The sequence below is a fragment of the Elephas maximus genome, chromosome X, assembly GCF_024166365.1.
Source record: "Elephas maximus indicus isolate mEleMax1 chromosome X, mEleMax1 primary haplotype, whole genome shotgun sequence".
Taxonomy (NCBI): Eukaryota; Metazoa; Chordata; class Mammalia; order Proboscidea; family Elephantidae; genus Elephas; species Elephas maximus.
In genome coordinates this window covers 167,136,772-168,290,204 of record NC_064846.1, presented here as the reverse complement: position 1 = coordinate 168,290,204, position 1,153,433 = coordinate 167,136,772, and the positions used below count along the sequence as shown (strand labels likewise).

Genomic DNA, 1,153,433 nt, shown 5'->3' with positions numbered 1-1,153,433 from the left:
AGGCCATCTAGTTTTTGGAATGGATGCATTGTTTTCAAACATTGAATTAAGAGGACAGAGCCACAAGAAGCAGTGGTGTCACTAGGGTTGATGTCACCCAGTGCAGTAACTCATGGTGTCACCCCTGGGATGTGGGGGCCTGTGGGCTGGTGGAACTCCCCTCTCCCATGGGTGGAGAGGCATGGCCCTACCCCCACACGGGGCCAAACTGTGGGGCTTGCCCCTCTCAGGCCCCCCTTACAGCTCCTCCCTTCTCCCATTGGCCAAGGTGGAGACCTTCCTGCTCTGCACCCTGACTGGCAGGTGACAGAAGAAGAGGCAGGGTGACGGATGACACCAACCTTAGTGATGTCACTGCCTTGGCAGGCCCCCTCTGCCACTGACGCTGCCCTGCCTGCAGCCACTGCTGTTATCTTGGACCCTGGGGTCATTTTGGTGTCACACCCTTTGACAGTGTCAAGAGGTGCATTCCACACCTCCCTCACACACACACACATCTCTACTGACACCATTGACTAGAAGATCACAAGACAAAAGAGATCATCAGGAAGTTTCTTTCCTGCCTTTCTCATCCTGAAGAGTTAAAGGAACGTCAACAATCAGCTGCCCGCTCAGCATTACCCACCCTAGGCCAATCCTAACTAAGACTGCCAGGAGAGCACCAGGTGGGTCTAGGATGGTTCCTTCTGACTCTAAACTTGGCATCTCTTGACACAGAGGTCACCAGTCCCTCCAACTTCTCCCCAGGTTCCGTCCCAGTCCATAGCAACCTTTTGGCAGCCCATTCCACTTGGATGGGCCTTGGCAATCCTTTCAGACCCTCTCCTTGAGTTCTGGAGCTCAAGTGGTGACTTTTGCCCCTGGACCTCCACTCCTGACCATAGGTTTGAACCTGTGTCCACAAAGTGGGTCCTAAGGTCACTGCACCCCATTGGGCCTTGTAATTTGCACAACTGGCCACTCTTTCAGTCAGGCCTAGGGACAAGTTATTGATGGGTGCCTTTGAGTCAATTCCAACTCACAATGACCCTATAAGACAGAGCGGCATTGCCCCATAAAGTTTTCTAGGTTATAATCATTATGGGGAGCCCTGGTGGCCCAGCAGTTAAGTGCTACTGCTCTATGAGTGGGCATCAACTGAACAGCAATGGGTTAATCTTTATGGGAGTGGATCTCCAGGTCTTTTCTCCTGTGGAGCCACTGGGTGGGTTCAAATCACCAACCTTTCTGTTAGCCGCGGAGCACTTAACCATTTCACCATCAGGGCTCCTTCTAGGGGCAAGAAATCTCCTTAAGTCAATGTTTTTAAATTTGTCGTCCTCAGATAACCTGCATCAGAGTCAAATGGAGAGCTAGTAAAAAGTGCAGCATCTTCAAATAACTGAGGCCAACTTTCTAACATTGTGGCCTGGACGTCTGCATTTTTAGCAGTATTCTAGGTGATTCTTTGTACATTACAGTGTGAGACCCCTACTTTAGATAAAGTGTATTTCACTTATTCCTGGGGTGCAACCCTCTTCCCACAAGCTAATCTTTGGGTCCCTGTCTGTTTTCCACAAAGGCAATTCTGAGTTTGGCATGATGTAGCTGATATCTAAACTTCATACCGTTTACAAAGTGTTGCTTTTAAATTATGCATAAAGTATCTGTGTTTAAGTAAATGTCGATGTACCTATGAACCATTATTAGTGACGCCACCTGGTGGTCACAGAAAGGAATGGTATGTTTTCTCGAGCGGAAATAACCAGGACTTGGTAAAACTGGGGGAGTTTTAAAATGTTTCCTTGGTATCTTTGGTCTTTGTTTCGAGGGATTGGCAGTCACAGTCTTTTTTATTTTCTTGTATGCTCTGACTTTTTCTTCATACCAGCAGAGAATTTTGACGCACAGTTGTAGCGTGTACTTGATTAAAATAATACTTTCACTTTTGAACAGGAAGGATTTCAATTAATGACCTAGCCCGGCAAACTTTGTCTTTAAAGGACCAGGGAGTAAATTCTTGAGGCTTTTGGGCCATATGATCTCCATCACTACTACTCAGCTCTGTCGTTGTAAGGTATAAGTGTGGATGCGTGTCAATAAATCTTTGTTTTTTTGTTGTTGGCCCCCCAACTCATGGTGACCCCATGCACAATAGAACGAAACACTGCCCCGTCCTGAGCCATCTGCATGACTGGTTGCAGACTGGTGGACCATCGTGATCAGTAGGGTTTTCACTGACTGATTTTCGGAAGTAGATCACCAGGCCTTTCTTTATAATCCATCTTAGTCTGGAAGATCCGTTGAAACCCGTTCAGCATCATAGCAACACCTAAGACAGGCGGTGGCTTCGCATGAGGTGCACTGGCCAGGAATTGAACCTGAGTCTCCTGCATGAAAGACAAGAATTCTACCACTGAACGACCACTGCCCTCACTAAAATTCGAATTTCGTATTATTTTCCTGTGCCATTAAATATTGATCTTTTGATTCTTGCTTTCAACCATTTAAAAATACAAAAACCATTTTATAGGTTTTGTAAGACTCACGAAAACCCTGATGGTGTAGTGGTTAAGAGTTCAGCAGCTAACCAAAAGGTCGGCAGTTCGAATCCACCAGGTGCTCCTTGGGAACCCTATGGAGCAGTTCTACTCTGTCCTATAGTGTCGGTATGAGTTGGAATCGACTCGACGGCAGTGGGTTTTCGGCAACGGGTAAAACTCACAGGACTTACAAAAACAGGCAGCAGGAGAATTTGGCCTGCAGGCCATAGTTTGCCAACCCCCGTCTAGTCTGTAAACTGCCCTATTAATTGCCTTAGTTCAGAATGATTGTGATGAATGCCTGCAGCATACTTGCATTGGGCACCTTTCGTTTGCCACAAACTTAGCGGGTAAAACAATACAAATGTATTATCTTACAGTTCTGGAGGTCAGAAGTCCAAAATGTGTTGGCAGGGCTGCTTTGTTTCTGAAGGCTCTAGGGAAGAATCTTCCAAATTCTAGAGGCTGCCTGCATTCCTTGGCTCGAGGGCCTCCATTACTCCAATTTGCTTCCATTATTACATCTTCTTTGATTCTGACTCTCCTGCCTCCCTCTTATAAGGACCCTGGTGATTACATTGGGCCCACCTACATAATCCAGGATAATCTATCCATCTGAAGATGCTTAATTTAGTCACACTTGCAAAGTCCCTTTTGTCATGTGAGGTTACATATTCACAGGTTCTAGGGACTAGGGAAGGAGACTTGGTGCCCCAATGATTAGGTGCTCAGCTGCTAACTGAAAGGTTGGTGGTTCAAACCCACCCACCAGCTCCTTAGGAGAAAGACCTGGCAATCTGCTTCCATAAAGATTACAACCCTGAAAACCCTATGGGGCAGTTCTACTCTGAAACATAAGTTGGAACCAACTTGACAACACCCAAAAACAACAACAGGGACTTAGATGAGGACATCTTTGGGGGCTATTTTTCTGTCTATCACAGCACGTATTGGCTATGCTTGTCTCTGATGACATGTCTCCTATTAATGTCTCGGTGCATAAGGAAAACATCTTATTGCTAGTTAACTTTTCCAAGCTTATTTCTTCTCTCTATGGCTTCCTTGAGGGGACAGACTCTTCCTTAGGAGCCTTTTGTCCCCTCCAAGTTATAGTGCAGAACTTCACACAAGCTAGGTACTTGGTAATATTGACGGACCCAATTTGATTTTGTCTGTTTATTGTACATTAGAAAATGATTCAGATATGGATTTCTGATATTTTCCACCACATAACACATGCATCAATATCAAAAATTTTAATAAGCATTAATGCCAACAACATATTACAAAACAAAAAGTCTATTGCGGGGAAAGAACAATGAGTAAAACAAATATTGAATCTTCCTGATCAAGCTGTCTGAAATCCCCTTTCTTCATTCTTGTGTATTTTCTGTACTCTCTTCTACATTTCCTTTGACTGGCTGACTCAAAGTCATGAGTCAATCCCTCACATGTGCAGAGGTAATTTTTTTCTTCACACACTAGAACTTAGGTAATGCTTTATGTTGGCGATGAAGTACAACTGAAAAGTATGTGACAATCAACATGAGCAGCAATCTATTACTTCCGTTTGTAATGTCTCTGTATTGCCAGTGCAACTCATTACCCCCTAAATATTTTGAAGTAAATGAAAACTCACAGCCAAAAGATCCAACACATGCAGATTTAGTGGTGATTGAAAATCCCCCAAAGCTTGTACATACGCAAAATGGACCACCAGGATTTGGAGGACCAGTGAGGAACCATCTTTACACCTAGGACATCCCAACTGGTCACTTCTATAATTTTGATAGCACTACATGAAATATTTGGAAGACAGACTAGCACCTATATAGATTCTTGGCAGCTCAGTATTAACGGCCGATTGATCTCCTTTGAGAACAGGTTTTCGGTATATTACATATACAAGGTGCCCTCACCTTTGCCTAAAGAGATGTTTTCAGTGATTCTGTCACCAAGGGCTCAGTTGAGGAGAAGTAGTGTCACTGATTCATCATTATCTTCTTGCTGCTTCCTACTTGGAAACAAAGGTATGAATTTTTCAATGATGAGCTTGGATTCACAGGTAAGGAATAAAGTGAAATGTACCTGGCCCTAACTGATACCAAATACGAAGCTTCAAACTCATTAACACCGTAAAAAACTGTAAAAGAAAATATGAACAAAGGCATGAAAATCATGTTCATATTCAGCTGTCACAGTATGTCAGTGTGTGTGTGTGTGTTCAGGTGTACATACACATCTGACAATCCAACCCAAAATATAAATCGATTAATTCATTGTTTTTGTTGTTACTTGCTATTGAGCCAGGTCCAACTCATTGCAACCCCAAGCACCAGAGAACCAAAATTACCTGGCCCTGTGCCATCTTCACAATTGTTGGTATACTTGAGTCCATTGTTGCTACCACTGTGTATTTTGAGCAGGGGTGGATTATCCACGGAGCAAAGTAAGCATGAGCGTGCTTGTGCTTGTTTTGGTTGTTGTTGTTAGATGCTGTCAAATCAATTCTGACTTATAGCGACCCTATGCGAAACGGAATGAAACACTGCCCGGTCCTGCACCATCCTCAGGATCATTGATATGTTTGAGCCCATTGTTGCAGCCACTGTGTCAATCCATCTCGATAAGGGTCTTCCTCTTTTTCGCTGACTCTCCACTTTACCAAGCATAATGTCCTTCTCCAGGGACTGGTCCTTCCTGATAACATATTCAAAATATGTGAGACGAAGTGTCACCATCTTCACTTCTCAGAAACATTCTGGCTATACTTCTTCCAAGACAGATTTGTTCTTTCTTTTGGCAGTCCATGGTATATTCAGCATTCTTCACCAACACCATAACAAAAAGGCATCCATTCTTCTTCAGTCTTCCTTATTTATTGTCCAGCTTTTGTATGCATATGAGGCAATTAAAAACACCACAGCTTGGGTCAGGCCCACCTTAGTCCTCAAGGTGACATCTTTGCTTTTCAACACTTTAAAGAAGTCTTTTGCAGCAGATTTGCCCAACGCAATGAATCATTTGATTTCTTGACTTCTGTTTCCATGGCTGTTGATTGTGGATCCAAGTAAAGTGAAATCCTTGACAACTTCAATCTTTTCTCTGTTTACCATGATGTTGCTTATTGGTCCAGTTGTGAGGATTTTTGTTTTCTTTATGTTGAGGTGGTTGACTTGTGTTGACTTGTGCATACTTACTAGTTTTACCCACGTGAAATTGGTCACTACAGATTAGTAAGTAAGCACTACAGATTATAAGTAAGCACAAGTAAACCTGTGCTTACCTTGCTTACTGGGTAACCTGTTCCTGTCAGGGATTGTAAATTTGGAAAGAGGCTTTGATTCTGTAGGAAGGTGCTGTGAAGTTGGGAGAGAGATAGATGCCAGCCATACCTAAAATCTTTGATGTGGTGAAAAAATGTGAAATTGTTCACTACAGATGATCTGGTAAGCAAGTTAGCACCATGCTTGTCTTGCTTATTGGGTAATCTGCCCCTGATTTTGAGTGGCTTCCAACTCAGAACACTCATCTTCCGGCGGAATATCAATGTTTGGCCATGATCCATAGGGTGTTTCATTGGCTAATTTTTGGAAGAGGATCACCAGGCCTTTCTTCCTAGTCTGCCTTAGTCTGGAAACCCTGCTGAAACCTGTCCACCCTGTGTGACCCTACTAGGATTTGTAATATCAGTGGCATAGCTGCCAGCATCATAGCAATACGCAAGCCACCAGGGTACAACAAACTGAGAGACAGGTGGTGGGATTAATTCATTAAAAAAAAATTAATCTTTGTTAATAACTCAACCCAGAATGAGGGCAATGGTGCTGAAACTCAAGACAATTTCAATTTCATCTATTGTGAGTATCTGGGCATGTAAATGGGCTTAGTTTTACAACTAGAGTTCTCTTCAAGTCCCCCCTTTTCTGATGGACTCTTTCATTTTAGGATACCAGACCAGGTTCTGGGGCTGTATGCTACAACCTCCTACATGGAATTAACCAAAGGTCATAGGGGCCGTTTCGATAGCCTGTCACAGGTGTACTTTTTTTTTCCCATTGACTTAAATTAGAAGGACTTTCGAATGATTCAGGGCCCCTGCCTTCTTACAAGCAAGTCTCAATTTGGAAGACATTGTAAAAAACGGAAGCTTTTTCTTCTATTTATTCTCAGTCAGATCTCTTTTCTCCTGCTTCCCTTCAACTCCCAAGCTGTGTTCCATTCTTGTCTGCCATGTCAGCTAACAATTAGAGTTAGCTGAGTAAGTTACTGAAGGAGGAATCTTGCATTGAATGTTACAGTGTTGGTATCACAATAGGAGACAAAACTTCTGAAAAAAGAAAGCTATAAATTTGAAACGAGGACAGGTAGAGGTGTCAACAGGCTTGGGTTCCTCTCCAGAACCCTTGAAACCACACCATATATACCACACAGTAGCTGCTTCTCCCACTGGTCCTAGAGGGCAGTTATTAAAAACTGGACTGTTTTTATCTTCAGTGTACCACTAGGAAATTGAGCTAGGAGAGTTACTTTCCTCTCTGATTTATATTTCAGAAAGAAATGGAAAAGAAGCAATTTCATGCTTTCTAGAAGTTTTAAAATTCTTTCTTAATTCCAATAAAAATTCCTCATTCTCTCGTTGGATTGACTCTTTTCTCTAAAAGAAAATGATGTTTCTTAGGCTAACTAGAAGATGCAGACTCAAACATCTGTGTGCCAGATTGGGTCCTGTTCTGTAGCAAACTCCAGACCAACTCATTTGAAGTGAATTGAGCAGAAGATCCACAGGGAAAGGGTGGGGGTAGGAGTGGCCACACGGCAGTTCCCAGCTGAGGTTAAACATCTTTGTTCTCTCTTCTTCCTGTTATCTCTCTTCTCAAATTTCTGTTTCCTCCTCCAAGCTCCCATGTCTGGTTTTAGAGCATTGTATTATATATAGTTTAGTGATAATGAATACCTTATTCCACCAACAACAGCTATTTCTTAGACAAATGCTTTGTATAGAAAATACTTCCCTTATGAATTTTCCCCTCCTGTACACACTTCAAGGAACCCTACTGGTGCAGTGGTTAAGCGCTGGACTGCTAATGGAAAGGTCGGTGATTGGAATCCACCAAGCCACTCTGAGGGAGAAAGATGTGGCAATCTACTTCCGTAAAAGACTACAGCCTTGGAAACCCTATGGGGCAGTTTGGTTTGGTTTAGTTTTGTGTGTGTGTCTGCACACTTCAGGCTACAACGGTTTAGATCAGGGTTTCTCCACCTCAGCACTAGTGACATTTGGTGATGGAGAACTCTCTGCTGGGTGCTGTCCTGCGCATTGTACAATGTGTAGCAGCATCCCTGGCTTCTACATACTAGATCCTGGTAGCACCCTCCCCCCAACTTGTGACAACCAAAAATGTCTCCAGACATTGCCAAGTGTCCTGGGGCGGGGGGCGGGGGGACAAAACTGCCCCCTGTTGAGAACCACTGATTTAGAAGAATATTTATTTCTTATTTCCTCAGGGTTACAATGAATATGTTGTTTGTTGTTGCTGAGTGCAGTCCGGTCTATTCCAACTCATAGCGAGCGACCCTATGTGATAGGGTTTCCTAGGCTGTAATCTTTATGGGAGCAGATTGCTAGGTCTTCTCTACCAGCGTGGCTGGTGGCTTCCAACCAGTGACCTTTTGGTTAGCAGAGGAGCTGTGTGTGCGTGTGTGCTTTATGTGAAGGTTTACAAAGCAAATTAATTTCCCATTCAATAGTTTATACACAAATTGTTCTATGACATCAGTTGCGCTCTTTGCAATGTGTCAGCATTCTCCCCCTTACCACCCTGAGTTCCCCATTCAATTTGTCCTGTTTTCCTGCCCCTTACAGCCTTCTCATCTTTGCTTTTGGGCATATGTTGTCCTTTTGGTCTCATGCAGATGATTGTTCTAAGGAGTACTTTCCTCATGTGTGTTATTGTTTATTTATAGGTCTGCCTATTATTTGGCTGAAAGGTGATCTCTGGGAATGGCTTCAGTTCCAAGTTAGAAGGGTATCTAAGGGCTACAGTCTTGGGAATTCCTCCAGTCTCTCTCAGGGTAGTAAGTCTGGTCTTTTTTATGAATTTAAATTTTGTTTCTATATATTTTTCCCCCACTCTTACTGGGACCTTCTATTGTGATCCCGGTCAAACTGGTCGGTACTGGTAGCCGGGCATCATCTAGTTCTTCTGGTCTCAGTCTGGTGGAGGTTGTGGTTCCTTTGGACTAATTGTTTCCTTGAGTCTTTGCTTTTCTTCACTCTCCTTTGCTCCAGACGGAAAGAGGCCATAGTTGTATCTTAAATGGCCACTTGCAAGCTTTGAAGACCCTAGATGCTACTCGCCAAAGTAGCATGTAGAACATTTTCTTCATGAACTTTGTTATGCCAATTGACCTAGATGTCCCCCAAGACTATGGTCCTTAGCCTTCAAGTCCAGTAACTCAGTCCCATGAGGTGTTTGCATATGTCTAGGCTGTTTCCATGACTGTGCCTCCTGTGTGCTCTATTATATATATGAGTAATACATGTAGCATATACAAATATGTATATAGAAATATCAATAGCCAAACCTATATAGGTACATGGGTATACTCCCATATGCCCTGTCATACTCATTCAGCATACGTATCTACCTATGTATCCACTCATAAATTATTGTTTGTTATTATTGTTGTTGTAGGATTGTGTATGTTATACTATTTACTTTTGTTGTCTTTTATTCTTGTGTACCTCTCAGTATCTTCCCTTGCCTTGGTTCTGTTGTGCTGATTTTCCCCATATTGGGGACTGCCTTTCCCTTCAACAAAGTTAACATGTGTCTACTCTCTAGTTAGTGACTTTCTCTCCCCACCCCTTCCTGTCCCTGGTAACTGTTAAAAAATGTTTCTTTGTGTGTGTAAACCTTTTCTTGACTGTTTATAGAGGTGGTCTCATACAATATTTGTCCTTTTGTGATTGACTTATTTCACTAAGCATAATGTCCTCCAAATTCATCCATGTTGTGGATTCATCATTATTCTTTATTGATTTATTGTTGCATAGTATTCCATTGTGTGCATTTACCACAGTTTGTTTATCCATTCATCTATTGATGGGCACTTAGGTCGTTTCCATCTTTTTGCTCTTGTGAACAGAGGAGCTCTTAACTGCTGTGCCACCAGGGCTCCTAACAATGAATATAAGTAACTCGAAACATAAAATTTCTACTAAAATTTTTGTGCTGCAGCTGGATATTTTTATTCTTAAACTGGAGCTGGTTTCATATCATTTCCAGCTTCCTTAAGAGTTTTCCCAGTCTAAATAATATGTAATCCTTATAGTGTAAACATACTGCCGTTTTGAAGTTCATTTCGCCGTCAAGTTTGATGCCTAGGAATGGTTGCACCACAGTACTCATCATCATTTCTACTGTATGCTCATACTTGTACACTTGTACACTGACTGATGTCACAGTCCTGCTAGTAACATACGGACTTCCTCCCCCACTCCTTGAATGTAGCCCCATCTTCTATCTATTTTCCATTTCGGTTCATTCTAAGCTTTTTGTTTTGTTCTCTAGCCAGTTTCTCATTTTTCCCAGGGTCCCATCAAGAATCCCTGCTGTCTTCGGTTTAAGCAGCCCATTACATGGAACAGTATCAAAGGCTTTCTGAAAATTGAGATTATCCATGTTGCATGCATTAACGTTTTCCAATTTGTCTGTAAGCTGCTCCAAAGTATACAAAAGAGCCAGTGAGTTTAGTTAGATAACATCTCTCTACAGAAAACCCCTCACTCTCTGGCTTCTTGAGGCCAAAACGCCCATCTGAAAGGGAGAAAGATGCTTGTCGAGTATGTTTTGAATGCTTTCCAAATATTTGAATGTTTGGCATCATGTCGACAGCCATCTGGAAGGCTGATATAATTTTTTCTTCTGGAAACGAGCTTCTGTGTTGTCTTGGAATATTATTGACTGTGGCTGTTATAGAGTTAATTAACATTGATTGAGCCCTTACCAAATGCCACACATACAATATCAATTTGCTCCTCCTAAGCATCCCATGGGAGCCCTGATGGTGCAGTGGTTAAGTGCTATGGCTGCTAATCAAGAGGTTGGCAGTTTGAACCCACCAGGCGCTCTTTGGAAACCCTATAGGGTAGTTCTTCTCTGTCCTATAGGGTTGCTGTGAGTAGGAATTGACATGGAAATGGGTTTGGTTTTGGGTTTTTTTTAGCATCCTGTGAGGTATGTGGTTTTTGTTCCCATTTACAAAGAAGGGAAATAGGTCTCAAAGACAGAGGTCCCTAAATAAGTGGCAGATCCAAATTGGAATTTGGGAGTTCCAACTCCTATTCTAGTCCCCCACCTCTACAACAGAGGAGGAGCACAGGGACCTGGTCCCAAGACATGAGTTTTATTCTCACTAAGTAACTCCCCGTCCTCGCTATTCAAAGTGTTATCTTTGGACCAGCAGTTTCAGCATCACGTATGAGCTTGTTAGAAATACAGACAACAGACCTACTGAATCAGAATCTGCACTTCAACAAGCTTCCCAGGTGATTCCTATGACTTTTAAACTTGAGAAGTGCTGCTCTTCAGTTCTATGACTGTGGAAAGAAAATTATGCAGTTAGTCACTATGCTGTGTCCCTTTGCAACACAGAAAACCCTGGTGGCATAGTAGTTAAGTGCTATGGCTGCTAACCAAAAGGTTGGCAGTTTGAACCCACCAGTTGCTCCTTGGAACCCTGATGAGGCAGTTCTACTCTGCCCTATAGGGTCGCTGTGAGTCAGAATTGACTTCATGGTAATGGGTTTGTTTTTTGCAATACTAGGTCCCGTATTAAACCCTGGTGGAGTAGTGGTTAAGTACTATGGCTGCTAACCAAGAGGTCAGCAGTTCAAATCCACCAGGCGCTCCTTGGAAACTCTATGGGGCAGTTCTACTCTGTCCTATAGGGTCGCTATGAGTCGGAATCGACTCGACGGCAGTGGGTTTGGTTTTTTGTTTGTTTGTTTGTTTAGGTTCCCTATTAGCCCCACCTCTTCCTGTTGCCTCTGCTTACCTTTCTCCACTGTGGTGCTCTTACATGCTCCTGGGCATGGTATTCTTCCTCATATTCTGGGCCAGATAAGACCAATAAGTTTCAACTCTTTTCCTGCAGCTTCGTGTTGAGAGCTCTCGGTCTCTATCTGGCCTAGGCTGGCAAAAGTCTGATGTTTGCCATAGATGTGGGAAGTGGAGAAAGAAAGTATGCATGCCTTGGATTTGCCATGCCTGTTCTGGACATTCCTTTTCTTCTTCCTACTGTCAATACTTATGTTCTTATCACCTCATTGTCTCAACACCATTCTAAGTAATGGCATAGAAAATCCGATGGGCCAGTTCACGCTGAAGGTACTGCTAAGTGATGATGGATTGTTTATAACTCTCATGTAACTGTTCATTTAATTCTTTGATACAAAAGCACAATTAACGGCAGGATCTGGACTCATTGGGCCTTTTATCATCTTTCAATTCCATTCAATAAACTTAAGATCACAATATGCTGGTGGGCATTTCAACTTCTCCATCTTCCTGTAAATTGATGGCATTGCTGAGGAAGGGTGATGTGTGAAAGAATGTAATGGACCAGTTCATGTCCATCTCCACCATCAAGGAGGAAGAAGTAGGATCTGCTTTATGGGGAACAGAATGGGAAGTTATCGGGGACAACTGACCCACCTACAGATACTGGCCCCAACAAGAGCGATTCAGCAGCCCAGACCCAATGGCCAAGAGCTCTGGCAAGCCACATGACCCTGAATGGACACAATTACAGATCGCAGTGCATAGAGTGCTAACAACAACAACAACAAAAAAACCCATTGCCGTCCAGTCAATTCCAACTCATAGCAACCCTATAGAACAGAGTAGAACTGCCCAATAGGGTTTCCGAGGAGCAGCTGGTGGATTCGTACCACCAACCTTTTGGTTAACAGCCAAGCTCTTAACTATCGCACCACCAGGGCTCCACATAGAGTGCTATCACATATAAAATACTTTTGAATTTTCACTACTGATTGATCCTCTGGATCGCTTTGCCAAAACTTGCTTTGTAATTGATATTTTTCAGATTTTTTCCTACTTTTTCTTCTTCTTTTTTTTTTTTTTTTTTACTAGGATTAGGGTCAGGATAAATGAATGTGCTTCTTAAGGTGGGTCTTGTGAAAGGAATAAAAGGATTCATGGAGAATCCTGATTCTATTCTAGGAAGTGAGTGGATAAACAGTATGCAGATAGTAATAGACATACAGGGACCACACGGTCTATAAAATCCCAAGTACTGTTGTTTCCACATGTCTTCTTACTAGGAATGTGTGAGAACTTAGTTGGGTGTGGATGCAATTGTGCCCTCTGTCCATTTGCTTGTCCAGTCAATCAATCAATCAGTCAACAAGCATTTGGGTGCATGCACGCTATAAGGAGCTAACACTGCACTAGGACCAGGGGAACAAATACGAGGAACGCAGAGTTTGTTCCCTTTGGAAATTCATGACATGCCCTGATTCTGCTCCAGATTCCCCTTCTTTCATCATCTAAATGTCATATGTTTCTCCTTTCCTTGCTAATCTCCAACCAGACCAATGATGCAGGTCCATATCCAGCCATTTGCTTCATTTTATCTGAGTTGATTCTTGAGGGGTAGAGGTCTCAGTCTCTTGGACTACAGCTCATCAACAGTCAGCCTCTAGACACTTTCTTTGCCAATTTATTTTTAGTTACTTGATGACCACATGGATGTATTCTCATTGTAAAGACAGTCACCCATTCTGCTCCATTAAAAGTCCCTTTTGATGTTCCTGCTACCTGTGCGCAGTCCCAGGCTCCTCGAAAGAGCTGATGACGCATCTCAGTTGCTCCAGACTCTTCGACATCCCTCTAGCCACGTCTGTTCCTATTTGCATCTCCTCAAAGACTAAAGTACACCCGGCTTGGCTAATGTTGTCTATCTGTCAAGAGTGCCTACAAAAATGCTTTCCCGGGCTGTGGTTAGAGAGAATGGCAGGCCTCTCTATCTTGAAGGAGAGAGGCGTAGAAGTAACGGGTGGTATCTCCGGAACCGAGTGCTGCTGGGAAGATTCTCCTTTTTTAAGGCCTGTACTAAATTTACCATTCTCACCTCTATAGAGTCCCCTGAGCTACAGGCTGGAGTTACAAACTGAGCTCGTTGTAGAGTTCTGCCTCACTGGAGTCCAGCTGTCTGATCGTATTGTCACAGCTGATCTATTTTAGAGTGGTAGGCTTTGGGAAAGGGGCCCTGGTGGCACAGTGGCTAAACATTTGGCTGCTAGTCAAAAGATCGGTGGTTTAACCCCCCCACCCCAGAAGCTCCTTGGGAGAAAGCCCTGGAAATCTGTTTCCATAAAGTTTACAGCCAAGAAAACCCTATGGGGCAGTTCTACTCTGTCACATGGGGTCACTATGAGTCAGAATGGAATCGATGACACCCAACAACAACAACATATAAGTTGAATACACATACATTTTTTTTTATTCCATATGCTTTACCATCCTCACTTGTCAAAGAATTTAAAAATCAGAACAATATACATCTCACCATTTCATGCTCCTTTTGTTAGGTCTATTGGTCTCAAGTCTGTAAAAGACTCATCTGCAAAACAGTAACCAATACACTTCAAAAATCACTTGGAAAATGTTATTAAGCTAATAAAACTGAATTAATATTTTGTTCTAGTTGAAGTGACACAGTTTAAACACTGAGTAAAAAGTCCATGGTTTGCACCACATGTTGTTTTACAATATCAGTTTATTATAATTGTAAAAATTGTTTTTAAACATTGTTGCATGACAATTTTAAAAGACTTCCAAAAAAGGGAAGCCCGATAGCACAAACCTATCTGGTTTGAGACACTGTCTTTATAGGGAGTTTAGTAGCTTTCTGTTTATAAGATGAATCCAGTATTATTTGTATGTTTTCCTTTGGGATATAAACAAGGAAGAAATGGCAAAGAAGAGTCAATCCAGGAAACTATAAAGTTATGTTTAATCTATTCATCTCAATGAGAAGATCCAAAGTATGTTTATAAGATTCGGGATTTATATCAGCCACAACCGAATATAAGGATTTAGGAATCACAGTGTGCTGATGTGATAGCCTTGATGAAATTTTTCCATTTTCAGCTGTGGTCTAAAAGACACGCTGGGCATTAAGCAATTCCTGAGGCGCCTTCTGACGTCTATATTTCAGCCAAAGCAGGCTTCGTCCATGTCTTCCCAATCTTTGCACAGGCTTTGTCCCTTTAGCTCCATAACCAACTTTTCTTTGCTAACTGCTGCTTATCTTTTAGGTCTCAGCTAGGACAATACCTCCTCCAGGAAATCTTTCCGTGACCTTCAGACAGGAAATTGCTTGCCCCACTTTGTGCTTCTCTACCCATTACCAGTGCTTCTCTAGCACTCTGTATTTCCTTTATCATTACATCATTTTCCATCACTGACAGATGATAAGTTTGTCAGTCTACCCAACCAGATTCTAGTTTCATGAGGCCAGGGACTGTGCTTTTGTGTTGTTATTGCCTCAGTATCTCCCCTCATGACTTGCTTTTGTTGTTAGCTGCATCAAGTAGACTTTGACTCGTGGCTAACTTATGTACCCCCATATACTCCCCCTTGCCCCTTTTATTCTTGTTAAAACTTTTTTATTACAAAATATTTCAGAAACACATGGAAAGTCATAAAGAATAATATAGCAAATACCTTTTAAATAAAGGTAAGAATTTTTTTTAGGTATATACCTAAAAATGAACAGGTGTAGCTTTAACTTTACTATATGTGGCCAAATTGTTCTCCAAAGTTGTTCTACCCCTTCTCACTCCCACTAATAGCATATGTTGGAATTCACGCCATGGCAACGGGTTTAGTAGCATATGTGCATTCACATTGTGGTGTTGCTGAAGAATATTGAATCTACCTCAGACTACCCGGAGGATGAACAGATCAGTCTTGGAAGCAATACGACCAGAATGCTCCTTAAAAAAAAGACAGCGAGGCGGGGCCAAGATGGCTGACTAGGTAGACACTACCTCGGATCCCTCTTGCAAAAAAGACTCGGAAAAACAAGTGAATCGATCACATACATGACAATCTACGAACCCTGAACAACAAACACAGATTTAAAGAGTTGACGTGAATGACAGAGGTGGAGAACGAACAAATACGGGGAAGCAGCAACTGTTTTCGGAGCCTGGAGCCAGCGCCCCAGTCAGGTAACCTTGGCGCCGGGCTTAGGACAGGGCCCAGGAGAGCTGAACACAAAATCTTGTGACGGCGCAAACAAGAGGCGCAGCCCTACCCCCCTGAACTGAACCCGGGAGGGGGCCCAACCGGTCCGCGCGGGCGATGTGGCAACGCGGCTGGTGGGAGAAGTCCCCAGGAGGCAGTGACTGGTTTTGGAGCCGGGAGTGCAGCGTCCCAGCTGGGGAACCTTGGCGCCGGGCTTTGGACTGGACGCAGGGGAGCTGAACACGGCATCTACTCACAGCACAAACACGGGGCACAGCCCTACTCCCCTAAACTAACCCCGGGAGGGGGCCCAGCCAGTCCGCGGGGGTGGCGTGGTGGTGCGGCTGGCGGGAGGAAAAGTCTCCGGGAGGCAGTAACTGGTTTTGGAGCCGGGAGTGCAGCGTCCCAGCAGGGGAACCTTGACGCTGGGCTTTGGACTGGCAGCGGAGGATCTGACTGCGGCTTTAGCGGGCCAGACCCTCAAGGGCAATCTCCACACAGCCAGCACACATAGGCGACAGATAAAATAGTCATCCCAAGCAAGATAAGCAACTTTGGCTATGTTCCGGGGTGCTACTCTCCTGTTTTTCTGAATCCCTCCTCCCCTTCCCAGGCGGCTTCATTAACATTGGAATTTCCTGAGCCACTCCGGCTCCGCGGCAGCTTTGCTTTTCCTTTTTTTTTGGTCTTTTCCTAACCCATTCTTCCGGCCTGAGAGAAGTAACCACAAAAAACCCAGAGACCAAAAATCCTTCCCTAATTGGACTAAAAACACAGAACCAGCTCCAGCCAAGCATATATGATCCAAATCTCGGGCTTTCATCCTTACAGGGAACAAGGTGGAGGTTGTAATCCAAAGGCTGTTCTGATAGGGATCTGACTGCATTTTTTTTTAGCGGATTTACTGGCAAAACAAGTTTCCCAGGTCTGATATCTCTGCTTATTCAACAGAGTCCTAACTGACCCACAACAGGGAATTGAGGGCTGAAGCTCCCCCCAGACCACCTAGCCTCTTGCCTTAGGGGTCTAAGGAGGGTGACACCTACCAATCAGTAGAGGTACTTACATTGGAGGCCTAAGGTACAGCTGCAGTGCCCTCCCATCAAGGTGCTATAGGAATAGAGACACACCTACCTCACTGACACTTGGGGGAAGCCTGTCAGCATCCTGCCCCCCCTGGAGGGTGAACCCCAGCTGCTAATAGAATCTGGTGCACACAACTATCACCACTACTTCTCGAGGTGGATAGGTGTTAGGGTGCAGCACACACTTGATGACCCAAAATCAGATTCTACTCGAGAATAATGAATAGACTCAGGCATATATATCTGGCAACAGCCCAAACCAGCTGGTAATAGGTCATAAGTAAGTCAAGGGCTACAACAAACAAGACAGCACAATCTAGTAGCCCATCCAAGTATATTGAAAGAAAACAAAACAAGATAAGACTCAATGAGCAATTATAGAATAAACCACTACTTAGTGATGGCTCGGAGACAGCAGTCGATATCAAACCACATAAAGAAGCAGACCATGACAACTTCTACAACCCCCCAAACAAAAGAATCAAAATCTTTCCCAAATGAAGATACAATCCTGGAATTACCAGACACAGAATATAAAAAACTAATTTACAGAATGTTTCAAGACATCAGGGATGACCTCAGAAATGAAATAAGGCAAACCGCAGAAAAAGCCAAGGAACACACTGATAAAACAGTTGAAGAATTCAAAAAGATTATTCAAGAACATAGTGGAAAAATGAACGAGTTGCAAGAATCCATAGAGAGAGCATGCAGAAATCCAAAAGATTAACAATAAAATTACAGAATTAGACAACGCAATAAGAAGTCAGAGGAGCAGACTTGAGCAATTAGAATGCAGACTGGGAAATCTGGAGGACCAGGGAATTAACACCAACATAGCTCTTTAGCTAAAAAAAAATCAGATAAAAGAATTTAAAAAAATGAAGTAACCCTGAGAATCATTTGGGACTCTATCAAGAAGGATAACTTGCGAGTGATTGGAGTCCCAGAACAGGGAGGGAGGACAGAAAACACAGAGAAATAGTTGAAGATCTGCTGACAGAAAACTTCCCTCACATCATGAAAGACGAAAGGATATCTATCCAAGATGCTCACCGAACCCCATTTAAGATTGATCCAAAAAGAAAAACACCAAGACATATTATCATCAAACTTGCCAAAACCAAAGATAAAGAGAAAATTTTAAAAGCAGCCGGGGAGAAAAGAAAGGTCTCCTTCAAGGGAGAGTCAATAAGAATAAGTTCAGACTACTCAGCAGAAACCATGCAGGCGGGAAGGCAATGGGGTGACATATACAGAGCACTGAAGGAGAAAAACTGCCAGCCAAGGATCATATATCCAGCAAAACTCTCTCTGAAATATGAAGGCGAAATTAAGACATTTACAGATAAACACAAGCTTAGAGAATTTGCAAAAACCAAACCAAAGCTACAAGAAATACTAAAGGAAATTGTTTGGTCAGAAAACCAATAATATCAGATACCAGCACAACACAAGGTCACAAAACAGAACATCCTGATATCAACTCAAATAGGGAAATCACAAAAACAAATTAAGATTAATTAAAAAAAAAAGCTCATAACAGGGAATCATTGAAGTCAATACATAAAAGATCACAATAATCAAAAAGAGGGACTAAATACAGGTGGCATAGAACTGCCATACGGAGAGTGATACAAGGCGATATAGGACAATACAAGTTAGGTTTTTACTTCGAAAAATAGGGGTAAATATTAAGGTAACCACAAAGAGGTATAACAACTCCATAACTCAAAATAAAAGCCAAGAAAAACGTAACGACTCAACAAACATAAAGTCAAATACTATGAAAATGAGGATCTCACAATTTACAAAGAAAAACGTCTCAGCACAAAAAAGTAAGTGGAAAAATGAAATTGTCAACAACACACATAAAAAGGCATCAAAATGACAACACTAAACACTTATTTATCTATAATTATGCTGAACGTAAATGGACTAAATGCACCAATAAAGAGACAGAGAGTCTCGGACTGGATAAAGAAACACGATCCGTCTATATGCTGCCTACAAGAGACACACCTTAGACTTAGAGACACAAAGAAACTAAAACTCAAAGGATGGAAAAAAATATATCAAGCAAACAATAAGCAAAAAAGAAGAGGAGTAGCAATATTAATTTCTGACAAAATAGACTTTAAACTTAAATCCACCACAAAGGATAAAGAAGGACACTACATAAGAATAAAAGGGACAATTGACCAGGAAGATATAACCATATTAAATATTTATGCACCCAATGACAGGGCTGCAAGATACATAAATCAAATTTTAACAGAACTGAAAAGTGAGATAGACACCTCCACAATTATAGTAGGAGACTTCAACACACCACTTTCGGAGAAGGACAGGACATCCAGTAAGAAGCTCACTAGAGACACGGAAGACCTAATTACAACCATCAACCAACTTGACCTCATTGACTTATACAGAACTCTCCACCCAACTGCTGCAAAGTATACCTTTTTTTCTAGCACACATGGAACATTCTCTAGAATAGACCACATATTAGGTCATAAAACAAACCTTTGCAGAATCCAAAACATCGAAATATTACAAAGCATCTTCTCAGACCACATGGCCATAAAAGTCAAAATCAATAACAGAAAAATTAGGGAAAAGAAATCAAATACTTGGAAACTGAACAATACCCTCCTGAAAAAAGACTGGGTTATAGAAGACATCAAGGAGGGAATAAGGAAATTCATAGAATGCAACTAGAATGAAAATACTTCCTATCAAAACCTCTGGGACACAGCAAAAGTAGTGCTCAGAGGCCAATTTATATCGATAAATGCACACATACAAAAAGAAGAAAGAGCCAAAATCAGAGAACTGTCCCTACAACTTGAACAAATAGAAAGTGAGCAACAAAAGAATCCATCAGGCACCAGAAGAAAACAAATAATAAAAATTAGAGCTGAACTAAATGAATTAGAGAACAGAAAAACAATTGAAAGAATTAACAAAGCCAAAAGTTGGTTCTTCGAAAAAATTAACAAAATTGATAAACCATTGGCTAGACTGACTAAAGAAATACAGGAAAGGAAACAAATAACCCGAATAAGAAACGAGAAGGGCCACATCACAACAGACCCAACTGAAATTAAAAGAATCATATCAGATTATTATGAAAAATTGTACTCGAACAAATTTGCAAACCTAGAAGAAATGGATGAATTCCTGGAAAAACACTACCTACCTAAACTAACACATTCAGAAGGAGAACAACTAAATAGACCCATAACAAAAAAAGAGATTGAAATGGTAATCAAAAAACTCCCAACAAAAAAAAAGCCCTGGCCCGGACGGCTTCACTGCAGGGTTCTACCAAACTTTCAGAGAAGAGTTAACATCACTACTACTAAAGGTATTTCAAAGCATAGAAAATGACGGAATACTACCCAACTCATTCTATGAAGCCACCATCTCCCTGATACCAAAACCAGGTAAAGACATCACAAGAAAAGAAAATTACAGACCTATATCCCTCATGAACATAGATGCAAAAATCCTCAACAAAATTCTAGCCAATAGAATTCAACAACATATCAAAAAAATAATTCACCACGACCAAGTGGGATTTATACCAGGTATGCAAGGTTGGTTTAATATCAGAAAAACCATTAATGTAATCCACCATATTAATAAAAGAAAACACAAAAACCACATGATCTTATCAATTGATGCAGAAAAGGCATTTGACAAAGTCCAACACCCATTTATGATAAAAACTCTCACCAAAATAGCAATTGAAGGAAAATTCCTCAACATAATAAAGGGCATCTATTTTTTTTATGCAAAGCCAACAGCCAACATCACTCTAAATGGAGAGAGCCTGAAAGCATTTCCCTTGAGAACGGGAACCAGACAAGGATGCCCTTTATCACCGCTCTTATTCAACATTGTGCTAGAGGTCCTAGCCAGAGCAATTAGGCTAGATAAAGAAATAAAGGGCATCCGGATTGGCAAAGAGGAAGTAAAATTATCTCTATTGGCAGATGACATGATCTTATACACAGAAAACCCCAACGAATCCTCCAGAAAACTACTGAAACTAATAGAAGAGTTTGGCAGAGTCTCAGGTTATAAGATAAACATACAAAAATCACTTGGATTCCTCTACATCAACAAAAAGAACATCGAAGAGGAAATCACCAAATCAATACCATTCACAGTAGCCCCCAAGAAGATAAAATACTTAGGAATAAATCTTACCAAGGATGTAAAAGACCTATACAAAGAAAACTACAAAGCTCTACTACAAGAAATTCAAAAGGGCATACTTAAGTGGAAAAACATACCTTGCTCATGGATAGGAAGACTTAACATAGTAAAAATGTCTATTCTACCAAAAGCCATCTGTACATACAATGCACTTCCGATCCAAATTCCAATGTCATTTTTTAAGGTGATGGAGAAACAAATCACCAACTTCATATGGAAGGGAAAGAAGACTCGGATAAGCAAAGCATTACTGAAAAAGAAGAAGAAAGTGGGAGGCCTCACTCTACCTGATTTCAGAACCTATTATACAGCCACAGTAGTCAAAACAGCCTGGTACTGGTACAACAACAGGCACATAGACCAATGGAACAGAATTGAGAACCCAGATATAAATCCATCCACATATGAGCAGCTGATATTTGACAAAGGCCCAGTGTCAGTTAATCGGGGAAAAGATAGTCTTTTTAACAAATGGTGCTGGCATAACTGGATATCCATTTGCAAAAAAATGAAACAGGACCCATACCTCACACCATGCACAAAAACTAACTCCACGTGGATCAAAGACCTAACCATAAGGACTAAAACGATAAAGATCATGGAAGAAAAAATAGGGACAACCTTAGGAGCCCTAACACAAGACATAAACAGAATACAAAACATTACCAAAAATGACGAAGAGAAACCAGATAACTGGGAGCTCCTAAAAATTAAACACCTATGCTCATCTAAAGACTTCACCAAAAGAGTAAAAAGACCACCTACAGACTGGGAAAGAATTTTCAGCTACGACATCTCCGACCAGCGCCTGATCTCTAAAATCTATAGGATTCTGTCAAAACTCAACCACAAAAAGACAAACAACCCAATGAAGAAGTGGGCAAAGGATATGAACACACACTTCACTAAAGAAGATATTCAGGCAGCTAACAGATACATGAGAAAATGCTCTCGATCATTAGCCATTAGAGAAATGCAAATTAAAACCACGATGAGATTCCATCTCACTCCCACAAGGCTGGCATTAATCCAAAAAACACAAAATAATAAATGTTGGAGAGGCTGCGGAGAGATTGGAACTCTTATACACTGCTGGTGGGAATGGAAAATGGTACAACCACTTTGGAAATCTATCTGGCGTTTTCTTAAAAAGTTAGAAATAGAACTACCATACAACCCAGAAATCCCACTCCTCGGAATATACCCTAGAGAAATAAGAGCCTTCACACAAACAGATACATGCACACTCATGTTTATTGCAGCAGTGTTTACAATAGCAAAAAGCTGGAAGCAACCAAGGTGTCCATCAACAGATGAATGGTTAAATAAATTGTGGTATATTCACACAATGGAATACTACGCATCGATAAAGAACAGTGACGAATCTGTGAAACATTTCATAACATGGAGGAACCTGGAAGGCATGCTGAGCGAAATGAGTCAGAGGCAAAAGGACAAATATTGTATAAGACCACTATTATAAGATCTTGAGAAATAGTATAAACTGAGAAGAACACATACTTTTGTGGTTACGAGGTGGGGGAGGGAGGGAGGGTGGGAGAAGGTTATTTACTGATTAGTTAGTTGATAAGAACTACTTTAGGTGAAGGGAAGGGCAATACTCAATACACAGAAGGTCAGCTCAAATGGACTGGACCAAAAGCAAAGAAGTTTCCGGGATAAACTGAATGCTTCAAAGGTCAGCGGAGCAAGGGCGGGGGTTTGGGGACTATGGCTTAAGGGGACTTCTAAGTCAATTGGCAAAATAATTCTATTATGAAAACGTTCCGTATTCTACTTTGAAATGTGGCATCTGGGGTCTTAAATGCTAACAAGCGGCCATCTGAGATGCATCAATTGGTCTCAACCTACCTGGATCAAAGGAGAATGAAGAACACCAAGGTCACACGACAACTATGAGCCCAAGAGACAGAAAGGGCCACATGAACCAGAGACTTACATCATCCTGAGACCAGAAGAACTAGATGGTGTCTGGCCACAACTGATGACTGCCCTGACAGGGAGCACAACAGAGAACCCCTGTGGGAGCAGGAGATCAGTGGGACGCAGATCCCAAATTCTCATAAAAAGACCAGACTTAATGGTCCGACTGAGACTAGAAGAATCCCCGCGGTCATGGTCCCCAAACTTCTGTTGCCCCAGGACAGGAACCATCCCCGAAGACAACTCATCAGACATGGAAGGGACTGGACAATGGGTTGGAGAGAGATGTTGATGAAGAGTGAGCTACTTGCATCAGGTGGACGCTTGAGACTGTGTTGGCATCTCCTGTCTGGAGGGGAGATGGGAGGGTAGAGAGGGCTAGAAACTGGCAAAATTGTTACGAAAGGAGAGACCGGAAGGGCTGGCTCATTAGGGGGAGAGTAAGTGGGAGTGTGGAGTAAGGTGTATATAAGCTTATACGTGACAGACTGACTTGATTTGTAAACGTTCACTTAAAGCTCAATAAAAATTATTAAAAAAAAAAAAAGACAGCAAGACTTCAACTTGTTTATTTTGGACGTGACATCAAAAAAGATAAATTGCTAGAAAAGGACGTTGTGTTTGGTAAAGCAGACGGTCAGCAAAACCCGGAAAACCCGCAATGAGATGGATTGATACAATAGCCACAACAATAGATTCAAACCGACCAACAATCATGAAGATGACGCCGCGTCCAACAGAAGTTACAATTTGGTGGAAGAGACAAGTAATTAAACAACCACACAAATGAATGCATGATTGTAATCTATAAAATGAAGGGACGGGTGGAAATGTAACACTCTACCTGACCCTACCGCTGGGGTCTGGGCAGGCCAACCTGAGCTAGTAATGGCTTGAGCAAAATGAAGGATGTTGTATCTAAGTCACCCAAGTGAGGGGGTGAAGAAAGAGCATCCTGGAGAGGTCACTGAAAGAGCTGAGAAGACATCAGTGTGGTTGATGTAGGAAAAGAGGAGAGTGTGTGACAAAGGTCATGGGCAGATGATACCTTGTCAGCCATGTCACTTTTTTCTAGGCACAAAGGGGAGTCATGGAAAGATTTGAAACAGCGGCATATCATGGCAGACTTACATTTGTAAATAGCCCACTTACCTTTCTGAGGGTAATCAACCGTAGAGTCCAGATGGGATCCAAGACATCCAGTTGGAAGGTTATTGTGCATATCCAGGAGAGAGGTGATAATGACTTGGTCGGACTGTGGCAGCAGAGATGGAATAAAAGATGAATGAGTTGCAAAGCTATTTAGGAGACAGGATTTGGTGAGGGATTATGGAGAGGGAAAAGAGAAAAGAGGTATCAAAAATGACTCAAAATTTTAAGAACTACTTAGGAAATAGAACTGATGGGATGTTGGGGGTGAGGAGGAGAAGCTAAGAGGTGGTATCCAGATATATGGTTTGAACAATAGGGTGGATGGTAATACAGCCTCTGAGATTCACTGAGACACAATAGAAGGCTTATGAAGAAAGATGATGAGTTCCATTTCGGACCTGCTGCATCTGAGATACTTTGTGTATTCATTTCACGAGTACAAAGCATGCAAGCAGTTTAGAGACAGGAGTCTGACATTTGGGAGAAGTCCAAGTAGACATAAAGACATGGGGAAGTCATCGTTTTACAGTTTAGGGTCACCCACCAGTGGGGTATAAACAGGACACTGGGGAAAACACCACCAGTAAAGACTAAGGGTTGTCGGCTTTCACTGCCTCTGACATTAGAGTCCAACATCTTTCCAGCTATATGTTTTTATATTGTTGTTGTTAGTTGCCATCAAGTTGATTCTGACTCGTGCTGGCTCCGTGTTTGCAGAGCAGAACTGTTCAATAGGTTTTTCAACGCTGTGACCTTTCAGAAGCAGATCACAGGCCTGTCTTCCGAGGCGCCAGCCTTTTGGCTAGTAATGCAGCACTTAAACATTTGCACACCCAGGGACTTCTCTGTGCTTGTATAGCCCCAAATAATCCTATACACTGTATAGCCCCAAATAATCCTATATGCTGTATAGCCCCAAATAATCCTGTACGCTGTATAGCCCCCAAATAATCCTATACGCTGTAGAGCCCCAAATAATCCTATACGCTGTATAGGCCCAAAACCAAACCAAATCCATTGCCATTGAGTCGGCTTTGACTCATAGCAACCATAAAGGACGTAGTAGAACTGCCCCATAGGGTTTCCAGGGCTGTAATCTTTAAGGGAGCAGACTACCACATCTTTCTCTTGCAGAGCAACTGGTGGGTTCAAGCCACTGACCTTTAGCAGCTGAGCACTTAACCACCGTGCCACTCGGGCTCTTTTTGTACAGCCCCAAGTAATTTTATACACTCTGCAAAGACAGGTTTAACCACTGCCCTCCCATGGTGGGTAGACAGTGACTGTGAATCACTCGTTACTAGTGTCCTCCAATTGAGTGAGACCATGTATTGAGTAATGAAAAGCAGAAGAGTTACTTTCATGCTTGAATCTCTTTTGCAATCTTTCTGTTCCTGTCTGAGAACTGGTCTTTCACCATGCTTTTTAGCCTCCTATTGCAACATACCAACCAAGCCAAGCCTGTGTGTGCTACTCTCAGAAAACAATTTGGAAACCAGAGATGAGATTAGAATGCTCATTATAGCTAATATTTCTTTTTCATGGTTAAATTTATATCGGATGCCAGTAAAATGAAAATTTGATACAAAGTTGGGGAAAAAACTATGTTTCAAACCTTGCTAAATATTTATCTAAAATAACTTGGCTCTTTTTCCTGCTTTCACTGTATAGAAAACAGTGGCAACATCAGTAAGTGTTCAGTATGTTCACTATTATCTTTGTCAGGACTCTTGTCAGGTGATGTAAACACATCTGAAAATAGGCTAAGTTATAGAAAAACATATTCGTTGCCTTTAATAGCTGAAAGCTCACTGAATCTAAGAAAAGGCTACAGAACCTGAGAATTCAGAGAACACCACCACCGGGGCATTTTATTTATTCAGATTTCAACTTGATTCTGCTTCTCTTTGTGAATGAGTTGTCATTGATTGTCATGGACAATAATCCTCTTCATGGAATGGGGAAGACATCACCCCAGGCCAAGTTTAGCCGCTTCCTTCCCACTTGAGTTGCTTTCTCCCTGTGTCCAAGCAACTCCAAGAAAGGATTCTGATTGTCCCTGCACCCAATCAAGAGAATTGCCTCTTTGCCCAAACATCTTGGTGGGAAGATGAGATACTTACTCTAGTCCTGGGCCATGTGCTCAATCTGTGGCCAGAAAAATAAGGATGTTACCAGAATTGGGCAAATCTGCTGCAAAAGATCTCTTCAAAGTGTTAAAAAGAAAAGATGTCAGTATGAGGACTAAGGTGCACCTGATCCAAGCCACGGCATTTTCAATCATCTCATAGGCCTGCGAAAGCTGGACAATAAAGAAGGAAGACCAAGGAAGAACTGATGACTTTGAATTACGGTGCCAGTGAAGAATATTGACTATACCACGGACTGCCAGAGGAATGAAAAAATCTGTCTTGGAAAAAGTACAGCCAGAATGCTACTTAAAAGCAAGGATGGCGAGACTTGGTCTCACGTACTTTGGATATGTTATCAGGAGGGACCAGTCCCTGGAGAAGGACATCATGCTTGGTAGAGTGTCAGCAAAAAAGAGGAAGACTCTCAACGAGATGGATGGACACAGTGGCTGCAACAATGGACTCAAGCATAGCAACAATTGTGAGGGTGGCACAGAACCGAGCAGTGTTTCCTTCTGCTGTACATAGGGTCACTATGAGTCGGAAGCGACTCAACGGCACCTAACAACAGCAACACCAGAATAGGGAAGGTTAATGAACCTTGCAAGGCAAACTAATTACCATCACTACCGTAATCCACACAACTGTGATGGCGAGAATCCAATATTTTGGGCGACATGAAAAAAAGGTCTGAATATACATCAGAATCTTCATTGTGAACAATAGTTCTCATTGCTGAGTATATGAGTTTCCTAGGGCTGCCATAACAAAGTACTGCGAAGTGGGTGGTTTAAAACAAGAGAAATTTATCCTCTCACAGTTCTGGAGGCCAGAAGTCTGAATTCCGGGCGTTGGCAGGGCTGCACTCTCTCTGAAGGCTCTAGGGGAAGATCCTCCCTTGTCTTGTCTAGCTTCTGGTGGCCCCAGGTGTTCCTTGGCTTGTGGCAGCATAACTCCAATCCCTGCCAGAAGTCTGAACATTTTGAAAACATCCTACTTATAAAAAAAAAAATAGTAAATTGTTAATATCTGAAAAATAGAATATGGAAATTATTTTAAGATCCTTTTGAGTTCGAATTTGCCGTTTCTAGTCTAGTATTGATTTCTCGACTGCTGCTTCCATGGCTGTTGATTGTGGATCCAAGTAAAATGAAATCCTTCATACCGTCAATCTTTTCTCTGTTTATCATGATGTTGCTTATTGGTCCAGTTGTGAGGATTTTTGTTTTCTTTATGTTGAGGTGTAATCCATACTGAAGGCTGTGGTCTTTGATTTTCATCAGTAAGTGCTTCAAGTCCTTTTCACTTTCAGCAAGCAAGGTTGTGTCATCTGCATAACGCAGGTTGTTAATGAGTCTTCCTGCAATCCTGATGCCTCATCCTTCTTCATATAGTTCAGCTTCTCGTGTTATTTGTTCAGCATACAGATTAAATAGGCATGGTGAAAGAATACATCCCTGACGCACACCTTTCCTGACTTTAAACCAATCAGTATCCCCTTGTTCTGTGCGAACAACCACCTCTTGATCTACGTAAAGGTTCCTCATGAGCACAGTTAAGTGTCCTGGAATTCCCATTCTTCGCAACGTTATCCATAATTTGTTATGATCCACACAGTCGAATGCCTTTGCATAGTCAATAAAACACAGGTAAACATCCTTCTGGTATTCTCTGCTTTCAGCCAGGATCTATCTGACATCAGCAGTGATATCCCTGGTTCCACGTCCTCTTCTGAAACCAGCCTAAATTTCTGGCAGTTCCCTGTCGATATACTGCTGCAGCCGTTTATGAATGACCTTCAGCAAAATTTTACTTGCCTGTGATATTAATGATATTGTTCTATAATTTCCACATTCAGTTGGATCACCTTTCTTGGGAATAGGCATAAATATGAATCTCTTCCAGTAAGTTGGCCAGGAAGCTGTCTTCCCTATTTCCTGGCATAGATGAGTGAGCATCTCCAGCGCTGCATCTGTTTGTTGAAACATCTCAATTGATACTCCATCAATTCCTGGAGCCTTGTTTTTCGCCAATGCCTTCAGAGCAGCTTGGACTTCTTCCTTCAGCACCTTTGGTTCCTGATCATATGTTATGTCCTGAAATGGTTGTACATCGACCAATTCTTTTGGTATAGTGACTCTGTGTATTCCTTCCATCTTCTTTTGATGACTCCTGCATCATTTAATATTCCCCCCCCCCCCCGCTGAATCCTTCAATATTGCAACTAGAGGCTTGAATTTTTTTCTTCAGTTCTTTCAGCTTGGGAAAGTATTGAAGAGCAAAGATGTCACCTTGATGACTAAGGTGTGCCTGACCCAAGCCATGGTATTTGCAATCACATCCTATGCATACGAAAGCTGGACAACAAATAAGGAAGACCGAAGAAGAATTGGCACTTTTGAATTGTGGTGTTGGCGAAAAATATTGAATATACCATGGACTGCCAAAAGAACAAACAAATCTGTCTTAGAAGAAGTACAAACAGAATGCTCCTTAGATGCAAGGATGGCGAGACTGCGTCTTACATACTTTGGACATGTTGTCAGGAGGGATCAGTCCCTGAAGAGGACATCATGCTTGGCAAAGTACAGGGTCAGTGGAAAAGAGGAAGACCCTCAATGAGGTGGATTGACACAATGAGCTCAAGCATAACAATGATTGTAAGGATGGTGCAGGACCGGGCAGTGTTTTGTTCTATTGTGCATAGGGTTGCTATGAGTCAGAACTGACTCGACGGCACCTAACAACAACAAGTCTAGTATTACGAGTATTAAAAAAACACCAAACCCATTGCCATCGAGTCAATTATGACTCATAGCTACCCTATAGGACAGTATAGAACTGCCCTATCAGGTTTCCTAGAAACCCTGGTGGGTAGTGGTTAAGTGCTACGGCTGCTATCCAAAGGGTCAGCAGTTCGAATCCGCCAGGTGCTCCTTGGAAACTCTATGGGGCAGTTCTACCCTGTCCTATAGAGTCGCTATGAGTTGGAATCGACTGGATGGCACTGGTTTGGTTTTTATTTTTATCAGGTTTCCAAGGAGCAGCTAGTGGATTTGAACTGCTGACCTTTTGGTTAGCAGCCGTAGCTCAACCACTGCACTACCAAGGCTCCCTTACAAGTATAATGAAGGACAATCTAGGTCAATAATTTTTAATTTGGCTATTGAGTTATTTCTTTACGTAATCAATTAATCACTGATGCCTATGGTATTTTCTTCATAGAGGTCTTGTTTTAAAAACAAAGTCAACACGGCATTTTATAAACATTAATTACAGAATTGAGTAAAGAAAAAACATACATATAGTCACGATTCCTGGGAGACCCGAGAAAAAAACCAGCGCCGTCAAGTTGATTCCAACTCATAGCGACCCTATACCCGAGAGCTGATAATAAATACTCAATGTAGTTCAATTCTCTATAGCTCTCCTTCCTCAAAAACATTACAAAAATTAATTTCAGGGACCAAAAAGCAATTTCTCAAACATTATAAAACCAAAGAACAACTTACAGTTGATGTGAATTTCCTTCCCTGGTCAAGTTTACCAATATTTCGTAATATACAGCTAATAGATGTAGTTTTATTATTCACCATATAAAGTCATTTTTTTATTGTAAAAATACATATTACAGTCATTTTTAAGAAAAAATTAGTCAAAGACACATTCATTTGACTCAGAAACATTATCTGAATCTTAAGTAAATTTCAAGTGAAAGACATCCAGTAGTTCCTTTAAAATTCTTACACCAGGAATGGTTGAACAACAGGATAAACATAACTCCTGTCACTGAATTATACATGTGAAAAGTGTTGAAATGGCAAACCATTTGTTACATCTATATATTTACCACAATAAAAAATATTCTTATATCAAACATCAATTATGCTTTACTATTTCACAGGCATTGGCACTTGGATACTCTCGTGATCAATATTATTTAAGGCAAATTAAAAAGAAAAAAACTGATTTGATAGTTTGGACCTCTTATTAAACTATTTTCTGTAAAGGTCCCCGGAATTCTAACTGTAAAGCTACTCTTCTAATCTGGCTATTGTTGCTGGTATGACCCTCATGATCATGAAGACTGAACTGATTATATGGCTGCAAGTTCAATGTCCATTTGTTATGTAAATAATATCCTTTCTTCCAGTGCTAATTTGATATGCCGCAGGTGCAGAGAGCATAGGTTACAGCATAGCATAAAGACATAGATATTTGAAACCATTTTACAGTTTTGCAAGCCTTCTTTAGAGCTTATAAAACTCTTTGGGATGTTAACAAACTGGGAATTGGAATCAGATTGGAAAACATCAGCTGTTCTGATGTATACGCATATATATGTATGTTTTGATGTTTATTGATGTGCTATAACTTGGGCAAGACCCTTAACCAATCTGAGTCTTAGGTTTCCTGTTTTTCAGTGGAGATATTTACCTCAGAGGATTTTTTGTTGTTGTTGGACTAAATGAAATAGAAATGAAAAACCTGGCATGTAGCCACTTGATAAATAGCTGCTATTTATAACTAGCTGGTTCTGTTACATGGAGTAAATCTCAGCTTCGAACACATAATCTTGAATAAGAATGTGGAGGATCAAAAGTTATTTTTTGGACTTGTCACAGGGGACCAATCTTATGCTAATAGTGAGCTTACTCAAAATTGCCAATGACTGAAATAATCATCCTCACCATCTTCAAAAGCACCGGAAGTTCATGTAGTATTGAGAATAGTAAATAACCATTTCCCACAGCCTTGATTCGCCAGAATCCAAGTATATACTGAGTGTTAGCCGTTAATGTTCTTGATCACACAACAGGAAAGCCTGACAAGTACCTGTCTTGGTTTTGCCCTTCAAACAAAGCACTAGGCTTAGCATATAAATTAGAGTTCAAATTCTTGGCCCACGTTACAGAGGTGCAAGTTTTCAACCCCACAGACGCTGGAGCCCACCCTCAGATATTTCAGTTCAATGGGTCTGAACTGCATGTTTGAAAAGGTCCTCAGAGAAATCTGGTTCTGTTTTGATTTGTACTTTGTTGTTGTTGTTGTCATTAATACAGCAATAACAGTTTTTCCATGTTGTTGTAGATTGAATTGTGTCCCCCAAAAAGATATGTTAAAATTCCAACTCCTACTACCTGTGAACGTGATCTTGTTTGGAAACAGGGTCTATGCAGATGTTATCAATTAGATGGACATGAGGTCATACTGGAGTAGGGTGAGTCCTAATCCAATATGAGTGGTGTTCTCATAAAAGAGAACACACACAGAGAGATACGCAGGAGGAGACGCTATGTGAGGATATATCTATAAGCCGAAGGAATGACAAGACTACCTGGGGCTGCCAGAAGCTGGAAGAGACAAGGAAGGACCTCCCGCTAAAGCCTTCAGAGAAATCTTGGCCCTCTCGATGCCCTGAATTTGAACTCCTAGCTTCTAGAACTGTGAGACAATAAATTTCTGTTCTTATAAGCCACCCACTTTGTGGTATTTTGTTACGGCAGCCCTAGGAAACTAAGATGGTTTCCATAAGGATCTTTCTACAACATAATTTTAAATGCCTTCATAATATAGGTGTGCCGCTATAATTTGATTCAGTCTTGTGATTGGCTTCTAGTTTAAAGATAGACATCACATATAGTAATACCCTTGCTATCTACAAAGTGACTGGGGTTTGAGTCTTGAACTTGACTGCCCAGCCCCGGCCATCTGGCTTTGTGTAGAGGAGTGATTAAGAGCATCACGGATCCTGGTGTCAGCCCAAACTCACACCTCAACCTTGGTTAGGAAGGCAGGTCCCGCAGTGTTCACCTGTTAAGTGAGGATTATCATAATGCCACCTCATAAGGCTGTGGTGATGATTAAATCAGAATATGTAAAGTGCTTAGCACGGTGTCTATCATATGTAAGCACTTGGTAACCCTTAACTATTGAGGAAAAACAAAAAGCTACCCCTGACATCCAGGATCTGGTGGGCCCTCACAGAAGGGTGTGGCTGTCCTGCTGACTACGAACAATTTCATGGTTCACCAATATCAGACAAGGCCACTCTGTGGCCAGGGTGGATCAAGACAAAAACAAGACCACTCCATAATCATCTGTGGTAAGAGACAAATGTGAGTATTATCTGAGCCACAAAATATAAAATAGTCCCCTCTCCCGGCTAAAACAAATGACAGCTACTGCTTTATTAGTTATAGCTTCAGGCTCAATCTAGTCTTCTTTCTTCCCAGATAAAATGTAGTCAAGTACCCAATCACATGGTTATCACTGCTTCCTGATAGCATGCATCCTATCCAGATCAAAGACGGGTTTCCTTCACTCCTCCCCAAATCACCTAACAGCAGCTCAAGTTCCATAATAAGGCTTCTTTAACACCCCATCCCTGAGGTACCCATGGTTCCCCATGGTGTGGCTTCTTCCTCCCTGCCATGAGCAATATACCCAACTCCTTCAACTCCAGGTGTGTTTCTAGTGGTCTTTGGTAAAGGGCATCAGCAGTATTACTATGGAAACTTCATAATGTAACCCCAAAGTAGAGAGCCTGGTTTTACCTTGCAACCACATCCCTATATCATTTGAAAAGTTAAGGATGGGAGCCCAGAAGCACTGAAGATCATCCCTTCTGATTTAGAGGCACCAGCAAGGATTAAAGATCAAGAAGCATTGTAACTTTTGGGAAAGTAACTATGACTTTGTATGCATATAACTTTTGGGAAAGTAACTATGACTTTGTATGCATGTAGCTTTTGTGAAAGTAACTATGACTTTGCATCAGACCATTTGTTAACCACAAAATACATTCTTAGAGTGCAGGTCTGCATCCTACCTAAGACCAAAAGAATAATATAAGTCTAATTAAAGCTGCAAGGTCATAAATTGTTCCTAATTTTTTAAATGGATTGTCCCAGAAATTCACTTAAAGCTTGTTTGTAACATAAAATATAAATTTCAATAGAAAGTATATCAGAAGTAGTGATTAGGTTTGCCCTCCCTTCCCAAAGCCTATTTCATCCTGAATACATGTGAAGTACTAGTTCAAATGCACCCAACCACTGATGACGACAACACGTCCACAGAAAAATGCATTCTCACGGTTGAGCTCCATCTCACAAAATCTCACCTACATTAGCAGTATAGCTCATTCAAGGTGCTGATCACTCAACTCTCTACAATGCAGAAGAGGTATGAGCACAAGGTTTTTGGCTGCAAATCACTAGAAGTAGCTTGAAAAAATCAGGGATAAGTTATATCACATAGCAAGAAGCCAGGAGTTAGGCAGCCCAGGTTGGCTAATTCGGTGAGTCAGGGACTCAACACTGACTGCATCAAGGACCCAGGTGAGCACTATCCTTTTGCTCTATCATCCTCAGGACATCCAAGACAGGTGGCTTCATGTTGCCGAGATGGCTGTATCACTTACCCCCATCCTGGTGCAAATAAGAATGTTCAGGGAGGAAAACCCAGCACCAGTTGCCCTCCAGGTGACTGCAACTCATGGATGCACCACGTGGCCAGGGTAGAACTGTGCTCATAGGGTTTTCCATGGCTGATGTTTCAGAAGTAGATTGCCAGGCCTTTCTTCTGAGGTGCCTCTGTGGACTCGCAACGCCAATCTTTCGGGTAACAGCCAAGCACATTAATCATTTGCCCCACCCAAGGACTTCCCAGAGAGGAAGGGGAAAGTTTATTCCACATATATCTTTCTTGGGGTGTGGGCAGGAATATTTTCCAGAAGGGTCCTCCACACATTATCCCTCACTGAGAAAAGTTCTCTCATTGGCCAGAATTGTATCACATGATTGTGCATAACCAATCACTGCAAGAGGAAGGGAATTACTGTGACTGGTTTAGACCCGTGTGGTGCAAACGGTTAATAAGCGGGGCTGCTAGTCAAGTTTCACCCCTGCCTGAAGATGGGGGCAGGGCTACTGTAAGGGCAAAGGACTGAGCAAAACTGGACCTTTGTCAGCAGGAAAGGAGGTGGGGAATGGCCGAGGGCCATGGATGAGGAATTACTTGGATTCACCACATGGACACACCTTACTATAGCACAGAGAAGGGATCTCTGTGGCCAGCCTAGGTGACCTATACTGAAAAGTAAAAAAGATTTCTTCTAGGTATTTACCCAAATAAGTTGAAAAAAAAAAAAAGCCTGCACATGAATGTTTATAGCAACTTTATTCAAAATTGCCAAAAATTGGAAGCAACCAAGATGTATTGCAATAAGTGCATGGATAAACAAACTGTGGTACATCCATACAATGGAGTGTTATTCAGCAATAAAAAGAAATGAGCTATCAAGCTACTAAAAGACATGGAGGAAGTTTAAATGCATATTATTAAGTGAGAGAAGTCAGTCTGAAAAGGCTACATGTTGGAATGATTCCAACTATATGACCTTCTAGAAAAGGCAAAACTATACAGAGAGTAAAAAGATCAGTGGTTGCACTGAGTATCTGTTTACGGTGATGGTTGTACAACACGATTAATGTAATTGGTGTCACTGAACTGTACATGTAAAAAATGCTGAATTGGCAAATGTTGTGTTTTATATATATATATATATATTTACAACAATAAAAAATGATTAATTTAAAAAATCACCCATAGAGGCAGAATGAACCCCTGAAACTACTGCCCTGAAATAATCTTTAAACCTTAAACCAAAAATATCCCCTGAAGTCTTCTTAAAACCATAGTCTAGCCTAACTAGTAAAAAAGGCCCTGCCTTGAGCATTATGCTCTTTTAAGAACCATCTGTATGTGATTGAAGTGACAACGGCAACTCAAAAAATTAGGTAGGAACCTTAGGGGGGCAGTGAGTTTGTCAATGGAGGAGGAACAACCCAAGAAAAAGAGAATGAGAACAGTTGCACAACTTGAAGAATGTAATCAATGTCACTGGATCGTACCTGTAGAAATAGTTGAATTGGTGCATGTTTTGCTGTGTATATTCTCAACAACAACAAAATTAAACTTTAAAAAATTAGATATTTAAAAAACATCAGTGGTTTCCAGGAGTTCAAGTGGGGCGGGGGGGGGGGGAGCTGGGGATGAAGAAGGGGAGCCCAGGGCATTTTTAGAGCACTGAAACTATCCTGCGGGATACTTTATTGGTGAACACGTGACACATTAATGGTGAACACGTGACATGCATTTGTCAAAACCCATAGGACTGTACAACACAAAGAATAAACTTAGATGTGAACTATGGAGTTTAGTTAATAATGTATTGGTTTCAGTTCATTTCTTGTAACAAATGTATCATACTAACGTAAGAGGTTAATAATAGGAGAAACTGCAGGGCAGACAGTAGCCATCTGGGAACTCTGTACTTTCTGGGCAATTTCTCTGTAAACCTAAAACTGCTCTAAAAAATAAAGCCTATTAAAAAAAAATGTATGCCCTGAGATTTGATGGCTATTGTAATCCCCTGGTTCTCCTCAAAATCTGGAAAATATCTTATAAATTTCAGCTCAAGAGGAATTCCCTTTCTTAATCCTTGTCTGACACAGTCCCTGCTCCCAGGGAGAAGAAAGCACTGTGTCTCCTCTATTCCATGCCAGCGTTTCCCAGCATGGATAATGCTTTTACTTGCTTGCATGCTGCTCTGCCCCTCTGAAAAAACGTATCCTCTTTGAGCAAAGATACTGTATGTATTCTACTTTGTATCTGTAGCACCCAACTCACAGGCCATTCAAGAAAACTTGTTGAGTGAATGAATGGGAGACAAGGAGATATGAATGAGAAATGCCAAATATTAACAGAAATATTTACTGAGCACTCACCATGTGCCAGGCAACCTGCTAAACCAGGGACATTGAACAGACTCATTTCATGTCTCCAAAAAAAAAAAAAATTTTTTTTTTTTTAAGAACCCTGAGGTAGGAACCACTATTATCTTCATTCGAAATGTGAGGGAATTGCCTCCCTCCCTCTCCCCATTCACATTCAATTGGTCGCTGAGTTTTGTGATTGTTATATAAGTTTGTAATCGGTTCATTCATTCATTAAAAAGTATTTATCAGGGTTGGTGGGAGGGAGGGGGAAAGGAAGACACGACTCTTAGGGGACACTGAGCTTCCGCTAAGGGTGATGGAAAAACTCAGGAATGGTGATGGCTGAATAACATGATGAACACATTTATCTTCACTGAGCTGTGCATGTGAAGATTGGTGAAATGACAAATGTTTTGTAACCTATATATTTACCATGATAGAAAAAACAAAGTGTTAACATCAAAAAAATTATTGTGTGCCCCAAGTATACACTGATGAATTTGCAAACAACCGATTCTATTACAGAACAAGCAGTAAACACAAGACATAAGTAGGCACAGTTCTGGGAGGGGAGGGGTATCTGACCTTCTGGGGAAGCCTGAGGGTTTTCTCATGGTAAAGTGTACCGGGAACCTGCTACTCCGGGAGCGGAGAGGGTGAGGCCAGTGCGGATTTCTGGAGGCAAGAAAAGAGCAGGGGATGTGGAGAGCTGACAGTTCACTGTTGTGATTAGCTTGGACCTTAAAACAGCTGGGTTACCATCTTAATCTAGTGAAATACACTGTCCAAAGATTTTCTATTCCTCTAAATAGCAAACAAACAAAAGCACCATCCAGTATGCTCCTGGAGATTTGTCCTTCAAGGAGCGTTTTCCATCACTTGTCATTTGTTCATGACATAGTTACTGGGCACCTCTTACGGGCAGGTATGGTGCTAGTCCCGGGCACTCACAGTGCTTTCGGCCTTGTGGGAGTTTCCGATCTATCGCAGAAGACAGACCTCGAGTGAGCAATTCTGGGAGGGCCAGGGATATGAAGCAAGGCTGGACTCGCTCCCACTGCTTCCTGGGGCTGCCACCTGGTTGTTCTCTCCCCAGACATGCTCCAGCGCTTCTGCACTGCCCAGAGCACCCTTGTTCCCTCGCCCAAAGCTCCTGCCCGTCTACACCCAACTCCAGCACACGGCCTCCCCCCAAGGCCACACCCCGCGGCGCGCAGCTCAGCTAAGGTGCACAGCTGCACGCCGCGGCACGGCCCTTCTCTTGGCTAGCAGGGAGCTCCTGGAGGACAGACGCTGTCCACTCGAGCCAGCCTCCGCTAAGGGACACCTCTCCCCAAACGCGCCCAGGCTGGAGAGGGTGCCCCCTTGCCGAGAGCGCGGTCAACTGGCTGAGCGTCCGCCCCGCGAGCCTGAGGGAGCGCACCCCCTTCAGTTGGAGAGAGCAAGCCCCCCCCCGCCCCCGAGCTTGCGCCCAGCGCCCAGCGGGCCTAAGATTGCGCAGCCCTCCGGCCAGAGAGTGCGCGCCTCCAGGCTGAGCGTGCGCTTCGCGGGCTGGAGGGAGCGCACCCTCTTCAGCTGGAAGGCGAGCCTCTGGACCGAAAGGGCGACCCTCGGGCCTGAGGAAGCGCCCCGGCGGATGCCCGCTCTGCACACGTGGGCGCAGCCTGGAGGCCAGGGGGAGCCCTGCTCCGCAGTCCCGCGTCCGCCTACTTTCCCTGGCGCCAGAGGAGGGGACGACCGGCAGGAAGCCCTTGTCCAGGAGCGCGGTCCCGGCTGCTGCCCGCCCTGAGCCCGGGGGACACTGCGGGTGCCCCCCACTGCAGCCTTCGCTGATCCCGGGGGACAGTTGCCCCCGCTGCAGCCCGTCCCGACCCCGGGGGACACTGCGGGAGCGTGCTCCGGCCCCGGCCCCGGCCCCGGCGGTGGGGCGGGGCGAGCGGAGGGCGGGCGGCCGGGCCTCCGCGTGTCCCCGCCCCCCCCCGGCCCGCCACCGCCCCACCCCCACCCTCCCCTCCCCCCGCGTCGCGCGCTCCTCCCGCCCGGAGTCTCTCCCTCCGCCACGATGAGCAAATGAGCTCGAGTGAGGGCATGAAATTTAAATTCCACTCAGGGGAGAAAGTGCTGTGCTTCGAGCCTGACCCCACCAAGGCGCGAGTCCTTTACGATGCTAAGGTGCCACCGCGGGCGGGGACAGGGAGGAGGCGCGGGCGGGGGCCCGGGACGGGTGGCGGGTGCGGGCGGCGGCCCCTCGGCCACGGGACGGCGGCGGGAGCGGCGGGGCCCGGGGCGCCGGCCGCCCGCGGCTCCTCAGCCTGCAACGCGCGGACCGGAGGCAGGGGGCGCTCGCGGGGCTCTGCGCGCGGGACTCGGGGACGGGGCACTTTCGCTTCCGGCCAGCGCCGTGGGGGGGGCGCGCATGCGTCTTCGGGAGCCTCGCGCGTGCAGTGTCGCGAGGCTGGGACTGAGGCGTCGTTTTGCGCTCGCGACGCCAGCGGGGGCAGCTGACAGAGGCGGCCGCTTGCCTGCGGGCCGCTGCCTCCAGTTAAATCTCTCCCCATGTTGCGCGGCCCGGCGCGGCGTGGCTTCCTGTGGGGTGCCCTGACCGACTGACCCAGGTCCTAATCCCCAGCATCTCAACGTTAGCCGCCGACTCGCGACGTTACCCACCCCAGTTGTCTAGGGCCCGACCCCTCCCATAGGCTGTGTCCCTCCTGCCCCGAGGGCAAGGTTGGCCCCAGCCCCTGCCTTCAGGGCCTTCCAGCGCTTCCGCCTTCAATTCCTGAAGGCTTTGCGGAGGTCTGAGCCGATCTGGAGTGGAGTCCCGTTCTGGGCCGTCCACCTAAGCTCTTGGGGGCCTGAGCCCCATCCTGTAGCTCTTCAGGTCCTGATGGCGGGAAGAGGGAGTGTACACCACCGTCAGGGAGGCTCCAACCTCGCTGAGCCCTGAGGAGGGCGCAGCTCAGGCTCCTGGGGTGGGACTTCCCCGGCCCTCTGGCCTCCTGGGTGAAGCTGGGAGGGACAGGTGCGGCTCTCAGCTGTGTCCTCAGGTGTGTCCGCTGCGCTGCCAGGCGGCCCTGCCACTTGGGGCATCCCCAGGACCCCCGGGCTGTGGTGTACTACTTCGGACCCCTTTCCTGCAGCCCCTGTCTCTGTTTCCTTTCCTCTCCCATGCTCTCCCTCCCCCAACGCCCACCGCCACCCGAGTCTCCCAGGCAGCGACACGCGGCATCATTTGCCCCCGAAGCGTCGTTCAGGAGATAACTGCAGGCAGGGATGGAGGCATCTCCTGCCAGCCTTTCCCGGGGCGCAGCTGGGCCCGGGAGACTACAACTCCCAGACATCGCAGGGCTGCAACCCTTTTGTGTGGCCGGGACTCTCGTTAGTGACAAATTCGCTGGCCAATAGCTTCAAGAAGCTTCTCCCTTTCTCAAGCTCAGATACCAATCGTGAGGTGATTGGACGGATGCTTCCTATTTTGAGGCATCCACTCAGAAAAAAAAAATAATGGAATTGAAAGAAAAAATGTTTCAACCCAGTTCTCGGGCTAAAAAAGGAGAGAAAGCTTTCCTTTTTTTGAAAAATGGAGTATGATCTAGTTTTCCTGATCTAGCTTCTAATATTCTGTATGTTCTATCTCTTGTGGCCAATGTTTCCTGGTTTCAGATTGTCGATGTTATTGTTGGCAAAGACGAAAAAGGCAGAAAGATCCCAGAATATCTAATCCATTTTAATGGTTGGAACAGAAGGTAAGTGGACGTGTTAAACTGGACTGGAAACTAGCTTTGCAGCACCAGAACGTTGCAAACTTTTTGTTGTGCTTGAGAAGCCCTTGTAGAAAAGTTTCATTTCCTGGTTTTGCTTTGTTATCAAGGTTTGCCTGTTCTAAGGAATGATTATTTTCAAGTGAATTATATTTGTATCATCTCTGGGTAATTCCGGAAACCCCAGTTTTTTCTGTGTCCGAGTGGGTTACTTTTGCCAGTTCATTTGTGTCCTGTTTGTGATTTTAAAATATTTAAATAGTGTTCTAAAATGTCAGTAGTTCTGGGACACTTCTGTTCCTGTGAGGGGTTTTAGCATTTATTTCAGGATCAAGCTAAAAGCTCAAATTTTATATTCTCTTTCTCTTTCTGTTCAATCAGCTGGGATAGGTGGGCAGCCGAAGATCATGTGCTTCGAGACACAGATGAAAACCGTAGATTACAGCGCAAATTGGCAAGAAAAGCTGTAGCTCGCCTGTAAGAATACAAAGATTGTGTCATAAATGTTACTTCGTGTGTTTTCTTTTTGTGTTTAGAACTTTATGATATAAAATTAATAAAATGACAAACATGGTTTATTAAATAATGTTGTGTATTGAAAGTGTGTAAGTGAAGAGTGTTCTGTTTTTATTCTAAATAATTGCAGTTTATTCGCAGTGGTTATCGCATAATATTCTGAAATGGAGATTAGTATTTATGTTAGGGTTTAATTTTTCCGAGTATTCAAGAATCATCGTTTATTGTATCTTGTATTTTATCTCAAGACCCATGCCAGTCAGTGTTGAAATTTATTTTACGTGTGCTTATTTTTTTTTTAACAGAAGGAAAGGAAGAAAGAAGAAGCGCTGCAGGTTGCCTGGTGTCGACTCTGTTTTAAAAAGCCTCCCGGTTGAAGAAAAAGACGAAAATGCTGAAAACTGTGTGTGGCTTGACTTCATTTTCTTTGTCTGAAAGAAGTTTCACTTGTCTTTTATTCTGCAGGGCTGATGGGAGGATTCAGTGAAATTAGAGATAATGAAACATTGTATAACATTGTATAACATTTGCCGTTTTTGATAGTGAAAGTAGTCATTAGTATCTTGAGATCTCGTCAGAGTCTTTCTCATCATGGTCACTGCTTTCTCAGCCAGCATCTTTATGCTAACACCTCATGGGTATTTCTCATGTTTTCTTCTTGGTATTTTCTGGACATTGGCCCCACTCATGAATTCAACAGAGAACCATAGGATCGTAGTTGACTAAACACTTTGAGATCATGAGCTTGTGTGATTCTTACATCCATGGAAATTAGTATTAGATTTTTAAAAAATAAATCCTTTTCCAAAAGGTACAGTATTTGTGTTTAGCATTTAAGATACATCTAGGACTGCAGTTTATTACCAGCAGGATGCACACTTCACCTTTAAGAGTTGCAAACGTCAGGTCAGGGCTGGTGAAGTCTGTAACAAGGGCTTGCCTGATGGTTTTGTTTTCCTTAGCAATAAGCAGTTCTTCTGAAGACAGTAGTGAAGAAACAGATGAGGAAATAAGAAGTGAAGAAAGCGATACTGAAGAAAAGACTGACGTGGTACGAAGTTTTTATTATAAAAACCCTTTGGTATATGTTTTAGTGGTAAATTTATGTGAAGAAATTCTCCAGCTGTGAATTATTTTCTAAAAATGTACTGTTTTACCAAATGTACATGTTTACTTGACCTATAAAGAAAAGCAGCCCTTATTTATAGTATAGTCTAGACCCTAGGAGTCTTTCAGTGGCCATTTGTTCCCATGAAGTGTCTTCACAAATGACAAAGTTAGCTGTTTCTTTCCAGTGAAATTGTGAACTTTATTTTTATAATGATGATTCATTAATGGAGTGTATCAGAGTTGGACAGGCATCTGCTTGCCTCCAAAGTTAACATAAAACCCACTTAGGAGCTTAATTGGGGAAGAAAAACAATAAGCATTTACAGTATAGTACCAAGTGCCATAAAGTAAGTTAATTTTGGGCCCTTAACTAGAACACGTGGCATAACCTGTTTTGTCAATGTTGTGAATTTACTGGGTTTGTGTCAAAGGAGGCTCTAATGTGTTAGGACTTTTGTGGATATAGACTCTCTTGTATTTTTAAATATTTAAGCATGGAATTGTGATATTGCAGAAAGAAGCAGAGCTGCACACAAAAAAGGAAATGGAAGAAAGGACGATAAGTATAGAAATTCCTGAAGTTCTGAAGAAGAAGCTGGAGGACGATTGCTACTACATTAACAGAAGGAAGCGGGTATGTAAGAACATAGACAAAGTGGAGTTTTTTAATAGAGTTGTTATTTAGCCCTGCTTTGCAACCACAGACTCAAAAACAATTGAGACACTTTGAGGAGTGAAATTTATTTCTTTGGTTTTGTACTGAGGCCGGTTTTCTAGTCCTCTGTCCATGGTGTTAACTGCTGCTGATAAAAGCAATGCTAGCACAGTGCTTTTCAGCCCTGGCTGCCCAGTAGCAACCTCTAAGGAGCTTTCCCAAATTCTGATGCCTGGGCTCCAACCAAGAGGTGAGGACTTAAATGATCTGTAGTGGGGGCCAGCCGTGGGTATTCTTTAGAAGCTCCCTGTGTTGTCCTAGTTGTTCTCTGAAATTGAGAACCACTGCTTATATTTATTTGAAGATTTAATGCCATAATCAACATGAGGGTACAATCAGTAGAAGAAAAAAATCAAAGTATGTCAGACCATATTTCTTTTAAGAGGTTCTATTTGGGTTCTCAGAGGGTCCCTGGTGGTGCAGAGGTTAAGCATTCGGTTGCCAACCAAAAGGTCAGCAGTTTGAATCTACAAGCTGCTCCGCAGGAGAAAGACGCGGCAGCCTGCTTCCATAAAGATTACAGCCTTGGAAACCCTATGGGGCAGTTCTACTCTGCCCCAGAGGGTCACTAGGAGTGGGAGTTGACTCATTGGCAATGGGTATGAGTTATTTGAACAGAATTGGCTTGGTTTCTTTATTTTTGAGTTAAAAAAGCAATGTAGACATGACCACTTTTTCTTGGAATGGTTCATATGATGAAACGTGTTGATCAACTGTCTATGTTTCTGTTAACAGTTAGTGAAACTTCCATGCCAGACCAACATCATAACTATTTTGGAATCCTACGTGAAGCATTTTGCTATCAATGCAGCCTTTTCAGCCAGTGAGAGACCTCGTCACCATCATGTTATACCACACGCCAACATGAATGTTCATTACATCCCAGCGGAAAAGAAGTGAGTGTTCAGCATTCCGTGGTCCCCTCTGTGTATTAGAGAAGTGACTTCAGTTAGAGCAGGTGGCACTTTTCTCCATTTCAGTTACTTTGAGTTTATATCTCATGGCCACTTTCTCTATTTTCATCTTTTAACTTTTAAGCTCAGGGAATAGAGGGATAAGAAAGAATATTGTGTTGCAAGAGATGTTAGAGGTATTAAGACTCACTGTTCTTTATAAACAAGAAAACCTGAGCCTAGGGACTTGATCATTTCCCCATGCTCACCAGGCCAAGACTCAGGTACAGGTATAACCTGACCTATTTCAGAGACAACCCACCACAACAGTCAATTTTTTTTTCTTTTGTAATTAATGTGTTGCTGCTGCTGTTATGTGTCGTCAAGTTGGTTCCCACTAATAACAACCCTGTCTACAACAGAACTTAACACTGCCTGGTCCTGCACCATCATCATAATGATTGCTATATTTGAGCCCGTTGTTGCAGCCACTGTGTCAATCCATCTCATCAAGGGTCTTCCTCTTTTTCGCTGACCCTCTACTTTATTAACCATGATGTCCTTCTCCAGGAACTGGTCCCTCCTGACAGCACATCTAAAGTACAGGAGATGAAGTGTCACCATCCTTGTTCCTAAGGAGCATTCTGGTTGTATTTCTTTCAAAACAGACTTGTTCGCTCTTCTCGCAGTCCATGGTATATTCAGTATTCTTCACCAATACTGTAATTGAAAGGCATCAATTCTTCTTTGGTTTTTCCTAGTCATTGTCCAGCTTTAGCATGCATATGAGGAGATTGAAAACACCATGGCTTGGGTCAGGCACACTTTAGTCTTCAAGGTGACATCTTTGCTTTTCAACACTTTATAGAGGTCTTTTGCAGCGGATTTGCCCAATGCAATACATTCTTTGATTTCTTGACAGCTGCTTCCATGGGTGTTGATTGTGGATCCAAGTAAAATGAAGTCCTTGACAACTTCAGTCTTTCCTCCATTTATCATGACGTTGCTTATTGGTCTAGCTGTGAGGATTTTTGTTTTCTTTATACTGAGGTGTTACCCCTATTGAAGGCTGTAGCCTTTGATCTTCATCAGTAAGTGCTTCAAGTCCTTGTCACTTTCAGCAAGCAGAGTTGTATCATCTGCATATTGTAGGTCATTAACGAGTCTTCCACCAATCCTGATACCATGTTCTTCATAGAGTCCAGCCTCTGGGATTATTTGCTCAGCATACAGATTGAATAAGTATGATGAAAGGGTACAACCCCGACACACACCTTTCCTGACTTTAAACCACGCAATATCTGCTTGTTCTGTTCGAACGACTGCCTCTTGTTCTGTGTACAGGTCCTGCATGAACACAATTAAGTGTTCTGGAATTTCCAGTCTTTTCAATGTTACCCGTAATTTGTTATGGTCCATGCAGCTGAATGCCTTTGCATAGTAAGTAAAACACAGGTAAACATCTTTCTGATATTCTCTGCTTTCAGCCAGGATCCATGTGACATCAGCAATGATATCCCTGGTTCCACATCCTCTTCTGAAACTGGCCTGAATTTCCGGCAGTTCCCTGTCGATATACTGCTGCAGCCGTTTTTGAATGATCTTCAGCAGAATTTTGCTTGCCTGTGATATTAATGATATTGTTCTATAATTTCCACATTCGGTTGGATCACCTTTCTTGGGAATAGGCATAAATATGGATCTCTTCCAGTCGGTTGGCCAGGAAGCTGTCTTCCAAATTTCTTGGCATAGATGGGTGAGTACTTCAGTGCTGCATCTGTTTGTTGAAACATCTCAATAGATATTCTGTCAGTTCCTGGAGACTCATTTTTCACCAGTGTCTTCGTTGCAGCTTGGACTTCTCCCTTCAGTACCGTTGGTCCTTTATCATACGCTACCTCCTGAAATGGTTGAACGTCGACCAACTCTTTTTGGTACAGTGACTCTGTGTACTCCTTCCATCTTCTTTTGATGTTTTCTGTGTTGTTCAATATTTTGCCCATAAACTGAAACCCATTGCTGTTGATTTGATTCCGACTCATAGCGGCTCTATAGGACAGAGTAGAACTACCCCAACAAGGAGCGGCGGGGGGATTCGAACTGCTGACCTTTTGGTTAGCAGTTGAATGCTTAACCATTGCACTACAGGGGCTCATAGAATTCTTCAGAATTGCAACCTGAAGCTTGAATTTTTATTCCATTCTTTCAGCTTGAGAAATGCTGAGCGTGTTCTTCCCTTTTGGCTTTATAACTCCAAGTCTTTGCACATTTCATTGTAATACTTTACTTTTTTTTTCTCAAAACGCCCTTTGAAATCTTCTGTTCAACTTTTTCGCTTCATCATTTCTTCCGTTTGCTTTAGCTACTCTGCATTCAAGAGCAAGTTTCAGAGTCTCTTCTGACATCCATTTTGGTCTTTTCTTTCTTTCCTGTCTTTTTAATGACCTTTTGCTTTCTTCATGTGTGATGTCCTTATCCCACAACTCGTTTGGTCTTCGGTCATTAGTGCATCAAATCTGTCCTCGAGATGATCTCCAGACTCAGATGGGATATACTCAAGGTTGTATTTGGCGCTCGTGGACTTGTTCTAATTTTCTCCAGCTTTAACTTCAACTCGCATGTAAGCAACTGATGGTCTGTTCCGCAGTCAGCCCCTGGCCTTGCTCTGGCTGATGATACTGAGCTTTTCCATAGTCTCTTTCCACAGATGTAGTTGATTTGATTCCCGTGTTTTCCATCTGGTGATGTCCACGTGTATAGTTGCTGTTTATGTTGTTGAAAAACGGTATTTGGAATGAATAAGTCATTGGTCTTGAAAAATTATGTCGTGCCATCTCTAACATCGTTTCTATCACCAAGGCTGTATTTTCCAGCTAAGGTCCTTCTTTGTTTCCAGCTTTTGCATTCCAATTGCCAGTAATTATCAATGCATCATCATTGCATGTTTGGTCAATTTTCGACTGCAGAAGTTGGTAAAAATCTTGAATTTCTTCATCTTTGGCCTTAGTGGTTGGTGTGTAAATTTGAATAACAGTCATATTAACTGGTCTTCCTTGTACCCACAAGGATAATATGGATATTATCCTATCACTGACAATAATGTACTTCAGGACAGATTTTAAAATGTTGTTTTTGAGGATGAATGCAATGCCATTCTTCTTCAAGTTGTTATTCCCGGGATAGTAGACCATATGATTGTCTGATTCAAAATGGCCAATACCCGTCCATTTCAGCTCACTACTGCCTAGGGTATCGATCTTTATGCAGTCCATTTCACTTTTGATGACTTCCAGTTTTCCTAGTCATACTTCGTACATTCCAGGTTCCGATTATTAATGGATGTTTGCAGCTATTTCTTCTCATTTTGAGTTGTGCCACATCAGTAAATGAAGGTCCCGAAAGCTTTACTCCATCCACATCATTAAGGTTGACTCTCCCTTGAGGAGGCAGCTCTTCCCCAGTCGTACTTTGAGTGCCTTCCAACCTGGGGGGCTCATCTTCCAGCACAATATCAGACAGTGTTCTGCTGCTATTCATAAGGTTTTCACAGGCAGTTTTTTCAGAAGTAGACTGCCGAGTCCTTCTTCCTAGTCTGTCGTAGTCTGGAAGCTCTGCTGAAACCTGTCCACCATGGATGGCCCTGCTGGTATTTGAAATACCAGTGGCACAGCTTCCAACATCACAGCAACACGCAAGCCCCCAGAGTATGACAAACTGACAGAAGTGCAGTGAATTGTATTGCAGACACTGCTTAAAAATAGCAGTAATCCTAACCAGAAATTTTCCATAGGCCTGTCCTGTAGCCAAATCAAAATATATATATTTTCATTTATCCTCGTTACTTACTTATTCTTGAGTATGTGTATGTTCAGTTTTTACATATCGTATAGTAAAACCTGCGAAAGCCGGAACATGTGTAAGGCGAAAACCTTCCAGAGAAGGAAAACCCAGTTATTTACCATTAACAGAGAGCAATAGATAAGTGGTAAGACAGTGGCCTGTCAAAGGCGGAAAACTTGGGAGACCCAGAAAAACAAGGTAGTCCTGTCAAGTTCCGGCTCTCACAGGTTTGTTATAATAACCAGATAGAATAATATTCTCTGTGTTCAGTTAGTATTATGTGCTGCTTATATTTTCTATTTTACTTCAGCCTTTTTCCTTTCCCTTCTCCTCCCCGACTCTCCCCCTGTAACTGATGTTAACTGCCTAAAGTATCATTTTTGTATCCCTTTCTGCACAGTCATGTAATCAGAAAAACAGAGGGTGGTTGTTTTTAGTGTATAAAGTATCACTTTTATGAGAATAGATTGATACTATATTTGGTTATAATGTGTTTACTTCATAGGGCGGTGAAAGTACTCAGAGTCATTGTATGGCTCTCTGTTTCAGTTTTGCATTATGATGTTCCCTGGCATGGCTAGCCCATGACTTAGCCCAGGGAATGGTAAACTCCAGCCCAGGGCCAGGTTTGGCATGTCGCCTGTTGCTGTCACTAAAGTTGTCTGGGCACAGTCACTGACGTGTTGTTTATGACTGCTTTTGCCATATGAGGGCAGAGTGGAGTAGTTGTGAGAGACTGGCCTGCAAAGTGGAAAATATTTACTACCTGGCCCTTTACAGAAAAAGTTTGCCAGCTCCTGACTTAGTCAGTCATTTTCCTATTAGAAGGCACTAGATTAGCAGATGTAGGTGGGATCACTGTTTCAAAGATATGCATGTTTTAAATTGTAATAGCACTGGCAGGTTTCTTTCCTTAAAGCCTGTGGCAAATGGCATTCTCGCAATTGTAACCTTTTTATATAGAACGATGTCTGATTCTTTTTCCTTTTATAGCTTCTGGGTTTTTTTTTTTCTCTGTCTTGCTCTCTTTTAGGTTAATTTTTATTTTATTTTTTTTAAAAATGTAAGTCATTGCCATTATGAGTTCACTGGGAACTTTCATACGTGTGAGATAGGACTCCAGTTTGTTTTCTTGAAAACCACATGATCATTTTCCATTGAATTAAAACATCTCTATTGTCGTATTAAGTTCACACAACGCTCCTTGATGTACTTTCATGTGTTGAACATTGTTTTGATTAAAGTGGCTTCCCAGTAACTTCTAATACCTAGTAAGGAAAGACCCCCTCACTCTTTTTTATGATTTCCTTGGCTATATTTGGCCCTTTATTCTTCCTTACGATCTGTAAAGTAATTGTGTCCATTTATCTTCCTGAGCCTCATTGAGATTCTAATTGAACTTAAACAAAATGTATATATTGATGTTGCGGGAAGATTGTGCCTACGATATGCCTTCCCATTATGTTCAAGGCTTGTTTTATGTCCTTCAGTTAGTCTTTGAGGTTTTTGCTCCCAATTAGGTACTCTGTCTGTCTTACTACGTTTATTCTTAAGCCGTTTTCCCCCTTAGTTGTAATAATGGATTTTTGCTGATGGTTCATCTCTCTCTCCTGCCTCTGTAACCACAGGCATGTGCTTTTGAGATGGCTGCCGGGGTCAGGGTTATTCTTTTCTGACTCTAGAATAGTACCTGTAACCCTGACCTTATTAGCATCATGCTCTACCTGAGGAACACATTTCCCTTTCATCAGAAGGTAAAATTTGATGTTCCTAGCAGCCCTGTTCACTTTTTCAAAATATTGTTACTTTTTCAGAATGTTCAATAAATATTCAGGTATCCGATCTGGACGCGTTGAGAGTGTGCACTGCCTCAGATGCTGCCTAGATATGATTTAGGGCTATCATTTTGTCCTTCAGAAGCGTCAAAGTGGGCCATAAGAATTTTATCAAAGCTTGTTTTACAAGGAGCTGTTATTGCAGTCAGAGGACTCTTCCTAAAGTGCTGGCTTACACACGTGACCCACCTGAAATAGAATCAGAAAGGTCGATTATTAGAGTGGAAACAAGTATTGGGAGTTCATCAAGGCAGCTCGCCTTCTGCTCTCAGCGGCTGGGGTCTTTCCACCTTTGGCAGTACAGCCTGCATGGATTCCTCAGTGACGTTGAACACGCTCATTCATGTGGAACGTGGTCAATGAAAATCACCAGTGTGCTCTGTGTTGTCATTACAGGTCTATTTTCCTAGCTTAATTCTTTCACAAGCATCTACATATTCACTTCATGCTTTATGTGTGTAGGGGTAATTTTAAGAGTGTTTTAAGTTTAAAATAATGCCTTATTAAAGATGTGTAACTTTATGGTGATGTTTTGGAGCATATATAACTATTACAGTTTTCTCTTTATCGTCTGTTCTTCTTATTCGCCCCCAGCGTGGACCTTTGTAAGGAGATGGTTGACGGATTAAGAATAACCTTTGATTACACTCTCCCATTGGTTCTGCTCTATCCGTATGAACAAGCTCAGTATAAAAAGGTGACTTCATCCAAATTTTTCCTTCCAATTAAGGAAAGTGCCACAAGCACCAACAGGTAAGTTATATAGCCTGTAGGTTGCCCATCAGACTCCAATAGTCAAATAGTTAAATCATGATTTGAAGATGTCAGTCTGATGCTGTGAGGCCGGGTTGGCCAGAACAGGGCAAAGGAGTGGAAAGTGCCAATACCAGGGGTTTTCCTTCTTCCTTGGTCAGCGAAGGCCTCATTCACTTTTAAATGGCTTTGAGACATTCTACCCAGTGAAGATGCCAGTGTAGAGAATTTAGCCGTCTCCATCTTTCTGAAGACAGTGAGGTAGAGTGCAAGAGGGCCAAAGATGGTGGTTTGAATTTAGCTCCTTCATGTATTGGTGGTGTGACTTGGGAAGTTCCTTCTGAGCTTCTTGCTTCCGCATGTGCGCAGTGGAATAACTGCTTCATCAGGTAGTTATTGTTAAATGAGACTTTTCCTAAAGGGCTAGCCACAATTGGCCTTCAGTAAAGGTTACTTTCCTTATCCCTCTGCTGCGACCCACTTTTTTCCCTCAGTGAACAAGCAGACTTAAATCACTAGTCTCTGAAAAAAGCAAAATCCCCAACCTAAGTCTTTATCCTTAATCTTCTAGAAGCTACTACCCTATCTTCCTCCTTCCTGTCTCTCTGTGAGAACAATTTGTTCTCGTTATTTCCATTCCTCCATCTCTTCTCGTCTTACCGTCTGGCTTCATCCTGCCCTGACCCCTTGACCAGACTCCTCTCTCCAAGGGCACAAATCTTCCCCCTTGTCATACACTGTTCACCTTTCCCCTACCTCCCTACCCCCCCGCCCCCCCGCTTAAGGCTTTGTCTCTGCTGGTTTTCTGTGCTTTGCTACCATCTCTTTTCCACCTGCCTTTGTTGCCTTCTCCCTTCCATTTTTTCGCACACGTTGGTTTCAGCCCGGGTTACAGGTCTGTGAGAATCACTGGGGACGTTTGTTGTCCACATGTCCTACTCCAAACCTTGAGATAGGGAATGTCCAGAGTGGAATCTCTGTTTCGAAAGCTCCCCTGACACTTGTGGTTTTTTCTAGTTCTGCTGGTGGTTACATTTTGATGAAATATGTTATTCTTTAGACCAGGGGTTCTCAACCTCGACCTTATTAACATTTTTGTGCTGGATAATACTTCATTGTGGAGTCGGTCGTGTGCATTGTGGGATGTTTAGCAGCATCCCTGGCTTCTACCCACTAGATGCCAATTGCACCTCCCTCTCCTCGTTGTGACAACCAGAAATGCCTCTGTGCATTGCCAATGTCCCTGACCAATTAACCACTGCTCCAAAACAAATATAGAATGGGAATCACAATCTTTAATGCCAGCATACCTCTCTGAGATATTGAGAAAATTAAAAATGATTTAATGTATTTAGTTACTCTTGTTGAGAAAGTACTTGTTTTGGCACATGTTTGAAACGAAGATGCATAATCCTCCTGGAGATAAGAGTTTGTTTACTATTCTGTCTTATGGGGGACGTTTATGAACACTTCTATGTTTTAGAAAAATTCTATGGGGTGTGGTCGTATGTGGAAGCTCTCCCCTCTTCTTCCATAGGAGCCAGGAGGAGCTCTCTCCAAGCCCGCCCTTGTTGAACCCATCCACTCCGCAGTCCACGGAGAGTCAGCCTACCACAGGGGAAGCAACCACACCCAAGAGGCGCAAGGCTGAGCCAGAAGCCTTGCAGTCTCTAAGGCGGTCCACGCGCCACAGCTCCAACTGTGACAGGCTGTCCGAGAGCAGCGCATCACCTCAGCCAAAGCGCCGGCCCCAGGACACGTCTGCCACCATGCCCAAGCTATTCCTGCACCTGGAAAAGAGTAGGTTCCCTACCGGGTGAGGGAAAGCCCTGCCAGGAAGAGCTGACATTCATTTCGTGCTCAGTCTTTGCCCAGCTCTGTGCCAAGTTCACGTGCACATGTGTTCAGTGCGGCAATTCTCATAACGTGTCCAAAGTGCTGTTATGCCCCCACTTTTCAGGAGAGGAAACTGAGCCAGAGCAAGATGGAGGGACTTGGAGAGATGACACAGTGGAGAAGTGGTAGTCAGGCTTGGACTCTGTGTCCTGAGCTTTTGTTTTTAACTACCACTCTCTACCCCTTCTTTTGAGCAAATTGAATTATTAAAAGCATTTATTTTGTATAGTCCTTGAGCCCTGGTGGCGCAGTGGTTCAGAGCTCGGCCAGTAAGCAAAAGGTCGGCAGTTTGAATCCACCAGCCGCTCCTTGGAAACCCTATGGGGCAGTTCTTTTTTTTTGTACATAATTCAAAGTGAGCCACTCTCATGAGTTGTTTTGTTTTTGTTTTGTGGTGCTCTGCCTCAGTTGTCTCTCTCTTCTAAATTTTAATTTTGAAAGTTCCATTCTGAAATCACAAAGTGAGAGTGATCAGATTTACATTACCTTTTCTTGCCTTAATCTCAGCCCCAACCAAAACTCCATCGGATCTTACCTTGATTTTGAGCTGTAATGTGAATAGAATCGTTCATGGAAGAGTTGACTATTTTTTGCAAAATTGGTTTGCTGTAGTATCAGACTTAAAAAGAAGCCAGTGATAGTCACTTCCAAGCTCTTTAAAAAGCTCATAATGGAATGGACTATTTCCTGACTTCCAAATACAGTGCTTTAATTTTATGTTAGTGTAAGCGAGAAATTAACTGTGGTGACCATTAATTCGTGTGTGCCCAGCATTACCATTTTCTTAGATAACATCGAAGATGTTATCTAGTCTCCCTAGTAGCTTTTATAAGCTAGTAGAGAAGGTAAAAATCTATCAAAATAAAATGATTAGATGACAATGTGATTGTTGTACATATGTAACTCTTAAATTGAGACTAAAAATACACAGCTCAGCATGTAGACAGATAGAAAGGACCTGACCACCACCCCCCCAAGAGTCAGGTCAATTCTGACTCATATTAACCCTGTAGCACAGAGTAGAACAGCCCCTCAGGGTTCCAAGGCTGTAATCTTTATGGCAGCAGACCGCCACATCTTTCTCCTACGGAGTGCCTAGTGGATTCGAACCCCCGACTTTTCAGTTAACAGTCAAGTGCTTAACCACTGTGCCCCTAGGGGCTCCTTCTGTAAAGGACCAGAGGGCAAATATTTTCGGATTTGCAGGTCGTCCGGTCTCTGTGGGGTCTGTGTGGCAGCCACTCACCTCTGCTGCTGTAATGTGAAAGCAGCTGTCGACGGTATGTAAACCAGTGACCATGCTTGTGTTCCAATCAAACTTGCTTTACAAAAACCAGACAGTGAACCCTATTTGGCCCATAGGGCTTTGTTTGTGGACCCCTGGGCTAGGACAGACTTCACAAGGGAAGGGATTTGGGACTGGATGTTGGGAGAAGTTCAGAACTTGGATTAGAAGCAAAGGCATTCCAGAAAGCAGGGCTTGAAAGACGGCCTTAGGTGCGAAGGGGCTGGGTTTGGGAATGCGAGAAGTAGAGCTGGGAGGCAAGGCCGGCTAGCAACTGAAGAGGTCATATTTGACGCACAGGCAAGAGACAGTCGCTCAGCTGTTAAAGGGGAGTAACGGGAGGAAAGCAGTGTTTCTGGAAGACTAACTTGCAGACCAGCTCGGAGAAATCCTTTGGCCTGGTCCTTTGGCGTTTCCTGAGTGCTTTCATCCTGGTCTCATTCGCGCCTCCTCATCAGCACGAGGAAGATCTTGCCAGTGTTTTCCACATACAGACGCCACGGGGCTGTGTGCTGTGCCCAGGGTGGGCCGGACCGGAGCTTGGATGTGACCAACGGGCTGCCGTCAGGGTCTGTATTGGAGTGTTTATCAGCTACGGAGAGCTGTACATGCCTCCGGACCTCGTGTGACACTCCCAGCAGTTCTGTGTGGTAGAGGGTCCCCGCGTCAGCTGGGGAGTTGGGATGTGAACCTGAGCAGTCAGCCTGCAAAGTCCATCCCTCATGGTTCCAGAGACTTACCATCCCTGATGCTAAACTTAGACCTGATTTCCCTAAAGGAGAGTGAAGACCTTCATTTTTTCTAGGACTTTCCCCAGAGTCCCTGTGGGCCCGCTCAGCTGCTTATCCTGTGCAGTACTGAGCTGGGTTCAGGCCAGAACAATCCTTGCTGGCTGAGAAATGGGGAGGGAACCAGTGCGCTGGCTGAGAGAGGAGGGACAGGATTTTAACTGGAGGAATCAGGCCTTGCCACATGCTAATTGTGAGGGCCCAATAAAGTGTCTAGGACATTCCGGATGGGGACCTGTCCCCCGCTCCTAGAGAGAGGAGGAATATTGCACCTTTGCCTGAAGGGTAGCCTTATAGACTGTAGGTGTGGAGTCTGCTTTTGATGAATTTCTCCAAGCCTAGTTGACATTTCTTGGAAAGCAAAACCCCATGGTGCCTGGGCGTGGGGTGTGGCAAAGAGTCTTACATGGCTAATTCATTCTGAAAAAATGCCTGCCTCGTGGATGGATGGTCATAAGTCAAGAAAGTAATTACTGTTAATTTCAATGAAAGAAATTTAATATATTCCTCAGCCTTTAAATTACAACCCATTTATGCTAAAACAATAAATCATTAAATTGGATACACTTACTGTAGAAGCTAACATTAGCTCTCAAAGCATACACTAAGCAGGCATTTCCCCAAGTTAATTAAAATATGACTGTTCAACCTACACAGCCCTCTTCCTAAAGTGTTCCTCTGAAACTAATGAAATATGGCTGTGTGGCCCATACCTTTTAAGCCCTGTCATTGCTGTTATCCACTGTTAGTCAGGACCAAACCAAACCTGTTGCCATCAAGTCGATTCTGACTCAGAGCAAACCTGTAAGACAGAGTAGAATGGCCCCGTAGGGTTTCCAAGGCTGTAAATCTTTACAGAAGCCGACTACGACATGTTTCTCCCACCATCCAGGACCACATTTGCAAATAAAATATGTGGTGCTCAGGGTCTACAGAATGCCACCCTTTAATGCCAAAAGCAAGTAAAACTCATGAAGGCTTGTGCCAGCCTTGCTAATGCTGTCACCCAGATGCTGTCCACTTGGAAAGGAGTGGGTGATGGAGCAGGCGGCATGACTGTAAACGTGCTAACTGCGTGGACTCTGCTAGAGGCCTCTGTAGTCAGAGCTAGACCAGCAGGCACCAAGCATCCAACTGCAGAGATGAGCGGGTGTGGACCATCTCACAGGAGGCCTGGTGGCACAGTGGTTAAAGCGTTCAGCTGCTTTAGAACCTACCAGCCATTCTGTGAGAGAAAGATGTGGCAGTCTGCTTCCGTAAAGATTACAGTCTTGGAAACTGTATAGGGTAGTTCTCTGTCCTACAGGGCCACTGTGAGCTGGAATCGATTCCACGGCTGTGGGTTTGGGTTTGAGTCATCTCACAGGGTTTGGAGGCTCACAGGCTAAATCCAAGACCATCCTCCTAAGCATGGAGAATACCTCCTAAGGGGAATATTCCCCAGAGGCAATTGTCAGGGCCTCAGTGTGTATGTCTGGGGTGGGACTGGATGTTCCCCTGCTTCTTCCTCCTCCCTTGCCTACCTGGTAAACTCCTTCTAGGACTCCCCCTAAAGGTCTCCCTAGTCAAGTTCTTCTGACGGTGGCATTTGTATAGAGTTGCCCATTGTGTGAACTCCCTCCTCATGACTTACTCATTGTTTCACCTCCATCACCAGCTCAGAGGTTGACACATATTTATAGGGTCTTAATATGTTTTTGTTGATTGAATGAAGACTGGAAGTCCAGCAGGGAAGAGTAAAAAAGACGTACAAAAAAAAGAAGATATACCTTTAAAAAGTCATATTGAGTACTAAAGAAAAAATGAGGTGCTTATTTTTTTTAAGTATGATCGTGATATAATCTACCAAACCAAAACCAAACCCAGTGCCGTCGAGTCGATTCCAACTCATAGCGACCCTATAATTAACCCAATTCAGGTGTACAATTCAGTGGTTTTTATTGTATTCACAGAGTTGTGCAATATCACCCTAATCAATTCCAGAACATTTTCATCACCCCACAACCATTAGCAGTCACTCCCCGTACTTCCCTCTTCCCAGCCCTGTTGTTCTGTTGTCAGGTGCCATGGAGTCAGTTCCAACTCATTGTGACCCTATGTATAATAGAAGGAAACACTGCCCGGTCCTGCGCCATCCTCACAATTATTATGCTTGAGCCCATTGTTGCAGCCACTGCATCCATCCATCTCGTTGAGGGTCTTCCTCTTTCCTGTTGACCTTCTACTTTACCAAGCGTAATGTTCTTCTCCAGGGACTGAGCCCTCTTGATAACATGTCCATAGTACGTGAGAGATGGTCTCCCCATCCTCTCTTCCAAGGAACATTCTGGCTGTACTTCTTCCAAGACAGACTTGTTTGTTCTTCTGGCAGTCCATGGTATATTCAATATTCTTCACCACCACCATAATTCAAAGGCATCAGTTCTTCTTTGGTCTTCCTTATTTATTGTCCAGCTTTCTTATGGGAGATTGAAAATACCTTGGCTTGAGTCAGGCACACCTTAGTCCTTAAAGTGACGTCTTTGCTTTTCAACAGTTTAAAGAGATCTCTTGCAGCAGATCTGCCCAGTGCAATGAGTTGTCTGATTCCTTGAGTGCTGTTCCCATGAGCATTGATTGTGGATCCAAGTAAAATGAAATCCTTGACAACTTCAATCTTTTCTCCATTTATCATGATGTTACTTATTACTTATTGGTCTAGTCGTGAGGATTTTTGTTTTCTTTATGTTGAGGTGTAATCCGTACTGAAGGCTGTGGTCTTTGATCTTCATCAGTAAGTGCTTCAAGTCCTCTTCACTTTCAGCAAGCAGTGTTGTATGATCTGGGTAACGCAGATTGTTAACGAGTTTTTCTCCAATCCCAATGCCCCGTTCTTCATAGAGTCCAGCTTTTGGGATTATTTGCTCAGCATACAGATTGAATAAGTATGGTGAAAGAATACAACCCTGATGCACACCCTTCCTGATTTAAAACTACACGGTATCCCCTTGTTCTACTCAAAAGACTGCCTCTTGGTCTATTTACAGGCTCGGCATGAGCACAATTTAAGTGGTCTGGAATTTCCATTCTTTGTGATGATATCCATAATGTGTTATGATTCAAATAGTCGAATGCCTTTGCATAGTCAATAACACACAGGTAAACATCTTTCTGGTATTCTCTACTTTCAACCAGGATCCATCTGACATCAGCAGTGATATCCCTGGTTCCACGTCCTCTTCTGAAACCAGCCTGAATTTCTGGCAGTTCCCTGTCGATATAGTGCTGCAACTGTTTTTGAATGATCTTCAGCAAAATTTTGCTTGCATGTGATATTAATGATATTGTTTGATAATTTCCACATTCAGCTGGATCACTTTTCTTGGGAATAGGCATAAATATGGATCTCTTCCAGTCAGTTGGCCAGGAAGCTGTCTTCTAAATTTCTTGGTATAGACGAGTGAGCACCTCCAGCACTGCGTCCTTTTGTTGAAACATCTCAATTGGTATTCCGTTTGTCTTCAGTGTAGCTTGGACTTCTTCCTCAGTACCATCGGTTCCTGATCATATGCTGCCTCCTAAAATGGTTGAAAGTCGACCAATACTTTTAAGTACAGTGACTCTATATTCCTTCCATCTTCTTTTGATACTTCCTTTCGTTCAGTATTTTGCCCATAGAATTCTCCAATATTGCACCTCAAGGCTTGAATTTTTTGTTAAGTTCTTTCACCTTGAGAAATACTGAGTGTGTTCTTCCCTTTTGGTTTTCTAACACCAGGTTTTTGCACATGTCATTATAATACTTCTTCTCAAGCTGTCCTTTGGAATTTTCTGTTCAGGTCTTTTACCATTTTTTCTGTCCACTTTAGCTACTCTGCATTCAAGTGCAAGTTTCAGAGTCTCTTCTGACATCCATTTTAGTCTTTCCTTTCTTTCCTGTTTTTTTAATGACCTCTTGCTTTCTTCATGTGTGATGTCCTTGATGTCATCCCACAAATCGTCTGGTCTTGGGTCATTAGTGTTCAATGGGTCAAATATGTTCTTGAGATGATCTCTAAATTCAGGTGGGATATACTCAAGGTTGTACTTTGTCTCTTGTCGACTTGTTCTGATTTTCTTCAGCTTCAGCTTGAACCTGCATATGAGGAATTGATGGTCTGTTCTGCAGTCAGCCCTGGCCTTGTTCTGACTGATGATATTGAGCTTCTCCATCATCTGTTCTCCTCAGATGTAGTTGGTTTGATTCCTGTATATTCCATCTGGTGAGGTCCATGTGTATAGTCGCCATTTGTGTAACTGGGCAACTACAGATCTACTTTCTGCTGTATGGATTTATCTATTCTAGACATTTCCTATGAATGGAATCATAATATGTGGCCTTTTGCATCTGGCTTCTTTTACTGAGCGTGTTTTCAGTGTTCATGTTGTGGCAGCTATGTATCAGCACCTCATTCCCTTTTTTTTTTTTTTTTTGGTCAAATAATATTCCAGGTTCTGTCTGTTATAATAAGCAAGTCTTATTATTAGAAATTAATTTCTGAGAACTGATTTTAGATCTACGCTGTGCGGCTTATAGTGGTTCTTGACGGCAGGCTTTAGTTCAGTAGCTGTGTGATTCACAGGTGAGTAAGTGCGTCTTTTTCTTTTGCAGAAACACCTGTGCATAGCGGATCGTCTTCCCCTATTCCTCTGACTCCTAGCAAGGAAGCGAGTGCTGCTTTTGCTGGCTTTGAAGGGAGGCGGAATAATGAGATAAATGAGGTAATGATTTCCTGTCTGACCTTCACTCCTGATGATTCCTTCACCGTTTTGCAGTGAAATCCTGGAGGAGGAAATCAGGGTTTCTTGAAGCATAATGTTGCTTTTGCCATGATTATGTTTAACACGTTTTCAGTTCCTAAAATGTGAAAAGTGTTAGAATTTCAGCCTGTACTTAAAATCATTTCTTATTCTAAAAAAACACAATTGTTGAAATATCAGTATTTTCGTTCTTTAGACAGATATTGACAAATTCGACAAAGGGCCGGAGAGTAGTACGGTTTCTGTGAAGACTACTTAACTCCCAGAGCAGCCACAGACAATATGTAAATGAATGAGTGTGCTAGGTTCCAATAAAACTTTACTTATGGACTTGAATTTGAATGTCATATAATTTTCATGTGTTAGAAAATGTTCTTTTTTTTTTTTCGATCTCTTAAAAATGTAAAAACCATTTGTAGCACATGACCTGGTTGTGGCCCCCACACAGGCTGTAGTGGGAGGGCCCCTGATGTAGAAGCTAGAAAGCCCAGTTGGTGTTACAGTGGTAGTAGAGGGAAGACTGCGAAATTCCTAGACAGAGCCAGTCCCTGACCGTCCCATTTTCAGGGAGCAATGCACCGTTGCAGAGTTTATTATTTAAGGGGAATGGTGGCACATTCCTGATACGGTGAGCGGTGTGAGGGCGCCATCTCGTGGTTAAACATATAGCTGCAAGCTATAGTATAAAAGATTTTTGGTAAAATAGTTGGAGTTCAGCAAGCTCTCCAGAGTGATTCATGAGACCTTGATGAACCCCACATTCTCAAGTGCTTCAATAGCAGTGTTTTCCAACCAAGGCACAGCATCTAAGTCACTCGTTTCTCTTTCTCCAAATACCTACCCCACCGTATCAGGACAGGGTCTGGACATGTCTATGTCTAGTTAAGGTCCGCAGGATTCCCTCGCACACCCAGGTGGGAATCCCTGTGCACTAGAAGCTTGTAGTTTTTCCCTGTAAAATGTGTATGCAGTAAACAGGAGGTTATACACTGCACTGCAATGCAGAATTGAGTGAGGGAGGGGTCTCACTTGCTGACTAGCTGAATGACCTTCTTTTGCCTACGTGGGAGTGGTTCATGCATCCAGTGATGGCCAGTTCCTGTGTGTTCACCTTGAGTGCCACTGTCCGTGGTTCTGAGCTTCAGCTGTGTGCACTGGCTGGCTGTCGTGCTGGCTGGAACCGCATCCTTGCCCTCGGAGCTCTCTCAGCACAGAAGGACGGGGACGGGGCAGTCCATGTGGGAGGCTCGAGGTGGTGAGGAAGGAGCTGAAGCCGGGACCTTTGGCATAGAGTCACATGGAAGCACTGCGGCAGCTGTGTTCATGTCTATGATTTTATTTTGTAAATGCATTATAGGAATATAACTGGTTTTTGTTTTTATTAGTTTGCATGTTCCTGGTTTGTCTTACAGAGGGTTTCCTTAGGCCCTACTATTTCCATATTAAACTGGCCAAGTTCGCCAAAGCTAAAGCCACAACTCCAGTAGAACAGATTACAGGCCTACAATTTGCTGAAGGTCATGAGAGAGTTTTGAAATACAGCTCCCACTTTAACAAAACCCAAAGTCAACTCATAGTTCTGAAATTCAAAATAAAGGACAAAAAAAATACCAGTTATCAGGTTTGAAGTCTACTTTTAGTTGATTCAAAAGGTTAAAAGAGTTCAATTAGTTTCCACAGTGCATCTAATAGCAGGAAATTAGGGCATCTCAAAACTACGGTAATACAGTGAAACCTGTGAGAGCCGAACGCCCCAGAGCTGCCTTATTTTTCCAGGTCTCGGAAGGTTTTTGCCTTTGACAGGGTGCAGTCTTACCCCCTTTTCTAGTGCTTGTTTTAGTGGAAAATATTTGAATTTCCCTTTTCTGATAGTTTTCCACCTTACACAGGTTCTGGCTTTCACAGGTTTTACTGTGTTACTAAAACTGTCTTTGGATTATTTTTAAAAAATATTTTATCGTGTTTGAGGTGAAAGTTTACACAGCAAATTAGATTCCCATTTAAGAATTCCTACACAGATCTTTCCACGACATTGGTTTGGGTTACTTTTTAGTGCTTCATTCTTCTAACGTGGCAGGATTTCCCAAAGGAAAGGGTGCTAAGTGACCAAAAGACTGACTTACAGGTAATAGCTGTTCAGACCTAGGAAATCAAATATTTCCTTAATCTAATTTTACATTCTCCCCCAACTTTTATTCTTTTCATAAGCTTATGTTATTTCGATAGCATGGCGTAGTTTACCCCTCTGCATGCATACATTGCCGTCATCTGTAGCCAGTTAGCAGCATCTCCATGTTGCAGTTGGAGCAAGGTGGATCTTCCTATACTTGAATTAAGAGGCAAGAAAACGTTGGGAAAAAAATTACAGTGGAAACTACGATATATGTGGAAATATGTTAACTACCCAGAAAACAAATACATGATTTTGCCACTAAGAAACGAGCACTTAATGTTTTTGGGTATGATTTTTGGTATTTTTTCCACGTTGTATTTATATAATTAATATACAAGTGGCAGTTGCATTTACCTGTTTGTAGCTTGATCCTCTTGGACTTAACTCTCTGTCTGTATAGATTAAAGACACAGAAAGTCAGAGGTCACGTCATAACTGCCATCTTCTTTGTCACCAGTTTCTTCCATTTCCTGGTCCAACTGTGAAGCCCTCCCGAGGTGCCAGGGCTGGGAGCTGGGGGTGGGAACACGGCCCACATGTCTCTCTGCCAGCCGGAGAAGGTCAAAGCACCTGTACTTCTGCGGAGTCTGAAGTCTGAGATGTGTAGGTAGTGGTGTGTTCAGAATGTAATAATGAAAACATTCACTTCCTGCTTTTCCCAGGTCCTCTCCTGGAAACTAGTCCCCGACAATTTCCCCCCAGGTGACCAGCCGACTCCACCCTCTTACATTTATGGGTCACAACATTTGCTGCGGTTGTTCGGTAAGAAGTGCAGGCTCCTGCTCCCTGCCATCGTATTTTGTTTTGTTTTGCTTTTAACATTCTCGTTAGCTTATGTATGTTTTGTGAGTTTGGCTATAAGTATCTAACTAATGTGGACATTGTCGGGTCTAAGACAGGTCATTGAAAGGTAACCTCTTCAAAGAACAGGCACTGAAGGAATGAAATTTCAGACAAATTGGGTTTTCAGTATTTGTACCACTACTCTAAGGAGCCCTGGAGGCACAGTGGTTAAAGTGCTCAGCTGCGAACCAAAAGGTTGGTGGTTCGAACCCACCAGCTGCTCCACAGGGGAAAAATGTGGCAGTCTGCTTCCGTAAAGATTTACAGCCTTGGAAATGGGCAGTTCTACTCTGTTTTACAGGGTTGCTATGAGTCGGAATTGACCCCAGAGCAACGGGCACCATTCCTTTGTCTTTGCCTGCTGAGTGTTTTTGTTTGATACTGTGGATGTTAGTTTCAGTTCCAGTAAGGTTAAAAAAGAAACAGATGATCCCTGACTTGTGTGCATATTGTTAGAATCTGCGAAACAATGATGCAGTTTTTTTTTTTTTTTTAATGCAGTAAAACTTCCAGAAATCCTTGGAAAGATGTCTTTTTCTGAGAAGAATTTGAAGGCTTTACTGAAGCACTTTGATCTCTTTCTGAGGTAATTTTATTACTTTCTCAGAAATGACCACTGCTGCCCCACATATGACTTTCATAACCTTAAGCAATGGACTTTTGTTTGTTGTCTGTATATGACCTAATGCCAGTATTAACCTTTACAGGTTGGATTTTGGTGTTTACTTTAGTGTGAAGATAAATAACCACTAGTTATTTACCTGTGCTGATATTTTGTTAATTCACCAAAAGGTATTGTTTACTTCAGATGACAAAGCCAGTCATTTTATTATAGAATAGGATCAGTTGACAATTCATAGATGGTTTTTAATTTAGCCATTAAACATTCTGTCAGTTTTTAATACTCAGCAAGTGCTTGAAATAAAAGTGAAGTAAACGATAAATTGGAGGATACCTGTTTTCAGCATGCTTTTGTTAATTGCAATGGTGCAACGGTTAAGCCCTCGGCTGCTAACCGAAAGGTTGGTGGTTCGAACCCATCCGGCCACTCCGAGGGAGAACAGACCTGGCGATGTGCTTCGGTAAAGATCACAGCCTAGAAAACCCTATGGGGCAGTTCTACTCTGTCACATGGGGCTGCTATGAGTTGAAATCGACTTGACGACACACAGCAAACAACAACAATAATTTTCTTCACACACATTTTTGCAATATTTTTTCCCCTAGGGATTTTACTATTTCTCATGACAAAAGCATCCTAGCTTTTATCTGACATGAGGAGGGTAGGGAAGAAAGAGCTGTCTTTGTTTCTCTGCCTTTCTATCCTTGATTCTTCAGTTCCACAACGAGGTGTTCACACAGCTTGACAGCCTTCATGTTCTGACATAAACCCTCCAGGTGGAATGTAGACCAGAGCACTTTGTAGTGCGTTGTTGCTACTGGTGAGTTTAAGATCAGTGCTGTCATTTTCAGTCTATGGAAATCACACATAACTTGGTTTTAATTTTTCATGTATGGCTTCAAAGAAGGTAAAATAACATTCCTTTAGGCATTTCTAGGTAGCCATTTTGCAGCGTAGTCTCGATTTTTGTTGTTAATCGACGCTTTTCACTTTAAACCCCAGGGCCCTGCTTAATTATGAGAACTTGACATCCAATGTTGGATTTTGTAGTTTTGCTGAATCTGTTGCCTGTGCCCTTACTTCCCAGTGGCATGGGTTTATAGGGAAATGAAGAAATCATCTTGAAAAAGTGATTTGAGATCCTGAGTAAACAGTGCTCCGAAATGCTGACAAATGGCCGTCTTTATCTGCCTGTTAGGAATGAAGTGCACATTCTCCTCCTGCCACTGTTGCTCAGCTAGTGCCACTGTCTCAATGTCTTGGTTCTCAGGACATCTGCCAGCTTGCAGGCACCCGTGTTCCCGGGCCTCTGGGTTGTCTCAGACCCCTGCTTTTCCTAGTCTGACATCTTTAGAAACCTCTCTTGCATGACAGTACCCTCTTGGCCCAGCCTCCTCCCCTAGCTTGTTGGCTGCCGCCTCTCTAGGCTTGCTGACCTGAGGCGCTTCCTCCCACCTGACCAGTGTGCCCAGCCACTTGTATGCTTTGGGCCCAGCTCTCTCCGTCTCTCCCATCCCAGATAGCCATGAAACATTTCCTTTCCTTGGCTTTCAAGACAAGCCGTCAGCCGGCCTTGCTGTGTCTCACCCTCCGTATCTAACCTTGTTGCTTTCTCTTGGTCTTATAGTCAGCCCCCACCCTGCAAGAGCGAACCAAGTAGTAGAACACCCCAGCTCGAGAAATTGGTCTTGTAGTATTAAAAGATAATTTCATGTAAGCATTAATAAAGTGATGGTGAATGGAGTTAGACTTTAAAATATTTCGTTGCAAGCAAGTTTCAAAAGTGCCAGATACCTCTACCTTCTCAGCCTCCCCCTCAAACAAATCCATAAGTTTATTTAGCATAAAATCCTTTTTTAAAAAATACTGTGTTTTAGGTAAAAGTTTACACAGCAAATTAGGTTCTCCTTTAACAATTTTTATACAGATTGTTCTATGCCATTGGTTACAATTTTTACAATGTGTCAGCATTCTCATTATTTCTATTTTGTTTCCATTGCTCTAGCTTCCCTGCCCATCCTTGCCTTTTCACTTTTGCTTTTGGGTGAATGTTGACTGTTTGCTCACACAGAGTTCTTTGTTTAAGGGAGCATATTACTCACGGGTGATAAACTGTGTATTTTATAAGCCAATCTACCACTTGGCTGAAAGGTAACCTGCAGAACTAGCTTCAATTCCATGTTTAAAGGTTGTCTTAGGGCGATAGTCTCAGAGGTTCCTCTAGTCTCTCTTGGTCCAGTAGGTCTGGCCTTTTTTAGGAGTTTAAGTTTTGTGCTATTTTTTTTTCCCCATTTTTCCAGGACCTTCTGGTCAGACCTTGCATCCCAGTTCAGAAGGGTCAGTAGTGGTAGGCATGCACCATCTAGTTCTTCTAGCCTCAAGTTAGGATAGGCTGTGGTTTGTGTGGGTTGTTAGTCCCGTGTGCTAGTTTCTTCTTTGAGCCTTTGATTTCCTTCATTCTCTTTTACTGCATACGAGTAGAGACCAATAGTTGTATCTTAGATGGCTGACTGCTTGTCAGCATAAAATTTTGTAAACTGGAATCCAATAGTGCTGCAAGAGTATGAAGGGACAGCTCCAAGTTAGAATAAAAACCTATTCATTCTATAAAATCAGTTGGAATCTCAGTCAAGATGTCATCTATGCACTGCAGTCTTCAACACTCAACCACCTTTTGACATCCCTCTTCTTTTTATGTCAGTCTTCCTTTTATGTGGTTTGCTACTATAAGCTGGGACTAGAACATCTTTTATGTGGCTAGTACTGTGAGTTGGGACTGGAACATCTTTTCGCTAGGCAAACTAGGATACAAACTAGTCTCACTAGTTCTTCCGTTCTTTTTTGGTTTAACTTAGCCTGCGTAAGTGTTATGGGTCTCTCAAGTGACATTTATTGAGTTTATAAATTGTTATTTTTTATAATTTTTTTTTAATAATAGGAACTAGAAATATTGACTGAGCCATTTATTTGTAGGTTCCCCCCCCCCGCCACGGAAGTGTTTATATAATCAAGACTGTTAACTATCACAGTTTAGGCTCTGTGTATATTTGGACACCTGATGATAGTGAAAGGATCTGGATGGAATATTAACTTAGAAGGTGGATAGGTGCAGTGAAAGCAATCAGTAGATAGAAATCAAGATTATATTCACTTCTTTTCTTCCTAATACCAAAAAAGAGTCTCAACGTTAGAGTAGTTGGAAATTACTATTTTGCTTAGTGGTATTAGTCCTTAGTTTGATGATTGTCGGATCCATTTATTCTTTCAGGTTTTTAGCTGAATACCATGACGACTTCTTCCCAGAGTCGGCTTATGTTGCTGCCTGTGAGGCGCACTACAGCACCAAGAACCCCCGGGCCATGTATTAAATGTTTCGATGGCCCAGAAGAACTGTCCCTGTTTGGCTCCACACTGCCCACTCCAGGTGAAGGAGGAGACAGCAGTGGGGCTTCTTTGCAGGCAGAGGACAGAGCCGCCTGCCTTGGGTGCTGTGGTAGAGACAGGCCCTGTGATTTGAGTTGCCCACATACTGTAGTTGTTCCTGTTAAGAATTACTGCCTTGGTGCCGGACCAGCCTCTGACATCGGATGCTTGAAACTGCGCATGTCACCTGTGAAGGCGGGCAGAGAGCAGTTGTGTCAGCTGAGTGACATCACGTAGTCCACGGCATCTTGGTTGGTTCAGGGAAAAGTTAGGTGTTGCAGTTATTTGTTAGCAATAAACACATTTTTTAGTTATTTGTTCATGTTAAAATGATTTGCAAACTTTCGTTTTTGTGATGAGACTGAACACCTCTGTCCAAGAAACTTTATACATGGAAACTGCCAATAAGTCACAGAGTATCTTAGATGGAATGAATCTGGATGGCAAAAAGATTTACAGCTACACATTTGCCTTTTAAGGTTTCTTTTCTGTAAAACATTGTTTTTGGTGAGCTAAATAAAGTGTTTCCCACCTTGTTTGAGAGAAATATCGTACCCAGCAGAGTTTTTGCAGCACCCTTATCTTCTCTTATTTTGTTTTTTCTTTTTGTTTTATCTTTGTGCCTTTTTCTATTATTTATTTTTGTGTCTTTTTTTTTAATTAAGATCTTTGTTTTCTTTCTCTTTTTGATTTTTGTCTCACCTGGAGGCATTCCTAGGAGTTAGGGGGCCCACCGTTCCCTACTGGTTTGTCATCTTGTTGCCACACCGTGTGCTAGTCTGGGGCCAAGGCCAGTTTATCCTCCTCCGTTATCATCAGCTAACGTCTCCCAAGTGACCCTTCTAATCCTCATCATCCTCCCTCCTCTGCCACCTCCTTCCTTTGTGGAATGTTCCAACCTTTCAAATCGAGAGCAGCTAATCTGGTGAGCATGCAGTGTGCTTTGAATTGTTGAAAAAGTTTAGTCAGTAATTACTCACGGCCTGGGAAAAAAAAAAAACAGAAAAAGTCTTCCTTTTTAAGAATATGCTTGTTAAATATCCCCAGTGAAATAAGTACAGACTGTCTCTTTGAACATTTATACTGTTATATACCTTGGGGTTAAAATTAATTTATTTTCTAATAATAAAGTATTTTCTTCCCCCAAAGACATTTCTTAATCACAACTTCCCTTAAAATTTTGAATGTGTAGCTTAAACAGAAAATCAAACCCACTGCCATCGAGTCGATTCTGACTCATAGCGGCCCCACAGGACAGAGTAGAACTGCCCCATAGAGTTTCCAAGGAGCGCCTGGCGGATTCGAACTGCCAACCTCTTGGTTAGCAGCCGTAGCACTTAACCACTATGCCACCAGGGTTTCCATGTATAGATAAGTTGATTTAAATAATGGTCTTTCTTCAAAATAAATATTATCCTTTTATTTTAAATTGTTAAATTTTCTGAATAGTTTCTCAGAAAAATTTTATTTAAAAGTCTGGACAGTCCTTATAAAAATGACCAATATTTCCCCTTTTGGCTTGGTTCAAGCAGAGCTGTTTGGGGTCCAGATGACAGAAGTGACACAGAGCTTCACAATTCTCTGGCTTCATGAGGTCTGAAGCTCAGGAAAGTTGATATTCTCATGGTGGCACCGTCATCACACTGAGAGCAGCACGTTTCCTTCAGGGAGCTTTAGAGTCAGCCCCTCCACCGTCATCCCCCTTCTCCATCCCCTCCAAGTAGTTTCTAAGGCAGTGGGAAAATTTGGTAGGCTACATGGGGACTATAGCTGGCCAACCGGTTTGTGATGATTTCCAGAAAAAAAATGGGCCTGTCTTAGGTTTGTTCCTGCTGGGGCAGGTGTATAGGGGGATGAGCATCTTTTTCATTGTTCCGAATTGTAACCCTTCCACATCTTGGAGTCTGCATTTGCTTCCTCTTGCTGCTTTAAGAAATTACCACAATCTTAGTGGCTTAGAACAACACAAATTTATTATTTGACCATTCTGGAGGTCAGAAGTTCCACAGGAATTCCACTGGGCTGAGATCAAGGTATTGGCAGGGCTGCATTCCTTCTGGAGGCCCCAGAGGAGAGAAATAGCACCCAGGAGCACCTACCTAGAACAGCAACTGTGTGGATGTGGGGATTGGTCCACCACTGGCCTGGACTTACTTCCCTCTAGGGAGATATGCAAAGGAAGGGTTTGGAAGAGGGCAGGCTTTTGGCCTAGGGGATGGCCAAGGTTTCTGAGGAGGAAAGGAAAAGCAAAGGAAGGAGGGATCTGCTTCAGAAACAGGGTGGAAGAATTTACGGGAGTGGGGTACTCTTGCTGGGTGAGGTCCTGTGTAAGCCTCCCCTTCATCTCTGCAAGAGACTGCCTGAGTGTCAACCATTCACTCGTCCTTTTGTGGGGAATGGGTCACCCGGCTGAAAGTGACCTTCAGGTGGGTGGGGAAAATGCAAGGGCAACCTCAAGAGTCATGACGGGAGCTTCAGATATACTCAGCAAAAGGGATCCAGAAGAAGCCAGACACAAAAGACCACATACTGTATGATCCCATTTATATGAACTGTCCAGGATAAGCAAATCTGTAGAGACAGTAGATTAGTTGTTGACAGGGGTGGGGGCAGGGGCATGGGAAACACTGCTGATAGGTACAAGGTTTCTTTTGGGGATGGTGAAAAAGTCTGAAATGATTAGTGGTGATGTTTGAATAACTATGTGAATATATTAAAAATCACTGAATTGTACACTTCTGAACAGTGAATTTTATAGTATGTGAATTACATCACGAAATGCGTGCGTGTGTGTGTGTGTGTGTGTGTGTGACCGGACTGTTCCAGGTCTGCTCGGCACTGCCGCTGAGACATGAAATGGATGAAAGCGAAAGAAGCTTTCTTTGGTTGGGCAAGCAAAGGAGCACACGAGACTTAAGTCACCAAGATGGCTCCCTGGACAATGGCCGAAACAGTATTTATTAGGGGAGGGGTCCTGGGGAAAGGAGCAAGATTGCTGATTGGTAGGGCCAGAAAAACACATTACCGGGCTGGTTCCTTCCTCTGTGCTTGCTCAGCCCAAAAGCTGGGGGGTGGGGGGGGGGTGGGGGGGTGTCTCTCAAACCGGACTCCTCGCTTCTGAAAGTCTTCCCCCAATCTTCAGCCGCTTAAGTTTGGTTTCGACTGGTGGGAGAAAACTTCCGGGGTCACCCAGAGGACGGGTGTTGATGGTTCTACACATGTCAGGCAGGCCAGATTTGGTTTAAACTGGTTCTGTGGTCTGCAGACCTCAGCCTCTTGTTTTTATTATCTTGGGCAGGAAGTTGGCTGATTGCCTAAAAAATATCTGGAGAAACCAGTTAGAAGGGGATGTGGCACATGCTAGACTACTTACAAGTTGGGGGTTGGTAATGGTGCCTGGAGGCTAGGGTTTCAAGTGGGGGGTGGAGCAGGAATTGGCTCAGTCTTAAGCCTAAGAAAAACACACCAGGAAAACCCATTTTCAAGGCCAAGCTGCCTTTTCTCATTCCTCTAAGTTCACACTTCACCTGAAAGCCAGAAGACCCAGTGATATGCCTTTATACAATTTCCTTTGAAAGCAAATCTGGGGTTGATGGATCTTCAGACTTCTTTGCCTTCTGAAAGGCAGACAGGGCATAAGGAATAAGTGTATACCGATATTGTGATGTAAGCAAAAAAGACTAATAAACAGAGATGTTAGTGACAGCAAAAATAAAATGATTTGTTAAGACCAATACAAACCAGAGCCAGGTATCTCTACAAGTCTTCATGTTTTGGGATTTCTCTGCAATATCAATCATCATCCTTCCAGATGGTAGTGAAAATCATAGGTTATAAAGTGCTTGACTGTGTTTTTCTATTGATGTGTACCTTTTTTGCCTAGATTTACAACTTTTGATGGAATGATCTCAGAAGTCATTTCGGAGATCGGCTTCGGCACAAGGTGAATTACGCCAGCCAGGCAGATTTCTTTTTACTGCTTAATCTTCACTTTGTAAAGGTGGCTTTTGAGACAATTTCAGGTCATCAGCCTCCATTAGTTGTCCATTATTATCCAGAAAAGAATTTGGGGTGAGATGATTTGTGGGCTGTGTAGAAACAGACCTGTTAGTATCCAAGGATGAAGGCTGTTTAGAGGTGATCAAGTAGTACATGAAACAATGTCTGAAATCTGAACTCTATTGGAAGGAAAACCTAGTAGAATTTTCTTTTGTTAAGTGCCATTTCATCCAATATCTTGTATTCTGTAGCACCAAAAGCTTAACCAATTATAATGCTGAAACTCTGTTAGTTTGGTGGTCCATAAGATGCCAAGGTGTGGTACAAAAGAAAACCAAACCTGTTGCCTTCGAGTAAATTCCAACTCATAGTGATCCTATAGGACAGGGTGGAACTGCCCTATAGGGCTTCCAAGGAGTGGCTGGTGGATTCAAACTGCTGACCTTTTGGACAGCAGCCAAGCTCTTAACCATTGCACCACACACACTAACACACGGACACAGAAATGCCTCACTTCCATTCTCTCCCTTGGAACCTTGCCGACAACCCCGGGCTAACCTGCTGGATGAGAAGAGACACCAGGCCCGGTCATTCTCATCACCCTAGCCAACTGATTCAACTAATCCATGTGAGTGAAACTATTTTAGACCATTCAAAACCAGCCTTACCCACCAGCTGACCACAGCTGACCAGGCGAAGACCAGCTAAGCTTAGCCTGGTAGCAGAATCACCCAACTGACCCATACACTCTTGTTCAATATTAAATGCCTATTTTATAAGCCACTGAGTTTTGGGGTGCTTTGTTTTGCCCCAGCAGTTCACATGGCAATGTGCCTTTTGTGGTATCCATATTTTACCTCTATCTACTGAACAGTTTAAAGTTCACTGCCTCAGCTGGAACTGCTGAAACTCTGGCATATTCAGAAGCCATCAGGTATTCAAGAGAACCTGTACCTGGTCTTCCTTCTGCTCAGATAACAAAGCAGGAAATGGGTGGCTCTAGCCATGGCAACACACTTTTGGGATCTTTTACTAGCATGATTTTTTTTTCTTTTGTAAGAACTTTGGAGTTTGCCCAAAAGTAGAAAGGATAATACAAAGTACATTTTCACCATAAAATTGGCAATTATTGCTATTTTGTGATACTTGTTTCCAGCCACTGTTTTTAAAAAAGAAATACAACATTGTGAATTTGGCTAAAATGCCCTATCACCATTACCTGGGTCCCCACCCCCTGCCCTCCTTCCAGAGACAGCAATACCCCAAATCTCGTGTAGTGTGGACTCAGATTGAGCACACAGCACTGCTTGCTTTTTTACTCATCATCATATTTTTGACATACTTATCAATGTACGCATCATAATATATACATAAATACCTATAAATTTTTTTTTTACCTATACATGTGTGTAAATATATGCACACATTTAGTTCGATCCTTTTAACTGCTGTACAATAGACTGTCATGGATATAATACCCTATATTAATTCCTTTGCCATTGTTGAACATTCAGATTGCTTCTAAGTTTTCTTTTTCCTAACAGTACTGCAGTGAACAGCACTTGTCAAATGCCAATCTTTCTCTAGGTCATAGCCTCAAAATTGCTGGATGGTTGAACACATACTTTTTTCAAATTTTCTACAGTCTAAAGTTACCTATTAGGGACCTGGCTTTGCAAGAGCTCCCAGGTGTTAAGTTTCCTGGTGGTAGTCTTAATGGGATAGATCTATAACATGGGGAGCTGAAAGGAAAGAAAGGCTGGATGAAAACTTGAAATCTCTTTGAAACATTCTCCATGTTTCCTCATCTGACCCTCCGTCACCCTAGTGTTTTTGTGCAGTACTAGGTATGGTTATTTGGTGGTCTCCTAGAAATTAGAAATTTAGAAAAAAAAAACTTAACTTTACCATGGTAAAAAGCAGGGTGGGAGGTGAAGTTCTGCTACTTTGCTCACGAATTGGTTTCCAGGGCAACTATTAATGACATTACGAAAAGGAGTTGACTGGTCATCCAAGGATCCCAAGAACATTTCAAATCATGGGGTGAATGGTGTAAACGCATACCTGCAGATAATTTTTGAGGGGTCTCAGGTTTGTTACTCAATCAGGCAACCAAAACCAAACCCACTGCCATCAAGTCGATTCCGACTCATAGCGACCCTATAGGACAGAGTAGAACTGCCCCATAGAGTTTCCAAGGAGCGCCTGGCTATTTGAACTGCTGACCTCTTGATTAGCAGCTGTAGCACTTAACCACTATGCCACCAGGGTTTCCCAATCAGGCAAACCAGCCCTTTTATTTTGGTTTGGTTTCCTCAATTAAGAAGTCAGGTTTAAAAGCCTGCATTTTACCATGCCAAGGCCTGCTCAAAAAATACTCCCTCTGTAAACCGGGGAAAATTACTCTTGTTGCTTAAGCAATAAGTAGCTAAATGCTCCTAGATTTTACACATCCACTGTCAAAAGTGAATTAGCTCACACGAAGCCTGGTCTCATAATAAATGTTCTTCTCTACAAATTGTGTGAACCTTTTGTCCTTTGGGTTCCATCCAGACCAGCTGATCATAATAGGATGATGTCAACATCACCCTATTGCTTTCAATTTGTAACCATATCTGAGAGCTGCCTGAGGTTTTTCAACTTACGTCAGGTTACATTATAGACATTCTATAATGGAGTGCAGGGGAGTCTTTTAACCTGGAGGATCACTGGAGGTTCCTGAGTGGTTTGATCTGAGTTCCAGGGAGAGAAGGGGGGTGTGGATGGGAGACATTCTATAATGTAGATGTCATTATATAATGTCATTATAGACATTCTATAATGTAGATGCTCTTAAGGTTCTTATAGCTGGCTGTAAGAATTGCTGGTTCATAGGAAAGCTGTATCATGCATTTTGTATAGAAAAATGAAGAAGGGAAATAAAACTATTAGAAAAAACTACATCCTTGGCATCAAAACATCCAAGTCAGACCCATCACAAAATCATGATAAAAATAAGTAATAAAATAGTATCAATGAAGCAAAAATTCTGCTTACTTCCAGAAAGCACTCTAAAAGGAACATCTGATGTTCATGTATTTTAGTTTTGTCCTTTAAGAATTTTGGAATCAAGGCTCTGGTTTTTGAAATATCCCACATATTCTGTACACTGGTGGGAAATTTTATAAAGACGTTTACAGTGTTGACAGTTTATTTTTAATTATATTGTGCTTTAGGCGAAAGTTTAGAGCTCAAGTTAATTTCTTATTCAAAAATTTATACACATATTGTTTTGTCACATTGGTTGCAATCCCCACAATGTGATAGCACACTCCCCATTCTCACCCTGGGTTCCCTGTGTCTGTTCGTCCAGTTGCTGTCCCTACCTGCTTTCTCGTCTTGCTTTTGGACAGGAGTGGCCCGTTTAGTCTCCAAATTTGATTGAACTGAGAAGCACATTCCTCACGTGTATTATTTTTTGTTTTATAGTCCTATCTAATCTAAAAGTGGGCATCGAGAGTGGTTTCAGTTCTGGGTAAGCAGAGTGTCCCGGGGCCATAGTCTCAGGGGTTCCTCCAGTCTCTGTCATACCAGTGTTGCCTGTTTTAAGCTGTTGTCTGCCAGCTCCAAATTCACCGCTTTGCTGTTTTTCTGAAGATGGGAATCCTCAAACCACGTTTCTCCTAGGCGGGCTTCCCACCGGTTCTGGTCTGCTAGCATGGAGCACTGGAGAGGGACGCCGGAAGGAAGTGAGAAATGACCTCTGCCTAATGGGCTGGCGGAAGCAATGGTACCGCCCCGACAGCCCCAGACATTTGCAGCCTACACCTTCTTTCAAGCACTTCAGAACCAACCTTAGTGGGTCTGTCATACCAGCTGGGAGGCGCCTGCTCCTCCACGGCCTGAGCCTGAGCTCTGAGGAACCTTCAGAAAAGCTCCAGCAGCAGCCCGGCCAAAGAGCTCCTTTCTCCACAGGTATCAACATTTATAAACTGTTTTAAAGTTCCTGATAAAACCAGTTGCTGGTCAAGTGGACCCGGACTTCTGGCGACCCCATGTGTGTCAGAGCAGAACTGTGCGCCATGGGACACAGTGTTTCAGGGGATAATTGCTTTGAGGTGGATAGATAGGCCTTTCTTCTGAGTGCGTTAACCGTCTGCACCACCCAGGGACTCTCAGAGTTCTTGATAACCAAAAAAAAAACCCCATTGCCGACCAGTCAGTTCCGACTCTTAGCCTCCCTACAGGACAAGGTAAAACTACCCTATAGAGTTTCCAAGGAGTGGCTGGTGGATTCAAACTGCTAACATTTTCTTTAGCAGCTGAGCTCTTAACCACTGTGCCACCAGGGTCCAGACAAATTATTGTGATTTACACTCTCACTGGATATGTGAGAAAATGGAGCTGTGGCAGTTGTTCATTGTTGTCTTTGTATCGATTTTTACATTTAACTCTTGCATTCAGTGCTTCCCAGATGCTAGCCTGACCATAGGTTGGATCAGAATCATGGGGGAATCTAGATTCCCAGGTCTTACTTGTAGGAATTTGGATTCAGAATAAGCTTTCTAAAATTGGTTGCATAGCTTTTCTTATTTCTGTTTTCAAACTTCCGAATTTATTACATTGAGTTGCTCAGGACTTGAAAGTTTGAATAAAATTAACATGAAAATCAGCTGAGCCCGCCGTCTTTTTGAAGCAGGGGAGCGTACTCTTCCCAATTTCTTCAATGGTAATGGGCCTTTTCAGATTCTTTACTTCTAGTTGACTATTTCCTTGATGGGACTAATGGTGAATGCTTATCATGAACTGGAGGAAACTGCCCTAGACAGCTGTATCAAAAAAATTTAAAAAAACAGTTGCCCTGGAGCTAACTCCAGCTCATGGTGCCCCCATATGTGTCAGAGTAGAAATGTGCTCCATAGTGTTTCAGTGGCTGAATTTTTGAAAGTAGATTGCCGGCCTTTCTTTCAAGGCACCTCTGGGTGGACTTGAACCTCCAATCTTTCAGTTAGCCGCCAAATTCATTAACTGTTTCCACCACTCTATATCAAAGGGTAGACCTGGTTTATGTATGTGTTCTCTCTTTGAGCCCTGCTTGAGATACCTTATTCTAATTAATACTTTCTCCAAGACTTGGTTCCCTTGCTCGGAAGTTTTTAGAGTGAAAATTCCCTGTGCTGTATAGTATTTCTTATCTATGGAGTAGGCCTACAGGTAATTCTTGGAAATAGACTCCTCCTTAGTACAGGGGTGCAAAGATGTAGCTTTCACTTTCCCTCTATTTGCCGTCTTGGATTTCTGACACTTTTGTTTTTAAAAGTAAAATATGAAATGTTGAGGGACATGCCTATGGATTCTGAGAATCCACAAAGTGTTTATTTAGTGGCGTCAAAGTAGAAAAATAATAGCTCTGGCTCTGTATCACATTGGTGAACACTGTAGTGGTGATGGGGAGGCAAATTTCAGGGAATAAGAGAACAGGAGGAGGAGCCCTGGGGCACAATGGTTAAATGCTCAGCTGTTAACTGAAAGGTGGACAGTTCAAACTCACCCAGTCACTCAGTGGGAGAAAAAATTGTCAATCTGCTCCTATAAAGATTATAGCTTAGCTGAAAAAAAATCAGATAAAAGAATTAAAAAAAATGAAGAAACCCTAAGAATCATGTGGGACTCTACCAAGAAGAATAACTTCATGTGATTGGAGTCCCATAACTTCATGTGATTGGAGTCCCATAACTTCATGTGATTGGAGTCCCAGAACAGGGAGGGACAACAGAAAACACAGAGAGAATAGTTGAAGATCTGTTGGCAGAAAACTTCCCTGACATCATGAAAGACGAAAGGATATCTATCCAAGATGCTCATCGAACCCCATTTAAGATTGATCCAAAAAGAAAATCACCAAGATATATTATCATCAAACTTGCCAAAACCAAAGATAGAAAATTTTAAAAGCAGCCAGGGATAAAAGAAAGGTCTCCTACAAAGGAGAATCAATAAGAATAAGTTCAGACTACTCAGCAGAAACCATGCAGGCAAGAAGGCAATGGGATGACATATACAGAACACTGAAGGAGAAAAACTGCCAGCCAAGGATCATATATCCAGCAAAACTCTCTCTGAAATATGAAGGCGAAATTAAGACATTTACAGATAAACACAAGCTTAGAGAATTTGCAAAAACCAAACCAAAGCTACAAGAAATACTAAAGGAAATTGTTTGGTCAGAAAACCAATAATATCAGATACCAGCACAACACAAGGTCACAAAACAGAGCATCCTGATATCAACTCAAATAGGGAAATCACAAAAACAAATTAAGATTAATTAAAAAAAAATGCTCAAAACGGAATCATTGAAGTCAATATGTAAAAGATCACAATAATCAAAAAGAGGGACTAAATACAGGTGGCATAGAACTGCCATATGGAGAGGGATACAAGGCGATATAGGACAATACAAGTTAGGTTTTTACTTAGAAAAATAGGGGTAAATATTAAGGTAACCACAAAGAGGTATAACAACTCCATAACTCAAAAGAAAAACGTAATGACTCAGCAAACGTAAAGTCAAATACTATGAAAATGAGGAACACACAATTTACAAAGAAACACGTCTCAGCACAAAAAAGTAAATGGAAAAATGAAATTGCCAACAACAAACATAAAAAGGCATCAAAATGACAGCGCTAAACACGTACTTATCTATAATTACACTGAATGTAAATGGACTAAACGCACCAATAAAGAGACAGAGAGTCTCAGACTGGATAAAGAAACACGATCCGTCTATATGCTGCCTACAAGAGACACATCTTAGACTTAGAGACACAAAGAAACTAAAACTCAAAGGATGGAAAAAAATATATCAAGCAAACAATGAGCAAAAAAGAGCAGGAGTAGCAATATTAATCTCTGACAAAATAGACTTTAAAGTTAAATCCACCACAAAGGATAAAGAAGGACACTACATAATGATAAAAGGGACAATTGATCAGGAAGACATAACCATATTAAATATTTATGCACCCAATGACAGGGCTGCAAGATACATAAATCAAATTTTAACAGAACTGAAAAGTGAGATAGACACCTCCACAATTATAGTAGGAGACTTCAACACACCACTTTCGGAGAAGGACAGGACATCCAGTAAGAAGCTCAATAGAGACACAGGAGACCTAATTACTACAATCAACCAACTTGACCTCATTGACTTATAGAGAACTCTCCACCCAACTGCTGCAAAGTATACCTTTTTTTCTAGCACACTTGGAGCATTCTCTAGGATAGACCACATATTAGGTCATAAAACAAACCTTTGCAGAATCCAAAACATCGAAATATTACAAAGCATCTTCTCAGACCACAAGGCCATAAAAGTGGAAATCAATAACAGAAAAATTAGGGAAAAGAAATCAAATACTTGGAAACTGAACAATACGCTGCTCAAAAAAGACTGAGTTGTAGAAGACATTAAGGAGGGAATAAGGAAATTCATAGAATGCAACGAGAATGAAAACACTTCCTATCAAAACCACTGGGACATAGCAAAAGCAGTGCTCAGAGGCCAATTTATATCGAAAAATGCACACATACGAAAAGAAGAAAGAGCCCAAATCAGAGAACTGTCCCTACAACTTGAACAAATAGAAAGCGAGCAACAAAAGAATCCATCAGGCACCAGAAGAAAACAAATAATAAAAATTAGAGCTGAACTAAATGAATTAGAGAACAGAAAAACAATTGAAAGAATTAACAAAGCCAAAAGCTGGTTCTTTGAAAAAATTAACAAAATTGATAAACCATTGGCCAGACTGACTAAAGAAATACAGGAAACAAATAACCCGAATAAGAAACGAGATGGGCCACATCACAACAGACCCAAATGAAATTAAAAGAATCATATCATATTATTATGAAAAATTGTATTCTAACAAATTTGCAAACCTAGAAGAAATGGATGAATTCCTGGAAAAACACTACCTACCTAAACTAACACAATCAGAAGTAGAACAACTAAATAGACCCATAACAAAAAAAGAGATTGAAAAGGTAATCAAAAAACTCCCAACAAAAAAAAGCCCTGGCCCAGATGGCTATACTGCAGAGTTCTACCAAACTTTCAGAGAAGAGTTAACACCACTACTACTAAAGGTATTTCAAAGCATAGAAAATGACGGAATACTACCTAACTCATTCTATGAAGCCACCATCTCCCTGATACCAAAACCAGGTAAAGACATCACAAAAAAAGAAAATTACAGACCTATATCCCTCATGAACATAGATGCAAAAATCCTCAACAAAATTCTACCCAATAGAATTCAACAACATATCAAAAAAATAATTCACCACGACCAAGTGGGATTTATACCAGGTATGCAAGGCTGGTTTAATATTAGAAAAACCATTAATGTAATCTACCACATAAATAAAACAAAAGACAAAAACCACATGATCTTATCAATTGATGCAGAAAAGGCATTTGACAAAGTCCAACACCCATATATGATAAAAACTCTCAGCAAAAAAGAATTGAAGGAAAATTCCTCAACGTAATAAAGGGCATCTATACAAAAAAATTTTTTTTTATGCAAAGCCAACAGCCAACATCACTCTAAATGGAGAGAGCCTGAAAGCATTTCCCTTGAGAACGGGAACCAGACAAGGATGCCCTTTGTCACCGCTCTTATTCAACATTGTGCTAGAAGTCCTTGCCAGAGCAGTTAAGCTAGACAAAGAAATAAAGGGCATCCGGATTGGCAAGGAGGAAGTAAGATTATCTCTATTTGCAGATGACATGATCTTATACACAGAAAACCCTAAGGAATCCTCCAGAAAACTACTGAAACTAATAGAAGAGTTTGGCAGAGTCTCAGGTTATAAGATAAACATACAAAAATCACTTGGATTCCTCTACATCAACAAAAAGAACATCGAAGAGGAAATCACCAAATCAATACCATTCACAGTAGCCCCCAAGAAGATAAAATACTTAGGAATAAATCTTACCAAAGATGTAAAAGACCTATATAAAGAAAACTACAAACTACTACTACAAGAAAGTAAAAAGGACCTACTTAAGTGGAAAAACATACCTTGCTGATGGATAGGAAGACTTAACATAGTAAAAATGTCTATTCTACCAAAAGCCATCTGCACATACAATGCACTTCCGATCCAAATTCCAATGACATTTTTTAATGTGATGGAGAAACAAATCACCAACTTCATATGGAAGGGAAAGAAGCCTTGGATAAGCAAAGCATTACTGAAAAAGAAGAAGAAAGTGGGAGGCCTCACTCTACCTGATTTCAGAACCTATTATACAGCCACAGTAGTCAAAACAGCCTGGTACTGGTACAACAACAGGCACATAGACCAATGGAACAGAACTGAGAACCCAGATATAAATCCATCCACATATGAGCAGCTGATATTTGACAAAGGCCCAGTGTCAGTTAATTGGGGAAAAGATAATCTCTTTAACAAATGGTGCTGGCATAACTGGATATCCATTTGCAAAAAAATGAAACAGGACCCATACCTCACACCATGCACAAAAACTAACTCCACGTGGATCAAAGACCTAAACATAAAGACTAAAACGATAAAGATCATGGAAGAAAAAATAGGGACAACGTTAGGAGCCCTAATACAAGGCATAAACAGAATACAAAACATCACCAAAAATGACGAAGAGAAACCAGATAACTGGGAGCTCCTAAAAATCAAACACCTATGCTCATCTAAAGACTTCACCAAAAGAGTAGAAAGACCACCTACAGACTGGGAAAGAATTTTCAGCTATGACATCTCCGACCAGCACCTGATCTCTAAAATCTATAGGATTTTGTTAAAACTCAACCACAAAAAGACAAACAACCCCATCAAGAAGTGGGCAAAGGATAGGAACACGCACTTCACTAAAGAAGATATTCAGGCAGCTAACAGATACATGAGAAAATGCTCTCGATCATTAGCCATTAGAGAAATGCAAATTAAAACTACCATGAGATTCCATCTCACTCCAACAAGGCTGGCATTAATCCAAAAAACACAAAATAATACATGTTGGAGAGGCTGCGGAGAGATTGGAACTCTTATACACTGCTGGTGGGAATGTCAAATGGTACAACCACTTTGGAAATCTATCTGGCGTTTTCTTAAAAAGTTAGAAATAGAACTACCATACAACCCAGAAATCCCACTCCTCGGAATATACCCTAGAGAAACAAGAGCCTTCACACAAACAGATACATGCACACCCATGTTTATTGCAGCTGTTTACAATAGCAAAAAGCTGGAAGCAACCAAGGTGTCCATCAACGGATGAATGGGTAAATAAATTGTGGTATATTCACACAATGGAATACTACGCATCGATAAAGAACAGTGACGAATCTCTGAAACATTTCATGACATGGAGGAACCTGGAAGGCATTATGCTGAGCGAAATTAGTCAGAGGCAAAAGGACAAATATTGCATAAGACCACTATTATAAGATCTTGAGAAATAGTATAAACTGAGAAGAACACATACTTTTGTGGTTACGAGGAGGGGAGGGAGAGAGGGTGGGAGAGGGTTATTTACTGATTAGTTAGTAGATAAGAACTACTTTAGGTGAAGAGAAGGACAATACTTAATACACAGGAGGTCAGCTCAAATGGACTGGACCAAAAGCAAAGAAGTTTCCGGGATAAACTGAATGCTTCAAAGGTCAGCGGAGCAAGGGCGGGGGTTTGGGGACTATGGCTTAAGGGGACTTCTAAGTCAATTGGCAAAATAATTCTATTATGAAAACATTCTGCATCCCACTTTGAAATGTGGCGTCTGGGGTCTTAAATGCTAACAAGCGGCCATCTAAGATGCATCAATTGGTCTCAACCCACCTGGATCAAAGGAGAATGAAGAACACCAAGGTCACACAACAACTAAAAGCCCAAGAGACAGAAAGGGCCACATGAACCAGAGACCTACAATATCCTGAGAGCAGAAGAACTAGATGGTGCCTGGCCACAATCGATGACTGCCCTCACAGGGAGCACAACAGAGAACACCTGAGGGAGCAGGAGATCAGTGGGATGCAGACCCCAAATTCTCATAAAAAGACCAGACTTAATGGTCTGACTGAGACTAGAGGAATCCTGGCGGTCATGGTCCCCAAACCTTCTTTTGGCCCAGGACAGGAATCATACCCCAAGACAACTCATCAGACATGGAAGGGACTGGACGGTGGGTAGGAGAGAGATGCTGATGAAGAGTGAGCTATTTGTATCAGGTGGACACTTGAGACTGTGTTGGCATCTCCTGTCTGGAGTGGGGATGGGAGGGTAGAGAGGGTTAGAAACTTGCAAAATTGTCATGAAAGGATGGACTGGAAGGCCTGACTCATTAGGGGGAGTGTAAGTGGGAGTAAGGAATAAGCTTTTTCTTTAAGCTTATATGTGACAGACTGACGTGATTTGTAAACGTTCACTTAAAGCTCAATAAAAATTATTATAAAAAAGATTATAGCTTAGAAAATCCTATAGAGCAGTTCTACTCTGTCATATAGGGTTGCTAAGAGTTGGAATTGACTCGATGGCACCTAACAACAAAGACAAGAGAACACAAGGGGAAAGGGCCCAACCTCTATCACTTAAGGGAAGGTTTGCCCTTTTGAGCTAGACCTGGACTTGTGCTGCCTACCTCTATGATCCCAGTAGGTGTCCCAAAATTAATAAGACATCTGAATATTTAGAGTCAGGCTCATATCCATCTTCTCTATGCTATTGGAATTTTAAGGTGTTATTGGAACTCTGCCGGGGAGAGGCTCTTGTTAGGGTTTTCATCTAGCTCAGGGGCCTGTATACGATGACCTGCATGCCAAACTGGGCCTGCTGACGGCAACAGGTTTTGTTTTTTGTTTTTTGGTCAGGCCTGCTTTTGTAAATAAAGTTTTATTAGAACACAGCTACGTTCATTTGTTTATATTTTGTCTATGGCTGCTTTCATCCTATAATGGCAGAGGTTGAGTGGTGGTAACAGAGACACTAATAAGGCCTCAAAAGCATACATTCTTTGCTATCTGACCCTTTGCAAAAAGTTTGCCCAATCTGTTCTTGATTTTCAAATATATTACCCCTGTGCTTGCCTAGTTATTTCTTACAGTTTGAAAGGTTTTTTTCAGTAGCCATTGTTCTGTCCATTTTAACACTCATTTTATGTAATGGGCATTTTCCTACCTTTTTATTTATTATATTTGGCAAAGATGGTATCTTTTAATTTTTCTTTTTTTTTAAAGAAATTTGCTCTGAATTTATAAATGCTATGTTTTGTTTTCTAATATATTTGTTTTTTTGATTTAATTATTTCCTCCATTCTACTTATCTTAGACTAAAAATTCCCTTTCTAAAAATGTTTAAGGTAGTTCTTTATTATTATTTGTGGGCCAACATTCTATTTTAAATCTGTTTCTTTTAAAATCATAGGAATGTTAACATTTTCGGTCCAAAAAACAAAAACAAAAAGCAGACTAAAAGCTAAAGTGCAGAGACACATCAAAGTACCAACAAAAACAGGGGAGAAAAAAAAAATCATCCCTCATTCCACTGCCATAGCTAGTTATCATGATCATTTTGAAGTTTTTACTTCTAATCTCCTCTTTGGGGCATGCTTGTTTCCCTGGCTACCTGAAGTCACTCTGTTCTTTGAGATTTAAATGAAATTTGCTTGAGGCCTCTTACCTACACCCTATGAGAAATCTGATTCCTTGCCCGATGTTTCTGTGACTCCAAAAAACCAAAACCAAACCCACTGCTATTCCGACTTATGGGGACCCTGTAGGACAGAGTAGAACTGCCCCAGAGGGTTTCCAAAGCTGTAAATCTTTATGGAAGCAGACTGCCACATCTTTGTCCCATGGAATGGCTGGGGGGTTCGAACCACTGACCTTTCAGTTAACAGCTAATACTTAATCCTCTGCATCACCAGGGCTCCCTGTGGCTCCAACAGGACTTGTATTCTCAAGTCTACATCCGTTTCTTCTCCCATTTTTTCCCTCTCCCTGACCTTTTCCTCTTTTTCCTGTGTTGTCAACTTTGATCATTATATGACTGATCAAACTGCCTCACCTCAGCAAACTTAAATTCAATAACTATGTTTTTAGTTTCAGTGAAGTCTTTTTTTAAATCCTGGCTTGCTTTCTGTTTAATAGGACAGAGTAAGATAAAATTTGTTCTTCAAAGATCAGATTCTCAACCCTCTGACCACTGAGAAGGTTTTTTTTTTTAACTTAAAAAAACATCTTCCCAGAGTTATGAGTATGATTATATTTTGTGTCTTATTGCTGTGGCCAGATGATGTTGCTCTTTCTTAGACAATTATGATGTCTTACATGTTGTCCAGGAGAGTTATTTTCCATCCTATTTTCTCGAACAGCCATCTGGACAGAATGGTGTTTCTTGCTGTAAAAATGGTGTGGGGGAGGTGTCTGACCTCCTATAATCCCACAAGGGGGAAGGAGAACCAAGATTAGTGGCACAAGGCTGTCTCCCATGAGGTGGAGGCCAGACAAGCCTCCTCTCTCTGCCATCTTTACTAATTGTGACACCAACCATCTACTGGGTTCAAGAATTCATTGCAATGGCCACCCAGAACTCACAGACCATATTCACAATTATGGGGTTCATTAAGGAAGTAATAGGTTACAATTCAGGCTCAAGAACGCTCAGAATACAGTTCTTCCATCAGGACAGCCTCTCCCCAGCTGTGTTCACAGGCAAGCCTCTCCCTGGCCCTCAGTCTCTGCCCAAAGGCATTCAGCTTTCTCTCTCCGTGATCTGGGAAGCCTACTGCGCAGTCTCTCCTGCCAATTTCTACTTCCTTGGCAGTGGTAGGCTCCTCTCCTCTCCTCTGCTCTGGAGTTGGCTCTCTTTAAGGAAAAACTGACCAATCCCCTTAAAAACTCAAAACCAGACCCGTTGCCATCAAGTTGATTTCAACTTGTAGCAACCCTATAGGACAGAGTAGAGCTGCCACGTACAGTTTCCAAGGAGTGCCTGGTGCATTTGAACTGCTGACCTTTTGGTTAGCGCCCATAGTCTTAACCATTATACTACCAGGGTTTCCGACCAATCCAATCCCTTTGGTAGGCCATAATTACCCTATCACACAATCACCTGGGTGGGAGTTACAAGGCCGTGGCTAGAAAGGCCACACACAAAAGTAATCACACTGCACTTGATTTTAAGATATGAAGGAGGTTAGAGTTGGCTTGTTTTAGAAACTATTTTTAAGTATCCTAAAGTAAGTTATGGAATACTATGGAACTTCAAAACCTTATGTTGAGTTAATCTGTTGCTGCATAATTACAAAGCTTGATAGCTTAAAACAGTGATTTATTCTCATGACCCTGTGAGTTGGCTAGACTTAGTGCTATGGATTGAATTGTGTCTCCCCAAAAAGATACGTTGAAGTCCTAACCCCTATACCTGTGAACGTGACCTTGTTTGGAAATAAGAGCTTCCTTTGGAGATGTGATCAGTAAACTAGTTCATGCAGGAGTAGGGTGAGTCCTGATCCTGTCTGGGTGGTGTCTTATAAAAGAGGAGAGGAGATACAGAGACAGAGCCACACAGGGTGAAGAACGGCTATGTAACAATGGAGGCAGGTGCAGCAAGCCAAGGAATGCCAAGAGACACCTGGGACTATGAGAAGCTGGAAGATACAAGGAAGGATCTTTCCCTAGAATGGACAGACCATATAGCATGCAAAACTAAAACAGTTTACTACCTGGCCCTTTACAGAAAACATTTGCCAACCCACGCACTAGACATATTATTTCTCCTCACTATCCTTATGGCAAAATAATAACCCAAACCCAAACCCAAATATGTAAAATTTCAATATGTAGTGTGTTAATTTCCTGACTTTTAGCCTCCAAAACTGTGAGACAGTAAATTTCTGTCCTTCAAAGCCACCCAGTTTGTGGTATTTTGTTATGGCAACCCTAGGAGACTAAAACACTTAGCTAAGACGTTCTCCTGCCCCACTTGATTTTGGCCATAGTCCGTCATGTGGTTGCATTGAGCTGGGAGCTCAGCTGGGGCTTGGATGTCCAAGATGGCTTCACCCACAAGACTGGCCCCTCAGGAGTGTCATGGATTCAATCGTGTCCCTCAAAAATATGTGTATCAATTTGACTAAGCCACGATTCCCAGTATCGTGTGATTGTCCACCATTTTGTCATCTGATGTGATTTTCCTATGTGTTGTAAATCCTACCTCTATGATGTTAATGAGGTGGGATAAAAAAAACCAAACCCGTGACTGTCGAGTCAATTCTGACTCATAGTGACCCCATGAGGTGGGATAGGCGGCAGTTATGTTAATGAGGCAGGACTCAATCTACAAGATTGAATTGTGTCTTTAACCAATCTCTTTTGAGATATAAAAGAGAGAAGCGAGCAGAGAGACAGGGGGACCTCATACCACCAAGAAAGCAGCACCTGGAGCAGAGTGCGTACTTTGGACCCAAGGTTCCTGTGCAGAGAAGCTCCTCCACCAGGGGAAGATTAATGACAAGGACCTTCCTCCAGAGCCGACAGAGAGAGAAAACCTTCCCCTGGAACCGATGCCCTGAATTCTGACTTCTAGCCTCCTAGACTGTGAGAGGATATATTTCTCTTTGTTAAAGCCATCCACTGGTGGTGTTTCTGTTACAGCAGTACTAGATGACTAAGACAGCTGGGGTGCCTGGAGTGTCTGGAACCTGGCTGGGCCTCTCTCCTGCAGGGAAGACAGAATTTCCACAGAGTAACTCAGGGCTCCAAGAGTGAAAGCTCAAGCTGCCAGTCCTCTTCTGCCATATTCTTTTGTCAAAGCAAGTCACAGGGCCATCCCAGATTCAAGGGGAGGGAAAAAAGATGCCAGGTCTTGATGGTGAGAGCAGCATGCAACACAGCCAGGGGAGGACTCCTTGACAGCCATATTGCAGCCAATCTACCAGAACTTAATATAGACCCCGTTCATGTCATTCAGGAAAATAACACACTATATATTGAAATTTTACGTATCTGTTATTATTGTGCCATAGGGATAGTGAGGAGACATAATAATATGTCTAGTGGGTGGGTTGGCAAATGTTTTCTGTAAAGGGCCAAGTAGTAAGTTGTTTTACTTTTGCATGCTATATGGTCTCCTATAACTACTCAGCTCTGCCACTGTAGTGTGAAAGCAGCCATATACAACACTGAAGAAAATGTGCATGGCTGGGTGCCAATAAAACTTTATTTACAAACATAGATGATGAGCGGGATTTGGCACATGGGTTGTATTCTGATGACTCCTGGTCTAGAGAATATGGTGTTTTTCCTTCATTCTAAATAGATTTAAAATAATTGTATAGAAAGGAGATTTCAGAAATGATGCTGGACTAACTAAAGTTAACATAATAATAAACAAATTGTGCGCTTGTGCTTATTATTTTTGTACATTAACATGGTCCCATACTAATAGCATCAAACACCACGTATTGAATGTGCTTATTACTTGAGAGTGGTACATGGAGGCCTAGCCTTTTCCTTACTTGATTCTCATGTCTTTTAGATTCTAGAAAATGACTTCATATCCTGTGAGAAAGGCCATTTGATGGTGTGAAATGCTATTTGGCAAGTAAAGGGCAATTAGAGAGATAGTTACCTTTTTCCAAACACATTTACTAGCTTTAACATTCCCAGGACTTCAAATGTTTGAGTCCTTGTGTTTATAGGAAAAGGTCTAGATTTCAAAGCCCTTTCAATAGTTGATGATTTTTTTTTTTTTTGGACATCAGCACTTTTCTATAAACTGTTAACATCTCGTATTTCATCTGTGATCCATTAGTACTTTATGTGGTCATATTTTACTTTTTACCTGCAAATAAGACACCAGAATAGAAAGGCTGTCTCCTTTTGTCAGCCTCTGGACTTCCTTTTCTTAGGTACTGAATGACAGCTACTAGCAGCTGTAAAAGCTGATGTGAAAATGCTGCCTTTTGTTTTGTGCCTGGTTTTCCGGCCTGCCGCCTGGGCCAGGCTGTGTCCACAGGGCTGCACAGGAAGGGGCTTCTGGCAGAGTTCTGGGCCTCTGTCTCCTGGGATGGTTCAGCAGAGGGCTGGAGGGGGATGTGCAGCCCACTGTGTGCACCGAGGGGAGTGAGAGAATCCCCCTCCCCGAAAGTCCACCACTACCCATCTGCCAGTCTGTCCTACTGTGGTGGCTTGTATGTTGCTGTGATGCTGGAAGCTATGTCACCAGTATTTCAAATACTAGCAGGGCCACCCATGGTTGATAGGTTTCATTGGAGCTTCCAGACTAAGACAAACTAGGAAGAAAGGCCTGGCAATCTATTTTTGAAAATCAGCCAGTGAAAACTCTATGGGTCATAACAGAGCATTGTTTGACTCACTTGCTTTGGACATGTCATCAGGAAACATTAGTCACTGGAGGAGGACATTGTGTTTGGAGAAGTAGAGAACCAGCGAGGGTGAGGGGGACCCTAGGTGAGATGAATTGGCACAATAGCCACCACAATAGACTCAAACATGCTGGTAATTGTGAGGATGATGCAGGACTGGGCAACATTTGGTTCTGTTGTGTGTAAGGTTGCCACGAGTCTGAGTTGACTCCACAGTAGCTAGCTATCTATCCCCAAAAGTTGCTTTTACTAAGTGCCTGTTTTGCAAGTGTGAAGGGATGTGTTTAACTTCTGTTGTGTATCCTTGCCCACATAGCTCATGTTCAAGTAAAATTGCATTGGGCATCCCCTGGCTCCACACAGACAACCCGCAGAGGGCTTTAGATCGACAAGTTATACCGCACTAGAAGAGCGGTTGTTGCCTGAGCTTCTCCTACCCCTGCCACAGGCTGCAAAGGGCTTCTAAAATGTTCCTCCTCTCAGCCTCTGGACCCTGAGTCTCTCTAAGAATTATTTCAAAATAAAATAAACTAGTAAAATAATAAAAGAAAAATAAACCCTCACGTTACTTGTTCAAGAGTGGTTTTTGCCTTTCTCTCCAGTCCCTTAAAAGTGATGCTTCCCTTGTATTGTCTTTTCATTTTGAGATTTCCCCTTCCACTGGAGCACTCAAGCAGAGGGCTGGCTCCTTCCCTCCAACTTGGTAGGACCAGGCTTCTAGCACCAGAGGTTGTGTCTCTGCTTGTCTGGGAGGAGCCCTTTTTCCACTATGCTTCCTTGAGGGAAATGAGTCCACACCCGTGCACAGATATCGTTCTGCTTCACTGACCAGCCTGCTGAATGGCACCTTTTTATAATTTGAAATTTCCATCCATCGGTTTAGTTTTTCTAAAGCTTTTTTTTTTTCCTTTAGGAACTGTCTTATTTATCTAGTGCTGCTATAACAGAAATACCACAAGTGGGTGGCTTTAACAAAACAAAAATTTACTTTCTCACAGTTTAGGAGGCTAGAAGTCTGAATTCAGGGTGCCAGCTCTAGGGGAAGGCTTTCTCTCTCTGCTGGCTCCTGGGGGAAGGTCCTTGTCTCTTTTCAGCTCCTGTTTCTTGGCCATCTCATGTGGAATCCATCTTCCCCCATCTATGCTTGTCTGCCTTGTTTAATCTGCTCTTTTATACCTCGAAAGAGATTGATTTAAGTCACACTCTACAGTAATACTGCCTCATTAACATCACAAAGAAAACCCATTCCCAAATGCGGTTATAACCACAGGTATAGGGGTTAGGATTTATAGCACATATTTATGGGGGACACAATTCAGTCCATAACAGAAACCATCTTGTTTGATTCTTGTCCTATTTCCTTGTCCCTCATCTGTTGAAGCACTTTCTTTACAGATGCCAAAATTGAGACGTTAAATATGCTCGTGAGGCACTGGGTGTTTTTTTTAGGCTGATGTTGGTGATTCGAGGCTTGAGAGGGCATGGGAGGAGCTAAGTTGAAACGAACACCCCTTTTCCTGTATTTCGCAACAGACATAAAATAATTCAGAAGCGCCAGTAATGAGTTTGTTGAATACTTAGAAATGACAGTGGTTTCATTTTGATTTCCTAGATTACCTGGTAAATTGTCACCTCAGAAGGATCCAGGCCTTTGCAGTTGGAAAATGAACAGTTTACAACATGCCATTTACTTTGCGACCCGGTTTCCTTCATACAAACATCCACATGCTTTCCATGTACACTTTACAGTATATTTTCTTGAGAAACTATTGTTCTAGTAGACTGTTCATATTTCGAAACATTACTTTGTCTTCACTGTCTTATTGTAAATAATAATCTTAAGAAGAATACTCTTTTCCTGAGGATACTTTTCTGTTCCCCAGATTTTCTGTATCTAAATGTACCAAATCTAAGTTCTGTTCCTACCATGTGCTACAGAATTGGCTTGATACCAGGACTTGCAAACAGAATGACTTGATATGAACAACGCTTTTCAGTGTGGTTGGCTGAGTTGTGTATTTCAGTCAAGTCAACTGGAGAGCATCTGAGTGTATTTTCGTCACCTGGAAATACTGAATTAAGATAGCATTCCATAAACAATGTTGTTATTAGCTGCTATGGGGTCAGCCCCCGACTCATTGCGACCCCACGCACAACCAAATGAAAGGCTGCCCAGTCCTGTGCTATTCCCATGATCAGTTATGGATCAGACCATTGTGATCCATAGGATTTTCACTGGCTGATTTTCAGACTTAGATTGCCAGGCCTTTCTTCCTAGTCCATCTTAGTCTGGAAGCTCTGCTGAAATCTGTTTAGCATCATAGCAACATGCAAACCCCCACTGAGAAATGGGTGGTGGCTGCTTATGAGGCATATTGGCCGGGAATGAAACCTGGGTCTCTCTTGTGTGGAAGGTAAGAATTCTACCCCTTAACCATTGCTGCCCTTACACGAAGAATACCTAGTACTTCATGGCAATCACATTCTTTTTGCTGGAGACTTCCTAGAGTTGTGTTTTTGGGGGTGCATCACTCCTCATGGTATTCACGGTAGCCAGGTTGATTGATGATTCATCCCTGGGTCCTTTTGATTGCGGTGCCATTTTTCAGAGTTGGCTGTTCTGCAGTGAATTTATCAAGATGGAGTCTGTTCTCAATTGTATTAAATTAAGTGCTTTAACTTGAGTGTTACTACATGACTCTCTAATATTTACTGTTTGTTGGTGTAACAAAGAGATCTTCTCCGTGTGGACTCTAAATCCAAAATGTAAAAATATATATATATATATATATATTTATATGTATTCCAGGTACCTCTTTGTTATGGGTTAAATTAAAACCCCAAACCAAACCCACTGCTATCAAGTCAATTCTGACTCCTAGTGACCCTATAGGACAGAGTAGAACTGCCTCGCAGGGTTTCCAAGGCCATAATCTTTACAGACGCAGACTGCCACATCTTTCTCCTGCAGAACGGCTGGTGGGTTTGAACTGCCAACCTTTTGGTTAACAGTCAAGTGCTTAACCACTACACCATCAGGGCTCCTTCTGTGTTAAATTGTGTCCCCCAAAAGATATGTTGAAGGCCTAACTCATACTACCTGTGAACATGACCTGGTTTGGAAATAAGGTCTTTGAAGATGTTATCAGTTAACTGGAGTTAAGATGGGTCCTAACCAGCTCTGAATGGTATCCTATAAAAGTAGAGAAAAACACAGAAAGGCAGAGGAAAGATGGCCACGTGAGGATGAATCTACACACTAGGGAACGCCTGGGGCTACCACAAGCCGGGAGAGACAAGAAAGGATCTTCCCCTAGAGCCATGCTTAGAATATGTCCCCGAGGACACCCTGAATTCAGACTATAGGCTTCACAACTGTAAGATAAGAAATTTCTGTTTTTTAAAACCACCCACAATTTGGGTATCTTGTTACAGCAGCCCTAGGAAACTAATACACTCTTGAATAAAGAAAGAAGATTTGTCTGTCCAATGAAATATATTTCATGTTTATAACAGAAGTAACGGTTTTTTATTACTTGGGATATCATTGCTAATGTCAGATGGATCTTGGCTGAAAGCAGTGAATACTAGAAAGATGTTTACCTCTGTCTTATTGACTATGCAAAAACATTCAACTGAGTAGATCATACAAATTATGGATAACATTGTGAAGAATGGAAATTCCAGAACACTTAATTGTGCTCATGTGGAACTTGTACGTAGACCAACAGGCAGTTGATCGAGTGGAACAAGGGGATACTACGTGGTTTAAAGTCAGAAAAGCTGTGTGTCAGGGTTGTATCCTTTCACCATACTTATTTAATCTGTATGCTGAGCAAATAACCTGAGAAGCTGGACTATATGAAGAAGAACACGGCGTCAGGATCGGAGGAAGACTCATTAACAACCTGCCATATGCAGATGACACAACCTTGCTTGCTGAAAGTGAAGAGGACTTGAAGCACTTACTGATGAAGATCAAAGATTACAGCCTTCAGTATGGATCGTACCTCAACATAAAGAAAACAAAAATCCTCACAACTGGACCAGTAAGCAACATCATGATAAATGGAGAAAAGATTGAAGTTGTCAAGGATTTCATCTTACTTGGATCCACAATCAACGCTCATGAAAGCAGCAGTCAAGAAATCAAAAGACGCATTGCATTGGGCAAATCTCCTGCAAAAGACATCTTTAAAGTGTCGAAAAATAAAGATGTCAGTTTGAGGACTAAGATGCACCTGACCCAAGCTGTGGTATTTTCAGTTGCCTCATATGCATGTGAGTGCTGGGCAATGAATAAGGAAGACCGAAGAAGAATTAATGCCTTTGAACTGTGGTGTTGGCAAAGGATATTGAATATACCATGGACTTCCAGGAGAACAAATGAATCCATCTTGGAAGAAATACAGCCAGAGGGCTCCTTTGAAGTGAGAATGGTGAGACTCTGTCTCATGCTTAGGACACGTTATCAGTGTTACCCGGCAGCCCGCTGCGACTTTTGCCAATAAAGACAACAGGGTGAGGAACAAGGAGAGGAATTATTCGGGGCTCATACGCAAGTTTAGGGATAGGGGAAGGTACTCTTCAGATTCTGCCTGTCTTGGGTTACACTGGTTAGATCCTTTATACTCTGAGGGAGGAGGACGTTCTTAACAAACCATACAACTACAGGTATTCACATTTTTTAACATCCTACACAAGAGCAATACAGTTCTAATCTCATTATCATAAAAAAAAACATTATCATAGCATATCTCATTTTCCTGCTAAGTCTCTGCCTAGGAGAATGAGTTTTTACTTTGTTAATAAGCTCTTCTCTGACTTTTGGGCTCAAGGTTCTGGTCTTAGTGTTAATATTTGTTAATATTTGACAGTTGGCCTCTTGTGGTTATTGTTCTGAAAGTTTAACAGGGAGTTGCTGTTTTGTTCTTAGTGATCAGGAGGATGGCACAGGACCAGGCAATATTTTGTTCTGTTGTACATAGGGTTGCTATGAATAGGAACCAACTCAATGGCACCTAGCAACAACAATGGTTTTTCCACATAAAATAAAAATCCAGCAATCTTTTGAATAGATATATGCATACCCATGTTCAATGCAGCACTGTTCACAATAGCAAAAAGATGGAAACAAGCTGGGGCCCCACCACCGGATGACTAGATAAACAAATTATGGTATATTCACACAATGGAATACTACACAATGATAAAGAACAATGATGAATCCAAGAAACATTTCATAACGTGAATGAATCTGGAAGGCATTATGCTGGGTGAAATTAATCAGTCACAAAAGGACAAATATTGTATGAGACCACTATTATAAGAACTCAAGAAAAGGTTTAAACGAAGAGAACATCCTTTGATGGTTACGAGGACAGGGAGGGAAGAAGAGGAGTATTCACTAACTAGATAGTAGACAAGAATTATATTAGGTAAAGGGAAGGACAACACACAATACAGAGGAAGTCAGCACAACTGGACTAAGCTAAAAGCTAAGAAGTTTCCTGAATACAACCAAACGCTTTGAAGGACAGAGTAGCAGGGGTGGGGGCCTGGGAACCATGGTTTCAGGGGACATCTAGGTCAATTGGCATAACAAAGTTTATTAAGAAAATGTTCTGCATCCCACTTTGGTGAGTGGCGTCTGGGGTCTTAAAAGCTTACGATTGCTCCCAACCCACCTGGAGCAAAGGCGAATGAAGAACACCAAAGACACAAGGAAAATATTAGCCCAAGAGGCAGTAAGGGCCACATAAACCAGAGATTCCATCAGCCTGAGACCAGAAGAACTAGGTGGTGCCTGGCTACCACCAGTGACTGCCCTGACAGGCAACACAACAGAGACTCCCTGACAGAGCAGGAGAAAAGTGGGGTACCTAGCTCAAATTATAGTAAAAAGATCAGATTTAACGGTCTGACTGAGACTGGCGGAACCCTGGAAGACATGGCCGCTGGACTCTCTGTTAACCCAGAACTAAAACCATTCCCAAAGCCAACTCTTCAGACAAAGAATAGACTGGACTCTAAGACATAAAATGATACTTGTGAAGAGTGTGCTTCTTAGTTCAAGTAGATAGATACATGAGACTAAATGGGCAGCTCCTCTCCAGAGGCAGGATGAGAAGGCAAAAAGGTACAGGAGCTGGTTGAACGGACATAGGACATCTGGGTTAGAAAGGAGGAGTGTGCTGTCACATTATAGAGAGAGCAACAAGGGTCACACAATAATTTGTGTAAATTTTTGTATGAGAAACTCACTTGAGCTGTATGCTTTCAATTAAAGCACAATAAAAACAAAGAAAAAAATTCCGTGATCTTTAAAAATTTGACTTAAGTCTACGAAAGTAATTTATAAAATGTTTCCTTTGTTTTCAGCTTTTTATCATGGAAAATTTTAAACGTAAACAAAAGTCGACCCGGTAGAATATTGAGCCCCCAGGTATGATCATCAGCTTCTGCCATTATGGACTCATAGCTAATCTTGTTTCATCTTGTTTTAGCTATACTTTTACCCTCGTCTGTCACTCTCCATATTATTTTGACGTAAATTCCAGATATTATATCACATAAAAACACCTTTATAAAGAGAAGCATTAAAAAAAAATTTTGCACAAAATTATGTATAAATAAAATATTAAGTAGTAATAGCTATGATGTCAACATAATTCTAGAAAATGAAGTGAGGTCTCACATTTAAAACATCAACCTTGTAACATAAATCCAGACTCTTACAAAATAATGAATTAGGTCTAAATTGAGAGCTAGTCAAATTGAAATGTTCTAATGGGTCAGTAGGGAACCCCGGCGGCGTATTGGTTAAGTGCTACGACTGCTAACCAAGAGGTTGGCAGTTCGAATCTGCCAGGTGCTCACTGGAAACGCTATAGAGCAGTTCTACTCCGTCCTACAGGGTCGCTATGCGTCAGAATCGACTCGATGGCAGTGGGTTTGGTTTTTGGGTTAATGGGTCAATAAATGGTTATTTTATAAATTACATATGCATAGAAAAAAGAATTTTAAAAATCCACAGAAATTTTAACTGTGGTTAGCTCAGAATGGTGAGATTTTTTAAGTTTCTTTTTTGTGATTTTCCTTGTTTTACAGATTTCTTACAGTGAAAATGGTTGCTTCTGAAATGATTTATAAGAATTAAACATGATTTTGACTACATGCAAACTATTGCACAACATGCCAGGAGTAGGTAGAGACATATTATCAGATTATTTCTCGTTCTCAATTCTCTTGTGCTCAGTTTTGTATTTGTGTCTGCTTTCATGTTTCTCTTTTATTTATATTTACATGCTTAGGTTTTTTTTCACTACTGATTTGTTCATATTGAGATTGAAATAATTTTCAAACATTGCAGTTGCTGAGATGTCCCTTAGTCTCTTTGACTCTGTAGGTTTTTCCCTTCCTCTCTCTCTTTTTCAATCCCCATACATTCATTAAAAAAAAAAAATAGCTCCTTTGTCTCGTGAAATTGCTCACAGTTCGATTTTGCTGATTGCATTCACATGGTATTGTTTAAAGGGCCCTGGTAGTGCAGTGGTTAAAGTGATCAACTAACTGAAAGGTCGGCAGTTTGAAACCACTGGCGACTCCTGGGGAGAAAGATGTGGCCGCCTGCTTGCATAGAGGTTTACAGCCTTGGAAACCCTCTTGGGATCGCTATGAGTTGCAATTGACTCAATAAAAAAAAAATAGCAGTAGGTTTTTTTTCATTGATATTGTTTAACACGTTCCTCTGTCCCCTTTATTTCCTGTACATTAGTAGATAGAACCAGAGGCTTAGACTGATTCAAGTTCAACTTTTTGGGTAAGACTGCTTCATAGCTGCTGTTGTTCTTTACGTCAGTGAGTCTTCCTGTCTGGTTGGCTCTCTTGCGATGTCAGCAGCCACTGATGATTATAGTGTAGATTCATCAATTCATTATATATATACCATACCTGTTGCCCTTGAGTCAATTCTGACCCAGAGTGACCCTAGCAAACCCCTAATGAACCCCTCAATTCATTAGGGGTTGCAAAATGGTGTTTGTGGTAGCCAGACTCCAAGATGGCTCCCAATGGTCCCTGCATCCTGGTATTCACACCCTGGTTTAGTCTTCTCTCGAATTGTACCAGGTTTGGTCTGCGTGACCCACAGCATATAGAAGTGATGACATGTCACTTGAGAGGTTAGGTCATAAAAGAGTGTAGTTTGTGTTCCCCCCTTTTCTTGGGTCACTCACACTAGGCAAAGCCAGTGGCCACATCATGAGCACCATGTTGGAAGTCAAGCCTTCAGATGACTGCAGCCCCAACTGACCTCTTGTTGACAATCTCAAGAAAAATTCTGAGCCAGAGCCTCTAGCTAAGATACTCTTGAATTCTTGACCCACAGTGTTGTTTTAAGCCTTTATGTTCTGGGGTATTTTCTTACCCAGCAATGATGACTAATTCATCATTGTTAATCTAATCCTTTCATTCAATCTTCATTTATTAGCTGCAATACTTTTATAAAGAGATACTTTCCTTCAACAACTGTTTGTTTACTCTGGGAAGTAGTTGGTATAGGAAATAATGCATATTCTTTTAAAGCAGAATTACAATGCTATATATGTTTTTGTACATATACATACATGTACACACATATATGCATGCATATATGTGTGTGTAAATAGATAGACAGATAAACTTAAAGAATTTAAAGCATCTTTTTATATTTTTACAAATTTTCCTGAATGTTGCATATCACTGGTTGTGTAATATTCCACTAAGATATAACCATTCCTTTTTTTTTTTTTTTGAAATTTGACTTGTTTGCAATGTTACTGCTAATAGCTTGTCAATTGAAAATGTTTCACATATGGCTTTTTCTGATTTTAGGATTATTTCCTTAGATCAGATTCCTAAAAATATAATTGCTGGATCCAAGGTTGCAGGTATCTTAAAGGCCTGATATATTTTTCTAAATTATTTTTGAAAAAGAAAATACAATTTCCACTGATGCCAGGAATGTCTGTGTGGCCATTTCACTGCATCTCTTGCCAGGGCTCCATGTTATTCATCCATTCAACATTCATCCAACAAACATTAACAAAGTGCCTACTATGTACCAGTTGCTGTTTTTAAAACAAGACAAGAAAAGTCAACTTTCTTTGTTTGCCTGGCCCAGTAGTATCTGTCTTTGTCATCTAGTGCTGCTGTAACAGAAATACCACAAGTGGATGGCTTTAACAAAGAAGTTTATTCTCTCACAGTCTAGTTGACTAGAAGTCTGAATTTAGGGCATCAGCTCCGGGGGAAGGCTTTCTCTCTCTGTTGGATCTGGAGGAAGGTCCTTGTCATTAATCGTCCCCTGGCTGAGGAGCTTCTCAGTGCAGGGACCCGGGTCCAAAGGACACACTATGCTCCCAATACTTCTTTCTTGGTAGTGTGAGGTCCCCATGTCTCTCTGTTCGCTTCTCTCTTTTATATCTCAAAAAGAGATTGGTTTAAGACACAATCTAATCTTGTAGATCTCATCAACATAACTGCCGCTAATCCATCTCATTAATATCATAGTGATAGGATTTACAACACATAGGAAAATCACATCAGATGACAAAATGGTGGACAATCACATAATACTGGAAATTACGGCCTTACCAAATTGATACACATATTTTTTGTGGGACACAATTCAGTCCGTGACAGTATCTCACTAATTTTTTATTTGCAAATTTTTTAATCTACTTAAAACATATCTCTTGCTGCCTCTTCCTTCTTCCCCTTGGAGTTGGGCAGGTCTGTGTGTCTGCACATCGCTGCCAGCCCTGTAGTCTCCTTCTCCGAAACTTCTTTCTCCATCCTTGTCCTATTTTGCTGCTTTTACTTTCTAAAGGCTGGGAAACCAGATAACCACTCTTGTTAGGACTGTGAATAAAATGAGGTGACTTTGGTTCATCTACTGCCACTATCCATTCTTGTAAATGGAAGTGCAAATCTTTTTTTTAGGCCATCTTTTATTTAGCTTGATTTATTATTTCTCACAAGAACAGCTTTCCCTGAAAGTCCTGGAGGGAAAGCAACCTTGTAAAGATGCAGCAAGACATTTTATAAGAAAGAATGTTTTGTAGCAGAGACTGTCCTCTCCTACAGTAGGAAGCCATGGATGAGTTTCTCTTTTAGCAGGTGTTAGGGTGATAAATGGAGAGTGGGTAAGATTCCTTTTAAAACTGGTATCTCATAGATTACATCTCTAAAGGAACCAGTGATTAATACCAGACTGAATTACCATACAGATTTCTCTTTTTTTTTTTTTTGAGGGACTACTGTTGGGGTTATGTCTTCATTTCCTAGAGCTGCCATAACAAAGTACCACAAACTGGGTGGCTTAAACAATATAAATATACTTTCTGATAGTTCTGCAGGCCGGAAGTCTAAAATCAAGGTGTCAGCTGAACCATGCTCTCTCTGAAGGCTCCAGGGGAAGATCCTTCCTTGCCTCTTCCAACTTCTGGTGGTTGCCGGCACTCCTTGGCATTCCTTGGCTTGCAGTTGCGTCATTCCATTCTCTGCCTCTATCATCATGTGGCCTTCTTCCCTGTTAGTCTGTGTCTCTGTATCTCTGGGTCCAATTCTCCCTCTCCGTTCTCTTATAAAGGCACTGGTCACTGGCTGTGGGACCCACCCAAATGCATTATCACCTCATCTTAACTTGATTACATCCCCAAAGACCTTATTTCCAAATAAGATCATATTCATACGTACCAGGGGTTAGGACTTGAACATATCTTTTGGGGGGGGGGCGGGCACGATTCAACCCATAGCAGGTGGTTTCAGGTTCATCTCAGCTAACAAGGATTTCTCCTGATTCTAAGGGTAAAGTAGAAATTTGAAAAGACTAAAAAGTGAAAGAAGAAAATAGCTATTGCCTGTCATCCTACTGGAAACCCTGATGGCATAGTGGTTAAGTGCTATGGCTGCTAACCAATAGGCTGGTAGTTCAAATCCACTAGGTGCTCCTTGGATATTCTACGGGGCAATTCTACTCTGTTCTATAGGATCGCTATGAGTCAGAATCCGCTCGACCGCAACGGGTTTGGTTTTGGTTTTGATCATCCTACTACCAGGCATGGTGACCACTAACAGTTTAGCTTAAATTTATCATGCCAGGTGGTTCGTTTGGCTGCCTTTGGGTCATCCATCAAATTGTATATTACACAGTATGGGTTAAGGAGTAGGCCCTATGTTGATAGGTGCCGTCGAGTCAGTGTCGGCCCATAGTGACCCTGTATACCGCAGAACAAAGCGCTGCCTGGTCCTGCACCATGCTCACAATCTTTATTATGCTTCAGCTCATTGTTATAGCCACTATGTCAATCCATCTCGTTGACAATCTTCTTCTTTTCTACTGAGCCTGTGTTTTATCAAGCATGATGTCCTTCTCCAGGGACTGATCCCTCCTGATAACACGTCCAAAGTATTAAGACACAGTCTCACCATCCTTGCTTCTAGGGAGCATTCCGGTTGTACTTCTTCCAAGACAGATTTGTTTGTTCTTTTGGCAGTCCATGGTATATTCAATATCCTTACCAACACCACAGTTCATAGGTGTCAATTCTTCTTCAGTCTTCCTTATGCATTGTCCAGCTTTCACATGCATATGATGCGATTGAAAATACCATGGCTTGGGTCAGGCGCACCTTAGTCTTCGAGGTGACGTCTTTGCTTTTCAACACTTTAAAGAGGTCCTTTGCAGCTGATCTGCCCAACGCAATGAGTCTTTTGACTTCTTGACTGCTGCTTCCATGGCTGTTGATTGTGGATCCAAGTAAAATGAATTCCTTGACAACTTCAATCTTTTCTCTGTTTTTCGTGATGTTGCTTATTGGTCCAGTTGTGAGGATTTTTGTTTTCTTTATGTGTCTTTGATCTTCATCAGTAAGTGCTTCAAGTCCTCTTCGCTTTCAGCAAGCAAGATTGTGTCATCTGCATAACTCAGGTTGTTAATGAGTCTTCCTCCAATCGTGATGCCCTGTTCTTCATATAGTACAGCTTCTCCAATTATTTGCTCAGCATACAGATTGAATAGGTATGGTGAAAGAATACAATCCTGACACAAACCTTTCTTGACTTTAAACTATGCAGTATCCCCTTGTTCTGTCCAAACAACTGCCTCTTGATCTGTGTACAGGTTCCTCATGAGCACAATTAAGTGTTCTGGAATTCCCATTCTTCACAATGTTATCCATAATTTGTTATGGTTCATACGGTTGAATGCCCTTGCGTAGTCAATAAAACACAGGTAAACATCCTTCTGGTATTCTCTGCTTTCAGCCAGGATCCATCTGACATCAGCAATGATATCCCTGGTTCCATGTCCTCTTCTGAATCCAGCTTGAATTTCTGGCAGTTCCCTGTCGATATACTGCTGCAGCTGCTTTTGAATGATCTTCAGCAAAATTTTGCTTGCGTGTGCTATTAATGATATTGTTCCATAATTTCTGCATTTGGTTGGATCACCTTTCTTGGGAATAGGCATAAATATGGATCTTTTCCAGTCAGTTGGCCAGGTAGCTGTCTTCAAATTTCTTGACATAGATGAGTGAGCGCTTCCAGCACTTCATCTGTTTGTTGAAACTTCTCACTTGATATTCCGTCAATTCCTGGAACCTTGTTTTTCGCCAGTGCCTTCAGTGCAGTTTGGATTTCTTCGTTCAGTACCGTTGGTTCCTGATCATGTTCTACCTCTTGAAATGGTTGAACATTGACCAATTCTTTTTAGTATAATGACTCTGTATATTCTTTCCTTCTTCTTTTGATGCTTCCTGCGTTGTTTAATATTTTCCCCATAGAATCCTTCACTATTGCAACTTGAGTCTTAGATTTTTTTCTTCAGTTCTTTCAGCTTAACAAATGCTGAGCGTGTTCTTCCCTTTTGGTTTTCCATTTCCAGCTCTTTGCACATGTCATTATAATACTTTACTTTGTCTTCTCGAGCCTCCCTTTGAAATCTTCAGTTCTTTTACTTCATCATTTCTTTCTTTTGCTTTAGCTGCTCAATGTTCAAGAGCAAGTTTCAGAGTCTCTGCTGATATCCATTTTGGTCTTTCTTTCCTGTCTGTTTAATGACCTCATGCTTTCTTCATGTATGATGTCCTTGATGTCATTCCACAACTCGTCTGGTCTTCGGTCATTAGTGTTCAATGTGTCAAACCTATTCTTAAGATGGTCTTTAAATTCATTTGGGATATATTCAAGGTTGTACTCTGGCTCTTGTCAACTTGTTGTAATTTTGTTCAGTTTCAACTTGAACTTGCATATGAGCAATTGATGCTCTGTTCCACAGTTGGCCCCTGGCCCTCTTCTGAGTGATGATACTGAGCTTTTCCATTGTCTCTTTCCACAGATGTAGTCAATTTGATTCCTGTGTATTCCATCTGGTGAGGTCCATGTGTATAGTCAGCATTTATGTTGGTAAAAAAAGGTATTTGCAATGAAGTCTTGGTCTTGCAAAATTCTAGCATGTGATTTCTGGCATCATTTCTATCACCAAGGCCATATTTTCCAACTACTGATCTTTCTTCTTTGTTTCCAACTTTTGCATTTCAACTACCAGCATAGGAAGAAGGACTTGGCGGTCTACTTCTGAAAAGAATTAGCCAGTGAAAACCTTATGAATAGGCCCTATGGGGAAAGGCAAACTTGTAAGACCAGCTTTGGCAAGAGGTGAGTGGCATGGACACCCCACAGACAGGCATGCTGAGGTCAGGGCATTTGGCTGTACATATACTGGGGGTCAATGTTCCAGTGGGGCATCCTGCCCTTGTGAGTTTTCCTTCTTCTAGGACATCAAGAGAGCAGCCTTGTTAGAGGTGGAATAACCAGAAGGTTGGAGCTGGGCAGGCTAGATTTGGGTGCCAGCTGCTTGCAGGACTTGCCTGGAAATGCCAGTTGCCCAGGACCTGAGCCCTTGGGGTACATGGGAACTTACAGCCCCTTCTATCGAAGGAAGAAAACCCTGGTGGCATAGTGGTTAAGAGCTACAGCTGCTAACCAAAAGGTCAGCAGTTCAAATCCACCAGGCACTCTTTGGAAACTCTATGGGGCAGTTCTACTCTGTCCTGTAGGTTCTCTATGAGTCGGAATTGGCTCAATGGCAACGGGTTGGGTTTTTGGTTTTTTATCAAAGAAAGGGAGCCAATGGGCTTATGGGAAGATGAGTTCAGGTGAGGCCCCTTTACTGGAAGGAGAAGGGGTGGAAGTGTCTTTGGTACATAAACTTTGATCCCAGCCAGGTTTAGTCCAGGTGACCCAACTGGAGGTGGGCTCCTGGAACTACTTCTGTACCCCAATTTCCTTCCAAATGGTAATCTATCTACTATCTCTGTATGCACACATACATACAAATGTCTATACACACACATACTTTCTGTCATTTCTAAGGTGAATTCTAGATTCCTTTTAGACACAGCTTCCTTCATCTTTCCTCTATAACTTTAAAGCATCCTATCAGTTCTTCTCTGGTGTTAGTATGCTCTTACCTGGAAGTGGTTTTGTTAATGTCATATTCTTATTTTTAAATTAAACATCAAATAGTCACATTTAAGTGTAAATGTTTTTGTTTGTTTTCGATAGGGTAAGCGTGGCCTGATTCATGAAATCTGGATTTATTTTCACCTCCTCAGGGACAGATCTTTGACGTGAACCAAGCCATACCTTCTTCCAATACTATTTGTAGTATCACTTTTTGCTACTTCCCAGCTCTTGGAGTAAAAATGAGAAAGGGTTAGGTCTAGGACCTGGCTCCTTCATTTACCTCAGTTTCTTTTAGTCAAAATTGGGATTTTTTTCAGGAAGAGGCAGGAGGTGATTTTAAGACCATTATGTGATTTCTGTTTACTCCCTCACATGGAGAGGACAAGGCAGGGTTTAATTATCTGGCAGGAGGTTGTAGGAGCTTAGAGGCAGGACAAGGAGCAAATCTTGGCTAAGTGCTTCCTAAAATGTTTGCCCCTGTGATCAGGCTATTGGTCATTGTAAGGTGGCAGGGGAAGGAGGAGAGCCAATGGTTGTTTAGCACCTGTTAGCCGAAGCGTCATGTCATTTAAGCCTCCCTGCAACTCTCTGAGGAAACCATGTCCCAGTTTCCCTGAGGAGGAGAATGAAATCCAGCAAGATAAAGAACATGAAGCTAATGAGGACAAAGCAGGAATCGGAACCTGGTCATTCTGTCTTCACAGACCATGTACTTCCCACTATCAGGACCAAGTGATGTCTCTATGGGCCCAAGGCACTTTTGCCTTTATAGGTCCCTTCCCCATAAAAAAAAAAAGTGTATTTATATATATATATATATATAAATTTATATATATATATATATAAATCTGCTTCCATAAAGATCACAACCAAGAATACTCTATGGGGGCAGTTCTATTCTGTCATATGGGGTCACCATGAGTTGGAATCATCTTGACAGCACCCAACAACAACATATACATAATACACACACACACACATACACACATCTATATCTCTATCTGTGTCTATATCTATATCTATCTATCTACACATGAAGACTTTGTGGTATAAAGACAAATATAATCCAGGTCATCCCAGCAGGATTCATCATAATATATTCATTATTAGTATATTCTTTGTTTTCTTCTGAGTTTAAAAGGGATTATGAGGTAAATATTTCTGTGGGCCTCTCAACATATTGTCATGTGTAATGGAGGAGTGGCCCTGCCACTATTGCATGATTCCTCATTCAATCTCCTTGTTTTATATGGGAAGGAGGTACTGCTAGGGGTTCCTATAAGCAAGGTACGAGATATCTCCAACATGCTTCTGTGCAGTGAGGTCTCAATGGACACAAGCAAGAAGTTGGTCTGAGCTCTGCAGCCAACCCTCCCCTCTGGTCTTTAGGTCCATAGCCATCTGGCGGGTCTCCCTGAGGATCATGGATATGATGGCTCAGATAGCAGTCCGAACGTGGGTGCTATCCTAGTTGTAGTATGGGAAACACACAGAGGGCCACAGTCTCCTGAATGGTAGGTTTTGTTTGACAAATGTGCTACACAAAGTAGCTGATTAACTACTATTGAAAATGAGCAAAAGAATGAGTGGTGAAGATATTCAAAAGCAGAAGAGGTGTCAAGTCTCTCTGTGAGGCCTCCTTTGGGCTTGACGCTCAGGTCCCCAGGTCTTCCTCATCCTTCCTGTGCTAAGTCCAGTTGTCCCTGTGAGATTTGCTCCTGAGGATCCTGGGAAATAAAGAAAGACTGTAGAGAAAGACATCACATCTGAGGGAGGATAGATGATGCTAGGATGTGAGCAGGGGCCTAACAACAGAAAATAATGCCTAGGGCAATTAGTGTTAATTTGCTGAATGTTCTCCCACAGCTGGTGATAGAAGCTGTGGTAGCCAATAGAAACTGTTCATTGGCGCCCCTCCTCAAGCGCCACCCAGGGCATGCGCCCTGCCTGCTATACTTTAGTTACGCCTCTGTCATGTGAGTATAGACTCTCACACAAACCCTTCTGTGTCTCCCTTCTGTCAGTACCACTTCTGTTCTTGGCTTCATTCTCTTCTGTATCTGGAGCCTTCTAGGGAAAGAGAAAGGCATGAGCTTCAGAGAGTCTGAACAGTTGAATTCCAGCTCTGCTGGGTGACTTTGGGCAACTTATATAATCTCTCTAAACTTCAGTTTCCCAATGTCTACAATGGCAAGCAATGATGCCTATCTCACATCATTGCTTGGAAAGCAATAGTGATAATATCTGAAAAAATACTGAATAATTCCTCTCCTAGGGTTTAGGTGTATGTCTGAGGAAAATTCTCACACAGATACATAAGGGACATTTTTGAGGATGTTCATCATGGTGTTGTTGATAGTAGTGGAATGTTGGAAATGCCATTACTGGCAGAGGTGGGCAGGATATTTAGTAAACTGTGGTGAAAACATACTCTAAAATATCTCTCAGCAATTAGAAAGAGTGTACTTTCTAATATGTGTATAAAGCGGATAGACACACAGCATCACTGATAGATCTTAAAAACAATACTGTATGGAAAAAAAGTAATGAACAGAATGATGTGGGTCTAGAGTACAGTGCCATGTACATAACATAAAATACATGCATGCAAACACACCACTAAATGCTTTACAAACACATGTAAATAAAAGGATACACATCAAATACATTAGAATGGTGGGGTGGGGAATAACCCAGTGCCGTCGGGTGGGGAATAGGAATAAAAAATAAATAAATAAAACAAGGCATTGTAGAGTCCAGTGATTGACATGAACTAGTGAGTTTCATTAATTCAACCCTTTGCATCTGAAATCCAAAAATAAAATTGCTTAACACCAAGCCTAGTTAGATGGCAGACCTAGCTATACCTAGCTAAAAACCAATTGCTGTCAAGTTGTCTCCAACTCATAGCAACTCTGTGTGTCAGAGTAGAACTGTGCTCCATAGGGTTTCCGATGGCTGATTTTTCGGAAGTAGATCGCCAGGCCTTCTTCTGAGGTGTCTCTGGGTGGATTTGAATCTCCAATCTTTCGATCAGTAGCCAAGCACATTAACCATTTGTGCCACCTAGGGACTCAGTTTCTCAATCTCAACACTATTGACGTTTAGGACTGTGTCATTCTTTGTTGTAGGGGGCTGTTCTGTGCATTGTAGCATATTTAGCAGCACCCCTGAATTCTAACAACTAGGTGCAAATAGCATCCCCTGCCCTGGTTATGGCAATTAAAATTATCTCCAGCATTTTCAAATGTCCCTTGGGGTGCTGAGTTACCCCCAACTGAGAACCACTGTGTGTGCTGATAGTAAAACTGAAGATGGGCTACCAGAATAATCTTCCTGGTATGTGTTGGGTGAAGAGTTCCCCAAGTCAAAAACCCCTGTTTAGTGTGAGAAAGGTATGGCCAAGCAGAGAAGCAAAGAAAGAAATTGGAAGAACATGTCATCAGCAACAGTCAAATCTCAGGCAAACCAGAGTTCCCTGCTGAGGGCACTCACCATCAGAAGATGTACGCATATTTCATTTGTAAAGAAGTTAAGAAAAAAACACTTGATCATTATTAAGATTTATTTGTGTGTGTCTTAGTCATCTAGTGCTGGTATAAACAGAAATACCACAAGTGGATGAATTTAACAAAGAGAAGTTTATTTTCTCACAGTCCAGTAGGCTACAAGTCCAAATTCAGGGTGTCAGCTCCAGGGGAAGGCTTCCCCTCTCTGTCAGCTCTGGAGGAAAGTCCTTGTCATCAATCTTCCCTTGGTCTGGGAGCATCTCAGCGCAGGAACCTCAGGTCCAAAGGACACGCTCTGCTCCTGGCACTGCTTTCTTGGTGGTATGAGGTCCCCATGTCTCTCTGTTTGCTTCTCTCTTTTATATCTCAAAAGAGATTGGCTTGAGGCACTATCTAATCTCTCATCAATGTAACTGCAGCTAATCCATCTTATTACATCATAGTGATAGGATTTACAACACACAGGGAAATCACATCAGATGATAAAATGGTAGACAATGATACAAGGGAATCATGACCTAGCCAAGTTTACAGATATTTTGAGGGGACACAGTGCAATCCAGGACAGTGTGTATGTGTGTATATGTATGTATACACACCACATATACACACACGTGTTCCTTTATTCATTCATAAACAGATAACATCCTCAATGTTCTCGTTTCTTCTCTCTTGGTTGTGGGTAGGGTGAAATATTATACTTTTCTTTTGGAGTCACCTTTGAAACAGATAGTACATAATTTGACAAGGTAAAGATATTAATTCTTCAGGAGAAATCTGGGAACTTTCTGTCAGAGTGGGTGTCCCATAAATACCAACTAGACGATATCTCCCGCGATTCTGTCTGCTCCATGGTATATATTTTAATGTATTTGTGTGTGCCTTGTATTCTATCACTTATAATTTATGTGTCTTTGGAAAGGTAGATCTTATGATTTAAATATATTATTAGCATCCCTTGAAAACATCTGTTTTGTAAACATCTCATCAATTCTGTTTCCATGACATGTTTATGATCAAATTGGAAGACTTTAAAGGAGGTGAGAAAAAAGGGGAATAAGGATGTTACAGCTTTCTAAAACTCTGGCTGGTGTTAATTGAAAATGAAGACACTTTTATTCCCCTTGTCATTTTGATGTATCTCTAAATTTTTGTAAACGGATTTTCTTTTAAGCTTCAGAGATTACAAGCTATGCAATATTCCATTTTGGCTGAGGTAATTGATTAGCCACATCTTCCATTTTAACAGTGCAGTGGCTGGGATGAAAAATAATAGATTATAGTGCCAGCCTTCTGAATTGAACTTCAGTCTGTTGCATTTCAGCCTGGGACAAAAGAGTTTTCTTAGACTGGTGAAGTTTCTGTTTGACATCAGTGTTTTCAAGTGTGATGCATACTTAATTTGGCAGAAGCTTTTTTTCAATTTCAGTCTCTCGAAATGTCCTACTTTGATTTTTTCCCTACACTAAGGTTGGTTCCTTCATGCAGATAAAATGTAGTAGTTTGAAACAAGACCACTTTATTTTTAGATAATAAATTACTTCAGGGTCAATAAATACATCTGAAAGAAATTACCTTTCTCAGATAATAGAAAAATGTGTAATTTTCCTGATCCAGTTCTTTATGAAAATCTATTATTATCCTATAAGCTTGAGTACGTGTGTGTGTAATCATAGCATTTCAAAGAAAATTTCCATTTAGATAAATACCTCAAAGCAGCAAATTGAGAAAAAAAGATTTCAGTGTATAGAAGTTCCAGTATGAGTTGCCTGCTGAAAATTTTAAGAGAGATGGGGATTTTTTTCATCTACATTTACAAAATATGAAAATCTGATTTATAAATCTGTAATTGTGTAAACCTACTGATCTTTGAGTTCTTTGAACTGTTCTCAAATATTTAGCTTTCTCCTTAGCATATTACCAGATCAGTTGCCATTTAGTTGGCTCTGACTCATGGCGATCTAATGTATGACAGAGTACAGCTGTCCTCTGTAGAGTTTTCACTGGCTGATTTTTTTGGAGGCAGATTACCTGGCATTTTTTCTGAGTTGTCTCTGGGTGGACTTGAACCTCCAACCTTTCGGTTGCAGCCAAGTACATTAACCGTTTGCACAACCCAGGGACTCCCATCGGCATATTACTACACCCACTCCTTACTTAGCAACATGGTTAGATTCCAAAGACCAGGTTGTTATCTGAAAACTGGTGTTGTGCAAAAATGGAGGATTACCACATCAGATCACAAAATGGAAGATGAGTATATCATCACGTAGCTGCCAAATTACATCACTATGTAACTGCTGAATTATATCATTATAAAACTGCCAGATCACATCATTACATAACTGCCAAATGGAGAATCATGGCCCAGCCAAGTTAACACATTACCTTAACAATCATAGCCAGTGTTACCCTTGCCTCACACTTCGGTGTTCGTCACTGCCAGATATATGTTGTTAATGTGCACAATAGTCGAATAGCAGGTTTTTTACTATTGTTGTAAATGCAAAATGTCAGATAATGAGATAGTTGGTAAGTGAGGAGTAGGTGTACTTACTAATTTCTCCATCTCCATCAGGAACACATCCATAGTAATCAGTGATAGTGGAAGGAAGGGCAGGATTCACCTCTTTGGGTGATTGCCCAGTACTTGGATCAGAGGTTGGAATCTGCAGGTGGGACAGAGGATGCTAAGAGCTGGATGGTCTATTAAGGACCAGGTCAACAGGGGAAAATTTGAGCTTCAAACACCTTGAAGTTTTCTTTCAGACAGCAAAGCCAGAGGGTCAGAGGTGGAATAGTTCAAGACTTCCCAGAGCAGAGCCCAGCAGATATAAGTTGGGAGGTTTGGGACACACCAAAATGGAGGAACCATTGTATGAATGGCTCCTTGCATGTTACTTGAATTGTCCTCCAATCCCAGTCCACGGACATATACCAGTGTTCTAGGAAGAGTGATGGAAAATAATAATCTTTAAGTAATGGAGAGCCCCCACACAGCTGATAAAAGTCACTGCCCTTGATATCCACTTGGCATTGCTGTTGTTGGCCTGGAGGCTTGTTAGGATGACCAGAGGGGATTGCTACAGAGGCCTACAGGCTACAGGGCCAACAGCACTTTCAGAGGGGGACCATGGCCACCTGGACTCCGCCCTGCAGCAGACACTGAAAGATGCACAGCTGTTGCAGTAAAACACAGATTAAGATGTCCTGGTACGGGCCAGTGACACTACATTGATGCGTCTACTGGCTCCTGAAGTGTATAGGGGAGCTGCAAAGAATGCCATTTGCTCTTCCCCACATGACCTCATGCCTGTGTACTATCCATGCTATTATAGCCCGCAGAAGCATAGTGCAAAATATTAATGTCCTATTATCACATGCTGCCTCCTTTATACCAAAAACCAAACCCAGTGCCGTTGAGTCGATTCCGACTCATAGAGACCCTATAGGACAGAGTAGAACTGCCCCATAGAGTTTCCAAGGAGCACCTGGTGGATTTGAACTGCCAACCCTTTGGTTAGCAGCCGTAGCACTTAACCACTACGCCACCAGGGTTTCCGCCTCTTTTATAGAAGATAAGTATTCATAAAATAGCATTAGAACAGTTGTCGCAGTTTCTTCAAATATGGCTCTTTTTGGAGCCTTTGAAAAATAAAACTTATGCTCTAAAATCTTGACAGTGGTAAAAATTCTAGAAAATATCAATGGGGAAAATGTGGAAGTAGCACTGCATATTACCTATGAAGAAATTTCTGTTGAGGCATAATTTACAGGCAGTGAAATACAAACATCTTAAGAGCACAGTTCAGTGAGTTTTGACAAAGTTATACATCCATGTAATCAATGCCCCCAGGTATAAAAAGTCTCTTTCTCCCCAGGAAAAAGTCCCCCCTTATTTATCCCTTTCTAGTCAAATCCCACCCACTCCCAACCTGAGCCCTAGGCAACTGCTAATTTGATTTCTTCACTATAGAAGCTTTCCTTGTTCTAGAATTTTACGTAGACAGAATCATACAATATGCACTCTTTCATGTCTGCCTTCCTTCACTGAACATCACGCTTTTAAGATTCATTATGTTGTTGCAGGAGCCCTGGTGAAGCAGTAGTTAAGAGCTTGGCTGCTAACCAAAAGGCTGGCAGTTCGAATCCACCAGCCGCTCCTTGGAAACCCTATGGGGCAGTTCTGCTCTACCCTACAGGGTCGCTATGAGTCGGAATCGACTGGATGGCACATGACAACAAAGAGTATGGAAACTATAAGAAGTAAAGTCTTTCCAAATGTAGTGCGCCATTTTATGCCCCTACCAACAATATGTGAGAATTTCGGAATCGAATCGAAGGCAGTGGGTTTTTTTTTTTTTTTTTTGGTGGTTTTGGTACACCTTAGCTCACTCTTGTTAATGCCAATCTTTTCATTTTTACGATTTTATTGGGTTTATAGTAGTAATAATATCTCATTGTGGTTTTCATTTGCATTTCCTGGTGAGTAATGATGCCGAGTATCTTTTCATGTCATTTATTGGCCATCTATACATCTTCTTTTGTGAAGTGTCTTTTCAAGTCTCATTTTTAAGATTAAGCTGTTTGTCTTTTTATTATTGATGTGTGGGACTTCATTTTATCATCTGGATTCATGTGCTTTGTCATGGATTATATATGGCAAATATGATCACAGACTGTCGCTTGCCTTTCCATTTTCTTAATGGTTTCTTTTGGTGAGCAGAAGTTTTTAATTTTGATCAAGTCCAATTTATCATGTTTTCATTTTATGGTGAATGTTTTTTGGGTCTTCTTTAAAGAAATCTTTGCCTACTACGAGGACATGAAGATGCTTTCCTCAAGAAGTTTATGGTTCTTGCTTTTATGTTTAGGCCTATGATCCTACAAAGGTATTTCTTATACACAAATTTGTCAGGGACATGAAAAGCAATTTATATGACAAAGAAGCTTTTTGTGAGAATACTGGCATCCAAACCACATGTCCTAAAAATAAGTTATTCATGGGGGCCTATTAAATTGCAATCATGCATTAGTAAGCAAGCAATTTAGGAAATCAGCCGCCTTTCATTCTGTTGGGAGAGTGGGCTAATTAATGTAAAACTCGCTTTGTAATAACACGGGAAAGATTTTCTAGCTGAATTGAGTTTTGCTAACAAAGAACATGCAGGTTTTTAGATGCATTCCTTTTACACAGAGGGATTGTGCAATTTGAAATAATTTCTTATCAAAGCCGTATTGTCTCTAGAAATAGTTATGGGTTAGGACATCTCTTTCCTCAGCTTCCATGCAGAACAACTCATCAGCCCTTTTCTTTTATAAGTGGCACATGGTGAACCCTGCTAGAGGTGCTGAGGATGGCTGTTAACAGTAGCAAGACCAGCTGGCACAGATGACCTACACATCTATTTCCAGGCAGAAACTCCAGAAAAGTGGTTTGCAGATGAAAATCCCTCCATCCCTACTTCCTTCCTTCCCTCCATCCTTCTCTCTCTGCCTGTCTCCCACCTTCCTCTCTTCATCAAAGATTTATGAAATACCTCTGATGTACCAGGGCTTGTCAATATAATTGTAGGAGTGCCAAGGATACATTTTAACTTCTTGATCATCAAATGTAATTTTCTGAACTAATTCATACCCATGTGGATTATGTGGAAGGATCACATATAGTGGCTCCTTGACCATTAGGAACCAAAATTTTTTATAATAAAGCTCAGTTTTTCAAAAGCAATCTGCCTTATCACAAGTTGTGTGAGGAGGATGACATGCATTTAAGGCATTGTATAATGAGAATGTCTATTCGTGCCTGCTTGAAGGTAAACACTGTCTACTGTAGGCATAAAGTTGTTGCTTAGTTTCTATAAAAATAATAACAGGAAGAAAGATCCTTTCTCTTGTATCCAGGCCGAACCCAACCAAACCCAATGCCGTCAATTGTATCCAGGCAGCAAATTAATATACCTAACGGTGGATGACCCAAGTCTTGAATTTGTTTTCTCCAAATAAATCTGTGTCGGACAGTCTGATGCACAACCAGACTCTTGCATTCTGGCTTGATCTTGGAACTCCTTCTCCCATCACCTCTCTTCCCCAGTCCCAGGACCTTCTCAGACGCCATTTGCCTGTGAAACCACCAGTGCTTCACCTTACAAAAATCTTTCCCCAGAGATAAATACCACTCCATGGGCTAGTTGGAGGCCACCAGGACTCCCTCCTGGGCTACAGTCTCTACACTCACTTTGTAGGGGACCTTATTCAGTCTTATATTTTCATCTACTGTCTCTATACTGAAGACTTGCACATTTATAACTCCAGTCTAGACTTTTCTCCAGCCCCAAAGGCCCAAATTTGTATTACATAACCATTTGATTGTTTAAGTGACATCTCAACCTTAAGATATCTAAAAGAAACTTCTTATTTTATTGTGTTTTAGGTGAAAGTTTACAGTGCAAATTAGTTTTTCATTCAAAAATTTTAGGCACAAATTGTTCTGTGACATTAGTTCCAGTTCCCACATGTGTCAGCACTCTCCTCCCCTTTCCCTTAAAAGAAAATTCTTGAAGTTTCTCTTTAAACCTCTTCCCATCCAAGTTTCCCTCACCTTGGTAAACAGTGCCACCAACCACCTGGTTGCTTGAGGAAATCAGGCATTATCTCTGATGCTTTTCTTCGTGTCATCCTCCCAATAGCTACACTCCATCAGCAAGTCCTGTCAATGCTGCCTCTAGAAAATATCCTGGTCTGTCTACATTTGCGCATCTCTACTAATATCACTAAGATATGACCCAGGTCCAAGCCACTATCATGACATCCTCACTTCTAAGGAGCATTCTGGCTGTACTTCTTCCAAGACAGATTTGTTCGTACTTTTGGCAGCCCATGGTATATTCAATATTCCTCGCCAACACCATGATTCAGAAGCATCAATTCCTCTTCAGTCTTCCTTATTCATTGTCCAGCTTTTGAGTGCATATGAGGCGATTAAAAATATGGCAGCCTGGTAAGCCCTATGGGGTAGTTCTACTCTGTCCTATAGTGTCGTTGTGAGTCAGAATCGACTTGACGGCACACAACAACAAAAACAGCAAGGTTATGAAAAGAGTATAGGGTTCACTCATGTTCAGAGGTCTTTGGAACTAGAGGAGAGGTTAAGAATCTTTCTGAGGCAAAGAAATTCACAACTTAATCATTTAGAATTGGAGAGGGAGTTCCAGGCTTCCATTAGCAAACTCAAGAATTAAGTTACATGGAAGTTGGGCTGTGAGACCGCCCCCTTTGACGAGCATTAATGTGGCTAAAGAGAGGTCAGTGTGTCCCTTCAGCGTTGTGTACAAGAATCTCATAGGGGCTGAGGCCTGGACCTCTTTTCAAAGAACTAGAAGACAAGCCCAGACAAAACCTGGGGAGGTAACTCAACATTCTTGAGGATGCCATGACTACTGTAATGAAAACATTGAGGTGCTCAATGCTTAAGGAAACAGCCCATAATGAATAAATATCTTTTAATCTAAAAGTTAAAATTTAGAAAAAAAATTGTTTAACAGAAATACAGCTATAACATCATTATTTTTGTATTTAAGAATAATCTATGCAAATTTAGCATTTTAAGTGTTTATTATATTTATTTGTTATTATATTTAAGAGAATTTGGTTTATTGGAATAGCCAATCAGCCTTGCAATGCCAGTTTAAAATATGTACTTGATTTATTGATTGACACTTGTGATTTTAGCTTAAAATCTTAGGAAATTTATCAGTAGAATTGGAACATTCAGGGGAACCAAAGTTTATTATCAATTTACAAGTTTAATCTATTAGATTTACAAATATTACTTAAGTACTTGGGAAGGTTTGTTACTCACACAATTGAAACACTTAACAAAAGGAATGGAATATACTGAAATTTTAAATGGTGTTTACCTTACTAAGGAAACCCTGGTGGTGTAGTGGTTAAGTGCTACAGCTGCTAACCAAAGGGTTGGCAGTTCAAATCCTCCAGGCGCTCCTTGGAAACTCTATGGGGCAGTTCTACTCTGTCCTATAGGGTCTCTATGAGTTGGAATCGACTCGATGGCACTGGGTTTGTTTTTGGTTGGTTTTACCTTACTAAAGAGAGTGTAATCAACCACAGTGGTAATGGGAAGAAAATTTAAGGATTCCTCAAGTGATTATTAAAATTTGGTAGATTTACAAATAATATGATTTGTAAGTCAAATTTAAAAGCTTCAGAATTGTTTTTTGAGTTGGAACCTTTAATAAATTGGTTATTTTTTAATACAAAGGAAATTCGAAATACTCTTTTTGTGTACAAAAGCTGATATGAGAAAATAGCAAAAAAGTCTCATTGACATTTAATATTTTACTATAGTAGTAGTAGCCTTACTACTTTTGAGCAGTCAGGAATTCCCGAGGATTATAAGCTGGCTCTTAATATATGTATGTGAATAAGAAGGCTTTCTAAAATGGCCCCTCTCACAATAAAGTCAGTTGGAAGGACAATTACCTACAGTGATTTAGGAAGCACACTTCTAGAAGTTTGGTTACTGCTTCTAATCAGCAAAGGTTCAGAAATACTGAGGTTGAGTCTTGAAGTATCCTTTTATAGCTTTTTAAAAAATATTTTTGTTGAAAATATACACAATCAATGCCACTAACTTGTACATGTAGAAATTGCTGAATTGGAGGAAGACTCATTAACAACCTGTGATACGCAGATGACACAACCTTGCTTGAGGAAAGTGAAAAGGACTTGAAGCACTTGCTGATGAAGATCAAAGACTACAGCCTTCAGTATGGATTATACCATAACATAAAGAAAATAAAAATTCTCACAACTGGACCAATAAGCAACATCATTATAAATGGAGAAAATATTGAAATTGTCAAGGTTTTCATTTTACTTGGACCCACAATCAATGCCCATGAAAGTAGCAGTCAAGAAATCAAAGGAAGTATTCCATTTTTTTTGGCAAATCTGCTACAAAAGACCTCTTTAAAGTATTAAAAGGCAAAGATGTCACTTTGCGGACTAAGGTGCACCTTTCCCAAGTCATGGTATTTTCAATGGCCTCATATGCTTGTGAAAGCTGGACAATGAATAAGGAAGACTGAAGAAGAATTGATGCCTTTGAATTATGGTGTCGGCGAAGAATATTGAATATACTGTGGACTGCCAGAAGAACAAACAAATCTGTCTTGGAAGAAGTACAGTCAGAATGCTCCTTAGAAGCAAGGATGCCCTGACTTTGTCTCACATATTTTGGACATGTTATCAGGAGTGAGTGAGCAGTCCCTAGAGGAGGACATCAATGTGTAGTAAAGTGAGGGTCAATGAAAAAGAGGAAGACCCTCAATGAGATGGACTCACACATTGGCTGCAAGAGTGGGCTCAAACATAGCAAGAATTGTGAGGATGGCGCAGGACCAGGCAGTATTTTGTTCTGTTGTAATACAGGGTTGCTATGAGTCAGAAGTGACTCTACAGCACCTAACAACAACAACAACAAAGCATGAGGAGCTGCCCTGGGGCACTAAGCCCTGCTGGAGGACCACTATGTACTGATCAATGGCCCCCACCATTGTTTCAACCGGAGCACCCAAGACTGATCAGTATCTCCTTGGGATACCTAGTCATGGCCTCCCTTGAATCCTCCTCTCCCCATCCCCTAAGGGAGATACTATTCTGGAATATGAGTTTTCAGACCTGCAAAGAGGATGAATGCCTAAACATCTGGGTACCTTCGTGCTTTGATGCATGCAGGTAGTGTGACCTGTTGGAGGAGACAGATTGCTCCCACCAACTCCCCACTTCCCTTTTCCTTCAATGTTCTCTAGTAAACGTGCGTACAGGGCGCTATTACAGGAAGGCTCCAGGTATGCGTTTAAATGCCCAGGAAAATGAATGGAGGTAAGGGGCATGTGCCAGGTAGAGGTGCGGGTTATTTGGTAAGAACCACTGACTGTCCTGTTGGGTCAGAACTGTACTGAGGGGTCCCAGACTGAGAACAATCTAAAAATGTTCAGAAAGGAAAGCAAGGATGGCGGCAATACAATAGACCTTAATGTGCTTGCCCAGCATTTCTTAGGCTAGAATTTAACAAAGCTTCCTCATATTTTCACCTCGTCAGCCTTATTTTTATTTGCAAAACTTACAGAATATGGCAATACGAAAAATTGGGAAGATAGAGTAGAAAATATTTTCTCACTATCCCACTGCCCTAATATTTATAGTTACATTGTTATATCTTTTCTCTATCTGTTGAAAACCAGATGTGGTAGGCAGAATAATGGCCCCTAAAGATGTCCCTATCCTAATCTGTGGACCCTGTGAATATGTTTGGTTACATGATAAAGGAGAATTCAGGTTTCAGATGGAATTAAGGTTGCTAATCAGCTGACCCTAACATAGGGGAAGTATTCTGGGCTATCTGGGTGGGCTTTATGTAATCGCAAGAGTCCTTCAAGGTGGAGGAGGGAGGCAGAAGAAGAGTAAGAGGGAAATGTGACTGCCAATGGTCAGAGTGACGTAATGTGAGAAGGACTTGACCGATCATTGCTGTCTTTGAAGATGGAGCAAGGGGGCCACTAGTCAAGGAATGCAGGCAGTCTCTAGAAGCTGGAAAAGGTAAGGAAATGGATTCTTCCCTAAAGCCTTTAGAAAGGAACGCAGCCCTGGCAACACCGTGATTTTAGCCCAGTAAGACCGTGATGGACTTCTAACCTCTAGAATTGTAAGATAATAAATGTTCGTTGTTTTAAGCCACTAAATTTGTGGTAATTTGTTACAGCAGCAATGGAAAATTAAGACACCATATTTTTCATAGTTGCATCCTGAATAAACATTTTTCTATATTTATACAGTTATTAAAACTATTTGAATGACCACATATTATTTTATGGAGTTGAAATACTGTCATTTCCTTAACCATATCCTTTAATTGAATGTTTGATGTGTAAATATCTTTCTGTATTTTCCTTTATGCATAATTTTGATTATTTCCTAAGGGATATTCTCCTAGAATTAAATCTGGACTTTGAATTTCTTCCAGTTTTTCTGTGTTCATTTTTAAAAAATCTCTTGATTGAGTCCACTTGGAATTTAACTTGTTATATGACATAAAGTGAGAGTATACTTTCCGCCTAATCTGTCTTTTCAAAAGCATATGCTCAATAATTTTTCTTTTCTGTTGTATTATAATGCTTTCTTTGTTATATATTCAATTTTATACAGAAATAAACTTATTTTCTGGGTTATTGACTCTCTTCTATTAATTGATTTCTATCTCTTCTTGAGCCTGTATTGCACTGTTTAGATTCTTATTGCTATTTAATCCATGTAAGTTCCTGTGAAGACTAGTCTTCTCCCTCATTATGCTTTTAATTCTTTTTCTCATTGAGTTTTTCCAATGAATCTTAAGTTGTTGTGTCCAGCCCAGAAAGATCCCACTGAGAGTGTCTAGTGCCCCATTGCCTTGGGGAACACATTCAAGACCCTTGGCCTGGCAGTCACAGCCTTCAGTTCTGTGACCTCACTTTTCCTATTTCCATTTTTGATGAACTTCAGTTATATATTGGCTGTTTCTCCCGCAGCACCACGTGACAATTTAACTTTATGGAAGTGGATTTTTCTGATTTATAAATTTTTGCCCCTTTATTCCGACTTCCCAAGTCCCACCTCAGCACCAGGGATGGCAGAGGAGAGAACAAAGAATGGGAGAAGAAAAGAAAATACCACCTCACCCTGCATACTATGCCCCCACTTTTAAGCAGCACTTGCTTGTCTCCGATTCCAAGGTAATGGTACTTCTGAGTCACAGCCAGCTGTTTTTCACTGGCCTCTGGCCCTTTCCAGCCTCACAGGACATGGCCGAGTCATTGCCCAGCCGTCCTGATTGTTGCTGCTTCCATTTGTTTCTGTCTACTCTTCCTAATTGCTTAGGTCACTTCAGACTTTAATTCTGTCTTCTAAAGTGTAACACAGCCATAATTAGGCCACATGTTAATTAGCAAGATGACGGCTTGTCACTAGTGAGGGATGTGGATCATCCAGAAAGTACCACAGAGAGGGGAGTTCAGCGAGAAGAGGAAGTCCGAGGAGGCTGGGAGTGACTCTCTGCTCAGCAAAAACAGCCTTAGAGAGAAGGAGAAAATGGAAGCGTGCAATAGAGGGAAAAGATGGGGTCACACAAAGAAAAAGAGCTAGAGTTGACCTTTCTTCCACTCAGGGAATGAGATGCAAACTGGGAGACAAACCTAAGACGAGAGTCCACCAGGAATGGCAGAATCTCCCTAAAGATTGGAGGTGATGGCCATGGCTGAGGTCAAAGTTCCGACGGAGGCCACAGACAAGGTGAGTGTCAGGCATGCCCCCATCTCTTGCCCTGGAAGCTTGCAGGGATGCCAAACCAAAATCAAGAGCAATTCCTGCCTCTGTGCCCCCTGTACGTAAACCCTCCATTAAATCTGAAAGAGGAGGGTTCTGGTAGCTTGGGGGCTATCTGTTTTTATGTGCCATTTACTAACTTAATGTGGGTCCCTCAATTCTCTCTTAATTAAACTTATTTTCTGACATTTTTGGGATAAGAAGTTCAGAAGGAGGGTTGGGCAGATCATGACTATTTCCTATTCCAGATATTGTTAACCTTTGTCACCCAGGAGGCAGCTATCCAGGAAACAAACTACTGAGGAAGTTCATAATTGGGTGCAATGACATGTGAATTATAAAGATGTTAACCATCCCTCCAATTTGCTGTCAAGCCATGATGTGATGGGGTCCTGTTCTGTAATCACCCAACTAATGCATGAAAGGGACTACGGCAATCATTTTAAGTTATGTGTTTGCTTGAATTTCAGGAACTTTCAAAGCATACCAAAGGAGAAAATCTGAGGGATAAAGTTTGTGCTAATAATAAGTATTATTATTATTGCCAGTATTCGTTGAGTTCCTGCTATACTCCAAACCTGTGCATACATTACTTCTAACAGTCCCAACGATCCTTCAAGGGAAGTATCATTATCCCCATTTAATAGACGAACAATTTGAGGCTCAGAGATATTGGGTCACACTAAAAAAATCACACTGGCAAATGAGACAAAACTGAAATCCACTTCTTTTTCTCTAAAATTTGAGCTTTTGCCACTATACCAGAGGTCAGAAACCTTTTTCCAGAAGTGTAGCAAGGAGGGGCGCAGAAGGGAAGACTTGTCCCCAGGCACAAGTCTGAGGGGGTGCCAGATGAGGCACGGAATGACATTCTGAGGCACCACAAATATGAAAGGTGCCTGACTGAGGCAGCCAGACAAGAGGGGGGAAGGCATTTCTATTGATTCCTCACTGCTTCCAAAGTCTATTCATCTTTAAATTGGGGGTGGGGGGGCACAATTTAGGGATTGCCCTGGGTTGGGGTGGGGAATGGAATTTAGAATTTACCCTCACTAAGCCTCTGTATGGAAACGCTGGTGGCATGGTGGTTAAGTGCTACGGCTGCTAACCAAGAGGTTGGCAGTTCAAATCCTCCAGGCGCTCCTTGGAAACTCTATGGGGCAGTTCTACTCTGTCCTATAGGGTCGCTGTGAGTCAGAATCGACTCGACGGCAGTGGGTTTGGAAGCTTCTGTGTAAATGATCAGAAAGTAACTGTTTTAGGCTTTGTGGGCTGTATGCTCTCTGTCACAACTGCTCAACTCTGCCATTGTAGCATTAAAGCTGTCATTAAAAAAAAAAAAAACCAGTGCCGTTGAGTTGATTCCAACTCATAGCGACCCTATAGGATGGGGTAGAACTGCCCCATAGAGTTTCCAAGGAGCGCCTGGTAGATTCAAACTGCCTACCCTCTGATTAGCAGCCGTAGCGCTTAACCACTATACCACCAGGGTTTCCAAAGCTGTCATAGGGATAAGTAAATGAATAAATATGGCTATGTTCCCATAAAACTTTATTTACAGACACCGAAAATTGAATTTCATATTGTTTTGACATGTCACAAAATGTTATTCTTGAGATTTTTTTCCAACTATTTAAAAATGGTAAAATCATTCTTGTGGACCATACAAAAACAGGTGATGGGCCAGGTTTGGCCCACAGGCCATAGTTTGCTGACCCATGTGCTATATAAAATTGCCTGTGTAACAATAACCTATGAAAATAATTAAGTGAAAGCAACTAAGCTACACATTTTACCAAAGGGAGCCAAGTCAGTTATAGGAAAGCTTATGGCTCGATCACCAAATTAAATGTGTAGATTTAGGCATATCTCAAAAATGTCTGGATCTTGCTCTCCTCATCTTTCAAATGAGGTCCCTTACAGCTGTACTATTCGTTGATTCTAATCAGTGTATGCCTGAGCCGGATAATTTCCATGAAGTCAAAATTTAGAGATGGAGTAAGTTTTAGAGAGCCAGAATCATGAACTTCATTAAGAAAAATATAGAAAATATTCTTTTGACTCCTTTTCATTGGTGGTAATACTGAAGTTCAAAGACACATAAGAAAGAAAGCTCCAATTTAAGATTTAACTCTACACTAAATGGTGGTAATAAGATGTCTGCATTTGAATTATCATTCTAGAAGATGCGTTTTTAGGACCAACTCTGGGCCAAAAAAAAGAAGTATGCCAAGGGTGATCCACCTTCCACTTTTGGGTGTCCTGCTTTGGCATTGCTCTCAGAGCTGTACCTGTACCCAGTCTTTCGTTTTGTGTTTGATGATCCTTTCCTTTCTGCTCCCTCATCAAACTTTCCCTATTTTGTTTAGCCCTTTCTGGTTCCTGGTAAGGTAAATCATGTTATGTGCTAATGGGTGATGATGTAAACCAGCGGATGACATTCTTGCCTTTCACAAACCAAGACTTCTATTGACATGATGTCTACAGCTGAAAGGTCCTATAAAGGTCATCCAACATAGTGGTTTTCAATCCTTCTTAAACCTCAAAAAACTTGAGGCCCCCCATATTAGGGACTGAAAGTCCATTATTTTCTAGGAAGGTCAATGATGTACTTACAGAATTCATTCATTAAGTTTTGAAGACATAAAATTCTAATTAAGCTATTAAGAGTAAGTTATGTCAGAAATTTCTTGTAGTTGTTATGAAAACCGAACATTCTATCTAACTGACTTCTTTGTTTTGACAACCACAGGTCTGGTTTACCCTCTCACTTTATGGCTGAGGACCTTGTTGCCCACACAACACAACTGGCTTGCTCATGTCACTGAGCTAGCTAGGGACAAAGCCAGCTCTCACACCTACTTCTCCTATTTCCCATGCAGAACATTTTCCTTTCTCTTCTTTAAGCATAGTCATTGTAATGGCAGTCATTTTAGGGACACTAACAAGCACTTACCAAAAAGTTTTGGTCAGATGAAAGCTTTGGTATAAATCAAATTACATTATGTAAGTAGTCTCCTGCTTTATACTTTTTTTTTGGCTTTTTTTTTATTATTCACTTTTACTGAGCTTCAAGTGAACGTTTACAAATCAAGTCAGTCACATATAAGTTAATATACATCTTACTCCTTACTCTCGCTTGCTCTCCCCCTAATGAGTCAGCCCTTCCAGTCTCTCCTTTCGTGAAAACTTTGCCAGCCTCCAACTCTCTCTATCCTCCCATCCCCCCTCCAGACAGGAGATCCCAACACAGTCTCAAGTGTCCACCTGATATAATTAGCTCACTCTTCATCAGCATCTCTCTCCCACCCACTCTCCAGTCCCTTTCATGTCTGATGAATTGTCTTCGGGGATGGTTCCCATCCTGTGCCAACAGAAGGTTTGGGGACCATGACTGCCGGGATTCCTCTAGTCACAGCCAGACCATTAAGTATGGTCTTTTTATGAGAATTTGGGGTCTGCATCCCACTGATCTCCTGCTCCCTCAGGGGTTCTCTGTTGTGCTCCCTGTGAGGGCAGTCATCGATTGTGGCCGGACACCAACTAGCTCCTCTGGTCTCAGGATATTGTAGGTCTCTGGTTCATGTGGCCCTTTCTGTCTCTTGGGCTTTTAGTTGTCGTGTGACCTTGGTGTTCTTCATTCTCCTTTGCTCCAGGTGGGTTGAGACCAATTGATGCATCTTAGATGGCCGCTTGTTAGCATTTAAGACCCCAGACGCCACATTTCAAAGTGGGATGCAGAATGTTTTCATAATAGAATTATTTTGCCAATTGACTTAGAAGTCCCCTTAAACCATGGTTCCCAAACCCCCGCCCTTGCTCCGCTGACCTTTGAAGTATTCAGTTTCTCCCGGAAACTTCTTTGCTTTTGGTCCAGTTCAGTCCAGTTGAGCTGACCTTCCATGTATTGAGTGTTGTCCTTCCCTTCACCTTAAGCAGTTCTTATCTACTAATTAATCAGTAAAAAGCCCTCTCCCTCCCTCCCTCCCTCCCCCCCCCGTAACCACAAAAGTATGTGTTCTTCTCAGTTTATACCATTTCTCAAGATCTTATAATAGTGGTCTTATACAATATTTGTCCTTTTGCCTCTGACTGATTTTGCTCAGCATAATGCCTTCCAGGTTTCTCCATGTTATGAAATGTTTCACAGATTTGTCACTGTTCTTTATCGATGCGTAGTATTCCATTGTGTGAATATACCACAATTTATTTACCCATTCATCTGTTGATGGACACCTTGGTTGCTTCCAGCTTTTTGCTATTGTAAACAGAGCTGCAATAAACATGGGTGTGCATATATCTGTTTGTGTGAAGGCTCTTGTTTCTCTAGGGTATATTCCGAGGAGTGGGATTTCTGGGTTGTATGGTAGTTCTATTTCTAACTGTTGAAGATAATGCCAGATAGATTTCCAAAGTGGTTGTACCATTTTACATTCCCACCAGCAGTGTATAAGAGTTCCAATCTCTCCGCAGCCTCTCCAACATTTATTATTTGGTGTTTTTTGGATTAATGCCAGCCTTGTTGGAGTGAGATGGAATTTCATGGTAGTTTTAATTTGCATTTCTCTAATGGCTAATGATCGAGAGCATTTTCTCATGTATCTGTTAGCTGCCTGAATATCTTCTTTAGTGCAGTGTGTGTTCATATCCTTTGCCCACTTCTCGATTGGGTTGTTTGTCTTTTTGTGGTTGAGGTTTGACAGAATCATGTAGATTTTAGAGATCAGGCGCTGGTCGGAGATGTCATAGCTGAAAATTCTTTCCCAGTCTGTAGGTGGTCTTTTTACTGTTTTGGTGAAGTCTTTAGATGAGCATAGGTGTTTGATTTTTAGGAGCTCCCAGTTATCTGGTTTCTCTTCATCATTTTTGGTAATGTTTTGTATTCTGTTTATGCCTTGTATTAGGGCTCCTAGGGTTGTCCCTATTTTTTCTTCCATGATCTTTATCGTTTTAGTCTTTATGTTTAGGTCTTTGATCCACTTAGAGTTAGTTTTTGTGCTTGGTGTGAGGTATGGGTCCTGTTTCATTTTTTTTGCAAATGGATATCCAGTCATGCCAGCACCATTTGTTAAAAAGACTATCTTTTCCCCAATTAACTGACACTGGGCCTTTGTCAAATATCAGCTGCTCATATGTGGATGGATTTATATCTGGGTTCTCAATTCTGTTCCATTGGTCTATGTGCCTGTTGTTGTACCAGTACCAGGCTGTTTTGACTACTGTGGCTGTATAATAGGTTCTGAAATCAGGTAGAGTGAGGCCTCCCACTTTCTTCTTCTTTTTCAGTAATGCTTTGCTTATCCGGGGGTTCTTTCCTTTCCATATGAAATTGGTGATTTGTTTCTCTATCCCCTTAAAATATGACATTGGAATTTGGATCGGGAGTGCGTTATATGTATAGATGGCTTTTGGTAGAATAGACATTTTTACTATGTTAAGTCTTCCTATCCATGAGCAGGGTATGTTTTTCCACTTAAGTATGTCCTTTTGAATTTCTTGTGGTAGAGCTTTGTAGTTTTCTTTGTATAGGTCTTTTACATCCTTGGTAAGATTTATTCCTAAGTATTTTATCTTCTTGGGGGCTACTGTGAATGGTATTGATTTGGTGATTTCCTCTTCGGTGTTCTTTTTGTTGATGTAGAGGAATCCAAGTGATTTTTGTATGTTTATCTTATAACCTGAGACTCTGCCAAACTCTTCTGTTAGTTTCAGTAGTTTTCTGGAGGATTCCTTAGGGTTTTCTGTGTATAAGATCATGTCATCTGCAAATAGAGATAATTTTACTTCCTCCTTGCCAATCCGGATGCCCTTTATTTCTTTGTCTAGCCTAATTGCCCTGGCTAGGACTTCTAGCACAATGTTGAATAAGAGCGGTGATAAAGGGCATCCTTGTCTGGTTCCCGTTCTCAAGGGAAATGCTTTCAGGCTCTCTCCATTTAGAGTGATGTTGGCTGTTGGCTTTGCATAGATGCCCTTTATTATGTTGAGGAATTTTCCTTCAATTCTTTTTTGCTGAGAGTTTTTATCATATATGGGTGTTGGACTTTGTCAAATGCCTTTTCTGCATCAATTGATAAGATCATGTGGTTTTTGTCTTTTGTTTTATTTATATGGTGGATAACATTAATGGTTTTTCTGATATTAAACCAGCCTTGCATACCTGGTATAAATCCCACTTGGTCGTGGTGAATTATTTTTTTGATATGTTGTTGAATTCTATTGGCTAGAATTTTGTTGAGGATTTTTGCATCTATGTTCATGAGGGATATAGGTCTGTAATTTTCTTTTTTTGTAATGTCTTTACCTGGTTTTGGTATCAGGGAGATGGTGGCTTCATAGAATGAGTTGGGTAGTATTCCGTCATTTTCTATGCTTTGAAATACCTTTAGTAGTAGTGGTGTTAACTCTTCTCTGAAAGTTTGGTAGAACTCTGCCGTGAAGCCGTCCAGGCCAGGGCTTTTTTTTGTTGGGAGTTTTTGATTACCATTTCAATCTCTTTTTTTGTTATGGGTCTATTTAGTTGTTCTACTTCTGAGTGTGTTAGTTTAGGTAGGTAGTGTTTTTCCAGGAATTCATCCATTTCTTCTAGGTTTGCAAATTTGTTAGAGTACAGTTTTTCATAATAATCTGATATGATTCTTTTAATTTCAGTTGGGTCTGTTGTGATGTGGCCCTTCTCCTTTCTTATTCGGGTTATTTGTTTCCTTTCCTGTATTTCTTTAGTCAGTCTAGCCAGTGGTTTATTGATTTTGTTAATTTTTTCGAAGAACCAACTTTTGGCTTTGTTAATTCTTTCAATTGTTTTTCTGTTCTCTAATTCATTTAGTTCAGCTCTAATTTTTATTATTTGTTTTCTTCTGGTGCCTGATGGATTCTTTTGTTGCTCACTTTCTATTTGTTCAAGTTGTAGGGACAGTTCTCTGATTTTGGCTCTTTCTTCGTTTTGTATATGTGTGCATTTATCGATATAAATTGGCCTCTGAGCACTGCTTTTGCTGTGTCCCAGAGTTTTTGATAGGAAGTATTTTCATTCTCGTTGCATTCTATGAATTTCCTTATTACCTCCTTGATGTCTTCTATAACCCAGTCTTTTTTTCAGGAGGGTATTCTTCAGTTTCCAAGTGTTTGATTTCTTTTCCCTAGTTTTTCTGTTATTGATCTCTAGTTTTATTGCCTTGTGGTCTGAGAAGATGCTTTGTAATATTTCGATGTTTTGGATTCTGCAAAGGTTTGTTTTATGACCTAATATGTGGTCTATTCTAGAGAATGTTCCATGTGCACTAGAAAAAAAATGTATACTTTGCAGCAGTTGGGTGGAGAGTTCTGTATAAGTCAATGAGGTCAAGTTGGTTGATTGTTGTAAGTAGGTCTTCCGTGTCTCTATTGAGCTTCTTACTGGATGTCCTGTCCTTCTCCGAAAGTGGTGTGTTGAAGTCTCCTACTATAATTGTGGAGGTGTCTATCTCACTTTTCAGTTCTGTTAAAATTTGATTTATGTATCTTGCAGCCCTGTCATTGGGTGCATAAATATTTAATATGGTTATGTCTTCCTGATCAATTGTCCCTTTTATCATTATGTAGTGTCCTTCTTTATCCTTTGTGGTGGATTTAAGTCTAAAGTCCTTTTTGTCAGAAATTAATATTGCTACTCCTCTTCTTTTTTGCTTATTGTTTGCTTGATATATTTTTTTCCATCCTTTGAGTTTGAGTTTGTTTGTGTCTCTAAGTCTAAGGTGTGTCTCTTGTAGGCAGCATATAGACGGATCGTGTTTCTTTATCCAGTCCGAGACTCTCTGTCTCTGTATTGGTGCATTTAGTCCATTTACATTCAGCGTAATTATAGATAAGTAAGTGTTTAGTGTTGTCATTTTGATGCCTTTTTATGTGTGTTGTTGACAATTTCATTTTTTCACTTACTTTTTTGTGCTGAGACGTTTTTCTTAGTAAATTGTGAGATCCTCATTTTCGTAGTGTTTGACTTTATGTTTGTTGAGTCATTACGTTTTTCTTGGCTTTTGTCTTGAGTTACGGAGTTGTTATTCCTCTTTGTGGTTACCTTATTATTTACCCTTATTTTTCTAAGTAGAAACCTAATTTGTATTGTTCTATATCGCCTTGTATCCCTCTCCATATGGCAGTTCTATGCCACCTGTATTTAGTCCCTCTTTTTGATTATTGTGATGTTTTACATATTGACTTCAGTGATTCCCTGTAATGAGCATTTTTTTTTAATTAATCTTAAATTGTTTTTGTGATTTCCCTATTTGAGTTGATATCAGGATGTTCCGTTTTGTGACCTTGTGTTGTGCTGGTATCTGATATTATTGGTTTTCTGACCAAACAATATCCTTTAGTATTTCTTGTAGCTTTGGTTTGGTTTTTGCACATTCTCTAAACTTGTGTTTATCTGTAAATATCTTAATTTCACCTTCATATTTCAGAGAGAGTTTTGCTGGATATATGATCCTTGGCTGGCAGTTTTTCTCCTTCAGTGCTCTGTATATGTCGTCCCATTCCCTTCTTGCCTGCATGGTTTCTGCTGAGTAGTCTGAACTTATTCTTATTGATTCTCCCTTGAGGGAGACCTTTCTTTTATCCCTGGCTGCTTTTAAAATTTTCTGTTTATCTTTGGTTTTGGCAAGTTTGATGATAATATGTCTTGGTGTTTTTCTTTTTGGATCAATCTTAAATGGGGTTCGATGAGCATCTTGGATAGATATCCTTTCGTCTTTCATGATGTCAGGGAAGTTTTCTGTCAGGAGATCTGCAACTATTTTCTCTGTGTTTTCTGTCCTCCCTCCCTGTTCTGGGACTCCAATCACTCGCAAGTTATCCTTCTTGATAGAGTCCCACATGATTCTTAGGGTTTCTTCATTTTTTTTTAATTCTTTTATCTGATTTTTTTTCAGCTATGTTGGTGTTAATTCCTTGGTCCTCCAGATGTCCCAGTCTGCATTCTAATTGCTCGAGTCTGCTCCTCTGACTTCCTATTGTGTTGTCTAATTCTGTAATTTTATTGTTAATCTTTTGGATTTCTGCATGCTGTCTCTCTATGGATTCTTGCAACTTATTAATTTTTCCAGTATGTTCTTGAATAATCTTTTTGAGTTCTTCAACAGTTTTATCAGTGTGTTCCTTGGCTTTTTCTGCAGTTTGCCTTATTTCGTTTCTGATGTCTTGAAGCATTCTGTAAATTAGTTTTTTATATTCTGTATCTGATAATTCCAGGATTGTATCTTCATTTGGGAAAGATTTTGATTCTTTTGTTTGTGGGGTTGTAGAAGCTGTCATGGTCTGCTTCTTTATGTGGTTTGATATGGATTGCTGTCTCCGAGGCATCACTGGGAACCTTGTTTTTCCAGAAAATCCGCTAAAAAAATGCAGTCAGATCCCTATCAGAACTGCCTTTCGATTATAACCACCACCTTGTTCCCTGTAAGGATGAGAGTCTGAGATTTGGATCATATATGCTTGGCTGTAGCTGGTTCTGTGTTTTTAGACCAATTAGGGATGGATTTTTGGTCCCTGGGTTTTTTGTGGTTCCTTCTCTCAGGCCGGAAGAGTGGGTTAGGAAAAGACCAAAAGAAAAAAAAGGAGGGGGGGCAGCAAAGCCGCCGCGGAGCCGGAGCCGTTCTCCCTCTGGCTCAGAAAATTCCAATGTTAATGAAGCCGCCTGGGGAGGGTGGGGGAGGGATCAGAGAGATAGGAGAGTAGCACCTCGGAATATAGCCAGAGTTGCTTGTCTTGCTTGGAATGACTATTTTATCTCTGATTCCCGAGGGGCGTGTTGCCTATGTGTGCTGGCTGTGTGGAGATTGCCCCCGGGGATCTGGCCCGCTGAAGCCACAGTCAGATCCTCTGCTGCCAGTCCAAAACCCAGAGTCAACGTTCCCCTGCTGGGAGGCTGCACTCCCGACTCCAAAATCAGTCGCTGCCTCCCGGGGACTTCTCGTCCCGCCAGCCACGTCGCCGCGCTGCTCCCGCGGACTGGCTGGGCCCCCTCCCGGGGTTAGTTCAGGGGAGTGGAGCTGCGCCCCTTGCTTGCTCTGTGACAGCGCCCAGTCAAAAGCCCGGCGGCAAGATTCCCCGGCTGGGATGCTGCACTCCCAGCTCCAAGACCAGTCACTGCCTCCCAGGGACTTCTCCCATGGGCTGCATCGCCACGCCATCCGCGCGGACCGGCTGAGCCCCCTCCCGGGATGAGTTCAGGGGGGTAGGGCTGCGCCCCTTGTTTGCGCCATCAGCTCCCCTGGGCCCTGACCTAAACCGGGCGCCAAGGTTACCTGACTAGGATGCTGGCTCCAGGCTCCGAGAACAGTCGCTGCTTCCCCGTATTTGTTCGTTTTCCGTCTCTAAATCTGTGTTTGTTGTTCAGGGTTCGTAGATTGTTATGTATGTGATCAATTCACTTGTTTTTCCGAGTCTTTGTTGCAAGAGGGATCCGAGGTAGCGTCTACCTAGTCCGCCATCTTGGCCCCGCCTCCCTGCTTTATACTTTTTATAGATTTATTGATCGATTCATTCGTTCAACCAATACTTGTTGTCTACTTCATGCCAAGCACTGTTCTCTGGGATAGAGGTGGCGTGTCTCCTTGGAGCTTGTTTTCTAGAAAAGGGGATAAAGGTAGTAAATAAACATATATATATAACCCGTAAACCTGTTGCCGACGAGTCGGTTCGGACTCATAAAGACCTGATAGGGCAGAGTAGAACTATCCCATAGGGTTTCCAAGGCTGTAATCATTTTTTTTTCTTTTAATTGTGCTTTAGGTGAAAGTTTACAGCTCAAGTTAATTTCTTGTACAAAAATTTATACACATATTGTTATGTGACCCTAGTTACAATCCCTATAATATGACAGCACACTCCCTCTTCCCACCCCGGGTTTCCCTGTCCATTCAACCAACTTCTGTCCCTTTCTGCCTTCTCATCCCACCTCCGGACAGGAGCTGCCCGTTTAGTCTCGCTATCCACTTGAACTAAGAAGCACAAGCTTCATGAGTATTATTTTATGTTTTATAGTCCAGCCTAATCTTTGTCTGAAGAGTTGACTTCAAGAATGGGTTTAGTTCTGGGTTAACAGAGAGTCCGAGGGCCATGTCTTCTGGGGTTCATCTAGTTTCAGTTACCTCTGGTCTTCTTATGTGAATTTGAGTTTCTGCGCCCTGCTTTTCTCCTGCTCCATCAGGGATTCTCTGTTGTGTTCCATGTCAGGGTAGTCACTGTTGGTAGCCATCTCGTTCTTCTGGTCTCAGGCTGATGGAGTCTCTGGTTTATGTGGCCCTTTTGTCTCTTGGGCTAACATTTTCCTTGTGTCTTTGCTGTTCTTCATTCGCCTTTGCTCCAGGTGGGCTGGGACCAACTGATGCATCTTAGATGGCCGCTGGCAAGCTTTTAAGACCCCAGACACCACTCACCAAAGTGGGATGCAGAACATTTTCTTAATAAACTTTGTTATGCCAATTGACCTAGATGTCCCCTGAAACCATGGTCCCCAGACCCCTACCCCTGCTACTCTGTCCCTTGAAGTGTTTGCCTGTGTTCAGGAAACTTCTTAGCTTTTGGTTTTGTCCAGTTGTGCTGACTTCCTCTGTATTGTGTGCTGTCCTTCCCTCCACCTAAGATAATTCTTGTCTGCTATCTAGTTAATGAATTCCCCTCTCCTGCCCTCCCTCCCTACCCTCGTAACCAGCAAAGAATATTTTCTCCTGTGTTTAAACCTTTTCTTTAGTTCTTACAATACTGGTCTCAAACGGTATTTGTCCTTTTACAACTAACTAAGTTCACTCAGCATAATGCCTTCCAGATTCATCCATGTTGTGAGATATTTCGCAGATTCATCATTATTCTTTATCGTTGCATAGTATCCCATTGTGTGAATATACCATAATTTGTTTATCCATTTGTCTGTTGATAGGTACCTATGTTGTTTCCATCTTTTTGCTATTGTGAACAGTGCTGCAATGAATATGGGTGTACATATATCTATTCTTGTGATGGCTCTTATTTCTCTCAGATATATTCCAAGGCGTGGGATTGCTGGATCATATGGTACTTCTATTACTAGCTTTTTAAGGAAGCCCCAAATCAATTTCCAAAGTGGTTGTATCATTTGACATTCCCACTAGCAGTGTATAAGTGTACCAGTCACTCCACAACCTCTCCAACATTTGTCATTTTGTTTTTTTTTTTGGATTAATGCTAGCCTCCTTGGGGTGAGATGGTATCTCACTGTAGTTTTGACTTGCATTTCTCTAATGGCTAATGATTGTGAACATTTCCTCATGTGTCTGTTATCTGCCTGAATGTCTTCTTTGGTGAAGTGCCTGTTCATATCCTTTGCCCACTTTTTAATTCAGCATTTGTCTTTTTGTTGTTGAGGCTTTGCAGTATCATGTAGATTTTAAAGATTAGACCCTGATCAGATAAGTTATAGCCAAAAAATTTTTCCCAGGCTGTAGGTTGTCTTTTTACTCTTTTGGTGAAGTCTTTTGATGAGCATAAGTGTCTGATTTTGGGGCTCTCCCAGTTATCTACTTTCTTTTCTAGAGTTTGTGCATTGTTTGTTATGTTTTGTGTTCTGTTTATGCTGTGTATTAGGGCTCCTAGCGTTGTCCCAATTTTTTCCTTCCATGATCTTCATCATTTTAGATTTTATATGTAGGTCTTTGGTCCTTTTCGAGTTAGTTTTTGTACATGGTGTGAGATATGGGTCTTGTTTCATTTTTTTTGCAGATGGATATCCAGTTATGCCAGCACAATTTGTTAAAGAGACTGTCTTTTCCCCATTTAATGGACTTTGAGCCTTTGTCAAATATCAGCTGCTCATAGGTGGATGAATATATGTCTGGATTCTCAATTCCGTTCCATTCGTCTATGTGTCTGTTGTTGTACCAGTACCATGCTGTTTTGACTGTTGCGGTGGTATAATAGTTTCCAAAACCAGGTAGTGTGAGGCCTTTCACTTTGTTCTGCTTCTTCAGTAAATGCTTTACTTATCTGATGCCTTTTCCATTTCCATATGAAGTTGGTGATTTGTTTCTACATCTTATTAAAAATTGTCATTGTGATTTGGATCAGGATTGCATTGTATCTGTAGATCGCTTTGGGTAGAATTGACATTTTCGCAATGTTGAGTCTTCCTATCCATAAGCAAGTATGTTTTTCCATTTATGTCAGTCTCTTTTGGTTTCTTGTAGTAGTGTCTTGTAGTTTTCTTTGTATAGGTCTTTTACGTCTCTGTGTAGATTTATTCCTAAGTATTTTATTTTCTTGGGGGCTATTGTAAATGTTATTGATTTGGTGATTTCCTCTTCGAAGTTCTCTTTGTTGATGTAGAGGAATCCAACTGATTTTTCTATGTTTATCTTGTATCCTGATACTCTGCTGAACTCTTCCATTAGTTTCAGTAGTTTTTTTTGAGGATTCTTTAGGATTTTCTGTGGATAAGATCATGTCATCTGCAAATAGAGATAATTTTACTTCTTGCTTGCTAATCTGGATGCCCTTTATTTCTTTATCTAGCCTAATTGCTCTGGCTAGGACCTCCAGCACAATGTTGAATAAGAGTGGTGATAATGGGCATCCTTGTCTGGTTCCCGATCTCAAGGGGAATGCTTTCAGGCTCTCTCCATTTAGGATGATGTTGGCTATTGGCTTTGTATGAATGCCCTTTATTATGTTGAGGAATTTTCCTTCTATTCCTATTTTTTATTAATGATATTCATGATATTGTTCTATAATTTCCACATTCGGTTGGATCACCTTTCTTGGGAATAGGCATAAATATGGATCTCTTCCAGTCAATTGGCCAGGAAGCTGTCTTCCATATTTCTTGGCATAGATAAGTGAGCACTTCCAGGACTTCATTTGTTTGTTGAAACATCTCAATTGATATTCCATCAATTCCTGGAGCCTTGTTTTTTGCCAGTGCCTTCAGAGCAGCTTGGACTTCTTCCTTCAGTACCATTGGTTCCTGATCATATGCCACCTCTTGAAATGGTTGAATATCGACTAATTCTTTTTGGTATAATGACTCTGTGTATTCCTTCCATCTTCTTTTGATGCTTCCTGCATCGTTTAATATTTTCCCCCATGGAATCCTTCACTCTTGCAACCCGAGGCTTGAATTTTTTCTTCAGTTCTTTCAGCTTGAGAAATGCTGAGTGTATTCTTCCCTTTTGGTTTTCCATCTCCAGCTCTATGCACATGTCATTATAATACTTTACTTTGTCTTCTTGAGAGGCCCTTTGAAATCTTCTGTTCAGTTCTTTTACTTCATCAATTTTTCCTTTTGCTTTAGCTGCTCGACGCTCAAGAGCAAGTTTCAAAGTCTCCTCTGACATCCATCTTGGTCTTTTCTTTCTTTCCTGTCTTTTCAGTGACCTCTTGCTTTCTTCATGGATGATGTCCTTGATGTCATTGCACAACTCGTCTGGTCTTCGGTCACTAGTGTTCAATGCGTCAAATCTGTTCTTCAGATGGTCTCTAAATTCAGTGGGATATACTCAAGGTCATATTTTGGCTCTTGTGGACTTGCTCTGGTTTTCTTCAGTTTCAGCTTGAACTTGCATAAGAGCTATTGATGGTCTGTTCCACAGTTGGTCCCTGGCCTTATTCAGACTGATGATATTGAGCTTTTCCATCGTCTCTTTCCACAGATGTAGTCAATTTGATTTCTGTGTGTTCCATCTGGCGAGCTCCATGTGTACAGTTGCTGTTTATGTTGGTGAAGGAAGGTATTTGCAATGAAGAAGTCACTGGTCTTGCAAAATTCTATCATTCAATCTCTGGCATTGTTTCTATCACCAAGGCCAGATTTTCCAACTACTAATCCTTCTTCCTTGTTTCCAGCTTTCACATTCCAGTCACTAGCAATTATCATTAATATCACACTCAAGCAAAATTTTGCTGGAGATCATTCAAAAACGGCTGCAGCAGTATATCGACAGGGAACTGCCAGAAATTGAGGCTTGTTTCAGAAGAGGACGTGGAACCAGGGATATCATTGTTGATGTCAGATGGATCCTGGCTGAAAGCAGAGAATACCAGAAGGATGTTTACCTATGTTTTATTGACTATGGAAAGGCATTCGACTGTGCGGATTATAACAAACTATGGATAACATTGCGAAGAATGGGAATTCCAGAACACTTAATTGTGCTCATGAGGAACCTTTACATAGATCAAGAGGCGGTTGTTCAGGCAGAACAAGGGGATGCTGATTGGTTTAAAATCAGGAAAGATGTGCGTCAGGGTTGTATTCTTTCACCATACCTATTTAATCTGTATGCTGAATAAATAATCCGAGAAGCTGGACTATATGAAGAAGAATGGGGCATCAGGATTGGAGGAAGACTCATTAACAACCTGTGTTATGCAGATGACAGAACCTTGCTTGAGGAAAGTGAAGAGAACTTGAAGCACTTACTAATGAAGATCAAAGACCACAGCCTTCAGTATGGATTGCCCCTCAACATAAAGAAAACAAAAATCCTCAAAACTGGACCAATGAGCAACATCATGATAAACGGAGAAAAGATTGAAGTTGTCAAGGATTTCATTTTACTTGGATCCACAATCAACAGCCATGGAAGCCGCAGTCAAGAAATCAAAAGACGCATTGCGTTGGGCAAATCAGCTGCAAAGGACCTCTTCAAAGTGTTGAAGAGCAAAGATGTCACCCTGAAGACCAAGGTGTGCTTGACCCAAGCCATGGCATTTTCAATCACATCATATGCATGTGAAAGCTGGACAATGAATAAGGAAGACCGAAGAAGAGTTGACGCTTTTGAATTGTGGTGCTGGCAAAGAATATTGAATATACCATGGACTGCCAAAAGAACGAACAAATCTGTCTTAGAAGAAGTACAACCAGAATGCTCCTTAGAAGCAAGGATGGCGAGACTGCGTCTTACATACTTTGGACATGTTGTTAGGAGGGATGAGTCCCTGGAGAAGGACATCATGCCTGGCAGAGTACAGGGTCAGCAGAAAAGAGGAAGACTCTCAATGAGGTGGATTGACACAGTGGCTGCAACAATGAGCTCAAGCATAACAACGATTGTAAGGATGGCGCAGGACCAGGCAGTGTTTTGTTCTGTTGTGCGTAGGGTCGCTGTGAGTCGGAGCAAATTTGAGGGCACCTGACAACAACAACAATTCCTATTTTGCTGAGAGTTTTTATCATGAATGGGTGTTGAACTTTGTGAAATGCCTTTTCTGCATCAATTGATAAAATCTTGTGATTCTTGTCTTTTGTTTTATTTATATGATGGATTACACTAATTGTTTTTGCACTGTTAAGCCATCCCTGCATACCTGGTGTGAATCCCACCTGGTCATAGTGAATTATTTTTTTGATATGTTGTTGAATTCTATCGGCTAGAATTTTGTGAGGATTTCTGCGTCAATGTTCATGAGGGATATAGTTCTGTAATTTTCTTTTTTTGTGGTGTCTTTACCTGGTTTTGGTATCAAGGTTATGCTGGCTTCATAGAATGAGTTTGGGAGTATTCGGAAATACCTTTAGTAGTAGTGGTGTTAACTCTTCTCAGAAAATTTGGTAGAATTTTCCAGTGATGCCGCCAGGGCTTTTTTTGCAATTAAAAAAATTTTTTTATTGTGCTTTAAGTGAAAGTTTACAAATCAAGTCTCTCATGCAAAAATTTATGTAAACCCAGTGCACCTTGCTATATACTCCTATTTGCTCTCCCCATAATGAGACAGCACACTCCTTCCCTCCACTATTTTCATGTCCATTCGAGGGCCAGGGCTTTTTTTTGTTGCGAGTTTTTTAATTTCCTCTTCAATCTCTTCTTTTGTTATAGGTTTAGTTAGTTGTTCTACCTCTGTGTTAGTTTAGGTATTGTTGTTGTTGTTAGGTGCATTCGAGTCAGTTCCAACTCACAGTGACCCTATGCACAACAGAACAAAACACTACCCGGTCCTGCACCATCCTTACAATCGTTGGAATGTTTGAGCTTATTGTTAGTTTAGGTAGGTAGTGTGTTTCTAGAAATTTGTGCATTTCCTCTAGGATTTCAGATTTGTTGGAATACAATTTTTCATAGTATTCTGTTATGATTCTTTTAATTTCAGTTGGGTCTGTTGTTATATTGCCCATCACATTTCTTATCTTGGTTATTTGCTTCCTTTCCTGTTTTTTTTTTTTCCTTTTTGGTTGGTTTGGCTAATGGTTTATTGATTTTGTTGATCTTTTAAAAGAACCAGCTTTTGGCCTTGTTAACTCTTTCAACTGGTTTTCTGTTATCTATTTATTTATTTATGTTCTAATTTTTATTATTTCCTTTCTTCTGGTGCCCTTGAGCTTCATTTGCTGTGCTCTGCCAATTTATTCAAGTTGTAGGGTTTATGTTTTGATTTTGGCCATTTCTTCTTTTTGGATGTGTGCATTTATTTTTATAAATTGACCTCTGAGCACTGCTTTTGCTGTGTCCCAAAGGTTCTGGTAGGATGTTTTCATTTTCATTTGATTCTGTGAATTTCTTTATTCTATCCTTAATTTCTTCTGTAACCCAGCAGTTTTTGAGCAAGGTGTTGTTCAGTTTCCAAGTGTTTAATTTTTTCCTTGTTTTTTCTGTTATTGATTTCTACTTTTATGGAGTTATGGTCAGAAAAGATGCTTTGTAATATTTCCATGCTTCGAATTCTCTTAAGGCTTGCTTTATGGCCTAATATGTGGTTGATTCTGGAGAATGTTCCATGTGCATTGGAAAAGAAAGTATAGTTGGCTGCTATTCAGTGGAGTGTTCTGTATTTGTCTATGAGGTAAAGTTGGTTGATTGTGGCATTTAGATCTTCCGTGTCTTTATTGAGCTTCTTTCTGGATGTTCTCTCCTTCACCAAAAGTGGTGTGTCGAAGTCTCCTACTATTATTGTAGAGCTGTCTGTCTGTTTTCAAGGCTGTTTGAGTTTGTTTTATGTATTTTGGAGACGTGTTGTTGGGTGCATAAGTATTTAATATGGTTATGTCCTCCTGGTGTATTGACCCTTTAATCATTGTATAGTGTCCTTCCTTATCCTTTGTGGTGGACTTTACTTTAAAGTCTTTTTTGTCAGAAATTAATATTGCCACTCCTGCTCTTTTTTGATTGTTGTTTGCTTGGTATATTTTTTTCCATCCTTTAAGTTTTAGTTTGTTTGTGTCTTTAAGTCTAAGGTATGTCACTTGTAGGCAGCATATAGATGGACCGTTTTTTTTTTTTTTTAATCTGTTCTTCCACTTTCTGTCTTTTTTTTGGTGCATTTAGTCCATTTACATTCAGTATAATTATGGATAGGTATGAATTTAGTGCTGTCATTTTGATGTACTTTTTTGTGTGTTGTTGACAGTTTCTTTGTTCCACTTAATTTTCCATGCTGAGTAGTTTTCCTTTATGTATTTTCTTTTCATCTTTTTCATTGTTGTTGATTTTGTATTTGCTGAGTCTTTATATTTTTCTTCTTTTTTTATTTTGATGTGTAGGATTGTTAGTTTCCTTTGTGGTTACCTTAAATTTGCCTCTATTTTTCTAAGTTTAAACTAATCTTTTATTTCTTGATATTGCCTTGACTTCCTCTCCATATGAAAGTTCTATGACTACATTATTTAGTCCCTCTTTTTTGTTTTAATGTTGCTATCTTTTACATACTGATGTCTCTCTTTCTTTACTTTCAGTGTTTTAGGTTTGGTTTATTTTTGTGACTTCCCTATCTGGATTGATATCTGGTTGTTCTATCCTAATGTTCTAGTCTTGGGTTTTATCTGATGTTATCGGTCTTCTAACCAGAGGACTCCCTTTAGTATTCCTTGTAATTTTGGTTTGGTTTTTACAAATTCCCTTAACTTCTGTTTATCTGGAAATGCCCTGATTTTGCCATCATATTTGAGAGATAATTTTGTTGGATATAGAATTCTTGGCTGGCAATTTTTTTCCTTCAATGTTCTATACTTGTCACCCCATTGTCTTCTTGTCTGCATGGTTTCTGCTGAGTAGTCTGAGCTTAGTTTTATTGATTCTCCTTTGTAGATGACTTCTTTTGTCCCTAGTTGCTCTTAAAATTCTCTATCTTTGGTTTTGGCAAATTTAGTAATAATATGTCTTGGTGACTTTCTTTTGGGATCTACCCTGTGTGGGGTTTGATGAGCTTCTTGGATAGATATCTTCACATCTTTCACAATATCAGGGAAGGTTTCTGCCAACCAATCTTCAACAATTGTCTCTGTATTTTCTGTTATCCCTCCCAATCTGGTACTCCAATCATTCATAGGTTATTCCTTTTTATAAAGTCCCACATAATTCTTAGGGTTTCTTCATTTTTAAAAATTCCTTTATCTAATTTTTCCTCAAAACATTTTGGTGTCATGTGCTTTATCTTCAATCTCACTAATTCTGACTTCCATTGCCTCAATTCTGCTCCTGTGACTTTCTATTGAGTTGTCTAATTCTGAAATTTTGTTGTTAATCTTCTAGATTTCTGTTTGCTGCCTCTCTATGGATTCTTGCAGCCTATTAAATTTGTCATTACCCTCTTCTTAACCTTCTTAAGTTCCTGTATTGCTTTGTCTTTGTGCTGGCTGGCTTGTTCTCCATTTTGCCTGATCTCCTTCCTGATCTCTTGAAGAGTGCTGTATATCAATCTTTTGTATTTTACCTCCAGTAATTCCAGAAAGTTCTTTTCATCTGGAATATTTCTTGATTCTTTGTTTTGGGAGCTTGCTGAAGCTGTCATGGTCTGCCTCTTTACGTGACTTGATATTGACTGTTGTCTCCGAGCCATTGATAAGGGGTGCGGTAATCACTGAAGCCAGACTGGGACCAGAGTAGAGTGGTGAGGGTCAAGTAAATGGGAGAAAGATACTTTCCAGAGGGGGAAAGGGTTTTTTTTTTTTTGATCCTGAGCAGTAGGTTAGATGCTTGTACTTAACTTTTGCAGATTCAGCGCCACTTTCCCCTGGTTCCGCAGGCTTGTGCAGACAATCCACTGCTTGGTTTCTTCCGGTGGAAAAAGCGCATCCCGAGTGCTACTGCTTGCCTCAACCTGAGCACGCTGGCCAGTCCAGGCTGCGGGATGCTGGCCAGGTCATGTCTGGCAAATCCTCACTGGTTCTGACCTGTCTCTCTCTCTCCCTACTGCTCGGACCGATTCTTCAACTTAGTCTTTGATGTTCAGGACTCCTAGATTGTCATATATAATTGATTCACTTGTTTTGGGGCTCTTTGTTTTAAGAGGGATGGCGGGAAGCGTCTGACTACTCCACTGTCTTGGCCTCGCCTCCTCCAAGGCTGTAATCTTTACAGAAACAGACTGCCACATCTTTCTCCCATGAAGTGCTGGTAGGTTCAAAATGCTGACATTTCTGTTAGCAGCTGAGCACTCAAACACTGCACCACCCGGACTCCTGTTAAACAAATATATACATGTTGTAATTTTCATGTAATGTCAAGTAGTATAAAGAGAAATAAAGTACTGTATTCTACTTTTATAAAGTGCTCTGGGCAGGTGATATTTGACTAGATACAGAGAGGAATGTAAATACCTCGGGGAACGTATGTTCTAGGTAGCTGTAAAAGTGTGGCATAAGTAAAAGTCCTCTGACAGGAACCAATTTGGCAAGAAAGCCCAGGTGGCTATAGTATAATGAGTGAAGAGAGAAAGAGATAGGGCTTAGTTTGAATTTTATTCCAAGTATGATTGAAAGCCAGCAGAACAATTTGACTGGGGAACGGTGGGATCTAATTTATGCTTTGCAAAAGTCATGGCTGAGTGTGGAGAATAGACTTCATGAATACCAGAGTGAATTTGGTTAGAGACTAGTGAAGTCTTAACAGTAGACTCATGGGGGTGGCTTGGATGAGCGTGGGAGCAATGGTGGTGGAGAGTCAACAAATGCAACAAGAATTTGTTGATGGCTTGATGAGAAGGAATGATAAGAATCTAAGATTACTTATTGGATTTTGCCTTGAATAGCTGGACAGCTTCAGGACATCTTCAGCAATATTGGGAGGATTGGAATAGGAGCAGGTTTGTGAATAACGTCAAGAGTTTGGTTGTGAACAAGATAAACTTGATGGGCTTAATAGACATAAGTGGAGAGAGTTGCATATAGGAATCTAGAGCTGGGGGAGAAGGTAGGACTAGAGAAGGAAGTCTGAGAGTCATCAGCATGTAGACTGAGTCTATCGCAGTACTGGATGAGCTCTTTTAAGGTAGGGTTTCTTAACCATGGTACTATTGACATTTGAAGCTGGATAATTCTTTGTGGTGGGGGCTTCCCTGTGCATTGTACGATGCTTAGCAGCATCCCTGATGCCTCTTCTCACTAAATGTCAGTAGAATACTCCTTCCCCAATTGTGATAACCAAAAATATATCCAGACATTGTGAAATGTCCCTAGGGGCCAAAATCATCTCTGGTTGAGAATCACTGTCTTAGGCAGAAGACTGAGGCCCGATCTCCAAAGGCTCCAACTTTGGAGATTAGAAAGAAGAGGAGGAAATGGGAAAAGAGACTGAGAAGGGGTGGCTTAGTGAAGTAGGAAATAATCCCATATGAGGGGTCACAAATGTGTAGCTAGGCTTGGTTTAGTAGTGGATAGATGGCAGTGATGGAAGTTAGGCAAGAGCTAATGCCCGATAGCACAGGCCTGAGCCCCAGTGAGCTCTGCCATATTTCCCTTATGATATCCCCAATGGTGGTAGAGGGGACAGGGCACATGAAACATTATGATCACGCCTTTTCTAACTGCATGGGACCTAAAGGCCAAAACCCGCAATTCCAACTCATAGTGACCCTCATAGTCACATCAGTTCCAACTCATAGTGACCCTATAAGACAGAGTAGAACTGCTCCATAGGATTTCCAAGGTGTGGCTGGTGGATTCAAACTGCCGAGCTTTTGGTTAGCAGCCAAGCTCTTAACCACTGCACAGCGCACTGGAGAGAGTGTTTTCTAGTAGGGAATGGTGATTAAAATAAATAGGAGGTTAAAAGTAACATTTAGAAGCCAAAGACAGAGACCTTTATGTGTTTCTTCTTCTTTCTCATTTTATTTTTAGAAATAATCCTCAGAGGATAAAGCTGTTATTTTCTGGGTGCAGCAGAAAACCAAGAACAGAAGTAGAGTTGCTAAGATTCTGAGGGAAACAAAAGGGACTTAAGAGCTATGGCTTTTACCATCCTGAGCTGCAGGATGGCCCCTCTTTGTTTGTCATCTCTTCATTCACTTCATGACTGACTGTATTAAAAAAAAAAAAGTAAGCAAGATTACGTGAACTTTCTCATTATGCATTTGAAAATCAAAGAGCTACAGCTTAATAAAAGTCCAATATGAAGGCTAAAAAAGTCAATCTCTCCTGTTGAAATAATTGCTATTAGACAGGAGTTCCTCTTAGCCACATGCTGGTACTAATGGCAAAGTTTTCTCCAAAATGAAGATAAAAAACTTATCTCGTGAGGTTATTATGTACAGTCGCCTACCAGTGCCTGGTACATAGTTAGGCTTCCATGAATGTTAAAAAAAAGAAAACAAAACAATCTATATCCTGATTGTGGTGGTGGTGTTTACAGAAATCTATACATGTAATGTCATGGAAGTATACACTGCACATCCCACCTACCCCCCTACCCCCACAAAAAAAGTACATGTAAAAGCTGATGAAATCTAAATAAGTTTATTAATTGAGTTAATGTCGTACCAATATTAACTTCCTGGTTTTGACAGTGTACTATAGTTATGCAAGATGTTATCATTGGGGGAAGCTGGGTGAAGGGTACATGAAACTTTCTGTAGTATTTTTGCAACTTCTTATGATACTTAAACTATTTTAAAACAAAGAGTAATGAAAAATCCAAATAATTAGATATCAAAATAGATTGAAAATGCCCTCTCTCAGGATTATTTAGTTTTATGGTCAACCTTAACTTATAGATTTATTTTTATTTTAATGGAGGTTTATGTCACGAGTAACCTAAATTATCAGGTTTCATTTATAAATCAACAAAACAGAATCGAATCAATATATGTTTAAGCTGAACTGATTTTAATAAATAGGCAGCCAGGAAGCCAAATGAAAGGTGAAAGTCTGAAATTAAACGGACTTTCATTTAGTCTTTAATTTTGATATATTTTATTTTTGCATATCCTAGGGCTCATCTAAGTTTGCCAGTGATTGAAATTTTCACACTCACATCCTTAAATTCCCCAAGAAGCAGAAAGTAGAGATGGCTTGCCTATGATGTTAGGTGAGAATTTCTACTTCAGCAGACTTTGGGGAAGGCAAGCCTCCTCTATCTTGCTGATATGCCTAAGATGTGATCTATTTATATTGCAGACCATATGCAGGGCCTGGCAAGCCTTCCTGCAAATGAGCTCATCAGCTCTACCCTAAAATAGGAGGCTGGGAGGGGGCGCCAAAAGCATTAGGGACTTTGCCCAACCATTACGCCTCTTGGTACTCATTGAACAGGAAGGATGAGCAAAATCTTTGATTTCTAACAGGAAGAATAAATAATAAATACGTGTCAAGGGGAACTAGATGCTCCCCTTGGTCTCCTTTGCAGATCATCAAAGTCAAGTTCTTAAAGACTTGAGTACTTTTTTAATGGGTTTTCCTTTTTTGTGTATTGTGCAAATTGCAAGTACAGATAATTTCAGATTTGTCTCACTGGCAGTACTCCTTCAAAGTGTGGTGCGTTTTATCTAGAGTTACCTTCAACTCAACAAGCATTTATTGAACATTTTTCCAGTGTTAAGTAGGTAGATTTATCCATAAGGAAATAGAGAAGAGCAGCCTCTGACCTCAAAAGGCTCCCAGACAAGGAGGAAAGGGGTGAGAGGGCAAATAAGCATATTACAAAAAGGTGTATATAATGAAAGAGGTACATGCAAGGTTCAGAGAAAGGCAAAAGAATGGGGGAGGGGTCGTTAACTGTTTAGGACAGTTTGCTTAAGCTGGGCCTGCAGAAGGATGTATTCTTGATGAGTATTGAGTTTGCTACAAGAATTTCAAATTTTTATATTTTCATTTAGATGGGAATTACACACACACACACAGTCACCAGGAAGAGTCTGTATGTCATTGAATACTGCCATGTGATTTTAGTGCCTTCATTTGCATCTGTGCACTGTCCCAACAAGTGTTTTGCTTGAGTTTGAATAGAGGGAAGTGTTTGAGAGAACTGTGCCATTCCACAGCACAGGCTAGCTGGGAACATGGAACTCAAAAGTACCTGGGCCAGAGCAGCAGTAGCATATTCCAAGTTCTAGTGAATGTTCTGAACAGATGCCATCTTTATTTGTACCAACTTGCAAAATTTCATTAATAGTAAGTGCAGTAGTACATATTCAGTGAAGAAATGTTCTGCTCCTAATTTTAACGACAGCTGGGTGAACGCCCATTTGTTGCTGTTAGGTGCCATGGAAACCCTATGTGACAGAGTAGAACTGCCCCGTAGGGTTTTCTAAGCTGTAATCTTTACAGAAGCAGATCACCAAGTCTTTCTCCCTTGGAGTGGGTGGGTGGGTTTGAACCGCCAACCTTTTGGTTAACAGCTGAGTGCTTAACTGTTTGTGCCACCAGGGCTCCTTGGATACCCATTTAGTGCCTGAAGAATGCTCCAGTGCTTACCCTGCCTTCAAGTGAACAAGAAAGCTGTCCTTGTCACAGCTCATTACCCTAGGCATTTGAAGCTTGCTCAGGGTCAGAAAATTGGAAAAGTATGAAATCTGACTACCCTGAGCCAGCAAACAAAGCCTTGAGATTATTAATACCATCTTTATGAAGCTCTCTTACGAGAACAGGTATTCTCTGTGTTGCTTTTATTAAAGTGAAAATTCAGAAACATAATTACTCTGGAAACAGACCTAAATTAAATTAAAACAGTTTAATTATATTTCTGTAATTAAACTCAATATTGGCTATTTATTTATGCAAAATAATATTGTTAGTCAAATTAAAAAATGCTGTGAGGAGAATGCTATCAGCTTTGTAGTTTTGTATCTATTTAGTTTGTACCTTTGATTTGGTTTTATAGTTGAGTGAGAGCTGTATTTTATATTTGGAAAAGAGTTATCAGTTTAAGAAATTTAATATTTAGCTTAATGTTGTAACCTATTTAAATAAAACTAATATAAATATCATCTAAGTTTACATTGAGAGCCCATGAGAGCTTTTAAGAGAGGTCTGCACATTTTTTAAGTTTTAAGAAATGTTGACATAAAAGACAGCAGTGGAAAATGCTTCCTAGAGGGAGTCATATCTGAGATGAGTTTTGAAGATAGAATAGGAAATTGAGGAGGGCAGCAGTTCTTGGCACAGGGAATACAGGTAGTCCCCGATTTATGAGGGGGTTCCATTCGGATTACTCCGTGGTAAGTCAGTTCTGACATAAGTTGAATACTTCCTTTTTTTTTTTTTAGTTTTCATGATTATTTCCTTTTAGTATCAGTATCTTTATAAATCTGATCTTTCAACATGCGAGTGAACATCTGAGAATGACAACATTGCAAATTATACACTGCAACATTGTGTGTAGTAATAAGATGTATAAAAAAAAGAGTCGTAAATGCAGTTTGTTGTAACTCCAGTACATCGTAAGTCGGAGACTATTTGTAATATGTCTAAAGAATCGGGATATTCAGTAGCAGAAGAGTTCTTGGACCTTTGGGATGTAGAGGGAAATGTGCAGGAGGATAGCCCCGGAGATGACGGTGGGAGGCAGGAGGGTCTTATTTTGTGAAGGTCTTTTCTGCATGCCAAGGAACTTGACTTTTATCTCCTGGGCCAGCACCTCTCACACTCTTATGTGAAAGTGTCTCTAATGCCAGAACCGAAAACCCAAACCCATTGCCATGGAGTTAATCCCGACTCAGAGAGACCCTATAGGACAGAGTAAACTGTTGCAGTTTCTAGGGAACAGCTGGTGGATTCGAACTGCTGACCTTTTGGTTAGCAGCCGCGCTCTTAACCACTGTGCCACAAGGCCTCCAAGGTAGAAGAGAGCAAATGTTATTCATCCCCCAGGGTAGTCCAAAGAGTAAAATTACTTTGGAGTCTTTTTTTTTTTTGTCTAAATATCTCACATAGAACAAGTATCCTACCTAATATTATATATGCATTTATTTTAATATAAAAGTGCTGTTTTCAGTGTGTATGGGTCCTGTGGCTTAGCCTTGTCTCCAGCACAATATCGTAAAACATCTTGAAGATGTGGTGCATCACAGTTTGATCCTCATTACAGGACAGTGTTGAGCCACTGGCTTTGAACTATGGGATCAGATTTGCTTTTTAAAGAACTCATTGTTGTACCACATGGGGAAAAGTGTAGAAGGGAAAAAGCAAAGGGAGGAAAACCATTTCATATTTTAGGGACTATTATTATGGGTAGTTTCCAGTTCAAAGTGGCACACTCAGTGTATCTTCTTTCCCTAGATGGTTGCACAACATGCTGAATATAATTAATACCACTGAATTGTACATGTAAAAAATGTTGAAATGGAAAATGTTTTGTTATGTATACACATACCATGATAAAAAAATGAAGGTAAAAGAGTAAAAAAAGAGAGAGCTCAAACTCTAGCACAAGAAAAGCTTATTCGCTTGGATATTTGGTCATGTGAGACAGAGTCCCCCGGTAAAAGTGGCTTGAACAAGATAAGAGTTTATTTACCTCTTATGGAAGAGTCCAATTAGCTCTGCTCTGGGAAGTCTTCAAAGACCCAGGAATATTTCTATAGTTGCTCTGCCATCTCTACAGCACTCATTCATCTATGTGTGTCCAAGATGGCTCATCACCATGATTGCATTCTAGCAAAGGCAGTGAGAAGAGGAAAAGATGGAGGGGGCACACCCCTTTTTGTTTACTGCCTGACTCATGGCTGCCTCGTGTGATGGAGTAGAACTGCTTGCTGAAAGTGAAGAAGACTTGAAGCAAGACCAAAGACCACAGCCTTCAGTGTGGATTACACCTTAACGTGAAGAAAACAAAAATCCTCACAACTGGACCAATAAGCAACATTATGATAAATGAAGAAAAGATTGAAGTTGTCAAGGATTTCATTTTACCTGGATCCACGATCAATGCCCATGGAAGCAGCAGTCAAGAAATCAAATAACATATTACATTGGGCAAATCCGCAGGAAAGTACCTCTTTAAAGTATTAAAAAGCAAAGGTGTCACCTTGAGGACTAAGTCACGCCTGACCCAAGCCATGGTATTTTCAATTGCCTTGATGCATTTGAATTATGGTGTTGGCAAAGAATATTGAACATATCATTGACTGCCAGAAGAATGAACAAATCTGTCTTGGAAGAAGTACAGACAGAATGCTCCTTAGAAGCAAGAATAGTGAGACTCCATCTCACTTACTTTGGACATATTATCAGGAGGGACCAGTCCCTGGAGAAGGACATCATGCTTGGCAAAGTAGAGGGTCAGCAAAAAACAGGAAGACCCTCAATGACATGGATGAACACAGTGGCTACAGCAATGGGCTCAAGCATAGCAATGATTGTGAGGATGGCACAAGACTGGGTAGTGTTTCGTTCTGTTGTGCATAGGGTTGCTATGAGTCGAAACCGACTCGGAGGCACCTAACAACAACAATGACAATCTTTACTGAAGTAGATCTCCAGGCCTTTTCTTCCACTGTGCCACTGGGTAAGTTCTGTCTACCAACCTTTTGGTTACCAGCTGAGTGCAAACTGTCTGTGCCATCCAGGGACCTAAGGGCACATTCGTGCAGTTACACACTTTACGTCCCCTTCAACACCATTAAACAGAACTTAGTACTATGGTTTTACCTAGTTATAAGGGAAGCAGACTAATGAAGACTTTATTTCATGTAGCATGTGTTCAAGTAAAAATCAGGGAACCTGTCACTGTTGAAGAAGTGGGGAACGTGTATTGGAACCAAGAGGCTATCATCAATGGATGAAGAATTTCAACCAAATTCTGGAAATGGAATTGGTGGTGACGCATTGTCATATGAGGTAGAGTAGAGGAAGTTATCACGTGGAGCACAAGAGGAGGAGGCTGAGGATAAGAAGGGAGCCAATCCACAAGAAAAAACCTTGATGAGGCTACTGACTTGGGAATAAGAGAGATGGAGGGTGAGAAAGGGAAGCTGTCCTGAAAACGGGGAATAATGGAAAGACACTATAAGGAAGAGCTGTTTTCTTCCCCCAGTGCCAACATACACACACAGTCCCCTGAACAATCCCTCTGCATTCTGAAAATCCAGCAGGCAAGTATTTTTTTTATATATAATTTTTATTGTGCTTTAAGTGAAGGTTTACAAATCAAGTCAGTCTCTCACACAAAAACCCATATGCACCTTGCTACACACTCCCAATTACTCTCCCCCTAATGAGACAGCCAGCTCTCTCCCTCCACTCTCTCTTTTCGTGTCCATTTCGCCAGCTTCTAACCCCCTCCACCCTCTCATCTCCCCTCCAGGCAGGAGATGCCAACATAGTCTCAAGTGTCCACCTGATCCAAGAAACTCACTCCTCGCCAGCATCCCTCTCCAACCCATTGTCCAGTCCAATCCATGTCTGCAGAGTTGGCTTCGGGAATGGTTCCTGTCCTGGGCCAAGAAAAGGTCTGGGGGCCGTGACCACCAGGGTCCTTCTAGTTTCAGTCAGACCATTAAGATTCTTATGAGAATTTGGGATCTGCATCCCACTGCTCTCCTGCTCCCTCAGGGGTTCTCTGTTGTGTTCCCTGTCAGGGCAGTCATCAGTTATAGCCAGGCACCATCTAGTTTTTCTGATCTCAGGCGGATGTAGTCTCTGGTTCATGAGGCCCTTTCTGTCTCTTGAGCTTGTAATCACCTTGTGTCCTTGGTGTTCTTCATTCTCCTTTGATCCAGGTGGGTTGAGACCAATTGATGCATCTTAGATGGCTGCTTGCTAGCGTTTAAGACCCCAGATGCCACTCTTCAAAGTGGGATGCAGAATGTTTTCTTAATAGATTTTATTATGCCAGTTGACTTAGATGTCCCCTGAAACCATGGTCCCCAGATCCCTGCCCCTGCTCCGCTGGCCTTCGAAGCATTCAGTTTATTCAGGAAACTTCTTTGCTTTTGGTTTAGTCCAATTGTGCTGACCTCCCCTGTATTGTGTGCTGTCTTTCCCTTCACCTAAAGTAGTTCTTATCTACTACCGAATTAGTGAATTCCCCTCTCCCACCCTCCCTCCCTCCCCCCTCATAACCACAAAAGAATGTTTTCTTCTCAGTTTAAACTATTTCTCAAGTTCTTATAATAGTGGTCTTATACAATATTTGTCCTTTTGCAACTGACTAATTTCACTCAGCATAATGCCTTCCAGGTTCCTGCATGTTATAAAATGTTTCACGGATTCCTCACTGTTCTTTATCGATGTGTAGTATTCCATTGTGTGAATACACCATAATTTATCCATTCATCCGTTGATGGGCACCTTGGTTACTTCCATCTTTTTGCTATTGTGAACAGTGCTGCGGTAAACATGGGTGTGCATATATCTGTTCGTTTAAAGACTCTTATTTTTTTTTTTATTTCTCTAGGTTATATTCCAAGGAGTGGGATTGCTGGATCGTATGGTACTTCTATTTCTAGCTTTTTAAGGAAGCGCCAAATCGATTTCCAAAGTGGTTGTACCATTTGACATTCCCACCAACAGTGTATAAGTGTTCCAATCTCTCCACAGCCTCTTCAACATTTATTATTTTGTGTTTTTTGGATTAATGACAGCCTTGTAATTATTTTGTTTGTTTGTTGGAGTGAGATGAAATCTCATTGTACTTTTGATCTGCATTTCTCTAATGGCTAATGATTGTGAACATTTCCTCATGTATCTGTTAGCTACCTGAATGTCTTCTTTAGTGAAGCGTCTATTCATATCTTTTGCCCATTTTTAATTGGGTTATTTGTCTTTTTTGCAGTTGAGTTTTTGCAGTATCATGTAGATTTTAGAGATCCGGCGCTGATCAGATATCATAGCTAGAAACTTTTTCCCAGTCTGTAGGTAGTCTTTTTACTCTTTTGGTGAAGTCTTTGGATGAGCATAGGTGTTTAATTTTTAGGAGCTCCCAGTTATCTAGTTTTTCTTCTGCATTGTTAGTAATGTTTTGTATACTGTTTATGCCATGTATTAGGGCTCCTAACGTCCCTATTTTTTCTTCCATGATCTTTATTGTTTTAGATTTTATATTTAGGTCTTTAATCCATTTTGAGTTAGTTTTTGTGCATGGAGTGAGGTATGGGTCTTGTTTCATTTTTTTGCAAATGCATATCCAGTTATGCCAGCACTGTTTTTAAAAGGACTGTCTTTTCTCCATTTACCTGTTTTGGGGCCTTTGTCAAACATCAACTGCTCATATATGGATAGATTTATGTCTGGATTCTCAATTCTGTTCCATTGGTCCATGCATCTGTTGTGCCAGTACCAGGCTGTTTTGACGACTGTAGTGGTATAATAGGTTCTAAAATCAAGTAAAGTAAGGCCTCCCACTTTTTTCTTCTTTTTCAGTAATGCCTTATTTATCTGGGGCCTCTTTCCCTTCCATATGAAGTTGGTGATTTGTTTCTCCATCTCATTAAAGAATGTCGTTGGGATTTGGATTGGAATTGCATTAAATGTATAGATCGCTTTTGGTAGAATAGACATTTTTATAATATTAAGCCTTCCTATCCATGAGCAAGGTATGTCCTTCCACTTATGTAAGTCTCTTTTGGTTTCTTGCAGAAGTGTACTGTAGTTTTCTTTGTATAAGTCTTTTACATCGCTGGTAAGATTTATTCCTAAGTATTTTATCTTCTTGGGGGCTACTATAAATGGCATTGATTTGGTGATTTCCTCTTCGATGTTCTTTTTGTTGGTGTAGAGGAATCTAACTGATTTTTATGTTTATCTTGTATCCTGATATTCTGCTGAACTCTTCTATTAGTTTCAGTAGTTTTCTGGAGGATTCCTTAGGGTTTTCTGTGTATAAGATCATGTCATCAGGAAATAGAGATACTTTTACTTCTTCCTTGCCAATCTGGATGCCCTTTATTTCTTTATCTAGCCTAATTGCTCTGGCTAGGACTTCTAGCACGATGTTGAATCAGAGTGGTGATAAAGGGCATCCTTGACTGGTTCCCGATCTCAAGGGAATGTTTTCAGGCTCTCTCCATTTAGGGTGATGTTGGCTGTTGGCTTTGTATAAATGCCCTTTATTATGTTGAGGAATTTTCCTCCTATTCCTATTTTGCTGAGAGTTTTTATCATGAATGACTGTTGAACTTTGTCAAATGCCTTTTCTGCATCAATTGATAAAATCATGTGATTCTTGTTTTTTGTTTTATTTATGTGGTGGATTACATTAATTGTTTTTCTAATGTTGAATCATCCCTGCATACCTGGTATGAATCCCACTTGGTCATGGTGAATTATTTTTTGATATATTGTTGAATTCTATTGGCTAGAATTTTGTTCGGGATTTTTTTTTAATAATTTTTATTGAGCTTTAAGTGAACGTTTACAAATCAAGTCAGTCTGTCACATATAAGCTTATACATACTTTACTCCATACTCCCACTTACTCTCCCCCTAATGAGTCAGCCCTTCCAGTCTCTCCTTTTGTGACAATTTTGCCAGTTTCTAACCCTCTCTACCCTCCTATCTCGCCTCCAGACAGGAGATGCCAACACAGTCTCAAATGTCCACCTGATACAAGTAGCTCACTCTTCATCAGCATCTCTCTCCTACCCATCGTCCAGTCCCTTCCATGTCTGATGAGTTGTCTTCGGGAATGGTTCCTGTCCTGGGCCAACAGAAGGTTTGGGGACCATGACCGCCAGGATTGCTCTAGTCTGAGTCAGACCATTAAGTCTGGTCTTTTTATGAGAATTTGGGGTCTGCATCCCACTGATCTCCTGCTCCCTCAGGAGTTCTCTGTTGTGCTCCCTGTCAGGGCAGTCATGGGTTGTGGCCGGGCACCATCTAGTTCTTCTGGTCTCAGGATGATGTAAGTCTCTGGTTCATGTGGCCCTTTCTGTCTCCTGGGCTCATAGTTATCATGTGACCTTGGTGTTCTTCATTCTCCTTTGATCCAAGTGGGTTGAGACCAATTGATGCATCTTAGATGGCCGCTTGTTAGCATTTAAGACCCCAGATGCCACATTTCAAAGTGGGATGCAGAATGTTTTCATAATAGAGTTATTTTGCCAATTGACTTAGAAGTCCTGTTGGGGATTTTTGCATCTACATTCATGAGGGATATAGGTCTATGATTTTCTTTTCTTCTGGTGTCTTTATCTGGTTTTGGTATCAGGGATATGGTGGCTTCATAGAATGCGTTTGGTAGTATACCTCCTTTTTTATGCTCTGAAATACCTTTATTAGTAGTGGTGTTAACTCTCCCCTGGAAGTTTGGTAGAACTCTGCAGTGAAGCCGTCCAGACCAGGGCTTTTTTTTTTTTTTATTAACTTTTATTGAGCTTCAAGTGAACGTTTACAAATCAAGTCAGTCTGTCACATATCAGTTTATATACATCTTACTCCTTACTCCCACTTGCTCTCCCACTAATGAGTCAGCCCTTCCAGTCTCTCCTCAGGGCTTTTTTTTTGTTGGGAGTTTTTTGGTTACCTTTTCAATCTCTTCTTTTGTTATGGGTCTATTTAGTTGTTCTACCTCTGTTTGTGTTAGTTTAGGTAGGTAGTGTGTTTCTAGGAATTCATCCGTTTCTTCTAGTTTTTCAAATTTGTTTGAGTATGGTTTTTCATAGTCATCTGATATGATTCTTTTAATTTCAGGTGGGTCTGTTGTAATATCGCCCATCTCATTTCTTATTCGGATTATTTGCTTCCTCTCCTGTTTTTCTTTTGTCAGTTTGGCCAGTGGTTTATCAATTTTTTTGATTTTTTCAAGAAACCAGCTTTTGGTCTTGTTAATTCTTTCAATTGTTTTTCTGTTTTCTGTTTCATTTAGTTCAGCTCTAATTTTTATTATTTGTTTTCTTCTGGTGCCAGAGTGTTTCTTTTGTTGCTCTCTTTCTAGTTGTTCAAGTTGTAGGCATAAGTCTTTGATTTTGGCCCTTTCTTCTTTTTGGATATGTGCATTTATTGGTATAAATTGACCTGTGAGCACCGCTTTTGCTGTGTCCCAAAGGTTCTGATGGGAAGTGGTTTTCATTCTCACTGGATTCTATGAATTTCTTTATTCCATCCTTAATGTCTTCTATAATCCAGTCTTTCTTGAGCAGGCTATTGTTCAGTTTCCAAGTGTTTGATTTCTTTTCCCTGCTTTTCCTGTTATTGATTTCCACTTTTATGGCCTTAGGGTCAGAGAAGATGCTTTGTAATATTTCAATGTTTTGGATTCTGCTAAGGCTTGCTTTATGACCTAATATGTGGTCTATTCTAGAGAATGTTCCATGTGCACTAGAAAAGGAAGTCTACTTGGTTGCTGTTGGGTGGAGTATTCTGTATATGTCTACAAGGTCAAGTTGGTTGATTGTGGCATTTAGATCTTCCGTGTCTTTATTGAGCTTCTTTCTGGATGTCCTGTCCTTCACCAAAAGTGGTGTGTTGATGTCTCCTACTATTATTGTGGAGCTGTCTATCTCACTTTTCAATGCTGATAGAGTTTGTTTTATGTATCTTGCAGCCCTGTCATTGGGTGCATAAATATTTAATATGGTTATATCTCCTTGGTGTATTGTCCCTTTAATCATCATATAGTGCCCTTCCTTATCCTTTCTGATGGATTTAACTTTAAAGTCTATTTTGTCAGAAATTAATATTGCCACTCCTGCTCTTTTTTGATTGTTTGCTGGATATATATATTTTTTCCATTCTTTGAGTTTTAGTTTGTTTGTGTCTCTAAGTCTAAGGTGTGTCTGTTGTAGGCAGCATATAGACGGATCTTGTTTTTTCATCCATTCTGCCACTCTGTTTTGATGCACCTCTTTATTGGTGCATTTAGTCCATTTACATTCAGGGTAATTATGGATAGGTATGAATTTAGTGCTATCATTTTGATGTCTTTTTTTGTGTATTGACAGTTTCTTTTTCCCACTTGATTTTATGTGCTGAGTAGATTTTCTTTATATTTTGTCCTTTCCTCATATTTGTTGTTGTTGATTTTGTTTCTGCTGAGTCTGTATTTTTCCCTTGTATTTTATTTTGATGAGTAGGATAGTTTGTCTCCTTTGTGGTTACCTTGTTATTTACCCCTGTTTTTCTAAATTTAAAACTAACTTTTATTTCTTTGTATCGCCATATCCTCCTCTCCATATGGAAGGTGTATGATTACATTTCTTAGTCCCTCTTTATTATTTTAATGTTGTTTTCTTTTATATAATAACATCGCTGTTACCCTGTTTTGGGCTTTTTTTAAAAATAATCTTTCTTTGTTTTTTCGGATTTCCCTCTCTGGGTTGACTTCTGGTTGCTCCCAGCAGGCAAGTATTTAATCCAGATAAGATGTGGAGACTTTTAGTTGCAGAGCCCTAGGACAAAGACTTCAGAGATGGTCTTTTTATTTCCTTATTTTTTAATATGAAAGGACAATGAAGGATTGACAAATGTTTGAGGAAGTTTATAACCTGAAAGAGGAAGACTAAGATAGGAAGAAAAAAAATTCTGGAAGAAAAGTGATAAGTCAAAAACCAGTTCAGATTCAAACAAACAAAATACATACATATATATATATACACACAATATCTTCAGACAGGTTTGAGAGAATATATGCAACTGTAAAAGAATAGAATGCATGAAAAAATCAATAAGAGTTTTAAAAAATTGAAAGTATGGTTGCTAAATTAAGAACTCGAAAGAAGGTACATAACTAAACAAAGAAAACTCCCAGAATAAAGGAAAGTGGTTTTCAAAAATTAGAGAAAAATATGAGTCATGATGTGTCAATCCATTTGGTATCCAGCCTAATGAATAAAAAAGGCCCATACCTAGATAAATCATTGTGAAATTTCAGAACTCTAAGGTTAAAGAGAAAAACTCAACAAGTTCATAAAAAAGGAAAAAACTATGTAAAGTAAAAAGAATCAGACTGGCATTATGTCTCAGGGGCAACATTGGACCATGGTGGACAATGGAGCAAGGCCTTAAAAGTTCTGACACAAAATGACTTTCAATCTAGGTTTCTGTCAGCTTATCAAACAAACATGAAGGCACATTAAAGACATTTTAAGGCATATAAGGGTACTAAATATCTATTTCCTTGTACCATTTCTTATTAAGATACTTCAGGACACACTCCAGAAAAACAACGTAGTAAATAAGAAAGAAAGAGGAATGATGGATGATGGGAAGGGGAGAGGGAAGGGAGGAAAGCAGTGAAGGAAGGAAGGACAGACCAACACGGGTTTAGAAAAAAAGTGGATGTAACCCAAAAGCTTGGTGTGGGTGAATCATGAATGGAGAGTTGTGCAGCAGTCTAAGTAGTGACATGGTGAGGGCAAGATCTTTAAGAATAAGTGACAAGAGAACAAAATATTGAGGGCATTGAAAACCTTGAGAATTAGAAGAAGGCCATTGTAAAGCCGATCCATTAAAGTGGACACTAGGAATATTTTACTTTGTCTGATAAGGAGTCTTGTAATCTTAGCACACACTTCCTCTGTAGTGAACAGAATGTTCCCTACTCTGTATTTATCCTTCTCTTCTTTCTTGTCAAGACAATTCTGATTTTATTCAGAGTAGCAAAGAGCCATGCCTAAGGTAATGCATTATGATTTGTCTAAGTCATTATGATAATCTTCCTCCTTGCTTTCCCATCATCCTTTGCAGTGAGAGTGGCCAATTAGACGTAAGTTTGATGGGCAAATTTTGCTTTTCTGATAGAAGAAGACATTTTCAGCAGCACAGACCCTGTCCCCTTCTCCATAGTCTTGCCATGAGCAAGGCAGCAGCAATTTTAAAACCTTAATGAAAAGGCCAAGAGATCTATAGCTCTTTTGGCAATGTATCTGTTAGAAATTACATTCAGCTACTAGTAATAAAAGCCCTTAAAATGTGGCTTAAATGATGGCTCTATTTTCCTCCCATGAAAAGTAAGTCCAGAGTGGGTGGGCCAGGGCTGTTATGGTAGTTACATGATATAATCATGGACCCAAACTCCTTTTAGCTTTTTTGCTTTGGCATCTTCCTGCTTTCAAAATGGCTGTCAGAGATCCAGCCATCATATTTTGATTCCAGGCATGATGAAGGGAAAGAGAAAAGAAGGCTTATGCCAACTGTGTTAAGTTCCTTAAAATTGCCTTCCTGGAAGTTTCCTTTAGTGACTTCCACTTATATCTCATTGGCCAGAACTATGTCAAATTCCTAGTTTCAAGGGAAGAAACTTCTGTTTTTAGCTGGTAAACGAATAATTTCTTTTATAAGGATCAGACAAAGCTGGTTCCTATGAGGCAGAAGTTAGAGACGTCCCAAATGTACAGCTTTTCCAAGCAGTTGTACCACTCCATCATCTCTAACATCAACTACTCTCTCTCCCCTCAGTACTCTCCCTTCTATTTTGGGTTCCCTAATTTCCTGCAACGTCTCACAGAACTCACAGACCATATAAAAGAAACGGCTCATGTGGTCATGAAGGCTGGCGAGTCCCAAATTTGTGTTAGGTGTAGACTTCTTGGCCCTCGGTGTCTTCGCAAAGGAATTTAGTTTTCTCGCTTTGTGGGCCAGGAAGTCCATTGTGCCGTCTCCTGCGAGTCTTTCCTTCTTTGGTAGTGGTGGTGGGCTCTCCTCTTTGCTCTGGAATTGGCCCTCTTTTAAGGCAAAACTGACCAATCGCCTTGGTAGGCCACAACTACCCTATCACACAGTCACCTGGGTGGGAGTTACAAGACCGTGGCCAGAAAGGCTGCACACAAAAGTAATTATTCCACCACAGCTGGCCACATTGTCTCTTTAAATAATATCAGGGTTCAGTTAGCACAGAAAAGAGAAAACGTATATTTGGTAGATAGCTAGAAGCCTCTGAAACGGTGGAGTGTGACATCATTGAGCTCTTGATCCAACTTCAGCAATCACTTACTACCAGGCTTCTTGAAATGTGAGAAAAAGAAACCCCTACTTGTTAAAGGTGCTGTTGTTTGGATTTTTGTTATTTGCAGCTAAACACATTGCTAACTACAAACAGTGTTTATTGATATTTAAATTTTGATTTCACTTATTGACTTGTGTGTTGTCAAGTCAATTCTGACTCATAGCGACCCTATAGGACCCTATAAGACCCCATAGGGTTTCTCAGGCTGTAATCTTTATGGAAGCAGACTGCCACATCTTTCTCCTGCAGAGTTGCTGGTGGGTTTGAACCACTGACCTTTCGGTTAGCAGCTAAGGGCTTAACCACTGTACCAGCAGGGCTCCTATGCCTTATTGAGTAGGGGGTCACAAATTCAAATATACTTGGAGATAGATAGACAATGGGAGTGAAACTGGCTTGAGGGGTGGGCTTGACAAATTGGAGTGTATGCTCCGTCTAAAGTGGGCAGTTACTGCTGCTATTGAACTGAGTGGATTTTTTTCTTACAGGGTTGTCCACTCACTGTCACAGAGTTACATTTTCAAGGGAACCAGAAAGCTGGATTTTTATGCACATAACAGGCCACAAAATTCTTTTCACACCACAATATAAATAGGAAGAATCTCATTTCTTTATTTAGTCTGAAATTATGGATGGCCTTTCCCCGATCTCCCTTCTGCTAGTTAGAGAAAAAAAACAGAACAAAACAAGACACAATGATGCCTAAAATTGAATCTTGTTGAAATCTTAGTCTATTCTGATAATTTAGCAAATGTTCCTTACTTCTTTTTTAAATTATTGAGATATAATTCACATAGTATAATATTCACTCATTCAAAGTATACAAATTAGTGGTTTTCAGTGTATTCACAAAGTTGTACAACCTTTACCACTATCTAATTCCAGAACATTTTATCACCTCTAAAAGAAACCCTTTACCATCTAGGCACTATCCCCTCCCCTCTTTCCCTACTCACCGGCAACCACTAATGTACTTTCTGTCTCTATGGATTTACCTTTTCTGAATATTTCATATAAATGGAATCATACAATATGTGGCCTTTTGTGTCTCACTTCTTTCACTGACCATAATGTTTTCAAGGTTTATCCATGTTGTAGCTTATATCAGTACTTCATTCCTTTTTATGGCCAAATAATGCTCCATTGTGTGGATATACTGCATTTTGTTTATCTGTTTATCAGATGAGGACATTTGAGTTGTTTCTACTTTTTGGCTCTTATGAATAATGCTCAATGAACATTCATGTTCAAGTCTTTGTGCGGACATATGTTTTCACTTCTCATGGGCATATACCTAGCAATAGAATTGTTGGGTCTTACAGGAACTCTGTGTTTAACTTTTTGAGGAACTGCCAAACTGTTTTCCCAAGAGGTGGTACCAATTTACATTCCCATCAGCAGTGTATGAGGGTTCCAGTTTTCCCACATCCAGCACTTGTTATTGTCTAATTACAGACATCCTAGTGGTTGTAAGGTGGTATCTCACTGTGGTTTTGATTTTCATTTTATTTCCCTAATGCCTAATGATGTTGAACATCTTTTCATGTGCTTATTGGCAGTTTGTATAATTTTCTTTGGACAAATTCTGTTCAGATCTTTTGCCCACTTTTGAATTGGGTTATTTGTCTTTTTATTGTTGAGTTGCATGCTTAGTTTTTACATACTTTGGAGTATATGTTATCACCTTTTTTTGCAGGTTACAAATGTTGAAAATTGGCAATTAATGTGGTTCAAACTAATATAAAAATACCCAGTCTTCTTCTGCTTTTTTCCCTAGAAGAACATCAAGGTGTAGGGTATGGTGTGGCTTTTGCAACCTCCTGGTAACAGGAAAGAGTCAAGATTTTGGTGTCTTCTTCTGGACTCCAGAAAAATGGGTGCTGCTTGTTTGGCTGGCACTTTTGGCTCATGTCTTTGATGGGAGAACTGGTGATCTGACTACTTGGGTTTGTATTTAACTGTCTGCCTCGGCCTCAGCTCTGTCTCTGTTGGCACTTCAGAGTCCCTTGAGTTCTGGACTCTGACTTCCATTCAACCTAGACTCGGTAGTCTTCTATGAAGTTTTCAGTGAAGAGTCAGCTTAACCCCACTAGAGCCATCTCCTTCAGCACACTCTATATCCAGAAGCCCAGCTACTTCTTCCATAGTGGAACCCAGGGCAAGTTGGTCAAGCTAAACTTCAGGGTCTCCTTTGGCAAGACCTGGCTGTCAGGCAATGTGATATGGCTGCACTTGAGAGTGGCATGAAGCAGCTTTTTCTCAGAGCCCTTATCCTTTGTATTCTCTCCATTATGTCCATCAGATCTCTTCCTTACCAGGAGCAGGCTATGGTGGGGGAAATCCTAAATAGTGAAAAAAAAATAGTGAAGGTGACCATAAATGTATCATCCAGTCTGAGACACAATTGAGTGTGAAAAGAGACACAAACTGGATGGGATTCATGGATTACCAGTGGAAACTAGGACTGTATACTCAAACCAGGACGTATGGTGGCCCTACTTATAACATATCCTTTTACTACCATAGAGGGTGTCCAGCAGGCAGAGATGGAAGGATTACCTTTTGCCATGCTACTGTAGAAATCTGTGAGGCTGGACCCTGGAAGTTTGGCCCTTGGCAACTTAAGAGTGACATAAAGTAATCTAGAAAATCTTCTCTCAAGAAAATAGCTGGTCTTGTCATTAGCCATTAGAAAAATGCAAATAAAAACTACAATGAGATACCATCTCACCCCAACAAGGCTAGCATTAATCCAAAAAACACAAAATAATAGATGTTGAAGAGGTTGTGGAGAGACTGAAACACTTATACACTGCTGGTGGGAATGTAAAATGGTACAACCACTTTGAAAATCGATTTGGCACTGCCCCCCCAAGATAGAAGTAGAACTATCATACGATCCAGCAATCCTACTCCTTAGAATATATCCGAGAGAAATAAGAGCCGTCACAGGAATAGATATAGGCACACCCATGTTGATTGTAGCACTGTTCACAATAGCAAAAAAGATGGAAACAACCTAGGTGCCCATGAACAGATGAAAAGATAAACAAATTATGGTATATTCATACAATGGAATACTATGTAACAATAAAGAACAATGATGAACCTGTGAAACATCTTACAACATGGATGAATCTGGAAGACATTATGCTGAGTGAACTAGTTAATTGCAAAAGGACAAATATTGTATGAGACCACTTGTATAAGAACTCAAGAAGAGGTTTAAACACAGAAGAAAGCATTTTTTGATGGTTACAAGGGTAGGGAGGGAGGGAGAGGAGAATTCACTAACTAGATAGTAGACAAGAATCATCTTAGGTGAAGGGAAGGACAACATATAATACAGAGGAAGTCAGCACAACTGGACTAAACCAAAAGCTAAGAAGCTTCCTGAACACAACCAAACACTTCGAGGGACAGAGTAACTGGGGCTGGGGTCTGGGGATCATGGTTTCAGGGGACATCTAGGTCAATTGGCATAACAAAGTTTATAAAGAAAATGTTCTGCATCCCACTTTGGTGAGTGGTGTCTGGGGTGTTAAAAGCTAGCGAGTGGCCATCTAAGATGCATCAATTGGTCCCAACCCGTCTGGAGCAAAAGAGAATGAAGAACACCAAAGACAAGGAAAATATTAGCCCAAGAGACAAAAGGGCCACATAAACTAGAGACTCCATCAGCCTGAGACCAGAAGAACTACACGGTGCCAGTCTACCACCAGTGACCGCCCTGACAGGGAACACAACAGAAAGTCCCTGATGGAGCGAGAGAAAAGTGGGGTGCAGAGCTCAAATTCACGTAAAAAGACTAGAGTTAATCGTCTGACTGAGACTAGAGGAACCCAAGAAGACATGGCCCTTGGACTCCCTGTTAACCCAGGACTAAAACTATTCCTGAAGTCAACTCTTCAGACAAAGATTAGACTGGACTATAAAACATACAGTAATACTCAGGAAGAGTGTGCTTCTTAATTCAAGTGGATACACAAGACTAAGTGGGCAGCTCCTGTCCAGGGGTGAGATGAGAGGGCAGAAAGGGACAGGAGCTGGTTGAATGGACTCAGGAAACCTGGGGTGGAAAGGAGGAGTGTGCTGTCACATTATAGGGATAGCAATTAGGATCACATAACAATGAGTATATAAATGTTTGTATGAGAAACTAACTTGAGCTGTAAACTTTCACCTAAAGCACAATAAAAAAATTTTTTTAATTAAAGAGAAAATAGCTAGTGTTAGAGGAGTATTGTCCTGCTTTACAAGCCTATTTTTGTTTGTCAAAAGGTGAATATCCCCTTGAACTTTCTGTTTGAATTTCTTCTTTAAAAAATTCTGGTCTCCCTCCAGGCAGCTGGATGACTGAACATTCTAGGGTGAAGGTCATATAACTGAGAAGGAAAAAAAGCAAAACACAATAGAAATATTAAGAGGAATTACTCTGGTTACGCGTGAAATTTCTCAGTTTAAAGTACAGGGAAACTAACTTAAACATTCCTATTTAAATCAAAACATATTTATGCCAGAGGCCAACAGTTTCTGACCCTTGTTGGACAAGTCACATGAATCGGGTTGGTGATGACAGAGAAGGAGTGGTGGAGGGAAAGGAAGGAATATTACTGCTTCATCTTACAAAACAGAGAGCCAAGAGATATTGCCTTAGGTGGATAGAACACAAAATGGAGAAATGGAAGTTAGTTAGGTGTAGCACTGACCAACAAAAGTCTTGATCTGGAAATATAAGTAGAACGTAAGCCCAGATATTAGCAGACCCTGATTGTAAGTCAAGCCATCATTTCTCTAAATAGGAAGGTTGAAAACAACTTTTGGTTTTTCAACTTGAACATACATTATTTAGGGCAAATGTTTAAATAGCCAAATGTTTGCCTATAATATTTAATTGAAACTTTAGTTGTATATACATATTTTAAATCACATGTTATATAAGATATACTATTATACAACATTGCTCTTTCCCACTCTAACATTTCAGTGTACAACGTTTTTCAAACTCCTCATGTACACCTTGACATTCATTTCTTCTTCGTCTGGAACCACTTAAAAACACGGTGCCATATTGACTCGCACTAAGTTGTTCGATTGCAATACTTTGAAGTCCGTGTGTGATGCTTTCATTGGGAATTTTGTCCTGGTTCCCATATGTGCATTCATTCGTGTGAGCTACACAACATAAGCATTTAGTTTATTAAGTGAAATTTTTAAAGACTTGTATGCAGTAGCCCCCAGAGCTACAATTTTAGGCCATTTCTCCAGAAATAGTGACTCAATCTGTGTTAAATTTATTTCCCTTACTCCATTATGTCAGGTTACTTCTATAAGCATCCAAATCTAGCATTGATTGAGGTCATTTCAGGTTAATGTGTCTTCCTCAAATAGTACTTCGTTGTTCAAAATTAAGTAATTGAGAGACTGTCTACAATAGGAAAGTCTTAATAAGAACTTTATTTTTAATGGAATAAATTTGAGGAAAAACATTGCCTTATATTTGGGTACATACAGAATTTTGGGAAGAGGGTCTACAGGGGTGGGATAAGCAAGTTAAATCTTCCATCTATTATAGCAGGTTTGATAAACTAAGAAATTGTGATAAAACATATTATCTAGAGATATCGAAGTACGTACTCGATGATCAAAAACAGCAATGGTTTCAGTGGGTAGCTTGTGGGTAGCTAGACTGGGAGAGGGTAAAACTGAGCCAAAAAAACTGTTGTTGTTCATTATAAAAGTACCTAAACAATAATATAAAGAAAAATTTTTAAAAAGCTGAAGCAGAACATTTTAATAGTGAAATGAGAATGCAGAACCATGTCAGTGAAGAGGGTGGAAGGAGGAGACAGATTTTAGAGCTACCTGGGAGTGGAGTCTCTGGAATGTCATGCCTGGATTATGGGGGTTCATGTACAGATTAGAAATGCAGGACGAATTCTGCTTTCCCAGCTTTGAAGACGAGGTAAATATGATGCCAAGTTGCAAATACATGAGCAGGGGAGGCGAGAACAATGGGATCCATTGTGAACATATATGCTCATGGTAAATTGTGGTCTGTTCAGATAGAGATGAGCCTGGAGCTCTGGAGCAAGTCTTGTAGGAGAGAGACACATTGGAGATTCATCAACGTATGAAGGGTAGATACAGACTTGGGACTGGGTAGATTGCCCAGCAAAGGCTGGCATGTAAGATAACAAGGCTAGGAATTGGACCTTGGGAACTACCATCATTATTAGAAGAGCAAGGAAAAGAATCAGTGAAGGAGACTGAGAGAAAATGACCAGAGATAAAGGAGGAAAAGATAAGGAAGAGGAACATGTCAGGGAAAGTGTATTTAGCAAAGTCAGATGTTGAAGGACTATCAAGTGAAACAAGGATTGGCAAATATCCACTTGAGGGGAAAATTCTTTGATATTTTCTAGACAAGCCTGTGGACTCCTTAGAAGATAGATCTTTCTGTCTTCAAACATTTTAGAAGCTGCTTTTGGGGAAGCTATGATTTAGGAACTTTTCATTGAAATAAAAATATCAATCAAGAGGATGTTGACCTTGACATAAACAAGCAAATGTGATCTTTTGCCCAAACTGGCCTGTGGCCCTGCACAGTGATAACCTCATGGCATCTAAACTGATCTACTGCCTCTGTCCTCCAGGACCTCAAGATTATTCTGAGTCCCGCTTGCTGTCCTTTCTGGTTCTGTCTGATTGTCCCTGATCCTTGCCCCATTTTCTTCCAGTGGCCACCTCTCTGGCAAGGGCTGTACATTTATTGGTGGGATTCTCTGTTGACAAGATATTAGATTTGCCTCCAGACACAACTGTCTTTCTGATTCTCATGGATGTATCTAAGAGGTGGAAACTACAAGGAGACAGATTATCACAGTGTAAGGGTGACTCTGAGTGATTCAAGGAGGTAATGAAAGAGTTAATCAAAGATGCACCAAGTTCTCATGCTCTAAAGATCTTCCAGCACAGACTAGATGACCTTTCAGTAGTAATGCTGAAGAGGAAAGAATTCATTCATCAGATGACCTTTAAAATCCCTTCCTGCCCTGAGAGGCACTGGTCTCTCGACACCAGTCCTAGCATAGAAATCAGGGAACCTCAGAGATGGAAGGAACTTTAAGAGGTCATCTGATTCACTTCCAACCAAATAAATACATCCCTTCTACTGCCTTATTTAAGAGCATGGTCACCAGCTTCTTTCTGAATGATCAATGGTAATTCACCGTGATCAGATTTTCAGAATACATTTAAGGGCCAGGACAATGAGTGCCTTAAGGTGAGTAAGTTGAGATAAATAATATTTGCAGTTCCTCCACCTGGACCCAGAGAGTTCTATCTGGGCTTTGGGCAGTACCTCTTCCTGCAGCAGAGAGCTCAGTGAATACCCATTTACTCCCCCATATTTCTCAGCTTCCCTCATAGTTGGGTTGGGACGTATGACTGAGATCTGGCCAATGACAATGTGAGCAGAAGTGAAGCTTCACTGTAGGTCTGAGTCATGTGCTTCTTCAGAAACCTTGGAGCCCCTGTGATCCAGATGGTGCAGGTGCAAGATGGCAGAGCCTCTGTTAGCTTGGGACCCCAAATGACTGCATGGAGCAGAGCTCCCTACATACTTGCATTGGGACATATAACATGAGCAAGAAATAAACTTTGTTGTGTCACATCACTGAGATTTCAGGGTTAATTTGTTGCCTCTGCATAGTCTAGCCTAACCTGACTAGTACACCTCTCTTTGTTGGCCCTTAAGTTTTCTCTTGGACGTCAAATCTCTTTCTCTACCTAGAGTTGTAACTCCTTTCTATGTCTGTGGTAAACTTTCACCTCAGGCCTCTTTAGTTATATTTGGCAACCTGACTCATCTCAACAAAGCTTTTGGCATTTGCCCCATGTCAACAAGGCTTCTCAGCCCTTCAATTCATTTCTGGTGATCAATCTTTGTCTTTGGGCTCTGCCTGAGTCTTTGTTTCACTTTTTGGCAGAGTTGTTCCATTGGCTTTCCAATGATTTCTCAGTCTCACTAGTACCAGGGCTCCAGTGGTGAACTCCCGAAGTGACAAAGCCCCTCACTTGGCAATTACTCATTAAGCAGCCCATTCTATTTTTAGAAGTATCTAACTGATATAAAATTTTTTCTTTAAATGAGCTTAAGATGCCTAATGACCACTGTCTAGTATATGTTCACCTCCATTCTCTGGAGTTGTGAAGAGTATCTACTTTCTTCCACGTGGTAAACTTTCAGGTATTTGAAGATGGAAAGCTATCATGTTCCTCCTAACATATTCTTTTAAGTAGAATGCCTGTTTTTATCCAGGTGAATATATGTATTTTCACAAAAGTGAAATCTTCCTCGTCATAAGAAAATGAAAAGTAGATATATATTTCAGTATATAATGCTAATTATAATGAATATAAGTTTAACACAAGAGGGACGGACTTGTTTAAAAAAACATAGCACATGCACGGGCCGTATGATTATACCTATAACCCATCTGCTTTTTTACACATCGTTTAGTTTTCTTGGTAAGATTTCACTTGAGTTGAAACTTGGCAAAACCTTAGTCTGACAGCAATTTTTAAAATACAAAATGTGAGAAAAGGATCTGTCATTTTTTTTTTTTTTCAATTACAAAAGCACCAGGCAAGGAATAGCTCCTTTATCTGCTTTTCCTTTTTCTGGACTCGGGAAGCTGAAAAAAGGTTGAGTTGGAAGAATAAAACTCCAGCACTTTTTAGTGTTTAAAAAAAAAAAAAAACTTGCTCTAGGTATTTAAATGAGGCAAGTAACCAGTGACCTCTCAGGAGTCAAGGAGGCCACTATCATTTAGAAGTACACTCGGAAGAACCTATTCTGCCATGTTATTTTCCCAGTCTCTCTTGTCTTCTAAAGCCAGAAAGACTGTTTCTTTCAGAGTTCAGAGGGACTTTGGGAGCCTGTTTTTGTCATTTTGTTCCATTTAGTTCTAATGCTTTTTCCTATTTAGTCTCCTCACCATTGGGCTGCCCCTCTCTCTTCCTTCTTCTTCCTTATCAAAGCAGCCAGATGGCATCGAGGCAGCAGGACTGAGGGAGCAGACACGCATATACGTAGCAGGAATGAAAAATAGGCACACACAGTATAGCATTGTAGGAAGTAGAGTGTGAAGTGAGGCATTGGGGGCTGTGGCATTGAGCAAGGGTGCTATAGGGTCAGGTGGCCTCAGTAAGAGCCTAGGTTGGGTCAGCCAGGTGGTTACTTTTTCTTCTCTCTCTGCCTTCTCCCTTCCTTTCCCCATCTTTTCTTCTTTCCTTGTCATCCTTCACTTCTTTCTCTCTTTCCGCCATTTTGTACTTTATCTGCTTCCCCCAATTCTTACTACTTTCTTTCCTGTATGTAACTTCTGCCTGTTCTCCTGATGTATCACTTCCATGCTGTACAAGAGTTAACATAGCAGGCTTTAGGCTACTATTGTTAGAAGGCCTGTTTGCAAGGTTGGCCCTTGACTGGCATCTGAGAACTTGGCTTTTGAAATGTTCTTTAAGTGATAGGTTGTTTTGCTCACCTGGGGCACTGAACACTTGCTTCCTGCTGGGAATCTGGAACTTCAGTAGTTGTGGCTGGTCATTGTGTCTATGTGACAAGCCTCCAGTAAGAACCCTGGACTCTGAGTCTCCAGAAGACCTCACTGGGAAGAAACACTGCCTATGTGTTGCTATACTTTGCTGCTGGAGGAAGAAACATGTTCCTTCGTGATGGGAGGGTGGGGACATAGGAAACTGTGCACGGATTCTTCTGAACTCCTCCTGATAAGTCTTTCCCCTGTGCAGACTGTAGGGTGGAGCCCCGGTGGCACGGTGGTTAAGAGCTATGGCTGCTAACCAAAAGGTCAGCAGTTCAAATCCACCAGGTGCTCCTTGGAAATCCTATGGGACAGTTCTACTCTGTCCTGTAGAGTCGCTATGAATCGGAGTCGACTTGATGGTAACTGGTTTGGTTTTTTTTGGTTTTGAATCGCCATAGTAGACTCCAGTTCTGAGTATAGCTGTGTCTGTATTCCATAAGGCCTTCTAGTGAATCCCCAGCTGTATGGATGGTCTTGGGCCACCCTAAACCCATGCTAATGCTATTTTTTTCCCCTGGCACACTTTTGCTGATCTTAAAGTAGCATTTAAAAAGTCATATAAATGGCTGTTGATGTTTTACCTTCTGAAAAGTAATACTATTTCCCTTTGGGAAGAGACTTATTTTGAGATGGAAGAGGCAGAATTTCAGTGATCTGGTTCAGTACTCTGTACCCCCACCGAAGGAGCTCTGGTGGTGCAGTGGTTAAGTGTTCAACTGCTAACTGAAAGGTAGGCAGTTTGAACCCACCAGCTGCTCCAGAACACTTAATTGTGCTCATGAGGAACCTTTACATAGATCAAGAGGTGGTTGTTTGGACACAACAAGGGGATACTGATTGGTTTGAAGTCAGAAAAGGTGTGTGTCAGGGTTGTATTCTTTCATCATACCTATTCAATCTGTATGCTGAGCAAATAATCCGAGAAGCTGGACTATATGAAGAAGAACGGGGCATCAGGATTGGAGGAAGACTCATTAACAACCTGCGTTATGCAAATGACACAACTTTGCTTGCTGAAAGTGAAGAGGACTTGAAGCACTTACTAATGAAGATCAAAGACCACAGCCTTCAGTATGGATTACACCTCAACATAAAGAAAACAAAAATCCTCCCCACTGGACCAATGAGCAACATCATGATAAACGGAGAAAAGATTGAAGTTGTGAAAGATTTCATTTTACTTGGACCCACAATCAACGCTCATGAAAGCAGCAGTCAAGAAATCAAAAGACACATTGCATTGGGTAAATCTGCTGCAAAGGACCTCTTTAAAGTGTTGAAAAGCAAAGGTGTCACCTTGAAGACTAAGGTGCGCCTGACCCAAGCCATGGTACTTTCAATCACATCATATGCATGTGAAAGCTGGACAATGAATAAGGAAGACCGAAGAAGAACTGACACCTTTGAATTGTGGTGTTGGCAAAGAGTATTGAGTATACCATGGACTGCCAAAAGAATCAACAAATCTGTCTTAGAAGTACAACCAGAATGCTCCTTAGAAGCAAGGATGGCGAGACTGCGTCTTACATACTTTGGACATGTTGTTAGGAGGGATGAGTCCCTGGAGAAGGACATCATGCTTGGCAGAGTACAGGGTCAGCGGAAAAGAGGAAGACCCTCAATGAGGTGGATTGACACAGTGGCTGCAGCAATGAGCTCAAGCATAACAACGATTGTAAGGATGGTGCAGGACCGGGCAGTGTTTTGTTCTGTTGTGCATAGGGTCGCTATGAGTTCGAACCTACTCGACGGCACCTAACAACAACAACAACAGCTTCTCCACAGGAGAAAGATGTGACAGTCTGCTTCTATAGAGTTACAGCATTGGAATCCCTGTGGGGCTGTTCTACTCTGTCCTATAGGGTCACTATGAGTCAGGATCGACTCAAAGGCAATGTTCTTTTGGTTTTTGTTTTTAATTCAGTTAATGAACATTTATTGAACAACTAATACATAAAAAAAAATACATACCAAGGTAATTTATGAGTCACAAGAGAGGAAATCATAAGCAGCCACAGAATTGTTCACTGCTTAAAAAAAAAAAATTTTTTTTTTTTAGGGAAGAGACAGGCAGATAAACCTAACTGTTATGTTCTGGTGAAAGCTTAAGACAAAGATATACCTACAATCCTGAGGGATTGGAACCGAAATCTTTGCGATGGTAAAGTTTATGCTTTTTCTTCTTAAAGTTCGTGATTGCTATATCCCCACTTTCTTTCAAAGGAAAGGCACATGAGGACATTAAAAGCTATATTTTGTTCTTGAATAATTTTTATTAGGTTCTGAGATAGAAAAGAAGTGTATGTTCACAGTAAAAATGCCTGACAATTCAGAAAAGTACAAAGTGAAAAGTCAAAACCCATACCCTTTTCACAGCCATTCCCCTCCCCCAACACATACACCTTTGCATTCCCCAGAGAGAACTCCCTTTCTGTTTTCCCGTTGTCTATTCACTCCTGTTACTGGGAACAGCAAATATAAAGATAGGAGCCCAGCAGTGTCTACATTTAATCCTTAAAAGAGTAAATCACTTTTCGCACAGTTCTTTTAGGCAGAGTGGAAGCATCCTGGCTGCCCGTGGCCTTGCTGGCCTGCATTTGCATTTCTGGCTGTGAGTTATATTTTAGTTTCTCTTTCAGTTCAGTTCTTTTTCATTTGGTCAAAAGGGTACTCGTCAGTCCTTTGAATGAGGACTCTAAAATGTTTATGTTGATGCTGGATCTGGAGGAAATCGTTTTTGAAAGGGTGCTGAATTTGAGTTTGGTCTTTAGAGCTGAGATATTACATTTTTTCCTATCCTTGCTCTGAACAATCTTACTTTCCTAAGGATGTGGTAAGAGAAGAGTGTGACAAGAATAGATTGATGCTCAACTACTACAGAAATAGGTGATAACCCAAAAAACCCAGTGCCATTGAGTCGATAGTGGGCAGAAATGATCGATTATAATCAGGAATAATGGAGGGTCATGATTTCCGTTAGAACTGAATGGAATCAGAGCTCACCCAGCTTGTCCTCTCATTTTACATCTAGGACTTTCCATACTGCTAATGACTGAAAGCAGAGATAAATATTAATTCACAATGAGAGTACTGTGTGTGTGTGTATTCTGAAGGCTATTTTTTATTTGCCCCTGGATAAGTGTATTCCTGTGTACGTCTGGCAATTTGCAGTACTACAAACTCAGTAATTAAGTAGAAAAACCACACTGTTAGATTTGATTCTGGAGAATGGCTCAGTCCCACCAAGCTTATTTCTATGAATTGAAATCAAATAAGTTCAGTTCAACTTAATTCATCTTGAATCTAGCACGAATTCTCAGCCGAGATTCTAAGGTGTGCTTCATCCCATGGGAAATAGGACCCTCAATATGAAAAATTAGAAAGCAATACCAGAGCTCCAATACAAAACACAGGACAAAAAGCCCTAAAATGTCCTTCCTCAACTCATAAAAAATAAATGAATCTATAGGGATAGATCCATTTATTTTTTATGAGTTGAGGAAGGACATTTTATTATCCGTAAAATACAGATTTGTGGATTAGATTGACCCAATGGTTTTCTATTTTCGTTTTCAGTAAATTTATAGAGTTGTGTGACCATAAGCTTAATGTAGTTTTAGAACTTTCCCATCACCACCTCAATTCCCTTAAGCCAATTTGTAGTCAATCCCCACCCTATGTTCCCCCACGCCCCTCCCCCACCCCTATGAGACCCAGGCAACCACTCTTCTGCTTTCTACCCATGGATTTGCCTTTCTGGACATTTCATATACATGGAATCATACAATATGCAGTCTTTTGCATCTGGCTTCTTTTACTTAGCATAATTTTTCAAGATTCATCCATGTTGCAGCTTGTTAAATCCACCCTGCATTCCTTTGGATGAATGCCACTTGGTCATCTTGTGTAATCCTTTTTACATGTTGCTGGATTTGGTTTGCTTACATTGTGTTAGGAGTCCCTGGGTGGTGCAAACAGTTAAGCACTTGGCTGCTAACTGAAAAGTTGGTGGTTCAAGTCTGCCCAGAGACACCTCAGAAGAAAGGTCTGGTGATACTTCTCCCCAAAAGTCAACCATTGAATACTCTACAGAGCACAGTTCTACTCTGACACACATGGGGTCGCCATGTGTCAGAATTGACTGAAGTGAATATTTTATTAAGGATTTTTGCATCTGTGTCCATGAGGGATATTGACTGTAGTTTCCTTTTTTGTGTGGTATCTTTTTCTGGCGTTGATATCAAGGTATTATTGGCTTCATAGAATGAGTTGGGAAGTCTTGCACACTCTATTTTCTGGAAGAGTTTAAGGAAGATTGTTATTTTTTCCTTAATAAAGATATTTTTCTCCAATGTATCTCATTTTCCTCCCCCCTCTTTTTTGCTATTATTATCATATGTAACTCCATGTATTACAAATTCAACAAAATAGTGTTTTACTTATGTCTTTAAAAAAAATTTAGAGAAGAAATTAAAAAAATGTATTTATACAGCCTTTTATATTTACCCGCATATTTAACATTTCTGGAAACCCTGGTGGCATAGTGGTTAAGTGCTACGCCTCCTAACCAAAAGATCGGCAGTTTGAATCCACCAGGCGCCCCTGAAAACCCTGTGGGGCAGCTCTACTCTGTCCGGTAGGGTCACTATGAGTCAGAATTGACTCAGCTGCAATGGACTTTTTTTTTTTTTTTAATATTTCTGATGTTCTTCATTTCTACCTGTGGATTTCATTTACCATTCACTGTCACTTACTTGCAGCCCAAAAGATTTTCTTTAATATTTCATATCAGACAGGTCTGTTGTTGTCATTGTTGTCAGGTGCCGTTGAGTTGATTCTGACTCATAGCGACCCTATGTACAACAGAACGGAATGCTGCCTGGTCCTGCGTCATCCTCATAATCATTGTTATGCTTGAGCCCATTGTTGCAGCCATTGTGTCAATCCACCTCATTGAAGGTCTTCCTCTTTTTTGCTGACCCTCTACTTTACCGAGCACGATGTCCTTCTCCAGGGACTGGCCCCTCCTGATAACATGTCTAAAGTATAAGACAGGTCTGATAGCCATGAATTTTTTTAAATCTTTATTTATATGGGAACGTCCTTATTTCACATTTATTTTATTTATTTGTTTGCATAGAGACCAAAGTTTATTCATGGTTTCCAGGGCAGGAAGGAGGGGGAAAGGGTGAGTCATCTCTCAGGGGGTATGAGTTTGTGTGTGTTTTAGGTGAAAGTTTGCGTAGCAAGTCAGGTTCCCATTTAAAGATTTTTATACAATGTGTTCCATGACATTGGTTACATTTTTCCCAATGTATCAACATTCTCATTATTTCCATTCTTTTTCTTCTGTTCCCATTAATCTAGCTTCCCTATCCCTCCTTAACTTCTCATCTTTGTTTTAGGGTAAATGTTGACCATTTGGTCTGATATGGCTGGTTAATTTAAGAGAGCACAGTAGTATTCATGGGTGATATTGCTTATTTTATAGCTATTCTCTTATTTGGATGAAAGGTGACCACCAGGAGTAGGTTTAGTTCCAAGTTCAAAGGGTATTTCGGGTGATAGTCTCAGGGGTTCCTCTAGGCTCTGTAGGTCCGGTAAGACTGACCTTTTTTAAGCAATTTAAGTTTTATTCTACATTTTTCTCCCATTCTAACCAGGGCCTTCTAATGTGTCCCGGGTCAGAATGGTTGGTTATTGTAGCTGGGCACCACTAATTCTTCTGGTCTTAGGCTGGAAGAGGCTGCAGTTCTCATGGGCCATTATTCCTGTGGGCTAATTTTTTTCTTGAGTCTTTTGTTTCCTTCACTCTTCTTTGCTGCAGGGGGGAAGAGACCCATACTTATATCTTAGAGGGCCACTTGCAAGCTTTTAAGATCCCAGATGCTACTCACCAACCTAGGGTGTAGAACATTATTTTTATGAGCTGTGTTATGCCAGTTGACCTAGATGTCCCCTGAGACTATGGTCCTGAGCCTTCAAACCCAGTAACTCAGTCCCACGAGGTGTTTGGATATGTCTAGGAAGTTTCTTTAACTGTGCACCATTTCTCATTTATTTTTGGAGAATATTTTTTGCTGGATATAGAATTCTTGGTTGACAGTTTTTTTTTTTTTTTCCTTTCAGCCCTTAATATGTCATTTTAGGCCTCTGGCCCCCATTGTTTCTGATGAGAAATCATCATATTTTTCCTTTATATGTGGTGATTTGTTTTTCTCTTGTTGCTTTTAAGTTTTCCTATTTGCATTTTTGCTAGTTGTAAATTTCTTTGCGTTTATCTTACTTGGAATTTGTTGAGCTTCTTGTATCTGTTGTTGTTGTTAGGTGGCATCAAGCTGGTTCCAACTCATAGTGACCCTAAGTACAATAGAACGAAACACTGCCCGGTCCCATCCCGCCCTCACAATTATTGTTGTGCTTGAGCCTATCATTGCAGCCACTGTGTCAATTTTGAGTGCCTTCCAACCTGAGGGGCTCATTTTCTGGCACTATATCAGACAATATTTCGCTACTATTCATAAGGTTTTTACTGTCCAAGTTTTTTTTAGAAGTAGACCACCAGTTCCTTCTTCCTAGTCTCTCTTTGTCTGGAAGCTCTGCTGAAACCTGTCCACCATGGGTGACCCTGCTGATATTTGAAATACCAGTGGCTTAGCTTCCACCATTACAGCAACACACAAGCCACCACAATACAACAAACTAACAGATGAGTGGTGGTTCTTGGACCTGTAGATTACTGTTTTTTATTAAATTTAGGAAATTCTTAGCCATTATTTCTTCGAGCATATTTTCTCTCTTTTTCTCTCTCTTCTCTCCTTTTAGTACTTCCATTACACATACATTGGTACACTCGATGTTGTCCCACAGATCTCTGGAGCTCTGTTCATTTTTCCTCAAAAATTTTTTTCCCCTCACTAAAGAAGATATTCAGGCAGCCAACAGATACATGAGAAAATGCTCCTGATAATTAGCCATTAGAGAAATGCAAATTAAAACTACGATGAGATTCCATCTCACACCAACTAGACTGGCATTAATCCAAAAAACACAAAATAATAAATGTTGGAGAGGCTGCGGAGAGATTGGAACTCTCATACACTGCTGGTGGGATTGTAAAATGGTACAACCACTTTGGAAATCCATCTGGCGTTATCTTAAACAGTTAGAAATAGAACTACCATACAACCCAGAAATCCCACTCCTCGGAATATACCCTAGAGATACAAGAGCCTTCACACAAACAGATATATGCACACCCATGTTTATTGCAGCTCTGTTTACAATAGCAAAAAGCTGGAAGCAACCAAGATGTCCATCAACGGATGAATGGGTAAATAAATTGTGGTATATTCACACAATGGAATACTACGCATCGATAAAGAACAGTGACAAATCTCTGCAACATTTCATAACATGGAGGAATCTGGAAGACATTATGCTGAGTGAAATGAGTCAGAGGCAAAAGGACAAATATTGTATAAGACCACTATTATAAGATCTTGAGAAATAGAAAAAACGGAGAAGAACACATACTTTTGTGGTTACAAAGGGGGGAGGGAGGGAGGGAGGGAGAGGGTTTTTTATTGATCAATCAGTAGATAAGAACTGCTTTGGGTGAAGGGAAAGACAACACACAATACAAGGAAGGTCAGCCTAATTGGACTGGACTAAAAGCAAAGAGGTTTCCGGGATAAAATGAATGCTTCAAAGATCAGCGGAGCAGGGGCTGGGGTCTGGGGAACATGGTTTGAGGAGACTTCTAAGTCAACGGGCAAAATAATTCTACTATGAAAACATTCTGCATCCCACTTTGAATTGTGGCGCCTGGGGTCTTAAATGCTAACAAGCGGCCATCTAAGATACATCAATTGGTCTCAACCCACCTGGAGCAAAGGCAAAGGAAGAACACCAAGGCCACACGACAACTAAGAACCCAAGAGACAGAAAGGGCCACATGAACCAGAGACCTACATTATCCTGAGACCAGAAGAACTAGTTGGTGCCCGGCCACAATCGATGTCTGCCCTGCTAGGGAGCACAACAGACAACTCCTGAGGGAGCAGGAGGCCAATGGGATACAGACCCCAAATTCTCATAAAAAGACCATGCCTAATGGTATGAATGCGACTAGAGGAATCCCAGAGACAATGCTCCCCAGAACTTCTGATGGCACAGGACAGGAACCATCCCTGAAGACAACTCATCAGGCATGAAAAGGACTGGTCAGCGGGTGGGAGAGAGATGCTGATGAAGAGTGAGCCAATTAAATTAGGTGGACACTGGAGAGTGTGTTGGCAACTCTTGACTGGAGGGGGGATGGGAAGATAGAGAGAGAGGGAAGATGGCAAAATTGGCACAAAACGAGAGACTGAAAGGGCTAACTCAATAGGGGGAGAGCAAGTGGGAGAAGGGAGTAAGATGTATGTAAACCTACATGTGACAGACTGATTGGAATGGTAAATGTTCACTTGAAGCTTAATAAAAATTAATTAAAAAATTTTTTTTTCCCTCTGTTCTTCAGATAGGATAATTTCGTTGACTTGTATTCATATTTGCTGATTCTTTCTTTTGCCAGCTCCATTCTGCTGTTGAGCCCATCCTGTGAAATTTTTGTTTTGTTTATTGGTCTTTTCAATTCCAGAATTTCTATCTGGATCTTTTTAATTATTATTATTTTTTTAAATAATAGCTCTGTTGAAATTCTTTATTCATTTAGTTATCGTATGAGTTTTCTGGAAACCCTGGTGGTGTAGTGGTTAAGTGCTACAGTTGGTAACCAAAAGTTTGGCAGTTCAGATCTACCAAGTGCTCCTTGGAAACTCGATGGTGTAGCTCTACTCTGTCCTATAGGGTCGCTATGAGACAGAATTGACTTGATGGCAATGGGTTTTCTTTTTAATGAGTTGTCTAGTGCTGCTATAACAGAAATACCACAAGTGGGTGGCTTTAACAAACAGAAATTTATTTTCTCACAGTGGGGGCTAGAAGTCCAAATTCAGGGGAAGGATTTCACTGTTGGCTCTGGGGAAAGGCCCTTTTCACTTGCAGCTCCATTCCTTGGCACTCTTCATGTGGTGTGGTATCTATCTTTTTCCCATTCCTGCTTGCTTGCCTCTGTGCCTAATATGCTACTTTTATATTTCAAAAGTGATTGGTTTGTGGCGTCTGGGGTCTTAAATGCTAACAAGCGGCCATCTAAGATGCATCAATTGGTCTCAACCCACCTGGAGCAAAGGAAAATGAAGAACACCAAGGTCACACGAAAACTAAGAGCCCAAGAGACAGAAAGGGCCACATGAACCAGAGACCTACATCATCCTGAGACCAGAAGAACTAGTTGGTGCCCGGCCACAATCGATGTCTGCCCTGACAGGGAGCACAACAGAGAACTCCTGAGGGAGCAGGAGATCAGTGGGATGCAGACCCCAAATTCTCATAAAAAGACCATACTTAATGGTCTGACTGCGACTAGAGGAATCCCAGCGGCAATGCTCCCCAGACCTTCTGTTGGCACAGGACAATAACCATCCCCGAAGACAACTCATCAGACATGAAAGGGACTGGTCAGCGGGTGAGAGAGAGATGCTGATGAAGAGTGAGCTAATTAAATCAGGTGGACACTTGAGATTGTGTTGGCAACTCTTGTCTGGAGGGGGGATGGGAGGATAGAGAGAGAGGGAAGCTGGCAAAATTGTCACGAAAGGAGAGACTGAAAGGGCTGACTCAATAGGGGGAGAGCAAGTGGGAGTAGGGAGTAAGATGTATGTAAACTTATATGTGACAGACTGGATTTGTAAACGTTCACTTGAAGCTTAACAGAAGTTAATTAAAAAAAAAGATATGAATAAAAAAAAAAGTGATTGGTTGAAGACACACCCTACACTGATACAGATGTATTAACATAACAAAGAAAACCCTATTCCCCAATGGGATTACATCCACATGTATAGTGGTTAGGATTTACCATACATATTTTTGGGGGACACAGTTCAATCCATAACAGTTATTTAAAAATTATTTAAACATTGGTTCCTTTATTTCTTTGTACTTACATCATAGATGCTTTAAAGTCTTTGCTAAATCCAGTATCTGGGAAAACTCAGAGACAAAAAAAATTTTTAGTTCCTATTTATTGCTTCTTGCTTTCAGTAAGGACCACACTTTCTCATTTCTTTGCATGTCTCATAATTTTTTGTTGAATACATACGTTGTAGACACTAATTCATAGCAACTCTGGATTTTGGGTTTTTTTCCCTAACATGCTACTACTGTTTTTTGTGGATTTATCCTGTTTATTTCATTTTGTTTAGCAACTTTCCTGGAATTAATCTGTGAAATCTGTCCCATCCCTCTTTTTACCTGTTGGTTGGTGGCTATTGTTATCTCTGCTGTTTGTTTTTAAATTTATTTTTCCTTATTTTTATTTTTTAACCTACTTCCTAGGTACTGCTACTCTGTCTTTATAGCTTAATGTTCAGCCAAAGATCAGTCAAAGGCTGTGCTCAAATACTTTGAATCAGTAAGGCTTCCACAATCTGTTGATGAATATATGTGTGGACAAGGGAGTGGATTAAAAATTCAGGCCATTTTTAAGTCTGCCTCAGCCTTTTCTTTCCATTGGGCCCTCTTGCATCTCCTTTGTGCATGCATGTAGACTCTGCCAACCAGGGATGTATGGGTGTCTTGGGCTGACTTCAGTCTCTGCTGTGCATGCACAGAGCCTCTGATCAACTAGGGTAATGTGGAGAGCTCATCATGCCCTCAGTGGCTGACTCATTCCCTGGAAATACCTGTTAAATCTCTTTCTATTTGCCAGTTCATTGCTTGCTGCAAACAAGACTGCAACCTCAGGCTAACAAAGCCATTGCTCTTGCTGTTTCCCTTGCCACCATGATCTTCGCTTTAACTGACTGTCCTCCAAATCAAGTTAGCCACCTCTAGCAAACACAGTGAAGCTACTGGTTTTCACGGCCTACTCTTCCCTGGTTGAACTACCGCACTGACAGAACTGGTGGGGGGGTGGAGTGGGAGCAGGCCCAGGGAAGAATGCCACAGACTCAAGCTGTTTTACCTGAAGTGCAATCATTTTCATAAATAAATGCTTCTTGGTTTGTTGTGTGTCTATATTTAAGTTCCAGAATGCTAAACTGGTTGTTTTTGATAGATTTGCCCTGCTTTATGGTGAAAGAATTGTTGTCCTCCTCTCTCCTTTATTCTAGCAGTGAATCTCTCTCCCCAAATAGTTTTAAACTTTAAAGTCACGGACTCCTTTCCCCCACTGATAGATTGCTGGAAGAGTAAACAAAAGAAATAAAAGAACTCTGGCCGCGTTCAGTTTCTCCCTGACTTTTATATCAATAACTATGGAATGAATAGGGGTTCAGTGGAACCCCACCAAGACTCCTTGGAGCACAGTTTGAACAACCACTTAACCAGGTATTCTCCGAAATAGTATCCCATTTTAATAAGTAAGGAGATAAGAGCTTGCTTCATTAGAGAATTGTGCCCTATAGAGTGGGCAGGAATAAATGGAGGTGGTTATTTCATTCCCTATTCCATTCTTGGATTTCTTTCAGATTAATGCTAACTATCTCCCTCAAAAACAGTAGACTACAGTTACTTCTATAAGGTTTCTTGGATAGAGAACTAACAAATGAATTTTCAATTTTTGAACTCTTCTTATGGATTTTGTTAACAAAGGATTCTGGGAAGTACTTGACTTTAGCTTGAGTATGATAACAATACCATTTTTTGAGAATGACTAAACCCATACTTTGGAATGTGAATTATATACAGTTTATATACAGTAACTTAAGGATAACTATATACAAAACACTCTAACAGATTTATAGTGGGCTTCTGTTATCAACTTCTAGTTCTTTATCACAAGGAATTTAGTGAAATATCTTCATCTGGTTTGCCTAAGAAAAGAGTTTTTGTTTTGGTCCAGTGACAAAAGTTACTCCCTCATTGGATGTGAGCTGAATATAAGAGTCCATTACACTGGACTGAGAAATAAATGATATAACACACTAGCAGCTGGGGTGCGTGGTGGGGAATGGGGCTGTGATATTTCTGTTTAATCATTTCATGCACAATGTCAGCTGAGCCATACAGTCATGCCATCTACTTGGGAATTAGTTAAGGGGTGGCAGAAGAAAGCACCAGGCTTCATCAGTAAAGTGGGCCACACTTCGCTTTCTCAGAGTCTATGGTTTATTCCTGGCCAATGCACCTCATGTGTAACTACCACCCATCCTTCAGTGGAGGCTTGTGTGTTGCTAGGATGCTGAATAGGTTTCAGCAATACTTCCAGACCAAGATGGAGTAGAAAGAAAGGCCTGCTGATCTACTTCAGAAAATCAGCCAGTGAAAACCATATGAACCACAACTGATCATGGGGATGGCACAAGACCAGGCAGTGTTTTGTTCGGTTGTGCATAGGATCACCATGACTCAGTGACAGCTAACAACGACAAATGGTGCCATAATGTACTTTGTATGGTTACAGCCTTTTGAAGGTTATTAGACTTTTTTTGTGGCTTAGCCTATAGTCTGTCCTATGGAATGTCCCACGTGTGTTTGAAAATAATGCTTGCTATGAAAACTCTTACAGAAGAAAGGAAGTTGATTCTGACTAAAATAAAAAAAAAATCTATAAAATGCACTTTGAATTAGTTCATGATGCCCTTGGGTAAATGGGGCTTTCCTATTCTCTTTGACTAGGGTAAATTTAACAAGAAGATGCATATTTATGATGCAGATTATTAAAAAGAATTATTAGGAAAGCAAATATTGTACTTGCAGGAGTTCTTAGAAATGTAGCTATCAAAATAATTTACTTTTTCTCGTCCTTGTTTTTAATAAACAGTTGAAGGTATGAAAAAATGATCTGTTTCCTTGCCATGTTTGTCAACATTTGTGCACATAATGGAGTTGCTGAGGGCATTCCTATGCGTGAACTGAGCTATTTGACATTTATTTAACTAAAAGTTTTTTCATTTGCTGCGCTTGGGCAGAACTACACTTGGAGCCAAGGACAAAATTACCCAGGATATCAATTTTTATTCTGTGCCGGTACAAAGTTGATAATAGCTAAAAGCAGGAAGCACAAAGCAGCAAAGTACAACATTATGCAATTCTTTAAGGCTTTGTCATGTTGTGTTAAAAAGGAATTTCAGGTTGTCACATTATAAAAAAAAGGCTTTGCAAAATATGTTTATCTCTGTTATTTCAAACTTGGAATTGGTCATTTTGAGGCAAATCCTGAGATAAGATATACAATTTCTAGAATAATTAAAAAAATAAATGAAAACCATATTAGAACAATGCAATTCCTCAATTTTGCATAATGAAAAGAAGGCCCACTACCCAGGCTTTGTGTTCCTGCCTTTTCATGTTTTAGAAGCTAAATAGTTAAGATTTCTTTGTTATTCAATTTATAACTATTTTAGAAATAACATCAAAGTTCAAGGTCAGGGAGAAATTACTGGAATTGTTTCCTCCTCATACTTTAAGAGCTTTGCTCTTTGATTATTATTCCTCCCATTCTGCCTCTGTCTCTTCAGTTACATTTAGTGGTTTCCCATGGGGTTCAGGTCCCTGAGTGGTGCAAACGGTTAACATGCTTTGCTGGTAAAAGAAAGGTTAGTGGTTCGAGTCTACCCAGAGGATCCTTGGGAGAAAGACCTGGAGATTTACTTCTGAAAGATCAGCGATCGAAAGCCCTATGGAGCGCAGTTCTACTCTGACACACATAGGGTCGCCCTGAGTTAATAAGAGTTGACTCAACGGCAGCTATTTTTTATGGGAGTCAACATAGCTGTGGTTACCACTTCAAATGAAACACTGGTTGCTGTTTCCTGGTGTTTCCACTCTGCCTGTGAGCTTCTCCCACTTTGGGTGTGTATAGTCCTATTATTGGTGTTTGTGGTGGTCTTTGTACTTGAGGATGTGAACCATTACTTCTACTAACTTTGCTTCTTTTGGCCTGTATGTTGCAATTTGCAAACTCCCAAGGGCTATTGTTGACTTAAATGAGTCAAATTATTGATTCAATGCAATAAGGATGCTTCTTGTGACAACATAAAATGAAGAACACATTTACTAGAGCAGTTGAACCAGAACTGTAAAACAATTGGCATTTAGTCTGGATAGAATAGTTTCTCAAGATGTTTTGTCTGTAAGAGTAGCTTGTTGTAGTTTTTGGCTGTCTATTTTATTCTAAGCAAACTTATTACATGTGGCTACTATCACTCAGGGTAATCACCTTTTGGAGATTAAGGTGCAAGGAGAGGAACTGCTGGGATTTTCTCTGGGATCTTGGCCTGAAGCGCTACTTCATCCAGGGTATATCTGGACTCTATGGTTCAAGCCACTCCATGACTCAGGTAGCGTTTGCAATCCTGTCTTATCCTTTGCCAAGCAGCATTTTGATGCCAGAGAGTGTCTTCTGATTACCATCAAAGGTCCCTTTGCTGAGATATACTTGGTTTTTCAAGGAAAGGGAGTTGGCAAGTTAGAGCCAGTTGGCACCTGACAAGCTATTAGTAATGAGTTCTTCTCCCTCTGGGTGTCATCTCTCCAAGAGCTCTGTGCCAATCACACTTTAATGACATTTAAAAGAGACAAATTGTCTTGGAGAAAAATTTTTCTGCCTTGGAAGCATGTTATAGAGGTTCTTGAAATCTAATTATAAATGAACTCATGGAAGAGAGAAAAAGTTCTGTAAGTCAGCATGGATTTTTCCTAAACCAAATTAGGAAGATATGGCCCCTTCATTGCTGAAGGTGAGATGGGCTGAGTTTTTTTTTTTTAATTGTGCTTTAAGTGAAAGTTTACAATTCAAGTCAGTCTCTCATATAAAAACTTATACACCCATTGTTATGTGACCCTTGTTGCTCTCCCTACAATGGGACAGCACACTCCTTCTCTCCACCCTGTATTTTCCGTGTCCATTCAACCAGTTCCTGTCCCCCTCTACTTTCTCATCTCGCCTCCGGACAGGAGCTACCCACATAGTCTCATGTGTCTACTTGAGCTAAGAAGCACACTCCTCACCAGTATCATTTTATGTCTTATGGTCCAGTCTAATCTTTGTCTAAAGAGTTGGCTTAGTTTTGGCCTAACAGAGAGTCCAGGGGCCATGACCTCTGGGGTTCCTCTAGTCTCAGTCAGACCATTGAATCTGGTCTTTTTATGAGAATTTGAGGTCTGCATCCCACTTTTTCCTGCTCCATCAGGGTTTCTCTGTTGTGTTCCCTGTCAGGGCAGTCATTGCTGGTAGCCAGGCACCATCTAGTTCTTCTGGTCTCAGGCTGATAGAGTCTCTGGCTTATGTGGCCCTTTCTGTCTCTTGGGCTCATATTTTCTTTGTGTCTTTGGTATTCTTCATTCTCCTTTTTTCCAGGTGGGTTGAGACCAATTGATGCATCTTAGATGGCAGCTTGGTAGCTTTTTTTTTATTGTTCTTTAAGTGAAAGTTTACGAATCAAGTCAGTCTCTCACTTAAAAACTTATATATACCTTGCTACATACTCCCAATTACTCTCCCCCTAATAAGACGGCCTGCTCTCTCCCTCCACTCTCTCTTTTCATGTCCATTTCACCAACTTCTAACCCCCTCTACCCTCTCATATCCCCTCCAGGCAGGAGATGCCAACATAGTCTCTAGTGTCCACCTGATCGCTGGGTAGCTTTTAAGATCCCAGATACCACTCACCAAGGTGAGATGCAGAATGTTTTCTTAATACACTTTGTTATGCCAGTTGACCTAGATTTCCCTTAAAACCATGGTCCACAGACTCCTGCCCCTGCTACTCTCTCCCCTGAAGTGTTTGGTTGTATTCAGCAAACTTCTTAGCTTTTGGTTTAGTCCAGTTGTGCTGACTTCCCCTGTATTGTCTGTTGTCCTTGCCTTTACCTAAAATAGTTCTTGTCTACTATCTAATTAGTGAATACCCCTCTCCACCCTTGTAACCATCAAAGAATGTTTTATTCTGTGTTTAAACCTTTTCTTGAATTCTTATAATAGTGATCTCACACAATATTTGAGATGGGCTGAGTTTTAAGGGCTTTTCGTAAAGCTCAAATTCCCTGTTATCCTGGGAGATGATGCTTGATTTTCTTAGTCTTGAGCTCAGTTGAAATTATTTCATAGAGTATTTAATTTTTAATAAAGAAGCAGTTAATTTCTGCTATGGGATTCTTAAGCAACTTCAAGGCATTTAATATTTTTATTTTTCATATTAATTGTGGATATATTTGGTATGGTGAACAAGAGCCAAGCACTCTAATATAACATTAACACTCAGACCCAAGATAAGTAATATCTGAGAAAAGGAGATAGAGAGCTAAAGAGGTATTATTAGGATCTTATATTTAAATCCCTCACAAAATCGTCATTTACTGGGTCAATTTCCTACGTCACTTAATTGTACTGTGTGGCTTTCTGCATGACTACAGCACTGATGATGTTTCTGCTCAGGTCCGTATCTTTTTGCTTTGAATGTTAGTATCGATACTGCTTTTGTTTATTGCATAACATTTGAAAAAAATCATCAACATAAAAATAAGCAAGGAATAATAAAAAAAAGAAGGTTGTTTGGCTTTATTTGTAGTCCATGGTTAGATAGATATGCATCAGGCCAACAAGCATGACATGGGGAAATGGGTACAATCCCTCTTGAGTCTACTGTGGAGATAAAACTTACAACAAATTAACTAAAGCAAGCAGAAAGTACTCAATACTACAGGTGCTCACCTCTAAGTAGGAGAAGTACCATGGAGGTTTCGAGGGGGTTAGAGAACCTTTTTACTAGAACAGAGGTTGAGTGGAGGGCAGGGGGCAAGAGTTATGACAGTCTTGGTGTTGTATTGGCATTTCAGATAGATCTTAAAGAAGTAGTGGTTGTTGTTAGTTGCTGCTGAGTTGGCTCCGACTCATGGTGATCTTATATATAACAGAAAGAAACATTGCCCAGTCCTGCGCCAACTTCACGATCATTGGTATGTTTGAATCCATTTTGTGGCTGTTATACGTCAATCCATCTTATTGAAGGTTTATCCCATTTGCATTGGCCCTCTACTTTACCAAACATGATGTCCTTTTCTAGAGATTGGTCTTTCCTGATGATGTGTCCAAAGTAAGCAAGTTGAAGTCTCACCTTCCTCACTTCTAAGGAATATTCTGGTTGTATTTCTTCTAAGACTGCTTTGCTTGTTCTTCTGACAGTCCCTGGTATATTCAGTATTAGCCAACACTACAGTTCAAACACATCAATTCTTTCTTTTTTCACTGTTCAACTTTTGCATGCGTATGAACCAGTGAAAACCCTACATATAAAGAGTAGGTAGGAACTTGAAAAGAGGGTTTAGGATGGGAAAGACATCTAGTGAGAGAAATGGCATGAGAGAAAGAAGTTTGGTGACCTGTGGGGCTCATATGGGACCAAGGTGTAGTTAGACTAATGTAAGATGTAAAAAATGGAACGGCTAGAAAGTAAGGGTTACACGTGGGTTAGATGGAGGGAGATAGGGAAAGTTTAGGTGCCAAACTGAAAATTTATTGTATAGGTATTAATTGTGAATTTCTACATAGGAGGGGAGTGTTGGCCACAAGGATGCACTTTGCAGCACCCTACCCCAGGGAGCAGTTGACCTAGGGCCCCAGCTGCTGCACTCTGGATCCATCGTGGCTCATGTCTCCCATAGGCTGCTCCCCACTGATGAATGAGTGTGGTGGGAATACTAAGGCAGGCCTATTCCTAGAGACACAGACTCCTTTGGTGGTTGACCTTTACTCAAGAACTCCCTGATAGCTTTACTGAACTTTCCTTAGACTTTAAGAGAATCTAGGATACTTCCACTCAAGTGAAGGTGGGTCTGTCCACTCTCCTAGCCTTCCCCTGCCCCTTCCATATTTCCTTTACACAGGCATTTCTCCTAATAAAATTCTTGCACATTTAATCTCACCTTGGCATCTGCATCTTGGGGGACCAGGACTAACTCAAGGTGTTTAAGGGTAACAATCTGGTTGGAGGCATGCAGCCTGGGAATTTGTCTTGAAGATGTGTTCACATGGCAAGTACTCTGCTTGTACTTAGGAAGCATGGATCGTTGAGGCATCTTGGGTGGGAACTGGTGCCTTTTATGAAGGTCTATAACCCTCTCTGGAGCCCTGTTGACATAGTGGTTAAGTGTTCGGCTGCTAACCAAAAGGTCAGCGGTTCAAGTCCACCAGCTGCTCCTTGGAAACCCTACAGAGCAGTTCTACTCTGTCTTATAGGGTCACTATGAGTCGAATCGACTTGATGGCTATGGGTTTTGGCTACCCTTGGTGTTCGTAGTGTGGAGCCACTTAAAGTTTTTTACTTATTACAAGAATGATGGCACAGATAATTTATAGTCCTTTTATAAACTGCGAGTAAAGTCATATATTATGTATGATTAAAGAAATATATTATTCAACCATTAGTTAACTGAATGTATACTAAAAATAATGAATAATAACAACTAATGCCTCTAGTTCAGTGCTTCTGACTTAAAAGAAACGATGTCTTAAGTGTTTGACAAAGACAACTTGGAATTTCTTTCCATTCTTTTTTTTCTGAGTATCCTTTTAATATATTTTATAAGGAATTATGGCATGACCATTTAGTTTCTTAATTTATGATGCTCCTTCTTTGTATAATTTGCCAGAGAACTCTTATGACAGCCAGCGATTACTTTGACTCAGTTTAATATGAATAAAGATATATGTTGGATCTTGTGCCTTGTTTGCCTGCTGCTCAGCTTCGTGTTATGCTTTCTCTTGCATTGAAATCACTCTATGTTTAGAACCTTGCTGTCAGTTGCCTTGGATATCATGGTAATATCACAACTTTAGGCTGTGACTTTACTGCAGGTGCTAGCAGGAGGGGATAATAGGCTGCCGGGCAGAGGCAGAAGAAGAGAAGACAGGGTTCCCATAAATGCTGCTGCCTTCACAAATTGCACACGTTGAATGGTTCTGTGAAAATAACATCTACCGGGAATGTCTGAAATAAAGAAATAAAGGCTGCTCAGAAAGTTAACAGGAATGAAGGAATGAGGAAGGAACAAGCAGAGAGGAGCCAGGATGGGGACTGAGGGCACTCAGGCCATTGTCTCAGCAGCACTGGATGGGGGGCGGGAGGACCACAGTAGGGGAAAGGGCAGAGAAAGCTAGTGAGGGGAGGGAAGGCCATGGCTCTGAACCTGGTAAGCAGAAGGGAAGGGGGAAATGGCCAGTGGTTTTGATTTGCATGCACAATTGGAGAACTTCCGTGACTGAGGGGTTATTCAATCATACGTCTTATCTTTTTATTCAAAACTTCTCTGTCATTCTTTTGTTGCTTTAGGAATAATCTAGAGAACTGCTGTCCCATTGACCCATGGAGACTTCCACTCATTTGCTTGCCCTCTAAGAGCAAAGATGCACTCCAAAATTGAAAGGGGCTTAATAGACACTTTCCATTGCCTTTATAGCTGTTCAATTTTGTTAGTATTCTTGACTTCTGTTTCTAGTAAAATGTGAATGTTTCTGTCCACAGTAAAATGGATTTTTCTCCAGTAAGTGTTGTTCTTGTACAAAGAACAAAAGTGAAAAAACCCTTCTTATTTTAATTCATTGTTACCAGTAGTTTCACAAAATTAATCATGATTTAAATTGAGGGTGGTGAAGGTAGAAAAGTCAGAAGAATGTTCTTCTGTGACATTCCCAGGAGAAGAATTCTTACAAGGAGTAAAACTGGATGAATGATACAGTTCATTAAAAAATGTGCAACACAATTGTACAAAAAAGATAGTCAAAACCAGATATCGTTTATCTTATAGGTGGATGGAAAAGAGACCAAGAGGGAAAGATAAGTGACTTAATGACCTGGCTTCACCAGAAGAGGGGAAAATAAAATGCAAGATTCTAAACCCTGCCCTTCCATTTCATGTTCATCTTTGACAAATACAGGTGAGAATTTACGTTCATTTTGAGAGTTGCCCTAGTGACTACGGAAACAGAAGGTAGCCAAGGCAGCAGTACTGATCTAACTAAAAGATTGTTTTGTTTCATTGCAAATGTAATTACGATGGTATTTTTCTTTTCCATGAATATGAAAATGTGTGACTTGGGTTTTTTTTTTTTAAAGTACATCTATGTGAGTTGTATATAACATCTGAAGATGTGCTACATGGAACCAAACGTCCACAGGAACAATGTCTACGACAACAGATTATGCACCACTCGTTCTGTGCCAAGCATTATGCTGAAGTACATTCTATAGATTTTCTAATTAATCCTTATGACAGAATTAGTTAAGTAAAAAGTGTTTTTTTTTCAAGTATTTTCACCATTTTATGAATATGGAAACTGAGGCATAGAAAGGCTAAGGCATTTGCTGGGGTTCATATGTTTAAGCTACTTGCGAATTGTGTGGGGTTTACAATTCAAGACTATAATTCATATATTTACTTAATGAGGCAATAGAACAAAAGTATTGCAGGTGTCCCGCAGACTCCTCAATAATTCTGTTCCCTCAGGGAATTTCCAGTAAGATACCCAGTTCATGAACTTCAGACAGACTGACTGAGAGAAGGAGCCAATAGCAAGCTTTACGTGACCTATGAGCAAAGCTTAATTTCGTTATTTTCACACACAAAAAAAACCACTTACATAAAAATGCTAATGTTTTCATCCTACATCCCAAAGGTTGTCTTGGGTCATGCCCTGTGGAAACAGTACCTGGCTTTGTAGACATTGGCTCACAGGCCTGATGGCCAGGGGTTGCAATTTAAACCTCAGTTGTTTTGATCTCATCTCCACTGTTGGACTTACCCACCATGCTCTAGTCTAACCACACTGAACACACCAAACAAGTTCCTGTCTTAGGACCTTTGCATCAGTGGTTCTTATTACCCAGATGGCCATGAGGCTGGCTCCTTGTCATCTTGCAACACTAGTCCCAAAGGGCATCCTCTTAGAGAAGACTTCCCTGACCACTGTATTTTATGTAGCCCTCCGCCCCTCCCCAGCCTACACTCTAATGTAAACCCCTCTAGAATAGGGACCTTGTCTGTACTATTCACCTCTTCTCCCTCAGCATGTTGTAGGGGCTGATAAATATTTGTGGAAAAATTCAGTGATTGACTCAGCCAGTCCCTTTGGATCTAGTCTCTTCATTTGTCTCTGAAAGGGGCTCCTCCCCATGATGTCATTTGGCAGAGACACTGTATTAGGAAGGATGGAGGGTGGTTTGGAGGCTGAGCCAAATGCTGTGAGAACTCCTGGAAGAAACACCCATGACCCAGGGATAGGGTAGGGACACTGGTCTTGAAGATCTTGATGGCTCACGTCTGGTAATAAAATTATCAGGGCACCTACGCATTTGGGAACACAAAACCTGCAAATGCAGATGCATCATGCTGCTAGCACTAAAGGAGATAAAAGTTTTATGACCTGTAGAAAATTTCTATGATCAGAAATTTGAACTCTTACTGGAAATGTTTTCTTGAGACACAGTTAGTAGAGACCACTAGATTTTTTCCCTGTTGATAGAACACTACAGTCTGAACTTGAGGTCAGCCTTATATGGCGCAGCAGAGTGTCCCACCATCCTGCCCCATGTCTAGCATGCAGTAGACTCTTAATAAGTATTGGTCAGATGAATGAATACATAAATAAACATAGCAAGTCATGGAGACTGCATCTGGCCTGGCTCTGACATTATTCAGTTGTGTAATACTGATCAGGGGTTGGCAGACTGTGGCTTGTGGACCAACTTCAGCCCACTGCCAGTTTTTTTAAATAAAGCTTTATTGGAACATAGTCATGCTCATTCTTTTCCATATTGTCTTTCACACCACAACGGCAGAGCTAAGTAGTGGTGACAGAGACCATATGGCCCACGAAGGCTTAAATATTTGCTATCTGACCCTTTAAAGGAAAAGTTTGTTAACCCTTGGGTAGAGAGAGCCACTTAACATCACTGGCCATCGATTTGGCCATTTGTAAAATAAGTTCAATGGACTTAATGGTACCCAAGATGCTTTTCAGAGCTCATGTCTGGATTCCCTGGAATCTAAGGCACTGTATCTGCAAACTCAAGGTGATACTGACTTAAGATTACAATTGTCTTCTCAGAAAGCACATGATTTCAAGAAGTTATGCTCTCATTAAATGGACATAGTGATTTTACTACATATATCTGGAGGACGTACTGAGGTTTCGAGATTGAGTTTATTTCTGTGGTTTGATGTTTAAGGGCTTGGAGAAATAAACTCATTACGCTGCTTAATACCTTCCCACTACCTTCCCCCAGGGCTTTACTAGTTATAAAGTAATTCTGTTAAATGGGTCCACTTACAATCTGTAATGCTTTAAGTGTGGATCTGGTGTGTTGAGTTAAGAAGTAAAAAATAATGTCAAATGTTATATTAAAATCCCAATTGAATTTCTTGGCTGTGCTGTGAGGTCATTTATGGCCCAGATAAGAAAGTTGTTAGTTGGTGCATATTGCACGAGAAAAAAAAATTCTGGTTTGGGAAGAGAAATTGGGTCTTTATTAAGTTAGAACCAATTATATGATCTTGATTAGTTTTATTGTTTGGCTTAAATGATAAATGCTTAAGTAAATAAAAGCCTCATGGACACCTTTCAAAGATCATGAGATCTGCAAAAATTTTATTCGGGTCATAAAATTTGCGTGGCCTGTTTCTTCCCATATTTGCCGTCCTCTTCCCTAGCTACTCCTGTTACTATCAACTGCACCCTATATCACAGACTGCAGGATATCAGCATCACCATCAAGTCATGTAGTCAAGGGTTTCTCACCAACTGAGCCAAAAGAAGTAGGATACATTGAATTTTTTATGTAAGGTTAAGCAGTAAGTTGCAGTTCAGGGGTGCTTTCCTTCATGCACTAAACATTTATTAAGCAGCTACTATGTGGCTCTTCTGTACCAGGAGATGGAATGGCTCAGTTTTATGTGATCTTTTATAGATTGCAAATCTATAGGAATGTAATGATTTCACACCATGTTCCCAGTTGATTATTACCCCACTTGATTAAAGCTCAGAAGTGAATGAGAGCAAGGGTCCTGTCTGTCTCTAAGGTTTGTGTGGGACCCTCCTGAGGAATCCCAGAGTGATGACAGGAAGAGGTGAGCCCAGTCTAGCTGCCTGGAGATACTCCATTCTCTCACAGGCCAAGCTTCTCCATATGCTGTCTGTTATGGATTGAATTTTGTCCCCCCAAAATACATGTTATAAATCCTAACCCCTATGCCTGTGGTTATAATCCTATTTGGAAATAGGTTATCTTTGGTATTTAATGAGGCAGTATTAGCATAGGATGTGTCTTACATCAATCTCTTTTCAGACATAAAAGAGCAGATTAAGCAAGCCAGCAAGCACAAACCGAGGGGAAGATATACACCACACGATCGCCGAGGAACTGAAACACAGAAGCTGAAAAGAGACAAGGACCTTACCCTAGAGCATACAGAGAGAGCCTTCCTCTAGAGCCAGTGCCCTGAATTCGGACTTCTAGCCTCCTAAACTGTGAGACAATAATTTTCTCTTTGTTAAGGCCGCCCACTTGTGGTATTTCTGTTATAGCAGCACTAGATAACTAAGACTGTATCTTAGTCTCCTAGTACTGCTGTAACACAAATACCATAAGTGGGTGGCATTAAAGAACAGAAATTTATTGTTTCACAGTTCTGGAGGCTAACAGTTCAAACTAGCGTCTCGGCCATTTTGATTCCTTCCTTGTTGGTTACCCTGGGTGTTCCTTGGATCTTGGTGATCCTCACAGGGCATCTGTCTTCCCCAGTTTGTGTGCTCACTTGTCTCTGTGTCTATGCTGTTCTTCATGTAACTTAGAAGGGTTTAGGTGTAGGATCCACCCTATATTAGTATGACCTCAACTGATTGATTACGTTACATTAGATTGCATTGTGGAGAGTGATTACATTGTTACTTTACAGCCACAGGTACAGGGGTTAGAATTCCAACAATATTTTGGGAGGTCACAGTTCAGTCTATAACATATTGGACCTCAGTATGGACTGGGGATGGCCAGTCACTTTGTTGGCCTGAGGTTGGGGAAGAGAAAAAGGGCAGTGACACGGCACTGGGGCAGGACAACTTCTGCATGCAGTAGGCCTGATTCCTAATTCATGCACTAGCCTGTTCCCACACCTAAGCAGAGAGGAAGGCTGGATTTTTAGCTCATGGCAAGAAGGCCTCTTTGGATCTCCATAATGCTCAGATAACTCTGGTACTTGCCTACCACCCCACTCCTAACCAAACACAAAGGACTGCTTCTCCCTTGGACGGTGGAGTGGTGACGGGACCAGTGTCCCATGAAATGTGAAAATTCTTTGCAATTCGTTCATCACTGTTCATGGTGACCTGATAATAATAGACATAGGACCTTGGCCCTTCCAATAGGTAACTTTTTGCAGGTGCGTCCCAGACTCCTCAATAACCCACTTCCTTCAGGAAATTTCCAGTAACCTATCTGGTTTATGACCTTCACACATACTGACCGAGACAAGGAATGGGTGGCAAGCTTTCTATGACCTATGAGCAAAGCTTAATTTCTTCCTTATTTTTTAGACCAAAAAACTCCTTTTCGTTTGGACAAAATATTCTCTGGGCCTTAGCGTCTTGATCTGTGAAATAAGAGAGTTGGACTAGATTATCGTTGAGGTCTTCCCCAATTCTTACTTGCAATGATTCTTGGACTTATATTTGACTTCTGAGTTAACTCCGTTGATGGGGAGCTCATACTTGGGAGATACCACTGTGGCAGATGCTGTCACGACGGCTCCGCGCTCGCATCCCCTCCTCGGCTCTGCTGGCTTTTGCTGCCAGCAACTATACCTCTCTGCCAGAAGGTTTTCTCTGGCTGCAGATATGCTTGGCTGGAAATGCAGGAGAGTTAAACTCCCAGGAGCAGCCCTCAACCAATGCCAACTGTGAGCTGAAGAGAAATACCTCTGCATCCTTGTTCTTTGGGGGAGAAGCGAGTGTTGCACTTACCCATAGCAGTGCGCTGTTGGTTACTGCATCCTGTATTGGCTTCCTTCCTTTCCTTCTCTTAAGTCACTTCCCAAGTAAACCACCTGCACTCAGATCCTTATCTCAGGGTCTCCTTTCGGGGGAATTGAACCTAAGATAAGTCCAAACAACTGTTACTGTGGCTCATCTTGTTGTTGCTGTTGTTAGGGGCTGGTGAGTCCATTCCGACTCATAGCAACCCCATGTGACCAGAGTAGAACTGCCCCATAGAGTTATCTTGGCTGTGATCTTTAGGGAGAAGATCACCAGGTCTTTCTCATGCGGAGCGCTGGGTAGGTTTGAACTGCTGACCTTTTGACTAGCAGCTAAACGTTTAACTGTTGTGCTACCATGGCTCCCTGATTCACCTAGTAGCACATACATTAATTCACAACGGTCTGTTCCTTCAAGAATCTATTTTATTTGTCCCAATGAGAGGTGCCAGAGATAGCAAATAAAAGTACAGAACTCCCAGTTTAATCTGAATTTCAGACAACTAATATATTCTTCACATAAGTATGTCCCATCTTAAATATTAGATGGGACATAGTTACACTAAAAAATTGTTTATCTTAAATTCATATTTAAGAGAGTCCTGTATTTTATCTGGCATCCCTAATCCCAACTCTGTTGGGAGCATTGGGCATTGCACCTAGATGGGATTCCAGAGCTAGGGAAAGAGGATGATTGGAACTGGCTTAGAAGATGCAGAGTGTGGAGGAAGGAAGGGAGACCTAAATAGCAATGTTCAAGGATGAAGCCAGACCCAGAACCAAGTAGTGGTAGATGGGTGTGGGATGGTGGAGAAGGAATGGTCACCTCAAAGCATTCAGGCAGGGAGGCAAAAACCAGGTACAACAACTCCAACCAGAGCTCTCAAACATTGGAAGGAGTGCAATGCTGAGGTCACTGAGCATGTGCGAACATTCCTTTCTCCAGTGCTACTGCCTAGCACAGTACCAGGCTCATTTTTGGTGCTCAGTAAGCACTGAATGAATGATAGGGAGTAAAGATTGATGGACATATGAGGTTCTGCCATTGTGGGTTCTATGGAAAATGGTGCCCACTGAAAAATGCACAGGGCCTTTCTCAGCAGTGACTTGCATCGGATTATAGATGCATAGAAATTATGAAATGCTGTGTGAATTCTAAGTAATGAGCTTTTCTAATGCGTTCCTCATTTTTCACTGCAGTACAGTTCAACTTAAATCTTTCATGGCTAGACAGGTTTTTGAATGCCACTTGTGTGTTCAAAGCTAATTTACTTAATAGCCAACTTATATGAACCTTGAACAATATTACTGGAGCATTTAGAGTGAGAAACAGAGTTTGGGAGAAAAATTTCCCATTCCATTTCAGAAGACTGTAATCAATTTGAGTTTTAAATGACATTTTCTTTTCTTTCTGCAGGAAGAATGAAAGGATAAGATCTCATTCTATGTTTATTCTTCCTAACTGTAAGTTCAAAGTTAAAAAAGATGGATTTTATTCTCAGCAAGCCATGTGGAATTCTCCCTACTCTTTTACAGAGAAAACAAAAGGAAAAAGATAAACAAATGACAGAATGTAGATAACAGAAAAGTAGTGCCAACATTTCCTCAATGTTTGTGAAAGTCAGCTTTCATTGTCACTAGAGAAAAAAATCTTTACAAACACCAAGCAGGCTGCCCTCCAGTGGGTGGTTTTAACTTACATCATTCATTCTGTAGAGATGTATTTTTCACAATTAACATGTTCATTCTGAGTTAACATTGTATCAGCCACATGAAAAAGGCAGACATCTGTATGTGGAGAAGTACTAGAAAGGCATCCAAGAATTCAAAATAACCATACATATTTTAGAGCCCCTGGGTGGTACAAGGATACTGAATGGTGTAAATGGTTAACATGCTTGGCTGCTAACTGAAAGGTCGGCGGTTAGAGTCCACCCCGAGGTGCCTTGGAAGAAAGAACTGGTGATCTACTTCTGAAACATCAGCCATTGAATACCCTGTGGAACGCAGTACTCCACACGGGGTTGCTATGAGTTGGAGTCAACTTGATGGCCACTGGTCTCACTGGTTATATATATTGTAAGGTAAAGATATAGTTGTTCTTAGTGTTCTATCAAAAAGAAAGGTTTCTCCTGATGTTGATGTTACAGGGCCAATAATGTTAGTATGAGGCTTATTGTGCCAACTCTGTGTAAGAACTGTCATGGAAATTTGTCAAAGCAGGAAAAGGAGGTGGCCTGTTTCTGATAGTGGCAGAGTCAGTTATTCAGACCAATTCTCTGGATAAAATATATTATTTTTAAAAGTCTTGCAATTTTTGAAAACCTGACAAAGACCAAGGAAATACCAGTGCAAAAGTGAGGGAAAAGATGAGAAACCACACAGGTAAGTGAGCACAGAATCTTCTTTGGACCTGAGGGCTTTTGCCAGTACCCAGAAAATTAGGACCTTTTATTTATTTTTAATAATTTATTTTTGTTGTTGTTGAGAATATACACAACAGAACATACACCAGTTCAACAATTTCTACATGTCCAATTCAGTGACATTGATTACATTCTTTGAGCTGTGCAACCATTCTCACCCTCCTTTTGAATTGCTCCTCCCTCCCTTAACATAAACTCACTGTCCACTAAGCTATCTGACCTTTTAAATTGCCTTTGCCATTTTGGTCCCATATAGACAGTTGTTTAAAAGAGCACAAAGTTCAAGGCAGACCTTGTTTACTAGTTAAGCTAAACTGTTGTTTGGTTTAAAGATAATTTCAGGGGATGTTTTTGGTGTACGGTTTAAAGATTATCTCAGGCCAATAGTTTCAGAGGTTCGTCTAGCCTTCATGGCTCTAGAAAGTCTGGATTCCATGAGACTTTAAAATTCTGTTACACAGTTTTCCCCCTTTTGATCAGGATTCTTCTATATGTTTGATCAAAACGTAGAATCTTTTCTTTACAGCCTCCTGCAGCAAACAGAAATCAAAGCCCAGGCTTCTAAAAAACAATATTCACCTTGATTAATTTTATCCTGAATGTACATATGAGGTTCCTGAATTTGAGACAGATTATCATTGGTGTTATTTATATAATATCAACTGCATTGGCTCCCTGGCCCCAGGCTTTACCCCTGGGGAGATACTATGAAAGCCAGATGGAAGAATCTCTTACATGATAAGAGGGGCTGGGTAATACATAGGTGAGGAAAATAGATTTTCTCTGTTTATATACCAGAGAAAGAGGCAGCTGCCTCACCCTCTTCTCTAGAGAGGAGGGAGAGAAACGTTTGCTCCTTGGAGATGGGATGAAAGAATCTTGGGTTCTCACTCTAACCTTTTGGGATATAAGTACATCTCGTTAAAGACTCGGTAAGCCTCAGTGTCTCCAGCTTGTATGACCTAGAGATGGCTCCAAGTTCCTAAGCCTCATTTTCTCTTGAAACGTGAACATATACCTGCACAGATAGGTAAATTTCTTGGGAGTTTTCTCATCATCTGTATAGTTGTAAATTACTTTCATAAGGCTTGCTCTTAGCCCAGGATCCCAATTATTCAGCAAACTTTATTCAGAAAATCTGACTCTGTAGAAACACAAAAACATATTCCCTCTACCCCCTACTTTTGAAGATCATACTTTTAAGATTGTGCTAAGGTTAATTTTATCAGCTCTTCATGTTATTTAAGAATGCTGCTCCCTAAGATCAGGAACAAGGGAAGGATGTCCACTCCTATCACTTCTGTTCAACATTGTACTAGAGGTTCTAATCAGTGTTATAAGGTAAGAGAGGAAAAAAAAGATGGATTAGAAAGGAATAAAGAAAACTGATTTCATTTGCAGATGACACGATCATCTATGTAGAAAAAATAATCCATAAAAAGTTACTAGTACAGTGATTTTAGCAAACCTACAGATACAAGGTCAATGTAGCAATGAACAAACAAATTGAAATTTTAAAAAATAACATCAAGATATATGAAATACTTACAGATAAGTTTAATAAATGACGTGTCAGATATGTACACTAAAAACTATAAAATGTTGCTGAGGCAAACTAAATAAGACATAAATAGAGAGATATACCGTATTCATGAATCGAAGACTCAATATTGCTAAGAGGTCAATTCCTCCCAACGGATTTATAGATTTAGCACAATTCCAATTACAACCCAGTAGGCTCTTTCGTAGAAATTGACTAACAAATTGTGAAATTCATATGGAAATGCAAAGAACTTACAAAGTCAAAAGCAACTTTGAAAAAGAGCAAAGTTGGAGGACATATACTACTTGACTTTCAGGCTACAATAACCAAGACAGTATGGTTTTGGTGAAAAGATAGGCATATAGATCAATGGAACAAAATAAAGAATCCAGAAATAGACCCAGATACATACGGTGAGTTGATTTACGATAAAGGTGCCAAGGCAATTCAATGTTCAAAGAATGATCTTTTCAACAAATGATGCCGGAACAATTGGATAGCCATATAAAGGAAAATGAACCTCAATCCTTACCTCACACCACATATAAAAATTCACCCAAAATGGATCATAGACCTAACTATAAGAATTAAAACTACAAAATATCTACGAGAAAGCATAGGAGAAAATCTTAGTGACCTTGATTCTGGCAAAGATTAAAAAAATGGGACTTAAAAAGCAGGAATTATTATATTAAAAAATCTGGTAAATTGGACTTGATCAAAATTTTAAGAAATCTTCAAAAAACCCTGTCATGAAAATGAAAAGGCAAGTGGGAGAAAATATTTGCAAAGCATTTTTTCAGTAAAGGACGAGTATCTAGAATATATAGAGAATGTTTACAACTCAATAATATGAAGACGCCTCAATAAAAAACGGGCGAAATATTGGAACAGATACTTCACAAAGAGAATATATGGACAGCAAATATGCACATGAAAAGTAACTGAAATGGCAAGATATTTAGAGCAAAGGCGAATCATCAAGGGAACTTAGGTGTGCAGAGACAAGGAAGAAATACATGTAAGACATACTTCTAAGACTGATGTGTTTAAGTTGGAGACTGTCTGTAATAATTGCATGAAAACTCAAATGACGTAAGAAACTAACTTGAGGACCATCAGAGACCTTTTAAAATGCCCAGATATTAAAATAACTCTCCTTTGAGACGAAGACGAATGCTTACAGTTCCATGGCTTTTGGACACCAAGCCAATGAGCCTGGTAACCATTGCTGCTGTTTAAGCTCTAAAAATGCACTTTCCTTGCCCCTACCTGTTAAATAAACATGGAAGCACCATATCTTCTCATTGAAGTTTTGAAGAAATAAACATAAACGATGCATCGTGCAAAGCGGAAAAAAAAAAAAAGACACGTTGATAATTATCCCTTTGAGGAGTGGGATGTAAATTCATTCAGATTGAAAGCTGCTATTTATGGGAGGTAAAATTTTAATATATCCCACCTGGAACGCCTAAGTCAACTTTCTTTCTCCTTGAGTGATAAATAAAAAGTGGCAAATATTTTTTTTAATAAACATATGTCTTCAGTTTTACATAATAACTGATTATGGAGTTATACACCATGTGCCTCATGTTAAACACTGCATGACATGGTGTGCTTTGCCTTTGAAGAACTTACAATCTAATATAAGAGAATGCAATTCACTTATTTCAGTTTTTATTGAGAGCCAGCTATGGGTCAGTATACTGTTCTAGGTTATATCCTTGAATACAGTAGACACGACTTCTTACCATCATGGGGCTTGCATCTTAGCAGAGTGGTGAACACAGGTGCCTGCAATCTAAGGCAGGGTGACAGCTTTTACAGAGGTACAAAATTTTGTAGAAGACCAGTTGGGGAGATTAATTCCTCTGGAGAAGGAGGAAGGCAACAGAGGAGGTGGGCTGTGAATCAGGTGTTTGAGAAAGGGTTGGTTTTGGTCAGGAAGAAGGGAAATGTGTTCTAATTGGAAGGAAAAGAAAAAAAACATTTGGAGATGGAAAAGCATGAGGAGCTCATTGAATTCTTAGTATCGTTAGTGCTTAAAGTATGGGAAATGGCTGAAGGGAGGAAGGTCCAGAGAAGGGAAAACTGGAAAGAGATGGCAGAGGCCTTGAATGTCAGACCCAGAAGCAGCCGAACTCTTAACCACTGTGCTACCAGAGCTCCAACACCTTCCTTACCAAAAACAAAACCAAACTCGCTGCCATTGAGTCGATTCCAACTCATAGCAACCCTATAGGACAGAGTAGAACTTCCCCATAGAGTTTCCAAGGAGCACCTGGTGGATTCGAACTGTCAACCTTTTGGTTAGCAGCTTAAAGGGGTGAAAATTGTTTTCTTATCTATAAAAATAATAGTCTTACTAATTTTTTTTGCCTCTTGGCCATTCTGGAAAAAAAAAAAAAGATCGTATTCTTAAGTGATTTTAAGTTCACTCAGTTGAAGAGTATCTTTAGTGTTTTAAATTAGGGAAAATAATCCAATTTTATTTAAAAAGTAAAATGAAACAATGTCTTTCAAATCTGCTCCTCACAGGTATTTCATCATCTCTCTATAATTCTAGAATCCAAGCTTTTGGAAGGTGCGGACATGTGATCTAATTCTTTCATGTTTGTCATCATTTGGAAGTTGTTTAATAAATCCCTGGTTGACCAGCTATGACACAGAGCACGGTAATCTAGTTGGTAGCGCTTGGCATTATAGAGAAATGAGTGTTTCCAACTTAAAAAAAAAAAGAAAAGATAAATCTGCAGCACGTGGCCAAGGAATAAATATAGAATATATGATAGAAGTAAAGAGACTTTCTTGATTTCTTGAAGTGCCTGCTCCTAGGACCCAACTCTCAAAGTGGAGGGTCTTTCTCCCAGCCCAGCTGCACTGAGCACTTTCCAGGTCAGACAGCTTCCTCCTCTTAGATTCCAGTCCACAGGTAGGGACATGGTCTGCCCATCTCAGAATACCTTTCTGCTTTGCTAAAGACTCTTGTTCCCCTTCTTAGTCCAAAGGAAATGGGGCACCATGCCTCCCATTCCCTTCCTACCCAATCCCTCCCCCCATAGGAACCTCGAAGCACAAATCTCAGCCTTCCAGGTTGGCCCTCCACCCTAATCTCCAAAATAAGCAGTAGACTGGACAGAAAGCTGTCCTGACACTTTCCCCCAGTTTCCCATGTAGGAAACTTACCTTTTGTCTTAGTCATCTAGTGCTGCTATAAGCAGAAATACCACAAGTGGGTGGCCTTAACAAACAAATTTATCCTCTTACAGTTTAGAAGGCTAGAAGTCTGAATTCAGGGTGCTGGCTCTAGGGGAAGGCTTTCTTTCTCTGTCAGCTCTGGAGTAGGGTCCTTGTCTCTTCTGAGCTTCTGCCCCTGAGCTTCTTCATGTGGCTTGGCATCTCTCTTCCCCGTCTCTGCTTGCTTCCTTGCTTATTTAATCTCTTTTGTATCTCAAAAGAAATTGACTCAAGGGAGAGACCAAATTACTGGGCTGAGGGCTGTGGGGACCATGGTCTTGGGGAACATCTAGTTCAATTGGCTTCACAAAGTTTATAAAGAAAATGTTCTGCATTCTACTTTGGTGAGTAGTGTCTGGGGTCTTAAAAGCCTGTGAGCGGCCATCTAGGATATTCCACTGGTCTCACCCCTTCTGGAGCAAGGAAGAATGAAGGAAACCAAAGACACAAAGGAAAGATTAGTACAAAGGACTAATGGGCCACAACTACCACAGCCTCCACCAGACTGAGTCTAGTACAACTAGGTGGTTCCGGGCTACCACCACCGACTGCTCTGACAGGGATCACAAATAGAGGGTCCCCGACAGAGCTGGAGAAAAATGTAGAACAAAATTCTAACTCACAAAAAAGACCGGACTTACTGGTCTGACAGAGACTGGAGAAACCCCTAGAGGATGGCCCCTGGACATAATTTTAGCCCAGTTAATGAAGTCATTCCTGAGGTTCACCCTTCACCCAAAGATTAGACAGTCCCATAAAACAAAATGAGACTAAATGGGCACACAAACTCAAGGGCAAGGACAAGGAGGCAGGAGGAGATAGGAAAACTGGTAATAGGGAACCCAAGGTCAAGAAAGGAGAGTGTTGACATGTTGTGGGATTGGTAACCAATGTCACAAAACAATATGTGTACAAATTGTTTAATGAGAAGCTAGTTTATTCTGTAAACCTTCATCTAATGTACAATAATAAAATACATAATTAAAAAAAAAGAAATTGACTCAAGAAATACCCTATACTAATCCTGTCTCATTGACATAACAAAGACAACCCATTCCCAAATGGGATTATAACACAGGCAGAGAGGCTAGCTAGGATTTACAACACATATTTTGGGGGGACACAATTCGAACCATAACACATTTCTCTTGAGCACACCCATTCCTACTCAGAAGGAAATTCTGAGCCTCCTAAGCATATCTCTTGTCCCAAGACAACTTTCTTCTCTAGGCACGGCCTTCTTGATGAGATACCATCACCTGTGGACTTGCTGAACCACATTTTTGCTTTTGAAATCATTTTCCTAATTTTCTCAGCATTGAATTTAAATGGACTGCTGTTATTGCATTTAATTGAAAATACACACATACATATTTTTTACAGGAATCTAAGGCTTATAAGGCCACATCCCAGCTGGGGTTGGTTAAGGTTACATGACTAGGCAGGGGATCTGTGTCCTCATTATCTCTACCTTGATTGGTTAGGTTGTCAAAAATCAGCTAGGGATAGTTCGCCAGAACAAACCTGACTTGCAGTGGGATGACAGAAACTAGAGTAAATTAAAGAATATATAACTAATGAGAAATTAGCATATTCCCAGCAGCAGGTTTTGAAGTTTCAAAAACTATGGTCGTGAGAATTTTGGCAGATGTCATTGGAGAGTTGGTATTCCCCATTTGAAATGTGTCTCCATTTTGACAAAGCTAATTGGCCACCTGCCCTTGGGTGTATGAATTCCATCCTTGACTCAAAGCCTTGACTGTTTACCTACCACCTGTTTTGGGCATGAACCCATCTCATATGTAAATGACATTCCACCTCTTTTGAAAAACTTCATTAAAGAAATGGGTCTAGAGCGGTAATTTCAACCGGGGGTAATTCTGCCACCCCAGGGACATTGGGCACTGGCTGGAGACATTATGCACTGCCACACTGGGGAGATGCTACTGGCATCTAGGGGATAGAAGCCAGGGATGCTACTAAACCTTATACAATGCACGGGACAGCGACCCACAACAAAAAACCACTCAGCCCCTAATGCCAATCAGAGAAAAGATTGAAGTTGACAAGGATTTTATTTTACTTGGATCCACAATCAACATTCATGGACGCCAAAGTCAAGAAATTCAAGGACGTGTTGCATTTGGCAAATCTGCTGCAAAAGACCTCTTCTGAGTGTTGAAAAGCAAAGATGTCACTTTGAGCACTAAGGTGCGCCTGACCCAAGCCATGGTTATTTTCAGCCGCTTCATATGCATGCGAAAGCTGGACAATGAATAAGGAAGACGAAAGAAGAACTGATGCCTTTGAATTATGGTGTTGGTGAAGAATATTGAATATACCATGGACTGCCAAAAGAACGAACACATCTGTCTTGGAAGAAGTACGGCCAAAATGTTCCTTAGAAGAGAGGAAGACAAGACTTCGTCTCACATACTTTGGACATGTTGTCAGGAGGGATCAGTCCCTGGAGAAGGACACCATGCTTGGTAAAGTAGACGGTCAGTAAAAAAGAAGACGACCCTCAACGAGATGGATTGACACAGTGGCTGCAACAGTGGGCTCAAACATAACGATGGCGAGGGTAACGCAGGGCCGTGGAGCATTTAGTTCTGTTGTGTATAGGGTCGCTATGAGTTGAAACCGACTCTGCGGCACCTAACAACAACCACCACAAATGCCAATAATGCTGAGGCTGAGAACCCCTTGATCTATAGAAGAGAGACATTCTGATTCACCCAAAAGAATTTGCCCCAAATGCCCCCTATCTGTGCCATGGAAAGCCAATGCTTTCGAAAAGCGTTCTGGCTCAGCATTTTCCCACAGAGTTCAAAGTACTGGATAGGACCTAGCGTTAAAATTAGTAACTTGGGACTAGCTTTCCAGTAGACGTGTTAAATCCCAACTTTGGATAAAATGCAAGAAAGCCACGGGAGAAGTTAGGCAGCACTTGGAAATCTGGGAGGGAGATGAGAATTGCATGCAGGTGGCCTGATTCCAGCCAGGAGTGCCAAATATCCCCTAGCGAGTTCTCAGACAGGGAGGAGAAAATCTTCATCTCCACCAGAGGCAGATGCTGAGATTGCAGTTACAGCCTCTTCAGACAGGTGCCACTTCATTGCCAGTGTAATATCACCTCGATTCCAGCTGCTCCGGGTTGTCCTGATTCACAGGGGTCAGAGGCAGAACTGCGATCAGAAATCTTTGTTTCCTGTCTTGTCAACTTAGATGCTTCACCTCAAACCTGATTGCTTTTCTCCCGCATGAGTCACCTGTGCATCTTTGTTTTGGCAGGGGGGAAGTCCCTATTAATAATTTACAAAAGACATATCATCTTCTGCATCCTCAAATCTTTCCAAGCACGTGATGGTTTAAGCATATCTGGTTTCCAAGTAGCTGAGTGATGAAATATGATTGGCCTCTCAGCATTGATTCCTGCTCTCCTTCTTCTCTCGCTCTCTTCTGGTCTAGCAGTTTGTTAGGATAAAATCATTCTTCTCATAAAAGAATAAAGAACAGAGTTCATTCTTTCCATCCTTAGGAAAAGGTGGGCTGTGTTGGCTCCCGACCATGGAAGAAGACCTGGGAAGAGAAAGCTGGCCCACCTTCTCCATTTCCTGGGGCTTTGGCAAGACGGCTGAGGATGCAGGAGAACATATTTGCCAGTGAGTAAGGGTCCTCAAGTAAAAACATCACGGGACTTCTCATTGTTTTCTGAGGTTTGTTCATGCTTTTCAGTAGGGTGAATTTATTTGGACCGGAGTTGAAAGCCATGTCTCAGAATTCTAGCACAATGATGCCTCTGATAGAAAAGTGATGAGGTCCTCTAGGGTTTGGTCTAGGCAATTCTAATATTTGAAAAGAATATTGGAGTAGAACCAATAATATCCTGTAAGAGAAAAGTACAAAGCCATATACTGCTTTGCTTGTTTATTTCCTCAAGAATAAAAGCCCAAAGGCATATTTGGGAAAAGAGAGACTGATTTTAGCTGTGTGTCCTTATATTAATATAGGCCATAATTCACAGTAAACTCTCAACTGTACTTTTCTCAAGGGAAATTGGATCATGCTGTGTTTGTTTATTTTCTTTTAAAAATGGTATCTTCTCAGTGACGAATGTAGCTGTCCGAGTGAAAAGAGTTTGATTTTTAAGCAGAAAAAGCTATATTGGCTATGCAAATTGGTTTATATTAATTGCTTCTTTATGTTCAGTTGTTTTGATAAATACGCTTCTCTCATTTGAAATAAGCCGAGCAGCTATGATTTATATAAATATGTAATTCTTCCTTGGGGTTGTCTGAGTTTCAGGTATGAGAAATTTGTCAGTAATGCATACGCTTTGGAAAGCTGATTGGAACATTTCCAGTCATTTTGCCATTTAATGTTTTCTCATTAATCACTGGCACTGTGTATTATAAGTCACTTAGGAATTTGTCTAAATCATGCTTTTCCCGTAGATTCTATGATTATCGAGCATTTAAGCGTTGCAATAAGAACATTATATGGAGGCCTAAGGATGGAGGAACTGCCGCGGGTTAAGAGAAGTTTCTCCACATTGATAGAATTTGTTACCCTTGACTTGTACTACCTTGGACTTTGAGCCAAATACTTTTTGCAGTTGCCATATTTTTCCATGACAATAATCACTTGGTGGCACTATTTGTTTAAAACAGGATTGAGAGGAGTGCAGATGGTTCTTCCTGTCATATAGTCTGATGTAAGAAAAATTAGAAATGGATGTCATTCTATGGGACTAAAAAACACAAAGCACTTCGGCATTTTGGAGCTAGCCACCATCATCCCTAAATGTTACTACTGTTTGCCTCTGGCATCATTTCGTCGGCTAACTTTTCTTTTTAGGACATACATTTTCCTTTCTGATTTCATACATGAAAGGTGAAGGGATTGAATATTTGGGCTGTGGAAAGTGATCACTTAAGACATAGGGTCCTGGCATTTGTATCTCTTATCTTGCCCAGTTAAAAACATTAAATGAAGTAGATCCAGCTCCAAGCTCACTGAGACATACTGTTTATTTGTTGGGGAGAAAGTAGATAATAAAACAGATAAGAAATATTTCAAATCAAAACTCTAAATCCAAACCACTGAATTCCAGTTTGATAGTTTGTTGGCTATAGTTTTAACTCTATGCATCTAGTGAAAAGCCTGGTTGTGTCCTGTTTTGTTAGAATTTGTCGTGCTAGATGTGTTTTAAAGACTGAAGTTCTATGTTATCCCCATATATGTGTAGTCATAGATGATCCAGGTTAGTATGTTATTTATTTTTAACATATATAATCTGATTTTATTTTTGTAACTTAGCATAAAAAGCAACCATTATAACCTCAGCTCAGGCCTCCAGTGGAGGATGTTCTCATTGAATACAGAACTACGAAAGTGTGGTTCAGTATTCAACGGGTGGGGACAATTATTATCAAGTTGCAGGTGATGTTAGTGCAGTTGGCTCAGTTGAATCCCACTCGTGCTGCTGACTTCCCAAGGAATCCATAGTCCGTCCTCTGACTGCACAGTGCAAGCCTCCCATTCTGCGGGTCCCCACGCCACTCTTTCCATGTGCCTCCCTTGAAGGAGCTGTCAGAAGACTGATGCGAGTGATTTACTTCCCTGAAGCTTTATAAGCCTTCAAAACTGAAGCAAGTGGAGACTGATTTTATTGTTCTTGCTGTTGATTACAGAGCAGCTGGGTTCCTTTGCCTGGTAGAGCAGCCACGTAGGATAATTAGGGTCATGATGTCTGGAGCCAGCATAGCTTGGCTGTGCCCCTGGTACTGTCACTCATTGGCTGTATGACTTGGGGCGAGTTTGCTAGCTTCATTAAGCCTTCGTTCCCATGTCTGTAAAATGAGGATAATGCCTACCTGCTAGGGCTGGAAGGATAAGGCAGTTACTGGAGGAAGAGCGCCTGATGTAGTGTCTGGCTCATACAATTAGCCAATTACTGATGTTCATTCTTATTGTTAGCACTACTAGCAGTGATAGGACAGCCTTTCAAAAACAAACTTGTTTGCAACCCTTCGAGGCTAGTTTAAGTTCTAGTGAAGTTACAGATCATTTTGTTATATTAATGTTCTAACAGGAAGAACAATTAGTTTAGGACATGGGAGAAGGGATGAGCGCAGCGAGGCAGGAGGGAGTTGAATACTTCTGTGCAAGTTCTTTAGTTCTTAAGCACAAAATTTAGTAGGAAGTATAGTGAAAATAGGGTCTGCTATTAGTGGATTTTAAAAAGAAATAAAAAATGGCATGAGTTTATTTTAGTTCAACAAATATTTATTGATAACCAACCACTGAGCTTAAGTGCTGTACCAAGACAAAGACAGGACTAAAATGAGATGGAAGGAGCCCTGGTGGCATGGTGGTTAAGTGCTCGGCTGCCAGCTGAAAGGTTGGCAGTTTGAACCCACTGGCTGCTCTGCGGAAGAAGGATGTGGCAGTCTCCTTCCATAAAGATTACAGCCTTGGAAACCCGACAGGGCAGTTCTACTCTGTCCTGTAGGGTCGCTATGAGTTGGAATCAACTGGATGGCAACTGGTATTTTTTTTGTTGTTTAAAATGAGATACTATGACATACCTAGTAAAATGGCTAAAATAAAAAATATGTATACGGACAACACCAAGTGTGAGGATATGGAAGAAATGGAACTCTCATACATTGCTGGTGGGACTGCAAAATGGTACAGACACTCTGGAAAATGGCTTGGCAGTTTCTCATAAAGCTAAACACGCAATTGCCATATGACCCGTCAACCTTGCTCCTGAGAATCTATCTACCCTAGAGAAATGAAAACCTTTCACAAATGTTTATGGCAGCTCTATTAAAATTGCCAAAACCTGGAAACAACCCAAATATCATATTGTGGAATCCTAGTCAATAATAAAAAGGAAAAAATTATTGCTACACACAGTGACTGGAGGCATTTCAAAGGTATTATGCTGACTGAAAGAAGCCAGTCTCAAAACCTTACATACTTTATGGTTCTATTTACATAATATTCTTAAAAAAAAAAAACAGATAAAACTGGAGTAATGGAGAACAGATCAGTGGCTGCCAGGGGTTAGCGGTGAGGGTTGTGACAATAAAAAAATACCCCTTTGGGATGGTGAAACTGTCCTGTATCCTGATTGTGGAGATAACACACAAATCTACACATGTGTTAACATTAATAAAACCGTGTACCAAAAAATGTCAGTTTTACTCTGTGCTAATTTAAAACATAAAAAAAGAGTACAAGCTTCTTGTCCTTGGAGAGTTCATAGACCAGTGAGGGACAAACCCAGACAAATAATTATAGTACAGTGCGGTGAGTGCAATGATCGAGACATGCTTAGAGTAGACCACCAAGCAGTGTGGCATGCCATACTGGTATACCATGAATGGGTTCCAGCTATACCCAGATGGTGCAGGGCAAGAATGAGGTGTCCAGAGACCTGGGCCAGTTGCTTATGGCCATGGATAGCCTTGTCCATTTAACCTTGATCATATCTTGTCTTAGGGTGTTAAAGGAGCATAGAGGAAGGACACTTTGCCTGGTTGATGGGGAGGGGAGGGCAGCAGGGAAAGGCTTCTGAGAGGCAGCAACACCTGCACTGGGAATGAAAGGATAAGGAGGAGATAGCCCGGCAAAAGAGAGCTTTTCCAGGGGAATGGGAGGGCATTCCAAGCAAAACATCCCTTGACTGGGAAAGGCACAGAGGAGAGAACAAATCTTTACTGAGCACTCATAGTGTGTCAGGCACTGCTCTAGGTCCTGGGGATCCAACAGTGAACAGAACAAGGCCAAGCTGGTGTGGGGATGATGTTTTAGGGGCTGAGTGAGTTCAGCTTTGGAAAATTTTGGACTGTACTGTAAAGGGCCTCTGAGACATCCAGGCAACAAAATCAAGTAGACATGATTTGAGGAGCAGTCTGGGCTGAAAATACAAATTGGGGGTCACTGGCACTAAGGCAGAAATTGAAGCATTAGAAATGGATTAAATCATTTAATTTTCTCACCAAAATCCTCAATGATTTGCTACTAGGCCTGGTCCTTATATGAGAGAAGGAGAGATGCATCTAGCTTATGCCATAATCCCAAGGGTGCTCATTTACCCATAGTCCTTTTTTTTTTTTTTAATATCCTGGTAAAGGGCCTCGAATCTTTCTAGAAGAGACTGTCTTCAAATTAGCAAGTAGCTCTGACATGTATGGCATTATACTAAGCTCCAGGGTAGGGAATGGAAAAGAAATAGTAGACATGGTCCCTGTTTTTAGAATACTTAGACTCTACAAAAAAGAATAGCCCCCGTATCCTTTGTAAATATTCGTGGTACTTGAGAACAATCATAAGCAAGCAAGCAGAAATTCTAGACTGTTAAAGGGATCAAATTTTCTGGTCCACATGCACAGGTAGAGCTGTAAAGTAATTATTGAGGACTCTTCCAAGAGTAGTACATTCTGAAACCAGTTATTAATGACTGGAATCTGCAACAGCTTAGAATGACATAGGACAAGTTCTTGAGTTTGATTTTGGATAATGTAGATGGGCACATGATATTTTGAAGAGGTTTTTTTGTACCCCCTATCTTGTTAGACCTCTTTTGACTCAGGTACCTGCTGATGCCACCATGTTAGCAGCCCCCCAAAACAAATCATTAAAATTCGAGCTGTTCTGATAACCAGGATATAAACGAATAGGTGTCTTTTCCCCATCTTGGAGCCTCATCTCCTCTGTGGTGAATTTGGGACACGGAGGGAGTCAAAGTCGGGTGGTGAAGGAGTAAGTTTCAGGAGCCACCTGTCAGGCAAACCACCCATGACAGTGATTCAAGTGTTAACCACTGTCCTTGACTCAGAACTTCAAATGATTCTGAATTAAGTGACCTCTCATTCTTGGAGATGTCACGTACATCCTGAATGGTCTACATCTCACGTTAATTCATTTCACCTTTAGAGTTACAATGGTTCTATTCATATACATTCAATAAAGAATTAAACTTACTTGACTACAAATTTAACTTATTTCCTTTTCTATTTGATATTTGAGAGGATAGACACCTCTATTACTTTGAAGGCTTCTTGATTACACTCAGTTTAATTGATCAGGTGTGTGTTGGACACTAAGGGGAAGGAGAAAGGAACTTTTGAGCCCTTATTCTCAGCTCCATATTGCATAGAAAATCTTCAAATAAATGTCTAACAGTTGTTCTAGTGTTTGTGAGTGTGTATATACCGGTTGAATCCGACTCATAGTGACCCTACGGGACAGAGTAGAACTGCCCCATAGAGTTTCCAAGAAGCGCCTGGTGGATTCAAACTACTGACCTTTTGGTTAGCAGCTGTAGCTCTTAGCCACTACACCACCAGGGTTTCCAATGTGTGAGTGTGTGTGTGTGTGTGTGTGTGTGTGTGTATGTAATTGCCATCAAGTCAATTCTGACTCATAGCGACCCTATAGGACAGAGTAGAACTTCCCCACAGGGTTTCCAAGACTGCCACATCTTTCCCCCGCAGAGCAGCTGGTGGGTTCAAACCACAAACCTCTCGGTAAACAGCTGAGCACTTAATCCCTGTGCCACCAGGGCTCCATATCTATCTATTTATCTGTCTGGCTGTCTATCTACCTATCTGTAGTTGTTAATGCTGGTAAGTCGATTCCAACTTATGGTGACCCCATGTGTGCAGAGTAGAGCTATGCTCCATAGGGTTTTCAAGGCTGTGACCTTTTGAAAGCAGATGGCCAGGCCTGTCCTCTGAGGTGCCTCTGGGTGAGTTCGAACTGTCAACGTTTCAGCTAGCAGTCGAACGTAGTTGAATGCTTAACAATTTGCTCCAAGTTCGTGTATAAATTTCCCTTGAAAGAAGTTTTTTTTAAATAACTTTTATTGTGCTTTAAGTGAAAGCTTACAAATCAAGTCAGTCTCACACAAAAACCCATATACACCTTGCTACACACTCCCAGTTACTCTCCCCCAATAAGACAGCTCACTCCCTCCCTCCACTCTCTCTTTTCGTGTCGTTTTCGCCAGCTTCTAACCCCCTCCACCCTTTCATCTCCCCTCCAGGCAGGAGATGCCAACATAGTCTCAAGCGTCCACCTGATCCAAGAAGCTCACTCCTCACCAGCATCCCTCTCCAACCCATTGCCCAGTCCAACCCATGTCTGAAGAGTTGGCTTCGGGAATTGTTCCTGCCCTGGGCCAACAGAAGGTCTGGGGGCCATGACCACCGGGGTCCTTCCAGCCTCAGTCAGATCATTACGTCTGGTCTTATGAGAATTTGAGGTCTGCATCCCACTGCTCTCCTGCTCCCTCAGGGGTTCTCTGTTGTGTTTCCTGTCAGGGCAGTCATTGGTTATAGCTGGCCACCATCTAGTTCTTCTGGTCTCAGGCTGATGTAGTCTCTGGTTCATGTGGCCCATTCTGTCTCTTGGGCTTGTAATCACCTTGTGTCCTTGGTGTTCTTCATTCTCCTTTGATCCAGGTGGGTTGAGACCAATTGATGCATCTTAGATGGCTGCTTGCTAGCGTTTAAGACCCCAGACACCACTCTTCAAAGTGGGATGCAGAATGTTTTCTTAATAGATTTTATTATGCCAATTGACTTAGATGTCCCCTGAAACCATGGCCCCCAGACCCCTGCCCCTGCTACGCTGGCCTTCAAAGCATTCAGTTTATTCAGGAAACTTCTTTGCTTTTGGTTTAGTCCAATTGTGCTGACCTCCCCTGTATTGAATGAACAGTTTTAAGAGACAGTTGAGGTACTCTTAGAGACTTACTTCTAAGAGACTTTGGAAGATCTTTACTGCCTTTTTATTATAAAATTAATACATACTTCCAAAAATTCGAAAAATACTGAAACTAATAAAGTAAAAACGGAATTCTTGTAATTGAGGGGAGTTAGGGGAGTTAATGATAGAATAAAGATCAAGGATGTCTGTCGTGTGCACGACTTGGTGATGAAACACTGACTTCACATTTCCATGGGGCCCCTCGACAAGGGGACTGGTTCAGAAGAGCTGAATAAGAACATTCCTTATATCCAAAGGGCCCATCAAAATGGCTACCTCAAAACTGTCAGTGTGCCCTGCTTGGGTATATTGTAACCATTTGCCATGGAGTCGATTTCAACATGACGACCCCATGTGTGTCAGAGTAGAACTGTGCTCTGTAGAGTTTTCAATGGCTGATTTTTCAGAAGGAGATCGCTAGGACTTTCTTCCAAGGTATCTCTGGGTAGAATCAAACCAACAATCTTCTGGTTAACAGCCGAGCCTGTTAACCATTTGCACCACCTAGGAACTTCAACCTGGGTGTTTATCAATTATAAAATCAAAATTCTTCCTTTAGTGCCAGCAGACCTGAGGTGTTACTGTTGTCACGGTCTTTAACTTCCCATGTCTCTAAGTCAGAGGTATTTAACAATAGATCCAGGGAATCCATGAACTCCTGGATACTTAATGAAAATTCTTAGCTTTATGAGGATTTTTCTGGGAGAAGGGCCCATCAATTCTTTCAGATTTTTAAAGAGGCACATGACCCCCCCATCCCAAAGACTTAGAAGCATTGCCCAATAGCTTGCCTCTCTATTCAGTAGACCTTATTACATTAACTGTTGACAAAAGCTATTGCAGTATTATAAAGCTTTAAATTGAACGTATCTGCAAATAAAGAAAAATCTTAAGGCTCATTTATATTGATTATTCCATCTATATCTTCAATGACTGGGATCTTTTTATGGCCGAATACTTATCAAACCAAGGTGTCCCTGTGGGACGCCCAGCCTTGGGGAGTGCTTTATTCTGCAAATACACACATGCCCCCAGGAGCCCTGTCTGGTAGTTTCTTAGCTCTTCACACACAAATCAAGAAGGTGTCACTAATGGTAATTGAAAGCTTCAAATTCCACCAATTTGTACTGCCGATTCATAATTTTCCTCCAATATGCACCCCTATTTTCCAAAGATTTGTAAAATGATGATTGAGGAGTCTTCTACTGTCTCAGTAAACTGGATTTCTAGAAGTAAACAGCTGGGAAGCATGTTGAAATTACAGAGAGGAGATCGATTTAGACAAACCTTCCCCCACCCCTCCACCGCCCCCCCCCTTACAAAGCACAAACTCAGCGCTTTGAAAGGCAAACAGAGATGTCAGATGGTCTTTCCCCAGTCAATTCAATGTGCACCTGAAGGACTCTTCTCTGATAGCGACTGGCTTTGCCCTATCAAAGCCCACTTTCAGGTAAAGATTGTTATCCTGGATTACAGATAATTGGTGCCGGGATTTAACACAATCCTCCCAGGGGATTGAAGCTAATGGGTTTGGACGTTCTGTATCTTTAATATGTTTGCCCTGGAAGGCCATCTCCCCTCCCCAAGTACAGAACCCAAAACACCAAAGCAAGGAACATACACACACGCTGTCACACAGAAAGCCAGTGCCAGTAATAAACACAAAAACCAACCCATTGCTTTTGAGTTGATTCTGACTCATAACGACCCTGTAGGACAGAGTAGAACTGCCCCATAGGGTTTCCTAGGAGCACCTGGTGGATTTGAACGGCTGATCTTTTGGTTAGCAAGCGTAGCTCTTAGCCACTACACCACCAGAGTTCCCAGTTCCAGTAATAGCATCTTTAATTTTTTTGTTCTATTTCTTTATTTTATTATGTTCGTATTTATCTGATATTCATATCTTAACCTCAACCTTTCTTTCCAGTTCAGGACTTTTGTGCAAATTGTTCCCTTTCCCTGGGATATTCTCTCCCTTGTGTCTCTGCTTACATTCACCATCTCTGATAAACTCTTCCTGACCACCTGACCTAAAAATTGTTCCTGCTCCTTGCTCTCTTCCTATTCCTTAATCAGCTATATTTTTCTCCAGAGTATTTACAACCAGCTAGCATTGTTACACATTCATGTATTTGTTTATTGTCATTTTTTTTCCACCAAGATACAGGTAAAAAAAAAAAACAGAACAAAACAGTGTCTTTCAAGGCGACTTCGGCTCATGGCAACCCTACATGTGTCAGAGTAGAAATGTGCTCTGTGGGGTTTCCAGCGGCTGGTTTTTTGGAAGTAGATCACCAGACCTTTCTTCCAAGGTGCCTTTAGGTGAACTTGAACCTCCAACCTTTTAGTTAGCAGCCAAGCGCGTTAACCATTTGCACCATCCAAGGTATTATAAGTACTCAGTGAATATTTCTTTACTCGGATTTTAAATTACTGTAACTTTTTCAATATTGGCCTTTTAACTTCATTGTTAAATGAATAAGTGTATGAATATTCAAGAGAAGATTGAACTACAAGTGGCTGAAAAAAAGAAAAAAAAACATATCTTTCGTCTCATTTCCTCTATCCAGGGCTACCCTTGAGAAGGCATGCATACATTCACATTCATCCATTTTGTGACTTTCTCAAGTGCTAACTGGACACTCATCTTTTAGCTGGGAGGAGGGTAACATTATCCCATTACTAAGTGAGTCCTTTGTCTGTTTGTGAATACTAGAATGCCCGACTCTTATTTTTGGTTGACACTTTGATTTAAAATGGGTATTATTCTGGAGTCTCACATTATCCATATATTAGTCTGTGTTCTTTTCCCTTGGATTTTTATGGGGAAAGAAGTAACAAAATGATAACATGTGTAAATGAAGTTTTGGGAAGTTGCGTACAAGATTAATATTCTGTCCTAAAAAAAGATGTATTTATTTTTTATCTAGTACAGTTAACACATGATTTGTGAGTACATAATTTCCTTACAAAAAATGCTTATAAAAGAATATTATATAGACATGTATAATTTTATTTTTTCTTACACCTTATTCTTAACCATTGAACCCATTTTATTGGAATATTGTTAGAAAATTTCACTTCTGAGGCCTCACATTACCAATAAACCCATTGCCTTTGAGTCGATTCTAACTCATAGTGACCCTATAAGACAGAGTAGAACTGCCCCATAGGGTTTCCAAGGAGCAGCTGGTGGATTCAGAATGCCAACCTTTTGGCTAGCAGCTGAATGCTTAACCACTATGCCACCAGGGCTCCCACGTTACTAATAGCAATCACTTAATAGAAAATATTCCCCAAAACAAAACACATTATAACTGGGGTGTGGATGAGTAGGCTAAAGATGATTGCTACATATGTCAAATCCTTTATATTTATTTCCCAATTCTATTTTATGTACACATTATCACTTCAGAGTCCTGTGTCATCACCTTTTGGATTAATACTATACTGCCACAATTTTTACCTGTACTAAATCTCTGAAATTATACTATTCCTATTTCTGTAGCATATATTCTGTAATATCCTCATAACCCCACAATTTGTTAATTTAATGAAATTATTTGTGCCATACCTGTTGCCTGTTGCTGCCAAGTCAGTTCCGACTCATAGCGACCATATAGGACAGAGTAGAACTGCCCCATAGAGTTTCCAAGGATGCCTGGTGGATTCAAACTGCCGAGCTTTTGGTTAGCACCCATAGCAGTTAACCACTACGCCACCAGGGTTTCCATTTGTGCCACAGCAAATAATAATTTTAAAGATGTATTTAAAATGGTCATTTTCTCTATAAGAGACTTTGGGAACTTTCCAGAATGTATTTGTTAATAGAGCTGTTTCATTTTTGTGTAGAAAATCTGGACATTATTCAACCATAACACGCTTCTTTTTACCTCTCCATTTATCCAGGTTTAAGCTGTATTTCCTCCAATGATCTGTTCTCTGGTAACTCCAGAATATACTGACTGAACTCCTTCTTTGTGTCCATAGCATTTTATTGTTGATGTTAAAATATTTTGATTCTTAAATATGTTTAGTGTATTATTATTAATAGATGTGTGTTATCTAATTGTTTTCTTTGTGACATGCTAGTATTACAAGTTTATTGGAATTACATCTCAAACTTTTCCCCTATTCCCCATTAGCTCTGAACAAAAACTTATTAAATTGAATTGAATATAGAACCGAGGTCTTCATTAAGAACTGTATAGAAATAAAAGTCAGCTTCTGAAATGTGTTCTGTCCTCCAGTTGATAGAGATGTTCCTTTATAATTCTTACAATTATTCTGGCCTTTAAAATTTCTATTAGCTCGTGTTAACAGGGGAGGAACAAATTGGAAAAGGAGGGTATGAGAGGCTGTACAAATTGAAGAATGTAATCAATATCACTGTATTGTACACGTAGAAATTGTTGAATTGGTGTGTGCTTTGCTGTGTATATTTTCAACAATGATAAAAAAATTTCCATTAGCTCCTTTATGAGTCGAACATGTGCATCAGCTATCAACTGCTGTGTAACAAATGGCCCAAAAAACATAATTGCTTAAATCAATAAGGATCTGTTATTTCTCATAATTCTGTGGATTGGGCTCAGCAGAGTGGTTCTTCTGCCACATGATATCTTGGCTGAGGTCATGTAGCTGTATAAAGCTGGGAGATTTGTTGGGCTGGGATGTCCAAGATGGCTATGCTCATATGTCTGATCCCTTAGCTGTGGTTCCAGGAAGAGCTGGAGCCTGGCTAGACCGTCCTCTCTTTTCTCATTCAGCAGTCTAGCCTGAGCTTCTTTACATGGCAGCAGGATCCCAAGAAGGCAAAAAAGAAAGCTTCCAGGCTTCCTAAGACCTACCTCTAGAGGTCAAATGGCTCTATACCTGTCATATTCTACTGGTCCAAACAAGTCACAAGGCCAGCAAAATTCAAGAAGAAGGATCCCACTTCTTGATGGGGGGAGCGGCAAAGTTACATTGCACAAGAGCATGTGGGGTGGCAATAATTGTTGGCAGCTGTCTTTACAGATAACCTACCACAACATGATAGCTTGATAGGAATTTGAGATTATCTAGATATACTCGTAAAACTCTGCAGCTGAGAAAACTAAAGACTAGAGAAGTGCAATGCTTTCCCAGGATGCCTCAGGTGTTTTCTGAGGCCCTTGCCACGGAAAGTGTGGTTCTTGGATACCAGCATCAATGTCATCTGGGATCTTGCTGGGAATGCAGAATCTCAGCCCCTGCCCCAGCCTTACTGAACCAGAATTTACCTTTTCACAAGCTCCCCGGGTGATTTGTGTGCATTTTAACATGTGCTGAGAAGCTCCATTGCTCTTTTACTTCCAAAGCTGAGATAGAAGACTCATTTGTTGTTGTTAGCTACCATCAAGTTGGTCCCCAACTCATGGTGACCCCATGCACAACAGAACAAAATGCTGCCCAGTTTTGCACCATCCCCATGATTGGTTGCAGGTCGGACCATTGTGATCCATGGGGTTTTCAATGACCAATTTTTAGAAGTAGATCACCAGGTTTTTCTTCCATAGAAGACTCCCAACCTACAAAAAAAGAATGTTTTGAGGTCAGAGACTTGACTCAGCTTGGAAAAGGTTTTGTTTCACTTAATACCTACTTTTTTTTTTTTAAAGCACTGCTCTTAGCTTTTTACAAATATTATTGAATTTAATCCTTACCACAATCTTGAGGGGTAATTATTATAAGTTCCATTTTCCAAAAGAGGAAACTGATGTTCAGAGAGAGATTAACTAAGTAACTTGCCAAGTCACATACATTTGTACATGGTGAACCAGGATTCAAACCTAGGGCTTTCTGATATCAGCCTCCATGCTCCTAATCATGAAACTGTATACACTGGCAGCTACCATGTGGTGGCAGTGAAGGAGTCTAAGTGATTAGAGAAAGAGATCGTTGAAGGGGAAGGGTGTGTGTGTGTGTGTGTGTGTGTGGCTTAGGGAGCTGTCACTTCTCTCCTGATGCTTTCCCCTCCCCACTTGCCTGAAGAGCGGAGGCTGGCATGGGCGGGTGACAGATGGTGAAGCCCCGTTCTGTCATCCGTGTGCTGCTCCCCGTTCCTGGGCACACAGCTGCCTGACGCAGGCCTTGCCAGTTGGGCAGCTGCCTCTTGGGGTCTCTCCAAGGGCCGTTGCTCAGAGATTGCAGTCCAGCATTTTCTCTGCTTTCCTTTTTCAACATGTGCCGTTTCCCTCTGTTGGTTGGGTCTCCACTTGAGGCAGAGAGGACTGTATGGGCTCTGGCTGGGAGCCAGAGGCAGACCTTGAGCTGCACAGAACAGGAAGGAGCAGGAGAACGGCTCCTCCTGGATTCCCCTTTCTGGGAGGGCCTGGTGTCTGCCAGGGCTTCCTCCCAACAGCTGTGCGTGGGATGGAAAGGCAATTTCCTCCTTGCTGTTCCCTTTCCAGGAATGAGAGAGGAGGGAATGAGAAATGAGGAACAAGTGCAAGACAAGGGCACTCTCCTCCTAGACTCAGAAGCCACGGAAAGAGATCTCCAGAACCGTTCCACGTTGCAGTAAGGATAGCAGTATTTATGCTTGTTTTGGTCCAGCTGGTACTTCAGGCTGCCATGGGAGAAGTCTACCATTGGCATGTAATATTAAATATGCAGTATTGGACTGGGTTTTTTGGTATGCTAGCTCAGGTGCTGGGTTACCCTCTCTGGATTAAAATCCATTTTCTATCATGTTCCTTGAGTAAGTTACTTGATCTTGCTAAGCCTCAGGGATCTCATCTGGAAAATGGGAATAACAATTTCATGTCCTCATAGGGTTACTGTGAGGAATAAATGGAATAATACATGTGAAGGGGTTATTTAGCCTAATAATTGGCATTTAATACATATTTGATAAATGTTATTTAGTAACGTTAAATTTTTTGTGAAGGTAATCTAAATGTTTGTTCACTGTTGTATGCCCAGTACCAAGAACAATTGCTGGCACATAGTATGCACTCAGTAATTATTTGATGAATGAATGGACGCATTCTCTAATACCTTAACAGTTATTTTTGTGCTTCATCAGATGACTCAATGACTTCAAGTATAGAGGGCTGAGCACTTCTATTGTATATTTGTGTCTATGTGCAAGTGTGTATGTGTGTATAGAGGGTGTGTGTGTGTGTGTGTATCTATCTATCTATCTATATATATATATAAGGTTAGACAAAGATTTTTCAGATGCCGCTCAATTGGTCAGAAAGTCCACTGCTTTTTTTTTTCTGGAGTTTTCTGTCTCCCTTTTCTTTTCTTTCTTTTTTTAAAATAAAGTTCTTATTTTGGCTTTGATGTTAAAATCCTGCCTCAAAGCATACCTGAATAGAATGCTTTAATGCTCACAATAGAACAGAAAAGAGTAACCTGGATAGAGACCCAAGGTTTTTGCCAGGTGAAATAATATAGCCTTTCTATTCTAAATATGATCTTTCAGTAATGTGCTTGCTTTTGTTGTAATTCAAAAGAAGCACCAGGACCATCATTCCACTTCCTGCCTTGGTTAGTGAGTGGTCTGAAGAAGTGGAACCCCTACCCATCTTAGCCAGTTGGTGGTCTGGAGGCTCCGATGACCACCAGCTGCTTTGCTCTCATGCATGTCAGAAGGAAGGCTGGATGAGCAGAAAGTTGTGTGTGCACTGGAATACAAGAATCAGTACATAAAAATTCCCTCGACAGAGAGTGGAGTTACTCAATAACGAAGTTCTGAGATTGTGAAATTGAGTTTCCTTGCCCAGTTAAAGAAGAAGATGAAGGAAGTCTGATCACATGTTCCCGTGGGGTCTGCTGCTTTTGGTGTGAGTAGGGGAGACATATAAGGAGGCCAGCAAGGATATGGGAGTGGGCTCTCTTGGTATGGGTTACAACCCTGGAGTTTGCTTTAGAACCAATGGGAGCTTTCTCAATATATGCACGTCTGGACCCGAGAGTTGTGATCACAGTTCTTGGGGGTGCATCCCAGGTTTGTCTGTTTATTGTTTTATTAAAGGTTTAAAAAATAATTTTACTAACTTTACATTTACGGAGAAGTTGCAAAGGTAGCAGTGATAGTTCCCAGTGGGTGCCCAATTGTTAACATTGTCCATTTCCATGATACATTGGTATGCTACTATTAACTAATTTTAAACTTCATTCAGATTTCACCAGTTTTCTCACTGTTCCTTTTTCTGTTCCAGGATCCCATCCATGACATCTTGTTACATTTAGTTGTCATGTCTCCCCGCTCTCCTCTGGGCTGTGATAGTTTCTCCATCTTTCCTTGTTTTTCACAACCTTGAGAGTCTTGCAAAATACTGGCCAGGAGGTTTTTTGTTTTTATGTTTCAAGTTGATTCTGATTCTGAAGGGTACCCCTGTGAAGAACTGCTTTCTGTAGAGAGGGTGGAGTATTTCATTTTTGTTTGTATTTTTTCCTGAGCTCTTAAAGATTTTGTTAAGACTTCTGACTGCCTGTCAAATATCTATGACATTTTGGTGACAAATAACCTATTTTGGTTGGGGATGAAAATGCATTTTGGCTGTAATCCAAGCCAATATGAAGTTGAAATTGAGATTGGACTATATCGAAATGCATTTTGTAAACCAGTACTTTGGTATAAGAATATTTGGCTAAATAAAATTTTATTGCTTCAATAAGCACAATAATCACATTTATTGAGTGAGCTAGGTACTATTCTCCGTATATTGGATGAGAATAGTAACATTTAACCCTTTGATGATATTTGATAGGGCAGCTTGGCTAGGCTCAGCTACAGTTCCAGAATTTCCTTCTAGAGAATTCTGTCTCTAGTTAGAATGGGCTACAAGGGATATTCTCTAGAAAGTTAGAAGATGGAAGGGAGGCAGTGGCTATTTTGTAGCATATACACATCCCAGTCATTCAATCAAACACTAATCTAGGTGCTGCTGGAAAGTGATTTTGCAGATGTGATTAAGATCCCTAATCAGTTGACTTTAAGTTAACCAGAAGGGAATTTCTCTGGGTAGGCCTGACTCAACCAGAAGGAAGGCCTGTAAAAAGAGGGCTTGGGCTTGGCTGAGTAAAGAAACACCTGTGAACAACAAACTTCAGCTTGTGTCCCTGGAGCTCCAGCTTGTTCGTGGTCTTCCCTTCCTGACCTCCCAACTCCATAAGCTAATTTCTTGTAATAAATATATATATATCCTACTAATTCTGCTTCTTCTTTGGTTGAATTCTGACGGATAGAAACCCTTCCCATATGAAATAGTTATTTACATCTGGACAAACTGAAATACAGAGAGATTAAATAATCTTCCCAAGGTCATGTGATCAGAAAGTGACTGTTGGAATTCAGACCCAGGGGATTTGCTCCTAAAGCTAGGCTCTTGACTGCTGTATTATACGAGCTCTTGTATAGGCTTTGGAAGGTGTAAGTAAGAGAAGCCAGTATCGACCATAACAACAATGATTAATCCAGAGTAGTGGTTCCTAATCTTGGCTGTGCATTAGAATCCCATGGGGACCTTTAGAAGTCCCAATGCCCAGGGTAAACCCCAGGCCAAGTACATCAGGCTCTCTGGGAGTGGGACCCAGGCATCGTTGTATCTTTTTTTTTTTTTTAACGCTTTCCAGGAAATTCCAATGCACAGCCAAGTTGGAGAATCACTGCTCGATACAGAGCAGCACATCTCAGACTTTAATGTGCACAAGACTTACCTGGGAATCATGTTAAAATGTGGGTTCTGAATCAGTAGGTCTGGGGTGGGGCAGAGATTCTGTATCTCTTAGAGCCCTTCCCTGGCGATGCTGATGTTGTCACAGACCACACTTGGGTAGCAAAGCTCTAGAGCATGTTTCAAAGGGAAAGGTCTTTGAGAGGAGGAGAGACAGAAGGAGGAGGGTGGTGACTAATAGGATCTGGAATGGTCTGCATGCAGCACATGAGGGAAGGCATTGGGGGCAGCCAATGGAGTGGAGCCACCTCCCTGATGAGGGGCCCCAGACTGGGTGTGGGAACTGAGGGCTCAGGTAGGGCCACTGGTGAAAGCTCTTAGAGCTTCCTCTCAGAAAGATTCCAGAATGATTGTTCTGGACAAGGTGATTCTTGCTTTTGCTTAGACAACATTACAATAGAGCACAGCTTCGTAATCACAGCATTATAGACTTGGTAGAGGCTGCCCTGTGCATGTAGGATGTTTAGCAGCATCCCTGGCCTGTGCCCACTAGATGCCAGTAGCACCCCCAAGTTGTAACAACCAAAAATATCTCCCAACAGTGCCAAATGTGCCCCCTAGGGGGCAAAATCACCCCAAGGTGAGAACCAGTGGAATAGACTGCAGGTTGATGTAGGGCTGTTGCATGGAGTGCCTAGATCAACTATTTAGAGCATTAATGAAAAGTATTAGGATGAAAGAATGGATGGTAGGTCCAGTCACCACTCTGGAGAACAGAGCGCACTTGGTTAAGGGGGAGAAGGAAATGATGTGAACAAATGGGCAAGCAAATGAACAAACGCTACCTTATTAGAGGCAGCATTTGTGGTTCAGTGGTACAATTCTCGCCTTCCTTGCAGGAAACCCAAGTTCAATTCCCAGCCAGTGCTCCTCACACACAGCCACCACCCATCCGTCAGTGGAGGCTTGCGTGTTGCTATGATACCGAACAGGTTTCAGCAGAGCTTCCAGACTAAGACAGACTGGGAAGAAAGGCCTGGTGATCTACTTCTGAAAATCAGCTCATGAAAACCCTATGGATCACAACAGTCCTTTGTGCATGAGGTCGCCATGAGTTGGGGGAGACTCAAGGGCAGCTAATAATAACAACAATGGCGAGTTTATTAAAATCGGCCGAAGTTTTTCTGAATTTAAGAATTAGACACTTAAAAGAGAGCAAAACGGGGAAACAGCCTGCTGCTGATGCAACATCACAGAGACAAGCAGATGGGAAGATAAACAGTTGCCAAGTGCAGGTTCATTTTACATTATAAGACAGAGGACACTTCTGGCTTTTAGTTTTCCATTAGCTGCCTACCCAGAGCCTGTGTTCCTTGTTGTTCTAGAAACCCCTCAACCATGTAATAGGCAGAACTCTACCTCACAGAAGTTGTTTTCTTCTGCAGCTGGGTCAATGTTTATGGTTCTGACAGAGTCCTTTAAGTGTCCTGAGATTTTACTGCCTTTTAAAAAAGTCACTATATTTGCACCTGAATCCTTTCTCTAGTTTTTTTTTTAAATCATCTCTAATCAGTCTACCCTTTGTGCTTTTAGATGAATATGTAAAAGCTCAAGGCTTCTTTGCTTTAAAAGAACCATCCCTTATTGATGCTCGTCCATGTGAGTTCTCGATTTCTGACTTCCAGCCATTGCGTTCTGAGTGACTTACCTGGTGTAATTGCACAGACACCTTTCTTGGGCTGTTGAGGCTATTGCAGTTTCAGATAATCCAATTAGCTTTCCTAAGTCTCAGGGGTATATGCATTTTGGAGAAGGGAATTCAGAGTTGACCACATTAGTTGCTTTCTCCTGCAGTGTTCTTTATCTTTTTACCTCCTAGTACCAAAGCATAGTGTTTGTAAAGAGGTCAAGATGGTATTAGGAATTCTTGCCTGTTTTATGGCAAGTGACCAGCAGGAGTGAAATGGTAAGTGGGTGGCCTGTGGCTGGGCTGCTGAGTGGTTCCCCAAAGATTATTGAAACTGGGGCTTCTGGAACTGAAAGATGCTCGTGAAATCACCTGGGCACCTTGCTGAAATTCAGATCCTGATTCAGGAGGTCTGGGACAGGGCCTGGGATTCCGTGTTTCTAGCAAGCTCCCAGGGGAAGGAGGTGCTGCTGGTCCCCAGACCACGTGTTGAATGGGGAGGCTTTTAGCAAGGCCTTGTGTGTGAAGGTGTGGAAACTGCTAACTTCAGTGTCTGAATTAATCTGGACGATACTTACTTAACATTTACCTCACCTTGCCTTCCTCAAGATACTTGACAATTACTGTTACATTCTTCTACTGTAAAATCTGTTATGAAACAGGGACAAATTTCAAAAACATTATGCTGTAGGAAAGAAGCCAGGCATAAAAGTGTACATGCTGTATGATTCCATTTATATGAAATTCTAAAACAGGCAAAGGTAATCTAGAGTGGTAGAAATCAGAGCAGTGGTTATCTGGGGTGGGGTCTGGGGCTGGGGCTGATGGGAATCTACATTTACTAGAGGTGATAATGGTCCTTATCTCTTAGAGATAATACTGATATATTTGCAAATAAAGAATATGATTTGTGGGACTAGCTTCCAAATAATCTGCTGGGAGAAATGGTTGGGGTCTAGTTAAACAAGGGTGACCATGTGTCGATAATGGTTGAAGCTGGGTTTTGAGCACAAGACCTCCTTGCCACATTCTCTCTTTCTGTAATATATGAATATTTCTGGAAGACAAACTTTAAAAAACATAAGTGATTTTCAGTTGGAATGTTGTTTCACATATTCAGACCTTTTTATGTGAGTGACGTTATCACCAAAGACTACTTTCATTCATTTATTTGACGTGCATTCATTGTGCACCTACTGTGTGCCTTGCACTGTACTAGGTAATGGGGATACATCAATGAACAAAGCTGGAAAAATCCCTACTGTTGTGGTACTGGCATTATAGTGGGGGAGACAGGCAGTAATTAACTGACATAATAAAAAGTCAGTGGATTGTCTAGTATGTTAGACATAAGTGCCATGTACGGGAAAACTTGAGCAGGGTAAGGGGGATCCAAGTGGTGAAAGGGTGAGTGGGGCAGGTGAGGGCTCATGGAGGAGTTGGGTGCTCAGGGTAGGCCTTCCCGAGAAGATGGCATCAGCGCCAAGTCCTGAGGAAGTGGGAGACTTAGCCCATGCCGATAAGGGAATAGAACATTTTAGGTAAAGAACAACCCATGCGAAGGCCTCCATCAGAAGCAACCTGGCGTGCTCAAGCAGTAAATAAGAGGTCGGAAGGGGGGCTGTTGTGAGTGAACAGAGTAGGGGAGTGGTAAGGGAGGAGGTCAGGGAGGTGATGGGACTAGATCAGCCATTGTGATGACTTTGGCTTTGACTCTGAGACAGGAGGCCATGGGAGAGTTTTGAGCAGAGTGGTGTGACCCGATTGCTGGTTGGAAATGGACTCTAGAGAGCAAGGGTGGAAACAAGGGGAGCAGTCAGACAGGCACCTCCACTTGCTTGGTCCGTCTCCAGTGCCTTCCCTCATGTATTGTATTCTTCACTGCTAAAGAGACCCTCCTCTCCTCTTTTCCAGTCTCTTCTCCTCTCAAAGATCCTTCCCTTTGTAACATGCTCTAGAGCTTTTCTACTCACGCGTGGTCCATGGGCTGGCAGCAGCACCAGCATCCCCTGAGAGGAGCCTCTTAGGGGAGTCAGACCGGGTGGAAGCTCTGCAGGGGGTGACAAGTAGTCAGAATCTGGAAATAGTGTGAAAGCATCGCTGGCAGAATTTCCTGACCAATTGGATATGGGCCGTCAGAGCACCAGAGAGTGAAGGTTGGGGCCTGAGGAAATGCAAGGATGGAGCTGCTGTTGAGGTAGAAGACTGCCTTGGGTGTCTGAGGAAGGGTTCAAAGGTTGTTTTGACAACCTCTTCTCTTTAAAGTGAACATAAAGTCTAACTTGCTTAAAGGCGGACATTATGTGTACGCAACAGCTTCATAAAAATGACAAAATGGCTTTTCTGTCAAAGCGAATTTGAAGAGGTATTACGGAATATAGGGAAGTCTGAACTGTAAATTTGGAGGGCGTTTTGTGTGAGGCTAGCAGCTAACGGCAATATGTGCCACACTCCTATCTGTGGCATCTTAATTTTTCATGCCTCACATGCACCTGGGTGATTGAGGATGTATGCACTTCCTTTCAGGGGGTGGCTGGCGACTGTAGCAAGAAGAATGCAGTAGAATAATTTGTTATCAGAGAAGAAAATGACGCAGAGTTTATTGTGGACTAAAGCCCGACATCAATCCTAATCTTATTTTCACTTGCTGTGACTCAGGAGCAAGCGATGACTTTCTTTGCAGCTGCTACTTTGGGCGGCCAGCCTTCCCTTTCATTTATTTGATTTTGCTTTTTATAGTCACCTCATTGGCACCTTCCTTTTCCTCTTCATGAGAGCTAAGGACTAGAGTTTAAATGATAGATAGATAATACAATAAATGATTATTTAGCTGTGGTCATTGAATTACTCAATACTACTTTCATTGTTTATAAGGAGTTTAGAGTCTAAGTACATATTCATTTAAATCGACTGTTACATGAAAGACATTTTATGGCTGGCTACTGGGTCATTCTGTGCCAGTGATAGTGAGCACAAGTCCAAATGAACAGTGCTCCTTCCTTTTTGCCAATTTTGTTATTCTCTATCAGTATAACATCATAAGGAGCCCTGGTGGCAAAATGGTTAAGCGCTTGGCCACTAACCAAAAGGGTGGTGCTTCCAACCCACCAGCAGCTCCGTGGGAGAAAAGACTTGGCAATGTGCTCTGGTAAAGATTTACAGCCTAGGAAATCCTATGGGGCAGTTCTGTCTGTCTTATAGGGTCACTATGAGTTGGAATCCACTTGACAGCACCCAATAGCAACAATAGCATCATTCTTCCAGAACTGGTTTCTGCTATTACCAGAATCCCACAATAATACAAAGCATTGGGCACTAATGACTTACCTAAACTCGTGGTCTTCTGGACCGTTTTCTTTAGGTCAGTTTCTTTCAGATACTTTGGGAGGTGAGTTACTGGTTTCTCTTTTGCTTTTTCATCCAATTGTAAACAGTTTTGTATGGAAGATATAATAATTTGACAGAATGTTAAACTGCCTTTCAGCGAAATTTGTTATTTAACTCCTGCCTCAGAGAAATGTAATTAGCAGGAATTTGCTCTGTAGCTGCTCACATTTGGCACAGGAAAACATCCCTTCAAATAGAACTGGACCAAAAAGGGCCGTGTCCTCTTAGCTCCCTCTCATCCCTAATATAAGGTAGGAGGCTCAGAAGGAAAATGAACAGCAAAGCAAAGACCTCTGTCTTCCCCCTTTCCTTGACTCTCCCTGTGAGTGTCAGGATTGATCTAATGAGGAATACTTGAAGGAGCATATGGCCTAGTAGAAGATCAAGGGGCCTCAATATCTGGATTTTTCCATTGTTCACGATGATGACCTTGCACTCCTCAATTATTAAGGCAGAAGGTGCAGCAGGTATGACTCTCAGTCCATGGACTCTGATGAGTGAATATTTGTTTTAAATTTTCCATAAATTAAATTCATTTTGACCCCAAGCCCCTATTGCTCTAGGTAGGCAGGAAATTAAAATACAGTTACCTCTGCGGCTCCCCTCACAAGGTGCAACAAATGTCCCAGAGTGTTAACTGATTGCATCATTCCAACCTCTAGTCTTTCATTCCGCACGTGCTCACTGAGCATCTATCAAGTGCCAGGTACACCACAGTGACCAAAAGAGATAAAGACTGCCCTTGTGTGGCTTAAGTGCTAGTGGGGGAGACAATCAAACAACAGGCATAATAAACAAGGAAATCATAGAATAGGTTTGCAGGTGATAAGTGATGTGAAAATAAAGAAAAAAATGGAGGGAAGGTGATCGCGATGTGAAGGGAAGGAAGTGCAGAATATGTCCACCAGAGTTTCTCAACCACAGCGTTGTTGGCATTTAACCAACCAGTTCCTGTCAAATCAATTCGGACTCATGGCAACCCCACGTATGTCAGAGTAGAACTGTGCTCCGTAGGGTTTTCAATGACCAATTTGTTGGAAGCCTTTCTTCCGAGGCACTTCGGGGTAGACTCAAACCTCCAACCTTCTGGTTAGTAGCCAAGCGCATTAATCATTTGCATTATCTATAGACACCTATTGATATTTGAGGCTGGACAGTTGTTTATTGTAAGTGCTGTCCTGTTCACTGTAGGATGTGCAGCAGCATCCCTGAAATCTACCTATTAGATGCCAGTAACACTCCCCCCTGCCCAAGATTGTGACAGCCAAAAATGTCCCCAGACATTGCCTAATGTCCTCTGGGGGACAGAATGATGCCTGGTTGCAAATCACTGCTCTAGTGAAAAAGGGAGGCATCACAGGGTTCTGAGAAAAGAAAGGCAACATGGGTTGGTATATATTTTTAAAGGATCACTCTGGTTTCTGCGTTGATAACTGACTATAAGGGAGAAGGGTGAAGGTGAGGAAATCGCTCGGTTGGGACCACTGGGCTGGCTCTGCAGTTTGTGGGAGATGGATAGATTCTCGATGTATTTTGATTACAGGGCTAAAGGGATTTGCTGATGGAATAGACATATGGTGTGAGTCAAGGATAACTCTACATTTTTTGGCCTGAATAACTGGAAGAATGTAGTTGACAGGCAGGGTATCTTGGGAGGACTAAGTGGGGAAACTAAGGAAGGCAGACCAAATAAAGTAGCACTAAGAAAAAAGACTGCTTCCATTTTCCATTTTGTTTACAGTCTTTGAGTGTGATTTCTAGTATAATCTACCATTGGACATTTTCCAAATCTTTCAAGTCAATGAAAAATGCTGGGAGAGAGAAGCAGTGTGTGTTTATGCGTGGGTATTGAGCACAGACTTTAACCTCAAAATGGAATATATTGCCCTAGTTTTCTAAACTGTAATGTTTTCAATTTTAATAGTCATGCTAATATAATAGTTTTGTGATAGGACAAATTAAATCAAGCTTTGGTTGAAGAGCAAATTAAACCAAGCCAAATTTATATACAATCTAAATTCCTTGAGCCAGAACATCAAAATAATTTGGTGTAACAAATAATGAGACTGCTTCTTGGTGTTTTACAGTCCTCCTTTCTCCAATTGAAACCCAAATCACATTTCCATTTTGTTCAAGTCCCATTTTTAAATTCCATGCATTCTTGTTTGAAGTTAAGACATTTTTAAATTACAAATTTAAAAGGCATTAAATTATATCAGAAACCCAATACTTGAATCTTAGTTGTAAATTTAGATTCTATGTTCTCCAGCCAAAAGTCCATAGAAATTTCTCTTTGTACACCTCCAGTTAGAAAAGGCCCCTCCCTTTTGTCTTTTATTTATGGCTGTCATTTTTAAATTCTGTGCTATTTTTAACGGTTTTAATGGTTTTGAGTCTAATTTTGAGAATATTAAGTGAAACATCAGGATATTGTGGAAGCATTGTCAATTTATTTTGGAATGGCCACATTTTTCCCCTTGTCTCAGATGGGTGGGTGCAAATGGTCATCACCTGCAGCGAAACACATTGCCATTTTTATTTTTTCAGTGTCTATTTCAAGAAAAACTAGAGTGAGCCCTCCATCATGAAGGGTAGACCTCATCCAGTGCTGCCTTACTCAGTGAACTCAATAATCAAGGAGACTTTGCCACTAAGCTCAAAGCTAAGGAGGCTACACATCCCTTTCATCAAGCCCTGTTGATCCTTGGTCCTCTTAGTTGAAGGGCAAGGGGAACGTTTTATAAATGTTGACCGTGAGGAAGATAAGAGCTTGATTTGGATTTTGCATTTGTCATTCAGTTTTGCCGTGCCAACACTGGTTTAAGTGGTTTTACAGAATTAGCTGAAACAAATATCGAGTTTCCTGTCTTGCTCCTCACTTTTACCTTTTACCTTTCTCAGGAAGCAAGCTGGAATTGACTCTGTTTCAACCTTGACCTCTAAGAGCCATGGAAGGTCAATACCCATCAGCCACCTTTTAATAATATCCCCAGTGACCACACTAGAACAGCATTATTGATCCTTTGATTGCTGTTCTCACTTTAATGTCAGGACTCTGAAGTCTTGACCTTGTACACATAACCCTTGAGCTTTTACTAGATGGTTATATTTAAAGATATGACAGCATTACTGACATGGACAGAATAAATCTATTTCTGGTGATAATGGAAATAGCTCCTCAAATAGGAAGACTGGGTTTTCTATTAGTTTCTGTGGCAAACACAGTTATTTGTATCTACAATAGCACACTCCTTCTTCCTTGCCACCGGGAACTCAATTTTCTCTAGGTGGCAATGTGCTCAAACAACCCCAAGGGATTTTATTGGTCTAAACAAGATCATCATCATTCCATTTTATTTTGACAGCTGCTCCCTTTCCCAGTCCCTCTTGCAGACTAGATGGCCATGTAAGTTTTGGCCAACAAGACATAAGGGGAAGTCTAGTAGGGGACACCCAGGTTTACTGCCTGACAAAAGGGTGAGTTTGAAAGGATGCCTCTTCTGTGCTGCCCTTTCCCCCTGTTTCCTGCCTTGAATGTGATTATAAGATGTGATGCCTGGATCTTGAGCAGCCATCTTGCAACCACGAGATTATAAGCCTAAGGCCAAATGCTGACGATGGTAAAATGCAAAAGAAGACAATGACCCTGGGACCTTAGTGGCATTGTTGATCTAAAACATCAAACCAGGAACTGTCTACCTTCTTTTATTTTGAGATAATAAAACATATTTATTGTTCAGACTATTGTTAGATGCCCCCACGTGTCTGTCAGTTTGTCATACTGTGGGGGCTTTTATGTTGCTGTGATTCTGGAAGCTATGCCACCGGTATTCAAATACCAGCAGGATCACCCATGGTGGACAGGTTTCAGCTGAGCTTCCAGACTAAGACAGACTAGGAAGAAGGACCTGGCAGTCTGCTCCTGAAAAGAATTAGCAAGCAAAAACCTTATGAATAGCAGTGGAACGTTGTCTGATATAGTGCCAGAGCATGAACCCCTCAGATTGGAAGGCACTCAAAAGACGACTGGGGAAGAGCTGCCTCCTCAAATTAGAGTCAACCTTAATGACATGAATGGAATCAAGCTTTTGGGACCTTCATTTGTGGTTGTGGCATGACTCAAAATGAGAAGAAACAGCTGCAAACATCCATTAATAACCAGAACCTGGAAAGTATGAGGTATAAAAAAAAAAAAAATTTTTTTTTGAGGTATGAATCTGGGAAAATTGGAAATTGTCAAAAATGAAATGGAACCCATAAAGATCGATATCCTAGGCATTAGTGAGCTGAAATTGACTGGTATTGACCATTTTGAGTCGGACTATCACGTGGTCTACTATGCCAGGAATGACAACTTGAAGAGGAATGGCATTGCATTCATCGTCAAAAAGAGCATTTCAAGATCTATCCTGAAGTACAACACTGTCAGTGATAGGATAATATCTATGCGACTACAAGGAACATCAGTTAATATGACTATTATTCAAATTTACACACCATACACTAAAAGGCCAAAGATGAAGAAATTGAAGGTTTTTACTAACTTCTGCAGTCTGAAATTGATTGAACTATGCAATCAGGATGCACTGATAATTACTGGTGATTGGAATATGAAAGTTGGAAAGAAAGAAGAAGGATCAGTAGTTGGAAAATATAGCCTTGGTGATAGAAATGACGCCAGAGGTCACATGACACAATTTTGCAAGACCAAGGACTTCTTCATTGCAAATACCTTTTTGCCAACATAAACGGTGACTATACACGTGGATCTCACCAGATGAACTTTTTTTTTTATACACGTGGATCTCACCAGATGAGATACACAGGAATCAAATCGAGTACATCTGTGGAAAGAGACGATGGAAAAGCTCAATATCATCAGTCAGAACAAGGCCAGGGGCCAACAGTGGATCAGACCATCAATTACTCATACGCAAGTTCAAGTCGAAACTGAAGAAAAGTAGAACAAGTCCACGAGAGCCAAAGTATGACCTTGAGTATATCCTATCTGAATTTAGAGACCATCTCAAGAATAGATTTGATGTGTTAAACACTAATGCCCGAAGACCAGATGAGTTGTGGAATGACATCAAGCACATCATACATGAAGAAAGCAAGAGGTCATTAAAAAGACAGGAGAGAAAGAAAAGACCTATATGGATGTCAGAAGAGACTCTGAAACTTGCTCTTGGACATCGAGTAGCTAAAGCAAAAGGAAAAAGTGATGAAGTAAAAGAGTTGAACAGATGATTTCAAAGGGCAGCTCGAGAAGACAAAGTAAAGTATTATGATGACATGTGCAAAGACCCGGAGATAGGAAACCATAAGGGAAGAACATGCTCAGCATTTCTCAAGCTGAAAGAACTGAAGGAAAAACTCAAGCCTCAAGTTGCAATACTGAAAGATTCTATAGGGAAAATATTAAATGACGTGGGAAGCATCAAGGGAAGATGAAAGGAATACGCAGAGACACTATACCAAAAAGAATTAGTTGACTTCCAACCATTTCAGGAGGTAACATGATCAGGAACTGATGGTACTGAAGGAAGAAGTCCAAGCTGCTCTGAAGGCATTGGTGAAAAATAAGGCTCCAGGAATTGATGGAATACCAATTGAGATGTTTCAACAAACGGATGCAGTGCTGGAAGTGCTTACTCGCCTATGCCAAGAAATTTGGAAGACAGCTACCTGGCCAACCAACTGGAAGAGATCCATATTTATGCCTATCCCCAAGAAAGGTGATCCAACTGAATGTGGAAATTATCAAACAATATCATTAATATCACATACAAACAAAATTTTACTGAAGATCATTCAAAAGTGGCTGTAGCAGTATATCGGCAGGGAACTGCCAAAAATTTAAGCTGAATGCAGAAGAGGACTTAGAACCAGGGATATCATTGCTTATGTCAGATGGAGCCTGGCTGAAAGCAGAGAATACCGGAAAGATGTTTGTGTTTTATTGACTATGCTAAGGCATTTGACTGTGTGGATCATAACAAATTATGGATAGTATTACAGAGAATGGGAATTCTGGAACACTTAATTGTGCTCATAGGGAATCTGTACATGGATCAAGAGACAGTTGTTCAAACAGAAGAAGGGGAGACTGCATGATTTAAAGTCAGGAAAGGTGTGTGTCAGGGTTGTATCCTTTCACCATACCTATTCGATCTGTGTGCTGAGCAAGTAATTGGAGAAACTGGACTATATGAAGAAGAGCGGGGCATCAGGATTGAAGGAAGACTCATTAACAACCTGTGTTATGCAGATGACACACCCTTGCTTGCTGAAAGTGAAGACGACTTGGAGCACTTACTGATGAAGATCAAAGACCACAACCTTCAGTATGGATTACACTTCAACATAAAAAAAAAAAAAACACAGAAATCCTCACAACTGGAGCAATGAGCAATATCATGATAAACGGAGAAAAGATTGAGGTTGTCAAGGATTTCATTTTACTTGTATCCACAATCAGCATCCGTGGAAGCAGCAATCAAGAAATCAAAAGATGCATTGCATTGGGCAAATCAGCTGCAAAGTATCTCTTTATGGTGTTGAAAAGCAAGGATGTCACCTTGAGGACTAAGATGGGACTACCCAAGCCATGGTGTTTTCAATCGCCTCATATGCACGCAAAATCTGGACAATGAATAAGAAAGACTGAAGAAGAACTGACGCCTTTGAATTGTGGTGTTGGCGAAGAATATTGAATATACCATAGACTGCCAAAAGAATGAACAAATCTGTCTTGGAAGTACAACCAGAATGCTCCTTAGAAGCAAGGATGGCAAGACTACGTCTTACATACTTTGGACATGTTGTCAGGAGGGACCAGTCCCTGGAGAAGGACTTCATGCTTGGTAAAGCAGAGGGTCAGTGAAAAAGAGGAAGACCCTCAATGAGATGGACTGACACAGTGGCTACAGAAATGGATTGAAGCATAGCAACAATTGTGAGGATGGCGCAGGACTGTGCAGTGTTTCGTTCTGTTGTGCATAGGGTCGCTATGAGTCAAAACTGACTCGACGGCACCTAACAACAACAATAATTGTTAATAATTCCATTCCTCAGCAAGAAACATTTTTTAAAATTTTTATTGAGCTTCAAGTGAACGTTTACAAATCAAGTCAGTCTGTCACGTATAAGTTTATATACACCTTACTCCATACTCCCACTTTCTCTCCCCCTAATGAGTCAGCCCTTCCAGTCCATCCTTTCGTGACAATTTGGCCAGCTTCCAACCGTCTCTACCCTCCCATCCCCACTCCAGACAGGAGATGCCAACACAGTCTCAAGTGTCCACCTGATACAAATAGCTCACTCTTCATCAGCATCTCTCTCCCACCCACCGTCCAGTCCCTTCCATGTCTGATGAGTTGTCTTCGGGAATGGTTCCTGTCCTGGGCCAACAGAAGGTTTGGGGACCATGACCGCCGGGATTCCTCTAGTCTCAGTCAGACCATTAAGTCTGGTCTTTTTATGAGAATTTGGGGTCTGCATCCCACTGATCTCCTGCTCCCTCAGGAGTTCTCTGTTGTGCTCCCTGTCAGGGCAGTCATCAGTTGTGGCCGGGCACCAAGTAGTTCTTCTGGTCTCAGGATGATGTAGGTCTCTGGTTCATGTGGCCCTTTCTGTCTCCTGGGCTCATAGTTATCGTGTGACCTTGGTGTTCTTCATTCTCCTTTGATCCAGGTGGGTTGAGACCAATTGATGCATCTTAGATGGCTGCTTGTTGCATTTAAGACCCCAGACACCACATTTCAAAGTGGGATGCAGAATGTTTTCATAATAGAATTATTTTGCCAATTGACTTAGAAGTCCCCTTAAACCATGGTCCCCAAACCCTCGCCCAGCAAGAAACATTTTTTAGTGCTTCAGTTTCTGTTGTATTCTTCAGGCAAGTCATATACTCCACCTTGAGTCCTAGTCCCAGGACTCTTATATTTGAATGCCTACTATTCATCAGATATCATGCTCCATATTGGTGATATTGAGATTGATAATATGTGCTCCTAACCCCAAGGAATCTTATCAACAAGTGGAGGAGGTTGGCTTTAAATAGATAATTTTGATACAATGTGTCAAATATAATAATGGAGGTATAGGTTAAGAGTTATGGGAGCAAAAAATTAGGTTATGGATTCTACTTAATGAGACTCCAAGAAAGTTTTGGTGAGGAAGGTAATCTTTTTTTAAAATTAGTTTTATTGAAGTATAATTTACAAAAAAGAAAGATCAGCAATTGTAAATGTACATTTTAATGAACTTCAGCAAATTTATACAACCACATAACAGCCACAGAAGTCAAGATATAGAATATATTTACATTGCTCCCCAAAGTTTCCTTTATATTCAGTCGCCTCCCCAAATTCTCTGATCCTGGAAATCACTGACCTTCATTCTTTCCCTATTGATTGTGTTCTTAAATTTCCAAATACATGGAGGATTTTCCTAGATATCTTTCTCTTATTGATTTCTGGTTTAGTTTTGTTGTGTTCAGAGAACATGCTTTTAATCAACCGTCTGAAAGGAACTGAGACTTGTTTTATGTCTCAGAACATGGTCTGCCTTGTTGAATGTTCTATGCATACTTGAAAAGTATGTGTATTCTTTTGTTACTGGGTGTTCTATAAATGTCATTTAGGTCAAGCTGGTTGGCAGTGTTCGTTAAGTCTTTTTTATCACTGTTGATTTTCTGCTTACCTGTTCTATCAATTTTGAGAGAGGAATTTTGAAATCTCAAGTTATAATTTTTGACTTATCCATTTCAAGAAATCTTATTATTAAAGTTCCTCCACTCACTAGCTACAAATTTGTAGACAAATCTCTTAAACCCATGGAGTTCAGTTTCTTTATGGTCTCGTTCCACCTCAGGGAGTTGTTGTGTTCATCAAAAGGAATAATCCAGGAAGAGACATTGCAAACCATATAGGACTATGTAAATGTACTATGTCATTAATGCCCACACTGAAACATTGTATAACATATACATAGTAATTTACCGTAATATAGGACTAGACTTTGCATGTGTAATTTGGTGCTCTTACCAAGGTTCAAGCCTTCTTCGTATGTACCTGACACATCAAAACTTGGGTTGAAATTAGTAAAGCATGTCTGCCTCAAGCACTGCTCTCGCAAAGATTTATCTATGTGGGATCAAATTGACAACAGCATCTCGAAAGGTTAGATGAGAAGTGTAGGGGGCAGTGACTTTACGTTAGTGGTGACAGAATAATTTGGAAAAGGATAGTGAGAAAAGTTATACAAGTAGAGGAATGTAAACAGTGTCACTGAATTGTCCTTGTAGAATTTTTTGAAATGGTATATCCTTTGCTCTGTGTATTCTCACAATAAAATAAAATAAAATTTTAAAAAATCTCAGCATGATACCTGGCAGGACTCATTGGACTTTTGTAAATTAATTTTAAACATTTATAATAGAATCACATTTTCATCATTATCGTTGAAGAAATGTAGTTATTTTTGTTGCAAAGAAGTGAAAATGTAACCCTCAAATAAAATCTGCTATGAATCCCTGTAGAGGAACTGTCTATTCTGCCTAAGTTTTATAACAGCATCTTTTTGGCTCACTGTTAGTCAGACCGGGGGTCCTCAAATATTTTCTGTAAAGGGACAGATAGTAAATATTTTAGGCTTTGCAGTCTTTATCCCAATTATTCAACTGTGCTGTTGTAATGCAAAAGCGGCCTTAGATGATAGGTGAACATAAAAGTGTGGCTGTGTTCCAATAAAACTTTATTTATAAAAACAGGTGGTACACTGGATTTGGCTGTGGGCTATAGTTTGCCAACCCCTGGTGTAGATAGTAACCTCCCTCTTTGTCCTTCCTTAATTCGATCACTGAATTTGTTTGTTCCTGTACCCATATTTGGTAACTGAGAGAGGAGAGACGATACTCTGTTCAGGAAAGGTGATAGGTAGAAAAGACAGAAAACCAAAAGAGATTAGAATGATCTTCTGGCTGGTTTTGAACTCCCTACAACATGAGTGGTATAGAGGCCAAGGTTAGTAGAATCATTCAAGAGGGGCTGTAGGAGATGCTGTGCACAATTACAGAAACTTTGGGGGGCTCGCTGCCAAAATGTGGCACTGCGTTGCCGCAAAGGGGCTCTCTCTCCCGCTGAATGGACTCCAACTACTTTCTGGTGCCTTGGGGGAGTAGCGAGACACAGCCTCTTTGGCACGACTTTGGTGAGGCCCGATGGGCGTTGGCAATAGGGAGGCTTCTCGGAGAGGCTGAACAGGCAGGAGATGGAGACCAGGTTAGCAACAGCGAGGAAGGACAACAGGGTAGACAACTGGGATGGACTGCAGCTGGCAGACATTTTTGTGGGCAAGTGGGAAGCATCCTTTTGAGAACTGGGAGTTATTGTGGTGAAGGTGGTAGGGAGGGGAGTTGGGGACTTCAGTCCGGTTGCTTTACAAGTGAGCGCTGTTGAACCAGAAGATATTTAAGCAGCAAGAGGTGAGCCAAAGTGGTGCCACAGCCAGATTTGTCCAGAGAATGGAAGATGCCCAGACATCACCTTCTCCATGGGGTGCTTTGATGGTAGCAAAGAGGTGGTGTCCTGGCTTTATTTGTGGGTTTAAATGGCTGGCTGATTATCAGAGAGAGATTGACAGTGTAGACAGAGGGAAGACTTACATAGGCTACTTTAGCTGCAGTGGCTAACTTCTCCTACCCAGAAGCCAACAGAAGGGAAAGGAAGAAGAGTAGTAGCCCCTTGGTCCTTTCCGTTGAAGTTGGCAGCTAAGGGGGACATTCCCAGCCTCTTTTCTTATTCTGTGCATTTTGTTTGCAAGTTGTATGTAACCAGGTTGGTCTCACATCTTTATACGCACCTCAGCCTTGGAATGTTACCCTTGGAAACCGAAACTCCTGCTTAACAAAGGACATGTTTTATTCCCCTCTTTTACAGTGTCCAAAAAAAGAGAACATTGACCAGAAAGATATTTTCCTCCCCAGCTTCCATCTAAATGATTGACACAACAGAGAGTTTTAGTTTATTGCTGTTCTTGTAGGTTAGATAGCAAAAGACTTGTAGGTATAGTAACACATAAAAGAAATAAAAAAGACTCAGATTCTTCCAAGGACAAAAACGCCACTTGACAGATGAGTCCACTGGTGGGGAGCCAGTAAACTTACCTTAGCCTATGGAGAAACAAATAATCCATGTATACATGATGACAAAACAAGATTTGGTGTGCTGCTAGCAGGAGTGTCTTTTGGTCAAACAGACAACTTTAAAAAGCCCTATCAATACTTGTATTTTTTTTTCTAGTATGTGGAAGCACTCTGTTACCCAATCACAGTTGTAGAACATGACAACAAATTGCTTTCTTTGTGATGTTTACAGCAGAATAAATGAAATTAAAAAAAAAAAAGAGGCTGCCTCTAGCTGCTAGTGAAATGGGGAAGGAAATTGATGGATCATCTACTCTGGCCTAGGCACAGAACTAGATGCTATCGTATGATTACGTCAAACTGTTTAATTTAATTCTGAGGTCATTACAATGACCCTATTTTAGAGATAAAGCAACTGAGGCTTGAAGGAGATGAAGAAACTGACCTCTAGAGGGGACACAGAGCTTCTACATGGCCAAGTTGAGATTCATTCCCATATCTGCCTCCAAAGCCAATGGTCCTTCTAGTTCTCTTCCCTGATTAGCCTGTGGTTTCCACATTCCAGCGAGAGTCTGCATTTCAAGGAGAGCTGGTCAACATGCAGATACCTGGCCCCAGAGATTCTAATTATGTTGTTTTGTAGGGAGCCAGGGTCAGGATTTCCCATTTTCCCAGGCGTGCTCTGTGACTCTGATGCTGGCTCGCTGAGGACAACACTGTAAGGGGAGGACTACTGCTCTGGACCTGAGGTTTTTACTCTGGCTCCACATTAGATTCACCTGGGGAGGTTTGAACATACCAATGCTCAGCAGTTCACTCCAGAATCTCTGAAGTGGAGCGTAGACAACAGTTTTTAAAGGTGAAGTCCCCTCCACTCCCTGGATCATTCTGATGAGCAGAGAGGGTTGTGAATCTCTGGTCCAGCTGGTCCTGGCCTCAGTCTCGCCGTTGAGTGGCCACATGATCACTGGCAGTTCATGTTCTTCTGTGGAAAAATAAAGTACGGGACACTACCTTCATGATCTCTTCCAGATCTTAGACGGGTCTTGGGGAAATGGTGGTTGACCTTGGAAGCGTTGTTCAGTTTTCAGGTAAAAATTTCAATCGTATTCCAAACCAGAAGTCTTCCTTCTGGAATTAAGTTTTCAAATATCCCTTTCCCTTTTATAAATAAGGAAAAATGAACCATCTTCAGGGAAAATCTGCTTTTGTTTCAGCCCTTATTGTAGAATGCAGATTAAGAATTTCCTGGAAGTTATAAAATCAAGTGAGGGACGGAGGGCAACAGGTGATGATGGCAGAATGGCCAAGTTTCCTGCTTCACTAGGACCCCCAGCAAACTCTGGAGAACACACATGGAGGAACAAGAATGATGGCATTATTAGGTTTGGTAATTGCAGTCAAAGAAGCTGTGGTGGCACAGTGGTTAAGGGCCCAGATGCTAACCAAAAGTTCAGTGATTCAAACCCACCAGCAGTTCCATAGGAAAAAAGAAGTAGCAGCCTGCTTCTGTAAAGATTACAGCCTAGGAAACCCTATGGGAGAGTTCTACTCTGTCCTATAGGGTCACTACGAATCAGAATCGACTTGACGGCAATGGGTTTTTTTTTTTTTTTTCCTAAATTGTAGTCATTACAACCACGTTAGGCAGTGAGAGTTGCCAAAGCATCCTAGAACTCTAGTTCAATGAGAATTCTGGAGCTTGAAGAATACAAAGCTAAAGCTACAACTCTGCTCTGTAAACATTTGTTGGATGAATTAGTTTGTCCAGATCCATAGAAAGCTCATAGATGTAGAGAGGGCATTTGCCCTTTTTGTTTCAAGGATGAATACAGCTAGCACGGGGAATGGAGGGGGTGGTAAATCTGCAAGGTGCATTGCAGGAGGCCTCCGCTGAGGATGTCATTTGAATAATAACTAGGTAGGAATAGGACCTTTTTGGAAGGCAGCTGAGTGCTGTGAGTGCCTGTAAAGGAATAACACCTAACCAGGGACTGCAAACTCAGTGCATGGGGCCAAACAGGTAAATGGATTTATTAAGCAGGTAGAAAGCAAGAAGGGATGATGGAAACTACAGAATGTTGGATCGTGCAATGGCTGTCTGCAGGCATTCAAATCCACATTTTTTAAAACACTATGTAAGCCAAATAAAAGTCATCTGAGGGGCACTACTTTCCAACCCCGATCCAAACAACACCAATTAGTAATCCTGCTACAGGCTTGTATTATATAACTTGAAAGCTAGAATCTCTTGAATTATTTAAAAACTATTTTTAATTTAGACCATGCACTGCGTTGCTATGCTCTCCTGTTCCCCTGAGAAAGAAAACAAAAAGCAAACAAACAATGATGTGTGTTCTTTAAACTGTAGCATCTGTTGGTTAAGGACATGGGAAAAATAATTTCCATGGATATTACTATTCTTTGTGCACTGTGCTGGATGGAGGAGCAAAAAATAACTTTTTCGTGTCTACGTTAAATAACATGGTGTAGATACAACATATGCTGCCTTTGTCACTTAGACACATTGAGACTTGAATAGTGTTCAGAAATTTAAATTGACTTAACTTCCTGAAACAGATATCTGCTCAATTTTCTAAGCATAAATCTCCGTAGGAGATTATATATATATATATATACATATATATATATATATATATATTTGAGGGGGAAAAAAGAACTTTCTAGCAACACGACACAAAGAGCTTTCAGAATGTGCTTGTCTTTACTGTAGTTGACTTTTATTTCATATTTCTTGGCATGGTGTGCTGACCTTATAAATGTCATTAGATGCTGACCTTGTAAATATAAATAAGAATTGTCAATAGTGGGATTATATTTCTGGACACAGAGGTTAAATTCACCTCTAAGTCACATGCGGTTGCTTTGCGAGCGTTGAGAGTAAAAAAACACTAAAACAGCTTTGAGGAAACATTTTCAACTACAGTGGTTAGCCAGATTTTCTAATCATAGGGATGGCTCAGCGCATGCTGCAGAATGGGAACTGGGCAAAATAGTCTTGTCCCTCCATCGAAGGGGTAGAAAAGGTGCCCTACATTTTTGTGACAGTAAAGGAAGTAGGCCTGACAATTTCAATCTCACAAACATCGGGGCTGGGACCTGGGGCATTTGATGATGAACAAGCTGTGGTCTCTACCTTCATCTGGAGAGGCATAGGTGTAGAGCTGTGCTGTCCAATATGGTGGCCACTCATCACATGTGGCTGGTTAAACTTAAATTTGATTAATTAAAATTAAATAAAATATTCCGGGATAAAATGAATGCTTCAAAGCTCAGCGGAGCAAGCGCGGGGGTCTGGGGAACATGGTTTGCGGGGACTTCTAAGTCAATTGGCAAAATAATTCTATTATGAAATCATTCTGCATCCCACTTTGAAATGTGGCGTCTGGGGTCTTAAATGCTAACAAGCAGCCATCTAAGATGCAGCAATTGGTCTCAACCCACCTGGAGCAAAGGAAAATGAAGAACACCAAGCCCACATGACAACTAAGAGCCCAAGAGACAGAAAGGGCCACATGAACCAGAGACCTACATCATCCTGAGACCAGAAGAACTAGTTGGTGCCCGGCCACAATCGATGACTGCCCTGACAGGGAGCTCAGCAGAGGACCCCTGAGGGAGCAGGAGAGCAGTGGGATGCAGACCCCAAATTCTCATAAGAAGACCAAACTTAATGGTCTGACTGAGACTGGAGGAATCCCGGCGGTCATGCTCTCCAGACCTTCTGTTGACACAGGACAGGAACCATCCCTGAAGACAACTCATCAGACATGAAAGGGACTGGTCAGCGGGTGGGAGAGAGACGCTGATGAAGAGTGAGCTAATTATATCAGGTGTACACTTGAGATTGTGTTGGCAACTCTTGTCTGGAGGGGGGATGGGAGGATAGAGAGAGAGGGAAGCCGGCAAAATTGTCAAGAAAGGAGAGACTGAAAGGGCTGACTCAAGACGGGGAGAGTAAGTGGGACTAGGGAGTGAGATGTATGTAAACTTATATGTGACAGACTGATTGGATTTGTAAACGTTCACTTGAAGCTTAATAAAAGTTATTATAAAAAAAAAAAAATTAAATAAAATAAAAAATACAGTTCTTTAGCCATACCAGCCACATTTCAAGTGCTCAGTAACCACACGTGGCTAGTGGCTACCATATTAGATAGCACAGATATAGAATATGTCCATTATCAGAATATTCCATTGAACAATGCTGGTGTGGAGATCACAAACTCACTTCCAGAGTCAGACTGGGTGTGAAATCCAGCTGTACCACTTACCAGCTGTGTGACTTCAGAAGAGTTACTTGAGATCACTGTCCCTCAGTTTCTCCATCCATATAATGAAGATGACACTAATAAGGAAGCTCCTCTGAGTATTAAAGGAGTTTATTCCTATAAAATACTTTAAAAGTACCTAACCCATAGGAAGCTACAATAGATTAAGTGGGGACATTCCTCATTCAAGGTTCAACTGAGCATTCCTAACACCCAGAAGAGGCAGCAAATTAATTCTCACCCAGAGGAATTGAGGAAGTTTTGTGGAAATGGTAACGTTTAAGTTGGACCTTGGATGGTGAATTTTAACAAGTGAAGAAGGGAAGTCGCTGCGAGGAACTGTGTTCCAGCATGTGGAACAGCCTGTGCGAAAGCACAGAGGCATGAGTTCACAGGGCACATTGTCCAGTTTGTCTATGAAAAGGGGGAATGGCAGGAGGTGAGGCTAGAAAGGCAGGTGAAGAAAGATTGTGCAGGGCTTGCATGCCATGCTAAGGAAGCCAGATTTTTTTTTTTATAAAAAAATAAATAGGAGCCAGTGAAGGTTTTCAACATAACCATATCTAAGTTTTGGAAAGATAATTGTGGTGATATTGTGGCAGGTGAATTAAAGTGGAGGTCTGGCAATCAGTAAAGAAAAAGGTCAATGAGGAGATCTGGGACTACCTTAGTGATGGAGGGGATGGGGCTGAAAGTGTGGAGGCCGAAAAGAGAGGTGCATTGACAAGTCTTGGGGATGAGTTACATATGGGGTAGTGGAGAAGGAGGATTGGAAGACAATTCCTTGGGCTTCCAGCTTGAGTGGAGGTGCTCTGGCTAAAACCAGGAACTCAGGAGGAAGGGCAGGCATCCAATCACCTGTGAAGCTTTCCACGACCTCACCAGAATGTGGAGGATTTCTCCTGTCTCCACCCAATGACGATGGCTGTTGGTACTGAGAATCCTTCCCAGTGACCTTTGCTTTTCTCCTAGCTCTACTATTCCTTTCTAACAGAGTCAGCTTGATAGAAAATAACTTCTACTGCTACTAACTGCGAGCTTGTCATTATCATTCATCTTCTAGATTTCTCACTGTTGGCATTATTGACATTTTGGACTGTCTTGTGCATTGTAGAGTGTTGAGCAGCATCCCTGGCCTCTACCCACGTGATGCCAGTAGAACCTCCTCCCCCAACTGTGACAGCCAAAAATGTCTCTTGACATTGCCAAACGCACCCCTGGGGAGCAAACTCGTCCCCAGTTAAGAACCACTGTTCTAGGCAAAGGCTTTGGTTTTATGTCAAAATCTAAAGAGCAACTAATAGGGACTACACAAATATCTGTTAATGAATCATTGGTGAGCCCTATAGAATCCCATCAAATAGCCTAACAGATTGGATGGTGGGGAGGATAGAACCCCAGGGGAGTGGGAGGCTGAGCAGAAGGGAGCATGATGGCCAGACTGAGACCATGAATACTGCTAAGGCAGGATTGGTGTGGCTGGAGTACTTCAGCTAACCCCTATGTAGTCAAGGGCAACAGGGGACACCAGGGAGTCAGGCTTGACAGGTGTCGTTGTAGAAGTCCAATGACAATCCCCACCTACTTGTCAAGAGCTCACTTTGGGGATGTGTGTTAGGAAAAATGCTGCCCAAATCAGGAGTTCCACCATGGAAGATAATGTGTTTCATATGCAAGGTTATTAATGGAAGCTGCCTCATCAGTCTCAGTTTGTGATTTAAAAACCTGAATAGAGTAGAGCATCTTAAAAACAAAACCACACAAAACCCTCCTCCTCCTCTCTTCTCTCCAGAGATTGTCAGTTTATACACGGGAAAGAGCTCAGCACCTATGACAGCACTACATGCTGTTTGCTGGGAAACTATTAAACTCTTCTGGAATTTGTCCTGAATCACAGAAGGACAATATGGCAGGGAAGAAAAAGGCATGGCTATTTATTAGTGAGTAGATCTCTTTTTGGTACTATAATTCCCGAATAAAAAACAACACAGCTGGCATCCCTTTATGAAACACTCCACAAACACACCAAACCCTCTTCCTTCCCGCCCTCTAAATTCCTGATATAATGTCCAAGATCCTCTCCCCATTTTGTTTCTAATAAAAATACAGAATTTTTTATTCTGGGGTTTTGTAGCCACTGAGATTCTGTATTGCTAAAACCAGGGGAAAAAAATAAGGGGGAGGGAAAATAAATAAATAAGCCAAGCATGTTTTCAGCTTTTACGGTAACTGTGGGCTTTAATCACAATCGATGATTAATGCTAAGGTCTTTATTTAAATACCAGGGCTGTTATGACAAGCAAGCTCCAGTCAGCTGCCCAGTGATCCTATTGAATAGAAATGCAAATGGCCCCAGCAGCCTCCGTTCTTCCTTTCCCATCTCCTCTCTCCACAGCCCTCAAAAGATTAATCACAGTACCTTCTGTAGGGTAATTAGTCCTGGATGATAGAACAAAGGAGAATGTCTCTTTTGATAAGACTGAGACACATTAAGCTTTAAATTCCCCGCAGGGTGAACATTATCAATTCCTAAGGATGTGAGAAGAACATAGGAAGAAAGCAAGATAACGTTTCATGAAAACCTACTGTGTGCTAGGATTGCCTCCCCTTTGCTGCTCACAGCAAACTTGGGGAGCAGTTAGCCGTTTTCTTATTTGGCAAATTAGCAAATTAAAGCTCAAAGAGTTAATGGAATCTGTTCAAAGGCACATCGCCAATAAATGCTTGAAATCAGACCACAAGAACAAAGGGCCGTAGCTCTGACACCCTTCTCTTTCCACTGGGGCCAGCTGCTGCTGCTCACTCTGTGAGGTCTAGGAGTAGTCAGCCTTAGACAGACGGTGAAGAGAAGCAAGCTTTAGCTTTGATCCTCCCCAAACTACCTTTCTGCTTATGTCTAGCAAGACACCTCCAAGGCACCTGAAAGGCTGGCTAATGCTGGCCAATGGCTTTACCAAACGTCCCCAACCTCAGTGGCATAATGTGGTAGATGGTTTAATTGTCCCTGATTCTTTAGCCTCCTTTTATGTAAGAGAACTATCATCCCTGCCTGTTGCTATGTAACTTGCAATGCCTCCCTGGGGGAATAGTATAGTTCCCACCCGTGGACTGAGGCTTGGCCATGTGACAGGCTTGGGGTAATGGAATTTGAGCAAACGTGATTGGTGCCTCATCTGAGCAGAAGCTCAGCTCTCTGGTTGGTGCGTTTTTTGCTCTACCATGAAAGCATGTCCCAAATAGGGGCTGCTCCTTCAGTCTGGATTCTGGAATAAAGAAAACACAAGGAGCACAACCATAATCAAATAGTAGTTGACATGTCACATGAATGATAAATAAATTTGTGTTGTCATAAGCTATTGAGAATTTAGGGTTGTTTGTTACCCAGCATAACTTAACATAAGCTGACTGATAGATCCAACAAAATCAAATTTTATTTCTTACTCAGGCACAGTCTGAGGCAGGTCCCGTGTGTTTCTCTTGCCAATAGTGACTCAGGAATCTGAACTCCTGGTATCACGAGGTCTGTCATCTGAAGTCTTCACTTCCAGCCACACAGATAGAAACAAGAAAGAGCCAAGGATCTCTTGGGAGGGTGGACAGGCCTAGAAATGGAGTATATCACTCTGCCCTCATTTCTTTGCTAAGAATTAATGCCATGGCCCAAATACAAATGCAAACAGGCTTGGAAATATAGTTTTCCTGAGTACCCAGGAAAAGGAAACATCCATGAGCATCTAGCCACCCTCTGCTCAAGCACCCATCCCCAATGTCTAACTCTTGAGAGTGCTTTTCTTCTCCAGCTGTCAGTAATGCCCAAGAGTGTTAAAGTGTTAGGCACATATCCGTTTTACCAAAGGGCTTCTAAAGATCAGAAAGCCTCTGAGCCCCAAAGGAATAAAATGTCAGTGATGTGCCTGATAGATAGGGTAGCACCCATTCATAAAGCCAGGGTTGACCCCAATTGGTTCAGTGAGTATTGATTAAGCACTTTCTATCTGTGTCCTAGACGCTTTCCATGTGAGACCCCAGGCGATGTGCTAGAGGAAGCAGGGAGTGACTACTTTGGCCTATCAGGTATTGAGAAGATTGTACGGAGGAAGTGACATTTGAGCTGAGTCCCAAAGACTTTGTTGAGCCAGGAAAGGTGGCCAATGGCATTCTGGTCAGCAGGGTACTGTCACTTGAGCACTATCATACAAAGGCATGAAACGGCCCAGTGTCTCGTGGAAGTACACGTGGCAAAAGGTGTCCAGGTCACAGCAGGCTTTGGGCTAGGCACAAGAGGGAGAAAGTCCAGTTCTGTCTATCTTGTTGAGGGGTTTGGACAGCATCCTGTGAGCAGGTGATGGGCAGGGGAGGGCATATTGATAATGTTTAAGATGGAGATTGGTATGGTCTGCTTTGTACATTAGAAAGGCAACTCTGGCAACTCTGAAGCATATCAGACAGTTATTATCAGTCTGCTTGTGCTTGGAGAGTAGGCCAATGATGAGCTGTGGTGAGCCTCAAGGCACAGTGAAGAAGAAGCTGGGACAGCTACCTCTAGAGACACTGCTGTGCCTTTGCCAGGAAGTTCCATAATCGCTACCCAACCCAGCAAGTTACCCCAGAACTCTCTCAGGAGATGCTTAGTAAGCTGCCTTTATCCAACCTACAAATAGCTAGTGTATTACTAGATAAAGGGCAGAAATTTTGTAATCACCTGGCCCTACGTTGCCTCTACTAGAATATTGATCTCAGAAATATTCTGAGTGCAATGCAGGGGGGGGTGCCCTATTGGTGCGCCCCCAAATTCCATTGAGGCTTCTTTAGTTAGTTATTACTACATAACAAACTACCCCAAAACGTAGTGGCTTAAAACATCAGCTACTCCATTACCTCTCATAGTTCTGTGTGTTCGCCAGGCTCATTGGTGCAGCTCTCCCGTTGGCTTCCAGCCTCCTTTGCGGTCTCTCAGTTGTAGTCTCATTCTCTTTTACAGGACTGTCTAATCTTTAGATGAAGGGTGAACCTAAGGAGTGACTTTATTACTGAGCTAAAAGCATGTCTGGAGGCCATACTCTCGGGGTTTCTCCAGCCTCTGTCAGGCCAGCAAGTCTGGTCTTTCTTTTTGAGTTAGAATTTTGTTCTACATTTTTCTCCAGCTCTGTCCAGGACCCGCTATTGTGATCCCTGTCGGAGCAGACAGTGGTGGTAGCCGGGCACCATCTGATTGTACTGGACTCAGTCTGGTGGAGGCCGTGGTTGATGGGGTTCATTAGTCCTTTGGACTAATCTTTCCCTTCTATCTTTAGTTTTCTTCATTCTTCCTTGCTCTCGAAGGGATGAGACCAGTGGAGTATCCTAGATGACCGCTCATAGGCTCTTAAGACCCTAGATGCTGTTCACCAAAGTGGAATGTAGAACATTTTCTCTATAAACTATGTTATGCCAACTGAGCTAGATTTTCCCCAAGATCACCGTTCCCAGAGCTCGCAGCCCAGTATTCGGTCCCTCAGGGAGTTTGGATGTGTCTATGGAGCTTCAAGGACCTTGCCTTATACAAGTTATGCTGGCTTCCCAGTATTGTGTACTGTCTTACCCTTCACCAAAGTTACCACTCATCTATTGTCTATTTAGTGTTTTTCCATTCCCAACCCCCCTGCCTCATAACCATCAAAGATTGTTTCTTTTTGTATATAAACCTTTTCATGAGTTTTTATAGTAGTGGTCTTGTACGATATTTGTCCTTTTGTGATTGACTCATTTCACTCAGTATAATGCCCTCCAGATTCAACCGTGTTGTAAGATGCTTCGCAGATTCATCATTGGTCTTCATCATTGTGTAATACTCCATTGTGTGTATGTACCGTAGTTTGTTTACCCATTTATCTGTTGATGGGCATCTAGGTAGTTTCCATCTTTTTTCTATTGTGAACAATGCTGCAATGAACATGGGTGTGCATATGTCTACTAGTGTGATGGCTCTTATTTCTCTAGGATATATTCCTAGGAGTGGGATTGCTGGATCATATGGTATTTCTATTTCTAGCTTTCTGAGGAAGCACCATATCGTTTTCAAAATTATATCATTTTGCATTCCCACCGGCAGTGCATAAGACTTCCAGTCTCCCCGAAGCCTCTCCAACATGTGTTATTTTCTGTTTTTTTGGTTTGCGCCAGTAATGCTGGGGGTGAGATGGTATCTCGTTATGGTTTTGATTTGCATTTCTCTAATGGCTTTTTTTTAATGGCTGGTGATCAAGAGCATTTCCTCATATGTCTGTTAGCCACTCGAATGTCTTCTTTGGTGAAGTGTCTATTTCCTTTGCCATTTTTTGATTGGATTGTTTGTCTTTTTGTTGTAAAGGTGTTGGATTTTCTTGTAGATATTAGAGATTAGACCTTTGTCTGACTTGTAATAGCCAAAATTTTTTTTCCCAGTCTGTAGGTTCTCTTTTTACTCTTTTGGTGAAGTCTTTTGATGAGTATAAGTGTTTAATTTTTAGAAGATTCCAGTTTATCTAGCTTAACTTCTAGAGTTTGTGTGTTGTTAGTTATGGTTTGTATCCTGTTAATGCTGGGTATTAGGGCCTCTGGCGTTGATCTTATTTTTTCTATGATCTTTATAGTTTTTGGTTTTGTATTTAGGCCTTTGATCCATCTTGAATTAGTTTTTTTTTTTTTGTATGGTGTGAGGTATGGGTCCTGTTTCATTTTTTTGCAGGTAGACATCCAATTTTGCCAGCATTATTTTTTAAAAAGACTGTATTTTCCCCGTTTGATGGACTTTGGGCCCTTGTCAAAAATCAGGTGACCATAGATGGATGGATTTACATTTGGGTTCTCAATTCTGTTTCATTGGTCAATGTATCTGTTGTTGTACCAGTACCAGGCTATTTTGACTACCGCAGCTGTATAATAGGCTCTGAGGTCAGGTGATGCGAGTCCTCTTATGTCATTCTTCTTCTTTAATGGTGCTTTACTTATCTCGGACCTCCTTCCTTTCCATATAAAGTTAATAATTAGTTTTTCCACCTCTTTAAAGAAGGGTCGTTGGTATTTGGATGGAGATTGCAGTGTATTTGTAGATTGTTTTGGGCAGAATTGTCATTTTCACAATGTCGAGTCTGACTGTCCATGAGCATGGTATGTTTTTCCATTTATGTAGAGCTCTTTTGGTTTTTTGCAGTAGTGTTTTGTAGTTTTCTTTGTATTGATCTTTTACATCCCTGGTTAGATTTATTCCTAAGTATTTTATTTTTTTAAGGGCTATTATAAATGGTGGTATTGTTCTCCTGATTTCTTTTCATCATTGTCTTTATTGGTGTATAGGAATCCAACTAATTTTAGTATGTTTGTCTTGTATCCTGCTACGCTGCTGAATTTTTCTATTAGTTCCAGTGGTTTTCTCGTGGAGTCTTTTGGATTTTCTGTGTACAGTATCATATCATCCACAAATAGGGACAGTTTTACTTTTTCGTTACCAACTTGGATGCCCTTCATTTCTTTTTCTTGCTTTATTTCTCTAGCTAGGACTTCCAGCACAATGTTAAATAGAAGTGGTGTAAAGGTATCCTTGTCTTGTTCCTGTTCTAAAGGGGAATGTTTCAGCCTCTCTCCATTAAGAATGACTTTGGCTGTTGGTTTTGTATAAAAAAAAATTTTTTTTTTGTATAGATGCCCTTTATTATGTTGAGGAATTTCCGTTCTATACCTATTTCGCTGAGAGTTTTTATTGGGAATGGATGTTGGACTTTGTCAAATGCCTTTTCTCCATTGATTGAGATGATCATGTGCTTCTTTTCTCTTATTTATGTGGTGGATTATATTGATTGATTTTCTAGTGTTGAGCCATCCTTGCATACCTGGTATGAATCCTACTTGGTCGTGGTGTATTACTTTTTTTGATAGATGCTGAATTCTATTGGTTAGAATTTTGTTGAGAATTTTTGCATCTATATTCATGAGAGATACTGGTCTGTAATTTTCTTTTTTCAGGGTTATGCTGACTTCTTAGAATGAATTCAGAAGTATCCCTTCCTTTTCTATGTTCTGAAATACTTTGAATAGTACTGGTGTAAGCTCTTCTCTAAATGTTTGGTAGAATTCTCCAGTGAAGCCATCCGGGCCAAGGCTTTTTTTTTTTTTTGTTGGGAATTTTTTTTTTTAAACCTTTTCAATATCTTCTTTTGTTATGGGTCTGTTCAGATTTTCAACATTATTTTGTGTTCGTTTGGGTATGTAGTGTTTCTAGGAACTTGTCCACTTCCTCTAGTTTTTCAATTTGGTTGGAGTATAGTTTTTTCATTCTGTTATGATCCTTTTTATTTCAGTTGAGTTTGTTGTATTGTCCCCCATTTCATTTGTTTTTGGGGTTATTTATTTGCATCCTCTCCTGTTTTTCTTTTGTCAGTTTGGCCAGCGGTTTGTCAATTTTGTTGATCCTTTCAAAGAACAAACTTTTGGTTTTGTTGATTCTTTCTATTGTTCTTCTATTCTCTATTTCATTTTTTTCTGCTCTGATCTTTACTATTTCCTTTCTTCTGGTGGCTGTGGGCTTCTCTTGCTATTCTTTTTCTATCTGTTCTAGTTGTGTAGCTAATATTTTGATTTTGTCCCTTTCTTCTTTTTTGATGTGTGCATCTATTGCTATAAACTGACCCCTGAGCACTGCCTTTGCTGTCTCCCAAAGGTTTTAGTATGATGCGTTTTCCTTCCCATTTGATTCTAGGAATTTTTTTTTTCAATCTTTGATTTCTTCTATTACCCAGTGGTTTTTAAGCAGGGTGTTATTCAGTTTCCATGTAATTGATTTTTTTTCCTTGCTCTTCCTGTTGTTAATTTCTACTTTGATGGCATTGTGATCAGAGAACATACTTTGCATTTTCTCAGTATTTTGGATTTTGTTGAGGGTTGCTTTGTGGCCTAAGATATGGTGTTCTGGAGAACGTTCCATGTGTACTTTGCAGCTGTTGAGTGGAGTGTTCTATATATGTCTGTGAGTTCAAGCTGGCCGATTGTGTCCTTCAGATTTTCTGTGTCTTTGTTGAGTTTCTTTCTAGATGTCCTGTTCTTTACTGAGAGTGGTGTGTCAAAGTCTCCTACTATTATCGTGGATCTGTCAATTTCTCTTTTCAGTGCTGTTAGAGTTTGTTTTATGTATTTTGGAGCCCTGTCATTGAATGCACCGATATTTATCATGGTTATGTCTTCCTGATGGATCATCCCTTTAATCATTATATAGTGCCCTTCTTTGTCTTTTATGGTGAATTTTGTTTTAAAATTTATTTTATCTGAGATGAGTGTTGCCACTCCTGCTCTTTTTTGGTAGCTGTTTGCTTGATATATTTTTTTTCCATCCTTTGATTTTTAATAAAGTTATGTCTTTGTTTCTAAGGTGTGTCTTTTGTAGACAGCATGTTGATGGATCCTGTTTTTTTTAATGCATTCTGTCACTCTCTGTCTCTTTATGGGTACATTTAGGCCTTTTACATTTGGTATAATTATTAATAGGTGTGAGTTTATTGCTGTCATTTTGTAAATTTTTTTGTGGTGCTGACATTTTCTTTGTTCCTTTTACTCTCCTGTGCTGAATTCTTTTTGTTTGTGTTTTTTTTCCTTTTCTTTTTCATTTCTTTTGTTTTTGTAGGTTTTGTTTTTATTGAGACTTTATGTTTTTCTTCTTTATTTTGGTGAGTAGGTTTGTTAACTTTCTTTGTGGTTACCTTGAAATTTACCCTTATCTTCCCAGGTTTGAACCAGTCTATTATTACTTGGTATCACCTTACTTTCCTCTCCATTAGAAAGTTCTATACCTACTCCATTTATTCCCTCTTATATTGTTTTGATGTTGTTGTCATTTACAGATTAACCTTTCTGGTCCCTGTTGTAAATCTTTTGGTTTTGAATAGTCCTTGAGAGTTCATTTCCTAGGTTGGTATCTGGCTGGTGCAATCTTGCATCCTAGATTCAGGCTGTCATCTGGTGTTGTTTGTTCTCAAACTGAAGGACTCCCTTTAATAATTCTTGCAAATTTGGTTTGGTTTTTACATATTCCATTAATTTCTGTTTATCTGGAAATATCCTAATTTCACCATTATTTTTGAGCGAGAGTTTTGCAGGATACATTATTCTTGGTTGGTAATTTTTTTCTTCCAAGGTTTTACGTATGCCATCCCATTGCCTCCTTGCCTGCATGTTTTCTGCCAAGTAATCAGAGATTAGTCTTATTGTTTCCCCTCTGTATATGGCTTTTCATTTTTTCTTGAGTTGCCCTCTGGATTCTTTCTTTGTCTTTGCCTTTAGTGAGTGTGATTATGATATGCCTTGAAGATTTTCTTTTGAGGTCTATCCTATATGGGGTTTGTTGAGATTCTTGGATGGTCAGCTTTTCATCTTTCATGATATTAGGAAAATTTTCTGTCAGCAGTTCTTCAATGATCCATTTTCTGTTTTCTACCCCTGTTCTGGAACTCTAGTCACTCTCAAGTTTTTGCTTTTGATTGTATCCCACATTATTCTCAGGGTTTCTTCATTCTTTTTTCTGACTTTTCCTCAAACAATGTGATATCCAAGTATTTTTCTTCAATTTTGCTGATCCTGTCTTCCATTGTTTCAAACCTGCCCCTCAGACATTCTATGACACTGTCCATTTCTGAAATCTTGTTATTCATCTTTTGGATTTCTAATTGCTGCTTTTGTATGATTTCTAGTTGTGAATTTATTTTGACATTTAGTCTCTGTATTATTTTCCTGAATTCTTCCAATTGTTTTGTCTGTATTTTCCATGAATTTGTCTGCCTTTTTTTTCCATAAATTTGTCTATTTTTCCTCATTTTTGTCTGCTTTTTGTTTCAACACTTGGATAGCTCTGAATATTAGAAATTTGAACTCCCTATCAGGTAGTTCCAGTGCCTTTTCTTCTACTGGGAAGTCATCTGGTGTTTTATTTTGGATGCCTTTTGGAACCGTCCTGTCCTTTTTTTTTTTTTTTTGTATGTTTTGATATTGCCTGCTGTCTTCAGGACATTCAGCAGTTATATTCTTCATTTATTGATTGTAGATTTGTTTGTTTTGTCCTGCTTTTTTGTTTTATTTTGGTTACATCTGAGCAGGCGTGCTGTGTGTTCTTTGTTGTTTTCTTGTCTGAGAGCATGATAGTTTTCACCTCCTTTTCAAATGGGCAGAGCCAGTCACTTAGCTGTGGTGCAACAGGGCAGGTCCAACTGAAAGGGAGGAGCTGGAATGGGTTATTTGTGGCATGTACAGGGGCCGATGGGGTGGGCTGGGGGTCAGTACAGGGCAGGTTCCAGGAGGCCATGTCTGTGCTGCTTGGGGGTGCAATGTTCAGTGCACGGTGCAGACAGGCAGGAGGGAGGAGGAAGGTTGTGATGTGGAGTTAAGATGGGTAAGGGGAAGATGGGAAGGAGGAGACACAGCAGCCAAAAAAAAAAAAGTGCTGCAGGAGCCTGGCATTGGAGTAGAGAGATAAGAAACTGAGAAATGATCAAAAACAAGGAGAAAAAGAGAAAAAAATAAATACATTAAATTTTTTTTAATGCCCCAGGGATCCCACTGGAGACCAGGGAAGCGGCTTCCAGGCCTTGGGGCACAGCCTGTGTAGATGGGGCGGAGATAGCACACAGTGCCAGGTATTCAGGAGACAGGAAAAGAAGGAAAGTAGAGAGAGATGAGAAACTGAGAAATAAAGAAAAACGAAAAGAAAAAGTAGATTAAAAAAAAAGAAATGTTCCCAGGGATCCCACTGACACAGCTTCGCAGACCTGGGACATGGCTCTCGAGCCTCACAGTACAGCCTGGCTAGAAGTGGCGGTGATGGTACACAGTGCCACGTATTCGGGAGACAGGAAAAGAAGGTAAGTAGAGAGAGACATGAAACCAAGAAATGAAGAAAAACAAAAAAGAGAAAGGAAACAAACAGAAGTCCCCAGGGATCCCACCAGCATGGCAGTGAGACCAGGGAAGCAGTTCCCCAGCTGAGCAGCACTTCACAGCCTGTCAAGAAGAAGCAAAGATGGCACATGGAGCCAAATGTTTGAGACAAAGGAGGGGGAGGAGGCAAGAGGCAGGGAAGAAACAAAAAGAAGCTGAAAAAAGCAACACAGAAGAAGCAACAAAGAAATGGCACTGAAGGAGCTGGCCTGTTTGAGTGGGGTGAATCCAAGCAGCACAGAGCTGGAGCCTCCTGGCCAGCTGAGCACCCTCGGCCCACTGTGAAGTGGTGGAGGCCAAGCAGGGGGAAGAAGGGTTGGGGGGTGGGAAAGTATGTATCTCAGGTTACCAGGTGTTCTATTTCCTGCTGGGAGCTCTGTGAAGCTGCTTTCTTGTACTCCCTGTCTGCTGATCTCCAACAGAAGTCCAAGGTGGTGAATCTGTCCTGCATTAGCTGATAGGGAACCTTGGCTCGTATCTCTCCTCACTCTTTGTTCTTTGTCAGTTTCTTATTCCATTCAGTGCTTGGTCAAATTCTTTATCTCTTCATTTGACACTTAGGGTTCCAGGACTGACATTTGTCTCTGATTTACTTAGTTTTTCTGGTCTTTGCTGTGGAGGGGCAGCAGGCATGGTACTTCTGTCTACTGCACCATGTTGGCTCTGCCTCTGGGAAGGTTATACTTTTGTCCACTCTCTTGCCATTTAGGTGGGATACTTGTTAAAGAGAAATATTAATGATACTTAGTTTCTTTTTTCCCCTATTCTAATCCAGCAGATAAAACTGCTACAGGCATGAATTAAGAAAAGTTATTCACTTAAAGACTTCATAAAATTAAAAAGCTTTTAAATCAATACGTGCCTTTTATCTTTACTGAATCAGTCCACATTCATGAATAATATTATTTCCTTTGCATAACTGTTCCTAATCTTCACCTTCCTCTCTTACCTATGATAGGAATCCTGAAAGTCATGAGTTTTCTGACTAATGATACCGTGAATGCTTTAATATTGTAAACTAAATACTACCATTTTTTTTTTTACATTAATGAATCAGTCAGAATAAAGAAAGCATGTCAAAATGCTGGGAAAATACCAACAAATTTGTTTGGAAAATGTTATTTAAATTAAGAGATTGACCAAATGGGCAAATGACCATGTCATTTTAAAGCAAGAATCACCAGCTGTACAATGCTCAATGAAATTCTTCAACATCTACTTCTTTGAGTTTAGTGTGTCAACCTGTGTACCAGCTGTTGAGTGCCCAAAGCAAATAACGTTCTCCTGCGTGAACTAAAGAAGGTACTACCAAAAACAGAATAATAAGTTAACAAACATTCAAAATGCCTTGAACTTGACAAGTGTGCTCCTGAGTGTCTTTCTGCATACCCTTCATCCTCCTCTGCCTGGAATGCACATGTTCAGCAGGACTTGAGGGATGGTCAAATACCACCTAATCCACCAGAGTAGTGCTTTCTGGCCACCTTTGCTAAAATGGTACCTCCATTATTCCCTGTTTACCCATGGTATGTGCATGGAGCCCTTGGTTTCGTGTTTATAATTTGTCTATTGTGCTGAGAACAGAGCTGTTTTCTCACTGCCAGCCCTACAATGCGTGGCACATAGAAGTTAATTAATATGTGTGAATTACTCATAAGACCAATCTCAAAAATGTCAGCACAGGAGCAGAGGGTGAGACACTCCACACTCAGGTACGCATATTCACAAAACAGAAAAATGAACACAGCCAATTTAAGTCCCAACCCTAGATTCTACATGTGGAGACATCAGCACCGATTGTGGAAAAGGCTTCCAATTCCAGATTTACATGGATCATGAAAAAGAATGGTTTCTTCCTCTTTGAAGATTGTTCATCATCAGTATTTATGGCTTCCTTTTTTTTTTTTTACTAACCACACCCTTGCAACGCTTTTAATGAAGACAATCTTGCTATCTTCCATGGGGCCCTCGCTGGCTGCCTTCCTTTTTTATATTTAAGCTCTGAACTATCTCAGCACCTTCAAGTCATTGGTTGGAAATAACCTTCATTTGGATCATTGGAAATTTTCCAGATGCATGGACTATCAGTAAACCATGAAAAAGTCAAGCAGAAAATCAAAACATTTTCTTTTATTGCTGCAAAATTATTTTCAGCTCTTCTCAAGCCCAAATCTGTGCCCAGAAATTCCAAGGGATCAAAAACATCTCCATTGCTTCTCAGTGTCTCCATCGTCAATTCTATTTCAGGAACCAGTTGAACCCCCTTCTCAACTGGGAAGAATAATTGTATGCATTTGTAGGCTCAAAACTGAGTTTCTAAAATATTTGGTAATGTTATCGAGGAGGTTAGCTTTGTGTTTCTTTAGGGATGATCGGTATCATAACATCAATATTGTAGCAATCATTGTAGCATCAAATTGCATTATTTCGGAAGCAGGGCTTCTAATTATGATTCAGTTGATAAATCTGGTGCTAAGTGTGCAGTAATGTTGCCCCTTTGTTTATGTTTGCCTCTGTGCTAATTTTCTTTTTAAATTAAACTCTTCAAAAGAGAGCTTAAGGTATAGAATTTTTATTTCAGTTAAATAGTCCTGGGTCATTCATGGAGTATACCCAGCTCTCCTGGCCCACTGCCAGTCATATTTAAAGGGTTGATGAGCTTATCAAGGTGGTTTGATAATGCCAAGCAAGTAGGCAACTACCTGGTAATCTCAATTTCAAAGAATTTCAAGCAAGAGGTTTGGATTTAGTTTACTGTGCTGGGTAGATAGAGAGCCACTGCATGTTTCCTGGGTCATGGCATTGGGTACTAGGACTTTGGGCTGTTTGGATTTTGTCAGTTTGCTTGCCTTACTTGGGTCTACCTAACTCTTCAGAGGGTAAAGTATGCTTGAGTTCCGCATAAGCATGGTTCTGCCAGTGGCAGTTGGCCTACATAGAAGCAGGGATGTTAGGGATAGAAGGAGCATCTTGACTCTCAAATTCCCCAAGTACACCGCCAATAAGAAGGTTATTGAGAAATAGAGAGCATCCGTCAAGTTGCTTGGGACAATGGCTGCTAGGCTACAACCACTCACGTGAAAATCTCCATGGTAAGCATGGTTTACTTAACTCATGAGAGACCAGCATTCATTATGAATGTTAAGAGAGCAAGACAGGAACATTTTCTGTTCCTACCTGGAGACGTAATGTGTTCTTGCCAAACATAATTGGGTAGTATTTAGTATTTTGAGAAGATAACTTGATGAAGGAGACCCTTATCCTTTCTTAAAACAATTTCTTATTTGCAATTATGTATATGTCTGTGTTCCTGCTGGAATATAAACTCTTAGAAGTTATGAACAATGTGTCCATCTCTCCCACAGCTGAATCTGCAGGTCCCAGAACAGGACTTGATACATAGCATAGGGTCAGTAAATAGTTATAGATTGAATGAATGAATGAATGATATCCTTGAAGTTAATAGCAATTTACTAACCCAGATCATTTTTGTTGTCGTTGTTGAATTTAATTTGTTTTGTCTAGAAAAAAGAACAGGTACCGTGTTATGTGAACAACAAAAACATCAGGCAAGACAGATTACATGCAATTGGTCTTGTGAATGTTGAAGGTCAAGTTCAATCATATATACAAGTTTGTCAATAAACTTTGGCTTTTGTCACAGCAGATTTCTAGCAGCACAATAAACTATGAGTGGTTTGTGTGCTTTTTTTTTGTTGTTGTTTTTAACAGTACTGTTGGGAGGTGATTATTATGAGAAATACCATATGTTTACCTGTAGGCCATTCTGGTATTTTCTGGTAACGGCATTCCCTGTGGCCCAGTCACCTGGTGAAATATAGAAGCATTCTGCCCTTCCTCCCCCAGAGTGAGCCATATGCCACTTCAAATCTGTGGGTAACCCTCACACTCACTGCCTCTTGGGGAAGAAAAACAGCTCCCATGTATGATGGCTCACTCACTTCAAAATAAGAAGTATGGACAGTGTCTAATTTGTTTAAGAAACACTTCATTTTGAGCCTGATCTCCAGCCTCCCTGTAGTTTATATCATCCCAATAAATCCCTTTTCTACTTAAAAAAGAAAGAAAGAAAGAAACACTTCAGCCTCACGTATTTAAAAGCTTAACAAGAGTGGTTCCTTTGTTGGCATAAATCCAGTGTTTGAAGTTTGAAGGAATCCAGTCATCTTGGACCAAGCGTCTAGATTTATCCCCTAGTTTAAAAGACTTAGGCGAGAGAGACTGAAGTCATGAAAGCTATTTTTAGCACTACTGAAATAGTGGAGGGATACTTTTATTGCTCTGAAAGTTGGGACGGTTTTTTTGCTCTGCTGAAAACATCCAGTCTTCTTCTTCTATCCTAAGGCAACACTGGCTTCTGAGCCAGTGGGTGTGAGGCTATCAGGAGGCTTGTCAATTGTGATGACCAGGGGCTTGCAGTGGAGGCATGAAGAAAACAAGGTAACCAGGTGTATAAAAATGTTAAAGCTTTGAAGATGGACAAAGGCTCAATATTATTATTATTATTACTACCTGTCTTTAGAAGAGTTGTACTTGAGCAGAAATTTATGCTAGATTTTTACATTTTGATGGTGACTTTTCTTTAAGCTCTTACCCTATGGAAATTTCCCTGGCAATTATGTTATTTTCCTAATTGTAAGATGTATTTATATTTATCATTTAAATAAAAAGAAATTAAGGCACAGAAGAAGCACGAGTAGAATTCTGGTTATAGTAGAGTTAAAGGAAAAGTTGGATCCTTCTACCTCTTGAAGTCAGCTGGGAATGAAAAAGTGGAAGTTTGCCCAAACATAGTGACACTCGTTATCCATGCAGGACCAGATTTTGTATCTGACAAAAAGAGGTATCAAGGACTAGGTTGTCTTCCATAACATTGTCTCTGGGTGTTGCAAATGTTTAACATGCTCAGCTGCTAACCAAAAGGTTGGAGGTTCGAGTCTCCCCAGAGGCTCCTTGGAAGAAAGTCTTGGCACTCTCCTTCCAAAAGATCAGCCATTAAAAATCCTATGGCGCACAGTTGTAGTCTGACACACATGGGGTCATCATGAGTCGGAATCCCCTTGATGGCAACTGGTTACTATTTATATTTTTAGAATATGTAACAGGAAAGCATCTAGGATCAATTCTTTTTTTTTTTTTTTAGGGGGAAAACCCAAGCCAGTAATTACCATCATTTGATAAGTGGAGAGAAGGCAAAGGGTCAGATTTTGCAAACCGGAACCCCTTATTCTGCCAGCTGGCAGCAGAAGTGAAGGCCAAGCAGGAGAATTCTGATAATTGAGCAGAAACCAGTGCTGAAATACTTGGATAATACAGATGAAAGTCTAGCATTCCAGGTGAATTCCTGTGTTTCAGAACCAGACATTTAGCCAGAATTCTTCAGGGGAATCTCTTCAAATGGTTACAGTGGTGTAGCCTGGTGCTTGAAATTACCTGGGCTGAGCTTTGATCATTCCTCAACTTCCTTCATCTCTCCTGTCTGTCTTTGGTTTCTTAAACATGCTTCATTGAGTGGCATGGCTTAGGACTGGCCTGTCTGAGGAGGCGATATTGAAGCTAGGATCTGAAGGATGCAAAGGAGCCAGGCATGTGGAAAGTGGTATCTGAAAGTTCTAGGAAGAAGGAAGCCCAGTGCATTGGCCCTGTGGTAAGAAGGAGTACAGCACATTCTACCAAGAAAAAAACAGAAACCTAGTGAGTGAGATGGGGCTGGAGAAGTAGCCGAGGGCCAGATCATGCAGGACTTTGTAGTCCACAGTACAGAATTTATTATAAAAGTAATGGCAAGCCATTAGCAAATGTCACGTAGGAGACTGGCTTGATTCAATTTATTTTTTAATAAGTTCACTTGCTACTGTGAGGAGATACGATTAAGGTGGCAAGAGTAGAAGCAGGGAGACCAATTTAGAGGGAAGAGGTCCAGGGGAAAAATCATGGTGGCCTAGACAAGACGGAGATAAATCTATTCATACAACAGTCATCTAGCAAATCTACATCAGTGCTAGGCAAAATGAAATGAGCATGAGTGTTCATACTAATGGGGTATTTTGTCCATATAACATCCCTCTATGGGGCTGGGGAACAAAGAGAATGAATACAAACAGGGATAAAGTTGGAAATTCAATGCAGTTTAATAAACATTTATAGAATACCTTTGATGGTACCATTTTCTTTCAGAATTTTGAAGACATTGCTTCCATGTCTTCTAAGTCCCAGTGTTGCTCCTGAGAAGACCAAAGCTACTCTGATTCTTGATCCTTTGCATTGTGTCCTGGAAGGATCTTCTGTTTGTTCTCTGTTTCATGGTGATGGGCCTTGGTTTGGGTCTCTGGTCATGCATTTTGCCAGCCACTCACTGGGCTCATCTAGTCTGAAATCCATGCTCTTTGTCATGAATTGAATTATGTCCTCCCAAAATGTGTCAACTTGGTGAGGCCATGATTCCCAGTATTGTGTGGTTGTCGTCCATTTTGTGATTTTCCTATATGTTATAAATCATAATCTCTGCCTGTGATTAGAGGATTAGAGTTGGACGTAACAGCCTTGCTCAGGTCACATCCCTGATCCAAAGTAAAGGGAATTTCCCTGGGGTGTGGCCTGCACTATCTTTTATCTGACAAGAGATAAAAGGAAAGGGAAGCAAGCAGAGAGTGGAGGGCCTCATACCACCAAGAAAGCAGTGCCAGGAGCAGAGCACATCCTTTGGACCTGGGATTCCTGTGCAGAGAAACTCCTAGTCCAGGGGAAGATTGATGAGAAGGACCTTCCTCCAGAGCCGACAGAGAGAACAAAGCCTTCCCTTGGAGCTGATGCCCTGAATTTGGACTTCTAGCCTACTTTACCGTGAGGAAATAAATTTCTCTTTGTTAATGCCACCCACTTGTGGTATTTCTGTTATAGCAGCACTAGATGACTAAGACACTCTTCAATGCCCTATATTTTTAAAATGATGTCATCCATGATTTACTGTCTGCCATTTGCTTTTTACTCTTTCTGGAAATCTCATTATTCAGATATCGGACTACAGAACTGATCCTTTGTCTTTTTTTCTTTCTACTTTTGAGATATTCACTTATCTTTCAACTCATCCGTTGAGCTATTTATTTTTTAATTTTTCTGAATTTTTTTTTTAATCTCTGGATGTATCTTTTGTACAGGATCTGGGAAACTGGAAATGTGGTTGCTTCTCAAGCATATTTCTAGCCAATCCACCTTTTTTATGACTCTGCTTCATCCCCACACCCAGAGGTACTTGCTGCTGCCAGCTCCTGAGCCTTTTCGGTAATTTATGGCAGGGGTCGGCAACGTTTGTCTTTAAATTGCCAGACAGTGAATATTTTAGGCTTTGGCAGCCATAAAACTGGTCAATTATCAAATCACAACTTCTCAACTCTGCCACTTGTCTGGAAAGCATCCACAGACAATATGTAAATGAATGGGCAGGGCTGTGTCCCAGTAAAACCACTGACCCCTGGTCTGTGGTATAAACTGGGCTGCGTTGTGGCTTTCCCTACTGCTGATTTAGGATTCGGCTTCGTTTGGTCTGCTGACTTACCAACTTGTTATCCATCAGCTTTCCAGCTTCCAAAATGTTGCTGGCATTTGCCCCCCTTCAATTCTTGTTATTTTAGGGTTTTACATTTTTTAACGCTTTTGCAGTCATTTTAGTGGTGTTTCAAGAGTGAAAGTAGATAAAGACAGTGTTTCTCCCATCATCTTTGTCTGGACACAGCAACTGAGCATTAATAAAGGGTCGTGTGAGGTGTGGAAGGTAGTGATTTCCATTGCTTATTTCTGTAATTTGACCTATACGCTGAAGGCCATTGAAATGATTTTGTTTTAGCCTTTTGCATCTTAGTTTTCCTTGCTGGTGTCACACATTTCACTCTTATTTCAGCCTTTTAACTAGAAATCCTATTTCCAGCAATAAGTGGGCTTTTAGCATCTGAAGCTTCATGTAAAATGAATAGAACACAGATTTTAGTCAGCACAGTCACTGTATGAGGCTAACTCGCAAAAAGGCAGGCGAGAAAAACAGCTCTCCCTAGGAGGGGGCAGAACCAGCCGAACATGCTCCAAGAATCTGCTCGCCTGACCGCCTACCAGGGATATAAGTGAGGTCCCCAAGAGCAGTTGCTAGTTCATGCGCCATGAAGCCTGAGTCAGAGTGGCAAATAGGACAGGAAAGCCACTTTCTGTCCCAACAGCAGAACAACGAAAAGAGCGCTGAAAAAGAAACCCACTGCTGTCTGCAACTAGAGAACGCGAGCTGATTGGATACTTCAGTAAATGCCCTGAGAGCAGAGGTTTTCTAACTTGATTGCACGGTGGAATCACGTGGGAGTATTGAAAATTCCTGACGCCCAGGTTACACCCCAAACGAGTGACGTCGGACGCTCTGGAGGCGGGGCCCAAGCAGTGGAATGTTAAAGCTCGCGGGTGAGAGCCCTGGCACAGCCAGGTTGAGATCTCACGGTTTCAAGCGAGTCCTTGCCGTGGAAGTCCTTTCTGCTGGCGTCTGTATCCCCACACTGGCACTTTATCTGTAATCCCAAACATTCCTTTAGAGCCCCCCCCCCCAAAATCCAGCGCTGTCAAGTGGATCCCAACTCATAGCGACCCTATAGGACAGAATAGAACTGCTCCGTAGAGCTTCCAAGGAGCAGCCTGGCGGATTTGAACTGCCGAACCCTTTGGTTAGCAGCCGTAGCACCTAACCACTAGGCCACCAGGGCTTCTAGCTTTAAGAGCAGTGGTTCTCAAAGATCAGCAGCATCAGCATCACCTGGGAGCTTGTTAGAAATGCAGAATCTCAGGCTCTGCTAAGACCTAAATCAGACGTTGGGGTGGCCCCACAATCTGTTTTAACAAGCCCTCCAGGGGAATCTGATGCCCACTCAAGTTCCCTAACCCATGCATCTTATTTAAAAATGCAGATACCCGGAGGAAGAGGGTATTATCAGCTCATTGTCCTCAGCAATAGTAAATTGAGAACTGGGCATGACACAGAGCAAGAGTGTTTACTTGGGTGAGGAAACTATAGAGGATAATGGTTTAAAAAAAAATAGAATTTTAAAAATGTAGGCATATGAAAATTCTATCCTATTTAATTAACGATTAGCGATAGCTAAATTTTAGGCATTGTTTTAAGCACTTTCCGTATCCTACCTCAATCCTCTTAACAACCTGACTAGGGAAGTATTAGTTTCATATTTTTACCAAAAAGGAAACTGAGTCATAGGGAGGTTAAGTTACTTATCCAAGGCCACACCAGGAAGTAAATGGCAGAGCTGCGAGTCCACCTCCAGGGCTTGTATGTTCAAGGTCATGGCTACACTGCCTCTACATTTAATTTTGCAAATGGATGATGCTTTATGAAAAAGAATCTGATAATAAATATAAAACTGAACAAAAATAGAAATCTCTGAGGCCAGTACACAGCTACGATCCTTTATTTCAGTTCTGAAATCCCCAGTGCTTAAAAACAGAGTTTTTTTTTTTTTAATTTGGCACCAAAACTCATTTGTCTACAAGACCTGAACTGAACCAATATGAAGTTATGCATAGTTTCTTTTAACTCTGTAGCATATAAACAGCCACATTTAGCTGCAGCACAATTTTTGTGTGTGATTACTCCATGCTGTGGCAGACTCGGCTAGGACTGTAATGTAGCTTGTGACTGTGGCAGTCAAAAGGGCTGTGGACAAAATATTTCTAGCTCTCCACTTGGTAGACACATTGTAGGACTGCACTTCCCTTCCCCTTTGAAACTGGGTATGAACATGTGAAGGAGCCCTGGTGGCACAATGGTTAAACACTTGGCTGTTTACTGAAAGGTCGGAGGTTCGAGCCTGCCAGCTGCTCCATGGGAGAAAGACTTGGCAGTCTGCTTCTGTAAAGATTAAAGCCTTGGAACCCTTATGAGGCAGTTCTGCTCCCTCCTATAGGGCCACTGTGAGTAGGAATGGACCCCATGGCACACACACATCAACAACAACATGACCATGTAGCTTGATTTGGCCAATGAAATGTAACCAGACTTACTATCAGTCGCTTCCGAGCACAAGTTTCAGGAGGCCGTTGGCAATCAGCCCTAGCTTTTTCCCTCTAGAACTATGATCAGCAACACTCCTGATGGTGATTGTTCTGGCAGCCTGGGACGCAGAAGAGAAGCAGAACAGAGCCCCCACTTCCTCGGATATTGGGGGTGTTTATTACTGGAGCATAATCTATCCTGTCCTGACAGATGTAATGGGATAGGCTCCACATTACCTTTCTAAAATTGGAAAGATTCTGAATTCTGAAACAGATCTGTTCCAAGGGTTCTGGATAAGGAAATGTGGATCTTTATTTGAATTTTTGAAATAGGATTTTTTCCCAAGAAAATGTGAACTATGTCATTGCTTCTAGAATAGCCATTTCCTGGAAAGAGTTAAACTAGATTTGAGCAGGTTCCTCTGGATAGAGCCTGGAAGGTCAGAGACTGTCTTATCTTGGTAGCCCCAAAGCCAAAGGTGGAATCGACACATGGTAAATAGGTGCCGGAAAAAATGGGTGCCATAAAGACACGTGGTACCTGGAGCTTGAAGTTCCGGCGAAAGAGCAGAGAAAGGAGATTAGAGGTGAGGGCTGAAGTTATCTACTTCATCTACTTCACAATTTTTGCCTCCTTCAACAACAGGAAACCCTGGTGGCACAGGGTCAGCAGTTCGAATCCACCAGGTGCTCCTTAGAAACTCTATGGGGCAGTTCTACTCTGTCCTATAGGGTTGCTATGAGTCGGAATCAACTCCACGGCGTTGGGTTTTTTTTTTTTTTTTTTTTCCAACACAACAAACCCAACAAGGCAGGATAACTCCTGTTTGAAAGGGCAGTATAATAGCTGTAGGCCAGTGCTCATGGGATGGGAGCCAGGATAAACTGGCTCTTAACACAAAATTGGTTTATAGTTAACCTGCAATAGTGTTTGCTATTATTTGTATTAATAATTTTTCAAAGCAGCAATTCTCATCAAACTGCATTCGCGAGGGGAAATCAGCTAACACTGTGGTTTTCAAACTGTGGTTTCCTGTGCTCTAAGTCTTGGTGAAGGAGCCCTGTTGGCTCAGTGGTTAAGCACTCAGCTGCTAACCAAAAGGTTGGCAGTTCAAACTCACCCAGTGGCTCCGAGGGAGAAAGACCTGTCTATCTGCTCCCGTAAAGTTTACAGCCTAGAAAACCCTATAGGGAAGTTCTACTCTGTCACATGGGGTCGCTATGAGTCGAAATCAGCAGCACCTAACAATAACAGGTTTGGCGATCTACTTCTGAAAATCAGCCAGTAAAAACGCTATGAATCACGACAGTCAGATCTGCAACTGATCATGCGGATGGTGTAGGACTGGACAGCATTTCATTCTGCTGTGCCTGGCGGAACCATGAGTCAGGGTTGGCTAGATGGCCGCTGATGACAAAAGCAAGGATTCTAAAGCACCTCTTTAGTATCCCTAGGGTGAAGACCTCTAAGCCCTCACTCGAGGAGGGCAAAGCGCAGCCAAGTGGGCAGGGCCTGAGCCCTGATGTCTGCTCCAACCTCAGCAGCTCTGCTTTACTGATGTCATGTATTAGCTTCCATCCAGGATTTGTTTAAGGAAAGAGCTCTGTGGCTAAAAACAATTTTGGAAACCATTAGAATAATACATCTTAGAAAGATCTTCCACAGCAAGTGTTGAGAACCAAGGCTTTTTGGTGAATTTCATTTTAAAATAGATAGTGTCCTGGCATTCTGGTTAACTAAGGTTTTAATGTAGCATCTTGAGGTGCCATTTAAAAAATAATCAGTGCTCTAGCAACCCTGAGCAGATGGATCCATATGACATTTTTCCTGCCTCCTCAATAACCAAATGATAGGTTTGGAAATTTGTAGGTCAATCAAATGAGAGCTTTGGTAAGATAGGACGTAATGAAATGTTACTTAGGGCTCCTAGAATGTCCTCTCTGGCTCATGAATTAGTACTATGAAGGGCACTCTACTAGTGTGTTCTGACTTAAGGTAAAAATAGACTTTGAGAAAAGGCCATTGCATGGATTCCGTTTTTGGGGTCTCATCAGTGTGATAAATGTGATGTCACTGAGTAATATTAGCTCAGTCTGGTTTTGAACTGTGCATGATGGCGTGTGTGCGTGGGTGTGTGTGTACAAGATGGCTGTCACCTCAAGAACTGACTGACCCGTGTGGTCTCACAAGAACATGCTTTTCCTACTCACCCTTCGTCTCCCATTGGTGCTTCAAGGATTCCTGGTATGGGAGCCCTTATGGGGAAATGTAATGGATTGAATTGTGTCCCCCCAAAATAGTATCAGTTTGGCTGGGCCATGATTCCCAGTATTCTGTGGTTGTCCTTCATTTTGTGATTGTAATTTTATGTTAAAAAGGATTAGGGTGGGAAAAAAAAAGGACTAGGGTGGGATTGTAACACCACCCTTACTCAGGTCACCTCCCTGATACAAGGTAAAGGGAGTTTCCCTGGGGTGTGGCCTGCACCACCTTTTATCTCTAAAGAGATAAAAGGAAAGGAAAGCAAGCAGAGAGTTGGGGGCCTCATACCACCAAGAAAGCAGCACCAGGAGCAGAGTGCGTCCTTTGGACCCGGGGTTCCTATGCCTGAAAAGCACCTAGACCAGGGTAAGATTGATGACAAGGACCTTCCTCCAGAGCCGACAGAGAGAGAAGCCTTCCCCTGGAGCTGACACTCTGAATTTGGACTTGTAGCCTACTTTACTGTGAGGAAATAAACTTCTCTTTGTTAAAGCCATCCACTTGTGGTATTTCTGTTATAGCAGCACTAGATAACTAAAAAAACTAAGACAGGAAAAAAAAACTTGAAACTTTCAGAGAGTCTATTTATTTAGAAGTAGAAGAAGGGAGGGCGGCCACTTAGAACAGCTAAGGAGGTGGAAATTTTTCAAAGATGAATTTGAGTGTTTCAAAATTTTGTTTAGCTTGAGCCCTGCAAAGGTATGTATGTGTACTGGAGGAGGAAGACATGTGGAGTGGGGAACGGAGTTCTTTTTTCTCCTGGCTGGAATGTCTCTGGTTCCCAGGACTCTCAAGTGAGACCAATGTCATTAAAAGTCTTCTTGAGGTCAAGAATGGCTCAACAAGGCTCCAGTTGACCCAGAACCACAATTGACATTGACACGGTGATGGAAAGTGCAACCTGGGCTCAAATTGGCTTAAAATGCACTTTGGGAACAAGCATTCAATTCTGGGCAGGAAGGAATAAGTGAAAGGAATTTTCACATCTGTCTTGGTCATCTAGTACTGCTATAACAGAAATACCACAAGTGAATGGCTTTAACAAAGAGAAATTTATTCTCTCACAGTCTAGTTGGCAGTTCGAATCTACCAGGCGCTCCTTGAAAACCCTATGGGGCAGTTCTACTCTGTCCTGTAGGGTTGCTGTGAGTTGGAATCGACTCGACGGCAACGAGTTTGGCCTGGTTTAGGTGCTCTATAGTAGATTCTGATTCATAGTGACCCCATGTGACAGAGTAGAACTGCCCCATAGGGTTTCCTAGGCCAAAACCTTTATGGAAGCATGTGGCCAGATCTTTCTCCCATGAAGCCACTGGGAGGTTTCGAACCACCAACCTTTTGATTAGCAGTTGAGTGGTTAACCATTGCGCCACCAGGGCTCCTTGAAGCTTGTATAGAAACTCAAAAACCAAACCTGTTGCCATTGAGTCGATTCTAACTGCTGCATAGGGTCTTCAAGGAGCGGCTGGTGGATTCGAACTGCCAACCTTTTTTGGTTAGTGCTGAGCCCTTAGCCGCTGCACCACCAGGGCGCCGTTATTTTTAAGCTAAAAATGGATAACACTTTGCCCTTTTCTATCTGCGTCTGTTCTGTTAACACTTGGTAATATTCTTTTTCCTTCAAGAAGCTCTTTATTGCCATTTTAACTTCATCGCAATGAATTAAAATAAATAATAAAAACAACAGGGAGGAGGGAATGAAGAGAAAGGAAACTCTTTTTTTGTTTGTTTGTTTTGACCCTGTTTTCCCCCATAGGTATTGACTTGGAGTTAAAAGCTTAATTTGATGACAAGTCAGATTAAAGATGTCGGGAGTGGAGTTTTTTTGACAATGGGATTTGGGACTCTTAGGTTCCTAATCAGGGGCTGTTTAAAATCTTTACCCAGATTTCCATATATCATCGAGACATTATAAAATGTCAATACCTGGAGAGAAAAATGGCAAGATAGAAAAGGTTTTATGAGAAATGTCCAGGGCTTTAAATGACTGTTACAGAAGTGCTTGGTCCTGAAAGTGTAAGTTAACTCCAGGCCCATTCACCAAATTAAATATTTTGTGCCCCTTATGGGTCACCGTATGGAGCCCTGGTGGCACAGTAGTTAAGAACTTGGCCGCTAGCCCAAAGGTCAGCAGTTTGAATCCACCAGCTGCTCACTGGAAACCCTGTGGGGCAGTTCTACTCTGTCCTTTAGGGTTGCTATGAGTCGGAATCCACTCGACGGCAACTTTTTGTGTGTGTGTGTGTGTGTTTTTAATGGGTCACCGAGAGTTGGAATCAACTCGATGGTAACTAAGAAGGTTAACCAAATTGAAGTTACCAAATGCGTTTTAATTTAGTATTAAACACATGCAAATACATAGCATCATTTTTTTTTTAAGTATTTAGAAGTATTTAAAGTTGGCTGCAAGAATTTCAACTGGAAAAATACTATGTATTGTTTTTCCCCTGCCCATTCATTCCATATATACAATATGTAACATTGGCAAACAAAGAAATGCCAGGAAGTCATGAATTACACAGTAACGTGAGAACAATGTGGCTAAGAGGGTGTTCACACATCGTCCCACTAGCACCTCCTAAAAATAATCATCACGGCTGAAGTGCTTTTTTCATGTGTGAAAGCTTAGTAATTAGAACAAAACAACTAAGAGCAGGGGGATTTTTAAGTGGAGGTGAGTGAGGAGAATTGTTAATTTTCTTTTTTTAAACACCACATTTTTCAATGATATAGTCCACTGTGACCATCACCTGACTACAACGTCTATGAAACAACACCCGTTGCCGCTGAGTTGATTCCGACTCATAGTGACCCTATAGGGCAGAGTAGAACTGGCCCATAGAGTTTCTTAGGAGCGCCTGGTGGGTTCAAACTGCCAGCCTTTTGCTTAGCAGCTGTAGCACTTAACCACTATGCTACAAACAAGAGTTTCTATAAAATAACATGAACCCTTCTTAATACCATCCTGTCCCTGCCATAGCAGCCTACGGTTTTGCATTGTTGCTCCCTATCATTTTATCTGTTGTTACAGGATAATAATTTGACTTTGTCATTGTTGTTAGGTGCGCTTGAGTCAATTCCGACTCATAGCGACCCTATAGGACAAAGTAGAACTGCCCCATAGGGTTTCCAAGGCTGTAATCTTTACAGGAGCACATCACCAGGTCTTTTCTCCTGTGGAGAGACTGAGTGGGTTCAAACTTAACTGTAAAAAAAACAAACCAAACCCATTGCCTTCGAGTTGGTTCTGACTCATAGCAACCCTATAGGGTAGAGTAAAATTGTCCCCTAGGGTTTCCAAGGAGCGCCTGGTAGATTTGAGCCGCCAACCTTATGGTTAGCAGACATAGCCCTTAACCATTATGCCACCAGGGTTTCCAGTTTGACTATAGGAACTGCAAATTCTTCGCTGGGGGATTTGTTCCTGACTTTACCCATATCCTTGGAGACTTTTTTTAGCAGAGTAGGAAAGTCTCACCACCAACGAGGAGTCTGAAACCCCCAAAATGACAATAGCAAGAACTGGGAACCATTTATTAAGAATCAGCCAGGCACTGCCCTAGGTGGTTTATAAATTTTATTTCATTTAAATCTAACAACCTATAAAATGAGTATTATTCCATTTTACAGATGATGAAATTGAATTCCCAAAAGATTAAAGCTAGTCTTTTCACTATACTACAGGAATTTTCTAAAATGCACAGACAAAAAGGAGTCCCATTTTGAGGCCAGATTTCTGAAAGACCAGAAAGAGGCCATGAAAGGGGCAAATGCAGGGCTGGTCTTTCCACTTCTCCCATTTGAGGCCTCAGTGACTTCATGCTTTAGGTTCTGCTTTGCCAAGTTGTGGAATCAATTCCAACGCAGGCGAGTGGTATGTTAATGAACGGCCTTATACCCTTTGGAAGATGACCTCTAGGATTCTTTCCAGTTCCTCTTGCCATCAAATCGATTCTGATTCACCGTGACCCCATGTGTGTCAGAGTAGAACTGTGCTTCTTGGGGTTTTCAATGGCTGACTTTTTGAAAGTAGATCACCAGGCCTTTATTCTGAAGCACCACTGGGTAGACTTGAACCTCTAACCTTTTGGTTAGCAGACGAATGCATTAACTATTTATACCACCCAGGCACTCCCTAGGATTCTTACTGCTTACCATACAATCAATCACTGGAGTGTCCACCAAACCAGAGCCTTCCCCAACCCCACCCAGCTCTCCTTGTTGATAGAGGTGGGCGCCCCGTCCGACTCAATCTCCTTATGAGCATTCCGTTTTCCACACTGGGACTGGAGGCTGCCTTGACTTTGTGCTCTGTCCATTTCTTGCTTTTCAAAAGGTAGTATTATAATCAATTCAATTGAAGATGTAGGTGAGGCTTGAAGAAGGGAGGACTACTGCTTTAGAGAACATTGGCTAATCAAATATAATGTAAATCCAGACCTAGAAGATACCGAATATATTAATACGCGGAGCACACTTCACTGTTAGAGTACACTTAGGTTAATTAACCCTTAGTGGGAATCATTGGTTTTATAATCTCATGATAGATTTATGTGCCGTTTCAATTAGTGCTAGGGCAATCTGGTTCTTCATTGCTTGTGGGCAATTCTTTTTATCACTATGCTGCCTTTAGCACAGAAAATTCTTTGAAACATTCTTCTGTCCAGGTTTTGAATAACATCTTTGTTCTTTTGCTTTTTCATCCATAGCCTTTCAGAAAATCAACTCAGAATGTTTCAAGAGCATTAGAATATTTTCTTCCATGTTAAAGGTAGAGAGAAATGAGAATTGTCACTGAGGGTGGCGGACTGGCTACTGATTTGGAGTTTCAGAAATCAGAATTTTTTGATACCCAGAGTCCCACCCAAAAACCAGACCCATGAGAGGCTGGTTTATAATCAGAGTAACAATTTATTTGTTTTCACTGAGAAGTCTGATTTTCAAGAAAACTAGAATACTTTTATTTGGATGGTGCATTTTCTCCCTTGTAGAAAAGCTGTGGTTTTTTGTTTGTTTTTCGTGAGCCAGGGAAAATAGCACAAGAAATTGCTGGATACTGGCTGGTATCATTAAACTATTGTGTAGGGACCCTATCCCCTGCATCCTCCTGAACCCCATGTGCCATCTCCCATTAGCTCCCTTGAAAATTAACAATTTCCTGGATATAAACTTCTGAAACGGTAATTTTTAACAAAAGTCAGTACATGACTCACATACAGAAAAATGAACATATAGAATATTTTATGTAACTCTTTAATTAAATGAGGGACCTAGCTAGATGTTAAAACCAGTTCAAAGACGAAATAAAGAACCACTGATTTATATGAAGTAAAGAAATGTTGAAAATGAATTTATGAGTGGACACAGAAATGACTTTTTCCAAGGGGAGGGTGTTGAGAAAGTCAATTAAACTGCCACCAGCCAGAATTTCTTTGCATGTCTATAGATAAGAATTATTTTGCAATGGGTTGCATTATAGGGTTGTAAAATAGCTCAAAGAAAATGAAAGGCTAGAATTGAAGAACCCAGAAGGTTATTCTCTGCACATGCATAGTTTTCCAATGGAGATGTCCAGTAATCTTTTTTTGCTTATTCCGAATTTTCTTACAAACTTGTTTGACATCTTCTCTTGATTAAGTCATCATCTTGAAGGCCAATAGTAGAACTGATTCATTTTGGCCTGGGGACATCTTTTTTCCTCCCTTACTTCTCCTTCATTGGACTACAACTAAGGTTCCTTAACAATACACCCAAAGGAAGTAGCTTGTATTATTTAAAACAATCCTCATCTGGTCTTTCATTCAATTACAATTTGTCGTCCTTAGTCCCTGACTGATTGCTACACCATGCACAAGGGAGGTAGATCACCAGGCCTTTCTTCCTTGTCTTAGTCTGGAAGCTCCACTGAAACCTGTTCAGCATCATAGCAACACGCACACCTCCACTGATAGACAGGCGGTAGTTACACATGAGGTGCGTTGGCTGGTAATCTAACCCAGGTCTCCACCATGGAAGGCAAGAATTCTACCACCAAACTACCAATGTCCCTTAATTACAATTTATTGAGGACCTCCTATATTGATTCCCAAACCTGGTTGATCAGGATCACTTAGGTAGATTTTAGAAATACAGACTCCCAGGCCCATCCCCAGATTTTCTTTCTTTTTATTTTAGATTTATTTTATTTTAGATTTTCTGCACCAGGTTCAAGTTAGGAGTCTTGGGGTTGCTCTCCAAGTTTGAGATAAGGGTTCTTGAAAGAAGGAAATGTCAGAGTTGATGGAGCAGAGGGTTGGGCTGGAGGGATATTTGAGGTGGAAAAGGAGGGCTCTAATGACCAATTGACTATTGTAGTGGATGGTGGGGGACGAGGAAGAGTTTCAAAGAGTTGAGAATGATTTCCAGTCACTGATTTAGCAACTTGTTGGCTGGTGACCCATTATCTTCTTTATAATATTTGATTAGTTAAGACACTCACATTTACATTAGTAGAGCTTTTCCCTCCACCACCAATCTGAAATTAATCCCATCATTCACCATCCCTTTAGGCAGAATGCTGTTTGTGATAACCCAAAACCAAACCAAATCTGTTGCCTTCCAGTCAGTACTGACTCATAGTGACCCTATAGGCAGAGTAGAGCTGCCCTATAGAGTTTCATAGGCTGTTACATTTACGGGAGCAGATTGTCACATCTGTCTCCCGTGGAGCAGCTGGCAGGTTCGAACTGCCAACCCTTTGTTCAGTAGCCAAACTCTTCACCACTGCGCCACCAGGGCTCCTTCCCGTTTGTGATAGTATGTGGCAGCTATAGAGGATGATATTGTATTTTATAACAAAAATCAATATGCAAGCATAGAATATGTTTGGTAGTTTTAGACTCCACTAGGGTTTAATTACAGAGCCCTGGTAGCGCAACGGTTAAGTGCTTGACTGCTAAAAAAAATGTTGGCCATCTGAACCCGTTCAACATCTCCATGGGAGAAAGACCTGGTGATCTGCTCCCATAAAGATTACAACTTAGAAAGCCCTATGGGGCAGTTCTACTCTGTCACATGGGGTCGCTATGAGTCAAAATCTACTTGATGGCACCTAACAACAACAGGGAGCCCTGGTGGCGCAGCAGTTAAGAGCTCGGCTGCTAAGCAAAGGTCAGCAGTTTGAATCCACCAGCAGTTTCTTGGAAACCCTATGGAGCAGTTCTACTCCATCCCATAGGGTCACTAGGAGTCGGAATTGACTCGACGGCAACGGTTTTTTTTTTTTTTTTTTTTAACAACAGAGCTTAATTAAATGGGCATTAGAAGGAGAAGAAAAAAAAACCAAAGTGCGATTTATATGCCCTGAAAAGAAATCTTAAATGAAAAGCCCGAACTACTATTGCAGGTTATCTTTCTTAAAACCACTTCTAGAAGGGAAGCTGACGTGCCTTGTTAACCAAAACAACTGCTTTGTATAAGGATATAAAAGCCTGTAATTGACATGTGCTCTGTCACACAAGGAAAAATCACCTCCTGAAACAGTAATTGATGCTACCAAGGACAGCTCTGTTGGAGATTCAAGTGTTTTAAATGATGGGCCTTTGCTAGATAAATTCTAGAAGCCCTAATTCATCAGCGTTGAAAGGAACCACACGCACAGAGAGCAGCAGGTGCGTTAGCCTTTCCAGCAGCTGGAGTGTGCATCCCAGAATGGGCTGGGCTGATTATTGCAGTGTTGGGCAATATGTCAATACACAGCCGCTGCTTCCTCACAGAACATTTCTGCCTTCCCTGTGCTTCCCCTGCCCGTTCCTCCCTTCAGCTTTCTTCTTTACTTTGTGTGCTTATTGCCAGGACCAATTGGATTTTAAAGGCTGAAGTGCAGGCCAAGTTCTTTTCTCACCTGGGGTCGACCAGTTGCCAGTTGCTTCCTTCTTCTGGGTGTCATTGCATTGAGTCTGTCACGGGGAAAGCCATGCATTGCTGCCAAAGAGGAACTGAGAAGCAGCCTGACGAACTCCGGTGCACTGATCCATATCCAGGGCCGATATTGTCAATGCAAATTCAGCATCTCTTAAAATAGTTGTCAGGTTGCTCTGTTTCTGGCACAATTTTCGAAAAATTCTTTCAGCTCGAAGTTTGACCAAGAATTTTGACTTCCACGTTGATATTTGAAGATTTGGGTCTCCTATCTATGTATTTTTTATACATAGATATGTGTATCATATCTACTTATAGGGTGTTTTTTCTTTTTCTTTTTTTTTTTTTTGCCTTTATTCTCTATCCCAACCCTATAATTCATAAAATTCTGCCTTGTGCACATCACCCCCTCAGCACTTGGTGCACATCTGGATCATAGCCTTCATCACCAAAACCAACCCCACTGCCATCGAGTCGTTTCCGACTCGTAGCGATCCTATGGGACAGAGTAGAACTGCTCCCTTAGGGTTTCCAAGAAGCGCCTGGCCGATTTGAACTGCCGACCTCTTGGTTAGCAGCCGTAGTACTTAACCACTGCACCACCAGGGTTTCCAGCCTTGATCACAGCATATTGAAATCATCTATCTGTCTGCTACTTCCATGGAAGTGACCTTATTTTATTTATTCTTATATCCTCACTACCTACCACAATGCTCAATACATATATGAGTCAAGTTGAATTTATTCCTTATTGCCTTAAAGGATAAGACCTAGACTCCTTAGCCTGGTAATCAAAGCCTTATTTAACTTTTCACCTTGTTTTCCTTTGATTGCTTACTTATAGCTAATACGTGGAACACAGAAGATCTAGGGTATGGAATCATAAAGCAACTTTAGTTTTGCTCCCTTTATCTCTTTGAATCCGTCTGTGGTACATTAGTTTCCTAGGGCTGTCACAAGAAAGTACCACAAACTGGGTGACTTAAAACAACAGAAATTTATTCTCTTACCGTTCTGAGGGCTGCAGGTCTGAAATCAAGGTGTCAGCAGGGCCATGCTTCCTCTGAAAGCTCTAGAGAAGAATCCTTTTTTGCCTCTTCTAGCTTCTGGTGGTTGCTGGCTATCTTTGGCGTTCCTTGGTTTATAGATGCATCACTCCAGTCTCTGCTCCATCACCACATGGCGTTTTCCCAGCGTGTCTCTGTGTTCTCTCCTCATAAGGCCGCCAGTCACTGGATTAGGGTCTACCCTAATCCAGCATCACCTTATCTTAAATTAACTAATTACATCTAATTCTAAATAGGGGTTTTCAAGACCCAATTTCCAAACAAGGTCACATTCTGAGGTTCTGGGTAGACATGAATTTGGGGTTGGGGGAACACTGGTCAACACAGTAGATGCGGACTTGTTTTCTTTTTTTCTCTTGTCCTTGGATTTTTCTAGCCTCTCTTTGATAATACAATTTTGTATAGTCACTTTAGGTTATACAATACAATCTCAATTAAGTAACTGAAATGTTTGGTGCCATCTTATAAAACTTTGAACTTGGACCTGTTGTGGGCAGGAAGTCTGCAGCTAGAGACTGGTGCTAGATTGGTTTTTCCCTCTCTCTCCTCCTCTGGAGCTTCTACTCCTCCCCTCTCAGATCGCTAACCATGGTGTCTGATTGCCCCTGAGTGGAGAGAGAGAGGAGGCAAGGAGACAAGAAAGTCTCTTACGTGACAGGTTTTGCCAGAGTGGTCTAGCCCTAGTGTCCTCACTTGGCTCTCAGGGATGTAACGTTGATTCTTTGTTTCATGAGTGTTTTCATCTATTCCTGCTGGTCATCAGTCCTTTCCCAGCCTCTAGGAATCTGGAAATATCTTAAGCTTCTCTCTGCTGAGATCTGTTTGCCCCTCCTGGTGTTCCTCTTGAATGGTCCTCTGATGCATAGCTGACATCTGGTCTCTGGTACATACTTCTGCATTATCTGTTCTGACAGACACTAAGAGTTCAGACCCACCTTGATAAAGGCCTCCACTATGTGGTGCCTTCAAAGAAATTAGCCAGTTCAACTTTTACCCTTCAGATTTCTCAAGTGGGGGTCAAACACCTCAATTGTAGGGGTCTCATCTTAATTTCCCTGAGTACTCATTTTATTGATCTTTCGTCCCAGTATTCCCCCACACTCCACTCTTGTATCAGCCTGGTCCAGGTAGGAGAAAGAAACCACACCAGCAATTAGAAGAGCATTGATGTGAACATTTAATATAAAGAATTCTGAGCTAGAGAGAAAGTTGTTCACTACTGAAAGGATAGAAAGAGAGCTCTATGAGGTAGCAGAGGTTGTCGCCATTGCTAAAGGCAGCTACCACCTCTAGGGCTGAGGGATTAAGGGGAAAAGGTTGAAATTATTACCACTTAGAAACTATATGGTTGATACAGGGTCGCCATGAGTCAGAATCTACTCGACAGCACACAACAACAACAAGAAGAAACTCAGAGAAAGGGCCTCATAAGCTGGTGTCTTCGGGACCCAGACTTCTGAGAGAAAGCACCTAGGAGATGGGGAAAGCTTTTTAAAAATGCAAAACCCTGAGCTCCCTCCTCAGACCGACTTGGATAGGAATCTGAGAGTGCGGCTGGGATTCAGTATTTTTAAGATGCTCCCCCAAAATGTTTGATTAATGATCTGCAGGGCTTTTGCTCCACTGCCTTGTATTACACCTCAAACACTGTAGGACTCCCCAAGCTGTCTTGCATGGGAACTGCATCACCCAGACTGCACAGCTCCAGGCCCCTAAAGAGAACGAGCCTCTCCTGCAGAATAAGATGTTCGCATATCCTGTGAAACGTATGGCCTTTACCATTTGGCACTAGGCAGTTACTACCATAAATAGTTATTTATCCATTTATGAATAAGTCCTGTATTAGTTTTCTATTGCTGCAGCAACAAATTACCACAAACTTACTGGCTTAAATGATACAAATTATGTTACATTTCTGGGCACCAAAAGTCTGAAAAGATTCTCACAAGGCTAAAAAATTAAGGTGTTGGCAGGGCTGCCTTCTTTTTTAGAGATCTAGGGGAGAATTTGTTTCCTTGCCCTTTCTAGCTTCTCCTTGCTTTCTAATTTCTGGAGGCTGCCTTCCTCCATCCTCAAAGCCCAGCAATAGCAGGCTGAGTCCTTCCTTCTCATCCCGCCATCTCTCTGCTTCCCTGCTGTCTTTCTGTTCTACTTTTAAGGATTGTTGTGATTATATTGGCTCACCTGCGCAATACAGACTAATACCCCTATTGTAAGATCAGCTGATTAGCAGACTTAATGTCATCTGCAACTTTAATTCCCCTTTGCCAGGAAATGTAACATATTCGAAGGTTCTGGGGGATTGGGGTGTGGACATCTTTGGGGACCAGAAATTTTTCTGCTAACCAGATGTCCTGTTGTTGAAATTAGATTATAAACTTCCCAAGAGGACAGGACTACATGTTCTCCTTTTAACTAGAAGAGTGTTTTGGCAAAGTAATCACTCAGTAACCGATTGTTGAGTGGATGGACAAATGTGGGCTAATGCTGAATGGAAGTGCCCTCATTAGCTAGTTGTATTCTTTTGAAAAGGATGCCTTCCTGTGGCTTAGTTCGTACTTCAGAATAATTTTAAGTGCATTTTAATCAGGGATAAGACTTGTCAATTTAGTACACCTCATCCCAGTGTCCAAAAAGGTATTATTTATGCTTCTTCAGATCAATACACAATGTGCTACCAGAGCTGTTGTCATTTCTATAGGACCATGTTGTTCTGATTTGATTCTGTAAATGTTTCATTACTTCGAGAGCCCCTGGAATAACTGGCAGAATAAGAATACAGCAAAATCATCTTCCTGTTTCATCATTGTTGTTGGGGATATAAATCAGCATCCTTTTGTCAGTCCTACATGGTTCCTGTCTGTTGCTTTCCACTCTCTCCGCATCTTAAAAAAAAAAAAATACATGGATGCAAAAGAAAATGATATTAGCTATTTTCACCCCAGGATGGAATTTGAATAGTGGCTTGATTTGATTGTTATTCAGAAGTAACTTCCTTGTTCCATCATCTTTATTCTTGAACAAGGCCGGAAATTCTTTGGCCTTCAAGATGGGGAAAATAATCATTTTCCTATATCGCTCACAATATAGTCACACTTCCTGACCTCCGTGTTTTAATATTTACTGGATCATTCTCAGAGTATTAGCTAAGCACTGCACTTGATAAAAAGGCATCTAAGACACAAACCCCACCTAAAAGTGGCTTAAATCTAGTGGAAAAATTAGTAGATACAAAGTTGGAAGGAAAACAGCTTCCATCAAAGAATAGAATTAATTGAACCTTATCTACACCATGGAAATATGTTTGCATCTAATAATATTAAGGATCCCTGGTAGCTCAACAGTTAAAGCACTTGGCTGCTAACTGAAAGGTTGGCAGTTCAAACCCACCTAGTGGCTCCGTGGGAGAAAGACCTGGCAATCTGTTCCTGTAAAGATGACAGCCTAGAAAACCCTATGATGTGGGGCAGTTCTGCTCTGTCGCTATGAATCAGAATTGACTGGATGGCTTCTAACAACAACAACATAGCAACTCTACATACAACAGAACGAAACACTGCCTAGGTCCTGTGCTATCCTCACAATCGTTGTTATGCTTCAGCCCATTTTTGCAGCCACTGTGTCGATCCAACTCATTGAGGGTCTTCTTCTTTTTCACCGACCCTCTACTTTACTAAGCATGATGTCTTTCTCCGTGGACTGGTAGTATGTCCAAAGTATTTGAGATGAAGTCTCGCCATCCTTACTTCTAAGAAGCATTCTGGCTGTACTTCTGTCAAGACAGATTTGTTCGTTCTTTTGGCAGTCCATGGTATATTCAATATTCTTCACCAACACCATAATTCAAAGGTGTGGATTCTTCTTTGGTCTTCCTTATTCATTGTCCAGCTTTCACCTGCATATGAGGAGATTGAGAACACCATGGCTTGGGTCAGATGCACCTTAGCCTTCAAGGTGACATCTTTGCTTTTTAAGACTCTGAAAAGATCTTTTGCAGCAGATTTTCCCAATGCAATGCATCTTTTGATTTCTTTTCTTTTTTTTTTTAATTAACTTTTATTAAGCTTCAAGTGAACATTTACAATCCAATCAGTCTGTCACATGTAAATTTACATACATCTTACTCCCTTCTCCCACTTGCTCTCCCCCTATTGAGTCAGCCCTTTCAGTCTCTCGTTTCGTGCCAATTTTGCCATCTTCCCTCTCTCTCTATCTTCCCATCCTCCCTCCAGTCAAGAGTTGCCCACACACTCTCCAGTGTCCACCTGATTTAATTAGCTCACTCTTCATCAGCATCTCTCTCTCTCCCGCTGACCAGTCCCTTTCATGTCTGATGAGTTGTCTTCGGGGATGGTTCCTGTCCTGTGCCAACAGAAGGTCTGGGGAGCATTGCCGCCGGGATTCCTCTAGTCGCAGTCAGACCATTAAGTCTGGTCTTTTTATGAGAATTTGGGGTCTGCATCCCACTGATCTCCTGCTCCCTCAGGAGTTCTCTGTTGTGCTCCCTGACAGGGCAGTCATCGATTGTGGCCGGGCACCAACTAGTTCTTCTGGTCTCGGGATGATGTAGGTCTCTGGTTCATGTGGCCCTTTCTGTCTCTTGGGTTCTTAGTTTTCGTGTGACCTTGGTGTTCTTCATTTTCCTTTGCTCCAGGTGGGTTGAGACCAATTGATGCATCTTAGATGGCCGCTTGTTAGCATTTAGGACCCCAGACGCCACATTTCAAAGTGGGATGCAGAATGTTTTCATAATAGAATTATTTTGCCAATTGACTTAGAAGTCCCCTCAAATTCCCCAGACCCCCGCCCCTGCTCCGCTGACCTTTGAAGCATTCATTTTATCCCGGAAACCTCTTTGCTTTTAGTCCAGTCCAATTGGGCTCACCTTCCTTGTATTGAGTGTTGTCTTTCCCTTCACCCAAAGCAGTTCTTATCTACTGATTGATCAATAAAAAACCCTCTCCCTCCCTCCCCCCTTCGTAACCACAAAAGTATGTGTTCTTCTCAGTTTTTACTATTTCTCAAGATCTTATAATAGTGGTCTTATACAATATTTGTCCTTTTGCCTCTGACTCATTTTGCTCAGCATAATGCCTTCCAGATTCCTCCATGTTATGAAATGTTTCAGAGATTCGTCACTGTTCTTTATCGATGTGTAGTATTCCATTGTGTGAATATACCACAATTTATTTACCCATTCATCCGTTGATGGACACCTTAGTTGCTTCCAGCTTTTTGCTATTGTAAAGAGAGCTGCAATAAACATGGGTGTGCATATATCTGTTTGTGTGAAGGCTCTTGTATCTCTAGGGTATATTCCGAGGAGTGGGATTTCTGGGTTGTATGGTAGTTCTATTTCTAGCGTTAAGATAACGCCAGATGGATTTCCAAAGTGGTTGTACCATTTTACATTCCCACCAGCAGTGTATGAGAGTTCCAATCTCTCCGCAGCCTCTCCAACATTTATTATTTTGTGTTTTTTGGATTAATGCCAGTCTAGTTGGTGTGAGATGGAATCTCATCGTGGTTTTAATTTGCATTTCTCTAATGGCTAATGATCGGGAGCATTTTCTCATGTATCTGTTGGCTGCCTCAATATCTTCTTTAGTGAAATGTGTGTTCCTATCCTTTGCCCACTTCTTGATTGGGTTGTTTGTCTTTTTGTGGTTGAGTTTTGACAGAATCATGTAGATTTTAGAGATCAGGCGCTGGTCGGAGATGTCATAGCTGAAAATTCTTTCCCAGTCTGTAGGTGGTCTTTTTACTCTTTTGGTGAAGTCTTTAGATGAGCATAGGTGTTTGATTTTTAGGAGCTCCCAATTATCGGGTTTCTCTTCATCATTTTTGGTAATGTTTGGTATTCTGTTTATGCCTTGTATTAGGGCTCCTAGGGTTGTCCCTATTTTTTCTTCCATGATCTTTATCGTTTTAGTCTTTATGTTTAGGTCTTTGATCCACTTGGAGTTAGTTTTTGTGCATGGTGTGAGGTATGGGTCCTGTTTCATTCTTTTGCAAATGGATATCCAGTTATGCCAGCACCATTTGTTAAAAAGACTATCTTTTCCCCGATTAACTGACACTGGGCCTTTGTCAAATATCAGCTGCTCATACGTGGATGGATTTATATCTGGATTCTCAATTCTGTTCCATTGGTCTATGTGCCTGTTGTTGTACCAGTACCAGGCTGTTTTGACTACTGTGGCTGTATAATAGGTTCTGAAATCAGGTAGAGTGAGGCCTCCCACTTTCTTCTTCTTTTTCAGTAATGCTTTGCTTATCCGGGGGTTCTTTCCTTTCCATATGAAATTGGTGATTTGTTTCTCTATCCCCTTAAAATATGACATTGGAATTTGGAACGGGAGTGCGTTATATGTATAGATGGCTTTTGGTAGAATAGACATTTTTACTATGTTAAGTCTTCCTATCCATGAGCAGGGTATGTTTTTCCACTTAAGTATGTCCTTTTGAATTTCTTGTGGTAGAGCTTTGTAGTTTTCTTTGTATAGGTCTTTTACATCCTTGGTAAGATTTATTCCTAAGTATTTTATCTTCTTGGGGGCTACTGTGAATGGTATTGATTTGGTTATTTCCTCTTCGGTGTTCTTTTTGTTGATGTAGAGGAATCCAAGTGATTTTTGTATGTTTATTTTATAACCTGAGACTCTGCCAAACTCTTCTATTAGTTTCAGTAGTTTTCTGGAGGATTCCTTAGGGTTTTCTGTGTATACGATCATGTCATCTGCAAATAGTGATAGCTTTACTTCCTCCTTGCCAATCCGGATACCCTTTATTTCTTTGTCTAGCCTAATTGCCCTGGCTAGGACTTCAAGTACGACGTTGAATAAGAGCGGTGATAAAGGGCATCCTTGTCTGGTTCCCGTTCTCAAAGGAAATGCTTTCAGGTTCTCTCCATTTAGAGTGATGTTGGCTGTTGGCTTTGCATAGATGCCCTTTATTATGTTGAGGAATTTTCCTTCAATTCCTATTTTGGTAAGAGTTTTTATCATAAATGGGTGTTGAACTTTGTCAAATGCCTTTTCTGCATCTATTGATAAGATCATGTGGTTTTTATCTTTTGTTTTATTTATGTGATGGATTACATTAATGGTTTTTCTGATATTAAACCAGCCTTGCATACCTGGTATAAATCCCACTTGATCAGGGTGAATTATTTTTTTGATGTGTTGTTGGATTCTATTGGCTAGAATTTTGTTGAGGATTTTTGCATCTATGTTCATGAGGGATATAGGTCTATAATTTTCTTTTTTTGTAATGTCTTTACCTGGTTTTGGTATCAGGGAGATGGTAGCTTCATAGAATGAGTTGGGTAGTATTCCGTCTTTTTCTATGCTTTGAAATACCTTCAGTAGTAGTGGTGTTAAGTCTTCTCTGAAGGTTTGGTAGAACTCTGCAGTGAAGCCGTCCGGGCCAGGACTTTTTTTTGTTGGAAGTTTTTTGATTACCGTTTCAATCTCTTTTTTTGTTATGGGTCTATTTAGTTGTTCTACTTCTGAATGTGTTAGTTTAGGTAGGTAGTGTTTTTCCAAGAATTTATCCATTTCTTCTAGGTTTTCAAATTTGTTAGAGTACAATTTTTCGTAGTAATCTGAAATGATTCTTTTAATTTCATTTGGCTCTGTTGTGATGTGGTCCTTCTCGTTTCTTATTCGGGTTATTTCTTTCCTTTCCTGTATTTCTTTAGTCAGTCTAGCCAATGGTTTATCAATTCTGTTAATTTTTTCGAAGAACCAGCTTTTGGCTTTGTTAATTCTTTCAATTGTTTTTCTGTTTTCTAATTCATTTAGTTCAGCTCTAATTTTTATTATTTGTTTTCTTCTGGTGCCTGATGGGTTCTTTTGTTGCTCACTTTCTATTTCTTCAAGTTGTAGGGACAGTTCTCTGATTTTGGCTCTTTCTTCTTTTTGTATGTGTGCATTTATCGATATAAATTGGCCTCTGAGCAGTGCTTTTGCTGTGTCCCAGAGGTTTTGATAGGAAGTATTTTCATTCTCGTTGCATTCTATGAATTTCCTTATTCCCTCCTTGATGTCTTCTATAACCCGGTCTTGTTTCAGGAGGGTATTGTTCATTTTCCAAGTATTTGATTTCTTTTCCCTAGTTTTTCTGTTATTGATTTCTAGTTTCATTGCCTTGTGGTCTGAGAAGATGCTTTGTAATATTTCGATGTTTTGGACTCTGCAAAGATTTGTTTTATGACCTAGTATGTGGTCTATTCTAGAGAATGTTCCATGTGCACTAGAAAAAAAAGTATACTTTGCAGCAGTTGGGTGGAGAGGTCTGTATAAGTCAATGAGGTCAAGTTGGTTGATGGTTGTAATTAGGTCTTCCGTGTCTCTAGTGAGCTTCTTACTGGATGTCCTGTCCTTCTCCGAAAGTGGTGTGTTGAAGTCTCCTACTATAAATGTGGAGGTGTCTATCTCACTTTTCAGTTCTGTTAAAATTTGATTTATGTATCTTGTAGCCCTGTCATTGGGTGCATAAATATTTAATATGGTTATGTCTTCCTGATCAATTGTCTCTTTTATCATTATATAGTGTCCTTCTTTATCCTTTGTGGTGGATTTAAGTCTAAAGTCTATTTTGTCAGAAATTAATATTGCTGCTCCTCTTCTTTTTTGCTTATTGTTTGCTTGATATATCTTTTTCCATCCTTTGAGTTTTAGTTTGTTTGTGTCTCCAAGTCTAAGGTGTGTCTCTTGTAGGCAGCATATAGATGGATCGTGTTTCTTTATCCAGTCCGTGACTCTCTGTCTCTTTACTGGTACATTTAGTCCATTTACATTCAGCGTAATTATAGATAAATAAGTTTTTAGTGCTGTCATTTTGATGTCTTTTCATGTGTGTTGTTGGCCATTTCATTTTTCCACATACTTTTTTGTGCTGAGACGTTTTTCTTAGTAGATTGTGAGATCCTCATTTTCATAATGTTTAACTTTATGTTAGTTGAGTCGTTACGTTTTTCTTGGCTTTTTTCTTGAGTTATGGAGTTGATATTCCTTTTTGTGGTTACCTTATTATTTACCCCTATTTTTCTAAGTAAAAACCTAACTTGTATCCTTCTATATCGCCTTGTATCACTCTCCATCTGGCAGTTCAATGCCTCCTATATTTAGTCCCTCTTTTTGATTATTGTGATCTTTTACCTATTGACTTCCATGATTCCCTGTTATGTGTATTATTCTATTTATTTATTTATTTATTTTTTAGAATTAACCTTAATTTGTTTGTTTTTGTGCTTTCCCTATTTGAGTTGATAGCAGGACGTTCTGTTTTGTGACCTTGTATTGTGCTGGTACCTGATATTATTGGTCATCTGACCAAACAATCTCCTTTAGCATTTCTTGTAGCCTTGGTTTGGTTTTTGCAAATTCTCTAAACTTGTGTTTATCTGTAAATATCTTAATTTCTCCTTCATATTTCAGAGAGAGTTTTGCTGGATATATGATCCTTGGCTGGCAGTTTTTCTCCTTCAGTGCTCTGTATACGTCGTCCCATTCCCTTCTTGCCTGCGTGGTTCCTGCTGAGTAGTCTGAACTTATTCTTATTGATTCTCCCTTGAAGGAAACCTTTCTTTTCTCCCTGGCTGCTTTTAAAATTTTCTGTTTGTCTTTGGTTTTGGCAAGTTTGATGATAATATGTCTTGGTGTTTTTCTTTTTGCATCAATCTTGAATGGGGTTCGATGAGCATCTTGGATAGATATCCTTTCGTCTTTCATGATGTCAGGGAAGTTTTGTGTCAGGAGTTCTTCAACTATTTTCTCTGTGTTTTCTGTCCCCCCTCCCTGTTCTGGGACTCCAATCACTCGCAAGTTATCCTTCTTGATAGAGTCCCACATGATTCTTAGGGTTTCTTCATTTTTTTTAATTCTTTTATGTGATTTTTTTTTTCAGCTATGTTGGTGTTGATTCCCTGGTCCTCCAGATGTCCCAGTCTACATTCTAATTGCTCGAGTCTGCTCCTCTGACTTCCTATTTTGTTGCCTAATTCTGTAATTTTATTGTTAATCTTTTGGATTTCTACATGCTGTCTCTCTATGGATTCTTGCAACTTATTAATTTTTCCAGTATGTTCTTGAATAATCTTTTTGAGTTCTTCAACAGTTTTATCAGTGTGTTCCTTGGCTTTTTCTGCAGTTAGCCTAATTTCATTCGTGATGTCTTGAAGCATTTTGTAAATTAGTTTTTTATATTCTGTATCTGATAATTCCAGGATTGTATCTTCATTTGGGAAAGATTTTGATTCTTTTGTTTGGGGGGTTGGAGAAGCTGTCGTGGCCTTCTTCTTTATGTGGTTTGATATGGACTGCTGTCTCTGAGCCATCACTGGGAAACTAGTTTTTCCAGAAAATCCACTAAAAAAAATGCAGTCAGATCCCTATCAGAGTTCTCCCTCTGGCTCAGGCCATTCGGATGTTAATGAAGCCGCCTGGGGAGGGTGGGGGAGGGATCAGAGAGCTAGGAGTGTAGCAACTCAGAATATAGCCATAGTTGTTTGTCTTACTTGGAATGACTCTTATATCTGAGATTTCCGCGGGGCACGTCGCCTATATGTACTGGCTGTGTGGAGATTGCCCCCCGGGGGGTCTGGCCCGCTGGCATCACGGTCAAATCCTTCGCTGTCAGCCCCACCCCCAAGGTTAAGGCTCCCCTACTGGGACGGTGCACTCCCGACTCCAAAATCAGTTGCCGCCTCCCGGGGACTCCCCGTCCCGCCAGCCGCGTCCCGCGTGCTGCTCCCGCGAACCGGGTGGGCTCCCCCTCCCCGGGTCAGCTCAGGAGAGCGGAGTAGCTCCCCGCGCCTGAGGCGCGACTGCGCATCCTGGCTGGGACTCCGCTTGTGCGAACCGGCTGGGCGCCGCCCACGCGAACGGCTGGGCCCCCCACCCCGGGGTCAATTCAGGGGAATGTAGCTGGTCCCTGCGCTCGTGCCATACCCGCTCCCCGCCAAAATCCTGGTGGGACGGCTCCCCTGCTGGGACGCTGCTCTCCCCGCTCCAAGACCAGTCACTGCCTCCCAGGGACTTCTCCCAGTGGCTGCACCGCCACGCCGCCCGCGCCAACCGGCTGGGCTCCCTCCTGGGATGAGTTTGGGGGCTAGGGCTGGGCCCCTTGTCTGTGCCGTCTGCTCCCCTGGGCTCTGCCCCAAATCGGGCTCCGAAGGTTACCTGACTGGTACGCTGGCTCCTGGCTCTGAAAACAATCGCTGTCTCCCCATATTTGTTTGTTCTCCGTCTCTAAATCTGTGTTTGTTGTTCAGAGTTCGTAGTTTGTTATGTATGTGATCGATTCACTTGTTTTTCCTAGTCTTTGTTGCAAGAGGGATCCGCGGTAGCGTCCACCTAGTCCACCATCTTGGCCCCGCCTCATCTTTTGATTTCTTGACTGCTGCTTACATGGGTGTTGATTGTGGATCCAAGTAAAATGAAATCCTTGACAACTTCAATCTTTTCTCCAGTTGTCATGATGTTGCTTATTGGCCCAGTTGTGAGGATTTTTGTTCTCTTTATGTTGAGGTGCAGTCCATACTAAGGCTTCGGTCTTTGATCTTCATGGGTAAGTGCTTCAAACCCTCTTCGCTTTCAGCAAGCAAGGTTGTGTCATCTGAATATCACAGGTTGTTAATGAGTCTTCCTCCAGTCCTTATGCCCCGTTCTTCTTCATTTAGTCCAGCTTCTCGGATTATTTGCTCAGCATACAGATTGAATAGGTATGGTGAAAGGATACAACCCTGACACATACCTTTTCTGACTTTAAACCATGCAGTGTCCCCTTGTTCTGTCTGAACTACTGCCTCTTGATCCATGTACAGATTCCTCATGAGCACAATTAAGCGTTCTGGAAGTCCCATTTTTTGCAGGCAGAATCAACTTGATGGCACCTAGCAACACAACAATACTACAATTAATAATAACATTTTCATCTCACTTCTCAATTAACTATGACAATAGGTTGAAAAGGTAGCATGCATATGTAAAAGCCATCAATTATGCCAAAATGTTGCTTTAACAAGGACATTTCATTTTCTTCCCAATCTAGGCTTTTTCTTTAAAAAGCAAAAATCAATAAGTAAAACCAACTGAGTTAAATTTCACTCTTCCCCCTTTTGACCTTTCCAGTAATGCCAAGTGACAGTTCCTTTGATTCGCACAGACTGTTGCTTCGATCCAAAATCCTCCGGAATGTTTCATCCCTTAAATCTCCATTTTCATTTATTTTTAAGAGACTAGCTTGTATGAATAAAGCTGACGTTTTCAAGTTTGATAGATTAAACATTTCTGGGTGGCCACATTTGTTAGATTACACTGGAGGATGTTCTCTTCTAATTATGGTAATTTCAACTCCCCCCCACCAACCATTTGGGTTTCGATTATGCTTTTCATATCAAGAGGTAACTGCAATAAAAAAAGAATCCTACTGCTATCCTGGCATGTGAACTATTCAAAGACTTTAATCATAAATATGTCTTACCCATGTTGGGGCTCATTTCTATTCCATTGCCTTCAAAAATTGGAGACACTGCCTCCCCCACTCGTTCCTACTGAAAATGTACTATGTCATGAGCTGTTTGGCATAGATGGTGCTGTGATAAGGAGATGGTGTGATGAGAGACCCAGACTGATGTGTTTTTGCTAAGTTTAGCTTTAGAGGCACAGTTCCCTGCCTCGATGAGAACTGTGTCCCTGGAAAACTTTGATTTGCACAGGGCATTCAGAACAATAAGCTTTTCAATTCATAGCTTTCTGATGGGGCCTTGAAGCCTTTCATCAGTAGACCAGGCATTTTGAGCCTGATCATTTGCATATTAAAATGAGCACTTGGTCTTGCAATTAATTCCTCAGGTACGACCAAATCCTAGTCTTGGAGACTTAGAAGAGTGGAAGGGAAGCTTACCAGCTTCCTTCAGCTTTCGATTCAGATGACAGGAACGTGGGAAATGTGGTGGCTTCTTTAGGGATGCTGAGCAGTGACAGCTGGGGTAGACTTGCTCATTGCAGGTGCTGCTGTCACTGTCTTCTTGGTTTTCTCTGAGAAGGAGGAAAGGAAGATTGACAGAAAGCTCCACGGAGGGTGGTAGCCAACAACTAGAATTCTTGTATTCCGTTTTTCCTCTATTTTACCACACAGGCCCACTAGTTCTTTCCATCCCATCTTCTCTCACATTTGCATTTTCTTCTCCTACTGCCTGCTGGGGATGCCTCTGCCTCTCCCAGCACCGAGGAACAACAGCTGTGACTCAGACAGGCCTGAGGCTGTTTTCCCTTTGGCCCTTCTTAGCTCTCTAAGTATGGCAGAATGCCTTGAAAGTCTTCTTGAGTGACCCTTCTAGCATGGCCTCTAATTCACTTACTGAAACCAGGACAAGTGGCTGAACTTTCTTGTCAATATTGATGAACTTCACTGGAGGAGTATGCCCTGAGGGCATTATGGATGGGGCAGTGGATTTCTATGGGGTTAGGTCCTAGATGTGAAAATAGGGAGCCTTTCATTAATGACTTGGATAATAGAATAAAAGAATCATGGGTATTAAGATTCCAAACGGCCTTTAACAATTGTAGGGGGTTGCCTGGCAGCTTGGAAATTGGGTCTGAATCTAAAGTGGCCTTGATAAATTACAGCAATCATCAGGATGAAACAGGAGCCTTCAGCCATCTTGGTATAGACCTGATGAATTTAAGTGCGAAGTGCTGCGGTCTAGGAGAGGCTGGCTAAGTTTGGGGTTAGAGAGATGCAGGAAACCTGGAACCTATGTGATTTTACAAACCATTATTGTCTTTTTTGTTATTTAAAAATGTGTAATAGTCTTGTCAGGTCATTCTTACTTGAATTTCCCAAGGTAATTAGCTTCATAGACTATTACAAGGTTGCTTCATCCACCCCAACCCCATGCTTCCTCTCTGCACTCCACCAACCTTCCTTGGAATATCCAAAATATTAGGTAGTCTTTTTTTTTTTTTGTTATAGACCAAGAGTTGGAGTCGACTCGATGGCAACGGGTTTGGTTTTTTTGGTTTTATAGACCAAGACAGACTAGGAAGAAAGGCCTGGCAATTTACTTCTGAAAATCAGCCAATGAAAACACTACGGATCACAGTGGTCTGAATCGCATTAGATCACAGGAATGGCACAGGACTGGGCAGTGTTTCGTTGCGCTGTGAATGGGGTTGCCATGAGTCAGGGACTGACTCACCAACATGTAACAACAACATTACTGAGTTACAGTGATTCATTGCTGCTAGTACATTGTTCTTCTGCCCTCCATTCCAATAGCTGTGGTGTGTTTGGGGTTTCCTTTTTTTTTTTTTATAGCAAAGCCAGGGATAGATACAGTTCGCCTAGTCTTGGAAACTTTACTAACTTTGGGATGCTAGTTGGCACCAAGAGAGTAGGCAGTTTGGGTCTCTGGCCCGGACCAAAGGGATACACTTTTTCAGAAGTGTATGTTATTAAGGCTCTTTTCCATTTCCCTTTCAATTCATTTGTCCTGTCCCCATAACAATCTTCAACCCGTAATAAGCACTGATTTTCAAGAGAGCCTAAAGAGGAAAGTGGTATGTGTTGCTGTTCGTTTCTCTTCCTGGGGCCCATCCAGTGTTCTTATCTGCTTGACCCCAGCTATTAGACCTGCCTTCCCAGATGGAGTAAGATGCTCGGGACATTGTGAGCAAGCTCTTTGATTACTCCTTGGCCTCTCCATTGTCCAGTGTCCATGCCCGATCCCACCGATCCTACACAGAAAACAGGGGAGAAGGGTTTGATCCTAGCACTAACTGGCTATATCCTAACCACAAAAACGAACTGATAATGCTCTAGGACCAAAGGAACTCTTCATAGATACATACAAGAACCACCAGGGGAGTGAAGAGAGTAGGTATTTGTCTTATTTTCTTAGTGCTGCTGAAACAGAAATACCATAGGTGGGTGGCTTGAACAAACAAAAATTTATTTTCTCACAGTTTAGGAAGCTAGAAGTCCACATTCAGGGTGCCGGCTCTAGGGCCAGGCTCTTTCTCTCTCTGTCAGCTCTCGGAGAAGACCCTTGTCCCTTTACAGCGTCTGTTCCTCAGGTTTTGGTGATCTCCATGTGGCATGGCACCTATCTTCCCCCATCTGTGCTTGCTTCTCTGTGCCTAATCTGGTCTTTTATATCTAAAAGGTGATTGGTTTAAGACACACTCTATACTGATATGGCCTCATTAACATAACAAAGAAAGCCCTATTCCCAAACGGGATCACATCCACAGATAGAAAAAAACCAAACCTGTTGCTGTCCAGTTGATTCCGACTCATAAAAACCCTATAGGAGTTAGAATTTACAACACATTTTTTTGCGGGGGGAAGAGGGGACAAAATTCAATCCATAACAATCTTGAAGCCAAGTCAAGAGTAAATTATCTGCTGACTGCAAACCTCTGCCTCTTTGGCTGAATGAAATGATTTTTCCAGGAAGATTTCGGTGATTGCCTAAAGCACTTGCCAGGTTTGTTAGTGTGGTTTGACCTCACTGGGGCGCTGATCACAAATGCCTGCCATTTATCTCACACTACACATGGCCAAGGCAGAGAAATTGGTCCCCAACCAAGAGTCTCATAACCAGTTGCAGTTGAGTCACTTCTGACTCATGGCAACCCCATATGGGTCAGAGTAGAACTGTGCTCCATAGAGTTTTAAATGGCTAGATTTTTGGAAGCAGATCACCAGCGAGTGGGTTTGAACCTTCAACCATTTGGTGACTAGCCAAGCGCTTAACCGTTTATGCCACCCAGGGACTCCAGAAAAGGTGAATAATCATGTTTTGGTTCAATTCGATTCCATTTGCTTATTTCCAGGTTTGAGCCTCCCCAACAATTAAATGTAGCGTTGATCTGGTATTTGGCATGTGAAATTGGCAGTTGTTCTCCCCATCTTCCAGATAGTTTGTGTGTCTCACATGGTTTAAGATGGCTGAATATGTCAGGGGTCCTACCACCAAGCTTCCTAGATTCCTGGAGTTTATTTCCTTCCTTTCTGAAATCTGAGAGTCACTGCAAATGTCTTATCCATGGGCTGGCCTCCATCCTTACTCCAAAATCAGAGTCTGGGTTGCTGCCTTATAGGCACCAGATTTTTTAGGACCAGGGAAACATCTTTTCTTTTACTTATAGCAGAGTTATTTGGGTATAGCATTCCATATAAGGAAACCCTGGTGGCGTAGTGGTTAAGTGCTATGGCTGCTAACCAAAGGGTCGGCAGTTTGAATCCACCAGGCGCTCCTTAGAAACTCTATGGGGCAGTTCTACTCTGTCCTATAGGGTAGCTATGAGTCGGAATCGACTCAACGGCACTGGGTTTGGTTTTTTTGGTTTTATTCCATATAATGCATTATCGATGGCCTTGCCTGTATTTGATTATTTTTGGTTATTATTCATAAAACATGACTCAGAAATTATTAAGAAAAAAACCAGAAGTTATTACGATATTAAAATACCTATGTAGAAATATATATATGTAACAGTTAACAATGCAAATGTCAGTACTGTGTGAGCCATTCAATGGCAGGGTCCATACCTCTTTAATCATTTATATCCTATCCCCTTGAAGAGTACCAGGTCAGAGCTGGTATTCAATAAATGCTTTCATTTTAATGAGTAAATAAAAAATGAGTGAATGAATAAAAGAAAGAATGACTTTGTACTATTAGGGTTTTTCCCCCCGTTAGTATGAACCTAGTGACTTAAAGAACATTTGACGGTCTTCTCAACATCCATTCCACCCTCCCCAATGGGTGACAGCCACCATGCCTTTCACCCAAACCCAGTGCCGTTGTGGGGATTAATACCACCTCTAGCTCTAGGGATAATTCCTGATTGGCCTAGGTCTATTGTCCCAGTGTTAGATCTCCAAAAGAGCATCCTACTTTAGGTACCGTGAAGAAAGAATGAAGGAAAATCCTACCAATTATAACTATATATCAACTGTAAGATGTATTTTACTTCAGAAATGTTGAAATATAAAAAACGTGCATCTTAGAATGGATGCAGTATGGTGGGCTGGTCCGATCAGAGTGAAGCTCAGGACTCTTATGATGGCTTGGGGAAGAGATGCTCCCTGTTTTCAGGTACCAGTGGGGAAGCATGTACCTATGAGAGTCATACTGGCCATCAACATTTGAGGACTCTCAGGAGAGCTGACTTCGGATATTTCAACAGCAATGTGGAAGACCAAAAAGAAACTGGGTCCTTGACAGCAGCCTGTCTTGGGGGATTTTCCGTTATGTGAGTTCAAATGTTCCCTTTACCACTTAAGCCAGTTTCCGTTTCATTTACTTATTTTTAATTTGGAACCCAAAGCATCCTGATTCAAGTATGACTTTAAAGAAAAACAGAAAAAAAACAATACAGAAAACCCCAACTGGGTTCAGAGAGAACAGACGGTAAGCTTACCAGGAATTAGCAATGTAGCACTCTGAAGTAGGGAAAAGAGTCCAAATCATAATCTAGCATCCAACAGAACATGAATGACAGAATGCCATGTAAGCAGAGTGAAATATTCCTTCCATGTTCTCACTCTAGCTAGGTTCTTGGGTCATAACTAATTCTTGCCCTGGAGTCTACCTGGAGGCCTTTTCCTTAGAATTCTGGAGGAGAACCCCAGGGAAAGTTTATAAGAAAATAAATAGGAATTGTTCAGTTTGGGAAAAAAATCAAAGAGGCTAGATAGTGTAGTGGCTGAAAGCTCAGGGGCTAGAGTCGGAGTTCCGAATTCAAATCTCACTCTACTGCTCAGTCCTAGGACTTCCTCCTTTCTCATCTGCGCAAAGGGTCTAGTAGAGTATCTACCCTTTATATTGTGACAAGAATTAAAGGAGGTCGATGCATGTAAGGCACACAAAGAATGCCTTATCAATGCTAGCCAGTGTTGTTGGAGAAATATAGAAATCATTTTCAATTATATGGGATACCCAGAAGCGATAGTAAGCAGGGGGCCTTAGCCTCATGGGTATATAAAAATAAATTTAGTTTATGTTAAAGTGCAAAGATTAAAGTTCATGAAAAAGGAAGACTTTTCATCCAATAAAAGTTGCTAGATTGTAAAATAGATAATAGTAAAGTAAGATTCTTACTTACCTAGATTCAGTAACTGCCTCTCTTGAGTGTGCCTGGAGCAACATTCTGAAATTTGCCTCTCCCCATTAGGTTGTGTCTTTGGGTGTCTTCTATTCTTTCAACAGCACAATCCAGTAACCTTCTATTTCACCTGGTTGCCCAGTAATCTACACTTCAGTGGCTCTTTCTCATTCACGCTTCCCGCTCCTTTGTTGAAAGAAACAACTTCTGTGTCTATTAATTCAGGCTCCCCATCCGTTGTTGTCGTTGTTGTTAGGTGCTGTCCAGGTGGTTCCGACTCATAGACACTCTGTGTACAACAGAATGAAACATTGCCTGGTCCTGCGCTGTTATGGATTGAATTCCTCCAAACCCAGTGCCGTCAAGTCGATTCTGACTCATAGAGACCCTATAGGACAGAGTAGAACTGCCCCATAGAATTTCCAAGGAGCACCTGGTGGATTCGAACTGCTGACCTCTTGGTTAGCAGCTGTAGCACTTAACCACTACACCACCAGGGTTTCCTGGATTGAATTATGTCCCCCAAAAATATGTGTATCAATTTGGCTGGGCCATGATTCCTGGTATTGTGTGATTTTCCTATATGTTGTAAATTCTGCCTCTATGATAATGAGGGAGGATGGGTGGCAGTTGTGGTAATGAGACAGGACTCAATCTACAAGATTGGATTGTGTCTTGAGGCAATCTCTTGAGATACAAAAGAGAGAAGTGAGCAGAGAGACAGGGGGACCTCATACCACCAAGAAAGCAGTGCGTGTGCACAGGAGGCTTCCTGGCAGAGTAGGGTGCCTCCAGGCACTTATCGGTGGAGCTAGGCTTGCCAAACCTGCAGAGCAAGAGAGTTGAGTGCCTGTGTGCAGAAGGCTTCCTGGTGGAGTGGGGTACCTCCAGGCACTTATCGGTGGAGCTACAGAGCTTTGGAACAGTTGCCCCAGCAGGGCAGATGCAGGTGTGAGGTCTGAGGAGCCAAGAAACCAGGAAGCAGAAGCTGAAGAGACAAGGAACACAAGAAGCCAAGCTGCCTCAGTCTCAAAAGGTATGGCCAGGGCCTCTGGGATTTCAAAAGATGAACCCATGGCTTCTGGTGTTTCTAAGGGTGGAGTTGCTACTCAGATGGACTAGGAGAATGGTGCGTCTAAAGCCGAGGGAACAGAGTTGCCATCCCAGTGGGCCTGGAAGGAGGAGGCGAAGGCCAGGGCTGAGGGGCATCCACTCAGAATCCAGAGAGCGTGCCCAATACCTAGAGTCTGGAGGGCAGGGCCATTGTGTAAATTGTCTCAGAGAACAGGGGATTGTTTTCAAAGCTTTGAGGGCTAACGTAATGTGTTCTGCTAACTTGCTTGGTGCCTGTTATCCCTTCTTTTCCTCCAGTTTCTGCCATTTGTAATGGAAGTGTCTAGCTTGTGCCTGTTCTGCCATTGTATCTTTGGAAGCAAATAACTAGTATTCCAAATTTCGCAGATGAAGAGGAATTTTTGGGTTTTGGACTTGAACCTAAGACTTTTGCTACAATGGGATGAATATGTTCTGCATGTTGCAAGGATGTGATTTTTGGGGGACCAAATGGTAGAGTGTCATGGATTGAATTATGTCCCCCCAAAATGTGTGTACCAATTTGGCTGGGCTGTGATTCCTGGTATTGTGTCATTTTTTCCTATGTGTTGTAAATCCTGCCTCTATGATGTTAATGAGGGAGGATGGGCGGCAATTGTGTTAGTGAGACAGGACTCAATCTAAAAGATTGGGTTGTGTCTTGAGGCAATCTCATTAGATATGAAAGAGAGAAGTGAGCAGAGAAACAGGGGGACCTCCTACCACCAAGAAAGCAGCACCGGGAGTGTGTCTTTTGGACCGATGAGAAGGCCAACAGAGAGGGAAAGCATTCCCCTGGTGGTGACACCCTGAATTTGGACTTTTAGCCTACTTTACTGTGAGAAAATAAACTTCCCTTTGTTAAAGCCATCCACTTGAGGTATTTCTGTTATGGCAGCACTAGATAACTAAGACTTGCACTATCCTCATAATTATTGTTATGCTTGAGCCCATTGTTGCAACCACTGTGTCAGTCCCTCTCATGGAGGGTCTTCCTCTTTCTTGCTGACCCTCTACTTTACCAAGCATGATGTCCTTCTCCAGGGATTGGTCCCTCCTGATAACATGTCCAAGGTACGCTATACAAAGTCTCACCATCCTTGCTTCTAGGAGCATTCTGGCTGTACTTCTTCCAAGACAGATTTGTTCATTCTTTTGGCAGTCCATGGTATATTCAATATTCTCTGCCAACACCACAATTCAAAGGTGTCAGGTCTTCTTCGGTTTTCCTTATTAACTGTCCAGCTTTCACATGCATATGAGGTGATTAAAAATGCCATGGCTTGGGTCAGGTGCACATTAGTCTTCAAGGCGACAGCTTTGCTTTCCAACACTTTAAAGAGGTCTTTTGCAGCAGGTTTGCCCAGTGCAGTGGGTCTTTTGATTTCTTGCCTGCTGCTTCCATGGGTGCTGATGGTGGATTCGAGTAAAATTAAATCCTTGACAACTTCAATCTTTTTTTCCGTTTATTATGATGTGGCTATTGGTCCAGTTGTGAGGATTTTTGTTTTCTTTATGTTGAGGTGTGATCCATACTGAAGGCTGTGGTCTTTGATCTTCATTGGTAAGTGCTTCAAGTTCTCCACTTTCAGCAAGCAAGGTTGTGTTATCCACATAACACAATCCTGATGCACTGTTCTTCTTCATATAGTCCAGCTTCTTGGATTATTTGCTCAGAATATGTCCTTAAAGTGGCATTTTTGCTTTTATAAAGAAATCATTGGCACACTTGAAAATATTTGATTTTATTTAAAGGTGTTATAAAATGTTATGTTTCAAAGAAAAGGGTTATGGTCTGACTTGGAGACCAGGGCTATCTGATCTTGTGTGTACTGGTCATGAAGGAGGTCAGGTATAAACCCATCTTCAGGTATTGGTAGATCTAGAGCTTTGCTGCTCAAGGTGTAGACCTTGATGTCGTCTTGGCATCACTTGGGAGCTTGTTAGCAATGAGAAATTTCAGCACCCCTCCAACATCTAAACCAAACCAAACCAACCCACTGCTGTCGACATTGATTCCAACTCATAGCGACCCTATAGGACAGAGTAGAACTCCCCCCATGGGGTTTCCAAGGCTGTAAATCTTTACGGAAGCAGACTTCCACATCTTTCAAACTGCCAACCTTCTGGTTAGCAACTGAGCGATTTAACCACTGTGCCCCCAGGGCTCCAGTTCCCCACACCTACTGAACCAGAATCTGCAGTTTACCAGGTGACTCAAATGCCTATAAAGTTCTAGAAGCACTGCTTTAAGGAACATGTTTGAACAAAGGTAGAGAATGGGCTGCAAAGCTCATTTTCTGATTGGAAGAAGGCCTTTGCCTGGCTTTATGCTAATCAGTGTTTATTGTTTTCTTGGTCTTTTGTATTATTGTCCTTTGTCACTGAAAGAGAAAGCAACCATTTAATGGGAGAGAAAGGAGAACAATAGAGACCTGCTGGTGTTAAGGAATGCTATATAACATGCCTCCTGCCAAAGAAAGCTCAAAGCTATAAAGATAGCTGCTAATCCATTCTACTCAAGTCTAGAAGCAGTATTAGATTCAGCAGTGATTGGCAATGATGGAAAGTTCCTTTGCACCCTGGGATTAAAGGGAATCAGGGTCAACAGACACAGTGCGCAGCGGAAAGACAGTAGCATAGAGTCTGTTCCCAGGAGGGCCCTAGAAGCTGGGAGTCAGGCTGGTTTGCAGTGGACCCCTGGTCTGCACGGAGTTGAAGACTTTGCAAAGAGAAAAGGTCAGAGTCAAGAGAGAAACGTTTGTAAGTGGCATAGGAAAGGGCACAGTAAAAGGCCAAAAGCCCAAAGCAATAATCAGCAACTTGAGAGGTAGGCAGAAATATTCAGCCCTATGAACAGTTTGCCAATGGGAATATCTCTTTTCCCAGCCAGTGATAGGCTTTTTGGTGCATACAGGATAGCCTTGTGTGTTGTTCATCAGGCATCTGAAGTTATCATTAAGTTGGAGCTCCTGGCTGAAGTGGCAGAGAGGGTCATAAAAAAAGGTAGCTCCCGACCCAGGTAGACCTCTGTGTGTAGGTAGCAGTGGGGCAAGGCAGGTCGGGAAACACAAAGTCTAGGAAATCAAAGAAGCACAAGCAAGAAAGGTTAATGGCGGAGCCCTGGTTGCCCCAGTATGCTAGGTAGATGAGCAAACAGTTCCTTAAGGATTGTTGGGGTGTGGGAAGGCAAGAGAAGGAAGTCAGCTTAGGTCAAAAGGGTGGGCAGGAGTCGGGCAAGCAAGGCCGGTAGCCTGGGATGCTGGGATTTTACTGTTTGTTCTCTGTGTTCTTTCATACAGCCTGATGGGTGTGAATGACCCTGAGCATCAACTGTATCAAAAAGGAAGTCAGAGACTTGCAGAGAACAAGAGCAAGATACTCGAAATCACTGAGGCTTGTACCTAGGTTTAGTATTTTTGCTGAAGTCTTAATCCAAAGAAGATGATATTTTGAATATAGGACATAGCCTGCTGTCACGGAAGTGGGCCGGCATTGCAATCGGACATACCAGGGCTTTGGAGAATTCTTTGTGCTTTCATTTCCACATCCATAAAATTGAGAAAACACTACCTTTATTGCAGGGTTATTGGAAAGGCTTAACACATGTAGAACATCTGATGCAGTAATACCAGGCACATAGTAGGGGCTCGATAAACCACAACTAAATAACTATGGCTGGGGGGAGCAGTGGTGGTTCAGTGGTAGAATCCCCCCACTTCCATGCTGGAGACCCAGGTAGATTGGATTCCCGGCCAATATATCGCAGCCACCATCCATCTATCAGCGGAGGTTTGCATGTTGCTGTGACGCTGAACAGGTTTCAGCAGAGCTTCCAGACTAAGATGGACTGGGAAGAAAGGCCTGGCAATCTACTTCTGAAAATCAGCCGGCGAAAATTCTATGGATCACAATGGTCTGATCCACAACCAATCATGAGGATGACGCAGGACCGGACAGCATTTCATTCCTTTCTGTGTGGGGTCACCCTGCATCGGGGCTGACTCAACAGCAGCTGACAACAAAATAACTATGGAGAGGAGAAATTATTCATACTCAGCCACCTTAGCCCTCTACCTTGTTATGGAAATATCATTATTCTTTTTTGCATTTGGGGGATACTAAAATGTTTTGCACTTACTGCATGCTGGTGATAATTCTATTTCTGGTGGGTAACAGGTGGGGGCATATGTAATTCTTAGTTAAAAATATAATTGAGAGATGGAAAATTAACCTCTACCTAGAAGAAGCTGCACCCCAGTACAGCCTAGGAACAACTCTCACTTACTGACCACTTCCCTGCTGGTGGGCAGAGAGCAACAAAACCAACAGGCCCTTAAGTGCTTACCTTGAAAACCCATGTTTATGAAGCGAGGGCAAACATCTCAGCTTAAATCAATCGAAGGCCTGCTATTTATTTGGTGAATTAGGTGGCAGGCCAGTTGCTATTGAAGTTAATGGGTGGCTATAGCTTGATACCTTATTCTTTCCAGGGAAGACATTTGCGTTTTAACAGTGGTCTCCAGAGAAAAATGTCACCATTCAAAACAGTGACTTTTATGCTGGGAGTTATTGGTGCTATGGCATGTCCATGGCAGAACAGTTGGGGGACGGGGAGGCTTTATTGTTGTTAGTTGCCTTCAAGTTGGCTCTGACTCACGGCCAGCTTACTTATAACAGAATGAAACGTTGCCTAGTCCTGTGCCATCTTCATGATCATTGGTGTGCCTGAGTCCATTGTCACAGCTATTGTGAAACCCTCTCATTGAGGGGTTTCCCTGACTTTCTACTTTACCAGACATGATGTCCTTTTCTACGGACTGGGCTTTTCTCATGATATGACCAAAATAAATGAGCCCAAGTCTGGCCATTCTTGCTTCTAAGGAGCATTCTGGTTGTATTCCTTCTAAGACTGATTTGTTCGTTCTTTTGGCAGTCCAACCACAATTCCAGTGCATCAATTCTTCTGTCTTCCTCTTTCATTGCCCAAGTTTTGAATGCATGCAAAAGGGAGACTTTATATCACCACCTCTGCGGCTCCTGAACTTTCCCTCTCTGGGTGAGCCTCTTCTCTGCCTCATTAACCCTGGGCGTCCCTGGTGTTGAAGTGGGCAGTGAATTCTTCTCACGCTGATTTCTACCCTGAGATTTGAGGTTCCATTAGAGGTATGTGAATAATCTATAGCTTATCACAACAAAAATTTAAAGAGAAATTCTCCATGAAAAAATAAGGAATAAGAGAATAGAAGAGCCTACTGGCCTTTTGATAGTGAATACCACAGAAGATGAAGGTATTTCCTCTACAAGCTAGTGTTGTGTTTCCTACCTCCCCACGCTCAAAAATGCAGCTTTGATGTTAATAAGGTGCTATCTTCCTTTTTGAGCCCTGGTGGTGCAGTGGTTAAGCATTTGGCTGCTAACCAAAAGGTTGGCAGCTCGAATCTGCCAACTGCTTCTTGGAAACACTATGGGGCAATTATACTGTATCCTATAGGGTTGCTATGAGTTGGAATCAACTCGACAGCAATGGGCTTTTGGTTTTATCTTCCTTTTCAAAAAAAAACCCTTTAAAACACAACGTTCAACTACACATCCATTTTCAGGTAAGCTGTGGCCTTGATGAATAAATTGGTTTGTATTTAAATGGGAGGGAAAACCTACTCTTCTGGCAAGAGTATCAATCTGGCTGCCCCACTGATTATGTCAGATACAACTGTCAAAGACATCTTAAGACCTAGTTGTAAATAATAGATCAATCGATCAACTATTACGATGAGGTTCCTCAGATCACACACTTCTGTTTTGTATCAACAAATCCATTGGTATTCAAGTTGTCTCCTTGTAGGAATCACACTGCCAAACAAGTTACTAATGACTTTCCCATTTAAGAGCTTAACCTTGCTCAAAAGTGGCCCCACATGGCTGTGGTTCAGCAGTCTTCGTTAGACCTGGTTCTTTCCTTTTTATTTGCCATGACTCATCAACCTTTGATGGGTCTGGTTCTGTGATGACTTCCCTTGGCTTTGTCCTTTTGAATTGCATCAGATTTTTATATTCATTTTCCATTGCCTGGGATCACATTTATTGCTGAAGGGTTAATTTCTTGTAAAAAAAAAAAATCAAAAACAAAATAAGTATGAATTGTGGTTCACGGAGACAGTGGCAAATTCTACTCAACTGCTAAGCAAATGCTGTTTTTTTTTTCTCCTGTATAATGAGTAAAAAATGCTAAGAAAGCATTTAGGTCAATGCATTTTGCTGCTTCCTCTTACGAAAAAGTAAGAGGAATAATAGAAAACAAGCTCCAAGTCAATGGCTACTGATCCTGGATCCCAGAAATGTTGGTATCAGGGGGTGTCTACTAGATCACGAGTTTTTATTATCTGAGGTTCTGATTCATGCTCCGAACAACGCACGACCTGATGTCATTGGGGCTTCACATTGGTTTTTCCTATTAGAAAACCAGTGCAAAGGCTGAGGCTGAAGTTCTTCCTTGTGATTTCAAAGGGATTGACTCTGAAAACAGAAGTTTTTTTTTTAAATGACAGAATATGTTAAATGATGTTAACTAGAAATGTGAGAAGAGAAATATATGCAAGCATACTACAGCATATCTGCTTTAGCAAGATTGAGAGAGATTTAGGGCATTTTGCCTGCTTAAAAAAATTATGCTTGGAATTGGAAACTAATTCAAAGCATATATGCTACCCATCTGAGAGGGAAAGAAAACGAAATTCTTCTGGTAATTACTGCAGGAGAAATCTAAACTGAATCACTGAAGTAATGAAATGGTTTTTATGAGCATTGTATGACGTCAGGGCTGCTCGGAAAATGGAATCTTAAAGAGTTGAGTGTGTTTGTAGAGAATAAATCATGCCCCACAAATACAAAACGCAATGAGAAAATTAGAGATAGAAGAAAAAAACATCTTTCAGAACTTAATTCACACTAGGGGCAGTGCTTTTGTTGTAACTCAGTGTCTGTAAAACTGGAATCTTCCCGCCCTACCACTCCCACCCTCCCTGCAACAACCACCCAAGGGTAGGTCCCCTTCATTCCCAAAGTACCCGAACACCAAACCAAACTCGTTGCCGTCAAGTTGATGCCGGCTCACAGCAACCTTATAGGATAGGGTAGAACTGCCCCATAGGTTTTCAAGGCTGTAATGATTGTGAGGATGGCACAGGCCTGGGCAGTGTTTCCTCCTGTTGTACACAGGGTCACTGTGTGTCAGAACTGACTCGGTGGTACCTAACAACAACAATAATCTTTACAGAAGCAGACTGCCAAATCTTTCTCCCACAGATCAACCGGTGGGTTTGAACCACTGTCCTTTCAGTTAACAGCTGAGCACTTTAACCACCAGGGCTGCTTATTCACATAGTACCTTATGCTTTTCTTTTGTAGCTCTTTTCACTTTTGTAATTATTGCTATATTTGATAATTAATTATGGTAAAATATGTCATACATATAAAAGAATGTATTAAAAAGAAAAAAAAAAACAAACCCGTTGCTGTCAAGTCAATTCCAACTCATATTGACCCTATAGGGCAGAGCAGAACTGCCCCATAAGGTTTCCAAGGAGACCTTTTGGTTAGCAGCTGTAGCTCTTAACCACTGCGCCACCAGGGTTTCTGAAAGAATGTACACAGCAATGTACTAAAAAAAAGAAAAAAGAAAACCCATGTACCCAACACCCAGATAAAGACATAGGGTAGCACTAGTACATTTGAAGTCTCCTACATGCCACTCCTCGATTCCTCCACCCTCTATATCCAGCCCACCACCCATTTGTCAGTTTGTTGTACTGTGGGTGGATTGTGTGTTGCTGTGATGTGGGAAGCTATGCAACCAGTATGTCAAATACCAGCAGGGTCACATATGGTAGACAGGTTTCAGGAATAACAGGCTAGGAAGAAAGGCCTGGTGATCTACTTCTGAAAATTAGCCAATGGAAATCGTATGGATCACAACAGAACATCATCAGATATAGTGCTGGAAGATGAGCCCCCTAGCTGGAAGGTACTCCAAATACACAGTGGCCACAACCATGGACTCAAGCATACCAACTGTCTTGAAGATGCTGCAGGACTGTGCAACGTTTTATTCTTTTATACATAAGGTCCCCGTGAGTCGGAGCTGACTCTATGGCAACTAACAACTGAACACAGCAGTAACCATTTCCCTAGATTTCAGGTTAAAAATATCTTGTTATTCTTTATAGTCTTACCACTTGGGTAAAAAAAAAAACTTGGGTACGTATCCCAAAACATTACAATGTTTAGTTTTTGCCCCTTTTTGAATTATATATATTCAAATGCCTTGCATTTTTTTTTTTTTTGGATCAAGGTTAATTTTTTAGATTCATCATTATGACATATGTAGTTATTTTTTTTCAGTTATTTATATTAATACAACTATAAATAAGTAGCCCTGGTGGCACACTGGTTAAACACTCAGCTGCAAACTGAAAGGTCTGAGGCTTGAACCCAACAGCTGCTCCATGGGAGAAACACGTGGCAGTCTGCTTCCATAAAGATTAGAGCCTTGGAAACCCTATGGGGCAGTTCTACTCTGTCCTACAGGGTTGCTATGAGTTGGAATCGACTCTACTGCAATTTTTTTTAATGAATAAAGAAAAGACCTAAATGGATGTCAGAAGAAACTCTGAAACTTGCTCTTGAACATCGAGTAGCTAAAGCAAAAGGAAAAAATGAAGTAAAAGAGCTGAACAGACCATTTCAAAGGGCAGCTCGAGAAGACAAAGTATTATGATGATATGTGCAAAGAGCTGGAGATAGAAAACCAAAAGTGAAGAACACACTCACCATTTCTCAAGCTGAAGGAACTGAAGAAAAAATTCAAGCCTCAAGTTGCAATACTGAAGGATTCTACAGGGAAAATATTAAATTACACAGGAAGCAGCAAGAGACAATGGAAGGAATACACAGTCACTACACCAAAAAGAGTTGGTCAAAGTTCAACCATTTCAGGAGGTAACATGATCAGGAACTGATGGTACTGAAGGAAAAAGTCCAAGCTGCACTGAAAGCATTGGCGAAAAACAAGGCTCCAGGAATTGATGGAATATCAACTGAGATGTTTCAACAAACAGACGCAGTGCTGGAGGTGCTCACTCATCTATGCCAAGAAATTTGGAAGACAGCTACCTGGCCAACTGACTGCAAAAGATCCATATTTATGCCTATTCCCATGAAAAGGAACCAAACCAAAATTGGAAATTATCAAACAATATCATTAACATCACGAGCAAGCAAAATTTTGCTGAAGATCTTTCAAAAGAGGCTGCAGCAGTATATTGACAAAAACAACAACAACAACAACAACAAAAAACCAAAACTCATTGCCATCAAGTTGATTCTGACTCATACCAACCCTATAGGACAGATTAGAACTGCCCCATAGGGTTTCCCAGGAGCAGCTGGTTGATTCGAACTGCCACCCTTGCGGTTAGCAGCTATAGCTCCTAACCACAAGCCACCAGTGTTTCCAGTATATCAACAGGCAAGCCGAATTCAGAAGAGGATGATCAGAACCTGGCATATCGTTGCTGATATCAGATGGATCCTGGTTGAAAGCAGAGAATACCAGAAATATGTTTACCTGTGTTTTATTGATTATGCTAAGGCATTCAACTGTGTGGATTATAATTATAAACAACATTGCAAAGAATGGGAATTCTGGAACACTTAATTGTGCTCATGAGGAATCTGTACATGGATCAAGAGGCAGTAGTTCAGACAGAACAAGGGGATACTGATTGGTTTAAAGTCAGAAAAGGTATGTGTCAGGGTTGTATCCTTTCACCATACCTATTCAATCTGTATGCTGAGCAAATAATCCGAGAAGCTTGACTAAATGAAGAAGAACAGGGCATAAGGATTGGAGGAAGACTCATTAACAACCTGTGATATTCAGATGGCACAACCTTGCTTGCTGAAAGCGAAGAGTGTTTGAAGCACTTACCCATGAAGATCAAAGACCGAAGCCTTAGTATGGACTGCACCTCAACATAAAGAGAACAAAAATCCTCACAACTGGGCCAATAAGCAACATCATGACAACTGGAGAAAAGATTGAAGTTGTCAAGGATTTCATTTTACTTGGATCCACAATCAACACCCATGTAAGCAGCAGTCAAGAAATCAAAAGATGCATTGCACTGGGAAAATCTGCTGCAAAAGATCTTTTCAGAGTCTTAAAAAGCAAAGATGTCACCTTGAAGGCTAAGGTGCATCTGACCCAAGCCATGGTGTTCTCAATCTCCTCATATGCAGGTGAAAGCTGGACAATGAATAAGGAAGACCAAAGAAGAATCCACACCTTTGAATTATGGTGTTGGTGAAGAATATTGAATATACCATGGACTGCCAAAAGAACGAACAAATCTGTCTTGACAGAAGTACAGCCAGAATGCTTCTTAGAAGTAAGGATGGCGAGACTTCATCTCAAATACTTTGGACATACTACCAGTCCACGGAGAAAGACATCATGCTTAGTAAAGTAGAGGGTCGGTGAAAAAGAAGAAGACCCTCAATGAGTTGGATCGACACAGTGGCTGCAAAAATGGGCTGAAGCATAACAACGATTGTGAGGATAGCACAGGTGTGCATCAAGGTTGTATCCTTTCCCCATACCTATTCAGTCTGTATGCTGAGCAAATAATCCAGAAGCTGGACTATATGAAAAAGAACGGGCCATCAGGATTGGAGGAAGACTCATTAAGAACCTGCGTTATGCAGATGACACAACCTTGCTTGCTGAAAGTGAAGAGGACTTGAAGCACTTACTGTTGAGGATCAAAGACCACAGCCTTCAGTATGGATTGCACCTCAACATAAAGAAAACAAAAAGGCTCACAACTGTACCAATAAGCAACATCATGATAAATGGAGAAAAGACTGAGGTTGTCAAGGATTTCATTTTACTTGGATCCACAATCAACACCCATGGAAGCAGCAGTCAAGAAATCAAAAGAGCATTGTGTTGGGCAAATCTGCTGCAAAAGATCTCTTTAAAGTGTTGAAAAGCAAAGATGTCACCCTGAGGACTAAGGTGCACCTGACCCAAGCCATGGTGTTTTCAATTGCCTCATATGCATGCAAAAGCTGGACAATGAATAAGGAAGACAGAAGAAGAATTGACACCTTTGAATTGTGGTGTTGGCAAAGAATATTGAATATATCATGGAACAAGTCTGTCTTGGAAGAAGTACAGCCAGGGTGCTTCTTGGAAGCGAGGTTGGTAAGACTTTGTTTCAGGTATTTTGGACATGTTATCAGGAGAGACCAGCCCCTGGAGGAGGACATCATGCACGGTAAAGTAGAGGGTCAGTGAAGAAGACGAAAACCCTCAACGAGATGGACTGACACAGTGGCTACAACAATGGGTTCAAGCATAGCAACAATTGTGAGGATGGTGCGGTACTGGACGGTGTTTCGTTCTGTTGTGCATAGGGTTGCTATGAGTCAGAACCGACTCAACAGCACCTGCCTACAATAGCAGCAACACAGACTATCCATTCTGCTTTTTTTTGACATTTGTTCCCGGTTATTATTTTCTTTTATGAGCAGTATTTTTCTGTGCATCCTGTTTATTTCCTGGCATGTATTTGCAAGCATTTTTCCAGGTTGTATACCTAAGATTGGAATTGTTGGATCATAGAGCAGGCGCATGTGTGACTTAACCAATTAATACCAAACTGTGTTCCAAAGTGGCTGTGTCCATTTCCATTCACATCACTGTTAGATGAAATCTTTACCACTCTACACTTCACCAATGCCTGTCATTATCAAAACTTTTCATTTTTGCCAATCTGATAGGCGTGGAATGGTATTTCATTGTGTTTTTAACTTTTCTTACCCGAATACTAATGAGGTTGAGCGTCTTATGTGTATTGGTCACTAGGATTTTCTTCTCTGTGAAATGCCTGCTCTTGTCTCTTGCTTTTTTTTCTACTGAATTGTCTGTTTTACTATTGATGTAGAGGATTTCTTTATATCTTCTGGATAATCAGCTGTTGTTTCTTCTATATGTTGTACGTGCTCACTTCCTGTTTGTGGTCTGTATTTTCATTGTCTTCATAGTGCTTTTTGATGAGCAGTCGCTCATAATTTTAATGTAAAGTGAATTCATCTAAATTTTCTTTAATAGTTTTATATCTTATTTAAGAAATCCTTCCATACCCCAAGGTCATTAAAATTTTTTTTTCTATTATCTCCTAACAGTTTTTGGTTTTGTCTTTCACATTAAGTCTTTACTATTTAAAGTCTTCTGTGGATGGTAGGTTTATACCATCTGGTCTTGGTAACTTCACTGCGGAGGATTAACCACTGTCTCAGTTTAATAGTTTAATATTTTAGAATCACTCAATTAAAAAAAATACATCTAGTTCTGGGCTGCTAACCAAAAGGTTGGTGGTTCAAAGCTTCCCATCAGCTCTGTGGGAGAAAGACCTGGTGATCTGCTGCTGTAAAGATTACAGCCTAGGAAACTCTATGGAGCAGTTCTACTCTGTCACATGGGGTCACAATGAGTCAGAATAGACTCAAGGGCAGCTAGCTACAACATTTTAAATGTACTGACATAAAGCTATTTATAATATGTTTTTATCATTTCTTTTATCCCTGTAAAAAAAAAAAAAACAACAACTCAGTGCCGTCGAGTCGATTCCGACTCATAGCGACCCTATAGGACAGAGTAGAACTGCCCCATAGTGTTTCCAAGGAGAGCCTGGTGGATTTGAACTGCTGACCCTTTGTTTAGCACCCATAGCACTTAACCACTACGCCACCAGGTTTTCCTTAATCCCTGTAGCACCTCTAAATTCCCCTTTTTAATATTTCGTTTTTATCTGTACCGTCTTCCTTGTTTCATCTCTTTATTCATTTTGTCAGATATTTGCCTATTTTATAGTCCCTCCAAAGAACCAACTTACAACTTTGTTGATCCTGCTTTGGTTTGCTATTTTGTTAATTTTTTTTTATCCCTTCCTAATTTTGAGGTGTGAGTTTCTGTAATTTTTTCCTAACTTCTTAACTTTGTCAATTAGCTGGTTAAATTGAGATGTTCTTAACTAAGGCAAACATTTTTGGCTACGAATTACCCTGTGAGTGCTGATACAACTCTACTTCTCAGGTTTTTAACTTTTAAACTTTTATGGAAGTGTAGTATACTTACAGGACAATGAATATATCGTAAGTGTACAGCTGGATGAAGTTTTACAAATTTAACTATCACACTGAGCTCATCTCAAAAGTTTTGTAGGATTTACATTATCATTCAATCTGAATGTTTTCTGATGTTCATTGCAATTTTTTTCTTTGAAGTATTATCATTCATATGTCACGCTAAACTGCCAAACAAAACCCAAACCCAAACCCACTGCCGTTAACTCATAGCGACCCTATAAGACAGAGTAGAACTGCCCCATAGAGTTTCCAAGGAGTGCCTGGTGGATCTGAACTGCCAAACTTTCGGTTAGCAGCCATAGCACTTAACCACTATGCCACCAGGGTTTCCAACTTCCAAACATATGGGACTTTTTTTTTTTTTTTGTAATTATCCTTATTACTGATTTCTACTTTAATTGTCTTGTGAGCGAAGACCAGATTCAGCAAGCACCGCCCTCAGGCTACAGTAGTTTTTGTAAATAAAATTTTAGTGGAGCACAGCCGCACTCAATTGTTTTCTTATTGTCTATGGCTGCTTTCATGCTACAGTAGCAGAGTCGGATAGTTGCTACAGAGACAGTATGGTCCCTAAATACCTACTACCCATAATATTTACTATCTGGCCCTTTCCAGAAAATGTTTGCTGACCCCCAGCCTGGATTAATAGTGTGTATCTTATCATCTTAGTACTGATCAATTTTTACAAACGTTCAAAGTGACTTTCCAGTTGTTGGGTGTGATATTCTATATTTGCTCTTTAGATCAAGTTTTCCAATGATGATATTCAAATCATCTTTATTCTGACATTTTAGTCTGCTTGATCTATTAATAATCAAGAGGAGAATATTAAAATTTCCTAATATAATAGAATTGTCAATTCTCCTTGAAGTTCTGTCACTTTTGCTTTATATTTTTTGAGGCTGTATAACTAGGTATTATATTAGGGTTATGGATATATTTAAATTTTTTATCATTTTATTATGTACTTACTTGTCCTGATTATATTTCTTTCCCCTACCCCACCCTGCGTTCTTTTCTTTTGGAGTGATCTCTTTTGTCCCCTTTTTCCTCAAAGCACTTTTGCCCTCCATTAGATTGGAAGTTATGGACTCATTTATTCTTTTATTGATAACGTAAGCTATTTTACCATGTGAACATAACAAAGTCGATATTTTGGCATACTGCTCAAAAATAAAAAAAATTCAGAAATCTTTAGCTCCAATCACCTATCCCAGTTTAGACGTCACCATATAATATTTTAGATAGATCTTTTTAAAATCTACAAATAAGACGTTATTATTTTCAATAGACTTATTTACAAATATCTTACTATTTCTTTCTGTGGAAAGAAATGAAAATGTAATTACTTTCCTCTTGCCTAATGTCCATTTTATAATTTGCTTTAATAAGTTATTTTTTGTGAGTAAACTCTCTCCATTTTTGTTTGTCTACAAATATGTTTATTTCCCCCGCATTCTTCAAAGATAGTTTTGCTAGGTATAGAACTCTAAGTGAAACTGTTATTTTCTCTCAGCACCACCTTCTGGCTTCTGCTTCTGCGGTTGTGAAATCACCCATCAGTCAAATTGTAGTTCTTTGTAGGTGATCTTTTGTTTTTTATCTTCCTTTGGAGATCTTCTCTTTCTCTTTGTTGTTATGCATTTCCACTATGATGTTCTAGATAATATGGATTTCTTTTGTTTGAAATTCATTGAAATTCATGCATCTTAGGATTGATGTCTTTAAAACTCTCAGTCAAATATTGCTCATCTCCATTCATTCTACTTTCTTCTCTGGAAATTTTATTAGAATGAATAAAACCATCTTGCATTACCTTCTATGTCTCTTATCTCTACCACATTTTCAATGCTTTGTCCTATGAGCTGTATCTGGAGTAACTTCACTGAATATCTTCCAGCTCAACAGGTCTGTCTTGAGCTATGCCAAATTTGGTATTTAATCTTTTTTCTTTTTTGTCTATTAAATTTTTAATTTTAATTACTATAATCTCATTTCTGAACTAAAGAAATTTTTTTCAAATCTGCTTAATGATTTTTATAGTCCTTTTTTGGTCATACTTTCAAGCTTCTCTTTTATATCTTTAAAATATTTAATAATTATTTTATATTTTGTGTATGCTAATTCTAATATCTGCAGTCTCCATGGGTCTGATTCTGCTATCTTGTTTCAGTTGGCTCTCACTCATGTTGCTTTGTCTCTTTTGTTGTTTTTCATTAGAATCACGTATCTTAGAATTTTATTTGTGGTTGTTCTTTGAGGACTTGTTTCAGATTACAGTCCTCCAGAAAACATAGGGTGTTTTTTTTTTTTAATCAGTCATTACCTAAGAGTACCTCCAACCCAGGATCACTCTTAATTCAATATCTAACTTAAAGGTTTTTGTCCCACACAGGTAACAGGAATTGGAAAGCAAGCCTATGTGTGGATCAGCTTTAGGTAACATGCCTAGGGGAATTTTTTCCTCCATCTCACACCAAAGTCAAGATAGGCATTTCTTTGCTGACTCCTTCTGCATAATGGGCTTATTTCTTATCCAGATTTACACAAAGGGGTCTAGCCTCTTAGTGAAAGAAAGGCCTAGTAGCCTTCTGTTCTATTATCTGCCTTGGTTAGGTCCTTACCCCTATCTCCTCTTTCCTGCACTACATGTGAGTTAAGGATTTTTTCACTTTCAGCAGAATCCCTTGAGGAGAAAGAAGACTGTTGATTACTTACCTCCTGAGGCTCTTGCTTTTACTTTCCTTTTCCATTTGTGTATTTTTACTTTCATGCCTGCTCAATGAAGCACTGCAAAGCATCTTTTTTTTTCTTCTTTTGTAATTTAACTCAGCATTTAATCATTTTCATCAGAAGAATTGCTTAGTATATTGATTGTACCATAAGGTCATACAGAGAATGTAATTAATGCTTTATTTATTCTCTTCCTACTTTGGATCCCAGGGCACTTGTTCACAGCTATTTTACAGCAGAATATCTAGCACATAGTAGGTCCTCAATATATATTTATGGATTCTTTTCCTTCCATGACAGAATTCTTGCAAGCTGTGTTCCAGCCTCATTTGGGAATTAATTTCCTCAGGGCCTCAGATAGATGTACAACTTCTGGCTCTTACTTTTTCTAACTCCTTTCAAAAGTCACTCTGCCATGTTTACCAGAAATTAGGGCTTTGGAACCAGCATTGTGGGCAAGATATTCGTGAAGGCTTCTATTTCCAATCTCCAGTCTTGGTTTCCTCAAGATACAGGTTCATCTTTTCCTATCCTCTTGGGCTTTAGATAAGACCAATCCTGCTTGGTCAGTCCCTTGATCTTTTCTTTTATGGGTTTTACTTTCAAACACATGATGGAATGTTTGTAAAGAGTATTTAAAGCAAGAAGTAAAACATTGTTTTTTTTTTTAGTTTAATTTAATTTTTGGTGAAAATATATACAGCAATACCCACTCCCATTCCACAGTTTCTAGACATAATGATCAGTGACATTGGTTACATTCTTCACATTGTGTCAATATTCTTGTTATTTTTCTTCTAGTTGTTTCACTTCCATTTACTTAATCTCCCTACCCCCCAATCTTCTCATCTATGCTTTAAAATAGCTTTTGACCCTTTGATCTTACACAGATAATTTTTTTAAAGAAATGTAATACTCAAGGGTGACAATCTTTACTCTTTGGGCTAAACTGTTACTTAGTTTATAGGTGACTTCCAGGGGACAGTTTCAATTCAAGGTTTGGAGAGCAACTCAGGGCCATAGTCTCGGGGACTCCTCTAGCCTCAGTAGGTCCAGTAAAAAACATTAGGTTTTGATGATGAAATTTTTAAGTTAATGTAAGCAGTGTGACTGAACACCAGTGGAATGGAACTTTAAGGAAAAAAATTTTCCTAAGAATTAAATTTGCTCATAAAAGAGATTTTTTTCCCCATATATGCCCCCCTGCCCCCGTTCTTTGTGGAAATGATCTAGGGGAAAGCTAGTGGTCACAAAACTTCTAAAGGAATTGATGATTTCACAGTTAACATCACAAGACACTTATCTTAAAAGCTTATCAAAGGGTTACAGCCAACCAGAGAACTTGTTTCATTTGTTTTTCTAGTTTCTTTCTATGGTATATTTTCTTTTTATGCTGGCATCTTTGGGACCGTTCGACATAACCCATCATATCCTCCACCGTAGTCCTTTTCTAGCCCTATTTCATGTAGTCCTTGGGGGTCCATAAAGGATTACAGCCTTGGAAACACTATGGGGCAGTTTTATTCTGTCCTATAGGGTTGCTATGAGTCAGAATCAACTTGATAGCAATGGGTTAATGTGTATTAGTTTCATATAGCTGTATAACAAATTACCACAAACTTAGTGGCTTAAAAACAACACACATTTATTACTTCACAATTTCCGTGGATCAGTGCTTTGGGCACAGCATAGGTAGGTCCTGCGCACGGGGTCTTACAAGGCTGCAGACAAGGTATTGGCTGGCCTGCATTCAAATCCAGAGGCCTGACTGGGGAAGAATCCACTTCCAAGCTACCTCAGGTTGTTGGCAGAATTCAATTCCTGGAGGTCGTAGGTCTGAAAACCAAACCAAACTAGTTGCTGTCAAGTCAATGCTGATTCATGGTGACCCCATGTGTGTCAGAGTAGAGCTGTGCTCCATAGGATTTTCACTGGCTGATTTTCTGTAAGTTGATTGCCAGGACTTTCTTCTGAGGCACCACTTTGTCAAGTTTGTGAGGAGATCCTCTTCTCCAGCCTGCCAAAACAGAGTCTTATATAATATAACCTAGTCTCGGAAGTGCCATCCCCTCACTTCTGCCATATTTTGTTGGCTATAATCAAATCACAGGTTCTGCCCACACTTGAGGGGAAGGGGTCAAACAAAGGCTTGAACACCAGAACGTGGGAATCCCTAGGGTCACCTCAGGGACTGTCTACTACAGGGTCTAATCCTTAACAGCATTTTAAACCCAGGTCCAATGTTTTAGGCATAACCATGTCCAACTTATGATTCCATATGCTAATTATGTAAAACAAGGAGTCAAACAGTTATTATCGCTTCTAAAGATCCCATAACTTTGGACTTATTTTGTTGTTGTTGTCTGGAAGCACAGAAATAAATCATAAGATGCCTCAATAAAAAGACCATGAAGACACACATTGCAGCAGAGTTCCCAGCTCTGGGCTTCTATTTCAACAATAGACAGGGATTTAAATTTAGACACAATTTTAGTGGAATAGACTTTTATAAAGTCAAGTTTAAGGCTAGCTATTGCTTCTAAAAGCCCCACCCTTCTCACATCCTCTTGAATGTAGACTATTTTTTTGTGTGCTTTGTGATTTCCTTCAAATTTCAGTCATTTGCCATATAATCACCAAAAAGTGTTTAGAAATTTGCTCCTCTAAACAGCATAAAGCTAACACTGCCTGTGACACTGATAAAACATGTATTTCAGCTGAGGCAGGTGCAAGTCTTCAGGGAGGAGAGTTGAGTTGATTTTAGGTTTCATCGCCTTAATTGCAAAGAGCAGCAATTGAAATTGTATTGAAGTTTTATTGCAAGTGCACTCCCATCCAGATCACAGGGAAGCATTTTATTTTTATATCTAGACTACTATCCCATGATTTAGAAGCTAGATCTGCTTTAATTTTATTCAGTGTGTTCTTTCTGAGTGCTATAAAAGGCTTTTGTTTGTACGCAGGCACCTAATTAAGAGAGGGAAAAAAAAAATCCCTTGTTAAAATCAGCTGGGAATAATCAGAATGATCATTCTGTGGCTCATACATATTACATGAGCAATATGGGAGCATCAGTAATATTTAACTCTTTTCCACTTCCACTTAAAACTTTTTGTTCTAAAAGTCTTCAAGCCCAGGAGAATATGGGTGCTTTCAATTCTTAATCACAAGGAAAGCTGGTGGGATTTCTACTTGCAGCAATTTGGTTTATTTATACACTTTCAAGGATCGTTACAAAAACCAACATGTTCTTGCTGTGGCCACTTGTGTAGTCTCTCAGGTTGGAAATCAAATGTGGCTTACCCGGAGTCCCAAGGGTAAGATGTTTGCATTTCCTGGGCTATTCCACCATCACTGTGTTTTGTACTTTAATATCTTGACTGCTCTTTTTTTTGGTTTGAATTCCACTGCCTTTAGAGAAATTGGAGCAATGGGATACGATTACATAAATCTTCAAAAAAAAAAAAAAAAAAGTCAAGTCAGATAGTCAGATCAGAGCTCTCATTTAACAATGTTAGCTGGGGTTCCAGAAAAGAGATGCAAAGGAGAAAGTGAATAGATGGCAAAGGAATTTATTTATGGGAGTGGGGGGTTGGGGAAAGGATGCATGCCCCAGTGAAGTTTTATTTCTTGTCTAATATTTGCTCCCCAAGGAGCCCTGGTGGCCCAAGGAGGCCTGGTGGCACAATGGTTAAGTGCTAGGCTGCTAACCAAAAGGTTGGTAGTTCCAGCTCACCAGCTGCTCTGCAGGAGAAAGACCTGGCAATCTATGGCCGTTTCTACATCCTAGAAACCCTATGGGGCAGTTCTACTCTGTCACATGGGGTCGCTATGAGTTGGAATCGACTCAACGGCACACATCAATATTTGACTCAACCTCTAGCCTCTTTGAGACCTCAGAAGGCACTTTGGCATTATTGCTCCTCAGTGAGCTGCCTCCTCTTTATGGAAGACGAGGTGGGTAGAGGTGGAGATTCAGAATGATGAAAAAAAAACCTTAAGCGCCCCCTGGAGGTTCAAATGTGTAACAAGCAAATACTATGCTCCCCATAATCAATGATATATGTATGACTTTCGCGGTCCTTGTTTTTTTCCAAGGAGCCCCGGTTCTGCAGTGATTAAGCACTCTGCTGCTAACCTAAAGGTCAGCGGTTTGAACCCACCAGGCGCTTCTCAGGAGAAAGATGTGGCGGTCTACTTCCGTAAAGATTTACAGCCTTGGAAACCCTATGAAGTTCTACTCTGTCCTATAGTGTTGCTGTGAGTTGGAACTGACTCGGTGTTAATGGGTTTGGTTTTTGGTTGGTTGGTTTCCAAATGACACGATTCATCCACTTAAAAATAGGATTTTATTTCAATCATGCTTTATCAAAAAAAAAAATTTAACCAAAGAGAATGCAGTTATTTCTTTACCTTCTTTTTTATCAGATAACAACGTATACCAGGTGCCTGCAGAGGATATAGCCCCATACTAGGCATTGTGGGTCATTAAACAGAGAAGATGGGGTACCATCCTTTCCTCAGGTTGTACAAAATCAGGGGCTCTGGTTAGGAATTGGAATTATGGGCCTAGGGTAGAATTTCTCATCCTGGACATTATCGACATTTCAGCTGAAAAATTCTTTGCTGTGGGGGACTATTTTTGCATTGTAGGATGTTTACCAGCATCTCTGGCTTCTACTCACTAGGTGCCAGTAGAACACACTCGCACCCCTCCCTCCATTATGACAACCAAAAATGTCTCTAGGTATTGCCAAATGTCCCCTGGGGAGCAAAATTGCCCCTAGTTGAGAATCGCTCATCTAGGGAAGCCATAGGGAGTGGGATGGGCAGTATGAAAGAAGATAAGCATAAATAAGCATGCATTTGAAAATCAGTATGTTCCGTAGATCGTTGTCTAACTTGAGCCAGAAACATTTATTGTTCTACAATTTACAGATCTAATGTTAGCATTTTCATAAAAACAAAGTTCTGCCTCTTCATATGTTGTTAAAAGTTATTTTTCATTCCAGCAGTTTTTGTGATACAGTAATTTCAAGAATTACAGTGAATCTAAAGGAATATAGTTGCTCGTTGGTCCTTTAATCTATCTTCAAGTAGATACAATCATGCATCATGTAATGTCCACGATAAAAAAAGAAAAAAAAATACATTCTGTGAAATAGGTCATTATGTGATTTGGACTTTGTGTGACCAAGCTTTATGACTTAGCAGTGATGTCAAAGTACTAAGAGGGATTTGCTTTTGTGTTTGGTCCCCAATCCGTGTTGTTACCAATTTCTCCATATCTGATATAGGTCCCTCTCGAATCTTCGTTAACCTCGTAACTTTCAGTGGAGCCGATCCTTTAACAGCGTGGAGAATTTTTTCTTTGTTTTTGAGGATCATGGTGATTGTTGACTGTGACATGCCTAAATCACCGGCAATAGCATTCCCTGATTTTCTACCTTTTTGTTGTTTAATAATCTTTTGTTCCACTTATAAGTCAATACTTCTCCTTTGCCTCTTGCTGCTGCTTTCCCTAGCACTGGTTTTGCTGCCATGATGCACTTCGTGGTGATAAATTCTAAAGAAAATTAAACAGAGAGATAATACTACAACACTCAAGAGATGCGAGGACCACAGACATATATGTGGTCAAATGTCACCAAACGGATGTTATGCAGTACGTGACTGTATTTGTAAGTAAGACTAAGGGGCAAAGAATGTGACTGCATTGAGTCTTTGCTGGAGAATATTATTCATGCGTAGATTTTTTCTCCAGTGAAGCAAGAACAAAAGCTGTTGACTAGAATCCAATTCTGCTAATTATTTTGTGATGAACAGGTTTCCTGTTTGTTTTTTGTTTTTTCCCAAAAGAGTGATTCATGTACTAATAGCAACTGCAAAAGAATAAAACAAAATATGAGGCAATGAATTTAAGGTTATTGGTGTTACAAGTAAGGCCTGTCTTTGCATTTAGCAGTGATTCTCAACTGAAGAAATTTTGCCCCCCAGACATTTTACAGTGTCTGGGGACAATTTGTGACTTTCAGAACTAGTGGAAGGGGTGGTGTTGGTATGTATTAGGTAGAGGCTAGGGCTGCTGATAAACATCCTACAAGTACACAGGACAGACCTCCACAACAAAGAATTATTCAGCCCCCAACGTTAATAGTGCTGAGGTCGAGAAGCCCTGGTCTAGACACAAAGAAAGGAGTGCTTCCTTATGGTGGACAAGGACGTTCTTTTTCCCCAAAACTACTCGGCTACTGGCCTGCCCGGGTTCATTCCTTTGGGTCTAACATAGACCCCTCACTCTCATCTTTTAAATACTGGGTTAACAAAACACGTTTAGCATCCACCAGATGGTTTTTTCTTAGAAGAAAATTGCAGGCTAGAGCAAATATTGTGAAACCTGTGAGTGCCGGAACTCTACGGGAGTTGTTTTCTCCGTCCGTCTTGCATGTTTACCGCCTTTCACAGGGTACAGTCTTACTACTTTTCTGTCACTGTCTACTAGTGGAAAATATTTGAGTTTTCATTCTCTGGCAGGTTTCCTCCTTACACAGTTTCCAGCTTTCGCGGGTTTTACTGTAGAACAATCTTTTTTGGGGAGCGCATTTGGAAGTGGGAAAAGAGTCTTTGAAATGAGGGAGAAGCTGCCACACACGCCCATGCACTCATGAACACACACTTTTACCATTTTGTGTGTGTGTGGACCTAAGATTGCTCCTAAAAACAACCGACCATAAAAAAATGATGCAACGAAGAGAGTCCATCCTCAGCTGACTCCATGGTCCCTTCTGGCAGTTTCAATATCATAAAACAATTTGCATACAAATTTTTGAAAGAGAAACTAATTTGCACTGTAAACTCTTGCCTAAAACGCAATTTTAAAAAAAGAATCATAAAAAAAATCATTTTTCCCCAGTCACCTTACCACTTGACGCTTTAAAATACTTGCAACAGTGTTCTCTTTTTTCTCTCAGAACAGCTTGAATATGTGGTCTTTAGGCTTTTTTATTTTCCCAAAAATATGTATTTTGTCCATGTACAGTATTGCTAAATTGCAGTTCTTTACCATTAAAGCTGGATTTGATGAAGAGTTTAGCAGAAACTTTCAAAAGTGATCTGAAGACTAAGATGATCACCCAGAATGTCACACCATGGCTCTTTGAGGCACAGCATCCCCTAAAATTTGGGTTTCCTGACATCTGTTTCTTCACAGTGGCATACTGTATCACCTTATTTTTTTTCAGCCCCAGATCAGCCTGGAAGCGGTCCCAGAAATTTAATTTTGCCATTCCAATCTTTTCCACTCTTGCTTGGGTCCTGCTATCTTTATTTATTTTCTTAGCTTCCCCATTTTAGTTGCCAGGGAGCTGTAAATAGAATTGAATCTTAAACATTTTAGCCTCCTTTCCCTCACCTACCAGGCACAAGGAAAAACTCTACGTTACTTGGAAAACACTCCCTAAAATTGAAGATTTTGAATTGAAAAGAGTGAATATTTTTATACTCTGTTCGCCAGTTAGATTTTTAGACATGCAGTTATTTAAAGTATTTTTTTAAAAAAAGTACTTAAGTTGTTAAGATCTCACTGTGTCTGCCACTCTAAGTATTACTGTAGTTATCTTTCTTAGTCACTGGAAGGCTTATACCCAAGGGGATATCACCTTTCTGTCTCACTTGGCATCAGTCATACACAGGGACCATCCTGGGCTTGGGCTAAAAGTGTTGGTAAAATGATTCACTTATGTGGTGCAGTGCAATTGATTGCTTTTGTGTGGTCTTTCTAGCTATAATCTTGTAACTCCCACCCAGGTAATTGGGAGGGAATGCCTGATAGGGTAACTGTGACCCACCAAGGGGATCCGTCAGTTTTGCCTTAAAAGAGAGCCAATTCCAGGGGAGAGAGAAGAATTCTAGCACTACCAAAGAAGAACAGCCAGAAGCCGGCACATCCCTTGGACCTGGGATCCCTGCACTGAGAAGCTCCTGGACCCAGGAGACAGAGAGCAAGCTGTAACCATGAAGACGGTGAGAAGCCATGGCAGGAGAGACCCAACAGCAGAGAACTGGCAGCAGGAGATGGCGTGGTGGGTTTCCCGGCCCACAGAGGAGGAAAGCTGAGTACCTTTGGGCAGAGGCTGAAGGCCAGGGAGAGGAGTGTCTGTGAGCACAGCTGGAGAGAGGCTGTCTTGATGGAAGAACCGTATCCTCACTGTGCCTGAGCCTGAATTGTTACTGTTACTTCCCTAATAAACCCCATAATCGTGAGTATGGTCTATGAGTTCTGTGTGGCCATTGCAATGAATTATGGAACCCAGCAGAGAAGTAGAGAGTACTGTGCAAGGGACAGCTGGTGCCAGAATTAGTAAAGATGGTGGAGAGAGGAGGCTCGTCTGGCCTCCACCTCATGGGAGTCAGCCTTGCGCTGTTGACCTTTGTTCTCCTTCCCCCTTGTGGGGTTGGAGGAGGTCAGACACTTCCCCCACAGCGTTTTTACACATGGTTAAATAAATATGCATTCCGATAATTGGCTTCAAATTGCACTTGAAATGTCCAACACTGCACCCCTTAGGTGCCTGAAGACATGGTTGAAATACTGGAGGCAGGAAGTGGGCTTCGAGTAAATTTTGCTTTTCGTAAGTGCATCCAGGCAGTCTTGCAGAATCTTTTGGCAGCATCACTTTAAAATTGTTATCGAATTCTGTTTCATAATCTGCAATGGGACTTTAAATTTTCCCCAGTATGTGCCAGGTATAAAGATTTGGTTATTTACATAGCCTCTCCATTTATAAAACAAAAAACAAAAAACAGGCAGTATACCTAGAAATTGCAATTCCATTAGTTAGTGCATTGATTTTGTAACATAAGATGCTGCCTCTTTGATAAATTATGGGAGCTGCTACATTTCTGTTAGATGACAAGGGGGAAAATTAAGAAAGCACATTTAAATATTTGTTTCTGGTAAATTGGGGAAAACTATAAATAGTGTGTTTAGCAGAAGATTGCCTTTCCAGGTGCCCTTTCTGCCCTTCCTCCCTGCCTTTGCACAGAGAAGAGATAAGGGTTGACAATCATGTCCCCAAAGTGGTGGCAATTACATTAAGAATATTCCCTGGGTAAGATATGATTGTGACTTCAGGAAATGCATTTGTGGTGCTCATCTTCCTTCTCTTCAGTCCAACAGTAGATTTAAACATTGAAAATACTGTACAGGCAGTAAATAAAACCACGTTCCTCCAGAGGAAGATGGTAATGCTTCCTTTTGTATATTTATTTGTCGTGGCTGTAGATTGTAAAGTCCTAGGCCAAAGATGATGGTTATTTGCCTTTTTGCAGCCAAAACATATTCCTGTGCCTAGCACGTAGTAGGCGCTCAATCAGTATGTGTTGAAAAAAGCTTATTTTAGGGTATTAAACATATATCCTTTACCTACTGTATCCAGCCATTCTGCAAAGAATTTTCATGGCGGGGCGGTCGGAATGGAGAACATAATATAGTAGAATTTGATATAGTTCTGGCTTTCAAGGAGATTTCAAGGTAATTGGGAAGACATGATACAAATATATACATATATACAAAATCAAACCATAGAGTTGATTCCAACTCATGATGATCCTACGTGTGTCAGGGTAGAACTGTGCTCCACAGGGTTTTCAATGTCTGTGATCTTTTGGAGTAAACCCTGGTGGCATAGTGGTTAAGAACTACAACTGCTAATCAAAAGGTCGGCAGTTTGAATCCACCAGGCGCTCCTTGGAAACTCTATGGGGCAGTTCTACTCTGTCCTATGGAGTTGCTATGAGTCAGAATTGACTCAATTGCGATGGGTTTTTTTTTTTTTTTTGATCTTTTGTAAGTAGATTGCTAGATCTTTCTTCTAAGGCACCTCTAGGTGGATTCAAACTGCCAAACTTTCATTTAGCTGCTGAATGCTGAACTGTTTGCACCACCCAGGAACTTCTCACATATATAAAGTTGCTGTTTAGTTAAGTGCTCCTAGGATATAGGCTAAAAATGTCATGGGAGTATATAGTCCTTACAGCTCTAAGAAGTCTGGGAAGCATGACAGCTAGGTGAAAGTTGGCTTAAAATGAAATTTTCTAGATGAGGTGAAATCAGGAAGTGAGTATTCTAAACAGGGCTAGAAGAAAGGTCCTTCTGCCTGAACAAAGGTATGATATCAAGAATTAGTCTGGTATAACCACTATGGAAAACAGTATGGCACTTCGTACCTTATGAGCCAGCAATCCCACTCCTGGGTATAAATCCAAGAGATATAAGAGAGTGACACATGTATGGATTGAATTGTGTCCCCCCAAAATGTGTATCAATTTGGCTAAGCCACGACTCCCAGTATTGTGTGATTGTCCACCATTTTGTCATCTGATGAGATTTTCCTACGTGTTGTAAATCCTATCACTATAATGTTAATGAGATGGATTAGCAGCAGCTATATTGATGAGATCTACAAGATTAGATAGTGTCTTAAGCCAGTCTCTTTTGAGACATAAAAGAGAGAAGTGATCATAGAGACAGAGGGACCTCATACCACCAAGAAAGCAGCACTGGGAGTAGATCATGTCCTTTGGACCCAGGGTTCCTGCACAGAAAAACTCCTAGTCCAGGAGAAGATTGATAAGAAGGACCTTCCACCAGAGCTGACAGAGAGGGAAAGCCTTCCCCTGGAGCTGATGCCCTGAATTTGGACTTCTAGCCTACTAGACTGTGATGAAATAAATTTCTCTTTGTTAAAGCCATCCACTTGTGGTATTTCTGTTATAGTAGCACTAGATAACTAAGACACATGAATAGGCATATGCACACCTATATTCATTGCAGCATTATTCATCCCATCAACGGATGAATAGATAAACAAATTGTGGTACATACATACAATGGAATACTATGTAGCTATAAAGAATAATGAGGAATCCATGAAACATTTTATAACATGGATGAATCTGGAGGACATTATGCTTAGTGAAATAAGTCAATCACAAAAGGACAAATATCGTATGGCCCCACTATTATAAAAAGTCAAGAATAGGTATACACACAGAAAGTAACATTCTTTGATGGTTACCAGGGATGGGCGGGGAGGGGGAGTCACTTTCCAGATTGTAGACACTTGTTATTTTTGGTAATGGGAAAGGCAGTACCAAATATGGGCGAAGTCTGCACAACCTAACTAAGGTAAATGAAGTCACTAAAGAAGTACACAAGAAAAAGGGACAATTTTTAAAAATGCTGTTTATACAATTTTGCAACAACAGTAATAACAATCAAAAAATATTGTGTGTGGTTACATAGGTAGCTATGTATGCATATACGTGCATAGGAAGGCATATGTGAGTAAATGTGCATGCACGTATAGGTGTTTCTGTAGGCATATGTGTATACATGTTTGTGTGTGCTGCATGTATACCCACATATATAACAAACCACATAGGAGCACAGTTATGGAGGCTTCCTAGACATACCTAAACAATTTGTGGGATTGATTTACTGGGTTAAAAGACCATAGTCTCATGGGACAACTTAGTCAACTGGCATAACATAGTTTGTAAAGATAATGTTCTACATTCTAGTTTGGTGAGTAGTGTCTGGGATCTTAAAAGCTTGCAAGCGGCCATCTAAGATACAATTATTGGTTTCTACTTGTCTGGAGCAAAAGAGAATGAAGGAAACCAAAGACTCAAAGAAGAAACTAGTCCACAGGGCTAATAACCCACGTGAACCACAGCTTCTCCTAACGTGAGACCAAAAAACTAGATGGTGCCCACCACCAACAATTCCGACCAGGGACACAATAGAATGTACTGGATAGAATGGGAGACAAATGTAGAACAAAATTCGAATTCCTAAAAAAGGCCAGACCTACTAGACCTGTAGAGACTAGAGGAACCCCCGAGACTGTCACCCTAAGATACCCTTTGAACTTGGAACCGAAGATAGGTATAGAGGTCACCTTTCATCCAAATAATAGGTTGGCTTATAACACCCGTGAGTAATGTGCTCCTTGAAACAATCAACTACATGAGACCGAATGGTCAACATTTACCCAAAGCAAAGATGAGAAGGCAAGGAGGGAACGTGAAGCTAGAACAATGGAAACATAACAAACAAAATGGAAATAATGAGAATGTTAACACATTGTGAAAGTTATAACCGATATCATAGAACAATTTGTATAAAAACTGTTAAATGCGAACCTGATTTATTGTGTAAACTTTCACCTAAAACACAATAAATTTTTTTTTTTTTAAAGAATTAGTCTGGCATGTAAATAGGGAAGAAATTATACTGTTTAATGGTTTTGGAAACAATGCTGGCTAGAGAAAGCGAGACCAGATTAGCAATAGTCAAAAATGTCAGGCAGCAGAATTTGAATCCGAATTGGTATGAAATGGGAAGTCCTACATATCGTGAGCTATGACATGAAGGTGGTGTTAAAGAATAATCTAGACGTAGACTTCAGGATGGGCAGAAATTGAGCAAAACTAGATGCAAGGATACTGGTTAGGAGGCTGTTCTAGTAATCCAATTCTAAAGAAGGATTGGAAGCCTACCATCTGGGTAGTTTGGATTTGGGAGATAGGAGATACAAGGTTAAACCAAACCAAAAATCTGTTGCCATTGAGTCAATTCCGACTGATAGTAATCCTATAGGACAGAGTAGAACTGCCCCATAGGGTTTACAAGGAGCCGCTGGTGGATTTGAACTGCTGACATTTTGGCTAGCAGCTGAGCTCTTAACCACTGTGCCACCAGGGCTCCACGAGGTTAAAGGGGAGGCAAAAGTTGTCGTATTTCCTAACATGAGTATATGAGATCTTGCTGCAGTAATGCTGTGTAACACATCACCCCCAAACTTATTGGTTTACAAAAATGAACACTCATTTTTCTTGCTAAGTCTTTGGGTTGACCAGATATACATGTCATACCTAAATGTGGCTCTGCTTCTGCCCACATGTTGGTGGGCTTGGTTCCAGGTTTTGGAGTCCATGCACCAGGCTCTGGAAACCAGGCTTTGGGTCTGCAACAGGCATCTCATTCTTGGATCCAGGCTGAAGGACAGAGGCCTTCTCATGAGTCTCAAAGGAGGGCAAAAGGCCAAACCAACTTGCACAAGTATATTTAAGGCTTCTGTTTCAGTTATAATCCTTTGGTCAAAGTAAATCACATGGCAAAGCCCCAAAGTCAATGGCGCAGGGAAGTACATACTCCACCTTCAAAAAGAGGGGAGGTTAAGTGGATATCTTCTGAGAAATAATCTAAACAATGACAGCCCTTACGATCTTTCTGGAATGCATCTGGACAAGCCATTTGCCTTCTTAAAACCTTTAAGGTCAAACTTCTGAGTAAACAGGGTTGTTTGTGATTTTCCACATTTCTGTCGCTGTTCAGATGTGTTCCCACATCTGCCTTTCATGCTGACCTATTTGCACTCCATTATAAGTTTCATGCCTTTATCACACATGTTGTTCTTTTCTGCCTGGAAGGCTCTCCTCTCCTTCTAATTGTTCAAGCCTTAACGTAAGAGTTCTCTTCTCTGGAAGGATTTCCTGGCCCTCTGCCAGCCTACAATTGATGCCACTTATTGTCCCCCATCCACTTTGCACATAACTCCATCACAACACCAGCTACTGTTGTAATGTTGTGCCCTGGGAGGTGGACATGTGGCTCGTTCATCTCTATTTGCCTCGTATGTGTTGATTGAATGAGACTAGGATAATGGTGGTACCTGTGGAAGGAGTTAGGGGCTTTGGAAGCAGAGCTGAAGGTTTTATTTGTTTTGTCTTCGTTGTTGTTATTGTGCGTGGAGGCAGGGCATTGATGAGGGACAGGAACATAGTTTTCCATTTGGAAATTTTTAGGTTTGAGGTGCAGACCAAGTGTCCAAGTGGCTCTCAGTAGCTAAAAGTCTGGTACTGGAGCAAAGCTGAGAGGGCTAGGATAGAAAATCCAGTTTGTAGTTGAAATCTTGACCATGGCCATAAAGTCTTTTCTGCCTAATTGTAATCCAAAATACTGTTTTTGAGAATTATGCCATAAAAAGAAATTTTTCAAAAGCATTTTGTAGTCAATTTATAAATCATATCCAAATAATAGGAAATATGTGATTTAATCATACTCAGAGAAGAAATGATTATTTCGTCAGCTTTACATAACCTTTCTCCAAATCTTTTATTTCCTAAAGTCAACAAAAAGTTATTAAAACTCCATCTTGCTTCTTTGGGAAACAACTTGTCTTACCAACAGCTGGCATCAGGAATAGCTAGCTGCACAGTCACTTAAATGAACCAGTTGACTAAGTGCTTTTCACTTGGCCTTGGTTTTCTTAAAGCAGAGATAGCTGCGGATCCCTATTTAAATGAGCTATTTAGTCTTTGGATAATTTCACATATCTGTGGGACATTCAGGCGTCCCCGGGTGGCACAAACAGTTAAGCACTTGACTACTAGCAGAAAGGTTGGAAGTTCAAACCCACCGAGGTGCCTCGGTAGACAGGTCTGGCGATCTGCTTCCAAAAGGCCACAGCCGTGAAAACCCTATGAAGCAGTTCTATTCAGCACATGTGTTGCCAGGAGTCAGAATTGAGTCAATGGCAACTAACAACAAGATCATGGAACATACAGTAAATAACAGTTGATCATCTGAGGCTGGTGTGTAAGGATCTCATCTAGAAAGTCCTTCCATGTGCTGCCTCCTGGGGAGTGTCTGGGAGATGGTCACCTGTGGAATTGCCCCACCTACCTCATCACTATCTCCTGGGAACCCCTTTCCTGCCTCCACCCATACCCACAGGGCTCCCTTGAGAGCTGCCATATTTGTTCATGACCTGCCACTCAATCCAAAAGCAATAAAAATAATGTTGGCTATTACAGAGCCAGACCAAATAGCGAGTTTGCAGCTTCTCTATTTTGAGTGTTCTAAAGAAATTCAAGGAGGAAAGATCGAAAACCAGCCCAATCTCATAAATTAATATAGAATTTTAATAATGAAACACTGACATTAACAATTCAATTGGAAAACTTTGAAGTTAAATAAATATTTTTCAGCAATTCCGACAAAAGAACATACATTAGGACAAGTAACGTTAGGTGGAGTGTAGCTACCTATTCCCTCAAGGAGTCATTAAAGCGTGTTTGAAACTTGCCAGGGAAAGTTCTACAAGTTATTGAAAATTCGCAATGGCAAAATGAGTTAGCACACGTGAAGGGATGTGTGCACCTGTAGCAATCACATGGGACCTGGATCCTTATCTCCTGCTGATCACATCAGAGACTATCAAAAGGCTTAAAGCAAGTCTGAATGGGAGATTACAGAGAAACAGGCAGGGGAAGCGATTAGCAAATGGAGCACACCAGCTTCTCCAACTATAAACCTCTTCCTAAAATGATTATGAGCATCTGTGCAAGCCTCTGATGGCTATGTCTGTCTTTGGGAGCCCATCAGTGATATTCAAAAAAAAATGAGTCTTTTCTCGTCAACACACCAAGCACACCCTGAAAAGATTCTCTATGCTTTGAATTCTCTTTTACTCTTTGAGGAAAAGAACTCAACTTACTGCCATTTAGAGGGTCCCTGTTTGAGACAAAGCGTGGTATCATAAAATGATATACTTTCCCAGAATGATTATTTTTTAAATGACACAACATCACACATTCTAATGTTTTGTTTTTTATAAAAACAACTTTATTGTATTTTACCCACTCAAGCTCTGTGACATCTCTGTCTACCCCCTCTCTGCTCCTACTACATGAAATCTTTTCTGTACGTTTTGGTACAACTTTGGATTCATTTTTCCCAATTAATTTTGGCAGAGAAAAGAGCTGTGAAAATCTCCGCAAAGAATTTGAGTCACATGGAGGTAAGGTGGTATATAAGCCAAAGAAACGTATCTAGATTTCAACTCTTATTTTAAAATATTCTTAGAACAGTGATTGGAATTAGGCAGGAGAAACCAAGATAAGGTCTGTTGTTGATGTTAGGTGCCATGGAATCGACTCGGACTCGTAGCGACCCTATAGGACAGAGTAGAACTGCCCCACAGGGCATAAAGTCTAGTGAGAGTTTAATAAAAGGCAACTTTGACCTAAATATGCAGCCAGATTTACAGAAGAAAAGAAGTGCGCTATCAGAATAGACTAAAGATAGATGCTTTGCTTACAGAGAAATTGTTAAACATGATGCTGAGTTTGGCTTGTTCTAAGCCATTCTCTACTCGTTCCCTCCTGATCGTGGTAGCTGCCTTGCACTTATTTCCCTTGCCCAGAATCTTCTTCTTTCTCTCTTCCCTTTTTCAGTTTACTTTCACACATTTCAAGACTGAATGGGGCATTACCCTTCTCTATAAAGTTGTCCTGATCCCTCAAACTGGATTTGGTGTCTTATTTCTCTGCATCCATCACTCCGTGTGGCTACATTCTTTGGGTGTTTATCACAATAAATTGTGAGCTCCTTCCCCCATAAAACCATCTTTCATTTCTCAACCCCCCAGCACCCTGAAAGTTTGTTGACCAAATGGGCCGTTTATCTCTAAATCTTCTTCTGCTTGATGCAGTTTCCAACTCATTGAATGTTTTTGAAAAACTGACATGAACCTGGTTATGGCCTTTATTTACCTTGTCCAGTGTGAATATTCATGTGTTTATAGCTGCAGAAATATCAGTGCACTTGATTACATAGCACTGCTCTGGACGCCACTGTTGAGTTATGTAATAAATGGTATATGCACCACTTACCTTTCGAAAATCAGAAATAAAAGGATGAATTCAGGTGTGCATACGACCCTCGGGGTTTCAGATAGACGACTGTGGGCTTGTTCTTATCCATACTGTTCCCTGGCGTAGTTCCTGATACTTAGTGAGTAGACATTTGCGTTAGGGGTGGTTGTACTAGCTGCTGTGTAACAAAGATTTAGAGACAACTACATGCGTTTTATGACTCCTAACATTCCTTCTCTATGAGTTGGAATCAACTGAGGGGCAGTGGGTTTGGTTTTGGTTTAACATTCCTCTAAGGTGGACCACATGAAATTGAACTGAGTTGGAAATGCAGGAGTTTCAGTTGCTTTTCCTGATGATTTACTTGACAATCAAATGGAAGCGTAATTGAAAATATAGGAAGGGGATAGATGATAGATAGTTTAAGAGGACAGCCTAGAGAAAGAAGGGACTATATCAATGATCATACACTTCTCAGATATTTTATGAGTGCAGTCAAATATTGATTTAGGAAAACAGTGATGCCATACCATCTCCACCATTCCAAAGGGCCCAAAACACAAAGAAACAGACACTATTAGAGAAAACGAACAAGCTATTCAAGAAGAAGGGGAAAAAGTCGTTATATCTGCTATACTCAAAATACCAATTTTCAATTTTGATGTTTTCTTCTGAGCAAGAGGCTTGTTGGAGCGACTTGACCTGCAAAACTGACCCATTTTTATCTTTGTAATTAAACAAGACTTTTGGAATTCTTCCTTGTAACTGAATTCTTCAGGATAGCTATTGGATTAATAATCTCCCCATCGTGTTTTTCCAAAGATAATTGGTTTTGAATAAAGATTAGCTTGCCATTATTAACAGACATGAACCAATGCCTGTGCTTTCAGAAAATATGATCTAGACTGAGCCATGCATGTAGCAATGTGTGTGTGTAACGAGGATCTAGGAATTAAATAATAGTCATTGTGGCTCTTACTCTTCCCAGGGGCCAGCAGAACAGCCACGGACACACAAAACTCCGCATTAAGCACGGGATTAGGTAGCTCCTCAGAGGCTCGTTCTCATAATGCCAGAAAGGAAGATGCAAAATGTGACCGCAGAGCATTGGGCTTCCTTCTCAGTGCGTTCTGTAGAGCATTTATTACCCAAATTCTGGACAATGAAGGATTCATTTTAATTAACTTTCTGTCTGTCCAGTGAGTTCTTGGACCCCTCACTCCCTTTTATGTGGCTCAGATGATATACAGGAGCAATAGTCTGCCTGCCTCTGCTCTTGTGGATATGAGAATCAATTATTTTCCTAGGCTTGTTCATAGGCAGGCGGCTTTGATCGTGTGTCAGGTCAGCAATTCCAAGAGACTTGGTAGCATCGCTCCTAGAATGGCATTTCTAATGACGGGGTGATGCTGTGGACTGATTTAAAACAAGCCTGTGACGGAGAAGCCAAGTAAAATTAAGTAATGTTAGAAGTCAAAAGCAGCCATACTACATTCTTATTCTTCCCTACCTTACTCCCAATTTTAAGCCCTTAATCTGGGTGCAACATTGTTCGGCAACTGAGTCTTTGCTTGGGTTTACTGTTGTATCTTCACTTCCTGGAATTGTGTGAAGGCACATAGTGGGCCCTTAATAAATGTTTGTTGAATAAATTTTTTAAAAAAATCCCTTGGAAACTAGAAGAAGGAATCCCCTTAAGCAGTCAACCCTGTCATTCCCTCACTCGTTCATCAGATCGTTACTAAGCAGTTACAGTGTATCTCATAATATTGGGTATTGGGGATGCAAGGCTGAATCTTGTATGCTTGGGGTTTCTCAAGCCTCGAGAGGTAGGTGTTGGGACACATAGACACATGGATATAAAGCATTTATTAAACTTGCTACAAGAGACATACGCTGCTGCAGTCCCACTAACAGAGTTGGGGATAGAAATTTCTCCTCCATAGACCCAGGCCCTGGGATGCTGTTGGGTGGAGATTCAGTAAAATAAGCAGTGTCCACCATACTAAAAAAAAAAAAAGTTTTTTGGTTTTTTCTTTTTTTTGAGTAGGTGTCCACCAACTACTCTGGAAGTTACTCTGGCATTAAGGTACTCTTTTGGAGCCCCCCCCCCATTCCAGGAACTCTGACTCAAAAACACAAACTACAATGACCCAGAAGTGGCAGCAGCAATGAGCGGGGTCACCCCCTGGCATCCTACCTGTTCCAGACCAAGGTAGTGGAAAAGGGTCTGAGATCCAAGAGGATTGACTTGGAATGTTAACTCTGTAAGTTGCTTAACCTTGTTTAAGCCTTGATTTCTTTATCTGTAAAGTAGGCATATACTAGAATTAATAGGGACAGACACAGGATTAAGGCAAGTGATGTATTATACCTTACTTAGAGCCTGGTACATATACACCCATCAGTTTGATTCAATTCGACAAGAATACATTGAGATTCTTCTGAATATCTGTTAGTTCACTTCCTTGTTCATTGCCTGGGCCCGTTTCCCTGTGCACTTTTTTTTAAATAGATCTACCCATTGTCCATGCACACATACATCATTAACGTTATAAAATGCACAATTGTTTTCATTATACTTTATCTCAGGGCACAGACGGTTGATTGAGTATGGCCATTTCAGGCATTTGGGCTCCTAACATAATTAGCCCAATCCAGGTTCATGTCATGAATCTGTCCCAGTACTCCCTGTACCCCCACCCCCACCCCCACTCCCACTCCCAGGCAGGCCTTTCCTCCCTCCCTTGCCCAATACTGGCTGCATACTAGAATTGCTTGATGAGCTTTCTCATAATACTCCTGGGTCCACCTTCAGATGTGCAATTCATCTGAGCCTGGACTTCATTAGGTATTAAAAGTTCCAGAGGTTGAGAACCACTGCTCTCAAGCAGAGCTCCAGTTCAGTCCTGGTAGGCAGAACTTCTGGTAAATACTACTTCCAATCTAAAGCAGTAGAACTCTTATTCTGCCGGTGCTCGCTGCCTGCTCAACCATTGTTGTGGAATACATGAATGGCCTTTTCCTTGTTTTGGACACATCAGCAGTATACTTAGCAATTCTGAACAGTCTCTGATTGGTATCAGCATTTGTAATCTCCACACAGCCAACACTAGCATTTATCTGGTTATGTTCGCCATAAGGCATGGCCTGCCCATACCACACCATGCTGCTGTTAATTACCATTGAATTGGTTCCAACCCATGATGACCACCACACCATGGGCCAGCTCCTAATAAAATTAGGCCTCCAAATCCTGTTCTTTATCACCTTGGTGTTGAGTCACTTAAAAAAGGGTTAGATTTCAGCTTCTGATTTTGTGCATCTGCTCCCTACTTATGATCTCCAGTTATCCCTTGTGTCCGAATATTTGGAATTGTTCCTTCCGGGTTGCCCTTTGGTTTTCCTCCTTCATGGAGGTGGACTGTCTGGCCCTGCTGGCTCTCACTGCCAGGGTTCATTGTTCTGTCTAGCCCAGCCCCGCTTCTAGGATGCTATACTAGAGCCAGGTTCTCCTGCATCCCAGAGTAGGACCAGGCCCTGCTGACCCAGTACTCTGCTCGACTTCTTCCGTGCATCCTTTATATCCTTACATCCTTTATCTGCCATATATGGCCTTCATCACCTTTCCCTGAAGTCTGGAATATTCCATCAGTGATTTGGGGACAAATGATTTTAGTAACTGATCTGTGAACTTGTCAGGTTTCATTGATTAGCATTTTTTCAGCTCCTGTCAGACGTTATGCAATTTCCTAAATACCTAAATGACACATGCCTTACGCCTCATTTTATTCTGTGTTCTTTAGAGTAAACCAAATGTCTTTCTGTTCTATTATTTTTCCTCTATCCGTAGTCTGACTCAAGGTTTCATGCTTGAGAATCATCTGGATGGCTGGTAAAACACGGATTGCTGGGCCCCACTCCCAGAAATTCTGCTTGGGTGGGGGCCCCAAGAATTTGCATTTCTAACAGGTTTCCAGGTGATGCTGATGCTGCTGGTCCAGGGACCACACTTCGAGCTGTCTTTGAGTCGACTCTGACTCATGGCAACTCCAGAGTAGAACTGTGCTCCATAGAGTTTTCAATGGCTGATCTTTTGGAAGTAGATCCCCAGGCGTTTCTTCTGAGGTGCCTCTGAGAACCCAAATCTCTTACCTTTTGGTTAGCAGCCAAGTGCATTGACCGATTGCACCACTCAGTGACTCCACACTTAGAGTAGCATTGGCCTAAATTTTTCATCTTGGGTTGACTGTATTGGAACTTCACCTTGACCATTACTGAGACTTCCCAGCATGAAGCGCCTGTGACAAACAAAGATCATCATTCCCTTCGTCCTCTTTACTATATATTTTTTTTTCTAGTCTAGACGGGGCCCATTTTATTTCCAATGTTTCCTTTATGCCTAAGTACCTGCAGATGCAGAATGCTTCTGTAGACTTTTATTGTCCTAGTTTTTACCCTGATGAATCATCCTGTAACAGACATGTGAGCTCTCACCAAATGCATTATGTCATCCTTCTGAGCACTGCAGAGAGGAGACTTGATACGCCTGTGGGTCCAATGTGCAGCCAGGGCTTCACTGTGCTCTGACTTGGGTGGATTCCCGAGATACGACAGAAAGCCCCGTGGCTTGTGCTGAGCGAGGGAGGGTGGGCTTGGGACCCTGTCACCCAAGCCTGCTACCTCCATGATGGTGGGAACATAGCTAGCTATCTCCTCCCAGGCTGCCACATTCAAAAGTGGGATTTATTTTTAGTGAAGAAATCATTAGTCATTAATCTCTCCCAAGCTTCTTTTTTTCCCTTTGAGTAAATTTTAAGAACCTGATCTTTATAAGAAAATTTTCAGGCTGTTAAAAGAGGTGGTGAAATGATTACAGCCTTGGTACAATGAGCCCATTCGCCGCCCTACCAGACAAAGGCAAACTTCCCACCAGAGTCACTGCCTGAAGCTCCCAGTCCCTGCATCGAATCAGCTTTTTTTCTTCCACATGTTATTAGAGACTTCTCTGAATCCTTTGATTATCTAGCCCCCTCCAACTGAGGACAGCAAAACTGAACTCTCATCCACTGACCATTTGCTCTTTAAACTCATTATAAAATCTCATAATGAAAGTTGATTCTTAGCAAAATAGCCCTGTGGCTTGGGTATGTACACATTTTCACTGACAAACAGAAGGGTTTAATAGATATAATCTGTATTGAAGCAGAAATAACTGAAAACAGGATTTCTCCAATATCTTTGAATGCAGGGTTATATCAGAAGGACCTTTAAGCATGCTTGCATTGCCTTGGGCTAAATAAAAGCGGTGTTAATGGCTTTACCACCAGAAAAGCCACAAAAATAGCTAATCTTCTGCTTTTAATTAAATTGTATCTGTGAAATGTGTAGCTGGGAATGTCATCGTTTAGAAGCTTATCAAAAATTCATAATCACCTAGTGGCTGATAAAGTCCAGCCATCCCCTGGGAGAGAGCCAGCAGATAGCATTGCATTCCTCCCTCCCTCCCTCCTTCTCTCCAGCTGTAACATTTTATTTTTACAGTTCAGTCTTACTCAGTGAGACTGAAACCATCAATTTTAGGAATAGCAGGAGGTAGATTTGTGAAGGGATACCAGGAACTCAAAGGCAAGGGATTCTAAAATGCAGCAACCCCAAGTCGAAAGGGCTTCTGTGATCTTGGGAGTGGAGGACCCCATCATTGTAAGGTAGCCAGTTCCATCTCCTCTGCCTTGCTGAGGCAATGGAGAAGAGAGAGGTTATGTGATCTTGAGTGTTTCTTCTCCTCTTCTACTAAAAAAAATTAATGTGGCAAATTTAAGATAGCTACACATTCTTTGATACTTTTCTCTATGTTCCCTCCTCTTGAATATGAATGGGCTTTGTGACTGCTTGAACTATAGAAACAGTGGGATGATGCTGTACCAATTTTGTGGCCCAAACATTAAGAGGCAGAAAGTTTCCACCCTTTCTTGGAACCCAGCCTCCATGCTGTGAGGAAGCTCAAGCAGCTCTGTGGAAAGAGCCACATAGAGAGTAGCTGAGGTCTCTGGCTGGCAATTCAAACTGAGTATCCAGCTAACAGATTACTACCCATGGCAAACCAACTTGCCAGCCATGTGAATAAGCCATCTTGGAAGTGGATCCTCCCACTTCGGTAAACTGCCCCAGCTGACATCATTTGGAACAGAGGCAAGGCTTTGCACTAAGTCTTGTCAAAGTTGCAGATTCAGGAGCAACAGAAATGGCAGTTATGTTAAACTGCTAAGTTTTCAGGTCATTTAATATTATGAAGGAAACCCTGGTCAAAAAACCTACTGCCGTCAAGTCGATTCTGACTCATAGCGACCCTGTAGGACCCTGTAGCGTAGTGGTTAAGTGCTACAGCTGCTAACCAACAGGTCAGCAGTTCAAATCTACCAGGCGCTCCTTGGAAACTCTATGAGGAAGTTCTCCTCTGTTCTAAAGGGTCACTATGAGTCGGAGTCGACTTGACGGCAGTGGGTTTGGTTTTGGTTTAGTATTATGAAGCAATAGATTTCCGGAACAATTAGAATCTCCTTTTTCTACTTCTTCCTACAGCTGCCCTGAGAGACACTACTGAGACTAGGCAACAACTCTAATGCCAGACTCTTTCTGACAGGATCCTACCAGGCTTTCCAAAAACCCATGATGACCTTGGATATGTCCTTTCAGTTCTTCTCCCTGCCACCTGCTGTAGTCTAAAATGCTCACAGCAACTCCCTCCCACTCCATCATCCCCACACTGTTGCCTTCTCTCATCCAGAGCTTATGATTAACCAAGCAACGGGTTTGGGAGGTAGGGGCAAGAAGTAGCCTGAGATTTCCAACCTGCTTCTAGTCATCACACTATCAGAACCATTTATCAGGATTTAAAGCTCCTCAGGCTTCTATGTCCCCCCTCAGGTGACATAAATATGACCTTAAAGGGTATAGATAAAATCTTTGATATCAAACTCTGAGCAAAGATTGGTGGCATTTATCTAAGAGTAAGGATCTGTCTATCAGTGGCCATAGGATGAGACATGCCCCCCTCCCCAAGAGTTGTAGGAGACTGAGGGCACTCACCATTAAGAGGAGAAAGCTCAGATACACTGAGAAGGCAACAGGACATGGGGAGGGCATCAAAAATACACTTAGGGCAGTTTGTGGTAGAACAAAAACCAGGCAGTCAGACTCTAGTCCTTTCCTCCTAAATGAGACACTCCCCCTCAGTGCAGTCAGGTCGAATCCAAACACCTTGATGTAAGCTCACATCCCTCACCCCCCTAACCTGACTTGGGTCAGAGGTATCTTCAGGTTGCAGCTCATATTCCTTGTATCCCCAATTACTGTCCACGTGGACTCTCAACAATTGCTCCTATCTTCTAAGCAGGAGCCATTTACAAAACTTATCCAGAAAGCCCAGGGTCCTTGGTGGAGTCTAGGAAATATTTTCTCTCAACAGGCAACAACAGTGCAATAAGAACTAGTGATGGGGACTTCCTGTGCTGAGCAGGAGGACTCTGCAGTCAGTCTCCCATTTTATACCCTGCACAAGGTCACCATTATTTTAATGAAGCTACAACTGTTTCACTGGTTCTGTAACACCTCCTATTTCCAGTCTTAACCTTTTATAAAGGAGCCCTGGTGGTGCAACAATTAAGTGCTTGGCTGCTAACTGAAAGGTTGGCAGTTTGAACCCACCCAGCTGCTCCATGGGAGAAACACCTGGTGATCTGCTCCCGTAAAGATTACAGTCTAGGAAACCCTATGGGGCAGTTGTCACATGGTGTTGCTATGAGCCAAAATTGACTTGATGGCTCCTAAGAACAACAAGGGAGACTTGACTGAGGGAGACTGTGCTGCTGAGCAACTCTCTGCCGGGCAGATGCTGAAACATTCATTACTCTGACTCGTACTGGTACTACTTACTTGCTGACATAGTGGGGCTTGCTTTGTAGCAGACACTCCTCCAACCCCCTGTGTGAATCAAGGTGGGTGCTATTATTATCCTTAACTTACGCTTAAGGAAATGAGGCATAGAGAGGAGAGGACACTTGGCCAGAGGCTACATGGAAAGGTCACGTAGAACCAGGGTTTAAAACCAGAACTCAATCCCAGGCAGTCTATCTCCGTCACCTGTCACCTGCTTTGGTGCAGGGGCTGGAGGACGGGGCCCAGTTTGAGTTCACACTGCAGTTTTAGCTTTTGGCTCATGTCAAGCAGCAGAGAAATTGAACTGAGAAATGCTTCCATTTTCTTATTTTAAATCCATTTTCATTTCAAATAGATCCTATATGCCTTTGCAGGCTGCTTAAAGTCATTCTCAGGGAAAGACAGAGTACAAATAAACACACATAGGTGGGTTACAGAGCAAATGTAAAAAATAACAAAGTCGCTCAGTGTCATAAGAATTGCCACGGGGTCCAGCCAATTGCTCAGCTGGCCGAAAGGCCTGTCCGCACGCAACAGCAGTGCCGAGCCCTGAATGGCTGAGCAGAAAGGCCTGGTTGGCCTGGAGGCCTGGTTTACTGCGATGACCCAGGAAACTAGGTCACATCTGTATCAGGCATGTTCCTGCGTGTGTGCGGCGAGCCTAATCATCCTTATCAGTGACTTAGAAAAGCACTCACCTTTGCTTTTAAAGAAAATTAGACAAATATATATTATCCTATTATATTTTAGACTACAGACATTTTTGGGTGCCCACAGAGTTGAATGCATACTTCCTGACATGTATTTTGCCAATAGGGTAGCCTCCGGCTCCAAGAGGCACCATTAAATTGCATATATAATTTAAGCTGACTGTAACATCTCTAAAAGGCTCAAAAATGAATCCATTCCTTCTCACTTGGCAGAAATAAGTCGACTGTCTGTGATTGTAAGGAATGTGGCCCATTTCTAAGAAAGAGGTAGTTAAACAAAAATAAAAATCCCTATTCATGTATCAAACACAATGCAGCTGTCTAATATAATACAAAGACATGACAAATATTGTTGAAAATGCATGAGTCTAGTGTTTACTATATTCAGAATCAAGCCAGAAGGTTTTTTACAGGAAGACATAAAACAAATGGCCTGTATTCTCACCACTCTGCTTTTTCCCCATGTTTTTATCAGCTGTGTAAACAATCGATACCAACTAGTAAAGAGGTGTCGCTGAGCAGATAGTGGACTTGAATTAGATAAACTTGGTCTGAGTAGACCGAATGCACCATTGGGGCATATTATTCTTACTTATGGTTTCATCGGATAGCTACTAACTTGAAGTCAATAGCTTGAAGGTGCTGGATGAAAAAGAGCCTGGCTGCCTTTGTAAGAACGACAGAGCAGAGTGAGCCTGGGTCATCAGCGTGGGAAATGTTCACTTTTTGGCTCTCTTGGAGTTTTGGAAAAATAAAATCCCTTTCATTTTTGGGAGGAAATTCTTTTTTATTGAAGATTTTGCAATCTTACATTTTTAAATGAATTTGAAAACAGAAAAATATTTCATGTGACTGGTTCTCATAGAAAATAATTGCATTTCTATTAAAAAATCAACACGGCTTATCTGGGCCATGATTATCAATTTACTAACTAGATGCACATATGTTTTTATTTTAGGTTCCCCTGGCATATTAGTTTAATTTAGAGGAAAGCAGGTAAGCACAGAGAGGCAGGATGAGGTGGCCCTGAGCCGGAAGTCAGAAGATCTGGGTTTGTAACCCAATTTTGCCACCTCCTTACTAGCTGTGTGACCACCGGCAAGTCCTGCTTTGTGCCTTAGTTTTTCACTGTGTAAAATGTGCTTAATGACACCTACTTTTTCTGAGTCAGGAAGTTAACTTGATAAGTGAGAAATTGAATGGAATAATGTTTGCAAATAAACCAAAAAAAAAAAAAAAAAACCCAGTGCTGTCGAGTCGACTCCGACTCATAGCGACCCTATAGAAAGTTGATATATATAAGCAGATACTCACTGCTGTCTAATCGATTCTGACTCATAGCGACCTTATAGGACAGAGTAGAACTGCCCCATGGTGTTTCCAAGGCTGTAAATCTTAACAGAAGCAGACTGCCACATCTTTTTCCTGTTGAGAGGTTGGTGGGTTTGAACGTCCAACCTTTTGGTTAGCAGACAAGCGCTTTAACTACTGTGGCACTGGGGCTCTTCACATAAGCAGATATTCACTACTAAATCCTAACAAACATAAAATTCATTTAAAATATTTATGATGCTACTGCTGGATGTAGGGCAATACTCTAGGCTTTGTGAAGATGAAAAAAAAAAAGCAAAATCAGATATAGTCAGATATAGTCCTATAGTCCATTCAAGGAGCTTATAGCAATAGAGGATCAGAAAACATTTTCTATCACAGGCCAGGTAGGAAATATATTGGGCTTTGCAGTCCAGATTGTCCCTGTTGCAACTAGATGACCCTGCCATTGTAGTGCAAAAGTAGCCATTGGCAATTATGTAACAGAGTGAGCATGGCTGTGCTCCAATAAAACTTTATTTACAAAAACACAGAAGGGGACAGATTTAGCCCATGGGCCATAGTTAGCCAACCCCTGATCTAATTAGAGATGATGTGCACATAAAACTATAATACGAGGTCAGAGTGCTAAATGTTATAAATGAAATAGATGAAAATGAGATGACACCCAACTGAGGCATGACAAATGGCCTTCAAGATTGTAGATTTGAGTTAGACCTTGAAGCATATGGTCATGTTTGGACTTTTGGAGGTCGAGGAAAACATTCCCAGCAGAAAAGACAACCCAAGGAAAGATATAAAGCTAGAAACACAAAGGAGGTGTTTGAGAAAGAGTAAGCAATTTGCATGACAATACAGTGGGGGCAGAATTAGAAGCAAGAAATTACTGAAGTGAGTAAAAGAGAGGAAAAACATACATAGTCACTTAAACATAAGTGATATTATTTCTGCCCTCACCCCCTCAATGACTACTAAGTTGTTAGGAAACCATTTCTCATATTTTTAGTTGGTTAGAGCATTCTTAACCTGTTTCTATGTTGCAGAATCATTTTTGATGTTTCTAAGGTAGTACAACTGGTAGTCATTGCGGAGGGGTGGTTTATTTATCTTCACGCTGTCTCACACATTGCTTATCAATCTATCAAGAGTTGCATGTAGGTTGGCCACTCCGAGGATAGAACCATGAAGAGGAGTGTCTGATTCAGAGCGGGGACTAATTCCCTAAAGCCACACTGTCCAACATGGTGGCCAGTAGCTTCATATAGCTATTTAAATTTAATAAAATTAAAAATTCCATTATTCAGTCACATTTCAGATATCTAATAGCCGCTTGTGTCTAGTGGTCCCTGTACTGAACTATGCAGAGATCAAACATTTTCATCATTGTAGAAAGTTTTATTGGATCACAATGCTGTTAAGAGATAATAAATGAAGCAGCCATAACATACTGACTTAGAGAGACCTGAGACATAGGTTTGGGTGACACATATGACATTTAGTAATTGTGGGTCCATTAACAAATACTTCACTTTCTGAGCATCAGTGTAGTCATCTCTAATATGGGGTGATGAAAGTACTTAGCTTGCAGGTGGTTGTGAAGAAAAAATGACGCACAGCTCTTTGGAAGCTTTAAAATGCTGTAAATATGAAGCTTTGCTGTTATTTCAATAATGCCATCTTTGTGCCATCAGGCAATTTCCACTATTTGCTTCTCCATATAAGATCATGACATCTGCAAATAAAGATAATTTTGCTTCTTCCTTTCCAATCTGGATGGCTTTTATTTCATTTTATTGCCTAATTGCCCTGGTTAGAATCTCCAGTACAATGCTGAATAGAAGTAACAAGAGGGAACATCTCTGTTTTGTCCCTAATCTTAAGTGGAAAGCATTCAGTCTTTTCACCATTAAGTATAACGTTAGCTGTGAGTATTTTGTAGATGTCCTTTGTCAAATTGAGGAAATTCCTTTTTATTCCTGGTCTGTTGAGTGTTTTTGTCATGGAGGGATGTTGACAATTGTTCTTTTCTGCTCTTTCCATTTATTTCCATTATATTATATTCTAATTGTTTCTCACCTTTTGTTAGCTCCTTCATTTGGTTTTTTCTCTTAGCTTCTTGTGGGAGTGGAAACCAACTATGAGACTGATTATATCTGTTGTCGTATGTCAATGAGTCAATTCCGACTCATACCAGCTAGCACCCCCTAAAATATTTTCTTACATGGCAACCAGGAGGGTCAGATAAGAGTATACGGATGGATTTGACAAATCCATGGCACCTATGTTAAGGCTACTGCTAAAGAATCAATGCAGTTTATGCCCTACCACAGTGGGAAACACGTTATCTCTTGGGAAAAGAACTATATACCATTTGTGGTTATAATTTATTATTTTGACATACAAAAATAGACTTCGTTTATTGATGTGGTAGCCTGTCATAGGGAAGAAGAGGGAGATAACAGGAGAGAAGATAAAGAATGGAAAAGGAAGGCACTCTAAGTTGGGGAAAATGCATATGAGCAAAGACACGGAAGTGGAAATGATCATGGAAAATTTAAGAACGAGCGAAGTATGAGACAGAGCTGATATACATGAGCCCAGTTGTTTTTGCAGCATAAGTAGATAGGTGTTTAGAATGTATGTGAGTCCTAAACATCTTCCCATAATACTTCAGTTAGTGGAAAGATCTACCAAATGCAGATCTGGAATTCCATTGTTCACAGTGGTCTCGTGGTTGAGATGGAGTAATTAAACAGTCTCTCATTCTAAGGAAACTGTTTCAACAGAGCCAAAAGATAACTCTACTTCTTTGTCATCACCTATTTGGTGGTGTAGTCCAGTGTTTCAAAGCCTACTCTTTCTACAGGAAAGTTAAACAGGTTTTATCGTGTCCCTTTTCTATTTTATCCTTAACCTTCCATTATTTTCTGTATGTTAATCTGAGGAGTCATCAAGCCTTTTATATCCGTGGTCAAAGACAGATTTTATAGTCTTTCAAAGATCTCACCATCGCGGAGTACATTGCTTCTAGGGCCCTTATGTATTGTTGTTGTTGTTAGGTGCCCTCGAGTCAGTTCTGACTCATAGCGACCCTATGCACAACAGAACGAAACACTGCCCGGTCCTGCACCATCCTACAATTGTTGTTATGCTTGAGCTCATTGTTGCAGCCACTGTGTCAATCCACCTCATTGAGGGTCTTCCTCTTTTCCGCTGACCCTGTACTCTGCCAAACATGATGTCCTTCTCCAGGGACTGATCCCTCCTGACAACATGTCCAAAGTATGTAAGACGCAGTCTCGCCATCCTTGCTTCTAAGGAGCACCCTGGTTGTACTTATTCCAAGACAGATTTGTTCATTCTTTTGGCAGTCCATGGTATATTCAATATTCTTCACCAACATCACAATTCAAAGGCATCAATTCTTCTTCGGTCTTCCTTACTCATTGTCCAGCTTTCATATGCATATGATGCAATTGGAAATACCATGGCTTGGGTCAGGTGCACCTTAGTCTTCAAGGTGACACCTTTGCTCTTCAACACTTTAAAGAGGTCCTTTGCAGCAGATTTACCCAATGCAATGCGTCTTTTGATTTCTTGACTGCTGCTTCCATGGCTGTTGATTGTGGATCCAAGTAAAATGAAATCCGTGACAACTTCAATCTTTTCTCCGTTTATCATGATGTTGCTCATTGGTCTAGTTGTGAGGATTTTTGTTTTCTTTATGTTGAGGTGCAATCCATACTGAAGGCTGTGGTCTTTGATCTTTATTAGTAAGTGCTTCAAGTCCTTTTCACTTTCAGCAAGCAAGGTTGTGTCATCTGCATAACACAGGTTGTTAATGAGTCTTCCTCCAATCCTGATGCCCTGTTCTTCTTCATATAGTCCAGCTTCTCGTATTATTTGCTCAGCATACAGATTGAATAGGTATAGGAAAGACTACTACCTTGACGCACACCTTTCCTGACTTTAAGCCAATCAGTATCCCCTTGTTCTGCCTGACCAACTGCCTCTTGATCTATGTAAAGGTTCCTCATGAGCACAATTAAAAAGAAATAATAAGTGTTCTGGAATTCCCATTCTTCCAATGTTATCCCATAATTTGTTATGATCCACACAGTCGAATGCCTTTGCATAGTCAATAAAACGCACGTAAACATCCTTCTGGTATTCTCTGCTTTCAGCCAGGATCCATCTGATGTCAGAAATGATATCCCTGGTTCCACATACTCTTCTGAAACCAGCCTGAATTTCTGGCAGTTCCCTGTCAATATACTGCTGCAGCCGTTTTTGAATGATCTTCAGCAAAATTTTGCTTCCGTGTGATATTAATGATATCGTTTTATAATTTCCACATTCGGTTGGATCGCCTTTCTTGGGAATAGGCATAAATATGGATCTCTTCCCATCAGTTACCCAGGAAGCTGTCTTCCATATTTCTTGGCATAGACGAGTGAGCACCTCCAGCGCTGCATCTGTTTGTTGAAACATCTCAATTGATAGTCCATCAATTCCTGGAGCCTTGTTTTTTTGCTAATGCCTTCAGAGCAGCTTGAACTTCTTCCTTCAGTACCATCGGTTCCTGATCATATGCCACCTATTGAAATGGTTGAAGGATGCAGGAAGCATTAAAAGAAGATGGAAGGAATACACAGAGTATGTATTATTACATTCCTCTTTGTCCAGCTCATTTTCAAGCTTGCTTTGTTTTAGCAGCAGTGCCAATTTGCTGACTTATATTTAATTTACTGGACCCCAGACTATTTTCTTAAGTTCAGTATTATCTTCTTAACTCCCATATCAGTGGAAAGCTAAGATCAGCTTCTTCAATGTCCATTTCCTGTTTCTGAGACATTTACCATTTTTATAGCTCCCTCTATCCCTCGAGTATCCAGGCTTCACCTGGGTTTCTCCTGATCCCAAAGACAGTTGACAAATGTACTCACATGAAGGTATGAAGAGCTTCATCTGTTATCTCTCTGTAAGCATTTTAAAAACAGGACATCAAGGAGCGGTGTGGGAGGTGGCTTCTGCCTTGATCCCCAATAAACCCCGTTTCCTGGTATTCATTCATTTGTGGTATGCCCTCTCATTGAGTGTGGGCTGGAATTAGTGACTCGCTACTAATGAAGAGAATTCAGCTAAAGTGATGGAACGCCACTTCTGTGATTAGTTTACAAATGATTGTGACTTCTGACTTTCTAGAAGACTCTCTCTATTGCCTTTTTGACTTGCATGCTTTGATGAAGCAAGCTGCCGTATTGGGGAGGTCCGTGTAGCAAAGAACTGAGGATGGCCTTTGACCAAGAGCCAGTGGGGATCTTTGGCCCTCAATTTAACAGCCTGCAAGGAACTGAATCCTGCCAAAAACCACGGGAGCTTAGAAGTGGATCCTTCCCCACTCGAGCCTTCAGATGAACCCCCCAGATCCTGGGCTGACACCTTGATTTCAGCCTTGTTAGAGGCGGGGAAGCAAAGTGCCCATTTAGTTCACACCCAGATTCTTGACTTATAGACACTATGAGCTAATAAATGTGTGTTATTTTTAAGCCACTAAGTTTTGGGGTAATTTGTTACACAGCAATAGATCACTAATACAAGTGGTTAATACCTAATCTAAATTAATGAGTTACAAATGGCAGACATCCATGCATCTGAGAGCAGGTAGGGAAATCTTTTGTTGCAGTGGCTGTCTCTGGCTTTCCCCATGGAGATACCTGCCTACTCTTCCTGAATATAAGGTCATCTTTACTGGTGACAACAAAAACCCTTACAATCCTTAACAATCAGCTCTTTGGGGTTTACTGTGCACAATCCGCAATTATCATTAGTACGTGACCCTAACCAAAAATACCAAGCCCGTTGCCATCAAGTCAATTCTGACTCATAGCAACTTTATAGGACGGAGTAAAACTGCCCTGTATGATTTCCAAGTAGTGCCTGGTAGAATCGAACTGCTGACCTTTTGGTTAGCAGCGGTAGCTCTTAACCACTACACTACCAGGGTTTCCATTTGACCTTGGCATGGACCTATTTCCGAGGCTATTAGTTTTTCTTCCCCTATGATTGAACCCAGACATGTTGCCATTGACCTCCACCTGGTTTGTACTCACAGAATTCTCCAGTTTGTCAAAATTATTTCAACTGCTTCTCTTCAGGTATCAGTCACATTCCCCAGCTTGGCATCATTAGGAACACCATCAGGAAAATGTCAGGTGAGCACAGGCAGTCCCCGGGTTATAAATGAGATCCATTCCTAAGTGTGTCTGTAGGTAAGTTGGAGCGGGTGCACATGGTTCTTATTTAACCTTACTTTAGTGCAAGAAAAGGCTCGAAGACTTTTCAATGATTTAAAAGCTGTATGTTTAGCAAGTGAAGGTGATTGTGATGAATTTGTTGCGAGTAGGGATTGGTTCAATTGTTTCAAAGTGAGGACAAATTTACACAACATTAAAGGGCAAGTACAAGTTTTCTGTAGGTCAGATGTTCATAACCTAGAGACTTACTGTATATTCTTAAGCCCTTTACCTAAATCACAAAGAAGGCATCGTTGGCACACTGAGAAATAACCCTTATGTAACCAACTTAATAAAAAGCATGGATTACTACTTCTCTGAAAATAATCTGCAAATCAGAGATGTTATTTAGACTATATTTTCTTAGTTTTCTTGAAAAGCACAGAATGTGTTTATCAAAAGCCTTACTAGTGCCAGATCTCATGTTTCTCCTACACGGCCCCCAAGCCAAGAAGGTCAAAGTATCTGCTCTTATTTGCTGCACACCTTCATCCAGGGGAGTCCAGCAACCTCAGATTTGGAAGTGCAGGTAATGGCTGACCACCACACCTCAGCCTACCCGTGATAGGAAGCAGCAACAAGAAACAGAGGGGTGGAGCTCCTTAAGGTCTACCACTCTCTCTGTTCAAACAAGAAGACAGCTGCTGCCCGTGAAAGCCCAATCTGCTGTCTCTCTAATGCATGGCATTTATCGTTCTGTTCAATGAGAAATGAATTGTTTTTATACCAATTAGATTGTACGATGTCAAGTGGATGCACCTCACCTAGTGGAAACCTAGTAAAAAAAAAAAAAAAAACTAGTGCCATCGAAGTAGGTACAGATAATTATATTGAATGCTACATTTGAGTGTTTTGCCGGTCTGGAAGCTCATTTCTGCAAGCTAAAAGATTTGACTAGGCCTAAGGGGCATTGGAAACCCTGGTGGCGTAGTGGTTAAGTGCTACTAGCTGCTAACCAAAGGGTTGGCAGTTCGAGTCTGCCAGGCGCTCCTTGGAAACTCTATGGGGCAGTTCTACTCTGTCCTGTAGGGTCACTATTAGTTGCGATCGACTCGACGGCACTGGGTTTGGTTTTTTTTTAAGGGGCATTAGTAGAGCACCTGGATGGCGCAAACAGTTAAGTACTTGACTTCTAACCAAAAGATTGGTTTGAGCCTATCCACAAGTACCTCAGAAGAAAGGCCTGGTGGTCTGCATCTGAAAAATCACTGCTTTGAAAACTGTATAGAGTGCAGTTCTACCCTGCAACACATGGGGCTGCCATGAGTCGGAATTAACTTGACAGCAACTGATTTGGTTTTAAGAGGGATTGGTAGTTCATTGGTAGAATTCTTGCCTTCCATGAGAAAGAGCTGAGTTTGATTCCCAGCCAATGTACCGCATGCACAGCCACTGCCCGTCTGTCAGGAGAGGCTTGCATGTTGCTATGTATGATGCTGGACAGGTTTCAGCCAAGCTTCCAAACTAAGATGGACTAGGAAGAAAGGCCTGGCCATCTACTTCCAAAAATCAGCCAATGAAAACTCTATGAATCCCAATGGTCTGATCTGCAACTGATCATGGGACAGCCTAGGACTGGACGGCATTTCGTTCCATTAAGCCTGGGGTCACCATGAGTTCAGGGCCAGCTAACAACACCAACAACAAATCGAGTGATAGGATACAGACATCTCTGTCTTCTAGGCATACATTTTGCAGAGAATTGAACTGGGTGTTGTAGAAAGCAAGAGATATTTTCTTCCATCAGAGTTTTCAGGGCTGTGAAGGGGAAAGGAGAATATTACAAAGTCTATGGATATAGGAAATAGAAATACATACTCAATTGTGTGTGCCTGTGTTTAAGGAATTCTAGAGAGAGCTGGGCCTGGAGAGCTGCTGAGAATATGTCAAGTGCTCCGTGATTTCATTGAGTATAAGCTTCAGTGAAGGCAATTACCATACAAGTACTTCAGGCTGTGACAGAGAAGTGGGAGAGAGGGGTCTAGTGGTGCATTTGTAACGATGAAAAAGCAAATACACCTCTATTTCCCAATAGACAACAGTGTAAAATAACATTCTTCATGATAAAGGACAAATACTTAAACCTGAGAAGGACTCTGTGGTTGGATCCAAAGATATGTAAGGAACAGTGAGAAGTGGTGGGTTTTATTTGCTGCACATCTGTAACTGGCAATGCTGTGGTTGAATTTGGGGGAAAAAAATGCTTGGTGGTGTTTTTTGTTTATTATTTTTGAATTTGAAAAGTGACATCAGAAAGAGGGATTGACCTCAATATAGACTAGCTTTGGCAAAATTGTCATCACCAAGTTCAGAACATTTAAGAATTCACCCACCTCTTCTGTGTTATAGATTTTGTAGTAATTTTTAAAAGATTAGGTTTCTGGTTCTAGCTGTCTGGCACCTCTCCAGATTGAAGGTAGCAGGGATAAGAGAAGGGCACTGATTTTCTAGTCACTGAAATGAAATAACTTTCCGTCTTTTCCTATGGTAGGGGTGTTTTTCCCCACCCTTTTTTTTTTTTTTAAATAATTCTTTTATTGTGTTCTTGGTGAAGGTTTACACAGCAGTTTAGGTTTCCATTCAACAATCACTACCCAAATTGTTCAAGTGACATTGGCTACATTCTTTACAATGTGTGAACATACTCGTTGTTTCTGTTCTGGTTTTTCTATTTCCATTAATCTAGTTTCCCTGTCCCTTTACATTCTCTGTTTTAAAGTCATTGTTGACCATTTGGTCTCATATAGGTGGTTTTTTAAAGGAGCACAGTATTTACAGGTGATATTCATTATTTTTTTTAGCCAATTTGTTATTTAGCTATAAGGTGACCTCAGGGGTTAGTTTAGGTTCAAGGTTTGAAGAGTACCTCAGGGCAATAGTCTCGAGGAGTCCTGCAGTCTCAACCAGTCTAGTAGGTCTTTTTTTGTTTGTTTGTTTTTAGGCATTTGAGGTTCTGTTCCACATTTTTCTTCCTTTCTTTCAGGGTCTGTCTATCGTGGCCTTGATTAGATCTGTCGGTAGTGGTAGCCAGGCACCATCTAATTTTTCTGGTCTCAGGGTAGACGAGGCCATGGTTCCTATGGACTGTTTGTCCTGCAGACCAGTTTCTTCTTTGAATATTTGGTTTCTCTTTTGCTCTGAACAAGTTGAGACTAATCAACCCTCTTTTAAAGAGAGGACTCTTGATAAGAATATAACAGGAATGCTTAAAAAGGAGCATATTAAAACTCCCCACCATTTTCAGAAGACTTTAATGATTTCTTAAGAGCAGTGAGTATCCTCCACACCTTATTCTCATTCTTTCTTTAAAGTTTCTTCTTAAAGTATAATACACATTCAGAAAAGTGCGCATATTATACACAAACATATTGATGAATTTTTGCAAAGTGAACACACCCATGTAACCAATCTGAAGTTCAAGAAACAGAACATCATCACCAGCTCCCCCAATCCCAGAAATCCCCCTTGTGTTCCATCCTCATCACTACTAATTTTGCCGTTCAGTGTTCCTTATTTAAATGGAGTCATATAGTATGCCCTCTTTTGTGTCTGACTCTTGTCACTAAACATTAAGTTTTCAGATTCATTCATAGGGTTGATTGTAGTTGTAACTCATCATTGCTGTATGGTATTCTATTGTTTGAATATACCACCATTTATCCACCCAATCTAGAGTTGATGGGAATTTGGGTACTTTTTTGCTTGATGCTATTACGAACAATGCTATATTTCTATATATGTCTTTTGGTGAGTTTGAGAGTAAAATTGCTAACTCATGAACGGGCATGTTCTGATTCTCTTAACTTTATTGGCTCAAGTATAATGAGTCCTTCTTTTAGACACTAGACCCCAACATGGTCCTCTTACTCCAGGACATTTCTTTGCCCACATTCTTCTTTCTGCCTGGAATAATGTACCCCTATACCACGTGGAGCCCTGGTGGCGCAGTGGTTAAGGGCTCAGGCTGCTAACTAAAAAGCTGGCAGTTCGAATCCACCCGTTACTCCTTGGAAGCCATATCGGGTAGCTCTACTGCGATCTATAAGGTCGCTATGAGTCAGAATTGACTCGACGGCAATGTTTTTTTTTTTTAATACCACATGAAGGAGCCCTGGTGGCACAGTGGTTAAGTACTTGCTGCTAACAGAAAGGTCAGTGGTTTGAACCCACCAGCTGCTCTGTGGGAGAAAGATGTGGCAATCTGCTTCCGTAAAGGTTCCCTCCTTGGAAACCCAATGGGGTAGTTCTATCTACTCTGTCCTGTAGGATGATTGCGAGTCAGAATCAACTCGACTGCCATGGGTTTGTTTTTTGTTTTACCCCCCATGATGCCGTTACCTAATTAATTCCTATTTCTCAGGTTTCATTTATCATGAAGCACCTTCTGATCACCTCACAGTCCCCACACTAGTTCACCTTGCCTCCTTACGTGCTCTCATATCAACGTGTACTTTCTCATTTTGCCATTTATCAAGATTCACCATTGTATATTTTTGTAATTATTTCTTTTATGTCTATCACCGGGTACCTAGTTGCCTACCTGATAATCATTGTCCTTTTTTTTTTTTTATCTAAAGGAAGTCTATCTTGTTTGGGGTGAAAATTTTCCCAGCTAAAATCTACATTTCTTAGGCAGCTATGCATTTAAGGGTGGCCAGGTGACCTAATTCCGACCATTAAGATGTGGGTAAAAGTTATCCAATAAAGCTTCAGGGGTTGGTCTTTAAAATGGCAGCAGATTCAGTTGACTTGGGTGACTTTTGCCTGTCACCCTCTCTCTTTTCCTGGCTGGGTCACAGTCACAATATTGGGAAAGGAGCAACCACTTTGCAATCATGAGGCAGCAATCATAAGATGAAAGCCGCACAGCACGCAGAGCCTGAGTAGAAAGCAGATGCAGCCTGAATCCCTAATGGCATCACGGAGCCACCATGCTCTTTGGAACTTTATTTATTTATTTGAACCACATAAAAGCTTTTTTTTTTATTATTGTAAAAATACATAGAACACGACATTTTTCCCATGTACAATTCAGTGACGCAAATTACGTCAATCATGTGGAACTTTATTTTGACATGAGAAAAATAACCTCTTTGAAGACTTTTCTTCCTTTTTTTTTTTTTTTTAAGAGTTTCTCTTACTTGCAGTGATAGAGAAGGATAAGCACAGAAGGAATGATATTAAGACTGTTTTACTTGGAGAAGAAGGGCTGAGTTTTACTAGACTGTGTAAAATGGCTTTGGGGAGTGAGAGTATGACGTGCGGGAAACAATGTATTGCCCTTCCTGAGGCAGTAGAAGAGAAGAAAGTTGAGGATGAGAACAAGACACCACTAGAGAGAAATGGGAGAGGTGCTGATTGAACGAATGAGTTCAGTCAAAGGAAATGGAGAGGAAATTATGAGGGTCTGTGGGTTATCTAATGCTCCTGTTATTAAGTGTGGTGGAGCTAGAAAGAGACTCAACGTGGTTAATGTACTTATTATGTGCATTAAGCAGAATAGAGTACATTTAACACGGAGTGAATTGATTTGATAAGACTAACCCCTGCCATCTTTTTAGAAAAATAATGACTAATGCAACCCTGCAAATGGGTTTCTCCGGAAAGCTTTTGGGGAAAGGAGATTCATTTTACCTAATCCCCCTTCATCTATGTTATATATTATTTAGTATGTTTATTTGACCTTGGGAATTATATCGCTGGCCTTGAGGCAAAAGAAGGCTAGCTGAAGAAGAAAGATTATATTAAGTATTATCCTTACGAAATCAACTATTTAGGTTAATTTTCTTCCCCCATGCTTAAACATACAGAACTAAGCTCATTGCCATTGAGTTAATTCCAACTCATAGTGACTGTATAGGACAGACTAGAACTGCCCCATAGGGTTTCCAAGGCTGTGATCTTTACAGAAGCAGATTGCCACATCTTTCTCCCATGGAAAGGCTGGTGGGTTCGAACTTCCAACCTTTCGATTATCAGCCAAGCACTTAACTACTGCGCTACCAGGGCTCCTTACATACAGAGCACACTGAAAATAAATGGAAAACTCTGGAAGGTGAGGTCTATAGACCAAAGTGCAGCCCATGTTAGGACCCACCACACTCTCACTTTCTTCCAGGGAGATTGTCTTAGATGATGCCAGCTGTGGGCCTCAGACTGTCCACACTAGGGAAAGGCCCAGCCTTCCCGTGAAGCTGGCTAGTCTCTTATTGGAGGCAAACTCTGCTCTTTGTTCTCCGGAACTTGCATATGACCTCCTGAGCTTTACCCTGTTCCTCTATTTTCTCCACACACCGGGCCATTGTTTGCCTGAGAATAGCGCTTGCCCCATATACTAGCACTATTTATATCCTCCTGTTTCTTACTGATTGACCTAGCTTTGGAATCCTTACTTGCCCTGATCTTAGATAGTTACGCACTCAACCAGTTCTTTTACAGGGTTAAACACTGAGCAGCAGAAACAGGCAGACTGGTTAGCAAGACATTATGAGCCCATCACCTGCACACTTCCTTGCCACATAGTAGAAGCCTGATTTCCTATCTGTGGTGGTGTTTATAGCATCCCTTTCTCAGCAAGTCAGGAACAGGTTAATCCCTAGAATCTCATTTTTTTTGGGCAGTTTCAATTTCAGATGTCCTCATTTCAAGTCCTTAGCTATCAATTCCTTTCCTTTTTAAAAAAAAAACCACTTTTATTTCAAAGAAACATCAGGATCAGACCTTCACAGAAGAGCTTGTTGAGGTCAGATAATGATCAATGGATAGTCAAGGATTTGTCATCTGAAAATCAGGGAGAAGTTTGTGGTCCAAATCTATCATTTGCTCTTTTCTGTTTTTTGCAATTTGTTTCCTATTAACAATGCTTTTATAGTGCCTAAGGAATGGAGACTAAGGATTATGTAGTTCTCTGTTGCTACTTCCAATACAAATCTCGGGTCCTATTCCTTCCTCTCTCAATGGAGGTGCCAATGAAGGCCTCGCACAGTAAATAGTCAGTGCCTTGTTTGTCTAGTTCAAAAGGGACTTAAAGGCTATTTTCATCATTTATCCCAGTTTCTAGCCTGGTGACTGGTGTATGGTAGGCATTTGGGGAATAGTTATTGAATTGAGTCCTGGCTCTACTGATCTCCAGCTGGGTGCATTGTCCTAGTCTCTCTCTCTTTCTCTCTTTTTTTATTGTTGTGAAAAATATAGATGTCACCATGTCCTAGCCTCTTTATTTCCATTTTATAGATGGAAACTTTGAAGCTCAATATCTGTTCTTCTACCAAGAATTTGGTAACTAACATAATGAGAGTGTTTATTATACATCAAAAGTGCCAATTTTAGAAAGGTAGTACAGTATATAAAAAAAGTACAGTATATATACCATATATTATTAGGCAATGCTCCTAGTGGGTCTAGGGCAGCACCAGGTACTCAAATACTGTAATATATTTATTAGCAGCAAAAAGCATTCAGATTGTCACCAAGCGAGATAAATAAAGACTACTAATATGATCTCATCAGTTCAGGTCAGATTTTACTGCCAAATTAGTTACAGTTTAACTTTCTGCATACAGATGTGTTTTTGAATGTCAGAAATGCCTGCATCAGAATTACCTAATAATGGACTATGGGCCCGCATCATACTGACTTCGATACCCTTCCCTTCAAAATCTTTGTCTCATAATTCCTTTCTTCCTCATTCCTATCGTCATTACCCTAGTTCTAGTGAATCAACTCTACGGCACTGGGTTCTGGGTTTCTGGGAGTCCTCATTAACTCGTGACTAGACCACCATAACAGTGTCCTAAAGAATCTCCTGCTTTCACATTCTCCTAACTTCCTTCCCAGTCTCTCTGCTTTCCGTCTCTCCTCTCTTCAATCCTACTTGCACTCTGCCATTGGATTAATCTTCCTGAAACACAGTTCTGAACAAGCTACTCCCTGATCAGATACCTTCTACCATTCCCCATTGTCTATGGAATAAAATCCAAACTCCTCAATGTAGCATTCAGTGCCTGTATAATCCAACCCCTCTTCTTCCCCACAGGATCCCTGGGTGAGACCCAAACTGTATCCCTCACGCCCCCAAGCCATGACTTCTAAATGTCCAAATTCTACCCATCCGCCAAGGCCAAGCTGAAATGATATTTGCAGGAAGTCTTCGTTGTTTCTTTCAATTGGACGTGACCTCATTTCCTCCCCTGACCTCATAATAATAACAAAGATAACATTTTTAAGTGCTTATCATGTGCCAGGCACTGGTCAGAGGGTTTTGTGTATATTAACTAATTTAATCCTCACAAAAATCTGAGATTAGCTCTAGCTGCATACCTATTTTACATAAAGACACTAAGGTTCAGAGAAATTAAGTAACTTCCCCAAAGTCACATAGCCAGTTAATGGGCAGATGTGGAATTTGAACACATGATATTTAGCTCCAGAGTCTACATGTTTAACCACTGCAGCCTTTATTGTATACTTATTATATCACATCATGCTCTCTTGGGTAATGAATATCACCATCTTTCTCCTTATCTAGATATTAGCTTTTTAAATACAAAAGTTATCTGGATTTTATCTTTATGTCCTCATAACCCTAGCACAGTGTTTTGCACATGGCAAGGATTTCTTTCTTGTTTAAGGTGATGCTAGCTGCTATAACAGATAAGCCCTGAAATCCTAGTAGGTTAACACAAAAAAGTTTATTTCTTGCCCACGCAACTAGCCAATGTAGGTGTTTCTGGTTGAGTGGCTCTTCTCCTGGGGGAAATTGGGGGGCTTGACTTTTTTCATCTCATAGCTCTCTTGTCTTCATCACTGAGCCACGCCTAACTGCAAGGAAGGCTGGGAAATGTAGCTACGTGTGTATGTGCCCTGGAGAAAAAAAAACAGCAAGTTATACGTGAATATTGAGTGAATACATATGATATAGAGTCCTGTTGCGTGCTGCCACTGCAGGATTCCAATTCATTAATCAACCCTGTTTGTGGATAGCCTTTCAAAGATTAAAAAATTACTACAAACCAAATCCTCATGCAGACCATGTTTCTCCATCTTGTCCTCAGGGTATATCATACTGTATTTCTGTCACCTTCTTATAAACATGTACATCTAATCAGCATTATGTCTGTATTGAAATAAAGCAGTTTGGCAGAGGCATCTTCTAGTAACATGTGCCATTCAAGAATTTCAAATTCTCATGGAATCCAAACATTTCTGGAGCCATTGAGGACAAATGACCCCTCATCCGCCCCCCCCCCAAAAAAACAAACAATTACCTGGAGGAAATCTTTAAACCTTGAGTCAAAACTATCCCTTGAAGTCATCTTTGAACCAAGTAATAGTTTACCTTATTAGAAAAAACTGTCTAGTTAAGCATTATACTTTTAAAGAAATTTCTATAAGGAATCAAACGGACAATAGCAACTCAAAAGGGTAAATGAGAAGCTTAGCGGGCCAATGAGTTTGTGATAATGATGGTAAAATAGTTTGGAAAATGTTGTTGAGAAAGGTGGCACAACCTGAAGAATGTAAACAACATCACTGAATTCTACCTGTAGAAATTGTTGAAGTGGTGCATTTTTTGTTGTGTATATTTTCACCAAAAAAAAAAAAAAGGTGTCATTCAGGAAACCCTTGATCTTGTCTATCTTCTTGTAGTTGATTGTAACTAAGGGAATGTACATCCATTAAAAAAAAAATCACATGTAGACACACCCATGAGTCAATGTATCTGTTTTCCTAAAATCAAATTGCCCTTTATCTTGATTGATTTGTGGAGTGGAGAGCTATTTGGCTGAGTCTGTTTTTTTTTTTTTTTCCCTCATCCTCAAACTTGTTCAATAATAATCAACTGAGTGTAATGACAGGTTTATCTGCTTAAAATAGTACTTCTTTTTCTTTTGCAAGTGGGAAATGTAAGAGCTGTGTTTTGCTTATTTGTAAAAATCATTTCTGGGCTTTCTTCTTTGTACATTCTATAAAGCTATGGATTTCAGGGGACTGAATAGTTCTTTCACTTTAAATATGTATGTATTTTTGATGTTCATGGCTGATACGTAAAATGAAATTGAGATTTATGTTCATAAGATATTGTTAACAAAACATCCATTTTCAACCTAAAATAACTTTTAACATCATTTAAAGGAACAAGGCCAAACATTAAACAAACATATGTATATTAATGAATAGTAAAGCCATTATTGCTCCTGTCTCATTCAGTTCATCCGGACCCATGAGAGTACAGATTTTATTAGGGAAAGCCTACCGAGCCCTGTCTCTGCTTTTCCCCCAAATATATGAAGAAACAACCCATTGGCCCTTGGCAATATCGTTTTCTGGACACTCAAAGCACCTGCTTAGTATTAAAATTTTGACCCAGAAATTTAGGTATTACTAGGTCACTAGCCAGGGGTGGGAGTCCCTGGGCGGTGCAAACAGTTAATATGCTCAATTATTAACCGAAAACTTGGAGATTTGAGTCCACCCAGAGGCGTATTGGAAAAAAGCCTGGTGATCTACTTCTGCAAAATCTGCCATTGAAAACCCTACGAAACACAGCTGTACTCTAACACAAATGAGGGAGCCATGAGCTGGAATCAACTCATCAGCAACTGACTAGTCAGGGGCGGGGGGATGTCCTATCTCTACAGTAATCATACATGCTGATTCCCCCTTCCCCACCCCCACTGGAGCATTTTGAAACCTTTGAATTTATAAACTTGCTTGGTAACTATGACCCTTGATGTACCCTGTCCCAGAGCAGCAGCACGTTTTTGGGTAAGGCCATCAGTGTAGCCAAGACCACAGAAGTGAGTGTTGGAAGGCCAGGGTTGCAGTCCTTGATCTGGTGCTAACTTGCTGTGTCACCATGAGAAAGTAAGACTTTTCTCTTGGCACTGGGATATCAAAAGGTTAGGTTAAAAAAATCTCCAAGATCCCCTCCCCCAGACTGGGAGAGCCTGAAGGACTAGAAGCATATTCTTCCCTTGTAGCTCCAAAACTTGGCACGGTACCCAATAAATACTGGGTATGATATAAACATTTAAATGAACAAATTCAATGAATCAATACATGTAAGGCACTTCACAAAGTGTCTGGGTCAATGTAAAGCCCTGTGTAATTGTTTGCTATCATTTATGCTGGCAGCCTGCACGTCATGAGCCCATTTGCTAGCACAGGAAAGTTGTCCAGGTGAACTGTGCTTGGTAAGTAGGTCCGCTCGTTCCTTGCTAAAACACACACATCAAAGATTTTCAAAACTGGGATTTTTCTCAGAAATAGTCATGAAGATAAACTACTTAAGGATTCATTCAGCACCTCCCCTTCTCCCTTGCTAGGAGCAGCTCATTCCTCGGTCATTCTATGTTGTTAAATCAGCATGGAGCTAGGCTGGGACACGGCACACCAAGCTTCTCAGTCATGCTCAGGTCATCATCAGCATCATTATGTCTCTGGAGGTCCAGATCTCTATGTCTCCCTGGTCATCTCCTTTAGGACTCAACTTTCTCTTGTGCTGATGCTTCTGACCACAGCATCCTTTACAGTTTCCCCCAAAACAGGAGGAGTCAGGCACTGGCAATGTATTTCTTCCATCACTTCAGTCTTGCCTTTCAGTAGGCTATTAAGCTCAAACACCCTATAAGGGCAAATCAAAGAACCAAAGAGGAGCCTGGGGCTCTGTGTGCTCCCGGTTGGATTACTCTGTCTCCCTTCCTCTCTCACTCCTTCCTTTCCACCCTTCCTCCTTTCCTCTCCACCCATACACACAGCCTTGCCACCACTATCCATGTGCCTGGCAACCATCAGCATGCATCTCATCTTGTCCTTTATCCCTGTTTGCACTGTGAATGACAAGAAATTCAGCCCTCCCCAGTCATCCCTCGTCCCCTGGACTCTCATTCCCACATAGGTCAAATGCCGCCTTCTTCAGTGAGCTTCTTCCTGCTTATTGGATTGTAAATTGTCAGCCCCTCCCCTTGATGCCAATCCATTTCCCATGCTTCATTTTTCTCTGTAGCTCTAAATAACCACTGCTTCTAACTTTCTAAATTGTTAGAAGCCTGTCTCCTCCAACTAGAATATACACTTCAGGAAGGCGTGGGCTTTGTCTTCTTCCCCAATATCTCTCCAATACCGAAAACAATGGCTGGCGCATAGTAGGAACTTACAAGTCAATTGGTGAGTGACTATCAGTAATGGACACATGGCAGTTGGGAAAAGATTCTCAGGTCTATATGCTCCCAGGAATCTGCCTCCAGGAATTCCCCATTCCTTCCTTTCAGCACCCAAAACAAACTCCCCCCGCCCCCTTACTGTCCAGTTGATTTTGATTCCTAGTGACCCTATAGGACAGAGTAGAACTGGTCCGTAGGGTTTCTAAGGCTGTAATCTTTACAGGAAGGAGCGCTGGTAGCACAGTGATTAAGCGCTCAGCCCCTAACAGAAAGGCCGATGGTTCACACCCAGCAGCCACTCCATGGGAGAAAGGTATGGCATGTGGCAATCTGCTTCCGTAAAGATATACAGCCTTGGATCCATATGTGGCAGTTCTACTCTACCCTAGGGGGTAACTATGAGTCGGAATCAACTCAACGGCAGTGGGCTTGGGTTTGGAATCTTTTCTGAAGCAGAGGGCCACTTTCTTCTCCCACAGAGCACCTGGTGGGTTTTAACCACCCACCTTTGGGTTAGCAGCTCAGTGCTTAACCACCACGCCACCAGGGCTCCTTCAGGTCTTTCAGCACAGGCTCTTTTTAAATTTCTGTTCAGGGTCTCTGAGCTGAGGTTGCCTTTCCTGTTCTAGCTTTAGCTACAATGGTCGTCGTCTTTAAGCTCCTGTGCAGACTGCCTTTTCTTGGTTGAGCCGTTGCTGAAGAGATGCCCCCCATTCTCCTTTTTCCTTTCTTCTTCTTCTGGGAGGGCAGCGGTGGAGAGGGTTGGGCTGGGGGACTACTTTCTTTTCAAAGTTGCATAACTAAAGTCAAACCAAAAAGCTTGGCTGGCTTCTGAAGGTCTGTTTCTTTCTAGTTCCTTTGTACTAACACAGACAGATCCGACTACCATTTGTCAGTACTCTCTGCCTTTTTCTTTCCCCTTCCATTTCCATTTCTTTTATCTGTTATCTACACTCAGCTAAACTCTGCAAGATTGTCTTTTTTTAGCCCTCACCCTGAAGACTAAATAATAGCTATCATTTGTTTTTTGTGTGCGTATACACACACACACAAACACACACACTCATATGACACACACATGCACTCATATGTATACACACACACACTGTTTTTCAAGTGAGAAAACTGAGATTCAGAGAGGTTAAATTCCTCAACATGACTCAGTGAAGTCAAACTTCTCAAAAGAATAGTCAACCCTTCCTCACCTCTCATTCTCTCTTTAGTCCATTTTAACCTACTCCAACTCAAACTACTTTGAAAAAAAAAAAAAAAAAACCAGGCGTACTGGACTGGTTGAGACTGGAGGACTCCCTGAGACTATTGCCTGAGATACTCTTTAAACCCTGAACCGAAACTAGCCTCTGAGGTCAACTTGTAGCTAAATATCAGACTGGCTTACAAACTGATGAATATCACCGGTGAGTGCTGTGCTCCTTTAAAAAATCACCTATATGAGGCCAAAGGGTCAACAATGACTTTAAAACAAAGATGAGAATGCAAGGGGCTAGGGAAACGACATAATGGAAATGGAACAGCCGGACAGAAATAATGAGACTGTTCATGAATTGTGAAGAATGTAACCAACGTCATTGAACAATTTAGGTAGAAATCGTTGAATGGGAACCTAAACTGTAAACCTTCACCGAAAGCACAATAAAATATTATTAAAAAAAATAAATTGAAACCACTTTTAAAGGTTGCTGAATATTGTCAATATTTGTTGATTTAAAATTGTCTTTGTGAATATTTTCAATGATAGGTAAAAAACAAAAAGAGAAAATAATATCAGGGTACCCATGCATTAGCTTATATTTGCTTCAGACTTTTTAAAGAAATAATACATTAAAGTTAAGGTGACATCTGTTATATATCCTTTCCTGTTCACATTTCCCCTACTCCCACCCAGATGGAACCACTCTCATGGGTTGCTTATAATTCCCAAGCTAGCTTTTACATTATTCCTATATGTACTTGGATCTATACAAATATGTACTTAGTTGTAGTTCTTTTTAAAGTTTTAAATAGTATCTGTCTTTTCAGCAATTTTCTTTTATCCACCATTATGTTTTGGGGATTTATCTTTGTTGATGGGAGTGTCTTTATTATTCATTTATTTTAATTGCTCACAATATTCCATTGTATGCATATGCCATGACTTATTTACTTGGCCTCCTGTTGATGTATAATTAGATTGTTTCCATTTTTTGATTTTACAAACAATAATGTCACTTTTCTGTCTTCATCTTACTTCACGTCTTAGCAACCACAGTTGCTAAGTGCCATAGTTGACCACTGCTTTATTCTTCTATATTTTTTCTCTCTGCGGTCTGAAACACCAAGAGTCTTTGTGTGTTGTTGTTGTTTTTCACTTCTCCTCTGGCTACTTCTCAGTTTCCCTTCCTTCCTGCCATCTTCTACTTAACCTAAAAATGTTGGGGTTCCCCAAACTTGGTATTGGACCTTTTCCCTTCTCTCTCTCCTTCCTTTCGGGATGGTCTCATCCTTTTCAGCACTTTAAATATGAGCTGACAATACTCAAAGCTCTGTCTCCTGTCTACACCTCCCCTCTGAGCTCCTCTAGGCTTATGAATCTTGGCAGTTACCTACATGGTACCTCCTCTCAGAGGCTGCTCAGGTTCTGACTTGAGACATCAAAGGGATGGGGGGGAGAATTCTTGATTTTTCTGTCCAAACCTGTGGTAGAGAGCATCTAAAATGGCTCCCCCATGATCACACCTGGTATTCACATTTTTTTAAATTTTTATTGTGCTTTAAGTGAAAGTTCACAAATCAAGTCAGTCTCTCATACAAAAATTTATATACACCTTGCTGTATACTCCTAACTGCTCTCCCCCTAATGAGACAGCACTCCTTCCCTTCACGCCCTCTTTTCGTGTCCATTCAGTCAGCTTCTGGCCCCCTCTGCCCTCTTGTCTCCCCTCCAGACAGGAGATGCCAACATAGTCTCATGTGTCTACTTGATCCAAGAAGCTCACTCTTCACCAGTATCATTTTTTATCCCATTGTCCAGTCCAATCCCTGTCTGGAGACTTGGCTTTGGGAATGGTTCCTGTCTTGGGCTAACAGAAAGTCTGGGGACCATGACCACTGGGGTCCTTCTAGTCTCAGTCAGACCATTAAGTCTGGTCTTTTTATGAGAGTTTGGGGTCTGCATCCCACTGCTTTCCTGCTCCCTCAGAGGTTCTCTGTTGTGCTCCCTGTCAGGGCAGTCATCAGTTGTAGCCAGGCACCATCTAGTTCTTCTGGGCTCAGGCTGATGTAGTCCCTGGTTTATGTAGCCCTTTCTGTCTCTTGGGCTCATAATTACCTTGTGTCTTTGGTGTTTTACATTCTCCTTTGCTCCAAGTGGGTTGAGACCAATTGATGCATCTAAGATGGCCACTTGCTAGCATTTAAGACCCCAGATGCCACTCTCCAAAGTGGGATGCAGAATGTTTTCGTAATAAAAAAACCCCATTGCCGTCAATATTTTCTTAATAGATTTTATTATGTCAATTGACTTAGATGTCCCCTGAAACCATGGCCCCCAAACCCCTGCCCCTGCTATGCTGGCCTTGGAAAAGTTCAGTTTATTCAGGAAACTTCTTTGCTTTTGTTTTAATGCAGTTGTGCTGACCTCTCCTGTATTGTGTGTTGTCTATCCCTTCACCTAAAATAGTTCTTATCTACTATGTAATTAGTGAAAACCCCTCTCCCTCCCTCCCTTCCTCCTCCCTCTCATAACCATCAAAGAATACTTCCTTCTCCGTTTAAACTATTTCTTGAGTTCTTATAATAGTGGTCTTATACAATATTTGTCCTTTTGCAGCTGACTAATTTCACTCAGCATAATGCCTTCCAGATTCCTCCATATTATGAAATGATTCACGGTTTCATCGTTGTTCTTTATCGATGTGTAGTATTCCATTGTGTGAATATACATAATTTATCCATTCATCCGTTGATGGGCACCTTGGTTGCTTCCATCTTTTTGCTATTGTAAACAGTGCTGCAATGAACATGGGTGTGCACGTATCTGTTCGTGTGAAGGCTCTTATTTCTCTAGGATATATTCCAAGGAGTGGGATTGCTGGGTCCTATGGTAGTTCTATTTCTAGCGCCAAATTGATTTCCAAGTGGTTGTACCATTTTACATTCCCACCAGCAGTGTATAAGTGTTCTAATCTCCCCACAGCCTCTCCAGCATTTATTATTTTGTGTTTTTGGATTAATGCCAGCCTTGTTGGGGTGAGATGGAATCTAATTATACTTTTCATTTGCGTTTCTCTTATGGCTAATGATTGTGAACATTTCCTCCTGTATCTGTTAGCTACCTGAATGTCTTCCTTAGTGAAGTGTGTGTTCATATCTTTTGCCCATTTTTTAATTCGGTTATTTGTCTTTTTGTAGTTGAGTTTTTGCAGTATCATGTAGATTTTAGAGATCAGGTGCTGATTGGAAATGTCGTAGCTAAAAACCTTTCCCCAGTCTGCAGGTAATCTTCTTACTCTTTTGGTGAAGTCTTTGGATGAGAATAGGTGTTTGATTTTTAGTAGCTCCCAGTTATCTAGTTTCTCTTCTGCATTGTCGGTAACATTTTGTATACGGTTTATGCCATGTATTAAGGCTTCTAACATTGTCCCTATTTTTTCTTCCATGATCTTTATCATTTTAGATTTTATATTTAGGTCTTTGATCCATTTTGAGTTTGTTTTTGTACATGGTGTGAGGTATAGGTCTTGTTTCATTTTTTTACAGATGGATATCCAGTTATGCCAGCACCATTTTTTAAAAAGGCTGTCTTTTCCCCATTTAACTGTTTTGGGGCTTTTGTCAAATATCAGCTGCTCATATGTGGATGGATTTATGTCTAGAGTCTCAATTCTGTTCCATCGGTCTATGTATCTGTTGTTGTACCAGTACCAGGCTGTTTTGACTACTGTGGCGGTATAATGGGTTCTAAAATCTGGTAGAGTGAGGCCTCCCACTTTGTTCTTTTTCAGTAATGCTTTACTTATTCGGGGCCTCTTTCCCTTCCGTATGAAGTTGGTGATTTGTTTCTCCATCTCATTAAAAAATGTCGTTGGAATTTGGATTGGAATTGCATTGTATCTATAGATGGCTTTTGGTCAAATAGACATTTTTACAATGTTAAGTCTTCCTATCTATTAGCAAGGTATGTTTTTCCACTTATGTGGGTCTCTTTTGGTTTCTTGCAGTAGTGTCTTGTAGTTTTCTTTGTATAGGTCTTTTATATCTCTGGTAAGATTTATTCCCAAGTATTTTATCTTCTTGGTGGCTTCTGTAAATGGTATTGATTTGGTGAGTTCTTCTTCGATGTTCTTTTTGTTGGTGTAGAGGAATCCAACTGATTTTTGAATGCTTATCTTGTATCCTGATACTCTGCTGAAGTCTTCTATTAGTTTCGTTAGTTTTCTGGAGGATTCTTTAGGGTTTTCTGTGTATAAGATCATGTCATCTGCAAATAGAGATACTTTTATTTCTTCCTTCCCAATCTGGATGCCCTTTATTTCTTTATCTAGCCTAATTTCTCTGGCTGGAAACTCCAGCACAATGCTGAATAAGAGTGGTGATAGAGGCCATTCTTGCCTGGTTCCTGACCTCGAGGGCAATGCTTTCAGGCTCTCTCCATTTAGGGTGATGTTAGCTGTTGGCTTTGTATAAATGCCCTTTATTACGTTGAGGAATTTTCCTTCTATTCCTATTTTGCTGAGAGTTTTTTTTTTTATCATGGATGGGTTTTGAACTTTGTGAAATGCCTTTTCTGCATCAGTTGATAAGATCTTGTGATTCTTGTCTTTTGTTTTGTTTATATGATGGATTACATTAATTGTTTTTCTAATCTTGAACCATCCCTGCATACCTGCTATGAATCCCACTTGGTCATGGTGAATTATTTTTTTGATGTGTTATTGAATTCTATTGGCTAGAATTTTGTTGAGGATTTTTGCATCTAAGTTCATGAAGGATATAGGTCTGTAATTTTCCTTTTTTGTGGTGTCTTTAATTTTTTTTTTTTTACCTGGTTTTGGTATCAGGGATACGCTGGCTTCATAGAATGAGTTTGGGTGTAGTCTGTCCTTCTCTATGCTCTGAAATGTCTTTAGTAGTAGTGGTGTTATTTCTTCTCTGAAAGTCTGGTAGAACGCTGCAGTGAAACCATCTGGGCCAGGGCTTTTTTTTTGTCGGGAGATTTTTTTTATTACCTTTTCAATCTTTTCTTTTTTATGGGTCTATTTAGTTGTTCTACCTCTGTTTTTGTTAGTTTAGGTAGACAGTGTGTTTCTAGAAATTCATCTATTTCTTCTAGGTTTTCAAATTTGTTAGAGTATGATTTTTTTGTAGTAATCTGATATGAGTCTTTTAATTTCGGTTGGGTCTGGTATTCACATTTTTGCGGCACCACCTCTTCTTGCGTGTGGGCTGAGTGTGGGACCTGCTGGCTTGCCTCTAACAAATAGAGTACAGTAAACATGATAATATGTTACTTCTGCAATTAGGTTATAAAAGCCTGACCTCTGCACACAGCCGTGGGTTTCCTCGGTTGCTCATTCCGATGAAGCAATTTGCCATGTTGTGAGGTGCCCTATGGAGAGGTCCACATGACTAGGAACCGAGAACAACCTCCAGCCTCCAGCCAGCAGCCAGTGAGGTACTGAATCTTGTCAACAACTATGTGAGTGAGCTTGGAATTAAATCCTGCCTCAATTGAGTCTTGAGATGACTTCAGACACCTCTGACACCTTGACTGTAGCCTGTGAGAGCCTCTGAGATGGAGAATCCAGCTAAGCTGCACTTGAATGCCTGACCCACAGAAACTATGAGATAATAAATACTTGTTGTTTTAAGTTTCTAAGTTTTGGGGTAATTTGTTATGCAGTGTTAGATAACTAATACAGATCCTATTCATCTCCCAGTGGTCCACATCTCCATAAATCATCCACTTGGTTACTCAGATCATAAACCAGAGTCCTCCTTGGTTCATCCTCTACACCATTTTTCATAGCAATCCATTTGTTAATCCTGTAGCTTCTGTCTCTAAATCAGAACATAAATATCTCTACTTCTCTTTATTTCCACTGACACAGCCCAAGCCAAGTCATCCTTATCTCTTGTCTTGGAGGAGAAAGAAGAGGCCCCTTCGGGGATATTCCAAAACCAAATCCATTGCCTTAGAGTCATTTCTGACCCATGGCGACCCTATGTGTTACAGAGTAGAACTGCCCCATAGGGTTTTCTTGGTTGTCATCTTCACAGAAGCAAATTGCCAGGCCTTTCTTCCACAACACTGCTGAGTAAGTTTGAATTACCGACCTTTGGGTTAGTAGTCAAACACGAACCATTTGCACCGCCCAGAGACTTCTTAGGGAATGTTAAGGATGTTTTATATATCCTAGCCTTTTTTTTCTTTCTAATTCATTTATTCATCTGTTATGGGAGCATGAGTGGTACAATTGGGTTGCAATCAGCTGCTAACCTAAAGGTTGGTCATTGAAACTCACCAAGCAGCTCTGCAGAAGAAAGGCCTGGTGAACTGCTTCCGTAAAGATTACAGCCAAGGCAACCCTTTGGAGCCGTTCTACTCTGTAACATATAAGGTGGCTATGAGTCAGAATTGACTCAATGGCAATGGGTTTGTTTATTTTTATTTTTATTCACCTAGTCCACACATTTTTATTTATCACTGAGGGTTCTTTGTTAAGTACTGGGGATGATGATCACAGCTTAACGTGGTCCCTGAGTCATGGAGTTTGCAATAAAATTAGGGAGGCAGATAAACTGAGAAATGTGAAAATTCTCAGAAAAAGAGATAATTGGTTGTACAAGAACAAGATCATATGCTGCCCAGTGTACTAATGGTTTCCCGAGAAAATGATATTGAGGGTCATTCTTGATCAGAAGCAACTTTCCACTTGCTTGTTTGAGGCAGATTTTTCCAAAGCATGGTGCAGAGGGTGATGATTGAGAATATTATGTGTGTGAGAGTATAGTCCATCACATGGCTATTTGTTCTCTTTCCCTCCTTAGCCCCCCCCACCAGGTATGAATGTCTAGGGATAGGACCTTAAATACTAGAAACTGGCTAGGTGTTCTTCCTCCCTTCACCATCAAACAGTTTGTGTAAATTGGCAAGATTGCATTATACCTAAGGAAAAGCAAGGCATACATTTGTTCCTATAATATATGGTGTGTGAGATATATTTCATATCATAAACCATGCCCCAATATAAAGATGTAATGGTGTAGGATTCCTCTTATTTTATCGTTTTTTTTCTTTTAGAATCACAAAGCTTTTCGAGTTGAAATGGAGGCTTTTACTGGTCATTGGGTTCACTCTCCCATACACTGTAGGAAATTGCCCTGTAGCCTTCATCACTGGTGATCTTCCAACCTCCGCATAATCACTTCTCGCAATTGGCAGCTCATTATCTCACAAAGAGCTCATTTCATTGTTTGAAAGATGACACTGTTGCAACCTCTTATACTGATTAGAATTCTGCTTCCTTTTGACTTGTGTCTGTTCAGCTTGTTTACTTCTAGCAAAACTGAATATTTCTAGTCTAGGGTCCATTGCTGCTCTGCAAATCCATATCAAAAGACATAAACCCCTCATGACTAAGGCTTTTTAGATGGCTTCTTACTCTTAGGTCTTCAAAGTTAGCTCAATTTGCTCTCACTTCAGCCCAATGAATTCTTCATCTCTATAGCAAGAAACCGTCTTGAAATCTTGAGTTGCGAGAAACTATAATTTCCTCAACCACGTAGACATTTGGTGCAATCATCTGACAGGAGCAAGCAATCTGTGAGGAAAACTAGAGTCAGGCTGAAATAATTCCTTCCTGTTACTTGGAGTGTGACAGAGTGAGCCGCAGAACCAGTTCATGGAAGTCAACACTCATTTCCTCAGCCCTTGCTTTCTGCAAAAGAATTTGCTGAGGCCTACGTAGGATGAACAATAAATAAGAAAAATAGTCTCGATGCAAAAGAAAGTAAAACAGAAACACCCCAGCCCTTGCTTATTGTAACTTGGGCTGCTTAAGGCATATTTATAGATATCTCATGAAATATTTTTTGGACTAAACTGAGCCTTCTTTTCCTACCCAAATGAAATGTTAGTAAAACTAATATCTGGGGTATATCACTTATGCAGATAAAATTATTCCTGATAAATGGCCAGTGTAGTCTTAAGGGTCTGCAACAGATGTAGAGGAATAATTTGTAAACTGTAGAATCTTTTTCTATTGTCTGGTGTTTAAATACTGCCTATGTCTTGAGGTTCCCAGAAGATGGAAGAAGCAAGTTTAAACAGGTCCCTGGTCTTTTTTTGTTGACCATTAAATTTTATATCCTAACATCAGGGATGCATTGGTTTTCTATTGCCCCATAATAGATTGCTATAAACTTAGTAGCTTAAACAATGTACAGCTTATGTGTGTCAGAAAGTCTGGGCACAGCTTAGCTGAGTTCTTTGCTCAGGGTTTCACAAGGCTGAAAGTAAAGTTTTGGCCTGGTTGCGTTCCTTTCTGGAGCTTGGGGTCCTCTTCCACGTTCCCATGGTTGTTGGAAGAATTGAGTTCCTTGTAGTTGTAGGATTGGGGTCCCCACTTTCTTGTTGGCTATCAGCTGGGGGATGCTGTCAGCTCCTGGAAGCCCTTGCAGGTCGTTGCCATTTGACTCTATCACGAGATGACAGCCTACTTCTTAAAAACCAGCAAGAGAATCTCTCTGATTTCTAGGTCTTCTTTTAAAGAGCTCACCTGTTTAGGTCAGATACACTCAGGATAATTTCACTCTTGATTAACTTAGTGTCAATGAATTCAGGACTTTAATTACATCTGCAAAATCCCTTCACCCTTGCAATGTAATGTAACCTAATCACAGGAGTGACTACTCCATCATATTCACAGGTCCAGTCCACATGCAAGGGGAGGGAATTACACAGGGTACACGTACCAGAGTGGATGGAAATCTTGAGGACCATCTTCAAATTCAGCCTACCACATTCTATTTGCTCATTCCTGGCCCTAACTTCTCTGAGCCTCACTTTTATCACCTCTCGAATGAGGATTGTTACAGATATGAAGACCTAGTCCCTAGCTGCAACTCTGTCCTTCCCTTTAGGTTGTTGTTGTTAGGTGCCATCGAGTTGATTCCAACTCATAGCAACCCTGCAGGACAGAGTAGAACTGCCCCATAGGATTTCTAAGGCTGTAAATCATTATGGAAACAGACCACCACATCTTACTCCCGCGGAGTGGCTGGTGGGTTCCAACCATGAACCTTTTGGTTAGCAGCAGAGTGCTTAGCCATTGTGCCATCAGGGTTCCTTTTTCCCTTTAAGATATTGTGTAGTAAAGTAGTACTGGAGCAAAGATAGACCCTAGTCTGGCTTACAGAATTGTAAGAAACTTCCTGGACTTTATGAGGCACACTTGCATCCTGGAGAGAGAATGTGATGTTATCTAGACCATCTCAAAGGAACTGCCTTTCCAGAAAAGTTAGTATCTACATTGCAGCATCTTTCTCAGTCCTCTTCCAGTTCAGCACCACCCCATTAACACCACAGCCCACAATAAAGAGAAGGAATGCTAACAGACCGGTTGATGGAATAAGCCTGCAAATGCAACTGCTCCCCCCATTTAGACCTGCTAGTGCTTGGGTCCTCTCCTGGTAGTTTCAGGGCACCTTGATAATGCATTGGCCATCAGCTTGGACAATCCCATCCTGATGTATTCAAAAACAAAAGCCCGCCACCGTCGAGTCAATTCTGACTCATAGCAACCCTATAGGACAGAGTAGAACTGCCCCCATAGGGTTTCAGAGGAGCGCCTGGTGGATTCAAACTGCCAACCTTTTGGTTAGCAGCTGTAGCTCTTAACCACTACGCCACCAGGGTTTCCAGTGTATTCAGAGAGGGCATTATGACTTGCCAATTGAAATCTCTGCAAACCTAGCCATCAGTTGATAAGGTAGACAGCTGAAACAGCATATATTCTCCATGGCAAATCTGGGAATGGCAATGAACCACAGGCATCTAACCATTCCTTAGTCACAGAAGGAAACGGAACCATTCTAAGACAAATGGGCTTGAAAGTTGTTAGAAAAGGTGCAATCCATTAGCAGTAGGAGGGAGAAAAAAGAAAATGAAACCAATAAAGCAATTTGGAGCTAGCCACTGACTTACTACAGATAAGGAAAGACCGAAACAAAGATAAGAGCTGAAATGAAACCAAAGGGTGAGGAATGAAGACAATGTTTTGATGGTGGAAGTTTCCCTCAAACTGAATGCCAAGAATTAGTCACCCCAAATCCAACAGAGCATCTCCTTTCCTAAGATATGTCAACAGATGCCAATAAAGCCTCTGAGGATGAGTTTGGGTGAGGACCATTGATAGTGTTTGTAAAATACCTACCACAATGCCTAGCAGATAATGAGTGCACATAATGAGTGCTAACTGGTAGTAGTTACAGAAGAAATAGTGTGAATAGTACACAGTGTGTTCTCTCTAGAGGGAAAAACTATAAAGTAACAGCATCAGTGTGCATGGTTAATTATGACAAGATTGGGGAGAGGAGTAATGAATACAGAAAGACATCTTTCAACATGCTTGGTCAATTTTCAGTAATAGCAGCGGCTGTGCTTTCTTTCCCCAGGAGCTCAGTCTTCTGGTAGAAGCTGGGGGATAGGAGCATATATGATCTGTGTTGTATGATGACTGATATTCAGGACAAAGAATCATAAGAATCTTGTGAAATTAAGTATGCAAGGGATATTTGGCAGATTAAAAAGAAATTGGGAGGATAAAGGAATGTCAAGGATAAGAGCTCAAAATGTTGAAGGAGAAAATGTTCACGATGGTGCATTTCCCACGAGACCAGTGGCAAGATGGGAATAATCAGTGTAGATAAGAACTTCACAGAGTGAATGCTGAGGAGTCAAGTTTGGTTTCTGTTCCTCCAGCTCAGTGGTTCTCAACCTGGGCGATTTTACCTCCCTAGTGGACATTTGGGAATGTCTGGAGAAATTTTTGATTGATACAACTCAGATGGGCGGGAGGGAGGGTGCTACTGGTACCTAGTGGACAGAAGCCGGGGATGCTGCTCAGCACCCTACAATGCACAAGACAACCCCCACCTCAAAGAACTATCTGGCCCCAAATGGCAATAATGCAGAGGTTGCAAAACCCTGTTGTAGATACGATAATTCTATTCTTGGATCAAGCTGGACCAGCAAATGCTATATTCATGGATATTAGTTTAGTCCCTCTGGTTCCATTTCTCGTAAGACTGGTTTGGTTGTTCTTCTGGCAGTCCATGGTATATGCAATATTCTTCGCCAACACCACAATTCAAATGCATCAATTCTTCTTCTCTCTTCCTTTTTCATTGTCCAGCTTTCGTGTGTGTCTGATGTGATTGAAAAGACCGTGGCTTGGTTCAGGATGCACCTTAGTCATCAAAGTAACATCTTTGCTTTTTTAGAACTTTAAGGAGGTCTTCTGCAGCAGATATGCCCACTGCACCATGTCACTTGATTTCTTGACCGCTGCTTCCATGGCTGCTGATTGTCGATTCATGTAGAATGAAATAGTTGACAACTTCATTTTTTTCCCTCCATTTATCATGATGTTGTTTATTGGTCCAGTTGTGCCGATTTTCACTTTCTTCACAATTCAGGTGTAATCCATACTGAAGGCTATAGTCTTTGACCTTTATCAGTAAATGCTTTAAACTGTCTTCATTTTTGGAAAGCAAGGTTGTGTCATCTGCATATCGCAAGTTGTTAATGAGTCTTCCGCCAATCCTGGTGCTACATTCTTCTTCATATAACCTAGCATCATGATTAAGTGCAGGTGAAGGTAAGTGGAGGTAAGGAAGTCTAGGATTGAGAGGCAAGAGTGTTGAATGCAACATCCAAATTAACATTTTTTTAGAGAGGTACTCATTGTGAACTACTAAATAAGGGGAGGGATTTAAAGGTGATAGCAAGGAGGACGGGAGCCCTGGTGGCACAGTAGTTAAGAGTTCGACTGCTAACCAAAAGGTCAGCAGTTTGAATCTACCAGTTGCTCCTTGGGAAACCTATGGGGCAGTTTTACGCTGTCCTATAGGGTCGCTACGAGTCGGAATCTACTCGATGGCAATGTTTTGGCAAGGAGGAGGAGAGAGGGCGGTGTCGCTGGGTGTCATTCACAGAGGAGGTATTTTTAATCAAGGATACAGAACTGATGGTCTATATAAGTGGCCTTGGGGAGAAGGTCATAGATCTACTTCCCAACCGTACTGTTTATAAGATTCAGAGACTTGCAGATTTCCTTGAGAGGATGTCAAGAGAACACATGGTAGGGAAGAATTAAAAAAAAAAAAATCAGCCATAATTTTACTGTCCTAAGCAACCACTGTGGAGTCCCTAGGTGGCACAAATGGTTAAGTGCTCAACCACTAGCTGAAAGGTTATTGGTTCGAACCCACCCAGAGGCACCTTGGAGGACAGGCCTGGCGACCAGCTTCTGAAAGTTCACAGCCTTGAAAACCCTATGAAGCTGTTCAGTTCTGCACAGAGGGGGTTGCCATGAGTCAGAATCGACTTGATGGCAACTAACAACAAGTATCCACTGTTAGCAGTCTGGAGAATGTTGTTCCAGTTCACCAAAGACTTTTGAGCAGGGAGTCATACTTAAGAAGATCCCACTAGAACCAGTGTAAGAAGTGATCGGACTGGGGGGATACAACTCAGGCAAAAGGGTAAGGGAGGTCTTGATTTAGTGCTGTGGTGGTCAGGATGGAGAGGGGGATGGATACCAGCAGGATTAGCATTCAGATGGTCAGTTAATTTGCCTACTCTTTTAAATGCCAATTTCTGAACATTATCTGTGTTCACAAAACCTGCAGGTTTCCCAGTTGTCCTCTCGCTTATCCTTCATTCCAAGCCCCAACACATCTAGCGCTCTCCTGCTGCTGTTCCCCTCATTTGGGAGTTGATTTAGCTAAAAATGTTTTTATCTGGTACATAATTCTTACTTTATATGAAGCGTCATATGAAGTCTTATTTCAGCATTTGTGGGTGGGGCAGCAATTACAACACCTGGGCCATTTGCCACCACCCTTTTCGGTTCCTTCATTGGGATAGTACATTCAGCCACCATCCCGTAGTTTAACCATTCAAGAATAGGATTAGGCCAACTCATAGAAGAGCAAGAGGCATAACTTCAAGGGAGTTAGTTATACTCTCCTTGCTGGAATCTCTCTCTCTCTCTCTGTAGACATGACTGATTAAAGCAGCCAGTGTTTCTGAGTGTGTTGCTACAGTCCTGTGTGTAGGCAGCTCTAGCATCACTGGAAAAGGTATGTAGTGGGCTGACAACCCAAGCTGGCAGCTGTTCCTCCTGAAAATGTACTTCATTCCACCAAGTCAGTACAGAAAGCAGTCAGCCTCTTGAGCAGTTTATGCCTGGTTCTTGGCATCAGTAAAATTTCACTCTTTTCAGTGTTGCTTCGTTTGTACAGTCAGGATGCTCCATTTTCAGACATTCAAAGCATTGAAAATCCTTTAATAAACAGATTTTTATTTGGCACCAAATCCGAGGTGACTGATGCTCAACGTGGGAAGTAATAATACGATTGTATTTTGGAGGGCTTTTTTCCCTCTGCTAACATTTGTGAGTACGTCATGCTATCCAAAGCTCTTTACGATATGATATGATTTACTTCTCATACAACCCCACAGAGTTGGTATTGAGAGTCTCAATTTAAAGATGAGTCAACCAATTTTCAGAAAGGAAGAGTGAATTACCAGAGGCCACACTTAACTGATGGAGCTGAGGTAGAAATGTTGGTTGTCTTAAACTCTAGGGAGCTGTCTATTATAATACGCTAACTTTGAGAAAGTTAGGGTTCTAGTGTGTTACCAGTTTGTACTGTAATAAAGTGTGTTCAACTTGATCTCAAGCTGTATTTCAAGGTTAACACTTTATAAATGGCACTAAATCATTGGCGCTTAGGCCAGGGCCTGGAAGTTTATTTATTGATCCAGCCTGGCCTCTTGGGTTTCTTGATACTTGGTGAGATGGTCCATTTGTCAGAACATTAGAAAAGCATTTTGTTTCCTCTAGAATGAAGAGCACTGCTGTTGAATTTTAAGCAGAAGAAATGACTGTCCGACAGGGCTCATGAGCACAAAGCATAAACAACAAGCTTCACGTTGGTATAGGAAGAAAATAGGCGATTTCAGAAGAGCCCTTTTATCAACATCTACTTAGATCTATGCCCTAAAGGTAAAGTGTAGATAATAGCCTCTGAAAATCTGCATAGTGATTAAACATAGCTTTCCATTCCCGAAACTACATCTGATGAGGTTATTAGTGGTTGAACATGTTTATTTTCAAAGATAATATACTTTGTGGGATTACAACATTCTAATATTAAAATATATACGATGGAACTAAATTACAAACTATCAAAGTATTTTTACATGGATTACTCATTAATTACAAAAGGGAAAATATCCCTTTACCATGGAGAAATTTGATGAGCACCACCCAAACCCAGCTGATAAAAGTTCATATCCCCAGTAATCGGACAAATGGGCATCATGTGCCTCCTTATTCACTGAACCAGGAAGGACACAATCTCACTTCTGTGGTATTCCTGCTAAATGCTTAACCAGGATCCAATCATGAGAAAACATCAGACAACCCCTAATTGAGGGACACTCTACAACACAACTGGCCTACACTCTTCAAAATATCCATGTTATGGCCATCAAAGAAAGGCAGAGCAAACTGTTCAGTTCGAAGGAGTCTGAAGAGACATAATGTTTACATGTAATGTGATGTCCTAGATTGCATCCAGGATCAGAAAAAACAACACTGCCATAAAAACAAAAAACCCACCAAACCCAGTGCCGTTGAGTTGATTCCGACTCACAGCGACCCTATACGACAGAGTAGAACTGCCCATAGAGTTTCCGAGGAGTGCCTGGAGGATTCGAACTGCTGACCCTTTGGTTAGCAGCCATAGCACTTAACCACTACGCCACCACGGTATCTAACGTTGCCATACATGATTTTGCAGACTAAAAAGGTGAGTAAGAAAAAAAAATAGTGATATCTTCGTAGACCACTGAGGACATTGTGACTTCTCTTTAGAATTAGTAAGTGTGGAATTGAGTGGTATTTTGAAAACAATCTAGAGCTAAGAAATGAACAGCTTGCAGGAGACCTTTTGAATTTGTTCATTATTTCGGAATGCAACAAAGATAAGAAATTCTGCCTATTTCAAGTAAAGCAAATTTATTATCGAAACCTATTTCACTCAGACATTGTCTGATTTACACAGAACAATTTTACTTACGTAGCATTTTTAGATTTCGGTGGAGCTTCTTTATTTTGCTTTATTTGTCTGTTTTAATTTTTAAGTTATCTGAAAGACCTTTTGTTCTTTCTCCATGATCTCTTGGTAAAACAGTTAATCTGCTTAGAATTCTCTGCTTTGGCAGTGCACGATACAAAAAGTCTCCAAAACAGCAATCCAGGCACCATTAACACAGGCACAGGGGAAATAAGATTAATTTATAGAACCGTCCATTTTCATATTTAGGCATTTAATTTTCTACCTCCACACCTGGCAGAGTGTCTGAACTTGGCTAAGTGTTTTTGTTAGAATCCATTTATCTGTCCATTTGTTACACAAATATTTATTGAGTAGCTAAGAGATTATGGCCCTTTGCTGGATACTGGAAGTATTCAGAAAAATTACACAGTGTTTATCTCCTCATACATGCCATGCACTGACTTATGGAACTTCCAGATAGTTCTGCAGTGTTCTCAGCTGGAAAATAGGGAAATATTTGGAGTTTTTAGTATAAGAGGACAAGGAAACCTACTTCTAAACCTGTGAATGGACCTCACGGTTTTTCTTGTGAAGATTATTTTTGTCAATAATCTTTTTTCCCCTTTTGCACTTTTATTTAAAATGCATTTTGACAAATGTCCACAATATGTAACTACCACCACAGTCAAGACATAGAACATTTCCATCATGCCAAATTGTTCTCGTGCTCCTTTATAATCCATCTCCTCTCTCCCTCACCCCCGGCTCCTGATCTGACTTCTGTCCTTATTGTTTTGTATTTTCCAGTGTATGATATAAATGGAATCATACAATGTATGATCTTTTGGGCCTGGGTCCTTTAAATTAGTATGATGCTTTTGAGATTCATCCACGTTTCTGTATATACCAGTAGTTTGCTCCTTTTTGTTGTTAAATAGTATATAATTGTATTAATGTACTACGGTTTGTTTATTCACCAGTTGATGGGCCATTTAGGATGCTTGCAGTTTTTGACTGATCATGAATGAAGTTATAAATATTCATATGCCAATCTTTTTCAACATATGATTGCTCTTGGGTAATAGTATCTAGCAGTGGGATTGCTGGGTAATATGTTAAGTATACGCTGAACTTTTAAAGTAACTGTATCACATTTCATTCCCACTAACGATGAGATTTCCAGTTGCTCCATATCTATGCTAGCACTTAGTATTCTCAGTTTTGTTTTGTTTTGTTTCCCATTTTAGCTATTCCAGGAGATGTTTGGTGATATAAAATAGTGATTTTAATTTTCCATCTATATGTTCTTTTGTTGGCTCATTTTTTTTTGAGTTGAAGTAGTCCTTCATCTATTCTATATGTTGTTGTTCTTCTTAGGTGCCATCTAGTCAGTTCTGACTCATGGGGACCCTAAGTACAACAGAACAAAACACTGCCTTGTCCTGTGGCATCCTCACAATTTTTGCTATGTTTGATCCCATTGTTGTAGCCACTATTTCAATCCATATCATTGAAGGTCCTCCTGTCTTTCACCGACTCTCTACTTTACCAAGCATGATGTCCCTCCCCAGGAACTAGGCCCTCCTGATTTAATGTCCAAAGTACTTGAGACCAAGTCTCCATCCTCACTTCTAAGGAACAGTCTGGTTGTACTTCTTCCAAGACAGATTTGTTCGTTCTTCTGGCAGTCCATGGTATATTCAGTAGTACTCTTCACCAGCACCATAATTCAAAGGCATCAATTCTTCTTTGGTCTTCCTTATTCATTGTCCAGCTTTTGCATGCATATGAGGTGATTGAAAATACCATGACTTGGGTCAGACACACCTTAGTCCTCAAAGTGACATCTTTGCTTTTAAAGAGGTTATACAAACCACCTTGTTTTAGAAATACTTTCTCCCAGTTCTGAAGTGTGTATCTGTTTGTTTTCTTAACAGTGTCTTTTGAAGAGCTATTGTTGTTGCTACAAAAATACAGACTTGTTGCCATGGACTTGATTCCAACTCATAGCGACCCTATAAAAAAAAAAAGTTGCTAGGTGCCGTCAAATCGATAGTGACCCCATGTACAACAGAATGAAATACTGTCCAGGTTTTGAATTTTGTTTTTAATGTGTATTTGATTTCCTACTGTCAGGTGCATATATGTTTATAAATGTTATATAGTCCTGATGTATTGACCCTTTTACCATTAGGAAATATTCCTCTTTGTATCTAATAATATTTCTTGTCTTAAAGTCTATTTTTTTCTGCCAGTAATGTAGCCAATGCAGATCTTAAGGTCATTGTTTGTATGGTTTATCTTTTTCCATCCCTCTTCCTTTTGTTAAAAGCCCTAGTAGCACAGTGGTTAAGAGCTTGGCTGCTAACCAAAAGGTCAGCAGAAAAAATCACCAGCCACTCCTTGGAAACCCTATAGGGCAGTTCTACTTACTCTTGTCCTATAGGGATGCTGTGAGTCAGAATCAACTCGATAGCAATGAGTTTATATGTGTATATATATATAAATAAAATAAACTCAACAATATAGTGTTATAATTATTGCTTTATATAATTTCGTATTTTAAAGGAAGTTAAGTGAATAAAAAGAAATATATATTTATGGGCTATTTTATATTTACATATATACGTATCATTCCCTCTGTTCTTCCTCAGAATTGGACTTACTGTCTGGTGTCATTTCCTTTCAGCTTGAAGGATTCCTTTAGCATTTCTTTTAAGGTAGGTCTTCTAGCAACAAATTCAGTCTTTGTTTATCTCAGAATGATGTTATTTCATCTCCAGTTTTGAAGGATAGTTTTGCCGGACATAGAATTCTTGGTTAATTTTTTTTTTCTTTTAGCACTTTGAATATCTCATGCACTTCCATGGCCTCCATATTTCTGATTTGAAATCAGCTGTTAATTGTACTGTTGTTCCACTGTACATGGTGCATTGTTTTCCTGTTTTAAGATTTTCTCTGTGTCTTTGTCTTTTAGCAGTTTGACTATAACGTGGATCTCTTTGTATTTATCCTACTTAGACTTGGTTGAGCTTCTTGGATCTGTAGATTAATGTCTTTCCATCAAACTTGGGAAGTTTTGGGTCAAAATTTCTTCAATTTCTTTTCTGTCCTTTTCTCCTCCCTCACCTCTCCTCTGAGATTTTATTAGACATATGTTCATATGCTTGATAATGTCACATGGATGTCTGAGGATGCTCATTTTAATTCTTTATTTTTCTTTCTACTCTTCAGATTGGGTAATTCCTGTTCTTGTGTCTGCAAGTTCTTTGATTCTGTCTTCCGCCTTTTCCAATTCGCTGTTGAATTCATCTTGTGAATTTTTCATTTTGCTTGTTGGACTTCTCAAATCCAGAAATTTCATTTAGTTCTTTTTATAATATCCATTTCTTTATTGAGATTTTCTATTTGTTGAATCATTGTCATAATTTTTCTCTAATTTTTTCATCATGGTTTTCTTTAGTTTTTGAACATATTTATAATAGTTGCTTTGAAGTGTTTGTCTGCTAACTCCAACATCTGCCCCCGTTCAAACTCACTTTTTATTGACTGATTTTCTTCTAGAGTATGGGTCACACTTCCGTATTTCTTTGTATGTCTTGTAATTCTTTATTGAAAACTGTACTTTTAAATAATATGTTGTAGAGACTTTGGATTCTGATTTTTTTCCCCCTGAGGGTTTGTTTTTTTGGCTTGTTTGTTTTTCTCAGTAAGTTGTCTGGACTTAATCTGCAGAATATGGCTCTCTTGTGATGTGTGGTGTGCTGTGTGGTTGCTGCTCTCTCTGCTCAATTTTTTTCCTAATGTTAATTTTTATCCTAGATATACACAGTGGCTGCTCTGTCTGCATAGCTTAGTACTCAGGCAATGATTAGGCAGAGGTTGTACTCAGATGCTTTGAACCCGTGTGGCTTCCACACTCTGCCAAGGGATTTGTGTGAGGGTTGGAACACATTTAAAATTGAGGAAATTTTAAAGTCTGCCTTGGCTTTTACTTTCCACTAGGTCCTTACAAGTCTCCCTACACATATATATAATCTTCCCAGCCAGTCAGATATATGTGGAAAGCATTTCTTGCACTTCTAAGGTAATCTCATTTCCAGGACCACCTTCCTGTTAAAATTCTGGCTGGCTTGGCACTTGCCCTGCAACCCGAAGCTAGCAGGACTGTGTGTTTTCACCTTTTGCTTACTACTGAGTTTGCTGCTTTTGTCGACCATACTGCTGGGTGTAGGTTTTCAGCTGTGCTCCAAATCAAGTTAGTGTCTCTCTGTCAGTGAAGCTGCTGGTTTTCAGCCTAACCCTTCACTGGTCCAACTACCATTCTCACCTACTGAGCCAGCCAGTGGGGATGAAGACTCCCACAGTTCTTGTCTGAAGTTCTGGGAGTTTTTCATAAATAAGTCTTTCTCTATTTGTTGTTTGCCTTTGATTGATTTCTGAAACTTGGAAATGGTTATTTGTGACAATTTTGTCCAACTTTATACTGGTTTGTTGGGGAGATGGTTTGCCAAAATCTTCACTCTGCTATATTACTTTTTGTGATGAAAGAAATTATTTATGTCTAATTTAGGACCTAATTTTGAAAGCCTATAAATTAAGGAAGAGGATAATTGAAATTGATAAAGGATTAGAATGTAAATTCAGTATCACATTTAAGAAAAAAGAAGTTAAGCTTCTAAAAGAACTATCTTTGCTGATCTCTTGTATGGCTTACTATAAAGGGGACAGGCATACACAATATATTATGGTGCACAATCAGGATTTAATTATGTCAAAAAATTAGAACTAAAAAAGACCACAAATATTCTATAATCTGGTGGTCTTCAAATGCTGGGCTCTTTATTGATTATTGGGACCTTTTGGAACCTGTGAAACTTTTTTCTCTGATCTGGATGGAGCATAGTTTAGTGTGCTTTTCATAAAGCTAAATCTATTTAATTAAAGGACTACAATTTAACTGAGCAAACATTACCCTACATTTTGATATTAAAGTGTCCTTTCTCTTCTATGAAATGGTGGTAGTAGGGGAATATAGATATAATGTTCTTATTTAGCAAAATTAAATTTTAACTGTATGCCATTCCTAATATTTTGAAAATGTACTGCAGGTCCGCAGAAGTTAAATGCTTTGCCCACTTTCACTCAGTTTTTCTAAGAGCAGAAAATATCGTCTTATGATAACAGAGTATACTTTAGTTCTTCATGAGAAAAGCCTTTTACATAAGTGGCAGGAAAAATGAATTACTGCTTTCCCTTCTGCATAATTTAACTGTTTGAGTTAATTTTTTACCAGTTTTATGAATGATAAAATCTTATTTGGCCTGGGGGAAAAATTCACCCTTAGTTGTTAAATCTTTCTTTTTTTTTTTTTTAAAAAAAAAAATCAATTTAGTAACAATTAGATGGTTTTTATAACCAATAATCCAGAATTATACTCATATAATTTTTATGCTCTCATCACAGCACCTTCTGTATTGTAAAGATCCAGAGCTTTGTATAGGTACACAAGGGATTTATGTAAATAGTCTCATTGTAGAGGGCAGTGATGGTTCATTTCGCCTTCCACCTGGCAGGCCTGGGTTTGATGCTTGGCCAATGCACCTCAAGTGCAGCCACCACCTGCCTGTCAGTGGAGGCTTGAGTGTTGCTATGATGCTGAACAGGTTTCAGCAGAGCTTCCAGACTAAGACAGACTAGGAAGAAAGGCCTGGTGTTCTACTTCTGAAAATCAGCCCATGAAAACCCTATGGATCGTAATAGTTCAATCCCACTGTGCATGGGGTCACCGTGAGTTGGGGGCTGACTCCACAGCAGCTAACAAGAACAACAACATTCTTGTTGTGGTGGATGATAGGCAACCAACTCATTCTTACTCTGCCAGTTAGTTCTGCTCCCTGGAGATACATGAACTCTATGGACGCCGCATTTTTTTCATTTAATAAACATTAAATGAACAATTTCCAGCTGTTGGCTATATTGGTCTGGATGTGAAAGATAGGAAGGTAAATAAGGAACAGGCAGGGGAGAGTGAGAGAGAAAAGCAAAAGTCTGCAATGCAGTAATAGTGCTACCAGGTTGTATGTGCCAAGGATGAAGTGGGCTTAGATGACAGAAGCATTAATGTTGGACAGTTCAAGGAAGGTGTATGAGAGGAGGTAACAAATTTGAGCTGCGTTTTGAATGATGAGTAGTTTTTTCTATGCCACTCTTCCTAGTGTCAGACGTTGATCAAGTCACTTAAACATTTCTGGTCCCGATGATCTCAGCCCTGTTCTTAAATTTGGGCTCTTCCAAGTCAGTGCAGACCCCACCACTTCATTAGTCTCTAAGTAGGAGGCTTCAGTCTCAAATACTATGAGCTCATTGTATTTGCCCTAACGTGGTGCAATAAGAGGCTTCTCTTCTCCAGCTTGTCTGCCTGGAAAATTGCTATGGAAACGAAAGTATTCTCTTTAATTAGTAGTTACTAATTCTGCTTAGTTATAATAATAATAGCAAACACAGATATCACTTACTGTATATTAGACGATGTCCTAACCCAGGGGTTGGCAAACCTTTGGTGTGGGTCAAGTCTGCTTTTGTATGTCCTGCAAACTAAGAATTTTTTTATGCTTTTATGTTGAAAAAGAAATAAAATAATAATATTTATTACAGGTGAAATTCATACAGAATTAAATTTCAGTGTCCATAAATAAACTGTTTTTGGATCACAGCCACATTTATTTGTTTATCTATTACCCGTGGGCTGCTTTCACAGGAAAACAGCAGAGTTCTGTAGCTCTAACAGAGACTGTATGACCCAAAACACCTAAAATATTTACTTTCTGTCCCTTCATAGAAAAGATTTGCCAACCGCTATTCTAAACACATAATAGGGAATCTTTTTGAGGCCTAAGTTGAATGTATTTCTCTCCTAATATGTTTCGTGTTTACTCTCAGGATTACTACCACTGGGAAATCACTTTTTATTGTTTATTTCTTGGGTTGGAGTTTCCAAGGATATTTTGTTTTTGCTTCCAGGGGCATTATCAGTGTTGTTGTTGTGTGCCATCAAGTTGACTCTGACTCACAGCCACCCTATAGAACACAGTAGAACTGCCCCGGAGGGTTTCCAAGGCTATAAATCTTTACAGAAGCCGACTGCCACATCTTTCTCCTGCAGAGTGGCTGGTGGGTTCAAACCACAAGCCTTTTGCTTAGCAGCCAAGTCCTTAACCACTGTGCCACTGGGGCTCCTTGGCATCACTAATAAAACCAAAAACCAAACCTGTTGCCATCTAGTCAATTCTAACTCATAGGGACCCTATAGGACAGAATAGAGCTGCCCCATAGGGTTTCCAAGGAAAGCCTGGTGGATTCGAACTGCCAACCTTTTGGTTAGCAGCCGTAGCTCTTAACCACTACGCCACCAGGGTTTCTGGCAATACCAATGCACCAAAACAAAACAAAACAAAAACACCAAACCCAGTGCTGTCAAGTCAATTCCAACTCATAGTGACCCTATAGGACAGAGTAGAACTGCCCCGTAGAGTTTCCAAGGAGCGCCTGGCAGATTTGAACTGCTGACCCTTTGGTTAGTAGCCGTAGCGCTTAACCACTATGCTACTACCAGTAAGAACCCATTTTTAAATATTAATTAATTCCCTGGCTTGGAGGTTCCTAGACCACATCAATATTGAACATCTGAACTCCAAATCCATGTGTGGACTGGTCTGTATGTAATTTCAAAATCTGGAGGAAGACTTCCATTTTCCCCTGCAAGAGCCCAGCCCAGGTTGAGATGGACGCATTACCCTGTTTCTTTTGGCCAGTGTGGGGACTTTTTTTTTTTTTTTTTAGTCTTTCTGTTTGTTAAGGTCTGTAGTTCTTCAGGAAACCCTGGTGGTGTAGTGGTTAAGAGCTACAGCTGCTAGCCAAAAGGTCAGCAGTTTGAATACACCAGGTGCTCCTTGGAAACTCTGGGGCAGTTATACTCTGTCCTATAGGGTCGCCATGAGTCAGAATCAACTCGCCGGCAATGGTGTGTGTGTGTAGTTCTTCAAGGGTCCTTGACAAGAAGTATATTAAACTCGGAATTGACATCTAAGAAGGGAAAATGAGCAAAACAAGAGAAAACTCACTAAACAGGTGATTAAATCTAAAGACCACGGTGGTAAGGCTGTTAACCAAAAGGCCAGTAGTTCAAATCCACCAGCCACTTCTTGGAAACCCTATAGGACAGTTCTACTCTGTCCTATAGGGTCATTATGAGCCAGAATTCATTCGATGGCACTGGGTAGTATGACTATATGAGATGATATTAATGTCCAAAAGTTAGGGACAAAAAAATCAAGGGGAAAAAAATTAATGGGCTACAGTAACACATAAAATGGGCGAGGATGTTTTCAGAGTGAAATTGCTCTAAGATTCCTATATTCTTTGGAAGAGGTAGGCATATTGATTAATTTTGGACAAAATATACTTTAAGTCAAAAAAAGCATTGTTGGAGAGAAAGAGCATCACTGTATAATGAAGAAAGATGTATATCAACTGAAAGATATACATACATCTTAACTTTTGTGAAAATAAGAAGATAATCTCAAATATATAAAAAACAACTATTTATAGAATTACAAGGAGAAACCAACAAATCTACAATGTAAAGTTTTAATACACCACTCTCAGTAAATAAAACATTTACAAAAATTGACCAAGAAATAAGTCTTAGTATCATGCAGACCACATTCTTCAACCATGATACAATAAATTTACAAATCAATACCAAAAATGTAACCAAAAAGCCCCTGTACATTTGGAAATTGAAAAGTGTATTTCTAAATGACCTACAGATCAAAGACGAAAGTATAGTAGATTTAAAAAATAGTCATAATTAAGCAATGATAAAACAACACTGTATTTCAGAATGTGTGGACTATAGCTAAAATGGCTTACAGAGAGAAAAATTATAATCCTAAATTCTTAGATTAATAAAAAGAAGAAACCTAAAAAATAAAGAACTAAGCATTCCAGTTATGATGTTAGAATAAACTCAAAGAAATTAGAAAGAACTAATAAAGAGTAAAAAAAAAAATAGAACACAAAAATACAATAGAAAAAAAAATAAAAAAAAACCAAATTGCTACACAGCAGGAAAAGTAAATGAGCTAGAGCTACATGTATCAGCATGGATAAATCTCATGTTGAGTGACAAAAAGCACATTGCATAAAAGATCCATATAGTTTAATAACATCTATATAAAGTTTGGAAACCCTGGTGGCATAGTGGTTAAGTGCTATGGCTGCTAACCAAAGGGCTGGCAGTTTGAATCCGCCAGGTGCCCCTTGGAAACTCTGTGGGGCAGTTCTACTCTGTCCTATAGGGTTGCTTGCTATGAGTCGGAATCGACTCCACGGCACTAGGTTGAGTCTTTTTTTGGTTATATGAAGTTTAAATCATGCATAACAAAACTATCTATGGTTTTAGGATACATGTTTATGTAATAAAAATTATAAAATTGTACATGGGAATAATAAAAAAACAAATTCAAAATACGAACCTTGGGGGGGTACAGAGAACTTTACCTGTATTTGTAACATTTTATGGGTGATGGGTACACAAGATTTTTTATAATAAATGTCATACTTTCTATGTTTTTGGTAAACTGGGTAGCAGAGTAAGCCTTACCATACAAGGTATATGTTAAATTAGAAAGAAAGCTGTTGGGTAAAATCTTATGTGTGGTGGTGGTGATGGTATAAAAACGTGGACGTTTCAGAGATTATTTTTAATTATTTGCTCTGGCACAAAGTATTAAAAAATATAAAGAATTAGAATCCCTGGTGGCATACTGGTTAAGTGCTACAGCTGCTAACCAAAAGGTCCCCAGTTAGAGTCCACCAGGTGCTCCTTGGAAACTCTACAGGGCAGTTCTACTCTGTCCTATAGGGTCGCTATGAGTCCGTACCAACTCAGTGGCAACGGGTTTTTTTTTTGTTTGTTTGTTTCCTTTATATTCCACCTTCATAAACTTCAATTTTCTTTCACTATTTTAACTTGAACGTATTTGAAACCTTGCACTCAGAAATACAAAATTAGATAATAATGAAAAGGGTAAATTGTTTGAATTGCATTTGAATTCTAAAAAAATAGAATCATAATAATCATGGAGATCCTTTAGTCCAATTCCTCCCCCTCTTTTTATCAGTGTCACTGCTATCCATCCATCCATTCATCCATCCATCCGTCCATCCATCCATCCGTCCGTCCGTCCGTCCGTCCGTCCATCCATCCATCCATCCATCCATCCATCCATCCATCCATCCATCCACCCACTCATCTACCCATCCACCCATCCATGAACACGGTAAGTGCCCAATATTGTGTCAATCACTGGAGTTGTTACAGAGATGAAAAAGAAATAAACCATGTTCTCTTCCCTGCATGTCCAGTGGAAAGGAAAATAGGGAAGTTACATCACCGTTTGAGTAGAGATATATTCCAAATGCTTCAGGAGCACAGAAGAGGGAAGTAATAACTTGGTCAGTGGAAGCAATTTTCAGCTGCACTGACTGTAGAGAATATAAAACAATTCTTTTGGTTAAATGGAGTCAGCGATCTTGTTCATTAACCATTTAGACACATTTTGTGGTGTATTTCAAAGGTATTTTTGTGTTTTGAACCATATAGGATTTGTTGAATAAACATAGCAATATGATCGAAGGGCATTCTGCCATTCTGATGTCGTGCTAAATAAGGACACCAAGATCTTACCAGGCTACATATTCTTGAGGTATTTTCTGCTAGTTGGAGGTAGATTCAAATGAGTCTTTTGTAAATCACTGTGCCAGATTTATAGAGAAGGGAAGCTTGTAAAAGTGTTTCTTGTAGTCATTAAATGCCCTTTATCTTTTACCTAGAGCTTGCTATATTGATGGTCTACCCAACACATCAAAGAAATTTATGGGGTTGTAGCTTTGATCTCACTCAGCAAGAGAGGCAAAAGGGAGCGAGGAGGGGAGGGCATCTGAGTACTCAAATGATGTTTGTATGATATTTCCACAAATAAAATGCTCGGTGTTTGTGTAGATAGGCAAGGGAATATGTACTTTAACTCCCATAACAAAATTAGTCTAGTAAAAAAAAAAAAAAAAACCCTGAACTGAAAACTAGGAGACATGTCCTCTGTTTTCTTGTTAGTTCTGTCCCTCTGTGACACTGGGCAAATCAATCAGCCATTCCAAAGCCATTACTGAGCATCTAGATCTCTGTATCTGCTTTATCCTGCAGCTGCTCAAGTTCCATGTAGGCAGGGTTTTCCCCCAATACTTTGTTTCTGAAAAAAAAAAAAAGTGTGATTATTGCCTTTCAGTCAAGTCCTTTCTAAGTCTCTCATTTAGTAGGCATTCTCTCAATTATTTTAAACAACCACCACCACTAAAAGGACAATCTAAAATAAATTAACAATAATTCCCTAATATTGCCAACTTTAAGATGGTACTATTTAGGGCAAGAAATAAGGTATTAAGGAAGGTGGTGTTGTTAGTTGCTGTCAAGTCAGCTCCAACTCATGGCAGCCTTATAACAGAACCAAACATTGCCCACTTCTCTGCCATCTTTATAATCACTGGTATGTTTGAGTCCGTTGTTGCAGCCATTGTGTCAATCCAGCTTTTTGAGGATTTCTCTCGTTTTCACTGGCCTCCACTTTACCAAACATGATGTCCTTCTCTAGCAATTGGTCTTTCCTGATGACATCCAGCACTATATCAGACAATATTCTGTTCTGATCCATAGAATTTTTATTGGCTAATTTTTGGAAGGAGATTGCCAGGCCTGTTTTTTATCAAGGAAAGTAGAGGAGTACTTAAGGGAAATGGAAAGGGGTAATCTAAGAGGGTAATCAACAGAAAGAGATTCTAAACTTGAGCTGTATTTACTCTGGCTAAATCAATGACATTGTAAGATTTTTTAAAATTTTTATTGTGCTTTAAGTGAAAGTTTACAAATCAAGTCAGTGTCTCATGCAAAAATTTATATACACCTTGCTATATACTTGCTGAAGATCATTCAAAAACAGCTGCAGCAGTATACTGACAGGGAACTGCCAGAAATTCAGGCCAGTTTCAGAAGAGGACGTGGAACCAGGGTTATCATTGCTGATGTCAGATGGATCATGGCTGAAAGCCGAGAATACCAGAAGGATGTTTACCTATGTTTTATTGACTATGCAAAGGCATTCGACTGTGTGAATCATAACAAACTATGGGATAACATTGGAAGAATGGGAATTCCAGAACACTTAATTGTGCTCACGAGGAACCTTTACATAGATCAAGAGGTAGTTGTTGGGACAGAACAAGGGGATACTGATTGGTTTAAAGTCAGGAGAGGTGTACATTAGGGTTGTATTCTTTCTCCATACCTATTCAATCTGTATGCTGAGCAAATAATCCGAGAAGCTGGACTGTATGGAGAAGAATGGAGCATCAGGATTGGAGGAAGATTCATTAACAACCTGCGTTATGCAGATGACACAACCTTGCCTGCTGAAAGTGAAGAGGACTTGAAGCACTTACTAATGAAGATCAAAGATGACAGTCTTCAGTATGGATTGCACCTCAACATAAAGAAAACAAAAATCCTCACAACTGGACCAATGAGCAACATCCTGATAAACAGAGAAAAGATTGAAGTTGTCAAGGATTTCATTTTACTTGGGTCCACAATCAACAGCCATGGAAGCAGCAGTCAAGAAATCAAAAGACACATTGCATTGTGCAAATCTGCTGCACAGGACCTCTTTAAAGTGTTGAAGAGCAAAGATGTGACCTTGAAGACTAAAGTGCGCCTGACCCAAGCCATGGTATTTCCAATCGCATCATATGCATGTGAAAGCTGGACAGTGAATAAGGAAGACTGAAGAAGAATTGATGGCTTTGAATTGTGGTGTTGGTGAAGAATATTGAATATACCATGGACTGCCAAAAGAACAAACAAATCTGTCTTAGGAGAAGTAGTCAACTCCAAGTTGCTCTTCGCCCCCCCCCCCCCCCAGTGAGACAGCACACTCCTTCTTTCCAGTCTCTATTTTCGTGTCCATTAAGTGAAGTTTACAAATCAAGTCAGTCTCTCATACAAAAATTTATATACTCCTTGCTATATACTCCTATGGGGCATTTCATAGGGTCGCTATGAGTCGGAATCGACTCGATGGCACTGTTTTTTTTATATACTCCTAGTTGGTCTCCCGCCAATAAGACAGCACACTCCTCTCCACTCTCTGTTTTCGTGTCCATTACATTGTAAGATTTGGGATTCTTGCAAAACTCTCTATTAAGAATTCAACTTTAAGCTGCAGATTCAGGTCAGAAACAGTTGAGTGTTAGATCAAGCTCAATCAAGACCTACACATCACAAATGAAAAAAGAAGAAAATGTGTAGGTGGACAACATAACTGTGGTCAATTCTTAATTATAAAAAAAAATTATAAGCCCCTCCAAACTCTTTTGGTGATGGCATTTGGGAAACAAAAATTAATCACACTGAATTCCAGTTATGGGCTCCAGTATGAGATACCTGGCTGCCACTACCTACACATCCACAGTTAGTTGTTGTTGTTAGGTGCCGTCGAGTCAGTTCCGACTCATAGCGACCCTATGCGCAACAGAACAAAACACTGCCTAGTCCTGAGCCATCCTTACAATCGTTGTTATGCTTGAGCTCATTGTTGCAGCCACCGTGTCAACCCACTTCATTGAGGGTCTTCCTCTTTTCCACTGACCCTGTACTTTGCCAAGCATGATGTCCTTCTCCAGAGACTGATCCCTCCTGACAACATGTCCAAAGTATGTAAGACGCAGTCTCGCCATCCTTGCTTCTAAGGAGCACCCTGGTTGTACTTCTTCCAAAACAGATTTGTTCATTCTTTTGGCAGTCCATGGTATGTTCAATATTCTTTGCCAACACCACAGTTCAAAGGCATCAATTCTTCTTCGGTCTTCCTTACTCATTGTCCAGCTTTCACATGCATATGATGCGATTGAAAATATCGTGGCTTGGACAGAGAGTGGTTTAAAGATGAGCAGGTGGGAAAGGGTGGAGAACGTATATCGCCCACAGGACCACAGCTTTCCTCTGTTCCTTGGGCCTCTCCTCATCACCATGATTGGCCTTTGATTCATCCTCATTCCTCACAATTGTGTTTAGTTTTTTGAAAGTCCGATTGATACCCTTTCCCCAGCCCCCCAATCCTCATCACCCTGCTCTTCTCTTTCTACTTCCTTTGTATAGTTTATCATTTACTATATTTATTTTTAAACGATTGCTTCTTCCCTCTAGAATGTAAGCTTCCTGAGTGAGGGCATCAGCCTTCATCTGTTTTGGTCACCAACTGGACAAGAGTTATTTGTCAAATTAAATTTCATTAACTCTGATCAGATGAAAATGGAAATAATTTATTTGGAACAGATCTTACTCCTGATAAATAAATGGGGAAAAATATGTACAGGTGTCTCTGACTTACGACAGAGTTCTGTTCCGATGGCTACTCTGTCATAAATAGGTTCTGACATAAGTCGAATACCTCATTTATTTATTTATTTTTTAGTTTTCGTTATTATTGCCTTTTATTATCAGTATTTTTATAAATCCAATCTTTGTCTTTGGGGGTTGGAAACGTTACATCTGAGAATGATAACATCAACAAATTATGCCCTGCAACACTGTATGTAGTACACATTACTAATGATAAGATGTACAAAACAAAAAAAAAACAGATGGTCCTAAATGCAGTTTGTCGCAACTCGAATACATTGAAAGTCGGGGACTACCGGTATATATCAAGAGAATTTTAAGCAACCTAAGTATACCATGTTTGATATTTTTACGAAGTTATTATAGAAGTATGTTGTGACAAGTCACAACTTATTAATGTATAGATATTTCAAGTCTCTTTGCCTGACTTGACCCAAAGAAAAGAGATTATCCCACTTGAGACCGTTTCTTGAGGTTTTTGGCGTGAACCAGAAAATGGGTAGAAGAAGATGGGATCTAAGGGCTTGAAGTGTGAGAGTAAGGGAGACTGGGTAAAAAGAGTATAGCTATATCAGCCTGGATGATTTTAGTTCCTAAAAGTCCACCGAGAAGTGGGAATGGCGGCAGAATAGGAGAGGACAGGAGAGGGCTACGGTATGATTCATGTTTCTGGGAATTAGGCTTGAATCCCATTTAATGTTTGCAAGAGATGCTAGCAAGAAATTAGACATTGTAAATAACTATTATTCTGCTTGTTTGGACCTTGCGGGTACAGGAATCCATAGCAATTATAGTGAAATTCCCCAAGTCCCTCCTGCTCCTCCCCATTCCTTCTCTCCAAGCATTATCTTCTCTTAGCAGCTTGGTCTAGATTTTTCTAAGCACAAAACATGAGTAAATTTGTACATAGCATTTAAAAAATAAAAACGTCAAACTATACGTATTATATTACAACTTTTTTTCATTCAATAAAATGTTATGGGTATTGCCATGTCTGTACCTTCTGACAAGCTTATTCTTCTTAATTGCTGCATAACATTCCATGATACGAATATCACAATATTTATTTGACCATTCGCCTATTGATGAATATTGTGAAGAATGTTTCTATGTTTTATTCTAACCAATAATGCTGTAATGATTATCCTTATATATTTTAGAAATTACGTCTCTACAAACAACTTCTACAAATGTGGTCTGGTTTGAAATAGTAAAAGCTTGTTTGAGAGTAAATTATTTTTTCTTCTCATTCTGTAAGTTTAATTTCCAGTGCTTATTTTTAGAAAAAAAATATTTTGGTACTATAAAATGCTTTGAAGCAAAGAAGAAAAACACCATACAGTAATTGTATGTTAAATTTAATGTGTGCATAATGAAGACAGGCATTTATTTTAATTACCCAAATTTTGGCAGATGTCCCTTCTGCTTTCATTTGTCAATTAGTTACATTACTGATGATGGCGTTCATGAATAGAGCATAATTTAGCCTCATCAGCCTCACTGCAAAGAATCAAAATCAGAATTACTATTTTTAGTTATTTCTCTTGTGTCATTTCTCATCTTGGTCATAAATAGAATATATTTAAAGATTTAGATCATGAATTTAGATTTATGTCTATTGCCTTGTGTGTCATAAATTGGTTATTGTGTTACATATTAATGATATATTTTCAGAGGTGGTGAAATGCAGAAAGCTGCCTTCTTCTTGCCAAGTTTTGTTGGGCTCTGAGATATTCTAAGAGAATGAGTTTTCCAGATGTAATAACTTAAGTTTGCTTTTGCAAGGACTTAAATATTTTAACTCTCTTAATGGAAGTTATTCTAAAACAATATTAATCATCCCTTACTGTATTAGTTTTCTATACTGCGTACAAATTGCCACAAATTTAGCAGCTTAGAACGACACCCATTCATCGTCTTGCAGTTTTTGTGGGTCAAGAGTCTGGGCCTGGGTAGCTGGTTCCCTGCTCAGGGTCTCACATAGCTGCAGTCAAGAGGGTGGAGACCATGGAGGCCATCTTAGAAGTCTACCGTACCACACCTACTTTCTAAAACAGACCATATTAGACTTCATTTGATAATTTTTGAAAATGCAGGAACAATATTATGAATATCCATTGCTGTAATTTATTATTACATAGAGCACAATTCTGCATCACCTTTTGAGTTATGGTGACCACCAGTTCTTCTGCCTCTGTCTTTTTATCCTTGCTTTAGGATTGGTTTCCAGAGCTGAGTTACTAGATAGCCTATCACTAGATCAGGAAGAAATTCTTGTTTGGGGGCTGGTGGGCAAGGGCTTTTCAAAACCGAGAATGCCTGCTTCCTCTCGCAGTTTTTCTATAAGCACTTTATGTTGTTTTCCTCTTAACATTTTAAATCTTTCCTATCGATGGGTTCAGGGCCAGTCAAATAAAATTATGCAAAGAACACAGAGGGGGTGATCTGTCATGCACAAGATGAATTACTTCAAGAAATGTTGTCGTAAAACAGAAGGTATGTCTCATATAAGACTCAATCATCAAAGAAAATCACTTTAAGCTCATTTATGGGTAAGTAGGAAAATAAATGCTCATGAAAGCATGATGTGGTTCACCATTTTTCATGTCCTGGTTGCAGAGACTATTTTTTTTGAACTATAATATGCAGGGTTGCTGAGTGTTGATGGTGGAAAAACACATCTGCCTTACAAATGGGAGTGTGTGGAGACTGGGTCACTGATTCACCTTACATATGTTCATAACCTTTGACCCAATAATTCAACCTAGGAGTTTATGCCAAGGAAATGATCAGATAACCACCCAAAGAATTTTGTACAAGTGCATCATATTTATTGTGAAACGAATTCAAAGGTGTTAAAACGCAATGCATAAGTATATATAATGATTAAATTAAATTCTAATGTGTTGCATCTTAATCCTCAGAACCTGTGAATGTTACCTTACATGGCAAAAGAGACTGCAGAGTTTTGAAACAGGGAGATTATCCTGGTAGACCCTAAATGTAATTACAAGTGACCTTATAAGAGGGAAGCAGAGGGATATCTGACTACAGTAGAGGAGAAGACAACGCCACAGAAAAAGAAATATGAGTAATGGAGCTAGGAGCCAAGGAATGCTGGCAGCCTCTAGAAGTGGAAGAAGCAGGGAATGGAGTTTATGTTGGAGCCACCAAAGGAACCAGCCCTGCTGACACATTGATTTCAGCCCTTCATGACTCGTTTTAGACTTCTGAACTCCAGAACTGTAAGAGAATAAATTTGAGTTGTTTGAAGCCACTAAATTTGTGGTAATTTTTTTTTGTGTGGTAAAATATATATAACAAAACATTCGCCATTTCAACCATGTGGTAGATTGTTACAGCAGCAACAGGAAACTAATACATTCAATAAAAAGGATGAAGCAAAAGAAAAAAATTTTTTTTTGCATTTCAGATAATTCAAAGCCACATGTTTTTCAGTTGCCATACATAGGAGATAAACATGTGAAATGAAAATTTGTGAATAAACCTTATAGGTGTTAAAATGAGTATAAAAAATTATTACGTGTTGTAATATTTTACAGAACCCTAGTGGCATAGCGGTTAACAGCTTGGCTGCTAACCAAAAGGTCAGCAGCTTGAATTCACCAGTCACTCCTTATAAACTCTATGGGGCAGTTCTAGTCTGTCCTATAGGGTGGCAATTTTTCTGTGATTTTCCAGTATTTATGCTTTTTTTTTCTTTATTATATATTTTTTTATTATTTCAGATAGGACCTCCAGTCTCTAATGTTGATTGGTCAAGACGAGAATGGGCATTTTTGTCTTAGTCATGGCTGTATGAGATTATTTCTAACATTTGTCAAAGGGAAAACTTAATAGATTTTAAGGTTTAATTTTAATAGATTTTAAGGTTTTCTTACCTATGAAACCAAATATTCACTGTAAAGAAATTCCTGGCCAAAATTAATTCTGCCAGTAGCTTTTCTTTCACCAAAAGTTGCTAATATTTTCTTCCCTACTCTAAGCTAGGCTAACTAAATTGAATTTTTTAAAAGATGTGGCTGTAGGTGGGTGGTGGGCCAGAGACCACCTTGTGGCCTGATATAAGTTCATCTCTGTAAAAGGGGGAAGGTAGGGTTCACTCAAACATGTTGAGATTAGCCAGTGGTTGATCTTCTCTTCTTCTCCCTCCTCTTCTCTTTATAAGCCTCATTGCAACTAGCTTACCTTGAGCCATTTGCTTTTTCTGGAATCAGAATGGTTTCCCTGTACCCATAGAATTAATTAAAAAAAAAAAAAACCATTGCCATCAAGTCAGTTCTGACTCATAACAACCCTATAGTTCAGAGTAGAACTGTCACATAGGGCTTCCAAGGAGCAGCTGGTGGGTTTGAACTGCCAACGTTTTGGTTTGCAGCCATAGCTTTTAACCACTGTGCTCTAGCATATAGAATAGCTGCTCAGAATTTCTTTGAGTTTTGATTACTTTTAACACATTCTACCACCAAAAATGATGTTTGTTGTAGATTTCTGGTAGACATCTTTTTTTAAGAAGGTTTTCTACCAGGAGAAATATTGAAATTTATCAAATACCTTTTAAATTATGTATTGAAAATATAATATGCTCAGTGTATTACTGGTCAGGTGTCTTTTTCTACAGATAAATTGAAGCATGTTTTTGGTCTCTCACTGAAAACACTGAATGTGGAACTTTGGAATTGTTGGTATTCAAAGTGAAGTGCAGAAGAATGAAGAGCAAGAAACATAGAGGCTAATCTTCTCAGGAACGGGAAATCCATTGTCCACCTTACTAGGTGATTTTTTCCAGTGCTCAGGAAAAACAAGGGGAGGAGCTAGATCCAGAATCCCTGACAATATACTCTCGGAGAAAATTTATTCCATGCCTTGTGATAGTAATTATTTGAGCCCCAAAACAATTGAAAAATGGCCATTTCAGTGGGATAACTTTTTAATAAAGATGACTAAAATTTTTGTCTCATTGAACAAATATGTACTAATTTGCGGATGAAGAATATGATTTGAATCCCTCAAGTTAGTAGAAATAACACAGAATCCATATGATTTTTTAAAATAATTTTTATTGTGCTTTAAGTGAAAGTTTACAAATCAAGTCAGTCTCTCACACAAAAACCCATATACACCTTGCTACACACTCCCAATTACTCTCCCCCTAATGAGACAGCCTGCTCTCTCCCTCCACTCTTTCTTTTCCTGTCCTTTTTGCCAGCTTCTAACCCCATCCACCCTTTCATCTCCCCTCCAGGCAGGAGATGCCAGCATAGTCTCAAGTGTCCACCTGATCCAAGAAGCTCATTCCTCACCAGCATACCTCTCCAACCCATTGTCTAGTCCAACCCATGTCTGAAGAGTTGGCTTCAGGAATGGTTCCTGTCCTGGGCCAACAGAAGGTCTGGGGGCCATGACCCCTGGGGTCCCTCTAGTCTCGGTCAGACCATTAAGTCTGGTCTTATGAGAATTTGGGGTCTGCATCCCACTGCTCTCCTGCTCCCTCAGGGGTTCTCTGTTGTGTTCCCTGTCAGGGCAGTCATTGGTTGTAGCCAGGCACCATCTAGTTCTTCTGGTCTCAGGATGATGTAGTCTCTGGTTCATGTGGCCCTTTCTGTCTCTTGGGCTCATAATCACCTTGTGTCCTTGGTGTTCTTCATTCTTCTTTGATCCAGATGGGTTGAGACCAATTGATGCATCTTAGATGGCTGCTTGCTAGCGTCTAAGACCCCAGATGCCACTCTTCAAAGTGGGATGCAGAATGTTTTCTTAAAAGATTTTATTATGCCAATTGACTTAGATGTCCCCTGAAACTAATGGTCCCCAGAGCCCTGCCCCTGCTATGCTAGCCTTTGAAGCATTCTGTTTATTCAGGCAACTTCTTTGCTTTTGGTTTAGTCCTATTGTGCTGACCTTTCCTGTATTGTGTGCTGTCTTTCCCTTCACCTAAAGTAGTTCTTATCTACTATCTAATTAGTGAATGCCCCTCTCCCACCCTTCCCCCTCTCGTAACCACAAAAGAATGGTTTCTTCTCAGTTTAAACTATTTCTCAAGTTCTTATAATAGTGGTCTTATACAATATTTGGCCTTTTGAAACTGACTAATTTCACTCAACATAATGCCTTCCAGATTCCTCCATGTTATGAAATGTTTCACAGATTTGTCGCTGTTCTTTATCGATGTGTAGTATTCCATTGTGTGAATATACCATAATTTATCCATTCATCTGTTGATGGGCACCTTGGTTACTTCCATGTTTTTGCTATTGTAAACAGTGCTGCAATAAACATGGGTGTGAATGTATCTGTTTGTGTAAAGGCTCTTATTTCTCTAGGATATATTCCAAGGAGTGGGATTGCTGGATTGTACGGTACTTCTATTTCTAGCTTTTTAAGGAAGCGCCAAATTGATTTCCAAAGTGGTTGTACCATTTTACAAAATCCATATGATTTTTAAATGCCACGTGCATAGTTAATAATCTCCATTTTCTAAATGACGAAGAGGCAGTTGACGTGAAAATAGAGTAATTAGGCATCTTTAGTTCCTAAAAGGGAATAAAGATTCCTATTTGCAAATACTATTGAATTTTAAGCCATTATCAGTTAGCAAATTGAGCTGGTGTTGTGAATTTTAAGAGGCCAGTGAATTAGAAGGAAATAAATTGCTAAACCTTTAAACAGATTTCTGTATGCACTCCAGGTATTCTGGTTTATCCCTTTCAAACAGAGCTGTCCCTGGCCTAGCTGGGCTGCTGAGCCACTGTGAGAAGCAGGTAGCTGGAAATGCACAGTGACTCATGCTGGCAGAAGGCAAGAACAGGGAGAGTTTGCCTTCAGCCAGTGCCAAACAGGGACTGGAGACAATTTTTTACTGTCATCAGGGGAACCAAAACTCATTCAAATGCCCGTTTCAGCACCACGGACAGTTCTTATCACTGAAAAGGTGCTCAAATACTGTAGATGGCAGGCAAGCTGGCTAGATGGATTGGGACTGGCTGCCTGATGGCTATATTCCTCCCTCCTCCTTCCCCACTTCCATACTAACCCTTGAGGCTGCATATTGAATGTATTTCCTCTCTCTTTGTGTATTGCTTTTCACCTGCAGCAATCTATCTACTGCAGCCACTTTAGTCTCTGCTCTTGACTTGGTGGTTTAAGGCTACCTTTTGATGACTAGTTTAAGCAAAACATTCCCTCAGTACTAATATTACAGCAGGAGATGGGGACATACACACCCCTTTGGTTTGCCCTTGGTCTTACACCTGGAGGAATGGTTCTCTTTTCATCAATTTTAATGTTTAGTAAGCCAAATTTGAACATTGGGACTGTGTGGGGAGTTATTCATTACTTTCAGTCCATATAAATATCATTTGTGCTATATTTCTAGTCCTACTCATTATTAAATTTCAGAAATCAGTCACTATTCTTCAAACATATAAATCCAACTAATTCTGCACCCCCCACACCCCCACCCCGGCAGCTATATTGTGTCACAGCCATTTGGGTTAACCTATGAGATCCTTCATGTGTTTCAGAGACTTAAATCATCTGTTTGTGGCCTGAGATTAAGCTACTAGATAACAATATCCTGCAGTGAATTAAGTTTCAGCCAATTTCCAATTTTATCTCTTTAAATTAGTAATTCAAAAACACACCAAAATTTAGCTTTGTGGTCTCCTGCTATCTTTATTAACTTAAATAAATTAAATTTTGTTGCAAAGAATAACACCCATCTCAGATTCTCTTTCTAGAATGTCTGCTTAAGTCATCTTCTGTCCTTGAAAATTACACTATATGGTTTCCGGATCTTTATCCGTGTGTAAGAACAAAATGATGAGGCACTGAGACCAGATTTGAGGGGGTGTTACCTAGGAAACAAATCAAATTCTAAGACTGTGTTTTCTGTTATCTTCCATGATTGGAGATGAACCCTTGAAATTTAACTTCCTAAGAATATATCTTTTTGTAAGCATGGCATGCACAGAAACAATTGAAAGGATCAATTAAGCAAATATATTTGATGGGATAGTCAGCATTTCTCCTCTGCTTTTTGCCCTTTAAACGACTTGAGTTCTGTTTGCCTTTTAACAAATTTTCGACCTGTGTGTGGGAAAAGAAGAATTTCATTATGGATCATTTAGGTTTTTTTTTTTTAATGTTTCAGATATTTGAAGAGTGATAAAAGGTATAAATCCATTGCCATCGAGTCGATTCCAACTCATAGTGACCCTATAGGACAGAGTAGAACTTCCCCACAGGATAAAAGGCATAGAGTCCATGTATTATAGAATAAGTAACTTTCTGAGGTAACGTTCTATTATAGTTTGTTTTAAAATTCTAGATTATATCAATTTTTTAGAGAAATAATATGTAGTAAACATCATTTTGGAAGGGAAACCCTACTACACAACTCAAACACTAGTTCTTATAGTTTTATAACTTCAGGCACCTTTAAAAAAGAGCAAAACAAAATAAAACACAAACCTAGCAGCAGCCTCAATCTTTTAAAGACCCATTGAACTCAATGACAGGTTTATTGCACAGTGAACTTCTTTCACACAAGACGATGGTCCCACTCCTTAACCTCTCCCCCACTGATTTGCGGACACTACACAGATCCCAAAAATGCTCATGCCCAGTAGGGGCTGCCAGAGCTCACCTCCTACAGCCTCAGTTAGTCACTCAAAGCCAAGCACCACGCGGAGATATTTTTAATATAAATGAATTGTGTATTCTCGAGTTCTGCTGCAGTTTTGACATGCCCAAGTTACTGACCTGATGACTCAACATAGTGCATCTTTTCCTCTTGATCTCACAGTGGATGGTTGTGGTAGGAGAATAACAGCCCCCAAAGATGTCCATATCCTAATCCCTGATCCTGGATTGTTCAGGTGGGCCCAACGTCATCATAAGCATCCTAATAAGAGGAAGGCAGGAGGGTCAGTGTCAGAGAAGTAGATGCGACAACAGAAGCAGAATCAGAGAGAGTGATTCGAAGATGCTACACTGCTGGCCTTAAAGATGGAAGAAGGAGCCATGAACCAGGGAATGTGATAGCCTCCAGAAGCTGAAAGGGGCAAGTAACCGATTATTTCCTAGAGCTTCCAGAAGGAACCAGCCCTGCTGACATCTTATTTTAGCTCAACAAGACCCATGTTGGATTTCTGACTTCTAGAACTGTAAGATAATACATTTGTGCTGTTTTAAGCCACTAAACTTGTGATAATTTGTTACAACAGCAATAGGAATCTAATACAATGACAGGCAGAGGAAATGAGGCTGATAGGGATTCACCAGTGAGTGGAGAAAAGAACCAAAAGTGGAGTCCCCAAAATCCATGAAGCAGGGAGGTACTGGCTGTGTCAAATACACAGATCGTATGAGTAACATGAGGAGTGAGAACTGATCATAGGATTTGGCACCATGGAGGTCATTTGCGACCTTGAACAAGCAGTTTAGGTGGAAGGATGAAGACCAAGACCTGACTGCAGTGAGCTCAAGAGAGAATGGTAGAGAGGAAGTGGAGGCACTGAATGTAGGCAAAACTTTCTAGGAATTTAGCTGCAAACTCAAGTAAAGAAATTGGGCAGGAGCTGGGGGGCATGTGGGGTCAAGTTAAGAGTTTTTTATTTTAATGTGGGTGGGTATTACAAGCAGTTTGTATGCAGATCACAATAATCAATTGAAGATTCAAAAGAGACAGGAGCCAATTGCTACATTGCTAGTAAAGAGCATAAGTGTTCAAGAGGGATGGAGTCTAGCAGTCCAGTGGAAAGATTGCCCTCATAAATGGTGACTAGACAGTACACATATTTTCTGAACAACTGACAAGGCCATGTAACTTAACAAAGGATTCTTATGCCACTTCTTAGTGTGAGAGGCATTTCAAGATATGTGGTTTTGATGTAAAAAAGAAAATGGGATTTCTGGAACATTTCAAGGTTTATAGGAACAATAGGGCAGAACATTAAAAAAATCCATGATTTCCATTCTGCATCCCACTTTGGAGATTGGCATCTGGGGTCTTAAAAGCTAGCAGGTGGCCATCTAAGATGCATCAGTTGGTCTCAACCCACCTGGAGCAAAGGAGAATGTAAAACACCAAAGACACAAGGTAATTATGAGCCCAAGAGACAGAAAGGGCTACATAAACCAGGGACTACATCAGCCTGAGCCCAGAAGAACTAGATGGTGCCTGGCTATAACTGATGACTGCCCTGACAGGGAGCACAACAGAGAACCTCTGAGGGAGCAGGAGAGCAGTGAAATGCAGACCTCAAATTCTCGTAAAAAGATCAGACTTAATGGTCTGACTGAGACTGGTAGGACCCCAGTGGTCATGGTCCCCAGGCCTTCTGTTAGCCCAAGACAGGAACCATTCCCAAAGCCAAGTCTCCAGACAGGGATTGGACTGGACAATGGGATAGAAAATGATACTTGTGAAGAATGAACTTCTTGGATCAAGTAGACACATGAGACTATGTTGGCATCTCCTGTCTGGAAGGGAGATGAGAGGGCAGAGGGGGTCAGAAGCTGGCCGAATGGACAGGAAAAGAGAGAGTGGAGGGAAGGAGTATGCTGTCTCATTAGGAGGAGAGCAATTAGGTGTATATAGCAAGGTGTATATAAATTTTTGTATGAGACTGACTTGATTTGTTAACTTTCACTTAAAGCACAACAAAAAAATTTTTTTAAATCCATGATTTCACAGAAAACCCATATGTACAGACAACTCTGGAGTTGAGTGGTAGTTATTATATTTGGCTTATTTAACTCATTTGTTAGAGCATTATGTCAAGGCCATGGTTCAAGACTCCAACTCAGTGTAGCTCTGTCAGCTTTAAACAAATAGAACACTGTAGTGTGCTGGGGACTGCACCACCAAAGCAAGCCAGATAAATAAAGGCCTGGTACCACATAAATCAGAGACTACATCAGTCTAAGACCAGAAGAACTAGAGGGTGCCCAGCTACAACCAATGACTGCCCTGACCGGGAACACAACAGAGAATCCTGACGGAGAAGGAAAGCAATGGGATGCAGACCTCAAATTCTCGTAAAAAGACCAGACTTAATGGTCTGACTGAGACTAGAAGGACCCCGGAGGTCAATGTCCCCAGACTTTCTGTTAGCCCAAGACTGGAGCCATTCCCAAAGCCAACTCTTCAAACAGGGTTTGGACTGGACTATGGGATAGAAAATGATACTGGTGAGTAGTGAGCTTCTTGGCTCAAGTAGACACATGGGACTATGTAGGCAGCTCCTTCCTGTCTGGGGGCAAGATGAGAAGGCAGAGGGACACAGGAGCTGGCTGAATGGACACGGGGAGTACAGGGTGGAGAGAAGGAGAGTGCTGTCTCATTAGGGGGAGAGCAACTAGGAGTACATAGCGAGGTGTATATAAATTTTTGTATGAGACTGACTTGATTTGTAAACTTTCACTTAAAGCACAATAAAATAAAATAAAGGCCTGGGAGCAGGTGCACATGGGGCTAACTCATTGCAGGGCCAAGTGACAGTGCATCAGCATCATTGTCTCATATAAAAGATGGCCCTTTAGGACAAAAAAAACATATATTGTGGAACTGATATTGTCAGTGTAATGAAACAGCCTTTTTGAAGATGAGATATAATTGAACTCAATCATTTAAAGTGCAAGCCTTAGAGCTTCTTGGCCATTTGCATTGCAAACCACTCTGTTTCAGCTCAGACTTCAGCTGCATTGGTCATTAACATCTTTCAGGGGAATGTGTTCTCTGGACTTATTTTGGAGAATCCATTTTTTGGCTTAAAACATTACTTCGTGACATTTTTGAGAGAATGGTGTCAGCCATTGTAGATAACAAGATGACTGAGTTACCAGCTCAGAGCCCGGTAAATAGTGCTGTTTGAATAAGTCTATGAATATTGATCAGACGAGGCAAGCTTTTCCTTTGGAGGTGGTTGGCAGGCTTTGATTTGCCTTCCCTCCCTTCCTACCTTCCCTCTCTACCCCCTCTTCTTGCTCTTCCTTCCCCTTTTCCTCCCTTCTTACCTTCTTTCTTTCCCTCCTTCCTCTTTCTTTCCTCCTCCTTCCCCTCCTGGTCTTCCCTCTATCCTCCCTCTTCCGTCCCTCCTCCATTCCTACACACCGTTCCTCCTTCTTTTCCTCCCCCTTCCCTCTCCTTCACACACGGGTCAGTGAAATGGTCTCACTAAGTTGTGTATCACACGAACCAAAGCATCTGGTAGAATAGCTATCACTAGTTTACTAACATCTTTGCAGCACTTAACCCTTTCCAAAGCATTTTCACAGACATTGTTTAAAATTTCCACCAGTCCTGTGACGTAAAATATTCACTTTTATTAGCTCAGAGGTTCCGTTCATTTGGCCTTGATGAGGCCAAGGCACTTTCCCAGGAGAGCACAGGCAGCAAGTGGCACTGCTGATAATGAAACCCAGGGCGCAGGACTCCTAGCCCCTTGCCCTAATGCTGCATAATCTCTGCTCCTCCTGGCTTCCTGGTTAGTGAAGGCAAGCAGGTGCAGTTGTGAGATTGACACAGCCTGACAAAGCACCCATGTGTGCCACTTTCCCTTTCTCTATAAACGTCTCCTTATAGGATGCTGCAAACCTTGCCCGAGTGCCCCCTCCACCCCTACCAGCAAAGGCAATGATGGCTCCAGCAGGCGTCTGATCATATAAGGTGATGAGTGTTCATGAACACCCTTGGCCAAGTAAACCCCAAACTCCCTGACCTTTAGATGGATGGTAGAAGTTTCCCACCACATTTGACATCATTCTCCGTAGTATTTAATCATGCGTGCTTCATAGCAATATCCCTCTCGACTCATAATTGGGGACAGCACATTTCCACATCTTTTCCTGATGCTGCTGCTGTTGGTAATTCAGTGTGTCTGGGAAATGCACTCTCTTCATTAAGAGAGGAGGGGTAGTTGGGAGAAGTCTCGCTCCTCACGCAGTATGTTGCTACTGAATTCTTTTCCATTGCCATTGCCGTTCCAAAATTCATAAAGCATTTGTCCTGGGTTACAGCAATTATTTTGTCACCCATACACTCTAGTGCTCACTGTAATTAGGTGTATAGTCAAATAGCACGACTTTATGGACTATGTAATTAATCACACGGCGTGTGTGCCTTTCCTCACATTCTACAATGCAGGGCTGACATTAGCCAAGCCTCCTGCCTGATTTCCTTCCCCGAGTGTTATATAATTCGAAGGGCATTAACAGAAAAGGTTGTGGTCGGCTGAGAGCGTGGACAATAGAAATAATAGCTATTGGAGTGGTTTTGTAATTCTGAAAGATTATTTTTAATTATGTAAATGCCATACCTTCCAAAGACATAGAGAACATTGCAATACACATAGATTCAGATTCAACATGTCGTGTCTTTTATATGCACTATAGGTATTTCTTTATAAAGAAATAGAATGTGATAGATGCAGACGAAGGTCCCCATCTCTGGTGTGGTTGATTACTTTTGTGTTGCCTTTCTAGCCATGCTCTTGTAACTCCCACCCAGGTGACTGGGTAGGACTGCGTGATAGGGTAATCCAAGAGGACTCGTCAGTTTTACCTTGAAAGAAAGCCAATTCCAGAGCAGAGGAGAGGAACACACCACCACCAAGGAAGGAGTGACCCAGCAGCAGAGACCCACCCCATCTCCCTGGCACTGCCCCTTCCTTTCATTCTGCTGTGTTGTCTCTCTCTTGTTGTCCTATTAAGTCCTGCTCTCAAGTCTCCACTTAGATGCAAATACTTGATACCTGCTTGGAGTCTTTTCCAGACAAAGAGATTGATGTCTTAATCTAAAGGGTAATTGACTGATGTAAAATTTCAGACATCAGTCAGTGAGAACAACAGAATTTTCTTGACTCCCTGAAATCAAGCCAGTTAGACAGCAGTAAACCTACCTTACCATTGCAAGATAAATGAGGTTATTCCTTCAGCACACCGTATTACTGATGTAACGTATGGCTCTTATATTCTATTAATGAAATTTGAGATAATAAGAATGTGTAAATGTTCCCAAAGTATATTACTTTTGATAGCTTTTCTCCAAGTGACAAGAGATTGAAACTACATTTGCTCTGCATGGGTCCTACACCATGTTGAGTGACATAATGAAGATAATCTCTTTTCTTCTATCATTCTTGTAACAACATTCAGAGATGTTCTTCCGCTAATGCTTTAAATTATGGTCCTTAGAAAGAGAAGTGCAGTGTTTGTAAAGGAAAGGATCTCATAGCCTCTGCGGGAAGATGGTTGTAACCAGTGGATAAAGAAGCTGAAGAGTAATAAGCTTGTAGGCAGCACAAAACAATTGACTTGGCTGGATCACATGTCAGAAAATTGGGGTGGGGTGGGGGTGTGAATGAATCTGGTGCTTGTACAGATTGCGATTCAAATCCATCATCAAGCCCAGGACCACCTGAGAATGGCTGTGATCTGGAGGCATTTCATGACTTTGCTTGAACATAGATGAACTAGCTGATGCTCCACTTTGCTCTATCTTTCATGTTTTAGATCAGAAATCATTCATTTGGTATGCCTGTGTTCATTGGGCATGTATAGGAGTAAGAGGTAGCCAGAGATCAAAACATAGTGAATTCTGGAGAGGAGGAACATTGGAGATCTCGATGGTCAGTGCTACTCAAGTTGAGGAAGGCAAGGCCTGCAGCAGAACAACGTAGAGGATGTGTCTGACAAGTCAACAGGGTTGAAGTTGGGGAGATCTGGAAGGAAACCAAGGATTCTGTTAAGATAACTGGAAGGAATTTTCTGCCTGCCTACAAGAAAGGAACAATAATACAACTCAGTACCACAGAGCAGAGAGAAGAAAGAATGGAAGTCTGAAAAAGCAAATCTAAACAGATGTTCTCCTCCTCTTAGGTCATGGATGTATTGAATGTCACCAGGCAGCCTCAGAGAATGAGTGGCCCCCGATCCTCCAGGCTGAGTCTCAGAAGGAAAGGAAAGCAGCATAGTCAGCTGAGTAGCTTGCACTGAGGACATCTGAACAAGACATAAAAGTGCATGGCAACAACTCTACACAAGGGCCCAGAGAGGAAGGAGACGCCTCGCAGTGAAAGTTATGAGGCAGAAAAATGGAAATGAAAAGACTGAGATCACTTAGATTTTTCTGTATTTCCTAAGAGTTGAATAAAGAGTGAGTAGGCCTCAAAGGATATGTCTAGAAAATGCTAGAAAAGGACATCCTGTTTGGTAAAGCAGAGGGTCAGCAAAAATGAGGGCACCTTCAATGAGATGGATTGACACAATAGCCACAACAACGGGCTCAAACATATCAACAAAACAATGAATTGGCTCAGCACCAGGCAATTTTTCTGTTACACGTAAGATCACCATGAATTAGAGCCAACTGGAAAACTAACAACAACAACTATTTTCCTCTTTATTTTCAAGAGGCAAGGAAACTTCTGTTTAAGTGACTTGCCTAAGTAATAGAGCCATGGATTGGTCCAGCTGTCTCCAATAGCTGAACTCTTTTCTACTATGCTAAGATGCTACAGTACCTGGGGTGTGTTTTAGGAGCCTTAAAAATAATTCTGTGGAGTTATGTGATAGATATATTTACAATTACAAAGAAAAAAAAGAGTAGCTGCTGAAGCTGCTTATGTACAACCAAACACCTCATGGGATTTGGTTCCTTTGTTGAGAGGTCTAGGGTCATGGTTTCGTTGGACATAATCAATTAATTGACCTAATAACTTGTTCACTGCTTATGTTCTACCTCCTAGTTCATTGCATAGTGCCTGAGGTCTTATAAGCTTGCAAGTGGCCATCCAAGACACAACCATTAGTCTCTGTTCTCCCGGAACAAGAGGAAAAAGGGGAGTCAGGAATAGGAGGAGAAAATGGAATGCGTGGCTAATTGCCTCCATGAAAAACTGCCTCCTTTGCCATGAAACCAGAAGAAATGGATGGTGTCCAGCTACCATTACTGACCATTATGATCAAAGCTCCCATAGAATAACCCTGATCAAAAGGGAGAAAATCCAGATCACAATTTCAAATTCTCATGGAATCCAGATTTTCTGGAGCAATGGAGGCTATATGAACCCCCAAAACTATTGCCCTGACTTTAAAGTTTAAACCAGAAATATCCCCTAAAGCCTTCTTAAAACCGTAGTCTTCTTAAAACAGTAGTTTAGCTTAACCAGCAAAGAATGTCTGCGTTGAGCATTATGCTTTTTTAAGATCTAGCCAAATGGAATCATACTGACAACAGCAACTCAAAAGATTGGATAGGAACCTTAGAGGTCAGTGAGTTTATGTTAATGGGGGAGGAATAACTCAGAAAAGGAGGGTGAGAATGGTTGCACAACTTGGAGAACGTAATCAATGTCACTGAATTATACATGTAGAAAGTTGACAGTGGAGCCCTGGTGGCACAGTGGTTGAGAGCTTGGCTGTGAAGCAAAAGGTCTGCAGTTTGAATCTGCTCCTTGGAAACCATAAGGGGCAGTTCTACCCTGGTATGAGTTGGACTTGACTAGATGGCAATAGGTTTTTTGGTTTATTCTCAACAACAACAACCAAAAATAAAATAAATTACTAAAATAATAATAATAATTCCGTGGGTCTTAGAGCCAGGTGCTAGTTGTGGTGGAGACCTCCGAATCTTGACCGCACTACTACAGTCAGCATGACTGAGCTGCAGCTGGTGCCCTGGGTCTTTCCCCTGCTAGCCGACCCTGCCCTGGGGGAAAGTTAGCCGTTCTTGGCCAGAACTAAATAATAATTATGGAGCAGCAAGTCACTTCCCAGAATTTATTTATAATAACAAGTTAGCAACCAACAGCCAATGACCACAGTGGCTGCCGAATTAGTTTGCCTGGGCTGAATGGAGCTTCCCATGGGCCTTGATTGCAAAAAGCTCTGGGAGATTGAAACTGGAATTGCTAAATAAGACATTTCTCACCTAGCATGTCCTCTCCTTTCCCTACCCTGTTCTTAGTGGTGTTTTCAGACAAAACTCTGGCCTCTGCTTCATAATAAATATTTCATATATTATTTTACTAGCACTTTCCAGAACTGTTGCTTGCCTTTTTTTTTTTTTTTTGAAACATAGCCTTAGGGAATGTTTTTCATTGTTTTCTTTCCTGCTCTATATTAGGAATAGACACTTGGGGTAGGGAGTTACAAACATTTCTCAGTTCTATCGGAAGTTGGCAGAAGCATAACGAATGCATAAATAAAGTACTTGGTCTTCATAAATAAAGAGTGGTGTCTTCATTGAATCTCCTACCCTCTACAGAGTAGCACCCCCTAGTGTTGTCCATTGGAAAATCTGCAGTCCTTACCTGTTGCCGTCGAGTCGATTCTGACTCAGAGCGACCCTAAGTAGTAATTTTTCTTAGATGGGGTTATATCGGGGAAAGTATCAACTGTAGCTTGAGCCCTTTTTCCAGAGAGACCAGCTGCCAGGTTTCACAAGACACCTAGTGTCTTGAGGCAGAACTCTTATCTAAAAGACTCTAAAAATTAGCTTCAAATCAAACTCCATTTATCAGAAACAAGAATGGCTGGGAAAGAACTCCTCTGAATAGTTTGAGTCCTAGTTGCAAATGACATGATCAAATAAACCAAACCAAACCCAAAACCCAAACCCATTGCTGTCAAGTTGATTCCAAATCATAGTGACACTATAGGACAGGGTAGAACTACCCCATATGGTTTCCAAGGAGGGGCTGGTGGATTTGAACTGCTGACCTTCTGGTTAGCAGAGGTAGCACTTAGCCACTATGCCACCAGGGGTCCATAGAGATTTTGAGGACCCTCAAAAAAAAAAAAAAAAACCCACTGCCATTGAATTGATTTCGACTCATAGTGACCCTATAGGGTTTCCAAGGCCATAAATCTCTCCAGAGGCAGACTGCCACATCTTTTCCCTGCGGAGCTGCTGGTGATTTTGAACCGCCAACCTTTCGGTTGGCAGTCGATCGCTTTAACCACTGCTTCACTAGGGCTCCTTCAAGGACCCTCAAGGCACTGAAATTGTGGGCCCTCTGATTTTCCTTCCTCAGCTGAGACAAGGTTTTCTCCCACTTTGTATATGTTATGACGATCTTTCCTTAGCACCTGACACTGACTACCCTGCTGTTAGAAACTCCCTGCTTGGATTCCACAAGGCTCTGTTTAATTCTGTCCCTGCTTCTCTGAATAGACCTCTTTCTCCATTCTCTTCCCTCTCCCATAAATCTGCCCTCATCCTTTTCCACCATCACCACCTCCAGCCTAGACAAAGTCGTAGCGCCTCAAGTTTATGTTGTGGAGATAAACTTTCCAAACCATGTCCCTGCCTCCACGTCTCTCCTTTAGTAACACAATGGTATCATTTTTCCTCAAGTTATTTCCTCAGCTCTGCCAGCACCCTTTTCCTTTCATTCTGTTTTTTATTCATTTTTTCCTTATGATTTTACAGTTTGTTTCCTTTCATTTCCATTAGAGTTTGAGTCACTTAAAATGTTTTTTTTTTTAATAAATCTTCTCTTGATCATGCACACCATCTACCTTCTCCGTCCTACGTTTTTGCTCTTTCTAGTTACATACGTTTTTGTTTAGACTCCCTGTTGGCTCTTTATTTTGTGTGCTTTGAATTGGACAGTTCTGCTTCCACCCGCCTTACCCACCTTTACTTATTTATTTTATTGGTCAATAAATAGCACTGATGGAGTTTCCTTGACTCATCTCTAGTTTTCCTTGAACTCTATTTGGGTCTTACCCTTGGAACTTGAGATGGAGAGCTGGGCATTGTTCGGTTCTAGGCTATGTTCAGTCCCTCAGTATCCTAAGGCACAAGGAAAGGAATCTGGGGTTTTGTGGCTGGACACTGAGAAATCCATCTTCTTGAAATTTCTCTCCCCACCTGGCAAAACTCCTACAGCAGGGGGCTCCTAAGACAGGCCAAGGTACTGTCCTTTCTCATGGAAAAGCATCTCTCACTTTTTATATACTTGAGGGTGACCTAGGAGCCCTGGTGGTACAACAGTTAAGTGCTCAGCTGCTAACCAAAAGTTGACAGTTCAAATCCACCCAGTGGCTTTGTGGAAGAAAGACCTGGTGATCTACTTCCATAAAGATTACAAACTAGAAAACCCTATAGGGCAGTTCTACTCTGTCACGTGGGGCCGCTGTGAGTTGAAAATCAACTGGATGGCACCCAACAAGGGTGATCTGATCACTTTGGAGACAATATGGGTAAGGGTGAAATCTGGAAGTTATTGTTTTGCTTTTGTTTGGTGAAATAGCGCAAAATGTTCTACACGAGTTCTCTGATCCACAGCTGCCCATGGCCACTAGAAGCCAGTTAATAATGGCCCTCACCTTAGTCATTGACCCTAGACCTTCTCTGTTTCAGTTAGGAAGTCAGGCCAATGAGAAGAGTAGCACAGGGCTCCACCATTCCTCTTCAGTGCCACAGACACTGCTCCTCCAAGATGTGCTCATTCTCTGTTGCTGTATAACAAATCACCATAGATGAGCAACTTAGAACAACATACTTCATCATCTCATGGTTTCCATGGGTCATGTTCAGGCACAGCTTAGCTGGGTCATCTATAAAGGGTCCCAGAAGGCTGCAATTCTGGTGTTGGCCAGGGCTGTGATCTCATCTGAGGCATGACTGGGGCAAGCTCCTTTTCCAATCTCCATCAGGTTGTTGGCAGAATTCATCTCCTGATGGTCCTAGAACTGAGGTCCCCAGCTTCTTGCTGACTGTAAGCTGGAGGCTGCCCTCAATCCTAGAAGCCTTCCACAGTGTTCTGCCATGTGACCCACTCCATAGGAAGTTCACAACATGGTGGCTTGCTTCTTCAAGGCCAGCAGGAGAATTTCTCACTCCAGTCAGCTAAGACAGAGTCTTATATGTTATAATGTAATCACAGGAGTGGCATCCACCTTTACCATACAACATAACGTGACCAAGGAAGTGACATCCCATCACCTTTGCCATATTCTTTGATTAGAAGCAAGTCACAGTTCCCACCCACACTCAAGATTAAGGGATTATACAAAGGCATGACTCATTGGAGGCCACCTTGGAGTGTGAAGAATGAAAGGTTGTTAATAGTGGAAGAATAATTGGGAAAAGGAGGGTGAGAATGGTTGCACAACTTGAAGAGTATAATCACTGTCTCTGAATTGTACCTGTGGAAATAGAATTGGCATATGTTTTGCTGTGAATATTTTCAACAACAAGAAATAAAATTAATCATTAAAAAAATAAATCACTTGGAAATATAGTGCTAATGTATAGGACAGGATTTCTCAACCTCAACACTATTGACATTTTGAGCTGGATAATTCTTTCATATGGGAGGTTGTCTTATGCATTGTAGGATGTTAGCATCCCTGGCCTTTACCCACTAGATGCCAGTAGCACCCCCCCCTGCCACAAATCCCCCAGTTTTAATAACCAAAAATATCTCCAGACATTGCCATGTGTTCTCTGGAAAGCGGGTAAAATCACCCCCAATTGAGAAACACTGAGCTAGGGTCTTTTCCCAGGTTTCCATTAAGGAGATAGTAAGTAGGCTTCTGATTCCAATAAAATTCATGCAGTGTAATTTCAAGAAATAATTAGGGTGAAATTGGTATGAACACAGCTGTGAGTCTATCCAACCACATTAAAACTGATGATCTAAGGCAATGGGAAATTAAGAGCCGGCTTCAGGGAGCCTAGCTGAGTCTAAAGGGCTCCAGTCCTAGTTGGGATGGTGACTTCTCCATGCCACTTCGCCTCATTTATAAAATGAGGATATTGTAATCACAGCAATGGCACTTTGGTTTTAAAAGTGCTGCTGCCTCCATTAAAATTCCTTTTTTCCCTCATCCCCCACAATGTGCCTGGTAGTTGAAATATCTGTATTTACCATTGACGAACTCAGGACATTTTTTTTTTGACAGAAGAATGAAAATTCATAAGTTATGTAATTAAACATTGATAAAGCCTCTTTTGAAAGATACAGATCGCTTAATGATCCTCTACAAATCATTCATTTTCCAAATGTTTGCTTATGTCCCCATTTTAGCACTTTAAGACTCCAATTTTCTAGCCCTCCAAATGACAATAAAAAGTCTGCAACTGGACGTGAAAGTCTGCAGACACATGTTTGGCAATCCACTAGAAATCGCAATTTGCATAGATGACCCCATAAATCTAAATGATTGGCATTCATAAAAGATTATTTCCATCTCTTTTATTTTTTCTTTAGGCTGAGGTAGTGTTAAGGCCTGCCAGTTCCACAGTCAGAGCCTGATGCTTTCATTTATTTTGTAAACATCTGCAGTCCTGGCCCCACCTCTTTTAACCAATCTGCTTGCTATTGGCAGCATTAATGGAAATACATTCTGCAAGTAAGGTCTTAAAATAGAGAAGACCTGCTAATAAAAAAAATAATCCATTGCTATAATAGAAATTGGCAGAAACATGAGCATCGCTTTCCATCCAAGGTTTAAATAAACAGTAAACTCAAAGATATATTATACCTTAATTTGCCATTTGGATCATTGACCCACGTTGGTGTAGAAATGAAGTTCTTACATTTTGAAAATTTGTGCTGACCAATTACTTTTGAAAATTCTCGGTGCTCAGGGATCTTATCCCTTTAATCAGTAACGTGCTTTTCTGAGTGAAGATAAGTGAGGACACCCTCCCCACCCAGGGGAGGATGATAATATGATTTACCAACTCTGTGGCTCCCTCTCCCCCTTCCACAAGTTAGCCAATTCTAGTTCTTGCATCACTTCAGTTACCCAGGGGCAGTCCCAATTTCTGACTTCAGTAACTAGAATGGCCATATACAGCACCCTTATTTCCCCAGGGCAGCCCTGGTTTGCAGCTGTGTTACTGGTGTCATTATTTTGAAAGCTCCATTCACTCTCCAAAGCATAGATGAGTGATAATAAGTGCTCATAAATGAGCAGCGTAGGTGGTCCTCTCTTCTTGAAGGACTCCGTGGAGAAGATCTGTCCATGTTTCCATTTAGGTGGTGTCACCATAGATGTCCACCAGGGAGTGCTCTTGTTTTTGGCTTACATCCCTCAGCTAGAGTAGGGTTTTTTTCCTGGCAGATTTTAAGAAAAGAAGAAGAGAAGCTAACTCATGGCTATCTGTAAAAAGACATTAGTTAGGCACGAAGCTCAAAATAGAACTTGTAAAATTTGGGAGCAAAGAATAAAAACACAGTCTGCACTGGAAGCACAAGAAAATAACAAAGCCTGCAGAAGGAATGCAAGACAGGCTTAGAGAAGAAATAAGAGGAAGAATCGAAATTACTTATGGCGTGATTATTTGGGAGTGAAAATTCAAAGAGAATTATGAAAGTGTCCCTTTCAGAAGTGATTATAGATGCTTTTTGAGGTAAGTGTAGAAGGTCAGTGCAATGTTGTCAGAGATTTCTTGAGCAGCCCAGCTAAACAATGCAAAAGCTGACTTATTTCTTTATAAATGCATCAATATTGCGTTCTATTACTCTCTGAGTATGTGTCAGAGTCAACTCCTATGACTTATTTACCTATTTTCTTGCCTTTCTTTCCGTTTAAATGGTGCCTCTTTAAAGCTACCCAGAGGAAAACTTCATCATGGCAAATCTTTCCTGGTTTTCTCACATTCATTCTGTTCATGAGCTAAGTCACCTTGTACAGAGAGACTCCGTTGTTTTGGTCTACCACGGCCTGCTGCCTAGCAGAGACCCTGGTCCCCTCATACATCAAGACCACAGCCGCATACGTCAAGACCACAGAGGATGAGCACAACCTTCCCCTAGCTGCATTTGTTTTTATCTCACCTGTAGACACAACCTGCAGTTGTAACTGGGTTGAGGTTAATGCTAGCAATATTTCTTTCCCGTCTAGGCTAATGGTATCTTTCTTTTGTTGAATAGGAAAATTAATAACAGACATCTTACTTTGATTTTAAGGTTTTTCTTATTCAAGAAACCAAATATTAACCATAAAAAGCCTCACCCAAACTGCAAAAGGCTGCCAGAAGCTGCTCTAGAGAAATGTAAATTTGTCTCGTCCTGCTACTAAAAGGTAGTTGTCAAACCATTACCTCCTAATTTAAATCTCAAAAAGTCTCTTGGCTGCAGGTGGGTTATTATCCAGGCCAGAAGTACTGATACTAGCTTGATCTCAGTAAAAACCAAAACACCCCATTGCCGTTGAGTCGATTCTGACTCATAGGGATCCTATAGGACAGAGTAGAACTGCCCATAGAGTTTCCAAGGAGCGCCTGGTTGATTTGAACTGCTGACCTTTTGGTTAGCATCCTGAAGGCAAGGTTCAATCAATCGCGTTAAGGTTAGCCAATGGTTGGTTTTCTGTTACTCTCCCTCTTTTTCTCTTTTTAAACCCCATTATTTAGCTAGCTTCTTCTAGCCATTTGCTTTTTCTGGAATCAAAATTCTCTCTCTATATGCATATAAAATAACTGCTCAGAGTAAGCATTATGTTCAAATTTTGGTGAGATTTGATTATTTTTAACCCCTCTTTCAACTAAGATTTTCCCGGAAGCTATAAGGTGGGAGAACTGCAAATATATTTATTTAAATTTGAATATGAACAGAGCAGTCTTTGCCAGGCAATTTTCAGGTCCTTGTTTTACATGATTTTTACTTGGCATTGATATTTCTCTTTTCCATAGCTTCTTTCTCAGCCACAGCTTTGACCATTGTCTTATATACTCTAGGGGCTTACCAGAGGGGAAGGAGGTTCCTACATTCAGCAGGAAGCTGAGAAGAAATGGCAAAGGTGCCTGAAACCTTTCCCATATGGTTCGCTGCTTTTAGACTACCAGCTTCTTTAACTTAATTCTTTCGATATAATTTTAGGTTCTAATAGAGAGGGAGAAATATATGACCCCAGACTCTTAAAGGAGTTGTGCTTTTCATTTTTTATTACATTCGAAATCCTCTTAATGTCATCAGAATTGACAGTTCCTACCTTAGAAAATTTCATCAGCATTCTTTGCTGCGTATGCAGCGATTTCCTCATTCGTATGAAATTTATGATGCGAGGAAGGAGCCACCATAAATATCTTCCCTCTTACTGTGACATTATTCAGGCAGTCAGTGAGTTATACTTTTGAAATTACCTGATGTAGCCCAACTCATGGTATTTTTAGTTGCTTTTTTTTTTTTTCTTCCAGGAATCAAGTTCAAGTCTTTTCTGTAGGAGAGCAATTAATTGTTAAAACAAAATAAAAGGTTAACCAAATGGAATAGTAATATGAGATTCATTTAATTCCTTGCTTATATTATTGTTTCTTTCAGAACACCTAATTGTATTTATACGTAGTGCATGTATGTGTGTGGGCTCCATACCCTGAAACATCCTGCTCTTTGCGAAAGGCTTATAGTTCACAATTAGCAAATACATGAAATATTCAGATAATTTCAGTGCTCAGAGGAAGGAGAATTTCTGATGCTAATATTAAGAGTCTTACATTTTTAAATTGTTATAAAAATATATATAACACAATATTTGCCAATGCAACATTTTTCACATATGCAATTTAGTGACACCAGTTACACCAATCATGTTGTGCATCCGTTGCCAATATCCATTGCCAAATTTGCCATTAACACCGTAAACAGAAACTTACTGCCTCCTAAACAATGAATCCCTTTTTCCCCCTCCCTCCTACCTATGAGTCGGAATCCACTCCACGGCAGTGGGTTTTTTTTTTTTTTTCCTACGCCTAGTAATTGTTAATAAACTTTGGTCTCTATACTTTTGCCTCCTCTGGCTGTTTTATATGTGAGATCATGCAATATTTGTCCTCTTGTGTCTGACTTATTTCAATAAGGATGTTTTCAAGGTTCATCCATGTCATAGCATGTATCAGAGCTTCATTTCTCCTTATATTCCATTGTATGTATATACTGCGTTTTGTTTATCCATTCATCTGCTGATGGACGTTTAGGTTGCTTCCACCGTTTGGCTATTGTACATAGTGCTGGAATGAACGTTGGTGTACTTGTGTCTGTTTACATCATTGCTTTCAAGTTTCTTGGGTATATACCTAAGAGTGGAATTGTTGAGCTGCTGGTAGGTAAGAGTCTTACTTTTGATTGTCAAAAGAGAGCTAAACATTTTGACGGTTTGGTATCTAAAATCATCAACAATTTCTAACATATTACAAAAACAAGTAAAGAATGTATTTTGAAATTTCTTGCCTCTTCCCTGTGGATAAAGCAGAATGGTATAATACATACTTCAGAGAATCTTCTTATGGCACAGGAAACTGCCTGAAGGGAGAGGCCACATGGGGTGAAGGCTTTGGAGAGAACAGTGGCTTAAGTGGGAGATTCCTTTGTGTGTGAAGGATTCAAGGGCACATGGATTTGGATAGGAGAATATGTAGGCTGACAGTGTAAAAGCATTCAGACAAACTCAAATCTAACATTTTGAATTTTGGTAGAGCCAGAAAAGTGTTGGGGAAAAGATAGTTGTTTAGATCACAAACAATGAGAGAATAGAAAATAAAAAACAGTATGGATGAAATGGTGATAGTCTCAACCCAGTTTATTTAAAACTCAGTGCTGGGGATAAAAGAAATCATGAGACCCTATTCTCGGTTAAATCATGAAGTCTGATAATGGTATTTACTAATGCCCCATCTTAGCAGATATACCACCAGTTGGTAACTTTTACCCAGTGAATGTGGTTTTGAAGAGTTCAATTAAATGAAGTCTTCTTATGAATCTATCATATGGCAATTATTGCACTAAATGTGTATTTTGATTTTTTTAATTGAAACATAATTTAAATGTATGGCATGGACTCATGTTTTGTAGACACCTTTGGGCATCTTTTGAATACTGAAAAATAATAATTGATCTGATTGTATTATGAATAAACCCTGTACCCATTGCCATCGAGTTGATTCCCACTCATAACAACCCTGTAAGGACAGAGTAAAACTACCTCGTATGGTTTTCAAGGAGCAACTGGTGGATATGAACTGCCAACCTTTTGGTTGACAGCCAGGTTCTTAACCACTATATACCACCGGGCCTCCATATAATAATAATAATAATAATAATAATAATAATAATAATAAAACATTGCCATGGAGTCGATTCCCACTCATAGCAACCCTATAGGCCAGAGTAGAACTGCCCCACAGGGTTTCCAAGGATTCTCTGGTGGATTTGAACTGCCAACCTTTTGGTTAGCAGCCCAGCTCTTAACCACTGTACCACCAGGGCTCCCATATTATGAATCCAAACCCAAACAACCAAACCCATTGCTGTCGAGTGGATTCCGACTCATAGCAACCCTATAGGATAGAGCAGAACTGCCCCCATAGAGTTTCCAAGGAGCACCTGGTGGATTCCAACTGCTCACCTTTTGGTTAGGAGCCATAACTTTTAGTCACTAGACCACTAGGGTTTCTGTAAATCTTTATGGAAGCAGACTGCCACATCTTTCTCTCATAGAACAGCTGGTGGGTTCGAACCACAGACCTTTCAGTTAGTAGTTGAGCACTTAACCACTTGTGCCACTTGGCTACCAAGGCTCCCTGTATTATGAATAACCCGTTGCCGTCGAGTCAATCCCGACTAAGCGAGTCAATCTCGACTAATAGCAACCCTATAGGACAGAGTAGAACTGCCCCATAGAGTTTCCAAGGAACGCCTGGTGGATTCAAACTGCCAACTTTTTGGTTAGGAGCCGTAGCTCTTAACCACTACGGCACCAGGGTTCCCGTATTATGAATCCAACCCAGTGCCATTGAGTCCGACTCATAAAAAAAAAAATAGTCACCCCTTAATGAGTATATTTTTATAATCTCTGGGTTTGGATGGATACATGCTGCCTACTCTCCTTATTTTTTTTTCTTTAAAAAAAATTGCAAACAATAATAATTATAGAAGGGAAAATATCCTTAAACCCATTAATCTGATATAATAAGTATTATTTATAAATATAATTATTAGAGTATTTCCTAAGCATTTTCATATACATATACATATATAAACGTATATAGGTGTGTATATATATATATATATATACACATGTATATGTGTGTATACACATATATACAGGTGTGTGAGTGGGTTTTTTTTTTGGTTTTGGAGGTTATACTTGCACTATCCATGTTGTTGTTGTTATTAGGTGCCATTGAGTTGGTTCCAACTCATGGCAACCCTATGCATAACAGACCAAAACACTGCCCGATCCTGCGCCATCCTCACAGCCGTTGATATGTTTGAGCCCATTGTTTCAGCCACTGTGTCAATCCATCTCGTTGAAGGTCTTCCTCTTTTTTTGCTGACCCTCTACTTTACCAAACATGATGTTCTTCTCCAGGGACTGGTCCCTCCTCTTGACGTGTCCAAAGTACGTAGGACAAAGTCACACCATCCTTGCTTCTAAGGAACATTCCAGCTGTACTTCTTCCAAGACAGATTTGTTCATTCTTCTGGCAGTCCACTGTGTATGTTCAGTATTCTTCGCTAACACCGTAATCCAAAGGCATCAATTCTTCTTAGATCTTCCTTATTATTGTCTAATTTTCACACGCATACAAAGCCATTGAAAATACCATGGCTTGGGTCAGGTGCACCTTAGTCCTCAAGGTGACATCTTTGCTTTTTAGCACTTTAAAGGGGTCTTTTGCAGCAAATATGCTCAATGAAATACATTGTTTGATTTCTTGACTGCTGCTTCCATGAGAGTTAATTGTGGATCCATGTAAAATGAAATCCTTGACAACTTCAGTATTTTCTCCATTTATCTTGATATTCCTTATTCGTCCAGTTGTGAAGATTTTTGTATTCTTTATGTTAAAGTGTAATCCATACTGAAGGTTGTTGTCTTTTATTTTCATCAGTAAGTGCTTCACGTCCTGTTCATTTTCAGCAACCACTGTCCATACTGTTAACATATTAGCTTATTTCCCCCTTCATATGCACAAATAAAGGTGGATAAACGTACATATATTTGGATATGAGAACTCTTTACTCGAGATATGCTTGCAAGATTCTATTTGAAAACATGCTCTTCCCTGAATAGATGGAAGTAAAGCAGTGATTTTTTTTTTCCTAAGTTCATCCCTCTTCTTAACTTCCTGCTGTATATAGCCTGTTTGGAAAATAAAATGGCAGAATCTATTCATTGCAATGAAAATGTACCATCCCGCTTTTTTGGTAGGGCCTAGAAAAATGTCCAGGATACTTTAAGTGAGTGTTGAGGGTGAGGGGACGGGGGAGATATTGAAAAGTATGTATATGGTCTTTTCATATTTTGTTGAAAAATAAATGGGTGGACCCTCTCTATGCATGTATGTGTTTACATATGCTTGTGTGCATATAGACAAAGATGGGTGGGAATCTTCATTCCACTGATATAAGTGGTTACCTGGAAAAAAGGGATATGGTGTTATAGTAGATGATTGGTTTCTTATTGTCTGATGGTTGCAAGTAGATGGCAGCTAACAACAAAACATTCACAAAGAACACTTATGTTTAACACAGTCAACGAAGTGACATTCCAACATCTTTGCTATATTCTGTGTTAGAAGTAATTCACGGATCCCACCCACACTCAAGGGGAGGGGATTATACAAGGGCATGACTCACCAGGGGCCACCTGAGGGTGTGTTCATCACAAGTACCAAAGGCCTAAGGATGGAGGTGGGGAGTGGGAGTTAAGAGGTCTGGGGAAAACTAAGCAGAGGAGAGGGGTTTAGAATATGGAGGGACAGGCTTACAAAGACAACTTCCCAATCTCATCACTGCCCACTTACATCCTGCTCGGCAGCCTATGTATTTTTTTTAATAATTTATTTTTTTGTTGTTGTTGAGAACATACACATTGAACATACACTAATTCAAGAGTTTCTACATGTACAATTCAGTGACATTGATTACATTCTCGGAGTTGTACAACCATTCTCACCCTCCTTTTCTGAGTTGTTCCTCTCCATTAACATAAACTCACTGCCCCCTAAGTTTCCTACCTGACCTTTCAAGTTGCTGTTGTCAATTTGATCCCATATAGATAGTTCTTAAAACTGCACAATGTTCAAGGTAGGCATTGTTTACTAGTTAAGCTAAAGTATTCTTTGGTATAAAGAAGACTTCAGGGGATATTCTTTGTTTAAGGTTTACAGATTATCTCGTGGCCATAGTTTGAGGTTCATCTGGCCCTCATGGCTCCAGAAAGTCTGGAGCCCATGAGATTCGACATTCTGTTCTGCATTTCCCCCTTTTTATCAGAATTCTTTTATGGAATCTTTAATCAAAATATTCAGTAACGGTAGCTGGGCACCAAACAGTTTTTCTGGTCTCATGGCAGAGGAGGCAGTTGTTCATGGAGGCAAGTAGCTGTACATTCCATTTCCTCCCCTTATTCCTGACTCTCCTTCTTCGTCTGTTGCTCCAGGCAAATAGAGACCAATTGCTATGCCTTGTATGGCCTCAGCAGCCTGTATATGATTTACAAGTTGTTTTCAGTTGGCGCACCCCTCTTAGAATTCCTCGCTTATTGCTGATATCACTCAGGGTCAGCATGGAGATTCAGAAAGGCTCCCAGGTAGACGGGTTTGTTTACCCGGGTAGGGTTATGTAATATCTTGGCCTCTTTTGTAGTTTTCCCTCTTTCTGGCATCAGCATGCACTAAGCAGAAAAGAGATACAAAAGCTTTGTTCAAGGAGAAACACAAAATATCTACATCTTTAATTTAAACATGTTTTCCTTAGATTCAAAATAAACTTTTTTTTTTGCCTTCAAAATGACAAGGCAAAGAATTGCTACTTGTAAGATTTTTTCTCTTTCTTCTCCCGAAAGCATGTAACAATCCTGCAACACAATGTACCATATAATTACTAACCAAGTACTAGGTTATGATTCTGCTGTTCAGCTGCAGAAATTAGCTCATACATACAGTCTGAAAGAAACAATTGGTTCCAAAGAAAATTAATAAATGTGCCCTCTCCCATTAGATTCCTGTCAAGTTTCCAGAGAAAAGTGTGTTGACAAAGAACTCTAGATGCTTTGCTGCAGGCAGACATCTGTTCTCTGTGCTCCAAGGATGGTCAACGGTGCCTGGAAAAATGGGGAGGGTGGGGTGGGGTGGATATAGTAGATGACTGGGTTTTCATTGGCTGATTGTCTGAAGCAGATGGCAGCTAATAACAACAACACATTGACAAAGAACACTTATGTCTATGACAATCAAGAGAGTGATATCCCATCACTTTAGCAAAGTCCTGTGGCACTTTGTTAATTCCTAGCAAACAGAGGAGATGGGGATCCAGCTGGGAGTCAGGGGTCCTGGGCTCACGCTCCCATCTCATCTGTGAATTGGCCGTGGGGTCTCGGACCAGCAACGCGAGTTTTAGAGTATGTTTTCTTGCCTGTCAAATGAAGTTCTTTCCAATTCTCAAGTGCTCTGAGCTCTATTTAAAGAATGACACGTCCCAGGGTGTTTAGCAGAAGACTGGAAGTCATGAACTGGTGCTGGTGAATGGATGAATGGACTAGTTGAGAGGTTCTTGTGACAGTGTTAGAACTTTTCTTTCTTTATCAGCTCCAGGGGATGGTGCCTTTGGTTATCTACATACTGTGTACAAAACAGAAAGCATTGCCTGGAAATAAAGGAGAATAACCCAAACCTAGTGCCGTCCAGTCGATTCTGACTCATAGCGACCCTATAGGACAGGGTAGAACTGCCCCATAGAGTTTCCAAGGAGCACCTGGCGGATTCGAACAGCCGACCCCTTGTTTAGCAGCTGTAGCACTTAACCACTATGCCACCAGGGTTTTCATCACTAATTTATTCCTATTTAACACAAGCAAAATAATGTTAATCTTATTGAAAAACATTATGCATGTATTAAAGGGCACATATTTTAGTTGCACAGCTCAACGAATTTTCACAAATTGAACGCACTCGTATAATCAACCCTCAGATCAAAAATTGGAACATTAGTGGTCTTCCCTGTGAAGACCCCTCATGTTTCCCTCCACAAAAATAGCCACGGCCTTGTCTTCTAGCAGCATAGGTTCGTTTTACCAGGTTTTATACTGTATATAAATGGGATCATACACTATGTACCCTCTTCTGTCTATCTGCTTTCACTCAATGTTGTGGTTGTGAAATTCATCCATATTGATGTGAGTATTGTAGATTGTTCCTTTTCATTGCCGTGTAGTATTCCACTATCAGAATATACCTGTTTCTTTACTTCCCTGTCAATCAATATTGTGGTGGTTTCCAGCTTTCGTCTAGTATAAGCGGTGTTTCCATGAATATTCTAGTAGCTCTCTCTTAATGAACACGTGTATGCATTTCTGTGGGGAAAAAACTGAGGAGTGGAATTGCTGAGTTCCAGGATGTGCTTGCATTGAGCTTTGGTAGATACTGCCAAACAGTTTTCCAAAATGGTCGTATCAGTTTGTGATCCCATTAGTTGTGGGGGTTGCTCTACATCTTTTTCATTTTAGCCACTTTGGTGGGTATTTTTTTTTCCTGATAACTAATGTAGCTGAGTATCTTTTCAGATGTTTGTTGGCCATTTGGATAAACTCTTTTGTGGAGTGTCTGTTCAAGTCTTTCATCTATTTATCTTTTGAGTTGTTTGCTTTTTTGTTGATTTGTAGGAGATTATATGTGTGTGCATGCACGTGACACACACACACACATATATATATATTCTGGATATATATATACATATATATTATATATATTGCGTCAACCAAAATAATTTTTAATTAATGAATGTATGTCCCACGTGTCTGTCAGTTTGTCATACTGTGGGAGCTTGTATGTTGCTGTGATGTTGGAAGATTTGCCACTGGTATTCAGATACCAGCAGGGTCACCCATGGAGGACAGGTTTCAGCTGAGCTTCCAGACTAAGACAGACTAGGAAGAAGGACCCGGCAGTCTACTTCTGAAAAGCATTAGCCAGTGAAAACCTTATGAATAGCAGCGGAACATTGTCTGATATAGTGCTGGAAGATGAGCCCCCCCGGTTGGAAGGCACTCAAAAGATGACTGGGGAAGAGCTGCCTCCTCAAAGTAGAGTCGACCTTAATGATGTGGGTGGAGTAAAGCTTCTGGGACCTTCATTTGCTGATGTGGCACAACTCCAAATGAGAAGAAACAGCTGCAAACATCCATTAATAATCGGAACCTGGAATGTACGAAGTATGAATCTAGGAAAATTGGAAATTGTCAAAAATGAAATGGAACCCATAAACATCAATATCTTAGGCATTAGTGAGCTGAAATGGACTGGTTTTGGCCATTCTGAATTGGACAATCATATAGTCTACTATGCTGGGAATGACAACTTGAGGAGGAATGGTGTTGCATTCATCATCAAAAAGAACGTTTCAAAATCTATTCTGAAGTACAACGCTGTCAGTGGTAGGATAATATCCATACGCCTACACGGAAGACCAGTTAATATGACTGTTATTCAAATTTATGCAGCAACCACTAGGGACAAAGATGAAGAAACAGAAGATTTTTATCAGCTGCTACAGTCTGAAACTGATCGAACATGCAATCAACATGCATTGATATTACTGGTGATTGGAATGCAAAAGTTGGAAACAAAGAAGAAGGATCAGTAGTTGGAAAATATGGCCTTGGTGATAGAAACAATGCTGGAGATTGAATGATAGAATTTTGCAAGACCAACGACTTCTTCATTGCAAATACCTTCTTTCACCAACATAAACGGCAACTATACACGTGGACCTTGCCAGATGGAACACACAGAAATCAAACTGACTACATCTGTGGAAAGAGATGGTGGAAAAGCTCAATATCATCAGTCAGAAAAAGGCCAGGGGCCGACTGTGGAACAGACCATCAATTGCTCATATGCAAGTTCAAGCTGAAAGTGAAGAAAATCAGAGCAAGTCCACGAGACCCAAAATATGACCTTGAGTATATCCCACCTGAATTCAGAGACCATCTCAAGAATAGATTTGACACATCGAACACTAGTGACCGAAGACCAGACGAGTTGTGGAATGACACCAAGGACATCATCCATGAAGAAAACAAGAGGTCACTGAAAAGACAGGAAAGAAAGAAAAGACCAAGATGGATGTCAGAGGAGACTTTGAAAGTTGCTCTTGAGCGTTGAGCAGCTAAAGCAAAAGGAAGAATTGATGAAGTAAAAGAACTGAACAGAAGATTTCAAAGGGCCTCTCGAGAAGACAAAGTAAAGTATTATAATGACATGTGCAAAGAGCTGGAGATGGAAAACCAAAAGGAAAGAACACGCTCGGCGTTTCTCAAGCTGAAAGAACTGAAGAAAAAATTCAAGCCCCGAGTTGCAATAGTGAAGGATTCCATGGGGAAAATATTAAATGATGCAGGAAGCATCAAAAGAAGACGGAAGGAACACACAGAGTCATTACACCAAAAAGAATTAGTCGATATTCAACCATTTCAAGAGGTGGCATATGATCAGGAACCGATGGTACTGAAGGAAGAAGTCCAAGCTGCTCTGAAGGCATTGGTGAAAAACAAGGCTCCAGGAATGGATGGAATATCAATTGAGTTGTTTCAACAAACAGATGCAGCGCTGGAGGTGCTCACTTGTCTATGCCAAGAAATATGGAAGACATCTTCCTGGCCAACTGACAGGAAGAGGTCCGTATTTATGCCTATTCCTAAGAAAGGTGATCCAACCGAATGTGGAAATTATAGAACAATATTGTTAATATCACATGCAAGCAAAATTTTGCTGAAAAAAATTTTGCTGAAGGTCATTCAAAAACGTCTGCAGCAGTATATCAACAGGCAACTGCCAGAAATTCAGGCTGGTTTCAGAAGAGGATGTGGAACCAGGGCTATCATTGCTGATGTCAGATGGATGCTGGCTGAAAGCAGAGAATGCCAGAAGGATGTTTACCTGTGTTTTATTGACTATGCAAAGGCATTCGACTGCGTGGATCATAACAAGCTTTGGATAACGCTGCAAAGAATGGGAATTCCAGAACACTTAATTGTGCTCATGAGGAACCTTTACATAGATCAAGAGGCAGTTGTTTGGACAGAACAAGGGGATACTAATTGGTTTAAAGTCAGGAAAGGTGTGCATCAGGGTTGTATTCTTTCACCATACCTATTCAATCTGTATACTGAACAAATAATACGAGAAGCTGGACTATATGAAGAAGAACAGGGCATCAGGATTGGAGGGAGACTCATTAACAACCTGCCTTATGCAGATGACACAACCTTGCTTGCTGAAAGTGAAGAGGACTTGAAGTACTTACTAATGAAGATCAAAGACCACAGCCTCCAGTATGGATTACACCTCAACATGAAGAAAACAAAAATCCTCACCAGTGGACCAATGAGCAACATCATGATAAAGGGAGAAAAGATTGAAGTTGTCATGGATTTCATTTTACTTGGATCCACAATCAACAGCCATGGAAGCAGCAGTCAAGAAATCAAAAGACGCGTTGCATTGGGCAAATCTGCTGCAAAGGACCTCTCCAAAGTGTTGGAGAGCAACGATGTCACCCTGAAGACTAAGGTGTGCCTGACCCAAGCCATGGTACTTTCAATCACATCATAGGCATGCGAAAACTGGACAATGAATAAGGAAGACCAAAAAGAGTTGACGCCTTTGAATTGTGGTGTTGGCGAAGAATATTGAATATACCATGGACTGCCAAAAGAACGAACAAATCCGTCTTGGAGGAAGTGCGGCCAGAATGCTCCTTAGAGGCAAGGATGGCGAGACTGCGTCTTACATACTTTGGACATGTTGTCAGGTGGGATCAGTCCCTGGAGAAGGACATCATGCTTGGCAGAGTAGAGGGTCAGCGGAAACGGGGAAGGCCCTCAGCGAGGTAGATTGACACAGTAGCTGCAACAATGAGCTCAAGCATAACAACGATTGTAAGGATGGCGCAGGACCGGGCAGCGTTTCATTCTGTTGTGCGTAGGGTCGCATAGGACGGCACCTAACAACAACAACAACAACAACAACATGCCTACTAGGAACTCCCCCACCGAGCGTAGTATAACAGGAGATACACATGAGAAGCATAAGTTAAGCCCTTGCCACAAGTTATTTAAGATGTGGTTGGGAAACGAGGCAACCACATGAATAGCAGTTAAGTAACAGTGGCAAGTGAACATGGGGTAAAGTGCCTTGTTGAGAAGTGATGTCCTCCGAGTATTACTGGAACCCAAAGATGTAGTCTGGAGGGCATGCCAAGGGCCACGGGGAAAGAGAAGACCCTCAGCTGACAGCCAGAGAACAGATAGGAATTGGAAGATCAGAAACAGCCTGAGCAAATGCCAGGGGATAGGCTCCCAGCCTAGTTAGGGTGGGGGTTTGTGATGTAGATGTATACACATCCAAGCCCACATGCATGTATGTTATTACCTGGGAGCCCTTTCATTATAAGAGTTTAAAAATAAGACAAGGAAGGAGACAACGAACAAAGAAAGTGCTGCCTGAATCATCTAAAATGGCCAGGAAGTACATAAAGCCCATGTGAGGTTCATCACAATTTTGTGTTTTTTCTCTTGCCTTTTCCATTGGATAACTGTAAACTCGTATTTTCAAAGGCATTTTATTCCCCAGCCCTTCTTTATTTGAAATCAGCACATCAAATATTAGTGAGAGAAGGTTGAAGGAAAGAGGTAATGAGTTTATTGGACTCATTTTACTCTCTGGGCAGATTCTACAGATATATAAATAAGTCCCTTAAAAGCTAAGATCATCGTATTTCCTTTTCTTCCTCTCGAAGAGTATTATAATGGCAAACACTTATTGACTGCCTACAATATGCTAGAGACTATTCTGAGTATGTCATGTGTCCCCATTCATTTAATCCGCACACCAACCCCATGACTCTGGCACCTTTATTATTAGTCCCATTAAAAGATGAGTAAACTGAGGCATCGGGAAGTTCAAGGACCCTGCCGCAAATTTTATCAGTGATAAGCAGCAGAACCAGGGTTTAAAAACAGGCATCCTGGCTTCAGATTTTATGCTATAAACCAAAGATCTGCAGATTTTCTCCTTGAAGGGCCACACAGTAAATATTTTTATCTTTGCGAGCCATGTGATCTCTGTCTCAACTATCAACTCTGCCATTGTAGCGTGAAAGCAGCCGTAGACAATATGGAAACAAATGATCATAGCTATCAATAAAACTTTACTTACACAAACAAGCCATGTGTTAGATTTGGCCCATGGATGATAGTTTGTCAACTCTTGATCTAAACAACAATGATACACTGCCCTTTATGTATGCCACGTGTTTAAGCGAGGTCTATTTTTTATTGCCTTCTATTTCCTGTATCTTAGTTAGACCTCAGCGGTTCTCAACTGAGAGTGCTTGTGCCTCCCAGGTGGCATTTTTGTTTATCACAACTGGAAGGTTATTACTGTGTCTGGTGTGTAGGGGCCAGGGGTGATGTTCAATAGCCGACCATGTGCAGGACAGCCTCCCACTGGAAAGAATTTTGTGGCCCCAAATGTCAATCATGCAGGGGTTGAGAAACCCTGGAATAGTTTAATCAGATTCATCTTCCAACCTATAGAATGGCCCTCTTCTCTGTTTCTCTCAGCATGATGGTATTCTTCTGTCTTTACTGCTTCCTAGAAAGATCAGCCCTTCCAAATAATAATGGTAATAACAATAATAATAATGGTGGTGGTAGCAGCAACTGACCTCTTTTGTGTACCCATTATGGACCAGATAACTGTACACACAATATCCCACTCTCACAATGTCCTATTTCATCATAAAGTAAGTTCATAGGGTGGGTATTTTGATTTTGCTTCTTCATATGGAGAAATACAAGTGTCTGTATCCAAAGCCTGGATCTTCCCATCCCTCTATGATGCTTCTTTCTTATTATTACAATGAATTGTATCATTGATCATAAGGCTCAAGGTTTGGATATCCTCAGTGAACACCAGCTATATTAGGAGACAATGTTGGACTTACGTATTCAATTTTTATTTATAAAGTTGCTTCTCTAACCATCATTAGCTCAAAAATCGTTTTTGTGAGAGCCTGAATTGAAAAGTTGATGTTCGCCTCCTCTTTCCATATCAGGAAATGAGGTCAATGGTCAACCCCATGCCTTCCCTGTTGGTAATAGCATTTGCTATCCATTAGTGCATGAAGATATTTTTCCTTTCTATTGCTATACCTCCTGCTTAATTTGCCTTGGGATAGAGCCCCCACTGTCCTGAAAGAGAGTAACTGGTGGACAGAGGTTGAAAAGAAAAAGGGAGCCGGAAGAGCAGAGCAAATGTGGACTCTGGAGGAGGCCATGAACCTGATTAGAACAGCAGCCCAAAGGCCAACTAGGAAAGCAGTGGGGCTGGAGGCTCATTATGAGCCAAGCCTCACTCCCATCCATGTGATACTGCCTTAATTGTGTCCATTCACCCAGCAAACATCCACGGAGCCACATGATACATGTCTGGCATTATTCTAGGTGCTGCAGACACAGCAGCACCCAAAACAGACAAAAACCCCGACTCAAGAAGCCTGTAAAGTAAAAGTACCTTCTACAGTATTTTGAAAGGTAATAAGCACTACAGAGAAAAATAAGCCAGCAAAGGGGGTGGGGAGTGCTGAATGGGAGAAAGTGTCTTTAAAATAGTAAAATCAGTCTGCCTCTGAAGGTGACTTTTAGTTGATTTGAAGGCAGCCAGAGAACAGGCCGTCAGGATATCTAGGGAAAATACTTCCAGGAGGAGGTCACAACAAGGGTGTGGACCCTGAAGCTGGAAAACCAAAAACCAAACCCACTGCTGTGGAGTGGATTCTGACTCATAGCGACCCCAAAGGACAGAGTAGAACTGCCCCATAGTGTTTCCAAGGCTGTAAATCTTTACAGAAGCAGACTGCCACATCTTTCTTCTGCGGAGCAGCTGATGGGTTCAAACAGCCAGCCTCTTGGTTAGCAGCCAAGCACTTAACCACTGTGCCCCCAGGGCTCCTCTGAGACTGGAAGGCACATGGTAAATAGGAATGGTAGGGAGGCCAGGATAGCTGGAATGGAGTGAGCCACGGATAGAGGTCAGAGAGGTGTGTGGGGAGAAGGCCAGATGGTGCAGTACCTGTAGGTCAGGGGAAGGATTGTGGCTTTCACTCTGGGCAAGATGGGAAATCATTTGGAGGGTTCTGAGCAGAGGAGTGATAAGAGCTACCTTATGTTTGAAAATGGTTCCCCCTGGAAGAATGTCCATTCTATAGGAAGAGTGGGATCTAGTCACATCCATTTCTCTCTCCTTTGAGAGCTCTGTCCCCTCGTTTTACCCCAAGACAGTGAATAACTAGTTGTAAGAGCATCTGCTTGGGAGTTAGAAGAGTTTCCCTTATTCCAATCTCAAGACCAGATGGGACATTAATAATTGTACCTTCCAGTTCTCTCATTTCACCAATGAGCAAACCAAAGATAGTTAAGCTAATGTTTTTGAGAGCCCAGAGTATGCCCAGTGTTGTAGTAGGTGCAGACAAAACCAAGACGAATAAACCTTACCCTCGAGGTATATCCGGTCTACCAAATGAGCAAATCAACAATATCAAAAGGGCATATGTAATGTAGTATGATAGAAGCCTGCTTGGTATTCTGGAGGCACAGAGGACAGACCTCTTACTCAGCCTGGAGGTCAGGGAAGGCTTCCTGGAGGAGGTGACAAAAAAATCAGTGTCTTGCTTAAATTCTGGGCTGGGGCCACAGCCTGATCCACTTTCCTGCCTCATGTCCTAGTCCCTTCTTTCTACACCATGGTACCTTCTAGGAAACACAAGATTACCTTCATGCAAAAAGCACTTCTAAAGACAGGGAGTCTGTGCTGTAACTACTTAGAAAAAAAGTCAGCCAAGAAGCTGAAATGTGTCCTGTCATTCTTGTGATAGGGTTCCAGGTTGACAGGTATGGAAAAGGGATTTCAAAGACTGTTATTCTTTGGCTTTCCTAATCTTAGTCACAGAATGGGCATCATCTTCTTGCATTTAGGATTGGTTTTCTCAGGGTGATCTGAATAGTTCTGAGAATAATTAATTTTCTGTTGTTTATTCACAAAGCTTCCCAAAGACCAGGAAGGTGACAATCTAATAAATGCAACAATAAATACAAATCATCTGCCCTGATGTACTTGTTCTGGATTCTTAGTTCCCATTTAAAACCTCAAGCAGTTTACTGTAATTAATTCATTTACTCAACACGCTTGGATGAGACTGGTGGATAGAAATATTATCTTTGATTTTGCAGAACAGAAATTGAAGCAGGACTCTCCCCTAGGCCAAACACTGGAACAGGCACAGTTGATTCTTCTCGCATTTCTAGATCCGCTTTTTATTCTGTCTTCCTGCCCTGCCATGCTCACGCAGTATAGCTAGTTCCAGAGACTCAATGTAGTCTCCTACACCATTTTCCAGACTTCCCAGTCAATGAGCCGCCAATCTCTACCTCAACTGCCACTGTGTCTAGCTCAACTGGACACATCCGTTAAAAAAAAAACTTCATGGCAGGCAGTGGAGTGTGGTTAAGTGTATGGGCACCTGCTCAGTTTGAACTCTGATCCCAGCACTTACTCTCTGTGTGAGTTTGGGTAAAGTACTTAACAACTCTGTGCCTCAGCTTCCTTACTTATAATCCAAACATGACCAAAGTGCCTACCTTCTAAGTTCATTGTGTAGATTAACTGAGATAACACAGAGAACAATGGTCTGGAGTCAGACTGCCTGGGTTCAAATCCCAGTTCATCACTTTGTCACAGAAATATTTTCTGTGCTTCGCTCTCAATAAATTTTACCTATAGTTATAATTTGGAGGCACTATGTGGCATAAGGAAACCCTGGTGGCATAGTAGTCAAGTGCTGTGGCTGCTAACCAAAGGGTTGGCAGTTCAAATCCGCCAGGCGCTCCTTGGAAACTCTATGGGGCAGTTCTACTCTGTCCTATAGGGTTGCTATGAGTTGGAATCTACTTGATGGCACTGGGTTTTTTTTTTTTATGTGGCATAAATGGTTATGCACCTGATGACTAGCTAAAAGGTTGGCAGTTTGAACCAACCCAGAGGATCCTCGGAAGACAGTCCTGGCATTCTGCTTCTGAAAGGTCACAGCCACTGAAAATCCTATGGAGCACAGTTCTACTCTGCACACATGAGGTCACCATGAGTCAGATTGATTCAATGGCAACTAACAGTAACAACAACAACATAAGTATAATTATCAGCAATGGGGAGTTGAATTTAAAAGGAAAGGTCACATCTCTCAAGTTTTGCTCAAAGTCAGGGCTACAGAGTCAGAGTCAAACTCTAACATCCTCAAGTCCAGGATCACCAAACTATGGCCAACGGGCCAAATCCAGGCCACCACCTGTTTTTGTATAGTCTGCAAGCTAAGATGGTTGGAAAAAAATCCAAAGAGAAAAAATACTTCATGACATGTAAAAATTCTATGAAATTCAAATTTCAGAGTCCATAAATAAAGTTTTCTTGGCACACAGCCATGCTCATTTATTTAGGTATTGTCTGTGGCTGCTTTTCCGATATAACAGCAGGGTGGAGTAATTGCAACAGAGACTGTCTGGCCCGTGAAGCCAAAAATGTTTACTCTCTGGCCCTTTACAGAAAAAGCTGTCCAGCCCCTGACCTAATTTAACAAAAAGGGTCATTAGATTGAATGCTTTTCATGTTGTTGAGCTCACTGCTTTATTAAACCACCTCCTCTGTTGTCAGATGGCTCTCTTTGTTAGACAGTTTTCCCAGACATCCAAACCGAAAGTCTGCCTCCTTGCAACTTCTCCCCATTGGCCCTAGTTCTTTCCTCTGGAACAGCAAATATAAGGCTGATTCTCCTTCCACATGACATTTCAACCACACCCCCTCAATTCTCTCTTGTCAGGATTATCTATACCCAGATCTCCCAACTGTGCCTTATTGTTTCCAGATCCCTCACCATCCATGTTACCATCTTTGGATGGACACCTAGATTAGGTCCACCCTTACCTGCTCTCATGATCTCTGCCCTCTCCCTCTTAAGACTCGCCATGCTGATAATGATTAACTGGAGACCTGATGGCTCATAAGCTTCACAAGGGCAAAGACCTTGTTTTCTTGTGTTTTCCTATATTCTCAGTACCCAGCATGGTGCCTGATACTGATGGCTCACGTATTTATTGAAGATGGTTGAGTAACGAATCTGTCCATATCCCTGTTAACATACGGCATTCAGACCTGGGTATGGAACTCCAAAAAATACCTGAGTTCTGTATTTCTGTTACTCCTGCCCATGACCATAACATTCTTTTTAGAAGTTACATCATATATCTAATTCATAAAGACATTGTTGGTGTGTAAAACCCAGAGGCTTCTTTTAAATGAGTGCTTGTCAAGCCGAGTCTCCTCATTCTGTTTTTGTGAAATTGATTTATTGAACATTTATATCTATTCTTATTTAATTTCATTTTGTTTGTTTGAATACTTGTTTTTAATTCTCTTGGGAGAATTCTACCTAGGAGTAGAATCGCTGGGTCATATGGTGAAGTATATTTAAGTTTTTAAGAAACTGCCAAATTGTTTTTCAAAGTGGTTGCACCAGCAATGTATGAGTGTTCCAATTTCCCCACATCCCTACCAACATTGTTATTATCTAGACCTAGGTAATATTTTAATTGACACTACAGTGACATCTGAAAACGAGTTGCTTTTTATTATATATTTCAGATAATTAAATTTTAATTAGGGAAGGCTAGAGGTGATATCAGTTTTGAAAGATTGTTATTGCAAATTCTAAAGTCATTTAAAATGTGTAAAAATCAGAATGAAAAAGAAAGAGAAAAAATGTTGATCTACAGAGTATTACTGTTGACACAAAACCTGTTAAAGAGAATGACAAATAGTATTCGGGACTATCAAAAATGTCAAGACAGCATGTTAGTGCATGCTTCAGATTTGCAATGAGTTCAAAGTTGTAAAATAATGACTATACTTTCATAAAAAGGTAGGGCAATGAATGGGCTCATGGTCAAATAAAGCAGGGGAAGACTGCTATAATTAGGTCTTACATGAACATGTTTTCTTCATTTTTTGTTGGACTAAATGTTAGAACAAAGCCAGTATGAGGTGGGTTGTGGTCTAACCCAGTGGTTCTCAACTGGGATGATTTTGCTCCCCAGGGAACAGTTGGCAATGCCTGAAGACATTTTTTTGGTCATGAGTGGGGGTGAGGTGCTACTGACATCTAGTGGGTTGAAGTCAAAGATGTTGTTAAACACCCCTACGATGCACAGATAGCCCCCACAACAAAGAATTATTCATCTGCTAACCGAAAGGTCAGCAGTTCAAATCCACCAGCCTCTCCTTGGGAACTCTGTGGGGCAGTTCTACTCTGTCCTGTAGGGTTGCTACGAGTCAGAATCAACTTGACGGCAATGAGTTCAGTTTGGTTTTTTGCTGTGATGTCAGTAGCACCAAGTCTGAGAAATCCTGCTCTAGCCAATGGTTCTGAAGGTGGAGTGGTGGTGAGGGACAATTAGAATCACTTGAAGTAGTTGTTTCCCCTTATTTTGCTTTGAAAGTACAGATGCTAAGTCATACCCTGATCGCCACCTAGGATGTCTTAAATCTTGGGGTGGTAGGAGTGAAGGCAAGGCTGTATATTTGTGGTAAAGATCTCCAGTTGATTCCATTACTCATTCTTTCTCTATTCCTTCCCTTTTCCACCCAATTGAAAACTATTGCTCTAAATATATTGTAATGTCTGTGGACCCTTTTTAAAGGAAATTACTGTTTACGATAAATAGGTTGGAAGAATGGATATTTTCTTATGTCCATTTCTTATTCTGTAGAGAAGCAGTCATTCAGTTTTTTCCTCTATGGCAATACATTGGATATTTGGGGCAAATTTCTGAGATATTGATGCCCAAATAACAATATGTCTAGTAGTGTCTTCCAGGAAGTTTAGGAATTTTTGACATTCGTGTAGTAATTCTCCACTTTATTTTGGCGAGATCAACTTCTCACAGAAATAATGCCAGCAACCCCTTTTAAGACTATAAATTTTACATTGACTGTGGGCCCTGGGATCTTGATATTGTCTGCTTGAGTTATTTGGGCACCATTCATGTTATGAAGCACCTGTGTATTTATTTGAGCAGACCCTCGCCTCTGAACCATAAATCCTGCTTTCAAATGACTACAAAAGTTATGTTGCCAATTAACACAACTCAGTGTAGAGGAAAGAACATGAGCTCTGGGACAGATGGTCTTAGGCTCAAATCCCAGGCCTGCTGCTTCAGAGCCATGCAACCCAGGGCAAGTTGTTTAAGGACTCTGAGCAATAGTTTCTTCATTTGTAATTTGTGAATACTCACTAGCTCAGAGGCCTGCAAGCTACTGCCTGTGAGCCAAATCTAGCTGCTGCCTGTTCTTGTAAATAAAGTTTCACTGGAAAACAGACATGCCCGTTCATTTACATATCATCTATGGCTACTTTTGTACTACCGGGCAGAGTTGAGTAGTAGCAACAGAGACCAGATAGCCGACAAAGCCTAAAATATTTGCTATCGGGCCTTTTGCAGTCCCTGCTCTAGGTCAAAGATTTAGTGGGACTTAAATACCTAGAGAGTTGTTGTTGTTAGTTGCCATCAAATTTTCTCTGACTCATGGTCACATTATGTATAACAACAAAATCTTGCCAGGTCCCGTGCCATCCTTATGATCACTGGTAGGCTGAGTCCATTGTGTGGCTCTTGTGTCACTCCATCTCATTGAGAGTTTTCCTCCTTTTTGATGACCCTCTACTTTACCAAACATGTAATTTCCATCTCTGGTAGGATCTTAGAAAATATAAGTGCTTATTTCTTTCTAGACTCAACAAATTATTCTTAACAAGAACAATAATAGCTATGATTAATTCAACATCAAATGAGCACATACCTATATATGCTGTTGTTGTTAGATGCTGTTGAGTTGATTCCATCTCAGAGCAACCCTATGTATAATAGAATGAAGCATTGCTCGGTCCTGTGCCATCCTCACAATAGTAGGTATGTTTGAGCCCATTGTTGCAGCCACTGTGTCAGTCCATCTCATTGAGGGTCTTCCTCTTTTTCACTGACCCTCTGCTTTACCAAGCATGATGTCCTTCTCCAGGGATTGGTTCCTCCTGATAACATGTCCAAAGTACATGAGACGAAGTCTCACCATCTTCACTTCTAAGGAGCATTCTGGCTGTACTTCTTCCAAGACAGATTTGTTTATTCTTCTGGAAGTTCACGGCATATTCAAAATTCTTTGCCAACACCACAATTCAAATCCATTAATTCTTCTTCAGTCTTCCTTTTTCATTGTCTAAAAGCACTGTGGCTGATATAGTGCCAGAAAATGAGCCCCTCAGGTTGAAAGGTACCCAAAATATGACTGAGGAAGAGCTGCCTCCTCAAAGTAGTTGGGCCTTAATGATATGGATGGAGTAAAGCTTTCAGGACCTTCATTTGCTGATGTGGCACAACTCAAAATGAGAAAAAACAGCTGCAAATATTCATTAATAATCAGAATGTGGAATGTGCAAAGTATGAATCTAGGATAATTGGAGGTTGTCAGAAATGAAATGGAATGCATAAAGATAGATATTCTAGGCATTAGTGAACTAAAATGGACTGCTATTGGCCATTTTGAATCAGACAATCATATGGTCTACTATGCTGGGAGTGCCAAATTGAAGAGGAATGACATTCCATTCATTGTCAAAAAGAACATTTCAAGATCTATCCTGAAGTACGATGCTTTCAGTGACAGGATAATATCCATATGCCTACAAGGAAGACCAGTTAATATGATTATTACTCAAATTTACACATCAACATCTAAGGCCAAAGATGAAGAAACTGACGATTTTTACCAACTTCTACAGTCTGAAATTGATCAAAAATGTAACCAAGATGCATTGATAATTACTGGTGAATGGAACATGAAAGTTGGGAATAAAGAAGAAAAGAAGGATCAGTAGTTGGAAACTATGACCTTAGTGATAGACACGACACTGGAGATCACATGATAGAATTTTGCAAGACCAACAACTTGTTCAGTGCACATATGCTTTTTCAACAACATAAATGATGACTCTACACGTGGACTTCACTGGATGGAATACGCAAGAAATCAAACTGACTACATGTGTGGAAGGAGACAATGGGGAAGCTCAATATCATCAGTCAGAACAAGGTGAGGGACCGATTACAGAACAGACCATGAATTACTCATAAGCAAGTTCAAGTTGAAGTTAAAGAAAATTAAAACAAGTCTGCAAGAGCCAAAGTATGACCTTGAGTATGTTGGTGTTGTTAGGTGCCATTGAGTCAGTCCTGACTCATAGCGACCCTATGCACAACAGAACGAAACACTGCCCAGTCCTCAGCCATCCTTACAGTCGTTGTTATGCTTGATCTCATTGGTTCAGCCACTGTGTCAACCCACTTCATTGAGGGTCTTCCTCTTTTCCACTGACCCTGTACTCTGCCAAGCATGATGTCCTTCTCCAGGGACTGATCCCTCCTGACAACATGTCCAAAGTATGTAAGACTCAGTCTCTCCATCCTTGCTTCTAAGGAGCATTCTGGTTGTACTTCTTCTAAGACAGACTTGTTCGTTCTTTTGGCAGTCCATGGCATATTCAATATTCTTCGCCAACACCACAATTCAAAGATGTCAATTCTTCTTCGGTCTTCCTTATTCATTGTCCAGTTTTCATATGCATATGATGTGATTGAAAATACCATGGCTTGGGTCAGGCGCACCTTAGTCTTCAAGGTGACATCTTTGCTTTTCAACACTTTAAAGAGGTCCTTGAGTATATCCCACCTGAATTTAGAGACCATATCAATAATAGATTTGACACATTGAACACTAATGACTGAAGGCCAGACCAGTTGTAGAAGGACATCATACAAGAAGAAAGCAAAAGTTACTAGAGAGGGGAGGTGTGGGGAGGGAAAAACACTAACTAGACAATAGATAAGTGGTAACTTTGGTGAAGGGTAAGACAGTACACAATACTGGGGAAGTCAGCACGACTTGACCAAGGAGAGGTCGTGAAAGCTTCGTAGACATATCCAAACTCCCTGAGGGACTGAATTACTGGGCTGAGGGCTGGGGACCATGGTCTTGGGGGAGACCTAGCTCAATTGACATAACATAGTTTATAAAGAAAATGTTCTACATCCTACTTTGGTGAGTAATGTCTGAGGTCTTAAAAGCTTGTGAGTGGCCATCTAAGATACTCCACTGGTCCCACCCCATCTAGCGCAAGGGAGAATGAAGAAAACCAAAGACACAGGGGAAAGATTAGTCCAAAGGATTAATGGACCACAACTACCACAGCCTCCACCAGACTGAGTCCAGCACAACTAGATGGTGCTGGGCTACCACCACCTACTGCTCTGACAGGGATCATGATAAAGGGCCCTGGACAGAGCTGGAGAAAAATGTAGAACAAAATTCTAGCTCACACAAAAAAAGACCAGACTTACTCTCTGACGGAAACTGCAGAAACCCCAAGAGTACGGCCCCCAGACACCGTTATAGCTCAGTAATGAAGTCACTCCTGAGATCGACCCTTCAGCCAAACAGTAGACAGGCCCATAAAACAAAAGGAGACTAAATGGGCACACCAGCCCCAGGTGCAAGGTCGAGAAGGCAGGAAGGGAAAGGAAAGCTGGTAACCAGGAACCCAGGGACAAGAAGAAAAGAGTGTTGACATGTTGTGAGGTTGGAAACCGATGTCACAAAACAATATGTGTATTAATTGTTTAATGAGAAACTACCCTGTGAACTTTCATTTGAAGTACAATAAAAAAAGGAACTTGAGAAAATAAAGAAAACGAAATTTCATTAAAAAGACGGGAAAGATAAAAAAACAAAAATGGATGTTAGAAGAGACTCTGAAACTTGCTCTTGAACATAGAGTAGCTAAAGCAAAAAGGAAGAAATGATCAAGTAAAACAGCTGAAGAGAAGATTTCAAAGGACAGTTTGAGAAGGCAAAGTATTATAATGACATGTGCAAAGACCCAGAGTTAGAAAACCAAAAGTGAAGTACACACTCGGCATTTCTCAAGCTGAAAGAACTGAAGAAAAATCTCAAGCCTTGAGTTGCAATACTGAACGATTCTATGGGCAATATAAGGAACCATGGTGGCACAGTGGTTGAAGCACTTGGCTGCTAACCAAAAGGTCAGCGGTTCGAACCTGCCAGCCTCTGTGCCAGAGAAAGATGTGGCAACCTGCTTCTTTAAAGATCATAGCCTTGGAAACTCTATGGGGCAGTTCTACTCTGTCCTATAGGGTCACTGTGAATCTAAATAAACTCAACAGCAGTGGGTTTTTGGTTTTTATGGGTGTTGTGGATTGAAATTTGTCTCTCCACAATGTGTATCAATTTGGCTAGGCCATGATTTCCAGTATTGTGTGATTGTCCCCTATTTTGTCATCTGATGTGATTTTCCTATGTGTTGTAAATTCTTCCACTATGACGTTAACATGGCAGGATTAGAGGCAGTTATGTTAATAAGACAGGACTCAATCTACAAGATTAGATTGTATCTTGCATCAATCTCTTTTGAGATAAAAAAGAGAGAAGGGAGCAGAGAAACAGAGGAACATCCTACCATCAAGAAAGCAGAGCTGGGAGCAGAGTGCGTCCTTTGGACCCAGGGTCCCTGTGCTGAGAAGCTCCTAGACCAAGGGAAGATTGATGACAAGGACCTTCCCCAAGAGCCAGCAGAGAAAGAAAGACTTCCCCTGGAGCTGGCAAACCAAATTTAGACTTCTAGCATCCTATACTATGAGATAATAATTTTCTCTTTGTCAAATCCATCCGCTTGTGGTATTTTTGTGTAGCAGCACTAGATAACTAAGACAATTGGCAAAATGTTGAATGATGCAGGAAGCATCAAAAGAAGATGGAAGGAATACACAGAGTCACTGTACCAAAAAGGGTTGACGACATTCAACCATTTCAGGAGGTAGCATATGATCCAGAATCGATGGTACTGAAGGAAGAAGTCCAAGCTGCACTGAAGGCTTTGGCGAAAAACAAGACTCTAGGAATTGATGGAATACCAATTGAGATGTTTCAACAAATGGATGCAGCACTGGAAGTGCTCACTCGTCCATGCCAAGAAATTTGGAAGACAGCTACCTGGCCAACTTACTGGAAGAGATCCATAGTTGTACCCGTTCCAAAGAAAGGTGATCCAGCAGAATGTGGAAATTATTGAATAATATCATTAACATCACATGCAAGTAAAATTTTCTGAAGATCATTCAAAAGCGACTGCAGTGATACATCAACAGAAAACTGCCAGAAATTCAAGCCGGTTTGAGAGGAGGACATGGAATCAGGGATATTGTTGCTGATGTCAGATGGATCATGGCTGAAAGCACAGAATACCAGAAGAGTGTTTACTTGTGTTTTATTGACTGTGCAAAGATATTTGACTGTGTGGATCATAACAAGTTATGAATAACCTTGTGAAGAACGAGAATTCCAGAACACTTAATTGTGCTCATGAGGAACCTGTACATAGACCAAGAGGCATTCGTTTGGACAGAACAAGGAAATGCTGAGTGGTTTAAAATCAGGAAAAGTGTGTGTTGGGTTGTATCCTTTGACCATACTTATTCAATCTGTATGCTGAGCAAATAATTCAAGAAGCTGGACTATGTGAAGAAGAACATAGCGTCAGGATTGGAGGAAGACTCATTAACAACCTGGGATATGCAGGTGACACAACCTTGCTTGTTGAAAGCGAAGAGGACTTGAAGCACTTACTGATGAAGATCAAAGACCACAGCCTTCAGTATGGGTTACACCTCAACATAAAGAAAACAAAAATCCTCACAACTGGACCAATAAGCAACATCATAATAAACGGAGAAAATATTGAGGTTGTCAAGGTTTTTATTTTACTTGAATCCACAATCAACACTTATGGAAGCAGCAGTCGAGAAATCAAAAGGCGCATTGCATTGGGCAATTCTGCTGCAAAAGATCTCTTTAAAAATGTCACTTTGAGGACTAAGGTGCACCTGACCCAAGCCATGGTGTTTTCAATCACCTCATATGCCTACAAAAGCTGGACAATGAATAAGGAAGACCAAAGAAGAATCGATGCCTTGGAATTATGGTGTTGGCGAAGAATACTGAATATACCATGGATTGTGAAAAGAACAAACAAATCTGTCTTGGAACATGCACAGCCAGTGCTCCTGGAAGCGAGGATGGTGAGACTATGTCTCACATACTTTGGACATGTTATCAGGAGGGACCAGACCTTGAAGAAGGACATTGTGCTCAGTAAAGTAGACAGTGAGCGAAAAAGAGGAAGACCCTCAATGAGATGGATTGACATAGTGGCTCCAACGATGGGCTCAAACAGAGCAATGATTGTGAGTATGGCGGCAAGTGTTTTGTTCTGTTGAACATAGGGCTGCCATGCATTGAAACCAACTCAATGGGACCCAACAACAACAACAAGACCTTTTTCAGGATAGCTTTTGAAGGGTCTTTAAACTGTAGCTGAAAGTTTAAGCAAGTGAATAAACCTCAAAGGCCAGAGTTTAAATTTATTTTGAATGTTTGCTGTCTGTGGTTTTCTGAAAATCTTTTGCATTTGTATTAATTTGTCACTGTCTCCCTTGTTCTCCCTACTTCATCATCCCTCCTTTCTCCCCTTTTCCTTAATCTTGGGTTTTTCCTTCCACTTTCATGTCCTCCCCTCTCTTTCGTAATTGTGATGATTTTGTAGGGCAGCATAATGAGTATCCCCTGCATCTGTGAAGCCAGAAAGCAGAACGCTGAAAGGAGCAGCTGAGCATTACTGTGCAACTCTTTGGAAGCTAATTGTCGCCTGAGCAGTTGATTCCAAGGCTGTCTTCATATTCATGAAACACTGTCGTTCCTAAAGACAGGCTACTGGCTTTGTGGTTTAGTATTTTAGGATACATCTCACAGCTCTGAGGAATATCCGTAAGGATGAAAAACCAATTTCATAGTCGCTTTTTGTTTGTTTGTTAGGAGGAAATTGTATTTCTATGAGGAAGCGAAAACACTCCATTAATAGTTGGAAATGATATAATTTTGTTGAGTGCAAATTTTACTGCTATGGAAACTGTAAGATAGATTTATTATGCAGTGCTGTTATTAGTAGGAAAGACTGGCAGGAGATAGTACATCACACTTGCAGGAAGATCTGGGAATTGAGACAGAGCTGGCTGGTAATGGTTGTGAAAATTCTGTGACCCAACCCGACCATTCCTCTGTGTTTTCTCTATCAGTTGCCTTTGAGTTGACTCCAACTCATGGCAACCCCATGTATGTCAGGGTAGAACTGTGCTCCATGGAGTTTTCAATGTCTGATTTTTTAGTAGATTCCCTGTCCTTTCTCGTGAGGCAACTCTACCTAGTGCTGTCGAGTCGATTCCGACTCATAGCAACCCTATAGGATAGAGTAGAACTGCCCCATAGAGTTTCCAAGGAGCTCCTGGTGGATTTGAACTGCCGACCCTTTGGCTGGCAGCCATGGCACTTAACCACTATACCACCAGGGTTAAAACCACTGCCGTCAAGTCGATTCCGACTCATAGAGACCCTATAGGACAGAGTAGAACTGCGCCGTAGAGTTTCCAAGGAGCACTGGCGGATTTGAACTGCTGACCTCTTGGTTAGCAGTCGTAGCACTTAACCACTACACCACCAGGGTTTGGATTTGAGGCCACCTAGGTTTTTTAGAGGCAACTCTAGGTGGCCTCAAAACCCAGCCTTGTGGTTAGCAGCTGAGCCCATTAACTGTATCACCCAGGGACTCCTATGTTTCTCTAGGGGCAGGTTTATTACCAACTGTGACCTCTGACCTACAAAAATTTAAGGCATCCAAGGTAGAGTTTCTTACCTTATTTAACTGAAGCACATCAGAGGCCTGAATTAGTGCTTCTCTGACAAAAAGGGGATCAATTTCAAAAAGTGGTGAATGGAAAGTGAGGAAATGGAGACAGCAAGCATAAACAATGTTTTCAAGAAGCTAAGGTGTTTGTTGGTGAGAATGTAAGATGGTACAGCTAATACAGAAAACAGTTTGGGGCTTCTCAAAAAGTTAAACATAGAATTGCCATAAAAACAAGAACAACAAAAACCATAGCCAGTTGCCATCATTTTGGAAGCAGATTTCCAGGGTTTTCTTCCAAGGTGCCTGTGGGTGTTCATAGTCATTTCTTAGGACAGGATGGGCATCCAGTATGAGGATATGTGCCCCTTTAGATGGTATCTTTGTTTCCTAGTTCTGACATAACGAAATGCCACAAAGTGGGTGGCTTTAAAGAACATAAATGTCTCATGGTTCTGGAGGCTAAAAGTCTAAATCAGGGTATCGGCCATGTTGATTCCTTCTGAGGTTCTGAGAGAAGAACTGTTCATGCCTCTCTCGTAGCTTCTGGTATCTGCCTACAATCCTGGGTATTCATTTGCTGCTTGTGGACGTATCTTCACATGTCTTCTCCCTGTGTGACTCTCTGTCCATATCTGTTCTCCCCTTTAATAAGACAGCACTCAGAAGGGATTAGGACTAGGATCTACCCTACTGAGGTATAACTTAACTGATAATATATTCAAAGAAAGACCTTATTTCCCCAAACAAGATCACATTCACAGGTATGGGGGTTAGGAATTCACCATATCTTTTCGGGGGACACAAATGAACCCACAAAAGAAGGTCATCTGATATCAGGGTATATTCCTACATGGATGGCCATACAGCATCTGGGGGTGTGTTTCCATAGATGATTATTCAGCATCTGGGGGTGTGTTTCCATAGTTTGACATCTGGAATTTGGGGTGTGCTTCCATTGACGGTCCTCTGGTATCTCGGTGTGTGTTTCTATAGATGGTCACCTACCATCTGGGTTTGATCTCCATAGATGAGAAGCCTTATCAAGCTCCTTAGCACACCTGCATCATGGAAAACCTTTTTCTCCTTAACTAAGCTTCAGTGAAGCTCCCGTTAGTTTTTCATCTATTGGTTCTGAAGCTACCCGGAATAAAGTCTAATTCCTCCTCTGCATGGTTGCTCTTCAGAGTATTTGACGGGTCTTATCTCATCTTCCAAAGCTGTCATTTTTCCATGATATATACGTAGTCCCTTGGTATTCACTGGGGATTGGTTCCAGAAACCCCCATGGTTATCAAAATCCGTAGATGCTCAAGTCCTTTATATAGAATGGCGTAGTATTTACATATAACCTACGCACATCCTCCCGTATACTTTAAATTATCTCTAGATTACTTGTAATACCTAATACAATGTAAATGCTATGTAAATAGTTGTTATATAGTACTTGTTGTTTAGGGAAGAATGACAAGACTCGAGGCAAACAATGCTGAAATGAGTGCTGGAGAGAGACTGAGGTTCTGTGAAATGGCGGGAGGCTGCAGCAGGGGATGCCTACACACCACTTCATTTGTGTGGATTCAGTGTAGTGCTTGGCAAGCAGCAAATTCAAGTTTTGCTTTTTGGAAGTTTTTCCACCCACCCCCTCCCCCAGAACATTTTCAGTCTGCAGTTGGTTAAATCCATGGATATGCAACCCGAGGATACAGACGGCTGACAATTTCACAAGCCTTCAACTGTTTTTCTTAAGATTTCGACCATCTATTATCCTGGGGATAACTCAATTGATCCCTTGTAGTATGTCGATGTCTTGCCTTCCCAGGTATACCTTTTTATTCTCTGATTTAAAAAGTAATGAACGTTCCTTACAAAGACACATGGACAGTATATAACTCCTAAAAAAGTAAGGAAGGAAGGAAGACAATTACACATTACCCCACTACCCAGAGATAGACACTTTCAAAATTTGAGTTCTTATTTTCCAGTCTCTGTGTGTGTGAGTACATGACTGGCGTGCACACATCTATTTATCTATACTGTCCACGTGTTTTTGTAAGGAACATTCATTACTTTTTAAATCAGAAAAAAAAAAGTATGTCTGGGAAAACAAGACATTGACATACTGGAATGGATCAATTGAATTATTCCCAGGATAATAAAAGACGGTCAAAATCTTATCTATAGCTGTATCTTTATCTATTAGCCTAGAGAGCAGACCATATGAAACTTTATACCTTGATTTTGTATTTATCCATAGCATGCACACTTTCCCTCACAGTAAATAATGTTCCCGGACATAGTTGCTGAATAAATGACTATATTTCACTCTATCATATGAGTGCATGAGAACTCGTGTGTGTTCTTAAAGTGGGCCTGATGGTGGTCACCACAATGCTCCCATCTGACTTGAGCACGGTAAGGCCTGTCCTTGCCCTGCCCAGATTCTCTTCTTCTATGGTTACCCATGTAAATGTGGGTCGGGAAATTAACTTACTTTTCTTAGTTTTTGAGTCAGATTTTTCCTCAGCGTCTGAGTGCCCTTAACCTGTCAATTTACGGAGGAGAGGCTCATTTAGAGGTATGCTAGTTTATGTATGTAAGCTGTGAAATGTACCAAACAGAGAATAAAATTATTCCAAATGTAAGCTGTCACCGTGCTTGATTCAAGTCCTGCCGTGTGTGTGTGCGCGTGTGTTTATACAAGCAGTGAGAAGAAATTGTTCCTACCACCCTATTCTCACTCATTTTATGCTCTGTTCCTCCTCAATATCTAGTCCTTTTAAGGTGATAAAGTGTATTTAGATGTCGGCTTTTTTGGTTTTGTGCACATAAATGTGAGCTCTTTGGAAAACTTAATGGCAAGGTTTATTGGCTACATTGCAACATGTTTCAGAGTCCCAGTCATTCTGTGTACTCAACCTCAGTAGGAAATGCAGCTTTTTGGTTGTTTTAATGCTCTAAAGCAAGAGTTTTCAATCTAGGGTTGTGGATGCCCCAGAGTTAACAGATGTTTTGGGGAGAAGAGGCCTCTGAAGCCCTGGCAATCAAATGCAATTTTTTGTTTGAGCATTTTTCCTCCATTGGCAATAGAGACCACCCGTAGGCCCGTAGTAGATGATCTTAGGGTCTATGATGATCACTCTACAGAGGAACTTAGTAAAGCCCCCTGAAAAAGTTGGGTTGGTTTGCTCAAACTGATACTGTTGTCCTGGAGAAACAGTGGCTAATATGAGTTGTCACTTTGATAACCAAGGTGTTCCTGACCCAAGTCGTGGTCTTTTCAATCACCTCATGTGCATGTGAAAGCTAGACAATGCAAAGGGAAGACTGAAGAAGAATTGATGCATTCAACCTGTGGCGTCGATGAAGAATATTTAATACACTGTGGACTGCCAGAAGAAGGAACAAATCAGTCTTAGATGAAATAAAACTAGAATACTCCTTAGAAGTAAGGAAGGCAAGACTTCAGCTTGCTTGCTTTGGACACATCATCAGGAACGACCAATTGCTAGGGGAGGACATCATGCTTGGTAAAGTGGAGGGTCATCAAAAACAAGGGAAACCCTTGGTGAGATGGATTGACACAATAGCTGCAATTATGGATTCAAACATACCAATAATCAGGAAAATGGTGCAGGACCAGGTAACGTGTCCTTCTGTTATCCATAAGGGCATCATGAGTCAGAATTCATTCAAAGGCAACTAACAACAGTGCTAATTAGCTCCCTTCACTTTCATTTCAGTTGGTGGCTGTCTTTAGTGTAAGAAAAGTTAAAATCCTAGCCATGTGTCACCTTCCAGCACTTGACAAGTGGAGTCGCATTTAAGACAGAGTTCAGTTATTTGTAGAGTTATCAGTATGCTGGAGCGGTCCCTTCCTCACTCTTGTGATTTCCTCCATCACATTTGCCATTCAGTTCTGCACATGAGAAAAGCTGCCTTTCTCTTCTGAAGGGTACTGAGTTTTTGTCTCTGCTTTTGTTGATTGAGACATCCCAGCCCTGCTTTTCTTGGCACTTGCTCCTCAGGTTATGGTGTTGGCACGAACCGTACCTGCAGCATCATGTTACTCTCTCGTGCTAAAAATAACCACGATCCTGGGTGAGACTTCATATATAATTCATGGTTTTGAGTTATTAATCTTTCCATTAAGTCAGAGAATGACATTTTTGCTGGCTGCATTCCAATCTGCATTAAGTTAGACATTTAGAGTTTGCATTAACTTGAATATCCTCCGTGTGTGTGTGTGTGTATGTGTGTGTGTTTACTTGGGGTTTTAATAACATCAGAGTCTTTGCTGCTTGTGATAACTTCTTTAATCACTCCCCTAACCCCTGACTTCACACTCGTAACACGAATGGATGTAATAGCTGCAAGAAGTAAATATCAGATGCATGCTGATGATAATAAAAATACAGAACCAAAATGAAAAAGAATAGCTTTGTTTTTTTGTAGAGCCTTAAAGTTAAGGAACCTATATTCAACATGTGAGGGAGGGCAATAATTTGATGCCAGTTCATTCAGTATTTAATATTGAGCTCCTCCTAAGTGTTAGGACCTCTAGGTAGGATGATCAAGATGACTTGGATACAATAGACAATAGATCAACTTTCATGCTATACTGCAAGTCTTCAAAGTAAGTTCAAATCCTTTCCCACTCTCCTATCCCCATCAGAGTTGGTCTGGTTCACCTGAGATTTTAAAAGACACCTGGAAAAGAGTGAACACATTTTAGTTGTTTCGTAAGATGGTTCTCTGAGAACTGCAAAGCCCCTCATCCCTGGAAGTCTCTTTGACTCTACCACCCTCCATGAAGACCTCACTACTACCACCTCCGCCACCATTTTCCTTGGGCATGACCAGGCTCTTTGAACCAGGAAGACAGGACGTGGTGATAACAGGTCAGTAAATGAAGGAAGAGACCTACTCTTTTAAAAAAGACCTGCTTCTCTAACCATCAGATTATACTGATGACCACCTCTTCAGAATTCTGACACCCTGGAATCCCCAGTTGCCTTTGAACAGTGACCATATCCTTGTGGGGCAACACTGGCTTCGTTTGAAAACAGTGTCACCTAGACATTGCATTTTGCAAGTCTTTTACCTGTCATTCAAGTAGTAATTGTCCTGTTTACTGCTGAGATGTCAAATTCATTTATTTTTAGGAATTCGAGCCAAAATTTGGGGGAGGGGGTGTCAAAGGCATTAATGAAACAAGGAATGCACTCAATGTCTGGAATATTGTTTTCATTTTGTGATAGTGATTTAAAATCATATCAATCTTCAAAGGATGCTACAACATCAATTTTGAATTTTTGATTAAACATTGAACATGTATTTTTTAAATACTGTTATGTCTTGTGCACAGTAGTAGCAATGATTCTTGTTTACTCAGTATCCTTTCCTTTCCTGTCTTCTAGTAACTGGACCCATCTTTCTTGTGGGGACCGAAGTCTATGTGGTTTCCATGGGGCTAACCCTCCTTCAGGGAGCCTTGGTAGTGCAGTGGTTAAGCACTTGGCTTGTAAAACGTATAGAGCAGTTCTACTCTGTCCTATAGGCTCCCTGAGTCAGAATCTACTAGAAAGCACACAACAACAACCACAACCACCCCTCTCCTCCCCAGTCCACCCACAAGAACAGGTACTATAAAAAAAAAAAAATTAGACCTGGCCAATTAATGTACTGCACATTTCTACTTAAATGATTGATTCAGGGAAGGGGTGTGGCCTGTGCCAAGCCAATCAGATCCCCCTTTGGACTTCTCTGGAGTTTGAGAACAACTCCCTCCCCACTGGCCCCATCCCCCCTCCCCCGGCTTTTTTTTTTTCTAGGATTGCTAGCTTTAAGCAGGGCCACCGCATGGTGTGGTTTCAGGGGTCCACATTCACTAAGGACAAAGAAAGCCTCTACCTACCTGTGATCCTCTTCTCTAGGACATAGGAAGACCTGCCTGAAAATGAGACCAGTGCAGAGGGAAGCGTTGCTCAGCGATTAATGTAAAAGAAAGGCTCATGACATCTTCTGAACCCTTGGGTTAAACTAAGCTACAAGTCAGCTCTCGCCTTCAACTTCTAGGTTACATGAGTGTTTTAGTTTCCTATTGCTACTGTAGCAAATTACCACAAATTCAGTGGCTTAAAACCACACAAATGTATTATTTTATAGCTCTGGAGGCCAGAAATCCAAAATGAGTTGGCAGGGCTACGTTCCTTCAGGAATGTCTAGGAAAGAATCTGTTTCCTTGCCTTTCCCAGCTTCTAGAGGTTGCCTGCATTCCTTGACTCATGGCTCCACATTACTCTGGCCTCTGCTTCCATTGTCACTTCTTCTCTGACCCTGACTCTCCTGCCTGCCTTTCCTCCTCAGAAGGACCCTTGTGATTACACCGAACCCAACCCAGATAATCCAGAGTAACCACCCCTTCTGAAGATCCTTAATTTAAGGGCATCAGCAAAGTCCCTTTTACATGTAAAGTAACACATTTTCACATCCTGGGAACTAGGACAGGACATCTTTGTGGGATATTATTCTGTCGACCACAAGAAGTAGGTTCATTCCTTTGGTTTAGACTTGTCTGAGTTGAATTTCTGTCATTTATAACCAAGAGTCTTGGGCAAAATACTAAAGACAATGAGATATTAGGGCAATTTAAAAATTATGATGAAAAGATTTTTTATAAAGATATTTGGAATTACACAGCATATTTCTTTTCTCTTGGAAAGGTGGAACAATTGTACCGATATTAAATTATACTGATAACTTTAAATGGTCCCCAAATTTTCTTGTCTTTTAATCTCTTTGTATCTTTTTAAAACATCTTTTTCATTTTTGTTATGCTATCAACTGGGAATTTTCTTTCACATACTCTTGTTCTCATTCAAGTTCACCTTTAAAATATCTTGCTTCCTATATAGCCTATTGTATGCTACAGAGCCTCTCTCCAATATTTTTCCTCTTGTCATCCACTTCTCTTCTTTATTCTGAACTATCACTCTTCTCATTTTCTAGGATATTCATCTTTTCTTAAATTTGAAACATTTGCCCTTTTTTACTGTTTCTGTGAATTTTTTTTTTTCTGTCTTTGGGGTTTGGAAAGAGACTCAAAGCTTTTTTTTTTTTTTAAAGAAACCTTGTGCTTCTGTTGTTGTAGAGACTGTTTTGTGATAATTCTCATGACTGGCATCAAATAATCATGAATTCTCATTTTACAATAAATGAATAAATAAATATCTTCCAGAGTTGTTCTTATTCTTGGCTATTTCTATGTAAATAATATAGTTCTACATTCCTTTCCTGAAAAGCTTATAAAATCACATTTTTAGTGTTTAAGTACCCATCCAGACTTCAATTTCATCTTTTTCTAATTGCAATATGATTTTACTGGGCCATTTTGACATTTTGCACAGAAGTAGACATTGTATAAGCTCCTTATTTACTCAATGGTGTTTAAATGTAAGACTTTTATCTATGGTAGTTCAATCAAACAAATGAACGTTCTTTTCTCATTGAACAAGCATGTCAGAAATAACTGGTTTATACTTCATTTTAATTCACTATTTTACCATCTTTAAAATAAACATATGAGTAACTATGTAACAGCCAACAAAAATACAAAATACCTGTCATAATGTAGTAGTAGTTATCTATAAAATGTTTGGCCCCCTTCCAGTTCTTGTTCTGATTCATACAGGGTTTATTATTTTTGTTTGTTTTCCTTAATTCATATAAAATGATCTGCAATGCAGTATACTGCTGCAGCATAGTACCTGTAACCATATCCCAGCTTGGCTCACTTGTTGGCTATCTTTCCTTTTTTGTTTTGCTTTGTTTGCTTACACTACGAGCAATGCAGTTATATTCAGTCTTGAATGCATTTTTAAGTAATTCCTTGGGATAGATTTCCAAACTTGGTAGACCAGGCCAAGCAACATGGTCAGAACTAATTATCCCCATTATCATTTTAGAGCTGTCAGAATAAATACCTCAGAAAGTAAGTAAGATTTTGATGGAAGGAAGCTACCACAAAGATGCAGGGAGATGAGGTTATTCTGTGTCACGTGAACACGATTAGAAAGAGCCATGTCTATTCTGTATTGATTTAGACAAGGATCTGTGGGATGCTTGAGAAAAGAAATGAGATATCTATCTTTGGAATGGATGTTTCTGGTCTTTCCAATTCTTTCTTAATTGTCCCTCCCCTCCAGGGTTGTGTGGCCCTCTCCACAGTGTTGCACCCACAATGTACTTTTCCTGCTCCTCTTTCCCCTCTGCTGGCTCCTTTCCTCGCTTCATCCCCTATCTCCTGGGTATGCTCCAATGCTGGCATCTTCCTATAGCCTATTGCTGGAAGATGAGCCCCCTAGGTTGGAAGACACTCAAAATACACAGCGGGGCAGCAGTGGACTCCAGCATACCAATGTTTGTGAAGATGGCACAGGACCAGGCAATATCTTTGTTCTCTTCCACACTCACTTCTGATTTGGCCTCTGTGTTACACATATCCAGATAATTCCATACGTCTGAGATGAGCTCCCCTCCCTTCCCTTAGCCTTATTATCATTCCTATGATGCCTTCTTTTCCTCCTCACTTTGCCACTCCCTTGTTGCAAAAGGTTATGATTTCTCAGCTATGACTTAAATTCATTCCTGCCTGGCTTCCTTGCTTCCCGTTGGTTTGGCATAACTGGTGGTTTCAGTCCTCACTCTTCCCTTGCAAGCCGTGCCTCCCTACACCAGACACGTAAACATTTTTGAGCCTTTGCTTATGTAATAAGATCATGAATGAATAGACTGTTGCCTCTGACATAGAGTCGCTAGGAGTCGGAATCGACTCGACGGCACTGGGTTCTGACATATATGTAATAGTTACCTTACCCTTCTAGTTTTTCCCTCTTACACTTCATTGCCCACCAGCATTCCTACTGTAAAAAACAACCTTGATTATGTCATCCTCAAACTTTAATAACTTCAGTGACTCCAGGGCTCAGAAGGTGACACCTAAACTCTTTATTAGAACCTACCAGGTCCCTCATAGGCTGGCTTCAGTTCACATTCTCACCTCATCTTCTGCCATCAACCACCAGTCTCACTATCACCAACCCCGTCACCCATTCTCACCATTTCCCAAACATGCCAAGCTCTTACCATCTTCTATCTTTGCACATACTGATCTGTCTCTGGTCTGATTTACAAGCCCCCACTGATTTTTTTTTCAAGGTCCATCTGAAACCATCTCCTGGTAAAGCCTTCCCAGACACTTGATCTCTCTCCATGTGCCTGGGACTTGGAATCTTGAGCAAATGAAGCAATACTAGGGGAACAAAAGCAGTGAGTAGTGTGTGGCCCAGGCCTGCTTTTTGTGGTGCCTTTTCCTCAGCCTCCAGACAGCATTTCTTAATTGTGGTTTCTCATTTGAATCACAGAAACTGAAATGATGTGAGTGACGATTTTTCCAATTTTCCCAAAGATGGCATATAACTAGTCCCATTTCAGATACATAGGAGAGAAGCTAAGTCATTACATACCATGCATGCTGTAGGGCCAAAACTAAAACCAAACCCGTTACTGTCGAGTCGATTTTGACTCATAGCCACCCTACAGGACAGGGTAGAACTGCCCATAGGGTTTCCAAGGAAAGCCTGGTGAATTCGAACTGCTGACTTTTTGGTTAGCAGCCACAGCACTTAACCACTACGCCACCAGGGGTTCCATGCTGTAGGGCAGTAGGGCTTAATTCTCTCATGGAACTCAGCTCAGAAAGACTACCACAAAGCATGTTTGGATCCGTCAACTTTCTAAGCTTGACCCTCCATGCTCTCATTGACGCTATGAACTCCTGGTATCTCATGATAAATTCCCTTTGTACCCAACATAAGTAGAGTCAGTTTTGATTGCTAACAAATAAGGTCTTTTGCTGAATTATAGTATCAAAGAGTATGTACTGGTTGCTATATGCATTTGTTGAATGATTAATTACATGAATAACCAAATCTTTGAAATGTCTCCATTTTCTTTTTTTCCTCCACCAAATCGGTCACTACACCTATTAATTTTTATCGACAGTTTCTCTCAGAGTCATTCCTTTCTTTTTATTACCACTGCCATATCCTTTTCTAGTTCTCAGCATCTCACCCTACATTCCTGTAGTTGCCTCCTAATGTTGTCGTTTACATCTTTTGATATTTCCCCTTCAGTGATACTGAACCCAGATCAATTCTTCCTCTCCCAAAAAGGACACATTACTGAGTTCACACTCATGAGCCCGACACTCAAGGCCTCCCATGATTTGACTACATTGTTCCAGTCTAACCCTATCTTCACAGTCTAGCATAGTTTCCTTCACTCCATCCCAACAGGATTTGTCACTTTCCTGCGTACACTCTTTTGCTTACGCTGTACATCCACCATCCCTCTTCCCCTCAACCTATATTGTTGTTAGCTGCCATGACTGACCCCCATGTATAACAGAACAATACATTGCCTGGTCCTGTGCCATCTTCACAATCGTTGATATCCTCAAGTCCCTTGTTGCTCCCACTGTATATTTTGAGCATCTTCCAACATAGGGGGCTCATCTTCCAGCATTATATTAGACAATATTCTGTTGTGATCCACAGGGTTTTCAATGGCTGATTTTTGGAAGTAGATCACCAAGCCTCTCGTCGTAGCCTGATCACATCAAAATCTACCTCCTTCCAAAAGCCTACTTGACTCTTTCACCCAAATATTCATCTTTTCCTAATTGTAATTCTTATACTTCGTTATGGCCTTGTCCACAGACTAGGAAGGCAAGCTTATTGAGAGAATTATCCACTGGAATTTTCTTCATTAAGAACCATTAATTAACCAGCTAGGCATGCACTTAAGTGAATGGCAAAGAAGACAGACTTTTCTAAAATTGCTTAAAAGTATTCTTACCCTGCATTCTTTTATTTTAGTTTATTTTTGTTTTTATAATAAGTCGCTAAATGCTTTCTTTGAAAAAAAATTGAAAGTCCACAGCAGGTCACTGCTGGCTATTAACCAAGCTAGTAATGAGCAGAACCATTTCCAAGTCACTGTGGGGGGATTGTCATTGTCAATGGAAGCAGAAAGACCTCCTGTGGGTGTCTGGGAAACTCAATGAGCATACCTTCTGCCACTGAAGAGTGGGGCTGGGGGCAGGGTTGTCTTGGATGTCAAAGGCTATGTCAGACTTGGAGCATCATGCCATCCACACCCACGTCATCCGGGGGTGAAGATGGCTTTGGCTGGGGATCATTTGGTTGCAAGGATGAGAAATCTGCTCAATACTTGCACATGTAAAGATGGCAGTTGTCATGCATTTACACTATGCATTCTCTCAGACAAGGGAATCAAAACATGGCCAAGTTTCACAGGAACTGGAGAAGGAAGAAGGCAAAAGAAGACGCTGGGACCAAAAGCTCTTTCCCTGTCTCTCTGCATCTCTCTTTGTCTCTTAGCCACCACAGGGTCTCTCCCATTTCTGCTTCTTTCCATCTCTCAAAAGGGCACCCAGCTACATGACCTCATAACTCCATCACCCACCACAGACTCACTGTGTTTTCTGGGACTTAGCATTCAAATTCTCAAGTGAGAGGATTTAGTTAATCTTTGCTTTGACAGTGCCGGCTGTCATTAGGCTGAGTGTTCATCCTTGGTCCACAAAACTGTGCCTGGGATTGGGGCCACATGCTGGAAAAATAAACACTTAGTCCTGTCCCTTCAAAGACACTTCAAATGGAGTCACATATATAGGTCCCAAAGCTTCCCTCATAAAGAGTTCAATGTGGTAATATGTATTCAAGATTCCTCACTGAGAAATACAAAGGGAGAATAATTCAAGTTTAACTGCCTAGAACTGTTTCTTTGCCTTCTTCTAACTTTAGTAGCTGGTTCATTATGAGATAGAAGAAGTATCAATTTAGTCTTAAAATTAACATGTTACTAATAATCAATATCAAATTATGAATTAATTCTTACAATCACATATACCACAAGTTACATGGCTAAAAGTCAACCGTATTAGAGCTGGTTGCAATTTGGGACTGCGAATCTAAAAAAGCTCATGGAAGAATTGGAGGAGGTCTGTGGAAAGCAAGGCAAATGATAAAAGGGAAAGAAAATAAAATGTCAGTTTCAACTTAAGGACGATGATAGCCTTATTTTGCCTGGAGAAGAAAAGACGGAGTAATGATGTAAGAATTTCCTCAAACATATGAAGGTAAAGCAAGGATGTATTGAGCTCATCCTTATCGTCTTGGAAAAAAAAATATGTGTCAGAATATAGGTTTTAATGACAGCATAAGCTCAAGCCTTTCAGACTGCAATGCTGCATATGGAGAAATTCGCGTGGAGAAACTCATGGGCTGTTTTTAAATATGAGATGTGTAAACGCTTTTGTAGAAGCAGAATGTTGGGGTCATAGTCACAGGAGAATAAAGTAGAGGACTTCGGCTGAGATTGCCTCAAGCTCTGTGAAGCCTATGGTACTCAGTAGAAGTGAAAGAAAGGGATGTTTAGGTGTGGCCAAATGAATTGCGCTTTCCAATGCGCATTAGAAGGAACGATAGTCACCAATCAGAGTTTTCTTTTGGAGCCTGGGACTTACAAACAAAGGGTGAAAGCTAAATTGCGCTCCACAACAAAGCGGGATTCTGAGAGGCTCTGTGAGAGAAGAGAGAAAGGAGGGATTGGGTGGCCAGAAATGGGGAAAGGATGGTGGAAATTTCAGTTAGGGAAACTGACAGACTTTCTTCTAAGTAAATGTGTGGGCTAGGTCATCTTTCTCCACCCCTCTCCTCCAAGATTTCTCCTTTGGATTGTCACCACATATCTGTCTCTGGTTATTGAGCCATGGAGTTGCATCTATTTTATGATGCACTGTTGTTGTTAACTGCCATGGAGCTGGCACCCGACTCATGGCAACCCTGTCCTAACTGAATGAAATGCCGCCCAGTCCTGTGCCATCCCTATGATGCATTGCAGATCAGACCGTTGTGATCCATGAGGTTTTAATTGGTTAATTTGTAAAAGCAGATCACCAGGCCTTTCTTCCTAGTCCATCTTAGTCTGGAAGGTCCACTGAAATCTGTTGAGCTCATGTTGTTGTTATTGTTGTTAGGTGCCATCCAGTCAGTTGTGACTCATAGTGACCCTACGTACAACAGAACTAAACACTGCCCTTTCCTGCACTATCCTCGGAGTTGCTGCTATGCTTGAGCCCATGGCTACAGCCACCATGTAAATCCATCTCGTAGAGGATTTTCCTCTTTTTCGCTGAACCTCTACTTTACCAAGCATGATATCCTTCTCCAGGGACTGGTCCCCCCGGTAACATGTTCAAAGTATGTGAGACAAAGTCTCACCATCGTTGCCTCTAAGGAGCATTCTGACTGTACTTCTTCCAAGACAGATTTATTCATTCTTTTGGCAGTCCAATATGGTCAGTATTGTTCACCAACACATAATTCAGAGGTGTCAATTCTTCAGTCTTCCATATTTATTGGTGACAAAGACTGGGGCTGTATCATCAGCGGCCTTCTTCTGTAAGTCTCTCAGCACCTGCGAAATCAGAAGGTTCAAGTGTTGGCCTCTTACTCGATGATGAAAACAGCTGATTGTTACTGAGGCCAACCACATGTGAGACCCTGCTCTGGGCAACTTACATATTTAATATTTCAATCTCACAACATCCTTATGAGTTAAGTATAAGTGTTACCCAATTTTGTATATGAGGAAACTGAAGCACACATTTAAGTGAATGTGCCCGAGGTCTCACAGCTATACTGGTAGCAGGAGTAGGATTCAAACACTGGTGCTCTGGCTCCAGGGTCTAATATTAAACACTGTATTGCATTGCCCTCCCTATAGACTTGATGATTATTGTTTTTCCCTTAGCATTTTATTAGGAAGGGCAAGCTAACTGCTGTAACAAACAACCTCAGTTTACCAAGGATTACTATAAAAAGTTTTTCCTTCATATTCTAATGCAAAGTGGGTCAATGAAGGCTCCATCTAGTCACTTAGAGACCCAGGATCCTTCCACGTTGTGGCTCCACCTTCTTGAAGGTCCTTGGAGTTCTCTCTGTTCAGCCAGTGGATGGGGAAAGAGAGAATGGGAAAACTGCTTACAGGAGGGTTTTATAGGCCAAACCAGTACTTCCACCCATACTCTGTGGCAACAAATCAGTCAGGTGGCCACATCCAGCTGTGAGGGATGGAGTCAGCTGCCCAGAAGGAAAAGGGGGAAAAGTCCAGCCAAGAATTCCAGTGTCTCCCATGAGCACTCTTTGTATTGGTCAATGTGATGGTTAAGGTTGTGTGTCAACTTGGCTGGGCCATGATTCTCAGTGGTTTGGCAGTTATGTAATGATGTAATTTGGCAGTTATGTAATGATGTAGTCATCCTCCATGATGTGCTCAGCAAATCAATTGTAAGGGTAGTTTCCTTGGGGGTTTGGGCTGCATCCAATGTGTATATGGACTTTCTGGCAAAGCTTACTTGCTTGTTCTGGATCCTGCATGCGGCTTGTCATCATCTGACCTCTAGTTCTTGGGACTTGAGCCAGCTGCCTGCCATATTGCCTGCAAATTTTGGGATCTCTTGGGCTCCACAGCCTGTGAGCCAGCAGCCTGCCATCTTACCTGCTGATCTTGGGATTCATTGGCCTCCGCAGCCTGTGAGCCAGCAGCCTGATGTCTTATTTGTTGATCTTGGATTCTTCAGCCTCCACAGCCTGTGAGCCAGTGGCCTACTGTCTGACCTGCTGATCCTGGATTGGTCTGCCCCTGCAGCTATGTGAGTCAGGAGAAACCTCCAACGTGATGCCTGACCCATGAACTTGGGTCTTGTTAGCTCTACGGCAGCATGAACCATTTGCTTGAGATAAATCTCTCTATCTCTCTCTCTCGCGTGCGCGCTTCACTGGTTTTGCTCCTCTAGAGAACCCAGCCTAAGACAGCCAATAATGCAGAGACTCCAGGAATACTGCCAAGGTCTGAGTTTACAGGTCAACCAGTAACCTTAGAAGGTCTACTGATAATTCAGCATCCTTGACGTGGAAGGTTGTTTAAGACCTCCAGGGCCTAGGTCCTCAGCCCAGACCAACCTAGTGCCGTCAGATACAAATACATATGGGCCTGAAATTAACTATCAAAAAAACTTTAATATGTTGGTTAACTCTAAGCAACCTATATGATATCTTAGTCCAAATAAGAAACAGGCCTTTCTTCCCAAAGACCATGTTCCAGAAAATTTTCTGAGCAGATATACTAATCTATAAATATGATGTAAATGATGCCCTCTAAAATTGTGGAGTGCACATCTTATACAATTGTATGTGATAGACTGCCTTTTCGTTAGCTGAGTACCCCACCACTTTAGTCTTTGTAGTTCAGCCCAGGTTCCCAGCTATCTTACTGGAATGACCCCAGAAAGCATAATTGAATCACAACTTGATTTTCTTTGGATGTTCTTTTTCCTGGTTCATTGTCCATGCACTGTAGCATCATCTCTCACACCAGGAATGAAATTTCTTTATCATTGCCTGACCTTAATAGTGAATGAAAGATAAATGGATTTTTTTCTTGAGTGAGGGTCACCTAGCCCTGGAGTTCCAGCTTCTGGTTCTGACAGGGTTTCTCAACCTTGGCACTATTGACATTGGGATTGGATAATTCTTTGTTCTGGGAAGCTGTCTTGTGTATTATAGGATGTGGAACAGCATCCCTGACCTCTACCAACTAAATTCCAGTAGCACATTGCCCACCCGCCCCCACCCAGTTCTGGCAGCTAAACATGTCTCCAGACATTGCCAGATGCTCCCCTGGGTGGGAGGTGGGGGGGATGTTGCCCCCAATTGAGAATAACTGGAGGAAGGTAACAGCCTGTAGTGTAGCTATCATCTTCTAAGCTCATTGGGTTAAGTCACTTGTCTGATGGGCTGTGGTGCCTGTGCTACTTGGGTTAGAGCAGTGGGTCCATTCTTCACTTCTACTGTTTTTTCATTCTCTATTTCCCCTCACCCCAGGAATCTCAGGAATGAAGGTGTTACTGCTCTTCTTAAAACACACACACCAATTACTTCCCATTGCTCTTAGGATAGAGGCTGGTATCTGTCTGGTAGCCTGCAGGCCTTTGACTGCCTTGTTGACCACCCGCTGCCACTATCCCCCATACCATTTGTATTCCAGTCCCTGGCACGTGCCATGCTTTATCCCCACCTCCTTTGGGACTTTGCACATGCTGAATATCCTTCTGGAATATTCTTCCTGACTCCATTTCTCCTCCCCTAATTAACTTCTACTATCCTTCAGTGCTCAGAGCTTATCACTTGCTTCAGGAAAACTCCTAACATCACCCCCAACCCCCGCCAGCTCCAAGACAAGGTCAGGAACTGAGTTAAAGCCTAGCAGAATAGTCTGCACTTTTTCTTCTCTGTTTTTAATGTAATTGAAAATATATATACGATTGGCTAATGAAGTAATTAAGTTTTCTCCAACAGTAGAAGGTAAGTTCCACAAAGAGACCTACAAGGGGCTGCTGTATTCCTTACACACGACAGACCAAATAAATACTAAGGGCCTTTAAGAGTTCCTAATCTGAGATAGGAGAAAGAAGATATTGGGCCAAAAGTATGAAAATAAACTTTGAAATTAAAAGTAGTAAATGTATAAGTAAATGTTTACAAAACATAATGGTAGGGCAACCAATGGAATGCATCTTAATTCTTATGTAGACCAGTTGCCATGGAATCGATTCTGACTCATGGCGACCCCATGTTTGTCAGAGGAGAACTGCGCTCCACAGGGTTTTCAATGGCTGGTTTTTTGGAAGTAGATCACCAGCTCTTTATTCCAAGGTGTGTCTTGGTGGACTGAAACCTCCAACCTTTTGGTTAGCAGCCAAACACGTTAACCATTCACACCACCCAAGGAATTCCAACTCTTATGTAGTTATATATAAATAGAATTTAAGTTATAATAACAAAAGGAATACTTTATTCTGTACAAAACTCAAAATTTAAATATTATAAAAATTCTTTCAAGTTTTTTATAGCAAAGAAATATATTTAATGCAGGACCAGTGTGCCTTTTAATAAGCTTGATATGATATAGGCTGGGGGGGGAGGGATTCAAAGCAGGGTACCCTCTAGAGTGTAAAAGTGCTAGAAGCTGCATCTGTTTGGCTCACAGTTGTAGCTACAGCACTTAGCACAATACCTTCCACATAGTAATTGCTCAATAATTTTTTATTAGTTGAAAGAGTGAATAAATCAATGAATCAAGGCCCACTGCTCGATTTTGCGTAGTATATTTTCCAGCCTGAGAACAGTCAGGGAAATTTTTCATCCTCATCCCCATTGAGGCATAGTGACCTGCTGGGGCAGTCCTACAGCCTGGACGAGTTCCTAAATCATCTTGCAAGCGATGTGTAAGCCATCGTGAGGGCATGCTTGGAGCTGCAGAGGCTTTCTGAAAATGACATCAGCTCCTCCTTCTCCAGCATGTACAGCTCTTCCAATGATTTCATGCTGAGGATCCAAAGCTTTCCTCCAAGGTGTCAACACCCTCTGATACGGCCATAGTTTTCCTTTGTGAGACTGCATATGTTGTTAATTTTGCAGAAGATTCACCCAGAACCTGAGATATGAGGCACCTGGAGTTAGAAGGATACCCCTTAGGTCTTACAACTCCGGAAGGAAACCATACCTGGGAAGGCTTTCAGGAACAGAGTGTTAACAGAAAGAAATCTCATTGGCTGATATCGAAAACACAGGAGCCCAGATGATGGTGCCCAGAATTACTTTTCTCGTGGAATAATCTTTCTGTCTTGACAGTCAGCTCCTGATGGGAAATTGGGAGTTATTTCCTCCCTGGCCTCCCTTTCTCCTTTCTGGAGCCTTCCTGGCAAGCACACTACGGTCAGGTGGGCGAAGGCCATCTTTTCTAGCTCTGTCCTGGGAGGGATTCAATGAATCCCTCCAGACATGATAAGATTCTGCACAGGAGTAGACTCAGGTCCACCAGTTCCTTCAGAGTGGAGCAGTTGTTAAGACAAATTTTCTACTTGCTAGCATTGATAGCCCTTAATAACAAGAATTCAAACATTTTTAAGTTTAAGCCAACAAAAACAAAAGCCACCTTTTCCCAGGGTGAGAGAGACAGAAAACTCTGCCCTGCCACCATGAAGGCCCTGAAGAATCCAGCTTGTTGTGGTTGTTGTTAGGAGCTGTCGAGTTGCTTCCAACTCATTGCGACCCTATGTACAACAGAATGAAACACTGCCGGCCCATGCGCCATCCTCACAATCTTTGTTATGATTGAGCCCATTGTTGCAGCCACGGTGTCAGTCCATCTCGTTGAGGGTCTCCCTCTTTTTCACTGACCGTCTACTCTACCAAGCACGATGTCCTTTTCCAGGGACTTGTCCCTCCTGATAACGTGACCAAAGTATGTGACACGTAGTCTCACCATCCTTGCTTCTAAGGAGCATTCTGGTTGTACTTCTTCCAAGACAGATTTGTTCATTCTTCTGGCAGTCCATGGTATATTCTATCTTCTTCACCAACACCATAATTCAAAGGCTTCAAATCTTCTTCAGTCTTCCTTGTTCATTGTCCAGCTTTTCCGTGCTTATGAGGCAATTGAAAATATGCTTGGGTCAGGCACACCTTAGTCCTCAAAGTGACATCTTCACTTTTTAACACCTTAAAGAGGTCTTTTGCAGCAGATTTGCCTAATGCAATATGTCATTTGATTTCTTGACTGCCATTTCCATGGGTGTTGTTTGTGGATCCAAGTGAAATGAAATCCTTGACAATTTCAATCTTTTCTCCATTTACCATGATGTTACTTATTGGTTCAGTTGTAAAGATATTCATTTTCTTTATGTTGAGGTGTAATCCATACTGAAGGCTATAGTTTTTGTTTGATCTTTATCAGTAAGTGCTTCAAGTCCACTTTCAGCATGCAAGGTTGTGTCATGAGCATATCACAGGTTGTTAATCTTCCTCCAATCCCGATGCTGCGTTCTTCTTCATATGGTTCAGCTTCTTGGATGATTTGCTCAGCATACAGATTGAATAGGCATGGTGAAAGGATACAACCCTGACGCACACCTTTCCTGACTTTAAACCACTCAGGATCCCCTTGTTCTATTCAAACGACTACCTCCTGTTTTATGTACAGTTTCTGTATGAGCACAATGAAGTGCTCTGGGATCCCCATTCCTCACAGTGTTGTCCATAATTTGTTATGATCCACACAGTTAAATGCCTTTGCATAGTCAATAAAACACAGGTAAACATCTTTCTGGTATTCTCTGCTTTCAGCCAAGATCCATCTGACATCAGCAATGATATCCCTCATTCCACATCCTCTTCTGAATCCGGCTTGAATTTCTGGCAGTTTCCTGTCAGTATACTACTGCAACTGTTTTTGAATGACCTTCAGCAAAATTTTACTTGAAGGCCCTGAAGAATCCAGCTTAGTGGCCATTAATGGTTGAATTGTGTTTCCCAAAAAGATGTTAATGGATTAAGCACTGGTACTGTAAATGTGACCTTATTTGGAAATAGGGTCTTTACAGATATAATTAGTACAGATGAGGTCATACTGGAATGAGGCTGGCCCTAATCTGATATGACTGGTGTCCTTATAAGAGGAGGAGAAACACAGACACAAGGGGAGAAGGCCATGTGATGATGGAGGCAGAAAGTGTAGGAATGCAGATGAGTCTACAAGCCAAAGGGACACCAAGGATTGCCAGGCACCCCAGATGCTAAGAGAAAGGCATGGAATAGATTCTCCCCTATAGCCTCCAGAGAGAGCACAGCCCTGCCAACAGCTTGAATTTGGACTTCCAGCCTCCAGACCTGTGAGAGAATAAATTTCTGTTGTTTTAAGCCACCTAGTGTGTGGTAATTTGTTACGACAGCCCTAGGAAACTCATACAGTGGTCCTCTCCATTCCCCGTGTACCCGTCCCTTCTGCTCTCTCCTTTCTTACCTGGTATTTTACTCAGCAGGGTCCTCTCGACTGACCCCTTCCCAGAGCCCAAAGGCATCCCCAAGATCAAGGGTGCATGGGAGAATTTGTCATTCTGTGTATCAGTCTCCTAACAATTGAGGTGACATTTTGCTAGATGACTTCTGGGTGATGGCAGACAGGGCCTCAGTAATAATGCCTTGCAAGAGTAACATGTCTGTAATTAGACTGTCCTGTAATTAGGGAGCTGACAACTTAGCTGCAGCTTTTCACTAGCCAGTGACACAGCAGGACACGGGAAGAACCATAGAGAAGGACAGCTGTCCGCTGATTGATGGCAAGAATTCCAAGGAAAGCCAGAATAACATAATAATAACAACAATAACAAAAAACCACAGAGAAGAGATCGCATTTCTTGACCGAGATCATGGATTTCCCTCCATCCTCCTGCTCGGAGGGGTAATACATGAGAAGTGGATTTTAGCATCATTCACAAAGTCAGGCACACAGCTGAGGATGGTCCCAAAATTTGTTGGTCACTTGTGGCTAGGGAGGCTGAGAGAAGTCCCACATCCATGCAAATTAAACCAATGGCTCAAAAAATCACTCTCCAAGTGGTTCTGGTGGGGGAGAGGGGAGTTTGATTAAATTAAAGTGTTCTTCCTAGGGCCAAAAAGCAAAGATGTCACCTTGAAGGTGCTCCTGACCCAACCCATGGTGTTTTCAATTGCCTCATATGCATGCAAAAGCTGGGCAATGAATTAGGAAGACCGAAGAAGAATTGATGCCTTTGAATTGTGGTGTTGGAGAAGAGTATTGAATATACCATGGACTGCCAAAAGAACGAACAAGTCTGTCTTGGAAGAAGCACAGCCAGGATGCTTCTTAGAAGCAAAGATGGCAAGACTACGTCTCACATACTTTGGACATGTTATCAGGAGGAATCAATCCCTGGAGAACAGCATCAAGCTTGGTAAAGCAGAGGGTCAGCAAAAAAGAGGGAAACTCTCAACGAGATGGCTGCAACAATGGGCTTAAACATAGCAAAGATTCTGAGGATAGTGCAGGACTGGGCAGTGTTTCATTCGGTTTTACATAGGGGTGCTATGTGTCAGAACCAACTCCATGGCACCTAACAACAACAACAATCCCAGGGCCCTAGAGAGCAAGTGGACCAATCAGCTCCATCGTTACCCTAAATGTGCTTCTTCTGCTGAATTCCTTGAAGTCTCCATTGGTTCCTCCACGCCACACCGTCTCCCACTCCAAGTCTATAGGCAAATCCTGCCAACTACCCAACTCCATTTGCCTTTTCCATTTCAGATGTCCCAACTGTATTTTGGCCCTTACCACACACCGTGTCATGTGGACCAACTACCGTAAATGGCCCTTTATTGTTTTCTCCACTGTGGCCTCTCTTCCTTTCCTTCATGCACACTCTATTGATAAAGCTCAGTTTTGGTCCTGTAACTGCCCATAGTCCCTGTTCTAGAGGTGGTAATGGAGCCCTGTTGCCTACTAAGATGGAGTCAAAATTCTTGGTCTTTTGACCCTTATATCTTTAGTTTCTATTTAACTCAGGGCTTGTACTCCAATCAAAACCCTTGCTCAGTATATCCTGCATATTCCTGCTTTCATCTTCATGACATTCTTTTTGTCTGGAATGGCCTTTTCTCTGATCTTTTTCTGAATTTCCACCCATCCTTTAACCCCCAGCTGAAAAGGTACCCTTTTGTCAGGAGACTTACTCCTGTGTCCCAGCCCAAAAGAAGTCTTCCTCCTCTGAATATCATTCACCTCTCACCACTCTTTATCTTTACCTCTCACAGGGTATCCTCAGGCTGCTTGGCAATTTTGCCTGGTGCAGTAGCCCTGGTATAGTTGAAAGCTCAGTAAATGGGAAATTGGGATGCCTCTCTTTGGAGGTTACTATGTCCTCTTTGCTTGCTGTGTGACCTCTAGAAAGTCACTTAACTGCCTAGAACCTCTGTTTTATTATTTACAAATTGGGGATAATAATCCCTGACCATAGGATTGTTATAAAGCCTGAGATAATATATGTGGAAACCTCTTCTAAACTACAAAGTGTTATACCAATGTAGGATATTGTGATTATCTATCTTATACTCTAGTTATTTATATCGTTGCCTTATTATACATCTTATACTATAGCTAGGGAGTCCCTGGGTGGCACAAATGGTTAAGCACTTGACTACTAGCCAAAAGATTGGCAGTTTGAACACACCCAGAACACACCTTGGAAGTCAGGGCTGGGGATCTGCTTCCGAAAGGTCACAGCCTTGAAAACCCAATGGAGCAGTTCTACTCTGCACGCGTGGGGTCACCATGAATCAGAATTGACTCAACACCAACTAACAACAACATGCTATAGTTATTTGAGTAATTGTTTTATCCCATTCTCCCACAACCAGTTGTTAACCTCCTGTATTAATTAGGCACGCATTCAGTTGCAAGTAACAGAATACCCAATTATACTGACTTAAGCAAACATACAAACAAAAAGATGTTTATTATCTTACAAAACAAGAAATTTGAAGACCAACAGTCCAGGTTGGTTTTACAACTCAACAATATCATCAAGCATCACACTCCTTCCCCACGCTCCTCAACATCTTGACTTTCTGCTCTTTTGCTTGTTGTCTTATAATTGCAAGATGATAGCTATAGCTCAAGGCTCGACAACCTCATTTGGATATAGGAAGCAGTGTGGGGAGTCCCAGGTTGGAAGTGGACTTACGGGTGGCCATGAAAAAGGACTTCATTTTTACAGGAAAGGAGAGAGGAGATGCCCATTGTGTAGGCAACAAACAATATCTGCTATAGCCCTTGATGACAGGAATCAAGCCTTATTCATCTTTGATTCCCTCTCTACGCTGCCTACCATATGTCTGTTGTTACTTGTTGTCAAATGTACAGTGTAGAACTGCTTCAAAGGGTTTACAAGGCTGTGACCTTTCTGAAGCAGATTGCCAGGCCTGTCTTCTGAGGCACCTCTGGATGGGCTCAAACTGCCAATCTTTTGGATAGTAGTCGAGTGCTTAACCATTTGCGTCAAATATAATAGATGGTGCGGTGCAGTGAATTACTTAATATGGCCCTTCTTAGCCATAGACTTTGTGAATCCCACAAAATGATTGGGTGGGGCTATTCAAATAAGATGTTTGTGGCCCACCAAGGGGATTGCACAGCCTGCTAAGGATGCAAATAAGGTGCCTAGGACCACTGTGGGGGTGGGACCATGCAAATAATGTGTATGGAATGAGGGTATTGGTTAGTTTTGCCAACCCACAAGGCTTAAAAGAGAGCCAATCCCAGAGCAAAGGAGGGACCACACTACCACCACCAAGATGGGACCAGGAGTGGAGCGTGTCCTTTGGACCCAAAGACCTTGTGCTAAGAACCTTTTAGGCCCAGGAGACAGCAAGCTGTAACACTGGAGACAGCACAAGACTATGAGAAGTAGTAGCAGAGAAATGGCAGCAGCAGAACCAGGAGACTGGTATGACACAGCATAGTGGGCTTCCTGTCCCACAGACAAGATGGCTACAATGAGTGTGCCAAGCCATGGAGTGAGAGAGCTGAGTACCTTCAGGCGAAAGCTTGCTGGCAGAGTGGAATGTCTCTGAGCACTTATTGGCAGAGCTAAAGGACTTTGTAACACTTGTCTGAGCAGGGCAGGGGCCAGACTGAGGGGCCGAGAGTTGAGAGTGAGAGAGAGAAGCCTGCCTGCGGGCACAGCTGAGAAGCTGTCCTGACCGAAGAACTGTGTATCCTGAGTCACTCCTGGTCCGTAATTGTAACCTGTTACTTCCCTAATAAACCCCAGAACTGTGAGTATGATCTGTGAGTTCTGTGTTGCCATTGCAATATTGAACCCAGCAGAGAAGTAGAGAGTGCTGTGAGAGGAACAGCTGGTGTCAGAATTGGTAAGGTTTGGAGGGTGGAGGTATGTCTGGCCTCCACCTCAGAGCAATCAGCTTTGGGATGGTGTTGATGGTGATTCTCTTCCCTTGTGAAGTTAGGAGAAGAGGTTAGACACTGTCACCACGCCATTTTTACAGTTGGTACCATTTTTACAGATGGCACCATTTTTACAGATGGCATATAGTAGATGTTCAATAAATGTTAATTTGATGAATTAATAAATTAAATAATAAATTAATACATGAATAAGAGTTCAAAAACCTGGAATAGCTGGCCTTAAGTCAGCTGTTTTTGTACATATATCTTCCTTAAAGTTTACCCTCATAATAGCCTTCAAGACTAGAGCAATTTACATGTCAAGCAAAAGTGCTGTTATTCAAAATGATGTGATTAGTTTTTGTCTAGTCCGGAGCCAAGGTGCAGGAACATTATGTCAGAAAGACAGCACAAAAGTGAGTCTGAATCTGAGAAGTTTAAAATGAGGCTGAAATATTAAAATGTGTTTCAGACAAATCTGAGCCTTTATGTTTTTCTTTTTTGTACAACATTGCATAAGAATTCAAAATATTGTTACAGGGTATGTCACAGTGAGAATTCATATGCTGAAAATTATACACCAGCAGAACCTTGTAAATGACCTCTTCCCTCTTTTCTTTCCATACTTCTTCATTAGACAAGTGGAAATTCAGTGGAAAAGAAGTAATTATAATCCTTTCTATGTTGACAGACTTTTGGTATGTGTCTGAGCAAAAGGAGGCAAGATAGGGCGGGGATAAAGATATAAAGGAAATGAGGTCGTCTAGTAAGGCCTAATGGAAGGCACAAGTAACAAATGTCATTTCTTGTTTCCTAGATTATTAAAAATCTTTTTTTTTTTGCTTAAGCCAATGATAATCAGCTATTTTGTTACTTGCAGCTGAATGCACACCTAGCTGCTGTGGAGCTGAGCTAATCGCTCTTTTTTATCGTTATAGAGTTGACTGGTAAAGTTTCTGATCTTGAATTTATTCCTATGGAACCTTGCCTTCTTGATTACAAAATTATCAGAGTAAGTGGGATCTCAAACTATCATCTATCCCTAACTTTTAAGACAATTTACTTGTATATCTTCATTGTCAGAGAGCAGGTAGAAAATGTAAAACCTTGTTTTATCCCATTAAGTTCATAGATGAGTATGCCAACAATCAAAAAAGTTCATTGGCATCCAAGGATCACTTCTCCCTACCAGTATGGGACTGGAATCGATAAATAGGTGGTACCTTGTTTGTTGCTCCTTCTAATGTTCCACATGGCGTCTCTAATATTTGAGTTTCCTTTAAGATAATTTAATATGAGAGAAAAAAATTTTGAATTATATCAGTAGAACTTGAGACATTGTATTCCACAAATCTCTATTCAAATTTCACTTTCCGATGCTAGGTTTATCCTCAGGAACCAATGCTTCTCATAGTAATCCTCATATTTAGTTGAAATTATTGTCATCACTTAGCTTTTCTGTTTTCACCTTTTGTCATCCTTAAAATGGAGACAATGATAAATTTCCTGCCTAATTTATAAGGTTATTTCAAAGACTAATGGAACAAAGCATTTGGAAAATTGAAAATGTACAAATGTACAGTATTATTCATCTCCTTATTTAGTACTAATAAAAATAGTAATCTTTAAAACCAGCTTGTTTTCCAACCTCCAGTCCTACCCTCCTCCCCCAGAAAAGACTAAGACACGCAAGTAAGGTAAAAAGTTAAAAAAGAAAGAAAAGAAACAATCCTTATTTTTTTTTTAACCTTCTTTCTCAAGAATCCCATTGTCTTTAGATGCCTGATCCACTACTGAGAACATTGCTCTGTTATTTACATCTAAAGCCCTCTGGAGAAGGGAAATTAATATTTGTACTGAGCTCATTGTATTTGGTGGCTAGTGACAGCTTTTGGGGGCCAGGCTCATAGATCTACCTTCCTGTGCACATCACGTGGCTGTTTTACACCACCTTCAAATTCAACATGTCAGAAAGTGAACTCATCATCTCTCTCTACAAAACCAACTGCTTCTCAAGTATTCTCTGTGTCAGGAATACCTCTATTGCCTCAGGCATCCAAGTTAGACACCTGGAAAGATTTCAGAGTCCCCTCCTGCTTCTTACCCACGTAGATAATCAAATACGCAATCCTGGCGATTTTATCTGCAACACATTACTCCATTCCTTTTACTTCTGCTCAAAAAATTTAGCATAAAATTACCATAAGATCCAGTAATTCCATTCCTAGGTATATACCCAATAGAACTGAAAGCAGGAACACAGATACTTGTTCACTAATGTTCGTTGCAGCACTATTCACAATAGCCAAAAGATGGAAACAACCTAAATGTACATGAAAAAATGAATGGATAAATAAAATGTAGTATATACAAAACAATGGCGTAATTCTCAACCATAAAGAGAAATCAGGTGTAATGATACATGCTACAACATGAATGAAACTTGAAAACATTAGGTTGTGTGAAGTAAGTCGTTCATAAAAGGACAAATATTGGATGATCTCACTTATATGAAATATCTAGGATAGGCAAGTGTATAGAGACCAAAGTTCTTTAGTGGTTACGAGAGGCAGGTGGGAGGGAGGAGGAAAGGAGGACTCATTGCTTAGGGGACACTGAGCTTCTGTTACCGATGATGAGAAAATGTGGAAACAATAATGGTGATGGTTGAACAACATGATGAACATAAGTTAATGTCACTGAACTGTACATGTGAAAAATGTTTAAATAGCAAATGTTTTGTCACATATGTATTTCCAACACATGCACAAACAGAACTCAATGACGTCACTTAGGATGCGAGTATAGACAGAAAAGAGAAGTTCTAGGACTGAGCGCTGAGGCATTCCAATGTTTAGAGGTTGGGGAGATGAGGGACAATGACAGAGAAGTAACAAAGAAGATAAGGAGAAGGAGCAGGCAGTGAGGAAGGAAGAAAACCAGGAGAGCATGGTGTCCCTAAAGCCAAGTGAATGAAGTGTTTCAGGGAAGAGGGAATGGTCAGCTAAGTACAATAACAACCAAAAAACCAAACCCGTTGCTGTCAAGTCAATTCCAACTCATTGGGGCTAAGTACAATAAGGGCCAAGAATTGGCCATTGGATTTAGCTACATGCATGCCTCTGGTTCCATTGACAAGAACAGTTTTAATGGAGTGGTGCTTATTAGGATGGTGAAAAGCTGCAGATCAAGTAGATTTAAAATAAAGCAGGAGGCAGTACACACAGACAACTATTTTGAGAAGTTTTGCTATAATATAACCCTATAAAGGCAAGCAAAAAAAGGGGGCATGGCTGAAGGGAGATGAGGGTTAAGGGTTTTTTTTTTAAATAATATTTTATTGTGTTCAAGGTCAAAGTTTACACAGCAAATCAGGTTCCCATTTAACAATTTCTACACAAATTATTTGGTGATATTGGTTACATTTTTCACAACGTGTCCTCATTCTCCATTCGTTGTGTTCTGGTTGTACTACTTCCAGCACTCTAGTTTCCTCACCCCGTTACCATCTCATCTTTGGTTTAGAGTCATATTTGACCATTTGGTCTCATATAGCTGATTTTTTAAAAGAACTCATTACTCACGGGTGATATTCTTTGTTTTATGAGCCAGCTTATTACTTAGCTAAAAGGTAACATCAAGGGATAATTTTGGTTTAGCGTTTAAAGAGTATCTCAGGGCCATAGTCTCAGGGAGTTGTCTAGTTTCACCTGGTCCAGTAAGTCTGGACTTTTTAAGAATTTGAATTCTCTTCCACATTTTTCTCCCATTCTATGAGGATCCATCTATTGTGGGCCTGAGCAGAAGTGTTAAGAGATTTTTTTTTTTTAAGAGAAAGGATAAATAGCAGCATATCTGCATGGGAACCTGATGGGAGTGATCCAGAAGTTCGGGAAGAAATGCTGATGTAGGAGAAAGAGGATAAGAGCTGGAATGAGGGCCCTGAGCAGGGAAGGGAGGCAAGTTTCAAGTGCACACCAGAGGGTTGACCTCCAGAGCACGAGAGTTCATCCCTAGGAACAGGAGGGAAACAGAGTACATGAGCAGAGACATAGAGATATCCTTTTGGTTTTAATACATTCTGCAGCTGGTGAGGAGCCCTGGTGGTGCAATGGTTAAGTGCTTGGCTGCTAAATAAAGGTCAGCAGTTTGAACCCACCCAACGCCTCCGCAGGAGGAAAGACCTGGTGATCTGTTCCCTTTAAGATTACAGCCTAGGAGACCCTACGGGGCAGTTCTACTATGTCCTGTGGGGTAACTATGAGTGGGAATTTACTCAATGGCAAACAACAACAACATACCTGGTGAAGACCCCTGGGTGGTGCAAATGGTTTCCTGACTACTACTTATAGGCTGGCAGTTCAAACCCACCCAGCAGTGACATGAAAAAAAGGCTTGGTGATCTGCTTCCATAAACATTACAGCCATAAAAACTCTATGCAGTGGTTCTACTCTGTAACACATGGAGTGTCCATGAGTCAGAACGGACTTGATGACAACAGGTTTGGCTTTATTTATTTAGGTTGGTATACCTGGTGAGGAAACCCTGGTGGCGTAGTGGTTAAGTGCTACAGCTGCTAACCAAGAGGTCAGCAGTTTGAATCCACCAGGCACTCCTTGGAAACTCTATCAGGCAGTTCTACTCTGTCCTATAGGGTCACTATGAGTCGGAACAACTCTATGGCAGTGGGTGGGTATACCTGGTGAAGACAACTTCAGGGTATTTTTTAAAATAACATAAATCAGGGAGTCATACTTCTCTCTTTCCCTGCTTCCCACAACGAATGCACCAACAAATCCTATTTGAATCATATCCCGAACCTGGTTACTTTTCACCACCTCCTTGTCATGGCCCTCTCCAAGCCACTGCCATTTCTCACCTGGGTTATTGCAACAGGCTCTGAAGTCATATCTGGTCCCCATGCTTACCTCCCTGAAGAGTAGTCATACAAAATACCATATTTTATGCATAACATGTGTTGGACATTTTTTTACATGTTGTTATAAAAAATAGCATAGCGCTGTCACGAAAATACCTGGGAGGGGGGCTGGGAGGGCGCAGCTGGCCAAAAAAAAAAAAAAAAAGAGTATAATGCTCACATTATTTGCATAAAAATACGGTAATCAGATTTTGCCACTTCCTATGGATCTCCCTCCTAAAATAAAATCCAGACCCTGTACATGGGCCTGCTTCTGCCCGTGTGATCTCACCCTTGCGTACCCCCTAAACACTCCCACATCACTCCATTTTACACAATCCTCTTCACGCACGTTGATCACCTTCTGAGTCTTCAGACAGCACTCTTGATTCACGGATTCAGTCCTTGTTTTGTTCTTGCTGTTCCTTCTGCTGGGAATGCTTTTCCACATGAATGCTGAGTAGCAGTCTCCTTTCTGCCCATCACATGTCAGTTTGAACATCACCTTGCTAGAGAAGTCTTTTCTGACTATCAGATCTTAATAGCCACCTAGTCATTCTGTTTCACAGTAAACTATTTTAATTCTCCATTTTTAATAACACCACCATCTGCTGTTTTTCTTATTTATGCTATTTTATTTATTTATTTTGGTGAAAATATCCACCAACCATCCACACACCTACAAGGAAGACCAATTAATACTATTATTGAAATTTACGCACCAACCACTAAGGCCAAAGATGAAGAAAATGATTTTTACCAACTTCTGCAGTCTGAAATTGATCAAACACGCACTCAAAATGCATTCATAACTACTAGTGATCGGAATGCAAAAGCTGGAAACAGAGAAGAAGGATTGGTAGCTGGAAAATATGGCCTTGGTGATAGAAACAATGCCAGAGATCGAATGATAGAATTTTGCAAGACCAACAACTTTTTCATTGCAAATACCTTTTTTCAACAGCATAAACAGCAACTATACACATGGACCTCACCAGATGGAATACACAGGGATCAAATTGACCATATCTGTGGAAAGAGATGATGGAAAAGCTTAATACCATCAGTCAGAACAAGGCCAGAGGCCAAGTTTGGAACAGACCATCAACTGCTCATATGCAAGTTCAAGTTGAAGCTGAAGAAAATTAGAGCAAGTCCACAAGAACCAAAATGTGACCTTGAGTATATCCCACCTGAATTTAGAGACCATCTCAAGAACAGATTTGACGTATTGAACACTAATGACCAAAGACCAGATGAGTTGTGGAATGACATCAAAGACATCATACACGAAGAAAGCAAGAGGCTATTAAAAAGGCAAGAAAGAAGGAAAAGACCAAAATGGATGTCAGAAGAGACTCTGAAACCTGTTCTTGAATGCAGAGTAGCTAAAACAAATGCAAGAAATGATGAAGTAAAAGAGCTGAACAGAAGCTTTCAAAGGGCAACTGGAGAAGACAACTATTATAATGAAATGTGCAAAGACCTGGAGTTAGAAAACCAAAAGGAAAATACACCCTCAACATTTCTAAAGCTGAAAGAAGTGAAGAAAAAATTCAAGCCTCGAGTTGCTTTATTGAAGGATCTAATGGAAATCCTGGTGGCACAGTGGTTAACAGCTTGGCTGCTAACCAAAAGGCAGGCAGTTCAAATCTACCAGGCTGTCCTTGGAAACCCTGTGGGGCAGTTCTACCCTGTCCTATAAGGTCACTATGAGTCGGACTTGACTCGATGGCAATAGGTTAATGGGTTACAGGAAAAATATTGAATGAAGGAGGAAGCATCATAAGAAGACGGAAGGAATACAGAATCACTGTACCAAAAAGAATTGGTCGACGTTCAACCATATCAGGATGTAGCATACGATCAAGAACTGATGATACTGAAGGAAGAAATCCAAGCTGCACTGAAGGCATTGTCAAAAAAACAAGGCTCCAGGAATTGAGGGAATACCAATTGAGATGTTTCAACAAACAGATGAAGCATTAGAGGTGCTCACTCATCTATGCCAAAAAATTTGTAAGACAGCTACCTGGCCAACTGACTGGAAAAAAAAATCCATTGCTGTTGAGTCGATTCTGACTCATAGCGACCCTATAGGGCAGAGTGGAACTGCCCCATAGAGTTTCCAAGGAGCGCCTGCCAGATTCCAACTGCTGACCTTTTGGTTAGCAGCCGTAGCACTTAACCACTACACTACCAGCGTTTCCAACTGACTGGAAGAGATCCATATTTGTGCCTATTCCAGAGAAAGGTGATCCAACAGAATGCTGAAATTATCAAACGATATCATTAATACCACATACAAGTAAAATTTTCTGAAGATCATTCAAAAGCGATTGCAGCAGTACATTTACAGGGAACTGTTAAAAATTCAAGCTGGATTCAGAAGAGGATGTGGAACAAGGGATTCCGTTGCTATCGTCAGACAGATATTGACTGAAATCAGAGAACACCAGAAAGATGTCTACCTGTGTTTTATTGATTATGCAAAGGCATTTGACTGTGTGGATCATAACAAATTATAGATTACATTGTGAAGAATGGGAATTCCAGAACACTTCATTGTGCTCATGAGGAAGTCCTTGAAACAGAACAAGGGGATACTGCATGCTTTAAAGCCAGGAAAGATGTGCATCAGGGTTGTATCCTTTCACCATACTAATTCAGTCCGTATGCTGAGCAAATAATGTGAGAAGCTGGACTGTATGAAGAACATGGCATCAGGATTGGAGGAAGACTCATTAACAACCTAGGATATGCAGATGACACAACCTTGCTTGCTAAAAGCAAAGAGGACTTGAAGCACTAACTGGTGAAGATCAAAGACTACAGCCTTCAGTCAACATAAAGAAAAAAAAATCCTCATAACTGCACCAATAAGCAACATCATGATAAACAGAGAAAATACTGAAGTTGTCAAGGATTTCATTTTACTTGGATCCACAATCAACGCCCATGGAAGTAGCAGTCAAGCTATCAAACAACATATTACATTCAGCAAATCTGCTGCTAAACACCCCTTTAAAGTGTTAAAAAGCAAAGATATCACTTTGAGGACTAAGATGTGCCTGACCCAAGCCATGGTATTTTCAGTTAACTCATATGCATGCAAAAAGCTGGACAATGAGTAAGGAAGACAGAAGACTTGACGCCTTTGAATTATGACATTGGTGAAGAATACTGAACCTACTGAAGACTGCCAGAAGAACAAACAAATCTGTCTTGGAAGAAAACCAAACACCAAACCCGTTGCCGTTGAGTCGATTCCGACTCATTAAAAAACCCAGTGCCGTCGAGTCGATTCTGACTCATAGACTCACAGGGGCCCTGTAAGACAGTAGAACTGCCCCACAGGGTTTCCAAGGAGCACCTGATGGATTCAAACTGCCGACCCTTTGGTTAGCAGCCATAGCTCTTAACTACCACACCACCAGGGTGTCTTGGAAGAAGTACAGCCAGAATGCTCCTTAATAGGGGGGATGGTGATACTTCGTCTCACATACTTTAGGCATGTTATCAGGAGGGACCAGTCCCTGGAGAAGGACATCATGCTTGGTAAAGTAGAAAGTCAGTGAAAAAGAGGAGGACCCTCAACGAGATGGTCTGACACAGTGGCTGTAACAACGGGCTCAAGCATAACAATGATTGTGAGCATGGCGAAGGACCTGGCAGTGTTTCATTCTGTGGTACGTAGGGTTGCTATGAGTCTGAACCAATTCGATAGCACCTAACAACAACAACATACACAAATCATATAACCATTCAATAATTTTTACATGTAAGTTCAATGACATTAGTTGCATTCTTCATGTTGTATCATCATTCTGGCTATCCCCATATTTTTTCACAACCACTGACTTAGACTCGCTGCCTCATTAACTACTCATCTATGCTTTAGAGTTACTGTTGTCAGTTTGATCTGCTATAGATTATTCTTTAAAAAAGAGCACAATGCTCAAGGCAAACATTCTTTAGTAATTCAGCTAAACTGTTGTTTAGCTTGAAGGTAACTTCAGGAAATAGTTTTAGTTCAAGGTTCAAAAATTTTCTCAGGGCAACAGATTCAGAGCTTCCTCCAGCTTCAATAGGTCCTGTAAGTCTGGATTCTATAAGAAATTTGAAATTCTGTTCCATCTTTTTCCTCTTTTTGATCAGGACTCGTCTATTGTATTGAGTCCTTGATCAAAACATTCAGTAATGGTAGCCAGACACCATCCAGTTCTGGTGTCCTGGCAAAGGAAGTAATACTTCATGATATGATATTTTATATTTTTATTGTCTGTCTCCGTATTAGAATGTAAGTTCTATGAAAGCAGAAATATGCCTTGTTCTCTGGTATATTTCCTTAGGACAGTGCCTGGTACAAAGGAAAAACTCCATGAATATTTATTAAATGAATGGATACTATGCTTTTATTTACTCACTTCTGTTTTCAGGGCTATAACGAGATGGTTGAGATGCTACAGTCCAAATGGAAAAGGCATAGAGTTTTCTCTATTGTAACGTGCAGCAAAAGGACCCTTAGCTGCCAACCCGTATGAAACATCTGGGCCAATAGTAGATTCCCAACATCAACTTTAGGTAAGAACTTAACGAAGAAGAAACTCCTTCTTCTTTGTCCTGAGAATTCTCCCAGAGCATAAAAAATTTTGTCCTGAGAATTCTCCCAGAGCATAAAAAATAACACTGCTTAGGGTTTCGATGATTGTGGCAAAAATATCCACATCTGAACAATCCAAGCAAATATTGTCATCTTCAAAGCAGTGATTTTAGAGGCTGCAACTTTTGGTGACAGTGCTGCCAAGACTCAAAACAGGTGTGGATGTCTTTCTGGAGCTAATATCCATGTGCCAACTCTGAACTGGTGTCCACATTCAAGCGCTCATTCGGTAAGGTAGGGATGTATTATCATTTCCATTTTAAAGGCAGGGAAACTGAGTCTCAGAGAAGTTAAGTGACTTACTCTGGATCCGTTGACTTTGAGTCTCTTATTCATGAGTAAATTCAACAGTCTTTGAAAGTGTGTTTGGTTTTCAGAAATGGCCAAATGTCTCTTGGATACAAGTAAGGCAAATTAAGTAGATTTGCAAGGAGGGTAATAGAGGTCCTGATGAGTAAAACCTCTACAAAGCATGTCGTAGTTGTTGTTAGCCGCCATTGAGTCGGACCCTGACTCATGGCAACCCCATGTACAACAGGATTGGACCACTGTGATCCACAGGGTTTTTTCATTGGCTGGTTTTCGAAAATAGATCTTCAGGCCTTTTTTCCGTGTTCATCTTAGTCTGGAAGCTCCGCTGAAACCTGTTCGGCATCACAGCAACATGGAAGCTTCTCGCCTGACAGGTGGTGGCTGTCCTTGCAGTTCATTGGCTAGAAATTGAACCTGGGTCTCATGCATGAAAGGTGAAAATTTTATCACTGAGCCACCACTTTCCTCCTACAAAATATCGAAGGGGCCTTAGAGGTTATCCAGACTAAAAAAAAAAAACTTCAGAAAATCTGCTCAAGGTGCCACTCATTGGTTTTTTGTTTTGTTTTAGGGAGATTCATTTCATGTTAGACATAGAAACATATTCCAACCTCTGCCGCACACACCTGGTACAGAGAAGGTCAGAACTGATAGAAAACTCAGACTGAACGCACTGCTGTCCAGTTGATGCCAACTCATAGCAACCCCATAGGACAAAGTAGAACTGCCTCATAGGGTTTCCAAGGCTATAAATCTTGACGGAAGTAGACTGCCACATCTTTCTCCCCTGAGCAGCTAGTGGCTTTGAACTACCGACCTTTTGGTTAGCAGCTGTGTGCTTTAACCACGGCACCACCAGGGCTCCTTAGAGCTGATGGAACAGCTACTCAAATCTCTTTCAGAGGGCTTAATGGTGTTTCAGAGCAGCAGAACTTCCAGTTTTACATCTCTGAGAAACAAAGGAGGCGGGGCAGAACGTCTTTGCTTTAGAAGAAAAGCTATTGATCACCAGAAACATACCAGAACATTAATATATCAGAAGAGTGTAAGGACTGGAGAAGCCAGTCGTTTCCCTCGCTGGCTGTAACGCTGTGGAGAGTGGGCATCTGCACTGTGAATAATTGTACTGTACAAATTGGCGGAGGGGAGAAGCCCAACAGCAAGCTATTCCAGGTCGACCAGATGTCTTGAAGGGTGTCTGTCTCCCTACAAGTCAACACTATGTCTATTTCTTGTCATTTTCACGACCAGGTGATTAGCTGTTTGGTATGGAATTATGTTTTTAAGAAGAAAGCCCTACTGTTCTGTTCTCAAAAGGAAAAACTTTTCAAAATACAGTTTCTGAAGGCATTGTTTCATCCCCCTTTCCTGATCCAAAACTGGTCTCCTAGTGCCTGTGGCCGCTCTTTTGGGAAGGGGTAGAGAGAGTGAAGGAAAAAAAGAACTGGAGAATGTGGGAGTGTCCTCATTGCCACATTAGCAATTCAAAGGACATGCAAACAGTGAAGGCTGCTGAGGAAGGAAGAGTGTGTGTGTTTGGGGGTGGGGGGCGTGGGCAAAGATAAGCCCTGAGGTCAGAGACAGAGCAGCACCGATGGGATGCCAGACCGATTGGATTTGTCTGAGAATCTGATGAACATAAAATTTGTCCATTCAACAAATATTTATTAAGGTCTTTCTACATCCAAGGAAAGAAACCCTGGTGGCACAGTGCTTAAGTGATCGGCTACTAACCAAGAGATCGGTGGTTTGAACTCGCCCAGCAGCTCCGTGGGAGAAAAACCTGGCCATCTGCTCCTGTAAAGATTACAGCCAAGAAAACCCTGTGGGGCAGTTCCACTCTGTCATATGGGGTCTCTGTGAGTCCAAACGGCACTTAACAACAACATATCCAAGGAACTGTCCTTGACATTTGAGACCCATCAGTGAAATCCATCCTTGCCCTTGTGGAGCTTTCATTCCAGTGCAGGAATCAGAGAAGAAACAATAAACATAAAAATAAATTATCTAGTGTGTTGGTGGGTGATAAGTGCTATAAAAAAAAAAAAAAGGAAACAGGAAAAAATGGAGCAGTTCATGGGGACTCAGAGGCCAGGGGATGCAGGCCTGGAAGTTTCAGATAGGCTTTTCAGAGGTGCTTTTTGGAGGCGACATTTGTGGAAAGGCCTGATGGGGTGAAGGAGCTGGCCATGCAAATATCTGAAGGAAGAGTATTCCAGGCAGAGGGAACAGCCATTGCAAAGAGCCTAACGTGGCGGGATACCTGCCCAGTTTGAAAAGCAGCAAGGAAGCCAGTGTTGCTGGAGCAGGATGGGAGGGGAGAGAAGAAGGGAGGTCAGATAGGGTCAGAGAGATCAAGGGCCAGGGTGACTAAGACCTTGTTGGTTATCGTAGGGGTGCAACTGTAGCTCTCAGGAGAATGGACAGCTTTTGCAGGGCTTGGATCCAGCAAGTAACATTATCCGACCCACGTTTAAAAAACATTTCTTTGACTAGTACATTGAAAATAGATTGTGGCATAAAAATAAAAGATTTCTCTTTTTTCAACATGTGCCTTACTTATATGACAGGGTTGCTATGAGACTCAATTGCAGAACTGTTTTAAAAATGTTCAAGCACTGTGCAGACCCAAACTATAATTATTATTTTACACAAACAATAGGGGGTTCACAAGCCAAGGTTCCCCTGGCCTCCTCTGAGCCATGAAATTATAGTTTATCTACAAGAAGCTCAAGGGACATTGATTCCATTTACTTCAAGAAAAAAAAAAAAGGTAAGCATTGTACCTGTGAGCTTTAAATCATTAGGTTTTGCAGATTGCTAGTTATTTTATGTTTAATTTTTGAAAGAATTGCTTTTTTTTTTTTTAACTTGGAAGTACCTGGCTTGAATACTGAAGACTTTCAATCCAGCCTCAGACCAGAAGAGGAGCAGAAGTCTGAGAACTTTAAACCCATTCTGTTTTCCCTGATCCCCTCCAGAGCTAGCTGCTGTGGCTAGCTCCTCCAGTATTTCGGGGGTGGCAGCGTTTCTTTGCGGTGGCCCTGCTGGCAGATGAACGCTGCTGGGTGGGAGACACATTTTGGGAGACCAGCTGACCTTCCTTCAGAGAAGCTTGGGGGAAATTCTGCAAGGATTTTGGAGAAGAGGTCCTGAGACTCCAAGAGAAAGAAGAGAGAGGGGCTTCCTGGGAGACAGAACTGAGTTACTGAAGGGGGAGGCGGGGTAGGTGTGCTAAATGGCTGCAAGTTGGAGTTTACTCTGCTTAAGGTGAGTGTTTACGTTTTCTCTGCTTTCGTTTTTTTCAGGCGAGGGTTGGTTTTGTATTTTGTTTGTTTCCTTCTTCACCCACCGCTCAATCTGAAAAAGCAGCTAGGTCTGCAGGCCAGACCCCATTCTCATCCCTTCTCTATAAGTCTGAGCCCCCCATTCAAACGAGCCCCCCCCGCCCCCTCCACCGCGGGTTGCTGGGACCCCCTGCTCGCCTGTCCCCCTCTAGCTGTTATCGCTTCTTCCCCCGCCCCCAACACACACACAAGGCTCTGGTTCTAATTGTTTTGATTTCGCCGACGCCCCCCTGGCGCTGATTCCTAAGACACTCCTTCCCAGCCGGCCGGGCTGGCACGTCTTGCCCCAGCAGGTCGAGGAAGGCAGTGAGAACTCTGCGCTTTCCAAATCGCGCCCACCGCGCTGGGTATCTCCCTCCCCTTTCCTTGGACCAGCGATCTTGCCTGCACCCTCCCGGATCGTCCGCCTGGGCTACGGGTGGTTGTGGAACCCACTGAGGCTTTGGGCAAACTGCGGTGGCCCGGCCCTCGTCGGGCTTGGGGAGGGCGGGGTGGCGTTTGCGGGCCCTCAGTGTGCCAGAGACTGTTGGAGCCGATCTTGCCGCTCGAGAGGCGCACACAGAGGGTGACAGGAGCGTGTGCCCCCTCCCCGGGCTGTGGGGGTGGGGACAGGAACGGGGACTCGGGCAGGAAGGCGGCGGGGAGGCAACTGCAGTGCTGCGAGGGGTGCGTGAGCCGCGCCAGTAGCCCGTCGCCTCCCAGTGCATCTGCGCTCCCCGGAGCGCGGGGCACGGGTCGCGGCTGGAGCAGGAGGGACCCCCGCGCCGCCTCGCCTCCCGCCGCCAGGGCGCACGGGGCGGGGCGCACGATCGGCCGCCCCCGCCCGCGCCCAGCCCCTCTCCAGTGACTTTTCCCGGCGCGGCGCCGCTCCACGGTCCTGCTCGGAATGCACACGCAGCTCCCGGCCGGAGGGGGGTAGCAGCCGCCGCCTCCAGGTGCCGGCTCAACCGGGCCGCCGCCGCCACCCGCCGTCGCCGCCACTCGAGCCCCGGGCGCGCCGAGGTCCCGGTCATGGGGCTGCCGCTGCGGCCGCTGCGGTCTTGAGGAGGGGCAACGGAAGCAGCGCTGCGCTTTCGGGAGTCCCCGGCTGCCCGCATGGATGTCTTCAGCTTTGTGAAGATTGCAAAGCTCTCGAGGTAGGATCCGCGCTGGTTCGCTTGCACCCGGGGCCGCCACGACCACGGGCAACTTGGCGCTTGATTTTGCGGGAGGTTTGGGGAACAGCAAAAGCTGGGGACAACAGTGGGGCTTCAGATCGGACTGGAACGGCGTGGCCAGGGGCTATAGCGTTCAATCTATTTCTCACTGGTTCCCCGGGCATAGACTGCACACGCAGAGACCCACGCGCGCTCACGCACACACGGATCTTCACGACAGTTTGTTTTCCCTTAGGAAAAGCCCCAGTGGTACTTGGGGTCACATGTGCAATTCAGGACCAAGAAAAGATGGTTGTAGTTGCTGCTGCTGCTGCTTCTAGGACAAGCCCAGAGTGCTTGTAGCTTGGGTACCTGCCTTCCAAGTAGCAGCAACATAAAGTGTCCCTGTCGCCCCTTACCCCCAAATTAGACGTCCACACCCGAAAAAGTCCACTTGTAGGTTGACTCAGGTTGAGTGTTCCCACCAGTGACCTAGATGATGAAGTCATGGAGATAGAAGAGAAAGACCTTAAGCCTTTCCCTGGGTAACTATATATTTCTCAGCTTTGAAAGATTTAGAAATTTGTTTCCAAGTGGCTGTGTTGTGGAAACCAAAGAAAAATCCTGGATTCAGGCAGATTTCCTGGGCAGGGCTTGACAGGAGGAGGTACATTCCCACTCTTGGACCGCCTAGCTACTATTATCTGGTCAGAGCATTCCTCCTCAGTCTTCTGCCCTGCTTAGGTTTCTAAGTTGGGCTTCCAAAGTCTCCACTGAGCCCAAGAAGGAAGGTCTGCCGCTTGCAGTGTGGCCTCAACACGAGAAGAGCCCAGTAAGAGAGGTCTCCGAAAACCCTGCCCAACTTTCTCTGCCCAAGTCCCTGGAAGGCCTGGCCTTCTGCCCCTGAGCTCTTTATAGCAGTTACCATCACCACCTTAGGAGGTAGACAGTAGGGTTTTACCAGGATGCAGCTTAAAGACCTGCTAGAAAGACAGAATAATTCTAGGTTTGTCTTCATTCTTTAGTGTTGGGTGGGCCGTGTTGATTGCATCAGGCAGGAACAGGCAGCCTCAAATACCCCGAGTCAGAAACGTATGTTGACTTTGCTTTGCCAAATTACATTTGGGCCATTTCAGAAACATTAAGCTTGGATGTTGTCAGTAGGACATGTCCCTCTCCAGCATCTACAGGTCTTTAGTTATTCTTCCTGCTCGTCTCCACCTTCCCTCTCCACTCACACTGGTCAGTCTTAATATCACCAGCTGATTCCTCTAGGGAAAGGGCCCCACGGTCACTTACCCTGGGTAGGTAGACTTGGGTAAATACATCTGCCTAGAGCCCCCAGGCTCCCACACATCAGAAGACTCATGAGTTAAGCAGTGGGTGATTGTGGTATAGCATTGTTTGGTTTCCCACCGATACCATAGACAGCCATGGCGTCACACCACTTCCTGCGTGCTTCTGCCCATGGCTGGTTTATAAACAGCTGTTAAATCACACATGGATGCGAAATAACTGCGGGTAAGTTTAGAAAGTGCATGGAGCCCTCTGTGTGATGGACAGAGAGATTGGTGAAGGGAAAAGGGACATTCAACCAATAGTATAAAGTAACCAAAATAGTTTGCAGTGCCCTCGGATACTCAAAACAGCAAGCTGAACAAAACATCTAGAGCCTAGGTTTTGTCCTTAAACTTTGGAGCTTGGGAGAGGACAGTGCTGGTGTCAGAGAAAAGAGGTTTTCGACTCAAAGTTTCCTAAATTCTAGGATGCCTTCATGGTGTTAACAGATCTGAGCATTTGCAAAACCCAAGGCGGGTTTGTGAGGGATTAGCATAAAAAAAAAACTCTAGGGAGAGAGTGTGAATTTCAATTTCTATCTTTACTGTCATGCCATAGAGAGTTGATTCTAAAGAGAAGGTGCACATGTCCTGAGCTTATGTGCCCATTAACAAATCTTCCATCCCTAGGAGTTCTTCCTTTTCTTCTGTGTGAGCTCAAAGATGGTCCCCAAGCTGAGCTAGAAACACCTCGAGAGGGCCATCAGCTTGCAGAAACACGTTTGCAGCTGCCTATTTCTGCCCTGCAAGCATTAGAGGGTTGTATGTGTGTGTGTTTGAAACAGTGTTGCAGAAATCAAGTTCTTTTCACAAAGGTGGAGCAGAAAAGTGCTTACATTGCAGGATTTTCCTGATTTCAGAATGGATAATCTTCCTAAGGGATTTAGCTTTGATCAGCGTGGTTACTTGAGTGCTTAAAATTCTCTTGCTTTAGAGGGGAATACGCAGAGTTACCTCAGGCCTGTGCCTTGCCTTTCGAGCCTAAGAACTTCAGTTTCTAAATGTTGATTCAGAAAGCCTTTGCTGTAGAAAGCATAACTGATACTTGCCGAAGGTCCTGTCTGTGAATAAAGACAGAGATAATTACAGAGAACTCCAGGGGAATATTAATTCACACTGGAATGAATAAACAGCGTCTTTTGACTTTTCAAAGTACCCATACTTAACCATCAATTCCCAAATCTATGCCCTTTAATCATGGGAAGAATCAGAATTCAGATTGCCCTTCAACCCAGTTTCATCTTATGACCATCACTTAAACAAGATTTTTTTTTTTTTTTGCTGCCAAGTGTTGGGCTAGCTGGCAAGTTGTGACCCTTTACATCATCTGTTTGAGTTGTGACCCTTGATGCATCCATTGTAGGTGGCACAGTGTGTCACGCTTCTAGCGGGAGATGCTTTTTCTTGTTCTTCTAATTTTCTGATTATTAAACTGCTTGATAGTTTACATGGAATTTTACTTCACTGTTTCCTTGGTAACAGTTATATATCATTTCCATCCTTGTAGATGAGCACATTACAGATGATTGCCTTATAAACCAGTAATAGTATAAAAATAGGCATATATTTTTATTGTTACTGCTCTTTGTATCGACTATTTCGTTTGTAAAGCAGATGCACTCTTCCCAATGTTTATAGAAGAATGTGATTCAGTAGAAAAACATATGATTATGCCCCCTTTGCCAGAGGAAGGAGGTGATTTAAGACCCCAAACTTCTAGGGGTGTTATTATACAGAGTGATGCTTTCATGGGATGAATCGCCTGCTTCCTTTCTTTTCTTTAAGCAAAATGACACACTTGGAGATGATGATTGAATCCCAATTACTAATATGAAGATTATTTCTTGTAGTAGTAAGTACATTTTCTTGGGGGGGGGTGTGCTTATTTTACATTTTCTCCTAGTCCCGTGGGTTATTCCCTGGTAGAGAGCAGCGATATAATAAAGTACATAGATTTTATTACAAATATCATACATTTGAGGAAGAATAAAAAATATAGTTACAATTTCCTGAGATTTATATGTAAAATCTGATCAGAGATGACTAAACTTCTATTTTTTACCTGCACCTTATTCCAGATTAAATATTTCCTAGGGAAAAGGGAAGTTAAAGAAGTGGAAAAAGTCAGATTTCTCCCGTCTCTATTCTTACCGGAGTAATTGCATTCATCTTGCTGCTAAGAGTGCACTCAGGAGGCTAGCCAAGCAAAACCCCCAAAGACGGTGGATTTGAATTGTATTCAAAATGCCACTTGCGCATTGTCTGATTCCTTTCTGTGTTCTGCTGATTTTGGTGGCTGTCAGGAGGTGAAAAGATGAACTGTTTCATAACAGAACCAGATTCCTGCTTTAGGAATATTTAACTCTCCTTTCCCAGGGGTTGCTAGTTTGCAGCTGTGAAAGCCTAGTCGCTTGCAGTTCCAAGAAGAAAGCATCTTGTTCAGGTTTTGTACCACTTCAATCACCTCTCTGTCTCTCTGGCAAGTGAATTTCACCTTCTTGCTATCTGAATATGATACAGACTGTCAGCTGCTGTGAGACTTGGACTTCAGTTGTTTTTTCTTCCTTTAAATGAATGACCTGGAAATCTACATTTTTTGCTCCAACCTTCCAGCTGTTCATGCTCTCCCTTTGCACGCACGCGTGCACACAGACTCCCGTGTACACACATGCGCAGTGCATATGCACGTGCATGCACACACACAGTGCTCAACTTTATGCTTCCGCTTTTTGTTTGCCACAGCAGTTTACCAGTGAGAAAATATACATTGTTGGTGAACTTGTAATTTATCTTTAAGAAACGGACTTGAAACCAGTGATTTCATACTTAACTCAAGAAGAAAAATTGAGAACAATTTTTTAGTTTGTTGAGAAGTACAGTCCTGAAATTTACCACCTTTACTGTTAAATGTTCTTGAACTTTGAGAGCTAATCATAGCAAGCAAGGAAATTTATGAATAGGTTAAACCAGGGGTTGGCAAACTCTGGCCTGTGGGCCAAATCCCACTTGTTGCCTCTATTTGTATGGCCCATGAGCTAAGAAGAAATTTTAAATGGGTCAAACAAACAAACAAGAAAAGAAGAATAATATGAAATTCAAATTTCAGTGTCCATAAATACAGCTTTGTTGGAACACAGCCACGCTCATTCATGTACGGGATTGTCTATGGCTGCATTCACATGGCAACGAAGCCTAAACTGTGTACTTTCTGGCCCGTTACAGGAAAAGTTTACCAACCCCTGGGTTAAACAATACCTTTTCCTATTTTCTTTAGCATTATCAGCACATGTGTGGGCACATGTACACCCAAATAACACAAAAGTTGAGCATATTAAGTACATGAATTCACTATTGTACATTCACAATTAATATAGACCTAATCTTTACCAAAAAACTTTTTTTCTCTTTTTAATCTTTACCAAAGGAGCCCTGGCGGCACAGTGGTTAAAGTGCTCGACTGCTAACTGAAAGCTTTGTCAGTGATTCGAACCCACCAGACACTCTGTGGGAGAAAGATGTGGCAGTCCGCTCCCATAAAAATGAGAACTAGATAACCCTATGGGGCAGTTCTACTCTGTAACGAGCCCTGGTGGTACAGTGGTTAAGCACTCAGCTATTAACGAAAAGGTGGAAGAGTCGGCAATTCGAACCCACCAGCTGCTCCCAGGGAGAAAGGTGTGGCAGTCTGTTTCTATAAAGATTAAAAATCCCATAGGGCAGTTCTACTTTGTCGTATAAGGTTACTATGAGTCGGAATCGACTCAATGGCTGTGGGGTTGTTCTGTTAATCTTTACCAACACTTCTGGTCTCAAATTGTTTTTTTTTTTAACTGTTGGATACCAACCATGAGAAGCAAATATAGCTTCCCTACTGGTATTTGTTGGGAATATTGTGGTAAAATTTTGAGTGCTTATTCTTTGGTCACTAAGTCAGCCTGCTTTCTTTGGGCTGGAGAGTTACTTGTTGAAGTGATGCTTGCCTCCCATAGTCCTTTAAGCTTTGTAGTCCAGCATGGATGGAAAAAGAACAGGCAATAATACTTGCAGAGCCTCAACCAACGTGTGCCTGTGAGCTGATAATCAAGTCAATGGGAGAATGCCTGGTATTCCTTACAGTACACTTGAGCCATCTGGTCCTAATGGCTAATGACCTTCATTAATCTGTTTCCAAATGGAAAGAACACCACATAAGTAGATTTAGTTGTAGGCAGAAGAATGGAGGTAGGCCGCCTCAATTTAGAGTTGAGTTTAACCCAACTTTCCTAGGATTGGACTGAGAGAATTGTAATGAAAAACCGTAGACTACTTTTAGTTCTTTATAACATAAAAACATTCCAAAAGTGTGCTGCCTTGCTTCTGAGCAATTTAGGTCATTATGTACTTAAGCTCTGAAAATTATCTTGAAGAAATCTAAGCCTTAGTTTTAGATAACAAAGTTAACATTCCAATTTTTTTTTTTCCTGGCAAAGAGATGAGAAGGGTTTCCTGCCTGAACTCTCCTTTCAGAAATGTATTTTTAAGTATGGTTTACAGCATTTGGCATATGATAAATACTCTATAGTAAATAACTGGTGAGTGAAATCATACACAGTCCATTCTAATACTTATTGCAAATCAATTGTCATCGTTTGCTTAGCTGAACAAATAGCATGATGGGTAATTCTTGAAGGTGAAGGACCAAAACCCAAAAACCAAGCCCAGTGCCGTCGAGTCGCTTCTGACTCATAGCGACCCTATGGGACAGAGCAGAACTACCCCATAGAGTTTCCAAGGAGCGCCTAGTGGATTTGAACTGCTGAACCTTTGGTTAGCAGCCGTTGCACTTAACCACTACGCCACCAGGGTTTCCGAAGGTGAAGGAATACATTAGAAATAAATAGCACACAGGTGCAGGCACATAGCCACCCAAATAACACACAAGTTGAGCATTTTAAGTACATGAATTCACTAATATACATTTACTATGAGTACAGACCTAATCTTTACCAGAGGAGCCCTGGTGGCACAGTGGTTAAAGCCCTCGACTGCTGACTAAAAGATCAGCAGTTCGAACCTACCAGACGCTCTGCAGGAGAAAGGTGTGGCAGTCTGCTCCCATAAAGAAAACCCTCTGGGGCAGTTCTGCTCTGCAAGAAACCCTGATGGCGCAGTGGTCTCAGGAAACCCTGGTGACTAGGTTTCAGGAAATAAACTTTTATTTCTACTTTGACATTTGAAGCATTTAATTTTTTTTTCTTTCTGTGATTGAGGGTTAAAAGTAATGCAGTTTGACGTCTAAGAAATCTGTGTTTTACTGCAAGAAGCTCAACAAGCAACATTATGATTATGTTAAAATGGGTTTTTATAGATGACAGTGTTTATTTTTAAAAGGAGGCCCTTTTCGCATGCTAGGAAAACACAATCACTTTTATGAAAGAAATGTTTTTTTAAAGTTTGCGCAGGAAAAGCAGTTTCCCTATAATTACCATTCCTCAAGACTTTAATTTTAATTTCGGTTTTTTTTCATGCGTTTCATACGTTTCTTTTTTGCTATTTGCTTAACCGAAAATAAGAACACGATGATTATCTGACAAAGATAAACTACAAAGAAACCTGTAGGCAACAGTACCTAAAACTAATGATAAAACTTGCCCAACTAATGAAGGAACCAGTAGGTTTATCAATTTCAATGACAGATTTAACTACGCGGTCATGGACTGCTGGGGTGGAGAACGAGCCATCATCCAGCTGATTCGGGGCTGTTGTGTGGCTGCCTCATGAAATCATACAGCTGACCATGGTGATTTTACAGCGGCCCCTCTCACACTGGAGCCTCTTAAGTTCACTACCAGTCAGTTGACTCTAGGGCCAGAGTGATTAGCAGCCTCAGGTGCACAGCGCATAGAGTCTGGGATTTATTTTGTCACAAGCCCCTCACGTGCCCAACTGAATCGTGGCTCAGGGCACTGCCCCTCTGTGGCCCAGGGCTCTGGGAGCCACTTGAAGGTGAATTTTGAAGCTTTCTAAAGTGCAAATCTGATCGTCCTATCTTACTGCTTCTTGATGTCCCTGGGGCCAAATCCACATTCTTTATCTCCACCCTTTTGGCGTTGACCCCTGTTTCCTTTGGGTACCTTATTTCTGGATACTTGTTATCCCTCCTTCCCAGCTTTAACTTCCTATCCAACCCCACAACACATGTATACACACTGTCATGTACATGCACACAACCACATGCACACACGCTCATGCACGAAACACACCTCCACCTCTAACCACATTGAACTTCTTGGAAGTCTTCAAAGGTGCCACACTTGGAGCCTTTTCCATATACTCTCCATTTTGTCTGGAACAGTCCTTTCCTTGACACCTTTTCACCTGGAAAACTACTATTTGTCTTCTGTGTTTCGGTTTTTCATCTAAGCTTGTTCCACGCAGCCTTCTCCAACCTCTGAATCCTGGGCTAAATGGCTCGTGTACATATTATATATTTTATTGATTAAGGTAATCTAACTGCTTTAATAGATAAGCCCCGAAGTTGTTAGTGGCTCAACCCAGTGGATATTTATTTCTTGCTCACTTGAAGCTCAAAACAGGTGTTCTGATGAGGCGGGGGAGCTCTGCTCCACAGGTCACTCAGAACCGTGAAGATGAAGGCGCTTTCATCTTCGATACGAAGTCTAACGTTGCCCTGCACATCAACGTTCAGCTGACAGAGGGGAGAGAGATGGTGAAGTGTTAAGGGGTGGCGGGGGGAGTTCAGTGGCCATGCTTGAAGCTGAAGTATACCATTCTGCCCATGTTCCACTAGCAGAACTCAGTTACCTGGCCGTATCTAACTGTAAGGGAAACTGGAAAATGTAGTCTAGCTGTGTACCCTGTCTTGGCTGGACATCTGTGCCTCAGCCTGTATATTAGATTGCATTTTTGTTCTCAGTTCTTTAACTTTCCCTGAATTCAAGTCTTTTGCCATGTGACATTGCAGATTCTCCCACTAGAGGTGGAGCGTACCTCCTTGCCTCATAGATGTTGGGCTTGGCCATGTGACTTGCTTTGACCAATACAATATGGACAGAATTCACAGAGTATCACTTTTAACAGAAGGCCTTAAGAGGCACTGTGCATTCCTTTTGTGCTTTGACCGTGACTATTTGAAGAACTGCCTAGGTTAAACTTTTGGTCCCAGATGCTAGAAACACGTGGAGCTTGCAACCTTGTGAGCATGAAAATAGATGCTTCTTGTATGGTACTGGGTTTTGAGAGGTTTGTTATGCAGCAGCATTGTCGCAAGAGTTGACTGGTGTCCACTGTATTATAATTGAATCCAGTTTTGGATTGTATCTCCTTTTTGAGCTCTCGGAGCCCTGGTGGTGCAGTGGTTAAGAGTTCAGCTGCTAACCAAAAGGTCAGCAGTTCAAATCCACCAGCTGCTCCTTGAAAACCTTTTGGGGCAGCTCTACTCTGTCCTATAGTGTCGCTATGAGTTGGAATCCACTCGATGGCAATGGGTTTGGGTTTGGTTTTGGTTTTATGAGCTCTTTGCAAGCAAAACTCCTTTGTATTAAACCTCCCCATTCGTAGTAGTTATTGAGCAAGTATTTGGTGAATTATGAATGAGTCAGAGTGAAACCATACTGCATCGCATGTAATGTCAAGTATTCCTTATCACTGATATGCCCATTTCTGGACCTCCTTCACCAGATTGGACTGCTCCTGAGTTTTTTTTTTTTTTTTGTGTGTGTGTGTGTGTGTGTGCTGTAAGTGAAAGTTTACAAATCAGGTCAGTCTCTCACACAAAAACTTATATATACCTTGCTACCAAACCCAGTGCCATCGAGTCGATTCTGCTACATACTCCCAATTGCTCTCCCCCTAATGAAACAGCCCGCTCCCTCCCTCCTCTCTCTGTTCGTGTCCATTCCGCCAGCTTCTAACCCCCTCTACCCTCTCATCTCCCCTCCAGACAGGACATGCCAACATAGTCTCAAGAGTGTCCACCTGATCCAAGAAGCTCACTCCTCGCCAGCATCCCTCCCCATCCCATTGTCCAGTCCAATCCCTGTATAAAGAGTTGGCTTTGGGAATGGTTCCTGTCCTGGGCCAACAGAAGGTCTGGCGGCCATGGCCACTGGGGTCCTTCTAGTCTCAGTCTGACCATTAAGTCTTGTCTTTTTACGAGAATTTAGGGTCTGCATCCCACTGCTCTCCTGCTCCCTCAGGGGTTCTCTGTTGTGTTCCCTGTCAGGGCAGTCATCGGTTGTAGCCAGGCACCATCTAGTTCTTCTGGTCTCAGGCTGATGTAGTCTCTGGTTTATGTGGCTCTTTCTGTCTCCTGGGCTCGTAATTACCTTGCGTCTTTGGTGTTCTTCTTTCTCCTTTGATCCAGGTGGGTTGAGACCAATTGATGCATCTTAGATGGCTGCTTGCTAGCATATAAGACCCCAGACGCCACTCTCCAAAGTGGGATGCAGAATGTTTTCTTAATAAATTTTATTATGCCAATTGACTTGGATGTCCCCTGAAACCATGGTCCCCAAACCCCTGCCCCTGCTACGCTGGCCTTCGAAGCATTCAGTTTATTCAGGAAACTTCTTTGCTTTTGGTTTACTCCAGTTGTGCTGACCTTGCCTGTATTGTGTGTTGTCTTTCCCTTCACCTAAAGTAGTTCTTACCTACTATCTAATTAGTGAATACCCTCCTCCCCCTCCGCCTCCCTCTCCCCTCTCGTAACCATCAAAGAATATTTTCTTCTCTGTTTAAACTATTTCTCAAGTTCTTATAATAGTGATCTTATACAATATTTGTCCTTTTGCAACTGACTAATTTCACTCAGCAAAATGCCTTCCAGATTCCTCCATGTTATGAAATGTTTCACAGATTCATCACTGTGCTTTATCAATTCCATTGTGTGAATATACCATAATTTATTTATCCATTCATCCGTTGATGGACACCTTGATTGCTTACATCTTTTTGCTATTGTAAACAGTGCTGTAGTGAACATGGGTGTGCATATATCTGTTCCTATAAAGGTTCTTATTTCTCTAGGATGTATTCCAAGGAGTGGGATTGCTAGATTGTATGGTAGTTCTATTTCTAGCTTTTTAAGGAAGTGCCAAATCGATTTCCAAAGTGGTTGTACCATTTTCCATTCCCACCAGCAGTGTATAAGTGTTCCAGTCTCTCCTCAACCTCTCCAACATTTATTATTTTGTGTTTTTTGGATTAATGCCAGCCTTGTCGGAGTGAGGTGGAATCTCATTGTAGTTTTGATTTGCATTTCTTTAATGGCTAATGATCGTATTTCCTCAGGTATCTGTTCGCTACCTGAATGTCTACTATAGTGAAGTGTCTGTTCATATCTTTTGCCCATTTTTTAATTGAGTTATTTGTTGCTCCTGAGTTTTAGGGTCTGCTGGCAGTGCTCATTCCTCATGCCTTTTTGACATTTGGCAGTGAACTGTTGGCCACCCCTCCAACTTAGGACCCAGCCAGGTACCTGGGCGCACATCCTCTCTTTCCCATCGTTGTTTTCTTCTTCCTTCTAGTCCTGAAACACCTAGTTGTCTCCAATTTTGTACAGTAAAACCTGCAAAAGCCAGAACTTGTGTAAGGCAGAAACCTGTCAGAGAAGGAAAACGTGGATATTTTCCATGAATAGAGAGCAACAGAAAAGTGGCAAGACTGCACCCTGTCAAAGGTGGAAAACATGTGAGACTGGGAAGAACAAAGCAGTCCCGTCAAGTCCTGGTTCTCACAGATTTCACTGTGTATTTTTTCTCTACTGCCAGGAGAGAATAAAAAATAATATTAGTAAAATAGTTAAATATTTGATAATGAGAGTTTTATGTACTTAAAGGTGATATTAACGGAGACCATGGGTGGCAAACCCTGGTGGCATAGTGGTTAAGTGCTGCGGCTGCTAACCAAAAGGTTGGCAGTTCAAATCCACCAGGCGCTCCTTGGAAACTCCATGCGGCAGTTCTACTCTGTCCTGTAATGTTGCTATGAGTTCGAATCGACTTGACAGCAATGGGTTTGGTTTTTTGGTTTTTTTGGTTAAGCACTCAACTGCTAGTTGAAAGGCTGGTGGTCCAAACTCATCCAGAGGAGTGGAAGACAGGCCTTGGAAGACAGGCCTGGTGATCTGCCTCTGAAAGGTCTCAGCCTTGAAAACCCTATGGGGCACGGTCCCACTCTGTACATGTGGGGTGGCCACGAGTTGGAATTGACTCTACAGCAACTAACAACGACAGCAGTCGTCAGGGTGTCTTGCACTCAGTATATTGGAAAAAGAAAAGAACTGGAAAGCGGAATGTTCGCTAAACTCAGTGAAAGGCATTGTCTTGCTAAAGTGGACACCTTTGACCTCGGGTCAGTTTTCATACGGCCCTTTTAAAATATCACACTGAATGTGCAAGTTTTAAGAAATGGGTGTATGAGAACTTTCATTAAAAATTAAAACGAAATATTGTACAGCTGTAGACAAAAAAGGACAAGAAAAAAGCCTCTGCAGCTAGATAGAAAGAGCTCTGGATAGACTTAATTTTCACTTAGCAGTAAGTGCCATATCCCTGTTCACACTTTATGTTTTTATTTCTTGAGTTTTGAACCCTAGGAATATCTTACCTATTAAAAATAAGCTTGACTTTCAAAAATGCTAATAGAATGCAAAAACCCATTGCCCTCAAGCCAATTCCAACTCATAGCAAACCCCTGTGGGACAAAGGAGAACTGCCCCCATGGGGCTTCCAAGGCTGTAAATCTTTACGGAAGCAGACTGCCACATCTTTCTCCCGTGGAACAGCTGGTAAGTTTGAACCACAGACCCTTCAGTTAGCAGCACCACCAGGGCTCCTTGCTAAAACCAAGGGTCCAAATAGTAGTGTCAACAGGTTTTTAATATGTTTTCTCTGATTACTAAAGATAATTGTATGATGAACAGTTTTGAAAATATAGAACACAAAAAGGGAAAAATATATAAATATTTGAAATTCCACCAAAACCAAAAAGCCCATTGCCGTTGAGTCGGTTCGGACTCATAGCGATCCCACAGGGTTTCCAAGGAGTGGCTGGTGGATTTGAACTGTGGACCTTTTGGTTAGCAGCTGAGTTCTTAACTACTGTGCCACCAGAGCTCCTGAAATTCTACCAGCCCAGTATAGTCACTGTTCTATATTTTCTTTAACCTTTAAATCTATTTTACATAGTTAAGATAATACCACACATTCACAATTCTATACTTACATTTTTAAATATATCACTTTCCCATGTCATTAAAAACTCTATAAATATAAAATAATCAGTACATATACCACAGTTTACTAAACTATTTCTTATTTAATTAGCATTTAGATTGTTTCCTTTTTTATTTTTTGTTTGGATAATAATGTACTGAATATCTTAATAGCTAAGTCTTTGGATTTTCATGGGAAGAATTTTTATGGCAATAATAATAGCGTACTGAATGTTTCATAATCCATAAAAGTCACAAGGTAGCTGGGATACCTTTAAAATGATATTCAAATTTTATGCTAAAATTATGGACCATCTAGTTCCTCAAGGTATTAAAGTTGACAAGCAGCATTTGTCAAAGAAGTTAATGTAATGACAAGGACTTGAAGCAGTTGGTGATGGGGAAGCTTGAGTAATGGCAGGTGGTGTGAGCTTTGGCTTTCTCATTTGTAAATGGTAAAATTACTTGATATTCCTTCTAAATTTCATTCCATCTCTAAAAGTCTGACATTTTATAATAGAATGATCAACTTCTAAGAAATGGGTCTATTAGAACTTGGCTTAAAAATAGCATGAAATATTATGCCATTGTAAAAAAAAATAAAGAACAAGGACATGCTGTATGCGGTGATATAGAATGGTCTCCAAAAAAAACCCATTGCTGTCGAGCCCGACTCACAGCACCCCTTTAGGACAGAGTAGAACTGCCCCGTAGGGTTTCCAAGGAGCGGCTGGTAGATTTGAACTGCCGAACTTTTTGGTTAGCTGGGACCACCAGGGCCCCAGAATGGTCTCCAGGATGTGTTGATTAAGTGAAAATAGTATGGTGCACAATAGTAAATATACTTGTATTTACATAAAATGGCTGAAAGTATATGCAAGAAACGAATAGCAGTGTTATTAGAATGGGGGAAGGGAGGAAAAAGTTTACTTAGGCAAAAGAAAGAAAAATCAAATATGAGCCCTCAAACTGTGATAAAATGTTGAAAAAAAATCACCACAGATGAAAACATAAATTGGTGACTGATAGTTCTGATGTACATCTTAGTTTTCTCTATGTGGAAATGCTCACAGAAGGAATAAATGCAGTACAAGATAGTTTAATGTAATACATACACACACAGACATATATATATCCTAAAAAAGCCTGATAGAATTTTCAGGTCTATAAAATTTTAATGATAATTTTTATCAGCAAATTATGAAAAAGCTGGAAGTTTATATCATTCTTAAAAAAAACTCTGTATAGAATTGAGTACTCTGAAGCAAAATTCCTTCATTTTTTAATATAGATTGGGTTTGCTCTGATCAGAATATAAACAGAAAAATATTTTTTTCTTCTGTCCCCTACTCTCCCCTGCAACCAACAAACTTTATCTTGTTAGTCAGTCAATTTTTTTTTAACTTAAATCTTATTACTTTTTGTCAGCAATCTTACAAATCTTATCACCCAATAACCTTCTGTTCACCAAAGGGGACAACTTGGTCTGTTTTGGAGAAGCACATTCTGAGGATATATTGATGGATGCTTCCTTTAGGTCTGTAATTTGATTACGGTACCATTAGTTCATAATTTGGCTTTCCGGTTGAGATCGTGTTGACAGGCTGAAGAATAGAGCCCTATTTAACTAAGTTGATGAAACCCACATAGGGGACAATAAAGTGCCTAATCCTTCTTTCCTGGTTAATCCTTTACTTAATCTCCCTTTAGCATTGATGTGTAACTCCATAAACGTCCCTCTAGCTAGAATATAGTGATGTCTTTAATAAAATATTCTAGCTATTATAGGTAGACGTGTTAACATTTTATAAAGATCATCTAAACATAAAAAAATACAGGAAAAAACTATACTGGACATACTTCATAGTTTTACTGCTGACCTATAAGTTATTTAGAAATTTTTGCTTTCTCTAGGAGATCAAGGGGTGGCAAAATACAGCCTGTGGACCAATCCAGCTTGTCACCTGTTTTTGTATAGAGCTCAGAGCCTGGACAGCCTTTCTTTCCCTTGTGCACGGGTGGGGCCACTATGAGTTGGCGGCTGACTCGATGGCAGCTAACAACAAGAAGAATGGTTTTTACACTTTTAAATGGTGCCACAGTATCAAAAGAAGAATATTATGTTGTGATACATGAAAATTATATGAAGTTCAAATTTCGGTGTCCTTAAAGTGTTATTAGAACACAGCCATGATCATTAATTTCCATATTAGCTATGGCTGCATTCCCGCTACAAAGGCAGAGTTGAGTAGTTGTTACAGAAACCACGTGGCCCACAAAGGCTGAAATAGCTGCACCTTTACGGAAAGTTTGCTGACCCCTGTCCTCACTCATCAAATTATCATCAAATGCTTTTTGCGGAGAAGGGAAGCACAAATGAATATGTAGATACACATTAAGCTATAGAAATGTTTTTACCTTTCTGGGTTAGTTGGAATTTAGCATCAGTGGGAGTTTAGACAAGATCGGTTTGCAGATATAGATGTTTCTCTGTGCAACTGTACTGGGAACAGCTCTTTCTCTTCCCAAGTAGATTTTAAACAACTTGAATAGGAATTGTGTTGTAAATGTTTATACTCTCCTGCCGTGTTTGCTTTCTTTCGCACAAAGAAGATGTACCCACATGGGCTATACCGTAAAAGATTAAAAGCAAAGGTGCTGATTAACTGTTTCCCCCTTTTCCACTGGTTGCTTTGCTCTAACAGGTGGGTGTTTTGGAGGGAAGTATAGAAAGCACACTGGAAAAGTGGGCTTGCTGAAGAGGACAGGCGAAACAGAAGGGGACGTGGATCCATCAGCCCCACTAGGTTATTCGGCTGCTGCCAACTTCCTAGGGAATGGAAGTTAAAACTCAACTACAGCTTGTGTAGTTTATTTAGAGACACCAAGGTCCCTAGGTGGTGCAAGCGGTTTGTGTGCAACCACTAACCTAAATGTTGGTGGTTCAAACTCACCCAGCGATACCCCAGAAGAAAGGCCTGGCAATCTGCTTCTGTAGAAATTACAGCCAAGAAAACCCTATGGAGTGAGTGCAGTCCTACTGTTACACATGGGGTCGCCATGAGTCAGAATTTACTCGATGGCAACGAGTTTGGTTTTGGTTTATACTTAATACATATATGACGTAAATAGTTACATTTTTAAGTTAAAAATATTCTTACTATGCCTTCTTATTATGAGTTTATCAGTTAGGATGTTTTAGGTGTAAGTAAAAGAATGCTTGAAGAACAGTAGTGTGAACTATGCAGTAATTTAACTTACAGAATGAGATACCCGGAGGTAGGCTGTTCCTGGGTTGGGGTACACTGGCTCAGCAAGGTCAACAAGAACCCAGGCTTTCCCTCTTTCTGCTCTGCTACCCTCATGCTTGTCCCCACATGGGTGTAAAGTGATTGCCAAAGCGCCAGGTATCACTTTATCATATGTGTGGGTTCAGAGGCAGGAAGCAGGGGGTGGCTGGAGGACTATGAGTATTTCCTGTGTGACTCTTTCTTCTTATCATGGGGGAATATCTTTTCCAGAAGCTGAGGACTTTCCCTTACAGTCTCATTGGCCAGAATGGATCACATGGCTACATCTAACAAAGGGCCATAGTAAACGCTTGAATTTGGGAGGTAGCTAAGGAGCATCCATCTAGTCACCACACTCAAATTCTGGTACATATATATTATCTTCATTGTGTTATGACCAAATTGAGAGTATATTCATGAGAATTCTGTGAGCAGCAAGTAATAGAAAGCACAACGAAAAATAATGTAAGCAGGAGGACAATTTATAATTTATTCTCTTATATAAGAAATCCAGACATAGGACCATTTTAGAGCTGGTTAACTATATTCAAGGTCTCTGGTTTTTGTCATCTTTTTGATGTGCCATCCTCAGCAAGTTGACTGTACCCCTCACGATTACAAAATGGCTGCAGTAGCTCCAAGTATCTTCACACAAAAAAGACCAAATAAACTTTTGCTAGAACACATTCATGCCCATTCATTTACATCTCATTTATGGCTGCTTTTGCCCTACAGTGGCAGAATTAAGTACATAGTTGCAAAAGAGACCAGATGGACCCCAACCTCTTACAGAAAAAGCTCACAAACCTCTGGTTAAGAGTCCTAGTGGCTCCCAACTGGGGAGGGGGGAGGTGGTGCTGAGAAATGCCTGGGATGTTTTAGTTGTTGTAATGATGAGGTGGGGACCAAGGGATGTAGAGTGGGAAGAGGCCAGGGATGCTAAGCGTCCTAACCTGAGCAGAACCATCCTGCATAATGAAGAATTGTCCCCCTCAAAATAGCAGTGGTCCCTCACATTGACACACACTGACTTACCTTAATTAAGAGTCAGTTTCTAAGATGGGCGTGGGCCTCAGCTCCCCCTACCGCCGTTTCACCCCGCTCCCAGCATGTGGTTATCTGATACCTTTGCCAAATGGAGACTGTGGGAGACTAGAATAAGGAGAGGAAATGACTGTTGGTTAGGCAACCAAGAGTGTTGGCTCTGGAGAGCAGAGAGGATTTGCTAAATTGATATGCAGAAAGGGATGCTTACATGGGCACCTGATAATTAGAGACTGACTCATCAGCTGATAACAGTGGTTACCCTGATGGGGAACAGCTCACAATGCCAGCATTTTACACCAGTGGGAAAGTGCTTCCCTGTTCCTTACCCTGCAGGATTTGAGTTTATAAGGACTGAAAAGGCTTTCCTTTAATGCATTTCTGTAATGAACAAATTGTCTCCAACCAGCTCATATTATTTGTATGATTGAAAGTAAGTTTTTAACAATAATCGGAAACAATTAAATCATAAAACATAATTTGTCTTGGTATTTATGATAGGACCAATTGATTTTTTTTACACGACTTTGTTGTTTGGGTGTTAAATTGAAAAGAAATGTACAATTGTGCATTTCTTGTTCCTAATCATTTTCTCATTGATTGAAGAAGGTACAAGATTTCACAATAAAAATGTCTCAGCTAGGCTTTTATCTGAGGAGCCCTGGTTGCACAGTGGTTGAGCACTCAGCCGCTAACCAAGAGGCCGGTGATTTGAAGGCACCAGGTGCTTCACCAAAGAAAGATGTGGCGGTCTGCTTTGCTAAGGATTACAGCCTTGGAAACCCTATAGGACAGTTCTACTCTGTCCTATAGGGCTGCTGTGAGTTGAAATTGACTCAACAGCAATGAGTAAGAGTGAGTATGTTTTTATCCATATCTATAGTCATAAACCCAAAAAGCCAAACCCATTGCCACTGAGTCGATTCCAACTCATAGCGACTGTATAGGACAGAGTAGAACTGCCCCATAGAGTTTCCAAGAACTGCCGTGGTGGGTTTGAACTGCTGACCTTTTGGTGAGCAGCTGTAGCTCTTAACCACTATGCCACCAGGGTTTCCATCTATAGCCATAAAACCAAAAAACGAAACCCAGTGCCGTGGAGTCGATTCCGACTCATGGCAACCCTATAGGACAGAGTAGAACTGCCCCATAGAGTTTCCAAGGAGCGCCTGGCAGATTCGAACTGCCAACCCTTTGGTTAGCAGCCATAGCACTTAACCACTACGCCACCAGGGTTTCCTAGCAACTATAAATGAAGACATGGGAATAGGTATGGGGCATCTACTGAGTGTTTTCACAGACAAGTAGGTGTAGATGCCCACATGTTACACAAATCTGTTATATGATGTTTGCTTGGAGTATTGTAGTAGCTTTTTTGTAAACCAAAACTCACAGAAAAAAAATTGCTTTCTATTGTTACCTAGTACACACATACATGCCATATGCACGCATAGACTCATAACTAAAACAAAAGTTTCAAAAAATAATATTGAGTCTGGTACATCTCAATTCTGTTGTTCTATTTAATCCTTTTGCGTGTTTTGATTCAGCTAATGGCCGACCACGGAATTGGTTTACCCATGTGTGGAAAACATCAGGATGTTAGATGTGTGTCTTTTCCCTGCTGGGAGTGTCTTTCTTTTTCTAGGAACCTAGCTTCTACTGTAATGCCCTGGTTGTTGTTGTTGGGGGCTGCTTTTCATCAGGTCATCTGACCCAGGCTGAGCCAATGAGAGCCCTTGTCCAAAGTTTTTCTCAATTTGAGTCTGAAAGGAAGGGCTTTGGTCCTTTTTTTGGTGACAAGCCTTTAAGGATGAGAGCCCAAGACTCCCCATAGCCATAAGGTGCCAGTCCCAGGCGACCCCTGGCCTGAGACCCTGAGCAAGCTTCACGTGAGGGGCTGGAAGGAAGGACTCTGGTGATATTTGAGCTCTAGATCCAGCCATGCTAGAGGCCAGTGTACCTTGGTGGGTTTACTTATAGGAGCTGATACGGAAGCATGCTTGTGGAAGTGAGCCTCGGAGGGCTTGCAGTTTGTGAGTTACTGTGAAGGGGTGGGAGGAGGGCTATCTGAAAATGGAGGGAAGGCGCCAATACCAGATGTGGATGGTAGATGTTGAGAGGTGCAGCTTCCTGCGTTCCCGTAGTATTTCTCCGGGACAACATTGTGCATAAGCTTGTGGGAAAATTCAGCTGTGCTCAAATTGTTCCCTGAGGTATCAATATTGAAGCAAATGCATTCACACTTACAAAGTTATAGCCAAACTGACTGGACCAGGATAGTCCAAGTGGTTTCGAGTAGGCACAACGTGCCATTTCATTTGTTGCAATAAAGTTCGACTCTTAAATGTAGATAGTCGTGCAGAATGCTTTTGACTGCCATTGTTCTCAAACCAAGCACACTGCTTCTGGGCAGTCAAGGATTAGCTGTAGTTTGGAAGCTACTGTTGCTGGGAATAATCTCAGTTCTTTCTGTTTCACGCTTGAGCTTCCGTATTCTTTTCAGTGTAACATTTTCTCCTCGTTGGCGATCAACGCAACTCATAAATGACCTTTACTTCAGTAATTCCTCTGTGACTTTCATTCCCTTTAATCTATGTGAAGATTGTAAAAACGGCATGGGGATCGTGTCTGACCTCTAACTTCACAAGGGGGAAGAAGAGCCAAGATCAACAGCCCAAGGCTGATTCCTGTGAGGCAGAAGTCAGACTTGCCTCCTCTCTACGCCGTCTTTACCAATTCTGACACCAACCGTCCCTCCCATGGCACTCTCTGTTTCTCTGCTGGATTTGATAATTCATTGCAATGGCCACACAGAACTCACAGACCATACTTACAATTACGGGGTTTATTAGGGAAGTGACAGTTGCAATTGAGACCCAGGAACACTCAGGATACAGTTCTTCCATCAGGACAGCCTCTCCCCAGCTGTGCTCCCAGGCAGGCCTCTCCCTGGCCCTCATTCTCTGCCCAAAGGCACTCAGCTTTCCCTCTCCATGGGCCAGGAAGCCCACTGCGCTGTCTTCTACTGCCGGGTCTCTGCTGCTGGGTCTCTCCTGCCACTGCTTCTCACTGTCTTCAGGTTTACAGCTTGCTCTTTCTCTCTGTCTCCTGGTCCCAGGAGCTTCCCAGTGCAGGGATCCTGGGTCCAAAAGATGTGCTAGCTCCTGGCTGTTCTTTCCTGGGGGTGGTGGGTTCTCTGTGTTTCCTGCCCCTGGGGTGGCTCATTTCAAGTCCAGCATGATGGCAAAATTGACCAATCCTGTTGATATGCCACAATTGCCATATCTGCACAGTCCCACCCAATCACTTGGGTGTGAGTTTAACAAGACCATGACGAGAAAGGCCACACAAAAACTATCTATCACACCAAAAAGATTGCTCTCTTTTTCCATAATACTGCTCCAACATACAACCTTTTCTTTGAGCGAAAGGCAGAAGGGTGACACACTCTTTAGAATACCCCAGTGTCCAAAATAAATGATAATTTCTGGTACAGAATTGACCAATTATATATTGCATTATTTTTATTGACTAGGCAATGATTTTCATGACCTAGAATATTATGAGTACTGATAATAGCAGTGTTCTTTATATTGCTAATCACCAATATTATCAGAAATGTTGGTATTAATAAAAGTATTAATATAATCACCAATATTAATATCAGTATTCATGTGGCTACTTAACCCTGCAATTTTACTTATACCACTATTTATATTTGTAATCGCTTCACCACTTCTAAAATCTGCGGGTGATATTACTCCTCACTCCTACCCAGCGCCGCTACCACTACCACCACCACCACCGCTGCTGCTGCTTCTGCTACCATGAGTACCTAAAATGTGTTGTGAGTTTACTGTGTTCTGGGCACTTCGCTAAGTCCTTTCTAGGCACTAGCTCAGGTTTTTGATCTTCACAACAACCCAGTGAGGTAGATTCTATTGTTATTCCCATTTCACAGAGGCGGACACTGAGGGTCAGAGAGGTTAAGTAACTAGCTTATCCAATGAAGAAGCAAGGTCAAGTGCTGACCCTTGCTCTGGAATCCCTACTTGTATCCACTGTGTAGCCTGCAGAAATTAGTGCCACTTTGCTGTGCTGTCATTTGCCTCCTGTAATCACATAGGCTGCCTTTTAAAATTATGATGCCATCTCTTTTATAGCAGAGAGAATATTTACAGTCTTTTTCATATTTTACATGTTTCTAGAGTTGTGGAATCAAACACTAATAGTCTCATTTGCAACAACGTGGATTTTAATGAACGTGGTTTCTTCCTTCTCTTTTTAAAGCAGAATGATTTTTATCACCACTACCAAAGGAAATAGAGCAGTTAGGCATTTCAGAAATCCCAAGGAGCCATGGCTTTAGATAACCAGCCAGTTTTGCATTCCCTTCTTTCTTTTGAACTTTTGCCACCTCCGTACATTTTCTTTGTGAATGACATGAATATGATATACTCCAAAGAACCATAGCGGTCCCGAGATGTCAGAGAATATAAAAAAAGTCTGTATTGTAAAGGTAATCTGAGATTGCAGGTAAAATGAGTCATTTTTCTCCTGGAATAATTGTTGGGGATTCTGATGAATAATTTTCAGGGGCATGTCTAATTAACTCTAGGGTAGGAGCAGGCCTCTCATAGTTAACAATGTCTATCCAGTTGGTAACAATGTAGAACTCAAAATGAATTGAGATGTGGTGGTGGGGTCCATTTTGTACACCATCTCAAGCCCGGGAAAGTTGCTGTTGGTTTCTAAGAACATGATAAAGAGCCTTGTAGGAACAGAGGCTTTGAAATTACTGCAGCACCTTCTCCTTTGAACAGCTGTGGTTGCATGAGGCATGTTAGTTGGAAGACCAGTTTCTCCACGCAGAATGCAATAGTAAATTGAATTCAGGCTCTTCTATAAGCAGATGCACTTTTTTTGGTGACTTACTTCCTGTTTATCGTTTTCAATGACATTTATAATTAGTGCCCTTGAAACTGAGGACTGTGAGCTCCAGGAAGAGTTAGTCGGTGTGGCAGTGAGTCACAGTGGTGCTAACATATGCTTTCGGATTCCCTGCCCACCAAAGACACCCTGACGGCAGCATCTGGGATTTAGTCCCAGGCAAACCTGGGCAAACTCCTCTGCTTCCACCCCTAGCAGGTGGCATGTCCCCTTCCCTGTGGTGAACATGGCACTTTTGGGTCAGGGGGATTCCTTCTTGACCCAACACGCAATCTGCTTATGTTGCAAAACGGTAAAATTTGGTATCTTTTTTTCCCCTCTAATTTCAAATGTTATGTTGAGCCATGGGACTTTGCCAGCTACAGTCTTTACCTTTGTGAGTTTCTCCAGTGCTGAAATGTCTAGATTAACTATGTTAAGTAAGACTTTTCTTTCATCTTATTGTGAATATCTCACTAGTAGCATCTTTTGATGCCTCTTGCCTATGTCACATCATGGAAAAAGAGGAATGACGGAAGAGAAGGCACAATGTCTGTACACAGGTGAAAATGAAATAGGTGGTTATCAGAAGATGTTTTCCAAATGATGGATGCAGCCATTATGTTCCAATTAGGGGGGACTCTAACCTCTCCAGTGTGTGGGTGGTCCACAACAGAGTTAGCCCGCAATTAATGATATTTGTTGGTGAGATTTTCCCAGAACTCCTAGTTTGAGGAAGATAAACTATCCCCAATATTCTGTCCCTTTCTCTCTCTGGACTTGTGTTTCTCCTCTACTCTTTGGCCTTAACATTACTTTGTTGTTGTTGTTTATATATCCATTATTATTTGATCATTCTTGATTGTCATAGTGTTTCACAATTGAATTTCTTGGTTCTAATGGCAGTTTTGGGAAAAAAAAAGTGGTGTTTGGGATGTTTGGTTCCAAAGTTTGGTTTTGAAAGCAGCCTTCATTCATTCAAAGTCCCCTCATCTAAATGAATTTTAACCATTAGGGTTTGGATCCATGCCAGGCAGGGTTTATCCTTGCCAACATACTATTCCTTTTGCCTGTAAGGATAGCAACATCCAAAGAATGACCTCATGGGCTCCAGCATGAGCCTGTTGTAGGAAACACACCATCAATATTGATTACTCTTAAGCAACCACTAAATACTGATGGGAACATACAAAAGACATGGGCCTGCCTTTGATTCCTTTTATAAGCTTCACATCAGCAAGAATGAGAGGTAATAATATTTCAAGGGCCTTAGGATCATATAAACAATTATCAAAGATGCCAACATTTGGCTTAAAAACAAAAACCAAACCCACTGCCGTCGAGTCGATTCTGACTCACAGCGACCCTATAGGACAGAGTAGAATTGCCCCATAGAGTTTTCAAGGAGCGCCTGGCGGATTTGAGCTGCCAACCTCTTGGTTAGCAGTCATAGCACTTAACCACTATGCCACCAGGGTTTCCATGTTTGGCTTAGAAGAGTCATTTTTACAATCACATGGGATTTGGTCTCACTTGCAGAAGTGATTTTTTATGTAGACAATTGTCTTTCTTTAGAGAGAAGCTGGTGGGATAGTGGATTTTTGGGGGGTGGGAGGAGGGATGAATCTCAAGTGGTAGCTACTGAGGTCAGGAAAACTCCCAAGGGAACCCATGGAACTCAGACTTTTAAAGACTTTTTATGCAGTTCATGGATGGGAATTGCTCCTGTGGCTGGTAGAAAGGTTCTCAAGTGGTTCCGAAATAATTCAGGGCAGAGGGACAGATCACTTGCATTTTATGGGAAGGTGATGGAATGTACTCTCCAGCTGGAGCACCTTGTCTCCAACAACTACAGAGACCATGTGCCATGTGCTCAACATGAACAAAGACAGCTTGATTAATTTTTAAAAGTAAACTTAGTCTTCCAGGAATAATTACAGCGTATCACCTCGGATAATAATGTTTCTGAGTAAGGCTGTGGTTCTCAAGGAAGGGACATTTGGCAATGTCTGGAGATATTTTTGGTTGTCACAAAGGCGGGGGGTGGTGGTGGGTTACTACTAGCATCTAGTGGGTAGAGGCCAGGGATGCTGCATTTAAATATCCCACAATGCACAGGATAGTCCCCACAACATAGAATGATCTAGTGCCAATTGTCACTAGCACTGAGTTTGAAAAACCCTTTGGTAGAATCTTCATACCTCTCCTGTTTCCCTGTTTTCTTTTCCTCCTGGCACATAGCTAGACTCCATTTACCAGAGGCCCGTGCAGTTAGGTGTCACCAGGTGACTGAGTTCTAGCCAGTGGAATTGGGATGAAGTGATGTGCACCACTCTCAGCACTGGCCCCTCAAAACTTCCCATGTAGAAGCCTCACTCTTGTTCCCCTTCTACTGGCTGAATGGAGAGGAATCTAAACAGTGGTTCTCAACTGGGGGCAATTATGTCCTCTGGGGATATCTGGCAATGTCTGGATACGTTTTTAGTTGTCACAACTGGGTGGGAGGGTGCTATAGGCATCCAGTGGGTGGAGGCCAGGGATGCTCTTAAACATCTTACAATGCACAAGACAATCCCCCACCACAAAGAATGATCTGGCCCCCAAAGTCAGTACTACTGGGGTTGAAAAACCCTGTTTTTTTTTTTTAGAGCTTTAGAGAAAGTCAGAGCTCCCAGATGGAAGACATCTGAGACCATGAATGACGTGACTTTGTAGAGCAGAGCACACCCACTTACCCCCTATAACCGTACTGGATTGGGATAGTGAAACATAGACTTCCACCAAGTTAAGCTACTGATGCTTTGTGTTTGTTTGTTTGTTTGTTTAAAATAATTTTTATTGTGCTTTAAGTGAAAGTTTACAAATCAAGTCAGTCTCTCACATATAAACTTATATACACCTTACTTCATACTCCCATTTACTCTCCCCCTAATGAGTCAGCCCGCTCCCTCCTTCCAGTCTCTCCTTTCATGACCGTTTTGCCAGTTTCTAACCCTCTATACTCTCCCATATCCCCTCCAGACAGGAGATGCCAACACAGTCTTAAGTGTCCACCTGATACAAGTAGCTCACTCCTCATCAGCATCTCTCTCCAACCCATTGTCCAGTCCCTTCCATGTCTGATGAGTTGTTTTCGGGAATGGTTCCTGTCCTGGGCCAACAGAAGGTTTGGGGACCATGACCGCCGGGATTCTTCTAGTCTCCGTCAGACCATTAAGTCTGGTCTTTTTATGAGAATTTGGGGTGTACATCCCACCGTTCTCCTGCTCCCTCAGGGGTTCTCTGTTATGCTCCCTGTCAGGGCAGTCATCAGTGGTGGCCGGGCACCATCTAGTTCTTCTGGTCTCAGAATGATGTAAGTCTCTGGTTCATGTGGCCCTTTCTGTTTCTTGGGCCCATAGTTATCATGTGACCTTTGTGTTCTTCATTCTCCTTTGATCCAGGTAGGTTGAGACCGATTGATGCATCTTAGATGGCCGCTTGTTAACATTTAAGACCCCAGACGCCACACTTCAAAGTGGGATGCAGAATGTTTCCTTAATAGAATTTATTTTGCCAAATGACTTAGATGTCCCCTGAAGCCATAGTCCCCAAACCCCTGCCCTTGCTCCGCTGACCTTCAAAGCATCCAGTTTATCCAGGAAAGTTCTTTGCTTTTGGTCCAGTCCAGTTGAGCTGACCTTCCCTGTATTGAGTATTGTCCTTCCCTTCACCTAAAGTAGTTCTTATCTACTATCTAATCAGTAAATAACCCTCTCCTACTCTCCCTCCCTCCCCCCTCTCGTAACCACAAAAGAATGTGCTCTTCTCAGTTTAAGCTGTTTCTCAAGATCTTATAATAGTGGTCTTATACAATATTTGTCCTTTTGCATCTGACTAATTTCACTCAGCATAATGCCTTCCAGGTTCCTGCATGTTATGAAAAGTTTCACAGATTCATCACTGTTCTTTATCAACGCGTAAGTATTCCATTGTGTGAATATACCATAATTTATTTACCCATTCATCCGCTGATGGACACCTTGGTTGCTTCCAGCTTTTTGCTATTGTAAACAGTGCTGCAGTAAACATGGGTGTGCATATATCTGTTCGTGTGAAGGCTCTTATTTCTCTAGGATATATTCCGAGGAGTGGGATTTCTGGGTTGTATGGTAGTTCTATTTCTAACTTTTTAAGACAACGCCAGATAGATTTCCAAAGTGGTTGTACCATTTTACATTCCCACCAGCAGTGTATTAGAGTTCCAATCTCTCTGCAACCTCTCTAACATTTATTATTTTGTGTTTTTTTGATTAATGCCAGCCTTGTTGGAGTGAGATGGAATCTCATCATAGTTTTAATTTGCATTTCTCTAATTTTGTGTTTGTTTTGTTGTGGCAAATAGTCTGTCCTGATAATAGAGATGCCAAGTGAGACTGCAAAAACCTCTCTATCCTGTAGTGTCATTAGAATACTGCATGTATGTAACACACATGAGCGGTACACAGTCTTGTTGTGATGCCATCAAAGAGAAAACAGAATAAACTTTAAGAAGCTCTATGAATACTCATATTTGAAGGGTAGAATGGATTTTATTAGAAAATAAGTAGACGTAAGTAAAGTTCCCTAAAGTTATTTTACACCTTTTGGAAAATGTTAGAGGGTAAGGACACTGGCTTTTTATTATGGCTTATTTCACTTCAAAGTGTTTCTTTCATCTTCTTTGACATCCCTAATCCAGCTATTACACTTATTATTCATGATGAGGCTCACAATTTGATTCATACATGGAGGTACCTTTCTAATGCCACTAACAATAATTTCAGAAGAAAAAGTAATAAAAAAAGAGACTAGGAATATGTATATGTGAGAAGAAGATTACCGGAGATAGAATTAAATATGCAGTGATTAGTGAAATCTAGAAATAAGGGGAACAGTTTATATGTATGATCTCCTTATATAGGAGGGAAAGAGGTGATGGGAAACAAAGATGTTGACTTTTTTCCCTTGGCAGTGAACAGTTGCTGTCACTGGCATATATACCAGATTTTATGGGCTGTAAGAAGCCATCAGTTATTAGACATCATGTTGTGTATACCAATAAGAAATTAAGACATAGGAGGCACGAGCAATATGGCAGTGTCAGCAGCTCTGTGCTCCCATCCTCCCATAGAAACCATAGGAAGCTAACAGAACTAGCTTAGTCAGAACTCTGGAAACCAAAGGTTTAAAGCAACCAAGCAAATGCAGAATCAGGAAAAGGTGACTATAAAATGGTAGGAAAGCTTTGGTTTGCTACTTGTCTGTACCCCACCCACTCCTTGGCTTGACACAGTCCTAAAGCTGAGGTGGCCCGCCTTTCCAGAGAGGGATCCTGGTCCCTGGCTCTGGAGGGAACAAAGCAGACCATATTTACAAATTATTGTGTGTGTCTGTTCTAACCTGTCTGAAGGCTTCCTTAAGGACTGATACAAGGTGCACATCTCTCTTTTGCTTATCTCAGAGCTCATGCAGTCATGCAGGGTGGAGATGTGGCAGGCATTACTCAAACACTTTAACTGCCTGGGGCTAGAGAGTACAGTTGAGACATACAGTAGATCCCTAAGGACTGGCAGAAAAACATGAGGAAAGTGGGAAATTAGGGCAGTCAAAAGCACCTGTGTGTATAGGGGGATTTAGAAAGCCACATGCATGCCCAGGGGAAGACACATGCTCAGAAAATACCTGAGAAAACCCTACACTTTCACCTTGGGCTGATTCTTATGTTTTGACATTGGACTGATTCCTATGCTCAGTCTAAGCCTGGCTCAGTGTCGAAGGAATGCCCCAGTACAGAGCCCATCTGCAAAGAGGTGTTTGTTGTTGTTGTTGTTCTCTGTCAAAATACTAGCTGAACATAAGCTATATGACAGAGACTTCAGTGAACACCCTGTCTAGGAAGGCAGTCTTTGCAAAAATAGGGAAAAACACCAGACTGCTATAGCCTTCAACAGTGAACAAGCAAAACAGCAAACCCTGCAGAAGAGGGAGAATCTGATTTCCAGAGTTACCACATTATAATATTCAAATGTCCAGTTTTCAACAAAAAGCTATAAGATGTACAAAGAAAGAAGAAAGAGTGGCCCATTCAAAAGAATAAAATTAAGTAAACGAATTGTTCCTGAAGAAGTCCAGGCAATGGACTTACTAGACAAAGACTTTAAAACAACTGTATTAAATGATTAAAAAAAAAAACTAAAGGAAAGCATGGACAAAGAACTAAATCAAGAAAACATTGTGTGAACAACATGAGAATATCAATAAGGAGACAGAAATTATAAAAAGAAAACAAATAAAAATACCTAAGCCAAAAAGTACAATAACTGAAATTCACAAGAGTTTAACAGCAGATCTGAGCAGACAAAAGAAAAGAAAGAATTAATAGCCTTGAATATAGAAGAGCTGAAGTCACTGAGTCTTAGTGACAAAAGGAATAAAGAATGAAGAAAAGTGAATAGAGCCTAAGGGACTTGTGGGACACCATCAAGTAGAGATGGAATCAGTAGCCAACCTCCCCCCCCCACAACAAAGAAAAGGCCTGGACCAAATGGCTGAATTGGGGGAATTCTACCAAACATTTAAAGAAAAAGTGACACCAGTCCTTCTCAAACTCTTCCAAAAAAATAGAAGAGAAGACAAAACTTCCTAACTCATTCTATGAGGCTGGCATTACCCTGATACCACAGCCAGACAAGGACACCACACAAAAAGAAAATTCCTCAACAAAGTATTAGCAAACTGTATTCAATAGCATATTAAAAGGATTAAACACCATGACCAAGTGGAGTTTTTCCCAGGAATGCAAGCGTGGTTCAACATAGGAAAAGCAGTGTAATACACAATGTTAACAGAACAAAGGAAAAGAATCTTATGATTCTCATTTGATGCAGAAAGACATCTGACAAAATCCGGCACCCTTTCATGATAAAAACACTCAACAAAAAGGACGAGAGGAAAATTCCTCAACATGATACAAAGCATTTATGAAAAACCCACAGCCAACGTCATACTCAATGGAGAAAGACTAAGAGCTTTCAATCTAAGATCAGGAACAAGACAAGGATGCCCACTTTCACCACTGTTTTTCAGCTTTGTACTGGAAGTTATAACCAGAGCAATCAAACAAGAAAAAGAAATGAAAGATATTCAAGTCATAAAGAAGGAAGTAAAACTGTCCCTATTCATAGATGGCATGGTCCTACATGTAGAAATATCCCAAAGAATCTATAAGAAAGCTACTAGAGCTAATAAAGGAATTCAACAAAGTTGCAGGATACAAGATCAACACACAAAAATCAGCTGTTTCTATACACCAGCAATGAATAACTTGAAAAGCAAATAAAGAAAACAATTCCATTTACAATGGCATCAAAAAGAATAAAATACCTAGGGAATAAATTTAACCAGAGAAGTGAAAGACTTGTACACTGAAGACTATAAACATTGCTGAAAGATATGAATATATAAATAAAAGGAAAAACACCCCATGTTCATAGATTGGAAGACAATGTTGTTAAGATGTTAATACTTAACAAAATGACCTGCAGATTCAATGTGATCACTATCAAAATTCTAACAGCCTTCTTTGTGGAAATGGAAAAGCCAATCTTTTTTTTTTTAAGTTAATTTTTATTGTGCTTTAAGTGAAAGTTTACAAATCATGTCAGTCTCTCATACAAAAATTTATATACACCTTGCTATACACTCCTAATTGCTCTCCCCCTAATGAGACAGCACACTCCTTCCCTCCACTTTCTCTCCTTGTGTCCATTTGGGCAGCTTCTGGCCCACTCTGCCCTCTCATCTCCCCTCCATACAGGAGATGCCAACATAGTCTCATGTGTCTACTTCATCCAAGGAGCTTATTCTTCACCAGTATTGTTTTCCATCCCATATTCCAGTCCAATCCCAGTCTGAAGAGTTGGCTTTGGGAATGGTTCCTGTCTTGGGCTAACAGAAGGTCTGGGAACCATGGCCTCTGGGGTCCTTCTAGTCTCAGGCAGACCATTAAGTCTGGTCTTTTTATGAGAATTTGGGGTCTGCATCCCACTGCTCTCCTACTCCCTCAGAGGTTCTCTGTTGTGTTCCCTGTCAGGGCAGTCATTGGTTGTAGCCAGGCACCATCTAACTCTTCTGGTCTTGGGCTAATGTAGCCTCTGCTTCACGTGGCCCTTTCTGCCTCTTGAACTTGTAGTTACCTTGTGTCTTTGGTGTTCTTCATTCTCCTTTGCTCTAGGTGGGTTGAGACCAATTGATGCATCTTAGATGGCTGCTTACTAGTGTTTAAGACCCCAGACGCCACTCTCCAAAGTGGGATGCAGAATGGGAAAAGCCAATCTTTTTAAATTTGTATGAAATTAAAAGGGGCCTAGAATAACTGAAACAGTCTTGAAAAAGAACAAAGTGGGAGGACTCAAATTTCCGAATTTCAAAACCTACGGTAAAGCTACAGTAGTCAAAACAGTGTAACACTGGTGCAAGAATAGACATATAGGCCAATGGAATAGAATCCAGAAATAAATCCATACATCTATGGTCAGTTGATCTTCAATGAAGATGCAAAGTCTAGTCAATGGGGAAATAATAGCTTTTTAAAAAAAATGGTGCTGGGACAACAGGATCTCCACATGCAAAAGAATGAAGTTGGACCTGTACCTCACATCATATGAACATTAACTCAAAATGGACCAACAACCTAAATACTAGAGCTAAAAATCTTAAAACTCTTAGAAGAAAATATAAGTGTAAATCTTCTGGACCTTGTTTTTAGCAATGGGTTCTTAGTTATGACCCCAAAAGCATAATGAACAAAAGAAAAAAAAAAGATAAATTTTACTTCTTCAAAATTATAAGCTTTTGTGCATCAAAGGAAATTATCAAGAAAGTGAAAACATAACCTACAGAATGGGCGAAAATGTTTGGAAACTATATATCTGACAGGGATTTAATATCCAGAATATTTAAAGAACTCCTACAACTCAACAACAAAAAGACAAACAACCCAATGAAAAACTGGCCAAAGGACTTAAATAGACATTTCCCCAAAGAAATATACTAATGGCAGCAAGCATATTAAAAGATATTCGGCGTCATTAATCATTAGGGAAATGCAAATCAAAACCACAACAAAATACTACTTTACACCCACTAGGATTGCTATTATCAAAAAATGGAAAATAACTGTCTTAGGCTGAGTTCTCTAGAGAAGCAAAACCAGTAAAGCGTGTATGTCTATATCTTTATAACTAGATATATATAGAGAGAGAGAGAGAGAGAGAGATTTATATTAAGGAAATGGCTCACAGGGTTTTTAGAGGCTGTAAGTTCCAAGTCTGTGAGGCAAGAAAGAGAATTCTCCTGATTCATGTAGCCACAGGGGCTGGTGAACCCAAGATCCTAAGGCCGGAGAGTAGTGCTGCCACAGGCTGCGAAGATCAACGATAGGCAGGCAAGACGCCAGCGAGCTGCTAGCCCAAGTCCCAAGAACCAGAGGCCAGACAAATGGGAGCCATCTGCAGGATCCGGAACAAGCAAAAGTGCAGGTAAGGTGGGCAGGAAGGAAGTAGGCGGTGGAGGGCTGGGAGATGAAGGCTGAGGGGGTGGTGAGCCACCACAGGCCCCAACCCTGCCGGTACCACTCAGCAGATCCCGTCATGGGGATGATTACATATCAGATTTCAACAGGGAGGCGATCACAACATTATGCTGTTGTTGTTTTTAGATGCCGTCCAGTCGGTTCCGACCCATAGCGACCCTATGCACAACAGAACAAAACACTGCCCAGTCCTGCACCATCCTTACAATCATTGTTATGCTTCAGCTCATTGTTGCAGCCGCTGTGTCAAGCCACCTCGTTGAGGGTCTTCCTCTTTTCCGCTGACCCTGTACTTTGCCAAGCATGATGCCCTTCTCCAGGGACTGATCCCTCCTGACAACATGTCAAAAATATGTGAGATGCAGTCTCGCCATCCTTGCTTCTAAGGAGCATTCTGGTTGTACTTCTTCCAAGACAGATTTGTTCGTTCTTTTGGCAGTCCATGGTATATTCAATATTCTTTGCCAACACCACAACTCAAAGGAGTCAATTCTTCTTAAGTCTTCCTTATTCATTGTCCAGCTTTCACATGCATATGATGCAGTTGAAAATATCATGGCTTGGGTCAGGCACACCTTAGTCTTCAGGGTGACATCTTTGCTCCTCAACACTTTAAATCGGTCCTTTGCAGCAGATTTACCCAATGCAATGCGTCGTTTGATTTCTTGACTGGTGCTTCCATGGCTATTGATTGTGGATCCAAGTAAAATGAAATCCTTGACAACTTCAATCTTTTCTCCATTTATCATGATGTTGCTCATTGGTCCAGTTGTGAGGATTTTTGTTTTCTTTATGTTGAGGTGCAATACATACTGAAGGCTGTGGTCTTTGATCTTCATTAGTAAGTGCTTCAAGTCCTTTTCGCTTTCAACAAGCAAGGTTGTGTCACCTGCATAACGCAGGTTGTTAATGAGTCTTCCTCCAATCCTGATGCCCCATTCTTCTTCATATAATCCAGCTTCTCATATTATTTGCTCAGCATACAGATTGAACAGGTATGGTGAAAGAATACAACCCTAACGCATGCCTTTCCTGACTTTAAATCAGTCAGTATCCCCTTGTTCTGTCCAAATAACTGCCTTTTGATCTATGGAAAGGTTCCTCATGAGCACAATTAAGTGTTCTGGAATTCCCATTCTTCACAATATTATCCATAATTTGTTATGATTCACACAGTCGAAGGCCTTTGCACAGTCAATAAAACACAGGTGAACATCCTTCTGGTATTCTCTGCTTTCAGCCAGAATCCATCTGACACCAGCTATGCCACCAGTATGCAGATACCAGCAGGGTCACCCATGGAGGACAGGTTTCAGCTGAGCTTACAGTCTAGGAAGAAGGACCAGGCAGTCTACTTCTGAAAAGCATTAGCCAGTGAAAACCTTATGAATAGCAGCGGAACATTGTCTGATATAGTGCCGGAAGATGAGCCCCCTAGGTTGGTAGGCACTCAAAAGATGAGTGAGGAAGAGCTGCCTCCTCAGAGTCGGCTTTAATGATGTGGATGGGGTAAAGCTTTCGGGACCTTCAGTTGCTGATGTGGCACAACTTGAAATGAGGAGAAACAGCTGCTAACATCCATTAATAATCGAAACCTGGAATGTACGCAGTATGAATCTAGGAAAATTGGAAATCGTCAAAAACGAAATGGAACACATAAACATTGGTATCCTAGGCATTAGTGAGCTGAAATGGACTGGTATTGGCCGTTTTGAATCGGACTATCATATAGCCAACTATGCTGGGAATGACAACTTGAAGAGGAATGGTGTTGCATTCATTGTGAGGACGAACATTTCAAGATCTATCCTAAAGGACAACGCTGGCACTGATAGGATAATGTCCATACACCTATGAGGAAGACCAGTTAATACGACTATTATTCAAATTTACGCACCAACCACTAGGGCCAAAGATGAAGAAATAGAAGATTTTTATCAGCTGCTACACTCTGAAATTGATTGAACATGCAATCAAGATGCATTGATAATTACTGGTGATTGGAATGCAAAAGTTGGAAATGAAGAAGGATCAGTAGTTGGAAAACGTGGCCTTGGTGATAGAAACAATGCCGGAGATCAAATGATAGAATTTTGCAAGACCAACAACTTTTTCATTGCAAATACCTTCTTTCACCAACATAAACGGCGACTGTACACATGGACCTCGCCAGGTGGAGCACACAGAAATCAAATTGACTCCATCTGTGGAAAGAGATGATGGAGAAGCTCAATATCATCAGTCAGAACAAGGCCAGGTGCCTACGTGAAACAGACCATCAATTGCTCATATACAAGTTCAAGCTGAAAGTGAAGAAAATCAGAGCAAGTCCACAAGAGCCAAAATACGACCTCGAGTATATATCCCACCTAAATTTAGAGACCATCTCAAGAATAGATTTGATGCATTGAACGCTAGTGACCAAAAATCAGACGAGTTGTGGAATGACATCGAGGACGTCATACACGAAGAAAGCAAGAGGTCATTGAAAAGACAGGAAAGAAAGGAAAGACCAAGATGGATGTCAGAGGAGACTGTGAACCTTGCTCTCGAACGCCGAGCAGCTAAAGTAAAAGGAAGAATTGATGAAGTAATAGAACCGAACAGAAGATTTCAAAGGGCCTCTCGAGAAGACAAAGTAAAGTGTTATAATGACATGTGCAAAGAGCTAGAGATGGAAAACCAAAAGAGAAGAACACGCTCGGCGTTTCTCAAACTGAAAGAACTGAAGAAAAAATTCAAGCCTTGAGTTGCAATAGTGAAGGATTCTATAGGGAAAATATTAAACGACGCAGGAAGCATCAAAAGAAGGTGGAAGGAATACACAGAGTCATTATACCAAAAAGAATTAGTTGATGTTCAACCATTTCAAGAGGTAGCATGTGATCAGGAACCGATGGTACTGAAGGAAGAAGTCCAAGCTGCTCTGAAGGCATTTGTGAAAAACAAGGCTCCAGGAATTGATGGAATATCAACTGAGATGTTTCAACAAACAGATGCAGCGCTGGAGGTGCTCACTTGTCTATGCCAAGAAATATGGAAGACAGCTTCCTGGCCAACTGACTGGAAGAGATCCATATTTATGCCTATTCCCAAGAAAGGTGATCCAGCCGAATGTGGAAATTATAGAACAATATCATTAATATCACGTGGAAGCAAAATTTTGGGGAAGATCATTCAAAAACGGCTGCAGCAGTATATCGAGAGGGAACTGCCAGAAATTCAGGCCAGTTTCACAACATTATACAACTACCAAACCACTGTGAATCATGGCCCAACCAAGTTGACACAGAATCTCAGCCATCACAATAACAAGTGTTGAAAAGGATGTGGAGAAATTGGTACCCTTATCCACTACTGATGGGAATGTAAAATAGCGCAGCTACTGTGGACAAGTTGGTGGTTTCTCAAAAAAGTACACACAGAATTATCATATAACCCAGCAATTTACTCCTAGGTATATACCCAAGGAATGGTGCTCAAACAAAACTTGTAAACAAATGTTCATTGCAGCATTATTCACAATAGCCCTAAAATGGAAACAAACCAAGTATCCGTCAACAGATGAATGCATAAACAAAATTTCGTGTACTACAATGGAATATTATTCAGCCATAAAGAGAAATGAAATTCTGATACAGCCTACAACATGGATGAAGCTAGAAGATATGATGAGTGAAATAAGTCAGACACAAAAGGACAAATATTGTATGATCCTACTTATATGAGGTCTCTAGAATAGTCAAACACATGGAGATCAAAGTAGATCAGAGGTTACCAGGGTAGGTGGATAGGGGAGGTGAACGGGGAGTTATTGCCTAATGGGTACTGAGTTTCTGTTTAGGGTGATGAAGAAGTTTTGGAAGTAGATAGTGGTAATGGTAGCACAACATGGTGAATGTAATTAATGCCACTGAAATGTACACTTGAAAATGGTTAAAATGGCAAACTTTATGTTATATGTATTTTACCACACACAAAAAAAGACATTAAGGCATAATGTTTTATCATTTAGATCATTAGTCAGTAAACTGGTCTACAGGCCAAATCTAGTCCACTGCCTGTTTTTATAAATAAAGTTTTATTGGAACGAAGCCATTGCCTATTCATTTACTATTGTTTGTGGCTGCTTTCAGGCTACAGTGGCAGAGTTCAGTACTTGGAACAGTGATTGTATGGCCTACAAAGTCTAAAATACTTATTTTCCGGCATTTTGCAAAAAAAGAAAAAATGTTGCCCATCTCTAACTTAGACTTTTATTTTATACTTCTCGAACCAACCTTTAGACTTAGGCGTACATTTTCGTCATAAAATACATTTGTATATACGTAAAAAGTGAAATGTAAGGAAAATAACTTAGTGAAAGCACTCCTCAAAGTTTTATACGCATAATATACAGAGCTTGAATCTCTGGAATCCTGTTGCAACAGCATACCTGATGTCCATGATTTTTCAGACGATTTTCCTTGACGCCACGAAATGCACTGGTGATGCAGCATTTCTTGAACGAGCACTCCATGACTGCCTCCAGGATTGTTTGCCAAGATACTGAAGTCCACTCTTCATGCCTTAGTGCAGACAGTTTCCAAATCTTCCCAGAAGGTTTGAAAAGAGTTTTTTGTTTGTTTGTTTGTTTCGTGACAGCCAGGCCTCCTATTCCTTCCTCAAATGGTCAATAAATAGTTCATTGACTGAGAAACGGAAGAGCCGCCATTGTCCAGTCATAATCCCAGGAATAACATTGTGCATCTCAGGGAATGGTAATGCCAGGTAGGTAGAGATTTGAAAATGCCAGTCATTATTAGATGAATCCAGAAACTTTAACATGTAAAAGACTTGGGCACCTTAGACACATATATAGGTTGGTAGGTAGGTAGATAGGTAGACAGACAGACAGACATGATAGATTGTAGTCATAAGTTCACTCTGACTCTCGGCGACCTTGCGTACAACAAAACAAAATGTTGCCCAGTCCACCGTCATCATCATCCTCATGACTGGTGACATGTTCCAGTCCATCCTTGTGGTTACTGTGCCAATTCATCTCATCGAGGGTCTCCTTTGCCCTCGCTGGCCCTCTACTTCTCCAAACATGATATCCTCCTCCAGTATTTGATCCCTTTTTTTTTTTTTTTAATGATAAGCCCAAAGCAAATGAGTCAGACAATGTTATGTGGTGATCCATAAGGTTTTCATTGGCTAATTTTTGGAAGTAGCTCACCAGGCCTTTCTTCCTAGTCTTAGTCTAGAAGCTCTGGTGAAACCTGCCCGCTATGGGTGACCTTGCTGGTATTTGCAATACTAGTGGCATAGCTTCCAGCATCACAACAACACGCAGGCCACCACAGTACAACAAATTGACAGATGGATGGGAAATGGTTAGGTTGCTGGTCAACTGAAGGAAGGGAAGGAAGAACGAATTCACTCCCATATTCCTGCTGGTCTTTTGAAAGCCAGACACTACTTGTATACTTGAAAGTTTCCATTTTCTCTTTCCTTATTTTGCAGGTTCAATAGGCTTCCTACCAAGGCTCAAAGTGAAACCCCGTGGAGATGTTCTTAATAAATCTCTAGACTTGAAGCAGCTCCACTCTTCCAGGGGCCATGATAATTCAGATTGATTTTGGTGGTTGTTGGTGACAGAGGAGGTCACCTCCCACGGCTCAGGCAGCCCTGGAGCCCACATCAGGCACCAGCCTCAGCAGCCACAGGATCCCTTGCAAACTTTGGAACTAACCTAATCCCTCCCCTCCTTCCTGTGTGCAACATTAATGTCCTGTGGAATCTAGAAACCCATTGTTGGGTTAACAGGATGAGATCAGTCTCTGAGTGGCTTTCCATTCACTGGTGTGATTCAGAAGAGGTGTGCCTAATGAGCAGGTGCTTCCACTTATTCTCAGATTTCTAGCTGATAGCACTGCACTTCAGAGAACAGCAAGTGCTTGTTAGAAAGCATCTGAGGGGGGTGGTAAAGGGAAACTGTTCTTCCTCGGCTCAGGGCGCTCCAATTTTGGGGGTGCAAGAAACCCCTTTTTGTTTCTCCAGCATTTGGGTTCACCAGACTATGTTACCCCAAGTACAGCAGAGGAGGGCTGCTAATATCCAGCCCTCTCCTTGTGGCTGGGACCCTACACACTGAAAAGGCAAAGGATTAGAACCAGTGGGGGATTTAGCAAGAGCAGCTGGCTTTGAAATGTGCCAGCTAAGGATTAGGGGTCAGTGGTAGGGCCTTTCTCCTCATGGTGCACCCAGTTTGGGGTAGAAGTTCTATTTTTTGGCTTTATGACAGATATGGTTATATAAGCAGCTTTCAAAACGAGAAATAAGGCTTTTGATTTCCCCATGCTTTGCTTTTGTGAGATCCTGGAGGCCTTTTAAAGAGCTGAACCTGTTTCACGCAGTAAAAACAAGAGGGAAATTACTTGCACCTTAAGGTAGAGCTTGGTGCATGTGCATTTATCACTTGTTCAAGTTGAAGAACTACCTTACAACTTGGCAAGATCCTGGAGATAAAAGCCAGGGTTGCCAGATTGCAGTGGTTACTGATTCCATTTTTCAGAGTCTAAATAAAACGAAGAAGCCATTCTAGACTCAGAAGCTAATGCTGAGTTGAGCTGTCCTCCAAGCATAGCAATGAGCGTGGGAAGTCGTGCCGTCCAGGTACCAGGACTGAAGGATAACCCTGAGGTTTCTTGATCTCATTAATTTGTGGGAACAAGGAAGGCCATATCAACAGAGATCAGAGTCTTGGGGATGAAAGAAGGGACTAACAATAGCAAAACCCAACCTGGCTGTCAGCCTGGGCCATTCTCAGAGCTCAAGCGACTAGCCTCCAGAGGCTTCCTCCCTGCGTGGCTCCTGGTTGTATCTCATGTACCAACTGCCAATTTCCCCCCTTTCTGTCACCCCTAAGCACACACACTGGTTGTGTCCTTTAGTGCAGCTCTCTTCCCTTGAGTTTCTGGTGGCACAGAGAGTTATTGTATCATGTCATCATTGCCCAATATCAGTACATGGTTGAGGCTCAGAGTTAGTCTTGTTTTAACCAACCGATGGAATTGCAGAACAGTCTAGGTTGATTCTGACCCAGCAGGCTCTAGTTCCTTTGTTAAGGTCTTTTCTCTGAGGTGAATGAAGTTCAGATCTAAATCCTTCCCTAAGGACCTGAGCTTCTGCTCTCTCCATGGAAACTGCTCAAGCAAGAACCTACCCCTTTGTGCACATCAGTATCATCGGGAGGGCTTGTTAGGACACAATGGCGAAGCTCCACCCACAGATAGTCCATTCATTAGGTCTGGGTGGGGCCTGAGGATTTGCATCTCTACCAAGTTGCCTGGAGATACTGCTGTTTCAAGGTCCACACTTTGAACATTGTTCCAGAAGAAGAAGAGTCAGAGGAAGGGTCAGAGTTGTGGCGTTTGAGAGGGGCTCCACCCACCATTGCTGGCTTTGAAAGAGAACATAAGCCGGGGAATGCAGGCGGCTCTAGAAGCTGAATCTAGAAGCTGTGGGTAAAACACAGCCAAATTCATTCTAGAAAAGAGACCTTTCTCTAAGGGAGACATGTGCAGAGATACCACTCTGCCTACAACCACTTTCAGCTTCACCACTACAGCGGTTTCAGTGGTACAGACATCTCCTTCGCTAATTTTAGTCTCTGCTTTAATTTGTATAACTAAATGGTCTATTCAGGCAGCTTTTGCCAAATAAAATACCCTCTGCCCCAAAAAGTGCATTCTGTTTCTACCCAGAAGAATTCCAAACTGCCACAGCTCCTGGTTCCAAAGATATAAAATCCAAACTTTAGTTGGAGCCCCAAACTCCAGGTCTTTGTGCCTTTTCTCCTGGCTAGAAGTCTCTGGAACAAAGAAGGTTTCCTGTGATGAGGAAGCCTTAAGTGACTTCGGCTTAAAATAGCTGTGGTTGTATGAGACAGGTAGTTGGAAGGTATTACAGATCCTGCACCCAGAGCGTAGTACTAAATTAAGTCTTGGCTGTCCTCCAGCAGGTGTGTTTGGTGCTTGGCATATCCTCTTTACGACCAGCCACAGTGGGGGCAGCACAGAGACCGACCACAGGTGTCCTTGCACACCTCGCTCAAGGGATCACCAGCTTTTTCCTGCAGCTGGATGGCAGCGAGGCCAGAAAGAAAAATGGCCTTAATATCCACATTCAAGGAGAGCCCGCCGAAGAGAAGGTCATCTGGAGCTTGAGCAGAGTGTTGGGAAACACAGGTGCATCAGTGTGTCGAGAAATGCCATGTTTGTCTCTTGTTTCTAAATCAGGTTTAGCCTGGCTTAGCCACTGCCTACCTAACTGGTGGGGCATGCTGGGGAGAAGGTCTCTGTCCCTTCCCTTAGGATCATTTACAATTATTGGAGCCATTTAAGCAGGACTTCTGGTCTCCATTTCATCATGGCTGCTGCTGAGATGCTCATGGTCCCAGATGGTGTTTGGAGGTGGGAACCTTCATGAACGGCTTCCACTCCCTCCTGATAAGCATGGCCTCCAACCCTTCTCTTAGTCACTGCTCAGATGGTCCCAGAAGACACTTACCACCTCTGGGGCCCAGGCTGGAGCAGAGACCAGGGCTCCAGAACTCCGCTGCACATGGAACCCTGCAGCCTGCTGTCTCAGACTCTCCCCTGGGTTGGACTGCTCCTTTCTGCCTCAACTTTTAGTGACTTCTCCACTCTAGACTTTCACAAGCTTAGGCTTTAGAATGGAAGTTGAAAAACTTTGTGCCATATAGTAGATATTTTACCATATGATCTCTGTTGCAACTACTCAACTCTGCTACGGTAGTGGGAAAGCAGCCACAGACAATTTGTAAATGGATGAGCATGGCTGTATTCCAATAAAACTTTATTTATGGACACTGAACTTTGAATTTCATATAACTTTTATGTGTCACAAAATATCATGATTTTATTTTTTCCAACTATTAAAAAATATAAAAACCATCCTTAACTCAGGGACCATACAAAAAAGCCAGTGTCAGGCTGGATTTGACTCATGGGCTACAGTCCGCTGCCCCTTGCTTTAGAAAACTAAAGCTTCTTAACTCTCCTCAGGGAAAAGGAAGCCTAGATGGCCAGGATAAGATATAAAAGAGTTCCCCAACTGGGTTATTTTTTCTTTTTTTTACATAATTTCATATCGCTGTTTGCAGTCTGGCCCTGACCTCCTCTCTCTACTTCGGCTCTCCCATCCCCTCAGAGACCCTTTGCTACCCTATCAAACCACGTGTGGTCATGATTCTCTAAGGCAGTGGTTCTCAAAGTTTGGAGTAATCAGTATCACCTAGAGAGTCAATAAAGAACATGGAGTCCCACAGAGAGGGCCGGGCCTTTGCATTTTTACGAGTTCCTGGGTGATTACCATGCCCATTAGATTTTGAGACTCAAGCTATTACTGTTTTTGCTTCATGCTTCCCTGCCCTTAAACAAGTTTTTTTCTTTGCCTGGAGTGGTTTACCTCCTTCCTTCCTCTGGTTCACTTAACCTGATTCATACTCATCTTTGAAAAACTTAAGTCAGCTGAGTGCTTCCGGGAGACTCCCTGATCCCTATCTGATTTTAAGTAGGCACAATTACCAGGCCTTACTTTGACTGAATGTTTAGTAGCTTGTCTTCTCAACTAGGCTGTAAGCTTCTAGACTGTACTTTGTCTTCTTTGATCTTGTATTTCTAAGCTGGCATCGTATCAGCCATATAATATAGACTCAATAAAAACTGGTGGTGGGAATGAATGAATGAATGAATACACCCAGAGAATGGATGGTAAGCAATATGGAATGGGTAGAAGATGAAAGGTATGGAAAGAGATTTCTGCTATTTTGGTCTTCTTTAAGGATCCTGGTGGCACAACTGTTAAGGAAGGTCAGCGGTTTGAACCTACCCAGTGGCTCCATGGGAGAAAGACTTGCTGATCTGCTCTTGTAAAGATTATACCATAGAAAACCCTATGGGGCAGTTCTGCTGTCACATGGGGTGGTTATGAGTTGAAATGGACTCGATGGCACCTAACAGGAACAACAGCAGGTCTTATTTACTTGCTTTTATTGTGAGCAGTGATCTACCTCGGTTTATTTTGCTTCCTCTTAATCTCTAGGTCTAAGTTGTCTACTTGTTGGTCCACACATTAAATGCTGTAGACTGACTAGTGGGTGCACAAATGTGGTCCCTGGACCAGCATCAGCATCACCTAGGGACTTTTTAGAACTGCAGTTCCTCAAGCTTCACCCCAGATCCACTGAATCAGAAACTCAATCTGTGTTTTAACAAGCCCTCCAAGTGAATCTGATGAGTACTCGTGTTTGAGAACCACTGTGGCTAGACCAAGGAGCCCTGGTGGTGCAGTGGTTAAACCTCTCTGCTGCTAACCAAAAGGTTGGTGGTTCAGATCCGCCAACTGCTCTGCAGGAGAAAGATGTGGCAGTCTGCTTCTGTAAAGATATACAGCCTTGGAAACTCTATGCTGCAGTTCTACTCTACCCTATAGGGTCACTATGAGTTGGAATGGACTCAACTGCAGTGGGTTATATTTATGGATGTAATGCCATTTGGGAATAGGGTTTTCTTTATTATGTTCATGAGGCCATATCATTGTAGGGTGTGTCTTAAGGCCAGCACCTTTGAGATTTAATCCAAGCTGATTAGCCAGAGCAGGAAGCAAAGATGGGGAAGAAAGATGCCAAGCCACGTGAAGATTGCCCAGGAGCAGGAGCTCAGAACAGACAAGGACTTTCCTCCAGAGCCGATAGAGAGGGAGAGCCTTCCTCTAGAGCTGGCACCCTGAATTCGGACTTCTAGCCTCCTAAACTGTGAGAAAATAAATTTTTGTTCGTTAAAGCCATCCAGTTGTGGTATTTCTGTTATAGCAGCACTAGATAACTAAGACAGATTACCAGGCCTTTCTTCCAAGACGCCTCTGGGTGGACTCAAACCTCCAACCTTTTGGTTAGCACGTTAACTGTTTGCGCCACTCAGGGTGCAAATTAATCTGGTATTTTACATCCAACAAAACAGCAGTGTTTTGTATTTCAGACGTTGTTGTTGCTCATAGGTGTCGTCGAGTTGGTTCTGACTCATAGCGACCCTATGTACAACAGAATGAAACACTGCCCGGTCTTGCACCATCCTCATGATCATTGTGATGCTTGAGCCCGTTGTTGCAACCACTTTGTCAACCCATCTCATTGAGGCTCGTCTTCTTTTTTGGTGACCCTTTTCTTTACCAAGCATGATGACCTTCTCCAGGGATTGATCCTACCTGATAACATATCCAAAGTATGTGAGACGTAGTCTCCCCATCCTTACTTCTAAGGAACATTCTGGATGTACTTCTTCCCAGACAGATTTGTTCATTCTTTTGGCAGTCCATGGTATATTCAGTATTCTTCACCAACACCACAATTCAAAGGCGTCAATTCTTCTTCAGTCTTCCTTATTCATTGTCCAGCTTTCACATGCATATGATGTGATTGAAAACACCATGGCTTGGGTCAGGTGAACCTTAGTCTCCAAGGTGACATCATTGCTCTTCAACACTTTAAAGAGGTCTCCTGCTGCATATTTGCCCAATGCAATGTGTCATTTGATTTCTTGGCTGCTGCTTCCATGGGTGTTGATTGTGGATCCAAGTAAAATGAAATCCTTGACAACTTCAATCTTTTCTTCGTTTATCATGATATTGCGTATTGGTCCAGTCGTGAAGATTTTTGTTTTCTTTATGTTGAGGTGTAATCCATACTGAAGGCTGTGGTCTTTCATCTTCATCATAAGTGCTTCAAGTCCTCTTCACTTTCAGGTGAAAGTGAAGCAAGGTTGTATCATCTGCATATCGCAGGTTGTTAATGAGTCTTCCGCCAATCCTGATGCCCCATTCTTCTTCATATAGTCCAGCTTCTCAGATTATTTGCTCAGCATACAGATTGAATAGGTATGGTGAAAGGATACAACCCTGATGCACACTTTTCCTGACTTTAAACCACACAGTAGCCTCTTGTTCTGTTCAAATGACTGCATCTATGTACAGGTTCCTCATGTACACAGTTAAGTGTTCTGAAATTTCTGTTCTTCATGGTGTTATCCATAATTTGTTATTATCCACACAGTTGAATGCCTTTGCATAAAACACAGGTAAACATCTTTCTGGTATTCTCTGCTTTCAGCCAGGATCCATCTGATATCAACAATGATATCCCCGGTTCCATGTCGTCTTCTAAATCCAGCTTGAATTTCTGGCAGTTCCCTGTCAATGTACTGCTGCAACCCATTTTGTATGATCTTTAGCAAAGTTTTACTTGAGTATGGTATTAATGATATTGTTCGATAATTTCAGCATTTGGTTGAATCGCCTTTCTTGGTAATAGGCATAAATATGGATCTCTTCCAGGTGGTTGGCCAGGTAGTTGTCTTCCAAATTTCTTGGCATAGACGTGCGAGAACTTCCAGAGCTGCATTTGCTTGTTGAAACACCTCACTTGGTATTCTATCAATTTCTGGAGCCTTGTTTTTCACCAGTGCCTTCGGTGCAGCTTGGACTTCTTCCCTTCATTACCATCAGTTCTTGATGATACGCTACCTCCTGAAATGGTTGAATGTCGATCAATTCTTTTTGGTATAGTGACTGTGTATTCTTTCCATCTTCTTTTGATGCTTCTTGTGTCATTCAATATTTTCCCCATAGAATCCTTCACTATTGCAATTCAAGGCTTGAGTTTTTTCTTCAATTCTTTCAGCTTGAGAAATGCTGAGTGTCTTCTTCCACTTTGGTTTTCTAACTCCAGGTCTTTGCACATGTGACTATAATACTTTCTCTTCTCAAGCTGCCCTTTGAAATCTTCTGTTTAGCTATTTCACTTCATCATTTCTTCTGTTTGCTTTAGCTACTCAACTTTCAAGATCAAGTTTCAGAGTCTCTTCTGACATCCATTTTGGTCTTTTCTTTCTTTCCTGTCTTTTTAATGACCTTTGCTTTCTTCACGTATGATGTCCTTAATGTCAACCCACAACTCGTCTGGTCTTCAATCATTAGTGTTCAATGTGTCAAATCTATTCCTGTGATGGTCTCTAAATTCAGATGGGATTTTCTCAAGGTTGTACTTTTGTTCTCATGGACTTGTTCTAATTTTCTTCAGTGTCAACTTGAACTTGCATATGAGCAATTGGTGGTCTGTCCCGCAGTCAGCCCTTGGCCTTGTTCTGACTGATGATATTGAGCTTTTCCATTGTCTCTTTCCACAGATGTAGTCAATTTGATTCCTGTGTACTAAATTGGGATACACAGTTTGGCTTAAAAGCAAAAAAAAAAAAAAAATATAAAGAAAACTGGTATTTTGAAAAATCTAGTACTAATGAAAAAGATAAACCATAAGGTGATTTTCTTTTATGTGGTTTTCCATAATCAAGTCTGGCAAATGCAGTTTCTCAGATCCTTGAGCAGAAAAATGGCTTAATAAGAGCAACAAAGTATAAAATTGATTAAAATAAAAATGAATCATTTATTTTAGTGTGACATTTGGTTTTCTGTAGATGAATAAAAATAAAAAGCCATTATAAGTGGTTACGTTTCCAAACACTTAGATGAACTCCTCACTAATGAAAAGACACTATTAGTTAGTGTCGATTAAATACACATAAGTCTGGAAGCTTCCTCTACTGGATTATAGGTGACGGTGGTTATATGAATCTTAAACCTATTATTCATTCCAAAATATTAATACAGTAGGAGGGAAGATGGTGGAGTTTTCATGCAACAAGGTTGGCCAAGAGTTGATCATCATTGATGTTGGCAATGGGTACATGGGGATCCATTAAATTATTCTCTTTACTTTTATGTATGCTTGAAATTTTCCATAGTAAAAGCTTTAAAATACTGATTACAGTTTATTGTTTATACCTGGTGTGCTAAGCAGGGTGGAAAATACAGAAAAGTGCAAGAGATACTTCTAGCTCTCAGTAATCAAGGCAAAATAAAGACACATGTTCTAATGTATTTATCTGTCAGTTCATAATAATAATTTTTTTTTGTACAAATTGAGGGTTACTGCTTTTATGTATCCAAACTTTGGAAACCAATTTTTGGAGATTTTTCTTCAAAATGTTACCTCCTGCCTTGTGTTCTTAGTCTTGGTACAATGAACGTATTTTAGCCTTTTCCTGGTAACTCAGGCTTATTCTCACTTAAGACATCAAGTCTGTTTTGTGCTGCTACGGTGATTGTCTTGGAGGCTATTCATTCCATCAACAAACGTTTGCTGATGATGGGCCAGGCGTTGGAGGCATAGCAGTGAACAAAGAGATGAGAATCCCTGCCTTCCTGGTACTTACATTCTACTGGCTGTCAAGATGTTTAGGGTGGCTTAGGTGAGCCCTTGGAGCAGGAGCAGATTAACCAGTCAGCATGGTATGTACCGGCTTACACTGAGCAAGGTATGCCTGAGCTTAAGTGTATTTACTTGCTAATCTATGGTGAGCAATTTTACATGAGTTTCACCACATCTTTGATGTGGTGAGGGAAGATGAAATTGTGCACTGGGAAGGCACAATTGGGCCCGTGCATACCTTGCTTACTGGGTACTCCAGCCCTGCCTGTGAGTGAGAAGAGACACCAAATAGCTCAGGGTCTATCCTTTTTCCGGCTGTCCTATCTGTTCTTTGTAGTTTATTTTGTTGTTTTCTTTCCTTTTTCTGAGTCACCATTTTTTACTTCTCGGTTTGCCTATGGTGTTTTTTAAACTTAATTTAGTCTTTTTTGCCCAGCATTCAACTCATTGCTAACTCTCATCTGCACTCTCTGATCACTAAGTTTGCTAGAAATGTGTGTGAAATAAGACACACTAGACTTTAGTAAATTCCCGAGTTGCTGGTTGGAGGGCTTCTGCTTTGGGCGCCTCCCCCGCAAATTGCTTTTTTGTTTCTAATTGTGTTCTAGATAGCTGAGGTCTCTAGATGCATGATTCATTCATTCAGCATTTACCAAATAGGTGTTAAGCACCTATTATGTGCCAAGTAAGGAGCCCTGGTGGCTCAGTGGTTAAGTGCTCGGCTGCTAACCAGGTTGGCAGTTCAAACCCACCCAGCAGCTTTGAAGAAGAAAAGACCTGCCAATCTGCTCCCATGAAGATTACAGCTTAGGAAACTGTATGGGCAAGTTTTACCCTGTCATATAGGATTGCCTGAATCAAAATCGAATCAACAGCACACAACAACATGTGCCAAGTACTATTTTAGGAGCTGTGGATACAGGGTATAAAATATGAACAGGGTCTTTGCCCCAAGGGCTAGGGGAAGGTACATGAATATGTAATATCATTTGATAGATAGAGAAGCATTGGAAAAAGTACCTCGTGCAGGCTGCAAGCTGGAGTTGGGCAGTCAAAGAAGGCTATGGAATCCTGAAGGGAGTGAGCATGCATTTACTTATGGACTTGTAAATTTTGACATGCTTCTTTTTTTTTTTTTTCTGAGACATGCAAGTGGAGACATCCCGTAAACAGTTGGGAGGTTTCAGTTGTCTATTTGTGTATAACCAACTGCCCTAAAACTCAATGCCTAAAATAACAGCAAGTCCCTGGCTGGTCTCACATGGGCTCACTGGTATGGTTGCATTAAGCCCAGAGGTTAGCTAGGCTAGAAGATCCAGGAGAACCTCACTATTTATGGGGAGTAGGTCCCCACAGTTGATGAGGTACCTGGGTTCTCTTCCACGTGGCCTCTGATCATCTGGGAGGCTAGTCCAGCTTCTTTCTTTACACAATGGTCTCTGGGCAGCATTTGAAGAGTGCAGAGCAGAAATAACAAGGCTTCTTAAGGCCTAGCTTTGGAAGATCCATAACGCCATTTAAGCCACATCGTTTTGATCAAAGCAAGTCAAAGACCAACCCAGGTTTGAGGAATGGTAAATGGACTCACCCTCTTCATGGGAGGAGTAGCAAAGCCACCTTTTAAAGGGCCTTTGCACACAGGATGTAAAGAATCCATGGTCAAATTTTGTAATCTTACCACAGTTTTCACCACAGTTGGATAGATGGGTCTGAATCTCAAGAGAGCAATTTGGTTGGAAGAAAGAGATTTGGAAATTAAAAAATTAGAGGCTTGTAAATCCTGGATGTACATCAGAAACCCCTCTGGAACAGGGGAGGTTTTCCATATGTCCCAGAAGCCAAACTGGTAATTAATTATTCAAGAAATAAAACCCCAGAATATTGGGCAGGAGAACTCAAGACTTCATAGAGAAACAAGGCTGACTGGACACCAAGGAGTGAAAAATAAAACCTCATTCCCTGTGGAGATTCCATAGAAACTAGGTCAACAAATCAACCTTTATTCCAGGGCTTGGAGACAATTCAAACTGGTTCAATCATGGCTGACAAAGCGAAACCAGAACAGACCCAAAGTTTTACAATTTGGGTGAACTAGAATGATAACCCGAATGGGAAGAATTACGGGTTAAAGCCCTGGAATGGGATACTCAGAAGAGGCATAGTGAGCCCTTTTAGGAGCTTGATGTGTGAGATTGCATTATTGGCAGGACTGTGGAGAGCAACACACATTCAAAGCAGCACAGTCAGCTGCCCTCTTTGAGTGGGGTACTGCTGTTTCCAACTCTCCTCAAAATCCCATAGAAGAGATTTGGTTGCTATGCAACATGTATGCTCCCCTTGTTTTCTAAGAGGGAGATTAGGTTTCTAGCAGGGTTTGACCCATAATTTTTTCCATTCTGGTTATTGTTATAGTTCTCACAAACTTAAAAAATTCAGATCTGTTCCAGTTGCGCTTCCTTGGCCATGACTGAACCGAGAAGAACTGGTTTGAAGCTCTGCTTTATTCCTAGTCCTAATCACAAAGACCAGTGCCTATCACAGGGATTTATTATGTTTAATGAAGAATTTGTAATAAAATTAAAACTTAATGAATTCTTGAATAGCCTCTGTAGTGTCCTAGTTTATATGCTGTCTTGCTAGCATAGCTTTTATTTGTTTATTTTAATGGCATATTTATTTCTCAGAATTCTTTTAAACATGAACTGGATTCAAGGCCCATCTTTGCTGTAAATGGTCAGGAACAAGATGAATTTTAGCCTGCCAGTCATCTGCTGGTATTAGATATGGGAAGAATGAGGGAGCTCTCTCCAGGGAAGTTATAGCAGAGCTTCTGAAGAACCTTGAACAAGAAAACATTGCTTAGCAAGTGGGGAGACTTTACTATTACTTAGTGCTCTTAACCCTCTAACGCTACTTGTCACATGGGGGTATTTATATTTAATTTTAAATTCACTGAAATTACCAAAGGCAACTGGCTGAAACCAAGTTCTGCCAGCCTTTAGTTGACTGATAGTTTGGTTTGAGCCAGTTGCCTTTAGTAAAAAAAAAAAAATTTTTCTTTAGTAATGTCATTTTAGTCTGCTTTAATAGACAGGTTCCACCCAATGTCAAGGAAGGAAGAATCCCCTCGTAGGTCATGGTGGGGGGTTGCATTCAATCTGGATATTAACAATCAGGATATTGCACAGGATGTTCAAGATGTAGAAACTGGATGAAGGAGGAATAAGAGAAGGAACGGGTGTCTAACCTAACAATGGAGAATTGTTCAGGATGTGAGTGTAGCTATCTTCAAGTATTTGAAGGCCTGTTATGTGGGGGAGGTGTGATTTACCTGAATAATTCTAAAGGATGGAAATAGAACTAATAGGTGTATGTAAGTTGTTAGGTGCTGTGGAATCAGTTCCGACTCATAGCCACCCTATGTACAACAGACCAAAACGCTGCCTGGTCCTGTGTCACCCTCACTATCATTGCTATGTTTGAACCCATTGTTGCAGCCACTGTGTCAATTCATCTCGTCAAGGTATATGTATAAAAGAATTAAAAATATTATAACTGTTTCAAAATGGACTGCCTTATGAACCAGTGAGTTTTCCACAATGAGGTGTTTAGAGAAAGATGATGATCATCTATGTGCTGGTTGAAGGATAGATTCTGTAACTGGGTGGAAGTTAGAAAAATAACCATCCAAGTTTCTACTATCCTATCAGATTAAGAACTAGGTTGCAAGTAAGAGAAATCTCAGGGAATTTATCTTCAGGTTATGGTTACTCTGTCTCTGCCTCTCAACTCTATTTTTCTCTAGGCTGGTTTCATTTGCGGGCAGCCATTCTTCATGTGGCGGCCCCTGGTAGCTCGAGGCTTCTATTTTTACAGCTGCAAAAGAGTGTTCTCCTTCCCTGGTGATACCAACAAATGATACTAGATCATCTCTGATAAACTCAGTTCATCTCTGAATCCAAATATATAGTCAGGTGATGGCACACTCTCTTTGACCGGTCCCAGGTGACATGTCTGTGCCCAGAGCTAAGAGTAGAGTCAGCTCTTCTCAACCGTTAAGGACCAAGAGAGGAGGGGATAATCTCAAAAGGAAAAACAGGTGATATCCCCTGAAGAAGGGGTAACAGATGCAGGGTAATCAAATAATCAATGTCTACTCTGTTCACTAAACAACAATTATGAACGATGTGGAAGAAGACACTCTACAGTAGCGCAAGTCTTAATCCAGAGATTTGACATGTAAGTAAACAGATTTCTTTCACCGTAAAGGGTTTGCTAAGTTTTTTAATTCCATTTTCTCAGGTATGCAAGTGAGAATTTATATGTCTCATTTATATTCAGTATAAAATCTTTCATTATTAGCATAAGCTACTTAGGAAACTATCTGTCAAGATTCCAAGGTCCAACACTTATTGCCCTGCCTTGAAATTATGTGAATACAATGAAGACTATTCCCTGGAACCTAATTATATTTCTCAGAAACACCTTCCATCCAAAACTTTGTTGAGTTTCTTAGGGGGAATATATCTATATCTATCTTTCTGTATATACACACATTATTTTCTGCCTTGGTCAGTCCTGCTACTGAACCAGCACATTGTTTTCTAAGCTCTGCTCGAAAGTCGGTGTTTTTGGTGAAATCACGGGTCAAATACCTGGAAAGGCAAGGAGGCAGGACCATGTAGAGTTTGTAATGTATTCACCACCCACACCTTTGTTTCAGCCAAAAATTTCATCCTAATCCAGTTAGATTTAAACTTTTTCTTCCTGTCAAATTTGACACTTTTGGGGAATTTCATTAACTAGTAATTTTTTTTTATTTTTATTTCAGTCAGTTTAGGAGTGGGGTAGCAGGGGCCAGTTGATTATAGACTACCCCTGTTGCAGTTCCATGCAGCTCATGGAGGAGCCTCTCCTGAAATCTGCTGTCCCAGGCAGAAATTAAAAGCATCGTCTGGAGCCAGACTTCTGGGGTTCAAAGCCTGGCTCTGTCACTCATGAGCTACGTTTTCTTTGGCCAGTTAACCTCCCTGAGCTTCCATTTTTTCGTTTGTAAAATGTCATTGTTGCTATCTGTGTGTCAGCTCACACCATGGAAACAGTAGAAAGTACTTAATCTCTCCACGTCCACCCCACCTGCTGAGTTTTACAGTATACCTTTTTCTGAGGCATTCAATCAGGACCCTAGAATAGAGAATGAGCTGGAGATTCCTTAACTTCCTCTGAATATGAACAAGGTATCAATTAGTAATATGATTGCCTGAGATATGTCTCATTGGCATGCATGCACATTGGTTGATGTCTACCCAGCATCTGTCCTTAATCAGTTCGGCTTATCCTCCAGATATCCACCAGGCATACATTTACATTGGTTGACTTCCACCCAACATCTGCCCTTGACTTGTCTGTCCTCCACAAATCTATGAGGCAGACATTTACATTGGTTGGTGCCCACTGAACAGCTGTCCTCAACCAGCATGACTCATCCTGTACAAATATAAGAGCTATACGTTTACATGTACACGTGGATTGACTTGCGCTCACCACTTGTCTTTAACCAGCATGGCTAGTCTTCCCCAAATCCACAAGTCATGCATATACATTGGTTTACTTCCACCCAACATCTGTTCTTAACCAATGTGGTTATCCTCCCCAAACCCATGAGGTATATATTTACATAGGTTGACTTCCACCCGACATCTTTTCTTAACTGCCATGGCTCATCCTCCACAAATCTATGGTGCATGCACTTACTTTAATTGAAATTCCAAGATGACAGTCTTTCTGCCTGTTTTCCTGTCTCAAATATAAGTCCTTACTAGAATAAAGAAGCCCTAATCTTCTGGTGGAAACCCTGGTGGCGTAGTGGTTAAGAGTTATGGCTGCTAACCAAAAGGTTGGCAGTTTGAATCCACCAGGCACTCCTTGGAAACTGTATAGGGCAGTTCTACTCTGTCCTATAGGGTTGTTATGAATTGGAATTGACTCCATGGCAACAGGTTTGGATTCTTCCCCCCCTCCCAAGGCTTCTGGAGAAGGAAGAGCTATTGCAAGGGAGGATCTTTATTTTCTGATCTGTGTTCCCAGAGATTGAAATCTGGTCTAATAATTACCCCTAAGATTTTTTTTTCCCAAAAATATCTGGATTTTGCCAGTTTACAGGTTTGTGCTTAGGTTTGGTTCTTCATGATGATTTTAATATAAATTGTAGAATGTAAGGGCTTGATCTCCTCTTGCAACATGTTTCCCCACTGATAGACACTTAGAGTCCACAGCTTTTTAAGGTGTACGTACCAGTGCCGTGTTCTTCAGAATATAAATAGAAGCACTGAAAATACTCTTGGAGCTTTCTAAATTGCCTTCCCTGAACGAAGTTAGAAATTAAAGTTGGGTTGAGGTGCCTGTCTTTGGCTCATTAAGTCTTGCAGTGTTTTCTCTGAAATGGCAGGTCACCTGGGACAAATCAAAGAAATGTTCTCTTTAAATTCCCTGAAAATCAGAAGGGCACAATTTTCCGATCATTTTTAATTATTCTTTACGAGGAATGCATGCTGAAAATGGAGCATATCACCTGGGTAGATTAAGGAAATATATGGGAAAAAATAAAGAAAACGTATTTATGCTTGTATTCATTGACTAACAGAGTAGTCTGCCACACATTTGGATTTTTAAAAAGTCCCAAGCTACCTTCTCATCTTTGCGAACAGAACTACACTGATGTAAAACATACCACTGCTTTAGGGAACAAATCCTAAACACCAAACAAATGCACTTTTGGAGGAAGCCTCCTGAGGAATATTTGCCTGCCCCGACAGACAGAGATGGCACTGAGCCCCAACTGTGAATTCCTAGGCACACAAACACTACATTGTAGTTGACTACTGAGTTTGATTTCAAAGTTCAAGTCCAATCAGTCATTGTCTCCCGGTGGCTAGACACACACTGAAAGGGATAAATACCCCCACTGCATGCTCAGCCTTGAAATAAATTGCAATGCAAGCCATCGCCCAGAGCTATAGAAAATTACGTCAAGAGTTCTACACATGTATTTCCCTTCTGTGAGCCAGAGAGTGCACCAAGATGGCACCAGTAAGTGTTCATGTAAAAACTAAGGTTCCCATCACAGAAGAATATTTCGAGGCCATACATATGTGAGACAACAGACAGTACCCGAGCTCCTACATAAAAGAATTCATTCGAGTCTTAAGATGAGGGGTGTGCATGTTCACCTTGGAAGTGGCTGTTGACCACGGGTGAGCAAATGGCTCACTTGGGGAAGATTTTATAGAGGATGGGGCCAGGTTCCACCCCACACCCACCCAATCGGAATTTTGGAGATGGTGTTCTGGCATTGGTATGAAAGTAATGCCCCACAAGTGAATCTCGTGAAGAATGACTGGAGCAAGATGAAACCTAGAAGCTTCTTTACCATGTTTAGACCCAGTGCAGGACTGACTCTTCCAAGATTCACACTGCACCCATAATCATTGCACCCGCACCCCAAATTTTTGCTTCCCGTTGGTTATTCACTCTCAAAATTCCTGGAATAGAAAACAACTGGAAAGAACAAACTGTTCACTGATTGATTTTTAAAATGTCATTACAATGTAAGCAGTTCTGGTCTCAGGAAAGTTACAAGGGGGAAAAATGGAGTGTTAACGTGGTGATAGTTTAAAGAACTAAATTTATTCTCAAGGGCTCCATTCATCAAACATCACTATAATTTTATTGCATATTCACCAGAAATCATTGCATTTTGGTAGTTTTTTGAATACCATTGCCCAGGGTCATAAAATTTCCTCTAATAAAAAATCATGGCTGTCACGTCCAGTCTGATTAAGGAGAATGACAGATGATCTGCAGCCTTGGAGATGATGTCGTTGGCTGCCCATTACTTCACCTATGAAAGATGATTAAGTGATTATAAAAGGAAATCTATAGGTCCAGTTACAAGGTCCGACATCATAAATAATTTTTAAAGGTGAGTAATCTGTGTTTCCCATGGCTTTTATTGTTTGCATACCGTTCCTTGCAATACCTCCATATCAAAGCAATTCAACTCCCTACTTTGTGTAAAATAACTTTTCAAAATCTCACCAACCATACAAAACACCATGACCATAAAATTCACAAGTCAGGTTCCTCCTGGCCAATAAGCTAGGTGCCCCAATAGAATGCTTACATATCATGAAGAACAGCACGCTTATCAAAAAATGAAGTGGTAACAGTTAATTTGTCCTTCCTACTGTCCTATTTTCGTAATACTTGAGAGTGGTTGGGATTTTTTTTTTTAGAGGGCTCTATATTTTTATATAGTTATTGTTTCTTTATGTTGTTTTCCAAATTGCTTGCTGGTGCTATTTCAATTTTACTTATTATATGCCATCTAATAATATAAGAACATACCAAAGCAAGGACTTAAATTTTTGGTGAGGACAGCATCAATATATTTTGACACTTTGGCTTTCAAGATTGGTAACAATGACTTCTTACCAACAAAATAGGCTCTACTGTGTCTTTGGCATGAGGACAAAAAGATAATCTCATTAAAAGGAAAATAATGATGCTCCCATTCATAGAAAATGGGATTTTGAATTCTGGAAAAGAAAGAAAACTGCATTATGACTGTTTTTTGTGTGTGGTTTCTTTTCTCCCTCCAGTTGCACCACTGCACAATACCATTTTTCTCCAACTTTTGGGAAAAAAGTTTATCTACAAATGTGTCACTGCATCTTCAGGTTTTCCCTGTAACCTGTCCTTTATGTCTCAGCAAAGGCCATGTGTAGTGGGTGGCACAGGGAGCTAAAGTCAGAAGAGTTTCAGGGGCATCTGGAAAACCTGGTGATGCACGAGTTAAGAGCTATGGCTGCTAACCAAAAGGTTGGCAGTTTGAATCCACCAGCCGCTCATTGGAAACCCTATTGGGGCAGTTCTACTCTGTCCTGTAGGGTCGCTGTGAGTTGGAATCGACTCAATGACAACAGGTTTGGTTTTTTTTGGGAAAACCTAGAGTGATTTTATATGGAAACGCAGCATGATTTTCACTCCTCTGTTGAGAGAAAATACCAGGATAGATGCAATGATGTAAGTGGATTTGGTTTTCGGATGGTCTGAACCGTATTTCACTGTTTTAGCAGAAACTGACCACCTAATAACCACCTAATAAGTGAAATTTGCTGCAAAGGACCTCTTAAAAGTGTTGAAAAGCAAAGATGTCACCTTGAAGACTAAGGTGCACCTGGCCCAAGCCATGGTATTTTCAATCGCATCATAGGCATGTGAAAGCTGGACAGTGAATAAGGAAGACCAAAGGAGAATTGAGGCCTTTGAATTGTGGTTTTGGCAAAGAATATTGAATATACCATGGACTGCCAAAAGAACGAACAAATCTGTCTTGGAAGAAGTGCAACCAGAATGCGCCTTAGAAGCAAGAATGGCGAGACTGCGTCTTACATGTTGTCAGAAGGGATCACTCCCTGAGGAAGGACGTCATGCTTGGTAAAGTAGAGGGTCAGAGAAAAAGAGGAAGACCCTTCTCAATGGGAAGGGTTGACACAGTGGCTGCAACAATGGGGTCAAGCATAACAACGATTGTAAAGATGGCTCAGGACCCTGCAGTGTTTCATTCTGTGGCACGTAGAATTGCTATGAGTCAGAACCGACTCGACGGCACACAACAACAACAATACCCGAAGAAAGTACCCAGGTCCTTTGTACCTTGTTCTTCCACTCCCATTCCCGTGCATCCTTCTCAACTGGACTCCAGTTCACCTTGCTTTTGATGAAGCCGTTTCCACCTTCTCATGCCCATGTATTTCCCAATAAAAAACCTGTTGCCACCAAGTTGATTTCGACTCATAGTGATGCTATGTGACACAGTAGAACTGCCCCGTAGGGTTTCCAAGAAGCTCCTGGTGGGTTCAAACTGCCAACCTTTTGGTTAGCAGCCCAAAGCTTAAACACAGCACCACCAGGGCTCCTATTTCTCTTCATGAATGTTTTTATACTATCAACTACATGGTGGTATATTTTAGTCATTTCCAGGTCAGTCTTCTGTACATGAGGACTCTTTGGAGCAGGGCTGGATCAGATTTACTTTTGTTTCCACAAAAAAAAAAAAAAAAGACTCAATAGTAGAGTGCCTGGAGAGGAGGCTGTGGTCAGCAGTGTTTGTTGAATGTCTATCTAAATTTAAGAACGAAAACTTTAGACAAAAATCTTTGAAATTATTTACCTGGTATCATTCTTGGGCAGTGATTTTCCAAATGCAGGTCCTGGCTTGTTAATGAGTTATGAAGTCAATTTAAGTAAGTGGCAACTAGCATGTTATAGTGAAGTAGAATAGAAGTAAACAGAAAAAATAGAAAATTTCAGAGTGCATCACACCATAGTAAGGACATTGTCTAAGTAGGAGTCCGTGAGTGATGCCTATAGTTAATGCACTCGGCTACTAACCAAAAGTTTGGCGATTTGAGTCCACCCAGAGGTACCTTGAAAGAAAGACCTGGTGTTCTAGTTCCAAAAAATCAGCCACTGAAAACCCTATGGAGCACAGTCCTACTCTGACACATGTGGGGTCACCATGAGTCAGAGTTGACTCAGTGGCAACTAGTTCAACTGGTTATTCTTTCATGTAAGTAAATGGTGAATCTCTCATTTGTGTATGCGTGTGTGTGTGTATATATATATATATATATATATATATATATATATATATAAAACCAAACCCGTTGCTGTTGAGTCAGTTCCGACTCATAGCGACCCTATAGGACAGAGTAGAATTGCCCCATAGGGTTTCCAAGGAGCGGCTGGTGGAGTCCAACTGCCAACCTCTTGGTTAGCAGCCGAACTCTTAACCACCATGCCACCAGGGTTTTCGTGTATATGTATACACGGAAACCCTGGTGGCGTAGCGGTTAAGTGCTATGGCTGCTAAGCAAGAGGTTGGCAGTTCGAATCCACCAGGTGCTCCTTGGAAACCCTATGGGGCAGTTCTACTCTGTCCTATAGGGTCACTATGAGTCAGTATTGACTCGATGGCACTGTTTTTTTTGTTTTTTATATATGTATATACATACGCATGCAAATATATGTGTGTGTATATTGGGGTATTTCTGTATATGTTTGTACAGGCACGGATATTGGGTGTGTATGTAGTGGGTTGAAATTGAAAATTTACTTCTTTTTATGAACTGTAGTCAACGAACACTGTTCCAGATCATAGAGACTCGAGCACACTGGTGAAGTGGGCAGGGAAATGCTCTCAATTGTAGAGTGGTTGTTGGTATCCTGTACTGCAGACACTCACAGCTAGCCTCCTGGAATACTGAAGAATGGCAGTGGTTGTGAAAAAGAGCTGGAGTTACATTCGCGTATCGAGCCTGTATCATTTGCAGTGTGACACAGTGTTTAGGAGCGTGGGGTCCGGAGTCAGCTGACCTAGACTGGAATCTCAGCCTCACAACCTACTGGCTCAGTGAATTTTGGCAAGTTAATGAATCTGAGCCTTATCCCCTTGCTCTAAGAGCAGCATGTCTCCTAAGCTTGCAATGGGGATCAAATGCAATAAATGTGGTTGAGGGCTTAATGAAGTGCCTGGCATTTTCACATAGTACTTGTCAGTTGTTATTGTAACTTACGATAGTGATAATTTATAGTAGAACCAGCCACTTACTAGCTGGTTCCCCTTGAACCATGTACTTAGCCTCTCTGCACCACAACTTCTGCATCTGTAAAATGGGGAGGGTAGCAGCACCTGCCCCATAGTGCTGTTTAAAGAGATGATAAAAAGAACTAGCAGAAATATTTAGAATTGTATCTGGCACACGGTCAGCACTATGTAAGTCATTGTTGTTGTTATAATATATGTTTGGCTCTAAAGAACATCTTGTTAGTCTCCTGTAAGTATTTCTGGGATTCAGGTATGTTTTCAAAGACATTTACAAGGAATATGCTATTGAACAAACATTTTAACTGAGCACGGGGTGACAAATGCTTTGGTCTGAAACTTTGCTTCAAAATATAAATGAGCATACAATCCACAGTGTATTTCAGTGAAATCTTTGCTGGACACTCACCAAATAAAAATGCCACCATCTCTTCTTGTCCGGCTTCTGCCTTGCCAGATGTTTCTTAGTCCTAACTAGCAATAGTATAAGCATTATGAACAAATAACACTGTGTTGGGTGGTACATCGAAGTCTAGCATTCAAGAAAATCATTTTCTTATACACTGTCTTGATACAAAGAATCTAGCCTTTCAAGCTTTGTTCTTTAACTAAAAATGAAATGATTATGTGAATTACTCTTTCTTTACTAGAGAGCTTTCCCTTCAAGGTGTTAGCCTGCTTTGGGTTTGGTCTGAATGAGCTGTGCCTTTGCTCTGCCTGTTGAAGCAACTGTATCACATGTTGAAACACAACCAAGATTTCTGGACACATTCCTCCAGCTGGGGCTCAGAGCCCTGCAGTGGCACCACTGTGACCAGCCTCCATGTGACTGGATACCATATGACATGGACATCTGTGACGATTTCATTAACTTGCCTTTGTTATTCCTGCAGTGGTAGTGAGGAGAGGTGGTAGTCTTTAGTTACCAACAGGTGTTTTGAAACTTTGCCTGGAGCAAGCTATAGTGTGGCAGCAGATAACTCAACACGTGTGAAGCTGGCAGCTGCAGTGCCAGTGGAATGAGGCCTGATGTGGCTATAGCAAGGATTTTGTGGACTTTACATGATCACTTTCCCTCACCTTGACAGTTGAGCATGACAATGGATTAACTTCTGTGCCATCTGCTTCCCCTCTATCTTAGTGTGGGTTCTCTAGAGGAGCAAAACCAGGGAGACGTATATATATGTATACCGCGTGGATACTGCATGGTTTAAAGTCAGGAAAGGTGTGCGTCAGGGTTGTATCCTCTCACCATACCTATTCAATCTGTATGCTGAGCAAATAATCTGAGAAGCTGGACTATATGAAGGATGGGACATCAAGATTGGAGGAAGACTCATTAACAACCTGCGTTACGCAGATGACACAACCCTTCTTGCCGAAAGTAAAGAGGACGTGAAGCACTTACTGATGAAGATCAGAGACCACAGCCTTCAGTATGGATTGCACCTCAACATAAAGAAAACAAAAATCCTCATAGCTGGACCAATAAGCAACATCATGATAAATGGAGAAAAGATTGAAGTTCTCAAGAATTTCCTTTTACTTGGATCCACAGTCAACACCCATGGAAGCAGAAGTCAAGAAGTCATATGACACATTGCACTGGGCAAATCTGCTGCAAAGGTGTTAAAGTGTTAAAAAAAAAAAAAAAAAGCAAGATGTCACCTTGAAGACTAAGTTCCGCCTCACCCAAGCCATGGTGTTTTCAGTTGCCTCATAATGCCTGTGAAAGCTGCACAACAAATAAGAAAGACCTAAGAAGAATTGACACCTTTGAATTATGGTGTTGGTGAAGAATATTGAGTATACCATGGACTGCCAGAAGAACGAACAAATCTGTCTTGAAAGAAATACAACCAGAATGCTCTTAGAAGCAAGGATGGGGAGACTTCATCTCACATACTTTGGATATGTTATCAGAAGGGATCAGTCCCTGGAGAAGGATATCATGCTTGGTGAAGTAGAGGATCAGTGAAAAAGTGGAAGACCCTCAATGAGATGGAATGACACCGTAGCTACAGCAGTGGGCTCAAGAATAACAATGATTATGAAGATGGTGTAGGACCAGGCAGTGTTTTGTTCTGTTGTACATAGGGTCGCTATGAGTTGGAACCAACTCGATGGCACCTAACAACAACACAGCAACATGTACATATCTGTCTGTCTTCTGTCTGTCTGTCTATCTATCTATAAAATATACACGGAGCCCCGGTTGCACAGTGGTTAAGAGCTAGGCTGCTAACCAAAAAGGTCAGTTGGTAGTTCATATCCACCAGCAGCTACTCCTTGGAAACCCTATGGAGCAGTTCTATTCTGTCCTATAGGATTGCTATGAGTTAGAATAGACTTGAGGGCAATGGGTTTGGTTTGGTTTTATATATATGTATAGATAGATAGATAGAGAGATTAAGGTTAAGAGATTAAGAGAGATTAACTATGTCAGTTTGGATATAGACAGACACCCAACCCACGCTCACAAGGAAATGGCTCATGTAATTGTGGTGGCTAGCAAGTCCCAAATTCATAGAATAGGTGGCAGGCTGGAGGCCTTCGCTGGTTCATGGGATTGCAGGAGCTAGTGAATCCAAAATCTGTAGTTCAGGCAGCAGGCAGGAGACCTCTGCAGGCTTACGTCTCGGGAACCCAGGAACCAGAGGTCAGTAGACAAAAAGAGAACAGGGTTGAGAAAAAGAGTGAGCTTTGCCAAAATATCTGTTTATATTTTGGATGCAGGCCACACCTCCAAGGAAACTCCCCTTTCAGCTGATTGGCTGATCACATCAGATCACATCCTGGAAGGGGATTACATTATGGAAGAGCAGCCAGCCCAGTGTCTGCCAAACCACTGAGAATCACACCCTAACCAACTTGGCGTGTAACATTAACGATCATACTTGGGTACCTCTGTAGTCAGTATTTCCAAGTTTCACTAAACATGTGCCACATGTTGAAGAAGAGTGATCCTCAAACGTTAGCATCCATCAAAATCACCTGGTAGGTTTGTTAAACTCAGATTCCTGGGTCGTACACCTAGAGCCTCTGATTCATTAGGTCTTGGGCGGGACCTGAAAATTTGTGTTTCTAACTAGTTTCCACATGATGTTGATGCTACTGGCCCAGGGACCACACATTGAGAACCTTTGCTGTAGAAGAAGGTCTACCTAGGTAACAGAAGAACTTAGAGGAAGGGGTTAAGCCGCCAGAACGTATTGTGTGTGTTCATCTGACTGGTTTTGTTTTAATGGATAGATAGCTCAGACCATTTTGTCTTATAAAAAGTTATAGTGAATGTTCCGATTAAAAAAAAAATTGAGTATGCAACTTCCTTTTAAAGCTTTGGCAAAAATGGTCTGAAACGAGCAAAGAGCAGGCAGAAAGGTGACAGTCTGCTTCTTTAAAGACTTAGAGCCTTGGAAGTCCTATGGGGCAGTTCTACTCTGTCCTGTAGGGTTGCTTTGAGTCAGAATCAACACCCAGACTCAGCACCCGGCAACGTCCACCTCAGGATCTGCTAGATGGTTTTCTGAATTGTGCTACCTGCCTGGACCATACCCAGTTTGGACATAGACACATACCCAACCCATAATCTGCTAAGATAAATTTCTTGACTTTGAAAGCTTTGTCATTGTCTGGATACAGCTTGATGACCATTTTGAATTGGTAATTAACTCCTAATTTGCCTCAAAAATATTATGAAATATTCCTTTAATGTTAAAGATATCAAGGTGCTATAATTTGGTTATTGAAACAGATCTATATATATGCCTTTTGAGGGGAAGTAAGGCCCCGAGTGAGTATGAAATAACAGATGAAAGAGTACTTGCAGATGGTTTATGCTAATTGGATAAGAAAAAGAACTGTCCTACTACCTATTCCTGTGGGGTCTGTGAAGTCCCGTGCAGTACCTGCCTAAAGGGTTCTCTTGCAAACAGGCATGGTGTCAGGTGTCTAGCTGGATCAGGCATGGAGTGCACTGTTAAGTAGGTGGTGGGTGGGGGTAAGGGGTTGTGTCCCGGAACAAATGGAATGCTAGAATGCAGAGTATTTCCCTTTAGTGTTTGGCTGCTGCTTTTGCCCAATTATCTTTTACTTGTGCAAGGGTGGTAGAGCCTGTATACCCTTCCTAGCTACTGCATTTCTGGAACATTGTTTATTTCATCAATGAAAAATGATTTCTGATGTCCTTATGCTAATTAGCAGACCCTCTGGTGCAGATTTAGATAACACATTTGAAGTGCTTGCCTTGGCTGTCTCTGAAGTGTCAGTTCCTGAATGTTGTTGTTAGCTGCCATTGGGTTGGCCCCCAACACATGGCAACCCCATGCACGATGGGATCAGACCATTTTGATCCATAGGATTTTCATTGGCTGGTGTTTTGGAAGTAGATTGCCAGCCTTTCTTTCTAGTCTGTCTTAGTGTGGAAACTCCACTGAAACCTGTTCAGCGTCGTGGCGACGTGCAAGCCTCTACTGAAAGACGGGTGGTGGCTGCGCATGAGGTACATTTGCTGGGAATTAACCTGTATCTCCTACGTGGAAGGCGAGAATTCTACCATTGAACCACCAATGCCCCTGGATTCCTGAATAGGGAGGGGTTAAATATGACCCTATTGCCTCTAAGATGTGGGTTAAAATCAGCCTACACATGCATATGCATACCACTGTTTTGTTCCAGTTATTAAAAAAAAAAAAAAGCTAGCAGAGGTGAAGTGTAAGACTCCTCCGGTTAATCATGGTGGGACTTTAAAAATTTGTGAAGCTGCCCCATTGTCAAATGTACATGTTACAGGTATTGGGGTGAAGGAGGAAGTTTGAAGATAGAGTTTTCACTGAAATTTTATTTTAAAATTGGATGTTTTGTGTTTGATTTAGGTTAGTATTTTTTAAAAATGATTGTAACATTTCCTGATTCCGTCTTGAATCTCATAAGACAGAAAAGCTAACAAGAGCACAGGAATGCTGAAAATGCCGGGTGGATCTTTTTCCGAGGGAATACTGTTTCTTTTCACACTCTGTTCCTAGCACAGCACTTGGGTAATGCTGATAGCAAGCCCTGCATGCAATTAGCAACAACGATGCCGACATGAGATGGAAGTTCCTCGTGCTGGCTCTCCTCTTTATCCCAGGTCATTTAATTTGCCAAATAACTTGAAAGACTGTGGCTGAAAAGTTAATAGAAGCCATGCTGCCCTTGACTTAATTCTGTCCTCTTGTTTTATGTCATTCGATATTCAAGTCAAAATTCTAAATTCAAAGACATGACAACATATATATATACGTATGTGTATATATGTGTGTCTGTGTGTATGTTGTTATTAGTTGCCATCGAGTCAATTCCAACTTATTGCGACGCCATGTGCGCAGAGTAGAACTGCTCCATAGGCTTTTCAAGGCTGTGTGAACTTTCAGAAGCACATTGCCAGGCCTTTCTTCCAACCGCCCACCTTTCAGCTAGTAGTTGAGCACTTAGCCGCTTGCACCGCCCAGGAACTCCTGTGTGTGCGTGTGCACCTATATATGTATGTGTATATATTTTTGACTTGTTAAATATGTATAGCTTCTGTTTTTTTTTTTTAACATCACTGACTATACAGACAGATGAGTCAAAATTAAAATGAACTTGGCCAAGTAATTTATTTCACCAAAGTTGGAATTTTACCCCCAAAACTCTCAAATTTATTGACCAGTTCTCTGGAAGGGCACCAGTGTATAAATACCAGTCAGAATGGTAGACTGTCGGGCCAATGGGAGAGTTTCCACTTTCCAAAGAACACCCACATGTTCAGTGGTTCTCTAGAAAGCCCCGCGGTACTCAGCATATAGATTTGTCACAGCGACACAGCAAGAATACACGGGCAGATCAGGAAGGGAAAGAGACCCAGGCGGAGTCTGGAGGAATCCTTGTGCAGGCTCTTCGTGCCTTCTTTGTAGGAGGGGAAATGCAGCAACTCATGCGCAGTGTTTCTGCCCAGGGAAACCTACTGGAGACTCTGAGCCCAGGGTTTTTATTGGGCTCTGGTCACGTATTCTCTCTTTTTTTTTTTTTGGTCCAGCCGCCATTGCTGAAATTCCAGACTCCCAGAAGGGAAGCAGGTGTTAGTATCCCAGGTGGGCAAAACCACCTGATAGTATAGGTAACTTTTCAGAAGGTGAGTTCCCAGACACCAGCCAACCGCACCCCATAAACAGACCCTTCTAAAGAAAACAGTCTTGGGCCTGCTAGGTTAACTCTTTCCTGCATGGGACTGTCTACCTTTTTAGTGCTCCTTTAGTACTGTTCATATAATAAGCTGTAAGTGTATGCTTACTTGGTTGAATATATTAGGCTGTCAGCTCTTTGAGGGCAGAGGTCATAGAGTGTTCCCTTCGTGCTTCTCTGGCATCCAAAATGACAGGTAGACCTGAAGGGAACCTCAGTGAATGTTTGTGGAATCATTGAAGGAATGCGTCAATGGAAAGTGTCAGCTTACTCCTATGTGTAAATTAAAAAGGAACCCTGGTGGCACAGTGGTTAAGTGCACGGCTGCAAACCAAAAGGTTGGTGGTTCAAACCCACCAGCTGCTGCTCGTGAGAAAGATGTGGTAGTCTGCTTCTGTAAAGATTACAGCCTTGGAACCCTATAGGGCAGTTCTACTCTGTTCTATAGGGTCACTATGAGTTGGAATCAACTCAACGGCCACAGGGTTTGTTTTTTTTTTTAATAATAATTTATAGATGATAAAATTCTCATTTTCTGAATGAAATTGTAGTAGCATGGCCACATAATCTTAAAATGACTTCATTTCTAGATGCTGTAAACTAACTATGAAGTACTTATTGTTTTGCCTAATTTCCAACTTCCCAGCCAGTTGCACAAACAGTGATTAGCAACATCTCCAAGGATAAGGATGGTAGAGAGGGTTGGGCAGTGCTAACCGAGCCGCCCACATTCTCATTGCTCATTGCCAGATTCATCCCCCGCAACCCAGACTGCATTGCCATTCCATTGCCCTTCCCTACTGGCTCTGGATGGCCACAAGGAGAAGCTTAAATTTAGGGCAGAGTATCACACACATTAAGGAGCCCTGGTGGCGCAATAGTTAAGCGCCTGGCTGTTAACTGAAAGGTTGCGGTTTGAACCCACCCAGAGGCTCTGTGGGGGAAAGACCTGGTGATCTGTTCCCATAAAGATTATAGCCTAGAAATCCCTATGGGGCAGTCCTACTCTGTAACACAAGGGTTTGCTATGAGTTGAAATCAACTCAATGACACCTAACAACAGCGACAACACAATCACAGTAATCACATTAGGGATGATGAAGGAAATAAGAGAATCTGACATCTGGGCAATTGAAGTTCTGGACTGTTTATAGAAGCCTTGAATCAGATTTATTAGAAACTACCCATTTGGTTACCTCAGTCCACATATTAAAAGTGCCAATTAAGGGGTGATGGAGACTATGGAGCACACCTCAGACTGAGAACATTGGTTGTTGCAAAAAGAAACTTGACACAAATATTGGCCTATGAAAAAGCCTTCGGTACATAGTAGCGTCGAAGTGCGCGTGGCCTGGTAAGGATGGAGGACAATGTGTTTATGAAATGGAGTCTCTCAACAGAAAAGCAGCAGACATTTGAGTATATGTGTTTCTTTACTTTTTAAAATGTGAATGTGAATAGAAACAAGCTTACCATTGAGTTGAATTGGATTATTATGAAAGTTAGGGACCTCTTTAACTTTCTAGGATCTGTCTTTACACATGTATAGGAAACTCTGTTACCCAACTCCATCAGGAAATGGAATATTCTAGTTTATCACATATGGTTCGGCACATCTTAGCATGTGCATCTCACGTGTATCATCTCTTTTCAAATGCATATATTTAATAATGTATTTTTTTAATTAAAAATTACCTCTTGAGGTTTTCTCTGAATTTGGGGAACAGATCTGTACTACGTTACTACACCGGGTCTCAGAAAACAGCAAAGTGACTGTGCGTGGACTCTGGAAGTCCGGGGGTGGCCCCAGCATGAGCCAATCCATGACATTTGAGACCTTAATTTCCTCAGCCACGAAATGGGGCTCTGCAGACCCAATGAGGTAGTGTTTCGCCAACTTGAAAACACCACCATGATCTAATGTAAGAGACGATTGTCATAGCGGTGGCAATTGGACATTTGGAGGCCTCCTGACATAGTGCTTCTCCTGGTCTTTTGCCTGGTTTCTACTGATTACTTTCTGAATAGAAATAGGAAAGTTGGTCAACTACACATTTTAAAGTAGAATTCCAAGGCTAACCTATGAGATATTCTCTATGGCAAGTTCTTTTTAAATAATATACAGTATTATAATATCAAATATATAAGATTAACCCCAAACTTAATACAAGAATAGTAATACTGTGGAATTGATTTACTTCTCATTTCTCTACTTAATTCTACCTTTCTGGGGTTAAAAGACATCCAGTAAGAAGCCTTGGTGATGCAGTGGTTAAGCAGAAAACAGGAGAAAGACCTGGCTATCTGCTTTTCTAAAGATTACAGCCAAGAAAACCCTATGGGGCAGTTCTGCTGCCACATGGGGTGGCTATGAGTCGAAATTGACTCGATGGCACCTAGCAACAACAACAAGGGAAAAATATGTCACTCTAACCCTGGCAAGTTGGGATTCCCATTACAATTTACTTAGTTTTTAATTTAGCCAGAGAGACACAGGTGTGATCTTTGTGACACTGATGAGACATACTGGTGGCTGTTAGTATTCCTGTTTCCTGACCAATGCTTCTCAGTCTTTACTGTGCACACGAATCCCCTGGGGTCTCATTAAAATGCAAGTTCTGATCCAGTAGGTCCGGGTGGGGCCTGAGATTCTGCATTTCTCCCAAGCTCCCAGGTGATACCTGTGTCACTGGTCCATGGACTACACTTGAGTAGCTAGGCCTTAGGCTCCAGTGCATTTGTCCTCCTTCTTCCATCTACTTGCTGATGAGGCTCCTCCCGGACCGACCAAGTGTGCTAACTTTGTCCACAGTTTGATTGGTTTTGCATTTCTTTGACTCTTTTATGACATTCAAATGTCGTTCCCCTTCCATTCTGCAGACGCGCTTCTAGGCTTTGTGTCACTATGGTCATAAAATTAAAAGTTCAGTAATGACCCCTGAAGATTAAAATTTATTACTCTGACTCATTTAAAGGGGAAAGAAATGATTGTTTGGAAATAAGTGCATAGATATATTTTGCTAGAAAAAAAATTAGAAAGAATGTGAATAAGGTCATCAGAGAAACAAGCTAAACTCCGTTGAATGAATATAGAGGATTTGTAAATATAAAGCTAAAACCCGCTGCCCTCGAGTCGATTCCTACTCATAGCGACCCTATAGGACAGAGTAGAACCGCCCCATAGAGTTTCCAAGGCTGTAAATCTTTACGGAAGCAGACTGCCACATCTGGCTGGTGGGTTCGAACTGCCAACCTTTCAGTTAGCAGCCGAGTTGGTTGCTGTACCGAAAATTATTTTGATGTTGTTCCTAGGTGCTTTTTATTGTTTTGGCAATATTAATACAGATGTAGGGGTTTTTGTTTTTTGTTTTTTTTAGCATGATAGTTGCACTCCCCACCCCACCCTACCCTGCCCCACTGAGTCCTTAATGTCACAGAAAGTGATTAGAGCTTACTGAATGATGTTTGCTGCCAAATATCTGAGAAGCAAGGACCCTCATACAGAATGTGAGATTTTTAGTTAATCTAGCTTATTCCAGGCCAGATGTCTTAGTAACATTCCTTTACAGAATAGACAGTTTAAAATTTAGGAAAAAAATAAATGTGTGTGCATGCATTTGTTTTAAAAGCCTTTGGTGTTGGGAGATTGGGACCGTGAGCCTCTCTCTCTTCAGCTCACGATCTTTGTCACTGGAAGTTCTAATAGAAGGCCTAAGGAATGCACCTCTGTTAACAGTCCGGCCCCGTAGGGAGCTATGTCCAAGCCCCACCTGGAAATGGGTCCTCTCAGACAGTGTTTATAGGAGTGTGTGGTTGTACACCCTGTCAGTGATAGGCTTCTATATGTAAATTTGCAAGTTTTTTGACCCAGCAACTCCACTTCTCAAATTCTTTCCAAAGAACGAATTGAACAGGGGTGCAGTTTTGTTCAAGGATGTTTACTACAGCATCGTTCACGATAGCAAAATATTAGAAACGTCAAATGAAAAATTGCACAGGCCAATGCCCAAACATGGCAAACAAACAAAAAAAACCTAACCCGTTGCTGTCGAGTTGCTTCTGACTCATAGCGACCCTCTGGGACAGAGTAGAACTGCCCCATAGGGTTTCCAAGGAGCAGCTAGTGGATTCAAACTGCCAACCTTCTGGTTAGCAGCCGAGCTCTTAGCCACTGCGCTACCAGGGCTCCCTTTTATCAGCAACCACCTAATATCCATCAGAAAGGAACATTCATACAGTGCAGTACGATGCAGCCATTACAGATTTCTATGAATCATCACAGAGAAGAACGCTATGTCTTGTTAAAGCAAAAAACAAGTTACAAAGAAGTAGCCATAGTGGAACCCCATTATTGCAAATAAATAAATGCTGTGTGTATGGTTGGAAACCCTGGTGGCATAGTGATTTTTAATCTTTACAGAAGGAGACTGCCACATCTTTCTCCTGTGGAGCTGCTGGTGAGTTCGAACCGCCAACCTCTGCACCACTGCAGCACCAGGGCTCTTTGCTTGTCAACAGACAAGTATTATTTGATGTTGCTGTCAGTTTTGTACAACTTGTTTTTAGGTGCCGTTGAGTCAGTTCTGATTCAAAGTGACCCTATGTACAACAGAATGAAACACTGCCCCATCCTACGCCATCCTCACAATCGTTGTTATGTTTGGGTTCATTGTTGCAGCCACTGTGTCAATCCATCTCATTGAGGGTCTTCCTCTTTTTTGCTGACCCTCTACCAGAGTTGTAAAAAAGCTGAAAGGCAATGAAAGGTGAGGCGACCCCATAGGATCAGAAACAGATAACTTGGGAGGGTGTGTTCTAAAGTTTACAGTCTAAACAATGCATGATTTTCTCATGAAGCACAATTTTTCCCCCTATGTTTATGTATATATCAAAGTCTGGAGTGATAACAGAAAAATGATAACAGTTGTTAACTATGGATGGTGAGATTTTGTATTCTTTTTGTCCCTATTTTTCTGTGTTTTCACAGCATTTCTAAAAGAGCATGAAGTATTTTTTTATAATCAGAAAAAAACCCAAAAACTACTTATATTGAAAAACAATGGCAAATCACCCCCTCGTGTTTTTGGTCGATCCTTCAACAACAAAACCAACAAAAATAACACTTGCTGCCTCCTGCCGCTAGTGTATTGTGATTAAGACAATAGGATGAGGTTGGGGACCAGAAAATGTGGGGTGGCCCATACTAACCTGCCATTTCCCATGGGTCCACCAATGGATTCCTTTGTGTTCAGCTCTAAAATATTCCCACTTAATAAAAGCTGGTGATGAAACCAAGGTACATTAGCATGTCAGAAGTGCTTTTAGCTTTAACACTCAATAAACGAAATGCCAAGAAGTTGCTAATGTTTTCCGTGCCTTTTTAAGTTGAATCAGGAGAAACCCTGTTTACTAATGAGCAGCTCCTGGGCGGGAGAGGGGGGAGAGGGGAGAGGGACGGTGGCTGGATGACGTGTGTCAGAAGGGAAGATGCTTGCCATGACCGCGTGTGAATGACAGTTATTAATGAAGAGCTGTGTCAGAGTTCATGCAACCCCCCTCCAGTTAATGGGCTTGCTTACAGAACTGACTCAAAAAGGAGACAGAGCTGATTCTTTCCCCAATTTACAGTTGCAAAGAGAGAATACACATATGGATGGCTTATGTTATTCCAGAAGTAATTTGCCATGGTATCAGCTATTGCCTGGAGATTGGTTGTCTTTCTCTACTTTGGGCATTTTTGTTTGTGCGTGTGCGTTTTTTCCTCTCATGCCATTGCGCTCTGGCTATCATTCTAACTTGTTTACATCCTTCCAATCTGCAGCTGCTTTTGGGTGCCAGGTTTTTCTTATAATGCTCATCCTACCTGATGAGAGATTTGCAGAGAAGCTGGCCTACACATACAATATGCATCTTATTGACAGTGCACATGGAATATTCTGGATAGCTCTGAAAGGTTGTTTTCATAGCCTGCCGTATCAAAATGATTAAGAGAGCATCAAACATTCTTTGGTTTAGCTCAGAGCTGTGTGCCTATTGGTGCCAAAACATTTTTGTTGAATGAATGAACGGAACAATATGTATTTATACCGAGCTTTGCTATTACCTTTTTGATGTAGTGCTGTGTGGCTCTGTGAGTATCCTGCCCTCAGAAGAATTAACTTCACCTACAAGAAACATTTGGAGCCCTGGTGGTACAGTGTTTAAGAGCTTGGCTGCTAACCAAAAGGTCAGCAGTTCAAATCCACCAGCCACTCCTTGGAAACCCTATGGGGCAATTCTACTCTGTCCTATAGGGTCATTATGAGTCAGAAGCAACTAACTCCATGGCAATGGGTTTTGGTTTTATAAAAAACAGTTGAGGGGGGTAGTATTCAAGTTTGATCTGGAGGTTTAATTTCAAGTTTACTACACCTCCTACAATGTAGGCATTCTTTCTTCCCGCAATGCTCAGGTACCAGCCCCTTAGGAAGGATTGGGCCTGGGAAAAAGGAATCAGGAGGCAAATTTGGTCTTTGATGGCCCTACTTCATGAGGTTCCCTTTTCTTCTGTTGTGTCTCCCCACTTCCCTGGTATCCTGTGACTGTATTCTATAGCTTTATTTACACATTAGTCAAGGTGGAGTAAGGCAAGCAGAAACCACTCTAGGTGTATTAAACAGGAAGGGATTCAATATAGGGAATTACCTGCTTGCACTGTTGGAAGAATTAGGTAGTGAAAGCTAGGGAACTCTTGCTAGCATGGAGAACTGAGAAGTACAGGGAAGGTAGGAATCTACTGCCCAATATCTTGGTAGCAGGAAGATGCTTGGAAGCCACCAACACAATCCTGCATGCAGCTGTTGATACCCACACATCTGCCTCCCATACTGCCAGTGAATAGTGTCTTTTCTTTCTCTTCCCCTACCACATCTCCTCTAAAGGAGCTTCATTGACCAAATGGGAACGCTGCTGCTAAGGGGGCTGGGAAGTGTAGTGTCTATGTTTTCATCCCCATTGATATGGGAGAGTTTGGAAAAGCAAGGATAGAACTAAATACGGGAGATGGTAGTCTGCTCCTCATCTTAATTCTTTTCCCCTGAAAACAAAACCAAAAAACCAAAGATACTTGCTTCTCAGAAAGATTCTGATAGTCTATTCATTTACACCAAAGTATTAAGGACTGATAATACTTTAAAGTGGTTTTTCTCCTAGGACTATTTGCACTTTCACAAGACCAAAGATTCAATTCAAAGAAGTGAATCCATCTAATTGACACTTGGTTGGAACAGAGACTCACTGACAAGAGCATTTACTAAGGAGTCCTCAGATAATGATGGGGAAATATAATTTAAAACTAAATTTACTCCAAACTCAGAAACTCTACATATATAGAAGATAAAGAGAAGTTATATGATTGAATAAGCATTAAACCAGAATGAGATGCACCACAGGCAATCAGGTAAAGAGACTACAGAGACACAAAGGAACCTTACCCTTTATATACTCATTGCCGTGGAGTCATAGCAACCCGTTTGTATAGCTGAGTGGATACAGCCCATTACAGTCATGGACCCGTTTGTGTAGCTGAGTGAATATAGCCCATTGCAGTCATGTTGTCGAGATAAAATTGCTAATTTTCTAATATCTTTCTGGCAGGATACCTGAAGCTATGCTAATCTCCTTGCTGGAAATGGGGAGGTGGGTTGTGATCTTCCTTGATGGCTACATTTTGAAGGGTCCTGGAGGAAACAAACAGCTTTGATTGACATAGTTTTCAAAGGGCCAGAGAAAGAATCTACAGCTACAAGTTATCTAAAGTGAATTCTCGACTAACTGGGGAGGAGGGAGGCTCTTCCCTTATTTCCACCGGGAGAATGAAAACCCAGTTTTCAATTTGTGTTTGTCCTTACCATCTAAAGAAAATTCAGATGGTAACCTTTGCTCTTAAGGATTTAGCCTAGTCTTTGTGAATGCAGTGACCTTTGGTATTATCTATTTGTTGTTTTTATACAAATATGTAGTTGAGAGACAAGTTCATTCTGGATAAATGAAGCATATTACCAGGGGTTTTTAATGGGAAGGAAGGGGGGGTCTTTGTACCTCAGGAGACGTTGGGTACTGTCTGACGAATTTTTGGTTGTCATAACTTCGGGCAACGGGTGCTACTGGCATTGCTAGGTAGAGGGGATAGAGGCCAGGGCTGCTGCTGAACGTCTCACATTGCACAGGACAGCCCCCCCATAACAAAGACTGGTCCAACCCACTGAGGTTGAGAGACCCTGCTCCATCACTGTATGTGGTTGGAGGGAAAGAGCGAGGTAGATCTTTATTATTATGACCTGTTTCTGGCTTGAGCCTCTCTGTCTTGATCCTGGACTATGGCTGGACTACTTGCCCTTAGGTCATTTTGAGCTGCTGCCAACAATGCTATCAGACGGTCCACTGATCTTTATTCCCCCTGAGGTACCCTCCTCCCAGAAAGTGAGGCCAGGCTTCTCCCTGTTTGCCTCCCAGTCCAGAACCAAGATGCTGGCAATGCCTCCCTTCACTTTTAATCACTCTTTGGGTTATCCCATTCTGAGGTCCCCTTGCTTTCAAAGCGCTCCTCCTCCCACAGTCTGGGAACAGCCAGCTTGCCCCTCCTTCTCTGAAGATCCTTCTCCAGGGTCTCATCACACATTTAGAAGGCCTGTTCTCTTTGCTTCCCTTTATCGCTCTCCTCTTCGCCCCTGTCCTTTGCCAAATAGCCTGTATCTTGACATTTTAAACCTACTCATCTTCTCTACAGCAGGTTCTTGGATTCATGGCCCAGAAATCTGCTCTTCTCCCCGAGTCCCACCCCAAACATTTACATACACTCCCCCCCCAACAAGCCCAGAGTACTTATCCTGAATTTGCACATGTTGTAAATTGCCCCATTCAGGAATTGGGCTAATGAGCACAGTGCTCTGTTCATTTGCTTAATGCCTGAGAAGTCACATCTCTGGGCTGCTAAAACCTGTAAATTCTTAGAGGGCTGGTGCTTTTCAAACAACCTGGACCACGAAGCCAGGGCTAAATAGATGCTGCAGAAAGACATACTGAGGATGAGGGTGACAATAACCCAGGCCTGGCAGAGACTTTGGAAGCCCTTAGCCTGCTCCTGGTGCTCCAGGCAGACTAAATCATCCAAGATAGATGAGGGTCTATGCAATTTTCGAAGATTTCCAGATTGGAAAATTTCACAACCCGTTCCAGCTATTAACTATCCTCTTATGAAATGCTTTCCTGCATCTAACCTAAATCTACTGCCTCTTAAGGATTCAACATTGTGTAAAAATATATAGTCATAAATGTGGAAATATGAGGTAAGAGTGTCTTTATATATAAGAAATTTATATAGTACAATTTTCCTTTTTTTTATGTTAAGAGGATTTTTATTTTTATCTGAAGAAAGTGCTAAGCTAGGGCTTTTGGCAAGAGGATTGGAATTCGGGATAAATGAGTAGCTTGAAAAAATGATACATTATATGAGGTAAGAAAAATAGTTTAGTTCTTTCTGTATACTCCCCGGGTGTTACTGCACAGCCGACAAAATACCTGAAAGCTCTTTTAAGATTACTCGTATATTGGGGCGTGCATTTCTTTAAAGGCATCGTCTCGCCTTCTGTATTAAAATTGCTGCATTGTATTGTTTGCTTTATGACTTGCTACAGGGCAGCTGTTAAATTATGCAACTTCACAGGGCAGTTCTGTCTACCTCAGCATTACCCCTTTCATCGCAGAAATGAATTTTCACGATTTGTGCAATTTATTCAGCAAACAAGGATTGAGTCTCTATCGTGTGCCCAGGCACCATGTGGGTAATTATAGATTCAGAGACAGAGATGCTGTCTTGACCTGCAAGGGGCTTTATAGTCAAGCAGGGAATTTAGACAAGCAAATAAAGAAGTTCCAGAAAGGGCTCTGGACTCTCTGATAGTGGTCTGTGTAAGATACAATGGGAAACATTTTGCACCTAACTTTCTACTAAGTATACTTTTCTGCATCCTTCAAGAGCGTGTCTTTGAACCAAGATAAAGCTGGTGACAAATCTGATCTTTGCCACCTTCTGAGCTTCATAATCTGCCCTGGCAAATGGAAAGAAACCACACCTGCCTTAAGGATTGTCGTGGTGATTATTGAATGAAATGAAATGAGAGAATGTGGTTCAGAGGTGCTAAGCCAATGGTCTAATACATGGTAGATACTTAATAAATGTTGTCTGTGTTTTCTCCTTTTGATGATTCAAGAATATGATAAGGGACAGTACTTTGTCTTTTGTGTGTGTGTGGCTTCCCAGCATGAAGGATGGCGGAGGACCGGGCAGTGTTTTGTTCTGTTGTACGTAGGATCACTATGAGTCAGAACCAACTTGAAACCCCCTGACAACAACCACCCAGCATGCAAATTGCCTTCCTGAATTTTGGGGACTCTCCCTAGTCAGGAGGTAGAGCCCACCTTATTATAGAACCCAAAGATGCCTCAGATTCACCTTCCCAGCTACCCTTGTGGCTAGCAGTGGGGTCCCTGCCCATCAGACACATCGAGACTTGTCCTTGAATTGGTAGCTTGTGATTAAGAGAAGCAGGGGTCATACAGAAACCATTGTGCTGGCGAATGCCATCGGCAGCAGCCACAGCACCTCATCTTTACAGGTCTCAGTCACTGCAGTTCTAGCAGAGGCAGCTCCAGTCCAACACTGTGGTGTCCATGGCGCAAGTTTCAGTGGGTCCTCAGCAGCGGCAACACTGGTTTCTTTAGTGTTCAGATCTGTGGTGCAATTTTCATTGTTGATTCTGGGTGTGTTGGCTCCAACCCTAGTTCCCACGGCCTCCGTGAACAATCTTCAGGAACAACTGAATTCCCTGTAATTAACCATTTTTAAGTTTATATAGTGAAACCTGTGAGAGCTTGAACTTGATGGGACTGCCTTGTTTTTCTGGGTCTCGAGAGTTTTCTGCCGTTGACAGAGTGCAGTCTTACGACTTTTCTGATGCTCTCTGTTAGTGGAAGATATTTGAGTTTTCCTTCTCTGACAGGTTTCCACCTTACACGGTTCCGGCTTTCACAGGTTTTCCAGGATTATCCATATTTTGTTTCCGTTGCTCACAAATAGAACCTCTGACTGATACACCCAGAAAAACCCAGTGCCGTCGAGTCGATTCCGACTCATAGCGACCCTATAGGACAGAGTAGAACTGCCCCATAGAGTTTCCAAGGAGCACCCACCTGGTGGATTCGAACTGCCCACCCTTTGGTTAGCAGCCGTAGCACTTAACCACTGCGCCACCAGGGTTTCCTGATGGATACAGATGTTATTTTAAATATCAAAGGGGTCCCTGGATGGCGCAATTAAGCTCTCCACCACTAGCTGAAAGGTTGGCGGTTTGAGCCCACCCAGAAGCACCTCGGAGGACAGTTTTGACAGTGTGCTTTTGAAAAGGCACACTCTTGAAAACCCTCTGGGGCCGTCCTACTCTGCACACGTGGGCTCGCCATGAGTTGGAATGGTCTGGGCGGCACCCGGAAACAACAATAAATGTAATGATCTTGTTTGGTGATACACTGATGCCTTAGGAAACCCTGGTGGTGTAGTGGTTAAGTGCTACAGCTGCTAACCAAGAGGTTGGCAGTTCAAATCCGCCAGGCGCTCCTTGGAAACTCTATGGGGCAGTTCAACTCTGTCGTATAGGGTTGCTATGAGTTGGAATCGACTCGAGGGCAGTGGGTTTTATGTGCTATCAGAAAAGGAAAGACTGTTCTCTTCTACATTAAATAGAGCCACGGCAATCCCTTTTCATTTAGTTTTGCATTTGTTCCTTTTGTTCTTTGGTGCGTCTTCCTTTACTGTCACATGTCATTTCTTATTAGAAAAATGAGAGTGTACTAGAGTTTCCAGTCTCTTGGTGCTGGATCTACATGACAGGGAGATGTGCCTTGTAGAGTTGCCAAAACCTGTAATGCCATATGCAGAGAGAAAACAGCCCAGATTTGCTCTTTTCAGCATGAGAAAAAATGCCTCACCATCCTTCATTAATATTCAGTTTTAAAACCTGACTCTTAAGCCCCAAAGCTCTTTGCTATATATAGAAATTTCTTAATTTTTTAACTGAGGCTTTGAAAGAGAAAAAAATGAGTACCTTTTTAATTTTTTTGCAACAATCAATTAAAAATGGATTTCCAAGGTATTTGTTCTAGTATTAACATAGCTTGTATTTTATTAACCGTTGTTGGATGAACCATCTCACTAATAACAATTTATAATCTCAGAACTGTAAACTGTTGAAACAACAGTCTAAAAGCACTGGAGAGCAACAAAACCACATGGAAACTACAGGGGATATGACCCTCGAAAAAACAGGAGCATACTAGGAAAGATCCACGCACTTAAGTGGCTTTTCCCTGAGGGTACTTCCCAGGTTATGTGGCACACAGGGATAGAACTTAAGCAGAAAGCAACAGTCTCCCTAAGCCTTATTAAGCAGAGAAGTCAGAGGTTGAAGTTCAGGGCTGCCAGAGCACCTGCAAATAGCGAGGGAACACTTTGGAAATGAGGAGCCCTAAAATGTACATATACAATATCCTCAAATCTCTGGTGACTCCTAAACTGTGCAGATGTAGGTGTGACCCCAAGGAATTCAACAGAAAGCAGTAGCTGGGGAGTGATAGTCTGAGCAGCGATTTCATCACCTGCCTGGTACTGACTGGGAAGACAGAGATTTGAGTTCAAGTCCTGCCAAGTGATAAGGGTTTGGTAAACACTCCAGGGTTTTCATTGGAGCCCCAGAATAGCCACATTTTAGGAGTAAGACCCATGTCTCAGGAATGAGGACTGTGTCTTTGAAATAAGGGCAAAATTGAAATAGACCCACCCTGTTGTTGTTGGAGCCCTGCTGGTGCAGTGGTTAAGAGCTATGGCTGCTAATCAAAAGGTTGGCAGTTCAGATCCACCAACCGCTCCTTGGAAACCCTATGGGGCAGCTCTACTCTGTCCTATAGGGTCACTATGAGTTGAAATTGACTCGATGGCAATGGGTTTGATTTTGTTTTGTTGTTGTTAGGTGCCCCACCCTAATGAGACCTAAAAACAGAGCCTACACATAATTAAGGTGACCTTCCAGTAATTGCCTGCTAAGATAAAACTCTACACTTTTCAGAGGAAGATAACATAATCCAGATTACCTACAACATATCTGTAATAATGTCCAGTATGTAATCACAAATTACTAGACATGCAAAAGGCAGGAAAATGTAGCTCATAATCAAGGATAAAAAAAAAAAGCTAATAGCTGCAGATCCACGTGTCACCTAGGTGTTGGAATTACCAGGCAGTGACTTTGAAATGACTAATGTGTTTAAACACTTGTAGGGAAAAATGGATATAAAAGGTGAAAAGATGGGGAATTTCAGGAGAAGGAAGGAAACTAAAAAAACAAAAAACAAACAAAAAATCCCAACAACAAATAGAAATCTTATAACAGAAAAACCAAAAGTATTTCTTTGGTATCCTTTCCAATGACTTTATGACAAATATAATTTTTTTGCATAGCTGATTATTAATTATTGTTAAAAGACCAATTTATTTAAATCTATCCAAGTTTGAATTTTCTCCTATAAATTGTACAAACCAAGGCAGATAATACCTTACTATAAACCAAACCAAACCCGTTGCCACTAAGTCAATTCCAACTCATGGCAACCCTATAGGACAGAGAAGAACTGCCCCATAGTGTTTCCAAGGCTGTAATCTTTACGGAAGCAGAATGCCACGTCTTTCTACTGCAGAACACCTGGTGGATTCAAACTGCCAACCTTTAGATTAGCAACGCGGTGCTTAACCGCTGTGCAACCAGGGCTCCTTAATAACTTACTATACTACAATAAAATGTTTATAGTAAATTAAGACAATAATATATCTTAGTAATTTTTGAATACAGTTGAGCAAATTATTTTCATTAAGCCACTCTATCTGCTTAAACTTATGGGGTCTCCGTGAGTCGGAATCGACTCAATGGCAAATGAAAAAAAAAATTATACACTACATTTACTACCTATATTTAAAATGTAAATAGTAACATTATGGCAAAATTCTATTTGGGAAATGTTGTCAACGTTATGAACCAATTGGCAAAATCTACAAGAATTACGAATCATTCTGCTAGGGTGGTGTTCCTTATTTAAATTCAGCTAACTGAAATAAGTTGGCTTTAAAAAGTTGTTTAACTTGTTGATTTTAATTATTAAATGTTTACACTGTTTGTGAAATTAAGGATCAAATAGTCTTACATGATTAGCCTCTAATGGACTTTTGACTTTTTAAATTGGTGTAGTTGCTGAAGTATGTATATTTTTTCAGCTCTCTTCTGAATCAGTCCAGCGAATCTTGCATCAATACATAAATCAAGTATTTCCAATTACAAAATATTTTCTTTAAACATTGATAATGTAGTACAGGGGTTTTTAATCTGGGATTCATAAAATTAAGAGCAGACATCCTCCAACTTTTATATTTTATAGAGTAGTTAGTAATATATCAAAAAGTATATTTTTGAGATTAACAGTATTTTGTTTTTTTGCCAGTTTTTGTGTTGGATATTGGAAAGAGTAAAACCAACAACCAGTACCAAATACAATCTTCACGTAAGGAAAGAAATTATTTTCTCAGCATCAAAAATCAATTTAGGAAGCCATAATATGAAGTAAAAGTGAAATCCTCTTTAAGCAAGGACTGTAGTTGTTTTATACCCATGTCTATGATATACGAATTACATACACCACAGAGTCCTTGGGTGATACAAACAGTTAAGACGTTTGTCTGTTAACTGAAAGGTTGGAGGTTCGAGTCTACCCAGAGGTACCTTGGAAGAAAGGCCTGGTGATCTACTTCAGAAAAAATCAGGCATTGAAAACCCTATGGAGTACAGTTCTACTCTGACACACATGGAGTTGCCATGAGTCAAAGTCTACTTGATGGCAACTGGTTTTACATAGACCACATTTTCGTTTTTTACTACAAACCGTTGAACAACTTCTCACTTAACCCTAATCTACAGATCATCATTGAAAACCCCTGCTGTAATGTGATGGGCTGCAGGAGTGGATGGGTTTGGTGGGTGCGGGTGGCTGAGTCAGTAGGGTCCCCTGAAAATGTTTGCAAAAATTTATCTGTCTGTACACATAGGTCACTTTCTGGGAAGGGGGTTCCTGACTTTCGGATGATTATTAAATGCATTCACAATGACAAGAAGGTGAAGAATTCCCAATAGTCTTTTTCAGCTTTTGACAATGGTGAATCTTTTCCATTTCCTTTTAATAGCTTACAAGGAAATTCACTTTAAAGAAATATGCATTTGGTCATTTCTTAGAATCATGCTTCTTATAAGAAAAGAGGTCAATCTCTTCAGAATCAGAGGTTGCTATTGTAAAATATGAAAACCACTGCCATGTTTTCACAGGTTCCGCCTAAGTGCTAGTTGCTTGATTTTTCATTCTATGGTAGTCCTTTGTGAATGATTTGCTGTGTGATTTTGAGCATATAAATGTATTTATGCCCAACCTTATTCAAGAAAGATTGAAAGCTGCTCCTGTTGTTGTTGCTGTTAGGTGCCATTGAGTCAGCTCCAACTCATAGCAACCCTATGTGCAACAGAATGAAACACTGCCGGTCCTGCGCCATCCTCACAATCATTGTTGTGCGTAAGCCCATTGTTGCAGCCACTGTGTCAGTCCATCTCATTGAGGGTCTTCCTCTTTTTCTCTGACCCTCCACTTTACCAAGCACAATGTCCTTCTCCAGGCACTGGTCCCTCCTGATAACATGTCTGAAGTATGTGAGATGTAGTCTTAACCATCCTTGCTTCTAAGGAGCATTCCGGTTGTACTTCTTCCAAGACAGATTTTTCGTTCTTTTGGCAGCCCATGGTATATTCAATATTCTTCTCCAACACCACAATTCAAAGACATCAGTTCTTCAGTCTTCTTTATTCATTATCCAGCTTTCACATGCCTATGATGTGATTGAAAACACCACAGCTTGGGTCAGGCACACCTTAGTTTTCAAGGTGACATCTTTGCTTTTCAATACTTTAAAGAGGTCTTTTGCAGCAGATTTGCCCAATGTAATGCATCTTTTGATTTCTTGACTGCTGCTTCCATGGCTGTTGATTGTGGATCCAAGTAAAATGAAATCCTTGACAACTTCAATCTTTTCCTCTTTTATCATGATGTTGCTTATTGGTCCATTTGTGAGGATTTTTGTTTTCTTTATGTTGAGGTGCAATCCATACTGAAGGCTGTGGTCTTTGATCTTCATTCGTAACTGCTTCAAGTCCTCTTCCCTTTCAGCAAGCAAGGTTGTGTCACCTGCATAGCGCAGGTTGTTAATGAGTCTCCCTCCAATCCTGATGCCCTATTCTTCTTCATATAGTCCTAATTGCATGCATAAAACAATAAGATACTATGAAAAGTAAGTGATAAGAGCACATGAACAAGAAACACAGACCTTAACAAAAGATGGTATGAAGTCAAGCTACTTCACTTTTGCTGCATACCCAGTTCAACTTTGAACATAGTAGTCAGTACAAAGGGGAGAATTAGTTTTGCTATTGTTGTGTGCTGTAGAGTCCATTCCAACTCATAGCAACCCATGTGACAGAGTAGAACTGTCCCATGGAGTTTTCTAGGCTGTAACCTTTATTGGAGCAGATCGCCAGGTTTTCTCTCGATGAACCACTGGATGGGTTCAAACTGCCTGTCTTTCTGTTATGCCACCAGGGCTCCTCAGTTAAGCAGGAGTGTTAATGAATGAAGTTCAGCAAAACAAACTTAAAGCAGCACAAGCCAGCACATACTGGCACAATCCAGTATGAACCAGTTTGAAACAGCATGAGTCACCCAATCCTTCCTCCAGGTCTTGGAGTGGTTCTGGCTTCCTCTCTCAGGAAAAGTTGCTGGACAGAGAACAGTGAAGATTCCGTAAACCAGTTGCTGTGGGGTCGATTCGGACTCATGGCAACCCCACGTGTACCAGAGTAGAACGGTGCTCCATAGGGCTTTAAATGGCTGTTTTTTTTTAGAAGCAGATCTCTAGGCCTTGCTTCCAAGGTGCCTTTGGGTGGACTTGAACCACCAACCTTTTGGTTAGCGTTTGAGCACTCTTTAACTCAGGAAAGTTACTCAGGGACTCAGGAGATTCCATACCTTTTCTTTTATCAGCACCAGGAGTCTATCCTGCCACCCCCTCCCCCATTTCACTGTCTCATCATCAGCTACCTCCTTCCCTTCCTTCTTTCCTTTTATAAACATTTCTTGAAGCCCTACTTTATGCCGTGTTCTCTGTTGGGCATTGGGCTATAACATAGTGAGAAGGTGAGCCCCGGTGGGAGCAGACTTGAGAAGCCAGACAGTTGAACAAGTTCAATGTGCAGGGCAAAAAGTGATCCCCTGAGAGAAGCCGAGGGTTCTCTGGGAGTCTGCTCAGCAGCAGAGTCATAGCTGTTTGGGGATGTGGGGCGTGAACTTGCAAGGAAGACTTTCCAGGGGGCCGGCCAGGCAGAAAGGAGGAGCAAGGTGTCCCTATCTCGCTAAAATGACAAGGGGTGTGGCTTGGTGGTGGTCCTAGAGAGCACGGTCTGATGTTCTGGAAACTCCACAGGCAATCATCATGTGTTAATATTGAAACTCCCCTTGCCACACTCATCCCAACACACAGTGAACAACAACAACAAAAAGGGGCAAAATCAAGCCAGGCCACCTGTAGTTTGAATTTAGATGTATGAGTGAAAGTGACAGCTTTAACATTCGCTAAATTTAAAGAGACACCATTGGATGGAAAGTTATATTTTAAAATATCAAATACCAAAATGTTAAAGTCTCAGAAATATGAAGGTTTTAAAATGTCAAAACTAGGCATTTAAAAAAAATTCCGCAGATATAATTTCAAAGTGACAAAGTGAAATAGAATCTCTCTGAAAGGTACTTTTGTTAAAATAAAACAGGGTTTGATTTCAGTGGGTGATTGTTTCATTGCTCTGACATTTATTTTACAAGGACCTAGGAGGGAACATCTCCATGTCATATGACAGAATTGGGCTGACTGGCATTTTTGTAGTTCTCATTAACAGGAGTGAATCTACCAAGACGTGGATAGTGCCGGTTGCTTGAGCCTCTGGTTACCTGGATTGAGTTCTTTGATAAGCAACACCATGAGGAGCTCTGGCAAGAAATGGTGGTACGTAAAATGGGGCGAAGCAGCTCCTTCTTCTCCAGATTTGGAATGTGTCTCTGCCTTTCCTCTGTTGTAGCAGCCAAACCCTCCCCTTCCATTTTCTTGGCTTATAAATCCATTTACCAGCCAATGAACTGTTTGATGTTCAAGGGAACCTTCCGCATAGAAATGGTTTCCACTGGATTTTTAAATTCTCTTTAAGTTTCTTAGGCCAATGGCAGGTGTTTGGTGTCTTGCTTTGTGTGTTTGGTTATTGGGATGGTTTCTCCTAAGAACACAGGGCTGTTGGTTTATGAGGAATATGGGTCCTTGATTCCCCTTGTATATACACTGTTACCTGAGGCAGCAAGGTCGTTGGACCTCTACTAAAGCTCTGGATCAAGTCTCCTTCATGGAAATCCAGTGCCCAACTGGTCTGACCATTAGTACAGCAGCATTTCTTCCTTGGTCCCTGTGTTTCAGAGCCTCAGGTTTTGTAACTTGCTTGGACTCCTCAGGGTCTAGAGATCTGGTATCTGCTTGTCAGTCTCCTTCCAGATTGGAATCTAACCCCGAGTCTGAATTCCAGAATGAAGTTCCTGGCACATGGTGGAGACCTAATAAACGTTAATGCTCTTGTCCTTAAATACGTTTAAAAAGTAGAATCAAGTCAGAACTTCTGGCGCCACTTCTCCTTGCTGGCCTTAACAAAAAAATTATGACAATATAAATGTACTGGGGAGTATGTTTGTCAGATTAAGTTGTTCTGTTCGCACATAAAAGTTGATGAATGAGCAGAAGACGCCTAGAATTTATGGCAAATACTTCTCAATTAGAAGCTGGGGCATATGTTCCCCAAAAGAGACATTGATCTCCTGAGCGTGTTTTACTAGAGTGGCTCAATTTTTGCTATCGATACCAAATGACTGATGGGAATTGAATCATTTTTGTCTGATGGATGTTTTTCAGTTGAGTTCCTTGTTGAAAGAGTATTGACCTACTGAATACAGTGCCTTGAAAAATGTCTTGCATTTCAATGTTTAAGAATTTGGACTTTACGTATTTAGAGACAGCTTTCACATACTGCTTTTTACTTGCAATTCTAGGATGCTTTACTTTGCTCTGGGAAAAATGAGAAAAGATCAAAATGGATGGCTTAACCAAATTATATTAAAGTGACTTCTTATATTATCTATGAAATGAGAAATGTGTTTCATGTTCTTCCTAGGTTATTTGTTTCTTATCCTTAAAAACTTCTTCTTACCGTTAGGTATATATTGAACAGTGAGTATCTCTTGGTACACTTATTTGACTGACTTTTGGGCCACATTTTTTCTAAATTTAGTTGAAAGCTGGAGTTACAAGCATTTACTGAGAATCTGTAGTTATTTAGGAATATTGACATTTAAGGAGATATTATGACATATTTAAATTGCCCTGTATTGTCCCATTATATTAACATAATAATGATTTATTATGGCCATTATCATCAAGTTAGAATTAAAAATAAACTCTTTAACAATGTGAATAATTAAGTTTTTCTCTGTATAATTTTTTCTTGGTGACTGACCTTGTTGAAATAGCGCACTACTGGTGACTGGCTTTAAGAAATACCAAATAACTTGTCTAAAGAGTGCAAGCTTAACACAGTTAAGATACCTCCTTGCCATTGCACAAACGTAATATACTCCTTTGAAAATGTCTTGTCACTTAGCTTCGCAGCATCCCAGTTCCCCTACTAGGGAAAAGTTGGTTCTTAGTTTGCCATAGAAACATCACTAACACATATTATTTTATCTGTTATAATTTATATCCTGTTGTAGATCAGTGTTATTCTTACCAATGAGTCATGACTAAAGGCACAACATAAAATTTATTCTTTATTTGTAAGAAATCCAAGTAAAGATTCAAAAGAGACCTGAGAGCAAAGAATATTTTTAGAAACAATAGAATTCTATAACACAGATGCCACAGAATTATTTTGCCGTCTGTTAAGTGGACCAGGCATGACATAGTAGGTGCCCCATCTAACCTCTCAGTGTTTCTTATGGACCAATGGCTGGATCTTTATATGGGTGCCTTTGAGTTGTGTACGGCAACCTACATCTCCTATAATAAAGGAATATGTGAGTATATGGGTAGAAGCATGGGTGGTGCAAGCTGTTTTCTATCGGTTGCTAACTTAAAGGTTGGCAGTTTGAACCCATACAGCGCTCTGTGGAAGAAAGGCCTGGCTTTCTTCCATAAAGATTACAGCCAAGAAAACCCTATGGAGCAGGGGGCTCTGTCTCTCTGGGTCTCCCCACATGGTCTTTCCAGCATGGCAGCTTCAGGCATCCAGAATTCTAACATGTCACACTCAGGGTTCCTAATGTGCATGTCGCAAGAGAGAGCCAGTCGGAAGCCATTTCGCCTTTTATGATTAGCCTGGAAAGTCACACAGTGTCACTTCACTTCTACCATATTCTGCTGGTCAAGGCAGCCACAGAGATCTGCCCAGGTCCAAGCAGAAGGGGACATTGGTCCTGCCTCTTAATGGAAGGGTGTCAGTGTCACATTGTAAGAAGAGCATGTGGGATGAGATGTGTATTGTTGTGACTGTCTTTGGAAAATAAAATCTACCACTCCCACCCACCCACGTGTTTTTAACTCTAGAAATCTTACTGTCACCCAAGACCCTAACAAGGAACTCACTTAGGGTCCTGAGCTTAAAAAACGTTCTACTATACGCTACATCGTCTCTGAAACCTTCACGGATCTTCAGACCTGGAAGTTGCGCTCATTTCATTGTTTACTCATCCCCTGTTAGTAGAAAACATCACATTCTTAATCTAAGCCTCAAGAATTTCTTTCAGCCTCAAAACCCTGCTATATGTGTACTATTATAAGTTTGTTTCTTTGCTTATTTGTTTTTCTAAACTGGAGTCAGACCTTAAGACGTAGAAATAACTTCCTTTCCTTACTGTGCCTGAGCAAGCCTGCTCTGCCCTAGGCTTAAAACAGCATTCCCCCTTTCTGGGAGCTGCAGAAAGTCTATGTAAAACGGACTTCCGTGGCAGTCTGGGTCCATGTGAAGTGTGTGTGCCGTAGGAGGGGAACAGGGGACTTGCCTTGAAGCTGAATTTTTAACAGGGCATTTCACATGTAACTGAAAAAAGAGTCAAAGGAAAATATTTTTAAAAATTACAGGTGGTGGGGTTGATGTCACTCTGTCACCCATTGGCTCTGCCACAGCCTTGCTTAGTTTTAGACTCTTCCTCTGTAAGTGTCAGGTGTAATTTGTCATTGTCTTAGGAAAGTAACCTTCTGCAGGTTTGCTTTGAGATTTGCCAAAAGAAAAGGAGGGTAAAGAGAAGGCTAGAATAATATACCATAAACACCACCTGGTGGTCTTAAATCCAAGCCTGTCAACAAATAGCGATTGCTAATAGAAAAAGAATTCTGCCTTTGCCATTTAAATCAGTTCATTTCTTTGAAGAAAAGTATGAAAGCTGGAAATAGATTTAGAATATTCCACTACAAAAGTACTTGGGGTAATAAGCTTGGTGCTCTGAACTGGCAGACTGAATTTTGGTTATAGTTCATCTCAGAAAATAACATTTTGGTTATATCATCTTTTCCTCTCATAGAATTTCCACCGAAGTCAGAGGTCAGCAAACCATAGCCTGCAGACCAAATCCAGCCCACCACTTGTTTTTGTAAATAAAATTTTGTTGGAACTCAGTCATGCGCATTTGTTTGTGTTGTCTATGATTGTTCTTGAGCTACATTGGTGGGATTGGTCCTTTATAGAAAAGTTTGTTGACCCAAAGTCTATGCTGCCATTCAAACTGATTTTTAGATTTTTTTTTTCCGTCTAGCTGCCAGATAATACAGTGAATCACATGGAGAATTTTAGTAGGGATATATTTAACTTTACACTGAATTATGTATTTAGTCAATATGAAGGTGTCAAGAGAAACCAAGATACCTCTTCATTTTGGTATTTGGCTGAATGGACCTGAGAAATAAACTTTCTAAAAAAGGATTTTGGCCCAACGTGTTCATTAACATCATTGAATTTTTTTAACATCTCAAATGAATTAATGAGAAAAAAAATAAAAGGTCAAGACAGGAGCTTATGAATCAATGAGATGAACCCTTTGAAAGAAGCAATTAAGACTGTATGAAAAAAAAGTATAAAAAATTCCTTTGTATCCTTTCCCAGTCTTTACTCATACTTATCTCCAGTAACTGTAACCAACATGCAGGGTATATAAGTCTGGTCTTTTTACGTGAATTTGAGTTCTGCTCCACAATTTTCTCCTGCTCCATCCGGGACTCTCCGTTTGGTTCCCTGTCAGGGCAGTCATTGGTGGTAGCCAGGCACCATCTAGTTCTGATCTCAGGCTGGTAGAGTCTCTGGTTTACATGGTCCTTTTGGTTTAGTCTCTTGGGCTAGTATTTTCCTTGTGTCTTTGGTTTTCTTCATTCTCCTTGCTTCAACTAGGATGAGACCGGTTGATGAATCTTATATGGCCACTTGCAAGCTTTTAAGATCCCAAACACCACTCACCAAAGTGGAATGCAGAACATTTTCTTAATAAACTTTGTTATGCCAATTGACCTAGATGTCACAGAGTATGTTTTTGAGACCAGGGCTAGAAGTGGCTTATATCTCTTCTAACTACTTTCCACTGGCCAGAACGCAGACACATTGACCCCAACCTAACTGCAAGGGGTGTTGGGAAATATGATCTTCCTATGTGCCCAGGAAGAGAAACAGTGTGGTTAACATATAACATTGTCTCTATTACATTTACTAGATTATAACGAAGAATGTAACCTCATGGTCTAAATAATCATGCTTTTATAGGCATAGTAGATTAAATAAAAATTTATATAATTCTAACTTAATCTTTTTCTGTAGAAATTAAATTCAATAATAGCTACATATTTATATTAACGATTACCTGAATACTAATATGGGGCGTGATGAATGGCAGATAATTTAGAGCAAAATGGAAAGAAATATGAATTTATTCTTCAAACATGTCTTGAACACTGTAGCAGCTTCATGGGAATGAACATTAATCCCTGAAGGTGTGGGGTTCCCAAAGAACGTTCAGATTTGCCCCCGGTGTGCCTTTCTTCAGGTTACAAGACTAATTTCCTAATTTTCTTTCTTAGCCATAGCTCTTTGACATTTGAGATTGGTACTTACCTTTCAAATTTTTGGAAAACACTTAAGCTTACTCATTAAACACTTCTCTGTTGATATCCCTTTGGAATCAAGATGATGAATTTACATATGCTTCTGATTTTAAGACTCCCGCCGTCATCTTTACTCAATATGCATTCATTCAATGTTTAAGAAAAAAAACTCGCTGAATACCATTATATGCTTAGCAAATGCAGATGGATATTCAGAAATACAGAAGTACTGAAATATATGGTCCCTGTCCACCAAAGGTGTACAATCTAGTTGTTCCCAAAACATACACAAATGAACTATGTCAGCTATAACTTGATGTCCATATGAATAATTTGCTAAAGTAATTTAGAAAAGGAGGTAATTACTCTTAGCTGGAATAACAGAGGTATGATTGACATAGGCGGTAGAACGTGGTAGAATCCTGAAGGATAGGTCTATTTGTGTTCCCCCAAAAGATATGTTGAAGTCCTAACCTCTGATACCTGTGAATGTGGCCTTACTTGGAAATAGTATCTTTGTAGATGTAATTAGTTAAGATGAGGTCGTACTGGAGTAGGGTGGGCCCTAATCTGGTGTGACTGGTGTCCTTATGAGAAAAGGAGGAGACACAGGCAGACACACAGGGAGAGCGCCATGTGACGATGGAGGCAGAGGTTGGAGGGATGCCTCTAGAGTCCAATGAACACCAAAACTGCTGGCAACACCCGAGCTAAGAGAAAAGCATGGACCAGATTCTCCCCTAGGGCCTTCATGGAGAGTGAGGCTCTACCAACACCTTGATTTTGGATTTTTAGCCTCCAGCACTGTGAAAGAATAAACTTTTGTTGTTTTAAGCCATCAATTTGTGGTGATTTGTTATGGCAGCCCTAGGAAATAAAAACAGTTGGGTGAAGACTGTCAGACTGGAGTCAGTGACTAAGGGCATTCGAGCATGTGGAGTTGACACATGCTATGGCTTCTTGTTAGGAAAGAGTACATCCAATTTGGAGCAACATGGAGGTATTGGACTCCATAAAGAGGAAATAGGAATGTCTAGTGCATTGGGAGATGAGTTTGGGTATGGCCTGAATTTGGTGGATCCTGAATGCTGGGTGAGAGTGCCTGAGCTCAGTGCTGCAAGAGTTCAGAACTAATCTAATGGCCACAGTAGGAAATGGTTAAGTAAATCATGATGCATCCAGAGGACGGAATATGAAGTGCCATTTAAGAAGATGCTTATAAAGCATTTATGTAATGTAAAGCTTAGGTGATATGTGAAAAGAAAGATAAAGAGTTGTTTATCTAGCATAATGACGTGAAAGTAAGGCTGTGGGAGTAAAAGATCATTGAAGTAAATATATTAAAATAAAGAGGTGTTCTTAATGTGAATAAATTCTGGTTGACTGTTCCCTCTTTTCTATTCGTCTTTACTTTTCAAATAGTCTATGGTGAACATATTTTTTGTTATGGTGAACATATGTTACTTTTTATATTAAAATAATTAAATAATAATCGAAAGTATTTGTTTATTGTGTACAAGGAACTGCACAGATGGAAAAAACAAACAATTCATATTATTTATGCTACTGGAGAAGAAAACCAAGCATAAACCCATGAACAGTTAAATAACAATATAATGATTAGATTATAAGATTTTTAACATTTTATTGAGGCATTTTTTGTATACTATAAAATTTACCAGTTTTAAGTATACAGTTTGATGAGTTTTAGTAAATTTATATTGTTGTACAACCATCACCACCATCCAGTTTTAGAATAACTTTCATCACACCAAAAATTTCTTATATGCTTTCTTGCAGTTAATAGCTACTTCCATGCCCAGTCCCAGCCAACCACCGATCTGCTTTCTGTCTCTTTAATTTTGTTTTGTCTATAAATTTCTTATAAATGGAATCACGTAATACACAGTATCTTGTGTTTGGCTTCTTCCACTTAGCATAATGTTTCTGAAGTTTAGCTATGCTGTTTCATATATCAGTACTTTGCTTCTTTCTAATGCTTGGTAGTATCCCATTGTAAGAATGTACCACATTTTGCTTATCCATTCACCAGTTTGTCAGCATCTGGATTGTTACCTATGATTAGCTATTATTAATAAATCTACTATGTACGTATACATAGAAGTCTTTGTGTGGACATACCTTTTTCTTTCTTTTGGGCAAATACCTAGGATTGGAATTGCTGGGTCATATAAGAAGTGTACGTTTAATGTTTCAAGAGACTACTGTTTTCCAAAGTGGCTTTACCATTTTACATTTCCACCAACTGCGTATGAGAGTTCCAGTTTCTCCATATGCTTTCCAACACTTGTTATTATCTGTCTTTTTTATTATAGCCATTCTAGTGGATATGAAGTGGTATTTAATTGTGGTTTAATTTTAATTTCCCTGATCACAAATGATGTTAACCATCATTTCATATGATTACTTGCAATTCATGTATCTTCTTGGGTAAAGTGTCTTTTCAAATCTTTTGCCCATTATTATTTACTTATTTAGCAAAAAATTAAAAAAAAAAATGTTTGTTGTTGTTAGATGCCATGGAATCGGCTCTGACTCACAGCGACCCTACATATAACAGGACAGAACACTGCCTGGTCCTGCGGCAGCCTCAAAATCATTGTGGTGCTTGAGCTGCAGCCATGGTGTCAATCCATCTCATTGAGGGTCTTCCTCTTATTCACTGACCCTCTACTTTACCATACATGATGTCTTTCTCCAGGGTCTGGTCACTCCTGATAACGTGTCCAAAGTACGTAAGACAAAGTCTCCCATCCTTGCTTCTAATGAGCATTCTGGCTATACTTCTTCCAAGACAGATTTGTTTGCTCTTCTGGCAGGCCATGGTATATTCAATATTCTTCACCAACACCATAATTCAAAGACGTCAGTTCTTCGGTCTTCCTTATTCATTGCCCAGCTTTCGTATGCATATGAGATGATTGAAAATACCATGGCTTGAGTCATGCACACCTCAGCTTTTAAAGTGACATATTTGCTTTCAAACACTTTAAAGAGGTCTTTTGCAGCAGATTTGCCCAATGCAATATAGGTCATTTGGTTTCTTAACTGCTGCTTCCGTGGGCGTTGCTTGTGGATCCAAGTAAAATGAAATCCTTGACACCTTCAGTATTTTCTCTATTTATAATGATGTTGCTTATTGGTTTAGTTGTGAGGATTTTTGTTTTCTTTATGTTGAGGTGCAATCCATACTGAAGGCTGTGGTCTTTAATCTTCGTCACTAAGTGCTTCAAGTCCTCTTTGCTTTCAGCAAGCAAGGTTGTGTCATCTGCATAATGCAGGTTGTTAATGAGTCTTCCTCCAATCCTGATACTGCGTTCTTCTTCATATAGTCCAGCTTCTCGTATTGTTTGCTCAGCATGCAGATTGAATAAGTATGGTGAAAGGATACAACCCTGATGCACACCGTCCCTGATTTTAAACCATGTAGTATCCCCTTGTTCTGCTTGAACGACTGCCTCTTGGACTATGTACAGTTCCTCATGAGCACAATTAAGTGTTCTGGAATTCCCGTTCTTTGTAATGTTATCCGTAATTTGTTATGATCCATAACGCCAAATGCCTTTGCATAGTCAGTAAAACACAGTTAATCATCTTTCTGCTAGTCTCTGCTTTCAGCCAAGGTCCATCTGACATCAGCAATGATATCCCTCATTCCTTGTTCTCTTCTGAATCCAGCTTGAATTTCGGGCAGTTCCCTGTCAATGTACTGCTGCAACCATTTTTGAATTATCTTTGGCCAAATTTTACTTGCATGTGGTATTAATGATATTGTTTGATAATTTCTGCACTCTGTTGGATCACCTTTCTTTGGAATAGGCACAAATATGGATCTCTTCCAGTTGGTTGGCCAGGTAGCTTCTTCTAAATTTCTTGGCATAGACAAGTGAGCTCTTCCTTTTCCATCAAGAAATTTAAGATTTTTATCAACTTCTGCAGTCTGAAATTGATCAAACATGCAATCAGGATGCATTGATAATTACTGGTGATTGAAATGCGCAAGTTGGAAACAGAGAAGAAGTGTCAGTAGTTGGAAAAATATGGCCTTGGTGATGGAAACAACACTGGAGATTGCATGATAGAATTTTGTAAGACCAACGACCTATTACAATGATCATTACATAATTAATTGTATAGTTTAGTGCAGGGTTTATCAACCTTGGCACTATTGACATTTTGGGTAGTTCTTAGTTTTGGGGATCTGTTTTATGCATTGTAGGGTGTTTAGCAGCATGCTTGGCTTCTACTCAATAGATGCCAGTAGCATGCTCCCCCAGTCACGACAACCAAAAATATCTCCAGACATTGCCAGGCATCCCTGGTTGGCAAAATTTTCCCTAGTTGAGAACTACTATTATCAAATTGATGTGGATTCAAAAATGGTAAATATCAAAGATATGTGGTAAAAGTGGAACTTAACTTGGGTATTTTAAATGGATAGAATTTAGAAAGGCAGAAAGAAGAGAGGGGGAATTTCAGGTAAGCTATTTCCTTTTTATAATTAGTTTTGCTGCTGAAACAACTTTGAAATGATAAAGATTTAAGAAGAAAATGCTACCCTGTTTTCCTACTACGCTAATAGCAATGTTTTCATTTCTTGTGTTTTCTTCTAGTCTTTATCTGTAAGTCTCTCTTGGTAAGCATGAGGACTGCACATACCTTTTGTAAGACATTTAGCTTGGTTCAGGTTTTGTGCTCTGAAGTCCAGGCTTTGTGTGCTTCTCTGTTCATATAGTTTTTATTTTTCTTACTTTGAATTGTTTTCCTAGAATGAACATCTATGAATAATATTACTGGGATAAAGGATATAACTTTTTTAATGGGTTTTAATATGTATCACTTCTTTATTTTCCAAATGATTTATACCCGATAGAAAATATCCATTTCTGATTTGTATAGGCCCTGTCATACCAAAGACAGTCTTTGAATAAAACCTTTCTTTCTTTACCTCTTGAGAAGCAGCTATGTTTCTAAGGTTTCTAAGCCTCTAAGAGTAATCGTCTAGCACTTCTCTTAAGGTTTCTACATATGAAATAAACAGTACGCTAAGTCGAAGTTCCTGTGCAAAATAAAATCCCCATGACAGAGTAAGATTTGAAGTATAGAAAGATAAGCAATGAGTTTTAAAAAATAATCTACTTAGGCACCAAGTAAGGATAGTACTTTATGCAATAAATCTTCCTTAGGTAAACATTTGATGGAAGGAATAAAATCTTACTTGCACATAAATCTTTTTTATTAACAGCAAGGTTGTGTGTATAAGTGAGCGCTAATGTACCCAAGGGAAGAGGAAATAGAAGGAGCGATTATTACAAATAAGATGAGGGCAGAACTGTTTCCCCATTCATCATATATTGTTCCAAAGTTGTTTAACCAAAACTAAGGAAAGACGGATGGCCATCGTGATGGTGCTCTGTATAACCGAGTGAAGCTAATACTTAATCAATAGCATCTTTCTCTAAGGATTCTGAGTGCTTTAAAACCCCAATGTAATTAGGCATCAATGGAAAGTGTTTTCTGCCCTTCTCCTTTTTTATTTCCCTAGTTCAACCACAAATGAAAGAAAAAAAAAATATACACCTCAGATGGAGCTAGTCATGGCTGAGTTTTATGGCTACATCTCTGCTTCTTCTGTACAGAACTAGCAACATTGCAATGAGTGAGGTTTTCTGGAGTAGTGTCACCTGAAGACATTTGGCCAAGGAAGAGTCACTCTGCCTTGCAATAAATTTTCTAGTAATGCATCGTAGTTCACAAACATGTTCCCTTTTACAGGTGTCAAAAATAAGGGATAGCATAACTAAGTGAGAGAAATAACACATAAAGAGTTAAACACGCTTCAGTTGAAATGGCATGCGTTTCTGAGGTTCAGACCATGTGGGGTGTGTTCATTGCATTGCATGTAGCATCAGCCTACCTGGGTTGGAATGACTGCAACTACCTCCCAGTGTTAGTGTGAGCATTAAGTGACAAAATCAGTGCCTGACACATAGCTAGCACTCAAATTATTTTTTGCCATTTATTATTGTCGTGGTGGCAGTTTTATTATCATAAGGAAACTAAGGATGTCAAGTGGGACAGGTGGAGACTTCTGAAGATAAACTTGGCTCAGTGTCAAAGTCTCAGTCATTCTTAGGGTGGTGAATATTGCTTGAATTTTTTCTGGTGTACATCCATCATCTGCATTTAGGCCTTCCAGACAACATGTTCCCATATATAAATTTCAAGATCTGTGAAAGGTCTGAGATTTTTTACCCTACTTGTAACCTAACAAAGTAGTCTGTCTCAGTTTCATCAATACTGGCAGAAGACGTGAGACTCTTGTATCAGAGACAAAGGACAGTTTATTACTTAACAGCAACAGCAATAGCAGTAGCCACTTATAGTAATAGCATTTGTGTTGACTCCTTGAGCCTCACTTCCCACAGGATGATATGAAGAGGGGCCTCTTGGTTGTCAGGCAGTGGTTTCTATTACAGGAGAGAAACCCTGGACTTAGAGAACCCAAAACTTTTATAATGGACTGTAAAGACATCTACTTCTTTCCTGTGGAAAAAAAATAATGGACTGTAAAGACATCTACTTCTTTCCTGTGAAGGTAGGCACAATCTCTATGTTCCAAGACAGTAAGCAAACCTTCTCTCTGCTCTGGAGGGAAACACTAACATCCTAGGAAAGTTAGTCCAGAACAAAGGTAGTCAGGGTCTCTGCTCAAAGGATGTGCAAAAATGTGAGAGAGCTATGGACAGTGGCTTCCCGACAGTAAAATTTGAACACTGTGTTTACATTGGGAGATGAGGAATGATGCAAAGAAACAGTGCTTTGATGCCCTATGTGACAAAATGTAAAATGAAAGGGAAAGAGAGGGAATGTTCTCACCTTGGCTTGAAATACTATGTGGCTATAGCACGTTGAAGACTTCAGAGCACACATGCCATTTCAAGGAAGTATCAGATGCAGGCACCTGATGGCACTGGTCTGGTGGCGATTCTGAAGGTGGTAGTACCTGGTGATGGCATCAGTGGTGCCTGGCGGTCTATTGATGATGCGCAGTGGGAAGCAGCTCCTCCATGGCCCCTGGAAGCACTGAAGAGAGACCTCCACACAGATGTGCAGGCAGGAGAGGAATAAATGGTGGATACTGCATGGGGACTAATAAGAACTATTCAAGAGCCTCTGTGGGTACTTTTTGGAAGTTCCTAGAAGTAATTAGAGGCAGCTCTATAAGGAAGTGTGGGCTCCCCAGTAGTTGTGGGAGCAAGAGCCTACAAAATGTGGGTTAGATTGAGAATGGCTTCTGCTACTCCTGACTTGTGTATAGGGGTGTGTGTGCGTGTGAATGGGAATTTTGTAAGAAAAAATGAACAAAGTGATGACACACAATCAAGCTGATTTAGCAATGTCCACAAATTCTCTGTCTCTGATTCAGATTTTTATCAGTGATTTGTAATCACCGATTTTCTGTTGTAGTGTTGCCAAAGTGTTCTTTGGGGAACTCCAGGATGTTCCTCCAGGTACCCTACAAAAGAGAAAACCTTTGACCAAATACATTTTGAAAATGCCTCACATTAACTTATTAAAGACACTTGGTTGTCCTGCCTTTTAGGATGCTCTTGAACTTTGTTTAAACCAACCTTTCCCAAACATTCTTGATCACAGAATCCTGTTTTTGCCTAACATTCATGAACATCTCATGGAACTAGTGCTCGAAAGAGCACATTGTGGAAGGTGTTATATGGTAATGTGATGGCATCACTGTCACAATTGAAATGCTAATAAATAATAAGGGAAACTTTCAGACTCTTTAAGAACTTTTCAGTGAAACCTGTTGTTTCACTTGTTGCCTATCTCCAAGGTCAATTACAGACTAGATATTTTTTGATCCTAGCACTTGGACTGTATTCATCACTAGTAAGTGGGCCTTGTCCACCTCACACAATCTAGAATTTCTGATATTGACATTAATAGTTAGTCGGAAATTTTGATAAGCCACAGTTGAGTTGGTATGATTCTGGTGAAAGGCAAACACAGTTGGGGTTTTATAGATCTTGAATGGCCTTATTGAGGGTAAATTTCCAATTTTTAACAGGCTTGTAGAATGTTAAAATTTACTTACAAATAGCCATTTGTGAATTCTTTGAGAGTATGGGACACAAGGTTGGAGACTATTGGGTAGGAATGTTTTTTCCTTGAGTCCACGTGGGGTCTTTATTACTTTGTCTTTGTTGCCAGGGAAAATATTAAGAATGCGGTTATGAACTGGATAGCAGCCTTGCTTTTCATCTTTAGAAGACTGTATTAATTGGAGGATTTATTGGGTGTTTTCATTATGTTAAGTGGAAGGTAAATTAGTTTTTCTATCTATTGTCCACACAAATCATATATCAAATTTTATACATGAAAGCTGCTCCTTTTGCAGTTATCTTTTTAAAAACAAGCAGTGAGATAAGACCAAGCTGGCAGAATTGGCGGGAGGTGTTCTGGCAGGATTCATCACGTATTCACATTGGATTTGGTGATACAGTTCATTGTGGCTAAAATTGTCAGGTGGGTGAAGTTTTTGTTTTTTCTTCCAATAACGCCTCTCTCCTCTTTCTGTTTCATTATGCGTTAAAGCCTGGGAGATCAGGGAGGTTTGTGTTTAAATCCTGGGTGCACTGTGGAAATTTACTTAATGTCCCTGAGGCTCAATTTCCTCTTTTGTAATGAGAATTATGCTTATGTCATAGGGTGTTGAGTGCATTAAATGAAATAATGTCAACTATGAAGGACCCAGTACAGTTCCTGGCATATAACACATGCTCTTGATGTGTTAATTTCTTGCCCTTCCATCTTTCTCCATATTTAAAATCCTTCTCATGCTACCCTTTGATGATCTCCATGTGGGCCCCCATCCCCTATTCCTGCACTTGTCCTTTTCTTCCCATGCTGAATTAAATGCGTCTTGTCTTCTTTTCCATTGTCCTGTTCCCCAGCTTCATCATCACTCTCTCCCTCTCCAGTGACCTTTCTCCCAGGCTTCAATCACACATTGGCCTCACCCATGTTGAAAATATCTTGGTTCTACTCTCTTCCTTCCTTGAGCTAACAATGTTGTTCTCTTCTTCACTTCTTTGCCAGAATCCTGAAACATGCCAGCAGCTTCTATTTCTCTAAAAAAAAAAAACATTTCTCTAGTCCTCCCTTAATTCTCAGCAATTTGCCTTATATCCTGCTCTTTTACCCTAGCACCTCTCCTGAAGGTCACCAAGAAGCCTTTTTTGCAAAATCCAACAATCTTTCACAGACTTTCTTTTTCTAGACCCTTTTGCTGCATTCAGTGCTCTTGACACCCCTTGATTGTGCCTCTGTCTTTTGCCTTCCACTGAAAATTCATCATCCAAGTCCTTTCTGATGTCTATTGTTCTGTGAGCTCTTCTGTGCCCTCTTCCTCCTGCTGCTGCCCGTTTTATCTGAAGGTTATTCCTGGCCCATTGGCTCTGTCCCATAGGCTGCCATTCAGTAGGATTAAATTATGTCTGCAGATAAATCTGACCAGCTGTTTTCCCCTCATATTCACACAGTTGGCACTCAAGGAGTGGCCCATGGGGCAGTGATCATTTCCAATCATATTGGCTGCAAGTAAACCTTTGGCACTGCCATTACCCTTGTGAAATTCAAGTCTCCAGAAATGACCATGCCAGCCATTGGGTACATAAAGTATCAAGGGACCAAACACTGGCAAACTGAGACCAAAATTATTCAGACTACCCTTGGGTATATCAACGGGAGGCACTTCAGTGCTAAGTCATACCATCTCCGTCTTGTTTGTGTGACAAAAGGAGAGAAAGGAAACAAGTTTTTGGAGGTCAGGAATAGCCTCTCCCCTGCCTGCCCATTTTAATGCCACACATAGCAAATCAAACATTTTTTAATCAGGGTGTGGAGGGCCCCAAAGTCTTAAGAGGAGGAGGACTGCAAGTATGGCGAGATCAAGTGGTGGGAGGTGATGGTTCACACAACATTTAAGATATAAACCCATTGCTATTGAGTCAATTCTGATTCATAGTGACCCTATAGGACAGAGTAGAACTGCCCCATAGGGTTTCCAAGGCTGTAAATGTTTACGGAGGGGCTGGTGGGTTTGAAAAGCTAACCTTTTGGTTAGCAGCCGAGTGCTTAACTACTGAGCCACTGTAGCTCCTTATTTAGGATATACTTATACTAAAATTTTTTTTTTTGTTTTTCTGAAATTCAAATTTACCTGAGTGTCCTGTGTTTTATCTGGCAATCCTACATATTTGAGGAGATAAGCTTGAATTGAAAACTTTTTGTAACTCTTTTATTTGGTCTTATTCTGTATGACTCCAGCCCTAACCGTGGTGTACCGTAAGATTATGTCCTTTCATTCTTTCCAAAAGCATGAGTGAAACCTACCACAGTTTAGGACTTGGGGTACAAGGCCCACTACAGGTGAAAGAGCTGAGTGGAGAGGCCAGGCACAGGTGCATGTGGTGGCTGAGGCGTAGCTGTAAGCAGTGTGGTTTGGCTGAAGCTTCGGGAGAAGGCAGTTGGTGGTGGAGAGCTGGGAGAGGTGGGAGGGACTCAGGCGAGATTTGGAAATGGAGGCAGACAATTGATGGCCATGGAAATAAGGCATGGAAACTCTTTGAAGGCAGGGCTTGTGCTCTATTCATTTTGTATTCCCACAGGGTACTTACAACAGTCTTTGCACATAGAAAAAAAAAAAAAAGTTCAAATATTTGGCAAATTCAGTGGCCTCTTCTAAGGGGAGAGCTTCTGCCTTTCCCTTCTGCACAATCCACTGGGGAATGAGATACTCAGATAATTGACTTCTTAGCTGGCTGCTGCACTTGACCTGCTTCCCTTCTGCAAATTTGTGAATGGCCCCATGCCCCATGGAATTCAGCAAAAGAACTAATGTGAGCAAGAGTGGACCAGCCAACTCTGTGGCCAGCCAAGCTGTACAGAGGGCTTCCTTTTAACATTATGGCAGAGTGTGTGTTGTGTGTGGCCAGTCAAGCTATACAGTGTGTGTCTGCTTGTATGTGTCTGAACATGTCTGAGTGTGTGCATATTTGTCTCTGTGTGTGATCATTCAAGCTATGCAGAGGGCTTCCTTTTGTGTGCGTGTGTGTGTTTGTGTGTGATAGACAGAGAGAAAGAGTGTGAGAAAGACCCCTGTGCTAAGGATAGATTGCTGTGCTGGCATTTTATAATATAAAACTTTCATCAGAACCTCCGAAGTACAGATTAATTAAAAATTGAGGCCACGTCGGCCCTAAAGGCAAGAGATGACCCCAGCGGTAAAGACCAGCTCCGCAGCAGGTCGTGGCGCATTTACCTGGCTTGGGCAGGAGGTATGCACGGACTGACTGCAGACGGGTGGAGGGTACAGAGCAGCACTTGGGATTTCTCCCGCCGTACTTTCTGACAACCCTGGTTTGCAGCCTCCTAGAACATTGCGGGCCACCTTCAGAGGTGTTGGGACATATTTGAAACAAAATTAAAATACATTCACTTTCATCAAAAATGCAATTATGGTCAATATAACACTTTTAGGAGCAGTGGAACTGAGTGTTGGAAAATCATACAAAGCGATGGGGCAGCAATCTTACGAATTGTGGATTTGGAAAAAAAATAACATGCTAAGGACTTGTTAAGGGATTAGACACTGCTGGGGACCAAAGAGAGACAGGAACAGGCTCTAAGTTTAGTGTTAATCAGGATCCTGGGAACTCATTTCTATTCTTGAACTCCCATTAGCAGAATGACCTGCTCTAGTTGTATCTAATTTTGACCATTTGTTTGTTTTTCATTCATTCATTCAGCATTCATGTGTGTGCTAACTCTGTGCTAAGCACTGGACTTACTAACACACAGGATGGGCTTTCTGTGGGCAATGTTGATGGATTTTACCTTCTCATGGATATGAGAACATGAATTGATCTACACCAGTCCTTCTTGACTAGGAGCAATTTTACTCCCCGGGGGGCATTTGGTAATGTCTGGAGACATTTCTGGATTGTCACAACTGGGGTGGAGGGGCTGCTACTGACATCTTGTGGGTAGAGGCCAGGGATGCTGCTAAACATACTACAATTGCAGGACAGCCCCCACAACAGAGAGTTATCCCGCCCCAAATCTCAACCGTGCTAAGGTTGAGAAACCCTGATCTACACAGTAGAATAACAAGGGTTTAAAGCTTTTTTTTTAATTAGAATATATAAGAACATTTCTTATGCACTGTTTTTCTTCTGATAACAGTAAACTGGAAACCCTGGTGGCATAGTGGTTAAGTTCAACGGCTGCTAACCAGAAGGTTGGTGGTTCGAATCCACCAGGCAGTCCTTGGAAACCCTATGGGGCAGTTGTACTTTGTCCTATAGGGTCACTATGAGTTGGAATTGACTCGACGGCAGTGATTTTTTTTAGTAGTAAACTGATACGATAGTAGATGGGATATAAGTTATTTTGAAATTATGTCTTTACATCTAAGAACTATATTTTTGCATCATTTTTGAAACGTATACATCCCAGTATAGCAAATGTTCCTTTATATATATGTTTGTTTTGCATCCGTATGAGAAAACAGATGATTTAGCGTGTTCAGACACACTCCATTCCTCCTGATCAGGAATGAAATGTCTGCCAGAGGGGGATCATTTGGCACCATATTTCATGTTGGCAATCAGGCTTGGTCTGTTTTAGGAGTTTGGTTAACATGTTGCACAAATATCTTCCATGCTTATGGGGAGGAAGTTTTATTAAAATATTGCTAACTAAATTCTAGATCAATTGTTGGTCCTGACATATTTTACTTACTTTTTCGTATTATATTACTTTCATACTTGACCACAAATCCAGAAGGAGAGGCTATATTTAGATAATAACCCTGAAGATTTCTGAAAAATTCGGCATTACAATATTTTCTATCTATCCTTTTCTCCTTGGTATTTGCTCCAAAGGTTCTTATGTACCCGGTTCTAGTTCATTCTCAACAATCTTCATGTTTTTATCTTTTTAAAAATCCATTTTTGGAGGAGAGGTAAGTGCTTGACACAAAATTTCTGGAAATTTATAAGAAAATAAAGTATATCATTACGTATTTCCTAATAATTATAGTCTCTAGAATTTTCTTCCTAAACACATGAACTGGTGGCTTAAAAGGTAAAGCCACCATTTTTTAAATAGACTCTTTTTGGTTGCCATTAGAAAATTGTACAATAGGAGTTGTCGAACTACAGCCAGGCCAGGGTCCTGTTTTTATAAATAAAATTTTATTGGCAAACAGCCAAAGTCATTCATTTACATATTGCCTATAGCTGCTTTTGTGCTACAACGGTGAAGCTGAGTAATTGCAATAGAAGCTGTATGGTTTGAAAGCTGAAAATATTTACTATCTGGCCCTTTACAGGCAAAGTTTGCCAACTCCAGCCATATAAGATTAGGCCTTACAAATATGATCTATGGTCTGCTATAGACAGTTGATAAGTTTCCAAAAAAACATTAAGCACCACTATTATCTTGTACAATATAGAGTTAAAATGTGTAAACATTATTTGATCATGATATATTTTTTCTTTTTCATCCTAAATTTATTTTTATATCTCTTTATATCTCAAATATAAAAAATTTACATGTTTAAAAATTCAACATAATTAAGTCATTTGAATTTTCCAAAAAAGCTTCCTCTTAAAAACTGTTACTATGCGCTCAGATAATATACTCTAAAAATCTTCAAGTTGACTCTAAATATTCGTATGGAATAATTCTTTCTAAACACTTATACCATCCTTAAATACTTCCTTTACAATTAGCAATGCAGTTATAAAATCTGCTAAATCAAGGATGTCAGAGGGCATAATTACAGTGTCTTTTGGGATATTCTTTAGATAGTGGAATGATGATGGAAGTATTTGCTCAGTTACATGAAATGGTCTCTTTTGTGGTTCCATCTGCAGATGGGAAAATAACATTTCTACTTGTCATTGTGTATGATTTCTTTGTATATGCTATCAATCTGTCACATTAGTTGGAGGACATTGCCCGGAATGAAAGCATACCTTCTTTCTTTAATACAAGTACCACTTCTGCTCTTAGGTATCAATTTCAAAATTGGTCACTGGCAGGATTTGTTCCCCAAAACACATGGGGAGGTATCCCATCAGATTGTCCTTGTCAAATGTTACAAAGGGTGCAGGGTAGTCAGGGGAGGGAAACAAAATCTGCTGGCTTAAAACTGATGACGAAGCCTTTAACTTCAGGAGATTGGGGATGCTGAAGCTTGTCACAGGGACCCAGGTGGGAGAACTCGTGTTTCTCCAAGGAACCCTTGTTCATTTCTGAAACAACTTGGATTGTCTTTTCTTTTCACCATGGTTGAGGTTCTGCAGTTACTTAGGAAATGCAACTGCTGTAGCAAACTCCAGACTTAACATGATGAACATGATTTCTTACTCATGTGATTGTCCGCTGCAGGGGGATGGTCCTAGAGAAACCCGGAATCTTTCAATCCGGGGGGCTGCAAATTTTGGCCTGTGGATTCGGTATGCTTTTTACACTTTGAATGGTTGGAAAAAAAAAAAAAAGAAGAGTACAAAGAATAATATTTTGTGACATATGAAAATTATATGCTAGTCAAATTTCAGTGTTCATAAATAAAGTTTTATTGGAACACAGCCAAAAAAAAAACACACGCTCGTTATTTTATGTATTATGTATCGTATATGACTGCTTTTGTGCTGTAACAGCAGAGCTGAATAGTTGTGACCTGCAAAGTCTAAAGATTTACTATTTGAGCCTTGACAGAAAAAGTTTACCAACCCCAGGGTTAGGGGCTCCACCAGTTTTTAGGTTCTCATAGTACCCCACTGGAGTGGGAAGAGAGCAGGAACCTGGAGGATCTTGTGAAAGGTTTTAAAGGCCAGGCTCACACGAGGCTCCTCCTGCATAATTAGCCAGAACTCAAATATGTATCCCCAACACCTGCAAGGGAGGCTGGGAAATGCAGTCTAGCAACCTGCTGAGGCTGAGAAAACATAGGTCTTAGTGGACAGTAGTCAGCGTGTGCCACTTTATAAGAGAAATCTATTTTCATAAACTCACCCTTGAGAAGTGGCCTCGACTGTGACTATGGTTTTTAGTTCTATAAATACACACGTGATTTCGTTCCCCCTTCCCACACTGCCATTATTTCAGCTCATCACACTTTATTTCCTCAATGTGCACAGCCACAAAATGAAAGACAGGTTTATTTTTTGTGTGTTTTTCAGGGTTTATTTATTTATGATCTTGATGAGCAATGTGATGGAAACAGCAGGGGTGTCCAATAATTGAGTTGAGCTTGACAGGCTCATTTGTGTATTTACTGAACTAGTCATGCAAATATCATTCAAAGCACTGCTTTCTTTTTCTGGATCCTATCGTCCTTCTCTTTGGTCTGATTGCACCTGCCGGTGTTTGTGAGTTATTGTCAAATGGGCACCTTCCCAAAGGGTAATGTTTCATTGGAGTATAAATTACATGGGAGAGTAGGAGCTCCCATAAATTCAAAGATTGTGATCAGCCAGGTATTTCTTTCAAGACAGAAGAGAGAGACAAATAACATGAATATAACAGCTGGAGATTTTTATATTTCTAAATGAAACCCCTTCATTAAAAAAAAAATTTTTTAAAGCAGTAGAATCCTTGATTTTCTTAGGTTTCTGGGACTTTTCTGGCATTGGGAATAACTTTTAAAATGCTAGACACAATAGAAATTGTAAACGTTTATCAGCCCATCAAAAACAATGCCTAAAATGGATGCCTGACTCATTAACTTCCAGAGATCTGCTTGGCCTCAAATTGGAACAGGACTGACTCAAACCTTGTCCAAGTGGGTCACTTCCATGCCATCAACCATGGGTCTGTGAGACGGCTTGGAGGACCTTGGGAAAGTGACAATTATGGGGAAAGTGGGAGGTGCAGGTGCATTTGGACAAGTCATTTAGTGCCGCTCCGGGATATTGCCTAGATACAGTCCTTTGAACATCTCAAATTACGCCTTTAATCTTCAGTTCCTTTATCTGTACGTAATTTAGGTTGTCTCAGGCTTCTCCAGCCTGGACTCCATTTAGTCCATGTGCTACTGTGGGTCTTCTGGCCTCCAGCAAATCTCCCAGCCGACCTCCCCCACCCAGCCTGAGTTCTGCAGAGCGCTGTTTGTATATTCACACACACACACACAAAATCCTGATAGCAATGAAAGGGCCTCCCCTTTCCAGACTCCTGTAGCCTGCTGAGGCCTCCGCTGGCTGAAACCAAGGAGTCCTATGCAGTGATCTACCATCTGGTTCTCAACTGGGTGTAATTTTGCCCCTTGGGGACATTTGGCAGTGTCTGGAGACACTGTGGAAACCCTGGTGGCATAGTGGTTAAGAGCTATGGCTGCTTATCAAAAGGTTGGCAGTTTGAATCCACCAGGTGCTCCTTGGAAACCCTATGGGGCAGTTCTACTCCATCCTATAAGGTCGCTATGAGTCAGAATCGACTTGATGGCAACGGGTTCTTTTTGGGTTTGGAGACGCTGCTGGTTATCATGACTAGGGATGGGGTGCTACTGGCATCTAGTGGGTCGAGTCCAGGGATGCTGCTAAACATCCTACAATGCACAGGATGGCCCACATCACAAAAAGTGATCTGGCCCCAAATGTCCATAGTGCTGAGGCTCAGAAACCCTGAGGTGTTTCTTAGATTGATTCTTCTAGGCTGAGTGATCTGGTCCACTCCCAATGCTCCAGTTCCAAGCAAAGCGTAAGCTCCCTGGCTGGTTATTTGGTCCTATTGACTGAGCCCCCAGCACCCTCCCTCTGGGAAGGCTATGTCCTGCCAGGGAGGCTGGCCATGGCATCAAAAAGCTACCATCACATTCATGATTTATGGCCTCGTCATCCAGCACAGTTTCTCCACGATGCTCACATAAGGTAAATCTTCCATCTCCTTCCTGTATCGTCACGGGAGGAAAGGAGATGCAGAGGCAGCCCAGGGGTGGCCTTTAGACTTACTCTAGCTCAGTGGGCCTCAAACTGGGATGCACTTTAGAATCACACTGGAATCTCTGGGGATGGCCCCAGAATGGGATATATTTTTTTTAAAGCTCCCCGGGCAATTTCAGTGCACAGCCAGGGTTAAGAACCACTGTTCTAGCCTAGCCCTTCAACTGCCCAGCAGGGTTCTGTCATCCTGATTTCTGGTGTGACTGTGCACCCCCTGGACTCACCACCATTGACGTGGCAGGACACCCTCTTTCTCACACAGAAGTCGCAAATATGCCTTATTTGTAACTTACAGCTTTCTAACTTACCCATACCTAAGTGATACTGCCAAACCCCAATATTTGAGATCTTACCATGAAATCGCACTTCCAACTTTTACCTAGAGCTGTCTCTTGGCTGCTGTAGAGAACCTGACCAGGGCTGCGGCTCTGCTGAGTGTCAGCCATCACGGGGTGGACTCTATTGCTGATGAGGGGCCTGCAGATATAGAGAAAGAATGAGAAATTGCCAGGACTGTTCTGGCTGGCTTTCAATAGCCTCCTCATATAGCACTTTATTTCCTGTAACCTTTCAGTAAATGCTCCATATACATGTGGGATGTTGCCTGACTTTGGAATTGTTGACTTGAGTTGAATGTGGATTATTTATATTTTAAAGGCATTTTGATTTTCAACCCATAATCAAGACTCACACGACTAACCAACCCACTGTTTCTAAATAACTATACTTTTCTAATGAAATTAATGGCCATCTATAGGGTCGCTGAAACCCTGGTGGCGTAGTGGTTAAGTGCTATAGCTGTGAACCAAGAGGTCGGCAGTTCAAATCCACCAGGCGCTCCTTGGAAAATCTATGGGGCAGTTCTACTCTGTCCTATAGGGTCGCTACGAGTCGGAATAGACTCGACAGCAACGGGTTTGGTTTGGTTTTGTTCTGTTCACCAAACCTGTACCCTTATTCACTGACTCCCATCCATTCCCAGTCGAATCTGGTGTTGGATGGCGAGTGTAGATATCAGGAGTCTATATTCCTTTATTTTAAGTGGAAATTATAATAATGCATTCCCAGCTCATCAAAAGCTCCACATAATTTTCTGAAAGGATTTCTGCACAACATAAAGCATGTTTTTGTTGTGTAGTTACCAAATTACTTAACATTTAATCAGCACATTAGTGAGTTTGTGTGGAGTATATAATATCATGTAATATCAAAGAAAAAAATACATTATCCTTCTCTACTGCAATGAATATTGCTGTGAATAAACATTGAAATAAGATGTATGCAAGGTAGATGGTGGCCTGTTGTTGTTGCTGTCAAGTAGGCTGCTACTCCTGGAGACCTTACGTATAAGAGATTGAAATGTTGCCTGGTCCTGTGCCATCTTTGTGATCGTTGGTATGTTTGAGTCCATTGTTGTGGTTGTTGTGTCAGTCCGTCTCATTGAGAGTTTGCCTTGTTTTTGCTGACTTTACCAAACATGATGTCCTAGTCTAGCGAGTAGTCTTTCCTGATGACATGTCCAAAGTAAGCGAGCTGAAGTCTTGCCATCATCGTTTCTAAGGAGCATTCTGATTGTACTTCATCTAAAACTGATTTTTCTTTCTTCTGGCAGTCCATAGTATACTCAATATTCTTTGCCAGTATGGGAATGACCCAATTATATCTTCTAAATGTTCACCTCTCTTTATATGCTTCATCACTTCCACTTCGTGTTTTAACATGTGGACTTTTCTAAATCTCCTACCTTCCGTGCTTTTTGCATGAGATTGTCCATTTCCTTATAGTGCATTTTCAGTTAATAATGTAGGGAAGACTATCGCAATCATGCACAGATGATATTTATACAACACGAGCTCAGAATGTGTTGCAATCCAATACAACTATAGCACAATGCACAGCCTCGCTTTTGGACTCAGGAGCACCTTGAATGTGTTCATTGGCATGTGTGTGCAAATTCATCATGGCGAGTCTTCAATTTAGACAGTGAATTTGGGATACAGATTTCTTGCAAGGTGATGTAGCAGGTATTAGGCCTGGAATGTGAAGTAGCGGGGACACCTCTGTAAGGTTGCCAGTCTTCATAAAATGGGAGATTTTCTGTTCATTATATAGCATGCTAAAGGTTCTTTGGGGGTTCCTGGATGGCAGAAATGATTAAGTGCTCAACTACTAGCCGAAAGGTTGGCAGTTCGAACCCACCCAGAGACACCCTGGAAGACAGGCTTGGCAATCCGCTTCTGAAAGGTTACGGCCTTAAAAACCCTATGGAGCAGTTCTACAGTGCACACATGAGGTCGCCATGAGTCAGTGTTGACTTGACTGCAGCTAATAACAATAAAAGGTTCTTCTGGTGGAAAAAACACACCTCGGTTATTTTTGTTGATGAAACCTTTCCTCTAAGACTGTGTGAGATGGTGAAGCAAGATCGGCATTTATTCTGGTAGCTATATACCTGTCTTGGACCCACTTTTCTGACAGCAGAGTGAGCAGCAGGCAGAGACAGTTGTCTATGTCCGGGGGAGCGGGGCGGGGGCGGGGGCGGGGGTGGACAACATCCTGAGAGACCTGTTCCCTTTTTTGGCGTGCTCCATTCATTCATCTAAAGAGAGGAAGTGTGCCTGAAGCCCGCACATGATTGGGTGGGCTGGCTGTCAGTCAGAGCCTGGCCCAGCCCAAAGGGCAGTGGCTTCCAGTTTAATAAGGGTCCCCTTGCTGATCCCCGTGGCTCTGGTTGGAGAAGCTCCACCTCCCTGAATAGCCAGAAGAACCAGTGTATGCCCCTTCAGATCGGGTCACCCCACCATTTAGTGGACGTGGGGACAGTTTTATTTTTCTGCTTGAGGTCTCTCTTCTCTGGAGGCAGTGGAACAAATTTTCATTTTGCCAGTGAAGTGAGGAGCTCACTGTAGGCAGCTGAGTTAACCAGTGCCCTCGTTCTGATCTATTGGAGGGATGTTCAGTTGCAGCCCCTATATATCCTTACACATTTTGTTGCCAGGCCAGGGCGGAAAGTGTGAGCCTGAGGGCCGAAATCCAGCCGGTAATCTGCCAAGCGGTGCCTCCCGGCTCAGGGCATGGTGGCAGTGCTGCCCCTAGACCCTGCAAGAAAGCAGGGGCCCACACTCCAGAGCAGTGCTGTCCAGTAGAAAAATAATGCACGCATGAATTGAACATAATTGAAAATGTTCTTGGAGCCACATTCAAAAACCTCAAAAGAATAGGTGAAATTAATTTGAATAACATATATTATTTTACCGAACATATTCGAAATATTATCTTTTCAACATATAATCAATATAAAAATTATCAATAAGGTATTTTACTTTTTTTATAGTAAGCCTTTGAAATCTGGTGTGTGTGTTGCATATATTGTCGTTGTTGTTAGGTGCTGTCAAGTCAGCTCCAACTCACGGTGACCTTATGCACAACAGAATGAAATGTTGCTGGGTCCTACGCTGTCTTCCCGATCATGAGTATATTTGAGGCCACTTTTGTGGCTGTTGTGTCAATCCATCTCATTGAGGGTTTCCCTCTTTTTCGCTGACCCTCTACCAAACATGATGTCCTTCTCTAGCCACTGGTCTTTCCTGATGACGTGTCCAAAGTAAATGAGCCAAAGTCTCTCCATCCTTGCTTCTAAGGAGGATTCTGGTCCTGTTTCTTCTAGGACTGGCATCCCATAGAGGATGTTCAAACATAATCAGCCTGGATGAACTGCTGCAAGGTGGCCTGCCCTGGAATAGCGATGTCCACACCTTCTGAACCAGCCAGGAATGCCTGTACTTTCCCCTCACTGGGCTTTGCAAACAGATGTTTTGACAGCTAACCATTGCTTCTTGTGATTCATTTCCTTGGAATTCCTGAACCCCTGGCCCTGCGGATGTTCTGAAAAGACTGCTGCACAGTTGGATGGCTGCTCCGTAAGAAGTCAAAGAAGTCGTGGTTCATATTACATCACAATGATCCGGGTTGGATCCTGTGCGTTCACTTGACTGAGTGAAGTTTCATATTTCCCATCATCTTCTGACTTGGAGAGGCTGCATGTGTGTGCTCTTACCAGACAAAATGCTCAAGTGGGAGAAAGATCCTTGCAGCATCTATCCCCCTTTAGCCTCATTTCTTTGCTGTCTAGGGCACAGAGTCTTGCTGCGAAGCCACTGTCAATCCCAGGGTAAGCCTGTTAGTTTCCCTGGGCTTTGGGGTGATCATTCCTGAAAATTGGAGGAAGACTCACCAGGATGTTGTTCTTAAGGATGTAGTTTTCACTTTTTCTGATAATGCTGCTAAACCACTTTAGAGTCATAGGAAAAAATCCATATTTTTCCTTTGCATAATTCTTATGGTAATTCCTTTTCTTTTTTCTCCTGAATAGAAATAGTGCAGACAAAAGGAGATACATATTGCATGAGATTCCTGAACCAGTTCTGCGTTTTTTAGCACTTTTTAGTATAATCTTTCCTGGACAACTTAAAATTAAGGTTCTCATTTTCCATTAGTATTTATGATGGCCATAGAGTATCGTTACATCTGCCAACAGCCATGGTTCCTATAATTTAAAAAGGAGATGAAAAATTCAGAAGCCAGATTTCCATTAAAATGAGAAGTGTTGGCAGTGAATAATTCTAGGAGAAGATTTTTGTGGTCTAATGGACCAGTGATTGGTGCAAGCTGGACTCGTAAGTGGAATCGCAGGTAGATTAGATTTGTCTTGGGTATTTGTCTTAGGCTGGGTTCTCTAGAGAAGCAAAACCAGTGACTTATGTATGTGTGTGGGAGAGAGAGAGAGAGAGACAGAGAGAGGTTTATATCAAGGAAATGGCTCACGTGGTTGTAGAGGCAGGAAAGTCCCATATCTGTGGGTCAGGCTGGAGGCTCCTCTTGACTTATGTAGCTGCGGGGGCTGGTGAACCCAAGATCAGCAGGTCAGACAGCGGGCTGCTGACTCACAGGCTGCAGAGGCTGACGAATTCCAAGATCAGCAGGTAAGCTGCTAGCTCAAGTCCCAAGAACCGGAGATCAGATGAACAGGAGCCAGCTATAAGATCCAGACAAGCAAAAGCCAGTGAGCTTTGTCACAAAATCCGCACATATTGGATGCAGGCCACACGCTCAAGGAAACTCCCTTTCAAATGATTGGCTCCTCATAGCAGATCTTATCATGCAGGTGATTACATTATACCAAATCTCATTATGAAGGTGATTACATCATTACGTAGCCGTCAAACTACATTATAACTGCCAAACCACTGAGAATCATGGCCCAGCCAAGTTGAAACACATCCTTAACCATCATAGTATTCTTGTCCCTCTCTTTCTTTCCCCACGTTCTTATTTGTGGAGCAGGGTTTCCAAGCTCATCACTATTAATGATTGGGGCTGTAAAGTTGTGTGTGGTGGGGGCTGTCCAGTGCATTGTAGGATGTCAAGCAGCTTCTCTGGCCACCACTCTATAGAGGCCGGTAGCAACTCCTCCTCCAGTTGTGATAACCAAAAATGTCTCTAGACGTTGTCAAATGTCCCCTGGGGGGCACAGCCACCCCACGTTGAGAACCACATTTGACATTTCCCAAGAAAACTTTTTAAATTGCCAAATAAACAACAACAGTAAGTGTTAATGAGTTGTTTAATGTTGGCTGTAGCCTTGGTGGCGCAGTGGTTAAGAGCTCAGCTGCCAGCCAAAAGGTCGGCAGTTCAAATCCACCAGCTGCTTCTTGGAAACCCTATGAGGCAATTCTGTCCTGCCTTATTGGGTCGCTATGAGTTGGAATTGACTCAATGGCAACTTCTTTTTTTTAAATAGCTGATGTGAAGCCCTGGTGACCAGTGGTTAAGACCTTGGCTGCTAACCAAAAGGTCAGCAGTTTGAATTCACCAACCACTCCTCGGAAACCCTATGGGGCAGTTCTACTCTGTCCTGTAGGGTTGCTATGAGTCAGAGTTGACTCGACAGCAACGGGTTTGGTTTGTTTGGTTCATAGCTGATATATTATTTAGGACTAAAAACAACTCCCTCCAGTCTAGTCAAGTTGTATTTTGCAGTTATGTGTGTAACAGGGTAGAGGTACTCAGAAGGACCCCTTATGTAATCAGTGTGCTTATTTTATAGGACTTAGTTTAAAATATAATTTTTATTGGTCAGAATGTAGATATTTAAACTTATTTATGTTTTAATTATTAATTTTGGCAAAACTTGTATCACATATACATATTTGAATATATAAATATATATATATATATAAAATATTTCTTGTCAAATCTTGGGTGAAGGATATAACTTCAAATTATGTTAGTCCGTAGGAAGATTTGCTTAGTGACCTAATTTCCAGGAACACACTGCTGCAGTACCAGGTGGAACCTGCTTGTACGTGGAGTGATTTATAACTGGGCATTTAATCATGTCCTCTGTCATCCCTAAATGCAATTTGTGAGTCATCTTTCTTAGCATTCTCATCTGGCAATGATTATTTTCACAGTGAAATAGAGTAATGTGATTACCAAACATAGCTAAACTTCTGTCGAATGGGTTGTAACGTCTTACAAGTTCTTAAGGCACTTTTCTTCAGAATACTGTATGCAAAAATCCTACTATAAAATCAGAATTTCCAGGTTTAACCAGATATTTTTTGGGAAAATTTCACTGTAGACACACATAGTAAAAGGAGTCGGAATGACTCGACAACAACGGGTTTTTGGGGACATTGTGGACATTACAGAATTAATCTCGTAGAATAAGGAGTAATATACCAAAACAACAACAACCGAACCAAACCAAACTCATTGCCGTTGAGTAGATTCTGACTCATAGAGACCCTATAGAGCAGAGTAGAACTGCCCCATAGGGTTTCCAAGGCTGTAAATCTTTACTGAAGCAGAATGCCACATCTTGGTTGGTGGGTTCAAACCGCCTACCTTTTGGTTAGCAGCCAAGAGCTTAACCACTGCGCCACCAAGGATCCTTAAAGAATTATATAGAAATCTCTTAAATGGACAGTTCCTGCATCTCAGTCAAATTGACTACCCTTGAGAGAGATCACTAATAAAAAAGAGAGCAAAATAATAAATGCACAAGCTGCTCGCTTCCTCCCTAATCCTACACTGAACAGTCATAGCTGCCAGTTTCTTCAAAGGCCGGACAAAGTGCTTTGCCTTTATTAAAACAATAATAATAATGTGAGCAGCATCCCATGGGAGGGGGATTATGGAATTAAGCTCCATGGGCACAGATCCCCTTGACCTCCACCCATCTGCTCCTTCCCCGCTTTGGCTCCTGCCAGAGAAAAGGCCTTCCTGGAGGAGAGTCTAGCCAGACTCAGGTGCACCAAAGCACCCAGCTAGAGTTCTGGTGGTTTCCCTGTTTAAAATTAACCTTGCTGTGAATGAACACTGATCCGCCATGAAAAGAATAACTATTTCAAAGCTTCCAAATGGAATCTAAGACTTGGTAAACTTGCCTGGTATTGAGAAATATCCTCTTATGAGGTACGGTCTCAACCAGTTCTGGTGAAGAGTTAGGAGATCCAGTTGATCAAAGAGCAAGCTGGTGGGGCTCTTCTACAGGGAAGTTGGGCAAATGGCCTGTGGTTCCCAGGTTGTTGTTGTTAGGTGCCGTCGAGTCAATTCCGACTCATAGCGACCACATGCACAACAGAACGAAACACTTCCCGGTCCTGAGCCATCCTTACAATCGTTGTTATGCTTGAGCTCATTGTTGCAGCCACTGTGTCAATCCACCTCGTTGAGGGTCTTCCTCTTTTCCGCTGACCCTGTACTCTGCCAAGCATGATGTCCTTCTCCAGGGACTGATCCCTCCTGACAACACATCCAAAGTGTGTAAGATGCAGTCTCGCCATCCTTGCTTCTAAGGAGCATTCTGGCTGTATTTCTTCTAAGACAGATTTGTTCGTTCTTTTGGCAGTCCATGGTATATTCAATATTCTTCGCCAACACCACAATTCAAAGGCGTCAACTCTTCTTCGGTCTTCCTTATTCATTGTCCAGCTTTCACATGCATATGATGCGATTGAAAATACCATGGCTTGGGTCAGGCGCACCTTAGTCTTCAGGGTGACATCTTTGCTCTTCAACACTTTGAAGAGGTCCTCTGCAGCAGATTTGCCCATTGCAATGCGTCGTTTGATTTCTTGACTGCTGCTTCCATGGCTATTGATTGTGGATCCAAGTAAAATGAAATCCTTGACAACTTCAAACTTTTCTCCATTTATCATGATGTTGCTCATTGGTCCAGTTGTGAGTATTTTTGTTTTCTTTACATTGAGGTGCAATCCATAGTGAAGGCTGTGGTCTTTGATCTTCATTCGTAAGTGCTTCAAGTCCTCTTCACTTTCAGCAAGCAAGGTTGTGTTATCTGCATAACGCAGGTTGTTAATGAGTCTTCCTCCAATCCTGATGTCCCGTTCTTATTCATATAGTCCAGCTTCTCATATTATTTGCTCAGCATACAGATTAAATAGGTATGGTGAAAGGATACAACCCTGACGCACACCTTTCCTGACTTTAAACCAGTCAGGAAGAAGGACCCGGCAGTCTACTTCTGAAAAGCATTAGCCAGTGAAAACCTTATGAATAGCAGTGCAACACTGTCTGATTGGTTCCCAGGTGTGGCAGACAATATTGGAGTCTGGCCTGGATCCTCTCCCATCTTTTTATTGTGCCCCTCCCCCGCCCCGGCCCCGTTCAATGTGATTTTTCTTTCACCCAATTCTTGGTAATCCCCCTCAGTTACCGAAGCCAACTTTGGAACCCACTTTGTTTGATTGGATAGAAAGCTGGAAGTACCTGGGAATTCGCCCCCTCCCCTCCCCCCCCCACACAAGCACAAAGCTCTTGATTAATGACTGGCTGGTGCCAGAATATGAAAGCCCAAATCCTTTGCCTCAGGTCAAGACAACTCTGGGGCGTGACTCACCTCCAGAGCCACCTGCTGGATCAAATAGAAGCTGTCCTCTGTGGGTCTTTGCCTGAGGTTATGTCCTTATTGGAGTCCCTGGGTGGTGCAAATGGTTAATGCCCTCAGCTGCTTAGCCAAAGGTTGGCAGTTTGAACTCACCCAGAGGTACTTAGAAAGAAAGGCCTGGAATTCTATGGGTCAGGTTCTGGGGATCCCAGACTAAGATATCAAGTCAGCACATATGTTTTTGGAAGAGAGAGGAGCTAAGGAGCATTGCCACCATCAAGTGGCATGAGACCGTGCAGCCTAATGGTTACAAGCAGAAACTCTGAGTCAGAGATAGCTTGGTTCCACTTGCAGCCCTTCCTTTGGTAGCTGGGGAAGAGCAGGCAAAGTGGTTAAACCCTCTGTGCCTCACTTTCCTTGCAAAATGGAAGGAAATAGAGCCAATTTCATAAGGTTGTTGTGAAGTTTAAAAGAAATAATGCACAAAAGGATCTGTTTATGGCACGTTATAAACCCTCAATAAATGTTAGCTTTATAGAAAATCCTGCTCTGAAGACTCTAAGGAGTTTCATATGTCTAGATAATTCTCTATAACACAACTTAAAAAAGCCTTATAAGACAGCTGTCACTATCTTATAAGGAAGGAGACGGGCTCAGGAAAGTTACATGACTATAGGTTAAGTCATAAGATTTGTTGTGGTGCCTGAGTAGGACCCAGGATTCCAGACTAGCAGGGCACAGCCTCTTGGCATCTAATGATCTGCCATTTTGGGAATATGTTTGCTTGAGCTGGAGAGCATATTGAATTCTAAGTATAAAAACATACATGAGATTTGAAAGACATAGTATATTATTAAGGAAAGGTATAAGACAAAGAAAGGAAGAACGTAGTATTAGTGTAACTTTTAACTGTTCTTTGAATGCCCCAAGCAGTAATCATGTTTCATTAAATTAAATTCTTCTTCATTTCAAATGATTCAGATCTCTGGTATTGATTCTTCTACCTTATCTAGAGGAAATGAAAGCGGTTGTGATAATGTTCTCAGAAGCTCTTGAATCTGTGAATTTGAAAATGTCAAATGAAAAATGTGAAGGTCATATGCATAAATCTACATATGTCTACATTCATGTATGTGTTAATTACTTCCAGAGAAATTAAGATTAGACATATGGAAAACCATATGTCCTGGGAGGAGAAAGCTCAGGTGTGTTGAGTATATCGATGCCCTGAAATCTCACCTGGTCGAACTGAAGATGGAGGACATGGGGGAGTCAAGTCTTCCATGTACAACGGAGTGAAAGTGACTGTGTTTCACCAGTGTGGGTGGGAGGGTCAAGGGCAGGAAATCCATTCAGCAGTAGGACTTTGAGCAATATATACAGGACTTCAAATTACATTTGAATATCCTGAAGAGTTTGGGGGCACCAGGCCTGAGATACTTCAACTATACGTGAGAACAAGCAAAGGACAAAACAGTTGCAGAGGGAAGACACAATAATGCCATATAAGTAAGAGGTCTCTAGTTTTTGTTTTGGGTTGTTTGAGGGCAGGGAGCCAATAGAAGCAACGCATGCAGCAGTGTTGGAATGTTCTTCAAGACTGTGATCTGGATGAATGTGTAGCCTTCCTGCCTGTGCTTCTGGAAGGCAGCACAAAGCTGGAGGAGGGACGCTCTAGGGAATGAACCACAGGTTGCACTTTCTTACATCTCAGTTGTAAGCAACGAGTGAGTTGTCCATCACTGGAGGCGTCGTCTGCTTATCGAAGATGTTGTAGAAAGCTTCAGATAAGATTTAACTTTTCCCCAAAACCTATGAATAATCATTTGGGGGTCTTTATAATTTATAATTTCAATTTAATGTTCTTAATAAGATTACGTTTAAAGTACCATGAGTTTTATACCCTTGTGAATCTAGTTAAGAAGCTGTCTGTGTCTTGAAGTCAGATATAGTGCATGTAATGTCATTACCCTTTACTAAAAGAAATGGATATTAATTATTGATGCTTGTTCTCATCTAAAAATGAAGATTATATTTTTTTCAAGTGGACAGACAAATTCCAGGCATAACTTTAGTTAAAGTAATTGGAAAATCTGTGTGTAGTGAAATAATATTTTACAAGTGCTGGGAGAAGGAGAGGGAGAGGGAGAGGGAGAGATGGAGGGAGGAAGAAAGGGAGGGAGGGAGGGGCTTAGCGCTACCCCAATAATTATATACCCAGAAAAACTACCAGTACCAGTTTGCATTGAGTCAACTGTGACTCATGGCAACCCCATGTGTGTCAGAGTAGAAGTACTCCATAGCTGGAAGCTTATGACCCAGGAATCCAGCCAGGACTTTCTATAAACTAGTTAGGTCCATGAGCAGTTAACCAAGACCTGTACTAACCACCCCCTGGGAAGGCTAGGCCAAGGCTTGAATCTGGTCAAGTTTGAGTGGGCTGCTCTAAGTCTTAGGTCCCCATGGAAGAATGTTCTTGATCGCCCTTGAAGTTGGAATGATTTCAAAGGCCTATGATCAGCAAACTATCCTAGGTGGACACTGTCCACGTGGTCTGTTCATAACATCCTATTTCCAATAATGATATCTCTATTTGTGTGTATGACCATACTTCCCAGCCTTTTCATGATGAGACAAATGAGTAATCCATTCATGGGTAAGGTCATTTGTGGCAGGAGGTACAGACCTACAAGCTCCCACTGTCCCAGACCACTTGCACTGGTTAAATAACTGGCTATTATCTCTGGTTAAATATCTCTATACACTTGTACCCATTCATGGCACATTGGTGTGCTTTGATGTTGTGCATTATTTCACAACTTTTCCTAATCCCCCTAAATGTTTGTTCCACTACCGTTGATGAAATCAAATTATCATCTCAGTGTTCCCATCTCTTTAATGATTAAGGTGTGGCAACTCTGTAAAAATATTTTCCAGCAAAGATGCTCATTGCCAAGTGTGAGAAATACCATTCGGCTTCTCATTTAAATTTTAATTAGCCTACTAGTTGAAATGATTCTTCCCAGTTAATGTTTTTTATTTGCTTTTACTGGTGTAATGTCTCTTGCCAACATTTTTATTTTCTTTCTGCTATAATTGTTTGATTTTTTTTTTTTATAATTGTTTGGTGCTTCAAAGTCATTCAGTTTCACCAATATTTGGCTTTATGGTATGTCTTTGCAAACCTGCGAGACCCATCCGTATGCCTGGGGGTGGGGGGGACAGTCTCTTGATTGAACATGTTATCTTAGCTTTTATCACACTGTGGTTCCTGTATTTTTTTCCCTTGTCCATCACCTTACAAATTCTAGGTGTACGATTTACTGTTCCTCTGCCTTCTAACGCCAAAAAGCAAAAACAAAATCCTTGCTTTGATTCTTTGCTCACTTTCTATGTATTGATGCTTGAAGCCAAAGACTTTTCTTGTTATTTTATTATCTTGCCATATCCACCATCATGAAAATGAGAATACACCTTTCATTGGTTTTGATTTTTTATCCCTCTTCTGATTTTTCCCGTTGAACCATAAGAAGTGTTGGAGTAAACAAGGTTAGCTGAGGGTCTCCTCTAATTTGACAGATGTATTGGAAAGAACCTGTGATTTTTTTTTTTGCTGAACAAATCTGTGTTTCAGTCTTGACTATTATTTATTAACTGTATGGCCTTGGAAAAGAACTCATCCTCCGAGTCCTTTTCTTCAAATGAAAAAAAAAGAAAAACCTATCACTTGCTTTATGTACCTTGAAGAACTACCTGAAGGGGTTCATGAAAAATGATTTAAAATCATCTCATGCTGTGCCAGGGACATAGTAGATATGTTGTTATAGTTGTGTGCTGTTGAGTTGATTCCGACTCATGGCAACCCCACGTGACAAAGTAGAAGTGGGTTTCCTAGGTTATAATTTTTTTTTTAATCTTTACGAGAGCAGATTGCCAGGTCTTTTCACCTGTGGAACCTCTGGTGGGTTTAAACTGCCGATCTTTCCGTTACCAGTCAAGCGCTTGACCATTGTGCCACCTCTCATTCGATCCTCAACCCATCACTATTTTGCCTTTACCCAGTTGGAAAATGCTGGAACACGTGTCACCAGGGATCTCTTGTATTCTTTAAGGTAAAGGTAAATGCTGAAACAAATAAAACCTCCAAGTTCAATGGCTTAACCCAAATAAAGGTTTATTTCTTACTCATGTAGTAGTAAGTGTTTGATCCAGGTCAGGAAACTCTTCTCCAACCAATGATATAGGGACCCAGATTCTTTCCATCATGTGGCTCTGCCTCTTTCAACACGTGGCTCCCGAGGGCCATCTTCATTCTAACCACCTAGAAGTGCGGAAAAAATGAACAAAAACATGGAAGAGCACATGTAGGAGATTTTTATGGTCCAAACAAGAAAGAGGATGTATCACTCCTGTACATTTCCATTGGACAGAAGTCAGTCCCATGGGCACATCTAACAGCAAAGTAGGCTGGGAAATTTAGTCTATCTTTGTGTCCCAGAAGAAGGGAGCAACATGGCTTTGGGTGATCACCTAGCAGTCTCTGCCACTCCTCCGTGTGACCAAATACTGTGAACATTTTTAATTGTCTTCTGCTGTATTTGACACTGTGATCCATACGATTCTTGATGTTGATGAGGGAGTGGAAGATGGTGTCCACCAGGTATTGTGTACCTGCTACATGCCAGGCACTGAGCAAGGTATTCGATGCCTATTATCTCAAACTCTCACAGCAACCCTGCAAAATTGGGGTTATTACTGGTATTCCATTTTTCAGAAGACATTCTCCTTGTAGTACAATTTCTTTTATTTCTGTGACCCCAGCTCACTCTCTTAGGTTTCTTTCTCTCTGATTATTGCTTTTTGTCACTCTTGTAGGTTCTGCTCATGTCCACATTTTGGATGTAGGTGTTTCCCTGCTTGTGACCTTGACCTATTGGTCTTTTTAATCAGCATGCATTCCCTTGGTAACCTCAGGCATTTTTGTTTGATCTATATCTATATGTTGATGCCTCCAAGAACTAGGTCTCCATACCTTATGTCTTACTTGAACTTCAGAATGGTATATCCAAGTACCTATTCCACACATCCCATAGACACCTCCAACTCAACCTCTTCCAAAAGATACTTCTCAAATTTCTTCTTAAGAATTTTTCTCCCCCTTATATTCCCTCAGTAAGTGATACTACCTACTCATCTGAAACAGAAGCTTACTGGTAACCATCAATTCTTCTGTTTGCCAAGGCTACCTCCCTGGTATAACACTGAGCTAGCTCCTTCATCTTCTAATCATCCACTGCCTGATTCTGACTCACTGTTCGTCACTGTGTTTTATTTCAGTAGCTCTCCATGTCTTTCTTCCTTCAAATCCATCATCTACACTGGTTGCCGAATGTTGTACCTGAAATGGTAGTTGCCTGTGGTCGTTCCCTGCTCACCTATCAATGGCTCTTCTTTGTGTACCAGTTCCAGCTCCTTAGCATGGCATGTAGAACCATGAATGACCTGTCTCTCTGTGACCCTTCTTCAGCCTCATACCTTCCTATCTTCTGCACTGTACTTTATGCTCTACTAATACCAAAAACAAAAAACCTGTTGCCGTTGAGTTGATTCCAACTCATAGTGACACTCTAGGACAGGGTAGATCCATCCCATAGGGCTTCCAAGGCTTAACCACCATACCACCAGGGCTACCTCTGGTAATACCAGACTATTCTAATTCTCCCAGTAGACATGCTGTCTCACTCCTCCATGCCTTTGCTTAATCTGGTGCCCCTCCTAGGTGCCATTCTCTCTTTTCTGCATATAGCTTACTCCACTTATCCTTCCAGGTGACTCAAGTATCTCTTTTCAAGATGCTTTTGGGTTGGACCAACTAACCCTCCTCTGGCCTCCACTCACACTGCAGTTTTCTCTATCTTGACGCTTATAACAGTATACAGAAATTCCTATTTATGTGTTTCCTCCCAAGAGTAGATTCCCTGAGGGCAGGGATGTGTGTTCCAGTACCTGACAGTAGTTTCTGGAGCATAGTAGATGTTGAATAAATGTGTACTGAGCGGATCTGAGCTTCTTGCCAAGGACCTAATCACCTGGATAGAGATTCTGAGCCTGGACATGACCACGGATGATGATCTGTCACCCCCATACCCCAAAGGAGGAAAAAAGGTGCCCCACTTAATGAAAAGCTGTGAAAAGTGCATTTAGAATCATTAAATCCAACATGAATAGAATGCAAAATATACAAAGCTCTAAATTTGATCTGATTCTCTGTTTCATTGATTTAAGGGAAAAAAGCAAAGTTTGGATGCTTTCTAGAACCTCTGATTTCCAATGCTGGTGATTTGCATTCATCCTCTGAAAATGTCATCAGTGCATCTCTCTTGCCTAAGTGCCCACTGCCAGGACTTGACATTTAGGTAAGAGGTTATCTGAAGCAGGCAGACATTATTTTGATGATAACAAAGCTACAAACAGCTTAGCTCAGCAAGAGGTCAGGAAGAAAACAGAGTTAGAGCCCACAAGGAACTGATGGTATGATACGCATTTTATTTGGCACTAAGTAAGACTTTCACATTTTTAACTTTTTGTTATGAAAATTGCAAACATGCATAAAATAAACAAGATAGTAACATGGCCCCTCATGTCATCCAGCCTCAACGATTATCAACATTCTCTACCTCCCACCAGGGATGGCGCCTTTGGGTGGGCTCCGTCAGGGCTGGGATGGAAAGTGTCCCAGCCTTTGGTTGTTGTAGCCTCCACTTCTGAGCAGAAGGGTGGATAGGCTGGCATCTTTTTTGTTGTTGTTCAGTGCCATGAAGTCAATTTTGACTCATAGCGACCCCATGTGGCAGAGTAGAACTGCCCCATAGGGTTTTCTAGGCTGTAATCTTTACGGGAGCAGATCTCCAGGTCTTTCTTCTGAGGAGCCACTAGGTGGGTTAGAACCACCAACCTTTCTGTTAACAGATGAGCACTTAACCACTGCACCACCAGGGTTCCTTAGTCTTTCCTTTGAAAAAAAAAAAACAACCTTGTTGCTGTCGAGTCGACTCTAACTCACTAACTCATAGTGACCCTATAGGATAGAGAATCGCCCGACAGGGTTTCCAAGGAGCAGCTGGTGGATTTGAACGGCCAACATTTGGTTAGCAGCTGAGCTCTTAACCACCATGCGACCAGGGCTCCTATTCTTTCCAGTTGTATGAAAATAGTTAACCGCTTACAGGTCCACCCTGTGGGGGATATAGGGTGGGGGATCTAGAAGGCTCAGAGCAGCAACTACCCCACGCATTGATGGGGAAGGAGTTTGGGATTTTACACTGGAATCTGTGTACTTGTTGAAAAGCAATGCCTGCCCTCAACTTTGAAAGCCTCAAACTCTGAATGGCAAAAGACGTCCAGAAGGTCAAAGCAAAGCTGATATTCATGCGTAAGAAGGGGAGAGAAGAAAGCTGTTAGGAACGTTATCACTTATCTTCGCCAAGTAAACATTTGCCTTCAAAAATGGGATATTTATTTGGGAGAACAACAGACTCCCCCAGCAACATATCCTTGCCATAACACAGACTTGTTGATGAAACCAGTTGTGGGTGAAATGAGGTGATTGCAGCTGTTGATCTGCATTGCACCTGATTACTGATAGCTTTTAATGGCAAGAAAATGTATTAAACATCCCCCTCACTTAAAGTGCTTGTTTATGGCATTAGCATGTTGTTGGCTGGATACATTATAATTGATTTATATTGTGCTTGAAAAAAAACTCAGTGTGCTTTTCAGAATTACAAATGGATTATGTTGTTGTTGTTGTGTGCCGTCGAATTGATTCCAACTCATACCCACCCTATAGGACAGAGTAGAACTGCCCAATAGGGTTTCCAAGGCTGTGGTCTTTACGGGAGCAGATCGCCAGGTCTTTTCTCTTGCAGACTGACTGGTGGGTTCAAACCTCCCACCTTTCAGTTAGCAGGCGAGCACTTAACCACTGTGCCACCAGGGCTCCTTTAAATGGATTATAAGCCACATTAAACACAGGCACAAACAGGAAAATACATTCCATGACATCACACTAACTGCCCGTTCTTAGGCAATCTGTCCTAGATAGACTTTGGCTCAAATTTCAAGTTCATTGTCTTCCACAGTCACTAAATTCTGTATGTGTCACGGGTTTTTCTAATCATCCTATTGATTATAGCCCTTAAGATCACTAAGGACCAGCACTGATCCAGTACTGTCATCTTGAAACTATATTGCCATCTCGAATCACAGATATTCCTTCTCTGGAGTGTATTGCATAGTATAAATAATTATTTCATTCCACAGAGATTTCCTGAGCATCTACTACTACGTACCAGGCACTGTTCTAGATACTGAGAGTACAGCAGCGAATTACAGGGAGAATGATCTCTGGACCCCTGGGGCTCACCTTCTAGCAGGTGGAGGCAGAAATGAAACAAAGCAAATCATGTAAGTGTAGAGCTTTTTAGATGATGATAAGGGCTCCAAGAAAAAAGAAGCAGGCAAGTGGATTTGGGATCAATGGGAGGGGAGAGGAGTGGGTTTTAAATATAGGTAGCGAGAAAAGATAGAGTCCCTGGGTGGTGCAAATGGTGAAGTGCTCAGCTAATAACTGAAAGATTGGAGGTTCCAGTCCACCCAGATGCTCCTCAGAAAAAAGGCCTGATGCTCTACTTCTAAAAGATTGTAGTCATTGCAAACCCTATGGAGGTGTAGTTCTAGTCTGAAATACGGGGTTGCCATGAGTCGGAATTGACTTGATGGCAACTGGTTAGTGAGCAAAGACCTAACCTGAAGGAGGAAGCATGCCAGTGCTTCCAGTATCAAAGGAAAAGTGTTCCAGGTCAAAAGAGAGGTAGGATGACCAACCTGTCCTGGTTTGCCTAGGACTTATCTAGCTTTAGCACTTATGGTCCCCTGTCCCAGGCAACCCCACAGTCCCAGGCAAACCAGGATGGCCAGTCATCCTAGGAGAGGCAAGAGGGTACCTGGCATGCAAGAGGATTAGCAAGAAGGTAGGTATGGCTGGAGCGGAGTGAGTGAGGGGGCCAGTGATAAATGAAGTCCGAGAGGTAAGGTGGGGCAACAGATGTGTAGGACCTCATCAGCCGTTTTAAGGAATAGCTTTGACTTTGAAAGGAGTCCCTGAATTGTGCAAATAATTAATCTGCTGAGCTGCTGCTAACCAGAAGGTTGGACGTTTGAGTCCACCCAGAGGCTCCTCAGGAGAAACACTTGGCGATCTACTCCCAAAAGACCAGCCATTGAAAACCCTCGTGCATTTCCACTCTGACTCACGTGGGGATGCCGTGAGTCGTCGGGGATGCCGTGAGTCGTCGGGGATGCCGTGAGTCGTCGGGGATGCCGTGAGTCGTCGGGGATGCCGTGAGTCGTCGGGGATGCCGTGAGTCAGGGCTGACTCGATGTTAACTAGTTTTTTGCCTTTTAATGACTTGTAAATCCAATGGAGGGTTGATGTTGGGGTGATACTGTCTGATGTCTCTTACTAAAGTCTCACATTGACTTCTATTTTGAGAGTAGAGAAGAGAGCAAGTAGGGAAACTAGTTGGGAAACTATCACAGTACCCCAGGCACGAAATGATGATGGTTCAGGCCCAGGGAGCAGCCATGCAAGTGGTAAGAAGTGGTGAGATTCCCGATGTCCATTGAGAGTGGAACCAACCATTTCCTGACAGTTGGGATGTGCATTAGGAGACAATGAGAGGGGTCTGAAGTGACTCTCCAGGGGTGGCTCTCGAGATTATGTGCTGAGTTACTGAAAGGAAAGAAGTGCTGTTTCCTGAGGTGGGGAAGACGGAGAGGAACAGCTTTTTTAAGGGGCAGATCAGGGGTTAAGTCTGAGGTGTTGATTAGCATGTCAGTGTCACCATAAGCAGTTGGATTTGGGGGTTTGGGGTTCAGAGTAGAAGACAGGCTGAGTTTTGTCATGGGAACCTGAGACGTGCCTCCTCTTCCTCAGCTGGGGGTTGGTATATCACACTGCAGCTGCTTTCCATGAACATTTTATTACAATTCTGCCCTATATTAAAATAAAAATACAGCAAGAGATAACAAATGCATCGCTTCACAACAGGTGTTGATTGGAATGAACTGAGTTATAAGTGTAGGCTACCGTATGTTTGTTTTCCCACAAGACTTTAATGAGTTTGTCTATTAGTTTAACATAACAAATTTTTGAATACCAGGAGACATTTGATTATGCCATAGTATATTCTTAAAGAATGCCTAAAGCTACTGTTTGGTTGATATAGAAGAGTTCTCATCCTAATTTTCAAAGAGAGACAAAATTATTTTAAATTATTCTGAATTGTTTTTTGCCTTTTGAGATGGGAAAATATTGAGTTGGGTTTTGTATTACCTCCAGTGAAATCTATGAAATTAGCGGTTCTCCTTCCTCTGTCTCCTAAATAACCTAAGGGTGAAGTGTGCGGTACAAAGTTAGCCAGTTCTCAGTAGAGGAAGTAGTGGTGTCACTAGAGGGGTGGAGGAGGTTTGGACTGCACCGGGTGACACTGTCAGAAGGGGTGGCACCAAAATGACTGTCTATAAAATTATCGTTCAGTGTTTCAGCAGAAGTTTATTAATTTTTATGCAGTGTTTTAGTAGAAATTTATTAATTTTTATAAAAATATCCCTGTAGGGAGGGAGAGGGGAATTCACTAACTAGGTAGCAGACAAAAATTCTCTCAGGTGAAGGGAAAGACAACACACAATACGGGGGAAGTCAGCACAACTAGACTAAACCAAAAGGTAAGAAGTTCCCTGAACACATCCAAACACTTCGAGGGACAGAGTAGCAGGGGCTGGGATCTGGGGACCATGATTTTGGGGGACATCTAGGCCAATTGGCATAACAAAGTTTATTAAGAAAATGTTCTGCATCCCACTTTGGTAAGTGGCGTCTGGGGTCTTAAAAGCTTGCGAGCAGACATCTAAGATGCATCAGTTGGTCCCCACCCACCTGAAGCAAAGGAGAATGAAGAACACCAAAGACACAAGCAAAATATTAGCCCAAGAGACAAAAGGGCCACATAAGCCAGAGACTCCATCAGCCTGAGACCAGAAGAACTAGATGGTGCCCGGCTACCACCAATGACCACCCTGAGAGGGAACACACAGAGTCCCTGATGAAGCGGGGGAAAAGTGTGGTGTAGAACTCAAATTCACATAAAAAGACCAGACTTAATGGTCTGACTGAGAGTGGAGGAACCTTCGAAGACATGGCCCCTGGATGCTCTGTTAACCCGGAACTAAAACCGCTCCCAAAGCCCACTCTTTAGACAAAGATTAGACTGGTCTATAAAACATAAAATAGTACTCGTGAAGAGTGTGCTTCTTAGTTCAAGCAGATACACGAGACCAAATGGGCAGCTCCTGTCTGGAGGCAGGAAGAGAAGGCAGAGAGGGACAGGAGCTGGTTGAATGGACATGGGAAACCCGGGGTGGAAATGGGGAGTGTGCTGTCACATTATAGGGATTGCAACTAGTGTCACATAACAATATGTGCATAAATTTTGGTATGAGAAATTAACTTGAGCTGTAAACTTCCATCTAAAAGCACAATTAAAAAAAAAATCCCCGTAGTTATAACAAAAAAAAATTTTTTTGTAAGCCCAGCTTACAAGTATCAATATACCTATGATGCTAAAACTCTATGCTGATTTACTTTTTGAACCTCCTCATGCCCTCTGGTCAGAGCTGTCATTATTAGCCAATTACAGTGATTCTTCAAATCACGTGATTTCACCTGCATGCGCCACAAGTGCACACTGTTGTTTTCATTGCTGCTGGTGTTTTTATAGTCACTGCTTTTGTCATTTTTTTTTTTTGGTGTTTTAGCTACAGTATTGTGGTAATTAGCATAGGGGGGTCACACCATGAGTTACCACACTGGGTGACACTAACCCTAGTAACGCTACTGAGAGGAATGCTGTACATTGCCATGCTGTTGTGTGCTGTTGATTCAGACTCATAGCAACCCCCCGTGACAGGGTAGAACTGCCCCATAGGATTTCCTAGGCTATAAATCTTCATGGGAGCAGATCACTAGGTCTTTTCCCCCATGGAACCTCTGGTGGGTTCGAAGCACCAACATTTGGGTTAGCAGCCGAGCTTTAACCGTTGTGCCACCAGGGACTTCTTCCATATCCGTCATACTTGTGTTTCAAGGGCATTTTGATTTGCAGATGTTGCCCCTTGGGAAAATTTCTAAGCTTTACTTTTCTGAATTTATAAAGGCTGTTCATTTCACTAAAAAAAAATCTATTTTGTGAGTTTCTACTGCATTCATTTTTCTCTTTTCCCTGGCTCACGTCAGCAATGTGAACAAATATTTCACGCGGGCAGATGTTCCAATAATGCAACTGCCCTTTATGATGAAAATATAGCTTTTAAATTGTGTGATCAAACCTGAGTTTAAAACCCATTGCTGTTGGATCGATGTCAACTCATAGTTACCCTGTAGGACAGGGTAGAACTGCCCCATAGGGTTTCCAAGGCTGTAATCTTTATGGCAGCAGACTGCCTACATCTTTCTTCCACAGAGTGGTTGGTGGGTTTGGACCTTTCAGTTAGCAGCCGAGCACTTAACCACTGGTTTTTATTTAAAAAAAAGAGGGTGATGACTCTTTGGATGACTTTGAGGGTCAAAAAAGCTAATAGTTGGGAAATTACTTTTGGAAGTATCATCATACTATTGTATTCTTCAGTTTCTTGCGCAGTGTTAGGCATAACCCGTTACTGCCTCTCTGTGACTCTTTTTCCAAATAGAAGTTTTCCATTTCATTGACAAGAGTAGCACATCATTAGTTCCTTAGGGTGCGCAGCCTTCTGCGAGGAGTTATGTTCCTAATTTCTGGGACCCTAACTGCAGCACTGAGGGGGGTTTTCTATAAATACCACTTCAAGCTTTATCTTCTTATGGAGAGTAGCTGTGAAGATTCCCCGCTTTCCTTTTAAAAATGTCTGTAGTTTTTTCCCGTCCACTAACAGAGTGGCCATAACCTGAATTTAGATCATATACTTTTTTTTAAATAAGTTTTTTTTTGTTGTTGTTGAGAATAAGGAGCCCTGGTGGCACAGGGGTTAAAGCGGTCAGCTGCTGAACAAAAGGTCAGCAGTTCGAACCCACCAGCCTCTCTGAGGGAGAAAGATGTGGCAGTCTGTTTCCATAAAGATTTACAGCCTTGGAACTCTACAGAGTTGCTGTAAATTGAAATTGACTCAACGGCAGTGGATTTTGGTTTTGCGGGGGGGGGGGTTGTTGAGACTATACACAGCAAAACATACCCCAATTCAACCATTTCTACATATACAATTCCGTGACATTGATTACATTCTTCAAATTGTGCAACCATTTTCACCCTCCTTTAATGCATTGTTCCTCCCCCATTAGCATAAACTCACTGCCCCCTAAGGTTTCTGTCTAATCTATCCAGATGCTGTTGTCAATTTGATCCCATATAGATAGTTCTTAAAAGGGCGTAAAGATCAAGGCAGACCATTTTTACTAGTTAAGCTGGACTATTGTTTGGTTTAAGAAGACTTCAGGGGATATTTTTGGTTTAAGGTTTAAAGATGATCTCAGGGCAATAGTTTCAGGGGGTCATTCAGCCTCCACGGCTATAGAAAGTCTGGACTCCATGAGAATTTGGAATTCTGTTCTGCATTTTGCCTCTTTTGATCCAGGTTCTTCTATAGAATCTTTGATCAAAATGTTAGATTGTATACTTTTCACACAACATGAAATGATATATTGGAAATGAATTAAAACAAGTCATACTCTAATAAAATGAATCTGAATATCCTTAGCTGCCCATTGTTTATTAAATTCAAGTGCCTGATTGGATTTATGTTTGTATATAAGCTCGCTATGAGTTGGAATCTACTCGACTGCAACGGGTTTGGTTTATATGTGTGTGTGTGTTTGTGTATACATATATACACACACACAGAATGATGAAGTAGGAGGTGAAATTTATCTTTTCTTTGGTTCTGTCACTATTTCCATAATTTTCTTTTTCTTCTTACCAGTGTGGAAGGCTGGGGTTGTGGCTTTATATCATATAACCAGGTAAAGGACAATCGGTCAATAAAATAATAACATTTTGAATTATGTGAATATGAATTTGGGAGAAGCAAAGTTGGCCACCCAGGGGAATGGGTAGAGCACTGGACTAGAAACCACATTCAAATTCTGTCATTGACTCGTTGGCTGATTGTGGAAAAGCACTTGCTTCTCTGAAGGACCTCGGTTTCTTTGATAGTAAAATCAAAGAAGTAATCTTCTCTGAAGCTCTTTTATAAGCCTTCCTAGCTGTAGGCTCTGTTCTATATGTTGAATGAGTATCAAGGCTGTGAAATAGTTTTGTAAAGCTGGAATGGAAAACTAACAACATATTTGCAGCCCACTCACATCACTGACAGGTAGTATCTCTAGCCAAGATTTATCATTTAAAGGTCTTGGTTTTTGTTTGAAACTGCACCTAAGTCGTGCCATTTGAGCAGTGGCTCCCACCTGGGAGTGATTTAGCACCTTTACTAGTTTCCTGTAGCTGCCGTAACAAAGTTACTACCAAGTAGGTGGCTTAAAACCACAGAAATTTATTCTCTCACAGTTCTGAAGGCCACAAGTTTCGAATTTAGGAGGTCAGTAGGGCCACACTTTCTGTGAAGACTCTAGGGGAAGCTCCTTTCTCATCTCCCAGTTTCTGGTAGCCCCAGGCAGTTCCTGACTTTTGGCAGCAGAACTTCCATCTCTGCCTCTATCTGCACATGGCCTTCTTCCTTCTGTCTCTCTGTCTAGGTGTCACTTCTCTTTTAAGAGCAATAGTCAAATTACAGTAGCTTAACTAACTAGATCTGAAAAGACAGTATTTCCAAGTAAATTCACATTCACGGGTACCAGGGATTAGGACTTGAACACATCTTTTTGGGAGACACAAATCAACCCCTAACAGCCCTACCCGCCCCCCGAGGACTTTTGGTAATGTCTGGATAATACATTTGGTTGTCATAACTGGCCAGGGGAGTGTGCTACTGGTATCTAGTGAGTAGAGGTCAGGCATGCGGCTAAATGTCCTACAGTTCACAGGACAGTCCCCACGATAATCATACGGCCTCTAATGTCAATGGTGCCAAGGTTGAAACAGAATGTAGAGACTCAAATTCTCCATCTTTGTGTTCTTGGGATGAGGGGGTATGTACTCCGGAAGAAATAGATATTTGAACCACGTGTAACTCAGTTTGGCATATGAGGGGAGTGAGAAATATGGAGAATAACGAGAAGGTGACCCAAAAAATCATGTACCTGGATTTGATGACATTTAGTTCCCAAGATTCTAATTAACTAGTAGAAAATTCTCTCTGGTGAAATTACTGATTTCTAGATCCTTCAGAAAGAACTTCTAGATCCAAAAATGCCCATGTGCGCTCCATGCTTAATATCTTCTGGTTATGGACCAAATGTACCATTTCTTTCTTCATTTTAGTTTTATTAGTTGATGTCTTTTCTTGAGCAACCCCTTAAAATGTTGTTCCAATGAGGAGTATTAATTAGCATGCCAATGTTTTTTTATCAAAATTTTTTAAGAAAAAAAGTTTCTAAAAGTTTTTTAAAAATAACTTCTTTAGTCTGTCTCAGATGAACTGCTTAATTGAGCCATGTATCAACTAATGTTCTCGTCTCTTCAAACTCTGTGACCATCTGGATGATTTATAATTCCTGAAAACTGGAGTCAGTGTGTTAATTTCCCTTCAACAATTTTAAGAGGGGAGAAGATACAGAGAAGTTGCAATATTGCAGTTAGGTAACTGGTAGGACTAAAGGATTATGTTCAAGTTATGGATAGGAAAAATTCATTTGCAGGCTCACCTAATGATTGCTTTACACACACACACACACACACACACATATATATATATACACCCGATGCCTTTGTGTCGATTTCGACTCATAGCCACCCTACTGGACAGAGTAGAACTGCCCTATTAGGGTTTCCAAGGAGTGACTGGTGGATTCGAACTACCGACCTTTTGGTTAACAACCAAACTCTTAACCATGGCACCACCAGGGCTCATATGCACACATGCACACATATGGGAGCCCTGTTGGCGCCATGGTTAAGAGTTTGGCTGCTTACCAAAAGGTTGGTGATTCAAACCCACCAGAGGCTCTGAGGGAGAAAGACCAGTGATCTGCTCCTGCAAATATTTACAGCCTTGGAAAACCTATGGGGCAGTTCTACTGTGTCATATAGGGTCTCTATGAGTCAGAATCAATTCAGTGGCACACAACACCACACACAAACGCATATATGTATGTGTATCTACGTACATATATATAATATAAAGAGAGAATAATGTCTAACAGTCAAAAACTTATCAACACATCTTTATTGTATCCCTTATGCATTGTTGTTTCTTTTGTAAGTCTATGAAGAAGGTCACAAGGTGTGAAACTGGCAGCTAACACAAAATCTTCTTACCACTGAAATCTCCAGAGAGTCTGTAGTTTAGTTAATAGTATTGTGCTAATGCCAATGTCCTGGTTTTGACAATATGCTATGGCTACGGAAGGTTAAGTTATCATTGGGGGAAACTGGATGCAGGGTACGTGGGAACTCTCTGTATTATTTTTGCAATTTCTTGTGAGTCTAAAATAGAGTGTTACCTGCTTCAGACAGGAATGTAAGTCTAAATATTCCTCCTGTTAAAGAGAACATACTCTGTTTTTGCTGGCAACATGATGTAAATCCCACAGCTCAGCTATAAAGACTGTTAACATTGTGTTGCATTATCTGTCAATTAGTAAGACTAATTTATAGAAATAGTTATAATTTCTTTTATACAAATTTGTATTGACATATAATATGTTGTTGTTGTTGTTAGGCGTCGTCGAGTCAGTTCCATCTCATAGCTGCCCTGTGTACAACAGAACAAAACACTGCCCGGTCCTGAGCCATCCTCACAATCGTTGTTATGTTGGAGCCCATTGTTGCAGCTTCTGTGTCAATCCATCTCATTTAGGGTCTTCCTCTTTTTCGCTGACCCCCTACTTTACCAAGCATGATGTCCTTCTCCTGGGACTGATCCCTCCTGACAACATGTCCAAAGTATGTGAGACAAAGTCTCGCCACCCTTGCTTCTATGAAGTATCCTGGTTGTACTTCTTCCAAGACAGATTTGTTTGTTCTTCTGGTAGTCCGTGGTACATTCAATATTCTTCGCCGACACCATATTTCAAAGGCATCGATTCTTCTGTGGTCTTCCTCATTCATTGTCTAGCTTTCGCATGCGTATGAGGCGATTGAAGATACCATGGCTTAGGTCAGGTGTTCTGTTCAAATGCCTGCCCCTTGGCCTACGTACAGATTCATCATGAGCACAATTAACATACATGCAGAACAATGTACAAATCACAAGTCAACAGCTTGTGAATTTTCACAAATTGAACATACCCAGCACCCAGATCAGGACACAGAGCAAGACCAGCACCTAGAAGCCTCCTCTCCCATGCCTCTTCCAATCCCTAGCTGGGCCCTGCCCCTGCAAAGCATAATAGTAGCCTGACTTCTGATACTATAGATTAGCTTTGACTGGTTTTTAACTTTGCTGTTGTATTGTTACTGCTGTCAAGTCAGCCCTGACTCATGGTGACCCCATGTGCAACTGAACAAAACACTGCCCAGTCCTGCTCCATCCCCATGATGAGTTGCAGATTGGAACTTTGTGATCCATAGGGTTTTCATTAGCTGATTTTCAAAGAATTCGATTGCCAGTCCTTTCTTCCTAGTCCATCTTATTCTGGAAGCTCGACTGAAACCTGTTCAGCATCATTGCAACATGCAAGCCTCTACTGACAGATGGGTGGTGGCTGCACACGAGGTACACTTGTCGGGACTTGAACCCAGGTTTCCTGCATGGAAGGTGAGAATTCTACCACTGAATGCCTCACATTGTCTGCCAGGAAAAGGTGTAGGGTTAGCACCTACCATCCCACAGGCTGTCTACTGTCCCGCTCAAGAGCTCGCTTTGTGCTCACATGTGCCAGGCTATTAAAGTGGGGCTGGGTACCCCAGATGTTCTCTAATTTTGTAATTTAAATTTGTGGCTTCAGCTCATCATTGCAAGATAAAAGTGAGAGCTTTCATTGAGATAAAAGTGAAAGCTTTTATCAAAAGCTTTTATCAAAAAGGTGATCAAAAAGTCAACATTTTACCTTTTGTCTCCCACTTTACATGGTGGTTGAGAACCTGGACCCTGGAACTAGATTACCCAGATTCAAATCCTTGTATTGCCATATACCTGTAGAGTTTGAATAAGTTTCCTAGTCTTTCTCTGCCTCAATTTACATGTCTGTCGAATGGGGACAATGATAGTAGGGTTTGTGAAGACTAAATACTAGAATGCATGTAAAGTGCTTAGAACAGTACCTGGCACGTAGTAAGCACACAATAAATGTCATCATCATCATTATTCCATGATTAGGTATTTGGGAATATTCTCTGCCCCATCATTGGCATTGAACTTGTAGCCACTTGTCCTTGTAGGTAGGTATTTTTTTATGTCTAAGAGACGTATTGAAGATAGGGTAGAGTCTTGATGTTTACTTTTGGGTAGGAATCGTGGAAGCCTTGAGAATGGAGGCTAGCTGCTGGTGAACCTTGAATCAACTAAACGACAGAGGAGGGATTGGAATCATTTAAGTGGTTGATACCTGAGCAGCATTTGATTAAATGTTTATGGTGGTTGGGTGTAGGATGGATTGTAGAAGGGGTAGCTCGTCCAGCTTTTTATTAATCAACTTCTCTTTACTTGTTAGCGTGATGTCAACGGTTTGTAAGTTGAACCTTGACCTATTTGAAATTCGTAATGACAATTAGCTAGTAGTGATTAGGTAGTTTGCAGAGAAATATGCCAAGGTGGAAAATAAATATCATGATCCAAGATGTTTTTAAGAGAAAATACAATTGTTGTGTGAAACCACAGCGTAACAAAAGAAAAACGACTGTCATTTTAATTGCCATCTCTACTGGCTTACCCACTTTGTCATTCAAAGAAACCCAGCTCCTATCCCCTACCAATTTTAATCTTGTTATTCTAGATGAAGATGACTTTATGGGATAAGAAGTATTTTTGTTTTTATTTTTAAAAAATGAACTTAGTAAAAAGTGTCTGGAAGGTGCCAAGGAACATGGACTTTTGAGAATATTACCAAGTAAGTGTCTATAATTTTTCAACAAGAAGGTTGCTGTCCATTTTCCTCAATTTGCTTATATTTTATATTTTTTGCTGAAGTACAGTATGACTTTTTTTTAAGCACTTATGGTAATTGGTTAAGTGCTACGGCTGCTAACCAAAGGGTCGGCAGTTCAAATCCACCAGGCGCTCCTTGGAAACTCTGTGGGGCAGTTCTACTCTGTCCTATGGGGTCGCTATGAGTCAGAATCGACTCGACGGCACTGGGTTTGGTTTTTGGGTTTTTGATGGTAATTTGGCTTTCAAATGAAGCACATTCAAAGACATTAGAAAATTTGCAAGCATAAAAGTTGACATACATTTATTTTCCAAATACAGATTGTTTCAGGAATAAGAAAAAGAAAATGACATAAATAATATTTTATGAGTGTACCGTATAATCATATGGTGTGATAAGATGACAGCACCCTCTTCGTTTATAGAAGTTTTTGGTTCCTCGTGGTTTCAGTCTCATTAGTGGTGATGGTATTTTAGTAGAAGCCCTCTAGAATATACAGCACCAGTTATTAAGGATATTTTTCATGCTTTGCTCTTATGTGTCTGTGCTCTACTAAGAGCATGAAAGCCTGTATGTGGCTCTTTTCTGCTTCGTGTTCAGGGAATTACTCTGGGAAGAGTTTCTTCCTTGTACTGAGTTTGCATTTCTGGGTATCAAAAATGTGAGCGATTTAATTTGTCTCCTGGGCAGAAGTGTTCCTTTACTGTGTAGTCGCTGTCCTTTTTGTTTTCTTCCATGGAGGTGACAATATTCTCATGCTGCTAATGGCATTTTTGTAGAAGTATCAGTGTCCTCATTGTGGAATACTACAATATCACAAATTTTCATTCATGGATTCATTCCTTTAGTCATTCTTTAATTTATTCATTCAGCAAGTGTTCTGGTCTTCCATGTGGGGAAGAGTGCTGAATGCTAACACATTCCTGAAGTACACAGCCCCTAAGTGGCCTGTGAAGAGCCCTCGTGGTGCAGTGGTGAAAGGCTCGGCTGTTAACTGGAAGGTTGGCAGTTCCAACCCACCAGGCACTCACTCTATGGGAGAAAGATATGACAATTTGCTTCCATAAAGATTTACAGTCTAGGAAACCCTATGAGGGCAGTTCTACTCTCTCATATAGGGTGTCTATGAGTCGGAATCAACTAGACTGCAACAGGTAATGGGAAATGGCCTATGGAAGCAGTGGTAGTTCAGTGGTGGAATTCTTGCCTTCCATGCCAGAGACCTAGGTTCGATTCCCAGCCAGCGCACCTCATGCACAGCCACCACCTGTCAGTCAGTGGAGGCTTGTGTGTTGCTATGATACTGATCAGGAAGAAAGGCCTGGCAATCTATTTCGGAAAATCAGCCAGTGAAAACCTTATGGATCACAAGGGCCCAACCTGCAACTGATCTTGAGGATGGCACAGGACCAAGCAGGACCGGTTCAGTTGTGCACAGGATCACCACGAGCCAGAGGCTGACTCAGCGGCACTAACAGGCACCACTACCACAAGGACAGATGGCCTCTAGGAAGTTTTTTTTTATATATTGAAAAAATAGGCTGAAGTATCCGTTCTTTCCCATTAAAAATTGAAAGAGAGAAAAATCAGGCACAGAGGTCCAGGTTTTGTTGGACTCTGCAGCTTTTACATTCTGAGAAGCCTTGTTTGGGAAGAAGAATCCCCAATTATGGATACGAATTGCCAGAACCCCACCCCAAGCCTTGGAAGGGACCTTGCAATTAGAGCCCGAAACTGAAATGTCATTAGCCTCACAGTCAATCTGCCTCGGAATAAAAATGGGCCACTTTACTCTGGACAAATGCATGTTCGTTCTTAACTTCTGCAAGAAAGAGATAGGGCTGATAGAACAATAAAGCCACAGAACTGCCTGACTGAGTTTTATAGCTCATCCAAGCAGCCAAGTGGTGATCCACTGGGCACACCCCGCTTTGTTGCCTGTTTTCCTGCACTAGGACTTGTCCCTGGAGAGGTGTGGGAAAAGAGAGTGAGGAGGGAAAGGGATGTACGTGACCTTCAGTGTGAAGCACTGTGCTAGTCCCATTTGGGATACAAAGATGGGCCCTGCTTTTAAGGATAGAGATCAGGAGATGAGATACGTGCATAAGTAACCATTGCCAAGGGTGCTTTTCCCTTTTAGAAGAGACATGGTGTTTAAGGAAACTCAGAAGATGGGTAAGATTACTACCATCTGAGGAGATACGAGCTTTCATGGGAAAGGCAACATTTCAGAGTGACTTCGATTGATGGGTGATATTTGAAGGTGTGGAGATGAAGTGAAAAGGGATTTCAAGCAGAGGACAGGGTGCAAACCCTGAACGGGGATAGGCTTGAGGACAGCTGCATGTGACAGAAAGGCAGGGAACAGGAGGGCGGAATGGGGTGGGCGAAGTAGAAGAGGAGTGTCCTCCACGGTAGCCAACAGAGCCAGGTGAATTTTTCCTTTTTATTGAGTGGGTAATGGGGAGCCGAGGAGCCCTAGTGGCGCAGTGGTTAAGTGCTCGGCTGCCAACCGAAAGGTCGGCAGTTTCAGTCCACCAGCTATTCCACAGGAGAAAGACATGGCAATCTACTTCCGTAAAGATTACAGCCTTGGAAACCTTACGGGACAGTCCTACCCTGTCCTACGGGGTCGCTATGAGTTGGAATCGACTCCATGGCAAGGGGTAATGGGGAGTCAGTGGAGAATGTTGGGCTGGGAATGACAAAGATCTTTGGGGTAGATGAATTGATAGTATTAGGGTGATTAGAGATCAGTTTAGCTCAACCTCTCACTTTTTAGAGGAATAAGCTTGGGCCCAGAAGGGGCAGCAGCTTGTGAAGACCACAGAGCGAGCTGGCGAGCAAAACTAAGTCTCCGGATTGGCGATTTTCCTTTCTTGCCACCATGGCATTACGTGCCAGGAGCACTCCTCAGCCCCATGTCTTAGTTCACAGAAACCTTGTCCCTTCCTAAGTCAAGGGGATGAGAAGGGGGAAGATAAAACTGTTTGATGGTTAACCAAAATGTTGGATTTTATTTGACCACAAATACCAAATTTTCAGCCCCTTTTTATAAAAAGCAGAGCTGTCTGGTAGAAATAGGCAAGGCACATGTGCATTTTAAATTTTCTAGCAGCCACATTTTAAAAAGTAAAAAAAAAAAGAATTTTAATAACATATTTAACCCAGTAGATCTGGCACATTATCCTTCTAGCATATAAATCGGCATAAAAATTATCAGTGAGATACTTCACCTTTTTTTTTTTTTTTTTGGCTAAGTCTTCAAAATCCAGTGTGTGTTTTACCCACATAGCACATCTCACTTTGGACTTACTACATTATAAAATCCCGGTAGCCACACGTGGCTGGTGGCGACCATATTAAAAACCAAAAGCAAGCCCATTGCCTTTGAGTCGCTTCCGACTCATAGCAACCCCATAGGACACAGCAGAACTACCCCATAGAGTTTCCAAGGAGCACCTGGTGGATTTGAGCTGCCGACCTTTTGATTAGCAGCCATAGCACTTAACCTCTACTCCACCAGGGTTTCCAGGGTACCATATTGGGCAGCGCAAATATAAAGCTTTACACTAGTTTTAAAAGAGGAAAAAAAAAAAAAAGAGGAGGATTTCTGAATTCCTTGTGTGGCATTTTGTATTCTAATTGGTGTCACCTTTGTCTTTTCTAGCTGGTATTAGGAACTGCACAAAATAACTGAATGAATGTTCCCCAAGTTAGACCTCTGTGTGAAACACAGAATCTCACTTTTTCTTCTCTTCTTAATTAGAAATCTAGGTTTGGGCTCTGAATAGGTCTTAAATCCACAGGCATTCTTTTCTTTGGCTCCCTGGTCTCATAAGGGTCCACTGTTTCCAGAAGGTGATGAGTACTTTTTAATAAAATTAATTTGCCCCCGTCTAAAATTTAGGGTTCAATATTTTTTCAAAAGCTCAAAGAAGTTCCAAGTCTGTTCTTTGACAGGAAATGCTGGGGAATGATTGGCTTGGTTTTTTGTTTTGTTTTTAGTTTTTTTTTTTCCAGCCCATATTTGATTTTTCACCCCTTTCAGCTGCCTCTTCTTGTCCCAGATGCTCCCAGCCACCTGTTCTCTGAATATATTCTCTTCCCCACTGGCTTCTCATTTGTTTTCCTATTGGGCGAAGCAGATTCCTGCCATCACTCAAGTCTCTCAGTTATTTATTACGCCCATTCAGTCCAGAAAGCTTTGTCCTCATCCAGCCAGGAAGACAAAGTGAGAGGCGTTTTCTCCAAATACAATTCTAAAGCCTCAAAAGAGCTCCTAAATAGGTCCATCCTGCAGTTTAACCCCTGAAGGGGAAAGAGAGATCAAGGAAAGACGTTTGTCTCTGATTGAAGCTGAGGTGGAAGGGAAGGCAAGGTTATAAGAGAGCTTGAAGATGTCTTGTTTTTTATATTACCCAGAAACTTGGTGTAGCAGGCACTTTGGGGGGCCTTCACAAAAAAACCTTGGCATTCACCATACCTGGACATGCTGAAGGCCCCCTCTTTTGAACACCTGGGGCTCTCTGCATAAGAACTTTCTCTGGTGTGCACGCCCATGGGGAGGGCCAGAGATGCCAGGGAGTCGACGTCCCTGGAAGCAGGCTTCAGCTAATGACAGAAAGGGGTTGGAGGATACGTACCCCAGATCCCTCACCCATCAGATGGGACAGTTTTAAGGTATGTCCTACAGTTTTCTAAAGGTCCCCACCAGGACTGAGTTCCAGTTGTCCATAGTGGTCACTTGCTTATTAATGCCACCTTTATTTCTTCTTCCCCTTCCCTGTCTCCCTTCCCCACTCTACCTATCAGGGCTTCCTGGAATCATCTCCCAAATAATTTGCTTTCACTGGAGTGTTTGCCTCAGGGTCTGTTTCTGAGGGATACATCCTAAGACATCTGCCCTTCCCTGCATTGCTCAATAGTCAGTGAGTTTGTAACTGTTGCAATGGTAATGAACATGCTCTTGGTCTCTGAGCACCTCCTCTAAGACATTTGGAGTCCTGAGTCTTTTCTCTCCAACCCCCTTCTCTTCCCAACAGTGCCAAGGGTTAGGACCAGCATTCTCCCTGGTAGACCCAGTGTTCTCCTCTACCACTGCTGCTGGCAGCCTCCACTCTGCTGCCATCTCTGGCTGCCACCTCTGGCTCCTAGCAGTGCAGCTATTGCTACTCCCCAGTGAGCTGGGTGCTCCTCTGGCCATCCGTGCTGCCCTCTATCAAGGAGAGAAGGCCATCTGCTTTTGCCAATGTAAAGTATGCAGTATGTGGTTCACCCTAGCTAAGTGGCGACTTGTTATTTTGCATGGATACACACACACCTATCAACCCTGGAACCTCAGATACACCAGCACACAACATTGCAGTGAAAAATACACTTAGTTAGTCAGGTTTCTATTCTAAGATTTTGCTCGCAGTGCTACATATTTAGTAAGGCTGAAGAAAGAGAGAGGGAGGGAGAGACAGAGAGGGAGGGAGAGGGAGATAAAAAGAAAGAAAGAGGTAGAAAAAAAAAGATGATAAAATCAAGTTTATAAGGTAACAGAGCTCAAAGCTGCCCAAGGGACCATATCTCTAGTGTAAGCGTTATAGAGTAAGTAGGTTAAGTGTGGAGACCCAGGTCATTTATTGGCAGGAGATGTCAGGGAAAGGGGGGATTTGGGGTACAGTTCCCTTGGCTCTGACTCCTCACCTAGAACCTGGAAGAACCCCCACACCATTCCTAGGCAGCTCAGGCCTCCTCCTCTTCGTAGACATCCATGGCCTGCTGTTCAGTGAAGACCTTTAATCATAGAAAACCTCAACCTACTTTATTAGAAGCATAACAGGTGGGAGGATGGCAAATTCTGTCATGCCTTTAAGCCACCAGTATCTTCAGTGTAGCAGTACCTCCAGGCTGCTGGGAAGGGGAAATCTTCCCATGCCTGTTTTGGCATCCTTCTCTAGGGCCTTCCCCTTCCCCAGGGCCTAGCCTTCCTACTTACTACCCTATGACTGCAGACAAGCTACAAATCTGTGTTTCACTCTGGCCACTTCCAGGGCACCATAGTCCTGCTTGACACTGTGGTTCTCTTCTTCTCATTGGCCCACTGTATCCCCCATGATGAGTCCATCCTGTTCCCTGATGCTGGCTCCTTTCCGTAGTCATACAGGGCTCTGATGTGACTCCCTGCAGATCCCCTGCCTCAGCTTGTACCCATATTTCCCTACTCTTCTCTCTTCTGTAACTGGGGAAGGGGGCATGGGGGAGGGGGAAGCCCCTAACATTACTGAGAAAAAAAGCAAAAATACAAACTAAAGCCAAACAAAACACCAGCAGCAACCTCTCTTTTGTTTTTAGTCATCAGTGTGGATCACCCATGCCAAATGGCAGGGAAGTCTGAGTGATGGGAACCCAGCTTCTCATTCCCTATAGAAAGTTCCACACAGAGTTAGGGTGAAATGTAACCTTCTTTCTTCTCGCATTTTCATTCCCAAATCAAGGAACTATATATACAAAGGCTCAGAGAATCCCCCAAAAGCTAAGGACTCCAAGGCAGTTGAATCTTTATTTTACAAAATTCCTCTTCCAGTCCAGCAGCCTTTTGTTATTTTTATTAGCTTTAGTATTAGTAATGGGTAGCATTTAGGGATTTACTCTCTGAAAGAAACTGTGCTTTGCAGATACTATCTCATTTAATTACCACTATAATCTGGTGAGATGTAAATTATTTTATTTTAGTTAGTTGTTTGGAGATTGGGGTTCAAAGATGTTAGGTAACATTCCTAAAGTCACAGTTACTTGTAGAACCAAGATTTGAATCTGAGTTAATGAGATTTCAAAGCCCATATTCTTGACTGGAGTTTCTCACTGTACTTTTATCCATCCACAAATAATGTAGCTTGATTCATATTCACCATATTACCTAGGAAGTAGGTTTTAATGGACTATTGATAGAGATGGTCAAAAATTAAGAGGCCCAAGGGACTTCTCCTGCCTTGTCTTTTTACTGTGTTAGAGCTACCTCCAGCTTGCTCTTGGATAGCCTGTTGTCTACACACTCTTTTCTTTGCTTGAGTAAGCTAAAGCAGTTGCCATGGAGTCCGCTTTGACTCACGGTGGCCCTATGTGTGTCAGAGTACGACTGTGCTCCACAGGGTTTCCATCGGCTGAGTTTTAGGAAGAAGATCACCAGGTCTTTCTTCTAAGGAAAACATGGTGGCATAGTGGTTAAGAGCTACAGCTGCTAACCAAAAGGTTGGCAGTTCAAATCCACCATGTGCTCCTTTGAAACTGTATATATATAAAAAAAAACTGTATAGGGCGGTTCTATTCTGTCCTATAGGGTCACTATGAGTTGGAATTGACTCGATGGCAACGGATTTGGTTTGGTGTTTTGGTTCTTCTGAGGTGCTTCTCTCTGGGTGGACTCAAACCCCTAACCTCTTGGTTAGTAGCTGAGCATGCTAACAATTTGCACCACGCAGGGACTCTGCAAGGCAAATGAGTGCCCATCATCAGGACAGGTTCACGACAGAGATCCAGAAATTGCCAGGCAGGTCAATGTCTGTACTTGTGCTGTACAACATGTAGCCACTAGCCATAGAAGGCTATTGACATTGAAATTTAATTAAAATTGAATACATTTAAAAACTTAGTTCTTCAGTTACGCTCGCCACATTTTCACGTGCTCAATAGCCCCATGTGGTCAGGGGCTACTCTACCGGACAGTGCAGATATAGGACATTCCCATCACTGCAGAAAGTTCCATTGGACAGTGCTGGTCTATTAAAAGCTTGTTTAGGATTATTGGCTTTGTGGTTTCCCAGGAGAAAAGTTTTATGTTTCAAACCTCCTCCCACCACCCTCCCCCCAGAAAGATCCTCAGGCTTCCAAATCTTGTTTCTGCTAGCATCAAAGCTGCTCTTGCGAAGTTCCGCATGTTGGTGAGTGTGTAGGAAGGAGGCCAAGTGGAGAACCAAGTGGGTGGGCCTGCTGTAATGAAAAGATAAGAATGATTTGCAATTATTTCCACCATTACGTCTAAGTGAGTGTTTTTCAAATCCTTGAGATCGGTTTGTTCTCATGGGCAAATTAGGCATATCTTCGGAAACCTTGTTTGTGTCATGAAACCGATGAGCACGCTCTTCATAGTGCAGAGATAAATTTTACTTAGACAAGGTCAACTGATGACACATACTGAAGTGGGGGGCTCTTCATTAATGACATTTTCATGAAGGTGTCATTTTCTCTAATAAACATTTTGTTTTCAGGATTTGAATTGCCTAAGTGAGTAATTGGAGCCTAAGAGACACTGGACTTTGTGTAACTATGAGAATGACTTTCAGGATTTCTTCTGTTAATATTTGTTGTTGTTAAGCTTTGACTTAGGTCCAACTCATGGTGACCCGCATGTACAACAGAACAAGGCGTTGGCTGGTCCCTCACCATCTTCACTGGTGTGCTCGAGTCCATTGTTGCCACCACGGTGCACTTTGAGTGCCTCCCAGCCTAGGGGGCTGATCTTCCAGGGTTATATCAGACAATACTCTGTTGTGATCCATAACGTTTTCACTGGCTAATTCTTTTCAGAAGTAGATTGCCAGGCCTTTCTTTCTAGTCTGCCTTAGTTTGGAAGCTCCGCTGAAACCTGTCCACCATGGTATTTGAGATACTGATGGCATAGCTTCCAGCATCATAGCAACATGCAAGCTGCCACGGTAGGACAAACTGACAGACAGGTGGTGGTGTTAGTATTTATTCTCTCGTTAATTTACCAGCCTGGCACAATGAATAATGTCACAGGCCCATAAACCCACATATAACCTTTGTGTTTTTAGGACTCTTGTTCTTGACATCTTCCTTAACATAAATTTAATGAATTCTAAAAAAATCTCTCTTTGAATGAACACAAATTATTAGTAGCCTTTACTGCATAGCTACTTCTGGAACTCTCTCTTATAGGTCATTATACCACCTTGGATTTTCCCAAACTGTGTTCTGAGGAACCCTAGGATTCCATAAGATATGATAACAGGTGTTCAGAGAAAAATATTCCACTGACAGGTAGCTTGGTAAATGCTACAGAGTCTGTCTCTCTTTCAGAGATTCAAAATGAGCGTGAATCTAATAAAGATTCTGATAAATAAATACTGCAGGAAGCAAACCTGTTGAAGATGGCCTGATTCAGCATTTCTTGCATTTATTTGGCCAGGGGTCACCCCACCTTTTAATTTTTTCTTTGAGGAACAGCTATTTTTTTTTATTGTTACAAGAATATATATAACACAACATTTGCCAATTCAACATTTTTCAGGTGTACAACTTAGTGTTATCAATTACATTAATCATGTTGTGAACCCCTTAATGGGTGCTGAATTTCCCATCACCAGAAATAGAAACTCAGTGTTTCCCAAACAAGGGCTCCTCCTCCCCCTGCCTCCTACCCCTAGTAAAAAACGCTAATAAACCTTGATCTTACATATTTCCCTACTCCTGTCATTTTATGTAAGTGAAATCTTGCAATATTTGTTTTTTGGTCTTTTTGTGACTGACTTACTTTACTTGGAGCCCTGGTGGCACAGTGGTTAAGCGCTCAGCTGCTAACCAAAAGGTCGGCAGCCTGAATCTACCAGCTGCTGCTTGGAAACCCTATGGGGCAGCTCTGCTCTGTCCTATAGGGTCGCTGTGAGTCAGAATCGACTCAACAGCGGCAGGTTTTTTGGTTTTACTTCCCTCAGCATGCTGTTTTCAAGGTTCATCCATGTCATACCATGTATCAGGACGCCATTTCTCTTTAAGGCTGGTAGTATTCCATTATGTATGTACTGCATTTTGTTTCTCCATCACCTGTTGATGGGCAGTTAGGTTGTTTCCACCTTTTGGCTGTTGCGAATAGTGCTGCAATGAATGTTGGTGTACAACTCTGTTTGTGTTGCTGCTTTCAAGACCCTTGGGTATATACCTAGGAGTGGAACTGCTGGGTCATACAGTAATTCTGTATTTAATTTTTTGAGGAACTGCCACACTGTTTTCCATAACGGCTGTACCATTTTGCATTCCCACCAGTAAAACATTTCACATAAGTGACATTTTGGGAAAGGCAAAATGAGAAGCGTAGCCCATAGTATTTTCCTCAATATTGTGTAGAACCCACATCCTCTATTTCAGTTAGTTAGTTCTATCAATTGAAGGTTATTTGACATCATATTTGAAGGTGGAAGTAGCAGTCGTGTGTTCACTTGTATATTGCTTTGTATCAATGTTATCTTTTCTTGATACTCCCCATTCCAATGTTCACCGTGTCCCCTACACACATACGTACAAATAGATGATCTTATATTTTGCAGAGAAATAGAGGCAATAGGCAGAAAGTTTCCCTAAACACACCAAGATGGCCACCTCATTTTGTTATGGCTTGTGTTATGTGTTGAATTGTGTCCCCCCAAAATATGTGTTGTAAATCCTAACCCTATACCTGGGGTTATAAACCCATTTGGGAATGAGTTTTCTTTGTTATGTTAATGAGACAGTATTAGTGTAGAGTGTGCCTTGAGTTAATTTCTTTCGCGATATAAAAGGAGCAGATTAAGCAAGCCTGCAGAAGCAGCACACTTTGGGGAAGACAGATGCCATGCCACATGAAGATCACCAAGGAGCCAGGAATACCAGGCCTACAGATGCTGAAAAGAGACAAGGACCTTCCCTCAGAGTCCACAGAGAGAGAAAGCCTTCCCCTAGAGCCTGTGCCCTGAATTTACACTTCTAGCCTCCTAAACTGTGAGAAAACAAATTTCTGTTTGTTAAAGCCATCTACTCGTGGTGTTTCTGTTATAGCAGCACTGGATAACTAAGACAGCTTTTTTGGGAAAAAGAGGAAGTTTCTTTCTTACAATGCTAACCCTTCCATTAGCACTGGATTCCCTCTTCGCCACCTTGTGACTTCACCTCTTCTCTTCCCCAAATATTCAATCTTTCCAGCTCCCTGGCTGTTTCACTTTGGTGTGTTAAAAAAAAAAAAAAGTATGCCCAAATTCCCCCTTGAGTTAAAAGACAACTAAAAAGGCCTTTACATTCACAGTGCTACTCTATCTCCCTTGCTCTCCCTGTCTCTCTTTTGAACAGTTCCCCTGGGAGGCCACAATGACCTCCTGATGTCAAGTCCAAAGGCCAGTTGTTTATACTACTTGAACTGCTCTGTACATTTGTCCCTCTCACTTGTTCTTCTTGGATCTTTCTCCCCCTTTGGTTTCTAGTTCTTTGCTTTATCTGAATTTTCCTTATCCTATTTTGACTCTTTCTTCTTCTTTGCTGGCCATTCCATTTCCATCAAAAATTATGATTTCCCTTGATCACTAGTCACTTATTAGCTCTACCTTGGACATGTATCTGAATTCTTGCTTCCTTTTAATGGCACTCACTGCCCGACTTTCTTCTGGGAGCTGTTGCTTCCTACCCAGTCTTAATACCACCGGCCTCTTCCAACTTCAGTTCATCACCACATTACTGAGTTGTTTTCCTAAATGACAACACTTATTATTTCACTTCTGTGTCTGAAAATCTGTTTGCACCCTGTTGCCTAGGGAACAAAACTCCATAGCCTTTAGTTTGGCAAAAAGGAACACATCTAGAGTTGAACAAGTTGGGTTTATTGCCCTTGCAATGAGGGAGAATGCACACCATGGGGAACCATGAGGTGTCTCAGTAAAAGGGTACTAGGAAGGAATTCTTACAGAATAGGTGATTTGTGGGAGTGTTCAAGGAAGCAGGACTTTGCTCTGGATTGGATGCTTCAGGAAGTGGAGGCAGTTCTATGATTATAAACGAGGTTAACAAATCTTCTATAAATCTGTAGGGAGAAGAAATGAATTGAGGCTAAGAAGCAGCAGTCACTCCTATTAATCTGAGGAGAGAGATATTTGGCCATTTTTGTGGTTTGGACAATGTTTGTGTTTTGTCTGTATTTGGCCATAACCATAAAAGTCTTGTTTCTGTCTTGGTCCAAGAGTGGCCTTGTCTGATGGTGGTGGTCTGTGAAATTGTTCAAGATCAACAGAACACCCATGCCCAGCTGTGAGGGCCTGGCCAGCACCCAGATGTCAGGGGTGGCTTTTCTCACATTTCATCTACTGTTTCCATTGGACCCCCCCCCCCAGCCTTCTACTCTATCCTTGACACACTTTTTTTTCACTGTTTTCCCACTGTGCATCCTGTATTTCTGCCACACTGAAAATCTCATAGTTTTCTTAACCATGGCCATGGCATTTTTTACCATTCTATCATTTGTAATTTCTGAAAAACTCCCGTTTCTTACGCTTATATTTCTGGCTGGACAATACCAAGCCATCAAGTGTCTCCTTCTAATCAGTTACATTACGACACTTTCTACCTTATATTGTGGTATATTTCTTTCCCCCATTGTTTACGACCTCCCTCGGTGCACAACTTGCTAGCTGTACAACTTCAGGCAAGTCCCTTAATATTTCTGTACCTCAGTTGCTTATCTGTAAAATAATAATATGATTACCAGCTTAAAAGCATTGTTGTGGGGGTTGATATATAATAAGTGCTTGAAACATTGTCCAGGCACAAACTTGGTGACTTACAACAGCAGAAATGTATTCTCTCACAGTTCCGAATGAGGATGTTGCTAGTGCCGTGCTCCCTCTGAAGGCTCTGAGGGAGAATTTGTTCTATACCTTTCTCTCAGCTTCTAATGTTGACAGCAATCCTTGGTGTTCCTTAGCTTGTAGACACCTCACTGCAGTCTCTGGCTCTGCCCTTACTTGCTGTTCTCCCTGTGTGTCTGTGTCTGTGCCTCTTCTCCTCTCTTTATAAAGTCACCAGTCACATTGGATTAAGGCCCACTCAAATAACTTCATCCTATCTTGATTACATCTGCAAAGACCCTATTTCCAAGCAAGGTCCCATTTACAGGTACCATAGGTTAGGACTTCAATTTATCTTTTTGTGGGACACAATTCAATCTGTAACACTGTGACTCAATTTTTTTTTCTTTTAATCACTTAAACCAAACCAAACCCGTTGCTATCAAGTGGATTCCGACTCATAGTGACCCTATAGGACAGAATAGAACTGCTCCATAGGGTTTCCAAGGAGCGGCTGGTGGATTCAAACTGCTGACCTTTTGGTTAGCAACCGTAGCTCTTAACCACTGCGCAACCAGGGCTCCTTTCATCACCTCTTGGGGTGTTAATGCTTAGTGACTGTGGTCTGTTATTTTTGGCTGTTTTGAATATGTACTTCCACAACTTTGCAACTAGAACACTAAGCAAGTGGCTTGCAATGATAAGCATATCACTACGCCACCAGGGTTTCCGATAAGCATATAGAGGTGTGGAAGGCAGGGCTGGGGGAAAGAATACTAAGAAATATGTAGCAGAAATAGATCTGGCAAATGGATTTGCTTCAGGGGAGTCCATTTGCAGTGTTGCAATTGATATGCAATATAAATTATTGCCTTGAGAAGGGGAACAATTTGAAGCTCAACTTGTCATGGGCAGCAGAGAATAAATATGCAAATTGTTCTGTTCTTTGAAATAGCAAGAAAGAATTATACCCTAATTCACTTGTGGTGCCAGTGTCCATTTTAATATCCACAGAAACATTGGATTCTTTCTACATTTAATTTATTCTTTGCGTTTCTTTAAATTATCCTTGTTGTAGTGGGTGGCCGCTGTTGTACAACAAGTAAGCCTAATAAATTAAGATTGACAGCCTTGTATTGCATAAACCAAGGCTACTGACTTCGGAATTGATATTAGGTAACCTTGCTTGAGTTTAGTGCAAGTCAGCTGTTGTGATTTTAAAGTATTTACACTTTTAAAATTCATGTGGCAAAGTTTTTAAATTTTATGTAACATTTTAGTATTAATTGTGCTATGAATTAAATATTCCTACTTTTGTCTTTCAGTTACCTACTATCCTATTGTATATTACAAAAGATAGAGATTATTTTATAACCTTGTTTTCTCCATTCTTAAGTTGATAAAGCATTTTCTGTGTTTGTCAATAAATCTCATTTCCATTAAAGGTATTTTTAATTAAGAATAACAGAGAAGCCCTTAAAGCAATGTATTTTCCTTATGACTAAAGCACAATTGGAAAAAGTCCAGAAGTGTTTGTTGGGTGTGCACTCATCTAAGATTGTGATTAGATGTTAAAAAGTTTAACTCTGTATCAAACCAAAACAAAAACCGTTGCCATCGAGTCGATTCCGACTCATAATGTCCCTATAGGAGAGAGTAGAACTGCCCCATAGGAGTTCCAAAGAGTGGCTGGCGGATTTGAACTGCTGACCTTTTGGTTAGCAGCTGAGCTCTTAACCACTGTGCCACCAGGGCTGCACACTCTGTATCAGTGCTTTGCAAATCCCCTCCCTCTCTTTCTTCTTTCCCCCAGGCCCTGGAATCTATTCTTCAAACAAGTTATTACCAACCTGGTCTGTGGCAAGGCGGCGTGGTGGGGGGGCTGAGGAGTACACCTGGCTTGCCCAGGTAGGCTTGAAAGGTGTCTCCAGAGCTCTGAGTTCCCTTAAACTAAGGTGTAAAGACCACTGCTCTCTACAAGATGCTCTTTTGAAAAGCTACTGATAGTCAGGGCAGTAAAAGATGCACACCATGTGAGACACGTCGACACTAAGCCCAACAGAAGTCAGACAATAGGCTGGGATCTAAGTAATTAAATTACTTCATCAAAAAACTTGAAACATTATATGACTATTAGATACTTTAAAGAAAAATGTGGCCATAAAAACCACAGTTGTGGGGGAGGGGGCAGCAAAAAACAAAAAAAAACCCCACTGCTTTAGCGTTATACTGGGTTTTTCTCACTGGTTTGTGTAGCAGTTAGATGGAATGTATTTGACCAAGGTGTTACTCAGCACATGACGTGCATACGTCACAGGGATCCCACTGGATGGGGAACTCCCTTTTCAGAGATGTCTTTGATCTAATTTGCAGCGGAGGCAGTGGTAAGATTGGAGGCTCCCCCAGTACAGGGTAAGTCTACTAGCACCGGGACCCTGTCACCCTATTTACTACTTAATCCCCACTCCTCAGCTCTGGTACCACTCCTTGGTATGTATTTGTTTAGTGAATAATGAGTATGCAAGCTAAGTGATCACCTTAATCAAGGCACTGGTCTTGAAATGCACAGTGTGGGAATCAGATTTTGTTCTCATACTGAGCATAAATTGGCTTCCCAAGATCGGCCCCTATTAGTCAAGTTCATAGATTTGAAGTATATATTTACATATCTCATTTATTTATGTAAACATACACACGCAGTTTATACGTGTAGGTTCCTATTGGAATGTCAATGTATGGCTGTACCATGAGAAATACAGTCCTCAAATAGATCAGAATGTTCACTTTCTCAGATGTTGTTGTACCTTCCCTTAGGCAAACTACATGATAAGCCAAAGTATAATCAGACTTCCAGTTCATGTCACCTTGACCTGCTCACTGTTCCCTTGCAGGAGATTTACAGGGAAAGTCAAATTACCAAGAGGCTACTTTGGTAAGACTGGAATCAGAACAAGGGGTGTTAGTGATAGGAGTTGAATGTTTGGTTGTGTCAGGTTTTATAGTTCTCAATACATCCATCCAGACAAGGGGTATTTCATTTATCTGAAGGGACCCGTCTTTTCCAACCGGTGCTTGCATGGTCTTCCTTCAAGATAGAGCAGTTTCTTATAATAGTAACAACCTCATAGATTTTTATAAGGATCAAATTAGATGACCTTTGTAAAGCACTTGTTGTTAGGTGCCATCGGGTTGTTTTTGACTTGTGGCAACCCCATGTGACAGAGTAGAACTGCCCCATAGGGTTTTCTAGGCTGTAATCTTTACGGGAGCAGATCACCAGGCGTCTCAGCCATCTAGTGCTGCTATAACAGAAATACCACAAGTGGATGGCTTTAACAAAGAGAAGTTTATTCTCTCACAGTCCAGTAGGCTAGAAGTCCAAATTCAGGGTGCCAGCTCCAGGGGAAGGCTTTCTCTCTCTGTCGGCTCTGAAGGAAGGTCCTTGTGATGCATTAGTCTTCCCTTGGTCTGGGAGCATCTCAGTGCAGCTACCTCAGGTCCGAAGGATGTGCTCTGCTCCCGGGACTGCTTTCTTGGTGGTATGAGGTCCCCATGTCTCTCTGCTGGCTTCCCTCTTTTATATTTCAAAAGAAATTGGCTTAAGACAGGATCTAATCTTGTAGATCTCATCAATATAACTGCCACTAATCCATCTCGTTTACACACCAACCACTAAGGCCAAAGATGAAGAAAATTGATCGGACATGCAATCAAGATGCATTGATAATTTCTGGCGATTGGAATGGAAAAGTTGGAAACAAAGAAGAAGGATCAGTAGTTGGAAAATATGGCCTTGGTGATAGAAACAATGCCGGAGATCGAATGATAGAATTTTGCAAGACCAACGACCTCTTCATTCCAAATACCTTCTTTCACCAACATAAATGGCGACTATACACATGGACCTCGCCAGTTGGAACACAAAGAAATCAAACTGACTCCATCTGTGGAAAGAGACAATGGAAAAGCTCAATATCACCAGTCAGAATAAGGCCAGGGGCCTACTGTGGAGCAGACTATCAATTGCTCATATGCAAGTTCAAGCTGAAACTGAAGAAAATTGGAGCAAGTCCACGAGAGCCAAAATATGACCTTGAGTATATCCGACCTGAATTCAGAGGCCATCTCAAGAATAGATTTGACGCATTGAACACTAGTGACCGAAGACCAGACAAGGTGTGGAATGACATCAAGGACATCATCCATGAAGAAAGCAAGAGGTCACTGAAAAGACAGGAAAGACCAAGGTGGATGTCAGAGGAGACTCTGAAACTTACTCTTGCGCATCGAGCAGCTAAAGCAAAAGGAAGAATTCATGAAGTAAAAGAACTGAATAGAAGATTTCAAAGGGCGTCTCGAGAAGACAAAATTAGTATTATAATGACGTGCAAAGAGCTGGAGATGGAAAACCAAAAGGAAAGAACATGCTCGGCATTTCTCAAGCTGAAAGAACTGAAGAAAAAATTCAAGCCTCGAGTTGCAATAATGGAGGATTCCATGGGGAAAATATTAAATGATGCAGGAAGCATCAAAAGAAGATGGAAGGAATACACAGAGTCATTATACCAAAAAGAATTAGCCGGTATTCAACCATTTCAAGAGGTAGCGTATGATCGATCAGGAACCGATGGTACTGAAGGAAGAAGTCCAAGCTGCTCTGAAGGCATTGGCAAAAAACAAGGCTCCAGGAATTGATGGACTATCAATTGAGATGTTTCAACAAACAGATGCGGCACTGGAGATGCTCACTCGTCTATGCCAAGAAATATGGAAGACAGCTTCCTGGCCAACTGATTGGAAGAGATCCATATTTATGCCTATTCCCAAGAAAGGTGATCCAACCGACTGTGAAAATTATAGAACAATATCATTAATATCACACGCAAGCAAAATTGTGCTGAAGATCATTCAAAAATGGCTGTAGCAGTATATCGAGAGGGAACTGCCAGAAATTCAGGCCAGTTTCAGAAGAGGACGTGGAACCAGGGATATCATTGCTGATGTCAGATGGATCCTGGCTGAAAGCAGAGAATACCAGAAGGATGTTTACCTGTGTTTTATTGATTATGCAAAAGCATTTGACTGTGTGGATCATAACAAAGTATGGATAACACTGAGAAGAATGGGAATTCCAGAACACTTAATTGTGCTCATGAGGAACCTTTACATAGACCAAGAGGCAGCTGTTGGGACAGAACAAGGGGATACTGATTGGGTTAAAGTCAGAAAAGGTGTGTGTCAGGGTTGTATTCTTTCACCATACCTATTTAATCTGTATGCTCAACAAATAATACGAGAAGCTGGACTATATAAAGAAGAACAGGGCATCAGGATTGGAGGAAGACTCATTAACAACCTGTGTTATGCAGATGGCACAACCTTGCTTGCTGAAAGTGAAGAGGACTTGAAGCACTTAGTAATGAAGATCAAAGACCACAGCTTTCAGTATGGATTACACCTCAACATAAAGAAAACAAAAATCCTCACAACTGGACCGATGAGCAACATCATGATAAACGGAGAAAAGATTAAAGTTGTCAAGGATTTCATTTTACTTGGATCCACAATCAACAGCCATGGAAGCAGCAGTCAAGAAATCAAACGACGCATTGCATTGGGGAAATCTTCTGCAAAGGACCTCTTCAAAGTGTTGAAGAGCAAAGATGTCACCCTGAAGACTAAGGTGCGCCTGACCCAAGCCATGGTATTTTCAATCGCATCATATGCATGTGAAAGCTGGACAATGAATAAGGAAGACCGAAGAGGAGTTGACGCCTTTGAATTGTGGTGTTGGTGAAGAATATTGAATATACCATGGACTGCCAAAAGAACGAACAAATCTGTCTTAGAAGAAGTACAACCAGAATGCTCCTTAGAAGCAAGGATGGCGAGACTGCGTCTTACATACTTTGGACATGTTGTCAGGAGGGATGGGTCCCTGGAGAAGGACATCATGCTTGGCAGAGTACAAGGTCAGCGGAAAAGAGGAAGACCCTCAACGAGGTGGCTTGACACAGTGGCTGCAACATTGAGCTCAAGCATAACAACAATTGTAAGGATGGCGCAGGACTGGGCAGTGTTTTGTTCTGTTGTGCATGGGGTCGCTATGAGTTGCAACCAACTCGACGGCACCTAAGAAGAAGAACAACAACAAATCCATCTCATTACAGCATAGTGATAGAATTTACAACACATAAGGAAATCATATCAGATGACAAAATGGTAGACACATACAATACTGAGAATCCTGACCTAGCCAAGTTGACAGATATTTTTGGAGGACACAATTCCCAATCCATGACACCAGGTCTTTCTCCCGTGGAGACACTGGGTGGGTTTGAACTGCCAGCCATTTTGTTAGCAGCGGAGCATTTAACCCTTGGGCAGCTGGGGCTTCTTAAAGTACTTAATGAGTATTTAACATATATTTATTGTTTAAATTATATGCATTTGTTATTCCTTCCTTTTCCCTTCCTCTTCTTGGTCTTATCCTTGTTCATCATCTTATGTTCATCTCCACCTTCATGCCTTCATTGATGACTGACATCTCTTCTAAAAGACCCTGTTTCTCTGCACCTTCCAACTCTTTCTCTTTGGTTTTGAATACTTTTTGCCCGAGCATTTGCGCGTCTCTGTGCTAATTTATTATTTATATGTTTTAAAGTTTCGCTCTCAAATGTCAGCATTCCTTCTTTTCAAGATTCTGAGGATTTTGGGGAGCCTTATTGTAGCCCGTGGATGGACAACAATCTTTGTCACTTCGTTGCGAGGGCTGGCAATGTCTAATGCCTTACACAGTGCTTGGCACGTGGTGGACAATCACTAAATATAGGTTGAATTACTTATAGCTGTTAACACCGCTTCCTTCATAGCAGGCCCTATTGACATCTGAAGTTGATAAGTATGTTTTAGTGGCTGTCCTGTGCATTGTAGGGTGTTTAGCACTATCCCTGGTCTCCAACGGCCAGATGCCAGTAGCACTCCCTCCCAGTTGTGACGATCAAAAATATCTCTAGACGTTGCCAAATGTCCTTTAGAGAGCACAGTTGTCCATGGCTGATAACCACTGCTTTAGAGAAAAGATTGCATGTTAGTGGTATACACATCTTTTCTGTCTCCTGGTATTTCTAAAACTTTCCTAGCAAGAATTCATGAGAAGGAAGGGCACTCACATTAATGAGTTACCGCCAGCCTCAGGGCAGTAGCATTTCACACTGAATGTCACAAAGAGTCACAGCCACAAACAATGTCTATATTTTGGAGATGCGTCTTCTCCAACTCTTAGGCAGGACACAAAAGAAAAAGACCAGAAGAAAGCATTAAGGAATGGAGATGTTTCAGATTTGTCCATGTGACACAACTATGATACTTGCCTGGAGTGACTGAGACTCTGTCCACAGGCCTTGGTGCAGTCAGGGGAGGGAAGATCAACAGTGCAGACACAAATCAGTTTCAGCTGGCTGTGCCTCAGTTTTTGGAACTGCAACCTCAGGTTTCTAGCGCTTGTCACGTTCTCCAGCTATTTCACTGCTGGTTGAACTTTACTGAGTTGTTTAGATCCAACCATCCCTGACAACATTCCCTCCCAAGGAGCTGCTCCTCCCCTTTGCAAAGTCCCTAGGTGCATGGGAGAGCGCTATAATAACCCAGGATAGGGGAGGGGGAAATCCAGTATCTGCCCTCCCCCCAGTCCACAGGGTTGACCCACAGGGACCTCAGTCACCCTCACTGGACTAAGGGCTGTCAAGTTTCTGGGGCTTGGCGCAGTGGAGCAGGTGGTCATGGGAGTTCCTGTCCCTCATCCGGTTGGCCATCTGCGCAACTGCTCATGTTCCACCTGGGCATGCACCCTTACCTGAGCGTGTCTCCTCACTCCTAGGCAATGTATTGATTCCTTTACCCCTTTACTGCCTGCTTGTTTACTGCTTTGGTGACTGCTCATTTACACACCAGGAACTAGGTGAAGTGATAGAGGTCAGTGCCGCTCAAGTGCCGATCCATAAACTCCTAGCTATTGGCCCAAGCTCAGATAAGAAGCTTGTACTAGAATGTAAATCTGTGTCACTGAGGACTGTATTTGGTTGACATGACTTTTTTTTCATAGCAAGACTTTCTGAAGAAGGAATCAATGCATTGCTTTCCTATCTGGAGCAAGCAAACTGCTCTCCTCATCATTGCCTGGTAAGTGTGTGAACTGGCCTAGGTTGGCCACCTGACTTTTGAGTAGCACTGATATAGACGATGTTGTTGTTAGGTGCCATCAAATTGGCTCTTACTAATAGCGACCCTGTGCACAACAGAACAAAACACTGCCTGGTCCTGCACCATCCTCACAATTGTTGCTTTGCTTGGGCCCATTGTTGCAGCCACTGTGTCAGTCCATCTCGTTGAGGGCCTTCCTCTTTTTTGCTGACCCTCTACTTTACCTAGCATGATGTCCTTCTTCAGGGACTGGTCCCTCCTGATAACATGTCCAAAGTATGTGAGACATAATCTCACCATCCCTGCTTTTAAGGAGCAGTCTGATTGTACTTCTTCCAAGACAGATTTGTTCATTCTCTTGGCAGTCCCTGGTATGTTCAATATTTTCTTCGCCAACACCACAATTCAAAGGCATCAATTCTTCTTTGGTCTTCCTTATTCACTGTCCAGCTTTCGCATGCATGTGAGGCAATTGAAAATACCATGGCTTGGGTCAGGCGTACCTTAGTCCTCAAGGTGACATCTTTTCTTTCCAACACTTTAAAGAGGTCTTTTGCAGCCGATTTGCCCAATGCAATGCATCTTTTGATTTCTTGACTGCTGCTTCCATGGGTGTTGATCATGGGTGGTTTTAAGTAAAATAAAATCCTTGACAGCCTCAGTCTTTTCTTCGTTTATCATGATGCTGTTTATTGGTCCAGTTGTGAAGATTCTGGTTTTCTTAATGTTGAGGTGGAGTCCATATTGAAGGCTGTGGTCTTCGATGTTTATCAGAAGTGCTTCAGGTCTTCTTCACTTTCAGCAAGCAAGGTTGTGCCATCTGCATAACACAGGTTGTTAATGAGTCTTCCTCCAATCCTGATGCCCCGTTCTTCTTCATATAGTCCAGCTTCTTGTATTATTTGCTCAGCATACAGATTAAATAGGTATGGTGAAAGAATACAACCCTGACGCACACCTTTCCTGACTTTAAACCAATCAATATCCCCTTGTTCTGTCCCAACAACTGCCTCTTGGTCTATGTAAAGGTTCCTCATGAGCACAATTAAGTGTTCTGGAATTCCCATTCTTCTCAGTGTTATCCATACTTTGTTATGATCCACACAGTCAAATGCCTTTGCATAATCAATAAAACACAGGTAAACATCCTTCTGGTATTCTCTGCTTTCAGCCAGGATCCATCTGACATCAGCAATGATATCCCTGGTTCCACATCCTTTTCTAAATCCAGCTTGAATTTCTGGCAGTTCCCTGTTGATACACTGTTGCAGCTGCTTTTGAATGATCTTCAGCCAAATTTTGCTTGCCTGTGATATTAATGATATTGTTCGATAATTTTCACATTCAGTTGGATCGCCTTTTTTGGGAATAGGCATAAATATGGATCTCTTCCAGTTGGTTGGCCAGGTAGCTGTCTTCCAAATTTCTTGGCATAGATGAATGAACACTTCCAGTGCTGCATCTGTTTGTTGAAACATCTCAACTGGTATTCCATCAATTACTGGAGTCTTGTTTTTTTTTTTTTTTTTTTTTGCCATTTCCTTCAGTGCAGCTTGGATTTCTTCCTTCAGTGCCGTTGGTTCCTGATCATATGCTACCTGCTGAAATGGTTGAATGTCGACCAATTCTTTTTGGTATAGTGATTCTGTGTTTCCTTCCTCCTTCTTTTGATGCTTCCTGCATCGTTTAATTTTCCTGTAAAATCCTTCAGTTTTGCAACTCGAGGCTTGAATTTTTTCTTCAGTCCTTTCAACTTGAGAAACAGTGAGCATGTTCTTCCCTTTTGGTTTCCTATCTCCAGGTCTTTGCATATGTCATCATAATAGTTTGTCTTCTCGAGTCACCCTTTAAAATCTTCTGTTCAGCTCTTTTACTTTGTCATTTTTTCCTTTTGCTTTAGCTGCTCGACCTTCAAGAGCAAGTTTCAGAGTCTCTTCTGACATCCATTTAGGTCTTTTCTTTCTTTCCTGTCTTTTTAGTGACCTCTTGCTTTCTTCATGTACGGTATCCTTGATGTCATTCCGCAACTCGTCTGGTCTTTGCTCATTAGTGTTCAATGCCTCAAATCTATTCTTTAGATGCTGTCTAAATTAACGTGGGATATACTCAAGGTCATACTTTGGCTCTTGTGGACTTGTTCTAATTTTCTTTAGTTTCAACTCGAACTCGCGTATGAGTAATTGATGGTCTGATCCACAATCAGCCCCTGGCCTTGTTCTGACTGATGATATTGAGCTTTTCCATCATGTCTTTCCACGAGTGGAGTCAATCTGATTCCTGTGTATTCCATCTGGCGAGGTCCATGTGTATAGTCGCCGTTTATGTTGGTCAAAAAAAAGGGTATTTGCAATGAAGAAATTGTTGGTCTTGCAAAATTCAATCATGCAATCTCTGGCATCGTTTCTATCACCAAGGCCATATTTTCCAACTACTGATCCTTCTTCTTTGTTTCCAACTTTTGCATTCCAATCACCAGTAATTATCAGTGCATCCTGATTGCATGTTTGATCGGTTTCAGACTGCAGAAGTTGGTAAAAAAACCTTCAATTTCTTCATCTTTGTCCTTATTGGTTCGTGGCTTAATAAGATGTATTTTCCAACTTCAGAAAACTCATAGGCAGGTAAAAGAAATACACATTTAAAGACATAATTGTGGGAAAGAACGAGGAATTGTGGGAGGGAATAGAATTCTGGGAGAGAGAAGGAATTATGGGAAGGAAAAGGACTTATGGGAGAGACAAGGAATTTTGGGAGGAACAGAGAGAATTGTGGGAGAGGGCAGGAATTGTGGGAGACAGGGAGTTTTTGGAGAGAACAGGATTGTGGGAGAGAACAGAATTGTAGGGGAGACAGGGAATTCTGGAGAAAATGAGGAATTCTGGGAGAAATGAGTTCTGGGGAAAACAGGCGGTTTTAGGATAGAATAATTATGAGACAATGAAGGATTTGATGAGAGAAAAAATGTGGTGGATTCTAGAATGGAGAAGTATGGGCTAGGACAGAATTGTGTAAGAGAATGGGGAGTTTTGTGAATAAAGGAAGAATTATGGGAGAGAATGAAATTTCATGAAAATAAGAATTGTGGGAGAGAATAAAGAGTGGTGGGAGAGATAGGGAATTGTGGAAGACACTGGGAATTGTGGGAGAACACAATTGTGGGCAACAGCAGAATTGTGGGTGACACAGGGAATTCTGGGAGAGAACAGGATTGTGGGACAGACAAGGAATTCTGGTGGAGAGCAGAAATCTGAATGGGGCAGGGAATTGTGGGAGAGAATAGCAAATTATGGGCGAGAATGAAGAATTCTGGGAAAAATAGAATTGTGAGAGCATTACCAAAGAGAACAAAAAATTGTGGGACAGAATGGAGTGTTGTAGGAGCAAGCAGGGAATTATGGGAAACAGCAGAAACTTGTGGAAGACAAGAGAAGACAGTGGGAGAAATCTGAGGATTGTGGGTGAGAACAGAGACTGGTGGGAGAGAAGGAATTGTGGGAGAGAAAGGGAACTGGACTCCTGCACTCCATCTCCCACACTCCTCCCTCATGAGTCACACTCCTGTTTTGGCCCTACCACTTGTGCTCTGTCCTAACCAGTCCCCTCCTGTTCCCCCCCTCCATGATGGCTCTCCCACAAGGCCAGGCCCCCAGGCCTTTCTGCTCATGGCAAAGCTAGCTGCATTCCATGCAGCCCTACCCCTATGTTACGTCAACCAGGTTTCCCCCCTGGCTCTCAGCTCTGGCCACACTCCCTACAGTCCCTGAGCCTACTGGACTGGTCCAGGAAATCTCAGAAGCACAAGCATGTGGTACTCCCCAGGTCTCCTGAGAAACACGCCCAGGCTTCGCAGCTTGACCCCAACTGCACTTTTAGAGTGAAATGAAGCAGCCACACATGATCTTCATCTACACAAAAGCCTTTCTTCAGGCTCCTCGCAGCTCAAAACACCACTAGGGAATGTGCGATGATTGGATGGTTCAGTAGGGCAACACAACTGGTGATTGGGTAGTTTCCATGTCTTCCAAAGCCGAATTGTGCAAACCGGGTTCCCTCCAGCCCTTCAGCAAACCTTCATTGCTAGTCAGACTCAGGGGTGAGCAGCCCTCTCTCTTTCATGCTGTCTCCTCCTGGTGGCCCAATCCTGCAGAGGGCCTGACAATGCCCTCACTTACATGATCCTCTGGTCCCCTGAGCCGAGATGACTCTTCTGTCCTTACTCCCTCCATTTATAGCTCTGGGTCCACAGAAAATGTGAAGAGGCTGTAACCAGCTTTCTTCCCTGTCCAGAAATTTCTCAACAGGTGCTCCTGGGGGCAGGGCCCTGTCCCTTAGCCACTTACATACTCCTTCATTCAAACCATGTTGACGCAGTGCTCTGTGCCAGTGACAAGTAAGGCCAGCCTCCAGGAGCTTACAGCCTGCAGTTGCCCCAACATGGGTTTGCTGAGAGAGTTAGGGGAGGTGGGGTATGGGGTTGATAAGTGGAAAAGGTCTCCATGATCTGATTACTAGGAATATTTGGGGGCAGCAAACATAGGAAGCCACTTTTATACTATTTAGTACAGTCCTTTAACACAGTAATTTCTCAATAAATCTTCATTGTGTCCTCTTCACGGGTGCAGAAAGCTATAATTTTCCCCCTCCATGGCAGTAAGATTTGCTACATATAATTCTTCCTATACCAGCAGTAAAGATTTTAGGATCACATATTAGTTTCCTTCTCTTCCCTTCTCATCCATTGCTGCCTTGAAGACAGTGGGAACAATCACTGTGTTGAGCTAGAAGGAACGCAGAGAAGAGAACAATTTGCAATGGAACACTTGTTAAGCTCACCCTGGTGCTGAGGGCTCTGCCTCATTTATATAAAGTGGTTCAACAGCCAGTCATTTCTTGCTTACAAAAAAGTAAACAAACAAGAAATGGGACCAAATATGTTGGCCTGTGTAATTTACTGCATTGATTTTTATGTAGTTACTAATATCACACCTTCCACAGATGATTTGAAGTAGCTTACCAAAATATAGACAAGACTGGAAAAAAGAAATAGCTGAAGGGACCAGGGAAAGGGGAACTTGATGGAAGGAGGATAATGCAGCCAATGAGAAGATGAACACTTCAGTATGCTCGTCGTTAGATTCTAGACACAGAAGGAACATGCCCCTGTTAAAGGTGGGCCAGAGAGAGGACTCTATGGTTTTTCACTGCTCATTAGATAAAAACCACCCAGGTGTTGTTCCATTTTGAGAAGCACTGTTGTTCTTGATTTTTAATCCTGAGAGAAACCTGATTTCTCATAAAGACAATGTGATCTAAGTCATTCCACGCAGTTCCCCTCAATGTAGACTGTTGCCACAACAACCAAGCAAAATTCTGAGAATCATGAAACTTTCCTGTTTAACAGAGTACACAGGCCCTCAATGGTCAGACTTAATCCAGAACGGCGTTTATATCATTGTTCTCCAGGATGGTAAGGAGGTTTCAACTTGCATATTTGTTCCAATTCATTCATTTTGTTGTTGTTGCCATTGAGTCAATTCATAACTCATAAAGTGGCTGCCATAATAACTATGGTGGAAGTTTTGTGGCTGAATCCAGGCTTCAAAGGAAAAAGTTCTGTGATTGATTAACAATGTCTGTCGAGGATGCAGGATGGTAAGAGGCTGCTTGCAACAACTTACCTGGCCCCTCTGATTTGTAAGAATAGATGTCTTACATGCAGGTCTTTTAGGAAGTCCTCAAAAGCAACATCTTTCATCGTGGGGGCTTTTGATAAATATCAGGCGTAGAGGGTTCAACATCATTGTTGCTGGCCAAAATCTAAGGACAGAAACTCTAAGATGTCGATTAATTTACATGCTTTGTCTAACAACCAGGAGAAGGGTGGTTTAAAATTCTCTTAAGAAAATGAGAGCATCTAATTTTTAGGACACAAAACCAAGTCATGTTGGCAATAGATACATGTAAGAATATGAACAAAATACTATGGGGACCCAGGAGAGGGAGAGAATCAAGAGTAAGTGGATTTGACAAGCCAGTTATTAAACTCTACAACCAAAGCAAGGGAAAGGTTTCTTAAAGGAGGAAGTAATACTTCAGATAGACCTGGAACAATGGCTAAAGTGTTTAAAGGTAAAATAAAAAATGAAAGCTCATAGTATTCAAGTCAAGGAAATCATGTGACAACAAACACATAAAGGAGAGAGGGAGGAAATGAAGATGTGTAGGGACTAGTGGGTAGAATGGTTCAGGGGAGGGTGGTAGAAGAGGACATTATTGGAGATGTATCTCAAAGCCAGGCTGGGTTCAGATCTTGGAGTCCAGTTCATGCAGAGCCAAAGTGTATGGTTTCCCTTACCTAAGCACTGAGGTGGTAAAGAAGATTTAATGTGGGGTTGACTTCAATGTAAATGACAATAAGAAGAAGGGCAATGAAAGTATGAAGAGCTGGTGTTCTGTGAGAGTGAATTTCAGATGTGCTGGTACTTACTGATCAAGGGGTGTACAACTGCCAGCTCGTGCCTGCCCAGAGCTTGACCAACTAAGGGAGGGCAAGTGAGACTCTGAGAGGCAGGAGAAAAGGGAACACAGAATTTGTCAACAAACGGATGAAAGGGAAAAGTTGGAGAAGGGGAGTTTGGGAATCAGGGTCAGGTGATGTGGACTTTATGCCACCTTTCTGGACCTCAGTTGTTTCCATTTGTAAAGTGACAGCTTGGACTAAATGACAGATTTCTTTCAGCTCCAGTAATTCTGTAGGTTCTGTGGTGTTTCAAATCATGAGCAGATGTGAGGGAAGAACTCAAGGTGACTTGAAGTGTGTGCTAGGTAATCTGACAAGTAGTTCTTGAACCAACAGATGTCAGAGAGTTGGGAGAAAAAAACAAAACTTCAAGAGTGAGTTGAAAATACAAAGCACTGAGGAGAGGAAGTTTCTTGGAATGGGGGTGGGGAGTTGTGGAACTGGGAGAAGACTGGATCCACAGGGTCTTAATCGAGGTTACTCTGGAACAAGTTTTGACTTGGGACAGATGAGTGGATTTTAAGGGCCACAAGAAAGCCCTGAGCTTGGTGACTGCCTCTTTCTACCTCCTTGTCCTGCAGATCTCTCAGCCATAACATGTCTCCAACTGATCTCGTTCATTCCTTTGCTTTCCCTCCTGCCCCTTCTGTATTCTGTGAACAGAGTAGGGGTGTTTCCAACCAATCAGTTTTCCTAGGTTAGTAACCTCTGTGATCCTTGACTGCTTTCTTCCTCCCTGTCCATAACCAATAGGCTAAGAAGTCCTCTAGATTTGGCCTCTTAAAGGTCTCTTGAATATTTGCCTTCTTTTCCTCACCAAAGCCACCATCATCACAGAAGACTTTTCTTGCATATCATGTGCAAGGGCCCAGCACTAGGTCCAAGTGCCAGGCGGTGGGTGGAAAGCCCAGAGACCCTGGCAGTGGCCATGCATTTTTGTTAAAGGTGTTTTCAAAGAGCCCCAATGGGATCTACAGGAGGAGGATAAGGAGGGGATGGAGCTTTGAGGCCCCAGTGGGGACACAGGAGAGAGAGGCAACTCCTTCCCCAAACAGCATTGGTGGGAATCTACCGCTGGTCCCACAAGTGAGATTACTGCAAACATGGAGTCTTTTCTTGTAAAGAGTTTTCAATCTTGTGACTCAATTTGCACATAAGGGGTTTACTCAAGGATAATCTTTAAAGGGGATAAAATCTGAGTATAAAATGTATATTAAAAGTGAAAGATCAACGCAGACCCCAAATTCTCGTAAAAAGACCAGACTTAATGGTCTGACTGTGACTAGAGGAATCCCAGAGGTCATGGTCCCCAAACCTTCTGTTGGTCCAGGACAGGAACCATTCCCGAAGACAACTCATCAGACATGGAAGGGACTGGACAATGGGTTGGAGAGAGATGCTGATGAAGAGTGAGCTGCTTGTATCAGGTGGACACTTGAGACTGTGTTGGCATCTCCTGTCTGGAGGGGAGATGGGAGGGTAGAGAGGGTTAGAAACTGGCAAATTGTCACGAAAGGATAGACTGGAAGGGCTGACTCATTAGGGGGAGAGTAAGTGGGAGTATGGAGTAAGGTGTATATAAGCTTATATGTGAGAGACTGACTTGATTTGTAAACTTTCACTTAAAGCTCAATAAAAATTATTTAAAAAAAAGAAAGATCATTTTCCACAAGCCTTAAAAGAGAAATAAAATGAAATTTTGGTTTTAGACAAATAACAGGCAAGTCAGATAAAGTAGATGAAGGAGAGTAAAATTCATCAACTACAGTAAGGATGACACTGATTGAGATTTAATTGAAAATAAGGATCATAGGTTGGTTATTATGCTTTCTCATTAGCCATCTTAATTAGAAGATAAATGAGCTCATTGTAATAGTAAATTCAAAATATAGAGCAAATGATAATAAGCTTATAGTATGTTTGATATATATATGTTACATTAGATGGATCTCTCATTTTAACTAGTATATCCCATACCAAAAACTAAACCAAACCCATTGCTGTCAAGTTGATTCCAACTCACAGTGACCCTATAGGACAGAGTAGAACTGCCACATAGGGCTTCCACAGCTGTAATCTTTACAGGAGCAGACTGCCTCATCTTTCTAGTGTGGAACAGCTGATGGGTTCAAACCACCAATCTTTCGGTTAGTAGCCGAGCACTTAACCACTCTGCCACCAGGGCTCCTTAGTATATCCCATAGGTGTATTAAATGGCAGCCCTTTAGATAAACATTGTCTTAGTTATCTAGTGCTGCTATAACAGAAACACTGTAAGTGTATGGCTTTAACAAAGAGAAATTTATTCTCTCGCTGTCTAGTAGGCTACAAGTCTAAATTCAGGGTGCCAACTCAAGGGCAAGGCTTTCTCTCTGTGTCGGCTCCGGAGGAAGGTTGTCATCGTTAATCTTCCCTGGTCCAGGAGTTTCTCAGCACAAGGACCCTGGGTCCAAAGGCACCACTATTCTCCTGGCTTTTGTTTCTTGGTGGTCTGAGTTCCCCCGTCCCTCTGCTTGCTTCTCTCTTTATATCTCAAAAGAGATTGATTTAAGATGCAATCTAATCTTGTAGATTGAGTCCTGCCTCATTAACACAACTGCCTCTAATCATACCTCATTAACATCATAAAAAAAACCCACTGCTCTCCAGTCGATTCCAACTCATAGCGACCCTATAGGGCAGAGTAGAACTGCCCCATAGAGTTTCCAAGGAGCACCTGGAGGATTGGAACTGCTGACCTCTTGGTTAGCAGCTGTAGCACTTAACATCATAGAGGTAGGATTTACAATGCATAGGAAAAATCACATCAGATGACAAAATGATGGACAATCACACAATACTGGGAATCATGTCCTAGCCAAGGTGACAGATATTTTTGGGGAACACAATTCAATCCATGATAAACATTATTTAGGCCTTTATCTGATATCTTCTTCTTCCTTATTAGTTGTCATTGTTGTTGTTAGGTGCCCGCTAGTCGGATCCGACTTGTGGCAACCCTATGTACAACAGAATGAATCCTTATTAGTTAGGTTAATGGAAATAACCGTAAATAAGAACAATAAGAGTTGAAAAGGGACACTAAAAGAGAGGAAATTTATAAATTGATAAAGTAGGATGATGGTGACGATATAGGGAAAAAAATCTTCATAAGAATAGAGCTTTAAACAGCCAAAATACTATGCTAACCATAGAGGAAAACCAATTTTTACAGAGAAAAAAGACTGAAGTCAAGGTAAAAATTTATGTGTGCGAGCAGTGTAAAAGGTCACAAGCGAGCTCTTTGCATTCTTTTGCACTATAAACATTGAAGTGTCCAAAATGAGAACTCTTCAGGGTAGACGGTGCACTCCTGAGACAAGAAGCTTCTGTGTCACAGTCAACAATGAACCCGATCTTTTGTACCTAAGCAAGTATAGACAAAACTTACCACGCATACACCTAGGAGGTTTGTTCTCAGAACAAGAAATATTTCTTTATTTATACATGTGAATAATGAAAGTAATGACTTCGGTATACCAAGTTGTCAGTACCAAATATGGTCTCCAATAAACTACGTCCTAATCTTCTATTTCAAATATTGGGAAATCAGGATGGAATATGTGATTCATTACCCAAAAGCCTCTGCACGATGCAAGGGGCACCATTAGCTTAGAGCAGGGTTTCCCCACATCGGCGCTAGTATCTTTTGGGCCCGGGTTTTTTTTTTTGTTGTGAGGGCTATCCTGTGCATTGTAGGATGTTGTATTTGTTTCCCAGGGCTGCTATAAAAAATATCATAAACTTGGTGATTTATAAAAACAAAACTGCATTGCCTCACAGTTCTGGAGGCTAGAAGTTCAAACCAGGGTATCGGCCGTGTTGGTTCCTTCTGAGGACTCTGAGAGAGATACTTTTCCAAGCCCCTCTCCTAGCTTCTGGTGGTACTAGGCATTCCTTGGCTTGCACTGTAGCATCGCATCGTATCCTTCCTCTCTCTCCCTCTTTATGTCTCTTCTCTTGTACAAGGATACCAGTCATATGGACTAGGGCCCACTCTGCTCTACTATGACCTCATGTTAACCTGACTGATAACATTTACAAAGACCCTATTTCCAAACAGAGTCCGTTCATAGGTACAGAATGAATCAACATATCTTTTCAGGGGATATACTTCAGTCCATACCAGATGTTTACCAGCATCCCTGGCCTCTACCCACTAGATGCCAGTAGCACCCCCCTTGCCAAACTGTCTCCAGACATTGCCAAATGTCCCCTGATGCCAAATCTTCCCCAGTTGAGAACCATCGCTTTATAGTGAGCCTGTTATAACACAACCCACATCCTCCTTTCCTTCCCAAGCTATTATACTTAGACGGTAAGTTAGTGTTGGGGGCGGAGGTGTGTGTGGAATTCCTGCCAAGCCCATATTAGCAGGGAGTGACAGCAGCCCTGTTGCCTATTCCTGCCCCACAGAGCCATTTTAAGGCAGCCCTCCTTCCCATCACTCATCGGCTCACTTGAGGCAGAAGCCACCCTTGGAAAATTCCCACTGTACAATCCCATATAAAATGTGGATACCCAGTGCATGATTTTGCATTTTAACTTGATGCATGTCGTAGGAAATGAATTATTCATGGTGAAGACATGATACAATCTTTTGTAGAACAATATGCCATAGAGAACCTTATTAAATGGGTGACTATCAATAAAATATGAACATTGTAGGTCAGATGCTACTCTGCCATTTTACCAATTAGTTACTAGTCCACTGCAAAATTATGGGTAGAGAAGATTAGAAATTAGGAAGCATGATTGATAGGAAACAATTTCTGTTCTATCAAGCTTTTTCCTTGACTTTATGCACTGAAGTGGCATTACATGTGCATTTAACTTAACGTTCAGCTGTGTTTGGTGAGAGATGGGGTAGGTGGAGGGGTGGGAGGGGGGACAGGTACAGATTAGATAATCCCAGGGATCCTGCTTCCTAGTGTTTCCCGCAATTACCCTGTGCCTACAAGCAGGGAGGGAGACAAACTCGAAACATTGCTGCGAGTTGGCAAAGCCCGTGGCAAGAGAATATTTGAGCAACATTTAAGATTCCCCATGATTGACAAAGAAGTGAAGCTCATTCTTCAGGTGACAGGCAAGTGGCCCTAGAGACAGAGGGAATCCTAAAATTGTTCCCGGAGGACAACAGTGATTATAGCCCAAGTCAGGTGTGGTAATCTTCATAAGTGTGTGGACGTGTCCCACGAGGCAAAATGCTCGCATGAGTTAGTGATTAAACTCCCTCCATAATTCTTTTGAGATGAATGTGTATAAATTCCTACCTAGGATCGACTGTATCTTATGGCAATTTTAAGGGATTTCAAGGGAGCCCTGGTGGCGTAGTAGTTAAGAGCTTGGCTGCTAACCAAAAGCTCAGCAATTGAAATCCACTAGCCACTCCTTGGACACCCTATGGGGGCAGTTCCTCTCTGTCCTGTAGGGTCGCTATGAGTAGGAACCGACTCGACAGCACCTAACGACAGCAACAACAAGGGTGACTAGATGCAAACTTATGACCCAAACCCCCACCTCCTTTGTGCCTCCACTTTCTCATTTTGGCAAGAGACTTTGGTCATTAATTTTGGAAACTTTCTCTGTGCTTCAAAAAATCCTCAAAAGCCTGACCCAACAGATGTTAGCTAATGATTTGTCACTATGGGTTCTAAGCTGACAGCTGTTATTTTTACAGATATTCTTTGTACGATCAGAAATCCTGAGAATAATGCTTATTTTTCTCAAAAGGCTTCCTTTATGTGCTTTCTTTCTCCTCCAAGATTTTCTTCAATTCGTATTTCCACCGATTCTTTTTTTTTCTTTTCTCTAATAGACTGTGAGATCCTTGAGGGCAAGATTTATCCCACATAGCTCCTAGTACAGGGCCTGGCAGTGGTCAGTATTTAGTACAAGAACAAAGAATGAGTATTTATTATAAGAATGCAGGGTATATGTAACCAATGGTCCTTTTCTGTTAATTCTTTTCTCCTTTTGTCCCTACAAAAATCAATGTTTTTTAAAGCCCCATTTTATTAAAATTAGCCAAAAACTGAACATCATCCAACTAATTTACTTCTTCTTGATTTGTCAAATTCTCCCACTAATTGAATGGTTAAATGAGCAATCAAAGTGAGATTTTTAGTTGTCTAGTAGAATAGCAATAGCCCAAAAAAGGGATGTTCTTAGGAACATAGTACAAGTAGCATCAGAAGTTTGATTGAGAATAGCAGCTGACCCCATTGTTCAGTTCATTTCTCCAGGTAATTGTTATGAATAAGGGATTGTGACCAGCACTACTATGCCATAGTAAATAATGGCAGAATCTAAAATGTAATGGCTGTCAAAGATAGGAAGGAAATAGGGCATGTTCTCTGGACTTCCGGGATAAGCTGGCATTTTTAGATGAGTATAAAAGGTTGATTATTTTCTATAGGCATAAATGAATGTATCAGGGAGGGGGCATCCAGGTCCCAAGCCATCATGAAAATAAAGGCCCCCAAGTGGGAAAGTGAGTGGGGTATGTTTGAGTGGTAGTGAGCAATCTAGTTTAGCTAAATGAATTAGAATATGCAGGGCAGAGATGGATGATAAAAACTGGGACCACACCCTGGTGGTCATGGCCCCCAGACCTTCTGTTGGCCCAGGGCAGGAACCATTCCCGAAGCCAACTCTTCAGACATGGATTGGACTGGACAATGGGTTGGAGAGGGATGCTGGTGAGGAGTGAGCTTCTTGGACACTTGAGACTATGTTGGCATCTCCTCCCTGGAGGGGAGATGAGAGGGTAGAGGGTGTTAGAAACTGGTGAAATGGACACGAAAAGAGAGAGTGGAGGGAGAGAGCAGGCTGTCTCATTAGGGGGAGAGTAATTGGGAGTATGTAGCAAGGTATATATAAGTTTTTATATGAGAGACTGACTTGATTTGTAAACTTTCACTTAAAGCACAATAAAAATTATATATAAAAAAACTGGGACCATTAGTCCAATGCAGTAGACATAAACTCTTGAATGGTAGACCAAGGAGACTATATTTTGAAAGGCAATGAGAAACTATTAGTAGTATATAAGCTGAGGAGTCATATAATTGGAGCTTTGTTGTGAGGATACTAATTTGGCAGCTTGTGCAAGAAGGAATGGATGGGACAGAAACTAGAAGTCAGAGACCAGAAAACTGTAGGCTATATTAGTTTCCTAGGGCTGCCGGGACAAAGTACCACAAACCAGGTGACATAAAACAACAAAAATTTATTCTCTGACAGTCCTGGAGGTGAGAAATCTGAATTCAGGTTATTGATAGGGCCATACTGTTTCTGTGAAAGCTTTAGAGGAAGAACCTTCCTTGCTTCTTCTAGCTTCTCGTAGCCCAAGGTGTTCCTTGGTTTGTGGCAACATAACTCCAATTTCTGTCTCCATCATCACATGGAGTCCTCCCTCTGTGTCTGTGTCTCTTCTCCTATTCTTGTAAGGGCACCAATCATATTGGATTAGGGACTACCGTACTTCAGTATGACCTTATGTGTCTTGGTCATACAGTGCTGCTATAACAGAAATACCACAAGTGGATGGCTTTGACAAAGAGTACTTTCTCACAGTCTAGTAAGCAAGAAGTCCAAATTCAGATTGTCATCTCCAGCGGAAGGCTTTCTCTCTCTGTCAACTCTGGAGGAAGGTCCTTCTCATCAGTCTTCCCCTGGACTAGGAGCTTCGCTGCACAGGAACCCCAGGTCCAAAGGACACGCCATGCCCCTGGTACTGCTTTCTTGGTGGTATGTGGTCCCTATGTCTCTCTGCTTGCTTCTCTCTTTTATATCTCAAAAGAGATTGGCTTAAGACACCATCTAATCTTGTAGATCTCATCAGTATAACTGCCACTAATCCATCTTATTACATCATAGTGATAGGATTTACAACATATAGGGAAATCACATCAGATGACAAAATGGTAGACAATCATACAATACTGGGAATCATGACCTAGCCAAGTTGACAGCTATTTTGGGGGGACACAATTCAATCCATGACATCATGTTAACTAATTATGTCTGCAAAATGCTTCTTCCAAATAATTTCTCATTCACATATACTGGGGGTTGAAACATTATCTTTTTGGGGGACACAGTTCAACCCATAACACAGGCTTTATCCATCATAGCCCCAAACTGCAAACAACTTAATGTCCGTCAGCAGTAGAATAAATAAATACAATGTTGTGTAATATTCCACTGTACCAGTGTACCCCAGTGAAAAAGAATGCACGAACACTACATGATGAACTTGGATGAATCCCACAAACGTTGAGCAAAAGATGTCAAACAGGAATCATTCCATTTACAGTAAAACCTACGAAAGCCAAAATCTGTGTAAGGTAGAAACCTGTCAGAGAAGGGAAACTCAAACACTTTCCACTATTACAGAGCAACAGAAAATTGGTAAGACTACACCCTGTCAAAGGCAGAAAACTTTTGAGACCCAGAAAAACAAGGCAGTCCTGTCGAGTTGCAGCTTTCACAGGTTTCACTGTATATGAAGTTCAAGAACAGACAAACTAGCCCGTTGTGTTAGTCATTTGAATAATGGCTACCTTTGGGGGGATTATTGACTGAGAAGGGGCATGAGAGGGCCTTCTGGGCTACTGGAAATAGTCTGTGACTCAAAAAAAAAAAAATTAACAGTAAAAACATGGAAACAGAAAAAGTCATTGCAATAGTTACGTTGACGAGAAGAGGGTCTGAACTAGGACCAATGAAAAGAAGCAACAGAAGGTGAATGTGATCCCAGTGCGAATGGTTAGATGAGGAGTGCCAAAGAGCTCTCAGGTTTCAAGTGCAGGTAAATGGGAGGGCGTGTGCTTGCGCTCAAGCTTCTGTGTTTTGCTATAGAAACAAAAGTGAGGGTTGATCATAGTGGATTGAATATTTTATCATTAGAATGGCCACTTGGTTTTCAAAGACGTCATGAGCTTTGGCTATGAGGTCCTAGCACATTCCCATTTTTTTTTGTCCATGCCTCCGGCAATGCAAGGACCCACTGGTGGTACTTTGCATTCCATGATTCTCTGCATCTCGTTAATGATCATCTTGTATTCTATACAGATCCACTCTTCGCTCTAGAAAGTTAAATAAATACCATCTCACCAAGGTCATTGCAGAACTTACACAGAATCCATTCTGCATCTAGAAGATTCTGCCAATCTGCGGTCATAGGAAGCTAGTTTTTCTCCTTTCAGGATTGTTATGACTGAAGAATTTTGATGCTTGGTAGACAATTTTCAATGAATGCTCAGCTTCTGTGCCTGCAACCACACAAAGGGATCGTGAATATGAACAGCTGGTGCCTGCCTTTTCATTTATGTGTGTATAGCTCTGCCCTGGAGAAATGGGTTTTAGAGCTTCTCATATGGCCTTTTCGCTGTGCTTGGGACCTGCACATGTGAATTGAACAGTGTGTCCTTGAAGGAGCAACCATGCTGGCAGTAATTTGGGGCTTCCTGATGAGCCAGCAGAGAGTGTCATGACAGACACTTTAGGGGGGTGGATGACAAGAAACAACTGGGAACAATGTACGCTCTTCAGAGCAACACCCTGTCCCTTGAACACCAAAGCAGTGGAGGCGGCCCAGCAGCCATACTGGCATTTGATGAGGAAGAAAGGTGAGGATGGTTTAATTTTATGAAGATAAATGTTTTGTTTAATAGAAGTCAACATCAGGGAGCCAGCTTGGTGTGCTCCAACTGCTGAAAGGGCCCTTTATCCCCCTGGTGGTTGAACATTTTTTGTCTGTGTGCTGAAGCTAGGAAACCCTGGTGGCATAGTGGTTAAGTGCTACGGCTGCTAACCAAGAGGTCGGCAGTTCAAATCCGCCAGACGCTCCTTGGAAACTCTAATGGGCAGTTCTACTCTGTCCTATAGGGTCGCTATGAGTCAGAATCGACTCGACAGCAGTGGGTTTGGTTTTGGTTTGGTGCTGAAGCTAGAACTCTATTATGTGTGGCTGAGTTGGTCGCTCCTTGGATTCCCTCTAGAGCAAATTTTTTCCATAAAAGGACAGTTGGGAAATATTTTAGGCTTTGTGAGTCATATGATCCCTGTTGCAACTACTTAACTCTGCCATCGTAGTATGAGAGCAGTCACAGACAGTACATAAACGAACAAGCATGGCTGTTTTCCAATAAAACTTTATTTACAATAACAGGTGGTTGCTGGATTTTACAGCCCTCAGAGCCAAGCTCTGTTAGAGCCACTGTACCAAGTTATGCCTCTTTGTGCTGCCTCTGGATCCCAGAAGCTTTGCCCATGTGCAGTTATTTCTGAAACACACCTAAAAAGTCATTCTTTAGAGGTTCAAGTTTCTACCGTTGATGGAAAATTACCCTAAATAAATAAATAAAGAAGGCCTGGAATACCTTGAGGCTTAATGTTGTCTTGTCTCAGAAAAAAATGGTACCAAATAATTTAAAAGAGAAACCTGTGCATTTAACTTATGTTTCTACTATACAGTAGTAAAGCTGTTTATGAAGTGAGAATTTGGTATATCAAGATAAGCTGATTTGGTCATGTTTACTAGGCTGCGTGCACCATGATGATAGAAACCATCTTCTTGGCTGATCGTTTTACACCCAGCTCCTAGACACAGGTGCGCAATATGTATTTGGTGAATGGATTAAAGAAGGGGACGTGCAGATACTAGAGCCTGATATCCAAGAGTATTTATTTGGGAAGCAAATTACTATAATATACTTCCGGTGCACAAGATGTGTTGGCCTCCTTATGTGATGCCTTGGAATAGCCATCAGGCAGGGCATCCTTTCATTGTGTTCTGGTGTCCCAGATTTGCTCTGCTCAGGTGCCACAGTCTTGGTGTATGGGTTGCTGACTGGACCAGGAATGACATCTCTGCTTGTGCAGGATTAAAGCTAACTGATTGTCACAGATTAGATTCTGCTCCTTTGTGCTCTGAGCACTGTCCGTCCAGGCTAATCAGCTGAACAACCTCAACATAACTCTTTGGTGGTCTTAGTAATAGTCTTTCCACTCAATAAAATGAAGGGGTGGGGTGCTTTAAAATACAATTCAGAAATAATCACCAGCCCAGTTTTCTACCTGCCCTCCAAGTAGTTTTATTGTCATAAAATGAAATTGACATTTTTTTCTTGAAATATATCCAGCATAAAATAACATTCGTGTCGAGCAAATAAGGAGTGACTGCTTATCGAGCTGTATTATCCCTAAGCCAATGCAGCTAGGTTAACTTGAGGAGTTGATCATAATGCGTAACTAATTTCAATTTGAGTAGTAGCATACCCTAATACAATCAGAAATCTTTATCTGCCCAGCTGGGATTGAGATCAAGGATTCGTTTAAATTTTCCACTCTATTTCTGCTGGTAGGTAGATGTTCTTCTTTAGTCTTCCTTTTGTTTTATTTATCCTTTAACTTTCTTTCTGTAGCCTTAGATTTTATATGTGTCCCTTAAAATCCGCATAAAGTTGCAACTTTAAAAAATTTAATCTGATTTTTTGTCTTTTAGCTTGAGCATTTAATCCATTTACATTTAATACAACCATAACCCACCCACTGCTGTCGAGTTGATTCCGACTCATAGCAACCCTATAGAAAAGAATAGAACTGCCCCATAGAGTTTCCAAGGAGCACCTGGAGGATTCAAACTGCTAAACTCTTGGTTAGCAGCCGTAGCACTTAGCCACTATGCCACCAGGGTTTCCAGTATAACTATAGATATTAAATATGCATAGATTTAAATCTATCATCCTATTTTTTGCTTTGTATTTGTCCCAACAATTCTGTGTTCATTTGTCTACCTTTTGTTGCCTCTTGTTTTGGTGGAGGAGGATATCTGCTGTGGGGAGGCTTTTCCCACTCCCATTTATCTGGTGCATCCTCTGCCAATGATGGCCAAGTAAGGGTCTGATGCTCCAGTGCCATCCATTTTCAGTGTTAGCTGATTCCGCAGGTTTCCAGTCTTTAGTGGTTACCATAGAAAACCGTTAGCCATCAAAGTCTAATGTTAATCAATACTTTCATTCTCCTCCCTTGGAATACAAAGAATATTTAAACTCCATTTACCCATCCCCCAGCTTATAAATTTTATAATATTATTGTTAATGTGTATTTTAATTTATCCCACAAGACAAGGTCATTTTTGCTTTATATAGTCAGTGTTTGTTTAGAGTTACCCAAATATTTACTACTTTCCTTTCTTTCATTCATCTTAGACATGTCTTCTGGCATCTTCTCTCCCCCCACCCCGGTTGATGTACATGCTTTAAAATTTCATTTAGAGTGGATCTGGTGATGAGAAACTACTTTCATTTGCCTCAAATTGTCATTATTTTGCTTTTATTCTCAAAAGACATTTTTGTCAGTTTCCTAATTCTAGGTGGGCAATTATCATCTTTCAGCTCATTAAGAATATTCCACTGTCTTCTGACTTACATTGTTGCTGTTAAGAAGTCAGCTTTGCTTTAAGTCTAACTGTAATTCTTTTGAAGGTAATCATTCCTTTAGTCTGGCTATTTTTTAAAAGAATGTATGCATTTATAAGTGTGCATTTCATTTAATTTTATCCTACGTAGGATTTTTGTGTGTGTTTGTATGTGTGGACTTTGTGAAACTATTCACTAGTGTCATTTTTCAGTGTAATAAAATATTCTCAGATATTATTTCCTCAAATGTTACCTCTGCTCAATACACTTTAGTAAACACAGGTTAGATCCTCTCACTGGACCCTCTGTACTTTAATCTTCTTTCTGTATTTACCAATATTTTGTCTCTCCGTGGTACACTCTGGATAATTTCTTCAGATTTATCTTCCAGTACCCTAATTCTGTCTTCAACTTTGTTGTCTGATGTATTGTTAAGCCTGCCCGTTGAGTTTTAAAATATGATGGTTATATTTATTTATTTGTTTTCATCCAAAAAACTGACATGAGTAATTCATCTTCTCATCACTGATAACTTATGACTTTACTTTGTGCATTGTTTCCTTTTTATTTTTATTTTTTGGAAGACAGTGTCTTGAAGTTCTTAATTTTGTCATCCTGATCACAGATCACCTGAAATTACAAATTACCACTTTTAAGACACCAAGTGTATTCTTATGGTAAGGACTCTGCAAACGGACGTCATCCCCGTCTCTATCACAGGGTGGGATAGCTAAGCCAAGAAACGATCAGCAATAATTCAGTGCGAACCCATGGTGCAGTGGGAGAACAAAAGGAGGAAGCCCTTCTTGGTGATATCAGGTAAGGCTCTATGGTGGCATGATAGGTGGATGATGGATGAGATAATTTGGTAGAACGTGTCCTAAGAGCATAAGGAAAGACTGAGACCTGAAAATTCAGGGAAACAAAGAATATAGATAAAGCAAAAGAGCCATGGGGTAACATCTTTAGGGGATTATACCAAGGGTCAGCAAACCATGGCCCACAGGCCAAATTCAGCCAACTTCCTGTTTTTATAAATAAATTTTTACTGAAACGAAACTGTGCTCATTTGTTTACTTATTATCTATGGAAGAGTTGAGTCATTGCAACAGAGACTGTATGACCCACAAAGCTGAAAATATTTACTATCTAGTCTTTTACAGAAAACATTTGGCAACCCCTGAACTACTAGATGAGCAAAGTTTGGCTTGCTTCTTTTTAATAGTACAGAAGAGCATGTTTTAGGCCAATATGTTGGGAGGAGTAGAAAGGAAGAGACTGAAGGGCATAGTAGGAGAGTGACTAATTGATGGGAGTGGTTCTCTAGGAGATGAAATCCAGAAGGCTTGTGGAAAGATTAGCTTTCAAGAAGTTGGGACTTATTCTGAGTCACTAGACAGGCAAGAGAGAAGAGAAACTACATAAGTCTACCAAGAAATTTGAATTCAGAAGGACCAAGGTTCCAGAGATCATTTTCTTTTGGTAATGTAAAATACTCAGAAAGTTGGGGGGAAAAAAACCCTGCCATTTGAAAAAGTAAGGCTTTATGAGTTCTTTCCCCCATCTCTTTCATCTTTGTATGCAACTTCCTATAATTTCCTGAAAGGTGGATAGATTCATTTTTATTGAATAAATCTATCTCCTGACTTAGGCCTTCCACTATTTTTAGTTTCTGTTTTTTCTTCTGAATGGAGCTGACATACCCATTCCCCATGAATTTTTCAAAATTCCCTGATCTTCAAGAGTTAAAGTAGTTTCCCCCAAATTAAATATAAACCATCAAGGTGGTTTATATAACAAAAGACATTAAAGCATTTATATTATACTGAAGTTAGTATTTTTATAGTGTTGATATTAAATATTAATATTAAACTAGAGAACAGAAATCAGGACCAAGCAATGGAAACCTCTATAAATATTGTATCAATATGGTATCTATGACTGATGTTAAAGCTATTCTGGAGTTCAGATTTAGCAAATATTTCTGGAATCCGGGGTAAAAAAATCAAAACATTAAAAGTTACATAACTTTCATTATCAGAAAGCTGAAGGTGCTTATTCAAACAAATAATTAATGAATGCTTTCTATTAATTAAACCTGTTGCCAACAAGTCAATTGACTCATAGTGACCCTATAGGACAGAGTAGAACTGTCCCGTAGAGTTTCCAAGGAGCAGCTGATGGATTTGAACTGCTGACCTTTTGGTTAGCAGCCAAGCTCTTGACCACTACACCGCCAGAACTCCTTCTATGAATTAGGCATGGAAAAATGAATAAATCTAAGACATTTTTAAAATATAATTTATTATATTTTTGTTGTTGTTGAGAATATATACAGGAGAACATACACAGATTCAATCATTTCTACAATTCAGTGACATTAATTACATTCTTTGAGTTCTGCAACCATTCTCACCTTCGTTTCCTGAGTTGTTCCTCCCTCATTAACACAAACTCACTGCCCCTTAAGGTTCCTATCTAATCTGTCAAGTTGCTGTTATCAGTTTGATCCCATATAGATAGATCTTAAAAGAGCACAATGCTCAAGGCAGACATTCTTTACGAACCAAAACCAAACCCGTTGCTGTTGAGTCGATTCCAACTCATAGCGACCCTATAGATCAGAGTAGAACTGCCCCATAGAGTTTTCAAGGAGCACCTGGTGGATTTGAACTGCCAACCTTTGATTAGCAGCCGTAGCACTTAACCACTATGCCACCAGGGACTATTGTTTGGTTTTAAGAAGACACTCTTTTTAAGGAGCACAGAGTCAAGGAAACAACTGAGTCAGTTTCAGCACAGATAGTCAAGGCAGTGACAGAAGAGAACTCAAGGTACCGTGGAAATACAGCAGATGAGTGTTTAACCCAACTTGGAGTTATCAAGCGTGCTTCTTGGAGGAGGTGGGCAGTGGTGACTTTAGAATCACCTGGGAATCTTGTCAAAAACATACGTGTCCATGCTTCTCCTCCCAAAGCTCCGAAATCAGGTTCAGGAGTGGGGCTGAGGATTCTGTACAGGTGATCTGGGGGTCTTTGCACCCCAATCTCAGCAACCTGGGCTGTGGAGGATGCGTAGAAATGATCCAGCAATCCAGCAATACTCCAAATTATCTCCCGTTGAGATGCTCAGAATATGAAAATCTCCATTTCAAATGAGCCTCTAGTTGCTTTGGGAAAATCAGAGGTTATGAACATTGAGTGATTATGGTTTATGTGTGTTTTTATGACTTCTTTTTTATTTTTTTCTAAACTTGATAATAGATCTGTTAGACCTGTGTGTCTCTCCCTCCTGCATGTGGTAGGGGTCCACTTCCGAGACAAGTGACTAGGGGACAGCCTGATTAAAGAGGGACACTAATTAGTGGTACAGCTACCACAGCGAAAGTGGAGGCATCTGCTACAGTTGCTAAATATAATTGCTACAGAAAAGTTTATAAATATTCATTTAAATGTATTTCTCAAAGGCTCATGTTTGGAACCACAGCTGCTGGGTTGCCTAAAGAAACATAAATGCACCACAATTAGCGCTCTCTTAAAGGAAGAAAAAAAGCTTTATCTTGAATGTGCAGACATTTGAGTAAATACCATAGATCAGCGATTTCTATAGCTAACATTTTGCATGTCATACTTATTAGATGGTGTTACTACTTATACTTTAGAAATTCGGTAGTCTCTCTGATTATGGCTTTCTCGGCTTAACAGTTATAAATTTAACTTTTGCCAAGTGACTAATACATTATTTAATGTCTCATGTGATTAAGTTTTGAGTGTGCTTGCCAGAAAATTTGGCTATAGACCGTTAAAATGAATCTCATTTTTTTTTTCCAAAGCGAAATCTGGAAAAACCATTTCATTTAAAAATTTCAAATGGATTTTTTTGGGGGGGAAGCAAAAAGTATTTTTTGTTAATTCTCCATTTTTCTGTCTTGAGATGCATGTAGTAATAATTATTCATTGGCCACTTGTACCTCCATATGTCTCCAGATATGAATTAAAAGATGGTATTCCCCTATAAAATAGTCTCAGATAATCTCATATCTTGGGTTTGGTGGGTTTGTGGGAGGGGACAGAGCAAAGTGACCAGCCTTAGACAGCCAGATGGTCATGAGAATATGATGGACTAAGCATGGATTAAAAGTGTGCTGATTCGCAAGGGTAAAGTAGGCAGGAAAGATGAATAACCTCTTTACCAAAGACCAAGCCAAAAAAAACAAACCCCATTGCTGTCGAGTGGATTCCAACTCATAGTGACCCTCTAGGACAGAGCAGAACTGCCTGACAGGGTTTTCAAGGCTGTAAATCTTTACAGGAGCAAGCTGCCACGTCTTTTCCTGCAGAGCGGCTGGTGGGATTCGAACCGCCAACCTTTCGGTTAGCAGATGAGTACTTAACCACTGCGCCATCAGGGGTCCTTACCAAAGGTCCGAGCAAGGCAAATGGTCCAATTCTGATGGAAAGGTGGGAATGAGAACTAGACACCAGCCCACAAAATGTTGTCCTGTGCACTGGATGCTGGTATAAGATCTGGCCAAAGAAGATTTGTGCCTGTGGAGGCCCTGGGGCCATATTTTGTCCCCAGGGGACATATGGCAATGCCCAAAGACTTTTGGTTGTCACAACTGGGGGAGGGGTGCTACTGACGTCTAGTGGGTGGAGGCCAAGTACGCTGTAAAACATCCTTGGCCACAAAAAATAATCCAGCCCCGCATGTCTGTCAGTTGTTCCTGAAGTGAGGCAAAGGTCGTGTTGTCAGATCTCAAATGACATCTGTTAGCTTTGGTAGACTGGGCGAATTGTTAAAATTTGTGTTCATTTCAAGAGTTTTTAAAGAACACCACCTCAGATGCTAATTGCATGATCTAAATTCTGAATTGAAATATGAAATTAAAAATCTTCTCAACCATTGTGAGTCAGAAGATGATGCAACCATAATGGCTTTTATTAAACTCAACTGAAAACTTCATTATAGTATTTATTTGTTAGCAAGCACACTGAGTTTTGTTTATGCTTTTCACATTTCTCTTTTCTTCTCGAGATTTGAGATTCACTTCTGAGATTACTCCTTCACAAGAGTCTTCCGGTAAATTGTTTGCTAACCACTTCGTGCTGTGCTTGTTTTTAGCATTACAAAAAGTCCCCTAAGACTCTTCTCTCCTTTCGGTGGCATTCTCCTCTTTTATATTAGAAAGGTTGGTTTCAAGCCAGGCAGTAGCCCCTTGACTGCACTGATCACACTGTCTGGTTTAGAAGTAAAATCTTTTATAGTCACAGTGATCATCATTGCAAATGGTGTGCACAGCTTAGCATTTTTTAATGTTACTAAAATCGTTAAAATTTATATTCAATGAAGAATGTTTAGTTCTGAATTAATGAACTTCCTATTGCCATTTTAAGACCTGAATATGGAAGCCATTTAAATTTTAAGATCCTTGATGACTGCATAAATCGGATTTCAAGTAAATGGCAAAGACAGATTTGCTGTCTTGTCGCTATTAAGAAGCATATTTCCTTTATTCTGTTTTGTTGTACTAAGAATATAGGGAAAAGTGTCCAGAAAGTTAGGAGAAATGACAGACAACTTGAAAGTTATTATTATTTTTTTTTGTATCTTTTGACTGTCTTTTCAGGAAATTCTGAGTTGTTTGGGATGAGAATGCAATGATTCTGTTTGTTCGTTGGCTTACCGAATATTGATGTAAATTTTCCCAAAGCATAAACCATGCCTAGTCAAAGCAGAGGCAAAAATGAGAAATGGATTTCATCTCACAGGCCTGACCCTGACTGATTGGTAGTGGTTGCCTTAGAGGTTGAGAAGACTTCTGATCGATTAGCAATGTCTGTCATGGCCTAAGAAATAAGAGCATTGGCACAATAGGCCCTCCTATGCCCTGCAGAACCTTCTAGAACAATGGACTCCAAAGCTGAGTTGATCCAGTGTGGGGCTTTTTATCTTAAAAAAAAAAAAAAAAGGAACAAAAATGAAACTTCTCTAAATTTCCACAATATTAGATTTCTGTAAGAACTCATAAGCTTTATTGTTCATGTCATGGTTCAGGGAACGTCTGGTCTGGAATTTAGATAAATGTTCCAAACGGCAGCAGTACACAGACACAGAGGGACAAGGACACTGTACTGGGCAAATTTCAGATTGGCTGGAGGCCATTTTCTTTCCTTACTTGGGATAAAAGGAAAATTTTGAGCTAGATTAAACTGAGATTAAACTGAGTAGGCAAGTTTTAATTGGTTACCTTAGGGTTCCATTTCCTGGAGGGTCAGTTGATTGACTTAGGTTTAAAAAAAAAAAAAAGGCTAAAAAAAAAGGCTCCTGTAAAAATTAGGTATTTACAAGAAATAAACTTAGTTTGGCTTCAATTTGCTGACGTGGGGCTTAGCATAAGTGATTCCATTTTGGGCCTAGTATAGTCAAAAAACCAAACCCATTGCTGTCGAGTTGATTCCGACTCATAGTCGACCCTTTAGAACAGTGTAGAACTGCCCCATAGAGTTTCCAAGGAGCGCCTGGTGGATTTGAACTACTGACCTTTTACTTAGTAGCCGTTGCACTTAACCACTATGGCACCAGGGTTTCCTAGTATAGTCAGGTTAACATATAATATACAGATTAATGTTGGAATGCTCATTTCGTTTCTGTGTCATATGTTCACATGTCACATTTGGTCATGTATCCTGAAGGAAGTGAGCATTTTTATAACTTGGAGGGGCTGTCAATAATATTCTCACTCTTTTTTAAAATTATTATTTGCTCTCAGTATTCTGCAAAGTGTTGTTATTCACATCCTGTAGGATGTCAGTATTGTGCTTAGCTTAATTAAAACATACTTTTCAAATAGTAGAATCTTTATTGTACTTTGTAATGAAATGGGGCATATAAATGGAAATCTTATGATTTATGCAGAGGCTTATTGACTATATCATGACAAAATTCTTCTTCAAAAAAAGAGTTCTTGAAATTACAGATGGTACCTTTTATTTTACAACAATTCTCTGATAAGACAAGCACGTGCTAGTACTATGCTATCTAGCAGATAATTTTGAAACAATAGACATGTTTTATCTGTTATTTCAGTGTAACATTTTAAATGATCAACAATTAACTGCTTTTCAAGAGAAACATGTTTCAAAATTCTGGACCATTTTGAAAATGGACGTTTGCCAGTGTTTCCATTGTTATGTATTCTGTTGCTGAAAATGATGGGTGGTACCTGTCAAATCTCTTATAGCTACGTGTTGAGAGTCCTTGCTATTAGAACCTGTTTAAAAGTCTTCCAGATTTACGGTTTCAGCAGGCTCTAAATTCATGTATTAAAAATATGAGAAAGTAACACATTCCAGTTTGTTTCCGGGACAACTGATTGTTGCCGGGGAAGGTGGGCATTTTCTGTCAGAGGTTCAACGGAAATTATGGCTTGGTTGTTGGACGAGGGTTGAAAACTGGGATTCTTGGGTTGGAAAATGTAGCCAGTCAACATTTAGGTCAACATATCTGTCAAACATTTCTTTTAGTCTGGGAGGCACTGGTCCAAGCTTTGCCATGACCTTGGTGCTAGACCTTCAGGTTGCTATATTATAGAATATGAAACCAAGATTTTCAAAGTTAACTGAGCATATTAAAACAAATTGCTCTCCGTAAAAATATATTGGTAGAAATGGTTTCCCAGGAGCAAATTCTGTACTCTAAATAATAAAACATGTTGTTAAGGATATGTTTATTTCATCCATTTAAGATTTTTAATGTTTTTCCCCTTTTATACTGTACATAATATATTAGTACAGTTGTACGGGTAAATAATTCCACATAGTCTAGGCCAAGGATCCGCAAACTAGGGATTGTGGGCCAAATCTGGTCCCCTGCCTCCTTGTTTAGGTATTGTCAATGGCTGCTTGGCCCTACAATGGCAGAGTTGAGTTGTTGTGACAAACCCTGTGGCCCACAAATCCTAAAATATTTACTGTCTCACCTTTACAAAGTTTGCTGACCCTGGTCAAGGTTAATAATGCAACAATTTAAAAGAGATGGCTTGCCCTGTCCTTTCTGTTGGTGGTGGTGGTAGCTGCCATCAAGTCGACTCCGACTCATGACTACCCTGTGTACAACAAATCCACCATTGCCCAGTCTTGTGCCATCCTCACCATCACCAGCATGTTTGAGCCCATCGTTTCAGCTGTTGTATCAATCTGTCTCATCAAGGCTCTCTCTTGCCCTTGCTGGCCCTCTACTTAACCAAACGTGATGTCCTCCTCCCGTGACAGATCCTTCCTTATGACATGTCCTAAGCAAGTGGGTTGGGCAGTTTTCTGTTGTGATTCATAGGGTTTTCACTGGCTGATTATCAGAAGTAGGTCTCCAGGCCTGTCTTCCTAGTCTTAATCTGGAAGCTCAGCTGAAAGCTGTCCACCATGGGTGACCTTGCTGGTATTTGATATACTGGTGGCTTAGCTTCCAACATCACAGCAACATGCAAGCCATTACAATACGAAAAACTGACAGATGGGTGGTGGGTCATTCTTGTAGGTAATATTTTTCGGGATGCTTTATAGCACAGGTTTTCAAATGCAATTGCACATTGGAATGGTCTGCAGAGTTTTAAAAATAATAATGATACCAGGGGCCCACCCCCAAGGAATCTGTTGTAATTTTGGGGCCTGGACACCAGTATATTTAAAAGGTCCCTAGAGGACTCTGATGTGCAGCAAAAGGTGAAGACCACCACCTTATGGAGCTGGCCACCCCCTTCTGGGAGGATTGGTTTCTCTCTGCAGGCTGCGGCTGTCCCATGTGGGATTGCAGGAGACTTTCTTGCCTGGATGCTACAGTGAAATAATGCTTGGGGTGGGCTGGCCCCAGATTTAGTGGAAAGAGCATAGGCTTGGGAATGGGGAGCCCATTGTCAAACCTTCAACTTCCTTAAATTTCCTTCGGGCTGGGCAAGAAGCAACGAGATCCCTCCTGTACAATTGCATTGAGTCTCCAGACGTAGGTGAAATGCAAAACCCAACTGCTTCTATTGTCTGTGTTTCCAGTATGCTCCTTGGCTCTCTCGCACCCATTTTTATCACTGGACAATGAAAATCGACTGGCAACGCTTTTGGTAGTTATCTTCCATTCAAATGTCAATGGAAGATGATCCGAAGTTCTAGAAGTTTGGCCGTGGTGGATTTCTTTTCCTGCATGTTTAGGATCTAAGGATTATTTCAGCAATAATCCCGTTTCTGAAAGGCTGCCACATAATGTTATTTTGCCACTCTGTGCACGGCTGTCGCTGTAAACAGTGTTTATGGCACCTTTATCAGCAGTTGCCTCTGGAATTTATAAAGCACTTAGTATAATATGCTGGGAAACCATGGGTGTTTTTTTAGCTTAATAGACTCAGCACATATGGGGTATTCGGGAGATAGCTGTTTACATCCTATAAAATGGCTTGTGAGTCCAAAGCACTTTTATCTTTGCCATTTAAAATGATTGATGAGTTAATTCACATGGTCAGGTACTCTTCTTATTTTACAAATGAGGGAAATGAGGCAAAAAGAGGACAGGGACTTCTTCAAGGCCACGCAACCAGGCAGGGGGGCCCATTGAGAACTGGAACTCCAAGTTCCTAACTACCCAAGCTGAGTTTTCCAGTTGCAGACTCGCCTCCACCACACGGCAGTGACTATGCAGATATGTCCTTAGTGGTCTTTGGTCTGTGCCCTCCCTGAATGCAAAGTGCCCCACAGCCCATGTCCTTGTTCTTGGGTGCCGTCGAGTCCATTCTGACTCATAGTGGCCCCATGTAACAGAGTAGAACTGCCTCATAGGGTGTTCTTGGCTGTAACCTTTATGGAAGGAGCCCTGGCGGTACAACAACTGGTTAAGCACTCAGCTGCTGTCTTAGCCTAGGTTCTCTAGAGGCGCAAAACCAGTGACATGTATGTAGATACGGAGAAAGGTTTACTTCAAGGAAATGGCTCCTGCAGTTTTGAAGAAATGGCTCACACAATTGTGAGGGCTGGCAAGACCCAAATCCGTGGGTCAGACGACAGGCTGACGATCTCTGCTGGCCCATGTTGCAGGGGCTGACGAACCCCAAATGTATAGGTCAGGCACAGGCTGGAGGCCTCTGTTAACTCACGAGGTTACAGTAATTGGCGAATCTAAAATCTACAGGTCAGGTGACAGGCTGGAGGCCTCTGCTGGCTTACATCCCAAGAATGTCCCAAGAACTGTAGAGGACAAGAGCACGGGGTGGGGGGAGGGAGAGAGAGAGAGCTTTGCCAGAATATTCATTTATATACTGGAGACAGGCCACACCCCCAAGGAAGCTCCCCTTCCAGCTGATTGGCTGCTCACATCAGATCAGAAAATGGAAGGTGATTACATAGTGTCTACCAAACCACTGAGAATCATAGCTTAGCCAAGCTGACACATAACATTAACCATCACAGCTGCTAACCGAAACGCTGGAAGTTCAAACCCATCCAGCTGCTCTGCGGAAGCGGAAGAAAGACTTGGCAATTTGCTTTCCCAGCAAATGCTTGTAGTAAAATTCAGGACCAAATAGCTGCTCCTTCCTTCAGGAAAACTTCTTCTGACTTTATTCTTATCTTTCCTTGAGATGATATAAATGCAAAATGGTCCATTAAGAAAGAGACATTGCTTTTTAAAATTAAACCAGGACTCAGGTAGCCAGCGTCATCCGCCGAGCAGTTAGGAATTAATCTCACCAATGTTCTACAAGGAGAGATAATAATGGACAGTATGCTTTCTAAATGGCATGAGTTAGCATGTGGCTATGTTGTTTATTTAATTTAGGAAGCTTTTTAAAGAGGCACTGTAAAACCTTGACTAACCAGAAGATGAATAAAACAGAAACTTACCCCATTCAACCAACTGGAAAGAATAGCAAAAACTTTAGGACAAAAAAAATCGCTGTTAGGAGATTATTAAAAATGTTAATTTCCAGACAAAGTACTGACAGCAAATCTCTTTCTGTACAATGTAATCATGTTTAATATTCATGACATTGACCCTGAGGTGAAGCAAGGCACTCAGTTATCAAATGAAGATTCACTTCTCTCAGTATACTTTCTAAGGCAACCGAATCAATTTTTTAAATGGAAAATATTCCCAAACCATGGCCAAGCTATGTATATTCACCAAGAATTCCGGTTAAATATATGGAGTCTTTGCTTGAGAGAACAAATGTGTCCAGCAGCATTTATACTGGAGGGCATACATTTTATAAAATGAGACCTTTTACCCACTATCATAAGATGGCCATGTAGGTAGATATCTGCATAAAGAAGTGAATTGTGCAATTTAAAAATTATAAAGGTAATAGAAGCATAAATTTATGTTAATTATGATTTTATTATAAACTAATCTCTGCCCTCATGAGACTTACGACCTAGTTGGGGGAGTCCGAGAAGAACCAGACAATCAAATAAGTATAGGTGTGATTAGTGCTGTAAACAAGCAACGAGCTATCCCTAAGCTTATGCTGACCAGCCACACTTGTGTAAATTCAATCAGTAAGGGAACAATGAGCTCACATGGATCCAGGAGGATTATTACTCACAGCACAGCTCACATCAGTTCACTTTGCCCCCCATGTTCAAGTGGGCAATGTGGAGGAGGGCCCATCCAGGTGGATGCTAAACATACAGTGACTTTGTCTCACACCTGGGGAGTGCTGACCCTAGGAGGCTCCCAATCTTATAAGCAAACTGCTGGCAAACATGCCCTTCCTCCCCTCCAGAGAGAGACTTATCTTTATTAGCCTGGAATGTAAGCATATCTTCTCCAGGTGGGAGAGAGAGACTTTCCTGTCCTCCAATGTCTCCTATACTGTCCTGGTCAGGAAACACATCTCTTACCCAGGGCTATACTATCTCTAGCTTCCAAGGTTGTTTGCTATTCAAACATCCTTGGACAAAGTTACCAGTGCCATTGGCTCAGAACACACGCAGAAACACCTGAATTATCTTCCAACAACAGAATGTGGTGATACGATATAAAGTAACTAAAGGGTACTAGGGGAATGGGGAGCGGAACTCAGAGCTGACATATGAAGGGGGGCGGGGGACTGGGGCTCTAAGGGTAACCAAGGAAGAGTGTTTCAGAGCTAGGTTCCCTTGAGGTAGGCGGTGTGCTTGGTGTATGCGAGGGACAGCAAGAAGAGCAGTGTGGTAGGAGCCTCATGGACAAGCAGGAGGGTGGTTGGCAAGTTTGGGGGAGGGTACAGGAGTCAGGTCATTCAGGCTCTCGTGGGCTGTAGTTTGAGTTGGGGGTTTATCAGAAGCCCACACGAGACTGTAAGCCCATGAGTGATCTACATCAACATATTTTCCAATTACAGGTTAGGACTAGGTATATACACAGAGCACACCAGTTACCGTCGAGTCAGTTCTGATTCATGTTGACCCCATGTGTGTCAGAGTAGAACTGTGCTCCATAGGGTTTTCAATTGCTGGTTTTTCAAGTAGATTGCCAGGCCTTTGTTCTGAGGTACCTCTGGGTAGACTTGAACCTCTAACCTTTCAGTTAGCAGACAAGCACATTAACAATTTGCACCACACTATTTTTTTTATGTAGTAGGTGAGTTGATCAATTTAGCTGATCAAAATCAGCATTGTTTAATAATGAATTAGAATAGGATTGAAAATTTTCAAGCGCCTTATATATATAGTCAAGTAAACATTGATTCATGAAACGTTTTCATATTTCATTAAGACTAAGTTACACATTTTTTCACATTTTAAAATTTCTTCTAGTATCAGGGTAGGTCTCATAATCATTGGCGTCTAAGATTTGATGAAATACGGTATAAGTGTGTGAAGTGGGTTGCTTATGAGATATTTATTTCTCACTGTGGGTCACAGTCAATATTTTACCTGCAGAGGCCTAGTTAATGGTACCAAGGCGGGCCAACCTAGGGGAAGTTGCCTTCCATCTTGAATTGGGTGGGGCCATTTAGTGGAAGCAAAAGTAGCCTTGAGCTCTGGAAGCAAATATAATTGCTACGCTGGCCAACTATGTCAGATAAGTCTGATCAAACCATCAGACTCAGTCATTGACAACCAAAGGTAATGGGTTAGGGAAGGTGTCCAATGGACAGAGGGAACCAGGGAGCTGACAAGGTTTGGGACTCTTCACAACCCTGCAAAGCATTGGCCTCCAGAGGCATGTGAATACCAGGCTGATTACTAAGATGAGTTCTGCAGTAGAGAAGAGTCCCCTTACAAAGCATGGGGCGGCCAGCCAGTGACACTGGGGAGCCAGGCTCGGACGGAAGGGCCTGTTCTTTACTGGAGTCTACTCTTTGACCACTTCACAGCCAGGCCAACCATTTTGTTTTCTCACTCCTTTCACTTTGCATCATGGTCTTAATTACCTCTACAAAGGGGCTACTTTTTTAAAAAGTAATTTTATTGTTTACAAATCAAGCCAGTCTCTCACATATAAACTTATATACACCTTACTACATACTCCCATTTACTCTCCTCCTGGGTCAGCCCGCTCCCTCCTTCCAGTCTCTCCTTTCGTGACCATTTTGCCCGTTTCTAACCCTCTCTACCCTCCCATCTCCCCTCCAGACAGGAGATGCCAACACCTTCTCAAGTGTCCACCTGATACAAGTAGCTCACTCTTCATCAGCATCTCTCTCCTACCCATTGTCCAGCCCATTCCATGTCTGATGAGTTGTCTTCGGGAATGGTTCCTATCCTGGACCAACAGAAGGTTTGGGGACCATGACTGCTGGGATTCTTCTAGTCTCAGTCAGACCATTAAGTCTGGTCTTTTTATGAGAATTTGGGGTCTGCATCCCACTGTTCTCCTGCTCCCTCAGGGGTTCTCTGTTGTGCTCCCTGTCAGGGCAGTCATCGGTTATGGCCGGGCACCATCTAGTTCTTCTGGTCTCAGGATGATGTAAGTCTCTAGTTCATGTGGCCCTTTCTGTCTCTTGGGCTCATAATTATCTTGTGACCTTGGTGTTCTTCATTCTCCTTTGATCCAGGTGGGTTGAGACCAATTGATGCATCTTAGATGGCTGCTTGTTAGCATTGAAGACCCCAGACGCCACCCTTCAAAGTGGGATGCAGAATGTTTTCTTAATAGAATTTATTTTGCCAATTGACTTAGATGTCCAAAGGGGCTAGTTTTGAGGAATATGCTCAAGGAGAGAAGTCACCTGGCTCTGCTTTGGGGTCTGGGGTGGGGGAACTGAGTCTCTGGAACTAAGTGGAAGCCAGGCTAAGGCTCTTTTGGTAACAAGGGCCACTGGAGTCCCAAAGTGTTGAGTGGGGCTTGCTTAAATCCCTTCTCTATAAATATGAGTTAAGTTCTTTTTAGAACAAGGTTGGGTTTCTGGGGGAAAACCAGTTGGTACAAGGAAGAGGAGGGATGCCCTGGCTGGAATTCCGGTATAGCTTACACCATCTCATCTTTTGAGAGGATAAAAATAATAGGTGCATGGGGACAGTTGGGTGGGTTGAGCAAACAAATAGATGGAAGGCAAAAGAGTCTGTGTGTCATGCCTTCGAAGTTAGAGCTCCATACTTTGTTCCCTCTTCAAATTTGCACTGGCAAAACCCTCTCTCCATTTCTCTGCATAGACAAGACAAGGGAACCAAGAACTCTCTTTTCATTATTGAGGCTGGATGTGAGCCCCACTTTTGCTAACCCCATCCCTTCAGCTTGATACTGTGTACTTCAAGTTGTGTAACCTTTTCCCAAGGAACAGATTTTAGTCATAACATTTCATTTGCCAGCACACATTCCACAAAATGCCCTTTATTAATTGTCAGCAGATTATGACTAAAATTAATCAAATCGCTGAAGGCTGCCCAAGACCAGTAAAATAGCATGTGATAATTTGTTCTTCACCCAATTCTTTGTTCAAAGTGTAGCTTCTGCCCTTATATGTGGGCTTTTCAACATCACAAGGCATTTTTTAAGCTTGACAAAGGGATGCATTTTGCTTTTGGTTATTAGATGTTCTCAAGGATAACTGTTCAGACTTTTTAAAAGCACCGTTTTTAATGCATTATGAAGACAATTTCTGCCAGCTAACTAAAAAGCAGATTGAAAATAAACACGTTACAGGGACATGCTCCTAATTTTCTTATTATTTTGGTTTAACCAAATTAGGAAACCCTGGTGGCGTAGAGGTTAAAGTGCTATGGCTGCTAACCAAAGGGTCGGCAGTTCAAATCTGCCAGGCGCTCCTTGGAAACTCTATGGGGCAGTTCTACTCTGTCCTGTAGGGTCGCTATGAGTCGGAATCGACTCGATGGCATTGGGTTTGGTTTTGTTTTTTTTTGTAACAAGTTATGTGCTTTATGTTCTCAAATATTAAGTCCTCAGATTATTTCACTTCTGTTTACTGACCTGAGACTATATTCATAAATATATATGTTGATGCATCCAAATGTATTACCTTTGCTTTAGTCAATATATTTAGAAAGCAGTTGCTATTATATTGGCTGTGGATTTTTTTTTTAAATAGACTTCTACTGAGTACGAGCTGATGTTTTATATTCTTTTAATATTTGTATGACAAGAAAAGTTCTACCAATTCAATAAAATTCTGCGAGGACAGAAAACAATTTTGTTCGATGCGTTCTCAAAGCTGTAAGCTCTTTAATGTAATCCCTATTGGGTTTGCTTTTATTTCTATGATGTTTCCCTCACCCAAAGCACAAATTAAAATATGCCAGAAGAGGAAAGAATTTTAAATGAATCTAATCTGTTTTCCTTTTCTGATTCTTGAAAAATATTATTTGTTGTAAAATAGTATAAGAAACAATTTCATATACTATTTTATATTTTTTTATATTGAACTCATGTGTAATATACCTCTTTTTAAAAAAATGTTGAATGAATACTGAAGATACGCAGTCTAAATTTTCTGATTCTTGGAGATTGAAGTCTATCTAAGCTGAAAATCTCAGTTTCACTGAGAGACCGTTTTACTTTCAAAGAATAATTTAGACCAGTGCTTCTCCATTTTTACTGAGCAGAGGAGTCTCCTGGGGACCTTCTTAAATGTAGGTTCTGAGATTCTGCATTCTAACCAGCCCCAGAGGATGCTGATTCTCTTAGTGTAAGGACTGTTCTTTGAATAACAAGGGTTTGCAGGAGCTCGCAGACTGTTTTTGTAAATAAAGTTTTATTGAACCAGCCACGTGTATTCGTTTATATAGTGTCTATGGCTGCTTTTTTTTTTTATGGCTGCTTTAGTGCTACAGTGGCAGAGCTCAGTAATTGAGACAGAGACCTTATGGCCGACAAAGTTGAAAATATTTACTATCTAATTTACCATGTTTTAGAGGCAGGTTTGCTGACCCTTGGATTAGAAGAATACAAAGAAACTCTGGTGGCATAGTGGTTAAGAGCTACAGCTACTAACCAAAAGATCAGCAGTTCGAATCTACCAGGCGCTCCTTGGGAACCCTGTGGGGCAGTTCTACTCTGTCCTATAGGGTCACTATGAGTCAAATTGACTCGATAGCAACAGGTTTGGTTTTTGGTTTAAAGATAGGGTCACTATGAGTCGGAATTGACTCCACAACAACGGGTTTGGTTTTGATTTAAAGATAGTGTAAGGAGTCCTGGTGGCACAATGGTTAAGTGCTCAGCTGCTAACTGAAAGGTCAGAGGTTCAAACACGCCATCTACTCTGAGGGAGAAAAGACCTGGCAATCTGTTCCTGTAATGATTACAGCCTAGGAAACCTTATGGGGAAGTTCTGTTCTGTCCTATGGGTTGCCATGAGTTGGAATCGACTTGACGGCACACAACAACAATGACAAAGATGGTGTGGAAATGTACTTTGGTTTGTTATTACCTTCTTCACACATTAATTATTACAATTGTGCTTTACTTAACATATGCATTTCAAATTTTGTTCTAAAGGGTTTTATTTATAATTTGTTTATATTGTAATGTAATTATAAGGAAGTCATTAATAATATTTAATCATAGTAAAATGAATTAATATTTCATTAAACAAAGAACTGTTAGTTCTTAGAAATGAACATTTTCCTGCCTGATTTAGGTGTTTTTGTTCGTCACTTCAAATTCAAGAGACACTACAATCCCAGTGCAGTAACACAAAAGTTTCAACATTAGGGACTAGTTTCCATGAATCCAAGAACTACCCCAATAATTCTGATTATTGAGAAAAAAATCACCCCAATTGGGTGCCACTGAGTTACAGAGATTCTGACAAATCAATGTCTCAGGTGAGCTCAGGGAAGCCAGAGGCCCAGGACACTGGCCTCCAGCCTTAAGCATTCTCTCTGTTCATTCCAGCGGGGAAGGAATAGGAATATTCTTTTCCACGTAAGTCATGAAGTAGAAAATTTGGGAATGACAGCACTCCTGTCCTGCTTCTCCAGGCCCTGTCTTCATATCAGTTCATCCTTCACTCAACACTGTTGCTGTCACCCAACTGCTGATCTGCCTTCTCTCCTGTTCTTTCTTAATAAAAGCAAAAAAACCAAACCCATTGCAGTCAAGTCGATTCCGGCTCATAGTGACCCTATAGGACAGAGGAGAAACTGCCCCATATGGTTTCCAAGGATCAGCTGGTGGATTCCAACTGCCAACCTTTTGGTTAGCAGCCATAGCTCTTAAACACTGCACCACCAGGAGTCTGTTCTTTCTTAATAGCATTTCCCATTCCTCGTTCTTCTTTATTTTCGTTCAAAAGTAATCTCAAGTGGGCAAAGCAATAAATATGTATTGTCAATCTGGCATTTGGAACCAAAGTCTGCGTTACAATGGCCTCTAAAGTAGTATACCGGGGCTTGGGAAACTAATTGACTCTCAGAGTTTAAGAATCTTCTTTCAAATTAGAATTTTGCCATTACTTAGGTTTCATTATCTGGTACATGGTATATTCTTTAAAAATCGTTACCAAATGGCTTAATTTCTGTAGTTGATTCTCATGACTGGCTCATCATGTCAGAAACAGCAATGTGACTGTCGTTGGTGAGGAGGAGAGCTGGCATTTGCTCATCTTTGAGTAATGATGGCCCTCAAAAGTCTTCCCAATCTGATCAAACCTAATTCATTTACTCTTGTAGGAAAAAAATGCTTTATATTATGCAGTGATTAAAATAATTAAGTTTTCAAATATTGAAACTTTATTTTCCATTTGGTTATTTCCTGAACTTGTGGTATGTGAATTTGCAGTTTATTCAATTGACTGTAATATCAGTGGCCAGAGGGAGTAAGTCTGGGTCATTCGGAGGATCCACTCTGTAGTCAACCTCCTGAGATGAAAATACTGCGTAGCAGATCTGATTTACAGTTTCCTTTGAATATTTCATCGTTTTCCAGAGAGAAAGAAAAGATTACATCTAGCCCAGTGTTCCTACTAGTACATATTGTGCCTTTGTGAATATCATGGATCGCTCACCAAATTGAACCCATTTCTCTATCTTTTCCTTTATCCATGTCCTCTGCACTGTAACTTTTCAGGTCCTCCCATCAAGAGTTTGAGTTCATTTCTCCTTCCCTTGAATATGGGATGGCCTCGTGCCTTGCTTTGACCCATGGGATACAAGGGATATGATGACGTGCCCATTCTGAGCCTAGCGCTCAAGAGGCCATCCACGCTTTTGCTCTTTTCCTTGGAGCACTGCCCAGCCCCATGGGCACAAGGCAGGGCTAGACTGCTGGAAGATGGCAGGCCACGTGGGATAGAGAAGAATCATCCCGGCTGCGACCACGCTGCATCTGGGAGGCCCAGCCAAGCCAGCATTTGGCTGCAGATGCCTGTTGAGCTTGACTGACATTGGAACTGTCCAGCTGAGTCTTGTCCAATTACCAAGCTGCAGAATTGTTAACTAAGTAAAGAGATGTAATAATACATAGTGGTCGTTTTACGTTGCTAAATTTCAGGGTGATTTGTTATACAGCAAAAGCAATCTAATGTGGTGGGAATTGAAAAAATGTATCAACTCTGAGTGAGACAGATAATGGTGCCGTTTCTTCTGTTCCAGAGTGCGCACCCCACTCCCTCCCTCGGATGTCTTCGTGCAAGGCTCCGATAGTCACAATTGGAAGCAGCAGCCATGACATCTAGAGGCAGGTGCTGCATTCCAGTCTAGGCACAGCCATTTGGAAGCTGTGTGACCTTCGGGAGGGTACCTCATGTAAGCTTCTGTATTGCTTTCCTCAGTTCGGATGTTTGAAAGGACTCACCAAGACTCCGCAGAATATATTCACGTGAGGCTTTTATTTAAAGACAAAGGATATGGTGCAGCTAGAGAAAGAGAAAGTGAGCATTCCAACAACCCAAACTCTCCAGGGCCCATTTATTTGATCACACTGGGCCAGGCTGAGTCACTGGCTTGCTGGCCAATCTCAGTATGGGGCTTTTCTAAGTCTCTTTGGTCCTAATGGAGACTGGTTAGGCCAGTTGCAAACTGGTTAGGCCAGTTGCAAACTGGTTAGGCCAGTTGCAAACCATCTCTAAAAAGAAACTCTTCGGGGCGGGCAGAGATAGCCAGGTGAGTTTCTAAACATAAAAAAGACATGATAAATCCCACTGCCCTTATCTTGGCCAGGAGCCCGAAAACAGACATCAAGGGTTTCCTCAGTCTGTGAGTTTAAATGAGGTTTCACATCTGAATTAGATCTCAGACACGGAGAACCAGTGATTTATCCACTGGTTTCCCCAGGAACTTGAATAATTGGGAGACACATAAAAGGAATTTTTGAAACTCGAATACCTGTGGAAGCATCTGCAACTGCAAGGCCACTTGAATTAGAAGCAACACTGAAACCCTTCGCACTTAGTTATCCTTTTCAAAATACATTAATTTTTTTAATGCAACAATGAACTCAAGGTAATAAATACCTTTTAACAAATGTAATATTTCAACATTCAAAAAAAGGAAGAAAAGTCCTGAAAAGACCCTGAATGGTTGAGATTTTGATGTTTAAAAGAAAACATTTATTGGGGAAAAGGTTTACATGCTTGATGTTACAATTGGATTTTCCTGTTTGTCCAAGCGGCCACAATATTGCCACTGTAGCCTCATAGAATCTTGGGAAATCAGTGAGCGAGCTGATCACATATGTACATTTAGCCCACAATAGATGACATGCAAAGACTTGCTGAAAAAAATATGATTAAAGGCTTAAGGTCTTCCAGGTCACTTTAATGTTTATATCAGAATTAATTTTATTTTCAGAAACAGGTAGATAAGTTGTCATTTACTCAATTTCATCCCAATTTGAATTGGAACTAATATTAAAATTTGAGATATGGGACTCAGGAGTTAATTGAGAATCCTGAAAGTAGTTTCGTTCTGGCACTTTTAAATGGAATTTTCAAATTGCTTAGCCACATAATTTAACACCTACAAGGTAAAAATAAAAGCCAGTAATAACCCCCACTATTTTGTTGATTCTTTCTTCTTGAAGAATTCACTCTGAAAATACTGCATCATGAAGCAAGGTGCCCTTGTAGCCTGAAAGCGACATATGGACAGAGTAAATGTAATTCTGATTAAGCTCCCTATTTTACATGGAATGGCAATACAACCAGACATTTTAAATACCTGCAACTTGTCAACTCTGAATTTGTGGTTTCCCACAGGACCAAGGCACCATAATATATTTTTCATAAGTACAGATGTTTGCCATTTTTAACCATAATAAATGTACCCAAGTTTTTTAAGCATTATATTTTTCTACCCCGTTTAAAGATAAACATCTGTTTGCTTTAAATTTGGACTAAAGTGTATGAATCATAGAAAAAGTGACAGATTTTATGAGCCATATGTACAAACTCTAGAAATGGGCTGATTTTCAAAAATTATTATGGACAGGCAATTATGTGCTTGGAATATTGCCAGCACCTATGATTCGTTACTTTAGCCACCCTGAGCATTTTTGTATTTTAAATCTTTTTGTAAAAAGGCAGCCACCAGGGTATGTTTCTTTTTTGGGCTCATAGTTACGTAGTTGTGGCCAAGATAAAATGGAACTAAAAAAAAGGCTAAATTTATGAAACAGGAATTATGGTCCTCAGAAAAGGTAGTGTTAGACCTCAAGCCTTCAAGGTAACCAAGAAAAGAGATGTGTCAACGGGTGCCGTATAACCTGGCTTGTACTGCCACCTGTGACAATTAAAACCTGGGTTACGAATGGGTACAGTTATATAGTTTACAGCTCCTGCTAAATTTGGGTTTACTTTCTATAACACAATGGAGCAGAGTAAACTTGGAAATGTAACTTATGCAACGAAAAATTAGAATCATAAGCCTCGCTTTCTGTGCTTTAACAAACGAATCAACCAAAACTTGTTTGGGGAGTGAAGTTTAATTAAAACTTGGGAGTTTCCCTGATGCCCCACATAATTTATATAGAAGACAGGTATACACGTGGGTGGAAGAAAACTTATTCAGGCCATCTATGTAATGGTAAATAAGGACATTTATTGTTGTGGTTGTCTCCAAATTGTTGTCGTTTTTGGCAGAAAGTCAGAGTAATGACCACTTTCAAGAACATTCGGTGCATCCTGCATAGATGATGAGCAGATTTCTCTAGGCCCTTACCTACCAGGTAGACTTTGCTGATGTAGGGAAGGTATGACCAGAATCTGTGGTTCTTTCCCGTTAAGAGGTCCATTCCGTACAGTGCGCAATCATATACTTCTATCAGATCATGGAAGGGTCTTCATTGCTCATGCCCTGTACATCGCTAGATGCTACTTAGTATCATTATTATCTGCCTTAGACTGGAAAGCTCCATGGTGAGCTTCATCCTGCACAGTGGCCGTATGTTCTTATTTCAGGGAGAGAACAACATCCTGCATTAAAATGGTTTAAATGTGTAAGTTAACTAGGGTCAACCTAGTTATTCAACTTGCGTGCAAATGGATCGCCTCCAGCCCTGTGTTTCTACCTTTCTTTCGAAGATTCATGCAGGATCAGGCCACCTATCTGGTGCTAAAAATCACCTCTGCCTCAAGGGCCAGCCTCAGTGCTGGTACAGTGTTCCCTACAATGTTGTTGTTGTTGTTAGGTGCCGTTGAGTCTGTTCCGACTCATAGCGACCCTATGCACAACAGAACGAAACATTGCCCTGTCCTGCGCCATCCCTTCAATCATTGTTATGCTTGATCTCATTGTTGCAGCCACTGTGTCAAGCCACCTCCTTGAGAGTCTTCCTCTTTTCCGCTGACCCTGTACTCTGCCAAGCGTGATGTCCTTCTCCAGGGACTGATCCCTCCTGACAACACATCCAAAGTATGTAAGACGCAGTCTCACCGTCCTTGCTTCTAAGGAGCATTCTGGCCCTACTTCTTCTAAGACAGATTTGTTTGTTCATTTGGCAGTCCATGGTAAATTTCAATATTCTTTGCCAACACCACAATTCAAAGGTGTCAACTCCTCTTCGGTCTTCCTTACTCATTGTCCAGCTTTCACATACATATGATGTGATTGAAAATACCATGGCTTGGGTCAGGCACACCTTAGTCTTCAGGGTGACCTCTTTGCTCTTCAACACTTTGAAGAGGTCCTTTGTAGCAGATTTCCCCAATGCAATTCGTCTTTTGATTTCTTGACTGCTGCTTCCATGGCTGTTGATTGTGGATCCAAGTAAAATGAAATCCTTGACAACTTCAATCTTTTCTCCATTTATCATGATGTTGCTCATTGGTCCAGTTGTGAGGATTTTTGTTTTCTTTAAGTTGAGGTGTAATCCATACTGAAGGCTGTGGTCCTTGATCTTCATTAGTAAGTGCTTCACTTTCAGCAAGCAAGGTTGTATCATCTGCATAACGCAGGTTGTTAGTGAGTCTTCCTCCAATTCTGATGTCCCGTTCTTCTTCATATACTCCAGCTTCTCGGATTATTTGTTCAGCAGACAGATTAAACAGGTATGGTAAAAGAATACAACCCTGACGTACACCTTTCCTGACTTTAAACCAATCAGTATCCCCTTGTTCTGTCCAAACAACTGCCTCTTGATCTATGTAAAGGTTCCTCATGAGCACAATTCATTGCTCTGGAGTTCCCATTCTTCTCAGTGTTATCCATAGTTTGTTATGATCCACGCAGTTGAATGCCTTTCATAGTCAATAAAACACAGGTAAACATCCTTCTGGTATTCTCTGCTTTCAGCCAGGATCCATCTGACATCAGCGATGATATCCCTGGTTCCACGTCCTCTTTTGAAACCAGCCTGAATTTCTGGCAGTTCCCTGTCAATACACTGCTGCAGCCGCTTTTGAATGATCTTCAGCAAAATTTTACTTGCATGTGATATTAATGATATTGTTCTATAATTTCCACATTCAGTTGGATCACCTTTCTTGGTAATAGGCATAAATATGGATCTCTTCCAATCAGTTGGCCAGGAAGCTGTCTTCCATATTTCTTGGCAAAAACGAGTGAGCACCTCCAGCGCTGCATCTGTTTGTTGAAACATCTCAATTGATAGTCCATCAATTCCTGGAGCCTTGTTTTTTGCCAATGCCTTCGGAGCAGCTTGGACTTCTTCCTTCAGTACCATCAGTTCCTGATCATATGCCACCTCTTGAAATGGTTGAATATCAACTAATTCTTTTTGGTATAATGACTCTGTGTATTCCTTCCATCTTCTTTTGATGCTTCCTGCATCATTTAATATTTTCCCCATGGAATCCTTCACTCTTGCAACTCGAGGCTTGAATTTTTTCTTCAGTTCTTTCAGCTTGAGAAACGCTGAGTGTGTTCTTCCCTTTTGGTTTTCATCTTCAGCTCTTTGCACATGTCATTATAATACTTTACTTTGTCTTCTTGAGAGGCCCTTTGAAATCTTCTGTTCAGTTCTTTTACTTCATGAATTCTTCCTTTTGCTTTAGCTGCTCGACACTCAAGAGCAAGTTTCAGAGTCTCCTCTGACATCCATCTTGGTCTTTTCTTTCTTTCCTCTTTTCAGTGTCCTCTTGCTTTCTTCATGGATGATGTCCTTGATGTCATTCCACAACTCGTCTGGTCTTCAGTCACTAGTGTTCGATGCGTCAAATCTATTCTTGAGATGGTCTCTGAATTCAGGTGGGATATAGTCAAGGTTATATTTTGGCTCTCGTGGACTTGCTCTGATTTTCTTCAATTTCAGCTTGAACTTGCATATGAGCAATGGTTGGTCTGTTCCACAGTCGGCTCCTGGCCTTGTTCTGACTGATGGTATTGAGCTTTTCTATCGTCTCTTTCCACAGATGTAGTCAGTTTGACTTCTGTGTGTTCCATCTGGTGAGGTCCATGTGTATAGTCACTGTTTATGTTGGTGAAAGAAGGTATTTGCAATGAAGGAGTCGTTGGTCTTGCATAATTCTACCATTCGGTCTCCAGCATTTTTTCTATCACCAAGGCCATATTTCCCAATATTGATCCTTCTTTGTTTCCAACTTTTCCATTCCAATTGCCAGTAATTATCAATGCATCTTGATTGCATGTTCAATCAATTTCAGACTGCAGAAGCTGATAAAAATCTTCTATTTCTTCATCTTTGGCCCTAGTGGTTGGTGCGTAAATTTGAATAACGGTCATATTAACTGGTCTTCCTTGTAAGCGTATGGATATTATCCTATCACTGACAGCGTTGTACTTCAGGATAGATCTTGAAACGTTCTTTTAGATGATGAATGCAACACCATTTCTCTTCGAGCTGTCATTCCCAGTATAGTAGACTATATGATTGTCTGATTCAAAATGGTCAATACCAGTCCATTTCTGCTCACTAATGCCTAGGATATCGATGTTTATGTGTTCCATTTCATTTTTGACTATTTCCAATTTTCCTAGATTCATACTTCGGACATTCCAGGTTCCCATTATTAATGGATGTTTATGGCTGTTTCTTCTCATTTTGACTTGTGCCACATCGGCAGATGAAGGTCCCGAAAGCTTTACTCCATCCACGTCATTAAGGTCAACTCTACTTTAAGGAGGCAGCTCTTCCCCAGTCATCTTTTGAGTGCCTTCCAACCTGGGGGGCTCATCTTCCAGCACTATATCAGACAATGTTCTGCTGCTCTTCATAAGGTTTTCACTGGCTAATGCTTTTCAGAAGTAGACTGCGGGGTACTTCTTCCTAGTCTGTCTTAGTCTGGAAGCTCAGCTGAAACCTGTCCTCCATGGGTGACCCTGCTGGTATCTGAATACCAGTGGCGTAGCTTCCAGCATCACAGCAACATGCAAGCCCCCACGGTATAACAAACTACTATAGGCACCAACAAGTCAAGTGCAAGGGCATGACTTGAATGGTGTGCAAACTCATTCTAAATGTAAGCTTTACATAAAGGCATACAATCTTGGGAAGTGAGGCAAATCTCTGCATCGTCTAATTTATGTAGCCTCTCTCTGCTTCTCTGTGCTAATAGGCATAGTATTTGCAGAACTCTGTTCATGGGTAGGAAACCCTGGTGGCATAGTGGTTAAGAGCTATGGTTGGCAGTTTGAATCTACAAGTCACTCCTTGGAAACTCAATGGGGCAGTTCTACTCTGTCCTACAGGGTTGCTATGAGTTGGAATTGACTCGATGGCGGTGGGTTTGGTTTTTTTTTTAATTTTTTTATTCATGGGTACAAGAACCAACTTACAGATGGGTAAAGGAGCCCTGGTAGCACAGTTACATGCTTGGCTGCTAACTGGAAGGTTGGCAGTTCAAGCCCATTTAGCGGCTCCATGGGAGAAAGACCTGGCAATCTGTTGCTTGCATAAAGATGACAGCCTAGGAGAACCTATGGGGCAGTTCTGCTCTGTCACATGGGGTCACTATGAGTCAAAAAATGACTTGACAGTACCTAGTAGCAACAACAACATAGATAGGTAGGTGGCTAGAAGAGTTGTGTTGGCCCTGTTGTTATTAACCAACAGCTCTATTTCTTTCCATTCAATTCAATCAATATTTATTATGCATCTGTTCTGTGCCAGCTGTGCTATGAGGATGGATGCGACCTAGCATCTGCCCCAAGGAGCTCACAGGCTGGGAGGGGTAAGAGACAGGAAGACAGCCCTAGTACACCTACTACAATCACTACTGCTAACTAAAACGCATGTTTTGTTAAGTGCTAGATGTTACTCTGAGCCTGTGGCATATATTATCTCATTTAAGTTCTTGCAACCACACTATAATAACACTTATTATCCCATTGTACAGATGATACCATTGAGGTTCAATAACTTGTTGAAAGTACACACTTCCTTGCTGGCATCACTTACAACTTTCAACTCCAAAAGTTGGTCCTTCTGCATTTTGGGGGAGGGGGGACTACATTTGGATTCAGTGCGTTTGTGTTGGGGTGCGCAGCTTCCTTCTTATGTTATTCGCTCTTTTGGCAAAGCTCTTGGTTTATCTCATAATTTCCTTTAACATAACACATTTTCCCCTTTCACTTGTGTTTTTACTCACTTTATCTTTTTTAATCTTCATGTCTTTTTGCCCTTGGTGAATTCAATCTTGAGCTGCTGTATTTTAAGATTTTATGGTGATCATTTAAAAATGTTAATTCCATTGCTTTTCACTGAACTTGCTTATTGAATAGGATAAGTTACTTTTTAAACATTATTTGTCTTTTTTTTTTTTCTACTTTGTTATCTCTTAAATATTTTTAAATTTGCTTTTTGGCTTTAATTTCTGTTTTTTAATTGTCATATTCAGGTGCAGGCATGAGACTGAGGCATAAGGGGGACGGGCAGCTATGGGATAGCCAGATGCCATTGGGGCATGTTGAGTTCCTGCCAGATAAGCTGAGTGACCTGAAGTGCCCAGTTTTAAAATGAATGATATATCCTTGATAAAAGTTCCAGTAGAAAGCTCCCCCCCAGTGGATGTTTCCAGATTAGACATCACTCCTACAAGTCATGGCAGCTCTTTGGTCTTGATTCTCATTCCCTGAAAGTCTCACAACACAGTAGTCTTTAGCTGAAGGTTGGGGGATGTCAAGGGGAGTTGCAGTAATAAACCAGAAACAAATTGAATTTTGATACTGGAAACCACTATTGTTGAAGGTTCTCCTCCAACACAAGGAATCTACTCTAGGCCTCTTTCTCCTTAAGACTCAGTCTCGACTGCTCCCATCTTCCAGGGCCATTTCTCTCCCTACTGACTCTCTTCCCATTCCCTTTCTTCTCTCAGTATCAGGGCACTCAGACCTCCTCTCTGTCGGGAGGATAATGAGTGTGCTGGTTAGCTGCTCCTTTCAGAGCACATTTTGTCTCCTCTTATTCTCAGCCTCGCCATTGCATTAGCCCTGAGTCTTAGCTTTGCTTAATCACAAATTCCATGAAGGTATTTCTCCAAACAAAGATTCAGTTCTCTCCCAAGGAGAAACTTGGCTATCTTCTTAGATTAATTAGCTTAGGCTGTGGCCAGCTTTGAAAGATTTGGAACTTGTAACTCTAATTTGCACAAAGGCATTGACTGTATCTTTCTGAAGGGGCCAATGGACTTCAGTGTCCCTCCTTAGTGACTGAGTCTTTGCTTGGTTGGGGTTCTAAATGCACAGCCTTTTATCTCAGGATATAATGTCATTTCTTTGTGAGTGATCGAGTTTTAGGAAATGAACTTCCTCATCTCTGAGATGTTTTTTGTCATAAAGGGGAAAAGCATGGGTTGGTCATTTAAATTTTCATCTGAGTTAAGATGACAATCTCCCAAGTTTGAAGGTTTATACAATAAGGACTTGCTTTCTCTGCGTCTTGTTTTGGTTCCCTCTAAAGGAGCCCTGGTGATGCAAATGTTAAGCACTTGGCTACTAATAGAAAGGTTGGAGGTTTGAACCCATCCAGCAGCTCTAAGAGAGAAAAACCTGGTGATCTGCTTCCCTAAATATTACAGCCTAGAACACCTTATGGAGCAGTTCTGCTCTGTCACTTGGGATCGCTGTGAGTAGAAATTGACTCGACAACACAACAAGGTGCCTGTGGCTAGAAAATTTTTAATAAACTCAATTTTGGTAGTAATAAATTGGAAACCCTGGTGGCTGCTAACCAAAAGCTTGGCAGTTTGGATCTACCAGGTGCTCCTTGGAAACTCTGTGGGGCAATTTTACCCTCTGGGAGTCCTTGGGTGGCACAAACAGTTAAGCATGTGGCTACTAACTGAAAGGTTGGCAGTTCAAATCTACCCAGAGGTGCCTCAGAAGAAAGTCCTGGCAGTCTGTTTCTGAAAGGCCACAGCCACTGAGAACCCAATGGAACACAGTTCTGCTCTCACACTCATGGGTAGCCATGAGTTGGAATCGACTCAGTGACAACTGGTTTAGATTTTTGTTGCTGTTTATTTAAGGTAGCCATACCGAAACCAAGCCCACTGCTGTCCGTTGAGTCAATTCTGACTCATAGCAACCCTATAGAACAGAGGAGTAGAACTGCCGCCATAGGATTTCCAAGGAGCAACTGGTGGATTTGAACTGTGAACCTTTTGATTAGTAGCCATAGCTCTTAACCACTGCACCACCAGGGCTCCACTAAGGTGGCCATGACGAAGTTTAAAGTTTTGCGGTACCCACTAAGGTATGTGCACTTCCACTGCCCGTTGCCAACTGGACAGTTAGTAAAGCTGTATAAATTCTTTGTGTCCAGCAGCTGGCATAACTATTTCTGGAAACTGTCAGTGTTAGCAATGGCCTTGCAAAAGCTCCATCTGGTGGTCCTGGGTCACTCCTCTAGGAAGAAGGAGGTAGGAGATTCAGAGAGCCCAGTGTTGCTTTCAGCGATCCCCTCCCAGGGCAGGACAGATGCAGCTTTTCTTACACGGGGGCCTAGGGTGGTGCGTGGCACGTGGCTGATTCTTGGTGGAGCCACATCAGCGAGCATCACAGATACCGCACAGAGAACTGTAACCTCTCACACAAGCAGGCCAATCTTGGGAGAAAGGCCAACAGGCTCTTTCCTCATAATATCTCTCCTGGACTTTTCAATATTAACTATGGTTTGGATTTAGCTGAACAAACTAATCCCATGCTGAGCCTGAAAGGTCGCACAGCTGGCACAGGACAAACGTCCATCTTCAAAGCCAAGCTTTTTCTCTAACACTGCAAGGATAGGAAAAGGGGATTTATTTAAGAAGGCAACCAGTGGGCATGATGACTCAGAGCTTTCAATAGGAAATATCAGTGGAATGAACCAAGAAGAGAAATAACCTGGTACCAGAGCAGATTTGGCCTGTGGGGTAATGGCAAGGATGCTAGTAGGGCTTCAGTGGGACTGACTGCTGAAAAATGGCACGTGTTTGCATGTGTTAGTCTTTGGAAAAGTGAATGATGTAAAGAAAGAATTTTCAAGAAGTTAAGATGACAGAAAAGACTTGAAGGGGTGAAAACTTGGAAACACTTTGACCAACAAGGAAGCAATTACAGCAATTCAAACCCGAATAACCCCAAATTACCATTAAATCCACGCAGTCTACATTTCTTGCCTCATGATTAATGCTAAAATTAAAGGTGATCTTTCTCTTGGCAAGTATTCACTAAGAGACTATTCTGTTATGTTTATTTATTAGCTCAATATCTTTTTAATTGTGAAAGTAAGATAAAAATTATCATTATTGCCATTGTTCAGGAATATGGGGCTATTTAGAACTGTTAATTGAGGCTCGAGAGAGAACTCATATGTAGCTGACTAGGAAAAGTACAAAAATTTGTCAGGAATGTTCACAGTATGCTGTGTGAAATTTTTAGCATCTAATTTTTGAAATTTGGAGTATGGGTTTGAGGTAATGAAGTACATTATGAAGTATCTTGATTATGTAAGGTAAGGCAACCATCAGAGGCTTTTTTCCTTAGTAGATATTCCAGTAACCAACCAAGTCCCCCTTGGAGCTGAATATTGGTAGATGTTCTAAACAGGGATTTATACCCTCTATTCAGAGAGGGTGCTGAGGCCACCTCTGGCTTGGCAGGATGAACCTTGAACATAGGAAAAAAGGGAATTTGTGAAACGAGTTTCTTATATGGTTATTTTGCTTTACTGTTAATTTCTGATTGCCGAGTTCTACCTTCATGATGAAAAAGCCTTTGCAAAGAATAATATTATTCATTCTCTGTTTGGTTTGATATGACTTAGAACAAAAAGGGAAAAAAATCCATGTAAAATGCTATCAGAGTATGTGTGTTCATGTGCAGAAGTGTGTCTAGTTGTAGATACATGCTCTGATCAGCGCATAGTCCCATGGGCAAGGATACCAAAAAGCAGCTTTAACAGGGGTTATAAGCTGGAAAAAAAAACTGCCCATATCAGTCCGCCATCCATCCATTCATTCAGTAGACATGTATTGAGCATGCATTGTAAGCTTTGATTAAACACCTACAATGTGCCAATCGGAGTCCCTGGGTGGTGCAAATGGTTAGCACGCTCAACAGCTAACTAAAAGGTTGGAGGCTCCTGGAAAGAAAGTTCTGTTGATCTAATAATCCTATTAGATCTAATAATAGTCCAGTTGATGAAATAATCAGCCACTGAACAGACAGATGGGTGGTGGACCACCGTGTTATACCAGTATAATATTGATGGTATCATAAAGTTTATTAACCATCCCATAAATGTCATTTTTCCAGTGAAAGTGAATTTAACATTTCAATACTTGACATTTTTCAGTGATGCATAGTTATTGGCATGTACATTTATTTATGAGGAAATGGTCTGAAGACTTGTCAAACAAGAACGAAGACAAGATCTGGATTTATACGCGAGAGAAGAGAGGAAAATATCTATCTGGGAACAGTGAATGTTGGTGAACATTTGGGGGAAACTGATTAGCTGGCTGGCAAAGAGGTAGGTTGGGCATTTTGTCCTTTAGGGTTTTGATAACCTAACGGTTATCAAGGAAAACCATTTCAGTTTTTATGGATTCTCTGGAAAGCCTTGGGATTTTAGCTGAAACGTGCTCCTCTGTGTTAAATTGGCCAGTGTCCTCCACCTTAGTAATGCCAAACCAAAAAAAAAAAAAAAAAAAACCTGTTACCGTGTAGTCGATTCCAACTCATAGTGACCCTATAGGCCAGGATAGAACTGCCCCATAGGCTTTCCAAGGCTGTAATCTTTACTGAAAAAGGAGCCTTGGTGGCACAGTGGTTAAGTGGTCTGCTGCTAACTGAAAAGTTGGCTGTTTGAACCCACCAGCTGCCGGGAAGGAGAAAGATGTGGCAGTCTGCTTCCGTAAAGATTTATAGCCTTGGAAACCCTATGGGGCAGTTCTACTCTGTCCTAAAGAGTCACTATGATTTGGAATCAGCTCAGTGGCAAGGGGTTTGGTTTTGGTTTAATCTTTATGGGAGTAGGCTGCCACATCTTTCTCCCACTGAGTGACTAGTGAGTTCCAACCGCCAACCTTTCAGTTAGCAACTGAGGGCGTAAGCATCCCACCACCAGGACGCCTTCTTAGTAAGGCCAGGTCTACACAATGTCTCTCTGCAGAATTGCTCACAGTTTATAGGTTTTTTTGTTTGTCTTTCATTTTTATTTGTGTGTATTTGTGGCCATTTGTTTTAGGTTATTTTATGCATTTAAGGGTTTTATTTTGACATCAATATTGATGTCAGTTGCTCCTCATCTGTGTAACCAACCAGTGGTGCAGTGGTTAAAAGCTTGGCTGCTTAACCAAAAGGTCAGCAGTTCAAACCCACCAGGCACCCCTTGGAAACCCTATGGGGCAGTTTTACTGTGCTCTACGAGTCAGAATCTGTGATGGCAACGGGTTCTTTTTTTTTTTAAATCTCAATGACCTGTTTCAATGAGAGTTTTCAGTCCTTCACTTCCTTATTCCTGCACTAAAGGTGAATGACATGCAAATCAGGGTCCCCAAGCTGACCAGCATTTTCTATTGTCAGCATGAGGGACTGAGGACTGGGAATCTCTTTAAATAACTTTGCAGCTCAAGAAAATGGCAAACCTCACTTTATTTGTAAACTTCAGACCTCCAGCCCTCAGCTCAGCTTTATGTTGTTTTTGTTTGTTTACTTTTACAATTCTGTTTCTTTGTCTGTAAAATGACTGGGCTTGAGGCCATGATATTTCAAGTTCTTTCAACCTTCCATTTGGTGGCTAGGACTGTTCTTTATAAAGGCTTACCTCCCAAAGCGTTCCCTGTTTTATCTTCAACCAGTAAAATACTATCTGAAAATTGAGTCATTTTAGGAAATGAATCTAAAGCATTGATCAGAAAGTAATGATGCATAGGACGAAAGCATAATGAAATAGTGCCCTTTTCAGAATCGTTTGTCTGGTTTCTTTATGGCTGAGTTATTGATTCTACTAGAATATAAACTGTGATTCCTCTCTAATTCATGGGGGCTTTTATATCTTGATTACTGACACTTTAAAAAAGGTCAACTTTATTTTCCCAAATGATTATCATTGTTGTCATTGTTATTAACCTATGCCGTTTATTTAGTGTTTGTTATCTGTCAGGCACTCTGATATCTTATTAGACACACATTCCAAACTAAAAAACCAAACCCGTTGCCCTCCAATCAATTCCGACTCATAGCAACCCTGTGGGACAGAGTAGAACTGTCCCACAGGGTTTCCAAGGAGTGGCTGGTGGATTCGAACTGCTGACCTCTCGATTAGCAGTCGTAGCTCTTAACCACTGTGCCACCAGGGCTCCAGATACACATTAGCGTCTTCATTTATAGTCAAGGAAACTGAGGCACAGAGCAGTTCAATGGCAGGAGGTCACACAGCTGTCAGGTGACACATTCAGGATTTAAACTCAGTTCTGTGTGATTCTAAAGCTCAAGCTCTTAGCACTCTGCTGCGTTTGATTTTTGCTGGTAGACTATTAGGTCTCTTACACACAGTTCTGTATTATCTCATGTCTAACACAGTGAGTTGATTCAAGGTAACTTAAAAAAAAAAAGCCCCTTTCCAGATGTTTTAATGACTCGTAATTGAAATTCAAAACGTCCAGGAATGCCATAATTAATCAGAACTAGAAGCTCATGCAGAGTTGTTTCTGCCCTAGCCCTATAGGGAGAACAACAACAACAACAAAAAAAAGCTAATTGGTAAGAAAACAATTCATTACTAAAATATTGATTTTTGCCTTTGGATTTTGCCAGATCTCCTGCACCATTTGGAATTGGTATTCAAAGAATTAGCTATTCGGGTTTATGAAGCAGAGCTACACATTTACCAAATTCTACCTACTAAGGCTGGCGGGTTGACTAATATTCATTCATTCAATAAACATTTAGCTTTTAATAATGCATACTTGGAGCTAAATACAGCACAAGACGATGTACCAGGAAGAAAATAGCTTTTGTCTTCCAGAGTCCCATGATCTTAAAGAGGGAGTCAGATAGGAAAGTAAATAGGCATATTTATATAAACAATGACTAGTCGGCACTGGGGTTGGGTTAGTCTTTGTTGAGTGCTTCTCAACAAAGGTACAGTTTTAAGTGCTGTACACATATTGTCTCATTTGGCAGTCAAGACCCTATAAAATAGGTGCCACTTGAACCCCATTTTGCATTTGAGGAAGAAACTGAGATCTGGGAAGGTTAAGTGACTTGCTCAAGGTCATGCAACTGGTGGTAAAAGAGCTGGAAATTTGAACACAGGCAGAACGACCCCGAACCTGTGCCGTCAAGGGGGCCATTAGTGGGTGCAGTCAATTTTAGCTGAGATACCTCATGCAAAGAGGACACTAGAGTTTGGTTAAGGAGTGCCTGGGTAGCACAAATGGCCAAGCACTCAACTTCAAGTCGGAAGGCTGGCAGTTTGAACTCACCCAGGGGCGCCTTGGAAGACAGGCCTGGCAATCTACTTCTGAAAGGTCACAGCTTTTAAAACCCTGTGGAGCAGTTCTACTCTGCACGCGTGGGGTCACCATGAGTTGGAATCAATTCAACGGCTGCTGGCAACAACAGAGTTTGGTTTTGAATGACAAGCTCCCACTTGCCATCTGGTCCCTGGGAGTCGGGGCTGGGAAGAGCATCCCAAGTAGAGAGACTAATTGGAAATAAAACAGAGCAGGAAAGTACAGAGAAGATGTTGGTAGAACAGTGAAGGGCTGACCTGGTAGGAATTCTTTGGGTATAAAGTGATGTGGCTGGAAAGTGGATAAGATTGTAGATGGCCATCAAGGCCAGTTACGCAAACTAACTCACCAGTTATTTAGTAGATCTTTCCATAGCACTGATCATGTGCTCTCTTTACACCCATTAATTCATTTGTTTCTTATAATGAGGTCATGTGTCATTACGACCATTCCCATTCTATATAGAGGGAACGTTAGGATACAGGCAGATGGACTTGCCCAATATCACATGCCTAGAAGAAGAGGTAGAGCTGGGATTCAAATTAGGGAAGTCTGGTTCTAGAGGCCATGATTTAACCACTACGCTGCCATATTATTTGGAAGAGGAATGATGTGATCAGAGCTCAGTACTCATGAAGGGGAAAAGAAAGATGAATAAGTGGGAGAAGAGAGGCCTGCTGAGGTTACTGAGGTTACTGTTGAACTCCACATGAGAGGGTCTCCAAGCCGACACTAGGAGGGTAGCAATAAAAAGGAATGTGGGGTAGGAGACAATAATGATATAGGGAATGGGATCCGGAAGTAGGAGCTCTGGGTTCAAATTCTGACCCTGTCCTTTCCTCCACTGTAAACAGGGACATTAATGTCTGGTTCCTGTGTGACCTTGAGCTGGTGAGTTAACTTCTAGTGCTTTGGTTCCCTCGTTCACAAAGGCAGTGAAACCAGGGCGAATGAGTTCTACATTGTTGCTGCTGATGGCGAGGTGTTGACAGGCCATCCATCTGGCTGCGCTCAGCAGGTCAGTTGGAAAACTGGGTCTGGAGCTCAGGAAAGAGGTCAGGGCTGTAAATGTCTTCAGGAGTCACCTCCAGGGAGGTGAGAGTTGAAGCCACTAAGGGAGGAGGTCTCGAGATGAAGAGAGGAGGGCTGAGGCAGAACCACCCACCTATTCCCGAGAGCTGGTCAAAGTTGACAGTGAGCTTACTAGGAGCTTATCACATTTTTTTAGACCTATCGCTCCACAGTTAATATCTTTTTTGATATGTGAAGCCGTCGCAGACCTCTTCCCTTGCATCAGCATTTTTTACCTTCACACAATTCATCACGCAGGGCCAGGTGAGTGCTAATGATGCTTCTTTATCGCTCGCCACACTCGCTATTTCTTCCACTGAAATCACTTCAGTGGGATGCCCTCACCAGTAGCCTCATAGTTACTAAATACATACACAAAACCAAAAAACAGGTTTTCCATTAATTCTTTATGTCCCAATTCACCGCTTTCTTTCCGATAGGGCCTTATATGTTGCCAGAGAAATTCCGATGCTGTTTTTGTGTGTGTGTGTGTGTGTGTGTTTTATTAATGAGTTCATTCCCTTAATTCGACATAGAATTTGAAAATGCAGTGCCCAACTAAAGTCGTTTGGAGGAACGATTGCCCAAAATAGCAAAGTCGGGCAATGGATATTGAGCTGGCTTCTGTTAGCGCCTGTTTGTTTTTCGCCCTGATGTCCCTCAGCACACTTCACCCGCGTGTGTCTAGGCTGTCTGCTCCAGCCTTGAGGCCAGCCACAGCAGGCCGTGCCATTCAAAAGCAACACAAACACAAGCCCAAGAAGCCTCGTCAAAGCAATGTCGATCTTTTCTGAAGGTCTTGAGGACATTTTGGTGTGCATGAGTGTGTGTGTGCAATGTGGGGGACCATCACATCTCAATGCAAAGTCCCCCCAAATCTTCATTGAGACTGCCTCGATTTCCCCAAACCCCATTCCTGTCAGTAGCTGCTCCCAGTTTCTCCTTCCCTTCTCCCCTCTTTTTTTTCTGTCTTCCAGTCAGCACACCCTCCCCCATTTGTTTAAATTTTGCTGTCACATTTTACCTTTTCTCTGTTTTCTTATGTTTGTACTCAGTCGCGACAGTCCTGGTGAAAACTGACACAGTTCCCTTCTTATTCACCATCATTAGGAGGTGGGGAAGGAGAAATTTTAATGTTTTGGCCCTGCTATGCAAATATTGATTTCTTCATGTTAATTATTGCAAAAGAACTGAGCCACATTCAATAAATTGTATACAGCAGATTCATAGCCCAAGAGCATTTATCTTTTGGGACCTGAGTGACCTTTGCAGACTGATCGTGCTGACTTCCTTTGGATTCAGTCTCTGACTTTTTTTTTCCCCAATTACAAAACAATTTTTTTTTCGTTGTTGTACTTTAGATGAAGGTTTACAGAACAAACTTGTTTCTCATTAAACAGTACACATACTGTTTTATGACATTGGTTAACAAACCCAAGACATGTCAACACTTTCCCTTCTCAACCTTGGATTCCCTAGTCTCTGTTCCCTCCTGCCTTCCAGTCCCTGCCCTTGGGCTGGGCATGCCCCTTTAGTCTCATTTTGTTTTATGGGCCTATCCACTCTTTGGCTGAAGGGTGAACCTCAGGAGTGACTTCATTACTGAGCTATGAGGCTGTCTGGGGGCCATACTCTCAGGGTTTCTCCAGTCTCTGTCAGGCCAGCAAGCCTGGTCTTTCTTTTTGAGTTAGAATTTTGTTCTACATTTTTCTCTAGCTCTGTCCAGAACTCTCTATTGTGATCCCTGTCAGAGCAGTCAGTGGTAGCCAGGCACCATCTCGTTGTAGTGGACTCAGTCTGGTGTGGGCCATGGTCGATGTGGTCCATTAGTCCTTTGGACTAATCTTTTCCCTTGTATCTTTAGTTTCCTTCATTCTCCCTTGCCCCTGAAGGGATGAGACCAGTGGAGTATCCTAGATGGCCGCTCACAGGCTTTTAAGACCCCAGATGCTTAAAAGTAGAATGTAGGACATTTTCTTTATAAACTGTTATGCCAGTTGAGCTAGATGTTCCCTGAGATCATGGTCACCAGAGCCTTCAGCGCAGCAATTTGGTCCTTCAGGGAGTTTGGATGTATCTATGGAGCTTCCATGACCTTGCCTTGTACAAGTTGTGCTGGCTTCCCCAGTATTGTGTACTGTCTTACCCTTCACCAAAATTACCACTTGTCTATTGTCTGTTTAGTGTTTTTCCATCCCCACCCCTCAAAGATTGTTTCTTTTTGTGTGTAAACCATTTCATGAGTTTTTACAGTAGTGGTCTCATACAATATTTGTCCTTTTGTGATTGACTTATTTCACTCAGCATAATGCCCTCCAGATTCACCCATGTTATGAGATGCTTTGCAAATTCATCACTGTTCTTTATCGTTGCATAATACTCCATTGTGTGTATGTACCACAGTTTGTTTATCCATTTGTCTGTTGATAGGCATCCAGGTCAGTCTCTGACTTTTAAAGGCTTTTTTGCAGGCTTCAGTAGATGGCAAGTGCTAAGTGCATCCACGGAAGACCTCCCCAAACCCACCACAGCTGAGAGGGAGGTTCAAACTCTGAAATTCTCCTTTGCCCCATTCTCCCACCTCTTCCTCATCACATCCAAGACAGGGAAACAATAGTAATCAAAATGCCTTTGAAGTTTTGTTTTTTTTTTAAAGGTCAAGGTTAAACCTGGTTAAAAGGAATACAACAAAAGCCAGATATCACTGTATTGAGCATTCAGTGGGTAGGTGGATGGATGGATGGATGGATGGATGGATGGATGGATGGATGGATGGATGGATGGATGGATGGATGGATGGTGGGTCGGTGGCTAGCTGGCTGGGTGGGTGGGTGGGTGAGTGGGTGGGTAGATGGTTGGTTGGATGAATGGGTGGGTGGGTGGATGAATGAATGGAGGGGTGGATGAATGGATGGGTGGACGGGTATATAGATGGATGGGGTGTGTGAAAGAAGGTGGTCCCCCTTCTTCCTTTAACCTGAGATAGTGAGACTGGTGAGGGGTGCTGATGGCCTAGTTATAGATGTATTTGAACTTACCCTTCAGATCTGTTTTAGTATCAGGTCAGGAAGACACTTCCTTTTCTTCTAGCTGTTGCACCTCTAACCCTTTTCCCACCAAATTCAGGAAAGCCAAGTAGCTTTCCCAATGATCTAGGCCCAGTTAGTGGTGAAACTGGGCTTCCCATTCAGAGAATCATGAACTGTATGCAGACCAGGACTAATGATGGCAAATGTTGGGAGAATGTGGGAACCTTTTCAGTTCTTCATGTTGCTGATTTTTTATTGCCTCCTGCCACTTTCCCAGTGGAGAGAACTACATTTCCTGATACGGACACATGATTTGTGGCATATTGGGAGACCACAAGGATGGTAGCAAAACTTGAGCTGTCACTAATTTAGCCAATTCAGTTCAGTCCCATGAATTCTCCACTTGATTGAACACTAAATCTACTCACATCTTATAAAATATTACACATATCTCTAGCTCTTTAACATACATAATATATGGTGTGCTTAAGGCTTAGACAATTGACAAAGAGTCCCCGAGAGTAAATTTTTCTCTGAATTTATAAAATGAATTAGTTAAGCTACTTCATGAGCAAGAAATATATAATAAAAAAGAAAAGCGACTATCTTTACCAGTTTTCTTAAGGTTTGTAATACAGTTTTGTCTTTGACATACATTTTCCATGTGAATTTTAAAAATACCTAATTAAAAAGTGTTTATTATAAATGTAGATGCTTAATAAATATGAGTGCAGTTGACTTGACCTACCCACAATTAGGAAGCTAGTTGTAGAAACACAAACCAGCAAGCAAACATGTGGTATGTTGTTGGGATGGCAAGTTGATGATTAAGTGAAAAAAAAAAGTGAAAGATATCATTAATGAAATATCATTATGGAAAGTAAGCTTCTTGCGATGATAAAGTTTTGCAAAAAAAAAAAATTAGGTTGCATCAGGATTATGTAAATAAAAGAGTAAGACAGAGTCCAGTGTGAAATTGACAGATGGGGGGTTTGCTAAGACTCATCAAACTTTACACTTTATAGCCTTTAAAATATACCTGTATAAAGCTGTTGTATGTGTGGGTGAGAGAATTTTACAAATCAGAACATCAAGAGGAGCTTCATTGTTTTTTACAGCTGCAGACTGTTCCGCAGCATGGATATGGGGTAATTTATGTAACTTGATCTCTACTGATGACCCTTTGTATTGTTTCCAGTGCCTTGCTATTACAAGGCTTCTATGAATAACCTGGTACACATTCGTTTTGCACATGTGCGGCGATATCTGTAGAGTCAGCTCGCAGAAGTTAAATCGCTGAGTTAAGTGGTGTGAGCACTTGTGATTTGGAAAGGTACTGCCAAATGCACCTTCATAAAACTGTGTCAGTGCCCACTTCTACCAGGCCTGTATGAGTCCCTGTTCACCACGGATTTGCCATGTGGAGTCTGTTACCACATTTTTGTATTCTCACCTATCTATTAGGTGAAAAATTGCATGTCGGTGTAATTTCAGCTGTCATATTTCTTTTTATAAGTGAAGTTGAACATCTGTTACGCTATTGAGCCTCTTTGTATATATCCTTTGCCCATTTTTATATTGTCTTTTTTAAGTGATTTATTGAAGCCCTTTATACATGTGGAGTCTTGATGGCGCAGTGGTTAAGAGCTCAGCTGCTAACCAAAAGGTCAGCAGTTCGAATCCACCAGCTGCTCCTTGTAAACCCTATGGGGCAGTTCTGCTCTGTCCTATAGGGTCACTATCAATCAGAATCAACTTGAAGGCAATGGATTTCAGGTTATATATATATGTATTCAAGGGATTGCCCTCATTTTCTGATATCAGTTGCAACTTTTTCTGATTATATTTGTTGTGCTTTCTTGTAGTGTTTTTACCATGCAGATTATATATTTTTTTATATAGTTAAGTTTATCGGTCTTTTCTGTTATGCCTTCTGAATTTTATATCATAGTTAGAAATGCCTGCTCCACTCCAAGATTTTAAGAGCATTCTCCCATGTTCTCTTTGTAGATATTATGGCTTCATTGTTTTAATCTTTAAATTTTGATTCAGTTTTAATTTGTCGTAGAGAATGATGTGGTATTTTTGTTTTACCTAATAACTACGCAGAAAATGGTACTTCTGAAGCGGGAAGAAAAAGGTTCACGTCTAGCCTAGGTGATATTTATTCTTTAGACAACCTCTTCTCAGCTGCCACAAGGTCATACTGCTTCCTACATAAATGGCGAATCTGTGATCTTCAAGTAGCCCCATTCCTTTGCATCACAGAACTTGATGTGTGCTTTTCTGCTGCCAGCGAGCTCACTTATCTCCCTTGACTTGCAGGTAAGACATATACATACTGCTCCTCAGAGTATGTCTCTCATGTGCAGGAAGTGTATTTTATGGGGTGTGTGTGTGTTCGCTTCAGAAGTTTTGCCACCTTTGAGCTTTCTTTTCTCATTATTTCCAGCATGTCTCATGTATACACTCAGCTACTTTTAGTATCTCTTACAAATATTTGGGCATCTGCTTCTTAAAAAAAAAAAAAAACCAAACCCGTTGCTGTCAAGTCGATTTCGACTCATGGCAACCCTATAGGACAGAATAGAACTGCCCCATGTGGTTTCTAAGGAGCGCCTGGTGGATTCGAACTGCTGACCTTCTGGTTAGCAGCATAGCTCTTAACCACTACGCCACTGGGGTTTAGTTTTGCCAAAAACGGTATGCAGTTTTATTCTCCATTCACCTCATTGTTTTGCCCCTTTATTCATTAAGGAATGGTACCAATTCTTTGATATTTTCTCCACTAAGGGAAATGATAGAAGTGTCCATCTGAAAAACTAAAATTTGTGATTTAAAAAAAATCTCTATACAAAATAAAGAAAAATATGAGGGAGTTGACAATACCCCCTTCCATATATGTGTGTATATATATAAAAGAATCATCTTAAATCTTGCAAAATTTCTTCATTAATTCATACCAGTAGAATTAGCATTTACAAGTAGGATATGAAATGATGTGGAATTTATTATCCAATATTCCGGGACAAATAGTTAACAGGAGTAATATTTTTCACTGCCGCAAAAGTGATTTGTGTAATTCTCTGTTCATGAAATGAATTGAGGTAGTTGTGATAATATAGTGATTTAGCCTGGTTGGGAATATTCTTTTTAATCATATAATCTGATTGAGAAAAAGCTGCTTTCTTTGGATTTGGGTATAGGAATGCTGGCTGGGTAAATCTGATATTCTTTCTAGAACATATTCACTCTCTATTGAAAATATGTCTTTATTATTTTATATATTTAAAATTTCCATGGCCATTGTTATAAGAATTTTGGTAGTATTTATCATCTTTAAAATCTAGAATTAAAAAAAATACCTTATGAAATTCATATAAAACTTTCATGCCAGGATTAATTTACTTCTATGTGTGGAATAATAAATGATTATTTAATATAAATATAAATAAATAGTATATGATAGTTAAATTCTTACTCTTCCTGATTATTTCATAGAAATTCCAAAGTATTGAATTTTACTTTGTAGTTAAGGCAATATCAATGTATTTAAACTGTTCATCAACGTGAAAGTCACCAAAACCAAACCCATTGCCATTGAGTTGATTCTGACTTATAGAGACCCTATAGGACAGAGTAGAACTGCCCCACAGGGCTTCCAAGGAGCTGCCTGGTAGATTCAAACTGCCGATCTTTTGGTTAGCAGCAGTAACTCTTGACCACTATGCCACCAGCGTGAAAACAGATATTTTAAAATATTATATTGTAGTGGAATGTGCTTAGTATTATTTTTGGCTCAATTTATTTAAATGTTTTGTTCTATTATAATAAATATGCAGATATTTCATAGTTATTGTAATTTCTTCTAAGCACGATTATGTAAGTTAAATTAATACCATCAATTTTCATTTGAAGCAATATTCTATGCATAAGCATGTATAGTTTGACTCTTTTTTTCTTCCCAGGAAAATCTGTTTTACAAACAACAATTATTTAGAGAGAATACTCTTAGGGTATCAAGGGTAGGTTTCACTAGACTAAATTAATGAGGGTTGGTAACAAAAGCAATTTCTTTATATCATTTAAACAAATATTTACAAACCTTTAAATTGCGTAGGCAGCACTTACGTTTCCAATGCACCAGAGCTGTAAATGGAATTGTCGATTTTATATCAGTGAAGTTTTGGGTTAAATCAGAGGATGGCCCTGTTGAGGTAGTCAGGGCTCTCCACCCACAAATTCTGCTGCTGAACTTGAAAGGAGCATGTAAGAGAAGCTTCTGGATCTGTCATGTTCTCATGAGGAAGAGGGAAGCTGGAGGATGCTTTATGAATATATTTTAAAAGCTAGGAGGAAGACATGAAATTGGAGCTCCGTGGAGTTTCAAACCATCCCCAAAGGTAGATGAAGATGATGAACCAAGTGGCTTCTTTTCACCTACTGGATTGAGAGCCGAAGACATTTGCCTTGGGATTCCTCTTTCTAGTAAGGAAAATGCTGGAGGAAATTCTTTTGGGAGGAAAAAAAAAAGTGGACCTTGATTGAGCCTTTGCTGTCCAAAAAAAAAAAAAAACCAGATGCCATCAAGTCGATTCCAATTCATGGCAACCCCATGTGTGTCAGAGTAGAACTGTGCTCCATGAAGTTTTCAGTGGCTGTGATCTTTCAGAAGTAGGTCACCAAGCCTTTCTTCCAAGATGCCTCTGGGTGGATTTGAACTGCTAACCTTTTGGTTAGTAGCCAAGCGCTTAACCATTTGTGCCACCCAGGGACTCCCTTTGTTCTCCAGAAAACCCAAAAAAGGCATTTTAGAAATAGACTTTGATCATGAACTAAAGTAACCTTAATAACTAGGTCCCACTTTAGTGAATTCAACACTGTTTTTCTAAACGGAATAATGGAAAATTTTTCTCAAAGATGTCAGAATTAGGGTATTCTGACCCCATTCTCCTCTCTGAAACTAACAGGAAACAGCAAAAATAATTAAAAACAGAGAGGACAACTCCATTATTAATGAAACCAGGAAACAAGCTATAAAAGTTTGTCAAGCAAATAATTTCCAAACTACCAATTACAATGAGGACTTGTTCCTAACCGTGACATTTAGCTGAAAACAGAGGGTGCTCTTTGGAGAAGATGGAGGAAGGAAGCACCCCATAAATGGAGGACTCAAGTTTGAAAGATCCAGTGAGTATCTCTTAGAGAGCAGGGCCTGGGCATGAATGCCTCCCGTCCCTGCCGGAGAGCAATGTGGGAGGTAGGGTTCAAGGAGGAGTCACATAGACATGCCATATTTGCAGAAGGCCTGGCTTGCTGTTAGAGTGGCTGGGCAGGGGAGAGCCAGCGAGTGGCAGTCAGCTACGAAGCAGCTAATCTCAAAGAGAAATAAATAATGTAGAATATGCAAAATCACCAGAAACATCCGCAAACCCTGTGACATACCAGGCTTCCCCACAAGCCATATGCAGACCTTCTATTGCACGGAAAATGGTAAGGAGGAAGACATTCTATAAACTCCTGTGCAATAAAAAGCAAGTCTCCTATAGGAGACTTGGGGGAGCAGTAAGGCTGCCTTCAGAATTCTCCATGGCCAAGGTCAGTTCTGAAGAAGTAACCTCATTGTCAATGTTGTTAGTTGCTGCTGAGTCGATTCTGACTCATGGCAATCCCACGTGTGCCAAGTAGAACTGCTCCATAGGGTTTTCAGGGCTGTGACCTTTCGAAAACAGATTGCCAGGCCTGTCAGAAGAGGCCTCTGGGTGGGTTCAAACCTTCCACCTTTTGGCTAGTACCAAGAAAAAAAAAAAAGCTGTTGCCGTCGAGTCAATTCCGACTCATAGCGACTGTATAGGACAGACTAGAACCGCCCCATAGGGTATCCAGGGAACAGCTGGGGGATTTAAACTGCCAGGCTTTTGGTTAGCAGCCATAGCTCTTAATCACTGGGCTGCCAGGACTAGTAGTCAAGCATTTAACTGTTTGCACCACCCAGAGACTCCTGAAGAAGTAACCCAGTATCTACAATGCCACAGGAAATCAATAGTGAAAGCCAAGAATGTTATGCTTATCCAAGTTGTCTTTCAGGTATAGAAGCAAAAGACCAACATTTTGAACACGTAAGTGAATGTGGCACCTGCGAGCTCTTCTTGAGACAAGACCTGAGGATGAGATGTTTTCAACCAGAAATTCTTAGATAAGCTGAGATGAGTTATTATGTCCATTTCAATATAAGAGAAAGATCCAAATAACTGTGGGGATTAGAATTTCAGAAGAGGATGCAAATGTTTTTGTCTGGCTAATGTATACTTAATGATACAATTTATATAAATAACAAAAATTTATAGCAAGAGAGGGTGAGGGAGAAGTTTAAGGGTGTGGATTTCCTTATGTTTCATAGCTGGGAGTCAAAAGATACTGCCTAAAATGAATACATTAAGCAACGTCGTTGCTAGTTGCCCTGTCGACATATGGTAACCCCACATACAATAGATCAAAATGTTACCTGACCCTGTGCCGTCTTCACCATAGTTCACATGCTCGAGTCCATGGTTGTGGCCACTCTGTATGTTGAGTACTTTCTAACCTAGGGAGTCCCTCTTCCAGCACTATATAGGAAAATATTCTGTTGTGATCTGTAGGGCTTTTCACTGGCTAATTTTCAGAAATAGGTCACCAGGCCTCTCTTCCCAGTTTGTCTTAGCTGGGAAGCTCTGCTGAAACCTTCCCACCATAGGTGACCTTGCTGGTATTTGAAATACTGGGGGGATATCTTCTAGTGTTGTAGCAACACACAAGCCATCTCAGTGTGACAAACTGACAGGCAGGTGGTGGGCATTAAGCAAGAGTCTTAAATTATATAAAGATATTGCTTAAAAGTACAAAGAAAACCAGTAAAGGAACCAAAAGAATAATAATATCAGACTTGAGAAGCAGAGCAGAAAGGGGAGTTAGAGGGAAGCATACGTGTATTTGTTTCTCTTAGAACCAAAAAAAAAAAAAAACCTGTTACCGTTGAATCAATTCCAACTCATAGCAACCCTATAGGACAGAGAACTGCCTCATAGGGTTTCCAAGGAGTGCCTCATGAATTCAAACTGCCAGCCTTTTGGATAGCAGCCATAGCACTTACATACTATGCCACCAGGGTTTAGTTAATAGTCCCTGCTTAAATTTAGTAATGCATGAAGCAGGTATTTGAATATGCAATACAGTTATAAAGGTAACCACTAAGAGATCTACAAAATTGGCTATAAAATTTCCAAATCATCAGGAGCAAAACACAAAACAAACGATATAACAAGATCCTGTTGACGCTGTGGGCCTGAGGTATGGAACAGGAGGGAGGGAGAATACTGTTCATTGCATTCCCTTTGTTTCGTGGGATTTGATTTATTTTTCTTTTTTATATCATGTGTTTGTTTTATTTTCATAATAAATGGAATTTTTTTCCAACCCTCAAATTCCAGATTTGCTTTAATGTTTTTTTTTTCTTTAGTGGGAAAACCTCTGCCATGTTTTCTCTGGCAGATTCTGGAAGATGAACCAGGTTCATATGTGAGAATCAGCTCTAGAGGCCCACCGTATGCCTTGGTCATTGTGACCTAGTCTTTATTGAAAAGGAAAGTTGTTTTAGAACCACGATAATAGGTAGAGATAAACTGTCTCATATTTAATTAAATTTTCAAATTGTTACTGATTAAAACTACCCTGATAAGAACTGTATGTTGAAACAGGTTAGGCATTTCAGAATAACTTTGTAATAAGTTAAAAACAGGTCAAAGGACAGGAAATGAAAATTGGAGGTGAGCAAGGAGAATCTCAGAGGAGAAGTTCATGGAAAGGTCTTATAGAATGAATGTTCTTAAATCTATTGATTAAACCATTGAAAGAGGGTACATCATAAGAGTAAGATAACCTCAAAGTATATGATGGTAAGAAATGAGAACTAACGTTGAAGAAAATGTGTTTGCCTATAATGTGTGATTATGCCTTAGTTCTTTCCAGAGAATGTTACATATGGAGACTCCCCAGACATTTGTAGCGGTTGCTGTTGTTTCTAAAGCCCGTCCTTTCTAGTGGTTTTTCTATTGCCCCACTGGCATGGACTGCGCTGCCCTCCCCCCTTAAAAATAGAGGTACATGTAACTTGGTTCTTTATTTTTTACTTTCTCAGCAACCTTTAGCTAAGCGATTCCCAGGCTTGAGAATTTCACAGTCTTGAACATTTTTCCTTTAATTGGAGGACTATCATAATGACCACGTCCATCGTTTCAAAAAAGAAGGGACATTTAAAATAAACATTTTATTAAAGAAATATGCACAAATAATAAGTGGACAACTCAAAGCATTTTCCCAAAGTAGGCATGCACATAGCATCTAGTACAAGAAACAGAACATTACCAGCCCACCAGAAGACCCCCTGCTCCTTGGAGTCACTACCCAGCCCCAGGGTACCTTGCATCCTGACTTTGAACATCACAGATTAATGTTGCCTGTTTTTACATTCGATGTTAATGGAATCATATAGCATGTGCTCTTGTGTATCTAGCTTCTTTCACTCGACATTGCATTCATGAGTTTCACCCATGTAGTGGTATGCAGTTGAAGTTCATTCATCCTCAGTGCTGTATAGAACTCTGTTGAATGAATACACCACAAATTACTTATCCATTCAGTTGTTGATGAACATTTGAATAGTTTCCAGATCTGAGCTATTCTGAATAGTGCTGATGTGAACCTCCTAGTACATGCCATTTGGTGACTGTATCTGTATTTATATTGGATATATATCTAGGGTTGTAATTGTGGGCTCACAGATATTATTGGTACATTCACCTTCAGTCCTTACTTCCAGTTTTCCAAAGGGTTTGCATCAACATAGACTCTCACCAGCAGTGTGTGAGAGTTTCAGTTGCTTCCCCACCTTTCCCCAACACTTGGCGTATACATTTCCTTTTTATTGTAACCAGACTGATGTGCATAGCAGTATCAAATTGTGGATTTTGGTTACATTCCCAAAGGAAGGGACATTGTAGTACCAAGATTAGAGAATATAAATGAGAAAATCATTTCCTAAAGAGAACAGAAGGAGCCCTGGTGGCAGAACGGTTCAGTGCTCAGCCGCTATCCAAAAGGCTGGCGGTTCAAACCCACCTAGTGGCTCCATAGGAGAAAGATTTGGTAAGCTGCTTCCATAATGATTACAGCCAAGAAAACCCTAAGGGGCAGTTCTGCTCTGTCACGTGGGGTTGCTTTGAGTCAAAAATTGACTCAACGGCACCTAACAACAAAGAGAACATTTGGCAACTTGTGTTTACCTGCAAATTCTTAAGGATTCATATAGAAAATATGACTGCTGAAAAATGACAACATATAATTTTCCTTTTACTATATAACATTGATTTTCATAATTTTCTGGAAATGCCTGTGTTAATTTGAAGACTTGTGTTAACAAGTTCCCCATAAACACAGCTAGCGGAGCCTCGGTATTCAATTTATTCTGGTGTTTCCATTGTTATTACATTCGTGATTGAAAATGGAACCAATATATATAGACTGGTTCACTGAATCTATAGAATATTCTGGCCAGACTGAGAGAAGCCGGAGACTAACAACTCTTCTGCCTGAGGTTGCTGGGCAGAAAGTGTGGGGTGGCTGGCTGTCTAGGACTGGAGAAAGGGAACCTCCACAGGGCATGCTCCTCTCTGTGGTTGCTCAGAGAGAAGCTTCTGGGCCTAGGTTTCCCCACCCGGTGCAGACAGAAATGCATCTTAGAGGAGTACCCTGCCCCGTAAAGTGTCTTGCCATTGACCAGCACAAGTTCGCATGCCGGCTTTTGGAAACAACTGGTCGAGCTGATTCTAGAGGCTGTGTTTCATCACACAGGCACTTTGCTCTCTCTGCATGGGGTTGCCCCATTTTTGCTCATCATTCAGCAACTGCTTTGGTATCCCATGGTTATCCGTCCACTGACATTCTTCCCAGAAGAGTGACTTCTGCTTTGTGGAAGGCTGCAAAACAATCGTGCTGGACTCACCAGCTGAAACTCAAAACACTTCGCTTGCTCATCAGAAAGTTATGCAGAGACAAATTTGCCGTGACATTAATGACCCTTAAGCTTCGAAGCTTTCTTGCTTGCACAGGCTCTGTATCTAATTTTATGTTCATATTTTTGTATTCTTGCTCTTAAAGAGCACCCCTCCCCCCAGTTAGATAAACTTCAAGTTGCACAAAACCTGGATAAGCACCTGGCTTCAGATGTCTATCATCTTCTGGGGCTGAATTTTTCTTTTCTGCCCTTGGACAGGAATTTGGAAATCATATAGATTGATAATTCTTAGAGATGTAATGCTAGTTGTGAAGTGTGTGTGTTGGGTAATGAGAATAGTGGCCACTGTTCATTGAGTGTTCATTCTGCACCAGGTATAGGGCTCAACGGGATTCCATTTAATAGTTGTGATAATCCTCGTGTCCAAAGACAGTATTATTATCCTTTCTTTTCACAGATGGTTTAAAGCAACTTGCCAAAGCCATGGTTCTTGAAGAGAGTCAAGAGTCAAGTAGAGTCAGGGTACTCTGCTCCTATTGTTGCTGTTGTTATTTGCTCTGGAGTTGGTTCTGATCATGCCGGCCTTATGTACAACAGAATGAAACGTTGTCCATTGGTGCCATCTTCATGATCGTTGGTGTATTTGAGTCCATTGTTGTGGCTATAGTCTTGATCCATCTCATTGAGGGTTTCCCTCCTTTTCACTGACCCTCCACTTTACCAAACATGATGTCCTTCACTAGTGATTTGTTGTTCTTGATAATGAGTCCAAAGCAACAAGACAAAATCTCGCCATCCTCGCTTCTAAGGAGCATTCTCGCTGTATTTCTTCTAACAGATTTGTTCGTTATTCTGGCAGTCCATGGTATATTCAATATTCTTCACCAACACAATAATTCAAGGCGTGAAGTCTTCTTTGGTCTTCCTTATTCATCGTCCAGCTTTTACATGTGTATGATTCGACTGAAAATACCATGGCTTGGGTCAGGCGCACCTTAGTACTTAAAGTGACATCTCTACTTTTTTGATGACACTCTACCAAGCATGATGTCCTTCTCCAGGGACGGGTCCCTCCTGATAACATGTCCAAAGTACGTGAGACAAAGTCTCACCATCCTCGCTTCTAAGGAGCATGCTGGCTGTACTTCTTCCAAGACAGATTGTGTTCGTTCTTCTGGCAGTCCATGGTATATCCAGTATTCTTCTGCAACAGCATAATTCAAAGGCATCCGTTCTCCTGCTGTCTTCTTTTTTCATTGTCCAGTTTTCACATGCATATAATGTGATTGAAAATACCATGGCTTGGGTCAGGCGCACCTTCATCATCAATTTTGCTCCTAAGAGTAGTTAAATACTAAAATGTTCAAATAATTTCCTATCTCGAACCCATTTAAAATGTAATTTAACACAGATTCACAAGTTTCCCCATGTGTAGCTTTCACTTGCTTTCTGGATGTGTTCTTGTTGGGAGAAAATTGTGTCTAACCCAAGTTCATTGCTTCCATGCCACGGTCTATGCTGAGCCCTCCACCAAAGGCATCAGGTTCCCCACGTATGAGCATCAGCCATTATCATGAGAGGACAAAATGAAGGACAGCTGAGCTGGAAGACCTGGCTGCTCTGGATTCCGAGAGAACAGGCATGGCTATTCTCTAGGAGTATGAGATTGGCTTGTGGCTTGATACAGTGTCAATGCCATATTCTGCCTCCAACTCAGCCGACCTCACCCTCCCACTGTCGCACATCTCGACAAGTGTAGAAGGACTGGCTACAGGAAAGCCTGAACCAAGCTAAGATCACGTCCATGGTTTCCATTGTCTTCTCCGCCTTATTTATTTCTCCATGGAGATTTCACAGCATCAGACACTGTAGAAATAATCTCAGGCTTTGGGCTTCAGCCAAGATGTTATTCCTTTGCTACTTAGTGACAAACTCCCCTGCCTTTTAAGACCCAAATCAAACACTGTTCCTGATAGTTGACACCTTCAGAAAATGTAATGCACTGTGATGATTTTTTTTCATGTCGCTGTATATATCAGTCATATAAATCTTTCTGCCGAAGATCACATTAAGTGATGCAAGAAATATAAAATGTATCCACTGATACAAAGTGACAGAATAAGATGTCATTGACTCCCTCCCCCCGACCCCTCACTGAAGGAATAGGAATGAAAATATAGTGAGATTAAAGATGGCTGGGGAGAATATTACCAAATTCCACCTTAGTGTGTGCCATTTCTGCACATGATGGGTTTCTAAGTTTGGTTTTTGCTTCCTACAGCACAGCTGGATTTAATGTACATGGGTGAAAAGGCCATTTGGAAAACTTATAGTATGGTATTTTTCCCTCTAAGGGAGAGGTAATGGAATGGTTTTTCCTTCCTGGTAATTATCTACTTTGCACAGGACAGATATGTTTTCTGCATCTGAGGTTTGCATCTAATACTATGGAGACACTACTTTAAATATACCTGCGAGCACTTCCATATATGTTGAAAACATATTCTCCAACTCTCCAAGTGACTGCAAAGGTTTATTAAAAGTGTGGTTAATGGCAATTTTTTTTTAAAACTAGGTACTTGCAGGAAAGGGGATAAATAAGTGAACTGTTTTCCTGCAGAAGGAGAGACATACTGGCAAGATGAGTATGGCTAGGTGACCTAGCTGGCTCTTCTTCTCCAGTTTTCTTTTGAAATAGGACTTGAGTTTCCTTCTGTTGAGAGGCATTTGCAACTTCCAAACTTCCCTATTATTTCCATGATTCCAACATATTAGGTAGCAAAATCAAAGCCACTATTTAAAAAAAAAAAGTGGCATGGTAGAAAGATTCTTGGCGTGAGAGTCATTTACATTCGAGTATGAACTTCATACCTATTCTGTGAGTCACTTTTTTTGCACATCCTCAAGCAAAATGGGACTAGGAATATCTGCCTTATATCAAAGCGGTTGTTGTTAGTTGCCGTTGGCACGGCTTCCACTCATGGTGACCTTGCGTATAACAGAATGAAACGTGGCTTCGTCCTGTGCCATCTTCATGATTGCTGGTATGTTTGAGTCTATTGATGAGGCTGTTGTGTCAATCCATCTCACTGAAGGTTTCCCTCATTTGCTGACCCTCTACTTCACCAAACATGATGTCCTTTGCTAGTGATGGGTCTTTCCTGATGACATGTCCAAAGTAAGTGAGCCAATGTCTCACCACCCTTGCTTCTAAGGAGCATTCTGGTTGTATCTCCTCTACAACTCATTTGCTGTAATGATTTTTATACAAACATAAGGGGGTATTAATTATTGTTGTTGTGATTGCTATAACCTTGTGAATATACCCAAAACCACTTTTACAAGGTGAACTTTAAGGTCTGTGAATTAAATCTCAATAAAGCTGGTATTTTTTAAAAAATGCATGTAACACTACAAAATATGGACTGTTGTTTTGTGTACAAATGTATTTTAATTTACATAAATGGCATTGTGCTATGAAAAAAAAAATAGCCCCATTTGGCTAGGGGCTACCATATTGGACATCTCTATCCTCTCAGTAAGTTCTATTAAACAGTGATGCTCAAGAGAAAAAACTCTCTGCTTTACAGATAATAAGTTCTCAGAATGTTATTCCCCTCTTCTTTCCCCAGTTCCTTTCGTGACCTCACTTCCAAGCATATACATTTGTTGAAATGACTGTTTCGAAATCGTCTAGAAGGCTCATTTCAGCGCCAATAAAATTCTTCCAGAAATCTCTGGGGGAAAAGATTACTTCCTTTACGCACCATCCATTTCTCCAACTCTGGCTATTATTAGTTTTTAAATTTTCTTTGGAAGCATTGAGTATCTCATACTGGATGTATTGATGTTGGAGGCAGCTAATTTCATCCCAGTAAATGACACATGGACTGTATTTAAATTTGCCAAATGCCCATGCTAATGATTTAAATACTGCCGCCTTAAGTTCAAAGCTAGGTTGATGTGACTGCCTTCATGCATTTAGGCTTTGACCACATCCTGGTTCTTTCAGGTCACGGCTAGGCATTGGCTTATGTTATAGGGAAGTAAGTCCTGATGGCCTCTGCAGCCAGTGCTGGCAGGATAAAAAGCATCCAGTTACTATCTATTTAGGTCTCAGTGGTTTACTGGCTGGGAGTTTACGGAATTAAAAATATCTCCAGGTGAATATTGACTTCTTCCTTGTGATTTATTCATTTTTTGGAGAAATACAAAATTTTAATATCTTCAGGGACTAATTTTATAAATAGCCCCATTACAAAGAAGCATTGCTAAAATACTTAAAAAACTCACTCTTGTAGCTAAAAAGTTCTAATGCTTCATAACCGAATTAATATACAATTATTCATCCCTATTTGTTCGTTTGTTTTATTCTGTTTTTAATAGCATATTAAGAAGCAGATTTGAATTTTACTTTCCCCACTTTTTCTCTAAATGTGTATTTTTTACATTTGATTAATTCTAAGGAATTCTAGTGTTGTCAAGTAGCAGATATCTTTTCCAGTAATACGCTTTTTTTTATTGTGCTTTAAGTGCAAGTTTACAGCTCAAGTTAGTTTCTCATACAAAAATGTATACACACATTGTTATGTGACCCTGGTTGCTCTACCTATAATGTGACAGCACACGCCTTCTCTCCACCTTGTATTTCCCGTGTCCATTCAACCAGCTTCTGTCCCCCTCTGCCATCTCATCTCACTTCTAGACAGGAGCTGCCCATTTAGTCTCCTGTGTCTCCTTGAACTAAGAAGCATACCCTTCGCGAGTATCATTTTATGTCTTATCGTCCAATCTGATCTTTGTCTGAAGAGTTGGCTTCAGAAATGATTTTAGTTCTGGGTTAGCAGAGAGTCCAGGGACCTTGTCTTCTGGGATCCCTCCAGTCTCAGTCAGACCATTAAGTCTAGTCTTTTTCTAGTAACAGACTTTTAGAACACTATATGTTACTGACACAAGTTATCAGTGTTTTCATGGAACGAATTAGCTCTTAAATATTTTAAATCCCTTAAATATACTCAAAGGGCGAAAAATAATAGCAACTAAGGTATATTGAATATATGTGTGCCAGGCCTTGCTGAGAGCTCTGTATGTCAGCTCTCATTTAATCCTGACAACCCTGTGAGGTGGGTAACATCCTGATTTTACAGAGAAAATGCATAACTGGAACAGAACTTTTAGCAGCTGTGGTCTGAACCCTGACTGTGTTCCAGTCAAATGTGGTCCTGTTTCCCCACATCTAGGAAAGCTGACACGTTGACAACAGGATGGGGCATTAAATGGTGCCCAGAGTTGGCCACGGCAAAGTAAACCTAATGAAATTGTAGATTATGCAGCTTCCTGCGTGGCCACATATCCTGGTGCTTACCTTCAGAAGCCATCTCTCTGAATTAGGAGCACAGAATGGAAAAAAAAATGTATTTCAACATCGTGTATGAATAACCAGGACCCAAAAGACCACATCAGACGAACACAGACCCTCCAGAGGCACATTTTGCCTGTTAGGCCTTTGGGACCTTGCTCTTTGAATTTTTTTTTTTTTAAACAGCTTTATTGAGGTAAAGGAGCCCTCGTGGTGCCGTAGTCCAGTGTTTGGCTGCTAACCAAAAGGTCATCGGTTCAAATCCACCAGCCGCTCCAAGGGAAAAAGATGTGGCAGTCTGCTTTTGTAAAGATTATAGCCTTGGAAGCCCTATGAAGCAGTTCTACTCTGTTCTCTAGGGTTGCTATGAGTTGGAATCGACTCAACAGCAATGGGTTTATTTTATTAAGGTATAATTTGCATACCATATATATCACCCATTTCAAGGGTATAAGTCAATGATTTTTTTGTGAATGTACTGAATTGTGCAATCATCACCAAAATCTAGATTAAGATTCCTTGTGCACATTTCTAGTTAATCAGTGTTAACTAACCCCAGCACTTTCTCCTTTCTATCAAGTTGATTTGGACTCAAGACAGCCCCACATGTGTAGGGTAGAGCTGTGCACCATTGGGTTTTCAAGGCATAGCTTTTTGGAAGCAGATTGCCAGGCCTTTCTTCCTAGGTGCCTCTGGGTGGGTTCAAACTGCTAGCCTTTCAGTTAGTAGTCAAGTGCTTAACTGTTTGTACTACCCAGGGACTCTCCCCAAGCACTAGGCAATCACTACTCTGCTTTCTGTTGATTCACCTTTTCTGAACATTTCGTATGAATAGAATCCTACCATACGTGGTTCTTTGTAACTGGCCTTTTTCACTTACCATAATGTTTTTGAGGTTTACCCACGCGGTGGCATGTATCAGTACTTCATTATTTTTTATTTTGCTGAGTATTAGTCCACTGAGTGGATATACCAGAGTTTGTTTGTTTATCCATTGTCCACTTGACGAACACGTAAGTTGTTTCCACTTTTTGGCTGTTAGGAATAGCTCTGATGATTTCTTTTTTCTTTTCTTTTTTGCACTGATATTTAATCATATATTAATTATCTGATTTTTTTTAACAGAATATGCAATCTACACACAATTTCTCATTTTTCTAGCAAGGCCCTCCCTGCCCTCACACCTCCTATGTATAGACAAGGAATAAGTTGAGCCCAAGGCTAGCAGAACTATCTCTTGCCTGGATGAAATGACTTTTGAATAAAGCCCAGAGCTTTTGAATGCCAAGGTAAAAGGGCCTATGTGTTTAAAACGGTGACTGTCCTATGTTGTATATTTATCTGTGTTTTTCAGGGATAGAGAAATATGGTGGCTCCACCCTTGGTGTCTCCTTGTCTCCATTTGACAGGAATGTACAATAAATGTACTCATGTTACAAAATTTCTGACTTTCGTTCACTTGGACTTTATAATCCTGCCTGAAGACTCTAGAAATCTCATTTCTTAAGGTGGTTTTTCCCATCCTTTCCAAACACCTTCCTTTGATAATTAATTTTAGGGTTCAATCACTGGGATCCCCTGAGGGAAGACTTTATTTGCCATAACTTAAATTTAAGAAGAAAGAAATGGTGAAGCATAGCAGAAGAGAATTCAATTATGGTTCTCAAAGCAGAAAAGGAATAGCTTCAAAAGTCAATAAGAGCAAGGAGGGGACCTCTGCTAAAAGTGGTCAGGAAGCAACTGTCCCTTGGTTCCTGATGATTTGGTATTTGGCTCACCCAATCCGTCATTCCTAATGACTTTTAACTGGATTTCCAAATAGACATTAGTCCTCTAACTGCAGCAATGGTGTGAAATGTGCTACAAAGCTTGCCCTGAAGGGAACTATTGTCTTTTTTTATATTTAAACAAGGGTACAGAATGCTAGAAGCTATTGTCAATGCTAGATGGAGAAAATGTGATGTCTGTTTCCATGATGCTGCAAATGTGATTATGGGTAGGAGTATTAATAGCCCAGAGTTGAATTTTGACCTTGAGTTTATTAAATTAAAGAAATTTTAAAAATAGAAATGAATAAAATGAGCTGAAGCGAACCCAGGGCACTTTCCCCACTTATCTATTTTTCCTTATTTACATTTAGCATATTGTGTGTGTGTGGATATAGACACATCCATATATATATCGTTAGTGTTTTCTGTGTCAACTCTTTCAGAATATAAATGTTATTTTCAAGTAATCTGATTGGAAATAAGAAATCTTGTAGAGTACATCTGTTTTCATCCTTCAGCCATTTTGTTTGTTCATTTACAAAGAACCGTTGTTGTGTTAGTGGGCAAGTGCCACCATTCTGTTGGGGGGCAGGGAATATGTGTGTGTGTATGGGGGAGGCTCCTTTCCCTCTCATACTTATGTAATTGGTTATAGTCCATCTGTAGGGAGACAAAGCTAGAGACCCTCAATGTCTCCTAAGTGACAATGATGTCTCCATTTTATCTGGTGATAACCACAATAGACATTGGGGCCAAAGGCTTGATCAGGCCCGTTGAAGCTGCCCTTTTTGAGATTTAAGTTTAGACTTAATGCTACTTTTCCGTATCTTGATGTTGTACTGTGATTGTTCAAAGTTTGCTTTCGTTTTTATTTTTCTGGCAGTCTTATTAACTTGAATGTTGTAAAAATAGTGGTTCAAGTATATACCATACCACGAGCTCTTGATCTGTAAAGGAACTGGATATGTTAGATATGCACCCAATTGAATTTTATCATCTATTAGCACCTCAGTGTGAATAAATTCGTGAGCTTCTATTCTGAATTCCATTTGGGATTAGGAAACAGGGCGAACGTCTGAAAGCATCACCTGGAGAGTCTGGAGTCCTGGAAATCAAATTCCAGCCACTGTAAAATGTTCCAACGTGAGTGGTCCTTGTAGTGAGTTGAGCTGAAGAAAATCTAGGTCACTGGGAATATGCGGTAATGGTGTAATGGAGGGCACCCGTTCATGGAGGTGCACTGACAAGCCCAATGTTTTCAGCTCCATTTTCTATATCAAAACTGAACATGTGGAAAAATGAAGGAGAAAAAAAGAAAAAGATTCTTGTGTCATTTTCTAGTTACACAAATCCCAATTGTGAACACATCTCAGTCACTCTTGGTCACCAATAATCTGAGATGTTAAGTGGAGTCTGGCAGGCCAACTGATAAAAATTCTTTTAAATCCTCCTGCTAAGCAGACAGGTACTAAAGTCCCATCATGCTGTGGTCAATTTCTGACATTTCTTTACTAGTTAAAAACTGGTTGATTGCCAAGCGCTCCGTCTATGCTACGTGTTTCTTCATAGAGAGGGTTACCACATCTTCGAAAATCTGTTTCGAGAAGTGTATATATTTAAGAGTTCTTCCATGTTCAAACAGTATCGTTTTCTGACAGTTACACTTCTGCTTTATCTGTTCATTTATTTTCTAATCATTTTGGGGAAACTCAGAGACATCCGTGGCTGTGTGCACTTTGTGGCTATTTTGCTAAAAGCTTGTCACGTAAAGAAGAAACCAGTGAGTGTTTTGAACTCTGTTCACTTAAAATGGAGATCTGAGGCTTTGGAGAATGATCACAGAAGCCACTGAAATTGCTCTTGTTTTGTCAGCTTGGAGCGATTAAAGGAAGATGGAATTTCTTTGAAACAAATAAGAATCAGTGCAGTGTAATATTGCGTTTAATGGCTTTGTCTTAGTCAATAGCACAAAACAGCACTTTCTTGGGCTGTGTCAGACTGCGCAATCCAGATCCTGCATTTCCCCAAATCTAACATGTAAGGTGAGGTTTAAAGAATATCTACGTATGGGTGAAGAGATGCCTTTTACAAAAAAAAAAAAAAATAGCCAAAGCAATAATATTTCTGTTGGAATATTAAGGAAACTTTCTCTGTAAGAACACTTAAGCAATAAAATAAAATTGTCAAGAGGAATAATGGGCTTGCCAAGTCTGGACAGATTCCAGGCTGGACTTGACATCACCTCTCGGTGATAATTTAGAAATCATAGAAGCAGGCTACCTTAATGCAGAAGGGCAGGTGGATGAAGCGCCAGGCTTTGCTTGAAACGTCGATCCTGTCTTTCCATTTGGTGTCACATGAGATTTGGTCGGCTAGCTTATTCAGCTTGCAGGGGGCGAGAACTAGATGCAATAGTTGGACACGTGATTTTCAGATATTTTGAAACAAGGACCTTTTTTGTGTGTTATCATTTCATGCCTTTTCGACTTTGAACGTATGTACGACAACAAAGGAAGCTCAATTAAGTTAGTAGAAATGTGGTCATGTGTTTTCTCCCAGGCCATGGAGGCAATCTCTGGGCCTGTGAAAATATGGGGAGCGAAAGCCAGAAACTTTCTGGTTTCCAGAAACTTTCTTTGCCCTACCCAATATTAGCTTACGATTCGAAATTACATCCCTAGCAGCAGAATATTTTATTCTTTGGAAATATTTGCCTCTTTGGGCTGTTATAGTAACAAAGACAGCATGTCAAGTATTAGCTAAATGTTTACATTTCGCTTTGAGTCCTGGGGCAGGCAGGGCTTCTCAGGCATAGAAATCAGCAGTGATCACAGGCCAGTCTGTGTAAGTCCCAACAACTCAGCTATTAACAGACATAACAAGGAGGGAGGATTCCAGAACATTTCTAGGGCTCCTTAGCAGCAGAGTAGAAAAGGGGAAGAGAAGGAGTGAGTGAGGTCCTGCTAAGCCACCTCCAGAGGCCTGGCTGGCCACCCTTTGATGCTGTGGTCCATTGTCAGCTTCTGCTGCAGGGCTTTGATGGGTGCATGGTATCCCATCACCTAGAGCGCCAACCAAACGCAATTGTGGGTATCTGTCATCGCTGTCACTTGGTGCATGAGATAACTCAGACATTCGAAGTTTGAGTCACTATGAGGTTGTTCATTCAGTGTTGTGGCATGTGTGTATTCCAAAGAGGAATTTGACAGCCTCTTTAGGGAGTCCAGTGACAAGTTGTCAGTGTGACAGCCCAATAAGTGGCATCTGGTAAGTAGAGAGGAAGGTAATGCCCTTGGCATTAGGGCCACTGCTTAGAAGCGGGTGAGAACATTAGGTGGCAGAGAGCACTTTGCAATGAGGTCAGCTGACTTTTAAGTCCCATTGAGACAATGTCTATGCAGCAAGTTTATTGAAACCTGGAAGAAACTTCCCTTGTTTATTTTAGACTCTATCAGGTTTTGAAAGTATATTTGTTATCAAGGGAAAAAAATGAAAACTCAATTTTCTTGGAAGATAACTGGAGAGAATCAGACCCGCTTTACACACACACACAGTTATTTTTAGAAAGGCTCTTCCAAAAGCAAGAGGCCAGTGTGGAATCTTGCTGACCCAGTCCCAAAGCCGCAGGGACTTAGCTTCACTGCCGTCTGTTTAGTTCTCCTTGGTTGGAGACTAGCTAAAGTAGTAAGATACTCATTGATTGGTTGATTCATGCCTCCATTCATTTCTTCATCAAAGTATATGCCAGGCAGGAAAGCTGCGCTTGGGGTCAGGTTCTCATGTCTGTGGAAAGAAAACATCCCTGGTCGTGGATGTGCAATGGAGAGTATTGCATTAGACAGAATTCCTCTGGTGGAATAGAAGAAATGAATGTATGTGAGTGGAAGTAATATTCGGATAGGTCCCCATCTTTCTTATTTACTGCTACATTTTCTCCTCCCTCTAAGTGATTTCTATGTTCTTCCATTCAGTGACTCCCTGTGTCGGCTTTGGGCTAGGCACTGGAGATAGATGAATAAACACTATCCTGCCCTCCAGAACTCATAACCTCATATTAGCAACACATAACTAAATAATCAATGGCCCTACCATGCATTTTGGCTTATGGGCGGGGTTGGAATAGAGTTGTCGAAGCGTGCGGTAGGAAGCTGCTAACTTGCCCTCGGAGGAGTCAGGGAAACATCAGACGAAGTGAGATTTGAGCTGGCTCCTGCGGGACATGAAGGCATTTGTCAAACCAAAAAGGGGCGTGAGGACATTTCAGTCAAGGCAAAGAAGCTGCCATGATGGGGATTCTACAGGGAGGAAGCCCGAGTTAAGCACAGGCGGACTAAGAGGGTAGGACTGAGGGCTATGGTAAACTGGGAAAAAGGCGATGCCGGATGATGAGGAAGTTCATTTGCCATAGCCAGGGTCTTGAAATGCAATCTGCAGGCTTGGGGATGGGGTGGGATTAGGCAGGTGAGGGAGAGGATTGGCTGGGATTAGATTAGCAAACAGCTCTAGTGGCGCACAAAGGGTGGACGGGAGTGTACAGAGACTTGTATGGCATTGGTAGGCTTCATGCATGTATTCATATACTGGAAGTGATGCAAGCACTGGATATAAACACAGCCACCCAGTGTCCCCATGGGCTAGGCTCTGGGCCATGTCAACTGAGCAGCTCTGACACAGCCCCTGCCCTGATGGATGCACAGTCTAGTAGGGAGAGGGCACTGGATCCAACGGGCACGCAGCTAAATGAGCGCACCAGTGGTTCTGACTGCACAGAAGGAAACCTACAGGGGCCGAAGGGGCACATCCCAGGGCTTTGGAGCCAGTGCTACTTGAGCTGAGTGTTGAAGGGGCCTGAGTGTTTGATAACCAAGCAGAGAGGAGAGCTGTACATCCCAGGCAGCGGGAAGCGTTGGTGCTGCTATTGTTAGCTACACACGTAGTCCCCCGACTCACAGCCGTCCCATCCCATGCACAATGGAACAAATGCTTCCCGATCCTCCGCCATTCCCGTGATCAGTTGCAGGTAGAACCATTGTGATCTAGAGGATTTTCACGGGATGGTTTTAGAAGGAGATTGCCGGAACTTTCTTCCTAGTCTGTCTTAGCTTGGAAGCTCTGCTGAAAACCTATTCAGCATCAGAGCAACATGCAAGCCTCCACTGACAGATGGTGGCTGCACATGAGGTGCATTGGCTGGGAATTGAACCTGGGTCTCCTGCACGAAGGAAGGTGAGAATTCTACCACTGAAGCACTGACACAGAAGCCCTGAGATGGTGGGAGCACAGAGCACTGGAGAGAGAGTGGTACAGCCCAGAGAGGAAGGCGAGAGCCAGCTGATGCTTGATGTTGGCCTGTGCAGGGTCAACTTCTCCTTCCCCTTGAGCAGGCCGCCGTCGGGGTGATGGCACAGGCAAGGAGCATAACCAAAGAGCAGGCGGAAGGAGTCTCTGCTCCCTAGGGACAGTGGGAGATCGAGCCTAGGCTTTTTCTAGTCTGTGATGTGTCCTTGTGTGGGAGCAGGTGAAACAATATGAAAACACACAACCTCGTTTTAACCTCCCTGGAGTGAGTGGGAGAACAAAACGCCGAGACGTTCTCAAACACTAATGCTTGGTTTTGCCTATTTATAAAAACATACAAAAAACCCAGTTGCCATCGAGTCAATTCTGACTCATGGTGACCCCATGTGTGTCAAGGTAGAACTGTGTTCCATAGGATTTTCAAGGCCAGTTTTTCGGAAGTTGATCACCAGGCCTTTCTTCCAAGGTGCCTCAGGATCTACTAGAACCTCCAACCTTTTGGTTAGCAGCTGAGCTCTTAACCACTGCGCCACCAGGGCTCCTGACTACTTGCAGAAGCACCTGTATTTCCTCTTTGCATTGCTCTATTTCAACTCTGGTTTCCACCCTGTTGAACTGCCCGTGGGTGGGAAGTGCTGGTCTCAATTCAGCCTATACACCCAGCGCTGCTGCCTTCCACACCTCCAGGGGGCGCCCTTCACATTTTATTCTCCTGGAGAAAACATGGACACGTTGGACATAGCGCCCCCCTGGAGCCATACAGAGAACAGTCCAATGCAGCTGCCCCGAGGCCAAGTCTCCACTTGGCTGTAAAGAGTCCAGTTACAGAGCTGCTGCACCGGTTCCGGTTTGGGGAGAGGGGATGGTGCTTGAGGCAGCAGTAGCGTCGGTGGTGGGGATAACGATGGGGGAAAGGGAAAGGGACAATTCAAGATACTTTTAGGAGGTAGCGTTGAACGGCCTGGTCAGGGATTAGATGTGGATGGTGAAGAAGAATACAACGTTAGGGAAGAACCTTAAGTCAAGCACAGGGAGGGCTGATGAAAATTTTGCGGAAGTGATTTATCATGCTATTTTAAAAGTAAATAAAAAGACAAAAGAGGCTGAGTATGCCTCCAGCTTCACTGAAAACAAAACCAAGAAGCACCTCCTTTTGTGAGGCTCATGGGGCCCCTGGGTGGCACAAATAGTTAACAAGCTTGACTACTAGCTGAAGGGTTCGAGATTCCATTCCAGAGGCACCTCGGAAGAAAGACCTGGCTATGTACTTCCAAAAAATCAGCCACTGAAAACCCTATGGAGCACAGTTCTATTCTGACACACATTTGGTCAGACTCAACAGCAACAGGTTTATGTGTTTTGTGCAGCTCACACACCTGATTATACCTGTTTCCCCTCCTGGTCACTGTCATCCACTTCCCGTAGCTCCCCTAGGCTTAGGTCCTGCTTCTCTCTCTCCATTTTTCACTTGTCTTCCTGCGAGACTTCAGCATCCTCGAAGGTGGTGCCTCTAATGTAATGACTTTACATCGTCGTTCCATTCCAAAAGCCCTCTCCTTTTCGTACACCCCAGAGCTTGGCCTTTTCCCTGGAAGAAGGAGAGGGTGGTAGTTAAGAGCTGGCCCCTGCGAGCAGACTGCCTGGGTTTGAGCAAGCGGCTGCGTCTCTGTGGCTCGGTTTCGTCGTAGCAACACAGGAGGCAGGCACTAGGGGAGGTGCAATATATAAAGCAGAGACCCTGTAGCCCACTGCTTTGGCCTCTGCCACTGTGGGTAGCTGGGGAGGAGAATATGTAAAAACACTGTCATTAGAAGGGAGAAGTAAAGAGACTGAACACAAGGCACCATAGAAGTTAGAAAAACCAGCTAGTATAAATTATTCACACTATATTCTTTTAAATAAAGTGAAGCCCAGCACTGAATTAAGACGAGGAAAAAAAGTAAAATAAAAGAACCTTTTGCAGATTGCTACCTAGCAAGGGAGCATGTTTTTCATTTTCTGCCCTGTGCTGTTTTTCTTTTTTAGCGAGTCAATAGATTTAAAACATTTAAATACGACCTATTATGGAAAAACAACATGACATGTGATAAAGCTGTAAGTTAACACTGAATTTACAGAAAGTACAAGATAAATTAGTACCTAATTCCCCCCTTCTCTTTTTAGAAAATAGCCCTCAGAGAGTTAATTTCCAACTCTGTAGCCTTGTATCCAGTTTCATGCCCTGGTTTGAGGGAGTTTCCCATTTTCAGTGCAGCCTTGGTGGTGCAGTGGTTAAGAGCACGTATTTATTTGGGCTGTGTACTGTGCTAACCACTGGAGACACAAGGATAAATAAGCCAGAATGGGAGGCATGCAGTCTAGAATGGGGAACGGTGTACAGTGTGATTATGTCATACACCCAGTGCCGTCGAGTCGATTCCGACTCATAGGTCATAAAAAAAAGTCTGTATAAAACACCATGGAGGCTAAAAACCATGCCTGGGGGAACCTGGGAGAAGCTTCTCAGAGAAGATACTGTTTAATCTGGGTGATAAGCAGGAGTTCAAGAGTTGAAGAGAAACAGGCAGGGTCATGGGCAGTGGAAAAAGAAGGGTCCAGAAGTATAAAATGCATGATGGCTTCAGGGAACATAATTTAATGGGGTACAATTGAAGGCCAGTAAGTGACAGTGAGGCCAAATCTAAACAGGCCTTGAGCCCAGGCTAAAGAGTTTGGACTTAGCCATAGTTAGTAATGAAATCATCAATTCAGAGTACTGTTTTCCCTCCTCTATTATATATAAATATGTATAAAGTATACGTTTTAAATATATATGTATATAATATTATATATATGTATATTATATATAGTGTGTGTGTGAGTATAGTTTTTTTTTTGCCTGCTATCCAAGACTTAATGGCGCCATTTTTGATTGTCTTGACTTTTCCATATGAAAAAGTTTTTTTTTTTAATTTTATTGTTTTTTAGGTGAAAGTTTACAGCACAAGTTAGTTTTTCATTCAAAAAATTTAAACACAGATTGTTCTGTGATACTAATTACAATCCCCTCAATGTGTCAGCAATCCTCCCCTATCCTTTTCCACCCTGGATTCTCAGTGTCCGTGAATCCAGTTTTCCTGTCCTTTCCTGCTGTCTCGTCTTCGTTTTTGGGCAGGTGAGTCGGAATCGACTCGACGGCACTGGGTTTTGGTGGGTTGCCCATTTGGTCTTAGGTACTGGACTGAACTAACAAGCACGTTCCTCACATGTGTTATTGTTTGTTTATAAGCCTGTCTAATCTTTGGCCGAAAGGTGGGCTTCAGGTGTGGCTTCAGTTCTGAGTTAACAGGGTGTCCGGGGGCCATAGTCACGAGGATTCCTCCAGTCTCTGCCAGATCAGTAAGTCTGCCTTTTTTTTTTTTTAGTTTGAATTTTGTTCTACATTTTTTCCCACTCTGTCTAGGACTCTCTTTTGTGATCCCTGTCAGAGTGGTCGGTGGTGGTAGGCAGGCACCAGCTAGTTCTTCTGGGCTCAGGTTGGCGGAGGCTGTGGTTCATGTCATCCATTAGTCATTTGGACTAATATTTTCCTTGTGTCTTTGGTTTTCTTCATTCTCCTTGGCTCCGAACGTGCTGGGACCAATAATGTATCTTAGATGGCCGCTCACAAGCTTTTAGGACCACAGATGCTACCCACCAAAGTGGGAGGTAGAACATTTCCTCTATGACCTATGTTATGCCACTTAACCTAGCTGTCCCCCGAGACCATGGTCCCCAGCCCACAGCCCCAGTAACTCAGTCTCTGAATGTGTTTGGATATGTCTAGGAAGCGTCTATGATTCTGCCTTGGTCAAGTTGTGCTGACTTCCCCTATATTGTGTGTTGTCTTTCCCTTCATCAGTGATTTCCCCTCCCCACCCCTCCCCTCCCCACCCCTCCCCTCCCTCGTAACCATCAATGATTGTTTTTTTCTGCGTGTAAACCTTCTCTTGGGTTTTTAAAATAGTGGTCTCATACAATATTTGTCCTTTTGTGATTGACTTATTTCACTCAGCATAATGTCCTCCAGATTCATCCGTGTTGTGAGATGTTTGGAGGCTTCGTCGCTGCTCTTTATCTTTGCGTAGCACTCCATTGTGTGTATGTACCATAGTTTGTTTATCCATTCCTGGGTTGATGGGCATTTAGGTTGTTTCCATCTTTTTGCTATCGTGAATAATGCTGCAATGGACATGGATGTGCATATGTCTATTCGTGTGGTGGCTCTTATTTCTCTAGGATATATTTCTAGGAGTGGGATTGCTGGATTGTATAGTATTTCTACGTCTAGCTTTTTAAAGAGGTGCCATATCATTTTCCACAGTAGTTATACCATTTTACATTCTCGCCAGCAGTGCATAAGGGTTCCAGTCTCTCCAGTCTCCCCGCAACCTCTTCGACATTTGTTATTTTCTGTTTTTTTGATTAATGCCAGCTTGTTGGGGTGAAATGGTATCTCACTGTAGTTTTGATTATATTTTTCTAATGGCTAATCATCGTGAGCATTTCCCTATGTGTCTGCTAACTGCCTGAATGTCTTCTTTGGTGAAGTGTCTATTCATATCCTTTGCCCATTTTTTAATTGGGCTATTTGTTTTTTTGTTGTTGTGGTGAAAGAGTTTTTGAGAATTGCATAAATGGTCTTTTACTCCTTATAATTTTTCAATTATCATTGTTATTTTAATATATGCTGTTCAGTAACTACCATAATTCATAAAGTGAATGTCCAAAGGAAATTTGCTTCACATTGGTCATTTCATCCCAAGGTTTCAAGTTGGGAAAGCAGATGAAGTGAAGAAACAAAAAGCAAAAGCAGAATGGCTTGAGAATGTCTCTAGCTGTTTTACCCAGGAACCTTCCATCAACACTCTGCAGGAAATGCAGTGCCCCTCCGTCCTTCCCCTTGGCCATATGGAGCCAGGAATCTGTGCTGGGGGCAGTAGAACTGGCTGCAGAGTCAGTGCTGCGTGGAGCCCCAGGGCAGCCTCTTGTTCAGCCGCCATCTCATGTACTATGAAAATCCATGCACGTGAAAAAAGCAGGGCCTCTGGAAGGTGCTTATAAAGACTCACAGGTGTTTTAATGAAAAAGGTCTTAGGTGATCATAAGGACAGGTCCCAGTGAACCATGGCCTGTGAGTCTTCCAGTTACAGCCAGCCGGATACTTGGCCTTTTCTAAAATGACTGGAACCCGAACCTCTTTCCTTAAATATTATATTTATAACATTTGCCTCTCAGATGCTTTGTGTTCAGGGACTTTATCCTTACGAATATTTGGAACCTGGAATGCTTCCGTATCTTCAGTGAAGTATAAAAATATACCCAGTCTCCTGGGTTGCCCGTGTGGCTTAGATATTAAAGAGCCTAGCAAGGCATTAATCTTAGTGCCAGGGAGAAGCATCTGTCTCCTGATAAATTGTGCTTCCTGTTGTTAGATAGGGAGCTGAGTAATAGATGATGTTTACCTTTTTGCCCCCACCACTGGGACCCCTGTAGTTAGGTTTTACACTAAGTTGCCATAGCTATCCTTAGCTTAGATTTTCTTGTAAAACTAACTCACCCCTTCTCTACTTAGGTTTTGGACTTTTATACACTGGTGATGCAATGGCTAAGCGTTCGTCCGCTAACTGAAAAGTTGGCAGTTCCAACCCACCCAGCATCTCCGAGGGAGAAAGACCTAGGGAACTGCTTCTGCAAAGATTAAATCCAAGAAAACATTATGGGGCAGTTCTCCTCTGTCACATGGGGTCACCATGAGTTGAAATCGACTCGATGGCAACTAACAAAAACAACATACCAGTTTGGGTAATTCTGGGGTGTTCCTTCTCATTCCCCATCCCGCCTGTTGCCATCCACAAGAGCGAGGTGGGTGTGAAGACCAGACATGTTGGGTCCTTACTCCTTGCAGTACTGTGTGCCTGGGCTAGACCAGGGCTGCTTGTTCTAGCTTTTGTAACTTGGGGCCTGGACATGGTTAATGAGGTTCCTGGGAAGTCGACATGACCTTTCCCCTTTTTACCACGTGCGGAGGGAGCTGGCCTGCCTTTCAACTGGATTTGAGGCACTTCCTCGGAGAAGAACAGTGAGCTCTAGATTAATGAAATGCCCATGTCTGATGAAATTAAGGCCTCAGCCCCGAAGTACCACAGGGCCTTAGACCACCTTTCTGGGACTGGTCCATCAGGAGATGAAGGGAGTCATTGGGCTGATCATCACTGTGGCAGAGAGGTCCTTTATTGTTGAATTTGTTGTTGATTTGTGACTTAGGGGACCCAATGCATTACGGAGTAGAACTGCTCCATAGGATTTTCTTGATTCTAATCGAATCCGCCAGGCGCTCCTTTGGAAACTTTATGGGGCAGTTCTACTCTGTCCTATAGGGTCGCTATGAGTTGGAATCGACTCAACGGCAGTGGTTTAATCTTTATGGTTCAAACTGCCAACCTTTTGGTCAGAAGCCAAACACTTAACTACCTAGCCGCTCCGAGGGAGAAGGATGTGGCAATCTGCTTCCATAAAGATTACAGCCTTGGAAACCCTATGGGCGGTTCTACTCTGTCCTCTAGGGTCACTGTCAGTCAGAATAGATTCCACGGCAATGGGTTGTTTTACAGAACCAGATCACCAGGCCTGTTTCTTCCATGGTGCAGCTGGGTGGGTTTGAACTGCTAACCTTTTGTCTACCAGCCGAGCACAAACCATTTACATCATCCAGGGACCTTAGAGAGGTCCTTTAGAAATTTGAGCAACAGCCCCGCTGAGTCCTCTCTCTTGCAGCTTCGCTACATAATTCGACAGCTCCCGTACAGTGTTGGTGTGTTTTGGTCTTCACGAGGTACCATGTATAAGAACCTTGTATTTTGTAGCCCCGGATTTGTAAAGTCAATTGTATATTCACAATACGCCCTACTGAATGTTTTCACGAGGGAGGGTGACTCACTGACTTTTCTCTGTGTGCTCTGTCGAATTATTGGGGCTCCGACTGCTCGGTAGAAAGGAAATAATTCATTTTACAGAGATGAGATTGCATTCCACATGCTTTAACCTGGGTATTTAAAAATTCAGCTTCTCATATGACACTGTGTTCCCTGTTTTGCATTTTAATTATGATGAAACTTTTAAGCGAGTTCAGTCATTAAGTAATAATCAGATGCTGATTGCTTAAACTCCACAAAGTGTTTGCTATTAAAAGCCTCGGTCCCAGATAATAAATGGTGGGAGTTTATCAAAGCAAGTGGCATATACTTTTCCCCTCTGTTTTGATTCACATGTATACCAGTTTCTACCTGCTGCTTTTTAAATTGGCCCAGAGAACACCTTTTGTGTTAGGCCCACTCACAGTTAGAAGAAACCAGAGTCAAGCTGACAATAGAATAATATTATCTCCCAACGAAACAAAGCAAATAAGCCAACGGGACAACTCGTTTCTGTCAATAAGCCAAAGTCCAAAATTCATGGGTGCCTGCTGTTTGTAGAACTTGAGGGGGAAAAGAATCCTCCTCATTGTAAAAATGATCCAATTACATATGAAGCCAGCCACTGGGAAACTCAGTATTTTCTTTGAGCATCATTTTGGAGGCCAGTGTGATTTTTATGGAAACAGAAATGGAAGACTTTCAAAGAAGGAACAGAGGGTTCAGGGAACGCGGCTTGGTTACCTCCCTGGAACACGTCTACTGGTGGTTCCTGAGAGCTGCGTTCCCAGCTGTGTGAAGTTGCAGAATCCTTTGGCCTTTGTTCTGTTAACAGAAGAGAAAACTTCCATCCTGTTCCTGACGTAGTTCTCCTTGAATGTCACTGAAGCCTTAAATTCTTTCTGGGTGTTTTGAATGTCTAGAATGGGTACTCTGTAGTTTTTTTGTGAAGTAAAACTCTTCTAATTAACAATAGACTTGATAGGATGAAGTAGGTTAATACTTCGAATGGGCTTAAAGAAAATCAAGCTGAGCATTTCTAAATCTCTGTACAACTTCAGAGCCATTGCTAAGTTTAGGAGTTAGGCTGCCCATTCGTACAGGCACAACATGTCATAAAGAATCTTAGACTGAATTTTGAGGCTAGAATGAAGTAAGATGTTCATCTAATCCCCCAGTTAGAAAGCAAAAATGGAAATGGCAAACAATCCTACTCATGCCGAAATTATCCACGCTTAGCTTGGACTAGTTTCCTGCCCTGTCTCGCTGCCTGCCCAACTTCTACTCGGTCCTCACTAGGGTGAAGCACTTGTCTCGGGTGCAACAGATAAGGGGCTCCAACAACCACCATAATCAAGATAATATTTTAACACAACATGTTTAAAAAATCAAAACGAAAGCCAGAAAAAAACAAACAAACAAAAATCCATCAGTTGGAGGATCAGCTGCTCAGCCTCTGGGTGTCCCCATCCTGACATAGTGTCTTTCCAGGGTTGTCTTGTCTATTCCCAGTGGCATATATGGCACTGGTAGGGGTCACCCTCCCCACTCCCAGGGACCAGCCAATTTGCTGGCTTCCCAGTCCATTTGAAGATGAATCAAGATGGTCTGCAAAGCAGAATGGTTGGTTTGTAGATCACCCCTCCCACCCCTGGTCATAGGCATAGCTGGTATGTTAGTTAGCGTTGCTGCGTTATAAGTCACCACAAACTTAGTGACTTAAACCAGGATCCATTTATTATCTCGTGGTTTATATAGGTCAGAAGTTGGTGGTGGTGTGGCTGGATTCTCTGCTTAATTATTTATGCCGAACTTGCACTAACTTCCTGCCCTGCCTCACTGTCTGCTTAACATCTATGCAGTTCTCGCTAGGGTGAGGCGGGTGAAGCACTCGCCTTGGGTGCAAAAGTTAGGGGCTCCAAAAAACACTATAATCAGATTTTAGTTTCACCAGGCTAAAATCAAGGTGTTGGCCAGGGCTGTGGTTTTCAGCTTCTAAAGGCCCCGTCCTCTTCCAGGCTCACTGGTTGTTGGCAAAATTCAATCCCTTGTGTATGTAGAACTGAGGTCCCCATTTTATTGACACAAATCCTCCTTCATCTTCCAGCCAACAATGGCTCATTGACTCCTTCTCATGGTTTGATCTCTCTGCCTTCCTCTTCTGCTCATGTGATGACATTGGACCCACTTGGATGATCCAGGATAATCTCCCTTATCTTAAGGTCAGCTGATTAATAACCTTAATGACATCTGCAAAGTCCCACTTGCCATGTAACAAAGCCACGGCACAACACCAGAGAGTGATGGTCATGGGTGCCAATGTTGTACCTAGCACAGCATGGGTCAGCATGGGAGACAGTCAATCACTTGCAGTTCCTGCTGTCCCTCAAGAGCCAACCGTCCTTGGCTTCTGTCTGCTTTATATGTTGTTATTGTTGTGTGCCACTGAGTTGATTCCGACTCATAGGGACCCTATAGGACAGAGTAGAACTGCTCCATAGGGTTTCCAAGGCTGTAATCTTTACGGAAGCAGACTGCCACGTCTTTCTCCCATGGGTCAGCATGGAGACAGGCCATCACCTGCAGTTCCTGCTGGTCCCTCAACAGCCAGCCACCCTTGGCTTCTGCTCAGCTTCTCCCGAAGGTGCTTGAGGCAATCCCTGTTTGGAGCCACAGGGATATCTCAAATGGGTCTGAAATCCTTCCTTTGGAAACCTGAATTGTGATTTTTTGGAATTTGGCAGAAATATTTCTTTGGGAAGGAGCCCTAGTGGCACAATGATTAAGTGCTCTGCTGCTAACAGAAAGGTCGGCGGTTTGAACCCACCAGCGGCTCCACAGGAGAAAAGACCTAGCAATCTGCTCCAGTAAAGATGACAGCCTAGGAAACCTTATGGGGCAGTTCTACTCTGTCCTATAGGGTTGCTATGAGCCAGAATCAACTTGCCAGCACACAACAACCTCTTTGGGAAATGAGGAAGGGCATTGCAGGTCCTAAGACAGTGAGCCCATCTGGTCAGGAGGCATAAGCCTGTCATTCCCATGTCCCCTGGTGCCCAGTACAGAGCACGGTCCATGGCAGGCACTCTGGAAATGTTTATTTGAATAAACAAATGGATAAATGAATTCACCCATCCTGAGCAGCTCCTAGTAGGAGTTTTTGAACTGATATTTATAGTCACAATTTCCTACCAGCTGTTACCATATTCTCTGAAATGCTGGAAGCCATCATCCAATTGCCCAGGCTATCTGTGAACAATCATAATCATAAAAACCTTGCTTCCTTTTTGAGGGAGCTTGGATGGAACATTGTCCTGAAAAATGTCTGTCCTAATCATCAGTGCTAACATAGACCTCTGTTTCTCCTTCTCTGTCCCCACTCATACTTCCCAGCCTCATGCCAATGGTTTCAAATGTCTGTGCAAGGATTGGAAATTGAATTCATGTACTTAGGTCTGTCATTGAGTCTAAGAATCTACTATATTTTATCCTTTAACTTGTTGATTTTTCAACTATTTGTGAAATTGCTTAACCACACTTTTTATTTTCCATTGACTCTTAGGGCGAGATTTACATAACTGGATATTTTTTTCCATACCTTCAACAAATACACATATACACACTTACTCATGTACACAATTGGAGTTTCTTTGTCTGTAGAAGTAGAAAATTAGCTAGTTTCGAAGAAAAGCTTGTAGGAGGTAATGTTGCCCAACAGTATTATGCTTGGTTTTGTACTAGATTTCTTTTTTCTTTAATCTTTTTCTGTGTGCCTAAAATCCAAAATAGCACTAATAATAAGCCACCCTCTGGATACCTGAATCTAGGAAAAAAGTGGAGAGTTGAATCAAGCTCAGTTGGCAGATGTGAAAATTCTGGTCATTTGAAAGACAATTCCATTGTCATACATCGTGGATTGAATTCATTATAATTTGGTTTATGCATCATTCTCTTGTGAGTCTGGTTAGCATGACTTTCCAGAGATCTGCATAAGCCCCGGGTACAGTGACCAAATAAAGTTTCTTGACCTGCTGAGCAGAGTAGCAGTCCTCAGAGCCCAGTGATGACATTCTGCATTTCCCAAAGAAATACATCTGCCAGGTTCCAAGGCACTTCCCCCTAGTGGGGTGCTTGCAACCTACCCAATATCTCTGACGCCCTCAGTCATTTCACTTCCTGCAACAAAGGTCAGAGGGAAATGTTTCTTTCACATCCAAATGCATATTACCTAAACTCAGAGGTGGAGAGAGAAGGCTATGAACAGGCCCTGCCAGGCCAGGCCAAGATTTTGTCCTGAATGCCTGAACATACAGCAAACATGTAGCACAACGCAGCCATGCCCATTGATTCACCAACTGGAGCAATGTTAAGCAACAAAACAGAACACTGTAACAATATTGCCTTTGCAAGTCAGTCCACTGTGAACTGCCCGTGAGGGAGAAATGTAAAATTGAAATGTCCAAAGAGAACTTCTTACCCTCATCGCTGGTAACCTGTGATTTTAATCCCATAGGATATTGGCAGTGGCCTGGTAGCCACACGTTCGTATGTTATGTAACGTCACGCACTTTTGGGACAGTGGGTTTTTATTAGAATTATGTTTAATGCCATAGATCAAAGATGAATGCAAGCTAGGGCTGCCCATTTTCCTGGCTCCGTTTCTCAGAGTGGACTACAGAGCAGCCCCTCAGCATAAAGCTGACACACCACATTGCATCTGATCATTTTCCCCACCCTGGAAAGTTGCTGATTGAAAGAGGAAAGAGACGCCTGGCAGAGCACCTTTTTCAGACCTCACGGTCACCCAGAGCATCCCTGGGTGCAGATGGGAACTTGGAGCAGATGTTGCCCTTAACACAAGGCTTCGCAACATTTCAGGCGTGTGAGAGCATGTGGCTGGGCAGGTGGCTCAAAGTGGCCATGCTTGCCTAAGTGCGGTGGGTGCCGGCAGTGGTCCAGGCACTGAAATGTAAGTAGCCCTGTAACAAAAGCTCCTGGGGAACGCAGAGGATGCCTGAGCATCAGGCATTCTCCTCGCGTTTCACAGAAATGCATCCTGTTCTCAGGAGCAGCTGAGCAGTGCATTTGCACCGGCTCATTCAAATTGAATGTTGGTAAAAGGAGAGTCCCGAGCAAACAGAACAGTCTGGCATCGTAAAAGGCAGGACAAGGTTAAGCTGTCAGCTGTGTTCACGGCTGTTTTTTGGAAGTTTATTTGCTAGCCTCAGTGTACACAGCAAAGAGGCATCGGTAACGGGGTGACAGATGCCTGCACGGTCTGGGCTCCCATGCGACTGGCCCCAGGCTCGTTCGAACAGTAAAGTTCAAGGCTTCCTCCGTGGCTTCACCTGTTGTCCCCCAGCCGGCCGTGGATAATGCTTTGCTGGAAGAGAAAGCTTTGGTGGGGGGAAAGGCAGTTTGTGTTGTATTTTTCTTTTGTTCTTCATTTCCAATGCCGTAGCTTTAACTTGCTCACAGCAAGGTTACAGAGAGCGAGACAGCTCTCCCTCTGCACCGTGCTCTGTCAATGAGTTTTAGCAGGAGCTGAGTGTCACCGGCAGTGGAGCTAACTCACTCTCTAGTCCTGTGCTGTGGGGAATAGACGCCGGAGGGCAGTGAACCTGAACGTGGCCGTTCATCCATACTGCATTGAGTGATTGCATGGAGTGGAGTCAGATGCCACTTGGGAGTGAAGAGCATGCCTCACCTTGCATACCTGCTGGATCTGTTAGGAAGGACCCTTGACAGAACCCAATAATTAAAAGGTAAACCATGAAGTGGGGGAACCTGTAGGCGGGGGTGGGGGGAGTTAGGCTTTGCTTCATTTGCAATGATAGATTCCTTAGAGTGCCTTGGCCGATGGATCAGAAGAGGAGGGGGAGAGACTGGACTTGCTGCCGACTTGTAGTATAGTCCGGATGTCAAGTTACTTTCGCACATGGCGGTAGCGCTTCTTGTCCCCCAGCACTCAGAACTGCAAGGAGCTTCCCTCCCTGAAGCAAGGGTTCTCGTGATAGGATTCCTGGAGGAAAAGACACCTGGCAGAGCATCTTTTTCAGACTTCAAGGTCATACAAAGTGTCCCTGGGTGCAGATGGGGCCTTGGAGCAGGTGCTGCTCTTAACGCAAGACCTCGGGACATTTCAGGTGTGTATGAGCATGTGGCTGGGCGGGTGGCTGGAAGCGGCCACGGAAGTCAACCAGGACAGTCTTTGCTGCCTCTGCTTTCTTTCACGAGGAATCTCATCTTGCGAATTCATTCAAGGTTTGGAAATAGTGGCTTTGTTTGTTTGTTTTTCCAAAATCGAGTAAGAAATGGCTTCCAGAGACAGAAAAACCCTGGGGAATGTGGCGTTTATACTAGCTCCTGTTCTTAAGGCCCAGAGTTAGCATCGTCTCTCTGGGAGGAATCTGGAAGGATGAAATTCTGAGTTAAAATGTGTCATTTGCTTAATAAAATACAGTATTGTCTTTTGTAAATCATTGTTAGCTGCGCTGACTTTAGATTAAGACGCTCTGAAGTGAGCAGTGTCTCCTGGCAATGTGTTTCTCATGCAAGTTACTGATGGATTTTGCGATCGTAAACCTAGCTTGTGCCTAGTAAATCTCCTGTCCAGTCATTTGAGCTCTTTTACAAGTGGCATAAAAACAGGATAGGTCTTTAATTAAATTAGGTATTGTATTTGCCTTCAGGGAGCCGAAATACAGTTATGCTGGCATATGGACAATGTGACTTCACTGTTTCTCATGGACTGTTCATATAAGTTGCAATTTTTTTTTAGAAAAGTTCACTGCTGTTTAGATCTTTGGGGTATTTTCTTTTATCACCACATACAACTGAGTATATGGAATGCCTGGTTCAGTTCACATCCAAATTGAATAGATACATTCATGAAAATGTATATATGTGTATAGCTCCCATGTATATTTGTATGTTTATACCCATTGTATATCATCTCATATATATCTGTTTTATTTATTTATACACACAAAAGCGTATAGATATATGTATCATGTGTATGTGTGTGTATATATACTTATATGTGTGTGTGTGTGTATACATACAGGAGCCCTGGCAGCGCAGTGGTTAAGAGCTCAGCTGCTAACCAAAAGGTCAGCAGTTCAGATCCACCAGGCGCTCCTTGGAAACCCTATGGGGCAGTTCTACTCTGTCCTATAGGGTCACTAGGAGTTGGAATCGACTCGATAGCAGCAGGTTTCTTTTTTTTTTTTCTTATATACAGACATATGTGTATATATATATATATATATACACATACACACATATATGCACATACACACACGCACACCTATATATAAAATCTTCTGGAAAGTTGTGTTCAAAAGGTTAGACTGGGAGCAATGCAACTGGTCAACAGCAGAGTCAACGAGACTTAGAAGCATTCTTGCCGTATAAATGTGGGTTCTTGGAAACTGGTTGATGCTCCTCAAGAATGCATCATTTTATGGCATTTCACTTGTGGACTAATACTGGTGATTACCCAGGGCTTCATCACAGCGCCGCCGTGTAGATCCTGGCCTCTGTGCAGAAACTGCATCTGATCTGAGGCTGAGAGGATGGGAGCGGGGACAAAGATTTAATGGAGGGGAGAGAATGCCAAGCCTTAGGGGGAAGTGGGTATTAGAAGTAGGAGCTTCTGGTGGCCCCTGTGCTAATACTGTTGTTGTCGAGTGCCATCAGGCCGATTCCAACTCATAGCGACCCTATAGGACAGAGTCGAACTGTCCCGTAGGGTTTCCTAGGCTGGAATCTTTATGGGAGCAGATTGTCACATCTTTCTCACTTGTAGCTGCTGGCGGGCTCAAACCGCCAGCCTTTCAGTGAGCAGCCAAGTGCTTAACCACTGCGCCACCAGAGCTCCTTATTCTAACACTAGAGATCGACTATATGGTAACTTAGTTGGAAAAACAATTTTGACTGTTGGCACATTCTTCATCTTTTTGAGTCTTTGAAAGAATGCTTACTAGTCTTTTTGGTTTGTCTGTTTCCTTTCTCGTTTATGATATCAGTTGAGTTTTTCCAAGCAATACATTTATAGTGAGTTTTTAAAGGTATATACCTATAGTTCTACGGAATCTTTTATAATAAAGCATCAAAGTAAAGAGCAAATGCATTATAAAAGATAAGTTCTTAAACTTTCTGAAATACAGTTGTGAGTAGCAAGGACTGAAAGGGCATACATAAGAGGACTCACCAGTTTTCCTTTCTTTTCAGATGAAGTTTAAATCTTCTTATCTTAATAACAGCTATAATTAGCATATGTACATACTCTCCTGCCTAAAGGCAGAAAGTGGGAAAAATACGCAGAGCCCATATTCCAGAATGTTTCTGCTAATTTGGATGAGTAATTTAGTTTTTCTTGCAGGAACTATTTTGCTTGAATTAAAGCAAAGGTCTGGTCCAGTCAAGGGAGGCGTCCAGGGCCCCCTGCCTCTGAGGGGTGCTGCCATGATCATTTCTTTGAGGACTCACCCTTGCCTTGCTGGAAGTCAGGACCATCTCTGCTTGATGTATTCCTAGAGTGACTGATCAAAGCAATTGTGATAGCTTGTGTTTACGAGCAGCCCTTAGTGAGCAGCTCAGAGTGCTTTTTGGACATCACCTACTGACCAGAGCAGCACAGGGAAACAGGGGACTCATACTGTCTCCAGTCCACAGTTGAGATGACAGAGGGACAGATGGAGGTAAAGCAATGCATCCGAGGTGACTGGCATAAATGCAGGAACATAGCTAGGAGACGAGCCATGGCCAATTCTGGGGATGAGTGAGGGGTTTTGTTGCTCAGACCAGCTCACCTTGCCAGTCAGCTCTCTGTGTGTCCCTGGGGTCCTCAACCCAAGAGCAACATGTTCTAACTCAATTCCAGGGCCCCATCCTGCCAACTCGTAGTTACAGGATTCCCATGACCTGCCTGGCATTGTCAATATGGACCAGAGTGAGAGCAGTGAGGGACATGTCTATGGGAGCTGGGGCCGCCGAATAGCAAATGTCACCCCAGGTCTCATGACCAATGCAGAAAGCAACAGGACATAGGATCTCTTGACGTTCAGACTCGAGAAGGATTGGAACCCTCTCCAGAAGCCCGTCATCTGGAAGAAAGAGTCAGGATGCTTTCTCACCCTTGACACAGGAACCGGGAAACTGACAGTGAGGAAACACACTTCCTTTAGTATTTCAGGACCCCTGGTGGTACAGTGGTTAAGAGCTCAAGCTGCTAATCAAAAGGTCAGCAGTTCGAATCCACCAGCCACTCCTTGGAAACCTTATGGAGCAGTTCTACTCTGTCCTATAGGGTCGCTATGAGTCGGAACCAACTTGACAGCAATGGGTTTAGTATTTCACTTGTTAAGAATCAAGATAGGCAGAACTTGCTCAAAGTTGGGTTAAAAGTATTAAGGCGTTAGAGGAAACTGTCCTGGTACACTCATGAGGATGTACACATTCTGGTTCCTCTACTCTGCTAAATGCTTTGTGTGTTGGCCGCCTTGAGTTAGCTTGAGTTAGCACAGGGGGACCCCATGCACAAAGGAACAAAGTACTGCTCTGTCCTGTGCCATCCCCATGACTGGTTGTGGATTGGTGCTCTAGTTTGGGAAAAATTGTGTCCCAGTTACAAAATACGGAAATGATTTCAGATACATAAAAACTAAAAAAAGTGTTGGCGTCAAGTCAATTTCAACTCCTGGCGACCCCATGTGTGTAAGAGTAGAGCTGTACTCCTTAGGGTTTTCAGTGGCTGATTTTTTTGCAAGTTGATTGACAGGCCTGTCTTCTGAGGCACGTCTGGGTGGACTAAAATCTCCAACCTTTCATTTAACAGCCAAGCATGTTAACTCTTTGCACCAGCCAGGGACCTTAGGCCCAAATGGGTAGAGAAGATGGGATGAGCCAGAAATAAAAGTCCAGCTTAGTAGAGGTCTGTGAAGGTAGGGGGGTTGAGAAGACTTGGAGGGGACTATTGAAGGCTTAAGTCGCAAGTGACAGTGTGGATGCTGCACCTGGAGAAGCTGTGACCGAGGAAGCTGGGTGATTTTCACACCCGTGCTTGGTGACTCACCTAGCATAGGGTAAAGCATAGGGTAAGCACTCAATAATTGTTTGCTGAACAAAAGCAAAACTTTGTGCTTGGTGCTGTTTACATGTGATTGCCTCTGCTTCCTCCATGAAGCTGTCCTCAGGAATAGTGGGGAATGTGAGAATTGATTTGCCTCCCTCACTGCTGATTCTAGAATTATGCCCACCCCTCTAGCCCCAGCGTTCTCTTTCTCTCCCTCCTGCTTTCTCTTAATCAAAGCTCTCCTTGACATCTGACATACTTCATGTTTTAACTATTTGTTAAACAGTAGAATGGAGGCTCCACCTGGGTAGCAATTATCTGTCTTGTTCACTGCTTTCTTCCGAGAGCCCAAAACAGCACCGGGCACATAATAAGTCCTCAGGAAATACTTGATAAATGAATGGCTTGCTCCTAACTCATCTTGTTTCTAGTCCTCTCCTGGAACTTTTCCCATCTGACTGGTATTACTGGTATTCTGTACTCCACCCCCTTCCCCCCAACAAGATTGTACGCCTTTGAAGGCAGAGAATTGTGTCCTACTCATGTTTAAATGCATCAATGAATAGGATAGCCCCTTTAATCTGTGGGGTTACTATAAATATTTACAAAATTAAAACTATGCCAAAAAATACAGGACCTGTTGCCATCCTTGAAATTATAGATTCAGATTTATTTGGGATGTAGCATAAAGACGTAAAATTCCCTAACAATAGAAGGATGTATTTAAACCAGTGGGCTTCAAGCCAGTTGATTTTGTCCCCTCTCCTCTCCCCAGGGGACATTTTTGGTTGTCATAGCTTGGGTGGGAGCATGTGTGCTACTGGTGTCGAGTGGGTAAAGAATAGAGATGCTGCTAAACGGGACAGCCCCCACAGCAAAGAATGATCCAGCCCCAAATGTCAACAGTGCTGAGGTGGAGAAACCCTGACTTAAAATAAAACCCTGATCACATTATTTAGAATGAGTTTTATTATTTGTCTATATTGCCCCCTAAGCTCTGCACTTCTCAGTAGCAGTGGTTGTGTCTTACTCACATTGTGTACCCCTTTTTCAGCATAGCGCTTGGCACCTATTAAAAACAAAAAAACCAAACCCATTGCTGTGAAGTCGATTCCAACTCATAGCGACCCTATAGGACAGAGTAGAACTGCCCCATAGGGTTTCCAAGGCTGGAATCTTTATGGAAGCAGACTGCCACATCTTTCTCCCGTGGAGCAGCTGGTGGGTTCAAACCACTGACCTTTCGGTTAGCAGCGAACGCTTTAACCACTGTGCCACCAGGGCTCCTTTGGCACGTATTAGATCATTAATAAATGTTTGCTGAATTGATGAATGGATGAATGCTAATGATGAAAAAATAGAAAAAGGCTCTCTGGCGTTCTATCTGGAACATTATAATTAGAACCTGCATTTCCAGTTAAGGCCTTGACGTTAAGTAATCAGTAGGGTCAATGATAGGTTGTAAAAGCAGAGACACAGCAGCCACGTGTTCTTGTCTTTATTTAAGAGGCGTGGCTGTGCAGCACGTCATGGGATATTAGTGCTGAAGGGGACCCCAGAGGTCATTCAGTTCAACCCTCTGAAATTACAGGTGAAGCAATTGGAACCAGCGGAAGTTAAATGACTCATCTAGGGTCTCACAGTTAAATGGTAACACTGGGAGCAGAATGGTTTCTAATTCAGTCTTGGCATGGTTTCATCAGTTAAACTGTCTTTATTACAACAGCCCTACCAAAGTTGGCACAACAGATTCTTCTAATGATTACGTTTCTAGTAATTACATAAGACCTGCCATCCCAAGGTAGTATTGAATGTAGCACATAGAAATCTTTTGAGTATTGTGGAATTTGACCTTAAACTAATATGCTAGTCATTATCATCATTAATACAGAGTTTACAATAATGGAAAGTTAGGGCTGAAAGAAATCTTGGCAACCATCTGGCTAAACCCGATATTCCGGAAGCGGGGCAACTGAGAAGCTCAGAGATCAGGAACTTTATGCAGAGTCATAGAAAGAGGGTGCTAGAACTCCCTTCTCTGGTGCTCTTTTCACTCTAAGAGTGTTTCCTATAATGGAATCTTTGTTCCAAAAGATATCACAGGAAAACAGGGTCACATGGTGTTATGGATTGAATTGTGTCCCCCCAAAATGTGTGTCAACTTGGCTAGGCCATGATTCCCAGTATTGTGTGGTTGTCCTCCATTTTGTCATCTGATGTGATTTTCCTATGTGTTATAAATCCTAACCTCTAAAATATTGATGAGGCAGGATTAGAGGCAGTTATGTTAATGAGACAGGACTCAATCTATAAGATTGGATTGTGTGTTTAGCCAATCTCTTTTGAGGTATAAAAGAGAGAAGCGAGCAGAGAGACAGGGAGACCTCATACCACCAAGAAAGCAGCACCTGGAGCAGAGCACATCCTTTGGACCCAAGGTTCCTGTGCAGAGAAGCTCCTAGACCAGGGGAAGATTGATGACAAGGACCTTCCCCCAGAGCCGACAGAGAGAGAAAGCCTTCCCCTGGAGCTAGCGCCCTGAATTTGGACTTCTAGCCTCCTAAACTGTCAGAGAATAAACTTCTGTTTGTTAAAGCCATCCACTTGTGGTACTTCTATTGTAGCAGCACAACATAACTAAGACGCACGGTCAGACAAATTTGGAAAATGAAATGATAAACAAAAATAAGCAGGTATGTTTGCTGAAGGACGATGTGGAGGTTTTCATATATTGTGCCGTTCTCTAAGAGGGTGAAATACCACATGGCTCCTTTAAAACTTCATTCATTCATTAAGAGGTTGTTTATAGTATTCCTCAGAACATACCTTGCAAAATACTGTGCCACTTTTTTGGTCTGTTTGGTTCCTAGAAAAATCGAAGGTCTGCTTAGGTTTCAGAGGGGCTTTTAGGTGGACTTGCAGATGGCCCATTGTCTTTTTGACAAAGCTGTCCAAGGGAGTTGGAATCAGTACCTTCTGTTTGTCACAGTTAAGTTTCCCCATTGCAAGCGGAGGCTTTAGAGTCGTTCCTTTCAGCAGTCTTGCAGACTTAGGAACTGAAGCATCAGAAAGCCAAAAGACACCAGGCTCAAAGTCAGAAGATGCCACCTTGGCAGGTTTTGTAACATCTATTGGTCATCAATAAAATGGGACGTGACCTGAATAGTCTTAAGTTCAGAACTCAGTGGAATCAGATGGGACAGGAGGCCCTAATAGCTTAAAGAGCATGCTAAGAAATTTCGTGTTTTCCATCCTTCCTATGCAATGAAACCTTGGAGCAACTGGACCTAAATGTACCAAGTCACTCCCTGACCACTCGACGCTGCTCAGAATACACAACTTGTTCTGTAATACTAAGGACTCTGTTAGAACTTTGGTTATTTTACATAATTGTCAAAAGGTCAATATTTAAATTGGCCATCATTTCAGCTCCTTGGAACCTCTATGGGGCAGTTCTATTCTGTCATATAGGGTCGCTATGACTCAGAATTGACTCGACGGCAGCGGGTTTGGTTTTTTTGTTTTTAGCATTTCTAATTAAATTATTTTCTAGTGGGAAAGCACACCCTGAAGGACTTAGACTATACCAAAAAGTGGATAAACTATTTCACAAATGCATTTACAGCAAAAGCCTTTGGCGAATTTTAAAGAAAGTATATTAAGATGCTTTGTTCTATTATACATAAGGTTGCCATGAGTCGGAGCCAGAGGGATGGCAACTAACAGCAACAACAATATTAAGATGTACTTAAAAACAATGTAAAGGGAGACTCAAACAGGTTCTAAGAATGATCTAGATTTGCACTGAGCCAAATTATAGATAAAAATCTGTACCTTAACCTGAAAGAAAAGCAGACTATCTTAGTTACCTAGTGCTGCTGTAACACAAATACCATAAGTGGGTGGCTCTAAAGAACAGAAAGTTATTTTCTTACAGTTTAGGAGGCTAGAAGTCCGAATTCAGGGCACAGGCTCCAAGCCAAGGCTCTGTGTCTGTCTGCTGTGGGGGAAGGTCCTTGTCTCTTTTAGTTTTGGTAGCCCCGACGTTCCTTGCTTCCTCCACGTGGCATCTATTTTCCCCATTTGTGTGTGCTCCTGTGTCTAATCGGCTCCTTTTATAACTCAGAAATGATTAGGTTTAGGACACACACTACACTGATATGACCTCATTAGCCGAACAAAGAAAACCCTTTTTCCAAGGTGTATTATATCTGCAGGTATGGGAGTTACAATTTTAACACCTTTTGGCGGGGGGGGGGGGAGGCGGGGATGGAGCCCTGGTGGCACAGTGGTTAAGTTCTTGGCTGCTAACCAAAAGGTCAGTGGTTCAAACCCTCCAGCTACTCCATGAGAGGAAGATGTGGCAGTCTGCTTCCATAAAGTCTTGGAAACCCTATGGGGCCGTTCTGCTCTGTCCCCTAGGGCCACTATGAGTCGGAATTGACTCAATGGCAATGGATTATTTTGGAGGACACAGTTCAGTCCATAACATAGTCCAAAGACAAAGAGGGAATGTTGCATGAATAAAGCTATTCAAAGGATTTTAAAATGGTGCCTTCTCTTCTTGCAATGTTTCCTGCTAATTGCGACCCAAGGCCTTCCAAATCATTCCTTGAACTGTCCTTTCAGAAACTGACAAAGTGCAAAGGTAAACACAACAAAGCAGGACTTTCTGCTTCCAGGTGAGCTTTGAGGTACCTCTGGTCTTGCTTCTTTTCATAGAACCTGAGGACTTTCAAGTCCACAGGGATCAAAGCCTTCCTTAGAAAATCACATGAAGAACACGGGTATCTGCCTCATGATGGGAAACAAATCCCAGCACTTCAGAGTTAAACCAGGTGTTCAGGCTTAAATTGAATAACATTTGGAAGGAGCTCAGTGCAGCTGAAATTGCCACCAAATGAAATAACCCTCTCAAATGATGAGGTACAGAGCGATAACCCAGTTCCACGGAAAACTATGGGAGGGAAGAAAGCTTGGGAGATTTGGCACTCAGATAGAGACCCAATGGTTTCTGCAGTGAGTGAATGGAGGGAGATTTGGGAGCAGCCAAGGATGAAGGTGTGTGGATAGATTGATCAGTGGGTACTTTTTCTAATCCCTATGGTTTGGTCTTGGATTTGATAGCTGGGCTCCGCAAAGCATCCTGGGGCCTATCAGAGTTTGTCTGCCTTCTCGGAGTCTGTGTGCCATGGCAGACTGCTTCTTCAGTCAAGACCCCCTTTACCTGTTAAGTCTGCTTTGATGAAATAAAAAGAACCAGAGTGAATTATCTGCTTCCCTGCTTGTTTCACTGTAGCCATGTCATTATTGCCTTCACATGAAATTCCCCGCGGGTCTTGCATGTTTACCTAATACGTCATAGGCTACAAAGGGGCTGGAAACCCTGGTGGCATAGTGGTTAAGTGCTACGGCTGCTAACCAAAGGGTCAGCAGTTCAAATCTGCCAGGCGCTCCTTGGAAACTCTATGGGGCAGTTCTACTGTGTCCTATAGGGTCACTATGAGTTGGAATTGACTTGACAGCACTGGGCCTGGTTTTGGACAAAGGGGCCGGCAGAGATGAAAGTTGCATGAATATGTATATACCAACTGAGGGGAGTATACAAGAAAGAGGCACAGTAAATGGAGATGATGATAAATAAATGACAAGGCAACAAATTTTTTCATCAAAAAGGGAGATTATGATAAATTGATATAGCTATATTATGGGGTGGGGAGGAGCTTGCCCTAAAGAACCATTACGGATAATCTGATTTGTGTTCTAATTGCCTGCATATCAGGAGAAACCATTTGGTTTAACACTTAGCAAGTCTATTAGAAAGGAATCAAAACATGCAATTATGGGCGAACAAGACATGAAAGGAATTTTATTGAAGGCTATTTTTCTGTACTGTATTTAGTTTTAACTATGTGTCCATGGGGTTACTCTGTTCTTTTAATTACTGGCTTAAGAATATCATAAAACAATAGGAACGCCATCCTTTCTTTGTCTCAGTGTGAGGTGCTTGTCTAATGACATCAGCGAGCTTTTTAGTAACAAAATTTGCAAAGCGCAACCTTGGTAAGTATTTCTCACTGTGGCAAATCCCACAAGCATCCCAGGGGGTGGGGGGCGGGTACATTAACTTGGGTTAACACCTTTTCAGGCAGACCTGGTGATTAAAGGCTGTTCATTTCTGTTTTCCCGCATTACATCTAAGCCTCTAGGAAATTCTAAGACTGATTAAATAATGTGAAAGGAGCAGGCTGAACGATGCTCAAAGGAGCACAAGGCTTATTGATTATGAAGTGGAATGACTCTCACTCAGAGGCAGGAAGCTTGTGGAAGGAAAGTTGTGTCTACCAAGAAAGGCTTTTTAATAAGATGTTGTGATTGAAGAGAGAAGTTTAAATCAAGTGAATAAGAAAAACATAATTAAAACGAATTAATCATGGATCAACATCATGCTAGAAATCCCTCTTTTCTATGAGATTTAATAAGATTATATTAATAATGTTACTATCCCTAATTCAATGTACTTGTATCATTTCAGGAACTTCCATCTGTTTTTTCTTATAATACAAATCTCTGAGGGCTAGATGAGCTGTATGGTATGGTACCAAACAAAATCTAAGATCATAACATATTTTCCGCCTCTTCTCTCCCCTTTTGATCTTCCTCACGAATTACGATAAATTTGCCTTGGTTGTGGTCTTAGTATGTCTGATAGCCTGTGGCCATGTCATCAGCAGTGTAATCTCAAGTGGTCATTGCAAAAATAACCCCTTTGCTAGCTTTATGTTACCTCTGAGCAATAAAAATCTTAAAAAAAAAAAAGGAATATAATCATGCTATGAAATACTGTGTTGTTGTTCATTGTAGTCGAGGCTGCTCTGACTCACTGTTATCTTATGTGTAACAGAAGGAAACGTTGCCCAGTCCTGTACCATGTTCATGGTCCTTGGTATGCTTAAGTCTATTTTGTCCTAGCCTTTGTGTTAATCCATCTCATTGAGGGTTTCCATCATTTTCACTGGCCCTCTACTTTACCAAGTATACTGTCCTTTACTACTGATTGGTCTTTCCTGGTGACATGTCTATATCTGACAATATTCTGTTGTGATCCATAAGGTTTCCATTGGCTAATTTTCAGAAGTAGATTGCCAGGCCTTTCTTCCTAGTCCATCTTAGCCTGGAAGCTCTGCTGAAACCATTCCACCATGGGTGACCTTGCTGGTATTTGAAATACCAGTGGCGTAGTTTCCAGCATCATACCAACATGCAAGCCACCACAGTAAGACAAACTGACAGATGGGTGGAGGTGAAATACGATAGAGCAATACAAAGAATGAACTTCTGTCATACAGACAATGCTTGAGTGGAAAAAGCAAGGTAAAGGAATATATACCACATCATTCTTTTTATATGAAGTTTAAAAAATAGGCTATGATGATACAAGTCTGAATAATGGTTGCTTCTGGGAGACAGTTGGGTGTTGACTGGGAAGGTTCATGAAGGATCCTTCTCGGTGCCGGGTATGTTCTGTATATCGGTTTGGGTGCTGGTTATGTGTGTGCACATATGTAGAAAATCATTGAGGTTAAGATTTGTCTGTTATTACGTATGTTATGCTTTAACATAAAAGTTAAAAAAATCTATTCACATATTTAGAAGCAAGATACATTCTAATGGGTGTATAGGAGAGTTTCCTTTTTAAGCAAGAGAAGATCTCTTAGTTGTGGATATCTATCATTTTGCATAACTAATAATGATGATAGCAGAGACCTTTGCTGATACTTAATGTGCGCTTGGTGCTGATTGTCCCATACACTTGCTTATTTATTTCTCATGAAGTCTTGCAGGATGAGCGGTCTCATTCCTATATTACAGATTGTCACTGAGACTAGTTCATCATTTGCTGCCCGGCAGCTACTAAGAGTGACTGAGCCAAGGTTTAACCTTAGGTCCATCTGACCCCAGTTCCACTGGGAGCTGTTAATGAAAGTGTGAGTACAGTACAAGTCACATTGGAAAAGGAGTCTAATAAATGACTGGCTTTGATGCTTGTAGTTTCCAGTCTTTCTGGAATATTTCTAATGCAGTTAACGTAAGTACCAGGCTCTGATTTGAAACTTCAGCCTTGAGCATGGAGGATTAAATTCATGCACGGGAACCAAGGGCAGGTTACCAAAACTCAGGACCATTAGGGTTTTTATTTTTTCACTCTGAGGACAGAGCCTGTCAAGGACATAAAAGAGGGAATGTGTATTTTAAAAAGAAAAACTCTATGACAGATTTTGTTAATATTCAAGTGATGAAGTTTTGTTTTTTTTTCTATTTAGTTGGCCCTGACCCCTTTTTGCCTTGCTGTGGGTTTCTCAAGAACTCCAGTTCAGATCAAAGCTGGTTTGTGAGATTTACCCTTTAATACAAATGTAATCTTTGCTTAGTGTTTAATCTGCGTTATTTGTGCTCTAGAATGCTTGATTTACTTAGATTACACAACAAGATTTGCCCGTTTCACTTCAGCAGTCACATCTGGGAGCTCCTTATCTCACAGAGAAGACTGGAAATTGATGCCCCAAAGGCAAAGTCTTTTGTCCCCGGCTGTATTGCTCAGGAGTAATGAAGCTAGGTCCGACATTACCTTATGATGCTCGTCACCTTTTCCTGGATGGGTGCCCAGTCACTCCAACTAAGTGGCAAATTTTTAGGGGTCAATAACCAAGTCTTATACATCTTCTAAGGAGCCCTAGTGGCACAATGGTTAAAGCAGTAGGCTGCTAACTGAAAGGTTGGTGGTTCAAACCCACCAGCCACTCTGCAGGAGAAAGATGTGGCAGCCTGCTTCTGTAAAGATTTACAGTCTTGGAAACCCTATAGGGCAGTTCTACTCTGTCCTATAGGGTCACTATGAGTTGGAATCAACTCGACGGCAATGTTGCCTTTTTGGTTTTATACATCTTCTAGAAATCCTCTCCTGTTTGTTTTCCCTTTCACACATTCTGATTTCAGTGGAGTTGCTCTAGATGTACTTTAAAATATAATCAAGAGAGTGTTGATGGAAATGATCTATTAAATGCATTCTCTCTTACGTCCAAAGACTTCATTGTGGTTCAGTAGTTGCTGAGATGGCCAGATCAGCATGGGAAGAAGGATTGGTACCTCAGAGTCAGTCCTTTGGCACAGAAGGCCTATAAGAAACACTCTATCCAAAGCCCTCATCTTAGAGCTGAGACTTTTAAACTTTGAATCAGAAACTCCTCACAGACCACATCTTGACAGAAGGGTTTCAGATTCTTTTAATAAGGAAAATACCTGAGAGAAAAATATCCTTACTATAGCATCATGGCTTCCTTCCCTCTCCCATGTCCTTATTCAAGTAATTGAAATGGGGTAGGGGAGAGGAGGATGACACAAATCAGACTTCTGACATTTAAGGTCCCTTCCTTGTCAAGAAAGAGAGAAATGGCTTCTTGGGGGCCAGTGTCCCGGACAAAAGTTATTGCTACCTATAGACATCTGTGAATAATGAGTCCCCAGCCCCTTCTGAGCTCACCAGGTTGCAGTGATGACTAGACTTGAGTTAGGGAACAGTGCATTTCTAGTTACTATCTCTGTTTCCCCCATTCTCGCTGGGACTCTGGTCTCTTGGTGCTGCTCACTCATAGACTCACAGCATTTGAGAGCTGGAAGAACCTCTAGAAACCATCTAGTACCTACTCCTCATTGTGGAGATGAGAAACCTGAGGTACAAAGAGATGAAGTAACTCGCTAGCTGGTGGCAGAGCTCACCAGGGACCCAGAGTCTCTGACTTCCATACCAGGACTCCATCCTCTCTGATGTCACCTTGCCATGTGCTTAAAACCTAAAAACCACCTAGGGGAGCTCATCAGGGCGGAGGAGCACAGGGATCCCACCTACCATAGAACTGTAAAAACAATTAAAAAACAATAATTCTGGCTAAAAGGAGTATTGCCTTGAGGCTGGGTGAGCCCCAAGCACTGCATGGATTTGCACAACTCTGTCCAAGTAGGGTCTTAAGAGGCTGGAAGCCAGCCCTGTCTGGTAAAACTTTCCGCCATGATAGAAATGTTCTGTATCTGTGCTAATAGCCACATGTGGCTATGGAGCACTTGAAATGTGACTAGTGCTACTGAGGAACTGAATTTTTTATTTTCCTTTGTTTTAATTAATTTAAATTTAAGGAGCCACTCAAATCTTGAACTGAAACTAACCCCTGGGGTCACCTTGTAGCTAAATAACAAATTGGCTTTTAGAATAATGACTATCACCCGTAAATACTGTGCCCCTTAAAAAAAATCACCTATATGAGACTCAACGGTCAACAATTAAAACAAAGATGAGAATGTAAGGGGACAGGGGAACTAGATTAATGGAAACGGAACAACCAAAACAGAAATAACAAGAATGTTCACGCATTGTGAAGAATGTAACCAATGTCACTGAACAACTTGCGTAGAAATTGTTGAATGGGAACCTAAACTGCTGTGTAAACCTTCACCAAAAACACAATAAAATATTATTTATAAATAAATAAATAAGTGTAAGGAGCCAATGTGGCTAGTGGCTACCTACCATCTTGGACAGTGCCTCTCTCCTTCCTGTGTCTATGAATTTTTAACTCAGGTCTCGTTATTATCTGCTTTCGAGTTGATTTTCAATTCATAGCCCATGTGACAGAGTAGAGCTGCCCCCATAGGGCTTTCTTGACTATAATCTTTATGGAAGCAGATAGCCAGGTCTTTCTCCCTCAGAGCCCCTGACTGGGTTGGAACCGCCAACTTTGGTGTCTGCCTATTTTTCTTTCTCCTCCCCCATATCCTAGAAATAAGACCATCACACTTAATATAAACTAAGTCTGGGTATATTAAAAGATTTAAAGAATTATTTTTGACTCCACCTCAGTGTACACTTATTTCATTTTTGAAAGTAACAAATTTAAAAGCTCAGGGATAAGATGTGAGCAGATTGCATCAGTGATCCAGAGGGCAAAAGAACCCACTGCTGTCGAGTTGATTCCAACTCACAGCAACTCCATCAGGTTTCCAAGGCTGTAAATCTCTACAGAAGCAGACTGCCACATCGTTCTCTTGCATAGCCGCTGGTGGTTTCCAACAGCTGACCTTTTAGTCAGCAGTCCAGCAATTTAACTACTGCGCCACCAGGTCTGGGCGGCAGGGACAGCAAATCCTACTTGGAAGCCATGGTAGAGTCTTCACTGTGTCATTTACGACCATCTCTCTGTGCTTTGATTTTTCCAGTTCTGAAGGTGAAACAAAGGATCACTCATAGAGTTGGCCCGACTTAGCAACTAAACATGCAGGATGCCCAGTGAAATTTGAGCTGCAGTAAGCGAGGACTTGCATGTTTATCTGAAATTGCAATTTAACTGGTTATCCTGTATTTTATCTGGCAACCTATTAACCTGTGTTCTGAAAACATGCATTCTACTTCCTTTTCTTCTTTCTGTTGCTTTAAGGACAAAGAAAGAAAAAACTGGAAAAAAAAATGGAGACATATTTTCATCATCTTATTTTCATTCATACATCCCTAATAGGATTTTCTTGACCATAGACGTGATTTTTAAAAAGAAGACACATGATTAATTTAAATTAATCTAAATTAAGATGAGCTTGGCCTATCATGCCCTCTGGGCTGGAAAACAATTAAGTAAGTATTGGAACTGAAGTGTAAAGAACTGTGAATTTCTAACGAGTCTTTGTGTTCCACTAATGTTCATTCTAAATTGGCTATGTGTACAGAGCCCCCCTGGAGCTCTGGTGGCACAGTGGTTAAGAACTCAGCTGCTAACCAAAAGGTGAACATTCTACTCTGTCCTATAGGGCCGCTATGAGTTGGAATCCACTCGATGGCAATGGGTTTGGGTTTTTTGGACACAGGCCCCATTTTTAAATAACCAAACCATTGAGCTGTCTTGATTTTAAAAGCAAAAACATTTTTGTTGATGTTGCTATTTTTAGAACAAATATACCTAGCTTTTCAGGAAGATTACAGAAGATGACATTGCCTTTTGACTAATGTCTGTTTCCAGGAAGACTGGAAATTTGCACGCAACTTTTTTCTCAAGTAATCCATTTGTCAAGACAGCATTTGCACCCCTGAGGGGTGCATTTTCAAAAATTCAGAGCTTTTAGAGAAAATCTTGGACACTTGACTACTTATGAAAGATAGGAACCTGTAGCCATTCTGTAAAACTTGAAGTGAAATTGCCATCCATATGTGTGTGATGATAGGAATAGACAATAATGTTGACATCGTATGGAAATGTCATGGCTTGCTCAGTTTGCCATCATTGAGTGATTGCTGTCACAATTACAGATCGTGATGACCTTTAAAAGAGGGCAGAATCACTGTGGAATCCTGGAATTTCAGGATTAGAAGGGCCCATGTATCTCTATGCTGAAGCTGAGAGATGTGAATGATGGAATTTAAAATATTCAGGATGATGAAACAGAATGGCAGCTCCTCTTCAAAGCCAAATGACAAATGGAATTTGTTTTGGTCTTCGCCCTGTAACCTTTTTGCCCTTTCATGAAATTTTCCTTTCTCATTTAGGAATTCTCTTAAACGGATTTCAAAACAAACAATAATAATGCTTTTAAAAAGGTGTTGATTGCTGTTCCCTGACCTTTTTGATGAGATGATTTAACTTTCTTGTTGGCCCACAGACAACTAAAGAATTAGACCGAGGACAAACACTGGATGGCAGTAGTAGTCAGCCCTTCTCCCTCCCTCCCTCCCTTCTTTATCCCTTCCTTCCTTCCTTCCTTCCTTCCTTCCTTCCTTCCTTCCTTCCTTCCTTCCTTCCTTCCTTCCTTCCTTCCTTCCTTCCTTCCTTCCTTCCTTCCTTCCTTCCTTCCTTCCTTCCTTCCTTCCTTCCTTCCTTCCTTCCTTCCTTCCTCCCTCCCTCCCTCCCTCCCTCCCTCCCTCCCTCCCTCCCTCCCTCCCTCCCTCCCTCCCTTCTTTCCTTCCTCCCTCCCTCCCTTCTTTCCTTCCTCCGTCCTTCCCTCCCTCCCTTCTTTATCCCTTCCTTCCTTCCTTCCTCCCTCCCTCCCTCCCTTCTTTCCTTCCTCCGTCCTTCCCTCCCTCCCTCCCTTCTTTCCTTCCTCCGTCCTTCCCTTCCTCCCTCCTTCCCTCCCTCCCTCTCTCCTTTCCTTCCTCCGTCCTTCCCTTCCTCCCTCCTTCCCTCCCTCCCTCTCTCCTTTCCTTCCTTCCTTTCTTTCTCCCTCTCCCCCTTCCTCCCTCGCTCCCTTCCTCCCTCTCTCCCTCCCTCTAGCACAATAGCTAAAAGTCATTTGTTTTACTGATCAAGTACACCATGGGGCGGCCTGGAAGAATTGCAACTTTGGTTGTGTTCATCTCCATGCTTGGATTTGAACTTGTTCCTGAATGAACATGCTGGTTCACAGCAGATATACAGTGCCGAATGCCTCTCTACAGAGATTCTGGGGAGTAATGTTGCAAAGGATTCACATGTTTCACCAGTGCTGGGGTAAAGACGGCTGGGAGTTTTAGGCAGGCCTTGTGCTTCCAGCGTTTTGTGGGTTGGCATTTCCAGGACTCAGAGAAGCCTAGATCCAGCTTGCCACATCTGAAGCATGAAATTCCCCACTTATCTGGCTGTGTTGACAAATTTAACTAACAGACATCTGTTGGTGTAGATGTTGGGCACTGACCAATAACAATTATAGCCTCCAACTGCTAGTGCGAGGCATAATGTAGAATTAGTTAAGCTCTATTGACAAGCATGCAGGCAGATTATTAAGTCCCAGGAGGCTTCTCTGGGGAATTGGGAGGTTGTGGACTGTGAGGCAGGTAGGCCTCCAGCAAAACCTTTTTTCCACAGGGCTGGTTTAATTTAGAGAACTAGCAGAAGTTCCTTTTAGACACAAACGCAATTAAGTTGGCTCCTTATGTTTTTTTTTCTTTTTACTGCATAAATGATGTTACAAACTATATTTGAATTACACAGCCATCAGCTTTCACAGTATCAATGGGCAAATAGATGTCCTGTTCCTCACCCCAATAAAGGATGAATTTGATGGTTTTTACAGTGACCATTTGGATGCTATTAATAGGCGTTTCATTCACATTACCTGGAAAATAGCAAATTTCCATATATCTACTCTTCTTTGATATAATCTTCTCTGAGAGTTTATTTGAGGCTCTAGAGCCCTTTCGTAGCCTCCACTGTAATTGTGGCTGTGTATTTTACTGAATTTTGACATAAGACTTAATATTGGCTTCAAACCAGAGCGATGATAACTGTGCATTTCTAAGAACACAAAATATGAGAGATTAGACTGAGGCGGAGAATTTGAGAGCTCCTTAAAGTTAAGCAATACTTTTAATTTTTGTCTATTTCACTTATGTTCAGATGGCCAGATATTGGAATAATAATCAATATTGGTAGCATAATATCCTACTATGTAAGCAGCAGAATTGAATGACAACTTTCTGTATGGTTTCTTGGCATAACATTTAAGGTAATACCAGCTGTTGTAGCAGGTATACTTCAAAATCTCAGTGGCTTAAAACAATAATTTTTGTTTCATAAGCAAAAAGTTCAATCAGTGCCAGGGGGTGTAAGCCTGCGCTCCACGTAGTCATTCAAGCACCAAGGCTAATGGAGGCTCTGCCATCTTCAAACATCTGGTTTTTAGGGTTGCCCCGAACACTGATAATAAGCTGATATTTGGCGAAACAAAAAGCATGGGAGTTTTTTGTATGCTGGACCTGGAAGTGGCTCACGTGACTTCTGCCCAAGTTCCATTGGCCAGAATTCTATCACATGTCTACCCTAGCTACAAGGGAGGCTGGGAAATGTAGTACCTGTCTGGGCAATTGTGCCCCAACAACAACTCTCCACTATGGAAAGGGGAGCATGAGTCTTTGGTAGATAGCTAACCATCTTTGACACGGTAGATTTTAAAAGCCCATTTATGCTAGAAAAGAAAAGCAGGTATATGATTTTTGTTATCTTCTGGCTAATGACTTGGTACTGACCCTTTTTCTTGTTCAGTAGTGTGGTCTACGTTGTGTCTAGGTCTTCTTGGGGGTTTACTCTCAGATTGCTGTTGACAGCACGCATACCTGGCTCACTGACTGAATAACTTTTAAAAATATAATATTCATAATTAACCACGGAAATAATTTATGTCCATTAAAGAAGTCACAAAAACAGAAAAGCAGAGAGTGAAGAGAACATTAATCCTCAAGTCCCATTATCCAGGCAGGATCACTGTTAATTAGTGTTTTGGTACATTTTCTGCCTTTCTTTTTCTACATAGGTTGGATGATTTTGTCAATTTAATCACCACCAAACCATAAATACAATTTTTGTGTTCTGATTTTTTTAAGTTAGCATTTGATTATAAGCTGTTTCATGTCACTCTATTCTTTTAAAAAGTACATTTTGTAATGATTGTTCCCTGTTCCACTAATGAATGTTCGTACTTTGTTTAATCCTCAACATACAGTTGGATATTTAGATTGCTTTCAAATTTTTGCTCTTCTATGGGACAGTGTTGTTGTTAGGTGCTGTCGAGTTGGTTCCGACTCATAGCAACCCTATGCACGACAAAAGGAAACACTGCCTGGTCCTGCACCATCCTCACAATTGTTGTTATGCTTGAGCCCACTGTTGTAGCCACTGTGTCAATCCACCTCACTGAGGGTCTTCCTCTTTTCCGCTGACCCCGTACTTTTCCAAGCATGATGTCCTTCTCCAAGGACTGATCCCTCCTGACAACATGTCCAAAGTATTTAAGACACAGTCTCACCATCCTTGCTTCTAAGGAGCATTCTGGGTGCACTTCTTCCAAGACAGATTTGTTCGTTCTTTTGGGTTCTTTTGGCAGTCCATGGTATATTCAATATTCTTCACCAACACCACAATTCAAAGGTGTCAATTCTTCTTCAGTCTTCCTTATTCATTGTCCAGCTTTCACGTGCATATGATGCAATTGAAAATACCATGGATTGGGTCAGGCGCACCTTAGTCTTCAAGGTAACATCGTTGCTTTTCAACACTTTAAAGAGGTCCTTTGCAGCAGATTTCCCCAATGCAATGCGCCTTTTGATTTCTTGACTGCTGCTGCCATGGCTATTGATTGTGGATCCAAGTAAAATGAAATCCTTGACAACTTCAATCTTTTCTCCATTTATCATGATGTTGCTCATTGGTCCAGTTGTGAGGATTTCTGTTGAAGTGTAATCCATACTGAAGGCTGTGGTCTTTGATCTTCATTAGTGAGTGCTTCAAGTCCTCTTCAGTTTCAGCAAGCAAGATTGTCTCATCTGCATAAGGCAGGTTGTTAATGAGTCTCCCTCCAATCCTGATGCCCCATTCTTCTTCATATAGCCCAGCTTCTCGGATTATTTGTTCAGCATACAGATTGAATAGGTATGGTGAAAGAATACAACCCTGATGTACACCTTTCCTGACTTTAAACCAATCAGTATCCCCTTGTTCTGTCCAAACAACTGCCTCTTGATCTATGTAAAGGTTCCTCATGAGCACAATTAAGTGTTGTGGGATTCCTATTCTCCACAGTGTTATCCATAGTTTGTTATGATCCACACAATTGAATGCCTTTGCATAGTCAATAAAACACAGGTAAATGTCCTTCTGGTATTCTCTGCTTTCAGCCAGGATCCATCTGACATCAGCAGTGATATCCCTGGTTCCACGTCCTCTTCTGAAACCGGCTTGAATTTCTGGCAGTTCCCTGTCGATATACTGCTACAGCCATTTTTGAATGATCTTCAGCAAAATTTTGCTTGCGTGTGATATTAATGATATTGTTCTATAATTTCCACATTTGGTTGGATCACCTTTCTTGGGAATAGGCATGAATATGGATCTCTTCCAGTCAGTTGGCCAGGAAGCTGTCTTTCATATTTCTTGGCATAGATGAGTGAGCACCTCCAGCGCTACAACTGTTTGTTGAAACATCTCAATTGATATTCCATCAATTCCTGGAGCCTTGTTTTTCGCCAATGCCTTCAGAGCAGCTTGGACTTCTTCCTTTAATAGCAGCGGTTCCTGATCATATGCTACCTCTTGAAATGGTTAAACATCAACTAATTCTGATATTGAGAATTAGAATTAGTTGATATGAGACAGTATGATGTGATATATCTATGTGTACAATTAAATGAAGGGGGGATGAGAATAAATTCCTTGAAATGGCACTAGATCAAAAAGCTCTAAATATTTTTAGGGTATACATACATATATGCATACATGCACAATACACATGATATGTATATATATGTATATGTCTCTCTGTGTGTGCATGTATGTGCGTGTGTGTGTGTGTGTTCAGGTTACTTTGTGAAGGGGTTCCATACATTCATTGCCATACTGATTTGTAAGATTTTTTTTTACTGCCTTCTCACCAATGTTGACTTTTTTTCCATCTTTACTAATTTAAAAAGAAAATTGATGACCTTATTGCAGTCCATATTTCTTTTATTACCAATGTAAGTATCATCCTTATAATTGGTGCTCTATTTTCTTTCCTCTTGAATCACCCTCAGTGGAACTTGTGATGATGTTCATGTGCTGACCAAGAATTCTTTCTTGGAGACTGGGCAGGCCACACAACACTCGCTCCCAGGAGTCCTTGGGCTCCTATGCATTAGATAGCTCCAGCTGGATAGTCCTAGTAAGCACTCCCCTGGCCCCTTGGTTTGGAGGGATTGTGTTGCCTGTGAGTCCTTCACCCTGACACAACCAACCACCCTGAAGAAGGGGCAGGATCTGAGTGAGTGTTCCAAGACTCTCAGACTTGGTCTCCAAACTTGTAACACCAAGAGTGAAGGATGAGTTATGCTTTTCAGAACCTTTTAATGAAAAGCAATACTTATTTTGATTTCTCAAGACTAGCATCCTGTGGAACATATTTTGGGAAGTACTCTCTGAGTTACAACAACCGACTGGAGCGTTAATAGCATTAAAGCAGTGTAAGGAAAGACAGAACACAAAATGCAGGTATCAAATGATTTGGGGATCGAGAAGAAAATATGTGTGCTAAATTGATTTCAAAGTACAATGCAGGAGTAAATTTTAGTTGTTTACACTGTACATTTTTGGAAAAGGGATACAAAGGTCAAGTTTTTATTGTGGTAAGGATTTTTTTTTTTTTAAATCTCAGCGTGTCTCAGTATGGTGGATGATTTTATTGGCTCTTTGAATGTCAAATACCCACGGCTTCTGGTCATTGCTTGTCAGCCTATGATTTAGGTGGCCATATGCAAATAGGAGAGACATTGGGGACATTGGCCTCTCTTCCTTTTTCTCCTCCACCTTTGGTTGGCTCAGCAGCCATTCTGCAGTGGTCCTCCTTTCATGAGGCCTGGAGTAATATGAACACAGTTGGGAAAATGCCAAGCCCTATATGAACTGTGTATAAAGCACAGTTGCTATTCACAAAAATGACACAGCAGAATACATTGTAAGCTCCTTGAGGGCAAGAGATTTTGTCTGTTTTGCTCACTGCTGTATCCCCAGCAACTAGAACAACAGCAAGCTGAATGATTATTTGTTAAACGAATTCATGTATTCATGTGTATGTAGTGATCTAACAGAAATACTTGCATCTTAACAGAGAACAGCAATGGGAGATGACAGCCAGTGGCGACACAGTTTGTTAATGATTCTCCAGTCTCTGGGGGGCTTTCCTCCCTCCGAGTCAGAGAATCTTGCTTCTCACACCCTTGATCTGACCACTTTTTAAAACGATTCTATTTTTAATCAACATACCAGGTGGCATCCATTTTCTAAGTGAACTTTCTCAAAATTAAAACCTGGGGAAAGTCACATCATATGTTTACCTCTGTCATGGTTTAGTATCCAAGAAGATGGAGTGAACGTGAGATCTTTTTCTGATTACTAATTAATTTAGAATAGATTTTCAAAATACTGGCGATTCCTACAGAAAGACTTAGATTTATCCAATGTTGTGTGACAGGCAACCCTAGAGGAGTTCTTTTGGAATGAAGAAAGTCATTGCTTGGCTCCTCATCCTCTCTGTAAGACCCTTACGCTCAGTGCAAACGTAGCTGTGGACCTTCCTCAAAGCTGTCTGAATAAACAGTCCATGCCTCCTGTTCCATAGGAAGGGCGCTCAGATAAACAGCAAATCAGCAGTCTTGCTAGGCACAAGGCTCAGCATCTTGCACTTTTCCATTTCCTCCAGCTTCCTTTACCTGGCTCTCTGCCGTTCCACCTCCACATCTCAGTATTACAGCATCCCCGCCTCGATTATGCCTTTCCTGAGCTCCTCGCCTGGGTTAGATGCTCCTCATCTGTGAGTCTCCAGTGTCCTGTGCACGCCTTCATTTTAGTGCTTATGGCACTGGGTGCTTATTGTGTTGCCCTTCATGAAGCCCTCCATGAAACGCCATGAAGAGAGGCCCAGGTCTTGTTCTCTGGTGTGCATCTTGAAGCCCTCCATGAAACGCCATGAAGAGAGGCCCAGGTCTTGTTCTCTGGTGTGCATCTAGTACCCTGGACAGTTCCTGGCAGGTAGTAGGGTCTATATAAACATAGATGTAGTAGTGGGTGTGGGTGTGGCTATAGAGATAGAGATGTAGATATAGATATAGTTGTATATATGTCAATAGATAGTTTTTTTTTTTTTTTGCTTGGAGCATCTTGCAAGCTCCTAAAAGCCACACAATATATGGACAAAATAGTAGGATGCTGAAATTTTACCCACACTTAGGCTGCAGTGTTCCACGTGAATTAAGGTAGATGTTGTTAGGTCTGAGGGCATTTCCTTTCCGTTTGTGCTTGACCACACACTCTCCTGGGCATTCCCTAGGTTAAGTAAAGCTGTCCCCCATCAGTCTCTCAAGCCTCCACCTAAAACGTATTCTTGGACACAAAGCTTTAGAAGGAACCCAAGGCAAATATTTGCACTCGCTTTGGGTTCCTCAGAAAGGGGAAAGCAGCCCAGGCTTCCTCCCCATGCCCCATTTGCTAATGAAACCTTCTTGAGAGGATTGCATAGCCATGTCCTGCCCCATATTAAGGTGAAAGGAAGTCCATGTAAAATGATTGGTTAACATTAACCTTCAATAAGATTTTTAGAAAGTAAGTTGAACCATCTGCTTCTTCATATTTGTCATGTTTAATTTACCAGGATGGCTTTTTGATTAGAAAATAGGCAACCGCTGAAGCCTTTTGGGAAATCTGCTTAAGACAGAGAGAAATGCCAACTGGCAGAGTACAAAGCCTAGAATGATGGGAGGAGCATTGCTTCTAATGGCTCCACCCCTCAGATGTCACTACATGTTTGAATGTAGCAAGCACCATGACGTATGTGAATCAAGTTCATTTGGTTTAAAGGAAAGTGACATTAACAACCATCATTTCACAACTGTGAAGTGTGATTTTAAGAGTATTACTTTCTTCTTGCATTTTCTACCCATATTTTTGAGATTTCCAGTGCCTTTTTTTTTTTAAACGAAGGATGGATGCCAAACTGCCGGTTTAATTTGTATGAATTTTATGCCCATTCAATTTGATATCCAGTTTGGCTTTCAAACAAGTCCATGCATAATATCAGATCACAAAAGTTTCATTTCATTTAATTAGAGTTTGTTTTATTACTGCTTCTGTTTTGATAGTTTAAGGTCATGAACCATTTTGTGATGACACTGGCTTGAAGAGAACACTTGGAACTGATGTTAGGACCAACAGTTGTAAACAACAACAAAAAAATAGAATTCTGTAACTAAAAATCTGATGATTCCATTTTTATCAAGACTCCATAGCAAGGGTTGATTCTCATGTGTTGTTAGACGAATAGAAAAAGAAGACTCCTAAAAACTAAATTGAATGTTCCTTGGCTCATCCCAAGGAGCCCTGGTGGTACAGTGGTTAAGCCCTCAGCTGCTAACTAAAAGGTCAGTAATTCAAACCCACCAGCAGCTCTGTGGGAGAAAGATGTGACAGTCTGCTCCCACATAGATTACAGCCTTGGAAACCGTATGGGGCAGTTCTACACTGTTCTATAGGATTACTGTCAATCAGAATCGACGCGATGGCAATGGGTTTTTGGGTTTTGGCTCGACCTAGATCTTAGTGGAAGAAGACCTTGTAACTAGAGGCAAGTCTAATGTTCAAATTACATATGTGTTTAAGTTTTTTTCTAGAGAAAATGGGCAACTTAAATATAGTTGAAATCAATTCATCAGTTGCTATTCTGTCCCTCAATCTTGATGAGATTTAAGAAGAGCATTTAATTCACTCTGTCTCTCTGTCTGTCTTTCACTCATAGATGGAGAGTTTAATTTTCCATCTATGTGAATAAAAGTGTTCATGCAGATCCTGGCTTATTTCCGGCAGCTATGGCAGGTTGACTGAGGACAGTCTGAGGACAGTTGCTTCTAATAGCTTTTGGCTTGTATTGCTCCCCATTTCTGGTCTTCATCATGTTCCAGATTTTACTTGTTATTCTTATCTCCCAAACACCCTCCCTGTCTCTGGGAGAACCAAATGTGCCAGAGACAAATGCAGAAATAAGAAGAGAGGAGTAAATAACATAAGTTGGATATGTTAGTTAAATTGGGCCAGATGATGATTACAGAATAGTGTTTTTTGCAAAGAAAATCGATTGGCCTTTAGATATACTATCATATGGATATTTTGTAGATGTGATAATGATTCATGTGATAGCATAATAAGCCTGAGGACTGATGGCTCCAATACTTATGTTTACATCCATTCCACAAATAGTCCATTTGCAAAGTAGTGTAAAGTTTATTGATTTTTTTTACAAAGTAATGTACTAGATACTGTGGGGGATCAAAGTGAGTCAGTCAGAGCTGTTGCCCTCAAGTTGCTTAGGAGCAGGTGTGGAGGTGATATTCGGATACACAGGATGTACCCAGAAGGTCAAGTCCTGCTTCTGGCAGGCATGGCCCTTAAGGATGAGCCTTCCCCAGGCCAGTGTCGGTTGGAGGCCCCAACCACTCTGGAAGTAGCCAGCCACATGCTTGGAGGTCAAGTCCAAGGCCTGTGCTGGGAAAGTGAGAGGTCAGACCCCCGAGGTGGCTAAGAAGAAGGAAGGAGAAAGGGAAGAAAATGTGATGATGACTCCCTGGGCCAAGTACAACTGGCACTCTAATGAAGCCAGTTATAGCCTCTCAGCTCCCCCAGAATAGAGTGGCCAGGACGGACCTTTCTGCAAAAATGGCATTTCAGATGAGACCTGATATAAAATGGTAGTAGTAGTAATGTCAGAACCGGCTTTACTTCAGGGGGAATAATGAGAATCAGCCCAAAGCTTATTCCCATGAAGTGGAGGTCAGACATACCTCCACTCTCCAATCTTTTTACCAATTCTGACACCAGCCATCCCTCCCATGGCACTCTCTACTTCTCTTCTGGCATCAAGAATCCATTGCAATGGTCAAACAGAGCTTACGGATCATACTTACAGTTAAGTGGTTTATTAAGGAAGTAATGGTATAACTTGGGATCAGTATCAACAGGCTACAACTCAGGATCAGGATCAGGAAGCATGTAGGCAAGGTCTGGAAGGCTCCCCCGAAGTGGAGAGCACATCTCTATCTTCTTCAGTGCAGGACAGCTCTCTCAGCCTGCAAGCAAGCAGGCCCTTCTCTCTGCCACGCATGCCTCTGCTCAGCTGTGCAGGACTCCCCTCAGCTCCCTTGGGACAGGCTCCTCTCAGCCCCCTGAGGACAGGCTTCATCTTGGCCATCTCAGGACAGGCCTCCTTCTCTTGGCCCCCTGAGGGTATACCTCCTCTGAGCCCCCTGAGGACAGACTTCCTCTCAGTACCCTCAGGACAGGGTTCTCTGCCTTTGACTACCCTGCCGTAGGTGCTGCTGCCAGTCCCTTTCTGGGCCTGTTGCTGTCTTCAGTTTACAGCCCTTGACCCATGTTACAGTCTTTTAGGAGGTTCCTTGCCACCTCTTTCTCTGCTGCTTCTCTATTCTCTCCTTTTTCTTCCTTCTACTTCTGTCTACCCAGCTCTGTGGGGTTGGCTGCATATATAAGCAAACTCCTTGTCAATTGCAAGGCACGGCCCTCCCACCAGGGCCACAAACTGACCAATCTGCTCTTGGTAGGCCACAGACACTTCATTTTGCATAGTAGGCTATAGTCACTTATTTGCATAGTCTAGTGACCAATCCCTGCAAGGTGCATACCAATCACAGGGCAGGCTGCAGCCCAGGACCAAACAAAAAGCATCAAATCACAATTTGTTTATAGCTTACCCAAGAAATGTCAGTCAACCTGGACAAAAGTATCAATCCCTTTAGGGTAGAAAACTAGGGTAAAAGTAACTTCTCAGAGCTTAGGAGGAAAATCTCTCAAGCTGTTCTTCCAAAGAACCAAGGCAAAAAACCACATAAAGGAATTCATTTCACCACAACTGACTAATGACATCTGAGGGAAGAAACTGCAGAAAGAAGGAACAGACATCCAAAGACCGTGAGGTGCAGTAATAAGCCCCATGTGTTCCAGAACCAAAACACTTTGTTGTCAGAACAAGAGGACTTTTTTTTTCAGTAAATTGTACCACCCCCAGACTGTCAGGCCAAACAGAGGAATCATCCCTGCTTCCTCTCTCCCCCTGGCCACTTTTCCCACATCTCCCACAACCCACCCATTAACAAGCTTCCTGAATCCACTCACCCCTTTTATTTGATCAGTACCATTAGTAAACAAGGTCCACTACCATAACTCACCTGGATTGCTATAGCTGCCTCCTTACCAGTCTTCTTGCCTCAACCCTTTCCCTTTGCAGTACATTCTTTACGGGCCAGACAAAGGGGTCTTCTAAAAACACGACTCAGATCATGTCACACCCTTGATTGTCTGCCCATTGCCCTAGAATCACCTCTCCAATCCCACACAGCTGTACATAATCAGGCCCCTGTCTACCTTTCCGGCCTCATTTTGGGCCACTGTCCCATTTCCACTTCTGATACACGGTCTTCTTTGTTTCTACAACTCACCGAGCTTATTCCTGCCTCAGTGTCTTTGAACTTCTGCCCTCTCTTCCTAGAAGGCTTCTTCCCTCAGATCTCATTTCTCAAATCCCACCAGAAATGTGAGCCTGTCCTATGTGTCTCTCTCCCTGCTGCACTAATTCTATTCTATAGCCCTGTTGTGGTTTCCTGATGGCTTTTGTCAATGTGGAGACTTGGTGGTACAGTGGTTAAGTGCTCTTCTGCTAACTGAAAAGTCAGCTATTCAAAACCTACCAGCCAGTCTGCAGGAGAATTATGTGGCAGTCTGCATCCATAAAGATTACTGCCTTGGAAACCCCATGGGGCAGTTCTAATTTGTCCTATGTAGGGTTGCCATGAATTGGAATTGACTTGATGGTAATGGGTTTTGTCACTGGGAACGTTCTCATTTATTGGCTTGCTATTTCTTATTAGCCCCACCCCTCACCCCCCACTACTCCTAAGAATGTAATTTGCCTGAGAGCTGTGTACATCTTGGTGATCATTGTCTCCCCAGCACCTAAAACAGGACTCAGGTTCTACTTATGGGACAGTTCTACTCTGTCCTGTAGGATTACTGTGTGTCAGAATCAACTTGACGGCAAACAACAACAACAACATCCCCACTACAGGCAAGAAGTTACCAAGGTGAGGTAGATGGGCATGAGAATAATTCAATCTAGTAAATTAAGAGTAGAAGACCAAGGGGTACCCAGGGAAAGGATAAGGGGGTTGTCAGAAAAATTTCCCTAGAGAGGCGACTTCAGAGGTATCACAGAATTCTGAACAGATTTTGACTGGTGCAAAGCGTAGGCAGCTAGCAGGCACCATCCATCTCTGGCCAAATTTCTGCCAAGTCCTGTTTCCCTCATTAATCTAGAATCAGGCTCCTAATGAAGAATTAAAACCTGTAACCAGGAGCCCTGGTTTATTTGCACATTGTCATTATCTTACTCTTCTGGAATTAATACATCAGCAACTAAACGCAACTGATTCATTAAATTTCGTTTACCTAAATTGGATTTTTTTTTTTCCAGGGGACTGAAAATAAAAATCTGAGATCTAAAGAACAACGTGGAGACAATGGGGTGGGTCCTGTACGTGTCTCTGGAATCTACTTTCTCAGTATTATTTCCCCAATGCCACAGATCCTTTTCATTTATTTTTTTTTGATTGGGGGGGGAATATACTGGGGAGGGATGAGGGGAGTAGAAATATAAAACAGCATGATGGAAGTCACCTACAAAATAAGATTTGTCTTTGATCATGGTAGTGGTCCTCAATCAGAGATGATTGTACCCCACCCCCAGGTGACATTTGGCAACGAATGGAGACATTTTTGGTTGTCACAACTTGGGTGGTGGCAGGGGAGGCTGGCATTTGTGGATAGAGGCCAGGGATGCTGTTCAACACCTCACAATGCACAGGACAGGCCCCACCACAAGAAATCATCTGGCCCGAGCCAATAGCACAAAGTTAAAAAACCCTAGATCATTGCTAATACACGTGTGCACACACATATATGGCTTTTCAGGAAAATTCCCATCCTGCTTTTCAAGTACTTATGTAATTATCCCCATAAACCAAACCAAACCTGTTGCCGTTGTGCCGATTCTGACTCATAGTGACCTTATAGGACAGGGTAGAGCTGCCCCATAGAGTTTCCAAGGAGCACCTGGTGGATTCGAACTGCCGACCCTTTGCTTAGCAGTTGTACCCCTTAACCACTACACCAAAACCAAAAAAAAAAAACCACTGCCGTCGAGTCGATTCCAACTCATAGCGACCCTATAGGGCAGAGTAGAACTGCCCCATAGAGTTTCCACTACACCACAAGGGGTCAAGTTTTTAATAATCTCTGAAGTCACAAAGGACATCTTCAAACAAAAGAGAGGGCTGTGGCATTTAAGTGTCTAGAAGTTAGCCCTTGGATGCTAGAGGGAAAAATTCAGATTAGTGGAAGGCCTGGTTTTATTAAAAAAAAAAAAAAAAGTCCCATCTTAAACTGTCTCTTGCTTGTGAGGCAATGTAGTTTTCTCTCCCTCTGACCCATCTGGATAGGCTCCTGTCTGCCTCTAGGAAGCTGTGCTGACCCCAGTGTAACTGATACAGGCAATCAGTATCAATTCCTCCTCTCGGGTTTCCAGGTAGTTACTTAGCTCAGCCATTATTTCCCAGCTCAATTCAAACCTCACCCACCCGTGCATTGTGATGCTCCTGGAAGCTTCAACCATTAGCTTGAGATAGACTAAGTCCCTCTGTTGCTACAATTTTTTCTTAACTAAAAGAATGCCCCCCCCCAAAAAAAACCCACTGCCATCGAGTCAAATGCCAACTCATAGCGACCCTCTAGGACAGAGTAGAATTGCCCCATAGGGCTTCCAAGGAGCAGCTGGTGCATTCGAACTGCTGACCTTTTGATTAGCAGCCAAGGTCTTAACCACTGCTCCTCCAGGGCTCTGAATGGCCCAAGTAAGTAAAACAGGCCTGTGTATTAGTTTCCTATTGCTACTACTACGGCAGCCGCATGTGTATCAGAGTAGAACGGCGCTCCATAGGGTTTTCAGTGGCTGAGTTTTGGGAAGTGAATCGCCAAAACTTTCTTTCTGTTTTCTCCAAGGCAAAAAGAAGGGGGCTTTTACTAGAAGAAGGGGGTTAGGAGCCAGGGCAAGAAGCTGGTTGTGGCTGCTGTTGTTAGTAAAGAGCTTAGTAATGAGATAACATAAAATTGCAGCCATTTATCATCCATGAGCCTTTATTGAACACTGGTAAACCAACATGTCACAATCCTTGCTCTCCAGAGAATTTTGGTATAGCAGTTTTATTCTTATACGGCAGTGGTTCTCAACCGGGGTGATTTTGCCCACCCCTACCCCCCAGAGACATTTGGCAATGTCTGGTGACATTTCTGGTTGTCATGACTGGTGAGGGAGGATGTTACTGGCATCGAGTGAGTCAAAGCCAGGGATGCTGCTCAACATCCTACAATGCCCAGTGTGGTCCCCCATAGTAAAGTATCACCTGTCCCAAAATGTCAGTCATGCCCAGGTTAAGAAACCCTGGCTGTCTTAGTTATATAGCGCTGCTATAACAGAAATCCCACAAGTGGGTGGCTTTAGCAAACAGACATTTATTTTCTCGTGCGTAGGAGGTTAGGAGGTTAGAAGCCTGAATGCAGGGCACCGGCTCTAGGGGAAGGCTTTCTCTCTGTCGGCGTCTATTCCTTGCCCCCATGTCTGTTTTCTCACTTGCTTGTTTAATCACTTTTATATCTCAAAAGAGATTGATCGAAGACACATCCTACACTAATACTGTCTCATTAACATAACAAAGAAAGTCCATTCCCAAATGGGATCGTGGAAACCCTGGTGGCTTAGTGGTTAAGTGCTACGGCTGCTAACTGAAATCTCTGCAGTTCGAATCCACCAGGCACTCCTTGGAACTCTATGGGGCAGTCCTACTCTATCCTATAGGATCGTATAGACTCGACGGTAATGTTTTTTTTTTTTTTTTTAATGGGACTATACCTGCAGACATAGTGATTAGGATTTACAACACATATTTTGGGGGGACATAATTCAATATATAAGAGTGGTATACAGTAAAGTAGATGGGTATTTGTTGTGTTGATATAGTTTATATTTTTTCCAACTAAAAGGGAAACTATTTCTCAGTTGCTAAACTATTTCTCTTTGTGTGCACCACACCCCTACTTGAGAGACCAGTTTTGATGGAAATGAGGGCCACTCGAGTCTGGGCCTTTGCCTACCACAGTAATGAAGCCCATGCGTTAAAGGCAGCAGAAATTTGAGGTGGTTCAGAAGTTGAAATGAGAACAGAGTGGTGCAGGGTAATAGGAAACGTAGGACACCTTTCAAAATTTACCCCTATGAACTTATCCCTGAGCCTAACTTGCTGAAAATAAATTAGCAACGGAAATGAAATTTGAGTTCATGCATGTTAGTGAGTTGCAGAAGAATACTTTAATGGTCAAATAGAAAAGATTTAGAAATAAATTCAGTGAATGCTAATCATTTTTATATTTTTCAATTTTACAGAAAGAATTGATGCATGAAATGAAAGCCACATTTAGTAAAGATCAGTCAGTGTAATAGTATTTCAGCTATTACTTGTTGGAAAAAAAAAATAAGGTGCTGAGTAGTATCACTTTTGAATACTGGTAAATTTCTACTAATTTACAAAAGTATTTCTTAAGTTCTTTGGTGTTCACTAAACATTTTTCCTCTTTTTTCTTAAGTAAAAAAAATTTTTTTTTTTTTTTATACAATAAGCAGATGCCATCAAGTCAGTTCCGACGCGTGGGGATCCCACGCGTGTCAGAGGAGAACTGTGCTCAGTAGTGTTTTCAGTGGCTGATGTTTTGGAAGTAGATCATCAGGACTTTGTTCTGAGGCACCTCTGGGTGGATTTGAACCTCCAACCTTTTGGTTAGCAGCCTAATACGTTGATCATTTGCAACACCCAGGGACTGCAAAGCATATAATACGTGAATATCATTCATTTTCTCTCTCTTGTATTTCAGAAAAGCAGACCTTTAAAATATCTTATTGCAGCTTTATGTCAGCGCCAATTTCAACTTCCAATTCAAGCTAGAACTTTTTTTTTTTGGTGGGTTGTATCAGATTGAGTTCATTATTTTTATCAGTTTTTGACACATTTTCATCACTGATAATGCAAGACTTCCTCTCTTACTTGCTTGAATAACTCATACATCTCCTATGCCCTATCCAACTCCTATCCCCCCTACCCCGGGCAGTTATTCTGTTGAGTTTAGGGTGGATCTTTCCCGATGCATTTGTATTTGCAAAAGAATTTTACTGTGTTACCTGCATTCATTTCATTTGCATAAATGTTGTTGGGTTCTAGCTCTCATTCCACGTGTATGTTTCTGAGCCGTGGGATTGTGAAGCTTGTCCGTGCTGCGTGTTTAAGTCTAGCCTGGTTTTCTAGCTGCTGTGCAGTGCTGTGTGGGGTGCTGCAAACTTGATTTCTGAGAGATAACCACTTTACCCCAGTAACTTGCAGCTCAGCCTTTGTTCCTTGTATGGTGGAGTTATAAAGTGTAATGAAAGAAAAAGCTTACTAGCTGTGAATAGCAGCTAAAATCTCAATTTCATGTCCCTCAAAACTGATCCAGCTCACTCTCCCCTAAAATGCTCTTAAGCTACGGGTGAAAGAAAAATCTCTTTCTTTAAACTCCCAAATCTTGCTAAAAGCTATTTAGCTCATTATTTCACTGATGTCGTTACCTCCACCCAAAAACCCAAAACCAAACCCATTGCTATGGAGTCAGTTCCAACTCAGAGCGATCGTATATGACAGAATAGAACTGCCCCATAGGGTTTCCAAGGAGCAGCTGGTGGATCCAAACTGATGACCTTTTGGTTAGCAACCAAGCTCTTAACCACTGCACCACCAGAGCTCCTACCTCCACTAAATGCAATCTAAATATTAAGGTTTAAGTAGTTCCTTTCCTTCCTCATTTACTGTTATCAGGCCTTTTTTGAGTCCCTGGGCAGTGCATTTAAGTGCTTGGCCACTAACCTTAAAGGTTGGCAGTTCAAATCCATCCAGAGGTACCTTTGGAAGAAAGGGCTGGCAGTGTACTTCGTGAAGGTCATAGCTACTAAAAACCTTATGTGCAGGTCTACTCTGAAATACATGAGTAGGAATCAACTCGATGGCAATTGGTAAGGCTCTTTTCATCTTATTAACAGAATTTCAGAAATGATCTCTCAATTGACCTCTTTCAGACTTATTTAGAGAGGTTTTTCTCATGTATCACTCTTGGACATACATAAAAAGGAACATATAAGCAAATGAAATGAGTGAAGGCATTCCTAAAACTTGCTCACATCAGAGCCCCTTCTGACTGCCTTTTTGACTGAGATCATTGCTGTCTACATTTGTTCATACAATATTGTCTCCTTTGCCATCAACAGTGTCTGCCATGCAGCATTTCCTAAGAGTCCTCCCTATCGTCTCTAAGATTTCTTCCAGATTGCTGATACCCATTCTGCACATTTTGACAATGGTACCTCTCTGGCTTGGCCCAACAGTTGAGAAGGCAGTACTTTTGTAAGTATCTTAGTAGTACAATGTACAACACAGCTTCATCTACTTGTATGGGTATCTTCTTGTCTTAGGTACTGGAAGCCTTTGTCACTTTGCTAGAAAACATAAAAGGCTATTTACTTTGTCAGCAACGAATACTTTGGGAGCCCTGGTAGGGTTGCTATGATTTGGAATCAGCTCGACGGCAGTAGATGGTGGGAACGGGGTGGCACAGTGGTTAAGAGCTCAGGCTGCTAACCAAAATGGTCACCAGTTCGAATCCACTAGCCGTTCCTTGGAAACCCTATGGGGCAGTTCTACTCTGTCTTATAGGGTCGCAATGAGTCGGAATTGACTGGACAGCAACGGGTTTGGGTTTTTTTACGGGATTTCCATGTACTGGTACCCCACGTGTCCGTCAGTTTGTCGTACTGTGGGGCTTGCGTGTTGCTGTGATGCTGGAAGCTATGCCACCGGTATTCAGATACCAGCAAGGTCACCCATGGAGGACAGGTTTCAGCTGAGCTTCCAGACTAAGACAGACTAGGAAGAAGGACTCAGCAGTCTACTTCTGAAAAGCATTAGCCAGTGAAAACCTTATGAATAGCAGCGGAACATTGTCTGATATAGTGCTGGAAGATGAGCCCCCCAGGTTGGAAGGCACTCAAAAGACAACTGGGGAAGAGCTGCCTCCTCAAAGTAGAGTCAGCCTTAATGACGTGGATGGAGACAAGCTTTTGGGACCTTCATTTATTGACGTGGCACGACTCAAAATGAGAAGAAATAGCTGCAAACATCCATTAATAACTGGAACCTGGAATGTACAAAGTATGAATCTAGGAAAATTGGAAATCATCGAAAATGAAATTGAACACATAAACATCGATGTCCTAGGCATTAGTGAGCTGAAATGGACTGGTATTGGCCATTTTGAATCGGACAATCATATAGTCTACTATTCTGGGAATGACAACTTGAAGAAGAATGGTGTTCCATTCATTGTCAAAAAGAACATTTCAAGATCTATCCTGCAGTGAAATGCTGTCAGTGATAGGATAATATCCATATGCCTACAAAGAAGACCAGCTAATACTATTATTCAAATTTACACACCAACCACTAAGGCCAAAGGTGAAGAAACTGAAGATTTTTATCAGATCCAGCAATCTGAAGTTGATCAAACATGCAGTCTGATGCATTGATAATTACTGGTGATTGGAATGCAAAAGTCGGAAACAAAGAAGGATTGGTAGTCGGAAAATATGGCCTTGGTGATAGAAACAATGCCGGAGATCGAATGATAGAATTTTGCAAGACCAACAACTTCTTCATTGCAAATACCTTTTTTCACCAACATAAACAGCGACTATACACATGGACCTCGCCAGAAGGAACACACAGGAATCAAATCGACTGTATCTGTGGAAAGAGATGCTGGAAAAGCTCTATATCATCGGCAGAACGAGGCCAGGGGCCAACTGTGAAACAGACCATCAGTTGCTCCTATGCATTTCAAGCTGAAACTGAAGAAAATCAGAGCAAGTCCACGAGAGCCAAAATACGACCCTGAGTATATCCCACCTGAATTTAGAGACCATCTCAAGAATAGATTTGATATGTTGAACAGTAATGACCGAAGACCAGACGAGTTGTGGAAGGACATCATACATGAAGAAAGCAAGAGGTCATTGAAAACACAGGAAAGAAAGAAAAGACCAAGATGGATGTCAGAGGAGACTCTGAAACTTGCTCTTGAACGTCAAGCAGGCAATGCAAAAGGAAAATGATGAAGTAAAAGAACTGAACAGAAGATTTCAAAGCGTGGCTTGAGAAGATAAAGTAAAGTATTATAATGACACGTGCAAAGAGCTGGAGATAGAAAACCAAAAGATAAGAACATGCTTGGCATTTCTCAAGCTGAAAGAACTGAAATTCAAGCTTGGAGTTGCAATAGTGAAGTAGTCTATTGGGGAAAGTATTAAATGATGCAGGAAACATCAAAAGAAGGTGGAACAAAAAGACCAGACTTAATGGTCTGACTGAGACTAGAAGAATCCCGGCAGTCATAGTGCCCAAACCTTCTGTTGGCCCAGGATAGGAACCATTCCCGAAGACAACTCATCAGACGTGGATTGGACTGGACAATGGGTTGGAGAGAGATGCTGATGAAGAGTGAGCTACTTGTATCAGGTGGACACTTGAGACTGTGTTGGCATCTCCTGTCTGGAGGGGAGATGGGAGGGTAGAGAGGCTTAGAAACTGGCAAAATGGTCACGAAAGGAAAGACTGGTGGGAGGGAGGGGGCTGATTCATTAGGGGGAGAGTAAATGGGAGTAGTTGTAAGGTGTATATAAGCTTATATGTGAGAGACTGACTTGATTTGTAAACTTTCACTTAAAGCACAATAAAAATTATTTTTTAAAAAAAAGGTGGAAGAAATACACAGTCATTATACCAAAAAGAATTGGTTAACATTTAACCGTTCAAGAGGTAGCATATGATCAGGAACCTATGGTACTGAAGGAAGAAGTCCAAGCTGCACTGAAGGCATTTGCGAAAAACAAGGCTCCAGGAATTGACGGACTACCAATTGAGAAGTTTCCACAAACGGATACAGCGCTGGAAGTGCTCACTGATCTATGCCAAGAAGTTTGGAAGATAGCTACCTGGCCAATTGACTGGAGGAGATCCATATTTATGCCTATTCCCAAAAAAGGTGATCCAACCGAATGCGGAAATTATCGAACAGTATCGTTAATATCACACATAAGCAAAATTTTGCTGAAGATCATTCAAAAATGGCTGCAGCAGTATATTGACAGGGAACTGCCAGAAATTCAGCCCAGTTTCAGAAGAGGACATGGAACCAGGGATATCACTGCTGATGTCAGATAGATCCTGGCTGAAAGCAGAGAATACCAGAAGGGCGTTTACCTCTGTTTTATTGACTATGCAAAGGCATTCTACTGTGTGGATCATAACAAATTATGGATAATATTACAAAGAACGGGAATTCCAGAACACTTAATTGTGCTCATGAGGAATCTGTACATAGATGAAGAGGCAGTTGTTCGGACAGAACAAGGGGATACTGATTAGTTTAAAGTCAGGAGAGGTGTGCGTCAGGGTTGTATTCTTTCACCATACCTATTCAATCTGTATGCTGAGCAAATAATCTGAGAAGCTGGACTATATGAAGAAGAACAGGGCATCAGGATTGGAGGAAGACTCGTTAACAACCCGCATTATGCAGATGACACAACCTTGCTTGCTGAAAGTGAAGAGGACTTGGAGCACTTACTGATGAAGATCAAAGACCACAGCCTTCAGTATGGATTACACCTCAACATAAAAAAAGAAAAATCCTCACAACTGGACCAATGAGCAACATCATGATAAACGGAGAAAAGATTGAAGTTGTCAAGGATTTCATTTTACTTGGATCCACAATCAATAGCCATGGAAGCAGCAGTCAAGAAATCAAAAGGCGCATTGCATTGGGCAAATCTGCTGCAAAGGACCTCTTTAAAGCTTCGAAGAGCAAAGATGTCACCTTGAAGACTAAGGTGCGCCTGACCCAATCCATGGTATTTTCAATCGCATCATATGCATGTGAAAGTTGGGCAGTGAATAAGGAAGACCGAAGAAGAATCGACACCGTTGAATTGTGGTGTTGCCAAAGAATATTGAATATACCATGGACTGCCAGAAGAACAAACAAATCTGTCTTGGAAGAAGTATAACCAGAATGCTCCTTAGAAGCAAGGATAGTGAGACTGCATCTTGCATACTTTGGAACTGTTGTCAGGAGGGATCAGTCCCTGGGGAAATATATCACATTTGGCAAAGTACAGGGTCAGCAGAAAACAGGAAGACCCTCAATGAGATGGATTGACACAGTGGCTGCAACAATGGGCTCAAGTATAACAACAATAAGGATCGCGCAGGCCTGGGCAGTGTTTCGTTCTGTTGTGCATAGGGTCGCTGTGAGTCGGAACCGACTCGACGGCACCTAACAACAACAACAGTGTACCGGTAATTTTCCATTTTAGTGCTGAATCATAGCGGAATCTTTTGGAAGACATTTCAGATGAGATTTAAGTTTAACATATGTGGTACCAACCAAAAACCGTTGCCATTGAGTCAATTCCAACTCATAGTGACCCTGTAGGACAGAGTAGAACTGCCCCATAGGGTTTCTAAGGAGCACCTGGTGGATTCGAACTGCCGAACTTTTGGTTAGCAGCCAAGCACTTAACCACTATGCCACCAGGGATCTGTGGTATCAACAATGGACCTAATTCAGTTAAGGTGAAGATCATATAAATAGCAACGAGCACGTTGTTCACACAAGTGCTGGGCAAACAACTGTTGCTTGGTGGAGAGCAATTTAAAACACCATCAGTTGTAAGATGCATCCCGATTTTAAAGATGTTAAAATGTGGAAAATGTGCATCTCGATAAAACAAGTCTGAGACAGGTACTCAAAATTCAATATGGTGCCTCCACAGGCAAGCAGAGTCCTGGATTCCTCCTGACTTCTGCTGTTGCATCTTTAGCTCATGGCTTGCATTCTCAAAGTCACTGCTTGGTCCAAGATGGCCGGGTAAGCTCCAGGTATCATGTTTAAGCTGAAAAGAAAGAAAGTCAGAAAGGATGGAATGCCAGGGGGCAAAAAGACCTTCCCTGGAATTCCAAACCATTGACTTCTGCCTACATCTCATTTGACACACCTAACTTGGAGGCTGGCTGGGACTACAGTCTTTTACCTGGGCAAGTTTGTCCCCTGGGAAAAAAATAGTTTGAAGGGTTATCATTAGGGAGGAAAGTAAATATGGCTTCTGGGTAGTTAATTAGGAGTATCTTCACCACCACATCCTTTTTAAAGGCTCAACTCATATGCAGTCTCATTCGTAGCCCACTTCTACCTAATTCCAATCATATAGCAGTGAAATAGGTGAGGCTTTGTGACAAATCCTACCATTTTTTTCAGCATTGTATGGGATTCAGAAGGAAGCTCAAGTCTGTTGTCACTGGCATTTAACATGACGAGTCTCCCAGCTCTTTGAGGCAGATCTGTCTTCCAGATCTTAGCCACCTCTCCCACCGCACCACCCACCACATTGCCTGTTGTTTGAACGAGCTTGCACACAACAAACACTCCATCCATGGGTTTGATGTCTTCTGGCTTCCGTGGATTTCGAATGCTTGCTGCGCCCGGCTGAGCTGGTCTCTTTGAATCCATGAGGAATTTCATAGGTGCGGCAGCTTGAGAAGAGGACATTTTCATGGGTTTGCTTACCTCCTTGCGGAACTCCTAATCCATGTTTTGGCAAACATCTGAACCATCCCAGGGCAGATCCCTGATATCTCTTGGCTGACTTCCTGAGATGACCACTTCCGGATGTGATGTTTCCAGAGCAGTCAGGTTAAATCAACTCACCTGCAACCTGTGGAGTGGGACTCAGGCTCATGCTTAATAACGGCAGCAAGGGAAGACGGTGGATTTTCTGAGAGTAAATACTTGCAGATTCCTCGGAGAGGGATTTGTGTTTGAAATTGGTGGTGGTTTGCACTTCATCTCACAGGCACTTAATGTACACAGGGAAATAGCTCCAATTTTTCAGTCTGAGCCTTTCTGGTTGCATCTGAATCGGGATAATGATGATCATAAAATGTGAGAGAATGGCCACTCTCCTGGGAACATAAACAAGGTAGCAGGGCAGAGGCGTAAATACTTGAGAGTGTTGGCCAATGCCTCTATAAATAGTAACAGTACTAAGACTGGTAATAATAGTGGATAGCATTGATGTAACTCTTTGCATGTGCCTTGCACTGCTCCACACACTTCACTTGCATTCGTTCGTTCACCCCCACCCACATTTCTTGGACCATACCATGGCATTGTGCTCCGTATGACTTCTGGCTGCCAGTATCTGCATCTCCGTGCCTGAGGGCCTTTTCTGGAACTCTTGATGGTAGCTGTTCTTTTGTCTGGGAGCCTTTAAAAATGACTGACAGGAGTTGGTGTATGTATAAATACTCCACTTCCCTTGCTTCTCAGATGGGATAAATCGGAGAAATGAGTTTTAAACCGTTCTCAGAGTTTCCTGGCAAGAAAAGTTGGAGGTTCAAGGCCACCCAGAGGTGCCTCAGAAGAAAGGCCTGGTGATCTCCTTCCGAAAAGTCAGCCATTGAAAACTCTGTGGAGTGCAGTTCTACTCTGACACACTTGGGGTCGCCAGGAATCGGAAGTGACCCAATGGCAACAGGTAGCTGGTTGGATAACACGTTCTGTATTGACTACTCTCTCTTCCCAGTTAGAGTTTCCTCGCTTTTGCATTAGAATCTTTGTTTTTGGGTCTGCCCCTGGGAAAATCCAAACTAAGACAAATACTCAGATCAATCCTGTGAGTGAGATCTTTTTATTACGTTTGTTTATAGGCAAGGAAATCGAAACACAGAGAAGTAAAGGAAGTAGCAGAGGTGAGGTTCCGTCCCAGAGAGCGAGCCTGTTCAGGAGCCTTGCTCTAACTACGCTGTAGAAGTGCTCCAGAAGTTAAGGAAAGGACACTGACCTGGTAGAGGAAAGGTTGCCTAGAGGTCTGTTGATATTCAGTTAATTTTCAAAACAAAGACTGTCTGTTCCAATATGGAAAGAGGAAGAAGTCTAATTCTGCGCATCATCCAGACGATTTCATTCATGACTTGGTCTCTGGAACATTGTGTGACAACCTTTCAATGTGCAAACTTATGTTTTTGAGGACCTAGTGTGCTCACACATTAGACCACTTGGAGGGCTGTTTTGAAATCGGGGTGGCTATTTGGGGAATGTTTAGCTCTCCCGGACAGCAACCCTCCAGAATTATCAGCAATCTAAAAGGTGATATTTTTGTTCTCTATTTCCTTCAAATGCATTTAGTGTCTGGGTGATAAATGTCCTTTAATTACAGCCATAAGGCTTATGGATTTTCTGTGCATGAGTCACTGGTGGCTCCCTGTTAAAGCAACAGTGGCGTGTGTGACTCAAATAACGGTCTCAGGGGGTTTATATGAGTATATCTTGGCTAAGTGGAAGGCTATTAAAAAGTTATTGCAGCACAGAATTCTTTAAAAACACTTAGTGGTAATTTAATATGCATTGTTTCTACCTTTCACCTTCATATCCCCATGCGGTAAATAACAGAGATCCTCGCTAATCCTGCCACACAGCTCGCAATGATTCATTAACAGATTCCTGTCAAAGGAAATTTTATCTGCTCGTCTTCAATTTGGGGGTCATCTACTTTCTGGCAGACTATAGCTCAAAAGGTCTACCATTGATTCAGTATGAAATTTGATTTTTATTTGAGACAAAGATTTATTCGAAGTGCTTAAAAAGCCTTTTATGAAGTGAAAAAGTTGTTTCTTAGCCTCCATTGATTCATTCTCTTATGTTATTTGATCCCAGGGTTAACCCCAAAACAATGAAGTCTCAATTTAATAAGGAAATCATCCTGAAAGTTCTTCATGTCAGTATGGAGATCCTTGGGGCATATATCTTTATGTTCTTGTTGCAGGAAGGACTAGGGAACTCTGGAACCCAAGATTCTGCTTATCTCAGGTTCTGGAGAGCTGTCAGTATTTTTAAAAAACTAGTTGCCATGAAGTCCACTCTGACTCATGGCGACCCCGTGTGTGTCAGAGTAGAACTGCTCCATTGGGTTTTCAATGGCTGATTTTTCAGAAGCAGATCACCAGGGCTGTATTCCAAGGTGCCTCTGGGCGGACTCAAACCTCTAATCTTTTGGTTAGCAGTCAAGCACGTTAACCATTTGTACCACCCAGGGACTCCTATGAGTATATCCAGGTTTCAGAAAGCCTTCACCACAAGATGGGATTTCAGAAGAGTGGGAATCCAAAAATAATGAGGGACGGCCACCAATAGAAGAGACGAGACCTAACATTTATTCTAAACCTGGGGTGGTGCTTTACATATCACTACATTTTCCCCCAAACCACAGAGCGATTAAGTCATTTTCCCAAGTTGGTTACAAGCCTAAAAATCTGTTGCCATCGAGTCAATTCCAATTTTGACTCATAGTGACCCTATCCAGAAACTAGCCCTGCTTAACCGAAACTTTTTTAACTTAATTTATAGATAAGCTAGTTTTGAAGCTTCAGCTCAGAGATTATCTCCCCATGGAGGCTGATTCTTGGCTGAGGCCTTTTTCCGCGTTCCATAGCATGGATGCTAGTTTAGTCACCCCGTGCTGCTATAACAGAAACACCACAGGTGGATGGCTTTAACAAAGAGAAGTTTTTTCTCTCACAGTCCAGTAGGCTACAAGTCCAAATTCAGGACTCCAGCTCCAGGGGAAGGCTTTCTCTCTCTGTCAGCTCTGGAGGAAGGTCCCTGTCATCAGTTTTCCCATAGTCTAGGAGCTTCTCTGCAGAGGAACCTCGGGTCCAAAAGATGTGCTCTGCTCCTGGTGGTGCTTTCTTGGTAGTTTGAGGTTCCCATGTCTCTCTGCTCACTTCTCTCTTTTATATCTCAAAAGAGATTGGCTTAAGACACTATCTGATCTTGTAGATCTTATCAATATAACTGACGCTAATCCATCTCATTTCATCATAGTGATAGGATTTACAGCCCATGGGAAATCACATGAAATGGTGGACAATCACACAGTACGGGGACTTATGGCCCAGCTAAGTTGACAGATATTTCTGGAGGACACAATTCAGTCCATGACAGATGCATACTCTAATACTTCTTCAACATATTCTATTTTCCTCTTTCTAAGTCAGCCTTCCCCATTAGCCTGTGAGCTGCTTTTTATACTTCCAGTAGATGTCAACACATTGGACACACACATATTACGCTAGTAACACTTCAGAATATTTCTAGATCTTTCTATTTAAGGTACTAACCAAGAAGCACACATGTCACTACATTATACAAATGGTTTTTCAAATAGAATGCAAACTATATTGTGTTATAATTGGTTTCCATTGTAATTCTATGTATTTTATTTTATGTACTTAAAAACATTATTCTGAGAAGGGGCTCATAGGATTTCATCAGACTGCCGAAGGGATCCATGGCATGTGGGAGGTTAAGAGTTCCTGCTGGAATAATATGTTGTGAATTTCAAAATATCCTTCAAAGAGGTTTGAGAGGATGACTCTACGCCATCCAGCCAGGGCTGACCTCTTAGTCACTGACTATGATTCTGTCTTTGTCACCATGGAGAAAGCTTGCAGACTTGTGGCTGGTGCAACAAGAGCAGAGGTTGGGTGACTGAAGTCTTCTCTAGGCCCAGCTAATGACATGTGGCTTGGAGCATCCTCCAGTGTTTCTCTTTGTAAACAGTGCCTGTTTCTGTGTCAGAAGGTTGGCACGTGCAGACAAAACTGCTGTTGAACCCAGATAGAATTATATTATTCTCTTGCTGCATCCTATAATAATACTGCTATTGCTAGCTTTTAGATAGCTGAAAATAATCACTTTGATTTTTCTCTAGAGAGGCCAAAGACGTTGCATTTATTTCGTTGCTTCTTCTAAAATCTTTCTGCATGAATTTCAGTTTCCAGAAGGCCTCACAATTGTTGGAGCACCACAGATTCTTTCTTGATATTTCATGCCATGATGTATATTTACCCAAGGAGACTTGATTCCTTGAATTTCTTAATGAGAAAGGATGGCTTGATTATGTATGCTCAAATATTCTCTATGCTTTTTGAATTTCTGACCTCACCCTCCTCCAGGCTCATTATTGTTTTACAGAGAAAGTAGAATTTCTTGGATGCAAAGTCCCTCAACCTCCTGCCCCCAAATCTATTCATTTAACTCATCTCCACACCCAGCATTGGCTCCTTCCTCTTGTTACGATGGATGCAAAGTCCCTTTTCCTGTCTCAGGCGAACTCTGTATTTCTCATCCTATCTCCTGTAAGATTCAAGAAACTGAATCTAGAAGCAGATGTGAGAAGCCCACCGGCATCTCTTAAACCATATATTAAAGAGATCTATCTACCTGCAAAAGTGAAAAAAGATGCTATTCTTCTCACCAAATGTTTTTGTTTTGGAAAATATGGTTAGGTTTCATAAAAATACATTACTTATGTAATGGAGTTATTTTTGTGTTTAAATGAATTAAGAAATATTTCAGTATTTTCTCAGTTTTAATTTCTAATACATTAGATACCATTCGATGTAACCCACATAAACAAAAGTTCTTTGGGGTCCTCAATAATGTGTGAGGGAACAAAGGAGCCTTGAGGCCAGAGAGATTGAGGAGTACTGGACAACACTTAAGGAATCCACTTCACCTCACTTGCTTTTCTCAACCCAAAGCTCAAACCTGGCTTCTGCCCTCGTCAATTCAATTCACCGAACCTGTTTGCTCCAAAGTCACCAAATCCAATGGGCAAGTCCTTATTTGTTGTTGTTGTCAGTTGCTGGCAAGTCAGTTCCAACTCATGGCAACTCCGAGCGTGTCAGAGTAGAACTGGGCTCCGGTGGCTGTTTTTTCAGACGTAGATCATCAGGCCTTTCTTCTGAAGTGTCTGGGTGAATTTGAACCTCCAACTTTTCAGTAAATTCTTCTCTATTTCCATTCTGCCTCCCATTCTTGTTGGCAACTCAGTAAATTTTTGTTTCCTGAACCTCATAAACCCTATGAAATGAGATCTAACATCTTTAATTCCTTGAAATAAGGGTGTGTATGTAACGCATTTCCTTCCCAGTATTATAACATAAGACTCTTGCATGCATTGATAAGTGACTATGGCTTTGTGGTTTGCTTCTTTTGAAAAGGCCACAAACACGTCACTTCTGTATCTGTTCTCTGGTGAGTTTCCCTTAAAGGACTTACAGCCCATTATCTGACCTAAGAAGACCATGCCTACAAGACAGTTCAGTTCCACAAACATCTTCCAGAAGCAGGCGTTGTGTAGCACTCTAGGGGTGGACTGTAGGCTTTGATGTTTGCTGTATAAAACTTGAACAGGAAGCCTTTTCCTCATTATTTTCACTTCGGTCAATCACAGTTCCCTCATCTGTAAGATGGGAAAAATAATACCGATCTCCCAGGGCTGTTTTAAGAATTAGATAATGCAAATATCGTGCCTAGCTCAGTGCCTGGCGCACAGGAGGATCTCCAAAATAGTGGCTTGAAGAATTATATGAACACAAAAGCAGAAGATGAGGAAAGATCCCTGGAATTCCAAAGTGAGCAAAAAAGAGGTCTTGCATTTTGGTAAGAAGTGAAATTTATAGGAAACCGGGAAACAAATGTGGAAATGCATTTTTATAAAAGTGAGCAACAGTCATGTGCTGATTTCATTCTAAAAGCAGCACCTTTTGCTTTTTAGTTTTGATCTATTATTGATGAAGGTGATTAACCACCAAGAGACTTGAGAAACAACTGTGACAGTTCTTTCTATTCTTCAAGGCTTGCATCTTTCAAAAGGCAGAATGAGAAAGACATGGCTTTGTTGTTGGAGCTGATGTTTACTGGAGGGGAGCAAGGGAGATAGAACTATATATATATTGTGTTTGTTCAAAACTGCGCTGAGCTTTTGAGGGAAAAGGGTTTTCTTGACAGCTGGATGCTTCACACCTTGCTTTTGGAAACTCTGTGGTTTACTAAACACGAAATGCAGAGGCAGTAACCTTGTGTTAGTGGCATCTACGTATGAGCAAATTATTTTCTGGCTTTAGGAGACCGAAACACCTTTTTAAAAATCTCTACTTCTGAAGTCTGTTGGTACATGATTTCATTCTGAATAAGGTCATGGGGTCCAGTTAGGTGTAATCTGACATTGTTCAAAATGTGACCGCAAATTGTAGTTCCTCCCCAAGGCCTCGAAAAAAATATGAGATTAGGTTTCGAAGGGGAAGGAGACTTAAATGAGTATTTTTCCTTAATTATGTTTTTGGCAGCCATCCAGGGGATTATGGGCTTTAAGCTTCTAAGCTTCCACCTTTTTGATACATTTCCTGCTACTAAATAGGAAAAAAAAAATAAGGGCTTCAGAGGAAAAATAACCCCATCAATGTAACTGAAATGCCTTTCTCTGCAATTTAGAGGCTGATTTTACTTTTAGTATCTTTTAAAACAATGTTTTTACAACTGTCTTTTAATTACACAACATTGTTTTTCATTTACAGAGGTAATTGCCTGCTAGTTATTGATGCTTTCTAAACCTGTGCAGTGAACTTTGACTCATCTTTTTAAAATAAGAGAAATCGCAACCGATGCTGTTGGCATCTGGACACAGCTGACAAGCCTGACAAAGTTTCATGTGCCCAAGGGTCTCAGATCACAAACTAGTGGACTTGTAAGCAGATGCTAACAAATGCCACCACATGGTCTTAAACTAAGAGGAAGGAAGGAAGGAGGAGAGAGAAGCTTTCAAACTAAAATGCACCATGCTCTTTTGATTTAAGGGGCCGTTTTAAGGTGTTAATTACTTGTTGATGATGGAAGAGCAACTTGTATGGTTGTGTGGAGGAATTGCGATAGGAGGAAGAAATGGCGGGCAGTATCTGCCTTGGGTACAGGAAACTGGTCATAGAGGGGTTCTGCTGTGAGCTTGACCCTGGTCCTCATTGATTTCAGATCGATTTCTCCTCCCCCATGTTCAAATGTCCAACCAGAAATGCCTTTCCTTTGAAGAACACCAACAATGAAGACTCAAAGCTTGACCCTACATAAAAAAAAAAGCTTGACCCTATATAGCTTTACTTAAGTCATTCTTATCCTAGTTTCATATTGTGTGTTGTCTCTTCTCACTTTTTGTATATAATATACTATATCCTGGAGTATCAGAGCTTCATTTAAAAAGATTTGTTTTCCTCATATTTTCCAAGCTCTGAGAGTGAGACAGGACCCTCACAGTGCTGTGTTCTTTACCTGGCTTCCTCCTCTACAGTGTTGTGTTGAAAAATCCTTTCCTTTGCTGGGTCCCCACACCCAGCCCTCCAACCCCTCAAAGCTTTGCCTTTGAATCCTGCTTTTACTTGGAGGTTCTACGGAAAGCCCATTGCGCCTGCGTAGTACCATTAAGAATGTTGTGACGTAACCTGTACGAACTCTCTACTTGTAAACCCCTTTAAAAGTAACCTGCCTGCCCGCCCTTGGTCAGCAGTCTTGGCAGCAGCTGCTCCCACTGACTCCTTTCCTTGTACAACAAAATAAAGGAGGCTTTCCTGTTCTCCCACCTTGGTCTCTCATTTTTTGGCCAATATGAGTCATGCCGAGCAAGAAGCTGGGGTTTCCACCCGGTAACAAAAAGAACATTTTCAAAAAATATATTTCCCCTTCCTTACCACAAAAGATTATATATAATCCGAAATGGTGAAATTGAACTCTTCAGAGCAGCGCTCCTCCAACTTCAGTGAGCGTAAGTATTACCTGGGGATCTTGTTAAAATGCCGATCGAGTTTCATAGGTCCGGGTGGGGCCTGAGCCTTTGCATTTCTCCCGAGCTCCCTGGTGATGCCGATGCTGCTGGTCCGCGGACCACACTTTGAGTAGCGAGATACTAGGACTGTTCTGAAGTTCAGACTTCAAGTCAGACTTCCTGCATGAGCATGAATTCATTGTGCCTCTGCTTGGTGCTCCAGCCTCTCCATCCTGGAAAGAAGTATGTTATTTGCTGCATCATGAAAACGTTGTCAACATTTTTAATCATTTGAAAATTTTCTGAGCATCTCCGATTACAAGTGGGATGAATTACAAATAAAGATGACAATTTAAGACAGTGCTCCTTCTATACTGCTTTTGCTTTCTCAAAGACAAGCCATACTCTACAAACAAATCTTTCAGTAAACTCAGCTTTTATTTTTCCCCCAAAAGGATTTTTTTTTTTTAATATTGAGTATGGGAAGTCTCTTTGAACAAAAAATTCTTAAACAGCTTTAATGAGGTCCTCGCTTTGTAGCTAATTAGTCACTTGTTCTGCCATGATTCAGGAAGACAAAATAAATAAAAATCAGCCAGAGCCTTGCCTTCTTTGATAGACAGCCGTATCTTCTGAGCCTGGATTTGCATTGTTGAATGCATGCCCAAATTCATGTTGACTTGATGCCTTTATTTTGTTAGGCCATATTCCTCAAAGAAATGCCACTTTCCTCCTGTTTAGTCTTTTTGCTTTGTGTTCCACTGTGTTCTTCTCTCTACTCATCAGAGCATTTTTGAAACTTAGAAGAACTTACCAGCCAACCAAAGTTGTATCTCCTGTTCTCTCTCTTTATCATCTGTGAAAATAGAACAAACAAAAATGAAATGTAAAAAGGCACTTTCTCTTAGGTTTTCCCAGAGCACTGGGTCCACTGGCCCTTGTTCCCTGTTCACTACTGAATCTGTGATCATTCCATTATAGATACAAAGCAAATTTGTTTAATAAAAATGAAAATTGGAATTTAAGAAGTTTTTATTTTTTATATATACATAGTTTTTATAAGGTAACAGCTGGTATATTCTTTGTGTCTACTGCAGTGGTTCTCAGTCAGAGGTGATCTTGCATACCATGGGTCACTTGACAATTTCTGGACACGTATTTGGCTGTGACAACTCAGGGGAGGGGTGCTATCAGCTTTGAATGGAGAGAGGCCAGGGATGCTGCTAAACATCCCACAATGCGCAGGACAGCGTCTACCACAGAGAATGATCCAGTCTCAGATGTCAAGAGTGCCAAGAGAGAGAAACCCTGGTCAACTCTTTTATAAATATATATACACACACATACATACATACCATATGATTCCATTTATATGAAATTTAGAAACAGGCAAAACAAATCAATGTTGATGGAGATTAGATTAGTGATTACCTTTAATGGGGAGACAGCCTGGAAGGAAGCATGAATGAGCCTTGCGTAGTGCTGGAAATGTACTATATTTTGATCTTGGTCACATTGGTGTATGTTGTTGTTAGCTGTACTTAAGTCAGCTCTGACTCATGGTGATCCCACGTGTGCAGAAAACTGCACTCCAGAGAATTTTCAAGGTTGTGATCTTTCCGAAGCATATCGCCAGGCCTGTTTTCTGAGAAGCCTCTGGGTAGGTTGGAACTGCCAACCTTTCAGCTAGTAGTTGAGCTCTTCACAGTTTGTGCCACCCAGGGACACCTAACCCTGGTTGACTGTTGCTCAATACAGTCTCACCTGCTTAGTGTGGTTGTTTTATCCCCTCCTGAGTCCCTGGGTGGTTCAAAGGATTAATGAATTCAGCTGCTAACTGAAAGGTCAGATGTTTGAGTCCACCCAAAGGTGCCTTGGATGAAAGGCTTGGTGATCTACGTCCAAAAATCAGCCCTTGAAAACCCTGTTGAGCACAGTTCTACTGTGACACTCCGCGGCAACTGGTTTTTCTGGTTTTTCACTACTCTTAAATTCCAGTGGGCTTTATTTTGTTTTGCTGCATGAGGGTGCTATGGTGTAATTTCCATTAGAACAATGAGAATGTGTATATGAGGATCGGATATATTTTGTGACAGGTAATTTTTTATGTTCTCAGCAGCAGGTGATTTTCTGTAGACACTAAATCATAAAAATGTTAGCAAGTTATGTTTCAACTCATGAATGTCTTAAGACTCTGTCATTTGAACACATTTATTTAAAGATATATTTTGGCTCTAACTATCCCTTGAGAAGGACCAGGATGCCCAGGCTAGAGAGATTAGTTCCTAATACTGGAAGGAATATGGAGTTTTCTGTCAAAGCATTCCATAATGACATTGAGAGGGACACATAGAGACAAGAAAATCACTTCTTTTGAATTGAGTTGATCCTGCTTGTCTGTGGATCTGATGGCCACCTACACTGTCAGGAATCAATTTTGACCCATATAAAATGAAATACTACCTGGTCCTGGGCCATCCTCACAGTCATTACTGTTTGAGCCCGTTGTTCTGCCACTGTGTCAATCCACCTACTTGAGGGCCTTCCTCTTATTTGCTGACCTTGGAAACCTTATGGGGCAGTTCTACTCTGTCCTATAGGGTCACTATGAGGGTTGGAAATGACTCAACGACAAGGGTTTTATGTGTTTATTATTTCCCTAGATTCTTCCAACCTCTCGTTCCAATCTTGGGTAGTTTTTCTTTGAGTCTCCTCTGAAGCACTCATTTTAAGACAGCTCTCATTAGTGACCATCCTGCAAATGCCCTTTGTTTCTTTCACTGTGCTACAGCCTGACTCCCATACTGTTTTCTACCTTGGTTTACTCTTGCATTTTGACCTAGCACACCGTCTAGTACTTTTCTGAGGTGCAATTTTTGAGGCTTTCATGTTTGAAAATGTCTTTATTCTGCTTCTCACTTCATTGCGGATCAGGATTACTATAGAATGTTACATTGAAAACATTGTTTCAAAATTTTGAAGGCAGTAACAGTTTTTAGCCTCCAGTTTTTCAGTTGAGACTTAGATTGGCTTTTCAGTCTTACATTTCTGTATGTGGATCATTTTTTTCACTTGGTGTGTCATGCATGGACCTCCATAGTCTGAAGACTCAAGTGCTTCAGTTCTGAAACATTCTTTTATAGTATATCGTTAATGAATTACTCCCTGTATTTTCTTCCTTTTCTCTTTCAATACTCCCTTTTTTCCCCCTAATGCTGAACTTTCTGGATTAAACGTCTAATTCTCTTGACTTTTCTTTCCTATTGTCCATCTCTTCATCTATTTTTTTTTATAACTTTCTCAATTTTGTTGTTCAACTCTTCTATTGAATATTTGTTTCTAATTTCATAATTTTAATTTCTGTAGTTTTTGAAAGAAGGACGCATAATATCTTTCCCCCCACCATCTTGAAAATATAAGACTCTGATACCCTTTTTGAGTCCTTTTCCTCTCTAAGATCCTGGTAGTTTTCTTGTACCTGCCTTGTAAGGATCAATCACTAGAACAGAGTGAAATACAGCAAAACTAAGCGTCGTTCTTGCGGTCTCACTGCCCATTTTTTCCATCATAATTTATCCTGTGTTCCTTCCATAATAAGCTATTTGCCATTCCTAAAACTTGCCATGCACTTTCACAGCTCCATGAAAAAACCCTTCTTGAATGTGACTTCCAACATAATGAGATACAGCTTCCAAGTCTCATGTCCTAAGTGAAGCTAACTCTTGGCAGTTGGCCCTGCCTTCACTGGGGTTTTTTGTTGTTGTTGTTGTTCTCTTTAATATCTTTTGTTTATTTGTTTACACATCAGTCTTCCAAACTGGACTGAAAAACCTTGAGGAAAAGACCATCATCTCATCATCTTATTTATCCGTGAATCATCAATGACAGCAGAGTTCCTTGCTTATAGTACGTGCTCAATTAATACACGTTCAATGAATGGATGAAGATGTATATAGATAATAACAGCCTTCTAAAAGACAAAGGCAACCTTTATCTCAAGGCCAAGGCCAGCTTCACCAGCAGCTGGGACTTGATGGTTCTAAATGACACGGTAAAGAATAAGCTGTTGCTGAACCCTCTTTCTGATTGATGAATTACCCTTTTCAGCTTCACTTTTTGATGTTATAGCCAATCCATTTACACTCAGCCTTTCTGATTCATCTTTAAATCTGTTAAGCATTATTTTCTAACACCCCTCGCACATACATAACTTCATCTTTGGGGAAAAAATGACATTATTGAAGTGTGTGTGTGTGTTTTTTAATGAAAAACATTCTCCGAAGCATTTGACTGCTGCTATTAGTTTTTTGGACTAATATTTCCATAACACTCAAGATTTAGAGGAGCATTTATATTCCAAATGCATAGAGAAATTCAGCCTCATCCTTGAGTTTGCAAATCCAGTTGTATTTTAAACATTATATTTAAAAGAGATGTTGCTTTGAATTCTGACTTCAGGGAATGTGTCTTCAATCCATTTATTAATTCACTTATGCAAACATTTAGAGAAAACCTACTATGTGTCAAGCAATTTGTTGGTTTTGGGAATGTATATATGAAGAAAGTATGTTCTGTCCTCCCAAGGAGTCTGGGAGGGAAAAAAAAAAACAGAAACCATTAAAAGCAAAATGAAATGCATTGCATATGAATATATGATGGTTCATAAGCCCAGTGTCAAAAGGTATGAATGTGGCATCTCATAGCAAGGCTTCAATAAATAAAGGAAATAGGTGGCCAAGTTCTTCTCAACAACTTTTTGAGAAGCAGTATACATATGAGTGTTATGGATGAAATTGTGTCCCCCCAAAATGTGGGCTAGAATCCTAACCTCTGTACCCATGGATGTTAATCTGTTTGGAAATGGGTTTCCTTTGTTATGTTAATGAGTCTGCATCAATGTAGGGTGTGTCCTAAATCTGATCATTTCTGAGTTATAAGGTGCAGTATAGACACTGAGACCAGCAAGCACAAACAGGGGTGGTGGGGAGGGGGAGATAGATGCCATGTGAAGATTGCCAAGGGACCAGGGCTACCAAAACTGAAAGAGACAGAGATCTCCCCTGAAAACTGACAGAGAGAGCCTTCCCCTAGATCTGGTGCCCTGAATTTGGACTTCTAGCCTCCTGAACTGTGAGAAAATAAATTCGGTTCTTTAAACCACCCGCTTTGGTATTTGTGTTACAGCATCACTAGGTAACTAAGACAGTGAGTGTTTTCAAACAAGATTTAGAGTCACACCCAGCAAAATTTTATTGAATACCTACTATGTGCTGGGGCCCTGATGGCGCAGTGGTTAAGACCTTGGCTGCTATCCAAAAGATCGGCAGTTCAAATCCATCAGCCGCTCCTTGAAGTCCCTTGGGGCAGTTCTACTTTGTCCTATAGTGTCGCTATGAGTCAGAATCGACTCGACAGCAATGGGTTTGGTTTTGGTTTTGACTATATGCTAGGTGAGGTGCCCAGTGTTTAACACAAAGCTCATAAGAGTAGTAAAATGCATTAAGGTTGAATGAATAGTTAATTAAAACAGGACAGAGTAAACCCAGTAGGCAAATAGGAACAGTTGAGAATTTTCTATCCACTTCTTATTCCTCATAGGATTTGGTTTTATCTAAAGGCTTGCCCAGACACTGCAGTACAGATACTCCTTTCTCCTTCCTCAGTGGTTTTTGAGCTTTTGCAATTTTAAGAATTATTGTATAAGGCTGTTAGGCACCAAATCGTTTCTAATGAACTTCATGGTTGATAATTTTTACTATATTCTATTTTTGCCTGGTATACCAAATCTGTTTTCCTGGTAAGAAGCCGTTTTTATGTACTCTGTTTCCATCGGGTCATTTCAAACAGAAAAAAAGCGACACCTTTAAGAATGTGCTGTTTGTGCCTTATCTGCTCAGACACATTCCTTTTATTTGGGCTTTAAATTCTTGCGGGGAGAAACCGTTTACCTAAAGCCAAGCAAGATAAAGCAGACACTTAGTGAGCGTATAGACAGATCAAGTTGCAGAGAGCTGGAGGGTCCTTCCCTGCCCTCCTTAACTCCAGGTTCTAAATTTGCCTTAGACTATTTTTTTTACATTCCAAGCCCATTTCTGGCTCATACATGTTTGTGCGTGCCTGTGTGTGTGTATTAAAATGAAATTTGGAACACGCTTAATATACAATTTTGCATTGTTCTTATTTTTAACATCATATTACTCTATTACATATCCTTTGAAAAAATAGGACTTCATAAAATGTAATATATAGTAGCATAATTTATTTAAGCAGTTCTAGTTCGGGGCAAATTGAATGTTTTCAATTGCTTCCTGTTATAAATATTACTTATTAGAAGCCTCTGCCCATATCTTTATTATTTTATAATAGGTTCTTCAAAATGATATTTCAGAGTCAAAGGGTTTGTACAAATTTAAAGTTCTTGAGATGTGCAGGCAAACTGCTCTCCAGAAAAAGTATACCCATCAGGTCTCTTACCATCTCATGTATGATTCCCTAGCAGCATTAAGTATTAACATCTTTACAGGATTTTCCAGCTTGAGAAGTGAAAAACAGTGTCACACTTACAGCTATTCGATTCCTAGTGAGTTTGAATTATTTTCATAGTTTATCAAGTATTTATATTTCTTTGTTTTATGAATTAATTGTTCATTCCCATCATCCATCTTTTTAGTTTGGGTGTTAGTCATCTTTTTATATATTGATCTGTCAGCACTCTTTATATATTAAAGAATCAACTCAGTATCTTCAGTACTTTTTACAAGTAGTTATCCCAGTTTGTCACATGCTTTTTAATGTTCTTTATCATGTTATGATAGAAAGATACTTTCAGTTTTCATACACACAAATGTATCATTCTTTTCCCTTTTTATATCTTCTTGTGATTGTATGTGAGCTCTTGCCCTTGAACATGTATTTCAATTTAAGTGTTTTACAGTAGGTGGGATTTTATTTATCCTTAGGTGCCAGGCAGGGTTTCTTAACCTTGGCACTATTGATATTTGGACTGGATAGTTCTTTGTTGTGGGGGGCTATCCTGTGCATTGAAGGATGTTTAGCAACATCGCTGGCCTCTACCCAATAGATGTCAATTAGCAGCCCTCCCCCAAAGTTGTGACAATCAAAAATATCTCCAGACATTGACAAAATTGCCCCTGATTGAGAACCACTCTGCAGAGCAATAGATTATACAAATAGTGGACGGTAGGGGGAAGGCTGGAGTAAAGTGTATGTAGAAAGGAATCTTATTTAATATAAGTCAAGGGAGACATACATAATTTTTAATCAGTTTCTAATACATAGTTCCTCTCTAACAAGAGCCTTTTTCCCTTTTGAAATATGAGGCTCCATACTTATTCTTTCTGTTCCCCATGAAAATTTGTGAATCTTCGGTGAAAATATAACCAAGCACCTACTTATTCGATAAAGCACATTTTAATGAGGGATGCAGAGACTTTGTAAATGAAGCTTTAAATTTTTCCCTTAAATAATTTAATCACACCTTGGATTGCTTGGTTGTTGATGTGCACTTTGTGATTAAGCAGGGTTTTAAAATGCTTCAAGCTCTGATTTGATCTAACCCCTAACCACCGTTAACTACAGTTTTATATATAGAAAATGAGCTGCATTTTTTCTGCTATGAAACGTGAAGAGTGTCCACAGTTTAGTGAAAACATAATATTTCAAAAAGGGAGATTTTAAGGTAAGCAGCTAAGTTATGAATTTACTTTGGTACTCTAAATAGTCCTTTAAAGTTTTAAGTTAACTTTTGAGCTGTGGTAGTTGTCAGTACTAACCCCAGTGTGGAGCAGCTAGCTAAGGAGCAGAGAAGGGGCATATTATCTTGGAGCCTGTTTTTGTAAAAAAGTCATGGGCAGAACAGAAAAGAGCAGAGCAAAAAGCAATCTATTTCTGCTGACATGAGAGGAGATAAATAGGATTAAGCTATAAATACAGCCTGGAGATTGTCTCCTCCTCTCCTTCCAGGGACACAACAGGGCCCTAGGCTACAGATGATTTCCAAGGATCTGAAAACCTGGAGATTGAATTGGCCTCTTGCAGCTGGGGAGCTGTTACTCTCCGGAGGTTGACCAATATTTGCAACTCCATCTTTTGAGTTAGCTGATCGAAGGGGAGTACAATTGGGAGATGAGTTAAAGGTGGCCAGGAGTGGAATCGGGGTGAAGATAGATATTAAATAACAAGAAAAATCTGGTCAAAATGCAGATGGTTGAAGAAGCATAATCCCGGAAATCCAATTTAATTAACAATATTATGTTATTATGAGGGGTCTCATAAAGATATGACTTAGTTCCTCTCCCCACACAGCTTACAGTCTATTTGGAAAGAAGACAAAGATTTGAAAGTTAAACAGCAATGAAAGATTTCAGCGACAGCAGAAGAGCCCTCAAGCCCCAAGCCTGCTGCCATCGAGTTGATTTCGACTCATAGCAACCCTGTAGGACAGAGTACAACTGCCCCATAGGGTTTCCAAGGCTGTAAATCTTGATGGACTGTGCCACCAGGGCTCCTTAGCAGAAGAGCCACCACCTGGCAGTACATCTTCAAATGGCAACTTAATGATATCAACACTGAGTAGGAGTTCAGAGAAAAGAAAGAGATCAGTAGCCTGAGGAAATCAGGGCAATACTTGTGAACAGGGCTACATCTCAGCTGGGCTTTCAAGGTGAGTATGACTTTAAAGATGGAGCGAAGAAGGGGTGGGGACCTTCCCAGATTTGAGAAAATACAAAGTGTGTTCAAGAGCAGTGAGGCTTCAGATGTGAAGCAGAGGAATAATATAGGAGAGAGATGGAGGGGCATCACTTGTACGGAAGCTCTGAAGTTCATGGTGGACCTCTGCTCTCCAGCCTTTTACTACACCGATATCACTTCTTTTATACATGGGTGCACACACAAGAGGTCACTATGAGTCAGAATCAACTCGATGGCAACTGGTTTAACTGGTGTCCTTCAATGTATATGCTTTATTTTGTTTAACTGGACTGCGCTTTAAAGGTCCCAGGAAAAAAACGCTATTTAGGGAAACCCTGTGGTGAATACATAACTCTCATTGTATCAGTGAAGAGAGTTGGTCAAATTACAAATTTCGTAAGTTGTTATAAAGGGTCTTAGGGCTGGCTTTACCCAGTGGTTGTGGCTCTGTTTGCCTGTGTGGGGCATGGCTTTGCTCTCCCCTCAGAGTAGACTTTGCCTTCACTCATATCCACGCCTGAAAACATCAAAGGGAGAGAACACACCTCTGCTTGTGGTTCACTTGAGGGTGAGATACCTCTTCTAGAAGCTCTCAGGAAACTTCTCCTTCAGTCTCTTTGACTTGAATTAGGTTATATGCCCCTTCCTAACCAGCCTCGTAGGCCTGAGATTGCCATGAGCTGATTGGCTCAGGCCTGGCTTCTGAAACCATGTGCTGGCAGGAGTGATGGGGTGGTCGTGATTGGTTTATACCAATCAGGGCCATTCCTGGTTCTGGGATGAGTCCCCAAAGTACATGGCAGCTACACAGTGGAGGAGGGGCGTAATGGATGTTGGGGAAAAACCCACAAGGTTTAGGCACACATGCAGTTTTTGTATGAACATGAAATTTTATATACAAAATTTGTATATTAAAAATCACCGTTGCTATTCTTGGACGTTTTCTCACCTATATGAATTTTAGGATTTTTAGCCAAGCACCAGCAAAAATCTTGTTGGAATTTTGAGTGGGAGTATGGTAAAATAACTTAGAGAAGAATTGACTCCTTCGAAGAGTTGATCCTTCTCATCCTTGTATATGTATATGTTGCTGCTATATGTATCAAGGAAATTTATTTCCATTGATAAAATTTTATACTTTTCTTCGTATATAGCTCTTCATGCATATTTTATTTAATAACATGCATTTCTGTTAGATGAATGCCAAAATAATTTTGTAGTTTTTCTTACTATTAAGAATTGGATCTATTTACCAATTACACAGCCTAATTGGGGTCTTAGTGACGATTGTATAGTAATCTTGTCATTAGCCACTTGCAGAATTGCCCATATGAATCCTAATTGTGCATTGATTATCCTAACTAGCACATTATTTAAAAATAATGAAAATGTCCCTTTTTTTACAATCCTAAAATCTTTGTTATTATTTTCTTTAAGTCTCTACATTAACTAGAATCTCTAGTACAATGTTGAGTATCTGCTGACAGCAGATATTTTTAGCTAGTTCTGGATTTTAATTGAAATGCATCTTACATTTAGCTACTTTGTTGATGTTGTTAGTTGCTGTCTAGTTGGTTCTCACTCATGGTGAGCCCCCGTGTGCAGAGTAGAACTGCTTGACAGGGTTTTCAAGGCTGTGGCCTTTTGGAAGCAAATCGCCAGGACTGCCTTCTGAGGCACCTGTGTGGGTTTGAACTGCCAACCTTTGGCTAGTAGTTGAGTGCTTATCCCTTTGCACCACCCAGGGACTCCATTCAACTACTAAGTGGGTTGTTTTCTGTAGATTTTTAATAAGAAAAAGAAGAACCTGTTGCCCTTGAGTAGACTCCGACTCTTAGCGACCCTATAGGACAGGGTAGAACTGCCCCATAGAATTTCCAAGGAGCAGCTGGTAGATTCGAAGTACCAGTCTTTCCCTTAGCAGTCCAGCTGTTAACCACGGCACCACCAACCAGGGCTCCAGATTTTTAATAGATAGCTTATTATTGATTCAGGAAGTTTCCTTCTTTCCTCATTTGCTATACATTTTTATCTAGAGTAGGTGTTAAATTTTAGTAAGTGCTTTCTCTGCCTTGATTGGGGTTATTTTTACATTTGAATTCATAAGTAAGTTTGCCCCCCCCCCACCATGTTCTTTTTCTTTGGTTTTGGTTTCATGGTTATGCTAGTCTCTTGAAACAAGTTGGCAGGCTGTCCATCTTTTGCCAGAGTATAAAACAGTTATTGTAAATGGAAATAATTTTAGTAGAAATTTGGTTGAAGTCTCCAGTAAAATCATCTAGACCTAGAGGAATTTTTTTTTTTTTTTTTGTATGTACTTGTACTACTGGTTCAGTTTGGTCTGTTTAGGCTTTCAATGATTTCTTTCTTTGTAGAAATTTATTTTCCAGATTTTGAATTTATTGGCTCCAAATTATGTTTATTTTCTCTTATGATTTACAAAATCACTCTAGCATCTATAGCTATGCTCTTTATTTTTAATACTGTTTATTTTTGCCTTTTCCCTCTTTTTTTCCATTTCTAGTCGTTTATTTATTTCATTAGACTTAAATAGAACTGACATTAGCTTTATTGAGCAAATCGGTGAGGGTTTTGTTTGTTTGTTTGTTTTTGCACTTTAACTGCTTTTATCTCTCATTTTCTTCCTCTTGCTTCATTTAGCATTTTCTAGCTTTTTGAGTTGATCACTTAGACCATTTATTTTTTGGTTCCTTTTTCTTTTTTTTTTAACTAAAAAAAAAAAAAAAAAGCTTAAGTACTGCTTTCGTTCATCTCACAAATTTTAATATGGACTGGCTTCCATTACAATTCAGGTCTAAATATTTTATATATTTATTTTTATTTCTTCTTTAACCATAAATTATTTAGGCGTATGTTTTAGTTTTCAAATAGCTGAGATTTGAAGTCTCTCTGTTTATTTCTATTTTTATTGCATTGTAATGATTATTTATCATGGGTACAATATCAGTTCTTTAAAATTGAGGAATAATATTTTGTCCTGAGACATAAATGATTTAAAAAAAAAAAACTCAATCTCTTTTAATAAAAAAAAATCTCTTTTAATAGGTCAGTGTAATTGATTTATGTTTATGAGGGCTATTGAAATATTTGGACTTATTTTTGTAGGCTTTCTCTCTATTTTTAATTATCTTTTTAAATTTTAAAATTGGGTTGGTTGAATGTTGTTTGTTCCCTTTTTACTGCTTAGACGTGATACATTCTATTATTTATTATCTTTTGCTTACCTTCTTTATTATTAACAAGCATGCTTTAACTAATATTTTTCTAGCAATTTCTAGAGTTCATCAGTATTTGCCTTCCCAAATAGGATACTTTAGCTTCTGTACACGTTCCCAGCCTGGAGCCTACCCCCAACTGCCAAGTTATTGTTACTTGGAATCTGGATTTTTCATTCCAACTTATTATTAAACACACACACTTTTTTCTCCAGACAATACCTATTTAAATTTAACAATATATGTATATATTTTTCTTTCTTTTACCTATATATTTTACCTATTTCCTTGCATTCTTTATTCCTTTAATTTATGCTGGAACAGGTCCTAACTTTTTTCCTCCCAGTCATGATCTATCAGCAAACTTTCTGAGTTATAGTGTGTCTGAATGTGTCTTTCTTTCATGCGTACCCTTCAATACGTAATAGTTTTGGGTGCTAGATTTTTTTCTTCTCAGAATTTTCTCAGCATTACTCAGCCCTTCAAAAGTATTACTCCATTGCCTTCTGGAATTTACTACTGTGATGAGAAATCTGCTATTAGTGAGAAATATGTCTCTGGCTTGGTCTCTGTCTCATAGGTGATCTGCCTGTGCCTTTTTTCCTTTCACGATGCTTCCTTTGCTCTTGACTTTCTTAAGCTTTGCTGTGAAGTCTCTAAGACTCTAATGAATGTTTCCTATGAGTTTATAAGCGTTAGTCTTTTCCAAGAGTTCACGGAGACACCTGCAATGTTATACATTCAGAGTCCCTTGGCTAGTTTTAATTAGAAAATAGAATAGAATTTTGTTTTGTGAGTTCACTTCAGGATCAAAATGTATTGATGAGAGATGGTGTGGGAATACTTCCCATCCATCTTTTCCTAAACCTATGAAAGAAGAGAAAGAAGTAGATAAATCAACATTCCCCCTGGTTTTTAGAGATCTATGATTTTGTGTTTTGTCAACCCTAAAAAGAATTGAAAACTTCTTATATTATATCCAACTATATTATTTAATTACCAAGTGTATCAGCAGACCAATCGACAGAAGGTTCTCAGATGTCCTCATGAGGAAAACGATCCCTACTGTTTCAGTAAAGTTATTTAAAAAAAAAAAATCAGTTTAAGCAGACAGCACACAGAAGCTTGGTGAAATTGGATATCTAAGAGAGGGATGTCAATGAAGTGACCTTGCTCTCTCTGACATCCTTTATGCATTTTCAGATTGACCATAAAATGGTTCTACCTCCTTGGTCATTATAGTATGCTACTCCATTAATGGAAACCCTGGTGGCGTAGTAGTTAAGAGCTACTGCTGCTAACCAAAAGGTCGGCAGTTCAGATCCACCAGGCGCTCCTTGGAAACTCTATGGGGCAGTTCTACTCTGTCTTATAGGGTCACTATGAGTCAGAATCCACTCGACGGCAACAGGTTTTTTTTTTACTCCATTAATAAAATTTGAACAATCCTAGATTTGTAAAGTTTTATGCCAGGCCCTCACACTGAAAAGACAGTTTGGGAAAAATTTTAATTTATATGTCATTTTATAATTTATAAAAGTGGTTTCTCATTCATTTCCTCATCATTCCTACTAATGGTGTGGAGAAAGTATTGCTATACTTATTTTAGAGAAGGGGAAGGCTTGCAGAGTATCAGAATCTCTCTCAGAGAGAAACTAAGTTAGATTAAGCCAGACAGTATGGGCTTAACCCAGCACATCATGAGATGTACCTTGTACGTGGTAGGTACTCAATACATATTTCCTTAATGAGTGGATGACAAAAACCAAGACTCTGCTGCTACACCCAAAGCCCTTTCTACTTCCATAGCTGCCTTTAATGATATGAAATGATACAATTGTTGTAGAAGAGGTGAGAAACAGAGCTAGTCACAACATAGAAGTTTTTCCAAACAGAAAGTGAAGAGGAAAACTGTGAGATAAAAGAAAACAAAAAACAAAAAAAAGGGTTATTCCTATTTACAGATGAGGAGACTGTCGCTTGGTGTTGGGAGATAATTCTCCATGGATCTTTCAGGTTTCTGCACATCTTGCAAGCAGAAGCACTGACAGCATTTGTTCTGAACTATCTTGTCAAGGATGTTTGTATAGCAAAAACCCTTGGATGACAGAGATAGTGTCTTCCTCCAGAATAAAGAGATTTGTTGATTATCCAGTATAATAAAGACACTACCTCCCACCAGGACAAAAGTCAGCTAGGCTTACTACCCATTAGGAAAGATTTGGGTTCCCTTAGTTTGGGATTCCTGTCCTGTAACCCACTATATGTCCAGTGTCACCTGACCCTCTTCATGTCCTTCAGTGGGAATTGGGGCTTCGGGAACTGGCATAAATGCTGATACTCTGGCTACTGCTGTTACTGTAAGTAACAAAATTCTTTTACTCTGACCCAGAAATCTCATGTCTTCTGCCAGCATCCATGAACTTGTGGCAGGCTAACTTGTTAGCTAGCAAGTGGAATAAAATCTCAGATCTTTCACAGTTGAAAAGTTAGCTGAAAATCATTTAGATATCAAGTAGAGGGGTTTGAACCCATGTGTGATGGACCTTAGAGCCAGAGCTCATGCTTAACCTCCACACTGTACTGTTTCCCATGGAGCCAACTGTGAATATTCTCAACAAGAGTTCACAGTATAACCAGAAGAACTGTTTTATTGCTACATTCAGAACTGATGAAATGCAGAGCTCATTGCATTTTCTTCCCTTTTATTACCCTTGAAATTGTATCCAGCCTTACTCAAAGGCACAGGAAATAGGTCACTTACGCTGTATGTGTTGTGGGATAAGAGGTCACCTGTCAGTAGATGAGACATTTCCTCTGTGAACAATTCATGTTTTCCTGTTCAGGCATTGTTTGTTAAAATATTATACTCTGAGTTGGTTCAACGCACCATATAGTTATTGACCACTGGAATCTTAATTTGGTAACTTTGCTTTTTCAATAGGGAAGTTAGGAAGTTCAGAGCTTTAAGAAAATGAAACCAAAGAAAGATAAAAGTCTCGAGTATGAGTCAAAAAACTGCTTATTCCTGTGTGACCTTTGAAAAGTCGCTAGACTTCTCTAAGCTTTAATTTTTTTGTCTGAAAAATGGAAGTAATATTGTATCATGTTGACTAATGTGTGTCTGACCCAAGCCTTGGTCTTTTTACTTGCTTCATATGCACGCAAAAGTTGGATAGCGAAAAAGACAAATAGAAGAATTGATGTGCAAACTGTGGTGTTGGCAAAGAATATTGAGTATACTGTGGACTGCCAAAAGAATGAACAAATCAGTCTGAGAAGAAATACAACCAGAACATTCCTTGAAAGTGAGGATGACAAGTTTCAATTTGTTTACTTTGGACATGTCATCAGAAATGACAAACCACTAGAAAAGGGCAGCATGGTTGGTAGAGGGTCAGGGAAAACGAGGGAAACCCTCCATGAGATGGACTGACAAAATAGCTGCAGCAGTGGACTCAAACATCCCAGCAATCACGAAGACGGCACAGGACCGGGCAACATTTCATCCCATTGTACATAAGATTGCCGTGATTTAGGGCTGGCTCAATGGCAACTAAAAATAACAATCATATTGCCTATCTCAGTGGGTTGTTATGAAGGTCTGTCTTAGGCTGGCATCTCTAGAGAAGCAAAACCAGTGAAGCTTAGAGAGAGAGAGATTTATCTCAAGGAAATGGCTCATGTGGTTTTAGAGGCTGGCAAGTCCCAAGTCCAAGCCTCAGGCTGGAGGCTTCTCCTAATTCACATAGCTGTAGGGGCTGAAGAACACAAGATAGGCAGGCAATACGGCAGGCTGCTGGCTCCAGTCTCAAGAGCCAGAGGTCAGATGATGACGAGCCAGATGCAGAATCAGGTGTAGACTCGAGAGCGAGCAAAAGCCAGAGAGCATTGCCAAAGTCCATATATATTGGATGCAGGCCAGATCCCTGAGGAAACTCCCCTTACAACTGATTGATCACATTAGATCACATCATGGAGGTGATTACATTATATCACAAAATGGAGGAAAACTCCATCATTACATAGCTGCCAAATTACATCATTACATAACTGCCAAACTACTGAGAATCATGGCCCAGTCAAGTTGACATGCAACCTTAACTGTCACAGGGTCTGATAGATAGGGTTGCCCAATTTAGGAAAAAAATACAGGATGCCCAGTTAAATTGAATTTCAAATATGCAACAGATAATTATTTATTTACTATTAGTATGTCTGAAATATTACATGTGGCATACTTACACTAAATAAGTGTCCATTGTTTATCAGAAATTCAAATTTAACTGGTTGTCATATATTTTTATCTGTAACTCTACAGATATTGCTGTTGTTAGGTGCCATCGAGTCAGTTCTGACTCATACCAACCCTATGTACAACAGAACAAAACTGCCCAGTCCTGTGCCATCCTCACAATCCTTGTTATGCTTGAGCCCATTGTTGCAGCTACTGTGTCAATCTGTCTCGTTGAAGGGCATCCTCTTTTTTGATGACCCTCTACTTTACCAAGCATGATGTTCTTCTCCAGGGACTGACCCCTCCTGATAACATGTCCCAAGTATGAGAGACAAAGTCTCGCCGTCCTTGCTTCTAAAGAGCATTCTGGTTCTACTTCTTCCGATACAGATTTGCTCGTTCTTCTGGCACTCCATGGTATATTCAATATTCTTCACCAACACCACAATTCAAAGGCATCAATTCTTCTTCGGTCTTCTTTATTCATTGTCCAGCTTTTGCATGCATATGAGGCAATTGAAAACACCAAGTCTTGGGTCAGGTGCACCTTAGTTTTCAAGGTGACATCTTTGCTTTTTAACACTTTAAAGAGGTCTTTTGCAGCAAATTTGCCTAATGCAATGCATCTTTTGATTTCTTGACTGCTGTTTTTGTGGGTGTTGATTGTGAATCCGAGTAGAATGAAATCCTTGGCAACTTCAGTCTTTTCTCTGTTTATCATGATGTTGTTTATTGGTCCATTTGTGAGAATTACTCTACAGATAGATAATACGTATTAAGACTGACTACCTGACTTGAGGATTGGTGTACAAGTGGTTTATTAAAGAACTGTTCCCACGGGTGTCAGGTAGGAGAGTGAAGAGAGCAGAGCAGGGAAGGGGAAATAAAAAAACCAAACCCGTTGCCGTCGAGTCAATTCCGACTCATAGCGACCCTATAGGACAGAGTAGAACTGCCCCATAGAGTTTCCAAGGAGCTGCTGGTGGATTCAAACTGCTGACCGTTTGTTTAGCAGCTATAGCTCTTCACCACTGCACCACAGGGAAGGGGAGGAGGAAGGCAAAAAAGTGTGTGATCAAAGGCAAAGTCCTGAAGAGGGTGGCTTCAGCCTGATCCTGCAGGGGCTTCTGGAACGTGGGCTACACCACAGATTTGTCCCAACCAGAGCTAGGGAAGCTGGGCTTTGATATTCCCTGCACTTCTCAGTTATTGGTTAAGGGGCACTTCTGGGTCTCTGCAGGAAATGGCCAAGCGGGTCCACTAGCCCTAGGGCAGTTCTGCAAAGAAGACCTGCAGGTGCAGATCATAGAAAGGGAAAACACATTGACAGGGATGGGCAACAGATACCATAAGAAAGGGATCAGAAAAGACTTGGGAAGAGTGTCAACAGTGTTTGCTACATGGCTCTATAGACTCTAGGATGCTATGGATGGCTGATAATTAGAGATGGAAGAGCAGGGAGAGACAGGATTTTTGATTAAGAGACCAAGCAGATTAGTTAACACACTGAGCTGCTAACCAAAAATGTGAAGTTCAAGTCCACTTAGGAGGCACCTCAGAAGAGAGGCCTGGTGATTTACTTCCAGAAAGTCAGCCCTTGGAAACCCCATGGAGCACACAGTTCTACTCTGACTCACATGGGGTCACCATGAGTCCTAGTCAAATCCATGGCAATGTCATAGTTCTCCTAATAATTCTTTACTAGGTTCTGATAGTCATTTAGGAGGTTGGGTAGTATGTAGCCCCATTTTATTTGCATGTATCTGTGAATAAAATGAACTTTCCCTGAATCCAGAGACAAAGCTGCCTGTCCTGAACAGCTTCCTCCTTGCTGTGCTGCCAGAGCACAGCTGAGGCAAGTATAAACACCCACTTGCCAGCCCTCGAAGGCCATTTCACGGGGGAAATACAGGGCATAGTTTGGAAGTCCGGGAAGTGCCGCATGGCTTTATCTAGAAAATCGTGGAGAGAAATTGAATGGACTTAAACTAATGCCCAAATTGCACATTAAAAAAACCCTGTAATTTAGAGGAAGTCTCCCCCAGGAGGCTGTATGTGCTGCTTGGCCTATAAAACTCTAAATATTAAAATGAAAAATAGCTAAAGACACAACTGGAAAAGAACACGTCTGTTGAAATCATTAGATTATTGTTTGGTTGGTTCGTTGTGTTTGTTTGGGTTTTTTTTTTTTTTTTTTTTTGGTTCTTTTTTTCTTGCCCCTTCTGTCTTCTTCAAATCATACCCTCAGGAGAATAGGCTCGTTGAGTATCACACTTGCTCCACCTCACTCATGCGTGCGTGCATGCGTGCCTGCGTGCATGCGTGCATGCGTGAGACTCCTCGGATCAAAAATGATAGGCTGACGGGGCTGGGCGTTTTGCCACTGCCTCGTGCATTATTTAGAGGAGAAAAAGAGCAAACTGAGAAGCTGGGAGAAGAGGAAAAGAGTGTTTGGCAGGATATATGTGAGGATTTATTTTTGAGAACTAAGCATTTTGTGGGGGAGGAAATGTACCCTGTAAGAGCTAACTATAAGAACAAGGTCCCTGGACTCAGTGGAGAACTATTTCGGTCAGCAATCCAGTACTGAGGCCGCCCTAGTGATGATGGTGTGCCTTTAACTTTCGAGACCCTTCCTCCAAGACATCCCACTTAAGATGATGATTATTTTAATCCAACCTTGTGTTTTGAGACTGCCCAATAGGTAGTACAGTAAAACCTGTGAAAACCAGAAACCGCAAGGTGGAAACCAGTCAGAGGATGAAAACTCAAGCATTTTCCACTAAAAGTAGAGATAGAAAAGTGGTAAGACTGCACCTTGTCAAAGGCAGAAAACTTGCAAGACCTGGAAAAACAAGGCAGTCCCATGGAGTTCTGGCTCCCACAGATTTCACTGTATTTCTTATCAGAATAGTTTTGGCCACGGGAAGTTGGGCAGTTGGGATGTTCCCAAACACAATGTAATGAGCTCCTTCCAGAAAGGCACAGTCTTCTAGAACAGAGCGTCCCAATCAGTGTGCCACAAATGGGATGTGGGCAGGGTAACCATATGTCACAGTTTGCCAGAACAGTCTTTTTTTATACCTATAGTCCCAACATAATTATTAATGGCGCCTGATTTCACTAGATCCACTGTCGCAGTTTGGATGATAAATACAACCGATAAAGTATATGGCTATATGTGTGCCCAGATTTCTATCTCCTTAGTCTTCCAGTTCGCTGAAGTCACAGGGCCATTAGTCTCTGGCTGTGAGCAGACTCATCCATTTTCCCCAGTCTGCTGTGCAAATGTTATCATTTTTTCTATTTGCCATGTAGTGTGCCCTCTCTTGTTAAGACACCTCTGTTCACTGGACACAACATGACTATAAGCACTACCATGGAGAAATGTGGGTCTTTAGGTGGGAGGGGAAACCAGGAGGGACAAAATCAATGTCCAGGATGCAAGTAATGCAGCAAAATTGTCCCTGTGTGGGGACATCTAAGTCAATTGGCATAATAAAATCTATTAACAGAACATTCTGCGTCCCACTTTGAAGAGTGGCGTCTGGGGTCTTAAACGCTAGCAAGCAGCCATCTAAGATGCATCAATTGGTCTCAACCCACCTGGATCAAAGGAGAATGAAGAACACCAAGGACACAAGGTGATTATGAGCCCAAGAGACAGAAAGGGCCACATTAACCAGAGTCTACATCATCCTGAGACCAGAAGAACTGGATGGTGCCCGGCTACAACCGATGACTGCCCTGACAGGGAGCACAACAGAGAACCCCTGAGGGAGCAGGAGAGCAGTGGGATGCAGACCCCAAATTCTCATAAGACCAGACTTAATGGTCTGACTGAGACTGGAAGGACCCTGGTGGTCATGGCCCCCAGACCTTCTGTTGGCCCAGGACAGGAACCATTCCGGAAGCCAACTCTTCAGACATGGATTGGACTGGGCAATGGGTTGGAGAGGGATGCTGGCGAGGAGTGAGCTTCTTGGATCAGGTGGACACTTGAGACTATGTTGGCATCTCCTGTCTGGAGTGGAGATGAGAGGGTGGAGGGGGTTAGAAGCTGGCAAAAAGGACACGAAAAGAGAGAGTGGAGGGAGAGAGCAGACTGTCTCATTAGGGGGAAAGTAATTGGGAGTGTGTAGCAAGGTGTATATGGGTTTTTGTGTGAGAGACTGACTTGATTTGTAAACTTTTACTTAAAGCACAAAAAAAAATTATTAAAAAAATTGTCCCTGTGGATTTGACAAATCGAAGAACTTGTAACTCCTTTGTAAAGATAGTCTAATTCAGGACCATCGAATAAAAAAATAATGTAATCCAAACCACAATGAGATAACATTTCAAACTTGGTGGGATGGATAATATCAAAAAGATGAAAAATAACAAATGTTGATTAGGATATGGAGAAATTGCAACCTCTGTGCACTGCTAGTGAGAATGCAAAATGGCGAAGCCACTTTGGGAAACAGTCTGGTAGTTCCTCAAAAGGTTAAATATAGAGCTATCACATCATTCAGCAATTCCGCTCCTAGGTATACACCAAGCGAAATGAAAATATATGTCCACACAAAAACTTGTACACGAATGTTCATAGCAGTTTTATTCATATTACCCAAGAACTATAAGCAAACCAAATGCCCATCAACAGATAAATGGATAAAGAAAATGTGGTATAGCCATACAATGCAGTTACTACTCAGTCATGAAAAGGAAGGAAGCACTGATAACATGCTACAACATGGATGAACCTAGAAAGCATTGTAAGAGAAAGAAGCCAATCACAAAAGACCCCCACAGGGTTTGATTCTGTTTATGTGAAATGTCCAGAAAAAGCAAATCCTCACAACTGAACCAATGAGCAACATCACGATAAACAGAGAAAAGCTTGAAGTTGTCACGGATTTCATTTTACTTGGATCCACAATCAACAGCCATGAAAGCAGCAGTCAAGAAATCAAAAGATGCATTGCATTTGGGGAAATCTGCTGCAAAGGACCTCTTTAAAGTGTTGATGAGCAAAGATGTCACCCTGAAGGCTAAGGTGCGCCTGACCCAAGCCATGGTATTTTCAATCGCATCATATGCATGTGAAAGCTGGACAATGAATAAGAAAGACTGAAAAAGAATTGATGCCTTTGAATTGTGGTGTTGCCAAAGAATATTGAATATGCCATGGACTGCCAAGAGGATGAACAAATCTGTCTTAGAAGAAGTACAACCAGAATGCTCCTTAGAGGCAAGGATGGCAAGACTGTGTCTTACATACTTTGGACATGTTGTCAGGAGGGATCAGTCCCTGGGGAAGGACATCATGCTTGGCAGAGTACAGGGTCAGCGGAAAAGAGGAAGACCCTCAACGAGGTGGATTGACACAGTGGGTGCAACAGTGAGCTCAAGCATAACGATTGTAAGGATGGCGCAGGACTGGGCAGTGTTTCCTTCTGTTGTACATAGGGTCGCTATGAGTCGGAACCGACTCGACGGCACCTAAAAACAACAGAGACAGAAAATAGATTAGTGATTGCCAGAGGCTTGGAGAAGGGTAGAAGGAGGAATGACTGCTAATGGGTACAGGATTTCTTTCTGGAGTAATGAACATGTTCTAAAAATAGTGGTGATGGTTGCACAATTCTATAAATATATTAAAATCTGGTGAATTGTACACTTTAAAACGGTGAATTTTATGGCACGTAAATTGTTGTTGTTGTTGTTGTTAGGTGCCATCGAGTCTGTTCCAACTCATAGCAACCCGATGCACAACAGAACAAAACACTGCCCGGTCCTGTGCCATCCTTAAAATCGTTGTTATGCTTGAGCTCTTTGTTGCAGCCACTGTGTCAGTCCACCTCGTTGAGGGTCTTCCTCTTTTTCACTGACCCTGTACTCTGCCAAGCATGATGTCCTTCTCCAGGGACTGATCCCTCCTGACAACATGTCCAAAGTATGTAAGACACAGTCTCGCCATCCTTGCTTCTAAGGAGCATTCTGGTTGTACTTCTTCTAAGACAGATTTGTTCATTCTTTTGGCAGCCCATGGTACATTCAATATTCTTCGCCAACACCACAATTCAAAGGCATCAACTCTTCTTCAGTCTTCCTTATTCACTGTCCAGCTTTCACATGCATATGATGCGATTGAAAATACCATGGCTTGGGTCAGGTGCACCTTAGTCTTCATGGTGACATCTTTGCTCTTCAAAACTTTGAAGAGGTCCTTTGCAGATTTCCGCAATGCAATGCATCTTTTGATTTCTTGACTGCTGCTTCCATGGCTATTGATTGTGGATCCAAGTAAAATGAAATCCTTGACAACTTCAAACTTTTCTCCATTTATCATGATGTTGCTCACTGGTCCAGTTGTGAGGATTTTTGTTTTCTTTATGTTGAGGTGCAATCCATACTGAAGGCTGTGGTCTTTGATCTTCATTAGTAAGTGCTTCAAGTCCTCTTCACTTTCAGCAAGCAAGGTTGTGTCATCTGCATAACGCAGGTTGTTAATGAGTCTTCCTCCAATCCTGATGCCCCACTCTTCTTCATGTAGTCCAGCTTCTTGTAATATTTGTTCAGCATACAGATTAAATAGGTATGGTGAAAGAATTCAACCCTGACGCACACCTTTCCTGACTTTAATCTAATCAGTATCCCCTTGTTCTGTCCGAAAAACTGCTTCTTGATCTGTGTAAAGGTTCCTCATGAGCACAATTAAGTGTTCTGGACTTCCCATACTTCGCAGTGTTATCCATAGTTTGTTATGATCCACACAGTCGAATGCCTTTGTGTAATCAATAAAGCATAGGTAAACATCCTTCTGGTATTCTCTGCTTTCAGCCAGGATCCATCTGACATCCGCAATGATATCCCTGGATCCACGTCCTCTTCTGAAACCGGCCTGAATTTCTGGCATTTCCCTGTCAAAATACAGCTGCAGCCATTTTTGAATGATCTTCAGCAGAATTTTGCTTGCGTGTGATATTAATGATATTGTTCTATAATTTCCACATTCGGTTGGATCACCTTTCTTGGGAATAGGCATAAATATGGATCTCTTCCACTCAGTTGGCCAGGAAGATGTCCTCCATATTTCTTGGCGTAGATGAGTGAGCACCTCCATCGCTGCATCTGCTTGTTGAAACATCTCAATTGATATTCCATCAATTCCTGGAGCCTTGCTTTTCGCCAATGCCTTCAGAGCAGCTTGGATTTCTTCCTTCAGTACCATCGGTTCCTGATCATATGCCACCTCTTGAAATGGTTGAATATCGACTAATTCTTTTTGGTATAATGACTCTGTGTGTTCCTTCCGTCTTCTTTTGATGCTTCCTGTGTCATTTAATATTTTCCCCATGGAATCCTTCACTGTTGCAACTCGGGGCTTGAATTTTTTCTTCAGTTCTTTCAGCTTGAGAAATGCCGAGCATGTTCTTCCCTTTCGGTTTTCCATCTCCAGCTCTTTCAACATGTCATTATACCACTTTACTTTGTCTTCTCGAGAGGCCCTTTGAAATCTTCTATTCAGTTCTTTTACTTCATGAATTCTTCCTTTTGCTTTAGCTGCTCGACGCTCAAGAGCAAGTTTCAGAGTCTCCTCTGACATCCATCTTGGGCTTTTCTTTCTTTCCTGTCTTTTCAGTGACCTCTTGCTTTCTTCATGGATGATGTCCTTGATGTCATTCCACAACTCGTCTGGTTTTTGGTCACTGGTGTTCAATGGGTCAAGTCTATTCTTGAGATGGTCTCTAAATTCAGGTGGGATATAGTCAAGGTCATATTTTGGCTCTCGTGGACTTGCTCTGATCTTCTTCAGTTTCAGCTTGAACTTGCATGTGAGCAATTGATGGTCTGTTCCACAGTCGGCCCCTGGCCTTGTTCTGACTGATGATATTGAGCTTTTCCATCGTCTCTTTCCACAGATGCAGTCAATTTGATTCCTGTGTGTTCCTTCTGGCGAGGTCCATGTGTATAGTCGCCGTTTATGTTGGTGAAAGAAGGTATTTGCAATGAAGAAGTCGTTGGTCTTGCAAAATTCTATCATTCGATCTCCGGCATTTTTTCTATCACCAAGGCCATATTTTCCAACTACTGATCCTTCTTCTTTGTTTCTAACTTTTCCATTCCAATCGCTAGCAATTATCAATGCATCTTGATTGCATGTATGATCAATTTCAGACTGCAGCAGCTGATAAAAATCTTCTATTTCTTCATCTTTGGCCCTAGTGGTTGGTGGGTAAATTTGAATAACAGTCATATTAACTGGTCTTCCTTGTAGGCCTATGGATATTATCCTATCACTGACAGCATTGTACTTCAGGATAGGTCTTGAAACGTTCTTTTTGATGATGAATGCAACACCATTCCTCTTCGAGTTGTCATTCCCAGCATAGTAGACTATATGATTCTCTGATTCAAAATTGCCAATACCAGTCCATTTCAGCTCACTTATGCCTGGGATATTGATGTTTATGGGTTCCATTTCATTTTTTACGATTTCCAATTTTCCTAGATTCATACTTCGTACATTCCAGGTTCCGATTATTAATGGATGTTTGTAGCTGTTTCTTCTCATTTTGAGTCATGCCACCTCAGCAAATGAAGGTCCCGAAAGCTTTACTCCATCCACATCATTAAGGTCGACTCTACTTCAAGGAGGCAGCTCTTCCCCAGTCATCTTTTGAGTGTCTTCCAAGCAGGGAGGCTCATCTTCCAGTGCTGTATTAGACAATGTTCCGCAGCTATTCACTGGCTAATGCTTTCAGAAGTAGCCTGCGGGGTACTTCTTCCTAGTCTGTCTTAGTCCGGAAGCTCAGCTGAAACCTTTCTTCCATGGGTGACCCTGCTGGTATCTGAATACCGGTGGCATAGCTTCCAGCATCACAACAACACACAAGCCCCCACAGTATGACAAACTGACAGACACGTGGGGGGCATGTAAATTATATCTTAATGAATATGCTGTTAAGGAAAAACATAGTGCAAACCATATATATGTTTATAATTTTTGAAGCCGTATTAAGAAAGATGAAGAGAAGTAGGTGGAAATAATTCAAATATATTTTATTTAACCTAATATATCCCAAACACCATTTCAACATGTAATCAAAATTTTTAAGTTATTGAGATATTTTATGTTCCTTTTATTGTAATAAGTCTTAAAAACCCAGTGAGTATGTTCACTCCAAGAACATCTCATTTTGAACTGGACACATTTCAAGAGCTCAAATGCCACCCGGGGGTAGAAGTAGACAGCATAGGTCTAACTAAATGGCTATTAATAGCCGTTGGCTTCTGAGTTTTTTATGTTTCATGTAATAAGGTTACGTCAAAAGGCTAAAAAGACCTAAGCTTTTGAGTGAGCTTAGTAGAAGCAGAAGCAAATAAAAGCGTGGTTTGGTTGGGTTTTGACAATTCTTAGGACCAGATTGTTTATACTTTCTAGCCAAAGTAGATGTGGGATACAAAGGTTTTTGTGTTTTTGAGGAAAAGAGCAAATCCACAGCTACTAATTGATCCCATTCACAATTCATCTCTTGGCCTCCCAGAGAAGTGTGTCTCTGTACTAAAGCCACAAGGTGAGTTAGCTTTCTTCGAAGAGCTTCAACTTACGTATCAGTTACATCATTTCTCCATTTCCTAAAAATTGGCCAAATGATCATAGCCCTTTTAGCTGAATTTGAAAACCCCTGATGTTTCAAGTTCCAATTTCCTGTCTAACCTGGTGGTGGTTTGGGTTCTCCCAAATCTTTATGGTACAGGCTAGGATGCACCTTAAGTCCCTTGATTTCAGAGAGACACAGGGTTTTTATTGCCCTGTGGGTGGACTTGGGGTAATTCATGGAGCAGAGAAAGGGAGAAAAGCACTTGTAGGGAAGTGAGCTCATCTCTTTCATAAAATTGAGGTTATCTAAGGAACCGGGAAAGTAAGAAAGCTTGGAAAGGAAATTTCTTGCCTGACCAAAAGCAGAATTATGTCCCTCATTAATTTTGGTGAGTCTGTGTTTGTGATGACAACTGGGAATAAAGAGGGTTGTAAGTTCTGCGCAAAGAGGATCATAAAACAACTGCTGTGAAGAAGTTTGCTTATGAGGGTGAAAAGAGAAGGATCTTGGCTACTTACTCGAAAAATGGAGACACAATGTTTGTCTGCATTTTTTTCCTACTGGGCAGTGAAGTTCTTGGGGCTTGAGGGCAGGGGTTTTCTTTTGTTACTCTCATTCTCCATCACCTATATGATTAATTCTAGGAGCAACTGTCCCGACCTGAGCTTGGCTCGGGACAGTTAGGACAAAGGGTTCCTGATTCCCCATCCTTCAGGAGCTCTCTGTTGATCCTTGTCTTAGAACGTGGAGCAGCTGGTTCCAGGGCTTTTGTGGTCGATGAGGTGTGATTGTTAGCTACTTCCTGTGACGAAGTTGGACAAGCCACTGTATTAGTTCTTGAAAAAGTCCATGTAGAGCAGTGGCTCTCAAAATGTGATCTCCAGGTGGACTTCACTGGTATCACCTGGGAACTTAGCAGAAGTGAAAATTCTTGGGCCCCAGCCCAGATCTCCACCCCCGCTCCACCCCCGCCTGTTTGTCCTACTGTGGTGACTTGTGTGTTGCTAATGCATCGATATTTTAAACCAGCAGGGTCAGCCATGGTGGACAGGTTTCAATGATCCTGAAGATGGTGCAGGACTGAGCAACATTTTGTTCTGTTATACATAGGGTCGCCATGAGTCGGAGCCGACTCTACGGCAGCTAACATCAAACCTCCTGAGCCTCCTTGGGATAAAACTCTTTTCCTACACCCACACACCCCAACATACATATACATGTCATTGTAATCTGCTCTTTTCTATTATGAAAAGTGTTTGATGGCTGATAAAGCATTTCCTACACTCTTGCAAAAGAGATTCCTGCTATAATCACTAGCACATTTGTTGAGTTTGTTTCAAGGATTTTCAAACTGTAGCACAGAGACCAAGCATGTATAGATCTCATGTACATGTTTGATGGCATCTCTTGTTCACAAAACAAAAATGAGCAAGGCTTTATCATAAGAATTCTTCAGTGGATTGGCTTCTTACTGCTAGTGTGATGTAGGTCTGGGAGCTAAAGGATGAGACAGTGAGACAAACACACTGCGAGCTATGTTCCTCTTAGGAGCTGGGTGGAGACTGGGCATGGCTGTCTAGATCAGTGGCTTTTAGTCTTTTTTGATCAAGATTCACAGTTCAAAATATATCTCAGGCTATGCATACATGTATGTACATCTGTGGAAACCCTGGTTGCATAGTGGTTAAGAGCTACGGCTGCTAACCAAAAGGTCGGCAGTTCGCATCCTCCAGGCGCTCCTTGGAAACTCTATGGGGCAGTTCTACTCTGTCCTCTAGGGTGGCTGAGTCAGAATTGACTCGACGGCAATGGGTTTGGTTTTTTGGAGTTTATGTACATCTATATAAAATAATCAAAATTGAACAAAACAATATTTACAGGTACTATGTGTGATGTTATTGTTAGTAGCTGTCAAGTCCTCCACGTGGTGACCCCATGCACAACAGAACGATATGCTGCCTGGTCCTGCACCATCCCCATGATTGATTGAGGATCAGATTGTTGAGATCTATAGGATTTTCCTTGGCTGATTTTTTGGAAGTAGATCACTAGGACTTTCTTCCTAGTCTGTCTTAGTCCGGAAGCTCTGCTGAGACCTGTTCAGCATCACAGCAACACACAAGCCTCCACTGACAGCCAGGTGTATTTGCTATTGTATTCTTTTCGTAATGCTAGTCACCACGTGTCTGTCAGTTTGTCATACTGTGGGGGCTTGCATGTTGCTGTGATGCTGGAAGCTGTGCCACTGGTGTTCAGATACCAGCAGGTCACCCATGGAGGACAGGTTTCAGCTGAGCTTCCAGACTAAGACTAAGACAGACTAGGAAGAAGGACCCGGCAGTCTACTTCTGAAAAGCATTAGCCAGTGAAAACCTTATGAATAGCAGCAGAACATTGTCTGGTATAGTGCTGGAAGATGAGCCCCCCAGGTTGGAAGACACTCAAAAGATGACTGGGGAAGAGCTGCCTCCTTGAAGTAGAGTCAACCTTAATGACGTGGTTGGAGTAAAGCTTTCGGGACCTTCATTTGCTGAGGTGGCATGACTCAAAATGAGAAGAAACAGCTACAAACATCCATTAATAATCAGAACCTGGAATGTACGAAGTATGAATCTAGGAAAATTGAAAATCGTAAAAAATGAAATGGAACCCATAAACATCAATATTCTAGGCATAAGTGAGCTGAAATGGACTGGTATTGGCCATTTTGAATCAGGCAATCATATAGTCTACTATGCTGGGAATGACAACTCGAAGAGGAATGGTGTTGCATTCATCATCAAAAAGAACGTTTCAAGACCTATCCTGAAGTACAATGCTGTCAGTGATAGGATAATATCCATAGGCCTACAAGGAAGACCAGTTAATATGACTGTTATTCAAATTTACCCACCAACCACTAGGGCCAAAGATGAAGAAATAGAAGATTTTTATCAGCTGCTGCAGTCTGAAATTGATCATACATGCAATCAAGATGCATTGATAATTGCTGGCGATTGGAATGGAAAAGTTGGAAACAAAGAAGAAGGATCAGTAGTTGGAAAATATGGCCTTGGTGATAGAAAAAATGCCGGAGATCGAATGATAGAATTTTGCAAGACCAACGACCTCTTCATTGCAAATACCTTCCTTCACCAACATAACGGTGACTATACACATGGACCTCACCAGATGGAACACACAGAAATCAAACTGACTGCATCTGTGGAAAGAGACGATGGAAAAGCTCAATATCATCAGTCAGAACAAGGCCAGGGGCCGACTGTGGAACAGACCATCAATTGCTCACATGCAAGTTCAAGCTGAAACTGAAGAAGATCAGAGCAAGTCCACGAGAGCCAAAATATGACCTTGAGTACAAAAATGAGTACATCCCACCTGAATTTAGAGACCATCTGGAGAATAGATTTGACCCACTGAACACTAGTGACCAAAGACCAGAGGAGTTGTGGAATGACATCAAGGACATCATCCATGAAGAAAGCAAGAGGTCACCAAAAAGACAGGAAAGAAAGAAAAGCCCAAGATGGATGTCAGAGGAGACTCTGAAACTTGCTCTTGAGCGTCGAGCAGCTAAAGCAAAAGGAAGAATTCATGAAGTAAAAGAACTGAACAGAAGATTTCAAAGGGCCTCTCGAGAAGACAAAGTAAAGTATTCTAGTGGCATGTGCAAAGAGCTGGAGATGGAAAACCAAAAAGCAAGAACACGCTTGGCGTTTCTCAAGCTGAGAGAACTGAAGAAAAAATTCAAGGCCCGAGTTGCAATAGTGAAGGATTCCATGGGGAAAATATTAAACAACGCAGGCAGCGTCAAAAGAAGATGGAAGGAATACACAGTCATTATACCAAAAAGAATTAGTCGATATTCAACCATTTCAAGAGGTGGCATATGATCAGGAACTGATGGTACTGAAGGAAGAAGTCCAAGCTGCTCTGAAGGCACTGGCGAAAAACAAGGCTCCAGGAATTGATGGAATATCAATTGAGATGTTTCAACAAGCAGATGCAGCGATGGAGGTGCTCACTCATCTATGCCAAGAAATATGGAAGACATCTTCCTGGCCAACTGAGTGGAAGAGACCCATATTTATGCCTATTCCCAAGAAAGGTGATCCAGCCGAATGTGGAAATTATAGAACAATATCATTAATATCACACGCAAGCAAAATTCTGCTGAAGATCATTCAAAAATGGCTGCAGCAGTGTATTGACAGGGAAATGCCAGAAATTCAGGCCGGTTTCAGAAGAGGACGTGAAACCAGGGATATCATTGCTGATGTCAGATGGATCCTAGCTGAAAGCAGAGAATACCAGAAGGATGTTTACCTATGTTTTATTGACTATGCAAAGGCATTCGACTGTGTGGATCATAACAAACTATGGATAACACTGCGAAGTATGGGAAGTCCAGAACACTTAATTGTGCTCATGAGGAACCTTTACATAGATCAAGAGGCAGTTTTTCGGACAGAACAAGGGGATACTGATTGGTTTAAAGTCAGGAAAGGTGTGTGTCAGGGTTGTATTCTTTCACCATACCTATTCAATCTGTATGCTGAGCAAATAATATGAGATGCTGGACTGTATGGAGAAGAACTGGGCATCAGGATTGGAGGAAGACTCATTAACAACCTGCATTACGCAGATGACACAACCTTGCTTGCTGAAAATGAAGAGGACTTGAAGCACTTAGTAATGAAAATCAAAAACCACAGCCTTCGGTATGGATTGCACCTCAACATAAAGAAAAGAAAAATCCTCACAACTGGACCAATGAGCAACATCATGATAAACGGAGAAAAGTTTGAAGTTGTCAAGGATTCCATTTTACTTGAGTCCACAATCAACAGCCTGGGAAGCAGCAGTCAGGAAATCAAAAGACGCATTGCCCTGGTCAAATCTGCTGCAGAGGACCTCTTTAAAGTGTTGAAGGGCAAAGATGTCACCTTGAAGACTAAGGTGTGCCTGACCCAAGCCATGGTATTTTCAATTGCATCATATGCATATGAAAGCTGAACAATGAATAAGGAAGACTGAAGAAGAGTTGACGCCTTTGAAATGTGGTGTTGGCGAAGAATATTGAATATACTATGGACTGCCAAAAGAACGAATGAATCTGTCTTAGAAGAAGTACAGCTACAATGTTCCTTAGAAGCAAGGATGGCAAGACTTTGGACATGTTGTCAGGAGGGATGAGTCCCTGGAGAAGGACATCATGCTTGGCAGAGTACAGGGTCAGCAGAAAAGAGGAAGACCCTGAACGAGGTGGGCTGACACAGTGGCTGCAACAATGAGCTCAAGCATAACAAGGATTGTAAGGATGGCGCAGGACCAGGCAATGTTTCGTTCTGTTGTGCATAGGGTCGCTATGAGTCGGAACCGACTAGAGGGCACCTAACCTAACAACAACAGTCACCACCCGCTATACTGCTTTTTGCATGCCACGGGTCAGTAGTAACTTGCAATGCTGAAAAACATTGTCAACAGCTGACGTTGTAGGAGAAACAGATGCTTTGAGTCTCTGGAGTAGGGAATAAATGTTCCTCGAATGGGAAGAAGAGAATCGAAGAGGCTGAACCAGATAGGAAAGAGTGGGTTTGAGCTCCCCAAGTCCTTGGCTTGGTCTCCTTAACCTCACAATGCGAGGCAGCAAGGAGCTACTTACCAGGAGTGGTTCTGCCCATTTCGGGGACATTTGGAAATGCCTGTGGGTATTACGTGTGGTTGTCACAATAACGAGGCTCATTACTGGCATTTGGTAGTGGGGAGCCAGAAATGCTAACTGGGATGTGGAGCATGGGGCAGTCCTTTGTACTATTCAAAGTGCCCACAGTACTCCAACTAAGGAACTCAACGAGTAGCTCTTTGCCACCAAGGCAGCCTGGTCCCTTGGAGCATGAGACACTGGGAAGGCAGCCAAGTATCAGGTCTGAGGGAGCCTCTGGGCTAGGCTTCTGTGGTTTAAAATTACTAAATTAATGCCCAGTCCTAAATCAGGGATGGAATGGAAGCCAGGAGGGGAGCAATGGGAATGACCCAAGGCAGGCTTCGGAACCTCAGCACTATTGACATTTCGGGGCCAGATAATTCTTTGTGATGGGGCTGTTCCGCACATTGTGGGATGTTTAGCAGCATCCTATCATCTACCCACTTGATGCCTGTAGCACCCTCCTCCCAGTTGTGGCAATCCAAAATTTCTGCAGACAGTGCCAAATGTCCCCTGGGGGGGCGAAATCATCCAGGGTTGAGAACTGCTGGTCTGAGGCATACAGAAATGAATGTCAAGTAAGAGCAGCACACCCAGAACAAACCTGTCCCATCCTGTAACTGTCCCAAGTCACTCAAGGCACCCCTGTGATAAGCTGCCCACTGGGGAACACCTTTTCCTCTCTTGCCCAGAATTATTCCTAAACTTTGCTTTAGTGAACAACATTTAAAATGAGTCAAAGGGGAACAAAGTCAAACCCATCTCTGATGTAAAAGGGAAATCAAGGTCAGATGGAACCAACACAGGACATGAGTGTTGTATGTATGGTCTTTTATAGGAAGTAATTGGGCAATGCTTCCTATACTTACGTTTCTCTGGGTCCCGAGTGGTTAGCTAATCGTCTGCAGCCTAGCTCCATAATGAATCCAGGGCCTGGCTCTGTTTACTTACATGTGGAATAAATATGTAAATTGCAATCTGCACAGGTTCCTGGTGAAATCCTGTTTCAGATGAGCAAAGACAACGTGTGACACTCGGGGAGTCTTAGTTACCTAGTACTGCCATAACAGAAACACCACAAGTGGGTGGATTTAAAAAAACAGAAATTTATTCTCTCACAGTTTAGGAGGCGAGAAGTCCAAGTTCAGGGCACTGGCTCTAGGGGAAGGTCCTTGTTTCTTGGTTTCTTGATGATCTTCATGTGGCTTGGCATTTATCTTCCCCATCTCTGCTTCCTTAATCTGCTCTTTTATATCTGGAAAGAGATTGACTCAAGACACACTCTACATTAATACCGTCTCATTATCATAACAAAGATAACCCATTCTCAAATGAGATTGTAACCACAGGTATCCCATAGGGGTTAGCATTTTACAACACATGTTTTGGGGGGACACAATTCAATCCACAAGATTCCACCCTTTGGGCCCCTCAAAATTTATGTGCTCCCCACATCAAAACACATTCACCCCTTGACATGAGGACGCTGCATATTTGCATAGTTCCCGTCAGAACAACATACCTAGGAAAATATGCACCATCCGGGTCTCTGCTAAATTCTCTTAATCTTCACTGTCCCCTTTCTATTTTATGTCATGAAACCCAACGTGGTATTGCCTTCCAATGTCTGCTTTCACAATATAGAGCTATCTTTGCAACAGAAATCCCCCTTTCAACTTTCCTGGGCAGCATGGTTTGGATTTAGATGTCATGGAAGGTAACCGTCCTTGTTTTCCAGACGTGGTGTTTGTAGAATGGTAATTAATCTCGTGCAGCAAGTATTGCTTGAATTTCCTTAGAATGCACTGTTGAGGGAATGATGGAGCGTTTGTACACTCAGTTAATCAAAGCGGACATACTTAGTTGTTCCCAAACAAAACAAGCCTCGCTCAAAAATGTATTAATTGAGAACCGCTGCTCCTGATAAATGCAGTGATCTATGCATTTGTTAGAACTTTGTGCTGTGTCTTAAGGGTGACTACATTTAGAGCTGAAAAAGAGCTGAGGAGAGTAGAAATTATCATTTAGAATTCATGCCATTGGTCAATAAGAAGATCACAGGATTTTAATTTTTTTTTAAATTACCTAATTCTTGGGGCAAAAACACGTTAATAAATAAAAGGAGCGTCTTCTCCTTAAATAAAAATTGCCACAATGTGCAATGTGGGCTAAGCAAATTTGAGACCAATAAGTCCAGGTTTGATCCTTGTGAATTTTATTATTTCTGCTATTGATCGAGTTAAGAAATCTTCAGCTGGAAAGAAAATAATATTCCTGGCATATGCCTAGGAAATATTAAATTATCCCAGGCAAATGGGTTTGCTTGTTTTTCGCTTAAGAAAGGCTACTAGGAGTTGTTGCTGTCGTTGTGGCAGCACAGGAATCAGAGGTCATACGTACTGAAATGAAGGGGCTTCTGTTTCATGCACTCAGCATTTATAGATTTGATTTCAAGTTCGGTGATATGTTGAAGATTAAACGAGTCCTAATACAATGAATTTGAGAAGCTAGATCTGATCTTACGCCAGTCTTTCCTCACTGGGTATTGCTACTCCAATCCACTCCACCAATTTTGCTACCTCGAGTGGGTCAGGAGCTGGAGTCTCCTCTGGTTGAGTGCTTAAGAATATCCCACCTCTGCTCAGAAAACTGTCTCTGATGGCCTGGCGCCCTGACCACAATACTTGAAGAAATTAATTCTCTGACTATTTCATACCTGGCTGATCTGTTCGTACCTACAGAAATCCTGGACTTAGCGATACTGGGTTTAGCAATCAGGAGAGTTTCTTCTACAACTTTCCTCTCTGACTTCTCAGCTGGGTGACTTAGGGTAAGTGGCTCGAACTTTTTGATCCTCACCATCCTCAAGTGGTAAATGGGAGTAACCATTGTACCTGCCCTGTTTCTCATGATTGTTGTGGGTATTTAAGACAGTAATGCATCTCAAATTGCTTTAAAAACCATTGAAGAGCCCTCCACAAATAAGATAATGTCATTGCTTAGTAATTGAAATTGGATTATCAGAATGGCTGGACCTTGAGAATGAGCCAAAAATAATTTTCTGAAAATCATGAAGGGAATGCCATAAAATGTAATGCTGACATAGATGGTGCAACTACTAGTGCTGATGCCTTTCATTCGTTTCCAGAACTTTCATACCTCGTATTTGATCTGATTCTTACAGCCCTGTGAAAAGATTGGGAGATTTTATTTGATCTATTTTGATTAATGATAGAAGAGAGGCACAGATGGCACAAATTGGGACTGTCATGGGGAAATCTCAAATCAATATTGAGCACCTACTGTGTGCCATGTTTGAACTGAAGATGTTTGTCATTTTGATTACATCATAGTTAATCCTCGTCGCTATAATATGGAATGCTTATCGTTATTCTCTGTAGTTCTGATATTTGAACCCATTGCATATGGGAGGAAAATGAGAAGAATTTTACATTGAGTAGTTCTATCTTAATTTGATGAAATATAGTGCTTTCCTCCAACGGAATTGTCTGATTCTGCACAGTGCATTAATTCGGGCCAGCCATTTTTATAGCCATCCCACAGGCATTCTGTGTACAGGATAAAGATTGTCACTCTCTCTGTCTATGATCAGATGTGCCAATTAGTCTGCTGTGGTCTTTGTCTTGAATTCTGCGCCCATGTTCACTACTCAAAACACCAAACCCAGTGCATTGCTGTCTAGTCGATTCCGACTTACAGCGCCCCTAGAGGACAGAGTAGAACTGCCCCATAGGGTTTCCAAGGAGCGGCTGGTGGATTTAAACTGCCGACCTTATGGTTAGCAGCTAAATGCTTAACCACTGCGCCACCAGGTCCCCAACCCTTAATTATGAGCCGTGCAGTTTATTTGAACTGGCTCCCTTTTCTTCCTTGTGAAGAGACTTTCTAAATTTGTGATGCTTATTTTGGGGGAGAGGCATGTATTACTAAAAAAACAAGGAGTTATTTTTTCTAAGGCATAAGAGAAAGCTAAGGGAAGAAAACACATAAGAATAAAACATCCTAAATCTCATTGTTAGGATTAGATCCCAGTGCATATAACAAAAAGCTAATTTTAAAAAGGGAGGTGTTAAAAGGTAAAAGTTTATCACTGCTGTAAAAAGAGTCTGCAGTTTGGTAGCACAAGGCTGCATTGGACACTGCACACCAGACAATACATGGACTCTATCAAAACTGATGTCATATCGCTCTCTTGGTAGAATATTCTCTCCTCTGCCGAGGCCTTTTGCATCTCTCTACAGACATAATTAAGGAGCCCTGGTGGTGCAGTGGTTAAGTGCTCAATTAGAAGCAGAAGGGTCGGCGGTTCAAACCCACCAGCTGCTTCGAGGGAGAAAGATGTGGCAGTCTGCTTCCGTAAAGATTACAGCCTTGAAAAGAAACCCTATGGGGCAGTTCTTTGCTGTCCTCTAAGGTTACTATGAGTCAGAATCAACTCAACAGCAACGGGTTTGTGTTGGTTTTACAAGCATAACTATGTTGACCACGACCAGCCCCCAAGTTGCAAAAGCCAAGACAAGCAGGGGCTGCTGTATCTGAGGGGATGACCCTAACCGGAGAATGAATACAAATCACTCATTTGTGCTTTATATCTCCCATTCAGATGGTTATTTCTCAATGAGTGGCAATTTTAAAAGTTTCTAAAAAATAATTCTCTATAACTCATAATCAAAACGTGACATACAGCTGGGGTTGGCTATAAATTTAATTTGTCATACATTGCATGATAATTTATGGAATAGTTTCTGCTTAATGTCTGCAACATATTCATGGCTATGAGTACATTTTGAGATCTCTTTTAAAAACAACAACTAGGCAAGGAGGTGAGGAGCAACTATTAACAAACTCTGCTGTGATCAGCAGAGAACATCTGCTATACTTGACAAACCCCCGTTTCCTTCCCATGGCGAGCCAACATGGCTGTCGTCGTCAAGGTGATGGCGGTGAACCATCTCTCTTTGTTAGCCATTCCCATCTCTCTCCCTTGGGGCCTGCGCTTTAATGAAGAGTGATGCAAAAAACAATGGAATAGCTCACAAATGGAATATCACTTAAAAGCCAAGCCTGTTTTTATTATGAATATTCATATTGTGCTGTGAAATTGTCATAACTTTTTATGTCCACTCATAAACGTGGAAGCTGGCTGGTGATTCAGCATCGTTAAATCACTTGTAAATTACCACTGATGAGCCTAAAATTGCTAGTTCTCAAAGGCACTGCTGTGAGGGCTTCCTGTAGGTTGGTAAATTACCACCTTGAAAATGCCTTCTGAATCACCCCGACTCTCTGGTCAGACATGATGAATGCTGGATGGCTACTGTCCTGGAGCTCAGAATGACAAGGCCAGGCTTCCAGCCCAGCATGGCCGAAATTATCGCTACTTTTGATTTTGACTACAGAGGTAGAGTAGAATGAGAATTGTCCAGAAAGTGTAATTATATAATGTGGCTCTCATTACTTAAAAAACCCACACAATTGTCATTGTTATGCGGAGCCAGGTAGTACGCATGCGCACAGTGGGCAGTGTTCCACTTGGGTTCTCTTGCTCGTTGTGAAATCTTGTGTTTATCTCGTGTGCTTTTTCTAAAACTCCCTACAGTGGTTAGAACAAATTAAGCAAATAAGGGAGAGAATTAGGCCCTGGCAACTGTCCAAACAATAAGATGTTACACTTCTTGAAAAATTGATACACGAGCATACCTCGGACATATTACGGTTCCGTTCCAGACCACCTCAATAAAGCGAATATCGCAATAAAGCAAGACACAGGAATTTTTTGGTTCTCCGGTGCATATAAAAGTTATGTTTACACTGTGCTCTAGTCTCTTAAGTGTGCAGTAGCATTATGTCTAAAAACAAATGTACGTACCTTAATTAAAAGATACTTTATTGCTAAACAGTGCTAACCATCATCTGAGCCTTCAGCCAGCCATAATCTTTTTGCTGGTAAAGGATCTTGCCTCAGCGTTGATGGCTGCTGACCGATCAGGGTGGTGGTTGCTGAAGGTTGGGGTGGCTGTGGCAATTTCTTAAAATAAGACAACAAGGAAGTTTGCTGCATCAGTTGACTCTTCCTTTCTCAAAAGATTTCTCTGTAGCAAACAATGCTGTTTGATAGCATTTTACCCACAGTAGAACTTCTTTCAAATTGGAGTCAATCCTCTCAAACCCTGCTGCTGCATTATCAACTAAGTTTATGTAATATTATAAATCCTTTGTTGTCATTTCAACAGTGTTTACATCATCTTCACCAGGAGTAGATTTCATCTCAAGAAACCACTTTCTTTGCTCATCCCTAAGAAGCAACTCCTCATTCATTAAAGCTTTATCATGAGATTGCAGCAATTCAGTCACGTTTTCAGGCTCCACTTCTAATTCTGGTTCTCCTGCTATTTCCACCACTTCTGCAGACTTCCTCCACTGAAGTCTTGAACTCCTCAAAGTCATCCATGAGGGTTGGAATCAACTTCTCCCAAATTCCTATTAACGTTGGTATTTTGACCTCCTCCCATGAATCATGAATGTTCTTAACGGCATCTAGAATAGTGAGTCCTTTACAGACGATTTTCAATTTACTTTGCCAGATCTATCAGAGGAATCACTATCTATGGGAACTGTAACCTTATGAAATGTATTTCTAAAGTAATAAGACTTGAAAGTCAAGATTACTCCTTGATCCATGGGCTGCAGAATGGATGTCGTGTTAGCAGACGTGAAAACAACATTAATCTCCATGGACATCTCCATCAGAGCTCTTGGGTGACCAAGTGCATTTTCAGTGAGCAGTAATATTTTGAAAGATAACTTTTTATCTGAGCAGTAGGTCTCAACAGTGGGCTTATATTCAGTAAACCATGTTGTAAACAGATGTGCTGTCACCCAGGCTTTGTTGTTCCATTTATAGAGCACAGGCAGAGTAGATTTAGCATAGTTCTTAAGGGCTGTAGGATTTTCAGAATGGTAAATGAGCATTGGGTTCAACTTAAAGTCCCCAGCTGCATTAACCCCTAACAAGAGGGTCAGCCTGTCCTTTGAATCTTTGAAACCAGGCATTGACTTCTCCTCCCTAGACATGAAAGTCCTAGATGGCACCTTCTTCCAATATAAGGCTGTTTCATCTACAATGAAAATCTGTTGTTTAGTGGAGCCGGCTTCGTCAATCATCTCAGCTAGAGCTTCTGGATAACTCGCTGCGGCTTCTACATCAACACTTGCTGTTTCACCTGGCACTTTTATGTTATGGCGACGGCTTCTTTCCTTAAACCTCATGAATCAACGCTGCTAGCTTCAAACTTTTCTTCTTCAGCTTCCTCACCTCTCTCAGCCTTCTTGAAGAGAGTTAGGGCCTTCCTCTGGATTAGGCTTTGACTTAAGGGAATGTTGTGGCTGGTTTAACCTTCTATCCAGACCACTAAAACTTTCTCCATATCAGCAGTAAGGCCATTTCACTTTCTTATTATTCATGTGTTCGCTGGAGTAGCACTTTTAATTTCCTTCAAGAACTTTTCCTTTGCATTCACAACTTGGCTAACTGTTTGGCGCAAGGGGCCTGGCTTTTGGCCTGTCTCGGCTTTCAACATGCCTTCCTCGCTAAGCTTAATCATTTCTAGCTTTTGATTTAAAGTGAGAGAGGTGACCTCTCCTTTCATTTGAACACATAGAGGCCACTGTAGGGCTATTAATTGGCCTAATTTCAATATTTTTGTGCCTCAGGGAATAGAGAGACCCGAGGAGAGGGGGAGAAATGGGGAACGGGTGGTCGGTGGAGCAGTCAGAACACACACATTTATCAATTAAATTCTCTGTCTCATATGGGTATGGTTAATGGCAATCCAAAACAATTATAATAGTAACATCAAAGATCACCAATCACAGATCACCATAACAGGTATGATAATAATGAAAAAGTTTGAAATATTACTGGAATTACCAAAATGTAACACAGAGACATGAAGCGAGCACATGCTGTTGGGAAACTGGTGCCGATAGACTTGCTGGACACAGCGTTGCCACAGACCTTCAATTTGTAAAAAATGCAGCATCTGCAAAGCACAATAAAGCAAAGCACAATGAAATGAGGTATAACCGCCTGTACTTCTAAAGCACAGGAGCTACAGGAGGTCTGTGTTTATAATAGAAATGCAAGATTTTTCTGTTTTTGGTTCTGGTTATTTTATTTGCTTTTGAAGTTAATAATTTACCTAAGTTATTTAATGAAAAAAAATGCCTTTTTCATGTCTAATAGCTGAGTCCCTGGGTGATGGAAACAGTTAACGTGCTCTGCTGCTAACCAAAAGGTTGGAGGTCCAAGTCCGCCCAAAGGAGCCTTGGAAGAAAAGCTTGGCAATCTCCTTCCAAAGAAACCAGCCATTGAAAACCCTGTGCAGCACAGTTCTACTCTGACACACATGGGGTTGCCATGAATCGGCGTTGACTTGACAGCAACTAATCTTGGTTACTTTTTGATTACATTGGTGAGAGCAAAACGGTGACAATAGGTCCATGAGTTCTCTGGTTAGAGTGTCATCCCTCAGAATCAGCTCTGAGTGACTTTGATACTGAGGATCATGGGGCAGGTTACAGGAAGTTTGGGTTTCCCACTATGCAAAATTCAGCATCGTATCCTATCATTCATTCATTTACAACCACGTGATAAGCATCTTTATGTGCCCGAATAAAGTAAAAGCAGAACTTTCTTTTTTTTTTTTTTTGGTGAAAATACACAGTGTACATCATTTTCAACAATTGCTACATGTACAGCTCATTGACATTGATTACATTTTTCAAGTTATGCTAACATTCTCGTCATCATCCTCCTCCAAATTGTTCCACCACCACTAACTTAGACTAACTGTCCCCTAAGCTTCTCATCTAACCTTTCAGGTTGCTGTTGTTAATTTTATCTTACATAGTTAATTCTTCAAAAGAGCACAAGGCTCAAGGTAGACATATTTATTAAGAGAAGCTATTTTTTCAGAACGTGGTTTTTGAAGCTAGGGATAATAGCACCTGAAAATTCATCAGGGTTTTGGTTTCTGATACAGAACAAGCATTGTAATGATGCATATAGATTATGGTTTTATTTGTACAACAGTGAACATCTGGCTTTTGTTTTAATCTTCCATAGCTCCTCAAGCTACCATATTAACATACTAAACCAATAGATTGCTATTCAAATTTTATTCCTCTGTGCTATCATGAACGATTGTTACTTCTGCATCCTCTGCTTTGGAAATGCAGAGAAAATAAATATAGTATGGGAATGCTTTGGCTGGGAACAGATTTGCTACACGTCCAGGGACATTTTAAAAACAAGGCAGAAGCAGTTTTTGTTGTATCGTCTTGGAATACTCAAAATGTGCATTAATATTGGCTGAGCTAGAAGTCTGTCTGTAGTAGCGTAAGTATCTGTGTGATTATCAACGTTCTAAATGAGTGATGCTTCTAGACATAGAACGAGCTTCTTTGTTCCCTACATTTTCATTGATGCATCCGTAGGCTTTGATTTTTTGGAGTCCAGTGAGATTGTGGAAATTTGGGAAGATAAAATACTTTTAAAACAAGGTACTTAGGAAACATTGGCATGACAAGTCCTTATCTTCTAAGCTAAGAAGACTTTCCTTGCTCTGTAATCTCTGCTAAAAGGCATGTGTTCATTGAAAACAACGAAATTTCTGAAAGAACTCCACGATACTGTATGATCCTACAGTGCAATTAAGAACAATCACGTGATCGTGGACTGCAGGAAGTATAGGATATGGAAGAATTGCTGGAGGGAGTTTTAACAAAGGAGAATGACCTTTTGTTGGTCAGCGACCAGTTCCGTCAACACAGGTTTACAACAAAAAGAGTGAAGCAAGGCCACATGAGGAGTTGCCTTTTGGACGTTATCAATGAGTTCTAAAGGAAGAACTTCGTAGATGTTGAGCTTTGCTGCAGATTATTGGAGATACGTTCTTATCCATTACTTACTTTCTCTGAAAAAAAGGGTTTCCCACCGTACTGGATGGACAGTAAAGTTGAGAGGAGTCCCTGGGTGGTGCAAGCGGTTAGCGCATTTGGCTGCTAACCAAAAGGTTGACAGTTTGGGTTCACCCAGAAGTGCCTCAGAAGAAAGGCCTGGCAATCTACTTCTGAAAATCATCCATTGAAAACCCTATGGGGCACAGTTCTACTCTGACACACACAGGGCTGCCATGAGTGGGAGCTCACTGGATGGCAGTAGGTTTTTAAGGTTTAGTGGGATGAAAGAAACCATGAAATTTGGATTTAGGAAGCCCAGGTTTTAGTATTGGTTGCCTATTAGACAAAACTTCGAAAAGCCACAGCTTCCTCATATTTTCAGTGAGATATCACTAACCTATCTCACAGGGTTGATGCAAGGCCATAATGAGAAGTTTATGGAGTGAAAAGAGCCTATGAACTCTGAAACATTATTATCTTCTTATTTGATTAACAATTACCACAAGGGCATTGGTGAAATTCCAGTGAATTCTGAAGTTTAGTTAGTAACAATGTACCATTGTTAATTTCTTAGTTTTGAAGAATGTACTGTGGGAAGCTGGGTAAAGGGTATACAGAAACTCTTTGTACTATCTTTGCAACTTTTCTGCAGTCTAAAATTATTCCAAAAGTAAAAGTCATGTAAAAAAAAATTTTTTTTAAGTGCCTACCATCTCTGAGCTTCTTTAGCAAAGAGAACTTATTATCTCGGCCTGGCATGGATGGCTAGGCCGGCTTCCGGGTGGATCATCACCTCCACATGTGTTCGGAATTTCCTTATCTGTAGTTCAGATAAAAGGTTAGGACTGTGCCTTAGTTATCTAGAGCTGCCCTAACAGAAATACCACAGGTGGATGGCTTTAACAAAGAGAAGTTTATTCCCTCACAGTTTAGGAGGATAGAAGTCCGAATTCAAGCCGTCAGCTCCAAGGAAGGCTTTCTCTCACTGTCGGCCTTCTCATCAATCTTCCCTAGGACTAGAAGCTTCTCCGTGTAGGGACCTGGGGTCCAAAGGATGCGCTCTGCTCCTGGCACTGCTTTCTTGGTGGTATGAAGTCCCCAACTCTCTCTGCTTGCTTCTCTCTTTTATATCTCAAAAGAGATTGGCCTAAGACACTATCTAATCTTGTAGATCTCATCAATATAGCTGCTGCTAATCCATCTCATTACATCACACTAATATGATTTACAATGCCTAGGGAAATCACATCAGATGGCAAAATGGTACACAATCGTACAGTACTGAGAATCATGACCTAGCCAAGTTGACAGATATTTTTGGTGGACACAATTCAACCCATGACAGACTGGAAATAGGAGGTTTTGCAGAACCAGTGAAACAGTTGTTCATTAAAATAATGATGACCTTGTGCAGGGTATAAGATGGGAGACTGACTGCAGAGTCCTCCTGCCCAGCAGAGGTAGTCCCCATCACCAGTTCTCATTGCATCACTGTTGCCTGTCTAAGAGAAAACATTTCCTAGACTCCACAAAGGACCCTGGGCTTTCTGGATAAGTTTTGTAAATGGCACCTGCTTGGAAGACAGGAGCAATTGTTGAGAGTCCAGGTGGACAGTAATTGGGGATACAAGGAATATGAGCTGCAACCCGAAGACATCTCTGACCCAAGTCATGTTAGGTGGGTGAGGGATCTGAGCTTACATCAAGGCGTTTGGATTCGATCTGACTGCACTGAGGGTGAGTGTCTCATTTGGGAGGAGAGGACTGGCCATGTGTCTTCAAACATGTCAGTTAATTTGCATGTACCTGGATTGCCTCATTTTCAAATAGACTTAAAGATAATAGAATATTAGGACCTCAGTCATAGGTCTTTGTTGTTGTTGTTGTTAGGTACCATCGAGTTGGTTCTGACTCATAGCGACCCTATATACAACAGAACGAAACACTGCCAGGTCCTGTGCCATCCTCACAGTTGTTCCTATGCTTGAGCCCCTTTGTTGCAGCCACTGTGTCCATCCATCTCATTGAGGGTCTTCCTCTTTTTTGCTGACCCTCTATTTACCAAGCCTGATGTCCTTCTCCAGGGACTGGTCCTTCCTGATAACATGTCCATCTCCTCTCTTACAAGGAGCATTCTGGTTGTACTTCTTCTTAACCCCTGCTGCCTCATAGCAACCCTATAGGACAGAGTAGAACTGCCCCACAGAGTTTCCAAGGAGCACCTGGCGGATTCGAACTGCTGACCTCTTGGTTAGCAGTACTACTTCTTCTTAGGCGTTCCTTATTCATTGTCCAGCTTTCACATGCATATGAAACCATTGAAAATACCATGGCTTGGGTCAGGTGCACCTTAGTCCTCAAAGTGACGTCTTTTTTTTTTTTTTTAACATTTTTAAAGAGGTCTTTTGCAGCAGATTTGCCCAATGCAGTATGTCATTTTATTTCTTGACTGCTGCATAAGGTTCCTATGAGTCGGAATCGACTCAACAGCAGTGGGTTTTAATGGGGCTTCCATGGGCATTGATTGTGGATCAAAGTAAAATGAAATCCTTGACAACTTCAATCTTTTCTCCATTCATCATGATATTGCTTATTGGTGCAGTTGTGAGGATTTTTGTTTTCTTTATGTTGACATTTAATCCATACTGAAGGCTGCAGTCTTTGATCTTTATCAGTAAGTGCTTCAAGTCTTCTTCGTTTTCAGCAAGCAAGGTTGTGTCATTTGCATATCTCAGGTTATTAATGAGTCTGGCTCCAATCCTGATGCCCCCTTCTTCTAATAGTCCAGCTTCTCGGATTATTTGCTCAGGATACAGATTGAATAAGTATGGTGAAGTAATACAACCCTGACACACAGCTTTCCTGATTTTAAACCACATAATATCCCCTTGTTCTGTTCAAACAATTGCCTCTTGGTCTATGTACAGGTTGCTCATGAGCACAATCAAGTGTTCTACAATTCCCTTTGTTCGCAATGTTATCCATAATTTGTTATGATCTACACAGTTGAATGCCTTGGCGTAGTCAGTAAAACACGGGTAAACATCTTTCTGGTGTTCTCTGCTTTCAGCCAGGATCCATCTGACATCAGCAATGATATCCCTCATTCCCCATCCTCTTGAATCTGGCTTGAATTTCTGGCAGTTCCCTGTAGATGTATTGCTGCAATCGTTTTTTAATTATCTTCAGCAAAATTTTACTTGTGTGTGATATTAATGATATTGTTCAGTAATTTCCACACTCTGTTGGATCACCTTTATTTGGAATGGGTACAAATATGGATCTCTTCCAGTTGGTTGGCCAGGTAGCTATCTTCCAAATTTCTTGGCATAGACAAGTGAGCACTTGCAGTGTCGCATCCGTTTAGGGAGAATAAATAGAAGTAATCCATGAAATTACCTAGCATATAGTAAGACCCAGCATATAGTAAGAAATATGAGTCAGAATCGACTCGACGGCACCGGGTACAGTAAGACCTCAGTAAATACTGGCTGGTGTGCCTACTCATCTTCTCTCTCCCTCTCCTTCTTTTTTTCTTCTTTTTCTTTATATACCATCTTTATGGAGCCCTGGTGGCACAGTGGTTAAGAGTTTGGCTGCTAACCAAAAGGTTGGCAGTTCAAATCTACCGGCTGCTCCTTAGAAACCCTATGGGGCAGTTCTACTCTGTCCTATAGGGTTGCTATGAGTTGGAATCGACTCGACTGCAACAGGTTTGGGTTTGGGTTTTTATATACCATCTTTAGTGGTGGTGGCACCAGCTACGACCAGCTTAGGAAAGCCAATAGTTAAATATTCACAAATTTTGTAGTCTGCTTGTTAAATCATTGGTTGCTTGAAGTTCACCAGAATATTTACACCATGGAAATCAGCAAATGTTACAAATCAGAACTTTTTTTTTTTTTGAAAGCCAGTTTATCAGTATGTTGTTGTTGTTGTTGTTGGGTGCTGTGACATTGATTTCCACCCATTAGCAATCTCATGTGACGGAGTAGAACTGCCCCAAAGGGTTTCCTTGGCTGTAATCTTTATGGGAGCAGATCGCCAGGTCTTTGTCCTTGAAGCTGCTGTTTATTACTATGCTCCAATACCAAACCACTGCCGTTGAGTGGATTCCAACTCATAGCAACCCTGTAGGACAGAGTAAAACTGCCCCATAGGGCTTCCAAGCTTCCAAATCTTTAAGGAAGCAGACTGTCACATCTTTCTCCCATGGAATGGCTGGTGGATTCAAACCACCGATCTTTTGGTTAGTAGCCGAGCACTTTAACGACTGTGCCACCAGGGCACCCTCATCAGTACTGCCTAATTCTCATTCCTTCTTTCTCTCCCTCTCCTTCTCCTTTTCCCTGTCCCTTTTGCCATCCCCCTCTGTCTCCCTCATCCTTCTTTTTCCTCGCTTTCTTTCAAAGGGAAATAAACACAGACAGGAACCACCACAGATTCCTTCTTGATCTTGAATTCAAAGAGGGGATTTATCTTAAATAAGAATTACTCTTTAAGTATAAAATCATCGGAGGAAAATAAAAGAGATAGATGGCAATGAGACTAATTTATTGGGAGATTCTTAAATAATTCTGGACGTTTTCTGCTATAATATTTGCATTCTGTAAACAGGTTTCAACTGCAATAGATAATATATAAATATCACTGTTGCCTGCCTCCAAAGTATGTTCTGTTTATGCTTTAGAGTTTGAACCAAGGCTTCCTAGCATTTAGATGATCCTTAAAATGATCTGGATTTGATCAGTTCTGAGGTTACATCTCTGCCCTATGTGTGAGGGTGAGAAATTGCCATTCACCAGATCCCCCTCAGGGCAGCTCTGCCACTGAGCGATCGATTTGGACCCCACTGGTGATTTTTCAGGTGTTTGGCTTCTCTGAAGGACCCTCCTGGGATACACAGATTTTAAGAGCCTCTCACAGCCACTCTGAGAGAGGGATCCAGTAATCCTATAGACTGTCAGTAAGTAAATTCTTCCACTGTTTGCAATCACAGCCGGGTTGGCCTAGCAGCTGGTTTTTGAGAAAGCGAACGTGTTCTGTTTGTTCCCTGAGTCAATATGAGGTGCTAACCCCATCTTGAACAACATTAATTTCCTGGCTGGACTCCATGGGGGGACTGCAGAGAGGTTAGGCAGGTGGCATACCACAGAGAAAAACGACGGAGTTCATTAGAGTACTGACCCTCTCATAATGATTGTTGAGGCACTAATTGTCACGTTTCTCCCTCAAGTGAGTCATGAAGAAAAACAACCAAAAGAGAAAGTTTTGATGATGAGAGGAGTGGACATTTAAGACATTGTATGTACTCAATGGAGTATTACGCAACATTAAAGAACAATGATGAATCTGAGAAGCATCTCATAACATGGTTGGATCTGGAGGGCGTTATGCTGGGTGAAATAAGTCAATCACAAAAGGACAAATATTGTATGAGACCACTACTGTAAAAACTCAGGAAAAGGTTTACACACAAAAAGAAACAATCTTTGACGGTTAGGAGGGAGGGGAGGGGTGGGGATGGAAAAACACTAAATAGACAATAGATAAATGGTAACTTTGGTGAAGGGTAAGACAGTACACAACACTGGGGAAGTCAGCACAAGTTGGCCAAGGCAAGGTCATGGAAGCTTCATAGACACATTCAAACTCCCTGAGGGACTGAATTACTGGGCTGAGGGCTGGGGACCATGATTTTGAGGGACAACTAGTTTAATTGGCATAACATAGTTTATAAAGAAAATGTTTTACATTCTACTCTGCTGAGTAGCGTCTGGGGTCTTAAAAGCCTGTGAGTGGCCATCTAGGATACTCCACTGGTCTCATCCCTTCGGGGGCAAGGAAAATTGAAGAAAACTAAACATACAAGGGAAAAATTAGTCCAAAGGACCAATGGACCACATCTACCACGGCCTCCACCAGACTGAGTCCAGTACAACTAGATGGTGCCCAACTACCAGCACCGACTGCACTGACAGGGATCACAATAGAGGATTCTGAACAGAGTGGGAGAAAAATGTAGAACAAAATTCTAACTCACAAAAAAGATCAGACTTACTGGCCTGACAGAGACTGGAGAAACCCCGAGAGTATGGTCCCCAGACACCCTTTTAGCTCAGTAATTAAGTCACTCTCGAGGTTCACCCTTCAGCCAAAGATTAGACAGGCCCATAAAACCAAACAAGACTAAAGGGGCACACCAGCCAAGGGACAAGGACTAGAAGGCAGGAGGGGACAGGAAAGCTAGTAATAGGGAACCCAAGGTCGAGAAGGGAGAGTGTTGACATGTCGTGGGGTTGTTATCCAATGTAATAAAACAATATGTGTACTAAGTGTTTAATGAGAAACTAGTTTGCTCAGTAAACCCTCATCTAAAGTATGACAAAAAAAAAAGAAAAATTATATGTACTATATATACATATATTTTTATCCCATACAATATGGTGGTGGTGTTGTCATTGAGTTGGCTCTGACTTTCGGCAACCCCATGCACAACAGAATGACGCATTACCCTGTCCTGTGTCATCTTCATGATCATTGGTATGCAGGAGTCCATTGCTTCAGCCACTGTGTATTTTGCGTGCCTTACAACCTAGGGAGTGCATCTTCCAGCACTATATCAGACAATATTCTGTTCTGATCCGTAGGGTTTTCACTGGCTAATTTTTAGAATCAGATTTCTAGTCCTTTCTTCCTAGTCTGTCGTAGAGTGGAAGCTTCACTAATACCTGTCCATCATGTGTGACCCTGGTGGTATTTAAAGTAATGGTGGTATAGCTTCCAGTATCATAGCGACATGCAAGCCACCACAGTACAACAAACTGACAGATGGGTCGTGGATATATGGTATAGCAACTATTATTTTCCCCATACCAGTGGTGAGTAACTTAGGCACCAAACCAAACCCATTGCCGTCGAGTCGATTCTGACTCATAGCAACCCTATAGGACAGAGTAGAACTGCCCCATAGGGTTTCCAAGGAGCGCCCAGTGGATTCAAACTGCCAGCCTTTTGGTTAGCAGCTGTAGTTCTTAGCCACTATGCCGCCAGGGTTTCCAACTTAGGCACAGAGAGCTTAAATAACTTGACAGAATGGCAGCGAAATGGCAGGGCCAGGATTTAATTTCTGGGTTAGTGTTTTTAATCACTGCACTGAAGTTCCTCTCTACAGTGCTAGCTGTCAAATGTACAGAATCACCAGGCTCTAAGGTCACCATCATCATTACTGCTTTTTAGAGTTCTTTAATGCAGTACTTACAAGAACCAACACTTGTGTGATGCCTTGTCATGTGCAAAATGTTTCATCATCACCATCCCTTTTCATCCTCAGAACAAACCTATAAGTAGTGAAAACAGCTCTTTGAAGAAACTTGGTATGCAAAAAAGAGTTAACATAGCAGGTCTGAGCCTGCTCTCTTTTGAAGCACCTGATTGCAAGGATGGCCATTGGGTGATGCCTGAGAACTTGGCTTTCAAAATGTTCCCTCTATGATTAACTGTTAAGGTTGTTTCGCTGTGCCTAGGCCGTTTGTACAAACAATGTGACTTATGGTAAATGCCTCCTTTCCTCCTGGGAGTTCCCATTCTTGGTGGTTGCTAGGCAGAGGGTGCCTACCTGACCAGCCGCCAACAAAAACCTTGGGCGTTGAGTTTGTAATGGTCTTCCCTGGGCAGAAACATCACACGCACATGTAGCTTCATTTTTGCTCTGCATGGCCGCTCATGGGAGGGAGAGAGCATAGGAAGCCTGCACATGGATTCCTCCAGGTTCTGCCTGTCTTTTTCCTTTGCTGATCTAGTTATATGTCCTTACAGTCACTGTGATAAATCTGAACCAGGTGTACAACTATATGCTAAGTTTTGTGAATGCTTCTGGTTGACCATTGAACATGGGCATGGTCTTGGGGACCCTTGACTCTCCACGGTGCAGAGAGTTTTAAGTCATTGATCTTCTGCTATGTAATAAACCACACTAAAATTTAGTGGCTCAAAATAGCAACGATGTATTGTTTCTCTTAGTTCAGTGGATTGCCTGGGCAGTTCGTCACCTGATCTTGTCTGGCATCACTCAGGTGGCTGCATTAGGCTGGCGCCTGGGCTAGGGCTAATGGTGACCAGAGTGTCTTGGTTCTTTCATGGCCTGTCCACAGCGTGGTGCTCTGGCACTCCAAGAGAATAAAACCAGAAATTCCCAGGCCTCTTAAGGCCTAGGCCTCTGCTTTCCATTGGTGAAAGCAAGTTACAAGGCTAGCCCAGCTCCAAAGGGAAGAGAAATAGTGTCTACCTCTTGATGGAAGGAGTGTCATACACATACAGAGTTGGACAGAATTGTTGGCAGTCATTTTTGGAAAAGGTCTACTACAGGGGGAGGGTTTTCCACAATCAAAAATAGGAAGTACACCTTCTCAGATAAATTTCTGCCCGTTCAGTGTTGAATTCTTAAAGAGTAGCGTCAAGTGTAAGAATCTAGCTGTCGGGATTGTCCTCCTTTTTCCCGGATCCTTCCTCTGTGTTAGTGTGTCTTGTGCTATACACATGGTAATATTATCTCAGCTATTCCTCCCACCAATCCAGCAAGTTAATAACTATAATTGTGAGGCTGTCTAAGGCCAACTTAAACGGGAGAGGGGCTTTCAAACCCAGCCTGTCTGACTCCCCTTAACCACTATCTATAAAACCAGCCCACATCACATACAAGATGTCTTGTTATCGTATAACTTTTACCAAATCTATTTGAGTGTAAGATTCATGTGTGTTTCATCTTTGAACCCCTGTCAATGTCAGATTCCGCTAACTTATACCCTGGTAACAAACACTCCCCCTAAATCTCAGTGACAAAAATTTGTTTCTCACTGTCACCAAAGCCATTGTAGATTTGCTGTGGCTCTATACTGTGCTGTGTTCATTGGAAGCTCAGCTGAGAGAAAACGGTAGGAATGTAGAACTACTTGATGACCCTAAAAAATGTTGACTAGGAAGTGTTTTGTCACTTCTACTCAGATTTCATTGGCCAAAGTAAGTCACTTATCCACGCCTGGTTTCAACAGTGAGGAAATAGATCCTCCAATAGGGAGGGGTCATGAATATAATGTCCCATCCCCCCAAGCTTTGTAGATCATAGGAAATACGTTAGTTCATGCATGAGTGCTTGCATAGAATGCGAGGAAAAAAACTCTGACATGAGAAGAATTAGAAGGACATATTTAGTTTTTTATAAAGCAATATAACTCAGTGGCTGTCAAATTTGAAGCAGATGATTGTTTTCACAGAAAAGAATGGATAGCATGCTTTTTTTTTAATCATCATGTGGAAACTTAAATACTGAACCTTTTGGGAATTTATGGGCTCTGCTCTGGTTGAGATCCTTATATTTGACAATAGGATTAGTAACTCATCATTACCAACTTTATACAGTTACAGATCCTTCAATGCCCTTAGGGAGAAGAGTCAAATATTTGCCCACTTTCCATATTCCCATCAATCAATAAACCGAAATAGGCAAAGGCACTGTTTTAAAATGGAGTTTTTCCAGTCCACTGTCATGTCTAAGCTCAATGAGTGACACATTTTATATAAATATTCATCCGTTAGAAAATCAAATTGCTGTTAAGGTCACATCTAAAACAGTTATCAAAGGAGAGCAGTATATTTTTTCTCCTCTGTTGCTATATATTATTGTAAGCAGGTTTGGCTAAAGCCCAGAGCACCTTTGTCCATTAAGAACAGATGCACGAGGAGTTCTGAGAACTGGGTGAACTGAGGAGAAGATTGAAGAAACCATGCAGAGGCCTCCTCTGATGCTGCCATCTCATGGGTCCCTTGTTTTGAACATGGGTATCATACCTTTGTCACTGGTCACTAAATCTTTGTGAGGGTGTGTGTAGACCAGCTCTTAGCAGAGTTATCTAGAAGGACCACTTGGAAAGCCCACGGCTTGCAATCAGCTCAGGGCCCCTTCTGCGCTGACTTGCCTGCCAGCACTCTACTCTGCATCCTGTAACCCTTCATGAGCCAAAAGTGTTTCTTTGCAATATTTTTTTCCTTAAATGGATGATGATAATGGAATGCAGAATATAAAGGTTATACAGTTTATTCTAATACTAGAATAAACTTGGGTCCTGAAGTTGCTGCTTTATCTTAATTATCACCTTCTAGTAAGCATCCAGAAACCCTGGTGGTGTAGTGGTTAAGAGCTACAGATCCTAACCAAAAGGTTGGTAGTTCAAATCCACCAGGCGCTCCTTGGAAACCCTATCGGTCTGTTCTCCTCTGTCCTATAAGGTCGCCATGAGTTGGAATTGAGTCAACAGCAATGGGTTTGGTTTTTGTTTTTCTTTTTTTTACTAAGCATCCATTTCTACAGAGCACCAAAGCCTGTGTACAACCATTCACATTTTATCACGCATGCTTTTCTTCATTACTTCTGTCAACAGACGTTGAGTGGGTGTCTGTGCCCGCTACATATTGTAGTGCCTTCAAGGGAGCTCGGGGCTGAACAAGGAAAAAGATATGATTGTGAGACAGCAGCGTTGCACAACAAGCTATTTTTTTGGGGCTCAGTCATTGAGAGCTGCATGCAAGGGGTGGTTCCCCACAGAAGGAGGTCTTCCCAAAGCAAGTGGCACAGGGAGCCACCAGAAGGGGAAGAGAGCGTGAAAAACCTCAGGCAAGAGGGGAAGGGGGGTTTATGTGACTCTTTTGCTATGTCCTCCTGCAGCAACTTGGGTGCCTGTGGGTCGGAGAACCCCGAACGTACCTTGGGGTCCTTATAACTCTGGGAGTTTATGTTATCTGGGCTAGCAGATATGGGGTACAGTTTTGCGGGATATGCAAAGCAGGCAGGCTCTACCAAAAAATCAAACCCATTGCTGTAGAGTCAATTCCGACTCATAGCAACCCCATAAAAAATAGGACAGAGTAAAACTGCCCCATACGGTGTCCAAGGCCGTAATCTTTACGGAACCAGACTGTCACATCTTTCTCTCAAGGAGAGGCTGGTGGGTTTGAATCGCTGACTTAAGCTAGCAGCTGAGTGCTTTAACCACTGTGCAACCAGGGCTCCTTAGGGAGGCTCTCAGTGGCTAAAAATCTGTTTATTGGGGTATTTTGAAAACAAGTGGATGAGTTTGGTGCTGCTTTTCTGGGCTAACAGGTCTCAGCTTGCTACGAAGGTAACTTGGGGCCAATATACTAAGGCCTGTTTTGACCCATTTATATAACATATGAGGCAGCCTTGGTGGTGATCTACTGCTAATTGAAAGGTCAGCAGTTCGAAACCATCAGCAGCTTCTCAGGAGAAAGATGAGGCAGTCTGCTTCCGTAGAGATTTACAACCTTGGAAATCCTGTGGGGTCACTGTGAGTGGGAATCAGCTTGATGGCAGTGGGATATATAACACATATCAGGTTTCCACCAAGCCCAAGATAAGAATGTGAGGGCAGGTAGGTTATTTAGGAGATGATTACAGGAAGCAGAAGTGAGGAAGAGAGAAAAGTGAGAGAGAGAGAGAGAGGAGGAAAAGCAGAACAAAAAAGGGTGTGTAGGAAAAAAAAGTATATAGGTTTGCAGTGTGAACAACTGGGACTCAACCCCACTGGGGAAGCTCTAAGAAATCATGTAGAAGAGAAGTCAGCAAGCTATTTCCTATGGGCCAAAGCTGGCCTGTTTTTTGTAAATAAAGTTTTATTGGAACACAGCCATACCCATTGGCTTACATATTGCCAGTGGCAGCTTTTGTGCTGCAGCAGCAGAGTTGTGGTAGTTGCTACAGAGACCATGTGGCCTAAAATATAGGGCCCATAACCAAAAATGTTTGCTGACCCCTGGTGCAGAATATGCCTCAGACATGTCCCTCCGAAGAACGGAAGGCTAGAGTGTTTATTCCCTGACCCCTCCTCATGGGTCAAGTGTTTGCCCTTGGAGAACCTGGAGTACATCTGAGCAACTTCAGAGAAAGCTCTGAGACAGAAAAGTTGGGAGACTTCTCAGTCAACCCCCTTGAGGTGAGACTGTCAGCAAACATGGAACTTTCCATCACAGTAGCACTCGTAAGCACAGGTTGGCCAACAAGGAGGCATCAGAAACAGCTGCTGCGGTACTATTATCCTGGAAGGGCTAGCCTCATCTCACCTGCCAATATTTATTTTCTTTGACCAACAAGAAAGCCTTACTGTTGTCCATTTACCATCTTCCACAACATTCTAGTTATTCCAGACATCTATCGTTAGGGTCAGTATGAGTCGGAATTGACTCCATGGCAATGGGTTTGGTTTTGAGAGGTGTTTTTTTTTTTTTTTTTTTTATCATTAGGAGTTTCGAAAGGTTGGTGTGTGTATGTTTTCCAGGAGGTATTCTTTGAAGTAAATTTTGCAAAATAATTGTGGCAGACAATTTGACCGAAGAGGAACCTCTATTCATAGCCACAGGGGCAGAGCTGTCAGGGGCCTCACTCTAAGCTTGGTCTCCTAAGTGAACGTAAGTGTGGGGCAGTAAGGGCAAAGTGTATGGAGCTTCACGTCTCTTTGAAGAACAACTCGTCATCTGATGTTGCTTTAGATGTTCATTATCAGTAATTACGTACAAAGCTTTAGCTATTTCCATAATCCAATTAAGAAGTGCTTTGGAATTTGATTATAGACAAATGACAGGTGGGTCAGGAGCGACAGTGTTGCACTGAGACTAAAAATAGAGATGGTCATTTAAAATAGGCCAAACAACGGAGCCAAAATGAAAAGAGAAAATGGAATCCAGGAATCGCTCCTTCCTTAAAACCAACCTGAGTGAGAGTTTTGGGTCAAGGATCTGTTCACTGTATCCTCCACTGTGGGTATCATGGATTGAATTATGTCCCCCTGAAAGATATGTTGAATTTCTAACCTCTGATACCTATGAACATGACCTTGTTTGGAAATAGGGTCTTTGAAGATGATATCAGTTAACACGAAGTCATACTGGAGTAATGTGGGTCCTAAACCTTTTAAAAGAAAACAGACACAGACAGACAGACAGAGGAAGAATGCCATGTGATGTTGCAACTGCAACCCAAGGAATGCCTGCAACTACCAGAAGCTAGGAGAGAGGCATGAAATAGACTCCCTCAAAGCCTCAGAAAGAATCCACATGGCTGACACCCTTATCTTGGACTCCCAGAGTCCAGAATTGTGAGACCATGAATTTCTGTTGTTTAAAGCCACCCAGTTTGTGGTATTTGTGATGGCAGCCCTAGAACTCTAATTTCTTTAAGTGTACTGTATGTTTCCCAGTAGTTAAAGGGGAAGTATTTTTGAGCTTTTGTATGGAGCATTTCTTTCAAGCAATTGCCTCTGAAAAATGAGTGACAGAACCTGAGACATCTAGAGTTAGAAGGACTCTGTCGCCTACTCCAACTTCCCTCCCATGGCAGGAACACTGTCTATACCATCCTTCTTCGATGAGCAGTGTCTGGGAGGAATAAGGTGCTTCTTTCTTTGTCAGTGTCCCGATGACTTGACTATGACTAACAAAATGTCATTGATTTGGGAAAACTGTATAAACCCGAGCTTGGAAGAGTTTCCACCCTTACAGTCACTGATTAAAGGGAAGGCTCTGCTGAGACGGTGCCTGATGGGTTTTGCTTCATGGGGTTTAAAGTTAGGGTCCTGATGACCACATGGCTCCCACCTCAGCAGCCCTAGGGCTGAATGTCCTGGTGATGCACAGCAATCTAGAAGAGAGGACTTCCCAAACCCTAAGATGCCCTCTGTGTCTGGAAACAAATGCTTTGCTGGATTTCCGGTTAGGTTTTATAAGTGCAATCTATTTATCTTTGATGCTGCACTTACAATATTTGGAGATCCAGGTTTTCATAAGCGTTTCTTTGGGAGAGTTGGGGGCTTTAAGGTTAAATGAAGGGTTAGACTGAGCAATAGGTGCAGTGCCTAGAACGTATGACTTATTGTAGGTTTTTATCATTATGGAGAATCAGCCAAAATAAGGCAAGTAATATTTAAGGTAAAGAATAGCTTCTGACATCTTTCTCCCATAGAGCAACTGGTGAGTTCTAATCGCCGACCTTTTGGTTAGCAGCTGAGCACTTAACCACCGTGCCAACAGGGCTCCGTGAGCTTCTGACAACAAAATTATTCTTCCTATTTCGAAGTGCGTCTGTTTGAAAGCACAGAAGGGGTACAGAGTGTGGATAATTTTTGCCACTAGACTGGAGCCTTCGATCCCGTGCCTGGCACTGCTAACATCCCATGAACTTCCCTGCCCCTTGCCCACGGTTCGTCTCTGGAGAAAAACCAGTTAACTGAATTTCCTTCCCAAGAGGCTTTGGGTATCTCTAAGACACCTTGAAGTTTGATTGTGCATCGGACTGTGTTTTGACTCTTAATTTCCAAAGGAGATGGCAGCCCCGGTTGGATGAGCTGGGGAGGGAGGGAGGACAGGAAGAAGAGGGAAAGCATATTTCCAGGCTGAATATTTTTGTATTTACCAATAGGAATCCCATTAATACAAATGGAGCATTAAAAGTGGAAATATAATCCTTTTTCTGAGAGTAAGCCTTTTTGGTTTGCATTCTCAGAAACACCTGTGAGAATAAACAGGCAAATCAAATGTTACACCAGGAAAAAACAGAGCTAATATATTTCTCAGTGTTTCTTGTGCTCCCCCTGGAAATGCTTGCCATAAATGACAGAAAATGACAAGGACCATGTTTTTATACCATGCAGTTAGGAGATTGCTTTGCCTCCCCGGATGCCTCCGTGGTCTGCACTCAGCGGGCCTAACTGAGATTTTCCCATTAGTCTTTTTGATTTCCATCTCTCCAAAATTTTTTTGTTTCCTGTGATCTGTTCTACTTTCTCTTCTGTGATCTCTGAAAACACATCGGTTTCTTTAGAACTTATCAAAACGCAAAAGAACTTCCAGTTTTGAATGCTGGCAGTCTTCAAATCACAGAGGAAGAGCAAAAAGAAGAGAGCAAGTACCCCTGCTGGTGAGGAGCTTGGAAACACGGCCTTCTGCGGTTGCGGGCGGAGCGTGCTGAGTGGAACGTACAGTGACTGCTAAGTCGGTGTGCAGCGCTGCTTCCTTCCTCCTACAGAAATAGCAGGGAAAAGGCTGGCTGGAGTCGAGCAAGAGGAAACTCAGTTGGCATGTTGGGAAAGGCAGGATCCGTTTAAAACCAGTTGCTATGAAGTCGACTCAGACTCATGGCGACCCCGCGTGTGCCAGAGTAGAACTGTGCTCCACAGGGCTTTCAATGGCTACTCTTTTGGAAGTAAATCTCCAGGCCTTTCTTCCGAGTCACCTCTGGGTAGTCTTGAACCTCCAACCTTTTCATTAGCAGCCAAGCACATTAACTGTTTGTACCACCCAGGGGATCCAGGATCAATTTAGGGAGCATCGAAATATTTTTTATCAGTGTTGATACGTCTGAACCAACTCGTTTTCTGAGAGTTTCAGTTAGCTCTGCCTCTGATCCTGCACTTCCAGTTTTATTAGCCACCAAGAATTGGAAGACTTGTGTGTATACATGTGTGTTGCTATAGAAAATTTCCTGTGTATCTGCTGTACAGGCACATGCTTGCTCGCTTGCTGGGAAATAGTAATTTTGCAGGCCTAAGGCAGATTTAGGAAATATAGGTGAGCAAACAACCATGTTTCTTCCTAAGTTCCTAGGCTTACCATGAGTATGTTCTGTAAAAAAGTAGTTGACGTACACAGACTTCAGCTGGTTCAAGCGCTTTACCCCTGACATGGGCTTCATTGTAGCAGGTTAATGTGTGCTCTGCAACCTAGCTCCTTCGTCAGATTTCCCACATGGCTTCTCTTTACAGCTAAAGAGGCTGAGAGGCTCCAAGAATGAAACCCGCCATCTTTTCATGCGGCGAAGAATGACATGGTGTCCAATAAAAGGTGTCTGTTTCCTCGCAATTCTTTCCTCACAATTGACTAGCAGAAGCCCATTCTGATTGACATATTAACTGTCTGTCCCTGTTGGACGAGCCTTAGTGTGGCGAAGTTGTCAAAATGTTGTGGCTTCCTTCTCAATATGATGAGTGGCGGGTCCACAGCACAACCATGCCAGGCTCCGCGAATCAAAAGAGATTAAGATAAAAAAGATAAAATTCCCGTTTAGGAACCATCAGGATAAATGATCTGTTTTATTTTTAAGAGATGGAAAGGGCTTGTTGAGACACAGCCAAAGGATACAGTGGTACCATCTTTTAATTAAGATGACACTTCACTTATTTTCATGCAACGTGGAGTTAATCTGTTCCAATTTAATGCAGACTAGAGGGAAGGGAAACGTGCGTGCTAGTCCACATCCGGTCTGTCCGTCTATGGGTGATGTTGCATGAGGGAGCCGATTTTACAGTGAACGAAGGAGCGAAATGGACGTGAAGTCAGGACACCTGAAAAAGGAGATTCACAAGTTGGGCCGAGGAGCCCTTTGTTTTCATCACAGTCGCAGGATACTGATTTTTAATTTACTGGTACTTTCCCGCATCTTCATGAAAAAGTCTGCTTGGTGCAGGGTATAGAGTAACAAATAACAATCAAATATGAAAACTTAATGGTCCAAATGAAATGAGTGGAGATGTGAATGAGTGAACTCACAGGAATTAGTGAAGGCTTGTGAATTCCTCAGAAATCCTGTTTACTGGCCCTGTTGTTGTATTGTTAGCTGCCACCAAGTCAGTCCCTGGCTCACGATGACCCCATGTGTAATGGAACGAAACACGGCCCAGTCCTGCACCATCTCTATGATTGGTTGGGGATCGGTTTTGGATCAGAACGTTGTGATCTATAGGGTTTTCATTGGCTGCTTTTTTGGGAGTAGATTGCCAGGCCTTTCTTCCTAGTCTTACAATGGAGGTTCCACTGCAACCTGTTCAGCACCATAGCAATACACAAGCCTTCATTAACAGAGGGATGGTGGCTGCACATGAGGTGCATTGGCCAGGACTCAAACCCGAGTCTCCCACATGGAAGGCGAGAATTCTACCGCTAAACCACCAAGCCCTCTTTGTTAATGCTACCCCACACATTCTGTTGGCCTTTTGGAAGACGTATGTATTTTATCTCAGCCCATTGAATGAATTGAAGGAGTATTTGCTCTGCTTTATGTTTAGCAAATGTGTAAATTTTTTTGTCAGGAATAAATAAATGGCTTGGATTCATCTGTATCTACCTGAGATGGTAGCAAAGAGCTAGAACAAATAATGCTTTTACGAGGGAAGTTTTTTTTAAGCAGAACACAAAAAGAGATACCATGCAAAGGCAGCAAAAACTAGCTGCAGGATTGCACAGAATGGAGACTTAACAAAGGAACCTAGAGGGGGTTGTCATATCCCAAGTCGATGTTAGCTTCATTATGCCGGCAAGGAAAAGAGGGTTAAGTAGCCCGACACTCCAAGCTCATTGTCTGTGTCTGTGCTCAGACCTCACGCAGAATCAGGGCGATGGCAATTCTTGCAGGAAGGAAACTGTTCATTTCGGTGAAGTTATTATTTAACTCTCAGGAGCACCCGGTCTGCTGTGGTCCAAGACTTGAGGTTTGTGAGTGATAAAAAAAAAAAATGACAGACGTGTCCAAAATGGGGCCCAGGAGAAAGAATGTTCTATCCACATCATTGCCCCCTTACCACGGGATCTCAAGCGTGAGTCACCACGTGAGTCACCACGCTTGAGATAGCCTGGGCAAAGCAGCTATCTGCTCTGTTAATACTCTGACAGCCACGCAGAAATTCCTGGAGACGTGTTCATAGAGGATGAAATGTCCTAAAAGTGCTCATTTTGGTACATTTCTGGTTGTGCTTCTTCCAGGAACTGACTCAATGGCCCCTAACAACAACAGAACAGGTACATTTCTCCTGACATGCATTTTCCTCCACCACCGTCACGCTGTCTGTATAGGATACGTTGGACGTGAGCGTAATCAAATCTAACTTCTTTAATCTTTGATTTACGCGCTGATGGAAAAAATATAGCCCCAATCGAGGGGAAAAAATAGAATACCTTGACTCTTTAAGAAGATATCCATTTTTGAAAGGAAATTTTGAAAAGCATGATTCTTTTCTACCTTAAAAATTAAACTGAGTCATTTCATTTGCTTAGAATGATCTGGCTGTTGGCCACAGTGACCCAGACTTAAATTTCTGTGATCTTTGAAAAGCCAGAAACTATAGCTTAATAGTTTGGATATTTGAGACCAGCATGGATTGATTTTTCCTATCTTTTTTTGTTTTTAAATTACCTTGGCAAACTGTATCTCTACAGGGGAAAAAAATCTTATTCCCAGAAGGTCATGATTTTTCAGGTGAAGTAGACTCGCTTTTATAATTACCTTCCTGGAGATAAGCACTGGCAGATACTCGAGATGAAGCAAGGTGCTGAGTATTTCAAAGGCAACCTTAAAATAAGGCTAACAAGGAGAAGAAGACGATCTTTGAAGTTATTTCAAATGAATTATCCATAGTTGGCTTATAATTGGATAGTCTGTGTAGAGAAATATGAAGTCACCTTTTAGGTAAAAATATCCAAATGTGTCTTGCCCATGATCGGGAGATTATTCCCTTAGATCGTTGACATGGAGTAATGGGAAGACCGCCACACTTGGAGAAAGGTTAAATATATATACATTTAACCTGGAACCAGTCAGTTCCTCATTGCTAAACTGGAAATACTATTTACCCTCCTTGGTCTGATGTTTGGAAACCCTGGTGGCATAGTGATTAAGTGCTGTGGCTGCTAACCAAAAGGTCGGCAGTTTAAATCCACCAGGCGCTCCTTGGAAACTCTATGGGGCAGTTCTACTCTGTCCTATAGGGTCAGTATGAGTTGGAATCGACTCGACAGCAGTAGGTTTGGGTTTGGGGTTTTGGTCTGATGGTTAGGATTAGATGAAATGACGTGTGTGAAAACACTTTTTAAAGGGAAGGGTGTGATACAAAATATCGATATTATTCGATTCCATTATTGCGATATCCAATATGGAACTTATCACAGCAGAGCCACAATAGCATATCAGTATATCAGCAAGAATAAAGTCCTCTCTGCAGAGTCCCTTGATGACTAGCAACCGTTAGAGCTCCAAGAAGATAGGATTCTTAGGCTGTCTTCCTGTTTAAATAAAATTGGAAATTGCGATAACATCTATGTATCTTTCTATGCCCCTCTCCCGATGTAATAACCATCCACGTAATGCTGTTCTTTTCATAGTAAACAAATGCAGCTACAGCCATTGATGGGCCTGTGTTCAGGAGTATTTAAGACGCAGTTCTGACTTCTGTGTCACCCCATTCATTAAATTGCACTTGCCTGGGGAAAAATGAATTATTCATTAACATTGCTGATTGACTACAATAACTATGATGCTTTTCTTTCAGCAAAAAGGATAAAATGCCCCGAAGTCTTTGTAGCTAGGCTCCCACATATTAAACATGAGTTAGTTATATTTGTGAAATAAACATAAACATGCTGTATTTTAATTCTAGTATTATTATAATCATTTGTGTTCATTTCAGATATAATAAAACCAATGGGATAGAAAATTGTCTCCAAAATTCCTTTGGGAGACTATAATTATATTTTTCTAAGACCCAGGATGAGAAGATCAAGCTGAGGTAATAAGGCCTCCCATTCAGCTGTCCCTCCCTGAAGCCAGTAAATGTCTCTTCTACATCTGTCACATTAGACAGGTCTTCTTCCTCATCAAAATCTTTCAGGAACTCCCTGTTACTACTGAAAACAAATTCAGAAACCTAACACTGGGTTTCCAAGCCTTTGACTGGTTACTCTTCTCATATTTGTGTCCATCCATCCATCCATTGAATAAATCAACGAGTATTTATTAACACCTAATGTCTTCTGGGAAACTCTGGTAGCATAGTGCTTAAGTGCTATGGCTGCTAACCAAGAGGTCGGCAGTTCAAATCCACCAGGCGCTCCTTGGAAACTCTCTGGGACAATTCTCCTCTGTCCTATAGAGTCGCTATGAGTCGGAATTGACTCAATGGCAGTGGGTAATGTCTTCTGATTGAAGAGCTATGGCTACTAACCAAAAGGTCAGCAGTTTGAATCCACTGGCTGCTCCGTGGGAGAAAGATGTGGCAGTCTGATTCTGTAAAGACTTATAGCCTTGGAAACCCTATGGGGCACTTCTACTCTGTCCTATAGGGTCACTATGAGTCGGAATCGACTAGATGGCACACAACAACAACAACATCTTCTGCTAGATACTTCCAAAGATACTACAGAAGTTCAAGCCCTCCTTCTCTTGTTCATACTTCCTTCATGGAAACTTTTCTCCTGTGCTTTCCATTAAAGAAACTGCCATTGTCCCGGTTTAGTAAATCTCCCAAACCAGCTCATGGACTTCCACAAACCTTTTCCCGAACTTATTTTTACATATTTCCGTGGGCAGCCAGATATTTCAGAATCCAGGCTGAATCTGACCATCCCAGCTGTGAGAAGAGGATGTGGGCAGAAGCATCCATGGCAGCGCCCCTCATGGCAGCCGTGAAGCCACTCTGTAACAAACCACATTCCCCCCTAAGGAAAGGAGCTCAAGAATCGAGAAACACCAACCCTGTCTTTAAGGTGCTTCTAACTAATGGAGCAAGGATAAATTCAATGAAAAGCATATAAAATGCACTCACAGGGAACATCTGAAGTGAAACTGTTACAGTTTTCAAGAACTTCAGTGAAGTACACAGGGGAGGTGGTTTCTATCATGGAGTTAGGTGACTGGATTGTTGTTGTTAGGTGCCGTCAAGTCAATTCCGACTCATAGCAACCCCATCCACGTACAACAGAACGAAACACTGCCCAGTCCTGCGCCATCCTCACAATCCTTGTTATGCTTGAGCCTGTTGTTGGAGCCACTGTGTTAATCTATCTCGCTGAGGGTTTTCCTCTTTTTCACTGACCCTCTACTTTATTAAGCATGATGTTCTTCTCCAGGGACTGTTCCCTCCTGATAACATATCCAAAGTATGTGAGACGAAGTCTTGCCATCTTCACTTTTAAGAAGCATTCTGGCTGTATTTCTTTCAAGGTGGGTTTTTTCGTTCTTCTGGCAGTCCATGGTATATTCAGTATTCTTCACGAACACCGTAATTCAAAGGCATCGATTCTTCTTCGGTCTTCCTTATTCATTGTGACTGGGTACAGGAGACTAATCAGAAAAGAGGAGGGGAAGTGTGAGCAGGGTTTGGAATGAGAAGGCAAAAGGCAGGTTTCATTTGGCAGTTCCTACAGCATAGACGAGAACTGAAGGACACTCAGAATCACAAATGGGCAGCAGGTTTGCTTGGGTAGTAGTTAAGCAGGGAGCAACCGAGATTGGCGGATGGTGGGTTTGGAGTTCTGGCTGTTACACTTGCACTCAGGAGAACTTGGCACAATGCTCGCCACGATATGTAATCACCAGGAGCTTGGGAGGTTGGAGGTGGGGTGCGCACGTAGTTGAGGACACATTGCTTTGGTTTCCCTGACTACCAGGGCGCCTTGCCCTGTAGCTGAGTCGCAGGATGCTGACCCCTGTACTGGGCATTCATTATCTCCTTTAATTCACCCACAACCAAGGGAGAAGTTATTTTCCAACTTGCGAGAAGAAACTGAAGCTTATATCACATGCCAAAGTCAAGTTGTTCTGACTGGGACTCCCCACTCTTTCTGCTTCTCCACACCCTCCCCCTAGAGTTTCTCAAACTCTGCGCTCTTGACATTGGGGCCAGAAAATTCTTTATTGTGCGAGCCATCCTGTGCATTGTTGGCTGTTTAGCAGCATCCCTGGCCTTTACCCACTAGATGCCAGGAGCAACTCCTGTACCAGTTGCGACAGCCAAAAATGCCCCCAGGTATTACCAAATAAAGGCACCCCTGGTTGAGAAGTAATATTCTAGAGTATGAGATCAGAGTTTTTAGATTATTTATAGGAACTTTTAAGCCCTTCATTTCCACTTCAAAAAAATTTCCCTCTACATGTGAAAATCTAGACACATTTCTGTCTTTGAGTCTAAATTTCATAAGATCCTTTGCTGGTAAGACTTGATTTAGAAATAACATCTTCCTTCTTACTGAGTATGAGACATTCTTGGGGGCCTTGTCTATCATGTTATTGTTAGGTGCCGTTCAGTTGATTCCAACTCATAGTGACCCCCTGTGACAGAGTAGAACAGCCCCATAGGGTTTCCTCGGCTGCAGTCTGTACGGGAGCAGATCACCAGCTCTTCCTCCCGCAGAGCCGCTGGGTGGGTTCTACCCAACAACCTTTTGGTTAGCAGCCAAGTGCTTAACCATTTGCACCACCTTATGCCCTATGTTTATTTAATGTATGTATTTAACGTATTCATTTCCCAAATAATGATAGCACAATCTTTAAATATATTATCGCTGTGAGTTAAAAAGGAGTAGTTACTGCCCCATCTCCTGAATGGGAAAGTAGCATCACTAAAAAGTGTCACAGCTGGCCTGTGTCATACAGTCAGAATCACTCACAGAACCTCAGCATCCCAAATTCGATGTTACCTGCTGGGCATTTAGGAATCCCTGGGTGGCACAAGGAAACCCTGGTGCCGTAGTGGTTAAGTGCTACTGCTGCTAGCCAAAAGGCCTGCAGTTCGAATCCACCAGGCACTCCTTGGAAACTCTATGGGCCAGTTCTACCCTGTCCTATAGGGTCATTATGAGTCAGAATCAACTCGACGGCAGTGGGTATGGTTTGGCTTTTTTTTGTGGCACAAAAGGTTAAGCACTCGACTACTAGGTAAAAGATTGGCGGCTCAAACCCACCCAGAGGCACCCCGGAAGACAGGCCTTGCAATTTGCTTCTGAAAGGTCACAGCCTTGAAAACCCTATGGAGCAGTTCTACTCTGCACACTTGGGATCACCACTGTCTCGAAATCATCTCGATGGCAACTAACAGAACAATAAGAGAGGCCTTTGGCTGCCTTCTGTAAAATTCCCAAACCAAACCCATTGCTGTTGAGTCCATTTTGATTCACAGAGAGCCTATAGGACAGAGTGGAACTGCCCGATAGGATTTCCAAGGAGCAGCTGGTGGATTTTAACCGTCAGCCTTTTGGTTAGCAGCCATAACTCTTAACCATTGCGCGCCAGGGCTGCCTTCTGTACATGGGCTATTTATCGGGGTTGCTGCTTGGATAAGTTCCTCTCCTCATTGCAATAATACTAGCAACTAGCACTTTTATTGTGCATTCTTCACGTGTTTACTCATTGTATGCTCCCAACATCCCAAGGAGATTGGTATTATTATTATCATTATCTCCATTTTATAGATGAGAAAACAGACCCAGAAGGGCTAGGTAATGTACAAGGCACACAGTAAATTCACAGAGTGCTAGAGCTGGAATTCAAACCCAGGCAGTTGAGAGTGTCATCTCACCAGCATGTGTTTGTGAATGAGGCCATGTTGTCTTTACACCCAACGTTTATAAGGTTAACATCCCTGTCCCCCTCTGAACACACATACTGTCTTTGTCATCTAGTGCTGCTATAACAGAAACACCCCAAGTGGATGGCTTTAACAAAGAAAAATTTATTTCCTCACAGTAAAGTAGGCTGAAAGTCCAAATTCAGGGCATAGGCTCCTGGGGGGAAGGCTTTCTGTCTCTGTCGGCTCTGGAGGAAGGTCCTTGTCCTCAATCTTCCCCTGGCCGAGGAGCTTCTCAGGCGCAGGGACCCCAGGTCCAAAGGGCATGCTCTGCTCCTGGCGCTGCTTTCTTGGTGGTATGAGGTCCCCAACTCTTCTGCTTGCTTCCCTTTCCTTTTATCTCTTGAGAGATAAAAGGTGGTACAGGCCACACCCCAGGGAAACTCCCTTTACTTTGGATCAGGGAGGTGACCTGAGTAAGAGTGGTGTTAAAATTTCACCCTAATCCTCTCTTTTAATCCTCTCAACATATAATTACAATCACAAAATGGAGGACAGCCACAGAATACTGGAAATCATGGCCTAACCAAGTTGATAACACATTTTTGGGGGGGCATAATTCAGCCCGTGACACATACCTCATTTCACAGGGTCTCTAACTTCCTGCAGAGAACTTCCCCACCTCCACGCCAATGTTGTTGTTAGTTGCCACCAAGTCAGGTCTGACTCATGGTGACCCCATGTACAACAAAACAAAATGCTGCCCAGTCTTGCACCACTTTTACAATCATTGGTATACTGGAGTCCATTGTCACGGCCACTGTGTATTTTGAGTGCCTTCCAACCTAGGGGGCTCATCTTCCAGTGCTACATCAGACAGTGTTCTGTTGTATGCCTAATTTTCGGAAGTAGATCACCAGGCCTTCTTCCTAGTCTGTCTTAGTCTGGAAGCTTTGCTGAGACATGTCCACTGTGGGTGACCCTGCTGATATTTGAAATACTGGTAGCATAGCTTCCAGCCTCCTAGTGACGTGTAAGGTACTACAGTATGACAAACTGACAGACGACTGACAAGACAGGAGGCGAATAACATAGTTGCTTCAAAAGAGAAGCTGTAAACAAGTGTGAAAGCTAAGTTTGTCCAAATCAAAATTCTTAAGGCAATCATTTTTTTTTTTCTGAAACCAATGGTAATAACTTGGAAGTGCTCGTAACAGAAGACTTGTTGCAAGTGAACTGTCGAGTTGCAGGGTCACGGAGCAAAGCTCTGCATGGGCTCATCCTGGGTCTTCCTTCTTCGAACCTGAGAAACCGCAGCTTCAGCCATAAATTATTTGAAAGCCTCTCCATGCTGGGAGTGCGAGAAGAACTGCTGGGCAAACATCCGTCTTTACAGCTGGGCTGCTTCCAGCTGCCTCATTGAATACAAAGGCAAATTATGAATATTGAAAGCTCCTTGAGATTAGGGACCATGTGTTAGACACAGTGGGGTTATTAAGAAGCATAACACATAATTAACAACAAATGAGTTGACATTGCGGTCATTTGTTGACAAATACCAACTGCATGCCTGTTATATGTTGTTGTGTGCCTTCAAGTCAATTCGGACTCATAGCGACCCTATAGGACACAGTAGTACTGCCCCGTAGGGTTTCTAAGGCTGTCATCTTTACACAAGCGGACTGCCATATCTTTCTCCTGTGGAGCAGCTTACCCATTGCACCACCAGGGCTCCTTCATGCCTGTTATATACAAGTGCAATATTACAGTGGATGTATATACCTATGGAAATTTATGATTCTTTGTTTACCTATCCACATTTTTTTTATTGTACTTTAGATGAAGGTTTACAGAACAAACTAGCATCTAAATAAACAGCTAGTACACATATCGTTTGGTGACATTGGTTAACAATCCCACAACACGTCAACACTCTCCCTTCTTAACCTGGAGTTCCCTATTACCAGCTTTCCTGTCCCCTCCTGCTTTCTAATCTTTGCCCCAGGGCTGGTGTGCCCATTTAGTCTCATTTTATTTTATGGGCCTGTCCAATCTTTGGCTGAAAGGCGAACCTCAGGAGTGACTTCAGTACTGAGTTAAAAAGGTGTCCGGGGGCCATACTCTTAGGGTTTTTCCAGTCTCTGTCAAGCCAGTAAGTCTGGTCTTTTTTTGTGAGTTAGAATTTTGCTCTCTATTTTTCTCCAGCTCTGTTTGGGACCCTCTATTGTGATCCGTGTCAGAGCAGTCAGTGGTGGTAGCCAGGCACTATCTAGTTGTACTGGACTCAGTCTGGTGGAGGGCATGGTAGAAGTGGTCCATTAGTCCTTTGGACTAATCTTTCCCTTCTACAGAAGTTTTTGATACTGCTTCTGTGGTGACAAAGCAGAGTCTGCAAAGTATCTGCAGTTTTTTTTTAAAAAAATGTGATTAGAGAGGTAGTAGCTCAACTCTAGCATGTCACACCAGTTGACACCAACCCAACTCCTGCTACATTGAATTTGTCATGTATGGAAATAAAAGTGGACGGAACTATGAGTTATTCTGATCTCACCCAAAAAACACACACCAGAAGAATAGTCACATATTCTAAGCCTTGGTAATGGGTACAGTATGTGGCTTGAACTGCAAAATGTATAAGCTGTTGGAAGCAAACTTTTAATATTGAAATATCTCATTAAAATTGACATTGAAATGTGTTTCCACACATCAGCAAGTGGTGATTAGAAAACAATGGCTGTGCTACTTCAGACCATAGATTTGACAACATGACTTAGGTTTCTTTGGTCTGAGCCTACTTTTGATCACATTTCAGCATCCCCATTTGAAAACTAATAAATAATCCTAGTTGTGTGTTAAGATTAGTTTCTTCCACTTGTTTTACGAAGTTCAGTGAAGTATTCAGCTTGGGTGCCCTTTGGCAACATCATGAACACACAGATTGGAATGCTGGCTGAGGACCTACGTTTAAAAGAGCTTAATTTTATCTGGTTCTTCCTTCCAGATAAGCTGCCTATATCCAATTATTGAGCTATTATATCTTTCAGAGAATACTACCCTTTCAGATAATTCCAGGTCAGGCTGGATGAAGAGATAATTAGATCAGTAGGGAAGCAAGAGAGTAATTCTTCTTTCTCATTCCCCCTTAAAAATTGTATTAAAACTTGCAATATTTACACATTTCTTTTTTTAATGCATTATTAACAATTCTTGTCCACCTCTTATTTCTAACAAGACAATATGTAATCTTATTTGTATGAACTAACGGGTGTGCCTAAGGGGGCACTGGTTTGTAGATTAAAAGGGCTACAGATGATCTTCAGGGACTTGTAGCATTTCGTTTGTTTTGTTTTGTTTTTCCTATCTCCCAGCAAAAAGAATTACACGTGTGCGCCCCAGTGGAATCCTAAAATAGTTTTAGGGTTCCTGCCCTAGGGAAGCCCTGAAAGATTGAAGCAACCCATCACCTGTGACAATGTCGGAGCAGGTGGCATGGGGAAGTGTACCCAGGCTCCCGGCTTACACTGTAACCTTGGCAATGCCTGGCCCAAAGGGAATGTGCTGGCACTACCATCCAGCCTCTTTGAGACGTGCATTTTAAGTTGAAAACAAAATGACGTTCATGGTGTGTCCCTGGGCAGTAACTTCCTTGGTTGCCAGGAAGAAGGAAGTCTCTGGAGTAGACCAAGCTCCTGGTTCCCACAGGGGGAGCATTCCAAGGTCAGGTGCTCACAGGTAGGGACCAGTCCTAAGAATTCCAGGTAAGTGTGTGGTGGGCTGCGGGGTAGTGGTGGTAGTGGTAATGCTTTTCTTTAGTGTGTGAAGAGAGAAGGAGTAAAATAACGTGTAAAACCAAGAAGATTTAGATAAATCTAGGCCAAAATGCTGGATCTGTTCACTTGCTAGTTCCATTATTTGAGCGAACAGTTTAGTAGTTCCCTCCTCTATGGAATAGGGATAGGAATAAAGACCTGTTGTTGTTCCGCAGGAGAAAGACGTGGCAGTCCGCTTCTGTAAAGATTATAGCCTTGGAAACCCTATGGGGCAGTTCTACTCTGTCCTACAGGGTCGCTATGAGTCGGGATCGACTCATAAGATGGCAGCGGGTTTGGTTTTTTCGTTTGTTAGTTTTGGTTGTTGTTCTTAACTGTCTTGGACTCCACCCCTGACTCATGGTAACCCCATGCATAACGGAACGAAACACCATTTGGTCCTGGGACACCCCCATTATCGGTTGGTTGTGGATTGGACCGTTGTGATTTCATAGAGTTTTCATGGGCAGATTTTCAGAAATAGATGAGGCCTTTCTTCCTAGTCCATCTTAGTCTGGGAGCTCCGCTGAAACCTGTTCGGCATCACAGCAACACGCAGGCCTCCACTGACAGACGGGTGGTGGCCGTGCATGAGGTGCATTGGCTGGGAGTCGAACCAGAGTCTCCAGCGTGGGAGGTGAGAATTCTGCCATTGAACCACCACTATTCTACCAAAAAAAAAACAAAAACAAAAAACATTGCCCTCGAGTCAATTCTGACCTCTAACAACCCTATTGGACAGAGTAGAACTGCCTCACTGGGTTTCCAAGGCTGTAATCTTTACGGAAGCAGACTGCCACATCTGTCTTCTGAGGAGTGGCTGGTGGGTTCAAACTCCTGACCTTTTAGTTAGCAGCCCCAGCGCTTTAACCACTGTGCCACCAGGGCTCTTTCAATAACCTTATAAGTTTGTTTAAATCACTAAATATGATAATAGTTCTAAAGTTTTTTTTTTTTTAAACAATGTAGACTGAGAAGTCAGAAGACCTAGTTTATGAAGCTAATTTGGAGACTCACCTAGCTTGGTCAAATCTTTAAATTTTTGAGCATAAGTTGCCTCGTCTATAACAAAGGAAGAGAGGACGAAGACGGTATGGCCCAAATCTCCTTCAGTTATAAAGTTATCAAATGCCATGAAAGAAATCTAAGTAAGACCATTAATAATATAGGGGTGGGAAAAGTGGAAGAGTTGAGGAGCATTCCAAGGCGTCCAAGAAAGTATATGACACAGAGAGTAAAACCGAAAATAAAATATAAATTAAATTTAAATTTCTTCCCCTTTGTGCTCTTCAAATGGGGCAGCCACAGATTTTACACCATATAAGAAGAAATGTGACAAGGTAAGAGTCACCTTCCTATGTTGGGTAAAATTTAAGGATGAGACCCAGAGGAAGCAATGAGGAGTAAAATATAAGAGCCGGATCTCTTGCGATGGAAACAGGCAACCTTCTGTTCCTGGTTCTTAGGCTCAGAATATAGCTGCCTTAGCCGTCTTGGGGCTACCCTGGGAAATGGGCAGGAATTATGGGGAAGATTGATAAGATAAGGTCTGAGGGGCTCAGCTTCTGTGGATGAGGGGCTCTCTGCTGGTGTGCATTTTGATCCTTGTGACTACTTGTGCCTCTGTGAAATACTGCCAAAGAGAACAAGGGGAGCCTTGCAAAAAGAGAAACTTCCTAGGGCAAGAAATGAAAGAGAAATGGAACAAAGGGTGAGATTTTTTAAAAAAGAGAGAGAGAGAGAAAAGTAAAATTGCAAGAAAGAAATTAGAACAATTATATAAACAGAGATGGCTTCAAGGATACATGGCCAAAATCCCAGAATCCAAGAAAGGCAGGTGGTGGGTAAGAAGAGAAACACAACAAAAACCTTTGAGATTTACAAGGTCCAGTTCTCTAGGGATGATCAGAGAGGTTCCAGAATAGAAGTTTGGGGGTAGGTTACATAAAAAAGTAAAAAGATATGAAAAGAAGAGAGTAACATTTCCAATAGGTCTTTATATTTCTGACTCGTCTTAGTGCCCAGAAAAGATTTTTCGGTCATAAGATATTGGCTATCACTGGGAGAAATACACATGAATATAAATAGTAATTATGGGTTTTGAAGCCTACTAAAAGGAGATTATTGTACTTCCTGTCTGCAGTGACCCTTCCTTTTCAATTCATTCACCAGTGTTCTGGGCAAAGCTAATTTCAGTGGGCTCCTTCCTTTCACTAAAATGAGACTGGTCTGTGTCACTTTGTTGTATGCGGCATGCCTGATGGCTGGCATCCTTTCTGTGAATAGGGCAAATGATCATGACTTCAGGGGTCCCTGTGGGAAATGTTCACCACCGTGGGGGAGCTAACTCGGCCGGTAGCGCTACAAATGTTGGTGGTTTAGGCAACCGGGTTCCAGTTCCTAAGAGACGAAAAAAGAATTTGGTGCTGTTTATGATTATTTGGACATTAAAAATAGGCCTAAGAACAGCCATGTGTTCTGGCCATATTTTCACTAAAAAACAACTTAGCAGTTGGTCACTGGTGGCGGTCTTGCTTGTTGTCAGCAGAAATGATCAATTGCCTTCAAATGAGTTCTAACTCCTGGCAACCAGATGTGTATCAGAGCAGAACTGTGCTCTCTAGGGTTTTCACTGGCAGACTTTTGGGAAATAAATCTCTAGGCCTTTCTTCTGAGGTGCCTCTGGGTGAACTTGAACCTCCAATCTTTTAGTTAGCGGCTGAGCGCATTAACTGTTTGTACCCCCCAGGGACTGCAGATATACATTAAGATGGCAATTTTCCATGAGAAGCATCTGGAGAACCACAGAAGAGGTGATTTAGGCTCTTGAGGTACTGTTCTGGAGCTAGATCATCCACTTAGGCAGCAATACCCAATCAGGCAGCCCTGATTGCTTGCTCCTTACTGTCTAGAGGAATCCCTGGTGGTATAGTGGTTAAGTGCTACACCTGCTAACCAAAAGGTTGGCAGTTGGAATCCACCAGGCACTCCTTGGAAGCTCTATGGCGCAGTTCTACTCTGTCCTATAGGGTTGCTGTGAGTCAGAATCAACTCGACGGCAACAGGTTTATCGTCTAGAGGAAGGAAGAAAAAGCAGAGAGGATGCGTCCCTGGAAACAGCCGTTTCTGGATACTGGTTTCCTTGGAAGCTTCCCAGTGGCCTGTAGAGAATTTACTGGACTCCTTTAGGGATCTTGCCAGCGGGGCTCTAGCCAGATCTTCTGTCGAGATTCACAAAAGCCTCACCCTCTACTTTCCCACTCATGCCCCTCTCCTCTCTGCATTTAACCGCTCCCCTCCTACAAAAAAGTTTCCATGTTCATGCCTGGCTTAAGAAGAGTCTAAGTCAAAGACTTATTCTCCCACACCAGGCCCACCCTGTAAAACTTATAAACACTGTTTTGAGTTTACTCTTTGTTGAATTAATAATGTCTTTTAAGGACATAGCATTTACCAAGTCCTGCACTCCTTGGAAACTCTATGGGGCAGTTCTACTCTGTCCTGTAGGGTCGCTATGAGTTGGAATTGACTTGACGGCACTGGGTTTGGTTTTGGTTTTGGTGGAAGATTGTGGTTGTTGGGTGCCCACTGAGTCTGTTCCAATTAATGGCAACTCCATGTGACTGCCCCATAGGATTTTCTTGGCTATAATCTTTATGGAAACAGATTGCCAGGTATTTCTCCCGCAGAGCCACTGAGTGGGTTCGAACCACCAACCTTTCTGTTAGCAGCCAAGTGTTTACCCAGTGTGTTTCCAGGTCTCCTTCTGTGGAAGATAAGGAAAATATAAAAGACATTTTTCGCCTTGAAAGAGCTGAAAACCTGATGAGGAAGAAGAGACTCATTTAAACATGCATGGTAGCCATTGTCAGTTAATGAAACTAGGTAGGCCCACAGAGATGACCTAGTTCAACACCTATGCTAACCACAGCCCAGGGAGGTGAGGTAACAACTGCAACTTTAGTCTCCCAGTTCCTGTGTTCATTCAGCAACACACACGAGTGCCTACTATGCTCCAGTTATGGATGGCCTCTGTTCCCTGCTTCAAGGAGCTAACAGAGCCCAGGACAGATAAACAAGTCATGGGGCAAATTAACAAAAGAGTTTGCTAGTAATAAAGAAATCTATAGGGTCTTGAGCAGCATGGACCAATAAAATTATACTTCAAGTCATATGTAATTTACATTTTCTGGTAGCCAGACTTTTTCTGGACAAAGTGGTGAGATTAATAGTATAGTATGGTTAACACAATATATTTAAAATATTAGTATTTCAAAATGTAATTGATATATTTATTGGCAACCTTACGTATAACAAAATGAATTGCCTGACCCTGCGCCATCTTCGTGATCGTTGGTATGTTTGAGTCCACTTTTGTGGCCGTTGTATCAAACCATCTCATAGAAAATTACTAGTAAGATATTTTATGTATTGTTTGTACTAAGTCTTTGAAATCCAGTCTGCATTTTACACTTACAGCACATTTCAGTTTGGACTAATCACATTTCCAGTGCTCAGTGGCCACATATGGCAAGTGGCTAGCATATTGGACAGCACAGGTTGAGAGAGAATGTTTCCTGGAGGATGAAGCATGAAGCCAGAAGGATAGGAAGTTTGTCAGTTGGGAGAATGAAGATAGAAAAGTTGGAGACTAGTCTTCCAGGCTGGGGGCTAGCAAGCTCAAACACCCAAAGGCAAAAAAGGCAGTGGTTTTTCCGGGAAATTTATGGAATTTGTTGTAGCCACTCTTGGACTATAGGGTTGCCATTTGTAGGGATGGTGACATTAGGCAGAGGAGTAGGTTTGGGGGAATGAACATGAGTTCAGCTTTAGACATGTTGAATTTGAGGTGCCTGTGGATGACCAAGTGGAGGCGTGAGATGTACAAACTACAGGAATTCAGAGACCTCGTTGTGGACTGGGGCCCTGGGTGGTTCAAACGGTTAAGTGCTCAATTACTAGCCAAAAGATTGGCAGTATGAACCCACCAAGGGGCACCTGGAAGACAGGCCTGGCGATCTGCTTCCAAAAGGTCACAGCCTTGAAAACCCTATGGAGCAGTTCTACTCTGCACACATGGGGTTGCCATGAATTGTAATCTATTCAACTCAACAGCAACTAACAACAGCAACAATAACAACAGTGTAGACTGAACTAGAGAGCAGAAGCTTTAGGAGGGAGGTGAGAATTTATACAGAATCTTTAAAGGGTGGATATCCAATGCCTTAGGTTGGAGATTTCATCTTTTCCCATTCAACAGAGAGGCACCGACACAGCAAAGTTAATTATTGAAACCATCAAAAGTTTATGGACACCAATTTAGCCCGTATGTATCATTCATGCTTCATTATCCTCTATAGACAAAGTAGGGCTCCTTGTTCTGCTAGGATGACGTTTGGATGTAGGATGCCGGGTCTTTTATTGGGATATTTATATTCTACTCCTTCATGAATCAGGTTCATTTTGTATGCTTTAGAGGAATTTTATAAATTCTAGGCTGTTCTTAGGAAAGATCATTCACTTTTCCTATGTAATTTTGTGGTCCCTGCCTGAGTCGAAGAAATTAAATTGAAGCATCACACTTACTTGACTTTTTTATCCAAATTGTTCCCAAGTTTAAAAAAAAAAAATCTCTCAATCTAGATATGAAGATCTGATAAAGAATCTGGGCACGATTAGAAATTTGAGATTTTTTAACAAGGGAAAGTAAAGGGAAGAAAATGCTATATCCATAAGAAGTAATATTAAGTAACTTGATTTGAAGGGCCAAACTCTCAGTGGCCTCTTGCGAACACCTTTCATCTGTAATCGTAACACCTCTTAGGACTTGTATGGGCTTACGGGACTTGTGGAACTTTCAGATGTCAAAGTATGGAATTTGTGGGGCTGATAGAATGATAGTGAATGAATGAAATACTAAGCACCATGACATACAATGGATGAATACACTAATTAGGAAAGGATCCAACTTAGGCTCCTTTCCAGAGGCAATAACAGAAGCTGTATAGTTTTATTCCATTCTTAAAACTTGACGCACGTAAAGGAGGCAATTTTAAAAGAAAGGAAAAAGTTAATTGCTTACAAAATGCAATTACTGCCTCTTCGTCCTGCTGTGCCCTTGGAGTCCAGCGAAGACTTTAAAATACCAGATGAATGGGGTTGCTGGCACAGAAGGAGAGATACGCAGCCATAACCCAGCATGTCAATGGCTGCGCCTTGGGTCGTGTGCATTGGATGGGCCAGGGAGTGTGCTCTTTATGTCGGCTGTGACCTGGAAGCAAAGATTCGCCAAGGATCTGTAGTGCTAACGTCAAGAAATTTATGGATGCAGTTCATTACGGAGCCTCTTGTAAAATCCCGGTCAAACAAAATAACTGTGCGAGCTACTTTCCTTCTGTCAAAAGGACCATTTGGTTTCCTCTCATTTAGTTACAGGTATAATCGGATGTTTGCTTATTGTTCCGTCATTTCACCTTACTAAATATCATGGCTTCAATTGTGCCCTAGAAAAACTCCCAGTTCAGTTTAATTCAACACTGTTCATTGAGTTCTAACTTTGGACAAATCTCTGTGCTGGTGGTACGTGACTTACTCGGATGAGTAAGGACCCTCAAAATCTAGTAAGAGAACTAGGACAGGGTCACTTCTACTATAAAGTGAATGGAATCACCTGAATTTGTGCAATCAGGTGGCCCCAGAGATGTTGCACATATATATTTGTGTACACGGAATGAAACATTGCCTGGTCCTATGCCATCTGCATTATTGTCAGTATGTTTGAGCCCATTGTTCCCGCTATTGTGTTAATTCATCTCACTGAGGGTTTACCTCTTTAAGGTTGACGTGAGTTAGAGCCAATGTGGTGACAACTAATAGCAACAACAATATATACATGCACACACACACACACATACATACATACACATACAGTTGACTGTAATACAAGGTGCAATAGAAATGCTGACAGGGAGGCTAGAACAGGGGCTGGAAATCTTTTTCTGTAAAGTGCCAGATAGTATATATTTTAGGCTTTATGGGCCATGCTGTTTCTGTGGCATCTACTCAACTCTGGCGTCCTGTGAAAGCAGCCATAGATCATACGTGAACGAATGGGCATGGCCATGTTTTAATAAAACTTAATTTACAAAAACAGGCAGTGGGCCAGATTTAGCATGTGGGCCATAGTTTGCTGACCCCCTTTTAATGTAGAGAATCAAGGAGGAGGAGCCATTACTCAAAGTGAGAGTCAAATCTTTGGGGGAGGAGATAGCACATGAAATGTGTTTAACAGGGTGTGTAGTACAGTCGTCCCTCGGTATCCACGGGGAATTGGTTCCAGGACCCCCGTGGAAACCAAAGTCATGGATGCTCAATTCCCTTACATAAAATGGCGCGGTATTTGCACATAACCTACGCACATCCTCCCGTATACTTTAAATCATCTCTAGATTACTTATACTGCCTAACACAATGTAAATGCTATGGAAGTAGCTGTCTCATCACAATTGAAGACTTTCTCTGGAAGGTAGCCTTTCTCTTCTATGAGTTTCTTGAGCTCTTCTGGGAACGCTGATGCTGCCTGGGCATCAGCTGATGCCTATTCACTGGGATCTTGAAGTTTTGGATGCTGGATCGCTTTACAGAGCTAGCCGAACATCCCTTCCTCTCGCTCTCCTCAATCCCCTCGCAGTAGTGCTTAAAGAGGCTAAGTGCTTTTTCATGCATAATTTTGCCATCAACAGGGATATCCTTCTGTGACATGTCCTCCGGCCACACATTTAATGCTTTCTCAGCCTCTGCAAGCACTTTATCAGGAACCAGAGAGACAATTTTTTGCCGTCATAGCGGCAGCACTAACACTTCCAGGAATTTCAGCTTCTTTCTGCTATATTGTGCGAGTGCTTGATTCGTTCTTACCGACCTTATGGCCCACTTCAGCAAGCAACAGGCCACTTTTCAAAAGATCTAAGATTTTTATTTTCTCGTCGAGAGATAGCACTTTATGCCCCCTCTTAGCCTTTGAGGGATTACTTTGACCCCTTAATTGCTTTTTTAGGAGCCATTTTTGCACAGAAACAAAGGGTGCACACAACACAAGGAGTGAACGAACTAGACGCAAGGCAAACTATGCTCAAACAACGAGAGAGACTGAGGATCTGTGAAATGGCGGGAGGCTACAGCAGGGGATGCCTACACATCACTTCTTTCTTGTGGATTCAGCATGGTGCTCGGCACATGGCAAATTCAAGTTTTGCTTTTTTGGAACTTTTCTTTCTTTCTTTCTTTCTTTTTTTTTTTTGAGTATTTTTGATCCAGGTTGGTTGAATCCAAGGATGCAGAACCCATGGATATGGAGGGCCAACAATATTTCTATAGGGATACTTAGTTTCAATCTAGTTTATCCTTGGTTCTCAAAATATTGTACATATAATAATTTCCTGTCATCAGCTTCTGCACATGTTTCTTGAGAACTAAGGCCAAGTGATGATTTTGTGTTCTTACAGCGTTTAGATGACTTCCAAGATACAGTATGTGCTCCATAAATACTTTCGGAGAGGAGTATGGTAGGAGCTTCAAGGCAAGTTTCCCAGAGCTTTTAAACTCTACTCTGCTAAAGAGCCAAAGTCATAGGCAAAGATTAAAGCCAAATCATGTCTTGTATACTGTGTCTGGAGTTGTGGATGCTGATAGAGATTCTGAGAGAGACAGTTACCCTAGAATCCTGCCTAGAGAAGGGTGCCCTTTGGTTCTGGACCATAAGGAGACTGCGTGTTAATATTGAAAGAAACTCAATTAGAGGACCATTTAGTAAGTGATCACTGAAACCAAAAACCCATTGCCATTGAGTGCAGGCCAACTCATGACGACCCTGTAGCAATCAGAGATGATCACGAATGTGAAGCACCAATTGTTTAAGAGACTTGCTTTGATTTCTTTTGTTTTCCCTGGTCAGACCATTTCTCATGTACTCCTTGGCTTTGACCTGGTCTCCAGAGGTTACTGTCAGCTAAAGAGCAGGTTCTGGGAAAGAGTGGGTGTTGACTTCCATCCTGGCAAATTCCTGCCAGGCCAACCTCATTGGCCACAGATACTTGTTAACCGCCATGCATCTGGGAGCTCCAAGTTGAAATCTCCAGCAGTGGTGATTTACATCCTGTTTCAGAAATGCGTTAAGGCCTAGAAGTGTGCTCTGTGGACCGGCAGCATCCGTACCACCTGGGAGTACATTAGAAATGCAGAATCCCAGTCCCTGCCCCAGACCTACCGAATCAGAATCTGCACTTCAGCAAGATGCCCAGCTGATTCGTCTGTACGTTAAAGTTGGAACAGCTCTGCTATAAGGGGCACTTTTTCATATGAACGGCTTTTCAGCACTTTTCTGACAAATGTATCAGCTAATTGCTAAAAATCCTTTCCTGGAAACATTCACCATTGCAGGTTTATTATCATTGTGAGACAGAGGAGCACATTTTTAGAACTCATCTCATAGAAACAGCATGTTATACATGGTCACAATATAGCTCTTTCTCACAATTTGTTATGTCTGCACACTTTGTAAATAAATGTCTTTCTACCGTGGAAATAATGACTTGAGGATGTAGAAATGTTGAATGTTCATTGTCTTCCCAGGGCTTTCAGCTCATTTGGTCTCTATGACACACTTGGGGAAAAAACACAACGTTGTTTGTCCTGATTTATAAAATGATCATAAAAACCCATTGCCATTAGCTCAATTCTGACTCATGGCGACCCCATGTGTTACAGAGAAGAACTGGCCCGTAAGGTTTTTTAAGGCTGTGACCTTGCAGAAGCAGATCACCAGGCCTTTCTTCCCACCCACATATGGGCATAAAAAGGTAGCAGGGCTTACTCGTGGCCATTATTGGAGCTAGGACGAAGAGTTTAGAATTTCTGGATTTTTCTCTTGTATTCAGTGATAGGAAATCCTGGTGGCATAGTGGTTAATTGCTGCAGCTGTTAACCAAAAGGTCAGCAGTTCGAATTCACCCGGCACTCCTCGGAAACTCTATGGGGCAGTTCTACTCTGTCCTATAGGGTTGCTATGAGTTAGAGTTGACTCGATGGCTACAGGTTTGTTTTTTTGTTTTGTTTTGTTTTATTCAGTGATAACATGCCTATCTTTGGAGCAGACAGAACACAAAATAGGAATGAACTCCAAATGGAAACTGGGGAAGATGGAAGAAACTATTAGTACCACCAGCTGCCATCAAGTCGGCTCCAACTCATGGTGACCCCATGTGTTCCAGAGTAGAAGTACTCCATAGGGTTTCCATGGCTGCAGTCTTTACGGAACTGCCCCATAGGGTTTCCATGCCTGCAGTCTTTACACAACTGCCCCATAGGGTTTCCATGCCTGCAGTCTTTACACAACTGCCCCATAGGGTTTCGATGGCTGCAGTCTTTACAGAACTGCCCCATAGGGTTTCCATGGCTGCAGTCTTTACAGAACTGCCCCATAGGGTTTCCATGCCTGCAGTCTTTACACAACTGCCCCATAGGGTTCTCATGGCTGCAGTCTTTACGGAACTGCCCCATAGGGTTTCCATGGCTGCAGTCTTTACGGAACTGCCCCATAGGGTTTCCATGGCTGCAGTCTTTACGGAACTGCCCCATAGGGTTTCCATGGCTGCAGTCTTTACGGAACTGCCCCATAGGGTTTCCATGGCTGCAGTCTTTACGGAACTGCCCCATAGGGTTTCCATGGCTGCAGTCTTTACAGAACTGCCCCATAGGGTTTCCATGGCTGCAGTCTTTACAGAACTGCCCCATAGGGTTTCCATGGCTGCAATCTGTACAGAACTGCCCCACAGGGTTTCCATGGCTGCAGTCTTTACAGAACTGCCCCATAGGGTTTCCATGCCTGCAGTCTTTACACAACTGCCCCATAGGGTTCTCATGGCTGCAGTCTTTACGGAACTGCCCCATAGGGTTTCCATGGCTGCAGTCTTTACGGAACTGCCCCATAGGGTTTCCATGGCTGCAGTCTTTACGGAACTGCCCCATAGGGTTTCCATGGCTGCAGTCTTTACGGAACTGCCCCATAGGGTTTCCATGGCTGCAGTCTTTACGGAACTGCCCCATAGGGTTTCCATGGCTGCAGTCTTTACAGAACTGCCCCATAGGGTTTCCATGGCTGCAGTCTTTACAGAACTGCCCCATAGGGTTTCCATGGCTGCAATCTGTACAGAACTGCCCCACAGGGTTTCCATGGCTGCAATCTTTACAGAAGGAAACAGTCACATCTTTCTCCCTTGAAGCAGCTGGTGAGTTCTAACTGCCGATCTTTCAGTTAGCAGCTGAGCACTTAAACACTGCACCGCCAGTGTGTTGTAACTCTCTAGCTTACCTTCTTAAGGATGCCAGCATGTTTACTATAAACACCTGTTTTCCAGGGATTATAATTCAACAGTAAAGAAAGAAGTCCTCATCAGACCCTGAGATAGGCACGGAAGAATGTTTTTGATTGAAAATAGACCTGTTTTAGCTTGGCAAATTTAACGGCCTTTGGTAGTTTAAAAAATGAGCCTAAAACAATGGTGAATGCTATTAGACATCATCTTGATATTAAAAACGTCTTATAACATCACATTTAAAAACCCTTAAAAACCAACTTGTGATACTGTTTCTACAAGCCCAGGAGGATCTCAGTTTGAATGTTGGAAAGCAGCCACTAGAGCAAGTTTTTTCATTATGGGTTTGGACTGCCTACATATTACATCTTTGAAACACCATTCATCTGGGTAGTGGCTCCAGTCACAAGACAAGGTCAGTGGTTCAGAGATTTAAACCCCCCTATAAATAAATAAATAAATAAATACGCAGGTATGTGATGACTTATAACGTTCTTTCTTTGGTCAAATGCTATGGAAAATAGGAATGATGGTCACTTTCTCTGAATGAGGAACCATTACCTCAGTGGAAAAGCAAACAGATTTTCAGAATTTGTTTATCTGGATCTCTTCCAATCCTCTTAAGGATGATGGCCTTTGGGAAAGGAAGATGATTTTAGTTGATGAAAGTGAACATTTTGGAGCTAGAAGGGACCTCAGATTTCTTGTAGTCCAGCACTCCCATTCTACGGATAAGAAAAATGGTGGTGCTGGTGGTTTCTTTTGAGGCAGCTCCAATTCCTGGCAATCCCGCGTACAGAATGAAATGTCGGCCCGGTCCTGAACCATCTTCCTGATCGTCGTTATGCTCGAGTCCGTTGATGCAGCCACTGTGTATTCTGACTGCCTTTCAACCTACAGGGTTCATTTTCCAGCACTGTATCAGACAATATTCTGTTGTGATGGATAGGCTAATTTCCAGAAGTAGATACCCAGACCTTTCTTCCTAGTCTGTCTTAGTCTGTGAAAGCTCCACTGAAACCTGAGGGGCAGAAATATAAATGACCTTCCCAAGGTGACACTATAATTCAGGGATCAGCATACTATAGTCTGAGGGCCAAATATAGACCCGTATTTGTAAAGAAGTATAGCCAGAATCATCCTTAGAAGCAAGGATAGCGAGATTACATCTTATATACTTTGGACATGTTATCAGGAGGGATCAGTCCCTGGAGAAGGACATCATGCTTGGTAAAGTAGAGGGTCATCGAAAAAGAGGAAGACCCTCAGGGAGATGGATTGACACAGTGGCTACAACAATGGGCTCAAAGCATAACGATTGTGAGGCTGGCACGGTGTTTTGTTCTGTTGTACGTAGGGTCGCTATAAGTCAGAACCAACTCGACCGCACCTAACAACATTTATAAATAAAGTTTTATTGAAACAAATCCATGCCCACTCATTTACATGTTGTCTCTGCTAGCTTTCCATACGTCAGAGTTGAGTAGTTGTAACAGAGATCATATGACCAGCAAAGCTAAAATATTTACTATCTGGCTCTTTACAGGAAAAGTTTGCTGACCCCTGCTACAAACAGTAAACTTAGAATTTAGCTTCCTGCCTTTCAAGCCAGTAGAAAGCCAGTGTTCTTCCATTTATATCCTTTTGTATTTTCTAGTTCATAAAAGTGCATACATAGTGATGTCAGTTCCTTCCCCTTTCTGTCTCTTGCCACCTTCTTCTTTTTAACAATCCCTCCCCTTCTATTCTGGCTAGTACCTAATCAAGGATAATTTTTAAAGTAATATTGTGATTCTCTTATTCAGAAAAAAAATTAATACAATGAGGGATAAAAATGAGGGATAGCTAGTACATATTCTTTCACTTAGGATTCTAAATGTCGCTATAGCAAGGCTAAGAAATTTAAGAAAACTACAGTCCAGACACGCAAAGACTTTATATGTTAATCCATAAAACATGCAAGCATGGCTAAAATATATGTGCATGTCCCCAGTAAGCAGTGAAGATAGAGCTTTCACATGGATAGTCATCTCAGAAGACATTTGAATATTGCATATACTGCTTATGAGGATATTCAGTGGGAAGCCAATTGAATTGACCAAGCTTGGTGAGTAGCAGTATTAGGATATGAAAAAAAAAAAAAAAAGGCTATGAGTCATCTATAAATAAGTCAAATGTGAAGATGGATGCTGCCTCTAAAAATGATGACTGTTTGCAAAGTGTTTTAACAACACATTTGGAAATTAGAGTCGTCAGATTCAACCAATGCTGGGTTTCATTAATCCTATAATCACCGTCAAGTTCATGACATGATGCATTTACTGGGTCCTGAGAGTATGTTCAGGTTCCATATTACAGCCAAAAGCAAAAGACCAGCCCTACGTGAAGCAGGAAAAAGCATTCAGTGACCGGTATGGGTGAAACAGATGGGATAACTTGAGGGGCATGAGGCAGATTCCCCTGTCTACTGATGCCTGCATTTCCCAGCATGAGATGCCCAACTGAGGTGTTTCCATCAAAATATAGGGTTCAGGGACCAACTCGGAGCCAGGACAATGTCCATGTAGGGCGAGCCCTGGCGCCTGTTGTTATAGATTGAATCGTGTCCCCCCAAATTGTGTGTCAACTTGGCTAGGCCATGATTCCCAGTATTGTGTGGTTGTCCACCATTTTGTGATCTGATGCAATTTTCCCATGTGTTGTAAGTCTTAATCTCTGCCTGTGGTTAATGAGGCAAGATTAGGTTATGTTAAAGAGGATTAATTAGGGTAGGATATAACACTCTTACTCAGATCATATCCCTGATCTGCTGTAAAGGGATTTTCTCTGGGGTGTGGCCTGCATCACCTTTTATCTTACAAGAGATAAAAGGAGAGAGAAGTCAGTAGAGGGAGGGGGACCTCCTACCACCAAGAAAGAGGTGCCAGGAGCAGAGTGTGTCCTTTGGACCGAGGGTCCCTGCACTGAGAAGCTCCTAGACCAGGGGAAGATTGAGGACAAGGACCTTCACATTTGGAAGTCTCTCACATGCTGGAACTAGTCTGAGTAATAGATATAGAAGACACGGTCGCTGCCCTCACAGGGCATGTGCCCAGCCTAGCGTATCCACTTGGCATCACATACTTATCTGGGAGGTACAACTATGAACCCATGAGCAGATATATCAGTATTCTAGTGAAATGAGTCTCAATCGGCTGACTGTTCCCACATTTAGCGCTGTAACAACTGTCTGGGCAACCTTGGCCAACCTGGCCATTCTGCATGTGTTTTAATTGTCCTTCCAGAATTACCAGTTACCATCTAGTTGACACTGACTCATGGTGACCCCATGTGTGTCAGAATAGAACTGTGCTTCATAGGGTTTTCAAGGGCTGATTTTTTAAAAGTAGATTGCCAGGCCTTTCTTCCAGTTTGCCTATGAGTGTATTTGAACCTCCAACCTTTGGGTTAGCACTGAACATGTTAACCATTTGCAGCAGCCAGGAACTCCTTCCAGAATCACAGTGTTGGAGAAGTCCGTGAGCTAGTACTTTGCCAAAGTCAAAAGTCTAATCCAAGGAAGGGCTGCAGCCGACTTTAATGGCTACCTCTAGATGTGAAGTTTGGGGACTCTAGGTATGTGGCCTCAGGCAATTAGGACATCTCACATTGTCCCAGAATTTCTCACATACGGAGGCTGAATTTTTGGAGGACTAAGTTTGTGTGTGCAAACTTTTGGTTTTTTTTTAAGTTTGTGTGTGCAAACTTTTGGTAGGAGAACCAGTTAGCCTGGGTTTAATTCTGGTAATCCTCCCAAATACCTTTTAGGAAACATAAATAATTTTGCAGGCTGGTGAGAAGTTGTACTGAAATGCATGGATATATAATCGCACAGTTAGTTTTATTCTGTAGGGTGGCAAATCATGTCCTGAAGCATATGGAAATAATCAGAAAAATGTCTACGTTTGGTTGCTAAGATATACATTCAAATGTCTTTTAACATAGTTAAACTCTTCATTAATAATACATTTCTGCTTGACTAAAATGATTTTGTAATGAATATATTTTTGAGTTTCTGCTTCCATGAGGCTTGGCATTAATATTTAAAGTAGTTTTTAACTGCCTCCTTTCCCCCTCCACTGTATTTTCTTGTCCTCCTTGTCATAACAGAAGTGACGTCTTAAAAATAGTCGTTCAGATGATGCTTCATTCTGTCTATATTGCTTTGATGTTGTTTTCACCTCATCAGGACGGCTTTCTTTGTGTGCACCGGCACCAAACCTGCTAATAAGGGCCGGTAGGATGGAAAACTCTCGCATTGCCTCTTGTATGAGTTCAAAGTACTGTGACTACTCTTCTGAAGCCTGATTTAATGGACAGAATTATGGACTGCGACGGAAGAAAACAGTGGCCTAATTCAAGAAATGTCTGTAAACAACACAATTAACTGGAACCAAAGACTTGGTCAGTCAGCTCTTCACTGATCTATGGAGACAAGAAACTCTGCAGGACAAGCCTCCATTGGCGTCAAGCCAAGGACCCCTTCCAGCCCCGGTGGGGCACACCAAGCTGGGCACTAAACAAACATGGCAGCCACAAAAACTTGGAGCTTTTTAAACTCACCGAGAACCATCTTTTTGTTGCTTATTTTCCTCGCCCCCCTCTGCTTCTTCTACCTCAAACCACATTTCATGTCAACCCAGAAGAGACCTTGAAAATTGTTTTAATTGTGCTTTAAGTGAAAGTTTACAAAGTCAACTCAGTCTCTCATACAAAAATTTCTATACACCTTGCTACATACTCCTAGTTGCTCTCCCTCTAATGAGTTAGCACACTCCTTCTCTCCACCCTGTATTCCCCGTGTCCATTCAGTCAGCTTCTGTCCCCCTCTGCCTTCTCATCTCTCCTCCAGACAGGAGCTGCCCACATAGTCTCTTGTATCTACTTGAGCCGAGAATCTCACTCCTCACCAGCATCATTTTCTATCTTATAGTCCAGCCCAATCCCTGTCTGAAGAGTTGGCTTCAGGAATGGTTCCAGTCTTGGGCTAACAGAGGGTCCAGGGACGATGACCTCCAGGGTCCCTCTAGTCCCAGCCAGAGACCTTGAATATTATGGGCTTGCCAATATAAAAGCCTTTTTGCAGCCACGTTGGGAGCTCTGTAGGCTTGAGGGTTTCGTAACCCAACCATCATTTACAGCAAAGTGAATGAGAAAATGTTTTCCATTGTGCAACACTTTCTATAACACTATACTGCCTTGGATTATTCTGAAAACAATCTTTGTGAGTCCAAAGAGATGTGGAGATAGGATGATCAAATTCTGAGTCACTTTTTTTTTTTTAATTTATATTGTTGTTGTTAGTTGCCATTGAGTTGGCTCCTACTCATGGCAACTTTATGGGTAACAGAAGGAAATGTTACCCAGTCAGAGATGAATAACTGGATATATGTGGCTTATGATTTTCTATATCTGAAATAGACATGATACTGTTTTTTCAACTAAAGTTTAGTGACCACCTATTATATGTCAGATACTGTGCTGAGAATTATATCTTCATCATCTTGTTTATTTTTTACAACAACCCTGTGAGCTAAGCAGGGTTTCTCAACCTCGGCACTATTGACATTTGGGTAGGATCATTCCTTTTGGGGGTGACTATCCTGTGCATGAGAAACCCTAGTGGTGCAGTGGTTAAGCACTTGGCTGCTAACCGAAAGATCCGCAGTTCGAACCCACCAGCCCCTCCACAGGAGAAAGATGTGGCAGTCTGCTTCCGTAAAGATTTACAGCTTTGGAAACCCTATGGGGCAGTTCTTCCCTGTCCTATAGGGTTGCTATGGGTCAGAATCAACTCAATGGCAACAAGTTTTGGGTTTGGTCTTATTCATTGTAGGGTATTGAGCAGCATCCCCAACCTCTACCCACTCAATGCCAGTAGCACCCTCCCTCATCATACCAACCAGAATGTCTCCAGACGTAGCCAAATGTCCCCAGAAGGGCAAGATCTGCCCCCCCACCCGTTTGAGTACCACTGAGCTAAAGAAATTCTATTTTGCAGGTAACGAAAATCCAGTAGGAAGAGTTTAGGTCATTAAATTTAGGTAATCCAGAGTCACAAAGCTAGTGAGTGACATAATTTAGACCTGCCTGCCTCGAGACTTTAGAGCCTGACCTCACATTCCTTCTTCCATGCGGCGTCTCTTTTTCTGATACTGAGGTGTGTTTCTCGGGAAACGCCGGCGACCGCAGAAGCCTGCAGGTCCCTTCTGAGAGCCTGCCTTCTCCTAGGGCGGATTCGCCACCGAGATTTGATCCAGGGCTTAGAGGCATGCACACAAGAGGGAGCCAGGACTTGCTTCCAACAAATCGCCTGCAGCATTCATAGCCGCCCTCACAGCCTACAAAGCATGAAGATCTTTTTGTCCAGAACAGTTTCAATCCGCTGCAAACAAGAGCTGCGCGAAGCACAAAGTTGCAAACCAGTTCAGTTCAGTCAGATGCTGGGAGTTTCTGGAGAGACTTAAATAGCGCTGCCAATGTAGGTCGCTATTTTTAAGGCTGAGCTAAGTGTTTGAAAGTGGTTCACAGAGCCGTGATCTCAGATAGAAATCACAGAACGCCAGAGCTGCAAGGAATCTCAGGGCGTCGCTTGAGATGAATAGAAACCGACCCTGAGAAGTGAGGATTGTGCCCGGGGTCAAACAGCTGGGATTGCTGGCTCCCGGGAAAAATTCCTGCTATTTTACTCTGCCTTCTACCTGAAGAAGGTCTGAACTCATCAACTTCCAAACCAGGTGCTGTCAAGTCACCTCCAACTCGCAGCGACCCCATGGGTGTCAGAGTAGAGCTGTGCTCCCGAGGGTTTTCGATGGCTGAGTTTTCAGAAGTAGATCACCAGGTGCTTCTTCTGAGGTGCCTCTGGGTGGACTCAAACTTCCAACCTTTCTTTTAGCAGTCAAGCACGTCAACGATTTGCACCATCCAAGGATCTCAACTACTGACCTTTATGAAGGTGTGATTACTTGCTTAAGCTCCTTCCTAGTTGGCTCTTGGCAGATTAGAAAAGAATAGATGACCAAATCTTCACCCTCTTTCCATTCTGAGAATGGATTGTTGTTGTTGATGGATGCCCTCAAGTCAACTCATACCCACCCTATAGGACAGAGTAGAACTGCCCGATAGGGTTTCCTAAGCTGTAATCTTTACAGATGGAGCCCTGGTTGCAGAGTAGTTAAGTGCTCTGCTGTTAACCGAAAGGTTGGCGGTTCAAAACCCCCAGCTGCTCCTTGGGAGAAAGATGTGGTAGTCTGCTTCTATAAAGATTACAGCCTTGGAAACCCTATGGGGCAATTCTACCCTGTCCTATAGGGTCGCTATGAGTCGGAATCAATTCGACAGCAACGAGTTCGATTTTGGTTTGGTAATCCTATGACACCCTCATCAACACAGTTGGGAGGTTGTGGTTTGGCTGAAGGCTAGTCGGGGAGCTGGTGGGCTTAATTTCATGTGTCGGACTCAGTGGAAGTAGTGTTTGGTCCCAAGGTGAAGGCAGATCTTGAAGAGCCTGGGTTAGGGAGTTTTGGCCCCATGGAGAACCCCTTCTCTTGGATACTTTCAGCAGGTCTGGGTGTTCATATGTTAAGGAGGCTGGAGTAGGGTTTCCTTTTTCAGTATAAGTATGTCCCATGTAATATTGGTGGTGCAGTGGTTAAGAGTTCAGCTGGTAACCCAAAGGTTAGCAATTCAAATTCATCAGCCACTCCTTGGGGCAGTTCTACTCTGTCCTGTAGGGTAGCTATGAGTCGGAATCAACTCGACAGCACTTAACAATGTAACGTTTAGGTGGAGTCAACTTGACAGCAATGGGTTTGGGTTTTTTGATTTATACTATATATTTGTCATTTATCTGAAATTGAAGTTTAAAACTGGACACCCTTTATTTTTAGCTGCAAAATTTGGCAACCCTAAGCTGGAGGCTGCCCTTGCAAATGATCTCAGTGGGGTCAGCTGAGATCATTCTCAGCCATACCGGGCAGCTGAGCAGAACTGCAAGGGTTCTGCTTATCAAAAAGTCTTTGGGTGTTCAAGAAGAATCTAGAGGCTAATAGGTCCTTGGACAAGAAAAGTAAGACTCCATTCAAAGGGGGTGGGATTTTAAAAAAAAAAACAGGCCCCAGCCCCTGGGAAGGTGTCTAGGAACTCAGAATGGACTCTTTCTAAAGTGGGGGAAATAAAGGACATGCATCTCTCATGGGATCGCGGGGTCAGCATCGTTGCCCAAAACTAGGAGCTGTGCACAGACTGTGTTATCATGGCAGTGCTGGGTCCATCCTGAGGAAGCGGGTAGAATTTCCACATCAGAGGGGGCCTCTAAACCAAAAGAGCCAGAAGGCTTTGCTTCTACATGCGCTGGCTGCTGCTCTGCCAGAGGCCACCTCTTTGCACTTGTGTCTCTCAGCAGCAATGGGATGGGGGGCACTTGGGAGTGGTGGAGAGTTTGGTGAAGCCACAGAGGCGGAAGCAGGAAAAGGAGGTCCCTGGAGCATCTTCTCAGGAAGCAAAGAGTAAACCACCAGCTTCCAAAGCTGGATATTCTTGGGATTGGACTTCCAGTAATAACACTGCATATTCATGGAACCCAAATCGTTCCACAGTTACAGCCAGGGCCTTGACTTTTCCCAAGACTGCTGTGGTTGTTCTTGGTAGCTGCCGTTGAGTCAGCCCCGAATCATGGTGACCCCATGCGCAATGGAACAAAATGGCGCCATTCCCATGATTGGTTGGGGATTGGACCGTTGCAATCCAGAGGGTTCTCATTGGCTGGTTTTCAGAAGTAGATTGCCAGGCCTTTCTTCCGAGTTTGTATTAGTCTGGAAGTTCTGCTGAAACCTATTCAGCAATATAGGAACATGAAAGCCTCCATTGACACATCAGTGGTGGCTACAACACATGAGGTAGAGTGGCTGAGGATCAAACTTGGGTCTCCCACATGGAAGGTGAGAATTCCACCGCTGAATTACCATAGCCTCTATGGTTTAGATACATTCCAAAGAGTGATATGTATTTTTTCTCTACTTGCACTTTTAATTTTGCTAAATTCTACTAAGCTCTTTCTGATCCGTGTATTTTATGTCAATACATTATCAAACAGACATGTAGTCCTGGCAGATTGTAATGATTCAGTTATTTGTTTGACATCAGCTAAGACCCCTTGCCCTGGATTAACTCAGTTAGCGTTTGTGGATTTTTCCAGTACTTGCACTCTATTTGGTGTTTTATGGCAAAAAGACCTTATTTGAAAACATCTTGGTGGACCGTTGTTCACTGCTTCCTGAACATGCTGTACAGGATAGAATGTGGTTTGTAATAAAATGCAGGCTTCCCCCCCAGCTTGTTATTACAATGCTGTATTTTACATAGAAATTATATTAGGCAGCCTGTGCCTTTCCTTTTTTTTTTTTTTTTTTTTTCCTTTAGTGATTAAGACTTGGCGGAGGGAGAAAAAAAAAAAAGAAAGAAGGTTTGTTTTTAATAAAATAGCCCCCTCCGGTAAAGTGCTTGGCTGCTAACTGAAAGGTTGGCAGTTCCAACCCACCAGCTGCTCCACAGAAGAAAGATGTGGTAGTCTGCTTCTGTAGATTGTTGTTATTGTTAGGTGCCATCAAGTCGGTTCTGACTCACAGCAACTGTGAGCACAACTGAACGAAACACTGCCCGGTCCAGCACCATCCTTACAATCATTGTTATATTTGAGCTCATTGTTGCAGCCACTATGTCAGTCTACCTCGTTGAGGGTCTTCCTCTTTTCCACTGACCCTGTACTTTGCCAAGCGTTATGTCCCTCTCCAGGGACTGATCCCTCCTGACAACATGTCCAAAGTATGTAAGATGCAGTCTCGCCATCCTTCCTTCTAAGGAGCATTCTGGCTGTACTTCTTCTAAGACAGACCTGTTCGTTCTTTTGGCAGTCCATGGTATATTCAACATTCTTCGCCCACACCACAATTCAAAGGCATCAGTTCTTCTTCGGTCTTCCTTATTCATTGTCCAGCTTTCACATGCATATAATGTGATTGAAAATACCATGGCTTGGGTCAGGCACACCTTAGTCTTCAGGCTGACATCTTTGCTCGTCAACACTTTAAGGAGGTCCTTTGCAGCAGATTTACCCAATGCAATACGTCTTTTGATTTCTTGACTGCTGCTTCCACGGGTGTTGATTGTGGATCCAAGTAAAATGAAATCCTTGACAACGTCAATCTTTTCTCCGTTTATCATGATGTTGCTCATTGGTCCAGTTGTGAGGATTTTTTTTTATGTTGAGGTGCAATCCATACTGAAGGCTGTGGTCTTTGATCTTCATCAGTAAGTGCTTCAAGTCCTTTTCACTTTCAGCAATCAAGGTTGTGTCATGTGCATAACCCAGGTCGTTAATGAGTCCTGCTCCAATCCTGATGCCCCGTTCTTCTTCATATAGTCCAGCTTTTTGGATTATTTGCTCAAAATACAGATTGAATAAGTATGGTGAAAGGATACAACCCTGACACACACATTTCCTGACTTTAAACCACACAGTATCCCCTTGTTCTGTCCGAAGAGCTGCCTCTTGATCTATGTAAAGGTTCCTCATGAGCACAATTAAGTGTTCTGGAATTCCCATTCTTTGCAATGTTATCCATAATTTGTTATGATCCACACAGTCAAATGCCTTTGCATAGTCAATAAAACACAGGTAAATGTCCTTCTGGTATTCTCTGCTTTCAGCCAGGATCTATCTGACATCAGCAATGACATCCCTGGTTCCACGTCTTCTTCTGAAACTGGCCTGAATTCTAGCAGTTCCCTCTCGATATACTGCTGCAGCCATTTTTGAATCATCTTCAGCAAAATTTTGCTTGTGTGTGATATTAATGATATTGTTGTATAGTTTCCACATTCCGTTGGAGCTCTGTCAGTTTGTAGTACTGTGGGGGCTTGCGTGTTGCTGTGAGGCTGGAAGCTGTGCCACCAGTATTCAGATACCAGTAGGGTCACCCGTGGAGGACAGGTTTCAGCTGAGCTTCCAGACTAAGACAGACTAGGAAGAAGGACCCGGCAGTCTACTTCTGAAAAGCATTAGCCAGTGAAAACCTTATGAAGAGCAGCAGAACATTGTCTGATATAGTGCTGGAAGATGAGCCCCCCATGTTGGAAGGCACTCAAAAGATGACTGGGGAAGAGCTACCTCCTCAAAGTAGAGTCGACTTTAAGGAAGTGGATGGAGTAAAGCTTTTGGGACCTTCATTCACTGATGTGGCACGACTCAGAATGAGAAGAAACAGCCACAAACATCCATTAATAATCGGAACTTGGAATGTACAAAGTATGAATCTAGGAAAATTGGAAATCATCAAAAATGAAATGGAACACATAAACATCGATATCCTAGGCATTGGTGAGCTGAAATGGACTGGTATTGGCCATTTTGAATCAGACAGTCATATACTCTACTATGCCAGGAATGACAACTTGAAGGGGAATGGTGTTGCATTCATTGTCAAAAGAACATTTCAGAATCTATCCTGAAGTACAACGCTGTCAGCGATAGGGTAATATCCATACGCCTACAAGGAAGAACAGTTAATACGACTATTATTCAAATTTACGCACCAACTACTAAGGCCAAAGATAAAGAAGTAGACGATTTTTATCAGCTACTGCAATCTGAAATTGATCAAACATGCATTTGGGATGCATTGATAATTACCGGTGGTTGGAATGTGAAAGTTGGAAACAAAGAAGAAGGATCAGTAGTTGGAAAATATGGCCTTGGTGGTAGAAACAATGATGGAGATCGAATGATAGAATTTTGCAAGACCAACGACTTCTTCATTGCAAATACCTTCTTTCACCAACATAAACGGCGACTATGCACACGGACCTCGCCAGATGGAACACACAGGAATCAAACTGACTACATCTGTGGAAAGAGACGATGGAAAAGCTCAATATCATCAGTCAGAACAAGGCCAGGGGCCGACTGTGGAACAGACCATCAGTTGTTCTTATGCAAGTTCAAGCTGAAACTGAAGAAAATCAGAGCAAGTTGTTGTTAGATGTTGTCGAGTCAGTTCTGACTCATAGCGACCCTATGTACAACAGAAGGAAACACTGCCTGGTCTTGCACCATCCTCACAATTGTCATTATGCTTGAGCCCATTGTTGCAGCCACTGTGTCAATCCATCTCGTTGAAAGTCTTCCTCTTTTTCACTGACCCTCTACTTTACGAAGCATATGTCTTTCTCCAGGGACTGGTCCATCCTAATAACATGTCCAAAGTATGTGAGACAAAGTCTTACCATCCTTGCTTCTAAGGAGCATTCTGTCTGTACTTCTTCTAAGACAGATTTGTTGGTTCTTTTTTTTTTTTTCTGGCAGTTCAATATTCTTCACCAGCACCGTAATTCAAATGCATCAATTCTTCAGTCTTCCTTATTCATTGTCCAGCTTTTGCATGCACATAAGGTGATTGAAAATGCCATGGCTTAGGTCAGGTGCACCCTTGTCCTTGTAGTAAAAGGCTAACTCATAAAGATTACAGCCTTGGGAACCCTATGGGCAGTTCTGTTCTGTTCTGTACGATCGCTATGAGTCGAAATCAACTCAACGGCAACGGGGTTGGTTTTTTGGTTTTGGTAAAGATTAATGTCTTGATACAGGACATAATTTAGTAGTCTAGAATCAATTGTCACATTCTCACCTAGGCCTCCTTTCAGTTACAAGAATATTCTTTGTGTTGCCTCTTGTTGTAGTGTTCTTTTGGGAAATGTTTTAATATCGAGATGTACTGTGTTCGTACACCTAAGAACTTGTTTTCTTGGTACCACCTCAGAAATCATTCCAAAGGCATTCTTTCCTAGTGTTGAGAGATTGGTGGTTTCCTGGAGTACCTCAGGGTGGCAAATTCTTGTATTCTCTTGCTGTAGGGAAGTAGCACATATTTATTTAAAACCACCCGAGAACATTGCCACTGCTGACTTTTGTGCCAAGAAAAGGAACAAAACATGTAGCCATGTCTTTTCTTTCAATAGTCAAAGGGCAAGAAATACTCCTATGGTGGCATCCTAAATTTGGCAAACCTGCATTAGAGTTGTGAGCACTTTTGCTGACCATGCATTATGGAAGGGCGTGGGAAAACTGAAAGGAAATGAAAGCAAAGCAACGGCATTGGTTAAAATGATGCAAAACAGTTCCTCTGCAAAAAACCTTACAGGAAACAGGCTTGTTTCACCTGAGAAGTGTGTGCTGGGGGCAGAGTGCCTACGTCCGGGGGAATTAAAAGTCTCCTCTCCTCAGAGAAAGGTTGAACCCTGATTTGGATGTTTGTTGTGGGAGGACAACAGGCTGTGTGAGAGCTGCCGTGTACAGTTGTGTGGGTCTTGCAGGCTGCACCTGGCACAAGAGTGCCCGGCCAAGGGGGCACACAGAGCTGAAATTCGGCCCCTGTGGCACACACTAGCCGGTCACCTGACCAACGTCTGCCTCAATCCCTAGGAAGAGCACCTGCTTTGTGCTCATCTGACCAGAGTGCGCACTTCTTTCTCACTGTAAAGGGCTCCCAGGTATGCCATTGAAACTCAGACTGTCAGTCCCTGAAAATGTCATTGCTGCTCTCCCCCACCCGCTTTGCTACCAGTCTGTGATCTGGAACTGCAGAGGCTCTTACAGAGTAACTTCACCTGGAGCAAAAGGACCAAAAGATGAATGACGGTGGCCAGCACTAAAACGGCATTGCTTATTTCTTTTCAAAAGCCTGGCTGAGTTCTGAAGGAGTCTTGGGCGTTGATGAGGAAAGGGCTGAATTTCTGCAGGTTGCCGCCAAGGCAGAGTAGCCAGGATCCGGGTGAGGTTCCAGAAGCTGGGATCAGGCCTCTGGTTATGGACTGTCACTGTGCAACAGTTCCTGTCCCGGCTGCTTGTGACGTGGGCCTTTCCCTTTGTTCTTGGAAAGGGATCCTTCTAGAAAATTCCCCTTAACCTACCCTTTCACTTTGCTGACGAGTCAAACTTAAAATATGGACTGAGAACTGTAAAAGCGGGTATGTGAAATTTCGTTACAACTTAAAATGGAGGTTCATCTAAGCTTTCGTGACTCACCCAACTGGATGTGGTTAATACTGGTCCTAAACTTTGTATTTGGGTCCAAGGAATCCAGGAAACTGAGGCTCTGGGTTATTTGCTTCTAATCGATAAACACAGCATTTATTTTCATATGTGTATTTATACTGTGGTGTAAAATCTATTTATATGCCCAAACTGTCCTGATGTCTGGTCTCAGGAATGCCTAGTATAATGGAAGGTGTGCAGAGCTTTTGTTCAAAATCACCTTGTGTGTCTTCAGGAAAGTTGTTTATCTTACTGCGCCATTCATTATTGCCTCATCAGTAAAATGGAATAAGGGTACTTACCTCATAGGGCTTTTGTGGAAAAGTAAGCGAGGGGTATGTAGGAAAATGCCTAGCAGTTACCTAACATAATCTTTATAATTGTAATATGGAGTCATTTCCCCTTTCCCCTTGTTCTTGGAAAGGCAGCCCTCTAGAAAATTCTTGACAAGCATTCTTTGCAGTTGTTTATTTAAGCAGTTGAGGATACAGTCCACAATTTAGAGGAGCAAGTCGTGTGCCCCTTCTGGAGTTTATCTCGGGGAAATGTTCGAGAGTCAGATGTAATGATGCTTTTTTTTTTTTTTCCAGCCACAGGACGAAGTCTTCAGGCTGGCCACCTCCCTCAGGAACCTGGGCCTTGAACCAGGTGCCGCCCTATGGATGGGAGATGACGGCAAGCCGAGATGGGCGAGACTGCTTCATCAGGTAGGTTGAACAGATGGCATGAACCATAAACCCTTGACTATATGGACCTCTCTATGTTTTGACCCTTGACTCTTAGGAGAACGAACATACCTAAATTAGGGACTCGCAGGCCTTTCGAGGCCGTTAACTGAAGCGTCTTGACCTCCTACACCTTCTGTATCGTGTGATGTGGCATTGCTTCCCATTCCCCTTGTTCCTGGGCAGGCTCCATCTTTGAGTGACAAGTCACTGGGTGGCACAGTAATCCTGGCCCATAGCAAAAGTGCCCGTTAAATAGCAGGCCAGTTAAATTCATTGTACTGTGGCTAATAGCTAAAATTCAAGATGGAGGAGCATCATTTAGAAAGTTTTCTAGAAATAATCAAGACAGGAGCTGTTACTGGCTTACCTGTAACTAGACAAATCCGCTAAAAGGATTTCTGCATTATGTGTCTTGCAGTTTCTCACCCTAACAGTGGCTAAGGCTTTGGATTGTTGTGGTGCGGTGGTTTTGCAGTTGTGTGAGGAAAGCACTTGTACTGTCATTCTCAAAATGGCCAGGGTCCACCCTGCTTTCTCCTCCAACCTAACTGAAACATTCTTAATGAGGAGAAATTAGTGAAATAGATTTGAAATCAATAAGCATGGTTAACTCTAGCCCAATAAAACTGAGCCCTGATTGGAGGCCAGGGGAAAAGATCTTTGACAACCACCAGGCTCCAGCCAACCTGACCAAGGGCTGATTAGTGAACGGAGGCTCATCATGAGGTGGCAGATTCTTTTTATAAAAATAGCAGTATCTGCCAAGATTGATTTCTTGGGATTTGGTCTTTTGGACCAAATCCAGTTAGGATGGCTGGTTAAGTAGTCAGGGCAAAAATATACATGAGCATGTGGCAGTTCCCAGCCTCTAAAGGCCAAATTTCTCCTCCTACCCTAATTGCTACAGAGGGGAGAGGGCCCCTTCTTCTAAAGACAGTGTGTTGCTGAGGGTCTTGCCTCCTAGGTCCATGCCCAGAAGATCCAAGCTGCCCTTGAAGATGTCTCATCCTGGGGAGTCTGTGGGAAGTGGCCCTTTGTCTCTTTGAGGCTTCCCCAAACTTGTACACAGAGAAACTACAATACAAATGACAGTGGGAGCAGAATCTTCCAGAAAGCTCAGGCTGGAAGAAAGACCAACCATTTTGCTTACACCCCATATTTTGAAACATTAATTTCATACAGTTGGCCCAAGTCCCTTATGCTACTCGAAAGATAATATTTTGACATTATATTGTGCATCTGTCTTGAACATGGTTATAGATTTATGTCATGGACCAAGTTGAGGTGACCTTGATGCTTTGACTCCAAATGATAAAAATTTCTACCAAAGAATGTCATTTGTAAAAGACATGGATAATGACATTATGAAGGTGGACTTCTGAGGTTAAAATGGATTTCTCATTTCCCTTGGTTGGATTTGGATTGGCGTAAGGTCCAGGCCATTCAATCAATAAGTAGAAACCCAAATCAAGGCAGACTGGTTAGAGGTACCAGGAACCCCAGCTGGCTATCTGCATGCATTTCCATTCGAGTCATTGACATTTTTAAGGGCCAGATTGGGTGTCAATTGAACATTTTCACTGACCCAATGCTAGCTGTTAAAACGTGTAAGAGCAAACCAGCAACTTCATAGAGAAACCTGCACTGATTGCTAAATAGCAAAGTTTTAAAGCCAAATCACCAATTTGTCACTTTTCCAATTCTGTTGTTTTTATTTTTTGTACTTGAAAAGTAGGCTTTCACAGTCCTCACACAGATGCTGTTTTAAGATGTCAAGAACTGTACTCCTTCTGAAAATTGATTGTTCTCTCTTTATCATTAATGAGTTTTATAAATAATGAGAATCATTCCAATTTTTTTTTTCTTACCTACTGAGCAATGTCCATTACACTGAGATACTCTGTTTACCAGAGTTTCCGGGGAGTTGGAGTTTGCAGTCTGGGATATATCTGTACTCATTAGTTGTAGAAGTTCAAAGGATCATTTGAATATTAATCTGTGGTTAGTAATTAACACCTTTGTGTTTAATTTTTCACTCTTTTACGTATTCTCTTTGAAAGAAGTCTTTTGGGTTTGGTTTATCTTGTCATTAGGAATGAAAAGATGCTATATCAAACAATTGTTTTTGATGGAGGCAGAACCAGTTCTGAGTGATGGGCAAAGCTAGGGGAGGAACCGGGCTTCACATGGTCCACGTTACAGTCTAATAGCTAGATGATGAGAGAATTCTATCATCATGAGTCTTTCAGAACAGAGCCCAGCATAGTTCAAAGTATGTTAAAATTTCATCTTCCCCTTCCCCCACTCAATTATTTAGGGTACAGCTGGTTAACCTGTTCTCTATAAAGAGTCACTGATCCATAAGGTTAAGAAAATCAATGATATCAATGCACACACCTTAGTGTACATTCAAATAATACTGTACAGTCTCCAAACTAGTGGTTCTCTACCTTGGTTGCACATTGGACTAACAAGAGGAATAACCATGACTGATGCCTGGGTCTGAGGTGGGGCCTGGGAATAGGAAGTTTCAAAAGCACCCCAGGTGATTCTAATGCACAGCCACACTTGCTGCTCTGAAACAAAAATGAAGTGACTTCACTTATTTGGCTTCCAGGCTGGAATGATTATCCCCATTTTCCAGATAAGAAAACTGAGACTCAGACTGATCAAGTGGCTTTCCCTAAGTCACACATGTGTACCCAATCCTAATCCATTGCTTGTTCAACTATACCAGATTCACCATTAAGAAAGGTGCATACCACTTTTGCTGGTATTCTTAGAAAAATACAAAATACAGCCTTTTAAGGAACAGAGAATATTATTTAAGAAAAATGGCGGATACAAATAAAAATGTCTCGTTTCCATATTGTTACTGGTTAAGAGAGAGAACAGAGTAGAGGAAGGGTGAGAGACAGAGGTGAAGAGGGAAACTGCAAGGACAAGACAGATTCTCAGAAAAGGATTGTTCTGGGAGAAATGGATAAGAGGGGGAGAACTGGATGGAAAGAGAAATGAGGAGAAAGAGAGAAAGTAGGAGTCTGAGATGATTGTAATAGCACCAGTATCAATAAAGAATAGGTGGACATGTAGGTGGAGAAGTAGACATAAGCAGAAATATAAATTAGATATAGCTATAAAAAAAATTTTTTTTTTTATAGACATAGATGGAAACCCTGGTGGCGTAGTGGTTAAGTGCTATGGCTGCTAACCAAAGGGTCAGCAGTTCGAATCCACCAGGTGCTCCTTGGAAACCATATGGGGCACCTCTACTCTGTCCTATAGGGTCGCTATGAGTCGGAATCGACTCGACGGCATTGGGTTTGGTTTGGTTTTTATAGACATAGATATTGATATTAAAAAAAAAAGTTGCTGTCAAGTTGATTCCAACTCATGGAGACCCCATGTGTGTGTGTTGGAGTAGAACTGCACTCCATAGGATTTTCTTGGCTGTGACCTTTCAGAAGCAGATCACCAGGCCTTTCTACTGAGGTACTTCTGAGTGGGTTCAAACCACCAGCTTTTTTGTTGCTAGCCTAGAGCTTAACTGTTCGTGCCAGCCAGAAACTCATAAGATACTGATATAAACATATACATATAGCTGTAGATATAGTTTTAGAGAGAGAGAACTACAGAATACAGTGACCATACAGCCAAGTTTGCCCAGGAAGGTTTATAGGTATTGTTCTGACATAATTCCTGATAGCATCCCCTTTTACTCTCAAAAGTGTTCTGGTTTGAATAATACAACATAAGGTGACTCTATTTATATATCACTGGACTAAAATATAGAAAATCCTTGCAAAACATAAGATTGCACTTAATCTTGACAACTGTCCTGTGAGTTAGTTAAGCCTCACAGAGCAATCTCCCTCATGCAAAAGAAGCTGATCTTCACAGGAATTGAGGTCTCCACATCCTGTGATTGGTCAGAAGCAGTGTTTCCACCCATATCTTCAGACTCTAAAGCCTGAGTTCTCTTGGCTCTATTGTGGCACTTAATCTATGCAAAGCCTACATCTTTGATCCCCCACCCCTACCTCAGTTTACCTCACCTGTCCCTGACATGGCCTCCCCACTCAGCATCTTTAGAACTAGACCTGGTCAGCCTGGTTGTTTGGTCATGTTCTTCTTTAAAAACTATCCTTGGCCACGTCCATCCATCCATCCATCCATCCATCCATCCATCCATCCATCCATCCATCCATCCATCCATCCATCCATCCATCCATCCATCCACCCACCCACCCATCCACCCAACATTGATTGAGCATCACCAAATGCTGAAGCCACCATCTGTCTGTCAGTTCATTGCAGTATGGTGGCTTGCATGGTGCTGTGATGCTAGAAGCCATCCCATCAGTGTTTCAAATACCAGCAGGGTTTCAGTGGAGCTTCCAGACTAAGACAAACTAGGAAGAAAGGTCTTGCAATCTAGTTCTGGAAAATTAGCCAATGAAAACCCTACGGATTGTCCAATATAGTGTTGGAAAATGAACCTCTCAGCTTGGAAGGCATTCAAGGTGTGACTGGGGAAGAGCTGCCACATCAAAGTAGAGTCAGCCTTAATCACTTGGTTGGAGTAAAGCCTTCAGGACCTTCATTTGCTGATGTGCCATGACTCAAAATGAGACGTAACAGCAGTGTAAGTATCCATTAGTAATTGGAACGTGGAATGTATGAAGTATGAAACAAGGAGTGTCAGAAGTGGTCAAAAATGAAACGAAACACTTGAAGATCAATATTCTAGGTGTTAGTGAGACGAAATGACTGGTATCAGCCATTTTGAATCCAAAAATCATATGGCCTACTATGCCTGGAACAACAAATTGAAGAGGGATGATATTGCATTCATAGTTAAAAAGGACATTTTGAGATCTATCCTTAAGTGCAACGTGGTCAGTGATAGGCTAATATCATATGCCTGCAAGGAAGACCAGTTAATACAACTCTTGTTCTTATACAACAACCACAAATGCCAAACATGAAGAAATTGAAGTTGTTTTTTTTTACAACCTTCTGGTATCTGAAATTAGCTGAACGTGCAATCAAGATGCACTGATAATTGCTTGTGACTGGAATGGAAATGTTTAAAACCAAGAAAAGGATAAATAGTTGGAAAATACAGCCTTGGTGATAGAAATGAAGCCAGAGATCCCATGGTAGAATTCTGCAAGACCAATTACTATTCATCAGAAATATTTTTTTCAGCAATGTAATTGACAACAACTATACATGTGCACCTCACCAGGTGGAATACATAAGAATCAAAATAACTACATCTGAGGAAAGAAACAATGGAGAAGCTCAGTATCACCAGTCAAGACAAAGCCAGGGCTGACTATGGAATAGATCATCAATATTGCTCATGTGCAAGTTCAAATTATATCTGAAGAAAGTCAAAAAAAGTCCACAAGGGCCAAAGTATGACCTTGAACACATCTCACCTGAATTTAGAGACTATCTTAAGCATAGATTTGATGCACTAAACACTAATAACTGAAGACCAAAAGAATGGTGGGAAGACATCAAGGGCATCATACATGAAGAAAGTGAAAAGTCATTAAAAAGACAGGAAAGAAGGAAAAGACCAAAATGGATATCAGAAGAGACTCTGAAACTTGCTCCTAAGCACAGAGTAGCTAAAGCAGACAGAAGAAATGATGAAGTAAAAGAGCTGAACAGAAGATTTCAAACGGCAGCTCAAGAAGACAAGCTAAATTCTTTTTATGAAATACGCAGAGACTTGAAGTTAGAAAACCAAAAGAGAAGAACACACTTGGCATTTCTCAAGCTGAAAGAACTGAAGAAAAAATTCAAGTCCAAAAGAATTGGTCAATGTTCAACCATTTCAAGAGGTATCATCTGATCAAGAAACGCTGGTACTATAGGAAGAAGTTCAAGATGCACTGAAGGCATTGGTGAAAAACAAGACTCCGGGAATTCACGTAATACCAATTGAGACGGTTCAACAAACAAATGCAACACTGGAAGCACTTAGCCCTTTATGTCAGGAAATTTGGAAGACAGCTACCTGGTCAAACGACTGGAAGAGATCCATATCCATGCCCATCCCAAGAAAGGTGACCAAATAGAATATAGAAATTATCAAACAATATCATTAATATCACATGCTAGCAAAATTCTGATGATGATTCAAAAATGACTGCACCCACGCATCAATAGAGAACTACCAGAGTTCAAGCTAAAATTAGAAGAGGATGTGGAATGAAGGATATCATTGCTGATTTCAGATGAATCTTGGCTGAAAGCAGAGAATACCAGAAAGATGTTTACCTGTTTTATATCAACAACACAAAGGCATTCAACTGTGTGGATCATAACAAATTATGGATAACATTACAAAGACTAGAAATTCTAGAACATACCCATATGGAACCTGTACAGGGATCAAGAGGTAGTCATTTGAACAGAACAAGAGGATACTGCATGGTTCAGAATTGAAAAAGGTGTGCTGCAGGGTTCTATCCTTCCTCCTTACTTATTCAATCTGTATGCTGAGCAAATAATCTGAGAAGCTGAACTGTATGAAGAAGAACACAGCATAAAGTTTGGAAGAAGACTTAGTTACAACCTGAGATATGCAGTTGACACATCCTTGCCGGTCAAAACCTACAGCCTTTAGTATGGATTACACCTCAACATGAAGAAAATGAAAATCCTCACAACGGGACTGGTAAACAACAATGATAAACGTAGGAAAAATTGAAGTTGTCAATGATTTCTTTGTACTTGGATCAATAATCAACGTCCATGGAATCAGCAGTCAAGAAATCAGAAGACAGATTGCATTGGGCAAATCTGCTGCAAAAGACCTGTTTAAAGTTTTCAAAAGCAAAGATGTCACTTTGATGACTAAGGTGCGCCTGACCCAAGCCATGATCTTTTCAATCATCTCATATGCATGGGAAGGTTGGACAATGACAAAGGAAGACAGAAGAACTGATACATTTGAGCTGTGGTGTTGGCAAAGAATATTGAATATACTATAGACTACCAGAAGAACAAACAAATCAGTCTTAGAATAACTACAACGAAAATGCTCCTTAAAAGCAAGGATGGGGAGACTTAGACTGACTTTGGACATGTCATCAGGAAAGACCAATCACTAGAAAAGAACATCATGTTTTGTAAAGTAGAAGGTCAGCGAAAACAAGGAAAATTCTCAGTGAGATGGATTGACACAGTAGCCACAGCAATGGACTCGAACGTACCAATGATCACGAAGATGGTGTAGAACCAGGAAATGTTTCTGTTATATATAAGTTTAGCATGAGTTGGAGCCGACTCAACAGCATCTAACAAGAACAACAAATTCCGAAGATACCAAGATGAGTCAGACCAGGTCCTACCTTCAAGGATCTCAGAGTGTAGTGGAAGTGATAGTAAAATAATAGACTATGCTTTGGGTAGAGTGGAGCCCCCCAAGGAGGAATTCATTCATTCTATTGGGAGTAGGGGTGAAGGTTATGGGAGGATGCAGTCCATTGCCACGGCCTCACGCTATTCGGAGGTCATTCATTGTCCTTCTCAACCGAACAATGTCTCTTTCAGCCTCTTTAAAGATGTATGGTTAATTGTCAGAAACTAGAGAGCACTATGTGTTACTTTTTTCCATTTTTTTAGTTAAATGGAGCAAGAGCATGTTTGTTTGACTGGGGGAGGTGATGGTCGGAAGAGTTAAAGTAACGTGCTTCATAAACCTGGAACTTTGGTTTTTGTAAATTGAAGGAAAAATTCAAGCATGAGCAAAATAAATATTAAAACCTGAACTGGCCAAGTGATTATGATGAACCAAGTTGAGAGTCTAGGGCTAGGGATGGGGTTGGGGCGGGAGGGGAGGAGGGCCAGAGAGGAGACTAGAGGGCCATTTCCAAACCACATGGCCTGAATTTTCAAGTTCTAAATATGAGGGATGGTTATATGAAGGGTGGTTTTTATTTTATTTTTTTTCTTTTTGTCTGCTAACTGGCTTTCTGGCTACCTTTCACCCTGTATATTCACATAAAGTAGCCCTGTGTGTTTATTGGACAAAACATACAGTTCTGTTATCCTACCAGCAATTCCCACAGTGGGCAATTAAACTAAGTCACTATCTTCTTAATGCAGAAGACTTCAATTCTGAAACCTGAATAGCCAGGGATTAGTAATGAGATGTGGAAACTTCCATGTTGTTCACCAGTATGGACTTGGCCCAGCTTGGGAGTAGTTTAGCCATTCCTGTCTGCCAATCAATTTAGCAGTCAATGTGAAATGTAGTTTTGACTCATCTATCCCCAGAAAAGAATAATCTAAAGAAATACAAGCAGTTTTTGTTGCCCACACCCCCCAACTTCCTTTTTATCAACAACAACAGAAGACAGTCAAGTCAATGCAATATGATTCTGTCTTTGTAGAAATTAGAAATAGCAAAGTTTACCTCATTCTTCCTGTGACACCCAAAGTATTCCCTTTATGGGTTTACCTAGTCCAATTCAAATGTCCCAAGTAGGGAAAGAACAATTGATTCCCTTTAAATATTATTTGGTAGTTCTAGGGGATTCTTCTGGTATTTTTTTCCTTGACTTTTATCCTGTGCTTTCATTAGAATCTTACTGTTATTCCATGCATGCGTCCCCTTATCTGTTTCTGTGGATAAGTTACCTTAAACTTTTCTAGATAGTTTTGAAAACTTTCCAAAAAAATAAAACAGGAAGAGTTAAGTTGTAAAACTGGATGTGGATACTGTGGTTGCGACCAGCATCCCTCATGGTATTTTCATATTTGAAGCAGACTACAATTAATTTCTTACTATATGAAGCCTAGTTTTAATAAACACCCAACAAAGGACAAAAGGATCTAAGAGGTTACACACGTTGTTACCCTTTGTTTCTCGTCATAAAATGCTGGAGGTCTTTGTGGAAATCAACAGTTGTGTTCATAAAAGAAATAGATCTGTTGGTGGCAGCTTGCTGAGGTACTTTGTGAGGTTTTAAATATCCAGAGAGTTGAGAACAGGCATTATGTTAGAGAAGAGGCAGTTTGCCTCATTTTTTGTTTTAGATGAAGACTTCTGAAATAAAACCTATCTCCAAGTGCACACAATGGGTTCTGCATAAAATGCAAATAACTCCCTTGTGGCAAGAGCAAATGCCCTTTGGTTAATGAAGTTTCTTAAGATCCCGACCATCCAGTCAAGAGGTATCTTGTACTTTTGGAATTGGGGAACAAAGTAAATGTGATAGTATCATTACACAAAATGAACGGTAATTATGCTGCGTCAACGCTAACGCTTCCCAGGCTGAACATTCGGGGCTGTTTATTCTCTTCACTGGAGCAGATTTGTTTTCCTTCAAATCTGACAAAGCACCTATCCGCTGAGTTAATAATGGCTGCTCCCAGCAGGAAGGTAAGTTTGCAGAGTTGATGGAAGGGCTTTTAACACAAAGGCTCCGAAATGACACTATCATTTCAGATCTAACTTGGCATATGGCACCAGGAGCTGTGCTAGGTCGACTTCTCTGCATCAGAGGCTGTTGCATTTTCCCTGTGTGTTTGCTCTTGAAACTTTGTTGGTTGACTTTAGCTGGCTTTCACTCGAGGACAAACCCCTTGAAACACTTGGCTTATTTGTCCAGCAGGCCACGTTGTCTGAAGGGATTGTAATTATCTAAGTTCCTTGGGCCACTTTACTTCTGGAAAGAGTTGGGGACATGCCCATTTGGGCCAAACTCTGGGCAGCAGGTGAGCTACTCCATGGGGTCAGCTCTTTCTTGTCCTGGGTATTTATGTAGCCCCTAGGGATGTACATGAGGTGGGTCACAGAAACCATTCGGAAACAAAGAGACAGCCAACCTGTGAAAAGGAGAAACACCTGGAGGACCAGGTTTCCATCACAGCCTGTAATTGAAATAGTAGCTTGGGGCTGCAGCCACCCCATGATCCTGTTGAGGGTCCTTTGGCCCTCTTCTTTCTGGAATGAGCCAACCCTTGCAGAGAGCAATTTTGATGTCTTTGCCCAAGGCTGGGGCACAGGCAGAAATCCTGGCCTTTGCCAAGCTCCGGGTGGGTGGTGTGGAGGCTGCTGCCAAGTCAGTTGGCTGAATTTAAGAGGACATGAAATCACCTTTGTGACAGGTGTCTTTGCATTATTGTCCACACTCCTGCAGAAGAGGAGGAGGGGAAGGGAGCAAGAGAAGAGGCAGTGACAGAAGTGCCTTACTGTGGTCCGCCAGGGCTTGGGGAAACAGCAGTTCTCTGCCAAGCCCTTGACCTGTAGTTTCTCCCAAAGCTTCAGTGAAGCCTTGTTATCAATGGTCAGTTTCTGGGCAACAGCCTCTTCAGTTGCAAAGACGGTGAGAGATGGCTGTATGGACATTTGTGTCAATGGGCATCAGAGCAGTCTGAGTCAAGAGCCTCCATGTTTGACCACAGCAGTTCAGACTGGAAAGGCCAGAAAAGACTCTCAAATGGGTTTGAGTTGTATCTTAAAGGATGCTGTTGAGTACGCAGGGCCAACTACATAATTTGCCGGGCCTATTGCAAAATGAAAATGCCAGCCCCTGGTTCAAGAAGGAAGATAAAGGTGTATAGAAAGGTATTAACATATAAAGCTCTCCCCTTTCATCTGAAGTCTCTCTGTTGACTTGTCATAGTTTTTTTACTTGCTATTTAATGCCATTCTAAGTAAAGACAAATTAAAATTTTAAATTATTAGCAGGAATTTTACCATTTTGCCAATTTTAAATATAAATACTGTTCTTGTTAGGTGCCACTGAGTCAGTTTCAACTCATAGTGACTCATGTGACAGAGTAGACCTGCCCCATATGGTTTTCTTGGCTGCAGTCTTTACAGCAGCAGATTGCCAGGCCTTTCTCCCACAGAGCCTCTGGGTGGGTCTGAGCCACCAACATTTCAGTTAGCAGCTGAGCGCTTAACCGTTTGCACCATCAGGGCTCCTTAAATACAAATATAAGAGCATTAAACTCATATGCAGAATCACCAAAATTACACAACTCATATTTTATAGCTTATACATGCATAATGTATCTCATCCCAACCGGAGGAGTGGAAACGCAGCACGAGCTAACTTAACTGTTTTTATTATTCTCTTTGATATGTGCGCATTCTACCAACATGCTCTACCTTTGGCTTACTGGTGAGAAAGGAAGAACTGAAAGGAAAAGGAACTGTGGTTGCCCTATCTTTCCCTTTCCTTCTAGGCCATCATTTTCAGTGTAAGTGGTTGGCCAATACAGGGAAGTAACATGATTTAGAAAGGACCTGCTAGGGTTCCTTGGTCATCCATGTTTCTTAGAATGCCATTGTCTTCTCTCCCATTCGAAGCAAGTTGTGGTTCAAATGGAAGGTGTAGCCTCTCAGGGCCATGGGCACCCCTGCTTACTCAGTTGTAGACATAATATGCTTACCTCGGACGGGCTGAGTCTTAATGAAGTCCTCAGGCATTGTGGGTCTACTGGAAGCCCGTGTTCATGAATGCTACATGCAAATGGGGCAGCCAGGAACAGTGGACATGTGAATTGCACGAATCCCCTCTGCTCATGTGCATGCTCCATTGGCCCGTTGAACTTCATTTATGAAACACAAGTTCAAAGACAAAATTCTTAAGAATTTCAAGACAGTGACGGCAAGCGTTAAGCCCATCGTGAGGCCCTCCTGAGCACAGGTTGACCGCCCTGGAAGAGGGCCCTGTGAGTATGAGTAAAAAAGGTGAACTTCCTTTCCTGTCTCCATCCCCAGCTCAGCAAATTAGATTCTGGAACAATTATGTGAATGCCCTCTTTCAGGTTACAAAAACAAAACTCTGCTCAGGTTGCCTCATGTAAGAGAAATTAACCAGAAGAACCGCATACACAAGGAAGGGATCATCTCACCAAGCAAGGGCAGATTGAGGTCACATCAGCTTAAGCATGTCTTGAGACTTAGTTTCTTTCGGACTCTGCTTCTATTGCTGCCCCACCCATCTTCATCCTCTTTTCCCTTTCCTCTTCTTTATGGCTTCTATTTACTTAAGGTTTCTACCTACTTCTTTCTCAAAATGTGTCTCAGCCTCAATGCCTTTACACAGTTTGTGTGTCTTGTTCAAACTTGGTGAAGGAAAGCACAAATTAAAATGATTTGTCACTATCTAAGTATAACAAGTGCCTTTGGGGCAGAGTTTCTCTGATTCTGATGGCTCAGCTATTGATCTCTGTCCAGTTGGCGGAGGCAGAAGCGATGGAGTGAAATGGTCAAAACCATCTATGAACAAGGAGCTGTTTAAAATCCTGGCTTTAAAAAATGGCTGTGCACAACTGGACTGGACCAAAAGCAAAGAAGTTTCCTGAATAAACTGAATGCATGGAAGGTCAGCAGAGCAAGGGTGGGGGTTTGGGGACTATGGCTTCAGGGGACATCTAAGTCAATTGGCAAAATAAATTCTATTAAGAAAACATTCTGCATCTCAGTTTGAAGTGTGGCATCTGGGGTCTTAAACGCTAAAAAGTGGCCATCTAAGATGCATCAATGAGTCTCAACCCACCTGGATCAAAGGAGAATGAAGAACACCAAGGTCACAAGGTAATTATGAGCCCAAGAGACAGAAAGGGACACATGAACTAGAGACTACATCATCCTGAGACCAGAAGAACTAGATGGTGCCCGGCCACAACCGATGACTGCCCTGACAGGGAGCACAACAGAGAACTCCTGAGGGAGCAGGAGAACAGTGGGATGCAGACCCCAAATTCTCATAAAAAGACCTGACTTAATGGTCTAAGACAAGAAGAATCCCAGCGGTCATGGTCCCCAAACCCTCTGTTGGCCCACAGGAACCGTTTCTGAAGTCAACTCATCAGACATGGATTAGACTGGACAATGGGTTGGAGAGAGATGCTGAGGAGGAGTGAGCTACTTGCATCAGGTGGACACTTGAGACTATGTTGGCATCTCCTGTCTGGAGGGGAGATGGGAGGGTAGAGGGGGTTAGAAATTGGCAAAACGGTCATGAAAGGAGAGACTGGAAGGAGGGAGCGTGCTGACTCATTAGGGGGAGAGTAAGTGGGAGTATGTAGTAAGGTGTATATAAGTTTATATGTGAGAGACTGACAATTTGTAAACTTTCACTTAAGCACAATAAAAATCATTTAAAAAAAATGGCTGTGGACCCAAAGATCAGCCCAGTCTCTCCAGTGTACCACTTCATACTTTTAGTGCTGTCTTAGGCTGAGTTCCCTAGAGAAGCAAAATCAGTGAAGCATGTGTGTATGTGTGTGTGTGTGTGTGTGTGTGTGTGTGTGTGTGTGTGTGTATATATGTATATATTTAGTGAGAGAGAGATTTACATCAAGGAAATGGCTCACACAGTTGTAGAGGCTGGAAAGTCCCAAGTCCATGAGTCAGGCATCAGGCTGGAGGCTTCTCCTGACTCATATAGCTGCAGGGGCTGACAAACCCAAGATTGGCAGGTAAGATGGCAGGTTGCTGGCTCAAGTCCAAAGAACCGGAGGTCAGATGATGATGAGCCAAATGCAGGAAACAGGGTGATCAAAAGCCAGTAAGCTTTGCCTGAAGGTTCATATATATTGGATGCGGGCCACACCCCCAAGGAAACTCCCTTTCAACTAACTGGCTGTTCATAGCAGATCTCATCATGGAGGTGATTATATGATTACATGACTTCCAAACTACATCATAACGGCCAAACTACTGAGAATCATGGCCCAGCCAAGTTGACACACAACTTTAACCATCACAAGTATTTACTTTGGAAAGATTTTGACCTTATCTTATTTTAACCAAGGTTCAACCAGAGAAACAGAATCAGTAAGAGATAAGTATTAAGGGAGTGGCTTATGTGATTGTGAGAGCTGGCTAGGCAAGCCCAAATTCTGTAGGGCAGGTGACAGGAAGGTCAGGCTGGAACTATTGGTCATGAGCTGAAGCTGCAGTCCATCGGAGAAGCCTCCACTCTGCTCTTAAGGCCTTTCAATTGTTTGGATCAGACCCACTCAGATTATCTAAAATCATCTCCCTTACTTAAAGTGAACTGATTGTGGATTTTAATCACAATTACAAAATACCTTCACAGCAACACTTAGGTTAGTGTTTGATTAAATAACTGGGCACTGTAGTCTAGCCAAGTTGGCATCAAACTGACCACCACAAAAAGATTTTCCCTTTGCAGAACACTTCATTCCCAGGGTATCAGAGTCATCACTTCTACCTTTAGTCAGCATGATCAGTTCTTAATTTTTAAATATGGTGTTATTAAAAATGTCATTTTAAAAACAAAATGCCAGAGCCAGAGAGAAGATCCAGGTGACAAATAAGTAATTTGGAAAATTGAATATAGCTTTAAAATAGAGGAGGGCAGTTATTTGTATTTTAGTTTCCCTTCCAGAGCTCAGGTGAGATGTTTTTTCCCTTATGATCTCAAGTATTTTGGTGGCAGAAGTAGAACAGGGAAGGTGTCGGGATAACTAAATGGGAACCCAGAGAAAGTGGAGACTGGGCATCTAGCTGGCTGTGGAGGAGTGAGGGCAGTTGGCCAGGTGACCCCTGTGAGCCTGGGCAGACACAGCTGGTTGTCAAGCCAAAGCAAGAGGTAGCACCTTCTGAGAGTAAAGCGTGCTCAGATGGTTTGAGCAGGTAAACTGCCAGGTGTGTGTTTGAAAGCTGTTCTCGCACAGCACTGACATCCATGGCCTATCTCTAAAGGGCGTTCTAGGAGCAACATCATGAAAATCTGCGAGAGAAGTAGAACTTTTAATGTGAAAGTGCTGCAACCCCACCCCCTTCTTTGTGGTGGGTACTCGGAGGAGATCTGCTGATCACAGGGTTTGCAGCTGCAGCCCACCTCCAACCTGCACCTTGGTAGGAGAGGGACGGAGGGACAGGAAATGATAGCAGTGGGGCAGCCCAGTCACAAAGGAACACCGAACGCAAGTGCAAATAATTATTAGGGAGGGGAAAATTACATAGCAACTTGCTCTTACTAATAGTCTACGGAGAAACAGTCCCATTGTACTTTCAAAGAGTTAATTGTCCATAGTATTTTGAAGAAATTCTGCTCATTATCTTGTGGAATTTTATAAAGCTGCAGTATAAAGATCCCCAGTTCATTTTTGATGATGTTCTGTTCTAGGCTTCCATGACACCATCTCTCTTCTTTTGCTCCGAGCTCACTAGAACTTTCTTCTCATCTCCTCAGCTGGTTCTTCTTTTATTCCTCAACTTCAGTGTCCCATAATACCAAGCCTTCATTTCTACTTAAAAGCCACAAAAAAGAAAAAGAATTCATGGATTTAAATATGTTACCATTTGCTTTGGATCCAAAAATTGCTGGAGACTCATGACTGTGCCCATACAGAAGATGAAGGAGATCAGCTGGGGTTGGTTTGCACTGTCTAGAATATTATATAGACAATAACAGGTGTTCAAGAGATAGATAATTGAATAAATATTTCTATGTATGTATGTATGAGTGGATGGATGGATGGAGGGACGGACGGACGGACGGACGGACGGATACATGGATGGATGGGTGAATGGATAGATAGACGGATGGATGGTTGCACAGACCTTTTCCAAAGCATTCTATTCAGTAGTTCATTATGGAAGATGCTGGCACACAAATTGGTAACTTAAAATTCTCTGTCCTTAAATTGCTGATGTAGAAATTTCACTATCATGAATCGGGCATTTAGGTAAAGCCCATATTTCCCCATAAGACCCTTAAGGGCTATCAAAGCCTTGTCACTGGTTCATGTGACAGTGCGACTATCGGATCTTCAAAATTCAGTACGTAATGAAGATGGCATGGAATCATAGAGGAAAAACGCTTGGGCCAGGATCCCAGCACTTCTCACACTAGTTGCGTGATGGGGATAATCATTTGGACACTGTGATTTCTTATTATAAAACAATATATTTGAACTAGAAAATTCTATCAGTTTGTGTGATGGTTAAGGTGGTGTGTCACCTTGGCTGGGCCATGATTCTCAGTGGTTTGGCAGTTATGATGTAGTTTGGCAGTCATGTAATGATGGAATCACCTCCATGATGAGATCTGATAAAATGCGATCACCTCAATGATGAGATCTGCTATGAGCAACCAAACAGTTGAAAAGGAGTTTTCTTGGGGATGTGGCCTACATCCAATATATATGGAATTTCTGGCAAAGCTTGTTGGCTTTTGCTTGCTCTGGATCCTGGCTCATCATCATCTGATCTCTGGTTCCTGGGACTTGAGCCAGCAGCCTATCTCTTACCTGCCAATCTTGAGTTTGTCAGCCCCTGCAGCTCCATGAGTCAGGAGAAGCCTCCAGCTTGACTCCTGACCCACGGACTTGAGACTTTCCAGCCTCTACAACTGCCGTTTCCTTGATATAAAGCTCTCTCTCTCTTTCTCTATCTCCCTTTCTCACGTTTCACTGGTTTTGCTTCTCTAGAGAATCCAGCCTAAGACAGTTGGCAATCTTGTGAATTACAAGCAACAGCAATTCCTTAACCAATTTACCTTAAACAATAAACGAATTCATTGGTTTAAAAGGCTGTCACAGTCAAGAGGAGATTAAGGAGACATGACAATTAAATGTAATGTGGGATCCTGGATGGGACCGTGGAAGAGAAAAATGGCATTAGGTAAAAAAGAAGGAAATCTCAGTAAAGTACGGACTTCAGTTAATAATAATGGATCAATAATAATAATAATAATGGATCAATATTGGTTCATTAGTTGTGACAAATATACCATACTAATCTGAGATGTTAACCATAGGGGAAACCAGGTGCCAGGTATAAAGGAATCCTCTGTACTGTCTTCACAGTTTTCCTGTAAATCTAAAATTGTTCTAAAATTAAAAGTTTATTAGAAAAAATATTAAGTGGTAGGGCCAGCTTCAGAAGAGTCTTGAAGAGAGTCCCAGAGTCAGCCGGGCTCTGCTCCATCTCTCAACGGATGCAGCCCTTCTCAATCTCCCACCCCTCCTCCAGAAGAGGGGAGAAACTCCATTCCAGCAGCCTCAGCCACAGCTTCTGGGTTCTAGATGATTGGACACTCAGAGGTCAGACACCCAGACCTGAACCAATCACTGTGGGCAGGCAATGGAAGGTACTGATTGGTTTAAACCAAATAGAGCCCACTCCCAAAGTGGGAGTGGCATCAATCCCACCCAGACCACCTGAGAGAAGTGGTTTCCCAAAGGGACCAGAAACCTGCAAACTACTTCTGTAAATGGCCAAATAGTAAATATTTTAGGCTTTGTAGGCCATAGGGTCTGTATTGCAGCTACTGTGCTGTTGTAGAGTGAAAGCAGTCATAGATATGAAGTAAATGAATGAGGGTGGCTGTGTTCCAGTAAAACTTTACGGACACTGAAATTAAAATTTCATATCATCTTCATGTATTGTAAAATATTATTCCTATTTTTATTTTTTTCCTACCATTTAAAAATGTAAAGACCATTTTTAGCTCACAGGTGGCTGGTCAGGTTTAGCCCGAAGGCTGTAGTTTGCAGATCCCTGTTCCAGATAATCTCTCCCAATGTCCTTTAGCTCAGTGATTATTTTTCTTCGAAATCTTCCCTGAATCACCTTTACTCCTCCTTTCATTAGTACCTATCATGGGATGACCCTCGGCTGGTCCGTTTGAGCAAAGTCCTCAACCTGGCTCTGTTTCCTACTTGCAAAAAGGCATTTGGAAGGTCTTGCAACCTCTCCTCCTTCCCCTGCCTGCACTCAATTGTCATAATATCTTGGTTGCCATAGAACACTTGGGAAAAAACAGGACCATACACTGTTAGATATTAAAGATTCTTCCCCGTCACCATTATTAGAAATTAAAGACCTGCCATCAACTCTGCAGGGGCAGTTTATAGAGTTAGGTGAAAAGTCAGTCATGTTGCTAAGCAATTGTTCTTTTATTTTTGTTTACCTTTAGCGGTAACTTCTTTTCTAGCTTAAATATTAAGTAGACTGGAAGTGTCTTCAGAATGATATATTTCTTAAAGACTTGATTTTCCAGTCATTAGACAGAGAGCCATTATGGAAATGCTTGAAGTATGTATTCAAAATGTGGGTTTAAAGATCTTCAGGGTCAGATGGTGACCCTGGGAGAGAGGGATGGCAGGTGGAGCTGAACAATAAGGAGCAAAGGGAGGAGAAAGCCAAGGAAGCTTTTCAATTCCTACCAGGAGCATATTTGGCTGGATCTCAGGAGGAAGATGAAAAGAAAGCAAGCTTGTGAGAAAGCAAAATTCACTGGAATAGCATGGGGCTGGAGGAGGGCAAGGACCTGTTTTAAAACTAAAATGGACAACTGTGGAAAGATTTGGTCAAAAGTACTTTGGCACCCTTGGCATTTAAATCTAAATACCTTCAGTGCACATAATGACTTTTCTTGTTCACTCTTTGTTTATGATCCGCCTACTTCTAAAAAAAGATCTGAGCCTCCCAGAGCCTGTGGGGCTCTTCTGTGAATTTCAAAAGGCACCCCTTTGGGGCGATTGTGGCCCGCCTGTGGTATCCTTGTACCAAGTTTCAGGGCTCTGTGAGAGGGTTGAGTTTCAACCCTCATTTGGCTCCATGGCCAGGCCCCAGCTACCACCAATGACCACCCTGACAGGGAACACAACAGAGAGTCCCTGATGGAGCAGGAGAAAAGTGCAGTGCAGAACTCCAATTCTAGTAAAAAGACCGGACTTAATGGTCTGACTGAAACTGGAGGGACCTTGGAAGACATGCCCCCCGGACTCTCTGTTAACCCAAAACTAAAACCATTCCTGAAGCCAACTCTTCAGACAAAGATGAGACTGGGCTATAAGACATAAAACGATACTCGTGAAGAGTGTGCTTCTTAGCTCAGATATATGAGACTAAATGGGCAGCTCCTGTCCAGAGGTGAGATGAGAAGGCAGAAAGGGACAGGAGCTGGTTGAATGGACATGGGAAATCTGGGGTAGAAAGGAGGAGTATGCATTACATTATAGGGAGAGCAACTAGGGTCACACAACGATGTGTGTATTAATTTTTATATGAGAAACTAACTTGAACTGTAAACTTTCACTTAAAGCACAATTTTAAAAAATGGCATTGGGGTGGTGTCTGACCTCCTCTAACTTCACAAGAAGGAGAATCAAGATCAACAGCCCAAGGCTGATTCCTATGAGGCGCAGGTGAGACATGCCTCCTCTCTTCTCCATCTTTACCAATTCTGACACCAACCATTCCTCACACAGCACTCTCTACTTCTCTGCTGGGTTCGATAATTCATTGCAATGGCCACACAGAACTCACAGACTATACTCACGATTGTGGGGTTTATTAGGGAAGTAACAGGTTACAATTCAGGCTCAGGAAAATCAAGGATAGGGGATAGGGTTGTTAGGGGCCGGGTAGAATTCATGTACGTTCACACTGGTGCATGTATCAAATGGAGGATTCATTTGTCCAGCTGTTCACAAATCTAAATTGTCCTAATAATGGCCAAGTACAATGGATAAACTTGTAGAATTTTATTATACTATGAGTTGGAATTGACTTGACGGCAATGGGTCTAGTGGCAAAATTTCTAAATTCCTAGCGTACAGTTCCCTCTTTCTGTGATCTCTCAAGCCACTGTTCTGAGGCGCCCTCAAGGTTAAGGAGGGAGGGTTAGCTTTGGCTCTTCCTCTGAGTGGTTCCATGATGCTTTGGCTGTCCCTGGGTGGAGCAAACAATTAAGGTGCTAGGCTGTTAACCAAAAGGCTGGAGGTTCAAGTCCACCCAGAAGCACCTCAGAAGAAAAGCCTGGTGATCTACTTCCAAAATATCAGCCGTTGAAAAACAGTGTGGAGCACAGTTCTACTCTGATACACATAGGGTCACCAATAGTCAAAAACCTGTTGCCGTCGAGTCAATTCCAATTCATAGTGACCCTATAAAACTGTCCTATAGAGTTTCCAAGGAGCACCTGGTGGATTTGAACTGCCGACCTTTTGGTTAGCAGCTGTAGCTCTTAACCACTACACCACCATTAGTCAGGGTCAACTCAATGGCAACTAGTTTTTTTCTCTAGGGGTTTTGTTGTCGTTTTTTTGTTTTCTTTCCCTTTCTTTTGTTTTCTAAAGAGTAGGGCTCCCTCGTGGTAAACTCTGCTGGCACATCTTTAGCCTTTTATTGTGCTTTCTAATAGCAGCCCCTTCCCAAAATATTCTAGTGTCTGATCCCTTTTTAACTTACAGTTTGTAATCTGCAAATGATCAGGAAACCAGTTGAGTGAACTTGTTAGAATTATGTATAACATAAAAGTTAATAAGCTCTAAGCAAGATCTTCATGGATTTAATGCCCAGGCTGCATGATATTTTCTTGAACTGTTCAAAAGCTCTCTGGTTTAGATTTCCCACATCCTTGTCAATGCTGCTTGTTGTGTTCCAGCTGGTTGGATTTATAAGAAAGTAACCTCCAAATAATGTTAATGCCCAAACACCCAGTGCCGTCGAGTCGATTCCGACTCATAGCGACCCTATAGGACAGAGGAGAACTGCCCCGTAGACTTTCCAAGGAGCACCTGGCAGATTTGAACTGCCGACAGAAGGTTGTTATTGCCTGGGAATAAAAGCGAAGCTGCCGGAAAGCATCGTGGTTAAAAGTGTGAGCTCTGGAGTTAGGCTACTTGGGGTCGAATCTTTCTCTACCACTTATCAATATCCTGATAGTGGGCAAACTGGCTAGCTTTTCTATGCCTCACTTTACCCATCTGTAAAATTGGGCATAATAATAGCTCCACTGGATTGAAAGAGCATTAAATGACTTAGCCTATGTGAAGTACTAAGAACAAGAACTACTCCAGTGTTAGATTTATTATTGTTATTAGGAAGAAGAGTAGGAGGAAGGCAATTAAGGAAGCAGGCCCTCCAAACAGACTTCAAGTTAAATACCGTGAGTATCCCAGGTACCTCGGGAGAGATGAAGTGTGCTCTCCTGATTCCTGTAGCTTTGAAATATATCAAGTTCTAGGTAAGGTCAGCCATGAGTCAAATTTCAGGCTTACCAGGTTTGACCTTGATATCCACCCCCCACCTTCTCCTTTGATTCCCCTGTCCTACAGTATCACCTTCTTGGTGCCCTCATATTCCTTCTCCACTTAGAACCTGCATTGAGGAATAGAGCTGATAAAGCCAGTCACACTAGAGTCTAAATGACTGAGGAGCCGGTATACTATTCTCCCAGGGTTATTTACATTTGGGTTGTTTCCACCCTGTGGCTGTTAAGAATAATGTTGCTATGAATATTCATGTGTAAGTCTTTGTGTGTGAACGTATGATTTTATTTCTCTTGCCACCAGGTCATATATGAGTTGGAATGGACTTGATGGCAACAAGTTTCGTTTTTGGTATGCTGAATTTATGGTTAACTTTTAAAGAAACTGCCAGACTGTTCTTTTCTATTCCTACTAGCAATGTATGAGGTTTACAGCTTCTCCATATCCTCGCCAATAGTTGTTATTGTCTATCTTGTTGGTCATAGCCATCCTATGGTTGTGAAGTGGTGTATTATTGTGGCTTTGACTTGCATTTCCCTGATGGCTAATGATGTTGAACATCCATTTATATTCTTATTGACTGTATCTTCTTTAGAGAAGTATCTACTCAAATATTTTGCCCATTTTTTAAATTGGGTTGTCTTCTTACCACTAAGTCATAAGAGTCCTTTATATATTCTGGATAAAACAGCACCACTTTTGATTTCTTCAAACATTTTGTAATAATTTTTTTCTCAGTCTGAGAGTGCTTCTGGGGAGGCAGTTTCAAGCTCAGGCCCTTCAAAGTGCCTTCCACCAGAGCAGCACTGATTAGCAATCCCCACAAGCATATAACCCTCTTCGTGCTGTCCTGGTAGGCTAGCTCCCTTGCTGTGACTAAGCCATCAAAGTGTAGTTTGCCTGTGTCAGTCTCCCTAACCACCAGAGCTGGGCACAGTCTGACATTAGCGTCATTGGCCCCAAATTTTAAGTACCTTCAGTCATAATGTTGGCGCCTGAAATCTGGAGCAGCCTGAGTGAGTGGAGCGACAGGCGCCTATAATGAGCTCTTTTCCTGGGGGATTATTCTTAATGTATGCTCACGTTTGCCTCTTCATTCACCGAGAGCCCCTTGGGGCACTCGGCCTTGTTAGCCGTCTAGTTGCTGGAGCGCAGGAACTGCTGGCTCTAGAAAAGTCCATTTCCAAAGGCCTTGAGAGTAATCCTAATGTCAGTTCCACTCGTCACACATCTCCCTCTGGATCCTTTTCCCTTTGCCCTCCAGTGCCAACCTTCATAACACATTCTCTAAATCTCCCTCATGTGGGAGCCGAGGCCATCTGGTGGTTGAATGAGCATGAAAAGTGCCTTTGACAGCCTCATGGAAATCGGAACTCATGAAGCACCTTGGGTTTCCAAGAGACATGATTGATGGATGACAGCAGAAAGGCTTCAAATCGCCAGAAGTTATCCTGCGAGAAAACAGTCCAATTTCCCCACTAAGTCAAAAGGATTTCTTAGGCTTTAAAATAATACTGTTGGCCTATACACTAGTGTGCATATCAGCAAGAGGAATTACTTACAGGTTGTGCTTGTTAAAGTCTTTATCTTTGACAACAAACCAAACAACCAAACTCATTGCCATCACCTCAATTCCAACTTACAGCAACCCTATGGGACAGAATAGAACTGCCCCATGGGATTTCCAAAACTGTAATCTTTATGGAAGCAGACTACCACACCTTTCTCCTGTAGAGTGGCTGGTGGGTTCGAACCGTCGACCTTTCTTTTCAGTTAACAGCCGAGTGCTTAGCCACTGTACCACCAGGGCTACTTTTTGACAACACATTCAGTTGTAAATATTGCTTCCGAGGTTCCCAGGAGTCCCTGTCCTCAAATTAGAAGTCAAAAATTAAGAAAGGATGCTTTTTTTTTACCTATGGTATGTCTTCATCTGCTACATCCAATCACCTTCAGGGATTATCATATAACCAAGATTGAATTTTAGAAGACTGAGGGGGAAAAAAGTAGTCACATAAGCCCTGAAGAAAAAACATGCCTTCAGGTGACCATTTTGTCTTCTAGATTGTAAATTCCTAATCAGTTCCTCTCTTGACAGATTAATATTGTTTGAGTGACTAAGGTGGCCCCACATACCTCCAGATACTTAATTAAAGCTGTTGCTGATCTTTCGCTTGCAGGAGAACATCACTCACCTAGAGAACTCACTAGATGTATTTCCACCTATCTCACCTAGCATTTGGCCTCATTTCTTCCTCCGTTATTTACATTTCTATTTATTTTATCGGTGCTGCTTCCGTTACTGTCGATGATCCTTGCCAATCCTTTGGGCTCAACCCACTGCTGTTGAGTTGATTCTGACTCATAACAACCCTAGAGGACAGAGCAGAACTGCTCCATAGAGTTTTCAATATTAATTTGCCCTTGCCCAACATCCAAGACCTGAGTTACAGTTTGTTTTTTGTCTTCCTTCTTTGTGAACATCAAGCAAATCACCATGCCCTTAGAATCTGGGTGTTTTTTGCTTTTTTTATGGTTTATTTTGCTTTGCATTTTTGAGAACCCCTCCACTCAGGAAAGATATCTTTCTCCTGTTTTAACCATCTGTGATGGTTAAGGTTGTATGTCAACTTGGCTGGGCCATGATTCTCAGTGATTTGGCACTTACAATGTAGTTTGGCAGCTAGGTGATGGCAGTAATCACCTCCATGATGAGATCAGATACAATGTAATAACCTCCATGAAGAGATCTGATACAATGTAATAACGTCCATGATGAGACTGCTGTGAGTAGCCAATCAGCTGATAGGGAGTTTCCTTAGGGATGTGGCCTACATCCAATATATGTGGACTTTCTGGCAAAATTTACTGGCTTTTGCTCACTCTGAATCCTGCATCTTGCTTGTCTTCTGACCTCTGCTTCTTGAAACTTAAGCTAGCAGCTTACCTGCTGATCTTGGGACTTGTCAGCCTCCAAAGCCTGTGAGCCAGCAGCCTGCTGTCTGACCTGCCGATCTTGGGTCGTCAGTCCTGCAGCTATGTGAGTCAGGAGAAGCCTCTAGCCTGACCCACAGACTTGGGACTTTCCAGCCTCTACAACCACGAGCCATTTCCTTGATGTAAATCTCTCTCATACACACACACACACACACACACACACACTTCACTGGTTTTGCTTCTCTAGAAAACCCAACCTAAGACACCATCTTCTGCCTGTCATTCAGACGTAGAAGAAAGTGTAATCTGCATTGGCTCAGCATACCTGAAATACTGATACAAAGGTTACTTCTCCTTGATCTGGAAGTCAACCCCCACAATATTAGTAAAACTTCCTTACAGAGCTGAGATGCCATGGTTGGAATTTTTCTTAAGGTGTTAGATGAGGCCTCACAAATTTTCATTCTGAGGACATTTTAAAGCATAAGAAATCTTTTTTGGCTTAGTGGGGATATAAGACTGTTTTCTCAGACAATAAATTTGTCTGGCATTTTAGAACCTTTCTGTTATCATTCTTCAACCAGTCAATCAGCAGGAATTTATTGGTCAATTCTCATATGCAAATGATGTATTAGGTACCACGAGGTATAGGAAAAAAATACAAACTGTGGCTCAGATTTCAAGAAGCTTGATATTTGTTTGTATATTCATTTATTAATTCATTTATTCACCTCGTGTTTACTAAATATTCACTGTGTGTTGGGCACATAGCCTAGTCGGGGAAAAATAAGCAAAACAAAACAATCTAAGAGCTGTATAGTAGATCAGAGATGGGACAGCCTCCTGAAGGAAGTAGATGGCAGCTGACAGAGGTAAGATATCTTGTCTACATCGCAGTAGTAGTTTGGTGGCAGCTTCCCCCACATCCGATGTGGTTGCAAAGCCTCATGTTCTGACCCAGAATGTACCAGGCTCCTCACCTTAGAAACATTTGCCAGGGTGAGAAGAAAGGTAGCAGCGTTGCAAAGCGGAAGACTCCTCTTTGAAGTCTCTTCATCTTTGTTCCAAGGGAATATTATTTACAGCATAAATGTGTGGAGTATAATAATCCAGTGTCAGGAATCCTTCAATACACCTTACCTTAAAAGGACTCTTTCATACTTACATTTAACTCAGTGTCCAGGATCATCCATAACTGTCCTCCAGTTACCCAGACTGGTTCTCTCATTGTTGTATTAACCTATTGCTGCATAACAAACTACCCCAACCCTTAGTGACTTAAAACACTGTGTATGTATTATCTCACTTTTTCTGTAAGTCAGGAATTTGGACATGGGTTAGCAGGGTCCTCTGTCCCAGGATCTCTTGTTGTTGTTGTTGTTAGGTGCCATCGAGTTGGTTGATTCTGACTCATAGTGACCCTATGTGACAGAGTAGAACCGCCCCATAGGGTTTCCTAGGCTGTTATCTTTACAGGAGTAGATTGTCAGGTCTTTTCTCCCAGAGAGCCATACACTGGGTGGGTTAGAACCTCTGACTGCTTGGTTTGCAGCTGAATACTTGACCGTTGCACCACCAGGGGTCCTTACAAGGCTGCAGTCAATGGGTCACCTGGGTCTTGGATCTCATTTAAAAGTTAGACTGGGGAAGGATATGCTTCCAAGCCCACGCAATGGTCTTTAGCAGGATTCAGTTCCTCCAGGGCTGTTGGATTGAGGGCATGTCCTTCATTGGCTGTTGACTGATGGCTGTCCTCAGTTCCTTGTCATGTGGGCCCCTCCAACGTGACCACATACTTCATGAAAGCATGCAAGCTGAGAAGACCATAGAGACAGTCTACTAGCAAGATGGAAATTGTAAGTTTTATAACCTAATTATAAAATTGATTCTCAACATTGCCATATTCTATTGGTTAGGAGCAGGTTACTCAAGGAGAAGAGATTACACAAACCAGTGAGCACCAGAAAGTGTAGATCATTGCGAACCATCTTAAAAGCTGTCTTATAGATACATAGTTATTTTATTCAGCAAATATTTATCATATCAATCACTGCTGTAGCTGTGTGGTCCTGTTTGGAAATAGGGGTTTGGTTTTGTTATGTTAATGAGGTCACACAGCAGTAGGGTGGATCCTAAACCTAATCCCTTCTGAGTGGCATTTTATTGAAAAGAGCAAAATAAATACACCATGTGATGACACTTCTGTAAGCAAAGGAATGCCAAGGATTGCCAGCAAACACCAGAAACTTGGAGAAAGGCCCACAAAAGAAATTGACATGGGCAAGACTCTGATTTAGACTTTTAGCCTCTAGAACTGAGAGAAAATATTCTTTAAAGCCACCTATATGTGGCATTTTTCATTACAGCAGCACTAGGTAACTTAAGGGAATCGCCAAGATATGTTAATCACTAGGATACAACTATGATTAACAAGTGGCCCTTGTCCTCAAGGTGCTCACATCTGCTTGGGAATTAGGACAGACCAACCTTTAGCACTATTTCAACATGGAAAATCTTACACTAGAGGCAGGTTCAAAATGCAATGAGAACATAGAAAAAAGGGATGCTTTGTTCATGATGGATCCCCTGCCGGGAATGCTATTTTCTCTCATAGTGAAAAACAAATTTCGCATCACTTCTTCTGTGGGACCTTCTCTTTTTCCCAGTCTATATTCCCAGAAGAAGTCATGTCTGAATCAATTCTTAAGAACTGGAGTAAGTAGGAATGGCTTTCTCAGTGTAAAACAGCATAATCAAAGGTATAGATGATATATGCTGCAGTGTGACCCATTCCAGGAACAATGGGACTACTATATGGCTAGAATGGAGATGTGATCAGGGATGGGGAATTTTCATGGTAGGAAATGAGATGAGAAAGATGAAGTCATGTTAAAAACACGAAAAGAAATTTGAATGCTCTTCAGAGGAGTTTGGGTTTTACCATAAAGGAAGTAGAAGGCCACTGAAGGTCTCTAAGTAGTAGAATAATGTGGTGAAATATGTGACTTAGAAAGAAGCTGTGGGAGCAGGGTCCGGAATTTACTGGAGATACTAGCTAGGACACCCTAGTGGTGTAGTGGTTAAGATCTTGCTAGTGCTGCTGACCAAAAGGTCAGCAGTTCAAATCCACTAGATGCTCCTTGGAAACCTTATGGAGCAGTTCTACTCTGTCCTATAGGGTCGCTATGAGTTAGAATCAACTCGACGGCAACGGGTTTTTTTTTTTTTTTTAACTAGCTAGGAGGCTAAGATAATATTCGAGGGAAAGATGATAATGATGTTAAATAAGGTACAGGTAAAAAAAGCTACGGAAATGAGAGTTCAAAATCAGGAGATGTTTTAGGTCTGGAATTGACAAGGTTATCAGACCCAGGGAAGAGTTGAGGGAAATGCAGAAGGGATGTGGAAGAGCCAAGGAATACTCTGGAAGTTCCATCTTGGGAGACTATAAGCTCTTAAAAGAGGAACCATATCTTATTTGACTTCAGAGTCTCAGTATTTTAATGGTGCCTGGCACTCTGTGGTTGGGATTCAGTGGGTGGGTAAGGGGTGGATGGATGAACGGATGGTGGACGGATGGGTGGATAGATGTTTACGGATGATGTTGCCAATCATCCTAGGGCAATCAGTTTTGGGGGACAAAGAAGAGAATAGGTAGAAGGAAGTAATAAGACCCTCAGATGGCTATGGTGATAATCGAAAGAGCTAGGAGAACAATTAGAAAATAAACCCAGATTTCTTCTTTATGATTACCTATGGCTTTCATGTTTCTCATTGCAAATTTGCTATTTCATCTGATTTCACAAACTCCAAAAGAGAGTAGTTTCTTTAAAGAACAAAACTCTGATTCTTTGCACAAATCATATCAGTAGTTTGGAAACTCATTAGGTTGCTCAGCACTTTATCCTAGCATTATGTAAGGCAACTACCATTCTGGCCACTGAAGCCATTTGGCATCCCCTGAATTTCAGTAAGGGACATGGGAATATTGAATTTATTTTCCCAGAAACTCAAGTCAGAAAGTTTCCTCCTTTCATATCCTACACTAATCTTGCCTTTAAAGTTCTACCTCATGGCACAGCCATAACTCTTGGCAATTCTCAGATTTCTTAGACCCCAGATTTTTGGAGGCAGTGCTTTTCAAATCTTCAAGTGCATACCTGGAGATCTGGTTAAAATGCAGATTCTGATTTTGTGGGTCCGGGGTAAGGTTTGAAATTCTGCATTTCTAATCAGCTCCCAGGTAATGCTGATGCTGCTGATTCATGTCCCACACTTTGAATGGCAAGGAACTTAAGGCATCATTCAATATTGGTGCCTTGGCTGTCATTAGGTGCCATCGAGTCGGTTCTGACTCGTAGTGACCCTGTGTACAATGGAATGAAACACTGCCCAGTCCTGCGCCCATTTTTGCAGCCACTGTGTCAATCTGTCTTGTTAAGGGTCGTCCTCTTTTTAGCTAACCCTCTACTTTACCAAGCATGATGTCCTTCCCCAGGGACTGGTCCCTCCTGATAATAAGTCCAAAATACACGAGACGAAGCCTTGTCATCTGGAGCATTCTGACTGTACTTCTTCCAAGACAGATTGATTTGTTCTTCCGGCAAAAAAAACCAAACCCGTTGCCATCAAGTTGATGGCATATTCAATATTTTTCACCCACACTGTATTTCAAAGGCATCAGTTCTTCTTCGGTCTTCCTTATTCATATCCCAGCTTTCCCATACATATGAGGCGACTGAAAATACCATGGCTTGGGTCAGGCACACCTTAGTCCTCAAAGTGACCTCTTTGCTTTTGAACACTTTAAAGATGTCTTTTGCAGCAGATTTGCCCAATGCAATGTGTCGTTTGATTTTTTGACTACTTCTTCCATGGACGTTGATTGTGGATCCAAGTAAAATTAAATCCTTGACAATTTCAGTCTTTTCTCTGTTTATCATCATGTTGCTTATTGGTGCAGTGGTGAGAATTTTTTTTTGAGAAGTAATGCATACTGAAGGCTGTAGTCTTTGATCTTCATCAGTAAGTGCTTCAAGCCCTTTTCACTTTCAGCAAGCAAGGTTGTGTCATCTGTGTAACACAGGTTGTTAATGAGTCTTCCTCCAATCCTGATGCCCCATTCTTCTTCCTGTAGTCCACTTTCTTGGATTGTTTGCTCAGCATACAGATTGAATAAGTATGGTGAAAGGGTACAACCCTGATGCACACATTTCCTGACTGTAAACCACACAGTATTCCCTTGTTCTGTTCAAATGACTGCCTCTTGGTCTATGTACAGGTTCCTCATGAGCACAATTAAGTGTCCCGTAATTCCCATTTTTCACAACGTTATCCATAATTTGTTATGATGCGCAAGGTGGAATGCCTTTGTATAGCCTTGGCTAGCATCAGTATTTTTGTTGACACAGTTAGGTTGTCAGCTGCCTTTCAATCCACACTTTCATTTACCTCCTGCCCTTCTTTAAAGCTTCCCTGGGTGATTTTACATTATCTCTCCCTTCCCTGATGCTTCCTTCCCGCTCCTCCAACTTAATAATAATATGCAAGGATAGCTCTAGCATGCTGTCTTCCCTCTCCTCCAGATTCCTAATGAAGCTGTCAAATCTGACCTTCTCACCACTCCCTTCTGCTTCCCCTCATCATTTCTTAGCTTAATGCTCTGTTTACAGTCCTTAGTTTTAGTCTTTAGTCTCTTGCTCCTTGAAGTCTGCGAACACCCAAAATCAATTAAAGTTCAGCAGTCAGGGATCGAGCCCAATTTTCGAGGAAGAATTTGGGATCTGTTAACCTGCAGGGTCTGGGAGGTCAGCAGCAGATATGTAACAAAAAGCAATAAGAAAAGCAGTCAGGGGGGCCTCTGAGGAATGTTGGTTTAACTGGGAACCAGGCGGCTCAAGTCTCATCCTACCTGCTGAACAATCTCATGACCTTGAAGAAATCCTTAACCAACCTGAACCAACGTTTTATCAGCTATAAAATAGTACATTAAATTTAGAGGATCTCCTCTGGTCTGTTCAAATTAATTAGGTAGAGGGTGACTTAGCCTCAGATCTTCATTATATACCTAACCTAGAAGTGAGGTTCCTAAAATGAGGCCCACGGATCTCTAAGGACTCTGTAGGTAGAATTCAGAGATTTCGTGAACTTGGATGGGGGAAACATTACATCTTTATGTTCGCTAACCTCTGACTGACATTGAGCATTTTCTTCAAACAGAAACGTAGGCAAAAGATTAGTATTTGCAGTGCCTGTGACTTGATCACCAGTAGAAACCACAAATATATCTTGTCATGTTACAGTTTTTATAGATATTAAATCATCATTGATGCTCAGTACTACTTTGAAATTTGGTGCTTATTAGACCCACTGCTAATCTTGTCACTGACCATGCTAATGAGAAAGCACATCTATTACTATAGCCCACCCATTTTTCAGTTGAGTACTGCGGTAGCTTGCCTGTTGCCATGATGCTGGAAGCTATACCACCAGTATTTCAAATATCAGCAGGGTCACCTGTGGTGGATAAGTTTCAGCAGAGCTTCCAGGCTAAGACAGACTAGGAAGACAGGCCAAACAATCTACTTCCAAAAATCAACCAATGAAAACCTTATGAATATATTCATTGTCTGATATAGTTATGGAAGGTGAGCCCCTGAGGTTGGAAGGCACTCAAAACACAACTGAGAAAGACCTGCTTCCTCAAAGTTGAGTCTACCTTATTGACAGAGATACAGTAAAGCCTTCAGGATCTTCGTTTGCTGATATGTCATGACTTAAAATGAGAAGTAACAGCTGCAAACTTCCATTAGTAATGGCAACATGGAATGTATGAAGAATGAAGTCATCAAAAATGAAATAGCATGCTGAAAGATCCTAGGCACTAGTGAGATGAAATGGACTGGTATCAACCATTTAGAATCCAAAAATCGTGTGGTCTACTATGCTGGGAGGAAACCCTGGTGGCATAGTGGTTAAGCGTTGGGCTACTAACCAAAAGGTTGGCAGTTTGAATCCACCATGTGCTCCTTGGAAACCCTATGGATCAGTTCTACTCTGCCCTACAGGGTCAGTATAAGTTGGAATTGACTCCATGGCAACGGGTTTCTACTCAGATATGATGTAATTAATATAAAAAAGAAAACACTATTTCCAAACAGGATTACATCCACAGGTACAGGGGTTGGGATTCCAACACATATTTTGGGGGAACACAATTCAATCCGTAACACACCTGTTATGAGGGTGGGGGAAAGTCCACTAGATTCTCAGGGGACAAAAGGTTTTTATCCTGATACAGATTTTAGAATTAATTTCTCACATATAACTTTATAGACAGATTTTAGAGTTAAAAAAACAATGAAACTAACAGAAGAAATGACTTCTGACCACATCTGAGCTTTCCCTGTCCCCATACCCCCCACCTCTTAAACCCCCTGACAAACAAATAAACCAAAATAGGAGGATTGCTTCAAGAAGCAGAATAGGCTATCTCTAGAAAGTAAAAGGTTTCCAGGTGGGCGAATACATTGAACACAGCAGTGCAGCGCTATGTGTTCTGGAAAAGAGGGTGGTTTAAGAGGAGAAAGTTTTAACATCTGGAAATAAGGCAAAATGTTCGTAAATTTCAGTTACAATAGCTGAAGAATCAATGGGCCCTTATTCTTCTGTAAACTAAGAGTGGGAACACAGGAGAAGCACAGAGCCCGTACCAGGACCAGAATGAGGGTGAGGTAAGCTGTACGAGTGCAGGGTCGGTCCCTCTTTTTATTGGAAATTTTGATATTTTGTTCATCGTAGGGTTTTGTGTTAATTCTGATTTTTAAAAATTTTGAATTAAAAGGTTGTTTGTCTAAATTACTGAATGTTTGGCGCCCCCTTAAATGTTCTACCCGGAGAGAGGGCCTCACTCAAGTTCCCCTATTCCTGGCCCTGGCCCGCACATCCCTGCTCTTAGAAAGAATTTTAATAACAATCTGTTCATTTAGGAAGGATTGTTCCTTGGCCGAGCCACCTTATAGGATTGTTGTCGCCTTCCACGTGTTGACATATGGTCTTTGTGCTCCTAAGGGCAGCTTTTTTCACAGAAAAGATTCTCGAGGGAATTGGTTTGTTCAAACAGTTATCATTCAGTGTATTAAAATTAACCCCTTTGCCATCGAAGTGATTCCAACTCATAGGGACCCTATAGGACAAGGTAGAACTGCCCCATAGCGTTTCCAAGGCAGTAATCTTTACAGAAGCAGACTGCCACATCTTTCTGCCGCAGAGCGGCTGCTGGGTTCAAACCATCGACCTTTTGGTTAGCAGCTGAGCTCTTAACCACTGCACCATCAGAGCTCCATGTATTAAAATTACTAACCCGAAATTAGTTCCTCTTTGTTTTTTTAGTTCAGGTTCTAAGTAGAGTTAAGCCTATTTTAACATTCAGTTTTAAGGGGCTTTTAAATAATAATATTGCTCCGATTTACACACTTAATTATTTAAATACCTTCCAATATTTTAAATTTTTAGATAAAGTATATGTATTCTGTTTACTCTTTAGTGCAGCCGTTGTCTGAATTTAACCAAACCTTCCTGAGTTCTAAATAAATCTTAAAGCTAATAAATCAAACTTACAAATATGGTTCATTAAATATTTATATATCTATATATATATATGTGCCAATGTGTACAGAACTGAATTTAGATTTCAACTTAAAAACGGAAAGACTAAATCAACCACTCAGTTATATACTTTACCTGAGAGTCACAAGCTACAACCTTAACAGGCCAGACTCTCTCGCTGTAATCAACTTGACAGCAATGGCTTTATCTCAAGTACACACCACTCCAAATGTGTACAGATGCTGTAACCATGAGAAACAACCTGGTGGTGTTGAGTCTGTCAACTATTTCCGTTATTAACTCTAAAGCTTCCTGGGGTTGAAAGATGCTCAAGCACTCAGGACATCAAGTACAGTCTCAGTCACTGAGATGACTTTTGGCCAGAGATTTAGACTGGTTGTTGAGACGTGGAGTCATAGATGTCCAACCAAGCTTCTTCTCACGCCAACTGTCATCTTATCCCATGAAATCCGGGAATTGCCTTCTTAGTATGCTGGAAATTTCAGCCAGGAACTCATCGGGCTTCCTGGGAAACCTTCATGCATCGTCCTAACCCTGTATACTGAGCTGCAGTTGGTAAACTCATAGCTTTACAGGGATGTGTGGTCTTGTAGCCCAGCTCTCTGGAGTTGAATCACCCCTATTACGTAGACCTTTGTTTCTCTGAAAAGACTACAAGCCCCGCCCAGGTTAATCACATGACTGGATTTGCATAGTTTGGGCCCTGTATTAATGCAAATACCCTTTCTATATAATTTTAAGATCTTTGAACTTGGTAGAATATTCTGTCATATTCTCAGGACCCACCATGTTCTTGAGTATTCAAATCTGATATCCTGTTGAATCCTGGCTCTCTCCCTGGTTCCTCATCACAACTTATCAGGTTCTTCTACCAACACGAGTTCAGCAGAATTTTGCTGATTCTAGAGATGTTCCCCACAGCTCCTTCAAACTCAGCCATTCCCTCCGGGTCAGCGGCAGCCTAAGTGTTTTCTGCATGTATGTCTTCCTGTCATCAGGACCAAAGCAAAAGATACATCAAAGTCTCCCTGGATGGTGTGTGCCCCAGAGGTTTCCAGAATTCACTCAGAAAGCCATAACTTGCCTTGGAAATTGTGTAGCACGAGTTGCCAGGCCAGGAGGCTGGGCTGGGCTCTGTGTGTTCTTGTGACGGCCCACCGGACTGTGGTTTAAGCTACTGCCGGCCCATATTGCGGCTTAGTTGGAGGAAGAGCAGGATAATGCTGTTTAGTAAGCACACAGGCAGGGAGGAGGGGAGATGGCAGAGTCATCTTTCTGTGCTTCAAGACATGGACCAACCCCTTATTATTCTTTCCAGTTTTGAGCTCTGCAGCTTAAGGGAAATTTAAAAAGTGCGAGTCCCAGCCCTTGGTGTGTCTTGAAGGCAGAAATGAAAAGTCCCTAATTATCAGATAGCCACTTGATGTATCTTTATTGTGCAACAGTTAGCTGTTCTGCTTAAACCACTGCTAAGAACAGCTGGGGAAAAGGCAACAGGAGAGCGGCGCCACTTAAAGTCATCATTTTGAGCTATCGTTTCAATATGGCAATGAAAGCGTTGTCCACGTTTTGGCATATCATTTTCTAGTGAATTGTAATTTTATGATAGCCACCATTTAGTGGAATATATTGCATCCTACACCGTAAGTGCTTCATTTCCTGGCAGTTGCCCTTATTCCTGTTCTCTTGGAGCCCACAAGGCAGCTCAACTGCAGTCTGCTCTTATGACCAAAGTACTTCCCATTTTGGGTTTGTAAGCCAGAAATGAGAACATGGAATGCATTTTTCCATAGAAGGAATGTTAAGAGTGGTGGTAAAGTTTTAGGCCAGACTATAAAAGACACCTGTTGTTTATGGCCGTCAAGTTGGCCCCCCACTCATGGCGATCCCAAGCACAACGGAAGGAAACACTGCTGGGTCCTGCACCATTCCCATGATCACTTGTGGATTGGACCACGGTGCTCCACAGGGCTCTCACTGACTGATTTTCGGAAGTAGATAGATGGCCAGGCAAAAGGTAATAACTAAAAACTAAATTATTAGTTAGCAAATAATTTAGCTATAGTTGGGAATACAGAGGTTCATCCCCTAGAACATTTTTCCATGCGATATGTTATGGATCCATGAACCCCACCTGTGCCATTCCCAGGACACAAATGGCATATGAGCCCACCCAGCAATTATGCTGGAGTTGAGTCCACCTAAGCCTTCACCCTGGTGGCGTAGCGGTTGAGTGCTATGGCCGTTAACCAAGAGGTCGGCAGTTCGAATCCGCCAGGCACTCCTTGGAAACTCTATGGGGCAGTTCTACTCTGTCCTATAGGGAAGCTATGAGTCGGAATCGACTCGACAGCAGTGGATTTTAAGCCTTCACCTGCCACTAACCTCCTCAACTGAAACAGTGGCACCTGACTTGTAGGGTCGTGGTGAGGGCTGCATGTAAATATGAAACCAGTAATAAAGACAGTTCATATTATTAAATGCCCTTTGCTGACTAAATCACTCCCTTAACAACCATAGGAAGTGGTGCTACTGCCCCCATTTCACAGATGAGGAACCAAGGCACAGAGACATCAAGCAACTTGTCCAATGTCACAGCTGGCAAAGGGCAGAACCAATTCAAATCTAAGTGTTTGGGCTCCAGAAGCCATGCTCTTGGTCACTACAGTGCAAGAGTCGACAAGCTACAGCCTGCCACTGCTTATTGTACGGCCCACAACTTAGGAATGGATTTTACATTTTTAAATGGCAGGGGAAATAAATGAATCAGAATATTTTGTGGCTCATGAAAATGATATAAATTTAAATTCCAGTGTCCATAAATAAAGTCTACTTGGCACACAGCCACACCCATTTCTTAACATATTGCCTATGGCTACTTTGGCCCCACAGTGGCAGAGTTCAGTAGTTGTGACTATATGACATGTAAAGCCTAAAGACACTAACTGGCACTTTACAAAATTTATTGACCCCAGAAACCCTGGTGGCGCAGTGGTTAAGAGCTACAGCTGCTAACCAAAAGGTCGGCAGTTTGAATCCGCCAGGCGCTCCTTGGAAACTGTATAGGACAGTTCTACTCTGTCCTATAGGGTCGCTATGAGTGAGAATCAACTCAACCGCAACAAGCTTGGTTTGGTTGGATTGTGCATGAAAAGCACTAAGGTCCAACGCCCGGCTTATTGTAAATTCCCAGTGAGTGTTGGTATTTGCAAAAACACATTAGTCTCCCTCCCAGCACAGGAGCTAGTGCTATATAGCTCCAGGGTTCCTGCTGCTAAGGTCAAGGGTCTCCTGTGCAGGAGATGCCACACAGCCCAGTCCCCAGTGTCAAGGCCCCTATAATTGCACCTGCTTGCAAGCCCCCACTGGCCATAAAGGCCAGGGCTCTGTCAAGGGCTTTCTCTTAAAAGCTTTGCTTCTACTTGCAGCCACCAGAGCATCAACAGCTGCCAGCTCCTAGGTGGCATGTCAGGAGTGAGGGCTCCAGGTGGACCAGCAGCATCTTCCTGGGGGCTGTAGGGTGCTGGAGGACTCTGAATTCAGCTGCTTTGGTGGAGCCGAAGGCATCAACAGCAAGGGACGCTTGACACCAAGTCCTAGCTAGACAGTTCCTCCTCAGCCTGTAGGAAGGGGTCTCTAATGGAAGAACTTAACATCTAGCAGGTGTATGTACTAGTGAGAGGCTCTTGCACTTGTGCGCCAGGAAATCCACCCAAAAATGTTCGGAGCAGCATTTCCATAGCCAAAACCCGCATTTTAATGGGCAGGAGAATGAATAAACAAATGCAGCTCACTCCATTGTCTCCTTCAAGTCGTTGCTCAATTGATAAATTATCAGAGAGGTCTACCCTTTCTGCCCTATTTAAAATTGCTACCACATAGATGAATCTTGAAAACGTGGCGCTGAGTGAAATAATTCTGGCACCAAAGGACAACCACTGTATGATCTCCCACATGCGTGAAATATCTGGAATAGGCAGATGTATAGAGACCAAAGTTTATTAGTGATTACTGGGGGCGGGAGGAGGGGCAGAGAGCGAGTCCTTGCTTGGAGGGCACTGAGCTGCTGTTCAGGGGGATGGAAAAATGTGGAAACAGATAGTGGTGATGGTTGCACAACCTGATGAACACAATTAACCTCACTGAATTGTACGTGTAAAAAATGTTGAAATGGCAAATTTTTGTTTTATATATATGTGTGTGTGTGTGTGTATATATATATATATATATATAGTTGTTGTGTGCCATGGAGTCAATTCTGACTCATAGCAATCCTATAGGACAGAGTAAAGCTGCCCTATAGGGTTTCCAAGGCTGTGGTCTTTATTGCAGCTGATAACTAGATCTTTTCTCTGGAGGAGCCGCTGGTGGGTTCGAACCCCTGACCTTTCAGTTGGCAACTGAGCTTCCCCCTAAGCATGCGCGTTCGCATACACACAGAGAATCAGCAAATGGGGGGGGGAGGGGAACTATCAAATACATGACCCCCGTGGGCTCAATCCTGGGGAACTTGAGCCGCTGTGAACAAGCCTCACAATTCTCCCAACACAGCAGGCATCTAGGCTTTTATCACTGATTGAGGGGATGACTCCTTGGAGGCATTAACACTTTGACACTTACCACTTGTGCTGCTCAGGCTGAGGTGCCCCTGCTGGAAGAATAAATGCCCGCAGGCAGAAAGCCTTAGACCTGAAGAGTGAATGCCCAGAAGCCAAGGGTGAGGGATCAACAGGGATTGTACCTTCCAGCTGGAGGTAGTGTTGGCACCACCCTTCACCTCTGCACAGCTGTGATGGAGAGTATGCCAAACTCTGCTTAGACTCTGCTCTAACACAGATGAGTGAGTACTCTACATCCCAAACTTCTCTCTTCCGGCATGCTCACTAGAGTTTCAGTTCAATAAGATTTAATGTGAGATGGAATTAACCCCTGCCTCAAACACAAAAATATCTCAATGACATATCACCAGAATGCCTAGAGCTCTGTGCATTGCCACTCTCTGGGATGCTCTCTGAGATCAACCTTTTAAGGAATGCAAATCAAAGCCAATGGATGAACCAACTTGTATAGAATTATTATTTATAAGTCATTTGTCAAGACTTTTGTAAATCTCGTGGCCTAGAATTCCTGTTTTAATACTGTATGAATAAAATACATAAAATGGTACAACTAAAAGTAATTTATCCCCTTTGGCCCCATAATGCTGCTTCAAGGAATATATCCTTTTTATATAATCATGAATGTAAAAATGATGTATGTATAAAAAATAATAATTGAGGTGTTTTTAATTATAGAGAAACTTGAAAATAAATTTAATATCCAACTTTAGGGGAAATATTACAAGATGTTTTTCAACCATTAAAATTCTTCTTTTAAATATCATGACCAAATGTCTACAACATAAAGGTAAGGAATAAAAAAGCATAGAGGAAGTATGATTCTACTTATCTATACAAAGTATTTAAAGAGAAAATGCTGGGGAAATATACGGTAAAAAATTACCAATGGGCTGTAGGAAATGGGTGATTTTTTAAAAAATCTGTATTTTCCACTTTCTCTGCAATGATCAGGTATGACTTTTGCCATAAAAAGTCATATTTAAAAAATGAGAAAGTTGGCACAGGATAGATGAATTTGTCAAAGAATAGAAAGGACTCTAAATGACAAAATAAATAGACCTTTAATGAAAGACTCTGGGATCAGAGGTCCTAGCTGTACTATGTCCAGTCTAATGATCTCTGGCTGTAAATCACTTTTGAGTACTTAAAAATTGTCAAAGGTACGTGATAATAATTTTCAAAGGCACAGTCCTAAGTGTGAACGTCACATTTTTCCATATGTATTCTTATTAATTCCAAAGTAGAGGGAAATGTAGACTTTAAGATTCTATTTTCACATCATTAATTAGCTTCCTAATGTGGACACCTTGAAATGAAATTTTGCCTCATGGGTAATACTGTCCTACTAGGTAATTACTATTGAAGTGTGAGCTGCCTGATAGGTAATGTTTCACTAAACCTTAACTAAAGATGAAGGAATCTCATTGACATCTGGACAGTGTGGAAAGGGGGGGGGGGAGTGAATTTAATTGAAAAGAATTTCATAAGGCATCTTATAACCCTTAAAAGGTTATAAAGAGTGCCCTCTTTTTGCAATGTGCCAATCCTGTCCTCTACATTGTGCTTTCAAACTGTATGTCATTCATCCATCACACCATGACAGTTTAATGCTCTCTAAGCTCTGACACTCAGAAAAGTCTACTTGCCCAAAATTATGCAGCTGATAAATGCTAGAGTCTGGTCTCATATCTAGTTCCACAGAAACGAAGACTGCCGTGCTTCTCAACTGCCTGGCAACATCCTAACATGATGCCAGCCAGTATAATTCCAACCAACTAGACAGAATTCTACCCTCTATCATCCCTTTGTTCTCATTAAAGGGTGTCACTAAGGTGCCGCATCTATTTCTATTGTTTTCCCCACCTCTCTGTGGAGTAAGGAGTAACCTGCTGGGAACCTCACAGGGAATTGGGGAGCTAGTCTAGGGCATGGCAGTCAACAATTGAAAGGGCAGTAGACAAGGTCAGGTTCTGTCTGGTTGGGGTGGCAGAAGCTGTAGGGTTAAATCAAGTCAGGCCAGGCATGAGCTGGGGTTAGTTGTTAACTCCCATTCAGTCTGCATTGAGAGACAAAATCTAGACTGACAAAGGAAGTAAATCAGGCCCAGCCACGGCTAGAAGACTTGCCTCTCACTTATCAAGAGCTTCTCATGGTGGTTGCTCAGCACCCTGAACAGTTCCCAGGAGACTCTGTGTTTCTGAAGGAGATTTTGATTCCTGAGTCCCAAGTCAATTTTTGTGTGTGTGTGCAAAACTCCTGCTTCTTTGGAAAACTTCCTGTTCTCCCCTATGTCCTCAGGAATCTCATCTGCAGTGATGGGAGAATGGAGCTTCAACTAGCAAAAGAAGCTTTCTTCTGGAGATGTCCATAAACAAAGTTTCCCAGATTATTAGGTGGAAAAGCCATCGCTTCTAGCCACAAGTGTCAATATAACCAAGGATTTCATCAGATTGGTTTGTGGCAGGGGGGAATAGTTAGTCATCGTCTCCCTAGAGCTTTCTGCTCCTGAGCCAGCTCAAAAGTACTAACAACCCAGCCCCTTCTTTGTAAGTTCTTGAGAAGAACAAACGTTGTCATTCATTTATTTCACACATCTGATTCCTGTCAAAAACTCTCTATTACTTATATCAATATTGAACTAGTCTTACTTTCCCACAAAATACGATTACTTGAATTATAGATCCTCTTCGTTTATCTTCTATAGCTGAACTTAATACACCTTTTCTTGATTAAGTCTTAAAACGAGTTTATATTTTATATAAGGTCTCTTTAATACAAAAGCCCTGAATGTATCTTGGTAGGTGGACTTTTTGTTTTTCTCTAAAATTTTCAACCTCTGTATCTGGTTCAGAATACGGAAGTTCTGAATCAAAGCTACAAAGATTTAATGGGCTCCATGCTGCTGGATCTAATTACCTGTTGTTGGCAGTATCCAGGCACCAATAGACCAGCATTTCCTAAACAATGCTCTGTGAAAGGAAATGTTCCCAAGGAAAAGAAGTTTTGAAAATTCTGCCTTGCTCTCTACCATTTTTTGAGAATCACAATGCTCATTAGCATTAGACCTTCTGAGTAAAGAAGGCTTTTTCATGTTCTTCAGTTTGGCATTTTCCAAATTCTTTGTACCACAGAACTGTTTATTAGTCAAAACCAAACCAAACACATTCCTGTCAAGTCAATTTTGACTCATTGCAACCCTATAGGACAGTAGAACTGCCCCATAAGGCTTCCAAGGCTGCCATCTTTATGGAGGAGCCCTGGTGGCACAGTATTAAGAGCTCAGCTGCTAACCAAAAGGTTGGCAGTTCGAACCCACCAGCTGCTCCTTGGAAACCCTATGGGGTAGCTCTACTCTGTTCTGTAGGGTTGCTATGAGTCAGAATTGACTCCACAGCAGTGGGTAGTCTTGACGGAAGCAGACTGCCACATCTTTCTCCCAAGGAGAGGCTGGTGGGCCCGAACCACCAAACTTTTGTTTAGCAGCCAAGTGCTTAACCACTTCACCACTAGAGCTGTATTATAAATCACACATTAATAGTATCCATTAATAGATCCCTGATCTACTATTTACTGAAAAACACTTGTGGTGGCTAAAGGGAGTTTCCCTGGGCATGTGGCCTGCAGCTGAATATAAGTGGACGTTCTGGCTTTTGCCTCCTCTGGATCCTGCAGCTGGCTCCTGTGCATCTCAACTTTGATTCTTGGGACTTGAGCTAGCAGCTTACCTGCCAATTTTGGGATTCGTCAATCTTCACAGCCTGTGAGCAAGAGCCCTGCTCTCTGACCTGCTGATCTTGGGTTCACCAGCCCCTGCAGCTACATAAATCAGGAGAAGCCTTGCAGTCTTGACAGTCAATCTTGGGATTCGTCTGTCTTCACAGCCTGTGAGCAAGAGCCCTGCTCTCTAACCTGCCGATCTTGGGTTCGCTAGCCCCTTTGACTACATGAATCAGGAGAAGCCTCTGTCTTGAACCACAGACTTGGGACGTTCCAGCCTCTACAATTACGTGAGCCGTTTCCTTGGTATAAATCTATGTATATTTATACTCTTTACTGTTTATGCTTCTCTAGAGAACCCAGCCTAAGACAACATTTCTAAATGCAGTTAACAGGGATATCATTGAGGGGATTGATGCATCCAATATATAAAGTTACCGATATTTATATCTCCTAACCTGAGAACCTATGACATTTTGTTATTGTAGCAAAAATATTTACCTATGTTATGGGGTCAATTTTATTTAGAATAAAAAGAATTTCCTTAAATAGAGCACTTTGGGACTTGGAGAAATATTTTTCTAACACAGGGAGTAATTAGATATAATTACATATTGAAAAGTGGCAGGTGTGTAGATAGAGGCTTTAAACTCACAGGTGTTTCAATCCATAATTAATATCTATATAGTCAATAGGCAATAAACTCTAGTAATGTTCTAGAGTAGCGTTCTATGTTAGGTGAGGAAAATAATCAGGCCAAAGTGTAAAATAATTCCTGGACTAACTGGATCCATAATAACTTTATAAATGTTAGCATCTTCTTTGGGGGGGGGGGAACAACTTTTATGAATATAAAAAAAAAATAACAAGAGCATTCTACCAAGTATTATTTCACTGGAAAGAGTGGAATAATTTATTTTGGAGTCACTGAGGTGCACCTCTATTGAACATTTTAGAATAATAACATGCTGAGGAGAAAACTATAGTACTGTATTTGCAGCTTCAACTTTGAAAGCAGTTTTCCAACCCATTTATTAAACAGTATTCATTTTCTAAGTCAAATGATAGAGCAAAAAACGTTTTTTCTGTACATATCCGGCACTTTCTTTTCTTTTGGGTTGTGGGTGCATAAAATTGATCTAATACTCCTAAATTCATAGGACATAATCAGTTTTGATCCACTTAAGGCCTGCTACTGGTCACACACATATATATCTATGTACGTCTGTTTATATATTCTCTCTTCCATATCCTACATGTATATATAATGTGTATATTTCATATATCTATTTATGTGAATGTTTATATATATATATATATATGGAGGCCTGGTGGCACAGTGGTTAAGCGTTCGGCTGCTAACCAAAAGGTCCACAGTTCGAATCCATCAGCCACTCCTTGGAAACCCTACAGGGTAGCTCTACTCTGTCCTATAGGGTTGTTATAAGTCCAAATGAACTGGACCACACAGGGTTAGGTTTAGTTTTCGTTTTGGTTTTTTATATATATATTCCCTGCTACTTTTTCTCTCCTAGGGAACCATTATGTTTCATGTATATTCTTTTATTTATCTGTGCCCTTATAAAATATGTATCGATGTGTATTGTTTTGTGAGCATGTTTTCTTAATTTATTTTGTAAAAAATATATTTACATATATAATTTGTTTCTTACTTTTTTCATTCAATACTATATTTTTAGAAATATTTTTTAAGAAAATTACATACATAAATGAAACTAGAGAGAAGAGTACAATGAACCCTTGTGTTCCCATCATGCAGGGTGAACAATTTTTAACTCATGCCCAATCTTATCTCATCTCTGTCCCTGACCACTTCTCTCCCACTAAGATTACTTGAAGTAAAGCCCAGACATCATATCATTTACTTAAATCTTTTAGTATATATCTCTAAAAGAAAATGGCAATCCCTTTTCACACCTAGGAAACAGTAATTTCATACCACCACCAAATATCCAGTTCGTGTTCAAACTTCCCTAACGGTCTCATGAATTTTTTAAGTTTGTTTGAGTAAATCAGTATCTAAATAAGATCACGTAGAGCGCTTGGTTGATGTGTCTCTCAAACCTTTCTTGATCTATAGGGTTTTTACTTCCTCCCCACATATTTGTTGAAAAAACTGTTTGGTTCATTCTGTAGAGATGCCTATAGTCTGGGTTTTGTTTATTGCATACCCATGGTATGTTTAACATGTTCCTCTCATCCTGTGCTTTCTGGGAATTGGGAGTTAGATCTAGGGCCTACATTAGATTCGATTTAATTTGAGAGAGAGGTGATTCGTTGGCTATGTTGAGTGTTTTCATTGGAAGGCACAAGATGCCACTGTGTTCATAATGTTAGCAGCCATTGTTTATCACTGCATAAAACATTAATTCTCTGGGTGTTACAAAATGATTATATTCCAATTCTATCACTCTGTCTTCATTTATTAGTTGTAATACTTACACAAAGAAAAATTTCCCTTCATCAACTGTTTGTTACGCTGATTATAGTTTGTATGAAAGGCAGAATAAAATGCTTGAGTCTTTCCCTTTATTTACCAGTTTTCAAAATAATAATGAGTTCCCTTGTTGTTGTTGTTAGGTGCCATCAAGTCGGCTCTGACTCACAGGGACCCTGGTACAACACAATGAAACACTGCCTGCACCATCCTCACAATCCTTGCCGTATATTTGAACCTATTGTTGCAGCCACTGTCAATCCATCTCCTTGAGGGTCTTCCTCTTTTTCATTGACCCTCTACTTTACCAGGCACGATGTCCTTCTGCAGGGACTGGTCCCTCCTGATAACATGTCCAAAGTCCGTGAGATGAAGTCTTGCCATCCGTGCTTCTAAGGAAGTTTCTGGCTGTACTTCTTCCAAGACAGATTTGTTCGTTCTTTTGGCAGTCCATGGTATATTCAATATTCTTTGCCAACACCACAATTCAAAGGTGCCAGTTCTTTTTCGGTCTTCCTTACTCATTGTCCAGCTTTCACATGCATATGATGTAATTGAAAATACCATGGCTTGGGTCAGGCGCACCTTAGTCTTCAAAGCGACATCTTTGCTTTTCAGTGCTTTAAAGAGGTCCTTTGCAGCAGATTTTCCCAGTGCAATATGTCGTTTGATTTCTTGACTGCTGCTTTCATGGGCATTGATTGTGGTTCCAAGTGAAATGAAATCCTTGACAACTTCAATCTTTTCTCCATTTATCATGTTGCTTTTTGGTTCAGTTGTGAGGATTTTTGTTTTCTTTGTGTTGAGGTGTAATCCATACTGAAGGCTGTGGTCTTTTATCTTCATCAGTAAGTGCTTCGAGTTCTCTTTGCTTCCTGCAAGCAAAGATGTGTCATCTGTATATTGCAGGTTGTTAGTGTGTCTTCCCTATAATCCCTGAAATGACATTTTCTTCTGTCATTGTGCATTTGCTTTCTCCTATAACAGGAAGTTCCAGGATCATTTGTACATTTCCTGCCCTAAAACCGGAATCAGCCATCTGTCCAAGCAGTCATGGTTGCTTTCAGTGATAAACAGTATTTAAATGCAAGATCTGGGTGGTAGGCGTACTCACTACTACTGAGTTAGTCATTGTTACTTGAGGCCTTTTCTGTAAGCAGGGCTAAGAAGTATGTGTTTTTTTTTTTTAAAAGATAAAATATCATGACTTCATGTTCAATACAAATTCAGGACAAGGTTTTTACATAATTTCATTGATCTTACATCTGTATCTACTTTCTCTATAGGGCTCTTACAGCACCAAAATAAGGATTCTTTCGTTTCATCCTGTATTGTCTCAGAATGATACCAACACTGACACCAACAATATATACTAGAAGTGTTTACATTTTATTGTACTTCTTTTTGTCCTTAGACTATATCCCGCTAGAAATGTCAATACATAGTCAAATCACTATGTTTTAAATTTACTTGAAATGTTTCCCTTCCTTGCACTCATGTTGCCAACTCAATTCACAGCTAGGTTCCTTTGTTACACTTAGCTTTTCCAACTTATTCTTGTCTGGATGGCTCACTGACTTAGTGAGATCCAGCCACGTTACAGCAGGTATACCTAGGCAAGTGTTCTTAACTGCAGCGGCCAGTCACTCCATGAAGTGCTGTTGTTGTTAGCTGCCATGACGTAGGCCCCTGACTCATGGTGACCTCAGGTACAACAGAATGGAACACTGCCCGGTCCTGTGCCATCCCCGTGATGCATTGAGGATCAGGCTGTGTGGTGCATAGGATTTGCATTGGCAGATTTTTAGAAATAGACCATCAGGCCTTTCTTCCTAGCCCATCTTAGTCTGGAAGCTCCACTGAAACCTGTCCAGCATCACAGCAACACGCAAATCTCCACTGACAGACAGGTGGTGGCTGCACGTGAGGTGCCTTGGCCAGAAATCAAGCCCAGGTCTCCCGCATGGAAGACGAGAATTCTACCACTGAATCACCAATGTCCTGTTTGGGGAATGGCGTTAATCCTCAAAGCGTGGCCCACCAATGCACTCATGTCCTACTGAAATGGAGACCATGGTGGCTCCTGTACGGAGAGATTTCTGAAGACTGTGCCTTCCAAGGCTGCCTGGGTCACTGTTTGTCAAGTGGCTGCCATGACCTATTAGTGACTCATGAAACCAAATTCAGTAAGTCACAACAAGCATTTTAAAATACAACCTAGATTAAAATAGAAAATAGAGTGCATTGTGAATAGTATAAATATTGTTTTGGAAAAATTTTGTTTTGCTCTAAATAAATATGTGTGTGTATATGCACACTAGGTCAGAAAGGAAATACATTTCTCCTTTTAGCACCAAAGTGATATCCATAATACCCACCACCCACTTCTCTTTTTTTTCGTACTTTTCCTCTTTTAAAATCATCTCATGCCTCTTCTTTTCTCCTCGATTTTGAGCACAGAAGACTAGAATTCTATAATATTCTCATCCTGCTAATTAAGCTTCCATCCTCTACCTCTGACTCCCTGTTACCTGGCTGATGGTGAAGTGTCAGGGTGGGGTTCTGGCCCTTTGTCTCTTTTCTGGAGTCCCTGGGTGGTACAAACTGTTAACCTGCTCTGCTACTAACCAACATGTTGGAGGTTCGAGTCCACCGAGAGATACCTTGGAAGAAAGGCCTGGCAATCTACTTCTGAAAAGTCAGCCATTGAAAACCCTGTGGAGCAGTTCTACTCTGACACATGTGGGGTCTCCATGAGTCGGAGTCAACTCAGTGGCAACTGGTTTGCCTCTTTTCTACTGTGTCTATCAGTGATACAACTCAAAAGTTCTTTTTTCCTTACTTTTTTATTTAAATTGGGTTTTATGCTACTTTTGGATGTCAGAAGACATCATAATTTTAGTTTTTTTTTCTGAGCTTGGATATATAGATTCACTTTCACATTCTTTCCCAAAGTCACTACTACATGGTTCGCGTGTGGTTATAATGGCTACCATTCGTGCATCCCACCATGGGCTGCAGTGAACCTGTACATGTTTCATTTGCTCATGCAAAACTGTCATGTGCTTCCCCCTTAAAAAAAAAAGGGGGGGGTACATTATCTGGAAGCGAAGAATAAGGTCATGCCTCATGAGTTATTGACAAAAAGAAAATGGCCTACAGACATTTAAATGACCAAAGTTGCCTTTCTGTAAACAAAACAAAAGCAATGCATATTACCTATCTTTGCAACTGTGAGGTTACAATGAAAACCAGACATCTCGGGCTTTATAATTCCAGACATATTCATGGGAAGCAATCTGACTTTAAAATATAAACTGTTTTTGCTCAGTGGTGTCTGTTGCAGCATGATAGATGTCAACCATTTTTGAAAAGTCATTTTGCTTTCAATAGGCAATTAAAAAAAGAAGAAAAACCTCCTCCCGGCAAGTTGACTCCGACTCAATAGGCAATAAAAACCCGTTGCCGTCGAGTCGATTCCGACTCATAACGACCCTGTAGGACAGAGTAGAACTGCCCCATAGAGTTTCCAAGGAGCAGCTGGTGGATTTGAACTGCTGACCTTTTGGTTAGCAGCCACAGCTCTTAACCACTACGCCACCAGGGTTCCCTCGATAGGCAATAGCAGGGGAAAAAACAGAATTTTTTTCCTTGCTCATAAGAAGGACAAGCAAAAGCAATGTCTTTCAGGAAAACAGCAGCAGTAGTTACTAAATGGGTTTATTCAAATAATGAAAGCATTAAAAGAGCCTGCAAGAGTGAAAGGGGCAAGTTCAGGGCATAGCACTATTTTATGGGTGTTATCCTTCAGTTTTATACTGATGTCTACATTGAACCAGAAGATATCGGTTAAGTATCAAAATTTGCAATTTTTTAACTGTCAAAATGTGCCTGCCCATTACCCAAAATAATTGCTTGAGTACAAAAAAGTTATTGAGGCTGCATACCCTAGGGCTGATTGACTTAGAAATAGGCATACCTTCAGATAAAATATCAACAGTGCACAAGAGAAATACTGGAGGTTTGGAAAGAATTACTTACAGATCAAAAAGAGTTAACAAAACACGGGAGGTTGGGAAGAGAGTCAGAAGATCTTCCTAGTTAGGGCATGATCGAATACTCCATTGAGGTCTTTAAATAAATAAACATTTGTTAGCTGCTATCAAATCACCCCAACTTACAGCTACCCAAAGCACAGTGGGATCAGACCATTGTGATCTATAGGTTTTTCATTGGCTGATTTTTTCAGTAGATTGCCAGGCCCTTCTTCCTAACCTTAGCCTGGAAGCTCTGCTGAAATCTGTGGCTGTGCAAGAAGTACATTGACTGGAAATTAAACTTGGGTCTCCCATATGGAAAGCAAGAATTCTACCACTGATCCACTAAACCAAATCAAACCCATTGCCATCGAGTCAATTCTGACCCAAGCCGACCCTGAACCACTGCTACCCCCCTCAAATAAACATTTAGTTACAGAAAATTGTGTAAGGGATGGTGTATTAGTTTCCTAGAGCTGCTATAACAAATTACCACAACCTTCTGGGTTAAAAGAACAGAAATTTATTCTCCTGTAGTTCTGGAGTCTAGAAGTCTGAAATCAAGGTGTCAGCAGAACCACGCTCCCTCTTAAGACTCTAGGGAAGAATCCTTCCTTGCCTCTTCCAGTTTCTAGTAGCCTCAGGCATTCCTTGGCCTGCAACAGGATACAGGCAGTCCCTGGGTTTCAAGTCTGACTTAAGCACAACCGTAGTTATGAACCAACCCCTATAAAGCCCATTATATTAAAAATTCAAGGTATAAACAATGCTTCGTAATAACTAATGAACGCTACTTTTTGATGCCCATCAAAACATTATTATAATTATTACTGTATTAGTGTGTTAATTCGTATGTTAAGGAAACCCTGGTGGCGTAGTGGTTAAGTGCTACAGCTGCTAACCAAAGAGTCGGCAGTTCGAATCCGCCAGGCGCTCCTTGGAAACACTATGGGGCAGTTCTATTCTGTCCTATAGGGTCGCTATGAGTCAGAATCGACTCGACAGCAATGGCTTGGCTTAGTATGTTAAAGATGTTTTAGTATATCTGGAAGTGTGTCTTTAATGTTTTTTATGCATGGAAAGGTACGCTATATACTAAGACAAACACTTGACTGACCCTAGATACAAACCATATCTAACTGTTCCACCTTATGAACAAATTCAATTTAAAGACAGATTTAGGAACGGAACTCACTCATAATCTGGGAATCATAATCCGGGGACTGTCTGTAACTCTGATCTCTGCCTCCTTTTTCACATGGCCTTCTCTTTGTGTCTCTGTGTTTTATAGACACTCATCGTTGCCTTAATCCAGAATGATCTCATCTCAAGATCCTTGCCTTAATTATATCTACAAAGACCATTATTCCAATAAGATCACATTCTGAGGTTCCAGTTGAACATGAATTTTGAGGCTCGCTATCAAAAAAAACAATTTTTTTTTTTATTCAACCCACTAGAGTGGGGACCTGAACTTTTTGCTTGGTTGGACAATTTGTTTTAATTGCAAATGTAAGAAAGAGAAAATTGATACCTTCAAATTAGATTTTGTTCCCTAAACAACAAAGTTGACTCCATTTTCAAGATGCTCCCCCTGCTTTTAGTCTTGGAAACTCAAGATTTGGTCCAGAAAGAAAATAGAAGAGTTTTCTTTTGCAAATGCTTTCCAATTACAGAGAACATTCAAATAGAAGATTTATTGAATTTAGGAAGTGACAGAATCTATTTAGTCATAATTCAGTATAGCTTTTTCAAAATATACTGAAAAAAATGTTAACTTTCATGGTAAAATATCAGGAAGTATACACACAGTTGCTAAGTGTTCCCTTTTAACTATAAAGATCTGTGATTCCGTAATTATATTTTCCCTTTCAAAACCTATATTCAAATATACACTTCCACCTCTCTTATCTGAAGTTCATTTATCTTGTTGGTATCTTGTTGCTGTTTGCTGCCCATATAGAAGGTGGCCCTTGACTCATGGCAGCCCCAAGCATGGTGGAACTAAACACTGCCTGATCCTGTGGCACACCCATGATTGGTTATGGATAGGACCATTGTGATCTATAGGGTTTTCATTGGCTGATTTTCAGAAGGAGATCACCAGGCCTTTCTTCCTAGTTCAACTTAGTCTGGAAGCCCCACTGAAACCTGTTCAGCATCATAGCAACAGGAAATCATCGACTGACAGATGGGTGGTTGCTACACTTGAGGTGCATTGTCCGGAAGTCGATCCCAGGTCTACCCACATAGAAGTCGAGAATTCTACCACTGATCCACCACTGCCCTCTCACTTATCTTAGAGTTGCCAAAACTACCTACAACAGAGTTGAGAACCTAGAGATATGCAAAAATGCCCTGTGAACAGCTGGGATTGACAGAGGAGAAAGGGAGTTAGCTGGAGAGGAGACTCTGGACTCAAAAGGGACCCAGACAACATAGTCATCATGGGGAATGCCAAGGAGTGACTAGACTTCACAGTAATTTGACTTCATAACCATGACTCCTAACTTCAAGAAAAAATTTTAAAGAGTGCATGCTGTCTTTAAAAATGCAGGAAAAACAATGGTGTGATTTTCTAAAACTACTACAAATAGGAAAATAAAGTAAAATTTTGCACCTAATCAAAAATAAAAAGTTTAATCAGCTGTGAATGTTTACTCTTTCCAGTGACCCTCAGTAAAGGATTACTTCATCTTTTAAAACCTACCATGACAGGTGTCTGAACAATAATTGGTGTGTATACCTTTTTTGCCACTTCCCAACATCTGGGAGTAGGTGTTCTCCCCAGCGTTTGCAACTTCCTTCATCTTTTTTGACAGCTTTAACACTGATTTCTCAGCCAAGTGGAAATTGTGAATATTGTTATTGTTTGTTAGGTGCGATCGAGTCAGTTCTGACTCACAGCAACCCTATGTACAACAAAACGAAACACTGCCCGGTCCTGTGCCATCTTGACAATTGTTGCTATGTTTGAGCCCATTGTTGTAGCCACTCTGTCAATCCATCTTGTTGAGGGTCTTCCTCTTTTTCGCTGACCCTCTACTCTACCAAGCACGATGTCCTTGCCCAGGGACTGGTCCTCCTGATAACATGTCTAAAGTAAGTGAGAAGTCTCGTTATCCTTGCTTCTAAGGAGCATCCTGGCTGTACATCTTCCAAGACAACAGTATAATTCAAATGCATCAATTCTTCTTCAGGCTTCCTTATTCATTGTCCAGCTTTCACATGCATGAGACAATTGAAAATACCACGGCTTGAGTCAGGTGCACCTTAGTCGTAAAGGTAACAGCTTTACTTTTTAACACTGTAAATATTAAATTTAATATTAAGTATTAATATTAAACATTAATATTAAATTTAGGTGTGAATATTCCCATTGCCATCGAGTTGATTCCAACTTATAGCGACCCTATAGGACAAAGTAGAACTGCCCCATAGGTTTCTAAGGAGCAGTTAGTAGATTCGAACTGCTGACCTTTTGGTTAGCAAGCCAAGCTCTTAACCACTGTGCCACCATGGTGTGAATATTACTCACCTACTATTACTTTTTCATGGGCATTGAGGAAATCAGTAAACCCAAATGTCTAAAAAATCTTTTCAGATTTTTTAATAGGTTTCAATTAATTCAGGACTGGTAAAACTCAACATATCGTTCATGACAGAAACAGATTTAAAGTTCTGTATATTTTATATGTTTATTGCCATCAAATCGACTGTGACTTATAGTGACCCCATATGTACTGAGTGGAACTGTGCTCCATAGGGTTTTCAAGACTGACCTTTCAGAAACAGATCACCCGGCCTTCCTTCCAAGGCACCTCTGGGTGGATTCAAATATATTTGAATATATTCAAATGTGTAACAGAATGAAACATTGCCTGGTCCTGTGCCATCTTCGTGATTGTTGGTAGAAAGGGTGGGTCAAAAGCCAAACTAGTTGCCATCGAGTCTTTTCTGATTCATGACAACCTCGTATTTTGCACTGTAGAGCTACACTCCATAGGGTTTTCGTGGCTGTGACCTTTCAGAAGCAGATCACCAGGCCTTTCTTCCGAGGTGCCTCTAGGTGGGTTCTAAAGGCCAACCTTTTGATTAGTTGAACACTCAACTGTTTGCACCACCTAGGGAGTCCATCAAAGGGTGAGTAAACATCCCTCATTGTGGTAGGTATATGGCAGCGGGATGATCTCTTATTCCCTGAAAGACTTCAGCCAAACCCAACCCTACATGTGCCCATCCTGCATCCTTCATCAAGTGTGACCTATGACCAGTTCAGTCTCTTTAAATAAGCAAAACAAAATTTATTCCGGACAATCTACTTCCATTTTCCGCTGGAATTTAATATGCATGATTTAGGCCTAAAAACCCAGCCCCTTAGATGAACCTAAGTCTGGGAAGAGGGGATGAGGGGAGATAGTTGTTCCCCAGAGAGGCTTGAAAATAAATGACCATCCTTCTGTACCTTGGAAACACGGAAATACGGTTTCCTTAAAGTTCCATGTTGTTATGAGGATTTCCTCTTAGGATTTCACAAAGAAGAATAGACCCTAACTCACCAGGTAGTCAACGCGTTTGAATATTCTCTCCTGTGATGTTGAGTAAATTTATCCATATTTGTGCTTTCTGCCTCTGGCTATAGCAAGCATATCATTCCTCTTAGCTGAAAATTATAAAAAACACTTGCAATCTACGTACCCCAGAGGCCTCTTTCTGATGATCTCTGAGGGACTCAGTGTAAAGTAATTTTAGCTCCTTGGGAGGAAAAATAAAATGTGCAAAAAAAGGTACAAAGTGTTATGATTAGGTCTTTCATTCTTTTCAAACGGTGCTAGTTGAAAGAGGAAACAAAATGAAACACAGGAAATTGAGTTGAAAACTCACATGAATACATGCTCTGTATACAGCCCTGGCATGCCGAGACCCAGAGTGAAACACCACTGGAAGCGCAGATCTGGCTAAAATCTGTTAGGAGGCTGGTCTGGGCAGAAGCAAATCTTGGTCTCTTTTCTGTTTGCATCCAATTCGGCAAAGACTTTTTTCCCAGGTGAAACCTTGGAGTTTGGTATGTTTAATGTTTCTCATCAGGGGTACTGTTCAAAATATTATAATAATATTTGCAGTACAGGCACTGACGAATCAGGGGTGACATCTGCCATTAACAACAGGTATCACCAAACCAGTGGGCACCCATGGAATCCCAGCCCTGGTTTCCCTGGAATAGTGGTTCTCACTGGTGACTCTAAAGCTGTGAAGGGTCTGAGCTGTTACCCTACTTGCAAGCTAAAGAATCATCCTGTCGCAGTTGTGTGTATCTGTGTGTGCACACACGCATGCGTGCACACACACACACACACACACACACACCAGACTCTGCCTGAGACAGCCAGCTTGCTCACTGGTCAGCTTTTCCCCATGCCCCAGCCCTCCACAGGGCGATACAGTGAGAACCAGATACGCCTAATGTGCAGAGGAGGTCTGTGCTACAGAAGAGGAACTCTGAAATTATAAAACCCAGAGCTTGTACAGGACATCTATCCATTCTCCCGTCTGGAGAGAGAGAGGATGGTTTTGCTCTGAAATGTGAACAAATCCTCTCTGGGGAGAGGAGGGGAAGGTCTCTCCTTCACCACCCTGGAATGTAAACGCAGGGCTCCAGGGAGTGAGAAGACTTCACATCACTCCCAAGGCCTCTCTCTATATTTTGGGTAGCTAGTCAATCATCCCTTAACCCAAGTGCCAGTGCTGTTTCCTTAGAAAGCCCCAACCATGCAGAAAAGTGAAAGTATCCATGAAGCATTATTTCTTGACACAGAAGCTTAGCTGCCTAATGGGGAACATGGCTTTCCCCTAGATGCCAATGTAATTTGCCTGGAATGCTCCCCCAAGAAATTCCAGGGCCATTGTGTCCCAACAACTGGGTACAGAACCACTACTGTAAACTGTGTTTTTAAGTAATGTTAGACATGGGGTTAGGAACTGACTTGATAATCACAGCTCATCTTCAAGACGGTACCATGTTGTCTGAGCACCATGCTTGGTCTACATGGAATTTACTTTTCAGATTGGAATTGACATGCTGCTTTCAACTTTGTATAACCAGACATTAATTAGATGATCGTTTCCTAAATCTCAATGGCTGAGATTTCTGTTTTATGGTAAAATCATGATGAGCAGTGAACATGGCCTGGAAGAGTTTCTTCCATCTAGCAAAAGTGATTTCTTCAGCCATGTGTTTGTTATTGCTTGAAGACACTACGTGGTTCTAAGGGTGGATGCTTACAGAAGTGCAACATTTTCCCCCAAAGAGACTCTGGTCTTAGAATCTGCAGTTTCACAATTTAGTGTTTAATTCCACTAAGCAGGTGCTTACAGAGTATAATAAATGAGCTTTATACTCAATAAGTCATTGTAATTGGAATCCGTAAGTGGGATCAACTTCAGGTTAAGGCACACGACTCCGATTAAAGCTCCTATTAAAGCAAAGGGGTCATACCATTCTCTAATAAAAGCAAATGGAGCTCCTTGGAGAAATGTCTGATTCTGGGGCCAGAACAAGGAAAACACAAGAGCCTTGAGCATCTTGCAGTACCAGAAAACAAGGAAGTGCTCAGAAAACAAAAAGATGGGGCATGTCAGAGCCAACCTGGAAAAATTTGGGAAATAAAATCAAGAACAAAGTATTGGATTGTAGCCCACTGTGAAAAACAAATATATATGAGTCCATACTGATATAAAGAAATGATTTAGTAAATAAATGGAGAGAAGAGAAAAATCTTCCCTACAGAAATATTCCAAATAATTTATGTAGCTAAGCTTCCTCTTCAGGAGATGGCCCACCCTACCTCCTTTGAGTGTGGTCTGCACACAATGACACTTCCAAAGAGTAAAGTATGGAACGAGGAAAAAAAGTAACTTGACAGTCTAGAAACCTAGCAACCGCTATCTTGGCCAGGTGATCAAGGGTCTCATTACCAGTGATAAATCATGTGGGTATCGTGGACCGCCAACATGCTGTGATGAGAAGAGCATTTCATCTCTGTATTCTTTCTGCAAACCCAGAACCTAGCCTAATCATAAAGAAAACATCAGACAAACCCCATCTGAGGGGCATTCCATCAAATACCTGACCAGTACTTCTCAAAGCCATCAAGACCAATAGAAACAAGTGAACGCTGAGCAACTGTCACAGACCAGAGGAGACTAAAGAGACATGACAATTAAATGCCATGTGGCACCCGGAAATGGATCCTGGACCAGAAAAAAGACATTAATGGAAAAACTGATGAAATCCAAGAAAAGTCTGGAGTGTAGTTAATAGTAATGGACCAATGTCGCTTTCTTAGTTGAGACAAATGTGATGTAAGGCATTAACAATGGCGGAGAACTGGGTAAGGGCGAACAAGAACTCTGTCTTTGCAAGTTTTCTATAAATCTAAAATTTTTCCAAAATGAAAAGCTTATTAAAATGAAAGGGTGTAACAGAAAGAACATCAAAGAGGAAATCACCAAATCAATGCCATTTACAGTAGCCCCCAAGAAGGTAAAATACTTAGAAATAAATCTTACCAGAGATGTAAAAGACTTATACAAAGAAAACTACAGTACACTTCTGCAAGAAACCAAGAGAGACTTACATAAGTGGAAGAACATATCTTGCTCGTGGATAGGAAGACTTAACATTATAAAAATGTCTATTCTACCAAAAGCGATCTATACATTTAATGCAATTCTGATCCAAATCCCAAGGACATTCTTTAATGAGATGGAGAAACAAATCACCAATTTCATATGGAAGGGAAAGAGGCCCCGGATAAATAGGCATTACCGAAAAAGAAGAACAAAGTAGGAGGCCTTACTTTACCTGATTTTAGAACCTATTATACTGCCACAGTAGTCAAAACAGCCTGGTACTGGTAAAACAACAGATACATGGACCAATGGAACAGAATTGAGAATCCAGACATAAATCCATCCACATATGAGTAGCTGATATTTGACAAAGGCCCCAAAACAGCTAAATGGGGAAAAGACAGTCTTTTTAACAAATGGTGCTGGCATAACTGGATATCCATCTGCAAACAAATGAAACAAGACCCATACCTCACTCCATGCACAAAAACTAACTCAAAATGGATCAAAGACCTAAATATAAAATCTAAAACAATAAAGATCATGGAAGAAAAAATAGGGACAATGTTACGAGCCCTAATACATGGCATAAACAGTATACAAAACATTATAAAGAATGTAGAAGAAACACTAGAAAGCTGGGAGAGCCTAAAAATCAAACACCTATGCTCATCCAAGGACTTCGCCAAAAGAGTAAAAAGACTACCTACAGACTGGGAAAAAGTTTTTAGCTATGCCATTTCTGATCAGCGCCTGATCTCTAAAATCTACATGGTACTGCAAAAACTCAACTGCAAAAAGACAAATAACCCAATTAAAAAATGGGCAAAAGATATGAATAGACACTTCACTAAAGAAGACATTCAGGTAGCTAACAGATATATGAGGAAATGTTCACGATCATTAGCCATTAGAGAAATGCAAATCAAAACTACAATGAGATTTCATCTCACTCCAACAAAAAAAAAAAAAAGGCTGGCATTAATCCAAAAAACAGAAAATAATAAATGTTGGAGAGGCTGTGGAGAGATTGGAACACTTATACACTTCTGGTGGGAATGTCAAATGGTACAACCACTTTGGAAATCGATTTGGCACTTCCTTAAAAAGCTAGAAATAGAACTACCATATGATGCAGCAATCCCACTCCTTGGAATATATCCTAGAGAAATAAGAGCCTTTACACGAACATATATGCACACCAATGTTTATTGCAGCACTCTTTACAATAGCAAAGAGATGGAAGCAACCAAAGTTCCCATCAACAGATGAATGGATAAATAAATTATGGTATATTCACACAATGGAATACTACGCATCAATGACGAACAGTGAAGAATCTGTGAAACATTTCACAACATGGAGGAACCTGGAAGGCATTATGCTGGGTGAAATTAATCAGTTGCAAAAGGACAAATATTGTATAAGACCACTATTATAAGAACTTGAGAAATAGTTTAAACTGAGAAGAAAACATTCTTTTGTGGTTACAAGAGGGGGGAGGGAGGTAGGGTGGGAGAGGGGCATTCACTAATTAGATAGTAGATAGGAACTACTTTAGGTGAAGGAAAAGACAGCACACAATACAGGGGAGGTCAGCACAACTGGACTAAACCAAAAGCAGTTTCCTGAATAAACTGAATGCTTTGAAGGCCAGCGTAGCAGGACAGGGGTCTGGGGACCATGGTTTCAGGGGACATCTAAGTCAATTGGCATATTAAAATCTCTTAAGAAAATATTCTGCATCCCACTTTGGAGAGTGGCATCTGGAGTCTTAAACGCTGGCAAGCAGCCATCTAAGATGCATCAATTGGTTTCAACCCACCTGGATCAAAGGAGAATGAAGAACACCAAGGACACAAGGCGATTACAAGCCCAAGAGACAGGAAGGGCCACATGAACCAGAGACTACATCATCCTGAGACCAGAAGAACTAGATGGTGCCTGGCTACAACCAATGACTGCCCTGACAGGGAACACAACAGAGAACCCCTGAGGGAGCAGGAGAGCAGTGGGATGCAGATCCCAAATTCTCATAAGACCAGACTTAATGGTCTGACTGAGACTAGAAGGACCCCAGTGGTCATGGCCCCCAGACCTTCTTTTGGCCTGAGACAGGAACCATTCCCGAAGCCAACTCTTCAGACATGGATTGGACTGGACAATGGGTTGGAGAGGGATGCTGGTGAGGAATGAGCTTCTTGGATCAGGTGGACTCTTGAGACTGTGTTAGCATCTCCTGCCTGGAGGGGAGATGAGAGGGTGCAAGGAGTTAGAAGCTGGTGAAATGAACACGAAAAGAGAGAGTGGAGGGTGAGAGCAGGCTGTCTCATTTGGCGGAGAGTAATTGGGAGTGTGTAGCAAGGTGTATATGGGTTTTTGTGTGAGGGACTGACTTGATTTGTAAACTTTCACTTAAAGCACAATAAAAATTACTAAAAAAAAAATGAAAGGGTGAAGCTTTAACCTATTAGTTCTGAAATGCAATTTTCTTCATCACATTTGTCGTTCCAAAGGTAGGGCACTGAGTAATTGGAGGCCATGACTATGTTATCTGAATTGGGGGAGACTTAGAACCAGTTCCAAGTGCCCCCCCCAAAAAACCACTGCTCTCGAGTCAATTCCGACTCCTAGTGACCCTACAGAACAGACTAGAAGTACCCCATAGAGTTTCCAAGGAGCACCTGGTGGATTTGAACTGCTGACCTCTTGGTTAGCAGCCATAGCACTTAACCACTACACCACCAGGGTTTCCTAATACAGAGGACATCAAAAGAGCAAGAGCTCCTGAATCCTGAGAAGGAGGGACTGAAAACTGGGTCTCCCACAGCACAGCCCAGTGTTTCATGCAGAACATCAGCTACAGAACCAAATTAGAATCAAGTAGGAGCCCTGGTGGTGCATTGGTTAAGAGCTCAACTGCTAACCAAAAGGTTGGCAGTTCAAATCTGCTAGCCACCCCTTGGAAAACCTATAGGCAGTTCTACACTGTCCTACTCTATGGCAATGGGCTTTCTATGAGCCACACACTGCTAATCAGTTCACCAACCTTTTAAACAGAGAAAAGATTGAGGTTGTCAAGGATTAGCCCACAGTCAATGCCCGTGGAAGCAGCAGTCAAGAAATCAAAAGATGCATTGCATTGGGTAAACCGGCTGCAAGAGATCTCTTTAAAAGTTAAAAAGCAAAGATGTCACCTTGAAGACTAAGGTGCGCCTGACCCAAGGCATGGTATTTTCAGTCACCTTATATGCACGAGGAAACCCTGGTGGCTTAGTAGTTAAGTGCTACGGCTGCTAACCAAAGGGTCAGCAGTTTGAATCTGCCAGGCGCTCCTTGGAAACTCTATGGGGCAGTTCTACTCTGTCCTATAGGGTCGCTATGAGTCGGAATCGGGAATCGACTCGACGGTACTGGGTTGGGCTTTGGTTTATATGCACGAAAGCTGTACAATGAATAAGGAAGACCAAAGAATTGACACCTTTGAATTACGGTCTTGGCGAAGAATATTAAATACACCATGGACTGCCAAAAGAACAAACAAATCTGTCTTGGAAGAAGTACAACCAGAATGCTCTTTAAAAGCAGAGATGGCAAGACTTTGTCTCACATACTTTGGACATGTTATCAAGAGGGATCAGTCCCTGGAGAGGGACATCATGCTTGGCAAAATAGAGTGTCAGTGAAAAAGAGGAAGATCCTCAACAAAATGGATTGACACAGTGGCTGCAACAATGGACTCAAACATAACACGGATTGTGAAGATGATGCAGGACCGGGCAGTGTTCCGTTCTGTTGTGGATAGGGTCGCTGTGAGTCAGAACCGACTCGATGGCACCTAACAACAACAAAGACAGGAGATGATAGTGGGCAGTTGTGGTTCAGTGGTAGAATTCTTGCCTTCCACGTGGGAGACCCAGGTTCAATTCCCAGCCAGTGCATCTCATGAGCAGTCATCACCCTTCTGTCAGGGGAGGCTTGTGTTTTGCTCTGATGCTGAACAGGTTTCAGCGGAGCTTCCGGACTAAGACTGATCCCCAACCGATAATGGAGACAGGCAGTATGGGGTCCCCATGAATGGGGGCTGACTCCATGGCAGCTAACAATAAGGGATGATATGAATACAATAGGCCCTTGAGAACTGAAAGAAATGGAATGCAGCAAAAGCAGAAAAGGAATCGTAACAAGCTTTACCCTCCTCCACGATATAGCTCAGGTTCGAGTCTTTGCTTGGTCTAGTCCAACCCCCAGCCCCCAATGAACCCTAGGGAAGACTCAGGTCTTCCTAACAATTTAAAAATGCTTGCAACCATGCATTTTGTCTTCTGTATATTATTTCTAATAATCTCACCACCATGACTGCCTCCCGAATACTCGATATTAATATGCTTACATTTTTCTTACAAAAGGAGTTTACTTCAAATATTGCAAGCAACACAATATCATAATATCAATATATGGATTTTCCATTATGTGATTATTTTCATAAAGACAACAGAAATGACTGAAGAAAAAACATTTTTTCCTTGAAATTAAAAAAAAAAAAGAGCACTAAGATGAGCCATCTTAAATTTCTAAAACTTGAAGGAGACAAAAATGGTCAAGAAAGTGTTATGAAAAGCCTTTATTTCTTTTCTCTTGGCGAGGATGTTCTTTTACATAACAACTTGCATTAATGACTGCCCACTATTCTTCACATTTTAGGAACTATGCCTCCTTGGGGAACACATTTGTTTGAGGAGTATTTGGGATCATTAGAAAGAAGCGAAAAATATTATTTCCCCAAGGTCACACACCAAAGCGGCTCTCACAGCTCAGCATTTAGTGATGATAAAACCCAAACCAGTTGCCATCAAGTCAGTTCCACCTCATGGCGACCCCGTGTGTGTCAGAGTAGAACTGTGTTCCAGAGGGTTTTCAACGGCTATGACCTTTCAGAAGTAGATTTCCAGGCCATTCTTCCAAGGCACCTCTAGGTGGACTTGAATCTCCGACCTTTTGGTTAGCACCACCCAGGGACTCCAGGTACTTCTTTTCTCCTTTGCAAGATAAGCATGTTTGTTGTTTGCAGTTGAATCGATTCTAACTCATAGTGACCCCATATGACAGAGTAGAACTGTCCCATAGGGTTTTTTTGGCTGTAATCTTTATGGAAACAGACTGCCACATCTTTCTCCCACCAGCCTTTGGCTTAACAGCCAAGTATTTAACTGTTGCACTACCAGGGTTCCTTAAAATAAGGATACTTTATTCTAATCTGGTTATAACCCCAAGTTTAGTATTAGAAAATAGGAATCAGTGGTGATTTTCTTCCTTTTATTTCAATATAGTCCCCCTACGAAGATAGGTAAGCCACGAGACATTTTCCTCTTTGTCTTATTTTGAGAAGGAAACGTTTTTTTCCTCCACTAAATTCTCCTCTAGTTTCTGTCATACACAGCCATATTCTGAAATGCTGGCACTTTCCATTGTCTAAATCATTATAGTACACAAATAGCAACTGTACCCCCGCTGTTGTGTGTTTCTAAGGAAGGTGGACCTCTGTCCTACAGGCTTCAAGGGCAAAGGATTTACACAGCACTCATTTTCCTGGAGCCCTCCACTGCCGGCTGTCCTAGAGCCATTTGGATTTAAGAGAAGGGTTTTATTTGAAGTGAAAATACCTGTGTCTCCTTGTGATGTTTTAGCTACATAGAGAGTTGATTTTTCTAAGAAAATAGAACCTAAAAATCCTCTCTCTAATCATTCATGCATTTATGCTTTTACCTGCCCCTTAAAATACTTAGGGGCAGCTACGTGCTAGGTGGTAGGATACAAAAAGTAAATAAACCAGTGGCCCTGATGCTAAACAGGTTTCTATCTCGTGGAGAGGACTCACCTCCAGGAAGATAATCACAATACAACAGAGCCAATGCTAAAATAGAGAAATGAGCAGGAATGGAGAAGGCTGAGTAGATGGGGGGAGATTTGCATGGTGAGCAGTTTGCTTGCTGGAGACGAGCTCCGGGCTTTGGAGGAAAGAGGAAAAACATGGACAGCCAGGATCAGTGACTCCAGATCATAGTGAGGGGTTGTGGGGGAAGATGATGGAGAGGACAGTTTGGAGCAGGTTCTGAAGTGCCTTGTAAGCTACACAGAAGATATGGCCTTTTGCCTACATGCATTGAGAACCAACAGGAACGTTACATGGGCAGTCTCGGTCTATAATAAGTCTCGGTCTATAATAATGTCTGAACACTCTTGACTGTTTCAAAAATAAACCAATTATGTGTATTTAAAAAATTATCAGTATTTCTAGAAATGCCGATTGTCTGAAAAAAAATCTATAGACAGCCATACAGTGAAGAGACCTCTTTACCACCCCCAGCAGCTGCCAGGGCTCAGTGCTTTTGAAAAAATATTATTCTTAAATTCTGCACACAGACATCCCATTTTGTTTAACATGTGACAGAGCACTCTAAAATTGAGGCTCATGACATAACGAAAATGGCTGACACAGGTCTGAATCGGACTCCATTTTGTCCTAGACCCCTGCTTCTGCTTTTTAGGGTACATGACCCCATGACCATACTTTTGACCAAGACATTCTGAGGTGGCCCACCCAGAATGTTGCAGGAAACGGAAGGAACCAGCTGTGGAACACAGGAAACTGTGGCTAAGGTTGAGTACTCCAGCCAACAGAAATTCTTGATAATTGAGTCTTACGAGAGCATGTTGAATGTCAACCAATCAAATGGACCCCATACTCCTCCCAACTCTGTACGAAGTCCTGCAAAAATGAATATAAAAGACATACGTTTATGCATCCTCTTCAGAACGCCATTTTGAACTTTCATTTTGGCACTTCCCCATTTGCAAATCTTTGAATCTGAATAAAACTCTTATTTTTACAGAAACTCTGTTTCATTTTTAACAAGCAAGAGAATATTAGAAATAGGAAAAATTTTAAGATAACCACACCAGTATTTAGCAAGAGGAATGACAAATACATACAGAAAGATACTATGTGTTATCAGCAATCCCTTGTAGTTGAAAGTCTTTAATTCTACAGTTTAAGTCTATAGTTCAAATAGCTTTCCAGCATGCTTTATTTCTCCAAGAGATTGTCAGGCTTTATATAAATCTTAAGCTGGCAATAACTATCGCTATTAACCATAATTATTTCAAAATTTAAATAGATTAAGGCACAAATACCATGATGAATTTAAAAAGCCAACTGGGAAAAATTTGCAAGACATATGACTAGCAAATCTCCCATGATTTTAATTTGTTCCATCGGGCATGGGGTCAGTAAGTGGGGGCCTGCTGGCTGACAACTAACAACTAAGAAACAAGGCTAGACAGAACCCTGTGTGGGGAAGCAGGTGTGTAGATCAGAGAGTGTTTTACCCTGAGGCCAGTTTATTCTCTGGGGGAGGCCCCTAAAAAGGGCCTATGCTGGCTCAAGCTACCTCAGCCTGAGGGTGAGCCAAAGTTCAAGGGCCTGGGGGTAGGAGAGAATCTAACCAAAATTTGGTTAGCAAGCATTTTGTTCTGATGGATTAGTGGGGCCCAAAACAGATCAGCTAATCAATCATCTGTGAGACAAAGAAGGGGAATTTGGAGGGTCTGGTGGCAAAGTGTTTAAGCGCTCAGCTGCTGGCCCAAAGGTGGGAACCCACCAGCCACTCCACCGGAGAAAGATGTGGCAGTCTGCTTCCATAAGGATTCCAGCCTTGGAAACCCTATGGGGCAGTTCTTCTCTGTCCTGTAGGATTGCTCTGTCGGATTCAACTTGACGGCAGCGGGTTTGGCTTTTTTGGTTTTTGGTCTTTTGGTGTCTGACCTTATCTTAGGTAAACAAGGGGGCATCCAGAGTCTTCTCTAAGTCACATCAGGAAGGGGAGCTCTTGGCAGGAAGCCATTTCCTAGAACACAGAGGGTGGGGGATTTCTTTAACAATTGCTATTTGCCAGGAGCACAGGGGTGAGGTAAAGTTCAGTATTGTATTGTCAGCTCTTGCCTAGCTCCCGCGCAGCAACAGGCTGTGCCTAGAACCTCTTCCTGCCCTCACTGGGGACAGTCCCTCCTCTTTGCAGCTGATTCCCCGCGGCTCTTCTTTGTCTCTGATGGAAAAGACAGAGAGAGGCACGCAGAGACCCTGTCCCTCCGCTCTCTGAGCCCACCAGAGGGGAAGTGTTCTCCCTTTACTGCCAGCATTTGCACTGAAAAGACTTTCTCCTCCTAAATGGAATACAATAGGTCCCCTTCAGCATTCCTTTTCCAAATCAAAATCCTGCGCCTCCTGGGTAGTTCTGTGGTCCTGTGGCCCTCAGAGCTGCCTTGGGTTAAAACCAGGAGGCGTCTTTTGAAAAAAAAAAAAAAAAAGCACAAACATGGGCCACAATAATGTGCACAGTTTTTTAAATGGTCCTGATCACCCTCTGTTTGGGCCTTTGCTTTATACTCTAATTCACGCTCACGTTCCATGAAACTTTTAAAAAATTGATGAGGACTTTGTAGTTGACCAAGGTCTTTTACATTGTTATCCCATCTGGGCGCCTGTAAATTCCCGAGCTGTTGCTAGGGTGAAGATACTTGCCCAAGGCAAGGCTAGAATTTTGGCCCAGGGCATCTCCTTGTTAAGTCCGCAGCCCTTTCCTCTACACCGCCAGTGCACCCGGGCAGCAGCCCGCTGGCAACATCTGGGTCCTAATCTCCCTGAAGTGACGGGTACTTACCTTGCTCTGAGCTTTACATATTCAGTAGGTATCAACCTTCAGCACTGTTTTTTTCCCCAGCCCTGTGTTACAAAATGCAGACGTACTGTTATTTCAGTAAATAAAAATACATTTTATTTTTGTTTTACATGTCTCCAAGTAATCTGCATCTATCCTTGGCTGCTAACTGAAAGCTTGGCGGTTAGAACCCACCCAGCAGCTCCCCGGGAGAAAGACCTGTCGACCTGCTCCCGTAAGATTGTTGTTGTGCGCCATGGAGTCTGTTCAGACTCATAGCAGCCCTATAGGGCAGAGTAGAACTGCCCCCTAGGGTTTCCAAGGCTGAAATCTTTACCGGAGCAGATTGCCAGGTCTTTCCTCCTGCGTAGCCACTGGTAGCTTCAAATTGCAGACCTTTTGGTTAGCAGCCGAGTGCTTTAAACATTGTGCCACCAGGGCTCCATCCCACAAAGATTACAGCCTAGAAAACCCTATGGGGCAGTTCTACTCCATCACATGGGGCCACTAGGAGTTGAAATCTACTTGAGGGTAATTAACAACAATCTGCATCAAACCTAAACCCTAAGGTCAAGATTTTCCATCCATATCGTTAAACTGACCTTAATTTATTGAAGGAACCCCTGGGCTCTCTTCTCCCACAATGAATAATTCCCCCTTCAGCCAGTCCAGCCTGTGAAATAATTAACTGAAAGTGACACAAATTATCATAAGAAAACCCTTATTAACTGGCATGTAAAACATATCAGTGTTAGTTGCAGGTAAATGTTGCTATAATGGCTATATATATATATATATATATATATTAGTTTTAGACATTTGGCAGACAAAATGAAGTATGGGCTATGTGTTTGACTCACAGCCACCCTATAGGACAGAGTAGAACTGCCCCATAGGGTTTCCAAGGCTGTAATCTTTACGGAAGCAGATTGGCCGGGTGCAGCTGGTGGGTTTGAGCCACTCGATGTTTCGGTTAACAGCCCAGCTCCTAACCATTGCACCACCAGGGCTCCTTGCAACTAAACAAGGAGAGGGTTTTCTTCTCTCCATTCCTGCCTCTTTCCCCTTCCTTGCCTTGTCTGAGCCATTTCAGGCTTGCCATCTTGATTAACTGTGTCTTCGTAATTGGAGATTACAGCTCTAAACAATCATTCGGTCCCATAATTATACATGATAAATTTTAATTTGACTCTGTAATTGGCAATCATCAGGCCATGTCCAGGCTTTTCCGGAGTGCTCAATTAGAGGCCCATAGCCTTCTCATTCTTGCCTTTCCAATGCAGCATCTATTCTTGACTCAATACCATCGGAACAATTATGTCTAGAGCTCTGTGATGTGGGAAGTATTCTAAGATTCGGAGGATTGAAAAAGAGGTCTCCAAATTATTATTGTTCGCTTGATTGAAAATGTCCCAGCTCTATAGCTGTGGTCTCTTAATCATAGCTTTAATTTGCTTCAAAAAAGGGTTACTTTTGCATAGCCAGCAGTTAACATTGGTATAAAATAACAGTGGTTTTCTTTTTCTGTCAAACAAAGGGAGCCTTTTCTAACGTGAAGAAAATAGAAAAAAGATTGAGTTTGCACTTTATGTATATATATGTATGTATGTATGGGAAACCCTGGTGGCGTAGTGGTTAAGTGCTAGGGCTGCTAACCAAAGGGCCGGCAGGTCAAATCCACCAGGCGCTCCTTGGAAACTCTATGGGGCAGTTCTGCTCTGTCCTATACGGTCGCTATGGGAATTGACTCGACGGCACTGGGTTTTTTGGTGGATGTATGTATGTATTTGTATATATACATACAAAGTGTGTTCCTCATAATACTCCTGCCCAAGAAGTTCCCCTAAGGAAAGGGGTCCTGGTTTCTCAAACGCCGTGCACTATATATGCTCTAGTGGCACAGTGGTTAAGTGTTAAGGCTGCTAACCAAAAGGTCAGCAGTTCAAATCCACCAACCGCTCCTTGGAAGCCCTGTGGGGCAGTTCTACCCTGTCCTATAGGATCGCTATGAATTGGAATCGACTCAACAATAATGGTTTAGGGTTTTTGCTTTTTCGTTTTGGGAGATTTACAGTGTGTTCTAGACTTCTAAAGGCTTTGATGATTCCTTCAAGAACAACAAATAACCTATTTGGTTTACTTATCTACCCAGATAACCATCAGACCCTGTTTTCAAGTGACATGTTAAACTGTGCTTATAATTCAGCTCAACTCTTTTTAAATTCACAACTCATACTGTATAAACTTACTTATTAAGGCCACCAATCATGTTAGGGTCCTAAAAATTCCTCAAACAAAGTGATTGAAAGAGAAGTGATGAAGTTCCCATTTAAGAAAGCTACCTTTAGAAAAAAAACATGCCAAAGTTTCTAAGACGAAAACTAAGGATAATGTTATCTTTTTAAAATATTTAATTGCATTTTTGGTGAAAATATACACAGCAGAACCTACTCCCATCTAACAATTTCTACACATGATGTTCAGTGGCAGGGGTTTCGTTCTTCACATTGTGTCACCACTCTCATTGTTTCCGTCCGAGTCGTCTCACTGCCCCCAACCTTCTCACCTATGCTGTAGAGTGATTGTTGTCCATTTGGTATCATATCATTTTTTTTTTAAAGGGCAGTACTCAAGGGTGACGTTCTTTACTTTTTGAGCTCACCTGCTATTTAGTTACGAGGTGACTGCAGGGGGTAGTTTCGCTTATTTTTTTTTTTTTTTTTACAGCAGGGTTTGTCCACCTCAGCACTGTTGACATCTGGGGCTGGCTGATTCTTTGCGGTGGGGACTGTCGTGTGCGTTATATGATGTTCAGCAGCATCTCTGGCCTCTACCCACTAGATGCCAGTAGCACCCCACCCCACTTCCACTTGTGACAACCAAAGCTGTCTCCAGACACTGCGAAATGCCCCCTGGGGGTGCAACATCCCTGTATTAAGAACTGCTGCCTTAGAGCTCCCTAACAGTGGGTGGTTGACAAGTCATTTTGCTACAGGAAAATCCTAAAAGTTGTTCAAAATTTGAATCACGCCCAGCAGTCAGTACTATGAGGCAGAACAAGTAAAATGTTTCAAGTTAGTTGCTTTAAATGTAATTGAGAGGCCAGTCCCGGAACATTTCAAAGGGAACATTGTTTGAGTGCTTTGGCTTTGTACCTTTAAAGTATAATACTGCTCTACCGGTTTTACTTATTAAAAAAGTCTTAAAAGGGAAATTTGCCTCTCATTCCTAGTTTGCTTGTTAATTGCTGGTTAAAAATCCTCCTCGTTTCAAAACTGTCAGAACAAAATGAAGGATGAAAAAGTAGATCAGACCTATGTAGAAGGCATCTTAGATAAAACAGGGCTTTATAAACAGGTAGACCAGCCCAGCAGATTGGGCGGAGACCAAACCAAACCCGTTGCCTATAGGACAGAGCAGAACTGCCCCGTAGGGTTTTCAAGGAGCGGCTGGTGAATTCGAACTGCCGACCTTTTTGGATAGCAGCCTAGCACACTGTAGCTCTCAGCCACTTCACCACCAGGGCTCCAGGCAGAGACCAAAAACTAAAAACAAAATCTGTTGCCGTCGATGCGATTCGGACTCACAGTGTGCCAAAATGTCCCTGCTTCTTAGAGTCCTAAAGACTAAATTTATTTGCAGTGGTAGTATGGAATCATAGAATAAAACGACTTTTTAAGAGTGTTTCTGTCTGTGAATATACTAGTGCTTCAACAGGACTTTGTATAGTACTAAGAGGGCCCCTGGTGGCGCAGTGGTTAAGCGCTCGACCGCTAACCCAAAGGTCAGCAGTTCGAACCCACCAGCCTCTCCTTGGGAGAAAGATGTGGCAGTCTGCTCCTGTAAAAATTACAGCCTTGGAAACCCTCTGGGGCAGTTCTACCCTGTCCTGTAGGGTCGCTCTGAGTCGGAATTGACTCAATGGCAACGGGTTTGGTTTTTGGTATAGCACTAACTCCCTGATGGGAAAACATACTGTGTTAATAATAACCAACATAAGAGCAATTCGCAAAATGGAACGATAACTCGTATCCTCGCTTTCCCACTTCTCCATCTCTGACGCCAGCCGCCCACGTGGCCTTTTCGCTCTCTGCCCCCAGTGGGTTTGATAATTCACTGGAATAACTCACAGAGGTCAGAGACTACCTATATTTACAGTTATCCATTTATTATAACCAGAAAGGATACAACCAAAGAGATGTATCAGGCAAAATCTGGGAGAGGTGGCTCCGCAAGACTTCCATCATCCCCGGGGAGACATCCTGCTCTGTGGTGCATGGATGGTCTTGGCACTCCATGAAGCCCAAAAGAGGAAACTCCAAGATCCATGGTTCCTTAGTCACTGGGGCCTCAATGCATCTGCATGAGTCAATTAATATATATGATTGACTGCATCATGCCCCCTCTCTCCCTGAGGTTTGCTACCTGGGCGGAGCCTCTGTGGCCCCTACTCATTTACACATGCTTAAGTGTTGCCTGGCTGTTTTAGAAAGCACAGGGCACCTTGATTGCTGGAGAATTCCATGGGCTATTTGCAGAAACCAGAGACAAAGGACCAAATCGAGTTCTTTGTCCGATACATATTATAGCTCCTCTTCTCGAAGTGTGGTCCAGGGACCCCTGGGGGTCCCAAGACCCTTTCTGGAGTCAAACAGGTTAAACCTTCATATTACTAAGATGTTCTTTGCCTTTTTCACTCTCATTCTGTCACAAGCGTACAGCAGTGTTTTCTAGAGATTGCAGAGATTGTTGTAGAAGCAGAAATGAGAAGTCAGCTGTCTTCTGTTGACCCAGACTTTAAAGAGGTTTGCAAAAATGTACAGAATGACACTCTTCTCACTAATTTCATTTGTTTGTTTTGGGAAACCTAGTTGTTTTTTATGAATATTTCATTTTGTTATGATATAATGGGTTTATAATTGTTATTTTAATGACTTTTTTTTTTTCAATTTCTCAATTTTAATTTCCAACATGGTAAATATCAGTAGAAGGAGCCCTGGTGGTGCAACGGCTTGAGGGGAGAAAGACCTGGCAATCTGCTCTGTAAAGATTACAGCCTAGGAAACTCAATGGTGCAGTTCTGCTCTGTCACGTGGGGTCACTATGAGTCAAAGTAAACTCAAGGGCACCCAACAACAAGTACCAATAAATGTAACCCACAGAAATAAAATCTTTTTGAGGTCCTCAACAATTCTTAATCATGTAAAGGGATTCTGAGAGGAAGAGTTTAAGAAGTGCTGTGCTGGAGACTGAGCGTATTCTGTTGTGTGTGTGTGTGCGCGTACGTGCATGCGTGTGTGCGTGCATATGTGTGTGTGTGTGTGTAGAGGAGAAGTGCAGAAAAAATTCAATGCAGTCTTGAGCAAGGGGGGCATTTTAAATGCACATTGAAAGGTGGTTATGAGTCTCAGTGCTGGGACTCATTAACATCTTCAACCTAATAAAATGCCACATTAAAAATTAGGCCTCTCTTCTGACACCTTCCTATATCCTGAGGGTGCTCATTAAATAGGAATATCTGAGAACGAGTCTCCCTTCCTGACAGGTTCAGTATCAAGCCTTCCCCTTCTCCTAACTCATAAAGAGAAGCTCTGGTTTCTGCAGAGGCACCGCAGGTCCCTCAGCTGTCGGGCTGTCCTCCCCATCAGCTCCACCATTCCCTGGTGGAGATTACAGATCAAGGAGCTCCCTCAAGTGATGCCGTTCATGGAGAACCTAATTGATGTACATGAGTGCTTGAATACTGAAAGAAATGAAAGGTGCAATTTACCCTGGATCATCCAAATTTACTATCAGCTTTTCCATCAATCTGGCAGGTCAACGAGCCTCTCATTTTCATCATTTGCTGAGTACGTTGTAAAAGCTATCTAGAAACTTTTTTGTTTGCTTGCTTTTTGATAGGGTTTTTTAAAAAAGACAATAAATTCATTTTTTACATTGAAAAACCTATTTTTTCAAGACCACATCTCATCTCTTTTCTCAATTGAGGCCTCACTATTGCTCAGTCCTGATGAAGCTGAGGCCCAAATGGGTGGGTTTAAGTCCTTTGCCCTGGAGCACTGTAGCAAGTCAACAATATTCCTAGACTCAAACCATGTTATAGGCTCAGGGAGCCTTTGAGCATTGAGTCCGGTGGTTCTTAAATTCCTCTTTGAGAATTTGTTGAAAGCTAGTAACTCTTTCCTCCAGGAGAATGCTTGTAGTAGGCAGAATAATGGCCCCCGCAAAGATGTCCACATCTTAATCACAGGAAACTGTGAATATGTTCCCTTACATACCAAACCAAAAACCAAACCCAGTGCCGTCCAGTTGATTCTGACTCATAGTGACCCTTTAGGACAGAGTAGAACTGCCCCATAGAGTTTCCAAGGAGCATCTGGCAGATTCAAATCGCCGACCCTTTGGTTAGCAGCTGTAGCACTTAGCCACTACGCCACCAGGGTTTCCGTTCCCTTACACGGCCAAGGGGAATTTAGATTGCAAATGGAATCAAGGTTGCCAATCAGCCGACCTTAAAGTTGAGTATCATGGGTTATCGAAGGGGGCCCAGCGTCATCACAAGTGTCCTTAAATGTGTAAGAGAATGGCAGAAGAGTCAGTGTCGGGGTAATAAGATGCACAAAAGACTTGACCAGGCATCTCTGGTTTTGAAGATGGAAGGGGGCCACGACTAAGGAATGCAGGTAGCCTCTGGAAGCTGGAGAAGACAAGGAAACAGATTCTCACCTAGAGCCTCCAGAAAGGAACCAGCCCTGCCAACACCTTAATTTTAGCGCAGTAAAACCCATTTTGAACTTTTGACCTCTAGGAATATTTAAAGCCAGTCAAAAAGCCCATTGCCATCTAGTTAATTCTGACTCATAGCAACCCCATGTGTTGCAGAGTAGAACTGCTCCACAGGGTTTTCTTGACTGCAATCTTGCTAGAAGCCGATCACCAGGACTGTCTTTCGTGGTACCACTGAATGGGTTCAAACTGCCAAACTTTAGGTCTGGAACACTCAGGGACCTTTTAAGCCACTAAACTTGTGGTCATTTGTTGCAGCAGCAATAGGAAACTAATACAGTGCCCATCTGCATATGCATACCCAACGTTGTGTACAACTCGAGGCAGGACTGACCCAGGGTAAGAACCTCCTGCCTGATATGTTCCAACATCTCATTTTCTGGATGGCCAAAACCCAAACCAAACCTGTTGCCACGGAGTCAATTTTGACTCCCAGCGACCTTATAGGACAGAGTAGAACTGCCCCATAGTGTTTTCTAGGCTGTGAATCTTTACAGAAATAGACTGCCACATCTTTCTCCTGAGGAGCAGCTGGTGGATTCAAACCGACAACATTTTGGTTAGCAGCCGCACACTTAACATCGCACCACCAGGGCTCCTCCTTATGGATGGCAGTAGAACCCAAACCCCTGCCTCTAGTCCCTAGAGCTCTTTGAATCTAAAAGTAAAACCTTTACTTTCTCACTCACAACCAAGTCCAGAGTTAGAATGGCAGAGTTATACACTCTTCTCCTCTAATAAAAATAAACACTTTGACTTCAGGTTAGATACATCGTGATTTTTTTTTTTTTTAATGAAACCAAAATGAGAAAAAGAAGTTCCACCCAGACTTGTAATTAATCATGCTAGGTGGAGGGTGGTTCTGCTACATGACTGCAGATCCCTGAGATCTCTTTGGGACTTGAGGACACAGGAGGCAGTCTATCTGTCCAGGGGAATTTATGTTTCTGCCACACCACATCCTCAGCTGCTTGGGGCCTGCAGGCCAAATTTGTGCAAAAACAAACCTGTCAGTCCTTCCCTCAGGCTCTATTTTCTGGGCACTCAAGCCAGAAAAAGAAAAGTGCTGTCGATGTTGCAGGAGGCAGGCTAAGAGTGATGGCCAGACGGGACTCTTCTCATACCCCATGGTCCTCCACTGCTACGGGGGTCTTACAAATCTTCATCTTCACCTTTAGCACAGCATTTGGAAACCAAAAAGGAAACAAAATCATTTCATCTGGAATATTCATCAGTGTTTAGCCACCTTCTGTGAGTGGGTATTCACTCTGAGGCCAGTTTAATCAACTGTGCCAGTGATCTGGGCCTACCTGGGATGCCTGGGTCCCATGAGAGCTGTCACGTTAAGCCTCGGATCCCTGTTAAGTTACAAATCCCCAGACCTACTGAATTCTGAATACGGAATTCTTGCTCACGCCTGGCACAAAGTGGGTGCTTAGTAAGTGTTTATGGATATTTGGGGGAGATCCACAGCATTGTGTTAGGGGCTCTGGGTTTCTAAAATAAGTTACAAAAAAAGCAGCCTTTTCTCCTGGAAAAGGGTACACTTCAGTAGAAAAGCCAACAAAACAAAACAAAACCCATTGCCCTCGATCAATTCCAACTCATAGTAACTCTATAGGACAGAGTAGAACTGCCCCATAGGGTTTTCAGAGCAGATTGCCATGTCTTTCTCCCTTGGGGCTGCTGGGTGGGTTCAAACCACCGGCCTTTCTGTTAGCAGCCGAGTGCTTAACCACTGTGCCACCAGAGCTCCCCAGTGGAAGAGAAGACCCTTATGCAGATGGCTGTAATGGGGAGTGAAATACAGTCTGTGCAGTGGGAGAAGCAGAAACCATGAGGGGTGTGAGCACAGTAGGAGGCATGATTTTTTCAGATGAAGATGGCAGAAGAGATACTGCACAAGAAGAGGGCCGAGTGGGCAGATGCAGATGAGAAGATGAGAGAGTGTGGGGAGCCTGAAGCAGCTAAGTTGGGCCAAAGCTGAGGCACTAGCATGGGAGAGAAAGAGGGCCTATTAGTCATTTAAGCCCAGTACAAAATAGGAGAGCTGGTTGCCTGGGAGAAGGCCATGGGCAACAGCGCACGTGCTGATAAGGGATGGAGAGAAGAAGCCCATTGATCAGCTAGCGCTGAGGGCAGCTGGCCCACTGTGGGTCCAAGCAAGATTCCACAGCCAATGAGAAGAGGTTTCCAAATCTGCCCACCTCTCACAGCACCCATGCTGGGATGTTACTGGGTCCCACCATGATGCCTAACTCTGCAGGCACGGGTCTGTCAGCTCACAGTACAAGAGATAGCATGCCAAATCCAAGCTTATTTATTCATTTACAATGAAACATATAGCTTTCCAAAGGAGATACTCTCATCTTCTAGCCAGGTACCAGGAAAACTGAAATAGGAGACAGAAAAAAAAATTGCTTAAAGAGCATTCCGTCAAAAGAAAATAAATTGGATAGTCATAGGGAGTATTTCATCCAAGGCAGAGCAATGCCTGATGAACTATCCCCCACCCTAACACATAAAAGTGTCCTTTAGTGTAAGAATGTATATCAGCCTATAACAGGGAAAACAGTGTCGTCTCTTCGCAATGCTGAAGAAAGTCTCAAAATGTCTAGTGGTTCAGTTCTGCTTTTTCTAGACATCCTTCAGACCACCCTTCCAGTTTTATGATAGTACAGTTGTCTCAGGCACGTTACAATGCAATTGAGTAGTTTATCACCCTGGAGAGCCATCTTGGTTTTCTTAATTGGATTAGACTGCAGACTAGTCTCATCAGAGACCCATTTCAAAACCATCTACTAAGGGAGAGGTACCTCAGCAGATCTATTATGTGTTGTTTTGAGTAGTTTCGGCTTCAGGGGCGACCTCTCTCTGACCTTGTCTCCACATCCTTGTGGTCCCCCAGTGGATCCCCCATGCAGCGAGCCCGAGTTGTTGACGGGGCATGCTCTGTTCAGCCTGGCGCTGCTGTTTCATCCCCTATCTTCATTGTTCTATAAAATCAGTTTTTGATCCTTCAGGAGCTGTTTGGAAACCCTGGTGGCATAGTGGTTAAGAGCTACGGCTGCTAACCAAAAAGTCAGCAGTTCGGATCCACCAGGCTCTCCTTGGAAACTCTATGGGGCAGTTCTACTCTGTCATGTAGAGTTGCTATGAGTCGGAATTGACTCGATGGCAACGGGTTTGGTTTTTTGGTTTTTTTTTTCTGGAGCTGTTTACTGAGATAGTGCCTTCTCTAAATTCTTCTTGGACAGAGAAGTTGAATCTAGACTAGCTTCCTTCACGACTGTTTCATTACAGTCCAAAGACATTCCCAATAAACAAAAGGAAAGAAAACTCAAAATGTTTTCTTGTTACAGCTTTCGAAAAAGATTAGGTTGAAAGAAGAGGAGACATTGAAACTAGGAGAAAAAATGTCTTTGGAAAAGAAAATAAAACTTCATTCCATTGGAAGGAAAGCTGTTGAAATAGCTGAAAAGTTGAAATCATAGCTTTGTTTCAAAATAAAAAGAGGTTTCCATTTCCAATATGGCTAAAGAAGCTTCTATCAGACTGGCCCTCTTGCATGTAATAACTATAAAAACAAAAACAAACAGCTGCCATCAAGTTGGAATCGATTCATGGTGACCCCATGTGTGTCAGAGTAGGACTGTGCTTCATAAGATTTTCAGTGGCTGATTTTTCTGGAGTAGATTGCCAGCCTTCTTCTGAGGCTTCTGGGTGGACTCGAACCTCCAACCTTTGGGTTAGAAGCTAGGTGCGTTAAGTTTGGACTTACCCCCCAGGGACTCTCTTATATATTAGAGGCATTAATATATTTTTTCCTGCCTTATGCAAGGAGAAACTACAGACCAGATGCTAGTTAGTGACAAAGCCAACCTCCTCACAGAGCACGCAGTGACCTTCCTGTTTACCCCCCCCGGCCCCCACTCCCTCCCCACCCCTACCCCCCCTCACTGCTAGAGCCAAGAGTTGATCAAATGCTGGAGAACTGACTTTGGACAATATTAAAATATATATATATATATATATTAAAATATTAAGGTGCTAAAATACCCACGTGGAAGCTATGCCCAATCACGTGTGAGCTCCACCAACCAGCTGGGTCTAGGAAAGTCAGTTTTTGATCTCAGCCACTCTTAAAGCTTGTTCTTTGCTGTCATTAAACACATGAAGTGTGGGTCCAGTGCCAAGGAGATAGGACCCTGTGGTTCTTCAAAAAAAGTGAGTGTTCGTATCTGATGTTAGCATCTTCGTCTCTCTTGGTACACTGTTATTATTTATTGCAGAGTTTAACATTTCTCAGCGTCGGTAGTCTACGGCGAGGTTTGCTGTGGATCGGTGGCCTCTCATTTTGAATTTAGCTATCGAAATTACTAAGCAGGCCATGCAGACATAAGCTTTAGCTGTCACTTGTTTGCTCACTGATACACAGAGGTATGGGGACCAAAAGCTAATTCTGCAGCAAGGAGTCACCCCCTCAGAATCACAAATACAATTTATCACACCAAGCATCCTGCCCAAAACACGAGTTCAAGTGTTGTTTTGCACTAGCAGGTAGGATTAATTGTACCTTCCACTGTCCTTTCTCTCGGGCTCTTCCTTCATAGATACCCCTCCTTCCTGTTCCTCTCCCGACTCCCTTGTTTGGCAAAGAACACAGGAATCATGATTCAGCAAAGAAATACTTGTACTTTTCAAGGGAGCATTCATGTCTCTTGAAGATTATCCTTACTCTGAGGCATGGCCCCTTAGGAGCATAGGAGGGAATGAGGGAGATTCGTGGCAAAAACGAAGACCTCAAAGGACAGATTTTACTGTGTTTTTTATTGTGGTAAAATACACATAATATTCACGTTTAGTGACACTTAGTACATTCCCAATGTTTTGCCGCCATCCCCTCCCTCCCTCTAGTTCCAGAAATTCTCATCGCCTCAAAAGGAAACCCCTTGCCCATTAAGCAGTCACTCCCCAACCCCTCATACCTTCCAGCCCGGCAACCACTAATCTCCTTCCCTTCTCTGGTGTTGTTGTTGTTGTTAGGTGCCATGTTAGTTCTGTCTCTATAGATTCCAACTCCTGGCAACTCCATGTGTGCAGAGTAGAACTGCTCCATAGGGCTTTCTAAGGCTGTGGCCTTTCGAAAGTAGATGGCCAGGCTCGTCTTCTAGGACACCTCAGCGGGCTTGAACCGCAGTCAAGAAGCACTTATCCATTTGCGCCACCCAGAGACTCCTTCTGACTCTGTAGGTTTGCCTAATCTGGATATCTCCTATAAATGGGATCATATAATATATGGCTTTTTGTGTCTGGCTTCTTTCACTTAGCGTAATTTTTTCAAGGTTCATCCATGTTATAGCATATATTAGTACTTCATTACTTTTAGTGGCTGAATAATATTCCATTGTATGGAGAGATCACATTTTGTTCATCCATTTATCTGTTGATGGACACTTGGGTTGTTCCCACCTTTGGGTTATTGGGACTAGTACTGCTATGAACATCTATGTACAAATTTTTGTTTGAGTACCTGTTTTCAATTCTTTTGGATATACACCCAAAAGTGGAATTGCTGGGTTATTTGGTAATTCTATATTTACTTATTGAGGAACCACTAGACTTAATACATTTTTAAAAACCCTTCTGGCCTGGTCTGCAGAATTCTAGTGCTTTTTATTTGATTTCCATACTGGATAAATGATAGTAATTAAGAGAATTATTCACTGAAATGATGAAAGAATCTTCATGCAGTGCACAATGCCAGGGCTATAATTTCCGCTCTTTTGAGGGTAAAGTAAGAATCTAGTAAGTGCCACATAACAGAGCCCACTGTGCTGTGATGACCAGGGTGGGTGGCCTGCATCTGTGGGTGTCTGAATTAAAAATTGGAGGCTCTTCGGGTTTAGTACATAAACCAGTAAAGGTGACACCACTGACAAAGATTTGAAGGAAGAGAATATAAAATATTTTGCAGTGTTTTGCAACTATTGGCGCAGGACTTAAGAGCTACAGCTGCTAACCAAAAGGTTGGCAGTTCGAATCCACCAGCCTCTCCTTGGAAACTCTATGGGGCGGTTCTACTCTGTACTATAGGGTCGCTATGAGTCGGAATCGACTCAACAGCATTAGGTTTTATCATAGGTTTAAGGAGCCCTGGTGCCGCAATGGTTAAGCGCCTTGGCTGTTAACCAAAAGGTCAGGGGTTCAAACACAGCAATCTGCTCCCATAAAGACTGCAGCCTAGGAAGCCCTGTAGGGAAGTTCTACTCTATCGTATAGAGTCGCTGTGAGCCGGAATCAACTTGACGGCACACAACAACAATGTATTTTAAAGGAGAATCATACAACACTTTTAAAACATCCTGGTACCAGTTCTCTTATGAATTTTCTGTGTGCTTCGAAGTGATTGTTTATCTTCAGTTTTTATAGAATAAAGGTTTTCCCAAGTCAATATTAACCAATATTTGGTTGAAGACAGATTAATATAATTCAGATTATTTTTTGAGGGCTGCCAGATTATTTCCATAAATTGACATGGCATTTTAGGTTCTCTTAATATTTGGTAGGAAACCCTGGTGGTGTAGTGGCTAAGAGCTACGTCTGCTAACCAGACGGTTGGCAGTTCGAATCTACTAGGTGCTCCTTGGAAACTCTATGGGGCAGTTCTACTCTGTCCTATAAGTTCGCTAGGAGTTGAAATCAACTCAACGGCAACGGGTTTGGTTTTAATATTTGGTAGCAGAGCATCGGTGGTTCTGTGATAGAATTCTGGCTTTCCATGCAGGAGACACGGGTTCGATTCCCAGCCAATGCACCACATGCACAGCCACCACCTGTCTGTCAGCAGAGGCTTGTGTGTGCTATGATGCTGAACAGGTTTCAGTGGAGCTTCCGGAGTAAGACAGACTAGGAAGAAAGGCCTGGTGATCTACTTGTGAAAAATCAACCAGTGAAAACCTATGGATCACAATGGTCTGATCCACAACTGATCATGGGAATGGTGCAACACCAGGCGGTGTTTTGTTCCATCGTGCATGGGGCCACCGTGAATCAGGGGCTGACTTGACAGCAGCTAGCAGCAACGACAATATTTCACAGATTTGAATCTTAGAATCTGTGGGGAAAATTCCATCCAATTTGTTTGTTAATTAAGCTAATACCTAACATGATTTTTCCTTTAGGCCAAACCCAGGTGTTTCATTTGGAGCTTTTATTGTCTAATGGTAATATTCATGAAAGTGGCAATGCAGTTGTGTCTTTCTAGAGGATCAAGCCACTGATCCTTCACTCGCTTCTTAACAAATTCTGAGAATGCAAGGGAAGAACTGTGGGGAGAGAAACCCAGGCTCAAAGGTGCGAACAGTCTGAGATGTAATGTATCTGAAACGGAATATACAAAGTGTTACATTATTCTGAGCAGTAACAGGCACAGAAAATGTTTTGTCTTTGCAGAATCTTTTCAGGTAGCCTAGGTAAGGTTAAAAAAATATTAGCAATTATGTTCTTATTATCTGTAAACCCCTACATTTGGTATCTGCAGAGGACAAGTGCTTAAACTCTTTGTCTACCCAATCTCCACGTCCACAGACTTTTCACGTATTAAACACTTTCTGAGACATGCCTATGAAAAGTGAATTGTGGTCTTGCCAAGCTTAATTTGCTTCTTAATTGTGTGTGATTTTATAATGCCCATAAAATAATACTTATAGGCATAACATTTCAAAGGCAGCGCTTTTCAGAAAAGGAGAGGGAGATTTACTTCCAGATGTTTCCACTGAGCATTTTCTTTTTCCTTTGCCTTACCCTCCGCCCCCATTTTACGGCTGTGATTAACAGTGCACAGTTCTATAGCAAAAATTCATCAGCGGAGCCTTTTTACCTACCGGAAGCCACAGTTTTCAGGTCTCAATCTGAGACATAATGAAAGTCTCCTTTGCATAATTTTCATCTGAGACTATCTATAATTAAATGATGAAATGCGGTTATGCTTCTTTTTCTGCTTTAACTGTCATCTGGTGTTTGGTCTGGGGTGGAGGGGAGTGGAGGGTACTAACAAGCAATTCATTTAAGTCCCTCGTGGGAATTTTTTAGGAAAAAAATCGATTTCTGGAATTGAAGAATAACTGCAGAGTTTAAAATGCCTGCCTCTTCAATGTTAATGGATATTGCTCTCAAATTTTAAAGAGTGCTAATTACTGACATTAAATTTTGAGTTTGCCTTTAAAAATATTTTTAAAATCTTTTATGATATCTTTCAAATACATGCACCAAAAAAAACATTATTTATCATGCACTTGTGAAGACTGAACACTTGAGCAAGGCTTGCAAAAGTGTCTAACCTTGATTTATAATCTTGATGTATATTACCTTCCATTCCTTCCAACTGAAAACCAAAAGCAACTATACCACATTTAAAACCAAAACAATGCTTCTAAAATTTATTTTATGCAAGCAGAGCACAACATCTCTGGGATTATTTGTGAAACCCCATGAAATATTGTTAAATTAAACTTAACTGAATAGGTAAGTTTAGCTAAACTATACCTGTATTCGCCACGTATTCTTTGAAAACTCACTGGAGAGTTTTCATTTTTATTGCTAAGAAAATATTACTCATTGCATAATAGCTAATTGCTTGCTCTTTATATTGCCACTTAGGAGCCTTGGGGCAGAAAGAGGTTTGCATCGGCTGCTAACTGAAACATTGGCGGTTCGAATCTATTCAGTAGCTCCATGGATTAAAAGTCCTGGTGATCTGATTCCATAACTATATGCCATCACTGTTGCAGAGACAGGAAATAAAGAGATGAATACTTCCCAATGTTTGAGGAGTTCAAAATCTAGTAGTATTTGATTCTGAAATTGCCAAAAGATTCCATTTACCAGTAATTCAGGACAAATACTGGAGTAAAGCTTAAATTTAAGTAAATTTCATCCATTGACATTTTCTGTTCTAAATATTGGGGAAAGGCCACCATTGTTTAATCTTAGTGGAACATTTGCCCTCTTGACAGGAATTTGAGCATCGAGAGAGGGTTTCTTCTAGGAGCTAAATCAAGGAAGAGATTTAAGAATTAATCTTTAATGCCTCCATAATGATCATTTGGAAAATCATGTCCTATCAGTTTTTTAATGTGGTGATTTCCCATAGATATCTAGGTCTGGGGTCAGCAGACTACAGCCCACGGGCCAAATCTGTGCTCCTGCCTGTTTTTCTAAATAAAGTTTTATTGACACACAGCCATGCTCATTCCTTTTGTGCTACAACAGCAGAACTGAATAGTTGTGACTGAAACCATATGTCCCACAAAGTCTAAAATATTACTATCTGGTCCTTTACAGGAAGAGTTTGCCAACCACTGATCTAAATAATATGCTTAAACTGCTTTTTCTAAGTTTATCAATTTCAGGCCATTTCTATTGATTTCATACTCTCCTGGTGGCGAAGTGGTTAAGCATTTGGCTGCTAACCAAAAGGTTGGCAGTTTGAATATACCAGCCACTCCTTGGAAACTCTATGGGGCAGTTCTACTCTGTCCTATAGGGTCAACTCAATGGCAATGGGTTTGGTTTTTTTGGTTTTTAGGGCTAGGTCAAACCCCATTGCCCATCTCCTTATACCTTTCTTCCTACTTCAGTTATAGAGAACCAGTCACCTTTGTGATCTAAATAATAGACCATACCTTTATTTCTTTTTTCCTTTTTCAATAAGTAGAATATTTGAATACTAGTAATTTCACATCTTAAGGTAAAAATATAATTCATGTACCTGTCTTCTTGCTTCTGCTTACCCTTTGCTTTCCTAACTTTTGACTTCTATATTTTGACTTTAATATTACAAAGGTTGAAAATATTCACAATTGTTCTGCAACCATTATTAAGTCTCTTCTCCTTATCTATAAGTTGATTCCAAATACTAAAAACTTACTGGAGAGTTTTCATTTTTATTATTAAGAAAATATTAGTCATCATATAGCTAATTGGGACTGTTGTTAGGTGCCTTCAAGTCGGTTCTGACACATAACGACCCCATGCACAACAGAACAAAACACTGCCCAGTCCTGCGCCATCCTCACAATTGTTATGTTTGAGCCCACTGTTGCAGCCACTGTGTCAATCCATCTTGTTGAGGGTCTTCCTCTTTTTTGCTGACCCTCTACTTTATCAATCATGATGTCCTTCTCCTGATAACATGTCCGAAGTGCATGAGATGAAGTCTCGCCATCCTCGCTTCTAAAGAGCATTCTGGCTGTACTTCTTCCAAGACAGATTTGTTCATTCTTCTGGCAATCCATGGTATATTCAATATTCTTCGCCAACACCATAATTCAAAGGCGAATTCTTCTTAGGTGTTCCTTATTCATTGTTCAGCTTTCACACGCATATGAAGCCATTGAAAATACCATGGCTTGGGTCAGGCGCACCTTAGTCCTCAAAGTGACATCTTTGCTTCTCGACACTTTAAAGAGGTCTTTTGCAGCAGATTTGCCCAATGCAATACATCGTTTGAGTTTTTGACTGCTGCTTCCATGGGTGTTGATTATGGATTCAAGTGAAATGAAGTCATTGACAACTTCAGTCTTTTCTCCATTTATCATGAAGTTGCTTATTGGCCCAGTTGTGAGGATTTTTGTTTTCTTTATGTTGAGGTGCAATCCATAGTGACGGCTGTGGTCTTTGATCTTCATCAGTAAGTACTTCAAGTCCTCTTTGCTTTCAACAAGCAAGGTTGTATTACCTGCATATCACAGGCTGTTAATGAGTCTTCCTCCAATCCTGATGCCGAGTTTTTCTTCATTTAGTCCAGCTTCTCAGATTATTTGCTCAGCATACAGATTAAGCATGGTGAAAGGATACAACCCTGATGCACACCTTTCCTGATTTTAAACCATTCAGTATCCACTTGTTCTGTTCAAATGACTGCCTCTTGGTCTATGTACAGGTTCCACATGAGCACAATTAAGTGTTCTGGAATTCTCATTCTTTGCAATATTATCCATAATTTGTTATGATCCACACAGTCAAATGCCTTTGTGTAGTCAATAAAACACAGGTAAACATCTTTCTGCTTTCAGCCAAGATCCATCTGATGTCAGCAATGATATCCCTTGTTCCATGTCCTCTTCCGAATCTGGCTTGAACTTCTGGCAGTTCCCTGTCTATGTATGCTGCAACTGTTTTTGAATTATTTTCAGCAGAATTTTACTTGCATGTGATATTAATGATTTTGTTCGATAATTTCCACATTCTTTTGGATCATCATTCTTTGGAATTGGCACAAATATGCATCTCTTCCTGTCGGTTGATTAGGTAGCTGTCTTCCAAATTTCTTGGCATAGACAAGTGAGTGCTTCCAGCGCTGCATCTGTTTGTTGAAACATCTCAATTGGTAGTCCGTCAATTCTTGGAGCCTTGTTTTTGCCAATGCCTTCAGTGCAGCTTGGACTTGCTCCTTCAGTACCACCGGTTCTTGATCATATGCTACCTCCTAAAATGGTGAATGGGGTTTAAAATGGTTGAATGTTGACCAATTCTTTTTGGTATGGTGACTTTGTGCATTCCTTCCATATTCTTTTGATGCTTCCTGAGTCGTTCAGTATTTCCCCCATAAAATCCTTCAATACTGCAAGTAGAGGCTTCAATTTTCCTCCAGTTCTTTCAGCTTGAGAAATGTGGAGCGTGTTCCTCCCTTTTGGTTTTCTAACTCCAGGTCTCTGTACGTTTCATTATACTTTACTTTGTCTTCTTGAAGTCATCTGTTCAGCTCATTTCCTTCATCATTTCTTCCATTTACTTTATCTACACTACATTCAAGAGCGAGTTTCAGAGTCTCTTCTGACATCCATTTTGGTCTTTTCTTTCTTTCCTGTCTTTTTACTGACCTTTTGCTTTCTTGGAAACCCTGGTGGTATAGTGGTTAAGGGCTATGGCTGCCAACCAAAAGGTCGGCAGTTTGAATCCATCAGGTGCTCCTTGGAAACCCTATGAGGCAGTTCTACTCTGTCCTATAGGGTTGCTATGAGTCGGAATCGACTCAATGGCAATGGGTTTGGGTTTTTGGTTTGCCTTCTTTATGTATGATGTCCTTAATGTCATTCCGCAACTCATCTGGTCTTCAATCATTAGAGTTCAATGTATTAAATCTATTCCTGAGATGGTCTCTAAATTCAGGTAGGATATACTCAAGGTCATACTTTGGCTCTTGTTTTAATTTTCTTCAGCTTCAACTTGAACTTGCATAGGAGCAATTGATGGTTTCTTCTGCAGCTGGCCCCTGGTCTTGTTCTGATTGATGATATTGAGCTTCTCCTTCATCTCTTTCCACAGGTGTAGTCCACTTAATTCCTGTGTATTTCGTCAACGTTTATAGTCACCATTTATGTTGTTGAGAAAAGGTATTTGCAATGAATAAGACGTTGGTCTTGCAAAATTCTATCATGTTATCATTGGTCACCAGTATTTATCAATGCATCTTGATTGCATGTTTGATTAATTTCAGATTGTAGACGTTGGTAAAAATCTTTAATTTCTTCACCTTTGGTCTTAGTGGTTGGTGCATAAATTTGAATAACAGTCATATTAACTGATCTTCCTTGTAGGCGTATGGATATTATCCTATCACTGACAGCATTGTACCTCTGGATAAAACCAAAAGACCAAACCCGTTCCTGTCCAGTTGATTCCAGTTCATAGTGACCCTAAAGGACAGAGTAGAACTGCCCGATAGAGTTTCCAAGGAGCGCCTGGTAGATCTGAACTGCTGACCTTTTGGTTAGCAGACATAGCTCTTAACCACTATGCCACCAGGGATTCCACTTCAGGATAGATCTTGAAATCTTCTTTTTAATGATGAGTGTGATGCCATTCTTCTTCAATTTGTCCTTCTTAGCATATTTTTTAGCATAGTAGACCGTATGATTGTCTGATTCAGAATGGCCAATACCAGTCCATTTCAGCTCACTAATGCCTGGGATATCAATCTTTAGGTGTTCCATTTCATTTTTGATGACTTCCAATTTTCCTAGATTCATAAAAATTTTAATTTTTTTCATACTTCATACTTTCCATGTCCCGATTGTTAATGGATGTTTGCAGCTGTTTCTTCTCACTTTGAGTTGTGCCACATCAGCAAATGAAGCTCCTGAAAGCTTTATTCCATCCAAGTCATTAAAGTTGGTTCTACTTTGAGGAGGCAGGTCTTCCCTAATTGTATTTTGAGTGCCTTCCAACCTGAGGGACTCATCTTCCGGCACTATATCAAACAGTGTTCTGCTGCTATTCATAAGGTATTCACTGGTCAATTTTTTTTTTAGGAAGTAGATCACCAGGTCCTTCTTCTTAGTCTTTCTTAGTCTGGAGGTGCCATTGAAACCTGTCCACCATGGGTGACCCTGCTAGTATTTGAAATACTGGTGGCATAGCTTCCAGCATCACAGCAACATGCAAGCTACCACAGTACTACATGCTGACAGAGGAATGGTGATTATGCTAATTAGGGGTCTTGGTGGTGCTAGTGGTTTATAATCATCTGCTAACTGAAAGTTCGACAGTTCTAATCTACCCAGCAGCTCCATGAATGAGAAGCCTTGTGATCTGTTTCCATAAAGATTACAGCCAAAAAAACCGTATGGAGTAGTTCTACTGTGTCATCCATGGGATCGCCATGAGTTGGAATTGACTCTGTGGCAGCTGACAACAACATATTGCCACTGTTGTAAACTTTTTGTTTCTGTAGCAGTCTGTTTTTCATTTTTTCCCTTGCCTTCCCCACCTTAAATTCTTCAGCTTTCTCAAGGGTAGAGTAAAATCTATTGAACAACCTTCTTTCCCAGGCACCTGCTTCTTTGAGTCTCCATTGCCTGCTGTAATGTGGATTGATGACTTTCTAAGCTTCCTACAAGTATCATCCTAAGACTTTGTTTCCTTCTTCTCCTGTGTTGGATCCATTGTTTCCTAGATCTCATGTGTTTTTTGTTCTTGATTTTCTTGGAGCATGTCCTCAAATAACTTGCTCAGAAAAGATATATGAGAAGTAAGCGCTGTAGATTTTTGTATGTCTGGAAATGTCATTATTCTCTCTTGACATAGAATTCTAAGTCAAAATTTATTTTCCTACGGAAGTTTTTTTAAAATAATTTTTATTGTGCTTTAAGTGAAAGTCTACAAATCAAGTCAGTTTCTCACACATAAACTTATGTATACCCTACCACATACTCCCATCTACTCTCCCCCCAATGAGTCAGCCCGCTTCCTCCTTCCAGTCGTTCCCTTCGTGACCATTTTGCCAGTTTCTAACCCTCTCTACCCTCCCATCTCCCCTCCAGACAGGAGATGCCAACACAGTCTCAAGTGTCCACCTGATACAAGTAGCTCACTCCTCATCAGCATCTCTCTCCAACCCATTGTCCAGTCCAATCCCTGTCTGGAGAGTTGGCTTCAGGAATGGTTCCTGTCCTGGGCCAACAGAAGGTTTGGGGACCATGACCGCCGGGATTCTTCTAGTCTCAGTCAGACCATTAAGTCTGCTCTTTTTATGAGAATTTGGGGTCTGCATCCCACTGTTCACCTGCTCCCTCAGGTGTTCTCTGTTGTGCTCCCTGTCAGGGCAGCCATCGGTTGTGGCCAGGCACCATCTAGTTCTTCTGGTCTCAGGATGATGTAAGTCTCTAGTTCATGTGGCCCTTCCTACAGAAGTTTTAAGGCAAGCTACAGTGCTTTCAGGCCTCCAGTCCTGCAGTCAGATAATTATCTGATTCTTATTCCTTTATGGAAAACCTGTCTTTTCTTTCCATAGCTTTTAAGATTCTGTCTTCATCCTCTGCTATTGAAATGTCATTGTGATACATGTAATTATGATGACTTTTTCATTGTCAGCTATGGTTTCATTGTCAGCCAAAGGTTCTCAGGCTGAATTCTCTGGTTATTTAGCTCCAGGGACTTTTCAAATTCATTTGTTTGATCATTCCATTCTATTGTTTTCTCTTTTAGAAATTCCTGTCAATTGTATATTGAATCTTCTGAATCGATCATCTGTGATTTTTTTTTCTTCTGCTCAGATTTCTAATACTTTGTCTTTTTATTCGACTTTCTGGAAGATTTTTTTTTCATTTATCATTCACACTTTTTTAAATAAAATATAAACTTATGGATTTAATTTCTAAGAGTACTTCCTCATTCTCGTGTTTCTATTTTCCAATAAAGTGTTGCAGTGCACATCCTTGGGCATGTAGCTCTATCCTGCAATCCTACAGAATACATGCCTAGAAATGAGATTACTGAGACACATAATATATATGCATTTAAATTTCAAGAGCTTACAATGGCTCTTCAGACACAGGTTGTGCCAACTTACAGTTCTTCTAGGGAAAAAGTGATGTATCAGTATTTTACTTTGTATTTATTAATGAGAGTATCTCTCAGAACTTTATTGGCCATTTGTATTATCTTCATCTATGTGCCTATTCATATCTATCATCATTTTTTTTAACTGGGGTCTCTTTTCTTTTTTAGTTGAATGAGCTCTTTGTATATTATATATTTGTTCTATATGTTGCAAGTATTTCCTTTCAGTATGGCATTTGTCTTATACCTTTGTGTATGCTTTTGCCATTTTAAATTACCATGTTGTTGAGCCCACTTGTCTTATCTTTTATAGCTTTTCAATTTTGCATTATAGTTAGAAAAGCCCTTTTTACCCCAAGACTCTGAATGTATTCTTTATTATTTTCTTGTAGTGCTTTCATTGCTTAAATGTTTTATAGCTGATGTATGTAGAAAATTTTATACATTTGTTTAGGGATCTAACTCAGTAACCTTCCAAATAGATAATCACTCAACCCCATTTTCAAAAATAGTTTATTCCTTCCCTGAGACTGAATTGCTCTCATGCTTTGTGTCTGGACCATTTCTGTCCCATTGCTCTATTTATCAGTTTCTTATAAAAAATGTATTGTTCCATGGCATAATTGTTTAGTGGGGGGTGCCTTTCACTGCTACTTACTAACTGACCAAATCTGGTTATTTTACTTCTCTGTACCTCAGTGCCCTCATCTGTAAATGGCAACAAAAATAACACCCACCTAATAGGTTAAAAAACTAATAGGTTAGTTGTGAAAATAAATGTTGTCATACATATAAATAATGGAGAACAGTCCTTGCCCAGAAAATATTAGCAGCTGTTGCTGCAGTGGTGTTCGTTCTTTTCTTTAGTGCCTAGCACAGTGTCTGATTACAAAAATATGAATTAAAGGGTAAGTGAAATGAACATAAACTGTTGAAGAGAATGGAAACTGCTTGTGAGGAAGAGAGAAGAATATAAAGTTGTAATGCCCTTTTTAAAAGTCGAGAGGGATTGCAGCAAAACCTCCCAGAGTTTTATCCTGGGTATTTGATTAGTTTTCCCCATGGCTTGTGTGACCCAGAAAACAAGTGTCACATTAATAAAGGTTGAAAGTAGTTTTCAGCCCTTAAATTGAATTAAATGAATACTATTGTGACAAGTTAATTAGATAGCCATAAAATTGCTAAATATATGTCACTGGAAATGGCTATGTTCCATATTTTGTTAAACATCAATTATGATCATAAGAAACCTGCATCTAATCAAATGGATACTGCTGACACGTGTTAATTACTCTGCAAAATAATTAAACTCTTTAAAAATTTCAATCTGCTATTAAGCATACATGGCCTCTGAAAGCATGAGCTATTTTGAGCTTATCCAAAGAAATCTAAGAATATAAAATGGAGTAAAATTTTTCCTGATGCTCTCTTAGTAAAACAAAAGGCAAATGCAAATTGCTGTAGTGAAACCATAAACTCAGCTTGGCCTCCAGATGTTCGGGTAAGAATGTCCCAGGCCTCAACAACTCTAGTCTGTGTTAGAGTACCAAAACCCAAATCAAACTCATTGCCCTTGCCACAGCAAAATAAAGTAAAACAATGAAGAGCTGTTTCCTTTGTCCCTGAGACAATGGCACATAAGTTCTCTACAGGATAACGCAAGAAAGGACTTTCAAACACGTGCCTCTAACCTATCTGCTCTCCAGCCCTTACCAGGGTCCCGATTCATGCTAATGTCATGGCAAACGTTCATTCAATCCATCCAATTGTTTACATAAAAAAGGCTATCACCTCCCCTAAACGCTTCTCCACCTGAATACTGAGAAAGTCACAAGGGAATTAAGAAGATTTAAAAGAGGTTGGCAAGTGCTACCAGCCAGCTGTGCAGTGAGGGTGGCTGCAAATTACAAGCTAGATGGAGGGTGACTGTTTCCTCTCTTGAGCTCTCTCGCCGGATGTCTCCCACTGAGCCAGTGCTTTTCAAAGTGCGGTCCTCAAGCCTGCACCAGAAGTGCCTAGGATGCCTACTAAAAATGCAGATTCCTGGGTAATGCTGGATGAAATAATGGGGAGAGTTTAAGTATAATTTAGCTTATTAGCTAAACTGGGAGCGCAAGTAGCAAGTAGCATCAAAGTAGAGATCATGGAAAATACCACAGCATTGTTGCATTTCCTTGAATTAGATTCAGTTTACATTTTTTATTTTGAAATGGAGATAGGTGGTGGGAAATGTGTCATCTTCCATGTTTACCGTCTCTAAAGTCCTATCAAACCAGAGTCTCAGTTGTGAGGACAGGACGTCTGTTTTTAACATTCTCTGCAAGGGATTCTCCTGCACACTGAAACCCGCTGCCCTTGAAGGCAAGCTGTGATGACAAGGGGACAAGAAAACTTCAAACTCCTTAAAGGCAGAGCTTTTGGCTTTTCTATCCTCATAGACCCGGTACTTCGTACAGTTCTTAGCACGTAATACCCAAACCAAACCAAACCCACTGCTATCAAGTCGATTCTGACTCATAGCAACCCCATAAGACAGAGAGTAGAACTGTCCTATAGGGTTTCCAAGGCTGTTGTCTTTATGGAAGCAGACTGCCACATCTTTCTCCCACGGAGCAGCTGGTGGGTTCAAAGCTGACCTTTTGGTGAGCAGCTAAGCTTAACCACCGCACCACCAGGGCTCCTTGGCACATAATAGGCACTCAATATTTATGGATGGCTTGCTGGAACCCTGATTCTTTAAGACAAACTGGAATGTGGGAAGGCTCAAGAAAGTTTCTAAGTTACAAAGTGTCACCTTGGAAAAAAGCCATGAGATAATTTTCTCTGTCTCTAATCTCCCTTGCCCATAAACTCACTACTCATTATTTCTCAAAGTACCCGTTATCGGAATTTGGTTTGCAGAAGAAACACTTTAGGGAACTGGATAAACATTCCAGTTCCTGGGGCAGCCCATCCAGGGAGTCTTATTCAGTAGGTCGTGGGTGGGCACCCAGAATCTGCAGTATTAATAACTACAATGGGTGACTGTGATGCATGTAGACCAACCTAGGAAATCATTGCCCTCTAGCCATTCATTCCTTCCTTTATTGCTTTCCTCCACTTTCAGCCATTTATTCATGCAATCAGTCAATGAAGTATTATACAAGGACAAATCATTACTCAGGGCAAATAAAACAGACTGTTCTCAGGAAACAAGTCCACTACCCATGGCACAGATTAAAAAAACAAAAGCCAAACCCACTGCCGTTGAGTCGATTCCGAGTCATAGCAACCCTATAGGACAGAGTAGAACTGCCCCACAGGGTTTCCGTGGAGCACCTGGTGGATTCGAACTGCTGTAGATCCTAACCGCCACGCCACCAGGGTTTCCTACGGCACAGATAGCATTGCTCAAATCCTTGTCACCAAAATCCTAAGTAAAATATCACTGAATAAAGTCAAACAACATATTAAGAAAATAGCACACCAGGAGTAATTGGGGTTTGTGCAGGAAGGCAAGGCTAGCTTAATATTAGAAACTCTATCAATATAAAATATTCACCCCATTATGGCACATGTGTCAAATTCAGGGAAGTTTAATACTGATCCAGTGCTTTTACCATATTCCCACACTGTCAATTTATTCAATGCTGTTTTTTTTTAAAATAATATTTTCATCCCTCCAGTATAGAAGCTAGGCCAGGATTACATTTTGCATTTAGTTGTCACATCACTTTGGTCTGAAACAGTTCCTTATGTCTTTCATGACACTGACATTTTCAAGATTGCAGGCCAGTTATTTTATAGGATGGTTCACAGTTTGGGTTTTTCTGGTGTTTCCTCATGATTAGATTCAGGTTGTCCAGACTGTCGAGAAGCTCTCAGAAGAGATGTCCCCTTCTCCGTGCATCTCATCAGGAGGCATGTGATTTCTGTTTACCCCTTTGTGGTGATGTTAGTTTTAATCACTTGGCTAAGGTGATGTCCGGATTCTCCACTCTGTAGTTACTCTTCGCTCTTTTGTAACTAATAAGTGAGTTTTGAGGAGATCCTTTAAGACTGAAAAATCCTACTTAATGGCTTTTGTCCTGGGTAAAAAACAGCCTTTAAAGAAAAAGAGGTCATTACTCCATCACATTTTAGTGAGACTTAATTCAGTAAGCCTGTTACTCCTAAGAGAAAAGAGAAAAGCAGGCATAGGAGAAAGTGGGGAGACAGCAGAGCACATTTGGAAGAAAATATAAACCCCAGGAAAACAGGGACCTACTCTAAAGTTCACTGCTGTGCACCTAGCATGGAGAAGAGTGCCCACACATACAAGGCACTCAGTAATTAAAAAAAAAAATGTTGAATGAGAGAGAGAGGATACTGGACATCTTTGAGCCTGGAGGGAGAGGCACCAGGAGACAGATGGAGTGTGCAGACAAGTCTAGCTTATTTCAGAAACTGCTAAGCCCCATAGAAAGATCAAAGACCACTCATTTTCTTTGACATCCTGGTCCTCCTGACCTGGGATCCAGCAATAAAGACTTTTCCTTATACCCATGTTAACTACAGGGACCTGCCTTATAAATGAGGACGCTCTGGGCACTTGGACACTCTTGGTGTTTTCCTTCTCCTTTCTCAACCAGCACTCAAGGACTTCCATCTGCTGTCCTTGCCCATCTTAGATGCAAAGCCAATGTGACCAAGCCTGGAAGTGCGTTAGGCCTGTGTGCATCCCAGGTGGGGTCTGGAGTTACTCTTGTGCCTTAAGGCCATTTGCCTGGGAGGCAGCCCTGGGTATGGGCAGGTTCCTAGAGCTGTGCCCACCCCAACCCCCACCAGGCATGGTGTGTCTATACAACTGGCGCTGCCTAGCTTCTCTTACTGCAATGCCTTTATAGTTGTTTACCACAACCTACAGTAATACATACTTTGTATATTGTGATCTCATTCTCTCTCTCTCTAACACACACATACACCCACACCCGCACACATGCACAACACAAATGAAGTGTCATGAAATAATAATCTCACTATCTGCAAGCTATGTGCTTTGATATTTCTATTTTCTATTCTTTTCCACTAAAAAAAATTGTTGATCATAACCCAATTTATTTCAAGACCCTTGTGGCTTGAATCCCTAAGTTTGGAATACACTGACCATTTTACTACTCTCACTGACTCTTCTGTTCTCCCTACTGAAATAGAAAACCTTTCTTGCTTGAGTGGGGTCTGGACAACTAAATCCTCTGGTTTCCTCCCAGCCCATTCTCTCCACCTACCCACCCCCACCGCCACCACCACCAGGTTGACCCTGTTCACCAGTACCTTTAGCTTCTAGCTGGAGTGCACCCTTGAACTCACAGAACTACTCACCAAAGTACCACGGAAGGGACACTGACATGATCTGATGGATGATCTCTGCTTCTGGGGCCTGCCCAGTGGTTTTGCAATGTGGTTGTAACAACGTATTCTCCAGGAATAGATTTTTATAGTGGTATTTGAAGTGCTTTATAGCCAACCCTGGAAACCCTGGTGGCGTAGTGGTTAAGTGCTACGGCTGCTAACCAAAAGGTCGGCAGTTTGAATCCACCAGGAGCTCCTTGGAAACCCTATGGGGCAGTTCTACTCTGTCCTATTGAGTCGCTATGAGTCGGAATCGACTTGATGGCACTGGGTTTTTTTGTTTGTTTGTTTACAGCCAACCCTAGTCAATTCGTGTTAATTCATATAGATATCAACTCATTCTAACTCATATACATATTACACTATTTATACTGATCATTGCCAAACAGAGCATATAATTCTGAGCATTTTTTGTGTGGGTACCTGTCTGTATTACCCGTCTTCTTGTATTTTTAATCAGCAATAAATCTCAGTCTAAGATTGAGTGTTCCTGGGGCATCTTGTGTATCTGGGGTTGAAGGTGTGAGGTGGGGTTGAGGGCTACCAGCTCTACTCAGCATCTCAGTCAACTCAAGGATGTGACTTGAGTCTTATTGCCTCTGATGTATTAGAGTTCATTAACATAAAAGTCATCTCTTAAACACATTGAACTGAACTCAACGTAATTGATAAGCAGCGTAGCTGTAGGGATTTTGCAGCTTTAGGGAAACTGACAAACGTCTTGTTCCTTTTGATCCCACAATTAAATTCAGAAGGCAGAGTCAATAACCATTTTGTAGGCATTAAATTCATCGTCTTTAACGATGACAAAAATCTCTCTGGGTGGATGAACTGGTTGTGGACAAAAGACTAATTGTTGAAACAGTTTTCAGTAGTGGTATTGACAAATAGAACTAACTCCTTGAGGAATAAATTTGATCATGAGTTAATTGAACCTATTTTAGATGTTAATTTATACAAGCCTTAATAGATCCTTAATTTATTGCATCTCACTTTCTAAAGCTGAAAGCATGACCAGAAAAATATATCAGTCTAGATTCTATATAAGTCCTATGGCCCTTTGAACTGTAACCCTCCAAATGAACATTATCATGATTCATAAATAAAATTAAGGTCAACATTTGTGCATTCAGTGTAATATTTAAGGACTGTATGAACTTTAGGAGCCCTGGTAGCACAGCGGTTAAAGCACTCAGCTGCTACTGAAAGGTCAGCAGTTTGAACCCACCAGCCGCTCTGTGGGAGAAAGATGTGGCAGTCTGCTTCTGTAAAGATTACAGCCTTGAAAACCCTATGGGGCAGTTCTGCTCTGTCCTTTAGGGTTGCTATGAGTCAGAATCAACTCGATGGCAACGAGTTTGGTTTGGTGTATTAACTTTATTTGTTTAAGATATTCTGCTTTCATTTCCTGTAATGTACAGGGAGAATTTCAGAATTTTTATTTCCTCAACCCATTCAATACTAGATCCTGATCAAGCAATAGATTTTAGAGTCTTGGAGCTTTCCTTAAGGGTGCTCTTGCTTACATATAGGATATGTGGCTGATGCTGGACAACATCCTAACATGGCTTACAGTTTTCTTTTATGCCTCTATGACTTTGCTTGCTGTTCCTTTGAATTTGAATGCCCTTCCCTTCCTTATCCACACAGTAGTTACCTATTCACTTCCCCAGACTCATCTCAAAGGCACCTGCTCTGTGCAGTCTTCCCTGGTGCCCATTTGCTGCCCCCCAGAGTTGGACTGACTATCCCATGGGTTGCTCCCCCACTGTATGGAGTGTATCCTTCCATCAAACTCCTCTAGCAGTCCCTTGTACACAGACGTTTATATCTATGACTCCCCCTACCGGACAGGAATTTCTTTGAGGCCAGAGAATGAATGTAATCTGTCACTGTGTTCACAGAACTCAGGAGGAGTTCACAGTAAATCGACATTCAGTAAAACTTTCTTGAATAAAGGAATTAATGCATGACTAAAACAATGGCCTGGAGGCTGTTCTTTCAAGGCTGTCACACATCCGTTCCTCCTGCCTGGGATATTTCTCCCGTGGATATCCTCCCGACTCAATCCCTCACTTCATTCCCACCCCATTAGAGAGGCCTCGACTCCCATCTTGTGAAAACACTCCATGCAATCCTTCACTCTCTACCCTGCTGTATTTTTCTTTATAGAAATTACCAGCCCCTGACAATATGTCATATATTTTATGTTTATTTGGTTTTTGTTGCCTCAGTCCTTCCACTAGATCAGGGGTTGGCAAAAATTTTTCTGTAAAGGATCAGACAGTAAATATTTTTGGCTTTGCGGGCCACAAGGTCTGGGTGGCAACTACTCAACTCTGCCATTGTAACTGAAAGTAGTCATAGTAAGTACACAAATGGGCATGGCTATGTGACTATAAAGCTTTATTTACAAACTCAGGCATTGGGCTGGATCTATGAGTCTGAATGCACTTGATGGCAACGGGTTTGGTTTTTGGTTTTGGTTCCTGACCCCTGCACTAGAACGTAAATTTCCCCAAGGCCGTAGAGCTTGCCCATCTTATTCATAGTCATAAGCCAGAGTCCAGGCAAATTGAAACAAACAAGCAAACAAAAAAAGCCACTGCCATCAAGTCAATTCTGACTCATAGTGACCCCATGTGTTACAGAGCAGAACTACTCTATAAGATTTTCTTGGCTGTAATCTTTACAGAAGCAGAATGCCAGGCCTTTCTTCCGAAGCACTGCTGGGTAGGTTTGAACCGCCAATCTTTCAGTTAATAATCAAGCGTAATCCATTTGCATCACCCAGGGAAGGTACATTAAAAGCCTCTATTAAATAGTTGTCAAATAAATCTTGGATACATTGATACATCATAAATTACAAAAGATAGTCATTTTAATCAAATTTGAAAAGTCGATTTCTGGTTTATTCTACCACCTTGAAAGAAAATGGTAGGTGAAATCTTCAAATGAGCCTTTCAACGCTTCTAAAACATGAAGGTGTTAGCCAAGGCCCCATCCAGCTCTCAAATTCAGTGATGCTCTCTCTCTTATAAATTTTACTGTATTTATATTGTTTGCTACATGGGTAATTTTGACAAAAGATGAAAGTTTAATGAGAAAACTTTGATAGAGAGACAAAAAATAGAGTGTCCAGTTGAGATAAAAAGAGACCTCATTTCACTTAAATTAGGCAAATGGAAATGGATTCTACAGTGGTTACTGTATGATCCCAAAGCCTTCATTGTAGTTAAAGGTTTGTATGTGAAAAATTTGTGTCATCCAAAAATAATTGCTTATTTAATCAGTTTTTGTTTGTGTTTGTTTTTCTGAGAACTGTTGGCGTATATGTAAGTATGGCTGATATATTATAAATAAATAAATATTAGTCAAATAATTGATGCTGCTTTCAATGTATTATTGCTCTTTGCCAAAAATCAGAAAAGAAGCTAGAATCACACTTTTCACTGGCTGCCAGGACGAGGAGGCTCCCGATCAGTGCCATCCAAGGGCAGGCTTTGCTTCATGCAACTTACTGGGTTGCTCTGTGGAAGAGAGATATGGTGCATGCTTCAGAGTCCTGGTGGGAAACAGACGGATGTCGGCACAGATCAGGAAACCAGCGAGTCAGACTGAGGCACCCAGGGAATAACAACAGCTAGGAGCCCTTAATGCCACTAGGACTTAAGGGGCAAGGAAGGGAACGGTGTGGAGCCCACAGAGCCTTGGAGCATGGAAGAGGGGCCAACGTATCAGGATCGGTGATCAGAAGGGATATAGTCCTTCCTCTCACCCTCACTCTCTCTTGCCAGCACCTCCCATTGGTTGAACCCAATGGGAAGCCAGAAGGAAGGGGCCTAGGTGATGCCATCCATTGAGGTCAAGTTCCCAGGGCTCAGAACAGGCAGAAAAGGGGCCTAGCATGGAGCTGGGGGCTGAGGATGAGGTTCAGATCACGTGTAGGGGGCATAGAACAGGGGAAACAGGCAAGCAAACAAAACCAAAACCAGAAAAGACATGTAAAGTTGGGCAGAAATGTGGTTTAGTGTCTAAGGAAACGGAATTCTCTAGGTGCAGGCTAAGGATAACTATTTAAATGTGGAAACAATTGAGAGATCACAGGTTCTTAATTGAAACGGAACATTTTAACCCCAACCTTTGATTCTGCGATTTCCTCATCCCCTTTTAGCTTCCGTCAGGAGTTTGTAGTCATCAAAGTGAGACTTTACCACTTAATCATTTTTTGAGGGTTTTTTTGTGTGTGTGTGTATGTAAAGATTTTACAATTATGAAACTTATAACATGTGGTCAATCAACTCTCTAAAAATACCTCTTTTATGAAAATCAATTCATATTTTAGAATAACCTCACAGATCAGGGTTTCTGTAACACGTGGTCTTATAGTTTATATTTTTAAAAAAACCACAGGATTGTTTTTACATTCCAAATATAAAATTACATTAAAAAATAAATTTTCAAAGAAAACACATAGTCACAGGGACATGCAATAGCCCTTTGGGATGGGAAGAGGACCTCCTGTGTCTTCATTCCTACCCCCCCCCACACACACAAGTTCTACCCTAAAATATAGATCGAATCCAATTTGATGGAGACAAGCTCTAGACCTGCAATGATGATTTAAATATATTCGAGAAAGTCTTTGCCCATGGTTACAAGTCTTTGTTCAAAAACGTATTTTCTTACAGGTACAAAAAAGAAGGGTAATAAATCAGGAAGAAAAAGTCTGCCCAACCACGAAATACTTTGTGCTCTGTAAGCAACAGGGTGTGGATGATGCTTTTGAAAGGTCTGAGGTGGTTGGATTTTCAATCCTCAAAGGGTTCAGTCAATTGGCGCTCAAAGCAATAACATATCTAAGAACCATCAAGCTGTCTGCCCTGTAGTCATGCAAACCTGGGACCACTCCTTTCCTCTCGCTTGCTGGGTAGGATTAGACAACCAAAACCAAACCAAGCCCGTTACTGTAGACAAGCAGGATGGAAATGCACCTCTGAAATCATTTTTAAGTCTCTCAAAATGCCACCGAATGTTTCTGGATAGAAGAGTCTGACTTTCCAAGTGCTGTGATGAGCTGTGCAGTATCAATGATTTTGTCATGTTGAAGTATATAAAATATCCCTTTAGGTTTACAGCAGAAGTCAGGACCCCTCTGGATCATGTTGTTGTTGTTGTTGTTAGCTGCTGCAGAGTTGACCCCATGCACAATGGAATGAAATGCTGCCCAGTCCTGCGCCATCCTCTTGATCAGTTGCAGATTGGACAGTTGTGATCCACAGGGTTTTTATAGCATTGCACAAGCCTCCACTGATGGATGGGTGGTGGCTACACATGATGCGTTGGCCAGGAATGGAATCCAAGTTTCCCCCATCATAGATGAGAATTCTACCCCTGAACCACCGCTGCCCTCCCTCAGGATCATACTGGACAGAAATCTCCACAGTTTTTGTTCTCCTATTAGTAAAATAATTTTGAACACATGCCCCCAAGTATGTATTATTCTTTAAATATATACGTGTGTCTGTGTGTGTATACACTATAAATAACATGAAGCCCTGGTGGCACAGTGGTTAAGTGATATGGCTGCTAACCAAAAGGTCGGCAGTTCAAATCCACCAGCTGCTCCTTGGAACCCTATGGGGCCGTTCTACTGTATCCTCTAGGGTCGCTATGAGTTGGGATCAACTCAAAGGCAACGGGTTTGGTTTTTTGGTAAATAATGTATTGTTCAGAAGTACAAAAGGTGTGGAAATGAGATATTAAACTGAGATGAAAGTAAAATATACATTTTAATAATTTCTAAACATTTTGCTATCCCTGCTCCATTAATTACTTAGTACTTTAAATGACAGCAAACTGAATGAGGCTACTTCGTTATTTTTGAACATCTTGGTTTCCCACTTCATTGAATGAACATTTGAAGCTCTGGCTGCGAGTTCAGCTTTATTTGGTTTTTATCATTGTCACTGGAGAAATAAGGAATCACAGCAACATATGTAGAGGCAGTGGACAAAATGTGACACCAGCTTTCTTACTAAATCATAATAGACTCTTTTCAATCCCATCTATGCAAAAAATTTTGTTGAAACTCAACGGGAAATTTCCCGTCTTCCTTGATGTCCATCAACCGTTCTTCCCAACAAAACGGATGATGTTGCATTTTATTATATTTAACAAATGAGTTCACAATCCACTGAAATGCTTCATTTGGAAGATTTTTAAACAGGTTATAAAATTTCATTTCCAAGTTTCAAAGACTACAGTTTTTATAGGTACATATTTGCATAATTTTCAATAAAACAATCACATGACAGTGGAATTGTTCCCAAGCATCTGTTTTCCCAACGTTTTCTTCACAACCCAAATTTCTTTTGGAAAATAGGTTACTTTCTCACTCATTAGTATACTATCTCCTTTGCCCAGAAGGGACAACTCTTTTAGTTCCTTGTCACCAGATAGCAAACAACTCCTGTGTAGGACAAAAGATTTTCATAGCCACTCTACTGTATTTTAATGGTTTTGTTTCAAAAGCAACCACATTGTTGACATGCGAAAACACTTCAATTTCTTTGCTGCTGCAGCTTGCAATAATGTATTTCAAGAGGGCAGGTATCTCTAAATTGACCCTGGAATCTTTGTTTTGTTCTTGTCAAACTGCTACTCCATCGTTGTATACTTTTCTATATATGTGCCAGTACCACACCGTTCTGTGAATTGTCACTTTATAATAGGTTCTGACGTCTTGTAGGGACAGACAGCCCAGACTGAAGGGACAGCAGCTACCCTGGGGAAGATCTTTTTTTTTTTATGTTTACTTTGTTGTTGTTGAGAATATACACAGCAAAACATACACCAGCTCAACCATTTCTACATGTACAATTCAGTGACACTGATTACATTCTTCAAGTTGTGCAACCCTTCTCACCCTCCTTGTCTGAGTTGTTTTTCCTCCATTAACATAAACTCACTGCCCCCTAAGATTCCTATCCAGTCTTTCAAGTTGCTGTTGTCACTTTGATCCCATGTAAATAGTTCTTAACAGAGCATAATGCTCAAGGCAAATATTTTTTAGTAGTCAAACTAAACTACTGTTTGGTTTTAAGAAGACTTCAGGGGATATTTTTGGTTTAAGGTTTAAAGATTATCTCAGGGCAGTAGGTTCATCTAGCCTCTGTAGCTCCAGAAGGTTCAGAGTCCATGAGAAGTTGAAATTCTGTTCTCCATTTTCCCCCTTTTGATCAGGATTCTTCTATGGAATCTTTAATCAAAATGTTCAGTAATGGTAGCCAAGCACCATCCAGTTCTGGTTTCATGGCACAGGAAGCAGTTATTCATAGAGGCAATTAGCCACACATTCCATATCCACCTCCTGCTCCTGACTCTCCTTCCTGGGAACGATCTTTTTATGGCAGTGTCAGGAAAGCAAGAGCACATATCCAACTTCACAAGCCCATTTCACTTGTCACATATGAGCTCAGCCAAGTGGTATGCTCTGGCCAATGGGGTGTTAGCAGAGTCAAGGTAGAGAGATATGCACTGTGTACCGAAGGAAGGCACTGAAAGTAACATGGCATCTGGTGGTGAATTGCATCCTAGGGAACAATGAAGAATAATTCACTCTACCACACAGACCAGTGCTATCAAGATGAGAATATAATATATGGACACCTGAGGCTCTCCTGCAACCACAGCTGGCCATCCCTGAAAGGAAACAACAACAATGACCTTCTCAGCCAAACTCGGCACATGTGTTTATTTATACCTATTTCATTCCAGTCTTAACTACCCAGATGCCCCACCTGCCACCACCGTCTCAGCTTTCTTATCTTCCACACCAAAGGTCATGGCCTCTAAATTTGGTTCCTCCTTCCAGAACCTTTCCACTCAGCACACATTCTCAGAAGGACCTTGCTGACTCTGATGAGTGCATCAAAAACTGGAAAGAGTTTAGGTTTTCTTACATGGTGCTTTCTACTAGTCTAAGTAATTCTTTGTGATACATTGGACCGATCAGTCTTTTATTTCTGCTGAGGAAGAATGTTCCAAGGATTGAAGGAAAGACTTTTCCTCCTATTATGGAGAGTTCGGCAGCAGGACTACCATCAATCTTTTGAAACAAAATCTGTCAGAAACAAGAAAATTGCTCATTCAATCTTGATGGACACATTTCCATCTCAATGAACATACCCTGTATTTTCAGGTGTTAGACTCCTGGTGTATCTGTGCATGTTGGTTGGCGAAGGTTGGGGGCGGAAGGCGGAAGTTTGTGTAGCTCATCAGTTATATTCTTCTAGTCTATGCATCAGAATTCACTGAAGCATGTTCAGCGGGTAAAAAGATGTTGCTTTTTCAGCTCGTTATAAAGGGGCTCAAGCATCTTTATAAAAAAATATTCCAAGTACTGGGTCAAAACTGCTTACCTTAATACAAAGAACAAAATGTTTCATGGGCAATATCTTTGTGTGGATCTGTTCTTACTGGAAAAAAGACAAGGGTTGATTATTTTTAGGTAATTTATGCTGAAAACACAACCTGTCGAGCAAGAAAATGATCATGCCTTTGGAAGGCTGTCGTCAACGTGAAAGCAAAACCAAAAGCATCCGCCAAACCAAAAACACTAGAACAAGTAGTGATCACAAAGCCGACGTTTGGTTGTGTGTTTTCCAAACGTTTGTGGGTGGGGAAACAACAATGACGTGAGATGGACCAACTTCCAAATCTCTGGGCATAGAGGACGGCGGTATCTGAGATGAAAGCAGCCTGCTCTTCTGTCTCACTCCTTAGAGCATAATTAGTGCTTCTCGTTTTCTACTGCCCTATTTTTTTTTTTTTTTATCTTCACTGGAGTTAGCTGCCAAAATAGGTGCAATGATTTGCTCAGGTACCAGGGGTTTTCCATGACTCTGACCTCACTCCCCTGCCTTGTATGCAATGGTCATTAAAAAAAAAAAAAAGTTGCCCTTGAGTTGACTTTGACTCATGGCACTCCCATATATGTCAGAGTACAACCGCACTCCACAGGGCTTGCAATGGCTGTGATCCTCCAGAAGGAGATCACCAGGCCTTTCTTCTGAGGTGCCTCTGGGTGGATTCAAACCGCCACCCTTTGAGTTAGTAGCCTAGTGCATAACTATTTGCGCCACCCAAAACCCATTGCTGTCTAGTTGATTCTGATTCATAGCAACCCTGTAGGACCCAGTGGAACTGCCCCATAGGGTTTCCAAGGCTATAATCTTTACAGAAGCAGACCGCCACATCTTTCTCCCGCAGAGTGGCCGGTGAGTTTGAACCTCGGACCTTTCAGTTAGCAGCCAAGCCCAGGGACTCTCAAAGGTCATTTAGTGGTCGGGAAACACAGCCACAGAAAACTTACTAACAGTGATTCAGTTGCTTGTGAGCCTAGATTTTATTCTTCCTTCTTTTATTTTTCTGTGTTCTGATACAACATTGCCTTGTGTATATCAATTTATATTTGTTTACTGTGTCGTTACATCCGATACAGTTTTTCAGTTGAAGACCTTAGAGCTTACCCAGGATTTGTGAGGCATTTCACCAAGAGAGTTGGACTGCAGGTAGTTGAAATGTTACTGATTTTATTCTCAGATTTTAAGATTGAATAGGTTCATAATGTCTGAAACCTATTTCTTTCTATTCATTTATCTTTGGAGGATAAAAATAACAGCTAATGTTTTTTAAGTGCTTACTATGTGCCTGCCATTTTGCTAAGTGCTTTACATTTATTCCCTCATTAATCCTCACCACCGTCTCATGAGGTCGGTCCAGTTGTTATCGCCATGTTCCAGATGAGGAAGCAGAGGCAAAGAGTGATGAAATCATTTGTGCGGGATACACCGCTAGGAGTGGTGGGGCCAAGACTGGAATCCAGGCAGTCTGGCTCCAAAGTCTCACTTCAAATTAGGTTGTCAGTTCTCATGTTCACCCTTATACTGGGGGCACTTATTTGTCCCTTGTGCAAACCAGAAAGTGTTACCTCCTTGAAGAGAAAATGACTCCTGCAATTTGGAAATATCAGGCCACAGGACTTGCATTCAGCAACATAGTGATGGCACCGTCATCACTGGAGACATGTGGTGTGTGCAGGAAGAAGGTCTCAGGGCAGGATTCCCACCTCTGCTGTGTCAGAGGGGCCTCCAAATATATTAAAAACTCAGCAATTTGTGGCCACCTTCACCACTCTGACTCCCAGTTCAAGCCACCATGGTCTTTTGTCAGGCTTGATGTCATAACTGCTGAATGGATCTCCCTGCTTCCAACCAGGTCCCTCCAGTCTGTTCTCAAGACAGCAGCAGGATCTCATCACTTCTCCACTCAGAGCCTTCCCATGGTTCCCTGTTTTACTCAGAACAAAAGCCAAAGCCCTTCCAAGGACCTGAGTGCTCTGCTGCCCCCACCCTCTTTACCACTTTTCTCAGTGCCTCCAGCCCTCCCACCCCCACTGGCCTCTGTGCTCTTCCGCAGGGGAGCTCCCAGGCACAACATGTCTCAGGGCTTTTGCCCTTGCCTCAATGCTCCTCCCCCAGATGCTTCCCCAATCCCTGAGTCGCACAGTAGCTCTCCACCCTTTATTTTTCTCCCTAGTGCTGATAATGACCTGATATACCATAAGTTTTACTAATTTATTAGTTCATTCTCTGGCTCCTGACACTAGAATGAATGTTTTATTTTTTTGTCCGCTTTCTTCACTACCATATGCCCAGACCTGAGAACCCAGTGGGCGTTCAATAATCATTTGCTGAATAAATGAATGCAGTATGGATTTGTTTTGGAGAATTAAATGAACTAATCTGTGGAAAGCATTTAGAACAATACTTAGCACAGAATTGGTATTTAATAAATGTCAGGTAGTGATAATAATGTAGTTATTGAACGAATGGGTGGATTAAAAAGTTAGATACTGCTATTTTATTATGTAGTGGAAAGAGGATAATCAAGCTATACCTCAAACCAGATCAAACCTACTGCCATGGAGTCAATTCTGACTGGTAGTGACCCCACAGGGCTTCCAAGGCTGTAAATCTCTACAGAAACAGACTGCCACTTCTTTCTCCCACATTGCTGCTGGTGGTTTCCAAATGCCGACCTTTCAGTTAGCATGGATAGCTTTAACCACTGTGCCACCAGGGCTGAGTTGATTCTGACTCATAGCGACCCGAGAGAGGAAAGCTGCCCTATAGCGTTTCCAAGAAACTAGCACCTGGTGGATTCGAACCGCCCACCTCTTGGTTAGCAGCCATAGCTCTTAACCACTACGCCATCAGGGTTTCCAAAAAAACTGTCAATGATTTAAGTGTTTTAACTCACGTTTGTAGTGGATGCTAACAGTTGCCTGTTGAATCGACTCCGACGCATGGCAACCCCATCTCTTGGTGACCCCATGTGTGGCAGCCGCCCAGGACCGGTGCCTAGAAGGGCCCTGCGCTAGGTTCAATGCTCCGTGGTCGCCATCTTGAAATTCCTAATCTTGTCTCAACAAGGGGCCAGCCCGTGTTTTCGTTTCATAGTTGGCTCTGCAAATTGCATAGCGGGCCCTGTGTACTACATTTTGAATCAGAAGACCAGGTGTGAATTGCACTTGGCTTACACCTGAGAAGAGTGTGACCTTGCCTCAGTTCTTTTTCCTCTCGTGGCATTTGTAAAAAGGGGACGGGTAGGGTAAAGCTCCGTCCCTGGAGTTTTGAGGATGAAATAATCTAACAGATGAGAGCGTTAGCACATGGCTCCCTACACATTAGGCCTCTCCAGAGAGATCTTCTTCCTCGTCTTCGTAGTGTTTCGGGGCACAAGGAGCTAAATCGAAAAGGCATTTCCCTCCTGCTTAAAAGGGATTTTAAACTTTGATTTCCCTAGTCAGGGGTCTCTGCCTAAAGAATGGGTCCTAGAGGGTTGTCACTGTCTTTCCTTAACTCGTACTAATGACTCAGAAGAACAACAGGATGACTCCTTTCTCCCCTTCCTTTATTACATTTGAACAATGTGTTGTCCAGATGGCAGAGTAGCAGCTTCCAAGGTATTTTAACATGAGCTTCTTTTACTTATTGAAGAAGATTGGGGAGAGGAAAAAAAATGGAATTAAGCCCATGTCACTGAAATACCCTTGGCTTACATGACTTTAAGGAAGGTTCTAGTGTTCAGACTAAGAACTCTTCTGCAAAAGAAGGCTGCTCTGGGTAATGTGCATGGGGGAGACTTCATTAGGGTCCCAGGGGCTGGCACACAAGCCACAGGCCCTGAACAGATGCTAAGCCACTATTTTGAACTCAGGCTCCCTGTTGGGAAAGTGCAGATAATGATACCTGGTCTGCTCTCACACTCTCAAAGTTGTTTTCTGGATCAAAGGAGATATTTGTGGAAGCATTTTGAACATTTTTGAATGCTGTATGAATTTCAGGCTTGGATTATTGATAAGACTTCTGCAGTTTAGGTGTGAATGAAAAAATTCACTGAAAGCATTTGAAAATTTTTCCAGAAGATAAATAATTCTCCAAAACCAGTTACCATGGAGTTAATTCCAACTCATGGTGACGCTATGTGTGCCAGAGTAACATTGTGCTCCATAGGGTTTTCAATGCCTAATTTTTTGGAAGTAGATCACCACGCCTTTCTTCCAAGGCACCTCTGGATGGACTCGAACCACCAAGCTTTTGGTTAGCAGCTGAGCACATTAACCATTTGAACCACCCAGGGACTCCCTAGAAAATAAATACCAAGACCTAAATTGTCAACTTCTTTGGAAAGGGGATTGTATTAGACACCAGGATAACTTGCCACAACCAAAATGATCCACATCACTTAAATTTCACTGGAACCTGAAGCCAAAGCTATTACCTCCTGGACTTCCATAACCCTCTGAGGGTCTGTTTCAACAGATCAGTTATAATTTCCCCCAGAGAATATCTTTTTCTCTACTTATGAACTTAATTGTTTATTGAGGATCTACTATGTGCCAGATGCTATTCTAGGCACCGGGGGTAAATCAGTGAATAATACAAAATTCTTTGGCTTCAGGGAGCTTGCATTCTGGTGTAGAGAAAGCAATAGTAAGAATAAGCATAAAAATAAGTATATTCTACAGCATGCTCCAAAAACCAAAAAAACGCACTGCCGTCGAGTCAATTCTGACTCATAGCGACCGTATAGGACAGAGTAGTAGAGCTGCCCTGTAGAGTTTCCAAGGAGCGCCTGGCAAATTCGAACTGCCGACCTCTTGGTTAACAGCCATAGCACTTAGGCACTACGCCACCAGAGTTTCCACGCTAGCAGGTGGTTAATGTTATGGGAAGAAAATCAGGGATATGATGGAACAGGTTGCAATTTTAAAATGTGTAGTCAGGACTGTTCTCTGTAAGAAGGTCACATTTGAGCAGACTTGAGAGAGGTGAGGATGGTCCATACAGAGAGCTGCCAGACCAGGATTCCAGGGGTCAGGAACAGCCAGTGCAGAAGCGAAACGCAGAATTGGGCCTAGAGTTTTCAAGGCACAACAAGGAGGCCATGAAAGCAGCATAACTGCGGGCTTGTCCACATCTTTTCCCTTTCTAACAGACAGAGAACAGAAGGTTCAAAAACTAGAGAGAGAATGAGATCGCCAGACCAATGTCCAATACATTTATGCCTTGTTTCTTTGTGTGTGTTTTTCCCACAGCCACATGACACAGGCAATCCCATTTGACGACCCTCGCCTAGAGAGCTGCCAAATCATCCCTCCGGCTCCCCGGAAGGTGGAGATGAGGAGGGACCCTGTGCTGGGATTCGGTTTCGTGGCAGGGAGTGAAAAGCCAGTGGTCGTTCGCTCAGTAACTCCAGGTAAGCTCCCATTCCACTCTTGGGCCTCCCAGGACTACCCACCACCCCCTGCCAGAATGACTCCTGTTTGGTTCCTTGAGTGTCTGGATTGTGAAGGCTGAGCACGTTGTTCCAACACCTGGGTAGAGTCAGACCTCCAGAGGGACAGAAATGACTCCTCGATCTAGGTTTTAAATGGCTAAATCCTTCATTTCACTTGACTAAGGAAGACACTGACCCATCATTTGTAACCATGAAAATGACCTGGTTCTTAATGCATGAACGTAAACAGTAAGAGGCAGGCACCGTACTGTGGTTCAGTAAGCCCCTGAAGAACTCCTTAGAAAAGCAACAGGAAGTGGTGCTTAAGTTACAGTAGGATTTAGTCATTGGAGCAGTTGGATTGTTTACAAATATGCACTTCCTTCCCTTTCCACTAGAGGCGGAATAGATTTCCCGGCCACGTTGTGTTGGGCTGGGCCATGTGATTGACCTTAGCCAATGGCATCTTAGCAAAGATGACCTAGGCAAAGGCTTGAAATGTGCTTGTGCAGTTCAGTCTGTTTCCTGGATTCCGCCATGACCATGGGAAGAGTTTCCCTTGGGTTGCTGCTATCCCTTCGGCCTGAGCCCCGTAATAAACACGTGGGGCGGCAGAACACACGGGGCGGCACCAGCTAAGTGCAGCCTGACCTGCGGTTTGAAGCAGAGCTGCCCAGCCGAGCTCGGCCTAGATCAGGCAATCTGCAGTCTCATTAAAGACCATGAGCATGAGAAGAAATGACTGTTGGACACCCCGCTGAGTTTTGGGAGGTTTGTTATGCAGCAGGTGCTTACAAACAGACTCAGTGCCAAATGTCTTAAATCCCACAGCATGAACAGATAACTGATGTACTTTGCCTCAGTCATCACTATCAGGGTATAGAGAGATGTTCCCCTATCAACATATTCAAATACAACAATGTATAATGTCACTGCCTGAAGTGGGCTGCCTTTGCTTTTCCCTCCAGAAACAATGCTTTTTGTATTATTTACTTATTGTATGTACTTATCTACTTCCTTGAATGGGCTTCTATTGGATTTATTGTCACACAAAAGGAAATTTCTCTTCTCCAGGATTTTGCAAATCAGTAACCACGTTCAGTAGCAAAGTACTAAATAGTTAAGAGCACAAACACTGGCGTCAGATTCCCTGGGTTCAAATCCTGCCTCTTTCCCTTGTTAGATTTTTTAGTTTCCATGTCATTTAATTCCCTGCATTTCAGTTCACTGTAGTTTCTCTGCTTTATGTGTTAACCTTACTTATTGACCTTACAGAGCTATGGCAAGGATGAGATAAGTTAGAAGAGTGCCTGGTACATAGTATTCCATAGATGTTAACTAGTAGTGGTAGTAGTAAGCTCTAAACTATTTGGCCAGTTGAGTTTGTCAATTAAGGGAAATGAAAGTCAACTAGTGAACTAGAGTAGATATTTAAAGTTGATTTAATTTTTTTATCTAAGTTGTTTTGAATAATACGCCCCAAGGCACGCACCACAAATGCAGTCAATGGCTCAAGGCTACACGTAGAGGAATATTTCTTGTTCATTCAAGTCTACCATTATCTTACCACACAACTTCTTACTCCATGGGCCAGAGCTCTTTATTTCATTAGACCGAGCGATCATTTTAACTCTCTGTGTGGGATTCCCAAGCTTGATGCAACTGAGAGTTTTAATCTCAAAAGAAAATAGATTTGTTGCTTTTTATGATAATAAAATAATACATGCGCTTTGTAAAAAAACAAAACACAAACAATGTACACGGTATAGAAGACAAAGTAAAAAAAAAATATATATATAAACTTGAACTCCTACTAAGAAACAACCATTATTAATGTGTACATAGAGACCATATGTGTATCAGACATAATTCTGTATATACACACATATGCATATACACACACACGTTGTTATGTATCATATATTATATTAATGCATTATATAGATATATATGTGTGTGGGTTTGTGTGAATGCACACAACCCACACATACATACTTTTTCTGAAATGGGGTCATATTTGGCATTCTTTTTTGTAATTTTGGGATATTTTAAATCCCTGGTTATGAGGTTCTCCAAAGTGCGTGTCCTCCTTGGAGTTTACTGGAGATTCAAGTCTTGCTTTTCATTTTATTGTATTGCTTTGCTGTTCCTTCGACCTCTTTTCTTCCTTTCCCTTGACTCTCTTAGGTTCAGAGACCTACTGTTAGATAATATTGAGAAAAGTGCAAAGAGAGGTCAAAGAGTACTGTTTCCTGTGATCTTTTTGAGTGAAAATGTTGGTCAAATAAACTACGTCTATCATAAAAATGACTCTACTGAAATCCCAAGTGATTGTGGTGGCATGACCCAATTTACTAGACAAACCAGTTGTCAGAGTCAAGGCCAGAGACCATTTTCCAAAGTGTGCCACTGTTTCCTATTCTGGAAGGAAGTGTGTGTTGCTTTCTCTAGAATTCTTGATTCAAATTGCTTGATTAAACCAAAACAATTCCATTTGATTGAAAAGTATAGGTCAAATATATGAGTATGTCCTGTTAATTTTAGAGCGTTTTTTTTTTTTTATCAGACCAGTTAACATCCATCAACCAGTTACTCTGAAAATTATTCTGTACTTGCCAGGCGTTCAGTTACTAACCATGTGTTTGACTGAATTTCAGTGACTGCTTGCACATCAACCGAGAGCTATTAGAAGTGTCCCCAGTGATTTTTCAAAATTCTTTGTGTGTGCAAACACCGAATCTCAGTTCCCACATCTGTGAAATGAAATTTTTCTATCACTGATATGGGGACATGTTGAGGTTTTCCTACTCCCCAGAAAGAAGACAAGTGTACGCAGCGGTTTGGATGCCACGTATGCCAACTGTCGGGGTAGGTGGAGAACAATTGAGTTACTTTCAGTTCCATATTTTAGGCATGAAGTGTTCATTTTGATTACTAAATAAAGTCACAGTGCTAGTATTTGAAAGATAACATTTCAGTTGCACCTCTCACCCAGTGACAGAACCCTGGAAATAAAGTTAAAATTATAGATAGCACCATATCAATATTGGAGAGGTAATTGCACATATCTAGAAATGTGAAGGTAAACCAGATAACTGGAGTATTTGTTTGTAGGTTTTATTTTAAATGCATGGCTTACATAGATACGGCTTTAAGTTTATACGTCAAGAGACCTGGCAGCGACGCAATGATAAAGAACAATGATGAATCGGCGAAACATCTCACATGGATGAATTGGAAAGACATTATGCTGAGCGAAATAAGTCAATCACGAAAGGAAAAATATTGTACGAGACCACAACTACAAAAAATCAAGAAAAGGTTTACACACAGAAAGAAACAAGCTTTGATGGTTACCAGGGAGGGGAGAAGGGTGGAGGGAAAAACACTAAATAGTGGACACGTGTTAACTTTGGTGAAGGGAAAGGCAATACACAATAGGGGAAAGTCAGCACTACGTGACCAAGACAAAGGAAGATACTGAGAGGAACACACACACACACAAAAAAAGCAACCACAGTAAATATCCCAACAGATACAATCCTACAACAACAGTAAAAACAAGCAATAATTTACAAGCAGATATATGTTGTTGTTGTTAGGTGCCGTCGAGTCGGTTCCAACTCCTAGCAACCCTATGCACAGCAGAAGGAAACACTGCCCGGTCCTGCGCCACAGGTAGCTATCTATGCTGAACAGGGGCAGGAGGGAGTATGGGGTACACCCACATACATACGTAGGTTTGGCTGTGGCTATTTGTGCATACATATTTGTATGTGCAGCATGTGTATTTATATATATATAATAGAGCACACAGGAGGCACAGTCATAGAAGCATCCTAGACACAACCAAATACCTCACAGCTACCACCCATCTGTCAGCAGCAGCTTGCGTGTTTGCCATGATGCTAAGCAGGTTTCAATGGAGCTTCCAGACTAGGAAGAAAGGCCTGGTGATCTGCTTCCAAAAATCAGCCAGTGAAAACCCCATGGATCACAAAGGTCCGATTCCATTGTGCATGGATTTGCTGTGAGTTGGGGGCCAACTCGACAGCAGCTAACAACAACCTCCTTGGGAAATCAGTGACACTGGAAAACTGGGAGAGCCTGGCCCCTAACATTGGAAAACTGGCCAGGCCCTCACGGCTGGGCCTTGGCATCCTCCCGTTGAGCGTGAGCAATTTCGCAGTCTACCAGCATCAGACAAACCACGCTGTGACCCTGATGGAGCAAGACCACAACAAGATCAATGGGTAATCACATCTGAACCCAGACCAAAACATCTGAGCACAGTCCAAACCACAAGAAAGACCAAACACTCTCCTCTCTTGACTGATATGAGCAGCTGCTCCTTCTTGACCAATCACGGCTTTAGCCTCGCTTCCTTATTCTCACCTTTTAGACAAGAATTTTTAAAATACCCGTGATAGAATTACCCCTACTTCCTGACAGCATCTAATCTAGAATAAACCCGTTTCCTGATATCTTCCCGAGAAGCACCTAGCACAACACCAAGTCCTAATAAGTCCTTTTTAATACCCTCTTGAAGTCCCTGGGTGCTGCTAACAGAAAGGTTGGAGGTTCAAGTCCACCCAGAGGTGCCTTGGAAGAAAGGCCTGGTGATCTAATTCTGAAAAATCAGCCATTGGAAACCCTGTGGAGCACAGTTCTACTCTGACACACATGGAGTCACCAGGAGTCAGAACTGACTTAATGGCAAAAGGTTAACACCCTCTTACTGAGATGTTTTATGGCTCTGCACGGTGTGGGGTCTCCCTCATTGTGTTGAGTAAATACATTCAACTTTGTTCAAATACAGATGTGCTCAGGTGGTTGCAGCTTTGGATGCAAAGCATCAACACAACTGATTGGCTACCTTCTTGGTGAATACCTTCTTCTTTTGGGTGCCTTACTACTCGAAGTACTGTCAGTTGACCAATGGCATCAGCATCCCTTGGAATCTTGCTAGAAATACAGAATCTCAGGCCCCTTTAGACCTACTGAACTGTAATCTGCATTTTCAGAAGATCCCCGGTGAATCATGCATGTTACACTTTGAGAAGCTGCTAGGCTGTTGATCCTCAACCTTGCCTGGGAACTTTTAGAAAAAATGTTGATGCATTGGTCCCACCCCGAAGATTCTGATTTACTTGACCTGGATGCAGCCTGACCATCAGAACTGTTAAAAGCTCCCCAGTTCTGTTTTAATCAAAGATTCTATAGAAGAATATTGATAAAAGGGGGGAAAATGCAGAACAAAATTTTAAATTCCTATGGACTCCAGACTTTCAGGAGCCATTGAGGCTGGCTGAACCCTGGAAGCTATTGCCCTGAGATACTCTTTAAACCTTATGCCAATAATATCCCCTGCAGTCTTCTTTAAACCAGTCAATGGTTTAGCTTAATTAGTAAAGAAAGCCTGTGTAGCATTGTGTTCCTTTAAAGAACTATCTTTTTGGGATCAAATTGACAACAGCAACTCAAAAGGTTAGATAGTGAGCTTAGGGGGCAGTGAGTTCATATGAATGGTGGAAGAACAACTCAGACAAGGACTTGTACTATTTGAAGAATTTTTTTTTAATCAACGTCATTGAATTGTACGTGTAGAAATTGTTGGTGTCTGTTCTGCTGTGTGTAGTCTCAACAACAACAAAAAATAAAATAAAATAATTTTTCTTTTTTTAAAAAGTTCCCCAGTTCTTTCTAATGGGCAGCCAGGGTGGTGAAGGATCAAGTAGACAATACCCAGGTGCCGGTTAGTTTTGTTTTGGGCATCGATAGCACCATTTGCTCACAATGAGTGACCAAACGTCTGGAGAGGAGGCTGTGGATGGGTTCCCAATAGTCTTCTCACTTGGGCTTCCCTCTCATTTGTCTCCAGGTGGCCCCTCCGAAGGAAAGCTGATCCCGGGAGATCAGATTGTGATGATTAATGATGAGCCAGTCAGTGCTGCGCCGAGGGAGCGGGTCATCGACCTGGTCAGGTGCGTGACTCCGTCATCTGTCTGTCCTGTCGCCAGGGCTGCTACCCAGCCCTGAAGCCTCATCAGACAGAGGAGGGGCTTCCTGTGGGCCAATTTTGGGCAGAAACACAAACCTCCACATTGGAGTCATTGAAAATGCTGGTGACGCAGACCACTAATGTAAAAACACAAGCTCCGTAAACGCAAACCGCATAATTGTCCAATTAATGACTCAGGGTGCATTCATTTCTGCTCAGATTTTGTATGACTCCCATTTCCTTTGCTATAGCCAAAGGTTGCCTTTTTTTCCTTCTAGAATTACTAACACATTGGGTTTTTTGTAATCAGGGAGATCAAAATCCAACACCTGAATACCACTTAAGTGATGAGTAATTTTGCATATGTATTGCTGCGGATAAACAAACCTGCAGTCCAGTCCCCCGATTTTTCATACTGGGCTGAGTGATTCACCACTGAATTTTGAGATGATCAACTGAGGCAAAAGGATAATTAAGTCAAAGCTTGGGCAGTTTGAAAATGGGCTTGGTTTATTGATTGACTTTTATCATACCGAAAACCAACCCAGTGCTGTAAATCGTTTCTTGGTATTCTTATTGGTATACTAGAAAATGTATTTTATACTACGTTAAAATAGTGGTCAAGAATCCTCTTAGAAGCCATTGAAGTTACACTTCCACGTTGAATTTAGGGGAAGAGCTCTGCGTAGCGTACGAATGGATCCACTCATACCATGAAGATGTTGAGGACTGATAGGCACGTGGCATTTGTCTTTTATAAGCTGACCTTTCCAAGCATGGAAATGGAAGCTAAAGTTACCAGAACGCTTTAAATTGAGAAGGTGGTCTGCTGGCTTTTAGGTTTTCTCATAAGAAATGAATATCTATGCTTTGGGAAAAGCAATAAATGGAGGATTACTGGGATCTTCAGGAGAAAGTTTCTCTCCCAAGCCTAGTTCCTCTTCCTCTTCAAAGAGAGGCCCTGGATAGCATAATCTCCTTGGAAGAACCTGGAGAAAGGTAGGAAAACAGAGGACTAGAAATAGAGGGGGCTCCCTTTTAGAGTAATTGTCCCAGTTTTAGCACTGAAAGGCCCTCATCTTGGGAAACTCCCCCATCCTGGGCAAAGTGAGATGGTTGATCACCCTACTTTAAAAACAAAAGCCAGTTGCTGTCAAGCCAACCTCGACTCATAGTGACCCTATATGTGTCAGAGTAGAACTGTGTTCACAGGGTTTTTGATGGCTTATTTTTTGGAAGCTGATTGCCAGGTCTTTCTTTTGAGGCATCTCCAGGTGGACTCGAACCTCCAAACTTTCAGTTAGCAGCTGAGCATATTAACCATTTGCACCACCCAGGAACTCCCACCCTACTTTAGATTGGGCCAAAGACAGTGGAGCCTTTGCAGCTGGCTGTCCTCATGGGGCTTCCAAATAGGCAAAGGACGCTCTCATAAATGAGCGGGTACCTCACCTGCACCTGGGACAAGTCCTGGGAATGCCTGGAACCTTCCTGTGGACCAGGCATGCAAAAATCTGTAGCAACCTGTATTTTAGAGCTCTCGGGAGGGAGCTGAAACACTATCATTTGAAATTGCTTCTCTCTGAGATGCACCTGGGTGTCAGCAGGGACATAACCTCATTGAGGCAGGCTCTGAGCATCACATCTGTTTGCATCCTGGAGCGCCATATTTGGGCTCAATGGCAGAAGTCACGTGGCCATTTTGTTTTTCCCTCGGCGCACACCTCCATGATCAGTCCTATTGATTTCTGTGCCTGGAGGAGGATGGAAAAAATAAAATATCTGTGTTTGGGTTTCCTGTGACTGAATTGCCTGCTGCAGAACAGAGACAGAGAAAAAACTCTCTAAACATGCAATCATCACCTAGCAATCCTGCCAGGGCACTTGGAAAGATTGTTTTCCAAGCAAGAGTTTTTTCTTTCCGGTTCAATGCCTTATGGAAGGAAAATGGCATCTCTGTAAACATAGCACTCGATACATAGTGGAACTCCATAAATAAATGAACCAATTAAAAAAGGGGTTGGCAAAGGATGGCTCAGGATCCAAAACCAGCCCACCACCTGTTTTTGTGTGGCCTGTGAGCTAAGAATGGTTTTTACCATTTTTAAAGAGTTAAAACAAAAGGATATTTTGTGATATGAAAATTATTAAAAAATTCACATTTCAGGTTCTATCAAAAAAGTTTACTGGCACACAGGCACACTCATTCATTTATGTAGCATCTATGCTTGCTCTCCCACTACAACAGTTGAGTAGTGGCAACAGGGACCATGTGACCTGCAAAGCCTAAAGTAGTTACTATCTGGCCCTTTACAGAAAAAGCTTGTGGACCACTCTTTTAGGGCATATTCAGGTAACCAACTAATTTTCATGGGGGGGGGGTAGATAATTTCTCTCAAAATGGGGTTGTCATTCACTCTGAGAATCCCACATGCTTGATAATGGAATTGTGGTGTTTTAAATGGATTGAAGTTGAAAACATTTGTGATTTCTGCCTCTTCCCTGGCCATACAATAGAAGTTCTGTTTGAAAAGATGTGGTATTCCTATACTAAAGGCACCTGGAGACTGTACTATGCTCACATATCCTTGGAATATTAAATAAGATACTCATAACAAAAAAAGAGAGGTAGTAGGCGAGGCCACCACCCATCTGTCAGTTTGTCATACTGTGGTGGCTTGTGTGTTGTTATGATGCTAGAAGCTGTGCCAATAGTATTTCAAATACCAGCAGGACCACCCATGGTGGACAGGTTTCAGCAGAGCTTCCAGAGTAAGGCAGACTAGGAAGAAAAGTCTGGTGATCTCCTTCTGAAAAATCGGTTAATGAAAACCCTATGGATCACAATGGAATATTGTCTGATGTAATATCGGAAGATGAGCCTCTCATGTTGGAAAGCACTCAAAATATGACTAGGGAAGAACTAGCACCTCAAAGTAGAGTCGATCTTAATGATGCAGATGGAGTAAATCCTTCAGGAGCTTTATTTGCTGATGTGGCAGGACTCAAAATGAGAAGTAACAGATGCAAACATCCATTAGTAATTAAAACATGAAATGTATGAAGTATGAATCAAGGGAAGTTGGAAGTTGTCAAAAATGAAATAGAATGCTTGGAGGTCAATATCCTAGTTATTAGTAAGCCAAGATGGACTGGTATTGGCCATTTTTTGAATCTGATAATTGTGTTATCTACTATGCCAGGAATAACAAATCAAAGAATGGCATTGCGTTCATTGTTAAAAAGAACATGTCAAAATCTATCCTGAAGTACGATGCTCTCAGTGATAGGTTACTATCCATATACCTACAAGGAAGACCAGTTAATATAACTATTATTCAGATTTACACAGAGAGAGATTTGTATCAAAGAAGTGGCTCAGGAGGTTGTAGAGGCTAGAAAGCCCCAAGTTCATGGGTCAGGCACCAGGTATCAGGCCTCTCCTGACTGTTGTAGCTGCAGGGGCTGACAAACCCAATATCAGCAGGTAAGACAGCAGGCTGCTGGCTGAAGTCCCAAGAACTGGAGGTCAAATGATGATGAGCCAAGTGCAGGATCCAGAGCAGAGCAAAAGCCAGCTCAAGCTGTGTCAGAAGCCTATATACATTGGATACAGGCCACACTCCCAAGGAAACACCCTTTTGACTGATTGATTGACTGCTCATAGCAGATTTCATCATGGCGGCTGTCACGGATTGAATTATGTCCCCCCAAAAATGTGTTATCAACTTGGTTGGGCCATGATTCCCAGTATTCTGTGGTTGTCCTCCATTTTGTGATTGTAATTTTATGTTGAGAGGATTAGGGTGGGATCTTTAATACCACCCTTACTCAAGTCACCTCCCTTATCCAAAGTAAAGGGAGTTTCCCTAGGGCGTGGCCTGCACCACCTTTTATCTCTCAAGAGATAAAAGGAAAGGGAAACAAGCAGAGAGTTGGGGACCTCATACCACCAAGAAAGCAGCACCAGGAGCAGAGCCCATCTTTTGGACACGGGGTCCCTTTGCCTGAGAAGCCCCTCGACCAGGGGAAGATTGAGGACAAGGACCTTCCTCCAGAGCCGACAGACAGAGAAAGCCTTCCCCTGAAGCTGACACCCTGAATTTGGACTTATAACCTACTAGACTGTGAGAAAATAAATTTCTCTTTGTTAAAGCCATCCACTTGTGGTATTTCTGTTATGGCAGCACTAGATGACTAAAACAGAGGTAACTACATCATCACATAATTGCCAAACTACTGAGAATCATGGCCCAGCCAAGCTGACACACAACCTTAATCAACACAGCAACTCACAACAAATATGCAGGATATGGAGCTAGATACTGTATACACAAAGATCAACAAGATGAAGCCTGCCCTTCAGGGAGCTTATAGTCTACACCACTATGCGTCAGTCAAGTTGGACATCCTCAAAGCAGACAAGGCCCCACATTGGAATGCATGAGGGAATTGTCAGATTTGTAAGAACTTTGCTAGCGATAAAACTACATAGGCTCCAGAGATGGGAAACACAGACCCTAAGTCTTACTCCCTTTTAATCTCAGGGCTTTAAGTTCATCTTTATAAAAGTAACAAGGTACTTTATTTTAACCAAATGCTGGTGGTAGTGGGGTTCTCATCGTAACCCATACCTTCAATCTCATTAAACCAGAAAATTAAAATAACGTATTTCTCACTAATGAAAAAGTTCATGCATTAGGACATTTCCCTGTGTCTTCCCATCAGGCGAGTCATCTGTCTGCTATAATGTGTACTAACCTAAAAATTTTAGTTCTTGTAAAATAATGCCTTTTGTATTGGGCTCTTCAGCCAATATGTCTTTTAATGTTTATATCTTACACAAGATAAATTCCTTTTGAGTTTAATAAAATATCCCATTTTCTTAGCCACAAAGGAAATTTGGAAAAACACTCATCATTTTAATAACACTGTAAGATTCTGCCCTTAAAAACTGGCATCCATTTACTTGCCTAAGTGGTTTAGCCTTGTTTAGTTCTTTTTTTCCCCCTTGCAGCATTTGCTCCTGGATCGTTTTTTGTTTCCAGATACATTTGTGTTTCTTTGTGGATTATTTTTCTTATCATTTGGTTGCTTTATTATAGAAATCTTTTTTTTTCTTGAGCAAATGAAAGAGTTTCTTGGAGACCAATTTACTGCTATAGTAACCACATTTTCGTTTTTGCATATATTCTCAAAAAGAGCTATAATTGCTGCACTAAAAATAGGCGAGTTCTGTTCATTTCATAGTTTTCTACGTTGTTAACTCTAGCTCCTAGCGGTCAGGAAGCAAAATCTTTGAAGAATCCACGCCCTTTACAAATTGTCATATCTTTCTTCTTTAGAGGTAGCCAAGGGCAATTTTCCTTGACTTTTCACAACTAGACAAATTAACTTAAAACAGCCTTCAAATTTTTATTTTGAAAAAAATGTGGAGTATAAGTGTTCATAGAAGCACTATGAGTTGTGTCCCCTCTCCCCTCACAGGCAGCCAACCCAATTAAATTCAGTTGACCTCAACAAACAACGACTGAGCATTTACTATGTGGCAAACATGGTGTAAGGCACTGGGGATGTATAGATACGTAAGACATCTTTCCTGTTCTCGAGGAGGAGACTTCTTATTGATTCCACCATGTTTTTCAGGTGTTGGTGAGAATGCTTGGTGGGATGTTATGGAATGTTGGGATGGCGGTAGTGTCATGGAACCGCCCCTGGGTGGAAGAGCATATGCCTAGGAGGGAGGTGTAATATAGATCTTTCCTTTGCCCCCAGAAACCCCAAACCCTTCTGGTGGACACTCACTTTCCAACTGGAAGATATAGAAGTATTCATTGCCTAGGCAGTTGTCCTGAACCACAGTCTTGAAATTTGCTTTTGCCCTCTCTCCATTGTGCCGTCATGGCAGCAACAAAAATTTTGTTTTTCATGTGACACTGGGGTGCTAGCTTTTTTGGATTAGAAGTGCATTTGAGAATCTGAAAAATACCATGGATTCCTCCCTCCACCCAACAAACTCCGTATGTGTACACATTTTTGAATAATGAATGATCCTTCACAAGTGAAGCCAATCCCAGTTTAAGAACCCCAGCAGCCGACTCTGGAAGTGCTGGTTCCCTTCCTGTCCCTTCCTCATTCTTAGAGGTAACACCGAAGACCCAGCACGTGGACAACTCTCTTACCCATTTCCATCACAGTAGAGGAAGCTGATGGCTGCCCATTCCATAGTAGAATGGTGCAAGGGTCGAAGTGGAGACTGGTTTCCACTTCTCCGTTCCTCTACAATAGGTTAGATAACTATCTGCCTATCCATTTGTCTTCTCTTGCTACATAAGTTGTACTACTGTCGCTGGCTTAATTGCTGAGTGGTGCCATGTTGTTGTGTGTCGTTGAGTCAATTCCAACTCATAGCAGCTTTACAGAACAGAGTAGAACTGCCCCAGAGGGATTTCCAGGCTATAATCTTTATGGGAGCAGATCACCAGGTCTTTTCTCCCATGGAGTGACTGGTGGGTTTGAACCGCCGACCTTTTCGTTAGTGGCAGAGCATTTAACTATTGTGCCACTACGGCTCCTTAGTAGTGCATAGCTATGGCCATATCTACAGAAGGTTGCCCTCATATATTACCCTTTCTGTACTAATATCCTGGGATTGGAGAGCATTTCTGGGGAGTGGTAGGGTTCTTCTGATAAGAAAGTAACTGTAATAAGAAATAAGAATAGATGTTAAATTACTAATCATTACTTTCATTCGTAAAAGACAAAACCAGTAATTTTTAGAGACATTCCTTCTACCCAAGTAACTAATACATATAAACACACACCAAACTATGTACAATTTTCATTTTATGACTAGGACAACTCTTCTAAAAACAATGAGAATGCTCAAAAGGACAACTCATCTCTTCCTGTAACATGTACTTCCTACAAAGGAATGGGTGAAGTCACTTCCACCACTTTGAATCCATGCCATTCCCCAGACCACAGGAACCCACCACCACAATCAAGGTCAAGGCTTTGCGTGTAACTTGTAAGGGCTCCTTTTTTTTTTTTTTAATACCTCAGCAAGCAAGAAGGAAAAACATTGAAGGCATCCCAACTAATAATGATGACGAGAGTTCACATGTATTCGGCCCTTATTATATGCTAAGCCTGTGTTAAACACTTTTCATGCGTTGTTATTAAGACCAGCTAACACTTATATAGTGCTTACTATGCCCTGTCCTGAGTGCTTTGTGTGTGTTAACTCATTCAGTCCTCAAAACAGTGAATGGGTACAATGTTGTTGTTAGGCACCTTAGAGTCAGTTCTGACTCATAGCGACCCTCTCCGTACAACAGGACGAAACACTGCCTGGTACTGAGTCCATTGTTGCAGCCACTGTGTCAATCCATCTCATTGAGGGTCTTCTTTTTCACTGACCTTCTACTTACCAAGCATGATGTCCTTCACCAGGGACTGGTCCCTCCTGATAACATGTCCAAAGTACGTGAGATGAAGTCTTGCTATCCTCGCTTCCAAGGAGCATTCTAGCTGTATTTCTTCCAAGACAGACCTGTTTGTTCTTCTGGTAATCCATGGTATATTCAATATTCTTCGCCAACACCGTAATTCAAAGGCATCAATTCTTCCGTCTTCCTTATTCATTGTCCAGCTTTCACATGCATTTGAGGTGATTGAAAATAACCATGGCTTGGGTCAGGCGCACTGTAGTCCTCAAAGTGACGTCTTTGCTTTTCAACACTTTAAAGAGGTCTTTTGCAGCAGATTTGCCTGGTACAATCTTCGGTATTTGATTTCTTGACTGCTACTTCCATGGGCGTTGATTGTGGATCCAAGTAAAATGAAATCCTTGACAACTTCAATCTTTTCTCCCTATATCATGTTCTCCCTTTATCATGATGTTTTTGTTTTTGTTTTTTTATCTTGATGTTGCTTACTGGTCCAGTTGTGAAGATTTTTGTTTTCTTTATGTTGAGGTATAATCCATACTGAAGGCTATGGTCTTTGATCTTCATCAGTAAGTGCTTCAAGTCCTCTTCACTTTCAGCAAGCAAGGTTGTGTCATCTGCATATGGGTACAGTGGTTACTCCTTAACAGATGGGGAAACTGAGGCAGGCATGGAATAGTTAAGGGATGTGCCCAAAACCCTACAGCTAGTAAGCAGTGGAATGAAACCCAATCTAACTTCTGAGTGAATGCTCTTAAACACTCACTTACACTGTTCATCATGTGCGTTCCACATGATAGCCCTGTGAGCAAGTACTGTTTGTTGTGCCCATATCACACTTAGAGAAGTTCAAGCACTTGCTTGTGGTCAGAGTCAAGGAAAGAGACATGGAGTTGGAATGGGAGAAAGCCAGCATGAGTTACCAGGACCCACTGGTCCAAAGGGGGCCAAGGCTGACCATATGGCTTATCAAGTCCTCCCCCTTACTTGGTGGCCCACAAACAACAAAGCTGTAATTGGGCTCTAGAACCTGGCTCTTAACTCCTACACCCCCTCGATACACTCCATTTTTGAATTACACGTAAATAACCTATCTCGTATCCCAGTTTTGCCGAGCAGCTGCTTGATTTTACTAGGGACCACTCAAGAGTATCTGCTTATTGCAGTCGGTGGGAAATTGGCAGGCTCATAAAGAGTAAAATCAACCATTTAGAAGGGACCCTTCTAAAAATTAGATCTCAGCACGTCTGTCTGTTTTATTAGTCCCTCCTCATCAGAATTATAATGGAAAGTCAAATCAGATCATGTTCCAAAGTTACCGTGTCTGCCGAAGAATACATTAGGAAGGTCACCTTCCTGGCTTATTTCAGCAGGTCTTAGGTGCGTCACGGTGCTGCTTAGTAAAATAACAAAGCAAAGAACATCTACTGGGCATCCGGCACATAAAAGATGCATGATGATGCATGATATAATAAGGCCTTATTATAGTAAGACCAGCAAGAAATTGCAGGGAAAACACAAAAGAACACCCCCCTGGTATGCTGACACTACAAATTATGGTCTCACCCACTGCACACTTGCAGTATACAGGCTTTCTGGCAATTGCAAATTACAGAGCCTGGGGAGAAAGAGGTCAGCAATTCTAGAAAACGGAAAGCGCAGGCGAACATTCTAACAAGGATAAAGTAGAAAAAAGGATTTCAGGTCACAGTTCATAAAGGTTATAATGACAAAAATGAATATGAAAAATGGCTTCCCCCAGAGTGTTTTAATGTCCCTTAAAAAAAAAAAAAACCTTAGATTTTGTTAATGACCGTCTCCCACTCTTTCATTAAATCTCTTCATTACCGTAGATGCTTTCATGCAACTCATGTATGGAAAATGAATGTTGACAATGGGAGGACCAGAAAAAATGGAAAATTAGGGCAGGTTTTCGATGATCTCATATGGTTGACACTGCAGAATGTCTTCACAACTTGCTTGTATTAAGAAAAACAAATAGAAGGAGATAACAACTGACCGTATGCCATGTTCTGTTAATCCGTTGGAACTACAAATTTATCAATTATTACCTCTCTAAAAAAAAAAAAATTTTTTTTTTTTTAATGGCTAATGAGAGATGCAAATCATAACCACATGATACCATTTCCCTTCCACTAGGATGGTTAAGATTAAAAAAAAAAACTCAGAAAATAACAAATGTCGGCAAGGATGTCGGGAAATTGGAACACTTGTCCATTGCTGGTGGGAATGCAAAACGGTACAGCCATTGTGGAAAACAGTGTGGTGGTTCCTCAAAAAACTAAAAACAGAACTACCATATGGCCCAGCAATTCCACTCCTAGGTATACACCCAAAAGACTGGAAAGCAGAGTCAATGGAAACCCTGGTGGCGTAGTAGTTAAGAGCTTTGGCTGCTAGCCAAAAGGTCGGTAGTTCAAATCCACCAGGCGCTCCTTGGAAACTCTATGGGACAGTCCTACTCTGGCCTATAGGGTCGCTATGAGCCAGACTCGATGGCAATGGGCTTTTTTTGGTTTGGTAATGGCTAATGACACAGAGCATCTTTTCAAGTGTTTGGTGGCCATTTGAGCGTCCTCTTTGGTGAAATGTCTGTTGAAGTCCTTTGCCCGTTGTATGATTGAGTTATTTGTCTTTTTGTTGTTTAGTTGTCAAAGTTTTATATATGTTTTGGTTATTAGATTCTTGTCGGATATGTGGTTTCTGAAGATATTCTCCCAGTCAGTAGCTTGTCTTCTCACTTTTTTGGTAAGGTCTTTTGATGAACAAAAGTTTTTAATTTTTACGAGGTCCCATTTATTTATTTTGTCTTTTGCTGTTTGTGCTTTTAGATAATCCATTGCTGAAAGCTAGGCCTGACAGTGTCGCCCCTGCTTGTTCTAAGATTTTATGTTTTTAGTTTGCACATTTAGGTCCTTAATCCATTTTGAGTTTGTTTTTATATATGGTGTGAGGCATGGATCTGTTTCATATTTCTGCATGTGGAAATCAAGTTTTCCCAGCACCATTAATTGGAGAGACTCTTCTTTCCTCATTGAATGGCCTTAGCACCCTTGTCAAAAATTAGTTGACCATAGATGTGTGGGTTTATTTCTGGACTCTCAATTCTATTCCATTTGTCTATATATCTATTGTTGTACCATTACCAGGCTGTTTTGGTTACTGTTGCTGTATAGTATATTTTAAAACCAGTAAGTGTGAGTCCTCCTGCTTTGTTCTCTTTCAACATTGCTTTAGTTATTTGGGGCCTCTTGCCATTCCAAGGATTGCTTTTTCTATTTCTGTAAAGAAGGCTATTGGAGTTTTTATCAGCATTGCATTGAATTTATAGATCATTTTGGGTAGTATTGACATCTTAACAATATTAAATCTTTTAATCCATGAACATGGAATATCTTTCCATTTATTTAAGTCTTCTTTAATCTCTTTCAGCAATGTTTTATAGTTTTCATTTTATAAGCCCTTCACACCCCTGGTTAGATTTATTCCTAGGTATTTTATTTGAAAGTTCTAGTCTTTCAGGGCAAAGATAACTTTAGGAGTGATTAGGAAGGGCTGAAACTCAGGGTTTGCAAAGGCACCCAGGACTCATCCCTGAGGTGGTAGAACCCACAGCTGCTTGACAGTGAACTTTACTTGGGGAACCGCACATATGTGTAGCAGTGTGATGAGGTGGTGTCTGGAACAAGAGTGATTTCAGAGTTCTGTCATATGGATGAGTGGCGTGTAGGGAGATTCAGAGGCTACTGGTATGTGCCCTGCTGGGGTTGAAATTAGACTAGGAATGAATTAAATCAGAGGTTGGGAAACGTTTTCTATAAAGGGGCAAAGAGTAAATATTTTAGGCTTTGTGGATCACAAGGTCTCTGTCACAACTATTTAATTCTGTTACAGTGCAAAAGCAGCCATAGATAATATATAAATGGATAGTGTGGCTGTGTTCCAATAAAACTTTATTTACAAAAACACTAAGTGGACTGGAATTGGCTCCAAAAAGAAAGTCATAGTTTGTTGACCTAAATAAATGAAATTTGAGGAGAACTGATCTGAAGAGAGAAACCCTGTGGCGTAGTGGTTAAGTGCTACAGCTGCTAACCAAGGTCAGCAGTTCAGATCCACCAGGTGCTCCTTGGAAACTCTATGGGGCAGTTCTACTCTGTCCTATAGGGTCGCTATGAGTCGGAATCGACTCGGCGGCATTGGGTTTGGTTTGGTTTTTATAGACATAGATATTGATATTTAAAAAAAAAAAGTTGCTGTCAAGTTGATTCCAACTCATGTCCTATAGGGTTGCTATGAGCCGGAATTAACTCAATGGCAACGGGTTTGGTTTGGATCTGAAGAGAAGAGAGCTAGAGGCAGAGAAATCAAGCAGAAGGTGCCAGACCTTATGCTAACAATAATAATGGATAAAGCAAAGATTATGAACTGTCTGACCGCCAAAAATCCTCTTTGGAGAGTGGAGAGATAGGAAGAAATTTATAAGCAAACAGATAAACACCATGGACTTTTATGATGCTTCCCCTGATTCTCTCTAATCCACCCCCACAAAGTAAGACTCCCATTTCTTTACCCACTGAAACCTTTATTATAATCTATACCACAATATATTACCATTATTTGTGTACTTGTCTTCCTTTACCACAAGTCTGTGTGTCTCTTAATGACAAGGACCAGTATTAGGGTAGCACAAGCTGCTGTAACAACCCTGAAACTACACAGAGACTCAGTCCCACTAGGAGTTTGTCAATCACATGAAGTCCATGATGGGTGCTCAGCATTGGTGGCCAGCAATTCTTCAGGGGCTCATCCAGGGATCCAACCCAATCTCTCTCCATTGCATGGCTCTGCCATCTTACACATGTAGCTTCTGACTTGTCCTGGTCAATCTGGCAGAAAGGGAAGAGCATGGCGAGACGCCATGGGAGGGTGTTATGGGAAAGGCCTGGAAGGGGCACCTAGCCCTCCTTCATGCCTTCCTAGTGTGGACTCCTTGTGTGCCCAGGCAGTGGAGGGAGCAGGCTTGCCCAGCAGGCAGCCAGGCTCTGCACATACCATATTTTATTCATTATTTTAGCCTTCAGGCCTAGTGCTGTTATCTAGCACGAAAGCGAAAAGAAATAAATGTTTACAGAAAAAGCCCTAAAGGTGAATTTAATACTGTCGTTGTTGTTGTTAATTGCCACTGAGTCAACTCCGACTCATGGCGACCATGTACAACAGAACGAAATGTTGCCCAGTCCTGCACTATCCTCCTAATGGTTGGTATGCTCGAATCCATTGTTGTGGCCACTGTGTATTTTGAGTGCCTTCCAACCTAGGGGGCTTGTCTTCCAGCACTATATCAGACAATGTTCTTCTATGACTCATAGAGTTTTCACTGGCTAATTTTCAGAAGTAGATGACCAGGCCTTTCTTCCTAGTCTTACTCTGGAAGCTGTACTGAAACCTGTCCACTATGGTTGACCCTGCTGGTATTTGAAATACCGGCGGCATAGCTTTTAGCATCACAGCAACACACAAGCTACTGCAGTATGACAAACTGACAGACAGGTGGTGGAAATTTAGTACTACCCACCTTTAAAAAGGTTACACACAATTCATTCTCTTTTCCTGTAGTCAAATCAAATGAGCTGATAAACTGTATAATCACTGTCCCTGAAGCAGGCTGGTGGCGTGTCTGATGCTTTTGCATCTGTGTGGACTTGTAGTCTTTACACATCATATGTTCCAAGCATCCCCATCACTCCATCACTGTCATCCACCATTTCATCTCCATCTGTCTCATGTTTACAGACTTCATTGTTCTCAACCTCTGCAAATCACCCTCAGCTCCATTCATGGATTTGCAATGAAGCATTTGGTAAGTGGTTTAAACGACCACTCTGGAATTAACCTGCCCCCACGTTGCCGTAACCCAGTGTCGGATCCTGTACACAGCATGACCAGAGTCACATTTGTGCCCACACTGAAGATGACCTTCAGTTTTCCCTAAACTCATTGGGAGTAAATGAATAATAACCCACTTTCCTTTCGGAAAATGCAGTGGTTACTGCCTACTTGTGTGGGCTTTTAGGGGCTATATTTATGCCTAATGTGCATCGTTTGTACGTGAACTTGCAGATACACAGCCTCCTCCTCCTCTCCTAACTGGATCGGCATCCGCGCTGTGTAATCTCCCAGTGTCCCCTTCTTGTCGTTAAGATACAGAAAGTCTGGGAGGGAGAAGACCGTGGATCTACACCAGGCATATCCCAATCAGCTCTGTTGATGTAACAGCTTCAGAGTCCTCCTCCCCAAAAAGGCTGTGGGGCTCTAAAGGCATTTTGTGAGAGCCCATTCTTCATTGTACAGATCTGTCCTAAAATGGAAGGACGTTTAGCATCCCAGACTCATCTGCTCAATCCTATCGGTGCTCCCAGTCACTGGGACAGCCCCAGGTCCCTGCGCCACACTGAGAACCACTGGAGATGATTGTTGTGGGACAATTCCAGCATCATACGTCATCTGTTCCAAACCTCTCCGTCACTCCATCACTGTCATCTGCTGTTTCATCTCCATCGGTCTCACTTTTCCTGGCTTCATCGTTCTCACCTCTGCAAATCATATGACAGAAATGATATCTCACCTTTTCCTCTAGAGGGAGCAATTTCCAAATCCCTGCAGAGTAATGATTGTCCAGTGGGTGGGAATATTCCAAGATGGCAGACTCTTCATGAGAAGGGTGAGGAAAGAGGAGGGAGGTAATGAGGCAAGTCCGGTCTCTGCTCTCAAGCAACAGAGCAGGGAGGTAGCAATGATCAAGCGCCACCCTCTCCCCGCTGGGAATCCAGACGGCACCATAGCAGAGACCACCACATTGGAAAACAAAATGATAATACCGTGAGTTTTAGTTATAATTGGGAATCTGTAAAATGTATTGGATTACAAATCTGGGAGGGGGGCAGAAAAGGATGCTTTGAACAAGTAAAATGCAAAGAAGGATTTGGTATTCCATTGTCACTCCTGGGCTAGCCTGTTTTTGTTTGTTTTTCATGTAGCCAGAAACTGCTGAAAGAAACACTTGAACCAAATTTTAAAAAAGGAAAAGGAAAAAACAACCACCATTTCTTAAGCGCTCTTCTGGGCCACATACACCCAATCCTTGAACATCTCTGTGAGTGGGGGTTATCGGACCCCTTTAAGGAAACAGGATTAGACCAGTGCTGCCTGGGGGTGGCAGCAGGGCCGTATATGATCCTGGTGAGTTCCACCATTTACTCAATCAGTGGAGCAGTACTTGATGAAGCTGAAAGGTGACCCCAGTGTCCATGTGTCCATGCTTCTTCTTTCCATACTCTGTTGCCACCCTGGGTGCGAGGAAATGAACAGAGGGAAAACAGGGTGAGTTATTCAGAAAGAAGCTAGTCTAATCACCTTTCCCAAACCCAGTGCAAGGAGACAGGGGCCCTAGCTGTGTTGCCGAACGTCCTAACTGGCTTTAAGCAACCCCCTTCCAGGGACCCTTAGACAACGCTCAGGACAGCCTGCAGTGGCTCGAGTGGATTCACCACCCGACTACCCTTCCTGAACGGTGGTTGCTGAACAAAAGCCTCAGGGCCTTTGCATGACCTAGACAAAGGGGACAATCTCCCAAGATCAAGCTGAGAATGTGCTTCCCAACAGCCTCTTGGGCAGGGGGTTGGAGGTGAGATACGTTATTTAGAAAAATTAAGAAATAGAATATTTCTTAGAACCACTGTTAGAGGTAAAAATTGTGTACATGCTACGTAGTTTTTTGTTGTGTTTGTTTTGTGGGACAAAACACAGAAGTATGGAAAATGGGGGCTCTCTTTAATTTCACTTGTACATTCTGAAATACTTTCTGGCTCCACATACAAACATTGGGTCTCATGTCTAGCAAATCATTCTTATTCCAAATAAGATTTCATTGTATTTCAATATCTTTGCTTATTAGTATTCTGTGTGTTTTAAATCAGTCTTTACTAAGTGTACCAAATTATACACCATCATGCAGTAGGCATAAAGAAGTAGTTAATAAGCCATCTGATAACAACTAAAAAGATAAATTATAGACTCATTTCCTCTGTGTGCTACATACGTTTAGAGTGAAAGGTACAAAAAAAAACAGTGTAGATTTTTGTCATTTAGATGGAAACAATTGTAATATATTATTATTCCAAATAAGATTTCACTTTTATTCCAACATCTTTGCTTATTTGTATTCTGAGTATTTCAAACAAACAGCCAAGGCGGCAGTTGTTACTGATTCTAGGTCAAGTAATAAAGGACCCAGAAGACAAAAGATTCATCATTTTTTCCCCCGTGTGAAAACTTAGCGCTGTTAAACGTCCCCCCCCCCCCGTTAACTCCTTGCTACTGTTTGATTTATATTTTTATGCCCAAAACACTCTACATCTCTGTGTCTGATAAACCGGATTGCTTTGTGGGCTGAGCAGTCCTGGGTTCTTACAAGAAGCATGTCAGAGCTGAATTTTCATCTCACGCTCTGAAACTCTACCCCAGGGTGTTTTCATTTATATTTAATGTTAAATCAAGGGTATTAGGATGGAACAGGCTGTTCTTCATTGAACCCAATCAACAGTATCAGCTCACTTCAAATTCCAGAAATAACATTTGGAGTGTTCTTTTCTGATGGAACACTTCAGGATATCTGGATAACTCAGAGCTTGGTAATTTCAAAAGTGAATAACCAAACACAGTAACAAACAAAACCTCTCTTGGGATTTACAATAAAAACACCAAGTTTGGAGAAAGCTTCTAAAAGCACGAAGATTTTTTGCAAAGCATATTTTTTTGCCCCTTTCATTTTCTGCCTGTATTATGTTTCTTAAGTAAAGAGAGGTACTGGTTTCTATTATTTGACAAAGTAATACAATACGTGGGAGGCCCTTAACACTAGCCTCCTCCTGTAATTTGTTTCATTTTCTTCATGAAGCCCCTTTCCTTGGGCTCTCAAATATACAGTATGTCTTAAAATTGCATAGCCCGTTTTAGTAAGAACCTTCCAGGCAGAAGTGAAAGAAACCCAACTCAAACTGCCTTAAGCAAAAAATGGGATTTTCTGGCTGGTGGAACTCAAACGTGTGTGGGTGGGACTGGCTTCAGGCATAGCAGAGTTAGGTGTTGAGACCCAATGGTATCAGGAACCCTTCATCCTCCGTCTCCTGGCTCTGACCAATTTCTTTCTTTCTTTTTTTTTTCTTTTTTGTAGTATAATGCCCTTTGTATTGTTTTAAAACATGTGTAGCCAATTGATATAACGCTTAGGGATATATTAGAAATACATACATAGTGAAAATAGTTTCATAAAAGTAAAGCATGAGAATGAGAAACACCAAATTCAGGACAGTGATTACCTCTGGCCGAGGAAGAGCGAAGTGATCAGAAGGTTATCAGAGTGGGGTAAACAGAAAGGATTGTAAGTGTGGGGCAATATTTTATTTAAATTAGGTAGTAAGTACATGGATATCGGTGGCATTATACTTATAGATGGTTTATACATCTTAAATATTGTTTATCTTTTTTCTTCAGGTTGTTCCTTTTTTTTTACTTTTTATTGTGCTTTAAATGAAAGTTTATAAATCAAGTCAGTTCGTCATACAAAAATTCACATATACTCCTAGTCACTCTCCCCCTAATGTCACCCTGTATTCCCCATGTCCATTCAGCCAGCTTCTGTCTCCCTCTGCCTTCTATTCTCCCCTCCAGACAGGAGCTGCCCACATAGCCTCGTGTGTCTACTTGATCCAAGAAGCCTACTCCTCACCATTATCACTTTGTGTCTTATAATCCAGTCCAGTCCCTGTCTGAAGAGTTGGCTTTGGGAATGGTTCCTGTCTTGGGCTAACAGAAGGTCTGGGGACCATGATCACCGGGGTCCTTCTAGTCTCTGTCTGCCCAGTTTCTGATGTTCGCTTCTTTCTCAGGAGAGCTCTCCCCAAGTAGTGTCAAGATGGTACCAGAACTCTAGGTGCATGGGCTACCAGTTGAACAACCCAAGATGGTGAGAGAGCACTGGTTTCCCATAAATCCAACCAGACTTCCCAGGCAGGGCTCTCATCAGCCCAGCAGGGTGACTGTCTACCCCTAAGGTAATCACTGCAGCCCAGGAAGTAGACTATGCTGAGTGGTCAGGTTTAGGCCATGTTCCTGCCCCCTAGAAAAAGGAGATGGGGCCAGCCCCTAGTGGATTTTACTATCCAAGAGTGAGGGAGGTTGGTTCTGCCAAGGAAATCTGGTGGCCATTATCAAAAGAATGGACCGAATGCTGGTCAAGCAAAGGAAACAGCCACCCACTACAACTGCTCATGTGTCATTGCAGGTTATTTTGGAAACAGTTTACTAGGAAAAGTTTTGAACCCAATCCTAAGTGGAGAGAATAGTATAGAAAACCTAGGTTCTCATCACCTAGCTTCAGCACTCCTTAACTCATGCCCAGTCGTGTTCCCCACCACTCATCTGTCCATTTGTCATATGTGGTGGCTTGGGTATTGCTGTGATGCTGGAAGCTATACTACCAGTATTTCAAATACGAGCAGGGTCACCCATGGTGGACAGGTTTTAGCAAAGCTTTCAGGTGAAGACAGACTAGGATGAAAGACCTGGTGACCTACTTCTGAAAATTGACCGATGAAAACCCTATGGATCACAAGAGAATATTGTCCAATATAGAGCTAGAAGATGAGTCCCCTAAGTTGGAATACACAGTAGCCACAACAATGAACTCAAGCATACCAACTATTGTGAAGACGGTGCAGGACCTGGCAATGTTTCATCCTGTCATGAGTCAGAGCAAGCTCCATGGCGGCTGACAAAAACAACAATCTTGTTCCATCCCTGCCCCTAGGCAATTCCCCAGTCTTTGATGATGATGTTGAAGCAAACCCCAGACATCGTGTCATTTGATCTTTAATAATTCAGCATGAAACTCTAAAAGACAAGCATTCTTACACCATAGACACAAGGTAATTATGAGCCCAAGACGCAGAAAGGACCACATAAACCAGAGACTACATTAGCCTGAGACCAGAAGAACTAGGTGGTGCCCGGCTGCAACTGATGACTGCCCTGACAGGGAACGCATCAGAGAACCCCTGAGGGAGCCCCAGGAGAGCAGTGGGATGCAGACCCCATATTCTCTTAAAAAGACCAGACTTAATGGTCTGACTGAGACTAGAAGGACCCTGGAGGTCATGGTCCCCAGTCCTTCTGTTAGCCCAAGACAGGAACCATTCCCAAAGCCAACTCTTAAGACAGGGATTAGACTGAAGTATAGGATAGAAAATGACACTGGTAAAGAGTGAGCTTCTTGGATCAAGTAGACACATGAGACTATGTGGGCAGCTCCTGTCTGGAGGGCAGACGGGAAGGCAGAGGGGGACAGATGCTGGCTGAATGGACACAGAAATAGAGGGTATAGAGAAGGAGTGTGCTGTCTCATTCAGGAGAGAGCAACTAGGAGTATATAGCAAGGTGTATATAAATTTTTGTATGAGAGACTGACTTGATTTGTAAACTTTCACTTAAAGCACAATAAAAATTTAAAAAAGAAAAAAATAATAAAGGACAAGCATTCTTTAAAAAAATAAAAACCACAATAACATTACCACATCTTAAAATGTTAATAATAATTTCTTAATAATATCAAATATCCAGTCAGTGTTCAAATGTCTTCCATGGTCTCATAAAACAATTTCTTGCTACAGTATATTTGAATCAAGATCCAAATAAAGTCCATATATTGTGATTTGCTGATATGTTTTTAGATTCTTAATCTGTATTCTCTCCTTCCATCTGTTTGTTCCTTTCCTTTTGAAAAAAAATTTGTTTTCACCGTTAAAAAAAAACAAGTTCTTTATCCCGTAGAGATTCCCAGAGCCTGGATTTTGCTGATTACAACCTTGGGTGTCATTTCACATGATCTTCTGTCTCCCTGTGTTTCCATAGAGTCGGATTTGCTTCTTCGTGGAGGATGTACTTCCATCTAGTTGTCTCTCTTTTTTGGGAAGTAAGCAGCTATTGGTGGTCTTTCCCTGGATTTATTAATTTATTATTCTTGGGTGGTGCAAATGGTTAACATGCTCAGCTGCTAACCAAAACGTTGCAGGTTCAAGTCCACCCAGAGGCCTGGCAGTCTCCTTCTGGAAAATCAGCCACTGAAAACCCTATCGAGCTCAGTTTTACTCTGACATTCGTGGGGTCGCCATGAGTCGGAGTCAACTTGATGGCCCCTGGAACTAGAAAATTAAGTCATTTGTGATTGCCAGATGGTGGTGTTCTAATTCCATCATCTCTTCTTCATTGATTAGCTGAATAACTTGAACAACAGTTCATATGAAGAGCAGGAAAAATGTTTGACTCTATCTCCTTATTTACCAGTTTTTCAAAATAGCCCTGGCATTTCCAAAAGAGAAAAATGTATTTGTTTTTTAAAATATCATTATGAACTCATGAACTTAAATATATTTTATAGATTTCAATCTATACAGTCATTATTCTTGTCGAAGTTCAAACTGTCTCAGCTTTGGCAAGTGGGAGCCTATTCAAGTGGGCTATTGAGTCCTTTTGACATGAGCCAAATAGTCTTTCATAGTGCCTTGGCTTTCTGATATGACAGGATGCTCAAGGTCCAGCTTATATGCTTGTTGCCTCGGATCTGGAATCAGTAGTTTCTCCAAGGAGCCATGATTCCTTTTAGTGGGAAATAGTATTTAGTAGTCTGAGTGCTAGCATGCTCATGATAAGGACAGAACTAAGAAATATGTGTACATTTTGTAAGATAAAATCCATCACGAACTCATATATCCATCCCATTCAAAATCAGGACAAGATGCTTTCATGTAACTTCGGCTATCTTAAATCTTTATCTCCTTCTCAAACTGTAAATCCCAATTCTCAGTGACACCGTCATAATTTCTCAACTATATCCCACACCACACACCCAACAGTCTCAGAATAGCAGCCCAACCACAAACAACTGATTACTGAACACGGTTCAAGATATTTTTATAGCAGTTCTATTTGTCCTTATGGTATATCCCGCTAGGGAGGCTCAATTTACCGTGGTTTGGAGTCACTTGGGGTGGTCCCTCTCTGTGTCACTCCACCACCAACTGGAGTCACAGGTGCAATGATTTCATTTTACTTCCAATTGTTAGGGATGGCTCTTTCATTTCATTTTGTTTTAAAATTATGCATAACTATATCCACAGTTGGTGGTATATCTATGCCACTAACTGGCTACACTGGTTCATTATATCATTTTACATGCAATTTTTAGAGATTGCGTTTTTACTTAACTGTTTTTGTAATTATGTATAATACTTACATGATTCCCAAGTCAAATCGGCAGAATATATACTCGAAGAAGTATAAATTCTGTCCCTATCCTCTCCACCCTGTTTCCTCCTCTATTTTAAAAAAAAAAAAAAGAATAAAAGCTGCTGTCAAGTTGATACTGCTTCATGGTGACCCCATGTGTGTCACAGTAGAATTACGCCGCACAGGGCTTTCAATGGCTGGTTTTTCAGAAGTAGATGGCCAGGCCTTCCTCCTGAAGTCTCTCTGGACTCAAACCTCCAACCTTTCACTTAGCAGCTGAACATGTTAACCATTCGCACCACCCAGGGACTTTCTCCCTTCTATGTGGCTTTATTTTTATTTTATTTTAGAGTTTATTCCCCCATTGTTTAATATGAGCACATTCTCCAGTCCCCCTCCATTCGTAGCAACAGTAGTGTGCTAACAAAACAAACCCAGTGCCTAGACGTGCTTTTATTCACTTTGCTTTTTTCACTTAGTTATATACCCTAGAGTAGCCCTGGGGTCACAGTGGTTAAAGCACTCAACTGCTAACCGGAAGGTCAGCAGTTCAAACCCATGTGGCAGTCTGCTTCCATAAAGGTTTACAGCCTTGGAAATCCTATGAGGCAGTTCTCCTCTGTCCTGTAGGATCGCTATGAGTCGGAATTGACTCTATGGCAATGGGTTTGGTATTTTGGATTATATGTCCTAGAAATTGCTATATCAATACCATTATGTTTTCTTACACACACACACATACACACACACCACACACGTGTGTGTAACTTTTAGCACTTAAAAGTTCTGGTGGTTTTCTTTAGATTAATGTTGTTGTTAGGTGCCGTCAAGTCAGTTCCGACTCATAGCAACCCTATGCACAACAGAACGAAACACTGCCTGGTCCTGTGCCATCCTTACCATCGTTGTTATGCTTGAGCTCATTGTTGCAGCCACTGTGTCAAGCCACCTCGTTGAGGGTCTTCCTCTTTTCCGCTGACCCTGTACTCTGTCAAGCATGATGCCCTTCTCCAGGGACTGATCCCTCCTGATAACATGTCCAAAATATGTAAGACGCAGTCTCGCCATCCTTGCTTCTGAGGGGCATTCTGGCTGTACTTCTTCTAAGACAGATTTATTCGTTCTTTTGGCAGTCCATGGTATATTCAATATTCTTAGCCAACACCACAAGTCAAAGGCGTCAATTCTTCTTCGGTCTTCCTTATTCATTGTCCAGCTTTCACATGCATATGATGAGATTGAAAATACCATGGCTTGGGTCAGGCGCACCTTAGTCTTCATGGTGACATCTTTGCTCTTCAACACTTTAAAGAGGTCCTTTGCAGCAGATTTACCCAATGCAATGCCTCTTTTGGTTTCTTGACTGCTGCTTCCATGGCTGTTGATTGTGGATCCAAGTAACTTGGATCCAAGTAACCTTGACAGCTTCAAACTTTTCTCCGTTTATCATGATGTTGCTCATTGGTCTAGTTGTGAGGATTTTTCTTTTCTTTATGTTGAGGTGCAATCCATACTGAAGGCTGTGGTCTTTGATCTTCATTTAGTGTTTCAAGTCCTCTTCACTTTCAGCAAGCAAGGTTCTGCCATCTACATAATGCAAGTTGTTAATGAGTCTTCCTCCAATCCTGATGCCCCGTTCTTCTTCGTATAGTCCAGCTTCTTATATTTATTTGCTCAGCATACAGATTGCATAGGTGTGGTGAAAGAATACAACTCTGACGCACACCTTTCCTGACTTTAAACCAATCAGTATCCCCTTGTTCTGTCTGAACAGCTGCCTCTTGATCTATGTAAAGGTTCCTCCTGAGCACAATAAGTGTTCTGGAATTCCCATTCTTCGCAATAAGAAAACTTAATTGTGCTCATGAGGAACCTTTAGATTAATACCTTTATGTAATAGCCTAGTCCCCCCACTCCCACCTTTTATTGTCTATTGTCTATTGGTTATTGGTTTCCTACTGTGGACAATATTGAAATTAGCTATGTAACCTCTTTTTAACTCTTTTTGCTCTCTTCATGAACGTTTGACTTGAACTAATATTGTGCTACCCCTAATTAATATTCATACCTAAAAGGCAAGCAGCTAGCTTACTGTGCTTGTCATAAAACATCCACATGGTCGGATTAAAGCCAATAAGGATGATACCTATCTCCCAAGTAGCATCACTGAGCTGTAGTTACATGGATAAATATGTGCTTGATCCTTCCCACTCTGCTCTGGTGGCTGTCTCTCTGGTCGCGGCAGATGCCTGCAGCTTGTTCTCTGTAGAGTTCCAGAATGGGAATCTCCTACTTCCTGTGAAGACCTGTTGGCAGTTTGGGGGTTTTCTGGTCTCTGAGTCAGCTGGTCTCTGAGACACAGAAGCTGGTGGTGGTTTGACCTCATGGGGATGTCTCATCCTCTAGTTTTGCTGGTGATCTTATCATTGGCTTTGCTATTTTAGCTGCTTTCTCTCTTTTTACGGGGGAAGAGGAGATTCAAAAACTATTTTGCCAACTTCCCATAATCCTCCAGTGGTGGCAGATTTTTATAAAAAAGTTTTGAATCCAAAGAATGATTTGTGCACAGTGTCTATTATGGTCAGGCAGCACCTTCCTTTGAGTAATCATCTAGCAGTCCTAGCAGATAAATATAAACAAATGGTCATTCTTGCAGGCTTAGGTAAAATCCTGCTTTTTCAATAAAGAAGAAATAATCATAAATTATGGAAAAACTAAACTTAGGTGTTCTACTGAAAACAAACGTTTTCTTGGAAGTGAATAACAGACTGCTTTTTATGATCCCCGTGCCTTTTGCAATATGCAGTGCAAACGTGGAGAGTTTTGCACTGTGAACATCAAACAAAGCCTAGATAAAAATGGACTTCCTGCCAAGTAAAGTATCTATATATAGTGTGGGAAATATTTGATGCATTGCCAGCATTGTCTCTGCAGGTATTATTTCCATGCCATATAGTCTTCCATGAATGATATATGTGAGTAAGGGCTACTGTTCACATCCACAAAATAATAGACTCACAGCAAAGGTCTTCTTTATAAATTAGCATGCAGAGGCTCAAAGAGGTATTTTTACCAGAGTTTCGTTGTTGTTGTTGTTAGCTGCTGTTAAGTCAGCCCCTGACCCATGGTGACCCCATTCACAACAGAATGAAACACTGCCCAGTCCTGCCCACCAGACTGCTGTGATCCACAGGGTTTTTACTGGCTGATTTTCAGATCAGCCGGCCTTTCTTCTTTGTCTTAGTCTGGAAGCTCCATTGAAACCCGTTCAGCATCACAGCAACACACAATCCACGGCTAACAGACAGGTGGTGGCGGCACATGAGGTGCAGTGGCCCAGAATTGAACCCAGGTTTCCCGCGTGGAAAGCGAGAAATCTACCACTGAATTACCAACCCCTTATCTTCCCAGAGTTATACAGCTGGTAAATGCGGAGCCCAGAGTCAAACATAGGTCTCCTGATCCAGGTAGAGCCACAGATTGGAAACCATTGTTCTAGATGATGAGAAAACCTAGTGCAGCTCCATTTTCAACACATGAAGAGATTCTAACACTTATCATTGGTGAAGAAAACTTAGGCTTTTCATTTGTTTAAAGTAGAGTGAGGTGGGGAGGGGGAAGGAGAAGGTAGTTGAAAGGCTTATATAGTTTAAACATTGTAATTCAATGGATTTACTTTTTTTTTTCCAAGTTTTATAAGCTGTAATTCAGAGAGGCACCAGGGTGATATCTGCCCACCTCTGGATTGAAAAAGAAACATGGAATCAAGGCTATTTTAGGTATCTGTCAAGCTGTAATTACCTCTTTGCTCAGAGAAATCTTTATGTAAGACTAATGCAGATTGGCGTTTCTCCACTTAAAAAAAATGTTTCCAGTTACCTTTTGAGAGAATGATCCTTATTAATGATGGTAATTTCAATATGTTTTGATATAGGGAAAATCTTCTCAGTGCGGGCCTTGACAAAGGAAATTTTACTTTTAAATCTAGTCTGTTTCTTATTTACTTGTAAGCTACAAATATTTTGTAGAATTTTCTTTCCCCACTCTTTATAGTTCAGATGTGGTCGAATGGCACGTATTTAAACTTTTCAAATAAGCTGAACTTCTTTACCAACAAGTCTATCTATAAACCCAGCAAAAAAAAAAACCCGGTGCCGTCGAGTCGATTCCGACTCATAGCGACCCTATGGGACAGAGTAGAACTGCCCCATAGAGTTTCCAAGGAGCGCCTGGCGGATTCAAACTGCTGATCCTCGTTCTATACCCACAAAAATTTTACCCAACTTATGACATTTAAAAGGTGGGATTGAAATGATAATTTATAGAGAGAATATCAATTTTTCATCATTAGGCATTTGTCTACGGACTTAGGTTGGGTTCCCCAGAAGCTAAGCCTGAGGCAAGGATTGAGTGTAGGTGACTTCGTAGAAAGAATTCCCTGGAAAAATGAGTAGGAGAGTGGGGAAGTGGGACCCAGCAGGGAAGGAGGCCAAGCAAAGATGCAGTATCAGGCAAAGTCCCAGGAGGATAACTGCATTCCTTTTCTAGGGCTGCCAAAATAAAATAACACAAAGTGGGTGACTTATAAGAACCGAAATTTATTGTCTCATAGTTTTGGAGGCCGGGATTCTGAATTCAGGGCCTCAGCAGGGCCATGCTGTCTCTGTCCCCTCTAGGGGGATCCTTCCTTACCTCTTCCGGCTTCTGGTAGCCCAGGCATTGCTCAGCGTTCCTTGTCTTGTGGAAGCAGCTGCACGAGTGGCATCCTTATGTGTGTGTGTTTCTGTGTCTGTTCTTCTCTTTTACAAGGACAGCACTCAGATGGGATTGTTGTTGTTAGGTGCTATCTTAGTTACCTAGTGCTGCTGTAACAGAAATACCACAAGTGTGTGACTTTAACAAACAGAAATTTATTCTCTCACAGAAGTACGAATTCAGGGCACTGGCTCTAGGAGAAAGGTCCTGTCGGCTCTGGAGGAAGGTCCTTGTCTCTTTAGCTTCTGCTTCCTGGTTCCTTGGAGATCTCTGTGTGTCTTGGCATCTGTCTTCCCCCATCTCTCTCTGCTCGCTTGCTTTTTTCATATCTCAAAAGAGATTGCTCAAGATACATCCTACACAAATCCTACCTCATTAACATAGCAAAGACAACTCATTCCCAAGTGGGAACATAACCACAGGCATAGAGGTTACGATTTACAACACGTATTTTGGGGGGATATAATTCAGTCTATAACAGGTGCCGTCAAGTTGGTTCTGACTCATAGCAACCCTAGGTACAGCAGAATGAAATACTGCCCAGTCCTGGCACCGTCCTCGCAATCATTACTATGTTTGAGCCCATTATTGCAGCCACTGTGTCAATCCATCTCATTGAGGGTCTTCCTCTTTTTCACTGACCCTCTATTTTACCAAGCATGATGTCCTTCTCCAGGGACTAGTCCCTCCTGATAACATGTCTAAGGTACATAAAATGAACAAAGTCTCACCATCCTCCCTTCTAAGGAGCATTCTGGCTGTACTTCTTCCAAGACAAATTTGTTCATTCTTCTGGCAGTCCATGGTATATTAAATATTATTCACCAACACCATAATTCAAATGCATCAGTTCTTCTTTGGTCTTCCTTATTCATTGTCCAGCTTACTCTGGTACGACCTGGTGTTAACTTAAACGATAACATCTTCAAAGACCGTATTTCCAAGCAAGGTCATATTCAGAGGTACCAAGGGTTAGGATGACAACATATTTTGGGGAGACACAATTCAATCCATAGCAGTAATTTTGGCTCAATCCACAGAGGAGTTCCAGAGATTTTTTAGATCACACCTAAGAATTGTCTGATCAGAGGCTGAAGTGTGTATACTCCTCCCCCACTTAAGGACCAACCCAAAAACCAAACCCATCACCGTGGTAGAACTGCCCCATAGGGTATCCAAGGAGCAGCTGGTAGACTGGAACTGCCGACCTTTTGGAAGGACAAAAAAAAAAGAAGGACACTGGTTAAAGACTGCCCCCTGGGAAATGTTAATTCCCAGACACTCTTGGCTCTTGCTCTCCCTGCCCTCCCCCCATGTAGCCTGAGGACAGTCTGCGAATAGAGTGAAAGCTCCCAGGACCCACTTATAGGATGTGTACTGATTACCTCTGGTGCTTTTTCTCTGCTCCTTGCATGGGTTGTATTCCTTCCTGCTTCCATCAACGCATCCTTGAGTCCTCAAAGACAACTTAAACAATGGTGCCTATGAGTCCAAGTTTTGTGTGTTTTCTAGAAACAAATCAAATAAAAAATCAGAGACCACTTACACCCAAGTCTAACGTTTGCTTCTAGCCAGCATTCCACATTCACTGACAATTATCTCTAGAGAAAGAATTTCAAAGTGATTCAATTTAACTAGAAAAAGATAGCTGCTATAAAAAGAAAACCATGCTTTTCTAATCTTTAACTTGGATTGTAAATGTGCAAGCAATGTAGCCTGAATGTTCTGTTTGGGGTGATGGATCACCAGCCACTGGAATGCCCTTTGGAAGAATGGATATTTTTAGGAAATTACCTAATCAGTTAAGACTGTATGTATGCAGAAAGAACCAAATGTAAGGAGAATGTCCCAGGCACAGCAGTCCTCTAAGACAAATATTATTACTGCTGCTTTTAGAGATGAAAGAGATAAAATATATACATTTAATAAATATTTATTAGGCACCCCCTGTGTGTCAGGCTGGGTTTGGGTGGGATGTGTCAGGCATGGTGGTAGAAGCTGGTTATGGAGTGGCAAAGAAAACAGACCTGGCCCCTGCCTTCCTCGAACATACAGTCTAGTGAGGGAGATGGACAGTAGGAGGTGAAATAAACAAATACATGGTAGTTAGAAATTATGATAAGTGCCATAAAGGAAAAGAACAGGACACTGCAACCGATAATGAGGGCATAGAAGTAGGAGAGTCAGGAAAATCCTCAATGAAAAGATGACATTTAGGCTGTGACCTGGAGGATGAGAAAAGCCAGGCAGGCACAGAGTGGGGCAAGGGAAAGAGCTTAGAGTGTTTGGGGAAATGAAACAAGAGCATTTTGGCTGGCCCTTGGCCAGTGTGAACAAAACTAGAGAAATGGGCTGGAGCTAGGTCATGGAGGGTCTTCTAAACCAGGGGTTGTCGAACTGTGGCCAGTGAGCCAAATCTGGCCACTTCCTGTTTTTGTAAATAAAGTTTTATTGGAATGCAGCCATGCTCGTTCATTTATATATTCCTGTGGCTACTTTAGCACAACAATTGCAGAGTCCCACAAAGCCTAAAATATTTACTATCTGGCCCTTGACAGAAAAGATTTGCCAATCCCTTGTCTAGACCATGGAAAGAAGTCGGGATTTTATTCTGGGAAAGAGGAGGAGCCATTGGAGGGTTTTAAGCAGAAGAGTAAAATAATCCAATTTATACTTTTAAAATATCACTTTGGCTGCCCTTCAGAGAATAGATTACAGGAGACAAGAGTGGAAGCAGAGAAGCCTTTAGAAGTTCATAAAAGACTGGCAGTGAGAGATAATAGCCAGAGGATTGGATCAGAGTAGTGGTTCTAGGGATAGAGAAAAACTGTGTTGTAGAGGAAACATCAGTAGGACTTGGCAGTGTGTTTGATATGGAGATTGAGAGACAGCGAGAAAAGAAGGATGCTGACTCCCAGATTTCTGGCTTGAGCTTTGGGTCGATGATGGTACCAATCAACGAGATGAGCCAACTTGGGTTGGCAGAAGTAACTTCTGTGAGTAAATAAGTTTGTTTCCCAGAGTACTGTATTATTAAATAATGGTGCCTGCATTGGAAACCAAGTCTTCATGCTTTTCCAATAAACCACATGGCCTCCTGTGGAAATTGTCACATGAGTTTAATTCTCCGTTGAATTAGTGTCTTTGACACAAAACCACCAACACTACATTTTTTCACTGCCAATATCAATCGGGCCACAAAGAAATAGTCAAAATGATCTGTTTTAGGCAAATATGCCTTTAATTGTGCAGTCTTTTCTTTACACTTAATAAAGTTGATATATAATTTATATTATGCATAAGTATAAGCTAATTTTGAGCTACATCTTAAAAAAAATTTTTTTTCAGACCATTGCCTAAAATCTGTAAAATGTAAATTAAATGTGTATCCATGTAAACTGTGCAGGGAATAGTTTTGGGGACATACAATATAGGGCTCACAATAGTTGTGGGGCACTTGCTGTCACTGTGTCATTTATTTTTGTCTCTGGTCAGTGTGGGGACCTGCTTATCGACATCTCTCAGGTCCTAGTTCGAAATCATTAGATTCTAGAATTGTTCTTACCCATAGACTGAATGGAAATGGCTCTGAGAGCCACATCTGGCTCACCTCCCCACCTAGGTAGCTGAAAGGACAGTAAGGGGCTTCTCCTGGTGTCTCTGCTACTCTGCCCAGGCCAAATGGAATCTCAAGTCCCATGCTACCTCCACACAACCCAGATTGGAATCTGGCACAACTTGACAGCTGAAGGATGACCCAGCTAGCCACATTGCAAACTCAAGCTCATAGTGCCACTTGCATTTAATCATCTTTTGGGGATCCATGTGGAAGTCTTCTATTTCCCCTTATTTAAATGAATAACAGTTCATCAACATGGAGAAATTGAATGTGAATGACAGGAAAGTAGGTAAATGGTGAGTTATTAACTATGTATATGCAAATTGGCTACTTCACCTGTTCTGTTCAGACTTCCCGTAACAGTTTTATGGTGCATGTCTTAGGCCAGGTTCTTTAGAAAAGCAACCAGTGAAGTGTGTGTATATATATATAGAAAGAGAGAGAGATTTATCTCAAGGAAATGGCTCACACAGTTGTAGAGGCCGGCAAGTCCCAAGTCCGTGGGTCAGGTGTCAGGCTGGAGGCTTCTCCTAACTCACGTAGCTGCAGGAGCTGATGAACCCAAGATCGACAGGTAGATGGCAGGCAGCTGGCTCAAGTTCCAAGAACCAGAGGTCAGATGATGACGAGTGGATGTGGGATCCAGAGCAAGCAAGCAAGCTTTGCCAAAACGTCCATATATATATTGGATGCAGGCCACACCCCTGAAGAAATTCCCCTTACAACTGATTGGCTGATCATATCAGATCACATCATGGAGGATGATGACTTCATTACGTAACAGCCAAATTACATCATTACATAACTGCCAAACTACATCATTATGTAACGTTCAAACTATGTAATTGCATAACTATCAAACCACTGAGAATCAATGCCCAGCCAAGCTGACACACAACCTTAACCATCACAACAGATATGCTTAAAGACATATTTATATGGTACATTACATGAGTTCAAAGGAGATATTAAGGTCTCATTTGAGCAAAGAAGATGCATTTTTTTAAGAGCCCTTAATGTGTATTGGCATAATTATCTCTTGTGGTATTAACATTGCTACTGTTTATCAGATATAAAAAATAAGACTTTAAAATATTATCAAAGCAACATTTGCAGAGTCATAGTCCTCTACCTGTTTCATATTACCAGCTAATCCCTTGCAGTTGTTTCCAACATATTAGGATCCATTCAGACCTTGTTATAGTTTGGTCTTATGCTGCATTTCAATGCATACTCTTTTGTATCAAGCACCAAGTAATTTTAAAAACTCTCTCTTTCACTTGGTTTTCATATTTGCTTCTTCTTTTCCTCTTACCTCCCTACAGGACAACTTTCCTCTTTTACCTAGTTGAATACTGATCCTTCTTGGACATTAATGAAACTCAAGGCAAGAAAACAATACTTAGTATAAGAGACAAAAATTTGCTCATATTTTTAAAAATAATATTTTATTTTTGGTGAAAACATACACAGCAAAACCCATTCTCATTCAACAGTTTCTAGCATAATGATCAGTGACGTTGGTTACATTTTTCACATTGAGTCAATGTTCTCATTATTTTTGTTCTAGTTGTTTCATGCCATACAATTCTTAACTGAGTTTTTAACCCACATATTCTTTTTTTTTACTAATATTTTATTGTGTTTTTGGTGAAAGTTTACACAGCAAATTAGGTTCACATTTAACAATTTCTATACATATTATGGAAATTATAGAACAATATCACTAATATCACACACAAACAAAATTTTGTTGAAGATCATTCAGAAACGTCTGCAGCAATATATCAACAGGGAACTGCCAGAAATTCAGGTCGAATTCAGAAGAGGATGTGGAACCAGGGATATCATTGCTGATGTCAGATGATCCTGGCTGAAAGCAGAGAGTACCAGAAGGATGTTTACCTGTGTTTTATTGACTATGCAAAGGCATTTGACTGTGTGGATCATAACAAACTATGGATAACACTGCGAAGAATGGGAATTCCAGAACACTTAATTGTGCTCATGAGGAACCTTTACATAGATCAAGAGACAGTTGTTGGGACAGAACAAGGGGATACTGATTGGTTTAAAGTCAGGAAAGGTGTGCGTCAGGGTTGTATTCTTTCACCATACCTATTCAATCTGTATGCTGAACAAATAATACGAGAAGCTGGACTATATGAAGAAGAACGGGACATCAGGATTGGAGGAAGACTCGTTAACAACCTGCGTTATCCAGATGACACAACCTTGCTTGCTGAAAGTGAAGAGGACTTGAAGCACTTACTAATGAAGATCAAAGACCACAGCCTTCAGTATGGATTGCACCTCAACATAAAAAACAAAATCCTCACAGCTGGACCAATGAGCAACATCATGATAAACGGAGAAAAGATTGAAGTTGTCAAGGATTTCATTTTACTTGGATCCACAATTAACAGCCACGGAAGCAGCAGTCCAGAAATCCAAAGACACATTGCATTGGGTAAATCTGCTGCAAAGGACCTCTTTAAAGTGTTGAAGAGCAAAGATGTCACCATGAAGACTAAGGTGCGCCTGACCCAAGCCATGGTATTTTCAATCTCATCATATGCATGTGAAAACTGGACAATGAATAAGGAAGACCGAAGAAGAATTGACGCCTTTGACTTGTGGTGTTGGCCAAGAATATTGAATATACCATGGACTGCCAAAAGAACGAACAAATCTGTTTTAGAAGAAGTACAACCAGGATGCCCCTCAGAAGCAAGGATGGCGAGACTGTGTCTTACATACTTTGGACATGTTATCAGGAGGGATCAGTCCCTGGAGAAGGGCATCATGCTTGGCAGAGTACAGGGTCAGCAGAAAAGAGGAAGACCCTCAATGAGGTGGCTTGACACAGTGGCTGCAACAATGAGCTCAAGCATAACAACGATGGTAAGGATGGCTCGGGACCGGGCAGTGTTTCATTCTGTTGTGCGTAGGGTTGCTATGGGTCGGGACTGACTCAACAGCACCTAACAGCAACAACACACATATTGTTCAGTGACATTGGTTATATTTTTCACCGTGTGTCAGCATTATCATTATTTCCATTCTGGTTGTTCCATTTCCATTAATCTAGCTTCCCTGCCCCCCACCCCTTACCTTCTCATTTTTGCTTTAGGGTAAATGCCGACCGCTTGGTCTCGTATAAAAAACCAACCCAAACCCCTTGCTTTTGCGTTAATTCTGACTCATAGCAACCCTACAGGACAGAGTAGAACTGCCCCATAGCGTTTCCAAGGAGCCCCTGGTGGATTCGAACTGCCGTCCTTTTGGTTAGCAACCATAGTACTTAACAACTCACTATGCCACCAGAGTTTTCTGGTCTCGTATAGATGATTTTTCTTAAAGGAGCACAGTACTCATGTACATATTGTTTATTTTATGAGCCGATCTGTTATTTAGCTGAAAGATGACCTCCAGGAGTGGCTTCAGTTCCAAGTTCAAAGGATATCTCAGGGTGATAGTCTCAGGGGTTCCTGTAGTCTCTACCAGTCCAGTAAGTCTGGCCTTTTTTAAGAATTTGAATTTTGTTCTATATTTTTCTCCCATTCTGTCTGGGACCATCTATTGTGTCCCTAGTCAGAATGGTCAGTAGTGGTCATAGGGCACCTTGTTCGTATTTTAAAAAGATTATTGCACATCTTTTGTTGCTCACCCTTTCATATTCCCTCTGGTTCAGGACATAAGGTTACACTTCCATTTGGTGGTGAGAGTGAAAAACAGGATAATTAAAAATGGAAATCACCAACCTCTCCCTTCTCTGTTCTTCATATTCTTGAACACAGAAATAATGAAGGGCAATGATACTACCAAAATCCCAATCTGTTATTATTTTAGGGAAATAATCTAAACTAAGCTCTTGGATTTGTTGGGAAGGAAGCTATTCCACGATTTCTGTTTATTTTACTTGTTTTTTTCTTTGTAACCCCAATGGATATCTGCTTTTTTAAGAAGTAATCTTTAATGTGGTTGGTCATGTAGTAATTGTATAGCTTTTGTGAGTAAAAAACTTTCTTTTTTCATATAGTCAGTCCCAAATACTTACTGTAAACCCTATTAACACGAAGCAGACAGGTCTTGGAATTCAGTTGCAGGGTTAGTATGACCAGAGTTCATGCTCAAAGCAATATTTCCCAATAGACAGGAAACCAGATTTCTCTTGGCCCATGAATAAATTATAACCACTGATTAACTTATAAACAGTATTAATAGTTTGAGGCTAAATCCAAATATGAAAGGTACACTTCAGAAATTTAGTGTAAAACCCACAACCTCTAGCCCTCAATGAAAATATTGTGGTTGACTGGAAATCTGTTAACTTAGGGCCTTGCTAGGTTTTTTGAGATTTAGGGTGTCATTTTTATATAGCCATGCTTGAGCTATGTGCCTGGTCTTCCATAACCTGCTTTTTACCTCCTGGTGAGAAGGTACATTCTGTCCTGTAGCTGTTTACAAATAGTCACTGTATGTACCATCCGTGAATTGCAGCTTCTTCAAGGGTAAAATCTCTACTCCTTGCCAACATTAAAAATAGTAGTTCTCTGTTTGCATTTGTCCCCTCTCCCCTAACATGCATATAAAAATTATGAACTGGAAGAAGAGTTCAGGGACTTTCCCACTGCCTTGTTGTTAATTCAAGTACAAGTTCAGTCCCAGGAGAGCACTGCATAGTTCCACTTCTGATACATGTAGATTGAGAGGTAGTGGCTATGATCATTAAACCCTAGGAACACCTGAGAGCACCAGCTACTCCTGGCAAAAGGACAACATCATACATAGGTTTCATTCAGTTAATTACATCTGTGCTTCTCACCTTCCATTTTTGGCCACCATTCAAAATGTATGGCTTCTGGGCACTGGTTTTCTCTGATACCTGCATCCTTGTGTCTGATACCTTCTTCCTCCTTGACTTAGATTTTCCGTGCTGTCAACCTATCTTAGCTTGGGTTTCCCCAGAAACCAACTCTGAGATGAGTATTTGAGTATTATAGAGTTGATTTGGGAGGCCATCTCAGAAAACACCATTCAGGGAGTGGGGAAGTGAGAGTGGGAAAGGAAGACAACAAGATAAAGGGTGAGTTATCAAATCAGTTACCACTGTGGGCAGCTGGAGCTTCATCCTGCTGGGCATCTCTAGGATCAGTGTAGAACATGCCTCAGGGTTATTCAGCCGAGGGGTGAAGGGGCTGAGGTATTTATACTCCAACTCCTGTCAGCTATTGGCTGAAAGTTGCTCCTGGGGTGTTAATTCCCCAGCACTTCAAGCTGACTGTGTGTGGCCAGGGTGGACTTTAGCAGCCAGAGAGTGCCCTCAGGCAGGTGGACTTGGGCACAGCAGCCACATGTCTGCTATACCTCCTTTTTAATTCTTTCCACTGCACCCACTGGAACTCTCAGTCCATTTTAAATTTAATTACCTTAACGTTCAACCTCTTTACCATTTTCTGAGACATGGCCCTTCTCTTGCAACCATCTTGAAAGAAGGCTCAATCCTTCTCCCACACCACTTGACCACATGGTCAAGAGGTAGTATTGGCATCTTCTGGCTTCTTGTTATTAATTTATAGATCATTATTCTTTCATCCCAGTCCAAAATCTAATCCTCTTTTACTATTTATGCCCTCCAACAATACCTCCTCTGACTCCTTCCAAATTTCTGGTCATTCCAAACATGTCCGAAAGACTTTGGCACCTTCCAAGAATCCTGACACATTCTGGATGCATACCAACATTCAAATGCCCAGTTTATTCGTCTCCTCAACTCCCACCAATTTCTCCACCATTCTATTTCAGTCAGCCACTCCCATCTCCACATCTGCAACTTTTTGGACACCAGAACTGACCTTCCTCTGACACCATAAATTCCCAAAATCCCAACTCCCCATTCTCTTAGCTCTCCCCACCATGCTCGTTAACCCTTCTCTTTGGCTTTATCAGGACCTTTTCTCTCAGTCTCCAGCTTAAAGCACCCACCTCGGGAGTCACTGGTATCTGAAATAAAGTGCACACTTCTTATAGAGATCCAAGATGCACTGCGATCTGGCTCATTCTGCCTCATCAGCTTCAAACCCCACCTGTCCTCTGTATGGCTTTACCAGATGACCAGAGCCCCCAGTGCACCATGTTCTCTATTACCTGGACTACTTGGAACTTGTTATCCCCACTGCCCAAAAGTCTCTTCATTTCCTTGTCCACCCAATAAACTCCTCCTCCATCCCTCCAGACCAGTTGAAGTATTTCCCATTTTGAAAACGCTTCCCTGAGTGTAACTTTCCTCACATATATCTTGGGCAAAGTTGACCCTTTCTCTCTTCATGCCACCATTGCACCTGTACGTGCTCCTGCATGGCATTTTCATTGCAATTATCTGTTTATTGTCTGACCGTCTATACCATGGGCTTCTTGAGGACAGAGAATCTGTTTGCTATGTTCTTCATATTGTGATCTTACCATGATCCCAGGTACCTAAACGTTTTTTGGATAAAAAAAAGTGAATAAATGAATGCATGAATGAATGAGATCCAAATTAGACTGGTTTTGAAAACCTTTATTCTTGTATCTGGCTTCTTTCTGAAAAAATTAATGAGCTTCATCTAAATTCTAATAGTGGCAATGGGCCCTCTAGAGCTTTCCTTGCTCTATGACACCCACTAAAAACAGGAATCACACTCATACAATTAAAATTTCACCTGTAACTCCACTTGATCTCCTTTAAGAGCAGTAATTTCTGTACGGTATTACCCACTGATAGCATCCTCTCCCTCTGACTCTTACTGAAGAGTGGTTCTCACCAGGAGTATTTGTGACAACAGGGCCTTCCTCAACTCCCCCTAGATTTTCTTTCCAAACGTCTCTCTTAAGAGCCACTCACCCGTCTTGGAAGTATACTATTCCCTTAACTAGCCCCAGGGTTTCCTGCCTCTAGACCTCTCTTTACCTTCCCTGCTCCTGGAAACCACTGATTGGCGAGCTTTTAATCCATCCATTGGGATCCAGCTGAAGCACTTTTTTCTCCAAGGCTCTCCCATCCTCCTATCTCCCACAAGTTGGAGTTATACTTTTCCCATCTGTGTTTCCAAAACATTCTGTGGTAGCTCTGCTTTACAAGTGTGTCAAATTCTGCCCTGCTAGGTAAAGTGGACAAATTACTTAGCCTCTCTGAGCCTGAGTTTAATCAACTACCCAATGGAGAAAGCAATAGCAACTTGTCAATAGTATCATTGCAGGGACTGAAAGAAACAATATAGGGGAGCATGCTTTGGAAACCATAAAGACTAATGCAACCTGTATTTTTTATTGGGCAGCTCTAATGAGGCAATGAAGAAAGGCAAAACCTTGGGATGTGGATACTTTGAGTACTGATAAAGACTTTTCCATGAACAGGGGGATAGAACATTGGTTGGACTCCTGGCTCCACCTTGCATGAGCTGTGTGGCATTGGACAAGACTCTTAACCTTTTTGAGAGAGCTCAGTTTTCTCATGTGAGAAGTGGAAATGATGAAACCTACCTTGCAGTTACTATAAAAATTGGAGATGATGAGGGCAGAGCAACCCGACCTAAGCCTGACACAGTCAGTGATGAATAATAAATGGAAGCTGACGTAGCTTGGATGGTTTACTCGAACAAAGTCAAAGGACTCCCTATATTTATTCCCTTATCATCTCCCACACAGAGCAGTATGATTGGCCACACACCCCAGGCTGAAGACAGTGTTAAGTGAGTTGACAAGGCCTGGGAGAGAGTGATCATCAGAACTGTGAGTCTAAATTCCATCCTGGGAGCCTGTGCTGTTGCCCTTGATAAGTATCAAGATCCCACTTTAGAAACCTGCTTTGCAAACCGGAACCTCCCTACACACACACCGCACCTGGGTTCTCTGAGTCATGGCCGAGAACAGTGCTAGAGCGTCACATCAACTTCCACAGGAGTTATTCTAGAAACTCAGGGAATAGTGGGCTCAGACAGAAGCTCCTAGAATACACAATATGCACGTGGCAGGGGAATGAGCCAACTCCATGGACTTTCCTCTGTGTCTTCTGGAACGTACTCCCTCAGGGCTCCAGAAACAGGAATTAGTAATAATGACAATAGTTTAACAGCAACAGCAGCAGGGGCCACCATTTATGAAGAATTATAATTCAGGGCAGCATGTGACACATTTCACAAACATTATCCTACTTAATCCTACCAGTCTGTGACCCAGATTCTCCTCCAAGGCAGAGTCTCTTCCCTGGTCTGTAGTAAGGACCCTCTTTGTGTGACATCCAAACTCTACTGCAGCAGGAATGGAGGTGCTTTGGTAAATGAGGATTTTGGGCAAATAGTTTCACTTCCAGAGCCTCAGTTTCTTTACATAGGAGTAATAGTACCTAATTCCTAACATACTTGGCCACCACCTGTCTGTCAGTTTATGGTACTGTGGTGGCTTGCATGTTGCTGTGATGCTGGAAGCTATGACACCAGTATTTCAAATACCAGCAGGGTCACCCATGGTGGACAGGTTTCAGTGGCGCTTCCAGACTAAGACAGATTAGGAAGAAAGAGCTAGCAATGTACTTAACAAAAATTAGCCAATGAAAATCTTATGAATCACAACAGAACATTGTCCAACTCACTTGCTTTGAACACATTATCAGGAGGAATCAATCACTGGAGGAAGATATGTTTGGTGAAGTAGAGGGCCAGCAAGGACTTGGGAGACCCTTGGTGAGATGGATTGCCATGATAGTCACAAAGGTGGACTCAGACCTGCTGGTGATTGTGAGGATGATGCAGGACCAGGCAACATTTCATTCTTTTGTACATAAGGTCACCATGAGTTGGAGTTGACTTGACAGCAGCTATCTTTATCTGTCTAACATCCTTGGAGGAGTGCTTCAGATATATTGGGTGTGAAGTGCTCTGTATAGTGCCTGCCATATAGTAGATATGAAATAAATGGTCACTTATACTAGTAGCTCCTCTGAGAATGTCCCTGGCTGGCCCCCACGTAGATCTTGACCATCTCTTGTTCCTATCTGTAGTAAAGCCTTGTGCGGAGTAGCCTTCTGATAAAAATGTTTCTCTTTTCCCACTTTGTCCTCTCTCTTCTTTTAAGGAGAGGCATAGTCTTTCCTCCTACCTGCCCCTGCAGAACCATCCTTGGATGTTGAAGGGTTGCCATGGACACTAGTAGGCATGGAGGGTTTTCTGGGGAGACTTCAAAGGGCTGATTTCTAGACGCTGTTCTCAAGAAAGAGGGTCGGGTACCATTTATTGAAGAAAAGGTAGCAGGAACTTTAGGTGGATAGTGTTCATAAAACAGCTTGAGTTGACGTACGAGACTTACCAACCGGAAGGGTAAGCAGGTGTGAGTCTGTAGGAGAAGCCCATGTATTTTGAGGTGTGGTCCAACTTCCACACCTTGTGGATGAGAACATAGACTGCAGCAGGGTGTAAGGGGTTCACCCAAGCCCACTCCCAGTCAGCTGGGGCTTTCTCTCCTAGGTGCCCCAGTCCTAGGGGATTCCGTAGACTGTTCCTGGTGTATCCACAGAGCCTAGAATAATCTTTGATGCATAATAAACCCAAAAGAAACCAAACCCGTTGCCGTCGAGTCGATTTCAACTCATAGCAACCCTGCAGGACTGGGTAGAACTGCCCCATAGGGTTTCCAAGGAGTGCCTGGTGGATTCGAACTGCTGACCTTTTGGTTAGCAGCCGTAGCTCTTAACCACTAGGCCACCAGGGTTTCCTTGATGCATAACAGTGCTCATCAAATATTTATTGAATGAATTCCAGTGGCCTTTAAAGTTGAAGTGTAGCTAAAGGTGAGGTAAGGGAGCCGTCCTGGGAGACAGTGATCAGGAATCTCTCTTGAATCCGAGATGCAGTTGGAAATTATTATAGTATTTTGAGAAGGAAAGTGGTGCGATGTGATCGAAATCATCCCTAAGTAAGATGATTCGAGTTGTATCCAAATAGGCCCAAGAGAAAGGAGGCACCGCACTTGTTGCCCAAAAGTTATTTTCCCCCAATATAGTTACGGAATGAATGATTTTTAAAAAAAAACAATTCATGTATTGATTGTCATGAAAGCCAGAAGCTTCTTATCTCATCTACCCTGACAAAGTCAAACTTACCCCTGGAGTCCAAGATAGGAATTTTCATTTCTCTTTCTTTACTCATGAGAAAATGTGACAAGTTGACTTTCAGCCTTGCCTTCTGAAAGCCTCCATTGAAAAGTACAGTTGCGGGCAATGGCCTTTGTATGCTGACGCCCTCCGAGCACACAGAGTTCGCGCCTGCCCGGGGGACAAGCATTTCAGAGCTGCTCTGGTGCAGCATTCTCTCTGCCAGCTAAAAACAGAACTCAGTGATGAACGTGATGGCAGGAGCATGCCAACGAGATGCAAAGGATGCTCTTAGCCAAGTGGACAGTAAATCTGGATACTTCCTGGGCAAGAGTGAGAGGGGAAAACAAGCTGGCCTTCCTTTTCCCTCCTACAGGCTGTGTGGCCAGGTAGACAATGGCCAAGAAGTCCTTTAAATGAGTTGCTCTCTTTATCACTTGCTTCTTTGAACTATTTTCTCTCCTTCTCCTCCTTCAATCCCCACTCTTATCCACCCACTAGTATTTTTTTTTTTTTTTGGCAGTCTTCAAAGAGAAAAATAATGAAAAGAAAAAGAACTGGAATTTACATAATACCTTCCTCCCAAGATACTAAAAGCAGTTCACCCATCTATAATTTGTCCTCATAACGATCCCAGAACAAGCCTGTTATTATTATTGTTATTATTATTATTTCCATTTTGCAGCCAGCTTGCCACTGAGACTTTCAGCTAACACTTCATTTCGCGAACAATTTCAGTTCTTCGACATATGTATAAAAAAGGCTTCAATGGCCACCTCACATTTGTGATTGTACCACGTGTTCCGTCACGATCTCTGGCCCACTGTTTAATTGTCTCTTTTAAGAATATATTAAACCCCTGTATTATGAGAGTGCTGCAGGACTAGAGAACAGAAGGTGAAATGAGTGCTGGAAGAGAGCAGAATCAAACATAAATCTCTTCTGAACGAAGAGAAAAATGGAAAGCAACTGTCACAGCAAATTGATCTGAATTGCATAAAAATGTGATTTTTTTTTTAAACAACTGACTCGGGATATGAACTATTCTTTGCAACAGCTTCAGCTTGGCAGATGACACCACCTGTCTCTTGCTACTCTCTTGCAGTCTTGCAGGCTGCACATTTCTGTTGGCTTTGGAATTTTTAACCTCTGGAAAATATTTTCCGCTCACTGACTCCCTCTGGTCATCTCACATACCCACTGACAGCAGTACCTCCCATGGGAATGACCATGAAATGGCATGAGCCACTTGCAAACGGTCTCTTTTAATTGCCCCAACAATCAGTTCTTTCCTTGGCCCACTACCCAATTTCTCTTCAACACAATCAGATTTCACTCAGTAAACCGGATGTGGAGTCTTCCATTTCCCTCCTCTTTCTCTTCTCCTCTTACTCACATTTGGTGTCACATCAAGTTTTCATTCTCTCTGCACAATAGCTGCCCTCCTATTAGAGAGGGGCTGTGGCAGTCGGCTATCACTTCATAAGAAATAACCACGAGATGGCAATGTTTTCCAGCGGAACGCTTTCCTTTCTCATGCATCTGCAGACTGGCTGCGGTGGCTCTTCCGATCTTGACCAGGCTTACCTAGAAGCTGTAGATTAGGTTCAGGTCTGTTCTACACGTCTCTCACTCTTTGGATCAGCAATCTGGCTAGCATGTGATAGGTACGTGGCAATACAGAGCAGGACAGGACAAGCAGGAATGTGCAAGGCCTCTCAAAGAATAGGTTCTGAACTAGCACACCATCATGTCCGCACTGTTCCATTGGGCAAAGCAAGTCATTGGCCAAGGCCAAAGTCTAGAATCAGGCAAGTAACACCACGTTTAGCCGGGAGATTGCAAAGTTACCTGAAAGTGCACGGGCACAGGGAGGGATATAGAATTGAAACGACAGGTTCTGGAGTTAGATCCTGCTCTACCACTTTCAAGCCATGTGATTGTGTTGAAAGTGCTTTAACCTTTTGGAACCTCAGTCTTCTTAGCAGTCAAATGGGAATAATAGTATTACCTCTCTCATAGGATGTTGTGAAAATTGCCAAAATGCTCGACAATTACAATGAAAAATAGCAGCAAGCAATATTACTGTCATTCTTAAAATGTAAAGATTAGAAAAGCAATGAAATATAATAAAACTGTTTTATCTTTGCATTTCATTGAACAAAAGAAGTTTAGGTCAGAAGAGGATGCTGGAAACCTTCGTGGAAATTTAGAAAAGGATTGAGAATTGCAGGCTAAGGCCGATTAGAATTTGAAGAACCAGCAGCAGTCATTTTGTCCATTGGTTTTCATATTTGCTTTGAACAGTAGAACCCTTTCTTCAGCAGGAACCTAGCCCACTATCCCAGTGTATAAAGAAGTGGAGGGCTCTGGCTGGAAAGAAACAGAGCGTCCAGAGCACAGCCCCTGGGATGTGTCTCTGCCTCACAGAGGTTGCACGGAGCATAGTTGGAGAAAAACTAATGCAGTCTAAGCCCCCTCCTCTTCCAGATGAAGAAAGCGAAGACCAGCTGGGTGATGCGATTTGCCCCCAAAGCCTGCAGCTGAGTAATGCTGGAGCAGACAGGAGAGTACAACCTGGCTCCCTGACTCCTCAGCCAGGCCATGCTGACTTCTAAGAACTGTCAGTGGCTATGTTAGTTAATGGTGACCTCTTCTGTCTCGTTTCACCTCCCATCTTCTTTCTTAAGTTTTCCTTGATTCAGATGTATCGCTGGTAACATTCATGTTTTTCAGCCCATGTGAGGAACACAAATATGGTGAGGGGAGGCCGATCTCCACCAGCAGTAGGCAAGAGGACTGAGAAAGGAGGTTCAGAATATACAGGAAGAGATCTGTTGGAGAGTTTATACCTATATATACACACGTGTGCCCGCATACACACACACAATTAGCTAATCTGTCAGTTATAGAAGGTAAAGGAAAATATTCCCGTTAAGCAAAAGATGGGTAGGGGAAATTAGTTGGTTCAGAAAAACAAAAAGAGGATGGCAGTAGACAACTGATGCCACACACACACACACACGCACGCACGCACGCATGCACGCACACACCCACTTGCAACATTTTGTGAATCTGAGACACAATATAGTATATCAGAGAGTCATGAGACAGCAAGTTGTAACTCTACCACTTAATAGCTGTGGGACTTTGGAGAAATTACCCAGCATCTCTGAGTTCTGTATCGCCCTGAGTATGAGGAGGTTAAGGATAACTACTTCATAGGAATATAGCGTGTATGAATGCAGATGAGAAACAAAAGCTCCTTTTAAGTATTGAGAATGCTCATCACACGTGGGACTGCTACCAGGGCTGCCAAAATGCCACCTGGTGCTTTCTAAGTTCTGTGCTTCAAAAGCTATTTCTGAATTCCTCCAGAGCAACTAACCGGTTAGGAGCACAGGCTTTGGAATAAACAAAGCAAAGCAGAGGTTCATGCCAGTTACTGAGTGTGGGGGCCGAGACCATTTAACTGATCTCTCCGAACCTCGGTTTCCTTATCTCCAAAATGAGGACGACAGTACCGCTTTTCCTGGGTTATCAGGAGGCTTGAATTAGGCAACACAGGCCAAGTGTGTAGTACAACGCTCGGCACGTGGTGACCATTCACAATGTGTTCGCTATTAATCTTGTTCTTCATTTTGTGGTTATAGCTGTTGTTCAAAGGTTCGCCCCCTATTGTGCCCATTCCTGGACAGGGGAGTGCATTTGGGAAATACTAATCAATTTGAAATCTTTAGAAATCAAATTATTTTTGAAAAATTCACTATTTCTTAATTTTAGGGAGAAACTATTAAAATCTTTTTTTCCCAAGAGGATGGGCTGCTGTGTGAACTGTGGAATGTAGTCCCTTGTTCCTGGACACCATTTTTATCTCTGTGCACATCCCAACAATCTGACCCAGCTGGCAAGACTGTCCCTCTTTAGAATAACATAGGGTTGGGCTAACACTTTGGAGGAGTGTCATCCCACTGTTTCCTGAGAAAGTACCTCTAGGTGAACATCTAGGGAGGCATTGTCCGAGAGATCATTCTGGAATGATGGTAGCCTCTAGCTACATGTAGTTATTGAACACTTATAACGTGGCTCCTGCAACTGAGAAACTGGATTTTAATTTAATTTCATGAACTTAAATTTAAATAGCCACAGGTCCAGAGACTTCTTTGGATGTTCTGAGCCAACTAGAATACCGTTTAAAAGTTTTATTTATTTGTTTTTGCTATCAATAATACATTTACTTGTTTTTAAAAAAATCTAAAAGCCAGCATTGTCCAGAAAATTTTAACAGGTTTATTTATAATTGTAAGAAAGTTGAACTGCTGCAACTTGTTCACTGAAACATTTTGACTTGCATTAATGCTTTAGGCCCCTGCATTTATATTAAAAATTCACACACAAATGAAAATGGAAAAACTGCCAATACCTGATTTCTGTCCCTTATTTCTTCATTCGCAATCATATACTTGGGTACCTTTTTACCCCATGGAAAGAAAATATCTAACGTTCGGAACTACCAATAACAGGAAGAAGAGAATTTTTAAAAAATAAAAAAAGAATGAAATGTTTCCCATCGTACTGGATTCTTCAGCACATTCTCCATTTACGCAGCATGCTAGCTGGATATCTTTTAGCATAATTGTTGCGCATTTGGCATGGATAACACACAGGTTGCTGTCTTCAAAAAGGCCAACCAGATAGGCCTCACTTGCCTCCTGCAAAGCACCAAATAGCTGCGCTCTGGAAGTGCAGATTTGTTTTGAAGTCCTAAACAATTTCTCACACCAGATGCTGGAAGGTAAGTTTGCCAATCAGAAGTCCAGTGACCTTCTGATAACGTCTAATTTCACCAAGTGCCACAGTGCCAGGCATGTAAGGATGGCGTTTCTTCACCCCTCCAGTAGAGGGCGCACTCTTGCAAGTGGCTTTTGTAGCCAGTTGCTTCCTGGGTGCTTTACCACTGGTTGATTTGCAGGCAGTCTGCTTTGTATAAGCCATGGTATAGAGACCTCCAGACTTACACCCCTTCTTCAGCTGGAGCTTGGCGAGCTAGGAGCAGTGCTGGCATTAGAGAGCGACAGTGGTGCGGCAGCGACAAGAACAATTCTGAAATTCCGATTTTTAATTCATCAAATAATTCATTCTCGAAGATACGGACAGGCAAAAGGAGGATGGAAAGAAAGCTGTCATACTGAAGCATGTCAAAGCCATCAGAAATGAATGCGATGGTTTGAATTACCCCTCTCCTAACTCTTCGTGGAGAATATGGACTATTACCGTCTGCCTACACGGACTTTGGGGCTCTCGATAATTTTGGTACCATTTGTGCTGCTTAGTTTTGGTGAGTTGAATGCACCATGCTCACATCTTCTCAGCATCCCTCAGCCAGCTAACAGAGCTTTAACTACTTCCGAAGTAACCATCTAAAGTAATCCATCCATCAATGAACTGGACTGGCACAATAGCCACAACGGTGGACTCAAACATACAATGATCATGAAGATGACACAGGACCAGGCAACGTTTTGTTCTGTTATACATAAGGTCACCATGAACTGGAGCCGACTCTGTAGCAACTAATAACAACAAAGCAACTTTAAGACGTTCTTCTGCAGCCCCTCCACTGTGAGTCTTAAATTGATCGCTTCTTCAACATGATGTCTTTCAGTCCTAACAGCACTTATCTCTGCCTGCACTCAAGAATATGTGTTTAGATAAGAGCATGTATTGATGGATGGACTGCAACTTCTACCAGTAGCTGGCGGAATACAAGAAGTTTGGTCTGACACTAAGAAGGGTAAAAGCATAAGGAAGAGGAAGGCTGTTAGAGTTCATTGAATTAAAGAGATGCGCATGTCACAGGATTGGGAAGGAACAATATAGCCAAGTAAATCAGGATCTTTGGCTGAACACATGCATTCCCTATGACCTAGCAGTTCCATTCCTAGATATATAAAAAATGAAAAAAACAGTTTTTTTTCCCTAGATATATACCAAACAGAAATGTATACATATGTTCACCAGAAGACATAACACAAGAATATTAATAGCAGTACTATTCATTAACAGCCCCAAGCTGGAAACTACCCAATGCCCATCAACAGTAGAATAGATAAATAAATTGTGGTCTAGTCACGGGATAGCATACTATCCAGCAATGAGAATTAAAGATCTACAACTGTATGTGCCAATATGGATGAATCTCACAAACAATGCAGAGTGAAAGAAGAAAGGCAAAGAATGGCTCATACTATGTGATTCCATTTATGTAATGTTTAAACCGAGGCCACATTATTCTGGGGTGTTAGAAGTCAGGATACTGGTTTCCTTTGTGGGGGTAGATGTGGAAGGGGGTATAGGAGGCTTCTGAGATGCTGGTAATGTTCTACTTCTTTATCTGGATCCTGCTTACTGCTATCTATTGCTACTTAACAAATCACCCTGAAACTTAACAGCTTTTAACGACACACATTCATTATCTCACATTTTCTGTGGCTCAGTAATTTGGGTGTGGCTTAACTAGGTACCTTTGGTTCAAGGTCTCTCACAAGGCTGCAATCAAGATGTTGGCTAGGGCTGGGGTCTCATCTGATGGCCTGACTGGGGGAGAATCCACTTCCAAGCTCACGCACATGGTTGTTGGCAGGATTCAGTTCCTCCTGGACTATTGGACTGGGGGTCTCAGTTCCTCACTAGCTGTTGGCCAGGAGCCTTCCTCTTTTCCTTGCCATGTGGACCTCTTCAAAGGGCAACTCACAACACGACAGCTGGCTTCATCACAGTGAGCAAGCGAGAATATCCAGAGAGCAAGTGCAAACAAGATGGAAGCCACAGTCTTTTTATTAACTGATCTTGGAAGCAACAGCCTATCACTTCTGCCATATTCTTTTCTTTAGTAGTGAGTCAGTAAGTCCAGCCTGCATCAGGGGAGGGGATTACACAGGGTCTGAACACCAGGAGGTAGGGGTCACTGGGAACCATCTTTGGAGCTGGGTGGTACACATGCATTCAGTTTGTAAGATGTAACAATGACGTGCACTTAGGATTTGTGCACTTTTCAGTATATGAGTTATACTTCCATTAAAAGTTTGATTAATTAATTTATTGGAAGGATCTCTGCATCTCACAAAAGAGAACTCTAGCCTTCAGAAAGACTTTGCCAAATTGGAGATTTTTAAATAAAAAAGTCTGACCTCTAGAAATGGAACCCCTTTTACCAACCTACCCACACCAATTGGGTAAACTGGGTAAACAGGAACTTCACTAGGTCTTTCTCCCTTGGTTCTGGGAGTCTCTCCAGTACAAATCTGCTCCTCTGACATTCCTCCCTAAGACTCCCCCTCACTCCATTCCAGACCCACTGGGCTCCTGGCTCCTCCTCCAATGCCCCTGGCAGGCTTCCCCCGATGAACTTTGCACTGGAAGTCCCATGTGCCTAGGCATCCTTTGCACTGGAAATCCTCTTCTCCCAGGTATCTACATAGCTAACTACTATGTTGTGTTGTTGTGCGCTGTCCAGTCAATTCTGACTCAGAGCAACCCCATGTGACAGAGTAGAACTGCCCCATAGGGTTTCCTAGGCTGTAATCTTTACAGGAGCAGATCACCAGGTCTTTCTCCCACGAAGCAGCTGGATGATTTTGAACCTTTCGGTGCTTACCTGTTGTGCCACCAGGGCTCCTACTACTACTACTATAAAAAAAAAAATTTTTTTTTTTAGCTCCTACAAATTGTTGCTCAGGTGTCCCCCTCTTAATGAGATTTATCTTGTCCGACCAGTTTAAGATGGCAGCCCTTGCCTATCTCCCACAACACTCACAAATACCCCCCTTTCTGCCTCCACATCATCTTTAGCATGCTACGTCATATATAGTGTAATTGCTCTTTCTTTTTTTCCTGAATGTCTTCCCTTGCTAGAAGGTAAACTCCACCAGGTTAGGGATTTCATTGTTTCATTCGCTGATATAGTCCAGGGCTTCTTAACCTCGGCTCTATTGACATTTGGGCTGGATGATTCTTTGGTGATGGGGGCTGTCCCATGATTGTAGGATGTTAAGCAGCATCCCTGGCCTCTACTCAATAGATGCCAGTTTGTCTCCAGACAGTGCCAGATTTTCCATAGGGGGCAAAATTACCCCCAGTTGAGAACTACGGATGTATCCCAAAAGCCTAAACCAAAAACCAAACCCCTTGCCATCAAGTTGTTTGCGACTCATAGCAACCCTATAGGACAGTGTAGAACTGCTCCCATAGGGTTTCCAAGGAGCAACTGGTGGATTCGAACCGCCAACCTTTTGGTTAGAAGCTCAGCTCTTAACCTGGTAAGTACTCAATAAGTACTTATGGAAGGAATGAGTGAAGTGAGAGCTATTTAGTACCATGCACATGTATAAAAATAATTTAATTTTTACCATAAGAGATCCTGCAGCCTTTTGCAAATCTTAAACGTAAATACCAGTTTCATCCATTAGTGGAAGATAGGCCAAAGCAACATGCATTCAGCCAAAAATGAATTAGATGGACAAAAAATTGAGGTCAAACAAAAAGCAAACATCATATGCAAATAAAACTGTCTTAGAAGCAGTTTCCAAATTCAGACTGCCTTTTTTTAACAAGAAAATTTACTACAAAGATTTTTTTAAAAATACAACAAAATAAAGGGTTTTAAATGATACAATATCATCAAGATGTTAATTTTCATAATCACTATGTCAATTATATGACTTTTAACTTCAGTGGCCTCATATTCTTCAGAAAGAAAATCACAGCCTAAGCTTTCAATTCAGTACTATGTAAATTTGACTTTGCAGCCAAAGATTTCTGGTTTCTCCCAAGTCATTTTTCTCTTTCTGTCTCTATTTATTGTGGTAAATGTATAGGTAACAAAATATTTGCCCTCTCAACTGTCTTCACATGTAGAGTTCAGTGACATTTAATATGTTCATCCTGTTGTCCAACCATCACCATTCTCGAATTTTGCCATCACCCTTAACAGTATGTAAACTATTTAATTCTAAAATTAAAATTACAATAAGCTTTAATCCTTTTCTCTGAAAAATTCAAGTCTGTGTCTTACAATGCACATTGCCTGTTGTGCCCTCCAGAATCTTCTTTGTCGTGAAACTGTTTCAGTCGGAGACCCTAACAGGGTCTTCTCCTCTCTCTTGTTTATTAGTTCTTCTCCCCTCCACCCCAGCCCTCCCCAGAATTCATAATCAATGTTTCAATTGTGCTAACCGCAATCCCAGAAGCTAGAGCATTCTCTTCCAAACGTCAACATATATTTATTAGACAATTGTTTTTTTTCTTTATGCAGGTTACAATTACAATATTCTGGAGAGTCATTAGCTTGCACACTTTCCCTTCCTTGGTAAGGGAGACTTGTCCAATTTCAAAACCATCTGGCCACTTTGAATGTCTGTTTTTTAAAAACCTTAGAGATTTCAAATTCTTTATGAAAAGATGGTATTCCAGTTACCTGTTGTGGCCTAATAAACCACTACAAACACAATGGCTTAAGAAGACAATGTCTTATCGCTTATGGTTCTGTGGGTTGACTGGGTTCATCCAGATGGTTCTCTCTGGGCTCTCTCATGTGGCTGCAGTTTAATGGCAGTTGCAGCAGTAGCCATCTGAAGCCTTTATTGAGCTGGACATCCAAGATATCTTCTTCACTCGGCTGTTGTTGCCTGAACTCGGACAGCTGACACAGCTGAGGCTGGCTGGGCATCTCTCCCCCTGTCCACACTGCCTCTCCATATGGCTAGCTTGGCCTTTCTCACAGAATGGTGGTCATAGGGTTGTTGGACTTCCTACATGGTAGCTCAGGGTGAGCGTTCCAAGATCCCAGGTAGAAGATGCAAGGCTTCTAGAATTCTTCTCACCGAGGCCCAGTAGTCACACAATGTCACTTCTGCCATATTTTATTTATCAAAAACATGTCACAAGAGCAGCCCAGATTCAAGGGGAAGAGACTACACAAAGGTGTGAATACAAGGAGGTGTGGTTTATTGTGGGCCATCTTTGGAGCCTTCATGCCACAGGTGGGAAAAGACGAGTAGTATTATCATGCAGTGTTGCAAAGATGAAGTTTTTACCATATTGCTTAATAAGGATCTTTCCTTAAATTCTCTTCATTTTCCCTTTGGCTGACAAACTTATGGTCTTTTTGCTCCGCAATAGAACTCCTCATCAAGGGTGAAGATGGTAATAGGAGAGACATTGTCTATAGATTTGGTACAAGCCAAGCCGATCCTTCTGGTCATTTGGACCCTTTTATCCATGTCCTCTGTATCTCTGTTGGCTCTGATAACTATGGTGGCTTCATTATGCCCATTTTCTTCGATAGTATTCCCTGAACACAACTGAGAAATGAGAAGTCATTCCACTTCTCTTCTTCTGCAGGTAGCAGAGTAAAGGCAAGGGTCAGCAGCAGTAGGCAGAGTGTTAATGCTTCATATAGTCCATGACACGTCATACTTGGCCATAACCTGTTAACCTGTTCTAACGCTTGGTAATTTGCTGACCATTTCTATCCTCCCCAGCTAATGGCTTCAGTACCTGTTAGGAATTGATACGGTGGATAATTACAATCTCTGTTCAGAGCATTAGAAAAGTCAACTAGTTGAAACATTAGATCTGCATTCCAAGTAGAGTCCTAGGCAAGTTTTCTGAAAACGAAGGGCAATACTATTTCCTCCAGCTTTGCCAGCAATTGACTAGACTAACACTACGTTATGGCTGGTGAACAGACTACAAAAACTTTAGTGTACTTTTCACATTCCAAGCTCATATAGGAAGAAAAAATAGAAAGCACCCCAGTGGCTTCATCACAAAATACCCTAGGATTGAGGGAAGGCCCTTTTGAGCAAAGAGTCATTGAAAAAATGCTTGTTAATAGGTTCTTATTTCCATAAACAGTGGCTGTCCAGCAGAGAGTTTAAGGGCTGAGCTGGACTAGCTTGCAGAAAGGAATATTCTTCTAGTGTCTTTGAAGAACTCTTTAAGTGCAAGAAGAAGAAAGACTCTTACGTGTCTGCATATTCACCTTAGAAGTGAGAATTCCGACGTTTTTTCATTGTGCCTTCCCACCTTTCTTTTCAAATAGAAATATGGCACAGCAGTCTTTTGAGTTATGCTAGAGAGTCATTTTACAGTTTACAAAATCCTTTCACAGATAGCCCTAAATCGCCTCTTTATTTTCCATTTAAAAGCCTAACCTTTCAGCCTTCGTGGATCGACTGCTATTGCCACTTTTGAAGTTTAAAATCTTAGAGTTAGGTTCTTTGGACTTGGATTGTGTAAAGCAAGACTCTTGAATTTTGACATAAAATATCTACCTATACACTTTTAGTTATCTGAGTTTTGTTTTTTCTTTTCCCATCTCTGAGGAAATCACAACGGTCCTTCATTACTCAGTGAAATTCCTATCGGCCTCTGAGCTGATCAAGCGGTCTATTTAGTTGGCTTAGATGGGAAATATACAATCACACATGCCAACATGATTATATATTGCTATAGTGAAATGGTGTAAGTGTAAAATTGGAGAGGCAGTTAAAGAAAGGTTCCAAACTAGGCTGCCCTGAGAAATAGGGAACACCAGCGTTAGTGTCACTTTTGAAAGGGATTTTAATACTGAAGTCAAAACTCTACCTCATTAAAACCTGGGCTTCTTCCTCACACAGCTATGCTTGCTACAGCAGAATCCAACCAATGAAATTCTAAAACAGGATGTTACATCAAAGCATGACCTGCATCCACTGATGTTCAGTGTTCCAAATAAGGGACCCTCCATCAAAAAGGATAAGCAAAGGCTTTTCTTAGAGACATTGTTGTTGTTAGTTGCCATCAGTTTGGCTCCAATTCGTGGGGAACCCATGTACAATGTAATGAAATATTACCCGTCCTGTGCCATCTTCATGATCATTGGCATGTTTGAGTTCATTGTTGTGGCCATTGTGTATTTCAAGTGCCTTCCAACCTAGGGAGGTCATCTCTAGCACTATATTGGATAATATTTTGTTCTGATTCAGAGGGTTTTCACTGGCTAATTTTTGGAAGTAGGTCACCAGGCCTTTCTTCCTAGTCTGTCTTAGTCTAGAAGCTCTGCTGAAACCTGTCCAGCATGGGTGACCCTACTGATATTTGAAATACCGGTGGCATAGCTTCCAGCCTCATAGCAACACACAAGCCACCACAGTACGACAAACTGACAGGTGGTGGTTAGAGAAATTGAGAGAAGATTTAATAGAAGGCAAACATGACAGAAGCAGGTTTTTTCTTTCTTTATTTATTTTTTTCTTTCCCTGCAGATCAGCACTGCGACTCAAGGATTAAAATGCTGATTTTCAGAGACTCAACTAACCATTTAAATAGATATTGGCACTGCATTTTGAAATTACTCTTCAAAAGTAGAAAAATCAGTTGGAATTTATTATGAAATAATACTTCTCTAAATATGCTTCTAACTGGATTTTTAAAAATGTCTAGCTCTTTTAGGCCTTCATAAAAAGAAAATAGAAGTCATCTGATTACTTAATTGTGACATTTTCCATTCCCAGTTCTAATCTTTCTTTTGAGGCCATTTCAAAGTGGCTTAGATTTTTTTTTTTCCCTTTCTACAACTAGGAGTTTTAAAGTGTCCAAAACATTATGGCACTCATTATTCTTGTCTGGCAGGTTGTAATTAAATAATTACAGATGAGCAAAGAACAGAAGAAAAGCATGTTCCTAGTCCTGATGATAAATAACATATTGGTATATTTTATTTTAATTCAGATAACTTTATTTATTCATTAAATGGTAAAATTATAGTCAATCTAGGTTATGCTCCAGGCAATTTACAGGGCATTACTATTTTTTTTTTTTACTATATGGACACAGAGGCCTGGTGGCACAGTGGTTACGAGTTTAGCTGCTACAAAAAAAAATACACATGAGGACTGTGCTTCTTAGTTCAGTCAGATATACGAGACTAAATGGGCAGCTCCTGTCCAAAATCAGGATGAGAAGGCAGGAAGGGACAGGAACTGGTCCAATGGACACAGGGAACCCAGAGTGAAAAGGTGGAGTATGCTGTCACATTGTGGGGATTGCAACCAATGTCACAAAACAATATGTGTATAAATTTTTGAATGAGAAATTAACTTGAGCTGTAAACTTTCACCTAAAGCACAACGACAACAACAAAAAGAGCTCGGCTGCTAACCAAAAGTTCGACAGTTTGAATCCACCAGTTGCTGCTTGGAAACCCGATGGGGCAGCTATAATCTGGCCTGTAGGATCACTATGAGTTGGAATCGACTCGATGGCAATGGGTTTTAAATGTAATAAACATATTTTGAAAAATGATTCCCATTTTCAAATTAATAAGGTGGGCTGAACAGTGCTTCTTCCTTACGTTCTTGATAGAAAAAAATTTAAAAAGCTGTGTAAGGTGAAATCATGGGTGGAAACTACTGTTGAGATACATACAGATTACTTGGTTACGTAACTCTGTTTGTGTGGCAGACATACACTAAGATGGCCGCCAATGATTCCTGTCTCCTGGTATTCACAGCCTTGTGTAATCCCCTCTCTTTTAGTATGGATGTGACCTGTGATGCTTCTAACCGGTAGAATAAGGCAAAGAATGTCACTTCCATGATGATGTTACGTAAGATTGTAACTTCCATCTTGCCCTCAGATTCTCTCCCCTGGTAGCTTTGATGAAGCAGGCAGGTTGTCATGTTGGGGAGGACCCCGTGGCAAGGAACTGAGGGCAGCCTCCAGCCAACTGCCTGCTAGGATCTGAGGCTCTCAGTCAACAGCCTGCGAAAGAACTGAATCCTACCAAAAACAATGGAAGTGAGTTTAGAAGTGGATACTTCCCCAGTTGAGTTTTCAGATGAAACTCCACCTTGATGTACATCCACACATTTGTGTATCCACTCTCCCAGAGATGGACGCCCAGCTTGCCTTCAACACTCCACCCTATACATTCTACTGCAGGGAACATTCTCACCCATGTTCCCTTAGAGGCTAGTAGCAGAATTTCTTTATGCTATAAAGCCAGGTTGGAATTGCTGGATCACAGTATTTGTGTCACTGAAGTTGACCTTGTGGCGCCAGATCTCTTCCCGGAACCAGTACACCTGTCTACATGCCCACTAGCAATGCATGACCCTTCATCTTATGCTCTGACTTATTACCTGATTACACTGGTGTTCTATTACTCCATCTAAAGAGGATAATGGCTGTCTACTCCAGTTACCAGGGCTCTCTGGCAACTCTTGGCAAGAGAAACTCTTGACACCAGATGGGCCACTGTCAACAGTGTGCTGCCTCTACCCATCCCTATCACCCTAAGTGTTTCTGCTGCTTCCTTGAATTGTAGTTCCAGTCCTCATTCTCCTGCTCCATGGATTCCTCTCCTCCTCCACCCCGCTCCGTACCGGACGGTCCCAGTGCTGCTGTGGCCAGTCAGGAGAACATGGCCCAACACAGCCAGACGTTTAAGAGGGCAAAGCCTCAAAGCAGTTAGTGTTAGAAATGCAGTTTGCAGTGACTTCTTCACAGATACAGCCTTGCCTACAGGTCCCCTTCGCCTTACTCATTTGGGCAATAAATCACAAAAGCAAGTCATTAATTATAACCCAAAGTAGAAAAAGTCAGCTCCTCAACAAAGTGGCAACTAACCTTTCTCCTACTCATGGTAAAAAAAGAGGAACAAAGGAAGGAAGGAAGAAAAACGATAATAACTCGTAATATGATTTGCCCCCCAAGGGTTTGAGTCCTTTGAAAGGTTTGGCTGATTTGCAGGAAATTAAATAAGCCATTGCATTCTGTTGTTCTGCTTTTAGCTACAAAGTGTTCCCTATTGTGAACAGCATTTCCCAATTGGTGCCTGTTTGAAATATTTATCGGCCCAGGGTCCCACATACTGTTACTGCGTGTGCTTAATAAGCTACAGGGCACTGAAGCCGATGTTTGCTGGGGGCGCTGCTTTTGGATAAGAAACCTGCAATGATATTTCTCTTTCATGATGCTGACCCTGAGAAAATAATCATGTTCAATGAAATGATAGAATTAAGAAAAAAGAAAAATCTCTCTCCCCCATACAGAAAACCGCAGGGAAATGTTTAAGTAGCAAAGAAAAGTAGGCTAGAGGAACATCAGAAGGGGAGAATCAATTCTGAGAGCAGTAACAAGTGTAAAGAGACCGATTGAGTTGGCGCTGCTAAAAGCATCCACCCTCGACACTTTTGTTTTCGGGCCCTGCTGTTAGATGGCACAGATAATATTGCCCCATGTGAACTGAGAGGAAGCTTCCACTCAGGCTGTTTGTTATACTTGGAAAACACTTGATTTTTGGTCCTGTGCTGTCTGAAAGCCCACTTTGGAGCTTTTTGATTTTCTCCACCCTGGGAGTCCAAGGAAGATTTCACCAACACATCTTGTATTTCATTTCAAAAGAAAACCGCCGCTGGTACAGTCTGGGCTCTAAGCATTTCATAAACCTGTTTGTTTGTTTGTTTGTTTTCTCTTCCAGAAGCTGCAAAGAATCGATACTGCTCACTGTCATTCAGCCTTACCCTGTAAGTGTTCTGTGAGTAAAAGTGTCACTATACGGTCACAGGTTCTAGTCCCTTCTGGTCATCTTCATTATCTGCTCTGGTAAAATCTCGACAGTGAAGAACAGTAGACCAAAAACAAAAAACCAAAAGCATTGTTCACACTACGGCTTTAGAAATTTCGATTATTTGCACTCTGTACTCCATGTGTGCAAAGCCACTCGTTGGAGAAAAAAATATCTTGAAAAACAGTGGGTATCCAGGCCTGTGGTTCTCTTAGACCTGGAAATGACACAAATCTCAAGACTTTCTGATGGTTTTCAGCTTAAAAATCCCGAGTCTAGTGAAAACACCTAACTGTAGGAGGTTGAATCATAATTGTTTTTCTTAACCCCATCTAAATAATTTGTTAGAGAACCAGATGTTTATTTGTTATTATTTAGGGGGCCCTGGCAGCACAGTGGTTAAGAGCTCGGCTGCTAACCAAAAGATCAGCAATTCGAATCCACCAGCCACTCCTTGGAAACCCTTTGGGGCAGTTCAACTCTGTCCCATAGGGTCACCATGAATCGGAATTGATTTGATGGCAACAGGTTTACTTCTGGTTTTTGGCTTGGTGGCGTAGACGGTTCACCTCTTGACTGCTAATCAAAAGGTTGGCACTTTGAAGCCACCCACCAGCTCGCAGGAGAGAAGACTTGGCAATCTTCTCCCATAAAGATGACAGCCAAGAACACCCTATGGGGCAGTTCTACTCTGTCACATGGGGTCGCTATGAGTCAGAATCGACGGCACCCAACAACAATGACAACAACAACCATTAATTATTTATTTAATAAAGGTGGGCATTAGAGGAAATGTGGCCATGAGAATTTGATTTGAGCAGCCTTGCCAAGAGGGTGGAGAGTGATTAAAATTGCATTGCCTTCAGTTCCCATGATTGTTTTTTTAAAACAACTTTATCGAGGTATAATTTGCATACCCCAAAATTCACCCATTTGAACCGTGCAATTCCATGATCTTTATAAAGTTCACAGAGGTGAGCAGCCATCACCGGGACATGGTTCTAGAACATTTCCATCACCCAGTAGGATCCCTCATGCCTGTTTACGATGAATCCGCATCCCCACCCCACATCCCAGGCAACCACTAATTTACTTCTATAGATTTGCCGTTGCTTGTAACACTTCATACATTGTCAGATGAACTCAAAAATACTGTGGCGAATTTCTCTGGATTTTTCCCAGAACGTTTCCTGTCAGTTCCCTGCCTGGCCTTCCTCTGGACTGGCAGAGGTTTTGCTTGAGCTTCCATTTCCTCCTCCCCCAGAGTTGGAGTGCTTTTACATCTACTAAAACCGAAAAACCCAAACCAGTTGCCATGGAGTTGACTCCAACTCACAGCGAACCCGTATGTGCCAGAGTAGAATTGTGCCCCGGAGGGTTTTCAGGCAGATTTTTCAGAAGTAGATCACCAGGCCTTTCTTCCAAGGTGCTTCTGAGTGGACTTGAACCTGCAACCTTTCAGTCAGCAGCAAGTGTGTTGGCTATTTGGCCCACCTAGGGACTCCACAGGTAATAAAAGGCCCCAGTATTTGCCAACCTCCATCTTCTGACCCAACTCTTCATCTCCCAGAATTTTCCTCCTTGGTGTTGTAGCCTAGCATTTTAGACAGGAAAAAATATATTCAAAAATATATTCAGGATGCCGATATGATTAACCAAGACAACGAATCCTGCCATCTAGGACAGAGCTATGTGTATTAAAAGCTCAGTTTAATATCGATTGTTACTTTTAGCCCCAGCTCTTTGATGCAAGTACACACACAGACACACTTTTGAATTTGAAAACTAAGGAGGCAGCAGGATGTAATAGAGCCAAGATTTGAGATCCAGCCCCCAGCAATATAACTGCAGTGACTCTCATAACTGCTCTGAACCCCGGTTTCCTCATCTACATAAGGAAGGGCCCAATAACATCAAATCCAAAGGCCTTTCTGCTCTGCCATCTCATGATACGTCAGTTCTTTCAGCGGGCTTCCACATAAATTACAGCCAGGCTGGTGTTTTTGTTGTTGTTGTCCTTTGGGGGGAAGTTGGAGTCACTCTTTAATCTTCTCCAGCTGGGCTGTTTTTAGATCGCTTCACTTAACTAATTTGTCATTCACACTTGCTTCAAATCTGTCTACACATGTGCATTTGTCTGCAGTGGACAAATCCATTTTGATGAGGCTAATGTAAATATCTATGGTAAGTAATTGAGCAACTGTTAATTCCTGGTAGAGCTTCCAGTTTCCATGGTCTTTCCTGAATCTCTCCCCTCCACTTAGAACCTTTTAAAAATGCAATATTGGAACCGTTTTACTCCAAACCAAGTTATTTTTGCAAGATAATGTTTGACCCCATGCAATAACCTTAGAGAAGGAGGGGGTTTAGCATTTCAGTTAAAAGTTGTGTCTTGTGGCTTTGCTTGCTCTTCTTGTCATTTGAGTGTTCGTGACTTGTTATTCATATGAATACTCACCACACTCAGTGAATCATGGAATTTCATTCTAACAGATAGTCTGGAATTTTCTAAGCATTCGTGTGGCTGTTGCTGTGGTATAATATTGCAAGTCATCATTTAGCCACAACAGTTCTTGTTGCCAAGAACAAGCTGCCCCTTGCTCCTTAGAGTCACTCTCTTACCACTCCATCTTTGCAGATGAATTCTCATCTTTCACTTTCCTTTGATCAACCCTCCTTTCCTGGAATGCCTCCCTCCCTAACTCCAAACCCATCACCTCCTCAGCCTAGCCAAACCCTTCTCACCCTTCAAGTCTCAGCACAAATTCTGAAAGCTCCCTCAAGGTGCGTTATTGAGGTGGGATCAATTCTGTGCTGTGGTGGGCTGTCCTGTGCGTTGCAGGATGGTGAATAGCATCCCTGGCCTCCACCCACTAGATGCCAGGAGCACCTACCCTTGAGTTGAGACAACCAAAAATGTCCCCAGACATGGTGGGATGTCCCCTGATAAGGAAGAGGGGCAAAATCTCCCCCAATTGAGAACCACTGTCCCACCTGAAGTTTTTCCTTACTGTTCCAGCCCACTTTGTTCCAGCCCACAGTGGCTTTTCCCTCTTCTAAACTGTAGGAGTTGAAATGAAAGAGTTGAAACTTTAAAATTACTTCAATAGATACATTTAGTTGGTAATAAAGTAACAAAGTAGCACCCCATTTCATGCCTTAAATCATTTTGGGAGACTGATGTTGGGTTTCATGTACTTGTAAACATCCTCTCAGAAGCCAGTCTCAATGTATAGAAACAGATGATGCAGCAAACCAAAAGAAAGTCAATAAATTTTACTTTTATTACCGACAATAAAAATCAGCATTTCTTTTACAACAACTTGCTGCCCAGCATTTTTTATGTTGTGCTTCTTCTGTATAATAAGGCCCGGTAAAGACAGGGACCCAAAGTTGACACTCTCCCAGCACACTTCACCTGTGGTAGGATGACCCGGCCACAGAAATTCATCCCCAAGAGGCCCAGGCCAAAGGGCCTGGGGGGAGAGGCTTGGGATCCCAGAAATTCTTTCATAAGAAGTGATTCTTAAAAGACCGCAGCCTCATTTTTTAAAATATTGTGTAGGGCTTCCTTTCCCTGCCATTTTTTCTTTTTTCCTAAGAGGAAAATGTGGAAGGAGCAGAAGGACATACAAATGCAGAAAAATAGTCATCAGCAAGCTTTTCCCTTCGAGACAACCAGTATAAACATTTTGACCTATTTCCTTCCAGTCTTTTTTTTTATGCCTTGTCAGTAGTTGAGATCATATTGTATGTACAATTTTATTCTGTCTCTTTCATTTAAGATATCATGAGTATTTTCCCATGTCATGAAAAATTTTTTATAAGCTGCAAAACATTACATTGAATCACAGGCCACATCCAGCCCGCTGCCTGTTTTTATAAGCAATGTTTTTTTGGAACATAATCATGCTCATTCATTTATGTATTGTCTGTGGCTCCGTTCATGCTACGATGGCACAGTGAAGTAATCGCAACAGAGCACTTATGGCCCACAAAGTCTAAAACATTACAGAAAAAGTTTGCCAACCTCTGGTCTAGACTATCTCTAGAACTTCCCTCCATAGGAATTTGCTTGATATTGTATCTCTGCTTGGTCCATTTCCCCACTCCTCTTCCAGGTTTTCCTGGGAACACTTCCAAAGAAATTAGTTTCAAGCAAATCCTTGCCTCAAGCTCTGTGTCTGGAAAACCCAACCTAAGGCAACTCAGTAAATACAAAGTGAATGAAAACAAAGCCCCTTCCCTCCCGCCTTTTGTCACCTTACTTGATCCTTGGAAGCTGACTGGTGGCATGAGTCATTATCCAGATATTTACTAATGCCTTCTATGTGAGTCATACTGTAGAGCTAACTCGATTGTAAGTTTAAGATCTTACACTTCAGTTTCAGAAATTAATCTTATTTATGTAATTTTTTCAAACTGTGTTCTAAGGGCTCTAAGGGCATCTAAAAACACTGGGAGCATGCCCCCCATCTATTGTTATCACCTTAACAGCAGAGAGTTTGGAAGGAGGAGCAGAAGTTGATTAGGGTCCTTCTCATCTTAAAATTAATTAGCAGCAGGAGAATCTGATTATTCTACATGGTAATTATTTGTCATTTCCACCACAGGATGGATATATAGTGCCTGTGATCAGCACCTATAGGTCTAGAGGCTGTTAAGAATTAATTCTCCAGGTTTTTGGGTGGTCCACATCCTATATTTTTTTACAACAACAAAAAAAGTCTAAGTTATAACTGTAGTCATGACTCTTATACTGCCAGTAGCCAGCCAGTGGAATAAGCCATTACTTGGTTGATTCTTGGAGTCTCTAGGTGGCGCAAGTGGTTAATATGCTTGGCTGCTAACCAAAAGGTTGGAGGTTCAAGTCCACCCAGAAGCACTTTGAAAGAAAGGCCTGGTGACCTACTTCTAAAAAATCAGTCACTGGAAACCCTGTGGAGTACAGTTCCACTCTGACACACATGGGGTCACAAAGTCAGCTCTGACTCATGGCAACTGGGTTTTTGTTTTTGTTGTTGTTGATTCTCATTAAGTAGCCCCTTGAGACTTGGAGAGTCAAAGTTTTTATTATCAAAAAGTAATTTTTAAAAATGTCGGTAGATTATATGCAGTCACAAACTCAGAAGTAAACAAGAAAAAATGCACTTGTTATGGATTTATACTTAGGCTTTTATCTTAAGTCTGTTGACTCCAAATTATGTATAAAATAATGTTGACTTGATAGCCTTGGTTATCTAGTTTCCTTTCTGGTCTTCCTAGATAACTGTTTTTGTCATTAGTTATGGTAAATAGGAAATGCTGGTGGCATAGTGGTTAAGTGCTATGGCTGCTAACCAAAGGGTCTGCAGTTCGAATCCACCAGGTGCCCCTTGGAAACCCTATGGGGCAGTTCTACTCTGTCCTATAGGGTCGCTATGAGTTGGAATCGACTCAACAGCACTGGGTTTGGTTTTCTGGTATGGTAAATAAATATCGGAATGGGGCTCCAGAGGAGGTGGCATGCTATAGCTACAGAAAGCAGAGAGAAGCAGCCCCAGCTTGATAAGTTCTGCCATCTGAGACCATTTACTTTAGGGTCAAATAACCCTGTATACATCCATGGCCCTTGGGAACATCTCTGCATCTTCAGATTATACAATAAATGACGTCGTTGTTATTGTTAACTGCTGTTGAATTGGCCCTGACTCATGGCAACAGTAAATGACATGCATCAAAAAACTAACTTCTGTTAAACAGACTTTTTATTGAGGCAAAGAGTTATGTAGAACATTCTAGAAAAATGTGGTAAAATATTAAATTTAAAAATTGGGAAGCATAGAGGAATAGACGCAGGGTTACTTTGAATCAGACTCGACTTGATGGCAATGGGTTTGGTTTTGGGTTTTAGATATGGCACACTGACATGTGTGAAATACTTCCAACAAATACTACCCCAACAATGCTGGAGAAGTGGGGTGTCGCAGCATTAAAACATCTCATTCAGTTAATTAGTCATGTCTGTGCAGTAGCTTTATTACAGCTGCTTCATTGGTGTTAACCTCATTGTACCAATGTAAATATCCTCTACATAAGATCATTAAGGGAGAAGAATGCTTTCCTTCAGCTAAAAAATTGCGTATCAAAAGCAAATGAACTCATGAACTGTGTGATTTGTTCGTTAATCATCACTAAATGTGGCCTACCTATCATTGCAAAGATACTGATGAGGACGCCACCAGCACATCGCTTCAGCTCGGCAGTAGCACTTTTAAAAGTCAAGCTGAGCATTTTTAAAGCTATTCTTTTTTGAAGAGCAGCCATTCAGAGGGTTTTTTCTTTGTTTGTTTAAAGAGAGCAGCCATTCTCTTAAAACGTCTTGCAAAGATGGAGGAAATGAAACTCTGGGGGTCAAACCATCCATCTTTCCAGTCCTCTAAGACGCGCTCGTAGCAAGACGCTGCTCATAGCAAAGCGTGGGGTGGAGGCAAAGGCAAACTTTAGAAATAACAGGATTCTTCTGGTACTAAGCCAAAACCTTCATCCAGGAACATACACACACATTTTATCATGTTTTTTTTTTCACATTAATTTTTTTTATTGTGGTAAAATACACATAACATAAAATTTACCATCTAAAACAGTTTAAAGTATACACTTCAGTTTCATTAAGTTCATTGACAGTGTTGCGCAACCGTCATCACTATCTAATTCCAGAACATTTTCATCACCCCAAAAGGAAACCCATTAAGGAGCCACGCCCCATTTCCCCCTCCCTACAGCCCCTGGCAACCACTCATCTGCTTTCTGTCTCTATGGATTTGCCTATTCTGGACATCTCACATAAATAGAATCATACAATATGTGCCTTTTGTGATTAGCTTCTTTCACATACTATAGTGTTCTCAAAGTTCATCAGTGTTGTATGTAGCATGTGTCAGAACTTAGTTCCTTTTTATGGCTGAATGACATTCCATTGTATAGAGAGACCACCTTTTGTTTATTCTATCATGTTGTTTTCTAATTAGTCTCAGGAGTACTTATATCTGACAGATATGGGGTTTTTGTTTTTAACTTGAAAACCAAAGTAAGGGTCACCCTGATCAGCTTTTGTGCCTTGACATTAATAGAATACACAGAATGTTGAGCTTCTGTGTTGATTCTAAAATCAATTACTAGAATTCTTTAAGTAATAGCCTCAATATCTTAGGACTATATACTGTGATGAAACTCTGGTGACTCAGTGGTTAAGAGCTACAGCTGCTAATCAAGAGGTTGGCAGTTCAGATCCACCAGGCGCACCCTGAAAACCCTATGGGGCAGTTCTACTCTGTCCAATAGGGTCACTATGAGCCAGAATCAACTCACGGCAACGGGTTTTTATATACTATGATAAACATTAGACTGAACCATATGCAACTGTCAATATTTGACCATTTTAATGTACAAAGATGGCAATAGCGTGGTTCAAGCTAAATATTTACTTCTAGATTGGGTTCAAGAGAAAATACAGTTGGTTTTTTTTTTTCCTTAAGTAATTAAATGGTGACTGCAACATAGCCTAGATCTACTAGGTATATCTACTAGATGGCTTCCACCTTAGGCCTCATTATAATTATGCACCAAGGATGATTCTCAGATGAAGTGACTTCACCAGGATCATGCAGCAGGGGATCCCCCTGGACCCAGCACCCTTGTAAGCAGGTTCACCCATTGCACTTTCCATTCTGAGAAAGAAGAAATGAGTCGTTCAGCCCTTCTTTCCAATAAAAGACAGGAGAGAATCTTAAAGTACAAACTATAGGATGGGCAGAATATACAGCCAACTCCTAACTGTAGAGCAAGATCTCCTCTCTACCCCCTGCCCAGTAAGCTCAGACGTTACCAACAAGAAGATGAAACTCAGGCTGTGGGTACATAAAGCATGTGTGCTGACAGAGAGACAGACTGACAGAATGTGTGCTTGCCTGCTCACATGCCTATAGGCCCTGAATGTGAATACCGTGAGATTATCGATCATTCTAAAACTATCAGTGGCCCATCTCCACCTCATTAAAATAAATAATTAATGATCACCTTCTCATAAACTCAACGTTGGATTTGGCCAGCACCTCCTTTTCCAATCATGCTCAAAGCTCTGTATTCAAAGCAGAGTTTATGTACTTTCACAGCGATCATTTTAAAAGACCCTTGGCAATGTGCTCGCTAATAACAGGGAGCATGCAGTTTGTAGTTCTGGTCTGGCGACTAAGTGAAACGTATTAGTTTATGGGCATGACAGGGTTTTGACTGCATCTATCATTTGCATTTCATCCTTGAATTGGGCATGCACCAAATGTCTTACTTTTTAGCAAAAATATTGCTTATCTGCGATGATGAAGGTGGAAAACAACTGTTACAAAGTTTGTGTTATGTTACGAGTAATCAGAGAAAATGTCTTCTGTTCCTTCCAGTCTCCCAAATCAGCATTTATTAGTGCTGCAAAGAAGGCGAGGTTGAAGTCCAACCCGGTCAAAGTGCGTTTCTCTGAGGAGGTCATCATCAATGGCCAAGTGTCGGTGAGTTTACAGTCGTCTGCTTCATGACTCGCAGAGATTCACCACGGCTCAGGCCTTTGCACTCAAATGAAGCCAGTGGTCCCACTGAAATGATCAATTGGGAATTGGTTGTTGGATTTCGTGGGGGTGTCAACTCCCAGGAGCCCTGGTGGTGCAGTGGTTAAGAGCTTGGCTGCTAACCAAAAGGTTGGCCGTTCGAATCCACCAGCCGCTTCTTGGAAACCCTATGGGGCAGTTCTACTCTGTCCTATACGATCTCTGTAAGTCGGAATCGACAGGACTGCAACAGTTTTTTTTTTTTTTTTTTTTTTTTTACGGGTCAACTCTCAGGATTGTAAAAGGCTTGAGAAGTCATCAGGTAGTCTGGTTTTTTCTCGAACACCTCCAATGTCAGACACCTCACTACTTTGCAGAGCAATTCGTTCAATTTAGGTTCACTCACATTGCCTTATATTGAGTCAAAAGATTCCTCCTTGAAACTTCCACTTATTACTCCCCATTCTGCCAACTAAGCCCTCTTCCATACGACAGCCCTTTATGTATTATGAAAAAGGTATTATGTTCTCCCTTATCCCCTCCAAAAAAGGCTCTGGTCTTTCAACTAATCAAAATGGCAATGAAGTCAAAATGATGGAATGGTTTTGTATGTGCACTTCTCCATCAGTAGGTCTTGATAGAAATCCTGATTGCTCGGTCACGTAATTGAGCTGCAAAATGAGTAATGCAAACATTAGTAGGGTGCCTTATTTTCAACTTTTCCCCCCAAAAAAGAACATATGTAGCTATAATAGATTGAATTATGTCCCCCCAAAATATGTGTCAACTTGGTTAGGCCATGTGTGGTTGTCCTCCATTTTGTGATTTTCGTGTGTATTATAAATCGTAATCTCTGCCTGTGGTTAAAAGGATTAGGGTGGGATGTAACACTCTTGCTCAGGTCACCTCCCTGATCCAATGTAAAGGGAGTTTCCTTGGAGTGTGGCCTGTACCACCTTTTATCTTACAAGAGATAAAAAGGAAAGAGAAGGAAGCAGAGAGTTGGGAAACTCATACCACAAGAAAGCAGTGTCTGGATCAGAGCGTGTCCTTTGGACCTGAGGTTCCTGCGTTGAGATGCTCCCAGACCAAGGGAAGACGGATGACAAGGACCTTCCTCCAGAGCCGACAGAGAGAAAGCCTTCCTTCTCTTGGAGCCAGCGCCCTGAATTCAAACTTCTAGCCTACTGGACTGTGAGAGAATAAACTTCTCTTTGTTAAAGCCATCCACCTCATACCACCAAGAAAGCAGCACCGGGAGCAGAGCACGTCCTTTGGACCTGGGGTTCCTGCACCTGAGAAGCTCCTTGACCAGGAGAAGATTGATGACAAGGAATCTTCCTCCAGAGCCGACAGAGAAAGAGCCTTCCCCTGGAGCTGACACCCTGAATTTGGACTTGTAACCTACTAGACTGTGAGAGAATAAATTTCTCTTTGTTAAAGCCATCCACTTGTGGTAATTCTGTTACAGCAGCGCTAGATAACTAAGGCAATGATAGCCTAGTGTTTTTTCGCTTCTGGAAAGCTTTCACCTAGGACACCAATGTTTTTTGGCTCCCTGAAATGCCCAGTTTTGTTGTTGTTGTTTTTTAAATAAACTCCTACGGATAAAATCTCATCCTTGATAAGCTCATTATGGATCAAAAACTCTGTGCTGGGATTGGACCTGGATTTGGATTTGAAGATGTGGGCTTGCCCATTGTATTCGTTTCCTGAGTGACTTTAAACAACAGAAATTTATTGTCTCCCAGTCCTGGAGACTAGAAGTCTGAATTCAGGTTGTAGGAATGGCCATGCTCTCTCCGACAGCTCTAGGGGGAGATCCTTCCTTGTCTCTTCCAGCTTCTGGTAGCCCCAGGTGTTCCTTGGCTTGTGGCAGCACAACCCCAATCCCTGCCTCCATCTCACATGGAGCTCTCCCTCAGTGTCTCTCTCTATGCCTCTTCTTTTTCCATAAGGACACTGGACATATTGGATTAGGGCCCACCCTACTCCTGTGTGGAAACCCTGGTGGCATAGTGGTTAAGTGCTACAGCTGCTAATCAAAAAGGTCGACAGTTCAAATCCACCAGGCGCTCCTTGGAAACTATGGGGCAGTTCTACTCTGTCCTATAGGGTTGCTATGAGTTGGAATCAGCTCAACGGCAATGGGGGTACTCCTGTATGACCTCATGTTAACTGATAACATCTACAAAGACCCTATTTCCACATAAGGGCACATTCCCAGGTACTGGGGGTAAGGCCTTCACCATACCTTTTGGGGATCACGGTTCAACCCACAGTTCACCCACTCATGGTCCGAGTGTCTTCTAGCCAAAACTTACTGTCCTGGGTCTGCCCCACTAGGCCTCCAGGGAATTAACAGGCCAATTTGTTAAACGATTATAAACTTTATGGACCAAGGCCCGAGGATGTCACTACACTTCCCCGTGAGGATTTTAGTCACAGTCTTGTGCTCTCAATCGCCATCTCCCACCCTACACACTGCTTAGTGCCTCTTTCACATCATGATCTGTCCTGCTCAGCTCAGTAGATCTCCAGCATTCTGGACACAGAATTACCAATGATTCGCAAGAAGATTGACTATCTGAGCTTAAGGCTGGAAGGTCCCAGTCACAGAGGAAGCTTGCCTTGAGCATCAGTATATCACAGAAGCTCATCTGAAACTTACCTTTCCTGTTCTTCCTGGAGCTTCCCAGGATAAGATGGAGTGGTCAGGAAGTCTATGCATCTTTAGAGAGAACAGGATTCTACAAGCTGCTGTGGCAGTTTCAGTTCATTCCTGAATATAGCAGGGCCTGTTCAGGGTAAAGGAACCCTGATGGCACAGGGGTTAAGTGCTCTGCTGCTAACCAGAAGGTAGTTGGTTGGAACCCACCAGCTGCCCTGGGGGAGAAAGATGTGACAGTCTGCTTCCGTAAAGATTTACGGCCTTGGAACCGCCACGGGGCAGTTCTACTCTGTTTTAAATTGTCGCTATGTGCTGGAATTGACTGCACAACAACAGGAGTCACAGCTTCGCCGCAGGCCTGTGTCTGGCAGGAAATTTGCTCCTCAACCTTTGGGACCATCTTCATTTCCAGTCTTCTTTTGCTCTCCTAAGTCATTGTGTGCCATTTCTTCTGGACTGGGATCCAGACTTACTCAATGAATTGGGTAGTAGGAAAGTCAAGTGGGAAATCCACAGGAGTGGAAAGGAGGGGGAGGAAAATCAGAGAAAGACTTAGGGAAGGAGCTTGTTACAGAAAGACGTGGAATGGAAATCTCAAGGACTGTCTACAAGATGCTGGCAAATCTCCGATACTCTTGTAACTTCAGTTTCCTCACCTGTAAAACAAGGGGTGTAGAGTTTCATGATCATTGAGTTTCCTTTGACTCCTTTGTGGCCAACTATATATGAATAGGGAAACCCTGGTGGCGTAGTGGTTAAGTCCTACGGCTGCTAATCAAAAGGTCGGCGGTTCGAATCCACCAGGTGCTCCTTGAAAACTCTATGGGGCATTTCTACCCTATCCTATAGGGTTGCTATGAGTCGGAATCTACTTGACGGCAACGAGTTTGGTTTTTTGGTTATATGTGAATAGCAGTTCACTCCAAGGATCCATGAACCTCGTTTAAATGTGCCCTCTTTCTCTGCCCTTTCAACTCTCGCATCTCTCACTAATCCGGTTGTCCTTCAGTCAACTCTGACTCGTGGTGACCCCATGTGTGTCAGTAGAATTGTGCTCCATATGATTTTTCAATGGCTGGTTTTCAGAAGTAGATTGCCAGACCTTTCTTCCAACGTGCCTCTAGGTGGACTCCAACCTCCAACCTTTCAGTTAGCAGTCAAGCATATTAACCATTTGTACCACCTAGGGGGAAACCCTGGTGGCGTAGTGGTTAAGTGCTACGGCTGCTAACCAAGAGGTCAGTAGTTCAAACCCATCAGGCACTCCTTGGAAACTCTATGGGGCAGTTCTACTCTGTCCTATAGGGTTGCTATGAGTCGGAATCGACTTGACGGCAGTGGGTTTTGGTTTTGGTTTACCACCTAGGGACTCCCATCTCTCATGACTTCCAATTGAAGAGAGAGAATTCAAAGGAATGTGTTTCTATTGTTTGCTTTTGATTGTTTCAAGCTGGCATCTCTTTGTGTTTGTGTGTATGTGTGTTATTTCTAAATCATGGACTGTTTGTCATAGGCATAATGTTCTATTCTATTGTAACACACATACCCGTTCCTTATATTTTCCCTTTGAGTTCAAAGAACATGTCTAAATCGGTTAAAAATAGTTTCACTTAAGAAGTTGACACTTCAAGCTGGTTAAGACCTGTAGTTTGCTGCCACAACCACTGCTGGGTACCAACAGACCTGCCATCAAATGTCATCCTTGCCAGGCCTCCCTCTATTCAAGACACCCTGCTCTGCTAACGTCAGGGCTAGTAGCTCCAAATATTGTGGCTTAATTACAAAGGAATTATTTCTGTAAACGGGTTTACCACTGGGGAATCTTGAGTTTAAAAAAAAAGAAAAGCTCATCTGATTTTCTGACGTGCTAATGTCTTTTTTAATGTCTTTTATTTGAATCGGCTGAGCCATTTGTAGCTAGAAAATAATAATTTGTGCCATGAACAACTTAACTCAGATATCACTAAAGGGACACTGTGACTGGCCATAGAGAGTTCGATTGTTTTTTTTTTTTTTTTTACGCCCTAATTAGAATAACTGGAGACCTGAGGTGCTACAGCAAAGAGCAGAATTCCCATTTGACTGACTTACACTCTTCCCCCTTCTTTTGTTAAACAGGAAACTGTTAAGGACAATTCACTTCTTTTTATGCCAAATGTTTTGAAAGTCTATCTGGAAAATGGGCAGACCAAATCATTCCGTTTTGACTGCAGCACCTCCATAAAGGTAAGATGAGTTGATAAGCTCCATAAGCAGAGGGGCGCCAGGTACTGCGTGTGGCAGGACCTTCCTCCAGAACTGTCCATTTTTTCTGAGATTTTGCTGGTTGCTTCCATATAAGGTAGCGTACTAATACTTAAAAACAACCCAAAACAATAAAGCTTAAACTGAGACGGTTCTGCTCTTTGTTTTTTGATGTTGCGGAACAACATACAGTGAAACCTGTGAAAGCCGGAACTCGACGGGACTGCCTTGTTTTTCAGGATCTCGCTTCTCTGACAGGTTTCCCCCTTACACAGGTTCCAGCTTTCGAAGGTTTTACTGTAATATGCTATCAGCGAAGAAACACTAGGGCCAGTCATATTAATGTGCCTGCAGATTAATTAAAATAGTGTGACTATCACCAAGAAGCCTTGGCACCCTGCCCAAAACCAGCATGATTTCTCAGCAAAGTCAGCCACCAGGAAGATTAAGACGTTAGCTGTTAATTGAATAGCTGCTACTTTGGTGTCCAGCAAAAACAAAGGAAAGAATAACGTAAAGATAACACTTTTAATGGCCATAACCAATTTCATGGAAACAATGTAGAAAAAGGCAGAAATGAGGCAGACTTCTGAGGAGGAAGGTGGGAAGGAAGAGTCACAAAGCAATTGTAGTTGTCCCGAGCCACAGCTGAGTTTGACATAATGCATATTGAGTCCAAGCAGATGGGTTTCTTTTCCCTCTGCTCCCTCCCTGGGAAAAAAGAGTGTGGATTCTCTTTTTCATTAGACAAAAGTGTGTTCAGGAATGGATTGTTCCCTAACGCCCCATCAACCTAACATAGGGTTTTTTCAAATGGCACAGTAAAAAAGATTTTGTGGAGGGAAAAAAAAGTACCTTGTGATGATCTCTACCATAATCTCTCAAGAGAATGTTTGACTCTGTGTTAAAAATGGCTACGAATGATCAACCCCCAGTTCTCAGTTTTTAAAAATTAATCAGCATAGCATTTCTACAAAGGCCCTTTGGCTGTACATTCTTATTGTCATGATACCAACAAGCAGTTTGTTTTGAATTGCTTTAAATGTCCTAAATTAGACAATATAAGTAGATAGATAATGGATCATTTAAGTCATTCTAGATGAAATATTAACTTCCCTCCTACAAGACTACTGATTCTACATGGTGATGACTGAAAAAGTCCTTTCCTTTTTTTTCTACTCAATATCAATTTATGGTGAGGTGTTAAACCAATTATTGACCAACTAACTCAGAAAGCAGCAAATTTTTTCTGTAAGAGGCCAGATAGTAAATATTTAGGCTTTGCAGGCCATACGGTCTCTACTGGAACTCTGTTGTTGTATCATGAAAGCAGCCATAGATGATATGTAAACGGTGGGCATGGCCAGATTTGTCCTGAGGGCCATAGTTTACCGACTCCTGAACTAACCCACCAAAACTGAAAACCAAACCCATTACCATCCAGTCGATTCTGACTCATAGTGACCCTATAGGACAGAGTAGAACTGCCCCATAGTGTTTCTAAGGAGTGGCTGGTGGATTTGAACTGCTGACCTCTTGGTTGGCAGCCATAGCTCTTAACCACCGTGCCACCAGGGCTCTGAACTAACCCACAGAACTACATAGTATGGAAACCCTGGTGGTGTAATGGTTAAGAGTTTGGCTACTAACCAAAAGATCGGCGGTTTGAATCCACCAGGTGCTTCCTGGAAACCCTATGGGCCAGTTCAACTCTGTCCTACAGGGTTGCTATGAGTCAGAATTGACTCGATGGCAATGGGTTTGGGTTTGTTTTTTGTTTTTGGTTCTTACACTGTCACCTGGCTCTGTGTTGCTTGCTGGTCAGGAAAGCTCCTTGCTGTTGGACTTCTTACCTGACCTGAAAATGTAGCTTGAAACTTGAACATATTTTTTTCTTTTCTAAATAATTTATTTTTGTTGTTCTTGTTGAAAACACACAAAGCAAAACATGCACCAATCCAACAATTTCTACACGTACAATTCAGTGGCATTCATTACATTCTTCAAGTTGTGAAACCGTTCTGAACCTCTTTTTCCCAATTACTCCTCCCAGGGCAGAGTAACAAGTAAGCAAGGTATACACAGGCTTACTTGTGTTTATTTACACCTTTGATGTGAAAAACAGGTGAAATTGTACACTACAGATTAGTGAATAAGCACAAGTAACTCTGTGTGCACCTCGCTTATTGGGTAATCCATCCCTGCCTCCACCGTTTACATGGACTCACTGCCCCCTAAACTTCCCATCTAACCTTTCAAGTTACTGTTGTCAGCTTGATCCCATATAGATAGTTCTTTAAAAGAGCACAATGCTCAAGGCAGACATTCTTTTCTAATTAAGCTAAACTATCATTAAAAAAAAAAATTATCATTTGGTTTAAAGAAGACTTCAGGGGATATTTTGGCTTAAGGTTTAAAGATTATCTCAAGGCAATAGTTTAGGGGGTTTATGCAGCCTCAGTGGCTCCAGAAAGTCTGGAATCCATGAGAATTTGAAATTCTGTTGAACACATTTCCTAACAGAAATAAATCTAAGTTTAAAAGAGAGCCCTTCATTAATTCCTGTGTACTCTTTATGCTAGGAACCCACACTAGACTTAAGTTTGATGTCCCTGAGGATTGCAGATGGCAATGCGATGACAGGGAGCAATGCAAAGGGTTCAGATCAATTAAAGTGATCCTATCTGGTACCCTAACAGCCAATTATCACACTAGACACAGGAGGGGAGGTGTAAAATGACAACAGTATAGTTATGAGAAAGCTGTGTTTAATAAAAATTGCCCAGATTCCTACTACGGAGTCAAAACAAAGAAAAACTACTGCTGTTGATTTTCCGGTGTCCTCCCTGGTGATGCTGGAGAATGTTTTATAAAGTGCATATTGCCACACAAAAGACTGGCCCCATTTTCTCTTCCCTGGGCCTTGAGCAAAAACTGTGAAGCAAAGAATTTTTTTTTTAATTCAACACAGTGAAAGCATTTATGCTGAGTGATTTTGGGGAGGGGTTTAATGGGGCCTGAAGAAATTGGAAGAGGTCCACAGAGAAGAATCAAAATATTAGAGTAATCAGCAAAAGAAAACTGTATGGCAGGGTTTCTCCACCTCGGCCTTGTTGGCATTTGGGGCTGGATCATTCTTAGCTGTGGGGGTTTGTCCTCTGCACTGTGGGGGTTTGTCCTCTGCACTGTGGGGGTTTGTCCTCTGCACTGTGGGATGTTTAGCGGCATCCCTGGTCTCCACCCACTAGTTGCCAGTAGCACCCCTTCCCCGAGTTGTGACAACCAAAAATGTCTCCAGAAATTACCGAATGTCACTGTGTAGCAAAATTGCCTCCAGTTGAGAACCACTCTTCTAATATTTGTTAGCATCCCAACATAAACAATCTTGAAGAAGCCTGAAGGATCAGTTACTAATTTTCAAGTCCCTGAAAAAAGTAAAGGTTGAGGAGATTAGTTTTGCATTATAGTGTGTGTGTGTATGTAAAACAACTTTCCGGTCATAAATATTTAATCGTGCAAGAGATTGTGGACTCATTCCAGGTTCCTCAGAGATTTAAGAGAAAAGCTAATGTGTATTGTTATGGTGTCCTAACTCTGGGCCAAAAGAGTGTTGTAATGAATGCTTTCTCTGTAGTCACTCATCTAATCCTTATGTCCATTCTGACTCAGGGATTATTATTATCCCAAGTTTACCAAAGGGGAAACCAAGGTATAAAAAAAAAAATTTTTTTTTTTGGAGAGGTTAAATAATTTGCCCAAAGCTGTACTCCTAATAAGCAGTAGAGCTGGGATTAGAAATCAGGTATTCTCTTCCCAGAGTCCATGTTTTTAACCAGTACCATACTTCTCTTACAGAAGGTAGACCAGGGGTCAGCAAACATTTTCTGTAAAGGACCAGATTAGTAAATACTTTAGACTTTGTGGGTTATATAGTCTCTGTTGCAACTACTCAACTCTGCTGTTGGAACATGAAAGCAGACATAGACAATCAGTGAACAAATGAGTGTGACTACGTTCAATAAAACTTTATTTACAAAAACAAGTGATGGACTGTGTTTGGCCCGGGGCTGTAGTTTACCAATCCTTCAAGTAGACTCTTTCAGAGCTGGTTTGAGTGCCAACCTGTTTAGAAGAAAGGAGAATTGAACTAGCTACACTACACGACCTATTGTAACCTTTCTAATGTGGGACCTTAAGTGATAGGTAAGCTCCACCTCCAACTATTTACCCCGTTGCCTCCTGTTCCTGAAGTCCATAAAGATTTTGAGTGGTGAGGGAGGCCAGGAAAAGGGCAAGGGAAGGAAGATCTCATTTCTGAATCTTTTTGGATCTTCAGAGCATCAAGGTTCAGAATCAAACAAAGATATAAAATTTAAACATTGGAAACCTTCATGTGCTATACTTTTCGGTCAGTAGACTCCACAAGAGGGCCACCTTGATTCTGATCACATCTTGTCAATGTTTCCTCTGTAAGGATGTCATCTTAACCCTTCAAGAGAAGCTCTCCATCAAGGGCATCGAACACTTCTCCCTCATGCTGGAGCAGAGGACAGAAGGGGCCGGGACCAAGCTGCTTTTGCTTCATGAACAGGAGACCCTAACTCAGGTCTGTGAAATTGTACTCTCAAATGATGCGCTGCTAGCAAGAGCAGAGGTCATCCCACCCCAGAATTCCCCCATCTTCTAATCTTTAACTGAGTTAACTGCATGCCTGTATCCCCACCAAAGGAAGCACCAGAATCCATAAAAGGGTTTTACACCTCAAGGTGATGTTTCCCATTTAGTCCATCTTTCATAGCTTGGCAGTTGGTCTCATAAACACGTTTGTCATTCAGAGATTTGGCAGCTACTCACTGGGAATGTGGCTCTGGAGAGTTATATTTTCTGTTCTTGCAGTGACTTGTTCGCCTGGTTTAAATATTGATCTCTTGAAACCATTACAAAGAAACGGTTTGAGATTATTTAAATTAAGCTGAAATCGTATCTAGTTGTTTTATATTCTGGGTACATACTAAGACTATTTTTGGAAGCCTAAACTCCCTGCCCCAGTCCTGCCCACTGGAAATATGTGATCTACCAATGTGTCCCAGTTCCTTGTTACCAAGATGCCACCCCCATCTGTTTCCTGGGGAGGCAAGCAGGCTGCTTGGCTGCTGAATTCAGCACAGCCCTCCCCACCCCGTGAGTTTCCTTGTGACTCCACATAAGCAGAATCTTTGTTGGGATTTCAACAAATTCCTTACAGGTAGGAGAGTTCAGGATGAGGGAACTTTAAGGAGGGGCCACGAGGGAACACCAGGAGGTAAGGGTGGGAGTCAAGATACCACCATCACATGGAGTGGCAGAAAGTGTCATCACACCAAAGTGCTTCTTGGTTGTCTATAATTAAAAGGTAGTGTCCCACACATCAGGTATCCCAATGCTCTTGCTCCAACTCAGTGTAATGAATGAGTTAGAAAGTGGTCATTTGTGTTGATTTCTATTCCTCTGAATTGGACCTATTATTTCTCTCAGGTTTAAATCAACCTATACATATGTTCAGTGTCCCTGGGTATCACGAATGGTTAAGCATTCGGCTACTAACTAAAAGGTTGGTGGTTCGAATCCACCCAGAGGTGCCATGGAAGAAAGGCCTGGTGATCTTCCAAAAGCTCACAACCATTGGAAACCTTACGGAGCACAGTTCTACTCTGAAATACTTGGGGTCACCATAAGTTGGAATCAACTTGATGGCAACTGGTTTGTTTTTTTGGTTTATACATATTTTTAATCACTTCTAATGATTATTATTTTAACCTATGCCAAAATATGCTTGGAAGTAGATGACTTATTTTATGCTTCATTGAAAAAAAAAATGAAACCCTTTGCTGTAAAGTTGATTTCAACTCATACCAACCCTATAGGACAGAGCAGAGCTGCCCCATAGTGTTTCCAAGGAGCGGCTGGTGGGTTCAAACCACCAGCCTTTTGGTTAGCAGCCAAGCACTTAACCACTGTGCCACCATGGCTGCTTTGTGGTTCATTACAGGGGAAAAACCCCTGATATATAGAAACCCTCGGGTGAAAGGCGTCTCGATCTAAGTTTCCCTTGAGGTGGACCTTGAGACAAGGATTTAAATGCAAGTGGTTCATTTGGGAGGAGATATTGGGAAACACCAACAGGGGCATTGGAAAGGGAGGTGGGAAAAATTGGGAAGCCAATAAAGAATGTGCTGTCAAGCCAGTTTCCACTGTGGGCAGCTGGAATTCCATCCTACTTGGGAACAGTGGGAGACAGTGTAGAACACACCTCAGAGCTATCCCAACCAAGCCAGGCATGAGGGAGCTGAGGCATTCATCCACCAAAAGGCTGTCCATGATTGGTTGTGGGCTATTCCCAAGGGCAGTTGTTAGTTGCCATTGAATCAGCTCCCACTCAATGGCAACCCCATGTACAGCAGAAGGGAACGTTGCCCCCTCCTGCACCATCTTCATGATGGTCAGTATGTTTGAGTCCATTGTTGTGTCTGTTGTAGCGCCTTCCAACCAGGGCTCTCATCTTCCAGCACTACATTGGACAATATTCTGTTGCAATCCGTAGGGTTTTCATTGGCTGACTTTCAGGCCTTTTTTCCTAGTCTAGAAGCTCCACTGAAACCTGTCCACCATGGGTGACCCTGCTGGCATTTGAAATACTGGTCCCATAGCTTCCAGTATCACAGCAACATGTAAGTCACTACACTACAGCAAACTGACAGGTGGTGGCCAAGGACAGTTACTCCCCGACTATTCAGATCTGCATTGTGCTGGCAGACAATGACACGTCTTTGCAGTAAATAACCTTCAACTTGTAGTTATAAACACCAAGGAGACATGAGTGGAGCACCAACATTGGTCAATATGAACCTAAGAAAACCCCAACCTATATTTAATGTGGAAACGCCGGTGGCGTAGTGGCTAAGTGCTACGGCTGCTAACCAAAGGGTCGGCAGTTCGAATCCACCAGGCACTCCTTGGAAACTCTATGAGGCAGTTCTACTCTGTCCTATAGGGTCACTATGAGTCAGAATCGACTCAACAGCACTGGGTTTTTTTTTTATTATTTAATGTAATAGAATTTCACAAGCTTTTGATATTTCTGGCTATGCTTTCCCTCTGAACTTCCATCTATGGCAGTACTTATGGGAAAGCCTCATGCTGATATAGTTGGATAAAAATTCTTTAAAAGTCTCTTCTGGTGCTAGGTAACCATACCTTCTCATTCCAGATTGATTTTGAATGTTTAAATCTCTTCTAAAATGTTAGAAGGAAACAAAAGATCTTAAACAGTGATTCTCCCCTTACCCTCCTTAGGAGAGACTTTTTTTTTAATTGTGCTTTAAGTGAAAGTTTACAAATCAAGTCAGTCTCTCATACAAAACCTTATAGACACCTTGCTATAGGTGTATATAGCTACTCCTAGTTGCACTCCTCCTAATGAGACAGCACACTCCTTCTCTCCACCCTGTATTCCCCATGTCCATTCAGCCAGCTTCTGTCCCCCTTGGCCTTCACATCTCCCTGCCAGACAGGAGATGCCAATGTAGTCTCAAGTGTCTACTTGATCCAAGAAGCTCATTCTTCACCAGAATCTTTTTCTATCCCATTGTCCAATCCAATCCCTGTCTGAAGAGTTGGCTTTGGGAGTGGTTCCTGTCTTGGGCTAACAGAAGGTCTGGGGGCCATGACCTCTGGGGTCCTTCTAGTCTCAGTCAGACCATTAAGTCTGGTCTTTTTAGGAGAATGTGGGGTCTGCATCCCACTGCTCTCTTGCTCCCTCAGGGACTCTCTGTTGTGTTCCTTGTCAGGGCGGTCATTGGTTGTAGCCGACCAACATCTAGTTCTTCTGGTCTCAGGCTGATGTAGTCTCTAGTTTGTGGCCCCTTCTGTCTCTTGGGCTCATAATTACCTTGTGTCCTTGGTGTTCTTCATTCTCCTTCGGTCCAGGTGGGTTGGGACCAATTGTTGCATTTTAGATGGACGCTTGCTAGTGTTTAAGACCCCAGACCCCACTCTCCAAAGTGGGATGCAAAATGTTTTTTTAATAGATTTTATTATGCAATTGACCTAGATGTCCCCTGAAACCATGGTCCCCAAACCCCCGCCCCCTGCTATGCTGGCCTTCAAAGCATTCGGTTCATTCAGGAAATTTCTTTGCTTTTGGTTTAGTCCAGTTCTGCGGACCTAGGAGAGACTTTTTTAGAATCAAGACCAAAATCAAATTGCTAAACCTCAAGTATTATCTCTAGAAAAGAAAAATGATTTAAATGTCCTGAAACAAACCAGCTGTATGCCTTTGAAATCAATGCTTATAAAAAATTCAATCAAGAGACTATTTATAGGCATGATGGAAAGGGGCAGTCAGTCAGTATAAGAAGTTATAATTTGTCCAATAACAAAAGTCATTTTAAAGCATTTAATTCTGATGAAAACTCCCAAAGGGATTTTTCAGCAACTCTACCTGAATTTCTCATGGCTTGATACTAAACTTCTGTCTAGAAAATACCATGGTCTATTTACATAATACTTAGAGTTTCCAAGAAATTATTTCTTTTTTAGAGACTGTTGACTACCATTTCTAATGAGTCTCAAGCATTGTTTCATATTACATTAATTTATTTCCCAAAACTAATTTGTGTATTTTGTGTGGCACACGGTACAAAGTGGGTGTGTTTGGTACTTCTCTTATTTCACTGTGAATTTAGCATTCCACTCAGCATTGATTAGTTGCCAACCTGTGGTGTCATTGAAGTGCCTTTGTATACTTTGAAAGTTACCATTGTCACACCATTATATCAGGCGTTTGGGGTAGTCTGGAAACTTGTGGACCCCAGATGTAGCGCATGGGCCAAAGTTTCTGCCTTCCTCCTTTCCAATGACATGTCATCCAAGGGCTGCACGACCGCTCTTCCATTACTACAGTCTGGAGTCTGATTTAGAAGAAACACAGCAGTGTGACACAGTGCTGTGCTCTCCCCTTGGATCCCTTTTATGTGCTCCCTCACTCCCCTCACCTTGACTTTGGTCAAGCTCGCACTTCCAACAGCAGCACCTATAGATCTTCTTAGAAGCCTGCCCTCAGGCAACTGGAGCCCATTTGCCCACACCTGGACATCCATGTCCCCTGGGACAGCCCTAAGTGGTTTGTGTTTATCTACTAACCTAAAGGTTGGCAGTTCAAACCCACACCCGGTGGTGCCACAGGCGAAAGGCCTGGTGATCTGCTTCCATAAGATCACAGCCAAGAAAACCCTATGGAGCAGTTCTACTCTGTAGTACATGGGGTCACTGTGAGTCAAAATCAACTCAACAGCAATGGTTTTGATTTGGGGGGGGGAGGGATAACCCTAATCCAATGCCTGATGAGTGCTCTTTTGGCTCAGGTCTCGGCAGCTGTGTGGTGTAACTTAGGCTTCAGAGTCCCCTGCAGGATCAGGCCATGACTAGCCTCTGCTGGGCTCCCCTGAGTCACCTCCTTGCTTGGTTTCTTCTCCTTCCCAGACCTGCTTCCCCTGCCCCTTACTGGCCTCTCCTGTGAGCAATAAACCCCTTATACACAAACCCTTGTCACAGGGTCTGCTTCAGGGGAGCCCAGCCTAAGTCACAAGGTATGGGCAGCTTTCAGAGAATGAGTATCTGTGGTAAATACTCAAAGAACCGCCAGTGCCCGGTGTCTGAAGGAAGTTGCCTTTGCTTCTGTGTCCCTCCGCCATTCCTCAGTCAGCACTGAAGGGTTCTTGTCTGATTGGTCTAGGTGACACAGAGGCCCAGCTCCCACAAGATGAGGTGTCTTTTCCGAATTAGCTTTGTCCCAAAGGACCCAATTGACCTTTTAAGGAGAGACCCAGTCGCTTTCGAGTATCTCTATGTTCAGGTATGTGAAAATTTTGGCATGTTTTATATTTAATGTGGGGCAGATTAACTTTGGTTTTTTTTTTTTTCCTGAATTCTTTAACCCCGGGGTCTTCTTTCTCTTTGTCACTCAAGCTTAAGATATTACAAGGTGGTTCTGTGGTGCTCTTTTAATTTTGAAATAATCTCAGGCTTACAAAAACTTTGCAGGAGTGTTAGAAGAACTTGTCACCTGTTTAACCACATTTACTTTATGTTTAGTGTGTGCAAAAGTTCTCTCCCACACACGCATTATATATATATGTATATATATAGTCCATGTATATATATATATTTTTTTTCTGAACCACATGAAAGTCAATTACACAAACCCTGCCCCTTTACCCATAAATACTTCAGTGTGTATCTCCTAATAACAAGGGCATTTTTTATATAACCTTTGTGCAATGAACAAAATCAGGGACGTCAACCTTGATGGATTACCATTATCTGCTCTGCAGTCCATATCCAAATGTTGCCAATTGTCCCCAAAATGTTCTTTGTATCAGTTTTGTTCTAGAACAAGATCCACTCCAAGATCTCAGCTTGCATTTAGTTGTCAAGTCTCCTTAGTCTTCTAGAACATTCCTCAGCCTTTCTTTGACTTTCGTGACCATGACAGTTCTGCGGAGCACTGATCAGTTGTTTTGTAGAAGTCTCTCAGTTTGAGTTCCTCTGATGTTTCCTCATGATTAGACTGAGATGATGCAGTTTTGGCAGGAGAACGACATGGGTGATTTTGTGTCCTCCTCTGCGCATCACATCAGGAGGCACATGATGTCAGTTTGTCCCTTAATGACAAAGTTAACTTTAACCCTTGGTTAAGGGGGTCTCCTCCAAATGTCTCCATTCTAAAGTTACTACATTTGCATTTATAATTAATATGTAATTTGTGAAGAGTCACATGGCATCTTTCTCATTATCTTGCATCTCATCAAACTTTCACCCACTGGTTTTCATGTTCATAGATGATTCTTGCCTAAATCCATTATTATTGTGATGGCTAAAAAATGATTTTTCTAATTCCATGATTTCTTCTCCATTTATTAATTAGCATTCAACTGTCAGATCAAGTTTTCCCTCTCCTTTATTTACTTATTCATTCATTTATTTATTTGTGCTTAGATTGTTCTGAAATATTGTGATATTGTTATGCTGGAATTATTCATTTCAAGGAGATAAGAAGGTAAGACTTAGCAGACTACATCTATATCTGATTCTGGGATATAATTCTCAGAAATGGAGGCTTCCAGGAATGAGTATTTGGCAGAGTTTGTCTCAAACGGAATTTATCCAATTTGATCTTTAGGAGATGTTCCCATATTTTTCTAAAGCCACTTCTCATTACCCTCACTGAAATTTCCAGTATAACAGTAAGAGCCCATTTACCTAATACTTAGACAGCTAGCATTAGAACTACTCAGAAAGGTTGTAAACTTAAATGTAACCTCCCCCTACAAAAAGAAAGGGAAAAGACAAAAGTGAGGCCAAAACAAAAAAGAGATGGCATGCTCTTTTTGGCTGGACATAAGAAAGAAAAAACAAAGAAATAGGAAAAAGACAAAAGCAACATTTGTTAACTCTGTGTAGTTAATACTCTGATATTTGTTTTACTATTTTCAATATTTTCTGGTATCTTTGAAAGCTTTCATAATCTCTAAAAAGTGGGGTGGGTAAAGAAAGTAGATAGAACAGAGATGCAGACGAGATGTGAGAGGTTAGGAACGATAATATAAATTAAAGCGTCAAAAAGCCCTGGAAAACAGAAATTTAGTCTAATAAGAAGAAACCAGAACCTCCTAGAACATTCCAGAAGATGCGGGCACTCAAGGAAAGCTGGCTAAACTTCTGAAGAGACCGTGGTATTTACAGCTCAGTTTTTTTTAGGATGACAAATGTTCATGAAGATCGCCCTGAGTCCTCACAAAAAGGCAAAACCTCTTCAGTACACCTTGCTTAGCAAGTAAAGAAATGTACTCTTTAGAAAGTTTTCCATCAAGAACTGTGAAACTGTCATGATTTGGGTTCCTAAAGTGTTCGACTTTGGCCACCTGGGCCCCTCACTTGTCTACAGTATCTCCCGTTCTCCAAAAGGCCACGTAACCCAGATGTGAAGGTATGACACTAGTAGCCTGATTCGCGGCTGATGCATTGCTGTGTGCTCCCCACATTCGGCCCAGAACCAACCCAAGGCTTTCCACTGCAGCTCAGACTGTCTGCTGTGCTGATTAGCTTGGTAGCTGCAAATAGTTACAGGTGTCAGTCAGCGTGTGACTGGAGACTGTGAGATGCTTTCAGCTACCGTTCTCTATAATTATATGCCCGTCCCTTTAACAGGATGATACTTTAAAACCATTTCACTCTGCTTCTGTTTGAAACATCTCAAGTCCTTTGCAATTTTAAGAGTGAGGTTGTGTTTGTCTTGGGGAGGGGTGACCTCTAAAGTACACAAGGAGTACTGCTAAGCGCGGCACTGTTTGAGGTGTATTGTTCCAGGCTAATGTAGTTTATAGAGATCTCTCTTATCCAAAAGACACATCTTTTATACCTGAGAGACTGTTTTCAGGATAGAAAAGCCTGTCTGGGGATCTTCCCCAGGGACTAGCAGAAGAAGACTGATGATATTTCTGCTTCCCCCACCTTGGGAGTTGCACGGCAGATAGAATAGCCACCTCCTCAGGGAGTAGCGGGGAGGTGGGGGGAATGGAAGGCCATGGATGGTGGGCAACAGAGACCAAAATAAAGCTACTGTCATCTTCTATATCCACCACTAGTAGCGGTCCACTGCGAGATGAAATGAGAATTTCTTTGCCTCGGGCTTTCTACTTCGAAATGCCTTCTATCACAGAGTATGCGGTATGTCTAAAATAACATTATAAAGGATAACCAATAATATAAGTCTACAGATCTCCAAATAGTGCCTGTGTGCTCATGTTGCTTTTAAGATGCTAAAAAGATGCAATAAAAGTAATAAGCTAAGAGAACAAAAGAGTAAGGAGAAGCAATATATATCACATTACAAAGACAAAAATCAGTTGACTCTGCTGGGCTTCTTATGAGGACAGTAGCCATTGACGAGGTGAACCATGAAGATGAAAACCAGTTTCAAGAGTGATAACATGTACTATCCTCCATGTCATTAATGGACCATGAGGTATTTCACAGATTTTAACATATTTAGCAGTAAATCCTAGTAACCCAGACTGTCCTCATTCATAATTTGAATGGGCTGTGTGGACATCAACCTTTCCACTATCTGTTAAGAGATTGTTATGCCAATGAGCAGACAGGATAATACCTAAGAGGCTACAAAATGTTTTCAAACACTTCAGTAGTATTGGTTTCCTTTTTAACATGGAACATGTTCATTGTAAGTTAGCTGTCTCCAGGCTTAAAGAGGATCCTGCTGGGATGTCTGTTTAGCAAAACAATGACTGCCATTGGTTTGTGTAACTGTATTTTAAAAGAAATGTACTTGAGGGTAATAAAAGCACGATTAATACTACAAATATATATATATAATTCAGACTTCACAATAACTCTCCAGGATCAGCCTGAACTAATTATATAATGTAATTAGCTGACTCATCACCTTGTCAAAAATTTCATCCAGAAGTCTGGTTAAGTACAGGGTATAACAGGGATGGGGAAAAACTGTCCCAGCCACAACTCCTAGGAGAAATGACAGTGATGACTCACCTTTAGAAAGCACAGGCCATGAGATGAAACATCCTTCCGGGTGTCACAGCAACCTTGTGAGTTCTTGCTATCCTGTTTTTCAGACGAGGAAACTGAAACTCAGATGAAATGCCATGTCCAAGGCCACTTGATTAGTATGTATCAGAACCTAGAATCAAAGATAGAGCTTTTGCCTGTAAATTCTCTGCTAAAATTCTCTCTCAAATCCACCCTGCAATAGCAGTCATAGAAGAAAGTGATTTATCAGAAAACGATTTCTCACAAAAGTGATTTCTCAACTGCCTGCTATAGGCCTGACAGACTGCCGAGTGGTTTCCTCACTCCCATTCCTCACACCAAGAAAAATCAAACCCTTTGCCATCGAGTTGATTCCAACTCATAGCGACCCTATAGGACAGAGTAGAACTGCCTCATAGGGTTTTCAAGGAGCACCTGGTGGATTCGAACCGCCAACCCTTCGGTTAACAGCTGTAGCTCTTAACCACTACACCACCAGGGTTTCCATGGTACTTTATAAATGACCCTGTCTGGGCCATCAACCTCTCGTTGCCCCATTCTGGGTAACCCTGGGCACTGGGAAATAACTGGTAAATCCAAGACTGGCAAAACAAAATGGTTGCCCTCACTCAGACGGCCCCATCTGCTGCCTCGTGACAGACCCGCTTCCAAAAAGGGATGCTGTGCTATCCAGAGAGTTTGAAGATTTTAAGCAGAAGCAGATGTGAAAGGCCATATTAGGGATAGCAGGGCAGAGAAAGTGATTTCACTCTGAAGCCATGGGCCAAAAGACATGTACCCAGAGCATGTGGATACAGAACAACGCATTGCCCAGCACCAATACCACATATGCTGGGATGCAAAAGACAAATGTTGTATGCAGAAGCCAAACAGAGCCACGTGCTCCCATTTTAGTAAAAGCAACATATGAAGGGATCGTAAACGTGCTTCTCTTAGAGAGGAAGCAAACAAATCCTGAGGTAGTTTTCCATTTGAAATCTTCTTGGGACAAGGCAAGGAATAAAAGAAAGAAGAAAGGGAGAGAGGGACTAAGTATCATATTTTGTAGCCTGAGAGTCAGTCTCCCATACCAACGCTAAGCAAACACACGTACAGGATACGCTTCCTGCCCATGTTCAGCTCCGAGCTTTGTGCCCATGAGTGGATGAGAACACTACTCTCAGACCGACCCCTGTGTTCATGTAGGAAGGACTTCACATTTTTGGAGGCACCCTTATCTACTCTGTTGAGCCTCACAACAAACCTTCTGAGGTAGGTGTCTCCCTTTTGTTGTTGTCGTTAGGTGCTGTCGACTCAGTTCCGGCTCTTAGATACCCCATGTACAACAGAACGAAACACTGCCGTCCTCACAATCATTGCTGTGTTTAAGCCCACTGTTGCAGCCATTGTGTCAATTCATCTTGTCAAGGGTCTTCCTCTTTTTTGCTGACCCTTTTACAGATGAACAAACTAAGGCCGAGACAGGAATGACTCTCTCAAAGCCCCGCATTTGAAGAAGCAGGGGCAGAAGCCATTGGAATGAACAGAGGGTTTCAATAGCTACCATTTATCGAGTGTCCCGAGCACTGTGATACAACGCTTCATGTACATCTTGTCCAGTCCTCCCATTACTCCAGTGAGGTAGTTCATGTGAATCCCCATTGTAGAGATGAGTAAACTGAGGCTGCAGGAGTGAAAGTAAACTGGTCTAAGGTTGGGTACACAGGTAGCAACGGGCAAAGCCAGGACTCTGAAGTGGGTGGGTGCGACTCCAGGGCTGCTGTGCTGCATTGCCTTGCTAATTCTGCCTCCTGGAAGCTTCTCTGTATGACAACGAGGAGGAGGAGAAGAAGGAGAAGGAGGAGGATAATGATGCTGATGCTGACAGCACTAACATGTATCAAGTGCTTACAACTCATCAGGTAGCGTTCTAAAGGCTTTACATTATTAACTTGTTTAATCCTCAGCACGGACCCTATGAATTGTTGTTGTTGTTGTTGTTAGGTGCCGTCAAGTCAGTTCCGACTCATAGCGACCCCATTCACAACAGAACGAAGCCGTACCTGGTCCTGCGCCATCCTCACAATCATTGCTGTGTTTGAGCCCATTATTGCAGCCACTGTGTCAGTCCATCTTGTTGAGGGTCTTCCTCTTTTTCACTGAGCCTATACTTTACCAAGTATGATGTCCTTCTCCAGGGACTGGTTCCTCCTGATGATAACATGTCCAAGGTACGTGAGATGAAATCTCACTATCCTCTCTTCTAAGGAGCATTCTGGCTGTACTTCTTCCACAACAGATTTGTTTGTTCTCCTGGCAGTCCATTCAGTATTATCCCTGTTTTACAGAAGAGGAAACTGAGACACAGAACAATTAAAGGACTTGCTCAAGGTCATATCCCTATGAAGTGGAGGAAGGGTATTTGAACCCAGAAGTCCAACCCCAGCAGCCTAACAGCAGGAGCCACGTCGTGCTATCAATAGTCTGTGTGTTCGTGTTCAGTTGCGGCACCTGTGTTTGCAAATCTTATACCCAAATTCCTAATTATTTTTATGAAAAGCTAAATATTTAAACAGCAGCTCGTGGATGAATGTTAAATGTTTTGTGTGGTCCCTGTGTTTGTGCGTGCATTTAAATACTGACTCGTTCCAAGGAGCAGAGTGGAAACATTTCCACATTTAGCCTCCTTGCCTTTGAAGGGAAGGTTGAAACATTGGGGAAAATGCTTGTCACCTGTTCCTCTAAGGCAGCGCGGCACCAGCCTATTCTTTGACTTGCTGCGCCCTCTGCTGGTCTCTTCACAGAGCTGCAACGACGTTGTTCAGGAGCGATTTGGGCCAGAGCTGAAATATGACATTGCCCTGCGGCTGGCAGCGTTACAGATGTACATTGCCACCGTTACCACCAAGCAGACACAGAAAATCTCTCTCAAATACATTGAGTAAGTGTTGACTCTCAGCACCATCTGCCAGAATTTACTGTCGATCTTGTTCGTGGTGGGGTATTTGTAAACCAGAAGCAAATTTTATGAATATCATGTTCATTTCAGGTGGCTTTTACATTCATTTCTTACCGAATCCACCTTTAGAGAGTTGTGGTTGTGATGGGAGTCATATTTAAAATGAAGTGTACATTTTTTAAATTCCAAAAGGGACTTGGTTCTAAGCTAAGTGTAGGTCTACGTGCTTTTCAGACACTGGCCTATTTAGTTCTTACAACACCCCTATGAGATAAGTAGCATCGTAGCTCTGTTTTACAGATGCATAAACTGAGGCACAAGAGGATTAAGTAACTTACCCAAGTCACACAGCTATTAACTAGAGGGATCAAGATTCTAACCCAGGCAAGGTGACTCCACATTGCCCTATTGTTTGTGTGATTGGTTGAAGCACTTGTGTTTGGAAAGTGGTCTGTGTAGCCTGAGACAACTTTTATGCGATCAAAACGCAGTATAAAAAGTGGTGTGCTCAGTCTCCAAGCAGAAGGAAGGTATTTGCAGTAAAGAACCGTGAATTAGTGGAAAAGGATGCCATACAATTAAACTTTGTGAATCGCACATTGTGTGGAAGATGCAAATATCTTCTCTTGCTGGATACCCCATTTAACAGCATCGGTATCCCTCTTTGGTCAGGGAAGATCACCTCTTCTTAGAAAAAGCAGTTTGCCCTGCCTTCGCTCTGTCTCCCAGTCTTCGTGCTTTTCATTGGCACGTGATTGAATGCCCTAAAGCAATCACCACTTACTTAATCCTGGCACTTGAAAAAGTGGCCCTGCAACGCAAGCCAAATACCTGACAATTAAAATGCATTTCCCTTCCTACCCTCTGTACCCACATTCTACCAGGTTGACTATGATACAGTCAAAACCCTATCAGATGTACAATATGATGAACATAAGTTAATGTCACTCACTGTACATGTGAAAAACGTTGAAATAACAAATGTTCTCTTACAGATATATTTACTACACACACACACACAAACCCTATCAGAGGTAACTAGCTTGACTAAGAATCTTGCAGGGCCTATGATGTTGTTCTCATTACTAAATTTATTTACTCAACAGATATTAATTAAGTATATGTATTGACACTAGCGCAATAGAAAATGCTAATATGTATAAATTAGCATCCTGACCACTGAGGAACTTATGATCTAGTTATAAAGACAACACATACAGCAATGGGAAGTCATGATTTAAAACGATGATACAAGTAGAATTACAAAGTAGCCCACGAGGAGTGCCAAATGAGGGGTAGAGACCGTAAGAATGAGTGAGGAGAAAGAGAAAACATAGTGATCGTGGAAAACATCATCTTAACTACTGAAGAAGAACATCAATGGTCAAGTAGGGGGAGAACGGCTGCCTGCCCTTCTTTGGAGAGGACCTGGAAAAGGAGAAATAACCAGAATCTTCTTGAAGGTCAAGATAATTTGGAAGACATTGGTTGGGTACATGATGAACAAGGACAGATTTTCTAGAATTCAAAATATGTAACCTTGTTAGCATAGTAGCATAGTAGTTATTGCTGGGGACAGGCACTCTTGGAAAAATATATCAACCCAGCCATATTTGTTGGTTTTTTTCTTATATGGCCACACCTATGAGTGATGTTTGCATCTCTGTCAGTACCAGCCATACTGTAGGGTCATGAACCATACTATTGACTCCACTTCAGAAGCACCACCATCCCCAAGCATTTGTCCCAAGAAATGTTGATGAAAGGACTTAGACAGACATGAACTGGCTGGGAAGAAAGGGAAGAGGCATTGAAGAAGGAGGGGGAGAAAGAAGAATGATTTGGTAGCACAAAGGAGTTACATCTCCCCTTTTAGAGAAGAGAGAAAGACAGTGTATGGGCAGAAACACAGGAACAGGGAGAGATGAGAATGGGCATAAACAAAGGGGTGAAGAGAAATTGGTGTCAGAAATACAAACTTAGATAGGTGTATAAATCATAAGAGACTCAGAGGTAGGTTTGACAAACCGATTGTCTCTTCAATTTCCATTGGTCCCAAATGCCTCGTTAGCATTCTCTCAGGAGAGTGAGGAATATATTTCTTTTTACATGCAAACATATTTATTAATGATCAAATAATATGTTTTCTTAGTGTAAATTAAAAGTTGCTTCCCTAATTGGGGACTTGTCTGCGTTCCCTGCCTTACCAAGGGTTCATTCGTTCCAACAAACATCAGAGCACCATTTTGTCTTAGATAACTAATCATCACAAAATGTGAAATTAAAGATGCACTCTTTATTGCAGAAAAGAATGGGGATTGGAGACTTTCCTTCCTTCTGCTGTGCTGCAAAGCATGAAAGAGAAGAACATAAAGAAAGCACTTTCACACCTTGTCAAAGCAAATCAAAACTTGGTACCACCGGGTAAAAAGGTATCGCATTTGCATCTTAATAGAAAATAGATGTTAAAGAAAGAGACTTGCATGCATTTTAAAAATGTTTAAAATTAGCCTGTGGATAAAATACTTAACACTGTATTTCCAGAAGCAGTTAAACGCTGTATAACTTTTTAAAATTATTAACGTTTCTAAGACTAATGAAAAATAAGTATCCTTACAGAAACATCTTGCAAGCTATAGACTCCTTATTGTACTGGGCATACGTGTGTTTATGTGCAAGTAGGAGAATGCCATGTAGCCTTCAAGACTTTGTGATTCGAGGAGAGAGTTGCAAGATATTTCTACACTTCCATCATGCTCTCAGAGCCCTGGTGATGCGGTGGTTAAGAGCTTAGGCTGCTAACCAAAAGGTCCTCAGTTGGAATCCGCCAGCCACTCCTTGGAAAATCTATGGGACAGTTCTACTCTGTCCTAGAGGGTTGCTATGAGTCGGCATCAACTGGACGGCAACGGGTTTGGGTTTTTTTTGGTTACCGTGCTCTCAGTTGCCATTCAGGCTAGCTTAAATGCACAGAAGCCACTAAAAGGTCCGTGCAGATGAGATGCCACATTAATTAAACCAGGGTTTCTTACTTAGCCTCGGTACTAGTGACATTTGGGGTCAGATCATTCTTTTTAGTGGGGGTTTTCCTGTGTATTTTAGGATGTTTAGCCGCATCCCTGGTCTTTATCCACTAGATAGCAGTTAGCACCCTGCCAGTTTCGACCAACAAAAACATCTCCAGGCATTGCCAAATGTCCCCTGGGAGACAAAGTCACCCCTGGTTGAGAACCACTGAATTAATTCACACTTTTGCAGGGAAGATCAAATTATTTCTTTCACTCACCATTATGAGAGCTAAAATCTCCTTTTTTAAAATTAAGTACAAGAAACGCAAAGAACATTTTAAAATACACCGTTGGTCAGAAGAGAAAGGTATGTATGGTTTATAGATAATGAAAAGCAAAGCATTTCGGGAAGCAGAAAGAGAATGAGCTTTAAAATACTGGACTTATAAACTTGGATGCCTCACAATCCAAGAACACTTTTCAATTGATATTAGCCATGGGGGCCTTTGGGATTGTAATACAACTCACTGTTTATGTGGATAATTCTGTGGTCTTGGTGTCAGATTTTAAGTCATCCTAACTGGCTTATTTGCATTTCCTCCTCACCCCCATGGCCTTTCTTTTGTTATCGTGTCATCAGGTTCAACACACTGTCAGCCATCTTTGACTTCCCAGTTTCATGGGGATGATGCCTGGAATCACAGTGAGCAGTCATGGATCGAGAATTTTTTTAATTCCCTTTCTTATTTACCCATAGGCTAATTTCTTGTAAATGACTTGTGATTTTGTTCAAGCCTGGGCTGCTGGTCTTGTAATAATTTGGATAACTGCTTTAAAATCTCTCTCTCTCTCTCTTTTTCTATCACTGCCCTTCTATAAAGATCGCATTTTCTAACCAAGTGAATAGTTTGCTTTCAAATCAGTTTGCAAAATCCTTTGGGTTTTTCAAAGAAATAGGGTGGACGACTTTTCGTTCTGTTATACATGGGGTCACCATGAGTCGGAGCCGACTAGACAGCAACTAACAACAATGGTTGAACGAGCGGTGCTAAATAACAATGACAGAAAGGCCAGTACATTTGGGTGCAGTTAACAAATGAGTTGGCAACTCACCTGCCATTGGAGACAGCATTTTACAGTCAGTGCTACTTAATGGAGATCTACACCTTCTTGGAAATGTTTGCCCCTAATAAACATTCCTGGCACATTCAATATGAAACATGGGCAAAGTTTCTTTTTAACCAAGCACACTTTTTTAATGATGTAGGAGATAATTTTATCTGGATGTAATGATATTTGTAAATCATTCATGAAATTCAATAGCCTCTCAGAGTTGAATTCATAAAACAGGGACTTCTATGGCAAGTTCAAACGTGTCCACAATGATCGGAGCTCAGAAAGCTCATTTTTCTTGAAAACTTGCAAAGACTTGAGAGGAGAAGGAAGTATAAGGGCCTGTTGAAAGGCTTTTCCATAGATGGCAGGTGTTAGTGTTCAAAACAGCTCCCATAATCTCTGCGTACAGGTGAGTCCTCCTGCTGTGGGAGTTGTGTAAAGCCTACCTTTGTCCCTGATTGCAATGGGAAAGTGCCAGTCACCTCTTGAAATGTCCCAAGGAGCGGCTGTTTCCGTGGAGCATTTTATATTCTTGTTCCTGGTTGTCAAGTGTCTTGGCCTGGCATCCATACTTAGGAGTCCTCCATAGAGTTCCCCAAATAACTACGATTTTAATCTTGCTGTCATGTTGTAGCCCTTCATCAGGAAACCAAATACGTAGCAATTTACTTCCGTTCCTAATGAAGGGCCCTTGTCACACCCCATCTCTTCTGCAATGGAATCATCCTTCTCTTTTGGCCTGGTTTTCAGCTGGTCTCCAGCCCGATGGCACCCAATGGAGTTAACACCTGAGGTTTCTTTTCTCTCCTCAGCTCTCTGCACTGCAAGCCAAGGTCCATTACCTCAAGTTCCTCAGTGACCTTCGATTATATGGGGGCCGTGTGTTCAAGGCAACGTTAGTGGTAATTTCGCTGTCTTGCTTTTTCTCGGAAGCTACGGAGGCCTGCAAAATGTCACTGCATAGGCTGCTTGGGTTGAGCTGCCTCTGATGACAAGAGCAAATCAGCTGTGAATCTTTTCCAGCCTTCGTTTCTAATCGACTTCACCACAGTCTGAAAATATCAGAAGAAATGTTAAAACTAGATAGCGCCACTGCTGAATGCCCTAGAAAAAGAAATGTGAAGAACCAAGAGAATCAAAGGACTCTAACAATGGCCTTCTTTTAAGTCATTGAGTCAAAAATGATTTCACATTAAAAAACAAAAATAAAACTCATTTCCAAGAGCCTCTCATGATTATAAATATACTGTGCTATGATAGCACTAACTTTCTACATTATTCATGATTTATCATAGCCTCGATGCGGTCATACACCTGGGTCTTCTAATTGGATGATTTAGTACAATATAGCAGGAGCCCTGGTGACACAATGGTTAAGTGCTCAGCTGCTAACCTAAAGGTCAGTGGTTCAAATCCACCCAGCAGCTCTGTGGGAGAAAAGACCTGGTGGTCTGTTCCTGTAAAGATTATAGCCTAGGAAACATTATGGGGCAGTTCTACTCTGTCCTATAGGGTCTCTATGAGTCAGAATCCACTTGACAGTACCCAACAACAACAACAGTATAATATAACCCAGAAATACTTTATCAACAAAATGTCATCATATAAAAACAGGCTCTCGAGGTCAACTTTCATGGTGCCTCAGAGGTCTAGTATGCTTATGTTTTGTCAACATCCTTTTCTCAGCAGGCAGAGAAGCGCTCAGAAGTAACTCTCCTGGTTGGGCCCCGGTATGGCATAAGCCACGTCATCAACACCAAAACTAATCTGGTGGCACTTTTAGCTGACTTCAGCCATGTCAACAGGATCGAAATGTTTACCGAAGAGGAGAACTTGGTGAGGGTAGAGCTCCATGTGCTAGATGTGAAGGTAAGTCTTTTGGGTATTAACACATGACCTTGATTTGAACAGCTCGTTTCTGACAACGCTGCCGATGTTCACAATGCACGTAAAATTGCAAGGGTTGTAAAGCATCATATATGAGATGCGGTACAGAAAAAAATGCACCCAACTCAGGCCTGAGGGCTCTCTAGTCCTTACTAAATAGATGTGTGGTTTCTCAACAAGTTACTGTACTTCTCTGGGCTCAGTTTCTTCATCTACACATGAGAAGGTAAGCTTGATCATTTCTAAGGTCCGTTCTGGCTCTAGAATACTTGTGTATATATAGAATAGGAGAGATTTTTTCCATCTAACTTTCTAGAATATAAGAATCATATCTACAGAGTCAGAGAAATTTTTCCCAACTATCTTTAGAATTCCTATTCCCTTTTGTTAGGTTTGGTTCATATGTCTTTATCCTTCAGCAAAAGGAGATTATTTTAGTGTATTGTCTCATCTGGAGTCCCTGGGTGATGCAAATGGTTAATGGGCTCAGCTGCTAACTGAAAGGTTGGAGGTTCAAGTCCATTCAGAGGTGCCTTGGGAAAAGGGCCTGGCAATCTACTTCAGGATAACCAGTCACTGAAAACTCTATGGAGCACAGTTCTACTCTGACACACATGGTGCTGCCATGAGTTGGAATTGACTTGATGGCCTGTATGTCATCAGCTCTGAATGTCATGGGCACTCCATTTAAACATTGTTCCATTTAAAACAACCATCTGTACTTTTCCACAAAGGACAAAACTCTCCACCCAAATCAGAAGTTGACTGGAGATGATGCTGGTCTCCTGTCCATACCTTCTTCCCCAGGAATAGAGGAGTCATTGGATTTTTGCTATATTAATGTATGCTAATGTTTCTACTAGCATCCAGGAGAAAAGGCACTGGATCAGAAGGGAGATGGTGACTCCACAAAGGAGACATCAGCTGGGAGGGAGCCACGTCTCCCTCTCCCCCACCAGGGTGGTATGAGAGGAGTGGATTAAGAATAATAGAGGGTATTAGAAAGATTTTCTAGAAAGCATGACTATGCTCTGTATCAGGAAGAGACGAATCATGAGAGAAAGTGGAGCTCAGAAATCTTAACAGTGGCCCATGGGATGTCATGGGCTGAATCCAGGGGCCCTAAAGTTGACCTCACAGCAAGCTGAAGATGAGAGAACAGACTTGAACCACCTCACCAAGTCTATAACCAAAGATGCTGAGAGAAGTAGCCCATCATGGGAAAGGGGCAGAAGAAAGGATGAATTGGATGCAGTCAATAATGGGGTAATCTGTCCCAAACAGAAATGAGTGGCGAGACCTGGTAGTTTCTTGCCTTTATGTGAGGACTCTGGATGGCTGCACCACTAAGTGTGTGGTGCTAGAGAGGCTTGGTACCCAAGGGTAGACCTCTGTTAAAGTGGGAGGAAAAAGCAGCTCAATAATTAGTACAGGGCTTTGGATAGGAATCAGATTCCACCAGGTGGGGTGTTGAACTTGGTCAGTGCCCTCCACCTGGGAACGAAAACAAGAGGCCTGTCACCTCACAGTCTCTGTGCCTCTCTTGGTGTCTGTCCTTTTTTGTTCCCTTATTTCTCCCTCACTTTCTCTCTTTTTCAGCAAGATCATACCAGCTAGTCCACTCTTCCTAATTGAATGGAAATAATGGCTTCAATCAAACACTTCCTTCCCCGTACGCTTAAGATCCATGTCCAATTATATGATGACCCCATGTTTCCAGAAAGTTTTAACAAGGCCTTTTCTCAATGCCCATCTCTGTTTTACCCTCCTGTGAATTTACAATTATTTTAGAAACATCTTCTTTCTGTACTACTTTGACACTTTTCGTTAGTCACAGCAGCAATTTCCACTTGATTTTTACTTCAGCAATAATTTTCACCATGAGCTCCAACCTTAATCTTCCTATCATTTTCAGATTACGAGTTCAAATCTGGTAACTGACTCTTTAACTATCACTCTTTAAAATGCTAGCTATTTGGAAATTAGGAAATGTTTTGTTTGGTTTTGGTTTTGTAGTTCCAGTATGACTTGAAAGAGATTCGAAAGGCCAGGCTTTCAAAATGGCGTCTCCTAAATGTTTTTCTGTGTTATTGTCTGACGTTTAATCCCCATTTGTGGTTCTCCAATGAATCGTTTGCCCACTAACTTCCTTTGTTTACATTTCATAAGCATAAATGCAGCTGTTGACATTTGAGGGAGGTTATTAGGGATGGATGGATGGCTTTAACAAAAACGTTCTCTTTTGTTTAGCCCATCACGCTCCTGATGGAATCGTCAGATGCCATGAACCTGGCCTGCCTGACAGCTGGATACTACCGGCTACTTGTAGATTCCAGGAGGTCCATATTTAACATGGCCAACAAGAAAAACAATGCAGGGACCCAGGAAACAGGTATTTTCTCCTAAATCAATGAAGCAATGACCACCCTCCCACGCCCCAACAGAAAACAATAACAAGGATGGTTTTAAAAAAATTAAAATTGCACCCACAAAAAATCTATTGCCCAAATTTAACGCAAAAACCTGCCAATACTTCTCCTGATATGGTGAATTTTAAAAAGTGGAAACGCTGACTTCCCATCTCCTCAGAAATGCTGGTGTGCTAACTTCCAGAGGCTGTGCTATTTATTCTGGTGAAGGGAGAAAGCAGCAGTCTTTCTAGCTGAGATTGTATTGCCTCACTCTTAGAGAGGTCAAGACACAGAGACCTAAGATGGAATACACTCATAGGAGTCTGTGAGCCCCCTGATTTAGGGCTGGCCTCTCCTTAATGTGCCTGACACTAGGACACCTGGGAGCCCTGCAGCCAGACCTTCTTCCAAGATCCTTGTAACAGGAGAAGGTAGGTATCACCTAGCACTTGAACTTGGGTGATTTAGAAGGGAATTCCTCTGCACCGGCAGCCATCTTGCCTTGGCAGCAGGAGCATCAAGATGGCAAAGACATTAAATAATTTGCTTCAGCCACTTGACAAAATAACCCAAAATGAGGACAGGGAGGGCCACACCATTGATTAAATAGATGGTTTCTTCGAGGGGGTAGTTTTTATTTGCTTTGGGGTTTTTTGGGGGTTATTTTTTTTTCAGTGTTTGAACATCTTCTTCTATCTATTTAAAAAAAAAACCCAGTTGCGGTCGAGTGGATTCCAACTCATAGCGACCCTATAGGACAGTATAGTACTGTCCCAAAGAGTTTCCAAGGAGCGCCTGGTGGATTCGAACTGCTGACCTTTTGTTTAGCAGCCATAGCACTTAACCACTACGCCACCAGGGTTTCCTCTTCTATCTATAGGGGACACTTAATAAATGTGGCTGATGAATGGCAAAGAGGGGGGAGTTTTATTTAAGCCAGAAGCACTGACCCATGAAAAAATGATAATCAGTGTCCCACAGATTTTTTTTAAAGGAAGGGAAATTTTAAGAACAAATTTTCTTGTCTTTGTTTCTGAGAGAAAAAAAAAATAAGGAAAAATAGGGGAAGGGAAATTGTCTCACTTTTAAACTTAGCACAAAACACAAATCTTTTTTCCATAAAAGTATTGTCATATGTAGGTACATATACACACAGTTTATTATGATGACTGGTTAAGTGAAAGCGATCACAGTCATTGGAAAAAGGAAGTAAGAGAGGAAAAGAGAGATGGAGGAGGCATAGTAGAAGCCAGCTTTGATTTCTGAGTTAGATAAGTCTAAGATTTAATCCAGCCCTGACACTAACTAGCGTTGGACCTTGAGTATCAGTTTTTACTTTAAGGTCTCTAAGCTTGGGTTTTCTCATCTGTAAAATGGGAATTAACAACCTACCTTGCAAGGTAAGGGTTAGAAAAATTCCATGTGCAGCACCTAAAACAATGCCCAACACTTCAATAATTGGCAGTGAAAAAAAAATGGTGGTAGGAAAATCAAGAATGAAGGTGGCAGAAACACAAACAGGAAAGGAAGCCAGAACACGCAGCAAAAAAAAAGACCCTGAGAGACAGAATTGGTTAAAAATTGATAGAAAAAAAAATAGAGAAAAGGAAAGGGGAAAAGGAGGTAGTTAGTGCGGGATGGGTTTGGTGAGTATTTCTATGACCTCATGTTCTCATTGAGCTGGGAGATTCAGAGCAATTTAGCACTGACCTTTAACATTCTGAAGAGCAGTTCAGCAATTTGACAGAATTCTTTCTCACTGGAAAATCAGTTTCGTCTTTTTATTTTCAAATCTTAGCATTAATCTCGAAAATAAAAACCTTTTCCCATGGACTGTTAAAATTGTACAGATGTGTGAAGAAAACCAAACCTTTCATCCTAAAAATAGTTACAAGAATGAGGGCCCTCAGCTCTGTTCAATTGATAATGAGACCCACTATATGTGATATTTAATAAAACTTCGAAAGGCAAAAATTTGGTTACAAAAATTGTCATTACCATGGGGAAAGAACGAAGCTTTGCCCTCTCAGTAATTTCTTCCAGTTCTACAACAAGAATGATGGTGAGGGCACATGTTCCAAATATCTCTCCTCACTCTCAGAGAGAGAAAGAGAGAAAGAATGAACATGCAAGGGGGATGGCATAATTCAAAAAGAAGCCTGTAGAACTAAGCAACCCAGGATTTACAGCAACCTCTAATGGCTGAAAACCCTGTCCTCTCTGTAGGATCTCTCCCATAAGACCCAAGAAATGTAGAGTGGAAAGAGGCTGATGAGGCCAGTTTAGCTCTAGACCATTCTGTCCTCCCACCCCTGCTCTGTAGGAAACTGGGCCACAGTATAGACCCCAGTGCCCAGCTCACATCCTTCAGTGTCCCCAAAATCATTCCAGAAAGTCAAATTAGTGTACCCTTCCGGTTGGCCTCCAAGATTGGGAGTGTATTTTCTTCTTGTCTTATTAATTGATCATAAACCTTAGTCTGGATCTTATAATAAGGAACGGTAAGCCCCCGTTTCTTCTTCTCTATCTTGAAAATTAACCTTCAAGCACTTTCAAAATCCCCATCCCACGTATTTATGCACCTCCGGGCCTTGGGAGGGTCTGAGTAAGTATACATCAGCTTGCTTTTAGCAGGCTGACCTGTTCCATTTTCTTGTTGGTCTAAACCAGGAGTCAGCAAATTATGGTCCCTGGACCAAATCCTCTTTTTGGAAATAAAGTTTTATTGGAACTCAGCTACACCCATTTTATTAGTCTCCTGTGGCCACCCTAACAAATTGTCACAAACCAGGTAGCTAAAAACAACAGAAATTTGTTCTCTCATAGTTCTGGAGGTCAGAAGTCTGAAACCAAGGTGTCCACAGGGACACATTCCCTCAGAAGGGTCTGGGGAGAATCCTTCCTCGCCTCTTCCACCTCCTGGTAGCTGTCAACATTACTTGTGACTGCATCATGCCAATCTCTGCCTCCATCTTCACATGACCTTCTTTTCTGTGTGTCTTTTCCTCTTCTGTCTCTTATAAGGACATTTGCCATGGAATTTAGGACCCACCTGGAAACCCTGGTGGCATAGTGGTTAAGAGCTATGGCTGCTAACCAAAAGGTTGGCAGTTTGGATCCACCAGGCGCTCATTGGAAACCCTATGGGGCAGTTCTACTCTGTCCTACAGGGTCGCTATGAGTCAGAATCGACTCAACGGCAACAGGTTTGGTTTTTTGGTTTCGGATAATCCAGGATGACCTCATCTCGAGATCCTTACCTTAATTACATTCGCAAAATACTTTTCCCAAATACGATCACATTCACAGGTCCTAGGTGAACATACCTTTTGGAGGCCACCACTCACTCCGCTACAGTCACTCTTTTATGTATTATCTATGGATGCTTTTGTGTCACAGCAGCAGAGTGGAGTAGTTGCTCAACTGAGTACTCAGCCCACAAAACCTAAAACATTTACCCTCTGACCCTTCTTTTACAGAAAGAACTTGCTAACCCCTGGCCGAAACCCAGAGTTTTGTCACAGATACGGTTTGCTGAACCACTCCCCATGACAATCCACACTCTCAACAGACTCGTGCACACACACACACACACACAGCCAGACATAATCTGAAGTTTTGTGCTTATTAATAAAACAATGCTGGACCCCCATAAGGTGTGTGTATTATAAGATAAGATGCAAATATGGCCAGTGTGTAACTCAATGTCTTGGAAGTTATACATTTTACTTGCTGCTCATGAAAATATATGTGTATTAAGTAGTTGCCTATGAGCACTGTTCAGTATTGTGTACTGTCTTAGTTTCTTAGTGCTGCTATGACAAAAATACCACAAGTGGGTGGCTTTAATGAACAGAAGTCTATTTTCTTCTAATTTAGGAGGCTAGAAGTCTGAATTCAGAGCACCAGCTCTAGGAGAAGGCTCTGTCAGTTTCTCTTTCTTAGTTCCTTGGCGATCTCCGCATGGCATCGATCTTCCCCCATTTGAGCTTCCTTGCTTCTGTACCTAAACTGCTCCTTTTATATCTCAAAAGTGATTGGCTTAAAACACACCCTACACTGATATAGCCTTATTGACATAATAAAGAAAACTCTATTCCCAAATGGGATTACATTTTATCTAGTTAGTTATCTAGTGCTGCTTTTAACAGAAATACCGTAAGTGGATGGCTTTAACAAACAGAAAATTTTTCTCTCACAGTATAGGAGGCAAGATGTCTGAATTCAGGGTGCCAGCTCCAGGGAAGGTTTTCTGTCTCTGTCAGCTCTGGGGGAAGGTCCTTTCATCAATCTTCCCTGGTTGACGAGCTTCTCAGTGCAGGGACCCTGGGTCCAAAGGATGCGCTATTCTCCTGGCTCTTGTTTCTTGGTGGCATGAGGTCCCCCTGTCTCTGCTCGTTTCTCTCTTTTATATCTCAAAAGAGATTGATTTAGACATAACCTAGTCTTGTAGGTTCAGTTCTGTCCCATTAACATAACTGCTGCTAATCCCACCTCATTAACATCATAGAGGTAGAAATTTACAACACGTAGGAAAATCACATCAGATGACAAAATGGTGGACAATCACATGATACTCAGAATCATGGCCTAGCCAAGTTGACAGATATTTTGGGGGGACACAATTCAATCCGTGACACCATAATATGTCCATTGTATAATTTGGGGGGGAGCAATAACCTCTTTGGTAAAACTGATTTTTGTTGCATTTCTCCCATAGGTCTGGTACATTTGATGTCAGTATTCCCCTAACCTGAGCCAGGGTGCATTTTGGGGGAACAGATGGGAGAATGGTGTGACCCTAAAATTTGCTACAATGACTAGTTTTCTTTTCCTCAAAATGTCACCTCTGGAATCTACAAAACAATATCGGCAGAATAACCCAGTGCCCCATCTTATAAAATATCAGAGCAAAATTTCTACATCAAAATTCCCTTTGGAAATGCCCTGAAGAGCAAACAAAACCAATATTTAAATCAGAGTTTTGCAATTTTAATTAATAAGGCCCATCAAACAAATCTTCAAGAGTCCGCATTTTACAAATAAAAATTGAGGTCAGTCAGATTATTAGCTGTGCTTAGAAATAGCAGAGAGAACTGTATTACCTGTGAATGCTCTATCTCATGCATTGTGTTTTTAAATATATATATATACATATATATATGAATCTATATCCATGCATACAGGCATACATACTGACACATGATTACAAAAAGGCTGAAGAGAGAGGTCGTCATGCTATCTGTCCTTGTTGTTGTTGTTCTTGGGTGCCTTCGAGTTGATTCCGACTCATAGAGACCCCATACACAGCAGGAGGAAACACTGCCCTGTCCTGTGCCATCCTCACAATCGTTGCTATGTCTGAGCCCATTGTTGTAGCCACTGTGTCAATCCATCTCTTTGAGGGTCTTCCTCTTTTTCTATCATTACATATTTATTTTAATTTCCTAAAAAACGTGGCAGCTACATGAGGACCTTGACCTTCTCTTAATGAGGAAAAAGTCCAACATGTTCTTTCACAAAGTGGAGAATGTTAGATCTTGTTTTACAAAGAAAAGGGCAATCTGTGTTTTGGAATAATAGCCCATCGAAATATTGCTTTTAAGGGTTTTAAAAGGCATGTTACGTATTCACATTCATAGACATAAATGAAGTCGTTGAATAACCTACTCCCAGATGGTATTATATTTTATCAAATAGCAATTATCTTTATGAAGTATCAATTTGGCTAAGGTCAAGAGGTCCTTATGCCTGAAGTCCAAATCAGCTGGTACCAAATTTGAAAAGCTGAATAATGATATCTACACAAGCGATGCTACAAGCTATTAAATTAAGAAACAGAAAAGACTCCCAGAAACCAGACAGCACTGTAATGTCTTTGCATGACTCTTTCTCTTTAGGAACTGAGAACAAAGGAAAGCATAACCTCGTTGGCCCAGATTGGAACTGTATACCCCAAATGACCACCTTTATCGGCGAAGGGGAACAAGAAGCCCAGATAACATATATAGATGCAAAACAGAAGACAGTTGACATTGCAGATGGCACCTTGTGTCCCAAAGACCATCGGCACCTGTACATAGACAATACCTATAATTCCGATGAGCTTAACCCACAGCTGGCCCAGCCAGGTGATGCCCCCTGTGAGGCAGACTACAGAAGTCTAGCTCAGCGGTCTCTGTTGACCCTCTCTGGACCAGAAACTCTAAAGAAAGCACAGGAAACTCCTAGAGGAGCTAAAGTGTCCTTTATTTTTGGTGATCTCGCCTTGGATGATGGCATGAGCCCCCCGACTCTCGGCTATGAAAGGCTGTTGGATGAGAGTCCAGAGATGCTGGAGAAGCAGAGGAACCTCTACATCAGCAGTGCCAACGACATGAAGAGCCTGGACCTCGCTCCAGATACAGAGGGCATCCAGTTTGTGGCAAATTCCATTTATGCAAACATAGGCGATGTGAAGAACTTCGGGGCCACCGAAGGGATTGAGGAGCCCCTTCTGCATGACATCTGTTATGCAGAAAACACTGACGACGCAGAGGACGAGGATGAGGTGAGCTGTGAGGAGGACCTCGTGGTAGGAGAGATAGACCAGCCACCCATCCTCAACCTGGCTGGCTCCAGCGATGACATCATTGACCTTACGTCTCTGCCCCCTCCGGAAGGCGATGACAATGAGGATGACTTCCTGTTACGTTCCTTGAACATGGCCATTGCTGCTCCCCCTCCTGGCTTTAGAGACAGTTCAGATGAGGAGGACTCTCAGAGCCAAGCAGCTTCCTTCTGCGAGGACAAGGAGCAAGGCAGTGGCCTACAAAATGACGAGATCCCCGTCTCCCTCATCGATGCTGTGCCCACCAGCGCTGAAGGGAAGTGTGAGAAGGGGCTGGACAATTCTGTCGTCTCCACACTGGAAGCTCTGGAAGCTCTGTCCGTGTCAGAAGAACAGCAGACCAGTGACAATTCAGGTTCTTTCACGATTGTTACGTTTATTCACTGATAACCATATCATTTCATCCTTTCAAACCATTCGCCCTTGGAGTCCTATTATGTGGCGTCTACCATTTCACACACGTCCCATTTTATAAATGTACTGAGACGGCCATCATGGGTTTTTTGTGTACGTGGTTTCCTTCGTTGTTCCCCCCCCCTTTTTTTTTCTTTTTTTAAAATGTGGCACGTTTTTTCCCCATTTCCAGAACAACTGTGCAATAAACTCAGAGTCCTTATTAAGAAGGGAAATACTTGTTGTTTTTTGTTTTTGTTTTTAAATAATAATGAGCCCCATTTTCTTACATGTCCTCAAGTGCCTCTGACACAACCATTAACTGGTTCTTATTTTTTACGGCATGCAGGTGTAGCCATCTTGCGGGCTTATAGTCCTGAGTCTTCATCAGACTCGGGCAATGAAACTAACTCTTCTGAAATGACGGAGAGTTCTGAACTGGCCACAGCACAGAAGCAGTCAGAAAACCTCTCCCGCATGTTCTTGGCCACTCACGAAGGCTACCACCCTCTTGCCGAAGAGCAGACAGAGTTTCCCGCCTCCAAACCCCCTGCTGGGGGCTTGCCTCCAAAGTCCTCTCATGCCCTGGCAGCTCGCCCAGCAACCGACCTCCCACCCAAAGTTGTGCCTTCCAAGCAGATTCTTCACTCAGACCACATGGAGATGGAGCCCGAAACCATGGAGACCAAGTCGGTCACAGACTATTTTAGCAAATTGCACATGGGGTCGGTGGCATATTCCTGTACCAGCAAAAGGAAAAGCAAGCTAGCCAACGGGGAGGGGAAAACACCCCCTCCTGGGAACATGCCAGGGAAAAAACAGCAGGGGACCAAAACAGCTGAGGTGGAGGAAGATGCCAAAGGTGCATTTGGTACTGTGTCTTCAAGGGACAGTCAACACCTAAGCACTTTTAACCTGGAGAGAACTGCCTTTCGCAAAGACAGCCAAAGATGGTATGTGGCCGCCGAGGGTGGGGTGGCTGAAAAAAGTGGGCTGGAAGCAGCCACCGGGAAAACCTTTGCAAGAGCTTCTGGTCTCGGGCCAAGGGAGGCTGAAGGGAAGGATGAAGGGGCTGCAGATGGAGAAGCCAGTGATGGTTCTGGACTTGGCCAAGGGGATCGCTTCTTAACTGACGTGACCTGTGTATCCTCAGCCAAAGATGTGAATAACCCAGAGGATGCTGACTCAACCACCCATGACCATCCTCCCAAGCTTCCGGAGGCAGAAGAGAGCATGGCCCGGCTTTGTGAGTACCACTTGGCCAAGCGGATGTCGTCTCTGCAGAGTGAGGGCCACTTTTCTCTACAGAGCTCTCAAGGCTCTTCAGTGGATGCCGGCTGTGGCACAGGCAGCAGTGGCAGTGCCTGTGCCACGCCTGTGGAGTCCCCGCTGTGCGCCTCCATTGGGAAGCACCTGATTCCTGATGCTTCTGGGAAAGGCGTGAGTTATATCCCTTCAGAGGAGAGAGCCGCTGGGCTCCCCAACCACGGAGCCACCTTTAAGGAAATGCACCCTCAGACAGAGGGGATGTGTCCGCGGATGACAGTGCCTGCACTGCACACAGCCATTAATGCCGAACCCCTGTTTGGCACTTTGAGAGATGGATGTCATCGGCTCCCCAAGATTAAGGAAACCACAGGTACAGCAATGATGGATGTAGCTCTTTGCACTGCACACCAGGGGCGTGTAAACCAAATTCACAGCAAACGTAAAAGTACAAAGTCTGAAAGAAAAGAAAAGGTAGAATAAAAATAAAAAGGGCTGCAAAACTGTGGTTCGGTTAAATATTGATCCTTGATCCCCCGTGTTTCATAAATGCTGAAGTTTCTAGATCTGGAACGATGGTGAAAATGGCATTTGCTCTTTATAATCTTGTTCTGTGTTTGCTTTTAGAACTTGATGGATAAACATTTTCTTTATAAATTCCAAATGTAGGCTTTGAGCAATGCCCAGTATGACTTTTAGCTAAAAGATAGTTTTGCTTAAGGTCACAAAAGAGTTCGATTTCCCTCTCAAGGCATCAAATTTCTAATTTTGCCATTTCACAATTGAGAGGTAAAGGAAAGATAACAGAGCAGGGCTTGGGGGAGATAGGAGAGATTTGGGAAGATCATGTGACTCCCTTTCCTGCCTGTCATTGGTCCTTCCAGATGCCCCTCCCCTACACTAAGCTATTTTCTAGGACTCTCCTAGAGGAATATTCTCACGTATCTGGCAAACCACAGTGTCCGAAAGGTTTCAGGGGGTGTGTGATAGACTGCTTCATTTCCCCCCAAATAATAAAATCCAGACACAGGTAGAAACAACAACAGAGCCACCTTCTGTGCCTGACTTCCCCAGTCTCCTACCCAATGGGCACATATCCTTTTCACCCATGCCCTTGACCAGCCTTCACATGGCAAAGACAGCTGCTCTTTCATGCTTTTCTATTTCAGGTTATATCATCAATAGCTTTCTTCCCCCTGTTGGTCAATAGATGTCAGGGGTATCTTATATTGGTCAATTTCCACTCCTGACCTCTCAAGATTATCAACTTTCTGAAAACCCACCACTTGGGTTTTCAGAAAGGGAAGCTTGCCTTTGAATGTTACCTAACTTACTGACCAACTACTGTCTTTACCTCTAACCTAATTAAATCACACTGTTCAATCCTTAGTGGTTTACAAAGAGCTTTTACTTAAGTTACCTCTTGCTTCTCACAAAAATTCTGTGAGATAGAGATTATTTTCTTCGTATGACACCTTCTCTGAGAAAAGTTGAGTACTTGCCTGGTGTCTTCCCTTCAAACCCTGGACCAGGAAAGCTTCAAGGGATTCTCCTTGCATTAATTAAATTAGGCCACTTCTTTGAAGATGGTTAACCAATGCCAGGATTAACCTAGCTCCCTTGAAGTGGAACTTAAATATGTTGAAATAATCTTATGCTTAGGGTGTATGTTTTCTAATAGTGTGCTATGCTCTGATGAATACTGGGATGGAGACAATTTATGAAATTCGATCGCTTATTTGATGTTACTGTCAAGTTGATTTCAACTCATAGTCACCCTATAGGACAGGGTAGAACTGCCACATAGGGTTTCCAAGGAGTGGCTGGTAGATTTGAACTGCAACCTTTTGGTTAGCAGCCAAGCTCTTAACCACTGAGCCACCGGGACTCCTTAAAAAGGAGGGCATTTCTGTATTTCTTGACCTTTATTGAGAGGGAAATCTTTTGTGAGCTCTCAGGAGGAAGTCATTAGAAAACAGAATGGCCTTGACATAAGGCAGCCCTCCTAGAATGCACCCCTGGGAAATGGCAGACATCATGCAGAAGAAATATAGTAAAAATGGGCACCTAGGAGATGCTTAATGATTCTCTCTGTTTTTCTACTACCCCTAGTGTAGCTTTGACAGAGCCTGGGAAGGAGAGACAAGGAGGCATACCTTCAGCTTGGTCTCAACATCCTAAAGCTGATCCCATCCTGCTACCATCAACCATTCACTTGGAATCAAAGGTGCCAATTGAAAATGAAGACCCTAATGATTTCTCCCAAGCAAACCAGGCATACAGAGGGGCTGTGAGCTGGAGGCCACCAGATCTGAGAGGGGAGAGCCTCAGGACACCACCTAGCCAGAAGGTGCTGAGACGTAGCAGCAGTGCCCTCTTGGGATCTGTAGGTATGGAGACCCTCCGAGAGAGGACCAAGGGTGTAGTCAGTGTAAACTGTCCGGGTATCACAGAAGTACCAGAGGCCAGTTCGGAAAGACGAGCAGAACTCCCCCTGGGGAAAAAGCTCACCAAAAGCTTTTCCCAAAGTTCGATGCACTTCAGCTCTGAGAGGAAGGCTCATAAGAGGTCCCCGGGGACTCAGAAAGACTCAAAGCTGTACAGGACATTACCCTTGCGGAAGCTGGAGGGCAGCAATTGGGGGTGCCGAGGACCTTTTAGCTACTGTTTCCTGAACCGAGGGCAGGATGAAGATGGTGATGAGGACGACAAGGGGGAAGATGTCACCCGCCGGGTCTCTTGCCTCTATAAACCACAGCTGACTCAAGCCATGCCAGAGCCAACCAGCCCATCCCCAGCTGTTGAGATTCAGAAGAAAGGAGGGGAGCTGTCCAAAGGTTCAGTGCTGAAGGCCTGGGAGGAAAAATTGAGTTGCCCAGATGACTTAGACTTCAGCAACCTGGCGTTTGATGCCCAGATTGCAAGAATAAATGCCCTAAAAGAGAGCACATATTCAATGCCTGATGGGTTCCTCGCAGCCCAGAATGATGCCAATGAGCTTCTCTGCCTCGTCAGGGCAACTGCGGGGAAGAGAGAGGAGCCGCGCCCTGAAGCGTATGACCTTACACTTTCTCAGTACAAGCAACTGTTATCCATCGCATCCAGACAGTTGGGAAGTGCCTGTAGGAAAATGGCAATGGCCGAGAAAAGCCCAGAGGAGATGCTCCTAGCTATGACTTCCAGCTTTCAAGTGCTCTGTTGCCTAACAGAAGCTTGCATGCGATTAGTTAAAGTCGTGGACTCAGAAACACAGCAGCAGGAAATTGTAGCGAAGATTGATGAAGTGGTCATAAACTACATTTGTCTCCTGAAAGCTGCTGAGGTAGCCACTGGAAAGACCACTGGGGATCCCACTGTTGGACTCTCGATGCGACATTCAACCACCATGGCCGCTATCGTAAGCACACTAACACGTTCTCTCAAGATGCTTTTAAATAAATAAAGTGTGAAAGTCACGTCATATTCTACCTTTGCAAAGCCATACATGAACTTTTCTTTACTTTCTGTGTACGATGAACAGATGTCTCCTTTCTTCTGTCTGTATATTTTGTTATTTTGTATAAAATAGGAGATAAAAGTCCCATTGATGAAATGTTGAAATGTACTAATCAGATGTATTCTGTTTATATTATACATATATATATATATATATACATGTAAAAGAAATATATAAGAAAGTGGTGACTTTTGGCTATTTTTCATATAGTCGAAACTCCAGGTATATGATGTGAAATTTTAAATTCTGTGTTAGAGAAAAACAATGACCCCCTACCCCTTTTCCTTCCAAGTGGATACTTGGAGACCATATCATTCATATTTAGAAGTAAAAAATAAATAAATAAATCACAATGTATATAAAAACAGTACTTATGTTTTAAAATTATGATTTTTAAGCATTGGAAATAGCAAAAGACATTTAAAATTCAAGAAACTATTATGAATTACTAGAGAATATATATATAAAATAAATCAAGTTTTTTGCTCATAATGCTTGGTTAACATTGATTTCTTCCATAAATCCCAGATTTTGAATTTTGGCTCATTCTATTTGGGCTAGAAATGGGGTGGGGAAGTAGATTCTACTGTGTGGACAGAAATGCTCTTCACAATGTTTCTAAAATTAAAATACTTCCCAAAAAGAAGAACAGAGGGAATGATGGGAAGAGTCCTAACATCTGGAGTCATAGATGATCAGTGTAAAATGAAAGGAACTGGTAATACCAAAATTATTGTTTGATGGAAGGAGAGATGTACTTTGACTAAGGATCAAAATACATGAACCAAAGACATCATCATTCCCCCCAACTCAGCTATGAAACAGCATTTCCTTTAGAGTGAGAAAACATTTAGTAAAGGATTTGCAAAATTACAGGAAGAAACATTCAGTGATCGTCAAAAGTAAACATCTGAGATCACAGCTCTCAGTATGGGGCTTCATATATCAACTCTACAGGGTCCAACACTTCCAACCAAATTTGGAATTACAGCCTAAGGTTTTCAAACCTGGAATGTTCCAGAAAAATCAGGGCAAGATGGCTACTCTAATAATAGAAGCCAAGATTAAATAATAAAGTATGTATTAAATGTTCTAATCTGGTTGGCTGATAGAAATGTAAAAGCTGAAAAACAAGAGAAGTGGTAGATTTGACCATATTATGTGAAACTGATGGAAAGCAAAGAAGTTTTCAGCACTGTTATCTCTAAAAATATACATTTGGGTCAAAAAATGATGCAAACTCTGCAATCATAAAATAAAAATCCTGGGTCACTCCACACTCAAGCCACACACCTATTTATTTAGGACCAAAACACACACACACACACACACACACACACACACACACACACACACACACAAAACCAATTGCCATCAAGTTGATTCAGACTCATGGCTCCCCCATTTGTGTCAGAGTAGAACTGTGCTCCATTGGGTTTACAGTGGCTGTGATTTTTCAGAAGTAGAAAAAAAAAGTTGCCTTTCTTGTGAGGCTCCTCTGGGTGAACTTGAACCCCCAACCTTTTGATTAATAGCCAAGTACTTAACTGTTTGAGCCACCCAGGGACATTCATTTATGTAGGCGGCTCTTTAAAATATGACAGGAGTGAAACAGATGCAAATATTTCCATTTTTGTAACCTACTGGGCAGAAAGCATAACACAGTCTCTTGCTATCTCTCCCTCATTTGTTGTTCCACGGAGAACTGATCACAAAAGCCACGCCTTTTTTGTTGTTGTTGTTTGGTGCTTTATGTGAAAGTTTACAGCTCAAGTCAATTTCTCATACAAAAGCTTATACACATTGTTATGTGACATTAGTTGCAATCCTCACTATGTGACAGCACCCTCCCCCTTTCCACCCTGGGTTTCTCATGTCCATTCAATCCGTTCCTATCCCTTCCTGCCTTCTCATCCTGCCTCCGGACAGGAGCCACCCATTTGGTTTCCTATATCTATCTGCTTGAACTAAGAAGCACACTCTTCATGAGTATTATTTTATGTTTTATTGTCCAGTCTAATCTTTATCTGAAGAGTGGGCTTTGGGAATGGTTTTAGTTCTGGATTAACAGAGCATCCAGGGCCCATGGCTTCAGAGGTTCCTCCAGTCTCAGTCAGACCCGTAAGTCTGGTCTATTTACGTTAGTTTGAGTTCTGCTTCCCACTTTTCTCCTACGCCACACGGGACTCTCTGTTGTGTTTCCTGTCAGGGCAGTCATTGATGGTAGCGGGCACCATCTAGTTCTTCTGGTCTCAGGCTGATGGAGTCTCTGGTTTATGTGGTCCTTTTGTCCCTTGGGCTAATATTTTCCTCGTGTCTTTAGTGTTCTTCATTCTTTGATCTAAGTGGGTTGGGACCAGTTGATGTGTTTCAGATGGTCACTCGAATGCTTTTAAGACCCAGACACCACTCACCAAAGTGGGATGCAGAATATTTTCTTAATAAACTTTGTTATGCCAACTGACCTAGATGTCTCCCGAATCCATGACCCCCAGACCCCAGCCCCAGATACTCTGTCCTCAGAGTGTTTGGTTGTGTTCAGGAAACTTCTTAGCTTTTGCTTTTTAGTCCAGTTGTACTGACTTCCCCGGTACTGTGTGTTGTCCTTCCCTTCACCTAAGATGATTTTTGTCTACTTTATCCAGTTAGCAAATTCCCCTCTCCATCCCTCCACACCCTCATAATCATCAGAGAATGTTTTCTTCTGTGTTTAAACCTTTTCTTGTGTTCTTATAATAATGGTCTCATACAATATTTGTCCTTTTGCGGCTGATTGATTTCACTCAGCATAATGCCCTCCAGATTCATCCATGTTGTGAGATGTTTCTAGGATTCATTGTTGTTCTTTATCATTGTGTAATATTCCATTGTGTGTATGTACCATAATTTGTTTATCCATTTGCCTGTTGATAAGCACCTAGGTTGTTTCCATCTTTTTGCTATTATGAACAATGCTGCAGTGAACATGGGTGTGCATATGTCTATTTGTGTGATGGCTCTTATTTCTCTACGATATATTCCAAGGAGTAGGATTGCTGCATGGTATGGAACTTCTATTTCTAGCTTTTTAAGGAAACGCCAAATCTATTTCCAAAGTGGTTATACCATTTTACATTCCCACCAGCAGTGTACAAGTGTTCCAGTCCCTCCACAACATCTGCAACATTTATTATTTTATGTTTTTTGAATTAGTGCCAGCCTTGTTGGGGTGAGATAGTATCTCATTGTAGTTTTGATATGCATTTCCCTGATGGCTAATGATTGTGAGCATTTCCTCATGTATCTGTTAGCCACCTGAATGTCTTCTTTGAAGTGCCTGTTCATATCCTTTGTCCATTTTTTAGTTGGATTATTTGTCTTTTTGTTGTTCAGGTGTTGCAGTATCTTGTAGATTTTGGAGTTTAGACCCTTACTGGACATGTCATAGCCAAAAACTTTTTTCCCAGTCTGTAGGTTCTCATTTTACTCTTTTGGTGAAGTCTTTAGATGAGCATAGGTGTTTGATTTTTAGGAGCTCCCAGTTATGTAGTTTCTCTTCTGGTGTTTGTGCATTGTTAGTAATGTTTTATATTCTGTTCATGCCATGCATTATGGCTCCTAGCATTGTCCCTATTTTCTCTTCCATGATCTATATCGTTTTAGATTTTATATTTAGGTCTTTGATCCATTTTGAGTTAGTTTTTGTGCATGATGTGAGGTATGGATCTTGTTTCACTTTTTTGCGGATGGATATCCAGTTATGCCAGCACCATTTTTAAAGAGACTGTCTTTTCCCCATTTAACTGACTTTGGGCCTTTGTCAAATATCAGCTGCTCCTTTGTGGATGGATCTATATCTGGATTCTCAATTCTGTACCATTGGCCTATGTGCCTGTTGTTGTACCAGTACCAGGCTGTTTTGACTACTGTGGCAGTATAATAGGTTCTAAAATCAGGTAGTGTGAGGCCTCCCACTTTGTTCTTCTTTTTCAGTAATGCTTTACTTTTTTTTTTTTTTTTTTTTACTTATCCGGGGCCTCTTGTCTTTCCATATGAAGTTGGTGATTTGTTTCTCCATCTCATTAGAAAATGTTGGAGTTTGGATCAGGATTGCCTTGTACCTGTAGATCACTTTCGGTAGAATAGACATTTTCACAGTGTTGAGTCTTCCTGTCCATGAGCAAGGTATATTTTTCTACGTATGTAGGTCTATTTTTGGTTTCTCGCAGTCGTGTCTTATAGTTGTCTTTTTGTAGGTCTTTTACATCTCTGGTTAGGTTTATTCCCAAGTATTTTATCTTCTTGGGGGCTATTGTAAGTGGTATTGATCTGGTGATTTCCTTTTCAAAGTTCTCTTGTTGGTGTGTGTAGAGGAATCCAAATATTTGTTTATTTTGTTTATATGTTAATTTTGTAACCTGATACTTTGCTGAAATTTCCTACTAGTTCCAGTAGTTTTCTTGTGGATTCTTTGGGGTGTTCTGTGTATAATATCATATCGTCTGTGAATAAGGATACTTTCACTTCTTCCTTACCAATTTAGATGCCTTTATTTCTTTTTCTTGCTTTATTGCTCTGGTTAGGAACTTCAGCACAATATTGAATAAGAGTGGTAATAAAGGGCATCTTTGTCTGGTTCCCGTTCCCAAAGGGAATGCTTTCAGACTCTCTGTTTAGGATGTTGTTGGTTGTTGGCTTTGTATAAATGCCCTTTATTATGTCGAGGAATTTCCCTTCTATTCCTGTTTTGCTGGGAGTTTTTATCATGAATAGGTGTTGGACTTTGCCAAATGCCTTTTCCAAATCGACTGATAAGACCATGTGGTTCTTATCTTTTGTTTTATTTATGTGATGGATTACATTGATTGTTTTTCTAATGTTGAGCCATCCCTGCATACCTGATATGAATCCCACTTGGTTATGATGAATTATTTTTTTTATGTGTTGTTGAATTCTATTAACTAGAATTTTGTTGAGGATTTCTGCATCTATGTTCATGAGGGATATTGGTCTATAATTTTCTTTTTTTGTGGTGTCTTTACCTGGCTTTGGTATCAGGATTATGCTTCATAGAATGAGTTTAGGAGTATTCCTTCTTTTTTCTATGCTCTGAAATACCTTTAGTAGTACTGGTGTTAACTCTTCTATGAAAGTTTGGTAGAATTCTCCAGTAAAGCAGTCAGAGCCAGGGCTTTTTGTTGTTAGGAGTTTTTTATTACCTCTTCAATCTCTTCTTTTGTTGTAGGTTTATTTACTTTTTCTACCTGGGTTTGTGTTAGTTTGGGTAAGTAGTGTGTTTCTAAAAATTTGTCCATTTCCTCTAGGTTTTCAAATTTGTTGGAGTACAGTTTTTCATAGTATACTGTTATGATCCTTTTAATTTCAGTTGGGTCTGTTGTGATATCGCCTATCTCATTTCTTATTCAGATTATTTGCTTCCTCTCCTGTTTTTCTTTTGTCAGTTTGGCTAATGGTTTATCAATTTTGTTGATCTTTTCAAAGAACCAGATTTTGGTCTTGTTGACTCTTTCAATTGTTTTTCTGTTCTCTATTTCATTTAATTCTGCTCTAATTTTTATTATTTGCTTTCTTCTGGTGCCTGAGGGTTCCTTTGTTGCTCTCTTTCTATTTGTTTAAGTTGTAGGGATAACTCTTTGATTTTGGCCCTTTCTTCTTTTTGTATGTGTGCATTTCTTGACATAAATTGACCTCTGAGCACTGCTCTTGCTGTGTCCCAAAGCTTCTGATAGGAAGTGTTTGCATTCTCATTGGATTTTATGAATTTCTTATTCCTTCCTTAATGTCTCCTATAATCCAGTCTTTTTTGAGCAGGGTATTGTTCAGTTTCCAAGTATTTGATTTCTTTTCCCTGCCTTTTCTGTTATTGATTTCTACTTTTATGGTCTTATGGTCAGAAAAGATGCTTTGTAATATTTTGATGCGGTCTGTTGTAGAGAATGTTTGATGTGCACTAGAAAAGAAAGTATACTTGACTGCTGTTGGGTGGAGTGTTCTGTATACGTCTATGAGGTCAAGTTGGCTTATTGTGGCATTTAGATCTTGTGTGTCTTTACTGAGCTTCTTTCTGGATGTTCTGTCCGTCACTGAAAGTGCATGTTGAAGTTTCCTAATATTATTGTGGAGCTGTCTATTCCTCTTTTCAATGCTGTTAAAGTTTTATGTATTTTAGAGCTCTGTGTTGAGTGCGTATATATTTATTATGATTCTGTCTTCCTGATGTATTGACCCTTTAGTCATTGTATAGTGACCTTCCTTATCCTTAGTGGTGGATTTTGCTTTAAAGTCTATTTTGCCAGAGATTAATATTGCCACTCTCTTCTGGTTGTTGTTTGCTTATTTTTTTTCCATCCTTCAAGTTTTAGTTTGTGTCTTTGAGTCTAAGGGGGAAAAGCTACACTTTTTTATGGATGGCAGTGAACAAAAGGAGTTTATACTGTGTTATCTTAAGTAACGTTTAATTAAACAATAAACATTATTTTCATTACAATGATAAATATTGCCATTTTGATATTGAGAGATATTAGTGGTGTGTGAGGGCAGTGATTGTTCAGTGGCAGAATCTTGCCTTCCATGTGAAAGACTCAAGTTTGATTCCCAGCCAATGCACTTCATGCAAACCCACCGCACAGTCAGTGGAGACTTACATGTTGGTATGATGCCGAACAAGTTTCAGTGGAGCTTCCGGACTAAGATGGACTAGGAAGAAAGGCCTGGTGATGTGCTTCCAAAAACCAGCCAGTGAAAACCCTATGGATCACAACCAATCACGGGGATGGCGCAAGACAGGTCAGCATTTCATTCCATTGTACGTGGGGTCGCCATGAGTTGGGGGGCGACTTGACAGCAGCTAACAACAACAACAAGTGGTGTTTACTGGGGAAAATTTTTTTTATTATTCTTGGAGTTTTTTGTTGAAAATACAGTGAAACATACACAATTCAACAATTTCTACATGTACAACTCAGTGACAATAGTTACATTTTTTGAGTTGTGCCACACTGGGGAAAATCTTAGTAAAAATCATTCAGTGTCCTGAAATACTAACATATTAATAGGATGTGTGCTCTACATCAGACACTGCATTAAACATGTCACATATTTTATCATTTAATCATCACTGCAATATATATACTTGCATTCTGAGAAATTGCCAGCCTGTTCAGCATAAGTAGACTGACCAAGATAGAAAAAAAGTCTGAAAGTGTCGTTGGTTCCTAGTAGGGAACTCTGTTGTCATCAGAGATCCAGGATCCTTCCATTTTTCAGCTTCTCCAATCTTAAATATGGTTTCCATCTTAGTCCAAAAACTCTGCTAGAGCTCCAGCCATCATATGCACATCCCAAGAAGAAAATATTAGAAAGGACGAAAAGGTAAAAATGGTTCATGCCAACTGTCTGGTCCACTTTGAAGAAATTTTCCCAGAGGCAACATCTAACACATTCAGTGAAATTGGGCAATCCTAAGAGAAAATATAGCCTTTTTGCTTGTCAAATGTCTCCCTGAAAGTAAAATTAGAGTCCTTTAGCAAAGATAAAGAAAAGAATGAATTGGAGGTAGGCAATTAGCATCTCTGCCATGCCCACCCCATAGAGCCTGGCATTCAGGATGTCATCCCTGGCTCTATGCTGGATTCCAACTTTGAAATTGGAATCCATGATGCCAACAGATAGAAATTCAATGGATTAATCATAAACCTTAATCCTAAACAAGCATTGGCCCAACCTGGATGTTATTGAACTGTGTCTGCTTAATACTCGCCTCCATTGATGAAATCATTGGTTGCAAGCACATCATATCTTAATTTTGATGGAAGTTACTAAAATGGGAATACAAATACAAAACTGGTAACCAGGGAGCCCTTCTGAAAGAGCTTAATCTATTCCACTTGGAGATTTTCAAGATGGCCATTGTTGTTAGGTGCTGTCAAGTTGTTTCCAACTCATAGCAACCCTATGTACTACAGAAGGAAACACTGCCTGGTCCTGCACCATCCTCACAATTGTTGCTATGCTTGAGCTCATTTTTGCAGGCACTGTGTCAATCCATCTCATTGAGGGTCTTCCACTCTTTCACCAACCCTCTGCTTTGCCAAGCATGATATCCTTCTCCAGGGACTGGCTCCTCCTGATAACATGTCCAAAGTCTTGCCATCCTTGCTTCTAAGGAGCATTCTGGCTGTACTTCTTCCAAGACAGGTTTTCCTGTTATTCTGGCAGTCCATTGTATATTCAATATTCTTCCCTAACACCGTAATTCAAAGGCATAATTTCTTCTTTGGCCTTCCATATTCATTGTCCAGCTTTTGTATGCATATGAGGCAATTGAAAATACCATGGCTTGAGTCAGGTGCACCTTAGTCCCCAAAGTGACATCTATGCTTTTGAACACTTTAAAGAAGTCTTTTGCAGCAGATTTGCCCAATGCAATGAGTTCTTTGATTTCTTGACTGCTGCTTCCATGGGCATTGATTGTGGATCCAAGTAAAATGAAATCCTTGACAACTTTAATCTTTTCTCCTTTTATTGTGATGTTGTTTATTGGTCCAGTTGTGAGGATCTTTGTTTTCTTTATGCTGAGGTGTAATCCATACTGAAGGCTGTAATCTTTAATCTTCAGTTAGTGCTTCAAATCCTCTTCACTTTCAACAAGTAAGATTGTGTCATTTGCATATCGCAGATTGCTAACGAGTCTTCCTCCAATCCTGATGCTGCATTCTGGATTTTCAAGATGGTAGTTAGACTATTTGACCAGAATCCCAGTAGTCAATTCATAAAAATACAGGTGGGAACAGAATTCAAAATAAACCCATTGCCTTTGAGTCGATTCCGACTCATCATGACCCTATAGGACAGAGTCGGCCTGCCCCATGGGGCTTCCAAGGAGCTCCTGGTAGATTTGAACTGCTGACATTTTGGTTAGCAGCTGTAGCTCTTAACCACTGTGCCATCAGGGCTCTGAATTCAAAATATCTAGATATATTTATTGTCCATTTTTCTAATTACAAATGTAAAATGAGGCCATGCAAAATTAAAACATGACAAAAATAAATTAAGAAAAAGTCTTCTAGAAGCCTAGCTCCCAAAGATTGTCACTGTTAACAGTTTAGTGAATACCCTTTCAAACTTTTTCTCTATATGTAAAGTATAATGATTTTTGTATGTGTTTATGAGTTTAACTTTTGACTCAGAAAGTTGATGTGACTGCATTTGCTCTTCTCCCTGCATCTCAGTTCCACCATATTCCACGTAAGCGGATTGCCCAAGAATGGATATACGCTAAAACCTGTGAAATCCGAAACCTGCGTAAGGTGAAAATCTGTCAGAGAAGGAAAATTCAAATATTTTCCACTAAAAAGAGTGATAGAAAAGTGGTAAGACTGCACCTTGTCAAAGGGGGAAAACTTGCGAGACCCGGAAAAACAAGGCAGTCCCATCAAGTTCCGGCTCTGCCAGGTTTCATTGTAATTGACTTAGAAAGATAGGGCCCTCTGATGGATGGCCGCCACAGCAGTAGGCTCTTAGTAAAATCCAGCAACTAACTCAGTTGCCTCAACATGGACCCCACTGATCCTAGGAACAGCAGTGATTACTCTAATTAAAAAAGAAATCATTTTCCAGAAAAGAAGGACTGACACTAAATATTGAAGTGACCAATTACAGCAACACTACAACGGCTCAATTCCTTTTTGCCACGAATTTCATCTTTCACTATTTCATCTTTCATTATGACAGTCTTAGGAAAAACAATCTTCATTTGTTTATGTTCACGTTTATATATTTCTAAATTTTGTTCTTTGAATGTTGCTTCTCAGATACTCAGGATGTCCTTATTTATTCTGTCTGAATTCCTCTTGATTTGGTAATGAGGGCCGTTTGCTCTCTTTGACTGGTTATCATCCCTGATAATTGTGTGAATCAAGCAAATCAACTATGTTCAGGTGATTCCTCATCTCTCCCAAACATTTAGGACTCTTCATCATATTTTGATGTTCAAAATAGATGAATATTTTATTGTTTCTCTCTAACGATGGTGGTACAATGGTTAAGCACTTGCCTGCTAATCAAAAGGCTGGAGATTCGAACCTACCCAGCAGCTCTGCTAGAGAAAGACCTGGTGATCTGCTCTGATAAAGATTTAAAAAACCCCAAAAAAAAAAAAAACTGTTGCTATTGAGTCGATTCCAATTCATAGCAACCCTTCTAGACACAGTAGAACCAACCGCCCCATAGGGTTTCCAAGGTTATAATCTTTAGGGAAGTCACATCTTTCTCCCATGGAGTGGCTGTTGGTTTCAGACCACTGACCTTTCAGTTATTAGCTGAGCTCTTAACCACTGCACCACCTAGGCTCCTTCCCATAAAGATTACAGCCTAGAATACCCTATGGGATAGTTCTACTCTGTCACATTGGGCCGCTATAAGTCAAAAAATCAACTCAGTGATACCTAACAACCTAATTTTCTCTTTGCTTTGAAAGTGGTTGATTGCGATTTGTTTTTGGGTGTGTGGGTATATAAGTATATGTGTGTTTGAGTATATAGGTATATAGGAGTGTGTGTGTGTGTGTGTGTGTGTGTGTGTGTGTAAGATAGAGACAGACTAGTTTTCAGTGTGGCTTTATGGAATTCAGCACCAGTTTTCCCTCTGGCAGTCCGAAAACTATGATAAAACTGTCTATCTCTAACATCCTGAATCTTCCTTTAAAGTCAGATTGCAGCAACAGCTTCTCAGCATTGAAAGATCAAAGAGCCTGAATTTTACCTTTTGAACTAAGTTTTTATTCATAACCATTTAAACCTCACTAAGTTGGATACTTTTTAGTTAGCCCACTTATTCCCTGGCCTACCCCACTACTTTTTTATTTCAAAGCCTCTAGTTAGCAAATCCATGGAAGAACAGTCTGTGTCTTCATCAAATATTTCTGCTGTACAAAAGAATGGAATGGCTTAAAGCCTGCATTGCTGCAAGAAGTAGATAACCAATGATCCCTTGTGGCTTACTTCACCATGAAATTTGAAATTAAGCTGTGGACTGCCAAGATTCAGATGTTTAAGGGGCCTGAAACCAGTGATGAAAATGGCTGAATGGGTAGCATTCAGCAGCCTTCAATAGATCTTTCTGAAATAATGGAACATTTCTTAATCTGTGAAGGCAGCTATGGAGGACTTCTCAATGGGACCAGTATGTCTAAGGAGCTGAACTTTGAACTGTATTTAATTTAAGTTTAAACACCTACATGTAGGCAGTGGCTGCCATATTAGACAGCACAGTTCTAGTAGGCAATCGGACAAAAAAGAGTAAATAAATCAATAAACAGAATAATGAGAGATTGCAGTAAGTTCTAGCAGGAAAAAATGACAGGCTGCTAAGGAAGAGCCAATCAGGCCCAACGTGCCTGGATCTGGCGGAAGGAACTAATTCTGATAAGTTAGTACACACACTAACCATTTCACACAGGCCCCACATGTAAATGCTATATGTAATGGAAACCGTGACAGATAAAAACGCTTCCTCGTTAGATTTCACGTTCTGACCGACCCAAATCTCTGCTTTGGTCCTGGGCAAATCCTAGGTCAAAGACAACTGAGTAGCCCCTTACCAATGCAAGCACACATAAACAGAGACTGAAACACACTCACTTGTTCTTAGCTTTTGGATGCCTTTTATGATTATGTACGATTTGCGTGGATAACTATTTCTGTCCCAGGATCTGACAGTCTGCTGTAGAATGCTGGCTACACATTGGCTTGTGAATTACTGCCAAAGGCGTCCAGAAATGAGAAGCACTGTGGCAAATACTGACCTAACACTCAGCATAGCAGTCTATTCCCTAAAACATGTCCTTCCTGACACAGTCTGACCCATACCAGCCCTCACTCAGCCCGGAGCCCTGACTTTCCTGTCTTGTCCTCATCTTTCTACTTGTCCTTTGGCCCAACTTCCTTCTTAGATGGGTTCCAAACTTGCTCCCAGCTCCACTCAGATGTGGGCCAAGACGTCCTGCAGCCTAAAATATAGATGACAGATGGATAGATGGGTAGATGGATAGGTATGGGTAGAAATGTGTCCCCCCAAAATACGTGTTGTAACTCCTACTATACCTGTGATTATAATCCCATTCGGGAATGTGGTTTTCTTTGTCACGTTAATGAAGCAGTATTAGTGTAGGGTGTGTCTTAAATCAATCTCCTTTGATATTAAAAGAGCAGATTAATCAAGTAGCATAAAAAAAGCAGAGATGGGCAAAGATAGATGCCACATGAGATCTCCAAAGAACTAGGAAACAGGAGCTGAAAAGAGACAAGGTCCTTCCCTCGGAGCCAGCAGAGAGAGAAAGCCTTCGCCTAGAACTGGCTCCCTGAATTCAGACTTCTAGCCTCCTAGGCTGTGAGAAAATAAACTTCTCTTTGTTAAAGCCACCCACTTGTGGTATTTCTATTACAGCAGCACTAGGTAACTAAGATAGATAGATGGATAAATAGATGGTAGAAGAACGGTATAAAGGAAGATGTGAGCTCAGAGTTCTAGGAAAGCCGATTCAGATTTAGCCTTCACTAAAAAAATTAAAAAAAAAATTTTTATTCCCTTCCTTCATCTTCTTCCTAGTCCTCATCTCCCCTGGCACTCCCTCATCTCACTCCTCTGTATTAGTTTTCTACTGCTGCATAACAAATTAACACTAATTTAACGGCTTACAATCACACATATTTATTATCTCACAAATTCTGTGGGTCAGGAGTCTGGGCACAGCCTAGCTGGATCTCCTGCTTAGGGTCTCAGAAGGCTGCAGTCAACGTGCCAACTGGGCTGCATTCTCATCTGAAGGATTGACTGGGGGTGAATCTGCTTCCAAGCTCATTCAGAGTATTGGTAGAATTCATTTCAACATTCTGTATTGAGCAGTATTACTGCGGTACCAGCAGCATTATTGATGTCCCAGCTTCTTGCTGGCTGGAAGCTGGAGGCCACCCTTAAGTTATACAGGCTGCCCAGAGTTCCTAGAGCCTACCCACGTGGTTCCTTGCCACTGGGCTTCTCCAACATAAATGCTTATTTCATCAAGTGCTTGAGGAGACTTGGAGAATCTCTGATCTCAGACCCACCAGGATCGTCTTCTTTTTGATTAATTCAAAATCGATTGATTTGAAATCTTAATTGTATCTTCAAAATCCCTTTACCTTTGCCATATTCTATTGGTTAGAAGCAAATCTTGGGTTCCAGCCACATGCAAGAGGAAGAAATCATATAAGACATGAACACTAGGAGGCAGGAATCATGAGGGTGTTGTCTTAGTCATCTAGTACTGCTATAACAGAAATACCACAAGTGGATGTCTTTAACAAAGGGAAGTTTATTCTCTCACAGTCTAGTAGGCTACAAGTCTAAATTCAGGGTGCCAGCTCCAGGGGAAGGCTTTCTCTCTCTGTCAGCTCTAGAAGAAGGTCCTCATGATGCATTAGTCTTCCCTTGGTCTGGGAGCACCTCAGCTCGGGAACCTCAGGTCCAAAGGACGCACTCTGCTCCCAGTGCTGCTTTCTTGGTGGCATGAAGTCCCCCTGTCTCTCTGCTCACTTCTCTCTTTTATACCTCAAAAGAGGTTGGCTTAAGATACTCTCTAATCTTGTAGATCTCATCAATATTACTGCCACTAATCCATCTCATTACATCATAGCAATAGGATTTACAACACATAGGGAAATCACATCAGGTGGCAAAATGGTAGACAATCATACAATACTGGGAATCATGTCCTAGTCAAGTTGACACATATTTTGGGGGGGACACAATTCAATCCATGAGAGGTGTCATAAGAAACCCGAACTCCATTTTCTGATACCTGGGTTATCCTTTTGTTCCAGCCTCTGCTTAACATTACTTATTTCAAAACAGCAAGCCTTCCTAATCAGTTCACACCCGCATACAAACATCCTAAATAACAGCTCAGAGGCAGCTCCTCACCTCAAAGTTTTCCCTTTCCTCACCCACACACCACAGCTGTCAACCTAGATAACGACCCCCTACCCTCCTTTCTACTTTGCACCCCCAGGCCCCACAGTTTCCCACTGCTTGCTTCAAATTAGCCAAAAGTTCCTAAACCATGAAATAAAGTGTACTCCACCCTCGGACTCTATTAACGGCTGGGCCCGGGTACCTTCCTTCACCCTCTGATTCTCCCCTTCATCTGCACCCTTGTGAGCGCTGCGTGCAGCCCTCGTTTGTGCCCCCTTCCAGGACCTGTGAGTAATAAAGGGTCCTTTCCTCATTTGGGAAACCCTGGTGGCGTAGTGGTTACGAGTTAAGGCTGCTAATCAAAAGGTCAGGAGTTCGAATCCACCAGGCGCTCCTTGGAAACTCTATGAGGCAGTTCTACTCTGTCTTAATAGGGTTGCTATGAGTCAGAATCGACTTGACGGCAGCGGGGGGCATTTTCCTCATTTTGGTTGTTGAACGTTGAAGTGCAGCAGTTTATCAAAAAGAAACCCCTCATCCATGCAGGTGGTCCCACCAGCTGATACCCTCCTGCAGTGGGTACACTCTCCAAGGTCCTCCTGTCAGCTACAGATTCTGCAGATCACATATTCCTCCTGACAGATGAAATAGTGAAGACTCAAAAGGCTTCCAGGACCCACAGCCCCTGACGTGGGCACATGGGCAGCCTTCGACCTTCTCTGCCCTAGCCAGACCCATTCTCTAGATCCATTACTGTGCTGACGTGCCAAGTTGCTCCAGGGCTGGAAACTGCAATAATTATGATGTACTGACCCGTGCATATCAGGATTTTATTAGTGCTAAATCCATAAGTAAGCTTTTTGCCGCAATGTGACTGTTTTCATGGCACTCATTTTAGAGCGAAGTTATGACTTTGGAATCAGGTTGGAGGAAATAATTCACCTGGCAGATGAATTATTAAAGATGCTGAGCTTTAACCAGTATAACCAAGCCTTTCTCAAGTATTTCTGGGAAAGAGGAATAAGGTCATCTCAGGTCACTTCCCCTAAGTTATTCATCTGGAAGCATGGCCCATGCATTCAGTTCAACTCCCAACATGCCCACTTGGAACTCCTGGCCAGAGTAACGGGAAAGGCTGCCATTTTCCCCCACGTAGGTTCCAGCAGAGATGAAAATGGAACAGGGCTCATTTCTTTCTACATTCCATAGAAAGAAATTTCTATTTCCTGTCTTTATTCTTCATCACTATATAAAGCTGAATTGTTGAATCAGACTTTACTGAAGTACTCCTTCTTTAGTACTTCCTCAGTTCCTGAGAGAGGCCCTGCGTGGTGCAAACGGTTAAGGCACTCGACTGCTAACCAAAAGGTTAGAGGTTCAAGTCCAACCAGAGACACCTTGGAAGAAAGGCCTGGTGATCTACTTCTGAAAAGCCAGCCATTGAAAACCCTATGGAGTGCAGTTCTACTCTGACACACGTGGGGTCGCCAGGAGCTGGAGTCAACTCCAAGGCAACTGATGGTTTGGATTCCTGAGCTAGCCGCAACAAGACAATAATAGCAATAACAATGCAAACGAATGTAGTGTTTCAGGTCACCCAGAAGCACTTGCATGTACCAAATTCTTCTTCCCCAACTCATCTGCCTCCACCCCCCCACCCCACACCCCCCACCCCAGATTCAGCCTCCAGAGACTCTTGACTCTGCACGCCTGTGAAATAAAGCTAGCTGTGTCCCCAGGCTTCCTTCCCTCCGCCTCACCACTTCTCACTTCCTCCTCCTGCCTTTGGCCATCAGTACCTTCACGTTGACATTGTTATCAAAAGTCAAGTTCTCCACAGTTTTTAGAGATGAAAGCTTGTACATCTCTGCAGCCTTGAGAAACGGCAAAAGCAACTGCTTTCTCAAAACCCATCTGGTTATCCGGCGCTCTTCTAGAGGGTGAAACAAAGGTCCCTGCCCATAGAAGGCAAAGAACAAAGAAAAGGGAGAACATTGCCTGGTGTCCAAAAAAATCAAAGCTCGCCAAAATTCGAACATAAGATTTATTCCTAGCAGTTATTCTACATGCATATAGGGAGACCATTTTGATTCCAGAAAAAGCAAGGGCTTGAAGAAGCTAGGTACAGTGAGGCTTATAAAGAGGCTGATTGAATCCTGCACTCCCACCCCCACCCCCCACCCCGCCCCACTTTTACTGAGATCAAGGGATAAAAAAAATTTTTTTTTGATAGCAGGGCACAAAATGGTCTGTGTCCCTCCTCTCAGCCTTATCTTTTGTAATTCAAATTTAGTAAACCAGGCTCCCAAGAGGAAAGAAAGGATTTGCAACTTTGGGTGTAAGAAAAGCCACTAGGAGATTAACTTTGGTCAGGGATTTCTTTAAAGTGAGTATTTGGTTTCATGAGTAAGAAAAGCTCAAAATCAAAGCAAGATACCTGCTTCCACTTCTCCCTTTGACACTGTGAACTCATCACATCTTAAGTTGGAGGCTAGCAAAGTGCAGGCCTAGGACTGGCAGCATCAACATCCTCTGAGAATTCATTAGAAATGCACGTTCTCGGGCTCTAGCCCAGACCTGCTGAGTCACTCTGGGGGTAGGGCCTAGAAATCTGCTTTAACAACCCCACCCCCCAGTGCTTTAACAAGTCCTCCTCTAAGTGATCCTGATGGACAGGAAAGTTTAAGAACCACTCTGTTAAATGATTGACAACAGGTACAATTTGAGAACCACGAGTCTTTTTATAAAAGTGGGATCATACAGTAGTTGTCCTTTGGTGCGTGACTTATTTCACTCAGCATAATGTCCTCCAGATTCATCCATGGTATGAGATGTTTGGCGGATTCATCATTATTCTTCATGGCTGCGTAGTATTCCATTTTATGTATGTACCACATTTTGTTTAAATGTTTATCCATTGATGAGCACTTAAGTTATTTCCATTTTTTGTGACTGTAAATAATGCTGCAATGAACGTGGGTGTGTATCTATCTAGTCATGTCACTGCTGTTAGATCTCTAGGGGATATGCCTAGGAGTGGGACTGATGGATCATAAGGTATTTCTACTTCTAGCTTTTTAAGGAAGCACCATACCATTTGGCATAGTGGTTATACCATTTTACATTCCCACCAGCAGAGGATAAGGGTTCCAATCTCCCCACAACCTCACCAGCATTTGTTGTTTTCTGTTTTGGGGTTCTGTACCATTTTACAGAGGTGAGATGGTAGCTCATTGTAGTTTTGATTTGCATCTCTCTAATGGCTAACAATCACAAGCATCTTTTCATGTGTTTGTTGGCTGCTTGAATGAAGAACGATGAGTCTTTCCTGTACTAAACCTTGTCTTGTGACTATGAAATTACTTCAAACCTTCTTTACACATTGAAATCAATATAAAGAGGTTATGATTGCTATTTTCAAAACACATGACTGCAGACTGGGCACATATTTAAGAAAGTCTTACCTCCTTGACCTTCAGCATCAGTAGACATTGGGGCAAATTGTCATAAGACAGAATAGAGTGGCTGGAATACAATCTGAATTACATTTAACCTGGATAAATTCTATAGCTGGCAGAATATTCATGAATATGCCAGAGTATGGCAATTTTCTGTGTTGCATTTGGCTAACAGAAGTTCAGTGTGAAGGTTTCATTGTCGTTGTTGTTGTTGTTAGTTACCATGGAGTTGGCCCTTATTTATGGTGACCATATGTTAAAAACTAAATGTTGCTGGTCCTGCGCTATCTTCATGGTCGTTGATTTGAGTCTATTGTTGTGGCTAGTTTCTTAGTGCCCCTTAAACAAAAGCTGATTCCTTTCTTAAGGGAGACTAGTTTTCCTTCTTAAAAAAAGAGGGGAATGGGGCATCTTACTGTTTCCTCAACGTCACGGTGTTACCGCAATTTCACCAGTCAGAGCTGCCTGCTGTAGGTAGCCAGCTCCTGAGACAGGGGTGAGGTGAGTAGCAAGAGCCGTAATGCGTATCGATACACAGGAGACAGAGGGGAATGATCTCCTCCAAAGCCTGTCTCCCCCAAATGGAGACTGGGTCAAAGATTTATAGGGCAAAATCATGGGTTTCAGGAACTTGTGGAAAGTCATTCTCTCCTGGGGTGGTTCCGGTGATCATGGTCCCAAGGTATCTCATCTGCCCAGGGGGTGACTGGTCTCCTGGTGTGATTTCAGTGGTCATAAGACTTTCTTAGATCGTATCATTTGTTTTTGTTTTTTTTACAGTCTGAAAAGGACATTAGTCATTAGTAAAAATTCAACAAAGAAAAAGGAACTGAGCAGTCAAGAATAAGTTTAAAAGAGAGAAAAATGGTGTAGGTCCCGTTAATGTCATTACCAAGCAGCCTGTTCCAAAGGGAGGCAACATTTTCTTTTCTCTAGCTAAAATGAAGTCATTCATACTTTGATTTAAGTTGAATCCACAATTTGCAAGCCAATAATCAGCGTTGGTATTGTTGTCGTTAGCATGTGCTAAGATGATTTATTTTCTACCCATCCGACAACATGTCGCCCAAGTGATTTGAAAGAACGTTCCTAGCATCAAAATAAAATAGGTTCTCTTTCCTTAAGCAGCATCAATTTCTCAAAATCATGCCATAGTTAGATTATTTTGTATTTACACTCATACTTTTGAGATTTTTCTTGTGGAGTTTCTATAAATTTTCCTTTTTGACAAAAGAAGAATGTGCTGTTCTGAATATCTATTGCTGCATTAAAAACCTCCCCCAAATGTAGGACTGTAAAGATCAACTTATTATTATCTCTCCTGGGTCTGGGAATGGGCTCAACTGCATGGTTTCTTTTGTTGTTGTTGTCTCTTTTTTGTTTTGTTGTTGTTGTTTGGCGTGACTTTGCTTGTAGTCTTTCACGCAGTTGCACTCATGTGGACTGGGGCTGGAGTCATCCAATGGCTTGACTGAGGTTCAAGATGGCTTCTCATGTGGCAGCTGGCTGGGAATTCAGCTACAGCTATTGAGAAGAGCCTTACACAACACATAGTGAGTCTTCACACAGAATAGCATGTCCTCGGGATAGAAGTACTTCTTACATGGTTGTTGGTTTTCAAGATAGATCATCCCAACAGTGAACATCCCAAGAGAATTAGGGGGAAGCTGCAATGCTTTTTACAACCTAGTCTCTAAATTCACTCAGTTACTTTCTATTGGTCATGTGAGTCACCAGACTAGACCAAATCCAACAAGAGGGCAACTAGACTCCACCTCTCAGTGGGAGGAGGGACAAAGAATCTGCAACCATCTTCAATCTGCCACATGTGCTTTCACCAAAGCCTTAACATGATCCAGCATCTCAATCATGTTATCTACCCTATGGAATCAGCTTTCTTCTTAGAGACATCCCTTCCTGCCAGAGCCTTTTGACTTCCTTTTCTCGTATGGACCAGCTTTTATCTGCATAAATATCATCCTGGAACTTCCCTTCCGAGCTTTCTTATAATAGACCCCACAGTTTCCTGGATGCAATACTGTCTAGAGGAATTTTCTCGTAAAGACAAGTGGAAGTAACCTTTTTGAATTTTTACATGACTGAAAATATCTTTACTTTGCCCTTATGCTTAATTTCTTGCATATGGAACTCTATATTCAAAGTTACATTCTTTAAGAATCTAGACGTCAAGAAAAAAAAGAATCTAAATGGCATGATCCCATCACCTTTCTGCATCTCTAGTTTGCTAGAAGTTATTCTTGTCCCTTTAAAGAGCCCCCCTCACTTAAAAGATTTTAGTTTCTCCTATTTATTTGTAGCATTCTGAAATTTCACAAGAATGTGTCTAAGTCTGGAATTTTGTTTTTCATTCATTCTGAGAGCTCATGTCTTTCTTCAATTCTAGATTGTTTTCCTTCTATTATTGTCTTTTTCTCTGTGCTCTCCAGAGAAAATATATATAGTACTGTGCTATTGCCTGTACATGAGAATTTATCTGTGTGCATTGAACAGAGCAAACCATTAGTCATGTATTTGCATGTATTTGTTCAGAGACATCAGCTATGCTGTTTTCATAAAATTCTCTTTAGTGCACACAGAGTCTTCATTTGACATTTTTTATGAATTTGGTTATAGTGTCGACAATGGAATACATGAAGGTCATCGATGAATGGTGTAATTCCTGTCCTGGCGTGTCCCATGATCTAGGTGTACAAAATATATACAGACCCAAGAGACAGAAAGGGCCACATAAACCAGAGACTACATCAGCCTGAGACCAGAAGGACTAGATGTTCCCTGACAGGGAACACAACAGAGAACCCCTGAGGGAGCAGGAGAGCAGTGGGATACAGATCCCAAATTCTCTTTAAAAGGCCAGACTTAATGGTCTGACTGAGACTAGGAGGACCCTAGAGGTCATGGTCCCCAGACCTTCTGTTAGCCCAAGACAGGAACCATTCCCAAAGCCAACTCTTCAGACAGGGGTTGGGCTGGACTATGGGATAGAAGATGATACTGGTGAGGAGTGAGCTTCTCGGATCAAGTAGACACATGAGACTATGTGGGCAGCTCCTGTCTGGAGGGGAGATGAGAGGGCGGAGGGGGTCAGAAGCTGGCCAAAAAGCGGACACAAAAATAGAGAGTGGAGGGAGGGAGCAGGCTGTCTCATTAGGGGGAGCACGCATTTAAAAAAAAAAAAAACTCGTTGCCGTCAAGTCAATTCTGACTCATAGCTACCCTACAGGACAGAGTAGAACTGCCCTATAGCATTTGTAAGGAGCAGCTGGTACATTCGAACTGCCAACCTTTCGGTTAGCAGCCGAGCTCTTAACTGCTACCCAGAACAAAACCCGTTGCCTTAATTCTCCATAATTTTCTGCAGCAAGCTCTTGTTTACCTACCACCCAGTGTTGTCAGACACTGACAACTTACCATATTGCTTTGGGTGTTTGTTTCAAAGAAATGACCATGAGAGACATAGTTAGAATCCTCTAAATAACACTCCCCAGTCCTATTTTCCTCACTCCTTCCTCAGAAGTCATCAATAGCCTGATTTTGTTTTTGTATATGTTCCGCGCATGTCTTCATGTATTTACCACATATCACATGTCCCTAAACAATATGCAATATTGTTTTGCACTCTCTTAAATTTCGTGTACATAGTATCATACTGTACATATCCTTTCACACTTTTTGTTTGTTATGCAACATTATTTTGCAAGATCTACACATTTTGATAGCTATAGCTCTTTGTTCATTTTGGTTGTTTTATCGTAATGTACTGATACTAAAAAGTTATATTCTGTTAATAGATATTTGGTTTGTTTATAATTTTTTGCTGTTAAAGACACTGCTGCAATGAAAAATCTTGCACATGTCTCAATGTTCACATGTGTGAGTTGCTCTAAGATGCATATTTAAGTGTGGAATTTGAGTAGTATATACTCTTCAACTTTACTAAATATAGATTCCCCTCCACTGGGTAGGTCCAACCTTCCATGGTGATTGCAAGAGCAAGGAAAATAATCCAAGTCCTACATTACCAGGTTGACACAAAAGTCACCAAACCATGGTTAATTACTATTAAGTTGACCCCTTCTGTAATCACCGAGCTGATGAGGTCAGGAGAAATAGAACAATATATAGAAAGTGCATTTTCTACTGTGTGATAGGGTGAAACTACCGTTTTATTTTCAGGCTCATTAAATAAGAAATCCATTTCTGGAAGTAAATTGCAGTTGGAAAAGAGAAAATGTTATTCTTGAAGCCGAGCCTGTGTATCTTGCCCATTCATGTCGCTATGAATGGAGGATTACTCTATATTTTAGAATTATTTTTCTATTATGCAGTATTCACACTGTTAAAGGCGAATGGATATGAAATAAGACATTATAATTATAGCATTTAATCATGTAAAAATATCACTGAATCACACTTGAAAATATCTTAAATAACATAGATTAATGGAAAGAATAACTGAATCCCATGGGACATTTTTATCTGTCTGAGAATGCAGAGCAGAAATCAGAGTGGAGGTCACAGGTGCCTGGGGCAACACAGGAATAAGAACAGAATAAAAGTACAATTATGATTAATTTTTGATAGTGTGTCTCCATTTTGATGGAACAGTTCTTGAATTTGTAACAACAATGGTAAGGGACCTTACTGAAGAAAACTAGCGAAATTCTTCAGAACTCTTCTTACATCACTCATTGTATCCAGCACACATTCAATTGAAAATACATCAAAGTGCAATCTCACAAAACTTAGTTTCCAGATTTAGTGTTATGTAGCTACACATTTTGCTATAGCGTATGATTTTATAATCCCTCAGGTCACTTGATTGACTAATCTAATTGACAGAATATGAAAAATATTAGAGGACGGTATAGTTAATTAAACAAGTTCCCCTACAACTCTGGGTCAAAATTACTTAATTAAAAAAAAAATCGTAAAACAAAATACAGATATAAACAATCCAGAAAGTTCAGAAAACTATGTTGTTGTTAATTACTATCAAGTTGGCTCTGACTCGTATCAACCTTATATGTAACAGAACAAAATGTCCAGTCCTGCGCCATACTCATGATCATTGGTATGTTTGAGCCATTGTTGCGGCTATCATGTCAATTATGTCAGTTAATCTCATTGAAGGTTTCCCTTGTTTTCACTGACCGTCCACTTTACCAAACGTGATGTCTTTTTCTAGCAATTGGTCTTTCCTGAAGACGTGTCCAAAGTAAGCAAGATGAAGTCTCTACATCCTCACTTCAAAGAAGCATTCCTGTTGTATTTCTTCTAAGATTGCTTTCTTCATTCTTCTGGCAGACCACGATTCTCCAGTGCGCCAGATGACTTGAAGTGCTTACTGATGAAGGTCAAAGATGAAGGTTAGTATGGATTACACCTGAACGTAAAGAAAACAAAAATCCTCGCAACTGGGCTGATAAACAACATTATGATAAATGGTGAAGAAATTGAAGTTGTCAAGGATTTCGTTCTACTTGGATCACCATTCGACACACATGCAAGCAGCAGTCAAGAAATCAAACCACGTATCGCATTGGGCAAATCTGCCGCAAAAAAAAAACCAAATTTTTTTTCTTTTTTTTTTTAAAGACCTCTTTAAAGTTTTAAAAAGCAAAGATGACTAAGGTGCCTCTGACTCAAGCCATGGTGTTTTCAATCATCTCATACGCACGTGAAAGCTGGACAATGAAAAGGTAGATTCTTTTTGTCGTTCCCCAAGAAAAGGGGCATTCAAAGAGAGCAGGCAATACTTAGGTCCTTGTTGTCGTTAGTTGCCTTTGAGTCAACAGACTCAGGAGGGCTGAAACCAGTGGTGGAAATGGTTGAATGAGTAGACAACTAAAGAAGTGGTAGGAAGATCATTTGTCTAAACCAGCATTATCCAATAGAACTTCCTGCATTAATGGAAATTTCTATAACCAATATGACAGCCAATAACCACATGTGGCAATGGAACACTTGAAACGTGGCTAGTGCGACTGAGAAAGTGAATTTTTAATTTTATTTAAGTTTAATTAAGGTAAATTCATTAATTTGGCTATTGGTTCCCACATCGGACCGCAAAGGTATAAGCCGCTGTGTTCTCACATCCTGAAAATTCTTTCCCACTGCTTATTACGAATCGAGAGTAGGGAAACTATTTGCAACGTGTCTCTCTACATATGTGCTCTGAGCTCTTACAAGTACTTTGGAAACCATTCCAACCAGATTATGACACCAGAAAGGTAGATGTGAGTAGAAGTCCTGTCCCTACATCCTCACTGCTGTAAAAGCCAGGAATGAACTTGACATTTTATCTACTCAGCACCTTCATATTCCTGCAACCGAATGAGGGTTCTTGCCCTGACCTATTAGCCGATGAAAATAAAACAGACACCACACCACCATTTGCAAGGGGAACAAAAACTGGAAATTTATTGTTTGTGCAGACAAGAAGCAACGCGGGGTCTAGTGACCATAGGTCTGCGTGCTCGCAGTCTGAGGGGTTTGGGGAGCTTAATTCCAATGGCGTCTGGGGGTTGAGCTTGGTGCCCGGAACCCTCCGCCCTTAGCCCTCCCATGTCCACATTTGGAGGTCCGGATGTTGAATCCTGTCAGTGATGTTCAGGTCCACGGACAGAGGGAGGACATAGCTCTTCAGGTCCTGAGCATGCGCCAAATCTTGGTTCGCGCATGCGCAGGATTCTGGCACCAAATTCAAATTGTGGTTACGGTCGGTCGCAGCGTGATCCGGCCAAACTGCAGTAAGAAGCTGTGGTTTGGCGGGCTGCGGGGGAGGCAGGGCGGGGAACTGCAGCGGAGCAGGGGAAAGTCTCCGCAGAGGCTTCATTCCTTCCAACACAGACCGCGTACCTTCTTGGCCAAACTCTAGACTCTTGTTTCAGGCTACACTGCCACTAGGAAATATTTAAGTTTGCCCTAAATCCAGTTCCTTCTGGATCTGGACATAGACATCCACAACTTTGTTCCCCCTCAGCATTTTCTTTCCCGGCATATATTATCCTGGCTCCATGTCCCTTCCACCCAGGACTCATTTTTAGGATTCAAAGTTAGTGCATCCCATCTCAGGGAGCACTCTTTGACCGTATTAGGGTCATGCCTTAGTTACTTAGCACTGCTGTAACACAAATACCCCAAGTGGGTGGCTTTAAAGAACAGAAACTTATTTTCTCATGGTTCTGGAGGTTAAAAGTTCAAGTCAGGGTCTTGATGTGTCGATTCCTTCTATGGGTCTCTCTTCAAGTTTCTGGTGTCTGCTGGTGATCCTGTGATCCTTTGCTTGTAGATGATCCTCACATGGCGTCTGTCTTCCCGTGTGGGCCTATTCTAGTCGTTTTATAGCTGAGAAGTAATTAGGTTTAGGATCTACCCTACGCTGGTATGACCTCATTAACATAACAAAAGGAAACCCCTATTTCCAAACAGGATCACATCCACAGGTACAAGGGCCAGGAATACAACACATATCTTGAGGGGACATAATTCAACCCATAACAGGTCGTTGGCATTAACCTGGGCTTTTATTGGCAAGGGTGTTCTGATGCTTTCATTCAGGATTCCTGGGATCTCTCCTCAGTCTACACCCCTCCCCAAGTCATCTCATCCAGGCTCATGGCCTGAGTCCCTCTCCTAAATTCAACACTCATGTATCGACTGCCAACTTGACAGTTCCACTTGGTGTGTGAACTGAACATGTCTAAAACCAAACAACTGATCTCTGCAAACTTGCTCTTCCTGCTATCGTCTCCATTTCAGTAGATGGCAACTTCTTCTAGCTTCTTCCCAAGCCGAAAGCCTTGGAGTTACTCTTGCAGCTCTCGTTTTCTCACTCCCTCTGGTAGGCTGAATAATGGCCCCCCAAATATCCAGGTTCTAATCTTTGGAACCTGTGATGTTACCTTTATATGGCAAAAGGGACTTTACAGGTGTGATTAAGGATCTTGAGATGGAGAGATTATCCTGGGTTATTTGGGTGGCCCCTAAATATAATCCCAAGTGTCCTTGTAAGAGGAAGATAGAGGGAGGTTAGACTACAGAAGAGGAGAAGGCAGAATGATCACAAGGGCAGAGATTGGAGTGATGGGGCCACAAGGCAAGGAATGCCAGCAGCCACCAGAAGCTGGAAGAAGCAAGGAATGGATTCTCCCCTAAAGACTAAAGAAGGAACCAGTTTGCTGACACCAAGATTTTAGCCCCATAAAACTCTGGCCTCCAGGGCTGTAAGAGAATAAATTTCAGTTGTTTTAAGTCACTAAATTTATGGAAATGTGTCACAGCAGCCAGAGAAATCTAATACATTTCCCATAGAAAATCCTATTGGCTTTGTCTTCCAAACATATTCATAATCAGATCATTTCTTATACTTCCGCCCTGGCCAAGCTACCACTGTCTCTCCCTTGGATTATTGCAACAGACTTCTAACTCATCCATCAACTGCTGCACTCCACCCCATCCGCACATCAGATCTGTACCTAGAAGCCAGAGGGATGATTTTAAAGTGTAAGGCAGATTGCGCCTCTCCTCTCCTCAAACCTCCCAGAAGTTTTCCATCTTAAAAAAAAAAAAAAATCTTACTCAGAACAAAAGCAGAAGGCCTTGCATGATCCGAACCCTGGATATTTTTCTGGCTTCTTCTCTTCTTTCCCTCATGCACTCATTGACAGCTACACTGGCATCCTTGTTGTTCCTTGAATTGCTAGGCGTGTTCCCACCAAGGTCTGGGGTTCTTTCCCCCATAAATCCACATGGAGAGGTCTTTACTCAAATAACATCTTCCCAGTGAAGCTGTTCCTAACCATTCTATTTAAAATCTCAACACCTTCCCACCACCACCACAAAGCCCAATTTATCTCCTTCTTTGCTTCATTTTTCTCTATAGCGTGTATAGTTGTTTGCTGCCCTGGAGTTGGCCTCTACTCATGGCAAGTCTGTGCACAATGGAGCAAAATGCTGCTCAGTTCTGCGCCATTCTCATAATCAGCTGCGGATCAGACTGTTGTGACCTATAGGATTTTCATCGGCTGATTTTCAGAATTAGATCACCAGGCCTTTCTTCCTGGTCCATCTTAGTTTGGAAGCTCTGCTGAAACCCACTCAACATCATAGCAACACTGAAGCCTCCACTGACAGATGGATGGTGGCTGCACATGAGGTCCCTTGGCCAGGATTTAAACCTCGGTCTCCCATACGGAAGTTGAGAATTCTACCACTGAATCACCTCTGTCCTCATAACATGTATAACCACCTGCACATCATATATTTCACATGGTTATATACTTATTACCTCACTCCCCCATGTGGATGTAAGCTCGAGGGGGCAACGAATCTTGCCTGTTTTGTTTCTTGCTCTTTTCAGTCCCTAGAATTTATTTGTATTTAGGAGGTACTCAAATATTTGTTGAATGAACGAATGACTGAATAAAGTGTACCTTAGCAATATCCGCACATGGTTTCCAAAAGAGTTGTGAAGGAGAGGAGGGAGAAGAAGCAGTAAAGAGAAGGAATGTATGACAATTTCCTGACCCTGAGGGAAAGTTGGTCAGACTTCTCTGATCATTTCCTCTTGATAGACACTGTCTTCCCATTTCCCTCCTCATAATAGGGATTATGGTGTTCCAGGGAGCCTGGTCTTCCCTTACTGGGATCCTGTCACCCAAATCCAGTGTGCAGGAATAAAGAAAGTGCATCTACACTGAATTATTTGTTTTCCTTATGCTGAAAACTCTTAATTTCCCAAGCAAGACTCAGAACCTTCCCAAGGTATTAAAGCAGACTTGAGCTTTATCTCCTTGCTGCCAGCCTCACTGTCCTCCAACCCGTCCTCAGTTCTGTCCTCTGAGAGTGGCAAAACTGAACAGAGGCATGGCATCGGACTTTGGCCTAGAGGGCCCCTGTAGCTAGGCCCACAGTTGGTGGGTGACTGCCAGCAAAAGAAGGCGTGCCTGTGACATGTTTCACCTTCAGCTGAAGCCCACGTGGAAGCGACTTCCCTCCTGGGCTCAGAGAGCCACACTCAGAGTCAAAGGGAAAGCTCTGGGAGAAGGGAGGAGCTTTTAGAGTGAAAGAAAGGCGAGCAGGGGATGGCCTCTACTGGGCAGCCTCCCCTGCTCAGGCTCCAGGCTACTATCCGGTCTAGAAGAGCTTATGGCCACCCACCGCTAGTCAATGGCTCAGCTGTGCAGCTATGGAAGCCCCTATGGCAGCCATGATAACTCCAGAACTCTCCTCACCACACTACTGCAGTAGGCACAACCTGCTTTGCTGCCATTGCCACGCCATGGAAGAAAAACTATTCCCATCATCAAGAACCCAGTGCTGGCAAGCATGAGCAACAGTTGTAACCATCATGCACTGCAAGTGGAAATGTAATATGGTGCCACTACTGTAGAAAACATTCTAGCAGGTCCTCAAAAGGTTTAACATAAGAGTTATCATACCCATTGCCGTCCAGCTGATTCCGACTCATAGCAACCTTATAGGACAGACTAGAACTGCCCTATAGGGTTTCCAAGGAGTGGCTGGTGGATTCAAACTGCCAACCTTTTGGTTAGCAGCCAAAGGCTTAACCAATGTGCCACCAGGGCTCCAAGAGTTATCATATGACCCAGCAATTCTACTCCTAGCTATATACCCAAGAGAACTCAAAACATACGTCCACACACACACACACACACACACACACACACAAACTTGAAAAAGAATGTTCATAGCAGCATTGTGCATAATATCTAAAAAGTAGGAACAACCCAAATGTCTATCACCTGGTGAATAGATAAAATGTGGTGTACCCATGCAATGGAATATTATTCAGTCATAAAAAGGAATGAAGAACTGATACATGCATGGATGAACCTTGAAAACGTTATACTAAGTGAAAGAAGCCAGTCACAAAAGACCACATATTGTCTGATTCCATTTGTAAGAAATGTCCAAAATAGTCAAATCCATGAAGATTGAAAGCAGATTGGTGGTTGCCAGGGGCTGGGGGTAATGTGGGAAGTGGAGTAACAGCTAAGGGGTGCAGAATTTCATTGGGGATAATGAAATTTTCTAGAAGTGATCGTGGCACTGGACTCACAACTTTGAATATACTAAAAGCCATTGAATTGTATGTTTTAATGGGGTGAGTTGTGTGTTACGTGAATTATATCTCAATAAAGCTTTGAAGAAATCCTCTTACAGGTTTGCGTGGGAGCATAAGTTAAAAAAAAAAATCATTCCCCTCATCCTTCCTTCCTCCCTCCAGGCCTAAAACTCCCATCCCTAGCTTGCCAGAGAAAAGACCCTCCTTCTGTTAATGAGGGCACCTTTGTACTTTGCAAAGGGCTCTGGGTTTTGCTGGTCATACTACTGCTTCAAAGCGATCTTTCTGAAATACAAATTTGATCATGATTCCCCTGCTTACAACTCTTCTGCAGTTCCCCTGAGCACACCAAGCCGTCTCCCTCTGTCTGGAATGTACTTCTTCTGCTTTGTCCAACTAATGAAGTCCTATTCATTTCTCAAATCACAGCTCAAAGAGTCACCTCCCCAAGAAGCCCTCTGTGATTGCCTTACCAACCTCATCCAAGAGCAACACTTCCTCCTGGGAGCCCCTGTGGCTTGTTAATACAGTAAAACCTGCAGAAGCTGGAACTTGTGTAAGTCAGAAACCTGTCAGAGAAGGAGAACTCAAATATTTTTCACTAATAGAGAGCAAAAGAAAAGTCATAAGACTGTACCTTGTCAAGGGCAGAAAATCCGCGAGACATGGAAAAATAAGGCCACACTGTTGAGTTCCAGCTCTCACAGGTTTCACTGTATTTCTGTTACTGTATTTCTCACACAGTATTAGTTTTGGGGTTTGTTTCCTTGTTTTTTGCTATTGTTTTTGTTTTTTAATTACCTGTCAGCTTAGGGCAGTACCTGTGTCTAATTCATATCTGTACACCTGGTGCTTAGCACAGTACCTCGCGCACAGCAAGCACCAAATAAATATAGGTATATATTTTTAATTGACTTGAAATGCCGAGGGCTTTCTTTAAGTATTTACATACTGATGAAACAGTATGTGCGTGGGTTGATTGGATTTTTTTTTTTTGCTTCTAATACAATTTGACCCATGACCACCTTGAAACTCACAGAATTACACAACCTGAACTTTAGAATTGGCAGTTATCTAGCCCAGTGCCTCTCCAACTTTACCATGCATAGAATCACCTGGACATTTGTTAAAAAAATGCAGATTCTGATTCTGAGGTCTAGGGTGGAGAGTCTGCATTTCTAAGTTAGAAGTACAGTATACATAAAAATCACCTGGGGACCTTGTTAAAAATGTAGATTCTGATTCAGTATGTCTGGGGTGGAAAGGCAAATTTGCTGCTGCAAATTTGGGGGTTGAACAAAAACAAACCATTTTGAAGCCCTATTTCTAACAAACTCCCAGGTGATGCTGATGCTTTTGGTCCACATTATTACCAATCTGCGTTATGCAGATGACACAACCTTGCTTGCTGAAAGTGAAGAGGACTTGAAGCACTTACTGATGAAGATCAAAGACCACAGCCTTCAGTTTGGATTGCACCCCAACATAAAGAAAACAAAAATCTTCACAACTGGACCAATGAGCAACATCGTGATAAACGGAGAAAAGATTGAAGTTGTCTAGGATTTCATCTTACTTGGATCCACAATCAACAGCCATGGAAGCAGCAGTCAAGAAATCAAATGATACATTGCATTGAGCAAATCTGCTGCAAAGGACCTCTTCAAAGTGTTGAAGAGCAAAGACGTCACCCTGAAGACTAAGGTGCATCTGACACAAGCCATGGTGCTTTCAAGCACCTCATATGTATGTGAAAGCTGGACAACAAATAAGGAACACCAAAGAAGAATGGAATCCTCTGAATTGTGGTGTTGCCAAAGAGTATTGAATATACATACCATGGACTGCTAAAAGAATGAACAAATCTGCCTTGGAAGAAGTACAACCACAATGCTCCTTAGAAGCAAGAATGGCGAGACTATGTCTCACATACTTTGGACACATCAGGAGACAACACTCCCTGGAGAAGGACATCATGCTTGGTAAAGTAGAGGGTCAGTGAAAAAGAGGAATGCCCTCAACAAGGTGGACCGACACAGTGGCTGCAACAATGGGCTCAAGCATAAGAATGATTGTGAGGAGGGTGCAGGACCAGGCAGTATTTTGTTCTGTCATACACAGGGTCCCTACGGGTCAGAACCAACTCGACGGCACCTATCAGCAACAACATCAAGTCCACCATGCTAATCAAAGGCATGAATTATATCTACAACATTTGGACAACAGGTCAGCAAGCAAACAAATGTGAACGTGAGCTTTTCTGGATTTCTCTAAGACAGTGGTTCTTAAACTTGGGTGCGCATCAGAATCACATATAAGGCTTGGTGAAATACAGATGGCCAGGCCCCATGCCCAGGCTTCCTGACTCAGTAGGGCTGGTGGAAGCCATGGAATTTGCATTTTTAACAAGTCCCAGGTGAGGCTGATGCTGCAGGTCCATGGATCTAACTTTAGGAACCACTGCTTTTGGAGTCACCCTGAAACTTCTGTAAATTATGACCAATCTACCCATAACTGACAGAGTCCAACTGTGAGAGTTAATGTCATGTGTCAGCTTGGCTAGACTGTGATTCTCAGTAGTTTGGCAGATACTGGACTGGCTGCTCTTCCACAATGTAATGCAATGTAGTCACCTTCCATGATGTGATCTGATATGATCAGCCAATCAGTTGAAAGGGGAGTTTCCTTGGGGGTGTGGCCCGCCTCCTGTCTATAACCCAATGTTCTGGCAAAACTCTCTCTCTCTCTCCCTCCCTCCCTCCTTTTCTGTCTTTCCCCATCTCTCCCCTGCACTCTTCTCACCACCTGATCTCCAGTTCTTGGGACATAAGCCTGCCGCCTGACCTGCAGATTTTGGATTCGCCAGCTCCCACAATCCCATGAGCCAGCAGAGGTCTCCAGCCTGCCGCCTTACCTATGAATTTGGAACTTGCCAGCTCCCATATTGTGTGAGCCATTTCCTTGAAATCTCTCTCTCTCTCTCTCTATACACATATATACATGTTTCACTGGTTCTGCTCCTCTAGAGAGCCCAGACTGACACCAAATGTGTGCACAGGCGATATTAGACTGTCAAACTGTGGCACCTTGAAATCACCTTTGAGAACCAACCACAAGATTGCCTCTCAAGTTTTTTGTTTATAAAGTGGAAAGAGCACTGGAACAGGAGTGCAAAGACTTGGCTTCCGGTTCCCATCCTTGATCCTGGGCTTCATATCCCTTTGAGCAACCACTGAACCTCCTCAGGCCCCAATTTCTCCACCTAGGAAATATCTACTTTCAAGCTGCTCTACCTGCCAACCTGATAACTACCAGGCCTTTCAGACCTCCTGCCTCACTGGGCCTTTTGCCTTTTACCTCTCCTATTGAGCATTTTTTTTTTTTGAGCATAGCAATGGTGCCTGTCTTTAGAAATTGAACTCTTCAACAAGACTCTGAGTTCCCTGAGGGCAGGGATAAGTTTTAATTGTATTCATTCTCAAGTCACTAGAGATAGCCCAGGCACAGGGCAGGTACTCAAAAAATGTTGAATGAATAAAAGTAATTAAACCCTGGGCTCCAAATACCCCTATAGGACCTGACTTTATGCTAATTTACTCATTTTAAGCTACTTTGGGGTAGAAAGCCCCACCAAGTAGCTGGAGCCAGAGACACATAGTTCAATGCCTGATATGACTCTCCAGGGAAGAATACATGGCTAGGCTGTTGAGCTATAAATGATTTTTTTTTAATTTTCAAATTTAATGATACATAAAATTATTTTTGCAGGTAAGTACTTTTATTGCTCCTCTTTATCACAAGCTTTATTGAGAAAAGTTTTTCTGAGAGGGCCTTGCTTTTATAAATAAACTGGGTCTTTTATTAATACAAAAGTTTTCATTAATTAAAAAAAATCCCTATTTGTACTAAGGTGTTTGTTTTTTTAGATTTTAAAGGTTTTTTTTTTTTTAAGTTAGAATCATTTTGCTGGTTAATAGAATAATAAACCCAATTTCTCTTTTCATCAGCTTTACCAGTTCCCATGTGTCTTGGGAGAGGCACCTACTGTTTACGTACCTCAGTTTCCTCATCCGTTGTCAAGATGTTGCCGAAGAGTTGGCTCCAAGTCATGGTGACCTATGTATAACAAAGTAAAACATTGCCCAGTCCTATACCATCTGCATGGTCATTAGCATGTTTAAGTCCATTGTTACAGCTATTATGTAGTGCCTTCCAACCTGTTGTTGTGTGCCTTCAAGTCAATTCCGACTCAAAGCGACCATACAGGACAGAGTAGAACTGCCCCCATAGGGTTTCCAAGTCTGTAATCTTTACAGAAGCAGACTGACACATCTTTCTCCTGTGGAGCGGCTAGTGGGTTTGATACACTGACCTTTAGGTTAGCAGCCAAGCACTTAACCACTGTGCCACCAGAGCTCCTTCCTTGCAGCCTAGGGGGCTTATCTTCTAGCACTATATCGGACAATGTTCTGTTGTAATACATAGTTTTCATTAGCTATTTTTCCGAAGTTGATCAGCAGGCCTTTCTTCCTAGCCCGTCTTGGTCTGGAAGCCTCACTAAAACCCGTCCACCAAGAGTGACTCTGTTGATATTTGAAATACTGCTGGCATAACTTCCAGCATCACAGCAACACGCAAAGCACCACACTATGACAGACTCACAAATGAGTGGTCATCTTCATCTGTAAAATAGGCATAAAACACTTTCTACCTTGTTTTTACAAGAAATATGAGTTAATAACCATCTTTAGAAGAGTGCCTGACATATAACCCATCGCCGTTGAGTTGATTCTGACTTATAGCAACCCTATAGGACAGAAGAGAACTGCTCCATAGGGTCTCCAAGGCTGTAATCTTTACAGGAGCGGATCTTCAGGTCTTTCTCCTGAGGAGCTACTGGTGGGTTTGAACTCTAGACCTTTTACGGAGCAACCCAGCACTTAACTACTGTGCCACCAGGGCTCCATCTCCCCCCCACCACCACCACCTGAAAGGTTACAGCCTAGAAAACCCTATGAGGCAGTTCTACTGTCACATGGCAGCAGTATGAGTCAGAATTGACTTGATGGCGCCTAACAATAACCATTATATATATATATATATATATATATATATATATATATATACATGCACACATGTTGTTGTTGCTAGGTGTCATGGAGTCAGTTCCAACTCAAATGTCCCTATGTAAAACAGAACGAAACACTGCCCAGTCCTGCACCATCTCCACAATCGTTATGTTTAAGTACATGATTGCAGCCATTGTGTCAATTCATCTCCTTGAGGGTCATCCTCTTTTATGCTGACCCTCTACCAAGCATGGTGGCCTTCTCCAGGGACTGGTCCCTCCTTATAACATGTCCGAAGTACATGAGACAAAGTCTTGCCATCCTCGCTTCTAAGGAGCATTCTGGCTGTACTTCTTCCAAGACAGATTTGTTCATTCTTCTGGTAGTCCATTGTATAGTCAATATTCTTCGCCAACACCATAATTCAGAAGTGTCATTTATTTTTCAGTCTTCCTTATTCATTGTCCAGTTTTCACATACATGTGAGTTGATTGAAAATATCATGGCTTGGATCAGGTACACTTTAGTCCCCAAAGGAACACTTTGCTTTTCAACACTTTAAAGAGGTCTTGTGCAGCAGATTTGCCCAATGCAAAACATTGTTTGATTTCCTGACAACTGCTCCCATGGGCGTTGATGGTGGATCCAAGTAAAATGAAATCCTTGACAACTTCAAGCTTTTCTCCATTCATCATGATGTTGCTCATTGGTCCAGTTGTGAGGATTTTTGTTTTCTTTATGTTGAGATGCAATCCATACTGAAGGTTGTGGTCTTTGATCTTCATCAGTAAGTGCTTCAAGTCCTCTTCACATTCTGCAAGGAAGGTTGTGTCATCGGTATATTGCAGGTTGTTAATGACTCTTCAATTCTGATTCCCCGTTCTTCTTCATATAGTCCAGTTTCTGACATTATTTGCTCAACATACAGATTGAATAAGTATGGTGAAAGGATACAACCCTGACTCACACCTTTCCTAACTTTTAGCCATGCAGCATCCCCTCGTTCTGTTCAAAGGATTGCCTCCTGGTCTATGTACGTGTTCCTCATGAGTACAATTAAGTGTTCTGGAATTCCCATGCTTTGGAATGTTATCCGTAATTTATTATGATCCACATAGTCAAATGCTTTTGCATAGTCAATAAAACACAGATAAACATCTTTCTGGCATTCTCTGCTTTCAGCCAAGATCTATATGATGTCAGCAATGATATCCCTGGTTCCACATCCTCTTCTGAATCCGGCTTGAACTTCTGGCAGTTCCCTGTTGATGTACTGTTGCAACCGCTTTTGAATGATCTTCAGAAAAATTTTACTTTCGTGTGACATTAATGATATTGTTTAATAATTTTTGCATTCGGTTGGATCACGTTCCTTTGGAATGTGTACAAATACAGATCTCTTCCAGTCAGTTGGCCAGGTAGCTGTCTTCCAAATTTTTTGGCATAGACGAGTGAGTGCTTCCAGTGCTGCATCCATTTGTTAAAACATCTCAATTGGTATTCCATCAACTCCTGGAGCCTTGTTTTTCTCGATTTCCTTCAGTGCAGCTTGGACTTCTTCCTTCAGTACCATCAGTTCTTGATCATATGCTACCTCCTGAAGTAGTTGAATGTTGACCAATTATTTTTGGTACAGTGACTCTGTGTATTCCTTCCATCTTCTTTTGATGTTTCCTGCATCATTCAATATTCCCCCATAGAATCCTTCAATATTTCAACAGAAAGATTGAATTTTTTTTCAGTTCTTTTAGATTGAGAAATGCCGAGGCTATATTTTTCAACTATGAATCCATCTTCTTTGTTTCCAACTTTCACATTCTAATCACCAGTAATTATTAATGTATCTTGATTGCATGTTTGATCAATTTCAGACTGCAGAAGTTGGCAAAAATCTCCAACTTCCTCATCTTTGGCATTAGTAGTTGGTGCATAAATTTGAATAATAGTTTTATTGGCTGTTTTTCCTTGTAGGCGTATGGATAGTATCCTGCCATTGACAGTGTTGTACTTCAGGACAGATCTCGAAATGTTCTTTTTGATGATGAATGCTACACCATTCCTCTTTAATTTGTCATTCGCAGCATAGTACACTGGGAGCATAGTACACCATATGATTGTCTGATTCAAAATGCCCAATACCAATCCATTTCAGCTCACTAATGCCTAGGATATTGATCTTTATGATTTCCTTTTCATTTTTGACAACATCCACTTTTTCTAGATTCATGGTTTGTACATTACATGTTCCGATTATGTTCGCAGCTGTTTCTTCTCATGTTGAGTTGTGCCACCTCAGCAAATGAAGCTGCAGAAAGCTTTACTCCATCCATGTCATTAAGTTTGACTGTACTTTGGGAACACAGCTCTTCCCTAGCCGTATTTTGAGTGCCTTTTTTTCCATCCTGGGAGTTCATCTTTCAGCACTATACCAGACAATGTTCCACTGCTATACATGAGGTTTTCACTGGCTAATTTGTTTAGAAGTAGACCGCCCGGTCCTTGCTCCCAGTCTGTCTTAGTCTGCAAGCTCTAGTGAAACCTGTCCACCATGAGTGACCCTGCTGGTATTTAAAATGCTGGTGGCATAGCTTCCAGCATCACAGCAACACGCAAGCCACCACAGTACATATATACAGGCATATATACACATCTTTTTTTTTATATATATATGTTTTATATGTATCTTTTCAACAACCAAAGTACCTTCTGAGTTCTCAAGGGGGCCACCATGCTAGAGGGTTGGGCAAATGTTGTCATATGGCATTGTCAAGTCGATTCTGACTCATAGACATCCTATGTGACAGACTAGAACTTTCCAATAGGGTTTCCTAGGTTGTAATCTTTACAGGAGCAGATCTCCAGGTCTTTCTCCTGTGGAGCAACTGGTGGATTCAAACTGCCAACCTTTCCATTAGCAGCCAGGTGCTGAACCACCGTGTTGCCAGGGCTCTTTGCCTTACATATAAAAAACCCCATTGATGTCAAGTCGATTCTGACTCATAGCAACCCTATGGGACGGAGCAGAGCTGCGCCATAGGGTTTCCAAGGAGCGGCTAGCAGATTCTAACTGCAGACGTTTTGGTTAGCAGTCAACCATTGCATCACCATATAGTGGAAAAAAAAACCCTAATAAATGTTAGCTATTATTATGTTTAAGGTCTAGTAAGATGAATGTACTTGCAGGGGTTGCCTGCTTTCTAACCATAACCAGATTCGATGTTTGCTCCCACCCAGACCAGGAGCCCGGCAAGGGACTTGTTTGGTAGTTCTCGTGAGAACTTACAGAGATGGGCCCCCACTGCATAATTCATGGGATGGCTTACTCAAAAGGAGTTCATGGCTTCAGAAAGGACAGTGTGTGTGCAGGCCTTGTTCTTTTTCCTAACTTTGTTGGTAACGGCCATCGAGTCACTCCCGAATCATGGTGACCCCATGCACAACAGAAAGAAACGCTGCCTGCTCCTGCACCATCCACTTGATAAGTTAGGGATTGGACTGTTGTGATTCATAAGGTTTTTGTGACCCCAATATTCCCCAGGATGTTTTCTCCTTTTTCAAAATGGGCGGCTGAGAGCTTGATATCACTAAGGCCATGATGAACCTAAAAGTTTTTCTCCTTCCTCTGCCTGCTTCCTCCTTCACATATCTTTGTTAATGACTTCCTCCTTCGTTTTAATCTGATGCAAGTAACTTTGTTTTGGTCTGTCTGACCACCTGTGACTTACAACCCCCCACAGAAAAATCTGATCCCAGGTGTCTGATATGTATATTTTTAGCCTGATAAATCTTTTGTCTGATAAAGAGTCTTTTGTCACTATCTTGTAATGAATAACTCCTCTGGCCAGGCCATCTGCAGACTACAAAGACACTTCTAACCCCTGTGAAATTCTATATAAGCTCTAATGTAAAATTGCTCTTTGGGACTCCATAGAGACAGGCTGTGTTGCTGCCAAGTCTCCGGTGATATGTATATCACCTTAATAAACTTTCTCACTCTTTCTGACTTGGAGTTTCATTGGTTTAACTGCTCCAGGGCATGGACCCTATTCGGGTAACATTTTCATTGGCTGATTTTTGGAAGCAGATTGCCAGGTCTTTCTTCTAATCCGTGTTAGCCTGGAAGCTCCACTGAAACCTGTTCAGTATCACAGCAACACGCAAGCCTCTACTGACAGATGGGTGGTGGCTGCACATGAGGTGCACTGGCCAAGAATCGAACCCAGATCTCTCGCATGGAAGGTGAGAATTTTACCACTGAACCACCACTGTCCCCCAAGTCACCCAGCTGATCAAAACAGGAGCTCACCAGATTATTCAAGAAGCTAGAGTTTGTAATTCCTTTGAGGTTTTTTTTAGACTTTTTAGCTTGCTCTCTCCCGCCTCCCCCCCTCCGACAGCGTTCTGGAGTCCTGTGGAAGCAGACCTGCTCCAGGTGCAGGCTGCTGATAACAGTTGCACCATCTTCCTCAGTGTTTACTGCAAGCCTGACTGAAGCAAAGGTCACATTTCCAGGTACAGCTTCTTCTGGCTGGCCCGGGCTAGGGACTGCCTGCAGCCTGCCCTGTACTTTCTTATCTAGAATCTCTCCCCTGCCTAGTTAGGAAGACTCAAGGTCACTAGCATGATTAAGAAAAGGCACAGTGGGATAATTAGAGAAGAAAGTAACCTGAGAGAGGCAAAGAGAGGAGAATTAGTGGGCAACTCTGCATTTCCTGATGGGGAAGCCAAAATGGAAAATCTTGGAGTACACATTTCTTTTAATGGTTAGACTTTATTTTTTGGAACAGTTTTAGGTTTACAGAAAAACAGAGCAGAAGACACAGAGTTGCCATATACCTCCTCTCCCCGATGCACGCTGTCTCTCCTATTCTTAACATCTTGATTCCTGTGGAACATTTTTTACTATGGATGAACCAATATTCATGCATTACTATTAACGGAAGTCCATAGTTTACATGAGGGTTGCTTCTTTGTATTGTACAGTCCCATAGGTTTTCACAAATGTATAATGTCATGTGTCCACCATTACAGTAATACACAGAATAATTTCACTGCCCCAAAAGTGGAACGTGTCCTGGGCTCCACCTCTTCATCCTTCCCTCCTCCCCCTGAGCCCCTAGCTACCATTGATCTTCTGTCTCTATAGTTTTGGCTTTTCCAGAATGTCACATAGTTGGAATCATACAGTAGGTACTCTTTTCAGACTGCTTCTTTCACTTAGCAATATGTGTTTATGCTTTTTTTTATTCCTCTTCAGCAACAGACTTTTTCCTACAGTGAACTCATTTATCACAACAGGGCATTGAATAATGGGCACTTGGTCACAGAATCAACACGGCTAACTATAGATACACAGGAGTCATCCGCTGTCTGCACGCCGGAATCTTCTATTGATCCATTAGAAAGATGGAAGATACATTATGAACATTAGGCTGTCTTTTAAGTGTCTCTTAAGTGAGTCTTAGATTCCTTCTCTGAAAAATTTATAATCTTCAGTGTATCAGGCACAGTATCAGGTGCTAAAATAAAAACTAAACCAAACCCTTTGTTGCAGGCTAAGGCTTCCCAGCTCGGGACTAAGCCCTGCCTAGGTTCTTGCCTTCTACTGACCAAGAATGACCAGGAGAGGCTCAGAGGTTCCACACAAACGAAGGTTTATTAGCCGCAGAAAGAGGGCAGAGGCTCCCGAGTGGGAACAGAGAGAGACCAGGCAATGCTAGCCTCTGTTCCCCCGAACAAGGGTTTTTCTGGGGCTTATGTGGGTTTGGCGAGGATAATAGAGTAATGAATATTTAGTAGGTCTCCTTCAAGGGGCGGGTACTTCTCAGAATGGCGGTGCATACTAGATTAGGCTGAGCTCGCATCTGGAATCCAAGATGGAACCCATAGCAATGGCTCTTGGGGCTGGGTGGCAGGACTTATTATGGGGTGTCGCACCTGTGCAGTTACACCCCCCCACCCCCGCTCGGGTTCGATTCCTGTCTCCGGTACTTGCATCAGGTGGAGGTAATCCCTCAGTCACCTTGCGGATGTCTGCGCATGCCCCAGGGACCAGATCAGGCTGGTCCTTCTGAAAAACATCTTACAAGGGAGTACATTGTTTGTTCTTTCCTTATCGCACATTCCAGGATGGGGGTTTTGGATTAGCCAAGCACAGAGTATTGTAAGTAAGTTGCAAATTGCAGGAGTTGCAGGACTCCTTGCCTATGAGCTCAGTTCCAGTTTCTTCCCTATCTCACCTTTGCCATTGAGTCGAGTCCAACTCACAGCGGCCCTATAGGACAGAGTAGAACTGCCCCCACAGGGTTTCCAAGGCTGTAATCTTTATGGAAGCAGGCTGCCACATCTTTCTCCCAAAGAACGGCTGGTGGTTTCAAAATGCCGACCTTTAAGTTAGCAGCCGAGCACTTAACCACTGTGCCATCAGGGTGTGCTAAAATTGAGGCAGGCAGCCTCAGATCCCAACTAAGCCCTTCTAAGAGACAGCTGCTCTGACTTATCCTCCTACACCAAGCAGAATAAGCTGCCCTTTCTTCTGAAATTGTCCTTGATAAGATAACCACAGAACAGGTCATAGATGGCCTCAACCCGCCTCTGGGTGGAGACTTAACATCCTAACAAAGAAAAATTCATCCCTTCCTCCATCCTGGGAGATCAAACCCTTGTCTAAAGAAAATGCATAGTCATCCCCAAGTTCTGAGCGCCTGCGTGAAGGTCAATCCTGAATAAAAAATTTTTTTTTTATTATTCATGATGAATTTACATTTCCTTGTCTGCTTTCTGTAAAAACCCACTTCCCCAAGCTACCTCGGAGCAGTCTTGGAGGCAACAGCCCCGACTGCTCCTTTCCTTGTACAATGAAGTAAAGGGGTCTTTCTAATCTCCCACCTCAGATTCTCGTTTATTGGCTGTAACAAGTCACGCTGAGCAAAACCTGGGATTTTCACCCAGCAACAAAATAAACTAAAACGGGTTGCCATCAGTTGATCCTGACTCATAGCGACCCTACAGGACAGAGTAGAACTGCCCCATAGGGTTTCCAAGGGATAGCTGGTGGATTCAAACTGCAGAACTTTCGGCAAGCAGCCAAGCTTTTAACCACTGTGCCACCAGGGCTTCGGTGCTAAAATAGCAGGTGCTTTACACCCTGAGTTCTCTAAGATGACACTCCTTATACTTGAGCGTGCAACACGGTCTCCTGGAGGGCTTATGAAAACTGTGGACCCCACTCCCAGAGTTTCTGATCCAGTAGGTCTGCGTGGGGCTCGAGAATCTGCAATTCTCACAAGCTCCCAGGTGATGCTGCTGGACCAGGGAACCCACTTTGAGAACCTCTGCTCTAAGAGACCCCCATAAAGGTGGGTATTCTAGAATATGGTTTTAAGTATGTTACATGCCTTGGATGCAAGGTTGGGGTAGGGGTATGGAATACACATAGTTCTGAGAAAGATTAAGAGTCGGGTTTATTTCCACCCAAATGGACTGTCAATTCCCTTCAGGAAAAGTGTGAAAAATAGTGGGGGTTATTATAGGAGGAGCAGTATTTTTTCTCAGCCAAAAACTTGGAATCTTTAGAAAAATGTATAAGGCCCTGATGTCACTGCCAAACAGCTTAGAAGAGATGATGGTTGGGCTGAAAATTATTTGCAACACCTGTTTCCTACTTGTTGCTTAGCTCATAAGAGAACCCTAGCATTGCCTGTAAGAATATTCTAGCTTTAGGAGAAATATCATCTGGATGGACCTGTGAGGATGAATTAAGTGCAAAATGCACTTCCAGGTGGCTCACTGCATTGGTCATTTACACGGAGGTTGAATCACCCCAACTCTTTCTGGCCACATGTTCCCCAGATAATTATCACCAATCCAGATCATCACTGGCTGTGTTGACTTCACCACAATACATTCAAGTACAGATTCCGTGCTAATTCACAAATACTCAAGCATATTTATCAAAATATTTAAAGAAAACAGAATACCATAGCTAATTTGACTGATTTTCAAAGGACTCAGATAAGTTTGGAAAAATCAGATTTTCACATTTCCCGTTTCTTTTGGTCTCTGGTGAAACACACAAATACCAATGTAATGACCAGGACTTCCAGTTCAAGGTGGCCCGTTAAAAGTAAGCACTTCTTTCTGCTCCATTCAAAAGCCCCCTCAAACATTGAAGAGGGATTTATTTTGAAGGCATAAACCTATAGACAAAGTAAATGAGAGAAGAGACTAGAAAACCACAATTTTGGAAGTGGAAAAACAGAAGGACAAGTGGAAACTGACGAGGCAGCTGGAGAAAGTAGAATCTTAACAGTGCACAGGAAGAAACCAAGAAACGATGGGGATTGTCCTGCAGATCCCCCAGGAGGCCCAGGAATGGATGGCACCAGGTACCTCTGGAAGAGGTAATAAAGGTAGAAGGAAGAATAGGAGTTGGAACCCTGGTGGTGCAATGGTTAAGCACATGACTGCTAACCAAAAGGTCGACGGTTCAAACCCACCAGTGGCTCCACAGAAGAAAAGCCCTGGCAATCTGCTCCCATAAAGATGACAGCCTAGGAAACCCTATGGGCAATTCTACTCTGTCCTATAGGGTCACTATGAGTTGGAATAGACTCGATGGCACACAACAATAACAAGAATAGGAGACTTGGTTGAAAGTCTGTTTTGGAAGCAATTGACCCCAGGCCCCTTCCCCCAATCACTGAAGTACGAAACTTCCTCTCTGGCACCCTGGGAGAAAAATGCAGATACAATATTGGGTCCTGCCTGGGGGAAACCAGTTATGGTTAAGGATACTGTGATGGCAACAGGAGAATTAAGTTAAACAACTAAAAGGTAGCTTCCAGAAAGAGAAAAAAAAAATGAAGGAAATGAAATCATCATAGAAGTAACTCAAGAAACCATCCTGGATGGAAAGCCATGATCAAAAGGGTCTATTGAGTGACTGATTGTAGTTGTTGGGTGCCCTCGAGGCGATTTCTAACTCGTAGCAACCCTAGATGACAGAGTAGAGCTGCCCCATAGGGTTTTCTTGGCTTTTATCTTTACGGAAGCAGATCCACTGTGTGGATTCAAACTGCCAACCTAGCAGCTAAAAAATGCTTAACCATTGTACCACCAGGGCTCCTTGAGTGACTAATACAACGGAAGAAAAAAGACCCACACTAAGACACACGCTGGGGCCAAAGAAAAGCTTACAAAAGCTTCCAGCGAGGGGAAGGGGGAAGAAATGACCTCATACAAAGGATCAGGAATTGAAATGCTTTGAACTCCTCAGCAGCAACAAGGGAAGCTAGAATAGAGCAAAGCCTTTAAAATTTTGAGGAAAAACAATTTCCAATCAAGAATTCTATAGCTAGCGAAGTTGTAAATTAAGTGTGAATGTAGGCTAAAGACATTTTCAGTCTTGCAGAACCTCAAAAATATATCTCCCATTCACTGTTTCTCAGGAAGCTACTGGATGGCATGCTCCCCCAAAACGAGGGAGTCCAAAAGAAAGAGAAGGATGTGGTTCCAGGAAAATTCTGGAACTGGCAATAAAGGTGGGGCTAGTAACAAGAGTACTGGGCTCAAGAAAAAAGCAAACATATATTTAATCAATATTTTACGTGCATCCCAGATAGCATAACAGAGGAAGTTCTCTGGAGCAGTAGGTCTCAAACTTTTAACGTGAATCATCTGCAAAGCTTGTTAAACCAGAGCGCAGCATCCTAGCCAGAAATTGTTCAGTATACTTATTATTAGAGTTGTGAACGTTAACTAGGAAAAAACAGCTTAAAGAGCTGAAGGAGCCTGGTGACACAAGTGGTTTGCCATAGGCTGCTAACCCAAAGGTTGGCGGTTTGAATCCACCCAGTGGCTCCTTGGAAGATATGTCTTGTGGATGGCTTCCATAAAGATTACAGCCAAGAAAACTCAATGGAGCAGTTCTACTCTGTTACACATGGGGTCGCCATGAGTAGGTGGCCAACTCAGAGGCACACAACAACAACAAAGATTTGGAAGTGGTTGTATCCAGAGAGGAAAAACTGGAGCTGGGGTAGAGGTGCAGTGAACTGCTGATAAACATTATAAGCCTTAGCAGAGAAATATTTGGCCTTTAAACCAGCAGTCAGCAAATTGCAGCTGGCGGGTCATCTGCCTGTTTTGTAAATAAAGTTTTATTGGCACACAGCCACATCTCTTTGTTCAGGTGTTGTCTGTGGCTGATTTCTCACTAGAACAGCAGCATGGAGTGGTAGCTCGAAAAGGCTAAAATATTTACTCTCTGGCTTTTAAGAAAAAGTTTGCCAACTCTGGCTTTAAACCATAAGTGTTTGATAAAAATAATCACTAAATTTCAAAAAAAGTGAAAACAAAATTAATGACAATAGATTCATAAAGTATATGAACTGAGAGATATCACCTCCAACTGCACTGTTTTACAAATGAAAAGACTCAAGCTCGGAAAGTGGAATAATCTGTCAAAGATCCAGGGGTACTGGAGACACTGTGGAGGATTACCCAAGCCACTTATGCCCGCCTCCCAGTGCCTTGCCCACCGCCATGCTGCTGTCTCTCCCTAATCTATCACTGTATGCAAATGGTTTCAACCCCGGTGAGTCTTAAAGAGTTACTAAAGTAAGAAATTTGTCAATTAAAATTAGTCTCGACGGTAGGGTCGCTATGAGTGGGAATCCACTCAACAGAAACTTTTTTTTTTGGTGTTATGGGGTTTACAAAGGAGCCCTGGTGGTGCAGTAGTTAAGTACTCAGCTGCTAACCCAAAGGTCAGCGGTTCTAACTCACCAGCTGCTTTGCAGGAGAAAGATGTGGCAGGCTGCTTTCATAAACATTGTTATTGTTGTTAGGTGCCCTCCAGTCGGTTCCAACTCATAGCGACCCTATCGGACAGAGTAGAACTGCCTTATAGGGTTTCCAAGGAGTGGCTGGTGGATTCGAACTGCTGGCCTTTTGGTTAGCAGCCGAGCTCTTAACGACTGCACCACCAGGGCTCCATTCTTCTGGCAGTCCATGGTATATTCAATATTCTTCTCCAACACCACAATTCAAAGGTGTCAATTCTTCAGTCTTCCTTATTCATTGTCCAGCTTTCAAATGCATACGAGGCGATTGAAAACACAATTGCGTGTAACAGGCTCGCCTTCGAGGTGACATCTTTGCTTTCAAACACTTAAAAGAGGTCTTTTGCAGCAGATTTGCCTAGTGCAATGTGTCTTTTGATTTCTTGACTGCTGCTTACATGGATGTTGACTGTGGAACCAAGAAAAATGAAAATCGTTGACAACTTCAGTCTTTTCTCCTTTTATCATGATGTTGCTTATTGGTCCAGTTGTGAGGATTTTTTATTTTCTTTATGTTGAGGCATAATCCATACCGAAGGCTGTGGTCTTTGATCTTCATCAGTAATTGCTTCAAGTCCTCTTCACTTTCAGCAAGCAAGGTTGTGTCATCTGCATAACACAGGTTGTTAATGAGTCTTCCTCCAACCCTGATGCCTTAGTCTTCTTCATATAGTCTGCCTTCTGGGGTTATTTGCTCAGCATGCAGATTGACTAAGTATAGTGAAAGGATACAACCCTGACGCACACCTTTCCTGACTTTAAACCAATCAGTAACCCCTTTTTCTGTTTGAATAACTGCCTCTTGATCTATGTACAGATTCCTTATGAGCACAATTAAGTGTTCTGGAATTCCCATTGTTCACAATGTTATCCATAATTTGTCATGATCCACACAGTCGAAAGCCTTTGCACAGTCAATAAAACACAGGTAAACATCTTTCTGGTATTCTCTGCTTTCAACCAGAATCCATCTGACATCAGCAATGATATGCCTTGTTCCATGTCCTCTTCTGAATCAAGTTTGAATTTCTGGCAGTTCCCTGTCGATATACTGCTGCAGCTGCTTTTGAATGATCTTCAGCAAAATTTTACTTGGATGTGATATTAATGATATTGTTTGATAATTTCCACATTCAATTGGATCATCTCTCTTGGGAATAGGCATAAATATGGATCTCTTCAGTTGGTTGGCCAGGAAGCTGTCTTCCATATTTCCTGGCATAGATGAGTGAGCACTTCCAGCACGGCATCCGTTTGTTGAAACATCTCAATTGATATTCCGTCAGTTCCTGGAGACTTGCTTTTTGCCATTGCCTTCAGAGCAGCTTGGACTTCGTCCTTCAGTACCATCGGTTCCTGATCATGTGCTACCTCCTGAAGTGTTTGAACTTTGACCAATTTTTTTTTGGTATAGTGACTCTGTGTATTCCTTCCATCTTCTTTTGATGCTTCCTACCTCGTTTAATATTTTCCCCATAGAATCCTTCAATATTGCAAGTCTAGGCTTGAACTTTTACTTCAGTTCTTTCAGCTTGAGAAATGCCTAGCGTATTCTTCCCTTTTGGTTTTCCATCTCCAGCTCTTTGCACATCTCATCATAAATAATACTTCATCTTCTCAAGCTACCTTTTGAAATCTTCTGTTCAGCTCTTTTGCTTCATCATTTCTTCCTTTTGGTTTAGCTACTCGATGTTCAAGAGCAAGTTTCAGAGTCTCTTCTGACATCCATTTTGGTCTTTTCTTTCTCTCCTGCCTTTTTAATGACCTCTTGTTTTTTTCATGTATGATGTCTTTGATGTCATTCCATGACTCGTCTGGTCTTCCATCATTAGTGTTCAATGCATCAAATCTATTCTTGAGATGGTCTTTAAATTCAGATGCGATATACTCAAGTTTGTAGTTTGGCTCTTGTGGACTTGCTCTGGTTTTCTTCATTTTCAACTTGAACTTGCATATGAGCAATTAATGGTCTGTTCCATAGTCGGCCCTTGACCTTGTTCTGACTGATGATTTTAAGTTTTTCCATCGTCTCTTTCTACAGATGCAGTCAATTTGATTCCTGCGTATTCCATCTGGCAAGGTCCAGGTGTATAGTCACTGTTTATATCAGTGAAAAAAGGCTTTTGCAATGAAGGAGTCGTTTACATAATTCTATCATGTGATCTCTGATATTGTTTCTATCACCAAGGTCATATTTTCCAACTACCAATCCTTCTTTGTTTCCAGCTTTCGAATTCCAATCGCCAGTAATTATCAATGCATCCTGATTGAATGTTAGATCAATTTCAGACTGCAGAAGTTGGTGAAAATCTTCAATTTTGTCATCCTTGGCCTTAGTGGTTGGTGCGTAAATTTGAATAATAGTCGTATTAACTGGTCTTCCTTGTAGGTGTATGGATATTATCCTATCACTGACAGCGTTGTACTTCAGGATAGATCTTGACATGTTCTTTTTGAGGATGAAAGCAATGCCATTGCCCTTCAAGTTGTCATTTGCAGCATAGTAAACCATATGATTGTCTGATTCGAAATGGCCAATACCAGTCCATTTTAGCTCACTATTTTTTTTTTTAATGCCTAGGATATCCATGTTTATGCTTTCCATTTCATTTTTGACCACTTCCAATTTTCCTAGATTCATACTTCATACATTCCATGTTCCGATTATTAACGGATGCTTGCAGCTGTTTCTTCTCATTTAGAGTTGTGCCACATCAGCAAATGAAGGTCCCGAAAGCTTTACTCCATCCACGTCATTAAGGTCAACTCTAATTTGAGGAGGCAGCTCTTCCCCAGTTGTCTTTCGAGTGTCTTCCAACCTGAGGGCTCATCTTCCAGCACTGTTATCATACAATGTTCCACTGCTATTCATAAGGTTTTTACTGGCTAATTCTTTTTAGAAGTAGACTGCCGGGTCCTTCTTCCTAGTCTGTCTTATCCGGGAAGCTCAGCTGAAACCTGTCCACCATGAGTGACCCTGCTGGTATTTGAATACCAGTGGCATAGCTTCCAGCATCACAGCAACAAGCAAGCCCCCACGGTATGACAAACTGGCAGACACATGCATCAGTATTTGACTTTCAAGAGCAAGCTAGTCATCACTATTCCAGCCAGCAGGAACGGGGAAAGCCCATGGAGGAGTGTTTGAAGTTTAAGGTCACAACTGCTCATGTTCTACCAGCATGCCCAAAGTCACATGCCCAAAGCTAACTGCGAAGGCAGCTGGAAAACGTACAGGTGTTCGAAAAGTCAGGAAACATAGTGTTATAGATTGAATTGTGTTTCCCTCAAAAGATACGTTGAAGTTCTAAGCACCGTACCTGTGAATGTGACCCTGTTTGGAAATAGGAGTTTTCTTTCGTTAAGTTAATGAGGTTATACCAGAGTAGGATGGGTCCTAAACCTATTCTCTTCTAAATGCTGTTGTTGTTGGGTGCCGTCCAGTAAATTCTGACTCATAGCAACCCCATGTGACAGAGTAGAACTGCTCATTGGGTTTTCTTTCTTTGCTGCAATCTTTACAGGAGCAGAGTGCCAGGTCTTTTTCCTGTGGAGTGGCGCAGTCTATGTGGTCTGCCATTTGGTTTGCATTTCTTGTCCTTCATTATCACCCAGGAGAAGTGGAGCTCCCAGAGGGAGGATTGGAACAGAGTGTGCACATTAACTGTGCCGTTAGGTAGCACCTGATGGGTGGCAGAGCCAACCCAGTGGATGGGGTGAGGGAAATCTCCAAACCCTCAGGATAAACTGCATTTCCCAAGCCTGTCCTGTCCTCACCTGGGAGGCATTTTTATACTTTTGTAGTAAGAGTGCTATGATTTATAATGGAGTTTTAGGTTTCTTTGCATTTTGATGTACCAATTCCTGCCATCTAGTGGACAAATGAATAACACATATTCTTTTTTGAACATGCCAATACTTGACCAAGATTCTAACCCTTGAAATGTGAGTTTTTTGTTTGTTTGTTTGTTTGTTTTTAGGATTTCCTTTTTTAATTGCAGTAAAAATATACACATCAAAACATTTGCCAATCCAACAACTTTTACATGTATAATTCAGTGACTCTGATTACATTCTTCATGTTTTGTAACCATTATCATTATCCTTTTTCATTACACTATCCTTAAGTATTTGCCTATTTAAAATACATGAGGTCATCCAGTATTTGTTCTTTTGTGATTGATTGACTTACTTCATTCAGCATAATGTTTACCAGGACTTTGTTTCTCTTTATGGCTGAATAATATTCCATTTTATGCAGATTTCACATTTTGTTTACCCATTCATCTGTTGATGGAGCTTTATATTATGTTTTTTCCTCCTTTTGGCTTTTGTGACTTGTGCTCCAATGAACATTGCCATACAGGTTTCTGTTTGTGTTCCTGCTTTCAATTTTTTAGGTATATACCTAGGGTTATGATTCCTGGATTATATGTTCAACTTTTTGAGGAAAATGTGAGTTTTTTAAAGTGTCTAATGCAGAGCAGATGTTCAAAAATAGTTGATGTAAAAATAAAATATACTTCAATCAAAAATTTCAAGATGTGGTATATGACCTACATAAGGAAATGAAAGAAAACTGACACCAGCTGAGATTTATTGATGGCTAAGCTCTTAGCGGAAACCCTGGTGGCATAGTGGTTAAGTGCTACAGCTGCTAACCAAAAGGTCAGCAGTTCAAATCCACCAGGTGCTCCTTGGAAACCCTATGGGGCAGTTCTACTCTGTCCTATAGGGTCGCTATGAGTCGGAATTGACTTGACGGCAATGGGTTTGGTTTGTTTGTTTTAAGCTCTTGGCCAGTATGTTTATTGCAGTGGTTGAGGTGCCTGGCTGCTAACCAAATGGTTGTTGGTTTGAGTCCACCCAGAGGTGCCTTGGGAAACCCTGGTGGTGTAGTGGTTAAGTGCTATGGCTGCTAATCAAAAGATCAGCAGTTGAAATCCACCAGGTGCTCCTTGGAGGCTCTATGGGGCAGTTCTACTCTGTTCTATAGGGTCGCTAGGAGTCGGAATCGACTTGATGGCAATGGGTTTTTAGAGGTGCCTTGAAAGAAAGTCCTGGAGATCTACCTCCAAAAACTCAGCCACTGAAAAACTTGTGAAGCACAGTTCTACTCTGACACTTATGGGGTCCCATGAGTTGGAATTGACTTAACGGCAACTGGTTTGGGTTTTTTTTTTTTTTTTGGTTTATTATCCAGTAAGGATCTCTCCTAAGAGATTCTTTGGAGGGCCTGTAATGTGAATTATTCTGTGCATATTCAGTATTATTATCATTATTATTATATAGAAAAAAGGGAGCAGCAACAGGTTTCCCCTGAGGAAAAGGGGCAAATGGATGACACCATGGTTCCAAAACTTGTCTGCACATTAGAATCACTTGGGAATCTTTTAAAAATTCTGGTGCCCAGCCCACACCCCAGACTCCATCTCTGGGCGTGGGCCCAGGCAGCAGCATTTAAAGCTCCCAGCGGATTCTAATGTGCCAACACAGATGCGGACCACTGGAGTAGCACTTCACAGTTTACAAGGGCATTTTGGCATAGATTATCTCATCGAATCCTCATGAGATAAATACAATCATCTCCTTGGCGGCTCTTAACTTTTTGTGTAGGAGGGTGTAGGGATGGCAAGCTGGATGGCTAGGGAGCTTGGGCATCATCAGAATGCTATGTTTGCCTAGAAAGCATGCTGCTGTTACCTATATTATATGGTTGTTGGTGTCCCTGGGTGGTGCAAATGGTTAACACGCATGGTTATTAATGGAAAGGTTACAGGTTACAGTCTACCCAGAAGGGCCTCAGAAGAAGGGCCTGGCTATCTGTTTCTGAAAGATCACAGCCTGGAAAACCCTATGGAGTGCAGTTCTACTCTGACACACATAGGGGCACCATGAGTTGGAGTTGACTCAACACCAACTGGTTTATATGGTTATTTGGGATGACTGAGTGGGAAAGCTGATAACAAGTATGGGAGCCTAAAGTCTCCTCCCCCAGTCAATATCACCACTGACTGAAAATTTCCACCTTCCAGATGAGGAAGTGGAGGCCCTTGTTTCCCTGCAGCAGCACAATGCCTAGCCAAACCAGCCCTGCCTCCTGGAGCAGAGGGTACCAGGAGATTATAGGGTTATGAGTGGAAAGAGCTGAGGATGCCACGTGCGCTCTCCACTTACAGAGCCGAGACCCATGAGTTTTCAATGTTCTTCATTTTAAGCAAATAGAAGGTAGAAAAATCTAAATTTTTCTAATTATATGAGATGATTGTTTCCTTTGTGAAAGGCTTCCTCTCTTTATGGAAAATTTTGCCGTGGGATTTCTTAAGATAACCAACTCCTTTACTATATTTTAAATCATTCTGCTTACAAATCCAATTCTATATTTCATCTTTTCAGGAATTGTTTTGGGGTTAAAGCTAGGGACACCAAAATTTTCGTCCAAGGCACTGGTTTTACGTTTTAATACTTATTTGTCCCACAGACAAGAAGACTGTATTAGTCTTCCTAGGGCTGCTATAACGAAGCATTCTGTACTAAAACAAACAAACAAAAAAAAAACCCATTGCTGTCGAGTCAATTCTGACTCATAGCAACCCTATAGGACGGAGTAGAACTGCCCCATAGGGTTTCCAAGGAGCAGCTGGTAGATTTCAACTGCAGCCAAGCTCTTAGCTACTGTGCCACCACTTACTAGGCAGCTGAAAACAACAGAAATGTATTCTCTCACATTTTTGAAGGTTAAAAAAAAAAACCAAACCCATTGCTGCCGAGTTGATTCCGACTTATAGCGACCCTACACAACAGAGTAGAACTGCCCCACAGAGTTTCTGAGGAGCACCTGGTGAATTCGAACTGTCGACCTTTTGGTTAGCAGCCGTAGCTCTTAACCACTACGCCACCACGGTTTCCTTTTGAAGGCTAGAACTATGAAATTGAAATGTCTGCCCTACCATGCTGTCTCTGAATGTTCTAGGGAAAGATCCTTCTTCCTTGCCTCTTCCAGCTTCTGGTGGTTCCTGGCAATCCTTGGCATTCCTCGGCTTTCGGACACATTACTCCAATCTTTACCTTCATCTTCACATGGCCACCTCTCCTCTGTGTGTGCCTCTCTGCATCTCTTCTCTTTTGTAAGGACACCAGTCATGTTGGATTAGGCCCACCTTACTCCCATATGGGAGCCCTGGTGGACCAGTGGTTAAGAGGCTGGCTGCTAACCTAAAGCTCGGCAGTTCAAATTCACCAGCCGCTCTGGGAAACCCTATGGGGCAGTTCTACTCTGTCCTATAACTCTGCCCTATAGGGTCACTATATGTCGAAATCGACTCGATGGCAACGGGTACTCCTACATGATCTCATGTTAACTAATAGCATCTTCAAAGACTCTATTTCCAAACGTGGTCATATTTACAGGTTCCATGGATTAGGACTTTAACATATCTTTTAAAAAATTATTGTGATAAAGTATATATAACCAAAAAAATCTGCCATCTTAAGCATCGTTAAGTGTACCATTCAGTGACATTCATTTCATTTACCGTGTTGTGCTACCATCTCCAGTTATCTATTTCCAAAAGTTTCCTCACCCCAAGCAGAAACTCAGCACCCCTTCAACAAGAACTCCCCATTACCCCTTCTCCTCAGCCCTTGATAAGCACTAAGAAACTTTGGTCTCTATGCATTTGCCTATTCTACATATTTCATAAAAGCGGAGTCATACAATATTTGTCCTTTTGTGTCTGGCTTCTTTCATTTAACACAATGTTTTCAAGGTTCATCCATGTTGTGACATGCATCAGAACTTCATCTCTCTTTGTGGCTAATACTCCATTGTATGGCTATACCACATTTTGTTGATCCATTCATCCGCTGATGGGCACTTGGGTTGTTTCTATCTTTTGGGATGTTGTGAATAGTACTGCAATGAACATTGGTGTACAATCAGCACATCTTTTGGGGGGACACAATTTAATCCATAACAAAGAGAGAAAGAAAAACTCTCTAAAACCCAAAGAGATTCCCAGACTCAGGGCTGCCATGCATGGGTGTACAAGTTGTGCACTGTACGACTCCAGGAGGCCCTTGCCATGTCGAAAGAGATGTGAATAACAGCCCCTCGATTTGTGCAGCAGAGTGGGGCTGCTGTGATGTTAGATGTTGCAGAAGAACTAGAGATGCCTGCACTGGCTTGTTGTGTTTCTAGCATGAGACCTGGTGGCCCACCAGCTCCATCTGGGAAGACCCTACAGCCAAACCTAATGCCTGTCACTTCAAAGCCAGTGCTGTTTCTCCTGGGATAGCTTCATGCTGGTTCTAGGCAATTGCTTCAGTTACATAAAAAAAATCTCTGCCTTTTCTTTTTGAAAATACTTTTCCTGAGAATATTTTTAGAAAAAGGTGTGTTTCAGCTCACTCATAATCAAAAGAATGTCATGCCATGTTCTCTAAACATGAGAAACTCCTTAAACAGAAAGATCTTCACGTCCACTCCCCTGCATGTTCCCCAAGACCTTTCTCCACCTTCAATGTCATTCTTGCCTTTATTCTTCTGAGCAGGTACTCAGACTCCTCTTGCATTCAAATGCTGGGTTGGCCTCTTCTCAAATATATTTTGGGGGATTGTGTTTCAGGTGGCCTTTGAAGCGTGTTTACCTGTGAGCATGTGTTCCCACCACCTTCCACTGTGGATCACAGAGCAGTTCCTGGCAGGGAAGGGTTGGGTCTTGCTTGGTTGCTTGGATTGCTGGTCCTTGTGTATAATAGACCAAACCCATTGCTATCGAGTCAATTCCAACTCATAGCGATCCTACAGGACAGAGTAGAACTGCACCATAGGGTTTCCAAGTGTGACCCTAATACTCCCCAGCGTGTTTTTTCCTTTTCAAAATAGGCGACTGAGAGGTTGACATAACTAAGGCCATGATGAACCTGTAAGTTCTTCTCCTTCCTCTGCCTGCCTCCTCCTTCGCATACCTTTGTTCATGACTTTGTTTTGACCTAATGCTAATGACTTTGTTCTGTCCAACCACCTGTGACTTACAACTCCCCACAGGGAAATCACAGACCAGGTATCTGACGTGTATATCTTTAGCCCGATAAAGAGATGTCCAGCTTTTACCCCTTTTTTTGTCTTTAAAATAATTTTTATTGTGCTTTAAGTGAAAGTTTACAAATCAAGTCAGTCTGTCACATATAAGCTTATATACACCTTACTCCATACTCCCACTTACTCTCCCCCTAATGAGCCAGCCTGCTCCCTTCTTCCGGTCTCTCCTTTCATGACCGTTTTGCCAGTTTCTAACCCTCTCTACCCTCCCATCTCCCCTCCAGACAGGAGATGCCAATATAGTCTCAAGTGTCCACCTGATACAAGTAGCTCACTCTTCATCAGCATCTCTCTCCAACCCATTGTCCGGTCCCTTCCATGTCTGATGAGTAGTCTTCGGGAATGGTTCCTGTCCTCGGCCAACAGAAGGTTTGGGGACCATGACCGCTGGGATTCTTCTAGTCTCAGTCAGACCATTAAGTCTGGTCTTTTTATGAGAATTTGGGGTCTGCATCCCACTGTTCTCCTGCTCCCTCAGGAGTTCTCTGTTGTGCTCCCTGTCAGGGCAGTCATCGGTTGTGGCCGGGCACCACCTAGTTCTTCTGGTCTCAGGATGATGTAAGTCTCTAGTTCATGTGGCCCTCTCTGTCTCGGGCTCATAGTTATCGTGTGACCCTGGTGTTCTTCATTCTCCTTTGATCCAGGTGGGTTGAGACCAATTGATGCATCTTAGATGGCCGCTTGTTAGCATTTAAGACCCCAGACACCACAGTTCAAAGTGGCGATGCAGAATGTTTTCATAATAGAGTTTATTATACCAATTGAATTAGAAGTCCCCTTAAGCCATAGTCCCCAAACCCCCGCCCTTGCTCCGCTGACCTTCGAAGCATTAAGTTTATCCTGGAAAATTCTTTGATTTTGGTCCAGTCCAGTTGAGCTGACCTTCCCTGAATTGAGTATTGTCCTTCCCTTCATGTAAAGTAGTTCTTATCTACTAACTAATCAGTAAATAACCCTCTCCCACCCTCCTTCCCTCCCCCTTCTCGTAACCACAAAAGAATGTGTTCGTCTCAGTTTATACTGTTTCTAAAGATCTTATAATAGTGGTCGTATACAGTATTTGTCCTTTTGCATCTGACTAATTTCACTCAGCATAATGCCTTCCAGGTTCCTCCATGTTATGAAATGTTTCACAGATTCGTCACTTTTCTTTATCGATGTGTAGTATTCCATTGTGTGAATATACCATAATCTATTTAACCATTCATCTATTGATGGACACCTTGGTTGCTTCTAGCTTTTTGCTATTGTAAACAGTGCTGCAATAAACATGGGTGTGCATATATCTGTTCGTGTAAAGGCTCTTATTTCTCTAGGATATATTCTGAGGAGTGGGATTTCTGGGTTGTATGGTAGTTCTATTTCTAACTTTTTAAGAAAACGCCAGATAGATTTCCAAAGTGGTTGTACCATTTTACATTCCCACCAGTAGTGTATAAGAGTTCCAATCTCTCCGCAGCCTCTCCAACATTTATTATTTTGTGTTTTTTGGATTAATGCCAGCCTCGTTGGAGTGAGATGGAATCTCATCGTGGTTTTAATTTGCATTTATCTTTTTTAATGGCTAATGATCGAGAGCATTTTCTCATGTGTCTTTTAGCCACCTGAGTAACTTCTTTAGTGAAGTGCGTGTTCATATCCTTTGCCCACTTTTTGATTGGGTTGTTTGTCTTTTTGTGGTTGAGTTTTAACAGAATCATATAGATTTTAGAGATCAGGCGCTGGTCAGAGATATCATAGGTGAAAATTTTTTCCCAATCTGTAGCTGGTCTTTTTACTCTTTTGCTGAAGTCTTTAGATGAGCATAGGTGTTTGATTTTTAGGAGCTCCCAGTTATCTGGTTTCTCTTCGTCATTTTTAGTAATGTTTTGTATTCTGTTTATGCCTTGTATAAGGGCTCCTAACGTTGTCCCTATTTTTAATTCCATGATCTTTATCGTTTTAGTCTTTATGTTTAGGTCTTTGATCCACTTGGAGTTAGTTTTTGTGCTTGGTGTGAGGTATGGGTCCTGTGTCATTTTTTTTGCAAATGGATATCCAGTTATGCCAGCACCATTTGTTAAAAAGACTATCTTTTCCCCAATTAACTGACACTGTGCCGTTGTCAAATATCAGCTGCTCATATGTGGATGGATTTATATCTGGGTTCTCAGTTCTCTTCCATTGGTCTATGTGCCTGTTGTTGTACCAGTACCAGGCTGTTTTGACTACTGTGGCTGTATAATATGTTCTAAAATCAGGTAGAGTGAGGCCTCCCACTTTCTTCTTCTTTTTCAGTAATGCTTTACTTATCCGGGGCTTCTTTTCCTTCCATATGAAGTCAGTGATTTCTTTCTCCATCACATTAAAAAGTGTCATTGGAATTTGGATCGGAAGTGCATTGTATGTATAGACGGCTTTTGGTAGAATAGACATTTTTACTATGTTAAGTCTTCCTATCCATGAGCAAGGTATGTTTTTCCACTTATGTAGGTCCCTTTTAGTTTCTTGCACTAGTACTTTGTAGTTTTCTTTGTATAGGTCTTTTACATCTTTGGTAAGATTTATTCCTGAGTATTTTATCTTCTTGGGGGCTACTGTGAATGGTATTGATTGGGTTATTTCCTCTTCGATGTTCTCTTTGTTGATGTACAGGAATCCAAGTGATTTTTTTATGTTTATCTCGTAACCTGAGACTCTGCCGAACTCTTCTATTAGTTCAGTAGTTTTCTGGAGGATTCCGTAGGGTTTTCTGTGTGTAAGATCATGTCCTCTGCAAATAGAGATAATTTTACTTCTTCCTTGCCAATCCGGATGCCCTTTATTTCTTTGTCTAGCCTAATTGCTCTGGCTAGGACCTCTAGCACAATGTTGAATAAGAGCGGTGATAAAGGGCATCCTTGTCTGGTTCCCATTCTCAAGGGAAATGCTCTCAGGCTCTCTCCATTTAGAATGATGTTGGCTGTTGGCTTTGTATAAAAAAAAAATTTTTTTTTTTTGGCTGTTGGCTTTGTATAGATGCCCTTTATTATGTTGAGGAATTTTCCTTCAATTCCTATTTTGCTGAGAGTTTTTATCATGAATGGGTGTTGGACTTTGTCAAATGCCTTTTCTGCATCAATTGATAAGATCATGTGGGTTTTGTCTTTTGTTTTATTTATATGGTGGATTACATTAATGGTTTTTCTAATATTAAACCAACCTTGCATACCTGGTATAAATCCCACTTGGTTGTGGTGGATTATTTTTTTCATATGTTGTTTAATACTATTGGCTAGAATTTTGGTGAGGATTTTTGCATCTATGTTCATGAGGGATATAGGTCTGTAATTTTCTTTTTTTGTGATGTCTTCACCTGGTTTTGGTATCAGGGATATGGTGGCTTCATAGAATGAGTTAGGTAGTATTCCATCATTTTCTATGCTTTGAAATACCTTTAGTAGTAGTGGTGTTAACTCTTCTCTGAAAGTTTGGTAGAGCTCTGCAGTAAAGCCGTCCGGGCCAGGGCTTTTTTTTTGTTGGGAGTTTTTTGATTACCTTTTCAATCTCTTTTTTTGTTATGCGTCTATTTAGTTGTTCTACTTCTGATTGTGTTAGTTTAGGTTTTTCTAGGAATTCATCCATTTCTTCCAGGTTTGCAAATTTGTTAGAGTACAATTTTTCGTAATAATCTGATATGATTCTTTTAATTTCAGTTGGGTCTGTTGTGATATGGCCCATCTCGTTTCTTATTCAGGTTATTTGTTTCCTTTCCCGTATTTCTTTAGTCTGTCTCGCCAATGGTTTATCAATTTTGTTAATTTTTTCAAAGAACCAGCTTTTGGCTTTGTTAATTCTTTCAATTGTTTTTCTGTTCTCTAATTCATTTAGTTCAGCTCTAATTTTTATTATTTGTTTTCTTCTGGTGCCTGATGGATTCTTTTGTTGCTCGCTTTCTATTTGTTCAAGTTGTAGGGACAGTTCCCTGATTTTGGCTCTTTCTTCTTTATGTATGTGTATCTTTATCAATATAAATTGACCTCTGAGCACTGCTTTTGCTGTGTCCCAGAGGTTTTGATAGGAAGCATTTTCATTCTCATTGCATTCTATGGATTTCTTTATTCCCTCCTTAATGTCTTCTATAACCCCATCTTTTTTGAGCAGGGTATTGTTCAGTTTCCAAGTATTTGATTTCTTTTCCCTGATTTTTCTGTTATTGATTTCCACTTTTATGGCCTTGTGGTCTGAGAAGATGCTTTGTAATATTTTGATGTTTTGGATTCTGAGAAGGTTTGTTTTATGACCTAATATGTGATCTATTCTAGAGAATGTTCCATGTGCACTGGACAAAAAAGTATACTTTGCAGCTGTTGGGTGGAGTGTTCTGTGTAGGTCTGTGAGGTCAAGTTGGTTGATTGTAGCAATTAGGTCTTCTGTGTCTCTATTGAGATTCTTACTGGAAGTCCTATCCTTCTCCGAAAGTGGTGTGTTGCTACTCCTGCTCTTTTTTGATTGTTGTTTGCTTGATATATTTTTTTTCCGTCATTTGAGTTTTAGTTTGTTTCTGTCTCTAAGTCTAAGGTGTGTCTCTTTTAGGCAGCATATAGATGGATCGTGTTTCTTTATCCAGTCTGAGACTCTCTGTCTCTTTATTGGTGCATTTAGTCCATTTACATTCAGTGTAATTTTTTTTATGTGTTTAGTGCTGTCATTTTGATGCCTTTTTGTGTGTGTTGTTGACGATTTCATTTTTCCACTTACTTTTTTGTGCTGAGACGTTTTTCTTTGTAAATTGTGTGTTCCTCATTTTCATAGTAGTCGAATTTATGTTTGCTGAGTTGTTATGTTTTTGTTTTGAGTTACGGAATTGTTAGACTTCTTTGTGGTTACCTTAATATTTACCCCTATTTTTCGAAGTAAAAACCTAACTTGTATTGTCCTATATTGCCTTGTTTTCCTCTCCATGTGGCAGTTCTATGCCTCCTATATTTAGTCCCTCTTTTTGATTACTGTGATCTTTTACATAATGACTTCAATGTTTCCCTGTTTTGAGCATTTTTTTCTTTTTAAAATTAATCTTAATTTGTTTTTGTGATTTCCTGATTTGAGTTGATATCAGGATATTCTGTTCTGTGACCTTGTGTTGTGTTTGTTATCTGATGTTATTGATTTTCTGACCAAACAATTTCCTTTAGTATTTCTTGTAGGTTTTTTGGTTTTTGCAAATTCTCTAAGCTTGTGTTTATCTGTAAATGTTTTAATTTTGCCTTCATAGTTGAGAGAGTTTTGCTGGATAAAATATCCTTGGCTGGCAATTTTTCTCTTCAGTGCTCTATATATGTCATCCCATTGCCTTCTTGACTGCATGGTTTCTGCTGAGTAGTCTGAACTTATCGATTCTCCTTTGTAGGAGACCTTTCTTTTATCCCTGGCTGCTTTTAAAATTTTCCCTTTATCTTTGGTTTTGGCAAGTTTGATGATAATATGTCTTGGTGATTTTCTTTTTGGATCAGTCTTATATGGGGTTCGATGAGCATCTTGGATAGATATCTTCTCATCTTTCATGATGTCAGGGAAGTTTTCTGCCAACAGATCTTCAACTGTTCTCTCTGTATTTTCTGTTATTGCTCCCTGTTCTGAAACTCCAATCACATGCAAGTTATCCTTCTTGATAGAGTCCCACATGATTCTTAGGGTTTCTTCATTTTTTAAAATTCTTTTATCTGATTTTTCTTCGGCTATATTGGTGTCAATTGCCTTATCCTCCACCTCCCCCACTCTGCATTCCAGTTGCTCAATTCTGCTCCTCTGACTTCCTACTGAGTTGTCTAATTCTGTAATTTTACTGTTAATCTTTTGGATTTCTGAATGCTGTCTCTCTATGGATTCTTGTAGCTTATTAATTTTTCCACTATGTTCTTGAATAATCTTTTTGATTTCTACAACTGCTTTATCAGTGTGTTCCTTGGCTTTTTCTGTAGATTGCCTTATTTCATTTCTGAGGTCATCCCTGATGTCTTGAAGCATTCTGTATGTTAGTTTTTTATATTCTGCATCTGGCAATTCCAGGATTGTATCTTCATTTGGGAAAGATTTTGATTCTTTAATTTGGGGAGTTGTAGAAGCAATCATGGTCTGCTTCTTTATGTGGTTTGATATCGACTGCTGTCTCCGAGCCATCTGTAAGATATTGTAATGATTTATTTTATATTTGCTCACTGAGTCTTACCTTGTTTTGTTTTCTTTCAATATACGTAGATCAGCTACTAGGTTGCGCTGTCTTGATTGTTGTAGCCTTTGAATCACTTATGTCCTCTTACCAGCTGGTTTGGGCCATTACCAGAAATATAAGCCTAAGAGTCCATTCACTATTCTTGAGTAGAATCTGATTTTGGGTCACCAAGTGTGTGGGGTAGATTGTCACCTATTCGCTTAGAGGAGTAGTGGTGATAGTTGTGTGCACCAGATTCTAGTAGCAGCAGGGGGTCACATTCCGGGGGGGGCAGGATGCTGACAGGCTTCCCCCAAGTGCCAGTGAGGTAAGTGTGTCTGTATTCCTGAAGCACTTTTGTGGTTGGGCTCTGCAGCTGTACCTTAGGCCCCCAATGCATGTACCTCTACAGATTGTTAGATGTCACTATCCTCAGACCCCTATGGCAGGAGGTTAGGTGGTTTGGGTGGAGTTTCGGCCCTCAGTTCCCCGTTGTGGGTCAGTGAGGGCTCTGTTTAATAGGTGGAAATATCAGACCTGGGAAACTTGTCTTTCCAGTAGTCTGCTAAAACAATTACAGTCAGATCACTATCAGAATTGCCTTTGCATTGTAATAGCCACCTTGTTCCCTGTAGGGATGAAAGCCCAAGACTGTGGATCTCATATGCTTGGCTGGAGCTGGTTCTGTATTTTTAGTCCAATTTTGGGAAGTCAGGGAAGGATTTTTGGTCCCTGGGTTTTTTGTAGCTGCTTCTCTCAGGGCAGGAGAATGGGTTAGGAAAAGACAAAACAAAGAAACAAACAAAAAAACACAGAGCACTTCACTCTCTGGCCCAGGAAATTCCAATGTTAATGAATCTGCCTGGGAAGGTGAGGGGAGGGATCAGATAGATAGGTGAGAGTAGCACCCACGAATATAGACAAAGTTACTTATCTTGCTTGGTGAAGACTGTTTTATCTGAGATTCCCGAGAGGCATGTAGCCTGCGTGCTGTTGGCTGGGTCGAGATTGCCCCCGGGGGTCGTGGTCAGTTCCTCAGCTCCCAGTCCAAAGCCCAGCGCCAAGGTTCCCCAGCTGGGACGCCACACTTCAGGCTCCAAAACCAGTCGCTGCCTCCCGGTGACTTCTCCTGTTAGCCGCATCCCTGTGCTGCCTGCGTGCACTGGCTGGGCTTCCCCCAGGTCACCTCAGGGGGCTAGGGCTGCGTCCCTTGTTTGTGCCATCTCAGGATGCCGTGTTCAGCTCCTCTGCGCCCAGTCCAAAAGCCGGCACCAAGGTTTTCTGACTGGGACGCTGGCTCCAGACTCCGAAAACAGTCGCTGCTTCCTCGTGGTTGCTTGTTTGTTCTCTCCTTAGCCACGTCAGTGTGCAGCCTGCTTGCGCTGGCTGAGTCTCTACGGAGGTCACCCCAGGGGGCTAGGGGTTAGGGCCGTGTCCCGTGCCTGGCCTGCCTCAGCAAGCCGCTATCAGCCCTGCCACTCGGCACCAGGGAGCCACGAGGGCTCGAGGCTGTGGAGTGGGTCGCGGGATCCAGAAGCGGTCACTGGTTCAGGGCACAGCTTTTCGCTCGCCTTTCACTCAGGTCAACTCTTTAGATCTGTGTTTGATGGTCAGGGTTCATAGATCGTCGTGTATGTGATCGATTCACTTGTTTTTCCGAGTCTTTGTTGCAAGAGGGATCCGAGGTAGCGTCTACCTAGTCAGCCATCTTGGCCCCGCCTCCAGCTTGTATCTCTTTAGTCTACTAAAGACCTTTTGTCACTATCTTGTAATGAATAACTCCTCCAGCCAGGGCATCCATGGGCTGCAAAGACATTTCTAACCCTTGCAAGATTCTGTATAAGCTCTAATGTAAAATTGCTCTTTGGGGACTCCATAGAGACAGACTGTGTTGCTGTCTAGTCCCTGGTGATATATACATTCCTTTAATAAACTTTCTCACTCTTTCTGACTTGGAATACCTTTCATTGGCTCAACTGCTCCAGGGCACACACCCTAATCGGGTAACACCAGGCTGGAATATTTATGGATGCAGATTGCCACATCTTTCTCCTGAGGAGCTGCTGGCGGGTTTGAACCACTGACCTTTTGGTTAGCAGCCAAGTGCTTAACCACTGCACCACCAGGGCTCCTATGTATATAACAGAGAACTCATAAAATTCATGGGTTAAGAACAAAGGGGCTGAACTCATCTAGCTTTTGGCCTATGAGGCTTTCATTTCTCCCCACAGTGAGATCTACTGAGAATGTCAGAAGCCATCTTTCAAGATCCTGAGTCTGTGGGTCCCCCTGCAACAACAATATTCCTCCTGAGAATCATCTTTGCTTCCCTTGGCTGCCTGGAAGCTCAGAACTGTTAGAGGGTTTCAAATGTTTTCTTCTAACTTGGCTTTCTAACATAATCCTTCCAAAGTCACTCGGTCTTTGGCCTTTTTAACCTTGTGTATGTTCAGTTTTGGGGTCCCTGGGTGGTGCCCTGGTGGCGTAGTGGCTAAGTCCTACAGCTGCTAACCCAAGGGTCGGCAGTTCAAATCTGCCAGGTGCTCCTTGGAAACTCTACGGGGCAGTTCTACTCTGTCCTATAGGGTCGCTATGAGTTGGAATCGACTCGACGGCACTGGGTTTGGTTTGGTTTGGGTGGTGCAAATGATTTGTGCTCAACTACTAACTGAAAGGTTGGTGGTTCAGACCCATCCAGTGGCACCAGGAAGAAAGGCCTGGCAATGTGCTTCTATGAAGATGACAGCCAAGGAAACCCTGCAGAGCTCAGTTTCTACTCTGTAACATGTGGGATCACCATGAGTTGGAATCGACTCAGTGGGTTTGGTTTTGGTTATGTCCAGTTTTATTATTTCTGTGCTTTTTATCTTCAAGCAGCTACACATGGCATTAGGAAGGGGAATGGGAAATAAACAAACACACGAATTAGAAAAACTTGATTCCAACTCTAAGCCAGAGAAATTTGGTTAGGTGGTGTGTACTAGGGAAACCAGAGGCCAGGAGACCCCTGAGCCCTGCTTCTTGCTCAGGGACAGGGCAAGAGTGCCTGGTGGCAGAACCACATTTTTAGAAATCACAGGACAAAAAAAAAAAAAAACATAGCAGTAAGCAGGAGGCAGGTTTGGGAGATCAGACACTCTTGGGTTCAAATCCCAGCTCTGGCTCTTAGCTGGCTATCAGTCAAGTTACTTTTTCTCTCGGCCTCTCAGTTTACTCATCTGTAAAATGAGGATAGTAATTCATGCCTTTTCAGCTTTTGTGAGGATTAAATGAAATAAAAAATGCAAAACACTTAACATAGTGCTTGGAAAAAGTGCCGACCTTTTGGTTAGCAACCAAATTCTTAACCACTATGCAACCAGGGCTTCCAAAGGAAATGTATAGCACAGTTCAATATATATTACAGCGAAATCCTATACGTATAGTTTTATAAATTGTTTTCCAGAAGAAAGTTAGATAACAACATATGACTGGCTATTTTATTATTCATCCTTCTAAATAACCGTCACAATTCAAATTGTTCCCCTTTATAAGAAGATTTGGGGTACATGAAAAAGAAAAACTTCTGGGAAAAGATTTTCTAGAAAAATCTTTACTTCTCCCTTCAAAAGCTTCCCCAGTATTTTTTTTCTGAATTTTTATATCTCTGTAATATAAATGTCCCAAACACCAGTTTATTAAGACAGTTAAATGTTTTATTTAAATAGAGTAACCCTTAATACGAAAGGTCCATGGTTCGAAACCACCAGCGGCTCCACAGGAGAAAGATGTGGCAGTCTGTTTCCGTAGAGATTTACAGCCTCAGAAACCCTAAGGGGTCGCTATGGGTCAGAATCAACTTGACAGCGGTGAGTTTGGTTTGGTTTTAACACTTAACATGAGACTATAAGATGTTATTCCTTTTAATCTTTTTTCAAAATCTAAAAATTAACAAGATATGATCTTAGCACACATGTCAACAAAATTAGCCAAAAGGTAATGTATTCTTAAATTTCCTTCACTCTTAGAAAAACAACTTCACCGTAAGCTGCTCCATTTCAAAAAGCTAAAATAGTATGTTCGCATTCTAAGTGCTGTGCCATGAGACCTATACACTTTCTATATTTTAATCTTTTCAAACTGTAGAGAAAATGCATAATGAAAAACTCAAATCATTACCCCCAAACAATGATAATACAATAAAAGCCTTTCTCCCCAAAAAAGTTAAAATATAAATCTATTAGTAGAAGGATCATCTGGGGGTTAAGCTAATCCTGCAGACCTCAAGCTACAGATGGTTGGTTACAATTCATATGGAAAAAACATTGCCAACCAACATCCTCTAAAAAAAACTCTAAATTTATAAAAACTCCACTGTTATCTGATTTCTTAAGCCAAAAAAAACCAAAAAACAACCAGTTGCCGTGGAGTCGACTCAGACCCTTGGCAGCCCCACGTGTGTCAGAGTGAAACTGTGCTCCACAGGGGTTTTGGGAAGTAGATTCGCCAGGCCTTTCTTCCTGAGGCGCCTCTGGGAGGATTCAAACTTCTAACCCTTCAGTTAACAGCCAAGTGGGTTAACTGCTTGTACCGCCTGATTTCTTAGCGCTGCATTTTCTTTTAAAATTGGAATTGTATTTAATTCCCTAAAAACAAAAGGTGGGAAGCAGGTCCTTTGCCATGAGAACAGTTACTGTCTCTATGCCCAGCCTCAACCCAGCTGCAATGCCCTATGGGTCCTAGTTCAGAATCAAGTGTGTAAGAACAGCCTCCATAGCAAGGCAACATTTATCCCTCTCGACTTCCTATGCTCTTTGTTTTGTTTTTTCCTTCAACAGAATGATAATTAAATTTCTCCAAACCAGTAGATGTCCTGAGCTGCAGGCCTAGAAGAATTGGAGACAGGCAGCTTTTTACCCTCTAATTTAAACAGGTCCTAAGGCTCGGAGGTACACAAACAAAATCAGACGCCTGCAGGGGCCAGACATTGATGGAAACATGTGACTACAGCAAGGTGTAACGACGGACAGAAGTGCCATCGTGATGGAAAATTACAGTTGACAGGCGCCCTCCATGGGGATTCAATAGAGATTCCTGGAGCTGACTGGAGAGTGCAGCGGAGAATGTGACTTGGGTGAAGGGAGCAGCTTTGACTCAGGGCAAGCAGTTGTGGCAAGACCCCAAAGCAGCTCCTTCGAGTTAAAGGCAACAACACAACAACATCACTATGCTGACCAAGGAAAACAGCTGCCAGACATTGTGCCTTAATTTCTTCGGTTGCCATAACAAAATGGCACACAGTGGGGGCCTTTAAAGACCAGAGGTCAACTCTACTTTGAGAAGGCAGCTCTTCCCCAGTTTTATTCTGAGTGCCTTCCAACCTGAGGGGCTCATCTTCCTGCACTGTATCAGACAATGTTCCATTGCTATTCATAAGATTTTTACTAGTCAGTTTTTTTCAGAAGTACACTGCCAGGTCCTTCTTCGTAGCCTGTCTTAATCTGGAAGCTCTGCTGAAACCTGTCCACCAAGGGTGACCCTGTTGGTATTTGAAATACCGGTGGCAAAGCTTCCCGTATCAGCAACAGGCAAGCCACCACAGTACGACAAACTGACACACACGGGGCGGTAAGTAAATGAGAGCAAACCATTTGCACCACCCGGGGACTCACCATAGTAGTACAAGTAGTGAAATCCAAATAAAGTCTGGAGTTTAGCTAATAATACTATCAAATCAATGCTAATGTCTTTGTTTTGACAAGTGTACCATCGTTATGTAAGATGATAACATTAAAGGAAGCTGAGCAAAGGATTTACAGGAATGCTGAACTATCTTTACAACTTTTCTGCACATCCAAAGTTATTCCAAAATAAAGAGTTTATTTAAGAATAAACTATATAGAATAGCAAATTGTGTGAAGAAGGGCTATATGTCCAATCAATTAAATCATAAAATATGTATTGAGCAATTCTCCATGAACATCACTGGAATAAATGTGGGGAGAATGCACAAAGATGGAGAAGCCTTGGTCCTGGCATGGGGGTGGAAGACAAAAGTATAACATATCTTAGAACAATTGCATGAACCAAAGCAGGCGGGTCAGAGTGTCTGGTAGGGGAGGATTTAGGTGAAAAGTCTAAAAGAAAATGAGAGCAAACCATTAGACATCTGAATTCCACGTGGAGAGTGCTGTATTTTTTACGCAAATAACGCACACCTTATATGGTTGTTTGCAAACCGTGCCCTCCCCCCAAGGGGTATTTTCATAAGTGCCACTTTGCCAATTTTTCTCAGGGATGGGCGCGGTTGCAAACAAAAGTAGAAGGTGCTCATTATTTGTGTAAAAATATGGTAGACAGAGTTACTACTCATTTGTTTTCTCGTAAATATTGTAGAGCTTCTATATTCATCTGTCCTTTAGCAATTTTCCAGCTGCAGATTTTCCCCAATTGTTTTTCTTCACCACGTTAACGAAATATAAGGTGTTTACAAGCAAAGGTTAAGCACAAATAAAGGACTACAAGAAAATGACTAAAAAACCAAACCTGCTGCTGTCAAGTCGATTCTTACTCATAGCAACCCTATATGACAGAGTAGAACTGCCCTACAGGGTCTCCCAGGCTATAATCTGCATGGGGGCAGATCATCAGGCCTTTTCTCCCATGGAGTGGCTGGTGGGTTTGAACTGTTAACCTTTTGGTTAGCAGCCGAGTGTTAAGCCACTGCGCCACCAGGGCTCCTTGGAAGAAAATGAAAGCCCTATAAATCTAAGTCACATCAACCCCTACACAAACATGGTCATGTGGCCTATAAAATTGGCCTATGCCAGGACTCTTCTCCTTCCCCACTGTTGACATTTGGGGCTGGATTATTCTTTGCTGTGGGGCCGTCCTGTGCATTGCAGGATATTGAGCAGCACCCCTGACTACAAGATTCCAGTAGCACCCCCCACCTGCACATTGTGACAACTAAAAATGTCTCCAAACATTGTCAAATGTCCCCTGGGTGAGAAAATTGCCCCTAGTTGAGAACCACTAACTTAGAGAAAAGAGTATTTATCTAAATCAAGGGTGATGTTAAAAAAGTATACACCAATAAGTACTTCCATTCCAATTGTTAGAAATATCAGGTTGAACATATTGATCTACTGTCTCTGTACGTCAAAACAGTTGAATAGCAGCAATTTGCTAAATTTCAAGCTGATATTCATATTCTTCTATACTAATTGGGGAGCCCCGGTGGTGTAGTGGTTAAGAGCTTGGCTGCTAACCAAAAGGTCAACAGTTTGAATCCACCAGTCGCTCCTTGGAAACCCTATGGAGCAGTTCTACAATGTCATATAGGGTCGCTATGAGTTGGAATCAACACGATGGCAACAGTTTTTTTTTTGTACTAATTGGACAGGAGCCCTGGTGGTGCAGTGATTTAAGTGCTCAGCTGCTAAGCCAGAGGTCGGCAGTTTGAACCCACCAGCCCCTCCAAAGGAGAAAGATGTGACAGTCTGCTTCCTTAAAGATTAAGGCCTTGGAAACCCTATGAAGCAGTTCTACCCTGTCACATGGGGTCACTATAAGTTAAAATTGACTGGACAGCATACAACAACAGCAAAAATAATAATAATAATAAAAACCCATTGTCATCAAGTTGATTCCAACTCATAGTGACCCCGTAGGACAGAGGAGAACTGCCCCATAGGGTTTCCAAGGAGTGCCTGTTCGATTTGAACTGCCAACCTTTTGGTTAGCAGCCGAGCTCTTAAATCACTGTGCCACTAGGGCTCCTAATTGGTAAATTGTAAAATAGCAACCACTATTAGTGGTAAAAGCAATTACTAATTTATATTCTCATGTAAGCTTGTTAGTTCAAGGTAATTGCCAAGTCATTGACTGTCATGATGACCAATGATATATATGGTCTTCTAGCGACTTTGAGACTCAGAAGATTATTAATTAAAAAAAAAAAAAAGCTGCCGTCAATTCCACTCCAAGGATGATCCCTGTGTGTCAGAGTAGAATTGTGCTCCACAGGGTTTTCAAGAGCTGATTTTTTGGAAGTAGATCAGTGTATCTTTCTTCTGAGGCAGCTCTGGGTGGACTCAAACCTCTAACCTTTTGGTTAGCAGTCAACTGCTTAACCAACTGTACACCCAGGGACTCCTCAGTAGATTATAGAGATATTTAATATATTAACAACTCAGCTAGAAAAAGTCACTGGAAAATATTTTAATGACTTTGCTGTCGGTTCATGAGAAGCTGTAATTGAAGTCAGCACAGAATAATATCCTTGATATTAAGATATAATCTCTGCTGATTAGTTAACAAGTCACCCAGTGATATGGCACCCTGGAGGCTGAGGAATGGATCATGGGGGCAGTACTGTTGTGGAGCTGCCTGACCTTGGCACTGAGAGGAGGATGCCCAGCAGGCTGGAGCGAGGGGTGCTGGTGGCCCCACAATCCACAGAGCCATAGTTCTCAGGGTCCAGGCCGTGTAGAAAGCTCCAGTATCCAAAGGCTCAGCCAGCTGAGATCTGGGTCACCCAGCCTGGTGGCCCTGAGCTGCAACAACTCCCAGAGTTGGCTTTGGGGCCCCGGTGGCCATCCATTTAAGCAGGGCATCATTAGATGAGTTGGATACGGTTTCTTGTGTCAAATCGTGGCTCAGACACGGTATCGTTTAGCTGGTGATCACTGCATCAAACAAAAGAATCCATCACCAATTTGCAAAAATGGACAAATGATTTGGAAATTATTAGAATATTCTAGGAGCGATATGCTACAACTTAGATCATTTGGTATGCAGTTTTGGTTGATATAACTTAATTTAGTCAAAGAATCAAAGGGAACACATTTGTAGTTTTTATGTATGTATTTTGATATTATTTTTATTCCCATTCCATCATAAATTATAGTTATTGTCACCCATGACCTCTCTTCAGATATCGAGAATCCCACTGGTTCCCTAAGGACAGCTGGCCACATCCAATATTGAAGACTGGCATTGGTGGTCTTCTAGAAACAATCTTCCATTGCCTTATACAGCTGATCTTTTACCGTCTTCCCAGAAAACGGAGTTCAAATCCTAGCCTGCCACTTGCTTGGGAGCCTCAGTTTTCTTATTTGTAATAATAGAACAATATCCAACGGGGGCTTTACCAAGCAATATCCAACACAGGCTTTACATCTGTCACTGCTTTGTGTCACAACAGCAGAGCTGATTAGTTGTGACAGGAACCTCATGGTCTGCAAAGCTGAAAACATTTACTCATTTGAGAAATAAATGTGACCCTATGAAAAAACAGCTTAACACATAGTGAGAACTCAGGTTCGCTTCTGCAGTTCCCATCAATGAATCAATGAATAACTGAGCAATTTCCCTGTAAATGAAACCAAGGCGATATGTACTTAGTACTTTGTATTCCACCCAAAAGTGATGTTTATTAACTGTATTTTATCAACTTGTTTTAAAGCAACTGGAATATAAAGATGTAACTATTACAAAGGAATGCGCTGAACTCAAACTCCTGATGGTGAGTTGCTACAGTCTTTCTCCTCCCTAAGACAGTATAACCTTGAAGGCGTGCCAATGCAGTTAACAATTTAGTAAGCCTGGGTTTTTTCCCCCCAAAGAAACCTGAGCTGAGGCTTTTTCAAGCCTGAATAAGATCACATTATTCTTCTTTTAAAAAATCAAGAAAAATCACATCATGCCTTCCCCAACTAGTATTGATGCGTAGATAGTTGTATAAGTCGTTATTCAGGTAAATGAACACTATTAAAAACCTATGGTTGTAAATTAGATTCTTATATATGATAAATCTTCGGGAAGGAGGACTCTTTCACCTCTTTTAGATCTCTACTTTGGAAGAAAAAAATTTTTCAAAAAATATTCATTTTTATCTTTTTGGTAAACAAACACCAATTGTTTTCCATAAACACGTAGTCTTTTTTTTTTTTAAATAAACACCAAAAATGTTAATTTCAACATTTCCCCACTGCCTTGGTTAAAGTACTTAGGTAGCAAAAACAAGTTACATCTTTTTCGATGATACCTCTGAGTCTGAATGAGCAAAAGGCATTTAACGTGAGGGAATAAAGAGAAGTGCGAATGACCTGAACGATGGTGGAAACAGAACGGGGCTCTAAAAGTCTAAGCCAGGAAGAAACCAACAGCTCCTAAAAATACAGACACTGCTGAATTGTGTCTTCTTCTTCAATGCGAATCCCTGGGTGGCGCAAATGGTTAATGCGTTTAGCTGCTAAACCAAAGGTTGGCCCCTTGTGTCTACCCAGTGGCGCCTCAGAAGGAAGCTGTGATGATCTGACTTCCAAAAAACCAGCCAGTGAAAACTCTATGGAGCACAGTTCTACTCTGACACGAGTGGGGTCACCATGATTCGGGCTTGACTCTGCAGCACCGGTCCTGGGATTCTTCAGTTCACTATCAGTTCCACTGAGGAAAGTGCCCTCTATATTCCGGTGTGGAGAAGAAAAGGATGATGAGACAATTGAAAATTCAGAGGGACAGAAAGTCAATGGTAGAACTGGAAAGGTTAAGGCTGTGTGTGTTTTCCTTATTATACAATGACCGGAAAGGTCTGTTGTGTTGGAGATATTCTTCATTACTTTATGTTTCTTGGGTCACTTGATACCCATCCTTATTTTATAGCTGGAGTATTGATGAGCATGGCTGTGTCTACACTGTATAAAGAGAAGTGGGGCTTTAGGAAGATGCCAAATGCTGGATGGACTTCCAGTTTTTGTCAGCATTGATCACATCACCTGCAAAATAATTTCATTTTGATTTAACCATGCACTATGCCCTCTTTAGACCACAAACGTAAGGAGTATCAGTTGGAAAATGCTTCTCATTTTAGTGGCCGGCCTGCCTGCCTGCCCACCCGCCTGCCTTCTTTATTTCCAAAGTATGTTTTTGTGAGAATCTACCATGCAATGTCCTAGATGAGGGGTCATCAAATTATGGCCCACGGGCCAATGCTAGCCTGCCCCCTGGTTTTGTACAGACTACAAGCTAAAAATGGTTTAAACATTTTTGAATGGTTGGGGAAAAAATCAAAAGAATAATATTTCATGGCATAGGAAAATTATAGAAAATTCAAAATTCAGCACCCCTAAATAAAGTTTTATTGGAATATAGCCACATCCATTCATTTATATCTATGACTGCTTTTGTGTTACAATAGCAGAGTTGAGTAGTTGTGACAGAAACCCTATGCCCCGCAAAGCTGAAAATATTTACTATCTTGCCAATCCCTGTGCTAGATGCTGAGCATAAAGCTGTGTCCAGCACTGGCCCAATCCTTGGCCTCCTGTTGCTCATGTTCTAATTATAATGGAAAGATAGCCAATATGCAAATAAAAACAACAAGAAGATAATTACAGATTAAGAGAAATGCTACCAAGTCAATCAACAAACAGGCTAATGAGATAAAAAGAAACTGGGGTAGGAGCTGGAGAGAGGAAGAGCTATTGCATGTAGGGAGATTAAAGAGGTAACATTTAGATTTGAGACTAAAAGAGCATAGAATCCAGTGGAAAGAATATCCCAAGAGAGGAAGACACATATGCAAATGTCCTGTAGGAACAAGGGCTCTATGTGTTTCAGAGAGGAGGCTAAAGAAGCTGAAGGTCAGTGAGTGAGGAGGACCTGAAGTTGGAGGGGTTGTTGTTGCTCAGTCAACTTCAACTCGACCCTTTAAAAAAAAAACAAACGAAAGCCATTGCCATGGAGTCGATTCTGACTCATATCGACTCTATAGGACAGAGTAGAACTACTCCATAGGATTTCCAAGGAGTGGCTAGTGGATTTGAACTGCCAACTTTCAGTTAGTAGCCTGAGTTCTTAACCACTGAGCACCAGGGCTCCTGTTGGAGGGCCACCCATTGCATCAAGTTGATTCATAGCAACCCTATAGGACAGAGTAGAACTGTCCTGAGAGCTTCCAAGAAGCGCATGGTGGACTCAAACTGCTGACCTTTTGGTTAGCAGCCGTAGCTCTTAACCACTACACCACCAGGGTTTCCAGCTGGAGGGCTAGGTAAGGCCTAATTCCAAGTTCAATGGGAAGCCATTTAAAGGCTTTAAGTTACATGATGCAATTAGCTTTGTCTTAAAAAAAAAAAAACTTTCTGTTTACTGTACGGAAAGGGATTGGAAGGAATCAGGGGTCTTCCAAGAAGATCCTCTAGGAGGCTGCTGTGGCTTGCTGGTGGCCATGGAGATGGAGCAAAGTAGATAGACTTGAGATGGAAACTTTACAAACAGAACCACCAATCCTGGGACGTGAAGGTGATGGAAAAGCAGAATGGTGGATAGTTCATATACCTTTGACTTGAGCAACTGGATGATTGGTGAGTGGGGGTAGTCTTTATCGAAATTGTGTCACAGGGATTATTTAGAACACACTATCCTCCTGGCTCTTGTTTCTTAGTGGTATGAGGTCCCCCGTCTCTCTGCTCACTTCTTTCTTTTAAATCTTAAAAGAGATTGGCTTAAGACACTATCCAACCTTGTATATCTCATCAGTGTAACTGCCACTAATCCATCCTATTTCATCATAGGGATAGAATTTACAACACATAGGGAAATCACATAAAATGGGGGACAATCACACAATACTGGGACTCATGGCCCAGCTAAATGGACAGATATTTTGGAGGGACCCAATTCAATCCATGACAACCCTCCACTTCTCCATTAGTTTGGCTCATGCTAAAGTTAAGCTCAGTCTGATTTCAACGACTCTATGTTGCTTCTCTAATTAAAATGGTACCCGCCTTCTCTCCAACAATGCCAATCCTCTATACCCTTTATGTCGTTCTGTCTCCACCATTATAAATCTTCTTTACGTTCCAGTCTGCATGCCGACTGTGAATTCCCGTGCTGCTTAGCTTACCTCTCTGGATCCCTTTGTTTAAATTATGTGTGCCGTATCCAGCTATTGTCTAAGTTTCACTGAGGGCAGCGCGCTCTTTATCATGGATCTTTTTTCCAGAAGTGACTGATACACCCCATATGAAAAGCACACTCCTCTTGGCACAATCCAGGTATGTGTAATTATCAGAGAAATAGCTGTATTGCACCTTCCCCTTTCCCCTCAAGAAAGCTCACTCTTCTCATCCAAAGACTTCATCAAAAGAGCGAAAAGATTACCTACAGACTGGGAAAAAGTTTTTTAGCTATGACATTTCCAATCAGTGCCTGATCTCTAAAATCTACATGATACTGCAAAAACTCAACTACAAAAAGACAAGTAACCCAATTAAAAAATAGGCAAAAGATATGAACAGACACTTCACTAAAGAAGACATTCAGGCGGCAAACAGATACAAGAGGAAATGCTCGCGATCGTTAGCCATGAGAGAAATGCAAATCAAAACTACAATGAGAGTCCATCTTGCTCCAACAGGGCTGGCATTAATCCAAAAAACACAAAATAATAAATGTTGGAGAGGTTGTGGAGAGATTGGAACACTTATACACTGCTGGTGGGAATGTAAAGTGGTACAACCACTTTGGAAATCGATTTGGCACTTCTTTAAAAAGCTAGAAATAGAGTTACCATATGATCCAGCAATCCCACTCCTTGGAATATATCCTAGAGAAATAAGAGCCTTTACAAGAACGCCCATGTTTATTACAGCACTGTTTACAATAGCAAAAAGATGGAAGCAACCAAGCTGCCCATCAACGGATGAATGGGTAAATAAATTATGGTATATTCACACAATGGAATACTACACATCGATAAAGAACAGTGATGAATCTGTGAAACATTTCATAACATGGATGCATCTGGAAGGCATTATGCTGAGTGAAATTAGTCAGTTGCAAAAGGACAAATAGGGTATGAGACCACTATTAAAAGAACTCAAGAAATAGTTAAACAGAGAAGAAAATATTCTTTGATGGTTACAAGAGGGGGGAGGGAGGGAGGGAGAAAGGGAGAGGGGTATTCACTAATGAGATAGTAGATAAGAACTACTTTAGGTGAAGAGAAAGACAACACGCAATACAGGAGAGGTCAGTGCAGCTGGACTGAACCAAAAGCAGAGAAGTTCCCTGAATAAACTGAATGCTTTGAAGGCCAGTGTAGCAGGGGCAGGGGCTTGGGGACCATGGTTTCAGGGGACATTTAAGTCAATTGTCATAATAAAATCTATTAAGAAAACATTCTGCATCCCACTTTGGAGAGTGGGGTCTGGGGTCTTAAACACTAGCAAGCGTCCATCTAAGATGCAACAATTGGTCTCAACCCACCTGGACTGAAGGAGAATGAAGAACACCAAGGACACAAGGTAATTATGAGCCCAAGAGACAGAAAGGGCCACAAACTAGAGACTACATCAGCCTGAGACCAGAAGAACTAGATGTTGCTCGGCTACAACTAATGACTGCCCTGACAAGGAACACAACAGAGAGCCCCTGAGCGAGCAAGAGAGCAGTGGGATGCAGACCCCACATTCTCCTAAAAAGACCAGACTTAATGGTCTGACCGAGACTAGAAGGACCCCGGAGGTCATGGCCCCCAGACCTTCTGTTAGCCAAAGACAGGAACCATTCCCAAAGCCAACTCTTCAGACAGGGATTGGATTGGACAATGGGATAGAAAAGGATTCTGGTGAAGAATGAGCTTCTTCGATCAAATAGACACTTGAGACTACATTGGCATCTCCTGTCTGGAGGGGAGATGAGAGGGCAGAGGGGGTCAGAAGCTTGTGGAACGGACACGAAAAGAGAGAGTGGAGGGAAGAAGTATGCTGTCTCATTAGGGGGAAAGCAACTAGGAATAAATAAAGTAAGGTGTATATAAATCTTTGCATGAGAGACAGACTTGATTTGTAAACTTCCGCTTAAAGCACAATAAAAATTTTTTAAAAAGCTCACTCTTCAATGGCCAACTTTCAGAACAAGGAGTCAATTTCATACTCATCTTTATTGGTATCAAGTGAGCTTTACTTTTGTTTGGGTCTTGTTTTGGTTTTCATTTTATTGAGTATCGTTATGGACTCATTGGTTTGTATACATTTGATACATTCCAGGCAATGACCATTACACTAATGTTTGATGTTCTCGCTGTCCTTCTTTGATCGAGAGTAACCGCTTTAGGCTGGCTCCTTCATCCCCCTGAGACATCCCTCCCCGTCTTCCCATTTCCGAGGCAAGATGTCCCAGCTCACATTGTACATCCCCTGCTCCAGGCCTGGAACCAGCCAAATCCCCAAGGATCCCTGGTTCCTTAGAGTGAGACCCAGTATTTAGCGACCCAAGCTTTCTACTCAGGAAATTAGGAACTAAAGGGAAGAAAATTAAACTTTGATCTTGCTTTTCCAGTATAAACTGTATTTGAAGGTAAGTGGAAACCCTGGTGGTGTAGTGGTTAAGTGCTATGGCCCTTAACCAAAAGGTTGGCAGTTCAAATCCACCAGGCGCTCCTTGGAAACTCTACAGGGCAGTTCTACTCTGTCCTATAGGGTCACTATGAGTCAGAATTGACTCGAACGGCAGTGGGTTTGGTTTGGTTTTGGTTTTGGGGTAGCCCTTGAAGATAAAGGAGAGCTTTTTTTTACTGAAGAATTCCAGCTGATATTTGCAGACAAGATGATGGAATTAGAAAAATTACCGTTTTGCAAGGGTAAAACCAACCAACCAATTGCCGTCGAGTCAATTCCAACTCATGACGGCCCCATATATTTCACAGGAGAACTGAGCTCCATAGGGTTTTCAATGGCTATGATCTTTTGGAAGCAGGTCACCAGGCTTTTCTTCAGAGGTGCCTCTGGGTAGGTTTGAATCACGAACCTTTCATTTAGCAGCCCAAGGTTTAAACACTTCCACCACCCAGGGACTCTGTAAGGACAAAAAACAACCTTATAATGGAGAAAGCCGCTGTCACCACCTTAAACCAGTGGCAAGTCTCAGTATCACTAATAGCAAGACAACCTGACGTGTTATGTGCTAGATGCAGTTGAGATAGGGAAGAAACAGGGACTGAGCCCCTAGGCAAGGAGCCCTGCTGCACCTGCAACTTGCAACTTTCTTACAATGCTTTGTGCTTGGCTAATGAGATAAAACCCCCATCCTGGAATGTGCGATAAGAAAAGAACAAACAATGTACTCCCCTGTAAGATGTTTTTCAGAAGGACTGACCCAATCTGGTCCCTGGGGCATGCGCAGACATCCAGATGACTTCTGCCTGACGCAAGTACCTGCCACAGGAATCGAACCGGCGCTGCAGGGGGACTGCACAGGGGCAACACCCCATAATAAGTCCTGCCACACAGTCCCAGGAGCCTTTACTACAGGTTCCATCTTAGATTCCGGATGCACGCACAACCTAATTTAGTATGCATTGCCATTCTGAGAAGTACCCGCCCCTTGAAGGAAACCTACTAAATATTCGTTACTCTATTATCCTCGCCAAACCCACATAAGCCCCAGAAAAACTTTTGTTCGGGGGAACAGAGGCTAGCGTTGCCTTGTCCCTCTCTGTTCCCACTCGGGAGCCTCTGCCCTCTTTCTGCGGCTAATAAACCTTTGTTCGTGTGGAACCTCTGAGCCTCTCCTGGTCATTCTTGGTCAGTAGAAGGCAAGAACCTAGGCAGGGCTTAGTCCCGAGCTGGGAAGCCTTGCTCTGTAACACAATCATGTTGGAGTCAAGAATAAAAATGTCCTTACATTACAGCTATTTTTAACAGCTCTTTTGAGATATAATTCATATACCATACAATTCATCCATTTAAAATGTACAGTTCAGTGGTTTTAGTATATTCATAGAGTTGTGCAACCATCACCACAGTCAATTTTAGAGTATACTCATCACCCCAAAAAGAAATCCTGCACCCCTTAGCTGTCACCCCCCCAAAAAAAGTCCATCCTCTCCCCAGGCCTAGGTAATCCTAATCTGCTTTCTGTCTCTATGGGTTTACCTATTTTGGACATTTCATATAAATGGAATCTCACAATATGTGGTCCTTTGTGACTGGTTTCTTTCACTCAGCATGTTTCCAAGTGTTGTGGGGGAAAAAACATCACAAAGTTGGTTGTTGTTGTTGTTAGGTGCTGTCGAGTCAGTTCTGACTCATAGCGACCTCACGCACAACGGAACGAAACACTGCCCGGTCCTGTGCCATCGTTACAATGGTTGTTATGCTTGAGCTCATTTTTGCAGCCACTGTGTCAATCCACCTTGCTGAGGATCTTCCTCTTTTTTGCTGACCCTCTACTTCACTAAGCATGATGTCCTTCTCCAGGGACTGATTCCTCCTGACAACATGTCCAAAGTATGTAAGACGGAATCTCGCCATCCTTGCTTCTAAGGAGCTTTCTTGTTGCACTTCTTCTGAGATCACAAAGCTTGGTAAAGCAAAAAGAAAGTTTTATTTCGCATGTATTCAGAAAGACAAAAGCGGGAAGTAGACAAGCACACAGCCTTGTCTGCTGGAGTCCAGGGAACATTAGAGAGTCACTGAAATCTTCACCTTTTCATAGATCGGCTAGAAACTGTGATCCTACATTTTGAATTGTCTCTGTCAACAATCATTGGTACAGGTTTCAGTACCTACAGTCAGGAGGGTCTCCATTGGTCCAACAAATTTTCTACTCACTAAATGCTATTAGAAAAAGGTAAGAGTGGAATGTCTTTTGTGTCCTGTTTGATTGGCTTTATGTGAAAGGTTTCCTAAAAGATATTTTCCAAGATTGTCCTAGCTATTGTCTTTATACCTCAGGGCCCAGTTGATGTGTCCTTGTGAGTCCTTGTGAGCCCAATTCTAGCTGGGTCACATTATGCTCAAGGACAGAGAATAATGACCCCAATATTATTCCTTAAATCACAGGGTACATCCATGGTGTACCATGTATCAGTACTTCATTCCTTTTTATGACTGAATAATTTTGCATGGCATGGATATACCACATTTTATCCATTCATCAGCTGATGGGCATTTGGGTTGTTTTCACTTTTTAACTATTATGCACAATGCTGCTATGAACATCCGCGTACAAGTTTTCATGTGGATGTATGTTTTGATTTCTCCTGGGTATATACCAAGGAGTGGAATTGCTGGGTCCTATGGTAACTCTGTTTAAACTTTTGGGGACCTGCCAGACTGTTTCCAAACTGCACCATTTTACATTCCCAACTCTGTTTAAACTTTTGGGGACCTGCCAGACTGTTTCCAAACTGCACCATTTTACATTCCCACCAGCAATGTACCACAGTTCCAACTTTTATTCCTACTCCACAACACTTGTTATTATCTTTTTGACTACAGCCATTCTAGTGTGAAGGAGCATCTCATTGTGGTGTTGTTTTGCAACCTAATGACTACTGACTGTGAGCATCTTTTCATGTGTTTATTGGCCATTTGCGTCTCCTCTTTGGAGAAATGTCTGTTCAGATTCTTTGCCCATTTTTAAATTGGGTTAATCTTTTTATTTTGAGTTGTAAGAGTTCTTTATATATTTTAGATACAAGTCCGTTATCAGATATTTGATTTGAAAATATCTTCTCCCATTCTGTGGGTTGTCTTTTCACTATTGTTACCTGATTGGGGTCCATGCCCTGGAGCAGTTGAGCCAATGAAACCCACTCCAAGTCAGAAAGAGTGAGAAAGTTTATTCAGGAGATGTGTACATCTCCAGGGACCTGGCAGCAACACAGGCTGCCTCTGTGGTGTCTCAAAGAGCAATTTTTACATCAGAGTTTATGTATCATTTTGGCAAGGATTACGTAATTCTTTTAAGCACATAGCCCACAGATGGTCATAAACATCACAAAACAACTACAAGAAACTATTAAACTAAAGA

The 1,153,433-nt window shown here is 41.5% G+C and overlaps 2 protein-coding genes, 1 long non-coding RNA gene and 1 pseudogene across 3 annotated transcripts; 3 read left to right on the top strand and 1 right to left on the bottom strand.

The window, feature by feature from the left end:
• Positions 1–38,161: 38,161 nt before the first annotated feature.
• MSL3 (MSL complex subunit 3) lies at positions 38,162–65,676 on the top strand. The gene is made up of 13 exons (XM_049873129.1): positions 38,162–38,302; positions 39,794–39,876; positions 40,273–40,368; positions 40,713–40,810; positions 41,370–41,458; positions 42,032–42,151; positions 42,968–43,128; positions 49,395–49,553; positions 51,091–51,353; positions 58,153–58,262; positions 61,137–61,236; positions 61,819–61,903; positions 65,208–65,676. The coding sequence occupies exons 1-13, from the start codon at positions 38,201–38,203 to the stop codon at positions 65,305–65,307; spliced, it is 1,566 nt and encodes a 521-aa protein (XP_049729086.1). The 5' UTR covers positions 38,162–38,200; the 3' UTR covers positions 65,308–65,676.
• Positions 65,677–117,035: 51,359 nt separating this feature from the next.
• LOC126069594 (uncharacterized) lies at positions 117,036–200,186 on the top strand. The gene is made up of 3 exons (XR_007515979.1): positions 117,036–117,151; positions 183,690–183,819; positions 199,654–200,186. It is a non-coding gene; the product is annotated as an uncharacterized LOC126069594 (long non-coding RNA).
• Positions 200,187–470,094: 269,908 nt separating this feature from the next.
• FRMPD4 (FERM and PDZ domain containing 4) lies at positions 470,095–1,074,986 on the top strand. The gene is made up of 17 exons (XM_049873115.1): positions 470,095–470,795; positions 858,487–858,603; positions 963,561–963,721; positions 969,624–969,726; positions 1,024,589–1,024,634; positions 1,033,111–1,033,215; positions 1,038,041–1,038,148; positions 1,042,641–1,042,772; positions 1,047,939–1,048,058; positions 1,054,576–1,054,712; positions 1,057,036–1,057,162; positions 1,059,667–1,059,756; positions 1,060,541–1,060,723; positions 1,062,992–1,063,133; positions 1,069,053–1,070,117; positions 1,070,505–1,071,794; positions 1,073,539–1,074,986. The coding sequence occupies exons 1-17, from the start codon at positions 470,755–470,757 to the stop codon at positions 1,074,861–1,074,863; spliced, it is 5,292 nt and encodes a 1,763-aa protein (XP_049729072.1). The 5' UTR covers positions 470,095–470,754; the 3' UTR covers positions 1,074,864–1,074,986.
• On the bottom strand, positions 1,012,505–1,014,057 carry LOC126069471 (histone H3.3C-like; annotated as a pseudogene).
• Positions 1,074,987–1,153,433: the final 78,447 nt, after the last annotated feature.

What these genes read in the sequence shown, in the direction of transcription:
- MSL3 (XM_049873129.1), top strand. Translation starts at nt 38,201, where the DNA reads ATGAGCTCGAGTGAGGGCATGAAATTTAAATTCCACTCAGGGGAGAAA. An exon ending in AGACGAAAATGCTGAAAACT is followed by an intron (nt 40,811 to 41,369) that starts GTGTGTGGCTTG and finishes TGTTTTCCTTAG; the next exon opens with CAATAAGCAGTTCTTCTGAA. An exon ending in TACATCCCAGCGGAAAAGAA is followed by an intron (nt 43,129 to 49,394) that starts GTGAGTGTTCAG and finishes ATTCGCCCCCAG; the next exon opens with CGTGGACCTTTGTAAGGAGA.
- FRMPD4 (XM_049873115.1), top strand. Translation starts at nt 470,755, where the DNA reads ATGGATGTCTTCAGCTTTGTGAAGATTGCAAAGCTCTCGAG. An exon ending in AAGATTGCAAAGCTCTCGAG is followed by an intron (nt 470,796 to 858,486) that starts GTAGGATCCGCG and finishes TTTTTTTTCCAG; the next exon opens with CCACAGGACGAAGTCTTCAG. An exon ending in CGGGTCATCGACCTGGTCAG is followed by an intron (nt 969,727 to 1,024,588) that starts GTGCGTGACTCC and finishes TTTCTCTTCCAG; the next exon opens with AAGCTGCAAAGAATCGATAC.